At 38.0% G+C, this 1,153,433-nt stretch overlaps 1 protein-coding gene across 1 annotated transcript; it reads left to right on the top strand.

Moving 5' to 3' along the window:
* Window positions 1-357,688: 357,688 nt before the first annotated feature.
* CDH18 (cadherin 18) lies at window positions 357,689-933,148 on the top strand. Its single transcript, XM_075142498.1, has 16 exons — window positions 357,689-357,989; window positions 602,131-602,216; window positions 682,398-682,496; window positions 729,184-729,262; window positions 750,805-751,281; window positions 792,927-793,221; window positions 802,077-802,196; window positions 865,614-865,781; window positions 878,500-878,687; window positions 885,189-885,442; window positions 900,748-900,884; window positions 906,424-906,513; window positions 911,248-911,369; window positions 917,897-918,014; window positions 930,854-931,105; window positions 932,646-933,148. The coding sequence occupies exons 5-16, from the start codon at window positions 751,054-751,056 to the stop codon at window positions 933,146-933,148; spliced, it is 2,475 nt and encodes an 824-aa protein (XP_074998599.1). The 5' UTR covers window positions 357,689-357,989; window positions 602,131-602,216; window positions 682,398-682,496; window positions 729,184-729,262; window positions 750,805-751,053.
* Window positions 933,149-1,153,433: the final 220,285 nt, after the last annotated feature.

The following is a 1,153,433-nucleotide window of genomic DNA, read 5'->3' as shown; positions in this document are numbered from 1 at the left end:
AAATGATGTATAGTTACCCACCAGGATATGAGATCAATTTATGTAACTTAGGAATATTAAGCTTTTTTGTATTCAGTAAGAACCAGATTCTACTGCTCACTATAACTGTAATTATTCTATGATTCAATGAGTTGTACTGAGAAACTTCTTGTGTGATAATGGGGCATACTATGGTTAGTGTGCTTAAAAGGGGTAATTAGCAGTTTTCTAACCATCAGAGGTTGAAAGTTCTTGAAAAGCTCATCAACTCACAGGCAAAGCATTTTGAGATTGAATTTTACAAGTTCATGAACAGAAAAGAGAGAGTAAAGGAGAATTTGAGTCTGAATAAGCAATCTTCTGACATGAAATTTTGAGAAAATTAATTGTTGGCATTTTAAGAGGGTGGCAGTGGATTGCTGTGCATTGTGGTTTTGTATTTAGTAGGCTCTAAGCTTCTGTGATCACCAAGTAGTACTGAGGAATTCTGCAAGTGATAAATAAGTGTATAGACAAGGAGAAGCTGTGCAGACATAAAGGTTGGGAAGGATCCCAAGCCCTTACTCCCCTTTCAGATCAGCAGCAGCACTGCAAGGTGGGAAGAAAAATGCAGATGTATGGGGCTGTTCAGCTTTCATGAGAGCTGACCCATGTCTAAATGGTTCATAGGGTAGAGGGAGGAGTCTGTGTCTGTATACAGCTGCCTAGATACACGCAGAAAAGAAAAATGTCCCAGTAGAAGTAAGGATGTATGTATGTCTAGAAGACATGAAGGAAATTTGTAAATCCTGTATCAATGCAGAAATATCAATCATTTGATACAAGGCACAAAATCTATATCAAATACAACTTCATCAAGACATCTACTGCTGCTCTAAAGAAATATAACAGTAAATTTCATAATGCCAAAGTGTTCTGACAGTGAGTAGTCTAGCTAGTTTTACACCTTCTCTGCTCTTTTTGCTCCAACAGTAAAAACAACTATAAAACCCCTGAACACCCCACGCCTCCCAAGGTAAGATATTGATACAGCCAACACAAAAGCAGAATGAAAAATAAGCTTAGGATAAACTCTGGGGTGCCTTTTTGACATATTAATTTGTAGGGAAAAGGTTAATGCCTATAGCTATCACAGAATCACAAAATGACAAAGGTTGGAAGGGACCTCTGGAGGTCATCTGTCCAACCCCTCCTGCTCAAGTAGGGATACCTAGACCTGGTTGCCCAGGATCACATCCAGATAGCTTTTGAATACCTCCAAGGAGTGAGAACTCCGCTACCTCCCTGGGCAACCTATGCCAGTGCTCGCCACCCTCACAGTAACGAAGTTTTTCCTGATGTTCAGAAGGAACCTCCTGTGTTTCAGTTTATGCCCATTGCCTCTGGTCCTGTCACTGGACACCACTGCAAAAAGCCTGGCTCTGTCCTCTTTGCACCCTCCCTTCAGGTATTTATATGCATTGTTAAGACACCCCTGAACCTTCCCCTCTCCAGGCTGAACAGTCCCAGCTCTCTCAGCCTTTCCTCATAGGAGAGATGCTCCAGTCCCTTCATCATCTTAGTGGCCCTTTGCTGGACTCTCTCCAGTATGTCCATGTCCTTCCTATACTGAAGAGCCCAGAAATGGACACAGCACTGCAGGTGAGGCCTCACCAGCGCTGAGTAGAGGGGAAGGACCACCTCCCTCAACCTGCTGGCAATACTTTGCCTAATGTAGCCCAGGATTCGATTAGTCCTCTTTGTGGCAAGGACACATTGCTGGCTCATGTTCAACTTGGGTGTACATCAGGACCCCCAGGTCCTTCTCTCTGCCAAGATGCTTCCCAGATGGGTGGCCCCCAGCATATACGGGTGCCTGGGGTTGTTCCTCCCCAGGTGCAGGACTTGTTGAACTTCATGACGTTCCTGTCAGCCGATTTCTCCAGCCTGTCCAAGTCCCTCTGGATGGCAGCATGACCCTCTGGCCTATCAGCCACTCCTCCCAGTTTTGTGTCATCTGCAAACTTGCTGAGGCTATGCTCTGCCCCATCACTCAGATCATTAATGAAAATGTTAAACAGGACTGGACCCAGTATTGACCCCCGGGGTACACTGCTAGTTACTAGTCTCCAACTAGACTTTGTGCCACTGATCACCAACCTCTAGGCCCAGCTGTTCAGCTAGTTCCTTCAGACTTCACTGTCTGCCCATCCAGCCCATTCTTCAACAATTTGTCCATGAGGATCTTATGGGAGACAGTATCAAAGGCCTTACTAATGTCCAGGTAGACAATATCCACTGCTCTCCCCATGTCTACTAGGCCAGTCACTTAATTGCAGAAGTTTATCAAGTTGGTCAAGCATGAGTTCACCTTGGTGAAGCTATGCTGACTACTCCTGATTATTTTCTTGTCGTTCATGTGCTAGGATTAACTACTCCATCACCTTCCCTTGGGATTGAGGTGAGGCTGACAGGCCTATAGTTCCCTTGGTCTTCCTTTTTGCCCTTCTTGAAGATGGGGGCAACATTTGCTTTCCTCAGGTCTTTGGGTACTTCTCCCAGTCACCATGATTGATCAAAGATGATTGACAGTGGCCTCGCAATGACATCTGCCAGATCCCTCAGCACTTGTGGGTGCATCCCATCATCTACTTGTTCATCTGTGCAGGCTTCCTGGCATTTTTGCCTGACTTCCTATTCATTGGGATAGACCTTTCTTGAGCATGGAGATGATCTTTGAATATTAACCAGCTTTCTTGGGCCCCTCCTCCCACCAGGGCTTTATCCCACAGGTCTCTCCAAGCTTCTCTCCTGAAGTCCAGAGTTGTAAGCTTGCTTTTCACCCTGCTCCCTCTCCTCAGGATCCTGAACTCCACCATCTCATGGTCACTGCAGCCAAAGCTGCATTTAAACTTCACATTCCCAATGAGCCCCTCCTTTTTGATGAATAGGAGGTCCAGCAGAGCACCTCTCTTCATTGGTTCCCTCTACCACTTGGAACAGGAAGTTGTCATCAATGCACTCCAGGAACCTCCTGGATTCCTTATGTCCTGCTGTGTTGCCCCTCCAGGAGATATCAGGATGTTTAAAGTCCCCCATGAGGACCAAGGCCTGCAAGTGTGAAGCTGCTGCTGTCTGCAGAGGCCTCATCCAATTCTTCCTGGTCAGGTTGCCTGTAGCAGACACCCACTATAATATCACCTTTGCCAGTCCTTTCTTTAATCCTAACATGTAAGCTCCAATTTGGCTCCTCATCCATCCTCAGGCGGAGCTCGATGCACTCCAGATGTTCTGTCACATAAAAGGCAACTCCCTCTGCTCATCTTCCCTTCCTGTCCTTCCTGAAGAACCTGTATCCCTCCATTGCAACACTCCAGTCATGAGAGCCATCCCACCACATCTCCATGATCCCAACCAGATCGCTGCCTTGTTACTGGCATTACCAGGATTCCCTGTGGATCATGTCTGTTACTGTCAGGCATTGAACACAGTCTGCAGGATGAGCTACCTTCTTGAGGAAAAAAAGAAAAGTCGGGGGAGGGAAGAAAAAAGATCAGCAAAACCATTGCTGTGTCTGGTGACTGTTCCTTTTAAAGAGGATAACTGTAAGTGGCATTCCAAAGAGGGAAAACATGCACCTGAATGAAGGCAATCTGACTGCATAAATTCTTCCTGCTTTCTCTGCCTAGAAATCCTTCTTTTTCAACAGACTTTTATAACACCTCTCTTTCTTCTGCAAACATTTTAAAATCAAAGCTGGGTCAAGGTGCAGGTCTTATTTTCCTCCTTTGGGATCTTAATAGAATATTATATCTAACTCCCATTTGAGTCAAAGACTGTGGAATGAAGGAAAGCTCAGAAGGAGCTTGTAGCCTCTTATTTTCCCTTTCCCCTTCTCTTCCCTGTGATTTTTTGATTCATGACTTAATTCAGATTATGAAAAAAAGAAAATATCCTGGTTAACATTTGTCAATAAAATGACTGAAAATTGACCAAATCACTAGTGTCACATTATTCTGAAGATACACAAGAGAATATGTGATGTCAATAAATATCAAGCAGATTGCTCAATTTAAACTGATGATTTATGATTTACTTTCTCAATTACCCTTAGAAATAACTAAAATTAAGTTTCACAAGATAGCATTATTTGAAGCTAGTAATGTCTGTGTTCTAACTTAACTATCCCAAGTAATTTAAAGGTCACTGTGACTGGAATCAGATTGCCAACCTATCTGCCTTTTTTTCTTACCTGGGCATGACATTGAATATACAGCCACTAGTATTTTGGAGAAGTCTATTGACATGCATTTAAAAAATAAGACGGAAAAAAAAATGATGCTAAAAGACAATGTTAGGTCTTGACTCCTCAACATTTATAGAATTCTATATGGCTATTTATTTAGGTGCTTGTAAATTTATTAGATACTTATGAGCTTATGGGGATTCACAAATCCATTCTTCAACTCTTGGTTCTTTCAAGCACTAAGCATTGTTTTTACACTATTTGTGACATAGCTCAGAAATGAAAGAAACCATGTATCTTTGTGGTTTAATTAATTACCAATATAAAGATCTAAAAACTTTCACAACTCTTTATTTTTTTGTTAATTTTGAACAGCAATGTCACAGTTAAGTATCAATTCCTGAAAACTCCTGAAGTCATCTTCTAATCATTTTTGTCAGGAAACTACAAACTCCCACTTTTCTACACCCCATTATGTATTTAACATGCCTTTCTGGTTTTTGTGTTTTGTATTTTCTTTCCCCCCCCTAAGTAATTCTATTTTTATCTTCATGTATTCTGAATTCGTGCTTTAAGAATCACATACTTTATTTATCAAATAGGTAAACAGGAAAACATGTTCCGAAATAAAGCTTTCCTCGTATTGTAACAATAAAAGAACAGTATGTGCCTTGCTAAAGCTAACTGTCCATCTTTCTGGAACTGAATAAAAAATTAGTCTTGTGCTTCCTTATGTGACAGCAGCAGTTAGGGCTGTCTTTCACTAGGCAATAGCACTGAATCCTGAAATCTATTCCCTTATGTTGGTTTTCTGTACACATGCATATAAAGATGCTCTCCTCCACAGGATGAGATTTTCCATATAATCGCAGAGGTCAGCCTCCCATAAGCATTATATAATAGTGAGGTGCTCTCTCAAAGATTACCGTTTGATGGTTCAGTGCAGCATTTTCATAGCATAAGCCTTAAGGCAGCATGTAAAGGTGTAATAGACCATTACTACATTCAAGCAAATCTCCAGATCAGTGATCAGGGTAAAGCCTTAAATGAAAGAAAGGCTGCTCAAATGTCTATAATGCACTTGACTCTGCAGCCACAAAAATATTAGCGAGCCTTCAGCATACAGTTTCGCAATTCTTCCCCTTCAGGGGTATATCTGTCACCAGGGGAAAGAAAATGAATAAACATTGTTCCAATCTTCATTTGCACCCTGTCAGATATGACAGCTGGGAAGGATTTTGAAGCGTTGGGTTTTTTGTTTGTTTGTTTGTTTTAAATTATAGTGTGTGCATATGTACTGTTTTCCAAAAATCATACATCTCCAGGTTTCCTTCATCTCATCAAATGGGAGTATGAATGATGATTAGACATTGCTTTTAAATAACTTGTGAGGGAAAGCATTTTATTTTCATCAGGGGGCTTACGTACACAGTCAAAGATATCTGCAAGATAAAGATTTTCTTTTAAAGGCAGTGGACTTGCATAATCTTGGGAATCAAATCTAGTCACACTTTTTTGTCAGTTCACAAATCACAGGGATGGAAAATAAGATCAAATATTCAAAAAAAAATAATGAGAAACAAAACAATACATCAATCATTCAGAGTCTAAATGCTACACAGAATGAAAGGGAAAGAAATAAAGTTATTTCCTACCAACTCTGTTAAGTTGGTAGGAGATTGAACTTCTCATTTCAAGGGATATATTTCAACATTTTTTAAAAACATCATATGTCACCATATCATTATATTGACACTATGTATCTTGAAATACTGTAAAATAATAAACATATAAAATAGATCCTAAAATTAAAAGATTAGTTTGAAATATTTTTGGGTTTCCAGTAGTAAACATGAAAAACAGAAAATAATTTCTGTTATATTTTTTCACCCACTCTAATAAACATATATGCACATAATTTTTAAATTATTATTTGCAAAATATGTCAAGGGAGCACAGAAGTATAATTTAAAATATACTGTAGCATACTTCCTCTAATTGTGACATATTCTAGGGGCATTCAGATGGCATAATCTGATTCTTACTGTGTGTGAAAAGTAAATGGAAAGAAAGAAGCTAAAAGAATGGCTTTAGGTGTGAAAGGAAGGAATAGATATAACAGTATAATTAATTCTAAGATTATTCATTTCATCATTCAAAATCCTGAGTCCTTTATGTAATATTTGAACATGACTTTCAGTAATTAAGACAATGCATATAATTAAAAAAAATCACATAGGAAAAAATATCGGTTCAAACCAATTTCTTTTTTTTTTTTAAATAAGAAAATCCTATACCATTTTTCCTGCTGAAAAATGGTTTCATACCAGGGCAGTTGTAAGAAAACCACACACACTCAAAAAAAGGGGTAATTCAAGACAGGTAACTTAGTTTCATAAATATTTCATAGATATGATTCCCACACTATGCAGTAACACAATTTCCTAAGTTCTTTTTAAGTTCTGCAAAGGACCTCTGATAACTGGCTGTAAACTAAACAACACTTTAAACCTATTTTGGATTGTTTGTAACTATTTACTTGAGCTAGAATATGACACACTGAAAGCTAGCTGAAGGTGGTATAGCTCATTTGAAAAGCATGAAAGGTTGATTGAGACACTATTACATATGGTTAAGAAATGAAATCCACAGAATGTGTAACTATAATGACACTCATCACTCCTGCCATGTATAATGCTGTAGTCAGTACAAAACATACTGAAAGAGAAGGAAGTGGAGAACGCTATATTCTGCATTTCCCTGATCTGAATGAGCAACTGAATGCTCAAACAGATAATATTCAAGAGTAATTTTGGAAGTATATAAGCTAGCTAGATAACTAAATTAATAAAATATTTTAATCATACTGGCAACTGGAAGCCATTAAATGTATCTAGTAATAGTTTAATTACCTTGTGGGATAGCTGAAAGTAAAATTTTTCTCAGTCCCAGATTTTGAATAACGTCAATGAAGACACAGGAGATGTTTTTAGCAGTGATATAATTTCTTTGTAAATCTGAGGAGGGACAACACCTGGAGCTGTATCATGGGACTGATCAATTTCTGATTATTTTAAAATATCCTGAAGTTACTGTCTGAAAATATATGAAGTGAAACTTATTTGCTCTGGGAAGATTTTAGGTTCTTAGGTTTTGCATTCTCTCTGAAGTAAGACATCAAGAATTACATACACACACACAAACCTAGCAATCATCTCAGGGGACTGAGGTCTAATCTTCCTTCCTCTGTTTTGTTCCACCTTTCCTTCCCCCCCACCACTTCATCTACAGAGAAGCTTAAAAGGGATTTGGGATAGTATACAAAGCTCGTCTCACAACAAAAGAATCCATCTATTTTATAATTTCTGTTAAGTTATCTATGCACCTTGAAAATTTAGTGGAAAGAATGCAAGGAAAGTTACAAAAAGTAATAAATGCATTTGAGTACATACATGTTTAGAAGTAAGGAAGAATTGGCAGGAATGCCTTCAAGACAGAAGTGTTGTCTTAAGCATCTCTAGCTGACATGAATGTATGAAAATGCTTCTGGTATCTCAAGTAATGCTCAAGAATATTTTTTTTAATTTTGTTTCACACATGCTTTGTCTAATCAGGTTTTTAAGTCTTTCACATCACTCAGAAAATCACCCATTGGGACTATCCTGAAGGTGACATGAGGAAAGTGTATGAGTTAAAGTCTCAAGAAAAACTGCATTGAATCTTCTGGAAAAATATATCTTGAAATATTTAATTTTTTTGCTTATGGTGAATTAAGAATCAGGGCATTTTTCTAGTTCTATTTACTTGGTAAGGTACTAGGCAGGTAAAACCAGAAAATATCTAATACATTATGAAAGAGGTTACTGTCAATCAAATAATAATAACAGCTAAAAGGTAGGATTTGTCAAACAGGGAAAGGAAAGTAATATGAAAACAAGCATATTCAGATTATAAACTGAAGAAAAAAGGCAAACACTAAAATTTATATACATGGGAGATTACCATGCAGATCTTAGAGAGCAGAGTTCAGGTGCAGCTACACAGATTTAAGCTATTTCAGCACCTTTTACAAATGTCAGTATGTGTTAAGCTCTTACATACCTATAGAGATCTGGGTTGAGATTCCCAAACAGCTATTGATGACTGAGCAAAAATAAACATTATGTATGGTTTCAGGAAACCATGTTATCACAAGGATTTACATCATTGAATGTTTTAAAGATATGGCCCCTGGCTGAAACTCACCTACAGTTAAGATATTGTCACCAACTGCATTAGTTTAAACCAATAACTAAACACATCGCTGCACTATGAACAAGATCTATGCAACCCCAAAACCCTATATGTAAGCCCCATATTTGAAATGTGAATTATATCAGCAAATACTCCAGGTGAAAAATGACAGATACCAGCATGTTACAAAGCAGCTGACTCTTTCCTTTGACTAAGCACGTTTTTAATCATTGTCGTCACAAATAGCAACATTTCTAAACAAGATTTAAAAAAAAAAAAAAAGAAAACAAGAGAGTGGTATTTTAAGAAAAAATATCTTGAATTCCAATACCTGAGACCAGATTAATTCAAGCTTTAGATCACTTAGCAGCTAACACTCTTTTTCTCTCTTCAATGACTACAAGAATTCCCAGGACACATAGGCGTTATCTAAGTTAATGTGATGACTATGTGTCCTGGTTTTGGCTGGGATGGAGTTGATTTTCTTCCTATTAACTGGTATAGTGCTGTGTTTTGGATGTAGTGTGAGAATAATGTTGATGACACACTGATGTTTTTGTTGTTGCTAGGTAGTGTTTACGCTAGTCAAGGACTTTTCATCTTCCCATGCCCTGCCAGATGTGCAGGGGGCTGGGAGGGAGCGTGGCCACGGCGGCTGGCCCAGCTGGTCAATAGGCTATTCCATACCATATGACGTCATGCTCAGCATATAAGGCTGGGTGAAGAAGAAGGGGGGGGGCGTTCAGAGTGATGGCGTGTGTCTTCCCAAGTAACCGTTACGCGTGATGGAGCCCTGTTTTCCTAGCGATGGCTGAACACCTGCCTGCCGATGGGAAGTGGTGAATGAATTCCTTGTTTTACTTTGTTTGCATGCGCAGCTTTTGCTTTCCCTATTAAACTGTCTTTATCTCAACCCACAAGTTTTTCTCACTCTTACCCTTCCCATTCTCTCCCCGTCCCGCTGGGGGTGGGGGGAGTGAGTGAGCGGCTGCGTGGTATTTGGCTGCTGCCAGGTTAAACCACGACACTATGGCATCAGATACACCCATGATTTGTGACCTTGGAATCTGATTCAGCATCAAACTAGTTCAGTTTTTATTACAGCTTGCAAATGCTGTAAGTCGAATCAGAAATACTGGAAACAAAGACTAGCAATGTCTTACTAGACATGGCATGTGATTATTCCTCAAATGAAAGCCAAGTAATGATGGTTTCAGCAAGCAAAAAAAAAAAAAAAAAACCCCCAAAAAAAGTTGGCAGAGGTTACTGTATACTTTTTTTTTCAATTAGTTTAACATTTCTTACAGTCATTGGTGCTCTTAATGCATCTCAGCCTGTAAACAATTCAGCAGTAGTACAGAATATTAAGCAACAGCTAATTATACGGAATTATGGTACATGTCCTTGAGACACTTTCCCCCACCATTTCTCAGCCCAACATTTTCAGTAATGACCGCATTACACAATGCCTAGCATGGTTGGGAATTTTAGCCACATGGTTGTCTTCATTAAAAACTTAGAGTCATAGATGTAGTTTTGGTACCTCTAATGGATTATCAGGAACCTGCAATAACTGGAAACCTTTGGATTCATGTTCCCCGAATGCGAAATATATTATGAAAACTATCTCGACCTATTTATGGGTAAATGCCAGTTTTCCTGCCAACTACATGTTTCTTCCTTTTCTTCTTAAATTTTTTTCAAGATAATTGTTTACTTTTATAATGTCATTTTGTTGTTAAAGAAAAATTCAGTGTGATCTTCAAAAACACTAGAAGAAAAAGAGAAATTTAGCCTAAGTGGGAAACTCCAAGCCATGTTTTGCTATTGTGAGAGACTTCTGATCAACAACCATGTCACTACATAGACAGGACTCAATTGTCTAGATACAGGAAGTATCTAGTTTCATTTGAGAAGTCCTGGGACATCTCACCTGAGCTCCCACTGCTGTTCCCCAAGGGCTCTGGACTCCAAGATTTCTTGTGTCAACCCGCCAGTGCCATGACAAGTATCTCTGGTACTTAGAGACTAATTGAACAGAATGTTTCAACTCAAACCTCATGTGATTCATAGCATTAATATATTATCTATAATATAAAAGGGAGAGGAAGCTCTTTTAAATGAAACTTGAATCTGAAATAGTCTGTAGCTAAGTTCTTCAGACAAGCCTTTTAAACAACTTGTCACTGCCTTCCAACTGAAAACATTGGCACGTAGTGAGAAGCAAATATGTGAGAGCTAACACTAATACACACACACGTATACATATTAGTGTAGTATCTCCCCTACTTGGAACTTAAAGGACTTGCTCAATGCTTAGAGAAAATCAGAATAAATAGTTTCTATGGAAAATCTGGGTTCAGAAAGGAGTTGTTCAGGCAAATCGAGAAGTAGCATTACTGTTTAGGACTGTTAATTCTATTTGGCTTTTTCAGTAGTAAACTTTTCCACACCCAGATACTGTCTCTCATAGTGGAACATTTTACAGAGTGTTTCCTTCACCTGCTGAAATTTCTGGGCCATCTTTAGATGGAACAGTGGGGATAGCAACAAAGAGATGGTCCAACATTGTTTCCATGTATTAATACTGATTGCCTGATGTAGCTAAGCTGCAGTTTTCTTTGGGAGCTGTCATATGAAACTCAACCAAAGTACTTAGAATCTAAGCCATTAGCAACTAACAAGGAAACAATGAAAAGTAAATGTAGGTTTAAAATTATAAATGAGGACATTTGGAAATTATGCTCGTCACAACAGAGTTGGGTCAAGTGTTTGTATCCGTATTTTCAGAGCATGTCATTTCATGGTTATTATCAAGCATAACTTAAATTCCCCGCTTCATAATAGATCTATTAGCTATTAAAGAATGTATAGCAGTTTCAGAATTTTTTTAACGACACTATGTTGTTGCTGTATAACATTGATTTGTAATCTCTGCAGATGTACATGAGGGAGGACAGTAGCATAAAACCCAGACTTATTTTTTTGACATAGAGAAAAACGAGGAGGAGACCGGAAAGAAAGCCGTTGAGTGCTCCCTGAGTTGAAAAATACCATTTCTGCTGCATTCAATCACTCTGTGCCTGATTACAGGCTTCTGTAAGACCTGACATTCTATAAATAGGAAAGTCATCCTGAATATGGGATATGAGGGGTTAATTAGAAATCCGACAGTTTAATACTTCAAGCAATAGTGCAGTGTTTATTCAATTTATAGCAGCCACTAGTTTGAATGTGTCTACAGCTGCACATATCTATTTTGATATCTGTTACTCCAACACAGTTAAATTGATATAATACATATAAAAAACCCACTTTGTCTCTTTTCCATTTGTATTAAAAAAATGAATAAGATGCAAATTAAACATGTCTTCATATATTTCTGAATTGCTGTATAATCCACCTCATCTATAGCTTTGTATTTTCTTTTAAAAGACACGACAAGTTTATTGTTTCATACACAAAATATATTTTTCTACAAAACATACCTTTCTGTATAACCCACATTTACACCAGCAAGTGAGCATATCTGATCAGCAGTCTTTTAAATGAGCTTTCTATAAAGGTTTTTCTAGGAGAAGGAAAACTCACCCCAATTATTCTAATGGTAACTCTGAAACAGTGTACCTGAAAGTTATCCTTCCTCGGCTGAATTCTCCATGATGAACTCTGAGCCATGAGGTACCATGTGTTATTAAAAAACAAAGTAAAACAAAATCAAACCACCCACCTTTTTTTTTTTAAAAAAAAGTGTCCATGTTCTCTTACTGATGCTTCCTCCTCGGTGAACACTGCTTGCTTTTGGGGAAGGGCTGTTAGAATCGCAACCTTCAGTAGTCTAGGATTAACTAAAATACATTCCCTCCTCATATTTCAACCTTAAGTGAAAAGAATTTCATGGTCAGAAATGAGACCAGATATTGGGTGAAATTTTTCTGAGTCCTTCTATACCCTGACAAACTTAAAATTATATAAATTTATATCAGGTAGCTAACAGTTGTCATGTTTTAGATGTACATCAGGTAAAGTCAGATCATTATTCTAACTCCACTGAGTTGAGTATTCAGTATATTCAACATTAAACTACCCTCTTAGTCATTTTTGCGTTGCACAGTGGAACACAGATTAAACTTCTGCTGTTAACTTCCAGTTACAGACACAGTTCATGTCAAGAGACCGCAGGTTGGGTCTCTGTATTGTATTGTATGGTGAAGTGCAGATGTGCTCCAATATAGTAGCAGAAACCCACAGTAATATAAGATGCAAGAAACAGCTGCTCTGTAAATATCTATTTAGAGTATATACTATATATGAAGAGTATCTGTGGTGGTGCATTCACACACACCCCTTTTCCTAGGCCACTTGCTGATCTGGGCTGCTTGTTGATCTCAGAAATTTCCATGAAACCTCGGCCTTGGTGTACCGAGTCTGGCAACTGAGCACTCCTTGACCGTATCAGAAACTCTGCGTAGCTGAGGCTGGGAACGTACTCCTACTGCCTGGCCCAGGTGTCCAGGGCAGAACACTGAAACCTAGGAGAATTTTTAGTAATTACCAGTTGGGACTGTGGTCCAAGAAATTTACGGATGACTAAAGCCAACCACCTTGCGAATCTATAAATGGTGGTCCTAAGTGAGGCTCTTTGAGCTCTCCTGGACCGCAGCGGGCTGCGCCCAGCATCTTCCTCTGAGTGGAATGCCTCTCAGAGCTCGCAACCTCTTGAGTCTGCGATATTCGGAGGACTGTCGCCGAAAGCTGATGACATAACCTGGGCTGAAATCCCTCACTCCTTGAAGCTCAACCCTTCGCCTGTTGAGAAAAAATGCCTAGATATTTGATGTGAATATTTCTTCACTGAACTCGAGGGGAATTTTTAACAGGTACCTTCTGTACATTTATATGTATATTTCTGTGTGTGTGTGTGTGTGAACTAATAGTAAGCATAATTTGTAATTAAGTCGTGATTGTAGTAGACTCCACTAACTTATTTTGTAAATGTCAAATTAGTTAATGATTAAGTGCTACTAAAGTTTGTTAATGATTAGTTGATGATTAAGTGTTGCTAAACTGTGAATGAACCCTAGACTGCTGCTAAACACATATAGTCCCTAAGATATAAACCCTGAGATGATTTTGCTTTGTATGTTTCATCCGTGTAGTAAGTAATAGAGTGAACCTTGCCATAGAATTCTGTTAGGTCGCACCTTTATAAATCTCTATTAAAACCACTTTCTGTTAATACCTTTGATGGTGATTCTTTAAGTGGCCTCTAAACCACTCATTCGCGACAGTATCTTTCACAACCCCAAGAAAAACTCATGTGAAAGAAAATTAATTCTCTATTAAACTCTGAATTATCACAAATCATTTCCTTACAAACTGAATGAAAATTAGTATGATTTTTTCTAATCCTTTAACTTAAACGTGTTGGAACTGAGGAAAAAAACATGTAAAAACCAAAATGATTTTCAGAAGCTAAAATGTTTTAATGACTAGGTCTTCATTCAATTTTTAGAAACAACTACTTTCTTTTTATTGAAATAACTTGTTCCTCTAAGAGATTTCAGTTGAAAATAAAGGGGTTTTTTATGTTTAACCAAATTTAGTGTTTTGTTTTTCAGTCTTTTCCCTTTAATTAAACTGCACACTACAGACAAAAATATAGACTACTTTTTGAATATTAATTATAGTTCTCTTGAAGTCTCCTAGGTCATTAAAATATGATTAGCTAAAGACTTTTCTTAGGTGGAATGAATAATACGCATCAAATATACACATCCATTTCAAAAGTCTATGACGATTATCTTATTGGGATTCAGTTAATGAGAAAAATCCATCTCTGTTGGTTCAGTGACATGGGCGAGCGGTTCAATTCCCGAAGATGCACAGCATGACAAATGCAATTCACAACACCTGGACTACCAAGTTAGCCACCTCACACTGAAGGGTCTGCAAACTACTAAGCAGCATACAGGTATTCCTGCTGAGTATATTACCTAAAGTCTCTTCTTCCTTAATTATTTTTATCAGATTACTTTAAATTAGCCCTGTGCTGTGGCTTATTAAAAAATGAATCTTGTTTCCATGGCAATAAGTTTGTTTTACCAACTTGCAATAAATGGATATACTAAAACATTTGCAAAAATGGATTTCCATTTCAGTTTAGATGTAAGCAAGCATGAGACAAATCTGTTCATGAAGAAATGGGATATGCAACATTACATCACTTATTTAGTATTGCCAAATTCTCCTTTTGGGGGTTAGCCATAGTTCCAATTAGAAAGAAATGTTGTAAACATCATTATCAATCTGAGTGTGGTTTTAAGGGACATATTTTTACAATTATACTCAATTAACACCATCAAGAAATGGGGAAATATTATATTACCCACTATCCAGGGAAATCTTCCATCCAGAAATGGTCTGAAACCATCTCATCTTCATGGAAATCAAACCACAGCAACACCTCCAACAGCTCAACTTACATGATGGCATATTCTGAACTATTTTGCAAAATCCTGGTGCTGTCTTTGTATCAAACGGTAAGAGGAGAAAAACCCAAACGCTGCAGCCCCTACTAATCCATCTCTTTTGGTCCAGCAAGTTGCAATGAAAAATGTTTTCCAGGTCATGTACCCAAGAGCTCTAAAGGTAATCACAGCAGCCATAGGATGCGATGGCACATCCCTGACTGTCAAGGCTAAAATTCAGGTATCAACACCAACCACAACTGTACTGTCTGTGCTGTGCTGACCACAAGACACTAGGCAAATAACTATCACAGTTGGGTCTTGTATTTACTCTTTCTATAAGCCACTTATGGACTGATTAACTGGATCCAGACTGTGCCTCGACAAAACCAGTATACTGCTCATGATTACAATACTAACGCATCTACACACACACACCTTGGCACGTCCTGAAGCTCTCCATGCAGTGGAAAGAGAAGGTTCCTGATCTGCTCTGTAAAGCCCAGAGGATGGGCATCACCTAAGGAACTAGTTAAAATGTAACAAACCCCCCAAAATTTACTTCCTAGACTGGCAGCTCAATGAATTATATTATGTATTAGAATGGCACAAACAACTAAATATCCAAAAAGTTCTTAAAAACAAACCCTTTGAACTCCCTTCTTTCCAGATTAACGCTGCATATGTGATAAGAGTCTGCCCAAGAGTCCAGATAGATAAAGCATGGATAATCCTTTAGGCTGCCATAGGTATTCCTGATGAGAGTAGTGTGCGTAGATGGGAGAAGTGCAGCTCTATTTTAGTCAAAGGCAGTATTAAAGTAAACTGTATAATCAGAGTAGATACAGGCAGTGAGCTCCATACAACTGACAAAAAAAAAAAGAAAAGAAAGAGTTGAAAATACCTATCTGCAGATACTTATCTCTCAAGTAATATGGGATGAATAAGGAGCTCCTGTCCAAGATCAAACATGGAAAGGAAGTGTACAAGAGACGGAAGCAGGGTAGGGTAACCCAGGAGAAATATAGAGATGCCATCTGAACATGCAGGGATGGGGTTAGGTAAACCAAAGCCCACATGGAGCTGAATCGGACTAGAGACATGAAGGGTGACAAGAAGGTCATCTATGGATACATCATTAGAGAAAACACAGGCCCACTGCTGAAAGAAGCAGGGCACCTGGTGACAAAGGACATGTAAAAGGCTGAGGTACTCAATGCCTTCTTCACCTCAGTCTGTACTAGCAAGATCGACCTTCAGGAATCCCAGGCCCCTGTCTGGAGCAAGGAAGATTTACCCTCAGTGAAACAGTATCCAGCTAGGGTACATTTAAACAAACTGGACATAGACATGGGACCTGATGGGATGCACCCACTAAGGCTGATGTCATTGTGAGGCCACTCTCAGTTATGTTGTAAAGGTCATGACAACTGGGGGAGGTAGCCAAGGACTGGAAGAAAGCAAATGTCACTGCTATCTCCAAGAAGGGCAAAAACAGAATCCAGGGAACCAGCCAGTCAGCCTCATCTCCACCCCTGTAAAGGTGATGGAGCAAGTAGCATGTCTGGCAATGGCTTCCAGTATTAAGTACAGAAAAGTGATTGTGAGTAGTCAGCATGGATTTACAAAGGGGAAATCATGCTTAACCAATCTGATAACCTTCTTTGATGACAGAACTGGATCAGTGGAATAGGGGAGAGCAGTGGATATTGTTTATCTTGATTTTAGCAAAACTTTCAGCACAATCTCCCATAACATCCTCACAGACAAACTGATAAAGTACAAACCAGACAAATGGACAGCTAGTGAGAAGGACTGAAAGCTGGCTGAACTGCTGGGCTCAAATGGTTGTGATCAATGACACACAGTCCGGCTGGAAGCCAGTCACTAGTGGTGTACACTAGGCATCAATATGGCATCCACTACAGTTTAACCTCTTTATTATGACCTGGATGATTGGGCAGAGGGCCCCCCCAGCAAGTTTGCATATGATACAAAACTGGGAAGAGTAGTTGACACACCAGATGGGTGTGCTGCCATTCAGAGGGACCTTGAGAGGTTGGAGAAATGGGCTGACAGAAACCTCACATAGTTCAACAGAGAGAAGTGCAAAGTCCTGGGAAGGGAATAACCAGCACCTGAGAAGGAATAACTCTATGCACCCCTACAGGCAGGGGTTGACTGGCTGGAAAGCAACCTTGCAGAAAAGGACCTGGTGGGTCCTGGTGGATACTGAGCTGAACATGGGCCAGCAATATGCCCTTGCAGCAAAAACAGTCAACAGCATCCATCCTTTGCTGCATTAGCAGGAGTATTACCAGCAGGTTGAGGGAGGTGATCCTTCCTTTCTGCTCAGCCCCTGGGAGACACATCTTAGGTACTGCATCCCGGTCTGGGCTCCTCAGTACAGAAGAGACATGGACTTCCTGGAGTAAATGCAGCAAAGGGCCAACACAGATGATTAAGGCACTCGTGCACCTTTCATGTGAGGAAAGGCTGAGAGAGATGGGACTCTTCAGCCTGAAAAAATAAAGTCTCAAGGGAATCTTATCAATGTGTATAAATACCTGATGGAAGGAATAAATGCGACAGAGCCAGACTCTTCTCAGTGGTGCCTAGCAGAAGCAGCAACAACGGGTACAAACTGAAATACAGGAAATTCCAGTTAGAACTTAAAAAAAAAAAATCAACTAAACAACTTTATTTTTTTTTAAACTATGAGATGGTCAAGCACAAGAAGGTAGATGTGCAGCCTTCTTCCTTCTAAGATATTGAAAACCTGACAAGAAATGGTCTTAAGTAACTGTAGTAACTAGATGATCTCTAGATGTTCCTTCCAATCTTAATGACTGCTTGATGGAAATCATCTGACCATTTTATAAATACAGAGAGACAACTCTTTCACTGCAAGCCATTAGATGCTTAATTCTTTTTTTTTTTCCACCCAAAAGTGGCATGATTCTGACACAATGTTTGGATTTTGTCATAAATAAGATATTACAATGTGCACATATCTTAATATCTATTTTTAAGCAATTCTATCATGACCATTTTCTCTGGAAAATTAGACAATTCATTCTGTTGGAGAAAATTTAAGAAAATCAACATTTTATGGATGCAGCTGAATAACAGATGATTGTATATAAAGCAAGTAAAGAGAGTAAATTGTAATTCATCTCACACTTCTGCCATAGCTATTTTGAACAGCTACTGAGCTAGATAAAGATCATACCTAATTGCTAATCATTATGTCACTCTTGGTTGAATCCCCCCACACGAGTGTGCACGCACACACACACACACGCGCAAACACTGCAATGTGATTTAAGTTTCAAGTAATTACAGCCTGAAACAGTGTGAGAAACAGCAACTACATACAGGTAATTAAGTCTTCAACAGAGTATCATTATAAGTTATTAGATACCTGCAAAGTGCAGGTGGTTAGTGCAGGTGTCTTGAGCTGCAGAAATCAGAATATGAACAAAGCACCCAGATCAACAGATAGGCAGACACAGATATATAGCACACAGACTTATACATACAAGAAATATATATATTCTCTATCTCTTCAGGATGAAAACATGAGGAATGAGAAATCCACCTATATACAAAATAACTCTCAGAACTACCAGTTACAATTCATGAAAGTATACCTTCTTTTTACCTTCTTTTTATACCTTTTTATACTTTTAATAATTCTATTAATTGCAAAGAACATCTAATTAAGTCCATTGATATAACTTACTCTTTTCAATGCTAAAGAGAAGGAATAGTAAGTGATAGCAATAATAAAGAAGCACTAAAGTTCTGGTGTTATTATGATGCATAGAAGGGCTGATAGCCAAACCAGATTTTTTTTTTTTTTTTAATTTTTATAGTACATGAGGAAGTTAGAAGTAAACAATATAAAAAGAAAAATACTTGGCCAAAATCATATAAGGAGCTTAGGGAAACATATCTCCAAAGTGATACATCACGACATATATCAGGAAATAAAACAACAAAATATTACAAGATATTGAAAAATTATACTTTTTTAGAAAATTGCAAAGGAAAATCTTGTTTTTCTTCATTGTAAACTGTAATTATGGGCCAGACTCTAGCACTCTTGTCTCCATTCTTGCTTATGTTGAGTAGCATTTTATTCCAAAAACTAAGTCTCATTGAAATAAGTAGCTTCTCTATGAAAAAAAATTGCTATCAAACTAAGGACGCCAATTAGTAATCAAGAATATCTTGATCCTTCAATGTCCTATTTTCATTTTACTATGAAAATATCTACTCAAGAACCTCTGTCCACAAAAAGAAGAAACTCTGCTTCCCCAAGACCTCTTAACAATATGGCATATCTCTCAGGAGCTTGCAAAACACACAAAAAAGACTGCAATACTTTTTATTGATAAAATGCGACGAAATGTCGTTTGTTTTTTTTTCAAGCTATGCTCATATACTAGCTTTATCTTTCTCGGTAGCTGTCTAAAATACCAAGCACAAGAATGGAAAATATATATACTTACAATTGAGTCTTGACATCATAGCAAGACAAAAACAATTAGCAAATGAACTTTGCTAGCTGGGCTCTGCAGGCATTCGTGTTGATGTGACCCAGTGTCATTCAAGCCTTGGTTAACATAAAAATGAGTCATCTGTACTGGCTGCTGGCTTCTCTTTCTGGAAAGGATTGTAATTTGTCTTAACTTCAGTTGTATGATAAAGTTTGATCCAACTTCTATGCAAGTTTTTATAGAATCAGATAGCAAACAGCAGACAATAAATGTTCCATTCTAAATTCCTGACATACGGACATTGTGTGTCAAATCAAGGGATGGAAGAATACAGAATTGGTAGGAAGAAATTCTGCACTTAGCAAAGTTGATGTACTCTGCCACTGATTTCCCTGGGGTCAGGATTTCATTCTCGGACAGGGAACAGCAGAACAGAACAGCACAGTGATTTACACAGACAATGCTAGGAAGAGTGGTAAATGAAGAAGCGGTATGAGAAGAGTACTCAGTATTAACAGAGAAATCTAAATTACAAACAATGGTGGCTAACATGAACAAATGTGAAAAGGAAGGAGGCTAGCGCTTATTATTTTAGACGTGTAATCAAAACCCTATTTTAAAAGGGCTAAGACAGCACGAGGAAACAAATACAGAAGATACGTTATCACTGTTGAAGCATAACACTGAACCTCAGTTTCTTTACTGTAAATGCTGTAGTTGAGTTTAAGCCATTTAAGCAAGAAGAAGAAAAATGCTATCTTTATCTTACTGACAGCTTCATAAAATGGGTTTCTTTAAAGAAATGCCTGACACTAACAGTAACCTCTAACAATGCCCATGGGAACTGCAGTTGGATAATGGTAAGTCCATGTAAAAATATATATGTGTATGTGTGTGAGGCTGCATGTTATAAAACACATATATACCACTTGTGTTATTTATATAACTATTGTTCAAACACCTACAAAATATACATGTAAAATAGGTATAAAGGAAAACATTATAGAAACTTGTCAAAAGACGTATAAGGCTGTTATTTCAACACTGAGCTACTTAACATGGAAGGGCTCTTGCAACAGAAACAGAGGCAGATAAAGAGCCATCTGATAGGTAGATCTCCTCAAGTGAAAATTAACGATGTCCATGTAAACAGAAGTACATTTAAGTGATAACATAGGCACCCCTCCCTCAAAATACTAATACAAATCTGTGCCAACAGATTCTTGACAGACCGAGGAAGCTAAAAACTACACAAAAAGTGTTACATACGTTATTACTAAACACAGCTCAAAATCACTGACAAAACTGAAGAGGTTGAGCTATATACCAGAAACAGTGAGTTACTGTTAATGACGGTGCTGCTCACAGCAGACAATCAGCATAAAATCTGACAGCCAGTGCACCTGCAAGTGTGAAGTATGACTTTCTCAGAGACTGCTAAAATGTCTACCTTAAATAATCTTTACAAGTCTGCACAGCATGTCCACCTCAGTTTAGTCTTTGCTGCATCCTAACTTTCTGTTAGTGCTTCCTGTATATGCTTCCATCTAATTAAATCTGACTTTTCATGAAAGCAGATGCAAAAAGTTCTATGTATTTTTCTAACAACAAATCTAAACAGAAAGGTTTTTTTTTCAGCTTGCTCACACGGTAACAAACCCAACTATCCCATGAGCTGGTTGGAAACCAATGAACCCAGAGCCAGGGATTTGGCACAGCTGGCCATTTAGAAGATAACAACAGCAAAGCTTTAAAAGCAAGAAGTCAGTTACGATCTGGCTCCCTCAGCCTTATTACCTGGACTGAAAGGAAAGTGGGGAGATGGAAGTTCTTGTGTTCTGGATGCCTGACTGAAGGCAAGGTGAAGGGACAGATGATGCCTTCCAAATTCCCCAAACTAGCTAGTTAGTGGGCTGAAAAATACTTTGTCAGTTGAGTCATATTAAACTTGCCAATAAATGTTAAATTTTTTAACAGATTAAACTTGTCAACAAATCTGCTTAGTCTGACATTGCTCGCACACAACATGCAGTCTGATAGGAGCAAAAATTGTGCCTCCTTCAGAGAGCAGCTGTACGACTTCCTTGTTTACATCTCTACTGCAGCATGCCAGATTAATCCAAACCTCCACTTCTGTATCTATAATTTTGCAAGAAAAATCCTGGGTAGACAGGTATTTATGTGCCTGATTTGCAGGCTCCTGCAATGCACATATAAGCCCTTCTGTCTACAGGGGTTTCAGCAAGATTTATGTACGTAGCAACCACACAGATTTAGGAGTCTGCTTGCACACACTGCACAGTATAATCAATGCCTTACATATATTTAGACACCACATTGGTCATATAGATAAGTGGGGAAAAAAGTCTATTATTTCAGAAAGTTTGATCCTGAATGTCAACATTTAAAGCAGCAATATAACAGAATATTCATACAGGTGCAGAACTTTCATTATTATTTAAAAATACATCTCCATGAATATTATTATTATTAAACATTAATACATCCATTAATTTTGCATGATCCTTGAAAGAGATCGTAAAAGGACAAAGTCTTTTCCTGGAAGATTTTAAAATCCAAATTAGGCAAAGATGAGTTAGAATATGCATAAAACAGACAAAAAAGAGGGATTTAGAAAAGAAGATTAATACAAACCGTGCATATTTTAGGGACAAAAACTTATTAATATATTTCACTGCACAGAGTGACTTAAGGTAAGACACGAGAGATGGTACAAAAATCGTGAATGTAACTAAGCAGGAAGAAGTGGATTGGTAACTAAAAAAGGACTCTTAGAGAACACTATTTCAAAAGGAAGAGCACAAATACCAAGAGTAAAAGATATACGGTCAGAGCAATAGAAAAGCAAGACAGCCTGAAAAGTTCAAACAAAAATTAAAAGCAGTTAAAGCACTCAGAATTTCCAATGCCTCTTCTGCTGCTACGAGAAGCTGTAGTTAGAAGGCTGATTTTTTTTTTCCCGTAGACATTATCCTAAATTTACTCTTCCCAAAAGGAGCAAACAGCACCATATCATGATGCTGATGGTGCTGTTCATCATATTAGTGTTTAAAAAAACATTGTTTATCATATGATATTACAGAGACACTTTCTTCATTCAAAAAACACCTCCTCAGACAGTGCCTGTACCACACAGATTGCTTTTTGCTGACTTCAGTTTCAGTGGAAATATCATTCCATGCTTGCCTTATGCTTATGATTCTGCCAAGGCATCTGACTTGAGCCAGATGTCTGGGAAAAAGATACAGGACTGGAAGAACCTTCACCTGGACTGTACAGAGTTTTTCTTGTGCCAAGCCTGGGGAGGAAAAATGAAAGCAGCCATCCAGTATGATCACTAAAAGGGGGTATTTTGAACAAGAATATTTGTTGTGTCTCCTTCACTCTTCAGAAGAATATAGGAGATATTAGATTTACTTCTATAGCTTGCTTCAGTGAAGAAAAGGTTACTCAAAAATCATGTGTCACAAAAGGATAAATGATGTCAGGATTTGAGTGAGTATCTAGTGTAGAGGGTAAAGGCCGTGGAAATTTCTTCATCTTGAAAATCTCTTGATTTTTGGCTAATGTAAATTGTTGGAGCTCTGTCTGGTTTACCATAGTACACGATTATAAACTAAATACTAAGGCTGCCCACAATGAGAACGTGGTCTAGTAGGAGAGTCACTGGAATAATCCTGGAAGAGCAGAGATGACAACACAAATGCACACAAGTTCAGGTTTGTTGTGACGAATTGCGTTTCCACTTTAGTTCACAAATGTGCCCTTACAGATTAACTCCTAAAGAGGAGGGGAAATAGCTGAATGACTCTCAGGTTAGCACCAACATTTTCTAAATAGTATGAAAGGCATTTCAGTTCCTTTTTCATCACAATTTATGATCATTTTTGAAAGTTACCAATCAATATAAGAGACAAACACTTTACAGGTGAGTGTGGAATGGAATTCAAGTGAAATACACATTACCATACCTAAAGCAGCTATTCAGAGCATATTCCTGCAGAATATGCTGCAATGTGATGCACTTGTAGAGAAGGTGTCAGATGGAAAAAGAGGACTGCAACAGCCAGTGACAGAGGTGGTTTTCTTTTCTTCTTTTTTTTTTTTTCTTTTCTTTTCTGTCTGTTTCTTTCTTTCTGGCCAATGAGGCAAAGAAGGTAGCAACAGCCCCAGGCAAAAAATGGCAAAATGGGAGAAGCAGCAGAGCACTTTCTCAAGCAAGGCTGAAGCTAAATGCTTCCATGTATGTTCTTTCTAATGTAATAATGATCTCACCTACCACCCAAAAAGCCTGTGGAAAACACTTTTGCAATAACCACCTGAAAAACCTTCATATCATTCATTTTGATGTTGTTTTTAAGCAACTTCCACTGTTTAGCAGGGTTGTTAGTATTAGAGACATCAGTGTGGTCCAAGGTTTTCTACAACTTTTTTTTAGGTAAGGTAAAACACAATTTCAGATATCCTTTAGAACTTAGCACATTTCTTAAAGGTCTCTGAAACATGTGCTTCCTTTCATTTTCAACTGTTCTTCACTTATGTTTATAGTGCTCCACCCTCCCCAATATATTTTAATTTGAAGGCTAAATGTTATGTTCTGTACTAGATACCACCAGAATAATGGGGAGCTTAATTCATACAAATGCAGATTTTCTTCAGGATCGCAGTGAACCTGCTGACTGACTGTGTGAAGGATAACTTTCTCAAGTGTGAACAGCTAAGGACAACCTCATTGCACTGCGCAGCCCATCAAGCCGAGGTGTCCAGCTGAAATCATATACTCCTATAAAGAGAAAGTGCCCCAAATTGATCAGTCTTGTCTCTCAGCCATCTCAATTTCTAAACCTGACATTTGTTATATACTGTCAGCAAGGAGCCATTCCCACAGCAGTGCTTTCATGGGCACAGAGAGTTCAGAAGACTGACAAAGAGAAGAGCGCTATGGACCTCAGGTGCTAAGACGTCATTCTGATTCCAACTCTGGGCACTAGTGATAGGGGAAAAAAGAGAAAGTCTGTTAAAAGCAGCACATCTAATACACTAATCAAGAAAGGAAACAAGCAATATACATGTGTTTTTTTTCTGGTACATGGCAAAAGTACTTGATGACAAGTTGATTCCCGTTCAGTCACAGTGGAAGAAGCTGGTTGATTTAAGGTACAAAAAAAAGTTTACAGTAAAGTTTATCAGTTCTTTCAAAAGGAGGCTATCTTTTCAACAAAGTTAATAAATACTTTTAGTATTAATGAACCTTGTTTTTCCTAGATTCCCAGAATGTATAATTCCCCAAATTTGGACATCAAGCAAATCAGCTGTGTATGTAGCCTTTTAAATTACAGTGTTCTATGTTTACAAAGGCTTATACATACAAATATCCACCAAAATATGAAGACTTCTAAACCTTTGCACTTTAAAACATTTTACTTGCCATTGAGTTTGCATAGAGTAACGTATCATGTTCAAACACCAGAAATCAGTGATTTCTAGGTGGATTTCTCTGGCTATGGACTTGTCCCCATCCCTTGTTAGAATCAAAGAAACCCTGTCTCACAAGGCCTTCTGAAACATACTTGTCATTTCACTGGACTAAACATGAACAGGTTGATAAATCTGGGCATGGGACAACTGCATTTGCACTTAATTGCCCTGTAGAATACTAGAGAATTAGAGTAACTATTCTCTAGTCACCAACTAGATTAGGTCTTTGAGGAAGTGGATTATTTAGTGTATTCTAAGGTATGCATATTAAACCTTGATATGAAGCAAAAATGGTTGGTTTTAATTTAAAAAATGAAAATAACTAATATGCTGGTTTTGGCTGGGATAGAGTTAATTTTCTTCATAGTAACTAGTATGGGGCTATGTTTTGGATTTGTGCTGAAAACAGTGTTGATAACACAGAGATGTTTTTGTTACTGCTGAGCAGTGCTGACACAGCGTCAAGGCCTTTTCTGCTTCTCACACCACCCCACCAGCGAGGAGGCTGGGGGTGCACAAGAAGTTGGGAAGGGACACAGCTGGGACAGCTGACCCCAACTGACCAAAAGGATATTCCATACCATATGACGTCATGCTCAGCATATAAAGCTGGGAGAGGAATAAGGAAGGGGGGACGTTCAGAGTGATAGCGTTTGTCTTCCCAAGTAACCGTTACGCGTGATGGAGCCCTGCTTTCCTGGAGATGGCTGAACACCTGCCTGCTGATGGGAAGTAGTGAATGAATTCCTCGTTTTGCTTTGCTTGCGTGCGCAGCTTTTGCTTTCCCTGTTAAACTGTCTTTATCTCAACCCACGAGTTTTCTCACTTACCCTTCCGATTCTCTCCCCCATCCCACCGGAGTTGGGAGTGAGTGAGCGGCTGTGTGGTGCTTAGTTGCCAACTGGGGTTAAACCACGACATATGTAAACAATCTATTTCCAATTAAGTAAGACAAGATGTACATTACTGTAAACTAGTTGGATTTTTCTCCTACCAATGACTCATAAATCACAGTGCATTTGTTCCTCTCTCTGAATGTATATTTATTAGTACCACATGTAGGTGGAACATTATGCCCAGAAGTCTATAGTCGCAAAGAAGCATGCTGAGAGCTGGAATAAGTTCTTACAAATGAATATGCTTTCAGTATATTTTTAACATGTTACATATTCTTAATTACACAGAAGAAATTTTATACAGGTAGTCCAGACCTCTGAGCTGCAAAAACCCAAAACTAGTTGGGGAGGGTGGGGTGTGGTAGAATATTGATTAAGAACTCAAGAAAATAGTTGAGACTCTACACTATTTCAATTAGTTACATTAAACAGTATAACAAATATTTTTGGAATGAAGGTTTGGAATGTTCTTTTAAGTTGTTTGTGAATATAAAAACAAATAAATGGCAGATATGCATAAAACAGGGGGCAATTTGATTAACATATAATGGACAACCCTCAAAGTCCAGAACAATGTAGGCATGAAACACAAAGTCCTATCTTATTAACCACAGGAATTATAAATCCCAACACCAAAAAAGACTTTCAGATTAATCCTGACTGACCTGCAAAGGATCAAAGAATCTCATCCCCAAATTTTTGCATTTACTATCTAGTCTCTAACCACTACTTCTCCAAGACCTTTCATAAACTGTGATTATTTTTTTTTTTTACATCTGTATGTTTTTATTTATTCACATAATACATTTTGCTCATAATAGACACAGAGGTGATCTAAATTCAAAGCTCTAAATTTAGCCTTTCATTTATATAACGTGCACAGCATGTCATCAGTGGAAGGGAAAAACTAAAATAACCGTTTCCTTTTTAAGTAGTAATGTATCACCAGCAAGCCAACAAACTGTAGCAGTCATTAGCATATGAAGCTATTAGTCAGTAAATTTATTTCAAAGTATGTATAATGTATAAAAAAGTCAAATGAAAAATAATTCTGAATATTTACACCATGCTACAGTATACATCCCTGGTGGATCTTCACCTGGAATGCATATTCCACAGTACTTAACTGTGCTTCCTGCTATAAAATGTGTGTGCCTCACAGTTCTTCATATTTGTATCTTAAAAACCCTAGGCACACAGAGAAAAAGCCATTTCTTACATCCAGCAATGTCCCGTGACTCTTTTAAGCTTTCTACAACCCATAGGGTTTAAACATATTTTCCTGTGTCTTGCCATAAAGCCCTGAGCTGTCACCAGCAGCCACCAGAAGACACTCCTGCTGCCTCTGGCCCCTGAGCCTCCAGCTGGCTCATATGGCAGAAGTCATGGTGGGCAGCAGGAGTGCATGTTAAATTCCTTCAGGCAGTGCCTAGAGAAATTCGACACATCTTTAAATGGGGAATACCTTGCTTTTACCCAGTTACTTAAATCATTGGTAACTTAAAAACAGCTAATATAAAATGCAACAAGCATTCATTAATAAAATCCACATCAAATAAAAGTTACAAATGTTTATAAAGAATACAGGTGAAAAAATGAAAGCAGAACTATACCTAAACTACTTACACCAGAGTTATGTCAAGAAAACCGTTCTGTTCCTCGTTCAGCTACCTTACTGTCTCCCCTGTTTCTCCCCTTTTCTTCTGAAAAAGCAGTAAAATGTTTCAAGCTTTGTGTCAGCTGTACCTGCTACGAAGCCTATCACAAAGCTCACTCACAGGAAAAATCGTCTCCTGGAGCACTCCTATTAGAGGACACCTCCAGTAATACTCATCTCATCCAACTGCTTCATGGTGAAGAATGTTAGTTCTTGTGGTAAATATTCCCTTAGAGATCTTTTTCCTTTGAGGCGGTCCTTGCAGACTTCATCTTTCATTCCAAAGTTTTTTCAGCCTCATGTTTATTCAAGGAGAGCCTGGCCAATCCTTGAGTTAAAACAAATATTGCTTCCCTTCCTTAGGAAAGACTGTTGGCTGAGGACTGAAATGCAAGAAAATTCCACCACACCTCCCCTCACCTCAAAGAAGCCTGGAGCAGAGGATGCTGAGAAGCGAAGGGGCCTACTTATGACAATTATGCAAGCAAAGGGAAGGCAAATGGAAAGGATCAATAAGCGAGCCTAAAGCACAGTTGCTTTGCATGTGTTGTGTAATGTTTGTGTAATTTCTATTAGAAGGAGAGTAGGAAAGTTTTGTGTTTACAGGAATATACAGTTCTAATGCCTGTCTAAATATATCTGGCATAAATGGTAACAGCAATCTTTGTTAATAGTTTCCAGTGTTGCAATACAAAGAGTAGAGAAAGAAGAACAAGACATTTTGGAAAAAGAAAAGCTCTGACCTTAACATAAGAATTTCTTTTCAAGTAAGAGATATAGTAGCAGCCCTTATGGTGCTGTGCTTTAGACTTGTGACCAGAACAGTGTTGATAACACACCAATGTTTTAGCTATTACCAAACAGTACTTGCACAGCATCAAGGCCTTCTGTTTCTCACTCTACTCTCCTGCCCTCCTACTAAATAGGCTGAAGGTGGGCAAGAGGCTGGGAGGAGACATAGCTGGGACAGCTGACTGAATTGACCAAAGAGATGTGCTTCACACCATGTAACATCACGCTCAGCAATAACTGGGAGCAGCCATTGCTCAGAGACTAGCTGGGCATCCGTGTGCTGGTGATGAGTGATTACTTTTGCATCACTCGTTTTTTGTTGTTTTTGGTTTGGGGGCTTTTTTGTTGGTGGTGGTTTTTTTCCCCCTCTTTTTTTTTTCTTCTTTTTTTTTTCTCCAGACCCTCTTTCTCCCCTTCACTTATTGAACTGTCTTTATCTTGACTCATGAGTTTTTCTTGTTGCTTTTCCAATTCTCTCTCCCACTGTGAGGGAGTGAGCAAGTGGCTGGTGGGTGCTTAGTTGCTACCTGGGGTCAACCCACCACACCAGCAAAGCTGCTGAAGTTGGCTAGAATGGGTAGCATAGTGAAGAAAGAGATGAGGCGAGAAAAGAGGAAGAAAAACAGCATGAAGCACAGCTAGGAAGAGAAGAGATATGAGGCAGAGTTAGTGGGACCGGCGAGCAGAGGGGAAAGTTGTGTGAAGCATAGCTAAAGGGATGAGAAGCAGAGCAATGAGTAGCACAGAACAGCGAGCAGTGGGGCTGGCAGCATGAGAAGCAGCAAAATCAGAACCAGGTGAGATCAATATACCAACTCAGCTTAAATGCAGCCTTACCACCCATCAAGACTTCAAAAACCTTGAACAGCGAGTGCCAATTATTACAGAAGAGAAAAAGCAACTAGCTGACCTAGCAGTTGCTTCCTCTGAAGAAAACAGAGTAAAATATTATTGGTATAGTTATGCTTCAAGAATTAAGTACCAGTACTGTGTTTACTTACTTTGTTTGAGTCCATTTAATAAAAATGTTTGTTAGCTGTTTGATTTACATTTCATAGCTGCTTGATATCCTTCTGCAGAATGCATTTTTCACTGCAATTTACATCCTGTATCAATCTCTGTATTGAACATATGCATGACTCAAACACCTAAATAAGATATTTTGCGTAGTTCTTTAATGACGAAGACCAGATACTACAGTAATTACCAATTTGAAAATGTTTTTTTGTGACTGATCTCCAACCTCTTCCATTTTGGTATACCATAAAAGGGATCTTTCTACAAAACTTACCTTTCTATTAACGTTCCTCCCCCCACTTCCCTGTCATGTTGCTAAGTTGCAACAGTCAGTGACTAACACATAAGTGCATTTCCCATTATGATTTAAATTACATGTGCAGTTATTTTACACCAATGACATGTCCACCTAATACAAAGAAACTGCATTTTCTTATACAATGACAAAATTAAGAAATTTCACAGTACACTAAAAGAATCATTGCCATTCATGGCTTAAGGAAAAGCAGCAAAAATTGGAAAACATGAGGAAAAGACATCTGAAAATTTCCTCCTAGATTTGTTGCAAGACACCCAAACTTAGAGGGTTTGGTCTAGTAACATTCAAGTATCTCATGCTATGTATCTATTTATGTGGATGACTACAGAAGGTCATATTATCTGAGATGACTGTCACCAAACAGGCAAAAAAGCATTCTCTTCTGATCCAAGCTTGAAAGTCACCTTAATATAAAAGACCAAAGTATCAATTTTGTGGCCTGGAAGAATAGACATCAGCCAGAATTTAATAACATCCTTAGGAGCTAACAAAGACTTTTCTATCCAAGCTCCTCAAAAAAGAGAAAGCTCTCTGTATGTTACTTGATCAAAAAGCTATTCAGCTCAAGGTTTGTTCACAATGTAGACAAAAAAAGGGCAAAATTAACAGAAGGCCATGCCTATTTAATTGCCCCAGCAATCTGGTCCCCAAGGCAATTGCTTACTTTGCTTATGTCAGTCCTGGAAACTGTGATACAGTGATGCAAAAGACAAAAAATCTTTGGATATATCTAACAAAGCTTTTCTGGCAGACCTACGTCTGCAAAGACCATATGACTGCTATATGGAAAATCCCATTTAGAATGCTGCATGTAATTCTGTCACACATGTTCATCTTTCTCGAATTTATATTGACGTAGACGAATTAAAGAAACTTGGCTTGATTAACCACACCAAAGGCCAAGAGGGAACCGAACCATTCCCTGCAAATAAATCAGGATGCAAATACCGGGAAGAAAGAGATAATTCAGCTAAACAAAGAGGCTGGCAGAAGAACAAGCTCTGAATAAATCAAGCTGGTAACTAGAAGAAAGCTCCCAATCATTGACGTTGTGAGGGTCTGAAACAGCTTCTCAATAGGCGGAGTGGGACACAGGTCAACTAGTGATGACAAGCCTGGTCATTTGTTGAACTACAGGTGTGGTGGTGTGCGACAACAGGACATGGCTCCCTATGGAATGTGTTTGTGCACTTGACAGGTCAGGCCCATCTTGTTCCCTGGTCATACATGATGCATTAAATATTTCTCTGAGATTGTCCAGCTTTCTTCTTGTCTGGTGTACTGGTTTTGGCTGAGATAGGGTTAGTTTTTCTTCATAGGAGCTGGTATAGTGCTATGTTTTGGATTTGTGCTGAAAACAGTGTTCATAATAGAGATGTTTTCATTATTGCTGAGCAGTGCTTACACAGAGTCAAGGCCTTTTCTGCTTCTCACACCACCCCACCAGCGAGTAGGCTAGGGGTGCACAAGAAGTTGGGAGGGGACACAGCTGGGACAGCTGACCCCAAGTGACCAAAGGGATATTCCATACTATATGACGTCATGCTCAGCATATAAAGCTGGGGGAAGAAGAAGGAAGAGGGCGACATTTTGGAGTGATGGTGTTTTGTCTTCCCAAGTAACCGTTATGTGTGATGGAGCCCTGCTTTCCTGGAGATGGCTGAACACCTGCCTGCCCATGGGAAGTAGTGAATGAATTCCTTATTTTGATCTGCTGGCATGCGTGGCTTTTGCTTTACCTATTAAACTGTCTTTATCAACCCACTTACCCTTCCGATTCTCTCCCCCATCCCATTGTGGGGGGAGTGAGCAAGTGGCTATGTGGTGCTTAGCTGCCTGCTGGGGTTAACCCAGAACATATGGTCAGTGACTGAGTCTTTATTATATATTCCTAAGTATTGTACTATAAGGCTGGTTTGGGATGGAAGGGAAAAAAAAAAAAAAACAAAAAAATGGTTAAACATGCCTCCTGCTAACCATTCCACAATGCTTTAACTTCCACCACAATCATAAAGAAATTTTTGAGATCTAGTGTTACAGCAGCATCTCACTGGCTTGCCACTGCACGGGTTCCCATTCCACTCAATTAAAGCTCCTCTTATTTGCTGTGCAGAATGGTGCCCTAGACTACTTGCCCCATCAAGGAAACTACCAGAAAACTGTAGGGAATCCAGCAGCAGAGTCTCATTGTTCAAGAAAAGCTTCTAAAAGACACCAAGAAGTTAATAAATAGCAGCATCCACTGACTCCCCTTTTGGACACCCCTACAGGGAAAGCGCCCAGAAAAGGCCAAGGTGTTCTTCCCTATCACAGCTATTTTAGCTGTGTAGATTTACCTTTTGTGATTATTTACTAAATAATAGACCATCTCCCTGCTGCATCAGATAAAAGCCATCTATGCATTCTCCTTCCATCCTGTTGCTCTATCTGGCCTATCACGTGTGGTCTACATAATACAATAAAACAGGAGACCAACTCAGGAGACCAACAGAAAGAGGAAACGTAATTTTTCATCAATATCACAAATCTTGAATAGAAAGTAATAGTCTAAACTACCTACTTGCAGTGTTTTAGTCCTTATTTCTTCTGAGCATAACTTGAAAAATGGTTCTGTTTATTTTATCTTATCACATTAGCCTGGTATTAGTTTTTGCTTATAACCATTCAGACATGTTTGGCATTTAACATATGCTATTTTGAAAGATTCTAATCTGTTAAATAAGTTTTAGGCTTGTCTGACAAGGCATTTTTCTTGCATATTGCTATCTGCAGATGGTGTGATGAAAGATAAAAAAAGTCAGCATCTCTCCCTTCCCTACAAGCAGCTCCCACTCCACTAATTTTACCAGTTACAAGGAAGGATGTCAGAGACCTGGCATAAAGGTTTTTGGACTCTAAATTGCCAATTTTCTATAACGCTCTTAAGTAATTTTATTTTACCGTTATAAGTATACTGACGTATGAGCAGCTGAACTGTAAATTACAGTTCCAATTAGTTTTTTAGAAGAGTGAGGCTCTTCCTTTAAGGAGGGAGGGGGAAAAAAAGAAAAACAAAAGAAAAAAGCCTAGGGATATTGTGACCATCTCAGGCAGCAGGCAGCCGCAACACTTCTAGGAATTAGGCTTGTCAAAATCCCCTCTCAGAAACTCCTGCTGCTCTAGCAACAGCAAGTGCCAGCAGGCAACTGTGTTCCCAGAGACTGTGAACATAAACCTAGCAAAAGACAACTTGGTAGTTCTTTGTGGGAGATGAAGGAAACCAGACAGATGTACTCCCTAATAAACTTCTTCTGTGAACTGAGAGCTGCAGGGAGCCTAAGATTTTATGTTTTTATTTGCATAATGACCAGCATAAGTTCTCATTTCACAAAAGGAAATGGACTTTCCTGCCTGGAGTCACCACTGTCTGCATCAATTACCCCATCACTTAAGCAGCCCAGCCTGCTTAAAATCATCACCTCTTCAGAAAAGAAATGCCTTGTCAGGAATTTGGGAGAACTCAGTAGCAGAGCAGATAGACTTGCTATAGGATAGCTGGAGCTTTGCTGAGGTGTGAATCAAATTGGTGAGGTTCTTTAGGAATTAGATGTAAACACATGAAAAGCCCACCTGAGTTCTATTTATCCAGCACCTTATTTAACTGTCCCAAAGCACAACTGCCTTAAGGCAAGCATCTCCAGCTAAATTAAGAATATGGGCACAGAAATAGATGCAGCCAGCATATTAACCTAGAACATCAGCTATTTCCTAACAATTGCTTGTAACCATACTCTGAACTCAGTACGAATGCAACATAGTGTTTGGGTTTTTTTTTTATTTGAATTGCGATTCGCTGTGTTCACCAAGAAGCAAGAACACATCTATGTAATTCAGCCTTACGTGTACATGGCCTAAGACACAACTGAGACACAGTCTAATTATTCTTCGTTTCCCCTCCCAGCCCAAGATTCATTGCTTCATTCAGTGCAGAGGATGAAACAAGTTTTGTGCATGCGCCACAGTTGCTGCAAAACCAGTCCTTTTCACTTTTTTCTTTTTTTTGCAAAATTAAGCCCTCAGGGCCCTGATATGTTTCATTCTAATTCTATAGAGAAAGTGCAATTTCTTTGCCAATTTTTGCTTTGCAATCAGAAATATCTCATGGCAAATTCACTGCTTCAGTACTGTCCTTTCTTTACAGAGCTCTATAGTCAAGTATGATAGATTATTCAGATTTCTATTTCTCATGTTAATGCCACTGACATTAATTACTTCAATTATGTGAACCACACATGATTCCAAGAAGCTGATGGAAAACAGGAAGATATTCTAGGAAAATACATGACACTATTTGGACACATGATAAACAATGCACCTGATGTATTGAGAAGGAAAATGATTTCCAAATATTAATTTACACACTTAAAAAAAACCCACCATTGTGATTCAATTATATTAATGAATTCCTTTAGGTTGCTACTTGGGGGAGTGTTCATAGATTTGTTCTGTGGAAATCGGGTAGATCTGCTAACACTGGGAGAAGTAGTACTGCAAGTATATGCTGCAGGAACATGCTGCCAAAATGAGATGTTAAGCTGCATTCAAGGCTTATCCTCTTATCAGCTGTAAAAGACTTAGAGTATCCAGAAGTCATCCTCGGGTAGGAGTGAAGTTGCTTTAATTTGCTGCATCAATGCCCAATATAAGTGATCCAAACCTGTGTGTCATTTTCCCTTTCCAAAGCCTCTAAGTTATTCCTCCTAAACAGGCAGGAAACACAGATTAGAAGAAAAAAATCTATCCCCTAACAAAAGCATCATCTTTTCTAAGTATCCCTAGAGCTATGGTCTGGTCAGAGGAGTTTCCCCTTGATATTAGTGGGTGATGAAACTGCCAACCAGACCTTAGGAGATGACACTGAGCATCCAGGCTCATTCTGAGAGACAGAGAAAAGGACAAGGAAAAGACTCAAGCCCCGGTAGGTCCAGGCTCACAGGATGAAACAGTCACCAAACTTTTAGAATTTCAGAAAAGATAACAGAATGCCTAGATCCTGATCTGAGTCTTAAAGTGTATCACAACTATGAATTGTGAACAATATAAGTTATCTTCATTTTGTCCCCAAAAGGGTTCATTTTACTGTAATTTGCAGATTAAGGCTGTCACCAAACTATAGTCACAAATTCTACTGGTTGAGACAACAGTCGCAGCACATAAGCTTGTCATGTTCCAGGTGCCTGCTGGCAGAGAAGGAAAAAAGCCTGAGGTTTTCAAGACTTTTCTGCCTGTCATGTTCTCTGTCCTCTGTGTACACTGGTACCACAGTGGATTATTGCCCCTCACCCTTTCATTCCTCAGGGTCCTTTAATTCTGCTTTGTGCAATTAGAATTGACAGACAGAATTAAAACAGACGCAGTATAGTGGCCTCTTAAAACAAGCATCATGGGTGTCTATCTCATAACCATCATCCTTCCTGCATATGGCATTATCCCACATAATATAGGATAAAGGTATCAGTTTAATCTTTCTGCAGTTTCAGCAGTATGATTTTCAGCATCATAAGCGTGACTGAAATCACTAGTTTTTTGAGAGGGGTGGAGGGTGCATTGCTTTCTTTTCTTTTAAATCTACCATCTTCAACTGATATGGTTCTACTAACCTTGGGGAGGGCGGGGGCATTAATTGTTCTCCCTGGCATTGGGATCAACTGTTGCTAAGCTTTCTATTTGGCATCAAGAAGTCACAGAAAATTTTGATTTATTCATGAATCATGTTAGTGAAAGCCAGTGAATGGCTATCTTATATATCCTTGGGATGGAGGGGAAGACCAGTCCTCGACAACATGGAGCATACTACAGAATGCATCAGCTCTAAGGTACAGCATAAATACCTGAGATAGATAGCAAAGAAACGCTGCAACCTAAGTGGTCCTTTAGACTGTAGGGAGAGGGTAAAGGCTGTGGCCAAACAAAACAACTTACTTAGCTATAGTAAAGACTAGGTATTCCTTCAAGGATAGGAAAGGAACTCACAGTCGCTTCAAGATGGAGGGCTCACAGCCAAGCCTGCTTAGCGTTCAATCAGCAAACACAAATCAGAAAATCTGAACTGTCAGAATAGGCCAAGAATATACAGTGAAGTACAAGCCTTGGCAAAACATCCTGTGCTCAAGTTGAAAGAAAATGAATGCTTTTTCTTCTGGAAACTGCAGGTAATTAACTAGGGAGTCATTTCACCTTGCTTGCACTATTCATGGCACTTGCACAGAAGATCAGCCTACTAAAACTAAATCTCAACTAAAATGGATTTAAACTTCTAAAGAATCTTTCCAGTTATTCAAGAGTGAGTCCTGTGCCTCTCCTTTGATTTCAGAATGGTTTTTTTCAGATGGATGCCATAAAATGAAGTTTGGGTGCACATCTTCCCAGAAATCAGTGAGGAAGAACATTATTTTCTGTTTATGCGCTGGAAGTAATTGCTCCAGGGGGAGAGGGGGAAGTTACTTAAAGGGAGCCTGGCACTTAAAAGGAGAGTAAATATATTAGTTCTTAGGAAAGAAATTCACCATCACTGCAATTCATGCTCCAGTGCAGTATCTAAACATGACAAAGGATAATAATACAGGATCACGCTGTAGAACCACTACGATCACAGTTTTCAAGTACAACAGATTTGCCCACCGGGAAGCATCCATCAAAGTAGCTTTAATGATCTAAATGTCACTGTAGAGCAAAGAAACTCCAGGAACGTTCTTGTATTATGCCTGGAACAGTAATGTCTATACCTGCAATATTTAGAAAAGAATACAAAGAGGGGATATGTTCAGCCAAACAGAAAGGAGCCGTGCTCTGTCATGAAGTTTAGTATTATTTGCTCAGGAGGTTCCCTTACTTATTTTGGTTTGTTTTTGTTTTATTTTTTAAAGGAAGATGTAATTGTTGCTGCCAAACAACAAATTTGCACAGTAAGTCCTGAATGTTGACTGTCTTTCCCTCTTTGTGAGGATCTATAAGCAATGCATATCACCATGTACTACCAACATTGCATAGTTCAAGTAAGGTGATTTTACCTCATTTTAGGCTCTAATACCCAGTAATAGGAATGGAGATATTAAGTGGGTTGTTTAACACTGAATTCTTTTTGGAAGTAGTAGAAACATGCACAATCTAACAAGTTGGGTATCAGAAATAAAATGTATGTAGAAATTAACAACAGGGAAGTTCTGTGAGTTAAATATAATAATATATAATAAATATTTTATTGTATTATATAATATAAAACATCCACTCAGATATAATATAATATAATATTTATAATAATAATAAATAATATATTACTAGTATGAACCATTGCTTTTAAATTGTTGAAATCAACCGGATCATTGCCTCATTGCCCCTTTAGTGACATGTAGATCTTGCCATACATTCCTAATAGTATTTTTTTTCCATACAGCCATCCCAGAGCTCTGAACCGATATCTATTTAGCACTACAAATGAGCCCCCCCCCTCTTCCCTCTCCCCCTGCCCCCCAACTCACTGGCTTGCTTCATTTACTTTATAGCTAGGCATCAGTATGGACAAAACAGGAAATGTCTCTTCATCTTTTAAAAATACTATAAATTACAGACATTCAGATACAAAAGATGAATATCTAGCTTTTTCCCCTGTAAATTTGTTCTGCTATAGTTTGCTGAAGATGGAGGAAACCACAAATAATATTCTAAAGTCAACCATCAAAAATACAATAAAGAAATTAAAAACAGTTAAGCAGAAACCATTATGTTCTAATCCAAGAAAGAATTTCCTCTTTTTCTTAAATTTAACATGGAGACCAAAAATTTGATTTCACTTAAATTTTCTATTAAATTAATTCAATCCTCTTTACCTAAGTATTCTTAAAATGAATTCAGTAGAAAAATATATACATATAGCATCCAGCTATGAAAATAGTCCTACATGTGAAATACAGGTTTTGAGCATGTATTCTGTGCGATTATTCAGAACAAGTCTTGCAATTGCCAAAATTCCAAGATAAAACTGATGCCACATAGGTTGTTTTAAATCTTGCATTTTTCCTGATCAAGAATACTTTTCCTAATCAAAACTGCAAAAATAATAAAATTGTCATGATTTTAAAGGAATTTAAAGGTAATTTGTCTTGCTGATTACAATTCTGCCATCCTGCAAGGCAATTTAAGATCAAGAACCTAAATTTAGACAACGTTCCAAGTCATAGAATCATAGAATCATAGAATCACTAAGGTTGGAAAAGATCTCTAAGATCATCGAGTCCAACCGTCAACCCAACACCACCATGCCCACTACACCATGTCCCTAAGCGCCTCATCTACACGTCTTTTAAATACTTCCAGGGATGGTGACTCAACCAGAACTATGACAAAGGCAATGAAACAATTAGGATGATCATTGTTTATATTTTACTAAAAAGGCTGCATTTATTAAGTTTAAAATTTCATACACCATCTAAACCCATTATCCTATTATGAAGCATGGAATACCTTCATATGATTTTCATCTCATGCCAAAATGTTAGATAATTCTAGTAAGTGGCTCTACCATCTGTAATTTCTAAGATGGACATAGATTAAGATTTCTGATGTTCTGCAGGTTGTTGTGTTCTTTTGGGAGGGTGGGAAGCGGGCAGCTTGTCCGAGAAGTTCTATATAAGTCATGATTGACATGGGCTAATACTGGACGCCAGTCTTAGGAAAGTGGCTTGAGTTTCACATACTTAAACATGAATATAGTTCATATTGTCTTTTTTTCTTTCTTACTTTATTCTAAAGCAACTCTCCACTTTAGCTGGTTTTCTTCCAGCGAAAATTGTGAAAGAAATAATTCTGAGACTAGAATTCATACAAATGACATAAATTTCCCTACATTTCTTCTCAATAGTTGAAAAAAGTACACACCAGGGAATTGCATCAATTTAACTCTCTTAAATCAGTATAAGTGAATTATATTGATTTAGCTTAATTCTCTAACAAGCTAAATTAAGGCACTCTGATTCAGTAGAAATTAACAGTTGTACCAATTCAACAAAGTCAATTTAGAAGGAGATTTAGTAAAAGTCAATGTAACTTGTGTATGCGTGTAGAAAAAGTATATGGGAAAGCATATGCATTAGGAAATGGCTCTCATTTCCTTTCCAGCATGGAATGCAGCACTCATTCCAGGAGTTCAAAAGTTCAAGTAGAAAGTTCTACAAAGTCAAATCACTATGAATTAATCTTCTACCATATTGTTACAATTCATAAAATGAAGAGTGTGTGTGAGGGGGACTTATTTGGTGCATTAACAAAAAGAAATAAATACTTTTGGCTGTGAAATACAGATTGCTAATATCACTAAGGTTTGAATACTAAGTGTCAAAAAATCATGTTTAGCATGAAAAAAAAATAGAAAAACTAAGTGGCATGTGTATAATGAAGCACCAGAATGAATAAGAAATCATCAGCATTAGAAACTACAGAAATCAGGTTTTGGATTTTTTTTCCCCCTTTTAATCTTACTCACAAGAGACAGGTTTTGTTCTTACTTATTCTAGTAAAAGTAAATAACTGAATGCAGTTTCTTTAGACAAATTAACTGATTCCTAGCATCTAAAGTATTGTTTGACACTGCTTAAGGGTAGCTTTACACTTCTTTCCATCGTTTTCCATGGAACACTTGCAGGGTGAGGTGCCTATCTTTGAAGCAATGGCAGCAGGATCCACCCTGATTTGGCTAAAGAGGAAATTCAAATGTGTATTTCTACTATTCCAGTTAAGTGACTCGGCAGCACTTCATTTTTTCCAACAATTATGAAAAAAAAAAATTAAAAAAAATTTATACAACTCTCATCTGTCTCCCCCATAAAAATCCAAATGAACACCCTCACAGAGTAAATTAATTTTGCTATCTCCCAGCTCAGCTAAAAAGAAAACAAATGAAATATATACTAATTTCAATGTGATTCTATTTTAAATGCCCCAGATATACTTTCTTTAATCTTTTTTTGCTTTGACCACAGAAAGAACTGTCCAGTTTCCATCTATATCATTGAACAAACATGTTTGAGTAAGCACTTATTAGCCTATGAATTGTCCATCCTTCAAAATATCCTTTAGAAGTTTGGAAGAAAGACCTGATGGTTTGTATTTTTCCTAATAAATTTTTCTATTGTTTTTTGTGAAATGCACTCGCACGATCATCTCCTTACTGCAGGAAAGAGTAAGATATTCCGTCTTTCTGGAAAAGCTTTATACAGATCTTCAGTGTTTTAATACAGATCAAATTTATTGGCCTACTATAATGGTAAAGAAAACGGAGTTTGAACATAATGAAAAAAATGCACAAGCTTTCAGAACAAGTTGGCTGATACTGTATTTCAAAAGAACGGGTTGTGCATCTACAGACTTCCAGAGTAGTGCCGCATTTCAGGTATGTACGCAAACAACTGTGACTTTTGATTCACAAAATATTTCTGCAGTTTCAAATTCTTTCAAAACGTTATTAAAGTGTTTAGGAATAGGCATGCATCTGCACATTTCCAACATCTTCTAGGAAAGTTCTGATTGTGTGATTCATACCAAAGATATACATATTAAAAGAAGTGCACACACTTTTTTTAAAGCCCTAAAAATTTATTAGCATTTTCTGGGATGCTTGACACGCATTAAAGCAGAATTTGACTGTAAAAATAATTTAAGAAATCTACATACAGAAATGTGCTTATCATGATGCTCACCAGCAAGTCATTTAAATTCAATGATGCTGTTCAAATTCTAAAATTTTAAAAGCTCCAAGTCCGCATATTCACATCCATCCATGTAGTATCCAACTTCCTACCAAGAAAAAGGACATTTTTCATCATAGAAAACTGACACTGCATGACAGATCAAATAGTAGGGGAACTTCTTTGAAATTACTGACTTGCTGAATACTTAGACTATGCTTAAGAATTTTGCTGGCCTGGTATATGCTGACAGTTAACTGCATTAACCATCTTAAGCTTACATAAAGCCTCTAAAAATATAGGATGTATCTTGACACTTCTGTGATTAACAGTCTTAAATAGAAAGAAATAATAACTCAGATGTGCCCCACACATTGCCAAAACATTTCAGAGAAGGTATTCCTCAACATAAACAATTTATAAAATGGTCTCCAACGATATCATTGCTTTTGGGTTATGACAGGGTTGAATGATTTACCTTCTTAGTTTGTTTGGGGGAGGGATGGGAGGATTTTATCACAAGCAGTGCTCTTCTGCCAGGGATATATTTACTTTCCTTTATTACTGCATACAGAAGAGAAGCCTCCTAAGTCCCGCTTATAGTAAGCGGAACATAGATCACTACAAATTCAAAACAGGTTGCACACGACTAGATGTCCAATCCTCCAAACTCTTCCTTGTGAAAGTAACCCAATAATTTTGAAAATATTATAAGATAAGGCCTATAGTAATGCATTCAGTGAACAACTGTATATCAAGCATTCCCAAATTGTATGCAGGGGGAGGAATCTCCAAAACAGTTCAGAGCATAATTCCCTGAAGTAACTACCACATTTCATGTAATTTTCCTATCTCCATTTTTAAAGTGCTTTTAACTCTAAGTAACTGACAAAAAAAACCCAAATGTCAGAACCGATTTGGTTGGGTAAAACACCTTCGCTATTCATTTTTCCAATCTGAGATTTATCTGATTTATTCAGCATTAAGTAACAGAAACTTTCACAGAAAAACCTTTTATTTATATCTTTCTGTGATAGCAGTACATACTGTATTTACTAATATCAATACTACATACATTAAAAAGGAAAAACAGCATAAGGTCAGATTTTAAAAGCATTTAAACACGTAATGATGCAATAGGTTTTTTAGTAAGATTTTGAGAAAAGCCTACAAGTTTAACCTACCATTGACTTCAATAAAAGCCAAGCTCTGAGGTATTTTCAAAAAGTTTAAGTATTTAGTGTTAAAACATCACAGGCCTGAATATCTCTAATAATCTCACCTTTAATAATTTTTATTTTCCTTTCCACAACAAGAGTATGCATTGTCAGGGATTTTAAGATTTACCCTACCAAGTCATGAAGTTATATAGGAGACATCTACTTCAAATATTTGAAATTAACAATATCCATATTGACGTTTCTCAATGCCCAGGTCTTTCCTTTCCCATATCTTCTGTGTTTTCTTTTGTCAGATAGGTGCATGTTTTGGATGGTGAGTTCATTTGTTCTTCTATTTAAGTGAACCCCAGAGCTTTAAATTTCCCTATTCTAGAAAAGGAAGAAGTCTGCATTTTAAAAACAAGAAAAGAAGGTTCAGTGCAATGTGTCTTGTCACATAATGGACTTGTTACAGTCATTTCATCTGTGCCTCACGCTGCATTCTGCAATTCTTCTCTAAAGTATTCTTTCTTTTCTCTATATATTAACGCAACAAATGGGCATCATTACTGTAGAAGTGTCTCAGCAAAGACAAAACACATTTGTGAAAAAGACACATTTGTACAGTGATACTCTTCTGTGCATAGTTTCCTGATCACTGAGACGCCTAACCAGTATCTGCCGCCACAGAACAGCAACAGGTTGCCATCATTCAGTCTGATTTTTCAATCCCTTCCCCCCCAAACCCCAAAAATCAATGCCCCCCCAACAACAACAACAACAAAAAACAAAAACCCTACATCCAGACCCAAAAACCAAACAAAAAACATGTATTAAAACTCAAGGGTATTATCCAATTTATCCACTTTTAAATCTTTGCAATTTATTTTATGTATTGGAAATCAGTAGATGAAAGGACATCAAATAAAGCTCAAATGCTTTTTTAATGCTTTCTGCCACCTAAGTGATGCTCAGCATGATTTGTTTAAAAGTCTTTGAAAAGACTATCTTTTCCTCTGCCTGTTATTTTTATTTATTTTTTATTTTTTTTATTTATGAAAAGGACATTTCTTCTTGAAAAGTGATCATGCTTTGCAAGAAGTGCTTTGTACATAATGTGTTTTGCTCAGCTCCAGCAGTGTGGAGAGCACTGTAAAAATATATTGACAGCATCTTCCAGGTCACCCTGACTCCCTGAGATAACGTGTAGATCTAGAAATTGTATGTGCTCCCACTGTGGACATCAAAATCCAGAAATGTCCACAAAAATTTGGCAGACATTAATGTAAACTGGTAATTACGAACACAATTATCTGATATCCTTGCACAAACACAGGGCTTTGCACAAGCAAACATTTTTTGTCCAGCAGACTGATTTTTATCACTGTCTGAAACAACGTTATTTTTCTTAACATGTTCTCTCCATTCAGCAAGCAACAGACAGAGGATCCAGCTTACGGCTCAAGTGGGCAATAACAGAAAATATTTATCATAAACTCAGTAAACACACTTTTCCATTCAGCATTTATTCAACATTTTAGTTTAAAAAAAGATGCAAAACAGCAGCTTAGGAGTTTGTAAAGATTCTTTATGAAATTATTTGCTCTCCAGTCTACAAGAACTTTGCAGCTGAAGAATATTGTGATGGTAGGAATCAGATCAAATCAAAACTTTGGGTTATGTTGTGTCAATACTTCCTTTGTGACCTTGCCAATGCTTGACGAATGTAAGCCTTTATTTAAAAAGTTAATTATGTCTGCTAATCCCTCTGGCACAATAGTTTGTAACATATTCTGTATATGACCTTACTTTGCCTTTATTTTCTCAGTCTACAAATAGGTACTATGAACCTAGAGAAGATACAGATTTGCTTTAGCTCAGTAAGTTGCCAACTAAGTTGGTATCAACTGTTGCCCAGACAGTAACTTTGGAACACATCAGCTTCTATCTTCTACCCTTCCCTCTTATACATGAGCATCCCATACTTCAGAAGCAACCTCATTATTTTCATACTGGGAGGAAACACATCAACAACACAGACTGAAACCAAAAGTGACAGGAGTGAGCAGGCCCATTCTATAAAGTCTTTAGGAGACTATTCAAGCTGCACTTGAGAGCTAAGAGACTACACATGGCCAAGGGAGTTTTGCTTAGTTTTATAAGAGATGATGCCGGCAGGCAAGTCTGTTGACATGAAGGGCTTTTTGGTCATGGATTTTTTTGTTTGTTTGGTTGTTTTTTTTGGGGGGGAGTGGCGGTGGTGGTTTAATTTCGGGGGTTTTTTTGGTGGTTTTTTGGTTTTGGTGTTTTTTGTTTTGTTTGGGTTGTGGGTTTTTTTTTTTGGGGGGGGGGGGTTGTGGTTTTTTTTTTTTTACACCTCCTGCATCATTTCACAGCTGCAGATTAAAAACCCAACAAAACAAACTATATTGAAGATGGTTATTTAGAAGACAACTATGTAACACCACTAATAAAAAAAAATGTTTGTCTTATAAAGTATCTCAAATCTGACTATCTGCCCTTAGCTTAAATATTAAGAAGTATCAAACTCAAACAAAAAGTTATTACAAAGGAGTCTTGGAGTATGACAGAGGATACCTTTTGCAAAAAGTTTGTTGACAAACTAGAGCAAGATCATAGTAAAAAGAATAACTGAAGGACTGAAGAACATGCTTTATAGTCTTTCAGGAGCTCAATCTATTTAACATGTCAGAAAGATTAAAAAGATAATTTGTTTACAAATGGGAAATATCTCCAAGGGAACAGAAGTTTGACAGCAGAGAGTTGGTACAAAAGGGTTATATTAAGACCCAACAGCTGAAAAGTGAAGCTAGACAAGCCCATTTAACCAAAAATGCAAAGCAGATATTTTGATATTGAAGAGGATCAGGGATACTTGAACATCAGCTAATAATTTTACTCACACAGAGGATCAGCAGATCATTTTTAGAAACGATTAGGCTTCTGAGGCTTCTCTCTGGTAAATCCTCAAATGCAAAAAGAACAGACCAAGCTAAATGTCCATCTATTGCTGTGATCTATAGCTATACTGCTCTCTAACTTTATACTTCATAGTAATGACATCTGGAGAACCATCTCACTGCACACTCACTGCTATTTGGGAATAGCATGGCTGTTATGCATCATAATGCATTTGTTTAATAATAGGTTACATAGCACTATATAAACAACACAACTCAGTCAATTAAAGGATGGCTGCTCAAGCCAGAAATGTTACTTCCATGGAAAAGTAAAAATAACTAGAATTCTCATACTCTACAACAGTATATTACTTAGCATGGTTAAAATAAAAAAAAAAATAATTTGCAGGGATTAGAAAAATGAGCCACTAAGTAAAACCGAAAAATTAATGCAATATGCCAATGCACATATAAATATGTAGATACACATATAAACATACACACACAGAGTTATGTGTATATAAAATATAAAATTAGTCCCTTTCATGATTATGCATAAAACAGCACATGTAACCCCATCCTGCACCAACCCAGAAAACAGATTCTCAGAGCTGGATGCAGAGAAAGGGCAGCTTCCAAAGAGCTGAACACTCACCTCCTACTCAAAAGTGTCTTCCGAAGTTGGGAAAAAAAAAAATTCCACATACTGAATTAATTTCTTTGAGATGCAATACCCTTTGCATTACTAATGAAGGCCTGGAATTACTAGCTCACTTAATGGGATAACGTAATGCAAGCTTAACATCATAAAAGCAATCAATTTATATGGCTCAAAATGAACATTTTACTGCAACAAGTTAAGACATAGCCAAAGCCTTGTTAGCAGCCATGACCACACTTCCACTTACTCTAAATACTGCCCTCCTTCCCGCCGGCATGCAGGGATACGCCACCTCAGTGCCCTCCCACTGGTGTGGGCTTTCCTTTGGCTGCATGAACACAAAGTAGCAATGCGCTTACTCCTCCGACAACAGCTTTTAATAGACTGATGGGCAGAAGATGCTGCTACCCTTTTCTCTGTCTCACAGAAGGATAAAATACGACTCAGATTTTCAAGGAAAATTATTGATTTGTACTGGGTTTACCTGACAAGGTGCCAGCAGCAGCAGCGGGGGGCTGCAGGGTGGCACAGCTGAGTCCCTCAGACGCGGGCAGGCGCCTCACCCCGGACTGGAATTACAGATAGAAAGAGCTAAAGCAACATGTAGCAATATACATTAAAAGAAGGCTAGGTCCTACTAGTGTGCTATGCGGTATGAGAAAGTGAGATAACCGAACTTACCCCTGAATTAAGAACTCTTCGCCATTCATTTCTGGTCTGCTTTCAGTTAGCAATGCCGATCCACGGAGCAGATGTAAGGACATTTATCAACTAAGAGAGCGAGCCTGAGCTGCAGAGTTCTGATCACATTCAGAGCTTTCTACAGTGCCCCTGTGGCAGGCTTATGTTCTCAGACTAAAGGAAAGGATGATTTTGACATATATCTTAACTTTCCTGTTCTATGCAGCTAATACCTCTTGTCGTACACTAAAGCTAGGCAGATGCTGGAGATGATACATAACGTAGCGAGAAACCCATAAAGTTTTTGCAACACCAAGGAGACAGGCGTACTGTTGTACTTACAAGGATCGGCTGACGTGGTCTGAGAGGTGCTTAGATATAATAATGGTAAGCTTGATATTCAGATGGAATTACTGAAAAGAAATTGTAAAAGAGAATCTAGAGAAAAAAAGTATTAAAATGTGTTGTTACATATCAGTGGGGCAAAATTAAAGCAGTCAATGGATTTGGGAGCTCAGCATAAACAAATAATGCAAACATAAGGCTTAGCCAATTGCCTTCACAGACTGTTAAGTGAAGAGGAGAAAGTACTGCATCTAAAGGTAAGCAGAGCCATTTCCAGTAAAGGCAGGCTCAGCTCAGCTCCAGCTGGCCCCACCAAAACATGGGTCCCTGGCTCCAGCACGGACTCCACAGTCCGTGGCTAATGAACACATGGCTTTGAATCCCAATCATTCCATGGGCGTATTTAAACTGGGAAGATGCAAACTCTGGATGGGATTCCAGAGAAACACAACTGGCTGATCCGCACAAGTGCAAACTCATACCTACATATAAATACAGTGTCCCTTTACAACGTCTTTCACCACTTCCTAGGCTATTTAAATGAAAGCATAAAACAGGCTAAATTAAAACATTCTCTTCCTTAAAGAACTTCTTAAATAACATCCCATATAATCAGAAGAATAGCCCGTGGAAGAACTTATCACCTACTCCTTGAAATGTCTTTGTTAAGAAAGAGAAATTTAATCCCTTCATAATTAACATTTTATTTGGATCACTGAATTTAGGCAGTTTGCTTTCCCGTTTCTCCTGTATATGATGCTACATGCCATGGTGTTTCTTCACAGTAACGCTTTATAGAAAAATATAATAATTATATCCACTCACCTTCAGATAATCTAGTTCAAACACAGAATGTCTGTTACTAATTTTGCAACGTATTTAGTCCCTGCAGTTAGTGGAAGTAGTGGGATTAATATTGATTTCAAACTTCTCACACAGCTTGTTTCAGGAAAATATCACAAGCATGCAAATTAACCATTTGCTTTTAAATTTTCAATTTTTTTTGCAGCAAGTTCACTATTCAAGTCCTACTGACATCACTGGGACTTCACTGGGAGAATTAGCCATTGCTGGCATTATCCATTTTCCTGCAATGGAAGTAACAACGCTTGTGGAAAAATGTGTGTGACTAAACAAGGCATCACTGAAGAAGAGAAAGCTGTGTTGCTTCTGTGCAGTATACAACCCAAAAAATTGTTCTAGCAGGCTTTGAAGCATTACAGGGCTCAAGGTAGAAAAGTTGAGTAATCTTGATAAACACCTAATATTTGTAAAGTATGGAAGAGAAATTCATCACTATGAGAGAGAACAGTTTACAAGACTGACAGAATAAAAGTATTTCATTCAAGTAGACATGCTGAGAGTTACAATGGATTAAGAGAGTGGGTCTCAGGTCTGCAGAAAGGCAGAAGTTGATATAGGGGAATAACAGATGAAAGGATGAACAGATGAGACCTAAATATTCCATACTTATCATTAAAAAAAAAAAAAAAATCCAGAAAGCCCAATAATAAAATAATCAACAGGGAACAAAGCAGTTGTCTGAAGTGAAATATTCTGTCCACAATTCATGACAGCTCCCCTTGAACTAAGTTGATTTACAACACAGACCTAACAAAAAAAAAAAAAATCTGGAACACAAAACAATCATGCAACTAAAAAATAAGCCACAGGTTTACCAGAAACACAAAAGATTTCTGACAATCTTTTAAATAGCTCCAAGGAGAGCTTCAGCCTTCTGAAATTGAATTTTTAAAAGTGAAAATGAAAACAATCAACCCTGAAACTTTAGCAAATGGTTTTGAAAAAGGCAGTTTCTAGATTTAGTAGTATTTTTTCCCTGCTTCAGTTTATGACAGGAAGATTAATTTTTAAGTAAATGATGAATCAGCACTTAGATATGCTTTGGAGACCATTAAGTCAGTAACTCAGATGCAAGTTTCACATATAGCCATATATTAAAGGACTAAATATGTCAAAATTAAATTCCACCCTAAGTATATTGGCTATATGGAATTCTACTTTTAGTCATTTTGCAAATGCACCTCATACTTGCGATGCCAATAAAAAAACAGGAATAAAATAAGAGATCTTAATTTTTTAAATGGAAAATATTTAAGCATCTCATTAGTCGCTGAGGGGAAGAAAAACCAGACAAGTTTGCTGAAAAGATTTTAAGACCTTCCCGATGGGGGGGTAGAGGAATAAATTTAAGTTAATGACTTTTCACAAGACTAAAATTTGTGAGTACAACTTCATGATGTGTCCAAAGTGTACTTCTACAGTAATTAATTTTTTCATCTAATAACATCTGCCACAGTCCCTGTTTGAGTACTTGAGAGGCACAAAATCTTCAACTACATGGAGAATAACTACATCCAGTTCTAATAATTCTTCTTGGATTTCAAACAATCAGCTTCTGTCTTCTTCCCCTTAAAAGAAGGCTGCTTAAAAGTACAGGTAAATACAGAGAACAAATTTTTATGCATATGAAAGGTATATTCTGTTTACATGTACACTATCAAATAGTATTTTATTTCTGCTGTCTTCCAAATCTCAGTTCCATTATCAAACGTATTGCATGCATGTTAGTTCACTCTTAGCTTCCGTCCAAAGGAACTTACTCTTCCCCCCTTCCCCCCTCCCAAAACAAAATCTAGGTGAGGTATAAAGGTTCAATTGAGAGACCCAACCACCAGCAGGATACCACTAAGATTTGGTTCCTACAACATCTACACAACTCTACACTATTGTTCCAGTAGGTTTTACACACCCAAATTCTCTGTTTGGGGTATATGTGGAATCTAGAGGAGATTGACATACTGGACCTGTAATTATTTGTAATTGCTTCCACTCACAACCCCTTTTTGAGAAAATAAGGTGGAAATTTGATCTGAAAGACTATTTTGGATTTTTGGCTGTTAGAATTTTATATGTTATTCTTAATAAGCACACCAGTAGTAACAGTGTGAGATAAAATAATATCCTGGTTGCTATTACTCATTTCACACATCATTTAATACCTACATATATTCCAAAAAGCCAAATTATATTTCATCTGAAACAAGAACAGTTAGTGTAGGAGGAATAAGCCTAATTATTTACCAAGTAGGGAAGTATGAAAACAAGTAGATTTACAGTATAGGTGTGGAATAAAGGATCAGAAAGGGCTACCTTCCCCCCTCCAACCCCAAAATGACAAACAGTAACATTAATTTATCTTCTTTATGACCTCAGAAACATAATTGTTTCAAATGCAACATTAAGGAGTTAAGCCCATTAGTATAAATATACAGATAAACCTCAATTTTCTCCTATTTCTAAACCAGACGGAAATTCACTAAAAAAATGCATTTTCTGGAAGAAGGATTTGGCACAGTATGAACCTATATTTCCCCTGGGTTCCCAACATCAAAAATACAATATTTTTCTGTGTGGTTTCAAGGATGAGCTCTGTTCAGCTTGAGGGTAGCCTCTACTTTACACCGAAGGAGAAAAAGATTTATCCCGTTTCTGCTCCGTCATGCTCTCCACTAGCAAAACCAGCGAGAGTTGATTATCCCTCAGTATCATTTTCTCCTTTAAAATTGAAAAGGAAGAACACAATAAAAAGGAGACAACTGTGATATATTAATCAAAGGAAGAGGGAAAAAATCAGTATTTAGGGAGAAGAAAACAACTGCGAATAAAAACAACAGAGCCATAATGAGCTAGACATTAAAAAAGCAATTGAAAGATCAACTATATACATTTATATAGTGGACTTTCAAACACACAATCTGACAATCCAGCTATACTGATGGCAAGAATATCTTTTTTCCCTCTGCCAGTATAGTCCGGATTGGCAGTGTTAAGCAACACCAGCAAGTAATAGCTGCAGAAATGTTGGCATCGTTACACTTTGGAATGCAGTAAGTGTAATCTAGGGAAGCATATTTAAAAACATAAGACCAACAGAGGGCAAATCCACCTGGACATCAGTTAGCATATTTCTTTATCTCATTCCCTGCCAAATCAGAGTGTTATGATTTGATCAAAGGTATCCATTTATTCATCCTTTATTTGGATTGAATATTTTTTCCCAAAAATAACTTGTGTAAAAAGTATCAATAAATCAATTTCCCAAAATTCAAGATCATGCCATTTTCTTGTGTGAAATACAAATATTTCTATTTGGAAATGACAGCAAGGCACCCGTGAAAGTTCCAGTTTGCATGCCTTATATTATATGTCCAGATCTTTTCAGCTGCTTTCAGGTCTGCTGATGAATAAAAGGCTGAGGTAGGGCACAGGATTTGTACAGGTACTCTTACAAGAATGCCCAGACAGACATGATGGACCAAGAAAGGTGTTTTCTTCCTTTACAGAAGAGTTCTATGCTGGCTAAAGAATGATATCTGATATCTCTTCATGAAAATACTGCTTATAGCTTACTTTTTTAAAAAAAACTAAATACTTAATGAGTAGCTCAAATGTCCTCCTGCTGATATTCATGAGCACAATGAACTCCAACTGGCACAGTATTGGGTTCATGAGTAGGTTGAAACAATTTTCAAAACATGTACTTTATAAAAGACCATTGTATCCAGACTGGTTATTTAGAGTTGATGGGCATATCTGGGGTTTCTGAAGAACAACTGCACCAGCACATGTATGAAACATTCCCAGCCATTCTCTCTCTAGTGGATAAAAAAAAAAAAAAAAAAAAAAAAAAAATTCTTGGCTTTATATGTGGAGATTATAAGTTTTTTCCTGCATGACAGCATTACAGAAACCTATTTATCTATGCCCCCCTAGGAAAAACCAGCTAGCCACAAATGGTGGTTTAAAGGGTTTCATAACAGTAACCACTATAGGCTATTTAATAGCTATAAAACCCACAATGAAATCTTCTGACTTTCAGACTTTATTTAAAGACAAGAGATTTTTACCCCTTTGGAAACCACTGCATTATTCAGCAATATGAAACACACAACTTCTGCAAGCACTGTGTAGCTTTGTTCTCTTTCTCTAAGACTTTGTGGATTCCTGAATTAATGGTTGTCATGGTTTAACCTGGCAGGCAACCAAATACCACGCAGCCGCTCACTCACTCCCCCCGCCCCCCCCAGTGGGACGGGGAGAGAATCGGAAGGGTAAGAGTGAGAAAAACTCGTGGGTTGAGATAAAGACAGTTTAGTAGAACAGAAAAGGGAGAATAATGATAATAAATAATGATAGAATATACAAAATGAGTGATGCACAATGCAATTGCTCACCACCCGCACTGACCGATAACCAAGTAGCGATCGGTACTTCCTGGATCATGCCTACCGTTCATATACTGAGCATGACGTCACATGGTATGGAATACCCCATTAGCCAGCTGGGCTGGCTGTCCTGATTATGTTCCCTCCCATCTTGTGTACCTAGCTCAGTCAGTAGGCACGGGAGCTGTCCTTGGACTAGGAGGGCACTTAGCAACAACTGAAAACATCAGCGTGTTATCAACATTCTCCTCATACTAAATCCAAAACACAGCACTAGGAAGAAATTTAACCCTATCCCTGCCAAAACTAGGACAGTATGGTGAAGAATGGTGAAGAACCATCACCAGAAGCAATTAAAAAACCAAAAAACATGGTTTTGCCTTCTTAACGTTAAATCAATTACATGTAAACATAAACCCAAGATTCATGCAGAGAAATCTTATCAAGAGATTTCTGCATATATACCAATCAGGGCTCCACTGTGTAGATTTTATAAAAATGAGCCATCGAAAGTATTTGTCTATTAAGGTCTGAAATGGGCATGTTAACATCACTCTAGATTTTATTCTTGGAAATATTTCTTTTTGACCCTTGCTTTACACAACGTTACCTAGAAGTCAGATGCAAGTAAGAGAAGTAGAAATGCTGTTTCCTACTTAAGCAAAGATGATCTTCTATATTGGCATCTGAAATCTTAAAAGGTTCCAGAGACTGACTCTTAAAGACTGCAGGTTTTCATTTTGATATTGCAAAATATGGGCCCATTTAGATACCAATTATATGAACACCCTTTCCTCTCTAAACCTTTATTACCTTTCTCCATTGTCAATCTCTTCTATACAAAATATGGACTCTTGAATTCAGCAATGATGAGGTTAAAAACAAGGACACACTTGCTGTCTTGAAACACGTTCAGCCACTACCGTTGTGGGATGGAAATGTTACAGGCTGCAACTTAGCTAAGTTTCAAGGATCAGGTTAAAAAAACAACTTCATGGGAAAAAAAAAAAAAAGATTCATATGTAAAGAAAAATCCATAAACTGTTATAGGATATGAAGAACCACTTAAGAAGTACAACCCATTTGCATTTGAAGAAACTTGTTTAGTGGGGTTTTTTTTATTATATACCTATAAAACCCATCATAAAATCTAATCATTTCACTTCTGTGTAAGTAGAGCTTTTATTTTCAATATTTTGTTTACATAATACATATTACACTATGATGTTATATGTAATAATGTACACAATGTATATGTAAGCTACCTGCAATGTGTAATGTATTATTTAATTTATTACATTGTGATTTTGCAGACTAAGGTAACACTTAGAATTAGTGATTGACATGTACACTTTTCTTTCCAGGCAACATTTCTTTTCCTCTACTTTCCGCTATTTTTCCCTTTTTCACTCATCTCAGTCTGAGGATGTCAAGTTCTCAGGTGGACTGGGACAAATGGCAAGACCCATTGTTTTTTTTTTTTCTTAAACCCAGAAAATATGCGAATACCTTTTTCCAGCCTTGCTTTGGTCCAAAAAACAAATATGTGAAATTTTATACACCTGTTATTGACTAGTGACTCCAAAGAAATTCACCATATATCATTCTCAGAAGAGATATGTTTGAAGTACCCTGCCTTAAACCATGTTTTTCTTAAATTTTAGTTAGACAAAAATAAACTTTTTATAAGTCACTTCGCTTTACTTTAAGCTGTCGTAAATTTTGATTACTGTATAAATCCACAAATAAATGATATTTGCAAGAATATACACTTAACTTCAATTCTTGTTTATTCTGTACCTAACTGCAGAACCATGAATGAAACTTTATTTTAAATACTGAATATAATACAGTCAGGGGTTGGTAGAAAATTTCAAATCTATTTTAGACTTTAATTGCATCACCTTCTAACGTCAAGTTGAATCCTAAACTAGCTGGACATTTGATTATAATATTGTGAGGAACTTTCCTATTTTTAATTCATTTACAAATAACCCAAAGACATAATCTTTATAATTAAGTCTTCTAGCTGAATGTCATTGCTATTTAAAGAGAAGAAAGTCATACCCACATTGAGAGCCTGCCTGCCCAACTGTACGGGGGCTTGGGAATACGAGCCTCTGCCTAGAGCCATTCACATCCATGTCAGGAGCAGGTTCCTGTTTCAAGCACAGAAACCTCTCAGCAATCTTTCTGTTACTAAACATGCCAATTTCAAACTGGATCATAAGTCATCTGCAGATTTCTGAGAATGTTTAATACCTACATTGTCAACTGCAAAAGTTACCTGTATTGTATTAAACAGCACTTTGCAAGGAAGCTATAGGAGCGTGGCAGTTTGCTTGTCCTTCAGATTTTTTTTTTCAAATGGTAAGCAGTTAGAATTAAAAGTTGTTGCCTTTGGCATTAAAAGCACTGTCTTACCAATGTTTCTGCCATCTCACCAGCTTTTAGTTTTAATCGTATTTTCTCATAGGATAATAACTAGCAGCTCCTATCTGGTATTTCCTTTCATGATAGCAAATCTCATTTTCTCTTTATTATCAGGAGGCCTTTCAGGCAACTTTTACCAATGTCATTTTTCCATTACACATGTATTATTACTTCCTTCATTTCTGCTCACATTTCTTCAGACAGATAACTCCTGATTCTGACAAAAGTTATGCCTGATATAGGCTCCAGTTAAAGAGGAATTCTTCTATTGGTTATATTATCCTATTCTACTATAAGTGAAAACATTTAATTGTATGATTACTGACCTCATTCTTTATTATGAGAAGAGAGCCCTTTTACCTTATCCTTCTCAGCAAGTCATTAGGGATATGCTGGCTAAGACTTACATCATTCTCTTCAGTTAGTATGTATCATTTCATTAACTGTGTTTGTACTGATGACATAAAACTGGAGGGAGTAGCTGATATGGCTGAATGTCATGCTGCCATCCAGAGGGACCTGGACAGGCTGGAGAATTGGGCTGACAGGAATCTCCTGAAGTTCAATAAAGGGAAGTGTGGCGTCCTGCACCTGGGGAGAAACAACCCCAGGCACGAGTATATGCTAAATGATGCCCAGCTGGAAAACAGCTTAGCAGAAAAGGACTGGGGGTCCCGATGGACACCCAAGTTGAACATGAGCCGGTAATATGCCCTTGTGACAAAGAAGGCTGATGGTGTTGTGGGCTGCATGCATAGGAGAGTTGCCAGCAGGTCGAGGGAGGTGATCCTTCCCCTCTGTTCAGCACTGGTGAGGCCACACCTGGAGTACTGTGTCAAGTTCTGGACTCCTCAGTACAGGAGGGACATGGACATACTTGAGAGAATCCAGCAAAGGGACATGAAGGTGATGGACTGGAGCATCTCACATATGAGGAATCCCAGCTGAGAGAGCTGGGATTGTTCAGCCTGGAGAAGAGAAGGTTCTGGGGGGATCTTATCGATGTATGTAAACACCTGAAGGGAGGGCAGAAAGAGGAAAAGGGCAAAAAGAGCCAGGCTCTTTTCAGTGGTGCTTAGTGCCAGGATCAGAAGCAACGGGCATGAACTGAAACACAGGAGGTTCCTTCTGAACATCAGGAGACACTATTACTGTGAGGGTGACTGAGCACTGGCACAGGTTGCCCAGGGATGTTGTCTCTCCCTTTTTGGACACTGTCTGGATTGTCCTTCAAAAGATGTCTGGACATGATCCTGGGCAACTAGGTCTATGTAGCCCTACTTGAGCAGGAAGGCGTTGGACCAGATGACTTCCAGAGTTCCCTTCCAGCCTCAACCCTTCTGTGATTCGACAATTTCATTTGGAGAGACGAGATCAATGAATTCTTCTCTCTAGCTTTTGAGGGCAAATAGTATACTCCAAAAGGATTTAGTACTATGGATGCTTATTAATTGCAAGTGATTAGAAACTATCAGCTTATTAAAAAGCCTCACCAGTCAATAAATTAGCCTATCAGCATTATTGTATTTGTTTCTGCTCCAAATAGCTATCAACTTTCACTAGATACTACCCTGAACTTTCCCCACTATTATAAATGTAAAAAATATAAATAGTAATAACATCACTCATTAGGCTCTCCATAATCTTCAGTTGCATATGGCAATAAAATAGGTTCTCAATTATGTATTTACTTGGGTTTCTTCAGTGTAAAGGTGGACAGTTAAACTACATGGAGGCATCTTCATTTGGTCATATTTCTGACTGTTGCACTTGTTCTTTTAATAGTTTTGAACAGAATCAAGTTGTAAAGTGGGTAAGCAATAATATTTATCCACTACAGACTTAGGTTTTAGTCTTACAAGTGGTTTTCATCCAACCCTTATTTTTACCTATTAACAGCTTCACTATGTGCTTATTTGACCCCAGGCACACTGGCTTTCAGCTATGTGTATGAACTGAAGTCTATTCTGTCCTTTAGCTTAGCCCAGAACCTGTCTTCAGTTACAAAAGAGATGTGGTGAATGCCCTACCATTGTCCTAACAACCCTTTCCAAAGGCAAGATATTTTCTCACAGTTGACTCAGCTGCATAGGAACAAATCCCAGAGCACCACAGCACAAAACAGCAGGGCTTTGTTGCCCCGGGCACACACGTACATTGGTTCGGGGACAGCAACACACAGAAGGCTTTGCTGTGGGAATACTTATACTCAGGTTAAGCTAACTGGAACACTCTATTCCCAGTACTAATTAGCTCAGATGAGTCTGCAATGGAGATATTCCCTATATAGATGCTCACACCCTCAATGCCTTCCCATGCATTTTTTATACTTCCTTTCTGGGACTAATGGGTATTAGATGGCCGATGGTCACAAAACTAATTCTGACTGCTGAGAATGAAACATTACGGAACATAAATATATGAATGAAATTGCGTTAGGGAATAGAGTTTGAATGGAAAAAATAATGATAAAAATATTAGCTTTTCACCTCTGGCTACCAAGAAGGACAGAATACGTGAGCAAAGGAAGAAGAAAATTTATTACAAAGAACGGCGGGGCCAGGAATCACGTGTCCAGTGCATTGAAAGGGCCAACATAGGCAGTACATAAAAATTGCTTTTGTGTCCTGAGATATGACAAGAATATTCTAGTGAAGCTGCTACTAGAAAATGCCTGGTACCTATGTAGTCTTTTAGGGTTGAAACTCTCTTGCTGTTCTTTGAGCCATATTAGATGATTTAAAGTGCAAAACAAAAGCACTGAAGTTACCAATTCAGTCTTGTATCAGAGTTCGTCTCTTCCGTTTTGGAAAAAAGTGAAAAAGGAAACTCGCTTAGTAGTACAATCCATGGGAGACGTTGTGGACACTGCTGTTCTTTGAGAGACATCCTACTTTGCTCTATAGTTTTGCTCTCCATCCATCACATCAATTGGACAACTATGACTCCTGGCATTTACCTAGAGAACATTGTGTCATACCCATATGACAGTCAGCTGCAAGCACAATCTCCTTTCATCATCTCATTTCTATACAGGCCAAAACCTGTACAGGCTCTCTGCTCAACAAGAAATATGTTCAGTCACAGGGCTTGGACCCTTCAGCCAGAAGTCTCAGGTGTGCTAAACAAACAAGGTCTCCTCTAAAGCTCACTCTACAGAAAAGCAGCTGTTGTGGAAAATGAACTTGCTTATGTTGGCCAAGCATATGTAGTTTCTATTATATAAACAAAAATCTGGCACTGTCTGATACCAGTTATTTTGTTGGTAGCTTGTACTTACTTTTACCTTATCTTAGAATTTCTTCTTCTGATAAAAACATGCAATTCTCCAGCTTTCATTTCAAACTCTAACAATGATGTTGTGTTTTTCATTCACATCTCGCTTGTAGGTCCCTTGTCAAAAAAATTTTTTCAAGCATGTCATATTCAGTTTTCAGTGCTATTTATTTTCTGCTTGCTTACTCATCTATCACGTACTGTGCCTGCTGACTCTGCAGCTTTAGAGGCACTATGGCAGTATGCTTTGCAATTACAGAATAAGGTTTGTAACTTCTTTTCTGAAGCCCCGTTTCTACGAACCTCATGTCACCACTCCAATATCCTCAGTCTCATGTTTCTGTTTTCCTTACTACTGGATTTTTTCTTCACTTTTTCCTTAGATGAGTCTGATTCAATACTGCAATCTAACAGTTCTGTGCCAGCATCTCCCTATTTTTATATTAATAATTTCAATGAAGTCACATAATGAAGGATTTTATTTTGAAAAGATAGGAGTAGAAGACAGTGGTTCAATCTTGTTCAAAAAGATGAAACATACTCCACTTGAAAGTATTTGCCTTAATTCCTCTCATTCATTTGTTTGCAATGAATTTCTTCAAATGAGTACTCTTTTGTTTTTCACTTTCTATTTTCTTTCTTCCATTTTGGAAGATGGAATCTCATGTAATGCAACTTAACTACTAAAATGTATATAAAGTAACCCTAATTTTCTTCAGATTGGCATCCTTTGGCAAACCAGATACTAATTTTAGGTGATGGTACTCACATGAATATGTGCTGTTGAAATCTTGATAACAATTATTCTCAACACCATATACCATTCCTGTGAGAAGCTGAGAAAAGTACAATAATTCATTAGTGAATATTACCTTGAGATAGCAAGTATTACTACCTGATGTATATCTAGTTTTATTCCCATTAGAATTGTCTAGAGTACAAAAAAAAGAGCCATAGGGCTACTGGGACTTTTATCAGATAGAAATAAAGAATTTCTTTTCATTTGTCATATACAAACACTACACTAAAGTTTTTACCTTGAATGAGACAAACTTAGAGCAATTGAACATTGTCCTACCTGTCAATAAAATGTAAGTTTACCCAGTGAGGGTGTTATGAGAAAGAGGACAAAATTGCAGATCAGACTCCACAGCAACCTGAAAAGCCTATTTAGATTTCACAAATTGGGACCCAACTACAACAGCACATAAAGGAGGTTACCTGGTCAATGCCAAAAATGTTCTGCAGGATAACTCAATAGATGGCATTATTCTCACAGAAATTAAATTGAAACACTATGAAGGTGTCAGGAAACTCAAAATTGTTGGAGGTGTGATCCTTCAGATTATGTAGGCAACCTGCTCCAAGATAAGCCTTGCTGACTTTAGTAGTCTCACTGTTCAATGCAGTTGTTTGGATGCATTATCAGGTTGAGTAGAAGGCCCATGTTTCCAATCACCTGACACCACTACAGATCTACCATTTTATATAAGAGAAATATTTTAATCATGAAGTGAAAAATGCATTGAACAAGAAATACTTGGTTTTTGCACACATTTAAGTCCTACATAGTAATGCTCTTATAATTTAAATGTATGCTGTATTTATTATATTCACAGTTCTATCCAAAAGCAAAAATAATATTACAGGGCAATATCAAAGTAACATAATCAGATGAATGCATCATTCTGACCAAAACTGAAAAATCTTTATTCCTCACACACATATCAACATCCAAAGATTAGGCTGCTAAAATAGTTCATACTTTTTGAAAGTCATCTGAAGGATTGATGACTGTAAGATATGTTTGATGCAATCTATGTAGACATCTACAGAAATTTTGAAAAATGTATGTCTTCACATACTATGGAGTGAGAGGCTGTAATGAGATAATATACTTCAATGCAAGTGTTAGAAATTTAAACAAAGCAACCATGAAGATGTTAATCCAAAACACATATCCAGGCTTAGATTCCTTCTGTGCTAATTTACTACTTCAAGCTAATTATCGTAACTTTAAGCACATTCTGTACCCCCTATTATAGCACCAATACTTAAAGAAAAAAACCAACAAAACAGTTGTTTATTTCAAAGACATGAACACCTGCTTTAAAATTAACCTCACAAGTTTCACTCACCTGGAATAGCATTGCCTTCAATTAGTGCATATAGTCAAGGGTAAGTCATTTTAAGAGTTATTATAAGCACTCCAGTAGCTAATAAAGAAACGAGACCAATTCTCTATTTTGAAGGACAGATTTTACTTCCATAGCACACAGGTGCATAAACATATTACTATTTGATGAACACAGTTAAACTAGTTAGGAATGAGAACATATCCCGAATATAGAAAAAGCACTGCCATGGTTTCGCACCATAATACGGAGTCTTTGAAAAGATTATGCGGTCATTCTGAGCCTACTGAAAGACAGGGAGTTGCATGTTGCCACTGAATAATGGGACCACTGTACCAAAAAAACATGTATTATTGTTCTAATTTAATGGAGATGTGAATTGAATAAAAGCCTTTGTAGCACATTGCACTGTTTTAAAGATTGTGCTAGCTCCCTCTGCTTTCTGAATATTGTTATAGTTGGGCACATCACAGAACCTAATCTTGATAGACCTTGACCAAATTAAGGGAGGCTACTACCACTATTACAGATGGTAACAGAAACTCTTTAGGCAAAGTTCTGCATTAGTGAATTTAATGGAAGTTTTTTTACTGTATTCAACTGGACCAGGATTTCACTGTCAGAATTAAAGCCAAAAGTAAGAGGTCTTATTCCAAGCACAGCTATTACAATGAAAATCCTTGTTATATACTTGATATCAGAGCATTGGTTGAAGCCATTCTTCAAATTTCAAATTTTCAATGACTGCTAAAATATTTTCTCCCAAATATTTTAAGGATTCAGGGATTTTTTTTTTTTAAATGAGACCTAACAATTCCTGATGAAAAAAAAAACACATTCATTTTTATATCACTAATTTTTCCCTTCCTTCAACTATCACTATGTGCATCCAGCTGGGAGATGTGCTCAGGAAGGTGCAAGTGAGGCAGGAAAAATAAGTACGTTGAGCAGCCTGATTTACTGCAAAGCTCCAATGTACTTTTTCAGGAAAGGATTGAAAGTACAGACATACAGATACAGTCTTAATTGCCCTGTTTATCAAAGGACAGGCATTGTTTAGAGCCTGTACAAATAAATGCAAAAGGAAAATATAGCTACCCCTAAGGCTGCAGTACCCAAGGAACCTGACTTGTTTTTCTCTTGTCCAGGACTGGGTTTCTGAGAAGGAACTCCCCAATACAAAAGGGAATTTAGAAATTTCAGACCTGGAATAAGAAATACTGCCTGATATTTCTCAGAGGACAACATGGTTTCTTCCACCTGACCTCAATTCAGCTGGCTATGAGATTTGCAGGGGGTAAGCATTTTAAATCTGCAAATACATCTCCACTTTGTCCGTCTGTTGTTTATTTCTCTAAGGGAAAAACGTGACCACTGTTGGGGTAAGCATTAAAGCCAATGTTAATAGTTTAATTTCAATACTGTTCAGGATCCAGAGGCAGTTACAGATTTGAGTGTTATCACCAACTGAGCAATTCTATTAACCTTTATACCCAGACTTTTGCATAAACAAACAGAGCAAAGAGGACAATAAGAGAAGTGAAATCTGTAGAACAGGAGCACTAAAGGCATATTCAGAAAAAATTTCTTAGAGCTCGACTAAAGTAAATTTCACTAAGAAAAGTGCATTTTCACATCATATCCACTTTGTTTCGCTCTCGTGTGTTTGTGGATTTTGTTTTGGTTCCTCTTTCCCCCCCCCACAACAGCTAGCCTTAAAAAGGAAGGTCTCCACTTAACTGGAGATTTAAAAATACAGAGAAACATGGATGTTTTACTAAGGCACATTTCGTATTTTTTTCTGCAAAGACTTTTTTAACAAGATGTTTAGTTTCATCAGTAGTGGACAAATCTCACAGTTAAAGCTTTCAAAGCCTCCTGTCTCATACTCAAATTGAAAGGCAACTGAATGCCAATAGCCAAAAAATTAATCTGTAAAATATTACCCAAAAGTAAAGTCCTGACTACTTTGCAGTAAGTAATGAGCAAATTGCAGGATATATTTTCCACACTTAAAACAAACAAATAAAAAACCTAAATGTGCTGTAAAGAAGAGGAGAAAGTAGCGATTCTTTACTAATTACTGTGTGGAAAATCTAAGCACTTTACACTCTGCTGTCATGTTAATTCTGATGAGAAAGAAATCAACCTTATTTCTTATGCACATTGCAAAATGCAGCTTCAGTCTAATGTGTACTTATATAGAGAGATTTGTTTTTTATTCCTTTATATGCTCTAGTACTGCTGTGGGTTAACCCGAGCAGGCAGCTGAGCCCCACCCTGCCGCTCGTTCACATCTCCCCAGTAGGATCGAGCAGAGAATGGGAAGGGTAACAGCGAGAAAACCTGCAGGTTGAAATAAAAGCAGTTTTATAGGGAAAGCAAAAGCTGTACACACAAGCAAAGCAAAATAAGGAATTCATTCACTACTACTATTGGCAGGCAGGTGTTCAGCCACCGCCAGGACAGCAGAGCTTCATCATGTGTAGTTGTTACTTGGGAAGACAAATGCCATAACCCTGAACATATCGCCCTCCTCCTTTCGGCCAGGTTTTATTGCTGAGCATGACATCATATGGTGTGGGATGTCCCTTTGGTCAGTTGGGGTCAGCTATCCCAGCTGTGTCCCCTCCCAAGTTCTTGCGCACCCCCAGCCTACTCGCTGGTGGGGCACCCCAAGAAACAGAAAAAGCCTTGACGCTGTGCAAACACTACTCATGGTGTTACATCCCTGTATTAACAACACTGTTTTGGTCACCAATCCAAAACATGGCACCACTGCAGCTGCTATGAAAAACATTAATTCTATCCCAGCCAAGACGAGCACAAACACCCTTCCTATTGCAAGGAATTTTAAAATTTCCACCAAAGTAGTTTCTAAGTAGTTAATAAAACTCTCAGTATTGACAGAGGAATCATCTGAAACGTTAAGGGATAGATCCTGGCACTTTAATTGATTAGTAATTCAATTTGCTTTCACTGTAGTCATTAGCAACCAGCTTACTTCAGGGTACTGTCAGGTTGTTCCAGTCCTACTGCTGTGGCGTTGCCTATGGACAGAGGAGATTAAAGACAGATCAGCTCACTCCCCCAGCCCAACTCCCTACAAAGTTACACTGCTGTCTCCCTGGCTGCATGCAATTATTTGGCTCTTAATTCTCTGCTGACTGAAAAAGGAGGAGTTTTCTTTCTTCTGTAGGAAGAACAGATACTGTTGAGAGTTCCCTTCTCAGTGGCTACAAATACAGCATGCAGGAGAGGAAGGAAACATAGGAAAGGATTGTTTTTACCTGTTGTCCTGCCCGGCAACTTTCAGCTCATTCTTTACACAACGTTTTTGCCCCTCAAAAGCAAAAGAATAAAAAAACCCTGGCTACACCCTTGACTACACACTTAACTACACACTTAACAGAACAAGAGCACGCTTCTAGGATTATTTAATTTAGAGAAATATAGTCATTATTTTCTTACATTTGAGGCAATACATCAGTTGGGAGGCAGCAATTTGTTTACAAGATGGAATACATATAATGTATATTGTGATCAACAGTGGTAACAAGTTTTTTGTAGAATGAACTATCTATGACCTGAGAAATAAAAATACAGCATAAAGGATGGGATGACAGCAGAGGCTTTGAAAGTACAGGCACAAAGAACCGGGGCTGTAAACAACCCACTGATGACTAATTAACAGTGATTAAAGGAATGCAATCTTGAGAGCTGGAGCTTGTTTGGGGTGTAAAAAGGAATAAAGGGACAACCAAGGGAGAAAAACAGTATTCATTCATTCAGGATGACCAGAAACAAGAGAACTGAATCAGCTCAACTGAAAAGGGGGGCTTTTGTTATCTGAACCGAGATGGAAAACATCTGAGATTAGTACAGTACCTGTGGGCCTCCCCCTTACACCTCCAGGCAGCACAGGCACCCACTGCTGGGGAGGTACTGCTGCATATATCCACATGATAGCTTACCCAAAGCAGGAAAAGCAATGACAGGCATTAGGAAAAGGCATAGGACTGAGCATTAATATGTAATCATTATTTATTTTTATATATATATATATGCATACTTGAACTAACAATATGGGGGTTAACATAAACCTTAGATGAGTTGCATGGATTGGAAATTCTCTATCCTCCACATATACCTCTTGGGTTGACCATTGCATTGTAACCTAGTCTGGATCTCAGAAGCAACAAAGTGGTAATAATTTTCTCTTGTACTTCACAAATACTGACTATCCTAAAGCAATGTACTCATTAGCTAGCAATCCCTCCAAAAAGGCTGGCTGGGGGACAAAGCCATTCAACCAAGCATCAGCATCCAGATAAATAGCTTCACATGTACTTGTTAAGATTTCCTAATATAAATAACAGTATGTAAGGAACTGCTCTTGGCTTAATTTACTGAAAGGTGCAGTCTGGTATTAAACAGATATCACTTCATCCTGAGAGACTTAGCACCAGGCCATTATTAACTGAAAGGGGAAAAGTGGATTTCTTGAACCCTATGGCCTATGCCAAGGATTAGTAACTAAACAGACGGCGAAGTAGAAACACCACCAGAGAAAACTCATATGCATTCACACTACGGCCTCTAAGTTTATTTAAGCTGTGATTTTGTACAATACCTGGCAGCTCCCATCCTATTACATATACATGGTGAACAACAGAGCGGGGGGGGGCAGAGAGTTTATCTTCTTGAGGGGCAGGGGCAGAGAGTTTATCTTCTTGAATTGCTTGACCAAAACCTTAAATCTCAAGATAGCTTATTTCCTGGGTTTTCCACACTCCTTCACAATTATTTTTGCTCCTCCTCTCACATGTATATAAACTGCCAGTGTTTTCAGCAAGAGCTTTGAATGAGCACATGGGACAGAAGTAGTACTTTCAACATCTCTAAAGCTCAGATCACAGAAGTATCAGCATTTTTGTGCTGACAGCTACATTCAAAATCCCTCTTAACTTTTACTTCTATATATCTGTAAGAACATGGTTAAGAACTAATTTTTTTTTTTTTTTTTTTTTTGCACAGTTTTCCATCTGACCCCATTTTTCTTCTTTGAATTTGTTTGGGATGAGACAAGCCTTTTCATAAAGTCTTTTTCATAAACAGCACCTGAACTTGATTTTAAATAGACTTAGTCACCAAATTTTAATAAAACACATAAAAGACAATTACAGTTGTTAAATGCAAAATATTTAAAATGTCAGTTTGTGAGGAAATATAAAAGACAGTGGAATGAAAGGACTGAACTAACAGAATTGCCCCCATAGCAGAAGATCTGATTCTTGCAGAGTTTAATATTTATGAAAGGAGCCTAATAGATTAATACAGCAATGTGAGATATTTATAGAAACATCCTCACTGTGTTCATCAAGTATTGATACAGCACTTTACTAGATAGGCAAAACATACAGAAGCCCTTAAATGTGTTTTTTGGTTGTTTGCACTTATTTCCACATTTGTGATTATGTTTTCAAAAGACAGCAGTAGCAATTTAAGTTAGAAAAATAGATAGTAAAAAGTATAAAAACACAGTAAAAACAGAGCCTTTTTGACAGGCTCTCCTCCAACTTCAACTTCATCCCTTCTTTTTCTTGCTTTAAGATCAGTAATCTTGTCTTCTACATCTACTCTAATGCCTCTCCAAGTTCATAATGAAAACTCTCTAGTTGGATTTCCACCTTTCTTTCTTAAAACTGCTCATCACAACATCTTAAGACCACTTTTTTTTTTTTTTAAACTGAATCTCGGAAGCCCAGTTCTATGTGGCCACATATTCTTTTGACCCTATCAGTTACTTCTGAAGCGAGACCCCTTATTCTTTTGTCCTCCACTCAGCTTGCTTGGTTTCTCCTACAAAACATAATTTCAGTTACTGACCAGTGGGTCACTTACCTCCCTCTCTGCTTTCTAAATTGTCTCCTATTCAAATAAATGAATTGGTAAGGTCCGCAATATTATGGACAAATGTTAGTAATAAGCACTCCAAAGAAAATCTTATGAGACAGGGATTAACACGCTTGCTTAAAAATGGCTCTAAAGCTCAAAGCATTTGACAAATCCAGAGCATGCCTTTTTTGGTCTCATCTAGTCATAACTTAAAAAGATAAGCTAATAAAACAAATTTTAAGAACAGCAAAGTAGCTGAAGAATAGTTTCTGGATTTAGCATATCACCAGTGGGCATTTTGACTGTTCTAAATTCTCTCATTTGTATTGTTTTATTGTGTAATGCAAAGCTGCAACCCTTGATACCACAAGTAGTAGTCAGGATACCCCTCAATAAGTTATTCCCAGTCTCACCCTATTCCAATCTACACAAAGAAAAATGGAGCTAGAAATCAGGAAAAAGTTTATCTTTTTAATTATCCAGAACCATACCACTGAAATAAAATCAGATTAACAGATTCAAATTCAATTGCACTCTGTGATTTGTAGATCTTATTGTAGTTGGAGTTACTCCAAAATACCTAACTGACACTGAGGATTTGGGGTTTTGGGGTGTGTGGTTTTTCGAGGCGGTTTTTTTGCAAGTGAAATCACTGTGGCCCTGCCATGCTTTTCAAATCTTTACCACTCTGAATCTGTCTTGAATTCGCACAGCAGTAGCATGAATTGAGTGAATTATCACAGTTACATACCTCCTACATACCTCCTGCAAGTAACCATTACAGAAAAAGGATTCCCTTTTCCTTCTTTGTTTTCTTACTTCAGAGAAGTCACTGTCCATCATTTCACTTTGCTAGAGACAGTTCTGAGAATCACACTGGGTAGAGTTTTGCCATTTTCCCATTAAAGCACACCAATCTATATTTTGAATTTATTCCTCTACAGGAACACAGTTACTCTTGGGGGCAATTCAAAACTATCTGAATGAAACTTAAGTTTCATATTTCTGCATCTGTGATAGCAGGATAAACAGCTGGCACAAGTGAGGGAAGTACCTGCTAAAAGAGAATACCTTTTCCATTGGTTTTCAGTTTGCTTTATAGTCAATAGCTTTATGTTTTTTTGGCTACTGCAAGAGCAGAGAGACAAGATACACAACGCCATAAAAAAAAGTCAGACAAAAAGCACCTTAAGATGACAAATATCCAACTCTAAATTTTGGGTTTGAAGACTTCTTTATTCAAATGAAAGTAAACAAACAAACCCACACAGATGGGACTTCAGTTCTTTTGTTAATAATTTTCTGCTCTCACTCAGAGACTAGTTCCAGAAACCAACTGTAAATGGTCAAGTTACCACAGCATAGTTATTTTCCATACAAAACATAAAAATCACTAATTCCTTTGTAAATAAATATTCATTAGCAGAAATTATAGGTATAAACTACAGCCTTGAAGTGGACAATCTATGAGCACTCACATGATTAGTTAGCACAGTTAACACTGACTAATAAGTTCCAAAGCTATGATATCTTGCTTGCAACCATTTGACAGACTATCTGATTTGCCACGTGAATGAACCCCCATTATAACAGATGGAAGGATATTACTTTTTTAAGAGAATGAGTTCCTTGGTGAACAGAATTATGTCACTGATCATGAATTTCTGCATAGGAGTTAAATCTCCAAGATTTTTTGTTTTGGGTTTTTGGGTAAACAGTCTAGGAATAATTATGTGATGTTTTGGAATTTACCTGTAAAATCCTCATTTAGGAAGGATACAACCCTCATGTTGAAAATGATCACAGCAGTGTTTTCCAAGCTTTAGGTTAGTGTTTATTAGTAATTTCTATTAAGGATGCTTTAATCAACACCACACAATTCAAACTGCAGACTTAAAAAGATGAAATTGAAACAGTAGGGGTATATATCTCAGTGATCACATAATATGGACGCCTCACCAGTGACCTGGTGGTTCCAACTCCACATATATTAGGAGTTAATTCAGAATTGCCTCACGGGTGTTGAGAAATAACTTACTCAATACTAGCTTTCAACAGAACATAAAGTTTAAAAGCAAAATGTAACATTTGCACCTATAAATTAAGAAATCTCAAGAAAAAGTTGATGTCCAGCTTTATCAATTACTACACACATAATTTCTGGGATCTGTATTTGGAAGATGCTAAAAAAACTGGATTAGTTTCAGAAATAAACTGTAAGAATTATCAATAATTTGAAATAGCTAACCTTTGGTAAAATAACAAATAAAAATATGTTTACTTTAGTGAAGGCTTCATCCCAGTCCAAATTTACACAAGACTACTTTAACAGAGGACCACATAATGTGGCAGATGAAGAAATAATGAGATACAGTAGTAGAAAGCTGGGGAGATAACATTATAGAACTTTTTCTTTCTGTCTTTACAGGTTATAACTAATCCTTGGAGCTATTTACCTGGAGTTTTGTGGATTCTCTGACACTGCAAGCCTAAGCAAAGACAGAGTATCATTCAGAAACACATGCTCTGCCTTCATGTTGTCACAGACCAGACAATCCAGAGACTCCGCTATGCTATACCACTTAGCAGACTACTCAGTCTGTTTCTCTGCAAAATTTAAGAACCAAGTCATTTGAACAGGACAAGCAGTTTTTTGAAGGTGTGTTTATTTGTGAGTTTCCAAGTGCTTTTTTTCTCCAATAAATGGCATAGTATCGTACTAAATGTTTGCTGAATCTTATGTGTATTTCCTTTTAAAATACAGTGCTAACCTCTGAAGTCCCAATTTGGGTAGGTAATATTCCCATTTAAACTTAGTCTTTCTTCGCAAGAAGGACAATGAAATCATGGACAATTTTTGTCCAGAATCTGTATGAGAAAACAAGTGTGGGTTTGTTTTTCTCTTTAAGAGACAGATTCAAAGGTGATTCAATTAAGACATTGCTCTTTAAAATGTTTTTAGAAAGTTGAGGGCTTTTTCCCCCCATCTGGAAGAATAAAAAAGTTTATTAGCATTTATCAAATATCTCTTGCTTCCCCCCCTAAAATAAGAAAAGGTTTCAAAGCAGCGAAATTCTAGCACTGTCGTGTCAAAGTTTTTTGGACCACTCAAATTGAAAGCATTAATAAAATCAAAAATAAAAATCTCTGAAATTAGTTCATTTATTCAAGAACTTGCATACTTTGCTGCTAAACTTCTAAATTATATTTAAATTTAAAATGCAGGTCTTAGGGAGTTTTGTTTTCACTAAACTCAGGGTTTTACAGAGAAGTCAATAACTCAATGTGATTTTTGACAGAACCAGATCTAATTTCACAAATCCAATTATTTTTGTCTTTTTTGGAAATCATGATCTCTTTAAAAACAGTCACACATACTCTTTTCCATTGGTCAGCCATAGAACAAGAAACACTTTTTTGCATCTACATACATATTCTTTTCAAACTAGAGACATGGGGTTATTCCCATGGAAGACAGAATTCCCAGAGCAGGAGATGTTTTCTTGTAAACAAATCTCTCTACTAGTGACACTGGTTGGTTACAAAAGGCACTTAATGATGTTAGATATTCTTTTCCCTTGTCATCCATATTTCTTATGGCTCTGTTGTGTAGAACTACAACCCTTAGCAGCATGTTATTTAAAAAAAAAAAAACTAAAAAACGCCCCTCAAATAGTCATATTCCCAACTGCAGCTGGAACAAAATATTATTAAATTAGTTCATTGAATCACTTAACTTATGACCCTACATTATAAAAAACGTCTCTAGCATGGGTCCTCAAACCTGTTTGCCCATTCCTACCATACAAAGCAGTATTGCTATGGAAATTGTTTAAATTTCTGGAAGAAGAGCACACAGCCTCGCAACATATTGGCCCTTAATTTGGACTTCATTTGAAGCACTGCCCTGTTCACGGTCCTCCCTGAAGGTCTTCACTAATGAGTGTAAACCACTCATCTCCCAGCCACAGAGCATGAATGAGCAGTCAAGAGAAAGTCAATGTTTAATTTAATCAAACAACCCACAAGAAAAGAGGAAGCCCACAAATCAATTCTGTATTGTATTTACAAGCTGGAATGTCAATCAAGACATCAGCAACATGCAGATACTTACAAAGATTACCCGACTTACCTATCAACCTAGTATCCTTGGCAATGGGCAAACAGCAGTATCTGAGGAATCACTGCTTTGCACCGTTTATAACACGGCATTAGCTTTGTAGTACTTTTGGGGTGTTATAGGCCATTGTGTTATTCCCTAAAGCAATGAGGTAGCAGAGCTAATTTTCCCTTGACATCAGAAGTAACAGACTTCTCATCAGGGAAGTATAATAAGTTACTACTTCACCCTAAAAGAAGGTATCGTTTAAAACAACAACAAGAAAATCCAATCCTCGCCACTCAAAATCACACCAAACCAAAAACTTGTGGTGAACTTGCAAAAGAGAAGATGACAATGAGTTGTGTACAAAAGAAGAGCATTTTGACTGGAAATACAAACCTAATAAATTTTCTTGAGGATTAGTTTGAGACTGTGTATTCAAGTGCAGTCTACAAAAATAAATATGTGCAAATGAAATTATAGGTTCCACCAGTACTAAAAGGGTCAGACTATCACAGAAGAGCTGGATAACTTTGAGAACTTGTGTAATACAAATTGTGATTAAATGTAATGTTCTTGCAGGCTAGCTCCAAACACCTCCTGTAACAGAATCTAGAGTATACTGGTATGTATGATATTTTAAGCAGAGATAAGGAAGCACTAAGCCAGAAATGCAAAAATTGTAAGTCTTGGAACACTATGCACAATTCTGGTAATGCATTACTTGGGCGTGATGAACTCAGACTGGAAAACAGTCTGGGAAGAGCTAGTAAGATCATCAGGGACACAGAAGGGTTTAATCATATGAAAAAGGCTGAAATACCTTCTCTTGATTAGTTTAGCAAATAGTGGGTGTGCAATAGCTTGTATACAGAGAAACATGAAGGAAAGTAAGCTGTACAGATCTATGAAAAAAGACATGCAAACCCCTGACTGATACTTTTATCAATGTTTTTTCTACTGTCGTGGTTTAATCTGGCAGGCAGCCAAATACTACGCAGCTGCTTGCTCACTCCTCCCACCGCCCCGCAGTGGGACGGGGAGAGAATCGGAAGGGTAAGAATGAGAAAAACTCGTGGGTTGAGATAAAGACAGTTTAATAGAACAGAAAAGGGAAAATAATAATAATAATGATAGAATATACAAAATGAGTGATACACAATGCAATTGCTCACCACCCGTGCTGACCGATAACCAAGTAGTGATCGGTACTTCCTGGATCATGCCTACCATTCATGTACTGAGCATGATGTCACATGGTATGGAATACCCCGTTGGCCAGGTGGGCTAGCTGTCCTGGCTGTGCTCCCTCCCAATGCTTGTTTTTTGTTTTTTTTTTTTTTGTTTGGTTGCTTTTTTTGTTTTTTTTTTGTTTTTTTTGTTTTTTTTTTTTTTAAGCTGAATGTCCTTGACTAACAGGGTACTTAGCAACAACTGAAAACATCAGTGTGTTATCAACATTCTTCTCATACTAAATCTAAAACACAGCAGTAGGAAGAAATTTAACCTTATCCCAGGCAAAACCAGGACATCTAGAAATTTCAAGGAAAACTGCTGGTTAGAGATTCTGGGATATGCTGCCAATAGAAGTGAAAGGGAAAAGAAAATAATTTTAAAATGCAGCTTGTTATACATTCTTTCAAATGCTGATCCAGTAACCTGTATTGTATCAAATGAAATAACTCTAAAAAAAGCCTAGTAGGCCTAAATTTAAGCTTTTGTCCCAAGCCTTGTTACCATTAGGCTGCCTTTTTGTAAGAACTGCAAAAAATACGTTTTCCCTACCTTAGAGTGGAATGCAAAAAACTAATCCCAATAAGGTAATTCTAATTAGCCCACAGTTTACTTCAGTGTTTCATCTCCCAGAAACATAAGGAGCTGTGAGTGGCATCTGTTACTGTCTAACACCTAATTAAGTAAGCATAAGTCTGTTAGAACTTATGTGAGATGCTAATTTATTAGGAAATTAATAGAAGCAGCTCCAGAGAGCTGTGGCCAGATATATCACCGGTTTATTGGACTAAAAATCTACACTAAGTGCCTTTTTCATTGGAATTAGACACACATATTTCAGTTAAAAAAAAAAAAAAAATTGAGGTTAAGCTAGAAAGTAGCTGTTATCTACTTAAAAAGAAAAGGCTAAATGTAAAGAGGAAAAAATAATAATAAAAAAAGAAGTAACACAAATTACGGCACATTTCTCTCCTCACATTTATAGATTTTAATCTGTTCTTTGCTTATTTGTTTTTTTTTGCTATAAACCAATATGCAGTTTCTGCAAACATCTCAGACATGAAAGTGTTCATCAGCAGCAACAGTTTTCAATACGCTAGGGTTCTTCACTGAAATAAAACACAAGTCTAAGCATTTTTTTTTCCCCCAAACACAAAAAAAAATCTTAAATAACTAGTTAATTATCTACAGAACACAGTGTGCAGCATACATCTTAGCTTTTTCCGGACACCTTAGCAAATTTCTAAGTTAACACACCTAAGAACTAAATTAAATGAAGATGATTTCAGAAGCAAGGTGGCTATCTTTCAGAGTTCAGTATGTTCTTGAAAAGGCAAAAAATCTCTCTTTTAGAGTCCATAGTTTGTAAATTGCTTTTCCTGTCCATCTCAAGTGCCTTCTACAAAGGCAAGCTTGGAAAAAACCACAACAACCAAGTAATAGACAAAGATACTTCATTTGTTACTTGTAAAGGTTACAAAAAGGGCAAGAATGTTCTCACAGTGAAAATCTCCTTTGTAACATTAACTACAGAGGTCTTGGCAGGCCTTCATAAGAACATAGGGCAAAATAACACATTTCCCAGGAAAGGAATGCAGTGGCTGTAGGAAAATAAACACTGCAGTTGTGCATTTACATGATAATTAGATTAATGGATGTGAATAAAAGGAAGCCCACAAGCTGGTTGAGCTCCTCTTGCAATCAGAAAAATATCACTGTTTAAGCATAAACTTAGCTGAATGGTAGTAATGACATGACGAATTTTTAGCTGAGCTTCCGTCCTTCCTATACATACCAAATCTCCTTCCAGGTTATTTGCATTTAGGAAGTAGTATTTTCAAAACACTAAAATGTCACAGTCTCTTCTAGAGGTGTCGTGGTTTAACCTGGCAGCAGCCAAATACCACGCAGCCGCTCGATCACCTCCCCCCGCCGGGTGGGATGGGGGAGAGAATCAGAAGGGTAAAAGTTAGAAAAACTCGTGGGTTGAGATAAAGACAGTTTAATAGGGAAAGCAAAAGCCGCGCACGCAAGCAAAGCAAAACAAGGAATTCATTCACCACTTCCCATCGGCAGGCAGGTGTTCAGCCATCGCCAGGAAAGCAGGGCTCCATCACGCGTAACGGTTACTTGGGAAGACACACGCCATCACTCCGAACGCCCCCCCCTCCTTCTTCTTCACCCAGCCTTATATGCTGAGCATGACGTCACATGGTATGGAATAGCCCATTGGCCAGCTGGGCCAGCCGCCCTGGCCACGCTCCCTCCCAGCCCCCTGCACATCTGGCAGGGCATGGGAAGATGAAAAGTCCTTGACTAGTGTAAACAATACCTAGCAACAACCAAAACATCAGCGTGTCATCAACATTATTCTCACACTACATCCAAAACACAGCACTATACCAGTTAATAGGAAGAAAATCAACTCCATCCCAGCCAAAACCAGGACAAGAGGGAATAAAGAACAATGGCTGGCATACTAAAACTGTGCAGGGCAAGACTACTAAGGCCTTCAAGCATGCTATAGGAAAAATACTGTCTTATCCACAACACCTATAAGTAACTTTCAGAAACCTAGGTTCAGTTTGTATGCACAACTTCAAATTTAAGCACCAATGTAACAGATATACAATTACTTGGAAACTTACAGTAGCTGAAATCTGTATGCATCAGTCAGCGGAGTTAAGGGACTGGAATTCAATTTGTAAGTAAATTCTAACCTGACAGCATGCTGGTTCAGGGGGTATATTCAACAAATCATTATGATTTACATAAAATATAACATGAAATGTGTCCAGTAAGTATTAAAAAAAAAAATTTAAAAATCTACAAGTGCTTCCAAGTCATTCTTCTAGAAAGCAGTAAAAGATAAGACAAAGCACCCTAGCAGATCAAAAAGACATGACATCCACTTACATGAACCTATCAGAGTTGCTCAAGAATTAAAACTGAACAGCATGTACCTCCCACAATAGAACTGCTTAACAAAATACGAAATCCAGCCCCAAACACCCAGACATGGAACAGTTAAAGTATTTGAAACAAGCATGCCAAAGATGTAGGTCTGTTGGTCCTGCCAACTCCTGTTAAAGATGATAAAAAAAAGACGAAGGTGGTCAGAGAAAACATATAAAAACAAATGCTTCCACTGATATGCAGAATATGTTTTTAAGATATGGACTGATGTTTTGGTACAGACATTAAATTCCCAACTCTTCAGTACCCATTTCTCCTTTTCCTGTCCTCATAGGTCTTTCCCCTTCACAACAGGTAAATGTAGTTTTAATTTCTCACCTTAGTTACGCAGAACTAGTCTTACTTCTACCCTGCCTTGTACCCCTTGGATTTCTTTCTGTGGAGTCTACTTATCCTTTACTTTTAGCACAACAGAGTCTGTTGCTCTCCATGCTAGATCTCAGGGATCTCTCACAGAGTTTCAGAGCACCGCAGGGGAGGAGGGGGAAATGGAAGAGAGAGAACTGTGACTGCTAGAGCTCCCTCTCCAACTTGCTTGATTCATCCATGGGGCACACAGCACAGAAAAATACCATCTCTCATATTAGTGTCTGACATTTCATGGTTTCCTTTAGCTCACCCGGAAAGCCACTAAGAGCACAGAGGTTTTTCCTCTTTATTACTACAGTGTCTTTTACAGGGCAGAACGCTGATACACTGTCACTGCCACAACTCCCTGCTGTGACCTTGGACACTCTTCCTGACAAAACATACCATGATTATTAGCTTCGCCACTCCCGCCTCTAGACCTGTCTGTAATATTCAATGTGATTTCAAAATATAAAAGCAAGCATGGTTCTTATCTAGAAGAAAAGATTATCTGAAGTGTTTAATGTCCTTTCACTATATTAAGAAATTAAGTGCCTTTGTTTCTCATTTTCACCAGGTGGAAGCCAAGCCTAACCATAATCTTTACTTTGATACTTAACGTACATTCACACAAATTCAGACATGCTTCCAAAAGACTTGAAGTCTTGCCATAACTATGTCTCATTACAATTTACTGTCTTATTACTGTACAGTTAACACTCACCCTAAAATGAAACAAAAGTTTTACAGATTATCGGTAAAATACCACTTTAAAAAAAAATGTGTGCTGTCAAATACTAACAGGTAAGCATGGAAAATAATGAAGCCAGTTCTCATTATACAACTAGGTTCATAGAATACTTAAGCATCTGAATTTATTCAGCATAAGTATGTACAAATTTCAAAGAGCACAGATAAAATTTACTTGCCAGTTGATATTGTCTCAAGTAAAGTTCTGTGAGATGTAAAGTGTTAATGTTATTTCTATTTCTTGTTGCACCCTCTGAGAAATTTTAAGAGAAATGTTAGGATTCTGATGGTAAAATTTCTATTGATTATTCCTTCTAAGATCATTAAATAATAATATAAGAAACAATAATTTTACAAGCTAACCCAAAATAAGTTCAGGGGAAAATAATCATATGCAATGTAATCTGCCTGTTTATTCAGTTCTTTGCTCAGTGACAAAAAGAAAACATTTTATGAACTTCCAGTTTCCTTCAGTTATTACAGTTTTATTTTAAGAGGAAAATCCTTTTTAGCTGCTTTTGTACTTAATAGGAAAGTTACCTCGCCCATTCGAATCACTGCAGTAGTGAACCTATGTACCAAAAAATGCATTGATTTCCTTCTTTTTAATTCTGTTTTAAGAAAAAGAAAACTCAAGATTCATCATTCTTTGAGGAAGAAGGAAGAAAATGATCTAATTTTATCATCGGTTGACATTTAACTCTTATCTCAATTAATCTTAATATTAAAATTCAATACTGGCTTATTAAAGAGATTCTGCAATTCCGGATGATGATTTCACTCTTCCTGTATTTCTTCCCATGAAATACAGATTGCCCTTGACATATAGGCTTCCTGTGCCTAACCTAAGCACCAATTCAACATGCTATTAAATGCACGTCTAATATTTAAGCATGTGGATTAAGCACTTATGTAAAATGCTGTCACATGTACTCATTTACTGAATCATGGCTCTAGTTTTGTTTCTGTTTGGAGGCAGTGGGAGTTTGCAACATGTGATTTGTAGTTGCTAGACAGTGAGACCATATGTACATAATGCAGTAAAAGTAATGAATGATAAAACTGTTAAAAGTTTCTGAAAGAAAAATAGTTGTGTGGTCTTCAAATTTATTACTGCATTGGCGATTACTCTCATAAGTATTTACAAGACTTTGTAGCAAAAGTGAATCATCACAGACTCTGCGTCAATATTTTATATTCACTGCAAAAGCCTCTAGACTGTGGAGCCGTGAATATCACTGGCAATTTGACTGTGTTTTAAGCCTGCTGATTAAAGCAATTAGAACCGAATTTTGCTGGCTCACCAGGTTTTCATGTTTGCTGATGCATCCCCTAAGCCCAAAGGGAACACTGGTAGCACTTTGGGCATAATGCTTTAACCGTTATTCATGCACATGGTGGGAATTACTTGCACCATGGATTATGATTATTTATATGCAATAAGGACTGAATCTACAACACTTTCTCAGGTGCTCCATATAGATTGTAGATTCAGGTTCTTTTCCCAGACTGGAATTTTTGGATTCTTTTAAATGACAGTTATGTAGAGAGAAAGAAAACTAAATTCTGAATGGAAGGGAGTGATATCCTGGCTATTGCTTAAGAGTAGGATTATCATTAAGAGAGGATGTTAGATTTCCCAGTTTAAAATAGATAGTATTTTTAATTGTCCAGACAAGGCTATCAATAAGAAGTAATCCATCTATAAATTAATGGAATACATCTTGTAGGATTAACTCCCTTCACTTATACTGCCATGCTTGAATTTGTTGCCCTTAAGAAATAACTTAATTAGACAGTAGGAACCAGAAATTCAATCATTGCTAATTAGTTTATTGGCTAGTAATAAACATTAAGAGTAACATACATCTCAATCTAGTGTTTCAAATTTGGCATTTTATCTAACTCTTTCCCAAATCCATACCTCTGCAGATGAATTCTTCCTTTCCATTCCCCATGCTTATATTTACAGAAGATAAAGAGACAGTACGCACTTTATGGGTTCTATACTGACAAACAACACCTGGCTATGTGGCTTAAAGAAAAGGAAGAGAAGAGACCAAGAAGCAGCAGCAGCAGCGATACTTTCTCCTTTTGAGATTAACAAGAATCTTTAAGCATGACCAGAATGAGTACAAACACTATCTTCTTGTCCTCCTTGAGTATGTAGCCCAGCAACAGAACCTGCTGGGAGGAAGACCTATGAATCTCATAGCTACTCTCCTTCCACAGCACTACAGATACAGGGATCCAAAGGAGGATAGCAGTTGCTCAAGTACTCTCCCTTTTTAAGGAAGAGGAGCACTGCACCAGCAGAATAACACTTCTTGCCAGGATCAAAAGAGATAGATGTATACACGTGTGTATTTAGATAGATATAAAAAAGCATGTCAATTGCCTTGCTCATTTTGGCACACCTCAGGGGCCCAGGCAAGATGGCTCATTGACATCAAGTGGAAGCCTGCTTTCCCAGCTGCATGCTGCATCAAATTTCCATTTTCCTGCTTCACCTTTTCTGGTTATTAGAAAGCCAGTTTGAAATGCATCTCCTTTTGGTGAAAGCTTTTCGCCCATGTCTTTGTCCTCACCCTTTTCCTGTGTGCTGAGGCAATGCAAAATCTCTTCATCACTTGATGGGAACTTAACACCACCTCCTGTTTAACAACACTGTTCTCAACAGTCATCTGCATGTGGGTTGTGCATTTGTTTTAAAGGAAAATGTCGTAGAAGAATGAGGTAGACCAGGTGATACTTTCTGAATTTTTGTTTTGTTTTTCTTCTTTAAACAGCAATAGAAGTAACAGAATTCTGTAGGTACTGCATGAAGATAAATGAACAAAATAGATATGTAAGATATATTATCCTCTAGGAAGCTTGTATTTTTGCTTCTGTGCCATAGAAACAACTTTCTTTTCTATGGCATGACTTACGTCATGAAGACAATTAAGGGCTTGGAGCATCTGTCATACAGGGAGAGGCTGAGAGAACTGGGATTGCTTAACATCAGGAAAAAAATGTTCAAGGGGGATCTCAATGTATTTAAATACTTGAGAAGAGAAAGATGAGACTGACTCTTCTCATTGGCACCCACTGAAAAGACAAGAGGCAACAAGCACAAACTGAAATAATGAAGAATTGCATCTAAACATTTTAAAAACCAAAATTGAATCAAAATAAAAACTCCACACCTTTTGCTGTAATAGTGATCGAACACTGGAACAGGCTGCCCAGAGAAGTTGTGGAGTCACCATCCTTAGAGATATTCAAAACCCAACTAGACACAGTTTTGGACAACCGACTCTACCTGACCCTGCTTTGGAGCAGGGGCAGGGATTAGATGAGGTGATCTCCAGAGTTCCCTGCCAACCTCAACCATCTTATGACTTTGCAAAAAGTATTTGAAGATGCTTCTGGAGTAGCAACTTATAAATGAAAAGCAAACTAAAGAAATTTAGTTACAGAAGGCCAGTATAATATCTTAACTGTGTATATTCTTCAGTCAAAAATATGTTCAGTACAGTCCTAAATATGCCTTATAAATATGTCATAATAGAATATGTTATTACTCTGTTCATTATCACAACATAGTTGGGAGGAAGAGCTGGCTGGTTTTTAGTGTAAATTCTTAAATGATACATCCACCAATGTCTATGTAAGAATACAGAAATACTGTATTGCAATGAAGAAAACAATGAGTTTGCTTTCTTTTGATAATCCAAAAGGTATTTGAAAAGGTCTAGCCAGTTCAATGGGAAAAGTAAGGCACAATGAAATTACATTTCTACTTTTGTTTGTACATGGAAAAAGTAAAAATGTCACTTTGGCTAAGTTAACACTTTTACAATATAAGACAATTTTTATCAAACCAGAAGAATAAAAAAAAGGTCAGGTTCATGACTGGATGCTTCACTGCATCTGTTTCCACATGGACTTGCCATTTTATTGAAAATATCAAGCACATAGATCAAGGTTCCATAGAAGTGAATTACTAGACCTGATAAGAAAAACCTATCTTAAAAAGTTTGCAGGTTGTCACAGCACAGGTTAATTGTTTCATTACCCACAAAAAAGGGCAAAAACAACACAAACATTTTCTCCTCAAAGAGCATTATTGGCAGCACTGAACAAAACAGTGACTTGAAAGCCACACAGGGATGTGTAGAAATACTCAGAAAAACAATAATAAAATAGAGCAGTGTCAAATACAACAGTTGTTTATAAATATCAACCCTTTGGATTGGAAAGTTTAATTAGTGTATTCAGATCTCATTAGATTTTGCTTCTTTGGCTTTTTATCTAGCAGTATGGCCTGAAGTCAGTGCAAATTAAGTACTCTGAGTGCCCCATGAGATTGGGCTCATAATTATTTCTCACCTTAACATCAGTTAGTTCAGGTCAAAACAACCAAAACATGAGAAAGAGAAGAACATGTTTTAAACAGTCTCATTTGAATGCATTAAAAGTTGTTTATGGGCATGCCTAAAGTGTCGGGCATCTGGCTCAGAAGTTATAGATAACATATGCTTGCTATGAGTCGTATCAGAAGCACAATTTGAGATATGACAGAAAAACGATAATGTAGTTTGTCTAGGGCTTTGGTGTATACTAAGACTCAGACTATGCAAATATTTAAAAATAAGGAAATTTCTGTAAGAGTTGTACTTCACTGCTGCATTGTTTTTTGTTTGGGGAGAAAGTGTTTTGGTTTATTTTATTATTATTATAAAATGCAACATGTTATCATACAGTACAACTTTAGTAACAATTAAATGCATATGAGGGAAATTTAAATTATGCATTTCTTCTTCCTAGATGACTAGATCTTATAAGCAGTGCTTTGTACATACCTTACCCATTTGGTACATGAATGATGTTACAGTATTTCTAATAGTTTTAGTTGTGTATGTTCTGCTGCAGCCGCTATAAATTTAAACACATTTTCTATTATTTTTCCTTCAAAAAGTAGATACCTAATACAAAATGTTTGGTATACTACCAAGATGAAACAGGAATAGAAGATATTAACCTTGAGTGTTTCAGGATGGGAGATGATAAACTTTTACTTTGCTTGGTGAAAACCAACAAAAAGCCTCAAAAGACTATTCCACTCCGAGCTATTCTAATTGGGAATGGCATGGGATTTGTGTCCCTTGGGAACAAAAAGACCAAAACAGCAAAGGAATGGCTTATCCCCCTTAGACAAGATGCATTAACCACAGCAGAATACAATGGTGAAGTTTAATTCATCTGCTAAGATGTCTCAAAACAGATACACCTACATCAGATACAGTGCTAGGAAAAGGAGTAGAAGAAATGTAGTGTATTAGATGTGGACATTTAACCTCTGCAAGGGCATAGTAGTCCAATTTAGTGCTTTGTTGCTGAAAACACTGCTGCTGCTTGTTGTTCTTTTTCAGGATAGCACGGATAGCCATGCTACATCATTACGCATGGGCACAGAACTGTGCTCAGGGTCCACAAAATGGCATCTAAAGATTAGCAGCAAGATTATCCCACCCCAACAGTTTGTCCCAGCTGATGAAGGAGAACACCCTGATTTGCTAAATCTTAATTTTATAACCTGAATAAAAATGTGTTAACTATAATTGTTTTACAGGAAGAGGATTGTTTGGGTTTTTTTATATCTGATAGTCTGGGTTTCTCATAATAGGGACAAAAACATGGAATCAAGACTAAAGTTCTTTCTCCAAGAACAGAATACACTTCAAGTTGCAGAAAACTTGTCAAGAGAATTACAGATGCATCTCATGCCCACATCAGTCACAGAAGCACACACCTTGATGACAGAAGCTTAATTATTTAAGGTAGGATAAGAAGGGCCTAATACTGAGAGATCAAGTCCCACTAAATTCATCAGGAATCTAAGACAGAACCGCTTACAAGATCAACTCTTTCTCTTGATGAGTACATCTGAAGAAAAGCCTGTTCAAATCACAATAAAGGAGTCAGGAGAACAACTATTTAGGTAGTAATGACATTTTATCTGTTTTAACCAAGCAGTTTCACCACACTTCACATGAATTGCAAGTGTCAATGACAAAACAATTGGTCATTTTGCATCTTCTCCAGCTGAGATGGGTCACCATAGGAGAAGGATACACTACTACATGAGTTTGGGTGATTACTGGACACCTACTATTTTTGGCCCATAAAGTTTCAGCAGTACAGTACAAAGAGTTAACAAATCACAGTTTTGCTAAAGCTGCTGAGACAGAAAGCTGCCGAACTGGAGAGCTGCCGATAAACAATTAACAGAACCTTTATTTAATGAGAGCTACAAAAATGGAAAGAAAAAAAAATGCACACACCTTTGCAACACAAGGCTGTAAGCAAGCTTAGGCTAATGCAACCCAAAAGCTTTGTTGGAGAATTAACAAAAGACAAGGTCAGAGCACTAACTGGAGTTTCTCTTGTGTATGCACGCGGGCACATACACACACATAATAAAGACAACAATGCTACTTACTGAAAATAAGGCGACTGCTTCCCTGAGACCCTCTTACACTAGCTTGAAGAAGAAAAAAATGTGGATAAAATGCTGGAACAGTTTTGCAAATACAAATAATGGTTTTGTTTCCTGCTATACAATTTCTACCATATACTGCAGAAAAGACTGCAGAAAAATTTATGTCCTTTTTGTTGCAAGAAACATAACCAAGTGAGGGAGGGAGAAGGGAGATCCTTCATCGTTATTTCTTCTTTTCCTAAAGAAATAAAATCTTGTTAATCATGTAAGCCAAAAGGATAACAACACCTTCTTCTGAGGCAACCCACACACACACGCCCCAAACAAAAAAAAAACCCACACCAACAAAAAACACATATTTTATCCCAGCTTTACTAGTTTCTGTCAAAAACTATGATATATTTCTGACATTGCAGAGACTAAGGTATGTTCAGGAAATTACTCAGATTTCATTTTTACCTCAGTCAACATTAATCTCTCAGGCTTCTGTATAAATCAATAATGGATTGTTATTACAATCAAAATTTCTCAGGTTGTTATGATGTAAAGTTTTGGTAGAAACAAAAAGACTTCTCAGATAGAAAAATATGTTACATGACCACACTAAAAAGCACTATGAACAGTTAGATTAAGACTATCTAAAATATTTATACTAAAACATAGTTCATAAACTCTTTGTTATACTGACAACAGTGACAATTCTGCCTCTACTTCAGACATCACTCTAGCATAAATGCTCTAACATTTTCATAAATACCAAAAAAAAAAAAAAAGTAATATAATTGGTCTTGAAGCCAATGATAAAAATAAGTCAGATGGGTGGACCTTTCCAGTTCTTACAACTGAAAATTAATTGAGATCACCAATACTATACACAAGAGTCAATCGAAAAGAAAATTAGTGGAAATTTTCTTCTTTTACATATAAAACTCTAAGCTCATCTTTGAAATTCAGGTTTTTCTGCAAGCTGCATGCTATGCAGAGTCAATCCTGAATTTTAAGACTGACTACTAAACACATTCTTCCCCATGAAATGAAAAAATATAAATTACTTAGCTAAATTTAATAACACTAAACTAAGGGGAAAAAAAAAATCCCAAACCAAAAAATCAGGATAAATTAAGAGAGAGGTTTAGCAGATTCATTTGCACTGCTTTCAAGGAATAGTCTCTGGTGCAGGCTGGAGGCCAAACTTATCATCCATTCACATCAGCTCCCTCTGGAGCACCTTCACACCTGGCCATGAGGAAAGGCAGCTCTGAATTGAATACAGTTATTGTGGAGCACAGACATGAGCATAATCCCTATGGATGCATTCCTTGCACATGAACAACTTGACACCCTGTGCTTGGTTCAGCACAGCCACCTATCCCACCTACCTGTTTGTACCACTTGTACATCACATGAGACAGACAGGATGGTGCAAGATCTTATAGAGAGTAGCCCCTTTATGGTTTGCTGTGAGGCAAGATGGGATTTCTAAATGAGTGGGACTCAGTCTGCGTTTACACTGCCTATAAGGAAAGCAGTCTCTGGAGCACACTTACCCCAAAGGCACAAACTCCAGGTGAGAAAAGTCAGGAACTGCCATGTCCGACTCTTAAGTTAGACCACAAGTGACCTACCCTAATTAGATGGCAGGTATTTTATGTCCACAACGCACAACTTCTTTTTGAAGGAACAGCAGTTTTACGTGGATAACTAAACCATAACAACTGTTTTATAACTGCTTCTCCCCTTTCTTCCTTTCTGTTTCAGAGACAGACTGCATAGCAGGTACATGATTGAGACAGAACAGGGTCAGGTTCTCAGCAGAATTAACCAAAAAAACCCCCAAAACCCACTAAACATTTTATTTAGAAAATATCAATGTATAAGCTACCATTCATTATTTATCCACCTCTGAATTTTAAGGAATATCTTTAGTGACAATGACTACATTTCTATTTCAATATTCAATTTAACTGTTTAACATATTTATCCCCAGTTGATTTACAATACATGTAAAAAAATATGTAATTATCACTAGACTACTTTTACAGTCAAAAATATTCAGAGAAACAGTTTTTTACCCATTAAAATGCAAATAACTAAATCCTTTTACCCTTCATGCTTTACATCCTTCTAACATCTGAATAAAAGGACAGAAATGATGGGTTAATTCCAGTGCTAACTGGAGAGTTATCTTTAATGGCAATAAAAGTATTTTTATTTACATTTCTAGATCACAGTGTTAACAGTAAGAGACTACCAGTCTTTTATAGTAAGAGACTAATCCAGTAAGAGACCACCAGTTTCGGTATTTCATAACTGAGATAAAGTAGATGTAGGTATTTGCTGCATGGTAAACTGCACAACATTACACTTACCACCGAGGTCTCTCCAATACAGCTGCAAAGCTTTGGCCACCCTCCCTTTCTTCCATCTATTCCACACTTTCTTGCTTCTGCCAGCAACTTTCAGTGGTTTTTCCTCAGAGCCCTGTGTTTTTTTGGTTCTGCTATTCGACAGTTCGTGGTAATTTCATATAGCCATAACCCAAAGACTGCCACTTACACACACCTGTTGGAACCATGCTACTAAATAACCAGTTATTTCCACTACTAAACATTGGGATCCTATTTAAAAGAAACTCTCTCTATGGATTGTCAGCATTTAAAAATATCCCAAATATTCCAATCCTGTTTTACTGTGTTTTACATCGAACATCTGCCTACAAAGACCTCAAAGTCAGTGCGCATAAACCTGTTAGACCTAGCTCAAGCTCCTCTCAGACAATAACATCCCTATGAACTGTACTGTTCATATGGTTTTCATGCATTGAGCCCACACTGAGAAGGAGTAAGTCTGGATGGTTTAACAGCCACACAATTTGGTTTTGTATTGCTCAAGACAGCGAGACAAAACCATTCACAGGATGCACACTAACTGCTCCAGGACATGCCAAGTATCCAAGTTGGAAAGCTGGAGTCCCTTTGTAGCGAAGCCAGGTTGGATCCTCTGCAGGACAATTCAGACCCTCAGGTCAGAAACCTGCCTCCCTCTCCACCGACAGCACAGGAAGCCTACCTGCCTCCTTTAGGCACCTACACTGGATAGAGAGTAATAATACTTGTCTTTAGCAGCTGGGAGATGAAATAGTTCAAGAGTCCCACCAGTACTTAAAGTACAGATATATTCAGCCTGTGGATGTGTGAAAATTGAGCTGTACTTATGTTGCTTATAGGAAACTAGAAAGGTTATAGACAATAGCTCTCTTGATTCATGAACTTCCGTATTACCTTGCTATTAAGCAAGAAACAAAAGGAAAACCACCTATTTTTTCCACTAGTATTTCAGCACCTATCCCTGAATGCTGTGCTGGGCTGTGTCTTATAAAGACATATTGTTAAACATAATCACCTAGAACCAAAGAATAAGTCAGATAGCTTGAAAGTACTCAGTCTTCTGTTAAAAAAAGCACAAAGAGTAAAAGGAAAAGAAAAATCCATTTGTGCAGTGACACAGTCAACTACTCCATCTGCGCTGAAACTTCATGGAAATGTACAAGCCGAAAGCATTCAAACAACACACAGTGATACATCTACAAAGACCACATGCTACCCCAGAAAGAGGGAGGGAGGAAAGGGAAAGAGGCCTTTAGAGCGTGCTTTGTATTTAACTGCAGTGGTTCTGCAGCATAGGAAAAATTTAGCAATTTTCAGGTGATACCTTTCTACACAAAAGGTGCTTCCCGCCTCAAGAGACAGAAAAGAAGATGAAGATTTGCTCAAGGACTGACTGTGCCCTTGTAAGAACAACCTCATTTGGCACTAGAATAGAATAGAATATTTCAGTTGGAAGGGACCTACAATGATCATCTAGTCCAACTGCTTGACCACTGTAGGGCAGACCAAATGTTAAAGCATGTTGTTAAGGGCATTGTCCAGATGCCTCTTCAACAATGACAGGCTTGGGGCATCAACCACCTCTCTAGGAAGCCTGTTCCAGTGTTTGACCACCCTCTCGGTAAAGAAATGCTTCCTGATGTCAAGTCTGAACTTCCCCTGACGCAGCTTTAAACCATTCCCACATGTCCTGTCACAGGATACCAGGGAGAAGAGATCAGCAATCACTGATCAGGTTCATGCACAAACACTTCTTTGCACCTACAAAAAGTAACTTCCTAGAGAGACTACCAAAAACCAAACCCATATTTGGTCCTTACCCTAATCTACAACCACGTGGGCTGCATTCCCAAACCTTAGCATTGAATCTGCCAAAACTCAAAATGTCCTTCTAGATAAACTAAAAAGGATGCACATTCTTAGTCATCATCTAGTTGCCTCCTGAATTTGAATTCAAATGGAAAACTTCTCTTCAAGTGATTTGGAAAAAACTATTTGTTAAGAAGCAATATAGACTATTTCACTAAAGTTTATAGAAGGTATCACCTATGCAAGAACAAATTAGTTGGACTGGTGCAGACGGGAATGACATTTCTGTGATGAAATAACAGAATACAACAGCCATGCAAAGGTTTCTGTAAGCATTATGCTTCTTAGTGTCTTAGATATTTTTTAATGTATTTGCAGATGATTTTATATGATAGTATAACCACTATGTTCTTTGACACACAACACATGAGACTACAGTGCAATAGAATTTGGATCTTAAATCATTAATTTCATTTCAGTCTAAATAAAACAATATTTGACTTGAGAGAAAACTCTGGAAGACTTTCTTCTCCTGTTATCTTCCCCCCCACCCCATTTTTGAATTTAGTGAATCATATTCAAACTTCATTTACAACAGGCAAAGTCTGTAACAATATAGAGATGGGAAGGGGAATAATCTACACTTTAAAATAAGAATATTTCTGTATTTGGTAATAGCATCAAAGAACAACTTATCTCCCCCGGAGCAAAGGATAAGCACAGATTTGTTCTTTTGAAGAAGTCTGCAATGTAATGACCTCTGATACAAGACAGGAAAATCAGTGCAGCATAAAATATCTACTAATTGTTATATTCCTCTTGTCAATCTGTTGCGTTAAATCAAATCTCACTCTTTCAAGAAACTAGCATTTTACAGTGAATATAAAATATATGCAATAAATGTTCTATCTTATGGCACTGAATTATAGGCTATTGATTTTCCTGGTGAGCCAAAAAATAATGGGAGGGTTGTTCTATTTCACAAGATGATAATCCAGTTTGAGCAATAATTTATCAAACAGCTAACACTAAGTTTCCAGGATTAATAACTTTCACTGACATGAACTACAATCTAGTCACATAACTACTGCACACAATTAAAATTATATTATTAAAATAATATTCCACTGAGTGTCTTTCTTCCCATCTTAGTTTAAAATAGACCCACTCTTCTTTAGTTCTTCAGCCTGCAGCTAAAGGAGGAAAACAGAGGAAAGAAATGTTGAAGCTCAAAGTCCTTAAGGAGAAAAAGATTTTAAACAAATGTTTTGGGATCCATGTTGCTCGTAGGTTTTTATTTTATAGAAATTTACATGTTTAGACAGAAGAATAGACAACATGTTCCCATGTCAGTTTGCTTTTCCCCACTTCTAAAGCTTTAGTTTCAAGTTTGAACTATACTTTATACAAAGGAACAAACACATTACACATTTTGGAGCTAAACCAAACATTCTCCATTTGTCCTAGAAAGGAAACTTCCCTCCTTCATCATGATATCAAGTATCTTTCATCTTTTCTATATGTCAGATTCTTAAAAGGCCAATAGCAGCTCTGTAGAGGAAGAAACCCCACACCTATATTTCTGCATAAGAGTAAAATGATCACATATTATATACCATGGGCTCCACAGAGAACACGCTGCTGTGGTGGATATGATCACAGAAGAAGCGAAGGTGGAGTGTGGCCTCCACAGTATTCTTAGTTTTCCCTTCCACTCCCAGTACAGACTTGCTTTACAGAATTGACTGTTGATAGAAAGAAAAGATGAATTGATGAGTTGATTTCAGTCAGTCCCACACTTGAGAAAACTTTCATGATTATCACTTCTAATTTTAACTCTTTCAATGGATTCTTCTGGTGCAACTGGCCAACTGCACTGTCATTAGAACATGATGTATTAGATACTGTGGGAAACAGGACTTGATGCATAGAAAGGAAGTCTCTAGGACTTTGTGGACCTGTATCTGTTATTAAAGTCCAGTCACAACCAGCAACTTCCAAGCACAATTTCATTACTCTCGTAATATATGGAAGAACTCAGGATAAATGCTGACAATTTTTTAGGTACTGTTATTTTATTTCTTCTTACATGCATTTAAACTTGAAAAGAAAAGTATCTCAAGTGTTTTAAATATCTGATTAATGAGAAGAAATGCATATTAATACCTATCAAAAGCTCAAAAATAATGAAATAGCAGCCAAAGTGTGCAGTGTACTTACTTTAGTCAGTGCTCTCACTATGCACTGAACTGCTGAAAATTAAACCATTTGTAGTATAGTTTATCAGATGATCAAATGTAAAGTTGTATTGAAAGAACAAATTTCAAAACATAACACTACACTAAGCCATGTTTCTCTATAGGAATGTGTAAGGTGACACTAAAACAACATTCAGACACAACGCAACGTTAGAGATTCTATCCTTTCCAAAGGTGACTGGATGTGATAAAACATTGCAATCAATTTATGATGTAGACTTCAAAAGATTTAGCTCACATTCAAAAAAATGCTGCACAACTCAACAACATTGATTCAACAAGAAAAGGAAAACTAACTTTGGATTGAAGATACAAAACGATGTCTGAGAGCAGGGAACGATTTACTTTGCTATAGAGATCTAACAAGATCCATTTGTCACAAATACCTAGATTTAATGGAAACAATCCTTACAATGATCCAAAAAAGTCTTAATAGTATTGAAGAGCAGTGTTAGTTGTTTTTCATACAAAAAACAGCTAGATGTATACCATGCCCTTATTTTTCAATTCTCCAGTATGTAGTCCTTTTACAGCAAAGACGTTCACCTTCTTCATTTCTTAGTTCCTTATTCGGTCATTGAAATTTCCTGTCCTATTTCATTCCCATACTGACTTTCCCTATTTATTAAACTTCTTTGCCTTCCTAATATGAATGTTATGAAATAAATACTCTTACACTATTTGACTTCAAAAGAATTAAGTACAGTTTTCAGTACGAACTACATACCAGATGGCATGCATGAGTTTCTAGACACACACAATATATGACATTGCTGCAGTTTAAAAAAAAAAAAAAATTAAAAATTGTTCATGAAAATGACATCTTCCTGATGTCAAAGAATTTGTTTGTTTATTTGGTTGGTTGGTTTTTTGGGGGGGTGTTGTGTTTTTTTTGTTTGCTTTTCTTTTTTATGATAGAGGAAGGTACAAAATCATTCATACCTCAGAACATGATAGTACTACTACAACACATGAAGAAACATTTCAAAAAGGCCATTTCCTTTTTGAAAAGCTTGTTTTAGGTATTGTAATTGATCTTCTAAAAGGAACCTTGGCTTAATGTTGTTAAAGTCACTAAGCTAGCTTGCAAAAATAAGACAAAAATTATAAAGATTCTTTTATATTTAGAAAATGTTAAGATAAAACTATAATATTAGATTATTAGTCCCACAAATGAGCTCTGTAACAAAAAACACATTAATAAATTAATTTGAACCAAATTCAAAGTTAGTGGCTCTCCAAACACTGAGGAAATATTTTCCCCTTTTCAATTGTTCCAACGTAGGGTTTTCTTAGCCCCATGAACCTGTTCACAACAAGCTTCAATTTCATATTCACCATATCATGTCAAAGGGAAGATCAGCAAAACAACTAAATGTATTTTTAGTTCCTCAGCGTTCTAAACAACCCTCTTTAATTTTCATAACTTGTTTTATATCACCATATAGTAAGACAATATTTGTAGCGATAAACTGTCCTTGCATAAAACTGCTTTTGTGATTATAATAAACTTCAGCACTTTATCACTAATAAAAGTGATTTCTTGCTTCCACTACTCTGTGGGTGAAGCAATTCATGAAAGAACCCTAATATCACTTCCCAATGTTTTAATTTAACCAGCTGTAAAATGGAGATATTAAATTATGCTGTCTTGCAGGTTTAAAGATTATGTATGGCCAGTGGTCCATGAAAAATTTAAACTATGTATTTGGTTCTTACCTTTTATTAACCATATACCTCACTTTTACTGCTAAGTATCAAACCAGGAGAACAAGGCTGTGTTTACTTTACCGTGCAAAAACCTAGTTAAAACTCTATAAAAACTAAACTATAATTAATGCAAATGCAACTTGAATACTAAACAATTTTCTCTTCCTTATTCTGAAAAAAACCAAAATATTTGTGGTCCTGAATTTCATCAGGACTATTACCTTGTTAGTTAGAGACAGCATTCTGCTTTGCTCTACTTTCATACTAGTTTTCCCAGCATTCCAGGAACAATTACCCAGCAGAAAGATGAGAAATATCACGTTTGAATGCTTGCAAACCAATGAACATCTAACATGGCAAACCCATTGATATTAACAGACTTTTTGTCTTAGGACTGCTTTGCCATCAACCCCACAGTAGTCACTAGTGAGTATTTACCAAATCAGCTACCTTGCTAATACTTTTGCTTATAGCTACAAGCAATAAGTATGAAGGATCAGAAAACCAGAACATTTTTACTAGAGAAATGAAGACTAGGCAAGCTCTATCAAGCATTAGTAAAAATATGTAAAATTCCATATTACTTTTAGGTGGTATACGTTCAGAGGCATACAAGTCATATTCCAAAAGCATCATCCACTTTAGACAGATCTTTATTTTTCCTCTCTTCTCTTTTTGGGATAGCATCTATATTCCCATTCGAAGTTCAGTTACAGCACTTAGCTCACCTGGTGCTGGATCTCTCCTATCTATTACATTCTACCCATTTTTTCACCCTGCCAGTTTTTCCCTGCAAGACCTTACACTGTCGTTTTTCTAACCTACAAATTTGATCTGCTGATTCAAAAACCCTTCTTCTCCTGTATCTAGGGTAACAGTCTTAATTGTGTTTCCATAACACAGATATTAAAGAATCATTAAAAACAAACAAATAAATTAAAAAACACCACACAGAGAAAAATCCCTAAAGAGAAACCAAGTTTCTTCCTCTCATGTGAAGGTCTTAATCAGGCTTTATAGCTATACTCACTCTCCCTTTTCTGGCTCACTTAATCTTGAATTTGTACAGTGGAAGAGATGGGTGAGGGACATGTTCCTGGCATATGAAGACTGGGATTTGAATTACATTATGAAAGAGGTATTTTTCACCCTCTGAGTTCTCTCGTGGTATTGAAATTGTATAGAGAGGAAGAAGCAGAAAAAATATATCTGTTGCTCAGCATTGTGGGAAAACGGTCACAGTTTGAAGTTGTAAGGGAATTCTTCTGTCAACATATTTAAGCAGTATTTGGAGCATGCCTTTCAGCATAGCAGCAGAAAAAGACACCTTTGCTGAATTCCAAGGGACTTTTACGTGCAGGATAATCCCTGGGCTACTCAACTCTAGGAAAAAAAAATTGTAATTGAAAAATGTTGAAGAAGAAACACTTGGAAAAGTCTACTTAACAGCAGCCATTTCAGTTACATTTGAAGTTATGCTAAGAAGTTGTTACATGTTTAAGGGCTTTTTTGACAGTAGCATCACAAAAGTGAAATGAACAGAATTAATGCATATTCCATGGTTTTGTAGGCTACAGTGATTGTCCACAAGCAGTAAAATAACTCCTTGCTTCCTGACAATGTTTTCAATAAAACATTTGTTCAGCTACCCCTATTTTATCTTCAAAAAGATTTACTGCATATTTAGATATCAAAAGTCAAAATAAAGAGAAAAACAAAACCAAACAACACACACAGCACCATTACTATGAGGACAGAACAATGCAAGCAGGCAAGAGACAAAATGATTTTGTTAAGAGGATACTAGGATATCAGGAGTATGTTTACAGCAAGATGAGAAACAGTGAGCCATTGCTGAACTATCTCAGCTGGTTTTCCTTCCTACATATGGATAAATATTTTTTATACGTCTAACTTAAAATAATTGGCAGGTATTTCCTTTCCTTTGAAGGAAAAATCCAACATGTACTGAAGTTTTGTTATCAGTTTGAATATACGTTAGATGAGGCTAAAAAGGGTAAGTCTTTTTTCAGTACATGTAAATACAGTAAACGAGGTTTTTATCTGCAGAAATGACAATGCATATTGAAAACCAACCCTGCACTGCGAGGTCATTTAAAGAACTTTAACCTAAAGTTTATTGCATTATGCAGTCACAGTACTGCACCTGACACTACTTAAAATAAGTATTTAATAACAGTGTAGGAAATACTTCTGAATTAAATGGAATAAGCAGTTTGTTCCTATTTTCTAGTTATAGAAATAGTTTATCCGCACTATACAAGTCAAAAATTATCTCTAATAAATGAATTTTATCAACTTGCATAGAGTCCACTATGCACTTCAAAACTGCTTGATAACCTTGTTCATAATGAACTGTGAACAACAATAGAAATATCCCCAACAGAAGGTTACCAAGACATTTCAAATGTATCACATGACAAAGTCTGCATTTGCTTTTGTGTTCAGGTGACTCAGGTGTGTCAAGATGATTTTGACTTAATTACCTCAGAGAAAAATATGGCCTATAGATTATGCACAGGTTCTTGTTCAATAAACTGAAAAGGCTATCCTTTCTTCATGGTATCTCATATTTTCCCCTATATGGTGTAAATATTTAAAGCTACCAAAAAAAACCCACACCAACAACTGTAGAGTTTTAGTTTTGGGTTTTTTTTAAAGGAATCTTATGCTTACTATTTTAAATTGAATAATCATTTGCTCTCAATGGCTACTGAAACCCTGGCTGATTAACTCAAAGACCACAATATAGCTAATGCTCAGTTTGTTATTAAAATTAATGTTTGATTAGAATTATACGTCACTCATGATAATTTGATGATGAAGCCACAGAGATATAATTATTTCTTATTCAATGGTTTTATCTTAAATATCTCTGCAAGTGACCTAAATTGACATTCTTGTCTCTAAATTCTAGCCTTCTAACACGTACATAAGAAATGTATGATTTATAGCTGCCCCAGAGTGTAATAAAGTTTATTTAAACAAATAGTCCCATCTAATATGGCAGTCAAACTAATGTTTTAGCAATAAGAACTGCAAAATGGCTTGTAGGAAGATTTTTTCCTTCATTCTTTGACTGGGAGTGCTGTAGCAGGTTTCCAAGACTGTTGTACAAGCAAGTATACTGTATATAGCAAGCTAGAAAAACTTCTTGATGCTCTATGGTGAACTTACTGGTCTGACTCAAGAATGAGTGAGGAATGGTAACGTTTGGTTTGTATCACACACAAGTACTCCAAATTATTTCATTGGATTTACATCAAAGGAAAACAGCAAGAACTGACATATTATCTCCAGAATCCTTTTGCTAATGGCCAAAACAAAATGAATTTTTTTAAATATCTAGTGTCAGATTTATATCCATGTGTATCTCTCCTGTAATTTTGTGCATGTCACTAAATCTTTTTACATTAAAATAATAACTGTCATACTGTGCTCTAACTACTGTATCAATAGAATCTAAAACCTGCTTACGTTCTGAATAAATTAATGTAACAAAAAGTTAAAAATCTTTTGCCATTCATTATGAAGTTATATTTAGTATTATGAAGCTCAGGAGAAAATGGGCAAAATTTAGTATATTCTTGAAAGTGAAATTAATTTTTTAAGTTCATTGAAGAACAGAGGGGATGTACTAACATCTTTCATAATATAGACTACCGTCTCTCTTAATATAATTACCTGTGTCTCTTTATGAAAGAGAACACTTTGTTTCATGTAGGTTTGATTTTTGCAGCCACTTTAACATTGCTTGTCATATCCATCAATCTGAAGTGAATTGTTTATCAGTACAAGTTAATCACATTAATTCCTACAGAATTTAAGACAGAATTGTGCATATCAAGTAAAAGGACAGTTTGTATCTCTGTTGATATGACAACCAAAATAAAATTTTTGAATGTTCTTGAAATGAGAACTGTATTTAATAGGATATTTTGGGTTCTGCATGTTCTCTCAATTGCATCAATTATCTAAGAAATAAACACTGCTCCTTCAAATAAGATATTAAGGTGACCAGACTATGTAAAATTTGCTGAGGTACTTCAAATTATCTAGCAAGATATGTGACGAATAAATAAAATAACTATGTTTATCCTTTGTTAAAATGGAGAAGCAAAATTATTTGGGATATACATTTTCAAAGCAATAACTTCCACAAGAAGATGCAGAATAACAGCCTAGATTTTCACATGTTGCTGTGACTCCATATCCCACCCTCCTCCCTTAAGTCTTAGAAATTTTTTTTTAATAAACACTACTAAGGGGTATTTGAAAGCAGATTTGTACCTAGTTTGCTGTGCCCTAATGTCTTTCAGTCCCAGATATCAGTGGTAATAATACTCTTCTATAATAAGCTGTCAGGATACAGTTAACTGCCATAAGGCAGAAGCAGAATGACTTCCAATAAAATAAATCACAAATCAGCCATATCTGGAGAGTCTTTTGAAACATTTCTAAATATCATGTAAACTATAAAGCAAATCACTTTGTCTTTGCATTCCCTGATCTTCAGGACATGGAGTTCCCCGCTGGACCATAGCACAGTCTGGGCTCTGCAGATATGTTACGGTTGGACTCCTGGTTACAGCTGTGCCTCTAACTAAGGAGCAAGATGCTTGCCATGGAAGAGACCTGCCATGCTGATAATAATTTTACTGTAAACAAAGATGACATTATTAAAAAATATCTTCTATACACTCTTGGATTAGCTCATCAGCCCACTGTATTGATGATATACTTTGACATAATTCAGGTCCTTGCCTCAGAAGGAGACAAACAGAAAGTTTAACTAGGTCCCCAAACATTATACAGTTCTATCTTTTAGATACTAATGTTCCCAGGTTTTCCCTTTGTTACCAGTCGTCTTCCCCTTAGGGTCTCAGTCGTGGACACCCAAAGACCTTTCTTGATTTTCAATTTTCACTAAGCAGCTCTTCCTCATGGCCTCTAAATGCCATATAAAAAGCTGGGTTATTTCCTTTACTCCAGAGACTACATCCTCCTTTTCAGTCTCCAACATTACTGAGCTCCAGCTGGCATTTACAAGGCACAGAAATATTTCTGCCCCATGGGCACAACTACAGAAGAGACTTGTTCATAGGCTCAGGCCTCCTGGGACAGATCTCTTAACTTTCTTCTTAAACACTACTGGCTTTCAAAGTATGGAGGATCTTTACAAATTCTTCTAAGTCGAGGGAAACTGTTACCACTTGCCCCTCAAAATGTACAATACTAGCGTAACTATTGCTCATCTCTGATAAATACAACTGCAACCAAAAAGACACATAGTTTTATAACAATTTTTAATGGATAGATCCCTTTGGAAATTCCACATACACAGGCAAATCTATATATACACTTTCCAGTGATCCTCCTTGGTTACTGTTTGTGAATCCCTTGGGAATATGCTGTGAAATACAGGATGAAAACCACTCAACTAGACTTCCCAGTACTCAGACATGACTTGTCCTGAACAGGCTGCACTGTTTCTGGGACTCAGTTCCTGTATTTGGAGCTTGAATTTGGAGCTTAAAAAAACTTTGCAGGTTTTGAGAATATGGAATAAAATGACACACCTTGGGTTTCATTAATACAACCATGTTTGCTAAGTGGCTTAATAAGCATACGCTGAGTATAGTTACATTCCCATCAGGAAATGTAAAACACTATTTAAAACAGTGAAATTACCATAATTGAAAGAACACAGATGCTCTCTAATAATCTAGTAATGGAAACGCTCATTAATTCTATTTTAAGACAATGTGATTCACCTGTATGTCAGATAATGATCATTGAAAGCTAGGTAAGCAGAAAGGTTACATATTCAGGTTTGACGACTCCATCACAGAATATGCAACATTTTCCATTTGGCAGCCCATTCACTTACTTCCCCTATATCATGTAATTTATAAGCAGCAAAAAAGTTGGCAAGAACATTAAATTCCTCTTCCACAAAAAAGAAAATCACTTTCTGAAGTCAATCTGACTCTGAAAACTTGCATTAATTAATACAATAAAATATTATCTGCAATCCAAAGGAGGAGGTTATGATCTCCATAACCTGATTTCCAAAATCCCAAAGTGACATACATCAGTAGCAATAAGTGTTGCTAAATTGCTGCAAGCTTGAGGAACATAGGAGTAGCATACAGCGAGTAGCATACAACAAGCAGCATAAAAGGATAGAACATGAACCAGGATTGCCATCAAGATCTTCCATGCTATTTTCTACAGGTTTACTATGTGGCTGTTCAGTATTCAAGATCCTTTAACAGATCCTAATGCAACATGGTGTAAGTCCATGTTTCAACATTGTTTAAGCAATTACTAAATTGCTGCCAAAGGCATCATTTGACTTGTGTTCCTTTTACCCTATATATGACTTCCATATCCACGCTACAAAAATGTTCAAGTAACTCCTTAATTGTTGATTCACAGAAATTTGTGAAAACTCCACAATCAAACTTCTGAAGTCATTGGGAAGGGTAGCTCAAACTCATTCATTGCTCACTGAAACAACCAAGCATTTTTCAAACATCTTTTTCTAACTTGCTTTTGCTTTTTTACATTTCCGCCTTCCTAAAAGGAATATCTTAAGCCTGCACACAATATGTAGATATGTGCAAAACACTTAACAAACAGTAAGTATTCAACACCACACACACACACTATTTGTTGTAATCTATTAAAGCAAGTTAACTGCAAGCACAGAAGAAACAAAATTTTACTAAGTTTGCTTTAGTAAATAATTTTTAATATATTTTAACATATTTTTCTGTATATGTAGATATAGAAGAATCTGAACTTTAACATGTTCACAACTTACATTGTGCCTCTAGTTAACATATGCTTTGACAAAATGTCAAAGATAAATGGGATATCCCCACTTATCAGAGAGGGTAAAACTCATTTATCTGCTATTTCAACAATGTAGGTGTATGTAATATTGTACTTATCAAACCTTGCCTTAAACACTCCTAGAGAAGCTGCTCAGGCTATCTCAAAACAGTCTCCCACATTTCCATGTGCTAACAAACATGGATTTAGAGGAATTTATACTTTTCTCTGTCTAGACCATCGTTCCTTGCTGGTGTCCAAAGGAAAGAGAACAGGAATACCTCTTGAAGGTCAGACATTCAATCCACTCCAACAGAGCACCTTCCCAGCCTCCTAATGAAGCCAGGATAATCCGGAGATTATCCAGGAGATAAAAGATTGTTTCATTGAGCTCTCACTGTTCCTTATGCTCCCCTGCAAATGATACTGGCCTACAGCAACACAACAAAAGAACCAGGCACACTCAGAATGGAATGAGAATAACCTTTCTGCATAGCTCAGCCTGATACAGAGCTGGGGATCCAATAATGAAAAGCTTTGCTAAAGAAACTCAATGATACGTTACAGTTGGTTTATGATTGTAAGCACTCCCCTTAGTGTTTCATATAAAAGAGTATTTTTATTCAGATACTTCATTGGATCACACCATTGACACTATGCTTAAAAGGCATAAGCTATCCAGATTTAATAAACATGAAAAGATAAATACAGCAGAGTTCAATCACATTACCCTTTCTTTTAGGTAAAATTAAAAGTAAAATTCAAGGTGAAGTTTAACGTTAAAGTCAGAATATGTAACCTCATTGATTCCATAAAGAAGCCTCTGAACAACTAGAACTAGGACTCTGGAAAGTTGTTGGGAGGGTTTTTTGTTGTTTTATTTTAGTCTTTGCAGTAGCGAACTAAAACAAAAAAAAAACAGGATAAAAGAGAAATATCTGCTCTTTACGTAGCAAACCCAAACAAATAAGAAAATAGAATGCATCATTTTATGCTTTCATGATCATATTCAAGACATTTATAATAACTTATAATGGGTTGTGAGCCTGACTGAATATATCTGTGGCAATGGTTTGTTTCTAAATTCCATGGACAAGCAAAGTGAAGGAGGAGGGGGGAAGGAAAATTATTTCTCTAGCAAAATAAAGATATTTGCTAAGATCCTCTGAAGAGCAGACCTGTAGGGAAATATAAAAAGAAAAACAAAAACCAAACCTAAAAAACCCAACCACAAAAACCTGAAGAGCAGTAATTTCAAACAACAAAAGCTTATGCAAAAAGATAAAATTTTTCAGTTAGCTTCTAAAAGTGCATATAATGTCTGTGTTAAAGTTGGAGAAACTGCAATACTCTATATGAAAAGCTAATATGTACCAAGGATACATCAATAAATAAAACACTATAAAAGCATAGGGAATTATCATTAGTTTTAATTGAACTGAAGAATTTAAATTAAAATCCAAATTCTGAAAAGATTCTGTAATTCTCATTCACTGTGAGAAAATACAGTATAGAATTACATGCCTCAAATCAATTTCCTCTTGATACCTCCTGGTTTATTAAATATATTATAAAACGCAAATCAAAAGTAAAAAGTGTGACTGAACTGATTATCCTAGTATTCAGAAAAAAGAAATAGCTGGTTTGAGTTTCTTTCAGTGGATCATGCATAGCCTAAGAGTATTTTACTAAAGGAAAGAGGAACCAGAGAGGATATTATTATTGTAGGGAAAGGAAGTAGTTAACTCTAGAGTTGCTCAAATACAGCCAAGAATTAACAACCAATCTGTAGGCCATTTCCAAATATGTGGGTTTTTAATATCTGAAAAACAGAAGGGGAAAAAAAAAAAAAGACAAACTACAGGAAACCCTCCTCTGAAATAAACAAACCTACATTCTTATAGCTTTTATTACACTTACTTTTCCAAAATGCAAAGCTAAAAGTATTCAGAATCTTGGTAAATTTTTCTAATCTGAAATATTTTTCTGATCCTCTTCCACTCCAGAAATAAGATATTCAGAATCTGTATGTAGAGTACTAAAGCCTAGAGATACTCCTCTTTCTACAGCAGCAGTAAGAAGGGGGAAAAAAAAAACACAAAAAAACCAACCCACAAACAAACTAAAGACTTTTTTTTTTTTTCCTTCTTCCCTTGAAGCCCACAGGTGAAATTCTCCCTTTCCATCATGTAGCTAGGAACATGAGACCGAGTGAGCACCCGTGCAAATGGTGAGGGTCAAGGACAGATCAGTTCTTTAGTATCTACTATAGTGTAAGTGACCTAGAAAGGATCAGGCAATTTTAATTAACAATCCACCATCACTGTGTCTGAACACAATACTGCTGACGACTGCAAAACATTCTGTCAAATGGCCCAAAATAAACACATAATTGAAAAACAGCTACTGTCCAAAGAGATTATACTTTTGTATTAAAACAAAAAAACAAATACAAACTTTTAGATTTTTCTAAAATGAAGATATGATTCATATCTTGTAGGCTTCTGTTTAATTCCTTTGTAGTCATTAGTTCAAGCAAAATTAACAGAAATAGTGACAATTCTTTTAGCCCCAATCCTGCTTTGATAAAGCAAATGTAAAATTTACCAGAGGATGTTAGGAAGAAGCTGGAATAGCTTTTGTTCTGCTTATTGCACATATTCAGGCACACTTGTTTAATTTTAAATTTCCTGGTTTGTTAACAATGTTATCACTTTTTTAGTATGGCTAATTTGCAAAGCAGCCACAAACGTGAAGCCTCAGCTGGGCTCTCAAAAAAGAAACACCGATACATGAAGTTGGTCTTTAAGAAAAAGAAGTTCTTATGAAAAGGAACTGTGCAATAATATGACCTTGCAGGCTCATAAAAAAAAAAAAAAAATTCTTTTTTTCTTAAGAAAAAGTATGAACTTTACAAGAAACAGTAGAAGACTCAGCAGAAACAAAACCACAGGCTTAATATCTCAGGGAGATATTAAACTCTGGCGTCATTAAGACTCCTTAAGAATGTCTGTAAATCAAAATGAAGCATGACAACACTAGTTACAGGTTTTTCTTTATAAATGTATTGCCTCCTCTTCCAGCAGATTTCATCAATACCCAACAGGACTTTACCTCTGCAAACCTCTTGTCTCTACTTGACCAAGTTTTACTTTGTTGTTGTTGTTGTTGTGGTTGTTGGAGTGGTACATCAAGCCAAGCTATACTGCCTGTACTGACCATTACTGTGCTTCAGCATACCAGGTCATGTTTAGACAGGAACACGCCTTTTCCTCATTTAAGCTTAATGTGTGAATTTAATCCATTTTAATATATATCTCAAGATAACCTCATCTGTAGGAGCATAAATAATGCTACCGAGATGGCGATGCTGATATAACTGCAGCTTGCGGTACAGCTGTGAACAGGGGAAAATGTCTGAAAACAGTCCCTCAGCCTCAGATACTCCAGTAGGAGAAGATACCTGCAATGCTGTTTGTCAAGACCCTGAAAGGACTGTGAAAATGTAGGAAAGCACTAGTGAAGGGGGCAGCACACAAAACTGACAGTATAACACTCCTTTCTATCAGTGCAGCTGAAGAAAGAAGTTAAAAATGCTGTCAGACATATGTAAAAAACAACTTCGGTGGCTAACTGTACTCTCACCTGACGATGTACCCCTCTTGCCTCCAAGGTGTAAGAACATAATTTTCATATAGGCTCATCTTTTCTCATGCAATCCTCTTGATAAATGCCACACACAACCATGCAGCTTAAGTTCACACAATGTATTTTGAGACTAAAGGTTCACTAAAACAAACAACAGGGAAATAGTTAATTACATCCATCTGTGTATTTGTTAGTATTACACATCTGTTAAGACTATTAAGAACAGCTCAATTTCAGATCTCTATTGTCTATTGTTCTTGAAACTTACAGTTTCAAGCTGTTTGTTTCAAGAAAAAGGTTAACATCTCCCATCTCCTTAGCTATGGAATGACTAAATCACAAGGCAGTTGGGCAATCAAGTTCTTCCCATAAAATAGGAAGCTTACATATTTCTGAAACACCAGGATCTGCTAAAATTCGTGGTGACACTAAATAAACAGGTTGTGCAAAAACTCTATGCCAACGGATTTCTAGCGCCCCAGGATATACACCATAACACAGTGTAGTCCTCTCAAATAAATGGTAGCTAATAGAATAAATGTGTTTAAAATGAGATTACTCATTTAACAATTTTCTACGACGTGTTCATTTTTCACATAGCAATTATTTGCAACTATAAAAAAGAGAATTAGAGAAAAGTGAATTTAAATTACACTGCATGGAACAAAATGTTAATTCACTGCTATAAACAAACCCAAGAACTGTAAATAAATTAGCTTTTTCTGTTCTATAAAGGAAGACTACCACTACTGTTACTTCTGCTCTCACTCCATGTATGGAAGAGAAAATTAAGATGTCATGTGAAAACCCACTCTGTAAATAAGTGACCTCTTGAATTTTGGAAAGGTCACCAAGAAAAGATGAACCAAAATGTGGAGTATAACAAAGTGCCGACTATTCAAATAGAAAGAACAAAGCATGATGAGTGCTGTGTTATGTGAATTAGATGATTTGACCATGTTGAGAACTAAAATGAGTAAAATCTTGCAAAATCAGTAACATGAGAACATTCTACTCAGTGCTGCTTTAGACTATCTTCAAATAACTTCAGACTGTCAATAACATTTTAGTATTATTAATTATATAAATTCAGTCATGCTACTATGTGTTCATGAGTCACTGTGTTACCTGACTACCAAAACTAATAGTTTCTTAACATCTTTTAAAATTGACATAGGAGAAGGACATGGAAGGTGTTCTCTTATTTATTGCAAAAATCATTCCAAATGACGCTCTGTGTCTCTTTCTATGCATTTTTAAGAGGAATCATGGAAAAGAAATGCAAAGAGGACGGCTGTTGAAAAGGAAACGAGTATATGACAGAAAGGCAAGAAAGCCTCCACTGAATAAAGTACTTGCATACAATTTTAGGCAGATGTTTAAACTAGGTTTTCCAGAGTTTCCCCCCAAACCAAGTTAGGCTGTATGGATATCAGGTTTTCACTTAGTAATCAGATAGAAGCATGCTATTAAAAGTTTTAGGATTACTAGTAACATATATTGTAAAGTATTCACAAAATTTACAAACTGTTAATGTATATGGTTAGTCTTTAAAGATTGATTCTCAAATTATACAAATGACCGTTAGTCAATCTACTCATAATGGGTTTTTCGAAGACTGTCCCCACCCTTCCCATAAGGTTCAGGCTCAAAGAAGGATTAGGTCAGGATCAAAGGAGATGTGAGTAAGGGTACTATTGTGGTAGAAAATTGTTACAGATCACCCATTAGGATGAGAAACCATAAAAATTATTCTTTAAACAGCTTAAGAAGGTCTCTGGATCATAGACCTCCATTCTTAGGAGGGATTTCCATCTTCCTGCAATCTACTGGAAGAGCAACACAGCTACAGCCAAGTAATTAAGCAGAGTTTTGGGGAGGTATCAAGGATAACTCCTTGATACAAGTAATGGATGAGGCAATTGCAGGTGATGCACAGGTGGATCTGCTATTCACTAACAAAGAGGAACTGACTAATCAATAGCAGCTTTGGCTGTAGTGGCCATGAAACAGAAGAATTCAAGATCTCCTAGGGAGGGAAGAAGGCAAGTAGCAGACTACAGACCCTGGGGTCTAGGAGAGCACAATTTAGCTTATTCAAGAAACTGGTAGGAATGACCCAATGAGAGGCAGCTGTGGAAGGCAAAGGAGCTTGTAAAAGCTGACAGGTCTTTAAGAGCAATCTCTTCTTAGCTCAAGAATGGTCCCTCCCAATAACCAGGAAAAGAAACAGATTAGCAGATCTGTTTAATAGGGAACTTATGACTATGTTTCAATGCAAAAATGCAATACACAGGAGGGGGAAGCAGGAACAAACTACAAGGGAGCACTATAGTAATATTGCCCAGACACACAGGGATGATGTGAGGAAAGCTAAGGCTCACCGAGAGTTGATACTTGCAAGGGATATCAAGCACAACCAGAGCTTCCAGTGCCATGTTAATAGCAAAAGTCTGGCAAAGGAAAACATGGTTGTATGGGGCAGTTGGCTGGGGTGACAGCAGACACAAATAAGGCTGAACTTCCTGATGTCTTCCTTGTGTCTTCACCAACAAGGTCTCCCAGGCCCCTGTGCACAGTGAAAATGTTTGAAGAGGAGAGGAATTACCAGCAGTGGGTGAGGACCATGTGTGGGAACTCAACCCACAGAAGTTATCGTAATCTGACAGACTGCATCCAAGGGTGCTGACAGAGCTGGAAAATTTCATACAGAGGCCATTATCATCTTGGAAAAGTAATGAAGATCAGGGGAAGTTAGCAGTGACTGAAAAAAGGTAAATGCTGAGCATGAGCCAGCAGTGTGCCCTGGGTGGTATTCACAGGTGTACATCCGGGATGTCGAAGAGAGAAATTATCGCCCTCTACTCAGCACTCATGAGAGCACATCTAGTAACTGCTTTCCGTTTTGTATCCCCCAGCAGAGGAAGGATGTCAATTAACTGAATCAAGTTCAGCAGAGAACCCCTAGGGTGATCAAAGGCTGGAGCATTTGTCCTGTGAAGAGAGACTGAGGAAGTGGGGCTTATTCAGCCCAGAGAAGAGCTCTTGCGGCTTTGGGGTGACCTAACAGTAGCCTGCCCATACCTGTGTGGTGGTTACTGAGAAGATGGAGGTGGGCTCTTCACAGCAGTGAGTGGCAGAAGGACAAGAGTCATGGCTAATAATATGTGATCATAAGCGAAAAGAACTTCACCTGAAGACACTCCAGCAGTGGAGTAGGCTGCCCAGAGAGGCTGTGTGGTCTTCATCCTTGGAGGTTTTTAAGATTCAGCTGGATAAAGCCCTGAGCAACCTGGTCTGACCTTGTAGCTGAACCTGCTTTAAATGGGAGGTTGGACTAGAGACCTCCTGGAGTCCTTTCCAATCTTAATTATTCTGTAATTCTATAAATTTGTACAAGGAAACCAGGAAGAAATAAGTTTGATGAAGACTTTACAATATAACAGAAAGAATATTGTGCAAATAAAATTATTTTCCTTATTTAAAAACAGTATGTGTGTGCGTTGCTGCATGAAAGGGGGTTCTGATACCCTCCACAGCTGTGCAAAGAAATGAAATCTGAAGATTCAGGGCTCTAAAGAAATACCTTTTAAAGTAATTTCCAAAGTACAATGGGAGAAAACAAATTAATAATTGCATATATTTAGAGATGTAGTATACATTTTTTGAAGTTTAATAAATATAATAAATAGCTTGTGAACACTTTATATGAGATGATAATAAATGTGTTTGTGAATCAGAGACTTTTGAATCAGACATCTATGCAGCTTCTTCCTCAAACAGAGGCAACTTTTATAATACCCAAGCTAAAAATCAATCAATGACTATAAGACCCGACCTTGATAAATCATTCTTTCCCCCTCCCTGAAGACATTGTACAACACACACACTATTGTGGCAGCTGAGAAATTTAATAGTATGGTAAACACCACTAAGAACTTTCTGTGCCTTCAGGGAAAGCTGTAAATATCAGTTCAAAAAGCACTGATGGTGAGCTATTAGGAAAGTCTAAATAATTTCTACTCTTAAGACCAATTTGTAAAAAATTTGCTAGAATGACAGTGATAAAACTCTCAGTGAAATTGGCCTGAATTCCTTGGACAATATTAGTGGTAAACTATTTCAAGAGAAAAGAAAAGAATGAAAAAGAGGAAAAAGATGAGTAAAATAACGTATCATGAAGGAAACTGATTAAACCTTACTGAAGAAATTAATACTAGATATAAAAATAAACACCATAGTAATATGCAAAAAAATCTATAATTAAAAGACAATTAATCAGGTGCAGCAGTGAGCCAAGTGTATACTGCTTATCTGGAGCATTTATGACAACCAGAGCCAGATAGCAGCTTTATACAGTACATGATATTGCTCTGTGGATTTGCCAAGGACAGGAAAAGACTGATGGAAGAAACATTAGGCCAGGTGTCTGAATCTTGTGGTTTTGGAACTAACAAACCTCAAGTTTCAAGATCAGTTCCTTATACAAATGTATTTGTTTTCTGTGTACTGGCTTCTTAGCAGACAAATCAGCATTTTCAAATCCTAGGGAAGCTAACTGCCTGTCAGGAGGGGAAAAAAATAAGCAAGCTGTCCAGGTTTGTGATTTCTCTGCTCTGGTCTATCCATAACAGGTAAACAGATCTTACTCATCTGGAACAGAGAGAGCAGCAGCAGAAATGCATATGCACAGGTAAATGTAAAGTGAAGCGCAAGGGAAATGTGCATATGTAAATGATGTACAAATGAAACGTCAGGCCCTGAGCTGATTAAGTGGGGACTGTGGGATTATGATAGCTCTGTAAAACCAGCAGCTCAGTACTCACTAGCAATCAAAAACCCAAATTAAACATTAGGAATTATTAGGAAAGGCGTAGAGAATGAAATGAGAATATCATTATGCTTCTATTTAAGTCCTCCAAAGTAAGATCTAATAAGACAGGAAAAGGTCCAGAGCACGTTGGTAAGAACGTTCAGTGGCATTGGACTCTTCCTGTATGAAAAACAACAGACTGCTTGGCATCTTCAAAAGACACTCGTCTCTTGAAAAGAGATATAGAGATAACAGAGGACTATAAAATCAAACTGACACACAGTAGATATGGAGAAATTGCACACTGTCTCTTCCAATATAAGAACTGGGAGTATAATAGGAAGATAGTATAAGCCAAATACATAACAAAGGAGGCAGTTGCTCAGACAATGCAAGAGTGCTACAAGATGGTGCGAATGCTAAAATTTTACAGATCCTCCAGGGTAAATTGTAAAATTACATGGAAGCAAAACACACTGAAATCACATTTAGTTCAAAAACTCTTGTGAGCCAAAACCAGTTCAAAATTGAGAATAGTTCAAATGAAAACCATTATGTGCCCTGTCCTTATTATTAGACATTTGCTCTATAAGCTCTGATGGGGACAGGTTGGTAAGCTAGGCTAGACAAACCTTTGGTCTGATCCACAACAACCTTTTTTCTCTTATATTAATGCCATTTTCTAAACCTCAGCTAACGCATCACCTTTGTGCTCTTAAATTTTAGTTGAACAAGGTCAATATTGACTATTCAAAGTTCACATTACATCTGCCATGTGAAAATTTCCTCTCTGTCCCATTGCATTAATGAAACAAAAGAAGAAATCCCCACATACCCACAGCTCAGAAATTACTGTTTTACCAGATACGCTTTCTAATGAGTGTAAGGTTGCCTTAGTATACTTTTTTAATTTTTAATTTTTTCTTACACAAAGACAATGGAATCCTATTGTACTATATAACATGCATCTATACACTAAAGGATAGTTCCTCACCTGAAAGGGTTTGCCAGCTAAAAGAAGTCATACAGCAGGTGTAGGCATGTGTATAAAAGAAATCTCTATCTGCATAAAGATAGAAAGCAGATAAATAACACAGGGTCTAGTGGATAACAGAGCAGATGACAAAACCAAACTGAATCTAGTTCTATATGCAATCGTTAGACAAAAAGTATCAGTACCCACAACTAGTCTCTTGTGAACAACAGATTTGTGGTTACAATAAGGACTTAGTTTTGCTTTGGAAGAAGGAGAGGGAGTTAAGGAGAAACTGCTACTAAAGGGGAACTAATTCAAGTCACTGTAGCATCCTTTTTTTTCTTTCTTCTCTCCAAGAGGTCCATGAGGTTCATCTATGGGGGATTTTATATAAAAGCATCTATTTATAGTCTGTTAAGGTTACTCCTTCATGAAGAGCACAGCAGGAACTCATTTCAATATCTGTGGCAAATAAATTTCCTTACTATAACAGTATGTTTCCTGAACCCACTTGATCCATACTAAAGACAATCAAAACCTGAAGTACCATTTTTCCTATGTGGGCTACACATATGACATAAAGTAACAATTGAATTTTAATGGATTAATTCTCAACAGGTTTCTCCCTATCTGCCCCACTAAGTATGGAGAGAAGAGTTTGACAACGCAGAGAAAGTCAAGACTTTTTCCGCCCGAATATAACAGGTGATCTGAAAACAATTAACTTAGAGACCATATGTACATTGTTCGTACAGTTTTGTCTGTAGTTTGCTTAGTGCAGAGAGTGCTTAAACAGGCATTGTGGTCTTGGGACAAATGAGCTATAAGTGAGATACACTATACATAGTGTTTCAGAGATGTCTTTGCGACTTCGGTAAAGAAAGATACTCTAGTCCTTGGAAATCAAATTTCAAGGTACATGGTTAATTTGATCTGAGTTATTGATCTGTCAGGTATATGAAATCACACCTTAAACAAAGTCCATTACCCATATACACAGTGGAAGGGTAAGTTTACTACCAAGAAGATAAACTAAATTGCACTAACCATGGTTGACTGAGTTCAAATTGAAGATCCATTTAGGGATTCAGGTTAAAGGGATACCTACTTTTGCATGGGCATGGATAATCAGAGTATCAACAGAAAAAAAATTGGAGTTTGAGAAAATAGGGCATAAATATCTGTGAGGAGACATTTTTAAATAGGTTATAATCAAATTTTGACCTGCAAATATTTTTAGCTCATTTTCAGCTCATTTTCCCATGGAAAACTTGCGCTATTTGCCAAAAGCCCAGAGATCTCAAATGCATTAGGTTCCTATCAATCAGCTGCATGAAAACAGGAAGCCTGGCAGAGAAGAGAGACTGTATTGCTGCTTATGCTCAGAAGATGGCTGAGCTCACATGACAGTTTTCCTTCAGGCATCAAGTACCCAGCCAGGAAAGAGTAGAATTACCCAAAACCATGTTTAATACACTACACCTTATCAGACATTAGGAGATCTAATCATGCTTTATTTCTAAAGGATAGTGGGCCTAGTAAGTCCAACCACTGATGATAGAGTTTCTTATGTATAGATGTTGTTAATTCATTTTCAGGTTTTGAAGTTCTTGCTATAAAATCATAAAATCCTGATGACACACAGTTCTGCCACTAAAATCTTAGGGTGTGTGGGTATCTTTATCCTTGAAGAAAAAGAAGGACAAACAATAAAATCTTTCCTTCTGAAGATGTTTCTTCTCCTTCAACGCTGAATACGAAAGTAAAAGAAATAAAGATACTGCAGGGTCGCCAGGGACTTTCCAAGAAGAAAATCATCACAATCCCTTTTTTTCTGCTACACTGTACGATGTGGTGTCATGAAGAATTACCTGAGAAAAGATGAAACAATCTTTCTGAGGTATCAAAAGTAATATAACTATGCTTGTGTGAAGATTTGCGCGGAATATTTCACCATGTTTCTGAGTGACATAGATCTATACAGTTGGTGGCTGCAGTTCAACATTATGAATGCCTGGAAGGAATATTTGCTTTAGTAGTTCACTGACCCCACTGACCGCTAGACAATACTTCCCAACTTTTTGGAAGAAGAGAAGACATCCACCGATGCCCAATGATTTTGGAAATTTCATGAGGTGTAGGAATTGACTCATTTCATTAATGCATTATGTTGGCACTTCTTTTCAAAGGCATTCAGAGTTCTTGGGAAATTGGTGCACAAAAACCTGAAGATAAGAGTGTTAACATGTTATAAAAGAATTCTTTTCAAACCTCCAATGAAAAAATGTGTTTTCACTTGACAGCATTAGAGTTTTTAGCCCTTCCAAAAGTCATTCTGTCACCTATGTATGCCTACATATACATATCTTTTATTCAGGCTAAAGTCTTACCCTTCAGTTATCCTTGACAAGCAGTATCAAATATTACTCATATTCCATGGGAAAGGCTTTTTTCATTTATCAAATTTGAACCAATCATATCTAAGTTCCATTACACCTGTCCTGACGAGGTAGTGTAAAAAGACAAGCTTTGTAAGTTTGTTATTGTAAGCCCTTGGTCTAATGACACAGCATTTACAATATTCTTGTCTTGTTATATTCTTTTTGTTTTTCATATCTGAACTCAAAATATATAGTCTTTATTAACAGCATCTGCACTGATAAGAAATTCTGGAGACCTATCATATGTTAAGTAATCTATCATCTATTTAAGTCTACTGTGTCACCTTTGATGCAGGTGATCAAAACAGAAACTATTTTTTCTAAGTACAAAAAAGATTAATAATATGCAGAATTTTACATAATCTGAGATAGTATACAAATGCAAACCTCTTCTATAGTGAATATTCCATTTCAAATGGAAAAGAAAAAATATAATTTTACCATTAAAATTACAACAATAGAAAACAAGACAAATTAACACCAAAAAAGGTTTTTACTCTGCTTACAGACACAGCTGGCTGACACTATATAAGCAAAACAGGGGAGAAAAAATATGCATGGGTAATCTTAATGAATCACAGGAGAGAGCAATGGACCTTGAGAGGTCATCCAGTTCATACACTTCCCCAAGCCACGATTCATTAGAAAGACAAGAAAAATCACTCCAACATTTCTGAAAACTATTGAGATGGACTTGCATGAACAAATATGTTTTCTAAAAGACAAAACTATGAAGGTTAATGGTGCTGAGAGAATAAACAGGAAAACTGAAGAAGAAAAATGTGCAGAAGATTTTTGTAAATGGTATTTTTTTCAGCGTCTGGAACTAGTATCTTATTTCTGGCAGTGTCTGACTGGATATCAAGTATCACTGAAATAACACGTCAGAGCACTGATAGGAAAGCTATATTTTTTTTTTCTTTTCCCTGTGCACTGTGCAGGTAGGAATATTTGATTTCATACATAATTTGCAAATTGTTGTGGGGATTCCACAAAGCCAATTTGGCTTCACAAAATTGATGAATGAGAAATACTGCTGGGTTTGTGTCTGTTGTTTTTGAAAGCTGCGCACCCAGGACTTTGGCACACTGGGCATTGTTAATGATTAATTGTCACAGTGCTACAGTGAAAATGCTGAAGTTTCTTTTAACCCTCAGGGAACTTGTTCATCAGAATGTGTAAATTATTTTAATTTTACTGTTCTTTTACAGGTCACCTTTAATAACAGCAAAAAAGAAACACTATAGTCTATTAAAAATAACATATTAAATCTAATAAAGCTTCTAAATGAACACGTTCAAGCAGCAAAACCTAAGAGAGGATGCAATCCAGGCTGAATAGGGAAAGCAAACAGGACTGCAAGGGGGCGTGACGTGCAACTGCTGCTGCATCAGTCACGGAGAGCTGGCTTGCATAGCACTGTACACAGTGCTGATGGGAAAGGAGACAGTGAGAGACACACTAGTCCACTTTTGGGCTTTTAATTATTTTAACACAGCTACATTAGGTCTAAGATCAGAAGGAACTTAAAAGATCATCTGATCTGTTACATCCACAGGACCTGGAACCTAATCCAGTTACATTTTATTTGAACTGTAGCGATCATCATTTAGCACACTAAATGAGACAGGCTTCCATAAAATAGTCAGTGAACTAGAAAGCAATGATTCACAATTCAAAAGAGCAAAAATGATAAACATTCTAAACTGAAAAGCATTACATAAAGGTTTCTATGTGCTAAAAATACTGAGAGAATTTTGCAAACCAGAGGGAGACATATTTTATACGGAAGGGTGTGTGGTTTTACCGCTTCACTGTGTAATTACCAATCTGTGTTCTACAGACAATGATCTGCAGTAATTAATAAAAATAATTAAATACAAACTAAATATCTGATGGATGTCAGTTCCTTCAACCATAAGTTGAAAGAATAAATTTTAAAGTTGTTGAAGTCATAGGCAGAGAGAGCAATGGTGATCATCACCAATATTGCTGCTTCCAGCTCAAGGGAAGTTGGTGTGGTCCTGCTTAGCCAAATGAGACAGATACAGATGTTCTGAGGCAGATGCTCCCGAGACTGCTATTTTTCACTCACATCAAGATGAGAAAGGAGCTGCCCTTTTACACGTCTGTTGGGAATTGGGTTGCAGAGGCCTGAACACTTGCTGTGATCTTGTGGATTAGCCAAGATCAAGAAAGGATTCCTTTGCATAGGACAGATGGGCTACTCCATAGCCTCCATAGAACAGAGTCAGATAGCCTGAGGGTTAACATCATAAAACGGTCACACCTCAGATATACACCGTGTACCTCAGTCCCAATAGGCAGCATTCAGGACTTACTTCAGTGGTAAAAGAGATGGGAACAAAACAACCGGGGAACATTTACGAACAGCAACCGGGGCTGAGCTTTCACCGAAGACCTTGTCAGATTAACTGGTCTTGCTGTCCAGCAGAGGGACAGGACAGATGCTTCCTGATCGCACTTCCTCACCCATCCCCATAAAATCCCCAGTTTGACTGGGGAATTATCCGGGAGTCAAAAAAAAAAATCTTCATCACTTACTGGTTAAAATGTATGCTTCGTTCTTCAACGCATACATCTGAAATTGAAGTCTTTTGGGTCCTACTAAATTGTCTGTGTCCTTAATCTGTATTTCTAAATCAACAAGTATAACTCAGTTCAGCTTCTAATGAGAGTAAAATGGGAGTGCAGCATTGCCTAATCCTATGCACTAGATTCCAAAAAACAATCCTGACATACAATCAACTAAGTTTGAATATAGCTATTAAAACCTACCGAAATACCCATGACAAATTGATGATTATGTAAAAGATGAAGAAAAACCATCAAAAATCTAATATGGGAGTTCATGTGACCCTGACGGTATATCAAATATAATGTCAAAAGAAAACATCACATTACTCCTTGGAAGTTATGTAATTTTTACTTTAAATCTGGACACTATCTTGATATAAAATATAGGAAATGCTTACAAAAAATATATCTATATGCAAAGATATCCATCATCAGATATATCTGCATTAGCAGAAACATTTACAATTACTTTGTGTATCCTTGAACTAAACAAAAAACATAAGGGTGAAAGAATACTACATCAGATCCCAAACGTCCTTGCTGCACAAACACTTAATTAACAAATACGTAAAAAAAAAAGGAAATACACAAATATCCCCAAGGCCTCAGATATCAAAAATAGCCTCTTCATTCAATCTTGATTTACCCAAGACAACCTCAGAGTGCTAGAAAGTGAAACTGCTGGGGAAATATATGTCCTCATTCAAATATTATACAAGCTTTCTGTTAAGTCATAGGAAAACAGAAAACCAAGCAGAACCCCTCCAAGCCACAAAAGGGCAGTGTCCTCACTGATTTTGCTTCCCCCACCATTACGCCTTTCTCCAAAAAGCTACCAAAAATTTCTCAATAAGCAAGAATAACTATGTGCTGTGAGTGTGTACTGGGTTTGTGTGGCAAGGTTTTGGTAGCGGAGATGCTACAGGGGTGGCTTCTGTGGGAAGATGCCAGAAGCTTCCCTCATGTCCAATAGACCCAGCTGGCTCCAAGACAAACCTGCTGCTGGCCAAAGCTGAGTAAATCAGCGATGGTAGTAACACCTCCATGAAAACATATTTAAGAAGGGGGAAAAACTGTTGCAGAACAGCAGCTGGAAGAGAGGAGTGACAATATGTGAGAGAAACAGCCCTGCAGACACCAAGATCAGTGAGGAAGAAGGGGAAGGAGGTGCTCCAGGTGCTGGACGAGAGATTCCCCTGCAGTCCATGGTGAAGACCATGGTGAAGCAGGCTGTTCCCCTGCAGCCCATGGAGTTTAACGGTGGAGCAGGTACATGTGCCTGGAAGACGCTGGAGCAGGGGAAGAGCATGAGGAGGAAGGAATGGCAGGGACAACGTGTGATGAACTGACCGCAACCTCCATTCCCCGTCACCCTGCGCCGCTCAGGGGGAGGAGGTAGAGAAAATCGGAAGCAAAGCTGAGCCAGGGAAGAAGGGAGGGGTGGGGGGGAGGTGTCTTAAGATTTGGTTTTATTTCTCATTATCCTACTCTGATTTGATTTACAATAAATTAAATTAATTTCCCTAAGTCAAGTTTGTTTTGACCATGATGGTAATTTATCCTGATTTAACCCCAGCCGGCAATTAAGCACCACACAGCCGCTCGCTCACTCCCCCCCGCTGGGATGGGGGAGAGAATCAGAAGGGTAAAAGTGAGAAAACTCGTGGGTTGAGATAAAGACAGTTTAATAGGGAAAGCAAAAGCCGTGCACTCAAGCAAAGCAAATCAAGGAATTCATTCACTGCTTCCCATTGGCAGGCAGGTGTTCAGCCATCTCCAGAAAAGCAGGGCTCCATCACGTGTAACGGTTACTTGGGAAGACAAACGCCATCACTCCGAACGTCCCCCCTTCCTTCTCCTTCCCCCAACTTTATGTGCTTAGCATGACGTCATATGGTCAGTTGGGGTCAGTTGGGGTCAGCTGTCACAGCTGTGTCCCCTCCCAACTTCTTGTGCACCCCCAGCCTCCTCGCTGGTGGGGTGATGTGAGAAGCAGAAAAGGCCTTGACTCTGTGTAAGTACTGCTCAGCAATAACGAAAACATCCCTGTGTTATCCACACTGTTTTCAGCACAAATCCAAAACATAGTCCCATTCTAGCTATTATGAAGAAAATTAACTCTATCCCAGCCAAAACCAGCATATAACTGCTGAGTGATCTCTCCCTGTCCTTATCTCAACCCACGAGCCTTTCGCCGTATTTTTCTCCCCTTGTCCAGTTGAGGAGGGGGAGTGATAAAGCGGTTTGGTGGGCACCTGGCATCCAGTCAAGGCCAGCCCACCACAGAGTGAAAACTAAGATCCAGTTTTAACAACAGGTTAATGTGACTGGAACAAATCCCTCAGATAAATCCTAAATTTGCTGTTCCAGGAACAAATGCTTTGTATGCATACGAACTCAAGCAACAACTGTTACAGGCTAGTACCAGACCAATTCCCAACACTCAGTGACTGAGAAAAAGGAATATTCAGCTTCACAAGCCACCTCAACCAGGCATCAAGCATGCTTTCCACTTCAAAGAATGGCAGAACCAAGAACTAAATTAAAATGTAAGCACAATCCACTCACACATATCCACTCACACATGCAATATTGTTCCCCAGTCCCACCCCTGACTAGTAGAGCAAATAACAAAACTTAATGTTCAGGAGGCCAGACTGGCACCTGAAATGTCAACGTAGAAGTTGCTGTCAAGAACAAATCAAACAAAACAATAAAAATGCCACAGATCCCCACCATGATATTAGCACAGAAATAGATGAGTTTAGCACAACCAAACATGCAAAATTAAGGCAGACCAAAAGCAGACTGACCTATCTCAAAATAAGTTAGGACACAACCAGGCAGAAAATACTGTCTAAATCCATGTGCCCCTTTCTTAGCTTTTAATACATGTTTGTATGGCTTATTATTGCAATATAGTCTTGCACTGAATAACCTACACGCAAAGACCAAACAGGAGAGACAAATGATAGTCCAGTTTCCAGTCTTTTGGGAAATTGGATGGACTTGTAGCATTTCCATCTTCACTACATTCACTATTAAACAGGCTGGAAACAAGAATTTCTACTTCACAAAAAATTCTGCTGTTTCGCATTGGTTTTTACACTGAACCGGAAAACCAGATGTCACTTGAAATTTACCAGTGAGCAAAGTTTCAGAAAAAGCATTTTTTATGAGTAAGTCTATTTTTATCAATTAAATATTTTTTCTTTGTTTTATTCCACAGTACTTAAACCAAGTTCCAATGACTATTAAAATAAATGCCCACAAAAATCATTTCACACTGTAACACTAAAATGCCTGTAGTATTTGACTTTTTTTTACTTCTGCCTTCTCAATTCTGTTCTCTGCAGCTCTGCAAAAAAAAAAACCCAAAAAACTGAAAACCCCAATAGTTTTTAAAATTTTTTTTTAAATTTCCATATTCCAGGATAGCTTACTAATGCCAGGCAAGAAAGGGAAGTGTATGCAAATATTTATAAAAAAAATGTGCCCTTGAATTTTGAATTCCAGGAAAAAATAGTTATTACTAAGTTACAACTCAATGTTTGGCTCTGAAATTATTCATTACAAAAGTATAAAAAGACCCCTGACTGAACAAGATGTTACTATAGGTACATACGACTCTGAATATGGTTTTAATTAAATGATTTGTGGCAATTTTAGATCATAGACATGAATTTAAAGTAGAGAGCATGACTCATCAGTTGGAGCAGCTGTGGCCACTTCTGCCACACTATCATCTTAACAGTAACAAAATACAAGATTTCATTTTGCCTCAAATATGTTTTTTTTTAAGGATTTTTTTGACTAGATGAAATCATTACTGAACTCAGAGGATAAAATACAGGAGCACTAATGAAGGGGAAAGCAAAAAATAACTTTGTGGACCAGTATCAGCAGTTTGTTAAACAAAATAATATGTTTGAAGGAATATTTTTATTTAAATCTGCAAATTATTAATATTCTTACATGTAGAAACACTGCTTTGAATCACCAGTGCTTCGTAATGACTTTATAATCCATCGTGTAATTTAGAAGAATCTCTTTTTTTAAATTAAGAAGTACTGTTATGGCTTACAGCACATTTTAACTAACAACCATATTTTTTTACATCAAAGGTAGTAATAGTTGCATTTTGGAATGAACTGAGGAAAAGAAGCATTTGGATTAAATAAACTAGCAAAACTGATTGTTTCTTTTGTTTGGTTCCATTTTGGCTGTGTTTTCCCTCCCTTGTATATGCTAAACTTCAACTGTTGCAAGCAAAGTTTATTTTATTCGCTTTTCATCAGAGTTTCTTTTCACTCAGATTTTTGGCAATCTTATTGTGTTTGAGAAGGATTATCAAGAAAGACCTTAATACACATAAAATAGAAAATGCAGACCTCAGAGCATATTTATTTTTCCAAGAAAAGCCCAAACTGAAATATGTCATCACACTTGTTAGGTAATTGAAATAGGTAATAACAATGGTTTCTGTGCTATGTTTAAAATTAGATTACTAGAACTGTTAAAAGATGGAAAATGCAGTCAGAGAATTGCATAGGCTTTTTTCTATGTGTTCTGTGAAGGTAAAGCTTGCAGAAAGAAACTTGTAAAATTGGTTTTTGTTTGGTTACCTAAGAATGTTCTGATAGTTTGCAAAAGTTTATAATAAGTAATTTGCAAAAGCAAACAATTGGCAAAAGTTTGTTCTCAAAGCTCACTTCAAATCCTTTTTAGAAAATCAACCATACATTTCAAATCAGAGCTCAGTTCTCAAACCAGCCTGAATAGTCAGTGAGTTACAACGGCTTAGCTTGTTTTAAAATCATTCCATTTAATTTGAATGCCATAAATCAAAAACCACATTAGAAAATGTTTTGTAATTGTTTTGGTCTTGTCTCAAGTCTTTGTATATTTTTAGGAGCCACAATGTCCTGTGGCTACCAGTTCCAGTGCTAGACCAACCAATACATGAAGAGCTGCTTTCTTTCGTTTATAGTGAATGTGACTCCTATTAGTGGAAATTGATAGCCCAAGTTCTTATATCAGAAGAGAGAGGGCATAATTATTCCTTTCTGCTCTTCCCATGTAACCCATATGAAACCTCAATAAACCTCTCGGTCATATTCTTTCTGAGACATCTCTTTTCAAGACTGAAGAATCCTAGCCTACTTATTTCTCAGGTGGAGGCTTTTTCCGTAACTTTGATCACCACTACCATGCTTCTCTAAATTTTCCAACTTTTTATCATTCTTTTCACTCATGCTAAGGAAGAACTGTACAAAGTATACATCCCCTGGAAAAGCATGCAATTATGCAGTGGCTTAATGATTTTCTCTGCTCTGATCTCTATTGTCTTCCTAATAATCCCTAACAATTTTTTGTGACTGCCAGCGATGAGCAAGCTTATATTTTTGAGGCTCACTCCTTCCTAATTGAAATCTACCATCTGACTGCAATGATTGGGAATCTATTTTAAATGGCAAGTTAGGTTTGACCACTCTCTTTGCCATCAGCATCACTTTACATTTATCTATATTGAATTCTATTTTATTATCATCTGGTCACTGAGTCTCATAAGATTTTTCTACAATTCATCATACTTGGCCCTTGTCTCACAACCAAGGTTTCATTTTGGACAGATTCACAAAAGTCTTTTGCAGCACACCACAAGTTGCAATGCACTTTACATAATCTATGGGATGCAACGTTATTTCCACAGTCCTTCAGTGTCCAAAACATCTCAGGCAGCCAGTCCCATGTAGTTTATAAAGCACCCAGTAGCTTATACACGTCCTTGAAGGGTTAAGCAAAGTGGAGAGAGTAACGAAAGGTCTTGATCTATTTGCATCCAGGAAGGACCTCCAGAACTCAAGAAATAACATAATTTTCAGTCCCCTACATGGTGCTTAACATTGGATCAGATCTCACCTAATCATACTGTTATTTGTAGCAGATGTTATTTTAACAAACTTAACATGTTCTGTACCTGCTGATAATAAATTGCACATTAGGTGACTAGTGACATAATGAGTCACTGTATTTGTACTTGGGATTGTCATGGTAAGCTGGAATAGCTATTTACTGTCATTGTAGGGATTCTTTTGCTCATCTTGTTTTCATGCAGTTTCCCTTTTTGAAACTGAACAGAGATGCAGTGATTTTTGATTGAATCTGCAGGGACATTGAATATAAACTCATCATGTTTATTGTTATAGAGAGAGGCCCTATAATTGAAGATTTCAGATCTGTTGCATCTTTGCTCAAGGATACAGAATTTCTGTGATTTCATCAACAACAGATACTCTATGCTTCATAATGTTCTCTTCCACTGTTGCTGACTTTACCATACTCTTAAATTTATATAAGCTAGCCAGTTTTCAATTTCAAAAGCCCTAGTTCTTCATTCAAATTAAGTTCACCTCTTCTGTATAGGCTTTCTTTATTTCAGAGACATGCCTAGTCTCTGAGGAATCTGAATTCCCGCTTACCACCCCTTTGACAGCCAGGAACAAAAAATTTGCCTTTCAGCCAGTTTCCAAAACAACACAGAGTACTATGAGAATTTAAGAGAATGCTACTACAGGTGTCCTGGTCTTCAAATGCCTTCCTAAATGACCCATGCTATGCTTCTATCATAAAATGACTAAACTGTAGACAAGAAGGAAGCCGTGGATGCCAACTATCTTGCCAAAGGCTTTCAACAGTCTTTCCCACATTAAGGTCTGGATGGTTGAACTCCTAGATGGGCAAAAAAAAAGGGTGGATGGTTGGACTCAGAGGATCATGGTTAATGAGTTGTACTCTACCTGGAGGCTTGTAACAAGTGAAATACCACAGGGGTCTGTACTGAAACCAAAATATTTGACCAAAATAAAGCATAATTCATTATAACTGATTAAGCCTGGGAGACCTGCTCTCTTAATGAATGCCCAAAAGGAGAAAAGAAAATGCAAAATAAACAAACTTACTTGGCAATTTATGTAAGTGTTCCCACACGTGTTTTTCTTACATCTTTTTCTTTCACCCTTTAATTATTTGAATTGCCTCTACTTTTCTGTGCTTGTAGATTTCTCTCCCAATGTTGTCTATTGTTTTCAGTTTCTCATTCAAGTCCCTTCTCACCCTATTTTTTTTCTAAAAGAAAAAAAGAAAAGGTATAATTTGAATTCTTCCTTAAAGTTGAGATAAAATTTCAAGAAAGTAATTAGAAAAAGAAACCTCTAGCAAAATGGCCAATATATGAGATTTTATACTAATACCATACAGCTCAATCACACTGTTTTGTTTGGTTTTTACTATAATCCATATTTCTCATGTGGTTTGATTTGCTTGTAACTTCTTATGGCAAGGCTGTCTTCAGATTTATCTATCATATAATTATCTTGTTGCTGAGAAATAATGATATTGATAAAATTTTAACTGTAATTGTGGCAATCTTCTACTACAGAAAGACTCCCAATGATCTCAGTAGCACTGGAGGAAATAGGAGGAAGTTCCTTCTGTACAACAGTAAAAGTCTAGTTTCATAATTTGCTGATTTGAGAATATGTGTTCATATTTCAGAACACTACAGTCTATTATGATGAGATACCAATTTTTCTAGTCACTTCAGTAGATTTCTACTAGCTACAGTCACATTAAAAATGTGAATAAACACTATGAAAAAAGAGTAAATAGTTAGATTTCAAGGATTTTGCAAGGTGCAATGCAATAGAATGCTTTACTGAAAACTTCTATTTGCTGCATATTTTTACATGGTACATTCTGAAAATCCCTCTTGATTTTTACACTGTTTTAGTGACCAAGCACATGGCTGTACTTACTTGTTAGTTTGATGTTGTCCATTTGTTTTAGTACCTCCCTATATTTTAAAAACAATTGAATTTTACAGGTTATCTGTCTTATTTTCTGATAAAAATGTTTGCAACAAAGTATCTCCAAGGCTTGCACCTCAGTCTTTTAGCTAAGTACAACCCCCAAGACTAGTAAAGCAGACCTTTTGGAATTATTTTACATACTGTAATATTTGTTTGTTAAAAAACTCCACACATATAGCTGGTAAGTAAATCTATTTTTCAGTTTGTTATATTAATAATAAATCATGATCAGTTTTAACTGCTACAAACTAGGTAGTAATATGTAGCTACGGTACTAGCTCCCCATGTAATTTCAAGCTGTGGTAAAACACGCAATTCAGCAACACTTGCAATTTCACATTAAATCTTCACATATGCAGCAGACATTATTTATCATATCTGGAGAGATATGGGAAAAGAAAAAGTATTTTCAACAGTATTAGAACCAGGACTTGGTATGTTTCTAACCCTTAGATGAATTGGTTTACATATTTTGAAAAAAATTTACAGAGAATGTAAAAGATTAAAAGACAAGATTAAAAGAATTTTACTGAAGGACTCTAGATATGGTAGCATTACAGATGATAGTGCAATCAGCCACAAGAGCACAAACAGAAACCAGTTCCCTCTCACTGAAATGCAATGCCACAACAGAGAAGAAAAATCAAGGGTTTCTAATACTACGTGTTCAAATCATGTACTCCCCAACCTGAATGGGCTGGCTATCACCACCAGGCCTCTATCACGGTTTGACCCCAGCCAGCAACTAAGCCCTACACGGCCGCTCGCTCACTTGCCCCGGCGGGATGGGGGAGAGAATTCGAAGGGTAAAAGTGAGAAAACTCGTGGGTTGAGATAAAGACAGTTTAATAGGGAAAGCAAAAGCCGCATGTGCAAGCAAAGCAAAACAAGGAATTCATTCACTGCTTCCCATTGGCAGGCAGGTGTTCAGCCATCTCCAGGAAAGCAGGGCTCCATCATGCGTAACGGTTACTTGGAAAGACAAACACCATTACTCCGAACGTCCCCCTCTTCCTTCTTCTTTCCCCAACTTTATATGCTGAGCATGACGTCATATGGTATGGAATATCCCTTTGGTCAGTTGGGGTCAGCTGTCACAGCTGTGTCCCCTCCCAGCTTCTTATGCACCCCCAGCCTGCTCACTGGTGGGGTGGTGTGAGGAGCAGAAAACGCCTTGACTCTGTGTAAGCACTGCTCAACAGTAACGAAAACATCCCTGTGTTATCCACACTCTTTTCAGCACAAATCCAAAACATAGCCCCATACTAGCTACTATGAAGAAAATTAACTCTATCCCAGCCAAAACCAGCACAGCTTCTCAATGGGAACATGTATTTTGTGTCTCTGGGCTTGCCTCATAAAGTATTGATTTATCAATAGTCAGCTGCAAACAATTTTGGTGCAACGAGAATTATGCTTAGTACAGATAGCCTAAAGCTCTATCTGACCTCTTACCATGAATTTTCCTTGAATTGCAGCACCGCTGGGAGGTGAAGCAACTGGAACTAGCTTGGATTACAACAGGCAGCAAATGGCGAACACTTGGGAATTACCATTCCCTCACCTTTAAGTCTTCAGAGGGCACATCTAGTAACTTACAGCCACCCTTTTGTTTAGAGCCAGATTTTCATCCGACATTTCCTGTAAGAAGAAACATGTTTTCCGGAGCTGCAGTCCCACCCAATGAACTGAGCAGGGCCAGGGCTGGGACTGGGGCCCAGGGTCAGCTGTGGGACAGCCGGGCGAGGCTGACATGACGAGGCCACAGTGAGAAGGCAGGTCTCGGGCGATCATGGGTGCAAGGGAAAATCAAGGCCAGCAACATACTGGTAAGCCTACAGATAAAGGCAAGGCAAGGCAAGGGCCTGAGGCTCAGTGTAGCTCCCAGCCACTGCAGGGGTCCCCACAGGGCCCCCCCTGCCTCTCCCAGGGAGATGAGGGCATTGCTGCCCAAAGCTGCTGGGAAATGGTGTTGGAGAAGGGGTTGCAGAGCAGTCTCCTGGTGTGCTCAGGGACTGATGGTCGGTTTCCATTTATATGTTTAATTAAGGTGAGCTGTTCTAACCAGCTGATTCCCAGTCTCCTCTGTGCTCAAGTCTTTTGCAAGGGACAACTCCTTTTGCCCAGCAGCTGCAGTCTGGACCTAAATGGGGTGGGGGGGCTGATCTCATGTGGGGGCTCATGCTTTCAGCTGCCCTCTGCGCCGCCTCCCGTTCTACCTATTCACCAGCACCTGGGTGCTGAAAACAACCCTGCCTTGAATGAAACATTCTCAGTAAAGTGTTCTACTTAAAAACGCTACAAGAGCCCTTCTTGTGGCTTCTAGCTGAATTTAGGATGGCTCTGTAATCTCCTGCAATAAAAGAGATATTTTTTTTTTACGCTTACTAAGAGACATACACTTGCTGAGAGCAATTCCTTTTTCAGTAAGGTTTGGCAAATGTATTATTAATTAAATGTGCAGTTTCATAACCATATGAAAAAGTAACTGAATCATTTTTGGTGAATTCTATTTAAATTAAAAACTAAAAACATTTCTGTGGTGATATTTTGCAAATGTAATTTTTCAAGAAGTTTCAAATTCAATCCTGAAATTGTTTTAGTTCAACATCACATAAATTTTTAACAAATAAATAAAAAAAAAAAATACAAAATTGAAACAAGTTCAGTATTTTACTTCAAGTCAAAAATAACCCTTTTCCCCCCTAAGTTTGCTCAAGCACCATGAAAAACTTTCATTTCTCATCAAGCAAAACCAATACTTCTTTCTCTTCAATTATATACTGATTCACCCTTTGAATGAAAAGAACCCATTATTGCACATCTTTACCTATATACACAGTGTCACAAGCTAGAGCGACTCCATATTTCAAGAAAGAAATACAAGTAAGTAAAAATCTCTCCCTGCTCTTTCATGTCCTCAACACCCATGCTGTTACGCAGTCAGCGTTTCACAGCTGAAACAGTTTGTCTCCTTTCTCTACAAATCCATATGCACATACAAAAGCCAGTAATGTACAGTCTACTTATAATAAATAACCTAAAACTAAAGCTGCTGGCTACATTGTTCATAACTAAACCAGCCCAAAAGATATATGTTATCAACATCAGCAAGTGATTATCTACCCCAACAGTGTGTACAGCAGGAACACAATAAAGTAATCAAACAAATAATCATATAGGCCCTTACAAAACTTCAGTCTTAAGAGTTACAAAGAAAAATAAAGAAAGTCTGCATAAGTTTTGATGTTATTTCTTAATCACATCCATCTCATGACATTGTGATCAAACGCATATTATGATTTAAAAATCAGACTCTATATAAAGCATTTCTGTTGCTGAAGGCAGCATGTGAACTTTTTAAGGCATCACTAAGAGTACTGCATTTATTTTTCAAATTGTATTCAAAATAGATTTCACAAGAATTATCTGGAACATGCCTACAAAAAGCAATTGTAACAAACAGGCTGTTATATCATCAGCCTCTCATGCCAGGGTTGGTGGTTTTTTTGTGGATTCCCCTAGATCACCTGAAAATTTTCTCTTTAGCAATGTCCTTATAAATGAAAAGATCAGCTAAAAAAAATATTCTGAAACAGCTAAATCTCAGAGAAATTATGGTTTACCTGCAGGGCACGTTGGATTCACTTAAAAGAAACCCATAATAACAGTTAAAGTTTATGAATATAAATATTCATAAATAATTATGATAAAGGTAGTGATCTTTATGTAAACAAAGGATTATAGGAATATGATCCACCATAAGGCGTATACCTCTTTTGGAGACTGAGTTATTTTTATGAAAAGGGTACGCTAAATGATTTTATTCTTTTCTTTACACCTTCTTAGCAGATTAGGCATCAAAATCCAATTCAAACTTCAGCAGGAAGTTCTTTGTTCTGCTCAGCAATCACTTCTCTCCACATTAAATATAAAATGTTATCTTTTTAAAACCCTGTAAACCTTTACTTGATATCAGTGGCAAACTTGCACAGTTTTCATGAATAAATGTATTTTAGGGTGGTTCATACTTTGAATGCAACTAGGCTTTATGATTAAATGGCACAAAAAATGCAACATCCCAACACTGTATTACACAAGCCCAATTGATATATTTTTAGTTGCATATAATGTTATTCTTTTAAGCATTAGTGGAACAAAGGAGAAATCTGATATATGTCTAGATTAGTGATGAAGTTTCTTCTGAAATAACTTTGATAAAAAACTTGCAGTGTTTGTATTTTTCTGCAATGCTTTCTAACTCCCAAAGTAATTTTCTTCAGGAGACATTATGGAACTCTAGATTAATCTTATTGGTTTTAGGCTTCAGTGATTAAAGTAGCACATACTGCCCAGTTACTCAACAGCTCAGCTTGTATGAATTTGTTCATATCTCTGCACCTCAGTAAGGATTTCTAACTTATAATATGTTTTTGTACATTGCTACCAAGTCAGAGACAGATTTAGCTCTATGGAAGAGATTACCACTTTCAAACTCTTGTGTATAAACTACAGTAATCTTCCAAATAACTCCAGGTCTACCTCTCTATTTTAAAGATAAGGAAGTAAGAAACAAGGAATTAAAGACATTTGCTCAAGATCCTACAAAAAAACCCTATCTCAGAGCACATAACACATTCAGTCCTCTCGTATCTCCATCTTGCATCCCAACCTTACAATCAGGCATCCTGTCACTGCTGCAGATAAAGCTGTAGGGTTTTGAGAGGAAAAAAAGTCTTTAAGGTCTGGAATATAGTTCTGCCCAGCTAACAGATAGAAACAAGTACTCATTTACAAAATAAACAAAGCTGGAGGAAGGACAGAGGGAGAAAGAAAAAAGGGCAAGCCTAAGAAGTTATCATTTTCAGAAATAAACATTCAGGCTGTAAAATCATCAAGCTTTTCCACAAATGAAATTCAAAATAGAATGAACTGCTCTGTCCTCAGAATACACATCAGGCAGCCGATCATCAGGCCAGAGCATCTTTTATAAAGTGCACTGAGAAACTCCTGCTAACTCACAGATCCTCATAGTGACCGTTTCTGCCGAGCCTTTCTGTACAGAGGACACGTCGATTTTTGCCATCCCCATGGTCAGACACAGGAAAAAAGCACCCTATCCAGCACTGAATTCAGGCTGGAATCTGCTGAAGTGCACTTTCTGTTTTAAGCACCTTATTTTTCTGTTAAAGTGTAACCTCTATGCTTTTAGTACATTGCAAAGTTTAGTTTTCTGAAAGAGTAAAATTAATCAGGTGCCCAGAAGTTGTTTAAAATTCAAAGAAAAATTATGCTTTGAAATAGCAATAACTATGTGCATGTGTCAAACACAGAGTACTGCAGCACTGACTTGCCTCAGATTACCTGTAAATTGCCACACTGCCATCAGATACCCAGTGGGAAAGCCTGTAGCGAAAGCTCCCCAAAGCAGGGTAGTTCTGAGGACACCCCTCTCTCTGGCTGGCTGCACCCCGGTAGAGGTGCCTGGGCCATTGGCCACCCGATAGGGCAGAGCTGGGAAGGAAACACAGACAAAGCCGTACTGAGAGCAGCTGTAAGAACAGGAGATTGGTTGGTTTGTTGTTTTGGGTTTTTTAAAAGATTTTCTGTTTTAAGGGGTAAGTTCATGTCTACAGTCTTCAACTTCCCCTTCAACTGATGCTGAGTTTTGCTATGCTTCTTCTAAAGGCAATGCTGGGTACTAAGCTTTCCCCCCCAAAAAATCAAGAACTGGATACTTAAAAGTGAGGAAGAAAAAATAAGTATATAGAACAAATGTGATCTATACTCATCTCTGTGCCAGTAATACATATTAAACCTTATTGATTGATAACACTGGGTTTTTTTTATAATATATTATAAGATTAATGAGATTTACTAATATAAAATATTTGAAGACAACAAAACATCAAGATTAAAATCAAGATACATTCCTGAACTGTTTTTCTAACTGCCTTTTCTTTCATCTTATTACTAAAAAACATGTAGGTTCCAGATGTATTTATATTTTCATGACTTAAAAATAATTTTTTAAAATCAAGCTTTCCCTAGCACACTGATTTATCTCCAGCACTGCCTAACATGAATAACAAAATAAACAAATAAGGGGCACTGAACCACATTTTGAACGTAAGACTATGATTATGACAATGACTATGCAAAGCTGAGATGACAAGTGTCAACTTTTCTCTATTAGATTAAAAAGTAAAATCTGATGGGACTTCTATTACACTAAGGACTTAAGTTGTATCAAATATACATACAAAGGTTTCAGTAATGACGTGGAAGAGGTTCTAAACTTGGCTATTTCAGGATATATCATTGACAATAGCAAACACCACTTTGATGACAATTATATAACTTATCCTAACAGGATAAATGCTAACGGCTAACCAACAACCAAATATCTGAAAATACAATATCATTCTATAGTTTTTTAAATATATGCCATTTTTGAAAAATTGCAAACACAGATGATCATCATGAGTTTCAGATTAAGAGGATAAAAAAATTCACTGAGAATGTTCAAGAGGCTTCACGTTCTAATTGAATTTTTCATGTTTTCTGTTTACTTATTTTCCTCGAAAGGCTCTGAAATAAAATTGAGTACTTGGAATTAAATTTCAACCTCCATTCTAATAATTACTTTTGAATGTAGCATACAGTAATATAGTAAATAGCAAGCACCTAATATGTGACAGGATGACTTTAAAGAAGCAGACTGAGATTTAGGGGGGAAGGAAGAAGCAAGGAAAATTTCTGATCTGAAAGAAGTCAGAAAATGATGTTGTTACGTAAAACATTTTGAAGCTAATCATCAGTAAGTCTGAATCTTACAAAAAATGTCTTGCAGAAATAATAAATACGGGACTACTGCATTCAGAGAAAAGTATGGCAGCAAAAAAGTGGCCATAAATGCAAAGACTGTGCTGATCAGGAAGGATATCCAAGTACTGGTAAGGAATAGGGTCCCAAAGTAAAGGGTGAACCCTAGACTTGAAACAAAACACTTTCAATGAAGAAACAGAATACTGTTTCCTTGCATTGGAAAGCCAGGGTTGAAATACTGCTTACTGAACTGGCCAGATTTCTTTATCCTAGAAGTGGGGAACAGCTTGATTCTGAGGAAATGAAATAACGAGAAAACCCAGCTACAAATGTCTTCCATTGGTCTTTGGTAGATCAATTTAATAAACTCCTTCTGGCTATTAAAAAGGGTTCCTTACTGTCTAATCCTCGCAAACATCAGCATCCTGGAACTTAGATGACGATTACTGAAATTCAAGTGAAATATTTTGCTGGTGTCACAAAAAAATGTATTGCAAAAAAATATTTATCCGTTAGGGAGTTAGAGATTGCTGTGTTGACAGTGTTTAAAAGACTGAACATTCATACTTCAAAACACTTACTGGATTGACATTCAGTAACAACACATGTTGCCAGTGGATAGTTCCTATTCAATATCAATCATTATCAGTGTGTATTCAAAGCAACTAGTCATTCCAAATGGATTTTAGAGCCAGAAAACGTAACACACACTGATGCACTCTGACATGAAGAGTGTGATTCCAGTGATACCTTAGACTCAAGCTATCATCATCAGGACATTTGTCTGTATATCATTTATTGGAGTCTACAACAGCTGAGGATATCTACTGGACTGCTAAAAGTCCAAGAGGTAGATTTGGATCATGGATGATGTAGCACACACATCAATTCCAAAGAGTGGCTCTTTAACTGCAAGGGGGTCATCTCATTTATTGCTGCAGTAACAGACAGCAGCAGTGCTAATTGTCATGAGTACTTGAAATTGCAATGTCTGGAAGAAATGTGGGATATATGTACCTGACCGGTCTGAGTTCCTGAACACTACTAACATATGATTGACAAGTCTTCACAGTACAGAGATCTTGGGCTATACATTCTTCTGATTGTGATCCCTTCCCAAGTATGGATGCATGAAAGGTTACCCTGTGGTTGGAGGAGAATGGACAAGCTTTCTATAGATTGCTTAGGTCTTTCCTTCCAGTGTATGGATTTATGCATGAATTCACATGTCTGTGGAACAAATATTTGATGTTTAAACTAGAGCCAAATTTGAACAGTCACTTTCCTGCACCAAGGGGTCATGAAACTACATGCTGCCATGCAGACAAGGGACAGGAGAGTCTTTTGTCAATGTATGGTGGCTGATGTATGCAGACAAGATGAGATTGATCAAAGTCCTAGCTGCTGTAGGCTTCAATAGTGCTCCTAGGAGTTTTACCTGCTAAGCGTGCTAGGCGTGATTTTTGAATATTCATCCTGTGGTTCAGAGAACTCAGGATTCCTATGGTTTCATTCATGGAATTCACTGTTTTGGAAAAAAAAAAAAAAGACTCATCCTTTATTAGTCAGTTATCAAGATAGGGATGTAACTTCAACATCTGGCATTTAGGAACCTTACCCACTGTGTCACTTTTGTTCAGGCATCTTCTACATCATGCAGCAAAACTCTGCTATCAGGACACATACAGTGTCCCTGGTGGCCAGCCAGTCTCAGACAACTAGGGAAAGGTGGCCTCCACTGCTTCTCAGAATGGGCCGATCTTCATTCTTGCCAAATTGCTATCTTCAGGCTTCCTGCTTTTTCCTTAGTGTCTCATACATTCTTAGTTTTTCTCTTGAATGCTTGAGCTGCTAACTGTCACCATCTCAACAATTTCAGTCCTGTCTGTGTTCTTCCTTTCATTGTTGTACATGGCTTTATCTCATGTCCCTTCTCATGCCTTAGTAGCAGTCTTCACAATAAAATTAAGTCAAGACCACACCACTGTGCTGCACCAAACAAGGTTTGAAGTGACAGGTTGAAGGTTACAGCATGCTATCACTGGAACTAGGAATGTCAGTAAACACCTACTCATTAAATACATTCAGTGCCATGTGAAGACCAAAGGCCAGAAGCACGAATGGATAATGATCCTAGCCTATTGTGAATCTAAGACACTTACAGTACAAAGACCTGTTAGAGACCTGGAAATAAGCTTCAGCTTGAGAAATGGGAACCAGACTTTTTTCTGGAACCGGGGGATTATCCCTGCAAAGTCACTATCCTGAAATTGAATATTTCAGTACATGTGGTTCAGGTTGCTCAGATCTGGGATACATAGATGTTGTTAACATATATAGTTGATATAATTAAGAGGTATGAGCTATAATGCCCACTTGGAGATGAGAGCAAAGTTAGAAGGAATGACCTCAGAAGTAAGGGTGATAGTGACAATGGTGACAGCACAGTGACATTCAGCAACAGTGATGACATTGGTTGCTTCTCCCCCTACTCCTGGGGAAGGGAATAGGGAGCAGGAACAGACGCTGCTGATGTGGCGAAGTTAACAATCATTGGCCCCTAGTTGTTTTATTTTGATATGCCAGATATGGTCTTTCCAATAATGATTATCATTATTAATAATAATAAATAATAATGATTGGAGAAGGCTATCAGATTGCCTAATCATGATTTCCCCTTTGTAAATCCATGCTGACTACTCCCAATCACCTTCTTGCCCACCTTTTTAGGGGTTAAGGTGAGCCTGACTGGCCTGTAGTTCCCCAGATTCTCATTCTTGCCCTTCTTGAAGATAGCAGTGACATTTGCTTTCTTCCAGTCCTAAGGAACCTTTCATTATTGCCGTGACCTTTCAGAGATGATTGAGAGTGGCCTTGCAATCACATCAGCCAGCTCCCTAGGCACTGTGGGTGCTTCCTGTCACATCCCACGAACTTATGCATGTCCAGTTTGTTTAAATGTTCCCTAACTGGATCCTCTTCCACCAAGGCAGTGAAATTATTTAAACTATGACTTCCTTTGTAGAAGCTCTAAACTCCCACTTTCACCCCTAAAGCCCACGTCCCTGGTATCTCCTAAATAACCTCCCAGTATCCTATTTCTTTCTACTCTTGACAGTGCTGTGACAGAATGGTCAACTGGCACAAAATGACCTACGCTCATACTATTAAATTCCTTTACCCTCCAAAACACATGGCCACATCCCGTCTGCCTATGTTTTTCTTCCTCCAGACTGATGCAAAGAAGACATTGCAAACTTCAGCCTTTTCTATGTCTTTTGACACCCTGGCCCCTGTCCCACACAGCAGCAGATTTTCCCTGGTTTTCCTTTTGTTGTTTATGTACTTGCAAAAGCCCTCCATGTTGCCCTCCATGTCCCTCACCAGATTCAATTCCAGTTGGGCTTTGGTTGTCCTAAAATGATGACAGCGTGGTATTGGTTAGTGACAGTAATCATCCTGGAGAAAAGCTTGCAGAAGCAGCTCCTTCTTTTTGTTCCCTACCCTCACAGCAATGGGGACTGGGTGGGCTTGGCCACTGGTAGAGAGAAAATACTTGGAAAACTGATTTTCTGGTCTGACCCAGTATGACTTCCTTCACCTTCTCAGTAAGAAGTTGCAGTGTGTGAACTCCAACAGGCGTGGTGCCTCTATGAGATGAGGTGTTTCTAGAAACAGCTCTTGAGAGCAGGCTGTTTGTAAAAGATACAGTTTAGCCCAATGCACAGTTTGGATGAAAGGAACAATAGACAGAAAGAAATAATATCTAATATAACACCTCGATTCAGAATTGTACAAAATAACCAGAAAGGCAGACTCTGCCCGAACTGGAGGATAGATCAATCTTACAGGAAAAAAATATGATAGCAATAATTGTTATAAGTCTCCAGGGCTCAATAAGGAAACTGGTCAGAGATTTGGGACTGACTTATGAAGAAAGAAGATAAAACATTTATCATCGCAAATTTCATTTAGCTTGACAGTCAGGAGCAAATATGAGATGTGGAAATGTTAAGAGATGGAACATAATTTATTGTCTTCACTGTCCAGAAGAGTATGCAAAACAAAGAATTCAGCCTTTCTTGGTTTTAATGATAGGGACATACAGGGACATTGTTGTATAATATAGCAAAGTTTATGAATCTTTGCATTTTAAGAATAATTGGAGCTTTAGTTAAATGAAATGCTAGCAAAAGTATATTATGTTCAGGCCTTTCAAAAGAGAAACTGATTCACAAAACCAGATATATTGTCCACATGTAACAAAACTTCCATTGTAAGATGGTGTCTTACATCAAAATCAGGAAAAATACATAAACATATAATTATAGTAAAGGACTTACACAGGAATTACAATAAAACGTGTTTCACTGACCAAAGGTTTATTTCAATTCATGACATCATTACTAAAGCAATTGTATTTGTGAATGAAATGCCTGTATATACTATACTGACTACCCATTTCTTTCAAAAACTTGGTAAAAAATCCATTTGTATAAAAAGCAAAACAAAAACACCCACAAGAAACCCCAGAAGCAAGCAACTCAGGTAACTCGTCTGAAAACCACTGTCAGCCAGCAGTAGTAGTATGATTTCTCCCAGGAAGTTACCATGTTCCTACTAAAACACAATAAATAATTTTTTAAAATAGGATTTTTAAAGACTGTAGCTATAGTCTTTATGTGGGCAGGCTCCTTTGGGATCAACACCTATACATATCTTAAAACCTTTTGTCACTCCTACTTACACTAACCAGTAGTGAAGGTACTAAATTCAACTGGAATGTGTATCGCACAAGATCAGATATGAAAGAATAGAGAAAGAATAAAGAAAGCAGGCAGACATTAGATCTCTTAGGAAAAAAAGAGAGAGGATACAGGAAGAAATGATAGTGGAGGAATTTGGAGAAAGTGAAACTTACATGACGTGATAATTTAAAAGATAATCTAAAACCAAGACAAAACACAAAACCAAGAAAATAGTAAAGGAGCATGAAGATGTAACAAATTAGAGAGGCGAGGAAAAAAGCAAATACTGGGAAAATTAATAAACAATGAGAAAAAAAAAGATGCAGTCGCAACTATTTAAAAAAAAAAAAAAGATTGCTGGGGAAATGGAGAAGGAAATACAGGCATAATGGAGACCCAGTAGATGTAGGTTTTGGAAGCAGATTCTTTAGCAGAAAACTAAAATGCCAAGGTGTTACAAAATAGATTCCAGTATAATTCTTTATAAAATTAAAAAAGAAGAATGGATGGTAAGATGGCAGTGGGGCAAATACTGAAATTCATTTAAGAGAGAATAATGCATAGAGCTGGTTCTGCAATGTGGAGAAAGAAGAATATTAAAGTATGATTTATGTTCAGTGGGAAGATTCTGGGAACACCACTAGAAAAGCCATAAATAAGCTTCTATGCAGAGAACTTAAATTGCATGCACTGGTGCTAATTCCCAGACTCGGGCTGTTTGAGTCTTCCCAGCCACTGAGTTCCACCTTGATTTAGCTGTATAATTCAGCATTGTAACAAAAAGGAAGCAATCAGACCCACCTACTGTGGCTGAATGGTGAAGCTAGACAAGGGACAATTGAAAACTGGTTAAAAAAAAACCTTCTAAAATGCAAAATAGACACAAACTCTTTCTGATGTTTGGTCAACACTTCTATTTCCCACCAATATTCAATTAAGCTGCAATTTTTTCCATACTAAGAACTCCTGACTGAAAAAAAAAAAAGGAATCAATGCATTCTGCTGTGATGGAAATGGATAAATGGATTTTGTAAAAAAAACCTCGTAATTTTGGTGGCAGTGATTGCAGTTTTCATTGTACAAGAAATTGTTTGGGTAATTTTCTTCTAGTTTATACAGAAGATAAAACATAACACAATGTAATGAGACTGACAATTTTAAGGTTTTATGTACAATTTACAGTACCAATGTTAACATGGTTACTCAATGAAATTCTAATCTCTTGCAAAATCTGTTTGCTGAAAACTATTGTCCTACTTAAAAACTATTTTGTGCAATGTGATTTCTATTAATGAATAATAATTATTTAATAATAACGTTCCTCCTCAGGGAAGAAATATTAATCATATCAGATAGGTGAAATGCAAGCAATTAATTGTACACCTTCTTGATCTTGTAAGTCCTACCTATCTAATACTCTAGGGTTATGTACGATATAGGGAACTGTCACTGGAAATACACGATGTCATTACAAAATTCAGATTTTGTGCTTTGAAATGATTAGTAAAATAGAACAAAACCCAGATTTTTTTAACTGCCCATGAAGATTTGTCAAAGTAGTATAGGTAGTCTAGCAGTAGTCTACTGACTTGTGTTGTAGAAATAAGGTTATGCATCAGATATGTATTTATATAGTGCACTGTTTCATAACTCCTTTTTATAAAAAGGTAGTGAGGGATAGAACTGGATTTCTACCCGTAACTGTGTATTTTAACTACCCATATGTTATCAAAAGACTGCAATTATCATGCCTAATTTCATTTCCATTTTTATCAAAAGCCTTCGCTCAGGCTGTTTCCCATATCTGTGCAATGTGATGTACTGAGACCTTTAAATTTTAGTAATACATAACATATCCTCCCTCAGGTGAATGCACCTCCGGATGCTTTACATGGCAGCTGCATTTTTATGTGGTAGAAAGAAACATCCTCATACAGTTGTGTAAAGTGTGTAAATTTTGAGAACATACCATATTTTCATAATGAGTAGATACTTAGATTGAACTATTAATGACCTTAGAACAAGCATGTATGTGTGAATAGATTTGGCTATTATAGTATTAGTTTGGCTGTCAGGAGACTACAGCTTGAAAGCTCCGGAACAGTACCACTCAAAAGTACAAGCACAAGATGACACCAGACACTCTAGGACTTTACACACTGATTACAGATGTTCAATTGCTAACAATCACTGATGATTCTAGGAATACAGCTTTGAGAACTGGGTAAAACTGGTTTTAGGGATAACAAAGAACAACTCACCAATGTATCCATAGATAGTAAAATAGGAAATAACATGGTGTTATCAAGTGTCCTGGTTTCGGCTGGGATAGAGTTAATTTTCTTTCCAGTAGCTGGTATAGTGCTGTGTTTTGGATTTAGTATAAGAATGTTGATAACACATTGATAGTTTTAGTTGTTGCTAAGTACCCTGCTAGGCAAGGACTCTTCAGAGGTTGGGGGGGAGCATAATCGGGACAGCTGGCCCAGCTGGCCAACGGGATATTCCATGCCATAGGACGTCATGCTCAGTATATAAAGCGGGGGGAAGAAGAAGGAGGGGAGACGTTCAGAGTGATGGCGTTTGTCTTCCCAAGTAACCGTTACGCGTGATGGATCCCTGCTTTCCTGGAGATGGCTGAACACCTGCCTACCAATGGGAAGTAGTGAAGGAATTCCTTGTTTTGCTTTGCTTGTGCACATGACTTTTGCTTTCCCTATTAAACTGTCTTTATCTTAACCCACAAGTTTTCTCACTTTTACTCTTCTGATTCTCTCCCCCATCCCACCGGAGTGAGCGAGTGGCTGTGTGGTGCTTAGTTGCCGGCTGGCATTAAACCACGATAGAAACAATTAAAAAGAATCCCACTTCCAAAAGAAGACTTGAAGCTGTCAACCTAAGAACCATAGGAGCACTGGAGTGGTAAGAATAACACCAGCAAAAAAGGCAGGCACTAAAAAGTCTACGTAATTTGTGATTCAAAACCAGACTACAAACAAAATTCCTAAAACCTCAAGAAATTCCAAAAGGCAACTGGGGTTACACTCCACCGTTTCTTACTTACATAACAGAAAATTATATGTTACATTAGAAGGCAAAAAAATATGTATCTTTTCCCTTTAATGCAACTAGTTTTTCTTGCTTAGATCTTTAATGTTGTCTATGCCCTTCTTGTTTGTAAGCTTTAATATTGGGCAATCTTTTCACTTAACAGTCTTCAACATTGTAAATTTCAGTAAAATGCTACCATGCATACAGTCCTATTCACATTTAAATAAACAAAATAAAATCTTCTTATATTTCGTGGCAAGTTAATTCATTACACTGGACAATAATGTACACCAGTTAACATTTTAAAATGTCAAGCAGATTTGTTTAATTGCACTAGTATCTTTGCAGATAGGAATATACAGTTTTGACCTTCTGAATGGTCATATTAACATTTAAAACAAATCTACATATATCAAGCTACGTAGAATATTTGTTGTAAAGTTCAAAATATTTTGAATCAATTCATGCAAGATTAGATAAGAACATGCAAAGGGCAGAATGAAGATGGAGAACTGCAGATTCAGCTAACTGTTGATTACCAGAAATACAGAGGCTTCAATCTGAATTTGAAATATTAAAAAAAAACATTTATCTCTTGTGTCAAAAATTTACACACAAGCATAAAACCAAAATATAAACCAAAACCAAAACTGCTACAAAGAGCTGTTACATTACTCTGTGTAATCTGTTAAAAAAATCCAAACACTTCACCATTAAGTAATGTTAAAATTGAACTGGTAGATGTTTTGAGGATTGCCTTTTGCAAAATAAACCGTTAATATCAATGTGCTTTCTTAACATCTGTACTTGTCCATATAAATATATACACCTTGAAACTGTAACAAAGATTAAGGAATTTTCAGTGGTTTTATTCACATCAAGTTTCCAAAGCATATTAGTCAAATTGATGAAAACCCATTTCAAAATGGGGATGGAGGAACGGAGGAATTCATTGAATGCTGAAGCGCAAATCTAAATTGAAAAGGAGAAGACAATGTGATATAAATATTCTAAGACTAAGATTCACAAAGAAGTCTGCTTGTACCTAACAAAGCATGCATCATCTCAATGGTCATGCTATTTTCTATAAGCTTTCATTTTTCCTTTTTCTATAAAATAAAATTTTAGGAACATACTTATCTTTGTTCTTCAGAATGCAGTATACGTGAATGTACTGTGAAAATATATGTGAGTATATGTATTATATGTTTATCATATGTGAACATAGAATGTGTTCATCTTGTGAAAAATTCAGCCAACTGTTATTATATGTACCACGTAAGCCTAATCATTATTTACTTTTTTAGCTTGTAGAATGGTAGCCCCCAAAGGCTTTAAGATTTATACTAGGTATTGTACACACTAAGAGAAAAAGTCCTTACCCTAAAGACATCTTTATGTAAATAAGCAAGAAAAAATAGAGTAGGGAGAATAGGGAGAGGTTTAAAATTATTTGCCCACTCACACAGCTGCAAGTTAAAAATGTGTGGCATATACCTACACGCCCATCCATAAATCATTTCTGGGGATTACTTGTTCTAATATTTATTATTAGAAAAAATAAGTTTTTCTTAAGAGCTGTAAAATTGTTCATCTGGTTTGTGTGTCCATTTCTGAAGATTTTCTTTCTACCCCAGCACCTTTGTTCTCAATACCAGATTCAACACCAATGAAGATCATAGTGACTATGCCTGTGCCTACGACTGCCTACACTGCCCATTGAATTCTGTTTAATTTCCTATAATGCAATATAATCTTTAAAACTCTGGAAAAGCATGTAAAATGAGTGTTTCATCCTCACTTTTTATACAAATTAATGGCAATCCTATTAATTTGTATAAAAAGTCCAAAGAAACCACACCTATTCCATATTTGCAGTAATCTGCCTTCTTCTATACTTACACTCTATGTGTTGAGTACTGCAAGAAGCAGGGATTCAGTTCATTTCAGGGCATAATGCAGGGCTGAACGAAGGTGCCCGAGATAGACTAGGCAGTGAAAACAATATGGAGTTCTGCCTAGACTGATTAGTCCTTTGAAAAACAGGAGCCTTCCACTAGATTTGAATATCACACTATAAAAGAGTTAAACCGCTTATATTATGAGAGCCCTGAAACCGGCTCTGAGCAAGCTATTTTTGGTACAGCTCTGTATTGTGGAATGTAGCCATATCCTTTCTTTTAGTTGCTCAATGAAATCTATGGATGTTTACAGCAGGTAAAGTCCTGACCTTTTGGACAGTTATGTTATGACCATAAGAGGAAAACTAAATGTAAATGCAATTGTCTATACTAGTAGATGATTAGAGCACTCCCTGGTATGATTTTGGCCCCATGTCAACCAGCATTCTCCAAACCAGCTCCTGGGTGCAGTATAAGAGTGAGGCTGCTCCAGGAAAGACAGCCAAAAGACATTTCCATGCAGCCTCTTTGTTCTGGATGTTAACAGCACAACTCATGCAGCTTCAGGGTATTCCATCTTGCTCGGCCTGAGGCCCTGGAAACATCTGTGGCATTCCTTAGCGGATGTAATTATATTGCTACTGACGGTCTTTGCACCACTCAGTCACTGAAAGTTAATGGAAGATTCTAAGGGCAGCATAGTCCATACTAAGGAAACAGATTTCCAGAGAAAGAGTATTTGGTGAAAATAACCATACAACCTTAATTTTGTTTGAGTGCTGGTCCTCAAAAGGTGTTTGATTATACCTGTAAATTCAAATTAATTGAAACTGGGGTTAAAAGCACCAACATTCCTTAATTTGACAGTTTCACCACAAGAGAGGGTTGAGATTGGATAGCTCCCTATGCCAAGCATTATTTTTCTTAATCTAGTGTGATTCCTTTTAAAACTTATCTTTTAATTTATTGAGTTCATATTATCTTGTTTTGGAGTGTGCATAATATTAAGGGGTTTAAATCTTAAATTACCCATGCATACTATTAGCGATAACATCTTAATTTGATTTTCCAGAAATACCTGTTACACTGGAAAACTTTTATGCTCACGTTATGCTTAAGAGCATCTAGTGAAGAATTCAGATTTAGAAAGTAGCATATTAGGTAGGCAAGTTATACAGTATTTCAAGTAATATTTTCTCATCTCTTGTCTTCTACTTCTATAGGCTACTTCCTACATCTATAGGCTAAAAACTGCTTATGGAATGAGGCAGGTCTTCAATTTTATTTTGCATTTGCATCATTCAGTATGTACAAACAGACCTTACTATTTCCCATACTAATGCAGGACCAAGAATAGAAGCCGAAAATTTCCTTTTGGGCTTTTCTATAGTACTGCTTATTGTTGGATCTAGATATTCATAACACACCCATTCAGCAAGAAGGGATTATTGTACCCACTTCACAGATGTGAAGTGTAAACAGAACAATTCTAAAAATGGGAAAACATTCCTGAAATAAAGTTTCTTACAAAACAATTGTTTCTTACAATCTGGAAAACCTATAAAAGAGCTCAAAAGTGAGTTTTTTTCCTGGATTCCATGACATTTCTTAGCTTCAGGATCCCAATGCCTAGGTAGGAGCTCTTAAATGTTCTGAATCTCACATAGAATGAACAGGTATCCTGGACTATATGTCCTCATCCAAATTCTTAACACACAAGCACATTTCTGGTCTTGCTTAAACTAGAAGAAAGGCTGGCTGTGTTCATTTAATTATGAAAAGCTCTACATAAAGGAAGTCATTACATTTACCAAGAAGTGGTCCTTCTGCTAGAATCAGTAGCCATCTAATACACTCTACCAGCAATATGATTTCTACTGGAAGTATGAATTTTGCAAGGTAATATGTCATTTACCCGGACTCTGTTCTATGACTTTTGAATTTGGGTATCAGCAGGGAAATTTAGAATATACACAGATTATGCATGACATGTTTTCTCTTTTTTAAACCCCTAGAAATGCATTAAAAGGTAACAGTGTTGATATCAGAAACAGAAACCTCTAAAAAAAAGGAACAGCAATGTTTCCAGAACAACATCATTGTGGATGTTTCTGCAGAAGAGATGGAAACATTTTATTAAATGACCATGCCACAGCTTATTTTAAACCTTCCAATTAAAGTTCTTCCTCAAATTATTCCTATGTTTAACCACTGGGGTATTATGAATACTACATTTCTTGAGATTTATAATCTAATCCGTCTCATGAAGGTTCTGCTTATAATTCAAGCAACTGCAGCACATGCAAAATATGAAAGGACAAGCTTAGTTTGCAAGAAATTGGGAGTAGATACTAATTCTGCATTTTCTAGGTAGTATATATTAATGATTCCAACAACTTAGCATAGCAAAAATCTTAGTACAATTATATTATTATACCATAGTATCAAATAGACTACCCAATAAATATTAATATCATGCTCCAATTCTTATGTTAGATGAGACCATAAATATCATTCTAGCTGAGTAGTTATCCAGTAAAGCTGAGTAAATGATACTGATCATTGTGTTGGCTATATTTCACTGCACGCTCATGTTCAATCTATTGTCCACATTACCACAGCCTTTTCAAAACTATGGTTTAGGTTCATTTTTTCCACAGAAAAACTTCTTTCTTTTTTTAAAAAAAGATTACTACCTTGTTTTTCTAATACAGTCCTATTCTGTTGATTTTCCTGTCATGTCTTTAAAACCAAAAGATTTTGTTATCACTGCTATTTCAATATCATAATTTTAGTATCATTTCCAAATTTCATCAACATAATGTTTACTCTTGCTCCTGAATCACCAAAATATTAAATGAAATATTTTTATAGCAATATTTTGATAGTCCCCAACAGAACAGATCTCCCAATAATCTGTCAAAAACAGTGGTTGTGGGAAACATTTTCTGTTCCTAGTATATATAAAGAATATATTGTCACGAAAAAAGTACTTTTATAGTTGAAATCAAAGATATTTATCATTCATTTTACAAAAGAATGATTGCAGAGGCTGAATGATAAATTTATTCTATTTCAATTGTAAGTCTATTTTCACTGTCCTTTTGCATAATTTAGGTTATATCAGGAGATACGATATTAAGAACAGGAAAGTAAGTATTAAGCAACTGGACTTACTTCCCCAGTTATAATAGTTCTGTGTATGCATCTCTAACCTAAACACTTTGATTCTTTCATCTTTTTCTTTACTTTAACTTATTAGGACTTATACTAAGTAATTTTTTCCATCTTCATAAGGTCATCTGTATTTCTCTAGTTTTGCTAGATTTCTTTTGTTCTTGCAATGTTCTAAACCTAATTTTCCTGAGTTTATCTTACTCAAATCATTCTGTCATTAAAATCAGTGATGTCAACTCTTAACATCAATTGAAATCTACTTGAGCATTTTTTTATTTCCCTTAATGTTCCAAGTTATATATCATTGAAACTAAGCTAACTTTTTATATTCTTAACATCTTCAAGTATTCCTTAATCTAACTGCCTATTCATAGCTATTTTAGAAAATTTCATTACTTTCTAATTATCCAGTCATCTTTTTTCTTATTAAAGATAGTTACCTGAACTCAGTCTTTTTTTTTTTTTTTTTAAATTATTATTAGTTTAATTCCCCATTTATCAAGCAGGCCACTTTATCTTACTATATTTCTCCTGATAAGCTTGTAAAAAACCTTCCCCTTAACTCCCTTAAGCCTTTTAAGTGTCACTCTGCTCTTTTGTTTTCCTTCCAACAGCTGTACATGTCACATTGGAGACTTACACTCATTTGTCTGATCTTTTCCCATATTTCATGTAAAGCTGCAAAGCAACTGCTTAAGAAGTAAAAACCTAAGGAGTTTTGGTTTGGTTTTTTGTTTGTTTTAAAGGGACTTGGAATACCCTACACAACACTTTGAAGTTCCCTCTGTTGATATATCAGAAAGAAAGTCCTGCATAGGGCTGGTGGGATCCCAGCAGAAGGCTGTGTAGGCCTTAGTACTCTCTTGATTTCTAAGTTTCATCAATCATTTTATGGTGTAACTCAACTCCAATAGTATCCCTTTTCCTGAAGCTGAATCTTCTTGCACTGCTGCATTATGTGAACTATGAGATTCTTGTGCCTGCAGTATTCAAGTGTTCACCAAATTCAGATGTTTCGTATTTACCAGTAACTTCCTTAGTCCTACTTAAGACTAGCCAGTCATTTAGGATGGCTTATTTCCTTCTCTGGATCATAAAGGAACTGTTCTGAATAAACTCATACTTATTTTTCCTCTACATAAAATATCAGGAGATTATCAGGCAACAGCAAGGGCAGGCTGCTTCTGTAAGGGACGGGGAGCCAGGAGCTGAGCGTAACAAGGCAGGCAGAGGCAGTTGCCTCATTGACAATTTATGATCTCTGAGTTAATAAAAAACAAAGGCCTGAAGCAACTACCTCAAATTCTTTGGTCAAAAATTGCACTTATGTATAATATTGGATTGTAGGATATAATCAAGAAAAAAAAAGCAGAAGGTTTGTTCACAGAAGGATGTAGTGACTTAAAATACAAAGCACAAGAAATTCACACAGAAGTAGGTTTAAAATTTTCCCTTCAAAAAAACCAACACGTTTTTGCCTTATAGTATAAACCATTCATGTTCTTTTTAGGAGGAATTTATGTAAAATAATTAATTTTCAACTGCTGAAAATTAATATAACAGTGACAATTCTTTGAATCCAGGACTTTAGCTTTGTAAGTTCTTATATCACGTAAAATGTACGTGTCTGTAGACTCTAGAAATGAGATTCATATGCTGAATAAAGCCGCAGTTTAACGTAAAAAGCACAGCTGATGATAGTTGAAAGCACAGTTACACTGGATGCAATCTATTTTGTTCACATAGAAATGAACAGTAGAGCTATTATTTGCATGGTCTGATTCCCTTTTCTAGCACAATCTACACTTGCACATATCTTCTTTTCCTCACTTGCATATCAAGTGTACTCCTATTGTTGCAAAACATTCCTATCCCATCTCAGACAATCTGTCTCTGAGCCGCTATATTTTCTTGTTTTCTTTTTTTTTACAGTGTCCTATTTTGATTTGTCCAGACAGGAGGAAAAACACAAAACCCCCACAATTTTCAACAGACACTCTCTGCTCCTGCATTCTGTCTAGAGGGGAACTAGATGGCTGTGTAAGCTAGACTTTCTTGATCTAAGACTCCATTTAGATTCTGTCTGCTCTTCCCTAGACATATGCATATATGCATCAACACCATGGCAGAAGAAAACACCCTGAATCAACTTCATCTACCATTATCAAAGACATTCATTGCATATTTCTTCTTATACATGCACCGTGTTTGTAAAGATATTTACCACCAAGTTCCTAGCAGAAAATTCCATCAGCAACGTAGTGTACTGTTAATCAAATACCTTCTAGCTTTCTCTAGAATGTCCATGGCCAGTCCCACCTACTTGCATGCCACTCTTTCACTTTAGTTAAACAGCTTTTCTCTCTGACATTTCACTCCCTTACCCTTCACCACTGATTTAATGATAGAAATTTCCTCATAGAGCATTAATCTTCTGCCTTTCCAATGGAAAAAAAAAAAAATCCATTTGAGTTGATTCAACCTTTTAAAATAGTCTATTGTATGAGTTTGGTTATCCTTTGATGCCTTCTTCCTTTTCATATCTTCTTAATGTTGTGTAATTGACCAAAGGAAGCATCAAAGTAAGTCACTTCACTGACTGAATTAATTTCTGCAGATAATACAGTTCAATTTCTTTCCTCTGCTATCATTGATGTCAGTAGTAATATATGCCAACAAAATGCATATGATTTATTTTCGTATTTTTACTTCAGTAAGCGAAGAATATATATTGAATATTCAGAATTTAACCTTTTATATAATACATTGTTGCTTAGTCCATCAACAAAAAAGGTAAAACACATATACATACACTTAATCATGGCCAGTGCTATTTTTGCCAAGTTGTAAACTTATTCACTCAACTTGGTGAAAACACTTGTTGATTCTTACAGTGAGAGTTCACTCTTTCCATCAAGAGCAATTCTACAATCATAAACAAATGCAAGAGAAATTATGAAGTTCTGTGTGGGTATGTTTGAGATGTAGGCAAACTGAAAAATCCAAATAGAAAGAATCTTAATTTCAGGAAGCTCTCCATCTTACTTAGTGGAAGATTAAATATACTTAGTATGCCCAAAGTAATTCACCAGTTTTCTCTGGAAAAAATCCATATCACTTGCATCTTCACATTTCCATAAAAACTATTAGCCCTGTAAACAGAACAGAGACAAGACAGTCTATAATTGTCTTCTGGCCTCAACCGATTCTCCTTTGCAATCTGGTTAGAGTGAAAGCACAAGGTAGCTTTCAGTCTATTATCCTCAATGCTCAGCAAAAACTAAATAATTTTTTAAGTATAATTTTATAGACCTGACAATGTACAGGCACTTACTGTTACTTACAGAAATTTCTCTTTTTTTTTTAACTCTAAATTAAGTTACTATATCTCCAGCTTCTCTGAATCCACACTTTTTTCACTTCTTCTGCCTCTTATCTCACGGACCATATACCCAGTTGAGCAACAGAATCCATAAATAACAATCTTGAAGACTGCAGTTGACCAAATTTCAATTCAATTCCTTTAACTGTACTTCCTGCACTTGACACAAACTATACTTTTCAAAACGTTATGTACAATATGAATGTAATTCCCCGGAAAGTCTTTTTACTTCCTTTCATTCTACTCTTTTAACTTGTTCTTAGATGTTGCCAACATGAATGGCTTTATATTTTGAAATTGGTTCATTCTATACTTGATCCTTTACAGAACTTTGATGTATATTATTCTGTAGTCTGTTAATTTTTTTTTAAATGGTATCTGTAAGTATATATGACAGCTTGTACCAGGTTCAAAAATCATTATTTGAACAAAGGTGTTCAGTAAAACTACTGTCAGTGATCAGCTTTGCAGAATCCAGCTTGATATGTCTAATTATAATACTCTAGATTTTTTCTTCTAGTCAGCTTTTGACCAAAGACCTCATCTCAAGATTAATACTCATAATTTTGTCCTTTTAGATTAGGCTAAGCAAAACTTTAATGAGTCTTTAATAAAAGCTAGACTACATTCGCCTCTCTCCCTGAAATTTGTTTTTTAAAACCTTTCAAAAACCTCTGTCAGAGACTTTGACAAAACCTGTTCTTTGTAAACCAATGTTGGCAACAGATTATCTCATTCCCAATACTTTTTCAAACATCTGGTCTTTATATCACTGTGGATTATAAGCCTTCTCTGATATTGAAGTTCTCAGCCCATAATTAAAAAGAAAAACCTCTTGCTTTTTACCACTTTTTTTCAAAATAGAACTTCCAGTAGGTTACGGATATTTTTCTAAAAACAAATTGCTGTACGGTACGTTACATTTAAACCTTGAGTAACAAAACTCTATACTCAAAATGTTGCACATGCATTAAAGCTAAAAATGATAATATATTCATCAGAACTTAAATGTCAGGGAGTGGCACTTCTCTGTGTGGGAGAATGAGCTGGAAGCCATGGGTGATCCCAACTCAGACAGTGCCCTCACCAGCCAGGACACAACAGCACAATATCCGAACGTGGGCAGAGTAACAGTCTGCAGTGACAGTGCCAGACAAATCAAAGCAATGAATGGGGTCCAGAGTCCATCCAGTGAGTCCAGTCAGAAGATGGGACCAGAAGCATGACTAGAAACAAGACTACAGCATAGGTACAAGGTTCATCCAGAAGATGGGATGAGAAACAAAACTTGAGAGAGGTATACCTACAGCACGGCTCTGACTGGGCCAGGGGACCTGGCCTGACCTGAAATGAAGTCCTAGACCCACAGGCAAGAGGGTGAAGGGTGGACCCAGGGGAGGCTACTCAGGACAGTTAAGGTCTTGTGGTGCACTCAGAGTCCTGACACGTAAATAAGAGACTTTTTCAAGTTTCTGTATCTTTCTTGGTATTGTAGCCTAAATGTCCTATCATTCTGGGTTTAGTTAAGTATCAGATTTGCATTAAGGAAAAACTTAAACATAATAATAAATCTTGGACCTCGGAGCAAAATTTTGAAAAAATAAATATGAGAAGAAATGAAAAAAGTATACATACAAGTACATGAGTTTCTCTTCATCTCATTCACCAATCTTTTTCACATAGCTAGTTTTTGTGTCGCCTTCTAAAACATTCTCTGCTATTGAAGTTCTCAGCCGACAAATAGAGCATAATGCCATTCACTTATGCCATTTGTAATCCCATTTCAATTGTCTCTACAACTTGAACAATTTTTTTTTATCTGCTAGAAGTCTCCTGTTTCATCTTATGATTATAGAATCATAGAATCATTAAGGTTGGAAAAGACCTCTAAGATCATCGTGTCCAACCATCAACCCAACACACCATGTCCACTAAACCATGTCCCTAAGGGCCTCATCTACACGTCTTTTAAATACTTCCAGGGATGGTGACTCCACCACTTCCCTGGGCAGCCTGTTCCAAGGCCTGACCACTCTTTCAGTAAAGAAATTTCTCCTAATGTCCAATCTAAACCTCCCTTGGCGCAACTTGAGGCCATTTCCTCTTGTCCTATCGCTAGTTACTTGGGAGAAGAGACCAACACCCACCTCGCTACAACCTCCTGTCAGGTAGTTGTAGAGTGCGATGAGGTCTCCCCTCAGCCTCCTCTTCTCCAGGCTAAACAGTCCCAGTTCCCTCAGCCACTCTTCATAAGACTTGTGCTCCAGACCTTTCACCAGCTTCGTTGCCCTCCTCTGGACACGATCCAGCACCTCCATGTCCTTCTTGTAGTGAGGGGCCCAAAACTGAACACAGGATTCGAGGTGCGGCCTCACCAGTGCCAAGTACAGGGGCACGATCACCTCCCTGCTCCTGCTGGCCACACTATTTCTGATACAGGCCAGGATGCCATTGGCCTTCTTGGCCACCTGGGCACACTGCTGGCTCATGTTCAGCTGGCTGTCAATCAGCACCCCCAGGTCCTTTTCCTCTTGGCAGCTTTCCAGCCACTCTTCCCCAAGCCTGTAGCGTTGCCTGGGGTTGCTGTGGCCGAAGTGCAGGACCCGGCACTTGGCCTTGTTAAACCTCATACAGATGGCCTCGGCCCATTGATCCAGCCTGTCCAGGTCCCTCTGCAGAGCCTTCCTACCCTCCAGCAGATCAACACTCCCACCCAACTTGGTGTCGTCTGCAAACTTACTGAGGGAGCACTCGATCCCCTCGTCCAGATCACTGATAAAGATATTGAACAGGACCGGCCCCAAAACTGAGCCCTGGGGCTCGTGACCGGCCGCCAACTGGATTTAACTACGTTGACCACAACTCTCTGGGCTTGGCCGTCCAGCCAGTTTTTTACCCAGTGAAGAGTGTACCTTTCTAGGCCGTGAGCCGCCAGCTTCTGTAGGAGAATGCTGTGGGAGACAGTGTCAAAGGCTTTACTGAAGTGCAGGTAGACCACATCCATTGCCTTTCCCTCATCCACTAGGCGGGTCACCTGGTCATAGAAGGAGATCAGGTTGGTCAAGCAGGACCTGCCTTCCATGAACCCGTGCTGGCTGGGCCTGATCCCCTGGTTGTCCCGGACATGGCTTGTGAGCACCCTCAAAACCAACCGCTCCATGATCTTCCCCGGCACTGAGGTCAGGCTGACAGGCCTGTAGTTCCCCGGATCCTCCTTCCGGCCCTTCTTATAGATCGGCGTCACATTGGCGAGCCTCCAGTCGTCCGGGACTTCCCCAGTTAACCAGGACTGCTGGTAAATGATGGAGAGCGGCTCGGCAAGCTCCTCCGCCAGCTCCCTCAGTACCCTTTGGTGGATCCCATCCGGCCCCATAGACTTGTGAGCGTCCAGGTGGCATAGCAGGTCATGAACTTCATCCTCTTGAATTATGGGGGGTTTATCCTGCTCGTCGTCCCTGTCTTCCAGCTCAGGGGGCTGAGTACCCTGAGGATAACCGCTCTGACTACTAAAGACTGAGACAAAGAAGGCATTGAGTACCTCAGCCTTTTCCTCATCCTTGGTGGCAACGTACCCCCCTGCATCCAATAGAGGATGGAGATTCTCCTTGGCTCTCTTTTGTCTTTGACATACTTATAGAAGCATTTTTTGTTGTCTCTCATGACAGTAGCCAGGTTGAGTTCTAGCCGGGCTTTTGCCTTTCTAATTTCCTCTCTGCATGACCTAACGCGATCCCTGTACTCTTCTTGAGTTGCCTTCCCCTTCTTCCACAAGTGATAAACTCTCCTTTTTTGCCTGAGTCCCAGCAAGAGCTCCCCGTTCAGCCAGGCCGGTCGCCTTCCCCGCCCGTTCTTCTTGCGGCACATGGGGACAGCCCGCTCCTGCGCCTTTAAGACTTCCTTCTTGAAGAACGTCCAGCCTTCCTGGACCCCTTTGCCCTTCAGGACTGTCTCCCAAGGGACCCTCTCCACCAGTGTCCTAAGCAGGCCAAAGTCCACCCTCATCCTTACCCACAAGCACTCGAACTCATCATCACTACCATCGAGCTCTAGACAGTCAAAGCACTCCCTAACATACAGGGCTACTGCCTCTCCGTCCTCGCCTGTCCCTTCTGAAGAGCTTAGAGCCATCCATTGCAGCACTCCAATCGTGAGACACATCCCACCATGTTTCCGTGATGGTGACTAAGTCATAGCTACCCCGCTGCACAATGGCTTCCAGCTCCTCCTGTTTGCCGCCCATGCTGCATGCATTGGTGTAGATGCACTTGAGCTGGGCTGCCGATTTCTCCCCCAACATTGGCGTGCGGTCCCTAGGCTCTTCTCTAGTGAGCCTGGTTTTATCCCCTTCCCCCTTCGAATCTAGTTTAAAGCCCTCTCGATGAGCCCGGCCAACTCATACGCGAGAATCCTTTTCCCCCTGTGAGACAGCTGAACTCCACCTGTCGCCAGCAGGCCCGGTGCCGTGTAAACCTCCCCGTGGTCAAAGAAGCCAAAATTCTGCCGATGGCACCAGCCCCTGAGCCACGTGTTGATCCGATGAGTTTTCCTGTTCCTTTCAGTGTTCCGCCCTGCCACTAAAGGGATCGAGGAAAACACTACCTGTGCTCCCGATCCTCCCACCAGTCGCCCCAGCGCCCTGAAGTCCCTTTTGATCCCTTCGGGACTTCTCTCTGCAACCTCCTCACTGCCAGCCTGTATAACCAGCAGCGGGCAGTAATCGGAGGCCTGCACGAGACTAGGGAGCTTCCTAGTAATGTCCTTCACCCGGGCCCCAGGGAGGCAGCAGACTTCCCTGTGGGATGGGTCTGGCCGACAAATTGGGCCCTCCATCTCCCTCAGAAGGGAATCACCAATGACAATTACCCTCCTTTTTTTCTTAGCAGAGGCCGTCGTAATTCGTGGGGCTGGCTGCCTCGCCTCGGGCAACCCCCCGGATGGGCCTTCATCTTCGTCCTCGTTCATCTGGCCCTCAAGTTCCAGAGCCCCATATCTGTTGTGTAGGGGCAGCTGGGAAGGTTGAGGTGAGGGAGGCCGGGCGGGGGTTCGCCTGGCACCCCGAGCAGGGACCTGTGTCCATTCCTCTCCATCGCCTGGGTCTCCTCCTTCTGCCTGGTGGCAAGAGGGCAGGGGTTCCTCTGCTTCTTGCGGAGCCTCCGTGTGCTGCCCTTGCCTCAGGGATGGCAGGGTGCGGCTCCACCAATCTATCTCCCTCTCACACTCCCTGATGCTCCTTAGCCTCTCCACTTCCTCTTTCAGCTCTGCCACCAGGCTGAGCAGATCACCCACCTGGTCGCAGCACACACAGGCGTCATCTCTGCTGCCCTCCTGTACAAGGGACAGCCTCAGGCACTCCCTGCAGCTGGAGGCCTGGACAGATGTATGTTTGCGCAGGGGCTCCGTCTGGGTCGCTACGTTTCTCCTGGCAATGGCTTTCGGCCGAGTGGAAAGTTTCTCTTTTAGTTAATTTCTTTAAACTCATTGAAGAATTATCCAAAATTTTATTCAAACTATACAGCAATGACTATGACTGCATTTGTGTACTCTTAGATTTTCATTTTTTTAAATGTATCCATCTTACCAATTTTGCACCACTCGGGATTTTGCAGTCTATAAAGCTGTTATAAAGGGCTATTTAACACCTATTCTCAACCTTGAGTCATATTGTTCCAAGAATACCTTGACTCATTAATTTAAATGAATAAGTATTTTTTTTTCAGTCAAATGTCACAAATATGCAGTCATCTTTGCTATTAGAGTTCAAGAACTGCCATATGGCATCCTTATCAAAACAGAAAGAAAGAGGGAAGGACAAATAAACTAAATTTAAAAATTGTATTATTTAGTCATTAATGATGTATCACTATATGAGTCAGTTATAGCTCAGCCAGAAACAATTATTGCAGACGCGGAAGTCTCGGACACAACACAGCGACGAATGTGATCAAGTTAATGCCACTTTATTGCCCAAATAGCTCGATTTATATACATTCTTCTACCCAGATACACATGCATCTAATCCCCCCTATTGGTCTATAGTCAGCAAGCACACGAATCTTAATATACAGAGATTGGCCAACAGCAGGTGTCCACGCGAATGTTTCCTGCGCCTGCATTCCGTTACCTAATCTGCTGATAGTTACATTCCTCAGGCTACCTCCCTATTCTGCTATCACTTCAGAGACTCTAAAACCACAATTGCTCTTCAGCAATCCTTTGCCTTATACTGTTGTTAACAAATCCTCAGTGCTTGGAGTGTTCATAGGATGTCCGTTATTTAATAAAAATCCTTCCACAAATTATGTCTAATATTAACATTCAGTAAAATGGGTCCATGTATATCTATTCATATCTATTCATATCAACTAACATTTCTGTTACAAATCTCTACATTCTAGTTACCGTGACATGAAATTCACATTATTCTCACAGTTGCTCAAAGTCTTGCTTATGAACATGGATGATCCCAGAGTTTTGTGATCTGTCCAGTTGATGGCCTGATCTGTTATTTCTGAATCAATGACAATTTTTAAATATTATTTTGTTTTATGATGGATTTAGAATAGTCATAATTATAAAAAGCTCATATTTATGGTAGGCAGTTCTAAACATTGTCATTAAAGGATTAAATGCAATTAAACTGTGATGTAGATTCATAATGGGAACATAAAAATACACAATCAGAAAAGGCTAGTAGTGCCAGTCAGTTTATTGTCGTGGTTTAACCTGGCAGGCAGCCAAATACCACGCAGCCGCTCACTCACTCCCCCCACCCCCAGCGGGACGGGGAGAGAATCGGAAGGGTAAGAGTGAGAAAAACTCGTGGGTTGAGATAAAGACAGTTTAATAGAACAGAAAAAGGGAAAATAATAATGATAATGATAAAATATACAAAATGAGTGATGCACAATGCAATTGCTCACCACCCGCGCTGACCGATAACCAAGAAGCGATCGGTACTTCCTGGATCACCCCTACCCTTCATATACTGAGCATGACGTCACATGCTACGGAATACCCCATTAGCCAGCTGGGCTGGCTGTCCTGATTATGTTCCCTCCCATCTCGTGTACCTAGCTCAGTCCGTAGGCATGGGAGTTGTCCTTGGACTAGGAGGGCACTTAGCAACAACTGAAAACATCAGTGTGTTATCAACATTCTCCTCATACTAAATCCAAAACACAGCACTAGGAAGAAATTTAACCCTATCCCAGCCAAAACCAGGACAGTAGCCACCCCTTATTCTATACCATTTACGTCATGCTTAGGTCTCACATCTTTTTTTTAACACATTTCAATTAACCACCACTATCTTTCTTTATATATACACACATATATACATATGCACGCACAGATATCATTCCCTTGGTCCATGGACTATCCCTCTAAAATGTCCACTGAGTTCATTTAGTCCATGACTTTGGGCTCCATCTGTTATAACAGTCTTTCAGGGCCAAAGAGATGGTGTGCGGTGTTGGGCTGTTGCATCCTGAAGCCAGTTCTCATTTCGGTACTGCTGCGCTCGTCCAGTTCTATCATTGTTGCACTTTGCTCGGTTTCATCGGAGTTAGTTCATTCTTCATTAATCTGGGTGATTTTCACTCCTATACCATTGATGGCAACCATAGAAATAATGATATACAATATCATGTAACAGTTGACATCAAAATTCAGTTCATTGACTATTTTCACCGAAAATCGAATCCCCTTGAGGTACACACCGGACCTACCCATCCTTTCGCATCACCCACCAAGTGTACCCGGGTCCTTGAGCAACAGCAATCCCACGGATGGGTTTTCCCTTGCCAGAGGCAGGAGTAACCCAGACTGTCTTCCCCAGCACATTTCTTATATGCACGACAGGGACTTTATCTCCATCTACAGTACGTAAGAGTCTTGATTGGGCAGGGCCAGATCGATTGGCAGATCCCCTGGTATTGACTAACCAGGTGGCTTTTGCTAAATGTGTGTCCCAATGCTTGAATGTCCCACCACCCATTGCTCTCAGCGTAGTCTTTAGCAGTCCATTGTATCGTTCGATTTTCCCAGAGGCTGGTGCATGATAGTGGATGTGATAGACCCACTCAATGCCATGCTCTTTGGTCCAGTTGTCTATGAGAGTGTTTCGGAAATGAGTCCTGTTGTCTCACACAATTCTTTCTGGGGTGCCATGTTGCCACAGGACTTGCTTTTCAAGGCCAGGATGGTGTTCCGGGCAGTGGCATGGGGCACAGGGTATGTTTCCAGCCATCCGGTGGTTGCTTCCACCATGGTGAGCACATAGCGCTTACCGTGGCGGGTTTGTGGGAGCGTGATATAATCAATCTGCCAAGCCTCCCCATATTTATATTTCAACCATCGTCCTCCATACCAAAGAGGCTTTACTCGCTTGGCTTGTTTGATTGCAGCGCACGTTTCACATTCGTGGATAACCTGTGCAATAGCGTCCATGGTTAAGTCCACCCCTCGATCACGAGCCCATCTATATGTTGCATCTCTTCCTTGATGGCCTGAGGCGTCATGGGCCCACCAAGCTATAAATAATTCACCCTTATGTTGGCAGTCCAAATCCACCTGGGCCACTTCAATCTTAGCAGCCTGGTCCACCTGCTGGTTATTTTGATGTTCCTCAGTGGCCCAACTCTTGGACACACGAGCATCTACGTGACGTACTTTTACAGTCAGGTTCTCTACCCGGGCAGCAATATCTTGCCACAACGCGGCAGCCCAGATGGGTTTACCTCTGCGCTGCCAGTTGTTCTGCTTCCACTGCTGCAACCACCCCCACAGGGCATTTGCCACCATCCATGAGTCAGTATAGAGATAAAGTACTGGCCATTTTTCTCATTCAGCAATGTCCAAGGCCAGCTGGATGGCTTTCACCTCTGCAAACTGGCTCGATTCACCTTCTCCTTCAGCAGTTTTTGCAACTTGGCATATAGGACTCCATACATCAGCTTTCCACCTCCGATGTTTTCCCACAAGGCGACAGGACCCATCAGTGAACAGGGCATATTGCTTCTCGTCTTCTGGTAGTTTATTATACAGTGGGGCCTCTTCAGCACGTGTCACCTCCTCCTCTGTGGATATGCCAAAATCTTTGCCTTCTGGCCAGTCCGTGATCACTTCCAAGATTCCTGGGCGACTGGGGTTTCCTATTCGGGCCCGTTGTGTGATCAGTGCGACCCACTTACTCCACGTAGCATCAGTTGCATGATGTGTAGAGGGGACGCTCCCCTTGAACATCCAGCCCAGCACCGGCAGTCGGGGTGCCAGGAGGAGCTGTGCTTCAGTACCAACCACTTCGGAAGCAGCTCGAACCCCTTCATATGCTGCCAATATCTCCTTCTCAGTTGGAGTGTAGCGGGCCTCCGATCCTCTGTATCCCCGACTCCAAAACCCTAAGGGTCAACCTCGAGTCTCCCCTGGTGCTTTCTGCCAGAGGCTCCAGGTAGGGCCATTCTCCCCGGCTGCGGTGTAGAGCACATTCTTTATATCTAGTCCTGCCCCGACTGGTCCAAGGGCTACTGCATGAACTATCTCCTGTTTAATTTGTTCAAAGGCTTGTCGCTGCTCAGGGCCCCATTTGAAGTCATTCTTCTTCCTGGTCACTTGATAGAGAGGGCTTACAATCTGACTGTAATTTGGAATATGCATTCTCCAAAAACCCACAACGCCTAAGAAAGCTTGTGTTTCCCTTTTGCTAGTTGGTGGGCACATGGCTGTTATTTTGTTGATCACATCCATTGGGATCTGACGACGTCCATCTTGCCATTTTATTCCTGAAAACTGGATCTCCTGTGCAGGTACCTTGACCTTACTTTGTTTTATGGCAAAACCGGTTTTCAGAAGGATTTGAATTATTTTCTTCCCTTTCTCAAAAACTTCTTCTGCTGTGCTGCCCCATACGATGATGTCATCAATGTACTGCAGGTGTTCTGGGGCCTCACCCTGTTCCAGTGCGGTGTGGATCAGTCCATGGCAAATGGTAGGGCTGTGTTTCCACCCCTGGGGCAGTCAGTTCCAGGTGTATTGGACGCCCCTCCAAGTGAAAGCAAACTGTGGCCTGCACTCTGCCGCCAAAGGGATTGAGAAGGCGGCATTAGCAATGTCAATTGTGGCGTACCACTTGGCTGCCTTTGACTCCAGTTCGTATTGAAGTTCTAGCATGTCCGGCATGGCAGCACTCAGTGGCGGCATGACTTCGTTCAGGCCACGGTAGTCTACTGTTAGTCTCCACTCTCCATTGGACTTTCGCACTGGCCATATGGGACTGTTAAAAGGTGAGCGAGTCTTGCTGATCACTCCTTGGCTCTCCAGTCGACGAATCAGCTCATGGATGGGGATCAGAGAGTCTCAGTTGGTGCGGTATTGTCGCCGGTGCACTGTTGTGGTAGCGATTGGTACCTGCTGTTCTTCAACCCTCAGCAACCCCACAACAGAAGGGTCCTCCGAGAGACAGGGCAAGGTGGACAGCTGTTTAATTTCCTCCGTCTCCAGGGCAGCTACACCAAAAGCCCACCGATACCCTTTTGGGTCCTTGAAATACCCTCTCCTGAGGTAGTCTATGCCAAGGATGCACGGAGCCTCTGGGCCAGTCACAATGGGGTGCTTCTGCCACTCGTTCCCGGTCAGGCTCACTTCGGCGTCCAATACAGTTAACTCTTGGGATCCCCCTGTCACTCCAGAAATACAAATGGGTTCTGCCCCTTTATAGCTTGATGGTATCAGGGTACACTGTGCACCACTGTCTACTGGAGCCTTATATACTCCTGTGGCTCTGATGTGCCAGGCCGTCGAATCCACACAGTCCAGTAAAACCCGATTGTCCCTTTCCTCCACCTGGCTGGAGGCAGGGCCCCTCTAGTTCTGGTCATAGTATCCGTTTCTCACTTCTTGTAAACGTGAGTTAAGAATTTCTTCATTGCAATTACAATCCAAAGTAAGATCAGCCCTTCTGCTCTGTCTGGGGAACTGTTCACTGGAAACTGGACCGTCGTGAGACAAGTTTTTCCTGACAACTGGAGCAGCATTTTTCCTGGGAGAACCCCCTTGTGTCATTGTTTTTCCTTGCAACTCACGTACACGTGCCTCTAGGATGAAGGTAGGTTTTCCATCCCACTGCCTCATGTCCTCTCCATGGTCGCGCAGGTAAAACCACAGGGTGCCCCGTGGTGTGTACTTTCTATATCCTCTCTCTTGAGGAGAAAAACGCTGACTTCTAATAGCTGAGATACTGGTCCATACAGGTGGAGAATAGGACATACCCTCTGCGAGTTGCTGGATCTTCCGGGACAGCTTCTCCACAGCCGAGACAAGGGAGGAGGAGATAGTTTCTTCGAAATCCCGAAGTCTGCTAACTAAGACATCCACCATTGGTGTTTCTTCCTCTGCCCAGCACCGTACTGCCAACGAACTGGCATACGATGCTGGTGCATTCCGTACCAACTTCCGCCACATGGGTCGCGTGCACTGGACGTCATCTGGATCTTTGGGTGTTCGGACATCGTCCAGGTCACTATAAACCACCTCCAGAACGCCTAGTTCTCTTAGGTACTGGATACCTCTCTCCATAGTGGTCCATTTGCCTAGGCGATATATAACATCTTCCTTGAAGGGATACTTGTCCTTTACGCCTGACAGCAGTCGCCTCCGGAGGCTGAGGACCTCTGTCCCTTTTCCAATTGCTTTGTCAATATCCGCTTCCCTAGCAAGGGATCCCAGCTGTTTGGCCTCCTTCCCTTCTAATTCCAGGCTACTGGCCCTATTATCCCAGCATCGGAACAGCCAGGTAACAATATGCTCGCCTGGATGACAGCTGAAATCTTTCCGCATATCTTGCAGCTCACTCAGGGATAGGGATCGTGTGGTTTCCGTCTCATTTATGATTTCTTTCTCTTCCTCCTCCCCTCCTCATGATGTCCCTGCTTTTCCATCATCCTTTTCTAAACGACCTGACTTCCACTTCAAAGATTTCTTCTTCTGTACAGCGGCGACGGATACCAGCGACGGTTGGTCCTCTAGTTCAGCTGTAGTACCTGTCGCGAGGGTTTGGGTAGCTGCAGTGCCTGTCGCGGGGATTGGAGTACTTGTAGTGACTGTTGCCGGGGTCTGAGTAGCCATAGTGGTTGTCGTGGGGGTTGAAGTAGCCACGGTGCCTGTCGCAGGGGTTTGAGTAACCACAGTGGTTGTCATGTGGGTTGAAGTAGCTACAGTGCCTGTCGTGGGGGTTTGAGTAGTCACCGTGTCTGTTGCTGGGGTTGATCTCTGGACAGTATTCCTGAATAGTTGTTTAACTCTAAACAAGGCCTCAACCACATTCAGGAGACATAGCAATATGAACATGCTTGTTTGAACATCCCAAGGATATTCAAAATTCTCAGGGAATATTGTGGACATCTTCATGAAGAGGATAGAAGAAAAAGGAGTTTCTGAAGATATGGAAGGGAAGGTGAACAAGTGGGAGAAAGTGTCCCATCCTGTCTCCCCACTAAATTCATCCTCTGAGGTGAAGACGTAAGAAGTGTAATTATTAATAGTTTCCAAAAGATAGCTCCCGAAGAACAGGAATTATGGCAGTGCTGAGTACAGGCTCGTGACCAATAATTTTATCATAACATAAAGCCAGGTCACACAGTATAGCAAAGCAATGACCTTAATCCATTTCCCAGAGATGACCAACCCCACATACAAACTGATAATCAGCAGTATAGACAGCCAGTAAGGTGCTATATACCACAACTCCAAAAACAGATCCAACAACTCTGAGAGCAAATAAACCAACATTGTGAACATCGAGTACTAAACTGATATAATGAATGCTTATAACAAATTTGTTTTAACCCGTTCGGGTCAGATGTGTCGTTATCTCAACCCTTCGAGCCCCACGTTGGGCGCCAAAAAGGACTGTCGTGGTTTAACCTGGCAGGCAGCCAAATACCATGCAGCCACTCACACACTCCCTCCACCCCCAGCGGGACGGGGAGAGAATCGGAAGGGTAAGGGTGAGAAAAACTCGTGGGTTGAGATAAAGACAGTTTAATAGAACAGAAAAAGGGAAAATAATAATGATAATGATAAAATATACAAAATGAGTGATGCACAATGCAATTGCTCACCACCCGCGCTGACCGATAACCAAGAAGCGATCGGTACTTCCTGGATCACCCCTACCATTCATATACTGAGCATGACGTCACATGCTATGGAATACCCCATTAGCCAGCTGGGCTGGCTGTCCTGATTATGTTCCCTCCCATCTCGTGTACCTAGCTCAGTCCGTAGGCATGGGAGTTGTCCTTGGACTAGGAGGGCACTTAGCAACAACTGAAAACATCAGTGTGTTATCAACATTCTCCTCATACTAAATTCAAAACACAGCACTAGGAAGAAATTTAACCCTATCCCAGGCGAAAATGGGACTTGTTATAAAAAGCTCATATTTATGGTAGGCAGTTCTAAACATTGTCATTAAAGGATTAAATGCAATTAAACTGTGATGTAGATTCATAATGGGACCATAAAAATACACAATCAGAAAAGGCTAGTAGTGCCAGTCAGTTTATATAGACTGACATATAAATTAAATGAAACTGTGATAGCATTCAAGCTAGAAAGAGAATTAGGTTTTTATGCTACTACACAGAATTTATGAAAATAAATGACTGTACTGATGCTGAAACAAACTACACGTATGTTATGAGTTTAGGAGCGTACTGAAGCTAACCATGGTCTGTATAGTTTCCAAAAACTTCTTGGATGCATCCTACTACATGTGTAATTTTGAAGGCCATAAAAAAGGAGAGGAAAAATAACCTCCCAACAGAAATAACAACACGAATTTTACTTCCATGGGCTAATGACATTATGGATACAAACGCCAGCACTGATGTAACATATTTTTCAAGGAACTGGTGAAAATATATGCACACATTTCCTTTGGGTTTTATGAAGTCAGCAGAGGGATTTGTGCAGCCATAGTGTAGTTATATGACCAAAAAAAGGAACCTCACAGTGTTAGTGGCTCAAAATACCAAGCCTTCGAATTCTGTCTAGGGCCGATCCATATCCTTGGCACAAATGCAGCCTTTAACAGGTCTTCGTAGCATTCATACTCTGTGGCATTATCTCCATAAAACACAGAACCCACTAGTACAAGGATGCTGAGGATTTTTGCTTTGATTTGATGTATTAAACTGTTAGGTTGTCTTCTGCATCACCATTTGTTAGTGGCATGAGCACTCATCTCCAGCAGGCTAAAGGGTTCTGCCGCTTGAATGGCTTCTACTGAAACAGAATGTTGTAAATCTCTTGCTATAATACATGTTACTGTACACATTTCAAGATCCTTGACTCCTCCCTAAAGATTGCAAGCTGAATGATGAAACACCTACAAATCAGGTAGGCAATGCATCACAGAAGACATTAAAGCAGAATAATGAACAAAGCCAATAAGTACTGTATTATTGGAATGCAGCTTGGCTAGGACTCATTTTGTATTCTTTATTGAACTACAGAAATGTAAGTATTACGATATACAAATTGCTCTGAACAGCCCTTCTGTGTAAATGCAATCCATTAACGCTGCCTGTAAGAGAGTTTACTATAAGCAATTTCTTTTAAAATACTAATTTCAAAGCATCTATTAGTTAGTCTCTTCTTAAGTTTTGACTATATTACTGTTAACAACCTTCCCTCGTAACTAACTATATGGATTATTTCCTTTACCATTTTCATTCTTTTGTAATTTTATTGAAAGCATAGTCACAAGGGATACTAGAAATGCAGCATAGCTCAGTTCTTGATCTTTTCTGAATATTTCCCAGAACGTCAGAGCCAGAAAAAAATCTAAATTCTACAATGATGTCAACAAAAATTAGAGAAAACATAATTTCTGCCCAGGAGTATAAACAAGCAAAATCTATTTATTCCTATCTTAACTGTTTACACAAGCTTTTTAATCCATTGTTAGCTTCAGGCACTCAGAAGCTGGGAGAATTATACTTTTCCCTTTTTCATCTCTTTCCTTCTTCCTCCACCCCAATTAAAAAGGAAAAGGCTGGTAGTTCACACGACAACCTTAGTCTTCAAACCTATTAACAATGGGAACACGAACTTTTTCCAGCTTCACAAATAATGAAACTACTTTCACCTACTGGATAGTACCACCATAGGTCGAAAGTTGAACATGTTCTAGGTCACCTGTTTCCTTTTTTTCTACCTATTCGTTCACATTGTTTACATTGATAATTATCCCCCTACTGTACCCCACCCGCTGTAAATACTAGTTAATTTTATTTTTTATTTCCTCATGGGCTTGTATTCTAGAGATCTGACAAAAATACATTTCCCAGTACTTAGTGTTCTCAAGATTTCAAATACTACTTTGACATTGTTCTTCTAGCCTGTCTGTTTTTTAGGATGTGTATATTATGGATGAGGAGTCTCACAAAACTGAAACCATCCACCTATAATTTTTCTCAAAATGAGCACAATTGGTATTTTCAGAGATTTGTTAGGAACATTCTCGTTACTTGCACCTGTTACATGCAGCTTTTGAGAAAAACTGTAAAACACAATCTATATTTACTCAGATTTGGTGCGGTGGTATCAATCACCTTGTCACAAGGGAAGGCTAGTGCAGAACACACATGGATATTCCTCTTTAAAACTGTAATTTGCTTCACCCAATAACATTGTGAAAGATACAATTTTATTTGTGATTGTTAAGTCTCTGATAGCAAAAGGTATGAGTGGAAAAAATATGGCAAAAGACAAACCAGAAAGCTGTGCTCTTTCTTTACCGAAGACAAAGGGGGAATCTGCTGTATCAGCAGTGATGGGAGGCAGTGTCATTAAGCACAGGAGGCAGCGTGGGAAAAACCCTTCTTGCCCATTCTTCCTTCTTCCTGTTCTTGTAGAGGCTGTCACTGTTCTTTATATCTTTTTGTTACCTCCCTTTTTTTTCACTAAGTCATATTTTACATATACTGGATATATGTTTTGTTCTCCTTGCTGTGCCTGAAAACCAGTTGTACCCAGTTCTCAAGGTTCTGTTCCTTTAGTAAATGGTAACTGACCATTTTGTGGTTTCATACTTTTACTTTTGGGGTCCTGTGGCACCATCTTGGGCTGGTACTCAGAAGCCCTTGTTATGCTCCATGATTATGGTACAAGAAACAAACCAGGTGCATCAATGTTTAAATTAAGACAATAACATTTTCTAAACACAATAGTTGTTAGAACTAATCTTTATCAAAGTTTTTAATAAGAAATGTGATGTTAAACTCAGAAGGATTTGAAAGGTTCCTTCCCAGGCTCTCTACACTTGTAACTACTATAGCTTGTCTCTCAGCAAGAAGTATTAGCTTCTGCTTAGTACTGCATGTAGTAAATTGCAGAATATATGAAGCTTTTATATTTCACCAGTGAATCCACACAGCTTCCGTTTGGACAAAGCAAATTTGAGTATGATTATGAAAGGGCGTACCCTCAACCTCTTTCTGCATTGCACTCCTAGTTCAAACATAATGAAGAGATATGTAGGTTCGCTCTTCTTCCCTCTCCCAAGATAATTATCTTGCCCTTTTTTGAGTTAGGAAAAGTTAAGCAATAGAAGTTCTGGAGGTGAAAAGAAGGAGAACTCTAGGAAGCCTAAGTAATATCCTGTTGAAAGGAGCTAAAAAAGCAAAATTTGCTTGCCTGTGTGTCTAATAAAAGGAGAGCAAAAGCAGCATCCTGGGAGTTAACTACACCAAGTTGGTTTTGGGGACAAAACCTAGTTCCCATACATTTGAACTGCAAATGAGATGATTAAAGTTCTGTGACCAACAGAGTTCTTGCCTTAATGAACTCTAATCATGTAGAAGAGATGTACACTTGCCAACAAGCTTCACTGAACATCTGTAATTGTTTTGAAAGGACTTTCATGATAGAATATTTCAAAATTTATTTTAAAAAAATTCAAAAACTTTCAAAACCCACCATATTTCAAAAGCTTATTCAAAATCTCACACATTTCACAAATTCAAAAAACATATACTGAAACAGCTTCTTTTTGTATTAAGAGGAAGTCAAGTTTTAACATGTTTAATAGAAGAAAAAATTATTATAATGTAAATTGCTAATCATCAGAAATGAAATATTCTTGAGTTTCTAAAATGCTACTTTTGAATCACAGAAACATGACTATAATTATAGTATTCATTTTCTGTTGGACATTCCTAGACTACCTCCAAAACTAAAAGGGCCTACATATTACAAACACCAAATTACTTCAAATTTTTCAGAAAAGGTCTTGAGTTAGCTTGGGGTTCCATCAGCCTCATACAGAAAACTGTAACAGAGCCTATATCACATTTATTTATGTTGGGTATCTCCACAGGAGGAATGTTGCCCTCCATTCAATGGATTTGCTTTCTCCCATACCCCCATCTCCCAATAACTAAGGTAATAGACTATAATTTAGTCACAGCTGGGTGTTAAAAGAGATGAAAATTTTCCCTATAGCTTTGTTTCACTGCACAATAGCAGTAAATGTTCTCTTATTCTAACAGAGCGTACTGTTTTGTCATAAAACCACTTAAATGACAAAGGGAGAAAAAGTTTTTTTAGCATTTTCCACATTTCTTGTAACACTGAGGAAGTCATTCATCACTGCTGAGATTACTGAATTCAGCTATGTGTCACAACGTATGTGATATTCTATAAATGAAAACAATGCAGAAAGCAAGACCTCTAGATACTCACTTTTTAATACACAGTTCAGTCTGTAGATTGCCTCAGAGATGAAGAGTGCATTGCAATGTGAAGATGCATTCTTCTCCAGAATTCCCAGAGGATTAAGGAAAAAAAAATCTGAATGAGGACAGTTTGAGAGAATATATAAGCACAGAAATACAAACTGGAAGAGATTACAAGGAGCTATTTGCCCCTTTAACACTGTTCAAAAACTGAGTGTTTTATTAAATGAAGTTGACTTCTTCTTGGAAGCTGATGTGAAAATTGCACTCACACTATGAACAAAATTCCTCACCATACTTATCAAAAAAAGGAGTTTCAAAGTTACTTGAATATGCGTACAGAAGTATATGATATCCGCAATCTTAAGATTTTTCATAGACCTTGGTCTTTTTTTTTTTCAGTTCCTTGTAATTTTCAATCATGCCAAATTATACCCAAGAAATATGTAAGATTTTAGTGTTGCTCAATGGAGTCTGCTTTCTTGTAGCAGAATAAGTCACTTTACAATGGTCATTGAGTCAACACTTTTTTGCCTATTGATGAAAAATATTCTATAATTTTTTTTTATTTTTTCTGAGCAAGTACACAGTCATCACAGAGACGTGGCAAAGTAAACTTCAGATATATGACAACAGTAAATTCAGAAATTCAGTTAAGTTTTAGATTAGCTAAATTTCAACTACTGTACAACATTACCAGATACAGACAAATTATTATTTTTTAAGAACAAGATCACTATATCACCCTCAGTAAAACACTGTTACAGTCTCACTGGTAACTACAAAAAGATGGAGTATGTAAAACTGTTATTTCATTTGAAGTACACAGTTTTACCTGCTCTTTGTTGCTTAAACATCTGCCTTAGTACATATATATATATATGAAAGTAGACATGGCCCATATAGCACTACAGATAATTTGTATAATGGAGCCTGTGTTTGATCCAAATCTACTGGCCTCAGAAACACTTGCAGTGAGCATCTGATTTTTCAGTGTTCTCACTTGTAAATTTTAATGCTGCAACTTCATGACTCATGTTACATTTAAAAAATTATTTTTGTTTTGCATTCATTTACAAAGATTAATACCTGAAATCTGCTATTTGCCAGAGGCAGCTAAGAAGGCAACATAAACTGAAACTATTCCCACACTCTTCAGACAAAGCACAAGTCTCTCATCTGAAGTGGTCTGGTTCTCGTGGTAACAGGAATCAATAGCATTAGTCATGTCCCATTGCTACATATCAAGTTAGGCCTCTGAGGTATAATGAAACACACTCACAGTGAAAATTAATATCCTGTGAGGTGTCATTTTAATGGAATGAATAAATAAATACAAAACCTTAATAAGAAAACCTCATTCCTATTCACCTGATCCTGCTTCTCTTCCAAACTATCTGTAAACTTTTTGTGATTTCAAGACTACCCTGAAAATGGAGTAACTACAGAAAATAAAAGAACTTCAAAGACCTGTGATCATCTTTTTGGCATATCTTACTGTATGTAATGGGGAAAAAATGTCAGCTTTTCAGATGTAATCTATTAAAAACTCCAAGTTCTACTCTTCAAAACACTTTATAAGAAAAAACCAAATCAGTAAGATAACATTATCCAGAAAAGTGACTGAATTCTAGCAGTAGGACAGTAACACAGTGATTCAGCTCCCCTTCTTTTGAAACCTAAGATAGGCAATACCAAACCAACTATTACTGAGAAGATATTTCACTGGGACTCAACCTTTTAAAAGTATAATTTAGTATAGTTTAAGTTGTGTATAGAACACCTTGTCTTTACTAACTCTTTGACCCTACATACACACCTCAATCCATTTTACTTTGGTTATGCATTCCATTTATTTTTTTAATCTTCTGATCTCTTGCTCTTATTCCAACACTGCAAAAAATTACTATTATTATATTTGTTTTCTTATTCAAACATTGCCTTCCCTGTTTCCACCAGGTCATTCACTTACTATCTGTAGAACTCCCCTATTTTAAGTCCCATTTGAAATCCCATTCTTCCATCTCTAACCCATTTGCACACTCTCTTCTCCCAGGGCATATAGGTGGTCTCATTATATCAAAGAGTTTAAGGTGAAATTAAATTAGTTTACATGGGAAACACGCATGAGAAAGCAAAAGGATTGATTAACTCTCTTCTTTTATATCACAATTGTCCCTTCCTGTATTAATATCATCAGATATAAAAAGGCATACACAAATTCAGTACACACTCAAAAACTCAGTCACATCTTATACAACACATCTCCTTTCCCTGTATTTCCATGTGACCAGGCCACCTTATGATAGTTATGAACATGTATTATTTTTAGCAGTTCTTTTTATTTCCTACTCAGATTGCTCAGAGCTCCACTCCACTATGATCCTATGAGTCTATGATTCTAACTCGCAGCATGAGGTTGCTTTGCTTACAAAGAATAAGGCAGATTTGTGAAGGCAGAAATCCCTCTCTTTGCTCCAAGAGAGCTTGAGCTAGATTGCAGCAAGAGCCACATCTGTTCTGAGCCTTATGTAAACTCTTCAAGCGCTTGATGCATTTAAAAAATGTGTCCTATAAATCCTTTTATAACACATCAAAATGTTAAGGCTGCCTGTCGATTTGTGTTGGAGGACTGCAGTAGGCAGAAGGAATGAGATCTGGTATAGTACTGCCGTTTAGAGTAGCTCCTAGACCAACTGAATCACCCTACATATTGTCTGGGGGGAAACCTCACTGCTAGACTGCAGAAGGAATCCCGGGAGTAATGGAGCATTCACATAGTATGGGCACCAAAACAGAGAGTGATCTAAATTGAAAAAGAAAATACGCCAAAAGAGTAAGACAAGAACAAGGTGAGAAAGTACTTTTTAGGCATTTGAAACCAGCCATTCTGCAGGCAGAACAGGGTACTTGTGTGTTCCTTTCAGTGAGCATGACAACAAATATTTACTTTGGTTAAAAAAATATGCTTGTTGTATTATAATATTTGTATAGACAAAGGAGAACTGAAATGGGTATTGATTGACATGTGGACCAATAAAAAAAAAAACAAACCAGGTTAAACATGTTCACAGAAACTACAGTTTAAGGCTTGGAAATGTAACAACAGATATAAATAATCAGTGAATCAAAAAAATGCAAAGAGCATCTTGCAGCCTAAATTCCCACATTCTACTTGCACAGGACTGGGGCAGAGAGGGAATTTTTGTGCATGACAGAGAACCCCCATTTGGATAATTAGGCAATCAGAAATGCAGGGCACATCACAGAGGGCACCTGCTTTGAAATGTAGACATAGCCCTTATAATAAGAGAGCCCCATGGTATCATTCTTTTGACAGAGCTTCCTCATCTGACAGATCTTCTCTCATATCTTTTCCCAGAAGAACTCCTTTGAACTAGTAGATTGACATGGCAACAATACAACCCACTGGATAAATATTTAAGAGTTTTACCAACTTGTGCAGAAATATACATTCTGTGCTCTGCAACCTATATTTGTGCCTGGTTTTTTGAACAGAGCATGCAATGATGCATGGGCCCAATCAAACTAGTGTATCCTGGGTGACCAGAAGCCTTGCTTTGTATTTCAGATGAGTTTTCATCAAAACTCTTGGACACACATTCCCGCCCTGCTTTTCATAGACAGCTTCCTTTACATTTTATTATCTCCTGTAAATTCCAAGTCAGTGAAAACCACTTTTCATTTTGAATCTTAATGATTATAGCCATGTAATATCCAAAGACCCAATCTGTTGTTGCATGAAGCACTGATGATTAAACCCATCCCTGCCTTCCATCTCAACACAGCAATTCAGATCAACTCGAAAGCCCTGGAGCCAATCTGTTATGGACCTGATAATTAGAAGTCAGGGTTCACTGACTATTCAGAGCCTACTAAGAGGTTGTTACAATAAGAACAGTAACAACAATAAAAGGCAGATTGTCCTCACTTCCTCACTCCCCCACACCAGTCTTTAGGTATCTTTCCTGAAAGAACCAAACTTGAAAAAAGAGTCTGTAAAGCCCTAACAATAGCCCTCTTTTTAGAAGTAAAAGATGCAATGCTTTTCATTCAGGACACTTGAAAGTCAGTTTGGTACAATACCTGATTTTCTGCAATGAACAGTCTATTCAGTACTGTCACTTAAATCCAATGTCTTCAAATCTCTCTTCCTCTAAACACTCTGATTTCTAGGTCACAGGCAGATTGCAGTGTCCCACCTGAAGTGCAGTCTTCTCTGCCAACTGAGAACACTCCTCAGTTGCTATTTCGTAGGCCTCAAAACCCAACTTTTCTAGGTGTCCATTACAGAAGAATTATAGGAGTAATTTAAAGGATAAAATTTTAACTCCTAAAACCTCATACGTTATATATAGTGCTAGCAAAGTTTGAAAAAGTTTGTAAACAAGGAATTTTTGGCCAGAGTCCATATACCATGGAAAACATGCTGTTTCCAGAGAAGAATAAAAAAAGAAAGAGAAACCCTATACATATTAAAGTACCAGATCAGTGCAGAACTTCTAAGGAAGTATAAGTGCAAAAGTCTCAAAGTGTTGGACTTCTTCGCAGAATATATCTTTCATCTGTATCTAATTCCAGTGCACTAACAAAGAGCACAGCTGGCATCTCTCCTGGCTCAGAATTGAATACAAGCAGAACTGTCCCTCTCTTCAGTGAAACTCAAAACCGGGAAAATGCTTAAGGTATAAACTGGTGCAGAATGTCATGGTTGCTGCTGGTTTTGTTTTCTATTTAAATCATGTAACTGCCAGTTATAAACTGGGCTGTTTTCAGACCATATGCGTACAATATTTTGAAGAAGAACAGAGCAAGCAATAACTTATGATCACTTAAATGTATTCAGCCTGTACTAAAGAAACACATCTCATTAAGTTAATTCAACCTGGAAAAAAAGATCCAAGAAGAGAGCCCAAAGTCACATTCCTACTCGGTCTGTTTTCTGCAGAAAAAAACACTCATGCCATGTTTTACACAGGTATGAATCTTGCACCCAAATATGATACCCATCAATTTTCATTATGAGTTGTGTATTTTGCTAGCTAATGTTTAAAGGGGTTTAGTTCAAGTAGTAAATATGTAAATTTAAGAATGTAAATATTTCAGAGTTAGAAAATGCAATATTTACAATTATCTCTGCAACCCATGCACTTTCCTCTTCAGATACCAATATGTGAACTGAAACAGACCAGGAACCTGTGAGAAAAGTGTATCATAAGATTAAAATGTGTGAGTACAGGTGAACTAAAGAGAAACAATACTATGTCCTGGTTTCAGCTGGGATAGAGTTAAATTTCTTCCTAGTGCTGTGTTTTGGATTTAGTATGAGAAGAATGTTGATAATATACTGATGTTTTCAGTTGTTGTTAAGCAACCTGCTAGTCAAGGACAGCTCCCATGCCCTAGCATGTGGGAGGGAGCATAGCAGGGACAGCTGGCCCAGCTGGCCAACGAGGTATTCCATACCACGTGACATCATGCTCAGTATTTGAATGGTAGGCGTGTTCCAGGAAGTAGCGATCGCTACTTGGTTATCGGTCAACACAGGTGGTGAGCAATTGCATTGGGCATCACTCATTTTGTATATTCTATTTTATTATTATTATTACTATTATTATTATTATTGTTATTATTATTATTATTATTATTATTTCTGTTCTATTAAACTGTCTTTATCTCAACCCACGAGTTTTTCTCACTCTTACCCTTCCGATTCTCTCCCCTTCCCACTGCGGGGCGGGGGGGAGAGGGGGAAGGGGAGTGAGCGAGTGGCTGTGTGATGTTTGGCTTCCTGCCAGGTTAAACCACAACACACTATCAATACTCTTTGCTTACTTCTGAGTGCTTGGTTTTTCAGCATATGTAACTTTTAGCCTACATAACGTTTTTCAGTATAGAATATACTCTTCTGGATACAATTGCAAAATATTGTTCTCATCTAACAGTAATAATCTCAAATGACCATTGACCAACCATATGACCACTCTTCGAACTCTGAATTCATTTGCAGCTTTCTGATTGAGATACATGAGTGGTAGATCATACAAATATACTGAACAGGATAAAATAATCTCTTCTTTTACATCACAACTGTCCCTGCCAACAATTCTAGGTAGTCTCAGCACAGGGCAATTTTAATGCTGGAGTGGGAGCTTGAGCACTGGAATATTTGTGTTGTATGGTCAGAAACTCTGAACAATCTCAGCTCTCTCAGCATTTCCTCAGAGAAGAGATACTCCAGTCCCTTAATAAACTTAGTGGCCCTTCACTGTCTTCAGTAACTCCATCTCTCTCTTATAACGGGGAGCCCAGAAGCGGACACAGCACTCCACATGTGGCCTCACCAGGGCTGAGTAGAGGTGAAGAATTACCTCGACTTAGTGGCAACACTCTTCCTAATGCAGTGTCTCTATGTTTCTCCTGGGTCACCTGATTCTCCTTCCACCTTTTTACAATCGAGTTTTCTCAGGAGTCTCTTATTTATCCACACTTACTTCCTGCTTCCTTTGTTTTAATTCCTGCATGTAGAAATGGAATATTCTTGGGCTTGGAGGGGATGAATGTTGAAAATCAACTAACTTTCTTAGACCCCTCTTCTCTCCAGGATTGTATTCCATGGTATTCTTCTAAGCAAATTCCTGGTCAAAGTCTACTCTCCTGAAGTTCAGGGTTGTGATCCTGCTATTTGCCTTGTTTCCTTCTCTCAGGATCCTGAGCTCCACCATCTCATGTTCACTGCAGGCAGCCAAGGATACCCCTGCCCAGTTCTCTGCTGGCTCATCATCTGTCCCCAGGCAGAGCTCCATGCATTCCACCTGATCTCTCACACAAACAGTAAGCAAAGGCATTTCACTTCCTGTGAAAAGCAGCATGCACATACATACACATACATACACATACATGACACAAATACCTCTGCATTGTTCTGCAAAAACAAATACCACATGTTAATAAATTCACTCATTTCGGTTTCAGTAGATAAAAAGTTTATAGCATAACCCATTAATTGATATTTTTACATTCAAAATACTTTCATCATGAATCATTCCTGAAGTGAAATATCAAACAAAAAACTTTCACTGAATAAGAATGTTTATAACAAAGAATAAATATAAATGACAAGTCAAAATCCCATTGTTCTAGGTAACAGTGAATATCATCTTATTTAAAAAATAATTCCAGTGGCTTCAAAACTACTGCACAAACAGCTTTACGTTGAGACCTTTATAATGTCTGTAGCAGGTAGAAAAAACTTCTCTTTCTGCACCACAGAACACTATTCAAAGCTAGTTTTCCTGCTTTGCTGGTTTTGACAAGCAGACTATGAAACAGATTTGCAAGACAATATACAATATCAAGGAACTGCAGAGTTATTTCAGTATCCTTAATTACAATGCAGAGTTGGAAAAGCAAGAACTGTCGACATTTGTCTTCGCAGAGCTCAACTATCTATCAGCTGAAAAAAGTCTTGTTATAGCAAAAGTCAGTAATTTCCTCTTCACTTCTCTTTCCTGAAAAGTGAGATGAAGAAGCTACCACTTCTGCTATCTTTTCCTTCTAGGGCTTTATCTTAGTTTCTGTATTAATTGATAGACAAGAATTTATGAAATCCTACATAAGAAGATATTACATCTATTAAAGAAAAAGAAAAAACCCAAAATTTTTTCTTCTATAAGACCGTATGTCTCTCAAGGGATCATTTTCTTTTTCTCTAACTTGTCCCTTCTATCCATAGTAGAAAAAAGTAAGGCAAGTTATCTAGATACAATCTTTGACTGACTCCCTTCCAAACAAAAACAAAAACAAGAACAAAAACTTATGTTTTAAAAAACATGCTTCCATCCTTTCCGTTATATGTAAGTTCAAATTCATACAAGGCTACCCTGTCAGAAGTTTTCTCTTCTATCCTTCCTTGCCATCCTCTTGATGAAGAACTGCATCAGGGAAAAAAGGTTTTCAGAAGGAACTAAAAATTGATTGTGAAAAAGTTGGAAATCCTGAACTGGCAGAATTTGTTATCATCTAGTGAATAAATACCACAAACTGTAATATTCCTGGGTTGGATCTGTAAGGATCTGGATCTGTAAGGACCAAGTAACCTGGAATTGATTTAGCTGAGAAACAGGATCACAGTTATACACAACAAAAATAGTAAAGAAAATGCTGTTCTATCATACAGAGCATCTGGGTATATCTGTATTACAGGTGGGTGCAATAGTCTAAAGAAAAATGTGTGAATACAGTATGTTTAGTTAATTGATTTCATAAGTCAGATCATGAGCTAGAGTCACAGGTGCTTCCCAGCAATCAGTAAAAACATACCAAGCACTGACCTCCAGGAGATGCTTAGCATAGATGACTACCATATGGCTACTACAACAACAAAACTCTTCTTACAAAGAGATAAAAGAGGCAAAAAAGGTGCTCCTTGGTGGCTTTCAGACTTCGTTATTTTAATCATGGCTAAGTATTCAGTAAGTAAAGATTAAACACTTCAGGCACAGGAAGAATAAAAATATCTTCACTGAGAATTAGAGCATAAACCCTTTTGGTAAATAACAATGAGGCAACACAAAAGATTTTACCCAGATGTAAAAACATATTCTGTAATAATGCTCTGCTTCTCTTTGGATTTATTTACATCTTGTGATTATTTCCAAAAGGTCACTTGTTCTACCACCATAAAGACATTCTATTCTTTACTCTATACAGTCATGCCCAAGTAGAGGGATGTTATACTCACACGCCCTTATGTTGTTATTTTTTTATTGACTGTGATCCTATTCTCTTCTTTCCAGCTTTAACAGGGCCAGATGACATTATCTCCTCCTCTCCAACTTGGATTACAGAGTGGATTGTTTCTGAAAATAAATTATGAATTTTGGTGCTCATTTGAAAAGCTGGTTCTATTGCCATTAATCATCAGATTTTTCCCACTGCATTGCTATCAATGAACAGCAAAGGAGACAGAGACACTGCAAGGGTGAGTGTGGACAGGTGGGCCCAGGTAAAGTTGAATCTCTCCCAGTGAACTTGCCTTCTGTATGAAAGGAAAAACTAAGCTTTATCTAAATAAAAAATCATCCTTAGCTCCAAACATTGCAACTATTTTCCATGTATTTATTCCATTTTTTCTCTTGTAGTGCCATGAGTTCTCGGAGAATAAACACAACGCTACAGGAAAGCAGAAAAATATTAATCTCATGTGAACACTTCCCAGCTTGTTTTTTAGAGTACTTAAAAACAAATCGTGCTTTTGCCTTCACCAGAGTGGAGAAACTTGGAGTAAAATTTCTTTAAGCAAAAAAGATCAAGGAGTTGTCCAAATTTAGTTCTATCTGCTGGGTCCTTCCAAATGCAAGGAGCAAGCAGAGGAGAGCTGAAGCAAAGAAAAAATGTAAAATAAAAATAAAAAAAGTCCTCTGTTACTTCAATCTTGAAGAAATAGTAAAACCCAAATCACTGGCTACTGTACAGCTTGTTCAGGAGAATTCTCCTGCCACATTCCTCTGTTGTGTTCACCTCAGCCATGTATTACCCCAGTAATTACCCCATAAAATTACCCTTTTTGCAATAAGAAAGGTGACTAAGAAAGAGACACCTTAATGCTGTATTTCTCACAACAGCTTAGAACAATTACCACCTACTTTTCATTTAATTTGAGATGCTTGCTACCTTCAGTCTCCAAAAACATAAGCCATAAAAGTTTTCTTATACTTTATTGGAGAGAGAAAACAGAAGGGGTTCACTCAGATCTCCTTCAGTTCTTCTCTATGCATCTAAAATGCTGAACTGAAGCCCTCTTGAAGGGTGCATTTGGCACAACATTTTTATTGTTTTTTAACGTAGAAAATATCGTCAGAATGGATAACTATTTCTGTAAGAGAAGACAGACAGTCTTGTGTTCAAACCTGTGAATACAGCCTGAGCTTTAGTTTCCCGCTTTTGTTTCCCATGAGAGTGAGACAGGATGTTTTCCATTGAAGATGCAGGGTAGGTGTGGTGGGTTAACCTTGGCTGGACGCCAGGTGCCCACCAAGCCCCTCTATTAATCCCCCTCCTCAACTGGACAGGGGAGAGAAAATATAACGAGATAAGGACAGGGAGATCGCTCAGCAATTACCGTCACAGGAAAAACAGACTCAACATAAGGAAATTAATTTGATTTATTACCAATCAAATCAGACTAGGATAATGAGAAATAGAAACAAATCTTAAAACACCTTCCCCCCACCCCTCCTTTCTTCCTGGGCTCAACTTCACTCCTGATTTTCTCTACCTCCTCCCCTCGAGCGGAGCAGGGGAATGCGGAATGGGGGTTGCGATCAGTTCATCACACGTTGTTCCTGCCACTCCTTCCTCCCTACTTCAGTATGGGGTCCCACCCATGGGAGACAGGGTGCGGACCCTCCACCAACTTCTCCAACATACGTCCTTCCCACAGGCGGCAGTTCTTTCAAAGTGCTCCAACATGTGTCCTTTCCACAGGGTGCGGTCCTTCAGGAATGGACTGCTCCAGCATGGGTCTCCTGCGGGGTCACAGGTCCTGCCAGGAGGCTCTTCAGCATGGGCTCTTCACAGGGCCACAGGGTCTCCTCCAGGCATATCACCTGCTCCAGCGTGGGGTCCTCCACGGGCTGCAGATGGATATCTGCTCCACTGTTAACCTCCATGGGCTGCAGGGGGACAGCCTGCTTCACCATGGGCTGCAGGAGAATCTCTGCTCCAGCGCCTGGAGCACCGCCTCCCCCTCCTTCCTCACTGACCTTGGTGTCTGCAGAGTTGTTTCTCTCACATACTCTCACTCCTCTCTTCTGACTGCTGCTGGTGTTGTGCAGTTTTTTTCCCCCTTCTTAAACATGTTCTCACAGAGGCACTACCACCATCACTGATTGGCTTATCTTTGGCCAGCAGCGGGTGCATCTTGGAGCCTGCTGGCACTGGCTCTATCAGACATGGGGGAAGCTTCTGGCATCTTCTCATAGAAGCCACCCCTGTAGCCCCCCACTGCCTTGCCACACAAACACAGTACAGTAGGAGTGATTATTGTGAAAAATCTTTGATCGTGAATGCCTTATCTTACATCTGAAATATGTAGTTACCATGGATCAGCTAGCACTTTGTAATTCTACAAGCTCTGGTAACTTAGCATGTACTTTTACCCTCTAAGAATGAACAAGTTAATTCATGTTTGGTTGCCTCTCCTTGTTTTTCAAACAAGGAGACACGGAAGTGTTGAGAGGATGTCTCCATTTGCTTCAAACTATTTATGTATAACAAATATTTGGAGCAATAATATTAATTTTTAAAGTACTGGCTTGAGAAAAGTTAGAAACCTTTTGGAAAAGGTCAGCTTTAGTTCTTTGCAATTGAAGATAAACATCTGAAATGTCTTTCCTTTTTGTTCCTTCAAATCTGGTTTGAAGAACCTCTATTTAAGTATCTTGGCTTAAGGAAAAGTTGTACTAAGCTATGCTGAGATAACATAGGTTGTCCAATATCCATTGCTGCTAGCTTATGCATACTACAGCATCAATTCTGCTTCATTCTAGTGCAATATTAATGACGAGTGCTACAGCTGCAGAGATATTGAAGTTGAATGACCTCTAGCAGGATTCAAATCCTCTACAGCAGTCAACTGAATAAAGGAAGAACTATTCCTTGCTTTAGAAAACTGACATGTTGCAAAGTCCTGGCTAACATATTCTTTTTATCCATCTATATATTAAAAGTATACTCCTTCTGTTGAGCTTTTCCTTCTGTAGAGAAAGGTATGAGTTGCCTCTAATGTATTAAGGTATCATCCCTTGTGCCAGCATTATGTTGCTATTTCCTATGATGGTCAGTCTTCTGAAGTCTGAAGAATTTTTTTTTTTTTTTGGTTACACTGAAAATGTTGTTTAAAATCCATTTAGTTAAAACATCACACAGCACTCCCACAGCATTCTCCTGGAGAAACTGCTCATGGCTTGGATGGGTGTACTCTTTGCTGGGTAAAAAACTGGCTGGATGGCTGGGCCCAAAGAATTGTGGTGAATGTAGTTAAATCCAGTTGGCGGCCTGTCACAAGTGGTGTTCCCCAGGGCTCAGTGTTGGGGCCAGTACTGTTTAATATCTTTATCAATGATCAAGATGAGGGGATCGAGTGCTCCCTCAGTAAGTTTGCAGACGACACCAAGTTGGACAGGAGTCTTGATCTGCTCGAGGGTAGGAAGGTTCGCAGAGGGACCTGGACAGGCTGGATCGATGGGCTGAGACCAACTGTATGAGGTTCAACAAGGCCAAGTGCCGGGTCCTGCACTTCGGCCACAACAACCCCAGGCAACGCTACAGGCTTGGGGAAGAGTGGCTGGAAAGCTGCCCAGAGGAAAAGGACCTGGGGGTGCTGGTTGACAGCCGGCTGAACATGAGCCGGCAGTGTGCTCAGGTGGCCAAGAAGGCCAACAGCATCCTGGCCTGTATTACAAATAGTGTGGCCAGCAGGAGTAGGGAAGTGATTTTCCCCCCGTACTCGGCACTGGTGAGGCCGCACCTCGAATACTGTGTTCAGTTTTGGGCCCCTCACTACAAGAAAGACATTGAGTTCTGGAGCATGTCCAAAGAAGAGCAATGAAGCTGGTGAAGGGTCTGGAGCACAAGTCTTATGAGGAGCGGCTGAGGGAACTGGGGTTGTTTAGCCTGGAAAAAAAAGAGGCTCAGGGCGTACCTTATCACTCTCTACAAGTACCTGAAAGGAGGTTGTAGTGAGGTGGGTGTTGGTTTCTTCTCCCAAGTAACAAGCGATAGGGCAAAAGGAAATGGCCTCAAGTTGCGCCAAGGGAGGTTTAGGTTGGATATTAGGAAATGTTTCTTCACCAAAAGGGTTATCAAGCACTGGAACAGGCTGCCCAGGGAAGTGGTTGAGTCACCATCCCTGGAAGTGTTTAAAAGACGTGTAGATGTGGCACTTAGGGACGTGGTTTAATGGTGGACTTGGTAGTGTTAGATTTTGGTTGGACTCGATGATCCCAAAGGTCTTTTCCAATCTAAATTATTCTATGATCACAGAGGCTCAACAAACACTTATTCCTAATTAAGCCAGGTTTGTTTTGGTTTACCTTAAATCAATTAGGAATCGGTTTCAGCTGAATCGAAAGAAGCACTCAGTATCTAGACAGGGATTTTTAATGTTTAAGTTCAATGGATTCAAAAGCAGCTAATCATGGTCTAGATTTAAAAATATTAGCAAGCCTTTAAAGATAGTAAACACTAACAAAATAGTTTCTTAGGTTGTTCTATGTTAACAGCAATTTTGCATAATGAATTCACAACATTAAAAATCTGAAAGGGAAATGTAGAATATTTGCTTTATTCTACAGCTAAGAACAGCTAAAAAGATACAACTGCTTATAGCTATCCTCTTTCAAAATTATCATGTTGATATTTGTCTCCTGAAACAACTGAAAGTAACCCCGGACTTCGGATACAACTGAAATAGTTAGACTGTTGTTTCTTTACATATACATAATTTTCGTCATAATAATCTTAGGTTGAATGAAAGTATAAATTAAATGTATCCATAAGGGCACATACAAGCTGAATTACAGAACAGAACACACACATTAAGAATGCTATTTGAAATTATTCCTTGAATTTTTTTCCCTAAAATAGTGTGCACCATGGACACTTGATGCTTGACAATTTAGATTATTTTGCCTTCTTATTAAAAAATTAAAAAACAGGTATATTCAGAAGTCTGGTAATAGCCTAAGGAAAGAGTTTTTTTTTCCTTTTTCTCTGAGCTTCTTGAGCCTGTAACAGGAGAATAAAATATGGAAGAAAAAACTGAAACCTGTGTGAAAACAGATTCCGTAACATAGCACAGAATAAAATGTGTAATTGCTTAACATGAAGCCTCCCTTCAGACAGTTCATTGAGAAAACCACCAGAATTTTTGTTAGTGTCAGTAAATGCCATTTATGACTGATGAGCAAGCATACAGAATAAACCATGTTTTACTGAAACAAGCAAATGCCAGCTACAAAACGTAATCTGTTATGCTAGTATTGTCTACTCATCTTTTGAAGTCAGCTTTCACACCTTTTGGTACAATGGTCTATTTTAATATACTTGGATGCAGGTAATTCAGAAATAGTGGTCAGATCTCTTAGAAATGCATTCTCCCCACTCAAGCCATTGCTCAAGGGACAGACATTATGAAATAAATTTCAAAGCCTAAGAAGCTTTATTACCTTAAAACATATTAATGGGTATACTTTCAGACAGCTCTGTAGAAATTAAAACACACACTACTAGAATATCAAGTTTAGACTTTCAACTATTGTAAGGATCAGTATCCTTTATCACAGAAACTATTTGTACTTTGCAACTATATATCTACAAAAGATATACACAAGGACTCACTGTTTTTAAACACCAAGAGCTGGGAGCAATCTCTTGAGCTTTCCAATAGACTTAGGCATGCAGACAATTCTCCCAACTTCTTTGTCCTCACATGCCTCTCCTGTTGTCCAGGTGTTTATTTACACTGCACAAGTTTTAGAGGCTTTATAAATATGTATCACAGTGAGAGATCAAGAAAGGGAATCATTGTCTTACTGTAAAGGAATAGTAAAAGCTATTAGCATTGTTTTCTTCTGTATTCAGATACTCTGAGAAAAAAAGAAACTGCAACTTGCACCTGCCTGAAATTCTGCAATTGTATCTCAAAGTTTTCAACCACAATTATAAGGACACAGGCTTTATTTACATTTTCACAAGATAGCATCCACTAGTTCATGACATTGAAAACATAAACAATGCAAATGCTGTGATAAAGGAACTCAAAATAGTTTGGACAGCTCATCTTCCTTCCTGGAAAGTATGTGCATCTTCCTTAATCTGTGACACACTTAAGACAAAATATATTGTTTCTCAGGGGTTTTCTATATAAATTTTAATTATACAGTGCTCAAATTTTAAATGACAATAGAAATTTGACAGTAGACTTGCATGTGGCTGCCATTTTTTATCCATCTCTCAGAAAGAGCAAATCCCCATGAGCCTTCTTAAAGAATCATTTTCTTGAGTTGCAAAGAAGTATTTGAACAACAATAATAAAGCCAAGTCTGTCACTCCAGCTGAGAACAAAGCTTTTCAAGCTTCAGAACTGCCACAGGGACACACTTCTTTTGAGGAGCAAATCCAAAGTGGCACTCAGGATTTTACGGCTCCTGTGGAACAGTGATTGCTGTGCTTGCTTCCCCTCCCCCCCCTCCGCCCCCCCCCCCCCTGCTTCCAGCAGGGATGCTGCACTTAAAAAGTTTAATTTTTGTTTATTTCCATGTCTTATTGGAAATAGGAAATCATGGGCATTCTTTTCTTCTTCCCCCCTGCGCCCCCCCCCCCCCAAATCCAAGCTCCCATAGACTATTTTGTGTTTGAAGAGATTTTTATTTTAATTCAAAAAAGCATAACCGATATGGCTGATGTCCCTGGGGGGAATGAAAGTTCTTTCATAAGTTAAGGCAAAGAGATTATTTTGTATATTCAAGGGAAAAGGCGGTGTACTGATTAAAAGTAGCAAAGCCACAAGACTAAACGTGAAGGTTGCACTTCCACCCAGAAAGAATGTGTAAGAATATCCAAACACTGAGATTAAAAAATATATCTTCTTTAGCTGCATGGCAAACCACAGCATGCAATAGAAAAAAAAGTAGCAACATTGTGGGTGAAGTTAATCTCTTACATGATTCTGTTGGCTTCAGTTACGTTACAGCAGGATAAATTCATCTGTCTATTTGGCAATTGTTAATGTCAATTCACCTTGATTTCTCTTTAAGATTTACCTAGGAAATAAAGTCAGACAGTTTTTGTTGCATACAAGATGTATAATAAATTAATACTTAAGCTGCATGGAAAGCATTGCTGTAAATCAGACACCTTTTTTTTTTAATAAAAAATTTATTTAGAAGAAAATACAATGCAGTAAAGACACTACACAGGCTGCTTGCTTAGACATAACAGAAGTCTAACTGCACCTCACAGGTCCCAGCTCCCAGCCTTGGCAAATATTCCACCAAATTCAGCAGAACTTTCCCAGTTTAAATTAGTCAGAGACCTCATCTCTCCCTTCACTTGTTTCTTCTCTTATTTTCATGAGAAGACATTTTCTGTTACCTTCCATTGAAAGCAAGTGAAAAAGCACTATTTTGCCAGTAATGAATTTTACAGTAAGAAGAAATTTCAGCTGCAATCGATTAACAGAAGGAATGAATCAGAGTTGATGTGCAACATTTTAAAATATAACAGTGGTTGTGAACATACATAATCACAACCATAAAAACAGATCCAGTGTCTTCTACTGAGGCTTGAAACTTACTAAAAGATATGAGAGAAGTCCTTTCACCCGTTCCTTTCATACACATTCTCCCAATCATGTAACTAGGACACATCACCTCTCCATTTGTATACCAGCTAAATGCAGTTCCATTCTTCACTGCTCATGGTCCCAACAGCAAAAGAAAACCCATACCACAGAACAAAACATACCCCCATCAAAAAAAAGAAAAAAAAAAAAAGAAGAAAAAGAACAAGAAAGCAGCTTCCACGTGTGGTTTGTTTGATTTAAGCTTACCAATACCCTGTCTTGAAACTGAAGCTCAATTATTTTTGAAGCTTCTGCTCTCTCAGTCTTTTAATAATCTCATAATTTACTGTGTGTTCTCCAACCCTGGAGTGGTTATCACTTGCTTTACTTCTCACTTCTGACACATATGGACAACTCAGAGGAACTCAGTAGAAGTGACAAAGGCACCCTAAATGTACACCAAGTGTCACACTTCTCAGCTTTGCTTCTTGTGAGGACTAGGGCCCTGGGCATGGATCAATTGCATTTCCCATTCTCAGCACATCACAATTGATTTTCTCTCAACACCTTTCTTCAAAGTAGCTTTATCCCTCTCTTGCTACCGGACTCCTTGCCTCTGTGCAATCTTATGTTAGCCTGCAGATTCTACTCAGGCTGTTCAGAGGTTCCAATTTCTTTTCTCCTTTCCTGTCCATAGTTGTAGTCCCATAAAAGGATAATACTCCACCCTTTTTGATGCATTCAAGAGCACACGGCAGTACCCTTTTCCTCCACTAGCTCTATGAGTTGCCAGATTCAGAGCTCTTCTACCTTTGGGTCTGGAAGATGGTTGCCTTAATAAGGAGCTTCTCATAGGTATACTCTGCTCAGAGGTGAGTGACAAGAAAAGCAAGAAAGAGACAACCAGGCTTTCCATCTTGAAATATCATAATTGGAATATGCATGTCCTCGCCATTGTGTAACTAGTGAAGACACAGCCCACGCTCTAAAGCATTTGAGCCTTAGTAGACTTAAATGATCTTCTGCATTGAATTTATTTGAGGAGTGGGAACCATCTCTGCTGATATCACAGAGCAGTGCAAACAGATTTTCCGTTAGTTCCTTTAAGCACAAATGTAATACAAGCAATAACATCAGGTTTTTATATACTTTAATAGCTATTCACGCAAGCAATTCCCCACTGGAAACAAAAACAATCATTTAAACTAAAAAAGAAAAATAATGAAAATAGTAAAACTGTATTTGAAAGCTTAGGTTTTTTCAGAGCAACCTAACATCCTTATTTCGCAATTCACATTTTTGTGAGCACTTTCGAAATCTCACTTTCTGTAAGTAAATGCAAATTTTAAACAATTTTTCTTTTAGCCTTTTCTCCCTGGATGATAAATCTGGGACTTAATGACTAACTCAAAATATTACTGTTTTCACAATGGTAAAGGCTCTTAACATTTCCTGATTCAAGAGAGGTTGAGAATAATCTTGATACTCTTTTCCTCTTCTCTTGGCAACCGCGCAAGGCCACTGTTATAAAGGTACTAGGCTACATGAGGATATGGATTGACACCATACAGACATTTGAAGATTCTTCTTAGATCATTTCTCTAATTGGGAGGTTGGGATGAATTATTTAAATTATTAACTAACAAAAATAGTTGGCATTTTAAAAATTCATCTTTGACTTGTTAGGGCAATATAGCTGAAAGATTGTTTTTTGACTGCCAATATGCATATGCAATTGAGCTGTAGAGAGCTCAGTTTCTTCCCTAAGCAAGACAGAAATTTATATCAAGAAATCTTACTGGTTTCGTTTAACTTTCCATTAAGACTGTCCATTTAAATTTCACTTTCCTGTGTCTTACATATGTCTAAATGAATACACCAAAGGACAGAATCTCTTATGCATTGCACTGTTGAATTAAAGAAGATATACCATTCTTCATTAGCGGAGGACTTAATGTGATATTTTTAGTGCTACAGTTTACCAGTGCACCACAAAAGTTGTGGTTCATCAGATGGGAGCTTCAGAGCTTTAGGGAGCAAGTTTGATGTCTCATTACTAAGAGAGGTGATGACAAAGACAGGAGATATTAGCAAGGAGATGGACGCAAGTTAACATCATAAACCAGCTTCCAACCACTTTAGGACTTGGACACAGAAGCCCATGGCTGGCTCCCCCCATCTTTCAGATTTAACCGCAGTCATTTGACTGGGGAATCTGGATTCCACACAGGGAGCCAGGGTCCTGAAATTCAGCTGTGATAAGACTGAGTGTTGCCAGGCCAAACTCCCTTTATTGTATATGGCTTGAAATTCTTAAACTATAAACTGAGCACTTGCTTATGAGTTGGACGCATAGAGAGTGGGTAGTGTAACTACATTTTGAAACCAGTACTCTTAACAGTTGTGAAGGGGGATAATTATGAGGTGCCATATGAACAATACATATATAGGGGACAACATAGATGATATATGATTTAGATGGCATAAAATATGTTAGATGATACAGTGATTCACTAGACAAGACCACCGGGACTAGATTCTCTTCTCAGCACCAAGTGCTCACGGATTTCAGCAAGTCACCTAATCTCTTCGTGATTCAGGATATCCTGTGAAATAGGGTTCATTATACTGACTCCCTGCATAAAGAACTTTGAAATAAGTCAGATGTAGAAAACCTCCAAAACCTTTAGATGCTTTTTGCTTCCAGGATTTTGACCAGTTTCCTGACCTCACTTTTAGTAGACCAGAATATTCTGCAGCAAGTAGCTGCACAGTTTCATTAAGCATATTGTAAAGAAACACTTTATTTTGTTTGGTATGTATATTTCTCCTGATTTCACTCATGTTCCCTAATTCTCATATTCAAAGAGACAATGGGGTTAGTTTTGTTTTTAACAGGGTGTACACATGGAGACGCATTGTCTCCAAATGTGGAGCAGATGTTCAGTGGGAAAATCTACTCTTCTGATTCAGGATGCAAGCAGATTATTTCAATAAATGCCCAAGAAATTTGCTACCTTTGAAGCCTGTCTCATGGGTCTCAGCTCAGCTCTGTTGTGCATGAGGGAGCAGAACTCCTACTGTAATAATAATAATAGAAAAGAACATTATTAATGTATTAGACTCCAGAGTGAGTCCTGTATTTTAGTAAGGGTAGGTTTTAGACAGGAGAGGTGTAAATCTCTAAGCAAGCCTACAAATACTAACCTGGAGAACAGATTTCACTCTGGAAAAACACTAGAAAATGTATTAAAACTAATTGGAATAAGTTAAAAACCCTGTTAACACTTAACATTACACTTAATCTGTAAAAGTTACATTTGAAATCTGTTTTTCATTAGGGTTTTTCACATGTTCAACTTAAAAACATTTCTGACTTCTCTGCGTGTACAATATTTACATATGAATTATAAAGAGAGTTAACTAAATTGTGTTGAGTAAAGGTTCTTAAGTTTTCTAATTTGATTTTTCATGTTTCAAAACTGTATTGGGCAAGAACGAAAATTGTACCGTCTGAAAATCATGGCTTCTGACTTCAGTGCTGAAAATTCCCCTGTATGGAGCTTAAGTATATTAAAATTTCACTTAAACCTCCACCATCTTGCACACATGTACATAGAAATTAATATTAAATATATTTTTTCATTATTAGCAGTTAAAATTGATACCTGGTGATATCAAATTCATCTGGAGTAATAATATTTTTATTTCATTAAGAAATGACTGTTTTAGGTGTCTGGAAATTCCAATATACATTTAAAAATACTATACCAGAATCACGGGTACAAACTATCCCACATGCAACCCTTTTTCATCCTGTCCCATTGCACCTGATCTACTCATCATTTGACAGCTTATACCTTCATCACACAGCTCTCCACCCACAAGCTGGTTCAATCTTCCCTTCCATACACATTCAATTTCCTACATTCAGTAGCATGCAAAGCTAAAGAACTTCAAACTGGGCTCCACCAGGAAAATGAGACTTTTCTCTGGCTCAGAGCAAATTTGGACTGAAGCAAATCTAGAAATTCCTATGACATTTCACTCAGTGTCATTTCAAGAACTTGCACATTATTGAATGAGGTTACAGTTCTAGACTTAGACTGGGACTTCGGAGCAAGCTAATCTTTACTATTTCTTTCAGGTGTCCAATAAAGCTTAAGAAGCTCATAAGTTCGAAGACAGATCAGGTATGACTGCAAAATTTTCAACCATAGCCTTTTCTAGATGTGTCCTTATAAAACAACCATGTTGTTTTCATCCCAAATTTTTTTTTTAAATGAATGAGGTGTCAGTAACAGGGGTAGGTATTTGATTTAAACCGGGTTGCTGCAATTTACACAAGACATAATAAATGAAATACAAGAGAATTTATGACCTAGCAATAACAGAGAGGGCAGAAAGTCAGGCTTTTAAAAATCCATGGGGAAAGGCTGTAATGCTTTCCAGCAGAATGCTGGGGTTTTTCCATCCACAGAGAAAAGATTTTCCTCCAAGTTTTAAGGATATGGAGTTCGAACTTCCAATACTGCAAAAAAATGCAGTGCAAAATGATCACATAGCTCAAGAGATCATGTCCGTATTCGACATACTAATAACCCCAGATAAAAGCCAAAGACAGCAGGAGTGGAGCTGATGTTCTGGTGTCAATGTCTACACTGCAGACAGCTGCCCAGACTACTTTGCGAGCAATGGAGGGAAATAAGTATGTTCAGTGAACAAGTCACATAACCAAGTAAATGTCCCCACCCTACTCCCCCAACAGATAAATTGCTCTAAAATTGTATATGCAGATCTTATAAACAGAGTCCAGATGCTTCAGATGTGAAAGTCTATGTTACACCTACCTAAATTTCATGCATCTTACTTGGAAGGGAAACATGGCAAGACTAACCCTCTAATTAACCTCATGTCCACAAGAAAAGTAAAGATTTGAAGTAAAGTTGATTGAGAAGAACAGGATACCAACAGCACAGTTTCTCTGTGTTGCTGGTAAAGAACTACAACAGACTGAAATTATGAGTGCCTGTGCTGAATACACTGGTAAAGTTATTCTTTATTCTTCCTTAACTTCCAGAAGTACAGTGTCCTGGTATAGGCAAAGTGTACTTCACCACACCTCTGGCACTAAGAACTTACTGCTAGTGTAATTGATGCATTCACAGCCTAATAGTCCACAGTCTTTAATACAAGAAAGTATCACTAGTCAATGATTTGTCGTATCTCCTGACTTGCAAAGTTAACTCCATACCACTGCAATTAGCAGTGCTTATGTATCGAGAGAACTTAGTGATCCTCTGTTTCAAACTTTTTCCCCCCTCCCTTGCTGGTAATGAGGTAGCCTTGTTACCATGCCACAATCCTCTCTCCCTTCCAATACATTTTTTCCCCCAGAGGAAGCTCTGGAGAGTTAAACTGCAGGAAACCCACTGCCAGAAGCCCAGCCCCAAGGCTTTGGTTGCCAGTGTAACCCTTTACACAGTTCAGCTCATGTAGCAGCAGAGCAGGCATGTAGGATAGGGTCAGGAGATTGGGGGAATTTGCCCTCTTTTCTTGTCTCCCCTACAGGTGTGCCTGGCCTTCTGCCCTTTCCCTCAGTTCACAGAAAAACCTGCCAAAGAAACCAAGCACCTGGACTCAATGAGGTCACAAAAGAGAACTGGAAACATAGACCTCTGATCTCCTCAGACTATGACCAGAGACTGAAACCACATTGCAGCAGCCCTGGATCTTTTACATGGTTCCTACCTCTTCTCAGACTGCTTCAGGGGCTGTGTCTTTTCTCTCTCCCTCAGGTTTTAGTGTAACACTGTCAGCACCTCTGCTGCCTTCTCTCCATATCAAAGTTTGCCCAGTTGTACTTACAGTCTGACAGCAAGACCAAAGTAAAAGCTGTCTCTTCCCTTTCCTCAGCTTTTCAATAAACAACAACAACAACAACAACAACAACAAAAGAAAAAAAAAAAAAGACGCAGACTTGACACAAGATACTGCCAGGACTGTAAAAGCACACAGAGAAGCCTCACTAACCACATAGTTCAATATAGGAATCAAACCCTTCTGGCTTATGCAGATTTACTAGCCTTTAATACATTTTCCTAAAGTACAGAGATTTTTTTCTTTTAGTTCATTCTTTTATTTACATCCTATGACACCGTTGAATTTGTTTTTATACACCTATGTATAAAGACTTTTGAAATTAACCATTGTCTCCTCAACTCAAAACTGACCATACAATAGGAAGAAATAATTCTGTTAATATTCTGGGATTGGAGAACAAAGTACTGTTTCTACACACAAGGATTTTCATGGAGTTGTTGTTGTACATGTAAGTAATCCTCTTAATTCTCAACTGAACTGGAACTCAACTAAAGTGTGGTAGAAAGAAACAAATAAATCCTAGTAAACTGATATAAATTATTCCTTATAATTTACAATTTGTATGCATTCAACAAGGAAAATTAATACTTATTTATCAAATTTTATTAGATACCTCATATCTGGGATTAAAGGTAAGTGTTTTCGACTTTAAATTTGTACTCTTGTTAATTTTAAGAACCATCCATCAAGGAGGACATAACCTGGCCTGTGAACTTTGAATATTCTCCAGGGTCTTCACAGAGACAGGAAACTTTTGCTTGGGATTGTGTATCAGATCACCTGCCCCATCCACCTGCTTCATCGTGCATGGGCATGCATGTTTAATTTGGGTGTCAAAACATAATAATTTTTTGTGGATTAAGCCCAGCAGGCAGCTCAGCCCCACACAGCTGCTTGCTCACTCCCCCCACAGTGGAATGGGAGAGAAGGGAAAGGGTAACACTGAGAAAACTCATGGGTTGAGATAAAGACACTTTAATAGGGAAAGAAAAGCTGCGCACATAAGCAAAGCAAAATGAGACGTTCATTCACTACTTCCCATTGGCAGGCAGGTGTTTGGCCATCCCCAGGAAAGCAGGGCTCCATCATGCGTAACAGTTACTTGGGAAGACGAACACCATAACTCCAAACATCCCCCCCCAGTTTTTATTGCTGAGCACATCGCATGGTGTGCAATATCCCTTTGGTCAGTTGGGGTCAGCTGTCCCAGCTGTGTCCCCTCCCCACTTCTTGTGCACCCCCAGCCTCCTCGCTAGCGGGGCAGAGTGAGAAATAGAAAAGCACTGTTCAGCAATGGCTAGAACATCCCTCTGTTATCAACACTCTTTTAATCAAAATCCAAACATAACACCATATGAGCTGCTGAAGAAAATTAACTCTATCCAGCCAAAAACCAGCACAGCATCTAAGGAAGTTAGATGCAGAAATGTGTCTAACTGAGGTGCCACAGGCTGCCTGGTATTTTACAGGACCTGCAGCAGACCTAGGTTCTCCTTGAACAGCCTCCAGAATTCTGGCTGGATACCCTTGGCATCTCAGATGTTGTTAGGTATGTATAATCAGGCAACAAATTTGTTGCAGGCCCCTAATCACTGCAGTTTACAGCACAGCACTATCCTCTTCAGGAGTTGATTCTTAAGAACCACAGAATACACACCTGTGATAAGTGCTCAGGAAAACCAAGGTAAGTCCCACCCTACAACTGGAACAGCCTTTTGCCAGACTGGAAGTGTAGCTGAAACAGTTTATTAGAAATAATTGCATGTATTTTACTCCTTGGTTCGGAGAGTGTTAACTTTCAATTGACATTTTTGCAAGTAGTTTTAGTTCTGAGAGCATTTGTGTAAACAGTGACATTAAAAATGTAATGCGAAATTCACTCCGTTTGATGCAAAGCAATTTTAAAAATCCCTCATAATAGCCATTAACTTAGATTTTTAATTGTGCAGAAAGCTTCTTTTCTGCTGAGCTAATTATGCAGAGTTATTTTGACAAGTACTAATAAGATTGAAAGCCAACTCTCAGATCTCCAACCAGATTTTTCGTTCACACCACTGTAGAACTCTGTACAAAATTAGCAGCTTTACTTTGTTATGCTTAGCTCATCACATCTATATGATGGAAAACTGATTGTGAGTATAGTTATTAAATCATAGAATCATAGAATCATTAAGGTTGGAAAAGACCTCTAAGACCATCGAGTCCAACCATCAACACAACACCACCATGCCCACTACACCATCTCCCTAAGCGCCTCATCTACACGTCTTTTAAATACTTCCAGGGATGGTGACTCCACCACTTCCCTGGGCAGCCTGTTCCAAGGCCTGACCACTCTTTCAGTAAAGAAATTTCTCCTAATGTTCAATCTAAACCTCCCTTGGCGCAACTTGGGGCCATTTCCTCTCGTCCTATCGCTAGTTACTTGGGAGAAGAGACCAACACCCACCTCACACCTCCTTTCAGGTAGTTGTAGAGCGCGATGAGGTCTCCCCTCAGCCTCCTCTTCTCCAGACTAAACAGTCCCAGTTCCCTCAGCCGCTCCTCATAAGACTTGTGCTCCAGACCTTTCACCACCTTTGTTGCCCTTCTCTGGACATGCTCCAGCACCTCCATGTCTTTCCTGTAGTGAGGGGCCCAAAACTGAACACAGTATTCGAAGTGCGGCCTCACCAGTGCCGAGTACAGGGGCACGATCACCTCCCTACTCCTGCTGGCCACACTATTCCTCATACAGGTCAGAATGCCGTTGGCCTTCTTGGCCACCTGAGCACACTGCCGGCTCATGTTCAGCCGGCTGTCAATCAGCACCCCCACGTCCTTTTCCTCTGGGCAGCTTTCCAGCCACTCTTCCCCAAGCCTGTAGCGTTGCCTGGGGTTGTTGTGGCCAAAGTACAGGACCCGGCACTTGGCCTTGTTGAACCTCATACAGTTGGCCTCAGCCCATCGATCCAGCCTGTCCAGGTCCCTCTGCAGAACCTTCCTACCCTCGAGCAGATCAAGACTCCTGTCCAGCTTGGTGTCATCTGCAAATTTACTGAGGGAGCACTCAATCCCCTCATCCACATCATTGATAGAGAGATTGAACAAGACTGGCCCCAATACTGAGCCCTGGGGAACACCGCTCATGACCGGCTGCCAACTGGACTTTTAACTCCATTCACCACAACTCTCTGGGCTCGGCCATCCAGCCAGTTTTTTACCCAGCAAAGAGTACTCCTGCCTAAGCCATGAGCCACCAGCTTCTCTAGGAGAATTCTGTGGGAAACAGCGTCAAAGGTTTTCCTGAAGTCCAGGTAGACCACATCCACAGCCTTTCCCGCATCCGCTAGGCAGGTCACCTGGTCATAGAAGGAGATCAAGTTGGTCAAGCAGGACCTGCCTTCCATGAACCCGTGCTGGCTGGGCCTGATCCCCTGGTTGTCCCGGACATGGCTCGTGAGCACCCTCAAGATGAACCGCTCCATAATCTTCCCTGGCACCGAGGTCAGGCTGACTGGCCTGTAGTTCCCCAGATCCTCCTTCCGGCCCTTCTTGTAGATGGGCGTCACATTGGCAAGCCTCCAGTCATCCGGGACCTCCCCTGTTAACTAGGACTGCTGGTAAATGATGGAGAGTGGCTTGGCAAGCTCGTCCGCCAGCTCCCTCAGTACCCTCGGATGGTTCCCATCCAGCTTGTGAGCGTCCAGGTGGCGTAGAATGACTTTACTCACTTTAGAACTGAAAGCAATGTACGTACTTCAGGACAGCACTGAAAGTCCAGACTAATGAGCAGGAATCCTTAGCGATGCTGGCATGTTTGTACTGTTTCTGGAATTTAATCTAACATCCATGTTGTTGCCCTGCACTATGTGAATGTACCAACACACTGGACACTAGTTCAGAGAACTTTATGCCGTATTCAATTCCTCAGGTAACAAACCCAAATTATGCAAACAACATTGATCAACACAGCTTGGGTAACTGCAAATACTGACTGATATAGGGAACCAACACAAAGGAAATATTCCCTCAATGTTAAAAAATGCAGCAAACCAGTTTTAAAAATGGGGTGTTCCAGTATGCCTTATTTAAAAAGAAAAGAAGTGAACTGTTATGATGAATAGAACTGAGTTGCTTTGTCAGTTCAAAAAACAACTACAGCAGATGTCATTAAAAAATCATTATCATTTATAGTGATATACCATTTTATATATGCATGCATACCTCTGAGTGTACATGTATATATAGCTAAAATACAGATCAAAGCACAAATGTTCCATGAACAACACTTAAAGTCATGATCATAAAGCCTTGTGATCAGAAGTTACCTTAAGTTCATTTCAGAATTTCTGCAAATAAAATTTGTTGAACTGACTGCCACGGAAGTAACAAGTTTCAGAGTATAACAAAGAATAACATTGGTCTCCAAGCCAAGTCAATCTGCTTACACCTTAACACCATTCATCCATACAGAGATGTCATTTAGAGCTCTGCCCTGGAGCATACCAACTGTAAACCAGAGTTTGGTGTCCTCCACAAACCTGGTAAAGGTGCATTCTCTCACCTTGTCCAGGTTATTGATCAAAACATGGAACAGGATAGGCCTCAAGATAAAACCCTGAGGAATTCCACTTGCAGCTGACCTCTAGGTAGAGTACAAACTGTTAATCCCTTTCATTTGGACCCATCCATCCAGCACTCTACCAAGCTATTAGTCCACCCACCTACACTGTAACATCCCACTTTGAATACAACGATGCTCTGGTAAACAGGGTCAAAAGCTTTCCTACTCATGGCAGAAAATAGCCACTGCTCTCCCTACATGTATAAACCCAGTGGCAAATGATAATCTTATAAAGGACAGTCAGGTTAGTCAAGCTTGGTTTATCCTTGGTAAATTCATGCTGGCCATTCCCCATCATCTTCATATGGCCAGTATGTGTTCCGTTCATGCCATGGTATAACCAGGGAGTGAAGTGTGGTTGACCCGCCTTTACCTGCAGTTCCATAGATATTCCCACTTACCCTTTAAGATGAGTGCAACATCTATCTGTCTGTCTGTCCCCTGTCATAAAGGACCTCTCCTGGCCTCCATGGCCATCCAAAGATGATAGAAAGCAGTGACACAGCACCTCACAGTGACATCAGCCAGTTCTCTCAGTGCCTCTCACAGCAAGAGTTAATAGCCTCAGGCCCTCTGCAGTCTCTCTGTAACACCACAAATCCAGGCCTTAAATCCATGGCAAGCAGTAAACTTTCTGTGACAGCATGTCTGGTCAGCAGCTAGGTATTCCTATTGCCAGCAGAAGGGGATCTCCATCTGTGAGGGACTGAACTGTAGAACATTTGTCTCAAAGATTGCTCGTCTAAGCGAAGAATCCTCTGAATACGATAAGGACGGCTATGGCCGCGGAGACCTGCGGTTTGCAGGGGCCGCGCCGCGCTCAGGACTCGGTTGGGGTCAACCGAAGGTGGCGAGAGACCCCGCGCTAGCCGCAGGCGCGAGGAGCGTGTGCGCGTGTGCAGCCGCGTGCCAGCCGCGTGCCAGCCGCGTGAAGAGCCAGGCTGGAGCCGCGTGAAGCGTGTGCGTGCGCACAGGAATGTAGCCACCTGCAAGTACCTGCCGTTGCCATGGAAACTGCAGCCCTTGAGTGAGGATAAAGGGGGCTGCCAAGACAAGCCCCGGTGTGGAGGGGTGGGGGGTGGGGTGGGTGTGGGGGTGCGCTTGCGTGCATGTGTTTTAAACCTCCCCTGACACTATCTTGGTGCTAGCACTCTGTTCAGGCCCAGCTCTCTCCCAAGTCCTCCTTAACAGAACCTGTTCTTCTGTATTGGCTATTACAACACGGTACCCGTTTCTACAAGTTCAGATCTGACATCAGAGAAGAAGCCTTTCTCCTACTCCTGAAAGTCAAAAGTTTCAAGCTTCTCCCATCTAGCAGGTCTCCATCCATGAGTCACTCAATCATAGCCTCTATATATCCGTCTTTCCTTCCCTACATCACAGAACTTGGGCTCTCCCATCTGCAAAGTTTCTGTGAAGCCCCAATCAACCGCCATCTATCCTCCCTAATAGCACACAGCCTGCTCAACTCCCCCTGTAATATTTCATAGAATCATAGACCGTTAACCTAACACTGCCAAGCCCACCACTAAACCATGTCCCTAAGTGCCACGTCTACACATCTTTTAAATACTTCCAGGGATGGTGACTCCACCACTTCCCTGGGCAGCCTGTTCCAAGGCCTGACCCCTCTTTCAGTAAAGAAATTTCTCCTAATGTCCAGTCTAAACCTCCCTTGGTGCAACTTGAGGCCATTTTCTCTTGTCCTATCACTTGTTATTTGGGAGAAGAGACCAACGCCCACCTCGCTACAACCTCCTTCCAGGTAGTTGTTGAGCGTGATAAGGTCTCTCCTCTTCTCCAGGCTAAACAATCCCAGTTCCCTCAGCCACTCCTCACAGGATTTGTACTCTAGACCCTTCATGAACTTCTTTGGACATGCTCTAGCACCTCCATGTCTTTCTTGTAGTGAGGGGCCCAAAAATGAACACAGTATTCGAAGTGCGGCCTCACCAGTGCCGAGTACAGGAGCACGATCACTTCCCTACTCCTGCTGGCCACACTATTTCTGATACAGGCCAGGATGCTATTGGCCTTCTTGGCCACCTGGGCACACTGCCGTTCATATTCAGCCAGCTGTTGATCAACACTCCCAGGTCCTTTTCTGCTGGGCAGCTTTCCAGCTACTCTTCCCCCAGCCTGTAGTGTTGTATGGGGTTGTTGTGACCCAAGTGCAGGACAAATTTCCACCCAGCAACTCAGGGCTTTCACCACCACTCATTTCCCACAAGTGAGACCACTGCTGCCTCCACCAGGCAGTCCCAGATCCAAAGAACAGCTACCTCCTCAGGAGCTTCATCTGGGTCACAGCCTCTGATGTACTCAGGTATCATCCCCAGCCAGGGAACCAAGCCCCGTGAGACATCATCATCTGCACTCCCACATAGCCTAGAGCAGCCTTCAGGCATTGCTGCCTGCTGAAATCTCTGGATATCAACAGCCACCTCACCCAGGCCAAGATCCTCCAGATACTTACTAACCCTCACACTGCAGGCCCCTTTTACACAGCAACCCACCAGTCAGACAACAGCTAACAGATTAAGGACCCACCAACCAGGAAGGAACTAACACAAGCAGTGCTCTGCAGAAGCTCCTGGAAGGGACCTGAAAGCACCTTTATTAAAAAACAAAAGCCAGCCCCAATAAATAAATTACCTGACTAACCACCCACTCTAAAAACAGCTGCTAGGAGGTGATGAGGAATAGAAAGCTACTGAAAAATCAAAATAAATTAAAAAAAGCCAAACAAAAAAAAAACGAGAAAAGTACCGCAGGGTCAAAGTTCAGCTTTGTCCCAGATCCATAATTTCTGAAATAATCACTAGCACACTCAAGTGTAAATAATTTATTTCTTCATTTTGCAGTCTGTCCCATGGCTATTTGGTGCTCATTTAATGAGTTTTAGTTGACACCGGTTAGAGTAGCCTCATCAGATAATAACAGCACGGGTCCAGTTGGGTTAAAGTACTTTTAGACATCATTTAATTTAGGTTGTGTTTGTCTTTTACTGAACACATAGCCTGGTATCTTTCTTGTAATTTTAATGGTTTCTATGGTGATAAGAAGATTTGGTAGAAATTAGTCACGTTTTCTGAGCACATGGGTTAGTACTTACTTAATACGACTAATTTTTTATTTTTCTCTGTCATTTTCCTGAAGCTGACTTGAAGCAACATTATTACTAACTCTTTGTGCTAGTTTTGGCTAGGATAGAGTTAATTTTCTTCATAGTAGCTAGTATGGTGCTGTGTTTTGGATTTGTGCTGAAAACAGTGTTGATAATACTGAGATGTTTTCATTATTGCTGAGCAGTGCTTACACAGAGTCAAGGCCTTCTCTGCTTCTCACCCCACCCCACCAGCGAGTAGGCTGGGAGTGCCCAAGAAGTTGGGAGGGTACACAGCTGGGACAGCTGACCCCAGCTGACCAAAGGGACATCCCACACCATACGATGTCATGCCCAGCATATAAGGCTGGGGGAAGAAGAAGGAAGAGAGGGACGCTCGGAGTTGTGTTTTTTGTCTTCCCAAGTAACCGTTAGGCGTGATGGAGTTCTGCTTTCCTGGAGATGGCTGAATACCTGCCTGTCGATGCGAAGTAGTGAATGAATTCCTTGTTTTGCTTTGCTTGCATGCGCGGCTTTTTCTTTCCCTGTTAAACGGTCTTTACCTCAACCCACGAGTTTCCTCTTTTACCTTTCTGATTCTCACCCCCATCCCAGAGGGGGGGAGAAAGCAAGCAGCTGTGCGGTGCTTAGTTGCCAGCTGAGGTTATACCACGACACTCTTCAAACAGATTTTAAATATGAAAGGCAAAAATCCCAATATTTAAAGCCCTGCCATGAACAAGCTATGAATATGTTCCACATTTTTTTTCACAGAGCAGATTAAACAGTAGTCCATTTCTTATATCCACACTTGAACCTGCACTGATTTTAGTTTTATATTTTCAGTTTAAGCAATACTGATTATTCAAGGTTGAAAATTCTTGCTGCAATTTACCATGAGATTTTTCCAGATCAAAATTTGTAGTAGTCTGTGAAGACAAATGTACACTTTCAGTTTCCTCTGGGATAAAAATATTCAAGACAAACTCTCTCACACATTGAAATAATTTATAATAAAATACTGCTTTCTGTCTAGATAGCATTGCAGAGTAATTGCCAATCACAGAGTTTCTGAAAAATTGTACCATTTTATAGTTGTCTATAATATTAAGACAACTCTGCATAATTGAAAAGCTAATTCTAATGTAATTTGAATTGTCTATCTGAGCTACAGCTGGGAAAAATCTCGGTAGTTACAGTGAGCAAAGAATATGATGAATTTTTATCTCCTGTTTTACTTTCCCCAAGTTGAAACTTCATCTGGAGTCCACAGAAAAAAAACTAAAGCAACCCAAACTTTCTGAAGTTATTTTGACATTTACAGAGAGAGTATGTAAATATGAAAATGTTTCCTTTGATGCAGATTTTAAATTTCATTTTAAGTAAAATTTTAATTTCCATTTTTCTATTGTTGTCATTTGTTTTGTAAGATTAGGCATTATGATACAAAAGCTAAAATTTGTGTTTTTTTCTTGTATTTTTATATATGAACCTGCGCTGATTTCCAGAGAGCTTAAAAACAATTTTTGTTGTAACCCATATTTGTATATATACATATAAATGCTCAGAAGTCCCACAATGGCTTTCTTTCCTCCTCTTTCTTTTGGAGTAAAACTGGTCACCATGGGTTGGAATTTCACTTATCCAGGTGAATTTTCAGAAATTTGAGCAGTATAGGTTATAGGGCTCGTATCAAGCAAAATGATAAATTCAGTTTTGAGATTATGATTTGCTCAGACACTAGAAAATACAGTGTCGTGGTTTAACCCCAGCCAGCAAAAATAAACGCCACGCAGCCGCTCGATCACCCCCCCCCGGTGGGATGGGGGAGAGAATTGGGAGGGCACAAGTAGGAAAGCTCCCGGGTTGAGATAAAAACAGTTTAATAATTGAAATAAAACTAAGTAGAACAGTAATAATAACAATGAGAACAACAACAATAACAGAATACACAAAGCAGGCAATGCACAACACAACCGCTCACCGACCGCCGACCGCGTGTCACGAACAGGGGGCGAGCCCCCCCCCACACCTGGTTTTTATACTGAGCATGATGTCACATGGTATAGAATACCCCATTGGCCAGCTGGGTCCACCATCCCGGCTGTGCTCCCCCCTCTCGGTGCAAGCATCACCCAGCAACAACCAAAGCATCAATGGGCCATCAACGCTCCTTTCACACCGAACCCAAAACACAGCACACCCCCCAAGCTACTGGGAAGAAAGTTAACCCTGTCCCAGCTGGAACCAGAACAATATCCACCCCTTATTCTATACCATCTACATCATGCCCAGGTCTCACATTTTCCCATACATTCCAATTAATCACCGCTACTTTTCCCTGCCTTTTGATATATAGGCACAGAGAGATATCATTCCCTTAGTCCATGGGCCATCCCTCTAAAACGTCCGTTGAGTTCATTTAGTCCATGACTTCGGGTTCCACCTGTCATAACAGTCTTGCAGGGCAGGAGAGATGGTGTGTGGTGTTGGGCTCTTGCATGCGGAGGCCAGTTCTGGGCGCTCGTCCAGTTCTATCATCGTTGCACCTTGCTCAGTTCCATCGGAGTTCATCCTACATTAATCTGGGTGATTCTTACTGTAATACTGTTACTATGGCATATGGTAACCATAAAAGTGATGACATACAGTACTATGTAATAACTAACATCGTACAATTCAGTTCATTGGCTATTTTCACCCAAAATTAAATCCCCCTGAGGTACACACCGGACTTCCCCATCCTTTCTCATCACCCACCAAGTGCACCCAGGTCCTTGAGCAAAAGCAATCCCACGGATGGGTTTTCCCTTGCCAGAAGCAGGAGCAACCCAGACTGTCTTCCCCAGCATATTTCTCATATGCACGTCAGGGACTTTATCCCCCTCTACAGTACGTAAGGGTTTGGATTGGGCAGGGCCAGCTCGAGTGACAGATCCCCTAGTGTTGACTAACCAGGTGGCCTTTGCTAAATGTGTGTCCCAATGCTTGAATGTCCCACCACCCATTGCCCTCAGTGTTGTCTTTAACAGCCCGTTGTATCGTTCAATTTTTCCGGAGGCTGGTGCATGGTAGGGGATGTGATAGACCCACTCAATGCCATGCTCTTTGGCCCAGGTGTCTATGAGGGCGTTTCGGAAGTGAGTCCCGTTGTCTGACTCAATTCTTTCTGGGGTGCCATGTCGCCATAGGACTTGCTTTTCAAGGCCCAGGATGGTGTTCCGGGCGGTGGCATGGGGCACAGGATATGTTTCCAGCCATCCTGTGATTACTTCCACCATGGTGAGCACATAGCGCTTGCCCTGTCGGGTTTGTGGGAGCGTGATATAATCAATCTGCCAAGCCTCCCCATATTTATATTTCAACCATCGTCCTCCATACCAAAGAGGCTTTACTCGCTTGGCTTGTTTGATTGTAGCGCATGTTTCACATTCGTGGATAACCTGTGCAATAGTGTCCATGGTCAAGTCCACCCCTCGATCACGAGCCCATCTATATGTTGCATCTCTCCCTTGGTGGCCTGAAGTGTCATGGGCCCACCGAGCTATAAATAATTCACCTTTATGTTGCCAGTCCAGATCTACCTGAGCTACTTCGATCTTGGCAGCCTGATCCACCTGCTGGTTGTTTTGGTGCTCTTCACTGGCCCGACTCTTGGGCACGTGAGCATCTACGTGACGTACTTTTACAGTCAGGTTCTCTACCCGGGCAGCAATATCTTGCCACAATGCGGCAGCCCAGATGGGTTTACCTCTGCGCTGCCAGTTGTTCTGCTTCCACTGCTGCAACCACCCCCACAGGGCATTTGCCACCATCCATGAGTCAGTATAGAGATAAAGTACTGGCCATTTTTCTCGTTCGGCAATGCCCAAGGCCAGCTGGATGGCTTTCACCTCTGCAAACTGACTCGATTCACCTTCTCCTTCAGCAGTTTCTGCAACTTGGCGTATAGGACTCCATACTGCAGCCTTCCATCTCCGATGTTTTCCCACAAGGCGATAGGACCCATCAGTGAACAGGGCATATTGCTTCTCGTCTTCTCGTAGTTTGTTATATGGTGGGGCCTCTTCAGCACGCGTCACCTCCTCCTCTGGGGATATTCCAAAATCTTTGCCTTCTGGCCACTTCGTGATCACCTCCAAGATTCCTGGGCGACTGGGGTTTCCTATTCGGGCCTGTTGTGTGATCAGCGCGACCCACTTACTCCACGTAGCATCGGTTGCATGATGTGTAGAGGGGACGCTCCCCTTGAACATCCAGCCCAGCACCGGCAGTCGGGGTGCCAGGAGGAGCTGTGCTTCAGTACCAACCACTTCCCAAGCAGCTCGAACCCCTTCATATGCTGCCAATATCTCCTTCTCAGTTGGAGTGTAGCGGGCCTCGGATCCTCTGTATCCCCGACTCCAAAACCCTAAGGGTCGACCTCGAGTCTCCCCTGGTGCTTTCTGCCAGAGGCTCCAGGTAGGACCATTCTCCCCGGCTGCGGTGTAGAGCACATTCTTCACATCTAGTCCTGCCTGGACTGGCCCAAGGGCTACTGCCTGAACTATCTCCTGTTTAATTTGTTCAAAGGCTTGTCGTTGCTCAGGGCCCCATTTGAAGTCGTTCTTCTTCCTGGTCACGTGAGAGAGAGGGCTTACGATCTGACTGTAATTTGGAATATGCATTCTCCAAAAGCCCACAACGCCTAAGAAAGCTTGCGTTTCCTTTTTGTTAGTTGGTGGAGACATGGCTGTTATTTTATTGATCACATCTGTTGGGATCTGATGACGTCCATCTTGCCATTTTATTCCTAAAAACTGGATCTCCTGTGCAGGTCCCTTGACCTTACTTCGTTTTATTGCAAAGCCGGCCTTCAGAAGGATTTGGACTCTTCTCTCCCCTTTCTCAAAAACTTCTTCTGCTGTGTTGCCCCACACGATGATGTCATCAATGTATTGCAGGTGTTCTGGAGCCTCACCCTGTTCCAGTGCGGTGTGGATCAGTCCATGGCAAATGGTAGGGCTGTGTTTCCACCCCTGGGGCAGGCGGTTCCAGGTGTACTGGACACCCCTCCAAGTGAAAGCAAACTGTGGCCTGCACTCTGCCGCCAAAGGGATGGAGAAGAAGGCATTAGCGATATCAATGGTGGCGTACCACTTGGCTGCCTTTGACTCCAGTTCGTATTGAAGTTCCAGCATGTCCGGCACAGCAGCACTCAGTGGTGGCGTGACTTCGTTCAGGCCACGGTAGTCTACTGTTAGCCTCCACTCTCCATTGGACTTTCGCACTGGCCATATGGGACTGTTGAAGGGTGAGCGAGTCTTACTGATCACTCCTTGGCTCTCCAGTCGATGAATCAGCTCATGGATAGGGATCAGGGAATCTCGGTTGGTGCGATATTGCCGCCGGTGCACCGTTGTGGTAGCGATCGGCACCTGTTGTTCTTGGACCTTTAACAACCCCACAACAGAAGGATCCTCTGAGAGACCGGGCAAGGTGGACAGCTGTTTAATTTCCTCCGTCTCCGGGGCAGCTATACCAAAAGCCCACCGGTACCCTTTTGGGTCCTTGAAATACCCTCTCCTGAGGTAGTCTATGCCAAGGATGCACGGAGCCTCTGGGCCAGTCACAATGGGGTGCTTCTGCCACTCATTCCCGGTTAGACTTACTTCCGCCTCCAACACAGTTAACTCTTGGGATCCCTTTGTCACTCCAGAAATACAAATGGGTTCTGCCCCTTTATAGCCTGATGGCATCAGGGTACACTGTGCACCGGTGTCTACGAGAACCTTATATTCTTGTGGCTCTGATGTGCCAGGCCATCGAATCCACACAGTCCAGTAAACCCGGTTGTCCCTTTCCTCCACCTGGCTGGAGGCAGGGCCCCTCTAGTCCTGGTCATCATATTCGCTATCCACTTCTTGTAAGTATGAGTCAGAAGTCCCTTTGTTAAGGTCGGAAGTGGAATCAGCCCTTCTACTCTGTCTGGGGAACTCACTGGAGACTGGAGCAGCAGTTTTCCTGGAAGAACCCCCTTTTGTGGTTGTTTTCCCTTGCAACTCATGTACCCGTGCCTGTAGGACTGAGGTAGGTTTTCCATCCCACTTCCTCATGTCCTCTCCGTGGTCACGCAGGTAAAACCACAGGGTGCCCCGGGGTGTGTACCCACGATGTCTCCTCTCTTGAGCAGAGGGACGCTTGCTCCCAATGGCTGAGACGCTGGCCCGTGCAGGGGGGGAGCAGGACATATCCTCTTTGAGTTGCTGGACCTCCTGAGACAGTTTCTCCACAGCAGAGACACAGGCTCGTAGGGAGGAAGAGAGACTTTCTTCATATTGCCGGAGTTGGCCAGCCAGTTCATCCCCTGTTTGTTCCTCTCCATCTCTCCAGGTCATTATTGCCAATGAGTTTGCATGTGACGCTGGTGCACTCCGTACAAACTTCCGCCACATGGGTCGGGTGCATTTGACCTCATCTGGGTCTTTGGATAACTGCTCGTTGTTCAGGTCATCATAAATCACTTCCAGCACAGCTAATTCCCTCAGGTACTGGATACCTCTCTCCATGGTGGTCCACTTGCCTGGGTGGCATATAACATCTTCCTTGAAGGGATACCTTTCCTTCACACCTGACAGGAGTCGCCTCCAGAGGCTGAGGACTTGTGCCCCTTGTCCAATCACTTTGTCAATGCCCCCTTCCCTAGAAAGGGATCCCAGCTGCTTGGCTTCCCTACCCTCTAATTCCAGGCTACTGGCCCCGTTATCCCAGCATCGGAGCAGCCAGGTGACAATGTGCTCACCTGGACGACGGCTGAAGTCTTTTCGCATATCTCGCAGCTCACCCAGAGATAGGGATCGGGTGGTCACCATCTCATTTACGGGTTCTGCCTCCTCCTCCTCCTGTTCTCGTGATGGCCCTGGTTCATCTTCATCCCTTACTAGACGAGCTGATTTTCTTGTGCATTTTCTTTTTTGTATAGGGGCGACTGATACCGGCATGGGTTGGTTCTCTGTCGCAGGGGGCGGAGTAGCTGCTGTGCTTGCCCTGGGGGGTGAGGGAGCCGCTGTGCTTGCCGTGGGGGGTGGAGTAGCTGCAGGGCCTGTTGCTTTGTCATCAGCTGCAGAGACGTTTCCTTCCCCTTGGGGGTTCTGAGTGGTGTTAAACAGGGCTCGGTAGGCGTGGGCCAGGCCCCAGCACATTGTAGTGATTTGCATCTCCCTAGAATGGCCAGGGTGGCAGCATACTTCTTCCAAATATTCTACTAATTTTTCAGGGTTCTGCACTTGTTCAGGGGTAAAGTTCCAGAACACTGGGGGTGCCCATCGCCCTAGGCATTTGCCCATGCTATCCCACTCGCCCTGCCACTCATAACTATCCAGCCTTGGGGCAGATCTCTGGATGACATTCTTGAATTGCTTACTAACCTTGGATAAAACCGCAACAATATTCCCAAGGAGTACCAATAGATGTATCTTAACTACTCAGGGATGTTCAAGGTACTGGCAAGTTATTTTAACAAAGGAGATGAAGGTAGTGAGGGTGCCATTCTCTATTTCCTCCATAAAAAATCTCTCGGAGGAAAAGGTATAATTGCTAATGGTCTCCATGAGGTGGTACCCGAAATGCAGAAACGGCTTCATTACAAATCCCAAATACCAAATAACCCCCAATGCCAGCGTTTTAGTAACAAATCTCCCAGGCAAAACATCATTAATCACAGCAGAGCACAACAGACTACAAAACCCAACTCCAATTTTTAACAGGTACAGTAAAAACAAGAGCATGGTGCAGAACAAACGAATATGTTAGCAGATATAAATTCCTTAATATGCTCTAAATAATCTGTCGTTATCTCAACCCTTCGTGCCCCACGTTGGGCGCCAAAAAGGACTGTCGTGGTTTAACCCCAGCCAGCAAAAATAAACGCCACGCAGCCGCTCGATCACCCCCCCCCGGTGGGATGGGGGAGAGAATTGGGAGGGCACAAGTAGGAAAGCTCCCGGGTTGAGATAAAAACAGTTTAATAATTGAAATAAAACTAAGTAGAACAGTAATAATAACAATGAGAACAACAACAATAACAGAATACACAAAGCAGGCAATGCATAACACAACCGCTCGCCGACCGCGTGTCACGAACGGGGGCGAGCCCCCCCACACACCTGGTTTTTATACTGAGCATGATGTCACATGGTATAGAATACCCCATTGGCCAGCTGGGTCCACCACCCCGGCTGTGCTCCCCCCTCCCGGTGCAAGCATCACCCAGCAACAGCCAAAGCATCAATGGGCCATCAACGCTCCTTTCACACCGAACCCAAAACACAGCACACCCCCCAAGCTACTGGGAAGAAAGTTAACCCTGTCCCAGCTGGAACCAGGACATACAGAAAGCTGCCATTTGTTGATGTGATATTGTTAGCCTTGTTTGTTAATAAGGTCTCAGGCAAATTGCTGCTGGTGGTGCAGTCTTACTGCTGTTATTACTGAGTCAGTACCTACTGCAACAGAATCTACCCAGCATCTTGATAGCAGTTTCTTGGTCACCCATGTCAGCAAAGTCTCTAGAGCCACATAGCCCTTCATCGTTGCCTGAATAGCACCAAGAAAAAACATTTTTTTCTTATGCTTGCTATCAGGATTCTCGTTGACATTGTCAGCTGTTGGGTGAACACAGCTACCAGCACCCTTTTACATGTGCAGGATGGGGCACTTACCCATGCTATTGTTTGAAAACCAAAATTCAGCCTTCCAAATAATCTTCCTTCCCTTTCTGAATTTAACCCTTCAAGTATTGTATGGGAACTTACTCTTTCTAAAACAACTGCCAGCCTTTCTTTTACTCAGTACATGGAGTGAGTTACAATGCAATCGAGATTTCTGAATTCCAGCATGTTTAAGTAACTGTTTACTATTTGACCTATTTTCTCCAGAAGAGTTCGGGTAGACATTCTGCATTCACAGGAACATCTTCTGTCCTGTAGTGTCAAGATATCGAATGTTGCCTAAGGTCTCAGTTGAGCTCTGACCTTTCTAATTGTTCATTCAAATCTGATAGTCTATAGCAAAGGTTTACTAAGGCAGACCCACAGGAAATCCTAATCTATTTTTGTCTGGAAGGACTTTATGAAAGCTGCCAGAGGGAGTTATAGACACCACTGGAATGCATGAAGCTTATGTGCCATTCACAGCTGAAATATAAATCCAGTTCACACAATAACTTTGTATCTGTAATTATCTTGAAACAAACTCTTTTTTACCTTTTGCTTCCTCTGTAGCCTAGGAGACTCTCAGTCTCTTTAAAGCTATAAACTCTCAGGGCAGGGGATGTCTCTGAGTATGGTTAGATAAAAATGAGACAGAGTTTTCATCATTAGTTAAGACTTCTAGTCATTGCCTTAATTTAAGTAATTATGCATGCACACCTACAGATACAAAGAATCAGTACTTCATTGGAATGAATGGGATGGCCACAAATTCAGCCACTTCATTATAAAGTGCTACACAACCCTAAAAATAGTTTTTATTCAAAATTTTAATCCAATTTCCATCTTATAATGTGAATGTACTAAAACATTGTTTGTTAACATTACTCTGTCTTTGAAAGTAGTTCTCACTCTGCTAACACCATCTGTTTATACCTAAATATTTTCCTTCCATTCAGCCAAGTTGAAAGTATCAGTAAAAACAGTCTGTGTAGGCAAAAGAAATGTGCTGATACACATATGTATGAAAAAAAGAGCCATTTTTAATACTGCTTTATTCCATAGCCAAAAATTGAGCTGTTGCTTTTGAAATTCAGTAGAGGGAAAATTGAAAGAATTTTGTGAACATCTGGAACTGGGATCAAAGCCAAAGGCAGAATTTCCATTTACTTCCACATATAAGCATCAAGACCCTGATTCAATTCACTTTAAAAGAAATGTTTGAGAAAGTAGAGAATAATTACTACATCATACACATAACATTCATCTCCTCTGTGATGCAACACTTCTGTTTCAGAGCTCACCTTCCATGAACTGAAAAGGAAGAGTCATTTGGCTGGGTCCTTTCTTTTCGTATTTGTCCCAATGCAGTTTTTCATCCTCTGCAATCCTATCTTACTGAAAAAGAAAAAAACCCAACCTTTATTCTTTGTAGAACTTTGTATTCTTCTCTTCCATTTAAAAAATACTGTTTCAAGTGATCCCTATTCACTGCTCAGCTTCTGCCACTGACCCCAACTATCTGCTCTTTTGGCTAGTCATGATTCTCATGAAGTAATAGACAAAAAACATCAACCAGAAGGATGTCTCCAAGAAAATACAAAGTAAGTATACTGGTATTTAAATCTTCCATTTTTCTTTGGCAGGGGAGGCATTTATAAATGTTTCTTTAAAAGTATTTACATCAAGAGTCTTAATATATCACTGAGGGAAGGATCAGAAGCTCCCTCTGGAACTATATAGACTCCACTGAAGACTTTTCACATGGCTTTGTTGTCTGTATTGATTTCTGGTCTCAGTTGCATTCAGCCTAGAAGACAAATAGCCTCATCTTTACATCAGGTGCCCTTTTGCAAAGTCTCTTCCCCAGCTGGAATCAGGAAAATTCTTTCACCTGCAGCTCACACAGAGGAACCTATGCAGAGGTGGCTAATAGGAACAAACATAAAAATTTATAGCCTGCCTTGTCAAAAAAGTGTGTGTTGTGACTAAGCAGTTCAGAGAAATGGATCAGGATTTATAGGCTAGTTGGTGTTGGAGTGTTCATCTTAAATGTCTTTCTCTTACTTATGTACTGTTGAGTTGGTGACAATAAGGGAAGCTGAAGTGAAATAATTTTTCGACTGTTGCAGCACTGATCATTAGCTCACCAGTTACATTCCATGAAATCAGGGTTCTTATACTTTTGCTCCCATAAATTGACTTTTCTATCAGTTTTAGGCTAAGTGCTTTCTACTAAGTTCAGCGGGAATATATCCATTCCATTTAATGAGCATTGGATTGTCTTGCTCTTGTATGTACTAAATTTGTATTTCAGTGTTGAAAATGTTGACACTGAGAAAAAATGAACTTTCAGTTTAAAATTATAAAAACATAATTTGAATATGCCATCACTCATCAGAAAAGGGATACGTTTGCTCCAGCATTACACATGACTTGCTTTTAGCATCTGTAAATCACAAAGGTGTTTTCAGTGATATGGCTTTGTCGTAAAGTAATACCATGTGAGCGAGTCAGATGAACTAAATACTCAGATTAATATACCCTAATTCAGGTGTGTATTAACATAATGTTTGCATATGATAAGTTCCAAAAAATTGTAATGATTTATATCGTCAGATAAAAATACCTTATATTCTCTCACTAATTATGATTTTATAAATAGAAAGAAATAGTAGTTCTGTGTGTCTAAAGACGGCATGAGTCAATGCTGTAAATTTTTGAGGAAAACAAACCAGAGATACCAAGTGGTTTGGAAAGAAATTCTCTCCTAAGGAAAAAAAAAACCCAAACACATAAACACACATTTATATATATGTGTATCTATACCTATACATATATAAACATATCCCAGCTGAACGCCTAGTGGGAACATGAAAACCAATGTTGGGTTTTTGTGCTGTTCATTTTCTAGTTTTCATATATATGAATAAACAGATGGAAGTGTTTCTACCAGGAGTTTAATCTGCTGATAGCAAGGGCTATGAAAAAATATATGGCAGTTTCCCGGTTTCCAGCTGATAACCAGATAACTCTTTTTTCAGATGCACAAAATGAGCTTCAAGACGCAAAGGTATCAAATAAAAAAAATAACCTGCAAAGTGACAGGACATAGAAAATGTGATTGTTCTCAACAACGCATTGGTATTTATTGACTGACTCACCAAATATGCAGCAACAATTTATTGAATGGTTTGGAGACCAGAATGATTTCTATGCAATGCTTTGGTTTAAAAAACAGTTTTCTTCCCAGAAAGATTATTTTTGAAGTGTCACTCTGAATTCCTGTATCACTGTTTGAAGATATTTTAAAATACATTTCTGTGTTGCCAGAAACTAAAGGGGCAATATAGCCAAAAATGGAGTTTGACATCTGCCATTTATAAACAGAGATATTGAGACAGAGCTCTTTGTCCGTACCATGGTTAGAACCCAAACAAGAAAAGAAACTAACCCAACTTTGACCAAAGGCAGTATTTTAATAAGTAGTGCTGCATCACAAATATGAGATCACATTTTGTGTGAAGCCTGCTATTAAGAAGAATCTATTCATGGTTGCAAATCTCCAGTTAGTTTATGTTTATAAATGATTTAAAATATATGAAGAGAAAAACTGTGTAATTAGAATTTGTGGAAATAGCTTTGAAGAGAAAAGTACCCCTACTTTAGACGTTACTAGAAAGAAAAAATGTGCATTTTGTAAAACCTCTGTTCCCAGGGATGTACACATGACACAGACCTTTCACTGAATAACTTATAGATTTCTTTAATGGCTTAGACAATCTAGTTTTCAAAGAAAATAAAATTGTTTTAAAGCAGTCTATAACAAAATACGTCATTGTCACAAGGATTCATTCTTAGTAAAAAATAAGATTTCTGACAAGGTTTTTCATTTTAGCGTTCAGCACTGGTATTCTAAAGTAAGCTATCAATTGTACTTGATCAGTAATGGAGTCAATCTTGCCAGGTATATACGAATCTTTGAAACACAGAGATATTGAAGGGCTTTCTTTGGGATGACTGGATCAAGACTGTTCTTAGAAATAGAGAGGGTGTGTCTCTTTTTTCTTTGCATTTCAAATAAACACTAATTTGACAGAACTTCTTGCGGATGAATTCTTCATTATTGCATTTTATGGTCTTTATTTTATTTCTCAGCAAATATCAATGATTTCCAAACAAGCAAAAAAAGTAACCATCTGGTATATTTACAAAAAAAACATGTTAATAGAATAACCCTCCCCTCCAAAATGTCAAAACCAAGGAGGTTTAAATAATATTTCTCTCTTTAAAAAAAAAAAAAAAAAAAAAAAAAAGGTTAAGGAACATATGACATTTCCATACTATATCCAACTGGGGAATGGGAATTTTTGCAAAGTGTTAATTTTACTGGACAGAAAAAAAGATACACTTGACTAGGGGAGTTGTATAGCCAAATAAATGCAGAAGAGTTATGTTACATTCATAAGTTAAAATTTCAGTAGTAATTCAGAACATTATTAAGCTACAAACTAATTTGTAGCACTTGAAGGCAAAACTAGTTATTCACATTTTATATATTTAGCTGAAGGCATAGATCTCCTACAGTATTCAAATTTTTCAAAAAGCTTAAGTTACTAACTTTCTAATGAGGTCATAAGTTGTGTATTGTCTTTGGTCATTCAGAGAAAGCCACTATTACAAGTGAACTCCTGTACTAGTTAGTACATTTGGTATTTGTCCGTTACGATGAAGACTCCAGAAGTTCACAAACAGCTACTAATATGACATATTAATCTCCCTCTGTCCTGGTAACAAAGAAGAATAGAAGAAAAAATAGATATTTATAGGAATGCACACAAGGACTCCTGAGTCTCATAGAGAAGTCATACATTTAAAAGCCAGGATTCTTCCCATTGTAAAACAAACAGAACAAATTGAGCTGTCCCATGAGATTCAGAATGTCTCTTGAGAAAGCCATTTTTAGACTGGAGGTAGAGCTACAGAGTATATCCCCCACGTCTATCCTTGTTCTCTTAGACCCACAAAGATAATGCATTGTACATGTCCTTGAGCTGTTAAACAGTTCAGGGTATTCAGTCTTTTTGAACAGCATAATGAGGAGAAAATTTATGTTTTTCTACTTGAAGAATAACTGGTGATTAAACTCCTTCCAGTAATCCAGCTAGCCAATGTGTACAAGGGTGCACAAGGGAAAAAACTTTCTTGCCCTAGAAAGTGATCATCTTGTGATATGAAACATGAACTTTCATCAGCCTTTATTTAATTTGCACAACTGTGATGTTAGACATACTTCAAGTCTATCCATCAGTGATCCCTTGAAGAATGAATTAGTCATTCACAGGCTGATTCATATACTACAGGAGGTAAATTTCCTTCTCACCCCCTACCCCCGAAATTACTGTCCATTTTTTTAAACGTCATTTGTTCTTTTATGCTGTATCAGAATATAAAGGATGTACCAAAACCAGTCACTATAAAGTAGTAATTCTGCACATCTAAGTCAGTTTTTCTTGATTTTTTTATTTTTATGCTATTGAGTGACTCTAAATTTTATTTAACTTTAGATACAAAATTACTTCAATTTCTGTGCTCTGAGCCATGTCAGATTTTCAAACTGATCCTTCTTAAAAGTCAGGGACCAATTAGTGAGCCTACACATTACTGAACAACTAAGTGTCTTCTGGAGGAAAATACAAAGTAGTTATAGTTATATATATGTTGCTTTCTAAATGTATGTATGTATGTAAGATCTAAAATTTTGACAACTATTGTACACTGCACATTTTTATTGAATTATTCACAATTACTCTTTTTTCTTTTTTTTTTCTTCAAAGCTTCCTATGCATTCAAAACTCAGAATATCTGAAAAGTTTAGAACACTATTGTAAAGGTACACTGGCTTTATACTGACTCAACTGGAGGTTCATCTGCCACTACAGAATATATATTCCTGTTTCTACATTCATCTTAATGTTTTAATAATACAATAAAATTTTAAAAATAGAGATACCATGCTTATAGACATCTCTTCCATTTTTTAATCTAATGATCCCTTAAGTAATAACATGGTATCAGCCCCAGTTCCTAAAAAGACCACGTAAAGGCATTTCTTACCCAGACATCTATTATGATTGCTTGCACATAAGTCTCCACACTCTACAATTCTTCATCATGTCAGCATTAAAACCTATGTGTCTATCATACTATTTGCTTTAAGTATCTGATGTTAGGTGTGCCTCGGAATCATGCTTCCAAGGAGATCACTTGCTTATAGTCTTCATTGACTATGCAGATAGCAGAGGTTCCTATGTTAGTTTCCTAAAATAGACTATGCCAATTAAATCATTAAAATAACTGCCAAAACATTAGAGTGGGAATCAGGAAACCTTAGAACTCCCAGTCTGCCTTCTGACGCTAGATAATTCTGTTTTCTCTGCAGAAGTACTGGAAATGCAGATATATTCCCAGGCAAAAAGTCTATCAGTTAGAAGTGCTGTTAAAAAGTTAAGAATTTTAGACAAGTCTTTACAACAATAAAAGCATAACTAGATACGTTATACAAATTTTCCAAATCATTTAACACTAACCTAATTCTGCTCCCACTCAGGCCACTGATCATAGGAGTAAGGTTATGCCATAACCGAGTGCTCCTTAAAAAAAAAAAAAAAAAGGCTTAAGTGCAAGCAACATTCTTCATCTTTTTGAGGAGCTGGAGACTATTAAAGAGGCATAGATTTTCTGTAGAGAAGTACATTCTACGCATTCAGCTCTTAGCTTATTCTACGTATAATCAGATTTCTTTTTCATTGAATCAAGGAAGGTTCATGAGAACAAATTTAGGCAAGGTCATACCTTATAATACGGGAAAGCAGAAAAAGTTACAGGGCTTAGAGTTTCAACTGAGGTTAAATGCATTCTATAATCTCAAGGTAAAAAGGTGTGTATTACATTACATCAGCTGGTGATCTAGAGCCTTATTTTTAATGTTTACCCATATTAATAGTACTTCTTCCTTCCTTCTGAATCTTTATAAGAATAAAGTAAAATTTTGAATCTTACAAGAGCACATCTCCAAAGTGTGAGATGATTTCCAGCAGTTTGTTCAGTTATTCCAAAACATCCCACTGAAATATTCCAGTCATCATATTATTTACACCCTAAATTAGTCAACAAGCAACTTTGTAAGTAGGAACTTGTCCTATATCCTCTGTGTTTTACCTGCAATTCAAAGGGAAGATGAAAATATGCAGTTATTATGGAAAGTGTACATGGATGAGATTTACTTTATGTTAATCTGATCTTTCTAAATTACTGAAGCTCTATCTGAAAGCACCTGATAGCCCGAAAGAGTTATAAGTGTAAAAGAACCAGGCATCTAGCCCTTTCTTATCTTAGAGTAGTGCCAGAAGAGAAAAAAATTACAGCAGCTATCATATTTATTAAGTCATCAGCTCATAGTATCCAAGACAGTATGACACAATTTTCTTCTATATAGAACTACAGCAGTTACACGACACAAATTTTCACAAAAGGACAGTTTTTCCCTTCAAATAGGATAGACCTTAATGTATGAAATAAAGAGGTAGAAACTCATCTGTTTCAGCAATGTACAAGTACACTGTGAGATGCAGACCCTGGGCAAAAAAAAAAAGATAGAAATTTCAAGAGAAGACAACTACTCAGCATCCATTTACATACACGTATATGCTCTGGAGAGTCGCGAGCCAGACCTCTTCACCGCAGGAAAGCGTGACCATCCTCAGCTTGTTAGAATGGGCCCTTCATGGAGCCTGCGCAGACTGGCTGAGGGAGCACCAAATACCCTCCAGTCTGAACAAGCATCAGAAGCTCATCCAGGCTTCTCTGCAGCATAGAGCTCTGAATCCAAATACAACATTGCTAATAACCAGCAGGGTGGAAGGAAAAACAAAACTCCTGCATATCTCAGGGGTTTGTTTCCTATCCCAGTATTCAGTTTCAATACACACATTTCAAGCAACAGCTTAAAAATAACTGATGAGGTTAAGGCCTGTAATAAAAAGTGCATAAGATATTTAACTCCTATCAGTGGAGGTTGAGCACAAAATCACCTGAGGATCTGGACTGAAGTGCTTTCTACCCCCAAATCCTATAAGAAATCTGTAACAGAGCAGGCACTTTAATCTAGCTTTGAGTTTATATCCTTTTGTTCAACACGTAAAATTATGCATCTTAATTTATAAGCTGCAATTCGGCTTTTGCAAGTGAAATAGCATCAGCAAGAGTAGAGTGGTAGATGAGGGCAATTTTTAACATAAAATTGGTTTAATATCAGCTTTCTTAAGCGACTGGAATTTTGAATATTCAGCATATAAGCAATCAGTATTGCTGTTAATTCTTCAGAGATAGGTCCTTTCTGTAGCAGAGGAACAATGCACCATCTGTGTATAAACTTAATACTAATTACTAGTACAACAAACATTAAAGTTGATTATCCAGACTTACAAATTATAATAAATACAAGTAAAATTGAAGACAGCTTTCTCACCCAGGCCCCCCCCCAATAAAGCGCAGAATATTTAATACAGAACAAAAATTCTTTTTTAAACACAATTGATCGCAAGTATCTTGAAGAAATTCAGTGTGTCATTGGTCCGTATAATCCCTCCCTGATTATAGCCAATGATCATGACAGGATTTGGAGGGCAATGGGAAACCAAAGGCAGAATATGATAAATCCTTTTAATAAAAAAGAAATTTGGAGGCATTTAAGAAGAAAAAAAAAGAAGGAAAAAACCCAACCATCACAAGATTTTTGAGTTTTCAAGTCTAACCCTATTATTTTTCTAGGGTGATAAAAAACAATAATGATATTTTTGTACTGTCAGGCTTTGTTTATTCTAGTAAAGTATACACAGCCAGATCCTAGCCTTAAGTGCTAGCATACGATCATCCATTCTGTCTAACTGTTGGCCTGCTGTTTGGCATGGGAGCACACTGAATTAACACCTTCCCAGAAAACACGTGTACACAGACTGGGGAACTGCATGGGCCACGGACTGTTGTCAGCAGCCTTTCTGGAGGAGATTACCTGGTTTTTAAGGGAAGTGAGTTAAACTGTGAGGACAGCATTATGATTCCGTGAAAAAGAAGTAGTTTGGAATCAGACTCCTCAAACCCACCGCTACTCAAAACGGCTCGCTGACATCAAGGTCAGTCTCAGTTAAGACAGGGAAACAGGAACTGAGCTGAAGGAGGAGGAGATAAACCTTTCTTAGTGTAAGTAGATGAAGCATAATTTCTTCTTTCTTTTCCTATGCCTGTAACAGACATTTGTACCTTCTGTCTGGTTTCCTATGCTGTCAACAAATGTTTGCATTAGGAATGTTTTGAGTCAACTTAGTCCAAGTGTGATTTAAGATGACTGGTTAACACCAATGCACTTCTTCCTCAAAGGCATGCTGAATCTATAAACCAAGACTCTGGAATATTTTAGTATCGCAAAGGGCTACAGCTTCCTGTTATTCAATGCATCCAAAGGGTAGCAGCATTTAAGCTGCATGGGTCAGGGGAAGAGGTGGTACCACTGGGGCTAAGGGAGGCAGACGCATCCCCGAGTGACTGCTGTTGACATGGAAAGGTCTTTGGTATGCAGTAAGATACGAGGGTGCACACATAAACCGCAGGGAATGCAGTGTGGAAAAGGTACACACAGAAAGGGTAGTATGCCACTTGCGGTCAGGGCCAGAAAACGAATTCTAGCCAACTTCATTTACTAACAGGACTGTAGCCTCAGTAAAGTGGAAAACCACTGAAATAGCTGACTAAACAGCTAGAAGTATTGAATCAAAAAAGATATGAAGTCCACCTCAAAATTAAAGCCCCTAAATACTATTAAACTATTAGGTATTATGCTAGTCAAATTTTGGATTATATTATTTGGTCACTATCATTAATATTCAACACAGTTTATCATTAGTGATAGAAATATTTAATACTAATGTCTGTGTGGTAAATATTTTCCATCGATATTGGAAAATAGGGCTGAGAAATACTACAATTTTTGAGTAAAGCATAGGAAAACATCCATTTAAAAATGAATGGACTTTTCCTTTGCCAATTTTTGTAGATTCAAGCAATCTATTTTCACCCAGGTGAGCATTTAGAAAAATGAGATATAATTTAGCATCCTCAAATATTTGAACAGGGCATTGTAGATGGGTTATAATGTCAAACAGAGTTATACGATAAGGGAAAGATTCTCAGAGGCACAATGGGCATTAGATGACTAATTACCCTCTGCATACCTCCAGCACTCACTACTAACTTGTCTTCTCAAGCTTACCCAGATCAGAGCCCATTTTTGTTATTTGGGGTCTGCAGTTTGTGTCAATGACAGACTGCTCAACAAATGTTTGATAGACCAGTTTAATTCTCTAACACAGCATAAATACTGATGTCTCTGAATAATGGTCTCTGTCAAGGGCTGAAAATACAGGAGAGCCAAAGTCAGCAATCTCACCACACCTAGGCTATAAAGCTAAGATACTTGACCAAGCAAAGTCATACAGAAAGGCTGAACCTTTGAACTACCAGCTCCTCAGAAAGAAAACAGCAAATGAGCTTAAAGAGCGTGAGAAAAAAATTTTGTGATGTATCCTTACAGTAAGTAAAGTTAGCATGGCTCTCTATTCGCTCTTCCCCTAAGCGGTCTCCCTGCACCTCTCAAGGACAGGAGCGCACACTACGCTGTGGGTACACTGCCAGGCTGCCACAAAGCTATGATTCCCCAGCTGCCCCAAGCGAAAAGCCTGCAGGAACATGCTGTGGCTCTCTGTGGCCCTGCATGCAAACTCCCCTTGCTTCAGAAATCTGGTTGTTACTGGCTATAACTGGGACACTGTTGCGTTGTCAGTAAGGAATAACATTCAGAACTCCATTCCCATGGGTATCTTCAACAAAGCCTTTTCTTTGCTCCTAACAAATTCCTGCTAAGTATTTTTTGCTTTGTTTTGGTCTGCAAATGGAGAGCTGCTCTCGTGTTTTACTCATTAATAAGTCATTGCACTCTCAATCTCATGAGCTGTTTATGAAGCAGTTTCAGGTGTATTTTTCTTCCCTTTCTTATTGCCTCCTCCGGTGTAAGGGTGAGGCACTGCACTGACACTGTACTGTATTTCAGATCAGTTGTAAGAATGAGGAGGCTGTGCAGTACAAATTCAGAAAAACGTCCCATCACAGTATTGTCAGTATTGTCAATACTGTCAGCAAAAATAAAAAATTAGAAAACAGAAATAACTACCATGTTCTTCCAGTGTGTTCACATTATCTATTTTTAGTCTCCAAGTAGAATCAGTGTTTATTTTAGCCCAGTCCCCACTCTTTTTCTGTTACTATTTCCTGGAAGGTTCCAGAGAGTAAATTTTAAAATATTAGACTTTCTGCCTCAATAATATGACATAAATGTTTTCCCAGAACTCAAAATATGATTTCTGCAGCTAAGAATAATATCATGTTGCTTCTTTCGTATTTGTGGCCGTAGGGTTGTTTAACAGAAGTGTACTTGAATTAATAGGCAATTTCATCCATTGTAAAACGTTACCAATAAACAGGTTGTCTTGTAACAGACGCAGTCTGAAGTGTATAAATGAGGTATGATTTCTGTATACTGCAACTTAACCATCAGTGTCTATTTTTAAAATCTCTGTGTGGTGTGGGTTATTATTGTAATCACTTCTTCTTTAGCTATATTTAGCTAAGAGTTAAAGACAACATGAGTGTCTCATGTCTAGCACATCTAGACAACAACCCATTGATTTATGCACTGTGTCTTTAGATTTAGTTCAAAATAAAAGTGTATTTGAACTAATAGTTTATTTCTCCAGATGTTAAAAATCAACAGTAAATCAAAATTCACCAAAACCTCAAATCCCTTTACAGTACTGGTTATATTTGGGAGGTGATGTATGACTTCCAAGCTTCTGAAACAATACTTTTATGAGAACAGGATTGGGTCCTGCTGCAATATGTGAAAAATACTGACTTTTTTTTTAAGTAAGCTCTTGTGCTAATAAAAAATAATAGATCAAAGACAAATGATTCAGAAATTATTCAACCTGTCACAGCATAAACTTGTTACAATGCAACATATTCCTGAACTATAGCAAATCTTTCTGTTTTAATTGGAACTTGAATCACCTTGACCTTTCCTAGCACAGAGCAGAGTGCCCCTCTGAACCATTGGCAGCATCTGCATCCTCATTCCATTTTAATCAGAGCTCAATTTGGATTTCTATGTCTCGGCAATCAGTGCATTGCAGAGCAAGGAAACTGCAGAAATAAATGAGATGTTGCCTTGTTCCAGCTGATTAAAACATGATTCAAGGTGACTTTTAGGTGACACTACAAGTTGTCAGAACAGCAGTGTACTTTACTTTATGAAGGAAAAAAAAAGTGTGAGGGATGTTTATTTCCCCTATCTGAGATAAGTGACAGAATTTAAATGAGAGCACTGGTGTGTCCATGAAAATATATCAGTGTTTAAAGAATCCTATTATTATACACAGTGGAAACTACATCTTGGATAAGCCTCCCATACTGTGGGTAATTATCGCAAGCCAGAATGCTAATTGCTTTTCGATCTGCTCTGTGCCTCCAATGACTCTTGTTGAGGGCTACTGGGGCTGTACCAGACACTAACACTTAATGAGACAAAGTTTATCGGAGTACAGCATCAACTATTATTAAGTGAAGAACAGGAAAAGCATGCCTTAAAATGAAAAGAGAGGAAAAAAAATAAAGGAAACTATGGAACAAGAAGAAGAATTAAACTAAAAATTGTTTTCATCATACTTTATTTTCAGGTGCTAAGTAAGTATGTCTTCATCACAGTAAAAGTGGTAAAAATTTGCATGTAACGGCTTGATTACCTGAAAAGGTGAGCACTTAAAAATTTGTGCTTTGTTCTTCTATTTACAAGAGAGAAGTCCATCCATCAGCTAAGCATTCATAAAGCATTTTTTTTTTTTGGCAGTTCCAACTATTCTGGTTAAGAACTATCAAGGGTGGGAGTCTACATATTTTTTCACTTTCTTGTGAAAAGTGAAGAAAAAAAAAAATTGGAAACTATATCTTCTGGGTAATCTACCATGTCTTCCATGGTAGATCTTAGTTTACCTCCTGAGGCTCCAGAAAACATGTGGGGTGGGAAATGTACATTTCGCAGAAAGCCTAACCCAAAGAAAATGACCTTTATGAAGAAAAGTGGGAACATTCCCACATTTCTCCATTTTACAATATTTGCTTTCTTATAATTAGATCTTTTCCATATAAAAACATCAGTCATGAACCCAGAAAACAAGGTAGACAATTTCCATAGAAAGTATTCCAAGTATCATTAAAACACTGTAAGATATATTGACTGCTTTAAAGATACAACAATGAAGTCACCCAAGTTTTACTGAAAGTCTGCAGGAAAGGGTGAAAGAACACAGAGGTCAGTGCTTCCACTCCTATATTAAATGCAGCAGCATTCTCCCCTATAAAACAAAGCTAATGCCTCTGCAGAAAGGCAGTGACAACAAAATCGTGGCTGCACCATAAGTTATTTATGGCACTGATACATACTTTGTTTCGCCTCTTTTTCTAACCTTTGATTTAGACAGGGTAAGAAGAAATAATTATAGTGAGGAAGCAGAGAAAGGAGTCTTTGACTTTGGTTCTGCAAAAACACGTCAGTTCTCTGTGCTGAAAGTTTCAAGTGCGGAGGTCAAAAGAGCAACAACAGAGAATACAAGTCAGACCAGTAAGTTAAGGACCTCAACAGCAGTAAATATGAGTCACAATAGCTGTGAAGATGAAAGCAAACCTGAGTAGATCAAGTGAGCTGATTATATAATAAAATTTGAATGTAGATGTCAGTATTTCTGCATGCGTGTGTATGTGCGTTCACTCACCTTTAAAAGAAAATACTTTGCCATTCTTAAGTTACCATCTAAAACAGTAAGGCAGACTACCCCAAAACAATGATTTTAAACCTACTGTTCATAAAGTCTTTAAGTCCTAGTTCACACAAGCTGATGAAAAAAAGCTAGTCTATTTTCAGTAGGCTGCTTTGAGCCTACAGTTCTCTGGACTTCAAAAGAAAAACTTTTAAGGGACTAATCCAAGAGAAACAGAAAATTAAATCACAGAACCCGCTGATTTACATATAGAAAATAAACATTAAGCTCTTCATCTGGTTTGAATTCTCTGTTTCTCTTGTAATCATAACTGTAAATACATGATATTATAGACCCTAACCTCTGCTTCTCATAATAGGTGCAAACTTTATTTCTAATAAGTACTTTTAACACCTGAATCGTCTTAACCTTACTTTGCTCCATCTCTAGGGCAATCTCATCCTTCCTCAGAAAAGGTGACCTACTTCCGAGATGAGGTCTAACAATTGGGTTGTTCAGTGACAATACTGCTTTTCTTTTCTTTTGCTTTTCCTTAGAATAATCTATTTGCCTTAAAAATCCCTTGCCCTCATTCTCTAACTCTTTTGATCGAAGTAAACCTTTGACAGCCTGTCTTAATATCAAGTATTATGGTAAATAAGACAAATATGCCTCAGCAGTGACTATAACATTATTCCCTGAATTCTCAGTACAATCAGTCAACAAAAATGTTTCATTTCATACATCATTTACCACTTTTACAGGAATCACAGAAGATACTTAGAATGAGTTCTAAAGTGAAAATTTCCTAGTAATGGGGGATGCATGTTGCATGTATAAGATTACCTTTCACCAGTTCTTTCCACCTCTCATCATTGTGATCCATACAATGCCTCTCGTTAGGGATAAAACTTTGGAATGAAAACTACAGAAATCCCACAGAAAGGAGAAAGAAAACATTCAGAGAGAAAGGATGGCTACATGGTAGATTTTGTCCACTGTATGGACAAACTCTAAGTCATGAGTTCATGACAGGAATTGGGTAAAACAACATTTGAACACTGTTTAAAAAAAAAAAAAAGGAAAAAAAAAAAAAGGCAAGCTTCCTCTACTTGGTACAAACACTGCAATAAGGGTATGACTTCAGCCAAAACATTAGCTACCCTCTCAGCCATTTTTTCCCCCCATTTTATTCTTCTATGAAATAGAAGGCAACAGCAGTATGGCTGAAAGGTGACAGAGACCTTTAAAGACAGGTAACACACTGCAACAAGAATCTATGAAGTTTAGAAAGTCTCTCACCTAGGAATTAATCTCAGTCTGATGGGAGCTATTTTCACCTGCTTACTCTCTAGTTGTGCTGACCACAGCAACAGGCAGAGAGGCAAAGAATCTGCTCAAAATGGAAACATCAAGTCAGAAGAAAAAGGCAGGCTTCTCCATCTGTCCTGTGTTCCTCCTTTATTTTCCAAGCAAAATATTAAACAGAAGTGATATTTTTTGACATCAGGAGTGATTTTTTTATATCAGGTAAAATTATAATTCTGCTGAATTCTGAAGGCATATTTTCTTTTATCAGATCCCTGTACATATTTGTCTTGAAGATACTCAGCACCTAAGAATTATAGCAGATGTTTGGTGGTTTTGGTTTTTTGAGTTTTATTTAATATCTAGATAATGTTGTGGTCACGTTATTCTTTTGGTAGTTATGGTAGCAGGTCTGGCTTGTGTTGTAGACTACTGTCGAAATGCTGTGGATTAACCCCAGCAGGCAGCTCAGTCCCACCCAGCTGCTCACTCACTCCCCCTCAGTGGGCTTGGGGAGAGAATGGGAAGGGTAAAAGTGAGAAAACTCCTGGGTTGAGATAAAGACAGTTTAATAGGGAAAGCAAAAGCTGTGCATGCAAGCAAAACATATGCACTGCATATTATGTGTGTTTCTTTAGCCTACATAAATTACAAGGGGAGTAGTGCAGTAACAATATGGGTCTAGCAGTTATTCTCCTCCTCCTTGCACTCCGTAAAGTAGGGTTTAAATACTGCGCACCCCTGCTCATGATCTCCCTTTGGGGATATCAGGCAAACTTTCTATCACATAAAGTGCTTACAGTGTGCTACAGTAGCTGTTACTACTGTGTAAAGATTGCAGCATGAGAAAGTGAACAAACTCCAGGAAATGCTAAGAGAAATCTTTTAATGCAACAAAACATTATGTCCCTTATTGCCTACTATTTATTAACCACTAGCACAATTGATAAACATCCACGATGTATTTTCCATCATCCAAAATGTGTGTTCTTAAGAGCAGCTGCTTTATTCAAGGCTTTCTGTACTGCATCAGGACAAAGGTCTGTCGAGATGAGAACTGTAGTAGAAATGGATTTTTAGGGAAATGGTGTAGGAAGCAGAGTAAGCAAAACCATTTTTCCCTTCTGTTTCTACCACAGATCCCTTCCTTCCTCTTTTACACACATTTCCATCCAGAAAATGTTCCAGGAAGGACAAGAGTGCAAAGGCTGAAATTTTGTGATATCTGTGTGAATTTGAATTATCCCTCACTATCAGCTATGAAGAAATCAGAGGTTTGGAATGGATTTGAAGACTTTGGCAACTTTAGGGGAAAAAATTGGCAATTAGTTTACATATTTTACTGAAAAATCTCCAAGAATACACAAAAAGTTTGCCCGATTTTTCTCTTTTCAGTCATCTGCTAAATATGACACATTATTATGTCACTTTGCTTAAGGAAGCCAGTGTTTGGAAGAACCAGAGAGATTGAACTCTTTTACTGTGGCCAGATCTAGCAGATTCAAGTTATACAAACTCTGTATGTAAGGGGCCAAGCAGCCCACTGCAGTAAGTTAGACTAGTTCAGCGTATTTCAAAGGAAACACTCTCTTCTGCAGCATTTCATAAGATGACTCAGCACCCAGGACTTTATATCCCTAACTAATATTGTGGAATTCTCTGTCCACGAAAACATAACCTCTCAAGTTCCCATGTAAGCATTTATTCTGCATTTTAAAAAACATTTAAAGAGTGATAAATTAACAGCTAATATGGACAGGCATAAGCAATTATCAAGGTTAAAAGATAAGAAAAGTGAAGGGAAAAGTAAGCTAGCACAACTTTGAACTTCGTATGTCATGAAATCGTTGCTGCTTTCAGAAATGATAACATTTTGAAAAGGAAGATTATATCTGTTTTTACACTTTGCTTTTTTAATTCTCTCCACTGTCCAAGCCTACAAAGGTTAGATGCCAGTATGATCCAGAATAAGACAATTTGTGACTGATTTTGAAAGGTTACTGAGAGGGAAATCTGATGCGTGAGAAACCTCAGGGAATGCAGCTGACTCCTATTGTTTTCTAATAGATCTGATCTCCCAATGAAAGACAAAATTGCTAAAATCTTGCCTGGATTTCCAGACAACATATCAGCATATCTAACCAGCCAAATTACGAACACATTTTGCGCCTCCCCCCCCCCCCCCCTCCCCCACTGCATTGTGAAAATTTTTTGTCAAAATCTGATGCTTGTCAGGGATGCTGTGAACACTCCCTGGATATCATAAACAAAATTAAACAAATAACACATGTGTTTATTCTCTACAACTACAGAAAACAGTTCAACCTTCTCAAGCCCTACTTAATAAAATAGACAGGATATTACAGTAGAGAAGCAAAGCCAAAATTGACATTGTCACAATATTGCTGCAATTTTCTACCCTTCTATCTTCAGGCTGCACCAATAATCAGGGTTAACCTGAGGAAGAGAAAATGTTATCCAGTGTCTGAAATAGCACGGTCTAGTCCCATAAAAGGGCTTTGAATATTAAAGTCAAAATCCTCACTGAGTCCCTGTGGGACACCAAAGCAGAATACAAAGAACTTCGACCATGTAACCTTACTTGTTAAACAATGGGGCTGCTGTGGTTTGTACCCAGCAGTTTCCCAGGGAATTTATATCATTCAAAATATATGAACTAAAGCAATCAAGTTTAGTATATAAGGACTTCAGGAGTTTAATATTGTGCAGTGCTAATCAGGATGGGCAGAAAATTTTCAGATTAATAATTTCTTTGCACAAATTGGAAGTGAAAGTCATCTGAACTGTTTCTGCATACAGCGATTTACTCACAGAAAAAATACAGATATAAAATATCTGTCAATTTATACATTTCCTTTGGGTCAAATAAGATATTTTTTAATTGCTTAAGGAATAACAAAATCTTATTTTTTAAGATTTTTTTTTGCAAGATTTGACTTGCAAAAAAAAAAAAAAGTTCAATTTTTTATTTCAATGACCAAACCATCCACACAAGCACAGTCACCATGTGGCAATTTGCCACAAAACACACATACTTTGTACCCTTGTGTGGTGGTGCATTCCCCCTCCCCCTTCTCCTGGGCCGCTCATTGATCTCAGAAATTCCCATGGAACCTCAACCTTGGTGTACTGAGTCTGACGGTTGAGCGCCCCTTGACCATATCAGAAACTCTGCATGGCTGAGGCTGGGAACGTACTCCTGTTGCCTGGCCCAGGCACCCTCTTATCTGAGTTGTAGCTCAGTTGTAACAACACTGAAACCTTCAGAATTTTAGTCACTACCACCTCAGACTGTGGCCAGGATGGAAGTTTACAGATGACTAAAGTCAATCATCTTGCGACCCTATAAACAGCGGTCCCAAGTGAGACCCTTTGAGCTCTCCTGGACCCCAGCAGGCTGCGCCCAGAATGTCCCTCTGAGATGAACACTCCTCAGAGTTTGCAATATTTGGAGGACCATCACCGGTTGGCACGGGACCTGGGCTGCAATACTCCTCGAGACTCAACCCTTCGCCCATTGAGAAATGCCGAGACATTTTACGTGAGTATTTCACTGAACTTGAGGGGGATTTTTAACAGGTATATCTTTGAATATTTACCTATCTTTACATCTGTGTGTGTGTGTGTGTGTGTATTGATGGAAGTATCTGCTAGCAAATATAGTCTGCTAAAATCTTATGATCTATCTTAAGAATTTGAATGAACATTAGACTGCTGCTAAACACATATAATCCCTTAGACACACACTGTTGACCAAGTTTGGGACTAGGGGTAGATCTAGCTGGGTCTACTCTGAACCTCGTGACTCAACGGGAGGGTCTCTTTACCCCTTTTGTATCGGACATAAACTGTTGTCCAAGTCTGAGACTAAGATTGGATCCAGCCGGATCTTCTCTGAACCTTGTGACTCAATGGGAGGATGTCCCTTAATCTTTTCATCCTCAGCCTCTGTATAAATCATTCCAACTCAGTTCTAACATGATACCCTGGTTTCGGCTGGGATAAAGTTAATTTTCTTGCTAATAGCTGGTATGGTGCTGTGTTTTGGATTTAGTAAGAGAATAATGTTGATAACACGCTGATGTTTCAGTTGTTGCTAAGTAATGTTTACACTAGTCAAGGACTTTTCAGCTTCCCATGCTCTTTTCCTTTGTATGCTTCATCCGTGTAGTAAGTGATAGGGTGAACCTTGCCATTGAACTCTGTTAAGTCGCACTTTTCTAAATTTCTATTAAAATCACTTTCTGTTAATAACTTCAACAGTGATTCTTTGAGCGGCCTCTAAACCACTCATTCGCTACACCTTGAAAAGAACAGATATCCGAAAAACACTGTGCAGACCGGACTAGCAGCATGTAACTACCGTTTAGAAACAAAAGGATTTTTGATGTAGGGATCTTGTGTCCAATTGCTTCTTCCTCTCAAATACCATGATCTCCACCCTTCCCTCCATTCAGTTTCAGTGAAGCTGCAGATTCTACTGTGAGTTTGGGAAAACTGGGACAAGATATACCTATACTTGATCTAAGGGACATACAGGGATGCTGTCTGTACAGAAAACATGGAAACTTGCATTGTCTAACCCCATCTCACAATAGCTTCCTATAAATCAGGAACAATAGAGAGGAAGAAGACTGACTTCAAGAAGAAGAAATATTGCCCAAAATTAAGTGTATTGCTGTTCACGCAAAGTCTTGCAGAGAAATCACATAGAATTTTGAAATTCATAGTTCTTAAAGTTTTAAGAATGTTATTTCTGCACCATCTTTTCTCCTCCATCATAAGGAAAAACATTTTTAGTAAAACTTTGAAATAGCGAAATATTTAACTATAATTATTGAAATTGATATACCATGAGCAGTGTTACCTTTAAATTTTAAGTATCAATTTGGGGAGGGGAAAAAAAGTGATGGTACTTCAAGAATCTAGAGACATGTTAACTTCTTGATTTAATTACTATTTCATAAGTTACACAGATTTTCATAATTGCTTAGATCTACATAAATAACTATTTTGGCCATATAGGAGACTAGACTGGCAAATGCAAGGTTATGTCAAGCTCCTTTTATCACTGTACCAAAATGTTTCTTGCATTATGCCTGTCAGACAGTTGAGGAGAGAATGAAATCCCCAGACTTTTCATCCCTAATCTTTAAAAGTAAATTATTTCTGGTACCATTTTAAATTATTTTAGAGAATGCATGATTTTGAAAAAGGCTGGAATTCCTTGTTATTATCCTTTATTATATGAGGAACTTAAAACTACAGAAATAAAGCGGTCGTCTGTTTTCATGCAGTTTCTTTTATCAACCTAACCATATTTGAGTTTTCATCTTGTGTCTGCCATTTCAGCAACACAAGGGAGTTTGGGACAAGCCATGTTACTTACAGTTATTTCAGCATTTTATTTAGGCCCAGAGGAAGATAAATTAGTTTGAGAACATCCTGAATATTTTATTTTGAAGACTGGAAATAATTACTTCCTGCCAAGTGTGAAGACATGCTTCATTCACCCTCCTGAAAGCTGAATTGCACCGACAGTTCCCAAAACAGAGACAGAGTAAAAGAGCAGAGAACTGAATCTTTGGTTTCCCTGATTCCTCCAAACATTTTCTGAGTGGCCATGCTGCTTCTGCTGAGAAATGCTTCAAATGTCATCTAACCAACTTTCTTGGTGAGATTAAACAAAACCCACAGTAGGCTAATTGTTTCCCAGTCAGGCTTGAATCAGACCAAGATATATCAGCTAGTAATGTGTCTTGTTAAACTGACTAATCATACAGACAGACTGTAGCAAGTAGCAATCTTAACTGTAGCACATGAAAGTTATCATAGTTTCCTTTAAACATAAAGGATAAAAAAGAATAATCACTTTGCTTTGTATAATAACATAAAAACAGATTATCATGTTGTTTTTCAGTAATGCACATGGTATGTAAGTCATTAACAGGTTTCCAGATGGCACAATGATTACATTTTAGCATCTTAGATGGGGCGTGGAAAGCTTTTTTGGGTGAGGGTTTGGACTCCGTCTCTCGCTTGGATCTATGATTGCTGATGTAAAGAGACAGAACAAAATGAAATAAAGCAGTATGTTTCAACACAGTGTGCCACTATTAGGGAATTTACTTTTATATTGAGTCATAATTTTTATTTTTGTGTTGTACAGAATTCCAGGACATACTGCCAAAGAAAGTCTAGACCACGGTACAACCAAGCTGGATGCAAACCTGAATGTTCAAGAAAGTTCCAATTGCAGAAAAAAAGCAAATGTTTTCCATGTAAAGGACCTGTGAGTCTATATTCCAGATTCTAAGGAACTTTAAATAAAGATTGATATCAAAGTGCTCTTTCTAGGCAAAACATTTTGCCTGCAGTAATATTTACAGTGAGCTGCAGACCTATTTCTCCACTTGTCTTTTTCCACAACTTCTGAAGCATCTTTTTTGTTCACCCTGTGAAAGTACGCTGATGTTGAAAAACTTGGTGATTAAATTTATCAGATTTTGTCATATGATTTCAGAGGTATAGCTTTTAATATATATTTCACTTTCTGTAATGAATGTGCCAATAAGAAACTGAGTAGAGATTTTTTTCCCCTAGTTTGTTTCTAAAAAGAAATAATGATTTTGGAATTTTATTTTCCATCAGTCAGAAATAATTTTTTTTCTTTATGAACTGCTAACTACAGATAAGAAGTTTTGAGAATCTAGTCAAAACAGGTTTTGGCCCTTGAGGTCCCTTGCCATTTATTCAGATTAAGGGTTTGGTAGTAAGGGAGAATGTAGGACAAAAAAGCATTAATAAAAAGAACATTTACGTTAAAAAAAGCTGATGAAGAAACAAGATATGCTGCACTTCAGGTGTTTGCCGGGCAGAAGAGAAGCAGTAACAACTAAGGCCATCTAGTTAGAAAGCACTTTGAAGAAATAAAGACCAGAAGTATAAGCTCACCAACTACATCTTCCTGGAGATAGAAAATGCTGTTGCTAACAACACAGTGACTTGACAGGAGTTCATGTCATCACAGACAAAAGATGCAGTGGTCATGTGTATACACGAGACAAGCTTATGTTACCCTAGAGTTCTTACGCAGCTATTATTGCTAGCTAAATATCACCTGGTCTACTTTTCCTCACCAATAATCAGCAGAGGGCAGTGGCAACGCTGATTAGCACACTGAAGGGAAGGAGACTTACCTGATATCACAAATTTGTTTTATGCAGTTGGCAACACTAATCTAGATATTATTTGTTGATAAGCTAGATTTCTTGGTGATAATTTTCAATTGAATTAATTCCATTGTGGTTTGAACACATGTAGTTAAACAGGACTGAAGATGATTGTATCTGTAACTCTTACTTTTCAAGGCACCTGCAAATTAGTAGGTGGTCATTAGATGTGCTTAACATGTATGTTATGGAGACAATAGAAGGACTGAATCTAAGGAAATATTGGTTAAACTTTAATTTTAGTTAGGCTTACTCTGTTTATTTCGAAAAATTGTTATGCAGAACTTAAAAAAAGTACAGGTCCCTATTTTAATTTTTTAGGTAATTAGAAAGCTATCATGATCTGAGATGAACACTACTTAGTGTTTATCTTCTTGCAGCTTAAAAGAACAACTTCAAGTAATGCAGTTATGTAAAAACCAGGATAAGAAAATAAGTTTCTATTAATATGCAAAGCTATTAATTTTTGGTTTAACTATTCCATAGCTACAAACAACAATTTGCTGATGTGTTATGAAGCTGAAGAAACTTGCACAATTCAATGACATTAATTTACTAAATAGTTCAGAGGACATTTAGGCATGGTTTGTGAACTTACTGACTTCCACTCACAGTTAAAGAGAGGACATCAGTATGCCTTTGTTTGATGACTACTGTAAATAAAGTTGTAGAGACTGCATTAAATCTAAAGCTCCTCAGCTGTACTTAATAGTGATATGAAAACCTTAAGGTTGTTCTTATACCATACTATGCATATTCGTAAGAAAAAAAAAAGCATCCTATTATAAAATAACTAATTTATTCAAAATATATTTGCTATTTTTTTTTTAGTTTAAAGTAAAATTCTGTGAATTCATATAAATGGATAGTATGAACAGATGTACTAGAAACAAGGATAAGTTGTTTTATCCAACTTGTTTTAGTAATTATTCAAGTTATCTAAAATTAGAAACAATAGCAAATTGAATATAGAATTTGTTCTTAACCTTATCCACTTCCTTTCTGACTAAAGTCAAAGTCTGAAATGTTCATCCCTCATTTAGAACTTGTCTTGTCTTAACCTTGGCTGGCAGCTAAGCCCCAGTCAGCCATTCACTCACTCCCTTCTCATGGGATAGAGGAGAGAATCAGAAGGGTAAAAGTGAGAAAACTCGTGGGTTGAGATAAAGACAGTTTAACAGGGAAAGCAAAAGCCACACACACAAGCAAAGCAAAACAAGGAATTCATTCACTGCTTCCCATCGGCAGGCAGGTGTTCAGCCATCTCTAGGAAAGCAGGACTCCATCACGTGTAACGGTTACTTGGGAAGACAAACGCCATCACTCCAAACATCCTCCCCCTTCCTTCTTCCCCCAGGTTTATATGCTGAGCATGGCATCCTATGGTATGGAATATCCCTTTGGTCAGTTGGGGTCAGCTGTCCCGGCTGTGTCCCCTCCCAACTTCTTGGGCACTCCCAGCCTACTCACTGGTGGGGCGGCGTGAGAAGCAGAAAAGACCTTGACTATGTGTAAGCACTGCTCAGCAATGGCTAAAAATTCCCTGTGTTATTACACTGTTTTGGTCACAAATCCAAAACACAGCACCATAGCAGCTGCTATGAAGAGAATTAACTCTTATCCCAGCCAAAACCAGTACAGAACTTCGCTACAAATGGAGTTTAATTCACATCCAGAGATCCAAATTTAACTGATTTTGTAAAAATGTAGTGGCAGATCTGCTACGAGCCATTTTAAAGGTCCTGAGGTGAAAGGTGATCCTAGGAAATTAAAAATGGCTTAGCTTAAGCATTGTTCTAAAATCAATCAATATAATATTTTTAGAAATTTTTCTCAGCTATGCTGCACTGATAATAAAAAAACTGACAAGAAATGCTGAACATGAGTATTACGAAGAAAATAAAAAGTTGTATTTCTGAAAAGAATTAAAAATAATACAGAAGAGAAAGCATGTAAAATATATAAGAGATGGCCAACTCCAACCTGAACTGAGCATCTAACCACACTGACAAATTTGTGATGTTCCCCAGGTGCTGAATATTTCTTAATAAGGTACATTAAGGTGAAATACAAAACTAGAACTAATAAAAAGTATGGTTCATAAGTCCACATTAAGGAGGGGTACACTGGGTGAAAAGGACACACTGAAATACTTTAAAAAATAGTTTATAAAGTCAAAGTAATTCATGCACACTCTTTCTTATATTATAGTAAGGTCATTGTCAAATGTTATATATTTTTAATCTTCAACAAGGTCAGCAGCCTGCCTTCTACTTATTGTAACTATTCCTTTGTGCTGCATAACAATTTGCATCAAAAGAATTCTGCATCGGTGTGGAGCTCTTATTATAGGACTTTTGAATACATTACCCCTCTCTGTTGTAATTAGTCTTTTAATTCCCCGATACTACTTCGGCAGAAATAGGTGGTCGATTAATGCAGATGCACATGTCTGTCTACTGTCTATGCCTGCCAATAGATTTCCTTTTGAAACTGTATTGCATGAAAATAGTTTTTAGTGATTCCTTTTTAAGATTTACAGTGCCTCCATTAAAACATTGATATTTGCAGTAGTAAGACTGCTTTATCTTCTTTTTGGTAAAATTTGAGGTTTTGTTTTATTTTGCTACTCTGAAAAACATTAGTTTCTCCTTCCATTTGCTTTTTGTTTCTTTCCTCGCTCCCCATACCTAACACACATTCAACATGGACTCTTCAGGCACTTCTGAGTGCTGGGACATTAAAACAAGGAGTGCAGTGCTCACTTCTTGTGACCTATGACACGGACAAGTTATTTTCTCAGGAATGCTGCATATCTTGACCAGCAAAAACTATCCTTACCATACCCCTAGTGGCTGCATGGACTCAAACTCAGTCTGAAAGTAACATATTTGAACAAAAATAACAGCAAAAGAACATATGGCAGAAAGGTATGTTCTCCACTGAAATGCACAGTTAGGTTTTGTGGTAATAAAAAGTGTGACTAAAATCTATTCATCAAATTTGAAATCAGCTTCCAGTTCTGTAAAAATCTGCAGAAAGTGCTTGAAAGCAAACAGAAAAAATCTCTAAGCCCAAGTTCCCAATACTAGGTGCCAAAAAAGAAGTATTTAAATTAAAAGCTGCAGTATTCCTTCAACTTTGTTGTATCATTTTAATTTACTTATCAATTATGGGACTAAGGTATTAATTTTCAGTCACCAATTTGAAATGTGCTTATGGATTTTATTCAAGGTCAAACTGAAAAAGGAATTCCCACTAAATGAAATGGTAATAGTGTTTTCAAAAACAGAAGCAATGTAGAAAAAGAGGAGGTAAAACAGTTTATTAAAAGTTTTCTGCCATGCTGCTTGAAAACTCTCATAATCATTGAAACTAAGCAAAACAAGGATACCATGTAATCCAAGGTTTCAGTACAAAAGGAATAAGTATATGACTTTGGTAATTCTTCAATATTTTGAATTTATATTATAAAAGAAATAGAAGGAATTTGTGTTCTAAGTTGTAAATAATGGCTGTTAAGAATGCAATAGGTCTATTATTATCTAATGGACAGTTAAACAAACCCATAGAATTTTGAAAAATTAAAAATCTTACCCTTCATCACATAATTTTACCAACTTTTACAGTGCTCCCTTCTTGCTAAAAAGCTGTTCGTAAGGAAAGAAAACCCAAACAAACCCACAAAAAGAGTTTTTAGATCAACAGAATCAGGCTATTTCAGTCAAAAAAGCAAGCAAATCAGGAATTTGAGTGGCTCATAGGAAAACACCTTTCTTTTAGTTGAGCTCAGATTAAAAAATCTCTTCTGATTGTCATTAACAATAGCATGTTATTGGATGTGAGACTTTTTTTTTGTAGCAGGCAACTCAAGTATTTCTTAGCGTTATGGACTAGAAATAAACCCTATCACCTTCACCAAGGGCCAGTTTAAATTCATGCTGACGTTTGCGGTTAGTCAGCTGGCATTCTTGCCCAGCTATGTTCTCCAAATACACATCAGATTCCACATTACCTGATTTTATACTGAAAACAGACAGAATGAACCATCAAAAGAAGCTATATGAAATGCACAAGAAGTGCCTTTATTTTCCGTTTCCGTATTTTAGGCAGTCTAAATGTAGAGATTACTACAATATTGATGCAGCAAAGACAAAAATAAGAAATAAAACTCAGTCGCAGGAATCATAATTTGAGGTGTGCTTTGGTAATGTACCTATTTTGATCTACTAAAATATTTTTAGGTATCATAAATAAATATGTCCTGCCAGCCATTAAGCCTGACTTAGAGACTGTGACATATGGTTGTTATACATACACGGTCCCTTGGTTTCTTACAAAGGTCAAGGAGACCTATGCCTTCCATTTCTCATTTACATTTTATGCTTCAAGAACAAGATGAGGCCCTCTAGACAGCTATTGCTGAGTAACAGAGTAGATGGATATGTTACAGATCAAGAATTAGCAGGGTCAAAAAGTGGTCTAACTCACCTAGATTTTGGAGTAATTGCCTTCACAGATACTTAAATTATTAGGAAATAGCTTAAGACAGCTTAGTTCAACTTCAGAAATGTCTAGTACTTCAAAAGGCTCTCACATCTTTTCCGCCACAAGAGGTGATCATAAGTATTAGTAATGCTATTATTAATTCTTTAGGTAGTGCACAACTAATATTTTCTGGCACATTCATCATTTGCATATTTGTATTGATATTGCTAAGAGCTGTTTTGGTTTTCTTTACGACACATTTCTCTGCCAAAGACAAAATTCTGACCTGTGCCAGTTTTCAGTCTATTTGTGCTAAAACTGAAATTCTAAACCTGGAAAGAAAAAGTAATAAAAAGAAAATACCTTTGCTAAATGTGAACTGAATTGTGAGGTATGTTCTTTGTTGTCTTACAGAATCTCAAACACTAAAATAACGAGTTCATCTCTGGCCTTGGGCTTGGATTCTAAAGCTTATGCACCCACAAGGCTTTATGAACTTCTACAGTCTCATCAAAATCAATAGGAGTATTCATGAGATGAAAGTTATTTGCATGCTTAGGTCTTTTCAAAGTCAATGACTTTATTATTAGGATTTAGGCTCAAAGTTTTCAGGAACTAACCATGTCAGTAGCTCACTCAAAGAGTAACAGACAATTTATGCCTGTCATGCTGGGTTACAAGACAAAATACTTTCTTCCCCTCACCTTCACTTCCTCTTCTGTGTGCTTTGAATATTTCAGCAACCTGATACATCAAATCAGTATGCCAGTGGTTTATGAAAATTGGTAAAATATGCTTAAATCAGCATTCAGCAAGTAGAGATTTTTTTTATTATTGTGACATTGTTTTATGACTGCTGAAGTTCAAAAACATCACAGATTTTATATGTAAATCATGCAAAAGCACAAAACTAATACAAAAAAAAAGAGCTAGAATGATGAAGACATCTACGGTTCAGAGTACAGACAGACATCTAGTAACCTCAATTCACTAAGCAAGAGATGGAGGATGTAGAACAGAGAACATCTCTGTTAATAGGACCATCAGTTACAATGCACAGAAATCATCTGACCCTGATGTTTGCAAAACAGACAGCAACAAGATGCTGCAACAGGGTAAAGCAAAACCAGAAACATCTCATTGATCCCTTGTTAGAGAGTCAGCACTAGCAAAACCATTGCAGAAGCACCACTGAAACGGCATCTATTTTCTAACTTTCTAGAGATCAAAAGAAGGCTGTCCCTCTTACTTATCCTTTCTGTAACAAGAACTTGATAGACTAGTGCTCCTGTCTTCTTCAGCTAGGAGTTCCAGATGAGAGAGAAGGAAGATAGGAATGCCTGTTACTCCATTTTTTTGAGAATTTATTCTAGTTGAGACCTTCCAAGGTGTCAGGTCCACCTCTGGACTGAAAGGTGGCTGCTGGCACTGGAAGAAGGGGATCTAAAGACTTTCTTATCTACAGGTAATATGCTTATAATAATCCAACCTTTACAACATCAAACTAATAAAACCACACGTAGGCTATTTAACAAAGTGTAGCAAAAGCCTTGCATGGGTAGTCAATGTGGTGTCTTCATCACAATTAAACTTTTAATAAGCTCAGTTCTTGCAACTGTGAAATAACAATCCATGATTTCATACAACCACTCCAGTGGCTTCATTTTTCCTTCATAAAGGAGTAGTTTATGATCACCCTTAGAGAGTGTCAGAGTCTGCATACATACACATACAGTTACTATTGTATAGGAAAAGTAGTAAAGCTTGATCCAATGTCCATAAAATTAAAGTATTTTCTGAATTCAGTAAAGGATTTCTTGTATCAGACTCACTGTCAGTAATTTCCCTATCACTTTCCTATCTTTCTGTACATTCTTTTAAAAAAATCATGAGTTTCTTACCTAAAAAAAAAAAAAACACTGAAAAGTAGGGTTTGTTTAAATTATAGACTTTCCATTTTAAGTAATTTTGAAACATTTACCATTTGCCTGTGTTCAGCCTTTCAGCTACTAGGCAAATTCTGTCCAAGTCCCAAAACACAGAAAATTCCTGTTAGAAAGGTAAATAAATTTACTAATACTTCCTTTGCAGCACAGGAATATGTTTACATATCTCCAACAGTAAGATCCCTGGTGCATTTGCTCTGCCAGAGTAAGCAAGAGAAATCTATTCTAAAACAAGAACGTTACCTTTAATTCTCAAAATCTAAATGGCAGGTGAATCTATCCCACTAGGCTTTAATGATTGATTCAAAGTTGGATCCTAAGACCTTTAAAAAATATCTTTTAATTGAAAGTGCTGGCTATTGATATTATATTGCTGTCATGTAGTAATTTACTACTGTATACCATGAATTTCTATTCTTGGCAGTGAAACAAAATGTTCCCTTAAAACTCCTTGCATTCATGCCATTTTTTTAAGCTGAAATATACTAGACAAAACTAGTCTTCCATTATCTACAGAACTTTTCTTTTTGTATAAAAGAGCAAAAAAAAATTAAATAGAAGATGATTTATATAATGTTATTTACAATTTCTCTACTTCATAGAGATCTGCTTAGTACTGGATACACCTTGCTCAGTATTTTATTAAATTACTCATTAAAGATTTTGACATTTAATCCTTAAACACCAAAGAAAAATAAAGCTATTACAACATTACTGAATTTTTAAAATTTACTTCCCTGACTTGGATGAACTCCTTTTGCAGGTAAAAAACACAAGTATGTGTATTTGTATGCTTAATGAAACTGGAATAAGATTATCCCCACTAAACTGCATAAGTAGCAAATAAGAAATACCATAAAGTTCAATGAGCTCATCTTCCCGCTCAAAAAAAATCAAAGGAATACCCACACGGATAGTATATGCAATGTACTTAGCATTAGCAAAATTGTAGATTCTGAAGTTCTCAAAGGTGGTACAAAGATGATACATCTAAGAATACTGTTACGGTTGTGTTAACCTCAGTCCTTTAGGAAAGGTGAATACCAAAATATGTGTTTAAAGAACATCTGAACTGAGTGAGCCCAAAGCATTTCACAATATGGAATAAGATTAGCATTTACATATATAAAGATACAGAATAGCTTCAATTCATATTTTTGTTCATGCTGTATAAATTTATTTTTCAGCTTTTATCAAATCCTAGTTTTCAGTTAAAACATTGTGTATCTTATTATAGAATCATAGAATCATAGAATCATGGAATCATTAAGGTTGGAAAAGACCTCTAAGATCATTGAGTCGAACTGTCAACCCAACACCACCATGCCCACTACACCATGTCCCTAAGCACCACATCTACACGTCTTTTAAATACTTCCAGGGATGGTGACTCCACCACTTCCCTGGGCAGCCTGTTCCAAGGCCTGATCACTCTTTCAGTAAAGAAATTTCTCCTAATGTCCAATCTAAACCTCCCTTGGCACAACTTGAGGCCATTTCCTCTTGTCCTATCGCTAGTTACTTGGGAGAAGAGACCAACACCCACCTCGCTACAACCTCCTTTCAGGTAGTTGTAGAGCGCGATGAGGTCTCCCCTCAGCCTCCTCTTCTCCAGGCTAAACAGTCCCAGTTCCCTCAGCCACTCCTCATAAGACTTGTGCTCCAGACCCTTCACCAGCTTCGTTGCCCTCCTCTGGACACGCTCCAGCACCTCCATGTCCTTCTTGTAGTGAGGGGCCCAAAACTGAACACAGTATTCGAGGTGCGGCCTCACCAGTGCCGAATACAGGGGCACGATCACCTCCCTACTCCTGCTGGCCACACTATTCCTAATACAGGCCAGGATGCCATTGGCCTTCTTGGCCACCTGGGCACACTGCCGACTCGTGTTCAGCCGGCTGTCAATCAACACCCCCACGTCCTTTTCCTCTGGACAGCTTTCCAGCCACTCTTGCCCAAGCCTGTAGCATTGCACGGGGTTGGTGTGGCCAAAGTGCAGGACCCGGCACTTGGCCTTGTTGAACCTCATACAGATGGCCTCAGCCCATCGATCCAGCCTGTCCAGGTCCCTCTGCAGAACCTCCCTACCCTCAAGCAGATCAACACTCCAGCCCAACTTGGTGTTGTCTGCAAACTTACTGAGGGAGCACTCAATACTCTCATCCAGATCATTGATAAAGATATTAAACAGAACTGGCCCCAAAACTGAGCCCTGGGGAACACCACTCGTGACCGGCTGCCAACTGGATTTGACTCCATTCACCACAACTCTCTGGGCTCGGCCGTTGTTGTGGTTTAACCTGGCAGGCAGCCAAATACCACACAGCCGCTCGCTCACTCCCCCTCCTCCCAGTGCAACGGGGAGAGAATTGGAAGGGTAAGAGTGAGAAAAAACTTGTGGGTTGAGATAAAGACAGTTTAATAGAACAGAAAAGGAAGGGGAAATAATAATAATAATAATAATAATGATGATGATGATGATGATGATGATGATAGAATATACAAAATGAGTGATGCACAATGCAATTGCTTACTACCCGTGCTGACTGATAACCAAGTAGCAATCACTACTTCTGGGAACGCCTACCATTCATATCCTGAGCATGACGTCACATGCTATGGAATACCCCTTTGGCCAGCTGGGCCAGCTGTCCCGGCTATGCTCCCTCCCAGCCTCTTGTGCACTTCGCAGAGCATGGAAGCTGAGTGTCCTTGACTAGCAGGGTACTTAGCAGCAACTGAAAACATCAGTGTGTTATCAACATTCTTCTCATACTAAATCCAAAACACAGCACTAGGGAGAAATTTAACTCTACCCCAGCCGAAACCAGGACAGCCGTCCAGCCAGTTTTTTACCCAGTACACCTGTCTAAGCCGTGAGTCGCCAGCTTCTCTAGGAGAATGCTGTGGGAGACAGTGTCAAAGGCTTGACTAAAGTCCACAGCCTTTCCCGCAACCACGAGGTGGGTCACCTGGTCATAGAAGGAGATCAGGTTGGTCAAGCAGGACCTGCCTTCCATGAACCCGTGCTGGCTGGGCCTGATCCCCTGGTTGTCCCACACATGCCTTCTGAGTGCCCTCAAGATGAACGACTTCATAATCTTCCCGAGTACTGAGGTCAGGCTGTCAGGCCTGTAGTTCCCCAGATCCTCCTTCCGGCCCTTCTTGTAGATGGGCGTCACATTGGCAAGCCTTCAGCCATCTGGGACCTTCCCTGTTAACCAGGACTGCTGGTAAATGATGGAGAGCGGCTTGGCGAACTCTTCTGCCAGCTCCCTCAGTACCCTTGAGTGGATCCAGTCCAGCTCCATAGACTTGTGAGCATCCAGGTGGCATAGCAGGTCGTTAACTTCTTCCTCTTGGATTATGGGGGGTTTATCCTGGTCGCCGTCCCTGTCTTCCAGCTCAGGGGGCTGAATACCCTGAGGATAACCGCTCTGACTATTAAAGACTGAGGCAAAGAAGGCATTAAGTACCTCAGACTTATCCTCGTCCTCAGTGGCAATGTTCCCCCCCACATCTAATAAAGGATGGAGATTCTCCTTGGCTCTCTTTTTGTCATTAATGTATTTGTAAAAGCATTTTTTGTTGTCTCTTATGACAGTGGCCAGATTGAGTTCTAGCTGGGCTTTTGCCTTTCTAATTTCCTCTCTGCATGACCTAATGAGATCCCTGTACTCTTCTTGAGTTGCCTGCCCCTTCTTCCACAATTGGTAAACTCTCCTTTTTTTCCTGAGTCCCAGCCAGAGCTCCCCATTCAGCCAGGCCGGTCGTCTTCCCCACCCGTTCTTCTTACAGCACATGGGGACAGCCTGCTCCTACACCTTTAAGGCTTTCTTCTTGAAGAATGTCCAGCCTTCCTGGACCCCTTTGCCCTTCAGGACTGTCTCCCAAGGGACCCTCTCGACCAGTGTCCTGAGCAGGCCAAAGTCGGCCCTCCAGAAGTCCATAGTAGCGGTTTTGCTGGCCCCCTTCCTTACTTCACCAATAATCAAGAATTCTATCATTTCTTGATCGCTAAGCCCAAGCCGGCCTCCAATTACCACATCTCCCACCAGTCCTTCTCTCTTTGTAAATAGCACGTCAAGTGAGCAGGTCAATCTTCTCTAAGCTCCGAAATCTTCATTCTGATTAACTGACTCTTCAGAAACACACTGTATTTACCTACTTTTCATTGTCTTACATATACTCTAAGCTAATTATTACAACATTTGCGGCCACCATAAGTCAACTGAATTGTCTTACAAAGGTTTCCTTTTTTTTTCATAACAATATATGTTTTTAAGTTTTCTCTGCAGACCTGTGCTACATGCTTTTCATTGCCATTCCTCCTTCTCCCAAACAGCAGCATTGCCAGGAAGTAAGAAGAAGAGCATGCCATTGTTATCATGGCTGTTTACTTTCATATAAACACTGGAAGTACTTAATTTATTTATCTGCTTTGTTAAACTTTGTCTGTGAAAAGTTGATGAAGTACTAGCTCTCAAATATAGTCCATAGAAATTGTTTGAGCAGTTAATTTAGAAAACCAGCAAATTATTTCTCTTTAACTTTTACATGCAACTTCATGCAACCTTTACTTCCCCTTTTAAAATCAAGGTTTTTATATAGTAGGAGAAATAATGTATTTAAACCTATGTGTATATATGTATTAATTTACATTAGATATGTACTAATTTACATACATGCCAAGAAAGACAGAGTTCATATTGCTCGAATCACCCTCATATGGTACCTCCTGACAATTCTACAGACTTAATCCTGGCGCAGGGTTGGGTTTTTTTTTAAAATGTTGTTCTTTCCCTTTGGAATTGAACAAGCATTTGTTTACTCGTGAAACTTCTATATTTGGGTGCCAAAGTCCTTCAGCCTATTATGCATGAGAGAGTGAGGAATGACATAGTTTGTTGCTGGCATTACTTTGCCATATTACTTTCTGTTCTCCATTCTACAGACAGGAAAGACAGTCTATCTGGTATACTTAGAAGCCCTCAATGTCCCTCTGCAATGTGACATTAGGAAAAGACACGTCGGTCTTCAGCCAAGCACAGATATAAGTGTGATGGTGCACTACTGCCTGGAGAGGCACATTCACCCAGGGAATGTGACTGATAGCAACTGTGGACTGGAGAAGCTGCACAGCTGCAGACTAGAGCTACGTGTGGTCTGACTATAGCTTAGCATTTTAGTTTCTTATCTGTCACAGAACCTGTTCTAGCATACATAATCACAGAAATGAAAAAATTACAACTGTATACATTCCTAAGCTACGTGTACTGAAAAATACCACAAATTGATCATCAGTGCCATCAAACCACTGTTATTTGAAGTTATTCAATTCCGATTAGTTTCAATTTTTTAAAGCTTTTAACTAAAGGAGAAGCAGACTCATTGTGCCATTTTCCTTGTTTTTAATTATCAGTACTACATCCATTCTCTCTGCTATGATGGATTTTGTATCCACATCTGTCAATCTGAATGTATTCAATATTAAAAGATCACAAGTCTGGAAGAACATAAGGTCTGACTCGCTATTATATTGCAGTATTATAACAGAAGTTAACACTCAGTGAGGAGACAGTAGCCAGGCAGGTACTTTTGGGTTTAGTAATATAAAGGAATCCAGAGTACCGCTCAGGGGGAACACCACCACAACACCTTCCAGCTAGCTTCAAAGCAAAGGAGCTTCTACTACTATCTGCTAATGTGTAAGGGATATGTACAGAATATGCATGCTGAAGTGTAAGAAATTGCTAGAAAGAAGAAGATTACATAGGAGGAAGTGAGAGAAGAAGATTACAGACCTTGGAGGTAGAGATGGGAAGGACAGAATTAATTTGTTTCCTGAGAACCCAAAATGCTTTTTAAGGGGAGATGACAGCTGAAGTAACACCTAAATCTCATTGCATTAGATACCGTATGCACACCAAGGAAGTGTGCTTGGATAATGCATAAAATTCTGACATCTTCATTTTCAAGGCACTGCTCAGATATCATAGAATCATAGAATCACAGAATATCTCGAATTGGAAGAGACCCATAAGGATCATTGAGTCCAACTCCCTGCTCCCTTATGTAGGCAAACTCTTCCTAGGAACAGGTGCTCACATTGTGAGTGTTTTTTAAGAAGTTGATTGTTGTGGTTTAACCTGGCAGGCAGGCAAATACCACGCAGCCGCTCACTCACTCCCCCCGCCCACCCCCAGTGGGACGGGGAGAGAATTGGAAGGGTAAGAGTGAGAAAAACTCGTGGGTTGAGATAAAGACAGTTTAATAGAACAGGGAAAAAAAGGGAAAATAATAATGATAATGCTAAAATATACAAAATGAGTGATGCACAATGCAATTGCTCACCACCCACGCTGACCGATAACCAAGAAGCGATCGGTACTTCCTGGATCACCCCTACCCTTCATATACTGAGCATGACGTCACATGGTATGGAATACCCCATTAGCCAGCTGGGCTGGCTCTCCCGATTATGTTCCCTCCCACCTTGTGTACCTAGCTCAGTCAGTAGGCACGGGAGCTGTCCTTGGACTAGGAGGGCACTTAACAACAACTGAAAACATCAGTGTGTTATCAACATTCTCCTCATACTAAATCCAAAACACAGCACTAGGAAGAAATTTAAGCCTATCCCAGCCAAAACCAGGACAGTATCCACCCCTTATTACATACCATTTACGTCGTGCTTAGGTCTCACATCTTTTTTTAATACATTTCAATTAACCACCACTATCTTAACCACACACGTATATATATATGCACACAGAGATATCATTCCCTCGGCCTATGGACTATCCCTCTAAAATGTCCACTGAGTTCATTTAGTCCATGACTTTGGGCTCCATCTGTTATAACAGTCTTTCAGGGCCAAAGAGATGGTGTGCGGTGTTGGGCCGTTGCATCCTGAAGCCAGTTCTCGTTTTGGTACTGCTGCGCTCGTCCAGTTCTATCATCATTGCACGTTGCTCGGTTTCATTGGAGTTAGTTCATTCTTCACTAATCTGGGTGATTTTCACTGCTATACCACTGCTATATCATAGAAATAATGATATACAATATCATGTAACAGTTGACATCAAAATTCAGTTCGTTGGCTATTTTCACCCAAAATCAAATCCCCTTGAGGTACACACCGGACCTCACCATCCTTTCGCATCACCCACCAGGTGCACCCAGGTCCTTGAGCAAAAGCAATCCCACGAATGGATTTTCCCTTGCCAGAGGCAGGAGTAACCCAGACTGTCTTCCCCAGCATATTTCTTATGTGCACGAGAGGGACTTTATCTCCATCTACAGTACGTAAGAGTCTTGATTGGGCAGGGCGAGCTCGATTGGCAGATCCCCTGGTATTGACTAACCAGGTGGCCTTTGCTAAATGTGTGTCCCAATGCTTGAATGTCCCACCACCCATTGCTCTCACCGCAGTCTTTAGCAGTCCATTGTATCGTTCGATTTTCCCGGAGGCTGGTGCATGATAGGGGATGTGATAGACCCACTCAATGCCATGCTCTTTGGCCCAGGTGTCTATGAGGGTGTTTCGGAAGTGAGTCCTGTTGTCTGACTCAATTCTTTCTGGGGTGCCATGTCGCCACAGGACTTGCTTTTCAAGGCCCAGGATGGTGTTCCAGGCAGTGGCATGGGGCACAGGGTAAGTTTCTTGCCAACTGGTGGTTGCTTCCACCATGGTGAGCACATAGCGCTTACCGTGTCAGGTTTGTGGGAGCGTGATATAATCAATCTGCCAGGCCCCCCCATATTTATATTTCAACCATCGTTCTCCATACCAAAGAGGCTTTACTCGCTTGGCTTGCTTGATTGCAGCGCATGTTTCACATTCGTGGATAACCTGTGCAATAACATCCATGGTTAAGTCCACCCCTCGATCACGAGCCCATCTATATGTTGCGTCTCTTCCTTGATGGCCTGAAGCGTCATGGGCCCACCGAGCTATAAATAATTCACCCTTATGTTGTCAGTCCAAATCCACCTGAGCCACTTCAATCTTAGCAGCCTGGTCCACCTGCTGGTTATTTTGATGTTCCTCAGTGGCCCGACTCTTGGGCATCTACGTGACGTACTTTTACAGCCAGGTTCTCTACCCGGGCAGCAATATCTTGCCACAACGCGGTAGCCCAGATGGGTTTACCTCTGTGCTGCCAGTTGTTCTGCTTCCACTGCTGCAACCACCCCCACAGGGCATTTGCCACCATCCATGAGTCAGTATAGAGATAAAGTACTGGCCATTTTTCTCATTCGGCAATGCCCAAGGCCAGCTGGATGGCTTTCACCTCTGCAAAACTGGCTCGATTCACCTTCTCCTTCAGCAGTTTCTGCAACTTGGCATATAGGACTCCATACAGCAGCTTTCCACCTCTGATGTTTTCCCACAAGGCGACAGGACCCATCAGTGAACAGGGCATATTGCTTCTCGTCTTCTGGTAGTTTATTATACAGTGGGGCCTCTTCAGCACGTGTCACCTCCTCCTCTGTGGATATGCCAAAATCTTTGCCTTCTGGCCAGTTCATGATCACTTCCAAGATTCCTGGGCGACTGGGGTTTCCTATTCGGGCCCATTGTGTGATCAGCACGACCCACTTACTCCACGTAGCATCGGTTGCACGATGTGTAGAGGGGACCTTCCCTTTGAACATCCAGCCCAGCACCGGCAGTCGGGGTGCCAGGAGGAGCTGTGCTTCAGTACCAACCACTTCCCAAGCAGCTTGAACCCCTTCCTATGCTGCCAATATCTCCTTCTCAGTTGGAGTGTAGCGGGCCTCGGATCCTCTGTATCCCCGACTCCAAAACCCCAGGGGTCGACCTCGAGTCTCCCCTGGTGCTTTCTGCCAGAGGCTCCAGGTAGGACCATTCTCCCCGGCTGCGGTGTAGAGCACATTCTTCACATCTTGTCCTGCCCGGACTGACCCAAGGGCTACTGCCTGAACTATCTCCTGTTTAATTTGTTCAAATGCTTGTCGTTGCTCAGGGCCCCATTTGAAGTCGTTCTTCTTCCTGGTCACGTGAGAGAGAGGGCTTACGATCTGACTGTAATTTGGAATATGCATTCTCCAAAAACCCACAACGCCTAAGAAAGCTTGCGTTTCCTTTTTGCTAGTCGGTGGGGACATGGCTGTTATTTTATTGATCACATCTGTTGGGATCTGACGACGTCCATCTTGCCATTGTATTCCTAAAAACTGGATCTCCTGTGCAGGTCCCTTGACCTTACTTTGCTTTATGGCAAAACCAGATTTCAGAAGGATTTGAATTATTTTCTTCCCTTTCTCAAAAACTTCTTCTGCTGTGCTGCCCCATACGATGATGTCATCAATGTACTGCAGGTGTTCTGGAGCCTCACCCTGTTCCAGTGCAGTGTGGATCAGTCCATGGCAAATGGTAGGGCTGTGTTTCCACCCCTGGGGCAGTCGGTTCCAGGTGTACTGGACACCCCTCCAAGTGAAAGCAAACTGTGGCCTGCACTCTGCCGCCAAAGGGATGGAGAAGAACGCATTAGCGATATCAATGGTGGCGTACCACTTGGCTGGCTTTGACTCCAGTTCGCATTGAAGTTCCAGCATGAACGGCACGGCAGCACTCAGTGGTGGCGTGACTTCGTTCAGGCCACGGTAGTCTACTGTTAGTCTCCACTCTCCATTAGACTTTTGCACTGGCCATATGGGACTGTTAAAGGGTGAGCAAGTCTTGCTGATCACTCCTTGGCTCTCCAGTCGACACATCGGCTCATGGATGGGGATCAGAGAGTCTCGATTGGTGCGGTATTGCCGCCGGTGCACTGTTGTGGTAGCGATTGGTACTTGTTGTTCTTCAACCCTCAGCAACCCCACAACAGAAGGGTCCTCTGAGAGACCAGGCAAGGTGGACAGCTGTTTCGTTTCCTCCGTCTCCAGGGCAGCTATACCAAAAGCCCACTGGTACCCTTTTGGGTCCTTGAAATACCCTCTCCTGAGGTAGTCTATGCCAAGGATGCACGGAGCTTCTGGGCCAGTCACAATGGGGTGCTTCTGCCACTCATTCCCAGTCAGGCTCACTTCGGCCTCCAATACAGTTAACTCTTGGGATCCCCTTGTCACTCCAGAAATACAAATGGGTTCTGCCCCTTTATAGTTTGATGGCATCAGGGTACACTGTGCACCGGTATCTACGAGAGCCTTATACTCCTGTGGCTCTAATGTGCCAGGCCATCGAATCCACACAGTCCAGTAAACCCGGTTGTCCCTTTCCTCCACCTGGCCGGAGGCAGGGCCCCTCTAGTTCTGGTCATAGTATCCATCTCTTACTTCTTGCAAACGTGAGTCAGAAATTTCTTCATTGCAATTACAATCCAAAGTAAGATCAGCCCTTCTACTCTGTCTGGGGAACTGTTCACTGGAAACTGGACTGTCGTGAGACAGGTTTTTCCTGAGAACTGGAGCAGCATTTTTCCTGGGAGAACCCCCTTGTGTCATTGTTTTTCCTTGCAACTCACGTACAAGTGCCTCTAGGATGAAGGTAGGTTTTCCATCCCACTGCCTCATGTCCTCTCCATGGTCACACAGGTAAAACCACAGGGTGCCCCATGGTGTGTACTTTCGATATCCTCTCTCTTGAGGAGAAAAACGCTGACTCCTAACAGCTGAGATACTGGTCCGTACAGGTGGAGAATAGAACATATCCTCTTTGAATTGCTGGACCTCCCGGGACAGTTTCTCCACAGCCGAGACAAGGGAGGAGGAGATAGGTACTTCAAAATCCCAAAGTCTGCTAACCACCTCATCCACCGTTGGTGCTTCTTCCTCTTTCCAGCACAGTACTGCCAACGAACTGGCATACGATGCTGGTGCGCTCCGTACCAACTTCCGCCACATGGGTCGGGTGCCTGGACGTCATCTGGATCTTTGGGTGTTCGGGCGTCGTCCAGATCACTATAAACCACCTCCAGCACGCCTAGTTCTCTCAGGTACTGGATACCTCTCTCCATAGTGGTCCATTTGCTTAGGCCATATATAACATCTTCCTTGAAGGGATACCTGTCCTTTACGCCTGACAGCAGTCGCCTCCAGAGGCTGAGGACCTCTGTCCTTTTTCCAATTGCTTTGTCAATACCCGCTTCCCTAGCAAGGGATCCCAGCTGTTTGGCTTCTTTCCCCTCTAATTCCAGGCTACTGGCCCCATTATCCCAGCATCGGAGCAGCCAGGTAACAATATGCTCGCCTGGACGACGGCCGAAATCTTTCCGCATATCTTGCAACTCATTCAGGGATAAGGATCGTGTGGTTTCCGTCTCGTTTATGAGTTCTTCCTCTTCCTCCTCCCCTCCTCGTGATGGCCGTGCTTTTACATCATCCTTTTCTACACGACCTGACTTCCGCTGCAAAGATTTCTTCTTCTGTACAGGGGCGACGGATACCAGCGACGGTTGGTCCTCTGGTTCAGCTGTAGTACCCGTCGCGAGGGTTTGGGTAGCTGCAGTGCCTGTCGCGGGGATTGGAGTACTTGTAGTGACTGTTGCTGGGGTTTGAGTGGCTGCAGCGCTTGTCGCACTGGTTGGAGTAACTGCAGTGACTGTTGACGGAGTTTGAGTAGCTGCAGTGCCTGCTGTGGGGGTTGGAGTAACTGTAGTGACTGTTGCCGGGGTCTGAGTAGCCATAGTGGTTGTTGTGGGGGTTGAAGTAGCCACGGTGCCTGTCGCAGGGGTTTGAGTAGCCACAGTGGTTGTCGTGCGGGTTGAAGTAGCTACAGTGCCTGTCGTGGGGGTTTGAGTAGTCACCGTGTCTGTTGCTGGGGTTGATCTCTGGACAGTATTCCTGAATAGTTGTTTAACTCTAAACAAGGCCTCAACCACATTCAGGAGACATAGCAATATGAACATGCTCGTTTGAACATCCCAAGGATATTCAAAATTCTCAGGGAATATTGTGGACGTCTTCATGAAGAGGATAGAAGAAAAAGGAGTTTCTGAAGATATGGAAGGGAAGGTGAACAAGTGGGAGAAAGTGTCCCATCCTGTCTCCCCACTAAATTCATCCTCTGAGGTGAAGACGTAAGAAGTGTAATTATTAATAGTTTCCAAAAGATAGCTCCCAAAGAACAGGAATAATGGCAGTGCTGAGTACAGGCTCGTGACCAATAATTTTATCATAACATAAAGCCAGGTCACACAGTATAGCAAAGCAATGACCTTAATCCATTTCCCAGAGGTGACCAACCCCACATACAAACTGATAATCAGCAGTATAGACAGCCAGTAAGGTGCTATATACCACAACTGCAAGAACAGATCCAAAAACTCTGAGAGCAAATAAATCAACATTGTGAACAGCGAGTACTAAACTGATATAATGAATGCTTATAACAAATCTGTTTTAACCCGTTCGGGTCAGATGTGTCGTTATCTCAACCCTTCGAGCCCCACGTTGGGCGCCAAAAAAGGACTGTCGTGGTTTAACCTGGCAGGCAGCCAAATGCCACGCAGCCGCTCACTCACTCCCCCCACCCCCAGCGGGACGGGGAGAGAATCGGAAGGGTAAGAGTGAGAAAAACTCGTGGGTTGAGATAAAGACAGTTTAATAGAACAGGGAAAAAAAGGGAAAATAATAATGATAATGATAAAATATACAAAATGAGTGATGCACAATGCAATTGCTCACCACCCGCCCTGACCGATAACCAAGTAGCAGTCGGTACTTCCTGGATCACGCCTACCCTTCATATACTGAGCATGATGTCACATGGTATGGAATACCCCATTAGCCAGCTGGGCTGGCTCTCCCGATTATGTTCCCTCCCACCTTGTGTACCTAGCTCAGTCAGTAGGCATGGGAGCTGTCCTTGGACTAGGAAGAGCACTTAGCAACAACTGAAAACATCAGTGTGTTATCAACATCCTCCTCATACTAAATCCAAAACACAGCACTAGGAAGAAATTTAACCCTATCCCAGCCGAAACCAGGACATTGATTTTGATCTTTAAACCCAGTTTTAGTTGTTTAGAAGTTTTGAAGCCACACACATTAAAGACTGAGATGCTCAGATATTGTAGTAACTGGACCAACTGGTACAATATATAGCTATCAGAAGCCAGTAGAATTTTCCTCTTTATTTTCAGTTCATACCGGATTGTCATGACACATGGCTCCATTTCATTTGACTCTATCACAATGCAGCCTTAAGTAATCTTTCTGCCATTTGCTCAAATTCCAGTAACTGCTATTAATGCTATTCTTGTACCTAAACCAAGTAATTCTCACATGAAACAGATTGAGAAATATTCTCTTAACATTTACTAAATTTCACTGCAACATTGTTGTGGTTTAACCCCAGCTGGCAGCTACGCACCACAGTTGGCAAACAAGCCCCATGGCAAGCACAGGAGCCTCCCCATTAATAGCTAAACAGCACTAACAGCTATAAATTCAATCTAGCACATTCCAATCAAACCTGTCATTATCTTGAACCCTGCAAGACCCACACTGGGTGCCAAAAAGGGCTGTCGTGATTTAACCCCAGCCAGCAACTAAGCACCAAATAAACACTAAGCCGGCAACTAACTCCGAGCTCCGGTGGGATGGGAGAGAGAATCAGAAGGGTAAAAGTGAGAAAACTCGTAGGTTGAGATAAAGACACTTTAATAGGGAAAGCAAAAGCCGTGCACGCAAGCAAAGCAAATCAAGGAATTCACTCACTACTTCCCATCGGCAGGCAGGTGTTCAGCCATCTCCGGGAAAGCAGGGCTCCATCACGCGTAACGGTTACTTGGAGCCTCACCCTGTTCCAGTGCAGTGTGGATCAGTCCATGGCAAATGGTAGGGCTGTGTTTCCACCCCTGGGGCAGTCCCGGTGTACTGGACACTCCTCCAAGTGAAAGCAAACTGTGGCCTGCACTCTGCTGCTAAAGGGATTGAGAAGAAGGCATTAGCAATGTCAATTGTGGAGTACCACTTGGCTGCCTTTGACTCCAGTTTGTATTGAAGTTCTAGCATGTCCGGCACGGCAGCACTCAACGGCAGCGTGACTTCGTTCAGGCCACGATAGTCTACTGTTAGTCTCCACTCTCCATTGGACTTTCGCACTGGCCATATGGGACTGTTAAAAGGTGAGCGAGTCTTGCTGATCACTCCTTGGCTCTCCAGTCGACGAATCAGCCCATGGATGGGGATCAGAGAGTCTCGGTTGGTGCGGTATTGCTGCCGGTGCACTGTTGTGGTAGCAATTGGTACCTGCTGTTCTTCAACCTTCAACAACCCCACAACAGAAGGGTCCTCTGAGAGACCAGGCAAGGTGGACAGCTGTTTCGTTTCCTCCGTCTCCAGGGCAGCTATACCAAAAGCCCACTGGTACCCTTTTGGGTCCTTGAAATACCCTCTCCTGAGGTAGTCTATGCCAAGGATGCACGGAGCCTCTGGGCCAGTCACAATGGGGTGCTTCTGCCACTCATTCCCAGTCAGGCTCACTTCGGCCTCCAATACAGTTAACTCTTGGGATCCCTCTGTCACTCCAGAAATACAAATGGATTCTGTCCCTTTATAGTTTGATGGCATCAGGGTACACTGTGCACCAGTGTCTACGAGAGCCTTATACTCCTGTGGCTCTAATGTGCCAGGCCATCGAATCCACACAGTCCAGTAAAACCCGATTGTCCCTTTCCTCCACCTGGCCGGAGGCAGGGCCCCTCTAGTTCTGGTCATAGTATCCATCTCTCACTTCTTGCAAACGTGAGTTAAGAATTCCTTTGTTACAATCCAAAGTAAGATCAGCCCTTCTACTCTGTCTGTGGAACTGTTCACTGGAAACTGGACCGTCGTGAGACAAGTTTTTCCTGAGAACTGGAGCAGTATTTTTCCTGGGAGAACCCCCTTGTGTCATTGTTTTTCCTTGCAACTCCCATACATGTGCCTCTAGGGTCAAGGTAGGTTTTCCATCCCACTGCCTCATGTCCTCTCCATGGTTGCGCAGGTAAAACCACAGGGTGCCTGTCGTGGTTTAACCTGGCAGGCAGCCAAATACCACGCAGCCGCTCACTCACTCCCCCCGCCCCCCAATGGGACGGGGAGAGAATCGGAAGGGTAAGAGTGAGAAAAACTCGTGGGTTGAGATAAAGACAGTTTAATAGAACAGAAAAGGGAGAATAATGATAATAAATAATGATAGAATATACAAAATGAGTGATGCACAATGCAATTGCTCACCACCCGCGCTGACCGATAACCAAGTAGCGATCGGTACTTCCTGGATCACGCCTACCCTTCATATACTGAGCATGACGTCACATGGTATGGAATACCCCATTGGCCAGCTGGGCTGGCTGTCCTGATTATGTTCCCTCCCATCTTGTGTACCTAGCTCAGTCAGTAGGCACGGGAGCTGTCCTTGGACTAGGAGGGCACTTAACAACAACTGAAAACATCAGTGTGTTATCAACATTCTCCTCATACTAAATCCAAAACACAGCACTAGGAAGAAATTTAACCCTATCCCAGCCGAAACCAGGACAGTGCCCCATGGTGTGTACTTTCTATATACTCTCTCTTGAGCAGAAGAACGCTGACTCCTAACAGCTGAGATACTGGTCCATACAGGTGGAGAATAGGACCTATCATCTTTGAGTTGCTGGACCTCCCGGGACAGTTTCTCCGCAGCTGAGACAAGGGAGGAGGATACACTTTCTTCGTATTCCCGGAGATTGCTAACCAACTCATCTACCCTTGGCGCTTCTTCCTCTTTCCAGCACAGTACTGCCAACGAACTGGCATATGATGCTGGTACGCTCCGTACTAATTTCTGCCACATGGGTTGCATGCACTGAACTTCATCTGGATCTTTGGGTGTTGGTCATCGTCCAGGTCACTATAAACTATCTCCAGCACGCCTAGTTCTCTCAGGTACTGGATACCTCTCTCCATAGTGGTCCATTTGCTTGGGCGATATATAACATCTTCCTTAAAGGGATACCTTTCCTTCACGCCTGACAGCAGTCGCCTCCAGAGGCTGAGGGCCTGTGTTCCTTTTCCAATTGCTTTGTCAATGCCTCCTTCTGTAGCAAGGGATCCCAGCTGTTTGGCTTCTTTCCCCTCTAATTCCAGGCTACTGGCCCCATTATCCCAGCATCGGAGCAGCCGGGTAACAATATGCTCGTCTGGACGATGGCTGAAATCTTTCCGCATATCTTGCAGATCACTCAGGGATAGGCATTGGGTGGCTTCCGTCTCATTTATGAGTTCTTCCTCTTCCTCCTCCCCTCCTCGTGATGGCCCTGCTTTTACATCATCCCTTTCTAAACGACCTGACCTCCGCTTCCAAGATTTCCTCTTCTGTACAGGGGCGACTGATACCAGCAAGGGTTGGTCCTCTGGTTCAGCTGTAGTGCCTGTTGCTGGGGTTTGGGTAGCTGCAGTGCTTGTCATGGGGGTTGGAGTAACTGTAGTGATTGTTGCCGGAGTTTGAGTGGCTGCAGTGCCTGTTGCAGGGGTTGGAGAAGCTACAGTGACTGTTGCCGGGGTTTGAGTAGCCACAGGGGTTGTCGTGGGGTTTGAAGTAGCCGCAGTGCCTGTCGTGGGGTTTTGAGTAGCCACTGTGTCTGTTGCCGGGGTTGATCTCCCGCTGCCCGCAGCCCCCGGGACCCGCCGCTCCGCCTGCCCTGATGAGGCACCACCGTTTGCCCTCCCTCTTTTCTTGTTCCTGAGGGTTGATCTCTGGACAGTATTTCTGAATAGTTGTTTAAACCTAAACAAGGCCTGAACCACATTCAGGAGACATAGGAGCAATATGAACATGCTTGTTTCAACATCCCAAGGATATTCAAAATTCTCAGGGAATACTGTGGACATCTTTGTGAAGAAGATATAGAAGAAAAAGGAGTTTCTGACGATATGAAAGGGAAGATGAACAAGTGGGAGAAAGTGTCCCATCTTGTCTCCCCCTTAAATTCATTCTCTGAGGAGAAAAAAGTGCAATTACTAATAGTTTCTAAGAGGTGGTTCACGAGGTACAGAAATGACGGCAGTGCCGCATACAGATACCAGATTAGACTTATGACCAATGATTTTATCAAACCTCATAAAACAACAGCAAAATGATAATCTTGGCCCAGTTCCGACTAATGATAAACAGCACAAAAGGGAACATATACTGCAAGCAAGGTATTACATGACCCAACATTGAGAGCCAGCCCTACAACTTTGACAGCCAATACATCAACATTGTGACCAATCAATATAAAGAATGCTTATAACAATTTTGCCTTAACACACTTTGGTCAGATCTATCGTTACCTCAACCCTTCTTGCCCCACGTTGGGTGCCAAAAAAGACTGTCGTGGTTTAATCTGGCAGGCAGCCAAATACCACGCAGCCGCTCACTCACTCCCCCCGCCCACCCCCAGTGGGACGGGGAGAGAATCGGAAGGGTAAGAGTGAGAAAAACTCGTGGGTTGAGATAAAGACAGTTTAATAGAACAGAAAAGAGAAAATAATAATAATAATGATAGAATATACAAAATGAGTGATGCACAATGCAATTGCTCACCACCCGCACTGACCGATAACCAAGTAGCAGTCGGTACTTCCTGGATCACCCCTACCATTCATATACTGAGCATGACGTCACATGGTATGGAATACCCCATTAGCCAGCTGGGCTGGCTCTCCTGATTATGTTCCCTCCCACCTTGTGTACCTAGCTCAGTCAGTAGGCACAGGAGCTGTCCTTGGACTAGGAGGGCACTTAGCAACAACTGAAAACATCAGTGTGTTATCAACATTCTCCTCATACTAAATCCAAAACACAGCACTAGGAAGAAATTTAACCCTATCCCAGCCGAAACCAGGACAGAAGACAAACACCACAACTCTGAACGTCCCCACCTTCCTTCTTCTTTCTCCAGCTTTATATGCTGAGCATGACTTCATATGGTGTGGAATATCCCTTTGGTCAGTTGGGGTCAGCTGTCCCAGCTGTGTCCCCTCCTGACTTCTTGTGCACCCTCAGCCTACTCACTGGTGGGGTGGTGTGAGAAGCAGAAAAGGCCCTGACTCTGCGTAAGCACTGCCCAGCAGTAACGAAAACATCCTTGTATTATCAACGCTGTTTTCAGCACAAATCCAAAACATAGCCCCATATTAGCTACTAAGAAGAAAATTAACCCTATCCCAGTGAAAACAAGCACAAACATGTACATGCACTTCAACAATACAGGCAATACATTCATTGCAAAATTTCCTTTCTTCAGAAATGACTGGGGTTAATTGTAGCTTCTCCTTATTCTGAGAACATTAAAATCTAGCATGACTACGCAAAGGCTGCATCCAATTCCAGTCCTGACAGGGAAGGAATTTTGCATAGGTCCCTCAATGGCTGATGAAAACAATGTCATCTCTGTTCCTACAGGAGATCCTTTATTTCCTGTTATTCTTCTTTCTTAAAAGTACTTCCAGCACTTCACTATGATTTCTAGACACAAAAAGTGCATGCAGTATCTGGCTGGCTTGTAAAAGCCAGAGCCAGCCAAGTGCTTCCTGCTGAGAAAACTCAGTACAGCGACATACCAAGCCTTAGAAAAAAATCCAAACCAGTAGTCTAACTAGATTACCTAGGATTTTTTATGTGACTACCTAGTGAGTAGAACATCTCTACAGACATTTCTTCACACTTGGGGGACCCACAACGGTGTTTCCTCTGTCTTCCACTAAAAGCAGTAGCCATAGTCCCATAGCAAAAGGAAATACATAAATTGCAAAGAGACAAGTCTGCCTTTGAGAAAAGCCAAAGTATTTCATTCTCCCAGACATTGAAGACCATGTGAAGGACATGGTTTTTTTGGAAGGCAATATTTAGTCTGACAGCCTTCAGGAATGTATTACTAATTACCTTTACATAAACTATTAAAATCAGAAGCTTGCTCAGTTTAATTGAGGCCTCATGCTGTCTCTTTCCATAAACCAAGCATGGGATAGGATACCAACTGACAGAGCAGAGTAAGCAAGTTTCTGACGTTATTTGCCAAGGTTTTCACAGCAATCCAGTTAAAAAAAAGGTGTGCATCCCACAGCTTGGGCCAAGACCAAGTGTTCACCTCAGAATCAGGCAGAGTAGCCAAGTGCAAAACGTGAGAGTAAAATCCATATTCCCTCTTCTTCACATACTTTGATCCAGTGCATGCAATTATGCCTCCCTCTCATGGCTGGTTGAAGCAGCTATTGTGTCCTACTGTTAACTTTGAAATAAAGGAGATGACCTATAGATAAAGGGGTAGAAAGCTACACTTTTGATTTTGACAATTTCTTCTTTGAGCCACTGCTTTGTTTTCCTCCAGGAGTGATACATTACATACCACTGTTTGGCTCAGAAAGGAAAAACTTTTAAAGTACATAAAATTCCCAGTTTGGTTCACATTATTCCTTCTTCAGAGGTTCAGAGGCCAAATGCTCTTAAGACTTTTGAATGTTATGAATTATGAAACTCAGTCAAGGAATAGAAAAAATACTATGCAACTTTCCTGAAAAATTACAGCTAACCAGGCCTGAAATAACCACAGTTCAATATTCTCTGTGAAATATAGTTGGTCAGTTCCAAGATTAAGAGACTTGACAAAACCTTATATGAATAAAACTGAGCAATAAATAAAGCAATAGGCTCAGCTAAATTGACTCTAGTGCTAGATATATAGGAAGATAGTTGATGATATTTTTAGGAAAAAAATAGTTCACCGCAGAAAGAGAGGAAACACCAAATTAACGGTTTTGAGAGAACTGTACAGTAACCACAATTGAGAAGAGAATACAGCAAATATAGAGTAGATTTGTAGATACATTTGACTTTGCTTGGGAGCTCGTGCTGTATTTTGAATGTCTCATGTCTTACTGAAATTATTTGGTTTTAAGAACACAGTCTCATAATTAACAGAGGTTTATTAAATCAATCTAAGTTTGTGTGTGTATAATCTTTCTAAAAGTCTGCTCAGAAAGCAGAATTAGGTTTGGGAAGGATAATAAATAATATCTAATAATAAAAACAAAACAAGTTATTTTAGTAGGTTGTATAATAGAAAACCTTTTTTAATGAAGTATCAAGGCCTCTGGCTATCTACAGGACATACCGAAAATAAATTAATTTAAGCCATGAGACAAAAAGCAATATCCTTTGTTAAGCATTAACATTGCTGTGGAAGAAATCGGGGTACAACCACACAATCAAAAATTTCTCATATAGCAAAGACCTGGTTGGCAAGTGCAATTTAGTAGGCCAGAAAGCATCTTACTCATTTGTGTTGGGAACTTCACACAGTTACTTGTCTGGGACAAGGGAAAAAGTAACACATTAAACCTTGGAAACTGGTACTGTGCATAAGCTGAAAGCATTTTTCTTTATGTCTACCTAAAAGCCTAGGATGAGAAAAACAGTAGGATCTCAGTAAGACTGAGAAGTTGTCTTTACAGAAAAGAGGCAAAGAATCACTGCTATGTAACATTTGTTGTTCCTAATCTCAAACTGAAAACAAAGCAAATGAGCATCTCCTTGGAACTGGCTGAAATCTTGTCCTGTGTTTTACCTGCATGCAACATAAGCATGTATAAAGCATATAGAATTTCATAGATTTTGCAGCCAAGGCAAAAGGAGATGTAAGGCACCATTACAATATCAGGTGCACACGTTCTTTAGAAATACAAAACAGATAACCCCATGGAAAGCTTATCAAGCTGTGATATGAATAGGCATTGCCAACAGAACATAACTTGTTATAATGTACGCAGTAGTCTTGAAAAATAAGACATGCCAAACTGGGCACACAGTGCATTGCAAAAAACCTTGGTCCAGTTCCCTGTATATGACCACAAAAGTGAGCCTTGAAGTATTTTTTCAGATTTCTGAGGAGAAAAAGAAGCCTGATAGAATTCATCAGGACCAACTGCAAAATACTATATTCAGACAGAAATCATCAGCTGCATAATTAAAGGATAAGGAACAATATCCTAGGCTGCAGCTGCTCCGGAAAAAAAAGCTGTGAATGATAGTGCCCTGGTTTTGGCTGGGATTTAATTTTCTTCCTAGTAGCTGCTATAGTGCTATGTTTTGGACTAAGTATGAGAATAATGTTGATAACACACTGATGTTTTAGTTGTTGCTAAGTAGTGTTTACGCTAGTCAAGGATTTTTCCAAGCTTCAGCTGGAGCTTCCAGAGCTTGCAACCTAATGCTGCATTTCCTTATCAAAGAATGTTCTGTCAGGTGCACAAGAAGCTGGGAGGGAGCATAGCCAGGACAGCTAGCCCAACTGGCTATTGGAGTATTCCATACCATATGATGACCTGCTCAGTATATAAGCTGGGGAGAGTTGGCCAGGGAGGAGTGACCACTGCTCAGGGTCTGGCTGGGCATCGGTCAGCGGGAGGTGGGCAATTGTACATCACTTATTTTGTGCATTCTACCATCATCATCATCATCATTATTGTTATTATTACTATTATTATTATTTTCCCTTCCTTTTCTGTTCTATTGAACTGTCTTTATCTCAATCCACAAATTTTTTTTTTTTTTCCCTCGATTCTCTCCCCCATTCCACTGAGGGGGGTGAAGTGAGTGAGCAGCTGTGTGGTGTTTGGCTGCCTGCTGGGTTAAACCACAACGGATAGCAAGACATAAGATCAATTGAAGTCAACATTGCCATAGTGTTCTAACCAAGACAGATGCTACACTGGGAAAATAAACAGGACTGTATCTCATTAAATCTTTAAGTATAATACTGCAAATAGTTCTGAACTCTAAACTTTGAGTAAGATAAACCTATTTGAAACGCATCAATAGAATCACGTTTCCCAGAACTGCAACTAAAGAAAAGACTGAATGAAGTAGCCTTTCTCAGTGAAGATGTTGTTGGACATGCAACAGACACATGATGATAGTATTCAAATATGTGAAAGGCTGCTGAAGAGAGAAAAGGGAGAAAACAGATGCTGTGATATAGACCTACATGTACTGGTACCCAAGAACTTCTTTTTATCAAAATACTTCTAGCAATTGACAAACCATTGTTCAAACTGGTTTTCACATCAGGTAACAACAGAACAGTGCTGAACAGTCTTAAATAATTCAAGTGGCTAGCCGACTGAATGGTGTAGCCCGTCTGAATCGTGTATCCATAATCATGTTGAAAAAACTCTACCTGTAGTATCTAGTATTCCCAAATTAATTTAGCTGTGCACCTGCTAGGATGCTTGCTCATGTAGCTAAAATTTCAGTAGGTCAGGGAATCAGTTCGTCTTCTGCAAGATCTTAAAACACTTGAAAAATATTACAGAATTAAGATGCCAAAGTTAAGTAGCGTTCCTTCCCATTCATGTTATTTTGATAGCCCTCTCCAGGAAAATGATACATTGCAAATCAGAATTAAGAGAATCAGTCCCCTGAAGCCAACAGATGTATTTCCCTGGATTTCTGACTTTACAATTAATCCTGAAAAAAAGGAAAGGATCTGACAGCAGAAGCTGTAGAGAAAAGATCTCTCATCAACATTATTGATACTGTGAAAAACGATACAAAGAATTAAATCAGCTTCAGGGAAAAAAAATCAAAGTAGCTCAGAAAATAAGCAAATATATGAAATACATTATATGAGCCCTACAGGGTTTGAAAATCAAGAATATAAGGCCAATACAAATAGAAGTCTGCCTAGTCATTTAAGGATAGATATGACTGTGTAGCTTTTCCCTGTTTTTTTCCTAATAGGGGAATCAGAATTTTAAAGATCAGAATATACTCTGACTCTAGTCTTCAGGCAGAAAGGAAAGATAACCACTCTCCTCGCAGTCCCAAAACACAGCTTTTTTTCCAGCAGTTTACTATGTGTTTTATGTGGTTAACAGAAGAGACGTAAACTGTAGTGAACACAAATAAATGTGAGGGTGTTGAAAAATGAGAGATAGTATAGCCCTGTAGCCTAGAAGGGATGGCATTGCCACTGCCAGTAACAGGCCACAGGCCTTGTGTCAGGCTTATGGACCTCAGGTGGTGTCAGGCCTTGCTTGGACTCATCTTGGCCTGTCTGGAGCTATGTGTTAGCTTTTCTAACTGTAACAGCAATTATCTAACCATCGCTTGATTATTTCACCCTTTTTTATTTCTAGCTTTTGCTTAGCTTTATCAATTATATTATGGTTATTGTTGTACATACAACTATAGTAATAACTGTTGGGACAACCCTGGTGGGCCATGGGCTGGGGCTCTGATATAGCTCCAAGCACACACTTCTCAAAGCTCATTTGCACAACCAGCCCTTTCACCAGCAGCCTGATTCAAGATCACACAACTGCACCAAAACCTGGCTGTGAGCCCAGACCGCAAAAGCCATGGGAGGTGGGGAGAAGAGGTCGTGCTCAGGGCCTTGACAATAACATAATTAATCTGTGCAGAATGAAATATCTATGACGCTAGAATCAAATGCAAAGTAGAGAAGTAGAAGCAAAAGACTCCCAATGGCTATGAACAAGTCATCAATGGTCCTTTACAGCTTATTAAAAGAATGCAAGCATGGGAGCTGGCAAAACAGTAAAAAACCAGAAGGTACCCAGTATCTATGTAAGACACTATACATAGTAAATTTGGACATAATGGGGAATTGTAAACAAAAGAAGAAAGAGTGAGACGTTAGCAAACAGATAAAAATGACCACAAGCAGACAGAAGAGTGAGGAGGAAACCACTTTTCTCCTGGTGAATGACTCTGGATGCTGATGGCTCCCTCTAACCCCATCACCAGAGTGCAACCACTGGCCTTAATGTCCACAGGAGCAGTCGAAGTGGGAGCAGAACACCACAGAAATGGGTAGATACTAGAAATTTTGTGTATATCGTTTTAATGGTATAAAATTTGGATGCTAAATGTTAACATCGTTGCAACTAGACTAATAGTAATTCTTTGATAGACCTTTAAAATTTTAAGCTAACACTAAATTCTTGGCTTTGTATGTAGGGTGTGTTCCTTTGGCCCACAGAATGCACAAATTGTAAAGCAATAAACTGAATGAGCATTTGAGCAACTTAGTGTATAAATTGGGTACTAGAGTGGTAATAGCAGTATTAAGCTTTTGTTGACACTATTTCTTAAAGATATTAACAACTGGTAAGCAGGATTTGTATCTTTGTTTTCTACCCCATCTTCAGTCTCTGAACATAAAGTTTTCAATGGGTTGCACCCCAGCTCCCCCAGTCCTTCATATCGTCTAGCTTAAAAGACAAGTATTATCTCACCTTCTTTTTTGTTCATTCTGAAGAGTCTTGTAAGGAGCATAACTCAGTGGTTCTCAAATGAACATATTCTCTAGCTACACTTGCGGCCACAGAAAATGAACGGTAACTGCCAACTGACTGATAACTAACATGTTTTTTCAGAACAGTGCCATAGTAAGTGTTAATGCCTCTTTAAACTCTTGTGGTTTCAAGAAGGTATTGTTAAAAAAACCCCAAGTTTTCAATTTAAAACAATTAGATTACTTTCATACAGATTGAGGTACTGTTCTACTATATATTGGTGTAGAGAGTTCAGCATATGCTTGCATGACCATCTTTACAGAGTTTGTTACAGGGAAAAAGAGGACTATACTAACATCTCCCACAGGGTCCTTCCTGAGAACTATATAGCATCTGAGACTGTACAACATATAGCTATATTACTTACAGTGGAGTAGATCTTTACTAGTAGACTGCCAAAGCATGGTAATTTCAACTGAATATTGTTCCCATTTCAGTCACATTTTACTGCACGAGGAATTTTCCTTCTTTCATACCTATAATAGTTGCTTCTGAGAGAAAGTCAGAAGCAGGTTGTTAAAAACCTGGATAAAAACATGACAATATTTGACCACATCTATTCTTCAGAATAAGTTTGGAGACAGGGACTTCAGAGTTAGACTGAAGGCTGAAATGATATATTCTAAGTCTCTTCCTGCCTGTGATGTCATCCAATAAATAAGAAGTATCAAAATTTCACTTACAATACTCTGTCATACCTCAGAGTTTTGGTAGGTAAGGTTCTTAGGTAAGGCATTAGAAGCCTGAAGTAAAGTAGTCATGATTCGAAATGAAATACAACTGTACAAATATCGACTGTATTGATAACTCTGCTTTGAACATCTACGTAAACAGTTTGTTCTTATGCAGCTTTCAAAACTGAAAATTACAAAAACTCTGCATAAGGTGCCTGAAGCTTTCCTCCTGGAAAAAAATGTGAACACTCATAAATGAAGCATTCCTTTTTTTTTTTTTTTTAAATTTACATGGTCTAACCAATTCTTTCTCATTCAAACATGAAAAATGTGTGAGTAGAATGTCTCTCAGCTGTTACAATAAAGAATATTTAATCAGAACTTAATATGTTGTCATTAGTAAAGAGATAGAAAAAGACAGTGTAAATATTTGTTCAGCAAATCACTGCACTTGACATAATGAGACATTCAAAACATTGCAGCAGAGATAATTGTGTAAAAGCTGTTATTTATTTAATGTTTTGTCTAGTCTACACTCCCCCTCCCAGGAAAGTGGCTGTTCCTTTATGTCCTAGTATTGTTATGAGAATGTTGTAAAGTACCTCAAGACAAAATTGTTGAGATCTCTCATTTCTGAGTTTTTTCACTGAAATGTAATATTTCTGCCTTAATTACTATAGCACTCACAAACCCTTGCAACAGGAAAAAAAGGATTTCCTGAAAGCTGTGTTTGAAACAATGCAAATCAGAAATGGAGTACATTATGTGAACAGAGAATATTTATATTTGTAGCAAATTATTTACTTTATATGAGAGACTGCTAGTGGCTGTTTCTCTCTATCCATGTAGCTGATGCTAAGTTGTTTTTTTTTCATCATCATTTTTGGAGTGTAAGACTACAAAAAAAAATATCCATTCACACAATTTTTTCTACATAGAAAGTAAAATAATTCTATGCAAAACTAAAGTTTGTATACAGTAAGTAGAGAACTGAAGAATAAATTCCGTTGATGCAAAAATATAAGGAGCTTGTGGAGACTGATACTAAAGCTGCTTCTCAAAGAAAACCATATTATTTTCATCTTATACAGAGATTACAGGTTGTAATTTGCTTTAATTACATGTTACTGTTACTAAAAATTGCAGCAGTTTTTAAACATAGTAAATATTCAACGCATTTGCCATTGATGAACACCCTCCCCTAAAATTGTGTCCCTTTTGTCCAAGCAAATTATTGAGGCTAAAAAACCTTCAAAAAATCCACTGTCCTGGTTTCATCTGGGATAGTGTTAAATTTCTTCTTAATGCTGTGTTTTGGATGAGAAGAATGTTGATAACACACTGATGTTTTCAGTTGTTGCTAAGTACCCTGCTAGTCAAGACTTTCAGCTTCCCATGTTCTGCCAGGTGCACAAGAAGCTGGGAGGGAGCATAGCCAGAACAGCTAGCCCAACTGGCCAATGAGGTATTCCATACCACATGATGTCATGCTCAGTATATAAACAGGAGGCGTGGTCCAGAAGTAGCGATCACTTCTTGGGTATTGTTGGGTAGTGGCAAGCAATTGCATTGTGCATCACTCATTTTGTATATTCTATTATTTGTTTTTATTATTATTATCCCTTCCTTTTCTGTTCTATTAAACTGTCTTTATCTCAATCCATGAATTTTAGGTTTTGGGTTTTTTTTATTCTCTCCTCCATCCCACTGTTGGGGGGGAGTAAGAGAGCGGCTGTGTGATGTTTGGCTGCCTGTCAGGTTAAACCACAATACCCACAATTTATCAAATAGGGCAGAACTCTTTCCTAATTTCAGTTCTTCAAAGTTCTTCTTTTCAAGAATAATGCTGTTTGTAATTTAGTTCCACTGAGAGAGAATCTCTGGCATGTCACCTTTCTCCAAGAAAGGGTATGGAATCAGAGTCCTGCAGGTTGGAAGGGACCTCCAGAAGTCATGTTGTTCAAGACATTGCTAAAAGCAGGTCCAGCTAGAGGAGGTGGCTCAGGGCCGTGTTCTGAAGATCCCACAACCTCCTGAGGCACCTGTTCCAGTGTTTGAACATCCTCATGGTAAAAAACAGTTTCCTTACATCAAGCAGGCATTTCCCACATTGCAACCTGTGTTTGTGGCCTGTCATCTTTTTACTCTGCACCTCCACAAAGAGTCTGACCTCATCTTCAACATGTCCTCCCAACAGGTAGTTGTAGTCAGACTTAAAATTTTCTCTCTGCCTTCTCTTCTTGAAACTGGACAAGCCCATTTATCTCAGTCTCTATTTTCATGTCACGTGCTCCAGCCCCCTAACCATCTTGGTGGCCCTCTGCTTGACACAATCCAGAATATCATTGTCTTTTCTTGTACTGTGGAGTCCAAAACAAAACACATCACCTCAGATGATGTGGTGTCACAGGTGACAGAGATGCTGAACTCCTCATGGCCATCCTTTGCAGACTGCTTTGTGAGCAGGGCTCGAGAAAGATTGGGGCCAGAGCCTGCCTGTGCGAAGGGGTGGCAGAGCTACAGGCACCAGAATTACTCAAATATCAGCCATTCATCATGGAGGGTGCCAAGGATAAGATGCCAAGACATGAGGCAATGTTATAGTGGAATCCTAGGAGGAACACCAGGATGAAAGATATCTATCCTGTGTTTGTGCCCTTCACTAAAACTAGACATTGCCTGCTTCCACCTTCTTTCCCTCCTGTCTCCCAATCCTCCTTCATCAAACTCCCACCCTATAAATTCTATATTCATTCAGAGAGTAAGTATCACTTAGGTTTAAAGTCCAAAAGTTCACTTGTGTTTCAGCAGGATTTCTTGACTCTAAATGTTTTCTCAAAATTTTTGAAAAGCTTGAAAGGAAGAGCAAAGCTTTACCTAAAGGAAAAACATGTAACAAAGTAACTCCACTACTTGAACAAACACTGCCCAAATTCAAACGACTTGATTTGCCTGTGACCCCTACAATGGAAGAAGGCTCAGAGGAGATGGGCAAGGGCCATGTGCCCATGAAGCTCAGGGAATAATGCACGCTGTGACTGACCACAGCCGTTGCAAAGAAGCTGACTACGTCTCAACACAAAAGAGACGGGAGGGTAGCCTTTGTTTTAGATAAACAGCTATAGTTTGTGAAGGGGTGAGATGATAGAATTTATTAATGTAATTTTATTAGATATGATTTTTGAGAAGAGAATGACAAAATTTATTAATGAAATTTTGCTAGTAATGATTTGTAAAAAATGATAAAATTTGTGATACGACGTCGTAAGTAATTTAGTTGAAAAGTTACTGGTGTTGTTTGAAAAGTTAGAGGAAGTGAGAAATTAAGAAATTATGTCATACAAGCATTCAGTAAATAACAACATAAATAAATGATTGCAAGTATATCATAACTAAATGTAAACCAAAGTGCATCAGTGTCAAAGTGATTCCCCATATACGTCAACCATCTCATTGAGCAACTCTTGAGGACTAAGTCTGGCCGCTGGGCATGTGATGCTCACATCTATAGATTGTTATTACCATTATCCACTGGAAGGGCAGAGTGAAGAAGCCCCAAAAAAAGAAGGAACCAAAGGAGGAAAATTTTAGGTGACATGATTAAGAGGGAGAATGTTGATAAATAGCCAACCAGATGTATCGGTGAAAAGCAAGGAGTGAGAGACAACCAAGTTATGGCCCTGATATAGGAACCAGAGGCGCAAAAGAGCAAGTTGAGCTAGGGGTGTAGGGGGAAAGAATGGTCCTGACGCTAGTAATACCGAGTAATAGCAGTTGAGTGGATCAACTGGTGGTGTAAATATTTCTCCCTGAGTTCATTAAAAGAGTGTGAATGTCTCCCTGAGTTAGCCAGACCAATATGGGAGGAGTGAATGCATGGCCCAGGCCACCACAGAGTATAAAAACTAGACAACTAGTAAAAGAATTTCAAACAGAGCAACAGGCTTGAGTTGGCTTCAACCCACATATTCCTTCCTGGCAACTGGAGATGCCCAACGTTGTGACAGTGAACATATTATAGAGACTGGTAATGGGAATCACATTGGTATTCGCAATTGTATTGGTATTGTATATTGCAATTGCTCTATTTTTCTAAGCGTAACTTACATTTTTATTGTGTTTTCACTACATTTTGTGTCACTCTGCTAAATCAGAAATCCTGTCAAGAAAGACTATCAACTAAAAAGCAACTGTCTTTAAATAAGTAAATTTGATATTAAATATTACACCCTCCATGCATGGAATATCTAAAAGAACTCCATCAGAAAGTATTGGAATTTGACACTGCCTTTCACTTGAACCCGGGAGTAACTGCCAAGTACAATGCTGTACCACTCTAATAGCAGGTGATTCACAGGAAGAACAGACTGTGTAAATCACAAAGCTCAGCTAGGTCACAAACAGACTAGTTGCCCGTGCCTTTTCCTTCTTCGGTTATTGACTTGCATGATCTTTAGCTAATGATTTCATTGTACAGGCAGTTACTTAGGGTCTGGTTTTGGAAACTTCTATTAGGAAGCAGCAAGAGTGGGGTTGCACTTCATTGGAGGATGAGGCAGGAACCAACGGTGACAGCACAAACAGTACCTTCACTGCCAGGGCGCCATCCTGCAGCACCTGAGCAGGATAAGCAATACCGGATGGTGACAACAATAGATTCCAATGACAATCCTGTGATCTTCAGCCAAAGACAAGATTAACAAGTCAGGGCTGAGGTCAGTCCATGAAAGCTCATGACTGTTCAGCGTCAGCTTGAGACAGGACCAGACCCTGGCACAACCACAGCATAATTCAGGCCATGTCTGAGCATCCTGGCCTGAACTGAAATTGAGCCTTTTAATGGATTATATTTTAAAAAGACACCGGTAATCCAACCTCTTAAAAGTTTCATCTTTATCCATAAACAGATTATTTTATAGCTTTGGCTTTTGCAGAAATCAAATGGATGGAGGGATAGGTTTTACGTGATATGAATATTCATAAGAACATCTGCATTTGTGTTGCTACTTTCTGGTAGTTAACTGTTCACATACATTATTTTTGTTTTCATTCTTCCTTTTTTAACAGACTTATGGATGTTTGTTACACATTCTGTAGCTCCATACTATGGCACAAGCTAAGTCCACCACAGAAGACACAGAGACAACTATCCTTTGCTCAATGTAAAGGTGTCCATCTTCTGAACGGGACATTTGGCACAGTCAAGCACATTATAGCTGGCCTTATTACCCCTGGCATTTCTCACAATCTGAGTCCACCAACAGATTAAACTGTAACACTCGCTTTTTAGATACAAATAGTGACTGAATATTGAATTCATATCTAAGAGGGCAGGAAATCAGCTAATAACAGTAACAGAATCACTGCAAAGGGTGCTGAATGGAGCCTCTGCTTGGCTCTTTCAATTAAATTTGTATGCAATTTAAGATTTCAGTTCTGTTACACATTTTTATGAAGGCAGATCCTTAATATTGCACTGAAATAAATGAGGCTCAGCCCTGCAATCCGTGCAGACTTCAAGTCCTCTCTTGCCATAGGGAACAAAAGCACAGTCACACAAGGTAGAGAAATTACACCGCTGCTGTTAGTAAATACAAAAGGTAGTCAGTCCCTTTTTATTTATAGATGACAAACCTTTCATATTCACAGCTCTTTTTAGCCAAACTTTTTTCTTTTTTTTTTAAAGGGAATTGGGAGAAGAGGGAAATGTTGTCCTGTTAACAGCTACAAGTCAAACGCAGCTTGAAAAACCACACTTGCTGTTTCACTCAAGAGAATAAATTTTCAGTTCACAGGAGAGGAATAACAACCGACAGTACAATGCCATATTAGGGATTAAGCAATACAAGATGAGATTAAAGAAAAACACAAAGCACTTACAAAATGTTAGGTTTAATAATTAACTTCCATGACAGAACAACAAGGTGGAGCTTTGTAACTGATCTGCCCAGATCTTCTCCTCAGAGCCAACACACCACAAAATCATGAGAGAGCTCGTGGAACTAGGCTCAGCTCTTACAAGAAATTGGAAGAATAACTTTTTTAAAAACATACATCTCCAGTCTTATCAGACAGAAAAAATAAATGGAATTGAAAATCACCCTGCTGTGACCTCATAGACTACATCATGTCTTTTATCCCCACAGACCACTGGATTTCCAGAAGGTTCTCCTTTTTCTCCATAGCCTGACTATGCCAAGACCCTAGTCTTCAGAGTGATCTCTCCCCTGCAGCTAGTTACATTGTGGGGTCTTGATCAGACCTGCCATCCTGCTCTGCACATAGCATATACACAGTTAAAGCAGTCTGTCCTCATCAACTCGCCTTCCTTGTTGACACCTGCAAGCAAAACTTAAATACTAGGCCATGCATAACAAGGTATACCATTGTGGAGAAGAAAAACAGAGAGAAATCTCCCTTTTGCTAAGCCACACACTTTTAGTGGAATATAATATTGTAAGCTATAAGGCATATTGTTTCTGTTCTGTTCTCTAAGCCACAGATTAAAAGAAACATTTTGGTTGGGTTTTTTTAGCTAAAAATAACTTAATAATTTCAAGTTACTTATAATACAAAATACAGAGTAAGTCCATAGTTAATAAAATTGTCTTTACAGTTTTTAATGCAAATAAGTAATTTTTAATATTAGTTTATATTATTCGGTATTCTATCTAAAGAAATACAAGGAGCAGTAGTGTCTCTAAGAGTTAGGTAGTCTAAGCAGGTGTCCTGGTTCCAGCTGGGACAGAGTTAACTTTCTTCCCAGTAGCTTGGGGGGTGTGCTGTGTTTTGGGTTTAGTGTGAAAGGAGCGTTGATGGCCCATTGATGCTTTGGCTGTTGCTGGGTGGTGCTTGCACCGGGAGGGGGGAGCACAGCCGGGATGGTGGACCCAACCGGCCAATGGGGTATTCTATACCATGTGACGTCATGCTCAGTATAAAAACCGTGGGGGGGGGAGGGGGCCTCGCCCCCCTTTCGGAACATGCGGACGGCGAGCAGTTGCATTGCGCATCGCCTGCTTTGTATATTCTGTTATTGTTGTTGTTCTCATTGTTATTATTACTGTTCTACTTTGGTTTATTTCCATTATTAAGCTGTTTTTATCTCAACCTGGGAGCTTTCCTACTTGTACCCTTCCGATTCTCTCCCCCATCCCACCGGAGGTGGGGGTGAGTGAGCGGCTGCGTGGCGTTTATTTTTGCTGGCTGGGGTTAAACCACGACAGCAGGCATGTTCTTTCTTTAAAGGCATGTTTCACTGAAACTGAATAGGCTTGTTTTTCAGTTGCAAAAGTCACTTCTACTCAAGTGAAATCAATAAAGTATCACAACTTAGCTAAGGAATTCACTTCATAGATTATTTATAATTCGGAAGTTTTTTTTAAAACTAGATTTTACAGTTACAATAATTATGCAATAATAGCAGCAATTAATAAGTAAGACTGATAGTCAACCATCACTAAACAATGACTGAATTAAACAAAAAAAAAAATGGACAATAAGTAGCTACTCTCTCTTTTGATGTGCATAACATTGCCTTTACAAATACAGGTTCACATCAGAAAATCATAGAATCATAGAATCATAGAATCATTAAGGTTGGAAAAGACCTCTAAGATCATTGAGTCCAACCGTCAACCCAACACACCATGCCCACTAAACCATGTCCCTAACGGCCTCATCTACACGTCTTTTAAATACTTCCAGGGATGGTGACTCAACCACTTCCCTGGGCAGCCTGTTCCAAGGCCTGACCACTATTTCAGTAAAGAAATTTCTCCTAATATCCAATCTAAACCTCCCTTGACGCAACTTGAGGCCATTTCCTCTTGTCCTATCACTAGTTACTTGGGAGAAGAGACCCGATGGTCACGCGATGAGGTCTCCCCTCAGTCTCCTCTTCTCCAGACTAAACAACCCCAATTCCCTCAGCTGCTCCTCATAAGACTTGTGCTCCAGACCTTTCACCAGCTTCGTTGCCCTTCTCTGGACATGCTCCAGCACCTCCATGTCCTTCCTGTAGTGAGGGGCCCAAAACTGAACACAGTATTCGAGGTGCGGCCTCACCAGTGCCGAGTACAGGGGCACGATCACCTCCCTAGTCCTGTTAGCCACATTAATTCTGAAACAAGCCAGGATGCCATTGGCCTTCTTGGCCACCTGGGCACACTGCCGACTCGTGTTCAGCCGGCTGTCAATCAACACCCCCACGTCCTTTTCCTCTGGGCAGCTTTCCAGCCACTCTTGCCCAAGCATTGCATGGGGTTGGTGTGGCCAAAGTGCAGGACCCGGCACTTGGCCATGTTGAACCTCATACAGATGGCCTCAGCCCATCGATCCAGCCTGTCCAGGTCCCTCTGCAGAACCTTCCTACCCTCAAGCAGATCAACACTCCAGCCCAACTTGGTGTTGTCTGCAAACTTACTGAGGGAGCACTCAATACTCTCATCCAGATCATTGATAAAGATATTAAACAGAACTGGCCCCAAAACTGAGCCCTGGGGAACACCACTCGTGACCGGCTGCCAACTGGATTTGACTCCATTCACCACAACTCTCTGGGCTCGGCCGTTGTTGTGGTTTAACCTGGCAGGCAGCCAAATACCACACAGCCGCTCGCTCACTCCCCCTCCTCCCAGTGCAACGGGGAGAGAATTGGAAGGGTAAGAGTGAGAAAAAACTTGTGGGTTGAGATAAAGACAGTTTAATAGAACAGAAAAGGAAGGGGAAATAATAATAATAATAATAATAATGATGATGATGATGATGATGATGATGATAGAATATACAAAATGAGTGATGCACAATGCAATTGCTTACTACCCGTGCTGACTGATAACCAAGTAGCAATCACTACTTCTGGGAACGCCTACCATTCATATCCTGAGCATGACGTCACATGCTATGGAATACCCCTTTGGCCAGCTGGGCCAGCTGTCCCGGCTATGCTCCCTCCCAGCCTCTTGTGCACTTCGCAGAGCATGGATGCTGAGTGTCCTTGACTAGCAGGGTACTTAGCAGCAACTGAAAACATCAGTGTGTTATCAATATTCTTCTCATACTAAATCCAAAACACAGCACTAGGGAGAAATTTAACTCTACCCCAGCTGAAACCAGGACAGCCATCCAGCCAGTTTTTTACCCAGTAAACCTGTCTAGGCCGTGAGCCGCCAGCTTCTCTAGGAGAATACTGTGGGAGACAGTGTCAATGGCTTGACTAAAGTCCAGGTAGACCACATCCACAACCTTTCCCTCATCCACGAGGCGGGTCACCTGGTCATAGAAGGAGATCAGGTTGGTCAAGCAGGACCTGCCTTCCATGAACCCATGCTGGCTGGGCCTGATCCCCTGGTTGTCCCGGACATGGCTTGTGAGCACCCTCAAGACGAACCGCTCCATAATCTTCCCTGGCACCGAGGTCAGGCTGACTGGCCTGTAGTTCCCCAGATCCTCCTTCCGGCCCTTCTTGTAGATGGGCATCACATTGGCAAGCCTCCAGTCATCCTGGACCTTCCCTGTTAACTAGGACTGCTGGTAAATGATGGAGAGCGGCTTGGCAAACTCTTCTGCCAGCTCCCTCAGTACCCTTGAGTGGATCCAATCCAGCTCCATAGACTTGTGAGCGTCCAGGTGGCATAGCAGGTCGTTAACAGCTTCCTCTTGGATTATGAGGGGTTTATTCTGCTCACCGACCCTGTCTTCCAGCTCAGGGCGCTGAACACCCTGAGGATAACTGCTCTGACTATTAAAGACTGAGGCAAAGAAGGCGTTAAGTACCTCAGGTCTTTTCCAACCTTAATCATGATTCTATGATTCTATGTAGATTGACCAGGTCTCTGTAAATTAACATATTTCTTCTTAAAATCAAGTGGATTCATGCAAGTTTTATCCTCACTTAAAACATCAAACAAGATGACTTTTTCTTTCTACGCAACACCTTGAATACAGCGCACTTTTCATACCAAGGGCTATATCTACACTAATAGATTAGGTTAAGGGTACTGAGTTGCTGCAAGTTGCGTATCCATACCAACCTCAAACTCATTTTTCAGCTATACAAATCATGAAGACTTGGCTGCACCAAGATGTATTGCACACAAAGATTGAACGAATTTCGAACTGAGACTTTGTGCCCCTATTCATTTAAGCTTTTGTTGTTTCTCTTCTGAAAAAGGATCATGACTTCTGCACAACTTTTAGTTAGCAGTAATTCATATTTTGGAGGCCATATCCACTAGATTATTTGTTATTAATTTATATTTGTGACAGGTGAACACTAACTGAATTGCAAGAACTTTATAACCTTTCACCAAAAAAATGTCATTTTTGAAAAATAGCTAGATTTACTGAATTCTATTTCAGGAGCTGGACTTATCCTAAGCATTGTACCGAAGACCCATGAGGCAGAGTAGCTATCAAAATCTTATTTCTAGCTGTGGGAGGATTCCCTTGGTTCAGGCACTGAGGAAAACAGCCACAAGGCAGCCTACTAATGAGCATCTGAAAATCCAGCTAGAGGCAGAGCTGGTGTACCACTAACATCGCTGGGGTTGAAAAAGGTAGTGCAGAAATCCTGAGCTTTTGCACAGCATATTGGTACATAAGCCATGCATTACAGAATGAGTTCCCAGGATTTTCTGCTATGTCACAGGCAGCAGAGTAGCCCTGGATTAGAAAATGTAAAAGGTAGCTTAAAGCTGCCTTAACTATTTGCCTTCAGCTTCAAGGATGTCTTTCTACATTAGCACAACAGCAAGTCATTTAACAGCCCTGCAAAACAGTACCCGATGAAAAACAACCTTTGCATATTATAGAAAGCCTTCTCTTGGCATTAAAACAGTTGAACTGAGCTGCCATCGTCAGTTGGTGATGAGAGCTGGACTGGACTGACCGTACAGAGAACCTGGATATTAAAATCTGCAGGGAAGCAAAGGAAATATTTGTTTAATGAGACCAGAATAAGGAGCATAAAAAGTAGAGAACAAGGACTATCAGTGAACACTTAGATGAGAAATTTTAGGGAAAGCTTGTATGGAACTGGGGAGAAGTGAAATGTGTCAGATATACAGGTGCTCAAACTAGCCTATGTGAGTAAAGAAAAAATGGACAAGAAGTTGGAGGAGGTGCAATGAGATATCCAAAGTCTGGAAATTACAGAGACAAGGAGAATGAGCCTGGGATAAGAACTACAGATGAGAAGAGACAGGATGGAAACAATTTGGAAAAAGAGCACACCAAGGTAAAATAGAAGGAAGCTTACCTTCATCAGCACACTTTCTCTTTCTCATACTTCAAGTAAAAAAAAAAAAAAACAAACAAATTAATTCCCTCAAAAACCTCTGTAACTTCATTAACTCAAATGGCAGCAGTCTGCACAGTTACTCCTCTGGCTTAGCAGTAGGGTTCTGCATGACAGAGTTTTCAGATAAGACAGAGGGAAGGACATCGGAAGGAAGAGCAAACTGGAAATAACCTCTTTTTTAAAGACTGCATTAAAAATGAGGGAATTAGGATTCTAGCCTTAGTTCAATATTTTTTAAACGCAAGCTATATTTATCACCACAAATACAGAATTCACCTTCACCCGTGTCATGGTTTTCTTCTCTGTGAAAGGCGTACAGAAAGAAAAGCAATTCACCTTGGCTGTCAGGTCCTTAGACTAAATCATTCAGTCTTTTCCTTTTTGTTTCTGTTTCAAGGTATATGGCCTAGTCATTTCCCAACTTTTTTTCTGATTTACTGTCACAGTCAGTTTGGAGGTAAGCAGCTCAGTTCATCTGCTATTTTGCTCTTCCAACAGCTCCTGGTAGCTCTCAATGCTCTCATTAAACTTAATGCTTAGTCAGCTGTTCGCTATCTTCAGATGACTCTTCTTTACGTTCATTCCCTTCACCCAGCAAGGTGGCAAAATACGGCACAAATGCAGCTGAAGTACAAACTGCTGATAGAGGCAGCTCCCTTCCTGAACATCCTAACTGTGAACAGATGGTTTAACATTACTTGCTTGCTATCAAAGTGGCTGGAGATAAAAATGATTACAGCTTATTTAGCCTATATTTAAATTGTTGCAACAGAGAATGATCAGAAGCTATGTCTTGTTTTCTCTTAGTAACAATGACAGAAGTTCCAGCTGCTTATACTTTAACAGCCAAAGAAACTATTATGACAATTTAATAGGATATTCCACATAACAGAGAAAATGTTCAACTAGTAATACTTTTTGTAACTTCTAATTGAGTTAGAATATATTGTTTGCAAGAAAACCAGTGACAGTTTAAAGAATATGTCAACTTATTAATGTCCTTTCAGGTTTTAATTAGCATCTATGGCTGCATGCTCTGTGTGAACTAAAACTTCCGATCCATGGTGTGAAAAATAGTCTTCTGAACTGAAAAGCTGAATAGGACCATGCAGAGGCTATCTGTATTAAAAAGATCTTTACAGCTGGAACAGTGGGGCTTCCTCCAAAAGCATCATTGCCTTTTAGCAATGTTTAATCTCAGAAATCTATTATGGGGATAACTGGGTGAAATATAATGCTTGTGATATACTGTGAAAACAGGTTAATGATCTAATGATTTCTCCCAGCTTTAAAATCTATTTCCTCTGACAATAACTCAATGTAGCATAAAGAGCACCCTAGACTGTGCAGTGTGGTTCTCACAGTCATTAGTGTATTGTGGATCAATGCAATGATTCAAAAAAGATCAAAATAATGTCTCAGACATTCACAAGCATTGGCTGGAGACAAACTTTGGCCCTCAACGGGAAAGGCGATTTCACAAGATGCTTTGGAGAGATGATAGCCTACTAGGCATGCAGGATGGAGGCAGTGACTTCATACAGACGTGGCGTGAGGCATTCAGAGCAGGCTAACAACAGCGTATGTTCTCAACCAGCACTTGCCTGACCAATAAACTTTTTATTTAGTGCCAACATTGTTAATTCCTAGACTAGCAACCAGAAAAGACCCTCCCTAAAATTTATTCATCCCAAGGAATTATCATATTGGAGAAGGAGTCTTATCCACCTTGTTCCTAATAGCCAAGGCTAGTCTAGTTAATGACCCTCATATGTTTACCAGCCACAGATTTGGAGACTGGTGAATAGTCAACTACTTGTTTTAAAATTTTTTAAATTTTTTTCCTTTGTTTTAAAATTAAACCAACATTACTAAAAGGAATATAATGAATATATCTATATTTTATATAGATATACACATCATTAGAATTGTTCTAATTGTTCTTGAAATCTCCCGCTTTTAGTTTCTGTTACTTTTGCTGTGTTATATTGAATTTGAAGTCTGCAAATTTCTGTATGCTCCTCATATTTCAGCCATCTACCAGCGTATATAATAACTGAACCACGCTGAGCACACGGGCTCAGGAGATGATCGTTTCCATTTAACAGGAAAGGGCTATTGCACAGACACAGAACTGAAGCAGGACAGAGAACCAGGTCAATATTGGAAGCACAGCAGGAGCATGTGCTCCACTCCTCAGGATCTTGCTTCTCTCGAGTAGGAAGTTTTGGCCCAGATTCTAGTACATGGATCCATGACTCCACTTCTGGGCTTTCTACAAGACATTGGTAGTAGCCTGGTTCTCATGCTGAAAGCAGCTCCTGCCACCAGACATCTGGGAAATAAACATGAAAGAGAAAGAAAGGGAAAAAAATGAAATGAGTGTTCAAGCATCTGTCCTGGAAGAACCCGTGGATCTGTCCTAGTTTTTTTCTGTTAAGACGTTTATGCTAATCATTCCACTGAATTGTCAGGAACTTGTCACTTATGATTCACTCTTCTTCTTAAACTATTTTCTCTCAAATTCTGCAGATGGTAATAAGCTCCTAGCTACTGTATGACTAGCCATGTAAAGGAAATACAATTCACATGGCTTAGAAAGCAGTTAAAAGGGGCATTTTTCAGAGAGATTGTTTAATTTGACTGTCAACATTAAGATGTTTAGCACCAGCTAAAAAGTCTTTAACACATTAAAATGAATGAAGGACTCCAAATTCATCCTATGTTTCCTCTTTCCTTCCACCTTCATCCTCAAAGAATGTTTTAATTCACACACTTCTTCAGATAAAAGAAATACAGAAGAACATTTACAAAGCTTTATTGGCTTACAAAGACTATGAAAGTGAAAGGCACCTCAAAAAGTGACTTTCAGGATTTTTTTTTTTAAAGCAAAACAATTGTATGTACTGGAAAAAACACTGTCAAAAAAATGGTGAGCAACAGAAAAAATAAACCTTTTCTCATTTCTCATTCTCTATTTCTACAATGTCTGTTAGATTTTCACTTTGACTGAAAATTCTTTCACTTTTTCCTCTCTTAACATTTGGTTTTTGCTGCTTAACCTTCCTGCCTTTTACTGTTTTGTTGGCGTGTCAAATCTGTGAAATCTCAGTGATTTCAGATTACATAAAAGAAGGTCATCTCTCTCTAATTCTCACACTGAAATTATGTGAAAGTTTCCTCGTTCTATGGAAGAAACGTCTATATATACTACAGGAGCTGATAAAATATTTGGTAACTATCTATCTGTTTCATATTAAGGTATTAAGAATTACTGATGTCTTACTAACGGAGTTTTTAGCTGCATAAGCATTAGTTACAACTTGAAAGTATTCCTGTTGTGCAAATTCTTACTATCTCAGAAAAAAATCTTAAGGATCTTTAATGGCTGTTATTAAGCTTACTGGGCTGCAAAATGTCATGAATAGTTTCATTTAAGCTGCTAGCACATCTATCTGTATTTGCACCTCTGAAATGCAGTTCCACTTGCTTGATATTTGAATTGCTTTGTCAGTCAGCAGAAAACAAATTCACACTTGCAAAATAAAAAAAAAAAGTCAGTTTGTACTATTATATTTCTCCAAGGGGCAAAACATGGAAATGTTACAACAATAAAATTGTGTTTCATTTATCATACCTAATCACAGCTCAAAGCACCAAAACAATGTTCTTAATAGACTGTATATAAAACATTAAAGTCCTCTTCACTATATTAGAACACTATACTAAAATTAAATGTTTACTGTTTTCAGGAAATATTATATTATTTTCTAAAAATAAATGTGATAGACTATTCCATGATGCATGTGATAGCTAAACCTCGAAAGTTGCTGTAGTCCTTCTCCCAGCAGATTAGATTTTTAGACTGTTAAATTGTATTGATCATCCTCATCCCATCTTTCATCATAAGTATTATAACAGCCTCTGATCTCTCAGGAAAATAGTTTGATTCTTGTATTTTCAGACACTTGCACATTGTATCTTAATGGTAAGATAACATATGCAATGAAACTGTGGAGGACTACAAAGTTTAAAGACATCTGACTGTTTGGGTTTTTTTTTTTTAAATTCCCTTGCCAGGATGCCAGATTTCTCAGATTTACCTAATTCCATGGAGTTTGTTTTAATATTTTATTGAGACTACTATTTTCAACAATAGTTTTAGAAAGCTATTTTTCCTCATTCTAATGTTAATTTATGATTACTTTTCCATGCTCAAAAACTATACACTTCTGTAAGAAAAATGAGCATTAAAACCCTTTGTGAAGATGTAACATGTAGGGAAAAAAAAAACAAGTTAACTTTTTTAGTGTCTGGCTTCTGATGCCTGTTACACAATACTGTTAAAATAAAGGTATTTCTCTGAAATTATTTAGACAGATAGAAAGGAAATCAGATTCTCTTCCAAAATACTGTTATGAAATTAATCAAAAAACCTGCTATATTTCTATGGAGTCTTGGCAAATAGAACGCTGAAAATGTTGAGAAGGTTATCATCACTTAATATCAGTGGAGCATATGAAACGAACACATGTAGGGAAATAATGAGAGAATAAAACATATATGGGAAATCTTAAGTCTTACCATTTAATGCATTGTTTAAACCCACTCAAAGGTTATGGCAATGAAAATGGGATAAGACGATGTCTGGAACAAAGTAGGAACTGAAAATATATGCCCCTATCTTGTTTGAAAAATCAAAGAAACTACTGTGGCTCCAGAGAGCCTTAGACAGAGACACAGTTTTATCTACTGTATAAATTTTTGGTTCATATCCATGGAAAATGAAGAAGTGAATTACCTATAAATGGTTTCAGTGACCAGTAAAACGGATTCTTAGAATCATAGAATCATAGAATCATAAAGATTGGAAAAGACTTCTAAGATCATCGAGTCCAACCATCAACCCAACACCACCATGCCCACTACACCATGTCCCTAAGCGCCTCATCTACACGTCTTTTAAATACTTCCAGGGATGGTGACTCAACCACTTCCCTGGGCAGCCTGTTCCAAGGCCTGACCACTCTTTCAGTAAAGAAATTTCTCCTAATATCCAATCTAAACCTCCCTTGACGCAACTTGAAGCCATTTCCTCTCGTCCTATCGCTAGTTACTTGGGAGAAGAGACCAACACCCACCACACTACAACCTCCTTTCAGGTAGTTGTAGAGCGCGATAAGAGCCTCCTCTTCTCCAGACTAAACAGTCCCAGTTCCCTCAACCGCTCCTCATAAGACTTGTGCTCCAGACCCTTCACCAGCTTCGTTGCCCTCCTCTGGACACGCTCCAGCACCTCCATGTCCTTCTTGTAGTGAGGGGCCCAAAACTGAACACAATATTGGAGGTGCGGCCTCACCAGTGCTGACTACAGGGGCACGATCACTTCCCTGCTCCTGCTGGCCACATTATTTCTGAAACAAGCCAGGATGCCATTGGCCTTCTTGGCCACCTGGGCACACTGCCGACTCGTGTTCAGCCGGCTGTCAATCAACACCCCCAGGTCCTTTTCCTCTGGACAGCTTTCCAGCCACTCTTCCCCAAGCATTGTATGGGGTTGGTGTGGCTGAAGTGCAGGACGTGGCACTTGGCCTTGTTGAACCTCATACAGATGGCCTCAGCCCATCGATCCAGCCTGTCCAGGTCCCTCTGCAGAACCTTCTTACCCTCGAACAGATCAACACTCCCACCCAACTTGGTGTTGTCTGCAAACTTACTGAGGGAGCACTCGATCCCCTCATCCACATCATTGATAAAGATATTGAACAGGACCGGCCCCAAAACTGAGCCCTGGGGAAAACCGCTCGTGACCGGCCGCCAACTGGATTTAACTCCGTTAAATTCCTGTGCCATTTTATGATTTCTTGAGTCATCTGTTCTTTTCTTCTATGAGGAAATAAAATTAATATTCTGTCTTTTTTCACAGCTGGTATATTTCTTTGCAGAACCATTTTTATTTCAACTGCTGTACCTTTCTTTGAAAGGATTTTATTCTCAGAACTGACCATTCTCTGGATGTTTGGTTTTGAGGTCAATCCGTTTTCACTCCCAGCTACACCAGATTTTCCCCTGGTACCATCTAGTACAAGCTCCCTCCAGTTCCACTCCAAGAAAAATTTTAATGTTGCATCCTAGGACACTCTTCATGTTCACACACTTTTAACAAGTCATATTAATGCAGAAAACTGTAATAAGGTAAAATGTTAATCTGCATATTTATGGCTGAAGTTGTATAATTTTTTTCTCCCATAAACTTTTCAGGAGAATACATAGAAGACAGCAGCAGAAACAATACCTTGTTTCCAATCCTGTAGAATAGAATAGAATAGAGTACAGTAGAATAGACTAGAATAAAATAGTTCCAGTTGGAAGGGACCTACAATGGTCATCTAGTCCAACTGCCTGACCAATTCAGAGCTGACCAAAAGTTAAAACGTGTTGTTAAGGGCATTGTCCAAATGACTCTTAAACACTGACAGCTTGGGGCATCGACCACCTCTCTAGGAAGCCTGTTCCAGTGTTTGACCACTCTCTCAGCGAATTAATGCTTCCTGATGTCCAGTCTGAACGTCCCCTGACACATCTTTGAACCATTCCCAAAGTCCTTAGCTGCTCCTCATAGGACATTCCTTCCAGCCCTTTCACCAGCTTTGTTGCCCTCCTCTGGGGCATTCAAGGACCTTCACATCTTTCTTAAATTGTGAGGTCCAGAACTTCACACAGTACTCAAGGTGAGGCCGCACCAATGCTTCCTGTAATCTTTCCAAAATACTGGCCTCTCCTTCCAGGATTTTCGTTTAACTTCCCCTCTGACCAGGGGCTCTAAGCATGCTCACAGAACAGCCCAGGTAAGGGACCTCAAAGATCATCTGGTCTAACCTTTCATGGGAAAGGGAGCCTACATGAGATTATATAGCACACTCTCCAGTCATGTCTTGAAAACCTCCAGTGATGGGGACTCTACCACATTGCTGGGGAGGTTGTTCCAGTGAATGACTGTTCTCACTGTAAAAAAAATTCTTTATGTTGAGATGAAACCTCTCCTGCTGCAACTTGTACCCATTGCCCCTTGTCTTCTCCATGTAGCTCCATGTGAAGAGAGAGCCTCTGTCCTCTTTGTAGCCGCCCTTTAAGTACTGGAATACTGTGATGAGGTCCCCCTTAAGCCTTCTCTTCTCCAGTGAGAAAAGACCTACCTCGTTCAGTTTTTCTTCATAGGACAGGCTCTCCAGCCCTTTCACCATCTTTGTGGACCTCCTTTGGACCCTCTCCAATCTGTCTGTGTCTTTTTGCATTGTGATATCAGAACTGGACACAGTACTCCATGTATGGCCTGACAAGCACTGAGTAGAGCGCTTGTAGACACATATTCTATCATGTCCTCTGGAGGAAAATGTCTATTATCCTCTGCCAGCTTCATGAAATACATCTATGTTTTGGGTTGATGTCTGACATTTTTTTCAGAAGAATATACTTTCTTTCCTTCAGTGTTTCAGAAAAATAAAATAAATGTAAACAAACATAAAACAAAAACAAAAACAAAATATCAAGAGAGAAAGCATTTTCTTCTCCCCAGTTTTCACCATGGAACTTAAATGCCTCCCTGTCGTGGTTTAACCCCAGTCAGCAACTAAGCACCACACAGCCGCTCACTCACGACCCCCACAGTGGGATAGGGGAGAGGAGCAGAAGAGTAAATGTGAGAAAACTCATAGGTTCAGATAAAGACAGTTTAACAGGGAAAGCAAAAGCCACGCATGCAAGCAAAGCAAAATAAGGAATTCATTCACTACTTCCCATTGGCAGGCAGGTGTTCAGCCATCTCCAGGAAAGCAGGGCTCCATCATGCGTAAATGTTACTTGGGAAGGAAAAACTCCATCACTCCGGACGTCCCCCCATTCCTCTTCTTCCCCCAGCTTTATATGCTGAGCATGACATCCTATGGTATGGGATACCCCTGTGGTCTGCTGGGGTCAGCTGTCCCGGCTGTGTCCCCTCCTGACTTCTTATGCACCCCCAGCCTACTCACTGGTGGGGTGGGGTGAGAAGCAAAGAAGGCCTTGACTCTGTGTAAGCACTGCTTGGCAATGACTAAAACATCTCTGTGTTATTAACACTATTTTCAGCACAAATCCAAAACATAGCCCCATACTAACTACTATGAAGAAAATTGACTCTATCCCAGCCAAAACCAGCACACTCCCCAACCCGCAATTATTTTTTTTCCTTTTGATCGTATCATCTAATAAAGAACAAACAAAACAAACCCCAGAAAAATAAAAAAACTCAGAAAACACAAAACCCAGAGACAAAACTAAGGGTAAAAATATTCCACAGAGAAAGGATGCATCTGTTACATGCACAGAGTTCACTCTGATCCATCAGATCATGTCTTACCTTCCAAGACTTGAATGACCTAATCAAACATTTACTTGCTCCCTGAAGCTGTAAGATAAAAATGCTATACCTCACAAAGATCCTGTGAAAATGGAGAAACATAGGTTAAACAAGCAAACAAGGGAAAACTTCTTTTCCAAATGTCCTAACCATTGGTATAAGAGAGCTTGGTTTTGTTTTTTTTTTTTCCTCTAAGTGATATACAGTTACCAGACTATGCCATACTGAATGATACCCATATGCAAACATATATACATGCAAACACAATCATTTTTCATATGAGCACAGCAGACCTCAAAAACATTACCGGCTTCAACAACAGCAACAAGACATTCTGTTACTAAAAACATCTGAGGATTCAATTTTTTTTACTTTAAACAGCTGCTGTCTCTAAAATATCCTTAAAATTTCCTCTATTGCGCCTACAATTCGCTCAAAAATGCCTACAGCCACTGAGGAATATACTGGTATCTAAATGTTGTATCACAGTGGAGTTTCCTTCAAATTCTGGTACTCTTGGGTTTCACACTAGCCAGAAGGTAATTTCAGTGCAGAGGTGCAGATCACAGAATGTGATTCTACTTCTAGATCTAATAACACCTGGTAATAAAAGCACATACTATAACTTCTAGATCTAATATCACCTGGTAATAAAAGCACATACTATATAACTTCTCTCAAAGTTTCTTAACTGAAAGGTACCAAACCTCCTCATACAGCAAAATGATCCCTGGAATGTAGTTTACCATTTTGGTATGCTTATGTTTGATCCAAACTCAAGCTAGTAATATTGATAAAAATTTATGTTATTACCAAAGACCAGTCTATTTCATGGAAATTACCTAGGTTGCTCTAATGGAAGCTTTTATGTGATTATGAACATTTTTAATACAACCCCTAAATTCTAAAATACGGTTACCAGGGGTATCAGCTCTGACAAAAGCACCTCTTGTTGGCCTCACCAGGCAATTATTAGCACCAGTCTAACTTTAAAGTCCTTCTGAGGTTTAGTATTAGCATTAGAAGTTGCGGTAGTAACCAAGATACATCCAACTAGATCACATTGCTAAAATATAAGGTAGTCTGGGAACCAGTAAAATAATTATAGCTTGCTCTATAAGGGAATGTGCCAGGATTCGTGCATCTGTTATTTCTCAAAGTGATAATGTGGAACAGGACCTTGTCATATGACTCTTTCTTCCATGTGTCTCCTTATTTTACTATTTGTGGACTGGCAAATCAGATGATGAAAATGAACTTGCTATGCATGCAGGCACACACTGATCTCTGCCCCCTACCCTTTGCTCCTGCCTGCTCTATGCTTTATTCTTCAGCAACTAAACAGGTGTTATTCTTCCATGTTTACTATTACTTTCTGACACAGTAAAACATACCGCTTTTAGGCCAGGACAATTACTGTATTAGGAAACGGTAGTAACCTTCATTACAGTAAAATGACAGTGGTGGAAATCCAGGAAAATGGGTGCGGAGAGAGTGGTTGGCCAAATCTAAAGATGCCTGTGCGTCTTATAGTAATTATCAATATGTAGTAAAAGGGGGATCACATTAGAACACATGATGTCTTCATGGATTATTGTAGGAAAAAAACTTAGGTTGCATGTACAAAAGCATACTAAAGCTGTAGGGAAATCATTAAAGAACTGCTAGCTTTTTTTGCCTGATTACTTTAGTTCTGAGCTTTTTACTGAGAATGGCATGGTTTTCTTAATACACAACATGTTTAAAGCACAGCTCTGTAGTTTATTATTTATTCATGCTATAGGATGAACCTTTGAATTGTTCTTAGGATTCACAAAAGGCTAAACGAGAAGCAATAACCTACTGATCTCAAAAGACGGAGAGGATTCACAGACCATCAATAAATACATCAAAAGGAAGCTAAATCCACAAGCTAATTAAATAAGTTTCTACAGATGAGCAGAGGTGGACTAATATATGCTTCAGAAGACTCTCTCTACATAGTGCACTCATTACTTGGATGTATTTGCAACCTGAATAAATATAACATTCTTCAAACTCCACTGTTCAGTTCCATTCATCTTCTGTCTGAATAATGAAAGTGCATCCGACAAACTGAGTTCATTATCCTTATTCCATACTAATCCTGTGAGTAGCCCAGGATAGAATATGAGATTTTCATTCAGTGCCTAAGTACCACAGAAACAGGGTTGTTAGAATAACTGGTTTCTGATTGCTGTCAGAAATACTTTGACAAATCAAAGTATTAATTCTGAGTATTGCTTTTCACTATGAGGCACCACATTTCGCCTCTGGATGAAGATTTGATCTATAGTATTTTAAATACCCATTAATTCAAACTTACTCAACTTACTGTCAGGAAGGTTTTCTGTCTGATCATTTGTTCTTTTAGTAAAACCTTTCTTTATTAGAGAAATTATGGAACACAAGGTTGCCTTTGGGTCAAAGGCTTTGGGTCATGCTTCTGTCAGCTAGCAAAAAGATTTTAAAAATTGTATTTTTCTTCCACAAAGGCTAATACTCACATGTACTTAAAGGAGTTCAAAAGCTAGACCTTCAAAGAAAATATAGAGCCTCATTGGAGCGGTGATAATGTTACAAAAATCTACAGATTTAATATTACAGTACTTCAAGGAGAAAGAATTACTGCGGCTTTCAGCACAGTTCCTGTATTTGTTCAGAGAAATGGGCACTGCAGAGAAGAAGGAGAAATCCTATACAATGCAAGTGGAGTTTTGTTTTTTTTTTCTCATCACTCCTTGACCATTTCCTTAAGACCACTTATTCCCATTTGTGAAAACTCCTAAACAACACTTTGGCCATTCAGAGAAAAATTCCAAATTGTCACTTTTCCATTCCATGGCATAAATTCATAAACCTGATATTTATTAGGAATACAAATACTTTCTGTTATATTGAATACAACTTCAGTACACAGTATTGAATGTGAACAGAACACATGCAATGATTACAAATGTAGCATATATTCAGAGATGAAAAATAGTAATAAAATACTTCTACAGATTCCAAACCTGCTTTGAATAACATTTCACTCCTGTTTCTGTAACGGTGGAAAAAGCAAAAAGAAGCTAAGGAAAAAAGCTTTGAAATAAAAAGCATAAAAATATTCATAATTTACTATATAAATACATCTGTATTTGATGCAAACTGATCTTTAAAACTGAGAACAGTAGAATAGAGGTGTAACCCAGCAACAATCAGGGAGCGAAAGCCACATCAATGTTGCCAGCTTTTGAAGTTACTGCAATCCAATGAGATTCCAGCAGAACCTCAATAGATTTAGGGAAGCATATACTGGTGAGGAGTACCAGCAGAAGAGATGGAAACAGTAGTCGTGGTATGCAGCAGTTAGATAGCATCCCCATTCCAAAGAAGCTGCCTTGGACATTATTCTGACTGAAATAATAGAATCATAGAATCATAGAATCATTAAGGTTGGAAAAGACTTCTAAGATCATGGAGTCCAACCATCAACCCAACACCACTATGCCCACTACACCATGTCCCTAAGCACCACATCTACACCTACACGTCTTTAAAATACCTCCAGGGATGGTGACTCAACCACTTCCCTAGGCAGCCTGTTCCAAGGCCTGACCACTCTTTCAGTAAAGAAATTTCTCCTAATGTCCAGTCTAAACCTCCCTTGGCGCAACTTGAGGCCATTTCCTCTTGTCCTATCACTAGTTACTTGGGAGAAGAGACCAACACCCACCACACTACAACCTCCTTTCAGGTAGTTGTAGAGCGCGATAAGAGCCTCCTCTTCTCCAGACTAAACAGTCCCAGTTCCCTCAGCCGCTCCTCATAAGACTTGTGCTCCAGGCCCTTCACCAGCTTCGTTGCTGTTCTCTGGACACGCTCCAGCACTTCCATGTCTTCCTTGTAGTGAGGGGTCCAAAACAACACAGTTTTCGAGGTGCGGCCTCACCAGTGCCAAGTACAGGGGCACGATCACCTCCCTACTCCTGCTGGCCACACTATTCCTAATACAGGCCAGGATGCCATTGGCCTTCTTGGCCACCTGAGCACACTGTCGGCTCATGTTCAGCCAGCTGTCAACCAGCACCTCCACGTCCTTTTTGTCTGGGCAGCTTTCCAGCCACTCTTCCCCAAGCCTGTAGCGTTGCATGGGTTGGTGTGGCTGAAGTGCAGGACCCAGCACTTGGCCTTGTTGAACCTCATACAGATGGCCTCAGCCCATCGATCCAGCCTGTCCAGGTCCCTCTGCAGAACCTTCCTACCCTCAAGCAGATCAACACTCCAGCCCAACTTGGTGTCTGCAAACTTACTGAGGGAGCACTTGATCCCCTCATCCACATCATTGATAAAGATATTGAACAGGACCGGCCCCAGTACTGAGCCCTGGGGAACACCGCTCGTGACCGGCTGCCAACTGGATTTAACTCCATTCACCACAACTCTCTGGGCTCGGCCGTCCAGCCAGTTTTTTACCCAGCGAAAAGTGTACCTGTCTAAGCCATGAGCTGCCAGTTTCTCTAGGAGAATGCTGTGGGAGACAGTGTCAAAGGCTTTACTGAAGTCCAGGTAGACCACATCCACAACCTTTCCCTCATCCACGAGGCGGGTCACCTGGTCATAGAAGGAGATCAGGTTGGTCAAGCAGGACCTGCCTTCCATGAACCCGTGCTAGCTGGGCCTGATCCCCTGGTTGTTCCGGACATGGCTTGTGAGCACCCTCAAGACGAACCGCTCCATGATCTTCCCTGGCACCGAGGTCAGGCTGACTGGCCTGTAGTTCCCCAGATCCTCCTTCCGGCCCTTCTTGTAGATGGGCATCACATTGGCAAGCCTCCAGTCGTCCGGGACCTCCCCAGCTAACCAGGACTGCTGGTAAATGATGGAGAGTGGCTTGGCAGGCTCCTCTGCCAGCTCCCTCAGTACCCTCGGGTGGATCCCATCCGGCCCCATAGACTTGTGAGCGTCCAGGTGGCATAGTAGGTCGTTATCTTCTTCCTCTTGGATTATGGGGGGTTTATCCTGCTCGTCGTCCTTGTCTTCCAGCTCAGGGGGCTGAGTACCCTGAGGATAACTGCTCTGACTATTAAAGACTGAGGCAAAGAAGGCGTTAAGTACTTCAGCCTTATCCTTGTCCTTGGTGGCAATGTTCCCCCCGCATCCAATAGAGGATGGAGATTCTCCTTGGCTCTCCTTTTGTCATTAATATACTTGTAAAAGCATTTTTTGTTGTCTCTCACGACAGTGGCCAGGTTGAGTTCTAGCTGGGCTTTTGCCTTTCTAACTTCCTCTCTGCACGACCTAACGAGATCCCTGTACTATTTTTGAGTTGCCTTCCCCTTCTTCCAAAGGTGATAAATCTCCTTTTTTTCCTGAGTCCCAGCCAGAGCTCCCCATTCAGCCAGGCCGGTTGTCTTCCCCACCCGCTCTTCTTACGGCACATGGGGACAGCCTGCTCCTGCGCCTTTAAGACTTCCTTCTTGAAGAATGACCAGCCTTCCTGGACCCCTTTGCCCTTCAGGACTGTCTCCCAAGGGACCCTCTCGACTAGTGTCCTGAGCAGGCCAAAGGCCACCCTCCGGAAGTCCATGGTAGCGGTTTTGCTGGCCCCCCTCTTTACTTCACTGAGTATTGAGCATTGTAATGTAATTCTTCTTCCCGTAGATACTGTAGGTTTGATCCAGTTCCTTCTTAAGTGAATGGAAAAGGAAAATGTTTTTTTTTTAGTGATGTTTTGTTGGTCCCTTAGTTAATGGGCATTTTGGAAGATTGGTCACTGATTGCTTTGTACATATTACAGCAGACAATGAAGGCTGGGTAACACATATTTTTTCTTTCAAACCCCTCCTTGCAGTTTTGTCCCCAGTTCTGCTAATATACTCATGTGCAGTTTTGTGAATAAGCTTTATCAAACACCAATACAGCTTTTCTTAGGTCACATATCCTACTGCTCTTCACATATGTGAATGGTGCTATCCAAATTTACTCCAGCTGTGGTTCTGGATGATAGTAAATACTGAAATATTTTGTTATTTTTCTCTACTTTATTGTGTTGAAATGTCTCTGTCGTGTTTCCAGGCTCAGAATTGGTCATGGAGTTTTATTCAGAAAACAAGAGAGGCAGCAGACATCCACAGATCTATATCCGTGATGTACTGATTGCATGGAAAAGCCATGCCAGGAGACTGATTCAGTTACTTCAACAAACTATAAGACTTGAGCTAAAAAACATATAGTAACAGATTTTAGTCAAGTAAATTAAGAAAGTATTCATACTGCACATGAAAATACCTGATATTAGAATGAAATGATGGATGTTTCCTTTCTGGAAGAGCACGAAAAGTATCACAGTTTGTACAGGAATATTTTTCAGTGCATATTACAATTATATAATCAAACAAGAGAGGAAAAAAAAAAAGTTAAAATGTTCAGCATGTCAGATCGAAGACTGGCAAAGAGAAATTTTAAACCTCTCCCCCTAAATAGTTAAAATAAAATGCCTTGAATTAAATTCATTTATATTGGAAAATGATTCTAAAATGGTGCCAAAATGTGATATCATAAATTGTATTGACTGCACCCTTTCAGCCCTTCAAGACAGCTAAAAAATTCTTACTGTCAATATAGCCCAGGAAGGACAGAAAAAGAGCCCAAATACAATTTTGTTGAAATATATGACAAATCCTTCCTTATTGACTTTGATAAGGCCATGTTTAAGAACAACATTCTGTCAGACCGAAAGGGGAACAAAATCTGTAATACTGCTGTGATAAAGTGTACTGCCACTGTTTCCCCATTAAATATGTCACAAACATAACTTTTCCTCTGTGATATGAATTTGAAAATTAACTTTCATGTCAGTGGTACTAAATGAGTATAGATTTGTAGCAAGCATAGAATGTCCAAAAACTTAATTAGTTCACTTACTATTAATTGAAAAATATCAAAGGGAATGGCTTTCCAGTGACAGAAACCCATCTTCATCCACTTTGTAGAAAATCTAAGTAATTAAATGAAATTTGCAACATGTCTTGCAATAACGTCTGCTGTTTTACCGTATTGACAAATTCTGCAGAGTTCTGCTGTGCCCACAATTCAAAATAATTTGGATCGCCTTCAGGATAAAATACTGGCTACAACAAACATCTGCTGTTTAAGCATGGGACCATCACTGAGAATGATCTGAGTACCATTAGCAAAAAAGGAATGACCTATCAAGAAAATGAAAAAGATTCAAAGAAACTTGAAAATATGTTTGATTTTTGTATTTAACAAAGAAAAATTGGGAAATTACTGCACTCGTTTACAGTACAACAATTCATTAGGAGAGTGCTTATTCTTCTGAACAACTACCAGTTTGCTGGTAATCGTTCCCAAGTGAGTAGAATGCAAACTGATAAATCTACATTAAGAGAAAGCAGTTAAAAGTGATGCGATGACACAATGGTTTCTACAAAGGAAAAAAAATATTAGCATGAGATAATAAAGCACTGCATGTGACAAAAAAAAAAAAAGAGTTGAATGCATTTAAACCTTTTTAAACCACAATTAGCCCATGTCAAAATACTTTGTATTCTTTTTGAATGTCAGTTTTCCTGTACTATAAATCCAAACTGATGGAAGCAATGAAACAAAGTTGTTTGAGATGATAGATATTACCACATAATTGGAAATGAGACAGACTGTTCAGTACTGTTTCAGGAGTATACCCCTTCCCCACCTCCAGTACTCCTCAGCATGCTGTAAATTGTAAACTTCTCTTTTAGTCCTTTATCTCTTATACAAAAATCTGGAGAGACCACTAATATTTTTCTGTCTTCTAACAGGGTAAATGTGAACTTTTATTACATATCCTGACCCTAATTCATGATTTCATGCAAGCTCGTACTTGTTATTAATCTTCCAGTATCTGCTTTAATCACACTGAAGATCAGAGAGATGCAACAAGTGCCTTTAGATAAACATAACCTTAACAATACAAACATGTCTGGGATTCCAGTCATCTTCTGAATTAGATTCTGAGTCAAGAAGCAGAGATGTCATGTGTCACTTGAACAACTAAGGCAGTTAAAAGGTCAAATTGCATATACAAGCTTGTGAGTTATTTTTCATTCTCAGTACCTTATAAGATGTGTTTGTTTGCATTTACTTAAAAATTATATAAGTTATGGACCCATATACAAGTATTTTAATTCATTCACAGGTAGCTTATTAAGTAGCATTGATCTCAGCATATTCATTGACTAGTAGTTTGAGCACCATTTCCTATGTTCAAGTGCATTACTATGTATTTGGGAATGTTTTCAGAATATTGTTGCATTCCTTCAAAAGAGAAAATTCTTTTAGAATTTTTACTATGTAACAGTAACATGTATTTAGTTTATTTTGAAACAGCATGTCCTCTAAAGAATGCAGTTATTCATCCTCATTTTTACAAACTATTATGTTCCATCAGTCTGTCATGTGGGTATTTCATTTTGATATCATGGATATGAACCAGGATTCAAATTGCTCTGAAATGTATATGGTACTGAAGTACCATATATTTTATTTTATCAACTTAGCAATGACTACATTTGTGGAAATAAAGTGTATTGTTTATTTCATGTAAAGCATAGGGTCTCAAGTCAGCAATGCTCTAAGAATTCTGGCACCAATTCAACAGCAACAACAGAAACCCTCATTTGGGAAATGTAGGGATATGCAAAGCCTAATTAAACTATGAAAGAGAAGTATTTAAATATAAAACAAGGAGCATTTAAAATGAAAGCTTAAAAAAGAAACAATTCCTTAATAACAGTATTAGATTATTATTTACATAATATTTAGGCAAATATACATCTTGACTTCCTGAGACTTTTAATTCAAGCCACTCAAAAAGAATTTCAATATTTTCATGTCAGGTTATTTCACAGGGCTGAACTGTAGCCCTAAGGAATCCTTAGCACATAGATGTGATGTCTGAAGGGCAGTTTAGGCAACCTTGGATTATATTATGATTCTGAATCTCTTACTTTGGTTTTTAGTTTCTCCCTTGCTGCAAGGCCGGGAAAGGAACGTACTGTCCTTGAAAGATCATTAGCTTGGTAGAAATTAGAGAAGTCCTTTTGCAAGTGTATTGGCCATAATGCACACAAACAATTCACTTTCAGTATTTTCAGTGCCTTCATTTACCTAGGCAATCTGCTCTTACAAGTTTAAAATTCTACCAACCATGTTATATATGGTAAAAATAATTAGACTGCTTGCACTAATTCTACATGTTAATATAATTTTCAGTAGTATTAACCTATTTACTGCTTTTGTAAGGCTAACTGCTTTGCAGGGTTCCTCATCTGATTTATATCTCACATGGAAGCACACAGGTTTTTAGCTTCTACTTTAGGTATTACGCAACTTGAATGTAAAGAGGAAAGGTGGGGTTGGTGCCAGGAAAGGTGGGGTTGGTGCCAGGTAAATTACTCAAGAGGAAACAGCCCTGTGGTGATGTCGCTTTGAATTCTTTATGGGGCTCCCAAAAGTGACAGGTGCCTCCAAATTAGAAAACCTAGATCTGTTTCTAGGAAAAGCACAATCTGTGCTTTTTTGTAATCTGGTTTCAAGAAAAGATAATGTGTGTGAACCACAGCTACTCAGGTGGAAATTTGTAGGCTGTTCACTAAAGGACTAAATCATGGGCTGCAGCGACTACCATGTTGTTTAAAGCTTCTCTGCTCTATAATTACCCTTCAAGCTTGCTGTTCTCTTTGGTTTTTGTGATTCTGTATATTGAATTAAGTGGAACAGGTAATATTCCAAAATCACTTCCATTGAATTTGAACTAGGCTTAAACATGACTAATATGTACATTTGATGTATGCAAAGTTTTGCCTTATAGGAAATATGCACAGAAATAAATTAAGGTGATTCTACTTAAACATTTTGAAGGCTGTAGTATCCCATTGCAATTTCTGAAAGGTTGCTTAGATCAACCTGGATGGCTTTGCACCAGAGCATACAAAGAACTCTTACTCCTCTGAGTTGTAAGAACAAATCGCCAAATTTGGGTCTGTAAGACAGAGGCAGATGACACTTAAACTTTGTCTGTGAATACTAAGAAAAGTGATCTTGGCCTTGGCCCTGCCCCAGCCACACTGTCTCCACTTCCTGACTCAAGCCAGAACCAGCCTCACTGCTGCTGCCTTGCCTAGAAACCCTGGCCCACAGGCCCCAGCTCTGTTAACTTCTATGCCTCTGTGTTTTCTTTGTGAGAAAGGACTTGTTTACCACACCCTTCCTAACTTTATTTGTGAGTGTTTGGATGGATGAACCTAACAGACAGCTCAGAAATAGAATTTCACTACCTGTTGCCACAGTTTAGTGATTTTTAAATAGCAGCATATAAATGTAAAAAAACATAATAAAATACCATTATAATAGACCTCCCCTACAGTAAGCCTCTTGAAAATCCTAACACATTTAGTGATGTTTTACACACATTTTTTTTGTTGCCAAGTAAATCAGAGCAATGAGAATGCCTACCTTTGCTCAAAAGTCATTGAAACATCAACATCTTTAGCTGAAATTTTTTCTGACCACTGCCTAAGAAAAAGATCTGAAAATCCAAAGAAAAGCACTTTAGCTATCTCATATAAACTAAAACTAATTGTTGTTCAGTAAAAATATTCTTTAATGAAAGGGCAAATCTATTCTTCTAAGCTAAGCATAACAAATGATTCATTCTGAGCATAAATATCTCAAAGCTTCTATCTGTACTGAAAGCATTTCCCACTTACCATTTCAAAAGTTTAAATATAAGCATGAAATATGCATTTAAAAGAAGAAGAAAGAAAGGGATCTATAGGGATCTTTGGAACCAATACACTCTTTGGAACCAATATAATAATTCTAAAGGTATTAGAATGACTCCTCTCTACTGGAAAGGGAAGTATGATAAGCTACCTTGTCACTCTATTAGTGACAGGCATATAATCAGGCACAATAAAACTGAAAAAAAATTGTTAGAGCTTACAAATATGAAATATGGAAATAGATTGTAGTGTCATTTGCATGGATATACCCAAAACACTGCTTATTCCACTACAAAAATTCTCATTCTAATTAAATTTTTATTTTCTGAATTTAAGCATTTCTGAGCTTTTCCAGTCTTCCTTCCAACTGGTGGAAAATATCTCAAGTTTTTGTTTTCTGTTAGTGTTTCAAAGTACTTTAGTGAGACTTCTCCATTCTGACCATGTGGTATTATTAACAATTCATTGCAAATATATTGTCATAAAATATAGAGATCTAGTGTTAAAGGCATAATTATGAACACTTCCAAATTCTTTTTACAACAGAATTTACAAGAAGTTAAGCAGACGGGTACAAGATGAGCCATCACTTTCTATTCCAAACAGGGCAATGCTAGACTTTAATTTGTCTTTCATTCATTTTACATCTGGACTCCAGATTTTTGCTTTAGGAAATCAAGCAGCTGTACCATGGAACTCTGCGTTTATTGATGTATTATTTTATTTTAACATAGAACAGTAACCAGACACGAAGCTTGGCAGTGGCTTCAAACATAAAAGTTGAACCGTTTTGGTAAAAAACCTGAATAGCCAGCCTGTAGTCATTATACGATAGCTGTAGCATTTCACAAAATATGGAGGTTTGAGGAAGCTTTTGATGGCTTGACTTATATCAATTAAAAAGCTGCTACAACTGCAAAAGACACAAAACAAAGTATGTAAAATAATTAGAATTATTAAAAAAGCTGAAATAAAAATTCTGAGATAACGATCTTGGGTTAGAAATCTGAAAGTTGAAAGAATTATCAGTATCCAATGAAATATTCTGAGAAAAATAGGTTAAATTACAAGATTTCAGAGAAGGGTCTGCCAGACCAGATCCACTCCAGCAGGAAGTATTCAGGAAGAAACTGGAGGATATCAAAGGATGTCCATGACTTCCAAGCTAATGCACGTTAAATAAGCATCATCACTCAGGTGTAGCACACCCACCGTACTACAAGGAAAGACCAAGTCCAAGATTCCTCCAAATTCCAGCTGTTTTGTAGGCATGTGACTATGGTGCCACCCAAGCATTGGCTTTGTATCAACACCTCAAAACCAGATAGAAAATGAAAGGCTAAACTGGATGTTGTGTTGTTGACAGCCCATACTAAACAGTTAGACAGGCTTATGTTTCTCTCCAACATACTCAGGAGTTCAGCCATTCTCTTGCACTAAACATGGAAGCAAGACAGACTTGGACATAAACCTGAAATTAGCTAGATGTGCACAAGGGCTGATGTAATAATACCAGTGTTCAGAATAAAGCAAAGACATTTTCTCTCCTGGAGGTGCAAAAGGAATGCACAGGAGTTTGAAATAACAACTGTAATTCATCCCCTGCCTCGTCCCACAGGTTGGAAGCACACGTCTTTGCAAGCAAACTGCTCCCTATCCTCTCTGGAGTAGTACCTGCATGGGTACTCCCGGAGCTGTTGCCACAAGTAAAAGCCAGCTGATTGTGGCAAGAGCGGGAAATACTGTGAAGTAGTCTTTACTTTGGGTAAGGCTTTAACCTTGTATCTGCTTCTCAGTTATATTATATGCTACTCTATACTTATTCTGCTATATAAAGGGCTTCCAGAAGGATTCTTTAAAACACCAAGAAACTGCGGACAATATATCTTTCTGTATTGGGTTTGTGTTGCAAGGTTTTGGTAGCGGGGGGCTACAGCAGTGGTTTCTGTGAGAAGATGACAGAAGCTTCCCGCATGTCTGATAGAGCCAGTGCCAGCCGTCTCCAAGACAGACCCACTGCTGGCCAAAGCTGAGCCCATCAGTGACAGCGGTAGCGCCTCTGGGATAACATATTTGAGAAGGAGAAAAAAACTGCTGCACCTCAGCAGCTGGAAGAGGGGAGTGAGAATATGTGAGAGAAACAGCCCTGCAGACACCAAGGTCAGTGAAGAAGGAGGGGGAGGAGGTGCTCCAGGTGCTGGAGGAGAGATTCCCCTGCAGCCCATGGTGAAGACCATGGTGGAGCAGATATCTACCTGCAGCCCATGGACAACCCCACGCTGAAGCAGACAAATGTGCCTGAAGGAGGCTGTGACCCAATGGACAGCCAAGGCTGGAGCAGGCTCCTGGCAGGACCTGTGGCCCCATGGAGAGAGGAGCCCATGCTGGAGCAGATTTACTGGCAGGACTTGTCACCTTGTGGAGAGAGGAGCCCATACCAGAGCAGCCTGTTCCTGGAGGACTGCTCCCTGTGGAAAGGACCCATGCTGGAGCAGTTCATTAAGAACTGCAGCCCATGGGAAGGATTCGCGTTGCAGAAATTTATGCAGGACTGTCTCCCATGGGTGGGACCCCACGCGGGGGCAGGGGAAGAGTGTGAGGAGTAAGGAGCAGTGGAGACAGCACATAATGAACTGCAACCTCCATTCCCCGTCCCCTCCATTCCCCGTCCCCCTGTGCTGCTCCGAGAGAGGAGGTAGAGAATTCAGGAGTGAAGTTGAGCCCGGGAAGAAGGAAGAGGGGTAAGGTGTTTTAAGATTTGTTTTTATTTCTCATTATCCTACTCTGATTTGATTGGCAATAAATTAAATTCATTTCCCCAAGTCAGGTCTGTTTTGCCCATGACAGTAACTGGTGAGTGATCTCTCCTTGCCCTTATCTTGACCCATGAGCCTTTCATTGTATTTTCTCTCCCCTGTCCAGTTGAGGAGGGGGATTGATAGAGCGGCTTGGTGGGCACCTGGCATCCAGCCAGGGTCAACCCACCACATTCCTTAGAAGATTTCTGTAAGGTAATGGTAGGATAGTCAGATCCCAAAACAATTTGTGATATGTGAGAGATCTAAATTAGTACTGTAGGTTGGTGAACAGTTAATCTTGTTTCTCTATCTGAAATGGCTTTTAGAAGAGATACAGGCATGATTTACCTCTACCCCTCTAGGGTAGAAGCAATCATTCAAGGTGTTCTTTAAAGACTGTATGTAAAATACTGCTAAATATTTGTGTAAAGGCCTGTTTCTATCCATCCTATAGTTTACAAATAAAGAATCTTCCAATGTACTGATAAATCACCAGTATGTGTGTCCTTTGTTTTTTTCAGAAAGTAGTGCAAAGAGGCGACATTAACGAGGGAACAAGGACAAATGTGTATGGAAGCTGAGAAAAAACCTTAATTTCTTGTCAGATATATTTATCTTTCCACTGATTATTCTTTTAGAATTTAGAGACAGCTTATTATCTGGCATTATTTGTCACTGTTATTTGCCTGTAAGCTGCAATTTAGCACTGCACCACTACTCCATAGTAGCCCTGCAGCAGACATAGCTGACCCCAGATACCAAGCTCAACAAATCTAGCAGCAACAGAGAAACAACAGTAACTTTGAGACCAAAGTGATTCCCATCTCAAAGATTGTGAGTAACAAGCTACTCTCAAGAGCCGAAGAGGAGTAACAGGAAGAAAACCAAAGCCAATATGGGGACCAAAATATTGTATTGAATCTGGTATGACACCTTTCCAGTATGGTCGCCCATGGACTATGACAGATTAGGAAATACTGCTTATTCTCTTATGAGAAGTAAGGGACATAAAAACTGCACAGTGTCTTATTCTCTCCCAGCTACTATGATGGCTCACTGGGATCAGAGGAAACCTCCTGACAGTTGCCCTAATTTACATTTAAGGGATCAGCCCTACAGATAGTCTATGAAGCTTATTTGTCCACCTCCTCCCTAACACACTTATATTATCCGCTACTCCTCCACAGCAAAGAAGGATAGCTTTTCTGTTACATCCTCCTTGATGCTTGAACTGAGATATGTGGGTAACAACAGGTCAGTGTACAGTATTTCAGCAGTGACATGCCTTGCTACCTTTAATACAAAATGCACATTTTCTCTGAAAATATTTTACTGTTGAAACAGTTCTTTTGCCACATGCATAAACATCAGGCAGTCAGCAAAAGTCATGGTACTGCTACATTCAAACACAGAATTTCATCATGTTGAAGGTTTCAATCCATCTGAAGAAGTAGGCATCTGATTTGAATATTCCACACAAAGCAAAAGATTTTTAAAGAAGATGTAAGTCAGTGGTGTGACTAAGAGTGAAACAAAATTGCTTCCCCACACTCCTTTCCCTAGTACATTATGAATAATTTCCTGCTTTTACTGTATGATGCATGATCCTGTGCTTGGACTGTTGACTACATCTGGGAGACACAGGAAGAAAGAGTATGCAAATAATGATGAATTTAAGATAATATGAAATCAAGTGTCGTGGTTTAACCCCAGCCAGCAAAAATAAACGCCACGCAGCCGCTCGATCACCCCCCCCCGGTGGGATGGGGGAGAGAATCGGGAGGGCACAAGTAGGAAAGCTCCCGGGTTGAGATAAAAACAGTTTAATAATTGAAATAAAACTAAGTAGAACAGTAATAATAACAATGAGAACAACAACAATAACAGAATACACAAAACAGGCAATGCACAACGCAACCGCTCACCGACCGCCGACCGCGTGTCACGAACGGGGAGCAAGACCCCCTCCACACCTGGTTTTTATACTGAGCATGATGTCACATGGTATAGAATACCCCATTGGCCAGCTGGGTCCACCACCCCAGCTGTGCTCCCCCCTCCCGGTGCAAGCATCACCCAGCAACAACCAAAGCATCAATGGGCCATCAACGTTCCTTTCACACCGAACCCAAAACACAGCACACCCCCCAAGCTACTGGGAAGAAAGTTAACCCTGTCCCAGCTGGAACCAGAACATCAAGAAAGGGAAAAAAAATCTTCCAAGAGGGAGAGCGTTTAGGCTATGTCATAGCATCCAAAGAAATGAAAGAAGTCTTTCAATTTCTTAAATTTAAAGCACAAAAATAGAAAGAATAATGAATAATCCTGAAATGGGAAGAAAATCAGTGGGTTAATCCAGCAGGTCTCTTATTGTTTGTTTAAAGTTTATTATATTCTCATTCTTGCCCTCCCAAACTTCATCTCAGAAAGGACAGAGATTCTGTTCAAGCCTCAGAAACACTGACATGAATCATAATAATCCTTTGTATACTGATGATGCACAGTTTTGTATCCCATTTAGGGTAAGCCAGTCTGTTACTTTGTCCTGATAATAATATCCAGTTGGCATTTCTCCTTATATACTGAGACAATAAACTCTCTGGCAGAAGGAAATACACGTAGTGGTATTTTGCAAAAAAAAAAAAATTGTTGTAAAAAAACTCAGCTCGCCTTGAGAAAACCTCCCTACGTTTGCCCACCTTTGAACACAAGAGTTGGACCAGATGACCTCTGGCAGTGTCCAAACCCTTTCATTCTATAATCTATGATTTCACAAGTCTTTTTTAGAATACTTAAAAAGTCACTCATGTTCTCTCAAAAAATGAAGAACAACACTGGAAAAGGAAGAAAAATGAAAAAGGTAAAGATAGTGTTCAGATTTGGTTATGGTTATGGGTTATGGGTTCAGATATGGTTATTTGGTTACCTGAACTGGTCACAAATGCTTATTTTAATCCTTAGTATCAAATGTGTCACAATTTATTTCACTGGATTTCCTCAGGTATCACAATGACTGCACCACAGAAATATCAAACATACAGGAAACAAGGCAAAAATATTTCTCTTTGCTTATTCTACCTTATCATTGAGTGTGTACTTTATGAGACAGAGACAGAAGGGCCAAATATGACATCATCTGCGATGATGGAAAATTTAACAAATCTCCTTATGGACATAATGCCCCGAAATAATGTCCCCATTGATGTTTCTTCCAGCAAGTGATATTCCTTACACACAAATGATGAAAGAAAATATTTCTTCTTTAGTACTCTTTTCATTCTCTTTCTCTTTTGGCAGGAAGCTTCTGCTTTTTGTCTGTTTGCCACTGGGTTTTGACAGTGAGTTAATCACCAGCTGTGACGCAGTCATCTGCAGTCTGCAGTGCAGACTCAGATGGCCTAATTTCCAAATAGGGTTTTTGCCAGCAATCTTCTACTGGATTAGTGCTTCTAAAAGTTTGAAGCAAGTCAATAGTAGGGCACTGCAGCTGGGGTGGAATCTAGACCTCAGTGCACATATGCTTAGGGATTTGATTGCTACTTGATTTCATTCAGAGCTGCGTTAACTTTAACATCATTGCACCCACAGTTCCAATTGAGTAATTTCAAAAAAACTAAGCCCACCAGAAGCACAGTTCCTACTCTAAAGTATGCTTACAGAAGAGGTTTTTTCCCAAGGCCAAACTCCCTCCAATGTGTAGCACAGTCTTCCTTCTACCTTCACTAGAGACAATGATGAGATTTTTTTTTTCACTTCCTGCTATTCCCCCTTGTCTGTGAGAAGATGGAAAGCATATTTAATCTTGTCTGAGAAGAACATTTGTCTCTAGGTAAAAATTCAATTATTTTCTAAAGCTTTCAGCATTTGATTTCCACTGGCTGAATTGGAACCCTCACATTCCTCTCAACTCCAGGGTTTATCATTATTAAGTTGGTACTTTTTTGTGTAACATTTGAAAATTTGTAAAGATTTTCCCAAAAAAAACTGCAGAGAAGAATTATGTTACTGTGTGTATTGTACTGCCTGCAGAATTCCACAGTTAAAAGCAGCCTCTGAATTTCCAGGGTCTAAACACAGAGAGCGCCATTTGGTGAGACTGTGACTCAGTTTCTTTCCTTACCTACCTGAGGATATATTTGTATTGCCATACCACAAGTTTTCTGAGTGCCTTGGATTCCAGGTGCTTGGTCATGTGGTGTCCCAGCTCTATATCAGAGCCAGAACAGAGCATTTTTTATGCCTCATGCTTGAAAAGGAAACCTGAATACATAAACCAGATGCAGGCCATTACATGTACTAATTTCATTGGGATTCCAATTCTGATTTCCAAGAATTAACTAGAGATATGTTTCCCCCAAAACCTTAACCTAATGCCTTGCATGGTTTCTCAGCTCCCTCTTTATATGAGAAGGAAAACACCATTTTTCCCCTTGCGCTTTATCTGTCTTGTCTATGTGGACCCCTTATCTTGTAAGTGTAAATATATTTGATTACATTGACATCAAGCGCAAAATCAGGTGAACAATGGGACTACCCAGAAGCTTGAAGTTAATCTCCTGCGTAAGTGTTTCTGGGATGTAGATCTTAGACTGTAAACAGTTCAAGGCAAGAAAGCTCTCTTGATAAGGGGCATATTTGCCCAAGACAGAGGATTTGATTTAGACTAAGCATTGCTACTACCAGTCACTACTAACAATGAATCTTATATTCATAATTACATGGAACTGAAAACTGTAGAACTGTATTTGGACAAATCTAATTTACTTGATAATCAGCTCTATTGGTATTATTAAGTAAGAGTTTTTTGCAAAGGTCAGGGAGGACACAAACTCATTTAAAATGTCTATATACTTTCATTTCTTTTCTTTCCCCAAAGGCATGAACAAATTGCTTACAATTTTTAGCTTTTCATTTTGCCTGAATAATATACAGAGGACACATGACAGCATGTTTTATTACTTTTAGAAGGGATACCAGGATGAATTTAAGAGACTTAGTGAAGCAACATAGGAAAGGAAAGAAAATCCAATGTGTGTATGTGTGCGTGTGTTTGTGTGAATAAGTAACTTCCAAGTGCAGCATCTCATTTCTGTTACCAGAACATACCGCTTTTTTCCCTGTCCCCTCCTACTCAGCATGAGTCTAATGCTCTCTCACTTGCTGTTTTTTAAAATATATAAAGCTCTATTATTGTGAAATACATGTTTTCATTCTTCAGTATCTGGTGTGCATCAGCTAATTACTCCCGTTTACTTTAAGTAAATTTTTAAGTGTGACGTAAGTTCCATTTCACCCATTTGGAGCCTTGCAAGTTGTTTTCTACTGAAACAGAGAACAAATGAGATCTTTTTTCCTTCACAGTCATTGTTCTTATGGTAAACGTGTATGTTTGCAGGAGACATGTTTCTTGTTTCAAGTTGCTTGATCGAACCTGGATATTTCAGATCCTTAGTACGTCTTCTAAGTACTACATTACTCCACATTTTAAGGTTTTTGTCTTTCCTTCCTTTCAATACAGAAAAGAGGTATTTCTCTTTTTGTCAAAACACATCCTTATTTGGGAAGAAGTTAAGTTCTGCTATATTTTATTACAATTTTTCATGAACATTTACTTTTCTCTTTAGGTAAATTTTAATTACGTAATTATTTTTCCTATATATCTATATATTATTTTATCTGTTAAAATTAAGGAAATCTTCCTTAAAACTTATGAAAACCAACAGATGTACCGTGAATGTAAAGCTGTGACAGTGTGCTCCCCCTGCTCCCGACCTGACCTTTTCCCGTAACCTGTGGTGAACGTGATGGATGCGTCTGGTCGTGATGGATGCAACCAGCTCAAAGTGGATTCAGGGGAGACAGACAACACCACAATAGTCAAGGACTAATTTATGGCAATGCATTCACCTAAGCATAGTGCTGGTCAATGTCTAATTCAAGCCAAATTTGGAAGAAACTAACGTCTGCAGTCAGTATGTAAATATAAGTCAATCATCTTACTCCCATAAATAGAGGGCAGCCCAAGAGCCTTTTGAGCTCTCCTGCACAGCAGTGGGCTGCACGCCAGGATCTCCCCTTGATTAGAGACACCTCTCAAGATTACTCCTTGAGGTTGGGAGATGCCTTGCTGCAACAGATTCTCAGTAAGTGACTAATAGCATGATAAACCCTGAAATCTTAGCTAAGTGATATAACGGATAGATTGTGCACATATATAATCCTTTAGACATAAACTGTTGACCAAGTCTGGAACTAAGTTTGGATCCAGCCGCACCTAGACACCTCTAAGGGAAGGAGTTTAGAACGCAAGGGGGTCCTTTCTGAACCTCCTGACTCAACAGGAGGGTTTCCCTGACAGTTTTGTCTGACCCTGTCCTCTATGCAGTAAGTACTAAAGTGTACCTTGCCATCGAGTCTTGTTAAACCACTGTCCTGTCGCATTTACCATTTAACTTTGATAACTCACTGTCTTATATCAATAAATATATTGCTGCTTCTCTCTTATGAGTGAAGTGCATTTCTCTCACTCCATCTGTGACAAAAGCAGTTACATTAATGAATTTGATCAATATTTTTAAGACAAGAATATAATATCTTCTCCCTCAGGCTGCCTTGACTCCATTCCCTTCATATTTCATACATTTTTTTCTACATATTTTTATCAAAACCAAGTAGGGTCACCAGCGGTCAGAAGAATTATTCCTATTGTTTTCTTACAATTTTCTGATTGCACATACTTTAATCATTAATTGGTATCCACTAACTTCCTTTTTTAACTTCCATCAGTCTTAGTCAGTGGTTTTTTTCTATCCTCTGAGTCATTTTAATGCTCCTTTTCCGAGTTTTCTATTCTTTACACCTTTTCTGCCATTACCTTTTGTGTTCACTTTTGTTCTAGCCCTAAGTTTTAACAGTTTGAGAGACACTGTATCATTTTTACCGTATCTGTGATGAATGGAGTCCCTGACATACATATCAATTTATTGATATAGAACAATACAGTCTTTCATTTTAAACCAGTGGTGCATTTTATAGTTGACATGTACTCTCTGTGGAAATGCTACTCCTGCCAGTTGTCTTAAGTTTCCCTTTCTAGTGCAAATAAAAATGTTTTCCATGTAAGGTGATTTGAAGAGCAGTGGACTGCTGCTTTGCTGTATGGCTGCTCTGCAGTCTCTAGACACCAGAAGACATAGGCACCTACAAAGGATTTTTTTTCAGTTTATAGTGGTACTAAACAGTACTCAGTTTGATCAGGCTTCATATTCCATCATCCTTGCCCATTTTTTGTCACTGTAGTCAGTTTAAGTCTCTAACTTCATGGACAACAGATTTCAAGTCAAAGTCCAAGGTTTAGAAGGTTGTATGCTATTAGGGAGCTTTTCCCCTGTGTAGGTTAGTAAGTCCTTAACCCCTTCCATGCAGAGCTCTCATTTCTATTTCTGCAGGAAAAGGCAATGCAGGAAAATATAGGTGCAGCTTTTACTTTGGGTTTCAGCTATGTCCTTTTATTCAATAATCAAAGACTGCATCTATAGACTCTCATCCAGTTCCATGGGACGGTTCTTACTTTCACAGTCAATTAGTCTCCTTCATTACATTAGTCCCTCTATAATGTCTCCACAGGTCAGCAGCTCTTTCCAAGGTAACCTACAGTTTCCTCTATTTCTCCACTCATTATATCTAGGCTGCAGACTTTTACAACAGATGTTTCTAGATGTCTCTTTGGTTCATAAGGGGAAATACTTAGCTCCCTCATTGCTATAACTGAAATCAGGTTTGACCTGGTGATTGCTTTTGTTTGGGTAACCCTTATTTTCCCTGTTTGTGTCCATCATACCTGATTATTTCTGTCTAAAATAGGAAAAAAAATGTTTCCAAAATATTGTGTGAAAAAATTCAGGAAATTATATCTACTTTCCCAGAAATATTCAGGTATTTCAGCATCTGTTTTCACCACTAATCATGATCAAAAGCCAAATACTGTCATTTTTATTCCGGGGGAAAAAGTGGGTTTATACATTTGTAAACAAAAATGTTGATATTAAATATGTCAACATCAGCTTGAAATTAGGATGTCTACTTTAAATTGACATGTTGCTTAAAATTATATCTAAAGTTATAAATTTGATATTAAATATCTAGTTCTAATTGAAATTAGAAAAAAACAATTTGGTCAAAAGAAACATACCTTCAGAATAACCCACAGAAAAATGTTGTGTTTTACTACAGTGGAAGAAAGGAACTGGAACATAATGCATAATTTGGGAAGAATGATCTTTTCCTACTTTTTTCTGATTATCAAGGCATTTCTTCAGCAATGTCATGGCTTCTGTGTCAACAAAGCACACTGTGTTTAGTCTTGACTGAATGCTGTTGACCCCATATATTAGCAGGGAATTCATGGGAATTCAAGGTACCCAACAGAAATAGACCAGGTTTTCAGACAACAAATAAGAAGAATTTGCTTAACAGCTAAATGGCACAATACAATAAATAAGCAAAGAAAACAAAGAACATCATTGAAAACTTGTATGACATAGCAATTTCTTGTGCTACAGTGCTATTTAGAAAACTTATGTACGTGATGATTATATAGCTAAAGAATGAAAATTAAAAAAAAAAACTATGAAAAATCTATGGAATAATGATTCTTTCAGGGAAAAAATAATAGGAAAGTTATTTATTAAACTAGAAACCTTACCTAATTTAAGCACCTAAGTTTCAAGCATTTGTGAAGCTGCAGATGAAAACCTCTTCATCAGCAGAAATTTAAGAGCAAAGTAATGCAATTGGAGTGTTATACCGTCTTTTGCTATTTTGACAGAAATTATCTTAATCTATACAGGATAATTGGACATCATGTCTTAATCTAAATAACGTTACTGTTTCTTATGGAAATTCACCAAAACCAAACCAAAACAAAAAAAAGGAACAGTGTAAAGTGTTGAAAAGCAATTGTATTACTTATATTAGTATGTCTTTAGGGAAAAACAAATTTGTATTCTGGACAGAATGCCTTCCCTATCAAGCCTGCAGCCAAATTCCACCTAAAATATCTATGTTACTAGACACTGTATTTGCAAAAACTACATGACTGCCCAAGCCAGCTACATTCTGAAAAGCTGCTGGGAATGTCAAAGATCTCTGTGCTTCAAAAGTTCCTTAAAATTTGTTAGCAGTTGTATTATCATATAAGGTTTGTATCTTTTTCTCTTAGCCCACAATAATGTTGAATTAATTTTTAAGGTTGTAATAAAACAATTCAGCAAAGTATGGAACCTTTACTATTTACTTCCTCATTGCTACAGAAGCTACAGTGGTATTAATATGGAGACAGATTGAGTAATACTTGTGTGTACCAATATATTTATCTAAGCAGCTCAAATACAGGTGGGTGGGACTACTTCTTTGAACATGTAATACTCCAGATAGATAAAGGCTGCAACACTGGGAACTTCAAGAGAAGGCTTTCTGAAAGTAAATGTTTTGGACAGGAGGAGGATCCATTTCTTCCAGCCATGAAGACAGGTTTATGTATATGTTAAGGATTACAGGAATGAGTGTCCTAAGGTAGATGCCAGGGTTCAAATGTGAGCCATTGTGAACTCTTTAAGAACTGTCTCACAACAGGGGACACCTAGGTATAGAGAGATATGCCAGGTGACAGTACGAAATCCAAGATGTACAGCTGAAAGTGAAAATGGAAGTAAAAGCGTAAGAATGGGAAAAAAGCTACCAAGATTTCTGTATGCTAGAACAGACTTCACTGTCAGATTCCCAATGGAAGGAATAAAAGGTAAAAATGAAATACTGCAGAAGACAGTCATAGCAGGGGCTGAGTCCACATTAAGCAGAATAGTTCTCTAAAAATGTACTGCAAAGGTAATGAAGATGAACAAATGTGTCATTTCAGTGTCTGAGGTAGTGAGGAAGTGATATCATTGGCAATAAAATGGTCTTTCAAACCAGCTGGGAAATAGGATACAGTGATTAGAAAAAAGTAAGTGAAATTTGTAAATGCTAAAACCAGGATCCTGGGTAATAAAACAGATAGAACTACTGCTGTAAGGCAACATCAAGTAATAAATCATAAATCAGTCACAAGATCAAATCATAAAATCATAATTGAAACAAAATTATGGAATAATATATTCATTTTCAGAAGGAAAAAACCAAGGGTAATGTTTTTAAGGTAGAATTGGGCCATGATTAGTTTAAAAGGCAGCCACAGAAACACACTGCATGTGTTGACCATCAATAAGACTAAGAATAGTGTAATTTTTTAGATCTTTATATTCTCAGGTGAAAATATGAGAAGAAATGCTTTAAATAATAATATGGCCCAATATCAGGCATGATTGCCAGGATTTCTTTATGACAACAACAATGTTGATGCTATTTTATCTTATTTTGATAAACCATGGAAGTTCAAGAAAAAGAAGGTCATAGAAAACAATAGGCTTGAGCGAATGGAGCTTATTTGGAGTAAACTAAATTAAAGTAATTTAATTTTAAGTAAAATTGACCTATACGTAAGGGGGTTTTATTATTTTTACATTAAATGGAAGACTGTGAAACTAAGGGGGGAAACTCAAAGGCTCACCAGCACTAAAACAAAATCTCTCTCTCAGAAGAGTTTTTCTACTGCTAGTAAAGGGAAACAAATTCCAGGGACAAGACCCACAATTAACTCTATTCCTCACAACCTCAAAATATAGTAGGAAAAGATCAGAAACAAAACCTATATTTAAGGGGTTAATCTAGTATGGTCAGACACAGTCTTATCTCCTATCATGAGGTGATGGCCACAGAGCCATGCAACCTTCTTCTCTCCTAATTAGCTTGGTGTTTCTTGAAAGAACTAATTTAATTTAGCAACTACTTCAGCTGTACTTCTTCTTACACCTAAATTAGTTTATTCAGAACTAAATTGCACATCTTACATGGTACTAGCCAGAGATTCTTGAAGTTTCTGTCTAGACAGTACCATCTACACATTATTTTTTCCACTGAAACCCCACAGGAAATAGAGGTTTGACCTCTGAAAACTGGATTTATCCTAAGATCTGCAGAGTCCTTTGGAAATCCATACTGATCAGAATCATTCTGGACAAGTCCAAGGGCCCATTTGCTGTTTCCTGTTCCACAAACAGTCTGTCTGGTTCCCTCAGGAGCTGTGTTACTATGTGATGCCACAGAACACTGGATCATCTTTCTCAGAATCATACACACCATCAAAAAACCACCAACCACAAAATAAAACATTTTGGTTCAAGCAATAGATTTTCCTAGTGATACTACAAATATCTCCCCTCCAAAATCAAAAGGGAACAAACATGAAGTAGATGCTGTCCATACTAACTCTGCCATGTAGTTCATTGAAACTTTAAAATAAAAAATGGGTTTCCTACCTGGAGACAAAAAAAGCACATATATACTGTTGTTTCACAGTCTGCCACTTCCATATAAAGTGCATAAATACTTCATGCATTGTCTTTTGGAAGATAAATGAACTCAATTCTTTCAATTCTGTATAAGAAATCATCCACTTAATGGATGAAATCTGTTTGGGTATTTTTCCTCAACTGTGTATGACAGTATGCATCTACACCAATGCACGCAGCATAGGCGGCAAACAGGAGGAGCTGGAAGCCACTGTGCAGCGGGGTAGCTATGACTTAGTTGCCATCACGGAAACATGGTGGGATGACTCTCACGATTGGAGTGCTGCAATGGATGGCTATAAGCTCTCCAGAAGGGACAGGCGAGGAAGGAGAGGCGGTGGGGTAGCCCTGTATGTTAGGGAGTGCTTTGACTGTCTAGAGCTCAATGGTAGTGATGACGAGGTCGAATGCTTGTGGGTAAGGATGAGGGGGAAGGCCAACAAGGCAGATATCCTGCTGGGAGTCTGTTATAGACCACCTAACCAGGATGAGGAGGCAGATGAAATATTCTACCAGAGGCTGGCAGAAGTGTCCCAGTTGCTAGCCCTTGTTCTCGTGGGGCACTTTTAACTTTCCGGACGTCTGCTGGAAATACCACACGGCAGAGAGGAAACAGTCAAGGAGGTTCCTGGAGTGTGTAGAAGATAACTTCCTGATGCAGCTGGTAAGCGAGCCTACCAGGAGAGGTGCCTCGCTTGACCTGCTGTTCACAAACCGAGAAGGACTGGTGGGAGATGTGGTGGTCAGAGGCCGGCTTGGGCTTAGTGACCATGAAATGATAGAATTCTTGATACTTGGTGAAGTAAGGAGGGGGGCCAGCAAAACCGCTACCATGGACTTCCGGAGGGTGGCCTTTGGCCTGCTCAGGACACTGGTCGAGAGGGTCCCTTGGGAGACAGTCCTGAAGGGCAAAGGGGTCCAGGAAGGCTGGACGTTCTTCAAGAAGGAAGTCTTAAAGGCGCAGGAGCGGGCTGTCCCCATGTGCCGCAAGAAGAACGGGCGGGGAAGACGACCGACCTTGCTGAACAGGGAGCTCTGGTTGGGACTCAGGAAAAAAAGGAGAGTTTATCACTTGTGGAAGAAGGGGAAGGCAACTCAAGAAGAGTACAGGGATCTCGTTAGGTCATGCAGAGAGGAAATTAGAGAGGCAAAAGCCCAGCTAGAACTTAACCTGGCCACTGTCGTGAGAGACAACAAAAAATGCTTTTACAAGTATATTAATGACAAAAGGAGAGCCAAGGAGAATCTCCATCCTCTATTGGATGCGGGGGGAACATTGCCACCAAGGACAAGGATAAGGCTGACGTACTTAACGCCTTCTTTGCCTCAGTCTTTAATAGTCAGAGCAGCTATCCTCAGGGTACTCAGCCCCCTGAGCTGGAAGACAGAGTCGGTGAGCAAGGTAAACCCCCCATAATCCAAGAAGAAGCAGTTAATGACCTGCTACACCATCTGGACACTCGCAAGTCTATGGGGCCGGATGGGATCCACCCGAGGGTACTGAGGGAGCTGGCGGAGCAGCTTGCCAAGCCACCATTTATCAGCAGTCCTAGTTAACTGGGGAGGTCCCGGACGACTGGAGGCTTGCCAATGTGACACCCATCTACAAGAAGGGCTAGAAGGAGGATCCAGGGAACTACAGGCCTCGGTGCCGCCGAAGATTATGGAGTGGTTCGTCTTGAGGGTGCTCACAAGACATGTGTGGGACCACCAGGGGATCACGCCCAGCCAGCACGGGTTCATGGAAGGCAGGTCCTGCTTGACCAACCTGATCTCCTTCTTTGACCAGGTGACCTGCCTAGTGGATGAGGGAAAGGCTGTGGATGTGGTCTACCTGGACTTTAGTCTCCCACGGCATTCTCCTAGAGAAGCTGGCGGCTCACGGCTTAGACAGGTACACTCTTCGTTGGGTAAAAAACTGGCTGGACAGCCAAGCCCAGAGAGTTGTGAATGGAGTTAAATCCAGTTGGTGACTGGTCACGAGAGGTGTTCCCCAGGACTCAGTTTTGGGGCCAGTCTTGTTGAATATCTTTATCAATGATGTGGATGAGGGGATTGAGTGCTCCCTCAGTAAGTTTGCAGACAACACTAAGCTGGGTGGGAGTGTTGATCTGTTCGAGGGTAGGAAGGTTCTGCAGAGGGACCTGGACAGGTTGAATTGATGGGCTGAGGCCAATTGTATGAGGTTCAACAAGGCCAAGTGCCGGGTCCTGCACTTTGGCCACAACAACCCCAGGCAATGCTACAGGCTTGGGGAAGAGTGGCTGCAAAGCTGCCCAGAGGAAAAAAGAACGGGGGGTGCTGGTTGACAGCCGGCTGAACATGAGCCAACAGTGTGCCCAGGTGGCCAAGAAGGCCAATGGCATCCTGGCTTGTTTCAGAATTAATGTGGCCAGCAGGAGTAAGGAAGTGATTGTAACCCTGTACTCGGCACTGGTGAGGCCGCACCAGTGTCAGTTCTGTGTGTTCAGTTTTGGGCCCCTCACTACAGGAAGGACATTGAGGTGCTGGAGCATGTCCAGAGAAGGGCAACAAAGCTGTGAAGGGCCTGGAGCACAAGTCTTATGAGGAGCGGCTGAGGGAACTGGGACTGTTTAGTCTGGAGAAGAGGAAGCTGAGGGGAGACCTCATCGCGCTCTACCACTACCTGAAAGGAGGTTGTAGCGAGGTGGGTGTTGGTCTCTTCTGCCAAGTAACTAGCGATAGGACAAGAGGAAATGGCCTCAAGTTGCACCAAGGGAGGTTTAGATTGGACATTAGGAGAAATTTCTTTACTGAAAGAGTGGTCAGGCCTTGGAACAGGCTGCCCAGGGAAGTGGTTGAGTCACCATCCCTGGAAGTATTTAAAAGACATGTAGATGAGGTGCTTAGGGACATGGTTTAGTGGGCATGGTGGTGTTGGATTGATGGTTGGACTCGATGATCTTAAAGGTCTTTTCCAACCTTAATGATTCTATCATTCTATAAATGTTCATTCCTTTTAAAAAAGTGCTGGGTCAAGTGGTATCTCTGAAAGGAGAGGAAAATACATCTTTCCCAACTGCCAAATTTATCTGTTCAAAGCAAAGAAATTTCTAGGCGTCCCAGGGTCTGGCAGTTAAAGGGAGGGAGTCAGATGTCTGAAGTTCAGACAGAGACACTTGGCCAGTAAAAGAAGAAGGTTGCAGAAAATCTGAGAGCTTCCATTCAAAAATAGTCTTCTGCAGGCAGCAGATGGCCAAAGTTGACTGACATTCCTCCTGGGCAGCAGGGAAGGCTCTACACAATCTGCTGCAATTTAGGAAGCCATTGAGCTGACTGAAGGAAAACCTGGAAGCAAAGAATCATTCTATAAATAATTCTACATTAAATCACTGAACTTCCCCATAAACCAGCAAGCAAATTACTGGCACTGAGGAGTCATTGTAGGTAAGTATCATACTCAGCGACAGAGAACATCTTCTTCTACTGCACAAGGGATCAATTCCAAAGAACTTAAGTGTAAAATATTACATGTAAAACATGCTTTTAAAAATTGTTATATTTCATGTTCATGAAACTTTTCTGTAAGAGAGCGAGACTTTCATTTTTGTGTGGACACTGTCCAAGGTATTGTACATATTTCTAAGATGCAGAAGAAGAAGAGAAAACAACAATTTCTGCTTGATTTACACTAAAAGGAATTTGGCTAAGGAATTTACATCTAATATATACAGTTAAGCAAAAGTTATATATTTGAAAAAAAAATTATTAAAATGATGAAGAGATATTCAGGAGATCTGGGCTCATTCATTGTTTTGATACTGTGTAAACTTAGACAAATCATTTAAGCTATGTCCTCAGCAGTTCCAAGATAGCGAAATACTTCCGACCTGGTATGTTCAACTGAAATTGTTGCCTGCAGTATGCCTCTGTACAGGGTTAGAAATGTACAGAGACACATATGTCATTTGTCAGAATAGGGTGTCTTTCCTCATTCTGAGCTCTACAAAAAGCTCTCTCCTAGCTATTAAACTGAAAATCTGTTTCTGGACAGAGACTTTCTTTTGTTCTGATTGTGTACATCTGTTACAGGGAGAATTTAATTTCATTTTAGATATTTAGGTGCCACTATGAATAATAACTAAGTGCTTATACTTGGGTAAGTTATGAAGGGGGGCAATTTGAAATTACTTTTTTGTCCTTTAAAGTATATTTTGTCATTATGCTGCTTTTATTGCTAAATTTTTATCATAAAAAGTAAAACCAGGAAAAATTAATGAAATTTAATTTTTACTTCCCAAGTGACACTTTAATTTATATAGATGCAGACAAAGCAGAATTGAACATTTGTAATTTTCAGTTAAACTAGTTAAAGTAAATATTATTTCTGGAAGCAATTTGTTACAAACATCTTTGAAATGCCCAGCATTTCAAAAGCTATTTTGTTTCTAGTACAGTTTCTTCCACTGAGGGAAGCTCAGGGTCTTAGTGGTATAGTAAATTATTTGCCAGTTGAGAGGAAGCCAGATGTTCAGAAAGCTTCTTTGCTGTTGAAGCTTTTAAGAGATATTTTAGTTATGTACCAGAATTAGCAAATAGTATTCAGTAAACCCCTCTTCAAACACCAGTGGTATAAAATATTTGCTCTAAAAATTATTCATATACGAGAGAGAGGTGGAAAAACATCAACAAATCCCTAATGCTGTGGAAAAGAAATTTAGTTAGTTAGACTTTAATTAGCACTTAGCAGTCATTTAATGAATGTGACCCCAAAGCCTAATCCATCAAACTGCAACTAGCGTTATCACTGGTTTAAAAACTATACATTAACAAACACATTTGGAAAAATACTAAAGAACAGCACCAGGGAACTGCGGCACTATGTGTTCCAGGTCTGTGAGTCTGTCAGGTCTGGTTACCTTGGGAAATCAAGTTCTGTGAAGACAACTGTGGTCTAACTTACTGTTAAGTGAGCTGGGGGTTGCTCTAATTCTTTGGATTCTGAGAACTGCAAGATGAGATCTTGAGTTATCACACATAAATTTATGACACTTCAATTTACTGTCTGTTGAAGTTCATAGGATAATTTTGAAGATTACCTGTTAATCGTTTAAAATATTTCAATAATTTGTAATTAGCCCTCAGAACCTTAGTAAAATCATAATACTGAAATACTGAGTACTGGAGTCACTGATACTTTTAAAAGTAACTGAAATTACAGCATAAAATCATATAACACAGACAAAAAGCTGGATTTTGCAGAGGAAAATAATGCTTTGCCAGTCTTCTAGAATCATCAGAAAAGTCATTTAAGAGAGGCATTCCAGAGAAATCTGTACTTATCAGAATTTTAGGAAAACAGATAGTGTATTGGGAACAGAGGAGATAAATAGATAATGTATGTAAATTGTAGCCAAAACACAGATTGTTGTACCCATAAAGTAGAAAATGACTAAGCATATTGTAATTAATATTAGCTTGCCTTAGACCCAGACATAAACACAGTAAAATACCATAATCCCTGACAGTGTTGTAACACTGTAAAACTGCTAACAGCATAACCAGCAAAAAGCACTTTGTAACACTGCTAAGTACAAGAATAATAGGTAACCATGATGAAGCAAACGGAGACTTAAGTCATAGTTGCCCAAACAGGGTACAGGAAAACAGTGCAAACTAAAACTGGCAAGTTAAGGATGAATGCTGTAAAATAGGCAGGAGAGTGGTGTGGAGGAACCAGAACAAAACTGCAGAACAAATGAGAAAGATGCCCATCATCATACACATGCTGGAGCAGTCACATAAAGTCACGCTCAGCTCAATTATAAGAACTGAGCAGAACAGTGGTTCAGGGATTCAGGATGGTCTCTTTGGATCCATTTTTATCATGGCCAACCATGCTGCAAGAATATACTAAAAGAATACGCTAGAAGAGATTAGTGTAATGCTTTGTTAAAAAATAGGACAAATGAAACAGTGGCAAGTTATGAAAATGAGAAAAAAATTAAATTAGTCAAGATTAAGAACAAAATGAAACCTAGGGCAATTTCTGAATACTAGTGATGGATCAATACAGATACCTACTTCTTGTTTTTTTAATATTGAATTGTAAAGTACAGTCGAATAAATAATGTCAACTACTCATACATCAGAAAGGCTTACGGATTTGTTAGTTTCTGGTTTTACTAATGCAATAGGAAAAAAATGTCAGTATGTATAGCTCAAAAATATCCCTTTAAACATGAACTAGCTCAAAGAAGACATTTGTAACAATAAAAGTTATAAAAATAGTGGAAAACAAAATAGAATGTTATGCAGGTCCCATCTTATGTCCTGACATCAACATTGTACCTCTAAAGTTGTTAAGAACTAGGGCAGAAAAATAAAGAACAAAATAGTCCATTGGAAGTCAGAAGAGCATTACCATGATAGGTGTTGGAAAAATATTAAGATTGCGTGGCTAAGTAAATTGTATAATTAACAAGGAGGATGACAGAGACAGATAAAATAGTAGTAGAGCAAATGATGTCTGACACAGCTAACTCAATTAAAACTGACATAAGAAAGTACTTATATTAAATAACAAATAATTAAATTTTGGATCTCATCAGCACTTTCAGTTATCTCAACCAGAAGTTTTAGGAGGTTACTTACATGTTTAAAATTTCTGTATCAAAGGCAATTACTTGAATAAACAAATATACAACAAAAACATATAAGAAATGCATATCCCCATATGAAGGTATTAAACAACTGCTAAAGATTATGTGTTAAGGAGTAACTGCAGAAACACACATGGCAATGGTTGGGCAGAAAACCTGTATTATTGTGCCTGCAGTAGCATACGGGAAAAGGCAACATGGAGAAATTAAGAGGCTCAGGGTTGCAAAAAAAGTCTTTTGGCAGATGTGAAAATTGAATCTCAGTTTTCTAAAGCATAGTCTGATGACTGAGTTACAAACCTACAGATCCTTGAAATGGATCATGTGGAAATCATGCGTTACTTGTGCACTTGACTTTCCTCACCTCTTCATCATCACTTTTTCTATTTTTTGTTTTGGAAAGTAGTTTTAAGCTGAAGCAGAGTATTTATTTTTAATCACTATAGTCTCAAAACAGGAACACATCAAGATGGAGAAAACAAGTAAAGAAGAAACAATGTTGGAATTTCATGTTTGGCAGATTTGACAATTTTGACAATGGATTATGCCATAAGCAACCAAATATTTATCCTGAAGTTTACCTTAGGTACCAGCATAATATATCAGAATTCTTTTTCCTTTAATCTTAATATTTTTTTTTTTTTTTACCTTGAAGCTTTTTGCTAAAATAAGATATGAAAAGTCTGCACTGTAACAGAGAAAGTGCACTGGCAGAGGCAGCAAGTGTTTTACTATACTTGGAAGAGATCTGGGCCATTCACAAGGAAGAAAATATATGTCCTAGCATATTTACTCAGGAAAGGCCTTTTTGAAGACTATTCTGAGGATAACGCAAGGGAAGGCCTGAAACTCTCTGCTGAAGAAAAGGAATGACTTAGCTCTGTATTTCTGTAAGTATCATGTTAAGCTACTTTTCCTACGAGTCTTGACACTTCTTTTCCCTGTATTAATGTTCACAGGACAATACTCATAAGGTGCTGCTCTACTTACAGCCTGCACAGCACACACTACACATTTAACTGGAGTACCACGCTTTCACTGAGATTGTATTGATTCAGCAACCACGGGCACTTTGCAGTACCAGGGTCATAAAATAAAGTATTTATTAAACCATGTTTGCAATATAAAATCATGGCTACAGATACGTGCTTAGATTGATTTCAAGTGCATTTGTCTTTGTGGAACAAGGTGCCGCCTGTCTACCAGAAATGTAGGAACAGGTGGCAGCAATGCATGTACAAGCATTTTCGGCCAGCTGTGCAGCCTGAAAATTTTGTGGAAGTTTGAAACTTATTACATAATAATTTAGTAAATCACTATTATGAGTAAACTACATTATTTCCTGTATTTTTTTTTAAATCAGCAAAAGCATTTGACAAAATGTATACATTGACAAAACAGTGGTTTTTAATGAGTTTTCATAGGCCTGATGATAAAATGAGAAGATACATGCCCTTAAACTTTCTTTCTTGTTTTGCTACACTAGAATCATGGTACCCTTATCAAAATCTGCTAACGTTGTCAGTGTTTCAAATATACAGACAGTACTGCATTTTACTTGAACATTTTCATTTCTAAGCTATGTATAACATTACCACTGTATATATTCTTATAGCATAATATCCTCTTAAGAAAACAAACAAACAAAACAAACCTGCTCTTAGAAGGAAGGGTAGGAAGAAAATACTGGCACCTGGAATGTAGGTTTGTGACAGTGTGAGAATATAGATGACACTAATACGGTACTTGGAAAGAATGGTTTAGAGGAAAAAATGGAACTAGATTTCAAGAAACATTTGTTCTGAATGGTCACTGTTCTCATGCTTTGCTTAATAATAAGAAAAAAAATCTAATATAGCTATCTGGTTTTAACCGTCGTGAGAATACCTTAAAGGGGCTGAAAGAGGTAAGTATAAGAGATGCTTCAATGAAGCTCTGAATACTTCCAGTGACTAGTGGCCCAGAACTTCTGATTCACTGACTAGGATCCTTGCTAAAATCCTCTCTTCAAGACTGCTTCTCCATTTCTGGATGGGAAATTTAGGAAGATCAGAAGACTATCAACAAACCAGAAGAGATGGTATCACTAGTCCAGCCTTCCCTTCCACATGCACCTGAATACATAGTTTGAAGTTTAAGTCTGAAGTAACAATGTAGACATCAAACTAATCCTTAAGGCTGCCTTTAGTCCCTCTCCATGCCACACTGAAGATATACTTATAGTTAGTGTGACAGTTTTGCTACCTGTTTTGTTTAGCCAGATTTGCTACCTCACGCTGCCATATCGTGTGATGCCGTGTCCACAGCATTCTCATGAGCTTGGCTGTCTGAAAAATACTGTGTAGACTTACTGTGTACAGCCCAGAGAGTTTGACCTACATACCCTCCCTTTTTCGAGGCTTCATCTAACTCTTATGATATCTAAAAATAGGTTTTTATATACTATCTGGGCAGCATCTCTCCACTTTTATTTCTAGAATGATTTTTTAGTTCTTTTGAATTCTTTCAGCCCCATAGCTCAATGAAGCTGAGCAGCATGCTGAAGAACTTACCTCAGTATAATGCCTCTTTGAATATTACTGGCATTTTGGCTCGAGCATTTGAAAAGATCAGCTGTGTAAGAATATTTCCAGAAAACATTTTATTTAGTCAAAATGAGAATTGTGTTTCTTTAAATGTACACCTACAGAGTTTGCATGCATTTTAAAGTCTGAAAATCTATTATTCTTCTGCCCCTGCTTTAAAATCACTTCAATGGTGGCACACTGCTCTGAGAACGAAGATTTTCTTGCAACTGCTCAAGTGGTATGTCATGTCCCAGTAAACCACAAGAAGGAATTCCACACACTGCAGGCTGGAAATAAAAGCAACAAGGGTTCCTGTTGGTCTCATATTTATGGCAGTGACAGTGGTAAGACAAAGATGTTTAGCTTTAAGAAAAAAAAAATTCACAAGAGGATGCATGTTTCTTGATGTGTTTGTGCAGAACACCAGAAGTCAGGATGATACCACAGGTACCATAATATCACTTCAAATACTGCTTTATCAGAAAAATCAGAGTGCACAATCAGCAAAGGTTAGAATTTTTTTCTAAGATCAAGATGAACAGATAGATTTTCTTGCATACGTATGGCCTGGACATAATTTGAAGAGTAAACTAGGGTATACAACATTATGAAATAGTTAAATAATGTCCTAAATTTTACTTCATTTTCAACCTGATTTCATCTTTTACAGTTTCTGTTACAGGAGTAATCTTGATAACTTCCTGCTGACTTCAGTGGGATGAGTGGTTTTTTATAGTTTAAGTAAAACATAGTGGCTTTAGCCATAGGTGAACCCTCATCTTCATACCAAAATTAGGCCACAAAACAGTTGTTTTTCATCTTCCCCTTTCGTTATTTTGTACATGTAGATCATGGAATATGATTTTCTATTTCTTTTTGCCTCACAATTGACTTATACTCCCAAGATACATTTCTAAGAACAATTGAAGTGCTCCCTAAAACAGAATATTTCAAGTTTATAAAATACCAGATTAAGACTCCCTCCCCTAAGATCATGTCTGTAGTAGAACTTGGAAAAGAATATAAAATCCTGACTCTGAATTCAGTGATTTGTTCATTAAATCACTTTTATCCAGGGTATTCAGATTTTTTAATTGTAATTTCTCCAAATGAATCACCGCCATTCAGTAAAATTAACCATATACAAAATGATTTTATATACAAAAGTTGCAACAAAGCATTTTTTTCAGTACATATCTGCCATGGGATGCATCCTTCTCTTATGACATTCCCATGTTGAAACTTAAATGAAATGTACACAGAGATCTATTGTATTCTTTAAGGACGCTTTAAGTGCACTATTCATAAGCAAACATAGTTTTATCAGTGTGTCTGTTACTAAAGATAATGAAAGCCCAAAAGACTGCAAAGCTACATACTACCTTGAAAATCCATTCTGTAAGAACTCCTTTGTTAAGGAAAACTACAATGACAGGATGAGTTCCCTAATGAAAATTGGAAGGTGGTTTAACTCATAACATAGCAATCCAAAGATACAACTAGCCTCTCAGTGTTGGACTTTGTGAGTATACTTCTAACCCCTATATCTGATATCCCCAATTAAACATTTTGAAGTCAGTGAAGAATTTGCCTGTGCATGCTGTGCCTGTATGGTACTTCCGAGCTAGTTCTTAGATGCAGATTTTCACATGTAAAGAATAGTCTGACTGGTTCATGTTTATAGGTTACCCAAAGCAGACTTTAAATTGTTTGCTTAAAGCTATTAGACAAGATGATTATTTAGCAAACACTTTCCAATTATATATGCAATTTGTGAATACTTACTGCTTGATGTTTTAACTTTTTTGTAATGATTACATTCTGGTTTTACATTTGTCACCAACCATGTTTTCTGAACACTGGAAAAAGGGTTTTTGAAACTTCTGCCCTTTTTCATGTTTAAAAATTAGAATTAAGTAGGAAAAAGTAACAGTATATTTAATAGTTTAAAAATATTGTCTATCAAAGTGTTCTGCTAATCTAAAACATGAAAGGGTCTTAGAGCAAGACAGAGGAGAGCATCGCACAGCTAACACTTTGACAAGGTAAAGGCACTGCAATCCCTAAGTAGTTAACACAATCAAACTAGTGACATGATTACCTGGAGCATAGTAAAGGGAATTTAGGAGGAAATCTGCCTTCTCTTGTTTATGACTAAAATAGTAGTAGTCTACGGAGATTGTTTGGTTTTGGTGGATTTATTTTGTGGGTAATACAAACATGGCTCTTGGAAAGATTCTGAAAGGCTAATACTTGAACCCTTTTTTGGCTGGGGAATTTGTTTGCCAGGCTGCATAAACTATCCCCCTCATACCTTTCACCTCTGATATTTTAGCTTCACTGCACAGCAGAACGTTGTGAATTGAGAAGGTTTTGTATGATTCTGTGAGTACTGCTGTTAAGCTACTGACAAGATGTGGCATGGTATTGTAATAAGATTTGAGGCCATGTAAGTAACCATTTTCAAGAAAGTGATTCATTGTATAACAAGTTCAAGAAATAAGCCTCTAGCTTAGATCTTATTGATAAATGTTGATTCAGTGCTTGTTCATGATAGCTATCTTTTTTGCTACTTTCCTCTGCCTATGTGTATGGTGTGTGTATTTTCCTATCCATTTTCTTCTATTTCCTACCCAATTGAAAAAAATAAAAAAAAATCCACCAACATACACTATTCATAGCTGTATAAGCCAGATCTTCAAATGGTGTACGCTGGTAAAGTTCCACTGTATTTAACAGTAATACATAGGTTTAAGCCATTTAAATGATTAACTGTATCAGTCTACTCATATTTCTCTTTTTATGTAAAAACAGATTTTGTTTTGTTAAGACCTATGACATATAAATCCATGAAGACCAACAGATAAGTGTGGTGTTTGAACTGGTAACGTTGATAACTGTATACCTCAGAGATGACATGTGGAATAGCTGTCAAGTAAAAGATTATATATACCTCATTGTGCATTAGTTGTTATGTCAATCGTCCTCAAACAAAACCACAAAATCTAACAACTTAAAGTAAGAATATAAAGAATGCCTGCACAGCTATTTGTCTCTGTCAGATTGTCCTGGTTTTGGCTGGGATAGGGTTAAATTTCTTCCTAGTGCTGTTTTGGATTTAGTATGAGGAGGATGTTGATAACACACTGATGTTTTCAGTTGTTGCTAAGTGCCCTCCTAGTCCAAGGACAGCTCCCGTGCCTACTGACTGAGCTAGGTACACAAGATGGGGGGGACACCATGTGACGTCATGCTCAGTATATGAAGGGTAGGCGTGATCCAGGAAGTGCCGATCGCTACTTGGTTATCGGTCAGCGTGGGTGGTGAGCAATTGCATTGTGCATCACTCATTTTGTATAGTCTATCATTATTTATTATCATTATTCTCCCTTTTCTGTTTTATTAAAATGTCTTTATCTCAACCCACGAGTTTTTCTCACTCTTACCCTTCCGATTCTTTCCCCGTCCCACTGGGGGTGGGCGGGGGGAGTGAGTGAGCGGCTGCGTGGTATTTGGCTGCCTGCCAGATTAAACCATGACAGTCTTTTTTGGTGCCCAACGTGGGGCAAGAAGGGTTGAGGTAACGATAGATCTGACCAAAGTGTGTTAAGGCAAAATTGTTATAAGCATTCTTTATATTGATTGGTCACAATGTTGATGTATTGGCTGTCAAAGTTGTGGGGCTGGCTCTCAATGTTGGGTCATGTAATACATTGCTTGCAGTATATGTTCCCTTTTGTGCTGCTTATCATTAGTCGGAACTGGGCCAAGATTATCATTTTGCTGCTGTTTTATGAGGTGATAAAATCACTGGTCGTAAGTCTAATCTGGTATCTGTACTCGGCCCTGCCGTCATTTCTGTACCTCGTGAACCACCTCTTAGAAACTATTAATAATTGCACTTTTTTCTCCTCGGAGAATGAATTTAAGGGGGAGACAGGATGGGACACTTTCTCCCACTTGTTCATCTTCCCTTCCATATCGTCAGAAACTCTTTTTTCTTCTATCTTCTTCACAAAGATGTCCACAATATTCCCTGAGAATTTTGAATATCCTTGGGATTTTCAAACAAGCATGTTCATATTCCTATGTTTCCTGAATGTGGTTCAGGCCTTGTTTAGGGTTAAACAACTACCAGAGAAGCAATATGCCCTGTTCACTGATGGGTCCTGTCGCTTTGTGGGAAAGCATCGGAGCTGCTGTATGGAGCCCTATACACCAAGTCACAGAAACTGCTGAAGGAGAAGGTGAATCGAGTCAGTTTGCAGAGGTGAAAGCCATCCAGCTGGCCTTGGACATTGCCGAACGAGAAAAATGGCCAGTACTTTATCTCTATACTGACTCATGGATGGTGGCAAATGCCCTGTGGCGGTGGTTGCAGCAGTGGAAGCAGAACAACTGGCAGCACAGAGGTAAACCCATCTGGGCTGCCACATTGTGGCAAGATATTACTGCCCGGGTAGAGAACCTGGCTGTAAAAGTACGTCACGTAGATGCTCACGTACCCAAGAGTCGGGCCACTGAAGAACATATAAACAACCAGCAGGTGGACCACCATGAAGTGGCTCAGGTGGATCTGGACTGGCAACATAAGGGTGAATTATTTATAGCTCGGTGGGCCCATGACGCTTCAGGCCATCAAGGAAGAGACGCAACATATAGATGGGCTCATGATCGAGGGGTGGACTTGACCATGGATGCTATTGCACAGGTTATCCATGAATGTGAAACATGCGCTGCAATCAAACAAGCCAAACGAGTAAGGCCTCTCTGGTATGGAGGACGATGGTTGAAATATAAATATGGGGAGGCCTGGCAGGTTGATTATATCACGCTCCCACAAACCCGACAGGGCAAGCGCTATGTGCTCACCATGGTGGAAGCAACCACCAGCTGGCAAGAAACTTACCCTGTGCCCCATGCCACTGCCCGGAACACTATCCTGGGCCTTGAAAAGCAAGTCCTATGGCGACATGGCACCCCAGAAAGAATTGAGTCAGACAATGGGACTCATTTCCAAAACACCCTCATAGACACGTGGGCCAAAGAGCATGGCATTGAGTGGGTCTATCACATCCCCTACCATGCACCAGCCTCCGGAAAAATTGAACGATACAACGGGCTGTTAAAGACAACACTGAGGGCAATGGGCGGTGGGACATTCAAGCATTGGGACACACATTTAGCAAAAGCCACCTGGTCAGTCAACACTAGGGGATCTGTCACTCGAGCTGGCCCTGCCCAATCCAAACCCTTATGTACTGTAGAGAGGGATAAAGTCCCTGTCGTGCATATGAGAAATATGCTGGGGAAGACAGTCTGGATTACTCCTGCCTCTGGCAAGGGAAAACCCATCCATGGGATTGCTTTTGCTCAAGGACCTGGGTGCACTTGGTGGGTGATGCGAAAGGTTGGGGAGGTCCGGTGTGTACCTCAAGGGGATTTAATTCTGGGTGAAAATAGCCAATGAACTGAATTGTATGATGTCAATTGTTATATGATAGTGTATATCATTATTTCTATGGTTGCTATTAATGGTATAGCAGTGAAAATCACCCAGATTAACGAAGAATGAACTAACTCCGATGAAACCAAGCAACGTGCAACAATGATAGAACTGGACGAGTGCAGCAGTACCGAAACGAGAACTGGTTTCAGGATGCTACAGCCCAACACCACACACCATTTTTCTGGCCCTGAAAGACTGTTATGACAGATGGAGCCCAAAGTCGTGGACTAAATGAACTCAATGGACGTTTTAAAGGGATAGTCCATAGACTAAGAGAATGATATCTCTGTGTGCATATATATGTGTATATATAAAAAGAAAGATAGTGGTGATTAATTGAAATGTATTAAAAAATGTGAGACCTAAGCATAATGTAAATGGTATAGAATAAGGGGTGGATACTGTCCTGGTTTTGGCTGGGATAGGGTTTAATTTCTTCCTAGTGCTGTGTTTTGGATTTAGTATGAGGAGAATGTTGATAACACACTGACGTTTTCAGTTGTTGCTAAGTGCCCTCCTAGTCCAAGGACAGCTCCCATGCCTACTGACTGAGCTAGGTACACAAGATGGGAGGGAACATAATCAGGACAGCCAGCCCAGCTGGCCAATGGGGTATTCCATACCATGTGACATCATGCTCAGTATATGAACGGTAGGCGGATCCAGGAAGTACTGATTGCTACTTGGTTATCGGTCAATGCGAGTGGTGAGCAATTGCATTGTGCATCACTCATTTTGTATATTCTATTATTATTATTATTATTATTATTATTATTATTATTATTATTATTATTATTATTATTATTATTTTCCCTTCTCTGTTCTATTAAACTGTCTTTATCTCAACCCACGAGTTTTTCTCACTCTTACCCTTCCGATTCTCTCCCTGTCCCACTGGGAGGGTGGGGGGAGTGTGTGAGCTGCGTGGTATTTGGCTGCCTGCCAGATTAAACCACGACACTGGGAATCTATATTGTATTTTTTAACTTGTTAGGAAAGTTATGCAATAATCTGTTTTCCCGCTGCCAGCTTGTGCTGAGATATGCTTGAGATATACTATGTTGCCTCTGATAACTCCTTGCCTATAATAGTCCCCATTTTGAAAGTTAGTGTCTTTGTCCCCATAGTTCAGCAAATCTATTGAGAGTGAGTTTTCTGTCACATGGCAAAATCCCCAACAAATGCTGCATAACATTGCTTTATGAGAAATATTATCAGTTGAAGTATTTTTTTAAAAGAAGAAATTGCTTAGAAGTATTCCCAGCTGTCCAGTGAAAAACCACCACTCTGTTAATCATGCATACATAACTCCTATTTTTCTTAGGAATTTAAGCATATGGCTAAGATTAAGCACCCTTTTTAAATGTGCGTATCTTTCTAATTCAGGTTTCCAGTGTTCAGTCACAACAGACTGAATTTCAGGTATTAAGTAGTCAAAACAAACTGCTCATTAACAAGCTCCTGTCAAATAATTATTCAAACAAAACATCTGGTAACTGTTTTTGAAAAGCAAATTCAAGACAATAATAATACATTGGCAGCCGTATTCTGAGCAGAGAAAGAAATGACATTTGGTGACTAAACTGTATTCTGAATTACTTGATGCAATCTTTCAGTTATTCTTCATCAATCTGCCATACAATTCCAGGTGAGCTACCAGTGCTGTTCATTTCAGAAGCGTGAGTTGTTTAATTAAGTAAACAGATATAGCAAATATGGAGGAAAAGGCTTGCTAATATTGGGGAGGTGTGTATATTCTGAGTTTCTAAGTCCCTTCTTTTTTTATAAATTTAAAAATCTTCTCACTCAGGAGAAGAAATATTTGTGACGATATCAGTGAATATACGATATAATAAACAAGGTTGGTCTAAATAGTCTTTGGAGAGGATTTATGGAACATACCATAGTTCTATTCTACTTCTCTAACAATGCCACTGCCACCTCAGTTTCACGTTTCAACCCTTATACATAATACAGTAATTCTGTTGAAATTCCATTCTATGGAATTAAAGGTGATGGGAAATAAAAAAAAAAAAAAAAAACAAACCCCAAACACAAACCCATAGAAAAAAAAACACTTCAGATGTCATCTTAGATTGGACTTGGTCATAAGGAAATAACAAATCTGATGTAACATTTGTTGGCAGACTGTTAAGGAAAACATGATGAAGCCAAAGAATTATTCTCTTGGAAATCCTTCTTCAATTTAACTGTCTCTGCATTCAGGAACAGATTACTCTAACACTGAATACAAATAAATGCTGATTGCAACTGTGGTAGAGTTAAAAAGGAATCTATTATACATTGAATAGCTGCGATGCTGATGACACACCTAGTAGACAGTGGCTTCTCCTTCCGTGCCTGCCATTTACACCAAATTGTTATTAAGCAGATGGAAACTTTATACTTGCGATCTCAGAAAAGTATATCTTAGAGCTTTTGATCAAAGAGAATTGAAACTGTAATGATTTGTTGCACATGTGCGGCAGCTTTCTCCCTTTCTAGCTCCTGACATGCAAGATGATTATTTGAAAGAACTTGTTTCTCTGTGGGTTACAAGCAGAAAAGAGATCCTATCTAGGGGACAAAATCTGGTTACAAAAACAGTTAAAACTGCTGTACATTCATTCTTTCTCTGTGCCTAGGCCAAATCAAGAGTTGCAGAGAAATAATAAGTGTTGGCCACTTGCTGTGAGAAGTCAATGATTGCGGGCAAATTTCAGAGAGGCCCCATACCGACCTTGACATGTTTGAGCTGTGCGTAGGCTTTATGTTCTAGGAAGCAGTCGTGGCCAAGGGTTGTCCATAGCTGTCTAACAAATAAGGTGTAGCATACTCGTTGCAGAAACTACAAAATACATGGTTGCGTACAATAATACCACTTAACACATTGCTAATTCAACTCATAAATCACTAAGACAGTTGTCTGCTCTTTGCAGGCATAGAACATTTGTAGCAGAGCCAGAAAAAATGATCTCATTTTGCCACTGGACTATGAAATGATTGTGATGTTCACAGTCTTTATCACAGAGGGCAGATCTGGTACATCTAGTTTCTTCTGAAGAAAGCAAGGGGAAAACCCATTTACCAGGTCTTTGCACTCTAAGGAAACACGTTCCACGTGTTCTGTGATATTCCAGTGGATGCTGCTGTTAGCTGATCATTTTAGGAAGCTAAGGCATGACAAATTCAGCTATGCAATAACTTTAAAAAAGAATCTTCACAAAGTGGCTACGTGAAAAATACACAAGTTTGTAACACTTTTGTCAAGACTAAATTAGGAGCAGCAGTGGCCAGCTTCAAGTTTTACTGGTCAGTAATAATTACTTGCTGAAGCTCTCATCCACAAACCTGGAAAACTTAACAAAACAGTATACTATCTCACATATACTGAATCAAACTATTCAACAAAACAAAACTTTTCTGAAGAAAAAAAAAAGATAACAAGGGAAATGAACAGACCAATATATAATTACTTATTCTCCAATGTACAACAGCAAAATTTATTTAAAGCTCATTAAAAAATATTTAAATACTCAGTATTCGCTTTGAGGTACCCGTCACGGCAGCTTCCTGCATTCCAACTCCTGTGTGGGACATCACTCTGTGATAGCTGCTGTGCTCTCTCTTGTATCCTGCCCAGCAGCAAAACCTTGTCATGCTGCAGCAAGAACCAGCACTCCTGCTCCACTAGCTGCTCTGCCTAATCACCACTAATGACTAGCTGCTCCTGTTGGTGATTTTTGCTTTTTAACAAAGTAAGCAGCATATAAAACATAGTTCCCTGCCATTTTTTTTTTTGTTTAATTTAAATGACTGTCGTGGTTTAACCCCAGCCAGCAAATAAACCCCATGCAGCCAATCGCTCAAGCCCCCCTCCGGTGGGATGGGGGAGAGAATCGGGAGGGCACAAGTAGGAAAACTTCTGGGTTGGGATAAAAACAGTTTAATAATTGAAATACAACGAAGTAGAACAGAAATAATAACAATGAGAACAACAATAACAGAATACACAAAGCAGGCGATGCACAATGCAACCGCTCACCGACTGCCGACCGCATATCCCGAACAGGGGGCGAGCCCCGCCCCCCCACACCTGGTTTTTATACTGAGAATGATGTCACATGGTATAGAATACCCCATTGGCCAGCTCGGTCCACCGCCCCGGCTGTGCTCCCCCCGGTGCAAGCACCATCCCAGCCAAAGCATCAATGGGCTATCAATGCTCCTTTCACACCAAATCCAAAACACAGAACTCCCCGCCAAGCTACTGAGAAAAAAGTTAACTCTGTCCCAGCCGGAACCAGGACAATATCCACCCCTTATTCTATGCCACCTACATCATGGCCAGGTCTCACATTTTCCAGTACATTCCAACTAGTCATCACCACTTTTCCTGCCTTTTGATATATATACACACACAGAGATATCATTCCCTTAGTCCATGGGCCATCCCTCTAAAATGTCCGTTGAGTTCATTTAGTCCATGACTTAGGGTTCCATCTGACATAACAGTCTTTCAGGACAGGAGAGATGGTGTGTGGTGTTGGACTGTTGCATGCTGAGGCCAGTTCTGGGCACTCATCTGGTTCTATCATCGTTGCACCTTGCTCAGTTTCATCGGAGTTCATCCTACATTAATCTGGGTGATTCTTACTGTAATACTGTTAATATGGCATATAGTAACCATAGAAGTGATGACATACAGTATTATACAGTAACTAACATCATACAATTCAGTTCATTGGCTATTTTCACCCAGAATTAAATCCCCTTGAGGTACACACCGGACCTCCCCAACCTTTCGCATCACCCACCAAGTGCACCCAGGTCCTTGAGCAAAAGCAATCCCATGGATGGGTTTTCCCTTGCCAGAGGCAGGAGTAATCCAGACTGTCTTCCCCAGCATATTTCTCATATGCACGACAGGGACTTTATCCCTCTCTACAGTACATAAGGGTTTGGATTGGGCAGGGCCAGCTCGAGTGACAGATCCCCTAGTGTTGACTGACCAGGTGGCTTTTGCTAAATGTGTGTCCCAATGCTTGAATGTCCCACCGCCCATTGCCCTCAGTGTTGTCTTTAACAGCCCGTTGTATCGTTCAATTTTTCCGGAGGCTGGTGCATGGTAGGGGATGTGATAGACCCACTCAATGCCATGCTCTTTGGCCCACGTGTCTATGAGAGGGTGTTTTGGAAATGAGTCCCATTGTCTGACTCAATTCTTTCTGGGGTGCCATGTCGCCACAGGACTTGCTTTTCAAGGCCCAGGATAGTGTTCCGGGCAGTGGCATGGGGCACAGGATATGTTTCCAGCCATCCTGTGGTTACTTCCACCATGGTGAGCACATAGCGCTTGCCGTGGCGGGTTTCTGGGAGCGTGATATAATCAACCTGCCAGGCCTCCCCATATTTATATTTCAACCATCGTCCTCCATACCAGAGAGGCCTTACTCGCTTGGCTTGTTTAATTGCAGCGCATGTTTCACATTCATGGATAACCTGTGCAATAGCATCCATGGTCAAGTCCACCCCTCGATCATGAGCCCATCTATATGTTGCGTCTCTTCCTTGATGGCCTGAAGCGTCATGGGCCCACCGAGCTATAAATAATTCACCCTTATGTTGCCAGTCCAGAACCACCTGAGCCACTTCAATCTTAGCAGCCTGGTCCACCTGCTGGTTGTTTATATGTTCTTCAGTGGCCCGACTCTTGGGTACGTGAGCATCTACGTGACGTACTTTTACAGTCAGGTTCTCTACCCGGGCAGCAATATCTTGCCACAACGCGGCAGCCCAGATGGGTTTACCTCTGTGCTGCCAGTTGTTCTGCTTCCACTGCTGCAACCACCCCCACAGGGCATTTGCCACCATCCATGAGTCAGTATAGAGATAAAGTACTGGCCATTTTTCTCGTTCGGCAATGTCCAAGGCCAGCTGGATGGCTTTCACCTCTGCAAACTGACTTGATTCACCTTCTCCTTCAGCAGTTTCTGTGACTTGGCGTATAGGACTCCATACTGCAGCCTTCCATCTCCGATGCTTTCCCACAAGGTGACAGGACTCATCAGTGAACAGGGCATATTGCTTCTCATTTTTTGGTAGTTTGTCATACAGTGGGGCCTCTTCAGCACGCATCTCCTCCTCCTCTGGGGATATTCCGAAATCTTTGCCTTCTGGCCAGTTCATGATCACTTCCAAGATTCCTGTGTGACTGGGGTTTCTTATTCGGGCCCGTTGTGTGATCAGCGTGACCCACTTACTCCACGTAGCATCGGTTGTATGATGTGTAGAAGGGACGCTCCCTTTGAACATCCAGCCCAGCACCGGCAGTCGGGGTGCCAGGAGGAGCTGTGCTTCAGTACCAACCACTTCCGAAGCAGCTTGAACCCCTTCCTATGCTGCCAATATCTCCTTCTCAGTTGGAGTGTAGTGGGCCTCGGATCCTCTGTATCCCCGACTCCAGAACCCTAAGGGTCGACCTCGAGTCTCCCCTGGTGCTTTCTGCCAGAGGCTCCAGGTAGGGCCATTCTCCCCGGCTGCGGTGTAGAGCACATTCCTTACATCTTGTCCTGCCCGGACTGGCCCAAAGGCTACTGCCTGAACAGTAGGTTTAATTTGTTCAAATGCTTGTCGTTGCTCAGGGCCCCATTTGAAGTCGTTCTTCTTCCTGGTCACGTGAGAGAGAGGGCTTACGATTTGACTGTAATTTGGAATATGCACTCTCCAAAAACCCACAACGCCTAAGAAAGCTTGTGTTTCCTTTTTGCTAGTTGGTGGGAACATGGCTGTTATTTTGTTGATCACATCCATTGGGATCTGACGACGTCCATCTTGCCATTTTATTCCTAAAAACTGGATCTCCTGTGCAGGTCCCTTGACCTTACTTCGTTTTATGGCAAAGCCGGCCTTCAGAAGGATTTGGACTCTTCTCTCCCCTTTCTCAAAAACTTCTTCTGCTGTGTCGCCCCACACGATGATGTCATCAATGTATTGCAGGTATTCCGGAGCCTCACCCTGTTCCAGTGCGGTGTGGATCAGTCCATGGCAAATGGTAGGGCTATGTTTCCACCCCTGGGGCAGGCGGTTCCAGGTGTACTGGACGCCTCTCCAAGTGAAAGCAAACTGTGGCCTGCACTCCGCCGCCAAAGGGATGGAGAAGAACGCATTAGCGATATCAATGATGGCGTACCACTTGGCTGCCTTTGATTCCAGTTCGTATTGAAGTTCTAGCATGTCCAGCACGGCAGCACTCAGTGGTGGCGTGACTTCGTTCAGGCCACAATAGTCTACTGTTAGCCTCCACTCTCCATTGGACTTTCGCACTGGCCATATGGGACTGTTAAAGGGTGAGCGAGTCCTGCTGATCACTCCTTGGCTCTCCAGTCGACGAATCAACTCATGAATGGGGATCAGGGAGTCTCGGTTGGTGCGGTATTGTCGTCGGTGCACTGTTGTGGTAGCGATTGGTACCTGCTGTTCTTGGACCTTCAACAACCCCACAACAGAAGGGTCCTCTGAGAGACCAGGCAAGGTGGACAGCTGTTTCGTTTCCTCCGTCTCCAGGGCAGCTATACCAAAAGCCCACTGGTACCCTTTTGGGTCCTTGAAATACCCTCTCCTGAGGTAGTCTATGCCAAGGATGCACGGAGCCTCTGGGCCAGTCACAATGGGGTGCTTTTACCACTCATTCCCGGTTAGGCTCACTTCGGCCTCCAATATAGTTAATTCTTGGGATCCCCCTGTCACTCCAGAAATACAAATGGGTTCTGCCCCTTTATAGTTTGATGGCATCAGGGTACACTGTGCACCGGTGTCTACGAGAGCCTTATACTCCTGTGGGTCTGATGTGGCAGGCCATTGAATCCAGTAAACCCGATTGTCCCTTTCCTCCACCTGGCTGGAGGCAGGGCCCCTCTAGTCCTGGTCATCATATTCGCTATCCACTTCTTGTAAGTATGAGTCAGAAGTCCCTTTATTAAGGTCAGAAGTGGAATCAGCTCTTCTACTCTGTCTGGGGAACTGCTCACTGGAGACTGGAGCAGCAGTTTTCCTGGAAGAACCCCCTTTTGTGGTTGTTTTTCCTTGCAACTCATGTACTCGTGCCTGTAGGACTGAGGTAGGTTTTCCATCCCACTTCCTCATGCCCTCTCTGTGGTCATGCAGGTAAAACCACAGGGTGCCCCGGGGTGTGTACCCACGATGTCTCCTCTCTTGAGCAGAGGGACGCTTGCTCCCAGTGGCTGAGACACTGGCCCGTGCAGGTGGGGAGTAGGACATATCCTCTTTGAGTTGCTGGACCTCCTGAGACCGTTTCTCCACAGCAGAGACATAGGCCCGTAGGGAGGAAGAGAGACTTTCTTCATATTGCCGGAGTTGGCTAGCCAATTCATCCACTGTTCCTCTCCGTCTTTCGAGGTCATTATTGCCAATGAGTTTCCATGTGATGCTGGTGCGCTCCGTACAAACTTCCACCACATGGGTCGGGTGCATTTGACTTCATCTGGGTCTTTGGATAACTGCTCATTGTTCAGGTCATCATAAATCACTTCCAGCACAGCTAATTCCCTCAGGTACTGGATACCTTTCTCCATGGTGGTCCACTTGCCTGGGTGGCATATGACATCTTCCTTGAAGGGATACCTTTCCTTCACACCTGACAGGAGTCGCCTCCAGAGGCTGAGGACTTGTGCCCCTTGTCCAATCACTTTGTCAATGCCCCCTTCCCTAGAAAGGGATCCCAGCTGTTTGGCTTCCCTACCCTCTAATTCCAGGCTACTGGCCCTGTTATCCCAGCATCGGAGCAGCCAGGTGACAATGTGCTCGCCTGGACGAGGACTGAAGTCTTTTTGCATATCTATCTCGCAGCTCACCCAGAGATAGGGATCGGGTGGTCACCATCTCATTTACGGGTTCTGCCTCCTACTCCTCTTGTTCTCTTGATGACCCTGGTTCATTTTCATCCCTTACTAAACGAGCTGATTTTCTTGTGCATTTTCTTTTTTGACAGGGGCGACTGATACCAGCATGGGTTGGTTCTCTGTCGCAGGGGGTGGAGTAGCTGCCGTGCCTGCCCTGGGGGGTGAGGGAGCCGCTGTGCTTGCCGTGGGGGGTGGGGTAGCTGCAGGACCTGTTGCTTTGTCATCAGCTGCAGAGACGTTTCCTTCCCCTTGGGGGTTCTGAGTGGTGTTAAGCAGGGCTCGGTAGGCATGGGCCAGGCCCCAGCACATTGTAGTGATTTGTGTCTCCCTAGAATGGCCAGGGTGACAGCATACTTCTTCCAAATATTCTACTAATTTTTCAGGGTTCTGTACTTGTTCAGGGGTGATGTTCCAGAACACTGGGGGTGCCCACCATCCTAGGCATTTGCCCATGCTATCCCACTCGCCCTGCCACTCATAACTATCCAGCCTTGGGGCAGATCTCTGGATGACATTCTTAAATTGCTTACTAACCTTGGATAAAACCAAAACAATATTCCCAAGGAGTACCAATAGATGTATCTTAACTACCCAGGGATGTTCAAGGTACTGGCAAGTTATTTTAACAAAGGAGATGACATCACAGAGGAAGGTAGCGAGGGTGCCATTCTCTATTTCCTCCATAAAAAATCTCTCGGAGGAAAAGGTATAATTGCTAATGGTCTCCATGAGGTGGTACCCGAAATACAGTAATGGCTTCATTACGAATCCCAAATCCCAAATAACCCCCAATGCCAGTGTTTTAGTAACAAATCTCCCAGGCAAAACATCATTAATTACGGCAGAGCACAGCAGACTACAAAACCCAACTCCAATTTTTAACAGGTACAGTAAAAACAAGAGCATGGTGCAGAACAAATTAATATGTTACCAGATATAAATTCCTTAATATGCTCTAATTAATCTGTTGTTATCTCAACCCTTCGCTGCCCCACGTTGGGTGCCAAAAAGGACTGTCGTGGTTTAACCCCAGCCAGCAAATAAACCTCACGCAGCCACTTGCTCACGCCCCCCTCCGGTGGGATGGGGGAGAGAATCGGGAGGGCACAAGTAGGAAAGCTCCCGGGTTGAGATAAAAATAGTTTAATAATTGAAATAAAACTAAGTAGAACAGTAATAATAACAATGAGAACAACAACAATAACAGAATATACAAAGCAGGCGATGCACAATGCAACTGCTCACTGACCGCTGACCGCATGTCCTGAATGGGGGGCGAGCCCCCCCACACCTGGTTTTTATACTGAGCATGATGTCATATGGTATAGAATACCCCATTGGCCAGCTGGGTCCACCACCCTGTCTGTGCTCTCCCTCCCAGTGCAAGTACCACCCAGCAACTGCCAAAGCATCAATGGGCCATCAACGCTCCTTTCACACCAAACCCAAAACACAGTTGTCCTGGTTTTGGCTGGGATAGGGTTTAATTTCTTCCTAGTGCTGTGTTTTGGATTTAGTATGAGGAGAATGTTGATAACACACTGACGTTTTCAGTTGTTGCTAAGTGCCCTCCTAGTCCAAGGACAGCTCCCATGCCTACTGACTGAGCTAGGTACACAAGATGGGAGGGAACATAATCAGGACAGCCAGCCCAGCTGGCTAATGGGGTATTCCATACCATGTGACATCATGCTCAGTATATGAACGGTAGGCGTGATCCAGGAAGTAGCGATCGCTACTTGGTTATTGGTCAGCGCGGGTGGTGAGCAATTGCATTGTGCATCACTCATTTTGTATATTCTATCATTAATATTATTATTTTCTCTTTTCTGTTCTATTAAACTGTCTTTATCTCAACCCACGAGTTTTTCTCACTCTTACCCTTCCAATTCTCTCCCCGTCCCACTGTGGGGGCGGGGGAAGTGAGTGAGTGGCTGCGTGGTATTTGGCTGCCTGCCAGGTTAAACCACGACAACTGTACACCCCCCCAAGCTACTGGGAAGAAAGTTAACTCTGTCCCAGCCAGAACCAGGACGATGACTCACCTCTTCTTTTCTCACAATCTATGGCTTTAGCCTCCTTTTTCATACTGATGCCTCAGATTTGGGTGCCTGTCACCTCAGGTGTGCTTAGGCACAACTATTTTCCCAGAATTTTACATATTGTCTCAGCTAGGTATTTTCCTGTACTTTACGGCAGATCTACTTTTTAAATAGAAATTTGTGATACATAAACACAAATGTTCAGTGCAAGTTGAACATGTTGAAGGCCTTGTCCCTTTTCGCTTATTTCTCAGCCAGGTTAGGAAAGAACACTCCTCTCCTTCTTAGCAGCCATCCCTCTGGAGCTCTTTGGGAGGGATTACTCTTCATTACTCCACCATCAGGCTGAAGAATACAAAGCAAATACACACAGTGAGCTTGCAGTGAACGTTCAAGTCAGTGGTGTTAGTTATCTTGTGGTTATGGAAAGGATTAAGGTGCTAATCAGATCTGAAGGATATTTAGGTCCCTACCCAGCTTAGATGCTTTGGGGGAAAAAAAAAAACAAAAACCAAACCAAACAGTAAAGATTCAGCTGTTGCTTTAGGCCTGAAAGACTTTTGGTAGTCTTAATTTCTTTGCATCTCGGGTCCTTTCTTGCTACATAGCACTGTAATTACTTCCTGACATTGTGGATATTGTGAGGATTATTTCATGAATACTACAAAAATATTGAAGCACAATGAAATGGGAGCAGTATAAATAACTAAAATGATTAGAGACTGGTACAACCTCATTAATGAATCATGGCCAAGTAACTTCTGTTATTAAACTGGTGGTGTCTTGGTTGCTAGCCCATTACTGTCACTGCTTTAAGTAATAAAATAATAGTATATGTCTTAAAAATCAATGCCAGGTTACAAGGAAAAAATAGTAGTGCCTTGAAATACTGCAGTTCAATCCTATTATGTACATGATTGGTTTTGACAGTTCTGTGGGTTCAGGAGAAAAGCCTGAAACTGTCTTCCTCTGCTAAATGTCTTTGGCGTTAGGCACTATATGCAGTGAGTGAGCAAAGCTGAATTATGTGTCATGCTATGTTTTCTCTGAAAAATTCAAGCAGAGGAAGTGGACTTAAGTATCTAGTAAGCAGCTGCCTTTAAAAAATAATTTAATTTTTTCTTCATAGAGTTAGAGAACACCCACTGATTCACTGGAAATTAAAAATCGACCTTAAAGAGAAATCTCTGTAGAAGAGGATACCAACTTTTTGTTGTTGTTTTTCAAATAATCTGAATGCTAAAAAGCCAAGATAATGTCTCTAAGCAAAATGCAAGATAAAAACAGAAGCTTATGTACTAGCACAGAGCCAGCCTTCAGCATTATTCCCTGTATCTGCAATGAGATATTGGTGTAACCTTGAACTTTGATGAAATTCCAATCTGGATCTGAGCAGTGCACTTCAGGCCTATGTCTGATTTCAAATATGAAGAGCAATCTTCTGTGTATATCCTTTCTACCAGTTTTGTTGTTGTGTCTATTTTTTTTGCTTTCCTTTTTCCTTTTTCTTTGAACATGAACAGAAACCTAATACTGATTTTCACCCATAGTTTTTGTTGTTTCTCAAGAAAGCACAATTTGATTTGGATTTATTAAATATCCATGCTGACCAAAAAAAAAAAAAATTGATTGAGTCAAGAAAGCTTGTGGGGATGGTTTGAAGGCAGATAAAAGTTCTCATTCTAAAGTTGAAATATATTTTGGAAATGTGAAAAAGGAATAATATATACATATAAAGGTACTTGAAATGTCTTTGTATTAATTTAAAACATGTTAGATCCATCCTAAATATATATATTAATCTCTTTAAAGATACTATGAGTGTTTTACTTTTATCATAAGCAGACTGAGGAGGAAGACATGAGGACCACAAGGACTCAAAGATATATTGTCTTACTACAGAGGAACAAAGAAAACAAAGAATATCTAATTTATAAAAACATGAACTACATTTTTATCAGGAAAAACAAGCATAATCTACAAATTCATATAGTTTTCAGCTATGCCAGTAAGCATATATTTGCCTTGTAAAATGTTGCAAGACACTCTAGACAAAAGCCACAATGTGAGTGAAAACTAAGAAACTAAGACTGTGAGAAAACTAGTATTGAGAGGTTTTGAAAATGGCATCTGTTTATCCAAATTAGAACACAGTATGCGAGTGTTCATGTATCATTAATAGAAACTGAAACACCTGGCGAATGAAAACCAACTTGAGGTATGCACAGTTAGTTACAGCCACTGAAATTACTTCTTAAAGTAACATAATACAACAAGCATTGTAGAGAGTACAAAATGAACAGTATGCCAAAAATGATGAGAGTGTAAATTTGAGGAGCAGTAGCTATTGGCAGCTGAAGACAAATACAGACAATATTTATGTATATGCAAACTTTATTTTGGAAGGTCATGTTAGATGTCAGTATGTCAAAAATGGCAAAGTGCAAGCCTGAATTTGCCAAAGGCAGACCATTTAATTTTAGGGAGTAAGACTATAAGGTATGGTATTCCAACACTGTGGATCTTTAAGGATTAATCTCAAACAATCTTTTTGCAATTTTCCTTCAATAAAGCTATTAGCAGAATACTAGAAAAAACCTGCAGATTTATTTTTCTTTATAGTAAAACATAAAGCTTTGAGGAACAGATATTTCCTTTTGCAGCTCATCCGCAATGTGGTGGGCATTTTAAATAAGCATCAAAAAGTGAGCAGGGGAAAACATCCAGATACGGCTGAAATTAAACCTTGGATGAATACAGTTTCAGATGTCATTATTAATGATGAGGGGAAAAAAAAACAGAATCAAGCCCGGAATCTGAACCATCCACTAAATGTAATTTAAGCATATCACAATCCAGATTTGCCATAAATAGCATCTTTGCTGACCAATACCTTTAAGAAAGACATGTTCACAGGCTTTTGGGTTTTTTTTACATCAGACTAAGAATATAATTTAACAATTTAATGAAAAAACTTCTACTCAATCAATAAAAAATGCATGCAGGCATGTTTTCTCCCTTCATTGCAAAGTGAATTTGATTGATGACTTTTGTTTTAGTAGAAAGAAGTGGGTGTTACATTAGCAAGCTTCTTACAAAGAAAAGAAATCCAAATTGAAAAAAAATCATACTAGTTTAGATTCTCTTGAACAACTTTGAAAATCTGAAAGTGGAAATATGTGTCAATAGTTACAGATAAAAAATTTCTCTTGTTTGTAGTTAGCAATGACCTTAGCATACTGCCAATATATTGAAGCAAAAGTCTTAGATGAAAAATGCATTCGAAAATACATAGATAAAGAAATTAACTGTCTTGACATTTCAGGAAAATCAGATTTGATTCCACAGGGAACACATTGTTCAAAAGAATTCCATTTGTTTAGATCTGAGCTGACTTCAGCAGAACTTGATTTGAAAGGGAAATTAGCATTCTGAGTACAAAGGAGATAAGCAGGAGGTGGATGAAAATGAAAGAAATTATCCAAATCAGGAAATGAATTAGAAAATGAGCCGTTAATTATTTCCTATCTGGTAGAAAATCAGTAGTTATAGTGTCACCTGCAAGAATAATGCATGAGGGGAACTAGATCTAGCAAATATGTCTTCCAGATAGTCCCATTTCAAATTTGGCTTGTGAGACATACTCTCTCTTTGATGCATATGTGTATCTCCCCTTAGTTGTAACAGAAAATATACATTTGCAGCAAGGGAAGAATGTGAATGTGAGTACAAATACAAAGCTTCTTAAATGTCAAAAGGTACAGAGCAGGAAACTGATGTCAACTGCTTTCAGTGCCCTTTGTGTCCTTTGCTCTCGACCCCACTGGGAGGGCAAGTGAAAAAGGAACTGAGGACAAATCCCAACTTGTGCTGTACATATCTGTGAGAAAAATAGTATCACTTGATATTATTTATAATGCATTTCCCTTTTCTTTTAAATTTATCTCAGTGTTTCTTTAGCTTTTAAGTTTACAATTTTAGTGCTTAATTATGTTTTCTTTATTCATGGTGTTTCAACATATGTAACCATAGAATGTAAAATAATTGCCCCAGAAAGCACAGCTGAATGTAAACCTTTTATTTACTTATTTAGGCATTGTACCAAACAAAAAACACAGTCTTTGATTTTAATAGTTAACATTTAACATGTACTTTATCAGGCTGCAGTCACCTGTGAGTACCCAGGAGTAATCACAGAATCAATTTCTTTTGATTTTTTAACTTCTAAAAAAATTTCTGTATAAACATAATGTTTCCTTGAAAAGGAAGACATTGAAATTTTCATAGAGTTTTGAGACTGCCTCCCCCTCCCTTTAGTGACCCAAGGACAACTGTAAAGCCACTACTTCGTAGGACTGCAAAACTACAAGTTCTCTCATATATCCTTACCTCAATAATGAGTTATACCATTGGAAATTTTTTCCTTATACAAGCATAACCAACTTTCTTGCTGCTGGAAAAACTGATACTAGCTTAGTATTTGAGGATATAAATTATCTGATAAGGTCCAATAGATACCTGAAGATGTTTGAGGTACTGTGTAAATCATGATTTTCTTCAACGCTTTATTTTCACAGGAAATAAGGTTATTAAATATCGTAAGTAAGTTTTAAAAATCCAATAGCACACTTCATTTGTTACTGAAGCAATCCTACTTGGGAATAGAATTTAAGACATTGCAGTACTGTTTAGGAACAGATGCAGCCATGAGTAATGCTCAGGACATATTAGTGAAAGATAATGTAGTGGCATTTCACAAGGCATACTTCTATAGCATATCAGTGAAATCTTGCCACGTTTCAAGTTGTAGAGAGATTTGCCATAGCTTTTAATGTAGTTAGGATTTCAGTTGATACTCTTAAAACATGAAAAAAGACTAGGTGTTCTTCAATTCAAAAGTCAGTAGAAAAGACAAAGAATCAGAGGGTAAGAAAACAATTTTTATCTTGCCAATATTTAATGTGAGGTAATTGGCTTTCACCCATGAGAAACTGAGCAGTAGGTAGACAGAAAGAGATCTGTGGAGAGAAAAAGGAAATAAATTTAATGAAGTGTGCAACTAAAGAAATGGTATTGGAGGTCATGAACAGAAACATGTGTTCCAAAATAGCAAGCATAAAAAGAAAAGTGTAAAGGAGCTGAAAAAAAGACACGTGGACATACTTATCCTCCAAAAGAAACTGTGAGAAAGTATGATCATCATTTCATGGAACTTGTAAGTATGAGTTATTCACTACCCTGCTATGTTAAAAGGAGACTTACTGCAGTGCAAAAGGTACAGAAACTAAAAAAGAAAAGCAGCATTCATATTGCAAGAAAGGTATCCTGTTTTGAAATTTTAAGGCTTTGGAGTTTAACTAGAAAGAAAATAACTTGGACAGTTAAACACAGACTCCTCATACCAAAGTGCAAAGAAATTATGAATGGAAGTATGACTCACTTTTGAGTGTAACTGTTAAATGTGGAAGGCCAAGGAGAGGAGTAAAACCTTTAGATGTTGCCACAAACAAATAATTAGCAGTCCATAGTTGTAGCCCAGAATGAACTAAGTGAAAATTAGATTGGAAAGATGTGTTAACAGAATACTAGATGAAAAAAAACAAAGTAATTGAGGATTTACAGACCATTTCAGAATGCTACCAAAAATCTGGACATGATCATACTGGTAACTAAACACAAAAAAAAAACCAATAAGAAATGCATTTAAGAAATATTTTAACAACAAAAAGAAAAGCAGAAAAAAAAATTTTTCAGAACAGTGAAGAAAAGGAGTCCAAGGACAGCTGAAAGTAGCCCCATACCTTCACAGCACCAAGGAGACCTTGCTCTGTCCAGGCATGGCTGCAAAAACTCTTTTATGGGAGGAGTAAAATATTGCATGGAAACTGGAGCAGATGATTATGTCAGCAGCCACATCATAAAACTGGCCAGGTTCAAGAGATAACCTCCTTCTATCAGCTTATTCAGGTCTTCACACTAAAGTTTAAATTGTTCATAGCCCTGAATCAGTCATTGAGGTCAAAAGAGACCTCTGGAAGTTGTCTAGTCCAGCTCCCCTGCTCAAAGCAGGGCCAACCACAACAAGTTGCTCAGGGCCATATCTATTTGGGTTTTGAGTATCTCCAAGAACTCCACAACCTCTGGGCAACCTATTCTACTACTGGATCATCCTTACAGTAAAAAAGATTTTTCTCATATTTAAGTGGAATTTCTTGTATTTTAATTTGTGCTTATTGCCTCTTGCCCTATCACAGGACACCACTGAGAAGAGTCTGGCTCCCTGTTCCTTCCTTCCTCACTTCAGGTATTTACAAACACTGTTATCCCACCCCTTCCAGAGTCTCCTTTTCTCCAGGCTGAACAGTCCCAGCTGTCTTAGCCTCTCCAAGTTTGACATATGCTCCTTTCCCTTAGTCATTTTTATGGCCCTTTTCTGGACTTGCTCCAATATGTCCACATCTTTCTTGTGCTGGGGAGACCAGAACTGGACCCAGTACTCCAGATGTGTCTCATAGGTGCTGAGTAGAGGGGAAGGTCACTTCTCTTGAACTGCTGGCAACACTTTTAAATGCAGCACAAGATGCTGCTGGCTGCCTTTGCCATGAGGACAAAGTTTCTTACTTTATCTGCAAGCTCAGAGCTTGGGTTTTATCATGGTCATGTTTTCAAGATTTTTCTCCAGAACGATGAACGATAACAAACAATTTTAAAAAAAAGAAAACTCTAATAAATCTACAATGAAATAACTCTGTGAGTTTGGACCCAAAGCGTGGGTACTAGATGACCAGAATTTTAATCCATTGTTGATGAAATGGATGTCTTAGAAACACTGCCCACAAATGTTAGCCTTCCCCATCTCTCTCTGATCTTAAATTTAAAAAGTAATTTCATCCTGAAACCACAAGACTTTCTGCCATTAATTTGAAAAAAATCTATGATAATAATTGTAATTTTCCTAGAAAAGTCTATTGACATACACTGCTTACAATTTCAAATATTCCCGAAATCTGAAAGCACATTTTTAACTTCTTTATAGGATGTCTTACTTCACCTACAAAATTAATAAGGAATCTCAGACTGTTACTGGAAAACTGATGATGATTTATATTTTTTTCTCTCAATGGATGAAAAAGTGACTCATTTCCAATCATACGATGCTCATCTAGTCTGACAAAGAGCAAGTAAAAGAAGTGTTATATCCTTTAGTATTTTTTTCCAGATAGAACCCCCTATATTTTATAGTCATAAAGTTGAAGATACTGTTAAGCTCGGTGATTTCTTTAAAACTTACTTAAAATTTGTTTTTATTAATCTGTCTGGCTATTGCATTGATATTCTAATGTTCATTAAAGTTCAAAAAATATTTAATCAATTACCAGAAATGGAGATAGAAGTTCGGATTAAATTTAGGTTATCATTCAAACACATGCTGAATGTCAAGCAGAAAAAATTCATGTTGAGAATGATCTTAAGAGCAGTGAAAAATTCTGCTTTGAGCTGGAAGTCTAAAAAAAGGTAAATAACCTGCTTAGTTTTGCATCACTACAGAAAACATAAAACTCAGATTTTTCAAGGAAGTAATTTTGAATCAAGTATTGAGCCCAAAGATAGATCCTTGATAGGTTTGGCCTACTCCCACATCTAAACAGAATGGGCAGTGTCATGGTTTTTTTTTTCCACCATACACTAAAAGAATTATTTGAATTTGACATGCTCCTGTTTTGATCTATATTTTGTAAGAAACAACTATTTTTTTCTCTCCTTTTTTTTCTCAAAGCCATGTCTTTTGCAGTCATATCATATTTGACAAGTAGCTTATCAGCAATATTTGAGCTCTGTTCCTCAAGAAGATGGAAAGAATATTCAGGATTTCTAACCATGCAACTAATGCCTTTGTACTTATTCCTGAAAGACTTTCATGATTAAATGATCTGAAAGATTATACTTATGCTATACAGATGCCAAACACCGGCAACTTTTTTTGATTTAAATGAAGAATTATGCTTAATTTTAAAAATGTTTCACAGTTAAAAAAAACAACTTTAAAGTATATTAGTAAGTGTAAATTAGTCTTTTTAGAATGCATACTGATGTACAAATTGACTTCTGGCTTGAAGACATTTGACTTAAAATACATAGTGCTGTGTTTTTAATTCTTCTTATATTTAATACATTGGTCTGATTTGTGTAGTGTACTGATTTGAAATCCAGACAGCTAGAAAAGTAAGTACTGATCAACTTTATTAATTAGATTGATACAATTTTAGTGGGGGGAAAAAAATGTGAAGTACTACTGATACGTAAAAATTTTAATTCTCTACTTTCATATTCTGGTCTTCTAGAACAACCTGATAAGTAACAAACTAAATCTGCATGAATACCATGGGGTAACATAAAAAAAAAAAGAATTAATAATGATTTGAGAAAAAAAAAACAAGTGTGACTTTTTAAATTATATCTTCTTGAAAGCGTATGTCTTTCCACTGTTCTGTCAGAAATTTATATCGTACAGTGGATCAAGAGGGTACAAACACAAGCACTCAATGGTTTTGTCAGGACACAATGGTTCCACAGCCACTCTTTCGTTCCAGTGCTTGGGAGTCCAGACAAAAGCAAATAGGAAAAATACACAAATATGAATATAACACTTGTAATCAAAGTCAACATTTTTAGTTTGAGGAAATAGAGTTTTTAGCCCTCTGAATGGCTTCTGATCACATTTTCTCTCAGCAAGACGTACTAATTATTCATTTTACAGCCATCCGTTGGAGTTAGGTGAGAATTTAGCTAAATAGCTACTTGTACTTCCAACTCCTGCCTTCCAAACAGCTTGCAAAGGCATGTGATGCTGCTAGACATCCTCTTTTGAACAGCTCCAAGGCAAAGGTCATATCTGCCACATCAAACTTGCTGTCATCTCTGGAGCACTCAGCAGTTTAGGCTTTTCATGTATTTATTTTTTCCGGCTCTGCTATTGCTGCACTCCATGCCTCTCTATGTCTGCAGTGCAGCGGCTGTACCCTGGGGTTCAGCCGGCTTTATACTGCTGAACCTCTGCCTGCCTCCTTTCTGAGGACAAATGTATTATGAATGCTTAAAACTTGTCTTGCCTCCAGTTTCTATTCCATATTCCTTTTCTGCAACACTTGAGCAAAGAATGTGAGAAACTGTTTCAGTATCTGTTTGGGAAAACAGGTTACTGTTTCTCTCTTCAGCTCCACCATTCTATCAGTGAACATCAACATATTTATCAATCAATTCTGGTGCCAGTACTGTCCCACCAAAGAACAACATACTGTGAGAAGTCTGATCCAAGTTAAGTGAACCAAGAAAAGGATACCCTATATCTAGAAATCATGTAATATATTCAAAAGGCTTTGAAAATCCCTTTATTTTACTGAAAATAGGGCATGACTAAAAGCATGTTTCCAATGAATCACAACTGCTGATAGTTTGCTTTGGACACTCCTCTACTTTCCTAAGCTCCTGAAGTAAGTAGTAAGTTCTATGGGGGAATATTAAGTGAAGGATGTTTCCTGTATGCACAGTCAGAAAAAATGAATTCAAAAGTAAAAATGTTCAACCTCTACTTCAATTTAGAGAGACAGGATAAGTTTCACTGACACATTAAAGCAATTTAATCTGAATAGCTCACACAAGTCTACAATTAATATTATTCCCAGAACATGTTGCACTCTGTTAATCAAATACGTAAGTCAGATTTTTATTGAATGGGCTTTGCTGCACACTGTGTAGCAAACCCATTTCTATAGCTGAGGTATTTTCTGCTTACTGAAAAGTACATGATGAAAGTTAACGGTATCAAATGAGATGTTCAATATACAGCAAGTGGGTAAATGTGACTGTGTGTTACTCTCAAATTCCTGTTTGCTATTATGGTCTGTTTCCATCTGTATATCTAAGACTGTTTTTTTCCTTTATTTTTCATCGCATTCCTCAGTTGAGATTACTGAGAATGAAGGCAGCACCTCCACCCTTAAATATATCAATCGTAAAACATTATGAACACAAACAGATTTTACCTGGTAAGAACAGAGGAATAAGACAGATTTCTCTTCCTAAGATGGGTTTCTCCAATTTCTTTGCTCATGGCTATAGGTTAAAGAACCAGAAGCAAATTAAAAAGTTCAGAAGCTCATACCAGAAAAGTACAAATCCTTAAATATTCAATAGAGAGAATCACAATGATAATGAAATCTTTACCAAGAGAAAGAAAATGACACTCTGTGGTATAAGAGTCTTTCCCCCACCCCCCACCCCCTATTTTAACAATATGGAATATTGTTATAGTCATATATTAACATTAAAGGAAAAAAAATGGCTGTAGACAGATAAAACTCAGCAGATTTAACCAAAAGCACTTTCAGAATAGTGAAATCTACTATAGAGAGAATGCCTAGGACGTGGGACATGAAAGTGTAACAGTGTTGTTTCTGACCGTTAATATTTAATATGGTGGCCAAGAAAAGCTGGACCAGGAACCCTCATTTTAATGAAGATGTGATAGTCCAGGAAATGAAAGTATAATAGCCCAGAAAATGTTTCAGAAAAGATAAATTAAAAAAGCTACCCTATTAACTGACTTATCATTCTGGACCTGTGTATCTCACATTTTTCAGGCAGCTACGACTATTTATTCTTTATATGTTCCTGAGGGAGAAGTTGAATTTAGTCCAGAATCACTAGAAGTACAGAATAAGTGTATAACATCAAAATCTTTAACATGTTTGTACAGCCATTCTTATAAACACTAACTTTGTTCTGAGAATCGGTACTTTTCTCTCTCTCTCTTTTTCTTTTCTTTTTTTTTTTTTTTATTTTGTCTTGGGAGAATGAAGGGGAATTTCCTCATTCTCCTTAATACGCTCTCCTTAATACAGGAGAACACTTTTTTCAAAGATCAAGTACCTCTTCCTTTTCAGGCTGGAGTACCCCAGCATTGCTTTGGTGTTCTTCATTCTCTCAGAGAAGCCCTTAGGAAAATCTTCAAATGCTCAATTTTTTTTTCTAAACAGCAACAACAACAACAAAAACCACTGTCTTTTTCTTAAAAAACAAATCTAATTCTCAAATTCTGGATCCTGAAGCTACTGTTACCTCTGAGGGTATGTACAAGTTCTACAGTGCCTGGTCCTTTAACAATTTAACTCAAGCGAGGAATGCCAGCAGCACTCTGCCTTCTCAGTCTGTTATTTTAAGAGAGAATCCTTTATACCCTCAAGGTCTTTTCATTACAGACTCTCTGCTATACCCTCTGCCTGTAGTAGATAGTGCAAAAATTAACTGACAAAAATATGTGAACAATGCTCATCCAATGACGCCTCTTTAAAGGAACTTTAAAAAACATAGTAAGTCTTACTATCCTAACCACACTGTTCAAAGTGTAGAACTGATTGGTTTGCAAAATTATTCTCAGTTTTCAGAGTATCTTTCCCTGCTGTGCTTTTTCACCTTTCCTTCTTTCCTCATACCATTTGCAGAGACACATATTTTTTCAAGAGTTCTTGTCAATATTGTCAGTGTTACATACATGTCACATATTCTTCAAAAAATATTCTTTTTTTCCCTCAATACTTTTGAGACATTTGCCACTGAAACACATGAAAATGCATTCACCTTTTTCCTATAAGAATAAAATGCTGCACTCTGAGTTTGTGCATTGTTACTGTCTCATCTCTGCCTCAGTTTTCTTCTCTGAAAAACTAGCATAACGTTACTGCGTTATACATAAAGCACTGGGCAAACATTTAACAGGGCTCAATTCTAAGGCTGCTATTCTGATCCAATTTTAAGATGAACTCTCTATAGACAGAAATTTTTTCCTGAGAATGTAGGAGATATTGAGTAAGTAATTTCTGAGATCACAACCACAGAGATAGTTCCGATATTCTTGCAAGTATGTTATTATTCCTATGCTTCGCAATCTGAACATCATGTGGTTCTTTCATATCACATTTGAAGCAGCATCTTTCTAACCATGATCAAATGATTGTAAACTGCCATTATTGTAATAGTATACACAATACTCATCATCTCAATAGCACAAATACATCCTCACTTTCTTTCTGATTAATTTTCCCCCTTTGTTGTATGAATTGTAGGTAGCGAGTTCTTTCATTATTCTGGAATTAACTGGTCTCTCTCCCTCTTTCTCGCTCAGTCTCTTACCCCAGTAAAGAACTGGTATCTTCCTAATGTCTGAAGGTTATGTTATGGAAAAACAATATTTTTCTAACCTTTATTTCTAACATGTTTCAATACTTTCAATAATCCTTAAGAGAGCTCAAAAGAGAAATAATTCTGCTTTTTGTAAGAGATGAAGAAATAACATTTTTTCTCTTCTGTGCTCATATGTTTAGACACAATACTTCTGTGGCTTCCTTTGATTTCAGAAATAGGATTTTCTTAAACTGTAGAGTGGAGAATATGAATCCTTTCAGATGAAGTCTTTTTCACAATCTGCTGATCTAAATAAAAAGTTTGTGCCTCTAAAAATTTTTTTAAGGAGCCATAAATTTATCCATATTAAGTAACACTACTAAAAGATGCAACTTTACATTCAGAATCTTATTTTAGAATGTACCTATTTCAAATAAGTTACTCAGAGAATAAAATTCTTGCACAAACATTTCACATTTTCTACCAGATTATGAGAAGTAAACAAAAATGTCCCTATAGTGTAAATGTAAACTCTTCTCACCAGTGTATTATTAGGGTAAAGCCAGGAAAAAATATAGGGAATAGAAAGCTTCGAACATGACACTGGAAAGATGAGGACCTGGAGATCTCTAAACTTCTGTATGAAAGGTAGCAAAGCACATGTTATTTCATCTTAAAAAGTAAACTGAGTATTTTGTTGGGATACATTAGACTATGTTAGAGTTTAAGATGTTTGCAAAATTCAAACTACAGTGGCAATGCATGAAGAAAAACTGGGAAAAAAACTCCTGCTTATTTTATACAAGGTACTCTACAGTAATTATAACATGATGGTAGGGTAAGGGACTGTTAAGAATGTAATCTAAAAAAACCCCAAAACTTTGAATATTGTTGTGCGTGTGCTTTATGTCATTAGCAATATGACATGCGTCTGAAGTAAATGACCCAAAGGGGAAAATAAATCTTGCAGTAAAGGACAACAACGAAGAGAAGTTTTGACTACCCTAAACTGAGCTGAGAAAAAGCTGATCTAACAACATCAGCATAAAAATGATTGTATGAAGACTGGAGCATGAAAGCCAGTACTGAGTTGCTATTTTTGTTCAAATCTACAAAGAGATAATACCATGAATAGTGACTAGTACAACAAATGTTTCTGCTACCTTTGCACTCATGGTAAACAGATACAAAGTCCTTTCTCTGCTGAGCTTTCTTTAATAAGTTTAAATAGTGGAAATACTTTGAGAAATTACCTTGAAAGATGTAGTTCACTTTCAAGAGAGATACCCAAATGAAATGGTGGTATTTCATTTCATGAAATACATTAATTTAATTATAATATAATATATTATTAGAAGTATTCAACCTTGGCCTGCACAGGGTCTCAGGGAAATAGGTATTTTCATAAAGAGATCAGCAAGTTCCCATTTTATTTCAATACTTCTCAAGATTCTAGAGGGAATTCTGAATGTCAGAAAACATGCACATTACATCCAATACTTACACTGTGAGAAGCTGCAGGTAGAATTCCTTTACCTAAAGTATATCCATATAAAAACAGAGGCCAGATTTTGAAATCCCAACAAATATAAAAAAGGTAAAAATCATACATCTTCTCTGCCCCCAAACCCCAAGTAATAGGAATACTTCCCAGTAAATGAACTTCAAAATAGAATGAGAAGTGAGGTTTGTCTGTGGAAGGAAGAAAATTGATTTGTGACAGCTATTTATCCTCACCTATTTTGTTTCACTTTTTGGAGATTCTCACTGTAGAAGATGTCAGAACCTTTGGCTTTACATTGTAAAATAATCCTGTGTGCAGCTATAGACCTAGCAAATGTATCAGTAAATACCTAACAAATACCTAACAATACTGACTTTGGCCTTCAGGAATCTCAGGCCCCAGAGACCAGGGGGAAAGTCTGGTACAAGGAAGACGTACCCTTGGTGGAAGAGGATTAGGTCAGGGAATAATTAGGCAAACCAGACACACATAAGTCCACAGGCCCTGATGGGATGCACTCGCGAGTGCTGAGGGAGCTTGCTGGTGTCATTGCAAGACCACTGTCAACCATCTTTGTTCTATCACGGTGACGGGGAGAGTTGCCTGAAGACTAGAGGAAAGCACATGTCACCCCCATTTTCAAGAAGGGCAAAAAGGAGGACCCAGGGAACTACAGGCCAATCAGCCTCACCTTGATCCCTGGGAAGGTGATGGAGCAACTAACCCTGGAAACCATTTCCAAGCACACTGGATGAGAAAATCATCAGTAGTAGTATGGAAGGCTTCACCAAGGGGAAATCATGCTTGACCAACTTGATAAACTTCTATGTTGAAATGACTGGCCTGGTAGACGAGAGGAGAGCATTGGATATTGTCTACCTGGAGTTCAATAAGGCCTTTGACACTGTCTCCCATAAGATCCTCATAGACAAGCTGTTGATGTACTGGCTAAACGAGCAGACAGTGAGGTGGATTGAAAACTGGATAACCAGCTGGGCCTAGAGGGTGGTGATCAGTGGTGCAAAGTCTAGTTGGAGGCTAGTAACTAGTCGTGTACCCCAGGGGTCAGTACTGGTCTAGCCCTGTTTAATAACTTCATTAATGATCTGGATGATAGGGCAGAGTACTGATGCTTGTACCCTCAGCAAGTTTGGTGATGACACAAAACTGGAAGGAGTGGTTGACACGCCAGAGGTCATGCTGCCATCCAGAGGTACCTGGACAGGCAGGAGAAATGGGCTGACAGGAACCTCCTGAAGTTCAACAAAGGAAAGTTCAACAAGTCCTGCTTTTGTGTATCATGTTGAAATCTAAGTAGAAGAGCAAGAAATTTGTTGTTTGTTTTCTACAGCAAGAGGAGAAAAAGGGGAATCATTAAGTAACCATTGACAATAAAGAAAAGAGACTATCTTGTGAGATTGACTGTATATCAGACAAAGACAGGCCCTTTCCTTCCCTAGTGGACCAGGATATCAGTTAGAGGGGCTTAAAAGCCCTTTTTTATAGGGTCCTGCAAACTCAGAATTTAGCAGAAGTAGATGCTCTTGCAAGAGAATCCCAAGCACTTTTTTTCCCCCTGAAGCTTGCTAAGTCCTTTTTAGTGTTAAGACACTAACTGGCTTTTTGTCTCCAACTTCCAAGCAAAACAGTAAATTCAGGTTTTTCACCGTGTCCTCTTCAATGAATTCAAAAGGCCTATACTACCTCTTAGATGGGGATCAGCTGCCTCACCCTAAGATAAACTGCATTTCAGCACTGTCAAATACCCCTTTCTTAGCAGTACCACCTCCATCAGAAGAGACGCGGAGAATAAACACAAGACACAATTAGTAGGCCAAGATTTTACCTATGCAACACTTAAGTAAAATATATTTTAGCCTGGCAATATTTTTATTCTTGTATCTAAAGACCCTTTGCAAGAAAACAAAATTATTTTTGACCATCTGTTACTTATGCATAGCTAGGTTACAACACAACATTTCACAAATCAGGAAAAGGAGCATCATTCCTACTTCTCACTCACAAATAGCTCCCAATGACTCTTTGGAAAGACTTCTTGTATTGTGACTGAAAGTCACCTAGGAAAAACTGATCTAAGACATGAAAAAATAATCAACAGAGCCTCTCCGATTTTAGGGCTGGCCCATGCTCACAAAAGTTGGCTCTAGCTGGAGTTACTGGTTAGCACATCAAAACATCTCATACAACCTTGAAAGACAGGGAAAATTATGGAGTAGGTGGGCTGTACTGCTTCTGCTTTAATGAAAACATACATTGATAAATGCCAATTTCTCTTTACTCTCACACTGGCTGCATTCACTGATCCCTCATCTATTATGTATTTATTTCTCTAGTTCAGCAGCCTCGAGGTCTGACTTCAGCTAGAGCTGCCTGTTGAATGGTTTTGCCTCCACAATTACCGTGCTAGGAAGCAACAGCTCAAGGATGACTACAGACATATCTATGGAGACAAGAGGTGAATGAACCTGTTTTTCAGGTAGTTGCTAGGGAAGACTTCCAACAAATTTTGCTCTCCGAATTATTTTAAAGGGAAAAAATAAAACAAACTTGCCCCCAAGTTCTCTCAGCACAGTATAATATTCAGTCTATTGTGACTCCTGGGAAATGATGGAGACCCATCGATATGTGAATTTTCTTCCACTGCTTTAACTACATATTTTGCTCTACTACAGGGAGATGGTTTTGGTGCAGGCATTATCCATGGTGCAAACACAATGTTCTCAGGCAATGAGGCAAATTGGAAACACAGTATACAAGTGCCCAATCCTGTTATCTACCCTGGCAAAACTTTCATTAGTTTCAGTGGAAGTACTGCCCAAATAGAACTAGAGAATCAGAATCCAAGATTATTTGTGAACGATTTCTCATTAGATATCACAGTTCAAAAATTGCAGCAGACAATTCTCAATTACTCATTCAACATACTACACACCTGCATTATAAAATTCAAAAGCAATGGACAGCACAGTGATTCTACAAATAGAAGGCAACATTTTATTCGTAGGTAATCATAATTCGATCTTTTTTAGTTTAAAGGATATTTCATTACATTGAATCGCAATTTTACATCACTTACTCCTGTATAGCCATGTGGCACAGGAGAGGACTTGCACATTTTGTTTCCTCCCTTGAACCCCTGTTGCTCTCTTCCCCTTCTCTTCATATTACTAGCCAGAGCCTTGATCCTAGCCCCACTGGCCAAGGGATGACATGGTGTGGGTAGTTAGGATCAGGCGGCCGGAAGATATCGCGCTGTACGGAAAGATAGGACCCCCTCCCCTAATAGCCAGTAGCATTTAGGTGTGAAGTAAGCAGGCGGAAATGACATCATAAACCCAAGGTATATAACACCGTGTTATCTACCAATAAACGCCATTTGCCGTCCACCACATTGGTGTCTGCGAGTCGATGGCCCGAGCGCCCCGGGGAGGGGGGTCGCCGTGCCGTTCCTGAACCAGGTCGCCCCGCCTCACGAAGGCGACAAGTGGTGCTGAAACCCGGGAAAGCCCACCTGGAATCGGGTGAACGGTGGCCGGAGCGGCAGGACCAGCCCGGCGGGGAGGACGCTCCCGGACCAACAAGGAGGATGGAAGCTCTTGTGAAGGTCGTATCGCAATTACATAAGCAGTGGGGTATTGATTGTAGGCCCAAAGATTTTACTCTCGCCGTTGCGAGGCTTTTACACATTGGGGTCATTGACCAGCCGGTCGATATCCTTCACCCTGAAGTGTGGGATAAATGTACTAAAGCGTTAGCTGAGGAGACGATGTCCTCAGGTTCTGGGAAAAACCTTAAGTCGTGGGGGAAAGTCGTACAGGCTCTGCAGAAGGCAATACAAGAACAGGAGACTTGGAGGGCGGCAAAGGACTGTTTGCTGGCCATCCCGAAATTGGGAGTCGGGGCAGCCACGCAGACTTCGCACCCCTTAGATGGTGATGATTCTGCTGAGCCTAAAGACCCGCAAGAGGGCGCCATGTCCCCTCAATCCCCGAACCCTGACCCGCTTACGGAGGCGCAGGAGAGAGCTAAATCCTTCTGGGGAGGGTTGACTGAGGAAGCCAGGGGCGTTGCGAAAAGGATAGAGTCTGAGGAAGCCCGGGCTAAACCACCGCCCTATACGCCCCAAGATGGCGCCGAGCACAAAGGGGATGGGCGGGCCGAAGATGCCCGCGGCGGGAACTGGGAGGAGGCGCTAGCATTAACAAGCGCACACGAACAAAAAGGGGAGGAGAACGAGAAGAAGAAAGGTGGCGGGAGTGGCCAGGAGGAGGAGGGGAGCGTGAGCGAAGGGCGGAAAGCCAATCAGAGCGACCATCTGAAAAAATGCCCTCAGAGGGCAGGCTCCCCCCCGAGCAAAGGGCGGGGCGAACCAGAAAGGAGGGGCGGGCCAAGAGGGAGGGAATGGCCCACCCGCAGGAGAAGCGGGCGGGGCTGGAGCCCGACAAAAAGGTATCAGAAACCGGAAGCAGCCGGTCAGTCAAGTTCCGGCTCCGGATCAGACACTAGCTGGGACGAGTGGCTCGTGACTGATTCAAGCTCAGAGGAGGAGGAAATGGGAGTACACACAGTCAAAAGCCAAAACACTTTCATCCAAAATAAAAACAAAAACCTCCCCCTCACCGACTGGAGGAAAATAAAGACTGCGTGTGCCAAGTGGGTTCCATCAGCCAGGCTAGCGTTCCCGGTCCGAGTGACGGACGGGGGACAGAGGGTTTACTCGCCAGTAAACCCTAAGGATATACAAGCGATCGTTAAGTCGATTGCAGAGAAAGGCCTTAATTCTGCCGTGGTCTCCACCCTCATAGATGGTGTCTTTGGGGGAGACGATATGCTCCCGTCCGATATAAAACAAACTTGTAGATTGATTTTTGATGGGGCAGGGATGATCGTTTTTAAACAAGAATGGGAGGACAACTGTGCGAGACAATTAGCCCAAGTGGCCGGGGCGGATCACCCGCTGCATGGTTCCAGCCTGCAGCGCCTGATGGGTACAGACCCCACCATGATTACCCCCCAGGCGCAGGCCCAGGGCCTGCGGGCCCATGAAATTATGACAACTACCCGCGCGGCTAGAGAAGCTATTTGCACCGCTTCTAGAGTTATTGCCAAGCCGTCGCCGTGGTCCACGATTAAGCAAAATGCAAGCGAGAGCTTTACGCAGTTTGTGGATCGCCTTCAGGCAGCGGTCGACTCCTCGTCCCTGCCCGCGGAGGCGAAAGGCCCGGTTGTTGCAGATTGCTTACGTCAGCAGTGTAATTCGGCAACCAAAGAGATCCTACGATCACTGCCAGTGGGGTCAAATATCGCAGACATGATCAAGCATGTCGCAAAGGAAGAGCATCTAGCCCCAATTCAGGTAGCTGTTCGCACTGCGATAGCTAATGTGATGGCATGTTTTAATTGTGGTCAGGTAGGCCACGTGGCGGCAAACTGCCCTCGGTTGGGGAACCCGCCCACAGCGCTCCCCCCGCGCCAAAATCGACCGAGAGGACCGTGTTGGGCCTGTGGAAAGAAAGGGCATTTCGCCAAAGACTGCAGATCTAAAAAGCAGGGAAACGGGAAGGGGAGAGGGCACTCGGGCCGCGCACAGCCCTCTCCCACTTGGGACATAATGCGGCCCAGTTATGCCAACCCCGGATGGGGCACAACACCCCCGAACCTGCTGCCCCCTCGAGACACGACCAACTTTATGGCTCAACCGACGATCCATCCGAACCAGTCCCTACCTCAAGGACAGCAACAACCACCTCCTGGGGGCGAGACCCCAGGGTGGCCCTGGCAGTAAAATGCGATAGCCCGCCAGTGGTGTGGGGCATCTGTTCCCTCTATAATACCCTAGATGACACCACCATTAGTGTCCCCTTTTTGATTGACACCGGAGCAGATGTTACAGTTATTCCTGAGACAAACTGGTCCCCGCATTGGAAATTAGAAAACGCCCCCATGGTGGGTGGAGTCGGGGGATTAACCCGGGCTTGGAAAAGTGCTCAACTAACAGCAATCACGCTTCACACTGAAAAAGGGCCGGAGAAAACCATTACCCTCTTCCCATATGTCATGTCAGGAGTCCCACCCCTGCTGGGAAGGGATGCTCTAGCCCTTTTGAAAGCCAGGGTGACAAATTTATTGTGAGGGCCACTGCCGCACACCCACTTCCACCTATTAGACTGACGTGGAAATCGTCCGACCCAGTGTGGGTCGAGCAGTGGCCCCTGTCAAAGCCTCGAATGGACGCTCTTCTTAAGCTAGTCGACCGCGAGTTACAACGAGGTCATATAGAGCCTTCCACTAGCCCATGGAACACCCCAGTTTTTGTAATACCCAAATGTACTGGCGAGGGGTTTCGTCTCCTCCATGACCTGCGCGAAGTAAACAAGAAAATTCAACCAATGGGTCCCGTCCAAACGCTGCTGCCCATGAACTCTATGATACCAGAAGGACAACCGTGTGCCGTCCTTGATATTAAAGACTGTTTCTTTTCAATACCACTGCATGAGGAGGACAAAGAGCGGTTTGCTTTTTCTGTAGTGTTCCCAAACAGCTCACGCCCCAACCTACGTTTCCAGTGGAAAGTGCTGCCTCAAGGAATGATCAACTCGCCTACTATCTGCCAAATTATAGTGGACCGCGCAGTAGCACCGGTTCGGCACAATGATCCGACTGCGACTATCATTCAATACATGGACGATATTCTAATCGCCGCGCCGACAGAAAATCAGGTGAACCAGCTAGTAACAGCGGTTTCGGAAACTTTAAAAACGAACGGGTTCGAAATCGCGGGCGCGAAAGTTAAGAGGGGACCATGTGTAACTTTCCTGGGGGTGGGGATCACCAGTTCTTACGTACCCCCCCCCCAAATAAAAATCTGTCGGAACATCAAAACACTCCATGATATGCAACAATTGGTGGGATCCTTGCAGTGGCTCCGTAACATTGTCCTGATCCCTCCTGAAATCATGGCCCCCCTATACGATCTTCTGAAAGGAAAAAACCCCTGGGAACAAAAAACTCTGACGACGGAAGCAATGAACTCTCTCGACTTTATTGACCAACAGGTATCGTCGAGCACGCTCGCCAGGTGGAACCCTGGTGTACTGCTTGATCTGTATGTACATTTCACGGAGGGCGGGGGAGTAGGGGCACTAGCCCAGGGGCCCCCTGAAAAGGCTCGACCAATACAATGGATAGTCCTGGGAAAACCATCACGTGCATTCTCTCCAGGAGTTGAGTGCCTTGGTAATCTCATCATGAAAGGCAGAAAACTCGCCCTAAGACACCTAGGCATCGAACCCGCCAAGATATACCTACCCTTCCGCAAGCAGCTCCCAAAGCAATCAGTAGCGATGTCAGAGTATCTAGCTATAGCTCTTGTTGGGTTTGGCGGAGAAGTCCGGTATGCTACAAAGCCCCCCTGGACTCAAATGTTAGCCATTGTCGACATCGACCTCCCACAGAAGATCATGGACCGACCCCAACAGGGACCAATGGTCTTTACAGATGCATCCTCAACAACCTCAACCGCGGCGGCAGTATGGCAATCTGGAGAAAAATGGCACTGCATAAAAATGACCGACTGTGCGCTTTCAGCCCAGCAGCTAGAGGTGATGGCCGTGGTACTGGCGTGTGGACTATTCCCAGAGGAACATCTCAATATCGTGACTGATTCGATGTTCGTGGCCAAACTTTGCTTGGCCATGGCGGGGCCCGGCGTGTCAACATCCACAACAGCCCTGATGCTGGAAGAAGCACTTTTTTCTCGAAAGGGCACCATATCGGTCATCCACGTTAACAGCCACGACCCAATCAAAGGGTTTTTCCAAACCGGTAACGACAAAGCAGACGCCGCAGCGAAAGGGTTGTGGACGCTAAGGGACGCCCGTCAGCTACACGAGTCCCTCCACATCGGAGCTAAAGCGCTAGCGAAGAGATGCGGAATCTCGGTTACTGATGCAAAACGTGGTAGCCACATGTCCCCACTGTCAGAAAACACCACTGTGGTCCAGTGGAGTCAACCCCAGAAGTCTCAAAGCCTCCGAATTGTGGCAAACAGACTTCACGCTCTGTCAGTTGCTAAAACCCCGAGCGTGGCTAGCAGTAACTGTAGATACATATAGCGGAATGATCGTAGCCACACAACACCTTAGAACCAACTCCAAAGCAACCATCCAACATTGGTTAACGGTTATGGTGTGGCTTGGCATTCCTAATCAGATCAAAACAGACAACGGTCCAAATTTTGTCTCCAAATCTGTTCAGGCATTTGCTTTGAAATGGGGTATTACCCTGACACACGGCATTCCGTATAATAGCACAGGACAAGCCATAGTCGAACGAGCGAATCACACTCTAAAGTCTAAATTAGAGGTGCTGGCAAAAACAGAAGGTTTCACCAGCGCCATTCCCCCGGGAGACCAAACACGCCTGTTAGCAACTGCTCTTTTAGCACTAAATCAATTTCCTAGGGGGGAAGAGAAAAATAGCCCCACCCAAAAACATTGGGCCACTCGGGCGCTAGAAGAAGGCCCGTTGGTCATAGTCAGAAATGAGCTAGGAGAATGGGAACAAGGGTGGAGGCTAGTCCTTACAGGGCGAGGGTATGCCGCGGTCAAAAGAGATGGAACAGTTAAGTGGTGTCCACTTAAGTCCATCAAACCAGACCTCCAGAATAAAACTAATAAAAATAGTGAGTTTTTCTCCACAGAACCGGATTATCGGACGCCCTCGTAATCCGTATGCTCCGGTAGCAGGAGAAGACGACAAATCAGCAAACGTCCTGCCCACACCTGAGAGTTCCGCACCAGCAGAATCCGGACAACGGCGACACAACCCCCATAAGCAGAGGCTACAATGTTTACACCCACAATGTGTAATCTTCATTTTAGGGCTCGTCACTATAGGACAAGCAGCATCAGAACACCATCCTCATCGTCCATTTAAATGGTCCCTCATTCGAGTCAAAGATCAGCACGTTATCGCTACTCAGATTACATCAGGTGCACCGAGCTTCACTGCCACTCTGTGTCAGCTTGTCCCGATGAACCCTTGCTGGGAATACTCAGAATTTTATATGTGCCCCAGCTCTAAACCTGGGAAAGGTTATTGTAACTACCCTGATCAATATTTTTGCGGTCATTGGGGATGTGAGACCATAGCCCCTACTTGGATACCGGGTGACGGTAAGGATAAATACCTGAAAGTCCGGTGGGGTCCGTATAAGTGTTCCATACACCTGGCAGAAGCAACCCGTCCAAAATGGCAAATCGCTCGCCGGGGACATGCCCCGGTACAAGGGCCAAAACGACCGCATCACCAAGCTTGTTCATTCCTCTTTCTAAATGTTACCAACCCCCGAGAAGACGCTTGGCTTCTTGGGAAAATGTGGGGAGTAAGGTATCTAGAATCAGGGTCAGACAGAGGCGGTTTTATCCTCATAAAAAAGGAGATTGTTCCGAAAGATCCACTGCCAGCAGGCCCTAACCGAGTAATTGGGCCTAACCCGGTTCCTCACCCAAAAATACCTGACCCGACAATACCTGCACCATTGCCACATAGTACAGTAAGTAGTACCGAACTTATTGTACACACCAGCAGACTTACTGCACACACCGCCATAATTTCTGACCGACATTCTCTCTGGAAAATGATGCAAGCTAGCTATCAGCTGCTGAACAAAACTAACCCAAATCTTACAGAGCACTGTTGGTTGTGTTACGGAATACGGCCACCCTTTTACGAGGCTGTAGGAGTAAATAACAAGCCCATGCGAGTAAATGGTTCAAATCCAGCCCAGTGCACATGGGACATAGAAAAACAAGGGATTACATTAGCAGGAGTAGTAGGAAGCGGCGTGTGCGTGGGTAAAGTCCCAAACCATAAAAAACAACTATGTGTTAATGAGACACAGGATAAAACTCCTGCAAAGTGGTTAATACCGGCCGACAATACCAAGTGGGTTTGTTCTATTATGGGAGTTACACCCTGTTTGTCGTTGGACAAATTTGATGAAGCCTCGGAATATTGTGTCCAGGTAGCTCTAATCCCTAAAATCTTTTACCATTCCGAAGACTTTGTCTATGACTCACAGATTACCCCGGCACACCATCTGTCAAAACGGGAACTCTTTACAGCACTAACAGTAGCCACTCTAATGATCATAGCAGGCACGGGAGTGGGTACCGGAGTAGCATCCTTAGTGCAACAAAATAAAGAATTCAGTGCCTTGAGAATAGCAGTAGATGAGGACTTAGCTAGAATCGAACAATCAATAAGTGCGTTAGAAAGTTCAATTAGATCACTATCTGAAGTAGTGCTACAAAATCGGAGAGGGTTAGACCTAGTGTTCTTACAACAAGGAGGAGTATGCGCTGCGCTGAGAGAAGAATGCTGTGTATATGCCAACCACACTGGAATAGTGAGAGACACCATAGCCAAATTGCGAGAAGGACTGGAAAAACGAAAAAGGGAACGAGAGGCGCAGCAAAATTGGTTTGCATCATGGTTTAACCATTCACCGTGGCTTGCCACCCTGATATCTACCCTGGTAGGGCCAATAGTAACAATCATAATAGCATTGATCTTCGGACCCTGTATATTGAATAAGCTCGTGTCGTTTGCCAAGAGCCGGCTAGAACAAGTTAACATCATGATGATAGAACACCGGCAATTGCTCTAAGAATGTTCTTGCTTAGAATTTTTTACCTACCTCTAGTTCTACCTCTAATTGCCCTGTTATTCCCTGTTACACCCTAGTTATCCCTTGCATTAGCGTGCCTTATATTTTCTATTCAAGTTTATAGTATATATTTCAACATTTTTTACCCAAGATTATGATATATATCTTTTTAAGATTTTTACATTTAGCTAGTTTCATTATGCATAGGGAGGGGGGAAATGTGGGTAGTTAGGATCAGGCGGCCGGAAGATATCGCGCTGTACGGAAAGATAGGACCCCCTCCCCTAATAGCCAGTAGCATTTAGGTGTGAAGTAAGCAGGCGGAAATGACATCGTAAACCCAAGGTATATAACACCGTGTTATCTACCAATAAACGCCATTTGCCGTCCACCACATTGGTGTCTGCGAGTCGATGGCCCGAGCGCCCCAGGGAGGGGGGTCGCCGTGCCGTTCCTGAACCAGGTCGCCTCGCCTCACGAAGGCGACAACATGGAGACACTCTGAATGTGGGCTTGACCTTCATCTTGGAGGATATATACAATAAAGTGCAAATCACAGACCTCTCTCCCTTACAGGGGTGCAGAGTTTCCTCCACAACATCTGAGATGGCTGCTGTGGCAATGTTCTGGAGAAAATCCAGTTGATGCAGGCAGCTACAGTTCTACAGGTAAGACAGAAAGGGAGCAACGCAAAAAGCAGAACCACAACCCTAGACTCCATGAGAGCAGACTTTGGCCTGTTCACACCTCTGCTTGGAAGAATCCCATGGGATACAGCCCTGGATAGAAGAGGGGTCCAGAGGAGCTGGGTGATTTTCAAAGATCTCCTTCAAGCTCAAGAATTAGTCCATCTCAATGAGCAGGAAACCAAGCAAAGGCAGAAGGATGTGTACATGGATAAATAAGGGAATCTTGAAAAAATCCAAACATAAAAATAAAGCATACAAAAGGTGGAAGCAGGGATATACGACTTGGGAGGAATAAAAAGACACTGTCGAAGCTTGCAAGGATGAGGTTAGGAAAGTCAGTGTACCTCAGGGGCTGATATAGGGGGCAATACAGTTTAACATCTTCATTCGTGACCTGGATGATGATCAAGTTTGTGGATGATAAAAAACTGGGGGGAGTTGTTCATACACCAGATAGTTGTGCTGTCATTCAGAGGGACCATTCAGAATAACCCCCTGCACCAGTACATGCTGGAGGGCAATAGTCTGAAAAGCAGCCTTGAAGAAAATGATGCCGGGGTCCTGGAAGACAACAAATTGAACATGATTCAACAATGTGTCCTAGCAGTAAGAAGGCCAACAGCATCCTGGGCTGCATTAGGAGGACTGTTGCCAGCAGGTCAAGGAAGGTGACCATTCCCCTCTGCTCAGCACTGGTGAGGTCACACCTAGAGTGCTGGGTCGACTTCTGGACTTCCCAGTACAGAAAAAGACATAGACATACTGGAGCATGTCCAGCAAAGAGCCATAAAAATGATTAAGAGAATGCAGCATCTGTCATGTGAGAGGCTGAAAGAGATGAGACTGTTCAGTTTGGAGAATAGGAGCCTTGGGCATGGGGGGAGGGAGAAGGAGAAGGAAATAAGGAGCTGATAAGGCTGTTGCAGTGATTTTCTTCCTTGTTTTTCTTTTTTTCCCACTTCAGCTAAAAAAAAAAAAAAAACAAAGCTGGTACTTTAATACCTTCAAGGTGAGACTAACTGGGAGAGCTGAAGGAACTTTTTACTAATCTCCATGAAGAAAAAATAAATAAAAAATAAACCACAAAAGACATGCCTTTTGAAATTGTAAGGCAAACTGGAAGGAAAAAAAAAAAATCAAACTTTAAAAAATTCTCAGCAAACAAAATATTTATTTGCTACTGTCTCCAGCATCTGCTCTGAGGAAATGCTGATGTGACACATATTGTCAGGGCCAGAAATGTACTTTCCCTTCCACAAGATTTACCTTGCTGTGCTCAGGGTAAGCTTGCTGATAAAAGCTGTTGTGAAGAACCAGAAGAAACCTCAATGGGGGCTCCCCTCTCCTTTATGTAGGAGCTGCTTTTAAGCTGAGGCTCTTGTTCCTGGCTCCCACCTGAACTACCTGTCAAAGAGCAATAAGAAGGGGCTGGTCTGCAAAGGAAGGTGAGCCAGGAGCAGAGAACCACCACATAGCCAGCAGGGCAGTGACCTCACCAAACGGGTGCAGTCCCACAGCGCCTGAGCAAGGAGAATGGTTCTGTCATAACATCCAGGATCAGCAGTCACCCAGTAAGATCGCAGTGAGAAGACAAGGCCAAGATTGAACCAGTCAAGTTCAATCCTACAGGTTAGGATCAGGGAGGTATAAAACAGGTGAAGATGCAGTGCCAATGCAGGTAGTGTAGCTTACATGGGGGCTTGCAGGCAGGTCCCAAGCAGAGGTGGTGGAAGGGGGCATCTAGTGAGGCTTCTTCCAGCTCTTCACAGCAGCTCTTTCCACTCAGCAAGCTGGCCTTGGAAGCAGCCAGCTAAACTCCTAGAAGGAAGGAAGTGCACTCTAGGTCCTGACACATAACATAAGAATTCCCATTAAGATAAATGCTTCTTCAGAGAAGGAAAGAACTCTCCTAGAAAACATAACATAACCTGCTGAAGGCAAAGATGCAGCCAGCTGGACAGTGTTCAGTGGGACAACATCCAAATCACAAAGCCATCAAATAAAAGTAAGTTCAGTTATTTTCTTTGTCTCCAAGGAAGAAACAAAAAGGTTGGCATATTAAGCATTACTCTTACTTTTCTGTTTTATCCCTATTACTCTTACGGATTAGTCATTACTCTTCTGCCTTCCACTGCACAAGAAGAAACATTTCTGTTTCTGATTACAACAAAATTTATATCCATCATAACTGATTAGGGTTTAGCCCCCAGAGAGACTTCTAGGTAGCTTAGAAACTCTACTAAACTTCCATCATTTCTCTTGATGGGCAAGTGTCAATCTTCTGCTACATGTTCCTGATTATGTAAAAATAGATATTTTTGACAAAACCATACATTATGATTAATTAAAATTCAAATGTAGTCTATTAAACAAAATCTTATGAATCTTATTTTTACTGCTATTAATTGTATTTCAGGTTCAATGACAGAAATCACTGGATGTGGTTCAGAAATATTTGCAACATTACATATGTAAGTTTCGCAGTATTAAATACATTTTAAATAAGTAGCTACTACTTGTTGTACCTATTTGGTAGGTAAATTCTACTCCATTTGGCAGGTGGTTCTTTTTAAAACGAGACTGGTTTGTTACTTTTTTTTTTAAATGAAACTTCCAAGTTTAATGTAAAATTCCAAGTTTAAACTTCAACAAACTAGCTTAAATCAGAAAGATACTGAAAATGAGTCCAAGAAATGAAAAAGTCAGTGAATACTTGTAATGAAGGATGGCTATCAGTTTCTCTTGTGTCATTTGGCTTCAGTCTTCTCTGCTACATAGCACACATCATTTCCTGCAGTAGGAAATACACTGGGCCACTGTGCATGTTGTCTTTCATTTCACTGTAAAGGTGGCATTCACATGTTAAGTCCTATTTTCAACAGTAGTATAACTCTGCCACCCATTAGCAATTCAGGGTAATGTTTTCCTGGGCTTGCTCCATGCAAGCTAGAAAAATAAACTCAAAATTTATTTTAAAGAATTACATTGGTTTATAGGATGTATTTACGTCTGATTTTTTTTTCAGGCATACACCAGGAAAAAAAAAATCATATTCAAATTGATGATATAATACAGAGCTCAATTCTGAGTATTAGCTGTGTTTTATCAGGTTCTCTGGCTTTTGTGCCTGGAGCATTTGGGTATTTTCTATTGTCTTCATTGTTCAGTAGAAAAATATTTGGATATTGTGAGTCTAAATATTGGATGACAGGAATCTCACAGGCTAAAGCTAATTCTCTTTGATAGGCCTGTTTGCCAGAATTTGAAATCCCAACAAAAAACTCGTAGGAAATCTGTCTTTTAAATACGCATAGGCCAAATTCTGCAGGCTTAATTCAATGGCAAATTGCAATAATTATTTCACAGAAGCGTAGGGAGAGATATTATTTGTTATACAACTCTAATTATATTTTGCTCCTCATTGCTCAGTAAGAAAAAATTCAGTTAAAAAATTATTTATACTGTAAATTATTGTGTTCTAATTTAGCATTGTACAGTGCCTAACGTCTAGGCTCCTGAATGTTACTGCAGTACCACTAATAATAATAAAAAATACAGTTAAAGCAACACTTTCTTCCATGTACATTTTCTTCTGAAATTTAAGCTTTACATGTGTCTCAGAAGAAACAATGACATCAAATTAAAAACCAATACAAGTTGTAAACTGACAGCCATGTAATCTACAAATACTTGTTATTAAAAATTTGTTGTGGAAAGGGATGAAAATGGATATAATACACTGCTCACAACAAACTCATAGTTCTTACCAAGCACCAAATAACATGAATTCAATAAAAATACATAAATGTTCTCAGACAACACAAACCCATCACAATACGGAAGGGTTGAGAGTGTGCAGGCAAACAGCACCAACCTCATGACATGATGTAGGACACAGTCTACTAGTGACTGCTGCTGCAGGAAAAGTAACTTTCCCAATACCCTGCAAAATCAGCACTTGTATTATTGGGTTCCTCCTTTCAATGTTGTTACCAGTTTGGAACTTTTAAGCCTTGCAAGGCAATGCTGCTTAGCATAACCCCACCAGTGGAGCCTTCATCTTTTGTTCCTTAATGAAAACAGACTTTTCTCCTTATCAGAAGTTTTCTGAGGCAGCTGCACTACATTTTGTCTTAGAAAAAGATCTTTCACTATCTGTCTCTTGCACTTGGAAGCTGGTATTGAAGACAATGACAGCACAACTAATTTACCTCTATTTTGGAAGACTTCAGTATCAAGAACAATGAAACTACGGAACTATGGGCTGTGAGAAAAATTCCATAACCTGCAGCCCCGTCATACAGCATTGTTATTGCTAGTGACAGGCCTCAGACTTTGTACCAAGTTTGCTGCTCCTCAGAACTGAGATTTTTTCGGCTTGCTGTGTCTGAAATTGAGCTTTGTTTTAGCTTGTTTAACTATAGCAACTTTTTTTTTTTTTTTTGACCAGGTGGCTATGGCTAATTTTTTTTGCTTATCTTTCTATAGTGTGACCTTAGTTTTATAAGCATAGTAGAAACAAATAGTTATTCTGTTTAGAATTAGGTATTTACGACCACACCATAATGATGTAAGATAGCCTGATATGATAGCAGAGCCCTTGAGAAGTGGAGACCTAGGACGTTTTAAGGTACAGACATGGGATGACAGGAGATGGGGCAAAGTCTGGCATGGGGGGAGAGGGTTTCCTTTTTGCCCTTAACAATATCCTGAACTTAAAAAAAAAAAAAAAAAAAAAAAAAGAACAACAAACAAACAAATAAACAAAAACCAGCTGGCATGCTGGAATCTGCAGTCAGCAGTCAGTGGCTGAAGGTCATACTGCTAGATTAAACATATCTTAGTGATGTGTATAAGTTACTGAAGTCACTTTCAGACTTCACTACTGTCAGTGTTTTAGGGAACAGAAACTACTTGCAGTGAGAATTGGCTCTCCATGTAAATATTTAATTTGTAAAGCTAGAGGCCTTACAGCAACTGTGAATTTTCATGAAGATCCAATTCTTTTTAAATACAGTCATTACTTTTTCTGTGTTTTACTGAAAAACTCAGAGAAGTTTAATTGTATCATACTGGGACTCAGGAAATTTGCATAAATGAATTCAGTAATTGCCTGTATTTTTAAATGTCTAAAAAAGTTTTGGCCTAGGCTAACTCTTCCAAAGCAAGCATATGCAAAATTCAGAAATTATCACAAACATTTCCAAAAGGTAGCTTGAGTGTGGCCATGGTGTTCTGAGGAAGAAAGACATTTAGCTTATGGACATGAGCTTTTCCACTTCAGCTGGCCTTGAGGCTAGTACAGCCCATTTCATTCACTTACATCAGTGTGGCCCTTTGAAGGTTCTGAAGTCTGTGAAAAAGACCAATTCCTGTTGTGTTAAATACATCATAGACAGATATGAATTTAAAGTAGATCTGGTAAATTCCAAGGGAAACATTTCTCAACTTGGAATGGATGATCCTAGTCTTTGCATGGTGAAGCAGAAGATAAATATAGCCCTAGAAATGCTACACATTAACATTTGTTTTGTAATCCTAAGTATGCTTTCCCTCACCAATAGACTATCACTGCCTTTCCAAAAGAATTATTTGTCTGACCTAGAAACATCATAATAAAATAAATATTAACATTGATGATCATAAATAATTTCAATTATATTAGTTTGCATTTTTATAGCAATGTTCATCCTGAAGCTCACTAAAGCATTCAGATAGAAAATAAGGTATATTGTGTTTTATGGACATGTATTCCACTGCATCAGGTTTGTACACATAACTTTCATGGCTAAAGTCAAAGTCTTTAATAAATGGAGATTTACCTTTTCTTATTCTCCAGCATGTTTACAGAAACTGAATTGAGTACTTACAAAACTTAAATACTAGCTTCTATAGCTTGAAATAAAAAGAAAGCTTTCAAGCAAAATTGTAACATATTTACCTACTCTATGAGAAATAATGAGAAATACTATATAAAACACAAGAAACTATGTATTATTATCTTACTTATGTCTCACAGCCTGCATTTTGACTTCTTTCCTAAGCATGCCCTTCAGGATCTGAAAGGGAATTTTTCTAAGGAAAAATGAAATAAAGTTGACAAAATCTACCTTCAATATCCTTGTATTTACATTGAAGCATTTAAAACAAATTTTCAAGATAGCTTTGTACCCTGTCTGTGGAAAAACATTTCCTAAGTATCAGTAAAACTATAAATAATGTTTTAGGTTTCTACATTGTATACCTGAGTATGCAGTACTCCCTTTTAAGCGTGTGAATAGCCTGCGGATTTTAAGAATGTGTTAAGACTTGGTGGGATTTGAAACCTGAATGATACCTATATTAGTAAAATAACACTCAGCAATTGTATAATTAATAGAACCAGTGTTTAGGTTCAATATAGAAAGCCCATTTAATTCATTCTTTCCAGGGAAAGGTGTAAAATGTACAACCCTGACTTTTATTTTTATTTTTGCCATCCATCCAAGGCACCTCTATTATTAGGCAACATCTGCTATTCCATCATTAGATGTTCACAAGATTTAGTCTTACAGAGCTGCATATTCTGGCTTTCCTTTGATTACTCAGTTACAGAAGAACTACCTTGATTACTGTTGGAATCATGAGGTAGGAAGCACATATATTTCCTCTTTGTTAATTAAATGTGAAATAGAGAATTACACTTAGTAATATATAAAACCACAGCACTCACAAACAGAAGTGTTCTATGACATAACTGCACCTTATTTTTCCCCAAACCAAGCAAAATAAAATGAAAAACAGGTGGATGTCCAGGGCTTCTTACAAGAGTATACACGTATGCCTTTTATTCTAAACTACTTTGACATTGTTTAGCTCAACATTTCAATGTTTCAAGCTTAAACACTGGTCTCAATACTAAACACTGCAGTATTAAACATCTATTTATCTAGATAGTAACCTTTTATATTATCCACTAAAGATACATTTATGCAGTCCTAAATCATCATGCTGTGATACCTTGTATCTATACATTCTTAAAACAATTTATCATACTCCACTGCAGACATGAAGGCCAAGGAGGTATTTTCACATCTATTCAATATGAACGTGTTCTAATATACAGAAGTTCCACACAGCATATGTAGCATCTCAAGCTACCATGTAGACAACTGTGTGTCAACATTTGTACTTCCAAAGTACAATTAAAATTTCAGTAAATATTTTTTCAATCATTAATTCAGTGTTTGCATAAAAGAGCAGTTCCTGAGATTTACGCAGTCATCCTCTTTTTAAAAATATGACCCTGACAGGCCTACCTTCAGCTGAAAAGCAAAACCCAAACACTAAAATACCAAACTATACAATGTATAACTTTGTAATAATAATAGCTACTGTTTGGTTTGCATGAGCTACATTAGATTAGATGCAGAACGAAGTCGGGGCTTTGTCAGGAAGAAAAATTTCAGAACGGTATTTGGAAAGTGAGCTCCTTCCACTCCGAATTCTGCAACAGTGTTCCTCCCATCTGTATTGGGAGCCTTGTGGAAGACATTGTATTCTGCATTGTTAGTGGTCCTGGACAAGCCATGCCTGCTCTATTGGGCCCCCTGCTTAGGGCTTGAGCAGCCCATATGTTAGCATGAGCAGCTGCTTTCAGGGAACCTGTTGGCACGCCCTGTGCCAGCCTGTGCTGTGCTGGTGGGTGTTATGACAGAGATAACATCCAAACCTGTCAGGAGATGGTATGTGATTCTGTTTGTTACACAAAATAAAGGGCACAACAGCATGGGAGGGAGAAAGAAACCTCTCCATGGATGGGATCTGCACAGCATGCTATAGGAAAATCCACCCATGGTCCGTGCTGCACAAAAGAAGGGTTGCCAGGATATGAGGGATGCAAGATTTACTCTCTGTCTATACTCTTTATTCTCTCTTATTAAAACAGCTATTTTATTACACCACTTGCTATTGGGCCTTTCTCATTGAGATCCAGAATGAACTTTGCACTGGCCTACCCCTCCCCGCTCCCCGCCCCCGCCATGGGCAGAACACCATCCACCCTAATTGCCCTTCTTCCAACCTATAGGACTATACAGGCCTTACACACTTTCACTACCAGATCTTCACTCATACAATTGTACAACCGTAATTCTATCCATCTTCATTTTTATTTACACATTTTAATCTTTTTCTCTCTCCACGAACATCACTTAGCTGATGCAGACCACTCAAACTACTTGAGACATCTGTTACATGCCTTTTGTAGGCTGCAATTAATGAGATATTCCATATGCAACTGAGGAATCAGAGATTAGTAGTTGATACTGTTATATTTCATATTAAGATTGGATGAGCTGAACTTGCTGTGGATACTGTGACTTCATTGGTTGTTTCCTGGATTTTTTTTTTTTTATGTGCATTGAAAGAGATTCAAGTGCATAAACGTATTTTTATTTTCTGGCATTATAGGACCTTACGCATACTCTTGTGTAAACACTCAGATTAAACAGAAATGTTTTCCTGATAGCTCTGTATCTCTGAATAGGCTTAGAAGTATCCCTTATTGCTTATGAACACCGTATATTTCTTTCTTGTGTTGCAAACTCCAGTTTAATAGTGGGTCTTTTTCTTCCTGCTGCCTTTCTCTTTCAGTCTTTGACTAGAATTTTCAAGAGACTAATAACATAAAATTGACAACTTGGTAGCACTAGCTTGTGTTTATTCAAGTCTGGATTGCTAGGTAGGTTATGTAGACCATAAACCATCTGACAGGGCTCTGTAAATGTGTTTAATGGGAGATTTTTGATAAAGAGAGTGGAAAGGAACAACTCCTTTTGACCACTCCTAAGAGCTTACATAAGAAATCCTGTGAGTCAAGTAGAAACTCCTATAAGCCAGGTTGTCACAAGAAACTTTAGTTTAATTATCCATACATCTACTTGCTTACGCGCTTATGTCAGATTCTGATGTTAGACTACAGTGCTCATACTTCAGTAAGAGGTTTGACCTATGCTAACTCTCTAAGGAGGCAATTTTAGCCATGGAATAAAAAAATTGGACTGCAAGTTCCAGTTCTCAGGACAGGATCCCAGGCACAAGGTCTTAATGCAATGGATGTGTTGAGAGGTCCTTAGACTGATGGACAGTCCAAACACTGAAAAGGCAGAAAGTCAAAGCTCTCACTTTATTTCTGGATTCTTTGGCAGCAATCAGATGAATTTCTGCAAGAATCATATATGAGGGCGCACCAAGAATGGGACAGTATGTTCTCTAGAAAACCACCAAATACATTGTACTTCTTTAGTTAGTGTTCTTTGGTTACAGTTGCTGTTTCAAATGATAGAACAGCAATATAATAGTGTCAATATGCTGCAATGTGAAAGCACCTGTGACTGATGAAACCTATCCTCTGGACTCAGGAGTACAGTAGGTACTTTCCCACAGTTTGCTTCAGCATGAAAGTTGGTTCATAATTTTGAACTGCAACCGGAATGACCAGGTTGCAAATCAATGTTCTTATGATTTAGTGCCCTTAAATCAAAAAAAAAAAAGAAAAAAAGAAAAAAATTAGAAAAACTATTGTCAGTCTATTGGTATAACAATACTCATTTTGCACAATATCCATCCTGATTATTTATTTATTTTTTTTTAGCTACTAAAGGGTAGTCTATTGCTTGCATATGTGGGGAACGCAGTGCAGTACAAGATAGGGTATGCTTTTCAAGTATACAACAGCTATTTGTTGCTAACTCTATGTTTCAGTTAGTTCTGATCACCGCTTTAGCAGAAAAAGCTGTGAATCTGTTGCTGAGTAGATATTGTATCTCCAGTTCCTCTCATATCTGATTCTACATTGTTTCCATACAGATGAATTCTTAAAAAAAAAAAAGAATCATAAAAACTGAAACATAAACAGTGTAGGAAAGAAGGTAGTTCAAGATGACAGGGGTTGGAAGCACAGTCTGTGAAGCACAATTCTCCTGCTTCTTGGTTTATGCTTAATTTCCACACTTGCCATAAACAGGTCTAAGTTACAAAACTTGCTACTGGATTTTTCAGAACACAAAGCCTGACGCTTGCCGTGCAGGTTCATTTCTAGATTGGGGGGTGGGGGAGCATGTGTGTGTATTTTCTTTCCTTTCTTTCTTTATTTTTTTAATATGTATTCTAAAACATATATAATGGGTAAAAATTTAAAAGTGTTCAGAATGCATGCAGTACAGTGTGCATGTTTATATAACTCTCATGAAAAAACACAGAGAGAAAGATAGCTTTGAACCTGGGTTCTCCTAAACGATTTTTCTTTAAGGGAGATAAAATAATGAAAAATACTTGGTTAAACTGCTGGCCAAACTCTTATTGTTTGTACCACTCCTGGAAAAGACCCTGGGGAGCAGCAGCAGAATCTGTGCTATTGATTGGCTGGTTAAATAGAGGCCTATTAGATTCAGACAGGCTAGATTGATTATACAGCAGCAGAAGGAGCTCAGACTCAGAGCTGAGTGAACGTCAGGGTGAGAGAGAGGGAGAGCAAGCGCGCAATAGAGGGAGACTGTACACACTATAGCATCAGTATGTCACTGCTGGTGCCTGATAACACTGATATCGAGCTCCTTCAGTGGACAACTTGCTGAGCTACCTTTTTTCACTTGCAAGAGGATGACAGCTCTAAGCCAGTGCAACTGATAACAGACTGGACGTTGGAATAGTTCATTTTGCTTATAATTACATCTCTTAATGTTGGCATCTCTGAAGAAAGGCTTATTACAGAAGACAAAAATTCATCCTGCCCCTTAGCTCACATAATACTGATGATATACAGAGTTTGATCTTCCAGGTAAGGAAATCATCCTTTGCTTTTCTGAGCAGCTAAAAAAAGGAATTATTCTTTTTGTATCTTACATGTTAAATACAAGCTTTGACATCTGTCTATAGAATGCATTTATTGCACTTAAATTTCTTTCAATCACAGATGATATGTATCTAATATTATGTACATCTGAAGATGATTAAGAACAGAACATGGTTTGTGCATTGTATTTATCATGCTTAACCCTTCAAGTAAATGGGAATGAAGCAGCCAGAAAAGATGATTTCTAACTACTTGTGTGATGTTTTAGTGTAACTTGTCCCACACATGCTAAGCAGTCTGGAGGAATAACAGCACACAAACTCTCTCAATATTATTAATTCATTATTGTACATGTTGTGAAGCCAGGTAGAGAGAACATTTACCTGGAGGATTTCTCAGTGCTTGTCAGTAGTTTGAAACAGTATCCGTCTTTTGACTGCAAGCTTACCTCTGCTGCGCAAACATGATCTGCCTTAAATAATATGGCATTATACTGCCATCTTTTTATAGATACAGTAGTTATTGCTAACATTCTGCCTGCAAAGTGAAGATCAAGGCTTATGACCTGAAATATGAAACATGGGATGTTCTATTATGCTGTGCTGCATGTTTGAAGCAGCCATCCCATGGACTGATTGCTTGTTTTGATGTGACATTGACACCACTGTCTCCTAACTGCCTAGCTCTACATAAACTTTCTACATATTTCCTTCAGCTGTGTTGGAAATGGTTTTTCTGTGATAGGTTGTGATAGGTTGCTGTGAATCTGAAGGTGATAGGCTAAAACAGAAATAACCCAGCTTTTGGTTACGTAGCAAGACAGGAAGTCGATTGACTCGGGGTTTATAGGCCACAGGAGCATAACGCTAAGAGGACAGCACTGTCACTTCAATAGTAACACATTCCTTCCAAATGTGATAATCTGTATCGCCTTCCTCATCAGTTTGTGCACTCTGCTCCATGCTCCAAACTGAAAGGAATTTTTCATATACCAGCTCTTGTGATTACTCTCTCTGAGTGAAGTAGAGGCATCAGTCTATTAACCCAAGCATTTAAGCAGATTTGCACCCAGCCAAGTACAACTTTCCAATGCTTTGTCCGGTTAAGAAACTGCCTATAGCAGGCTATTGCTGCTAGACTATGCACCTAATTGTAATCCATTTTTTCCAATGACAAACACATCACAAATACAGAAAAGCACTTTCTTCTCTTCCTCTACCCAGTTATTTTTTATAAATTTCTATAAAGTACCACACTCAAATACTTAATGATGTCTCAAAATCCCAAATGTGAAGAGAAATTCCAGCAGTTACCAAAATGATAATTTATAATTTGTAAAAGACATTATAAATATTGGGGACCTTAGGCATATATAGATTTTTTTTTTTTTAAACTAACAATAATTTGAAGGAAAGGGGTACCTAAGTGACCACATAAACAACATATGCAAGGCTTAAGAAATAGCTTCATCTTCTATAATTTATTATATGAATAAGCACCGGCAAAACAAGAAGTAAACTGATGAGCCAAAACCAAAGGGTTACTTAAGCTATAGCATCTGTGCTGTTTTATTTCTTTGTTTTCTCTGTGAATAATGTCTATGTTGCTTTTTATATACACAATTGATCCATGTCAGCAATTTCAATTTTTCCTTCTGAAATTCTTTCCAGGTAGCAAGAAAATCACTTGCAGGCACATTTTACCACCTTAGCTTTCATTGAGTGGTATTTTACTCCATAAAATACTGCAAGAGGTGAGGACTGCATCCCTTGACTATGGAGTCAGAGTGTCAGAATCTGACCATAAATAATGGAGAGAAACCCTTTATGTTTTAATTAACTGACTGAAAATTTTAATAGTAAAACAAAGACCTGGGTATCGAGAGTTAAATCTACCAAATATAGACAGAATTTTATGAGGAGCTAAGGTAATCGGATGCCTATAATCCAAAACTTAAGGCCTGTCTCAAAGTATTTCATGTGCAGTTTGACTTGCAAAAATAATCTTTTATGTATGCTCAAAAGCTTTTTTACAGTTCTTATTAATCTCTCTCTTTTCTCTCTGAAAAGCCTTGTTTATTATATCTGTGTTCTTTAAACAAACCTTATAATTTTGTGATGGGGAATAAAATAATGCTAATTCTGTGATTTCAAAGACAGTGATATGATTCCCTCCAGATTAGTATCGGTTAGTATTCAGGTTACATCCTAACCATGAAACTCCAAATAATGCTAAAAAATGTTTATTTTTGCAAAGGAAATATTCCATTTGAACATTATTTTTTTAAAAATACAAAAGAAAATCAGAAGCCCAAACAATTAGTTAAGCTTCTACTCATGAAATATGTTATTCATTTCTGCATTAAAGATTTACAGTGTAAGCATTTTCTTTTGTCAGATTCAGGAAAAATAGCTGAAAAAACTCACATCAGAAAGATTTTAAGAGGTTACGTATTACAAATTGTGCATTTTCTTTCCAGTCTATAATGCTGTTAATCTGGATCTTTTGCAACATTTTAAACTGACTCAGTTGTATCACCTTTTTCTCAAGAAGACTTACCTGGCCTTTTTGAAACTAATTTTGCATTGCTTTCCAGCTTGAACTCACAGAAAGTGAAATTTGTTTTTATTTTCTAGTTAACTTGAAGCCATTAGGGGGCTCTTTCCTCCTATGATATCACACAGCAAACTGCATTAAACAGATATAGCTGGTTACTAGTCCCATTACCAAAAAAAAGTCGTGCTAGAATGAATTTATTCTGGGTGTAGACCATTTTAATAATACAGAGCAATTACAAATCTTTATTGTTTATTTGGTGGTTTGTTTGTTTGTTTGTTTTGGTTGGTTGGGGTTTTTAATGCAGATAATTAAAGAAGGATAGCTCTTCTACTGCCAGTTAGATGGTTATGTTTTGAAGTTATCTTGTGCCCCATAAAGGAGAAGCAGGGAAGACGTTCAGCAAGAACACAGTACTTTGAAGTAATCTCTGGGGTTACTAAATCAAGTTAACAGCTGATCAGACTGAATATGAAGCACCACTAATGTCCAAAAAGGTTAAGTTTACTTATTCCAGTAATTGTGACCAACAGTGCAGCTAGTATTGGGAAAAAAGTTATCCTGTTGAGTACTGTTATATTGTACTGATACAGAACAGACATACTTTTCACATACACAGCTTGCTTTCAGAAGGGCACAGTATGTCACCAGGATTTTTGGATGACTGTTCATTGCACAAGGCGAGACAGAAAGGTAGTTTCAATTCTGCAAACATTTACTCATGTGAGCAGCTGCACTGAAGTTACTGTGGACCAAATTCTTACATCCTTTGTTCTGTCTATTATGCCTTTAACAGTTCCTGCAAATTCATTGCACCACCGTACCTGAAATTAGTTGTGAAGTTTGTACTATTCCTTGTGGGAGTTAGAAATAACTACTGAAGAGCCAAATGCAGGTTAAGAAAAAGTAATAGATTCGTTGTAAAGCACAGCAAGGTGGTTGCAAGCACTGCAGCAGCATGCTGAGGTGAGGCTAGGGGAAACATGAATGTCAAAAGACATGCAAAATGTCCAACTGTTTTAGTTGTGAAGAATTTTCTTATTCCTGCCAACCTTGAAAGAAAAAATGCCATGTTGGTAGATGACTTTACCCACCCTGACCAACTTGCTACTTTACATTGTTTAGCTGGGAGAGATTCCAATATTACCAGCTCAATTCAAGAAAAAAAGAAAACAAAAAAAGGACTGACACCCTTTGTGGTGCTCTACATTCAGGACATAGGAGAATAATCTGGCCAAGTTGGAATTTTTTTATGTTTTGTTTTGGTTTGGGTTTTTTTAAGCTAAAAAATTATGTCCTTTCTTGGTTTTACTACAGATCTGAATAGTCTCTCAATTTATGCACAGCTTATAGCAACTATCTTATGACGTGCAAGGAAGAGCTTTGTTCTGTTAAACAGCATCTAGAAATTCCAACCAGGATCTGAAGTCATTGTGTTTACTGTTGCATAGACAGAGAAACAGCCTTAGTTTGAGGTTCGTGCAGTATAATCAAAATTGTCAAAAACTGGAATAAATCAAATATTATTTCTGAGATACATAACTGATGGTTCAGATTTATGGCAGATGATCTTCAGTAACTATGTTGTTAGCACATAGCAAATACAGCATCATACAAATTAGCTTACCATCAGTGGAAGAGGGCTTTTTCATTGCTAAATGGCAGCTAAAGTTAACTGTGACTCGCTTGCATTTCAAGTAATTAACTGTGTACATGAACAATCACCAAAGCTGAGCTGGTATAATTATTAGTTATCCTGACTTTAAGGCCCAAATCAGACTAAGCAAATTGCCTGAAGATGACAGGGGGTCTGTGGCAGAAGTAAGTAACAGAGACCACTTCTTGGTTGGAGTCAAGTGCCCTAGCTGTAAGACTCTCTTCTCCTCTATAAAACACAGTTGAATTCAATTGTATGCTCTGCTTCCTTGAAATCAATGAAATTTCATTAAAAAAAAAAAATTAAACTCATACAAGATTCTTGCCAGAAAGTTTCTGCAGAGCTTCACTCCAGAGGTAACTCTAATTTACTGGTTGGTTAATTTATCCCTTATATACACACACTATGCAAAGCACTTTGAAATACTTCTGAATGAAAATTGTTGTATAAATGTAAAGTATTATTATGGCAAACAGAAGTCACTCAAACTTCAGCTAATGAAACTTGCAACAGTCTGGGGTGCTCTATTAAGCAAGAATAAATCATTTGTCTCTGATGAATGTTTAAAGATTGATAAAAAACTATTCTTCAGGCATGTACTCAAATAAGAAATAGTTAAGATTTTTTTTCCTGTTTCATGCTTTTCTATAATATATTCAGGGTATCCTTCATATGTCTAGATGTTAGAAGTAGAGAAGTTTATAAAAGCAATTGATGATGTATTGTCAAAACATTTTAAAGACAAATAGAAACAGCATAGACTAAAATACACATCATAATGCAACAAAAAAAAAGGTACACTCTTCACTGGGTAAAAAACTAGCTGGACGGCCAAGCCCGGAGTGTTGTGGTGAATGGAGTTAAATCCAGTTGGTGGCCGGTCACGAGCGGTGTTCCCCACGGCTCAGATTTGGGGCCGGTCCTGTTCAATATCTTTATCAACGATCTGGATGAGGGGATCGAGTGCTCCCTCAGTAAATTTGCAGATGACACCAAGCTGGGCGGGAGTGTTGATCTGCTCGAGGGTAGGAAGGCTCTGCAGAGGGACCTGGACAGGCTGGATCGATGGGCTGAGGCCAACTGTATGAGGTTCAACAAGGCCAAGTGCCGGGTCCTGCACTTCGGCCACATCAACCCCATGCAACGCTACAGGCTTGGGGAAGAGTGGCTGGAAAGCTGCCCAGAGGAAAAGGACCTGGGGGTGTTGGTCAACAGCCAGCTGAACATGAGCCGGCAGTGTGCCCAGGTGGCCAAGAAGGCCAATGGCATCCTGGTCTGTATCACAAATAGTGTGGCCAGCAGGAGCAGGGAGGTGATCGTGCCCCTGTACTCGGCACTGGTGAGGCCGCACCTCGAATACTGTGTTCAGTTTTGGGCCCCTCACTACAAGAAGGACATTGAGGTGCTGGAGCATGTCCAGAGAAGGGCAACGAAGCTGGTGAAAGGCCTGGAGCACAAGTCTTATGAGGAGCGGCTGAGGGAACGGGAGTTGTTTAGCCTGGAGAAGAGGAGGCTGAGGGGAGACCTCTTCGCGCTCTACAACTACCTGAAAGGAAGCTGTAGTGAGGTGGGTGTTGGTCTCTTCTCCCAAGTAAGAAGCGACAGGACGAGAGGAAATGGCCTCAAGTTGCACCAAGGGAGGTTTAGATTGGACATTAGGAGAAATTTCTTTACTGAAAGAGTGATCAGGCCTTGGAACAGGCTGCCCAGGGAGATGGTTGAGTCACCATCCCTGGAGGTATTTAAAAGACGTGTAGATGAGGTGCTTAGGGACATGGTTTAGTGGCCATGGTGGTGTTGGGTTGACGGCTGGACTCAATGATCTTTGAGGTCTTTTCCAACATTAATGATTCTATGATTCTATGAAAAAGCAAGAGCTCTTGCTCTTAATTGCTTTACTGGAAAAAAATAACATAACTTAGCAAATGGGGGTCTTTCCCAACTCCTGTTTATGTAACTTGCATTGAAAGAGCAACCTGCAGCTTCCTCATGTTTGCATATAATCCCTGGGTTAAACCTATATATATATAAAATATATCTCTACATCTACCTATATTTAAACTTATACTTTACTATCTGTATTCCACATAGGTGTATATATACCTGTTATTGTGAATTTGCAATTTTTAACAATACAGCCATGTAGAACCCAACCGTGTTCTCTGTGTTCCATAGAAAAAAAGGGTTTATCACTTGTGATCTGAAGTCACTTGAGGGTACAAGTTATGAGGAAAGTGCCACCAAAAAATGCAGCTCAGCAGATCATCAGATGCCAGGATCCTAACAACAAGATATTATTTTCCCTGATATTGAAAATATTTGGTTAACATCATCTCCTTTAATGCAGTGAGATAGCAGAAAGGCTTTGCTGTGCTGCATGCAACAAAATACCATTGAAGCACCCAGTACAGTTTGGAGAAAAGCTCTTAAAATTTTTGGGTTTACTTGAATCTCAAAATATTTAGAACTGAGCCAAAAGTGCTGTTGCTTTGCAAAACACTGATTATGTTTGGCACTGGAACAAGGCATGGACAAATCTTTCTCTGAACAGCAATTATTAACACTGGTCTGTGGGATATAAAGTAAGTGAACAAAGTCCTGCAGAGCAGCTGATAGTGAGAAGTATCTCATTGTCATTCTCTGGCAGATTAGTAACACTGAGAATTAATGTGCTTACAGCATTAACAAAGCTATGGCAACCTCTTAATTATTTATACATCTTCCTCTTTTTCCCCCAGAATTCTTTGTAACTGATTTAGAAGATGGGACTCTGAAGTTTTTTTCTTCCCTCCAGTCATCAGATATTAAACAGGGGAAAAACAAAACAAAACAAAACAAAAACAAACAAACAAACAAAAAAACACCACCAAACCAAAACCCCAAACATACCACTAAAAAAACTCCACACAAAAAACCCCCACAAATTCACCTTTGGGCAAGATGTCAAAAATGAACACAGTTAACTATCAAAAACTATTGTAACAAAATATTTCCTTGAACATAGTGAAACAATAAGTTTGTTCTTAATACTGTGCAGCAATCAGTAATAACAGCTCTTTGTGGCTGTGAATATTTAGCAATGACAGTATGAATATTTTGTAGCCCATGGAAATTATGTATGCCAGAAAGCAAAAAAGCAATACATTATCTTACTTTTAATTGTTCCATAAATCTGTTTTTCATAGGGGTACATAGACTTTACAGAGTTCTAAAAAGTACTGAAAATACCTTGTAGTGCTTTGCTCTTTCTTGCTTCCTAAGACCCATCAATAGTTCTTAGCTCTTTGCAACACTGCTGTACTGATAGGTATGTAGGGACAGTTCTGAAATCAATTTTGTAACTTTCAACTGGAAATAAGAACAAACTCATTGGCTTGTACACAAGCATAGAAAAACATATAACTTAAGCGAAAGTGAATGGATATTACTATTTGTTGTTTTTTTTTTTTTTTTACATTGCCTGACAATTCCTGTATCTAGTGCATTTTTCTTGAGTTAGATTAAATAATATAAAAGCATCCTTCATATTTTTGTCATTTGACTTATAACAGACTATACCTTCTCAATACCGTATGGGAAACCAGCATTTGAAATTATCTTCTTAAATGAAATCACAAGCAAACATATTACAGGGAAACCTACTTTCAAAATCCCTGCTCTATTTTGAGACACAGAAAATTTGAAGCAGCTTCAGGTAAGCTTGGATGATATTCAAGGCACCCAATCATGGATGTTTGCCCATTAATACTACGCACTGTTGTACATCAAGCACTTACTGGATGATTTTCAAACAGCATCTTGTAGGGAAGTACAGAATTTAACTGGCAAAATTGCAGCAATGTGATCAGTATGTGTTCTTTATTACCTTATGCCAATAAAACAAATATCAGTGGCCAGAATTATAGCTGTGATGAAGCTGCTTATCACTAGCAAAGCTGGAATAAAGCATGAAAGCTCTACAGTGTCCATTAAAAAAGGAAAATCGTTCCTGGATTGCATGGCCAGAAGCCTCTCCAAGCAGATGTGTCATGCAGACATTACTTTGAAGGTCAGAGATAACACTCTGGGGATAGAAATGTTCTTTTTGTGTTATGTATCCATGTATTGTTTGACTGTCACAACATATCTAAGACCTTGGACAACTGCTTACCTGTTGCCTGACTAACTCCCAGATACATGGGACCAGGAAGACGGCATCAGTGAAGTGGTGCAGGGATACAATTAGTAGATCTTGTCCCAAATTATTTTCATACTGTTGTGGAAAACCGTTCAAACTGAAGTTGTACCTTACTCTAGGATTGCACACTTTTCTGGGGAGCAACTAGATAATTATATACACACACACACCTGCCTTCAACATAAGGTGCAACCTCCTCCCCACTCTAACTCATCTTTTCAATGTCTTGCGCAAGTGCAGCAAATGCAACATGCCTAGGACATATCAAACTTCTTAATAACTTAAAGAATTAGATCAAATGGTACTAGCCAGAGAGAAAACAGTATATACAAATCCTATCTAACTATATTACATATCACTTTAAAACAAAACCACAAAAAATCCAGTTATTAAACTCTTAGTCTGATGACTCTTAGTAATTCTCTCAGGCATCTAAATTTCTACCAAATTTTTTTGTTAATAAATATATATATATATGAAACCCATGAACTTCTTCACCTGTTTCATAAATACATGTTCCTGCCAAAACTTTGGAGAAGCCCCACTGCAAGAACGCTGTCGGTTTGTGTGATCGATACACACCGGTATGTGCAAGAAGTGAATGTCAGGATTAACTCACCCACAAGCTTTTATCATGCAAAACAGTTTAAACACCTTTCATTGAGGAGAGGTATCTTTTATTACTTCATATAAACCTTGGCATAAGAGTATGCATATAGACAGTTACCAAGAAATAAATGACATACTGTAATTCCCCATTCTGGTTTCCCTTCATGTATTTTCTTTGACTCTGTCATGGTTTAACATTCTCAAGAGGAATCACTGAATGTTTCAGCCATGAATATTTTTTCAGACAGTAATTTGAAGTTCATTCTTAGTGGCTATGCAAATCTGAGGAATATCACTACAGTGTTTCCTACTTCTCTAACTATTCATTTTCTTTACTTTCACAAGATATCTGGAGAAGTTTTAGATCTACACTAAAATCCAGAGAGAAATGCTGAACAATATGTGAAAGTATTACATGTAACAAATATATATGTATCTGAAAGTAGAAATGAAGAGCAAAAATCATAGTTAAGACGTAAAAAAAGAGTCATGAATTACCTGACACAGCATCAGGTATTTCAGCCTGCATGGTATTTGGATCTCTTATAGGTCAATGCTACTTTGTTTCTATTGCATGACATGGCTGCACTTACATATTGAGAAACCAACCATTGATCTTACACAATGTTGCAAGACTAGAACTTTTGCTGAAAAGCAACTGGCATTTTCTTGGAAGGTATACTGCAAAATCGGTTCCAAGTGTTCTCTGCTGAAGATACCTATTTTAAAATAAAAACTTCTTGTACCCAGGACCAGTAAGCTGCTAGTGTCTTGATTTAACTGTAGTTTCTTTTTTCTTCTTTTTTTTTTTTTTTTTAATTTGGTTTCTCAAAGTCCATATCACTTTTCTCAGGTTTTCTTTTCTTTGGAGAGGGATTTCTGTCTCTCTTTTTTTTCTTTTCTTTTTTTTTTTTTTTTTTGGGGGGGGGTGGGTGGGTGGGTGAAGGGGCAGAGTGGGTAGGGCAGGAAACAAAGACTATACTTTATTAAGAAAAGAAGAACATAAGTTCAGCCACTCCAGTCTGTAGCAATATGGAATTTCTTATTTTTTGGGATAAGAATTGTTGAAGGCTTTGGGGATTTTGTTTTGGGTTTTTTTTTGCAGTGTTTTTTTGTTTGGTTGGTTGGGTTTTTTTGGAGATGAGCCTCTAGCCACTGAAGTGATAGGTACTCTACACATCAATTAGATAAATATTTCATGTGGGCAGAAAAATGCTTTTATCTGTGTTCTCTTCATGATTCGTCTGCCTTTTGTAAGTGACTTTACTTTAGTTATGAATTTATTCCATTTCAGTACCTTTCCATAAATCTTGAATTTGGGTATTAAATTAATTCTAATTAGGTCACCCTGTAGCACTCTTTCATTGTAGATGACGCTTTAACCATTCTGGATTTAGCTGCAGTTCTGTGCTTTCTCAATATGCATCAACTAGGAAAATTCAATATTAACATAAGATGTCCTACTCTCAGTAAGGAAAATATGTATCTGGAAATACAGTATGTGAAGTCTTATGGATTTTAAAGCAGAATCTTCAGGAAAAAAAAAAGCTATGTTCAAAACTACAACTAGTGGTTGAATTAAGAGACTTTAAAGTGCTCTACTTAAAAAATAAAATTGAAATTACCTTATTTTTATACTTGTTTCAGTAAGTGACTCACGGTTTTTGTCAGTGTACCAATGTAAAAGAGATGTAGGAGTCCAGTAGGACTTTGTTTTACTCAGAGTCAGCTCTTACCTTGGGGATAGTGGAGCGGATCCCCATCACAACTTTATAGAACTCAATTAAATCTTTTGTTGTCATCCTGTCTTAATACTGACATGTAGTCATGCTATGTTATGGAGGTTTAAGAGAACAGCAGTGTACAAAACAAGAACATATTTAACAAATAATCTTGTCTTGGTAGTGTTATCTTGATGATAAGTAAGCTACACAGCTGTTGTTTTATATGACATTCTTTTAAATCTCTGTTCCATTATAGATGCATATGTACGCAAAACTGAGTCTACTACAGAATTTTCTTTTGAGATCTCAATCAGGCAAAAAACATTAGACCCACCATTGTTAGTTTTATTTCAGATAAAATGCAGTATATGCTGGAAATTTCTTTTTTTTTTTTCCCCAAAAATATTGTGAATACTCGAAGTCACGGATTAAATGACATAAGTAAGTCACTGGTTCTAATGGACAGCATACTTCCTTTGAAATCAGACCCTAAATATCATTTGTGTCCAACATTCCAAGAACCAGGATGATTATTTCCTCTGAGCCAGCAAAACTGTTCTGGCATAAAACAGCAGACAAATTTTGGCTAGACGTACCATACGTCCGATGATACATTGTCATCATACTTTCCATGACTTTTACTTATACCTATTTCATCATATTTTAAAGTACTGAAACCACCAGTAATTTCAGTATGTGACTTTGTACCATACTAAGGTATCTTCAGTATCTTTTCTTCATCATGAACACAGGTGCTGCTCCTTGTGCCTGTCACTGTGCACTATTGTTCACAATATTAGATAACAGAAAAATATACTCTTGGAGATTTTGAACAAATTTTTAACAACAACAAAAAATAATCTCCAAATAAAGTGAGAATGAATGCCTTGTTTAGGAAATGGAAAGCAAGATGTTACGAAGGCCCTAATTTTTATTGCTCTTTGATCTTACAATTCTTTCTCAAACAATAAATCAATTCTTCCATGTGAACCAGACACATAGGATTGTTTATCTTGGCAAGGACCAAAGAAATATACCACCACCTTTCCATCCATGTTATATTTTCTGACAAATCTCAGACAGAATCTGTTATTCTTTTGCATTAATGGACATTTATGCCCTCTTTCTCCCCTTCCCTTCTCAGGAAGAGGATAATCCTATAAGTATTATGCTTTTGGAGAATAACTGTAAACCCGATTCTTGTAGATATAATGCATAAAATTCAGAAAGTCTAGGAACACTGTTGAAAATGTTCAACAACAGCTTAAAATTTTCAAGATGCAAAACAATCTTTAACATATATATGTCATCAGGGATGCCAGATTTATTTTGTATAGGTAAGTATGGATTAAATCAACCAACAAAGCACTCAAAATCTAAATTTGATACATTGGAGCCATGTAGGGAAAGATACGCTCCTCTTTTATCATGCAGTATTTACTTCTCAAATTACTGACTTAAATTAAAAATTACTCAGAGTAAAACCAGAAGACTCCTCTCATTACTTTGAATTTCCTTTGAATATTGGTGATTTTGCCCGTTACAGAATGAAAGATTCAAGGATAGTACTACAGTTACCTAGAAAATATTCCCCTTAATGTATTGTGAGAAAAAAAAAATATTTAAGAGTATTTAACTCAGTTTTCTAGGTGCCTTAATTTAAACTCTGCACTGAAAGCATTAATTTGAGGCAAAAAGCAAATCTATTTCTACTTTTCAGATGTTGCAATGATGACACAAATATATTTAATGTGACTTTTGCCTCTACAATTGTCTCTACAACACAAAGTGCTCCTGTCCCGTCGTTTGTTTCACCAAACTGCATGTGGGTTCAGTGACCCATAATGAATTATACCAGATGATTTATATTCAGTCATAAGTAGGTGAACAACTTATTTTCTTATGTATTATCTAGATTGAGAATTGTATTTGGCATGCCAGGATGTAACCTCTATGGGAATTACAGCTACAATTTGTTTACGTGTATACATACACACAAGTGCATATAGATACCTACAACTATACAACCCTTGTCCATAAAACCACAATCCAGACGCTTCTGTTTGAAAACTGAAAAGTCCCAATGGTCCAGGATTTTCAAAAATAAAATGGAAACAAATTGTACATCGTGATAAAATGGCATGCTTGATCAGCAGTAATATTTTGCTGTGAAAGCCTCCTTACCTGCATTTAGCATGCGTTGATTGCTCGGTTTACTGAAGGGCAGGATGCTGAGCAGAGCCATGGGTCAATAGAGTAATCCATAACGATCAACCTCCTGGGCAGACTATGGGATGACCTCATCTTTACTGTTTTCTTCTAGCTGAGGAAATCTGTTCTGCTCTTGATAAATATTCGCCAAACACTCAGAAAATCCGCCAGCCTCCGTAACTTTTACTCCTTACGGAAAAGTGAGAGGGTATATTCAAAACTGTCCACATTGCACTTGACTACAGTGTAACAACAACAAGTATCTATTTTTAACCTATGCGACTCTGATAGATATATTCATCAATCACAGGATTGGTTTAACGATAACAGAAGTTGATGTCAGGGTGACTTCAAGTCAGGGAAAACGACTTCTCTTAAACGTGATGAAAGCAATGTACAAACTGACTACCACCCTCCTGGTTAAACAAACAGCAAGATACCGACGGAACGTTCCACCCAGCGTAACCAAACACACCTCGCAGTCGTGCGAAGAGCCGGGCTCTGCGGGGGTACCCACACAGATCCCCTCCCGCCGGGCTGCTAACGAGCAGCTGCGTTTCCGACCCCGCCAAGGCCCCCCGCTGCGGGACAGGTAACGCCCTGCCGCGGGCGGCGCCGCCCTCAGAACCTTCTGGAGCGGGGCCGTTAGGGTGGGAAGGCGCCGCTCGCGCCAGCCGCAGACCCGCGCCAGCCTGCGCAGGGGGCGGGGCGCTGGCGTGCGGTCTCGTGCCGGCGGCGGGGCTGTGGGAGCGGAGCCCGCCGGGGGCAGAAGGAAGAGGGGAGGAGCTGGGCTGCGGGGAGCTGGGGCAGGTGCTGGGGATCGCTTGTTCCCCCTTCTGTGCTTTCTTCTTACTCTCTTTGAATTAGCGGGGGTGTGGGGCCCTCTTTTAGAGGACTGCGCTGCTGTGGTCTGCCTTTTTGTTTGCGTGATCCGGCCTCGGGGTGGGCGGGAGCTTGGCTTTCCGTGGTGTTTGCTGTGGTAGAGCGTTGGCGGTCCTGGCTGCGGCTGTCGAGGGGGCAGCCAGGCTTGGAGAGGCCAAAAGCGAGGCCTTCGCACATGCTAGGTGTTAAACCTCAGGGAAACCCGCCTGGGACGCTGCGGCCAAAACCTGTTTGCTGGAGCAGGTGGGTGAGGTGCAAGCTGTTAAGACTGAATTTCTGTTAGACGAGAAGCAGTGTAGGAGAACAGAAGGGGGGCGGGGAGGAGGTAGGGGCAGACCCTGGAGGTGGTGGGAGGCAAGGTGGGTGCTGAGGTGCTAGAGGACCAGACTTTCAGTGCAAGAGTTGTAACTGATGGTATTATTTGCAAAATAGAGCAACGTTGTTGATCCTTAACTCTAGGGCTGCATTATATCATGGGCAGTCCTGAGTGAAGTTAAGATAAGGAAGTAAAAAAGTATTCAGCTGTGAAGACTGGGATTGTGTTTAGTTTCACTGTCCTCTTTTTACCCTAATCTTAAATCTTGTTGAATCACGCTCCCCTACACTACTGGTAAACCAGTCTAATTGGGGCAAGGGTGAAGGTGTTTCAGACTTTGGGTGTTTTACCTCCATTCAGCATGCAAATCCAAATGAAACAACATCAAGAGGGTTTCAGGGAGATGTGCAGCTGATGCCTTTTTCAGGGCCTAATGTGCTGGTAATTAATTCTGCTAGGCTGCTGGCAGATGGAGGGAGTCTCTGGCCTTTGCCTTGCTTAATCTTGTCATCCCATTGACTGTGGCCAGAGTAGCCCTTGAACAAGCTGTCATTATTCATTGCTGCCAGACCTGTTGCAGGTGATTCCCATGGCACTCCCTTAGCTATCGATGACCTCCTTGTTGCAGAAGTAGTTGGTTTTCTGAAATTGTTTCTTTATTCAAGCTGTCATTCTGTTGCAAAAAAAGTAGAAAAATGATGGGCAGTTCAGAAAATGACAATGACTCCATGGCATAGGTTCCCTTTCAGAGATTAGTTTTGCCCCATCTCTCAAGCACAATCTGTCATACTGACCTCAAAATAGGTTATACCTGAATTGGAGATAGGCGTTTCCTGCAATTCCCAAGTTCACTCGAAAAGATGCTTTTGAATTAATGGACTCATAACTGATCCCATTTGGACTGCTGTTGTGAAAATACTGTTTGCACAAATGTATCATGGGAGTGAAAACAACATTTTTTCTGTCCTCCCTCCCTAAGTGTGGTGCCTAAGTCTCAAATTTACTTGATTAGTTAACTTCAAGAGTTTATTAAAATACATTTCCTTAATATTACTGAATGCCATTGGCTTAATTCTAGCACTTTTTCATATGTGATAACTGGAAAAAAGAATCCTACATTAGACCTAAGCTTTCACTCATAGTACCAAATTCTGCCCTTTTCTTTATCAAATGTTAAACTTGGGGGGAAAAAATATAAAAAATTTAAAAAACTAGCCGGGGATGGTTCTCAGTGGAATTTAGGATTGTCATGAATATTTCAGTGGGAAAATAAAATTTTCCTATCCTGTAAAAGAGCAGTTTCCTTCTACAAGAAGATTTATGGACTGTTGAAGAAGTCACTTCAAGCATACCCAAAATGCATTACTGTTCTCCTTGCTCCCTGTCTTGATTGAGTCACCCACAAATGCGTGTAAGACTTAGAAACAGTTAGCCTCTAAAATTTTTCCTCTGAGTCACTGAAGTTCTCTGAATTTTAGAAAGGCTTTAGAAAGTGATCTTCTGTGAAAAATGAATGTATCTGGATTTTTTTGATGGGACCGTAAGAGAAGAGGCAGATGATTTCTGGTGGATTTTGAAACTGCTCTGGAGATTGGAAGGTGAAAAAGAACTAGCATATTTCTTGGTGATGGTAAAAAGCACAATCTCTTCACTCTGTTGCTGTAGAGGAGTACGGTTTGTAGGTTTTTGAGAGATTTTTTTCTTCAAGTACACATTAAGATGGATAATTTGCTAGGACTGTTCTTTCAGATGGACTCAGTATTACTAGAAAGGAGCATGATTTAGACAAAAACAAAGACGACAAATTTCTTTCTTTGTACTAAGGACAAAAAAACCCTGGAATTTCAGAGCTTTTGTCATCGCTTACCTTGGGTCAAATGAAAAGTCTGCTGTCTGAAGACTCTTCTTCAGTTCAACTTCTTGTAGCAAAAGGTCCACAACTTAAAAATAAATTGTGACTATTAGGTGTTTATTTGACAAGTGAGAGCAGGGATTTTACTACACTGTGGTGGTGTTTGCAGGTTGCTGAAATACCCGTATGGGTCTGGTATTTTTTCACTAACAGGTGCTATTATATACAGCCATTCACTGAATTCAAATTGTGCAGAGTCTAGGAGACTGCTGGGAGCCAACTGATAAAGGATTTATTCTTAAGAGCATTTCCATTCCCTGCTGGATTTTAATACAATAGCCAAGCACTGAAATTATAATTTTCAAAACTACATTGTGAATTATTACCAAATGCTGATGAAATTCCCAGAGCTCTGTGCCACCTGTTCTTTTGAAATTACCAGTGGGACATGGTTAGTGTAGGAGCTGTTACTTATCCATATTACTTCATATTTTATAGGGCTGCCTGCTGTTTTAATTTTCTTCTGGTCTGAAGTCTTGCCCGTATTTTTGAAAGTATTGTAATACAATACTTTCTTTCCTTTCCCAGCTAAATTGTGGTGTATTTTGATAACACTGCACCCTAGGTGTTATTATCCTGTCAGGGATACAAGTGGCAGTCAACAAGAGAGTGTCCTGAATTGCATTCATAGCAAAAGTCTTTGGGGAAGATGAGCAAAGGTCTTCTTTGCAAATTGGTAAGAAAGATGAACAGGTATAAAGAAGAACAGTGATTATTTAGAAAAATTCCCTCAACAAATCTGGTTCCCTGGTTTTTATGTGCTCTTAAAAGAAAACTTTGTGGCTGTATTTGTGGAATATTCTCTTCTATTGCAAAACCATTAGATAATAACCTACAATTTCCTACAGATAATGGAGTTATTCTGATATAATATAAACTCAAAGTTGGTGCAGACCATGTATTCAAATTCTAATCTATATCAGAGTATGATATAATCCATGAACTATGCTGCGCGGATTAGGTGATCTTGAGCAGCCACTGATTTTTAATTAAAATTGGTCTGGTAAGCTTTTAACATTTGCCAGTTTAAATTGCGAAATTTCCCTTTATCAGAGAGGATTGTAAATTTGACATATTAACATTGATTCTTAGGCAAAGTTGTGCTGTTATGTCACTGGTGTCAGCATTAGTGACATGTTCAGCCGTGTTACTCCTTAGGCACAAATCTTGTCCGAGTTGTGTGTAGAATACAAATATGGAAACATATTGATACTGAAACTGTAACACTAATTACTATTATTTATCATTAAGCTACTCCCTAAGGGAGGTGATGGATTATTCATCATGTGACAATTTTACATAAAGACTTAATATCTTTCAGGTTTTATAGTACATTTTAAGTAAATAATGTTTTGGGTTTTTTTCATGTAGAACAGACTAGATTAAGTCCTCTGCTTTTTTTTTTGTTTGGTTTGGTTTGGTTTGGTTTTGGGTTTTTTTTTTGTTATGCAAGAGGATCAGTCCAGGAAGTCATGATGATCTCCTCTGTCATCCGCTTAAGTTACTAATTTTTCAAGGGAAAAATAGTTACTCTCATGTCTTCATAGATGAGATCCTTTAATTTTTTTAACCTTTTTTATGTCATAATGGTTTTGTCTCAGCCCTATGTCATTCAGGATTTTTTTAAAGTGTCATTGGATCAGATGAAAGTTTTCACAGCTGTTTTTATAGTTTTCTGCTATTTGTCTTGATGCTTTTCTGCCTGAAGAAAGGAAGAAGATGATATATTATCAACAAGTGAGTTATACCTTCCAAAATCAGGAAGCTTGCATTTTCCAGATTGATAAGTAGCTCTGGGTATTTATCAAATGTTGATGCTTTTTTTAATCTTGTCTGTTTTCCTGGGTGAGGAGAATAAACATAAGTGTCTGTGTATTGAACACCGCAAAATTTTTGGGGGAAAAGGAGGTGAAGGTCAGTGCTCTAGCTCTTAAGCTTATAAAAGCCCTAAAACATTTTTCTAGAATGTACAAGCCCTTGCATATCTCTCTAGGCATGAAGAGCACAACAGTTACTCCTAAGGTCCCCGTGAGTTATGTCTTCATACAAGGTAGGCAATGCAACGTACTTGCAATATTATTATCTCATACCATCTTTCTTGAAGGTGGAGGGCAATTAAAGACACATACAAAGCTACCTTGTGCCTTTCTGAAAGTACTCTTTTACTTGTTTGTGCATTATAGGAATTATTTGCTATGGTCTGCAAAATTATTACTCAGTTTTTCTCCTAAGCAATGAGAATAACTGAGAAATGTCTTTTGGTTGTTGAGGGACTTTTTGTGAAAATTATAATTTTTAAAATTACTTCTGCGCAGTTTAGCATTAGCAGACATCATGTGTTTGCCAGGGAAAAAAATATATTTTGAGCTGATTTCTCTCAAATCAGGAGTTCTTCAAATCTAAACAAGTTCTGAGAGTACCCCATAAAATTGTTATTTTTGTGCTTGTAAGGCATGGATCATTCTTAACTGTGCACAATGAAACAAAAGCTTAAAAATAACTGTAACTGTGCAGCTGTTGCACTGTAACTGTTGTAACTATATAGCTGGGCATTTGTATATCTTAGGAATGTAGCAAGTATGTAACTTGTAGTAACTGTAACAAGGGAAAAGATTACTTTTCTGGTTATGTTTTCAGCACTCAAGAAAATGACTCGCAAATAGTGGATGAGTGAAGCAGTCCCTGCGTTTATGATCCCTTGACTGGTTCCATGGGTTTTACTTATTTTCTTCTATTTCAAAGACATTTTACTAGTTTTGTACAGCAAATAGTATCTGCAATGTAAAGGAGCAATTCCAGCTTTTACAAGTCTGGGGTTAGATATTCCTAAGATGGTTTGCTTTTCACAGGGACAAGTCTTGAGATATTGAAATTCTGGAAACACAGAAGATTATTAGAGGGGAGTTGGCCCCTGGTGACAAAGGAAAATTGGAAGATAAAAGAACAACTAAAACGTAGATAGACTCCTATTGCTGCAGAGGACTAACAGCAATAGTTGTTTCCCCACGCTCATGTGTATTGTAAGTCTTTGTCTTTTCTTGTTAAAGATGGGATTTCTGTCTAGGAAGAACTTGATAAATGCTTCATGCACATGTTAGGAAAAGATGACTCTTGTGGTGTCAGGGCAATAGTATGGAAAGGGGTTAGCATGGTTAGGAGATGAGAATGAAAGGGACGGAGTGTGAAATCCCCTGCTGTAAAACTGTATCTTGTAACCTACTTTTTCAACCTTCACTTACAGATCCTATGCAGTTACTTCCTCTCATTCTACATCTTAAGGAAAGCAGAAGGTGGCCACTAAAATCAGAAACATGAATTCCTGCAACTGAATAAAATTTCCTACTTGTGTTTTACTAGTAATTTTGCTGACACTACTTCCTCTGTTGTAAAATCAGTATTGGGGTGTAATTTTTCAGAGTGAGCCATTGTGAACTTGATGGGTAGTGACTGGAGGGTTAAAAGTGGCTATTGTGAAACTGAACATTATTAGAGAGTAAAGAGTTAATAGTGCTCTAGTGACAAGGAGCTCTGTAGTAATTTGTTACCTGTTTACACTTCTGCCTTAACTAGTATATAAACATGATCAATCACAAGATACTGTTTCAGTATCTCTCAGACAATATATCATTTAGAGCTTAACATAGATCTGACAAAGGAGGATGCAGAGAATAAAAAACAAGGGAGATCCTCAGATGATTTTTTTCACTTGTTATGAACTAGCCTTCTGGAGCTTGTTATCTCAGCTGTCATATGGACCTTGCCATCTCATCCCGTCCTGTTGTACCACAAGCAACAATGCAAGAGATGAAAATTTAAAAATGCTTAAAACACACTGTCTCTCAGATCTGGGGAGAGTATTCCTTCCTAATGATGAATCTGGTGACAAGTCTAAGCATAAGCATTTATCAGTTTACCTAAAGTTTATGTATAACATTAGGCAATTGTTGAATTTTTCTATTGCAGCAGCATGCTCTTACATTGTCCTCATCTGGTCTCTAGCTACTGTGATCTTGAAAATGTTGGGGAAAAACAGAGGGGAAAGCACTTCGAGCTCAAATTATTGATGGATTGTATGATGGGAAACCCACATCTCTGCCCCACCTTTGCAAGTATCCAGACGGTGCCATGTTTGTTAGGATGATTTCAAAGAAACAGTAAGCCTGTTCCATTTCAAATCCTTTGGGAAAGAACATACTGGATAATCAAGAAAATTTGATACCTATTACTTGAGCCTTGTCTTGCAAACCTAAACTTTTGTTTTCTGGAATGTCCGTGGTTTGTGACATGTACAGTTACTGGAAGGTTGTTAGAAACCCATTGCAGAATTCTTTTTCTTGCACTCTGTGTGATGTTTTGATGTCAGAGATGACACTTTTAAGTTTTGGCTTTTGTTTTGTTTTGTTTTCGTTTGTTTTTTTTTTTTTTTTTTAAACTGTGACAAAAATAAAGCACAGAACAATACTGTTAAGCTCATATTTGCCTGTTGCTCAATGGAACTTGGCATAAGCATTTCCATGCTGAGAACTTAAACATATATTCTTAAATACTATCAAATTTCCTTTCTGTGAAACTCCCTTGGAATTTCTGGAAACAGACATTTTCAGTAATGTAGCAGGAATTCTGAATTTTTTGCTTGCTTTTCTTTCCCTCATTATGAAAGTTCCCTTCCTCCACCCCCACCTGAGACTGAAATAGTACCAAACCAGAGCAGTAAAAGTCAGTGTTGAGGAACAGATGTTAAAACTTTTTAAAAGATTAGAAGAAAAAAAAATAAGAAATTGTAGGAATTAAAGTAATAAGGAATTTGAGGAAACCGTTAGAAGTCATCTGCTTTTATTCTAAAGAGTTAAAGACAAATTAGCCATAGATGAATAGGTTTGCAAGATTGTCATCTCTCTTCAGACCTCATATAAACATTGCAAAAAGCTAAGTAAGTTTAAGATATCATAATTAATGATATCTTAATGACTTTTAATGATATCTTATAATGACTTTTGATCCTCAATGGTATAAATCTTTGCTGATTTATATGATGGCTTAAATTCCATGGAAACTATAGATCCAAGAAGTGTTTTGTCCTTTCTCTGTTTACAATTTTCCTTTAGAAAGGTCTAACAGAGAAAAGGACTGCAGTCATCTTAGTCATCTTCAGCCAATTCATGAACGACACCTATTTCCAAGGAGAAAAAAAGTGTTGTCCAGTGCTAAAAGGCTATTAAACCATTTTTAAATCAGAAGTAGTGATGAGTATCTGCTGCCAGAATTCAGAGTACTCTACTTTTTTAAAAGGCAAAAAATTTAGGTCCTCCTTTGCACATCTAAACATTGGAGTTTTTTCTTCCTAGTTATTTGTCAATAGAAGCACTAATGCTTAACTTCATCCTTGAAGATTATTTTGAATCCTCCTTCGGCTGTTCTATTAAGGGAGCTGCTTAGTAAGAAAACAATAGTCCTACCAAGTTGATCTACTAAGAAAGTACACTATAACTTCAGGAATGTTAAGGCGGAAGTCACTGTCAAGGCAAGTGAAATTTTGGAGTGAAATGTTCATGACCTTTTGAGAGGAAGAAAAGTGGACTAACTGGGATTTCAACAGCTCGTTCTTCGCTTAGAAACAACAGTGTTACTAATTCCTAGGCCTGACCTGAAATTCATCAGTTTATCTGGAACACAGGCACGCTGGTGGAGTGAAGACATGCTTCTAGGCAAATTATTCAAAAGTATTTTCCTAACTTATGAAATGCATCTGTCTGGTTATTTGGTTGTTTAGCTCTGTGCATTGGTTGGGGAAAAAAAAAAACAAAAAACAAAACAAACATCAAACACACACCATAATCCCCCCCACCAAACCTTTTCCGAAGGTGTTCACAGCACATCTGAAGCTTGCAATTGTCACCGTTGGTGCAATGTAATTAATGGTCATCTTTATGCACTTAAAAAAAAAAAAAAAAAAAAAATCTCCTCTCCTCCTCTTTTGTAGATTCCACTGCATGTTGCATAAAATAAAACCTTTTAAAGGTTAAAATGAAAAGAAAATGCCTTTTTAAAACTGCATCAATATTACAATATAAATTATCAAAATCTTTTTTTTTTATTAATACAAAGACAAATCTTCTTACTATTTAAAACGATACTTTTTTTTTTAAAGTAAGTTTGTGTTCTTGGCTTTAAGTTGCAGGAATGAAAGTGATTGGCAGGGATGAGAAATTGCAAGTTTAGGGTTTTTTTGCCATGAGAAGATAACATGCAGTTTATTCCTTTCGTCATTCACAAAACAGGATAGCAAGAGACAATTTAGTGTCTCTGTACAGATAGTTCACCCCTGTCAAGGAAACTGTGGTGACTTCCATTTTTATTCTTCCTTGTCTTCTGCTACTTATCGTAAGAATACCTAGGAAGTTAAAATATGTGTTTGTTGACTAGGACATCTTTTTGTTATGACCTGGATGTTCATCACCAGTCTTACTTTAGAAGTAGTGAATAATGATAAATTTAGGTGCTAACTGGTCTAATCTGGCTGCAAACTAGCAACCTTGAGTTGAGAAGCTCTTGTGAAACGCCCAGGTTTGTGAGACATTCAATCTTTCAACAAAGGCAACTTTAACTTTTCTTTCCAGATCACCAACAAGGTGTGATGGTGTTTTGAATTTAATTTATACAGTAAACAAAAAATGAAATCTATTTTTGTCAGCCCTTCCATCTTGGAAAGAACAAGACAAAAAAAGAATGTGTTGCAGTGATTAATGATTGTGATTAACTCTCTGCAGGTTGTGGTTGCATGCCCCGTGATTCTTCTGTCATCATTCTGGATAAGATGCTACATTAAGCACATATGTCTTCATTCATACAGCTTGATAAAAACGTAAAGGTTAACCTTTAGCTTTGTATTTTTCACTAATGCACTTTTAATGCTCAATGTGTAACTTGTGGTTTATTCTGTTGAATTACGCAAGATACTAACGTATAAGAGCTGAATTAGCTTTATTTTAAAATATTAATTCAATATGAAAGGGGGAATAAAGTGATAGTAAAAAAGAAATAACTGTACAATTAAATGCTTCAGACTACTTTTGGAGGTGCTGCCTTCTCGCTTCAAAGTAATTTTATGTAGCCCTTGTTTAGCATCAGTTGCACAAAGAAATTCTATAACTGAGTGATATAATACTAATTGAAACCCATGAGCTGTTAATGCTAAATATTGGTATTTGTTATCAAGTGCAAAGACTTTTCACAGTGGTCTTGAATAAATAGCGAAGATCCCCAAAATATAATAACTTCTAATTCCAGACACTGTATAAATTACACATTTACTGTACATTCCGTGAAATCGTAGTATGTCCTTGGTACCATATTACTAATTGAATGTTGCTGAGGTGATTCAGACTTCTTCCTATTACACTGTGAGGAAAAAGCTGATAAAAGACCTCACTGTAACCAAGATAAATAAGGTGGCCAACTCCACAAAAAGCTTGTTTACATGTTACTATCTAATGCAAAGAATTGCACCACTATAGAATTTATATTTTGAGAACATATGTGATCTACAAATTGCCATTAGTTATATGTTAATTGGGGAGGGGAAGGGAAAGGGAGGTGAGTGAATTAATCATTCATCCTAACTAGGGTGACCTAGCTAGCCAGTTAGTTACCTTACAATAGGAGGGGAAAGTTGATGTGCTCTCAACTAGGTTCAGGAGACTTACATTTTATTTTTGTTGCTTTTTAATACTAGAGGAGCTTAGGCAGACTTCTCCCAAGTTTTCTCATAAGCTATGTCAAATTTGTGACCAATGAGCATCTTAACATGTCTGATGTAAGTACAATTCCTATTATAGAATACTTGAAATTCTGTGACACACATCTTAAATATAGAACTTTATGTGTGTTTTGGTGAATGGTGGATGAAGGGAAATGTTTAACAGTTTTTTCTATTTATGTTTAAACAAAATGTTATAAATGAAACAAAATATTGACGAAAAGCTTCCATTGGAAAAATGAACACTTATTTCAAAATTTAGAGGGTATTTGTTTGTACAGAAGTATACTTACTGTATACTGTATACTTACCATTAACCTAAAATTACAACCTGATATACTGTAGTCATACTCCTGCTCACTCTTGTCAAACAAAAAAATTTCTGAAAAGATGTAAAATAAAATGTAGATATCTCATTACATTGTATGGGGTGTCCAGGTGTTGAGGTTCAGCAAAGGAAGTGCAGAGCCCCACACCTGGGGAGGAACAACCCCATACACCAGTAAATGCTGAGGGACACCCAGCTGGAAAGCAGCTTGACAGAGGGAAGGACCTGGGGTCCTGGTGGACACCCAAGTTGAACATGAGCCAGCAATGTGTCCTTGTGGCAAAGAAGGCCGATGGCATCCTGGGCTGTATTAAGAGGAGTGTTTTCAGTAGGTTGAGGGAGTGATCCTTCCCCTCTACTCAGCACTGGTGAGGCTGCATGTGGAGTGCTGTGTCCACTTCAGGGCTCCCTAGTACAGCAAAGACAGGGCAAACTGGAGAGAGTCCAATGAAGGGCCATGAAGATGACAAAGGGACTGGAGCACCTCTCCTATGAGGAAAGGCTGAGAGAGCTGGGACTGTTCAGCCTGGTGGAGAGAAGGCTCAGTGGGATCTCATCAATGTATATAAATACCTGAAGGGAAGGTACAGAGAAGACTGAGCCTGGCTCTCTCTTTAGTGGTGCCCAGTGGCAGGACCAGAGGAAATGGGCACAAACTGAAACACAGGAGATTCCCTCTGAACATCAGGAAACTGTTTTTACTGTGAGGGGACCGAGCACTGGCACATGTTTCCCAGGGAGGTTGTGGAGTCTCCATCCTTGGATGTCTGGACATGAGCCTGGGCAACTGGTTCTAGGTGGCCCTGTCTGAGCAGGGTGAGGTTGGACCAGATGACCTCCAGAGGTCCCTTCCAATCTCAACCATTCAGGAATTTCCCCATCCCCTTGTGCTGCTTGGCAGGGAGGAGGTAGAGGAGCTGGAGGAGTTGAAGAGGAATGAAGGCATGAATTTGAGCCCTGGAAAGTAAGTGTGCTGATGGGGGAAAAGGTGTTTTAGTTTTTCTCCTTGTTTCTCAGCATCCCACTTTATTTTTAGTTGGCAGTAAATTAAATTAATTTTCCCCAAGTTGCATTTTTTTGGCTGTGATGGTAATTGGTAAGTGATCTTCCTGTCTTTATTGCAAACTGCAAGCTTTTTCAGTCTTATTTTCTCCCTCTCTCCTGTGGAGTTGGAGGAGTGAAAGAGTGGCTGGGTGGGGATCTGGCAGTCTGCCAAAGTCAACCCACCACAGACATAAATAGAAATAAAAGCTTTTAGCTTGATTAAAGCTTATTATATTGCTAATTTAAAGAAATCAATTAGAGTGTATCTTAACAGAAAAAACAGAGAACTGGGGTTCACATACCAATTACCACAAAATGTGTCTAGAGAATGATAATGATTTTTTTGTATATTAATCATGTTTTAGGACTAAAGAAGATGAATCTTACAAGTTGAGAAGTCTTGTGTGTAGTCTCACATATATTAAAAATTTCCTTGGTGTTCCCTTTATGGGATCTCGTAAGTAGATTCTTCTATTAAAAGTTACTCTGTTTAAGAAAGCTCATTTTTCATATTCTTTTATAGCTATTATGAAAATTAAATTAATCGCATCTTTACTACAAGAAATCATAGAATCATTAAATGGTTTGAGTGGGAAGGGACCTTTAAAGATCATCCAGTTCCAAACCCCCTGCCATGGGCAGGGACATCTTTCATTAGATCAGGTGGCTCAAAGCCCCGTCCAACCTGACCTTGAACACTTGCAATGATGGGGCATCCACAACTTCTCTGGGCAACCTGTTCCAGTGTCTCACCACCCTCATCGTAAAAAAATTTCTTCCTCATGTTCAGTATAAACCTACCCACTTTCAGTTTAAAACTGTTGCCTTTTGTCCTGTCACTACAGACCTTGATAAAAGGTCTTTCTGTCTTTCTCATAAGCCCCACTTTTACATATTGAAAGGCTGCAATAAGGTCTCCCCAAAGCCTTCTCTTCTGCAGGCTGAACAGTTCCAGCTCTCTCAGCCTTTCTTCACAGGAGAGGTGTTCCAGCCAACAACCAAATAGCTTGGTTTGTTTGGTATAGAGTAGTTCTACAGTTCATTTTCCATTTTTTTGTTTGTTTGTTTGTTTTCCAAAACACAAGTACATTTTATATGCTAATTTGAGTTACTATCACCATCAAAATATGGGGAAAATGTGTTCTTGTCCTTCTTTGCAATGTTATTGCAATTATTACATTATTTTATTTTATCAGTACCTTGTTTTTCCTGTAGCTTTTATTACAAAACCAAGAGAATTTTTAGCTCTAAAGATAATAACTATTTAGATCCCTAGACAAATTTTGGGAAATAAACAAGTTCCAGTTCCATAACAAAGGAATTGTCTATTCCAGCTACTGCTCCACAAAATTTTGGGTTTATGGTGAAGCAGACTTTTTCCTGGAAAAGTAAACACTGGTCTCTAAATGTTCTCTAAATGCACAGCAAAAAGATGGTTTCATGTACTGTTAATCACATTATTAAACTCTTCCAGGATACACTGAACTATCCTTATTTCCAACACAGTGTAGCTGGCATTTGTCAGAAGATAGTGGGTTTTGGGTGTGGTAGGTTTTTCTGGTTGGTATAGCCATCTCTCTTAAACTGAGGACGACAATGCTTTTGAAATAATATTTCTCTTCATATAATATTGATCAATGTTTTTAATATTTGAATAAATGGTACAAATGTATTATTATTAATGTAGAATTATTATGATAATTCTGACTTTTTTAAGACACTCTCAGAGTTTTTTAAGACCCTTTATAAGGAATATTGTAACAGTGAATGCAGTTTTAATCCTCTATAGAAATTTATTATTGAAAAATGTCCTGTCATTAGAGCTTCATAGCTTTCATTAATAAGCATTATTGTATGTAAGACACTCCAGAGGAACTTAAATTAATTTTTATAAGAAAGTGAAAACATTTTGTATTGTATTGACTTACATTATTGATTCCTTTTTCTCTATAGTATAATAGAAACCCTTTTTTTTCTCCTCTCCCACTCCCCCCAGCTATCCACTGTTAATAAATTCTACCACATCTTGTTAAGATTTTGCAAATACATGTTAAGCACTTTTGGCTCCCCTTATTTCTGCTTCGCAGACCACTCAATCTTTGCAGAGTCTTACATGGCAGAAAATTATTCAGGCTTTGTTATCCAGAAGAAAAAGTACTTGTTGCTAATGCTGGTGTTGTCAGAAACAGATCCAGGAGTACTGGTAAACTTTTAAATGGTTAAAGTCGCTATTTCTAAAATTCCTTTTCTTCTCGCTACCTGATGAGCTGTCAATTTGATTAAGCCCAACAAAGTGCTGCACGTAAATCAGGGTGTTTCAAAGTGACATTCCAAAAGTTAGCGTTCAAGCTCAAGTTTAATTGCTTGAAGAAGCAGTCTGATTTCAGAACTCATCATCTTGCAGGGACTCTCAATAAAAATTAGACCACTTAGTTTCCTAATACAGGAGTCTGTAAATATATATCCATCCAAGTGAGTTTGGTTAAGTAGCACCACTTACGGGGAAAATCACCTAATTTGCTATACAAGATTGACCTTTTTAAAAATAATTTGTTAACATAAATTTGACACAATTTTGTAGTGCTAAGTGATTAGACAATCAATACAACTTGCCATGTGCCATAATTAATGTGTTTCATATTGCTAAGAGGATGAAAATATAGTATGAACTGTGCTGAACTCCGCTTGGTTCTGTTTAATGCACTTGGTGGGTCATAATATAGCATGCAGTGCCCCTGGAGTTCATCTGAACTACCTGAGTTAATGAAGATTGGGACAACTTAGAGTAAATGCTGTGTCCCTGGAAATAGTAAAATCAAGTTAAATGATTTTCTAAGGGGATACTCTAGATAAGTCACCGTTGATAAGCTTGGTCAATAGTTAATCTGGAGAAATCTTACTATCTGTAGTATATATGCAGGTTGATCAGATAGTAAACATTATTGAAACGTTGCCAGGTTCCTTGTGAATGATGCTGCTGAAGAAGGATAAATTGACTGAGAATAAATGCAAAAGTTCATACAGACAAATCCTGATATGAAGGTTTACATATGCAACATGTACTTGCAAGTTCAACAATTTTTATCCATAGCACAATAAATGTAAGTTTTTTTGAATATGGGGACATCCTTTATAATGCACTGTTTACAATATATTTGAATTTCATCCACAGTTTAGTACTACCAGAACACCTCACAGACCAATAAAGTATCTCACAGTATTATGTTATGATATTATTGCTATTATAAAGTGCAGAACAGGGCTATCAAAAATCCTAATATTTTTTTTTTTTTAAATATATTGGCTTGTCTGTGGCAGAAAGGAAACTATTGTCATTCTGTAAATGTAGAAATTATTCCTCTGTACTGTAAATGTCTGCATTTAGAAGAAAAGTTCCAAAGTGACTGGGCACTGATGTGGAGCTTCAAACTATGGGTAAACTACAGGAACCTTCCTCCTTTAACAGTTCCCAGAGTACACAATTAGGTATGTTTTTTTCTGAATTGCTACAAAAACCTCCATAAACCTGTGTTAGAAAGTATGGCTTATTTTGAAACGTACTTTCCTTGTGATAGTTGCTGGATCAAGAAGACAAATTGGAATTGAATATAGCTGATTCCAAAAACTGAGTATCAAAACCCAGTGATTTTGTTGCCAAATCATTAAATGATAATTTTAAGCATATGGAGGGAGGAAGTGAATTGTGTGCCTAGGTCCTTTGCTGAAATGGTAGGACTCCCCTTATGTTTAGAATTAACTACAGAATTGAAATTATTGACTGAACAGGGGATTCTTTGTGGCTTTTCACTAATAATTATTTCTAAAAAGCATAGGTACTTCAACTTTCTGAACCACCTAGCAGCTAGATTAATAGCTTCTTGGCAGCAGATTACAACCATCGGTATGTAGTAGCTACACAATGAGCATTAATTTAGTTTTATATTAAGCATGCAAAGCAAGTAGAGAAAATATAATCATTTATTATTATAATAGTACTAAGTTATAACCAGCTGCATGATTTATGCTTCAATTAAACTATGCAGCTTGTTCAAAGTCTTCTTCCTGTATTAATCATGCAAACTGGCTCATTATTTATGACTAAAAAAAGCAGATGAGCCAGGGTTTCCAGTGGTGATTGGGAAAGTTTTCATATTCGCAACACCCCACATGTTAAACATGGCAGGGAAGATGAAGCATTTCATATGAAAGAAAAATTTGATAGTGTAGAATTTTCCAGGTTTGCATTACAATACTCTCAATCTCCTGTTATTCTGTAAAATGAAGTTAATTGCTGCTATCATTTACACTACTCAAAGCCCTTAGACTGCTGAAAGTCAATGGCTATCAGTGAAGGCGTTGTTTGGTTTACAGTTTTTTCAAATTTGGTTGTGATTGGTAGATTATTCACTAGGCAAGATGTAGTGAATATCAATGGACATGACAGCAAAGAGAATTTGTGATACATCTATGGCTTTGCTTTCCAAGTCCATTTGCATCTCTTAGGCGTACTTGATTGAGGTGGTCTTGATGAATAGAAATGTCTCAGGATGGAAAATGTTTCTTCCATTTTACAGAACTTTTGTGAATTTCCAGATATTTTGCAAACTATTGGGATGAGTCAACTTTTCATGTTTTTCAGGGAGGAAAGGTAAAGTGTGGGATTACTGAGACTTTGTTAGCTTAAAATTATTCATTGGCACCAGAACCTGTCCTGTTCTAATTTTAACTAGAGACATGAAACACCAGGTCTGTCAGATGTATGAATACCCTGGCTACTGGGCGAGTGGCTGTTTGCTGAAGTATTTCTCCTGCTTTGTGTCTCTTGAACTTACATTAGCCATAGTGAAAATTCCACCAAAACCAGCATGTTGAGCACCAAAAAAAAAAAAAAAAAAAAAAAAAAAATTGAGGCTCACACTAGATTATTTAATATGTGATGGAGGAAGCAAATCCATCCAACCTACCTATTTTTTACAAATTGAAATAACTAAAAGGCTGCAAGATAAAGTATAAGAATGAAGATCACAAATAAGCATAGTCTTATTTCTTCATCCCTCCCCCCTTTTTTTTTTCCCTTTCCTCATCCTTTTTCTCTTTTTTTTCCCCACCTCCCACTTTCATTTAGCAAGTTCTTCTCTCTGTGTCTGGGGTGTCTTAAGCCCAATCCTGTGCTTTCTATGATGGAGAGAATAAGCCATGCAATTGACTAAAAAGAATGCATTTTATGTGATGTTGTTATTAATCTGTAATAATATATTATTAAATAAATGTGACACATACTTAGAGTCCTGGTGCCACAAAATGCCTAATCTATTGATCCAAGGCTTTGTTACAGTAATGCAGTTCAGTGCACAAACTCTACAACTTAAAGTTCTGAAGCATTTTTTTATTGATGAAAATAGAAGTGATTTTTTTTTCCCCTATTACAAGTCATTGTATAAAAGTAATTAGGGAAGAAAAAAGGCCTTCAGGAAAAAAACAGTCATCTTTTCTGTGTTTTTCCAACCCCTAAATATCAATAAGTATTAAATTTGGTGACAAATGTTGTAGGAGCTGATATTAAAACTAAATTGAAGTTTAACTTGATTATATTACAAGAGACCTTTCCAGGGGAGTCACGAAAAAAGAATAGTGTAGAATACTGGCTTACCTCTACAGACTATTATGCAATTTGATGTTTACACTCTAGAATTTCATTGTATAAGTCTGGGTACATTTCTGCTTAACCCACACCAATTCTACTTACTGAAGAAATATCAAAACTCATAGGCCACCTATACTCCTGGCATAAGGCAATAGACATTTATGGCAGCAGGTTTTTCTATTGCTGAGAAGACAAACAGTGAATCCAGGAATGTCAGTTGACACCTTCATAAGGGTATTTTGAAAGCAAATCAGGAACCAAAGGAAATGGTAGTTTGTACTTGAACATGTAGTTGTGGGGTGACATACAATATAGGAAATACAATGCCCTGTACTCAGAAGAAAATTTTACACCAGCTAAGGTTATATGTATATGATTATTTCAGTGATTTCTCAAACCTCTTGTGAGACGGAAGTGTGAAAGATATAAAGTCTAAAAAATTGTGTATTAGTGTTGGTGAAAATCAATTGACTTAGTCAATGTGAGTAGAATGGTGAACTCACACTAAGCTGTGTTTTTCTTAAGTAAATTTCTGATGTAAGAAGCTATTCTGAACTTTAGTACTTTTCAGGTACCATTTAGTATTTTTCATGTACCAAGAAGATCTGAGATTTGTAATTTTCCCCCCACCCTTGAGTCTCAAAAAACGCAACAAAATATCCCCTAAACTGATTTCTTAAGGTGATATATTTTCAGTGTTGCTGTACTGACCATTTGCTATTCAAATTATTTATGTAAAAGATGACTTTTTGTCTCTTCTTTGGCCTCATAATTCTAGCAGCTCTTGGATGTAAAACTGTTGGCAGTGTCTAGAACAAGTCAAAACCACTCTTTAGGGGCAAAAGAGGGTGAAAAAGAGGGTGAATTCTAATCTCTCTACTGAAACCTCTGAGTAACTTTACTGTATTAAAAACTTCCATTCAGCAATTCCTTTGGTGCAGACAAGCATGAAAATCTCTGGCTGACTTAAGAGGTGTGATTTGCAAGATATATCATAAATATGAAGGTATATGTGGAGGGTGCTTTTCAATCTTCTAGTTTTAAATTGTGGGGGAAAGTCTCACATTTATCTATTGATAATTTTGTTGTCAAGCAGTTTTGCTACATCTATATTATGGAAACTTGTAAATTATCTAGAATGTATTCATATTTTTACAGTCCTCCTCTCCACTATATGTACAAATTTGTTCGAACTAACAAGTTTCCGGCTTACCAGGTAATGGGCAAGAAAGATCAATGTGTAACCTTGACTGGCAGAATGCCTACTGATTGTGAGGCACTGGATTCAAGTTCACTTCTGACTCTTTGGAAGTTAGGTTTGAAACTATTTTTAGTTTAAGTACTATGAGCAGAAGATTTTTGGCCTTTCTGGGATTGGTTCATTTTCATTTAGATGCCCTGTAGGCATCTATTGTTTTGACATTGTTTTATGCCAGTGTGTTTAATATCCATTTTTTTTCAATCACAAAGTTTTTAAGAAGACAGATTTTGCAACTGCTTCTTCCATGGTTTTAGCTGGATGGTTTGTCAGAGTAAACTGGTGTCTCATATGTGTTACACATTTGCCTGAGTAGAAAATTGTGATTGTTGCATAACCAGATCACATGCAGGTTAAATGCAATAAATGTTCTGGTGAAGTCAGGAGGTAGATGATGTCAAAGAACACTTCTTCCTTGTGGGCAAATTATGATATATTATTTGTCCTTACCAACCATTGCTAGCTTTGAATTCTTCCAATGGAATATTTTGTGCTCATTCTATTACTTGAGTTCTCTAATGATTTTCCAGCTAACTGGGTTTCTGTTTCTTCCTTTAGTATGCACAGATTGTACAACTTGTTCTTCTGCTTCATGAAAATGTCCTTTTTTGGGCCCACTGAATGACTTCTGCACTGAATTAGCTTATAAAAGCTTTGGTTTAGATTTGTTTGTTTTCTCATAATTGCGTCTATCATATTGTACTTCCCCCCAGACTCTCACATGTAAGGGGTTTTTTTGGTTAGGGTGTTTTTTTTTTTTTTTTATTTTGGAGGTTTTTTTGTTTGTTTTTAATGTATTCACTACTACCCTGAATTTTAAATTAGCATTTTAGCTTTTTTTTTTTTTGATGCATTCCCCTTTGCACTTCCACCTTTCATCTCCAGGTGATCTGCCATTTTTTAATTTACTTTTATCAATCTCCCTGAGTCCTTTAACTGCCAAAAATCACAGTGTAACTGCTATACAATTTTACAAGTAAGTCAAGCAAACAACAGAAATCACGTGTTCTTAGTGTGTCTTCTTATTAAGACTTAGAATTGTCTTGTGTGTATTTGTGGTCCTTTGTCAATGTGAGGTTCCCCACACAGCACAGTCATGCTACTATATTGGCCTGATAGAAAAATGACTATGAATTGAGCACATGTTGAATTTTTTTAGTTAAACTACTTGAGGGGTAACCCCTCTCCTCCATTTTCTATTTAGGTAGATGTTAAATGCACGTGCATCCATCGAACTATATAAAAAGCAGGTAGATCCAAATATATTATAACTATTGTGTGTGTACAAGCATATAAAGCTAGATATCTATTTGTTATGTATATGTGTGTATGATATATTTTATAGCCAGTGTATAAATAGTAACTGCACGTATGTTGAAGTAAGTCATCAGGTTCTTTTACGCTCTTTAAGTGACATCTTCATTAATACTGTGAAATTCATCTTTCTCTGGAAAGTTAGCTTGGTATTTGTGCATTGTTGAAGATTTTTAAGCCCACAGAACACCATGTTATATGGGATTTAAATGATGGGTAAGCTTTGTGCAATCTGTACTTTTGTTATGCATGTTAGGGTAGTTGTTTTGGTTTAACCTGGCAGGCAACCAAACACCACACAGCCGCTCGCTCACTCCCCCTGCTCCCCCCCCTCCCTGCAGTGGGATGGGGGGAGATAATTGGAAAAAAAGGTAGAATTCATGGATTGAGATAAAGACAGTTTAATAGAACAGAAAAGGAAGGTAAAATTATAATAATAATAACAATAATGATAGAATATACAAAATGAATGATGCACGATGCAATTGCTCACCACCTGCTGACCAATGCCCAAACAGTGATCGCTACTTCCTGGACCATGCCTCCTATTTATATATTGAGCATGACGTCATATGGTATGGAATACTCCATTGGCCAGTTGGGCTAGCTGTCCTGGCTATGCTCCCTCCCAGCTTCTAGTACACCTGGCAGAGCATGGGAAGCTGAAAAGTCCTTGACTAGCATAAGCACTGCTTAGCAACAACAAAAACATCAATTTTCTGATGTTTTCATCATTCAACATTCTTCTCATACTAAATCCAAAACACAACACTAGGAAGAAATTTAACTCTATCCCAGACGAAACCAGGACAGTAGTGAAAAGAAGAATAACAAGTGATGTATAGACTTTCAATAGTTGGAAAGCCTTAAAAGAAAATAGCTTTTTTTTAAAAAAAAAGGAGTTTGAGACTGATTTTTAGCTCATGTTATTTATATCAGATCATAGGATGATCCTGGTTAGAGGGTATCTCAGGAGGTCTCTAGTACAGCCTCCTCCTCAAAGCAAGATCAACTGTGAGATCAGATGAAGTTGCCCAGGGTTTTATCCGATTTGGGTCTTCAAGGATGGTGACTGCACAGCCTGCCTGGACAACTTGGTCCACTGCTTGACTGTCCTCAGATTGAAAATGTTTTTTTTCCTTCTATTCAGTCTCTACCTCTTTTATTTCAGCTTACCGCTGTTACCACTTGTGTTTTTGAAGTGTGCCACCATGAAGAATCAGCTGTCTGTGGTCTTGATGACCTTGTCATAGGTACTGTCAGGCTGCTGTTTGATCCCCCTGAAGTCATCACTTCTCAGGCTAAAAAAATCTCATTTTCCTCAGCCTTTCTTCACAGGTCCAGTGCTTCAGCCACTGATCATATTGGTGGCTGTCTGCTAAACCTGCTTTAGCTTGTTGATGTGTTTCTTGTATTGGGGCACACAAAACTGGAGCCGGTATTCAAGCTGTGTGCTTGTGAGTAGAGGGGGAATATACCTTGCCTTCATCTCCTGGCTGTACTGCTGCTTTGTGGTCAGGGCACACTGCTGGTGCATGTTTGGCTTCTGTTTGCCCAACGTGCAACCTCCTAACGGATATAGGAATGTTGTGGGTGACAGTGATGAAATCCTTTGTAAAACTGAGGTGTAAAACCTGTCATCCACAAATCTAGTCACTTGATCATGGAAGGCAATCATGATGGTCAGTCATGACTCACCATTGTTAAATCCTTGCTGATTGTTCCCAGTCTTGCAAGACATGAGGCTGTTCTCCCAGCAACTTTGGATGCAGTCCATTGGATGCCACATAATTCCTGGCACATAATTCCTGACTTGATCCTCATCTGCTGCTGGTAGTTCCTCTCTTCCTTGAACCCTTTCACTAAACACAGACGCCTTGTTAGTGAAGACTGTGGAAAAGATTACATAAGTACGTCAGCCTTATCTGTGTCCGCTGTCACTACATCACCTGCAATGTTCAGCTGCAGGCCCATATTTTCCTTGTTCAGCCTTTTACTGGTAATTTAGCAGTATAAGCTCTTCTTGCTACTCTATGTGACCCTTGAAATTGTAAACTTCTGTTCAGCTATGGCTTTCCTAATACCATCCCTATACGTCTGGGCAACACTTCTGAATTCCTCCTTTGTCCCTGCTCTTACCTCCTGTGTGCTGTGTTGTTTCCATTGGAACTTGACAGGAGTTCCTTGCTTAGCCAAGCCAGTCTCCTCAGGTATCTGCTTGTCTTCCCAATTATCAGGATGGACTGTATTTAGAATCATAGAATCATAGAATCATACAGGTTGGAAAAGACCTCTAAGATCATCGTGTCCAACCGTCAATCCAACACACCATGTCCACTACACCATGTCCCTAAGGGCCTCATCTACACGTCTTTTAAATACTTCCAGGGATGGTGACTCAACCACTTCTCTGGGCAGCCTGTTCCAAGGCCTGACCACTCTTTCAGTAAAGAAATTTCTCCTAATGTCCGGTCTAAACCTCCCTTGGTGCAACTTGAGGCCATTTCCTCTCGTCCTATCACTAGTTACTTGGCAGAAGAGACCAACACCCACCTCGCTACAACCTCCTTTCAGGTAGTTGTAGAGCGCGATGAGGTCTCCCCTCAGCCTCCTCTTCTCCAGGCTAAACAACCCCAGTTCCCTCAGCCGCTCCTCATAAGGCTTGTGCTCCAGGCCCTTCACCAGCTTCGTTGCCCTTCTCTGGACACGCTCCAACACCTCCATGTCCTTCTTGTAGTGAGGGGCCCAAAACTGAACACAGTATTCGAGGTGCGGCCTCACCAGTGCCGAGTACAGGGGCACAATCACCTCCCTACTCCTGCTGGCCACACTATTCCTAATACAGGCCAGGATGCCGTTGGCCTTCTTGGCCACCTGAGCACACTGCCGGCTCATGTTCAGCCGGCTGTCAATCAGCACCCCCACGTCCTTTTCCTCTGGGCAGCTTTCCAGCCACTCTTCCCCACGCCTGTAGCATTGCCTGGGGTTGTTGTGGCCGAAGTGCAGGACCCGGCACTTGGCCTTGTTGAACCTCATACAGTTGGCCTTGACCCATCGATCCAGCCTGTCCAGGTCCCTCTGCAGAACCTTCCTACCCTCGAGCAGATCAACACTCCTGCCCAGCATGGTGTCGTCTGCAAACTTACTGAGGGAGCACTCGATCCCCTCATCCAGATCATTGATAAAGATATTGAACAGGACCGGCCCCAGTACTGAGCCCTGGGGAACACCGCTCGTGACCGGCCACCAACTGGATTTAACTCCGTTCACCACAACTCTCTGGGCTCGGCCGTCCAGCCGGTTTTTTACCCAGCGAAGAGTGTACCTGTCTAGGCTGTGAGCCGCCAGCTTCTCTAGGAGAATGCTGTGGGAGACAGTGTCAAAGGCTTTACTGAAGTCCAGGTAGACCACATCCACAACCTTTCCCTCATCCACGAGGCGGGTCACCTGGTCATAGAAGGAGATCAGGTTGGTCAAGCAGGACCTGCCTTCCATGAACCCGTGCTGGCTGGGCCTGATCCCCTGGTTGTTCCGGACATGGCTCATGAGCGCCCTCAAAACCAACCGCTCCATGATCTTCCCTGGCACCGAGGTCAGGCTGACCGGCCTGTAGTTCCCCAGATCCTCCTTCCGGCCCTTATAGATGGGCATCACATTGGCGAGCCTCCAGTCATCCAGGACTTCCCCAGTTAACCAGGACTGCTGGTAAATGATAGAGAGTGGCTTGGCAAGCTGCTCCGCCAGCTCCCTCAGTACCCTCATGTGGATCCCATCCGGCCCCATAGACTTATGAATGTCCAGGGGGCGTAGCAGGTCATTAACTTCATCCTCTTGAATTATGAGGGGTTTATCCTGCTCGTCGTCCTTGTCTTCCAGCTCAGGGGGCTGAGTACCCTGAGGATAACCGCTCTGACTACTAAAGACTGAGGCAAAGAAGGCGTTGAGTACCTCAGCCTTATCCTCATCCTTGGTGGCAACGTTCCCCCCCGCATCCAATAGAGGATGGAGATTCTCCTTGGCTCTCCTTTTGTCATTAATATACTTGTAAAAGCATTTTTTGTTGTCTCTCACGACAGTGGCCAGGTTGAGTTCTAGCTGGGCTTTTACCTTTCTAATTTCCTCTCTGCATGACCTAACGAGATCCCTGTACTCTTCTTGAGTTGCCTGTCCCTTCTTCCACAAGTGATAAACTCTCCTTTTTTTCCTGAGTCCCAACCAGAGCTCCCTGTTCAGCAAGGTCGGTCGTCTTCCCCGCCCGTTCTTCTTACAGCACATGGGGACAGCCCGCTCCTGCGCCTTTAAGACTTCCTTCTTGAAGAACGTCCAGCCTTCCTGGACCCCTTTGCCCTTCAGGACTGTCTCCCAAGGGACCCTCTCGACTAGTGTCCTGAGCAGGCCAAAGGCCACCCTCCAGAAGTCCATGGTTGCGGTTTTGCTGGCCCCCCTCCTTACTTCACCAAGTATCGAGAATTCTACCATTTCATGGTTGCTAAGCCCAAGCTGGCCTCCGACCACCACATCCCCCACCAGTCCTTCTTGGTTTGTGAACAGCAGGTCAAGTAAGGCACCTCCCCTAGTGGGCTCGCTTACCAGCTGCGTCAGGAAGTTATCCTCCACACACTCCAGGAACCTCCTCGACTGTTTCCTCTCTGCTGTGTGGTGTTTCCAGCAGACGTCTGGAAAGTTGAAGTCCCCCACGAGAACAAGGGCTAGCGACTGGGACACTTCTGCCAGCCTCTGGTAGAATATTTCATCTGCCTCCTCATCCTGGCTAGGTGGTCTATAACAGACTCCCAGCAGGATATCTGCCTTGTTGGCCTTCCCCCTCATCCTTACCCACAAGCACTCGACCTCGTCATCACTACCATTGAGCTCTAGACAGTCAAAGCACTCCCTAACATACAGGGCTACCCCACCACCTCTCCTTCCTCACTTGTCCCTTCTGAAGACCTTTTAGCCATCCATTGCAGCACTCCAATCGTGAGACACATCCCACCATGTTTCCGTGATGGCGACTAAGCATAGCTACCCCGCTGCACAATGGCTTCCAGCTCCTCCTGTTTGCCGCCCATGCTGCGTGCATTGGTGTAGATGCACTTGAGCTGGGCTGCCGATTTCTCCCCCAACATTGGCGTGCGGTCCCTAGGCTCTTCTCTAGCCTGGTTTTATCCCCTTCCCCCTTCGAATCTAGTTTAAAGCCCTCTCGATGAGCCCCGCCAACTCATATGCGAGAATCCTTTTCCCCCTGTGAGACAGCTGAACTCCGTCCGTCACCAGCAGGCCCGGTGCCATGTAAACCTCCCCGTGGTCAAAGAAACCAAAATTCTGCCGATGGCACCAGCCCCTAAGCCACGTGTTGATCCGATGAGTTTTCCTGTTCCTTTCAGTGTTCCGCCCTGCCACTAAAGGGATCGAGGAAAATTTGCACCTGGAGGATGCTTTCCTTAAACACCTGCCAGTCCCTCAGCTCTTTTACCCTTTAAAGCTGCCTCCCATTGTATCCCAAGTTTTCAGAAGAAGTTGAGGACTGCTTTCCTGAATTCTAGGGTCTGTACTCTGTTACTCACCTTCCTCACTCCATTTAGGATCTTGAACCCCAATTCATAGTTACTGCAGCCAAGACTACTTCTGATTATGACACCCCCATTAGTCTTTTGTAGAGAGCAGTAGATCCAGCTGTACAACACTCCTGGTTGGCTCATCCAGTACCTGCATCAAGGAGTTCATTCTGACACTGCACAGAAACCTCCTTGACTGCTTGCATCCTGCTACGTTGCCCTTCTAGCAGATGTTAGGGAGTTTCAATTTCCCCATACAAACCAGGGTCTGTGATCCCCCACTTTCTCCAATTGTTTAAAGAAGGCTCTGTTGACTTTCTCGCCCTGATTTGGGTGGATGCACCACATTTCCACCACACTGTCGTGCTCCCTGGCCTCTCCCTGGATCTTGACCTACAAGTTCTCAACTAGTGTCTCCATCTGTCCCGTAGAGAAGCCTTGTAAATTTGAGCTGCTCCTTTCTGCGAAAGGTAAACTCTCTCTTCCTTTCTTCTTCCTGTCTTTCCTGAAGAGCTTGTATCTGTCTATCACAGCACTCCAGTCATGCCAACCATATCTCAGTTATTCCAATAATGTTGCATTTCTCTGACCACGTGCCAAGCTCTAGCTCCTCCTGCTTGTTTCCAGGCTGTATGCACTTGTGTATAAGCCCGTGAGCTGGGTACCCTTCGACCCTGTTTTATTTTTTTCAAAGTCTCTCTAATGTCTATCACCCTGCATCCTTTGCTTTCCAACGCAGTCCATCACTTTCTCACTTGACTTTGGGTTGTAACTTCCGTCCTCTGTCACTCCTAGTCTAGAGCTCTCCTCATTTTCCTCATGTCCTGGTTTTGGCTGGGATACAGTTAAACCACGACACCTTGCCAGGTCTGTCAGCCTGTTGTCAGAGATTCTCTTGCCCCATTTTATCAGGTGGATTCCCTTTCTGCTTAGTAGCCTCAGTCCTGAAGGAGAGTCTTCTGGATGCAAAAACCAAATCTGTGTTGTTACCACTAGTTGTGTGGATCCACAGGATCTGTCTGCTCTCTCTCAGGCCTTTTCTCTGTGCTGGCAGGATTGAAGAGACATTACCTTGGGGGCCCTTAATCCTCACCCCTGGAGCCATGTAGTCACTCTTGACACACTGAGTGTCTCCCCTGGCAGTATCATTGACACCTACGTGGATGAGTCACAAGAGTTGATAACCTGAGGACAAGCCTCATCAGTCTCTGCATCATCTTGAATCCAAGGCTCCTTTCTGCAATAGGTCAGGTTCACTAGTTGTCATTCACGGGAGGGAGTATCATGCAGCGAGCACCTGCCAATTCTTCTTGGTGCTGCTGCATGGTTCAGGCTCATCTGGTTTTGATGGCTCACCAGAAGGATGTTCTACACTCCCCACCCCATCTCCCACCCCCACCCCCCAAATCTGCTACCAGGACACTGAAGTTGCAGATGTCTGGGTGGAGAAAGAACGTCTTCCTTTTACCAGAAGTGACAAGCCTCCAGTCTTCCACATTTTGGGAATCTCCATTTGCCATTCCAAAAAGCACAGAGTCTTGCTCCTCCTTTCTTTTATGCATTTGGTCGTTCAGACTCTCGTGTCTATGAGGTCTTGGAGAAGATGCGTCTTTGTTTTCTCTGATCTGTGCAGTCTGCTTGCCTTCTACAAATCTATGACTTGGTGACACGGTTCCTCAACCAGGGCATCTTACAGTTCCTCCTGTAGGAAAGGATATAATTTCCCTCTGCCCTAGCCTCACGGAGTGATCCCAGGCATTCCTTCCTGTCTGAGACCTGAGGAACTGCACCTTCCTCCTGGATCTCTGAGTCAAGCCTTCTGATGTGGTAGGGGTAATTGCTCTAGTTGATGCTGGAGACCATGCTCAGACCCTTCTGGCTCAAAACAATTTTTTATTTTTTTTAAAGAAACCTAATGGTTGTTTTTTTTTTTTCTTTTGAGAATGGATTCTGTCCAGAACTGTGCTTGCTGAGGAAAAATAAGATTGCTGTGTGAAATTTTATTTCTTCCAAATTAAGTTTTGTGAGATGCAGAGGTGTGTTCAGGGATGGATGGAGTTGTCCAGCTTGCTGCTTCAACCAGGATGTTGTTGGTGGTAGTTTGGCTTGGTTTAGTACAGCCACTTGTTTAAAAACTGACTCTCATTAAGCACTAGCTTTTTCTGCTGCTTTCCCTCCTTTCTTCCTTCAGGAGGTTACTGCTTGTGCTTGATTGGGTTGACATCTTGTCTTGGTTACTCTCCTCCATTCTGTTCAAGCTTTGCCTCCAAACGCCATAGATAAATTTTACATGGTGTCCAAACACTGTGGTGGTCAGTGAAATGAAAGGTGCAGTGTTTCAATACAAAGGCTCCAGTGAATCTTGAATAAACAGTTTAAACTCTGGAAGTACTAATCTGAATATGGGAAATACCAGAACAGGTATTTTTTTCCCTAGCAGCTGAAATACAGCTGCTGTAACTGCTATATTTCATCTCCCAGAAACAAATAATAATCTCTTTAGAAAACAGAAAAAATATTACGGTGAAGAAATTACTACTTTTCACAAGATTGTGTGCATTTTGTACACATTTTGACCATGAAGTGCAATCTGTTTCTCTGACCTCAGCCATAAATGAGAAGCTGAGAGAGAAAAAGCTTAGAAGTCACTCAGGCAGGTAGAGGCATTAGTAAAATAGTTTTTGATAAAATATTTTAGGGAATTGCAGGAAGATGATGACTGTGAACATGCCTAGAAATAAGTCTCTGTTTTCAAAAATTGTAGCAGTGCATATTTCTGCATTTAAGGCACATATTTCCAATGAGACTTTTTTGATATTTTGTGTATGTATATGTCTCTGATAAAATAATTTGTTGTCTTAAAATATAGGTACAAATAGACTAAACAAAGGTTTGGATTGAATTAATTACCAGTTTCTAATATATTGGGACCTGACATGTTATAGGATACCATATGTGCAGGGTAGGGTTCTTGCAACATTGGCGCTGAAGAGAAGAATGTACATGATCTTGTTTTGTTTTGTTTGGCTTTCCATTTGAAGTAGATAGAAGAAAACTTGTAAAGAACAACAAAGTCTATATGAAAAAAAAGTCTTAAAAATTACTGTTTTAGAGTAGTATTCAATCTTGTTCCTTCCTGTGCAGCAGTATGGTTTATTCATTAAATTGAACCATGAACAGAAAAAAATGAATTGAAATTCTCTTAGAGGATAAAGGAATTAAATCACTGTCTAAATTAAAAAAAAAACAAACAAAAAACCTGACCAAACAAAAAAAAACCCACCCACCCCAAAACCCAACAAACAAGCAAACATGAATTTGCCTTTGTCTTTCCAAGTTTTTATAATTTTGTTTGTTAGAATTTTTCTTTCTTGTTTGTTGCTGTTAATGTTTCTAATGTATTTCATTAAACAGTCATTATTTGACTAATGAAGTTAGTTAAATGTGTTTGGAGTTAGTAATGACTTTTTCCAGGCACTTATTTTCTAATTCTGAAATCTATCAAAATGATCAAAGAGCTAGAGGAAACAGCACACTGGTGCTTTTTGATGCATTTTCTTTGCACAGTATATAGTTTCTGTTATCCTGTGATCAAAGACTACACAGTGAATGCCATAGTTATATGGTTGCCCCATGAGGGGAGAAATAGAGAATGCTTAGAAATTCTGATTTTCATGACAGCTTTGGGCTATTGAAATTTGTAGTATTTGGACAGAGTAGAATTTATTTAAGTATGTCCTGAATCGTGAAGGAGTCTGGGAAAGGAGGCCTGTATACAAAGACTCTGTGACTTTAACAGATAACTGCAGGAACATGATAGTATCTATTAAGAACATGTAAAGTAAATTATGTAAATCACATTCTATGTCCAATTGTTTTTCCTGTTTCAAATCTTAAAGGAAAAGGATGAGATGTGAAAACAATGAATTTAGAGGATGCTTTATGAAGCACTAGGAGAGCCTTTTGTCTACTGCAGGGGTGGAAGCTCTTGGCTTGTCATTGGTTACAAAATGATAGTATCTTTTCTCAAAGTTAAGGACTATAATCAGAATGTATCCTCAAAACGTATCAACTCAGTCTTGCTGTCTACATCTGGGACACCTGATGTGTTTTTGAGCAAGAGAAGCTATTTTGAGCAAAATAGCAAGTCACTTGTAGTTAGAAAGAAGATCAATAAGGGGACTACCACTGTTTCTTTCCATTTTTAGGCAGCTCATGCTGCATTTGAAGATTATCTGGTATTTAATACAGGTTTTGAGTGCATTATTTAGATATAAATGTCTGCATTTGCATGAATATCTGTTACACATTTTTATGGTGTAGTTAATGTTTATTGTAATTCCAAATATTAAAATATTTAGTGTTATGATTTTCAGTAGTTGTAGGTCTGCAAAGTTGGAGCTAAGCTGTTGGCCTGATCACATTGTGTTATTCAAATCCCCTTCTGAATTGTTGAAGAGGAGGTATAGATGTGTGTAACTAATGAAGAAACAATAAGCCAGCTATTTCTATTGAATGAGGAAGCTATCATGTAGAAACTGGGTAGAGTGCTGCCTGGTCAGTGAAAGATAGTGTGGTTAAGAAAAATCCCTGGGTGGTGTTTGACAGTTTTGATGTCCCTGGTGAATTGTAGTCTTGGCATCTCAGGACAGATGTCCTCTGCCTGTTCCATGGCAGTGGTTCTCAATGTTTGAAAGACCTGTAGAACATCTTGGTGGCTTACTTTCAGTACCAATTAATATATGAAGTTAAGACTTTGGGAAGTCCATTCAACTTATCTTTGATTCTGACAGAATTTTGTGATTTTTATATATATATTTGTTTTGGGTTTGTTTTTCCTCTGTGGTGTAAACTGGTGAGCCATGAAGTTCTTCTGTGTTGTCCAATTGAATAACCTAGACAAAAAGTTGAGAAATTGAAGGAAATGACCTTTAAATCTTCTGATTCTCAGGCAAGGTCGTGCACTTAAAATGAAAATTAAAAACTTGTGAAAGCATCTCAGTCTGCTGACTGAGCAACCTTGATGAAAACAGCAAGTGCAAACTAACATTGCAGGGACTGGATTATATTTAGTACCACTAGTGTTCTCTGTTGTTTTGGGATATTTGATGTTAATTAAAATGTTTTCCAATCAATACAGATTATATTTTATGTAAAATTTTTCTTCGGCACCTTATTTTGAAAGCTGTTTTTTGATTATTAACGGTTATGTAATTACATTATTTCTTTTTTCCCACATTTTTTTTCTGTTCTGCAATGAAAAGAAAGGTACTGGTCAAGATGTTTTACTAATAGATCTGCTAGTGCTTCTGAGTACTATGATCCTTCAGAATAATGGGTCTTAAAGTATCAGTTATTGTATTCCTGGTACTACTGCATAAGAGAGAGGAAAGCTACAGATGTGTATTTCCAGGTTGCCCGAGTAACCTTTTACTGAATGACAGAAGAGTTGAGGTTGGAAGGGACCTCTGGAGGTCATCTGGTCCAACCTCACCCTGCTCAGACAGGGCCACCTAGAACCAGTTGCCCAGGCTCATGTCCAGGCAGCTTTTGAATACATCCAAGGATGGAGACTCCACAACCTCCCTGGGAAACATGTGCCAGTGCTCGGTCCCCTCACAGTAAAAACAGTTTCCTGATGTTCAGAGGGAATCTCCTGTGTTTCAGTTTGTGCCCATTTCCTCTGGTCCTGCCACTGGGCACCACTGAAGAGAGAGCCAGGCTCAGTCTTCTCTGTACCTTCCCTTCAGGTATTTATATACATTGATGAGATCCCACTGAGCCTTCTCTCCACCAGGCTGAACAGTCCCAGCTCTCTCAGCCTTTCCTCATAGGAGAGGTGCTCCAGTCCCTTTGTCATCTTCATGGCCCTTCATTGGACTCTCTCCAGTTTGCCCTGTCTTTGCTGTACTAGGGAGCCCTGAAGTGGACACAGCACTCCACATGCAGCCCCACCAGTGCTGAGTAGAGGGGAAGGATCACTCCCTCAACCTACAGAAAACACTCCTCCTAATACAGCCCAGGATGCCATTGGCCTTCTTTGCCACAAGGACACATTGCTGGCTCATGTTCAACTTGGATGTCCACCAGGACCCCAGGTCCTTCCCTCTGTCAAGCTGCTTTCCAGCTGGGTGTCCCCCAGCATTTACTGGTGTATGGGGTTGTTCCTCCCCAGGTGCAGGACTTGTTGAACTTCCCTTTGTTGAACTTCAGGAGGTTTCTGTCAGCCCAATTCTTCAGCCTGTCCAGGTCCCTCTGGATGACAGCACGACCCTCTGGCCTATCAGCCACTCCTCCCAGTTTGGCATCATTTGTAAACTTGCTGAGGCTACGCTCTGCCCCATCACCCAGATCATTAATGAAGATGTTAAACAGGACTAGACCCAGTATTGACCCCTGGGGTACACTGCTAGTTACTGACCTACAACTAGGCTTTGTGTCATTGATCACCATCCTCTAGGTCAAGCTGTTCAGCCAGTTTTCAATCTACCTCATTGTCTGCTCACCCAGCCCATATTTCATCATACTTCTTTATGACGATCTTATGGGAGACAGTATCCGAAGCCTTGTGGAAGTCCAGGTAGACAATATCCACTGCTCTCCCCTCATCTATCAGACCAGTCATTTTATCATACATGATTATCAGGTTGATCAAGTATGACTTCCCTTTGGTGAAGCCATGCTGATTGCTCCTGATGATTTTCTTGTTGTTCTTGTGTCTAGAAACGGTTTAGGGGATTTGTTGCTCCATCACCTTCCCAGGGATCGAGGTGTGGCTAACGGTCCTGTAGTTCCCTGGGTCTTCCTCCCTGCCCTTCTTGAAGATGACAGTGACATTTGCTTTCCTCCAGTCTTCGGGCACTTCTCCTAATCACTTAAGTAGATCAAAGAAGCCAGCACTTTCAGCACTTGTGGGTGCATCCCATCAGGGCCCATGAATGTGCATGTGTCCAGTTTGCTTAACTATTCCCTGACCTGATTCTCTTCCACCAAGGCTACGTCTTCCTTGCTCCAGTCTTTCTTCCTGATCTGTAGGGCCTGAGATTGCTGAAGGCTGATCTTGATTGTAAAGACTGAGGAGAAGGCGGCATTCAGTACCTCAGCCTTTTCCAGGTCCTGTGTCACCAAGTCCCCTGCTCCGTTCAGCAAGGTTTACATTTTCCCAAGTCTTCCTTTTGTCACCTATGTACAAGAAGCCCTTCTTGTTTTCAGCATCCCTGGCCGGATTTAATTCCATTTGGGGTTTGGCTATCCTTACGGCATCTCTGTGTGCTCAGACGGTGTCTCTGCATCCCTCCCAAGTTACCTCTCCTTGCTTCCACTCTCTGTATGGTCCTTTTTTGTGCTTGAGTTTGGCCAGGAGCTCCTTATTCACCACGCAGACCTCCTGGTATTTTTGCCTAACTTGCTGCTTGTTGTGATGGACCACTCTTTAGCTTGGAGGTGATCCTTGAATATTAACCAGCTTTCCTGAGCCACTATTCTGTCCAGGGCTTTAGCCCGCAGACCTCTTCCAAGCAGATTTTGTTCTACAGTTTTCAGTATGTGTCTAGGTAGCCTATTACTTAAACTGAAACTTTATACTGATACTATTAAATGAGGAAGTAACAGGTAAATGGAGTACTTCATTGCATTTGCAGAAAATTCAGGCAATGGAAACATTGAAGATGGATTTTGACTTCTCCATCCAAAAGAACCTAAGATCCTAATACCCAATCCCACTAAGAAGACATAACTAGTTTCTTCTGGTTTTGTCTTGTTTTTCTCTCATGAAACCTTTTTGATTCAGCTGTGTTTCAGGGTGGCATAACTTTGCTTCTGTTTAGTTCCACTGGGCCTTTATTTTGACATGAAATGCAGCATCCAGGGGATTCCTTTTCTCAGAATGAACCATCAACTGTTACATTTAACTTTCCTAAGGTTTTAAAACTGCTTAATAATCCTTTAAATCTCTTGGCAGCTTGCCTATCAGAGGAGGAACACGTTATTTTTATCATGTGAGTGCCTTAGTTCAGAACAATCTCCTGGCCTCTGTTTTGTTGAAGTATTATCTAATTATGTGAAACACCTGTTGGAATAAATTAATGGGTACAGACTTTTTTTTCTTCTTTTATGGCGTAACAGATATGATCATACCATCTACCATACTCTTTAGAATATTAATCCACTGTATCTGACTGATCAAAAAGAGTAAGAAGGCAGTACATTTTGTAAGAAACCTGACTAGAAGAAATTGAGCAAAAGTGACTGTAAAAAGTATTTTATTAGAGCCTGCAAAATGATTTTATTAGCAAGGTGGAGGAGATGGGAAGAAACTTAATCACTGATATTAAATTGTTCATTTAGTCTTCAGTTCTGTTATTAAAATCAACCAGAGCTCCTAGCTAAAACTCTGGAAAAGTAAATAGGGCCAAAGTAACTATTATGTCTTTTAGAATACAGAAATAGTAACAGGGGATAAAAATGTGTGTATTGAGAGATAAATGTTTGGAAGTTTTCACTAACTTGAAATGCTATGTTCAAGAACTGAGATGTCTAAGCATTCTTCAATTTAGATTCTTAAAAAAAAAAAGGAAAAAAAAAAAAAGCACTCTACATTACCAAACATTTGGAAACTGGTGTGCTTGTGAATCTTCATTTGTATGTCAGAAATCATATTAAGAAAATTATAGACACTATTGTGTATAATCTGTATTTAAAGTTCCTTTAAAAAAAAGCAGATTCAGGTCTCAAAATTTGTAATGTTTATCTTCCTGAGCTATTTGGTGGTTGGTCAGACTCAGCAGATTTCGATGTGTTAATTTTAACAACAGGTTTTTAAAATAGCTTATAAAATGTCAGAATTGTAAACTATGTGCTTTACCAAATGCTCTAATTCTGTATGTAGATGTTTAGTTGCTAAATGATATACTAAGTAAATTTGTTATAGCAGACAGTGCCATCAGACGTGTCAGCTGTGTCTGTGCCTTTTTTATGTCAACATTCTCTATCTAAAACCAATGAAAAACTGCAAATGTATTTCATATAGGTTAGTTCCTTTTACTGTTTATCTGGACAGGATTTGAGTTTGTGTTTTGGCTTTGAGAGATATTGCTCACAATTCATGTTCTCATATGGATTACTTTTTTTCTAAACTATGTAACTGACCAATGTGTAATATTCACCAGTAACTTCCAGTATACCCTCCAACTCCAAGGTGAAATCAGCAGCTAAAAAGATGCTGATACCTTTTTGGTTTGAATATTCTTTGAATGGTAGCAACTGATTTAGGAAGGAAGAGAAGAGTGTTTGCCCTTCCAGAACTACAGGCGATCAGTTGTTCCTCATTAAACTGTGTATTATCGCCTTGTTCAGAACCACTAGGGAAACTGTCTTTTTGTAGGAAAGTGCGGATTAAGTTTGCCAGTGTAGTGCAACATTTCTGTAAACTACCAAATAATGATTACTAAATGAGGTTTCTTTTTCTTTTGCTTCCAATTATAAATCATTCAGGCAGAGAAAATACTATGCTTATGTTGTTCTTTCGTGTATTAGTATTGTTAGATGGCGTGTTGTTTAATCATTAACTTCCTTATGTTTGCATGATATGATAGACTGTTGTGAGGTGGTGCTTCCCTGGGCTTGGTGCTCTCAGGGATGCACGCTTTGGAGGAAAATCAGTTGTGAAAGCACAAAGGAAATCTGTAACTTCACCTTTTATAGGGTTATCAGCTGTATCTGCTTGATTCAGTGAAAAATTCTTTGTGGGAAATATTTGGCAAAAAAAAATGCATTTGAAAGGACAATGTTGGGGAAATTTGTTTTAACACTTACACTTTGGGTTGATGTTTATGATGAATATAAAGACCATCTCAGCTATTCTTTCAAGTGTAAATTCTGTTTCACTCTGACTCAGTTCTACAATCCCAGGTAGGAGCTGGGTAACAGAAAGGGTGAAAGACAAGTTGCTCCAAATGATAGCTTCCTGAAAGATTCTTCTTCCTTTTACGGCCTGTTTGATGTCAGTTTTCAAAGCAGTCTGACTTTTACTGAGCTATGCTGTGTTTTCTCTGGATACTCTGAAATAATTTAATGGGGAGCTGAGCAATAGTTTATGTCCCACTGGCCCAGCTGCAAAAGGATTTTCACACCTCACACCTTGGGAGAGAAAAAAAAATCAGGAACCATCTGGAGTTAGTATTTTACTCCAGCCGTATTAAAGATAAAATTAATGCATTTATTTAAAAGCAGCAATGGAGGAGTTATATAAAACATTCCAGAATTACTGTTGTGCTTAACTATAAATATAACTCTTGCTTACATGAGCATAATTTTTCATCTCATTTCTTTAGATGGACCATCTTTGCTTAATAAGAAGTGTGAGATGGTAATATTAAACTATTCTGTGCTGTCATAAAATAGAATTCAGCCATTTGGTTTACTTTTTATTTCTATGATCAGGCACTATATAATATTATGTGGGGAGGGGAATAAATTTCCTTTGCTTGTTTCCATCTACCTATTTAATATTATTTAACTAAGTATTTAACTAAGTATTAACAAATATTATTTAACTAAGTATTAGCACATCTCTGGCTTCAGGCTGCTTTTCTGTTACAACCTTTTGAAGCTTCATTGTTCGTAATTCAGTGTGTAGTTTTACCTTTGTTATACGCTGTTTTAACCAGATTCTTCCACACTCCCTCATCCCCTTTTTGTTAGGACATAGATGCTTTCAGGCAAAATCTCAGAAAAATAACCAGTGCAGATTCACCTTAATGTCATTCTGCAAGTACTTTGTAAGCTTAGCCTGTCTGGATCAAGTAAGCTTGCATTTGCATTAGATGCATCATCATGGCTACATCATGTATTTATTCTTTTGTGACTTGACAGTGCTGGGAAGTCTGTGAATACTGTGTTTAAGTTTCCCTTTCTAAGCTTCCCTTAAACAAACAAACAAAAAAAAATCATACAGAATGGACAGGTTGGATGAAACATACAGAGATCCTATTCTGAAAGAGTTTGTTGCTTGTTTGAGTCCTTCCATTCCTTGAATATAGGGAGTTGTATCAGCTGATGATTGCATTACCATTTCCTTATCCATATAAATGCATACATGGCAAGGATTGAGAGAGATTGCTACACCAGTGGGTTAGTTTAGGTGCTGTAGGAACTTGTTTTTGTTCCTGATGCCCTTGTTTCTCTGTCTGGTGTCTGGGATAAGAGAATTGTGATCCTCTCCTTTGAATATAGTGCCAGTCTTTCATTACACTGTATTAGCTGTTACAAAATTGTAATTATACTAGAATAAACCCCAATGAAATAACACAGAAGATCATCCATGACTTTAGTGGCTAGCTTTAAAACTTGGCATATGCTAAGAGGCCCAAAGTAATATGCAGCAATAGAAAAGGCCTACAGAAGGAATGAAAGAAATAAGTTTCTGGGGCAGGGGTGGGGAGGGAACTCTTGAATATTTCTTTGTCTTGCTACCTTTCCAACAAATTCCTCAACCAAACATTAAATAAAAGCAATTTGACAGGCAGAAAAAAGAGATGTCTTTCCCTATGAAAAGGAACTAATTAGAAATTTGCTTATTTGTATATAAATAGATATTCAAATGACATACAATTAGTTAAATTTTAAATTTACATGAATGTGTGAGAATCTTGACCACAGCTGCAGATAAAACTTCACAGTGTGATGTGCTCTGTGTGGCTCGTGGGGATCCAAGTGTGCGCGCCACTGTCTTCTTACATACTGGAAAGCCTGTGTCCTCAGTTATTACACGTTCCTACAATGCCTGTTTTCTTTCTTGTGACTAACGTGGTCAGGCCAGACAAATATTTCTCTTTGGAGTGAACGGTAAGGAGTTAGGTTGCCTTTTAAAGCCTTACTACACCTTATAAATCTTGTCAATTTTGAGTGAGGGATGGTTGTTTATTCCTGCTTAAGACATGTTGAATTAAAATGCAAGTAAAAGTACTTAACTTTTATCCAAAATAGACAATAAAATTTTATTGTATTGTCAGATGTTAATGGCTACAGAAAGTACTGCGGGGGGAGTGCTATATTTAGATTACTTCTCTAAAATAATTAGCAGGGTAAACTAATTCAATGAAGTATAAAATATGTATTATATTTAAAGTTGTCTGTAATTACCAGAAGAAAAGAATTTAACTTTTCTTTTCACACAGCTGTATATACAACCTGTGTATGCTTTGAGCTGGTACTTACTCGATTTTGGTGGGTCTAATGAGTGATTGTGTAGTAAATCTGTGGGGTTTTTTCAGTCTTCTTACATATTTTGTAGATAGAAAATAAGAATGGAAGGGCTGGGAACAGTCCACACATTCTGACAGAGCATATCTAGTAAAATTAGGCTAAATATTAAGGTTATTTTTATTTTTCACCTTGAAAGTGCAGAAATCTTGCCATGCTTGAATCGGCTGTCAGTGTGTTACAGCCTCGCATTATGCCAGTCCCTGATCCCATAAAGGGGAAGAAGGTGGAGAATTAGAGGGATGCAGATGCCTGAGCTGAGAGATAAATAGGGAACTTAAATTGTGAGGTGGCATTTTCATGTCAAATGGGCAATTAAGAGCATGTTTTCTAGTTTTTGTCTGTTTATCAGAGATGATAAACATTTGACGGGGTTCTAAGTAACTGGTCTGGTTCAGCCTTGAGTTGGACTGGGTGAACTTAGGGACCTTTTGTATTCTTTTCTTGTGGTCTAGAAATTAAAGCACTCCCTGAAGCAGAGGTTTATAAAATTCCTGTCTGTCTCTTTGCAGACTTTGTTTGTAATTTCTTAAAAGACAGTGCATTCAAGAGTACTCCTTTAAAAGCTTGATACCTGTTTTCCTGTTTTACAGTGCTTGTTTTACATTTACTCACTACTGTTTTGGCGAAGAAAAAAAAATTCTCTTTGTTTAGCTTACAAAACAATAATAGTTATAATATAGGCTTGCTGTGTGGAAAATTATTACAGTGTGTAAAAATGGAGGATGGACAAGGAAATTGGAGAGCTCTTGTCTTCTTTGTTGACTCATTTTAATCCACAAAGTGGAATGCAGTTTAAGATCAAAGCATGAGAACTAGAAGTTAGAGCTTAAGAGTGATCTTTGGAGTCTTGTATTTGAATCTAAAATTTTATTTTTGTTTTTACAATGGTGTGTTTGTAATTATCCTAGTGAAGAAATACCTTCAAGCATTTTGTATTGAGTATAATCAAAGCAGTGTGTTATAACTTGTAGGGAGCGTGAAGAAACTTCTGTTCTACTATGAGTTACTAAAAAATGTTTCAGTAAGATTTCATCTTGGGATTCTGCTGGTTTTGAGGTTCTGATAGTACTGTGCCAGGGAAAGCCTGTCTGTGACAGAAAGGAAAGAGTTTGACTTTATCAGTCAGCTATTGCAGCCTACATCATGGGACTGAGAATTGAGGGACACTACTGGCCTCCTTGTCTCTTCTGGGAGAAGGGAAATGGGATGAAAGGAGAGAGACGGGCTGGTTTTCTCACACGATAGATTACATTGATTCTTAGGATTATAGAAACCCAATAAACCAAGAAACATCCTTCAAATCCTTGGATTTTGTTATGTAACTACCTGTAGGAGAGGGGGAGAGTTGCTCTTTGCTGTATGAGTCTACATGCAAAGATGATGCCAAAGTTGCTCAGAAGTTGAACAAGTTGAATTGGGAGGGCATCATTCTTCATTGTTCTGTTCTTAAGATCTTGAAATGCTTAAGGAATTAATTGTTAAAAGGATTTGTAATTTCAGTTGTTCCTTAATACAAGGTAACTTTTTCTGTGAGCAGTGAAAGGCTGGGGGGGGAGGGGGGGAAGCCCAATCCAAAACTAGGTGTCGCTGCAACAAGGCTTTTAATCACATAGTACATCTCGCAAGTTTGTATCACAATAAAAATAAGATAGAGGGTGGGGCGAGGCTGCTTTTAATCTTGTAATCTCTGTTTCTACATGGAAGGTAGTCTAGAACTAACAGAAAACATAATGCTTACAGTCAGAAGGTTTGTTAGTAAACAGTTATGTTATATTACCACTAAGGAGAGAATTTTCCCAAAACATATTTACAACTGTTCGGAAAGAACATTTTTTGAAGCGTCTGCGGTGCTAGTGGCAAATGAGAAATATTTCAGTTTGTAGCTGTTCTAGGTGCGATAGGCTTGGTATACAGACTTAAATGAAATAAACACAAGTGTCTCAACTCAAAGTGTCTTTGGGCATTAGTTAGTGTCTTGGGGCCAAGTGAACTTGAGTTTGAATGGGGGATGCAAAACTCACAAATTTAATTGGCAGAACATAGTGCTGCTTCTTGGGTTTCACCATGTCTCTTCTCCCTAGATTGTAAATTTACTGCCACCTCCTGGAGAAGGCAGGTGCATGAGCTGTTCTGCCCCTACACACTTTCTATTAGAGAAAGGCATGTGCCTGTACCATCTCAGGTTTCAGGTGTATTAGGGAGCCTCGGGAAAAAAAAATTCTACTTTACATTTCAGCTCTCTCCAGGGATTCTTAGAAGCAGGGAAGTTAACCTGCTGTTCCAAACCATGCTGAAGGTGAGAAAATGGCTAGATGGAGGACAAATGCTAAAAACAAAAATTATGTATCTTTTTGCAGTATTAAGGTAATCCTCTGTGTTTTAGGACTAGGTCCAGTAGGCCCATTAAACATGTGCTGGAAGAATGTTCAGTGTGTAAAATGTTAAAAATAACTGAGATTTTTTATCATGAGCCCATTGATAACTGAGAGAACCAGGTACTGTTTTTAATTCATCAGTTTTACAGACTTGATTTCCATGTCCCCTTGGTTGGTTTTCCAACAGAGGAGTAGTTATTTCAGTGGTAGATGTCATTTTAACAATATACGTAGAGACCTCAGCAACGTATTCCCATTGACACCATATGATTTTTAGACTAGAGCATTTGAAGGCCAGAGAATTTAAAAGGGAATAAAGTATTGTGATGTTGGTATGCATGTATACCTCTAGAAGGAATTATTATCTGTCTCTCTGTGGACCAAGTTGCTTAAGATAAACCTAATAATAGAACTAATTAAAGCCAGAATTTTCATTTTTTCTGGGCTACTCTGCAATTTGGAAGGGAATTTATTAGATTTATTTAGATGAAAAAAAAATCATTGTGATGTAATGGTCATTTCAAGTTACTTTATGTGACTATAAAGCATGTGTTATAATTTGAAACTTTTTTTTGTAAGAAAAAACCCTTTAAATTACATATCTCTTATTGTCTGAGTAAATAATGCTGTTGACTTAGTGTGGAGTATTCCAGTTATGGTTTTTTTATAAGGAAAAAAAATCACATTTATGTTGATAATCTTTTAATTATAAATTAAATCAAACTGAATTATTACTAAAATTTTGTTAAAAATACATGGGTTTATATTGCTGCAATGGCTTTGGCAATATTTTATTTTTGATATGCAGATTTACTTTCCTTTGAAATATCACTTCAAGTATATGTAAAAGCAGTTCTTATATGAAATTCGTGGTTTTATTTACTTCCAGCTCTTAAGTGACCAAAGCTTCACACTTTTTTTTGTCTAAAGCTCACAGTTGGGGTTATAACTTCACATAATAGTGTGAAATATATAGCTCAAAAAGCATAGGAAGAAGAATTTTCTAATTGCAACAAAACCTCAAATTAGCTTTTTAGTCCTGGAATTTGATGTCATATTTAACAAAGGCACAAGGTGCTAGCATGTATTCAAACTCTTTTATGTTGATCTGTTGGCTCAAAACAGAGTAAAAGACTTCTAAATGAGCAAAGTATAGCTAATTTCCTTGCTAATGCTGCTTTTCATGGATTGTTGATATCCAGATAAAATGACTTTATACTAAAGCTAAGACTATCCTACCAGAGGCTGGGCCAATGTCCTATTGTTCTTAACACTAGTGGGAGAAGGCATTAAGATGATTTGAGACACCTTACTCTATGAAGACAGACAGGTTTCTAGTATATTGCCCTCTCCTAGATATACTTAAATGATCACTTTCTTGCTATTTTTACTAGTAATTGTAGTATTTACTCCCTGCAAGGCTAGTGCCTGTGAGTTTACCTTTCTTTTCCTCATATTTCCTGGCTCTTCCTGATTCTGGGAATGCCAGAAACTTAGAGATACTGGGGAAGATGGTAATATGGCTATTAAATTAGCAAGAAATATAGAGCCCAGCGTGGAGAAGGCAGCATGCTAAATAAATAGCCCCTTGCAACAGGGAGGTTATTATTCCGATCAGGACTTTGATACTGCTTTGAGGCTGGAGTTAGGGCAGGTAGCTTACTCTCTGAATGATGGTCAGTATAGAGCTAGAGTTGCAGGATTCATTCAGTGACGTCTTGTAAGTAAGTGCAAAGTACCTCTACAGAAAGTAGGAACTAGAAAGTGTTTCTTGGGCTTCTTGCTGGCATCTTCTAAGTCAGATTCAGATCCATGTGAGTCATGTTCCCGCGGCAGTGCTCCGTCTTGCTTTTGGTCTAAAGGGTTGCCTGTCGTGATGGATCTCATGTGGAAGGTTTTTCATGATTCCATCAGGGATTTCAGTTTCCCTTCATGACCCTGGCACTAACTGTTGGGCATTGGGCAGCAGGCTCTGGAAGCCATCCAAGTCCATGATGCCATGACCAACTTATGCCAACATGTACATTCTGCCCACGCCCCCAAGAGTATTTCTGCATTCTGCTGCTTCCAATGCATGTGACCTTATGGTGAACTGAGTTACTGAACTAATCCATAAGAAAACTTTTTTTTCCTAAAGCAAGGTAAATTATGCTTTCAGTAGGAACTGTCTTAACACATGGAGTGAAGTGTAAAGAGCAAATCTGGAAAAGAAACATCAGTGGTAACAATGGAAAGATGTGAACAGTGGGGAGTAGGAAAAATACTGTTTCATAAAGAAAACATGAATAGTGCATTATATATTTTGTTGTGTAAGTACACATTATTTTGTTGTGTAAGTACACATTATTTTGCAGGAGTAACCCCTCTTTCATTGAGAAGAGCCTTTCCTGGGGTAAAAACTATCCTAAGGAGGAGGCTTGAGTATATGAATTCTGTAAATAAGGTGAAACTTCTGCATTCAGGCGTGAATATTCTCGTTTATTATTTCTTTAAAGAATACCATTCTTTCATCAATAATTCAGTTTTACAAATCATTATTATGCTGTAAATTATTAAGTTGTATAAATTATTTTTCTATGTAATGCGTAAGTTTGAAGGTATAAAGAATTTAGTCCTTTTCACTAGATGACAGAAGCCATTCTGCTCTTGTTGTTCATTCATTTGGAAAGACTGCAGTTCTTCATTTTTTATTTTGTTTTATAGAACCGAATCAAGCTTTGACCTAAGAGTTATTTTGCCATGTGGGACTTACATCAATGAATAGCAAAACTTCTAGAAGAAACATTTTTCTGTATATTGGAGGGAAAATATTATAGGCCGTTAAATATGTATATGTCTTTAAATATATTTATAGACTAAAATTCTGTTGTGCTGGTAATGGCGTTTGATCATCACCATCCCCAACACCCCCTTTTCCCCCCAACCCAGACCCAAACCCCTTTAAAAACAAAACAAAACCCCACAACAAAAAAAATCCAACCCTTGGACTGAGTTTACTCCCGTACAGATAAATCATAGGTGATATTGTTAATCTAGTTGGAGGCGGGCAGCATACAAATATAGTTAGCATTTTTAGAGACTATATTTTCCTTTTCTGCTGAAACTTATCAGCTAATATATCAAGGATAATTTGTCAATGTTAGTGTTTCCCAGTATTATCTCCACTCTCATATAACGCCAGCTAATTTAAGGCTTAACTGTAAGACTGTCTTTGGTTTCTAATGGATCTGTGAGGTGTTTTCTGTGACTTAGCTGGCCAATGCAATCTCGCAGAATGTTACTTTGTATTAATTTAATCCGTTTATTTGTTTCATTCTTTTTTTTTTTAAGAGCAGTATTAATATATATGCCAAAAGGGAAAAGTAATCTCATGCACAATTGTTCTGCTCACAGATGTTATTCTTGTCTTTACTGTTAGTAGTCATATTGCAGTCTGATGGATCACCTTTTTCTCCGTGTTGAACAGCAGAAGGTATAACATTTTACGTATAGTTAATTATCCATTTTCAAAATGATTGTGAAGTATTTCCAAACTATATGAAAGTAATATTGATAGTAACCTAACATTCTTCTGAGGCAAAGCATGTCTGTGGTCCTTGTGAGTTATGAATAACTAATTTCTTCAATTAATTAATTAGTCATGTTCATTTTACTCTTCTGTGTGGTTTTTGTTCATTCCTATGCATCCCCTTTGCTGTAGTAGAGTGCAATGACAATATTAATTTGGACAAAGGAAAATTGTAAAAAACTTGACTTGTAAAAAGACTGATTGCAGTTGTTCATGCATCATTCAGTTTCCAGGCAGTATCTCATTACAGTTCTTTTCACTGTAGACTGCAGCAAGGATTAATAGATAAGAGAGAAATATAGTCCATATCATACTGGAAGAGTCCACTATTTTTTGTTCTTGTACACAGGAAGAAAACCATATTTCTTTTTGTCAATTTTTGATCATTTGAAATAAGTCTGAGTGATTTCCCCAGATTATTTTCCAGGAGCATGAATCCTTTGAAATGCAAGAGCCTGCCTTGAATAGTTACAAACTGAGCAGTTAGTTTACTATATGAGCTGGGGCACAGCCCCAAGATTAAGACGCCATTATTGAGATTCCAATCTTGGTTTTATTTTGGCTGGCAATGGGACCGCAAGCTGGTAGGAATCGTTAGCACAAAATTGATGTTCCTTTCCGAAGGTTTAGTTTTCGTAAAAAAGAACAGTCTTCAAAGAAATGTTGCTCTAATTAGAGGTAGGCAGCAAACTTGAACTTTATCCTTACTTTGTAGCTGTTCCTCTCTGAGTGATTTGCCTTCTCCCAGCACTTTTTCTCCATTGGTCACCTTCCTGTCTTTCCACAGTCAGGAAAATGGGACACCTGGTGTAAATATTTTTGTTCACTAAGGATCAAATACTATTCTTGTATAGAATTGTTTTTGAAGCCCTAGCAGTCGCCTGCTAGTGAAAAAGAACATTTTTTATGTGTTATCTTTAATTACTCCTCAGTAAATAGTCTGTGTACATCTCGTTAAAATTTCTTACCAAATTAAAGAAATTTTGAGGCTAATGTAGTTGTATTTGGTAGTCATTGTGATCTCTAGATAGTGTAATGTTTCCTTTATTTATTCTTGAGATTATTAGAAGTATTCTGGAAAGCTGTTTTCATATGGGGTTTGACTACACTATATAAAATTGTAGGAACTTAATGAAAACAAATTCACATTCACTTCAAGATAATGGTGTTCAACATTGAGAATACCGGCAGTATAATGCAGTATGCTGTTTTTGAAGTTCATTGGATACCCAGGAAAGATCATGAGATGGTTTTTTTTGTTTCTTTGGGGTTCTTTGTGGGTTTGGTTTTCTTTTGACTGATCCGAAAGCTTTTACAAAGTGCCTCAACTGGAACTATGCCCCATTCCTCTCCCCAGTCAAATGAGAACTGCTACTTTTTTAGCAATACCTCAAGCCCCATACCATCAGCTATCCATCTGACCCCATTGGTCTGTCAGAATTGGAAAATTAATTTAGATGAGTTTTCTTTAAAATATGATGAGCCAAGGGGAAAGCCATCCGTTAATACTGTAGGCTTCCCATTGGGTTGATGCTGAGTTACTAAGGTTAGTTTTATCAATTTATTCACCAACCAAGGTAACTGGAGAGGGAAGTTTGGATTGCAAAAGGACTGTTCTTGATGTGCATGGGTTAAACTCTGATCCAACATTGCTGAATTGTTGATACTGGTGTCTTTCAAATAATTTGGTGTACTTTGGGTTTCAAGGCACCTCTTCTTGTCATTACCTAATTAAATAAATAGGTAAATCTTTTGTTTCTAAATCACGGTACATTTAGTTATGAGAACAAGAAACAAAAGACAGCAGACTAAAAGAAGTATTTTGATAAAGTTGGTTCTGCTCGTTACAAAAATTTGTAACAATGTCTACATCACCTGTCATCTGTGATTTGACGGAATGGTGAAGTAGGCTAAAGATTATGTCAAGGAATGATGTTGTACTTTAAGGTTCAACTGTTTTATATATTTCTAGAATGCTAGACCCCATTCCATTTCAGTACCAGCGTGGTGTTTGTAGAGTGCAGCATAGGGAGCAGCTGTCTAACATCAAACCCAAAATGGCAGCTTGACACAAATCCATCTGATCTGACTGTAGCAGAGGTCATAGGTCACTGTGTATACCCTTTCTTCCTTGGCAGCAAATGCAGCTAACTGAACCCAGGTGTTTATTTGGAAAGACAAGCAGTTTATCTGACTGTGTAGCCTACGAGTGAAGTGTGAGGGTGGAAAATGGTGTTGTAATTTGAATTTAACAAACTTGATATTGGGAAAGAAAAGAATTCCTGTGTGGTTTCAGGGAAAGGGGTATAATCTCTTGGTAAGAAGGTAGAAAATAGAGACATTAGTCAGCCTGTAGTGTAATGCCTAAAATTATATTAGTCTGTAGGAGTCTTTGAAGTTGTTCTTTAATTCAAACAGTCTTATAATAAAGAGAGGTACTGTTTCAATGCCTTGCCATGTCAGTCAAGGCACAATTATATATGTGGGGATATATAGGAAGATAAAGGAGTGAAGAACATAAATACAGATACATGAAGCAGTATATGTGGTGGAAATCTGTTTCTTTTAAATACAACTCGGAACCTTTTGTTCTTGTCATACTCGAATGCTCTCCATATCAGAATTTGAAATAAAGTTCAGAAGTGTTTGACTCGCACAAGCTTTTCAGTCATGTAAGCTGTATAATTCAGTAGTTGCTCTTTTCCTTCTTGAACCCCTCTTTCAGGAGTTTCTCACATTTTTGTAGCATAATATATTAAAAAATGTCTTTAGATTTGATTATTTCAAACAATGAAAATATCAGTTATGCAGATAGTAGAAGGTGAATTTTCTTAGTTGTTTGATATGGGATATATATTTGTTGGCATTAACTGAAGTCCACAGTTGTGGTGACTTAGTGATGCAGACAAATCACAATAGGTACCTTCTACATAGATCCAACTACTCATAATCTGTTGCCAGTTAGTGATATTGTATGTGACAGTAACTCGTATGTCATGATCTCTCAGAACTGTGAGAGCATTATGCAAAAACTGTTTCTTCCAGTTTGCATGGAATTCAAACCCCTGAATTTTCTGGCCTTCCCTGTTTTATGAATTGATGGAGTACTCCAACACTGATAACTTAGCACATTTTTGGAGCTATTTAAAAATGAAAATTCAGTAGTGAAATGCTAAATGAAAAAAATGACCTTATTATACAATTTGATGTGCACTGCAGATTTCCGCATAATAAAAAGATTTTCTCCACTTCTGGAGGTGCTTCCTAAGGCACTATAATAAAAGGGAGAAGTACGATTCCTTGTATATGTAGATGTGTGCATTAAGACTGTCTATATTTTTAATGAGCATAAAGGATAAAAGCTTGAGTTCACTATAAAAGGATTTTAATAGTATGCAGTTCTAATAATGCAAACAAGAAAAGGCATTCTCTGTAAAATTTGGTAGAATAAAAATAAAAATTTTATATGATAGGACACAAAAGGTCAAGTGCAACATTGTACAGTGAAATGAATTCAGGGAAGACTTACTTTAGCCCCCGCAACATTAAAATATCATTATGTTCTTTAATGGGATTGGGAGCTATTAACAACCACTGATTCAGCACAGGGATGAGGGTTTGTTTGTTTTTGTTGAAAGGTTTTACTAATGCTGTCAAGTATGAGTTCTCTAGATAGAGAACAAGGTTTAGATGTATCAAGTCATCATTGTCTGACTTTTTTTTCCTGAATATTTTCAAGTGAAAAGTCTGCCTAACTAGAAACAAATGGATTATACAAATCTATTCTAACGCTGGAAGATTTAGCTGAAGGTCAAAAGGTCTGTAAAGGATTTGCTTTTACTTGTATGCACTGTAGAGGCATAATTGAATATTTATGTGCGTAGCTATGTTGGTAACTACTGTGATTGTTTTTAAAAGTGAAGTTTTAATGGCAAGTGATGTAGCCCAGAGTTCAAGGGAAGAATCTTTTTTCAGTACAGACTGTAAAAAGCTGGTAGTATTTTAGACAGAAGTGACATTTACTAAATCAGACTTTTATGCAATAATGTCATGCAACTGTGAAACTTATGCACTAAAGCACATTTGTTACCATAAATCTATTATCTCTAAAATACCCAATCTTAATTTTTCCAAATACAAATGACAATCAGAAAGTTGTAACAATAAGACACCTTTTTAAGATGTGTTGCAGCTAGAGGCGACTCTAATTAAAACTTTAGATTTCTAAAAGGCCTGTCCAACAGATTGAAATCCTGAAATGAAGGAGAAATTTGAGTTATCTTAAAATTCAGTAGCTTTCCAGTCGAAGAAACCCCTTTTTCAGCAGAAAACAAAGTGATTATATCTGACTTGCTTAAGAAATATTATAGTGTGGAAATTCTCTATATTTGGGGATGATGTATATCTTCCTTGGGTGCATCCTACATTAAACTGAGTGAGAATGTGCTGGACTGTTAACCAGTCACCACCAAGGACACACACACCTTTTTTCAGGATGTTGCACATTTTGACATTTAAGGTTCTTGGTAGTGATTTAAAGATGACTGCAGTGTTTTTTGTGAATGGCAATTTGTAAGACGGTTCTTAAATATGTGATGTTATTTTGCTCTTCAGTTATTCTATTACTTTATTGCAGTTACTATTTAGAAAAAATATGTCTCCACCCTTTCTATAAATAGGGTTTTGTGTGGCTTTTTTTTTTTTTTTTTTAAAAGGGCATTTTGGAACTTCAGAACCCTATTTTCTAATTAATCATATGTGTTATGCTTGGCAGTCTAAGGGTGGAAGCAGCCTTTTCTCCTTCCTTTCCCCTATATTGTCTCTGAACAGGATTTCACAAATAAGGTGCAATATTTCAAGAGAATGATAAGAAATCAATTTAGCTGTTTCAAATGAGTGACTCTGAAGATGTGTTAGACTCCTGGTCTTCTGTTGCTGCAGTGTGACATTAAGCCAGTCAGTACATCATTAAAGTCTTGAGTAACTTAAACCAACAAGTTTTTTTGTTTTGGTGTTTGGGGTTTTTTAATCAACAATAAAATGTATGTTGTTGTGTTTGTGGGGTTTTTTTGTTCTTTTGAATAGCTGAAATGTAATTAAATAAAAACTAGTTTTGCTCTTGTTTTAAAAAAAGAAGTTGGAAAGATATTTGAAACTTGATTTTATGGGTTAAAAAACAGAAATGAAAAATTTCTTTTCCACTTATGTTTTCTTTATTTTTTCTATAATGATTTATTTTTGAAATGAAAAAACTTTCCTTAATGGATATATTAAAAATGTGAGAAGCTACCTGAAGTATAATTGCTTTGAGAGAAGAATGTCTTTTGATTAGCTCCCAGAACTGGTGATCAGAACTTCTGGGTTCTCTCCCATCAATTAGCTGCTGTGTGATCTTGGATTTTGTATATATCAAGTAATGGGATGGGAATAATAAAATTATCTGTTTCACATGGGCATTAGTAATGAGAGCCTCAGATGGAATATGCTGTATGGCTGTCACATGCTAATGTGTTTGATGTATGTCCAGAGATGTTTATTTTTGAACATGTGAATATTTTTGTAGCCCAAAACAATTCAGAAGGATCTTTATTAAGGTAAAGGATGAACTACATTATGATACACTCCACTGTTTTACTGCAATAAGCCTGTCCTTTTTTGTATTGTAGGATTGTGAATGGTTCCCAAAAGGATAAGATACTTTTCCCTATGTTATGATAAAGGATGATGCAGTTTATCATTAAGTTGTTGTCTATTACAAGAGGTTCATAAATCAAATTAGTACTTTTGTTTAAAAAAAAAAGTTAGTTGTGGCTTCATAGGGCTAGTAAAAAGAGTCAACAAGAGGCCTATTTTTGTGCAGGGCTACAAATGTACAAAAAAGGCTACCTTCAGAAGTGTAGGGTCATAATTTATTACATTCAATGGATTTACATTTCCTATTCTCAAATTTTGCATGTGTTAAATTTTCTACATGACTTTCAGGGGAAAGCAGCTCTGTCAGCAGAGTATGCAAAAGCAGCAATATTCTCAGTATGGTGAGCAGGAGATGACTGCTTAATCCTGCAGAAGTACCTCAAACTACCTCAGCAGTCCTAGATGATGCATAGGAATGGTGGTGCAGGAGGATCCATCATTCTCATCTCATTCCCTGTCTTTAGCGACTTAGGTTGTTCTACTTCCAGTTTCATTTTACTTGAGAAACACTGGAAGAGGAACAAAAATAGAACACAAAATAATGAGATGGCAGTCAAGAGGCAAGGATAAAGGTTAAGAAGGGAAAACAGGACATTAAACTGGAAACTACAAATTTTTTTTTTTTTGCAGTTCAAAGAGCATTCAGTTGTACCAAGTAGATAAAGATTTTTTTTTTTTTCTGTGCTTAATATATTATGCAGAAGATAGTAATTTTGGTTCATCATTTTATACAGGAATACAAGTTCATGTACCTTTTACTTAATTAGCTTTAGGAGATTCATTTCAGATTTAAGGCTTTATAACAACTCACTTTCTGACTCACTGGATTATGCTGGAAATATCTTGAAAACATCATGTTTAGGATTCCATTCTAAATAGAAGGATGCCTAGTTTAACAGCACTGGATCAAGGTCAGGGACTGAAGAGCAAACTCAGGCTAAATATTTCACTGAGATCAGCTGGGAGCTTTAATAGATAATGAGGCACTTGATCAGGTCAAGGCTTTTTCCTAAGCTTGACTTTTTGGATTGATTTAAGATTTTTTTTTTTCCTTGCTTGTTTTATGAACTACTATCTTTTTTTTTTTTTTTTTTAACTTCACATCTAGGTATGCTTATAACGACAAGTCAGTTTTCAGTAAGACTGAAATCTGATGTTGTAGTACTGAAACCCCTTTAGCAGCCATGTTCACCTTCCAGCATGTTGATCGCTTTTACTGCTGCCTGAAACAAAGTAATGATAGTAGTTGGCCCTGGGCTAGATGAGAATGGCTTCCCAATTTTGAGCTTCCATCTGTGCTGGATGTCTTTGTCAATAGTTCATTCACTGTTGATTTTGGAAGTCACATCTCTAGTGACTTTTAAGTCACTATAGGTAGAAATAAAAAGGGCTGCCTGAGTACAGTTGTACTTTAAGATAAACTCCAAATAAAGAATGTGGTCAATAGACAGGAAGCTTTTTGTATTCTTGAAGCATTGTGTCTTGTAATATTTTGACACTTATCACAGCTAAATAATTAAAATAAGAAAATCTAAATTCTTGTTAAACTATTTCAGAGATATTTTTTATAATGTAATAATTGAAGACTGTACAAGGAGAACTGTCGGTGGTAATACAAGAGGAGTAGGACACTCCAGTAGCTGGAAATAAGCAGGAGAAAAAAAGGAGGAACAGTTGTTAAGAAGACGGGAAAGAAATATATAAGAGGAGACAGCAGCAGGAGGAGGGGAGAGTAAATCATAACAGGAACAGAAGTACGTTTCTTGCTACCTTATAAAAAATGAATTACATCAGAATTCTGGAATATTTTTGCAGAACAACTAGATCCTGATCTTGGTTTCTTAGCTATGAAGTGTGTCCATTCGGTTTTTTGGTTCTTTGGTTTTTTGTTTTGTTTTGGTTTTGTTTTTTTTAATATATAATGTCAGTCATTTTAGTAAACTTAAGATTTATTTATTTAAACAACGATACACTGATAGGGGATCTAACACCACTGTTTTTGTGAACATGCTTTTTTGGAAAAAAAAATGTCTTTAAAATTACAAGTAATTCACCCTTCTTGAACAGCTGCTGTTTCATATTCAAGAAAAACCTATCGTGTATGCTTTCTTGAGGAGATGCTACTTTCATTTTGTCTCTCTTAATACAACTTAAATGTTCAGATGAAAGAATTTATAGATGTTTACTAATGGGAAATCATGATTCATCCAACTCTTACAGCACTGTTTTAAGTAACATTTAAAAGGAGGAAATGGACTGGTTTTGCCTTCATCTACTTATGAGTTTCTTGTAAATTGTACTTCATAGGGCAGAAGCTGCCTCTACGTGGGTCGTGGTCCCCTAGAAGTCATGAGTGGGGCTCCATGAGAGGTCTGCCCTTGTACGCAGTGAGAGGAACTAGTGTGTGAGTCTTGACAGTCCCCTGGTGCCCCAGGTTTTGTGGGGCCAGGCTGTGAATTTTCCTGGCCCTGATAAAAAGGAAAGCCCCAAATGGAAACACTGAAAATGTCAGTGTTTTGCTGACAGAGCCCACCAATGAACTCAACCTACAACATCAAGATACGTTGAAGTCTTTTGGGAAATGAGTGAAATCTAGTCTCTTGGTTAAATTATTTTAAATAACAGCTACAACTAAAATCTTTTGAAGTTATAAAGTGCAGTTAAGAATCTATCTTTATACATACCTTTTGTGTACCCACAGTTTTGCAGTAAACTGTATCCCAACCACCAAATTTAGAGTCACGTGTAACAAAAACGTTATTCCTAGCATGCAGTCATTATTAACTCTGATCCGGTAATGCAAAACTGCAAACAACCACCAAGTGTAGATTAAGCTTATTCGCAAGTTCTGCTTGTGCATACTTCTGTCTACTTAATGTCTTGCTCTTCTTTACAGGAGCTTTAATACACAGAAAAAGCCTAGGAAGGAAAACAACAAACCACCAAAGCAGACCTGTGATACTGAGAGTACCTGAATGTCATAAGAATAGTAATCTTTTAGAAAGAATACAAAACCTCATGCATTTAGATTTGGCAAAATATATTTTTATGTATTTAAGCATATCTGCCTGCAAACATTGATATGAAAACTGAGTAATCAGTGTTATTAGTAGGCCAATCTGTTGCAATCTCCAAAATAATTTATTGTGTATTTAATTGAATGCCCATAATTTTCTGATTTATTTTAAAGCTTAATGTTTTTACTAGTGCTTACTATTTTTTTTTCAGTGAGGGTAAAAAAAAAAAACCAAAAGAAGCAAACCCATCCCCCATGCCCCCAAAATCCTAAAACAAAACCCCATAACATAATCATTCAATTTAAATACATCTAGTAAAAACAGGTTATCTTGCAACTTGTACCATTAAACAGAGATTGATTCTAGTCACACACACAAATGCACCATAATTGCACTTATGCTCTTAGCCATTATTAGGCATCAGACAGTATGAGAACCTAAAAGCTTTTATTATAATGTATGGAAGTCTCTGTATTTATGGAAAATGTGAAATTTCTTTTGAATGTCTGAGGTGGTTATATGAAAATTTCTGTGGACTAGCTAGATCAGGACATGAGTTTCAGTGCTCACCTGTGTTTTGTTGATACCTAAGGTATCAACATTGTTTCTCTGCATATTTGGGAAGCAGATACTGAAGTGTTATAGTGCACCTTTGGTATTAAGTTTCCACTAAGTTTGTAATATTGCAAATGGGAGTACAGATGCCTAATTTTAAACAAAGTACAGCATATAAACAATGTTAATTTAAAGATGCTAAAATTAAAATTAAGTGCATTGGTGATTTTTGATTACATACATTTTGTGTCTGAATGAAATGGTTGTACTGTGAGTTTTATAGTGTCAGAAAAGAATCTGGAAAACCAGCTGTGCATCTATAGCAGTGGGACTGCCACAAATACAGACCTACAATGTTCTGTACGTTTAGAACCATCCTCCCAGATGTTGTTGCTATTTTTCAAAATGTTTTCAGTCATCATTTCCCTTCAAGCTAGTTTTGGACAAAATGAATCTTATGCAGAATTGCAAGTCAAACCTTCTCTTTCTTTTTACTGAGCGGAGATGCAAAAGGATACGACTGAGGTAATAATTACATCCAAAAAATATTAAATATTCAAGTTTGTCCCTTTGCATTTGTAGCTTAAAATATTCTGAACAATAGCTATATATTAATGAATGAATACCATATTGTTTTACAGTGCAATACACTTTTTAATGCTGATAAATGCTGAATTCTGCCACTCTTTTGTTTCCTTCCTTAGTGCTAATAATCACAATTTCTTTGGTCAGGAAAAGAACTTCAAGCTCTTTCTGCATCTCTGCGTTCTCACCTGCAACTCAGCCCATTACTATGCAGCATGGAAGCAATTTTCAAAGAGAAATTTAGTTTTTTGTTAAAAGCATCCAAAACTAGTCTCCTCAGCAGTCTGTTATTTGTAGGTACAGAGCCTACCATATTTTTTTTTTTGGTAGCTTATTGCTCCCGATGACTCGGAAATCTTAATTCCACAAAAAAATCATGTTGTTATAATTTCAAGGCACAGATCTTAATATTAAGTTGTATTAGTATATGTAAATGACTAGCATTTCCTATGACCTACATTAAAACTGTATGAAATTAACTTTTTATGATATAATTAAGAAATATTACATTGTTTCATATTTACTTGAAAGTAATTTGGAATGCCTCAAATATTTATGAACTTTAGGGATTATTTTTCCTATGAATAATACAACTTTTGTTGTGGTGTCATCCAAACTAACCTACCTGATTATTTTGTGGGATTATTCAGTCATATATATGTAATAGAAAAATTTACCAGCTGTTATTTAATAATTATGTATAACTGCACGCAGATCTATGTTAAAGTACAGGACGTTTGTTTTATTTATAGAAGGTAAATTGTCAAGGTCTTTTAAATAGTGTTTTACTTCACAGTCATTTTTAGAAAAGAATGCAGAACAGTTAAGAGTGTAGTTAGCAGATTTTTTTAAATGTACAAATCTTATTATAGTTAATTACTGTTTTAGAAGGAAGAAGAATAAACGGATGGATTTTTTTGTCTAACTTATGCTTGAGTGACATACAGATTCACACTAGCCACAATTTGAAAAAAGGTTTTGGATTTATGATGGGAGATGATTTAAGAGGTCACAATGAATTAGTACTAACTCCTTCCATAAGATATAATATACCATTGATTCCATGTACTAATTTTCACTATAATCTATTTAAATATCTATTTTGGGCATACTAATGCTCGTTAATATACGTTACATGTACATCATCTTTAAGTCTCATTTAAAAATTGATTAATTAATTTTGTTCTGCTGGATAAATTAAGCTAGTTCTTCAGGTGTGAGGTGATTTTATGCTGTTGAGACCTTATGGTACTATATAGCATATGTTACAGCTTTGAGGACATCTACCCAGTTGAGAGAATAAATCTTTTGTCTGGGAGACAGAAGATATTAAACGGTCACTTCTTTCTTTGTGAGAGGAAAAACTTGGGAAAAATTTGTGTACTGCTCCTATGAAGCAGTAGTAATTGATCAACAGAGGCTGGTCAGTCCTGTGCAGGATTCTGCATAATGAGACTTAACTCTTCGCTGTCATTGACATCACAGCTTATAGCTCACATCTAGATTTCCGTTTCCATCTGTTTCCTCTGGAAGTCAAAGGCCTTCTAGGAAATGGTTTGGAGACTTTTTTAGATTTCCTCTGTGTTTCTGGACAGTAGAGACAATGTAGGTGAGGAAGGCAGAGATAGTATTAGGAAATTACAGCTAACCAGTTTTACATGGAGTTGGAGAGTGTGCACAGGTTCCAGAAGCAGAAGGGATCTGTGAGGCTGACCAGCCACGGCCAACTTTATGCCCTGGATTTTGATGGCTCATGCAGGGTTTTACTGAATTTAAATTGAGAACTTGAGAATATGGGTAGGGTCTTAAAGTTTACTTCAGATTAACTCTCTGACTGTGAACATACCTGTCAAGTTGTGTTGCAGCTCTGAGGGCCGGCAGTCAGTGTAAGTAAAAGCACTCTTAGTCCGTTCTGCCTGACATCTTCCACTGTGACCCATGTTCATAGCAGGAGTGTTGCTGTGCAAAACCTGTGCTGTGTAGCTAGCACCCTTACAGAAACATGCTCTTCCTTTGAGAGAGAAGCTGAAGGTAAACTGAACAGCTACAGTTTGCCTGCCTCCTTCACACTGTCTTACAGAAGAATGTATGGAGGAATGATTTAAGGGAGCAGAGGATACTTATTCTCTATTATGTGATGATGATGGCGCTCTAGAAACCCTACCATGAGGATGAGGATTTCAGAAAGAAAGGAAAAAAACCTACAAATTCTTGACAATATATATTGTCTCAGGTAAAAATAATAGATATATATTCTGACATTGCTCAACTTTTGAAATCACTGTGCTGTTTCTCAAGTAGTCTGAAATATATTCAGATGGTTCTTATTGATATATCTTGCTAGCAGGCAGCTACTTGCAGAGCCTCTGCAAGTATGATGTGCTTTACATGTGGAAGTTCTTGAAAGGTATGTAAATTTAACAGGCTGCCAAAGAGCATCTTTAAATTAAGACACCTTAAACTAAACTGTTGCATTGATGATTATCTAATTAGATAACTGGTTTCTAACTCTTGGAACCATACATACATTAAAAGAGTAGTTCAGTAAGATGTTTTCATTTGCACATAGATGTCCTTTTTTGTCTTTTGCATTACTATTTGATCATTAAAGGTAAAGGTTAAAATAAGCAGCAATTCAGAAATGAGCTCTGGTTTCAACTTGTTTGTATTTTCTTCTTACAGATAAAAACATGTAGAAAAAAGCAACCTGTAGTTTGCCTTGAAGTGGGTTATTTACACTTGAAATCTCGCAATAAAAATAATGATCAATTTAACCATAAATTCAGATGTTAGTTTTGTACCAGTGAATGTTTTATGTAACGTATCAAACAGCATTCAGGAAGTTTTGACTCTTGAAGCTTGAGATAAGCATGGAAACCTGCTTGTTTTAGTGAACAGTCAACACTGAATGCATGTGTATCATAATAAGTTTTGGGGTTCCCCCCCCCCCATTTAAAGCTGTGAAGACCACATTCCTGTACATTTTTTTTAAGTAATAAGTTTAATTACTGCAATAATTAGAGCATACTCAACCAAATACATTTACAATCATAGAACACCACCATTTTTTAGCATTTATTTTATAGAAATTATCCCATGAGCAGTGATGATGGAATCACTGTTACTGGTTTTGCTCTAGAAAGTGACTGGGAAAATACTTTGTCTTTGATATCAGAACACAACTATTATTAGGATACAGTTTCATGTTCTAGCACGTTTTTTAATGTGAAACAGAAACTAAGGATATAATTCATCAAAAAAGGGGTGCTGGAGAGCATTAGAAGGCTAATCCCTGTTCTATTTTTATTTGAGTTACTTCTTCTTACTAGAAATTATCCTTTTTTTTTTACATATTTAGTATTCAGTCTCACAGTGATAAGAATGGACTATTTTTCAATACAATTTTCAGTTTTCTACTTTGGAGAAACAAGTGAGGCTTTTCTATGTTGTAAACCAGCTTTTTCTTAACCCTTGCCTGACAAATGGCCAGAGTGCTTTGGAGTGGGGGAGTGTATTGGGAAGACGATAGTCAGGAGGACTGGAGCTGTAAGCCTGGGAGACCTTTCTGTCCCCCTTGCTATGTGTAACAGGAGAACCTTTGTATTTAACCTTTTGCTGATTGCAGATAGGTTTTCAGAGACTTGGCATCTGGTGAGCCATTCTCTGATGGGAAAGAAGAGTTTTAATAACATTTCAAATTGTGTTTGATTGAGCTGGATCAGTCCTTGTATATTGCAGGGTTTAATAGCAAATCCAATATTTGGTCTCGTGAAGGAGCGTTGTGTCATATTGGCCACCTCCCAAGGAGACGGGAGAATTTTTTTTTCACTTCTGCATTTACATTTTTTAGAAGTGGGATAGGTGAGATCAAACTTTTCTTATAACTTGCTTTGAATTATTGGTGGTGTAAAGATGGTTGTCTTTGGATTATGCCATTATTTTCAGCTAATGCTGTGGAAATGAACAGTAACAATACTAGGAATGGAAAGGCTTCTGTTTAGTGAGTACTGCTCAAAATTCTCTCTCTGTCACATAAAGCCATTGACTCAACATTTATCAAGAATGTATTTTATGAGGAAATGTGGGGATGGATGGGATGTATTGTGAGATTTGCATGGAGCGTAGCCCATTTCTGGCATCTCCGAAGTTACAGGGTGGAAGTAGAAAGTGTAGACAAGGAGCACTGAACAGATTCAGTGCTGGTAAAGCTTCCTAGCTGTACTGCAGACCTTGTACTATAATAACACTTCATTTTAGCCAATTTACTAAAATGGTCAGTAAAGCTTTTGGGCAAGAAATTTCAATTTCTGATTTACGTTGATGTAAAGCTCCACAGTGGAAAAACTGTCATAGAATCCTTCTCAGCCAGATGCTGAGTACTTCAATAGGTGTCTCATTATTTTACTTTATGTTTTTCCAAGTACTGGGAATTTTCTTTCTGTAAGTACTCCCTTGTCTGAGCATGTTAACCCCTAACCCTTGCCTATACAGAGAGGGACCAACAATTTGCCCTTTAAGAAATTCCCTTAGGAATGTAAGTAAAATACAGACTACTTTTGTTGAGATGTAAAGATGGGGATGGAGTGGAGGAAGTACCCTTACATTTATGTAAGGTTATGTAATTTATGTTGGTTAGGATACGTGACCAGGAAGTTGAGAGTATTGGTTCAATTCGTATTTTGCACTCAATCTAGTTTACTTCCCATGTATCATTTCCTGTCTCCCAGCTGAATATAATTGCTATCAGGCGGTAGATTAATCAGGAAGAGACACATAAATCTGTTGTTTTGGTGATGTGCACTCAGGGTAAACGGGGAAGTAAGATAGGAAAAAAAAAAAACAAACAGAAACCACAACAGTGCGACAGTATAAGTGGTGGAAAGGATTCCTCACCATAAGTAATGTCATGTTCAAATTAAAGCTCTTCTTTCAGATGTGGGGAAAGAATATGTACATGGATATCATCTGTTTGAAGGATGGATTTGAATTCAGAATTTTTACCATCTGAGTAAAAGTATGAGTCTCTGTATAACAGCTTCTGACTAAATTTTAAAACATCTTTTTAAAAAAGTCAAAATTATTCCAAAGGGAGGATTTAAGACTGTGTTTGGAGGCAACAAGATTATGAAGATGGGACTGTTTTAGGACTCGCACCTGTTTGCTTCATAAATCTGAAGGTAGGATCCCCATTTATTTGTTTGTAAATTTTTTTTTTGTTGGACCGCTGTTATGAGAAATTTAGCTCTCTTCATGCAACAAGAGAAGAATCAAAATTCACCAAATTATTTCTTGATTTCTTTTTTTTTTTTTGTTGTATCATCGGTATAAAAGATCAGACTGTTGGATTTTTCAGTGAGGTGGTTTAAGTAGAGAGTGTCTGAGGATTTTAACCTAAGCTCTGAGGCACGTCATCGAAGAGTTATAATATATAGTGGCTTCTAACATGGGACATCACAGGAACTCAAGAGAAGCAGCAAACACGTGAGGTATTCCGGAAGCTACAGGGACTGTAAAAGACATCAAGTACATAAAAATTAGTAACGTTTGAAGTTCTGAACTCAATTACCTTATTTTGGGGAATTAAAGTCCCAGTAGGAGTGAAGGGATGGAATGGGAAAGAGTTAGTAAATAAGCATTATATTTGCCTAGAATGTGTGTTGAAATGCTAAATCTGTTAGTGTTGAAAAAAAAAAAAATGTTGAGGAGGACTTAGAATAACTGCAGTGCTTTTGTTATCCAGGCTTGTATTTATGCTACTTACTGCAGTCTACTCATTCAAGTATTTAAAGACCTGTTAAAGCTATAATCACTTCTTCACACATACATATATTTTTGTGTGAAAGACCAAGGAAGGTTTTAACCCTTACTAGCAGAAGTGGTTTTTTATAGTTAAGAGTAGAAATAGCAATGGATGACACGTTAGAAATGCTTCTAGAGAAGGGCATGTTTGTTTCATTCAAAATCATTATTGCAATTAGACGTGACCTGAACTTTCTGTAACAAATCATGTAAATTCTGAGATGGCTGATGAATGGATAGCAAGAAGGTGTACACTGACCGTAGTCCTTCTCTCTTTTGCCATGCTAAGGTTATATTATGCTTGCTGCTCAACCTTTCAGCTGCTCTTCTCCATTAGAGCAGTCACAAGCACAGCAGTTCATGATCATAGGATATGTGGGAAGCTGGTTATAGCATCAATATCTAGGCTTCATGGGTCTCATATAGCAAGCATACATTCTTTTTGTGTAATACTGGTTTTAATAGCTTACCGCAATGTATTCTGTGCATTAGCTTGGTTTTTTCCAAGTGTGCAAGAATGACGCCATACAGGCAGTCTGCAACATTGAAGTTCATAAAATCTCATGTATTAAACAACTGACAATAGCTTTTCTGCCCCCACAGAAAAGTAAAGAAGGAGTGGTATGTATTTTTTTTCACCTAGAATGTTGGTGGCACTTTCCTATTCATAGAACTCTGTTTCTAATGTTGAAATTTTTGAAGCAGACACTTGAAAATTGTACAGAATTTTTGTGTGTTGTAAATTTCCTTATTTTTGTGACCTTGCGATGTGACAATGTAGTAGTGGAATTCTTCAGTAATAAATGTACACAGTTGTGCAGTAGAAATGATGCTTCACCGCTGCAGCAGAATTTAAAATGGGAGCATGGTGTGATGGGAGCGATCCTGTGGTTTCCATGGCAACCAGGGAATGCCGGGCTCTTTGTGTTGTGGAAGGCAGTGGATAGTGAGCACTTCAATACATGCCAGTGTTTATTAAGACTATTAGGATGACAATTTCTGTCTAGTGCATTGCAATTTATGCCTAATTTAAAGTTTCAGTCTTTTACAGTGCCAGCTGCTTTCAACTCCCATCCCCTCTAGTGGAAATGGAGATAATTGGCAATGGTTAACAACGAGTTCTGACACCAGCAGCTCCGAGTGCATCCATTATTCTGTGAGGATGTGTGATGCATACAGGGAAGGCAAAGAAAATTAACTGTTCTGCTGAGGCTGCAGTGGCTTTCTGGTTTGTTTGTGTTTTGGTTTTTATTTGTTTGTTTGCTTACTTGGGGTTGGGTTTTTTTGTTGTTATTGGTTTTGGTTTTTTGAAACAATAAGAGTGTTTCATAAGTAATTTTGGACACTTCGGGAAGAACGACAGTTAAAATCTCTGTGGTTAAGCCAACATACCCAGAACTTGTTCTCTGTAGGAGTTTCAATTTAATGAGCTTCAGAAACAATGTAAGACTTACTTACATGATCAAAAGTTTGGCAGGTTTGTGTTTAGTTATTAGCAGAGCATGGAGTTTCCTTTTGTGTAGAGCATCCTTGCCTTCTGGGGTGAGGAATTTTTACTCTATAATCAACTGAGTTTTCAAAATCCCAGTCTGTCATATACTTAGCAATGTAAAATTCTAAATAAAGATATACTGGCTTAGGAAAGGGATCCGTAATGAGATACCAGCTACATCACAATCTCTGTTCATATATACTTGGAATTTGTGCCCATTGGATTAATGGAAGCAACTATTGTGTTTGCTTCAATTTATCTGATCTGGAAGATTACTGGAACTATGCCACTGAGCTTAAAAGACCAATTATGTTTTCTGTGCCATGATGTCTCAGTAGTTTTGTGTACATGTTTTTTAAAGCAGGATTGGCTGGTGTCTGTCCTGCTAGCTTGGAATGTGAGCAGAGCAAAACAAACAAATCTTCCTGAAAGTGTCTAAGAAGACACTAAGAAGCTCTGTAACCCTCCCTGAAGGGTCTGAAAGGGATGCTGGACTCGGGGTTTTTTCTTGGTGGTTGTCTTACTCAGTGGTTACTCAAACGTTCACTTGCTACAATGGGACAAGTCTAGAGCCTGTTTTGGTTCTTTGTGCCATTCCTTTGTCTAAAGTTCCATTCTTCAGCTGTTAATGTAAATATTTTTAAAACTATATACATAAAAATGTTAACAAGGTGATTTTTTGCTGTTCATTACTTATCTTCATTACAATATTTCTCTTTAATTTTGCTAAGTGGATTATAATCATAAGTATCCAGTCTGATAACATGAAACACCTATATTTTGAGGTTTAAAGAGATAAAAGCAAGACATAAAAAGACTGACCTTTGCTTTGGGGTCAGTGGGCTTTGAATCTGGCCCCTAGTGTCAATCATTTTACACTGACTTTAGAGTAACCTTACTTTTCATTAAAGACTATACTATATTCTTGAATGACTTCATTAATATCTGTTCATCCTTTTAAATTCCTGTCATGTAAACAGGAATTATGGAGTGAAGTGCTGAGTATGAAAAAGTCAGCAAATGAAGCAAGTGGGTGGCAGTAGACCAAAGCTGATTTTCAGAAGGTTGAATTATTCAGGAAATGTACTAGAAAAAAAAATCACACTTAGAGTGGATTTCTTATGGGACTAATAAGAAATCCCATAATAGTAATTTCTCTGTTTCCATGTGCTTTGAACCAGTCGCCCATCTCCCATGACTGATCTGTGTATGTATTATGTTTTTCCCTTTCTCTCTTTCATTTTATTTCAATGTTATTGCATGTTAACCCATTGGAATTATCTGCTTGATTACATGTTTTAGTCATTGTTTTTCTGCTAGAGTAGCCTGTATTTTTAGTGGTCTTCAAATATCATGTATTAAATTAAATGCATTTGTTTGAATTGTTTTAGAGTAGGAAGAAAAATTCCATAGGTTTAAACCAGATCTCTTTACTCCAAACATCTTGATTCTGCATGTACACAGTAATGTGAAAACCTTCTACTTTACCTAGTTTTCCAAATTCCTACAAATTGGACGTGCAGATTTTAAATTAAGGTCAAGATTCTCCCTCAGTACATTATGTACATATAACTACATCCTTCTTTTCAGTAAAGCATTTCACTGTCAGTTCTGATGTTGAATCAACAAAGATAAATTATTCAAATTTTATACTTCATTATAATATTATTACCTATTATAATATTGTTTTCTTCCAATCTTTCTCTAGAAAAAAAAATTTACTTTCTTCTCTATGTAGTTTCAGTATGAATTCATCAAGCGAAAAATAGCCTATATATTATCTTAAGACACCCTCTAGAACAAAGGTGTCGTTATGATAAAATTTAGTATGAGATTCTCAGTAGTTGGCATCTTAGCAGGCATTTTCAGGCAAGAAAACAAGCATGAAATGGACATGGGGTCTGAACTTTGTTGTCCTAGTTTTGCTGACATTGATGTTCAACATCAGAGTAGGACAACTTTGGTTGTATGGAGTTGGTAGGATTATTTGGTTTTGACTGCCATTCTTGTGCCATTCTCAGTTATTTTGAAAATCACTTGTCAGTAAACCTGTCTCAAAGAGGAAACAGAAATGATCTGATGATGTCAAAATGCAAAAGAAACATTTTGGTTTGTTCCTAGAACAGTAATAGTAGTGTAATATGCAGGGATCGTTATCCTGGAGGATGGTGGGGGTTTTGTGTGTGTGTGTGTGGTTGCTTGGTTGGCTGGTTGGTATTTTTTAAGCCCTTGAATCCATCAGAGGGAAGAAAATAAGTTGTTGGTTGCGAGGAGCCATACCTGTTAAGACTGCACATCTGCAAAGCTAATGATGAACTCAAACCCATTAGAATCATAAAATGGCTTGGGTTGGAAGGGACCTTAAAGATCATCTAGTTCCGACCCCCCCTGCTATGGGCAGGGACACCTTCCACTAGACCAGGTTGCTCAAAGCCCCTGGTCTTGGTTCTTAGCTGTCAGAAAGATGCCTACCACAGCTTCTCCCTTCTTTTTATTGAAGGACTTGCTATATTTTGTACTAACTGTCCTCTCAGAAATAACTGCTGCATCTGCTTTTAATTTGAGCAACCCAGGAGACTTTCCTGTCTACATTCTTGTGCCATACAGCTTCATTTATATGTGCCTAGTGTTTGTATAAAGCACAGTAATCAGAATTAACAGTTTTTCTTGCTAGCTTTTGAGTGACGGTTCTAGAGGTTCACATGGCTGTCAGAGGAAAGTACATGAGAATCAAGGCTTATGGTTTTATTCCAGCTTTTGCTGTAAGTAAAACACATTGCCTTTGTTTCTCTAGTAAGAAATAATCACAATGGAATATAATTTGGTTTTGTTAAATAAGTGGGTTTTAATTAGTTTTTGGGTTTTTTTTTTTCTGTTGGAATGTTCAGAGTCCTGTCTCTGCGTTTTCTACTACAGAGCAAGGTAGGTCATCATGAAGTACAGCTGCTTACTGATTCATCATGTGTCCTCTTATCCTACTACTTTTTTGTAGTTAAGCACTTACGCATTCAGAAGAAGCATTAAGAATAACTGATATTTTTGAAACTGTGTAATGAGAGAGCTTATCTTTCTGAATTCTATCATCATTTGCATTCAGCTTCTATAACACTGAAAATTCTTGCTTTATCTGTACATTTATTTATTGGATGACCTGCTCATATGGTGAGAATGTGAGACTTCTCTGTCTTTTTCTCACTTTATTCATGTGTGTGTGGAGTCATTTATATAATAAAAGTTTTGGATCTTCGATATGATACTAAATTGGTTCTCTTTATCATATGATCTTTTAGATACCAAGTTGGTACTTTATTAATAGGTAAATGTTTTGATAAGCAGTAATTTACTATGAATCCTACCAGTGTAGGTGGAGAGCTCAGGGACCTATGAGGATTTTCCAGAGACAACATTGTGACTAGTAGCATTGGTAGTGATTTGGGGGGGATTGTTTTCTTATCAGATTCTTCACTTGGAGATATTTCAGTGCGTCTTCCCTTTTCTAGATAAATTGAAAGGAAGTTCAGAAACTCAAATAGAGTGTGCATCCATGTGTGTCTCTCCTGTGTGCATTCTTCTGAGGCAGAGATTACTCATGTGTGGTAATGATCTAAGATAGTATTTATTATGCCATTTGGTTACAGAGCTTGTTTAGCTGAAAACTTAGCAGCTCTAGAAGTTTGGAAGTTATTGCATTACAGCGAAGCATACCTTTTGGTAAAGGTGTATGGGAAAATAAAGAAATGACAGTATATTATGTTTATGTAATGATTGCATGATATGGAATAATGACAGATTTTTCTTTATGTCAAAACTAATAGAAATTTCCCCAAATTCTTGATTCTGTAAATTTGTTTTGCCAAACTTCTGTTTTTCAACAGAAACACTTTTTCAAGTATAATCCTTTCATGAGTTTCAGTTCTGTCAGTTCAGTTCAGTTCAGTTGATTTGCAGTTTTTCATGAGCTAATATTGGCATCTCTAAAACCTGAAAAAAATAAGGGAAGGATTCTAGCAAAGCTATCCTTTATTTGGAAAGTGGTAGGCAGGAACCGCAATTGCTCTGTGAGGTGAGGTGATCCAGGAGCCTCTTCCGTGGTGAGGGGTGTTGCTCCAAGCCAATGGGCCGATTGATCCTTCTCCTCTGACAGTCCTGGAAGGAGCCAGGTCAGGGGCTTCTGGTCACTCTGACTGGGTTACTGGGGTTCCTCAGTCTGTTGCTGTTCCTCTGTGCTCCTTTGTGTTTATGGAGATTAGCCTTTAATCAAGGAACTTAACGAAGCCTTCTGCAGTTTATGTGACAACCATGTTGAATCTGAAAACATGTAATTGCTTATGACTTCAATCTGGAGAGGTTGGTATACACCGTAACGCTAGTATCTCTTTCTGATACTTATTCCTTATAGATATAATGCACATGAGCCTAAACCAATGGGTTTTTGATGTAGAAAGTGTATATACACACTTGAAACAGAAGTATTTCAGGCTTTTGGGTTGTTGAGGGCTGCTTTGTGAAACAGCATCAGTGTGATGGCAAATATAAGCAAAGGCTGAACACATCTTTATTATTTATTTCCTGCAAGCACCGCAGATGTGCATTTATGGTAAGCTGTTTGTTATCAAGTCTGCTAATGTGAAGCTCTCTTCAGATGTATTTGCATCATTGTTTGGATTTGAGACAATTCCTAAAAATGCTTGAGTTTAGGGAGTGGCAAATACTTTAAAAACAAGAAAAGGTCTTTTAAGATCTAGAAGCATTAATGTTTCATTTTTAACATAAATTTTAAGAACAAAGTGCAAATGCATTCGCTACCAATAGACACAGAAACCAAGCACTACAATTGAGTATGTTAGTTTAACTAACCTGAAGATATTATCCATTTATTAAACAGTGTGTAAAAATGCTACTTCACTAAAGACAGTATTATATGTAATTGCAAGATTACGAATACACATTTTATATAATATCAGAGTACCCAAATTTGCCCATCTTGATAGACTGCAAATTCTTATTGATTCTGTGATAAAGCAACTACAAGTGTTGAATAACAATGGCAATCATGTACTGAGCAGTTTACTCAGTGTAAAAGTCATAGACTAATAATCCAGTTTACTTTCCAGTAATTACCTGTGAACTTTTAAATTATTCCTAGCTTTTGATGTTCATTAGTCACTGGAAATGAAAATGGCAGGGAAACCAATAGTGCATAATTTGGAACATTTTTAATGTTTATGGATTTCTTAGCATTATTAGAAAATATAAGTGATACTGCTCTTTCAGATCAATAGAGGCACATATTAAGAACTATAATAATTGCCTTCTCACGGACAATGATTTAACACTGTTGGAAGTGATGCTGAGACTACTGATTTCTTACATCTTCATTAGTGAGCAATGAAAACAGCAGGTTAAAAAAAAATCTTAAGCAGTTTTTTTTATTAAGCTCTTGGCACAGTTAATTATCAATTTAATAGAGTTACCTACTGATATTTAATAAGGTTGCTTTAAGGTTTCAACTGTCCCTGAACTTTAGTTACAGTCACGACACTAGCAGTGGAAAATATCAACTAAGAGAAGTATTTAAAATAGCTTTGATAGAAGTCCTTTCCCTCTTAAACTGAAACTTCATAAATAAATGTTGGTTCACTCTGCCTGAGTAAACTTCTTATGATGTCCTTGGCTTGATATATCAATCTGCAGAAATGTATTAAAATGCAAATTCATGTATTTCAGCCCTTGGGCTATTTCATTCTATCCCTAAAAACCAACCAACCAACCAAACAAACAAAAAACAAAAGCAAAAAACAAACCAAAAAATCTTAATAGTCTACAAGGTATTAAAAACAATACTCAGTTATCTAAAACCAATCAGATTGAGCTTGTTTTATTTTCAAATTAACAGTGCTTAAAACACAGTTTATTTAATGCAGGACCTATATAAAGTTAATGGAAAAATATTATTTAATTGTGAATTTAAATTCAATTTTTAATAGGACAGGTCTTTTATTTTCCTTTTTTTGTGTGTATACTTTTAAAATATATGTACATTCTTGCAAATGAACTGACATAAAAAGGCGAGTCTGCTAGAGGAGGATATACTGTTAGGATATTTCTGCTGCATTTAGCAAGAGAAGTAAAGCTGAAAGACTATAGATAATGTGGGTTCTGGAGCTGTCCCTCTGAATCAAATATGTGATATTTGAGTTCTCACAGGCTTGATATTACATATTCCTTTATGATATCAAACAAAAAGAAAATACCCTAAGAGAGGAAGAAGTCACAGCTCTCGTAAAATAGTTAATTTGGTTGTCTGGAAAAGACTAGGGAGAAGGATGATCCAGGAAGGAGAACAGAGTGGTGGTTGTCTATAGGTTTGACAAGTGGAGCACAGTTTGCTTCAAAACAAATAATTTCACTTAATTATATATATTTCGAAGTTGTAAGTTAAATTTAATTGTAATAATTATGCAAAAGATCTGTATGTCAAAGTGGAAGTTTAGTGAAGGAGCAGACAAGAAATATTAGGGTGGAGACAGAACAATTTGGAAAGCAGCTGTGAAAATAAATGTCATAGAGCTGATGACAGGGCTTCATCTTGAATACCACGTTTATGTCAAAGCCCATTTTAAGATATAAAATGAATGCACCATTTAACAGAGGTAAGTTACAAGATGTGGAAAAAATCAGCACGTGAAAGAATACCATGCACACACTCACTCACTTGCTCTGTTTAACTTGGGAAAAAAAGAAATAGACCAAAGTGCATTTCCAGCTTTGTATAATTCCTCATGGAGTTCTGTGGTATTGACATTATTGAGCTGAAAGTTTAGGAAAGGAATATGTGAAGACATATATTGGTTTGATGTCAACTGATCTTGGAAATTAAGCAGTTTTGGATCTGTCTAGCAAAGTCCTGGGAGACCATCTGGAAATCCCGGGAAACTGGCAAACAAGCCAAGGTATCATAATACGGAAAAGAATACAGAAAGCAAAGGGGATGAAAGGCTCCATCTGGCTTTGCTGTCACTGCTGAGCTGACAGAAAAGTAGGAGGGAGTACATTGCTTAATATATAAGACAGAGAGTGTGGCCTGCAGAGGTACCCAGTGAACAGAAACCTGCCATGGTTAACTGAGGAGCCCACGAAGTGTGCGGTTTCCCCAAGTGGTTACTCTCGAGTGCAGTGGTGCTTTTATGCCATCATCCACCTTTACCATGGGAGGATAAAAATGGACAAAAAGGAAGGCATGCTAGAATAGTTCTTCTTTGTTGGGATATTCAGTGAATGTAAGATTAATCAAAAACTTACCTGAATTTAGTTCCTGGAGTTTTAACCTGTAAGAAAAGGAATATAATACTGTGGATTACAATCTTGGATCCTGCGGTCTGTACCTTTCTAATATAAATCCCAGAAGAATCCTGTGATTTGTTATACATTGTGATTAAGTAATAGAAAATTGAATCCAAAATAACATTTGAATCACTATAATGCATCAGAAGGAAACTACAGAATTTAATATTAGATGAACATTCAGATATAAGATTCACTCAGAGGTTAGCACGTCTTTTTAACTTGATCTGTTTTGCCTATGTGATCAATTTATGCATTTCAAATGTAAACCAAGATGAGTAAAAGACCTGTAGTACTGCTAAAATAAGTGTTCAGATGTTTGAGACAGTCTCTCTTGTGCTTTCTCAGGTTATTCCTATTTCTTTGTAAGATATAAGCCTTTTTTTTTTTTCTCTTAAGAGAAAAATGCAGATAAAATTCTTGATGCATTACATCAAACATTTAATTGGATTCCAATTTTTATGACTAAACCTTCAAGTTGTGTGAGCATTCATTTCTTTTCAGTGACCAACATTTAATGCTTTAGATAGTCTTCATTTAAGGATTCTGTTTCCAGATAAGTCAGTAACCTGCTCTGTTGAGGTAGAACAGTTGTCATCTGCACTGTAAAATAACAGCGTTCTATGAGAAGCTTTTAAGCAAAACCACTGTAATTTAGTTTGCTTAATGTCAGATATGAGTCTACACTACAACAGAAGTGCTCTAAATGTCAAAACAAATCAATTTTGCAAATGTCAGACCAACATTAATGAAAGCTCAGCTCTTTCACTAAGGATACTCTCTTAATTCATAATAAATACTACAGTATCTTGTACCGTGGCCATTTTTAACAGAAGAGAGACATGCAGTTGCCACCTTTGTAATGGATTTGGTTTCACAATTCAGGTACATCCTTTAAAAGCTTCTGTATTATAATGATAGAAGTTTCGAATCACAGAATAGTTTAGGTGGGAAGGGACCTCAGAAGGTCAGCTAGTCTATGCAAAGCAGGGCCCACTTCAAAGTTTGGTCAGCTTGCTCAGGGCTTGTTCAGTCAAACTTTCACTGTCAGCAATGATGGAGATTCCACAGTCTTCCTAGGCAAGCTGTTTCAGCGCCTAGTAAAAAAAAAAAAACACAAACCAACCCCAAAACAAGCAAACACCCTCCTTCCCCTCCCCCAAACAACACCTCGGAGAAGAGTTTGGTTCAGTCTTGTTTATAGCCCACCTTTAGGTAGCAGAAGACTGCAGTTAAATCCCTAGATAGCTGCCTTTTCCTGAGGCAAAACAGAGCTTCCTCAGTCTCTCCTTTTATTTCATGTGCTCCAGCACTCTCACCGTTTTAATAGCCCTCCATTTGATTCTCTCCAGTTCTTTGATCTCTCTCTTGCACTGGAGGACCCCAAACTGGACATAATGTACATAATATTCCACATATGCCTTCATGTGTTTCAGGTAGAGGAGGAGAATCACTGCCCTTGACCACTGATGTGCTTTTGGTAATGCAGCCCAGCAAGTGGGTAGTCATCATTGCTGCAAGGTTACACTGGTGACCCATGTTGAATTCATGGTCCACTCCAAATCATTTTCTACAGGGTCGCTACTTATCCTGTTGCCTGTATTGCTGCATGTTTTATTTGTCTGTTTTCTTGGTTTGGTTTGGTTTTGTCCTAGGTGCAGAACTTGCTTTTATTTTTTCTTTTTTTTTATACAACAAGAGGCTTTTGTCTGCCCCTTCCTCCTGCTTGTTGAGGTCCCCCTGAACCCTACCCTGCAACAAATGGACTGCTTCCCCACAATCGGTGTCAGTAGCAAATTTATGAAGAATGCATTCTGTCCCCTTGTCCAGGTTTTAATAAAGAAATTACAGAATTTTGGCTTTAGTATCAACCTCTGAGGAATACCACTAGTAAGTAGCTGCCAGTTGAAATTCCAGCCATTAACCATTATTCTTTGAAGCCAGCGGTCTAGCTGGTTTTCCACCCAACCTTCCATATAGTCCGTTTCTCCCCAGATTGAATACCAAGGTTCTATAGGAGATGGTGTCGAAGACCTACATGCAACATCCAGTGCTGTCCCCTTGCCCGCAGCGATTTAAAAAAAAAGAAAGCAGTCACGCTAATCAAGAGTGTTTTGCCTTGGTAAATTTGTGTGGCTGTTCCCAGCCACCTTCTTGTTCAAGTGCCTAAAAATGACTTCCCATAAATGGCCTTGCTCCATAACCTTCACAGGGACTGAGGTGAGCCTGACTAGCTGTAGTTCCCTGGATTTGTCTCCTTTTTTTTTCTTTTTCTTTTTCTTTTTTTTTTTTGGATGATGGGTGATCCCTCTGATTGTTATGACCCTTTGAAGCTGGTAGAGAGTGACCTCACATTAACTGAGTGGCTCCCTCAGCACCTGTGGATGCATCCCATCTGGTCTCATAGACTTGTATATATTGATTCCTAAATTACTCTTCCCGTACTACAAAAGTACTTCTCCCCCTGGAGCTCAGCTTCCTGGTGTGGAAACCTGGGGGACCTGAGGAAAACCTTGGCACTGAGAACTGAAGCAAAGAAGGCGGTGAGTACCTCAGCTTTTTCCATGTCACTACTATCCTTCAGTACCAAGGCCACATTTTTGGGATCTTCCTTTTATTCATGTTAATATAATATGTATATAAAAGGTACGGTTAAGTATTTTATGTTACATGGAAAGCTGGATATTTAGCAATTAATAGCTTGACTACTTTAAGCAGGTTAGTCCTGTCACTGAAGTGAAAACTCTAAGTGCCTTGATGAATTAGGAAAGAGAACTAGTGCTGTGTGACTCAGTAAACCAAGTGCAGCTAAATACCACAGCTGCTGTTTTGAATATCTGTGGCTCATTCTTTGAAAAGATTGTATTTGAAGAACTTTGAGATAGCGAAGAAATTTCAGACCACCAACAAAACACAAATTCTGCAGCAGGGAAGAAAACAGAATCACAATCGTCGCTGTTTGATCACTCAGCTGTAATGAAGTGAAGTATACAAAACAAATGCATGCTATACGGTTGGGCAGGGTACAACCATGTTACCTGTAAATGAGAGATGATTATACTCCTTGCAAACACAATAGACAGTTGCGCTTAGGCACTCTCTACGTGCATTCCCCCTTGGCCCATTGTCTGATACTGCATGAAAGGCAATTGCTTAGAGAAAGTGTTTTGTGGATACAGATGATATTTATACCATTTGGAGACCTCAGTAAAATTATTAGGAATGTATTTCCTTCACCTAAACACTTAATAAATTCTCATCAAACCAGAACAAAGAAATGTCCTGACAGGTTTAGGTATGCTGTTAGGTGATTACACTTCTTTCCTATATATATTGTGAATGGCTCACTAATCTTATAAAAAATGACAATTTTCAGATAAGTTTGTAGAAGGCGGCCATGTGATGGTTTCCTAGAAATCATGAACAACTTGTAAGTACTGTATTCCCAGATTGTGTGGCTACATCGAGACTCTGAGACTGGGGAGTACTCTCCAGTTGCTGAGTTTGACTTTGTCCTAGCATTTTGGAAAAAGAGCCAACAACCACTGATTTCCTGCCCCCGTTCCTTACCACCTTTCTTTGGAAAAAAATTCTCAGCATGAAAACTGGAGGGGCATCATGGAAGGCCAGGGCTTATTACAGAGTCTTCAGGACATGTTCTCAAGGGCATCTAATTATAAGGTAGCTAGTTTACATGGTGTCTTCTCTGCCATCTCGTTCGTCATGCAAGTTGTCACTGATATTAAAGAAAATACAATGCAAAGGCTCAATAAATGGAAGTAAGCTTTTTTAAGGAGTGTCTATGTCTATGTTTCATAACAATCTGCAAACAAGAGAAGGAACCACAGGAAGTCAGGCTCTTGCAGTTTTGACTAAAACTAGTTTGGCTGTTAGTTTGGCTGAAATTATGTTGTGAACCTTTATATGCTTGACTGAAATTATTTCCAATGAATGATAATGCACAAGTGTACAGCAAAACTTAGCAGGATAACAACGGCTGAAAAGAACATGAATGGGACCCTGTTTGTTCTTTCAAGTTTAAAAAAACTATAATAGTAGATACACTGGATTTTTCTTACTGGGTCGGTGTATCTTTTATTTCCAAACAGATATCTGTAGATTTAGAAAATGCCTTTGATTGTGCAGCCTGTTTTTGCCGTTTGCTCCGCTGGTAAGATACAACTTGAGATGCATTATCCAACATGGAATAAGGATGTGCATGTTTAATCAAAAGAAAAGTCAGAAAACAATGTAGCATTGTCACAATTTTTTTTTTCATCTGGGATAAATAATAATAGATTATTTGTATCAAACCAATTGTTTACTTCAGGATTGAAACCAATGGATCAGTACTTCAGTTATATTCCAGGTATTTAAATAGTGTAATGCAAAGTCAACAAAAAGCAGAGTTGTGCTTTTAAGATTATTCCTTTTGTTGATTTCAGAATCTGAAACATTTACCTTTACAAATCTCATTTCATTTTTAATTCAGTATACAGTGTGATTTCTTTAAGCCAGCTTTCACTTGATGAGGGCTCAAAGCAGACAGAAAAGTTGAACTTGTTTAAAACTTTAAGTTTTGAAAAATTTTTTTTTTGGCTATAATCGTCTTCCTTGAAAATGATTTAGCCTTTTGTGAACACCTCAGCAACTACCGGGTGTTGTGGTTTAACTCAGCAGACAGCCAAACACCATACAGCCGCTTGCTCACTCCCCCCTTCCCTACTGGGATGGGGGAGAGACCTGAAAAAAAAAAATTGTGGATTGAAATAAAGACAGTTTAATAGAACAGAAAAGGAAGGGTAAATAATAATAATTACAATAATAATAATGATAGAATATACAAAATGAGTGATGCACAGTGCAATTGCTCACCACCCGCTGACCGACGCCCAGCCAGTCCCTGAGCAGGAATCGCTGCTTCCCGGACAACTCCCTTTAGTTTATATACTGAGCATGATGTCATATAGTATGGAATACCTTGTTGGGCAATTGGGTTAACTGTCCTGGCTATGCTCCCTCCCTTGTGTACCTTCTCACTGGCAGAGCACGGGAAGCTGAAAAGTCCTTGACTACTGTAAGCACTGCTTAGCAACAACTAAAACATCAGTGTGTTATTAACATTATTCTCATACTAAATCCAAACCACGGCACTATATCAGCTACTAGGAAGAAAAATAATTCTATCCCAGCTGAAACCATGACACTGGATGTTTCACAGGAGTGACTGGTGGAAGCCTCTAGTTCTGACCGAGAAACGCGTTCTCTCAGGTGAAGAAATGCAAAAGGAGTATTTTGGACTAGGTAGGGACTATTCAGTATGCTTTCTTAAAGGCAATGCATAGTCTAAAAGGACTTCATCTCACTAATCTGTTTGATTATGTGCCCCTCCACCCCACTTCTGTCTTCTCCAGTTTTTAGTGAACACTTTAAAATGTCTGCGAAACAGGAAAAAAACATTTCACAATATTTTATATTCTAATAAGTACATAGTTTGAGTGTAGGAGAACTCTTGTGAAAATTAGCAATCATTTCTGGAGGACTTATTTTTCATAGAGTGTTTATCAGCATGAATAGCTATCACATCTCAGTAATATTAAAGGAAAATCCTGCCTTGCAAAACAGAGCACTTTTCTCTACTCAAACATTGTCCAACTGGTAAGGAATTCCAGGCCATTACATTTTAACCTTATTTTATTTTGTTGATGTATTTCAAAGTTGATACATCTTTAAACTTCAGAGGATACACACTATCACAGTGTTTAGTTCTGGGGCAACCTCAGCTCTGAGGAAGCTGAGGAACCACTGGAAATCTTTAAATCCTTGTTGGGGTTATCATTTGAACATCTCATTCTTACATGTGACACTGTAATGTCTTTAGAGTAATTTTAACTGAAATAGTTTGTTCCTAAATTTTTTTTTATATCACTCCCAACTGGAAATCATATTCATAAACACAGACTACTTGAAATATTATTCCTTATTCTCCCAAACCAATCCATTCATTTCCTAATTTATCATGTATCATATTATTAAATGACAATATAAAATATCCCTCCTTGAATTGGTGATAATGCTTTTGTTCCCATATCTTTAACAAGGGTTGGGGAGCAGTTTAAAAATCTACTGAAGTTGTTTATAATGGTTTCACCCAAGGAGGAAGTTCACCCAAAGTGAAGTTTGGCAATTTAATTTTAAAACTGTGGGATTTACCTCTTGCAACTTATTGTAAAGGATGTATTTCAGTGTACTGAACACAGAACAAGTGTATCACTCACTTTTAATGTTCATACCACTTCTGGCAAGGCGTATGGGTCGTAGGGCAATATAATGCATGTACTTCTCAGAACCGGTGTTACTTCTAGGAATGTTTGTAACACATCTATCCCCACTGTTTCAATCGTCCTAGAATATGTAGAAGAGTAACTTGGTTAGGAAACACTAGAAGTTTAAAATGGATGTATTACTCCCACCTAATCAGTAGCATGTGGTGATCCCCAACAAAATGATTTGCATTGCTTTTTAAAAATAAATTTGGCACTGAACACCAGAAGGTTTTACTTTATTATTCTAATCCATACCCAGTTCTGTACTGAAGATATCTAGAGCATCAGGCCTCACTCTTGTATTCAGCCCCTGCAGTATGATGTCACACCCTTGCAAACCACACTACTGTGGGGGACTGAAGTGATTATAGTAGAGGGGTCTCTGCTCTGTCTTTGACATAATTGTCTCTACGTGGCCAGGAAGGTATCCACACTTGAGACAGACTTGCTGGCTGAAGTTTACTGGTCTTGAAATAAATGCTTTTATATTAAGCAAAATGTTGCTCCTTCTATTTTCAGTAAATGATAATCACTGGCATCTACGCTATTTGTTTTTTGGGTTTTTTTTTTGTGGTGTGTGGTTTTTTCTTTTTTTTTTTTTTTTTCCAAAAATCTCAAGCTAATTTTACACCCTTACTGTTACACAAAAATTATGGAATATCCTTGAACTTTATTGGTGACAGCTTCAAAAAATTGAGTGTGACACCAAGGAGGTAGCCTTTTGTGGCTTAAAAAGAAATGTAACCATACAGTGCTGGCTCTAGGATATGGTAGAGGTCATGTGTGCTCCTCACAGAATTTTGTTTCTGTATAAAATATATAGAGAGTTCTTTTGGTTGACTAATTTCTTGCTCATTCAACAGCTGCACTGTGAGGCAAATGTCATGGGTTCTGCCAGCTTTCTGCAGCCTTTTAATATTTTTAGGAGCTACAAAATCATAGAATAGTTTGGGTTGGAAGGGACCTTTAAAAGTCATCTAGTCCAACTCTCCCTGCCATGGGCAGGGCCATCTTCAACTCAGAACTCCGTCCAACCTGACCTTGAATGCTTCCAGGGATGGGGCATCTACCACCTCTCTGGGCACCCTGTTCCAGTGTTTCACCACCCTCATTGCAAAAAATTTCTTCCTTGTATCTAGTCTAAATCTACCCTTTTTTAGTTTAAAACCATTCCCCCCTTGTCCTGTCGCAACAGGCCCTGATAAAATGTTTGCCGTCATCTTTCTCATAAGCCCCCTTTAAGTACTGAAAGGCTGCAACAAGATCTCCCCATAAGCTTTCTCTTCTCCAGGCTGAATAATCCCAACTCTCTCAGCCTTTCTTCATAAGAGAGACGTTGCACCCCCCTGATCATTTTTGTGGCCTCCTCTGGACCTGCTCCAACAGGTCCATGTCTGGCTTGTGCTGAGGACTCCAGAGCTGGACACAGTACTCCAGGTGGGATCTCACCAGGGCAGAGTAGAGGGTTGACCTGCTGGCCATGCTTCTTTTGGTGCAGCCCAGGATACGGTTGGTCTTCTAGGCTGCAAGCACACACTGTCAGCTGATGTCCAGTTTTTTGTCCACCAGTACCCCCAAATCCTTCTTGGCAGGGCGGCTCTCAATCCCTTCCTCCCCCAGCCTGTACTGATGCCAGGGATTGCCCCGACCCAGGTGCAAGACCTTGCACTTGGCCTTGTTGAACTTCATGAGGTTCACACAGGCCCACTTCTCGAGCTTGTCCAGGTCCCCCTGGATGGCATCCTGTCCCTCAGGCATGTTGACCAGACCACTCAGCTTGGTGTCATCTGCAAACTTGCTGAGGGTGCACTCAATCCCACGATGTCATTGATGAAGATATTAATGTAATATATTTATCTTTTTTATAAATACAGAACTGCTGACACATATATTTAAAAATATTTCCAGTGCTTTGAAAAACAGAGACTGCAGATGGCTGGATTTGTGTGTTTTAAGTATTTTGGATATCACTTATAGTACATATTATGCAAAAGAATTTCAAAACCACTAAGGTTTGCAGAAGATGACTGAAAAACAGAGCGCAAAATATAATATAGAGAATATAATTTAATTTCTGTAATACCAATTAATGATGGGTAAGGCCAGAAAGCACAGAACACTGTATGAAGACGTTGGTACTGGGAGTATAGCAGGATGTTTTAGGTACCGTAGGCTCTTAATAGTAAGAGAATTTTACTCACAGTTTTGTACTTTGTAAATATTTTGGATTTATTCCAAACCAGCTCAGATCTCCAAACACCATTCTTACTGTTCAGATTGATCAGCTGGAACATTTCTATCTGTACATTTGCTCAATTTCATTATTTTTCATCAATCAAATAGGAAATAAGTAGACAGAAGAAGGTAACTTACTTAGTTATGATAGGGGTCTGGAGAGAGAGAGAATTAGAAAAATCTTCCCTCTCCCTTCCCCCTAGATTTATCCTGTGTTAGATATGCCATTTATATGCTTTTCATCAAAGTGTGTGAAACAGCAAGCTGTGCTTTGTCTGCAAATTAAGTAAGATTCTTTTACAAATATGGTAGGCACACCAGAACTGAGTTTTCGTTACAGAGCACGGTCTGCTACTTACTGTACTCATTTGAGCATAACATGCTGCCACTCGACAGGATACCCTGTTTGTGCTCTTCCATGTGTCACACATCTTTTCCCCTTTGCTGAGCCCAGTCGTGCACTGCCTCGCTGAAACTTCACCTTGACATTTGCCAAAATGCTCTGTTTCAGGTCACTGTGCAGCTATTCTCTTTTTCCTCAAGTAAAGATATCCCTCCCCTGCTGCCCGCAGCACCTACATACTGCTGTGTCTGAACTGTTAATCTGCTGTTGCTGTTACAGGATCTGCTTTCCAGTATGTCTCTGCAAAGGTGCTGCGCTTTTAAGGAGGCAGCCTTCCTAGTCTTCTCCAGCAGTGGTGTGGTCAGGACACTGTGCTCAGGCTTGCAGTTACTTTACAATTTTAACTTCAGTTATGGCACTTCTGTCTCGTCCATGAACCGTATAGCTTGGAGTTCTTTGGTACTGCCTCGTAATTGTTTTGTTGTCTCTCTCTTTTGTGCTACAAAACCCATCAGAAAAAATACAGCACAACAGGCAGTCCTAAGGCTGCATACAGGTAACGGGCATGGTCAGTTCAATCTCAGTTTCTCTTAGGAAAATGTAGAAAATAAAAGGTGAGCAAGAGGAATTGCTTTGTGCGTGGCAGCACATTAGGCCTCTGTGTTTCCTTGATGCTGTCAGTCTCCATATATACATTTTATATATGTATATAATTGCAGACACTTTTCCATTTGTTTATCCTGGGAGACACCCCTTGGAAAGATGAAGATCTGAACTAAGTTGCTGTGCTGCCACATGAATTATTCTGGCAACAACAGGCCCCACTTTTTTGTTGCATGTTCTTGAAACAATGTTGGATTACAAAGAGACTCCAAGGGACTGAGGTCTGTACCAAAAAGCAATGTGCAAATGGAACTCCTGTGCAACTGAAGGTAAATAAAGAAGGCTTGCTTGCAAGATCTGGTAGGAATTCCCCCAACTTATAAATGTGGCAGGTTTAGGACATATTTTATCATTTCTGTTACTTTATGTTTCATTGGTTATATATTAATATTTTCAGAAGCTGGTCATTTGATATGATGAAAGGTGTGACTTACAAATTGCTGACTGTGTGAGGATGATTTGTACCTTATATTCTGAGCCTTACTGTAACGTGAGGCTTTGACTGAAACTTTTCTATACTGCCTGGTTAGCTTTCCTTTTTAAAGCTGCAAATCGCTAAGCAAAGTTATTTTTATTCTGTTGTGGACTTTTATTTTCAACTTCCTACACAGACAGCACCTCTGATTAATTACAGAAGAGCATAATGTGATTAAGTTTGTGTCAAGAAATAGGACAGCTACGCTGGCTTGTGATGGTTTACAGCCATGTTTTTGGTGAGCAGTGTAGTGTATGTGTGCTTTTGGCACTAAGGTGATAATGGAAAGGATGTGGCTCTTCCTTTGAGGAATAATGGAGAAGCAAGGAGTGGAATCCAGGCTGTCTATTGACTAGGAAGCTTATTCCACACCAGCCTGCAAAAGTACTTCTCAAACTGTTATAGGTAAAGTTATTCTAAACCTTATTGAGAAAGCCCACATACTATCTTAAGTCTGTATTGCCACATTTCACTTGGCAATGAATTAAAATTATTTGTTACATACTGTCAGAATTCATAATGAACTCTTGTATGATTCATGAAAGCATGTTTTTAATTTCTAACCAGATATTAAAACAAATAAGCTTGAATATTTATTTGTGGTGGTGATGGTTTATCCTTTGTCACTGCCCACCTGTCTGTGTGCATAATTTCCCACCTCCCAGGTGCAAAATGTCTTGCAGGACTGATCTTTCACCAGCCTGTAGTAGTCCCTGAACCATAGGTTGAAGATTGTTGGCCTTGAATGTACAAATGCTGTCAAAAGTAATCTTCATGGTAGTAGCCCTCTATAAGGAATCACAGATTAACGTGATTTATAACAGTAATTCAATCCTTTGAAGTTAACTATTTACTGCTTTTATTAAGTAGAAAAAAAAAAAAAACCCTTAATTTCTAAACCTACATGTGTCTGGAAATGATCTGATCCCAGCCTTCTGAACAAGATTGCTCTCTGGAGGTAGACAATATGTAAAAAAGAATAATAGGATGTTGCTTTGTGTTATGAAACAGTTAAAAAATAGGAAATCACTTGGGGGAAGGGGGAACAACAAACCAAAACCCAAACATTTCAGACTCAGTAGTTGTATTCAAAAATTTTTAATTGCTGGATGACTTACTCTGCAAAGGAGAGAACAATAGTATATGAAAACAGATTTTTCTGTGGTATCATTTTTATGAACTGTAGTTCTTCAAAGGATAGCTCATAAAATGCAGCATCTGGAGTTACATTAGGGAGAAATATAGCCATACGTTGAAATATCAATAATTGCCACTAGAAAAGCAGTGCATGATTTAAAATTTTTCTAATATTTTTTGAACATTGTGAAGGTAGAAGCTCATCTGGGGATATAAACCCCACACTTTCGCTTTCCCTTTGTAGTGGAATTTGCTGGTTTTGCCCAGAAGGTATCTGCAAGTGGAGAGCCACATGAGGCTGATCAGTAAGCTTTGTGGAGTAATTTTAGAGGGAATACGCAGGAATGGCTCCATCTAGCTGGTCAGAAATGTGAGGTAGAGGAGCTAGTGCCATGCTAGAGCATGAGAATCAGAATTATGCAGTTTGTTTTTCTTGCTTTTGTTGTGATAAGTCCTGTTGAGAATGCTCATTAAGATGAGCAGGCACTGTTATTATAAAGAGCTTGTCTAGAAAAGGCCAGCTAGGGAAATCTCACATGTAGAACTCAGTGTGGATGATGTCTCAGCCCTCTTGAAAGAGAGGTAAGCATGGTGAGAGAAATGCCACAAAAGTACAAATTGTGTTGTTATAATTGTATGCTATAAATCAGTATAGAGGAAAAGAACTCCTGAGGTGATCTGGAGTTCATTTAGGTCTGTTGGGCTCTGTGCAAGAACAGCTGCAATCATTTCATATCAATCACCTAATAAACGTGTGCTGAAAAACTAACAATTTATTTTTATTTCTGTACTGAATTAAGTTTTAGTATGTGTGTACTTGAAACAAATGTTTTGAAGTCCTATTCCCAAAGTATAGGAGCACTACCAAAGAATTCTCATTAGCTGGAAGAAGATGCATTATTAGGTACCTGAAACTCTTGCAAAATATGATTTTGTTGGCATGCCCTCAAATGCTGCTTAAGGCAGCACTTTTTAAAAACACAATTTAGTCTCCTACAGCTTTAGGACATGTGACTGCAGAAATTTCATCAATTGTATTGTCTCAAATGTCTTTGTTTTATTGACAACTTCAGTGTGTCAGCTAGATTTTACTCTTAAGTGTCTCCATTGGGTATACTTACAGAAATTATACTGCTTTGTTTCTTTACAACAAACTTTCCTTACTTTACCCTTCATGCTCAAGCCCTCTACATTTCATTATAGATTGATAGTTTAAACAGGAAAAGGAAATTTGCCGAAGAGATCTATATCTCATTTCATCATTGTAAGCAGAAGAGACAGGGCATGTACTTAAACATATTCTAATCCTGATTTTCCTGAATAAACCAAGAGCTGTAACTGTGAAATGTGTGGTTGGATTTTTTTTAAAACCTAGATCATATCAGACAATGAATTTTATACTTCATACGAGTAGGCCCTTTTTTCATTTTTCCAGGTGATAAAAGGAAAATTAAAGTTTGATTCCTTTAGTGTTTAGAGATTCCAGACAATGCATTCTTTATTGTGCCAGCTACATAATAAATGAATTTTTGTGTCACCTATTCCGTATAAATAAAATAAAAAATAAAATAAAATACAAGGGAGAAACAACTGTATTTGTAATGGTGAGAAGTCATGGTTCTTTTATTATCCTCTACACTTTCTGTAATGGAAAGTAAAGAGGCAATAATTCCACAACAGAAAACATGCCTGTGTAGAAGTACACAGATGGGTTATGTAGTTGGTTTTGTGTAGCATAATGCTGGAGGCTGAGTGATAATGAAATGGATAGAAATTGAGCTTACATTGTATTTTATTAATTTGTGGTTGATATGCTTTTCAGCTTTTCAACAACTTACACTGCAGTGATGTAACCTTTTACAAACAACCTCCCCCAAACGAGACCAAAAAAAACCCTCGACATAAATTTGCAAAGGACAAAAAGTACTTTGGGGTTTTTTTTGTTTGGTTGGGTTTTTTTTAATTTTTTTTCAGTAGTAGCTTTGGTTTTATCTCAGTGTGACTATTAATTGGGAAGATGAATTCTGTGATCTGCAAAACTAATGAAACTTCTTTTGGTACATATTGGCTCCATTTCAGCTCTATCCTGTGCTGCAGCAACTCCAAATTCACCCATGTGTCTTGTGATGTTCTCACTGGGGAAAAGATACAACACTGAGATCTTTTGGAGCTAAGCATGTACTTTATGACAGGCTGACTGCTAGCTGTAACCTAACTCATTAGCCAGATACTACTAAGAGCATAAAACAGTTGTGTTTTTCCTATCTTTCCTCAGTAAGGACACTGATTTGTATCTCTCTTCCATATGTGGCTACTAGGTGTTTTTCAAAAAAATTGTGGGATTTAAATTATTTGCCTACCGTTAAAGTTGATTGGTAATCACCTGAAGGATTAAAAATTATTGAGTAACTTAACATTGATAACACAATCCTGTATATTTCATTTACTTGAGAATTTACGCTAAGAGCAAGAGAACACTCTGCCTTCTTACACTACTGTGCACAAGAATTAGCAATGAGACCTATTTTTTCCTCTTTAATTACCCCTGTCCTGGCACTGACAATAATTTGTCATGTCAGGAAAGTTTTGTTCAGCAATAGACTGCAGCTTCCATTTGCATGCTTGTGTGTGAAGCAGAAGTACTGTATTATACTCACATAACTGAAACTTAATTGATTCTTACAGATTTGTGCTTTACTGGTGCATATGTCATGACTTTTTTTTTTGGTTGGAGAAACTTGGTAATACACCTTTAATCTTATAGTGGTATTTATAGTGCAAGTCTGACTCCCTGAAGCTGACTAACTTAGTCTGTTAAGGCTAACGTAAGGGTATGGGATTTGTCAGAATACGTAGTTGATAGCTCATCAGCGTAAGAGGAAAAGACAAGAGACAAGATAAGTAATAAATTAGATACCCAGATATTAGAGGAGATAACAGAGAAAATAACAAAGATCATATTTCTCTGATCACTGATCAATGGACCACAGAAGGAATCACTCAGAGCTTCAGCCAGAACTTTGTAATTGAGAAGAAGGGGAAACAAGATTATTATTGGACCTCATGGGAAACTGCAAATTTTTAATGGGATTTTTGAGGGGGCTTGTGGGATTGCATAAAACCTCAAGGGATGTTCTGAGGGGATTGTGTCAATGTGTAGAACTTATTATGGGATATTTAGGACAAGGTCCAAAGGCAGAGAAATGTAGGGACTGAGGTGGATCAGAGCAAGCATGGGAGAGCAGAGAGGAGGTGAGATAAAAAGTGCCAGCTGCATATAAGCAAGTGGTCAGTAAGCTCGTGGGGCCCAACCCTGTGCCTGATTATTGTAGTCTGTCCTGCCTTCTTACTGACTCGTTCCTACCTATTTTCTGTGTGACCTTGTTCTCTGTTCTGTGTCTGACAAAGACGGGACTCTCTAACAAATTTTAAGCCAGGCTAGCTGGCAAGTAGGAGGAGGGGAGGGCATCATCTTCAAAGACCCAAGACCTGAGCTGGTGACTGGGTAAGGCACATAGGATGCAGGCAGGGATATTTGATGAACTTAGCCCATGCTAATATTCAATGGATCCATGAATAGCAGTGTGCTTGTGAGATGAAAGTGTGTGTCCTGCTAAACAGGTTTTGGTACAAGTATTTGCATTCATCTTGCATTTAAACATATTTGGAAGAATTAATTTCTATTCAGGTATTTATATTCTTGAATACAAATAGTAATTTCCTTGAGGATTTTGTGCTTGCAAATACCTTTTTTGCAAATGTTTGCTAGGTTTTGTAAAAGACAAGATATGTATGTAGTTGATCAGAACTGATGATAAAATTTTGCCAGCTTTAACAAATGCCAGAGAAATTTACAATGTTTTGTAATTCTAAGTAAAAAATATGAATACTTTTATTATTTTTAGATAAATGCAAATTCTGAACATCAACATGTGATAATTCTTAATGAGCTTGTTAATCATTTTTACATATATAGTAACTTTTGTTCTATCTTACAGGCCTACATTTAACTCTCTGATGGTTCTTGGCAAGGAAATTCCTTTAGAAGTTTTCCTGCAAGTATGTGTGGATTTACTAGGCAGTATAATAGCTAGTAAATCCCTGGCAACACTATTGTTGAAAATACACATTGGAGACTTGTTGATAACAGTTGCTTAGTAGATATTCATGTTTAGTTTTTGCTTTTGTTTTGTATTTTAATCCTAACTTCACATTCGTTATACGAACTATAATATAGCATTGCATCAGAGGTCATTGGATAGTCACTAAAAATCAATTCTGAGCAGCTAGGTTTACATGGTGAAAGCCTGGGAGCGATGAGGTCCACTCTCAGGGGCTGACTGCAGCAGCCTGATGTCACACCATATTGCTGAGAACGGAGCAGTGCTGGTCCTAATCCCTGGGAAAGGCACTTTGAGCTTTCTGCTTGAGAAATGGTAATGAGAAGAGTTAGATGAGAGGAAATCTGATATTATGTTCCTAAGGGGAAAAAGAGAGTTTGTGTGATAAAAACAGTAATGGGAATTTTGCTGACAAGATCAATCTTTTATTTCAAAGTTCTGTTGGTTTTTTTTTTCCCTGTTGCTGTTGTGATTAAAGAGGCTGAAACTGCAATCACATTTGGCATCACCGTCCCATTCTGAGTGATCAATAATTTAACGGTAACACCTGACTCCTTCCTTTTGTTTTTATGCCACTTTATACTGTTGGCATGAGTAGATCTTTTATGAGTCAGACTTGAAAATTACCTATTTTTCTCACATGCCAGATGTGTTTTCTCACGTGTTTTCTCACGTGTTGCAGATGCCTCCAAAAATAGAAAGAAACTGGCCCATATATGAAACTATTATACTTAGGGTTTTCTTGCACAAAATGGATGGGAAGGAATAAAAAGGACTGTTAGCTCTTCTTTTCCCTCCTTCATACCACCATCTGATACCATTTGCACACAGTCACATGATGCCATAGTTAAATAGACCTGCTGTTTGTGTGTATTCCTATGTATACTGCTGGTGTTGCCTACACACTAAGGCTGTTACAGCCTGTGTGAATAAATGTGATACCTGGTTGTTTTGCACCAGGAGGAGCTGGTTCATCATCATGCCAGTGAGAAAGGTACTCAGACTCTGTAAAATATTGCTTAAAATGCCATTTTTTAGAGATAACACTATAAAGAGAGGATAGTATTGATAATCTTGCATTCCTTCAGATGCTGGGAACCCAAGTTGTGTAGCCTTGAACGATCTTCCCATCTGGCTATACTATGTTGTGTCTGTGGAAGTGTTACCCCATTTTCAGTTGTTCAAACTCTTACAGGATTTTCTTAGTTCATCTTTTCTACTGTCAAATGGAAAAAGATGTTCACATGAGAACTTCTTGCTGCATTTTTATGTAAAGGACCTGCAGGTGGTGGAATCACTTGTACCAACTGGGAGCTGCCTACAGGCTCCTCTGTTACCATCAAAGGTGAAGTTTATCCTGCAGCCATGGAGTATGCACAGCACCGGCCTCAATGCCAGGCTGCGCGTGTAGCACAGTACAAGCCTGGGCCAACTACAGTTAAGTGTTATGTGGCTCACCAACTCCTCAGTGTGCAATGGTCTTCTGGCCAGGGTCACTATGCTGGTCAAAAAAAAAGATGCTCGGGGTGACTGTGGCTTTCCTACTAACCTAGAAGCAGTTGTCCTGGGAGAGCATGAAGGCACAATTAATGTAATAAATAACAAAATGAGGTTTCTCCTCCACCACCCTGACTAAATAAAGATAATTAAAGCAGTACTTTAATTATAAAGTACTCTTGCGATAAGAGCAAGCAGTGATGCTGTCTTGAATGTTATACCAAATTCTCTATTTTAGCTACTTTTTAAGAATGGGGAGGGGAAATCTAAATTAGTAATGAACTAGACTTGAGATCGTGGCTGCTGATTTCATATCAAATCTTCAAAAGATACTTGTGCATGTTGATAGATAAAAGTATTAGTGCTTACAATTCATTGTTGTCATATAGATGGTGCTCCGGCACTAAATGGTAATTTCTGAACCAGCATAATTCTCAGTAATGTGAGGTCAGTCTGATAGTTATCTGCTTTTTTTTTTTTTCCTCATTCCTTAACTTCTTTGCACACCCAGCTGCTCTGAGCTGGAGGGTCACAGCTTGTTAATTATTACAATTAACAGACTTGTGCTGACTCAGTTCAAGAAGTCTAATACAAAGATATGAATTCTGCAAGATTCCAAAGTTGAACTTTAATGGTATTATTATACTGACAATGTCCAGCTACCTTATAAGCAACACTAAGTTATGAGCAAGATGTAAAGGGGATTCTCAAAGTTACAAGTTTTTTGGATGGAAGGGAAAAGTCATCTTGTTGAATATACTTATGCAAAACTTTAGGGTCATTCAGCATATATGAATGAAAAATGTTGAGGCTGAGATACAACCATTATAAGCAAAATATCAATCTTTTTTTTTTTTGTCTGTTTTTGGTTTTTAGGTTTTTATTTGTTGGAAGAGGAGGAAATTAAAATAGATTAGATTTCCCCCCTCCTCCCCAAACCAGATTTTAAAATCAGTGACACCACTGTCTAGGTCAAAGCCCAATTCTTATCATTAAAAAATAGGTCTGCAAAAGATAAGTCAGTAATAATGGAGCTTAAATTTCTAGAATTGTTTGGACTTTTCATGTGAGTATTTAGGAACAACAGAAAGGATGTTATGATGTTATGCAAAATGTTGCAATGTAGTCCATTTTTAACCTGTAGCTGTTTAAGCATCATTGATGCTTACAATTAGCGAATAATTCTTGATAATGTTTCACAAGTTAGAAGGGTGGATATTACAAAAAGGCAGCACGACTCTCGGTAGTGAATCCAATATCATAAGACAAAAAACATGGACATTGTTGCTGGTATTGAACTTAGATGAAATTTTTAGCTCGAACATGTAAGTCTGTAAAAATTTTCATGATAACAGAAAAGAACCCTTCTTAGAAAATAAATCTTTAAGATCCAGTGCTGATGGATTGTAGTAAATACAAACTTGATATCATTACTATGCAATGGAGGAGAATGCAAGGGATAGGCATTCAGCCAACCTCCTGTCTGACAGCACATTTAAAGCCTAAGGTCTAGGAACACTTGAGATTTTGAGAAGAAATAAAATTATTTCCCCTTGGCAATTTATGTTAGCATATTCTGCCTCAGGTAATGCCACAGTATTTTTAACTGGTTCTATTTTATGGACAGGAGGGGAAACAAAATTTTAAAACCAAAGACAAAACATTGTCATTCTTGTCCCCTTCTATTCAAGTGTATATCAGGTGTGAATTTAGTACTTGACATAAAATCCAAGCAGGGTCTGAAAAGTGAATTGTATTTCTTCTTACGCAGTAACAGACTGGTAGATGGTTCTATACTGTACTGCCTGCAGGGAGAATTCTCTTCTCCCCTATGTCTTTTTTTAGCTGATTTCGTTTTACTATGAAAAGGTTAACATTGCATTTCAAGTTGAAGATAAATTGTGGCCATTCTCATCAACTCCAAAAATAAATTTCATAGTGTTTTGGCAGATTTTGTACTCAGTGTTAATACTGAGCTGGGCATTCTTAGGGAAGAAAGTATATTCTTGTATGGGATGGGAACGGCGTGTATACAACAAAGGTATAAATCTGTATCTCCAAATACATTCTCTGCTCCTCATCTAGGATTTGAAGAGTTGATGAAAAATGGAGAAGTGTTTGGAGACGCATATAAGACCTCCATTCCTGAAAAGGTGCAGTGTGCTTGAGTAGGGCTATGCAGCCACGGTGTTACTTCCCCATGCTGAGATTAACAATCATGCTGTGCTAGTTGCTGCTGGTTGTGGGATGATGGACTTCCAAAAAATATGGAAGCTGTAATAATGGAGTTTTTTGTTCGGTTGGTTTTTTTAAGGAGAAATTGAGCAAATTTGCTTGTTGTGGGCTAATTTAGTTTAGTTTTTATTTTTGTATTTTACAAATGAAAAGTCATAATGTACAGCAGGATCTGAAATGCAAACTATGGCAAAGAAGCACTTATCCATGTACATGCAAAAACTCAATTCTGGAAGAAATTACTGATGAGATTTATTATGGATGTATAAGATACACATATGGCCGTTCCTAGGAACCTCACAGATTTTTGTTTCAAGGGCAAAGTTTGCCTCATAAAATTAAGTAGTAATAGTAGTTGTTGTTGTTGTTGTTGTTATATGAATCTAGTGTTTCTTCTAATAAAACATGAGTATGCCTGCTGAGAAATTTCTGCGTGGAGTCAGTCCAGTCTGTTGAAAGAAGCAATTTGTTCAGAGCTCACGTTTTCAGCTTGTTGGCTGGATGGCACATGCATGAATTGCTAGGTACAATATGGGTACCTAGTGCAGATTTTTTCAGCTCTCCCCATTCCCTTTCCTTCTTTTCTTCTTCTCCCCTCCCCCTTTCCCCTTCCTTTGATTGTATGGGTACTTGCTGTAATAGATTATAGCAAAGTGTACAAAGCAATTGTCTAAACTCACAGACACTGCAGGTGTGCATCCCAACAGATTCTTAGTTGCATAACAGTTGAGTATAAAGAGGATGCACAGAAAATAGACTATAAGAGCTGTACAAATGCAGCAATTTGCAATATAAAATGAAGGCACACTGAAATGTACTTAATTTCTCCTGTGGTCTTCGTTATACCTTCATTGCTTTGCCCAGAAGGACTTCAGATGCTTTAAGGACAGATATACTGCAACAAAAAATTATTGATTACAGAGTGGAATAAAGAGAAAGGTGATACTCTGTATCATAAAGATATAATGGTACTGAAGAAATAATATTGCAAAGGAATTCCAAGCTGAAGTTCTGGGATCCATGCTTGCTACTTAGAATTGCATGCAACAGGAATGAAAGGTCACATTTGTCTAGGAGAGCTCCTAAATTCTTACACAGATGTCCGCTTCTGTCGTCTTTTCCTATTTGCAAGAAAATGCTAACAAGGTATTGCCTCTTTTCACTCTCATAAATTACAGGAGCACCTGAGGGACAGGCTTGCAAGTCTATCTGATTCTATACATCTTAGAAACCCGTAGGAAGGTGATTTTTTTAAAGTATGATTATTGCATGTCCTGGTTCCAGCTGGGACAGGGTTAACTTTCTTCCCAGTAGCCTGGGGGGTGTGCTGTGTTTTGGGTTCGGTGTGAAAGGAGCGTTGATGGCCCATTGATGCTTTGGCTGTTGCTGGGTGATGCTTGCACCGGGAAGGGGGAGCACAGCCGGGGTGGTGGACCCAGCTGGCCAATGGGGTATTCTATACCATGTGACATCATGCTCAGTATAAAACCAAGTGTGTGTGGCGGGGCTCGCCCCCCGTTCGTGACACATGGTCGGCGGTCGGTGAGCGGTTGTGTTGTGCATTGCCTGCTTTGTGTATTCTGTTATTGTTGTTGTTCTCATTGTTATTATCACTGTTCTACTTAGTTTTATTTCAATTATTAAACTGTTTTTATCTCAACCCGGGAGCTTTCCTACTTGTGCCCTCCCGATTCTCTCCCCCATCCCACCGGAGGGGGGTGGTGATCGAGTGGCTGCGTGGCATTTATTTTTGCTGGCTGGGGTTAAACCACGACAGTCCTTTTTGGCGCCCAACGTGGGGCACGAAGGGTTGAGATAACGACAGATTATTTAGAGCATATTAAGGAATTTATATCTGGTAACATATCAATTTGTTCTGCACCATGCTCTTGTTTTTACTGTACCTGTTAAAAATTGGAGTTGGGTTTTGTAGTCTGTTGTGCTCTGCCGTGATTAATGATGTTTTGCCTGGGAGATTTGTTACTAAAACACTGGCATTGGGGGTTATTTGGGATTCGTAATGAAGCCGTTTCTGCATTTCGGGTACCACCTCATGGAGACCATTAGCAATTATACCTTTTCCTCCGAGAGATTTTTTATGGAGGAAATAGAGAATGGCACCCTCGTTACCTTTCTCTATGATGTCATCTCCTTTGTTAAAATAACTTGCCAGTACCTTGAACATCCCTGGGTAGTTAAGATACATCTATTGGTACTCCTTGGGAATATTGTTTTGGTTTTATCCAAGGTTAGTAAGCAATTCAAGAATGTCATCCAGAGATCTGCCCCAAGGCTGGATAGTTATGAGTGGCAGGGCGAGTGGGATAGCATGGGCAAATGCCTAGGACGACGGGCACCCCCAGTGTTTTGGAACTTTACCCCTGAACAAGTGCAGAACCCTGAAAAATTAGTAGAATATTTGGAAGAAGTATACTGTCACCCTGGCCATTCTAAGGAGATGCAAATCACTACAATGTGCTGGGGCCTGGCCCACGCCTACCGAGCCCTGTTTAACACCACTCAGAACCCCCAAGGGGAAGGAAACGTCTCTGCAGCTGATGACAAAGCAACAGGCCCTGTGGCTACTCCACCCCCCACGGCAAGCACAGCGGCTCCCTCACCCCCCAGGGCAGGCACGGCAGCTACTCTGCCCCCTGCGACAGAGAACCAACCCATGCCGGTATCAGCCGCCCCTATACAAAAAAGAAAATGCACAAGAAAATCAGCTCGTCTAGTAAGGGATGAAGATGAACCAGGGCCATCATGAGAACAGGAGGAGGAGGAGGCAGAACCCGTAAATGAGATGGTGACCACCCGACCCCTATCTCTGGGTGAGCTGCGAGATATGCGAAAAGACTTCAGCCGTCGTCCAGGTGAGCACATTGTCACCTGGCTGCTCCGATGCTGGGATAACGGGGCCAGTAGCCTGGAATTAGAGGGTAGGGAAGCCAAGCAGCTGGGATCCCTTTCTAGGGAAGGGGGCATTGACAAAACAATTGGACAAGGGGCACAAGTCCTCAGCCTCTGGAGGCGACTCCTGTCAGGTGTGAAGGAAAGGTATCCCTTCAAGGAAGATGTTATATGCCACCCAGGCAAGTGGACCACCATGGAGAGAGGTATCCAGTACCTGAGAGAATTAGCTGTGCTGGAAGTGATTTATGATGACCTGAACAACGAGCAGTTATCCAAAGACCCAGATGAAGTCAAATGCACCCGACCCATGTGGCGGAAGTTTGTACGGAGCGCACCAGCGTCACATGCAAACTCATTGGCAATAATGACCTGGAGAGATGGAGAGGAACAAACAGGGGATGAACTGGCTGGCCAACTCCGGCAATATGAAGAAAGTCTCTCTTCCTCCCTACGGGCCTGTGTCTCTGCTGTGGAGAAACTGTCTCAGGAGGTCCAGCAACTCAAAGAGGGTATGTCCTGCTCCCCTCCTGCATGGGCCAGTGTCTCAGCCATTGGGAGCAACCGTCCCTCTGCTCAAGAGAGGAGACATCGTGGGTACACACCCCGGGGCACCCTGTGGTTTTACCTGCGTGACCATGGAGAGGGCATGAGGAAGTGGGATGGAAAACCTACCTCAGTCCTACAGGCACGGGTACATGAGTTGCAAGGGAAAACAACCACAAAAGGGGGTTCTTCCAGGAAAACTGCTGCTCCAGTCTCCAGTGAGTTCCCCAGACAGAGTAGAAGGGCTGATTCCACTTCCGACCTTAACAAAGGGACTTCTGACTCATACTTACAAGAAGTGGATAGCGAATATGATGACCAGGACCAGAGGGGCCCTGCCTCCAGTCAGGTGGAGGAAAGGGACAACCGGGTTTACTGGACTGTGTGGATTCGATGGCCTGGCACATCAGAGCCACAAGAATATAAGGTTCTCGTAGACACCGGTGCACAGTGTACCCTGATGCCATCAGGCTATAAAGGGGCAGAACCCATTTGTATTTCTGGAGTGACAGGGGGATCCCAAAAGCTAACTGTGTTGGAGGCCGAAGTAAGTCTAACCGGGAATGAGTGGCAGAAGCACCCCATTGTGACTGGCCCAGAGGCTCCGTGCATCCTTGGCATAGACTACCTCAGGAGAGGGTATTTTAAGGACCCAAAAGGGTATCGGTGGGCTTTTGGTATAGCTGCCCTGGAGACAGAGGAAATTAAACAGCTGTCCACCTTGCCCGGTCTCTCGGAGGACCCTTCTGTTGTGGGGTTGTTGAGGGTTGAAGAACAACAGGTACCAATTGCTACCACAACAGTGCACCGGCGACAATACCGCACCAACCGAGACTCCCTGATCCCCATTCATGAGCTGATTCGTCGACTGGAGAGCCAAGGAGTGATCAGCAAGACTCGCTCACCCTTCAACAGTCTCATATGGCCAGTGCGAAAGTCCAATGGAGAGTGGAGACTAACAGTAGACTACCGTGGCCTGAACGAAGTCACGCTGCCACTGAGTGCTGCTGTGCCGGACATGCTGGAACTTCAGTACGAACTGGAGTCAAAGGCAGCCAAGTGGTACGCCACCATTGATATCGCTAATGCGTTCTTCTCCATCCCTTTGGCGGCAGAGTGCAGGCCACAGTTCGCTTTCACCTGGAGCGGTGTCCAGTACACCTGGAACCGCCTGCCCCAGGGGTGGAAACACAGCCCTACCATTTGCCATGGACTGATCCACACCACACTAGAACAGGATGAGACTCCAGAACACCTGCAATACATTGATGACATCATCGTGTGCGGCAATACAGCAGAGGAAGTTTTCAAGAAAGGGGAGAGAATAGTCCAAATCCTTCTGAAGGCCGGCTTTGCCATAAAACGAAGTAAGGTCAAGGGATCTGCACAGGAGATCCAGTTTTTAAGAATAAAATGGCAAGATGGACGTCGTCAGATCCCAACGGATGTGATCAATAAAATAACAGCCACGTGTCCACCAACTAACAAAAAGGAAACACAAGCTTTCTTAGGCGTTGTGGGTTTTTGGAGAATGCATATTCCAAATTACAGTCAGATCGTAAGCCCTCTCTATCACGTGACCAGGAAGAAGAACGACTTCAAATGGGGCCCTGAGCAACGACAAGCATTTGAACAAATTAAACAGAAGATAGTTCAGGCAGTAGCCCTTGGACCAGTCCGGGCAGGACTAGATGTGAAGAATGTGCTCTACACCGCAGCCGGGGAGAATGGCCCTACCTGGAGCCTCTGGCAGAAAGCACCAGGGGAGATTCGAGGTCAACCCTTAGGGTTCTGGAGTCGGGGATACAGAGGATCCGAGGCCCGCTACACTCCAACTGAGAAGGAGATATTGGCAGCATATGAAGGGGTTCGAGCTGCTTCGGAAGTGGTTGGCACTGAAGCACAGCTCCTCCTGGCACCCCGACTGCCGGTGCTGGGCTGGATGTTCAAAGGGAGCGTTCCCTCTACACATCATGCAACTGATGCTACGTGGAGTAAGTGGGTCACACTGATCACACAACGGGCCCGAGTAGGAACCCCAGTCGCCCAGGAATCTTGGAATTGAGCATGGACTGGCCAGAAGGCAAAGATTTTGGAATATCCCCAGAGGAGGAGGTGACGCGTGCTGAAGAGGCCCCACCATATAACAAACTACCAGAAGACGAGAAGCAATATGCCCTGTTCACTGATGGGTCCTGTCGCCTTGTGGGAAAACATCGGAGATGGAAGGCTGCGGTATGGAGTCCTATACGCCAAGTCACAGAAACTGCTGAAGGAGAAGGTGAATCAAGTCAGTTTGCAGAGGTGAAAGCCATCCAGCTGGCCTTGGACATTCCCGAACGAGAAAAATGGCCAGTATTTTACCTCTATACTGACTCATGGATGGTGGCAAATGCCCTGTGGGGGTGGTTGCAGCAGTGGAAGCAGAACAACTGGCAGCGCAGAGGTAAACCCATCTGGGCTGCCGCGTTGTGGCAAGATATTGCTGCCCGGGTAGAAAACCTGACTGTAAAAGTATGTCACGTAGATGCTCACGTACCCAAGAGTCGGGCCACTGAAGAGCACCAAAACAACCAGCAGGTGGACCAGGCTGCTAAGATTGAAGAGCTCAGGTAGATCTGGACTGGCAACATAAAGGTGAATTATTTATAGCTCGGTGGGCCCATGACACTTCAGGCCACCAAGGGAGAGATGCAACATATAGATGGGCTCGTGATCGAGGGGTGGACTTGACCATGGACGCTATTGCACAAGTTATCCACGAATGTGAAACATGCACTGCAATCAAGCAAGCCAAGCGAGTAAGGCCTCTCTGGTATGGAGGACGATGGTTGAAATATAAATATGGGGAGGCTTGGCAGATTGATTATATCACGCTCCCACAAACCCGACAGGGCAAGCGCTATGTGCTCATCATGGTGGAAGTAACCACAGGATGGCTGGAAACATACCCTGTGCCCCATGCCACTGCCCGGAACACCATCCTGGGCCTTGAAAAACAAGTCCTATGGCGACATGGCACCCCATAAAGAATTGAGTCAGACAACGGGACTCACTTCCGAAACACCCTCATAGACACCCGGGCCAAAGAGCACGGCATTGAGTGGGTCTATCACATCCCCTACCATGCACCAGCCTCTGGAAAAATTGAACGATACAACGGGCTGTTAAAGACAACACTGAGGGCAATGGGCGGTGGGACATTCAAGCACTGGGACACACATTTAGCAAAGGCCACCTGGTTAGTCAACACTAGGGGATCTGTCACTCGAGCTGGCCCTGCCCAATCCAAACCCTTACGTACTGTAGAGGGGGATAAAGTCCCTGTCGTGCATATGGGAAATATGCTGGGGAAGACGGTCTGGGTTACTCCTGCCTCTGGCAAGGGAAAACCCATCCGTGGGATTGCTTTTGCTCAGGGACCTGGGTGCACTTGGTGGGTGTTGCGAAAGGATGGGGAGGTCCGGTGTGTACCTCAGGGGGATTTAATTTTGGGTGAAAATAACCAATGAACTGAATTGTACGATGTTAGTTATTACACAGTACTGTGTGTCATCACTTCTATGGTTACCATATGCCATATTAATAGTATTACAGTAAGAATCACCCAGATTAATGTAGGATGAACTCCGATGAAACTGAGCAAGGTGCAACAATGAACCGGACGAGCGCCCAGAACTGGCCTCCGCATGCAAGAGCCCAACACCACACACCATCTCTCCTGCCCTGCAAGACCGTTATAACAGGGGGAACCCGAAGTCATGGACTAAATGAACTCAACGGACGTTTTAGAGGGATGGCCCATGGACTAAGGGAATGATATCTCTGTGTACATATATATCAAAAGGCAGGGAAAAGTAGCGGTGACTAATTGGAATGTATGGGAAAATGTGAGACCTGGGCATGATGTAGATGGTATAGAATAAGGGGTGGATATTGTCCTGGTTCCAGCTGGGACAGGGTTAACTTTCTTCCCAGTAGCTTGGGGGGTGTGCTGTGTTTTGGGTTCGGTGTGAAAGGAGCGTTGATGGCCCATTGATGCTTTGGCTGTTGCTGGGTGATGCTTGCACCGGGAGGGGGGAGCACAGCCGGGGTGGTGGACCCAGCTGGCCAATGGGGTATTCTATACCATGTGACATCATGCTCAGTATAAAAACCAGGTGTGGGGGGGGGCTCGCCCCCGTTCGTGACACGCGGTCGGCGGCCAGTGAGCAGTTGCATTGAGCATCGTCTGCTTTATATATTCTCTTATTGTTGTTGTTCTCGTTATTATTACTGTTCTACTTCGTTTTATTTCAATTATTAAACTGTTTTTATCTCAACCCAGGAGCTTTCCTACTTGTGCCCTCCCAATTCTCTCCCCCATCCCACCGGAGGGGGGTGGTGATCGAGTGGCTGCGTGGCGTTTATTTTTGCTGGCTGGGGTTAAACCATGACATTGCACTATTTTAAGAATTACAAAATTGTAGTTGCCTTACCTTACTAGACTCAGCAAAGCATTGCAAAAAAAAAAAAATATCCCACAAACCTATCTAATCTGACCAGAGTGAAAACAGTCCTGCGTGATAAGATAACTGAATAGTTGAGTGCATGGGATTCAGCATTAACTTGAGTATCACCAGCAACTGTCATCTAATGCAGAAAGTAGTGTCCACCTAAGGGTTTCAGCAGCTTCCTGAGTTATAGTACTCTCATGCCCAAAACAGTTTTTATCCTCTTTTTTATTTTTCAGAGGAAACAAAGATCTCAATGACCTGAAAAACCTCAGCCTGTGTATCTACGTGTGTGCACTCCTGAAAATGAGTTAATCACTATTCTTCTAAACCATATCCTATTTGTTTTTCAGTAAGGATGTTGAGTCAGTTTCTTACAGTTTAACCTCACCTGGAATCTTTTCATCTTTAAAACTAATCTGTATCTTCTGTTTACTTTTGTAGTGCAAAGCCAAAGAATTAATGGGAATAGGGATCAAGGAATTCTGAAATTCAGGGAACATCCGTAAAGTAATTTTAATTTTAGGTACCCAGTATCATCAAAGCAGACCACTATTACCTAGGTTTTAGTGGGTTTCAGGATCTAAAGGCAACCCTTCTTTCCTCTTTGATAACAGGAGCTGAACGTGGAAACATTTGTAGGCATCTGACAGAAAAATGGGCTTTGTAAGTGATTCTGGTTTAGTTCCCTGGGAACTGGAGGGCAGTCAAAAGGTTAATAGGCTGCTTCTCACAGTGGTGAAGAAAGGGAAAGGAGCATTACTGTTTTGCTAGGTAGTTAATATATGTTGCAGTTCTGCAAATTCTGTGAATGATTTTTCCAGTGTTTTGGCAGTATAATTGTTTACATACTTAGGAAGAGTGGAAGGGTTAAGCACCTGGGAAACAAAGTCAGGTTACTGTTTCATGGGAATGTAATTTAAAGAAGAAAAGTCTCATCTGTTATGTTTAAATCTAGTTTAATAAAGATTACAGCAATATTAAATTTTAAGGAATTGAGTTTAGTCTCATGTATTTCAAGGAACTATTAACATTCCCAGTGTTAAAAATCTACATAAGTCAGTAAAAAGAAGCTGGGACACAATTTTATTGCGGAGAATAGACAGCATAGGGAATGGCTTTTTTAAAATCTCAGAGATGTTTGTCTGGATGCACACCTAGACACTTCTTTACAATGCTAAGAGAAAAGTAGAAAATTCTGATTTGATTCTGATTTACGTGTTAAAAGTCAGTGTTAGAGTTAAAATAAGTGGAACAGAAGTCTGCTGAGGGAGCGTTTGGTCAGAGTAAAACAGAAGCACTGTTGCTTCCACTTTAATGAGGTAGTTGGTCATATACAATGTCAGAGTATTTTGATTTAAAACCTCTAGGGGAGCCTTCAGGTGAATGAGGAGAGCTGTTTTAAAAGCATTCAGTGGCTAAGCCTTCATAGTTGAATTGAAAAAAATATTTTCTCAGTATATGCTAGTTTATTTTGCTTCACCATTTAATTTGCTTTACAGTGTGTCCAAGTAAACGAATTGTTAATATGCAACCACGCAATTACGTGGTAAATAGTTGTACTTAGTGGCTTCTTCTAAGCTGTCAGTAAGAATATTGATTGCTTTTACATGGATCGGGCCTTTTAAACAGTGAAACCAAAAGCAAAAAATAAACTTTGCATAAAAGAGGAAAATATGCCACTTTCCCCTAAGATTTTTTTTATTATTATTTTTTTACCAAGAAATGACATATAGTGCAGAAAGGAGAAAACTGCTATGGATCTGAGCCAAAGGCCACTGCAATCAGTAAGAGTATTTCTATTGACCTTAGCTGGCTTTTACTGTAACTTAATTGGGCTAATAAATACTTTAAAATTTAGCCTTCTTGCAAGAGTAATCTTAACCTGTTTATCAAACTTCTAATAAAAGCTGTAATTTAGTTTGTGTGAAAAATTAACACTGGTCCTGTTTTTAGAGAAAAAGGAACGTTAGCCAATTTTGTCTCTCCCAATCCATGTGAACCCTTTTTCCTTTGTGCTGACTATGTGAGGCAGCTCCTTCTCAGGAGTACCAGAAAAAATTGCATCATTGTCATGCTCTAGTATGAAGTTGAGAGTGTGGGTTATTAAATTGAGAAGCTGTAGTAGGAAGACAGGGGCAAAAAAACCTGAACAGGTCTGTGGAAGTTATCTCCCCAGCTTTTTCACTGTTTCCCAGTACCTGGAAAGAATTTCAGACTAAACATATCTTCATTGACCTTAGAAACCACAGGATAAATTTGTTAAATATTTGCTTAATATTTTTGGCCAGTGTTGAAATTTACTGATACGCAATTATGTCATATTATCTACCTTCTGAAAAATGAAGCTGAGACCAAAGTTTTAGCTGTTCCTGAGGAGGTGAAGAACCTTTTAAAAAAAAAAATTACAAAATCTGGAATCACAAAAAAAGTGTAATAAGGGCTCTTTAACACATGAAGCTTTGAAAGGAGCTTTGATTCAACCTGTTGGGATTCTTGCTACAAAGATATGTGTTATCTGGGTGCAGAATTAAGTTTATATTAAAAAAAAGCTAAATCATAGATGTCACTACCTTATAAACCTGTGGGTAGCACAAACCTGTGGGTAGTATAAACCTGGGGTAGTACACTTTAGGCTGGCTTAATGTGAGCATCTGAAAAGCGTATACAAGTATAATGTGCTGCTAAAACACTGCACTAGAGAGCAGTCAGTGCAGAGGAGTCTTTCACAATGGCTCTGGTCTCATAGTGATCACCGATTCTCATCTCAAGTAATCTCTTGCATCCAGGGGTCCTGCTGGAAGCACCCTGAAGTAGGGTGGGTTTGGGTATCAGAATCCATTGGCTCGTGAGCAGAACACTGTCCCTTCTCTTTCTCAACAGTGCTCGAGATGTTGCTTTCCTTTTGATTCTGTAACAGCCTCTGATTTTGTGGGGCTGCTTCTTGCACAATACAAATAAACTTCTACTGAAGAGTGCTTGGTTTCAGTCTGGCTCTTCTTTCATTGAAGTCAAGATGAAATTGTCACTAGTTTTAACCAATAAATTTATATTTATTTCATACTTAGTGGTCCTGAGTGTATGCTTCATAGTTGAAGGCTAAGCTGCTTTGTACTAGGTGTATCTAACTGTGCCTTTCTACCAGCACCTCTGGATTATTTTAAATTTGGTTTCTCAGAGTGATGTTGAATTGCTGTCAAACGTAATTTGTCAGACTGACACCCTTGGCACAATGGGTAGTTCTAGTGAAAATATTTTTATATTAGCTGAAGAGAGTGCAATTATCTGCAAGTCATTTTGCATAAAAGATAAAAGGAATGTGCCTCTGACATGCTTGATGGAGGTTAGCAACCCTTTCAGATCTAATAAAATGTTGTGGATATTTTCATGCTTGACACAATTTCCTTTGCTTCTAATCAGAGGGGAAACAGATGTTTAAATGCAGGTAATACGATTAAATTGGCTGCAGGTAAAATATACATGCCATTGTTTCATGCTTGAAGGCTCACACTGTGTATGCTCGGTAAAAGTACATACGTGTGTTTAACCTGTGTGCCAGCTGGAATGAAGGGAATGAAGATTTGGGGTTTCTCAGGGGGCTGTGACTGAGTTAAGGCTTTTTCAAGTGGTGAGAAGAATTAAATCAGATTAATAGTGGCTACAGTTCACTGATACTTTAGGCTAGTCCTTAAATATTTATCCATTTAGAGATGCATCTATTTAACAATATACAGAGGAAGGATGACCTACTGATTAGCCTGGTATCTGGCCTTTGAAAGTCAGTTCTCTGTTCTGCCTGAATGCAGTCAACAGGAAATTGTATAAACCACATTTTCAAACTGTAAAATGCAATTATTAGTACTGCCACATTTTAGATCAGTTTTGCAGGGATTTATTTGTTACTGTGAGATGCTCAAGTCATGAAGCAGAAGAGGTCATGTAAATGGCTAAAATACATAAGACCAGATCATCCTGATTAAAGGGCAGAAACAAACTAGACAACAAACAGATTTGATCCCAGCCAGCCTCTAGTTTATCCCTTAATATAGGGAAGGAGTATATTCCTTCAGCTTATTTTATGGAACATATTGCTCCTACGCATTTTGTTTAGCCTGTGGCTACATGTGGAAAATGTAGCAAAGCTATTAATTTTGTCTTCTCCTTACTCCCCTCCCTCCCTGCCCCCCACCACTCACTTCTTCCCATTAGTGAGACTGCTGCCTTCCCATGATTTAAGCTGGTCTGATGGGGATTAATTTTCTCTTTACATATTTGTATGGTAAAATAAAGTTTGAAGCAGTCCAGTTGTAGTTTGGAACTCAGTGTGTCAGGTTATTATTAAATAAAAAGGCAATTCAAATATATTAGAAATGTAATGAAAAGGATAGCACCTGAAGCCACGAGTAAAAACTTTGTGGCTTATCAACTTTGTGTTCCAGAGGTTAACCTAGACTCTATTCCCCAAGCCACAGTCAATGAATAATTCCTGCTGAAATAAGAATTTATTATTTATATTATCCTGTTGTTAACTCTTGTGGCAGATAGTTCAGTCCCTGGGTGGAGTTAAACAAAACACCTCCTATTCTGTAAAACTACTTAACTATGCGAACAGTGGCCAGTGGGAGCAACACTGTTCCAAACTTGAGCATTGATAGTGGGAGTGGTGTGTGCACGTGGTCAGTGTGGTTGAAATCAGCTGTGAGATAGGACACGCATATGTAGTTCATTACAAAACCAATATCAAGGTATATAAATACATATATATATATATAAAAAATACATATATTTTTCCCTGTTTCTACATTTTGTTTTCCTTAATAGGGGTAGGGAGTAGGAGTTGGGGGAGGGCAGATTACAACTGAGAATTCTATGAATATCTCTTATTTACAAAGCTGTTATCAGTGTAGTAAAGCTGTTGTTAATAACATAGCTAGTCACATAGCAGTCACTTAAAATGTTTGCTCACACATTAACTCATGGGGCAACAGTTGGGAGGTGAATCCCAGCTGCATACTCTGAAGCAAAGGGTTGGACTCAGGTAGGCTAAGACCTAGAAGCCACCAGTGGCTTCTGAGGTAGGTATTCATAAAGTCCCTAAGTCAGTCCTTTATTTCATCAAATGTATATATAATCCTGTAGTCTTTATATGCATATAGAAGCCACCACCCTCTTGAACATGGTCTGAGCTACACAACCTTTTGTTGGTATTGCATGTGCTGTGGCCCTCTAGGGATTCAGCAGGTTCTCAGTGTCCTCAAATTATTGGTACATGCAGAATCAACAGATCTGCTACACTGCAGAATTTATCAGTCCTTGGGAAACTTTCATGCACTAACATCTCAGAATGTATTTTTCCTAGGAAGGCTTTTCTGTCAAAATATATAGGAACCCATTCATAGGAAATTCACACCAATGAGGCCTTTTGGCATCACTACTGCACCCATCTTTATCAAAGTTCATTTTATAGTATTATCAATTTACATAATCATTGGCACTTCATTAGCTCTATAATCATTACATTTTCTTGTAAGCATAAGCTTCTTATGCTGCGCTATGACTGTGATTATCATGATTAATAAAGCAATACAGACGAATGCAATTAAGCATAGTGCAAGGTGCAGTAAGAGGTGCAGAGTAAAATTTACCTTTGGGTTCCATTCCTTAAAAGTACATCCCTGATGTCTCCCCATGAAACATTGATAATGGTAAGGTGTTTCCAAGTCTTCATATAATTGTTCTGTTAGCCAATATGTTCTCTTTTTTCTATTAATGTGCATAAGACTATGTGTACAACAGATCTCTAAATCTTTTATACAAATGCATCTTACCCTGGTGTTAGATATCATGATATAATCATCCTGTAACTTAACAAGGTAAATTACTGGTCATTACCGGCAACAGTAATATGTGATAATGATTATCAAACATTTTCATGCAGCTCTTACTGTTCAATATTGATGACTTGATCTGACTGAAAAGTCTCAGCTAAACAAAACTGTTTTCAGAGTAAGATCTGCTTTAAATGTTTTAAACAAATATTCCCAGATAATTTGTTACAAAATACAGGAATCAACACCTTTACAAATAAAAAATAACACCATCTTTAAAAAAAAAACACACTTTCATATCAAACAGCATTTTACAAGAATTGCATTACTAGATTCAATGACTGTAGCTGCTTTGTATGTTACAGAATGACCTGGAAATAACATTTTACTTCAGAGGAAACAGACCTGTGCAGTATCAAAACAGATAGGCCCGTATCCATCTCTTCTATCCTAAGGTCAGCGAATCTTTTTTGGTCACTGGTGCCAAAATTACTTAAGAAACACTGTAATTTATTGCTGTTTGTGCCAGTCCAAATCTGTCACTGCCAAAGTTGGTACTACTGTGGAGGGATCACCATCACTGCTGTAGTCATTTATGAGGTGTTTAATTCAGAAGCTTAATTATCCTATATTCATTACAGTAATATATCACTTCCTGTATTAATTGCTTTCAGGAGATGCCTATGTCTTACCTTTTGACTGTATAAAGATCTTGGTGTATTTAGTATTGTTCTGGTTTCAGCTGGGATAGAATTAACTTTCTTTCTGGTGGCTGGGGGTGTGTGCTGTGTTTTGGGTTTGGTATGAGAGGAGCATTGATGGCCCATTGATGTTTTGTTTGTTGCTGGGTGGTGCTTGCACCGGGGACTTTTCAGCCTCCCATGCTCTGCCAGTTGCACAGGAAGCTGGAGGCAGGGAGCATAGCCAGGGCAGTTGACCCAGCTGGTTAATGGAGTATTCTATACCATGTGACGTCATGCTCAGTATAAAAATTAGGGGTGGGGGAGTGGCTCTCATGGTTCGGGACACGTGGGGCCTCAGTCAGCAGGTGGTGAGCAGTTGCATTGTGCATCACCTGCTTTGTATATTCTATTATTGTTGTTGTTATAATTGTTATTATTACTGTTCTACTTTGTTTTATTCCCATTATTAAACTGTATTTATCTCAATCTGTGAGTTTTCCTACTTGTGCCCTCCCGATTCTCTCCCCCATCCTACCGGAGGAGGGGAGTGAGCAAGCAGCTGCATGGTGTTTAGTTGCTGGCTGGGGTTAAACCACGACAAGTATGTAAACAAATTTTTAAAAAATCATATGGAAACATCTTCAGTTTGTTTACACATGTTCTCTTACAAATTGAGAATAAGATTTTTTTTTTCCATTGTGAGTGTATGATCTACTCATTTGTTAGTAAGAATGTTCTACTGTATGTTGTACAGCATAAGCCAATTTTAACTCTGATTATGAAGAAAAGTTTAGCTGATATTACCCCAAGCCAATGCTTTTAATTTTTCATGAGCAATGCCCTTAGGTAGAATATCTGTTTTATGTTATATGAGTTTGGTCAGTAGTCAATGAAGCTGAAAATTTAATGTGTAGATAGGACTATCGCACTATCACCTGCCAATTATAACAAAACAGAGAAAGTTCTGCAGTACAGGAACAGTCAAAAAGAGTGTGTCTGATTTGTTTCCTTGACAAAGGAGAAGGCAATACAAGAGAATCAACAAGTCATCTTATTTTATGCTAAGTCATTCAGAAAATTTGTTAAGCATTTTGGAGAAGTGAGAGTCCGGGATTTAAGAAGGAACAGTAGACGTAGGTCTTAATTTATAAAGTACAAATCCATTGTATTTCAATCTTCTATCTTGTAAAAGAAAGTCTCACTGATGTAGCACCTAGAAGAACTCTAATTCATCGAATGTTATTTTTCTTTGTGTTTTGGATAAGGAATCTCTTAGAAGGGGACCAGCTGCAATGATGGTAAGCAGCACAGCAGAGTAGAATCAGTATGCCCCCATGTATAACTAAGAAGTGTGTAAGAAAATCTGTGCAATCTGTTAAGTCAACTAAGAACTAAGAGAAAAAATAATATACCTAATATAAATTGTGTCTTAAGTATAGCTGATCTGTACGTGTGATATGGAAATATTTTTTAACTCATTGGTCTTTGAAAATTAATTTAAACTACATTCATTCTTTTCTCTTTCATGGTTCCTGTCCACCAATATTCATATGCTTTTGCCTTATTAGATTTTTTAAACTCGGTATGTTAACTGTTTATGCATGTTTTGTAGTATCAACTCAACTATAGTTTTAATGGGGTGTATAGATGTGGGTGATCACAAAGTTCAATACTTTGAACTTTAACTGCATTTTGAGAGCAACATGCAATCTAGGGATGAATAATATATCTTAAAAATATATCATCTGTGTGCAGAGAGTGGATGAGCAGAAAAAGTGTAATTTGTTGAATTAGTTTTTCATTGCAAATTATTCAGAAAGAGACTAATATTTACATTAGCCTTTCTCTTCCTTTTTTTTTTAAAAAAAAAAAAAAAATCATTGCTTTGGATTTGAAGCATTTACAATGTGGTGCTGAGGTAGTTTAATAAATTATTGACTGTTTGCATCCAGCTGAAATTTGTTCCCAAGGTATTCGGATGCTGTAGACGTCAGGAAAAACTAAAGAAACAATAAGAAACAGCATATATTAAAGGTACATGTTTTAAAATAAGAAAATCACATTTTAATTTAATTTTTAAATTAAATCTTCTGATTCAGGGAAAAAACCCATAGAGGCATTCAAGGTACTGTATAAAAAGTAATACCTTACTAAGACACATGTCACTCCTTTCCTCCAAAATAGTTATGTTGAATAATCTTTCCTTGACCTGAACTATATGCTATGCATGTTAACTTATTTTTGTTTTTTGTTCTTCTTGTTTTGTTTTGTTTTTAAACACAGTGAATACAGAAAAATGATAAAAATGATTCAGACTTTTCACACAGATTAATTTCTCATTTTTAAATAGGAGTAGTCACACCGGGATTGCGATTCTCAGAGTTATTGTCATTCATTCAAAGAACAGACTTCCCATGTGGACTTCTATCCAGACAAAACCCCCTTGAATTAAAAAGTGTTCAAAAATGAGTTTTAGTAAAGGAATTACTTACAGAGAGAAGACACTAACAAAAATTACGTCTGTAACCAATTTGCCAGCAGATAAAAGGAAAGATTTGTTTCATAATGTATAATGAATTAATTTTCATCCTCCTGTATTAACATGAGCTTAATTATACTTCTTTACTCAATATGAGTAATAACTAGGTCTATTTTAAGAACCAAATGAGTCTCAACTCAGTGTAAGCCAGTTACTCTTCTTTTTCGTCATGTTCACTGAATTGAAACTAAAGCAAGCTGAACTACATTTTTCCATTTCCAATTTAGGAGTTTTATTGAAAGAAAACAGAATGAAGAGTTATATTTGTACACTGCTTGTGAAACTGGGAAGGAAGGTATTTTGTTCTCACTTTTAATTTAATTTTAGGATTTAAAATCTCAGTAAACTGTGGAAAAATAATTTATTCTTTCTCCCTGATGGACTTTAACACCCCTCACTCCCCAATTTAGATGCTGTAACTGGTTGTTCTCTGTGTCTTGGTCCTTTAGGACCAAGAGAAGGGGTTGGAAACAGATCTGCATCTCACCGCCACTGGTCCGTAGTTAATCTAACATTCAGCTATCTCTTCACTCTCTCTGTGTACGTGGGATTGCGCACAATCTGAGCTACAAAACGGTAGGGTATTTCTTGTAGCATATATTTATGTTTTTGTATCTGCACATGCACAAAATACATCTATACTCTTTCATTATGGTATATATAGATGTAACACAAAGCAAGAATAGATTCCATATGAAACCTTTTAATCTGATAACCCTAAAATGACTTGTAGTAAACTGGTTAGAGCATGATAGTCTGAGATGTAAATTCAGTTCCCTTCAAGGAGATCAAGAAGTCTATCATCTGATTTGTTTGTAATGAAGTGTAATTTTGTTGGTAGTGAACCCTTGTTTGGCAAGTTGACAGTGACGGTACTGTTAGTACTGGTACCTTGTATCTGCCATGTTTTTTCCTTTTTCTTTTTTTTTTTTTCTTTTAAACCTGTTTGCATCACAAAACAACATTAAAGTCTGCTGGAAAAGGCTTTGGGGCTAGAAAGCTGCTTTTTCTCCATCTTCATCATACCTCTCAGAATGACTGAGAGGTCAAAATAAACTGTGTTTAATATAAATCCACTAAAATTAATAATTGAACTTGAAAGCTTCCTACATTAAGAACCAGAATCTTTTCTGTTCTGGAAACATGTAAGTACTGGAAATATACATTTGCTCAGTGTGGTTAGTAATGAAAATACAGTGCACACTCTTGTAATTCTTACTGAGGTCAAATTCACTCCAAGTCATTGAAGACTTGAGGCACTGTTGATTTTGAACTTGGAAAAGCAGGCGAAGTGTGCTAACCTTTTTTCTGGGATGGCTGTGAGGCTGCCTGACAGGATCACCCTGGTATTGTGTTCCCAGAGATGTAAAAAGAGAACAGGTAGCAAGCGTAATTGTGAAAGAACGTGTTTGAGTGGACCACAACATTAATTTTACAAAATGACTAGATGTTGGCTTCAGGTGTTGTTTTGGCTTGCATCATCTTCACTGTCAAAAGAAAGGTAGGAATTGATACAGGGACAGAACTGCTGCCAGGCTGCATTCACACTTTGCTATCATTTGTGATTTAGTGAGACGGTGATTAGTACATTTACAGCGCACCTACTGCATTTAGTACACCCACAGGGTGGGTCTGAATATATCTCATTCCATATGAGACAGTTTGCTAGATGTTAGAAAGCATCACTGCTAGAAAAGCAGTGAGTGATATTTATACAAATGTATTGATGGAATTTACTGTGACCTGTTTAAGTTGTAAAAGAGGTGAGAAATCAGTGTCTTGAAATTATTTATGTTAAACAATAAGATCTTATACTGTCTTGTAAGAATTAGAGCGCATCTTTCTCTTTCCCTCCTGTCTTAGGAGACACTGTGTATCAGTTTTACAGAATTAGAAGGATAAAAGGGAAAACCAGATATCTGGGTAGATGGGCAACAACTTTTTTCATATATACATTTGTTGTAATTTATTTGTTTTTATGAGCATAAGAAACAGGTGCTTTCTGTGCCTTTTCATCAGTAAAGGCTTTTTATTTTCTGCAGCCTATCATTTACAATGCTTTCTCTTTCTTATCCTCACTTAGTGGAGTGTGTGCATAGTATGTACATTCTTGTGGGTATTTATAAAACCAGAAAGATGTTTGTTTCCTCTAGGATCATATAGGGGGGAAAACCCCCAACTTCAGAACATTTAAAGTCACCCTGATTGAAAAAAATATATATAAATTTCACCAGTCTGTCTCTAGACAGGAAACAGATGCATGCATGCATTATTCTTCTACTTCTCTGCATTCCCATCTTTATCTCTTAAAGTCAGTGTGAACATTGAAGCTTTGAAATGCACCATACAGATCACATAATTTGGACAGTCTAGAATCCACAGTGAACGGGGGGGTTTAAATAAAGATGTACATGAAGAGTGGTTTTATGCCATGTTGTGCAGCTAAAGCCAAGACAAGTAAACAGGTATAAATTAAAATAGAGTTACAATCTTAGTATGTTTGATATTTCTGGTTTGATAGTTCTGGTTCTTAATTTGAAAATAAAAAAATAATCTTCTGTATTTGAATAATAAGACATTTTAGGAAAAAACTTATATAGTATCTGTGAAGTCAGTAATACAGTGAATGGATACAGGGATAGATTTTCAATCACTATAATCTTTATTTTGCATCTTTGGTGCACATCTATCCTAAACTTACTACTTCACTCTACTTCGTGGTTCAATCAGCAAAAGCGTGCATTTACTTCAGTGGGAGCTGGATCAAGACCAGAGTTAATTACTTACAGCACTTGATATACTGTAATTTGACCTTAATGTATTAATATAGATATGCAGATATGCACATAAAACTGTTAGTGATAGTTTTAGTTTAAATGTGCTGTGGTACCTCAGGCACGCTGTACAAATTTGCTAAAGAATCAAGAATTATTTTATTCAGGAGCTAAATCTTGAATTAATATTTAATGAGAAATTTAAGCTTGTTCTTCCATGTTATGGAACAGCTCTTAAGAGAACTTGCAGTACAGCAGGAAACCAGGGAAAATTTTGTATTTCTTATTCTTTTGAAGAGCTAGGGAAGTTCAGTACATGGATTACAGCTCTATGTCTGGTAATTGATATGGCATTTTTTTAATTCTATTTCATGAATGAAAATTCATTTTCCTCTTAAAATGGGAGACATGGGGGTTTTGATGTACACAAAAAAACCCATACCTTGAAACACAAGCTTTGATATTCTCTGCTAGTAGTAAAACATACATTTATTATATATCCACATACTAAAGGAACACTGGATTTGGACGACTAAATTTAAAAGTCAGTTTGGCACTGACTAGCTTGAAAACTGCTTTTTCCCTCGCATGTAAATGGCGTCCTCATAATTGTGTCATAACGAGTTCTCTTATCTCTATTCTAGCTATTTGGAAGTCCTGAGCACATCTACTCAGTTATGCTGGTAGTATGGCAACATTTCCGTTTACATTGGAAAAGCAAATGTGGTAACGGCATTTTATTCTTGTGCTGACAAAAATGAAATTGAGTATTTGTGCATTAGACAGCAACAAAAAGTGAAGACATTGAGGGGACATCTGCAGTCATTCCGTCTATGGAATGTGTTTCTGAATAAAAATACTGTCTTGGTTTAATGATACTGGATTTGCTGCATGTCTGGGCATGGCACATACCGCTTTCTATGTGACACCATGAAAGTAGAAGAGGAAATGCTCGCCTGGGGTCAAGTTATTAAATAAGCATTGAGATACTTAGTCTGTACAAAGACCATGGTTAAAGAAGGTACATTGGCATGTTCTGATTCCTGATGAAGACAACCCGAACAGACACTCGTGCTATCTTTGATGTTAAAGGGGTAAAAGTGAAAAAGAAATGCTTCACTGTATGACTTGAGTAGAATTATTTAAATTGGGATTCACATTTTTGTATGCAACCTTTATTAATTTACATTTAAAGTTTAAAATGCATACTCAAATTTTTTTTGTTGTTGTTTTTTTTTTTGATACTGAGTTAAAATTGCCAAAGTCTAATAACCTATATGGAACAGGATGTTTTCCATACATGACAGTATGATAATTTAACAAAGAATCAGTAGGTTAATCTGGTCCTAATTGAAGTCCTCTGCGTGAAATCCTAACTTTGCTGAAGAGATGGCATATCATTGTGTCAGGTTTCATGCTTTGATTCCCTCTTTTCAGAGTGTTGCATTCTAAGTATTTCTTGTTATTTCTGGAACCATGAGCTGAAATTCTGCAGTTCTGATACATTTCAGATTAGGCTGGAGAAGAGACATTGGACTTTTAGGTATGTACAGATATTCATGGCAAAAGCAACTTTGGTGATTTTAGCATGAAATATCCGATTTAAATTTATCACTGCCTCAGCTTGATGAGTTGTCTTCCATCCGGTAGAGCCACAAAGTAGAAGCTATGGGTGCACCCCAGCACCTCAGTGCTAATCCAGAGTCATTCTTCACCTACTAATGGAGATAGATGTAAGTGTGCAACAGCCATGTGACATGCCAATGCCAGCACTGAGTTGGTGAGAAATTTTAAGAGGGAAGATGTTGCTAGGGATAATAATGGTTTTAATTATTCTGGAAAGATATACCGAAACTTACCTGACTTTGCCCTGACGTCAACCCACCCCAAACTAATGAAGGTTTTGTGTCTGTGCGCTTAGATTTATGTGACAGGTGCATGGATTCTTGTACGTTAGAGAAATATGAAACATTTTTTACTTAAATATTTGAAAAGTAAACACAAGTTTTTCACTGTTAAAGATGGCTATGACTTTCCAAACCAATATTTGGATTTTGCTCTTCAGATGCTCTGGAATACTAGAATTGGAGTGCAGCCTAATTCTGAGTATTTTTAATGAGATTTATAAAACATACTTCTTTTTAAAAATTTCTTTTGTATTTTCAGTCTTATCATGGAAAATCACGCTTATCTTTAACTTTTACATGGGACAAAATAATATTCAGTGTTTGCAGGCTTGAGTACTAGCTCCTGTGACATTGTCTTATTTTGCAGAATTGGATCTAAATGTTACGCGTTTTCTCTGTAGCTACGGAAGGTTACCAGTTGGATTGCACCTCGCCTAGGCACTGTTCCTTTACTCATGTGTCAGTGCCTCTTTTTATAGGTTTTGATCTGGTTTTTGTCTGCAATTCAAGAATGGATTTCAAGTAGCTCAGCATATATTTAAATGCCTTCATAATGACACTGCAATGTGCTCTGTTTGCACAAACATGTTCTGTATAATAGTAACATACTTTGTGTGAATTTTACTTCAATTGTAAGAAATCTGTAAGTTCTGTTTGCTTTACTGCATATCTGTTGTAGGATTTGGCTTTGGATACATATCTAAATTTTAACTCAGTAACTTCTTGTTTGTCAGAATGATCTCTTAAAGATCTTGAAACTCAGGCTCTGCCTCAGTTGTGTGCTAACATATTCAGAAAGTCCTTGAGTGTGCAGTACTTCTGACATCTCCGAGTCTATCTTGTTTCTAGAATCAAATAGAAAAAACACGTTACAGCCTTCCAGTTCAGTCACTGTTTAGTAATAAGTGAAATAATTCAAAAAATTCAAAGCAATTTTCCACGAAAAGTAACATTCTTAAATGTATGTAATTACTGACTTGTCAGCTTGTTTTGCTGTAGGTATCAATCTTCAGGGTGCTTCAGAGTGTCCCAGAGAAAGGGAGAAGGGAATGCGTTCCTTTTATTTTCACTGGCGGGTTATTCTAAATAGAAATAGCAACATTTGTTCAAGATAGGTGAAGAGAAGATAAATAGCTGGGCTAAGAAGACCTGAATGGTGAGGTAGGCATGGTACATAGATGTTGAAAATTTGGGGTTCAGTTTCAATTTAAGAACACATGAATCAAAGCATGTCTCACTTTACAGTGCAGCTGAGTAAGAGAGGAGATTTGGAACGCAAGCACTCAACTGAAGTGATCAATAACGGCAATTAACAACAAGTGTTTTATGGCAATTTGAAATGTTGCTTCACTTTCTGGAAGTGAAATGAAATTGATCATCTTCTGCCTTTTACCTCACCTTGCCTACTTTTAACTTTCTTGTAAATGGTTCACAGCAAGAGAGAATTGTCTCTAAGCTAACTTGTCCTCCCAATAATTTTATTGCCTTATTTATTTTAGGGCTTCAACTTCTTTTATAGACTGTCTCTTCTTTTCTGCTTTCTTTAGTCCTCCCTATTCATCCAGAGATTTCCGTGATGCTTCTTTTTGTCCCCACATACAATCTCATGTTTCAAATTTTTCGTGTTCATTATGCCTGCAATTAAATGTGCCCTTCTTGAACCTTGTGTCTTATTTCAAATCTCTACAAGAATTATCATGTCAGGATTATCCACATGCTGCAGAATAAAAGATAATAAATAGAAAAAGAGAGTGACTGGGACTAATTCATGCCGCCAAGAAGAAACATAGTTAAGGACTTAGCACTGAAAATGCCCCACAATATTTCAAACTTGACACTTCAGATTATGAACAGTTTAGCTGGTCTCAATGCTGAGAGCAGTTAAGGAAATAGTCTTTCAGATGGGCACAAGACATCCCAGACAGGTCTCTTCGATTCAAAGGCAAACCAGGAAAGGAGGCTGCAGGAAAAAGAAAGGAGACTGTTGTTCACACAGTCAATTGGTGCCGTCGTTCTTATTGTTTGTTGTGTTGTAAACCCAGGTGCTTTTTAGGTTTTTATAACAGAATCTTGTAGCACACTTCTGGTAATATATAGGTCTAATGGAGAGGCTGGACACAGAAGAGCTGCTGGTTTTCAGTGCAGCAGTTAAGAATTGTAACTGACAGAATTGCCTTTTGGTTTTGCAAACTCAGTGAATGGAGTCTTGGGTATGCCTCTGAGATTTGTTGCATTTGGTGTAGTTATAAAAGAATAGTCCACCAGATATACCTGTAGTTTGCTCCAGAAATAGTTTCTCCTTATTGTGGATTTCATGCCAAGTCAGTTGTAGCTGACAAAGTCACAGATTACCAAGATGAATTGCTGATATCCCGTGGGCTCAGGTTTTGTTGATGGGGAATATATTCAGATTTGGAAGCACTAGGGGTCACTGTGAAATGTAGACTCTTTTCGGAGACCTGCCTACCACATCGTCTGTAATCGCAGGAGTATTTCCAGTTCTCTTTGCTTCTGCGTACTGAAGACATCTCCTCATTGCATAAGATGATCCAAAATTAGCTGGGTTTTGGTGTGTGAAAGAAAGAATAAGCTATGGCTTTTCCTAATGTAACTATACTTTTCTTGGAGCTCTTAAGTAAAAATATACAGGCATGGAGGTAGGAAAGGTGCAGTGTTTAGCAAGACAACATGGATTTTGTTTTTCCTCTGATTTGCAAGATTTTGAAATTTTTTTTATTTATTTTGGCAGCTCATTTAAATTTTAGTCTAGTCTTCAGTACTATGGCATAAACTGTACACTGTATAATCTAATAGACAATTAGAGTAATATGGAAAGCTGTGGGATATGAATGTATCCCACTGATAGGTAAATTTTCTGGGTTTCCTGACTATGTTTAATGTATTTACCCATACTTGGCTGCTTTTTACATTTTCAGGAGGGGGGGAAAAAAAGTCTTTTTTGAAAACAGGAAACTAAAGATGAAAAAATGACTGAACACTCCCCTGTAACGATTTTAGCTTAGTTATGTCAGTTATAACTCTAATGAAAAACTGGTGACGAGGAGAATACATGTTTGAAAAGTTAATGGATTGTGCAAGTTTATGTCTTTTTTGCTTTTCTTTTTTATGAGTCTTGTATAAATATTAGGTTTAATGGGAAAGTAGGTTTATTTGATTTTGCAAATTCTGCTGTATCCCTTCCTGTCATTTATGTGTTGGTTTTTTTAGTTTGGTGGTTTTTTTTACTAATGACTAAAATTGTGTTTACAATTAGATTTTATGACCACTAATTGTCTCTTTTTATCTGTGACCAGGGCTTACTATTCTCCCTTCTGTACTAATATTTCACCTAAGCTTTAAGTTTTAAAGATTTTTTTTTTTAAAGTCAAGTCAGGTTTTATAGTATTAAATCAAGAAATTGAACTGACAATTCAATTCATCTTCCATTCTGTGCATTTCCAGGGGAAAATTGGGATAATCTTGCTCATTACGGATCTTTGAAATTTTCAATTTTATATTCAAGACTAAGCTGTCGTTCTGACGTCATTACTCTACTCTCCCTTTAATCCAGTGATGATGTCATGAGACACTCCTATTTTCCAACCTTTCCTGGTGGTTTCTTCCTTTTTTCTCTATCTTGTGAGCCAATCTACGCATTCACATGACTGCTTAGTGAACTAAATTTGGATTAACTGATGGGAATTAAGATAAACTTTTTTTTGTCAGTTGTTAGGGAGATCAGAGAAAAGGTTGCAATATTAATTTTAGACCAAGTTTTGCCTAAAACCTACCCATTCTGGTTTATCATGTGTATCACACACATTTACATCAGCTTAAATGAGGGAGCACTATAAAGTTCAGATTGAGACAGGAGAAAGAAGAGCAGCTATGCTGGTTAACATCAGTTTAAACTGATCAGATACTTGAGATAAAATATATGGCAATAAATTAATTTCAGGATATTACAGATCTTTAAGTAGTACCTTTCACATCAAAGGATCCCAAAACTGTCACATAAAGGTGTTACTTTATCTGCTCTCTGTAATAAAATGCAGTAAAGCAGAGGGAAAATATAATGATGTAACTCGTTAAACCAAATAGTAATATATAGTAATAGATAATACTTCAGGAGCTGATTATGATTTTCATGTCTAATTAAAAGTTTGATCTCTTTGTTCCAAGGAGATTTTAATCCAAACACTAATACTGGTATTCAATAGCTTACTGTAAGGTGAAATGATGGCTACCTGAAAGAGAAGTGTAGAATAGGCAGTGCCTTCACAGCCCTTACATAATAAGAAATTGCCCAGTTTGGACATAGACCTTTTAGTATCCAGTTTAGAAACAGACATTTCATCTAAACTTAGGCTTTGTTTGATGTCACATTAGTATGACAGCTGAAGAGACCACAGCCAGTAAATACAGAGGTTCTTCTCAACACAGTTTTATAAAACTCAGTACATATTGTCAGCTGAGCTGTATGAAGCATCCCAGGCAAGAAAGAATGTCAAAGGTAGTTTTGAGGAGGAAAAGAAGTCACAAGGGTGTTCTATGATGAATGGGAATTTCACATACTGGAAAGAAATCAGTCATTATAAAAACATGGACTTTAACTGTTGCAGTGTTTCCTTCATTAAAGAATGAGAAATGGTTTCTTTATATTCATTTATGGAAAAGAAAACTAATAAATGTATTATAGGTGCCCACACTGTTGGTGTAACTCGGTGAAAGTGAAGTTCTTAACACTAGGAAGCGATGGCTTACCTGTGAGCATCCTAGCGTCTGGGATATTTTCTGATGCGACTTCAATTCACTTGGCCATCTGTCTCAGATCTGAACCTCCCACTAGCAGTGGTTGTTGGGAGTGCCACATGTGAAAGATGTTCTCCTCAGGTAAATAAACACTGTGCAGGAAGTAAACTGAAGACACAGAAGTGTTTCCTGTTGCGATATAATATGTAGGAAATGAAACCAGCATGTACATTAAAACCTATCCCCTATATGTATGTAGGTCAATAAATTGCTTTTGCTTTATTTTTCCTTTTTTGTTTTGGAACTAGAGATACATACTTAATATGTTGTATAACTTGTTACTGGGACACAGACATTCAAGATACCCTATATTTTAGAGTTCATGCTGATGCAGAGAGCAGAATAAACAGCACAGGTTCAGGAGGACTGTTAGCAGGTCACAAGCCTTGTTGATCAGCAGCTTACGGCACCAGCAATCAATAGACTTCTCTATGGCTTTGTACCGGAAAGGCCAGCGAGGTTGTCCATCCTGAGGGCCATAATAGAAAGCCAAGACAGTCTGAAAGGAACACTGTGTGGTGACATAGACTTTGGTGCCAGCCAGCACTCTCCCTAGGCTTTAAAATAAAACCTGTCACAAAGATTAGACCAGGTGAAGACCTCTGGGGACATTCTGTGTGCTGATGAAACTGCTGCCTCAGCAGTCGTGAAACAGCTGCAGATCTATATAAGGAAAGAGCAGCCAGTAGATGTGCATGCTTACAATGCGAGTATGATCTTCCAGATGGCTCTTCAGTTGTTAAGGAGGATGCGTTAGCATTTTTCTCTGTGGAGAAGGTGTAACGCATGTTTTCTGAAGTATTGTAGAATAAATTGTATTAAAACTGATGTCATATTAAAATTTATTTTGCCTAATTTCAAGTGGACCTGAGTGATGGCAGTGCCCTCTGAAGTCAACTTGAGCTTCTGACATCAGGACAGTATCAATACTGTGGAAAAACCTTCTTGTCTCATTTTCCAATGATTTTGATATCCATATTTTAGTCTTTTAATTCTTTTGCTTATAATACTCTCTATGCTGATGGACTTGTCTGCTTGTTACACAAAGGGACAGTTTTCTATGTATGTAGCAGTGAATTGTTCATTCAAGTAAAACAAAGAGTGGTCACTGAAATCTTACCAATTAGAGAAAGAAATGTATAAATTATAAGGGAAGTTGCAGGTTAACGTAAAACTTAAAAACTCCGGTTAGAACTCCTGAAGATAATTGTCATAGCCAAGATGGTAAGGAATGAGGAAAAGCAAGATCTCACATTACTCTAGGGGCAGTTTAAATGAAATCCTGTATTATTAAATGATCATTTGATAAAATTTACTTAGCTGTACCTTTGTAATTTTACCTAAAGTGTTTCTTTTTTGAAAGCATACACTGTTTTATCATATACTTTTGTGAAGATAGCACTGGCTAACAAAAGAAGTAGTTGCTTTTGTTTCCTTTTAAACCTGAGGCTTCAAAGGCAGAAGGGGACTCTGGGCATGAGCTGCTTTCCTTTCCCCGCTATCAACATCTGTTAACAGCTACCAGGTTGCTTTATTTTGTGAAAAACAAGGTAATCAGATCCGTCTCCGGGACAGCAGGGAGGAGGTGAGTTGGAAAATAATAGTGAGATTTCTTCTCTTTACTTTTTATGTAACTGTAGTGTAGGATCGCTCAGGTTGCTTTCTGTGCTATGAGTTGCTAATAAATAATATTTAAAATGTCATTTAAGTTTACTGAGTCTTGATGTCTAATCAATACTACTTTTTATTTACTTAATCAGGTTTGTGTATTGTAACTTGAATAATATATGGATTGGCATTTAAAGAGCAAACACTTCTCCATTTTCTTCTTTGAGGATTACACGTGTGTGTGTATAGTATAGACAATAGGACTGGAGTCTTTCAGCTACATTCACTGCCAAAAATCGTATTGGAAATACGGTTTTGTCTAAAGAGGGCTAGATTACCTAAGGTTACAGGAGTTTTTTTTGCAGTTATTAATATTTCATGGAATGTTAATAAAAGGTTAATATACTTTCCATTAAAAGTATTTAGTCGTGTAATAGTAACAGTGTGGAAAAGTATTGGGGTTTTTTTTGGGGGGGGGGGGTGTTTTGTTTTTTTTTTTTTTTGTGGTATAGAAAAATGTAGTGCGTACCGTACAGTGTATTCCCTGAAGCAACAGTGTTCTGTTTTGGCATGATCATAGCACTGAAATCAGTGTTAAGAGTCTCATTGAATTGAAAGAAAGCAGACCTCACTGAGGAACGTAGTTTTCAACCCACACTGCCAAAGTGAAGCGTTTTCTTTTTTTTCATCTGAGCTATAGAATCATAGAATCATAGAATCATTAAGGTTGGAAAAGACCTCTAAGATCATCAAGTCCAACCGTCAACCCAACACCACCATACCCATTACACCATGTCCCTAAGTGCCTCATCTACACGTCTTTTAAATACTTCCAGGGATGGTGACTCAACCACCTCCGTGGGCAGCCTGTTCCAACGCCTGACCACTCTTACAGTAAAGAAATTTCTCCTAATGTCCAATCTAAACCTCCCTTCGTGCAACTTGAGGCCATTTCATCTCATTCTATCACAGGTTACTTGGCAGAAGAGACCAACACCCACCTCGCTACAACATCCTTTCAGGCCTTCTTGGCCACCTGGGCACGCTGCCGGCTCATGTTCAGCCGGCTGTCAACCTACACCCCCGGGTCTTTTTCCTCTGTGCAGCTTTCCAGTCACTCTTCCCCAAGCCTGTAGCGTTGCCTGGGGTTGTTGTGGCCGAAGTGCAGGACCTGGCACTTGGCCTTGTTGAACCTCATACAGTTGGCCTCAGCCCATTGATCCAGCCTGTCCAGGTCCCTCTGCAGAGCCTTCCTACCCTCAAGCAGATCAACACTCCCACCCAACTTGGTGTCACCTGCAAACTTACTGAGGGGGCACTCGATTCCCTCATCCAGATCATTGATGAAGATATTGAACAGGACCGGCCCCAATACTGAGCCTTGCGGCTAGCACTTCTTCCTATTTGTTTTTCTTTTCCATATGCCATTCTAATGACTTGCTTTATCTAATGTTTTAATGAATTAATGACAATTCTTTTTGGTGCTACAAAGAACATGTAAGCAACTATAAAGTTTAAAGAAGTAAATGGTTGCAGTTAACATTGTAGGGAACGGAAAATAAAGCCATATTTTTACGACATAGAACAAACTTGAAATTTTCTTGAAAATAAATCTGTTTTTCTTAACACTGAGCACAGATATATGTTGGTAAATTCATTTAAAATGTCTTATTATTTGAACAATTGGTAATTGCTCAGTCAGCAAACACTATACGGTATATTAAAATGTGGAGGGCAACCAGTTGCTGTTCTTTCAAATCACAGGCATAAAACTACTTTTCTTGCATGGTAAATCAAACAAAATATCATACCTTTTGTAATAGGAAGAACTCTGTACGCTTTAACAGTCTTTAGCAATTTAGGTTACTTTAGTTTGTAACCTATATTGGTGAATTACATAAGAAATTTATTCATGAGGGACTCAAACCACTTGCCTACTCAAATTAATCATTTATTTTCTTATGATCTGTTGGCATTAGCATTAATGTGAGCATTATGTGAGCAAGGGGTGTTCAGTCAGATGGTCATTACTGCAGTTTCCTCCTTGCAAAATAAGTGTAGTGTGTTGTTTCTCTGCATTGGGAAGCACTTATGGAAACTTATGGAACTACGACATCTCCAGAAAATACAATCTTTGAATTAATGAGTAAATACCTTTTGTAGGTGCCTGTGTATTTTGACCACAATGAAGTGATAGCCGCTGTTTCTTTCTGCTCTCCATTTCAGTGACTGTTACTTGCTTGTTTCCAGTGAACTGAAATGTTGTGTTATTTTTAGTGAGTTCCTCCAACCCAAGTTAGTCTATTTTTATGATTATATTTCATGGAAGAAAACAGTCTGTGGATGCTACAAGAAAGTTTACCATGATCACTGATCTTCACAAATAATAAACAGACCATAAGTAATAAACGTAAGGTTTTTTCACTCTTTTTTTTTTCACCCTTCTGGTCATACTGGAAATGATTTTTAATGAAGAATAAAGATGGCAGGTAGCAAAATCAGAAAGTTATTGGAAACACTGCCAGAAAACAGGTGGTTTTAGTACCTCAAAATAAATATGTTTGCAGTATTTCCTAAAATATGGACTGAGCTTAAACAGTGGCGTATGGTTTTCATAGTGTTTTAATAATTAGCATATTTCTGACACAGTTGTGCCAAGAGAGTGCCTGGGAATGGCCACGGGATAACATGGGCCAGAGACCATTCCCAGCAGCCAGTCTGAACAAGGTCCTTCTAACTTTGTGTGAGAAGGGCAGAGTTCAGTTTTATGGATATGAACAAGGCTGTTTCATGGCCTTCGTCCATTTTGTGTATTAAGGTAAAGCCTCAGTGCCTCTCAAAAACCATGGCAGTATTTTGCTAACGATGTGCTGCTATCATCCTTGTATCAGCTGTGAATGAAAACATCTTACAGGTGTATAGGTGGTTTGTTTGTTTGTTTGCTTATTTTTTAATCATACTAGGGAAGAATTGCTTGAACTTGATTTTGTTGATTGTAAAAGGCTGGTCTGTTGGTTGGGGGTTGCTGGTCCGTTTGGGTTCTCTGATCAGCTTCCTTGGCTGTGCTGCCTAAAGCCAGGGCAGGGCTAAACTCGGCCATGAGCTTCCTGAGAAGGTGGTGCTTCATTAGTGGAGGAAAAAATCGAGGTTCGTTTTCTTTAATCTCTGGGCAAGCAGCGTGGCACAGCTTGTGTCTGTACAACTAGAGTCTTACCCCTTTGAGGATAGGGTGGTAGTTTATCCACCTGCCTATTGGAAACAGCTGCTGCTGAGCACTCATGCAAACTCTGCACAGTCAGTGTCAAGGAGGGACCTACTGGGCATGAATTAAAAATATGCTGAGAGGGGTGCCAGTAATCAAACAGTGTGGGCAGTTGCATAACATTGCCCAGCCCTGTGCACTGGCCCTGTTTAGTTCTCTCGTGCAGACATAACCACGTGATACATTTCAAAAGAGAATTTTCTGGTAATTAGATCAACTCAATTTCCATTCTTTTTGCATAGAAATATACAGTGTTCACAACACCAAGAAAGGAGAAACAGAGAGAGAGAGAAAGAGAAAACCAATCCCCTGGCCCTCCTCTGTAATAAGCTGGTATCACATGAAGGAATCAATATTAATGCTCTGTCTCTATAAACTAACAGCATGAGGAGCACTTACTCTCTCACATGTTGCTATTTAGTCAGTCTATCAAACATTAGTTTAGCTGTACAATGAAAAATATTCATGGAGAACAATCCTTTTGGTTTTGGATAACACCAATCCTCATCACGTTTTCAGCCATTCTTCCCCCTCTGTTTAATCTCAGATTCCTGAGATTCCTTTCTTTTGCCATTAAGAGCTTTTCATAGGGAAAATTTTTCTAGGTTTCAGATTAAAAGGTAAAAAAATAAAATTACTGGATTGTTCAGAAACTGTAGGGTGTGGGGTTTTTTTGTTTGGTTTGGTTTGGTTTGGTTTTGTTTGATTTGTTTCAATAAGGAGGACAGATCTATATTTTTTTAGGATACTATTCTTCTTGGTAATTTCTAAAAACTGCAAGTTTTGTGTGTACATGGAAATAGGTAGATTCAGGTGATGTAAAACATATATAAAAAGAATAAATTTTGTAACTTAGATCATGCACATTTGTTGGCTACTGAAAGTCTTTGTATTAGTTTTAGTGACTATGACCAAGAACTGTAAACAAAACAAATGGTATTAGATTTTTAAGAAGGCACTTCTGTACTTGCTCAGGGAATATCTTTGCTAGTAAGATACACTGATACCGCTTTCTGATACAAGTTTGAGTCTGAAACATTTTAAAAGAAATAAGTTTGATAGGCAAATATTCACCTCATTCAACATTTGCCTCATTTGTCCTTGAACAAGTGTTGCAGGTGTTTATTGCTGTTCCTTTCTAGTTGAGATGAATATTGATTTTAGATATAAAATTAAGTACAATTTTCTGCAGCATGCAGTTAAATAATCTGGTAATGAAAATTAATCATGAGCTTGCTTTTCTGTTACTCAGAACTAGCAGTTTTAGCAGAAATATTTCACACATTGAAAGAAAAGTATTAAGAGTGACCAAAAGTTTGGTTGTCCCAAGTAACTTAATCCTGCAACAACAAAAGGTATTTAATAAAACAGTGATGTGATGCTTGTATAGCATCCCTTTTGAAGTTTTTTTTCAAGTTTGTTTTGTGTTGTAAGGGCATGCCAAATGAAGTGAAAAATGCCGTTGACAGATCTCCCCAAGAAAATGTACCTGTCATGTCACCTATCTAGGTAGCTGTGTAGTTTGTGTAGCATGGTAGATTAAATGTCATAGTTCTGGAGACATTTCATTGCTGGACAAAGAATAGCAAATGTTCTGTTATATAGATACTATGAAATGCGAGTAACCTCTTGGGGATATATGGCAAAACTGGAGGTAGGATTTGTAGAGGGGTTGTAAGCCAGTTGTTGGGTTTTTTGTTTGTTCTCATGCAAGAATGTCAAGCTGAAGATAAAACAATGAAAGGAACTAGAAAATCTGTAGTAGACAACAATCTAATATCTTTTTCAAGGTTGTATGGTTCTCCAGGTGTGATATTGCAGTCCTCTGACAGTAACTTCTAAATATGTCATTTGCACTTTTCATTAAAACAGTCCTGCATTTTGAGGCAAGGTTAATGAAAAATACAAATCCCAATAGAATTCCTTGAGGTGCTCTAGTAGGAATTTTTCTCTAACCTTGATTTTCACCACTAACCCATTATTCTCTTTTTTTACTGGTTCCTTACTCATTTTAAAATTCTTGCACTAATTCACATATACTCCCATTTAAGTAACAATTTCTCATGCCATATTATATCACGGGGATCACTGAAATCTAGATAGGTGAGACCAACTGTATTTTTTCAACTTAAGAAATCAATTGTCTTATCAAAGAAGGCTATCAGGATAAAATAACACAATCTACTTTTGAGGCATTAGTATACTATTTATTTCAGAATTCTAGAATGGAAATAGGAGAGCCTTGATAATTTGGTATTCTTTTCATCTTGAAAATGGTAGTTCCTACTAATACCTGTTACTCATGTTGCTCTGTTGTTAGTTTCATTAATTGCATTCAAACAGACAACGTGCTATCTAGTTTTGGGAACACATAGATGGCTTTTAATTTCTACTCTGCTGTCATTATTGATAAGCCTCAAGTTTTTTCTCTGATTCTTTGTGGATGAAGAGCATTTGTTTTTAATTTAGTTGCAAAATTTATCTCTGTTTTTGATAACGCTTACATTAGACCTGTGGTTTCTGATACCAGAAATGCATTTTTTTAGATTAGTTATTGTCGTGATTTAACCTGGCAGACAGCCAAATACCACGCAGCAGCTCACTCACTCCCCCCCCCCCCCCCGTGGGACAGGGAGAGAATCAGAAGGGTAAGAGTGAGAAAAACTCGTGGGTTCAGATAAATACAGTTTAATAGAACAAAGAAGGGAAAATAATAAGGATAAAATATACAAAATAAATGATGCACAATGCAATCGCTCACCATCCACGCTGACCGATAACCAAGTAACGATCACTACTTCCTGGATCATGCCTACCATTCATATACTGAGCATGACATCACATGGTATGGAATACCTCATTGGCCAGCTGGGCCAGCTGAACCGATTATGCTCCCTCCCATCCTCTGCTTGGTAACATGGAAGCCATCCTTGCAGGGTACTTAGCAACAACTGAAAACATCAGTGTGTTACCAACATTCTTCTCATACTAAATCCAAAACACAGCACTAGGAAGAGATTTAACTCTATCCCAGCCGAAACCAGGACAATTATGCGGTTAAGCTTTAATTCATTTAGTGTCTTTCTCCAGAAGTACATAGTTGTTGCTTGAGATGTAAGGATGTTTGACTTAGAGATTGGGTCTATGTCCCTGGCAATGTTAGGCCCTTCAAACTCTCCAGACAGCTGTGGATTTATTTTCCATAATCAGGTCTTCTTTAGTGTCCTTATCAAAACCATTTATAAAATAATTTCCTATCAATTCAGTGACTTCCAGGTAAATAAAATGTTCACTGGTGTTTTTGGAGATAAAGGGGCTTCATCCTATTTGTTACCATTTGTGCAGTGACATACTTCAGTAAATGACATTTCCTGGGAAAGGTTAATATTCACTTACTAGAAACATTTCAAATACCTGTGTTGATTTTTAGAGTAATCATGGAAGCCTACAATTTAGTCTAAAGCTATCTTAGTAAGCTAATTAGTGCTGGGCCCCGTGCTTGGGCCCTACTTGCTTTGGCAGGCTTGCACTGTGCAGCTGCATCTGTGTGGGGCTGTGCTACCTCCTGCACCATGCAAGATGGAGGCGTGGGGACAGCACTCATTGATCCAATGCAAAAGTTTGCCAGGGAGGGTTTCAACAATTCAGCTGCCAGTAAAATGTCTTTCTTTCCACCCCCCCAGCCCCCCCTTTTTTTTTTCTTCTGAAGGTATTTTGACTCACTTGGATTCTTCTGTCCACATGACCTGTTCTTATTTTTATAATCCATATATCCATATGATCTGGGTTGTTTTTTTTTTAATCATTATTTACCTTTGTTCTTCCTTTCCTTAAGGTATTTATGATTCAATAACTATGTTGTAGAAACATTACCATTTCATCATGGTTTTTATTGTTATTATTGTTTTTTTTTTTTCTCCTCTTTTTTTTCTCCTTGTGTGTGTCCTGCACTAGTAGTTCAAGCTCCTACCTTATATTGTCTAAGCTGCTGGTATAAACAACATTGTAGTTATTTCTCTTGATAGTATCTTTTTTCTTAGAGAGATTCACTTCAACACTTTTGTTAAGTGTACCAGTGACCTAAACCCTTCTTTCAGTATTAGTACTTTCTTCCTCAGTGCTGGCAGTTAATCCAGTTCTAGATCCATTCCCTTGCCCATTAAGCTTGTTAAACTGCCTTTTGACTTCTAGTGATTAAAACTAGATATTCAGATCATTTCAGACTCTGGCAAAATTTTTATCCTTATTTGTTGATTTAATGTTCTTATTACTCATACCTGTCTCAATCTCCAGTGGAATCTATGTCTGGAAAAGTCCTCTTTTGGTAATTGCTTTCTGTTGGTTGATGAATTTTAAGTATTCTTCCCTAAATGATATTTCACTTCTTTATTTATTATATTGTGTGCCTCATTTTTCTAGAAAGTACTGGAATTCCACCAAAGTTCACCTTTTATTTATTTTAGCCGCTTCTTTAGGTAAGCGTACTGATCTCTGATTTCTGTGTTTTGCTAGGAAAAGTGGGGGAATTTTCTCTGCTTCTTTAAGAATCCATTTTCTTATGACTCAGAACTGATTGTATCATTTGTTTTAACTGAATATATGTACATATATATGTGTATATGTATCATTTAGGTAAACAGATTGCTGTGCTAAGAGTGTTTAGAACACGGTTTAAAAATTTTAAAACAAAACTTTGCTAAATTCATTCAATGATGACTCTCTTTGTGCCAATGGTTAGTTCTTATGTATTATCAATCATTAATACTGCATGCACCAAATAATCTCTAGAAGTCATAACATAAATCAACTGTGAGTATAGAATAGCACAGAGCTAATGGCTACACTGCTTGATGGTGTTCGTCAAGGTGAGCAGACCTGTGAGGTTTTTGAGACGTCTCAACTCAAGCCAGCTTCTCGACTGTCTTCTTCTTTCTTCTTTACACTTGATGTTTTTATGCTACTTGTCCTGTCCCCCCTCCAAAGGAGTTCTCAGCTGCTCCTTGTGCTGCTTACCTTGGTTTTGGTTTTGCCCGTCGTTCCTCATAAGTGTTTCGCAAGATGTCTTGCCTATTTGTGCTCTTGTGCTTAGCTGCTTCTTAGTTCTTTATCTTGCAAATTCTGTCACTTGGCTGTCTCACATGCTTACCTCTGATTTCCCTTTGTTGGTCACTTTAGTCACTTATGCAAAATGCTTGTAATTTTGTGATTATGCTATCACAGTGTTACAAAATATTAATATATATATTGTTGGTTGTACCATTTTACTGTGCTTATATTCCAGTTTAAGGCACTCTTTTATTAATTTTTCCTTGCTTAATACACTTATAATTTATAGGAGTCCTAGACCTTTTTTTTTTTTTAAATATTATTTTTACACATTTCTAGTAGAGGACATGCTCTTCTGCTGTCTGCTGCTGTGTAGATTGTCCCATTGCTACTTTTTAAACAGGACTTGCTTTTTCTGGAGCTGCTGTGAATCTGAGGACATCTCCTTTCTGAGTGTGTCTAAATGATCATACAGGCTGTTCTTTTACAGTTTCTTGGATATCATCCTTGTCCTGCACTGGATTTTTTTTTTTACCACCTTTTTGGGACAATTCTTTCCTCTCTTTTCCTCAGTTCTCAGGTCCCCATCTGAAATACTCTCACGATAAGATTGATGTAATCATATCTGGTATGTAGGCTCAATCAGGTTCAATTCCATTCCTAAATAATTTTCATCAGGTATCCACTGAAGGAGAATGTATATATTGGAGATGTAGGCAGCTTCTGCTCCAACTTTTGCCATTTTTTCCATTTTTAGGGCCACTTTTTCTCTCCCTCAGTAATCTTTCTCTATTCTTATAAGTCTTTTAAAAAGAAAAAAAATCGATCCAGATATTCCAGCAAGCTTCCTGAGCACTCCTGCTTTGTCTTGTTCTGTTTGTTGAGCTGTCTAACGCTCTCCACTGCACCATTTCTGCGCTATTTAAGATGTCAAGCAGACAGTATTGCCCACAGAATTATTTTGAAGGAGAGTTAAAAGGTAATAAATGTAGAAACCTGTTACAGAGAGTTTTTGCTTTAGTAAACCTTTGATACTGAAGATTTGAAAGATGGCAGTAGGTGCTTTGTACAAAGTGTTAATGCTAGAAAGGTACTGAGAATTCCTTCATGGGCCCCACATATAGAGCAGCTTATATTCTGGCCTATTCAATTCTCAGCTAGGAAAGAAAGACCTCTAAATGAGATTTGAATTCTAATGTTGATTTAATAGATGACTCACTTTTGAGATGGTAGAAACGAAAGCCCTGGTAAAGCATTAGTAGCTGTAGCTGTCCATAACTGGTTTTTTGTCCTTGTTGACTTTTTCATAGTTTCACATGTGATTTAGAATTGAGACCAGAAGCATTTGAAATATTTTGTGATATTACTCACAAGGTGACACCTCTGCTTTCTAGTCAAATCCCCTAATATGAACCTATATTTAAACATTAAACTTCTGAATCATCTGCTGCTGAAACTAAGTTCACCCCATAGCTAATGCTGAGCATGTTAGCAGTCCTTCCTACGGCAGACACCCACATGCTTCAGTGTAGGCATAGGCTTAATGCATGCTTTAGTGCATATGGAAACGTTTGCTCAAAATCGCAGTGGCAGTCACATGAACACATGTGATCAAAGCTCAAGAGTCCTGACTTCCACTTGTGCTCGGTAACCACTAGACTTTGTCCAATACAGAAAGGATAAAAACTCTCCACATGGAAGTCACTGGGAGTTTTCCCATCCAGTCTCATGGAATCAAGAATTCAGCCATAATGTTTCATAAAACAAGAAAAAGGAGTATATTTATGTTGTTATTATTATTATCCCTAATAAGGAAATAAGGAAAAAGAAGAGACAATATGTGGTCTGGTGTACATTTTATTTGTATTAATATCAATGGAATTTGGAGGTCATGTAGTCCAACCTGTTTCTCAAAGCACTTGGTTGACAGCAGAGGACTGAGGGCTTTGTCTTTCAAGACATGGGTCTTGAAAACTTTTAGGGATGGAGACTGCACAGCCTCTATGGACAGGTTATGGCCCGTTAATAGCAATGGCAGCACTGCATTACAGGGCCACATGATTAGAGGTGAAACTCAGTAAAGGCAAATAAAGCTTTCGGACAGAAATGTGTGATTGGAATTTGCTGCCACAAATAGTTTCATTTGCTTCTGACGTTGGCTAACTAGCAATTTTGGAATACATCTCGTTGCATTGCTTGATGAGTAACTTTGCAAGAAGACAAGAGTTGCTTTGCTTGTGAGAGGTAAGATTGGAGGTATTTTTTCTTTGAAAGTCTGGTAGGTTTTTTGCAGAACAAAAAAATCTATTGTGTGTCCTGTACTATTTAATCTTAGTTACCTCATGAATAATGTTAAACAATCCTGGAACATGAGTTCTCTGTAACTAAGCTGTCTTCTCCAGAGTTAAGTATTCCCTTTAAGATTAAGAACTCCAGAAGCAAAAATATCTTCAAATACGTGTTACTTCAAAGCAAATGAAGAGGGAGTAGTTACAAAGTCTATGATTGCATACATCTTCTCAGGCCATCAGTTGTTTTGTATATTTTATTGAACTCTGATTTATCTAAGATAATCTTGTTTTGTGCCGCACTCTCTAAAGGGCAAGTGCAGCTCACCCTAAAGATGGAGACCTGCATTCTTTGCCAGGGTGGGAGGTTGGACAGACAGGGTGCAGAGCTGGCTGTAGGGCTGAGCATATTATTCAGTTAAGTGATCAAGGGGAGATCAATCTGGGAAAACAAGTTTGCTATGCTGATATCCCTTGGGGTTTTTTTCAGGAAGTTCTTCTGTTCAAGCATTTCACTGCCATTTCTGAATCCTCTCTGGACAGTCTGGTGATACTCCACCTTATAGAGGCATCCCTGAAGAGGACAGATTCTCTTCTAGTGATTTCATTTCACTATTCTTAGCATACTCGGGACTGATCTCAACTGATGCATGCTAATGAAAGGTTTTCATGTTTTAGCTGCGTGTACACAAATCTAGTTTGAAAACATCACAGCATAGTTCAGTGGGATTTAGCAGCCTTAATATCATGTTAGATGTCCTGTGATTTTTACCCGTGGCCAGAAGAGTGCTTCAGAAGTTCTACTGTAGAATCCAGTTTTATATCTGACTGTCCCATTTGGATGTCATTAGATACCTATATTTAGCCAATCGCACCCACAACATTTCCTGGCTCTGAATGTCTGTCTAAAAGAAGACAGTGGTTGACCACTAATGTCCATTTGCCCTTTCAACCAAAACTCTGTAATTTCTCATGTACGGACAGCTTTTCTCTATTATGATACTTGTCAGAATTTATTATCCATGTTGGGCTTATTTCTTATGCCATTGAGCTGAACACCTGCAAGCCCAGAAAAATTTGGGCTCTTACAGATCACAACCAGTCTAGTATCAGGTAATTAATTACACATAACATCAAGAAGAAAAGTTAGATCTTGGATTTCCAAGAAATAGTGTATAGGAGTAAGAAAAACTCCTGGGCAAATTTGAGATCTTAAGAAAATCCACCAACAGAAATAAATAATAAAAAAAATACAATGGCTTAATGTATTGATTTGTGTTCCACTGAATGTGAATCCTGTAGCTTAGAGGAAACAAGCTCTGAAACCAGAAGCAGAAAAGGTGACAAAATGAATTAACAATGACAACAGCAATTGAGGATTAGTATAATAATAATAATAAAGACTTCTACATATCTCAGTGTATAACCAGAACCTTAATAATAGGAAGAAACACATCAGGATCATGCATACAAAGAACAGCACTGCTATCATTCCTGCTGGAAGTATAATTCATAAAGCTATCAATGACAGTTTCTCTAAGACTAGCCAGAGACCAATTATCCCGGTGGGATACTGAAAGGAAATCTATCCTCTTGCTCTGTGACTGCAGGAGAATTGTTAAGGGCGAGATCAGTGAAAGTGATCCAGAAAAAGTTAGCAAAGGTGAAACCAGAAAATCTAGCAATGAAAAAATTTCCTGATTCTGAAGAATCATGTGAAAACAGAACAGATAGGACTGCGAACCTCATAATATTTTTAAAAGGTACACTCAACAAAACTATTTCTGTTGTATGGAAGTGTGTTACAGGCTTATGTGCAAAAAATTAGGTCATTGATGACACATCCCAGATGCTAACCAAGAATCAGCAGCCTGGTTCTAGGGCAGTTGATGCTTTATCTATAATTGGCTTACACTGTGCAGCATCTGTAGTGTTGGGTTTTTTGTTACTGTTTTCAGTAAAATCTAGCTGTTTGTGTTTGTAGTTCCTCTGGGGTGACGAGATCTCTGATACTTACCAGTTATATTACAAGGAAGTAAACGGGGAGCAGTAAGAATTATATAATTGTGGAGACATTTCTGCAACTCCCGCTAATGCCTTGACCCAAACACTTGTTCAAGGGCTTTGGGGTATATTTGCGGATTTTCCTGTCAAAAGCAAGAAGGCTTCTTGACTTGGGAGATGATAGCTTGTAAGGAAAAAGAAAATACCTGAGTGTGGAACAAAGGTCTAGTCTTGCTTGTGGTTTTCATATTTCTTATCATGAATGATTCATGAGTAGTTTAAAGTGAACAGTGCATTTAAGAAAGCTAACAACATTTCTTTGTAAATGAAGTTCAAATACAACTATATTTTACTGGTAGAATTTACAGTAGAGTGCATTTAGAGTGATGCTCTTTCTTTTAACTCATTAGTCGTCCATATATGGCATACTCTTCCAGTGTCATAGATTTATAGACACTAAAGCTGATCAAGTGAAAAGATAATATCAAATAGGTAAGTTTATTTGCAGTTTTCACATGGTATACCTAAATTCTGTTTATGGTTTCACATTAATTAGGAAACTGCATATGCGTCACTGGATTTTCTGATAGGGTGCTTACAGTAATAATGCAAAAAATATTTCTTAGTGGTCTAATACATCTTGATTGAACTTTTAATTGGTTGACTTATTCATGTTTGTTAGGATCAATAACTGTGAAATTAGGTGATGATAGCTATGAAAAGTCAAAACATTTCATGAGATTGTGTGAATATATTGCATATTTGAGAATGGCTGGTAAGTAATTAATGTATATAAATGAAGGATTCTTTAAAACAGATTGAGTTCTAAATTTGTGCAAGATCAGGACTAGATTATTTTTGTTGTTTGAGTATTTTTCATGTGTTCTTAACAGTTTCTTTCAGAATCAATACTTTCTTATTTCTCTATGGCAGTAATTCATCATTGTTCTAAAATCAAAAGATTTGCAAATTAGCTCATTTTCCTAAATTTAGCATGAGATATGAAATCACGAATTACTCCCAAGCTAGTTACAAGCCTTGAAAATACCATTGCTGTATATTTAATTATCCCAATTAGAGTTCCAATTTTGAACAGCCGCTTAAAAATAAAAAATCATAATTACTGGAATACTGACTTTATAGATTTGCCGGGATAAACATCTTAACGTCTTCATATCCCATTGCAAGGGACAGTCCAATGCCTATGCTGTTGTCTGTTTACTTAAGTATCATGTAAAGAAAAACATTCAAAAGTTTGTTGTTCTGTTTCAGTGAAAGCTGCTGAATTGTCAGGCTTCTGATATCTTCAGCGGAGACTTGCAAGACTGACAGAAAACATATTTCTAAGCTCTTGGTTAGGTCATCAGAAGTAAGTAGCTTCTCGTATTTTCATATTTTTCATTCACGTCCAATGAAGTGTTTAGGTTGTCTTAGGTAAATAAAAATTTTTAAAATTACTTCACCATTATTTTCCCTTCCTTTTCTATAAAAGCATTTTCCTCTAATGTCTGGTGCTCCTTTAAAGACTATAACACATTTAAGTTAGTGTTTATAAGTGCTTTAGCAAAAAAAGGAGCATTTTCTTAGTACATCTGTTCAGCATCTATCAGAGTGCTGTTCAGTGACCTGTATTACTCCCAGAGAGTGAAGCATAAGTAGAAATAAGAATTCAGTGGATGGTCTGTAACAAATATATTGCTCCATTAGCTTGATGGAGGTGGTCAAGAATGTTATTTGGCAATCAATTACTAGAGTTGGTAAATCCAGTTAAATGGTACCTGAACAGCTAGGTTCTATTATTAGCCACCTGTTTGATTTTCAGATTGTCTCATTTTTCTAACTATTTTACATACTTTGTTCTTCATCCCAATATTGTCTTTAGTTTTTTTAATTTCTTTAGGAAAACTGTAAGCCATGCATTCAAAGCAGATGTTCTGTGGTCTTGCTATACCCATTGTCTGGCATAATCATTTTTTTCATTCTTATTCTTTTGCTTTGTTTCTAAACCTAAAGAAGAAAACTGGGCTGATGGGAAAGCAAGAAGTTTAAGATTTGAAGTAGGGAAATATTAGGGGAAAAAACCCTGCAAAACTGTAAGATGAGGGGAAGCTAGCTAGAACATCTGAGTGGTACTTACAGATTCTGCTCAGAGAATAGACTTAACCTTTTAAAAATGATGGTGGTGGAGATTAGAGAATTGATGCAAGGTCTAGGTCACTTCTCATCAAAACATAGTGATTTCATTTTTTTCCCCAGAATATATAAATGTTATTTTAATTTTCAGTACAAAATAAAAAATAACTAGGTATTTGACAATTACCTGAGTCTGAGTTGCAATATTTGAACTGCCTCAAAAATATGTATTTGGATCTCTTTACAAAATATTCTTTGGTTCTTAAATTGTTTTACAGTCCGTGAAAACTAACAATGCTTATTTATTTATTTGCTATTTGGTGAAATAGAAATTATAATTTTTGTAATGGAAAACTTTTCTAATGACTCAGTCCAATAATATAATCTAAATTCAACACTCAGCAATATCAAAAATAAAGATATATTTCTCTGTAGGGAACAAGTGCCAACATTATTTATTTTAGAATTTGATAGCTCAACTTTATCATGTCATTCATTACTGTTTAACTTATAAAATAACAGAATGAGAATTATACCCTCATTTTTAATGCTGTTTTATTAATTTAAACCTAACAAAAATAGATCTTGATTGAACTTATTGAATTGGTGGGAAGGATGGTGAAATTAAAATATTTAATTCAGTGACCTCTCATAGAAGAAGGCAATATCTAACCTAAATTTGGAAAGCAAAATTAGGCTTAAACTCAATGAAAAATAAAACAGGTATCAAGTATCAGAAATCAAAGTAAAAAAAAAAAAGGATTTTTTTTTTCAGATGACCTATCTAACTCAGGGTGAGAGTAGCTGTAGAAATTTGCTAATTTGGGATGTTTGGGATTTTATATCCCTCTAAGCCTTTAAATGCAATCTGAATATATATATATTTATAAGTTAAAAATATTTTTTTCTGGTTTCATACCAAGTTAATGAAATTTACAAGTGCAGACATTACTACATGGGAGTGCACATCTGTGTCATTCAAAAGGTTAGGCGAAATGATTACATGTGCCCTGTCTTCAGACATATACAAGAAGGTAACATATTCAGTCATACACCTGCTCATAGCCTGAGAAAGTTAGCATAAACCATATGAGTGGTTTTTTGTTGGTACTACATCTAAGTAACTGCAGTATGCATTGTGTCAGGTATGTATGTACTACTGAGTTAGAGAAGGATATTTTAAGCAGGGGAATAATACAGGTGTTTTTTCAAAGTCATTGAATGTCATGAATTTTTTTCAGCACTTAACTGTTGAATAATTTTGGTTTGCTTCTGTATTTTCTTTTATCATATTAACATAAAAGCAAAAAAGCTCTTACGGGAACAAAGCCAGGTTTTTATCTGGTGTCCTAAAAAAGCGAGTGATTGATGTCAGTGAGCCACAGCTAAAGACATTGTTGCTTGAGTGGTGTGACACTGTGCTTGATATCACTGAGTAGGTGAAAGTGTAACATGGAGAGGTGGAATAAAGGCATTCATTTACAAAGGACTCATCAGATGACACACTCACAAATTCATGATCTTTTTGAGGACTATTACAATGGTGTACATTTGCAAAACCTTTGAACAGCTTTAGCTGTGCAGCTCCCTTTTATGTCAGCAGGAGACACGCTTTGCTGTGGTAAGATTTAGCTGACTTGCTTTCACATACTTTGTTACTGAACAAATCAGACCTTGATGACTTTTATTATGGCATGCTATGCATTCTGAAAGTATGTTTAAGCAATAATGAAGCAAATGATATGTAAGAAGTGTAAGTTTTTATATTATCTCAGCAGTTTCATTTTCATATATAGTTTTATGTAATATAATTCCCTGAACATTTAAAAACAGTTTTTCAGTATCATCTCATTAATACTACTGTTTTATTCTTTGTTCATGTTTTCTTTTTTTACTTAGAAGAAAAGAAGAAAAATTGATTTCAGGACCTTGGATTACTAGTTATGAAAGGAACAAAACTACTTCTATCTGAGTTGGTGTTAAAATTTCTATTGACATTATTAGATGTAGGACTGAATTCTATGGACCTGGTACTGTCCAGTAAACTGAGAGTGGGTTGCACATGCTCAGTAAATACCCATCATCTGTGCTTTTAGGAAAAAAAAAATCCATCCTTCACAAATATTTGCTGTTTCAGTGAAAACACTTTTGCAAATAAATAAAAGATTATACTGACAAATAGTAGTGTGTTGTTCTAAAATATGAGAGAATAAACGATCAGCTGTCCTACAGCAGGACTTGAAGCTCCTGAGCTTAAAGGAAAAGTAGCTGTTGGCCAGCATTTAGTTATTTTGGTCTGAAGCCAAACTGGCCTATGGAGGAAATGAAGACACGTTTCTATGGTGTTGGTTTCTAATAACATCAGAAGAGTTGTTACGGTTGTAAGAAATGTTCTATCACCTTTGTTTGAGGGACCTCCCCTGAACAGGAAGGATATGAGTTGGTCCAGGCTTTACGGTATAGGAAGACTTTTCTGTGGCAGGGAATGATCACCTCCTGATTCAGGACAGTTTAAGATTCCCTAAGATACACTGATATGAACTGGGGTGTAGCCCAGCAGCTCTGCTACATCCTGAAGAAAAGTAAAGTCTAAAATGCAAGATGCACTAACAAAAATACATGTGTGAATTGCGAATAGGTGGAAGAACTTGTAACAGGGGTTTTCAATTAAATTTCTTACAGGAGCATAACAGAGAGCTAGATTAGAAACTGGCACCTTGCTATATCTGAAAACAAATGAGGTGAAGAGGCATATGTCTAGAAATGAATAGCTATCTTTAAGAATGTAGGAGCTTTAAAGAAACATGATGTGCTGAGATTTAATTTACTAATTTGTGATTAAAGGTTAGGAAAGCATAAGTATACATCATTTAAATATAACAGTGATAGAAAACAATTAATTCCTACCCAGACTGGAAAACCAGTTAGTTTTAAAGTGGTGCAGGCAGAGGAGATTTTCTGTTACGTTACTTTCTGATGATACTCTGGAAGATCTGGATACATTTCAAACCTGATTTTACAAAATATATTCAGCAAATGAGCTTATGAAGAAAAGTAACTTGTAGAAATGTATTTCAACTTTGAAGAAATATACCCAGTTAACCTCTCCTTCAGTCTGTTAAAAAAAAAGTGGTCTTAACAGAGCATAGTTTCTGATCAGCATTTGGGCCAATGCTCTGCTTTTCGGATATCATCTCTTCTGCAGGAGTGGTAGATAGCATCTCTTATGCTTGCAGTCTGAGAAGTTTTACCACTTTCCTATGAATCATGCTGAGAAATAATTAAGTACAACTTTGGATTTTGCCAAATAACAACCATTTTATAAAAGGACTGAAAAAGATACTAATTTTTACCAGTTATAAACCTATAGAAATAAAAAATCACACAGTGACATTTTCTGTCACCACTTATAAATTACAAAAAAAAAAAGTAAATGCCGTTGCATTTCCCAGTTGTAAGGTGCACTATTCTGGTATTGCAAACTTCAGATTTGACCACTAAAGTCAAACTGTTTAGATTAAGGGTTGGTTTGTTTGTTTAGTGTTGTTTGCTTTTTTGAATTAAGCAGAAAAAATAAAAGCTCTGTATTTAGGAAGACGCTTTTACGCTTGGAGTTTAACTTTTCCTGCAGTAATCTAACAGGAAAGTAGTATTTGAATGGTACATTACAATGATAAATACTACAGTATACTCTCGCTGTTGGCATAACATTCCTTTTTCCTTTGGAATGATTCCTGTGTTTAGACTTAAACATCTTTATTCAGGTTATACAATTCAAAACAGATGTAAAAGGAAAGGGATTTGAGGTAAACATGCTACAAGAATTGGAGAAGATTTTGGTTGCAATATGAAGACAAACTGTGTGGGTGATTAATATTCAGTGAGGCCAATGAAAATTTAATTCAAGTAATTTAGGTAACAGATAATCTAATTTTCTTTTGCACTCCCAGTATAAATGCCATTTTCATCTCTATGGTGGTTCATATCAGCTAATTCCTGCACAATTACAGTTTCTGACAGAGGGAAAAATGTTGTCTTTACTCTTACAAGTACTCTTTGAGGCCTACAGAGCAGCATTGGCACAGACTTAGTAATAATTGAAATTACTTTTCTGAAAGTAACTTATCTCATCCTAACACACCTTATATTTTTGTCTGCTGTAACTTTCTTTCTTGTGGCCCTTTCTGGAAATACAAAGAAAGCCATAGGGAATAAGTATAGAGTGCAGGATTCATTAAAAGCTGTTTGAACACTGTGCAGAGGATGTGCCAGGAAAAACACACAGAATGAATATTGATTTGTAATGTGTGTTGGGAGTGGGAGAATGATGCATTTCAGATGAAGTTTGCCTTTGATTATTTAAAATATTCCTTCTGTTTTTACTGACAAAAAAATCTGTCTAGAACTCTGTATTCCTACAGGACTGTGAAGAATCCTTTATATTTTTAAACAATTGTTAGAAATGGATTAACAGGAATCTGTGTGCTTATTAAAGGATGATAACTATAGTGTCTTTTCAGTAAGAGGGCAGCAGGCAGATTTCTGTGGTTTTTTTTTTTGTGAGATTAAAAATCAAATAGTCCTGTTAGAATGCATATTCAAGAGCAAAGGAATATGAGGGGTTTTTCTGCATTTTTTGTGGTGTGTGGTGTTTTGGGTTTTGTGTGTGTATCTGTACAAATCTCAGGTAAGTGTGTCTGAAATCTGGTTAAAATAAGTCTATCCTTTTTGTGTGCCCCAGAAGTCCACACAAGGACTGTGCAAATTTTAACAATCAAAGAAATTACAGCAGTTAAAAAAAATAGAGCAGCAAAGTAGTTGAATAAGGTACAAAATCTGTTACTGTAGGTTTTTTAAGCTTCTAAGGAATGTCTGTCCCTTTTGCTCCTACTTTCCCCTAAGAACCTGGGAAACAAGTTTTTTGAAAAATTCACAGAAAGATGAGATTTGGTTTATTACCCCAGAGTATAAGTCAGTGTATTTTTCATTTCATCCTCACTCTTTCATGCTCTCTCTGGCCCTGTGAATCTTTGTGTTCTGGGCAGAATTTAACAGAATTTCAGACAAAGAGGGCCACGATTTTCCCTCCGGCACAAGGTGCAATTGCTGATCCAGAGCTGGGTCTCTTGGGACATCAGGAGGAGTCAGCCGAGAAGAATGGAACTGAGCCAGGTTGCCCTCATTTTAACTGACTGCTCAAATCATTGACCTACTATTGAATGGGGAGTATCCCATTACCACCATCATATCTTAAAAATATAAGGGGTGACTTCTACTCTTTTCTGTGCAACTTGGTCTGATGGATGTGCTTAGTTAATTGATTAAACCTTGCTTTGATCTTATTTTAATATTTTCCTACTTTTTTTGTCAAAGTTGAGCAGAAAGAGTGAGAGAGCAAGACTTTCCTGGATTTTTTTTGCAATGTTTATTGCTTCTAAAGGAGTACATAGCACAAGGAATCATTGTAAAATTCTGTACCTTTCTAAGATTTTCCAGGCCATTTTTGCATAACCAGACGATAAAGATGAGGACAGTGCAGACTAATGGGAGACAGCTGACTACTTGCAGATTTTGTTCATTATTAATTTTGTGCAGACTTTGATTAACTCATTATTTAAAAACAACTAAGTATCCCTTGATGGACCCCTAAATTTTACCTAGTTACGATAATGGCTGAAAATATTTTTGAGAGATTGTTTCAGAACACTTACTGTGATATATGCTTAACCTTGTCTAAACATTGTCAAAAGAAAATAACTAATATTTAGTCATATACATATTAAAGATGTTATGCTTTCATAAAGTAAATTGGCACCATCCAGTGTTTAAATACTGGCTGCAGATTTGAAGAAATAATCTTCCTTTGCTCTGTTGACCGTGATTAAAATATTTGTCTAGTGTACTTACTTTTCTGATTTTGAATATGAAGCGCTCTGGTTCTCAGAAAGTGAGGTTTTAGTTACGGGACAGAGAACAAAGGGACAGAAGTACCAGAATTATTTCATTATATTGATATGCTTTTTAGTTACAGATGTATACCTCATGCAAAATATTTTTAAACAGGATGAGATTTACTAAGAGAGATACTCAATCAAGGTTGTAGCCCTTGTGTGTGAAGATTTCCTAACCAGAGTCCTCTTGGACAACTCATTGGATATCTGCTTATCTTCAGAGTCCAGATTCTTTTTCTCTGCAGAGATTGCTTTTTGAAGGCAACATACAGCTTTAAGGCTGTGACCTAATTTCAAGCATAGTATATTTTCATTAGCCCTCTATACTTAGTTTCTCCCAAATGTATGTTAGAATTACTTTTTTTCCCTGTTCTTAGTAGTATGCTTTAAGAGATACTCTATGGTAATATGTTGACCCTGAGCAGTACGACTTGAGATAGTCACAAATGTGAGTACTTGGCTCTTTGACATTATTTATCATATATTATTTTAAAAAGATTACCATGTAAAGTCAGTGGTCCTTTTAGATTTCCTCTGTAAGCTGTGTAAGGCAAGCAGCCCACCCTGCTTGCATCTCCTTGCTCTGTATGAAATGCTTCTACATGCTTCCATTTTTGCTACTAGCCAAAATGCAAACATGAATTTTAAAGACTAGGATCTGTACTACCTTACTCTTGTTTGGACATTTATTCTAAAGCAAACCAGAGTAAAGTTGTACTAAATGAGAATTATAGCCTTTTGTTTTCCATTTGTATGGATGTAGTTCACTTCCTGAAGTGCTGTTTTGTGTGGTCATTTGGTAAATACCTTCATGCTCCAGCACTGACGAGCCCCTCTTTTGACTCCCAGAACCAGAAGGTGATTTATATAAGTTGTCACAGTATTAACATTAGTAATGCTTTCTTCCTCAGAGCTCTGAGAATTAAGTTGCTTGGCTTTTGAATATAAAATGCAACAAAGTAGGAAATGTATTGAATGGCAGTATGAATTTTTAGGTAATGAAAACGGTGTGTCAGCAGATAATCGCTGGAGAGCAGATTCCCCCGAAACCATTTTAGTGGGTTTATTCCTGTTTTTTCCTAGCCAGCATTATGCCCTTATAAGTTAGTTTTCCCGCAGTTATGTACACATTCATTATCAAGAGGTAGTTTAACCTATCATTTATTCTTTCCAAAAAGAGAAGACTCAGTTTTTTCCCCCTCATAAGTTAATCACAGTTACACTAATTCTGTTCATTGCCTGGTTTTGTCTGGAAGATGTCAAGACAGAGGCAGTGGAAATAGTTCAGGACTTTTGTCAACATCATACTCTTACAGAATCAAACTGTCCACATTGATTAAAATAGAAATTTTATATAAAAGGAAGAAAAGTACATTGCTCACCCCGCAAACTTCATTTTTTACCATATACTCACTGAAACTGTAACTTCCGTACATATAACTTCCGTGGTGAATTCAGACCTATTAATTCATGGACATTGTAACCAAAAAGGTCACAAGCAGATTTGTGCTTATTTGGGTTTACTTAGTTTTAGTTTACTCAGTTTATTTTGAGACCCTGCATTTCTAAAATGTTTGGGAATCTGTTTGCTGATCTCAGGTTGATTACACAGATATGAAGGAATGCAGAATAGCAAATTCATTTATGGAAACACAGATACTCAGGTGTTTTCTCTGGAGAATATCCCTAATCTCTAGAATAAAGTTTATTTTCTAATGCTATTTTCTGCCATAGGATTTTACTTGCAGGGTGTGCCCTATCATATTAATACTTTCTTATTTATATCTTTTCTCATCAAAAGTAGTTATTGTTATTCCCTACAGTGCTCACTACAACCAAACTTAGTGGTAGCAGGGCTTTTATTTCTCATTACATGTTTTTCTACTTTTCAGATATTGCTTTCTGAAACATACTTTCCCAGTGTGCTAACTGAAGTATTTGTGTCAGTGGTTTATAAACAGCAAAAACGGGATTCTGGTAGAAGGGGAAAACCTTGGCTTATTGTTCCTTTGCTTGCCATTAATAGTCTAAGGAAAATTTCCAATCAGCTTGTGAATGGGAACAGTGCCCACATAGCAGATGGCTATGAATGTAAGCATACAGAAGACCATGTCCATGCATTAAATGTGTTTACTGAGGGCAGACTTCCCAGGCTAAAATTTCATGTATCTGCAACTTTCGTGCCAATGATTGAGAGGATATGTTATTATTATTAATCTTCCAAAGAAGTCTAAATTTAAGAAATAACATTTTTCTTATCTACATAAAAAGTCTTCCATTAAGATAAAACAAAGTTTTTTGTTTTATTGCATATGGGATTAACAAGGATTTTTTAAATTTCTTTTAAAAATTCTTACGTGGGAATTTTAAATAAGACGAAAAAGAAGTGAATGTATTATCATCTAACAGAAGATGAATTATTACATAAAATTACCATAGGTGTTTGTGCCCAAATTGTCATAGAGTTAATAAATGAAACTGAGATTCATTGGTTCCCCAGATAATTTTTTTTTCTGTTGAAAGAGTGTTTTATAATCAGATCCTATTATGCTTCTCTGTATCGTTAGATTACTGCAGAGGAACTTGCTCGCATTGATACATTCACAGAATATCACCATTTGTTTGCTTCATTAGAGTCTATTCCTCTGTTGCTTCTTATGGGAGAGACTTTTATCATTCTCATTTAATTCACAATACTGTTGTGTCTGTTGATAAAATCAGCAAACAATTCCAAGGTAATCTGTTCTAGATGCTTGATCTTGAATCACATTTTTCTTATCACCTACGCCTGAATGTATAATTTGAAATAAATATAGATATTAAATCTACTTAGCAATCCTGGTCAAGTGAAATAATCAATAGGTGGTCTTAAAAACCTTAAAAGAAAACTCATGGCAACTGACTACAGTGTTTGCATGAGTACAGGATTTTTTTTTTTTTTTTAATATGAGTAGAACTAGTGTCCTTGTACTTTAAACTACATGAAAAGTATAGCTATGATGATTAACTGAAATTTATTATCGGATTATTACTGAGGTCAAAGCTATACTATTTGAATAACAGCATTATTGAAAACATTATTAAAAGATTTTTACTCTTAACATCAGTGTAATAAAAAGAAATAATACTTTACAACATGATTTTTGCTATTCAGCTCTTCTGTATTTTAGAACTTTTTCAACTTGGGGTGTTGCAATTTTTAAATAGATATATAAATATATATTTAAAATTTTTTTGTTATTCAAAAGATATTTAAGGTTGTAAAACTCTCTTTGATGGATTGAAGTCTCAAGAAAAAAACCTGAAAATATTATGCTCATTTATTCCTTTGGGAAGAGAAGGCAATGTCAGCTGTTTTCTTATATATTCAATATTATAGATCTTCACTCTTCTTTATGCCGGTGAGAAAGTCATCTTTTGGGAAAAAGGAAATCTCATTGCTTCTTCCAGTCTTGTATTCTTTGTATTGTTTGCAAAACAGTCAAGTAGCAATACTGAGACTCCAAAAAGGTTGGTTCCTGCCAGAAGGAGATTACTTTATTGTGTAAAAGAAAGGTAATCCGTGGGAGGCATTTTTTGAAAGCCACTTTCAAACCACAGCCTTGTTTTATTTTGGATTACAGAAACATCTGCAAATATTCCACTGGGCAGAGCATTTGATTAAAACTGTTATGTTTTTGGGTCTGTTACAGAGACTCAGCAGAGCTTGGTTGACTTCAGAAGGCAGGTCCCTAGGCATAAGGTACTACCATCTGAGTAAAAATGGTAAAATCTTGTACCTAGATAAGTTAGACTAACTTAGGGAATGCATTATTTGCTTTCAGACAGGACTTTCCATAACCTTATTTGAACTCCAGTATTGAAAAATTCAAATACCATTTGAATTTTGCAGAATAGTGTATGGTATCTCGAGAGGTAGGAGGGATGTGATTTCAGGTACATAACAATTCCATTTTAGGCAGGATATAGAACCAAAAATTTCTTTCTTACTTAATTTTCAAATTTCTTTTCTTCTCCTCCTTGTAGCATATATACATTGTGAACTGATTCTGTCCTCCTCTCCCCTACAGAAAATGCTTGTTCTGAAAGGGTCTTGCAAATGATTCTGTGTTCAGTTGCTCCATAGCAAGCATAGCATTTTTACATTTTATGGTTTTGAAACTAACAGGAACAATAGAAAGACTCTTCTTTTTTTATTTTTTTTTAAATTGCATGTTAATTATTAACATCTGATTACATTATACAATGGGTAGTCTAGACTACAACAGAATTATTTAGCTTCAAGTAAAATTCCTCAGTTTAGCCAGCTATGTATATTTTTGCTTGGTTTTAATAAATTAGCCATATCTTCTTGTTTATTTTGTTATATTTATTCACAAATCTTTGTCTAAGCAGTGAATTAAAAATCTCTATGTAAGATGTTAACAGCATTCAACATTAATTTAATAAAATGAACAATGCTTACTACAATTAATATAGCCTGAAGTAATTTAAATAATTGAATACCATTTTGTCTAGAGAAAACCATTTGTAGTAACACTTGCTTTCCTAAAGGAAGCAGAGTGAAAACTCCAAATGTTATGTTGATAAATGCTTTGTAAGACCTGCTGATCTCATTGCATATGTGTAGATAAAGCATCTAGACGCTGGCATTCTCTTAACGTTATTTATAGCTGCAGCAAAAAGCAAATGATAAGTGCACTCAAGTGCACAGAATGTTAAGTGTTTAAGATGGCAACTTAAAAAGAGATCTGTGTACTCAGAGGAGAAATAGCCTTTAGGGTGTTCACAGCAGAAAGAACCCCAGAGAGCAAATGAAAGCAGGTGTAGAAATGATAGAGTAATTCTTCTTTCCATTGAAGATGTTGAGACTTTAGTTCAAGGGATTGCATTTTCAATCTACTCATTTTTCAGTTTCCTTTCTTTGACTTCTGCTGTGATTAGAAAGGATTATAATAAAATATTTAGTTCGGAGAAGATGCAAATTAGGTCATCTGCCATAGTGACCTTGTAGATATGATGAAAACACAAGAAAATACCCAACAAAGGGAAAAAAACCAAAACACCAAAATTATAAACTGTGAGGGGAAAAAAAAAATTCAAACCAGACAGAAAACTAAAACGTCTGCCAAAATAACACAGTTAAACTAGACCATGACGCTTTGATGAAAGGTTAGTAAAATGTATACAATATATGGAAAAGGAAGACATTCATATACCATATACAGTGATAAGCAATAGCTATCACATTTATTTGCCTGAAGAAAACCAAGCTGAGTGAGACTAAGCTGAGTGGTGTGGTTGACACGCCTGAGGGACATCCAGAGGGACCTGGATAATCTCGAGAAGTGGGCCCGTGTGAACCTCATGAGGTTCAACAAGGCCAAGTGCAAGGTCCTGCACCGGGGGTCAGAGCAACCCCCAGTATCAATACACCCTGGGGGATGAGGGGATTGAGAGCAGCCCTGCCGAGAAGGACTTGGGGGTGCTGGTGGATGAAAAGCTGGACATGAGCTGGCAATGTGCATTCACAGCCCAGAAGGCCAGCCGTAGCCTGGGCTGCACCAAAAGCAGCGTGGCCAGCAGGTCGAGGGAGGTGATTCCATTCGTCTACTCTGCCCTGGTGAGACCCCACCTGGAGTATTGCGTCCAGCTCTGGAGTCCTCAGCACAAGAAAGGCATGGACCTGTTGGAGCGGGTCCAGAGGAGGCCACAAAAATGGTCAGAGGAATGGAACGCCTCTCCTGTGAAGAAAGGTTGAGGGAGTTGGGTGGGGTTATTCAGCCTGGAGAAGAGAAGGCTTCGGGCAGACCTTATTGCGGCCTTTCAGTACTTAAAGGGGGCCTACAAGAAAGATGGGGACAGACTTTAGCAGGGCCTGTTGCAACAGGACAAGGGGGAATGGTTTTAAACTAAAAGAGGGTAGATCTAGACTAGATATAAGGAAGAAGTTTTTTTACAATGAGGATGGTGAAACACTGGCAGAGGTTGCCCAGAGAGGTGGTAGATGTCCCATCCCAGGAAACATTCAAGGTCAGGTTGTACGGGGCTCTGAGCAACCTGATCTAGTTGAAGATGTCCCTGCCCATGGCAGGGGGGTTGGACTTGATGACCTTTAAAGGTCCCTTCCAACCCAAACCATTCCATGGTTCTATTCTATGATAAAAATAATCTCTCATACTCTATCAGCTTCTTTAACCACTTCATTTTAGTTGTGATGTGGCTTAGAAGTTCAGCTTTATTTAATCCATCATTTCAGCTGCTGTGATGTGTCACACTGAGAAAATAAATATATCAGCCCCTAGTCTATTATAGCTACTGTTTCGACTCATAAGACATCAGGGCTAGTTTGGGGGAATAAAGATAAGAAAACCTTCCATTACAGTTCTCTTCTAAATACTTAAATATATTTAAAGTAAACTTAACCTCATTTAAGTGAATTGTTCTGTGTGCACATGCAAATTTTAACATAGTACTTGAACTACCAGTAGTTACAGTAGTGTGCCAACAGAAATTGTCCCAGACATTCCTTTCAGAGATACCTTAAAACCATCGCATCCTTTGTCTCACATTGTGTTTGTTTTAAAAAATATATGTTTAAATAATATTACATATGTATTTTTTAGTAAGTTCACAATTAGTAGGAAACAGCACATACACAGAAAAGCTGTTTTTCATGTTTTGGGAGAGGTCCATGTTCCTTACAATGAAAAGAAACACTTAAGGCTAAAGCTTTTACTTCTCTTCTTCTGCTGACTAATGAAAATGTCATGGGAAATAACCTGGTTTTGCTGCTGCATTATCTTTCCAGGGTTGCTTGTGTGAACATGTGTGTAATAATGCCTTGTGGCCGTTGTAAAGAAAGAGTGAAGTTATTGGCCAGTGAATGAATGGCTCTTCCAATAGGGTGTAATAATCACATTTTTGAATCCCAAATCTATTTCCTCATGTGTTTGCTGTGAATTGGAATTTTTGTTATTGTTGGCATCTCAGAGATTTTCTACATCAGTCTTTTCAACACTGCCAAAATCCCATTTCTGTCTGTTTTCAGCCACACTAACAAATGCCATAAACTTTGTTGAAAAAGAAATTGCATTTCCTAAGATTTCTGTCAATGCTTCCCTACATTGTACATTACAATAGCAAACAGAGAATCATCATCTACACTGCAGGGACCAGGCAACTCAGCAGCAGGAGGAGGCTATAATTTACTGTAAGGCAAGGAACAACATTACCTAACAGTTGCCAGGCTTATATCTTAAACAAGTACAGCAAGAAGAGAAGAACATGGTTTGGTTGTTTATATTTTTGTATAATTTGTGTATAATGCAGAAAAAAGGGAGCTGTAAGAATAGATTGGTAGTGTTAGGTTAACGGTTGGACTTGATGATCTTAGGGAATCCAACCTAAATGATTCTATGATTCTTAAAGATTGCTGCAAATATAAGTAATCTTGTACCAGAGCTTAATAAAATCAGTAGAACTCTGATATTAAGTTGAGCTTTGGATTTCCCTGCTTACATTGAATCATGGAATCATTAAGATTGGAAAAGACCTCTAAGATCATCGAGTCAAACCGTCAACCCAACACTACCATGCCCACTAAAGCATGTCCCTAAGTGCCTCATCTAGACGTCTTTTAAATACCTCCAGGGATGGTGACTCAACCACTTCCCTGGGCAACCTGTTCTAAGGCTTGATCACTCTTTCAGTAAAGAAATTTCTCCTAATGTCCAATCTAAACCTCCCCTGGTGCAACTTGAGGCCATTTCCTCTCGTCCTATCGCTTGTTACTTGGCAGAAGAGACCAACACCCACCACACTACAACCTCCTTTTAGGTAGTTGTAGAGTGCGATGAGGTCTCCCCTCAGCCTCCTCTTCTCCAGGCTAAACAGTCCCAGTTCCCTCAGCCGTTCCTCATAAGACTTGTGCTCCAGGCCCTTCACCAGCTTCGTTGCCCTTCTCTGGACACACTCCAGCACCTCCATGTCCTTCTTGTAGTGAGGGGCCCAAAACTGAACACAGTATTCAAGGTGCGGCCTCACCAGTGTCGAGTACAGGGGCACGATCACCTCCTTACTCCTGCTGGCCACACTATTCCTAATACAGGCCAGGATGCCGTTGGCCTTCTTGGCCACCTGAGCACGCTGCCGGCTCATGTTCAGCCGGCTGTCAACCAACACCCCCAAGTCTTTTTCCTCTGTGCAGCTTTCCAGTCACTCTTCCCCAAGCCTGTAGCGTTGCATAGGGTTGTTGTGGCCGAAGTGCAGGACCCGGCACTTGGTCTTGTTGAACCTCATACAGTTGGCCTCAGCCCATCGATCCAGCCTGTCCAGGTCCCTCTGTGTAGAGTCTTCCTAACATCAAACAGCTTAACACTCCTGCCCAACTTGGTGTTGTCTGCAAACTTACTGAAGGTGCACTCGATCCCCTCATCCAGATCATTGATAAAGATATTGAACAAGACCGGCCGCAAAATTGAGCCCTGGGGAGCACTGCTCGTGACCGGCTGCCAACTGGATTTAACTCCATTGACCACAACTCTCTGGGCTCGGCCGTCCAGCTGGTTTTTTATCCAGCCAAAAGTATACATGTCTAAGCCACCAGCTTCTCTAGGAGAATGCCGTGGGAGATAGTGTCAAAGGCTTGACTAAAGTCCAGGTGGACCACATCCACAGCCATTCCCTCATCCACTAGGCGGGTCACCTGGTCATAGAAGGAGATCAGGTTGGTCAAGCAGGACCTGCCTTTCATGAACCCATATTGGCTGGGCCTGATCACCTGGTTGTCCCGCACATGCCTTGTGAGCTCCCTCAAGATGAACCGCTCCATAATCTTCCCTGGTACAGAGGTCAGGCTGTTAACCAGGCCTGCTGGTAAATGATGGAGAGTGGCTTGGCAAGCTGCTCCGCCAGCTCCCTCAGTACCCTCGGGTGGATCCCATCCAGCCCCATAGACTTGTGAGTGTCCAGGTGGCGTAGCAGGTCATTAACTGCTTCCTCTTGGATTATGGGGGTTTATCCTGCTCGTTGTCCCTATCTTCCAGCTTCCAGCCCCCCCTGTAGGGGGCTGAGTACCCTGAGGATAACTGCTCTGACTATTAAAGACTGAGGCAAAGAAGGCATTAAGTACCTCAGCCTTTTCCTCATCCTCAGTGGCAATGTTCCCCCCACATCCAATAAAGGGTGGAGATTGTCCTTGACTCTCTTTTTGTCATTAGTATATTTGTAAAAAATTTTTTGTTATCTCTTATGACAGTGGCTAGATTACAGAGCTGATCAGATCTGATAATAGAATACTAATATTCTATTTAGTATACACCCAGAGAACAAGGTTGGTCGGTAAAAAAATCCTCATCCAAGCTAGTGGAGGAAGAGTTATCTCTACTTCCCGTGTGGCTGCTATGAACGGCTTACAAGCCAGCATGCAGTGCTGTAAGTTTCTTGGGTGGGTTTTGGGGGGTTTTATTATTATTATTATTTTTATGTATTCTTACTGCCGAAACATTGGTGACCGTGCATTTGCAGATCGTCTTGATTAATTAGCCCAGTAATTTCTGAACTGCAGGGGTCAGGGCTTTGCCCTTGAGGAAGTAGCAGCAAGTCCTCTCTCTCCAGAAGTGACTTTGATCATGCTCAGTTTGGTTGTAGCTTAAAGTTTAGACACTGTATTACAGGGTTTCTGTGATATAAACAGTCAGAAGCATTATTGCTGAAGGCATGAGAAATATGAACTGATTTTGTTTACTACTGTCAGAAGTGTCAGCCCTGACCTAAGCAAAAGCCTTAAAAAGGCAAACAGTAACAGCTGGCAAATCCAAAGAAGAAAAGAGGAGAATTTGCATTTGAGCCTGTAAAATCATAGAATCATAGAATCATTAAGGTTGGAAAAGACCTCTACAATCATCCAGTCCAACCATCAAGGGCAAGAGAAACAAAGAGAGAGAGACCCCTTACTGTTTTTAGAGATAGAGAATAGGAAAATATATTAGTGGTAATTTACTGGAAACAATGAAAAGTTGAATGTAAATGGCTGCAGAAATTGCATTATTCCTTAGCATTACCCAAGAACCTATGTAGAAGAGGAGAACTGGAGGGGGGAAAGAAATAAAAGGATGATCACAACAGTAAGAGAAAGGGAAAGACAGAGCAACCTCTAACATGTAGAAATATAGCATATAGCAACAGTAAAAGACTGGTGAACTTCAGGCAAATGAAAGAAGTAGAGCACAGGACAAAACATTCATACCTACACGAAGAAAGGTATAAATTTATGTAACCGAAGTTTGGGTTTTTTTTTAAAGATGAATGGTAGCAGAGCATAGCCAGAAAACAGACGTATAGGTTATATTCGAGAAGTAGGATATGGGATACAAACCAGGTTGCTTCCTGCGTTCGGGTTGTTTTAGATAGTAGAAAAGGATAGCTCCACATTATCACTATATGTATATACCCTGTGTGTATATATATACGTATATACATACACACATGTGTGTATGCTTGTGTATGGAGAGTTAGCTATGGGTCCTAATCTGCTGCAAATGTTCATATTTTTTATGTATATGTTGATTTTTTTTTAATTGTACACATTTATTTGTTTGCCATGGTTGTATTTCATTCACTTATGTTGCTTCTCTCTTCTGCGTCCTCATATGATTATGTTTTTAGAATAATAAGGAAAACAAAACGTTTGTAGTTTAAGGTGAAATTTGATCAGTTTGTTGAAGAGACTATGTGGCACAATGCTAAAACAAAGAAAGGTGTATGCTGGAAGACAAAAGAACTCTTTCTAATATTAGATGTTTCTTAAATCCCATCATAAGATGCTACTGCTTCGCACAGCCTGTTTTCCTACATTAAACTGGCAGAAATGTAGGCATGATATTCTCACTCTCTTTAAAAATGTAAACCAACACCCTCAGAACATACACATGTGAAACTCCTGTGAGTTTATTGTTCTAAGATTTGTAATAGGCCTGATAGTGAATCTTTTACAAATAGACAATTACTCAAATGAATAACATGTCTAATGTCAACAACTATGCAATAGCTGTATGCTTGATGGAGCTCTACTGAGTCAGAAGGTAATTAGGTCTCCACTAATTTCAGTAGAACTTAAATAAAGCCCTTGTATACTTGGTCCGTATATTATTGTAGGTGGTAATTTCTCCCATCTTGTCAATTTTTAGGTCTTCAGATAGAAAGTTGCACTGAAAGAATACCTTTTGTTTTTCATGCTAAAGAGAATCAGAAAGGGAACACAATGATATTTACTGACCATGGGATGCTTCAAAAAAAATTATATCAGCAAAGATAGATTTTGAGACTAGTAGAATATTTATATTTTTATTCTGCCTCTTGGGCCCCTGTTATAAGTTGATACAAAGAAATAATTCTACCATGCAGATGTGTGCAACTTTCAAATATTATCTTATTTGCTGTACGTGGGTTTTTTATTGACTTGGGGAAGAATGGTAGAAAGCTGCCTGTCAGAAAAGGACCTGGGGTGCTGGTTGACAGCCGGCTGACCATGAGCCAACAGTGTGCCCAGGTGGCCAAGAAGGCCAATGGCATCCTGGCCTGTGTCACAAATAGTGTGGCCAGCAGGAGCAAGGAGGTGATCGTGCCCCTGTACTCGGCACTGGTGAGGCCGCACCTCGAATACTGTGTTCAGTTTTGGGCCCCTCACTACAAGAAAGACATGGAGGTGCTGGAGCGTGTCCAGAGAAGGGCAACGAAGCTGGTGAAGGGCCTGGAGCACAAGTCTTATGAGGAACGGCTGAGGGAACTGGGACTGTTTAGCCTGGAGAAGAGAAGGCTGGGGGGAGACCTCATCGCGCTCTACAACTACCTGAAAGGAGGTTGTAGCGAGGTGGGTGGTCTCTTCTCCCAAGTAACAAGTGATAGGATGAGAGGAAATGGCCTCAAGTTGCACCAAGGGAGGTTTAGATTGGACATTAGGAGAAATTTCTTTACTGAAAGAGTGATCAAGCCTTGGAACAGGTTGCCCAGGGAAGTGGTTGAGTCACCATCCCTGGAAGTATTTAAAAGACGTGTAGATGAGGCCCTTAGGGACATGGTTTAGTGGACATGGTGTGTTGGGTTGATGGTTGGACTCGATGATCTCAGAGGTCTTTTCCAACCTTAATGATTCTCTGATTCTGTGATTCTATATATTGATGCTGCTCACCTTCTCTGAAGCATCCATTGCAAATGTGCCATCTCAAAATAACTACTTTAATTAAAATATTCTCCTCCAACAAATAAACACGTGGACACTGTTATGCCTTTTCAGAACTTTGTACTGTCTGTCCTGTCTGCGTAACATCATAGTAATCTTTTACCTTTCGTCTAAAGTAGTATGCCCTGTTCTTGTCTTTTTCCCAGTTGCTTCTGCCTCTGTTTTTGAAGAATTCAGTGAGGACTGATAACCTTTTAACACAGATTTAAAAACAGCCTATACAATTATATTGTTGGAACAGAATGTTGTGGTTTTTTGTTTTCTGTAGAATGACTTTCAAATCTTGCATATAAAATACTACTATTTATTGGTGATTAGAAGCATTTATAAGGGTGTACAGTGTCTGCATAAGATGGTGGTAAGTGTTGTCCACAAGAAAATGACCTTTGGGTCCTATATAGCAGTCAGGATGATTTCTGGCAATCTTTTGTTTCTCCTTAGGGACTTCTCACTGACTAGGTGTAGTCTAGATGCATTCTCACCAGACTGTGTTTATGCATAACGGTGTTGGAAGTAATAAGCACTTGGTTTTGTCTAGCATACGAGTCAGTAAATACATAAACAGGTACAGATTTATGACTCTACACTTCAGAGTATCATCACGGTGTTTGATATACAGTGCAGTCAACTTTATCTGAATGTCACAGAGGATAGTGAATATATCTGTAATACCAAGGTCATTTTTGATGTAATTAATAGGTTGGGATTTCTTTTGTACCAGAGTTTCAAATAACTTTAGTTCTCCTAATCAGGATTATTGGATACAGAATGGGTGTCCTTGAAATATGTAAATTATCCTGTGAAATACACATACAGATATTAAGCGTAGGCTGATGTCTTCTTCCCAGTGTGAATATTTTAGTGGATAGCATTTCTCTTGGAGACATATTGACTCTTTAGCAAGTAACACAAATTCCAAAGTGTTTATTCACGTTACTAGTGTTAGTGAAGCCTTCTTTGGTGGGGTCAATGGAAAAACTCTCACTGTTATCAGTGGATTAAATATTTCAGTTTGGCAAAACTGCCAGCCATCACTGTTCACAAGGTAACTATATTTTATCTCACCTTTACTATTCTCCATCCGACAGCTTTGCTGAGCATACTTGAGCTACACTTCATTTTTTTTGTAGTGGTTTGTTTTGTGTCAAGGAAATATGCGATGACTGTAAAAGCTACAGTAGCAGACCAATACTTCTTTTTTCTTTCTAAATGGGAGTGATGAGCTTAGATAATATTCCAAGAACCTTCATCTACATATCTACATTTTTAAATGTAAAAGGATCAAAATAACTTTTCTTCTCAGTTACACCTTACTTCTAGAACTAGAAGAAAAAAGTGACTTATAGTATTTCCGAGCAGAAACAATGCCTTGCTCTGTTGCATGTGTGGGGCTAAGGCATTGGAAGAGATATCTTTAATAAGCATGCAATTTTTTTAGCATTCCATTTAAGCCAATGTGAAACTTAAATAGCAACTGTGGCTATATAACAATTGAAAAAGTAAAGGGAAGATCCATCCTGGGATAGCATGTGTTACATTCTGCACGGTTCTGTTAGTCGCAGAAGAAAAGCCTGATGTCTGCTAAAACAATCCTTGTGCTTCTGAATTTTACTCGGTGCTATTGCTCGTGATGAGTCTTCAGCTGTTCATGTGCCAGGTGAGCCGCTACAAGCTATTTTAATTACGGACTCTCACTATTTAATATGTGGATGTGATGGGGTAGTCTGAGCTTGGTTTGGGAATTTTACCAGAAAGAAATCTTACTGAAGGGAAGATTAATTCTATTTCATTTAAAAGTTAAGTAAACTTTGGATTGTGTATAGTTAACTAGATTTCAAGATTGTAGAACACAGACAAGGAAGCTTTTGTGAATACCATAAGCATAGATTATCATCTGCCCTGACCATCATGCCTGGATCTCCTGGGGAAAATTCCCTAATGCTTGGTAATTTGTAAATTAATTTAACTTCCAATGTCTTTTTTTATTTTTGGAGCAAATAATTCAAGTCAATCTAAGCAAATATATTACCATATCATTGTTTTTCTATTCACTGGAGGTTCTGTCTGAACACAAGGAAAAACTCCCTTACTGTGAGGGTGACCGAGCACTGGCACAGGTTGCCCAGAGAGGTTGGAGATTCTCCACCCTTGGAGATATCCAAAAGCTGACTGGACATGGTGCTGAGCAGGTTGAGCCAGCTTGAGTAGGGGGTTGGACCAGATGACCTATAGAGATTCTTTCAAACCTCAACTATTCTGTGATTCAGTGATATTGGAACTGTATAAAAAAAGGGAATTATTTTTAATATTTGGATTATTTTGATTTGTCAGTGGAAAATGTTTATGTTGTAACCATCTCTACACAAGAAATTTCCTGGTTCAGTTTTTTCAGTCCCTAGTAGAACTGCCTTTCACTATCAAGATCTTTATGTAACTAAGCCATATTAGCAATAGGTATTTGGCTAGATATTAGTAGAAGTAACAAAGTATGTACAGTGGCAGAGTTTGAATTGTCTAACAGCAAAATCTTTCCCCAGGGAATTTTTTACCGTATATTGTCTTTTTTTCTTCATCCTAAATAGTGAATACTCATCTTAGTGGAGAATGTCCTTTTCCAGCAGCCTGCTTGTTTGCAAACCTCACACCTTCAGCAGCTTTGTTTTTAGTAACTCTCCCACTCTTAAGCTGTAATGCCGGGTGCATTTTACTAGGGGGATTTGTAGTCACTGTTATTTCCGCAGGAACAGGAATAGTATCTCGTAGATGTGAATGGGACTGTAACTCCTGGTTATGAGGGTGTGGCAGAATACCGGTAACAGCATATGTCTATATATGGCAGGCAGTTTGGGTTACAAGAAACTAAAGAAACTTTCACTTTTGTATTTTGATTTACCTCAGTTTATCTATGCATCATGCTGAGCAATAGGAAAATTCGGACGTAGTTTGGCTTCCAGTCAGTCATAACAGAGGAAATATATAGAAAGAAACATGTATCTGTGTAAATTGGTTAGCAATATATGGGTGGTTCCAGCTAGGTGCTGCAGCATCAGAATAAGCCCTCAGCTGTGGAGGCATGAAAGGCACTGCCTGAACATGTATTGTCTTGCCACTTTGCCAGGGAGACTGAGAACTGATACTGTATCGAAGTAACAAGGTGCAGCAGAAGTACTGTGATGGCTTAGATTTGTGCCATTCTCATTTTAATTGAAGAGATTTCTTGAATTTTGAACACAGTTGTCGTGGTTTAACCCGACAGGCAGCCAAATACCACGCACCACTCACTCACTCCCCCTCTCCCCCCCCGTAGGACAGGGAGAGAATCAGAAGGGTAAGAGTGAGAAAAAATTGTGGGTTCAGATAAAGACAGTTTAATAGAACAGAAAAGGGAAAATAATAATAATAATGATAGAATATACAAAACGAGTGATGCACAATGCAATCGCTCACCATCCGCGCTGACCGATAACCAAGTAGTGATCGCTATTTCCTGGAACGCGCCTACCATTCATATCCTGAGCATGACGTCACATGGTATGGAATACCCCATTGACCAGCTGGGCTAGCTGTCCTATTATGTTCCCTCCCATCTTGTGCACCTAGCTCAGCCGGTAGAGCATGGGAGCTGTCCCTGACTAGGAGGGTACTTAGAAACAACTGAAAACATCAGTGTGTTACCAACATTCTTCTCATACTAAATCCAAAACACAGCATTAGGAAGAAATTTAACTCTATCCCAGCTGAAACCAGGACAACAGTGCTAATAAGAGTTGGAAGGTCAAATAATACTTGATTAAGTTGAAAGGCTCAGCAGTCAATAGTTGTAATGCCTATCACAAATCACGATTTCACAGACAGATTTGTATTTAACTAAACTATAACAAATGAGGCACTTAACCTACATAAGGCTATAGGTTCTGCTATGGGTAGTTACAGCAGTAACATCTAGTGCTTCCTGCCTTGTTGGAGTATCACTGGCCAATCATCTGCAGTAGGAATGTACCACTAGAATAAAACTTACTTGGGGGCAGAAGAAATCACACAGTTAGCAAGGCTGAATATTAGGATATGTAGTCATTAATTTGGATTATTTATGATCATGACATTCATTGTTCCTGAGAACAGCTGTGACCATGAAGTTGTTGATTTGACAAAGGCAGAAAATTGAGTCATTGCACAGAATAGATATTAGCATTTTGACCTAGCAACTGAAGACTGAGTATCTATCTATGGCATGGATCAAATTAAGGGGAATTTAGTTTTCTGAAAATTTGGTTTAGAAAAATTGCAACATCTTACTTGGGTCTCTTTCCACTTTTTCTTCTGCTAGCTTCCTTGACTCTTTTGCTCCCTCTTCCCTATTTTGCTATTACACTTTGTTTCAACAAAGTCACAACTTTAAATAGAGCATATTTGGAATTTCAGTGGTGTAACAGAAATATTCAACCAAATCTTTCCTCTTTTTTTTTTTTTTTTTTTTTTTTTTTTGTGTCATAGACTTTACTGAGGCTTTCTGGAAAGTTTCGTTAGTATATACATAACAATTACAGCACAGAATCTGAACTAAAACTGATAGTACTATGTTTATCTTCTTATAAGATATAAAAATGCAGAATACTCTTCTGTATGAACACTTTTGTGTTGTAGTAATTAAGGCAAAGCAAATATATGCATACATATGCAAAAGTAAAAAACCAAACCACCCAACAAGTAAATTTTTTATGAGTTGGCACCAAATGTCTTTTTTCCCTTGAATTGGGAGACATTGAGAACAGAACTTTCTTATCTGTCTTCTATACACCTTTCACTACTTTATCTAACTGTCAGTCTTATTTTTATTCACCTCTTTCCAAAGGGAAAAAAAAATATTTTTTCAGTGTCTCTTCAAATGAGCATTTTACTTTTTGGTAAGGGCACACCATTGTATTTTATTTTTATTTCCATTTTCTATGCATATCAGTTGCAAAACAAGCAAGACATTAAGTAACTACTCCCAAACTCACTGAAGTCAATATCCTTGGATCATGTTTCAAATTTTTTGTTTCAGTTATTCTGCTTATATGAAGTAGTTCTTAATTTCATACTTTTAAAGGCTTTTGATTAAATGTCATTAAGATTTAATGCAATATGTGTGTTGAAAAGGAACTAAATAAAATTCAGCATCTGTCAGTTAAATCTTGTGTACACAATAAGCAAAATAAAATTATTTAGTGATAAGAAAGTTTAGAGTGGAATTAAGATTACTAAATTTATGTCAGCTAATTCTTTTCAAAAAGTCTGGTAAATAAGTTCAGGGAAGGATTGTCTACCTGACATTTGTTTTGTGGGTCTTTTCTTTTTTTTCTTTTTTTTTTTTCCCCCTCAATGAGGAATCCTGTTTGGCATAGCTATTTCAAAATCTGTAAGATTTCAGTGGGGTGTATCGTTCTCTGAGATGCACAGCATGGATTTCTACTAACCTTTGTCTACTTGCATGCAGTTGATACTCATATATTTAAGTTCCTGTGTTCATATAGTCAAGTCCTGGTGATCCCATGTTTCAGCAAAGGATCAGTCTAAAAACCTAAGGTGTAAGTGGAAGTAAAGTAAAGTAAAACAGATTATTGCACTGGAATTATATTTTTCTCAGAAGTTCTTACTGTAAATGGAAACTAATGTTAAGATCTTTTCATTCTCTCTTTTCTTCAGTTGTTCCTCTCCACTTTTTTTTTTCTTGCTAGCTGGGCTGTTTCTCGCTCACAGTGAACAAGTAGTACTTGATTAAGTCAAAGAAGGTTAAACAAAGGCTTTGCTTAATTTAAAACTATGAATTTCTCAGATTAATTACTCTGCATTCCTACAAATAAGACCACATTCCCTCAAAAGTTCCTGTTGGAAGGACTGTTTCATTTGTAAGCTGCTTGGATCATCATCATGAGTGTGATGCACTTTGAGTTTCAGCTGAGAACAGTGATTTTCCAGATAAAATGTCCAGAAGCACATTTCAGGATTTGTGACTTTTAAATGTTTTAACTAAACAACTGTTGACTAATTGTGCACTCTGCAATGATCCAAGATTATTTTAACAAATGTGGAAGTAACATGCAGGGAAAAATAAATTTAATGACACCCCAACAGTAATGAGAAATAAAAGCTTTAATTATTACACTATTTTAATGAACAATGCGTGCAGCGCTAACTATAGTTTTGAAAGCCTCCTACTGGTTATTGTCACTGGATGAGGCAGAAGGCAGGATTCTCACAGTGTGATGAACCATTAGTTTAAGAAGTGTCAATTACACAGACAAAGATTGTAAAGTGGTGAATCCAAATCCTTTCCCCCTTGATTTGACATCAGCTTGATATTCAGATTCTCCAATACGACACAGAGGTGATGATGAATGAACTTCTTTTTCTGTGCTTTCGTGTTTGATTTATTATAGTTGGACAGTCTATGAAGTGCAGAGCTATATAGAGAAGTGAGCATTACGAATAGCAAACTCTCAAATACATGTTCTGTGCATGTTTATATGTGTTTTCCTCAATGATAACCTAAACTACATGTACATGTAGAATTCCCTCTAAGACTTTGAGGAATCTGGTAAGATTGTCTTTCTGTAATTCTGTTTATTTTACTAATCTATATAATAATCACAGTCCAATTACTATGCTTGTTTCTTTTGAAATTCATAGAATTGTCATCTGACCTATCCGCTGGTTTTGTTTGTTTGCTTGGTTTTTCTGGAAAGTGAGTTAATTGTGATTTAGTGGGACTCCTAGATATTTTCTGGATCTGTTCAGAATAAGAAATTTATGCTTCATGATTTTTCTTAGAGTATTTGCGGTTGCCTGGATGGTGTGGGGGTTTTTTGTTTGTTTGTTTTTAAACCTATGTTTAATAATAGTGGATTTGAGCATCCTGAGAGGTTAATGATGAGGTCTTTACTTTCTTTTCTTCCTAGTGGGAAACCCAGTGATAATGAGTGGGCTCAGAGTATAGAGGTGATAGATATGTATTGTGTGAGTGTTGGCAACTTTGTAATACTTTAATTTTTTTTTTTTTCTGAAAATGAAGAACAATGAATAGTTTCCTGTCTTTCCTGTGTAAAATATGTGCATTCTCATTCTTTATTCTTCACAGAAGAAAAGGTATCTCTTCCCAGGCCCTGTTACTTTCAAAAACGTGAAAATAGCTTGGAACTCCAACAGTACATAAACAGCCAGTGTCTTGGAAATTTGTTGAGTACTTTATTGAAGCTAGCACTGCAACATTACCTCTGCTATCTGATCTCTGTCTGCTGATAACCCAGAGCATTGCATGCTTCTCCAAGACAACCATCCAGAGAAGGGCTTTACCCGGGATTCAGAGGTTTCAGCGTTGAATTTTGAGATTGATTGGGAGCCTCTCTGTTCCATGTTTGTACTGTCCATGGAGCGGCTAAGGATCATTTAATTCTATCTTTTGTAGTCTTTCAAGCCTTTTCTGTTTTTACTATGCCACCATCGTGTCTTACCTAGTTCCACTGTTCTAGATTCAAAGGCACATACAGTTCTGTTTTCTCTACTTGTGTTACAGAAGATTAATCTTTGCAGCTGTACTCAGGTCTAGTCTCCTCCCAATAATTTTGGGATCCAATTCAAAACTTCCTTCTTTTCTTTCAAAAAAATTCTGTTGACTTTGTTGCAATTTGTCTTTTTGATTCAAGACAACTTCAGTATTAGCATAAGTAGATATCTTTTTACTAATTCTTTAATTTAGTGATAGTATAAGGTACAATAATGGTCTGGATATTTTCATACAAAATATAGGCTTCTAGAAATATTACAATTTAAAATGAAACTTAACTCAACTTACACCGAAATTGTTCTTTTTTCTTCTTTCCTGTTCTTACATTTAATATGGCAACTTATGTGGCTGAAATTCTTCCCTAAAAACTCATGGTTACCATTTCTGGATTCCCTATAGACAGAATGATCTTTCTTTATTCTCATTTTAAACTTATCATAAAATCATAGAATCATAGAATGATTAAGGTTGGAAAAGACGTCTAAGATCATTGAGTCCAACCGTCAACCCAACACTACCATGCCCACTAAAACATGTCCCTAAATGCCTCATCTAGACGTCTTTTAAATACCTCCAGGGATGGTGACTCAACCACTTCCCTGGGCAGCCTGCTCCAAGGCCTGACCACTCTTTCAGTAAAGAAATTTCTCCTAATGTCCAATCTAAACCTCCCTTGGCCCAGCTTGAGGCCATTTCCTTTTGTCCTATCGCTAGTTACTTGGGAGAAGAGACCAACATCCACCACACTACAACCTCCTTTCAGGTAGTTGAAGAACGTGATGAGGTCTCCCCTCAGCCTCCTCTTCTCCAGGCTAAACAGTCCCAGTTCCCTCAGCCATTCCTCATAAGACTTGTGCTCCAGGCCCTTCACCAGCTTCGTTGCCCTTCTCTGGACACACTCCAGCACCTCCATGTCTTTCTTGTAGTGAGGGGTCCAGAACTGAACACAGTATTCGAGGTGCAGCCTCACCAGTGCCGAGTACAGGGGCACGATCACCTCCCTACTCCTGCTGGCCACACTATTCCTGATACAGGCCAGGATGCCATTGGCCTTCTTGGCCACCTGGGCACACTGCTGGCTCATGGTCAGCCGGCTGTCAACCAGCACCCCCACGTCCTTTTTGTCTGGGCAGCTTTCCAGCCACTCTTCCCCAAGCCTGTAGCGTTGCCTGGGGTTGTTGTGGCCGAAGTGCAGGACCCAGCACTTGGCCTTGTTGAACCTCATACAGTTGGCCTCAGCCCATCGATCCAGCCTGTCCAGGTCCCTCTGCAGAGCCTTCCTACCCTCGAGCAGATCAACACTCCCACCCAACTTGGTGTCGTCTGCAAACTTACTGAGGGAGCACTCGATCCCCTCATCCACATCATTGATAAAGATATTGAACAGGACTGGCCCCAAAACTGAATGCTGGGGAACACCGCTCGTGACCGGCCGCCAACTGGATTTAACTCCATTCACCACAACTCTCTGGGCTCGGCCATCCAACCAGTATTTTACCCAGCGAAGAATGCACCTGTTTAAGCCGTGAGCTGCCAGCTTGTCTAGGAGAATGCCGTGGGAGACAGTGTCAAAGGCCTTACTGAAGTCCAGGTAGATCACATCCACAGCCTTTCCCTCATCCACGAGGCGGATCACCTTGTCATAGAAGGAGATCAGGTTGGTCAAGCAGGACCTGCCTTCCATGAACCCGTGCTGGCTGGGCCTGATCCCCTGGTTGTCCCGCACATGACTTGTGAGCGCCCTCAAGACGAACCACTCTATAATCTTCCCCGGCACCGAGGTCAGGCTGACCGGCCTGTAGTTCCCCAGATCTTCCTTCCGGCCCTTCTTGTAGATGGGCGTCACATTGGCAAGCCTCCAGTCGTCCGGCACCTCCCCAGTTAACCAGGACTGCTGGTAAATGATGGAGAGTGGCTTGGCAAGCTCCTCCGCGAGCTCTCTCAGTACCCTTCGGTGGATCCCATCCGGCCCCATAGACTTGTGAGTGTCCAGGTGGTGTAGCAGGTCGTTAACTTCTTCCTCTTGGATTATGGGGGGTTTATCCTGCTCGTCGTCCCTGTCTTCCAGCTCAGGGGGCTGAGTGGTCCGAGGATAACTGCTCTGACTATTAAAGACTGAGGCAAAGAAGGCGTTAAGTACCTCAGCCTTATCCTCGTCCTTGGTGGCAACGTTCCCCCGCATCCAATAGAGGATGGAGATTCTCCTTGGCTCTCCTTTTGTCATTAATATACTTGTAAAAGCATTTTTTGTTGTCTCTTATGACAGTGGCCAGGTTGAGTTCTAGCTGGGCTTTTGCCTTTCTAATTTCCACTCTGCATGACCTAACAAGATCCCTGTACTCTTCCTGAGTTGCCTTCCTCTTCTTCCACAAGTGATAAACTCTCCTTTTTTTCCTGAGTCCCAACCAGAGCTCCCTGTTCAGCCAGGCCGGTCGTCTTCCCCGCCCGTTCTTCTTGTGGCACATGGGGACAGCCTGCTCCTGCGCCTTTAAGACCTCCTTCTTGAATAACGTCCAGCCTTCCTGGATCCCTTTGTCCTTCAGGGCTGTCTCCCATTTCATCAGCTCTGAAGCTGATTTCATTCAGGTAAGAGGTGACATGCTTTTTTCTCTTGGACTACTTTCACAGCAACACGGAATAACTGGGCTTCAAGGGGACCTCAGGAGATTGCCTCAGGCAACCCTCCCTGCTCAGACAGGGTCAGTTATAGCAGGTTGCCCAGGACCATGACCAGTTGGGATTTGCCTATCTCCAAGGATGCAGACTCCACAGACTCCCTGGGGAACCTGTTCCAGTGTTTGACCCCCCTCGCAGCAAAAAAGTGTTTTCTTGTGTTTAAATGGAATTTCCTGTGTTTCCATTTGTGCCCATTGCCTCTTGTCCTGTCACTGGACACCACTGAGAAGAGTGCGTCTGTGCATGTGTATAGTGAGATGGTGTTGATGAAAGCACAAAGGTAATTTACTCGAGGAGAAATTTTGAACTCTTCTTTGGGACAAACAGAATTTTTCTTGACTGAGTCTGCTTATCTTTCTCTCTCATTAAACCATTCATTCTTTTTTTTTTTTTTTTTCCCTTCACTCCCCCTATAATGGACGGATTAATTGGTAAGATTTCTAATTACATACAAGAGAATTCTGGACACAAATTTATTTTAACTTTCAGTGCAGTAGTCATATTTTATAACTGTTTGAAAATTAAGCATTAGGGTGATTAAAGTGATGTCCCTGCTTCTTCAGCCTCACCATCTACTACAAAAGCTGCCCTTAAGGAGCAGTCTGCAAGAGCAGCTTGTGTGATTCTTTTTAATGTAATGCATACTTTCTTTTACTTTTCCTTTGACAGTGAAAGAATTATGATGTTGACATATCATAATTGGCATCTGATTTAGTGTCCATTAACATGAATGAGTCCTGTGTCTTTAAATTATTCACTCATTCATTCACTCTGCAAACCTAAGTAAATTACTGTATGATTAAATTAAGAATGTTCAGGTTTTCAGTGTTTCTTTATAGTCCTAATTTATACAGATTTCATGTACATCAGACACTAAAAATGATATCTTTCTATTTCAGATATCTGTCCACATTTACTTCCCAATAAATGTTTTTTCATGTATGCGATGATTCATACACTTAACAAAAATTACTGATACAAATTTTACCATTCTGGTTTCATAGGCGTAATTTTGTAAATTTTGTTTTGTTTTCTTTCTGAACTCTATAGTTGAGTCTCATTTTATGTAAACTTTCTAAAAATACTTATGTGGTTGCAACGATACTGATTTTTAGACTGTTCTCCCCACTCTTGCACTTTCCAGCAAGAACCCAAAAACCTTAACGTGACAGACAAACCCCACAAATAATATGAAGCCCGTTAGCCTATTTAGTTGCGTGCAGTCGGGGAATTCTTATTCTCTAATAAATGTTTTTGTGGTAATTCTATTATGAGATCAGAGGAGCGAGGGTGTGCAGCTGTTATCATTTCTGGTCAGCCTGATGCCGGATAGGCTTGTCATCAGCCAGCTGATTAGCCAGCATAGAGCCGCCGCCTTGCCCCAGCACGTGCAGTGCTTGCCTCCTCAGGGGAGCCATGGTCAGTGGAGAAAGGGGAGTCTGAAGGGAGCCGGGGGACCAGGCATGGGGGATGCAGGAGGAGAGCTGGGAAGGGGAGAGGACTGTGGAGATGTGGAACACAAATTTTTGTAGAAAATTAAGCTTTATTAATTCATAAAATAACCTATTTTTTCTTCTGAAGTACTTCGTGATATAATATTCAGCGTTAATTAAAACCTTGGGTGTCTAATTTAGTTTGAAATGGTTGTTATAAAGTGTGAAGTCTTACAAGGAGCAAAAGCTGTGTATTGAAATAGATGGGGTTTGAGTAGATTAGAACATTAGGTAAGTTTGTTTTGTTCATCCCTCTTGCATGAAATGTATCTGCCAAGGATGCACATTTTCCTCTATTTTAAAGTAACTAAATTTCATAAATAATTTACAGTAAAAAGACTTTGATTTCTATTCAGATTTTCAGACTAAATATATTTATCTAGCAAACATATATTTGCCTATGAAAACTAGCAAAACATTTCTCTGTGGCAAATAAAGTTTCTGTATGTAAATGGCTGTCGATTTCAAATTAAAATTTACTCTTATCTCCACAATGCAGACCGTGAAAATCAATGTTGTTTTACACAAATATATGTACTAATATCTCTCTCATAACTTTTTCTGACTTGTCATTTACTAAAATTTAAAAACGCTGTGTGACCATCCATTGTGACATTTTAGAGTTTCAGGTAAAGAAGGATTTAAGAAAAAAGGAAGGAACAGCAGTAAAATGCTTCATCTCTTTCAATGACTGTTGCTTTGCATAGAAGAGAGTTGTTTTAAATATTAAGGATGCAAAAGCATTTCTAAATTTGAGATTCATTTTATTTCATCAAATTGGTATGTTGCATTCCAGTTTCTCTGTACAAAAGGGAACACATTATGTTTTACAAACTCTTCAACCTTTAAGTCTTGGTTATGAAATAAAAGAGTATTATACCAGTTGTCTTTATGAAAAAGAGTTTAAGGTGTATAGTTCAGAAGATGCTTATTCGGAAAAAGGTATAATGAAAATCTTTAATGAAAATTTCTTAACATATCAACTGAGACAGGGGAAGGGGCAAACCAATATTGTTCAATCATCATCTTACACTTATGAAAACCTGAACAGACAAATTTTGTGTCAATAACTACCTGAAAATGGTTCATGTTACATAATACCTTGACAAGCAGTGAAAAGTGGGGATGACTAAGGAGTTTTAGAAAGTTGTACCTTAATGTTCCTGAACTGTGTGATTCCGACCTCTGATTTCTGTTCTCCCAGAGAAAGCTTCCCATGCATTGGCTCATGGGATAAAAGATGTGAAGAGCAGGTTATATGTTAGCAAGCAACTGGCATGACATGCTCCTAGAAACTCTCTTCTAGCTGTGCTGGGGCCACTGGGGGGGTGGGTGTGTGTCTGTACATGTATTCTAGAAAAAGGGGAAGGGGTCCTGCCAGATGATACAACCATCTCGGTCACAGCTTAATGCTGTATCCTTTGCCTGCCAGTTAGGAGTGGTTGGTGGAGATGCATCAACCTGCATATGGCTTGGTGGGAGGCACAGAACGGGACAGGCACCATTATATGGAAAAAGTGGCTCTTTCTGGGGACAACTTCAGTAAGTCTCTGCAGATGAGAAAAGTGCATATCGTTTACAAGCAAGCATGAAGGAAATAATTTTCCCTGATCGCACACAATGGAACAATATCTCTAAAGGTATCATTGCTTGTGCCGCGGTAACACAGGTATTTTATGTTTGACAGTCATCCTTAGCAGACTTCTATTCTACCTTACAACAGAATTTTGACTAGAACAGTAGGACAAAGTAGGAATCAGTTCTTTCATTGGAATGGCTCTGGTCAGAGCTGCAACACCACGCAGCCAGAATGCACAGGGTGCCAAGATGCTCTCTTGTGTTGGACTGAGGTCTCACACTGTATGAATGGGACTGGTTATTTGCTGTCACAGCTAACAGTGACAACACAACTACGGTTTTGAGTTCTCTTTTTTTACCTCCTCTACCAGTTAGTTGTTCTTTTACACTGTCCAGACCCTGTAATAATACATTCATGCAATATTTTTCAGCTCTGTGTGTCATATAGCTTAAGCACTATGGCAACTTGTTTCCATCTGAAACGGGATGTAAACAAACAGGTTGCCAACTGCCAACTGCAGACTTTCTGTACCTACCTTAACTTTTTTTCCATATATGATTATGTACTCCACTTTCAGTTTACAATTGACTTTGATGAAGTTCTCATATTTTAATGAAAAAAACCTCATAATAATACCATAGACATGTTTCATCTTATTAGTCTGGGAAATTACAGTTGTTGCCATATATACGATTATATTAGATTTATTAAAGTTCGTCATTAGATTAAACAGATTCAACAACAGTGTGTATACATATGCAGGTAGGCACATCCAATGGCAAAAAATTTGCTTTTCTGCTGCAAGGAGAGTGGGAAGAATAATTTACTGATATCCATTTGTCTAATACTTACTGGGTACAGCCAGTAAAGCACCAGGAAATATGCATCATTCCATCATTATTTTAAACCTTGGATGAATAGCAAAATGCATAGGCCTATTTGTTATGCTGCCGTATCTCTTATAGAACAAATTACAGTGATATAAGAAGTTCAGTGTATACCAGATATTTCACATATTAACAATAAATCATGAACATACAAAAGTGAGTGTTAATGTTTGTGCGTAAATGATGCCTCTTTCTACATGCAACCATAATGAAGTCAATAGAAAACATAATGAATTTAATAGACCATGGGTAGTCTTTTCACAATATCATTGTGTTATTGAAATTTTAGTAGCTGTATTGATGCATGTGTGCCGAAATGAATTACTCTTTATATATTTCAAGTACACAAAATCTTCCATGTAAATAGCAAAATCAAACTTCACATGCAAGATTCTACTTTCACTTAATAGCTTTAGAACAAGAAAATTAATACTTTTACGTGTTGTTATACACTTTGTTTTCAGAATACATGAGTACAGTTTTGTCATTTAGGGTGCAAGTAACAGAAAACAGAGGAAAATATAAAATAAAAACACAAAAATAAATATATAAACATAAATTAATATCTTTATCTCTGTTTTTTATTGTATGCTATGCATAAAGCCCAAATTTGTACTATAACACTTTTTTTATCCATATGGTAGAACTTCCAAGCCCAGGCTACAATAACTTTCATTTTAAATATTTAAAATGTCAATTCCTTAGAATTAGAGTTGAGTCAATTTGCTTCCCTCGTGTAATACGCATCATATACAAGAGGTCAAGTCAGAAATGAGGGAGGTTTAGCTGCAGTATCCTAACTATATCTCATCAGCCTTATGTGACTGTATGAATAGGCTTACTCCTGTTTGTTTTTTCAAAAGTGGGGGTGCATGGGCACCAGTTTCATTTGGGAAAAGTTGTGGAGTTGGGGTTGTAGCTGATAGGAGAGAACATGATAGAATAGCTCATGGAGCTGTACACTGAAATTTCATCGGGTAGATCCTAATGTAGAATTAAAGATATTAATTAAATTTAAAAAAAAATACTGTGTCAATATACACATTTAAAATTGCCACAAATCTAAAGGGTGTTTTGTTTGTTTGTTTTGTGTTTTTTTAAGAATGACATAAAACCAAGGTAGGTTTCATATCATGCCCAGTGGACTCTTAAACATTATATTCCCATTGTTCTTGATAGTGTTTATAATTTTTCCAGTAGAGGAGACTGTGTTGTTTCAAAGCCATTATGGTGTGTGTAGAGTCACTAGAAATGTTAAAATGTTATTTGTTTAAAATTTTAATAAATGGATAGTACTATGTGATTTGGTATTAATTTTTCCTCAAGTTTTCGTCAAATATTTCATCAAATATTCTTTCTTCCATATTGTTCCTTTCATGTCAAAACTGTATACTGCATGGTATGTGTAGTATATAGCGTAGGTATTCTATAGAAAGAACACAGACTAGCACCTTGTATTTAAAATTGTGATTATGAAGTATTTGACTTTTGCCCCACCTTTTAATGGCGTCTACACATTTACTTTATTGTGATTACCTCCTCCCTGATCTCATGTTATGTGTCAGTGGAAAGTCCCAAAGCCAGAACCTTTGATACAGCTTTCGTGTTGTTACCTGTTACTACTGTGAGAAGAAAACAACTTCCAAAGAGAAACAAAATTAAAATGTGTGACATTGTGAAGGTTAAAACTCATTTACATTTTAAATCATTTTGGTAATGAAAATATGGTACAACTATGAAAGTGTGAGCAGAATTTCAGGTCTAGGTGCCATCCCATAAAAGAAGTACAATTCCAGTGGAAATCAACTTTTCATCTGATACACATTCTTGTAGAAACTATTGCGAAACTATTAATTTTAGTGGTTTTTTTTAATACCTTTTATGTATTATTATTAGTTATTAATGTAATACTTACAGATATCAAGCCTTATTCTTCCAAAGTCAGTAGGTCCAAGCGTAAATGATGGAGATCTGTACTTTGACACAGAAGGCCTGGAATAACTTTCTACAGTGGAGAACCTCAAGAACTCTGATCTTAGCAAAGATTAAGTAACATTGTGTGTGCCTTTTTCTAATAGCATAAAGGCTTTCCATAGGCTGACCAGTGTGATGTACAAGAAGGTGAGAAGGAAGTAAGACTGGGCAAATATTCATTTTCAGTATTTACTTGACTTCTAAGTGATCATGTTAGCCTGTATTGTCTTTCAATAATTTAATTATGCACTGCAAAACTACTTATCCAGCCATACCAGGTAATAACCTGAGAAAGGCCAGGTAGAAAATTTCTGGCTATTTACAATGATGAATAGCTGATTCTACAAAGCTAAACTGTTCTGTGGAAATATATTGATTTCATCCATGTAAATTGATTTCATCGATATATTTCTACAGGATATTGGCTTAAGACCAGAAAATCCAGATACTCTGCTTAATAACATAAATAAAATAAAAAATAGGCTGAGAAATCAGTAATTTCTCACATGCCGTGAGTTAACAGAATTTGCAGGCATCATGCTCCTTGCTGCCTGAGCTGTTTGCACAGCTAATGAGTGAAAGTGCTTTGAAATAGTACAATTTAAGATCAAATTAGTTCACATTTTACAGCACTGTTGCAGACACATTTCTTGAAATTTCTCGTTTGTATCTGGTATTTTTTCTATCTGATATTTTTTACTCAAAAACCTTTAGGAAGATATTAGTGATTAATAAAGAGAACAGAGTGAAAGGGGAAGGTATTATCAGCATTGTAATATCATTTCTGAACTAGATGGACCCAAAGTAGAATGTCTTTTTTCCAAAGTCTAAGCTTTGACGTATAGCCAAAGATGATAATAATTGTAAGTATGCTTACAGTTCTTCAGATGCTATTAGTTTAGCCTGAAAAAAATGATGGTTCCTTGTGATTTTACATCTATACACGCCATAAGGTTCCAAGAGCTCAATATTCTGTGTCCAGTACTTGCCATAAGCAAATGCTTAGGGAAGAAATATATAAATAGGGCAGGTCTATATGAAACTTCTAATATTTTCTCAGCCTTTACCTATTGTCAGATACCAGATGTGTTACCTATGTACTTTGTAACCATCAGTGGATCTCTCTTCCATGATCTCGTCCATTTTCCCTTTTGAATCCATGTAAATTTTATCTATCTGTAATATTTTTTTTAGGCCAACTCCATGTAGCACCTACTTTTATTTGTTTGGAGCCCTGGTCTTAAATTGTTAATGAGCAGCTCAGGATCCACTATTTTATTTGTGCAGCTGGGATTGATTTCTTTTACTTGCATTTTACATGTATCTGCATTCATTTTCATGTGATGTTTTACTTCTAGTCACGGGGGTTTGCACTTCTCTGCAGTCAGTGCTTGTCCTAATTACCCTGGGTAACTAACTTAGCATTGTCAGCAGACTTTCTCACTTCTCTGGCTTGTTTATTAATTTATGGAATTTGGTGACATCATTTATATTTTCAATATCATAGAACAATACATTTTGGAAACGTTTCCGGAAACAACGTTATTAAAGAACGAAGTGCTCTTTTTAAGGTAAAATAAATCCCATACAGACCTTGCATTCCCAAATTCAGTACTAACATGATACACAATTACTGCCAATAACATATGTCAAAAAGTGTGTGAAGAAAAGTAAGTCCTTCCGCAAAGGAAAGAACACTTTTTTTCATGTTTTCCTTTGTCAAATCTATACTAGCAGGAATTTAAACACTATAGTGCCAAATACTTAAAATCCATTGCTGTGTGCAGATGTAAAAAAGTTAAGAAGGTGTAAAAATTGCTTTTGTTATCGCAAGTTGCTATTCCTTGTTCCAATCACGGAAGACTGGTTAAACATACTGTGTTTTGTGATTCTGGTTATGGGCTATACAACATGTAATTACTTTTCCTTTTTCAACTACTAAATCTATAATATGTGATATCATTTCTTTGTTACATCATTTGTCTTAATTGGCATTTTTTCCTCCATATTCCAGTTGTAACTATTGCACTGGAAAAAAAAAATTAAAAATCTTATGACAGTGTTCCAGTTCTAGGGGAAAATTTTTGAGATTTTATAAGTGTGCAAATATACAGTTTCATGAAATTTCCTTTGCTGGTTTTAAAATTGAATGATACATTGGTTAATTATATATTAATATTTATTATTTGGAAATATGATTTTCAGCCATGTAACTTCTGTAGAATTTCTTGTTTGTCTCATGAACATGCAATCAATATGGAATAGTGGATAAATTTTACTGGTTCTTGGTTTCCAGAGGAGAGGAAATAATTTTTGGTCTTGTTCTGTGCCATCTGCAGAGTGTCAGTGAACTTGGTAACAGTTGCTATATAGATGTTCATGTTCTTATACAATTAATTTTAAAGCATTTGCTTTGATTCTTCCCAAGGTGTTACATATAACTACAAGCCAGTTTTTGCTTATGAAATCATTTGGATATTATTTCTGCTGTTCGTGGCAAAGTAAATACATACCTTAGTACTGCAGTTCTGGCATTTCAGTCAACTTTCAAGATGTAAGCACGAGTCACTCAACACGATGTTTTCAAAATTTCAGATCCTAGGGTCATCTCACTTGTATTTAAAATAAAAGCTCTGGGTTTCTAGCTGCCTGAAAGTATGAACGAATACTAGTTAAGAAAAAACACAAAACACGGCTCAAGAGAAAGAAGACGCCTTTGTTTAAAATCTCATATTTTAAATTAAAGCTTGTGACTTGTCGTGTAATTTTTGAATGCTGCAGTTGTCAGTATTGAATGCTGAATTGAATTATGACTACAATTAAAAAATAACAAACAATAGTAGCAGGTTATTTGCAAGAAATATGATTTTTCTGTTATAAAATAATGACAGTTTCAAGAAATCAAAGTAACTGCTGAGGAACTACAAATGAATCGTGTATGTCCTGCAAAGGTAACTTCTAAAATCACTTTGAACCCTTGCTGAAATGCATGTTTCTCATTAATCAACCGGGATCAATGAAGAGTGTTGGTCTAAAATCTTCTTTAATTCAGTTCCCTGATCTCTGACAAATTTCTGCACAACACAACAGTTAATGCTAGTTAGCTGTTTCAAAAGCTGTTGAAATTAAGGTTTCCCATGTTGTTATTTCCCAGATAAGTGTAAAAATGATAGCAGTGAACAATCAGTAATGATGTCCTAGATAAAACAGAATTTTGAATACCTTTTAACTGCCTACAAATAAATTATCTTTAGTTAGTTTCTAAGTCTAGTTTCACTTTAAACCAAGATAAATACAGGCTGCTGCTAAAAGGGGATGTTCCCTGCTCTCAGCTGTTTTTCTACCTCCTTCCTGACCAGCATTGCTGCCACTGTACAGCTGAATAAGGGAACTGCCATTACTGAATGCTGATCTTTTAATTTGGCAGTTGTTAGGGAAGGAGGCAGAGAGGAGGCTAGTTCAACAGCATCCTGCACTTGACTCAGAGTAATTGTGCTGTTCACAGGAGCTGTGAAACAGCTAAACCTAAAACAACCTGCGAATAGCCAGGTGACAGTAAGTGCTCTAATTCTTATTACAGATATCCATGGGCTCTGCTGACTGAACCTTCTGTAATTATTTTTCTCCTGAGATTTCTGAGACAAAATTGCCAAGTGCAGGATTAGTTCCTGTATATCTAATATGTGAAAAGAAATATGTGTGGTGGAGAGACTGTGTGCTTGAGATCTTCATTACACTGTGCGTGTCAGTCTTCCCTAACAGATTTTCATAATCCAGTAGCAATTTTTAAGATCCCAAATCCTTTCAAGTATGTTTTCATTGTTGCTGTTCATCCCATTTAAACTTTCACACATTTTTGGTGTTCAGAAGCTTTTGTTTGTTTCTGCTGGCATAGTGTCCTCCGCATCGGGGACACTTCAGAACTAAAAAAGCAGAGATCTTGCTGGACCAGTGGATACAGGGGAGTAGTCAGATTCCCTCTAAGGATCTCACACCCAACTGGCAGTTTTTAAAAAAAACCCTTCATATAGGAAAGAGAGAAGAAAAAGGCAGTTTTCTTGGTGAAGTAAGTAGTTCTGCTCATGAGGCTGGAGAGGCACTGCTGTTTGACATGAATAGGACAGAGTTAAGTTTTCCTGCTGTTACTAATAGGGCAGAACTTCCTATTTTTTGTTTCCCATAAAAATAAAAGACTGATCGTGAAACTGTGCATTCATGTCCCTGTGGTATTCATTATATTGGCAGTCAGGAACTACCAGCCTCCAGCAGGCATTCCAGTTTTCTTTTGTGTTGAAGGAAATATTAGCAGACAACATTGCAATAAGTCCCAGGTTTTACTGCTGTCAGTTTAATAACCTTAAATACGAATCAGAGTCTGATTTCAGAAGCATTTTCATTAAGGCCATTAATACAGAAATGCAATCCACTCACCTATTGGTTCAAGAATTATGTAGGTTAGTAATGTCTAAAACTGTGCTTTGGTCTCAGCTACTTAAATTCAGATCCCCCACACTGTAATATTTTGTCACATATACAAATTCAGGTATACCCTATATAAGTTGCTCAAAAGTTGATTTGTATGTGTAAAAAAAATGTTTAGATGTTTTGGGTATTTTATGAAATTGGTTATAATAGTGTTTGACAAATGCATCATTTTTTATTTCCATTGCAAACAAATGTATTGTATTCTTTCTTCCCCCCTGCCCCCTCAGGAAGCTTCGGTTGTTTTTTTTTTTTTTTAATTATTATTATTTTTATTTAAAATACTGTCATCATCAACCCCTATACTTGATTTGCCTGGTATCATCATTTCCTTGAGGCAACTGTAGAGCATTCCAGGTTCTTTTCTTCTGTTTTGTTTCTACCCCTTCATGACCTTTTCTGATGCTTTTTAACGTATGTGTCTTCAATGCCTAAGGAATTGTCAAACTGCTGCCACTGCAGTAAAGGAATTATAACTTGTTTCAGCTAACTGCCCTGAGTTGAATAGAATCACAGAATTGTTGAGGTTGGAAGGGACCTCTGGCAACTGCCTAGTCCATCTTCCTCCCTTAAAGTAGATTCAACTACAACAGGGTGATCAGGACTGTGTCCCATCAGGCTTTGAATATCTCTTGTGTTTCAATCTGTGCTCATTGCCTCCTGGCCTGTCAGCGGGCATCACCGAGAAGAGTCTGGTTCCATCTTCTTTACTCCCCCTGCATCAAGTATTTATTGCTATTATTGTCCTGGTTTCGACTGGGTCAGAGTTAATTTTCTTCCTAGTAGCTGATACAGTGCTGTGTTTTGGATTTAGTATGAGAATAATGTTGATAACTGATGTTTTAGTTGTTGGTAAGTAGTGTTTACGCTAGTCAAAGACTTTTCAGCTTCCCATGCTCTGCCAGGTGCACAAGAAGCTGGGAGGGAGCATAGCCAGGACAGCTGACCCAAACTGGCCAACGGGGTATTCCATACCATATGGCATCATGCTCAGTATATAAGCTGGGGGGAGTTGGCCCGGGAGCAGTGACCGCTGCTCAGGAACTGGTTGGGTATTGGTCAGCGGGTGGTGAGCAATTGTATTGTGCATCACTTATTTTGTATATCCTATCATCATTATTATTGTTATTATTTTCCCTTCCTTTTCTGTTCTATAAAACTGTCTTTATCTCAATCCAGGAATTTTACTTTTTTTTTTCTGATTCTCTCCCCCCATCCCACTGGGGGTGGGGGAGTGAGCGAGCAGCTGTGTGGTGTTTAGCTGCCGGCTGGGGCTAAACTACAACAATTATATATGTTGCTATCATACACACACATATATATATATACATTTTTTTTAAGATGGGATGATTTGTGATTATCAGTTTGTATTTCAGAATGTTGTCTTCTATTTAATACAATCCAATTATCACGTCAGCAAACTTACTACCGTTTGGACAGAGCATATAGCTGCTGAACAACCAACTTGAAAGAATGGATATAGGCCAAACAAATTAGAAGAATCAAGGTAAGTTATTAAACACACAAAGTACTACTTATTTTGAGTTACTGGATAAGCACATTAACTGGAAATAACTATTCATGTTACTTTTCTTCAGAGCTCTTCTGATTCACTTGATAAAGAGTGAAAATCATTGAAGAAATAGGAGATGACCATTTTTCCCGTTTCTAAGAACTATAAAATACTGTAGCCCCATAGCTACTGTGAAATTCTGGAAGCAGAAATTCAAGGGGTAAAAAGCCTCTCTTGAGGAACACAATAAGAGTTGTGAACAAAAAGATTCTGATGTTTCAACATTACTGTGTAAAGCATTAAAGTGAAGCTGAATTCTGAGCAAATTCCAGAATGGTGATAACTACCCAGACAGATGTGGAAAGCAAAATTAAATTATGACAATCAGAATATTTTCAGATTTCAAAATATGTAAAAATACCCTCTCCTCGTCTAAAAGTAAAGATGACATAGAAGACCATCAGACATTTCATTCTTTTCCTCTAAGGACATTTATGAATGACGATTACTTATAATCTTCAACAGGGGCTTCTGATGTTTTAGTTTTAAATAACAGGATACCATGTAACTGCTTTGATAAATGCTCTATTTTCTTCATAACGTGACAGCAAATAGATGTATTTTCAATTATTCTCAGTATCTCACCACTTACATCGAGGCTTCAGTGTAATGGACAGCTGAGTAATAAAATAAAACTAATCAGAGTAATTTTTAATCAGTATTTAAGCATAGTAACATATGCTGATAAGATTATATGAGTAAAAGGCATGATTTATATGAAGTCAATTACGAACTGTATGTAAAATCTTTCTTGTAGAACTTTTCTATGTACACAATCTCCATATAGCTAACTGAATGATGCAACAGTAGTGGAAGTGCATGTGGAGGATAAATATTGAAGTGAGGAGCATGTGTAATGCTAATTAGAGTGGAGGGTTTTGTGTGTTAGAAAATATATTTTTATCGAAAATTACCATTGATTTGAACGTTTGGTCTGGCAACAGGGAATGTAGCTTTTAGTGAGGCTGTAAAACTGTTGTCTTTTCTTTGCCTAGTAGCAGAGACAACATCTAGGTTATTTTGTTTTGGTTTTCACAAAATAGAAATTCCATCTTTTTTGTTTTTCAGGGTGTGAATGGAACTAATTACTTTCATAATTACTGTGAAATCAGTTTACAAAGTTCTTGGCTATCACTGCCACAGTATTTTAGCAATACTTTAATGAGCAACCCAACTGCAGACCAGTCATTAGAGCAATGCAAACCAGTTCTCATTTTAATATGTCTGGCATCAGGCACCTGGATGTAAGAAATTGTTTTGTTTTGAATTAGGAGTCTTTTTGTTGTTATTTATTCTGACATATCTTTGTTAGCTTGACAAGTAACAAGTCTTAATTACAATGGGCAAGCTAAATTTCATTTTCTGGCAATATTGCTATCCCCCCTGTATCTCACGAACTCCTACAGATGAGTATGTATGTTCTTATTTTATTGATTTTTTTATGGCTAGTTTTCTCCAAGCATCCTAGCTTTACAGGACTAGTTACCACAGGATTGTGATATGTTTGGTTTCCTGGACAATACTTTGATGCATTCCTTTTAGTCTTTGGAAATGGTAAGACTGTTTAGTGGGTCTCTTCTTGCTTGTGCCTTTGTGAATACCCACAGCATTAAGGGGTCATCTTCAAGAGAAAATCAACATCCTTTCTGAGTCAGTTATTGTCTTTTATATTGTAACTGCCTTACTTAGCGTAGAAGAACCACTCCATCGTAATACTATTTTTGGAGTTGCAAATAATTTGCTAAAGAATAAAAATTCATTTTATGCTTCTTAATTTATATTTTTAAGAAACATTTGTTTGACCTTTTTCTTCCAACTAACAATTCCAGTCAGATCGTAGGTTATCATAAGTGCTGTCATGATCCTTATTATTGTCCACATTACAATAATAAAACTCTTCCTTTGGTCAATCCAATTCCTTGGTTTAAATTAATTTCCAATACACTGACTGTTAGGTTGAAAGAATTATGCCATTTTATGCTGCATGGACTAAAACCATTAGCTGTGGTTAAGGATCTACGTAGTATCTTTTGCCTTGGTTTTTTTTGAAGGCAAGAGGCTTTTGCATAAAGATTCTAATAGTGTTCTGGGGTCTGCTTTCAAACATTATTCTGAAAAAAAATAAAGAAAACTCTAAACCAAAATCAACTAAATGAAGATATGAAAGCAGAGATGAAGTGTGCTGTCATTCCAGGTATAATTTCTTTGGTCTCCAGGGAGTCACCAATGACTAATTCAGCCCTCTCTTTCTAATTGAAATAACACTGTTTAACCTCATAAGGCTCTTAATTTATTTGCTGCTTACAATATGAGTTTCTTCATATCCTTAGTATAATATAAAAAATCATATTATGAGAAAAGGACAAAATGAGTGCTATCTTCACCTCACACGGTATAAATAAATAGCAAAATTTAGGGCTTGAAAAAGCACAAACTGCAAATGGAAACAACCTAGCATTTTGTACAATTAACCCATAGGGAGACCCTGATCCACTGTGAAAGCAGATGAGAGTAGTCTTGTGAAGTGCGTAGCTATGAGCTATGTGATGTTAAAGTGTATATTCTCTCCTCACTGAAGTGTCTCCATCTACCTACCATGATGAGCACACCCTTCTTTGAAGTCTCGTGACAAAGACAGGGCAGTGATACAAGATTTTAAGCAAGAGACAAACAGTCACCAGCGGCGGAACGCTGTCTCCGCTTCTTTGGTAACTCGCATGCCAGGTACAATTCTGACAGAGTGACAAACTGCAGTCAGAGGCCATAAACGTGGTCAAGAATCTGGAAGGATTGTACAGCAATGTGCTGGCTACTCATGTGTTCATTGATGATAGTTTATTGGAGGAATCTCTGAAATTGGTGAGTAGAAAAAGTCACAGTACTGGCTATGCAATTAACAAATATGGTTTCATTACTGATTCCTGATCAGTTAATACTGTTGGTAGTATGATACAGAGCTACATACCTATACATAAAACCTTTCTTCATTTAAGCATCTTAGAAATTTTCTATGGTAATAATGATACTTTTGAAGATAAAATGGCTGTTATTTCAATACTCTTTTCAAGCTTTTGTTATAAAAACAACAGGGTGTGAAGAGGCCAGAGAGAAATAATGTATTAACTTTCTCTTCGGGTTTGTGATTTTTTGCACTGCCGTAATATTTGAGTGCCTTGTGTAGTATAATAATGTACATTGAAGGTGTGATGTTAACGCTGATTTGAATCACCTTCTGAAATAGGAGTGTGTAAATTGTCCTAAAAAAAAAAAGTAGCTTCTATGACTTATTAAGAACTAGGCTTTACTTATTCGTTAAAATAAATATTCTAAGAATATTCTGCTAAATACATTAACATTTAGTTGCTTTTAGATTAGCCTTTCTTCTCAATTTTTATTGTTCAGTTGAGTTTTGCATTGACAATTTGTAACTGGTTTGTAGGAGCTGCAAAGAAAGGGAAAATTAATGTCTGGCAGATGTAGAGTTTGAGTCTCCAGTGAAGTCTGGAAAAAAAATTAGTTCTACAGGAAGTGGCAAATGGGTATATTTATGCTCAAATCAGCACCAATTAGTATATTCAATAATGGAAATTACTTAAATCAATAAAGCAAATATTAGGATACATGGGACAGACCTCTGGTGACACCATTCTAGATCATCTGCAGAATGAGATAACTGGTTGTCTGGGTTTTGCTTCCATTTTCTAAAATGTCTTTTAAAATATGGCTGAATAATAACATTCACACAGTGAAACCTTTAAATGTAGAACACATTTCTGGTGATAAGGAGAAGTAGCTTTCTGCACAGCAGAGCTAATGCTCCAATAACTGGAGGGCAGGGGGTTGTTTTGTTTAGTGTTTGGTGGTGGTAGAGGAGATAGAGTTGTCAAGAGCTTGCTGCTGCTAGAAGACTGCATACGCCCACAAACTTTGCTGTGTTGAGCAGAAAGCAAGTTTCCTTTCCAAAACATGTGCACAGATGTGTGTGTGCACCTCCCTCTCTCAACAGAAAAGATGGAGGGCACAGAGGTGAGAACTTGCTGCTCTTTTTCTTTCATCTGGAAGGCCCCTGGTTGTGTTTAAACTGTAACTAACAGACTCTGTGTTCTTTTCAACTCGGTGAGAGATGTGCTTCTCCACTTACATTGTTCTCTTGGGCTCCTTTTATTCACTTAAGACTGAGGGATTTATCAGATACGAAGCTTTCCAAAGCTGTAAAATACGAAGAGAGTAAATATGCATTTCTCTTATAAATATCTTAAATAATTAATACTCAATTTAATAATTAAAATGTTCTTAATATCATTTCTGAATAGGTCTAAATCATAAATTCTAAATGGACTTTGTTTGGAATATCAGCTTGGCACTCATTTTATAAATCTTGTTTGAACTGCAGATAGAATTCATTTTAGAAAGTCTGAACATGAGCCCTGCTTACTCAAAGTGACTTTTTCTGACTTTATAGTTCATCAGAAATGGCCAATAAACAGTGCCACAAGGACCCTGATTGAATTTCCTAAGTCTGTCTCTCTGAGGTACACTTTCCAGTCCTTTAATAATTTTGTCTCTTGAGTCCTGATTGGTTTATTAGTATTTACATTCACATTTAGCCACTAGACCTTATTATCATAGCAGTTGCAGCAGCACCAATTACAGTGGTAGAACAATCATTCCTACAAAAACTCCCTTCTTCACAGATTGAGCACGATCACACTGTACCTCCTGGATAGTGCTTCATACCAGCCTGGAGCTGTTTTGAAAGGCAGTGCTTTTCAGATTTGTGTCCCAGTCTTCTGAATGTTTTTCGTGATATAACTTCTCACATTTGTGTACTGAGATGTAAACTGTGTGCTTGTATCCCGCAGGCCAGGTAGTCTGGAATATCCTGTTACTGCCATCAGTCTCCACTGTTTGCCAATTACAATTGTTTACTAGTGTGGTGGGTTGACCTTGGCTGGCTGTCAGATGCCCACCTAGCTGCCCTCTCAGTCCCCCTCCTCAACAGGATGAGGAGAAAAAAGAAGATGGAAAAGTTTGGGGGTTGAGATAAAGACAAGGAGATCCTTTACCAATTGTGGCAAAACAGACCTGACTTGAGGGAAAAATAATTTAATTTTGGATGTTGCAGCATTGACTGTATGGAAAAACAGTTCAGTGAAGACTGACATTACCTTCAAAAATGTGTGCTTTTAAAAATAAAACACAAAGCTACTGCTATCAAGAACATCTACATTACTGCAGCATACTGTGGTGAACAAACATATACATTTACAGAGTAATTAAATACATAATTCCTTTTTTTCTCAGGGAAGGAAGGAAGCAATCACTGGACTCATACCTCCTATGAATGGTTAAAGTCACCCTTTTTTATCCATGTGGGAAAAAGCAGATGAGTATTTACTTTCATCCCAGTAGCAAAATGAAAAAATTATTGAAGACCTTTTGTTAAAATTTGTAGCAACTAAAGGGAAGCATATTTTCAGAGTTTTAAATTCTGTAGGCTAACATCACAAAAATAAAGATAAAATATTTGATGTAATATGCTGTTCTAATTAAATGATTTATCAGGTCTGTTGTCATGTAGAACATAACACATTTTGGCCAAAACTGCTTCATATTGCATTTTCTAAATAACTTGAAGTACTGGAAAGAGAGAATATATCTAGAAGATTACTCTAACATCAAATAGGAATAAAGGAAACAAAATGTGGGGCATCATCTGGAAGTGTACAGGAGAGAAAGGAACGTGCTTGGGAGCAAGACAACTTCATTTTGCATCTATTTCAGATTTTGGTAGTTTGACGTCATAATTATGGTGTGCAGTTCTGGTCTGCATCTGAAGAATAAAGTAGTGGAGTTAAAGCACTAATGCTCTCCCCTGCCCACTCAGGTGGGGTGGAGGAGTCGGGAGTGAAGGAGTGAAGTTACATTTGGGAGAGGGGAGAGAAAAGATGTTGTTTTAATGTTTGATTTTTGCTCCTCACTACTCACATCTGTTTTAACCGGTAGTAAATTAAATTAATTTTACCCAAGTCAAGCCTTTTTTGCCTGTGACAGTAACTGGTTCTGATCTCTAATGATCAGATACAAGATAAGCTGAAACTCACATCTGTGTATATTTTGGCATGTAGGAGAAGATAGATAAGTGTGTAAACAGGTCTCCCTGTCTTTATCTCTACCCATGAGCTTTCTCATCCTATTTTCTCACCCTGTTCTTCTGAGGATGGGGAGCGTATGAGTGCCTGGGTGGGAGTTTGGCCCTTACCCAAGGTTAACCCACCACAACTGGAAACAAAGTCATAAGATAACCCTGAGCTACAGGAGTAGAAGATTAAGACAATCAAGAAACCTAGAAAATGGCTTTGGGCAGTAGGTCAAATTGTTTTTTTTTTTTCCTTGAGATAGGTTAGTGGATTTTTGTCCATTTTCCTACCCGAAAGAAAGATGAACATGTCTCTTACTTTCTGGAGATGAAATAAAATGTGATGAGAAGAGAATAGGAGGAGGAAGGTACAGTCCATCCTCTCTTTAAACTTGAAAAATGAGTGATTAATCTCTTTGCTGGAACAGGAAGTATCTCCCAAGTCTGAAAAAGTACTTTACTGCTAAAACCTGTAATACACTGTTGATACGTCTTCAGCGTATTGCAATACTAGAATCATCAAGGTGGGTAGGTTGATACAGCATTTATTTTCATGGTTAATTCTACACCAACCATAAATATTCATGTTTAAATTATATCGTTCACCATTCATGGTTTAATAATGTATATTCATGGTTACACATAAGAATAATTTGAGGATCTATTTGTAATCTGTTGGCTTCTAGCAGTGAAATTTGGAAACAGTAATGATTAATTTGTATGAGAAACACATAAAAACCATTATGAAAAATGATATATTGGTAGTCCAGAGTCTGATAGTTTTCTTCAAGTCATCTACTCAAAGTAAAACTTATTATTTTTTGCTACATTTTGCAAGTATTGGTCACTCATGATTTTTCTTAACATCATGGAGCTTGTGGAACTTTCTATAACAGTCAAAAAGTGTGGTGTGGAGGGTAATCTCAGATATAAATAATGAAACAGCCTTCCCTATCCTTTTCTCTTCTCCACCAACTATATTAAATGTCAAATTCCAATCAGTTTTTATATGCCTTTCTTCTTTTCAGACTTCATCACTAATATTGTGCCAGGCCAGGTTTAGATTGGATATTAGGAAAAATTTCTTCACAGAAAGGGTCATCAAGCATTGGAACAGGCTGTCCAGGGAAGTGGTTGAGTCACCATCCCTGAAGGTATTTAAAAGACTTGTAGATACAGTGCTTAGGGACATGGTTTATTGGTGGACTCCGCAGTGATAGGTTTACAGTTTGACTCAATGATTTTAAAGGTCTTTTCCAACGTAAATGATTCTATGATTATTTGAGGGTGGAGACAGATTTGATCTACAAATGTCCATTATGCCAGAGGATGAAGCTAAGGGCTCTTCATTTATTGTAGAGCTTTTTTAATTATCTGGACTAGGTTTGTCGAGAGCTGTCAAAGTAACACATTCGGAATGTGATTATGTTTAGCTGAGCATAACTAACATAAGATAATGTTGAGCTCTATGGTCTATGAGAAGCATAATGCACTCAAGAGTCTTAATTGTTTCTAGTTCTTAGTTGGCCTTTAAGATTTATTACTACTGTGATGTTTAAGTAGCAAGCACTACTGAACATTCAGAATCAAATAAGAATATTGAAGGAATCCAATAAAGGAAATAATTACCAAAATTAATGGAGCGCTTAAAGTAAAATATAACTTCATTTGGACATTTCATTCAGGAGGAAAAAGTAGATCTTCTTCTTGTAATGTTTTGCTAAGTAAAGTAATTATACTGTTGTATCACAAATATGCTACATTCATCATTTTGTATTTCCTGCATGTTTTGTCCCTGTTGAAAACAGTAATTATTTTCAGTGAAACAGATGCTGCAATTCAGTTCATTTTCTGAGAAGAAGGTAAACAGGTTACGTTGTCTACCCAGTAACATTAGACAATTTTAATTAACACCTTTTGTAATTCATTGAAAATTAACAACATTAATACAGAGGACAAAAAGTGCCATTCAGAGGTAGTCAGTTTACATGTAAAATATGAGTCAAGTATTGTAGTAGAAAAATAATGAAAATAACATAGCTCTAATAAAAGAAAATATCTTCTATATAGCTGAAAGTGTTCATTGAAAGTGTAGTATGCTTTCTTTAAATAAATTATTTGTTATTCATTTACACGGTTAAACATACAATACAGAAGCATAGATCATATTAGTATTAGTTTACATATTTTGCTTGTGGCTTCCCATTTAGATGATGTAGATGATGATTGCGGATTGCTTTAGAACTTTTATTCCTGTTACAAAAATTCTTGGCAGATAGCCAAGAGTTGTGAGATGGCTATAAAGATGGCAAGAAAATGCTACTATCTTCCAGAAATTTTTTTGACACTTTAATTTTAAATAAAGGATATACAAATGCTAAGTATTTTTGCCATTGATATATGTGCTGTCTTCATCTGCAGATGATGGGAAAAATTTTGCACACAGTGTGATTACAATTTCATCAGTTTGAAACAAGTTTGCTAGTATAATGTCATGAACAGTCACACGTAGCACCATCCCTTCTGAGCTGTAGTTCTGATCCTGCTTTCCAAAAGTGTTCATCCTATTGTTTCTGGACCTGTTTGACTCTTTAACAGCCCATGTTAAGTCTCAAAGACATGTATCTCTTGGAACTTGCACTGTACCCTGGACTATGCCTGGCTCCACAAAGCCTCCATTGCTTATGGAAGGATGACTCTTCTTCCCTTTAGCAATTAGTCAGTAGCCATTCCCAACCCCCCCTTCCCCCCCTCCCCCCGGTGGAAATTAGTTTTTTTCAGTACAGTTTTCTTCAGGGTGTTTGTTTTTGTTTTTATTTGGATGAGAATAACACTTTACCCATTACAGCTTTCCCTTTCAGTGAATCATTTTCATATTACCTTCTAAAGCTGCTCGTGAATTCAGACTCTGTTTCAGTAGACAGCAGTCCTGCTGGATGAGTTAGTCCATTTATGTATGAACTTCTCAAAGAGGAGTACCAAAGTGATATTAGTTTGTTGAATTTAAGCTTATATTTCAGCCTATCATATTGACATAGCCAGACCTCCTGTGTTATAATAGTAAAGAATCTAATATTTTGATGCAGCCTATGAAGTAGATTTGACCTGTAATGCCCCATTGTTTAAAAAGCAATTACAAATAAAATATATATTTACTTAAGGATAATATAATTAAAGTATACTTAACATGAAGCAATATGGTCTTAAGTATACGAAGTTACCTAGAACTCCTGTCAAAAAGATGAAGGAATAGCAGGTCTTGGAGGATGTTAAAGAAAATCAATTTTGCTGAGTGTGTAGAAAATGCTGCTGTGGAGAAGATAGAAGTTAGTCTGTGTCTGGAGATACAGATTATGCGTATAAGAACTTGCTATTCTGTACTAGTTGATGATAATTTGGCACTATTGGGTAAAACCTATATTAGCCTGCAAGAAAAACACAGTAGGTCTTTTATTTTTTTCCCTGTAATTAAAGTTAGCAAACTCTTTTCAGTAACGAAAATGGTTATTTTTATTTATTTGCCACTCTGGCTAAACATACTTGGTCTTTTGATTGCTCTTACTCAGCGGTGCACTTTGCTTTGAGTCTAGACTTTGCACAGCATTGAATAGCTTCTCTAAAGTGAAATGAACTTTAGTAGCATAAACATCTATAAATACTAAGAAGTACATAGATAATTCCCCTTTCAGTTGTTCTGAAATAATTTTTATTAATACTTTTACAGAACCTAAAAGGATTACATTTCATTTTTAAAGTATAGCTGGCTTCTATTTAATTTATGTATGTGTTACTTGTTTAGAGTTTTTTTTTGGGGGGGGTGGGGTTTTTTGGTTTTGATTGTGTTTGGTTTTTTTAAAGATAGCATTTAAATAAACATAAAAGAACATTTGCATTAAGACCACTTGTACTAATGTGGTAAGCATGTGGGCTTAAAATGGCATCTAAGTCACCTTAAGGATGCTGGCCGGTATGATGAAAAAAAATGTTCTGGAGTAAATAAAAATGAGGCACAAGGTAGCTGTAAATAATAATGAAAAGTTAATAACAAAATGGACTTCAGTGCAATTGTCGGCAGACTATTAAAGACTTAATTTAACAAAGTTGCTAGGTCACTCACACACCATCATAGAACATAAAATGCTCTCCAAAGATATTACTATAGAATTTCTTTAACGAACAAGTAAAAGAGCAAAAGTCATGGGTATTATGTGCTATAGAAAGGAAGCAGCAAGGGCTGAGGACATCGTGAATGTACCTGATGTGCTAAGATCTTGCACTGCCAGAAGGTTTGTTAAATACAAAGGAAGGAACAAATCATCCACATATCTCTACCAATTATTGCAACTGAAAGAGAAATTCTTTTCTAAGTTCTGCTTGTCAGACCTGACGTTCATTTTAATTTTAGGAGGAAAGAAACGTGGAAACCAAATACTGTTTGTTTGTTTTCTTGAAGTACCTTTAGGAGATTGGTTGACTCAATGGAGAGTAAAATTCATTCCAGATTAAAAAAAAAAACAAAGAAACAAAAAAACCAAGCACCAACAATGAAAGCCATGCATCCTTGTGTAACACAAATACAGGATATTTTGTTCAACACTGAATTCAGCAATTGAATGATATAGTAGAGTATTTACCCCTTAAGTTTTTGGTAAGTGGATAGTACAATTTGGACCTCAGTTAATGCAGTTAAATATTAAGTATCTTTGAAGAAATTGCACAGTGTTCATCTTTTTGTTTTCACCCTGATGATCAGACACAAGATAAACTGAAACTCATATCTGTGTATATTTTGGCATATAGGAAAAGATAGATAAGTGTGTAAACAGGTCTCAGTTGGGTTTTTTGCTTTTGGCAGGGGATGGGGAATGTTTGGGATTTTTTTACCATGATGAAGAATCCCTACTTAAAGGGGCTTTTTATGACAATTGTAAGAGTACTTGGCATGAAATTCTGGCTTTATTGAAAGCTGTGCCAGAATTTCATTGCATCTTTTTGCATGAAAGCATCACTGCAGTCAGAGTGTGATGCGATTTTTCCTAGCATAGATAAATCTTAAATGCTTAAATCTAACATCATTCCTTTCTAGAGAGGAGTTGTGTACTTTGGAGGGAATAATTTAAATCGTTACTGGTTAAAACACTCTTGGAGCTGTTAAAGAGTACAAACTGATTATTGACCAAGAATGTGTGGGTTTTAATTGTTTTTTTATAAGTGACAAATTGTATTTTTAAATGTGATAAGCATTGACTATAAGTAATACGTGATTGTATTCTTGAAGTAATAAGACAGACATCATATACAATATAGCTGACACTTCGTATTTCTGGTAATATTTCAGTTGGAGTATTACATAGACAGTAAGGATTACTATTGCTAATAGCAGATCAGAGGCTTTTATGTTAAGTCTGCAAGGTCTCCAGACTAGGACTTGCAGGTTTTCTTTGCCTGGACTTGTTTTAGGCTTGCCTGAAGCTTGGTTTAACTATGTTAGCAATTGTTTAACAATCAGATAGCTGTTACTTATCTGTTCAGTTTTAGTTTAGCATTACGTGATCATATGATGCAACATCTACTGTTAATAATTTGGTTGTATTTCTGTAGTTAATAAACAATAAAAACAAGTAGTTATTCCATGCAGAATGTCCTTTCTATGATCCATGAATAAAAATGCAGGATAAAGGAGTACAGGCATAAGATGATAATAGGAGCCCTTGGGTAAAGTTCCCAGGACTATGAAGAGCTCACCAGTGGGCCATTACTAATCATTAAAGGAATGCAGCCTTGACAAAACCAATTTTGGGAATCATAGAGGGAACATAGAACAAGTAATAAGTTTATGTAAAACATGCTTTATAGTGTACATTTGGATGTACACTATATGTGGATCAGTGAAGAAATCAAGGTGTGTAGCATGTTAGAATTCATACAAAAATAATGCCAAGAGGGTCCTAGAATGAGGAGGAAGAAGCCATTCACCCATTCACATAATCCCAAGAGGGCCAGGGGAAGGATGAGCTTCATATCAGAGACTAAGGGATAGAATACAAGGAACTGTCTGTATGTTAAGTTTAATTGTGTTATTATTTTGGGGACTTTTCTTCATAATAATAATTAAATCTGGGCTAGGAATAGTTAGTTGATCAGATTGTTAAGATTTCAATTCATCTGCTATTAAATTCATAGAATCATAGAATGCTTTGGGTTGGAAAGGACCTTTAAAGGTCATCTAGTTCAACTCCCCTGCAATAACCAGGGTCATCTTCAACTAGATCAGGTTGCTCAGAACCCCGTCTAACCTGACTTGAATGTTTCCAGGGATGGAGCATGAACCACCTCTCTGGGCAACGTGTTCCGATGTTTCACCACCCTCACCATAAAAAATTTCTTCCCTCCTTTAGTTTAAAACCATTACCCATTGTCCTATTGCAACAGGCCCTACTAAAATCTGTCCCTATCTTTCTTATAAGCCCCCTTTAAGTCTTGAAAGGCCACAATAAGGTCTCCCCAGAACCTTCTCTTCTCCAGGCTAAACAACCCGAATTTCTTGCCTTGCACAGAGAGGGGATTTATTTGGCCCACATACACTGCATAAGTTGGAATGCCACAAATTGGTGGACAATGCAGGCAACGTAGGCTATAAAATTTATATGAAACAGAGCATTATACTTAAAACAGTTGAAAGCAAATTGGAGAGCATACAGGGGAACACAGTGAGAATGATGTCTACAAACTATCAGCTGCTAAGAAAAAGTTGGAGGAACTGCATTTGTTTAGTCTGAAGCAAAAACTCTGAAAGTTGGACATCATAAGGAGGTTTTGAAATGTAAGTATGGAATCAGTATTTCCGCTGTTGGTGCGACTGGCTGTTTGTACGTGTGCTTGTAGTCACAGCATGTTCGTGCATAGCAACCCACTGTGAACTGCTGGTGTAGAAGAAATAATGATCAGTTGTTCTCCGTGTCTACTGGTAACAAAACAAGAAACAATGAACTCAAATTTCAAGAGAAAAAAATTAATTTGACATTAGGGAAAACTTTCTAAGTATGATAATAATGAACATTCATTCACGTTATCTAGAAGTTGGCTGGAATCCTCTTTGCTGGAGATCAAAGTCTACCAAGTAGGCTCACTTGTCCTGGTGTGCCTTACCCGGCAGCGTGTTGACTTCCAGTTCTATATTTTTTAGATTTAATGAATGCATCTCCTTTCTCTCTGTTTCACTGAATTTCGTAATTGATTATAAGTGGTGTTAGGGTTATATGGGCATTTTCTTTTCAAATAGCAGTTTAAATATTAGATTTTTTTTTCCCCTCAAGACATTACTTTTACAGATACTATCTTTGTTTCATAGGCAGAGAAATGTAAAGCTTTTCAAGTCAGATCTACATTTAGATAAGAATCAAAATTTTTATTTTTCTTCATATTATTTGATGATAGACTTCTGGTGTCAGAATCTCATATGTGGTACGGTTACCTTGCTTGTCTTTTGCAGATCTGTAAAACTTCAAAAACTAAATTCTATCCTTATCTTATAAACTTGTTTTACAATAAGGCAACCTGAAACCACAGGAAGTACTATCTTGAGACATACCCTTTTCAAAGCAGCCCAGTGTTCTAAGTTGAACTCTACTTAGCTGAGAAAATGGGCAGGAAAAGTTACTTCATCTTTTTTCTACTGTCTGTAATGTTGATTATAAATCACAGATTAAGTCACCCTGCTTTAAATAGCTCATTAAATTCAGAGTTTTCAAAATATCCTTCAGTCCACTCCCAAAGCTGGCAGTCTGTTCAATGATTTTCTGTTGGTATTTAAGCTTTTCAAAGCATCCATGCAGTTTATTACATGACTGTGTAATTCATCACATAATTTAGCACCTATCGGGTGACAAACTGCAGAGCCATGTGAGAAACTGTGATAATTATGCATGTTGGACCTCTTTCAATTTCATTCTGCCCACTAATATGTCTCCCCAGAACTTTTGTTGGCTTCTTAGTAAGCTTTTACCATTTCTACATCTGCCAGAGACATTTTTTTTCTGCTGATAAAATTCAATAGAACTTTATTTAATGTAGATGTTTTTGTTTAATTTCTGTTGGTCTAAAAGGTACATAAAAAATTGACTAGTAGCATCCAGTAGGTCTCATTTAATGACACAATAAAATTACAGTAGTAGTAGTCACGTGGACAGAATGAAGTTATTCTGATTCCTTCAAGCGTTTCTTTTTTGCATAAAAATGCCTAGTGACTCATCACACTGATTCATACTATCAGGGGGGTTTGTGCAGTTACCAGACAGACAGATTATAGAGAAACGCACTTACCATAAGTAGAATGGGTTGGTTCAACTGCGTGAAAAAACAGTGGTGAAATACACTGTAAAAAATATGTTAATATCTTCCTCTTTTAATACATACTACTTGTGTATCAGTGAAATCCAGTTTATGGGTTGCTTCCATCCTTGCTGTATATGATGGTTATGAATAAGCTATGAGAATAAATTTGTGATCTGAAAGTTGTCACTCATTCTTTTAGAAAAAGTCAAAAGATTTTTTTCAGAGCTACAGTGGCAGACACACTTACATACAGGTTGCATCAGGAGCTTGCATCAACACCCACAAGGTAGATTTTTAGTCTTGTTCATGCTACTTTAAAAAAAAAAAAATACACAGAAATGTCAAAATTCATGTCACATTGTTTAGTTTTTTATTAAGATTGTTTTCTAGGACAGGAAGCACTGTTGTGCAGTATGAAAAAATACTTCCCTTTTATTCCTTAAAAGGTCTCTCTTTTAATTATTTATCTAACCATTTGTTTCCCCTCATAAATTTTAATGTTATTCCTGACAGTGACACCTCTTGAGAAATGCTGTGGTGCAACCAAGGTTCTTTGATGCCAAGAAATCTTCTATGTGTATTTCTGAAATAGCCAAAAACCTTCCTATGGGGTGTGAGTGGGGGGAGATTTTATCCAAAGTAAAAGCTGATCATCCCTAGTTCTTAAGGTCCAATTGTGATAAATGCTAAGGATCTATTTCTACAAATAGGAGCAACAAGTTTAATTGAAAAATGATTGGTAGAAAATGAGAAATGTATGTATATGAATATATATATTATATGAAAGCATATTAAAATAATGTATTACTTTTATGCTTCTTCCTGAATAAATTACTATGAGACTGTTTCTTCATAAATCCTTTAAGATGCCAGTCAGAAGTAAAGCATAGATTGATCCCTGCCACATATTAACAATGTATCTGGCCCTTAAAAAAATGCATTTTGTTAAAAACAAAACAAAACCCACAAACCCCTCCGTCCCCCCTCCCCCCAAACCGAATCACAAGAGTATTTTAAAAATTTCTCTGTTTCTAAAAGTGAAGAAAGGATTTAGTCATAATTCAGTTTATTTGTTGTGTGTTATTAGCCAATAATACCAATGTGGTGTGGAGAGACAGTAGATGAAAATCAGGTAGATGGAATAGAAAAATCCCCAATCTACTAAATCTAGATAAAATATGAATGGGTGTGTATTCCAGAATTACACAGGACGACTGTAATTTTGTTAGGGGAGCTGTTTTATTATTTTTTTATTATTCAAAAGTTCTCTCTCTAAAAAATTGTAATGAGAAAAATGAAGAAAGTAAAAATAAAATGTGCTTTTGGTATACCTATACCTCTGCTTTCAGTGATTCTTTCCTCCTTTACCTTTTAGTTTTGTATTCTTCTGTGATTTCTGCTTTTAGTCCATTGCTAGATCTGTGTTATGCCCATTATTTATGGCAGGTGTGTATCTTTAAATATGATTCTGAAATGTCAGGCATATTAAAAAAAAAAGCTAAGTGTTCAGTGTGGTTTAAATTTATATACATGCATTCACTAGTAGTGAATATGTAGAGGTTGCAGGTGTATAACAAAAAAAAATCACTACTTTGTCTTTAAAACAAAGATTAACGATAATCCTATTTCATCAGTAGACACAGCCCCATCCGTATCAATTGACCTTTTTGTGAGTATTAAGACTGGTATGTAATCATAAGAAAAAAATGACTGAAAATTATGCTGTTCACACAGTGAATAAGAGGCAATGCTACTAGGTACGGTCATCTCCACACAATATTTCATTTTAATGTTGAGATTGCAACATACGGAAGAGAGTTGGCTGCAAGGGATCAGTTACTGTATAAAAGTTGTAAAATTGTTGTAACTGCCTGAGTCCTAAAATCAAACGTAGGCCTGATTTCACAAGTTTTTCAAACAGCTTAGAAAAGCTGTGGTTATATAGAAGCAGTAGTAGACTCCACGTATAGAAGAAAGTGACTGAGATCACTTATTTATTAAATGTACATTGGGAGTACTAAGGAAGATTTTCATGACCACTTGAAATAAATATTTGAAATAACAAGACCCTTTTCAATCACTGCAGTGATTCTAAGCAAGTATTTGGTGATAGACATTCAATTCCCTTTTAGGGGTGAGGCAGATGATGTGCCCAATTCTGGGAAGCTGCCTGAAATCCAAATATTTTCTTGATATACCAAGTCCATGACAGAAAAAAACCATGTCTTTAGAGTCTCTCCTGTAGTTAAATCTCTCCATCATGAAGGTGATATTTTGTAGAGTACAGGTAGTCAGTCAAGACAGATAAACTTTGTTGTATTATTGTAGTCTGCATTGCTTCAGCTTATGGAATTTCTGTGCACTACAGCTTTTTTTTGTTCACTGTTTCATGTATATGAACAAGCTTGTAATTATCTACTAGAAAGGTAATTTACTATGATAAAGAAATAATTACATACTTTCAAGCTGCACGCACTCAATGGTGGTGAATATTGTATTTCACTTTATTCAAGTCAAATATTTATTTGTCTTCACTTATTCAAAATTCATGCCTTTTGTGTTATTTTACAATGATTTGTGACTCCAAGTAATAATAACATTTGCGCTTGAATTATACACATGGAATTTATTTTGTTCTAGCCTTCACATCATTTTATAGTTTGGGCTTTTCATTGGCAGATAGAGGTTAGCTATACTTCCCTATTATTGATAAAAGTCATTTCAGTTTTTCCAAATCTTAGTTGATTGGATTTTGTTTTTGCAGAACTGAGGGTAAATTAGATCTTGTTCTTATTTTAAACATCTCCCAAAGGTGCAGATTCAGTACCTGTTTTTCTGGGTGTTTATTCATTAGGGGGTTTTGTTTGTTTTCATCTTGAATCCATTTTTGTATTGAAATATTTATAATGCTGTTCTGGGATCTCCTATATCAGTCCTGTCAATGCTACTTTCTCTGAGTGGCAATACTGTATGTCTGCTGGCTCTGGTGTCCTCCCATGATTTCTTCACTTCTTGACTTCCAAGCACTTGTGAGACCATGGGATGAAAACAAGCAAAAATATCTCGCCACCTAAACCCGTTGTGTTACCTTCAGTATACATTGCAAAAGAACAATTATGAAACTCAAAATGCTGGTTTACATGTTTTACGGGTTGTCTTTTGCTAAGTTTTATTTTAGTGCTTTTATTTTAGTGCTAAGATTATTTTAGTGCTTTGTGCTCTGGGCATTTTGCTAGGCCACTTTGCAATTGAGTACAGACATTTTGATTGTTAAGCTGAAATGTTTAAAATAAAAAACAAATGGGTAAGCCACTCCTCTGCAATCCAGTGAAATTTTGTTTTCCCTTTTTTCCTAATTTAAGGAGCTATCATTATTTTGTGGGCTTCTCTGGTAATAGTGTGGTCAGTGTTAAAAAAGTATTACTAACATACCTGTTCCTTGTTAATAACTTTCTTTTTTTAACAGAGCAATAACTTAATTTTTCTTGACTCAGTATTATAAGCCAAAGCTTATTCATGCCTTTGCCCAGAGTTGAGAAAAATCAGCAAAATTCATGCATATTTTAGAATGCAATTACTTTTGGATGCAAGTTAGTTTATCTTGTTTTGCTTTGTTTGAAAAGATTTATTTAGCTCTAATTCTAGTTGAAGGTATTTTAATGCTGTCTTTTACAAAAAATGAGAATACTTTTTGCTGTTCAGCAAGATCTGTAAAGTATAACAAGGATGAAAAGCAAAACTAACTGAAGACAACACTTCACTTTGATCCATCAGCTTATATTTGTTTACTTTCATCTTCCAATTTAAGTGGTGTTGTTTTTGAACTCAGTGGTTTGACCGTCAACTGGGAAACTTCTAAGGGAATTCAAATGGATACATATTCCTACAAATTACCTATTATCTCTGCAGAATTTTTACTCTTTCTGTGTCCCTTGTGGCTGTGCCAAGCTTTAATGCAATACTCAATTACTGTCTAATAATCACTATTGGATAGTCCCTAATCAAGCCAAATATGTTTTTATGTGACATTTATAAAGTTAACTTACAGATTGAAATAAATATATGCCATTAAGCATTTTACTTTTAAGTTGGACTTGAATTTGATTATTTCATTTATGTAACAACCACATTCATGAGGAAAAAAGATTTTTTTAAGGCCTTGTAAGATGTTTGTATCCAACTATGAAAGATCTGAAAGCAATTTTAGCTCTCTTCCAGAAATTTCTTATTGCAAATAGCAGATATTCAAGATGAAAAAATTTTCATTTATATTTAGTAGTGTTTAGTGTGTTTCTGTGACAAAAATTTTACAGAGCATGGGAACAAAATATCAGTTGCAAACTGTTGAGAAAGACTTCTTTCATACGTTTAAAATTTTAACAATTTCCCTAAATGTGAATATAAACAAAAATGTCAGATATAACTGGGAGCAAAAAAGTGAAGTCTTTGTGGGCAGCGTGGCATAAATCCTATTTCAGGTTAAATGTAGCAAGGATTTACACAAGGTTGACTTCTTTTCTATCTGAAAGGAAATTCTAGAGATCCATGTTTCTACTTTAGCAGTGGACTTGATACAATACACCATCCCCAATTAGTGGGGAAAAAAAAAAAGGATAATGGCATAATGAATAAAATGAAGCGGCTAAAGCTGAGGCAATATGTTATGCTTAAAGAAAAAATACTTTTCTGGAGAGAAGTTAATAGTGTTTTTCCTTATTTAGGAGTTAATTAATATTTTGTTTAATTACTTTGTCTCCAAAACAAGAAGTATGAACAAACACTGACACGAAATTTTGAGACATTTTCCTAGATATGTGGTTTGAGATATCATTTGAAAAGTGATGACCTTGCGGTTTGAAACAATTGAAGTGTAATGAAATAGGAAAAAAATTAAAGTCCTGCTTTTTGAAATAAGAAACTACCACATTTTTTAAAAGGCAGTTTTATCAGCAGATAAAGGTGGAGAAAGACAATGCTTACCTGTCTGTCCAAGTAAGGTATTACTGGCCCTATATTCAGGAGATCTGAGTGTAAGAGAAGAAATACAGTAAGCAAAAAGCCTGAATTGGACAAGAATAAACTAAGGTTTAAAATTAAGAGTAAGGTCCTAAAGCAGCTTAAATAGGAGAAATAAAGGAAAATAGCTCAAGTAGTTGGAAAACGTAGGTTTGTAATCAACAGAACAGACCAGGCTTCATGACCAAAGGAGTTCCTTTTCCTACCATTCTGCTAAGTAAATCCTGCTCTTCGTGTCTCTTGCTTAATGAATCAGTGTGATTTTGGTTTTATCCTATTTTATTCATACATTCAGTATTTGAGTTTGTTAATACATTTCTTCCAATATATTTAGGAAAATAACCTCTCACTTAAGTATCACTGTAGTAGAAATGGGCATTTATTATTATAGACTCAAAGAATTTCTAGTTGTCATTATGGATGCAGAATATCATTATACTGGCTGAAATTTAAAGATGATGTCTATTGTAAATCTCTTTAAGAGGTGAGTTATGTGCAATTTGCAGTGGCATAGATCCACTGCATTGAGTCCACTATGTATAGGGGATTTAATGTCTAAATCTCTAGAAAGGTACGTATGTCCCTGTATATAGATTTATGACTGCTGGTGCATGTATATAAATAATCCAAACCAAAGAATTCCAAAAGCTTAGAAGTTTTTCAGTGTCTCTGTGACCACTTTGTAATCTGAGTATTACAGAGGTGGGTAGAGTTTGGATTTCAGGAGGTAGCTTTAAGGACTACCTTTTTCTGAAGGTATCTACATATATAGACAGACACCAGAAATGCTCCAGCCGCTTTTGCTAACTTTCGTGTCTTGTTTGAGTTGGTCACTCAAACTGTTCTTCTGAAAAGATATTTCATTCCTATATTCATCTTAAGGCTCATAGACACGTTTAAAAATAAGGTCTTGAGGCACAGTAATTAGAATAATATATATATAGCTAGGAAGGTGTATAGATGTTGAACTTGCTTTCCTTTAGTATTTAAAAATATTTTCATAACTTTGGAAGTAAATGTTATTGATATCAAGAGCAGATGGAAGGCTTCTTGAAAGGAAAGTATTGATAAGAAATAGCTGGAGAAGAAAGAGGTGCTCTTGGAAGCTGCAGTGCTGCATTTTAGGTCACTAACCTGGGAGCCTTTGGGATGTTTTAAGATTGAGAGTGTCCTGCTGACTTCTGCTGTCTTGTGGCTTTATCTGAAAACAGGAAGAAACTGTGTCTAATTCACCATTCAAAATCTGAACCTTTTTTTATGAACCACAGAACTACTTGACTTTGCTTCTCTCTCAAACAAAATAACTTCCATCCTAATGCAATTTCATGCATCAACATATACTTAACGCCAAAAAAAACCACCCCATATAAAGTAGTTCATTTGACTTTAAAAGATCTCGCCTTAACAGAATAAACCTAAATCATTTTCATAGATGTTCGTACAATTGGCGCGGCCGGGGCTGCCCCGGGCCGGGCACAGCCGGTTCCAGCCGGCCCCAACGGTCCCAGCGCAGGGCACAGCTGAGCCCCGCAGCCGCAGGCGGGCGCCTCGGGGAGAGCCCGGGTAAGGAAGGGCAAAACGCTGCCCGGCAGCCAGGGCTGAGGAACCCGTGTGAGAACCAGCCCTGCGAGCCCCGCGGGGAGAGCAGGAGGAGGGGCTCCGGGCGCCCCAGCAGAGACGCCCCTGCGGCCCCGGGAGAGACCCCGCTGGGGCAGGGGTTTCCCTGCAGCCCGTGGGAAGGCCCCAGGCTGGAGCAGGGAAACGCGTGAGGAGGAAGGAGCGGCAGGGAGGGGCTGTTGTGGACTGACCGCAGTCCCCGTCCCCCTGCACCCCTCGCGGGGAGTAAAGGTGAGCCTGGGGAAAAAAAGGGGAGCGTTGGAAGATGTATTAGCTTTTGTCTTTGTTTCTTACCATCCCACTCTATTTTAACTGGCAATACTTTAAATTACTTTTCCCCAAGTCGAGTCTCTTTTGCTTATCACAGTAACTGGTGTTTATCTCAACCCACAAACTTTTTTTCAGCTTATTTTCTCCCCCTCTCCTGTTGAGAAGGGGGAGTGAGAGAGTGACTGGGTGGGGGTCTAACAGCCGGCAAAAGTCAACCCATCACAGGTCATCAAGGTAGAAAAATATCTGATTGAATTTTCTAGCTTTGGCAATGCTTTGAAATACAATTAGACTCAGCATATACTCATATAGTATATATGGCATAAAGCTAAGTATACAGGAGAAACAGAAATTATAGGCATTGTGATATCTTTAATGGCCATCAAGGTCAGAGTTTGGTTTCCCTTGTTTATTAAATATCTGAAGAAAGCGCAATGAATTTCTGCCCACGTTTCTTTCACTGAAAGCTCAGCCGCTTAAATCCTTATCACTACTAATGATGGCAGAGTAGAATAACTCTTCCAGTCTTTACAGTGCAGCTGCCTGGGAGTAGCAAGTGAAGTCAGAAGTCGCTTTTTCAAAAGGAAATATAGTGAATAATCCCTTGAGTGCCACAGGAAAGTCTGCTGAGTGAAGCAGTGCGCTTCCTACGGACAGCTGCCACTTTGTGGCCTCTGCAGGCTTTCCTAATTTATCTGAATGAATTATGCAGCCTTTCACTTGAGAAAGAAAGTAGATGGGAATCTACTATTAGAAACGTCTTTTATACAAAACAAAGGACTGTTCACATAAGAAGCAACAGGTATCTATTACAAAATATGATCTGAAATATGGCTAAACTAATACTTCTTGAGTAGAAATGAATTCAAACTAACTTTCACGGAGGGCAGAAGTAAGCCTTGAAGGTGATGAGTTTATCACTGGTGACAACAGAGAATAGAGATACTTTTCCCTACTTTTTAAGTAAGCAGAAGGAATACAATAGTAATAATGACTTGCTTTGTGTTTTTATTCCTGTTTGTTGAAAAGACTTTAGTCAAGACTGAAAGAAGTTTGCAAACAAGATGTCCACATTGACTGAGATCTATCATAACCTTCCATTACTTTAAATGGTATTTAATGAATATTTTAACATGGAAAGTCCATTTTTTAATTTCTGTTGCTTTAAATGTTAATGTGAATAGTATAAGGATATTTACTGTTACCAAGTAATCTGATCTCATTACCTAATCATCTGTTACAGAACATTAATTTTCTTAATGTGACAAATGTTATACTGTACTGTACTTGAAGAGTCACTTTGCATACAAAGTCCTAACAGACTTGTCCATACACACACTATGTACTAATGCTATGTACAACCCTATCAGTACCCATATAATGTAATAAAGCTGTCTTTGAAACATTTTTCACATTGTAATGAATGTAAACACTTAAAAAAAAACCAGGGGCACCTTTTTCCTTTTGTATTCACGTTTCTTCAGATTGTAGCAAGCAGAATAAAATAACCTCTTGCCATAATTTCAGCCCTGTAAGAGTTACATTTCGTTTAGCTGTCAGTTCTTGTTGTGAGGTGCAAGGACATTCTGAAAGAAGCTGTTACAATCCCAGCTGGCACAGGAGAATACAAAATCAATAGCAAGAAAATCTGGACATGAATGAGACGGGGCATAGTGAGGTGAGAATATCTGGTCTGTTGGCCTTTGGAAAGGAAGAAATCATTTGTATTGGACAAGACTGACAGCAGAAAAGGACTTGTGAGTATCAGATATAGCTGGGAAATGATACGGAACGCTTTTAATACTGGCGATTTAGGAAGAAGGAGAAGTAGGGACTGGTTAACTAGAATTTTTTTTAATGAGAACATCAGTGTAAGATTTCATATATAAGAAGATTGAAGTGCTGGGTGATTTTTTTATTTCCTTCTATTAGTGAATTGAGGAATGCATTCTGGCATTTTCCTTTCATCCCAGACCGAAGATCTGCTGAGAATATACTTTTCTCTGTGGTACCCAAGATAGTCGTTAAACCCTTCAGTTCTATTAGGTGTCCTTTATTTTTGGAGACAATCCTTATTTAATTCATCCATTACACAAATAAGGGAAAGCTGTACTGATTAATCAAATCTTTGAAGAGTGACAGTGAACACTGTAATTGCTGATTGAGAATTGTTGATTTTCTGCATATAATTACATCTGAAGTAACTTATTTTTAAGAAAACATGCAATTCACAAAGTACAAAGGAAAAAAAAAAGAATGTTCTCATGTATCATTTCCAAAAGCAAACAGTTTTTACATCTGAAATAAAATTGTGGCAGTGGCTTCATGTTTTACTCTTTGTCTCCTAAAATGCATTTTTTCCTCTGAGTGCCTCTTTTTGTGCTTTTTACCTCAGAAGGACATGGCATGCCAGGAAAATAACTTCTAGAAGATTAATACATATGTAACCAACAAATACTTTCTTATATAAGGACACCAAGCTCAGCGAGTAGTGTGTGTGTGAAAGGAATTTTAAATGTGGGTAGCAAGTCAGCTCTTCCTACCAGACCCTAGAAGTTTCTAGGTGAAGGTCTTACCAGAGTTGTTTGCAAATTTTCTTTCAGGCTCAGCAACATATCAATGAAGAAACATGCTACACTGTATCAGTTATGTGATCTGAATGTTTTCCAGGTACCGAGGAGAATGTAGGAGGGGGTTAAAGTCATGCAGTAGAATTGGGAAAAGAAGTGAGCTTCATTTGAGTTTAAGACATGGACTTGGTGAAAATATCAAAGAGTGAGGTGAAAGACTCCCTCCGGAATTGGTGGAGATTGATGCATACCCTAAACTGCACACGTTGCTTGTAAACTGAAAAAGCTAGCTCGTGATGCAAAGAACTAGGAATAATGGAGGACGGTACTGTAAGTTTTCATCTGTTCTGAAGGACTTCTGAAAAAACGAATCTGAGCTACTTTGCTGTTTCTCAGGAATAACTTGCTGATGTTTAGATCACTGTGTGTCCTAGACCTCAAATTCTGCTTACAAAGTACCTGTAAAACCAAAGATTCCTTTGTGTCATCAGAAACTTCAAGGATAAGTGTTTTCAAGCCTTAAATGAAATGAAAAATTCGTTTGAGTGTATTTTTCCATATATTTATTCCATCTAGAAGAATAGTAATTAGGATTGCTTTTTATGATCAAGCTTTTTATTTTATACTGCATGTTTTGCACAGCTAAGTATTTGTGTGATGGAATACAGATACGCAATACACTTTATTTTACCATACCACATAAAAGATGTCAGCACTGTGATCCTAAGCTAAAGCTGAGTCCAAAGCTTACTCAATTTTAGTTGGTTAAGTTGCATTTCCAGTGAACCATTTCTTCCTCATCTTCTTTTCCATCTGGTTTCCCTCTCTTCCCTCTACTTTTATCCCCTAAAATGTAACAATAAGAAACTTTGCTTTTTTTTTTTTTTAATTCGTGGAAAAAAGACTTTGCATGGATCAGTTAAGAAAACAATTACTTCTGTAAGGCTTTTTCTGTGCAGAAGTCGTCTGCATTGTGGTCTCTAAGATGGAACTAGGTAGTAAAAATAATTCTGGTGTATCTTTTAAGATGCAAAATGGTGAAAGCTGTAATTGTTTCTAAGAAACGTGAAAATACAGAAAATAGGGTATCTTCTGCAAGCACAGTAAAACCATTCAGTGATCAGTCACTGAAACAGATTGTTTGATTAAGGTGGCAAAACAACTAGTTTTGTTTTCTGACATTCATCTATGAAAAAAATACCTTCTGGTGTTGGTGGATGTGGGAGGAACTGTTTCATGTATTAACAGTAGCATGTTAGCTCCTCCTTTAGTTACAAAAATTATGATAGATTTGGCTGAAAAAGAGCATACTTTTCTTTCACATCACTGATGCTTCCAACAAAAATATCAAAGTATTAGAGACTATTTTATGTTGGAATACAGCTGAAAATTTTCAAGACAGCAATGAAATCACAGAGAATATTTGAAAATATAAAAAAGATTTATGATCAAAGTACCTAACTGATATGTTTGACTTTGTGAGAAATTGCTCCATATATAAATTACTGGAGAATTGTAATGAATATTTGCTTACAGTTAATTGCTCAATTTCTGTACTGCATGATACAGTGAAGTACAATAGAGATAACTCATCATTTGATCTTGAAGGTTGTGAAAACTAAAGTTTTCAATCATTTTTCCCCACCTGCCAAAACAGTTTCAGAATTGCAGGAGATACTTCATTTTGTCAGCATTGAATGTCAGGAAATAATGAGGCATGCCCCCAGAAGATGATTATACTTTGCAGTTGAAAGGATCCTAAAATATATTCCACATATTAGAAGTTATATTTCTTCATTAAAAGGTACTTGCTCAGAGACTGTTCTGGCAATGGAGTAATCGTCTTCTCAATTTTTTTATGCTGACTTTTAAAATTAGGAAAATTTTACCTTTGTATTTATTACTGAAATGTTAAATACTGTGAGTTTCAGTAGAGGTGGTAGCCATGTTTCAAAAGTTCATGTATTACCAAAAAAGCCCACAAAACAACCCTCCTGTTTACACTTTTCAGATAGGGTACTTTCCAATAAATATATCACATCTCAAGTGAATGAAAATATTTCTTTAGGCAGCATGTAAAATAGTCTGTGGGAGTCACTGTCACAGGTAGTAACACCTAGTAAATTTCTAAGTAGATGAGTTATTTATATGAGAACACGTACATAAGTTAAGACAAAAAAGCTCTGCTAGTCTTTGTGTAGAGAGTGAGAAATTCATGCATCGCTGGTATTTGGAAGAGATTTCAGCTGTAGAACTATGTGTGGTTGTTGGATGTGTTATGGGCTCCTCCCAACCATTACGTTCTGAAACCATCCCGTATTACTCATTTTCACAGTACTATATGTGTTATTGATCTTTCCTGTATGGCACATCTCACATCCCAGCCTTTATGGAAATTATGGAAATAAGTGTTAGAATTGGTGTTACTACTGAGTGAAGTAGATAGTATCTTACATGAAATGGGTTGTTGCTCTATTGGTTTATTAATAGATCAAAGTTCTTATAAACAGAATAAAAAATGCCCCCTAAAACAGACCCTTCACATCTGACAGTAGTTATTCCTTACTATAGTCTTATACAGATGCAAAGGATGTTGATAGTTTTAAGAGAATTAACAGTTTTTTGCTCTGTAACTGACAATTTGATGGTCACAACAGAAAACCTAAGAATGAGATTTTAACACAATATGTTTAAAGATGGAAAATCATAGAACAAATATTGGAAGATGTATTTTCTATTTTAAGAATACCACATCATATTATCCGTCTTTGTTCTTGTTACGTAGTTTGTCAGATACCTAAATTCAAAAAGATCCAGCATTTACATTGTGCCATAAGGTTGTAAATTACCAAAATGGATGACTTTGTGAACATTAAATTGAAATTTAGTGAATTTGACATTTACACTTGATTAAAAGCTCAACAGATAAATTTACCAAACATTCTCTGTAATTAATTAGTTTTGGAAAGATTTCCTCCCTGCCCATCATTAATTTATCTAACTTAAAGATGTAAAAGGCATCTGATTAGTTAGTCTTGTTTAATGGTAGAGGTTGCACTGAAAAGGACATAAAGAATGTAATAGGTATAATTTTACACTCTCCAACTTTTGAGGCATCCCTCTTTCTTTGTGGCCCTGCTGACTGAGTTTGAAGTTTAAGTGCTTCCTGCTTCAAAAAAACCAAACCGTAACACACTAGTAAATGCAGACTATACACCTTCTTCTGCGTTAATGGCCACATGAGAGACGAGCACCTGACCCATGGGGCAGCAAGACCTATGGATCACTGTGCGTTCATATGTTGCATTTGCATGACCTCCGGAGACATGTAAGAAGCCAGAGCGTAAGTGTACAGTTGAGAAATACTCCTTTTATGGGACACGCTGACAGCTGCAGCGCAGCGCTGGGGTCACCTGCCTGTGCCTTGCCCTGGCACAGTGGGTTTGCAGGCTGCAGTCGGTTCAGCCAGCACTATCCAACATGCTGGGTCGCGGGACAGGAGGGTGCAGCAGTGCGAGTATGTGAAGCGTAGGGACTATCTGGTAGAAATGAGTACAAAAGGCTTGATTGCAGTTCCCTTTATAGCAGGAAATAGAATTCTCAAATTTCCTTTTAAGAGTCATAGAATGGAGTTTTTGAGAGATACTATCAGTTTATGGATGAAAATGTGGTATGTTTCAGTACCTAGTAATATTTCAGTTGAAAAACTGAAGAATCTCATTTTTTCCAGCTTTGCCACTGTGTTTGACATCATTTCGTGTATAGCTTCATCTTTTTGTCTCTTGTCCTTCTCTTTCATTAAGTAATAGAGTGATAGACAAATAAGAAACTACTTTTAAAAAAAATGGAAGAAAGGTAACCTCTGGGGGTTTGTCTTTCATGTTCAATATGTACCTGACTGTCTTCCAGTGGAGCAGCTCTATCAACAGCTTAATTTCCACTGCTGTGAGATTTGTATTCTCCTCCAAAGTGCTAGATATGCTGGCCTTTAGTGTCTCTTGATGAACTTGTCCATTTGCTCTTTCCTTCACCAGCACTGCCCTGCCCAACTGTCTGCACTTGGACTTAGTTTTGCTTACTTCCTCAGTTAACTGCTCTCACTTTACAAAAGACTACTTTGTCTCTGTGGACCATGAACTGCTTGCACCAGGCATACATGCATGCCATTTGCCCATGGAAAAGTGTTCATACATATGATCATTGGTTAAATAAACAGGTAAGCCCCTACTTACCTGCATTTCTTCTGCATAAGGGGCTGGCTGGTTGCCTAAGTATCCTATCTTTGTAGCTTGAGAGGAAAAGTGTAGCATTTTTGCATTTCTTAAGGTAATTTTTTTTAATTCTCTGTAAGAATGATTTCATTTGTGTGAGCAAACATTGTGTGAGTATGTAACTGGCTTTTGTGATAAAAATGTCCATGCAACATTAGAGGCTTTCCTTTGGAAAAGTTACCTTTACTATTTTATCATATATCTCTGAGAGTGTGCTATATTCTGAATTAATTTTCCAAATGTAAGTTGAATAATGTATGTGCTTCACAAAATAGCAATGCAATATTATTCCAGTATCTTCTTTGCGTTTTATTAAATTAAAAAATAAATGTAAAATATCTATTTATCTGTGCTTTTGTTCAATAAAAGTAACACCAGGAGAGTTTACTTCGTTAGACTTCAAAGGATTTTATTCAGAGCCTCAAATAATTTAAAAGATTAAAACAAGCCTTTAAAACCATTTTGTGATGTTAGTATTTAAGTACAATTATGAAAAGATTTTGCTGGCCATTCTTATAGTATAGAAATAAAGAGAGCAGTATATTCACAGTGAAAATGTCAAGCCTGGATAAAGTGATTGTAAAGCTTTCAATAGATGGCAAGAGCAATTTCTTTTTTTAATTAGAGGGTTGGAATTGGTGTCATAATTGTATATTGTTCTGACTGATTATTGACATTTTTCCTGCCTCCTGAAAATATAATAATAATAGGTTTAAAAGGAGAACCTCTCAAGTGATTGAGAGGAGGACCAAGGGAATACCACCTTCAAATAAGAAGTACTGAAACATAAATTCAGTTGATTTCATCTTCAGCTAAAATCGGGAGCTAACTCTAGGCTTGATAGAAAGTCCTGTGAAGAATTAATGATCAAACTGAATTCAGGGACAGAATTCTAATTTACTTCATCTGTGTCCAGGTTCCTTTTTCTTTCCTATATATCAATTGGAAGAAAATGTAATATAGTCATCTTTATCCTGTTGTTCCTAAACACTTAGCACTTTGAGAGACCTAATAGAAATCTGTAGTAAGTACATCAACAGCTTTTATTGACTAAAAAGTTTTATTTTTTAGTCCATTGTTCATGTCAGGTTTAATTAAATGTATAATAATATATTCTTAAGGGAGTGCTGGGGAGTAACAAGAGCAGGGCTGCTCCACAAGGGAGGATGAGCTGGGCACCGAGGGCGCCCACAAGCACTGGCAGTGCCATCATGGACAGGGTGCAGTCCTGCAGCACCCAAGCAGGGCTGGGCTGGAGATGGTGATGGGACCACTACGGCCAGGATCTGGTCAGGAATAGCAGGAGGCAAGGCCAGAGGCAGGGCTGGAGACAAAGCTGTCCTCAGTGGAGGTCCAGGGTCTTTGCAGGAAATCCAGTCTGTGAGCCAGCACCGCAGGAGACAGGACCAGGACCAGGCACTCCTGCAGCGTCATTGGGGCAGGGACTGACAGCCGCGGGGGCTAAAATGGTGTCCTGGGTTGTGGGCAGGGTGAGGGGAGGCTCAGGAGAATGGGCAGGGACTGCCACAGGAGAATGGTCAGGGCTGGCAGTGCCCTCAGGGCCATGGCACTAAGCCTGAATTTCTCTGCCAGCTCCATTATTGCATGTGAGGCTAAGTAGAGTAGTTTTATAAAGGTGCATTAAATACTTCTCTTTCATGAAAAGAATACTGGGAATAACATATGTCCACTGAATCATTTATACGACAAACTATTGAAGAAACAGAACAGTTTAATTAAGGTTTCATATTGCATATACGGTTTCATGTGTTATTTTTGATAAAATATTTCTGTCATCTTTTGCAATGGAAAATATATAGTCTCAAATTCAGTCAGATACTTTCCCATGGTCACTAACATTTAAAAATGGCATTTTATGAGAGTAATAGCTGCAACAACATTTGTTTCTAGATTAGTATTTCTGTAATACAGATATTGCTCTTTCAATTCAGTGCAATGTAAAAGTCAGTAATTTGAAACTTAGTTGTTTGGGGTTTTTTTGTTTTTCAGACGGATGCTTGAATATTTGGAATTAACACTTGTATTTTAATACAAGAAGTCTTGTTTAAATTTTGTCTGTAAAAAAAACCAAAAACTTTGGTTGTTTTAGGTTATGCCTAACTGTTTTTTTTCTTTATCCTCCTTTTCCCCTGTATTCAGTGGGCAAATTAGGGCGCAAAATGCAGATAAAATAAGTAGTTGGAAAAAGGTATTCAGAATTATTAAAAAGGAGAGAGGCAGAATTTGGTTTTGTTGGCAAGGGTTTTTTAGGTTGTAGATGGAAAGTCCCCCCACATTAAAACAGTGAGTAATCAAGGCAGGAATCTCGAAGACAGTTTCAAGTTTTCTCCTCTGACTCAGAGAGAATGAGGATTCAAACCTGGTTTTTTTCAGCATTTCATCAATTTCATTTTTCATATTCTTCTTTTCATATTGTGTGCCCTTTCCGTCAGACTGTTCTTTTTTCTGGCTTTTTCATTTTTTATAGCATTTACAATAATTATACTAAGCAAGAATGAGGAAAAAGAAGTAACTTAATGTTCCACTGATTAAGAAATTCCCATAGGTAGGGAAATGTCTGTTCAAATTGGCATACCAAAACAGGCAGACAGCTGTTCGAGATTAGAGTCTCTAGCAGGACAATTTACTGTCTCAACCCCTGTTAGTTTGTGGAGTTGTTTTATTTTTGTGCTTATTACAAATACAAAGTTCAGAATCTCAAATATTTTTTCTTTGTTTTCGCTTTCTTCTCCCTTTTGAAACAGAATTCTTGGATTTTGCAGCTACTTCAGGAGATGGCCAATGGGTTTCTTAGTCTGAGATGTACTAGTTGTTTCCTGTTGTCATGATCTGCTTTATGTTACAACATACTGTACTTTAAACGAAACAAACCAAAAAAACCTGTAATGTGCCTACTTAAAGTAGTCTTCCTGTTCTGGCAAAACTGCTGTTTCTACATAGAAGTTTTTCCATTGTGTAACGGAAATAAGTCTAAAATTATAATCTGAATAACTAGGAACCCTTCCTCCTCAATATTTTTACCTTTTCATACTTTTCTTTAAAAGCAACAGCTCTCTGCCTTGCGCAGTCTACCTGACAAAGGCTATGAAATCAAAACCAGTTTAGGAACAATCACTGCTTACCTGTGCTACTGCTGTTCATTAGATAGTTTGCTATACTTACCCATCTACACATTTGTAACTACTGAATTCTTTTATTTATCCCCAGAGAGCAACAGCTGAAAAGAATATCAAATTAGCTACTTTACTAATTATGGCAGCAAGTTGTGAATGGGGCCACAGTGAATTAAAAGTCATTGGTAATAAACAGCTCATCTTGAGTTGTTAAATATTTTGAATTTTTTTCATGATGACACTTCAATAATGAGGACAATTAGCTTCTGATGGAGCTAATCTGTTAAAAGGGGCAGTGCGATCTGTTCTTCATAAGCTCTCTAGGAAAATGTATAATCCAGAAGCCTTATTTTGAAGCTTTTCTTTTTGGAAAAATATTAATGTTCTTTTTACCTTCATCTTCAGTAAGTTACGTCATTGTTCCTGTCTTCCAGTGCAGCAAGAAAACGAACATATGAGGACCATGAAAACCAGCTTTCAGCATGGCAGCCAATAAAAAGAAAATGGTTTATGCTGCCAGAGGCAGGTGTTTGGATTGCTTGGTTCTTCACTGTGAGGAGTCTGGAGGTTTTTTGCTTGGTTTTTTTCTAAAGAAAAGTACTTGCTCTTAAGAATGAACCAGTTGAATTAATATAGCACCTGCTGGCAAGTCGACAATGGGTAGTAGCTCTACAGGCAGAGTACAGTTAAGCAGATAAACTGAAATAAGGCTTTGTGTTGAGATGTTTTTGTTTGCTTGGAATTCTGTGCATGTCTGGTTTTGTTTCAGTTTCTAGGAGACTTATTTTATATAACAGAACTTCTGCCTGAGGAATCAAAGATCATAGAGTAATGAAACTTATAGATCATTTGTGATAGGAAGAAAAATCACTGAGTTCAGAGTCTGAAATTGCCTTGTTTTCCAAGCTGTGGGTGGAAAACAATAGGCACTTCTAACCTTTCTTTATCAGCAAAATGAAGAGATGAAAATCAGCTTCTGACAACATTGAGGAAAGCCAATTTAGTATTTCGGCTCTCCAATTCCTGTAGGGTATTTCATCTTGCTGTTGCTGCAAAACCCCAGTCTTTCTGAAAAATTAAAAATAGTTTGGTGGTTGTTGTTTTTAAGCTACTTAATTTAAGGTTTTTATTTTAATTTTTGCTTTCTGGAATGCATGATCAGACTGGAGTTACTAAAACTAATTGTCTGTCAGCTATCAACAATTTTATGCTATCCTGCCTCACCTGAACTGTTCCTTGCCTTTTTAATTCATGTAGTTCAAAGTAGCTTTAAGTGCTCTTTTCTTACCTGTTCACTCAGACCAGCAATACATTTCATCTCTGAATGAAACTTACCATCAGAACAGAGAGTCAGGAGGGATCCTTGGCCAGTTAAACTCGTCATCGCCAATATGTGGAACTAGCCAGGCACACAGAAAGGGTTTCTGCACTGAGTGGAACAGGTTAGTAGCATGGAGGGCTGTGATAAGGAATGGCTGTTGCAAGGAAATTAAAATTCATCTGTAAGTTGCTCAGGTACAGCCTCCAGCAAAGTGTGGGCTCTTGCTGCATGTAACGAGGACAAATTGTGTATGATGCTGGGGACTGAGTGATCAGTTTCTGTGAGGGGCACCAGGGGACAGGCTGGCTGTGGGGACAGCATCACTCAAAAATGCAGAGCTGTGAGAAGGTAACTGCTTGTATAACCAATTTCAGTTTCCTGTTCATAGCAATAGAATTTGAAGCCAGTGAAGGCCATCTAGAAGGCCCATGCAGAGCAATGGTATGCTGTAGTAGTATGCAGAATTATGTCTAGAAAGAGAAGTATTGTGAATTCATGGCTTCATGAAGTTAATACTATCCTATTTTAAAATGTCAAGTGTTCTCTTGAGTCAGTGTTGACACAGTTTGGTACCTATTTAGACTCTCAAACCCACATGTACACTTCCAAAGCAACACAAATCTCTGAATTTCTAAAAAAATCCATGTGTAATCCAGGTTGAAGATACTCTTACTTTCCATAGTGCACTTCGATTTGGAATAAGAACTTCTTATTCTCTGAAAGTTAATGAACAATCCCTAGAGTGTTCATAGCTCCAGGTCAAGAAAGGTATTTATGTATTTATTGGATTTGATTTGCTGGCTTTTTGCTAACATCTTCTATGTTTTCTACACCATCCAACGTAACTGAAGAAAAGGAAAGGGGGAGGAACAAAAGGCAACTTTTTTGACATAAATATTGCTTTTTATCCATGCTTTGTAAAAGGATTTATGCTTTTCAGGAACTACTGAAACACCAATACTGGAGACTGTTCTTTCAGGAGAAAAACTTTCCATTCTGTTTTACAGTTTTCCTTTTTTTTGATAAGTAAAATATAAGGAGCAGCAAAGGAGTTTTTTTGGTTGGTTGTTTTTTGTAGTTTCCCCTGTCACCCCAGTCATTTATTTGAAGTCCTAACCTTGATAGTTATCAAAGGACTCTAAGCACAACTTCTGGAATTGTTCATGGGTTAGAGATACGTACTGTTAAGAGTTGATAAGGACTACACGTGTCAATGTGCCAACAGACTTATAAAAAAAATGGCACTTCGATGGAGTTTGAATTTCTGACAGACTGCCAACTCTTGTGCATAACCTGTGCCTAGCAAAAAGCTCTATCTTAGTCAGAACTAATTAATTGCATTTGGTCATCTTGTCTCCTGGCCCCCTCTCATGATAAAATCCTGGGTCTCCAGAGATACCTCCTTTAGTTTGAATCGTAGAGGTGTAGTGCTTTGTGGCAGTGACTAACTTATTCCCTAGGATCATTTGTGGAGCAAATGTTACTGTGATTGCAAACACAGTATTTTGAAAGTCATTTGCTAAAGACCCTTGTGGAAGCAAATCTTACTTATGTTCTTCATATGATTTAGGCAGCACTTCATATTGTTCCTTTCTTGAGGAAACAGAACAATGTGTTATGGAGATACGGAATTTTTTTGTAGACATTCCATTAAATTTGTAAGTTAGCACACTGCTGACACGGAGTTGGTGCTGACTAGCAATGGGATGGCAACAACTTTCAGTCTGTCTTTGTAATCAGGCTTATACAAGTGTATTAGATTTCTGCTTTCGTTTTTCTGAATCATAAGTGCTGTTGAAATAACTTTTCTCTTAGAAAATGTTCTTTCTCCAACAGGATGGTTAGCCTTGCCAATTCTGTGAAGTTTTACTTTTTACAAGTAGGCTGGTGGCAATATTCTGTGTATGTTGCATGTTGTTTGGCAGCAGTAATCAAGCTTTGGTATTTCCATGTTGAAGTAGGAGTCTTTTCGATATAGATGCTCAACATTTTTATATAGCTCTTCACATTACTGAGCAGGGAGTTTTTATAACTGTTAATTAAACTTTTGTCCTTAAAAAAAGATGACAGTAATTTAGCCAATTTTTTTCCTCTATCTACTCTATCAGTAACATGACATGGTAATTGTAATGTATCTGAAGCAAAAGTCACATCAATTAAACAACAATGTGAAAATTATTCATCTGAGCAAACGATATGTTCATAGTGCTAAGTACATTGTTCTCTGTGTTTCAGACTGTTAATTACATTAATTACCAAAGATCAGTTTGCAGTTGAAATCCTGATTGTCAAATCTAATTTGATTTTAACTGCAGACAGCTCTGACAGTATAGTCTGGTAACTGCAAATAATATTGGTATTTTCTGTCTATAATGGGACATTTTAGCAGCATCATTGAATGTCTGTTGTAAAGTATATAGATTGAGTATTTCAGCAATAATATTAACTGTTCTGTGTTGCTTGCAAAACCTGTGGATTTCTTCCAGAAACTTTGGGTACTTTAATAATGAGAACACTTACCGATCACAGAACATCTGAGGTTGACAATTTTTATGGACTAGTAATCCTGTTTTTATAGAGCTGGATTATGATTAACTTTTCAACATTGTTGAAAAACATTGAAAAACCTTTTTCAGGGAAAAAAACCATATCCCTTGACTGACTCATAATCTGATTCCCTGTGCATGTGTCCCTCTCTGCAAAGTTACAATATAGTTTCGGGATGTCTAACTTGTGTCACGGGTTTGCCTCAGAGATCTCTGAAACACTGGAGACACTGGAGAAGACTTAAACTGATTTACATACATGTAAGTGTCCCTGTGCTGGGCACCCATTTGTGGGGTTAAAATGATGCAGGGCTGTCTCTCTTCCTTTGGCATGGAAATACCCTTTGAAACTCAAATTAAAATGTATTCCTGCAGTGTCACTATGGACTGAGTGCACAGAACAAAGATTTTTCTGAATAATGTCTGTAAGAAAGCAACATGACATAAACACAGGAGAAGGATTGCAACGTAAGACCTGCCAGCCACTGTCAAACTAAGATTATGTGTAGGGAACTACTGTATCTCTAGCAGTGACAAGTAGCTAGTGATTATGGAAGAATATTAAAAAAGAGCATGGACAAAGGGATCTTCCTTATACGTCGTCACAACTTCTGTACTCCATATACTGTTGGATTTCTATGAAAAAGGTACGTCATATTAGTAGTCACTGACAGTGGTGTCCTTGTGAATTTGAACCCATTTATACTTTTGGCCTCCATAACATCTTGTGGCAATGAAACCTATATTAGCAATCTCAAGTTTAATCTGTGTCTGCTGGAGTAACTTCATTGTTTCAGTGATTTCAGTTGCTGCTTCGTAAAACTAGGATAAACCCAGTATGACACTGATCTGTTCTTGTGAGATTGTCAAATCCATTTTATAGATTCCATTATTTGATATATATGGTTTAGCATATGTGTTATAACAGCACAATTATTTAGGATGATCTAATATTAATAAAACAGAGGCATAAATAAATAATTTTCTGAAGTTGAAAAATCTTTAAAACAGTAAGGGGATAGCTTTATAGCAGGCATAGTAGTTAGGACCTTAGATTCTCATAAAATGCAGTTTCTAGTTGTTGACATAAATGTGTGTTGTATGAGTACCTTACAAAATTTGTATATACTTTCTTCTTTTGCTTTTAGATAAATATTTCTAAGGAATGAACATTTAATAAGTATAAAACAAGGGAGGAAGATCTGTAGAGTTTTGCAGAACTCCCACGCAGTATACTTGGAAAGGTGTTACAGAATGAAAATAAATGTGCTGGAAAGGAGGTCTTGCATCTCAAAATGAGCTTTGGCAAAAAGAGAGGCAAGTAACCCAGAAGAAAGTTAATCCATCTATTTTCTTTCATTCAAGGTTTTATATTGAAGAGAAAAAGCAAGAGAATTTTTCGTTATCTCATAACTGAGAACTTGTACAATTGCATTACCTTAGCTATGAATAGTTGCTTTTCCTCTTGTATGCTGTATACTTGCTATTGCAGGAAGTAAGTAAACCCAGAATACGTGGACACATCCCTAAGGGTCTGGCACATGCATTTAAGGTTAAATTCTTTCTGCTGATGAATGAGGATAGTTTTATTTCACAGTGAGTTTCACTAGGCAGCAGGGCACCTACCCCAATTCTTGAAATGTCTGCCACCAGTGTTACCAGCAGAAGTGCAGTTCAGCCTGTCCAATGTGGTATGTGGGCTCTGCACAAGGGAACATTTTCATGAAAGATCAATATGTGTGTGTGTGTAACAATATCCTCCTGTGAATTTCAAGCAAAGCATATAAAATTGTCTCAGCTGTAGTACCTAGCCTTTCTGTTATAATTTGTGGGTTTTCTCCCAAACATCTTTCTTGAATACTAAATCATAATAGATGAATAAAAAAGAGTTTTGAGAGCTTCTTGTAAAGTGCCTAAACTCACACAAAGAAAGCATAAAAAATCATCTAGTCAGTTGGGGAAGAATTTATCAAAAGAATATTTAGGACCTCTGGCTCATGCCTGAGTTAATCTAACTTCTCTGAGTGTTTCACAGACCAAGGCTGGGTTTTGTGTTCCTGGAATGTATCTTCATAATTTTTATTCTAGTTAGATTGTGATTCTAGTTAGAGATTGCAACAAAAGCAGAAAGGCATTGGAATCAATTCCTGATTTTATTGCTTTGAGGACAGATTATTGCATTTTTTAATGGAAAGCCACTTAGATGAGTAAGTGTTCAAATAAACATGAAAGTTTAATTTTACCACAGTACGGTTTAGGGGTTTTCCCAGTCAAGACAAGATCTTTTTTAGTTAATAATCAACTTCAAATAACTTTCGAAATCTATTGAAAAGATTCCGTCAAATACAGCAGATAATTGCTGTCATAGAGTAATAGTTGATAAGTAGCAAAATGAAAATATTTTGTCCACCTCTTATCAGGTTCTTTGGCTTGCTGTCAATTTAGGATGAAAACCATCTTGGCGCAGGTTCAAAAGAAAGCTTAAGCTCAGTGAAGTGTAAGTATGAGTTGTAATTTCATGTAATATGTACTGGCAGTGCGTGTTGAATTGGAATTCTTGTTGAACATGAGTCAGCATGTAGGAAAAAGGAGCTTCTTCCAAACACAGCAGCACAACGGAGCTGTCCTTCACCTTCCATTTCATTAAAACATCATACACGTGCCATTGAATGGCTGGAATGCCAATTCTGCGGATGCTATTTTCATCAATTAGGTTTGATTTTTCTTCCTTTCATGTTTTTGTATCTTTCACTTTTTACTCCTGCAGTTATATTTCAGCATGAAAAAGAGTTGTTGATTGAACATTCTTCAATAAAAATAATAATTCTAATACTAAATTATCCTAAAGTCAAGCCACTATAAAGAAAAGAACTTTCATGTGAACTAACTCATATCAGAGAAGGGCTATTCACTGGAGCAGAGAAAATGTGATAAGCACTATTGTTTCCATTATAGAAAAAAATGAAGATGACTATTTCAATGGAACCATAAATGAAGAATAATGAGAATACTGTTAGCCATAAAAGTGTTTTATTACTGATGACATTTCAGGCAGGATAGGAAATTTTAAAGATGAACTTGCAAAACTGCAAGCTTTCCTTTCTAACTACCTCCATTAGCACATTCACATATATTCCTGAGAGTTCCGAACAAGGAGTTAAAACTAAAATTCTTATGGCATGCTGCAGCTAAAAACTATTGCAAAGTTTTTTCATTTATAACATCTAAAAATAATATGTCTAAATAAATAAAGTTTGCACATATTTTCTAAAAGCTGCATTTGGTTGTAGAAGTAACTGTTTTGTACCAAAATTGAAAACAAGTAAAGTACTTATTTTAAATGTATCTGTGGATAATTTAGTGCAAACCTTATAACATCATATTTTTATTAATAAATTTATTGTTATTTTCCACTAGAATTTGTTAATTTCTGTGCCTGAATGTCGTGGTTCAGCCCCAGCAAGCGACTAAACACCACACAGCTGCTCGCTCACTCCCCTCTGGTGGGATGGGGGAGGGAATTGGAAGGGTAAAAGTGAGAAAAGTCGTGGTTTCAGATAAAGACAGTTTAATAGGTAAAGCAAAAGCTGCGCGCGCAAGCAAAGCAAAACAAGGAATTAATTCACTACTTCCCATCGGCAGGCAGGTGGTCAGCCAGCTCCAGGAAAGCAGGGCTCCATCACGCGTAACAATTACTTGGGAAGACAAACAACATCACTCCAAATGTCCCCCCCTTCCTTCTTCTTCGCCCAACCTTATATGCTGAGCATGATGTCATATGGTATGGAATACCCCATTGGCCAGATGACCTGTTCCCATTGCAAGAGTTCCTGAAAGTGTCTTCATTTACAATTGTAATAAAAATGTTAATACATTAAAAAGGCAAGATAAACTGCCATCTGCTTCAGTCAATAATACAATCTCTCTTTCTATAATATATATTTCAAAAGTAGAAACGAAAGAGAATTTGTCTGGACTTGAGCATGCTCAATTTAGCTTTGTACATTGCAAACACAAACTAAAAAAGGCAGAGGAAAAATCTAAACTTTAAAACCCAACTATTTAAAGAGGTAAAAGGAATAGCTCAGGATGGAAAGAAATATCTCCATGAAGGAAAGAAATCATATGCCATTTAAAAGGAGAAATATATTTCTATTTGGACAGGGGAAAAAAATCAAAATTGCAACCCGAACTGCTTTTGAATCTCCTGCCTACATGTGAATATAATAAAATAAACCGCCTAGTTCAACAGATGTGAAAGAGCCGTAACTTCTCAGAGGCACTGGAACATTCCTTTAGTTGCAAATTTATTGAAGTTTCTAACGAGAGGCCAATCTCGAAGGAAAAAAAGAAGCATTCAGATTACGAGACAGCAATTTTGAAGATGTTTGGAGATACAGAGTTTCATTGAGTAGACTGTATAAGCAGAATGTTAGTTGGTTTTCACTTCCTTTTTTGTTTTTTAAATCCATCAGAGGAAACCAGTAATTTTCATTCTACAATGAAAAAGTCTGATTTTCTGAGTTAATGGCAGCCAAAGAAAATTCCTTATCATGTTATGATTTCAAGGGATTGCAGTGTTGATCTGCCACAAAGAGTAGGTTGCAGCTACTTCATTATGTCCCTGTTCCTATGGTGCATGATCATTCTAAATTCTATTTGAAGAAGATAACGTGTAATACTGCCTTGCAAACCTAAAGCACAGTGTTGGCTTGGCATGATGATTTTCTGTTGCTTAAATATTTTCCCTCTTTAACTGTAAATGCAGTTTTAGAGCAATGTGGATAAACACCCGCCTAACACCTGGGTTTCTCTCCACAAACATGGGGAGTGAGGCTGGAAAACCTGTATTCCCAGTAAGGCCTTGCAATAATTGCCGTTACTGAAGGATTAAATAGTGACATGACACATCCTTTGGCTTCAACCACTTTTGTCAGAGACCTCAAAGGGGTACCGTCCTGTAATTTGAACAGCACAGTTCTCACATTAAAACTCTTTACTTTGCAGCATGGAATTAATCTCTTGTGTTTTAGTAAAGGGGAACTATTTCTAAAAGTTAATCACGTCTTCAGGCTGTGAAATTTTATGAATTTTTTTTCCCTTGACACTGAAATTTGCCTGGAATATTCATGAGCATTTTCATAATTTCATTTGAGCAGTGCGTTTGGTGTTTTTGCTGTTAGACATTACTGAAATGGTTTTGTTTTTTTTTAATTAGTGTGAAGATACAGGAATCTCCCCCAGTGAAAAATGCTGGCATTTACTGAGATAAATTGTCTTTTTTATAGTAGTCTGATTGTTTCTGAAAGCAAAAGAGAAAGGATTTTGTACTTACATGTCGTATCCTTCCCCTGTGTAAGTCAAGAGTTCCTGCCAGTTTTGAAACCAAATCCTGTCTTTCCCCACCTCCCAGTATAAGCACATATTTAGTTCCCCAAGCAGTTGGAGCAGCTTTGGAACAAATTTGTAAGAGTGCCTGTATGATAAGACAATTAGTAATGATCAACATTTTAAAAGTGTTTAAATTCATTTGCTTATTTCAAGCTATCACAAATCAACTATGTCCTTACCTTATCAGAAGGAAAGGGTCTTCATTAGAATAGCATTGATATAGGAAAGTAACGTAAGACAAAAGGAGGAGTTATCAGATATAGATAAAGCATTTTGGTATTGTCGTGTTATTACTTAGTTTAATTATTTTTTTATCTCTGAAAGAAGACAGTAGAGTGGGAAGTGAAAATGATAAGTATAAAATTGTTACCAGTTTCTTGCATCCAAGTTTCAGATTAGCTTGCTTGAATTCCCATCAATTTGAGAGAGACAATCCTGTTGAGCGCTATAGTCTAATTTTTAGTCTAGCAAGCATATTATTATTAATCCAGTTACAATAACGCTAACACTTGTAGTTCAGTTCAGTATATTCAGTTAAAATGAGATAAATACAAAATTTCCAAGGATCTACCCCTTTTTCTGATCTTCTCCTCACCCTTTCCCTGCCCTTTGGGCTCCTAAGGCTCCATGTGGAGGGTTGAAGAAGGGCTGCAGACCAAGAGGGCTTGCTTTGTGATTTTTCCCAGGGACGAAATTGAGGTTCATCAGCCTGTAGGTTTCACGGACTGTTCTTCTGGCCCTTTTTGAAGATGGTCAACAGCTTTACTTAAGTGGATTTCAGTAGATTGCTTGTAGATCTCAAGAGACACTTTGTAGTATATCAGAATAATATATATCAGCTTGAGATAAGATTAATCATTTCAGCAAGATGTTGAACATATTCTTTACTTTCCACAGTCAGAGCACAACGCTACTTTATACACATTCTTAAATATTTAGCGGTGACTGAATAATTATGTCTGAAACTCCTGTTGGCTGCATATAGGAGGAAGTAGAAAGCTTTTAGTTCTGTTTTCTTTAGTCTTGCTCTTTGCTCAGGAATTCCCTGACAATTTGAGCTGACTGTACGTGGACTGTAAAAGGCTATATTTGGTTAATGAGAGTCATGCAAGGCAATGTTTGGGTTTTTTTACATAACTGAATGATAACCTTATTCAAAGTCTCGGTCCTCTCTCTATTAGGTATCTTTTGTTTCAATTCTATTCGTTGAATAAAATGTGGACCTTTCCTTCTCTGTGAGTAGTGGCTTTTCCTTTGCAAAAAGAAATCAGGAGCTTTTGAAATCCATGTAATTCTGTTCTATGAACATAGTCAGGAACATTAAAATACAGCATCTCTTATTTGTTAATACTTGGCTGCTTTTTGTAATTAGACAGATAAAAATGGAATGCTAGTTACTTTAGAAACCTGTGTTGTACAATGCTGTTGATTTAAAAGAACTTCAGAATCACCGCCTTCAGAAAATGAAGGAACTGCAGTAAGCAAATATCTATTAGAAGAGAAATTGGGACCAATGAACTGAACAGATTGCTTAGGACATGTTCAAAAAATCTACAAGTGGTGAACTTAGAAGTAATGAAGTCTTGAAGTAATATGTAAAGAAATTTTTTTTAATTTCTCTCAATCAAGAGATAACAACTCTAATCCTGTTTTGGTTCACAAGTTGCTCACCTTTTACAGAAAGTGAAAATTTCTGTCCTTGGAATACTTAGGAAAAGAGCTTTCGGTGTGGTAAACTGTCAAGTGAGAGTCATTTGAAAAGTGGAAGAAAGTAAGTCACAGTCATTTTGACTATGGAAAGAAAATTTATTTCATACTCATATTTTCTTCAAATATCTATGAATATGCAAGACAGATTTTTATTCATGTATTTGTCAGGGAGTGAATTGAGGTTAGGAAGGTGGGGCAGGTTTTTTTTCCTTGTTTTTTTTCCACTTTTTTTCCCTCCCTTTTTTAATGATTAAGTCCAGATTGATTTCAAAGATCGTTTAACAGCCATATAAATTAACCCGTTAATGAAAACCCATGTGACAGCAACAGCAGCTGGTGCAACACCCCCTCCCCCTTGTCCTACATAAAGGGTATCACAGAGGGTAGTCTCTTTCTTTGGAGTTGCCCTACTGTGGCCGCAAGCTTCTGGGAGAATTCTGTCATTAGCTTTCAGCTTGCTGGATGGGGTTTTGGATGTTTATTAAAATAGCTATTGGTATCGATGATGAACAGGTAAAAATATATTGGTCTTCAGATTAACCTCTTGCAGATGTAGATTCCTGGTATCTTTGAATATATGTAAGAAATCATAACGTGCAAAAAGACAGTTATATGAATGCAGTGTTTCTTAAAATATCCAATTTTTATAACTAGAAAATAATTAATGATACTAAAGATATAAAATTGTGACCAAGTAACAGTGTCAAGCACATGTTATTTCTTCCAGCCTTGAGATTTTAGCTGGAAAGGTAAGAAACTTCTTAGGTAAGTAGAGGACACACTAAACAAAGCTTCAATTAAAAAGATTGCAATAGGTATTAAAAAATGCAGGTACTAGTTCCAAAAATTGGTTTGAGGTTATATTTTAAAAAAAATAAACCTATCTTAGGTATTAAGAATTTCAGTAAGCTACAAGTGATTTTTTTTCCTAAAAGAATAAATAAATTAGTCAAAGCTAAAAATAGCAATTAATTTAATTGTTCAATAGCCAATATTTGTTACACAAGACTCTATGAAGAATTTTTACACATCTGAATCTTGTGTCTAAGGGGCTTTGGTGTAATGATACTCAGCTGTGTGTAGAAACTAAACTTGTGGCTAGTTAAGCAGCTGAAGAGCTGAGAACTGCCAATGAAACCTGTTAATTGGAAATTAACAATAGTCACACTTATCAAAACTTGGCTTTACTTTTTTTTCCCTTTGTCTCAAAATTGGGAATAAAATGTTAAAATAAGTGTTAATTACTGATTTTTCAACAAATGTTCTTCAGTGTTAGGTCACAAAATTTAAAAGTGATCAGAACTGTGAAAAGCAGCAGCAATAAATGCAACAGCAATTTTTGCTGTTATTTGAGTAATATTCCAGATTTGTGCTGTTGGGGAGAAAGGGGGATTTTGCTGCTACCCACAAAAAATAATGACAGTCCATTAAAAATTTTTTACAGGTTTTTTGTTTTGTTTTCTTTTTTTTTTTTAAGTGGTGTTTTCTAGTGAAGAATATTTCTAAAAAAAATATCTTGCCCAGCAGACTACACTTCTACTGAGTAATGATCCAGGGAAAGTAATCCATCAGTTCTGCTCTGACTCAGCCTTACATACAACCAGATGAATCATAGGTATTACTGAGAATGTCTTGCATATCTTTTTCAAAGGCCATGCTGTTATTTGAGTTCCAGTCCTTCGCAAATTGCAGGCATTGAAATTTCCTTCATGAGACTTCAGAATGTAGAATGCAAGCTATTGGGGTTAATACTCTAGCTTCATTCACTTAGTTAATTATTATTTGTATTTTACGCTCAGAAATGTCAGTCAAGCATACAGGAACACACACTCTTTGCTGAAAACTGAAACTCAGATTTAAGTTGTGTGTAGTACAGAGTAAAGACTCTGCTGGCAAAGCTCAACAACCGTTGCAGCTGGTTAGATTGTAAGCATGATTCATCTGGAAGACAAAGTAGAATCATGTTCTGTACCAGTTTAGTTGCAGCTGTTGCTAATTCTTTTGCCAGCTATGTGACATTTGTAGCATAATTGAGGGTATACTTTCCGCACCTTGTATGCTGTTACTTACCTGAGCCACAGATTTGAAGTTCAGACTACCCTTGAATATGCACAACTGTGTATCACATCTTAGAAAATGGAGTACTTGGGTGGATAATAAGATGGTTTAATTGCATTCATTATCCTTATCGTAGTTTGTCTCTGGGGAAAAATCTACTCTAAATTTTCTGGACTGGTTTCAAGATACAAGTGTACGTGGGGTTTTTTGGATTTGTGTTTGGTGGTTTGTTTTGGTTTGGTTTTTTTAAACTTCAGTCATTCTTAATAGTTGTGCTCCTTGTTTTACTTATTTTTCATTTCACCACTGAAATTCACTTTTTTTTTTTCACAACACTGCTAAGTTTGCCTCTCCATGGTTAATGGTAATGCATAAAAATAAGAGTGCTTGCTAGGTACTTCTTGAGTTAAGACTGCCAAAAGTGTTGACCTTCCATCCAACTTGACTCTGTTGTGCATTTATTTGAGCATAAGCTACCTGAAGAATCCAATTTTAGTGTCAAATGTTAATGCATATTATTTTTTATGAGTTATTTGTTTCTTTAAGTTGTGAGATAATGGCATAGGAAATATTCCTTGCAACAGAAAAGACAATTATTAGCTTTGATTAACTGAGAAGCAGCTGAAGATAGCCGTAGTGTGAGGGATGCTGCAATATTGACACTTAACAAGTTGATATTGATGTGTTTGGAACTGGAATAGAAAATTTGCTTAACTGATAAAGTCAAGCATATCAAGATTGTTTGACAAACTCTATTTATTTATGATAGCATCAGAATGCTACCTAGGATGTTTTGTTTGTTCTCAGTGAATCGACTAATTAATCCAGGGAGGGAAACAGCTTTGAGTATCTTTTGGAAGAGCTGTGAACTGGAAGGAGAAGAAAATGAGCCAGTATTTCACCTTTGGTTCAAAGACAAGAAGTTGGAAAGGGTTTAGAGAGCAGATTTCCTTTTACAAGAAAAGAGCAAGAACAAGAAAATGCAGAGCTGCTTTATTCTTCCAGGGTAGGACTGCTGTCATCACATAAAAATGAAATCTAGTAGATCTTACCAGTTTCTGAAATAAGCTGGTTATTCAGTGGTTGTGAAGAGTAATTTTCATTATTTATTATTAATAGGATAAACTCTTTAAGGAAATAGACCAGTACATTGATAATTGTGTGCAACTTTTTAAACAATTGAGTGGGATGTTCTTTGCACACAGTCTACAAATGATATTGATAATTAATTATCATTTATTTCATTACTGTAAACTAAAAGATTTGTCTTGATCTCAAAAGTAGTATTTTTATTTAAAAAAACAAAAGAAAGTTTTTTTTTTAAAATTTTGTAATATGTCTTGAGAATTTATTTTTACATTTATACATTTCATTCTGATGTGCTTTTCATTAATCAAGATTTTTCCTCCTAGATTTCTATTTTGATTCAGTCATAGATTCAGCTCAGTCAACTCTTTAGTTTCACTTTTATTGTTCTAAGCAAGGTTGTGATGATAATGATCTTCTCCAGATAAATCACCATACTATTGCATAATATTAACATATTTTTGTTCTTTGATAATTTTTAATGAAAAACTTAACTTTCCAATTCCATTTTTATATTTGATCCATCTTTCTCCAAACTGCTAGAGAAGAAAATCAATAAAAACTGATATATTTATTGTTAAAGAATTCAGACCAGGTAAAGCTGCAGTCTTTTAAGACTGTGCACTTGATATTGGCTTAAATAAAGACAATCAATTGGAAAATATGCAAGTGAAAGAACCATTCCATCTTTCCTTTTCAGTTTCTAATGAATATATCTTTCTTACCATGTACATTGAAGTATAAAATGAGAAAGCTGTTCTACAAAATTCATCTTCCATTATTTGAAAGAATTCATTTTACTTAAAATGTTTATGAAGGAATAAAATTCAGCTAAAGTTGGTGATGGGGAAAAATAAATTTTAAATTGATGCCTTAAGAAATAACAGGAATAATCATGATGAGTTCCAAATTAGAAAAGTAGGTTTTATTTTTTCTTTTAAACTTTTGCTGTTCATTACATTTTTTTTGGAAGACAGATTTGTACTTGTTCTGTTAGGTTTTGTTCTGTTACTTAGGACATTGTATTGATTTATTGTATTATGCCCGTGCCATTTCATAAAAATAATACTGACTGATTAAAATTCAAGCGATAGATGATTAAGTTTATTTTTCAAGCTAATGCTAGAGTTCTGGAAAAATTTTGGACTACCTATTACATTTACTCCCTATATATTCCACTGTTATGACCATATGGTCATATGGATGCAATCATAGGCTTTGAATTTGCATTCTGTTTTCAAGCATGCTAAAATTGTATTGACACCTCATATAGCTTATTTAAGCAAAAGGCCTGCACATATGGCAAGTATAGTGTAAAGAACAATTTTGTAGCTAGTTCTCAAGCACAGTGCTGTACTCAGCCCAGTCAATCAACACCGACTTGGCAGAGCGGCAGAACAGAATCTGCATAGCTATTATAGTCCATGAGTGGGTATTGTCCTATAATTTAATTTATGATGACTTTTTTACTACTTTTACATAAAATGGGTTCTTCATCTGTATTTTCATTATGTGCTTAGGTTGTTCTTGGCCTGTTTTCCTTTTTAAATGTTGTTTAATGAGGCTGCTTTCTTCTATCTACCAGTCCCTCCTTCCTGACTTCTGAATTGGTTTGCCAGTTTCTATTGAAGGTGAAAGTAAGGAAGAAGTCTCAAAGGTCATTATGTTTGTACGTTATTTGTGAGAAAACTGGTTAACAATTTGAATGGGAGAGCAGCATTAGTGTTCCCTTGAGGGGAGGACAGGCAGGACAGGACTTGGGCATCACACATGCTATTTGTAGCAGCTAATCAGCCAGGCATGGTATTTGTTCTAACTATCCTTTCAGTATGCAAATAGCTGCAGGCACAGCATGTGCAATCTTTTGTTTATCAGGGGTGTAATAGGGATGTTGGGGAGCTGATGTCATTGTCATAAAAATAGGAACAAACACAAATCTGTAGGAATAATAACTGAGATATTTTTCTCTGTTTGTGGAACAACTTGTTCATACTGTATTTTTAGTGATAACAGGTACAGGTATCAAAAATCCTGCTGTGCTTTCATCACGCACGCCAACTAATTTTTGAAGAAAACTAGCCTTAGAATTGGTTTGCCTTAGCAGATTTGTATGCCCATTTAAAGTAACGGACAGATGAGCTACTTTTTCTTTTGAAAGACTTTCTAAATATGCATGCAAGATTTTTAGAATGACATATGTTTTACATTGTTTTAATTATACTTTGAATATCACCAAAAAAGTAGATAACAGAACATAATGCTAGAGAGAGGCAGATTAGAGGGGGGATCAGCACTCATGAAAACCTCTAAGAATTTTTGTCACTTAGAGGCAGGGCAAGGTGGAATAATTTGTCTATGTATGGTTTGCCTTCCAAGACTGACTTCGGCTGCAATAAAGCACATGTGAGAGAATATGCCTCAGCTATTCAGTTCTGGAAACTTTTAATCTGTTGTGAGGCAATACAGAATACCAGAACTGTAGGCTTAACACTGTTTTGAAGTTCTGGGAGGCAGAGCTAGAACTTAAGCTTTATATGTTAAAAAGGTCTCCAGGGTCTAGCATGAGGATCAGAATGTTTACCTAAAAATAATTTTTGCTGGTGAGGCTGGTCATAGCTTTTATAATTGATGGGAAGAAGCAAGCAACTTGTCTGACCTGTTACAGATGGCTAGATTAGGATGAGTTGCACAGATATCTGTTTCCCTCCACTGACCCTAAAGAGAGTCTAAATGACTAGCTGATGAAGACATTTTAAAGGTCTAAATTTTGGCAGATTAATCCACCTGCAATCTGTTAAGATACTTCATGGAGACTGAAAGTGTGTGTGTAAACATAACCCTTATCAGCTTCTATTTTCAAAATCCTTTGAATGTGCTAATGCTAATAATGTTATGAGTAAATTCAGATACTTAATATGATTATATTAAAAAAGTGCCTTACTAAGCTAAACACACTATAAAATATAGGAGCTGTAATGACAAGGAAATGAATTATTAGAAGAACCTGATAAATTCACTCCAATTTATTTTCGGTTAAGATTTGTATGGAACTTTTCTGTCGCTTCAATACCAATGAGAACTTTGAGATAACTCAGCTGCCATTGACTGTAACAAGTCTTTATCATGCTGAGTATGTGAAGGGCAGAGTTAACGCACAAGCAGGAGGGACTGTCGTGTAGCCTGGGAGATCTACACCCTTAGTAAAACTAGAATGAATGTGGAGTTTCGTCTTACTTTTTTAACAGGTGCACAATATTTTACTGAGATTTCATATATTTTGTTTACATTCTCTACATATTTGCAATTTTACTTTTTGTTCCCTTTCAGGTTCTTGGAGGGAGAGGGGGATTTCTAATATTTTACTGTTTTTCATATGTTGTTCACTATCTTTTCAGTCCTTAAGATGAAAAACATCCTCTTTCCCCTGCAGGTAGAAATTACTCCGTATTGCTGTATTCTTCCATGATAAGTTCTTAATCCATTATGAAAAATGAAAAAGCAAAACAGTAGCAACCTCTCAGCCGATAATTTCTGTTTTCTTCCATAGAAAATGAAGAAGTACTTCAGCAAGAAAGTTGTGCTTAATACCTAACCTAATTTGTGTTCCTATCAGCTAGTGGTATTTCAGGAGCACAGGAGGAGAAAGACAGGAGCTATCCTAAGCAGCAAACTCTTACAACAACTCAGACTGCTAATTGTAAGGGAAAACCAAATATGTTATCTCTCTACAGTGATCATCCCTGCAGAATTATTTGGAATTATTTTGAGTGGAAGTTGTGTGCTCTTATTTCAGAGAAGATAGGACCGACTTTCAGGGTGCACAAAGATTTTATGGAGACTATGCAAAAACGGAATTTTGGATGTCAGCAATGGCAGATAAATTTGGAACTAGTAAGAGAATGTGTAAATTACTTAACTAATCTAAATATTAATTTAAATACCTGTTTCAAGCCATCACTTTTTAAAATGGGGGAGAGAGTCTGTCCAGTGCAGCAGGTGGTGGTGATGATGACTTTTTGCCATGCTTTTCCCCAAGATTTTATACTTTTCATTTTATGTAAGATTTTTAGTAAAATTGGCTGCTAAACCCATGTTACCTACCTAAATGAACAAACTAAGTTTTCTTCTTATGCTAAGAGCACAACAGTTTCATTCAAAATTATCAAGATGCTGTCTATGTAAGTGTGGGAGTACATGTGCGTGGATGTGTTTACACAGATAACAGTTTGTTTTGCTTACTTATGTTTGTCATGTGATTTCACATGGGCACCAAGAAAGGAAATCTTAAAATGGAAAAAATGCTCTCTGTTAGAGGACAGTCACTGGCTGTATTCTGTGCTTCTCTTGTGCGTGTATTTTCTCCTTCACAAAACGGACTTGGTAGTCTGGCTGAGGTGCTAATTCATTACTTTACTGTAATATTGCAGTCAATATGTGAGCGGTCACGTAATCAGCTCACAACAGAACAAGCCGGGTAACTGCAATTGTTGCAATTACAGTACTTAACGAGTACTAAAGGCTTGATGCAGTTCTTGCACTTTTGCAAAATGTGTGTAAAACATCACAGTAGTTGAGAAGTGTCAGTAACTAGCTGGGTACAGAACAAGTTCTTTGTTTTGAAGTTCCCTTGGTGCTGGTGCAGCTACTTTGAAAAATTTCTTAATGACTGAGTAGCAGTTCTTAAACTAGTGATTTGGGAGTCCCCTGCTAGCACACTAATGATCCAGACAGCAGCATTAAATCAGGTGCTTTAGTTTAAGTACTTCTTGAATGTACATAGAGCCTTACTTTATTGGGAATTGAACTAACTACCTGCAGTCTGAAAAGCAATAAGTTGGGCACTTAAGCAGAGGTGAATTACTAATAAAGAGCAAAAGTTTTCTCCTGTATATGCTCTCTGAAAGCTGTTAGCTGTTTGGGTAGAAGCGTGGTACAGCAGTTTTGAAGCTTAACATGTTGAAGCTTACCAGTCCTTGGTGAGATCTCTTTTAAAACTCCTTGGAAATAAGTGACTCACAGAAATACCATAATAAAGACTTTTGGAAGGTGGAAGAGGCAACACTTCAACACCATTTCACAGATTCATTATATTCCTTTAATCTGTTTAGCAGCTACACTGTTTATTCTCTGACAGTGATTTTGGAATAAAATGAGAACAGTACTATCAGTGTAGAGTCTACCTCCTGCCTATGTTGATTTTCTACAAGTTTTACTTAAATATTATTAAATGCACTCTTTGTATGCATAGATTCTTGAATTTGTTTCCCATGGGTTACACTGCTGAGAAAACCATTTGATAAATAACTGATAACAGTTTTATATTTTATTGCTATCAGTCCATCCCTACAAGCAGAAGGTCAGGCAAAAATACCAGGAGCACTGCATGGATGAACAAGGAGCTCCTGGGCAAACTCAAACATAAAAAGGAAGCATACGGAAGGTGGAAGCAGGGACAGGTGATGTGGGAGGAATATTAGAGGCACTGCCTGAGCCTGCAGAGATGCTGTTAGGAGGGACAAAGCCCAAATGGAATTGAATCTAGCCAGGGATTTCAAAAGACAAGAAGAAGGGCTTCTATATATACATAGGTGACAAAAGGAAGACTAGGGAAAATGCAGGCCCACTGCTGAATGAGGCAGGGGACCTGGTGACATGAGACATGGAAAAGACTGAGGTTCTGAATGCCACCTTCTTAGTCTTTACTGGCAAGACCAGCCTTCAGGAATCTCAGGCCCGAAAGACAGGGGAAAGACTGGAACAAGGAAGGTGTACCCATGGTGGAGGAGGATCAGGTCAGGGAATAGTTAAACAAACGGGACATAAGTCCATGGACCATGATGGGAAGTCATGTTTGACCAAACTGATAACCTTCTATGAGAAAATTACTTTCTTGGTAGATGAGGGTAGAGCAGTGGACATCAGCAAGGCTTTTGACACTGTCTCCCATAAGATCCTCATAGAGGAGCTGATAAAGTATGGATTAGATGAACAGACAGTGAGGTGGACTGAAAACTGGCTGAATGGCTAGGCCCAGAGCGTGGTGGTCAGTGGCATGAAGTCTAGTTGGAGGCCAGTAACTAGCAGTGGTCAACACCAGGTCCAGTCCTGCTTAATATCTTTATTAATTATGTGGATGATAGGACAGAGTGCAGCCTCCGCAAGTTTGCAGATGACACAAAAACTGGAAGGAGTGGCTGACAGGCCAGAGGGTCGTGCTGCTTTCCAGGGGGATCTGGACAGGGTGGAGAAATGAAGTTCAACAAGGGGAAGTGTAAAGTCCTGTACCTGGGGAGGAACAAACCCAGGCAGCAGCATATGATGGGGGCTGACCAGCTGGAAAGCATCTTGGCAGAAAAGGTCCTGGTGGACACAAAGTGAAACAGAAAGAAGGTTGATGGTGTCCTGGGCTGTATTAGGAGTGTTATTACAGCTGAATTGTGTACCCTGCACAACAGATTTGGACAACCCAAATAAGCAGATTAATATAAAGAAGTATGTGTACAGACAGATACAAACCAATATAAAGCCAACAGATAAAAGGATGCAGGGCTAACAGGTAAAGCTTATCTGGGAGAAAGGAACACACAGAAGATTCCATTGGTCACAGAAACAGACTGGGTTTATCTGGCATGGAATAATGGAATGTTTCTCGAGGAGTAAAACCAAAACTATCTTAAATTTAAAGATGAATAACATTTTCTCTCTTAAAAAAAAATCCAATTTAGTGGGGTTTTTTTATTATTTATGATGTTTTAAATAACTGTTTTAATGTTTTAGGTATATGGGCACATTTTTTTCTTTTAGTATAAAACTAGTAGCCTCCTAAAATTTAAATATTTCTTCTCACCTCCCTTAGTCTGTTCTAAAATGTTCATAGTGGTACTGAGAATGTTTCCTTGACAATTATTTTGATTTTCTTGAAAAGCAAACCAGAATAAAGACTGACTTAATGTCTGCAGACTCTGATGTATACTGTCCCAAACTGAAAAGAGAAAAGGTAGGCTAGAAGACGTAGAGTCTCAGTTTCTTTTCCTTTTCTTTGGTCAGCTGGAGAAATAACAGAGTGTACATCTGTCCTATATTATTAGGGGAAAATGGAGAAATCTTTCTTCCCAGAAGTCTGTTTTCTTTAGTAAGTGCTGTGTTCCAGGTTTATTGAAGGAGACATTTGTAAACTTCAGAAACCCAAAACCAGGTCTTTTAGATCTTCTGAATAGTGTGCCACTCGCTTGCTATAAAGATGAGAACGAAAATTCCAAACAAAACAAGTGAAACAAGTGGATTTGTGCTTTCTTAGAGGAGTTTTGTCCATCTTTCACCTTAATTTCTTCCAAACAAGACAAGAGCACTTCCCAATACAGGCGGGATGGCATGCTCACTATATAATACAAAAATCTCACGGGTTCTGATTCCCTTTCTCCCATTTTTAGGCATTATGTGATGTCCCTAATGGAACATTGTACCACTTCAGGCTTGCAGTTTCTTGAATGGGAAACAGTTGACAGCAGTACTGTGTTGTTTTCTAGTCACAAATCTTTTCTGTGTTTGTGCTCTTATCTTAAAAAAAACCCAAACAAACAAACAAAAAACCCCGAGTGTTTGAATATATCAGATTGAAGGAGAATATTATTTTTAATCAACTTTTTTAAACATTCAGATTTGACTTAATAAACATTTAAACTTTGAATACAGTCTTTTTATCTGCCACAGGAGACAGTCATCCTTTGTTCGTAATATATTTCTGATTGTGGTATGCTGAAACTCCAAGGATAGTTCTTTAGTATCGCCCTACACAGGCCCCAGCAATTGTCTGACACAGTCATGAGCCGAAGAAAGGGAATAAAAGGCAAGAAAAAAAAATGCTGCTGTGCACATTTGATAGGTTATAAAACTGAAGCAAAATCTGCCTAAACTGCTCACAATCGTACAGCAGTAAGTGATTTATCAGACTATTAATTGGTAAGTTCTCTCACCTCAAAACTGTGTTCCAGTTGACAGCGGCATCTTTTCATTTCTTCTTTATATTTATACTTACTGTATTTTTGGAATTTAAAGAACATTGTAGTCACGGCTAAAACTCAGCTGAGGAAAACAAAGCATTTCTCTGATGTTCTGCTACTGCACGTGCTGTTGTATCCCCCTCTCTTCCTTTTTGCTCCTAAGTCAGACAAGCCAGCAGCTCTGCTCTCCTGATGCACAGACAACTGCAGTCAGCACTGTACACTCAATAAAGCCTTCAGTCATTTCAAGTCCTTTCCTTTCCCTCAACTCACGGATTGGTTTCAACATAGAGTCAATTTGTGGGAAATAGAAAATTGTTTTGTAACCTCACTGAAGAGCCTGAGACCCGATTATACTTTATGAAGAAAAGATTGTATGCTAGTGTGCGATTTAGAATATGCTGTGGGACCTTCTGTGAGCTCAGAAATTATCTTCTAAGTGGTGGCTTAAAAATATTGTTTGCTTCCTTTATCTTGAGATGTCTCTTTTTATGTGAAGAACATCATCAGACTTCAAGCAGTCTGAAGGAAAGCAGAGCCTTTACTTCTATATATCCAATGGGAACTATCTCCTATCACTCTTGATTTTTTGACAGGAAAATAAGCTCATAGCAGTTTTTTGCTTTCACTATCATTCTCTGAAGAAAATTTATGGTACTGCTATGGTGAATCTAAAGCTGATACACTGCTTTCTATTTCATCCTGTTTCTGCTTAATACAACTGTATTCTTCTTTCTTGTGTATTTGCTTTTTAGTAAGTCTGTTTTTTCCCTTGGTGCTAGACATTTAGTTTTGTCCTTCTGGTAATATAAATTAAAATGTCACTGCAGCCAGAAGTCTGAGACTGTTGTTTGAATTGAGAGTAAGTCATGGTTAGACTCGTCTGGAATTTTAACAACAGTATATTTGTGTCAGAAAATGCAACTTTGCTAAAGCAAGCTACATTGAATTTGATCAGATTTTGTTGTGGGAAGATGTGCAATGTTCTGATAATAGCAGTATTGAATTTTCTTTTCTTTTTTTTCCTGACTTTGTTATTAAACACATAAGGTATGTAAAAATCTGTAGTAGTTATTAGGCATGTATGTGTGCTTTTATCTATAACATACACAAGGTGTAAATAGAAATTAAGCATTCCAATAAACTTCCCATTTATTCAGAAGTTTGTATTGCTAATAGTTTGATTATCCCCTCCCACCAACAGTATTTTTTACTGGGAACTCCTACTTTAGTTAATTCGATAAGAGTAAATAATAGAAATGAAATTCTATTTAAAATATTAAACTACATTTTCATTTTTCTCTTTTCCATCTCTTTTTATGAAGAAGTTTTTTTTAATGAATTCAGTGGTTGAGTTTTACTGCATGAATGAGAACACTTTCCATTTACAATGAGTTGGAAACAAAATCCCTAGAAACCATTTGGGGTTTGTGCATTTAAAGGTTAATTGGTAAGACACAGCTATGTTCTATTTCAGCCAGAGATTTAGCTAACTAATTTATTATGGCTTCCTCGTAAATTAGATATAATGCTTTACTAAGGGAAACATCACTTTTCCCAATGGAATTCTAATATGATCTCTCAATGTTGTTTGCTGATGTATATACATGAGTAAGTACTGGTGCAAATGACCTTAGGACTGTTCTAGTAAATTGTGTCATCGTTACAGATACCTGAACACTGTTGCCTATGCCCACATTATGCTTCCAGTTTTTCACTCCCAAGGGATGTTTCGATAGACCATTAAGAATTATTTTGATAGTATGGACTTAAGTGGTTGTGGAATTTCTTTTAAACAAAGCATTTAAGTGAGAATGAGATTTAGCATTCTTCATTCTGGTCTTGAAATCATAAACAATTTAAATGATGAATAAAGTAAAGTATAGGTATCTGTAAAACTAGAGAACATTTTTAATTCACTGTTTAGAGTTCATCTATAAACAGTAAAATGCTATAAAGCACTTGAAAGTGTAAGTTTCTAGAGACTTCTGTCAAGTTTTGCCTGCTTTTGTTGAGAAGAAAAAAGCAGTATAACAGTTATGTTTAATCGCTATTTTATTAAAGATTTATTTGCATTTCCTTCCTTCACTCTCCAATTCCTTTCTCCTTTGCATACCTCTGAATATAAATTTGAGCTTGTGTATGGGAACAAAGCAGAAAAATCAATACAGCTTCCCTCTCCACAAATAGGAGTGGTAGCAGAGACAGAATTGTGGCCCAAATTTGAAACAGAATTCTGGCTGGGGTTTGTTCTTCTGTCTGTGAATAATTGCATTGCTGTTTACTCAGGGAAGATTGCCTGGTGATACACTGGTTCCTAATAATTCAGATCTTATTTTAATCCAGTATAAGGAAAAAAAAAGTATAACAGAAATTGTAAGGAAGTAAGGCTATGTGTTTAGCAACAAAAAACCTGGATTCTAACAGATCTAATTCATGTAAAGACAACATCCTAGAAAAAGTGTAGCACTTTCCTAATTAATTTCTATGAAACAAGAGTCATGTCTTAAATATGTGAGGCTGTAGAGTATAAATAATGTTTTTAATACTTTCATAGATTTGATTTCTACTCAAAATATTTTTTACCCTGTTGGTCCACTTGATTGCTTTTCTCTTGACCTGCTGTATACATGGTTTTCAAGAACGTCTTGTACTCGTTTGAATCATGTATACACTTCAGTGATGTAGTGGCACTTATATTCACCAACATTTTGGCCCTGACCTCGTATACTTAAAGCTTAATTTGTGTAGTGGTATAGTTCATTTTCATATTTTCTGAGTAGTTCTATGGATCTTTACAGAAGCAGGTATACCAGAAAAAACTTTGCTCTCTCTGGCATTAATTAAAAAAATTAATAAACAGTTCAAGTAGAAGTCTATCTATTTAAGAAATGTAAAGGAAAAAGGTGGGAAAAGTGGGCAACTAAGAAAAAGAGCATATGTAGTCAACCAGTGTTTTCTTCACACCACTTCAGCTTAAAATCCTCCACAGATCTGTGAGGCTAGTGTTCTGAACGTAGGGTATAGTTTGGGAGATAATCCCATAAATTCATTTAGACTGAGTAATTATGCCCAATAACTTTACATGTCCTTGCCTTGGTTAGCACATGGCTTTGATCAACAGGTGTTTGAGGGGACTTTCATTCCCTCTTATTATTTTGTCTTCTCTTTAATGACACCAGACTTTTTTGGTTTTAAGATCCATTATTTTTTTTCTTTGTTATATAGACGATTAAGTGATGCTAATGCCACCTATACAAACACAGTTCCTCTGTGTCAATGCTTAAGCTCTTTTTCCTTTGTCAGGTGGTTGAAAATCGAGTATATAGGAGCAAAATTATTTAGTTCCTTGTCTCCAGAAAGCAAATTATTTCTAAATGTAGCTTGAATTGTTTGAGACCAAGTAATTGATTTTAAATTATAAGTAAGCCATAGCTGAAGACTTCAGCTGTAAGCTGAAGACTTTAGTCATTGTCACTATTGTCTGCAAATTTATTTTTTCTGTAGATAAAGATATGCCAAAATGTTTATGAGGTAAAAAAATTAGTATTGATCTCTCTGGGAAAACCAAGAGAAAATCCAGGTTTTAAAGCTGTCTTCTCTTTTCTAGCTGTTGTTAGCTTAGGGAAATCCTTTTCATCTGGATACTATGACACAAACACAAATAGTAGCTAATAGTCCATATTCACATTGTTTTAAACAAACTGAGCTTTAATGAAAAAGTGGATGACACGAGTAACTGGTGACACTAGTAAGTCCTCACAATATCAAAATAATAAAAAAGTGGTTAATTGTACTCCCGTAGTCTGATTAACTTTGTTATCTTCTGTTTTTTTTTTTTTATTTTGTAGAGATAAATACATTTATTACGAATTTAATCAGCCTGTCTTTATTCATAATAGTGTTTCTAATTTAGGAGCCATAACTTGGCATTTCACATGACACAAGACAGTGGAAAACCTATAAGGAAAGTTTTATTTTGTTTTTGTTTTTTTACTGTTTTTCCTGAAACCTGCAAATTATGATTTCCAAGAATACAGTCACTACCACAACGACAAGAGTTGAACTTCTATGTGTCCATACTTCATAACACAACTACCCAGTTCTGTGTTTCATGAATAAACTGTTTTGTTGGTGGTTTTTGGGTTTTGTTTTTTTTTTTTTTTTAAATCATTTTTCTTAGTACGGGTTTTGTGGCAGGGATTTCCCTTAAAGAAGCTAGAGCTCTAGATGCCACTAAAATTCAAGTTCTCTGAATATTAGGGTATAAATTGTTCAGTGATTCTTTACAGCCTTGCACACTATAGTGCACTATAGAAGTAAAATGCTTGGAGAAAGCAAACCTAAGACTGTCAGTGTGCAAGAGCAAAGCCTTTCTAATAGTAAATATGGACCTTCAAATGTCTAGAGGGATTAGACTAAATCCATGGGTTTCTTTCAATCTGATAACATTAAGAATAAATTATATATTTCTTAAAATGTTTGACAAATACAGATATATAGAGTACTGAAATTGTGGATCTTAAAGCACAATAGAGAAGAAAACATCAGATTTCAAAGTTGTGAACAAATACATAAACAACAAAGATGCCAACTTAGTAGGAGCCTTTAAAATACCAAAACAAACAAACAACAAACCCCAACCAACTAAAGTCAGGAAAAAAAGAAACAAAAAAATTAGCAGACTGAAAGAATTGGGTATTTTCTCAAGTCTCAGCAAAAACCATAAAATCAATAAATCTGATTAAATACTCCACCTAATCTATCAATACAAAGGTGTAATGATTTGTGTGAGAGACTACAAACAACTTTTAAATGTGTGCTCTTGCTCCATGAAACAACACATTTGAAGACTTCTGCTTACTTAATGTATCTAAATAAGAAAAAGAAAGATGTCAGTATGAAAGAAAGGATCTGTTTTGTTGCCACTTTTCACCTAAACATTGATTAAGATACATCATTCAAGCAAGAGTTATTTTTCCACTGTCACTCCATTATCTCATTTTCAATGTACCAGGAAAATGTTATAGCACTCAGAGTGAAAATAGCCCTTAGATGAAGAGACATCGGTTCAGCTTGAACCTTGCAAGTCTCAAAAATTGTTATCAAAAGGAGCAATATGAAAAATTGTATGAGACTCCATTATATTATCATTTGAAAAAGTAATACAAAACCCCCAAGTCAAGTCCACTTTGACTTATAAATGTTTATAAATCAAGATTTGGCCTTGATAGTAGCAGTGTGATTATTTTAATTTTGTGAACCTGAAATACACAGTCTCCTAGCTCTTAAACAATCTTACATGATAATGTAATATATGCCACTTCTTGCATCTTATTGTGAATGCTGGATGCCTGGTTTTAGTTTCTGTAGCACGCATTGGCTTTCATGTGTTCAAACTCGTGTGTGTATGATTATATACCTTTTTTTGAGAAATACTGAAGTAAAGGACTTAGAACCAGCCACTGTTGGAAATTAGTTTCCTGACTTCTTTCCCACTTGCTACATTGCTGGCTTGTGGGTATGAACAAAGCTCTGATTAACACTTTTTAGTTGTTTTTCATTTCTGTTTTGGCTTTGTCTGCCTTTTATTACTTTCATTTGAATACTGTCTTCATTAGTTTTTTCCACATTGTATTAAGGTTTCATATAACACAATCATCTTCCAGAGCTGGGTTCACTTAGTTTTGTTATCCTTGCATACCCTTCAAGCAAGCTGTGTTTTGTGTTGTTTTCTTTTAGAATAATTTGATTGTGTTGGTACAGATCCACAAAGTAATTTGAAGTAAGGAATAACTCACGGGACGATTAAGATAAGAAGAGTATTTTAAAGTGAAGCTGAGAAGTTCAATACTAATGAAGCTAAAAATGCAAAGGGCAGATTTGTTTCACAGATATCTGTTATTTTCTTTTAAGTTAATAATAAAGTTGTCACTTCTTAATAAAAAAAAATCTTTGTTGTAATAGTATTGATATTTTTGTTTTTTACAAGGGTCTGATAACCTATGTTTTCTATTTCTAACTAATATATGCTTACAATTGGTAAACATTTTCTGAGAAAACTTATAATGTTCTAACAATAATAGTGACTGCAGTAGTTTGATTACTCTTTATAGCATGCACTACTTCTTCACTGCTTATACATGCCATGTGCACTTCTAAAAATTTGTAATGACTGTTAAGATGCACCTAGGGGCTATGCATTCTGAATTTTACATGGTTATAGAAATGAAATCAAAACATAATAACCTTTTTTTTTTTTAAAATCTCCTTGGTAAATCAAACATTATGATGATATGCAAGAGTGGGAGGTATGACAATTCAATAGCCACTCTTGCTACATTTTACATATCTTTATAATATTGTTCTTTCTGTAGAATCTAAATGAGTACTTTTTTTAGACTCTTGAAAGTTTGTGGTAAACAATGTTGACACATTTTATTTTAGGAATTTGTGAAATCATAGTTGCATACACATCTGTTGAAAATCTGCTAAGGATTGCCTGGTAGGAACATTTTTATATAGTACCCTATTTATGAGTTTCCTTGCTGATTGCATTTTAAGAGAATGTCTCCCTGCACAGATGACATTCAGTTTTCTAATTCGCTTTTAATAAGGCAATCCTTTTCAGAGATTTATTTGCTTAAGATAATGAGGTAGGATTACAGAGGAATTAACTGCAATGCTATTAAGTTTTTTTTTCCTTGGGTCTAGCCTTATGCTTTCAGTTTGAAAGTAAGCTGAGATTTATTTTTCCTAGGCTACACAAGAAGTTCAAGACCAGAAGACAAAAAGTCAGCTGAGGTAGTAATTCTTCGGAAGAATTAAGACACCTATGTCTTGGAGGTATGTTTGTTTTGGAAATGCTGTTAATTATTTATTAATCTTGCTGCTATGGATAAGTAAGTGAGTGAGTGCTTTTGGTGAGTGCTTTTGAACATTAGTGACTTTTTCACATCTTCAGATGTAGCTCGATTTGAAAGGAAACTCCAAAATATACTTTTTTCTGTCTCTTTTTTGATAAGCATAGGGAATTAGTTATAAATTTGCTTCTCTTTCATCTGGCACCATCTTTCTGTCTAGAAAATTAGATATAGCCGGATGCAAAGCTAAAAAACCTAGAGGTTCTATGTTCTTTCTCACTTCACAGTTACAGTTTTCTTCATGTGCCATAGTTACGGTGAAAAATTTCCAAATAAGAATGTTCTGGAAAAAGCTGTAAATACTTTCCATTTTGTATGCAATATAGATTGCTATGTTTTAAATAGGTACAAGAAACATTTCTATCAGCTAGATGAAAAGAAAAGCGTGATATAGAAATAAATTAGAAATAACTCAATAGGGGAGACAATAGAAAGTCATCAGTAGGTAGACTGAGTAATGGAGGATACACTGAGGAAGTTCATCACTACCTTTCCACAGGTTTTAAAATAGCCTATTTAACACTGTTTCTCTGTTACAAAAATTGTTTAAACTCAGTAAGTCGTATTCCACTCTTGGAAATGTACCAGCAAAGCTTGTGGGATACTAAGTAAATGGAGTTGATGTTAGTTTCATTTTAGGTCTAGTTATCACTTAGCATGTTCAGGAGCTTTAACTGAGCAAATTGTGGTCTTCATACAGTCAAAAATGCTGGGGCCCAGAAAGCATTATTTCTATTACACTTGTGAAATATTTGTGGTTAGGTTAACTTTTCTGGAACTCCTTCCAACCCTAGGTTTCTCTTTCCTTCAATATATTGAGTTTCAAAGGACAAGGTTTTTTCCTTTTAGAGGAGGCATTTTCTCACAACAGCAATACTCAAATTCAGCTATCTTTGATTATTTCAATCCTCACCTGAAGCTCCCTTGTTTTTTCAGGAGGTGTATCGCACCAGCATAGACTGTCATCTTTTCTACATTCCCATCATATCTATGCAACTTTGTTCATGTTTGACTTGATAGAAAGACCATGTAGAGGTTTTGGCTAGTGACACAGCCATCTCATGGCTTGTTAAGTAATGCAAGCCTATAGTGCGATACATAAGTTTTGGCTAAAAATATATTTTCTGCTTTAAAAAAAAAATCTGTTAGTTTCCTCCTCCCTCAAAGACTATATTTATTTCAGCTTTCTTTAAAAACTGCCTACCTACCCAAGACTGTTGACCTCTAGGATTCTTTCCTTTTTCTTTGCTTTAGATGTTTAATAACAGATTTGCAGCTTTTGGGGTTAAGAAGTTGAGTTTTGTAAACAATCTTTGTATAATGTTATTCACAATGAATACATTCAGAGCACCTTTTTTGCCTCCTAGTATTTGTAACCACAAATACCTCTTTTTAATGTCAATCTTGTTTCCTTGGAGAAGCAGTATTTAAAATACTGTAATAAATGACAAGAGAGAAATCAGCAAATATATTTTCATATATATATATTTCAAATATATTATTACCTGACAGCATACCTAAATTTTATATTGGAAAAAGGAATTTAAAACTGTTGTTGAACTTTTGATGAGGGTCTATGTATGTGCCTGGGACATTTGAGAACAAATGCTTTTTGATAAATGAACAATCTCTATTGCCTTTTCATGACTCCCATTGAAATACATCCTTGTTCCTCAGAGCACAATTTGTCTCACAGATTGTATTTGATTTGTAGTCTACGGATAGAAGTTCATAGTATCAGTGTTAAATACATGTAGCTTTCAGAAGCATGGTAAGGCAATATTTTTATATTCACCCATTAGAAAAAATGATTAAAGAAAAAATGATCTCATTTTACTGGGTCTGCTGAAGCAAGACATTAAGTAAAATATTTAATAATATTTAATCAGAATGCTTTAGCTTCATAAGTATTTGTGAAGTTGATATATTTTTGCCTAACCTGATCCCTCAATGTTCCCATGCAGTTTTTGTTATTATATAATTTTTTAAGCCTTTATAAAATCGTCAATTTCTCTCAGTTGTGGAGACATAATTGTAAAACACCAAGCAAAATGTAATATATTATGAGGAAAAGCAAAAGAAGCAAAATATGTGTGTCCTTTCTCATTCAATCTGCCAGATTATTTAATCTTGTTGAGTTTAGTATTTCTGTCATTTCATAGAGTTATGTGATGACCAGGTTACCATGTGATTTTGAGTGGATTATTTAATCTGCAGTTCAACATTTCTGACACTTTACAGAATGGTGGTATGATCAGGTTACCCAAGTGACTTCAAATTACTCGGTAATCGTAGTTTCCATGGTAAACATAGTCCTTGGTGGCAGAGAGGACTCTGACTTTCCCATGTGAAAGCCTTTATGTTATATATCAGAGCAAGGGAGAGAGAATTTTTGTAGCCAAGAATTGTTATTTCTTTTTATATTTTTTTATATATATATATATGTTCTTCATCTCTCTCTCTCTCTCTTCTTCCTTCGAGTCTTCACATTAGACTTTATAAAATGATTTTATGGTTATCTGAAGTTGTACTTTAATATCTCCTCCTGGTGATATAGGCCTTCTTTAGCAAACAGTACAAGGAACTACTAAAAAAGTTCATGCTGATGCTTTTGGAATAGTCTGCCTTACTGATTTCATAAACCTTAATAAAATAAATAAATGGAAACTTTCAATTGCATTTAAACCATTCTTGTTCCTAATTAACCTGAAGTATGTGTTACTGTTCGTTTACAGAGGCTCTGAACCAGATGTTGAGTGAAACTTCTGTATGTAGCTTATATATCTATGTTAGTTTATTCCATGTGTAATACTTCAACTTATATTTGGCTGTTCCAGGTGCTCAGAGAACATAAGGCGTTCTCTGAAATGTAGAGCTCAGAGACACTCTGAACCCTTAGGCTCCTCTTTGTGTGATGATTTTTGATATCCTGACAACTGTTAGAGCAGAACTTGTGGAGAATGGAAGAAAATAGCACACCCAGAGATGTAATTTTGCTTCTCTGATTTAGAATGAAGCTACCTGATCTTCCCAGTGGTCCTGTGCATATATTGCCTTTATGTATGCTTTTACACACATAAAGCATGTGTACAGTTTTGCTATAGTACCAAATGTGTAGTGCATTCTTTTGTTGTATCTACCTTATAAAAATTAATACATGAAATACATGTATCCTGTATCAAAAAGGATACATGGAGCATCCTTTTTGATAACCTTCTGTATGTCTGTGTGAAAACATGACTTGATAAATGCAAATGGAAATTTCAGAGCTACCTTATCATAGATATATATTTATGATGGGGCTAAAGAAACTTTTACCCTTCTTGCAAGGTTGAAATACAGAACTGAGATTCATTGTTGCTGGATGCTGGCCTCACTTTTCAAGATATAAATCGAGAAATGATTTGCCTAAAGAAATGGACTCTTAGTCAACATTGGATTTTAGCCTCCCTTAGTACCATGAAAATAATTGGCATTTTACTTCCCTGAAAATTCAGAAACATTGCAGAATGTTTTGAGTGTTTTGTCAAATTAAGTTGAAAAATATTTTAAAGCAGGAAGTTGATTGAAGCTTACAAAAAAAGCCAACTTAAATTTTGAATATATGAAAATTTTATATTCTGAGCTTTTCAAGGTTTTCTACTCTGAAAGTCATTTTAAAAACTGAAATAATATTGAAAAAATATTTCACAAATTCACATTTCTGGCTTCAAAATCAGTATAAACAGATCAACATTTTACTCAGCTTTAAGAGGATTTGATTACATTTGAGCTAATGATGTAAAAGAGAAACAGTTGATCAGGAATTTATTACCCTGTATGTCTTCAAAAAAGAAAAATTATTTTAGGACCATTTCAGATTGTTTATGCGGGTCAGAAATTCTTTTTTAGTTTGATTGCATAACAACCAGAATATACAACTCTTCTTGGAAGTCATGAAAACAGTAGATATTCAACCATCTAATCCAAATATGTTAGGAGGCTTTCAAGGTAAATTTCTAAACATAAGATCAAAACTTAAGAGTAAAAAGTCAGTCATTATTGTGATCAGTCTGGACTAGAAGCTGGTTTAGTTGAAACCTGTCTGTAGTTTTCTTTTGTGCAACCATTCTTGTTTAAAAGTACAAAACCTGGGTATTTTGTATGTCTTTTGCTAAATCAGTCTCAGCTTCACATAGCCTGTGTGCTCCCTTTTGGGGTCATAAACAAAATTGTTGGATACTCATCAGATTGCTTTCCTACGTGAATTCAGTGGCACGTACTTTCTACTCTAGGACTAAAGCAGTGGAACTACAGCTGCGGATTGCACGTGAAATGTAACAGCATGAGGAATCAGGAAGAAGGGGAAGAATTAATTGTGTTTATCACTTCAGTTGAAGGAAGCGACTTAAGATTCCTAATCGAAATGGCCAAGCTGCCAACCTGCCTGTGCAGGGGAGGTGTATCTGCATGCCAGGGCAGAGGGGCACCGGGTGCCCAGAGGCCGGCGGGGCCGTGCCCTCCCCTTCCCAGCGGGCACAGTCCCACCGCGCCGAAGCTGAGGCAGCTCCCGAGGGCAGGGGGAGGTGAACCAGGGCCCTGGCACTTGCGGTGGTGCACTGGCTGCAATGTGGGCTCTGCTGCAGAAGCCATCCCCTTTGAAGCAGCTTCAGAGTGAAAGGTGGGTTTTGTTTCTTGCATGCAAAGCATGCATTAGGTGCAATCTAATCAGCAGGGGATCAGTCATTTCGTATACCGGAGTTTGATTACAATTGGCTAGTTCCGGCGCTGGTTAACCTGCTATTTGTATTTGCACAGTGCTTGATTTTATTTATAAGAATTTATTTAAAATCTAACAGATCCAAAAAGACACTGAAATTCAGACTTCTATTGCCAGTTTTCCCTGGATCTATATAACTCAAAATGGTTGGTTTTTTTAACCTCTCCAGTGAAATTCCAGGAAGTGAACAAAAATACATATATGTATTTTTTTTCTTTCAGAACACATGGGAACACAGCTTAACACATTTTACTAACAGCACGTGAAAACTAGGACTTACAAATGCACAAGTGTCAGTTTTTACTCAAAATTTTATTATTTCTGTGGGTTTGCTAGCAATATGAGTTTTTTTTCCCAATGAATATTTGATTATCCTTGTGATATTTGATTCCTGCTCCTTCCAGTTATGGTTTTTTTTTACACAGAATCTTTATGAAACAGCTAAACAGTGCAGTATAACTCTTTCAAAATATGCATTAAGAAAGAACACCTCTTCAGCAGGAAAGAGTAATTGGTATTTCTGTTTCTTACAGTGAAATGAGTTTAGTTTTAAAAGACAGTCAAGTTCAAACAAAATAGTGCTTAAATTAACCTGTAAGGCTGCCTGAACAGGAATATGGACTAGCTTTATTTCTTCCAAATACTCTAAAATTACAGTGTCCACATCTGGCCCACACTCACTGGACTTTTTTCTGCTTATTTTTAACAGATCAGTTTTTGAATGCTGAAGCTGATCAATCCCTGCTCTTGAGATAATGTTCCAGCCATCTATAGATAGCACACAATTAACCTGAGGGGAAAAAGGGGGAAAACCAGGAAGGAAATATGTGCAATACACAGAGCATCTCTCTACGTTCTGTATTCTGTGTCAATTTTAATGGGTCTGTAATTAGGTCACAGGACTGATTGATATCAGCACTTAGCTTCCTGGGTGACATCACCCTCTCCTTCATTCCCTAACAGGAATTAAGATGTTGACACATAGAAAATTCTACTTCCTGGACAGAGAGAAATAACTAATTAAACCAGTCGTAGACTTGACACTGGCTGAATTATTTACCAATATAACAATGAAATGGAGACTAACAGGAAGGAATAGCACAGGGAGCATGTGGAAAGAGCACAGATATGCTTGCAGCCCTTGTACGTGAAGGAGTTTAGTTTAAAGAAACAATGACAGGACTAGTCTGGGACAGGAACAATTCTGAGTAAAATGATGGTGCGTTTCAAATCCTTAGGCGGAAAAACTAAGGCAAAATACTGGCAAAATCTTTGAGATGAAGCAAGAAGACGACTATTATAATGCATGGCCAAATGCACAGAGATCTTGACATGAGAGGAGAGCAGTGAGTGCCCAAAGAGCATGCTATTCAAAGAGAGATTATCAGATATAAAGGAAAAAATAGATGGGTGCATTATACATATTTCTATACATAGAAAGCTCATAAATGCAGCAAGAGACACAGCTTAGAATGATGTTTCTTAATTCAAAACTAGCTGCCACATTTCAGACTGAACATACGAGGTTGTTTCTGTGTAAAACTGTACAACCCAGCAGTAACCTTTAACTCATCTTTATAAAATGTATTACAATTGAGTTGCTGTACGGTGCAGCTGAAAGAGCTTGATGCCATCATTAGTACTTTTTATTATTTTGTTGTCAGGGATCCTATCCCTTTTTTCAGACTTTCTTTTACTTTTTGGAGATACTATTTGCCTAACACTGATTTTAATTTATAAGATGGAATACTTAAAAACATGTCTTTTGAGATTTTAGGATTTTTGCTGTTAAAAGAATGAAAAACTGAGGAAGTCTATTTTTCTGATCTTGCATGTTAAGATATATTTGTGCTCGAGAGAGACTGCTGGCTGGTATAAGATGATCTTTACTTGAGAGAGGACTATGAGGAACCAGGTCAGACATGGCTGTAGGAACTCACACCTGGTCGTAGGAGCAGGCTGCAACAGCACAATAAATGCCTGGCTTTGAGAACAGAAGAAAAGAAATTTGTTAAGTTTTGTGATGGATGGTACTGGTGCAAGAGTTGAGCCTCAGAGATTTCTGTTACAATTGTAAGTTGGAACTTAGTTCATGTGTGCTACATGTAAAAGGTTTGTCATCTTTTTGATGTTCTTTACTGCAGATAGAGAGAATCCTCATGCATACATCTGCAGTAAGTAACAGTTGACTATTGCATATATGCTTTCAAATAAATTAGGAAAGGTGGTGGAAATAACATTTTGATGCTGTTTCACACAGGCTTTCATCTCATGTATCTATTTGCCATTTGTAATTTCTGAGCTTCATGAAATGCACTGACATTTTGTTTTAACAGCTGTGTTAGTTTTCAAGTTGTTTCTGTTGAGAGGTCTTAGTGTCAGGTTTGTTGTAGGAAATAGTAGAGATGTCCTATGAAATCCTGCTACAGTTCTGCTCCTGACAAAATGAAAATCAAATACATAGGTTTGATTTAGAGGCTCTAAGAATAGGCTTAATCCAAGTCTGCAAGCTCTAATCCAAAGTGATACAGAAGCTGTAATGAACAAAATGAATGGCTTACTGGCACCTGATCTGACAGGGAAAGAAGCAGAAATTAGATACAAAGTGTATATCAGAGATTTAAACAAGTGGCTGTATCCATTTGATTCTTAAGGCGGAAGTCATCAGAATATTTTTTTTCTCAAGTCTCTCCTTTCATGCTCACCTTTAAAATAAGACTGAATTCTGTGTTAGCCAGTGGCTCAATAACAGATCTGAATGTATCCATGTATCCTGAATGTATCGTGAGTTATAGTTTTCCTCAAGCAGAGGGAGGGAAAGCAGAAATGAATTTAAGTATACCCATGCTTCACAAAATAGTATCTTCTAAAATTGCATGTGTTTCTGAGCAATATGTTTGTCAAGAAACCGTTGGTATTATTAAAAAAAAAAAAACAAAAACGTAGTGGATACTAACAGCCCTTGGCAAATGATCTTATTGGTCATTACCAGAGGTTTTATCTTACTTGCTTCCAGAGTTAAAATTGTGAGCAGAAATTGAGTTGTGAGAAGACAGCTGCTGCCCAGAGTTTCCAGCCATACAGTAGTTTGAATGGATAAAGCAGAGATAAGCTTCAAACTTCATACAGTCTAATGAGATGAATATAAATATTTTGACATTTCTATTTTACATTATCTGTGAAGAGTTTGACTAATATGTCATCTTCACAAGAAGAGCTAGATAAGTGTCACCATTAGTTCAATTCCCATGGCTTTCAGTATACCGGATCACTTTACAAAAAAAAAAAAAAAAAACAACAAACAAAAAAAAAACAAAAACAAAAAAAACCCAAAAACAAACCCAAAAAACTCCCTGATGTTTTTCTCACATGTTTAAAACTTGTGGACGGGGAGATATCTCACTCTCCCTTCTCACCTTCCTTCACTCTTAAAGCACATGTGTGGGCTAATGGAGAAATCATTGATCTTTGACAACCACCAGTAAATATCTGCTGGTCTGCTCAGGCAAGGTTTTACTCTTCTGTTACAAACCTTTTTATTCAGGAGACCTGGTACCAGTATTTCAGAAATAAATGAGGCAATCTCTTATTTTCAGGTTCGTTGCAGACTCAGTGCAGGTGTTTCTTTGTCTATACGTGCTTCTCACTTTTTTAACCACCTTCTACAGCAGTGATTCCCAACCTTTCTTTAAAGGGATCTTCATTACCCTCTTCCTGAACTCCAGACTCCTCATCAGCCCCTCTTCCTTCCCCCTCTGTGAGGTCTCTTTCTGATACCCCATCCTCACTCACTTCTACTGACATTTCTTCACCGTGTCCTTGTTGCTGACTTTGGCCAATATTAGTGCAGCTCTCCAAAGTGCAAGTCCCAGCACAGAGTTTTAGCTCCTTAGCAGCTCTTAGCTTTTCTGGACTCACCTTGACTGACAGCACACTTTGCAATGGTTGGGACTGTTTCTTCATATTGATTTTTCTTTTTTTTTTCATGTAAGGGTAGGTTCTGAAGTAATCATATGGTCCCACAAGCTGTACTTCCATTAAGGTCTTGGACTACCTATATCTTAATTCGTCTCTCCTTGTTGCAAAGAAGATTTTCAAGTTAAAAAAAGTGCATGCCAAAATATTCACTGAATATTTAATCCCTTTTTTTAATTGAATGAAACCAGTGATCTATTCATGAACAGTTTGGTTTACATTTTTTGCAGATAGTTGCAGTGAGGAGCTTCTTATTTTCATTCATGTCAAACTTTTTCAGAATAAGTAGGGAATTTTAGTTCTTCATGTTTTAGTTCCTAAAATTCCTCGAGGAACCTGAATTGGGAGACTCTGTGTTCAGCCCTGCAATATTCTATGTGGCACCAGTGAAATAGTTCTTGGTATTTGGAAGGTAGAAACCAGTGACTCAATTGCATAAATTCTTGCCTCTCTTCTTAGTCCCACTGAATTCAACTGGACGTCGTTTCCAGAGGAGCAAGTGGATATACCAAAGTAATTGTTTTCAAAAGCAGGCTCATACATCATCCAAAATTTGAAAAAAAATGCATTATGCATAAAGGGTTTAATATTCTGTTCTGCCATTGATAGACGTGTAATTCCTATTAAAAAGATTTATGCTGAACATTTGCAGCTGATATGATCCTGTAGTATAAATCTGAATTGCTAAATTTCACAATAAATAATTATTCTTGAGATCTTTCCTAATGTGATGCAAAATTGTTTTTACCCTGGCTCTTTAGAGTAAATTAAAAAAAAAAAAAATTAATATAACTTACCAGTGGGTAAAGCACATGTGTTTTACACATCATCCAAGATGATTTATACATCATCTTACAATTGTGACTCTGTTTTAGGGGAAAGGTTCAGTGACAATATTTTTGGGGAGACAAACTAGTCTTAATTTTCAAAGGTAATAAGGGAGTGGGTTTATAAAGCAAAAAGCATGGATAATAACAACACATTACTAAAGGCTTTAAGAATAGACATACAGGATTTAATTGAGAAACAGAAGGTCACTGATGCAGATGAGGGTAGAATGTAAATATCCCCAAGCGAGCACCCACTCAGTGCTTTGTATGCATATAATTTTGCTGTAGAAACCTACCTATGTTGCTTCTGTAACCAAGCTAGCTTCTGTTTTTAACATAATTGACAGCTGCTAATTGACAGGTGACTGAACATTGCAGTTGAAACGTTTGAAGGAAAAAAAAAAAATCCATCCATCTCAGAAATCTTTCAGTAATATATTTATTACTGTTTACAAGTAACGTTCAAATAATGTTTTTAAAGTGACTATACATTATAGGTAAGGTTCTTGCCAGCAAGTGATGGTTGAGAAAGGAGGGTCATTTACATCCCCATTTGTTTTTGTTGTTCTTTTTTTTTCCTTAGTTTGAGAACTTGCAGCTTGTTAGTATTCCAGGCACAATGCAAAGTCCTTCTAGTTTCCACTCTCCCCACCCTGCAAATTGCAGAATGGTTTTTGGTTTAGAAGGGAACAGAGTTTCAAGGAAATATATTGTGATAAGTTTGTTTATATTAAATTAACTGTTTATGGAATGTTATTTATATAGGTAACTTCTAAGTGAAAAAAACAACAGGTTTATTGTACTGAAAACTTTTTGTTAGTATTTGTGTATTTCAGGAAGTTTTTCTTTATAAGGTCATTGATTTTGGAATTTGACATTAACTACGATGTTCCATGCAACTAGATTTGGCTTTTTTCTTTGTGTAAAATGCCAGGAGTGTCTGTTTTCATCTTTTTTTTTTTTTTTTTTTTTTTTTTAAAAAAAAGACAGGAACATCTATAAATTGTAATAAGAAAGTGATACGGAGTTAAATAATTACCTTACAGAGCACAAAACAAGTCAAATGAATTGAAGACCCTGCACTCAGCAGCACTGTTTCATTCTATCTCATCTGAGGTACTTTGGATTGCTTAAATTCTGGTATTTTGCTGTATTTACTGCAAAGTCAAGAAAAAGGGAAAATATACACGTACTAAGGAAAACGTCTGAAAGTTAAATCAGCTTAGTGAAATCACTTCTTAAAAATTCTGTATTACTCTATTATTGGAGTGCTTTCTGATTAACATGTAATGTCCAGGCTTCCATTTTCATGGTATATTTTGGAACAAAGTAACATTATCCTTCAACAAGGTATTCCTCAAGTGACCTGAAAATTCTGTGACATGATACTTTTTAATTGCCTACCTATTTTAAATTTTGATAGGTTACATGGTCAATGATCTACCTCTCAGAGAAGAACAAGTAATAATTTGGTCACAGTTGCGTAGTCTTCCAAATACTAACAGTGTTTCATTGTGTTTCTACTTAATAGAGGGACTTTAGCAGTTCGAGAGGAAGAAGGTTGAAGCTTTGAACGCTTATTATTCATCTTTGACATCTATGGTTTTCAAGCGGTGTTAAGGTTAAATGGGAGTTCATTTACACTCTATTTCATTTAGTAAGTGCTCTCATAATTAAATGCAGATCCATGTAATTTAGTGGTAGAAAGAGAAATTCATTAAGATTCCTGATTAGGAAAAAGTGTTAACAGAACTGCAAAGGTTATAGAAATTTAGCTCCTGCTTAAGGTAAATTAAGCACAAACCACATTCCTATAACATGAAGGAGATTGCTTAAACTATAACTGACAAGAAATTTAAAAATTTATTTTCATCATCTGTGTACACCAAAAGCAAAAGTAAACATACATTTATTAAATCAATATAGTTGATAAAATTCATACAGATTTCATGCCTTTTGTAATGTTTTGTTGTTGTTGTTGTTGTATTAGGCATAATGGTTAATATTATTGCAAATACTGATGAAACTGTCATGGACTTCAGGCTATTACAAATTTTATTTTTTAAAATAAAATTCCTACAGTGAACTGAATTAAAAGACATTTGCTTAGTATCTCTGGAAAAAACAGGTATCCTTTGGTTGGTTCTAGTGCCCAAATTGGTATTTCATCTAAACTATCACTTTCAGGAAGTTATAAAAAGCAAAGGGCCAGCAAGCTTTACCTTTGACTTCAGTGGAGCTAGAAGTTCACCATCATTTTTAGTAATATATGGATAGTATAATGATCTGATGATAAGGAAACATAGAGTCTCTGTTTACTCTCTTAAAGTTAAAAATGCTCATATTTAGTTTTGGTTTTTTTCTGTACTTTATGTACTTAAATACAGCTTCGTGAGAGCAACATGCTTTTCTCCTAACCCTTGAAAATATTTTCTTACCATTCCCATAGCATTTCTCTCATGATCACTTTCAAACATATTTTGAGAAACAATTAATTCCTAAAAGTATCTGATGCTTCCCCTGTAAGATGGAAAAGGATGTTGAAAATCTGTAATAGGATTCCACTTGAACTGCTATAAACTTACTCTGTTCAGTGATGTCAGTTTAAATCTAGGACACTTTTTTATGCTGTCCTTACATCTCAATTACTCTAAGCCTTCAGTTAACCGTTTTTCTTGGTCATTTTTACATTAGTTCAGTTTATAAGTTTTTCTTTCATACAAAACTGCTGTCAAGTATATGTGGTACTAATAGGTGTAGACTTTGAGCTCGGCTGAACAGTCTCAAATGACCTGTTCTGCAACACTGCGCCTGTGCCCATGAGTCTATGCATAGGTGCTTTTTGCCCTTTGTCTACTATGATGCAGATTTGGGGGGCAGGGAGGGGAAGAGGGAAGAGGGCAGTGGAGGTTAGACTAAGTGGACCTCTGGAGGTCCCTTCCAGTCTAAATGGTTCTGTGATTCTGTGGAGGTTGACCTCTGCACAGTAGCACTCTCTTAGGGTGTGCACGGTCTCAATTACATGGTGCTGGAGCACCTGACCAGCAGCGGAATATTTCCTCCTCCCTCTGCTGTGGGCTGGGCTGTGTCCAGGCCTGAACGTAATGGCACTGAAAAAATCTTGTCTAACTTTCTGTTCACCACTACTGTCTCCAAGATACCTTTCATTAGAACAGCCTTCCATTTCTTATTAAAACAAACAAACAAAACCCCCAAGCAAACCGCAGGTGAGGTCCAATTTGATTTCTGCACTTGATTTTTTTTTAGAAACCCACCAGATAATGGACAATCTTCCAAATCAAGGGCAGGAGATTTACCTCCCCCACATTCCAAACTTCTCTGTGTTGTTTGGGCTGTAAGGCACCTTCCAATTTAGATATGTGAATCTCATTAACATGCTCTTTATACTCTTTTTCAGATCACTAATGAGGAATTTAATTAAAACATGACCTAGCACTCATCCCAGCAGCATTCACCAGACACCTCCTTTTGACATGATACATTGCTGCTTTTCACTGATCCACGTTTTAAATACTATCCAGTTTTCAAAGCAGTGGTGAGCAGAGGTGGAATACCACTTTATTAGGGATAAGTCATTGAATCCTAAAAAAAAATGAAAAATAAAAAGATCTTCGCTGAAAGAAAATGAACAGAATTACATTCTGCCTCTCTTTGTGCAATAACCGTGTTAAATAAGCTACCAGAACCTATTACCTCGTAACTCAGGTTCAAAACAATAACATTCTATTTTTTGTATTAAGGAGATAAGAAATATTAAAGGCAAATATTAACTGACAAGGTCTTGTCATATTTTTCAAAGAATTATGTCATCAAGGCCTAAATTTACAGCTCTTCAGTCTGAAGAATATTATGTGGTAGCAGTGCTGGGGAAATTTGTATTGAAGAAGCAATGAAACATTGTTTCACTGGTTTGACCAGCTCCTCTAGTATTGTAATTAAGCTGCCTACTGTTCACATGTTGCTTCAGGAGTTCTCACTATGCAAGGAATTCCCTTCCTATATATATTTTTTTTTCACATCTGCTAGTGCCCAAATCTCCTTACTAGTCACAATAAAACTGTTCACATGTTGCTTCAGTTCAGGCTACTGTTCACATGTTGCTTCAGGAGTTCTCACTATGCAAGGAATTCCCTTCCTATAGATTTTTTTTTTTTTCACATCTGCTAGTGCCCAAATCTCCTTACTAGTCACAATAAAACATAAAGAGGATAAGGAGAAAGTGTAGTAGAAAGTGTAGAGTAGGGTCAACTAGGCAGGTTGCCCAGAGCTGTGTCCACTCAGGTTCTCCAAGGATGTCGATATTTCCACAACTTGTAACAGTGTTCAATCACACCTACAGTGAAACATTTTTTTTTTCTTACATTTAAATGTAACTTCTTGTATTTCAATTTGTGCTCATTGCCTGTTGGCCTGTCACTGGGCACTGCGGAGAAGAGCTAGGCTCTGTCTTCTTGATTGCCCTCCCCACCAGGATTTAGGTGCATTGACTACGTGAGTCTCCATTCAGCTATTGATGGGTGTCATTCAGGGCACCCTCAGTTGTCCACCTCCACACAGGGAGGATCTGTGTGTGACCGTGCCTCTGTTGGAGCAGCCACTCTAGGACACACTGGATAGTTCAAGCCTGCATTTTGGGAATTTAATTGATCCTGAAGTATCAGTATGAAAGATTTAATGAAATATTCAGAAACATAGTGCATAAAATTGATCAGAGTGTGCTTATCCTCTAATTACTATAGCTAACCATATATAATGAAGCATGAGGTATTTTTACCACTGCTGTGCATCATTAGAACATTTCTGATAAGTTTATTTTTTAACCTTCTGCAGTAGCCATGTTGATCATGTATTTTTTCTTTTGTATTCTGTCACATGCCAATGTCAGGGAATTTTAAAATTGGCTTTCAACAATCCTAATGAATGGGTGGACCTGTTGTACCATATCTCACTAGAGCTGTTCCTACTATGTGATCATAGAATCATAGAATCATTAAGATTGGAAAAGACCTCTAAGATCATCGAGTCCAACCGTCAACCCAACACCACCATGACCACTAAACCATGTCCCTAAGCGCCTCATCTACACGTCTTTTAAATACTTCCAGGGATGGTGACTCAACCACTTCCCTGGGCAGCCTGTTCCAAGGCCTGACCACTCTTTCCTAATGTCCAATCTAAACCTCCCTTGGTGCAACTTGAGGCCATTTCCTCTCGTCCTATCCTAAATCTCCCTTGAGGCCATTTCCTCTCGTCCTATCGTTAGTTACTTTGCAGAAGAGACCGACCCCTACCTCGCTACAACCTCCTTCCAGTAGAGCACAATGAGGTCTCCCCTCAGCTTCCTCTTCTCCAGGCTAAACAGTCCCAGTTCCCTCAGCCGCTCCTGATAAAATGTGTGATCCAGACCTTTCACCAGGTTCGTTGCCCTCCTCTGGACACGCTCCAACACCTCCATGTCCTTCTTGTAGTGAGGGGCCCAAAACTGAACACAGTATTCGAGGTGTGGCCTCACCAGTGCCGAGTACAGGGGCACGATCACCTCCCTGCTCCTGCTGGCCACACTATTTCTGATACAGGCCAGGATGCCGTTGGCCTTCTTCGCCACCTGAGCACACTGTCGGCTCATGTTCAGCCGGCTGTCAACCAGCACCCCCAGGTCCTTTTCCTCTGGGCAGCTTTCCAGCCACTTTTCCTCAAGCCTGTAGCGTTGCCTGGGGTTGTTGTGGCCGAAGTGCAGGACCCAGCACTTGGCCATGTTGAACCTCATACTGTTGGCCTCAGCCCATCGATCCAGCCTGTCCAGGTCCCTCTGCAGAGCCTTCCTACCCTCGAGCAGATCAACACTCCCACCCAACTTGGTGTCATCTGCAAACTTACTGAGGGAGCGCTCAATCCCCTCATCCAGATCATTGATAAAGATATTGAACAGGACTGACCCCAATACTGAGCCCTGGGGAACACCGCTCGTGACCGGCCGCCAACTGGATTTAACTCCATTGACCATAACTCTCTGGGCTTGGCCATCCAGCCAGTTTTTTACCCAGCGAAGAATGCACCTGTTTAAGCCGTGAGCCGCCAGCTTCTCTAGGAGAATGCTGTGGGAGACAGTGTCAAAGGCTTTGCTGAAGTCCAGGTAGACCACATCCACAGCCTTTCCCTCATCCACTAGGTGGGTCACCTTGTCATAGAAGGAGATCAGGTTGGTCAAGCAGGACCTGCCTTCCATGAACCCATGCTGGCTGGGCCTGATCACCTAGTTGCCCCAGAAATGCCTTGTGAGCACCCTCAAGACGAACCGCTCCATAATCTTCCCCGGCACCAAGGTCAGCCTGGCCGGCCTGTAGTTCCCCGGATCCTCCTTCCAGCCCTTCTTGTAGATAGGCGTCACATTGGCAAGCCTCTCATCATCCAGGACCTCCCCTGTTAACCAGGACTGCTGGTAAATGATGGAGAGTGGCTTGGCAAGCTCCTCTGCCAACTCCCTCAGTACCCTCGGATGGATCCCATCCAATCCCATAGACTTGTGAGTGTCCAGGTGGCATAGCAGGTCGTTAACTTTTTCCTCTTGGATTATAGGGGGTTTATCCTGCTCAGCAATCCTGTCTCCCAGCTCAGAGGGCTGAGTACCCTGAGGATAACTGCTCTGACTACTAAAGACTGAGGCAAAGAAGGCATTAAGTACCTCAGCCTTATCCTCATCCTTGGTGGCAACGTTCCCCCCCTCGCATCCAATAGAGGGTGGAGATTCTCCTTGGCTCTCTTTTTGTCATTAATATACTTGTAAAAACATTTTTTGTTGTCTCTCACGACAGTGGCCAGGTTGAGTTCAAGCTGGGCTTTTGTCTTTCTAATTTCCACTCTGCATGATCTAACGAGATCCCTGTACTCCTCTTGAGTTGCCTTCCCCTTCTTCCACAAGTGATAAACTCTCCTTTTCTTCCTGAGTCCCAGCAAGAGCTCCCCATTCAGCCAGGCCAGTCATCTTCCCCGCCCGTTCTTCTCATGGCACGTGGGGATAGCCTGCTCTTGCACCTTTAAGGCTTCCTTCTTGAAGAACGTCCAACCTTCCTGGACCCCTTTGCCCTTCAGGACTGTCTCCCAAGGGACCCTCTCAACCAGTGTCCTGAGCAGGCCAAAGTCCACCCTCCAGAAGTCCATGGTAGCGGTTTTGCTGGCCCCCTTCCTTACTTCACTAAGTATTGAGAATTCTATCATTTCATGGTTGGTAAGCCCAAGCCGGCCTCCGACCACCACATCTCCCACCAGTCCTTCTCTGTTTGTGAACAGCAGGTGAAGCAAGGCACCTCCTCTGGTAGGCTTGCTTACCAGCTGCATCAGGAAGTTATCTTCCACACAAAGTTATCTTCAACACACACCAGGAACCTCCTCTCTGCTGTGCTGTATTTCCAGCAGGCGTCCGGAAAGTTGAAGTCCCCCACGAGAACAAGGGCTAGTGACTGTGAGACTTCTGGCAGCCTCTTGTAGAATGCTTCGTCTGCCTCCTCATCCTGGTTAGGTGGTCTATAACAGACTCCCAGCAGGATATCTGCCTTGTTGGCCTTCCCCCTCATCCTTATCCACAAGCACTCGACCTCATCATCACTATCATTGAGCTCTAGACAGTCAAAGCACCCCCTGACATACAGGGCTACCCCACTGCCTCTCCTTCCTCACCTGTCCCTTCTGAAGAGCTTATAGCCATCCATTGCAGCACTCCAATCGTGAGACTCATCCCACCATGTTTCCATGATGGCGACTAAGTCATAGCTACCCCACTGCACAATGGCTTCCAGCTCCTCCTGTTTGCCGCCCATGCTGCGTGCATTGGTGTAGATGCACTTGAGCTGGGCTGCCGATTTCTCTCCCGACACTGGCGTGCCGCCCCTAGGCTCTTCTCTAGTGAGCCTGGTTTTATCCCCTTCCCCCTTTGAACCTAGTTTAAAGCCCTCTCGATGAGCCCCGCCAACTCATACGCGAGAATCCTTTTCCCCCTGTGAGACAGCTGAACTCCGTCCATCACCAGCAGGCCTGGTGCCGTGTAAACCTCCCCGTGGTCAAAGAAGCCAAAATTTCACCGATGGCACCAGCCCCTGAGCCACATGTTGATCCGAAGAGTTTTCCTATTCCCTTCAATATTCTTCCCTGCCACTGAAAGGATTGAGGAAAACACTACCTGTGCTTCTGATCCTTCCATCAATTGCCCCAGTGCCCTTGACTTAAGCAGGAATTATATAATTAAGGGTGAGTTTAGGCAGTTATATTTGGATAACAGGTTGTTAACAAACAGTCATTTGGACTACTGGAATGATAAGGTTGGCATTGACTACTGAGGCACACTGCAGAAATAGGAGATACAAAGCTGAATATCAAGACATACTTCCCCAAAACAAGGGCTGCTATAGTATGTTTAAGGGAAATAGTTGAAGCCCTTCTACTTGGGAGGTAGAACAAGTGGACAGACAACCTGTTTTATGGTACTTTTCAAGCTCTTCAATTACATTTTCAGAACTTGAATTTTATGGTGTATTAGAAGCCTGTTTTATTAACATTATCACCTAAAATACACAAAAATTCCTATGCAAAGATGATAAAGTGGCATGATAAAGCATCCTTTTAGGAGCAAGACATATTTGGAACATTTACAGGAACATGAATGATAACATTTCATGAATGCTATTTAAGAGATGCACTTGAACATCAGCTAGAGCACCAGCTTGCTCTCCTTTAATGAATAAAATTGTATAGTAGAAAAGTAATTGAAATGCGTCAATGTGAAAACTATTTAGCTCTTTACATGTCTCATCCCATTTCAGTTTCCTTCAGCTATTCTTTCCAGCTGCAGTCTGTATTTTGGAGCTGTTAGTCCCTTTCATTCTAATACAAAAGTTGAATCATTTTACTTTTTTCTTTTTTTTTCTTTTTTTTTTTTTTACCTTTAACATCTCACTTAAGGTTTTGAGATTCATCTTTCCATCCTTCTGTTAAATAAAACTTTTTTAGAAGATACTCTTCTGGCATCATTCTTCAGGAAACCTGTTGTGATGTGTGATGAGACTAGAATTAAATCTGGATTCTCCACTTGTGGGGAAGCAAATTTCCTGAGATTATAGAAGTTTGGCCAGCTTCGTAGCTGCAGAAGATCAAGGTCAGTCTTTGAGTCCAAGGAATAATACTCCAAAATCTTTAAAATGCTTGAATTAATTAATCCCTCCTCAAAAAATCTTGTATTGTGTATTAGTATTATTTTACAATTCACCTGAGGTTAAGGCCTCTGTTTAAAAATAACGATCTCAGTTTGAAATATCAGAGGAATGACTTTTCCTTTTTGCTAAGCACCCCAAAAGCTACGTACTTTGAGAGTGATTATGAATGTCAGTTTTAAAAACTAGGTGGATCTTCCTCAAATTAGGCAGTAAGAGTAGAAATTCTTTGGTTTTAGTTCAAGTAATTTATTTGAGACAAAAAAGTTTTTGTGTTAACAAATGTATTTAGAAATTTTGTGATTTTTGCTTCTTCATCCTGGGTCTAAAATAAGTAGGTCACTGTCTCCACTATAATGTCATAATAAGACAAATAATAAGACAAAGTTAGCGTAATATATTCTTTAGTGACATAACCCACCAACCTGGGTTGAGGCACAAGATATTTATTTCAAGTCAACAGCAGTACTGGTGTCGGGCTTACTGTATTTATGTTTTTGATTTCCTCTGCCAAAAATGTTTGAAATACATAATTACCCAGAGTTTTATTTCACGGGTTTTTTTCTAGATGCGCTTCAAATAATCAGCATATTTGTTCTAATTGTATGTGTGCTTGTTCTAAGAACTAATTTTATCTTTAGTATTTCACTTATGTGTGTAATACTGTGCCATATTTGCATCACATGATACTTAGTGAATGGTAGATGAGGAGATGGGAAACACTGGCTCAGTTATGTTTATCGTCTGCAGTGTATAAGCTCTATTGCATCTCATGAAAATCTCCTTAAAATGTCAGTTCAAATGTACCATAACATTGGCTGATAATTGTGTTAGCAAAAACACAGATAAAAAGAGAAAATGAGGTTCACGTACAGATTCTTCATAATTTTGAGATATATTTATGTGGAAAAGTATCTAATAGAAACAAGAGGACTTTGCCATCTATCATAAACACAGTGTTGTGCTCTTCACCAAATACGTAGTGGACTAACCGAGGTGAACTTTCTTTAGGAAGGCTGAGAAGGTCAGGTCACATTCCTGCACAAGCAAAGTGCTGCAACTGCTACCAATCTTTTCCCTCTCACACTCTAATAGACACAATGATAACTCTTGAAGTGGGTCTTCCCAGTGGTCATTTGTGATGTTCGCTGGGCTTTCACACACTTCATCTTTATTGATAAGTAATATAGTAAAGATCTATAGCTTATTATATATTTTGGTTTTGATAAAAAAGATTATGCTGGGGTTAAGATGGCAACTTGATCATTTTTCTTTCAGGAAAATATTAAATGAGAGATTAGTAAATTTCAGTGCTGAACTTCCATTCAAACTAGGCTATATCTGTTGACAACAGGTTTCTTGGTTTTGGTTTTGTTTTTTTTTTTTAAAGTAACTCTACAGGTGAATTATTACTGTCTGTACAACTTTTCCCACCTCAGGCACAGTTCCTGTTCTACTGCTCTTACAGCAATAAATGTTGCAAACCATTGCTGAGGACAGAACTACCTGATTCGAAAAACATTCCATTCTGGATGAATAAGCTAAATTTAAAGGAGTTATGTGCTGATTTTGTGTAACATCTAAGATGGTGGCACATTTTAAGGCTGGGTAATGAAATGGGGCCAAATGGTATAAACTGGTGTGGCAGAATCATTACTGAGTCAACAGTATTAGTTTGTATAAGGATTTCATGCCTGATTTTCTTTCTTTCTTGGTGCTTTATGATCTGTAAGATGGAACAAAAGTAAATATTGAAGAAACATATATGAGAAGCTGGATATCATTCCTACTGTAATTTTAGGAGTCATCTCAATGGATATTGTATCTGACAAAACATTACAGCAATTAATCAGCAAATTCCTTAGGCATGTGCATTAATAAAAGTATGTGATTTGTCCTGTTTATTTCATATCTTCACATGTCACAGGTTTCAAAATAATTTTAGGACTTGGTTTATAAACAATATAGGTAAATAATAGAATTAGTAATGCTGTTAGTAAATAGTTAACCAAATCTAAAAGTTAAAACTGAATCTTATTAATCAGTAACCCTAAGATATGGCCCACTTCTCTTTCTGTTGCTAGGTGGGGTTATAGGCAATATTTTTCTCTTCCAAATCTAGTGGTTTTCAATGTTACTATACGTTTTCATCTGAAATGTGTGGCTCATTGACAGTCTGCACTGAAATCTGTTTTCACCATATCTGCAGTACTATTTTGTTAACCCAGCTTTTACATGCTGTGGCTAAAAGAAGGTTACATTTCCATTAAATAGAAAAAATATTTTACCATTCCCTCCTGCTAACCGCCTGCCCAAACCTCTCTTTTTAAAAATTTGTTTTTACTGGAGATTAGACCTAGAAAATGTGTGAAAGAGTAACTGTCTGCCTTAGCAATGAGCACAGTGAATGTGTGTAGGTAGTAAATTAGTTGGAGGTAAAGAATTTCTCTTGATCATTCAGATACTGAAATTGTATTGAAAAGTCATTCACCAATAATTTGCCACTCAAATTAAGACAAAGGATGTATTCTGTTAGCTGGTATAGCCTCATTTACTTCTCTACTATCACACCTTTTCAGCTTGTGTCAACTCTTCACGTACGATGTATGAGATGGCACAAAGAGCTATAGTAGCTAAGATAGAGAAGAGTCAGATGGCACACCCTTATTTTGAAATGGGTGCAGTTTGCCTTACATTACCTTGGTATGATACCAGTTATTTCCAAGTGGCCTGAATTTTCAGCGTGGATGTTCTTCATCACGTTTTGAAAGATGTAAAAAAACCTAAAGAAATAATCAGCAATGTTTTGAGAATTATTTTAAAATCAACTTTGACATCCTAGAGAAGATTGATTTTTTGTGACTATTAGATTGATATGTGAATGATTTACCTAGGAATTACTAACAAATGATCCTTGGTTACCTAAGTATATACAAAATCCTCTTACAGCAAAATTAAGTTAAACTGTCAGAAGGCTTTACTACATTATTTGGTCTACTTAGACAAACAAAAAAGAAAATAATAAAATTATAAAGGTACAACCAGCTCTTGAGCATCCTAGTAGGCCTTGTACATCCATTTTAATATTTTGACCTATTTCAAGAGGTTGGATGATACTGTTTCAGGTAATATATATGTAACAATTTAAGTAACAAATATCCCAGATACAGGACCACTAGGTTGAATATGAGCTGTGCAAATATTTGGATGTCATGTTTTGAGATCCCGGTTTCATTTGCACACTTCTTTGTGCTTAAAATATTGTCTTCTGCTTATTATTGTGATGGGGTCTTATTTTGCAGCTGATAGAGAAAACATTGTGTGTCATAATCATAATGTGGAGCTCTCACTTTCGTGTTAGCTTGACTGAAATCTGAATACAGTCACGACATGCTCGCGGAGTAGCGCCTATTTTCTTCCTAATGTATGCCTGATGTTTGTCAAATTAATCATCACAGATAATCAGATAATTGAATTACTCTTATTTCTGTGACTTCCAAACAGTAGTGTGCAAACTAAGCAAGCATATTTTAATGATGTATTTTAAATGCAATTTAATATTGAACTTATTTACATAAGCAAAGTATTTGATAATATTGGGAGACTGTAAGAAATTTAGAAATATTTTTTTTTTATTTTATGTAAACAAGCTTGGCTGGATTAGCATGGAGTGGACTGTACTACATGCAATACAGCCAGAACGATCTGCATTGTTCACCTACTTGGCCTTTAGTCCTTAATGATTTATTTTTGTATCTTAACAATGATGACCTTTTCCACATGACCTCTGTGGAAGCTGTTGGAATGTGATTTAAAAATAAAATCAAACTTCTCTAGGTGTGCTGTTTGCTTTCTTTCAATGGGTAAGTTCTTTAGTGACCACTTTTTTATTTGGTCTAGTGCTGTGCGAGACAACTTTTTAAAACTTGTTCTTTCCTTTTTAAAGTATAAACTTTGTGTGGACTTGCTTGCCTTTTCATTATGATTGTAGTTCATTTTTATCATCAAACTTGTATACGATTACTGCGACAGTAATGTTTGAGTCACACACATACCAATAATAATTAACTAATAATTAACTAAATCTCACAAATATGAGCTGGAGTAAGGAAGCCTATTAAACCCTTTCTGCATTTGCAAAATAGAGGCACAGGTAGGACAGGGGTGTGGTAAAATACCAGACAAGTTGTCCAAACCACTTTGGACCCTGAGATCAGTGGCTTTCTGCCCAAGTGAATGGTCTCTACTTGAAAACACTGTGTCTAAGTTGTAACATTTTTATGCTGTGACTTAATATGCATACGTGTTGTAAATATACACAGAAGATAGATGTATATGTATGTATGTCCATGTATACACATATGTAGAAATATATAGTGGGTATGTCAAATGTAGTGATAAAAATTTAGCAGAACTGAGAACTAAGTTCAGGTCTGTTAAGTCCTCACCTAGAGACACTTGTTCTCATTATCCCCAAGCCCATGATCTCCTCCATACAAAGTAATTTTATTTACCTAGAGCAAGTACCCTACCCCATTAACTGCAACTGCTATTAATTTCAGTGTTACTCTGCTTCAGTATCTTTTTGCCCTAGTGCCAACCTATGCCCAGAGCACATTAATTTAATTGGTGTAATACTTGAAATTCCGTCTCAGTGTTGGGGCTCTTCTGTGCTTCTGAGGCTGGGGACTCCCACCACCAGGAGTGGTTCTAGCAGCTGAGTGACATATTTAATATTTTGAAGTTTGTTAACTATCAATTTGAACCTTTTGAGAGCTTACTCTCCTTAGTGAGATGATAGGTTTATTCTCTGAAAATTTTAGAACACCTTAAGAGTTGTGATTGAAAAACAAAGTATGAGTGGAAAATGAGTCTTGCTTGCCTTAGTATCATTGTTATCATGGAATCATAGAATCGTTAAGGTTGGAAAAGACCTCTAAGATCATCGAGTCCAACCGTCAACCCAACACACCATGCCCACTACACCATGTCCCTAAGCGCCTCATCTACACGTCTTTTGAATACTTCCAGGGATGGTGACTCCACCACTTCCCTGGGCAGCTTGTTCCAAGGCCTGATCACTCTTTCAGTAAAGAAATTTCTCCTAATGTCTCCTAATGTCTCCTAATGTTGGTTTGGAATTGTTTATGAAAATTATATTTGACCCTGAAATACAGATTTTTGTAAGAATTCATATAATCTTACAGTTATGTTTCCATCAGTTTCAGCACAGCAAGTTAAAAGAGTGACATGGAGTACTCCTGAGATTATGCCTGTGATATGTAGTTTTTATTTCCTCATGTAGACATCATTCAGTTCATAATTACCTTTCTGGGACATACCAACTCTTGACAGTCAGTCTTGCCACTTGTCTAATGTTTTATTCCCCAGAAATCTTCCTCGCAGCTGATAGGTTTTTTTTTTTAAAGTATGGGGCTGCATAATTCAGTGTGTTTATCTATGATTTCAAAAATTGTCTATTTGTGTTTTAAAAGTTTTGTAATATTTATGCCAACTTACAAAAAGGCTGGGATATACTGAATTTTTTAAAATTATAGAAATAAATGACATTACTTAAAAAATGGACCAGGAATATTCATTTGATCACTGCTGCTGAGTTTCTTGTACTATAAGCAGCTATGTCCTTCAGTCTGCTTTTCTGAGCAAGGTTAGAGATAATCAGCAGGAATGAATAATTTTATGGATATAAAAAGTATTGAATTATCAGCTGATAAAACAACTGCATTTTGTGCATGTGTCTACCCAAATTATAGGCAGTACATGTCACCACATAATTTTAAAATTATGAAAGCATTCCTCAAGAGCTGCTCTAGAGTTATTAATTACTCTGTATCCATATTAGTGTTTGTTAAACAGAGTTTTCTTGGTTTGGTTTTTTTTTTTTAGTATTCAAAAGAATGCAAATATGAACTGTTAATTAAAATTGTTACTTTCTCATTATTATATGATATTAGAATGCTATAGTACCAATCAATTATTTCTGGTTGTCTAAAACAATAATAGTTTAGAGTAGTATCTATAAACTGAAAATAAAATTTTGTAAGCTATGTTGTTCATTTTAATGATGGTCATCAATACTTTCAAAACTGTATGATGAGGACTTACATAGGTACTCAGGGACATTAAACAGATGAAGACTCGGTGTATATAAATTAAATTTTAAAGCTGTTAATTAAAACTGAACCTAAACCATTATACAGAGAGACTGCAGTCTAAGATATTATATGAGTAAAATGTATTTGTGGAGAACTGAATCTAACTTTCCTGTGGTGTTTCATTTGAAAACTGGTTTTCGTTTTGCTTGCTTCAATGGAAGATACTAAGTTATTTTAACAGGGTTTTGTGAATGACTTGAACAACTATTTTCATCAGTAAATTGCAAACTTTTTCTATGGCATTTCGTATCATTCTTGGGGGAAACTATGAGCATCCCTAGGGAAGAATATTCCTACTTTGGCAAGAGAAAAAGTCCATAATACACAAGATGGCACTGTTTCACTTGTGACAGTGTCTCATTTTCACAGGTAACTGAAAAATGTGATATGAGAGTGCAGAAGGTTTTATATTTTTGTATAATTGAAAATAAGATATTTGCATAGTTGAATAGTTTTGTTTATTACAGACAAACCAAAGCATAACTATACAGATGCAAGACTACATAACTGTGCCTCCAAAGTCACTGTTGACAAAATTGAATGGATCAGAAACTGGAAACTAGATCTGAGCTAAAATTCAGTGTGACTTACTCTTTTGCTTCTAAGAATTCGAGAGAATTTGGAATTTAGCTTTCAAATGTAGTTTTTCCTTGAATCTTCTCAGAGCTCCTCTGACATACATAATAAGCATACCTTCTAGGTTTCCATGCTTTGCTTTTAAGGGCAGCTTGTTAAGAGCAAAAGGTATGTGCTGAAAGTGCATGGGAATTTCCTGTAGTGTAGACGACTTCATTTTTTAATTAGCTCTTAAAGTCTAATGTAGATTTTAACTTGTCATTGAAAAAAATTTCATCATAAAAAGTATGCAGAATATTTTCAAAGATTGTTTTCTACCACAGATATTTCCAGCCTTAGGAAATATTCATATGTTCAGCATTTGTGAAAACCCAGCTACATCTATTAATGTGCCAAACTATGATATAGGAAGATAATTTTAAATATTTCTTAATATTTCACCAGGATTTGTTAAATAAATTGTCAGTGTTTATATATTATATTATTCTTCTCAGCGACTGAGTAGAAAATCTGCAAGCCATTGACCAAATTAGATGCAGTCATTGCAGTAACCTTTCAGCATTTTCAGTTTCAGATGTCTAAATTTGAGTACATATGTACTGATAATTTGGTAGTCCTTGATCTGCTCTTTGAGATGATAAAATTCCTTAGCTGGAATTGACATAGGAAGGTGTGATTAACTCTTGCATCCTTGTTTTAAAATTCTAAAGTTTAAAACCATATATATATAAAAAAAATATTGTATAGGAAAACATATTCAGAGGAAGGACCATAGAAAAGGAAGGCTTGGGGTTCCATTTGTTGTTTATTGTAATAGTAACTGTTACTTCTAGCTTAAGGATGAAATTTTTTGTTCTGAAGAAAATGTCAGAATTCAGTCTCTCCAATCTTAGATAAATTTTGTCAAGGTAGATGTCAGCTTACTTTTCACAGATTTGAGCTCCATTTAAAGACATACAGAAGTTAGTCAATGAAGGCACCATTCTTATAGATTTTATATGGCTTAAATATGTTCCCTCTGAAATTTACAAGTTCAAATATGTTCACTCTGAAATTCCACCTGTTAGTCATTTGCAAAGTATTGGTGACAGTGTGTTTGAAGCAGGTCTGTCTTTAACAACTGTCACTCTTTGTTTTGCATCACTGAGCGATTTCAACGTTGTTTGCTCTTAGAGAAGAATAAACTGGAAGATGTGTTCTGGAAGCACATGTCCCCATGTTTTCCAGCTGTTATATGGTACTTCATTGGACCAGATTAGAAGTAGGTCCCATGAAATGCATATATTGTGGTTATAGGAACCATAGTGCTTATAGTTTCACTCTGTGATCTGCTTCTATTCCACTTTCTAATGTAGCCAGTATCTGTAGCTATTGCTATTGTATCCTCCAAGCAGGGAAGCTTAGAATTTAATTAAGAATCTAGCATGCAGTCTGAAAAATGAAGTCGCCTGACTATGGAAAGCTGACTGTTTATTTCCCTTTTATAACGTTTGTGAATTTTCATTGGCCTGAACATTCACATTTTTTTCCTGCCATAACCATGTTATTGCTGAATTGCTATAGAAAATGGTTCTGGTTTACAGACTTCAAAGGACTTTATAATCATAATGTACATGTAATTTGTAATAGTTTTATTCCTGTTTCCTGGATACAGGTGTTCGAGTATGAAAAGACATTGTGCTTTGACCAAAAAGCCAGTTACTGGTTTTGGTAAAAGGCCCACTTGTGGTAACTACATTTTATAGACCTTGACCATGTACTGATGATAGGGGACATTCTGCAAATGTATTGTAATAAAAAGGACCAAGTTTTTCTGGGTTTTGGTTATGTATTTATCCATTTCATATTAATATCTAAAAGGCTTATGTTCTTCTTCATGCTGACCTCTTTGCAGTGATTAATTTTATTTTGATACTACTGCTTGATAACAAAAGCAGTTGAGATCTTCAACTAGAGATGCATATGTCTGTGCTACAGTAGAAGTGACCCTCTTTGATGTTATCACTCAGTGAAGGTTTTTATCAAGAACAGCAACAAATAACTCCAGGTAATCTTCTGCATTAAGTAAAATGGTAAACAAATCTTAGATACGTTGTCTAGATCCTAATTTCAAATAAAAAGATTACAATATTTGTTAATTTTATTTTGTTTGTAAATATTGGTTGTATTTTGCTGACTTCAGAGCATAATTTTGGTATAATTTTGAAACTAGTAAGTTCATACTGTAAGTGATAATCATTCATTTGCTAGAGAATATTAACATCTTTTACATTTTTTATTTTGAATTTCTGCTGTCACTACCACACAATGAAAATTTCAAGGGGTCTTTGGGTGGATTTTTTTTGGTTGGTTGGTTTGGCATTTTTACCTTTTAGTGGACACTAGGACTAGAATGGTCACTGTAAAATAAACAGTGATTCTAATTTTGCTGTGATGTTGCATCCAGTTGGGATTCGACATATTTTAAAGAACCAAATCTCTGAAATGTTTCTGTCTTCACATTATCATTATTGTGAGGAACGCAAATAGTGCTTGATAAATGTTTACAATCTTATACTTTTTTCCTAAAACACCTTAAGTTTTTTTCCTGAACTTGTTCAAGAGTTTGTATAAAAAATTGGAATTTACATTTACTTTTGATCTTGCTTTAAAGTGCATTATCAAGTAACAAAAGGCAATTCTTCAATAAATGAAATAAGCTTGGAAGGATACCAGCAGTAGAGCCAGTGTATTAGCACTTGCCATTTTCAGAACTCGTGTGAATAGAAACATAATGAAGAAACTGAAGCATTAGCTGCCTTAAAACATCCACGTAAGACTGGAGTGCATTTTAAGTGCTGGTAGTCACATAACAACATAACATTGCCTATTAGTGAGGAATTTATGCTTTTGTTTTTAAAAATAAACTATCTATTAATCATTATAATGTTTTCAATTAATTTCAGTTAACCAACAATAGATACTAGACCAGAAATCAGAAGCAGTATGAGCTGGGAATCATGCATAAATACCAACAAGACAACAGGAACCTCATTTCCAGTGGGATTATCTTTCTTTGTTTAGATAGCTCTGATACTCCAAGGAAGAGTCAGATCCACTCTCCATGTTCAGTTCTGCTGAAGATGCACAGTGCAGTGCACTCTCTGCTTTTACACTCAGGATTAACCAGTTAATGAGATAAAGATAGGAGTTTTATTTCCTGATTCAATTAGCAAGATGAATTTCACATTTCTATTATTATTTTACTTTTGTGGAATAGAGCATTTTCACCATGCAAGTCTAAATGTTGTGTTTTCCCCATTTCTATTACTAATTGTGGTCATTTTATGTTGCTTTGAGCTGGGGGGTTGGACTTGATGAGGTTCCTTCCAACCTGCATTGTTTTATGATTTTCTGCATCTAGCGATTGTATGAAAATCATGTCCTGCTTTCCAGACTGATAGAAGTGTGAAACTGATAGAAGTGACTTATTTTGTAATTTTTCCATTAATGGGTTGTTGAGGATACTATTTATGGTAATGACTGACAAGTTATTTCCTGACAGTTACTGGCCAGCTTGACTTTGGAACATCAGGTACTCTTGCTGATCACGCACTGCTGTGGTACAGTGTCATTTTGGTGTGTTTAAAGCCACGGAGCCTATAAATTGAAACAATCTCCTAGGCCTTATGGTGCTATGACTAAGTTAATTTCTTATCAAATTCAGGACAACTTTGCAGGACAAAGCATGCTTTGCTTGTCAATTTTTTCTTGGAGGTGGTATTGGAAAGATCTTGCAGAAATTCTGCAACAATTCTAAAGATGAAAGGAAAGTATGGATTTAAAGGAAGAAAAGATTGAAGTTCAAAGGAAAGGGTTACTAAGAGGACTTTTTTTCCACTTTCTTTTGCTTCCTCCCAGTCATACTGACAGTTCTTGCAATTCCTTAACTTCTTTCTTCCAACTGAATACTACCAATACCAAAGTAGAAGGAAAGAGTAAAAGGGACTGATGCTTCTCTCCGTAAGTGCAGGATTCCAAACACTCCTGCTGTTTCAGAGCTACAAGACTCAGTTCCCATCAGATTAATCCATTCAGTGATGGCTTCACACAGAATCATGGTTCGGGGTTTTGAGGAACAAACATGAAATTATTGCATGACCTGAGAAAGGATATTCTTTTTATTCAGGCACTTTTGACCACCTCCATTTCTCTCACTTTTGATGAGATTCCAACAGAATTATTACTAAAATTCTGATTGAAGAGGGATAAAGCTCCCAGAGTTTGATAGGACAGTAATGGATATCACTTAATTGGAGTTTTGCAGCCTAGCAGGGTGATGTTCTTTCTCTAGTCCTCTAGAACATTCTTTATAACTACAAAGACAATAAATAGGAACTAGGTATCTAATTGCTGTGCTTTCACAAGTGTCCCTTACCATTACCACAAAATTTGATTCAAATGACTGATCAAGATGTTTTTAAGTGCCCATCGAATTTTACTGAAATTTTACAATCCCTGGCATGCTAGGCATGTCTGTTTATGAAGAAAGCCCAAAGGTATTTAGAACATCTGTGAAAACATAAGTAGATCGTAAAACATCATCTTTTTCTAGAGTCTTATATTTATTCTTTTATTAGTGGGTAGAGACGGGGAAGATGCTTCACTTCTGTCCTCCCAAAAAATGTAAGCATCACAGCGCATACATCTCTTGTATGGTGTATCCTTTGCCTACTTAGCCCATGCTCTTTTCCTGCAGATATGAAAGTTTTACTTTTACTATGAGGTATTGTCTGTCTGTCCAAAGTCACTGCTATAGGTTCTTCACTTGGGTTTTGATTGCACTGAGAAATTGTCTTGGGAAGCTGGAGGTGGTGTCTTCAGAAGATTGATTCCAGCCTTCTCCCTTCCACGAAGGTGCCCAGAGAACCACACAGGGGTGTTGGAAGTATTTGTACAGAGTACAGGGACATCAAACTTGAAATCTTGTATCCATGTTTTCCCTTCTCCTTCAATTCCTGGTAAATTGTATGAAATTAGTGGTTTTTGTTAAATTTGTTTCATTCTGTAAGAAATATACTTACACAGACTGTATTGTCTTTATTAGCCTCGGCTGTAAGGAGATATTAAATACTTGCAATATGTGAAAGTAGGACATGAAGAGTTTTCAAGTTTGGCAAATCTTAATAGCGTTTTCTTTCTTTCACTATAACTCTATTCATCATCATAGAAGTAGTTTAGGTGCTAGAATAGAGATGTTCTTAAACTATCTATTAACATACATTTATAAAAAATTCTAAGTGATGGTAAAATCTTTTGTAACTTCTCTGCAGTTTGCATGAAAACCTTTTAATGCACATTTGCACAAGGTCACCAATAACTTAGAATACCTTTTAGTATTGGATTTATGTGAAAATAACTGAAAATCTTTTTGCAATTTCAAAGGTCTTAAATATGATGCTTTACTGTCACGTACTTCATCAATATTTTATGTAAAGTGAGGATGAAAAGCACATTTTAACAAATCAAAGACTTCAAAAATATTGTATAGCTTCCTTTCTTTTTCTGAAAGGATTTTTTTACACAGAAAGGTGAATAAGGAAGGAGCTCAATATAAAGAAAAGTCACATTGATACTGTGATGCACAGTAAGATCCTATTAGCAAAGGTAAAATACCTTGTGAGGCAGTTGCCAAACAGACTATCTATACTTGAAAGGCTGGCTAGCTCCATGTCGCTCCAACATGGGCTTTGGGGCTGGTCCACGAGGGTGGGGAAGCTGGGGTCGACCCCCACCCAGGCTGGGCAGGGCCATCACCAGTTGGGCACCATCCCACAGCACCTGAGCTGGCTGAGCAGAGCAGGGTTAGTGGCAGGTCCCACTGACAGTCAAGCAGTCAGCAATCCAGCAAAAGGTGAGGTAACAAGTCAGGTCTGAGGTTAGTCTGGGAAGTCCCAATGACAGTGCAGGAACAGCCAGGAGCAGGACTGGGAAGATGTGTACCTCCAGCATAGCTCAGGCCAGGTCTGGGTGTCCCTGGACCTATGTGCATGGGTGGGGGTCCCAGGTGAGGCTGGTCGGGGCAATTCAGGCGTATTGGTGCCTGCAGGGCTCTGGAAATAGGTAGCTGCCCCGATTGTGATGCAAAGTTTTAGTCCTCTGATGGAGACTGCAGTTTCACTCAGATCTCCATGGCAAGTGGATGATGGGGAAATGTAAGCCAATCACACAGATCAGGTTGGCATATTCAGCTTTAGATTTACAGGTATAATTTAATCACAGGATGTGAACTGACATAGCTTTATGGATCACAAGACGGCAATGAAGGCACAGGTTACTGCTGGCATCAGACTGTTCTACGTTCAGCAGGATACTGCTTTCTGACATTATTCATATAATTTCATGGGAGAAAGCCTATCATCGCAGGAGATCCCATTTCAGCAATCATCTTTTAAAAATCAGATTTGTGATTTGGACAGGAGAGGTGGAAGAAAATGGACAGTAAAATACACTTCAGTCCTCTCAGATGGTGTTGGATTCATGCTTATTACATTGTGTAGGATTTTTTTTTGCCAAAGATAGCTGAGGTGATCATATCCCCTAGGATCACAATCTAATCCTGTTATGTCAATACAAGTTTAAAGAAATGCCATTGATGAAAGTTTTCCTGATCTCAGTTAGATTGGCATAAATTTCTTTGATAATCAGAATCCCTATATTGATGGAAATTGAATAGCTTGCCTTTAGACCTCAGCAAGAACAGACTTTGACTGGTACATCAGAAGTCAGTGCTCTTGCTTTTATTGAAATATTCAGCAAAATGTTATAAAGCTTTTGAAAATGTTTATTTTTATGCCAGTTAACTGTGTCAGATCACTAACATGCATTCTGTTAATGATTTAGAAGGAACCAGAAGTCTGAAGTGGTTTGAAGTAATTTTGTGGGTAATTTGTTGATAAAAAGCCCTTCTTTATTTTGATGTTTGAACTTTAATCTTTTTGGACATCTTTGACCATAATTACTAAACACAGTGAGAGTGGGGAAAGTGTACTTCTGGTTTCTGGAATTATAATTTAGTATCTTTTGGTCATTCTTTTTTTAATTTTGTTGAAAACCAGTGCAACTGAATCAACACATCTCCTGAATAGGCAGTCATGTTGCTAAATTTGTTAGTAAAATTTTATTTTCATTGCTTTTTCCTTATATTGCCCCCTGCAGACTAATGGAGGTGCAAGATAGATATGAATTCCTCTATTTCTACTATGCAGTTATTGATGTTGTTGTTGTCTTGGGACATACAGCAATGGAGACAGATTTTTCTATATGGGTTAACCTTATGAAGAAGAATATAGCCTGCTTCAGTTATATCTTCTAGGCTTTATCTTTTGGGCTTCATGGCTTCCCAGCGTATTTTCTTGAGCACCACAATTCACTGCAGCACAGTGACAGGGGAGAACAAAATATATACGGAAAGAAGGTTCAGCTGTTCAACTATTATTTATGGTGATGACTTCCATCTCATGAGTACTATTTATGACACAGTTTGATTGTCATAGTTTCTATGGTTTCATAGAAATTTACATGTTGCAACTCATGCAAGAAGTGTACTCTATAAAACAGTGCCAAGGATTAGCTACAGAAATAATTCTTAACCTATGGCAGAGTCCTTGAGGTATGCAGATTTGGAGATAGATAGTCTCTATAAATATCACTGGGGAAGAAGGAATGGAGGAAATCCGACTTTCAGTGGGCGTATTCAATAGATACTTCAGAAAACATAGAAACAACATTCTTGGAGTTCCTGCTTTTCTATGGGTTATTCTGTCTGGGCTAAATTCATATTGCTGAGCTAAGTGCTCCTAATAGTTATGAAATTCCATTAAAGATTTCATTATTATCAAAGGAGTCAATTATGGCAAAAAAATATAATTTAGCATTCTACAGTTGTACTGAATATAAATCATGTTTCAGGATTTTTACTTTTGTAATATATTGTAAATTGAAAAGCATACAGACAATTAATGTGTGATACTCCTTTTAAGAAACAAAAATTTAGGTGTATTTTCTTGTGCCAGGTATTTTAGGCATTAGGGCTTATAAGAAAAACACGATTAATCAAATGGATAGTAACACTTTCATCTTTCCTTGTTATTTTTGTCAGAATAGAATGTCATTTATTGGTGTGACTTCTGCAGTGCAGACCCCTGTTTCAATCGCTATATTCAGGTCCTGTAGTTGTTATTGAGAATTCAATAGATAAACTAAGCAGAAAAAAATGTATCAGAATCCTTCTAAGTGGATTTCAGAGCGTTTTTTGTAATGCTTAATCTTTTCATATTCTGTTTACCTTTGGTAAATAACTGGCCTTTAAAAAAAAAGATAAATCATTCATTCTAACTGAAAGAACAATAATAAACGCACCTTAGAAAAACGATGTCTGAATTTTGTTGTTTCTTGTAATTCTTTCTGACTCTCTTAATATAACAGTGACTGATGGTCAAATTTGCAAGAGTTTATTTAAACGTGATTAAACCAGCTAAACTAGTCCATTGAATGGAGATTCAGTTGCTCTGCAATTTTATCATTTAACATGCCAAATTCTTTGTGTTTATTTAATATGATTTTTCAGGTTGTCAGTGTACATCTAATGGTAATGCCATATGAAGTTTAGGGGATCATTTGTGGGAGACTACATTAATTGTTTTTGTTAATAATTCCTTCACTTCCAATTGCTGATGGCTAATTTGTTGGAGTTTCTGCTATTTGACAATTGAGTTGGCTAATTATTTTTTTATCCATCATATAAATTGTGTGGTAAATTACTATTCCTTGTTTGGAGAGCTTCTTGAGCAGATTTCTTAGGACAATGCTTGGGATTTCAAATTTCATTTTCTACGAATGTCTGCCATGATTAATACTAAATTTTCTTGTCTATATAAACATTGTTAATGATGCACAGTTTTGCAATGTAATAGCAACATGAGTTGTAAGATGATATCTGGGAAATTATACTAGCAGACCATTTTTTTAAAGGCTGTGATTGGTACAGGGCTTTGTCAAATTCTCAAAACTTTCAGAATAAGGGTTGCTGCATGCAACCACAATTTTGCAGCCTTCTGTAGATATCTTCTGAGCCATGAGCGTATGCTTTTTGATCCATCCCCTCACATTCTTAATCAGTGTCTTTGGCGTGGAAAAGATCCACAAGACAACTATTGCTAGTCAATATTATGAATAAACTGGAAGATAATAGGAAGAATCAGATGTTCTTTATGGGGAGGAGCATTATTAGTCCATTCTAATACATACAAGAATTTTCATTCTGGCAAAAGAAAGATCTTTCTTCCGGCATTTCCTCAAACTCATGCAGGGGCCACTGATACACGTGACTTGTACAGGGCTTCAGTGGGGTGGCTTCTTGTTTCCAACTGTTTATTTGCACTAAGGGAAACTAAACATAGATATCTTTTCTAGGTGAAGAATTATAGTTGCCACAGCAAGGCTATGTAAGTGGAGAGTGAAAGTAATCCTGTGGATGGGCAGGGAGCTAGCAATAACAAAATCTTTCCATTAAGAAAAGGCTCAAAATATTTAAAAATTCAAAAAGTCGTAGTCAAAGGCAACTGCAGTGGTGTTTCCTTTTTTTCAGGAAAGGAAAGCACTGCACTAGATCTGTGACTCAACACAAGCCAGTGATTGGAAGCATCCTTAGAGTTTGGCTTTCATAATTGGGCAATGCAGGGCTATGTATCTAAAGTGGAGAGGGCAGGCACGTGCCTAACATGTGGTAATAAATGGACTGATAGTCCATTCCCTCACATCTGGAATTACCAAAGAATCAGTAAATGTAGTTGAATTATTTTGTACTTTATCAAGTTATTTGATGGAGCTCATATCAGAGCATGGTGTGGTGTGCTGGGGACAATCTTACTGAAGTGGTATTATTCAGGATATGTAAGGATATCTGCTAATAGTGAAATTAAGCAAAACAACTGTGGTCTGCTCTGGAGTGGAGAACAAAGTCAGCAAGCATGATAGAACCCTGGTAGACAGGGTTCATTTTTAATTTGATATTCTTATCCATCTTGGAAGTAGACTGCTAATGTCTAAAGCCTATTGTGAATCAGCGTTCCTTTTTCAAACTGGAAAATACCTGTAAAGTTACTCTATTTCAGGAAGAAGCTCTTAGTAGCAATGAATAATACCATTTGAATTTTCATAATAGTGATATCAGAAGAATATCATAGCTCCACTAAGTGTCAAAAGATTGTTAAACTTATTTGAAAAACATTATGATAGGTTTAGTGTTTTAGAAACTTAAACTACACTTACAGGTGTGAAGGGGGTTCTGGTGATGCATTCCCCTGCTTCTCCTGGGCCGCTCGTTGATCTCAGAAATCCCCATGAAACCTCATTCTTGGTGTACTGAGTCTGATGGTTGAACACTCCTTGACCATATCAGAAACTCTGCATGGCTGAGGCTGGGAACGTACTCCTGCTGCCTGGCCCAGGCACCATCTTATCTGAGTTGTAGCTTGATTGCAACAACACTGAAACCTTCAGAATTTTGGTCATTACTGCCTTGGACTGTGGCCAAGATGGAAATTTACAGATGACTAAAGTCCATCATCTTGAGCACCTATAAATGGTGGTCCTAAGTGAGACCCTTTGAGCTCTCCTGGACCACAGCAGGTTGCATCCAGCATCTCCCTCTGAGTGAAACACTCTTCAGAGTTTGCAAACTCTCGAGTTTGCAATATTTGGAGGACCGTCACCGGCTGGCACAGGACCTGGGCTGCAATACTCTTCGAGGCTCAACCCTTTGCCTGTTGAGAAATGCCATTTTATGTGAGTATTTCACTGAGCTCGAGGGGGATTTTTAACAGGTATATCTTTGTATATTTATCCATCTTCGCATCCATGTGCGTGTGTGTGTGTTTATTGATGGAAGTACCTGCTAGCAAATATAGTCTGCTAAAATCTTATGATTTTTCTTAAGGTTATGAATGAACCTTAGACTGCTGCTAAACACATAATCTTTAGACATATACCGTTGCCCAAGTCTGAGACTAAGATTAGATCCAGCTGGGTCTTCTCTGAACCTCATGACTCAACGGGAGGATGTCCCTTAACATTTTCGTTCTCAGACTCTGTATAAATCATCCCAACTCAATTCTAACATGATAACCTGGTTTCAGCTGGGATAGAGTTAATTTTCTTGCTAATAGCTGGTAGTGCTGTGTTTTGGATTTAGTATGAGAATAATGTTGATAACATGCTGATGTTTTAGTTGTTGCTAAGTAGTGTTTACACCAGTCAAGGACTCCTCGGCTTCCCATGCTCTTTTCCTTTGTATGCTTCATCCGTGTAGTAAGTGACAGAGTAAACCTTGCCATCGAGCTCTGCTAAGTCGTGCTTTTATAGATTTCTATTAAAATCACTTTCTGCTAATAACTTTGACAGTGATTCTTTGAGCGGCCTCTAAACCATTTATTCACAACAGGGGTAGAAGAGAGGAACAGTGGAATAGCATGAATGAGCAGAAGAGAGATGCAAAGATGTGATTCCTGCTGCAGTCAGTTTCTCACAAAGAAATGCAGAATAAGGGTAGTTAGAAGCTTTGTTAAAAGCTACAGTGGCTGGATGCAAATTTTATGGAGTTTAGTAGCCCCCGGATGTAAAAGTAATAGTACTTTTGGATACTCCACTCCTTTACAACTGTGGTTCTAATTAAACACTGTAACAGCATTTGCCTACATCTAGAGCATAAATGTGAAAATAGTGGTAGAGTCGTATGCCTAACAACATAAAATTGCTTAGCAGAAAAAAAGAAAAAAAAAAGAAGCGTCTGGCTCTTTTTGAGATTGGATTGGGCCTTCTGTAAATGTTACATTTTGTGGGAGAAAGGGAAGGCATTTGATTTTGTATGTATGGCTGTTTATAGGTAGGAGCTAATACATGTACTTTGTTGGTCAAGTGTTATTTATTCCAGCCATTAAAAAAAAATTGTTTGAATTTGATCTACAGGAGTCAGAGGATATGGTGTTGTCCTCTTTAAAGGAATTGAACAGGAGATAAATAGTTACAATTTGCCTAAATGAAAAACCACTTCATAACAATTTTTTTTTTGTTTTATGTACTTAAAGACACACACACATATGTACACACACAAAAAAATTCTTGATTAGATGTTAGCCAACTGAATATAACCTGGTGATACTGTTTTGCTCTTTCTATGTAATTGACAAGGTGTAATAAAACCAAGATGCTTTCATCTTCAGATGTAAAGGTTGTTGTTTTTTTTCTAAATGCCTTTTTAAAGTCTTGTATATTTCCCTTTTTAACAACATAAAGACAAATCCCACAGCCCTGTTTTCCTACCATCCTCAGAAGAAAGAAAATCTCCCTCCCAGCAAAATGCCAGATAATATCTTGGTGTTTATAAGGTGTAGGAGTGGAGGAGAAAAGAGTTATATTGTGGTTACAGAAGTTAGTTTTGTCTTATTTGGTGCATAATGAGAACATTGTCATCATTCTGCTTGACTAGCACATTTTTAGTGCTGCCTTGGGCTGTCAGTGGGTAAATGTGACCTTCTAGTTTTTCTTTTTGACCTTAAAATACATTGTTGAATCCAATATAAACTTCAGTGTCTTTGCACCTCTTTGGGGAAAAAAAAAAAAGGAAATTCTTTCGCCTCCTCTTAATCATTTATTTTTGTAGAACTTTTTTGAATATGATAACAATGTGGTAAGAAATTTTGAATTTTATTCTCATCATATTAGGAAGAACAAAACATTAAAGGTAGGCTTTTTGTAAGGGGGGCAGAATATTTGGCTCTTCCAAACAGCAAAGCAAGTTAATGTGGCCTCAGTCATAAGAACCGCTCACACTCAAGCTTCACTCCTTCATCTGTGAAGTTGGGGGGTTTGCCTGAGAGGGATTTATAGAGCTTCAGAGGAGTGTGCAGATGTTGCAAGCAGCAGTACTTTCCACAGTTTTTGACCAAGTCTGCAGAGCTGACACTGTCCCAGTAATAAGCATAGTTAGGAGTGTTGCCAGGCAATGGAAGAAGGCCGTATATAAGCCCAAAGAAAGAAAGGAAGACCACCTGAAGGCAGCTTCCTCAGCCCGTGGTCCCCCTTCCTCCGCTCTGGGTTTCCTTAAACCTTTAAGTCCTTTTCTTTAAAAAGCGCTGAGGAAAACTGAGCTCTGTAATCTGTCAGCTCTACATCCAATATTAAGTTTGCATTTGAGATTCCTCTTCACATATATTTTTCTTATATAGAATAGTTTTATCTTGAAATGTGAATGGGATTCTCTTATTCTTCAGAAAGAATAGTGTATGGATGTGTGCATATCCTTTAAAGCTAGAGCTTGCACTAAGAAACATAAGAGTTAAGTTCAAACCAGGTGCCTGTTTTCACCATCTGTATTAAACATCAAAAATCTATTGCCTTCTTTGAGACATTAGAAAACAGATCAGTGATCTGAGCTCATCATTTTGCTTACTAACAGATAAGGTGGCAAAAGGCCAACAGCAGAAAGACTGGGATTTCAGCAAGGGAAGGCAATGTCAGCCCTCCTGGAAGGCCCCCAGAGGGAGACCAGGGAGTGTATCGAATTAGTGTGTTTCCCTTCTCTTCCTCTTGCCAGCTGCTGACCCCAGTGTGCCGGCTCTGCAGGGAGTCCTCTCTGGGAAAGCAGGTGCTTCCACAAGGGCAAGCATCAGAAAGGGTCTACCTAAGTGACAGCAAGACCAAAGGAGTCTCACAGAAGTTAAAAACCAGTAGTAAACATTTGTCTTTATTTTCTTGCCAACAGTGAGAGCAGTATTTGTCTCCTGTAAGAGTTGTTTAATCAAAACTATTTGCGGCTCTGTGCGTTGTATTGTCTTTACATTTATTTGAATGTAACTGCTGTCAGTGTCAGTAGGGCTTAGTGTGAAACCTATTGCTTGCAAGAGTTGTTCTATTAAAGTTACCTTCTTTGACTTGTCAGAGTAAGGACTATCATTTGCTTTTCAGAATCAAATAGAGTAAGAATTTGGGATAAGTTCTGAATCTCAGTCTTCAATACATAGCCACTTATCAATGAGACAATCAATATGTGGTGCCCACAAAATGTTTTGGAAACTCTTTCCTTGATCACTTCTGAGGTAGGACTTGCAAAACCTGGATCAGGTCTTGGGAATAAAACACACTTCAGTTTCGCTTATAAAAGAGCAGCTGAACAATGGCTGTAAAAATGATCCTGTAGACAGTGTTGAACAGAAAAAGGAAGAAAATAATTAAAATTAACCTCTGTAATCTCCTTCCAAAATAATGATGGCAAACTGAACCTGTTTATATTCTGACAGATTTCAGTGCTTAGAGAGACCATTTAATAAATTATGCATTTAATTCACTTAACATTCACTTAACACCTGGTCATGCAGGAAGAAAAAGATTGTTGCTTCTAGTTTGATTCAGACATTTTGCATATTAAAACGTATTTGATGTTCACTGTTAAATAAACTAAAGTAGCCTTCTCCAGTATTTCGCACAGGTTAAGTTTCAGCTCTCCCCAAAGATAGCAGAAACAGGCTTAGTCCAGTGAAGAAGTGTCTGTGCAAGCAGAAGCATCACAGCTTCCACATGCTGTTTTTTATGGTCCGATACTTATCTTCTGGCAGTGGTACTTCTGTGTATTAGTTGTGTCTAAGTGTACTGGGTATTTTCCTCACAATTAATACATCAAATGGGGCATTTCTAACAACCTCAGGACTAGAAAAATCAGAAGAAAATAGCAAGAGGATGGAAGAATATTTTTGTAATTTTTCAGACTCGGATACTTAGAAAATTCTATTAATTTCTTTGAACTCTTTCCAAAATCACATTATTCAGGCATAATCTGTGGTTTTCAGTACCTTTGAGAAAAAAATTGTGGTAAGGGAACAGAGATTTAAATTGTACATGGTAGATTTGCTGAACTCTGCTACCCTCTTGAGAAAGAATGTGGCAGTTGTCTGGTGTTGATCTCAGGAGTGTTTGGGAGCAAAAAATGATATAAATTTATTCTTCATTTTCTCATGTTTGAGGTTTTGTATGCAGATGTACATTTACTGGACAAGATAATTTAGGAAGGAGCTATAGGGATTTTAGCCTCCAACTTCTATCTCAGAGCTGAACACTGGCAGCCCATTTATTCCCAACACAGTTCAGCAGCCTTCTCTAAATCCTCAATCCCAGCTGTCATATGTAGTTGGTCTCCTCAGCTGCACCATGACTGTCTTAAAGCATAGGGGATGCATCTTTATCATGTGAAGGGGAGAATTTTTTGCTCAACATTTTACATCACTGAGTGGCACAGATCAGTGTGCTTTGCTATTTCATTTACTGAATGTGCATGTAGCAACTTAGATAGGCATCCTTGTATTTTTATACAATAAATTCATAAGGATTAAAAGCCACTTCCTAATTTAGTGACATGAAATAACCTGCAAGGCTATCAGCTACGTTTTGTTTGACTTTTGGTTGTTTTTTTTTTTTTTACTCAGCTAAAAATCAAAAGTTATCAGACAGAGATAGCAAGAAAAGCTTAAGTTAAATTGATTCTGGATAGTACCCGAGGAACACTAAAGCCCCAGCTTTCCTCCAGGAGGGGAAAAACATTTGCCTGCAGAATTCTGTTCTTTAACAGGAGCCTGGCACTGTTGAAATACAGAGGACATTTACCCAAAATAACAGAAAGTTAGTGCTTGGTTATACTTTAAGAAAACTGTAAAGTCTAAGTCAACATTTCTGCAGCCGTTTGTCTTGGGAGGTTCTGAGCAGTCTCTGCTAAAAACCAGACAGCTGGCAGCTAGTGAGCTAGCCAAGGGATTGACAGGACAGGCTTTCTTTAGGTTTGCTTTTTGACCTTTGGGCATTTGCTTCACCTTCCTGTGCTCCTCTGTCTTCTTGTTCCCTATGTACCAAATAGAACAGGCGAAGCTTCATAGGCTGGAGGAGTCTTGTTCAAATGCAGGTACACAGAGGACTGTAAAGATGATACCTTGTGGAACTTGGGATCGTGTACATATCACAACAGATGTGTTCAATGTCAGTGGGTATTTGGCACCTCTGCAAATTGCGAGATTTGTGTAAATATCTAATTGTGTTAATCAGTTTTGGCCATGATAGCCAGGAATGGAATATCAATTCCACTGGAGTTTGTGTCAGAAATAACATTGACTTAAATAATGCTATAATTTTGGCTGTAATTCCTTGGCATCCTCCTGCTTTCCTAAACTCTCTCATTTGCTCTCCTCTTCAAATTCCTAATCTTCAGGATGTTAAGAAGCTGTAGGAAGCAGATCTGCTCTTCATGGCTTACTCCAGAACGTAAGGCTGGACTAGTCAGACATGAGCATAGAGAAGTTTATGTGCTCAAGTCATTACATCTGAATTTGATCCTTCTTTCAAGGCATGCACTCCGCAACTGAATGCAACTCCTTTCATTGAGCCTTGGCAACCTAGCAGAAGGAGAGGCTGTTAGCAAGTGTGAACTCTGTGTTTGGGATCAGGGGACTTAAAGGCCTGCCAGCTGGCTTCTCCAATTATCTGAAGTTTTCTTATGTCCCTCTAGACCTCTGGATAATTGGGATTATATGCTGTATTGTTTTCTTTAACTTTGAATTAGTGCTGTTTAGCTGAGCTTCTGTGCTTTGATAGTCATTGGTCTTTTGTTTTTATTTTTTGATGTCTCCACCAGTGCAATATTTAGCCACAACTTAGGCAGATTTTACAGTTTCTATAAGTAAGCCTATAAGTAGTATGAGCATTAGATAATGCATTGGTTTTTGATGAAATTAATGCATAAAAGATGGACATTATTCTGTTTGGATTTATTTCTAAAATCATATTTACTTTGGCTGCACTTTACTTTTGGTTGTTTCCAAGGGAGTATCTGCTAGGCTGTTAGAAATTGCTTCATAAGACGAAAGTGGGAATAGCAATTACATTGTGCTATCAAAATCCTTTTCAAACAAAACCCTTCCTTTGTCATGTTATTAACTAACTGATCAAACCCGAAGATCCTGTGCACTGTTATTTAGCAGTTTTTTTGACATAGAACACAATCCGAATCAATCCAGTGTAGTATAATTAAAAACAGCACACTCAAGTCTTTTTCCAAACTACCATGTGTTTACTGCTGTTACATTAGCAGCAGTTTTTGCTTTGAGATGATGTATTTATTATACTTTTTCCTCACCACTTCCTACATTTCCAAGATAGCAGAAGAGAGAGTGTACAGGAATTTGGGAGAGGAAGAGAAGGAATAAACTTACATTAGGAATGTTAGGAAGCAAACTGGGCTTGTTCGGTAGAGATTGACATCTGATATATGACGGAGGCCCATTGGTTTTATCACACCTCTGCAATGTGTGCAATATTACGACATTTGGACCCTCATCCTTTTACAATGTATTTCTCTTTGGCACATTTCAGAAAAATGAGAAAGTAGTGGCCGCCATAATTTTTAAACAGGGAAGTACAGCATTAGAAGGACTGTGTTACTTTGGCAAGAACTTAATTTTTCTATTTTTCTTTTTTTTTTCTTTTTTTCTTCATCCTGAAATCACTGTCCAGCAAGATTTCCCTTTCTGCTTGGGTCAGAACAGTTTAGTTAAAGCACTCTGCAGGGTTTATGGAGATTTTATCATATCTTTTCTCTTTTCCACCTAAATGGGAAAGTTTGAATCCTACTGTCATTGCTTGTATGAAGCTAGACACTGCAGTGATAGACAGCCCTTGTGCTGTCTAGGGAACCAGGGCTGCTAATAACTTCTCACTTGTCTACAAACATAAAAGCCAGCTACCATCTGGTACTTAGGAATATATAACAACCACCTTTATATGTGCTGAGAGGTAATTAGCCTGCCCTCTATTGCTTTTTCACATTAATAATAATAATAAATGTTCAGCCACTAGATTGGTACAATGAAAAACTATAGGGTTTAAAGGGCCCTAAAAAGTCATCTAGTATCGCTGTGTTTTCTGTTCTTAAAAAAAAGGCTGGCACAGAACAGTTATGAAAGGTAAAGACATTTCATATCATAAAAATCAAAGTTGAATCTATCAAAAGAAATCTCACAAGCCACTGAACAGTTAGTATTAGAAACCCACACCATTCTCCCAACTGATGGTGTAAATCTCAACATATAGAATAAACCGAATACAACAAAATGGGCCTGAAAGTATTTATTCCTGCAAGACACAGACAATCAAGAAGTTAAGAAATCTGAAGCTAAAATGTGAAAGAGTATCAAGAAAATAAATTACAGGAAGGGACTAATGTGTCTTAAGAAGTGCTGGAATAAAATAGAACTGTGGCTAAAATCCAAGTACGTATTGTACTTTTTTTTTAAGGTTTGAGTTTCTCTAACAACTGAGCCTGTACGTAGGAATATGTAAGCCAGCACTCTTCTTGAGATGTCCGCCATGTATCACCATTTGGATTTGGCTGCTTTGTGTTTTGCAGGCAGAAATTGGCCTATAGGATTTGAATAGGGAGAAGAGAAACCCTGATAGTTCAGTCAGTAGTGCTTTTGTAGCTATAGTCCATATTTTCATACATAATTTCTTTCAAAATTGGTACATACAATCTTTATTATGTGGAACAATTATAATTTTAAAATTACTGCGTATCCTACCTTTAAATATCATTTAATTGACTGAAGATTGAATTGAATTCTACTGCAAAAATGACAGAACTCTTTGTATTAAAAATATTTTTCTTTCTGTTACTACACAGAGTATAGTTTCTTGACTTCAGTAAATTTCATTTCAGCTTCTTACATCTTTTCTTACACCATTTGCATTAACTTCAGGAGCCTAGGGAAGAAAGACTCTATAAAGTGAATTCTGGATCAAAATATGTTTTACCTAAATGTAGCATTTATACATATGGAGATTTCAATTTTGCAATTTCTACATTCAAAGTGTGAACATATTTTGAAAACAGATGTGCAATTCATAAAATTTATCCTAACTGTATATGTTAATTGCATTGTTTGGTTGCCTACTTAAATTTGTATAAAACTGTGTTCTCAACTTCATATGATGGCTCTTTTTAAAAATTGTGCCATGTATTCTTGGAACAAAAATATGTTGGACTAGGATATTTTTATAGCAGTTTTCTTCAAACAGGAGAAGACAAACTGACTCCCACTTAGAAATGCTTATTTCATCTCTGTACTGACAGTTGGTCTTTTTCCCTGCCTTAAGGCTAAGATTAAATTTTGCCTTACTACACTGACACAGGACAAACCAAGGGAAACCCAGAGTCTGCTCTGATTCTGTAATTGTTATGTAGACTGAGTAGTCAGATGTAGACTATTCCCCTTGCTCATGCTTTTAGGCAGAAACATATGTAAAAAGAAGCACAGGCCTCCTCTTTCTCATATGACTGAAAAATTTCATCTGTAATGAAGCAGAACATGAAGTAACACCAGCTAAAATTAAAGGTATTCAGAACAGGAGCCCATGAGAAACTTGAGATGACATGTCTCTCAAGAGTGTTTTGAAAGTTGTTAAACTGCTAGTATTAATTTTTTGAACAAAGCTGAATACTTAAAAGATAGGAGAATATAAAAAGGGATAAAGCTTTAGGATCTGTAAAGACAAGTTAGCCTGATGTAGATCCCAGGAAATAATTTATGTGTCATACTACAGTTTAGAAAATGCTGTATGCAATTGGTGTGAACCCACCATAGTTGTATAGAATTAAGTCTTCACAAACAAGACTTTCTGCTAACTGTGTCAAACATCTGATTAATACATGTGTGTGAGTTGATACTCAAATTCTCTAAATTATTTGTTTTACCAGCAATATTGTGGTTCAAGCAACCTTGTTTTATATAGAGTTATTGTCTCATATTAGGCAGATTCAAAAATGAAATAGTAAAAGCTTTTCATTAAAGGCGTGCCTTCAGGACTACCTGAGGGAAAGAAAAAAATTTACCTAGGAATCAAGGCAACTTTATAACTTTTATTAGAAGTTTAAATAATTAAGGTTTGTCCATAATCTTTTATTGGTAGTTTGCAGGTCGAACAAATACTGGGACAGTATGCAGGTGAAATATATATTGGTTATATAGTAAATTATGAGGAAGGCAAGACACAGCTTATAGAGTGAGCCTCTAATCTATCTTCTAATGAAAGTAGAGCAATTCAACAGAAGGAATTTTAATACTGCAAAATTAAGTTCTTTCACGATCCAGTTTTCCCTTATGATGGCAGACCTTTTTCTGAAAATACTCTCTCAGGAAACTGCTAATGAATCATCACAGAAAATTGCCTCAAAAAGAATTTTCACTACTCCACTATGGCAAAAAAGACTGAATTGACCCTTGAATGTGTAGGAATGGGACCAAAGAAAAGAAAAGAGAAAGTGATCTTATGTCTATGCATGCCTAGAAAGGCCACTATTAAAATACTGTGTATAGCTCAGATGGTTTTGTTGCCAAAAAGATGTGAAGAGAGCTACGCAGCACTTCTAAAAAGAAAGCAAAAGAATTATCCACGATGAGAAAAGTAAGTCTTCTGAAAAGAGAGTTGAAGAGTTCAATTTATTTTAGCATGATCTTTAGATATAGGTACAATATTGATAGAAAAGATAGCTGAAAATTAGGGTTTTTTCAGCCTTGGTGACATAAGTTTAATAATATGCTTAATTTAAAGTTGTCAATTTTACTAACATACGCATTCTAGCTGTCAGGATAATTAATGAAGCTCAATTAATAAAGGTAGGAAAAATAGAAAGCATATTACTACTGTAAAGATGAAATATGTCTCAAAAAGAGAAGTTTTAATCCAGTTTTTTTGTGTTTTGTTGGTTTGGGTTTTTTTCCCCTGTTTTGTTTGTTTGTTTGTTTGTTTTTCTTTTTTGGTTGTGGTTTTTTTTCCTGTGTTTTTCCTTTTTATTTCTGAAAAGGCTTGTCAGATTGAATGGTGCAGATGGTTAGATTGGGTAGTGCTGGTTATCCTTCTAGCCTTAGAACTTCCCAATATCTGAGTTACCCTAATCATTCTTCAAAAGCCCAGGTGAAAACAGGATCACTCCATTCTGCCTCCACATGCTCATCAAAACACTTCCAACTCTCATTAGGTAAGAACACCATAATCACATGTCAAGACTCCAGGGCTTTAGCCAGTTATTTGCTGGGTTCAGGGAGGATTAGTTTCCAAAGCACAACCAATGAAAGACACTTTTTCTGATCATGGATACATATTTTCCCCAAGACTTTCTCTGGTTTATCTTGGACTGAATAGCAGACGTGGAATAGGATTGGTCCACTACTCTGAAGTGGCACAGAAAATCCTCTATTTATGTATCTGACAGATGTATCTTTCTTATACAGCCAGGATCACACTAATAAGCAGATTTACAGCCAGAAAGTGAAAATAATTTTATTTCATCTCATCTTGTGTAAGAAGCCTTGAGGGAGTGATAAATAGTTGTGTTCTTCAGCCCAGGATACGGATTGCCCTTGTGGGTCGCCCGAGCATATCTAATCAATTGCCTCTGCCATGAACTTCTCAAGATCCTGGTAGAGCCCAGGGCTCTCTCCTTTTCTGCTCTCTTTTACAGGAGTTCAGTCTCATGTGCTTCGTCCTACACTCACTGGCCTGCAGTTTACAGCAGGTCAGATTAGGAGATCTAATGCTTCCTATTGGATTGTGACAATGCAGATCTACAAAGCAGCCATAGCGTGCTCAGAGTATGCAATTCAAGGTGCATTTCATTGTCTGTTTGCACTAGTTATAATTTGTTTATTTTTCCTATTGTTCTTTTGTTTACTAGCTTGTGCCCATGGGTTTCAGCTTTTCCACCTATAGTCATTACAGCACCATCACTAAAATACGGAATATGGCTGACTTCTTTAGTGCCTGAAATCCCTGTGTTCTTTGCTTTTCTGTGCTTTCTTCACTGTAAGGGCTTTTCCCTTGTCAAAGTATTTTAACCACCTGTTAGAAGACAGGGTAGCTTTCCTAAAGAACCAGTGCTGTATTTCAGGTTTCCTTTCAGATCGTGTGAAATTCACACCCCATGAATTGTTCAAGAGCTGGATGAGAGGGAATGTTTACAATTGGAGATTTTGTGAATAAGCAATCCCTTTTTAACATTCCACCCTATGTCTTGTTTAAGTTTATTGCTTGTATACTGTCCTTGTTCTATCACAGTGTAGTAGCCATAGAACTATATTTAAAATATTTAAAATCAATCAAATTGTATACAGAAAGTATGAAAAAGATTGTGGCTTATATTTAAAGATTCAAAGGTAATTGACAACTTCACTGGCAGTTAGGTACAAGGGAGTCAGTAGCAGTCCTGAGAAGAGACGCTGGGAAATATCTGCACCTTGAAACTGAAACTGAAACTGAGAGCATCTCTCTTTCTCAGAACTTTTTGCTGGAGTTTCTTAATATCAGTTCAGTAGGGCAGAGAGGAGATTATGGAGAATAAGCTCACAATTAGGGTTTCACCTCTAATGTTCATGTTCAAGCTCATGCTTCACTTAGCCAGGCTTTAAGCAAGTGCCTTGTTTGACTGTGCCCTCCTTGCCCCAGTGCAGTAAATATTGCATTACTTAATAGTGCATGCAAGAAATGTTGACAAATGCCCACTGTAAAATAACTTCTGTATTGGCATTTCGCCTAGAGTATGGGAACTGGTGCACTAATTTGATTAAATTTCAGGTTTTCCTATTATATGCAAGTGACCTGAGATGAAAGAGAGAAGGGAGTAGCATTTTACAGGGAAACTGATGGGTAAGCACTGCTGGAAATGGAGGAAGAAAGAAAAGGAATAAAGACTGGATAGAAGTAGTCATGTGCAAATGCGGTGGAAAAAAAAGAGTTGAGGAGCGGCAGGAAGTGGTAGCGGTTACCAGTACTCGGTGGAATACTTGCTGAAGTTTTTGCCTCACATATTTGGGAAAGAGGGAAGATCGTATCAGAACAAGTTGTGGAAACAGACACAGACCACACCACAGCTGCTGGAACTATCCCAGAAGAGTATAGTCTTTAATGTGTTGATGACTGAAATTCATTAAATAAATAGAACTTTAAGACTGATTAGCATGGATCATTTTTGTGACAAACAGAAATAATGTGTTGTAGATGAAAGGAACAGAATCTCAGGATCACAGAAGGGTTGAGGTTGGCAGGGACCTCTGGAGGTCACCTGGTCCAACCCCACTGCTCAAGCAGGGCCACCTGGAGCTGGGCCACCAAGACCATGTCCAGACAGCTTTTGAATATCTGCAAGGATGGAGACTCCACCACCTTTCTGGGTAACCTGTGCCAGTGCTTGGTCACCCTCACAGTAACAAAGTGTTTCCTGATGTTCAGAGGGAACCTCCTGTGTTTCAGTTTATGCCCATTGCCTCTGGTCCTGTCACTGGGCACCACTGCAAAGAGCCTGGCTCTGTCCCCTTTACACCTACCCTTCAGGTATTTGTATACATTGATAAGATAACCTTCGGCTCCAGTGCTTTGGAAGCATGGAAAAGGGGATCTACTTATAAAAATACAATTGAATCATCTTACTGATTACTGTATCATTTAGCTGTTTCATCTCTCTCCTATTGTGTATAACTAGTTGTGAATTAACACTCATTTTGATAAAGAAACTTCTTGTAGATGCCTTTTCCTTTTCTTTTTTCCCTTGTATGTTTAAAAAAAAAGAATATATAATTGCATGTTCAACAAAGAACTTAAAGAAATACTTAAATCCCATTTATATCAAGCAGAGAGAAGAATAAGTACCCCAAACCATCTGATTTGCATGCTATCATCTTAAAAACAGGGTAAGCCACAGTATCGAAAGTCACACTCCTCAGTTATTCCATTTAAATTGGAATGGTTTGTTATATTGTAAACCTTTTTGTTATATCTGTGTAAAGTGGGCAGCAGATACTCAAGCCTGATTGATCAGTCAGGTTTAGTTGCAATGGAAACAATAAAACAATGTTTGAGGGGGCTGGGATCTTTGTTTTTTGTATTTTTTAGAGAATGTTTCATATGGGATGACTTAATGACTTAATTTAAATGACTGTTTCTATCTCCTTAGATCATCCTAAACAAATTTTCTTCTCTTCCTGTAAAACAAATATATATAATTCCTGCCTCATCAGTCAATTATTTCCCTTGAAAAATTTTATTTAATGTTTTTTGAATTCATGGAAATTTTTCTGTGTCTTTCTAATAGGGAAACAGTCAGAACATTTTTCAAAGACCAATAGCCCTAAACCAATTTCACAAGCATTTACGTTTGTATTAGCCTGCACTTATGCCAAAAAGAGTAGTCTTGACTTGCTGTTTTGTCACTAGTTATCTTGCAAGCATGTGTGTGATGTACTACTTTGTGTAGAAATGCACAAGTAAATTTAGGTTTATGTTTATATTAGAGAAGATGCGGCTGAAGAAATATATCTTGCATTTGAAGTGCAATGTAATGAAAGTAGTAGTTCACTTTACGGTCCCCATCAGTTCTCAAGAAAGCTCTGCACAGACCACAGAGAATCTGCTCTTCTGTGGCAGTAGAAAGGGCCATTGTGTTTGAGGAATAAAGTTGTCAATCACATTCTTCTCCTCTTCAGTACAGGCAACTTTAAAGAACCTTGGTATTCAGCAATAATTTTTTGAAGCCAAAATTACAAAGAGGGAAAAGGAACAGAACCTTTTTCTTTTAACTTTTTAATCTACCCATTCCTTTGAAAAGGAAGAGCATATGTAAGAAGCTCAAAATACGAATTTTATTCCAAGACAGCTCTTATAGCAAAAAGAGGTCTTTTCTTGATCTCCAAGGAATAAGATAATGTCGTAGCAGTCTTACTCAGGCAGGAAAAAAATGGGTAAAAAATGCAAATACGTTGTAAGAAATTATGTGAATTTAAACATGTGAGAGCAAACAAAAGAAATCGCCACAACCAAAACCAGTAAATATTTTGAAATTTGCATTTCCCATCCTGAGAACAAAGGGAAAAAATGCAAACAGGAAAGAATGAAAAATAAAGATATAGAAAAAAAATCAAATCATTTTAAAGTGACACTGAAAACAGACAAAAAGGGTATAGTATGAATAAAAATAATACCTGAAAACTCTGAACCTAACTTTATTTAACACCTATTAAAAGCATCAAAACGGAAAGATATAGATGAAATTCTAATGGTAAGGGCATATGGAGTACGGTAAGGGCATATGGAGTACACTACTATTCTGCAAGAGCTAGTGACAGACAAAAAGGCTTAAAAATAAGGTTTTACTATTTCTGTCAAAAAGAAGCCATTATAAGAAAGGCTAGAGAATTGAATGAGATAATTTTTCAAGGGAATAAAATACAAATATATCACAGGATCTCTCTTTCAACCCTAGAAATGAGACAGGAATAATAAAAAAAAGCAAATCCTGAGAGATTGTGTTTTCCCCAACAGGCGCTTTTTTGTATATCATGGACAATCTCACAATATGAGGGACTTGAAAGACAGAGAAATTGCAGAGGGGGAATTCTAAAAATATTTTCCCTTGTTATATGAAAGAAAACCAGAGAAGGTAGTAAGTAGCTCAAACCAGCAGTCTGAGCTTAAATTTTAGGATGGAAAAAACCCAAATATTTTATATTGCATAAGGTCCTTTGACAGAGATACAGAAAATTTACCTTAAATTCTTTCAGTTAATCACTTGTGTGAGTGTATCTACATATCTTCTTTTTAGCATGGTGTGGTCCCCAGGTGTCTTTTTCTTGATTCGGCAGCCAGGTATATATCCTTGCATATATATCCTTGCAGAGCTATATTGACTGATGCTTGTTTACTCCTAGAACTTGCAGAACATTGTAATACTTTTCATGCACAGAAAATAAATCTCCACAGTAGGAGCATTTTACATCCAAATTGTATGCTGAAGACGTAAGTGTTGTTTCGTCTATCTTTAATCTGCTAACAAATTGCTAGCTATATTTCTGTAGTGATCCAACTGCTAGATGGCCATCGACTGTAATGCAAATTTGTAAATGGTATGTGGAAACAACAGTGAAATTTGTTAACAGTAGCAGAATTTAATTCCCAATTCTCATTCCATTTATCTCTGTATTTTTAAAAGGTCCCACTAATGAGTTCTTTATGTAATTAATCATGTTGACACAATTCAACGCAGATGACTTAAATCTTGGTTGTGAAGTAAAAGTTGGTGAACTCTTACTTACTGTAGCTTCAGTGAAGTTAATGAAGAATGCTATGGGGCTCCTCAGTGTAACACCTTGCAGGACTTGATCTTGAGTTTGTAAAACATTTAACATAAATTATTTTAGTATATCTCTAGTGTTCACTGCTAAATGATCTCAAGATCACTGCTGGAGAGTGTATTAATTATTCTTTTAACATTGTAGGAAATACACATATTCCAACAAAAACATTTATTTTTGTCACAATTACTACTAAATATGAAAATGGTATTTTAATTAATTAAGGAATATTGGCATATTTCTGAAAGTTGAAGTATGTGATAACATTTGTAAAATCTAACCTATATAAATGTCCTAAAAGAGTACTATTGCAAGCAGATTAGCGGTAACATTTTAAAGATCCTACAAGCACATGGAGATCCAATTTTGCCTACTGTAATCATGGAAACTGCTCACTGTAGAATAATTAGGCCATACATATGAATCTTTGCAGAATCTGGGGACTAATCTAGTATTATGATCACAAAAACTAAAACTGTATAAAGCATCAGTCTTGTAAAAGTACGTGTCTCTCTTCTGGTGCATGATGGCATTGGAATCAATGGAATGTAAAGAAAACTGTTTTACTGAAAAAAAAAAAAACTCTAAAAAGTCATAAAAATCATTACCTTGTGCTCCAATAAACAATTTGATATTGAAGCTCACATTTGCTATTAAGCAACAGAGTACAGAAGATACCAAAGATATTCTGATACCCTGAGAAACCAAAGAATTCCACCAAGGGTGGAAGAGGGAAAAAAGGAAAGAGCAATAACGAAGCTACAGATACTATAGAAATAAGAATTCCATAATTGGAGTTTTTACAGTGTGTTTTGCCTTCTTCCTTAATCAGAGGAAAGAAAGAAACTGATTTCAGAGAGTTTATCTGCAGACTGCGTCTATAAGAAAGAGCAAAAGGGTATATGTTGATGTTCGTGCATCTTTCAGCTGGCAGCTATGAAACATGGGGGAGGGTGTCTTAAATCTTGAGGATGATGTCTTTGACACTGACTAAACTTTTTTATTTTTCAACTTCTATATTGGCAGTTATAGTCAACTTATCAGACAAGCCAGGAGTGTAATCTCTGTAATCATTCCAGTATGTTTTTGTTCTTTTAAATATTGTCAATTAAGAGCATTTTGATCGCTCTGTCTCTAGAGCCTCTCAGTCAAAACATTAGTTCAACATGTTACTCTTCACAGAAAATGTGCTAGCTGAAAAGACAGACTAGTGTTTAAAATGTATTGAAACCTGCAACATGTTATAAAGACATTTTCTCTATTTTAAGGTAAGCCAGAAATTTCTCTCAAGAAATGTTTTGGGTTTACCTAAGAGCCACATGGGATGTCACTTCAATGTCCACAAAAAATGATGGTATCTCTGAGGAATTAACGAGATTTCAATTTCTAAAAATAATCAGTCATGACTGCTGCTTATTTATTGATATTTCTCTGGCATTATGAAATACTGTCCATTTCACAAGTCAGCCAACAATTTTTAATCACAGTAGACTGACATGAGTCATCAATTTAATAGTCCTAAAGTTTGGCATATTATGCATCAATAAACATCTTTTCTCACCCCTTTTTTTCATAGTTTGGTCTATTCTATAAAGTTTTTAGATAACTTACAAGATAGTATCAGCAATGAAGACATGGGGTACTGTTTTGATAAGCCATGTAACATACGAGAGATTATAACAATACAACACTAAAGATAGAAGGACATTGCAAATTCAAAACCAGAACCAGTTGCAATATACAGATGATTGGCTTTCTTTTCATTATGGAATAAAACTATAATTTGTCTTGAGCATAACTAAGAAGGAAACCTGTTTTTCAGGTATTACTGTGATTTTTTTTTTTGAAAAACAAATACAATTTTAAAAACTATTCAGTGTTTTTTCCATTCCATTTTTCCATTTGTCTGTGTGTGATTACTGTACAGTTACTACTATGCTTTAGTTGCATTTAGGATGCTCTAAATGCTTAAATGATGGTAACTTTAATAATAAAATAGTTCTCTTATCTGTGTTAGGCACTAGCGTTTGGCTTTACAAATTTATTGCATTATATATCACTGGTTTTGTTTGAGGGAAGAGCGTAGTGAAAGAAATGAGACATTTTTTTAAAAAAATATTCAAATTCCCTCTCCTAACTCTTGTTGAAGTTCTACCAAGGCTTTTTAAGTTGACTGTAGACTTTTGCAGTACTTTGAAATTCATCCATTTATATGAATGCTTATCAGTACTATCAGCAGCTTAAAGCCAAGCTGTCTGTCAGTTCTGAAGCTGGCCTTTGCTGGTCTGAAAATCAGACGGCTTTGCCTTCTGTTATGTTCCCCTCCTCACCCTTCGGAGGTGCCAAGAGCTGTGTGTTTCGCTGTCCTGTTGTGCTGCTGGGCTCACTGAGTAAATCTAACCCAGCAAGGGTTTCTTAAGAGTTTTTGCACGTGGTAACAAACGAATCTTGAAGCAAACCCTACCCACAGGAGGTGGAGGTGTGACCAGGAAAAGAAAAAAAAAAAAGAGAAAAAAAGAATAAGAAAAGTTCTATGTGTCAGATGATTGTGTTGCAAGTATAAGGCCCTGACACAGGTTATAGGTCTTCAAGCTTCTTTCATATCTACTCCTGGGTTAGACTGTGGTAGCTGGTGTAACGCGTGCAGTGCTAGCAGCTGTCTGATCCCTGGGTAGCCTGCTGCCCTCAGGCTTGCAGTGCCCCTTGGAATCACCCCAGCACAGCTGGGTGCTGCACCTAGCACACCCTCCAGCTTCCCCCTCTAGGCTTGGGAGAGAGTTTGGACAGCCTTGGAAGGCAGCTGCCCTCAAGCAGTGTTTCTGCTTCTGGATCCTTCTTCCTTCTCCGTAGCAGTGTGAGGATTTTAGAGAAATCTTTCTGCTGTTTCCAGACAGAAAAGTCTGAGTTGTCCCTTAACTATTTTTGAAAATGTATATTCTATAACAGGCTCTTTGGACTTATATTTCCATAAAAGTAACAGAAGCATGTTAATAATTTTAACATTAGCTAAAAAGTGGTTTATCTTCCAACTGTGGTGTTACTCATGAACCTTTTACAATGGATAGGGTTAAAAAACATGCACTACAGTACAAGCAATGAAATTAGAAAATACATTATTAATTAAAAGACATATTAAAGGACTTAGGTCTTGGCCGTGGAAATAAACCCCTAAATTTAATAATGTCTGTGTTGGAATTTAATAATGTCTGTTTATGAATACTGATATTGCATTGGGACAGAACAGGACAATGCTGGAGATCAATTTTTGACTATTCATTTAGGTTATGATGATGTACTGATTCCATTAAATGCCACTGATAAAAATATTTTTAGATGTGGTACAATGTAGCATGCAAGTAAGGTCAAAATCAAATGGATATTAAATGAAATTGATATTAACTAGTATTAACTTGAATCATCTGAACATAAAATAATCCACATACCGCAAGTGTTAAAATACAAGCAGTGAAATGCTAGATGCATAAATATATGCATATTATACACAGAGTTTTCATTTACAGCAATGAACTTCCACTCTTATTGAAACATTTAGAAGAATGAAAAAGGATCAGTAATTTATAACCCCATATTATAAAGGACTGGGAGGAAATACTAAACAAACTTTTAGCTTTGAAAAACTTGCTATTAAACATTTCTATTTTAAAATTCTTTCAATATCAACAGGTTAATTCTTCCTTACCAATCATAATTCTTCCTTATCAATCATAATTTTAAATATTATTATGGGTTTAGATCATGCTTTTCTGCTACACCAAAAATGAATATTGTAAAACCAGTACTTTTCTTAGCACTTAGATCTGTTCTCTACATGCATATAGCTATGTCTGGCCCTTTTAGTAATACATGCAAGCTTCTGCTATTTTTTTCCTTTTCTCATTGCTGATCCTATAGAGCCAAGAATTTGACTTCATAGTCATCAGCACAGCCAATTAAGAATAGAATTTCTTACCACATGAGAAATAAGAGATTGGCTGGTTCATTGTGTGACTCTTGAATGCAGAGCTATTGCAGGTGCCTAACTTGGAGAATATTTTTATTAACATAGGAAACGAAAAAGAAAGGACTGGTCTGTTTTTAAGATATCTAGCTTAGTTTTGCTGTTTCAAAGAAAAATTTAGATTGAAAGCCCTCAAGGCATGTTTTACTCCAAAATTAAATTTGATTGCTTAGGACTTTGGCCAGTTGAGTTTTTAAAATCTTCAAGGCTTTTGAAAATCATACTGTAGTATGTCTCTGAGCAACCTGTCCCAGTGCTTAACCTTGCTCCCTGTGAAAAGATGCCTCCTTATGTCCAATGGGAGTTTCCTTTATTGCCACTTGTGACAACTGTCCCATCTTGTTGCCATGCATCTCCCAGAAGAGCCTGGCTCTGTCTCTTCTACTGTTCCCTTTCTGGTACTGGCAGACTGAGATTAGATGCCTTCTGCGTCTTCTCTCTCTTCTCCATGCAAAACAGACCCAGCCCATGCAGCCTCTCCGTATATATCAGATCTTCCAGCATCCAAACCACCTCAGTGGCCATGCCCCAGCTTGTTGGAGTTCCTCTGAATGTCATCCCATCCCTACAGTGCATTAACCACTCCCTCCAATGTGGTATCACCTGTCAACTTGCATACCGTCCTACTGTTCGTATTGTTGCTGAAGATGCTACATAGTGTCTGGACCAATATCGACTCTTGAGAAATGTGGAGTCTTAGAGTCCAGTCAGACTTCCACTACCTTGTGGTCCATCCAACCCATAAGTCCTTAGTTTGGCTATGAGAATAATGTGTGAGACTGTGTCGAAAGCCTTGCTAAAGTCAAGGAAAGATATTGGCACTGCTCTGTTGGCCTACGTCTGATCATTTCACCATAGAAGACAAGTTGGTCAGGCAGCATTTGCTCTTGGTAAATCCATACTTGCTATTGAAAGTCAGCTAATTGCTGTCCATGAGCCTGGAAATCTTTTCTAGGAGGTTTTGCTCTATAAATTTGGTAGGGATTGAGGTAAGGCTGACCAGCCTTATAGTTCTGTGAATCTTCTTTCTTACTTTTTTTGGAAGATGGACACGGTTTGCCATTTTTCAGTTGCTGGGAAATTCCTCTCCTTGTTTAATAGATAGCAGGGAGTATTTCCCAAGTGATGGCAGTCACTGCACTCCACTGGTGGATGCATCCTGTCCCATTTTGTATTTCTCCAGTTTACCTACATATCTGTAACAAGTTTGAAAGAATGAGAGATGGGAAAGATGGGACATCTTATCAGTAGATTGAACAGATTTTCTTAAAAACTACTGTAAGATAGTAAATGAAGATTACCAAACACACGAGCCATTAACCACTGGAATAAACTACCAGGGGAAGTGGCTGATTATCCATTTCTTGAACTCCTTAAAGCAAAACTATTACCTTCCTGGACCATATGCATTAACCAAACCTCAGTAGTTAGGCTTACTACCAGAGAAGGTGAGTGGAGTCTTTTGTCTTGTCTTGCACATGACTGTTATTTAATTGTTCCTTCTTGGTTAGAATCTATGGAGTTGCCATTGCGATTGTTTCCTCAGAGGGAGCCACTCTTCAGTAGTTTTGATTTAATGGTAGAAAGAATTGGAAGCGTAAAATAGTAACAATAGTTTATGTAATGTTGTATCAAAAGAGAACTGACAGATTCTACTTTGTGAAAAACTTCTTTCATTTTGGGAGATATAGGATCAAAAGCGAAGTACTTTAGCAAGCCTTTTTATGGGAATAAAGCTTTATATGATGTGTCTTTCTTACACCTTTAGTGAACAGATGGGTAGTAATCGATTATGTGTACAATTTGGGCACTAAAGAAAATGTTGTCATTTTTTCCCCTGCTAGCCATTTATCTATTTAATTCTTTGACAGAACAGAGGAAATGTAGCTAAATGTTCTATTTTAATTAAAATGAAAGTAAATTTATTAGTCAGGGAAACTGTGTTCTGTTTATGCTTGGGGAACAGAACAAACATATGTCTCTGCTTCATTGTTTGTCACCATCTAGCATGAGGTTATTTCTTGTTGCTTATTTGGCCTATAGAACAGATCACACTAGTGAAATTCTTCATTTTTATTAATCCTAAACAATTCTAGTGAGCAGTAATAAGTAAATGGCAGAAGAAAAGCACATCCTGAGAAACATTCCGGTAGGTGTTCTTTTCAAAAAAATCTAAATAAATGGCAGTCATGACATTTCCTAAATGGACGCGTGTAGTTGGCTGGTGGAACTGGAGTATTTCTTCAAGTAAAAACAAGGATAATAAGAATCAGCTTGTTTCTTGACTATTGTTTCCATTTCTTCAGTTGTCTCATTGCCTGGCTAGAGGATTACAAGGGGCGGGGTGGTGCGGCTTTTACCTTGGTGATATCAGAGATTTATCTCCACTGGAATTTTAAAACCTTCAGTAAAATCTTATGATTTCCCACTTGTGCTAAGCACACTGGAGGGGGACATACTAGCACCAGGCCTGGCACTGTGGAATCAGAAAAACGCTGTGCCTATACAGTAGCCCTTAGTGGGGGAGATTCCCCATCGGCTACAATGCATTAAGGCTGCCCCTGTGGACTACGCTATATGTTCTTTAACACTCATTTAGTGTCTCATTTGACACTTCTAAATTAAAATGCTGTCAATCTAAACTTTCCGAATTTGGAAGTGACCAAGAAGTTTATCCTTTGTTTCACTTCCCCTCAGTTTCTTCCTCTTTCAGAAATCTTTTCAGATTTATCCTTTTTCCTGCTCTAATTGGAAACTAGGTTAATCCAGTTAATAGAAGCACCAGCATCAGACATTAATTGACTCTACAACCCTGTTTTAAATACAGATGTCCCACAAGCTGTGGGTGATTCAGCAGCTAAGAGCTCTGCTCAATAGTTCAGTAATTTTCAAAATTCAACTTTGGTCCTATGATAGTGTTCAATATGATTACAAAATAGAACTACTACAAGTATAGTGCAAATTTATCCCCTTGCAGCAAAGAAGGCCAACTGAATCCTGGGCTGCATTAGGAAGAGCACCACCAGCAGGGCAAGGGAGGTCATCCATTGCCTCAGCCCTGATGAGACTCATCTGGAGTGCTGAGTCCAGTCCTCGGCTCCCCAGTACAAGACAGACATGTAGGTACTGGAGCAAGTCCAGCAAAGGGCCACGCAGATCATTAACGGATCGGAACATCCATCATACCAGGTGAAGCAGAGAGCTGGCACTCTTTGGCCTGGGGAAGTCTTACCAATATGTGTAAATACCTAATGAATGAGTGGGAGTAAAGAAGAGGAAGCCAGACTCTTCTCAGCAGCACCCACTGGCAGGGCATGAAGCAATAAGCACATATTGTTCTATTTAAACATGTTGTTGATCCTGTACATTTTTGCAAGGAGCAAAACAATATCTGGGCGCATCCTCATATTGGCAAGAAGTGGTAAAAAAGAACAGCCGGTACAACATGCAGATATAGTACAGTGGAGGCATGGAGGACTCCTAAGTTCCAGTGAAAATTCTGTATCAAAAATTACCTAGTTTTTCCTTAACATAGCTTCAGCATATTTCAGCATTATGGTTTCAATGGAAAGGATATTCTCACTTCAATAGAAATCTCATCATCATCTTGTAACATTTGAGTTCTCTTTTTTGATCTGCTATTAGCCTACTGAATGCTGAGTCTAAGAGAAGCAATTTCTTTATCTTAGTAAAGATAAAAAGTACATAATATGCCCCAGAAATAATGTCCGTTAGCATGTTATTACGAAAATCTGTCTTTAGTATGTCCCAGGAGCTTTTGCCTGTTGGTATTTACCTACCTCTAAGCAAAAATTTATTAAAGCTCCTGTTACAGTGGGGAAGAAGGTTGTATCTCATTACCAGCTGTAAAAGCCATCACATTCCACCAAACATAATGTTCATAATTTGGAATCAGACATCTTTGTAATCAGCTGATATATTATATAAAAGAGTATCTAAATAACCACTTGCAACAACCCAGAGAGAACCTTGACCTGTGAGGATTTAATATCGGCCTGTGATTGAAAAAAAGATTATTTTTGCCTGTATTAGTTTCAGAAACATGAGGATAGTTTCCTTACCAGGTTTAAACTTTTACAAAAATGCCTCCTTTTGCATGTAAACCTTATATAGTTACCAGGAAGCATCCCATTTTACAGCGGTCACTGCTTTATATACAGTTACAGGGTTATATTGGTTTCCTAGGAAACATCCCAATTAAGCAAGTTTCTTGATTGAATGGTGTCTATTATATATGCTAGTGTGAATTTCCACAGGATAGGCAGAAAGATCTACTGATGTCTGAGTCAATCACTTCATTGCCTTTAGCTGAGTCTTCTTTCTTGTCTTTCCCTTGGTGTTGTGATGCAGAGACTGAGAGATTGAAACGCCACGCTATTCTTTTGTTGCCCTTTATGTATGTTCTGTGCTTTCCTGCATTTGGAGAGGGACTGATTAGCTCAGAGTTTTATGGTAACAGGTAGCAAAGTGCCAGGTATTATGTTGTTTTCTCCAAGTCCTGTCAGTATGTTTTACCTGTCATTTCATGCAATACTAAAGGCAAATGACTATATTATCACAAGTTTTCTGTGACTGGCAACTGTTATTGGCATCATATCTCTAGGAACAGCTGTTGTTGTTTTATTAGAAAATACTCCAGTGATGCTTAGTGTAGAAGGAGCCAAGGCAGTATCAGCAGCATTGCCATTCCCTCTGCGATTAATATTGTGTAGAATTTGCTAACCTGTATTAAAAATTTTTTTTTTCTAATCGACTATTTCAATTTTTTAGAGGAAAAACATGGCTTAAAGAATATTCAGAGAGACCATATGCAAAATGAATTGTCTTAATCCTATTCCCTCTGAATATTTGTGCACATTATCAGATTTTAAAAAAATACAATATACAGTAGGCATGATCTGGGAACCCTGCAGAGAGTCTTCATCAGGAACATGAAGATGGCTCAGTTGCGTCTTCATCCACTAGACAGTTAAAAATTTCTGTCCCACCATTTTGCATCAGAAAATGTTGTTTGGATAAAAATGAAAATTTTGACTGCTATGATCAATTTTGGTTTTATTTTCTATTAGGAATCTAAAGATAGAAAAGCAACAATATTTTGAATGCATTTGATTTTAAAATATTTTTGCATTTTTGTGTTTTATTACTTTTAGGTCCTCTTCTACATAGAAATAGCAGTGATATCGTGAGTGAGTTATGTCCAATTGCAATGCATCGTCAAACGATATACATTATTTTTATATCCTACTTGACATATTTTACTTTTAATGTCTTTACAACCAATTTTTAATAGCACTTATTGAAATATTTTTAGGCAATAGTTTCTAAAGAACTGTCATTAGTAGATCACATACAAACTTTTAAGAAAATTAATTTCTGCATATATTAGTAGTTGTAAAAATATTTATTAATAACTGTGTAAACAAAAAATGATTCTCAAATAAGAGAAATAGCGATTGGAGGGAGTGTCATTGTTCTCAGGCATATTGCTGGGACTGGTTCTTATGCACTGCAGCTGAGAACAAAAATAATGATTTAATCTAATTAAAAAAAAAAAGGAAAGAAAACAAAGCAGTTACACAGCCAGTGTTAACTGCTATTTGTTTTCAGAGGTGGTGTTATTCCTCTTCATGCATTGTGAAATTGGTGGCACACAATGGTAGAAAACGTTTTTTTACCGTTTCATCCTAGGAAAAAGGGAAGCGGTTTGTAATTTGTTTATAAGACTGGAAAGTTGCTTCTGGGGGTGGGGGTAACTGGGCTATTCCCTGGTGCTTTTGAACAAGAACGTGAAAAATCCCAGTACAATTGTTCTCAGTGTGCGAGCAGAGGTTCTTGGCAGCGACTGTGCTCATTTTCTTCGACTGCAGCTATGAGAGTGCACATGCCTAAGCACAAGGAAGAGTCGGACTGAACTTGGCAACATCCTTATCCCAATATGATCTTAGCCATTCCTAACGTATCTAGGGTACAGGAAATTTGTAATCTATAAATGACCTGGATTTTTCATTACTTTATGTATTAATGAACCACTTAGTCTTTTTTTACAACTGGTTGAATGTTAGCTGAATGATCAGTTCTCTAGCAGTTACCTGCAAAATGATCAAAACATATTTAGCATATTAAGCACCAACAAAGAGCCACTGGTTTTGCGGGAATATCCTATAAATGATTAACTGGAGCTGATATCTAACAAAGAGAAATTCAACAGCAGCAAAAGAATAACTTTTTTTTTTTTTTTGTAAATCTGTAGAAACTTGGTTACTTTTTGGTACAGCTATATATGCTCCTTCGTAACTAGTCCACCTGCTTTTCAGTATTGCTCTTAAACATACAACAAGTCCACAAGTTAGAAGGTACAAAAAAGCCCCTTCTTTTTTCCACCCCCTGTAATCATTGTCACAAGCTCTCAAGTCTAGGAAGGGAACTTTCTGAATGTGACCTGCAAAGTTCTGTGTTTTGACATACCGCTAGAACTGTGTAAGTCTACTGGACACCCGAGGTAAACCCTATGCACACAATGACTTCATGGGTTATACCCAAATTTCCCTGAAATTCCTCTGGCAATGCTACTGCACTCCCAGACAATAATTTCATTTTGAGGTTCTTTTCATGAGGATTTTTTTCCCCATGACAAATTTAGGTTCTTCTAACATTCAAACTGATGAAAGGATCGGTCTAACATCAATAACACCAAATCTCAGTAATTAGTCTTGAAACATGGGCTTAAAAGAAATGTCAGAGTTCATTGAGGCTGATTTTTTCAAACTGTCAGCTTCTTCCTTGAAATGGCATAATTTTAAATTGTTAAGAAAATCTTTGACCATTTTATACCAAATTAGCCTGCAATACTGGTTATAATCTCTTTACACTGATATTATTTGCTCCTGCCTGAGAGAATTCTCTGAAATATGTAGATATGAATGTAGTATATGCATGTCTTTATTATAGATATATAAAAGAAGAAAGAACTCTGTAGATTTTCACATTTTAAATGCTTTTCTGGAGCATCAAGACTTCCCTTTGCTTGTCATACTTCTTATTGCAGAACCAAATGAATTGATGACTTATGCTCTGAGTATCTGGTGAATATTCATAATTCTGCCTTATTCACTGGAAATTGCTGGAAAAGACCTTAAAATAAAATGTTTTGTTTTCAGCTATATCCTCGGGTTGTTATACCTAAGCAGCATTTCGTCAAATGGTTGGTAGGCTGAAAGGTAACCCTATGTTTTGCACTTTAAGCAGTGAGGAGGGCATCTTTGGAGGGTGGCTTGGCGTGAATTCTTTTTCACGTGAAATTGCGTGGACCTTCAGAGAATGAAAGGGAAGGGGTGTCTTTTCATTTCTTTTTTCCCTCCTTTTTTTTCCTCCATGTTACTAATGTAACTACCTTCCTGACAAGGAGATTTGAACATTGCTTCTCCCATAGTGCAGTTAAATAGTGAAAGCATCTGGATAAAAGCAGCCCATCCCCCAGATCACGAGATCTGAATCTGGAGCTATGCAAAACCTAACAGAAGGTGCATGAGAGAGAACATTCCGAAGACTGTATATTAAAGCATTGATTCATATGTGCTGCAGTTGCAAGCCAGAGGACATATAAATAGCAAATGGAAACAGCTTCCATTTCATTCCCTCCAAGAGCTTACATCTCCCAAATTCAAACAACTAGCTGCCTCTTGCCTTCCGTTCCCTACCCTGCTTGCAAAATCATTTTTCATGTATATATCACTGACCAGCTCAGAGTGATTTTGTTTGAAAAGTTCTCAAAATCCAGCACTGGATTTTATCCCGACTTTGATTTAAAGGGTCTCAGTGAGCAGTGTTGTTCTTTCCATCTAATCTGGTGTAACAGCTTCCCTTCCAGTTATGTTAAATTGTAGAAGTACTCTTTTCAGCTCTCCTTTTCCAATTTAGATCATTTATACATGGGGTGCCTATCACTTATACTTTGGATGCTGCTTCTGACCCGTAATACTGGTATCCAGTGGCTTTTTCTTCTTCTGTCCTGCCATTTGCTGCCTGGGCTTTGGTAGTCGAGCAGGCTGTGGGTTCATGGCTCACTCCAGGCACGCGTCCTGCTGGCTAGAAGCAAGGTTCCTCTGTGCCAGTAGGATATGTGCCAGGGCTTTCACTTATATTTTAATTACATTTTTAATACACTGCCTTAGCAGGTTGGATAAGCAGAGTCTGACATGTTTGCTCCATTACTGAAACTCTGAATCAGTCATTAATCTTAATTCCAAGTAAGGTGTATTTGGAGTAAAGGTGTTATATGAGGTCCAGATTTTGGAATGACTTTTGCATCAGCCAGCCTGCCTTGATCCAGACCAGCCTGAAAGGACGTAAATTATCCACCAACTTACAGTTTATGGTGTCATAATATGAATATAGGGGTGTTAAAGGGCAGGAAATCTCTAAAGGAGTGAGGCTGATCTGGAAGGGGACAGGTGGCCAGTATGAAAGCTCCAGTGCCCCAGCAAGATTGGAAGGAGGCATTAAAGGGCATCATTTACTCTGAATCTTGCAGCCACCGTCGGACTATGTGGACGGCTGATGAACGAGCCAGCAGCTGAATGTTTAGCAGGCTGTGACGACTTTGCACAGAAATAGGAAAATTTATCGCCGGCTTGCCGCACCACCGCCGTACTGCCCGCTTTGGCGGTGCGCCCCTTCCCTGCACTCCCATCCCACCCGGCAGCCCAGCCCTCGCGTCCCCCGGCCCCCCTTCCCGGCACCGAATTTAGGGGCTTGCTCTCGCCAAGCCGGAGCCGTCCTTCTTCAGCAGCTCTAGCACGAAGCGGGGCGGGGGGGGGGGGGGGCGGTTCGCAGCCGCGCAGTTGCCGGACGAAGATGTGCCCGTCTCCGTACGCACCGGTGACATCGGTATGTATGGAGGGAGGGAGGGATGGATGGATGGATGCATGGATGGATGCATGGATGGATGGGTGGATGGATGAAGCGCGCGTCCTTCTGAGTGCCGGGGCTGGCCGGGGCTGCCATTGCGCGCAGGAGGCTGCGCGCAGCCCCGAAGTGCTGGAGAAGGGGAAAACAAGGCGGGGAGGGGAGAAGGACGGGGGCGGGCGGGGAGGCGAGGCGAGGCGGGCGGGGAGCGGGGGCGGGCGGGGGCGCAGCCAATCTCCCGGGCTGCCGGCGCTGCAGGAGCGGCGGCGCGGGGCTGAGGGCTCCGGGGGACGCAGAGCCGGGGCCGGGTGCCTCTCTGAGGACGGCGAGCAGCTGTGCCGCCAGCACTGCGAAAAGTCCCCATTTGCTTCTTATAAATTAAAGTGCCTTGTCACCAGTTAGGGCAAGTCAGCCAAGGTAAGGCTTGAATAAAATGACACTTTAATGTGTGGCAACATGGATATTTCTGGACAGTGGTGCTGCTAACACAGCCTTCTCAGCAGTGCAAAATGTTTGGTGCAATAGTGCTATCGCAGTGGGTCCACAACCTGTAATTTGTCTGTCTTAAAGTTACCGCTGGTCCGTAAGCCTTACCCTTGCGGTGCTATAGAATCGCGTTTGCTTATCCGATGCAGTGGCAAAGGGACCCGCAAAATACAGACATAGAAAGGTAGCGGCGCTCTCTGTGTGTGTATGTGTTTCTGTGTGACCGTGTTTGTAATACCTACAGTTCTGCTGCTTAACTTACGGGAATAATGTGCAGATGCATTTTAATACTGATGGCAGGCAGGTTCTTTAGCTCAACTCACATATGTGAGCCTTTCTATACAAAAAGCACGCCATGTGAAACTGTATGTGAAGAACATTAAGCTTGATATTTGAATAGCAATTTCAGTTTTGTGGTTTTTTTTTTCCTCCATGTCTGTAGTATTATGTGATAACTGAAGGATTGAAATAGCAGCAAAAAAAAAGACCTTTCGCAGATTTACCTTTAGCTGCTTATTAAAGCTTAAGCAGTGACCCAACTCTACTTTGTGTAAAGGACACGGTAAATAATGCATAACCAGAAATGAATCCTCTCTTCCTTTCCTCCTAGCCCACCCCCATGGTATCCTTCTTAATGAACAAAAACTACTATGTGCCTTTAGTTCACACCACATTTTCAGCAATTGCACTGCCAGTGGTCTGGAACTGAGTGTTTTTCCAAGCAAGGAGTTCCTCAGGATGACTTCACTAATGTGTGTCTTTGAAAACAAGGTAGTCCTGAACCTCTCTCTGTGTGTGTCTGTCTGCATGTGCCTGTGAAAGAGAGAGTCTGGTTTGTGTACACGAGTGACAAGATACAAGGAGGACAGGGTATGGAAGCCAATGAAACGTGGCAAATGTACACCCCTGCATGTATTTCTCTGAGTGGGTGTCTGTAAAGCAGTATGAACATTTCTTGTATCTTAATGTAGTTCATCATTCAGGTTAGGGTTTGGGATAAATCCAATTTCATGAGCATCAATGCCCCATTAGTTTTTCATGATCAGAAGAAATATGATGGAAAACATATTGTAAAATTGTTACTTCAGTTAGCACAGGTGATAAAATCACTGCCTCTATTCAAGGTACAGATTTTATTTTTCATTCCAAGACACTAAGCATATCTCCTACATTTCCAAAGCTTTACTTCTGTGTTGCAGTCAATCATATACAATTATGTGAAACCACTGAAGCCTTCCTTCTGCAATAATTGTCCTTCTCCTGGATGATAGTAAATGTTTGTCTTCAGGGGAAATATTAAATTCATTTAAAAGTTTGGCATGTGTTTGGCATTTTACCTAACTGTAAAAGTAAGAAGACTGATTCAGAGAAATAACCCAAAGGCTTCCCTAACCTACTCCACTGCCTTTGACAGAAATTTAATTTCAGACTTTTCTGAAGAAGACGTGGTTATAGTCACCTAATGCAAATTTAGGTGTGGCTTTTTTTTTTTTTTTAATGTGGACCTATGGAAACAATGTAATAGTTTTCTTTTGTAGTTAGTTAAAATTACTAATCATCCTACTTAAGGACTCCAATAGATAACTTTGTTTCATTTCTACTTAGACAAAACAGGCAAGCAAACAGAATAAAAAAAAAAACAAACCCCAAAACAAACCAAACCATTTACTGTTACCCTCTAAAAAATGACAAGAGAAATAGTGTGTCAGACAGCACTTTCCTTTAAATAGGAGTGCATAAGCATGGCTTAGGGGGCACCGTGTTGCTGACTGAACCATTTACAGATGAGATTCAAAACTAAATTCCTTCCATTTGCAGGTGCTGAGGATCCTATAAGGCTTCACCAGGATAGGAGTGCTGACCCTGTTATTAGGACAAAATGCCAGTTGAAGTTTTTATACTTTGACCGGTTTAATTCCCCAGGTAGTTTAATTTGAGAACATCATTCTTTACTACATTAGAATTGTTGTCTAGTGTTTTTGTCCTGCAGTGCAGAGACTCTAACGCAACCACTTTGTTGGTGCAAGCTGTGCTAGCTCGTGGTAATGGTGCTGGTGAACATATGCAATGTTATAAAACAACTGGGGACAAATGTCTTCAACAACCAAAGTAAGTGTGTGTGAGTGCATGCTAGAGAGGTACAGTTGTTACTGTACCAGTGCTGACATTCCTGTGGTGTGTAACATTTATGTAATACCCTTCAGGGAACAATCTGTATTTAAAAGTGATTATAAAAAAAAAAAAAATTAAAAAATCATTTTGTCTCTGAACTCAGTTTAACTTTAATCACTGGTTTTAATAAGGACTGGTTATTTATCAACAACAAGAAATAAACACATTTAAAATGTGTGTAATTGAGTTGTTAGTTCTCAAGATGGTTATATGGAAGATTTCAATCTATATCTCAGGCTGACCAATGAAATTTGAAGGGTATGAAAAATCCTGTTCCACGTCTGGAAGCTCCTGCTCTGGTTAAGAACTACATTTCTGTTATTACAAGTAGTGCTGAAATTTACCAGTGTTATCAGATTGAATCAAACCAGCTAAACACCAGTGAGTCATCTGTTCCATGTAGAAGAACATGATTTTGGACAGTTAACAGCTTAGTTAGCTCTGGCAGACCCGTCCTGCAAAAGAGCCTAAGCTAAATCAGCCGTCATGACATGTTGGGGCACAGTAAGCAATGCAAAATAAAGGTGGCAACTGACATGACAGGAAGGGGAGGAAATAGGTAGCAAAAAAAAAATCAATATAAAGAGATTCTATTCATAGAAGAGATTCTATTCATCTTCTCCTAGAGGAAGGAAATGCATATACGGTGATCATAAGCGGAAATAATATGAAAACCCCAAAACTGCCTACAAGGGTTTATATAATCCAGCACATAAATCTCACTAGCATTAATATAGTAGAAAACTTATTTTCCTTGGTCAACAGTGTTCTAGTTTAAAGAGAGGATAGTCCAGTGATAAATCAGGGTGAAGTGCTTTAATTTCACCATTTACTTGATGGGTAATCTTAGACAAGTCCCTGAAGCACTCTATAATTTCATGTATGACATGAACATTGCACGATAATTACAGAATTAATATTGTACAATATTTTTTTAAAGAAATATTGCAGAACCTAATACTGAAGTGTTAGTATCTCCATTACTCTGTAAGTTGGTTTTGATTATAAACACAATTTTGCTCTCCATTTCCAGCAAATGAAGCTACATGGAATTTGACAATTCAATCCAAGAACTGAAGTAGAATTTTTAAGAAGCCTGCTCTGAACTGGGAGCCAAAAAAATCGCGTGTCCCGTAAGGGATAAGGAAGACTGGCAGAATGAGATTTTTTTCCCTCCAAAACCAGGCTTTATCAGAAAAACTACTCATACTGAGATGCTTTAAATAATGTACCATTACTTTTTTGGACTGGTCTTAATATGCAGATGGAGAATCAACAGGAATTTAAATGAAACCAGTTGGGGATTTGAAGGGAGTGAGGTAACGCTACACTTATCATAGAATCATAGAATCATTAAGGTTGGAAAAGACCTCTAAGATCATCGAGTCCAACCGTTAACCCAACACACCATGCCCACTATACCATGTCCCTAAGCGCCTCATCTACACGTCTTTTAAATACTTCCAGGGATGGTGACTCAACCACTTCCCTGGGCAGCCTGTTCCAAGGCCTGACCACTCTTTCAGTAAAGACATTTCTCCTAATGTCCAGTCTAAACCTCCCTTGGCGCAACTTGCTACAGTTACTACATTCCCTTCAAATCCCCCAAGTATCATGCAGAAATCTAATCTCCTATTTGGGGGTTGTTTTGTTTGGGGGGGGATGGAGTTGTTGTTTTGGGTTTGGTTTTTTTTTTTTTGAATAATGTCTTTGTGCATTGAGCACAACTAGAACAAAATAGTCATGTAGCTCTATAAGTAACTGATAAGCAACTTGGTGGCGGTTGCACATCTGTGGTTCTTGTTTACTGAAAATACATTTAACAAGTGCCTGAGGCCTGTAAGAATCGTGATTTTGTGTGGTGGCAATTGCCATTTATATTTTTGTGGAATTACTTCAAAGCTGAGCAGAGTTAAGGCTGGTTTTGTTATCATAGAAAAGGCAGAGCATTATTTTACAATTACAAACTTGACTCCCCACTCTTTATGAAACTGTTTGCTTCTTTTAAGCACATATTCTTGCAAGAGGGAATATATTTAGGTCACGGACATATTTTTCCATCCTCACTCCACCTTGTGTAGGTTTCAGTATAATTTATCCAGTGCGTACATGGACAAATTTTAAAGGGTGTTTGTGAAGTGTCGTGTAAAAATACCCAAGCTAGCTCAGATACTGGCTGCATTTTTACTATAGGACTGTAGCGACCTGTGAGATTTTTTTGGTCTGCGTAGTACTGCACAGTCTGTAATGTTGAACCCTGAAAGTACTTTACAAGAGGGATCAGTCACATTGTCTTGACTTAGCAGATGGGAGAAGAGAGGCAGTAGGACAGGTATGCTTTTCCTTAGGACAGTCTGCTGGAGGTGGAACTGGGGACTGCCTTGTCCTCGTCTGGTTCCCCCATCAGCTGGGGGCGGTGGACCAGGCATTACAAATCAGTCAGCTTCAGATTCTTCATGTGCTGTGGGGTCTTGCACTTGAATTGTTTTGAACTCTTCTATGGAGAAACCTGCCTCTCCCTGCTTGTGACATAGGTAGCTTGAACTGAAGTATGTGCCTAAATGTAGGTGTTCTAAATACTGCCCATCATGTCTTCTCCCTGTGCAGTATTCCTGTTGAAAACAACCAACTCTGTATTTGGTTAACTCCCTTTTTTGATATTTCCAGGGCTATCATAGAATCACAGAATGGTTTGGGTGGGAAGGGACCTTTAAAGATCATCTAATCCACCCCCCTTGCCATGGGCAGGGACATCTTTCACCAGATCAGGTTGCTCAAAGCTCCATCCAGTCTGACCTTGAACATTTCCAATGATGGGGCATCCACAACTTCTCTGGGCAACCTCTTCCAGTGTCTCCATCATGCACTGTATTGTTTCATAATTAATTGCCATTAAGACCTTATAGCCACAGTTATGGATGCATATATAGTTACACATGCACACGTATATTCTTTGGGAAGGTACAAAGAAATGGAAATCAGCTTTTTTAAAAAAGACTTATGCTTGGTACTGTTAAAAGCATGTGAAAGTTACTGATCACATTGTGGGGCAGTACAATGAGCTATTCATTGACCCAAGTCTGCTTATTTTCACAGATGGGAATGTGCATTTCCATAATTAATATTAAATGATTTATTTTGAATAATATTCTATGATTAGACCACTTAACTGAATGAGTAATATACTGATATACCAAAGGTATATATTCAGATTGGAATTCTGTTTAATTCACATCTTACTTTTATTGAGTGGTGGGAGAGCTGTGAGTGAAAATCTTTTGGTCCAAGAGACTATGAAATGCCTTTTATTATCAATAATTATGCCTTGCCCACAGGAAATAATTTTGTTCTGTCTCTTCTTTGTAAACACCGTTTCTGTATAGAGCAATTGTTAGAATGAGGCTTAAGCTGACACTTGGAATTGCGGCAGGGCGTGAAATTTCTCGGGCTTGGATTTCTGGCTAGGATTTGGTCGAACTTTCTGTCATGTTCTGCTGTTGATGGTACTCAAAATAACAGAATAAATAATTTAAAAAAAATTAGCTACATAGGCACCATCTGTGTAGTAGTAGGACAAGCATTTGAGATATTCAGAACAAGGTTTGAGACCCTGTCTCAGTGAATCCTGTACTATTTGTAAAGTACAAGTGCTCCTTCAGTACAGAACCTTCCTATAACGAGTAAAAATTTTAATAGTTTAGTAATAGTGGCAGGACAGGAAAAGTGTTGCTATTAATTTTGAGGGTGTTGGAGTGCCTATGCATATGTTTGTACGTATTTGAAGGAAAAAGTAGTTGCTAAAAGGGAGGTAGCTCCTTTAGTTTGTTCAATAGTGAGAAAGATTTCATTTGACTGTAAGAAGGTATTTTTAACACTGACATATTGTATTAACACCTGGGAACTGCTGACTCTTCTAAGTGTAAAATCTTGGCTTTCAGGAGAGGTGAAATAAAACTAGGGCATATGAGCAGCAATGTAGTGTGGCAGCTATTAAGCACCCATGGAAACTGCCAATATTTAAGAATAAAAAGGAAGCTAATTTATGTCTGGATTACAGTCTTCAATCACTATTTCTTTTATGTTTTACATTTTGTTCTTTCTGGTAAATAATAAGCCTTCTTACTGGAGTCATAAAAAAAAAGCTACACATCATTTATTACATGCAATTTCCACACACTTTGCTGATGAAGAAATTTTGTTATATATTTGCTATTCATTAAAGCACAAATTCTTGCATTCATATTAGGGAATTTGAGCTCAGAGTTATTATCTTGCCTATTCAGCCTAGAGACATCTTAAATATTTTTTTTGGCAGAAGGTGTAAAATAATCAGTTCATTTAACATTGTATGTTAAGTTGGGTTTTTTTCTGTTTTTTTTTATTTAAATTGTGAACCATCTAAGACTTCTTTTAGAAAACAGCTAAGAAATGTAATGTTCGTTCTTATACTCATTCATTTTCAATGAATGCACTAGTGCTTTGAAATCCAACGTGTCTTTGTATTAGAAACCCTTCTAAGTGGTTTTGGAAAGTGGTAAGACAATCTCCAAGCAAACATATGCTTTCAAGTGGTGCTCAACATTTCTAGCTGCTTGAGCTTCTTTCAGTGTCAGGTAAAGACTGCAAAGTATTCATGGTACAATTGAGTCATACAAGGCCTAGCGTTTCCTAAATAAACTGGATTTATTTGTTATTCTGTATATTCTCAGGACAGCTCTCCTAGGCATAAGGTTCACAGTGCATTAACATGGTGGGTGCCCCAGGGAGCAGCATGATGGGAAGGTGGTTACTGTTGCTAGAGCAGATGATGTGACCTGCTGCCAAAAGTGCCTTCAAGCAGTGGCAACCTCTTCCCAGGTGTTTACCAGGCACGTTACGGGCATGCAGGCTGTGCGTGGGTTATAGGTAGGGAACGGGCCCATGGTGCCGGCAAAGTACTGTGGATCAGTCCCCGGCTTGCTGCTGGGACATAAACACGTTGGCCTGCTGGTGTGTGTGGCTTGTGTGCTATAAATTGGACGCTCTAGATTTAGAGGAGGTGGTCCTGTTACATGAATTTTGTCCTGGAGGAGGCTTTTCTGTTTTCAGATCCAGTTCAAACAACTGCATAGTGCTAATACCAACCATGTTTTATACTGTAAGTGAAAAACATAATGTCGGAAACCTCTTGACCTCTTAATCAGGAGTTAGTAGATGGATGTGTGTTACTGGAGAAGTGAGCCCCTGAGAGCATAGAGGAGCTTATGGAGAATTTATGCAAGATGACTCAACCAAAAAGTTGCTGGTTTTTTTTGTAGGGTTTTTGTGTTGTTTTTTTTTTTTTCCTTGAGTTATTTTTCTGCCAGATTAGAGAGCTATGTCATTTTATATGAAGATTTCACAAGTTCCAGATCTAATGCAGTGAAAACGGCGGGAGCAAGAGACTGGATGTGGGGAAAGAAAAATAGGGCATCTTTATTTCGATAATCTTTCTTTAGCCATAAGGCAGACGAATGAAAAAGATGATCAGAGGGATGTTTCTTTGTACATGCCTTTGAAAAGTAGCCTCCTAGACAGAAACCTATTCAGGAGGTTTGTAAATACCTCTCAAGCAAAGCCAGCAGGAATAGCTTTGTTGACTATATAGCCTTGCATTGTGACTTGAAGGCTAATGAACTTGAGCTGTTTCAGACTATATAAGGTCGGGTGAGGACTGATTTCCTCAGGCTATTAATGCCCACTGTGCTACTGAGGCCAGTTTGGCTTGTGTTGTTACATTATGGTAGTGTGTTTGGTCAAATATACTATGTCATGTCAGCACGCCTATATGTTTCCTAGTTCTGAACGGATATGGGAGGAGCTCCCATTTATGCTTTTTTTTTTTTAAGAAAAAAGGTATAACATTCTTGGAATGCAATGAGTTTACTCCACAGGACCATTGTGTGATAATTATTGCTCATTACATTATAATGAGCACTTGCTCTATTCATTGTGGAGCTTATTATATTTTAATGAGTGTTGTGACTCCCCTGCAGAGCAAAACTCAAGAATGTCCCTGTGCACGTGGCTCATTTAAATGGATGTGTTACATGTTTTGGGACTTGTGTGCATGTACTTATGTGCAACATATAGCTGTAATTTTGCTTTTAAAAACAGGGTATTACTTTTCTTAACTTTGCAGAAATCCAAAAACATGGATTCTTCTATACTTAGCATTCATATTTCATACCAGGTGAAAGATGAGTGGTTTTATTAAAAGACTCTTGTATTAAAAGACAGCTTGTAAATATTTTGTTCAGGACTTCAATGTATTTGTTAAAATGAAAGCTCGTGAATTAATGTGATTTGGTATGTGACCCCCCTCCACATCTACAGCTTTTAGATTAAGGTTAATGTTTTTTTGAAAAATATTAATAAACACTTAAGTAAGTTTATGGCATCTGTAAACTAAATAGAGGAACCTTAAAATAGAATTGGCTTTTGTGTTCTAAGGATCATTGACATTCTGGCATCACTGTATTCAGGAAAAGGAGAACTAGAGACTGAATGCCATACAAATTGATTTGTAGACGAGGTCTTAAGCCTGTCACTCTGTCTAGTCAATCTTTGTAGATTGCTGGTGATCTTGCTGTGACATCAAAGCTTTTGATAATGACATCCCTGTAATGTCCACATACAGTGTTATCCCTAAAGGGAAAGGCTTTGCTCTTCTTTATCACCTCCTGATGTTGCCACACAAGGAGCTTCAAAATGAGGTAGACTGTTTGAAAAATACATTTATCAACATTCAGACTTAAAACTATGAACTGATTTTCTGATGTGGCAAAGTTGTTTATCCTGTGTGAAACCTGAAGGCCACTTTCATTTTCTTGTTTTAAAAACTGCAGTATTATTCAAACTGAAAGATAGCTCTTTAATCAAACCATACTTTTACTTTCTGTAACCCCCTACTGTGTCACTTTTATTTGAACATCTTTTACCATCCACAGAGTCTTACAAGCAGGAAATTACTGAATTTATGAGTACACAGCAATTATTTATTGGCTGATACAAACAGTAGATAGGTAAGGCTAACCTGCTCCTAGGCAGAACATTATAATACCTACTAACTCGGATGTGGGTTCCTGCTGAGTCCCTGCACACGAGGCAGTTACCACTCAGGTGAGGAAGAGTGAACCTCCATTGCTGCCAAGGATGGGGCAGTCATTGTTCTTGCTGAGTTTTTGCCTTCCCAACTCCCTGCTTTTTTCCTTGTATCTTTATGCTTTTTCATGACTTTTTCCACTTTCTCATGACTTTTTCATTACTGCCTGCTCTATATTTTCCCTTCTGTCTACATTCAAGGTCCAAGTTCTTTGCTCCATTTTGGTGGAGTCCATCAGGGAACATTATATTTGGAACAATATAATTGACTTTGATTAGTTGCAGAAACAAAGAACTTTAAATGGATAGTTTAAATCCAGTTTGGCCCCATCCCTGCTATAACTGTGAACATATTTTGTCTGCAGGAAATGTTATCTTATGGACTGCACATAGTGACTGCCTTTTAAGCTCCTGTCTCCCATATATCTCATGCCAATGAAAGGAAGTGTTGCATACCTCATGTGCAATTCTGCTGAGTAATTTTAGCAATGGATTAAAAAAAGCAGAAAGGAAAGGATAAAAGAGATTAAATAAAGAATTCAATAAAGAAGTAAAAGTATGTCATTTAAGAAAGAGATTGAAATCTTTTTTTGGATATGATACAAGAAAAGAAGGGCATGACTAAACTTGTTTTTTGCTCCTCTTGAAGTATTGTTCCAGATTATTGTAGTAAAGGTGTCAGTTAGAGTCAGCTCCTTTATGCTTCCTTATCTTTTTCTTTTCACAAGAAGATGTAGTTAGTTTTACAGTTTGCCACATAATGAAGTTGATTTTTTTTTTCTCAAGAAGCTATTTATGCAGTAGGTATCTTACTCCTGAAGAGGATTACAGACTTAGACCAAATAATCAGTGTTTATAAATTATTTTTAGGGTATTATGAGTAATGTACTAGATATTGAAAATTATACCTATCTTCTGCTTAAATTTGGCTCACTAGGGCAAAATATATTTGGATACTGAGTTGAATCCCAACCTTGAGATGTGTTGAGATCCTCAGCCAAGGGCCTCAGCTTTTTATTGGCACTCCTGCTCAACAGCACAGAAAGAACTTTTTCAAAGGAGATGGCTTCTGTTGGTATTAACCTTCTCATCATACCAACCAAGGGACTTCTCCACAGCTACCATTATTATTGTAGTCTGAATAAAATGCACAAAAAACTTGTATTCAGGAAGCAGGTCTTTGCAGCAGGGTTGACACCAGGACTTCCTCAAGAAGCTTTCATCAGACATATAAATCTCATTTTTGGATGTTGGATACCACCCTTGTCCCATATGCAACAGCTGTAACAGTAGTGCTGGAATCATCTTTACAGATTTGGGAAACTGTTTCTCCATCCAATTGCTTGCCTCTGCCTTTTTATTAAGAAGGTTTCTTCTTGCTATGAGGACTAAATGAATTCTGCACTTCAAGTCTTTACATAAATTGAGGGAAAGAGCCCTACTAACCAGACTAATTTTTCAACACTTGAAAGATGCTAAGTGGAAAACATTAATCTTTTTTATAGTATGGTCCAGTTGAAAGTTATCAGTTTGTGTTTTTTTTTTTTTTCCTTTTCTTTTCCCTTTTCAGTTTACCCTAAAATGACTGGTCTGTTTATACCTGTTATGTATTCTCATGCAGATATTTCCTTTGTCTTTGTCTCTGTTCCTTAATGCATAAACACATCCTTTCATTTTTATTAGCTTACTCTGCAAGGTGTAAATAACTATAACAAATACACCATTCTTGTGTGAGACATCTCAAAAATATTGTTTTTGAGTAGATTCCCAAAGGCCCTGTGAGACTGGCATCTTAACATGTATTCAGTCTGATCCTCTACAGTTTGCACTTTTTTAGTTTGAAAGACCACATAATTGTTTACTGCCTAAAGGCATGAGAGATTCTTTTTTCTCACAAGCAAAATGAATAGGTATTTTCAACTACCTCCATTTAGTTTAAAGTTTGTCTTTGAAAGCTTAGCATGATGAATTTGAGATTTCCTTTCAGGCACATACCTATTTCTTTCCATTACTTATATTTTAAGGTTATACTTCTCACTCCTCATTGCTCAAGTGCAGTACAGGATTATTGAACTCTTCTTTGTCAGGTAGCTCCGACAGACTGCAGTACTACTTTTCCTTTTGAAGACCTTTTTTTACCTGAAGTGGCTTGTGGTATCTTTGATGTTGCCTAATTGGAATCTCAGAAGTGAAAAAATAAATAACTGAATGAAGAGGTGAGCTGCGTGCCTAAGGTTGTACATAATCTTATTTTGCTTTCAATCATTCTTCTATTCTTACACCTTACAGCCAGGTAACCCTCTAATACTATTGCTTTATTTATCCCTATCACCCATTCCTGGATTTCCCAACCAATTATCTGTCTCCCACAACTTGAACTGAAGCTCCAGAATTTGCATTTGTCTTTATGCTCCCTCTGAATCCTGCTCAAAACTTTTTTAATGGCTTGCCTTTCTTGAACAGTTATTTTTCATCTTGTCTCACCTACTTGTCTCACCTATTTTAGGCTTAAGTTTCTTAGGACAGGACTGTCTGTCTTAAAACTCCGTATAAATACTGTTCACACAGACAGCTCAGCAGAAGTCCTGCACCTGGTTTGGCATTACCCAGCGCAACGCTATGGCCTGGCTGCCAACGGTCCCGCGGAAAAGGACATGGGGATGTGGTGGGCAGCGAATTACAGGCAAGGTAGCCGGGCGCCCTTGCAGCAAGGAAGGCTTCCCGATGGCTGGGCACAGCCATCAGGACAGGGGATTCTCCTCTTCCATTGCAGCGGGACAGCTGCGCCCAGTTTGCAGTGGTCCAAAACAAGAGGGAGGTCAAGAAAATGCAGAGTGTTGAGTGGGAGGCCACTGACGTGCTGGAGGATCTGTTTTGCCAGGAGACGAGAGAGAAGGCCCCACAAGGAGCTGGTTGCAGGAGCAGTAAAGGAGCCAGAGCCAGACTCTCCTGGGAGGTGCACAGCAACAGGGCAGGGGATAGTGGCCACAAGTGGCAATGAAGGAAACTCCCATTGGATGTGAGGAGGCAGCTTTTCACAGGGAGCGAGGTTAAGCACTGGGACAGGTTGCTTAGAGAGGGACCTCCATCTATGGAGGTTTTTCAAATTCGTCTGGACAAGGCCCTAAAGCTACCCAACCTAACTTGGAAGTTAGCCCTGCCTTGAGGAGGAGTCTGGACTAGATGATCTCCAAAAGCCCATTTCAACACAAATTTTTGCTTTTATTCCCTGGTCTGCAGTCTTATTTGCAGTAAATATTTTCTTTATCATTTGCTATTTTTCAAAAATAACAACGTGTTGAATTCTGTGGAGTTATGTGGCAATTTCACAGAGACCAAATCCAATTCTAAGTCTTTAGTAATATAATTCTTTAATAGTCTTGACATGGGAACGTATTGCATCTATTAAGTATTCTTTTTTCTTATTTGAGGGCTGTCTATGTACAGTAAAGCCATTTTTGCAGGAATATTTCTGTAATAGGAACAGTAAGTTACAATATGTAGTTCTGTTCATATTGAAAAAAAGAAAGCACGGATTTTATTCTGAAATAGAAATAATGAGGTATAAAGAGAATTAGAACAAGAACAATCTTGAAAGAAATGTAAGTAAATTGGACAATAAGATTGTAATGTGATTGGTGTGTAAAATGCTGAAAGTAGTTTTAGACCATTCAATCATTTGTCACATCACAAAACAAAAAGTGCCTGGTGTGACAATATAACACAGGTTGTGCTCATTTCTAGTCACCTTGGATGTGAATGTCCACTCCAAACTTCAGTAATTGGAGAACAAGATTAGAGAATTAGATAAACTCACTTCTGGAGGATACTTTTTTACCTGCACTGGTTATGAAGCCAAGTCCCCTTCTTCCAGGAATGTATATTTTTGTAGAGAGTTAAGACTATTTGTGGAGAGGTAAGAGCATTAGTGAACAGAAGAATTCAAGACTTGGAGCCACAAGGAGGATAAGTAGGGCTTGCTTTTCATAATGGCAAGAGCAGAATTGATTTATAGCATTTGACATCTTTAAGGCCAAAGGAGAAGATGAACCTGTGAAGGTGAAACAAAATGTTTATGACATCTTGGGCTAAGATACACAAAATAGAGTCTGATTACCAGGACGACTAAAGATTTGTTCGGCACTGGAGTAGTATCTGAAGGAAAAAGGAAGAAAAATGACTCAGATGGACAACAGAATGTTCTAGAAAATAATGAGAAAAAGCTTCTTTGTGTGCTGAAAACACATATCTTAATTTCTAAGATAAACCTCTTATTTAGTAGGGCAGAATTTAAAGTCCTTCTTCTGATTTCTCTGAGTTTAGAATTATTTTTTTCCCCTTGAGCTGCATGCCACTACAATTAAGAACATTAATTTACAGTGTGGTCTGGCAGAAAATACTAATCTGTACTGCTTTTCTCAGTGGTTTGGGGTCTAGCTGGTATTAAGCAAAAGGAAGCACCAAACGCCCTGAAGGGCTGAGTCTACTGCTTCACTTCTGTGTATGTTTCATATTTTCCTAATTTCCAATGCAGCTGCATTTGATAATCCTAAGTAAATGCTATGTGTGTAGTGCATTGTGCAATCTTTGGAGACATCTCAAACAACCTTATTATTATCTCCCCCCAGCTTATGCTAAATAACGTGGAGAAAATAGGTCTCTTGCAGATGGACACAGAAAACAATGTGGACGTTGCATCACCCAGGATACCATCTTTTTAATTATTTGTGATCTTTTTCAAGAAGAATAATACCATGTTATATGTTTGTCTGCTTTAAGTTCTGTGGGAGTGAGTTTTTAAAACAAAAGGATCTTTAAATTATTTTGCTAAGTTGATTCCATCCTTTAGTTTTAATGTTTTAAATTTTCTTTATCTGGAGTGTGGGATCCATTCTTAGGCAAGGAACAACAGCTCGGTACCAGCTTAGTGAGATTACTTTCTATTATTATTTGCATGGCCTACTGTATTTCATCTTCTCTCAAACACTATTGAATGTATCAGCTGGCACCTGATAGAATCGTAATTGAGTTCAACTGCCAGCTCTGGCCAGCTACTTCAAAATAATCAAATGTTTCTATTTCTTAGAAGCGGCAAGAATACTGTATCATTTTTGCAGTTGCAATGTCTCCTAGAAACCCCTAATTTTTTTTCTACTTTTTTGAATGAGAAAGGGTAATTTAGATTTCTTTTTTTTCATTCCAGCATAGAAATCAAATTAGAGTGTGTTCTGTCCAGACAGAAATTATGAAAGTAACTACTTCATTTTTACCTTTTCTTTCCTTTCCATGGAAACAGTGTGTCATCTGTTTGAATTTATTACAGATTGCTGACCATGGAGAAAGAAAACATGGCATATCTCTGGTGTTTATTAGTGACTACCTGTCTTTTTTATAATTTGAAGGGTTAAAGATGCAGACTTAGCATCACAGTAACATTGTTTTGCAAATGCCTTTGATATTCCCTTCTGAAATTTATGATCTCCTGTATAGAAGCAGGCCTACAGATACCTCTTAATCCAGTTACTGAAAAGGAACTAAATTAAATGAATACTTCCCATGCTATTTCAGTAAGATCCTCTTTTTCATTTCTAGGTGTTGTGGAATGAGCAGAGAACGAATTTTATTTGAAGTAAGCGGAGAGGAGAAGCACAGCCTTCTGACTAGAGCACTGCTCTGGAGCCCAAGAAGAAGGTTAATTCACTGTTTATTTACTCGTTGCGATAGAGCATTTTTTAGCTTGTGTAGCAGGCAACATTTACTTGAATTTAATGATTGGTCTTGGTTAAATACATATCTAAAGGGGCTAAACTACTGCCTGATTTTTACCACTGGATCTGTGGGACTTGGCAACAAATGGGCTCTTAGAGACAGGCTTTACATGTACGCAACTCATAAGCGTTGGAGCTGGCTGTTGTGGCCATAAGACGACCAAGGAAGGGGAAGAATCAGGAATCCCGAAGGTAAAAGTATCTGGACTGCCTCCTTAAGGGACCCTACTCACAACACTTTCTCTCAGTTGCATAGTAAGTTTTAAATGCTGCTGGGTTCAGAAAGTGCTTCACATCAGCTACTTCCTTGTATGAATGTGGCCAGTACTGGAATAAGTCTTATCTTGTAAGGATATAATTTTATTAAATGCCCCCACCTGCTCTGTGAGAATCTTCCTGGTTTCATAGTTTTATTATTTTTGCCTATTCCATAAATGTAAGATAGCATAGAAAACTGAGGAGTTTTGTTCTTGTTTTTAGTTTCGTAAGACAGTTTTTTCTTAAAGCCATAGCCGATCTCTAATAGAGTTTACTGTTGTATCTGTGGTATTCTGCCACTTCTTCCTCTCATTTATCCTTCAAAACTTTAAGGCTGTGGTCTGAAATACTATCTTGTCTGCCACTGAGCTTGGTGGAAACATTACAGCTCCAAGCCTACCTCAGCTGCTCTTCACCACATCCTCCCAGAAATTATTATATCCTCCTGTCTGACAGTAGAATTGCATCCTTAACAGTAGAATTGCCTCTTCTTAACATGTCTCTGTCAAATAACCTGCATTTAAAAACAAAGTTTAATCTGATACTAAACGTTTTGGCTGGCACCAGGACTGGCTATGCGTGCAGTTAAGCTGATGGATCTGAGGAGGCAGCAACATATGGAGAAGAAAGATGTTAATGAGCAACTGGGGCAGGTCGTGGATGGTAACTTTTTCACTTAACTCACTGTCAGCCAAAAAGATATCTAGTAACAACTGTGTAGTTTTAGAAGTGTGAAAAGGTGGGTGGAAAACTAGCAAAATATGTCATAGATTTGACGATAAAAATGATTTTTTCTAGACTTTGTTTTTTGTTTCTTGTCTTGCTGTGATTGGCCCCAAATGCAGATTTTCCTCCTCATAACAATATATTTTTATCCTGTGAGCAAGTGGGCAGTGGCACCTCAGTATGAGATTAGTTTTTATTTTAAATGCTCAATTTCAACTTAGAGAATTGGGGAATAAACCCTGCTTAATGAGCAGGGCTTACTAAAATTAACTCTGAAGATAATGAGCCAGAAATTTTGCTGATTAATGCCTGATGCAGCATCAGTGAAGTCAAAACTATTGCATAGAGTGTAACTCAGAAATAGCTTGTGAACATGTGCAGAAATCTTTCTTTGGCAATTATTTGAATTCTTTCAAGTATTTCCTAGCACCTGAAGGTCTGCATCATTGCTGTCAAAGGTCATGATTGGGCCTACAGATAGTGCAGTTGATGTAATGTCCATTAAGTCTAAAGATTTATTTTTTCTCTCCTCAAAAAACTTCTGGCCAAATGTTACCTTGGAAATTTTGAGGCATTGGTCATGGTTGTTTCCAATACTGTTGTAGTCGCAATATGGTTAAACGTTCTTTGGCATATCTCTCAGAAATGCAGACTTACTCGGGAAGATAAAAAGAGTATAAATCTAGGTGGATATATGTTTGTATGTGTCTGTGTGGTTATCTGTGCCCATATGAAGGTTTACTTTCTGGTAAACATCCACAAAAATGTACATGTGGAAAGACACAGGCTCTGCAATGTCTATATCTCATCTTTTTTTTTTTTTAATAATAATAATAATAGCTCTTTTAAGAACCATTATTCATTTATTTAGTGATTTTCTGTAGATCTGTACAGGAGTGCTAAGTTCATATACGTAGTTCCCATGTTCTAATGGCCCTTGAGCTGACTCATTAAACAATGAAATAGAGGTGGTTTCATAGCTGGATGTACCAGTCTAGTTATTAAGGAAAAAAAAAGGCTATGGCCTACATAGTGCACTTTTGAGAGACTGTTCCACTTTCATTTATTTTATCAGTAGATTTTGTCAGTAACTGGGTGGAGCTGATAAAATCACAGGAGATTTCTTTCTTGGATCAGACCAGTTTTGTGCCTTAGTTAGCTACAACACTGCTTATTTTTTCTCTTAGTTTACAGTTCTTCACAATACAAATATTTTGCAGTCACTCTAATCACAAAAAGTTTGATATGCTGATCAAGTTAAGTTTCCTAACAGAGAACTTTTGTAAAGAAAATCTCAAAGTGGTCACTGAGCGTGCTTGTCTGGTGTTACAGCCTTATTGAAAATTGTAGAGGGCGGAAGATCTAGGCATTGATCTCTACTTTCACAGATACTTAACTTCATGTAGTGTGACTAATTCTGTTCCGGTGGTGGTACAACTTGGTCTGTAATGCTGGGCATCCAGATAAACCTGTAGAGAATCAGAATTGGGTAACCTGCTGGCGAGTAGGTGACAAAAGCTGAAAAAGCATCTAAGAGTCGATGTTGTAGCTTCTTTTCTTACAATGTGTGTGACACATTTGATATGATACGGGAAGGTTTAGTTGTCAGATCTATAAAAGTATCCACAAAGCATGATCAAGATAAAAGGCATATGGAATGGAAGGTCATATTTTCTTTTCAGATGGATGGTTCTTGGGCTGTAGGTGGTTTAGCAACTAAAACTAATGGAAAAATATTTTTTTGAAAATCTTTAATTTTTTTTTTTTTTCCCCAGGGAGATCTTTTTGTTGTTACATCTTTAGAAGAAACATTTTTTTCCTTTTCTATTATCACAGATCCTGAAGTGGCTGATTACTATTGTAGGTTAACCTGATCTAACAAAGTAACCTCTTCATCTGAAGAGGTGAAACAATACTTAAAGTAACACCAAAGAGTGAAAAATGTCAAGATGTCAAAAATGTCTTCTGGATAGTTTAAAAGTTATTTTCAAGAGTGCATAAGTGAAAGGGAAAGAAACTAGGTCTGTTGGGCCTAACTCCAAAATGCAGTTTGGCAGTGAAAACTAGCAGTGCTCCACAATGACAGGATTTTGTCTGAGAAACACAACCAATGATATAGCAAGAGCCTAAAGCAAGTCAGCTGGCTCTAGTTCAGATTTGGCCTTGTCATAAACAGGCTAACATTTTTTCTTTTACAAATGCATTGTTTATGATTACTTTTAATGTTACTGGGTTTTTTGTGGTTGTTTTTTTGTTTGGTTTTTATTTAAAAAAAAAAAAACAAAAAAAAAAGAAACTGGATTTGCTGAGTATGTTGCCCTGGCTCAGGATTACAGGTTACCACAAGCAGGTAACCTAGAGTTTTCAAAGGTAAAAGACTTCATGTAGACTGGTTTCGGAGCTTGTATGAAAACATTAGCAGAGGAAAAAAAGTCTTCCAGTGATAAGAGGATGCTTACATATGTGCAAAACACTCAACAACATGCGGGAATATTCAGGACATAGAAAAAGGTTTTTACATTTCTGTAGAAGCTTTGAATGCTTAAACAAATACAAAATTCCTCGGTTATCATTTTTTGGTCAAAGTGGGCAAGAAGGAGGAATGTAACTCATTATACTAGGATTAGGTTGTACTGGGTGCATCTCAATATTCCCAGATGCAGGATATTTTGAAGAAAAACAAATGTCTTGACTAAGGTTACCACTGAAGGAAATTCAAACTACCCAAATTCCTGAAATCTGATACTGTGTGAGGAGCAAAAAAGGGAAGTATGTCTCAAAATCTGAAAGTAACTAATAACCTAGAAAGTGTTTACAGTTTAGGTCTATGTATTATACTGTATCAGAAACAGCAACTAAGTAATCAAAGAAAGACAAGGAGGAAAATGAACCTCAGTGTATACTCTCACCACTGCAAAAAAGCAATTTAATACATAGAAGAATTCTTTTGGTAGCACTTTAATTATCTCAGGATTTGGCTGCAGTATATACATATTTTTCATTTGTTTTGTTTTAATCATAACTGCAAAAATAACTGATGTCTTAAGGAATAAACTTTTGGCATGACATTGTAGTATTTTAGTTAAAATTTTAGGGTAGGCCTTAAGACCTGCTATGCAAAGCTTTTCCAGGGGAAAGACCAATGCACAACTTACTTCACGGTAAGTCTATGAAACACTTGTTATGTTTAAAAAAACAAAAGTAAAAAAAAAGAAAAAAAGAACCAAAACCAAAAGCACCTCTTGATGGTTTCAGAATAAATTGAAAGGTATTAATATTTTATATTAATGAAAAATTATCTGATTACATATTTAACTGTTACAAGGATAATTCTTCAATTACAAATCTCTTCCTTTATTGTGCTAGTTAGTGAAAGACCAATGCACAGTTACAAATCTTGTAGAGAGAATCTAGAACTGGGAAATTTAGCCCAGCTGTGTGATTATTTTTTTCAAAGGTCTTCAAGTTATATTTTCAAGTAATTAGAACCCACCATTGTTTTTAAGATTTACAAAGTTTCTCATTAAGATAGTAAATAAGGGTAATTTTAATTCTAAAATGGGTTAGATATTTCTAAATAAAGGATTTCACCTAATGTTGTAGAATGCAATGTCTTGATTTACAAATCAGAGGTGTATTTTATTTCATAGTTATATAGCTAAATAGATCTTAGCTTATGGTTTTATAAGGTTCACTTACGGATGATGTTGGCTGTGGACATTCTTATCGATTATTTCCATTTTATGACAGGAAGGAAAAAACTGATAGGTATAAAGATGACTGTATTTCAGATGAGCCTGAGTTATAGGCAGCAGGCACCTAGCTCAACACTCTCAGCTGTTGGTGTCACGCTGCTGTGATGCAATTCAGTAGCATATGTCAACACTTCTGTAATCTTATGTGGTGTTTGTTCATTGTATGGATTTACTCTGTCACGTAAAGGAACAAAATATGGAAAGAAAAGCAGTCAACGTTTATATAATGAAGTTATTCAGATGTTTGATACGTTATTCCGAATTGCCATGGTTTATGATGTTTCCTACTTCTCTACTTGAATGTAAATCATAAATACGGTTCTTTTGGATTACATACAGCCAAAGAAAGACATTTCAAATTGCACTTTGCCCTCAGTTTTGAAGGGTGAGACGTATTTTATATTATGAGATGATTTACTTGTTGACGTTTATTAAGGATGTCTACCTAAATTCAATCTGTTGCCTTTTAACCACTTATGTGGTTTGCTAATACATATTTACCTAACCTGTAAAACACATACCGGATTCACAGTTGACGTCTTCTCAAAAGTGCAATGATGTGTTCGTATATCTAAAACCTGTGCTTCTTAAAAGATGCAAATAATATATTTTTTGTTTTAGATTTCACGTATACTTGAACTGCTAGATGTTTTTACATTTTTAGTTCATATTACAATAAAAAGTATATTTTAATGTACAAACTAAGATTTTAATTTTGTGCTTTGAGGCCAATTTGTGCAAAATGATGCAGTCATGTATCCAACATTCAGAGTCATCTCTGTTAGCCACATTTGTTTATATGTTTTGGCTTCTGAAGCTCATTTTAGTATGCCTTAAATCTTTTCTTTTTTAATACAATTTGTATTCTCCTCATTGCCTGATTATCTTACATGTTGTCAGCAAGGTCTTTTACTGATTAGGATGGCAGACCTGTAAAGTGCATAGATTTCCTCAGCCCCATTGATTGCTGGTGCTGAAGAACAACCTAGTCTGTGTATATGTGATCTATTTTCCATATATATAGAAGCATATCTTTTCTTGGCATATACCATATGGAAAGGTGTTGACATTCTATGTCATCCTTTATCTGTTTTTACCACAAAATGGTGTCTGAGATATAGTGTTTCTGTACACATAAAAGGACAGAAAATAAGCACATAACTTGCACTACTCTGATAATTCAGCAAGTGTCAATTTGTGCAAGTATGCCTATAAGTGGTAACTTAAGCAAGTTATATGTTTTACTTGATTATTTTTTTTTTCCCCTAAGAGGGAAAACTGGTCAGCTTTGAAGTGGTTTTATAATAAAACTGCAGCAACGTAAAGCTTTTACTATAGATTCACATGCTTAAAAATGTTACTCATGGCAATGGTGTGGAATTTTCTTGTCCCTCCTGTCTAGTAAAACTGTGATTGAAAATGAGTATGTTCATGATCAGAAATGTCTGGGATGTGTGGATTTATCCAGTTCAACAGTATAACATGGAATCTTGAATTAACTTCTGAACCTCTTGGCTGTTTTTTCCTGGTACAGTAATAAGAGAGAGTGTTAGATTATGTCAACAACTGCATGGAATTTCATATATGGAAATGTTGATTTACAGAGAAATACTTATGCTAAAAAGAATGTTTGTTTAGCCATAAAAAATCTCAGACATATCCAGCCACAATTCTCACCGTCTTCATTGCTCATCCACTTTATTTGACATATTGTCTTCTTTTGTTGTATCACTTACCCTTACTGCCCAAACTATAAATAAGACTTTATATTCACCTCATAAAAATGCAATCTAGGTCTTCCTCTAGAGAAGTAGGAGAAGAGCTGCGAATGTAAGCCTGAAATCTAGGAGCTGGGATAATACACAGGGAGAATTTGTAACTCATATTCTCAAATGTACAAGTTCCTTGAGGCTGTAGGCTTTAGGCTTCCTCAGGAACGTTTTTCCTCTGAAGAGTCAGGCTGATCAGATTGATTATTCCTTTCCTGTTCGGCTGGGATAGTATTCATCAGTCTCAGTGTAACTGCTCCATAATGTCTAACAGGCTAATTATACCAACAGCACAAGCTAATTAATTACGTAGAGCTCACTGTGAGGAGCTGTTGTTCATGTTTTCTTTATCTTTATTAAGTATTGTGCAGAAGTACACTTCTAAAACCTTATCTGACGCTTGAAAGACTTCTGACATGTGCCGACAAAGCTCAGAGAAATCTCACCTGGATTCTGATAACACTGAAAAAATCTTATGGTCTTCTTTTCTCTTTTACAGTATTGTATATTCCTAAACACTGGATCATTATTGCTTAGAGCCCTCTAGAGGTGTGGTACAGAAAGAAGAAATCTCAGATACGGCGTAAAAACTTGCATTCATACACTTTTGCATCTGTACTCTCACAGGCAGATGGTAAATTGATCAAAAAATGAATATTTTTTTTAGATCTTTTGCTTTATGGCCATTAATATTATCATCTTTCATATATTATTTGCATTATGATACCACCTATAGGCTGTTGTTAGGATAATGCATGGGGCTGGATATTGCACTGATAGAATTAAAAATAAAAAGTCTTTGCTGGAATTGCTGTGTCTCATAGTTCTTTATAGTCTCATGTTACCGCATTTGTTATTTAAATATAATTACTTGTGTGGTGGTGTGTGTGTGGCTGCCTAGAAATACCTTTATGTATATTTGATAGAAGACCTTTTAAAAATTACAGAGTCACAGAATCATGTGGGTTGGAAAGGACCTCTTGAGATTACCTAGTCTGACCCCCCTGCTCAAGCATGGTCAGCTACAGCAGGTTGCCCAGAACCATATCCAGTTGGACGTTGAGTATTTCCACAGATGGAGAGACTTTACAACCTCACTGGGCAACCTGACTACCTACAGTAAAGACGTATTTTTTTGTGTTCATTTGGAATTTCCTGTGTTTCTATTTGTGCCTGTTGCCTCTTGTCCTGTGACTGAGCACCACTGAGAATAGTCTGGTTCCCTGTTATTCATTCTCTCCCTTCAGGTATTTATACACATTGATAAGATCCCCTCTGAGCCTTCTTTTCTGCAGGCTGAACAGTTCCAGCTCTCTCAGTCTTTCCTCATAAGAGATACGCTCCAGTCCCTTAGTCATCTTCCTGGCCCTTCGTTGGACTCTCTCCAGTATGTCCATGTCTCTCTTGTGCTGGGGAGCCCAGAACGGGATCCAGCACTCCAGGTGTGGCCTCACCAGTCCTGCGTAGAGAGGAAGGATCACCTCCCTCGAAATTGCTGGCAACACAGTGACATAGCACTGACAGGGATGTGACAATTTGGGCGTTTATCTTTCCTTTTCCAGTAGGGCTACTTTAAACACTACAAAGCTGGAAATGTCTGCACAACTTAACTCAATCAGTTAAGTTTTTCATGCTATGGAGCCCATCACTCAGTAAATATGCTTTAATGGAGTTAAGAAAGAAGATCATTTCTTTTATAAAGCTGTGAAAAACACCGCTTAGAATGAATTCATACAAAATTGCTAGTAGAATTTTGCAGTCTGACTAAGTTTATAGCTAATTTGATCTCACACCCTCTTAGTATTGAAACTAATGAATGGCTTACAATGTCACTATTCATAAACAGCCACATTACTGCTAATAAGATCTCTGAAAACTTGCAACATATCCTTTGTAAAATGACTTGTGGAAAGCCATGCAGTGGCTTCTTGATACTTTAATTTGTGTGTGCTACATTGCATCATTCATTAGCTTTTCTTTTGCAATGATGATAAAATACAATCTAAAACTTAAAATTTCATTAGTTTCCTCTTGTGAATGCTTTCATTTGGTTTTGATATTATTGTCATAATTCCAACACACAGCTCAAAAGAGTTAAAATTCTAATTCTTCTGGGTTTGAAAGAAAATTTATAAGTGAGGCCAAATCACCAGCAAAGCTGGTGTGGACAACAAATGATTGCTGATGGAATCAGGAGTAACAGAAAATAAAACGTGTTTGTCAGCATGATACATAAGGGCTCCATTTTTAGCATGGCGGTAAAGGAGAGATCTAAACTGGAGAATGAAGTAATGTTTATGGAGAAATTGTGAGTGTGAAGTATGACACGAGAGAAAGTTCAGAGAGATTTATTTGGAAATTCAGCAAATAGATGATGGATGTTGGATCTAGATAGATACTAAGATGAAAGTTGAATGTAGTGCTGCTCAATGGAAGAGAAAGAGTAGTGAGGAGAGAAATTTTAAGCGAAAAGAAAGGAAAAAGCTACCTTTCTCTGATCTAGCAAGGGTTAGGAGTGTGAGAGAAGTGTCCTCTGAAAGGGATGGCCACTTCAGACAGATCTTACAGATCTTTGTAATACTGGGAAGGGAGAATTAGCTGAGATGATGGTGCAAAGTTATTTGTATTTTTGTTTTTAATTAATAGAAAATGTTTCCTCATTTTGTTGCCTGTGGTCAGGGATGGTACATATATAACATTTGAGGGACAGGCTTGAAAGGTCAGAGAATCATAGAATCATTTAGGTTGAAAAAGACCTTTAAGATCATCAAGTCAAACCGTAAACCTAACACTGCCAAGTCCACCACGAAACCATGTCCCTAAGCGCCACATCTACACATCTTTTAAATACCTCCAGGGATGGTGACTCAACCATTTCCCCAGGCAGCCTGTTTCAATGCTTGATAACCTCTTCAGTGAAGAAATTTTTCCTAACATCCAATCTAAACCTCCCCTACCGCAACCCGAGGCCGTTTCCTCTCGTCCTATCACTTCTTACTTGGGAAAAGAGAAGGGTGAGTTATGAAAAGATACTGAGTTTGTATTGGATGGTATGCAGAGGGTATACTACCGTCTAGTACTGCACTACTACTGAGGAACAGATAGCGGAGTGTATCTTAATGAAAACACTTAATTTATACCTTTTCAAAGTTGCTTTTCTCCATTCTCTCTGTCCATTATGCTTGGGGAAAGGGTTTTGTGTTGTGTCCTGTGAATCATCAGATCTAGGAAGGAAGTGATTTGCAAAAGATTTTTCACATGAAAGATACTGTTATTTGTCACACAGACTGGAGGTTTTTTTCGGCTGAAAAGCTTGTGATCATGACAAATACCGTTGTATGAAAAGAGATGCAGAGAGGCTCTCTGGCAGATGAGGTTTGCAAATGATGTCAGTTTTCAGAGGTGGAAAATGAAAGCGTAAACTTGAAATCATTTACAGTGTGAGGAGTATCCTATTTATTAAGGGAACTCTGCAGTAGTTGCTATTTCTGCAAGTTTTTTAGATATGACTCTGTACAGAGTTTATTCCAAAGAACATTATCTCACTGAGAGCAGATAGATAGAAAATATGGTTGAAATGGCATTTGAAAGGGAAAGGTTTAATCTCCTTTCCAAATACTAATTAAAAACCAGTATTCCTGACAAATAGTGCTACCTAAACTCCTACAGAATCTGGGGGTCCAATATATCTTTATGTTGAGAAATTTTAAAAGCTAGGCATATCCTGACACCTTTTAAAACCATTTTATTTTATAACACTGCTTTCCTTTTTCCATAGCTCATAAAAATGTTATTAGACTAAAGCAGTTTGTGAAAAGGCTGTATTGTGGTTATGCACCTGAACTGTGAGCATCTTACATACTTCAAATCCTTTATTCCTTCATAACTTTTAAATGATTCCATTTATATTATTATGTTTGCTCTTTCAGTATAAAAAGGTGCTGTCAGTAATATGGTGCCATGTACATACAATATGTTTCTATACGTTACTCCCAAGAAACAGGAAAATGGTAATCCCTTTACACTATGATCTTACATTTGTCTTGAAAGTTGAAGAACAATAGAGTTTGTATTAGTGTATTATGATTAATTTTTTGTGAGTCCTCACTATGAAAGGAGACAACATTATTCAACCAATTAAATTGCCTGGAATGGAGAAACTTCTAATATCTAGTGGATAATTATAACTTGAAAAGGTGTGTTCTGTTTGTTCACATAGCTGTATAAAATTTATGGGGTCTGTACTGGCTAATGAACAAAGTGAAGCACATAATAATATCAGTTGTTTGTCTTTTTTGCAGTATTGAAATACAATTTAAGATAGTGTTTCTTCTGCCAGTGGAACCTGTTTCTTGGCAAGGACTTGAATATGTATTTCCTAGATATCCCAGTTCCAAATGTCGCTTATTAGAAGCAGCTTGTGCATAATAAAGATCATGATCAGGTCTTTTACTGGATAGGTAACAGGCTGTTTTAGGTACTAGTCATCCTTGGTCCTCATTGCGTATTGCTGTGGTTGGTGAAACTCTGATCACTTTGCACATATAATGATCAGATAGTATTTAGCTGTACACAGGAGGGTGTTTTATCAGTAAAGGGAATGAGTCCAAAAGACCTGATCTTAATTCTGATTCAGCCAGTGTGGTTATGGATATCTCATTGGCAGTAATTTCTTCTGTAGAAATCTTGTATCAATGTTTGGTTGACACCTGAGCTGAGATAAATTAATACAGTTAGATTCCTTTTATGGCCTTTATTTTGAGCTTCTTCCATAAAGAGGGGACAACACCTCTGAATTAGACCTTCTGTGTTAGCAGTGGTTTTATTTCTTGAAACTTTTGCATGTCTATTAAGGTTTATCTCCATATGCCAATAAAAAGTAATTTTAGCTAAAATACAGATTGTACCTCTTGCATCTTCCTAGTGTCATTGTGTGTATGTTTCTAGTCTCTTTTTAGAAAGAGCGGATGCATCTTCAGGTTGAATCTGGACACGTTGCCATTTAGAACAAACAGATACAAAATTCTTGGCATATTATACACCGTGGAAACTCTGAGTATGGACTGACATCATATATCTCTTCAGAAATCTAACTTTGTGTTTGTGTTTGAATAGTGAAGGAATTGCATAGATTTTCTTTCATTAAGTTCCAAAATAGAAAAAGTCATCTCGTATGTAGATGCTTCCTTTACAGATTGTAACCAGGAGGACACTTTTCTTGTGTTTTAGATTTAATATTCTAAATTTGAATTATGTGTTCAACATTCATACATCATGTATGCCGTATTCTGAATTCCATATCAATTAGCTAAATCTTAAATTTTAGACAGAATGAAGACAATCTGTGGTGTATATTTAAATATCTTTTATATTAGTACACTGCTGCAGCATGTAAAGGAAAAGGAACTCAATCTAATAATACATACTGTCTGTGTATGTATGTGTATCTGTTATGCTGCCCTCCTCCACTGCTAACAACTTTTTAAACCATTGGCCAGTTCTTGCCAAATTCCACAGATGGTTAGAAGTCTCAAAGATGTAAAGTTTCCTATAAATTTTACAAAAATAAGTACTGTTTCTAGGGGGAAAGACTGCTGTGTGATAACACCTTCTACTAAATATCTCACAATCAGGAAACTACTTGAGTTATTTTGATTTTGTTTTTATGATATAGCTATGTATTTCTGAGCTTGTAGTGTTATGAAGTGTGTTTCTTTCTAGGACTGTTGCGAAAGAGGGTGCTCATAGTATCACAAAGGGACACTCTTCAAATTTAAAATGGTTTGCAATTAAAAGGACTTCAACTGATGCATTTTTGTCATTTCTCCGGTAAATATATGATTGGATAAAAATCTTGTATAGTTAATAATTTCATTTTTGCAAACTTTCTAATATACCAGTGGAAAATCGTGCAAGGAAATATTTTTCTGATTCATTCGTGGACTACACCAGAGTGCCCCACCAAAATGGTGAAGTTGTTCCTTAATTACGCTAGTACATCTGAAAGGAGATTTTGTTGTTTGCTTTATTGGACTTTATTGAAACTTCAGGGTGATTATTATGATTATTTGCTTGTTCTCTTACAGTATGCTTATATATGAGAAATAGCTGAAACTGCTATGTAGCAACTTTTAAAAATGCAATTTGCAAAGCAGAATTAGAAAATATCATCAAGAAGCCGAAGTAAAAATCTATTCTGAATGAAATGCTGATAATTGAAAAAAAATTCTAGGTATCTAAAGTATTTAGAACATCCCAATATGAGAACACAGTAAGAACATATGCTTTAACTGCAGAAGAAAATCTCAAAATTGAGCGAGAGTAGAATTGCTTTAATCTTTGACTATCAGGTGAAGGGAGTGATACTCAGGAATGTGGGTACAGGAGACAGAAACTGTCAGAAGGATAGCAATTTATGGACTGTTTAAATAAGAATTTTAGAAGTTTATGGAAAATAATGTTAGGAAAATAAAACTTTCATCATGTGGTACACCAGTTTACTGTCAAATATGTATTTATAATACATTCTTTTTGGAGGTATTACTAAAACAATTTTAATGTGTGGTTTTTTTCTTAGATACAAACAAAACGTGATGCTTCTGCAGTTGTTTTTCAGTGTGGTGAACTATAAATATTCTGTCTTTATATAGGCAAGAGTCACTTCACAATGTCTCGATAACATGCATAACACAGCACTATCACCAAAATGCACTAATGAAAGACTTTGTCTGATAGTCACTTACTGAAGACCAAACGTGGGTGACCCAAAACTAGTTGGTTTGAATAATAGTTTGTTCAACACTGGAGTCATAGATGGTGTTTGAGCAGAAAGTGGAGGACTGTGCACACTAGGGAACTGTGGTTCACAGACTGACTACCAAGTAAAGAAAGACTCAGTTACCAGAATCAAGCTCTGACAACAAACTCATTCTGGATATAGGATGAAAAATGAATAGATTTTGTGTATGTACGTGTAGGGAGTGGATTTATATATTTTTTAATGCCCGAACACAAGTATTGGTGAAAATAGAAGAAATCCTGACTCAAAGAGCTGGAATTTTGTCCTATAAAGGACATTGATTTAAGATTATTTCAGTGAATAAATATTGTCAAGGCAATAAATATTGGCAAGGCAATAATCTGAATTTGTTCTTACAGTGAAGAATATCAGACCTTGAAGTTGTCAAATGACAATTTAAAGTGATAAAGCTCTTACTACTTGTCTTTTGAAAATATGACTTAAGGACCTAGATCATTTATACATTGTTAAAAAACTTTCCACCACTCTTGTCACGCCATTTCATTTACATGACCTAACCAAGATTAACACTGGGATTTTTTTCTTTATCCTTCTCACCAGTGGAGGAGTTTGAAAGTTTCCTGTTTGATGTAAACTTTCCTGATTATTTATTAATTCTGTACTTAAATTACATAACCAGGAAACTCTCTATGATGAAAATTTAAACTTTTCAGTGAATGGCCCATTGGTGATGATTCTGCTGTAACTACTTTCAGTTATCTAGTACTTGCTGTAAGCCAGAAGGCGAGCATGATGCTTATTCTGTATGTAAGTACCTGAAAACTTTTCCATTTTGGATTTCACTGTAGCTGACAACAATTACTTCTTTCTTTGGTCATAAGTGGTCTGTGTTTTCAAGGGAACAGAAACCTTCAATAAAAAATTTCCTTGTGACCATATATTTTATTTCTACATTTTGGGAGTTGTTTCTCATTAGAATGTTAATGGACTATCTCCAACTAGACCTCTGCAAAATAATGTCACTTCTGTTTCAATGGAAATGGAACAGTTGTCTGCTTTCTTTTCTAACCCTGAACTGTATTTGTTAGTAAATAAACAATTTAAACCCTATAAATCAACTGGTAAAACATTTTAGCATTGGACAATATTGCTTAGGAGCTATTGTTGGATGATCCATTCTAACCAAACATATCAACCTTAGTTATTCAGGAGGTTCACATAAAAAATAAGATTATTTCTGCAGTCAACTGCATAAGAGATGCCTTTGACTGATCAGCTGCACTCTTTATCACCAATGTAAACCAGCAAATGAATAAAGCCATAATGAACTGTGTATTTATCAAGGAGCCACTGTAATAGCATTGATTTCAATACCTTGTTTAGCTGATGAACTGATTTTTCTCCATTCTCTCTGGAGTGCAATTTATATAAACCAATAAGCTTCTTTGCAGGCACTCTGCTAAATGCATTGCTTGTATGCATTTCAGTATTGCGATGTTTCTTAACACCCAAAATGGCAACAAATTATGCATCTCAACACTGAAATATTTTGTTTTGCCAGACTTCTGATAACAAAGCTACTGCTTTGTTATAGATGGATGCAACTTGAACAAACGTAGACAAAAAGTAATAAACTTTTTGAGATTTATTTTGACCTGTTGTGTTCCATGTACTGTCTGAGTGCCTAAACAAAATAAAAACTACAGACTCTTATTTTCAGCCCTGGATTGTAGAATGGGCTTCAAGTATGTTAAAAGCTAAAGACCTCTTTTTTCAGCCTCAATTTTGGGTATGCTATTTGCCATCATTTAACGAATATATATTTCTTAATAACCTCTTTAACCTTCTTTGCACACCTACTGTTTGGTATGAAAAAGCTTCTACTACATGAAAGTACTTTTGTATTTCTTTGTAATGGAAAGTTATTGCCACATGAAAATATCTTGCTTCCTATTCATGTGAAATAATACCCTTTTCAAAAGTATTTAGTAAAAATATATCTGGAAAAAAACCAACCTAAGGTCTTGAGAACATGTTTTTTTATCAACTACATGATGCATTTTAGAAAAGGAAGTATAAGTTTTTGAAGCCATCATATTTCACAGAATCATACAATATTCTGAGTTGGAAGGGACCCATGAGGATCATCAAGTCCAACTCTTGACTCCACACAGGGCAACCTAAAAGTTAAACCAAGTATGTAAGAGCTTTGTCCAAATGCTTCTTGAACACCGAGAGCCCTGGGGCCATGACCACTTCCCCGGGGAACTTGTTCCAGTGCTTGACCACTCTCTCAGTGAAGAACGTTTTCTTAATATCCGATCTGAATTTCTCTTCATGCAGCTTTAAGCCATTCCCTCGCAATCTGTCACCAGACTCCAGAAAGAAGAGATCACCTCCCTCTCTGTTCCCTCTCATGAGGAAGTTGTTGGCAGCAGTGAGGGCACCCCTGTTTCCTCTTCTCTAAGCTGGACAAACCTGGTATCCTCAGCTGCTCCTCATAAGTCATGCCCTCCAGGCCTCTCACCATCTTTGTTGCCCTCCTTTGGACACACTCTCATATTTTTATATCCTTCTTATATCGTGGAGCCCAAAACTGCACACAGTACTTGAGGTGAGGCCGCACCAATGCTGAGCACAGTGCGACAATCCCTGCTTTCAGCTGGTTAGCTGTACTGTGTTTAATGCACCCCAGGATACGGTTGGCCTTTCTGGCTGCCAGCGCACATTGTTGATCTTACCATCAACCAAAACCCCCAGATCCCTTGCCCAAACATTGTGCAAGCAGAATATTTTTTTCAGAATATATCAGCGAAATTTTTCAGTTTTTTCTTTGAGATAAATGGTTGGATAAAGACACCGTAGTTCATTGCCTATTGTTAATGCTACTCATTATGCGTTAAGAGCTTACTGCACTGTACAAGATGGAATAGTCTCTGCAATTGGAATCATCTGCTATAGAGGGAACAATGAGTTTTATGTAGAAAGCGCTGGGCAGAATATATTTGTTTTCTATCAGGCTTACCTTAGTAACTTGGTTTTCCACGGGTTTATTTATTCAGCAAATCTCTGTATGCTCCACATTTTTCTTCTTGCTAAAGAAGTAGCAACAGCAGTATGTTCAAATCCTATTTTAAGCCTTTTATTATGACTTTGATATACAAATACTGAGCTGGTAGCTGTGTAACTCTGTTGCTGCCCATATAGTTATAGATTTTTTGCTGGTTCTGGTTCTGGTTCCTGAAGAGTTGATTTAAATTAAATAGCCTTGACAAACATGATACAAGTATTTGGAGAATATAAGATAAAAAGAATTGTTGGTAGTAGGTACATTACAACAGATATCTTCAACCTGTCTCAGTAGAGTCCGATTGACTTATTAAGCTGGCACCAGAGCACACTGCTCTGCTCTAAAAAGAGCAGCTGCCCTTCTTTTGCAATATGGAGCAAGTAGTTTATTCCAGCTCAGATAATAATTCAACTTACTTTCTCTGCTGTTCTCTGTACTGTTACTTGCTGATATACTGAGTGGAGAAGGAAGCATGCGGTTTTTCACTCTATATTTTTTTTTGCCTGCTTAATGAGGGGAAGGGTGCTCTCATAAGTTGAGGCCCTATGAATTTCATATTCAATTCCCTGATCCAAAAGGTACTCTGGGGTTGCGAAATTTGAGACCACATAAACAAATAAGGTAAAATTTATTCTGCAATAAAAAGGGTTTGAACTCAGTAGCCAAATCATTCACTCTTGTCTTATACTTCTGCTCCTAGGGCAGCAACTGCACTGCAGGGACAAGGGACAGGCTTCTCAGAGTTGTCCTCTGTAGGGATGGTCCCCGCTTAGCCACAGAAAGTTAGTCCAAATCTCAGCTTGAAGCACAACTGAAGGCTTATGCTGTACTTCTGCAGTTCAGGTTTCCTCAGGTTTCTCCACAAGAAGGGAGATCCCATTCTTACTGGACTGAATTGTGCCCAAGGGTGAAACATGATCGTGAATGTTGTATTATCACTTTTATGATAATGCATTTAAGGCATTTGAAAATAATTTCGGTATAATATACTTGCCACGCTTTCAATCTCCATATTCTGTGACTCAGGAAAGAACATGGGTTTATGTAAAACGTATCTTAGGTTTGCTTTGTTAAGGCCCCTGCCACAATATTTTTGATGACTGTGCTTTCCATATATATATTTATTTATTTATTTATTTATTTTATATATATCTCTATATAAAATAGCATTACAGCCTGTTTGGGATTTTTGTGTGTGTGTGATTTCCCAATATTTCAGTATGATATCCAGCTCTCATTAATCAAAATATTTTTTCATTTGAATCGGCTTGTGAAATACTTTATTGAGCTTACAGTGTTGAACTTAATGCCTCACAACATTTTAGCTTCTGTTATTTAAACTACTGTCTTGTGTACCCTGTACATTTGCAATGGACTACAAGGTGTTACAGGAAAGGAGTTTTAAGCAAGTTCTTCCCTTGCTCAGGAAATCATTTATGTGTCTGTAGCCATCTTAGCTCTTATGAGGTTGTACCTTGTTTGTCAGAAAACGAAATCATTTATGCAATTTTGGGCTGTTTTTTTCTCTCCATCTTTTGAAAGCATTATAAAGCTCTCAGTTTTTTCTTTTTGCCGTTATTAAAAAATCCATAGATATACTCAAACAGATTGACTAGTAGTTGTTGGTTCCTTTACAGGAAGTAAGAAATGGATGTTGGATTTGTACTTGCACACTATGTTAAAGGCAGATTGGTGAGAGCTACTTTGAGGTTTCAATGGGTAAGAAAAAGGGGGTAAATAGAAGCTTCTGATTTAGCAAGTGAACATTATCGGCGGATGTGTGTGAGTATTAGGCTGGTTTGATATTTATATCTGGGACATGAGAATAATAGTATTCTGACAAATAGGTTTAAGAATAGTCCTGGATATGCCATCTGTATTGTCCCAGATAAGTAGGTGAGACATATTGAAACAAAGAAATAGGAAAGCTCTCTCTGTCAGTCACTTGCTGTAGCCATCTGAAAGAAAAATAGCTTGCAGAATGATTGTGATAACAAATTTTCTTATTAAAATAGAAACAAGAGAACGAACAGAAAGGACTATGGAATGAACCTTCCACTTAATTTCCATAGCAACCAATCAAAACAAATGTTTGACTGCAGTATGTCATCTTCAAGATAGGCAATTGCAACTCGTGAGGTTTAATTTGAAAGAAACATCAAATTCAATACTTTCCACTTAGAATAAAAAGCAAGAGAAATCCTGGTATTCTAAATACTAGTTATGAACACCTTATCCTATACAATGCATAAATATGAAAATATGTAAAATATTATGTTTGTGTTCCAAAATAGATACTTTTTGTTCATTTCCACAACACTTCTTGTAGTACTATTAGCATTGTAGAAAGAGAAAATTATTCTCATTTGTATGAGAAGTTATTGTTCTTGATTCTGAAGGTAAAAGAAAAGAAGATTCAAGTGAAAGTTTATGGTACTGGCCTTGGATTACATGAAACATTGTACCAAACATTACAAAACAAGGAGAATGAAGTAAAAGGAGTGTTTTAGCTACATTTTTAAGATCATGAGCTACTCTGCCTGAGTATGTAACACTTCCACCAAGTTTTGAAAAGCTCCTGTCACCAATTTACTGGTATTCTACTGAAAGACAGAGCAGCCAAGTTAACATTAAGGCAAAAATGGAATCTGCAGGATGTATCTTGTAGCGACAGGGGAAACTTTTAAGTGAAGAATAGATCTCAGGAAGGTGATTTTTTTTGTGTGGAATTTTTTTTTTTTAATGTTATATATTACACCTTCTCATAAATATGGAGGGATAGCTTTTAGTTATCACATTTACCACATTCTCTCAGGCTTTTATCAGGACTGCTCATCCACACAGTCTTCAGCAAATACACAACAGTTCATATCCTCCAAAATTCCCGAAGTTTTGCTGTTTGTTTTTTTTTTTAATTCATATATTTATTTGGGAAGAGTTATGCTAGCCTCTAGCTTTGTATTTTTTCTCAATTTTAGACAAAGTTACAGTTTGGGATATCTATTTAGTACTGTAAGTGAACTTTTGATAGTGTAACACATTTTTGTCCGTAGCTGATTGGATTATTTACTATGATTTTTATTATGTCATAGGAAGCGCAAGGTTTTGTACAAACATGTTTCCTTTCAGACCAGAATGGTGAGTGGGAACAGAGGTATAATGCCATATGTAATTATTATTTTAGAAAATGTGAAATATATCACAGTAGTAAAATTAATCTACCTCCTGCACTAAAGAATCGTTCTATTTTGGGGAGTGTTTTTTCTGCAATTAACTGAGTACTTTGAACAAATGGCTTGTTCTTTTCTGCATCCTATGCATAAAATAATTCACCATGACATTGACACGCTTTATCTTCAGAGCCATCACAGAATATTATAATTCCATTCCTATAACATTGTGGGAGTTAATGCATTCGTTTAGGCTGAGCTGGAGCTATACCTTGTGCCAGATCGCACATTTCACAATGCCAGCCAAGAAGATAATTTAGTAGGATGATTTTTACATACTGAGAATCAGTCTAAGAAGATTTTCACTCCTTTAAGTATTCAATTCATGCCTTTTCACTAATTATGAAGATAGAAAACAGATACCTTAAGCTCCTGGCATTTATCCAGCTCAGCCATTCATTTTGGAGCACGGAGCAGTGTGGGTTCTGGTAGGGTGCTCTGATTGTTATGAAAATCCCAAGCTATAAAAGAGGTGCTTAACATTAATGTTAGGGTCATGCATAGAAAAAGCAGGTGTTTTCTTATTATCTGCCTGAAAACTACAGAGGCATCAAATTTTTGCAGCCAATTTTATCTCTTAGCAGAGCAGTAATATGATTCTTACAACATTACGTCTCAATTTTGATAGGAAAAAATCATAAAATCATAGAATAGCTTGGGTTGGAAGGGACCTATAAAGGTCATCTAGTCCAACGCCCCTGCTGTGGGCAGGGACATCTTCAACTAGATCAGGTTGATCAGAGCCCCGTCCAACCTGACCTTGAATGTTTCCAGGGATGGGGCATCTACCACCTCTCTGGGCAACCTGTTCCAGCGTTTCACCACTCTCATCGTAAAAAATTTCTTCCTTAGATCTAGTCTGAATCTACCCTCTTTTAGTTTAAAACCATTCCCCCTTGTCCTGTCGCAACAGGCCCTGCTAAAAAGTTTGCCACCATCTTCCTTATAAGCCCCCTTTCAGTACTGAAAGGCTGCAATAAGGTCTGCCTGAAGCCTTCTCTTCTCCACGCTGAATAACCCCAACTCTCTCAGCCTTTCTTCATAGGAGAGGTGTTCCACCCCCCTGATCATTTTTGTGGCCCTCCTCTGGACCCGTTCCAACAGATCCATGTCCTTCCTGTGCCAAGGGCTCCAGAGCTCAGATGCAGTACTCCAGGTGGGGTCTCATCAGAGCAGAGTAGAGGGGCAGAATCACCTCCCTCGACCTGCTGGCCATGCTTCTTTTAATGTAGCCCATGAATTTGAACATGATTTCTTTCTCTAAGTTTATATACGTCAGTATAATGTTTGCCCCACAAACACCTAAGTGTGGGGCAAACACTCTTTCATTTTCCTTTAATACTTCGTCTCTTAATAATGACAGCTTTACTTTGCAGCAATAACTTTTTCTACAATGGAGTATGTGTTTCCCACCATGTATTATTATATTGCCTTTGTTTACTTCTCTGACTTTCAGTGGTCTAACCGAATGCAACTATTTATTTTGAAAAATAACGCATGTTCTCATGCATTACTGAATAAATAAATATAACCTTGCTGCTAGTCTGTGACAGAAGTACTACTAGGTATTATAAGACTTCAATGAGGAAGAGAATTCCTACCGTAAGAGGCTTGAGCCTTGTAGACTATTAGATATTTGTTATTTAATATTGCTGATTTCTTCTTTTTATTATATTTTGTCAATGTTATACTCTGCATTTTCAAGTGTGGTATTAAAGCCTGTATGTTTTTTTCTTTTTTCTAACTTCTGATAGTCAAAACTTGGGAAAAGATTGTTTTAGAACAAAATGAAAACTTCTGGAAAAAGTCGTTTCAAATCATTGAAACACCAAACATAGATTTTTTTTTTTTTAAGAATATGACTAATAAAATATATTTTAAAATATTTTGAAACAATAATTTAAAAATAATAAGATAACATGTTTGTTTTTCTGATATAGATGTAGTCAACAGCAATTTCCTATGGAATTTAAGCACTCTACAACAAAAACATTCTAACTTGATTCAGCTGTAGCAATATATATATTTATGCCAATGGCTATGTGAGTAGAAAACAGAGTTTTGTGAACTGAGACCAGTGTTCTGGAGTAATTTTCTTTTGAGGATGGTGGGAGTTACTCTTATCCTTGGCAAAATGCATAGGGTCCTGCTCATGAATTTACTCTTTGGCAATGACTCTTCATGACTATTTGATCTGTTTCTCCTCAACATCCTGAATTACAGAATGGAACAAAAGTTATTTCATATTAGTATAATAACCTTAAAAATTACTAGCTTATTTAAATAAAAAACTTTTCAGGTTGGTGGTATTCCATGTGAATGCAAATAATTACAAAAAAACCCCCAATGTTACGCTGACAAAATTCAGAATCCAGGCCAAATTAAGAGGAAAGTAAAATCTTTTAATTACACAGAGCTTCACAGGTGTGGAAGCCAAATTGTCTTAAACTCTGCCTCCATGACTCAATGCTAAAATATTTTTTTTAATATTAGAGAAACTTGTAAGCATCAACATACTGGAAAGATACCAGATCATACTGGCAGATTCAAGCCAATGATATAAGCATGTGCATTCCTAACCATTGGGGGTTTTTGTTCCTTTTAAGAAACCATATTCTTTAATTTCAGAATAGTCTTAATGTACAAGTGAGGAGTGAGAGAGTTGAAGGGGTCGTTATGAGAATTGAAACAGTTTATTGTCTTGTAAGGTACGTATGTTCTCTGTTTTATAGTTGAAACATAGTAGTGCTTTGGGCTGCTTTTCTGGATTTTGTACGACCTTGTAATTAAAATTGAATCAGAAATATTGCAAGGCAAATAAGGGTGAAAGAGAAGGTACAATACAATAAAAAAATCTCTGAAGTTATTGCTATATAACATCTGTATGTGTGTGTATGTAAAAATTGTATGTATACTGGAGAGTTATGTTTTAAGTTATATGCTTTCTAATTCAGGGGACCAAAAGAGTAAATATTATGGACTAACATTTGCAGATCACAGGACAGTGATCAAGTGTCGTCTTCAGCCAAGAACTGAAATTCCATCTGCTCAGCTCAGTTTCATGCAAGTGCTCTGAGCTCATTCGAGTTAGCTTGATTGAATATTTTTTCTTTTTTAAAACCAGACATAGTGTGATAAAGCAGTTGCAGGACCTATTTTAGAAGAGAAACAGCTAGGCAGGAGGTCTTTTTAGTTAGTAGGCAGAGAACATTTAGTTATAATGGGTTTTGAGTTCTATTTGTAGAATGGTTCCCTTTTACCTGTCCACTAAGAGTAATTTCCAAAATTGCTGGGACCACTGGGCAGTCAGTCATGATTCCTGGCATCACAGGCACAGCTGCCTTTAATCTAGAAGCTCAAGGGACCATATATCGCATGAAAATCTTTGTAGATAACAAGTTTTACCTTTGTTTTCCCTCCCTCCCGTCCCTACACCCTCCTCAGTCCCCTTGGGGGTAGGGGCATGGCCGAAAGAGAAAGTAGAGATTTTGCCTGTGCAGAAGCTCAAAAATTGTCACCATTATAGCCAACAAATGTGTAGGACTTCAATGGCTATTTGCAGTTATAGTATATTTTCTGAGTTTCTGACACTAGGCTAAGAGTCCTCCTTAACTGCATGCCTTTTTTCTCTGATGAATCAAAGAGTTTATGAACTAAGTCACATATTTCGTTCTGATGTGTGTTTTCTGCTCCATTTATTAAAAAGCTGTGAGCTATTTTTTCAGAACTTGTTTGAGGGGGGAAAAACCCAACAAAACCAACAAACCTTGCAGGAATCAGGGATGTAAACCTAATGTTATTGAAGTCAATCACACAAATCAAACTGATTACAATGTGACAAGCATTTACTCTTGGTTTTCTCCACCAACTCATAAAATTCAAATTAATTCATTTTTTCTCTTTTTATAACATGTTCTTGTTTATTATCATATTCATAGAAACATCTTAAGTGCCTTGGAATTCTCAGGGTATATAAAAAAAGATGACAGAAGGTGCTTCCTAAATCATACTAATCATGATGCTTAGGCATACACATACCCTTTAAACTAACTCTCCCAAAAGAATTTTTTTCCCCTGTATTACAGCCATCAAAACTCCAGCTGTTACCTCAGTGTGTCTGTGATTGCTCTTCCCCTTCAGTAAAGGGAGGCTGTCTCTTTTGGCAGGACCATCACAGGAATTATATCTATCCTATTTTGACTTAATTGATTGTCCAGAGTTTGCGGTTCCACACTTGCATCCAAGACACTGTGGAAATGATGATATTGAGGCATGAAGAGGGTTATTGATGTTGTGTAGGAACCTGAGCCTCACAGACCCTTATTTATTACCATTTTTTCCCTTTTTCCTATGCTACTATTTACATGACTGTAGACAAACTCTACCGTGTGTATTTGTATACAGTGAAAACCAAAGGATGAGCTAAAAGAAAACTGCTTCCTGTGTGATTATCTTATTTTATTTTAGATCAGGTAGTTAAAGAAGCAAACAAGAAAACCCCTTCAGCACAGAAAGTCAGCAGAGGTGTTTTTATAGGATGTGGTTAATACTGATCTTTTTGTAGTAAGGAGAGTGTCAGATACTGACTGATCCTCCGCTTGAATTTGTTTACTTCATTTACATTTCACAAATCCTTCATGAAAGGTTTGTTTGAATGGCCTGAGGAGAAGGAAGATCTTTTGTGCTGGACTTTGATTTATACTTGTATGAAAAGGATCCTAAGGTTTTAATTCTTTTAAGATGTTAAGTCATTAAAAAAAAAAAAAAAGAGAACTTGTAGTAATAAGCCTTTACATTTTCAAACTAATGTGAAAACAGCTGGAATTGTTTTATGTTAATGGAGAGGAAAGAAGGAGCATAGGAAAAGACTTTCCTGCACTAGGTATGAACTCTGTTTCCTGTGCCTCAGTCTGTGTTGCACCATGCTGCCTTTATATTAACAACTCGTACGTCCTGATAGGAAGGGTCACTGCTGAAGCTGTTTAAGGCTTTGTGTTGCTCATTCAGCTTCCTGAAATAAGTAACGAAGGACAGGTTTTTAATGGCATAAGGTGGATCCCAGTGAAAGGAACCACTTCTGATCCAGGATCCTGATTTTAAGACCCATCCCCTGGAAGAAGTAGGAGGAACCTTCCCTGACTTGAACCTTCTGTTGTGAAAACTGCAGCAGGGTGTCTTCTGAGCCAAATGTTATTCACTGCACATCAAACACACTGCTGCAGTCCCAACTGAACCACTTTAGGATTTATCAGAATTAGCTGGAAAAAGTGTATTTTGTAATGTAATTTCATTTTGTTATAAAATCTAACTGGCTTTCTTATCCAGTGAGCAAGCCATCCAACCCAGACACAGAGTGCCCTTGCATGAGCTTTTCTATCTGAATGGAAGAGGTAGGAGAGAACCACTGAGGACAATATTCTATGGCACAGAAAAGCATGCTATATGCAGAAATATAAATACAGTCTGAAGCCAAAACCTGATTAGAATTGATATAGAATATAGCATGTATACATACAGATAGATAGAAACTCGTGCATATTTACACGTAAATAAATGGCTTATTAAAAAATGTATGCTCTTTCCTTCTCTTGTGACCTTTTCCCAGTTCCATGTCTTCCACAGTTGTGTGTTTATACAACAGGGAGACAGGTGCTGTTGTTTGTAGAGAGATTCCAATTTTAGTTTGACCTAATGTTCTCTCGTCTATACAGCCAAATCTGAAGGACTCTTTCAGCCCATTCAAGTAATAGACATTGTCAGATAAATGCAGTTGTTTATATTTATGTGTTGTAAATTTGGTGAAATATTATTATACTCACAAGATACATTGTTTTGTACAAATGAGCCAAAAACCCAAACTCTTTTCCATCAGTAGCATCACTTTTGAAGATATTTCTGTAATAACCTTATTTCACAGCAGCTGTCAAACAAATTAAAGGCATATATGCTGAATGTATGTAAGAAAAGTTATAGAGAGGCGATGGGTTATCTGATGGAGGTCTTGAGCTCAGTTTTGTGAGCTAGGTTTAATAGATGAACAGAAATTTTTTGTGCTGTTGTATTCTCAGGTGTTGTCTTGGAGCATGATTATTTGCTTTGCTGTTATGTAGACTTAGACGATAAAGATATCTTCATGACAAAGTAAATATTTATTTCTGGTACAGGGAACAGTCTGGGCTAAAAAAGAAAGTTAAAGCAAAAAAAAGGGAATATTTACCTCTTGAAAGAATTTTCTTATTTTACAGACATATATCTTATTTCTGGAATTATGACAACAGCAGATTATAAGCTTTAGTTGTTCTTAAAGAAGTCTTGAATACTGTTGTTCCTAAACTTTCCCTTAGTGGTGAGCCCTAAGAACAAGAGAAAATTTTCTTTACTGATACAGCTGTGATTATGCCCAAGTCTTTCCACTGTGAAGCTTATCTAACTAGGGAAAACATGATTAGCATTACTCTTCTTTATTTACTGTTGAGTGTTTCAGTGAGTACGTAAGAGACCTAAAAATAAAATGAGTATTTTTAAATTTTCTTTTGATGCTTTCATTAATATTTTAAAAACCTCTTCAAAATAAAGTAAACCACAAAGAAGTGCATACTAGCTTATGAATGAGAACTTGTATTCTTATATAGGTACAATAAAATATTCATTTCTATTTCTGTAATTGACTGTAAATCCAAAGAAGTAAAGAAACAGATGTTTAAGCCTACATAATTTGATCTCTTTGCATACTTGTTAGACACTACATCTCACATTTGGGGAGCTTCCTTATTATTTGAAAAATAAATATGTTTCATCAAGGAATGTATATGTGAGATAATTTTATATCCAGCTGTGAGTTTACTATTGCACACTGCTTTCTACTGCATATGTAAGTTATACAAGTTATAATGTGCATTATAAATGGACAGGATGATCTGTGGACTCTTAATAAAGTGACTGAGATGTTTTGCTTAGGGCTATGTCTTTAGTAGATACAGTAAAAAAGGGCACTGATGAGCACGCAAAATCATTTTTCTTTTATTCTTAGCTACAGTGCCAGCTTTATTTGAGCTAACTTGTAGTGATCCTTCTCTCCCTAGCTCACACTTTCCACTGAAACAATCCAGCTCCCTCAGCTATGATCTTCATCCTTCTCATCCACTAACGATGCACCTGAAGGTATGGGAGATGCCCAGAGAGGATCTCTATGCAGTTCACCTGTTAAGTATTTAGAATTCAGAATAGACTTGTCTGTTCTAAACATGTATTGTGGGTGCAGTTAAAACTGTGGCCACACTCACTGTCTTCCCTCCAGTTGTAAAGTCCAGTCCACAGACCAATAGTTTGTTTGGCAGTAAGTTGCAGATCCATATACAGGGGGTCTTGGTTGTCCAAGGCAGAATACAAACGAATAGCAAAGACAGAGACTATATGTTCCAGCCTGACAGATGAATGAACAGCAAATTGTGGGCCAATTGCGAGAAGAAAGAGGAGGAACTGATGTGTTTATACACTTCATATGAACTTTTTTTCTCTTTGACAACCTTTTTCCATACTGTCACTCAGTTCCTCTTGCTATTATTTTAAAAGAACTTTTTTGGAAGAATCATTTGGCCTGTAGGCTAGTCAGCTCCTCCTGAAAGTATGTGAGAGAGCAGTGTTTCATCAATGCCTTTTTCTCCTTTTATATGTGCTTTCTTAAGCTGCGGCTTCTGGAACCAAGCAATTTATTTTAGAACTCCAGCTTTAATTTAAAAAGAAAATCAGCAGGATTCTGCTTCCTTCGGCATGTAAGAAAGATTTAAAACATTATCTCCCTGTCCCCTCCAAGCTCGGAAAGCAAATTGAAAGAAGTCAAAATTCATTATGTTAATTTTTTTTTTTCTTTTTCCCCCCAAACTGACCTCTGGTAATTTAGTGCTTGGGGTTATCAGTATTAAGCCTCTGTAAGAATTACTAAAATTTGGGACACCAAACCAAAAGTTACTGTCTTGATAAGCCATTCTGTTATGAAAGACATCAGTATTTTTTAGTTAATGTGCAGAATGAAATAAAAGAGAAGTTGCAAAGAAACATATCTATATACACTTCTCACAGAAGAATATTATCTACACATTAAGTGTGTGAGACATTATAAAGATACAGTGGTGCATTTATTTATTACTCATCAGATTCTCCTTTATTTCTTTCCTTACTGTATAGTAATCCAAAACTGTCATCCTAATTATACATAAATTCAAAAATACTTCCTTTAAAAACAAAACAAAACCAAACAAAAACCCACTATATTTTTCCATTTCCATAGAGGACCATCTGCATGCCACTCAAAGGGAGTGAGTGAATAAATGAAAATAAAGTGGTATAATAAATTTTTAAAAGCCAGTTCATTCAGATGAGTGATGTACCTGGTAGGATTTAGTAAACCAGTTCAGATGAGATGAAAGATTATTCAAAACACAGATCTTTTAGTTATACATAGAAACAGACATAAATGTGTCACTTGTGTGCAACTCTCTATTACATCTGTGAATAAAATGTTAGCTGTCCCATTATATGTGGAATATGCTTTAAATGGTTTTTTTTTGGTCCACTGAAAGAGAAAAGAAATTAATAATATGTGATTACATGGTGTATTTAATCTGTGGATCTCAAAGTACTGGGGAAAACAACCCCTGAGATTATTGTTCCCATAGAGTTGTAGGATTAAAATCAATCACTTGAATTGCAAAAATGCATTGGAAGCCCAAACAGTCTTTGAAGTGCAGGCAAGTTAATTAGTGCAGAAATAGTTCTATCCATAAAGAATGAGCACTGTGCCATTTTATATTAGCAGTCACATATAAAAGAGACTGTAACATTCTGGGCAAAGGAGTGGCTTGAATGCACAGAGCTTTGCCTTGGTACAGGGGACATTACCTTGGTGGGTAATGATCATGGGACAGACCAGCCTGGGTAACATAGTAGTAGACATCTGCTACAAATTGCATGACCAAAAGGAGGAAGTAGATGAAGACTCTGACCAGCTTAAGGAAGTCTCATAACTGGTAAAATCATGGAAGATTTTAACAAATTTAGTATCTACTGGAAGTGCAACGTAACATGGCAGAGTGCAAGCAAACCAAGAGATGTCTGTCGTGTGTTGAAGACAATTTCCTGACACAGGTGATCAATGAGCCAATAAGGGCAGGTGCTCTGCAGACCTGTTATTCACAAACAAGGAAGAACTGGCTGAAGATGTGAAGGTCACTGGCAGACTTAATTGCAGTGACCATGAGACTGTAAAGTTTAAAATTCTGGAAAAAGTGAAGCAGACAAATAGAATCACAAACCTGGACTTGAGGAGAACAAACTTTGGCTTGTTCAGGAATCTTCTTGGCAGGATCCCGTAGGAGTCTGCGCTGGAGAACAAAAGGGTCCAGGGCAGCTGGCTGACCTTCAAAAACAGCCTCATCAGAGTTAGAGTGGGCTACACTAGTGTGCAGAAAGCTGCACTGGTGTCTTCTGCCATATGGCAGAAGACCAGCATGGATGAACAGGAGAATCTTGACTGAAGATAAGAAAAACCAGAAAGTACACAGAAGGTGGAAGCTGGGATGGGCTTCCTGGTTACTTCCTACAGAGGCATTGCCCAAGTGTGTAGAGATGAAGTTAGGAAAGCTGGAGCTCAGTTGAATCAAGGTTTGTAAAAGAAACAAGATAGGCTTTTGTAAGTACATTGACATCAAAAGGCAGCCTAGGGAAACTGTGCCCACTGCTCAATGGGGCAGAGGATGTAATGACAAAGGACATGGAAAAGGCCAAGGTCCTCAGTGCCTTGTTTTGCCTTGTTTTTTACTACTCAGGTCTGTTCTTTTAGACCTCCCAGGCTCCTGAGCCTACCAGCAGAGACTGGGGTGTCAGGTATTACCCTCCACAGGGATGGATAGAGCTAGGTAATTCTTAAGCCAATTGAACATACCCAAGTCCATGGGACCAAGTAGGCTGTATCTGATTGAGAGTGCTGAGGGAGTTACACAGTGTTGCAATGAGGCTGATCTCTCTTGTCTTTGAAATGTTGTGGTCACCAGGGAAGATTCCTGATGACTGGAGAAAGGCACACACCCATCTTCAAGAAGGATCCAGGTAACACGGGGTTGGTCAGCCTAACCTCAGTTCCTAGGAAAATTATGGAGTTTAGAAGCCGTGTGTAAACACATGAAGGACAAGACAGTGATTGGGAGCAATTGGCATAGATTTACCAAGGGCAAACCATGGCTGATCAACTTAACTGTTATCTGTGATGGCTGGCTCTTAAGACAATGGGAATAGATCTTTACGTTGATTTTAGCAACACTTACAATGCTTTCTCCCATATTATTCCTATAGCCAGATTTGTTGAGATACCGAAAACTGGCTGTACCACCAAGATCAGAGGGTTGTGATTAGTGGTGCAAAATTCAGTTGTGGGCCAGTGACTAGTGATGTCCCTCAAGGATTGCAGCTAGAGGAAGGACTCTTTTCATATCTATATTGATGATCTGGAAAATGAGGTGGGCTTCACTTACAGGAAGACTGCAGAAGAACCTTGACAGAACAAATTAGCTGACAGAAACTTCATGAAATTCAACAAAGGCAAATGCTAAGTCGGGCATCTAGGTTGGAATAATTTACCATGCAGCAGTACAGGCTTGATGTCAGCAGGACAGAAAGCATCTTTGCAGAAAAGACCATGTGTGTGTCCTGATAAAGAAAGCCATGTGAAGAAAGCCAACTGCATTCTGCAGTGTATTAGCAAGAAAGTAGCCAGCAGGTTGAGGGAAGTAATTTTTCCCCTCTATTAAGCACTTTTGAGACTGCGTATGGAGTATTGTCCAGTTTGAGCACCCCATGACAGGAAAGACTTTGATGTACTGGAGCGAACTCAAGGAGGAACTACTGAGATCGTCATGGGACTGGAGTACATGATGTACGAGGAGAGGTTGAGAGAGCTGGGTTGGTTTAGCCCTAAGAAGATAAGGCTACGGGTAGGTCTTACTGCTGTCTTCAGCTACTTAAAGAGAGAGTACAGAGAAGATGGAGATGGATTCTTAGTGGTGCATGACAGTAAAGCAAAATGCAATGGGCACAAGCTGAAGCATGAGAAATTTTGGTCAGAAAAAAATAAATATAATGAGAGCAATCAAATACTGGAATAGGTTTCCCGGTGTGGTGTGGAATCTTCACCTTGAAGATATACTAAACTTGACTGGACAAGTCCCTGAATAACCTGATCTCATTGTCCCTGCTTTGAGCAGAGATCCCATCCAGCCTAAGTAATTCTACCGTTCTATAATCACTGCTTAAAATAAGTTAAATGATTTAAAAAAAAAAAAAGTGCCATGAGTATAAAATAAATATTTAAAGTACTTAACTTTTAATCTTAAAGTTTCCTTTATTGCTTGAACGTATAACTTTGTTGTATTTCTGAACAACTACATAGGAACTCTGAAATGCAACATTGCCAGTTTATTTCTGGCAGAAATGACGAAAGGTATATGGGAAAGCTCTTCTTAGGAGCTCCTGAGTTTTCCCTTCTGACTTCCAGAAATGGGCTGTATTCAGGAGTCATGGATAAGCATTGCAGATTCTTCTGGCTTTGTCTGAATTAACTCTACTGTCAAAAAAATCGAGATTTGTTCATTATTTATGACGAGTACACAAATAAATGGAAGCAAGACCAATCACACAGTGCTGGGTTTGTGAGCGTTTTTGGTTTTTCATACGGTTGCTAAAAGATTAGTAGAGCTTTTTGTATGACAAATATTTTTTTTACATAAGAACATTGCTCAGTGAAAACCATTTTCTGCATTTTTTTTTAAAGAATTCATGCCTTTATTGGAAGTAGAGCCAGGACCTTAATATTGCTTTGTTATTTCACTGCGCTATTTAAACAGAATGAAAAAACCTCACAAAAACATCCCTGGTTAACCTGAAAGCGAGCCTGCAGTAAGCATTCCTAGTCATTAATATTTCTAGCAGTAGAAATATATTCTGCTCCTAGTAGAAATATCTGAATATCTGAGGATATAAATAAATAAACTCCCAGTGGTAATTAAGGCTGACTTGGATTTTAAAGGAGGGGTTGCATTTTTTGCTTGGTTTGTTTTGTTTTGTTTGTTTTTTTTTTTAAATCCATTGAACTGAGAAATGTGGTTTCATCTGGACAAAATATTCCAATTCTGTTTATTTGCCAAGAATTCTGGGCTCTAAGGAAATGGATAAATACAAACCAGAAGCTTATATCACTGTGAAGAGCAAAATGCTTACTGTAAGTTTTGTGAACATCTCTGTTTAACTGTAGTGATTATACTGTACTTAGTCTCCAGCCATCACAGTTATGCAAATTAAACTTATTTTCTTTTAATGTGCCTGAAGTACATGAGCAGTGATACATACTTACACTGTGTCACTAAAGGAGTATAAATGTTATTTATGCCAACCAAGAGAAAGAAGTATTTATAGAACTTTATTGATAATTCTTGATACTAAAGTACTTGACACATAAATTTTTATACATTCTTAACTGCAACATCAACAACATCCTGGTAAACCTTATGGGGCTTGACTGTCAAAACTGTCAAAATTATAGCCAGGGACATGTTGATAGCTGTGTTTTGTTGTTTTCTACCTAGAGATGAACTGAAGGAGGTGACCCTTCTGTGGGATTTATTGTAAGACTTTGCTGCAGGACAGAGGATCAGACTGTAGTTATAATTTTACTTCCCATTAGCTGTCAGTTGGAAATCTGTTGGGAAGATGTCCTATTCACAGATTTCTTTATAAAAGGGCCTAAAATTATATATTTGAGCATATTCAGTTGACAGTTACATGAAAGTAATGACACGGTGGAAAGGAAATAAATACTTTGAAGCCCATGAAACTTAGTTCCATGAGTGAATGGAATTTTTCTTAGAACATACCCTCCGTGGGATGAATATAATCTAAACATAGATGAAACAAGAAATAGTCTTGTAATTATACATATTAAAGGGCTAGTCTAACATTAAGCAGCATGTGATAATTTTTTTTTATGATTTTATTCTTCCATATTCTGCAATTTTCAGTGTGCGCTATTTTGCTTAAAGCATTTGCAAGCGAATGACTTTCAGACATGACAGTCAGGGTGTGGTGTACCTGAGAATCCTCTAATAACTTATATAGAGTGGTTATTTCACAAATACTAAACTTGATTGATTGACTCAACTACTTAGCAGTAATCATCAGGGGCGGGAGGGGGTTAGTTGATTGTTCAGCTTGGCAGGTGATTTTCTTACTGTTCTAAGTCGGTTACATCCTGTGTGAACCGGTAGCCCCTCCGACTTTTGCAAGAAGAATGTGAAATTCTTTTGCTCAGCAATTTTGATCACAGATGGAAAAATCCAGCTGTATGAATCCAGGACAATTATCTTTGAGTTATATCTTTGAGAGGTGAACATTTGACATGGATGTAAGCTGGGGGAAAGGAATGTTTTTTGGGATCAGAGGGAATTACGTTTCTGGTGGAAACAGAGACTGCCTTTAGAATCTGCCCTGTGTGGGAAATTTAGATTAAAGTTTGTTTATTCTGTTAAGTTATAAGGCTAAACCCTGAGACTTGACATAGCATATATGATGATTTTCAGTGATCTTTATGGAAAGACTCACCCAGACTGTGAGAGAAGCTGGATCAAGCTCTGTGTGTTTCATTTTGTTCAGGCTTGGGGATAAACTGTTGGTAGAGTTTAAAGACTCTGAAGAGAAGTAACAGTTCCTGCCTGTAACTTACAAATCAACAAACCAATTGTGCATTGCTACATAATATAAAGGATTAGAAAATGAGTACATTTTGCAGGGTAGATTTTATGTTTTTTCTTTTTTTTTTTGTTTCCTTTTTTTTTTTTTTAACAATATACATTAATTATTAGGAGTACCTATGTAGTTATCTCTCTTCTAAGCACCACAAAAGTTGCATTGAGAAAAGTAACTATTTTATTTTTTTGTATATTTTTTCCAACACATCTCCTTACTGGCTATTCTGGTCTTTGGTCAACATTTTGTCCCTTCCTCTTGGTCATAAATTATTTATGTAATAAATCAAGACCATTATTCAGGAAACCTCTTAACATGGCCTTTCCCATGGCTGCAATCTCTCCAGGGGTGTACCTCCCCTGTCATGGGCTTATCCATGGCCACATGCTTTGAGGAGCTCCAGCATGGCCTCATGCACAGCACTGACGCTTCAAGGTGTACCTGCTGCAGCATGGACTTAACCACGGCCACAGATGCTTCGAGGTGTACCTTCTCCAGCGTGGACTTATCCTTAGGCCACAATCTCTTCAGAGGTATACCTGCTGCGGCACGGACATAATCACAGCCACAGACGCTTCGAGATGTACTGGCTTGGGCATGGGCTTATCCATGGGCACAGACGCCTCGGGGTGTCCTGCTCCCACGTGGACTGAGCCACAGGTCACAGTCCCTTTGACTCGAGTTCACGCTGCAGTTCCAGCCTGTCCAGCACAGCAGCACAGAAACAGCAGCGATGCCCTGGCCATCTGCCAGCCCAGGCGCATCCCCATTGCTGTTATCAAAGTGTTCCCAGGCACAGCACAGTAAGATGATCAGCAGTGCAGCAGTACAGCAAGCAGCGAGAGCAAAAAGCAGTCACTAACGAGCACTAGACTGTAATACACAGTAAGGCAAGCAAGCCCCATGGCAAGCACAGGAGCCTGCCAATTAATAGCTAAACAGTAATAACAGCTATAAATTTGATCTAGCACATTCCAATCAAACCTGTCGTTATCTCGAACCCTTTGAGCCCCACGTTGGGCGCCAAGAAAGGACTGTCGTGGTTTAACCCCAGCTGGCCACGGAGCACCACACAGCTGCTCGCTCACTCCCCCCACAATGGGATGGGGGAGAGAATCAGAAGGGTAAAGTGAGAAAACTCGTGGGTTGAGATAAAGACAGTTTAACAGGGAAAGCAAAAGCCGCGCACGCAAGCAAAGCAAAAACAAGGAATTCATTCACTACTTCCCATTGGCAGGCAGGTGTTCAGCCATCTCCAGGAAAGCAGGGCTCCATCACACGGGACGGTTACTTGGGAAGACACACGCCATCACTTCGAATGCCCCCTCTTCTTCTTCTTCGCCCAGCTTTATATGCTGAGCATGGCGTCATATGGTATGGAATAGCCCATTGGCCAGCTGGGCCAGCCGTCCTGGCCACACTCCCTCCCAGCCCCCTGCACATCTGGCAGGGCATGGGAAGATGAAAAGTCCTTGACTAGAGTAAACATTACTTAGCAACAACTAAAACATCAGTGTGTTACCAACATTATTCTCACACTACATCCAAAACACAGCACTATACCAGTTAATAGGAAGAAAATCAACTCCATCCCAGCCGAAACCAGGACAACTTCAGACAGTTGAAGAACCTTTTTTAAAAAGATTTTTTTCCTGCTATATAGACAAAAGTGATCATATTTCATTTTCAAGTGTCAGATCAACATTTTCATACAAAATACTTCTCTCAAACAAAACAATTGTGCATTTGAGATTAGAAGTTTAGAAAGCCATCTTTGACTGTGTCTGTTAATAAGTCTTTGCTCACCTTTTTCTGAATTCTTTGAAGTAAAGCTGATCTTGTTTTAAGGAAAGTAGAGATTAAAGTAAAAAAATAATCTATACAGCTTAGGCAAATCTCTGCTGCCATTTAAACAAGTTACCTTATGAATACCTTATTTAGGCCATGTATTTTTATATTTGCAAATTGTTTGTAAATGACTCTTGGATTAGTATTGGAGATGAGCAATTCCAAGCATATTTTGGTGTGAATCCTTAGATTTTTATAACTTTTACTTGAAAATGGTATTCTGTTGGTAACGGCTGTGCTGTTGGTAATAATTTTCTTATTTATATCGATTATACCCTTTTAGTATCAACTTACCTCTCAGTCTTTTATGGATATCATATTCATAGCTCTTTGAGGTAGGAGAGGGCTATTACAGATGGAAAAAAACCCACAAGTCTGTTATTGAGTTGGGAAGTAAACAGGAATTTTCAAAATCCCAGCATAGTTTCTCTAATTTCTGAGACACCCATTTTTTTTTATTTATCCACCCCTATTCAAATGTTGTTCAAAATCATGGGAGGGAGAAGGGAGAAGAAAGACTTTATAGTTTGTAATGAGAGAGCAAAGTTCTCTTAAGAGAAGGCCAGGAGTGTTTATGGTTAAATCCTTATGCATTTTTTGAGTGTCTCCTGATATTTCACTGGGAACTGCTGTGGGCATAACACCTGAAAGTCAAACCAGGGGTTTAGTTATCAAAATACAGACTTGAGAAGCTACAGTTTGACATAAATAAAATCTTGGCAAAATGTTCTCAAGGGGTTTAGGTTCCTCCAATAAGTGGCCTCACCACCCTTGAAAATTCCAGTTTATCCACTGTCTACCTACAGTTATTGACCTTTCTGAGTTTAATGAAAAATTGAATGATCACTGTATCGATGAGCATGATCTATACAGGAGAGAACCAAACCAAATCAAAAAAATAAGTTTTTCTAGAAGTTCAGAAAATATCTTGCCACCTTCCACTAGTCCAAAGGCAAAACACACTTGCCTGACTTTGTGCTGACACTTAGGTGGCCATAGAATATAATTCTTCCAACTCAATTTCCCTCTCTAACAAAACCAAAATACTGCCCTGGAGCTAGTTTTCCAGTTGGGGAGTGATTAATTAAAAAAAAAACCAGCAAGTGACTGATAGATGGAGTTTTGAAAGAAGCTCCATTTATGAATTTCTATTCATAAATAAGATATTTATTATTATAAATACAATATTATTATTATTGTATTCTTCTTTTTTTTTTTCTTTCCTCCATCTTCCAGTTCAATTGTCTTGGATGTTTCTTGCTGTGCAGGAGAATCTCAAATTTTTCAGAAAAACTGAAAAGTCCAAACTGTCTGATAATGCTGAATGTTCCATTAAAAGAAAAGTGTCTTTCATGCCTCAGCAAATATCCCCGTAAAGTGAATAAATTGATTTCAAAATAAGAGCGCTATTTAAAACCATTATGCTTAACTCTGTTCCCTGATAATTTTGTCTGCAGTAGAGACTTGCACCTTTGCAAAGATTATTTTTGGAAAGGTAGCATTTGCCACCTCAGGTGTATTTGTGAACACGAAAATATTCTTGAAAGTTATTAACTAATGGCACATCAGTTAGCACATCCTTCTCAACATAAGAGGAAAAAGTAGAAGGGAACAATTAAACATTTCTGTCAAAATTGCTTCAACTGTTTTCTTTAAATCTTCAGAAATTTTTGCAGAGAGGAATTTTAATTTTCATCTTAACATTTTAAAACATAGCCTTCTCCTTTTCCTGATGTTGATTACCCCTCACTTCTGGATGTTTTATTAAAGCTCTGGTCAGAACAACAGTGGCAACTTCATGCTTCTAGGTTACATGTATATGCGAGTCCCTCATAACCTTACGTGATTGTTAGGCTGTCACTTTGTTTCTAGATCTGCCCCACTTGTGCCATTCTTTGGGCTTATTCAGACTTTATGAATACCCGGGAAGCTGAGTGGAGGAGAAGAATGGAAAGGATTTAGCTGTATTTTCCACATACATGGTGACCCTGGAGAAAGAGGGAAATAGGTCTTAGATGGTCTTTTTGAGCTAGCATGTCTCCGTGCCACTGTAAGCGGAGTCATTCCTTGTTCAGAATAGTGACCAAAGGCATGATACATCCCTAAACCTTGTTGGCAGCAGATTTTTTTAGAATATGTATTAAAGAAGCCTTGCTGACGTGATGATTCCATTTTTTTCCCACTAGGATTTCAAAATTATTGATGAAAGATGCTTTCTAAGGAATATAAAAGGGAAAATGTTTTGATCCACTTAATAATCTGCAGCACTACCTTTTACCCCAAATTACATATATATACAGGAATAAATTGGTTTTATTTGGAAAGAATAAGTAGGAATCAGCATCAGAAAAATCCTTTTGCCATGCAAATAGAAGATTAGCGAAGATACTTAAATTTGGATTTTCTGAAGTAATTATTATTGTTGCTATAAATCACATTCTTCAAAGACACTTATAAGCAAGACAAAAAACATAGCTTAGAAAAAATCTCATATTGTTAGGAATAGGTATTTGTCAACTCCTTACATTATTGCATCGTAGGCGTTCATATTGCAAGAAAATATATATATTTTTAAAAGTTTTAATGCTATGGGCGCTTTCACTCCTTACTTGCAAAAGCAGGTGGGTTAGGTAGTCATAAACTTATCTGCTGGGATTGTTTCAGGATGTAACCTTGTTCAGTTATCTTTGTTATCATTGAAGTTAACATGTTCCGTTTCAAGTGAAGACCTATGTTTTCACTTTGAGTTTTCAATTTAGATGTGTTCAGAACCAAACAAAATATTTGTATGTATGGGAAACAAAACCAAAAATTTATAAAGGTTCTAAGGGTTGTTTGTGTTTAGTGTGTGGATCTGATGATAGCAACTCTGGCTGTGAAAGCACACTGAATAACTCCAGGAGAAGCATGTTGGAGCTCTGAAAGAATATTTACACCCTGAAAGAAACAGCCAAACATCCTTGAATTACATAACAGTAGAAATTCCAAGAAACAGTAGTTTGTGCTTGGTCCAACTGCTGTGAAGTTGTATAGTTTCATTCTATTGTATACTATAAAACATCCAAATGTCAAACCTCAATGCAAAATCCATCACAGTTATACTTCTATAAAGCTAGGCGTTTAAGTGTGTACCTGAAAATCTTACTGTGTCCCAGAGATCCTTCAAGATCACCAGCAGTCACCAGGTCCTGCTTCCATTGACCCTCTAGTATCAACTTTCCATGTCCATCCTCCACGGAGGAAGGGGAGAGAAGAGAGAGAAAGAAGAAGCTAGAGGAAGTTTGGGTTCTTGTTAGGCTGTTCCAGGATCCAGTTTATAGATTTTAGACACACTTAGGTAAGGAATACTTTGTTATCCAGTTGTCACTAATCAAACTCAACTAAAGCAAAGTTAAGATAAAATTCAACTACTAGCATTTGTCTATAGTATTCAAAAGAGACCACACAGTTTAAAATATTTTTAGGCTAAATAGATGAAGTGAAAGATGTTGCAGTTAACCTTGCTGCACAAGCCTTGTGTCAAATTATCTGTTCCTCCCTCATCGAGTTGACTTTATGTCCATGCTGTCAAGACAGCCGTCAGGGTTGTACTCTTTCTGCATGCCTTAAACCTCAAATTACACTTGCTCAGAAGCTTTTGTAAGATAATTTACAAAGCACCCTTGGTGACCTCTTACATTTCATTGTGTAAGGTCTTTCATTAGATGGTAACATTCTATAGCAACTTGTACTTTAAAATTGTATGTGATGCAAAGATCTCTGTAGGATAACTGAATGATAACTTATAACATTTGACTGAGACCAGATGTACAGCATGCTGAGGTCACCCATTTATAATTTTTTCCCCGCCCTAGACATAATGTGAAAGTATACTAACAGGAACACAGGAAACGGCAGCAAGTGTTCATGATATATGAAAATTTGTAAAAAAGTTGGTAAAGAAATTACCAGTTTGTGTATCTTTATTGGCATTACTGCTGAGGAACTTCTTCCTGAACAGTGTTAAGATGTTTAATTCTGAAGAATTTACACAGACAGTTTGAAATATTTTGGTTGGATTACTAACTGTACTATTAAGTGTCAAATGTGTTCACCTATCCTTTTGTTGGTGCAAGATGTTCTTGAAGCTCTAACATCTGTAATATGGGGAAATCATTCAGTTCAGCCATATAGTCCATTTTTCACTAAGGATCTGCATCATCAGAGCTGTATAGAAGATTTTCCCTGTGGAGGTAGGCTGCACATTTAGTTTACAATTTCTGTATGAAGAGAGTGCATACGCTTAGTCCGCAGATTGAGCAGCGCTGGCTCTTGAAAGGAGTGATGGGGTTACATGAATCATTATATCCGTTAGCATTCGTTGCCAGAGAGATTCTGGTCACTTGAAAGCTTTCAATATGTGACAGAAAGCCAAAGAACAGCAGGAACCGAGATTATCTACCTTCAAGCAACATAACAGTTGACTATATAAGGGACCAGCTAGGAGAGTTAGTTGCAATGCATACTTCTCTGCACCTGCCTCAGTGAATTAGGCCCTATATATTTATTTATGTGAATGATCTGTCATTAGTGTGGACGTATTCATCCCCAGATACAGGACTTGGTGTTTCTTCATGTTGAACTTCCTGAGATTCCTCTCTGCCCATTTCTCCAGCCTCCTGAGGTCCCCCTGAGTGGCAGCACACCCATCTGGTGCATCAGTCTCTCCCCCCGCTCCCCAGTTTTGTATCAGCTACAAACTTCCTGAGAGTGCACTCTGTCCCGTTTTCGAGATCATTAATGAAGATGTAAATAGTATTGGCCTCAATATCGATGCCTGGGGTACAGCACTGGCCTCCAGCTGGACTTTGTACTTCTTACCACAACCCTCTTTGCCTGGCCATTCAGCCAGTTTTCAGTCCACCTCCCTGCACTTACCTAACCCATACTTCATCAGCTCGTCTATGAGGATGTTACAGGAGACAGTGTCAAAAGCCTCCCTAGAGCTGAGGTAAACAACATCCACTGACGAATATATAAGTGGCCTCACAATGACATCAGCAGATCCCTCAGTACTCGTGGGTGCTTCCTGTCAGGCTTCATAGACTTACGTATGTCCAGATTATTTAAAAGTTCCCTAACCTGATTCTCCTCCACCAAGGGTGTCTTCCTTACTCCAGACTTTGCCACTGGCCTAAGGGGCCTGTGATTCCTGAAGGCCAGTCTTTCTAATAAAGACTGAGGTGAAGAAGGCATTGAGTACCCCAAGTCAACACACTTAATCAGAAACATGTTTGACTTGATTCATTTGGTAGACAGTTTTTGTAGACCTTTGCCTGAATTCATGTTAGGGTGTTGTAGATCAGAGTTTTTCCAGACCCTGTGGACTTTATATCCATGGAGTCGGGAGTCTGCCTACACCATGTACTGTAGCAGGAGGCACCAAAGTACCAAACCTGAGTTTCAGGATTCCTGAGCTGCTGTATGTGGAATGCAAACACAGCTTGGAGGTAATGAGGCACTTTCCCTGGATCTGCTGTTTATTTCCTGGATCCGAGAGTTTAGAAATACTGATGTCAGGTGGGAGCTAGTTCACATTATTGAGCTAATTTTGTTTGCTCTGTTTTCATGGTGACTAAACACTGCCAAAAAGAGAGTTAAGTGGCTTGTCAACTAATTTATTTTCCCTACTTCTTGAACTTTACCGATTATATGTTGTGGCGTAAGTATTTAGTTAATGTTGATTATATGTAAACCTCAGTTATGGTTTTCTAAAAACTGTTACACATTTGCTTAGTAAATAGATTCTCTGAAATGATTTCTATTTATTCTTTTATACTTTAACTCGTTAACAAACTTTAGTTCGTTCTTTCTCCCTAGCTAGTGTAGGGAGAAAAGTTGTCATACTAAAAGCCTGATCTCGTTCTGCTCTTGCACATGCAATCCATTTGCTCAGCAGGATTCCAGCTAAGTATAGAAACAAGAACAGCACACTGGGGAATGCATGCACCTGACAGAGACCTGAAAGCTTCCAACCTTAAGCTTTGCTAATGGCAAATTATCTTAGTGATCTTATGCTGCTGCGTCTCAGGCAAGAATTAGAGAAACGCAAAAAACTGGCCTTGCTCACTTCAGAATTAATTGATAGTATTTGTCCTATTATTTTAAATTGCTATCTGTATGTTGTATTTGCTTGAAGACATAAAAGGCAGTGCTGAACTTTACTTCTTTTCTTAATCAGCCAGGAGCTTTTCTGTTGTCACAGCTGGAATATGAGTTAAAATATAACTGCTTGCTCTGATCAGAAATGTGTAGCAGTTTACAAAAGGTAGTGCTGTGTGTTCTGCTCTGTTCAATGAGCGTTAGTCTGTTCCTGCTGTAAGCTCACTGCCATTACTGGACCTACACAAGGGATGAAGCCTCACACAGCTTGAGTAAAGGTATTGATTACACACTCTCCGTTTTGTCTAATGCTTGGTCAAAAGATGTACTAAATTGTTTAGGTTTTCTTTAATCACAAGTGAAAGGAATAACCACATACAATGTTTGTTCCTCCCTGGTAATAAAAGCTACTGTACAGTGGCAGAGGTGACTTCAGAAATAATTTAAATAACCATTTCAGAACCAGCATTTCAGCACTTTAATTTGATTCCCAGAAGTTTTTTCCTAAAGGTTTCTTCTGTCAGTCACTGTCAGGACCGATGAATATATAAGTAGCCTTTCCTTAGCAAGTAGAGAAAATACTTCTGTTAATTGAAATGTATTCTTTTTTACTGTGCCCACATTTTATAAATATTTTAGATTTATCAGAGAGTATCATTATGTGTATTGTAATTGGATTTGTGATGCTGCACTGTAATTTTCTACAGAACAATTGAGAAAATATTAATAATGATACAAAGCAGATGGTTAGTTCATACTAACCATATTCTTCATTAAGAATTACATGAAGTTGTAACGTGAAGGACATCTGCAGGAATCCAGGGCACAAGAACATAAATATGTTCTTTCTATTTATTTTTTTTTTCAATTCTAAATCAGTTGTTAAAAAATAAATTTCCAAATGTACCTTATGGTATGTTGTACTGAACTGCTGAAGTAAGAGCAGGTTACTTAGTGTAAAAACTGTTTTAAAATACTCATTCAGGCCTTTTTAATACAAAAGATAAGATACACAATACTATTTGGAATATAGAAGATAGCAGACATGTAGGTGGCTGAGGTCCAGCCATTGCAGATTGAGTGTAAGAGCCTGGAACTATTAGGTAGATTGTTTAGCCCACTCTGTTTTCATTATTTAGTGATAAAAAGCGAGCAGAAAATACCAAAATGCTGAAGAGAGACTTTTCAGATTGTCCTTTTACAGTTTAGTATTCAAGCAATTCGTCTTGGGCTCCTAAATCCATTGAGCTGACCTAACATCTTACTGCTCCAGGTGTTACTGATCTCCTTGATAATTCATTTTTTTCATTTCCTGAGCAGTTCCTTAGCTAAACATTTCCTTATGCTAAGCTGTTGCTCCCACAGTGATCACACTGAACAGTCAACAATACTTCTTGCAGCCCATCATTTTTCTGTAGAAAGATTTTTATTCAATATGATTCAAACTCAGTTTGTTGAATATGTATCTATGAGCAAGTTCACTGCTTTAGTTGCTGTAACAGTGTTGCTTCAAACTATAGGTTTTGGGAGGTTTAGAAACCTTTACTATAAAATTTGCGTAGCAAAACATCAGTTGTGTTCTAGTTCCACTAGAATCTTATTGGAATATCAGTAAGAAATAGGTCTGTATAATATTGATCCCACCTATAATTTCAAGAAGAAATAACAGGACTGAAAATAAGAACGGTGTTAATAAACTGGTTTTTACTGTTTTGAAAACAGTGTCTGATTTCTATATATGACTATGGTTTTCGTCTGGTGATTATATTGCAACTGAGAAAGGAGAAAATAATTTCTTATTTATTAAAAGTTATTTAAATTTTGTATTTTATTAAGTATTGACAAATGCACTCATTTCCTTTTTCCATTCATCTTTAGATGAAAATTCACTGGTGCAGTTGGTTTTGTGGGATGCAAAGGAGAACTAAATAAAAAGCAACAACTTTTTCCTCTCCAAAAGATATTCCATTGTAAACCTTTGCAAAGGGATAGGGGAAATCAAAAGCTGCAGGAGCAATTTATGTTTTTTAATATAGAAATTAAAATCTGGTTAGCTTTGAATTCTCTAGTAAATAAAATGCAGAGTTTTGACATTCCTTCTGTCTAGAAAAAGAGGTTTGGAATTTCTCTTTTCCAATTAATGCACTTATCAGTTGGAATGCTGCAAAAGCACTGGGACTGTAGGGCTCGGGATGCTAACAGCATGGTACTTCAAACTATAAGTTTCTAATTTTATTGCCGAGATTTTTTTCTCTTTATTATCCTGTTTCGCAGAGTAATCAGTTCTGAGTATTTTTTCCAGCTTCATATGTAATCATTCAAATATTCTTCAAAAGACATTATTAACATATTTTGAAAATATTTTTAAATGAATAGCACTTAATATACAAGTTTAACTCACTGCAGCCTTTTTACCTCACCTTGCATATTTCCATACTGTACTTTTCCTGTAAAAAAAAGGTAAATACATCCTGTATTTAAGAGTTGACATGAAGTCATTTGGATTGAACCAGCAGGGGAAAGTGAGCAAAGGAAGAATTTGAGACAGGCAGCCGTTCAGGCAGGTACTGCTTGATGTTTCTGTGGAAGAAAGGGGTCTCATAGCAGCTCTCACTTGTGCTGTTCCCTGTGATCTAATGGCAAAACCAGTTGGTAGTCCCATGGCCTTGCTTTGCCTCTTCTGCTTTTCTGTTGGTGGTTTGCAATCTCCTTCCCCTTTATCTCTCCATGACTCATAAAAAAAAGGATAGAAAAGTGTTTTGCCCTTTCTATTGCTTGACCTTTCTTCCCAGGTCTCTTCTGTAAAGTTTGTAGTGGTAATATTTTATGTTTCATGGATTAGCCTTGGGAACCAGAGCAGTGGAACCACCACACCGGTGTCCTGGTTTGTGCCCGCCAACATTGTCTCCTGACTCCTGCTACGTTTTCATTCTGCAGGACTTGAGCACACAGAGAAATGCCTAGCAGAGCAGCTGCACCGGCAGTTGTCATTCTGGAGATGAGAAAGATTAAATTAATTTGAAATAGGTGAGGAAGGGAAATTAGTTAAGCATTTGATACAGTACTCCATCTTCAGAAAAGAAACATTATTTCTTGTTACAGAACCTCTTATTTCTAACTGGAGGTTTCCTGCAGTGCAAGAATATAAATGATAATAACACAAATGTAAAAAAAAAATTACTCCCTAAGAAAAATAAATAAAAACATATTCTCTGATAAAAATTTAACTGTAGCATTGGTAAGTTTAAAAATAATAGTAAGGGTTTTTTTTCTGTGAAAATAAAGAAAAACCTTTGGGAAGGAAGTTGGTGGCTAAGGTACTCGGAATGCATTGGATATTAGAAAAACCTGTTTCACATTCTGCTACAGCTGTCTCACCGTACTTGTGCAGGTTGGTTGGTGTCATGGGGAACCTGGGGGTGAGGCAGCACAAGAGAACTGCTCCACTCATTGACATAGGTTTTCATTTCTGTGTTGGCTCGGTACAGCCAGAGGACAGCTGGGGCAGGGTGTGGGGGGGGGGGGCATGATACACTTGCATTTTTGGTACAGTGTGCATGTTCACACCTGCCGAAGCCACAGCACCCCTGCTCGTGGTCATGCAGGGGCCATCACCGCAGGCTTGGGAGAGAGTCCATTGGGTGCCCCAGGCCTGTTGGGCAGACCTGCTCCCCCACAGCAGTTCACCCCCAGGTTCCTCCTGCTGAGAGGTTGCTGTCCCCTTGATCATGGTTTTACACCCGGATGGTTAGCAGGGGCCTCACCAATCCCATCACCCCCAGCCAGTCTCTTTGATTCCTCCACACCTAAAGCCAATAAGCAGTTGTTAACCAGCTTGCTACTGCCTTCTAGTCTCCTGCCCTGAAGGTGTTGCAAGGGTGTGAAGTCGGTAGCAGTTCACCCGTGCTTCTTCCCTGTGTGTACCTACCCTAGCGGAGTGGGCAGATGTTGTTCAGACCTCATTTTATCCGAGCACTTCTTTCAAGTAGGTTTTACCCCATGACATTTGACATGTGTCATTTTTCTCTCCATTTGTAAGATGGAGATAATGGCTGTTTTCATTCAGAGGTTGTTTCTCTTCAAAAATGCCTTTTTAATGCATTTTCACCTATGCGATACAGGGGCTGTCTCCTAGCAGTGTGTAAGGAGTGGGCGTGCGTGGCACAACAGGGCTCTGCACGAAGTCTCTCGGCATCGCCACCCACTGCTATGAATAGACAGAAATTTTGTAACTGGCAGTGGTCACTTAAAAGCTGTGTCTAGTGTTGACAAGAGGTATGCCGCTGACTTTCCTTTTAGAAAGCAAACTGTTCTTATTTGACATTTTAGTCGTGATGAGTTTTACATACTTTGTGAAACAGAACTGTGTTTAAAGTGGTGACGTATCTAACATACATTGGGTCTGAAATGACTGTTTAAACTTTAATTTTCTAAGATGCTATCTGGTCTCTTGTAAATGAGGCTTACTGTGAATTGTAAATGCTTCATCATGCTAGTTTTATAGGAATAATTCCAGCACATTTGATTTGTGCTAGATTTGCAATTATTAATAACTTTGTTGAATGGCCAGTGTTAGCACCGCATTGCTTGCTGATACTGATACTTTGGGGAATGTTAAGTAATCAGCAGCTGTCATGTACTTCAGAAAATATAAGTTTCTTACAGCTGCCATTTTTTTCAGTTGCATTTTCTCCAATGGAAATTTGCAGCTTCTGTATTAAAAAAATAATAAATCAAAAGCTTCTTCAAAGAAGTTTAATTCCATATTGAGGGGGCAAAATATTTGGACTTGCAAATCAAAAAAAAAAAAAAAAAAAAGAATGTGATACTAATATGGTAGTAGGCACAAATCCTGGCCAATCCTTTAATAGAGTAGACCAATGGAGAAGGCATTAGAAACAAATAACTCAATGTTGAAATATTCATGGTTCACAGTATGGTAAAAAAATAGAAAATTGAGCTAATGCAAAGGCAATGGATGTGCTTTTTTTATATTTATTTATGTATTTGTAATATCATTGCTTCTGATGGTTTTTTCCTTTCTTGTTATCTAAAAATGTTAACGGTATGCCCCACCACAGTATTCTTGTTAAGGGCTTTCACATTCAGAGATTCTTATTAACTGTTATGAGAAAAAGTTTAAGTGTTAATACCACTGTTACACTGCTTTTTACTTCTGCTGAAAGAGATGTTTTTAGTAAAATACCATCTCCCTCAGTTCCTTGAATCTGACATGTGTGGGGTTTTTTTGTTTTTGCTTCCCAGCAGCTAAAGAGGCGGTAGGTTGATTTGGCAAGTCATTTGGAAAAGGAGGAGTGGAGAAGTGCCCTGCAACTGCTGAACAGTAAGTGCCTGTTTTACCTGCTATTTTAGCTGCAGAAGTAAGTAGGATACGCAGATGGATTGGTATGAAACTTTTATAATACTGAGAAGCATATAAAAATGTGCACACATGTAAGTCTAACTATTCTGAATCTGAAATACTTTAAAAAAAAAGGCCAAGAAATCTGTTTGGATGTAATTATGGATCAGGTCACAAGCAGTGTTGAGGTATACAGAGTAAATTATTGAAAGCTGAAACTGAGAAGTACATTAAGTGACATTCTGTTAAATTGATTTGGATACTAAGTAGTTGTAAATATTCAATATAGAAAGTCTCTAAAATTAGAGGGCGCAGTTTGGATGTGTGCACACAACTCTGGCCTTGGAAACTAGGAACTAATTGAATAAAGACATGCCTGTCAGCTGTATTTGCATGCTACTAAAAATGCCACTCTGTTTTACATTATAAATGACTGTCAGCTTTATTTGCAGCATGCTTGTCTGTTAATTCAAACGCTTTTTTGAATCACGCCAGATTAAAATTTCTTTTTAAAAATGCAGGTGTTAACTGCATTCTATTTCTCCCCGGGAGAAAATATCTCTGCAGCAGAAAGCAATATATAATAATGAATCTTACAGGATAGATTTGGATGTGAGAAGCTAAACTGGAACACTAGTGTATGAAGTTCGGACTTAGAAATGTTTAGACATATTTGCAAGTGTATTAAGCACTTAAGCTGCTGTTTGAAGACAGTCACACAAGAAAAATATTCAAACTCTGCACCTAATATACCATATCTTTAAAACCTTCACTACTTCAGCAAATTAGGTTAAAAATAAAATTTTTCCTTTTCTTAAAATTGAAAATATAAAAGCAGCTGAGGCAGAAGTTCATAATACTAACTTGTAGTTTTATTAGCTTAGGAATTATAAACATTGCTTTAATATATTGTAGTGTCTTTTGTTTATACACACGTGCAGGGAAGGAGAATGCCATAAGATCTCCCTGACTCTGGGACAAGCTGCTCTCTGCAGCTTTTTGAATACACAGAATCTTGATCCTTTTAGAGCAACAAACAGCAGGCTTGGGAAGCAAAGGAACAGTGTTGTGTTTTAGTGGAATAGGACTAGCTGGAAGGAGCATGGAGGATTTTTTTGTGTGGATGTAACCGGGATGCAGATTGGACCTGGTCAAACCAATCTGCTTGCTCATTGCTACCAGATGCACAGCTCCCAGCTGTGTTCCTCTTTCCTTTGTGGTACCATGCTCATTCATTCCCTTGGGAAGCCAGTTGCAGCACAATAACCAGAGAAAGACTGACTCAGCCAAAAAACTAAAGAGTTTTCTGTCCATTAAGTGGGCTAGATTGAAGTGAGATGGCAGGGAATGACAAGAAAACCAGAAGTAGTAAACTGCGTATTTTGGTAGCTCTGGAGCGTTGGAGGAAATAATCTGTCTTGCCTAGCCACAACCTTCCTCCATCCATGAAATTTAGATTCAATACCTCTGTCTCTGAGGGACTGCACACTTCCTCCTGCCATCGCCTTGGGCTTTGGGTGGAAGCTGACTTCAGCTGCTGAATAATGAATACTGGTTTTTTAGAAAGCAAGGAAGGAACTGAGACAGTCAGAGAATTGATAAATTACACAAACTATTATTCCTTATAATGGGAGATTAGGGTTATTTTTAATAAATATTACATGTTTCAGGAATGACTGTAATAATATAGGCTACCTCCTGTGGTTGGTAGATGTATGGCTTGAGAAGTTATCTGAAAACAAGTTGCCATGGGGATATAGTTACATTACTGTATTAGAGATCAATGCCAAGGCTGTGTGGTAGACAGCAGTCATTGAATTGTAAGAAAGACAGAAGTAAAAATAAAAGCTGTCAATAAAATATTGGAAAGAATGATGAAGATGATAAGACTTCTAAACTCTTTGCCTGAATTTTGGGGGCAATAAGATAGCTGATGACCTTATTGTCAGAAAAAGAGATTCTGATCTTAGGCTACTGGTACAAATCCTGCCAGGATGAGAAGAGTTGCTACCTAATGATTTTTCTACACCTTTGGCACTAATTATTCTCTTGTTAAAGATTTTAATGGAAGAGATGGGAGGAAGTACTTGTGTTGTGGGTCTGTAGGATGTTTTCTCCTGTATTTCCAGAAAGGCTGTTTTTCAGGACAGAAGCACAACACGTTTGAGCGAGCTTGTGTCAGGGATAAAGAAAGATTACTTTGGCATTAGCTGTCTGGGGCCTTGCCTATGCATATGAGAAGGTTCATGTTTTCTCAGAGTGTTAAATCAGTGATGAACACTTGTTCTGATGGTCTGTAATTGTGCAGAGTGGGCATATATTGAAACCACTAGTACATAACTGTCACTGTGTTTATTTAAGAAGTACTGATAAATGAAGATGAGCTGTTGTTATTGTGTGTTGATGTTATGTTGGTGGTTGACGTTATTCTGGCATGCACATTTTTGACGCATTGGATTTTATGGTTAAGTGTTGAAATAGAAGTACAACTGTCTCATAAATTGTTCGCTTTCAGTCATTTATTTTGGTATGTATCAAAGGATTGATGCCTTGTGGGCTGTGTCTTACTACTAGCGTGTGTAGTCAGCTCCCCTGGAGCCCCATTTCCTCGCTCCCTGGTGAAAGTGCAGTAAAAAATGACTAAGAAAAAAGTGTGGTCTCTGGTGCGTTACTTTCATAAAGCTATTACTAAAGCAGCTGTAGTAGATGAGATGGAGCTCCATCTGTCTATGACTTCCTTATTCTAAATTATTGGATCTGACCTTGGTTATGAAGAAGTGATCTTTATCTTTGCTATCAACGGAGGATAGATATCCGGTAAAAAGTGGATTTTAGAAATGCAGAAATAGAGAGATTTCCCTGTATTTAGAATGCTTGTGTTTAGAATAAGATAGTGTATGTATATAACCTAATTGCATAAAAACAATATGATTTTGATTAGTTACAGTCCACATAATAAAAATAGTGAAGGGTAAAGGATGAAAGGGAAAAAAAAACCCACAAGATTTTTCTGTTTAGCTACATAATTGTTTTTGGCAAAATTTACTTATTGGCAGCAGTGGATTAGTTTTTTCTCATGTGTGTAAGGCAAAAGACCTAAAGGGCATTGCAAAAATGAATAGGATGTATGCTAGAAGAAAGTATGGCTAGGCAGTGTTAGGGACCTAATATTATCGAGATGGATCAGTGCTTTGCATCTGTTTTTATGTATTAGCTAAAGTAAATTAATTGCTGCTTTTGGTAGGATATGGAGATTGCATATTTGAATGATTTACTATCCAAGGTATCTTAAGTTTATCTTATAATGTCTATATAGTATGTATTTATCCTTTAATAATTGAATTTTAAATAGGAAAATTACGTAGCAAATGCCCGTGTTCATGCATTAAAACTCTTGTATCCTCATAGCAGGGCAGATTTCTCAGACATTTGTTGGAATACATGCTGAAATAAGTAGGGTTGAACTCTGTCACTTCATAATGCGTTTCTCTGTTCCTGACCTTTTTTACCGAGGTAATTGTCACTGATTGGCAATATCTCCAGTATACTGCAGATACACTTCAATGAGCTCTAAGAAAATTAGCTTACACGTGTATCAGTGTACATGTAGTGTCTGAGCACAGTGCAGGCAGCCATTTGCATTTTCACGCAGATGCCTGGTCATGTTGGGCAGCCCAAGCTGAGTCCTTTGCTGTCAGAGCTGGAGAGCTGCTCTTTACAAAAAGTAACTGCTCTGATATGTGTTACCCATTTACAGACAGAAGAACTGGAAATGTAAGCATCAAGGAAGCAGCTATGTTAGAAGCATTTTGGGTTCCTGTTTATGTTTTTCCTCTTTTTTTCCTTTTTCTTTTTTATTATATATTCAACTGTTTCTTGTATGTTTTTAAAATAAATATAAATTCAGATTTTGAAAGATAAGATCTAAAAAATAACCAAGTGACACACTTTTTATTAGTTTAAAGCTTGGATTCCAAACTGACCAACACAATTAATTATGAAAACCCTTGTAGAAGGTAACACTGCAGTTGAATGAATAATTCTCCTTTAAATCCTTTGCCCAGTGTTTTCCAAGAGTAATGCTTATAGTGTAATCTAATATTGAACTTCTTTTTATTATTTTATCTCTAATGATTTAATTAACTGAGGTGAAGAATATCTGTTTTCATAAAATGTTGGGGAAAGTATTAGGTAAATTGTTACAAAAGCTAATATAATGCTATAAAACTTAGAACTTACTATTTTCTAAACTTCATTCCTTATATTGGAAGGCTCTCTAGAGGGGAAAAAAGAGTGTTTAACTCGTTGGAAAATAGAACAGATGAGTGTCATTTTTTACTCTGTTATTTAGGGAAAATACCATAAAATATTATTACTCTATTAAGTCATCAGTATTGATTCAGAACTGTGTTAATTCTACAAGAATCTTACTTATTTTCATTACCTTTGGATAAATACTGAATGTGACATTCTTTACTTACATCTGCGTGCATATATGTATCTTTTTATGTGTCTGTTTACCTTTTCATGCATTTGAAATCTGCATTATTACAATAATCACGTAAGAGCCCTTCATCTTCATGCAATGGCCATGCACAAGCATTAAACACCAGTCAGTATTGCTTAAATCTGGCATAAGTATCTTTTACAGACTCTGTTCAGTCTTGAGCCACGTATAACTCCAGCAATGTCAGCATCTCACAATTTAGAGTTTTAGAAAGAAAACTAATATTTAAGTTTTAAAATTACAGCAAGCTGCATGATGTGTAGGAGGTGACTTCATAGTCCTGGAAAAAAACCAGCTTTGTTCTGCCCCTTTAAGAGAGAGATCCCCTCAGAAAACAAACAAACAAACAAACAAAACATTTCACTGCTATTTCTTTAGTCTAGGGTGGGGTTTGGGATGGAGCATCATTGCTATACCGACTCTTATTCCATCAGCCATTACCTGGGGATTAAAAATGCTCGTGACAGACTTGTCGGAGTAGCCCCTTAATCTCCTGTTTGCTTAGTTGCTTTAGCTTCCTGTGCAAACAATTTCTCTATCAAGAAGGAATAGGCCTGAAGCTTCCTTAATGCTATTATATCTGCATCAGATCAGGATCATGAACTTTTATTAGCTTTTTAAGCTTTTCTAATCACTGTGGGTAATTTATTTTCTTGACACTGCTGTTCTGTTGTGAAGCTTGTGGCAGTTCATTTTGATAACTGCATACTTCTTTTAATTCTCAAAGCGTGCGGAGGGTTTGCCAGTAGCCTCATCAACAGCCCAATCCCTCTCTAGTAATAGTAGACCTATGCTAGAATATATGGAAATTTATGTATTCTTATCAGTGAAATACCAATTTACTTTCATCAAAAGTAGCAGATAGCCAGTGAGGAAACACGAAACACAGAAATGCGAGAGAACCACCACCAGTGAAAAGCTTGAATCTCACTTTGATTGGTTGGCTAGAATGAAATTATAGATACACTTTTTGGAGTTATTATTTCTCGATTGTTTTCATAACAGATATTCCAGGCCTCATTAAAAAAATCTGGAAGCTGTTACACTTTTAAATTTCTTTTTCATTGTTCTATTACTCATTAAATAATACTCTCTCTACTAACTCCATTGAATGACTCCTTTCATAAATAGGTTATAACTTATTACAACTTCTCCACAGATAGTTTATATGTTGCATTTAGGGACCTTAGTCTACCACTTTTCTCAACTTGCTTGAATAGATTACTTTGGAAACAGTGTAGTTGTAAGCACTGTCGAATAAGGCTCAAAATGAGCTTGAGATATGAGGTTTTGCTCAGAAACTGATCTTTCCTGTGAAATGCTTTCCCTTTTAAAGTGAGAGTGTAATTTTTCTGGCTGTTCAGTCCTGACTGTGGTGCTCTTTTAATAATGCTGGATGAGTGCAAAACCCTCATCCTGCTCACTTACAGAAACAAAGCTAAGCTCCAGAAAACATGTAAATTACAGTTTGAGTCACCCTCTGGGTGCAAAGAATCCAATTTTTTTTTTTCTATTAAGCGTACTGTGAATGATTTCTTGAAGACCTTCAACCAGGACTAGAAAGCCTAGTATCGCATATCATGCCTCTTATTTATGAACAATATGATAACAGTCTTACAATGTTTGACTTGCCATTAGCCTATTATTAATGTGTTAATGGAAGACAAACACATTTTGAAACTGAATGCTGGACTCTTAAATTTTCCTCGTGTGTTTAAGTATATAATGTTATTTGTTTACAGAAGCTGTTCTTCCAGCTTCTCCATTAAAACACCAATGACCCGATCTTTAAAAAGTTCAGTCTTAAGCTTAGTTATAAGCAGACAATCCCATTAATGTGAATGAGCTTTTCATTAATAGGCCTAAAGTTAAATAAGTCTCTTTTTGTTTGCACAATCAGAACCTAAGATGTGATCCTAGAGATTAACCTTGATTCTCCTTCCCCTTCTGTTTCTGAGGATTTGCTGGTCTTATGGCTTGAACATTAAATCACAACTTATCTATCTCTTTATCTGTTCCTGAGAAGTTGCTTGGACAAGAATGGAAGCTAAAATTTTCACAAGAATGCAATAAAGTTGCGTATACAAAGTCTATGGCAATTCAGTGGGATTAGTGTATTTAACACATTTCACTATTTAAACCTTAATACAAACTAGTACATGAAAATTGTCAGCTGTATAAAACCTGAATTTATCTTAAGAGCATTAGTAAGGTTTTCACGATGTATTTAACTTCAGTTCAAATTTAAAATCATATACACTCACATTTCCAGAATAATGGAGAACTATTCAAAGAAGAACACTGAAGTGATTTATATCTAGACAAAAATAATGGAGGAATAACATAAAAGTTACAAAAGACTACCTTGACTGAAATGAAGGACAGGATCTCTTCCTCAGAAAAACAGCTTAGGAAGAATAATAAAGAACAATCTGAAATAAAAGCGTGGAAATATGTCTTCCTGTTCTGAAAAGATGAGTGAGAATGAAGATGTCTGTGTGTGTTTTAGTATTAGAACACGATTCATTTTTTAAAAATTCTTTTTATGTGCTCACATTCATGAATGAATTTAATGAAATACTATGTGTTCAAAGATACCAATACATGCATCAGGATTAAAAGAGTTGGATCTTTTCTTTTGTTTTAGTGTCCTTGTGTGACAAACTACTGTTTTGCATTCCTGAGAAAGAAAGTGGTGATAATATGTGTAGCTGTTGGAAAAAACAAGGTATCAAATAGTCTCAACAACAAAAGAACATGTCCCCATCTTCTTCATGTCACTGTTGACTTCCACTGGTAGTTGGACATTGTTATTTACCAAAGTGCACAAGTTACCTGTTTTTCAAATACCGTGCTATGTAACACAAACTTTCTCGAGACAGAAAAACATTCTACTCTTTCTTTGTACCCATTCCCTTCCCCTAAAGAAAGGAAAGGGAAAAAATACATATACATATAGAATGCAAATAAACATGCATATAAGGGTATTTTTATTTTCTGTTAGAAAAAATGCAAGATTAAAGAAGGTCTCTGTTATAATGAGTACAGTTGTTGAACTGAAATTTATCATGCCTATGAAGAGTTTTTAATGATTGGGGTTTTTTTTTCATAACTTAGAGCAATGGAAATGGAAAAGTAAGTAAAAATGAATTTACCAGGGAACCTTTACCTAGAAATTGTAACAGTCCAGTGGAACTACTGAGAAATGGGAACTTGTAGAGATTTTGTTCACATAGGTACACACATACATATACATATCTATGTGGAGGGTGTTTGTGTATTTGTGTGTTTACACAGCCTTCAAAAATCAGAGTATTTTTAAATGGAAAAAATATTTCTTTGATCTTCTTCTAGCTATAGGTTTTAGTGTTTAATTAGAAAAAATGAGCTTTAGAAATATAGTAATATTAGTGGCAAAGAACTAAATTATTTGCCTTTTCTTTAAAGTCACTGTTTTCCTGTTGATTTCAGTGGATTTGTAGAATTTTTTACTTAGAGATTATTTGGTCCTGGATTATGCTTGAGTGTAAATTTGTGAAAAATATGGGATGGATTTACTACATGAATAAAGAAAGAGTGATCACAGGCAGGAGTACTCAAAGTATCTAAGCAGATGTTAAAGATGTTTTGCTATTATAATAGCAGCAAGGATAATTCTGATAATAAATATTAATTGGAAGACTGCAATGCACTTCTAATGCAGCCATGCATAACTATTTAAATTCACTCTCCTAAGAAATCATGTAAAATACCACAGTCATTTCAATGTCTTTTCAAAACTCACTTTGAGATCTTTTTCATTTAACTATTCTGTTTGGATTTCACCTGAATTTAGTACATCATTCCGTTCTGAATTTGCAATACAGAAAGCTAGAAAACTTACGAAAATGTTTTCTTGGGATATTTTGGAAATTTTCAGTATCTATAGTGACTGCACTGATGGAAGATACAGAAGTTGTTTCTTATATAGTACAAATCATTGCATTTTCATGTTAATGTCCCATGATAGAAAACCTAGTTATCTGATTTGGGGATCCTCCAACGTAAGAAAGATCTGAAAGAATAAGATATTCAGAAAAAATCCATTCCGCTAATCTAGCTTGCCCCTAGGGTAAAAAGTACAAGTAAATGCCTGATGCTTGTGTTCTTTTCTACTACAAAGTGACAATAAAAATACTTATTGCTACAAACAAAGCTGTGATTTCTTTCAAAGTAAAAGAACATTTAAAATCTGACTTGCAAAATTTTATTTACTCAGTCTGTTCAGACAGCCTTCTGTAAGACATTTGGTATTTTTCTAATTATTAGAGATTTCTGTCTTTCCAAGGTAACAAAAGTAAGTGTGTCAGATATTTCTGTATTTGCAACAGTAATTATTTATAGAAAATTCCAACACCAAATTACACTAATTTTCTTTTTTATTTGTTTGTTGCTTATAGGCAGACACTTCCGCTTTACGTACCCACAAACGCATGCACATTTATCTGGATCCCCTTCATTCATCCATCTGGGCAAAACAGTTATGTGACTGTTTTGTGTATTAATTCTGACTTGTGAATACTTTGCAAAATGAGTTGCTAAGTTATGCTGTTTTCATTTAACGGATAACATACTTTCCTATAGATATCTATTAGGAAGCTGTGACATTCCATTTGAAGAATTATGAATAACTCAGTCTAAAATGGAACCAAATACATTTATTGATGGAAGTGATAAATTGAGAAGCCTGATGGTGTAATACTGGCTGAGCTGGAAGAGTGAGAAAGACAGGAAGACAGGAAGATAAGATTTTTCAAAAAAAAAAAAAAGTTATGCTCAGTATGTACATTTCAAGAAAGAAGAGAAAGCTAAACATAATGAAAGCATGAGTGCCGCCAAAGACAAATCTAGTTGGTATTATGTAGAAGAAAAACATTTTTAGGGAAACGGTAAGAAAAAAACATACTAGCAATGCTGTGTGGTTGACAGTGATTATAGTGTGTTTGACAGAAGTAATGTCACAGGAGAAATCAAAGACTTAAGGAGATCTCAGTTAAAGTGTGATGTGAAAAGTCATGTTTTTAAACACAGACTTCAAACTTAGGCTCAAGATATATGGATGTCTCCTTTTCTCTTTACTTATGATATTTATTTCTGTAGCTGCATAAGAGAAATCTTGAAACTGCCAATGACTGTTGAACAGAGCTCTTATTCACCTTTGTGTCGTTTAAAATTATTCCTTTTCTTCAGTGTTGGGTTCCTGGGTGATAGTTTTACTTCTGAAGAGGATTTTCTTTTATTGGGCTTTTTGTGACTTCCATGATTCCTTTTTTATTTGAACTGAAGGGTATAGATCCAAGCAACGACCGGATTCAGCACTTGCAGGAGTTGATTCACTTCGTACACCTGTGAAACTTTAAGTAGGGATTAACTGAACTGGTACCACTTAATTACAGGCATCATGAAATATATTTGTAATAAAAAATTAATCTAGGCCTGCAGAAACTGTAACGGAATCTATGGAGGTCTAAAATGAAGAGAGGGCCCCTGGTGTGTGTTACAGGAGACCTGAGAGAGAAAAGTTGTTAGGCGGTACCCTCAAGGGGTTCCTCCATCATTCCAAGGAGAAGAGCTGCCAGGCCTCCCTCAGCAGCTCCAGGGAAGATGTGCCCTGTCCCTCTGACTGCAAAAGCAAGTCAGACACTAATACAGTGCAAAACCCATGGTTATTGCCCCGCTCCAAATGGCAGAGGTCAGACACTGGGCTGCTCTACAGACATCTCCAAATAACATTGATTCCATGATTTGCTGCCATTTATATTTCCTGGCCCCCCATTTCCTCTTTCAGGTTCTTCCATTTTACCATCTTCTTGTCCCCTCCCATAAAAATAACTTGCTTATAATTACCTTTCCCTTATTTGTCTTAGTTTTCTACAAGTGCACCCAAACTCGTTATTTCTGGTAGTGTTTCCTAGGTACTCTCAGCTTTAAAAAGTATTACTGAGATAGTTACCTAGGCAGTCTGGACCCTGGAAGACTTGACTCTCCAAAAGAGTCCCTGTATTCTTCTGGAATGGTCTGCTTCTCACATAGGTCTCTGTGAAATCCAGCCATTCCTCATGGCTCTGTCTGTAACTTCTTACATTGTTATCTGTTGCATCCAGCAAGTTTTGTCATATCTGGTGGTTTCTGACCTCCTGTTCACTTAGCTTAACCCCAGGCCAGTGCATGCGTCCTCTTTCCCACAAGCTGCCCTGCAGCTAAACAGTCATGTCCAGCTAAACAGTCATGTCCTGATTTGAGCAGGGCGCTGAACTAGGTGACGCCCAAAGGTCCTTCCCAACCTGTTTTATAGGATTCTGTGACGTTACACATGTGGTGTCAGGATGTTGTAAAATAGGTAGACAAAGTCTTCACGCCACTTTGAAGCCAGGAGCAATTTCCTTTGGTTTCATGTAGTGCTCAAAACAAATTCAAACTCAAAATACAATTCAGGTTACTGTTTCTTCTTTGCAAAGAACAAGAAAAAAGATCCTTGCATTTTTTATTTTTTGCCAGTAACTGACCCAAAGAGATGGTCTTACCTGTCAAAAGTTGAACACTATTTGACCTCTTAATGCTGATTTCTCAAAAACTGAAGTCCATAAAAGGCATTCTGAACACTGAAATATTTTTTCATAAATTCCCCTTTTTTTATACTGCTGTAACTAAGGATTTGTTCATATTTTTACTGTGGGTTTTTGCTCCTAGAACATTCATAACTCAAAACCCTAGATTAAAAAAATTAAAAGATACACAAGATGCTCTCTTATTGAGGAAAGCAGTTGATGCTGAGTGCCACTGAACTTTAAGTAAAAGCTTATCTTTGCTGAATTTGGAATTTTGCAATTTGCATAGTGGGAATTGGAGTTTTGTCATTTGAATCCAGCATACAGAAAATGGGCTAAGTCAGTCATAATTGTGATGGACAGTGATAAATAAAAGTTCAACATGATTGCTATTTGAGGAAAAAAATCTTTAAGTTACATGCATTCATTGAAAAGCTTATTGAGAATTTTCAGTTAGGAACTTATTTAACTCTAGTGTTTCAATTTGTGAAAAGCAAAACTTTATAGGAGGGATGTTTCAATGGGAAAAAAGGCTCAAAGTTTTTTACTTATGCCATTTAAATATTTTTAAATGAAAATTACCTTTGCTTTGAAACCTAGCTAATATTAAATGTTAAAACATTCTATTTAAAAAAAAAAAAAGTTTTTATTAAATGGAAGTGGCTTATTTACCTTGATTCAGTTTTATTTTCCTTAATTTTTTCAGTAATGTTGCTACATTAAAAATGGAACAAAAGATCTGCTTTTCTTCCTGTCTTGTGAAGTACCTCAAAAAATGCAGATTATCTCAGAAACGATGGTGACAATTTGTATTTTGATTCAAAGGGAAGAGAAAAATTGGTCAATAAAAATGTATTTTAGTTATTTTCTATATTGAAATACATCACATTTTAGGCATACTTTCTCACTGCTCTTGACACACTGGAAGAGGAATGTTTTCAAATTTCAAGCATACACAGTAAGATTTGTTTAAAAGGTTTGGTCATTTCATATTTTTCTCTAAAACACTGAGATTTAAGTTTATGGAAACAATAACATATTTATCACCCTTCTAACCTAAGAAACATATATATACTGTATATTATGTATTGCCAAAATTTCTATAACAAGAATATAAAAAATAATTTACATTATTTTAAGGAGTTTCAAGTATACAGTGCTGAACGGGTAGCAAACTATGGGAGGTAAATGCCTTTGACTCTTTCTTAAGCATCTAATATCTACATTGGATTTCTTTCCCTTTCTTTATTTTTTACCAGTCATGTGGGATGCCACCATACCGCTCAGAGGAGCTCTTGCTATTCATTTTTGAGAAATAATTTGTTAGGACAAACAGTACCTGTGGATTATACACAAGTGGGCTGTTGCAAGTTCTTCCTATTTAAACTGGGTAATTGCTCATCAGAGTCTCATGTATTTGCTTTGTTTCCTGATTGGGTGATCTGACCTTTATAAATGGGAGGAATTACTCAAAAAATCACTGAAATCTTTATTCTGCTAGAAAGTTCGTCAGGAAGACAAACAGCACAGAAGAAAACCCTCTGCTGCTTTGGGAATATAAAACGACCTTTGCACCGTCTTGCATATCTGTATTATGCTTGACTAACTACATGGACTCCAGATATAAATGTAGATGGATTGGTCTCTGGTTGAGGAAAAGAGGAAGATGTGAGTCAGATTCATGAATCATATCTCTGTATTTCATGGTTGTTCCTTTCACAGCACATAATGGCTAGCATGACTGCATGTGCAATTATAGTTATAGAAGCCGTGGCTGGATTTTATCTGACTAACTGTGTGGTTACTGTGTCATGGTTATGACAGTCACTCTCTATGCGTATAGTTGCAAAAAAATATTTCTTCAGTCGTTGATTGTGGCAGAGCACTTCTGTTATCCTGAAGTTGCTATGTGCCTGTTTATCATATATGAAATTGTTTTATATGCCAACTGAGGACAGGCATTGAATCCCTTAATCTTGTTTTAATGTCATATTTTCACTAACTGTTCGTAGCAGTTGTTAATTGCCTATCTATATGCGGTGCTATTGGCAAATTAAGTACTTTTTCTGTTTTGTTTGCAAACTTTGCATATCTTCCTTTGTTCAAGGAAGATCATATGTTTCTTTACTCATTTGCTCCCTCTTTCATAAAATGTATTTGCTCAACAGGGTAACTAATCCATTGGTTTGTAGTGTTTAATAGTTTCCTGTACCCATTCATGAATTTAAGAATGCCTTCTAATAACCCTCTTCAATGTATTTTCGAAAATCTATGAGTCTTTTAAATCATCTCTACAGTTAACCACTCATTGGAGCCATTTATTGCTAAAGGCAGCATAACAAATCACAGCTCATCTTGCACACCATCTAACCAAAGCATCAGTTAGATACACTTTTAAAAATCCTGTTATGACAATAAGACTTGAATTCCATAGTGGTTCTAATGTATTTCCAGCATAACAGTGCAGGTGAGGATCTAATGTGACCTGCCTGTTTGTATGCTGGCTATGAAAACCTCTTTTCTTATAGGAATTTCAAAGGCTGATAGGGTTTTGTTACGGGGCATGGGTGGTTTGTTTGTAAAAATTGAATTTTTTTATATATAAAGGACAGGACACCACCACTCCACCACCCCCAATTTTTTTAAATTTTGTTATTGTTGTTAAAAACCAAACCATTCCTCTTTGAAAAACATGTTTTTAAGATATTTAAAGAGTTTATCTTTATTTTTGTACCATGTTGGTTGTCAGTGTGCCTAGAATCCTTTATTTGGGCCATGTGGTATCAATCTGCTTTGCCATATAATGTGCTGCATTAGTTACCTAGCTGTAATGTGGCTGATTTTTACTCTTTGTGAGTGGTGCCTCAGTTAATGCTATCCATTAAGAAATCCATTAAAGCTTGTGTTTAGTGATTGCTACACATAGGATCAGGAGAGAGTACCTTGCTTACTAGCCCACATTGCTTTTTATAAATTCCTTAAACTCATATTAAAGCTGCTATTTAAAGACCTTGGTACAAGACAGTCTTGACAATCTTGTTCATTAAAAAAAAGGACTGATAAAGCCAGCCCAGTAACTATTCAGGAGTTGCTTTTGGCACAAACAACATTAAAACCTTTTGAATATTTCTTCTGACTATTGATGTCCTAAGGCTGTTTCAGCTTTTCACACTCTGTTCATCCTCATGGTGCTGTTAGGTAGGGTTCCAGTGGGGTTTTGTCCTTTGAGGAAGCCCATCTAGATATAAGACAGGACTAATCTACTTTAACCTAGGTGGTATCAGGAAGCAGTTCTGCCCAGGGCTGCTTGCACTAGCTCAGCATTTCTGTTCTCTTTTAATTGCAGGTGCTGCTAGGCTTTCCTCTCAACTTTCTTCATAACAAAATCTGAATTCCAGTTCACATGCCTCCTTCTTTAAGGAATGTGGGGCCTCTTCTATAAATAATCTCAAAAGCTTTTATTCATACCACGTCGATTCTGTTTTATGACTCCAGCTAGTTTAAATGATGCAACCTATTCTAGCCAGCGAGGTAACTTTTTAAGGCCTGTTAAGCTAACAGGGAGTCTGGATTCTGAACTGCTTTAATATTAGAGATAAAAGTCAAGGAAAAATGAAAATGAACTTTTATCTAGAACTTGAATCAAACCAATGCTGGCTAATTGTTAGGGCTGCGGCCAGGATTTTAAAGGAAAGTGTTGACATTTTTTATTCCATCTTGACAAAATAGTCAGAACTAAAAAAGAAAACTAGAAATGTCTGTGTTTATGCTGGGTGAAAAGTCACCTCTGGCCTTATCTTCTTCCTTTTTCAGTCTCAAGATATTATTAACATAATATAATATGTTTACAAAGGAAAAGATCAGACTAATCTGTTGTGCTAGAAATAAAGAAGAGTCCATACTTGTGCTGTGTTGAAGTTTTAGGTACGAGCTGTCTAAAATCAAACCTATAATGCGAATAAGAACAAAACCACAAACTGTTTCAGTTAAGCCTCTGAAATCTAAATTAGTTTAAAATTAAGAACATATTCAGCAGCTGTTAACCCAAAGGGATGGCTAAGCTGTATTTTTTATGATTTTCACAGAACAATAATAGTATATTGGTTTCTATGACTTAGAAGCTACTGAAATTTTACGGAGTTGAGTCAGTAAAACAAAAAATATTAATTAATAAAAATCTAGCAATAAACCTCATGAAGTATATCAGTGAGAGTAAAAGGAATATTTGGAAATAATATCTGCCTTGAATGGAGGAAGAATTAGAGAGAGAAAAAGAGACATTTTTAGATTTAAAAAGTAGCCTGGATTATGAGTACTTAGGAAGAAATATTATGTGATACAAACTGTAGATTTAATGGAGGCTTCTGACATGTGGATGTCCGAGCCAGTAAGAAGAACGGAGCTTCATCAGTATGGACTGTTTGTCATGTCTGTCAGTCAGTATACTATTGAAAAATTAATCACACATTCCTATCTGAAATAATTTGATTAATTTAAAATGATTTAATGCTAACTCTGCAGCTAAACGCTACTGTTCACTTTAAAAAAAATCAGGTGGGGAGAGTAATTGGTTAATTCCTGGGCAATGACTAATTTTGGGTGTCTAACTACAACATTAGGACATGTAAAACCCACATCTGTGCTGTCAATTTGTCTTTCTGTTATGTAGTATAATAATTTACTTTCCAGAGGACCAGCTTGCTTTTCCAAATGAAGGATTTATGTCTGGAGTTTTGCTTTTGTTGTTTTAGAATGCCCAAAAATGTGTGATTTTCCCTTTCCTTAATAATATCCCAGGATACAGCTGCTGGTTTTTATGTCTTCCTTGGCTTTTGGTATGACTGTTCCTTTCTCTGAGGGGTAGAAGGTGAATGCAGAGAAGAAACAAAAAAGGAAGGTGTTTCTTTTCCTTTTCTTTATTTTTATTTGGGCAATGTCAGCAAGAGTCATGTACTCATCTAAAAAATTAATTTTACATAATGTGTTTCTCTGATTGTAAATTGAACCTAAGAATATCACGGCTTATCACACATACTTCATAGCAACCTGTAATCATTAAGCCTATGCAGTTGTCCTTATATATAACTTTATATTGTATATATTTTTTTCTGTTCTGAATTGAATGTATCATCAGTTGACTTGACCTGTGGGTTATATGTGAAAATGTGGAATTTAGAAGAAGAGCTTTTTGGGTATGGAAGGTAAAAAGCATAGGGAAATAAATACCGGGTTTGCACTTCCCTTGGCAATTTCAGCATACCAATTCACAGATATATATATTTGATGTGGAATTTTGTATTATGATTTTTGTTTTCAGTTAATGTTTTATTTATGTTAACAGTCATTCTTTTGAACTGTATTAACTGGATTTCTTACATTTCACACAAATTGTACTGCTGGTTTTTTTACATACATATGCTTGCAGGTCTGAGAGAAAAATAATCTCTCATACCTTCACATACCAGCTTTCACAGCTTCAGCTGTTTCCACTTGAAATTTCCATTTTGCTTCTCTACCTTGATTTCTTTTTAGTGATTTTTCAGTCTTTGTTGTTATTCTAAATTTTCTTCTGTTATTTATCTTTTTATAATGTCTGATTGCTTGTCCGTTTTGGATCTCTTTTTATTTTCTCACTTTTTTCCCCCCATACCTTTCTCCCCACAACAGAATTTCTGTTGCCTTATATGAAAGAACAATCTTTATTTTTCATGGAGGCTTTCTTTCGTGGTTATTTCTATTTATTTTGTAAAAGGAAGTTTATGTAAAGTGATTTTTTAGGTGAAATAACAGTTCTATATTAGCATAGACACTTTTGGGGTTTTGGTGATTAGAAGTGGTCTTTACCAAAAGACTGTGTGTAAGTGTAAGAGAGGTACAAAAAATAACACCCCTTGACACTATACAGCCATCAGCTGGGTTTGTTGGCTTAAAAGGGTGAGGAGTGAGATATCCAACGCTCTTTTCTCTCTGTTTCTTTAGGAAATTGATTGAGTTCCAGGATGATAAAGATTAGTTTTCCAGGATGATAAAATGTATTACTATTCAGAATAATAATATATTTACACATAAATTTAGCAATAATTTGGGAGTTCAATATCTCGTGCAGTTATCTCACAAAATAAAGAAAATTTCCTTATGCTATTGAAGTAAAAAAGTAGTTCAGTTTCCCATTTCTAGAAGATCTGTCAATATAGAACTATAGTGTTAAAAATTTTTAATTACTGACGTTACTATTAAACTATTTTAAGAACATTTTATTGAATTACTTTTTTTCCTAGTTTTTAGTGCCATACACATAGGTACAACATAACTACAACAAAGGGGCAAGACAACAACATGTGATACAGTTTTTAAATGCTTTCCAAAACAGTTTTGACACTACTTCTGTCAGATTGACTAGCATGCGCAGAAGACACTGTTTGTTAGAAAGCACTGATGATTATATATTTTGTCTATATCGCATAGGCTGAGAAAAACTTTTTTCGTGTAAAGTTCCATAGCTCAGCTCTACCACCCTTGGGAAAAGAGAATAGACATCAACCATAGTGAACTACTTCCCTTCATCTACCTAGAAATTTCACTTTTTTTCTGCCAATTACCAGATGTCCACAGGAGTACTGTATATTCTCTTGGCAATCTATCAACCTCTTCTTCAGAAGGATAAAACAAAAAATGACATCCAATTTTTCTTTCTGATACTAGCACCAGGTCAATACACCGTTATTTCTGCAGTGCTGAAGGATATAATATTGGCAATAGACTAAGCACAGGCAACACAGGAAGAAGGAAATATTCTCCTGCCTGATTATTTAGATCTAAATAATGATGTTGATTTGAAGCTGGTCGGATTTTGATAACGGAAGAATTTGTTCTGACAGGGAGGAATTCTAGAGGGCAGAGTGCAGAGGGAGAAGTCAGAAAGCGTACAAGAAATGCAATTCGTACAAGTTCCATAACTAATTGTCACTCTGTCACCGTAGGACTGAAAAGGGTCCCTGAGGGATGTGACAAAAGATGTGTAGAGCTGTGCTGAATGTGCATCTGCAAAACTAAATCATTCAGATGAATTCAAATATGTGGTCAATTTGATTATGGGAGATGGGGGACACTGAGATTCAGGACAAGTCTCCGCTGCTAAGAATGCATCTCCTCGTGATAGTGAAGCATACACATTTTGCATCACAGTGCTCATACTGGTTTCCTGGGAATTCATTATAGTGACTTGCTGCCACACTAAGCAGTAACTACTCTGCTGTAATGACTTCCAGCAATGCTGGTGGAACTTTCCCACCTCATCTTATTTAATTATTTATTTTAATTTTAACTCGCTCTGACAGTCTCTTGAGATACACAACTCATTTTCATAAGGGCTCCCGGGAGACTGCAATAACACAAGTCTACTCTGCAGTTGCATACATCATTATAACAAAAACCATAAAGCAGGGCACTTAATCTGAAGCCGCAGACGAGCACTGAGCAGTCAGCATCTCAGTACGTTAACTTAAGGCAACAATTTAAGGTTTTCCAGAAAGTTCAATCCTTTTTTTCCATCACTCACAGTTCAAGTTTCTCTATTCTTTGCTTTACTGTCTCTTCTGTGTTCACCATTCAAGGTCTTTCCAGCTGTACTTCCCCCTGTAGACAAACTTTGCTGTCTTCATGGCAGAGTTGAGGTTTCTTTTGGGGAGGTGGGGCAGGTATTTAATGAATGTTTATGCGAGACCTTTAGTAGGAGGGTGCTGAGTAAGTAAGAATGAGGACCTTTGTATTGAGCATTAGTTAGGCTTTGGTTTTAAAAGATGTTTACCGGAACGAAAACACTTAAAAGAATCTTCACTAAAAATCCTTCCTCTTTTAATTGTTGAATTTGTCGTAGTGGAAATGATTCTCCAGGCTTCACACACAATTCAGCAACAGATGAGGCCTGAATTTCTAAGCATGATTATAACAGGAAGTAGATGTCGTTGTAATCTTTCTTTTTATTATTATTATTATTTTGGACAATAATTGTTCAGAATAAAGAATTTTAAAACTTTAATTTTTGGGGCAGGTGTTTAACAGTTAATCTCTGAATTGAGTTAAATAACATAATGGTTTTGACAAAATGTAAATTTAATGCCTCTTAGTTAATGTTAAAGCTAAAAAGAACAGATTTTTTTGAGATGAAGAAGCCTTTCATAGTTCGCCACTTTTTTCTCTTATTTGTTCTAAGTCATATATGAGCCAGACTGTAAAATAACATATTTTACAGGCTCCATCTTGGTATTTTTTTTTATTTTTTTCTGTGGATAACTTCTGAGAGGGGGAAGAAACAAAGTTCTGTATAGTAAATCTTGATTTGTTGGTGTCTTCTGCACTCATTTATATTTACTCTTTCATAAGGCAAGAATTTTCCACCACCACCATCACACCGTTTTTATAAAGGAAAGTTCAGTAGTAATGATTTCAAATACATTTTAAATGTGCCATTCTGAGAAATCTCAATGCACTTTATATACCATTTTTAACTTATTATGCACTGCTTATAGTCTTATGAACTGCTCCCAGGCATTTTCCAAGATGGAAACAAAGGGAAGAAAAATAATACTTGAATGGATAAAACTGCAGCCTTATCATTTTGTGAGGTACTGTTTAATTTTAATGTACATCTGAAGTATAACAATGACTAATCTATTTAAATAGCTCATCTGTAAATATAAAAATCTTTAGAAGGAATTTGCATGCCTTAAGGCAAAAACTGATCTCTAGCAAGAATCAGGAAAGAACGCAGAAAGGCAAGGAAACCAAGAAAGAAGAGTATATAGTTAGAAACAAATGTGAGACTCAGAATGTCTGGATTCTGTCCCTAATATAACTTAGACTTCGTACAACATTTAGCTGTGAAAAATTCCTATTAAATCACATTTGTACCTAAAGAAGGTAATAATACATCATGTTGTATGAATCTGTTCTGAGATGGGATGTGAGGCTTTTAAAAGACCAGGAGCTTGGTCTTTGTAGGGGTTGAGGGGAGACTACTTTGATATGGAAATAAGAAGCAGGGTAATACTAAATGTCTAACAACTTCTTTCCTCAGTGGAAAATACCCTATAGAGCTTCTTTTTGAACTCCTGTCCAGCCTCAAGGGACTGGAGTTCTTCCTTTACTTCAGCATAACCCACTGTCCTGAACTCAGTAACAGCAATGGAAAATATGTTCTTTCTGAGTATTTCTAATGTACAGCAGTCTTGAAGTCTTCTTCCATTATTCTGGTGAGAAATTGTACTTAGATGAATACAGAAGAAAGTATGGTTGGGCTTCCAATATTATTATGGATTTGAAAGAAGCATAAGGGAAAAAAATCTGCAGCCAAATGACAGTTGATGAGCTTCCTCCCACTGCAGTATTTTTCCATCTGATTTCTGATTTCTTGTTTGGTTCTTCTTTAGAGATTTTGAATTTGTTCTGTTGGGTTCCCATGAAACTTAGAAACAAAATTAGTTTCGTTGTGTTTCTGTTTACATAATTTGTAATGGCTTTATGATACTCAAACAAAGCCAATATTGGAAGGCAGTTCTAATTTTTGTAGTCTTAGTTGCATGTTTTGAGACTTCTGCTTGACTGATCTTTGATATCTTCAGATAACTGAACAAACAGTTACCTTAGGATAACTATTTCTCTGAGGTTGAAGTGTTATTTTATTTCTTACAAGGTACTTCACTTTTAGAGCTACCTTAACTTCCATGCACATTTTCACATTTTACTATTGTAGTATAAAAGGATACATTTTCCTTTTTGAAGCAGAGAAAATATTAGATGCTTTTATTAAAATAATACTGATCATCTAAACAACAGTACCTGAACTTTCGGTCAGTATGAAATAATGTTGTGAGGTTTCAGTATGCTATTGGTTGGAATTTATGTAAAGCACAGGGCGTAAAAGTGCACATTTTGACTGAAAGTTCCTGTCAGTATGCTCTAATACTGACTCAGAAACCTCAAAGCCCATTTTGGAGGCTTTCTTTTGAAACCCATCATAGCCTTGGTATTTTTTACCATGTTGGATCTCTGCGTGGTGTACAAAAGATCAAGAACTCATGTGAAATTAATTACCAGTCACTATCTATCTAATGACACTGTAGCAGTGGTTTTATTTTACTGCCAGACGAGGTCAGTGATTTGCAGGTAAAGGCCAAAGGACCTGTCCTGAATCATCTAGTTTTTAATAATGTGTATGTTTTCATAGCTTGGAAGAGCCATGCTAATTCTTAAGGTATTTTAATAAAAACAAGCTGAAAACACTTTTACAGGAAGGATTGAAAAGAAATTTTATTTACAATGAGAGTTTTGAGAGACTGGTTAGTACAGCTGTGAGTATAATGTAAGGTCAGAAACCTGAAAATTGATGGTTTTAGTGATGAGTAAGTGACTTTCTTTTCTTTCCCTATTAGAAAATGGTCGGCTGTGGAACTCTATTGTGAAGACCTCAGAAGAAATACCAATCTTTCCAGTCAGCTTTTCATAATGTAAATATAATTTGAGCTTTCCCAAATGGGCAGCTAAACCATGAACAAGCAGAAAAACCCATTTTGGACTGTATTTCTGAATCAAGCTTCACCTTCTGTCTTGGGAACTTATTAAAGGATTACAGCTGAAAAAGACAAGAGAAAGAAAACCTTCAACAGGAAGCTTATCCTACAATGAGAATTACAAGTACATCTTGTATCTGCCCAGTCCTAGTTTGTCTCTGTTTTGTACAGAGGTGTTATGGAGCTGCTCACCATGGCTCCATCAAGGTGACTAGAAATCAAACCAAACACGTAGAGGGCGAAACAGAAGTGCATCATCGTCCCAAGCGTGGATGGGTGTGGAACCAGTTCTTTGTTTTAGAAGAACACATGGGACCAGATCCTCAGTATGTAGGAAAGGTAAGGTCATTGTCTTCTTTTTGGTTTTGGTGTTGGTTTTCCCATCCCCTGAAATGTGGCATTGATAGAGGAAAACCACGTATATTCTAAGATAGCACCTCCTTTTTTAAAGGAGGACACCTCTTGGATTGCCACATACATGCATAGTGAACTTGCCAGTTGTCTATGTATAGTTTCTGTGTTTATTATAAAGAAAAAAGATAAATAAACATAAATAGGATGAAGATATTAAATATGATAAAACAGCATTTGTTCTGAGCTCAGCTAAACACGGAGTGAGTGCAGGTGATCCTCTTAACATCAGATTCTGTAGAACCCCAAATGCATGGGGCTTAAACATGTCACTGCTAAAGACTTTTCCAGACTGTTTCAGAATAAGATTCAGTTCTACTTCAGGCAATAGTATAAATACAGTGTAGGCTCCACAGGGTATTCATTCCACTCTAAGAGTAGGGTGCAAGGGGACTCCTCCAAAGGGAAATCCTCTATGACTTTCTTCATAAAAAGAGGCAGGAGGTGTGTTACTTGTTACAGTTTCTCAGAAGCCTGTGAGAACAAGAAGCCCTGCATTCATGTTTTGACACATATAGTGAGCTTCAGGCATAAAGTTCATGCTGATGCAGTTGTAGGATGGCCAGCTGAAGTCTGGTTTATCATGTGTAATGTTTTCTGTATAGCTTGGGTTTTAAATTTGCATTAGAATAACACAAAACTGTATATATAGCTTTAATGTAAGATTTATGACAGATAGAGCTTTTCTCCCCCTGAACACTGTCTTTCAGCATTATGATAGAATTTTTTATTATGTAATCTAGATGAATCTTAACTTCCTTAATGAAAATAGAGACAGACGTTGAATATGATGGGTGTAGAAAGATGGTTAATGGGCATGAGGGCATGGAAAAGGAATTATTTCATTTTAGTTTGCCTTCAAGTTGGGAAACCTGAAAATTATATCTTAGAGTATGAAAAATATCCAAGGAAACCAGTAGCTTCTGAAATGACAGATGTCTGATAGCAAGGGCTTTCAAATTTGAACAGTATCATCTGAACTAAAAATAGCAAGTGGAGCATCTGTATTTAAGATACTGTTAACACAAAGACCAAAAAAAAATTATTTAGTTATGCCAACCTTAGTAAAATACCAAGTATTTCAGCATACTGAAAAATGTTGAGATTTGTGCAAGAAATGCAAACTGGGGAAGGACCTTTCTAAATGGAGGTAGTGGGTTGTATTGAAAGAGAAACTTTTAAAATGGGTAAGGGGATGAGGATATATGCTTCCAGACCCATCTTAGACTGATTAACATTTTCATGAATGATTTTGGAATAGAAGAAACATTTTACAAACCTGTTGCTGATGCAAAGCTATGCAGGAGAATCAAAACATTGTCTGGAAAGAGCTAGATACCATGAATAAGATTTGAATATGAAGATACAGAGTAAACCTCAGGACCACGATGTGATAAGGGTCTTACAGAACAATATAATGAATTTCTGTTATACACTACTGGTTTGTCAGGTGTAAGAGACAGAGGAAGAGAAAGATCTGGTCACCAGATCAATTATTGCCTCTGCTGTCATACCTTAAAGAAGGTAAATATGATACTAAGCTGCAAAAGCTGAGATAATCAAAACAGAGATAAAGTGGTATTGAAGTCATTGTGAAAAATAATGTTAACCTGTTTACTGCTGTGATGGCTTTTGGCTAAGAAAAATAATTTGCATATGAAGCTATACAGAGAAAATCGAATGCTATCGTTGGGGTGGTGGTGGAGAATAAAATATGTTTGTTTAATTACTCCCACAAATAATAGTGGAGAGCACATATTATTCTATAAATACACTTCAGAAGAAGCCACAAGGGAAAAAGAAGAGCTATTTAAGTTGATTCAGCTTTTATTTGAAAAAATGAGGTTTTGCTGGCCATGAGTTAATTTAGAATGGAAATAAGAAAATAAGTGAGATTCTAAAAGTGTCTACTAATAGGAAGAGTGGAAACAAAAATCTGAAGGGGTTGCAAAGTACAGCATGCTCGTCTTTGTGAAAGCATTTATAGACATGATTGCACACAAGAACAGAGCCCTGGATTCAGTGAGCTAAAGGATGGTCCCTTTCAATTTTACATTCCTATGATAGCATTATATATTTGCTTTCATCCTCTGACCACTCTATTAATGCTACATTTATGGAGATCAATGAATACAATTTCTTTTAATCCTTCGTGGTCAGAATGTGACTACATGCCTTGTTTGAGGACATTTCTTCCTCTGTACTTACCAATTTTTATCCCCTTTTCCTCAAAGAATTCCCTGTGGTGTCCACCATTCTCTGAGTACTTCACAACATTAGTAAGCTCATCTTTGCAGAAGCTTTGTGGGACTTAGAAGCATCTGCAGTCTTATTTTCCATTTGTTGTGATGGTTCTGATGACCTGATTTACTGCAAAGATCAATCATTTTAGCTCAGGTATATATTTTTAATTCAGAAAAAATGAAAGCCTGGCTGAGACTGACATAATATTAGTAATTAGGAAAATTTTAGTAGTGGTCATTGTGCATGAGTTCCTTCTCATTTTGAAAAATGGATGTTTTACTGATGCTGTGTTTAATTGTACACACCTCATCAAGGTCTCTACGTGCCTTTAATTTGACAAGAGGTTTTTATGCAGAGACCCTCAGTTTATGAAAGAAGGCTATGTGAGCAGTACCTTTTAATTCCAGGCTTCTGTTTGGTGGCAGCACGCTATCAATTCTGTCAATTATTAATAACGTAGGCTACTCTGCTTCACTGGTGAGAGTTTTGCCATTTGATATTTGTCCTTTCACATTTTTCACACCCAATTTGGGAGTAACATCACAGAAAACAGAGTGATTATGTACAATGCTGTTATAATGATTACAGTCATTGTCATGGAAATCCACACTGAGGACAAGAATAAGGTAGGCCTGCAATGAAACTGGTAATGTTTCTCATTCTTATTGTGAAATGACTGTCAAGAGGATGGATTAATTTACTGCCATCATCTATTATACAGCAAGTGTTAGGACAACAAGTCACCATTATGTTTTAATATCAAGCTTATCCCCATTCTTCAGTCATTATTTTTTTTCTCTAAGAAATTTGGAGACTGGAAATCTGTATAAAATTAATCCATATTAGCCATACTCAGAAGGTTTTTATAGGAACATGGCAAAACACAGATCCTGGAAAAATGAGGTTATGGTAGAAATAAGAAATTACCTTTTTGTAGATGTTAAGTATTTTCTGTGGTTCTGGGATTATTGAACTGGTTCCCTGCTGTTGCACTTGGGTTAAATCTTCAATGTTTCAGGGTATGTTTTCCTGAACAACTCCAAAACTGGTTTTGTATTAAAAAAGGTATCTTTAAAGAATTTAAAACCACAGTGACTTATTTTTCTAAAATGATGAATTATTTGGGGAGGGTTTCTTGAAAACTTCCTAATGATCAATAGTATCTAACAATGTTAGTTCTGACAGACTGCTCATCTGTGGATCGAGCACGAGTATGTGTGCGTGCAGTGGAAAAACTGTGGAAATTTGATTAAGCGGGAACAAATATCCTTGTCTCAAACAAGCAGCTTGAATCCACAGAACTGAGCTTTCAGCTACATGAGACTTCTTGTCTTTTGCATCTCTCTGATGAAAACTATTCTAATGAAAACATAGCTGAGAGCACTGAAAGGGGCAGGGCTAGTGAATGCACCGTGGCCTGGTGAGGAGTCGGGTACCAACTGCACCAGCTCAGAGGAATGAAGATTATCCTGAGGAAATCTAGAAAAACTTGTGCTGTAGGGCTGCAAGCTTTAACATTTCTCAGTTGCCATGGCCGATACAGTTTGCATTTCTCTTGCATTTTCTGCATGCTTCCAGGTTAGATAATTCACGTGTCAGAATATAGAAAACAAATAACAAATGAAGAATTTTAGGAAAGAAGAGAAACTGAGTACATGTTTCAGTCCATAGCTTTCTTCATTTTGAACCTTCATGCCTCTTTGTCTCCAGAAAGTCTGCTCCTTCTGATATTTCTTAAAAGTGAGTTGCACTGGAAGCAGTCATAACTACACATTCACTGTCCTTTTTACTTTGGAGAGAGAAGTAAATGTGCAATGGTAAAGGGAAGATCAGTGTTGGTTTGAGACTGAGTGAGTCATGCTTTTAGAGGGAATAGCAGAGGAATATAATGAACAAGACTGATCTTGATTTCTCTGTGGACCCTTTGGATCTCTAAATACTGAACAGATACCTCTTAATCCACTTCAGATGTCCTCTGAAGGGTAAATAGGAATGGTTTTTCAGGTGTTCAAATCAGTGTTGTTTTTCAACTGCATTTTTCTCCCCAAATTTAGAGGGTAAGGGGAGTGACACTTTACTTAATTCTTACATTTTTTTACCTGTAATCCAAAAACACTTCAAGATTTGATGGGGGAGATAAGGAGGTATGGAACAGCTGGAAATGAGTGTGAATACAGGAAAGGGAAGAGGAAAGTAACAGCTTTTAAAATGTCCTGAAATGACTGTACTGAAAGTTAGATTAGGAAAGAAATCCCAGGTGTTATATTGGATTTTCAAGGTAGTGATTGTATTAATTTGTTATTTTACTCTTGAAAACAGAAATACAGCATAACAGACTTGTCATTCAAAATTCTTTTTCAAAGTAATACAGTGATATGTCATTGGAATAAATTAGTTCTAATACAGGAGAATGAATCTAATCTTCCCTGATCATATCAAGACAATTTCACATCTCAGATTTAATGACAGCAAGGGGAAAATATGTATACTTCAGAATAAGTGCTAAGGAAGAAACAAAAATGGAGTTTTACAATTAAAATGCCTTTATTCAATGTTAGAGGTTTACATAAAATAAAGCATATCAGATGTTTCAGCATTTTAAACACAAGCAAACAGTTCCAAAATTTATTCTTATAAAAAAGTGTTTTTCTTTATGATAAAGAAAATGAAAAGGAAAGTGTACATGTTACAGTCTAAAGATTTTGCACATGGCTTGTTAGCCATTTTCATGCCTTTGTAAAAAGGCGTGCAAGTGGCATAATCAGCATCTAGAATAATGTGCATCTCATTTTCTACCTTTTAGGTTGCTAGTTTCACAAATAATGTATTTAGATAAAATAATTTTCCTCTATAGCTAGAGAAAACGTGGTAGCAATAACAATCTAAATATGCAAGCAGTTTTTTCTGTTCTTTTATGGACATCGGTTGCTTCTTTGAAATTTTATACTAGAATAGACAGATGTAGAAAATAAAGTAAAAAGAAAAGGAGAGGGCTTTTGGCTCAGCAAAGCTTTAAAATCACGTATTTCATGTGTTTAGTGTAAAAGAGAGTAACTTTTTAATTCTTCCAGGGCTCTTAGAAAGGGGGAAGTCCAACATTGAATGAATACACTTAATATTTGAGCAAAGATTTTAGCTTCACAATTTTTAATTCAATTTAACACTGAGATGTCTCCAATTTCTTCCAAAGGACCTCTCAGCAAATCTGTGAAAGATTGAGATTATAGATATTTGCACTGAAAAAGTAGAGGTTGGTATTTTTAATAGATCCCTTTTAATTAAAAAAAAAATCTTCCCTGTTACAGTTTCTCCATAGGTCACTAACCTCAGATTTTACAGTACTTTCTATTCATTTCGGTCTTTATGGTTTTCTGCTCTCTGATTACTCAAAATCATCTCCTTCCCTGTTACAGTATTTTCATTGCATTAGGTCACTAACCTCAGATTTTACAGTACTTTTTATCTGTTTTGATGTTTATGCTTTTCTGCTCTCTGATTACTCAGGTCCTAATTCTTGTCACCCTTACTGTTGCTAAATAACGTTTTGATTCAGTGCCATTGAAGTTGATGGAAAGCCAACACTGGTCATATAGGACAGTGTCTATTTCTTTATTCTCCTACCTGTCTCCCATTGTTGCTCAGGGAGCAGCCTTACCAAGAAACAGAGGAAATGTGCCCTCTCCATCTTAACTGCTGTCACCAAATCTGAGGTCAGTATTATGCAACATTATATGGTCCTATATCATGTTAGCCATCTCATTTTCTAATTTATTTTTACAAAAAGCAAATTCAAGACTGTTGCCAACCCAAAAGCTTTTCAAAATAAAAATGTGCACATGTGTACTTGCTTTTTTTTGAGTTCTGTTGGCACAGACAACCCCCTTTGCTGCCTCTATGCTGATAGCAACCCTACCTTTATTTAACAACTGTTGGTTTCTTTTTGAGAGGTTGAGGGCACATTACTCAAATTCCACAAGTCATAGAATGCTGTGGACCTTTAGGTTTTATTTATTATTTTTAAAGTGAAATCTCTAAACATTCAAAGGTTATTTGGGGGAAAATCAAACTCAAGGGATGAGAGTGCTTTCGTCTGCCTGATCAATCTGACTTTCTTCCAGCGTGTCCGGCCGTATCTGAGGTTTCCTGAAGCGTAGTACTTGCATTGCAGTCCTTTGACAGAAAATGGTTATATACAGACTGAGAAGGGCATTTTGACTTGACAGACTGTCCCGATCCGATGTCGGGAATGTCCCGATCCGAAGTCGGGGGAGGTTTCGATATGATCCCAAGAGCGAGATTAAGACACAAAACGAGATCAAATGCCGTATACCCAAAACAGCAACTTTTAGTATCAAAAGTAGAAAATTAGTAGCGATAGGATAGAATAGAGTAAAAAGACAGAAGTCAAGCAGGCATTCAGGATAGATTTGCAAGAATAGTCCCCACCATGGATCCGTGGCGTCCTGGGGGTCCAAGTCTCTCGGTGTTCCGGCGGTGGGCGGTCGCTCCGGGGTCCGCGGTGTTTCGGCGGGGTCGGGCACTGGGGTCCTCTTGGCAGTCCCTGTTATTCTCGTTCGAGGGCTGCAGTTTCCATGGCAACGACATGTCTCCGCATTCCTGAGTCTTGACTGTCCAAGCACGTGCCAGCCGGAGATCTTTCACACCTTGCTAGCCGGAGATCTCTGTGACCTTGCAGCCATTCTTATCATGTTCAGCAGCCAAAGGAATCCTCGCCCAGATCTTTCACGCCTTGCAGCTGATCTTATCATATTCAGCAGCCAAAGGAACCCTCGCCCAGATAAGCAGTCTTTGAGACAAAAGTTCTATAATTCAGTCTTTCACACAGACCAACTAAACAAACAGAAAAGCGTGAACACATTGAAGTTCAGTCTGAGTCCAAAGACATGGGATAAAGTGTGTACCTGGTTTAACTTCATTTAAGTCAATGTGGAATTGCACCAGGAAGAAACTTGGTCTTTCATGTCAAAACAGCAACATCGAAGCTAATATGTCAAAGTAATAACTGTTTTTTGTGAGTAAGCTTTATACAGTCTGTCAGTTCTATATTGCAAAACATCAGTTTGCTATGTGGAGACTGTTATTTCAATTAATGGTTCAAAATAATTTTGTCAAGGTGATCTAATCTTCCCCAAGATTCTTGTGGACTGAAAAAGTCTGTACAAAACTTGGCCTCTTTTTTTTTTATTCTTTACTTCTTACCCTTTCATGATTTTGACACACCAGCAGCTGAAGTTCTGTGGCTTTTACATGTTCTTTACACTGAACGACTATATTGATGAAACCAACGTCTTTTAGGTGGAACTGCCATTCATTTCTCACTCAAACGTTTTAGCAGTATTTTTTTGTGGGGAAAGATAGCCTTGTTCCTGCCTACACTATTTAAATTTTTCATTTATTAAATGGTATTGCCTTCAGAAACTAGGGTAGAAGCTGTACATTGCTGAAGTTGTCTGTTGTTTTTTAGGGTGGGTGCTTCTTTGTATGTTAGTACTATGTTAGTAGTTTTTTTGTTGTTGACCAAGTGCAAACTACACTTTTGCATAACGAACAGGTTTTTTTGAGTAGAACATCAGTGAAAACAATAAGAAAAGCTATGCCACTGGCAAAATTAAAATCACCTAGCTTAGTGGTGGTGAGGAATATAATGCTTATATTTTAAATATCTACATTTTTCTGTTAATTAAATGACTGGAAAGGTTCAAGGGAAGAGAACTGAGAGAATCTTATTGATTTGTCATGTCTGTGTAAAATGACCATGCTAATCTTTACCACTAGTAATTCTGGTTCTTGATACAGAGCCTCAGTGATGTTAATTCCTGTATTGACATTCTGTAACATTTCAAGAATTTCTACAATTACCAAGTGCTTTCTTCACATTAGGTTTTTGAAATGTCAAAAATTAGGAAATACCTGCAATGTGGACAGTCTTAATATTGTGGCACACACAGACTTTGTGTATGTCAAAAATCATAAAGGGATACAGGTGTGGGATAGTATGAGTTTAAATTCACCTTATGAAGAAATTAATCCATTACACTGTGGTGTATCCTCGAGATTTTTTACAGACCTTTTTGCTTTTAAAATGAGATAAGTGTTACATGCAGTCAAAGGAAGATGAGTTCCTTTGGGTTAGAAGATGAAGTAATTGAGTTTGTGTCTGAAGTGAATACTAGAAATATATTTTAAATTGTGCTTCTTTACAATATTTAGGTTAATTTGCAATGTGTACTATGTAAAGTATCTAATACTTGTTTGTGTTAAAGAATAAATGAGTAATGTCTGAAAGCAGGAAGTACCATGATTACCCAAAACCACAGGTACATGTAGTGTGGTCACTGGTGAACTGCGGTGAATGCTTCCCTTGCTGTTGTTGGGTTTCCCTTGCAAATTTTCTGGTCTTCAGTAATATGCTGTTTCCTTCAGTCAGAACACTTACAATGAGGTTAGATTATAACAGATTTCTCTCCCTCATCTAGCCTTTTTTCTCACATCGCTTATAGGTAATGATGATCCCCTGTGGCCCTCAAACATCTGTCAGATTTGGCTGGTATTGTCCAAGGCTCCAAAAGCCACGGGCCCCAGGGGCACCAACACGGGGGTGTGTGCACAAAGACACGTGCGTGTTGATACACAAGTGGAGGCTTGATTGCATAAGGCATTGCTTCTAATACAGTTCATGTTTCCTTAGAGAAATAGTTTGGTGTCAAACTCAAAATTAATGTATTGATTCCCCCAGCTGAGTGACTGCCATGAAGTTTTTGGAAGCCAGACATTTTATTGGTTTATTACTACTTTTCCTGGCTGTCATAGTGACCTTTACAAAACATACCGAGTTGTGGCCCTTTCATGGAGCTGTTTTGAAGTGAGGGCAGCTTCTCTCACTGAGGGGCTTCTTCCTGTTCATGGAACATTAATGACTGAGGACTTATTCTCTAGGTAGTCTTACATGGAATTTGACTAAGTATTATAACATGTCCTCACCTCCCTACTATGAATCACGTGTACAGCAGGAAGATAACTGCACCAGGGTGCAGGTGCCCAGGTGCCAGCAGCAGCAGCGGGGGGGGGCTGCAGGGCGGCCCCCGTGAGGCGCGGCCGGGGCTGCCCCGGGCCGGACGCAGCCGGTTCCAGCCGGCTCCGACGGCCCCAGCGCAGGGCACAGCTGAGCCCCTCAGCCGCGGGCGGGCGCCTCGGGGAGAGCCCGGGTAAGGAAGGGCAAAACGCTGCCCGGCAGCCAGGGCTGAGGAACCCGTGTGAGAACCAGCCCTGCGAGCCCCGCGGGGAGAGCAGGAGGAGGGGCGGAGGGGCTCCGGGCGCCCCAGCAGAGACGCCCCTGCGGCCCCGGGAGAGACCCCGCTGGGGCAGGGGTTTCCCTGCAGCCCGTGGGAAGGCCCCAGGCTGGAGCAGGGAAACGCGTGAGGAGGAAGGAGCGGCAGGGAGGGGCTGTTGTGGACTGACCGCAGCCCCCAGTCCCCATCCCCCTGCGCTGCTCAGGGGGAGGAGGTGGAGGAGTCGGGAGTGAAGGGGTGAAGCTGAGCCTGGGAAGAGGGAGGGTGTGGAGGGAAGGTGTTTTAGTTTTTTGTCTTTTTTTCTCACCATCCAACTCTATTTTAGTGGGTAATAAATTAAATTAATTTTCTCCAAGTTGAGTCTGTTTTGTCAGTGATGGTAATTGGTCAGTGATCTCCCTGTCTTTATCTCAACCCATGAACTTTTTTTGAGCTTATTTTCTCCCACATCCTGTTGAGGAGGGGGAGTGAGAGAGCGGCTGGGTGGGCATTCGGCAGCCAGCCAAAGTTGACTGACCACAAAGTTGGTGTGGTACAACTTGCCTTCTCTGTAATTGCATTTTTAACTTATGCCATACTCTGTATGCATAGCTTCTGTCAATCATTGTGTTAAAATTATGTAAAATGCCAAAATACTTAGTTTCTGTATTTAAAAAAAATACAAAACATGAAAAAGGTGGTCCGTCAATTACATCCATAAGATGTGGCAGTGAAGAAATAAAGATAATTCTGCATCCTTTTATATTCATCTTGAACTTGGTAACTTCATTTTTAAGGATATTTATCAGCTAATCTTAAATCAATAGGTGATGAAACTGAAGATACCTTGACAAACTCAAGTGTGAATTAGCATGTCAATTACTACTTAAGTACCTTCTCAACATTATTTTAAGAGAGGTGCTCATTCATGTTCATTGCCTGTATAACTTTTCACGCCCACGTGCCTTGTTGTCTTTTTAAAGATACTGCTGCATCATTTGGCTATTCAGTATATTTTATCAACTCATTCAAGATGTATTTATAAAAGGAAATGTTAGCTGGACTTTTACACAATGACAGGAACACTTCCATTGAATGATTGAAACTCTAGATTAAATAATCCTATTTACTGTATATCAGGCTACAAAGATTAAAAAGAAGTGCAGGAAGTCAAACATGATAATTAGGCAAATAGAATGCACATCACCACAGTTAGGTATTTTCTCCTTTTTTCATCTAGAAGGATGTGACAAGTGAAGCCATGCAGAACATGCTTTGCAGGAAGATATCATCTTTTTTAAGGTGAAGATGGCTGTAAAAGAATAGGGATTTCAGGTCTAGCAGCTTATTAATTAATCTCAAAATGTCTGAAAAAACAGGTGAGTATGAGACTGCAATATTCCTAGACTTATAGTGGAGTTTGCAAAGGGTTATTTGCGTGGTGTATTCTGTACGGCATTAAGGGTAATGACTCATATTGGTTGATTGTGAATGTATTGCCTTCTACAGCAATGGCTTCTTTGCTTTATTAGGTACTTTGCCTACATGTCATCTTTCAGTTGTTGTTCCAAAATTATGTGTAATGCTCAAATTATATTTCTTTGTGTTCTAGAACACATGCACATTTTTAATGACAATAAAAAATTGTCAGACAATAAGAAGTAAAGCAGGAGATCTAAGATTTGAATTTAAAACTTCTCCATTGTTTCTAATCATATAACACTTACACAGTCTATGACACTAAAATGACAGTGGCGAATTTTCAGATTAATCACATTTGTGAATATCTAATTTCTAGAATACACAGGGGTTTTTTTAATTGTAGTGGAAAACACCAGCCTGTAAAAACATGAAAGCACTATTTCAGTTTTTCTTCATATTTTTTTCTGCTTATCGGGATTAGCTCTGGTTGGTTCTTGACAAGCCGTTAGTTTTTATTTAAATAGTTGTTCCCACAAGTTTTTCAGCTACAACTTCAACAACATATTTTAAATAACAATGAAAAGAACACAAACGCCTTTGTTTGGAAAGAAAGTGCAGAGGTGATATCTGCATTCAGATTGTGCTTAACGACTTAACAGCCAAGAACCTGAGCAGAGATAAATCTGTATGTCTGGGGTTGGAACAGAATACCTTTAAAGTCGTCTTTGTATTCCTGTGAGCTTGGGTCCATTTGCTAAAGAGTCTATTCCCTGCAGAATTTAGATGAAGTTTTCCAAAATACAGGTTGCCTGTATGGAGCTCTTCAAGACAGGAGATAGGACTGTTGCAAAGACATCTCTCTGCAGAAAGGTATTAGTAAAGGACTTGGGGAATAAGCTCACCAGAAGAGCTTGTTCTAAGTCTATTACTCAAGAGTAGTAGTGTAGCTGTCCTATATGTTGAACATGTGTACCAAATCTTCATTTTTCCTTTTAAAATATTTTTTTCCAAAATAGAAATTTTCCATTAGGTTACAAACAAACAAAAATCCCAGTTATCAGGGATAATAGTTTGTATTCATAAATTTACACTTAGGATTTACCCTGGATTTAGTGTATATCTAATTTGTGTGGCATGGGGTATTGTCTATTGTCTATTTTGTTGTCAGATATATGTAACCTTAACTGTTGCCAAAACGTATTTGTTTGTTTTGTTATCTTCCAGTGAATTAGCATACTCAATACTTTAGGTATCAGTATAAATAATACAGCTTTTCAAAGTCTCGTACAAAAGACATGCCAATAATTACAGTTCTACTGAAGAGATTTTTCATATTAGTCAAAGGACCTACTTGAGCCATTTTTGTATTAATAAAAGAGGTACTACCCACAAACAGAACCCTTCCTTTAAATTAGGAAAGCCTGTTTAGGAAGATATTTCTGTATATATTTACAAAACAAATAGAAAATATAGTATCTTTTGGAATGCATGGTCCATTTTTATTTTTTAAATAATTTTTAAATATGTTTATATTGCTATATTTATTTTACTACTTAATATTGATTATCAATTTTTATTGTAAAATTCAGTAGTGTCCTAAAGAGGTGTAATTTTGGACCTGGTAAACTATTACAGAAGCAATGTTTACACACCCTTGATGTACGAATACTTTCTATCTGACAGCCTTAAGTCAAATCGTGACAACATAACCATTTCAACAACTAAAAAGCATCTGTATGGATGTTTCAGATGTAATATTAAAACTACAAGAACATTGTCATTACCCTGCTGACTGGAATAGTAATGTTGCTGATGATGTGTTGAGAATGTTCAGATAGCTTCTAAGGCAGGAAAAATGCAGCAGTAATGGGGGACTTCACTTACTCCCTGGAAGGCAGGATAAATTTTACATTGAGGTTTAACTCTAGTATCAAGAGGCTCTAGCCATAATAAATGACTGCTTCATAAACTACCTAGTAATCAAATCTCCAAAAGAAGAACTACAGCTAAACTTGGTCTTAAGTAATGCTTAAAGCAAATGCAAAGGCAGTTGGAATGACTAAATGGCACAGTAGAGAGGGCAAATAAAGGCAGAGTCTTTTAAAAGGTGTGGTTGTTTCCATATGAAAGAAATAGAAAGGACTGAGAAATCTTGCATGTTAATTGTAAAGCACAGTAACCCATCAAAAAAAGTTTGAGGAAAAGCTTGCAATAAAAAAAATAATTTTTTTCTTTGGAAACATCAGGATGATGAAGCCTACCAAACACTGTTGTGCCAAAAGAGAGTTGGGGTATAAAAGATGTAAAGAGAGCAAAACAAGGCTGTTGAAGAAAAGCTAAAATAATTTTTAAAAATCTCTTTACCATGGGAGACCTTGGGGAGCACGGCACAGTCATTTTATAAGAAATGCGTCAAAGAAAGAGTCTCAAACTGAGGCACTGTGGAAGAGGCTATGGAACAAATCAACAAATGAACAGTAATTAATCACATGTACCTGATGCAGTAATCCAAGAAGAAATACCTAACCCAGTGACTTTGGTATATTAATACTTATCTAAAACTACTTTGGTATCTGACCAAAGTGTGCGGTGATACCAGTATAACAAACAAACAAACAAAAAAACCAACCTCAAAAAACCCCTGAAAACTGGCATGTGGGGAAAACCAATGCCACTTAGCATTTAAAACTATTTGTGGAAAGCAGGGTGAATAGCCAGGTGACAAATTTCATTAATTATACTAAGCTATTGAGAAGAAAAAATGGGAAAGACCAACCATAAAGAAATGCAGCAGAAGGATCATCCAAGACTGAGTGAAATTCAATACAGATAAATGTAGAATGAAGCACATGAGCAGCAGCTGAGTTGAGCAGTTTTAACTGAGTTGACAGTTACCACTCATTAACAAGACGGTAAGGTTATATTAGCTCTAAGTGCTTAGAAACAATCCAGTGAACAAATTGAATATTAGAAATCATTAAGAAAGGAAAAAAAAAAACACCACCAAATATCTTACCGTATTAATCCACAGTGCACCTGTGTCTCAAATGCAAAGCATACATCTCATTTTCTTACCCTTTTCCCCAGTCTTGCAAAAGAAACATTTCTGAGAAGGGCTACAAGGCTGATCTAATGTATAGAACAGTTTCTGCATGAGGAGTGACTAATTAGACCATTAAGCAGTCACCTTTATTTGAGAAACGCCACATTTTCAATTAACAACTTTAATTCTGGAATTACAGTGTTTATTTACAGCTGTTGTCTTTCTGAGTACAGGATTTTTTATGGGAAGGGATTGCTTTACTTTCTTGGAAGTAGTATAAGGAACACCTGAGTAGGGGAGGGCTTTTCTGACTGAAAAGAGATGAAGTAAAGTGGGTTGGATAGTGGCCTAGACAGTCATAAGTAGTGTGAGGAATGTGAATCAGGAACGATTTTTCATTTTCCTTTCCTTCCCTCCTACAAGCAGTAGGAGTAATCAAAAAAAAAAAACCATGACAGACATAAAGGAAACAATGCAGTTCTTCATGTATGACATTGGTAAAACTGCTTAGTATAGGATGCTTTGATGTTTAATGCCACATCAGTGTTCCTAATTAGTCTCTCAATAATGAATTGAGGTAATTCAGCAGGTAAAAAACATGGCACATTGTGATTAAGAGCAAGCCACAGTTTAACAGAAAATCCATGCATTCAAGAAGTCAGAGCTGCCTGTCTGTAAAAATAGATAGCTGAGCTTTAGCTCAAATAAATGTTAAAAATCACTTTTGCCCATCACACACCTATATCACAACGATTTGTTGTCATACTACATATTATTCCAAGCTTGATTATGTCAGAGGCTATTACTGACGAACTCAGCATTTCCAGTCCATCCTCCCTTCTTAGATAACTTTTCCTCTACTTGTCTGTAATAGCATGAGCAAATCTTGTTTTACATTTTATTTGGAGGAAGTAGTTTCTCCATTTTTTCTCTGTATTGTATGTAATCATTGTGACATGTTTCTTTCAGAGTACAAGGAATACATTCATTATAGATAGTGTTCATACTTAAAGCAAACTGGCAGTTTACAGTGACTTATTCAAGTTTTGTTTTTATTTAAATCATTAATCATAAGAATCATGTAAAATCAGATGTAGATTCCAGGTAAAAGCTGAAACATATGCATGGTAGTATTGCTTACAACATTACCTACAGTTTGTGGGGGAAAAAAACCAACCCAAACCAAAAAACCCCTTCCATCTTACAAGCGACTAGGGAAACTCAGTGGCTCCAATTTAGTGCACTGTTTAGGAATTGAATCATGTTGGCTTGTTTGATTTGTTTCTTTCCAGTTTTGACTTCAGGGAGTAGATATTTGGTACTTCTGGAAAATCAGATCCTACTGAGAAGCCTCCATGTAGGAATGCCAAATCAGCGATACCCAGAGTTCTCTTCCTTCCCCATCTTCGTTTTAAAAAAGTGTTGCCATATGTGAAAATTCTGTAATTGTTCTTAGCTGTGGCCACTTTCTTACTAATACAGCTATTAACCTTTGCCTTGAACTATGCTGTCTTTCATCTATTATGTATCATTTTCCCCTTGGTGAATCCACTGCAGAAAGCAATCGTTTTTATTAAAGAGATACTTCTGTGTCCCTCAAATATAATGACTTCACTGACTTCACTGTGGATGTTGATAGCTAGTACAGTGGTTAACAGTAGCAGAAAGAATGCATATCACGTAATTAGGCAGCATATATTAATATACTTGACTGGAAATCAAAAAGTTAGAGTAATGTTCCTGGTTCTTTCACAAAAGAGACCTACTATTAACTAGCAATACACAATGCCAGTAGTAATACACAGTAAACTTACTATGGCTACTTTTTCTTTTTATCTACTTAGACGTAGCTTTTGGAGAAGAGACATGATCTTACTGTGTATTGTATACATCATCTGAGAAAATGGGACCAATGAGGTCCTACGGTAATATAAGTAATCCTTATCTCTGAAGCTGCTATTTCAGCATAACTTAAGTAGTTCACAAGGCTTGTACTGACCATTTATACAGTAAACAGACATTTTTCTACATGTCTCGGAAGTGTTCTAACCTACAGAATATTAACATTTATTTGTGTTGATTTTATTTTCTATGGGAGAACAATGTTTTTCTCTGGCAGCCATTTATAGCAAACCATAATGAAAAAAATCCCCAGGTAGAAATGCGATACAAGTATCAAACCACACAGCTACCCTAGGGAGAACGTAAAAGTTTCCCTTCTTTCTCAATTGACGCTTTTGTAACTAAGTTTTCTTCAGAATTGCTAGAACCATTTCTGATCTCTAAAATCAATATTCTTCCCCCCCCCCCCAAAAAAAAAAAAACAAAACAACAAACCAAACCTGAGATTTAAAACTCACTGCTATTCAGGAGCTGTCTTCATCAATATAAGCCCCTAAGTACATCTGTAGGTGCAATATTGGGTTATTGAATTGGAAACATTTAAATGACAATACTCTTCCTCCAAGAAAAATTATCTGAAATGTTTCAGTCTATTGAAAACCAAGTAAGTGCAGAAAAGGAATCTTCTCAGTGTGTCAGTTTACACATGGGAGAGCAAGAGTGCTCCAGTTTGTCAGCCGTTCTGTTTCACCTTGAATAATCTTCATTTGAAATGCTCCTCGTTCCTCATGGTATTCCCTTCTGCTGAATTGTTTCCAGTCAACAGTTACTGTATTTTCTAACACTGCATCCCCCCCTCCACCGGCCCCGTCAGCAGTGCTGTTAAAGAAGTGGAGACAAACTTTTTAAAGTCTGTTGAGATTCTGCAGAAATACTTTCTCCTCTTCATTATTCAGCTTCCCTTCAGGATTCCCTTCACATGTTGAAATTGCACTCTAGGACTGCAGTTCCAAGTTTTCAGCAATTCGTGATTGTATTTGGTACTTCTAATCTTTCTTTGTGGTGTTGTACCTGTGATTCTAAAAGAGCACCTTCCTCTCTGACCTCATGTGGTTCCTTTGGAGGTTAAAAGATGATTTGATCTTCATAATACCTCAGCTCCATGTGGTAACTGACGAAAGATCATATTAATGTTTGAACAGAATAATGTATGTATGTGGGCACTAGAAGCTGAATGAAAGTTGATCGATGCACTTTTCTTCAAACCTTTCTCATTCTGAAACATACTAAATAGGAAGAGAATATGTGTTTCAAGACTGCATATTACATTAATATATTACAGCTACATGAACTGCTAATGGGAAGCAAGATGGAAAAAATGTGAATGGTTTTGGTTTGTATTGCCTACAATCCAGAGTCCCAAGATTCTTGAGAGACATTTGTTAATTCACCTTCACAGCATGCTTCTGAAACTTAGTTTTATGAAGCGTACAACTGAGGCATTGGGAAGTAAACTGGGTTCCCAGAGATCACATAACAAGAAGCCTTTTCTTCCCATCCCAGCATTTATTTAAAAAAAAAAAAAAAGAAAAAAGAAAAAAAAAAGTAATTAATGTCAAAGTTTATTCCTCAATTTTGACTCACTTGAGTTGCATCTTTCCAGATCTCTTGCTCTAACATATACCCCCTGAGTACACATGGAGTGGCAGTCAGTTTTCCTGGCTCTTGGTACCACACAGGCAAATGCTTTTTAAGTCAGACAGATGCAGACTTGTTACCAGTATCTACTCAAATATGGCTGAAGGCATAATCCAAGAACACAAAACAAGGGAATTAACAAGCAGTGTTGTACTCTGAAATGTTCATCACTCCACTGAAGCCTATAATTAACATGTAGTCATGCAGTGTAAAAGAAGGCTCTGCACCTACCATTTGCTTGTTTTCTTCTTCTGTGTGCAGATATTGTGCGAAGAGAAATCTGTTTCTACTGTCTTGATTTAACAGAACATAAGCACTAAAGTGTTGGAGATCTGCAGCCTACTAGACAGTAGGTGTAGCATCTCTTATGGTAATTATATGGTAAATAGATGGTAAATCATATTAACATATTAAAGAGTTTTATGTGGTTTCTGAACAACTCTACCAAACCATGCTAATGTGTCAATAATCTGAATTTCACAGACTGGCTTCTCAGCTAATATAAATGGCAAATCATTGGATTTGTTCTCTAAATTGTATTTGAAGATCTTGCCACATCTGTAGAGAATCAAGGAGAATTGTATACAGCATAATTGTATGTTGAGGTCTGTGTCCTAGTTGCTGTTTATTTAGTGTACCCTCTGAAGAATTTCTGACCAACCAGTTACGATTTTAGTCTGTGAAGCTCTCCCAGAGGAGAGATCATGAATCAGCTTTGTATAGTAAGATGTTCTGGGAAGCACATGTGGTTATAAGATGACCTGTGAAGAACTTGGTTTCTCTTTTGTTAGTCATTGGAAAAATATCACATATGGAGCAAAAGTGTGTGGCAAATACAGAACACAGGTTATAGTAGCAAGAGAAAGTGCACGTATTGAAAGAACTTACCCAAGTTGCCACTATGCAGTGTCTGTACAGATTAATCTCAGATCAACCAGAGTTCAGGCATAAAATTACTTGTTCAGTCACCCTTCAGGATATTTCATCACTTTTTGAAAGCCTTCTGATTTGGGTCAGCTTTTTCAGTTCTGTCCCTTTTGCAAGAATATACATATTTTTAGGCTTTTACATTAGTTATGAGACGTGTCTGAATTTTGAAACAAATTAAAATGCTCACCTATGAGAATAAAATGGATGATTTGTCTTTGATGGCTATGCAGAACACTTTTTGTAATTCCTGTGAAGTTCCCATATCTGCAGATCACTAAGATTTGCCTAGATTTTTTTTGTTGTTGTTGTTGCCTTTCAAATTAAAATAAAGCAGTTGCAAATATGAAGTATTAGATGTAGTTCTGAAAAATGAAATTAAACTACAGAAGCTTTGGGCTTCAACACAATCAGTATTTCTACTTTCCGGAAATTTTGCAGAACCCTGACTGACCTCAGAAAGGTTCCTGAGCATTGCAGCAATGTTTTATGTTTTTTATTAACATTCATCTGACAAGCAGAAACTAAATTTGTAATTGACTTTTGTTTGATAGCTTTTTGTTATGTGGAGGCAGCAGGACCTGGGTGATGTAATGGGTAAAACAATCTGTGTATTCATCTGCTGGGCGTTTCAAAGGGTGAAAAGGGACAATTCTCGACCATCCTCCAGAGCAAAGCATACACTGAGAAGCTATGTGGCTGGATTAATCACGCATGTGAGATGTACAACAAATACAACTTGATTAATTAATTGAATAATTAATTAACCATCATGTTTGTTGATTAGGTGAGTTGCGAGTGTCTTGATTTATGACCTTTAATAGTGAATTTAGTTTTCTGACAATAAGGGAAATTGAACACCAAAGACATTTGTTTGTACATATGTATGAACCTACAGATGAGGGAGAAGAAATGATTCCCAGTTCAACTCAAAATTTAACTATATGACTGGAAAATAAAATGTGCATAGTAAGAGAATAGTTTTTCTTTTCCGTCTTAAACTAGTTAGAAATGTGCAACAAGAAGACCAGTGTTATATTTTGTATATATTTCACTGTTCCTTTTTATTTCCTGTGTTGTCAAAGATGTCAAGAATATTTTTATGGGTCAGATTCTCACATGATTTTTTTTTTACATTGGACCTGAATATTATCTTCTGTAGAGCTACTTTATTCTGTGTGTAATGTCTTTAAATTGGGGGTGCTTGCTAATTTTTTTCCTGTTTTGCTTTCACAAATGCTTGTCATGTTAAAATAGGTTAAACTGGCTATTAATGTTTTTCTTGAAAAGTGGGGGAGGGGATGCTCCGCCTTGAGAAACTGGATAGTTCTGAGGGCAGGGTGGCAACAGGGGGAAGCAGCATCTGGAGTCAGGAGGTGGAACAGCAGAGAGCACTGCTGAAGGGTGCTCCCTTCACTGACAACAGTGATTTTTTTGCCTGCTCCAGGATACTGTTAGGTCTAAGTCTCCTGTGAGGAGCAGTGCAAGCGGTGCCTTCTCTCATAGCTCAGGACAGCAGGAACAACCACGCATGGAGCAGTGGTGAGTCATTAGCCAAAACAGGGAGAAAGGACAAGGCACAAGTATGCGCAAGAGAACTTGATGAGATGGGATTGACAGCCAGAGCTGGAAGCATGAGGACTGTGAAAGAAGGGTAAAGCTTCAAATCAGTTTTGGCTTCACCATTTATTTGCCTTTAAATTACCAGCTACAGTTATGAACCAGAATGAATGATCCAAATTTAAATTACACTGTAACCTTTCTGAGATCTTCTGAGATTGCCGGAACAGTGGAAAGAAGAATTAGTTAAATAAGAGTCAGTACAGTTACATTTTCAATAGTATCTATAAGTTGAGTAATCCTACTGACTGACACTATCTTTCAGTTTTAACATTGCCCTTTTAAAAATAATTTTTAAAAAAATTACTGCTTTTAGGGTATCCATCGGTGTACAGATGCCTAAGAGCATTGGCATTGTGCCTTTCTGTCCTGCCAGATAACTGCAAAAGGGAAAGAAGAAGCTTTTGTCATGCTTGGCTTAAAAATGAGAAGAGATAGAACCCCTCTGAATTGGAGGATCCCCAAGCATTTGGGAAGGTCTCACCACTCTGTTGGAATGGTGGGCAAGAGACAAAAGGCCACATATAACAAATAAGTATGTATCCTTTTGAGTTCAAAATATGTTCTTTTCTTTAAATGTTCCTCCATAATTAAGCCTCACCTCAGTAAAAACTTCTGTTGTTGTTTTCAAAAGTGATGAAGTTCTTTTGATGAGCTTGTGTTGTGCATAAAGTGTGTGTGCAGAATATAGCAGAATATTGCCCTGTTATGTGTATATATAGGTTATTAAGAAAGAAGAGTAATTAACACATGATAAATGCTCTAAATACTAGCATTAGTGATATGATCACACATTGTTTTTGTAAATAAGGATATTCTTATGGGGGCTAATCCTAAACGTAAATAGCTATTTTAAGAATCATAAGAAAATGGATAGATCTGTTATTTGTCAAACCTTACACCTCTTAAGAAATTTAAGCTCAAACAACCTTTCTTACAAGGTGCTTGTTTTTTTGTTTGGCTCAAGAAAAATGTGTTGTGAAATAGCTAAAATGCTTTTTAAAAAGGCCACAGAATTGTAGTTCAGGAAGAAACCTCAAGAGACCATCCATTCCATAACCATAGCCCACTATGGGACCAGCTATGACTAAACCTTTCCTAACACACTTTTGTCTACTCTGTCTCATTTAATCAGTACTTTTTTGCATCATCTCATTCATTCATTCATTCATTCATTTATTTCTCTCCCGCTTTCATTTTTTTCCTTTTTTTTTTGGTCTAAGCTGGTTGTCCATATGTCAGAGTTACTTGTGTATTAACTACTGAAACTACATGCACATGTTGGGGATGTTGGAGGGAAATAGCTATAATTATCACAAACTAAAATGAAGTCATATCCAGATCTAATTAGCTAGAAATGTTCATCTAGCTTAGCATGATTGTTAAGTGCATAGTTATTAAGTGCATAGGACCTTACACCTCGGGACATCAGAAGATGTCCCAAGAGTCCCTGGTGTCGTATGGACCATGCTGGACATTCCAGGGCTCAGCTGGTCGTTTTCTGGAGCCCCTGAGCCAATGTAGCTTTTGCAGAGAAACGTACCTCTTCCATGCAGAGGCTCCTTGGAGAACACATATATAGGCTATTAGAAAAAAGGTATTTTGAATCTTGGGTTAGTAGGTAGTATTACTGATAACCAAGTCCAGTTACCTCACCAGCTAAGGTTTTGAAATACCACCTCTCTCTTCTTCTTTTGCATGAGGCAGGGGAGCACAGCCATGAAAATAATTTGTTCTTCCACCATAAAGAACAAGTTTTTAATTGTCTAAAGAAGTGAACAACTAGAGGAAGCACTTCAGATTGGGGGGGGAGGAGGAAGTTGTATAAGGTACCTTTACAGATTATTGCAATAACAACTTGATTTTTTAACAAGCTTTTTTTAACAGTGGAACAGAAAAGTTTTTCCACTCCCTGCTGTTGGCAGTTGGGTAATATCAACAAAAATGTTAATACCATTATTATCATTGGAGACCATTGTCCAGAATAGGAGTGGGAAGAATATTTTTCATGACCAGACTAGTTTGGCAAAAATCTTCCACTGGTTACTGAATATATACTGGAATTGAAATTGAAAGCTAGCTGAAAATCTTTTTTTGGATATATTCATGTACAGTAAGCCATGCTTACTACTTGACAGGGGAAGGTGTGAAAAATCCATAATCACTAGAAAGAAATTTGCTGGTTTATTGTTAGGTAGTAGTTTGTTTCTATTTCACAGGCTTTCATTTTTCCCAAGGGCATTTTTAAAACCAACTGAAACTAGTAAAAATAATTATTTTAAATGAGGAGAAAAAAATTACAGAACTCACAAAACATAGCATGAGGTGTGTGTGTAATGTAAGAAGTAAAATTACACAGACAGAGGTAAAGCTATAACATTACTACTGTAAGACACGAATGGAATTAATCTGTAACTAGGTGTGCTAATCCCAATGTACTGTGGGCTATGAAACTATTTTCTGGATTTTTATAATAAATTAAATTCTGCTTTCATAAGGCTTCACTTGTCCTTGAGCATTTTGAGACTTTCACAAGCAAGTATTCCCTTCAAATGCTAATTTTCTGAATAACAGTATGATACTGAAAGCACCACTTCCAGGGAGGAAATAAATAGCATGCAAACTCATGCTTTACTGAATGTCTGTATCCTCGGCGTTTTTCTGCAAAGCTGTTATCACAGCCTTATCATGTGCTTTAAGCTGACTGCCAGATGCTTTCTTCTTTATATTAGAAATACATGTAGAATTGTGAAAATTGCCTTAATTCTTTGTTCAAAAGAAAAGGCAAAATGGGAGTTCAGTATTCTAAAACATTTGTATTTCAAGATTGCATGTGTGCTGTACATGTAAATAGGTGTGCATCTGCCATCACAGAATTAAATATGGATATTTTGGTGGGGAGGGGCAGGGCATGTTTTTAAACTGAAAATGCATTTGTTGCCTGCCCATGGAGCCTTTGGATGTGTTTAGGAAAGGCTGAAACACAGATGGTCCTAAGACAGAGAGCTCCTTAACTTTGAATTATTTACTTTAACACAAATTCCACATTGGCTACCTTAATTCTAAAACCAAACAGTTTTGGTTTTGTTTTTTTCTGTTAGAAAATTTCCTGTTTAATCATACGGGAGTGATAAGTGCATAAATTCCTATTGTTATTAATGAATACTTATCTATATATTGCTGCAAATGTACACTTTTTTTGCTATATGTTTCTATAACCACGTATTCACTGCACAGTTTTGCACCCAATCATCCTCTCAAAATTCTCCATCTCATTCAGCAAAAATTTTAAATGCTAGAGGCTGATGTTTAAATTTTCATGTGTCCTTGGCATCACGGTATATCAGCGTATTCAATGTGAATGCATTTGGAGGTGGGCTTTTAGCAACTGTAGTACATGTGGAGCATAGAAACAGGTGAGTGTTACAGGCTAGGGCGCATAGGAGAATACAGGGTAAAAGAGGGAAAATCAAAAGAAAGTGGACAGGCATGATAGCAGTTTTTGAAACATAGAGGGATGTAAGATAAGACTGAAGGACTTGAAGGGAGAGTTGGATCAGATGGGGATGTGATATCCTGAGCTGAGGAGTGGGGCTTCTGTCTTTTTGGAGTAAAAGTTCAACACAACAAACCACCTGCAGTTTCTGAAAAAAAAAAAAACCAAAAAAGGGTAATTCCACTCTGAAAACTCTGTCTGAATCTTCACTTGAGAAAACTTCTCCCTTTGATCTCCCATACCACCAAGTACTCTGCAGCTCAGAATTCAGTTTGGTTGAGAGGTCACTGCTACCACCCTGACCTTGCTTACACAGACAGCTGGGCCTGAGCAAGCAATTAATAAGAATCATAGAATCATAGAATCATAGAATCATACAGGTTGGAAAAGACCTCTAAGATCATCGTGTCCAACCGTCAACCCAACACACCATGCCCACTACACCATGTCCCTAAGGGCCTCATCTACACGTCTTTTAAATACCTCCAGGGATGGTGACTCCACCACTTCAGGTGGAGCAGGTGGAACAAGGCAGCCTGTTCCAAGGCCTGACCACTCTTTCAGTAAAGAAGTTTCTCCTAATGTTCAATCTAAACCTCCCTTGGTGCAACTTGAGGCCATTTCCTCTTGTCCTATTGCTAGTTACTTGGCAGAAGAGAACAACACCCACCTCGCTACAACCTCCTTTCAGGTAGTTGTAGAGCGCTATGAGGTCTCCCCTCAGCCTCCTCTTCTCCAGGCTAAACAACCCCAGTTCCCTCAGCCGCTCCTCATAAGACTTGTGCTCCAGGCCCTTCACCAGCTTCGTTGCCCTCCTCTGGACACGCTCCAGCACCTCCATGTCCTTCTTGTAGTGAGGGGCCCAAAACTGAACACAGTATTCGAGGTGTGGCCTCACCAGTGCCGAGTACAGGGGCACGATAACCTCCCTACTCCTGCTGGCCACACTATTCCTGATACAGGCCAGGATGCCGTTGGCCTTCTTGGCCACCTGGGCACACTGCCGGCTCATGTTCAGCCGGCTGTCAATCAGCACCCCCAGGTCCTTTTCCTCTGGGCAGCTTTCCAGCCACTCTTCCCCAAGCCTGTAGCGTTGCCTGGGGTTGTTGTGGCCGAAGTGCAGGACCCGGCACTTGGCCTTGTTGAACCTCATACAGTTGGCCTCGGCCCATCGATCCAGCCTGTCCAGGTCCCTCTGCAGAGCCTTCCTACCCTCGAGCAGATCAACACTCCCACCCAACTTGGTGTCATCTGCAAACTTACTGAGGGAGCACTCGATCCCCCGTCGTCCAGATCGTTGATAAAGATATTGAACAAGATCGGCCCCAGTACTGAGCCCTGGGGAACACCGCTCGTGACCGGCCACCAACTGGATTTAACTCCGTTCACCACAACTCTCTGGGCTCGGCCGTCCAGCCAGTTTTTTACCCAGCGAAGAGTGTACCTGTCTAGGCCGTGAGCCGCCAGCTTCTCTAGGAGAATGCTGTGGGAGACAGTGTCAAAGGCCTTACTGAAGTCCAAGTAGACCACATCCACAGCCTTTCCCTCATCCACTAGGCGGGTCACCTGGTCATAGAAGGAGATCAGGTTGGTCAAGCAGGACCTGCCTTCCATGAACCCGTGCTGGCTGGGCCTGATCCCCTGGTTGTCCCAGACATGGCTCGTGAGCACCCTCAAAACCAACCGCTCCATGATCTTCCCTGGCACCGAGGTCAGGCTGACTGGCCTGTAGTTCCCCGGATCCTCCCTCCGGCCCTTCTTGTAGATGGGCGTCACATTGGCGAGCCTCCAGTCGTCCGGGACCTCCCCAGTTAACCAGGACTGCTGGTAAATGATGGAGAGCGGCTCGGCAAGCTCCTCCGCCAGCTCCCTCAGTACCCTCGGGTGGATCCCATCCGGCCCCATAGACTTGTGAACGTCCAGGTGGCATAGCAGGTCATTAACTTCATCCTCTTGAATTATGGGGGGTTTATCCTTCTCGTCGTCCTTGTCTTCCAGCTCAGGGGGCTGAGTACCCTGAGGATAACCACTCTGACTACTAAAGACTGAGGCAAAGAAGGCGTTGAGTACCTCAGCCTTTTCCTCGTCCTTGGTGGCAACGTTCCCCCCCCGCATCTAATAGAGGATGGAGATTCTCCTTGGCTCTCCTTTTGTCATTAACATACTTATAAAAGCATTTTTTGTTGTCTCTCACGACAGTGGCCAGGTTGAGTTCTAGCCGGGCTTTTGCCTTTCTAATTTCCTCTCTGCACGACCTAACGCGATCCCTGTACTCTTCCTGAGTTGCCTGCCCCTTCTTCCACAAGTGATAAACTCTCCTTTTTTCCCTGAGTCCCAGCCAGAGCTCCCCGTTCAGCCAGGCCGGTCGCCTTCCCCGCCCGTTCTTCTTGCGGCACATGGGGACAGCCTGCTCCTGCGCCTTTAAGACCTCCTTCTTGAAGAACGTCCAGCCTTCCTGGACCCCTTTGCCCTTCAGGACTGTCTCCCAAGGGACCCTCTCAACCAGTGTCCTGAGCAGGCCAAAGTCCGCCCGCCGGAAGTCCATGGTAGCGGTTTTGCTGGCCCCCCTCTTTACTTCACCAAGTATCGAAAATTCTACCATTTCATGGTCGCTAAGCCCAAGCCGGCCTCCGACCACCACATCTCCCACCAGCCCTTCTCTGTTCGTGAACAGCAGGTCAAGCGAGGCATCTCCCCTGGTGGGCTCACTTACCAGCTGCGTCAGGAAGTTATCCTCCACACACTCCAGGAACCTCCTCGACTGTTTCCTCTCTGCCGTGTGGTATTTCCAGCAGACATCCGGAAAGTTGAAGTCCCCCACGAGAACAAGGGCTAACGACTGGGAGACTCCTGCCAGCCTCTGGTAGAATATTTCATCTGCCTCCTCGTCCTGGCTGGGTGGTAATAGCCATCTAATGTTTTGAGAACCATCTTATCCTGCCATTCATGACCTAGTGTGAATTAACACTACGGAGACTTGTACTACTTAGTGCCTAAGTAGTATTTTAGCTACGTGATGTCTGCAGATGTTGCTGACAGCTGAAGGATTATCATTTGTTAGCTCAATAGGCCTTCATCCTCACAATAGGACACATTATCTCCTTTTGTTCCTTTTTCATTCAGTTTGAATTTAGTCTTGCATCTGAAGAGAGAGCAACTCTATTTTTTTAATATCTGTATCCAGATAGCTTGCCATTACTTTAATGGTATCCGAGTAGTGCTATTCTGACATGGCAAAATATTGTATACCCATGTCAATGTGACTGGTTCCCAGAAATGCCAAATACTTCAGAGGCAGTAAAATGATCATATTCTTGAAAATATAATCAAAGAATGAAATAATTTAGTGCTCTTTTCCAGGTCATCTAACTGCAGATATAGGAGATTATTCCACCACACACACACCCCTTCCTCCCCCCCCCCCCCCTTCAGTTCTGAAAATCTGAGGTCTGAAATCAAATTTTTCTCCCTTTATGATGTTACCTAGGTTTATTCTAAGATTTATATCTTGTCATGCATTATAAATATTTATAAAATATGTAATATGTGCATTGTAAATCAAAGCAAACATCTTTGAAATTAATGTTTATTATTGAAACAATAACTATTTTCCTTAGTTTTATCTACCAGCATTAATGGCCTGATCCAAAGTCCACTGGCATCAGTGGGATTTCCTTCATGTTCTGCATTTTATAATTCAAAAGAAAGGAAAAGTGTCAATGAAAGTGATAAGCAACAATTCTGAACCCATTCCAAAGAAACAAATACTTCTCTCTTATGTAAAGCATAAGGATCTGTGGAATTCAGACCACAGGATATTTGTAAGGATAAGTACTTAGTATGATTTTTTTTTTTAAAAAAAGAGCAACTATTTTATTGATTAAATAAAAATAAACATATTTAAAATACACTAATTTTTCCCTTTTTCTAATTTTATGCATCTGTATGAAAAGTCGGGCATCAAATAATAACAGTTAGAAAATTTAGTTTTGAAGCGTATGTCCCACAAGTTACAACGAGTGATATAAGACATCTGCAACATTTTTAAGATTACTTCTTCTGGAAGTAGTTGTGAGCCAGATAAAAAGTTACTCTAAAATAAAACAAAACTGGTTCAGTGCTAGTGTTACCAAACTCTAATGGAAATGATTAGTGCTTGTTCTTCAGAATGTAGATTTTTTTTCCTACACGTTAGATCAACTCAGGAATTTATCCTTCTTATGAAAGACAAAATGTGTCTCACTGGCATTTACAGAGTAATAGCTTTGATACAATCTTTCTTGTTTAACTTCTTCCATCAGCATCTGTTGTGATGCTGAATACTTATTCTGTAGGTTTGCTCCTCAGGCACACACAGGAAATTCTCCACAGTGTGGATTTGTGCCTGAACAAAGATTTTATTTATAGTAACAACAGGGGTGGGAGGTGGGAGGTATTTCCGTTTTTCTCCAGGGTTTTCTTGAGCGCACCTTTAGTGAATGTGATATTTACAACATTTCCAACATTTGTGTCAGTTTTCTTTCGTTCTGATTATACAGAACTGTTAGAGTCGGAAGGAACATATTTCCAGCTGATTGAGTAACGTTAAAAATTATCACTTGAGAAAAAAAAAATAGTTGAGCTCTTATCAAAATAAAATTTGTATTTCTGCTGCCTAGCCAGCAGTCTGCTTTGCTGCCGTGATTTCTGGTGTTAGGGATGTACTGCACTAGTCAACATAGTAACCTACTAGATTATTCCTTATGTAGAATAAATCTGATTTTAGTAATATGAATAATATTTATTCTCTTTAGGATGAAAGCTTCACTTTCTTTGAGTGAAAGCTTGTATTCAGTGGGTGTTTGAAGTAATAAGCTGTATGTTTTTATTTTTTCCTGAAAAAGAATAAATATTTTTGAACTTCCTAGTATTGGTGAAATTAGGTTACAAATAAGACACTGGGAGATCAGAATCAGACCCCTGGGTCTTCTGCATGGCCATATGGGCACTTCATCCTGGGCTTCTTAAATGTGAAGGAGACAGTCTGTTATGGAAAATGTGTTAATGAATTAACTGTACATCCAAAGGAGACTATAGGTACTCCGCATTGACACCTCCTTGTACTGCTAGCAAGAATATCTAGTAATAGATATATTAACAGTCATTTTAATTACTTCTTGTAATGAACTATTTTTATATTCAATTCCCTATCATTTTACACATACTGTTTTAAAGCATGATTTGCGCCTAACCATTTCTTGGCAGCCAGTAGCTTTAGAGATTCTAATCCTATTCTGCCTGAACATTTTTTGGGAGGGAAGGAGGTGTCAGAGAGTCTCTGGGAAGAAAAATCACTGAAATGTTCATGGTAAATGACACCTGTATTGATATGTCAGCATATACATAACAAACACTAAGGAGAGGAATATATTGCCTTAAAGTGTGAACAGTTTGTTTATGGCATTTAATGTACTTGGCACACTGGTCCTGGAGAAAGGTCAAATTTTAACACACTTTTTTTTATCACTTATTTTAATAGCAGTGAATGGAACAGCGTGTCTGAGGTTCCTTTCATGTACAGAAAGAGAACATTAGTGTTCCTTATTGGAATTAGATGAAGATTAATATAGGACAGTGCTTAATGAGAAACATAAATTTTGTGTTAAATGTAACATGCAGAATATATTACTGTTGATTTTAGTAAATTGATGAGGCTCTGACTTGCTTTGTTGAAATACTTTCTGTTAAACACCATCAAAGGGTGACTGTAGAAGAAAGTAGTTCTCAGCTAGCTTTTTCTTGTGCTAAATTCAAGATAATTCCGTGGTCAGGATATGTCTGTCCTGCAGACAAATGAAAACAAGATCAATTATCAAACATATGTGACTTTACAATGGACGGCAAAGAACATAAATATTTTTTCACTGAGAAATTTAGAACTTTGAGGAGAAGGTTTTATTTAATTTTTAAAAATCCATATATCTAAAGCTACGTAGGATAAATTCTTCAGCACACTTTCCATGTTTTTTAACATACGGGAGAATTATAATGTAAAAAATATTGGTCAAAAATATTAGAATATAAAATGTTAGACAATTTTACATCACAATTTCATCTGTAGATACCTGATTCATGGGCATAGATTCTTCTTTTATATCCCATTATACATAAATATACCACAGCTGCTTTTAGAAACAGACATTTCATGGATTCAATGCAGGAACAATTAAGCATATTTGGAATCCAAATGTGGTTTCTGGAAATTTGGAGAGCTTGGTCTTTTTGGTTGCTATTTCAAAAGTCTAGCATCATTTCTTTTCCTCATTATTAGAATGTATTGTCAGTCACAATGAAGAATGGTTGTCATCCATGAAAGGATGGAAATGTTCTGTACTGTGCTGAAAAGATATGCAGGACTTGCAATTACATTGTCAGGTGGAAAAAGTAGCAAAAGGTTACATGTTACACAAGGCCTCTATAGGAATGCTGTTAACTCAAAAGGCCAGTCAGTCATAAATTGTGATATAAAATTGGTTTGTAAACATTTTCAGAACTTGTTTTTTACTTGTCCAGAAGTTGCACTGAACCAAATGTAAATAATAAGGGGTTTACTCTGTCTTACAATCAAAGCCTTGCAGTGGTGGCAGTACAGATATTTATGGACAGATGGGGGTCATGATGACTCTGGGAAGAATACAGAAGCAGTAGCATGCTACCCCTTTGAAAAAACTGTGCTCATTGGTAAGCATTACCTGATTAAAACCCCTTGATCTCAGAAACTGTACTACTTCTTGATAATCCATGTGTTAAGTATGGAAATACACAAAAAAGATTCTTGAAATCCCTCAGTTTACATCCATAGGAGATCCAGAAAGCTTTTGTAACTGTTCATAAACACCATGTTAAAGTTAAGGACAGTTGTTTACATTCCCATTCACTGGGGTTTATATGTTCCCATTTCTTTATTTCTACTTGTAGAAGCATAGTCATCACTGTAACATTTGTGACCACTTTGTCACTTTTTGATTGCAATCATTACATGACTTACAGCTGTGGAGAGGGCTAGTGATAAGCTTCTGCTGTGAACATGGATCTTCTGACTTACCCAACAAAGAAGTCGAAAGTAGCATAGTGGCATTCTCCATTGTCAATGGATTTTGAGGCACTACTGATCTTTTAAAGAAATTTGTGGAGACATTTCCTCATCATGATGATGCGGGGCTCTTTTCCTATGTCATGTAGTACTTTTTGCTTCTAGCAAACAGCAAGAGTACTCACCTTATAGGAAGAAGAAAGGTGTCTGTGACAGGAAAAAAATCATATTCTCTTCTAAGGGAGATATAGAAGAAGAGTGATCACTTGTGAGATGTGTAATGGAAACTCTATACAGAAATAATTTTTTTACAAATCTAAATTTCACTGAACGAGAAGACAAGCTGCAGGCCACATCGAAGAGATTAAATGGCATTCCAGATGCAAAACCAAAAACATGCCTTTAAATACTAAATACTGTAGAAACAGTGAATCAATACTCCAGTAAATCAATATTCTGATATTCAATATTGTCATACCACTTTCTAATATTTATAAACTATATAACAAAGAACTCTTAAGAAATAAAATCATCAAAAAAAACCTCAATAATGAAAACATGCATTTGTTTTACCTGGAAAAGTGCATTAACATGAGTTGATAAGGAGCTCACAAAAATACGGAGATGAAATCCTTTTGAAACAATGATCTCTGCAGTCCTTGGTAATGTGTGGTAGTGCGTTCTTTTCAGTTTCTTCAGAATGAAACAACTTTTTCACCTGAAATAGAAGCCATTGGACAGTAGCTAACCTGTTTTCTTTCCACAGTCTTATAAATTTCTCAGCAAATTAGCTTCAAAGACATCAAAACAAAAAATGTGTGAAAGATTTTTGGAAGGATGGGATAAAAGGAAGCTGGCAAATTAGTTATCTCTCCTTGAACTTTTCCACATAATATTTTTTCGTAATCAAACTCTGAAATTGAGTAAGTAATCGAGTCCCTGACATAAAATTTTCTCTTGTTGATTTTACATGGTTCAGAAATACTCAGAAAATCACACATTTATTTTTATCTTCGCAATATTATTTAGGAAGAGCAAAAGAGAAAGAAGTAATTTAGAATATCACATGGGTACACTGCAGAGTTGTTTTTCCAGAGCTTAAAAATGAATATGCTCTCTTATGATCTTTCATAGAGTAAACAGTATTTGCTGTAGCACTGTCAGACAAACAAGCAAACAAACAAATAAATCATACTTTCCATAAGAGTTTGAGTGCTATTATACTTACAGCTCTGTGCTCCAGTGAGCTATTTTTATCACTCCCGTTAATATCAGGAGAAGCTATATACATGGAGATCACATGTAACGTGGGATTCATTGATCAGGGTTTTAGAGAACTAATAGTTCTTTCTCATTTGGAAAAATCTGAAATAATCTTTAGGTTGACATGTTCAATAAAGGCAGATATGTATTTTCTTTTTGGAAGACCCTGTTACAATTGATGTGTTCCCTTTTTTCCCTCTGTACTGCAAATAGAAAGGAAAACCAGAGTTTGATTCTCTCTTTGTGCATATAAAAAAAAGAAAAAAATACTGCAGTAAGAGTAACTTGACTGAGCAAGCACCAGAAATGAAGGTCAAGAGCATCTGTAGAAAGTCTGCAGAAACAATGTATGGAAACAGAAACTGTGTTTTTACTCCATTGCTGTCTCAAATATGCAATGTTTTCCAGTGAAGAATAGCTTTTCACTGTTTCAATGAAGTTCCAAGCCCGAAACTCTTGCATCTCTTGGTGTTTTCAAGGAGTATATGCACTGACCATTTTTCTGACCTTGACTTTTTCAATGTCGTAAGCAAACATTCTTTCATATGAAAGCGGGCTTATTTCTCCAGGTAATGCAAGTTATGATATCAGTACCTAGGACTACTTTTTGCATCTTTGAGGTTTAATGCATCTGTGACTATGTAGCTGAACAGTAAGGCATTACAAACATAGCACTGCTTTAGTGATCTAGGTAAATTAGCTGTTTGCAAGGCCTGCGCCAGAGACTAGTGAACCACAGCACTTTTATTGTATGCTTGTGCCCATTTATAGGAAAGGCAAGATTTTAAAAAGTGCTTTATACTGGCATAGCACCTCTTTATTGTAATTTAGTAACAACACAAACTGAAACAAAACATTTTTCTTCCAGTGGTCATGTAATGTGGCCAGAGCTTCTTTTAATAACAGTGCATCATCAAGGCATTTGGATTCAAACTTAGTCAAATTTATGGTCCTTCTACATGGATCTAGGAATTTACGTTATTGCCACAATTCCAGATTTATTGATTCTAAAGTGAGTTTTTGGTGACAGTGATTGTGAGGAGATGCTGAAAACTGAAGACCACTTAATTTTATAAATTTGTATAAAGAGCATGAAATAGTTTTCTGCATGGCTTAGTGACATATGACAACAGAAGGGAGAAAGGAGTCATGTATTGCCAGAGCAGAACGCTATGAAGTAATATAACATCGACCCACGCATTAATTACTTGTTCATACCCATTGAAACCAGACTTTTGGCTACCATACAAACAAACCTATCAGAAATCTGGCCTAGATCTTGAGAATTTGGCTGAATGTAACAATGAAGCATTCATTTAAAGTTTAACTTTAATCTCTCATAATTTAATGTACCTTTTTTTTCTTTTTTTTTTTCTATTGATGATGTTTTTTCTGATGGCATGGAAAAGATGAGTTTCTAAATGTTCTTAAATTCTATAGCCCTCCAGGAATAATTTTTTTATGGCTTCAGGAATTCATCCCCTTCCACTTTCTCTGGGAATTGCAGAGTTCAGCATTGTCTAATGATATCACAACTGGATAGACTGGAGTCTGGTTTGGGCTTTTAAAATCTGAATTGTTTTCTTATTTCTGGGTAAATTTGGTAGTTCAAGTCTGTGAAACTCAGATTACTTCTCTTTGAAAGAGAGATAATGATACTTGCCCTTTAAGGAGACTGCGAGATCTAAAAAAATAGAAACTCTGTAACTAAGACCTTTTATGATTTTCCTTACTTAACTAGAGGTAAAGGCGATATGACATGACAGAGTCAAGCACTTATCTTATGCTATCTCGGGGCCATTCTGCATAAGCATCACTGCAGATGAGCATTTCATGGGTTAAAGGCAGTGTGCTTCCCCTCTGAAACAACTCTCCTGGCTACAGAGCAGTACTGGGGAATAAGGAGTCTTGTTTTGTTTTCTTTTTAAAAATAATCTTTTTTCAAATAAGATCCAAACAAAAAGACCAACTTAATTTTAGACATGTTTTAGAGTAATGGTCAATGAGCTGTAGTCACTTAGCCCTGGGACCTGCAAACAAATATATTTACATAATTATACTTTTATAAGACTTTGGTTAGCATGTTCTGCAACAGGATGGCTGTCCAGCTCTTTAAAACCTGTAAAACAAACATGTTGTGTAAATCCTACTTTCTTGAAAAAAAAATAGTTTCTATGCTCCTCTTAGCATTTGCCCAAGTAAAAGATGTCTGAAATGAAAGCTTACTGCTGTGAACAGAGTTCAGATTAAAACTTCAGCAGAGTGGAAGTATTTTTCTTCTCTACTGATTTAGACACATAGTACACTGAAAGTACAATTTTAGATTCTATTTTTCTTAAAAATATATAGTGTTCTTTGAAAACAAAACAACAGTTTTACACATAAATGTTTATTGTGTTTTTTTAGGATTCCATTTTCTATTTTTCTTGTCATTCACTGGAGTCCTCCTTTTGTACAGAGACAAAATAGAAGGTAATGTTGACCACTTGTGTCAGCTTTATGCATCTGATGTTATTTCAGATGTGATTTCTTATGCACCTGCATACTTCTGCCATTACCCAGTCTCTCCAAAAACAGCAGCAAAGGAACAGACTTCAGATAAGCACATCTTGCAAGAACAGATGTTTGTATACTGTAGTGTTATACTTTGAAGTTAATACTGTTTCTGTTGTGTTTGTCCTGGATGATTGCAATCCAATTATTTTTTTCTATCTCAGAAAACCCATTCAGCAGATGGGGGCAATTGTAATCCTGTATTTTCTTCCTCTGTTTGACAAGGGTGTGGAATAGCTTCTTCTCGATTTGTGGACACTGCTATGGATAAAACAGTTATCTCCTGGGCTAATGGTTCCCTCTGAGAATTCCATCAAAAGGTGTGACATTGCCCAGAGCGGTATATTTCATTAAAACGTATTTTATATCTCAGACCAAAGGAAGCAAGTCTGCGGCAAATCTGAGGATGCTTTTACTGCATAGGCACAATGAACATTTCAGTAGTATCTGCTAGACTCTGATTTTGCAGTGTGCATCATTCAGAATAATTTTATATGCAGTTTTTACTACTACTAAGTTATTGTATCATTTCTTTTAAATTACATGTTGTGTCTACATAAACATCAAAGGAAGATTGCAGCTCTTATTAGAGAGAAGATTAAAATATTTTTTACTCAGTGTTTTAGTGTTGTACCATTAATTCTTTATACATATCTACATTTTGATGTTTTTAGTGAAGCATTACACAGTTCTGCGTAACAAAAGTAAGGTAACATGCGTAGATTCTTTTTTAATGTATTCTCCTACGCTTTGCTAAAGCTCACAGCTCATATTATTGGGAATAATTTTTTCATTCCTCTAGGTTGGGCACTCATTGGTAGACTTTGCTGTGGTAGTGTTGTGCTGGGGCCCTCTTGTTTGGTTAAACTGATTGGCAATGACAACAGAATTGAGAAGGCGAGGTCCTGCTGCTCTCCTTGAAAGAACATACTGCTCCCCAAACAGAAGACATTAGTTTATTCAAAAGACATAATGGTAGTGTCACAACCAGAACTTAGGGTTTGCTTTTGGAATTCTGTACATATTATTTTTATTGTTTATTATTTGTCAACAATACATTTTAAGTTAATTCTCTGTAGTTATTTCAAAGTAATTTAAGTTTGTATACATAACCACTTCTACTCTGATTAGGTTCATTAGGTTAGTGCAACAGTTCTTGATTTTTTTCAAATCAGCCTCCGATTTGAATTTAGCACATGTATGGGAATCTCTTTGTAAATTGTTTTTTCAACAGAACAGCGCATATCTTATATCCAGATCCAAGAATTTATTGGTAGTCCAATTAAAATATTGTAAAAGTCATTACGAGTCCACTTGAAATGCCACCCACACAACACACCAAGAATCCAAATTGTTCAATAAAAGCAAATGGGGGGAAGCAGTCGCACAATTAAATCACTAATAGACAACTCTTCTACTTTACAAAGACCCCTCTTATCCAGGCTTCTTTCATGTTCTTCTGGTCATGCACGGTTTCCTGGTCACGACTTGTCTTCCTTCCAAGCACAGGGGAGCATGGTGATTACTGTGAGTTGTTAGCATCCCACATTCCCAGCAGGAGCAGGATGTTGGCTTCCTCCTCAATTTTTTTATTGGTTTTATAGTACTTATTGGTGTGCTTCTTTCTTGTTGGCCCCTGCTTCTATACTGTCCAGTAGTTTCTGCTATTTGTGGTCATTTGCTTGACAAATAGGTATGCTTAAATGTTTGGATGTATGATGTGGCTAATCATTAGCTAAAACAATTAAGTTAAAGATGTATGAAGATGAAGGTAGTGAATAAGGCCAGTAGCTAAACAGTAGCCATCGACCATTTGGTTTTGCAATTAGGCTTTAGCCAGCTGATTGCTTTGCAGTTACTAGCAGTAATGATACTGTATTAGCCGGGCAATAAGCCTACAATCTGTGCATTCATTTTACAGCAGTTAATATGCTGGTGCGTCAAATTATACGTGTTTAAAGACTCGTAGTATCAAAATTAATATAAGACTATAAAGAAAACTCATTAATTGAAATGTTTGGTATACCTCTTCAAATCAGGCCTTTGGAAAATGTAGCCCTTCCACAGTTTCTGCAGGAATACTAAAGGAAGTTAAACATTTAAATGGACTAACGGAAGACGAATGTTTAAGTCTTAGCAAAACAAGGACACCTTGGTTGCTATTCTGCAAAATCAGTCATACACTGCTGATATAGGCTAGTTAAAGATTGAGGAACTGTCATAAATCATCCTGAATCCAACCTGTTATTAAATATGTCAAGAAGTGGAGTCAACTGGGTTGATAAAGGTGACATTCCAGATATGCTCTTCAGCTATTATTTTCAGTTTCTTCTTTCCCTAAAAATTCAGAGAAATAAAGACAGGAATGATGCCCAACAGGGGGTGAAAATTAAATACTTTCTGGCAGCTTCTGGTTGTGGACAGATTCAGAATATTTAATAGATATGCAGTGATAAGTAATGTTTTCAGAAGCCAGCCCATCGCTTAGGATAGAAACTGCCTGATCACAAGGAATTCAGAAGCCTGCATTGGCTGCAAGTTGGGGGATTGGAGACCTTGCTGTCAGGGAGCAGCAGAGTGAGGTAGCTCCCTGGGGTGCAGCACTGGGGGCTCCCCCAGGTGGGTCATGGCAGGGCCAGCCAGGAGCAGGGCAGCCAGGGGCCACTGGGGCAGCGCCAGCCCTGGGTGTCAGGCACCTCCCTGGGGACAGGGCCAGGCCAAGGCTGGGCGGGATGTGGGCCCGTGGGTGGGCCCAGCTCGGCGGGGCCCATGGTCAGGCAGGGCAGGGCTGTGGGGAGCAGGAGACCGGCCCTGCTGCGGCATCGCTGGGGCAGGGGCTGGTGGTTCCGGGGGACTGCAATGAGGTCCTGAGCCATGGGCAGGGTGGGGGGAGCCCCAGCGGGCTAGGGAGGACTAAGTGACTAGCGCAAGCTGTGTTAGTCTCTAGCGGTTAAATAGGCAAACTGCTGGTCTGCAAAGTCGTTTTTAAAATAGGGTTTGGAGTCTAAGGTGAAATTACTTAGGGAAGCAAGCTGAAACAATTTAAGAAGGGGAAAAAAAGTTTCTTTAAGTAGCAATTAAAATGTTAATATCACAGATCAATATATAATCATCAGATGAAGTGGACTATCATAGAAACTAAGACCTACTGAAAGATATTTTCAGTAATGTTTTCATAGTCATAGTTAAAACCTCTGATACAGAAATCAGAGAGCTGTGTTCTAATGTTTGGCATATTTCCCTTCTATTTCTTTTTAATGCTTGTTACTCATCTCAACATTATGAGTAATCATGTTTCAGTTTGCGATGTGTTTGTATTTTTTTTTAAATAAGAGACTCCCGCAATGTTCCAACTTTCTGTCTCTCACTGTCACAGCAGGGGAAAAAATAATACCACATTTTGTGTTTATCTAAGCTATTTTTTCACGTTACTACAGCGTGTGAGTGTCTCATCCTCTAGTGTATATATGTTCTTGCAGTAGTCATTGGCAGAGATGGTGGCATCTCATTGAAATGAAATGTCCACACCCTTTGTAGGGATCTGGGTTGAGATGACTTCCCCAGGTCACACAAGTTAGGTCTGAACTGGTGAACAGAACATGGGTTGGCTTGAGTCTGCATTGCTTAGCGGCATCCCCCTCTCTGTCAAATTAATCTGAAAGAGAAATAGTTACAGCAGTCCCAAGTAGAGAGAGAGAGAGTCCACTATTGTCCAGCTAGATTTTGCTCCCTTGCTGTCTTTTATAAATCATTATAGACACAGCTGTGGAAATACAGTCTTCCAAACTATGTATTTGTAACCTAAAGTGGTGAATGGCATTTATTCTAATTAGAAATGCTTTTGTGGAATAAACCACCTGTTGTGGAGATGATTTCATAGTACACAGGGAAAAGAAATAAGTGTGCCATGCTCAGGTACATGAATCTTTCATTAATCTGGTAGGCATTGTCTTAAGGAGGGATTCCCAGGGGCTCTCTTCAGCACAACACATATTGCAAATAAGCATTTGAGAGAAGCCTTGATATTTTTCTACTTGGGCCAATTTGTACGGAGATGGAAGTATTAAAGAAGACAAACAGTTGTTTAATCTTTACTTTACAGAAAAACTGAAATATAAACCAACTGACAGAGGAAAGGCCCTTTATTTATGCAGTAGAAGTGCTATGTAAAATTCTCCTATGTGAATTTAAAATTCAGCATTAGAAATTAAAAGGCGTAAATAAAAGTGTTATATTTCAAACAATGTAAGAAATATCAGGAAGTAGGGAAGCAGGAACTTTTCTTAGCTTTTTTTGTTTTCAGTTGTTGCCTTACAACCGCAGTGTAGAAGACCCAGGTGCAAGTTGAAGGCTTTCAGTGTTTATTAACACCCAGATAATTTTCTTCTAATGACATTCCTGCTTGTATTTTTCAATTGAAGTTTGTTGGGTAACATCATGTTTAGCAGGAATAACATATAATTGGTTGGCCGTGCAATCAGCTGAGAATCTTTTGTATTTCTTAACTTTTATTACTTGTTAGGTGTAAAAGCCCTCTTTCTTCACTGATGACAAGTACAAATAGTTGTTTCTTCACAACAAAAAATATCTAATGTTATTAATTTTTCCAAATGTTCCATGCATTTTGTGCTATCACAGTGTATTTCTGAATGTGCTTTTCTGCGGTAGGGTATTGGAACGCCATGTCTATGTTGATATTTGGGTTTTTTGAAGAAAGCTTACTTTTTAAATTCTACAGCAGCTCCTTATTCTGTTGATTTCTTACCTATCTATGTAACCAATTTCTTAATTGGTTCATAATTTCATAATTCCAGTTACGAATATAGTGATTTTTGCTGGGATCTCTATATGGTATACCTGAGTATGCCTTTACATATATTCATGCAGAGTTAAAAGGAGAGAATGAGGATGGAGATTCTTCTGATCTTTTTCAGTTTGGGATAGTTTTAACTCGAGTTCCTTATAGTGTCATAAATTCAGCAAATTTGTGATTTTCCTGGGCATACAAATTTTCTCCTGGGTTTCTTGAGGCTTTTTTCCCATAAATTAGAGACAATTTTTTGGAGGCAAATGTTAACTTTTGCAAACACTAACACTTAGGAATCATCTTATCAAAAAAAGAACCTGCAGCAAGAGAAAACAATTCTGATTGTTTTTGAAAACTTAGAATGTCAGCTAACCAGGATTAGAATACCAGAATACCTACTCTTCTTGGTTTTAGGAATAAATCACTTCACATTTGAACTTTGAAGGAAGTTTGGATCCCTGACATTTTATATTGAGTGAATTATTCCTTTGTTAATAGAATACAGTATTATTCTGAGGATAAGAAAAGATGTAACCAGAATTTTGCCCATCACTACTCTAAAGGAAAGGTGTCCTATAAAGGCAAAGACAAGCAAACAGACCCTTTTCTCTGCTTCTTTTTTTCTTCCATTTTCAAAATTAAAAACATGGGTCCACAGTGGTGACCCAGTTTTGTTTTGGTTATTCCGTCAGGTATTCTTGTGGCTCAGATAAGTATATGGTGCATTGACTGAAGTTACGCTGAAGTTTTTATGAGCTGACAATTTTATTAGACTTCCCTCTCCCACGCCCCCCTACAGGACAAGATAGAAATTATATGTGACACCATCATTTCATAGATTTAATACACAAAATGAAAAATGTCATCAAGCCCCATATGCTTACTCCTTTTACGAATAACAAGCTAGATAATTTTAAAGGCAAGACAAAGACCTGGCAAAAAAGGTACAAGGAGAGAGTGAGAAAATAACAGCACCTCTATGTATTATGATTTAAGTCAGAAAAAAGATTATTTGTACCTTCAAAAGTCTTATTTTCTCTCCATCCAACCCTAAATGATTTCTGAACTGAGAATGGAAAGGAGACTGGAAACTGACACCTTGTGTTCCATTAAGTAAAAATAATATCTGGCATTCTGCTTCTGCTTTGTTCAGATTCTGTATAGAAACTTAGTAATGCCACACTGCAGGTACTGAGAGATAGTCAGGGCAGTGAGATAAGAATAAGAATGAGTTCTTAAAATTAGAAAGTTTCCTTTCTGATTTAACATGACAATATAACTGCACAATACCTGAGGCTGTTCATTTCTGCATTATCACTTTGTTCTCATTGTGCACCTCAATAAATACATTCTGTTCTCGAAGTCGTTTTAAAGAAAAAAACCACAAAACCTCTCAATCTATCAAAAAATCACCCCTCCTTCTCAGAGAACACATGTTCATTTTTAATCTAAACAGGCAGTTCTTTATAGTTAAGTTAGAAGCAGAGAGTCTTAATGGGTAGCTGTTTCATGTTATCTCTTAATATACCAGAGTACTTAGCAACATTTCGTTCCTCCCCCCCCCCCGCCCCAATAAATATAAGCTTTATTCAACTCAAGGAGGGGTATAATATATTTAACATGTATTTTATAGCAGAAATGCTATAATGTGTGTTAGGAAGAATGAAAATGCTGGAATTATCAGTCAAAGTTTATTACTTCATTATAAATAATTGAAATACAAACAAATTAGGTGACTTTCTAATTAAGAACAAACAAACAAAAACCAGAGAAAATGTCTGTGTTGTGTTGAGGGGTAGGGTAATCCTGGACAGACATTTGTCACTGCCACACTATGCTTTTTCCTTTTGCAGTAAATGATGCTGTCCTTGGGGGACTGAACTACAATCATTGAAGCAAACCTCAGTGTGACTGCTTCAGGCTTAGTTCTTAAGGCAGAGTTTCTAGCAATAAGTGCTCTAAGATAATTACTAGAAGGACTAAAACCAAACCAAAATAAAATAAAAAACACCCCAGTTACTAGAATATTGTTGACTTAGGGGAGTTTTCTAGAATGGACATAGAACCCAAGAAATCCCAGCTTAAAAAATGAACAATGCTGGGTGGAAATGACCCTGAACAAAATTATTGAATTGCCAGAAATAACACATGAGGAATTACGGCAAGAGGTGGGAAGGTTAAAAACTAAGTAGAATGGTGCTAACAGTAATATTACAGTTTTTATATCTTATGTGCAATAACATTTTATGAAATTTAATTTGTCATTTTATATGATTTTATGTGTATATATTCTACAGCTGCACTCCAATTCTGACAAAGGTGATGGATCAGTCAAATACATTCTTACTGGAGAAGGGGCGGGGACTATATTTATTATTGATGACACGACTGGAGACATCCATTCAACCAAAAGCCTAGATCGAGAGCAGAAGACACACTATGTGCTTCATGCCCAAGCTATTGATAGACGGACAAACAAGCCACTCGAGCCTGAATCTGAATTTATTATCAAAGTGCAGGATATCAACGACAATGCACCAAAATTTACAGATGGACCATACATTGTTACTGTGCCAGAGATGTCTGAAATGGGTAAGGAAAATAAATTGTTCTATTCAACAATCTTTTAACAAGTGAAAACGCCACATATTGTTTGACAAAATTATGACACATTATTGTATTGTTGATTTTATGTAAAAGATGTTACAGTTGAGAAGAGATGATAAGAAGACATCAAATGTAACCTTGTATGTTACTTGGGACATTCATATTAAGAAAACAGCACACACGCACATGCATATGCTGACTGTAGAGGAGAGTCACTCTTATTCTTGAATGCTTTAAGAGACATTCCTGGGTAAATGGTACTTTGCACTCTAGAAACAAGATGTATTCATATACCCTATCCAACTACACACTTTATGGCACTTTTATGTCTACATGAGTAGTCTATGCAATTCACAGAATTAAACAAATACAAAGGAATGGTAGTTTTCTAGATTATTTTAGACCATGGTATCATATTTACCTTTTACCAGGTTTATTTACCTTTATTAAGTTTCTTATAAAGTCAACTGAAGTTCAAAAAAGTACTGATCTTTGGTTTTTCCTGTTAGAAATGTAGTTCAGATATTCTTATTCTTTGGGGTTCTACATTATGCAATCGGTTTTCTTTATTTATTGCTTCTCTGGTGTTGAAATTAATTTATAACTTTCCTCTAATATCACAACATCACGTCTAGGATAGACAGATGGAAATAAGACTTTTTTTTAAGAAATGCTAGACATTTTTTTAAGAAAACTTAACTGTCATGACTGGTCTTTGTGAAATGTCTGCTGTCTTTTATTACTGAATGGACGGTACAGATAGTTACCTCATGAACACACACTTTTCCCTTTCCCCCCTACACACCCCATCTAAGAAACAACCTTCAAGTCCAAGATATGTCTAACTTTCCCAAGTGAAAAGTAGATAATTTTTCTCTCCTTCCTGTTTGTCTAATAAGCAGGTGATAGACTTTAACTTCTGCAGAGTAAGATTTTAAAAATTAAAAGGGAAAAATATTAAAATACATGTAGTTACTCAACTCTCCTAACAATATTGATCATACATGTAAGAACAAATGAATATTGTCATTGAATCTTAATAGTTTGTCATCATTTGATCGCTTTGAATGGTAATTATAACTCAAATGAATAGATCAGAAAATAACAAAAGTGTTTTGTTCCATACTTGAAAGTCAGATACGATATTTTGTTACTGTAATTATTTTGCATGGGAGGGTACCTTGTACAACTTTCCTAGTGTAGATAGGTGAAATTCATTTTAAACTGGGAATCTGCATTTGGTTCAACATCTATGGTACCACCTGACATTATTATGCTGAGTTCAGACATCGTGGTTGTGTAATGAGGGAGGTTTAATCTGTTTGTGGAAATCTGCATGCTGTTTGAACCGCATACAGTGTCACAATCTAATGCAAAGAAATATTTCATGTGGAGAAGCTAAACAGGCCAAGCCCACAGCTTCCATTACAGATATGCATAGTAAAAATAGTGCTTTCCAAACACATTTACAATTCTTTTCTTGCATATACAAATGAAGTGTGGCATATGAAATATTTGCAAACATCTAGTAATCATACCAGTCCTGGAAAGACCGAAATATATTAAATCTTATTCCTGAACCATGGAGTTCAGAACCGTGACAGTTTGGAAGCAGAGGCTGATTTTTACATCAGTGGCTTCTTCATTGACCTAAGTGGTGGTAAAGTAGAGAATAAGTATTTTTTCCTATCTACTGTGCAAAATCGGATTGGATTAAATGGACTGTTAAGCTTACCAAATATCACGTTTTAAAAGGATATAAAAAATTTCCCCCATTCTCTTTCTTTTCCCCTGACTTTATTATTGCCTTTTCATTCTTTCTCTCACTGCCACTGCTACTACACTGAAACATAGGAATAGTTCCTTGATTTTCTTCTCAAAAATGTCCTCCATACGTGATGTTCTGAAAAATAATCTACCTGTCTGCATCATAATTGTCTTGTTCTAATACTTTGTTCTTTGTAGATACTTGTAGTACCTTTCTCCCTCTCCAGTCCTCTCCTCTCATCCAAGTCCCCCCACAGTGTGCTATTTCAGATGTCTCTTCCCAGCTGCGGAGAACTCTAAGCCTTTTTTTCCTGTGGTCCCCCTTGCAACAAGAATGCGTGAAGGGAGAAACATCTTTCTTTGGTCTCTTTTTATTTCCTTCTCTCTTCTTTCATAGGTCATTGTTCCTATATTACCCTTCAACTTTCTTTTTATGAATTTTCTTGTTTCCACAGTCTGTTTCCCTCTAACTGGGAATTGCTACCTCATCTTTGCTTCTAATTTCTATTTCCCCCTCCTCCCAAGTTTTTTTATCATTATTTATTAACATTATTATTTCTAATTGCCTCTTCTGGGTCTCTACCAGAAGAACAATCTTTATTAGCCATTCTTGTTTGTTCAATATCTAGCTAACAAAGATTTTCAGATTATAGATCAAATGTATTTTCATTCCTTAAAATCATTTGCAAATTGTTTATTGTTCTCTTAAACCATAGCTTCCTTTCAAAAACTGACTTCCTTGATCTCGTGTTACTTCTCAGAGCTACAAACATGTAGGTCTCCATTCGATCTACACAGTGATGCTAGTGCATATAACAGGACATGTTTTTAATGTAGAATTCCCTATTTTAATCATCTAAGCATACTATATCATTCCCACGAGAAATTTATGGAAGTACAGAAGGGCAGTATTTCTGTGAGTAACGTCATAACACCAGGACTATTTAAGCAATGCACCTTTGTGGGAAGTGCTACAGTGAGAGGGTGGAGCTCCCAGTAAGAATATTGTGGGCCTGTATGAAACCTCTTCAGTTGTCTTTGATAATTCACTGTGGCACAAGGCTTTACTGGTAGAGTTGCAGTTCATTTCAGTAACATCTAAGCTCTTATCTCAGTTGTCTCTCTTTACACCACACGTCTTGATGTGAAATTCGTTTCCTTTATCAACTGTCTCCAAAAATGCATAACTCTGTCTTCCTCTTTCTTTAGTTTCCTTTGTCTTTAACGGAGACCATTTTAATGAATTGATTTTTTTTTCCCCTGTGGAAGCCTTTTATTTTCTGCATGGGAGGAAAGACAGTGGAAAGGAAATCAATGTTATCCTCAAAGTCAAAAGCAGCTAATATAATTATTTTTTATTTGTTCATTCTATTTATAAAATTTCTGGGTTTTTTTTCATGCTTTCAAAATGTAGTATTCTTACATAGATGTTAGTCAGAATTCTGTAGTAGTCTGAATCTTGGTATTACTGTACAACTACATTATACAAGTTACTGTTTTCCAAAGAACAATTTGAATAGTTAGTCTGGGATGGCATTTTGGGTTATAAAACAGAGTGGTTATGGTAAACCAAGGAAGTTTTAGTGATGAAATAAAGCATTAATGCATATATTTTATAAATGAAATACTTTACTGGTTGTAAAGGTAAATCATTAAAATATCTATTCTACAAAGCTTTCCTGTTGTGTGAATAAAACTGAATTTTCATATCCCGCCATACAGGCAATCTGCTATAGGCATACATTATATTTTCATTGCAAATTTATGATCATTACTTTCTTTTTCCCTTATTGATTTGTTTGTGTTTGTTGCATACTGAAAGCATTTTATTGTCTGCAGTCTCAGGAAGACTAATTCTATTATTGCTTCCACAGGATGCATTCTTTCTGTCAAATAATGGAGATCCCTATGCCATTTTTATTAGTTCTGTAATTAGCACAGGTTTTGACATGTAGCTGTGGAGTCTATACATAACTGAACTTCTTGTTAGTATTTTATGAATTCCTAAGGATGCTTCACTACTTTAAAAATTTCTGCCACTTTTTTTACATGGTCATTTAAAGAACTTTCAATGTTACTGTCTCTCTGTAACAGCCCTCATGCTGAGTGGCAGGTGGTATTTTTGATCTCTGTTATGCTGTTTAGTTTCAGCAGCAGGTTTTTGTCTGTCTCCTCAAGAAGTCAGCTGGTATTTTTCCCACAAGTTGACCCTTTCTTGATCTACTTGTAAAAGCTGTAGGACCTTTATGGCTTTTCTTTTTTTAGGTCATTGACAAGAAAGTACAGGTAAGTTTTGTTAAATTATTTGCCAAATATTAGATCACAGTGTTCACTGTGGCACAAAATGAACATATTATTTACGCTTTATGTACTATGCTGAAAGAGCTGAAAGAAAACATGTATTCTCGCCTTCATTGAATCTTTTTCCTAAAAGTTGGCTCAGGAACCAAGGGTTTTTGTCTGAAATTATTTCTTCTGCAGTGTAAAAACCTCAGTCTCATTGAGAGCTATAGCTATACTCTGTTTTAAGGTTTATGAAAGAGTCATCATTATCTAAATGCAAAAGGAAATAAAAACATTTTTCAATCAGTAAAAGCCTTCCATATCTGCTCATTTTCAGATAGCTTCAAAATGAGTAAAATATTGCATATTAAATTTTCTAGTGTTGAGGTCATGCATAAGAAGAGTATTCCCAATAAATTCTACTTAGGAAATTAATAGACACACTGGACTTTTCTGAACTTCTTTCCAGGGTTTTATAATGTGAGGTAGTTATAATTTCAGATAATTTGGAAGACAATATTCATGGTGTTCATAAATATGTTTTGTATGAGAAGTGCCTATTTATCTTCCTGTGTTGTTTGATTTTTATCTTCTAATGAAGATAGCTGACAAAAAAATATTGAGATTTTCTACAGTGAGGACTTGGATCAGTAATATAGTCACTGGACTAGAAGTGTTGATTTGCTGGTGAAATCACTATTTTCTAATGTAGAATGAAACTGAAACATGTTGTGTTGACTTGTTAGTGTTTTAAGGCAATTTTAAGAATTGGTTTAGTTAGGCAGGAAATCCCTGTGTTCATTAAACTTCACCTTTTTTTCACTTTTACTTTTTGTTCAATATTGATCCATTTGAGATTTTAACAGTGCAGCAAAATATGGGAAGTCATGCATACAGATTTGCATTCTCAACAGACATGTTTTATTGAACTGCCTCATTAAACATTAAAAATTTGTCTTCAGAGAGACAGATTGAAGTATTTCCCTTCAGCTTTTCTTTGATATATAACTTTAGAAAATTTGTATTCTGAACATATTTAAAAAAAGAGAAAAACAAAAGAAGAAATTTGGAAATAAAACTACAATTTGATTTCCCAAATGAAATTATCCTTATTTTTGATAACAGAAAAAAGGCAAAGCTTACAGAGTGGTGTTCAGAGCATACAGACATATTTTACAGCTCTGTATAAAGCATTAGCCAAGAAAACAGAATTCCCAATATGTAATCTCTAAACTGTAGTGGGAAATCATGTGGAATTGTAGTTGTATTCTGATTAAGCAGAGCCTCCACTTTGGGGAAAAAAAGCCTTTTTTATTGCCTAACTGGAGTGTCAAAATGCTTTCATAGCAAAATTTTGAGTTTTTCTTGACAGGTACTTTCACAGTAGGTTAGTGAAGAAAGTATGGAAGGTATGCCTCTGGGTCTGATGTTCATATCTGTTCTGAGGTCTCCAGGGAAATTAGATCCTTATTTTTTGTATTAGATTATTTTTTTCAGAATTGTTAGCATTAAAAATAACAAGGCAGCTGTACTGTGTACTTTTCCATCTAAGTCCTTCATTATACATAGCTCAACAGCAAAAACTGATGCTGCATCTGAATGGTACAAATATATTTGGAATCGTGATTTGTCTGTCACGTTGATGAGCTGAATGATGCTAACTTTGAAAGGAGTAATTGGAAGGTAAAGGTACCATCTTTACCTTTTTTCTTGCAAGGCATTCTAACGCACAGGTTTCACAAGCTGCCTTTCCTCTGTGCTGAGCAAATCAGGCAAGAGTTAGGCAAAAGGCCGGTATGGGTATATCTTATAAGATGCTGAGCGTGCTTCTGTAATACAGTGAAAAAGTTAAGCATCTAATGAGCTACATTGCACTGAATGAGGGTTTGAGAGGTGGGGTGGGGGGTTAAGTTAAAACTTGTGATTCTAAGTGTTCTTTTAGATGGAAAGAGAACACTTGGCCACTATTCAATACCAAATACCATAATTACTATTATCAGGTGTTTCTTAGGAGAGAGTTATAGATGTATTAGAAAATCACTGTGGCGGATTTTAAGGTATAATAGTATTCCATTCACGCTAAAATGACTTGTCAGCTGCTTAGGTGAGATACCACCTTTCACTAGCCCTGTTTCTTTGTCCCACATCAATGAGCAATACAAGCACTCAGATTCTATCCCCTACCTTTTAAAATAAGGAGAGGAGAGAAGAAAGTCCCTGAAGAATGAGAGAACCATGAAATCTCAGTATTTCTGGTATTTTCTTCTTCTAAAATAGCCAAAATCAAGGTAGGTTTTGGAATGGATGAACAGAACTCTGGGAAGAAGTGCAAATGGAAACTCAACCTGTTAGATGACTGTTGGTAACTTTTCCTGGAAGCAGGAAAATGTATAGATAAAAAGATACAGAAGTTGCCCAGCATTCTGGGTAGCAAACTCTGGTAGGTGATTGACTATACCTGGAAGTATACTTCCACCCCTGGAAGTATTTAAAAGACGTGTGGATGAGGCGCTTAGGGACATGGTGTAGTGGGCATGGTGTGTTGGGTTGATGGTTGGACTCGATGATCTTAGAGGTCTTTTCCAACCTTAATGATTCTATGATTCTATGATTCTATTGGATGGGTATGGTGTTTTGTATGCAATTAAAAAAAATAAAATCATTGTCTATCAGTAACCTATTAATCTTTAATGATTCCACAAGATTCCAACATAACATAAAATAATGAAGCCATGAATAAAGGTAGAACAACAAATTAGTGTGGACAGGCCTTCACCCTTGAATACAACAAGCTTAACTAGAAGACAAAAAGGTCACAGCTTTTCCACCTCAAGTTAGAAATTATTGCCAAACTGGGCTACAGAAATATATCATTACAGTATTTAGATAAGCTATAGAATAGGGGAAAAAATGCATTTTCTGTTCTTTGAAGTGACCTGATGTGGTTTGCAGGGACTCTTATTCTAAGTTTAGATAGCAAATAAATATGATTGAATAAATTCCTAGAACGTTTTAAGAAAATTACACTAACTTTAATTCATATTTGTTTACCTTGCCACATAAACCCAAATACAGTAATTTAGTCAGTTTTACCATTAACTTCTGAATAACTATGAACTGACTACTAGCTCCAGCTTGATTTTATTACAGTATTCGACTTCAAATTCATCAAGGTATCCTTATATCTGCTGTGTGAATATATTTATCTATGAGACTGTATGCATTTGGGCTATTCAGAGATAAGAAGACACTATATCGAAGTATGCAGACACGTTTGCTGTACCTTTTACTAAATCTCCAGTAGAGATACAAAAAGCAAGTTTTGGCATCCAAGTTAGTGTCGCACAAATTAATGGTTTCTCAAACAGTGAAGAATCCAAATCTGCGGAGGTTTGCATGCTTGCTTTGCTGTACTCGAAGTCAGACTCCATGATTTTAGGTATTTCTATTCCCAGGGTACACTGAGGGCGTGTACATTAACAAACAGTTCTGTGCAATGGAAACTGATCTATGAAGTTAAACAGTTGGAACTGAGGATCTGATGTCCACAGCATATGTTTTTGGGAAGTCTTATTTCAGACTAGCTCTTGTCTGGTCTCTGAGACTAAATGCCCATTAGCAGTCAGAATAAATCAGATGTGCTGCTAAAGCACATCTTCTGGTTTAGTTTCATGCAAAAGAATCTAGTTAGCATGCTCTGAAACTGTTCAATGAGGCAAATCAAAGTATGACAAGTGAGGGAGATTAAGGGATTCGATTCAAAAGCATACTTGTCCTCACAACTAGGATGTGAAATTGAACACCCCAGAGTGGAGGTGATGCCTCCATGGTTAATTTCACTGAGAAGCAACTTTCAGATGCAGAATTACATGAGCACAGCCTGTTGTTACTGTTATTCCTGTATTTTAATGGTGGGCCAAAGGAGTCTGTAGAAAGCAGTGTCTGTAGAAGGATAAACAAGTGGGATGAAGACTGAACCTTTATTAATTTGCCAATTTTTCATTTACTGATTTCTTATGTGAAGTGTTGGGCAGTGATAACAAAAAAGATTCATCATTAAATGTTTTGAAAAATACAGTAAAATGTAAAATCACTTGTCTCTATTCTATCTGTGCAGTACTTATGCATTTTATTTTCTACAAAGTGTTACTCATAAGTTATCCCACTTAGTGACATGCTAGAAACTGTGATTTTATTTTTTCTAATGGTATTTATTAACAGCATACAAATATTTGTCTTTTGAACTCCTTATCTTTCTAATTTGGATCCATCATTGGAATTCCAACAATGTTCTAGTATTTGTTTCATTTTCAGATCTTTGATGCCTTCTGATAGCTAGATTTTTCGATTCCTTTATAATCTTTTATTGATTTGGGGGTGTTTATGCAAATTATTTTAAATAATCACTTCAACATTAATTTGTTTTGTGAAGATAATCCTGAAGTCCATAAATATGAGTTGTCCAGAAGTCTAAGCAATATCCAAGTTTGTGGTCTGTATGTGTGAACATGCATAAATATGCATGCTATGTAGTTGCTATTTATGTTTATATATATGTAATTAAGTTACATATACATGCACAGAAAGAAAGAGAAAAAGGTTTTTTCAAATGAGTATAAATAGTTTTCCTTAAAATATGATAGGATAATAACATATGGAGAAAATGTTATTAATCTCTCACTTGTAGAATGTGAGGACTGTAGAGATTTCAAAAATGCATCTGCAAATATTTATATTTGTCAGAAAATTATATTTATTATCAATTAACTTTTATTTTCCTGTATATACAGGTACATCTGTTCTACAGGTGACAGCCACAGACGCAGATGACCCTACATATGGAAACAGCGCCAGAGTAGTGTACAGTATTCTTCAGGGACAGCCATATTTCTCTGTTGACCCTAAAACAGGTGGGTATTTTATATTTCTGTCAGTGTGATTTGGCTAATATGTTGTAGTTAACTAAGTCTGGTAGATGAAATCCAATGTACGAAACACAGGTAGGTGGGATTTTTTTTTTTTAATTCCTATTATATTCTACTTCTTGCTTTAACACTATGAAATTTAGGAGTTGCTATGTTTTGCTGAGTACTGAAATGAGCCTACTGTGTACAGAATTAATTCTGCATCATGCCATGATGTGAGCCATTCAGCCAAACTGGAATAGCACTTTTTCATCTTTTCAAGCTTTTGTTTGGGAAGTGACTCAAGTGTGCCTAATACATTATGATTTTAAATGCTTTATTTTGCCTGAAGGGTAGACTTGGGAAGATTATTTAATGTGTGCTTCAACACATATACCGTAATAAATTAATATCATTCTTGTATTTATAAAACTGCAGTATTGCCATTTCACTGATACTTTATTCTATGATTCAAGAAGCAGAATGAGCTGAAATATTTATGCTTAAACTCTATGCATCACCTTCTCCTTTTTTGCACAGTGTAAGTTATATATAATGAATCCAAATCGGTTTCTTTAAAGAGAGAAGAAATCTCTTTTGGGGATGGAGGTTGTTACTCGTTTTGGATTTTCTGAAGAGCATTATCTTAAATATTAATATGATGGTATATTTTTAGTGTGCATTTATAGTCCTTAATAATGAGGAAATATAATTTAAGAAAGTACTTTTTTCATCTGAGTTTTGTAACTATTTTTCCCTATCTATATCAAAACTTTAATACTGAGGGGAAAGAACGAAATATAGTGATCCCTACACTTAACTGTAGGGAAGAATAATGATTTTTAAAATGTACTGAAGTGTAGTAAGTATAGTGTAAATAGTTTTCATTGTAATGTTTTTACATTTAAGTGTCTTATGTTTTTACACTTGGGTGTCTTTGCTTGTGTACGTTAGTCTCTGTGGAACTTGGAGGTATACGCTTGCTTCATTACCAAGAGAAGTGTATCTGTGCCATCTCAGCTGGCTTTGAGGTTAGGCCTCCTTTGAGTAGGAGGCTGGACTCGATGACCCCCAGAGGTCTCTCTCAACCTAAATTATTCTATAAATCTGTGAACTCATGTTAGAAAGGCCTAGGAGTGCAAAGCCTGACAGGATCATGTCGGAGGACTGTGTAAGGTGCTAGGAGGCAAACCTGATGCAGGCCTATTCACACATACTGTGTTTTGGGGACAACTGCTGGCACACACCTTACCCAGCTGTGTGTGAGTACAGTCTGGCAGCGTACTAGCTGGCACAGGCTAAAACCGCTCTGAGGTACACGTTAACAACTAAGAGGTGTGGAAAATCAGTGGTACAGTGCTCAGGCTCTCTCTGCCCTTGTTTTACTTAGAAATACAACGCTGGTCTACATTTCCGCTTCTGTTTTGTCACTCTGAGGCAATGGCCTATACTCTTTATTTTGATAATGGTGTGGAACTTGTAATCTGGAGCTGCTATTCAGTCAGCGAAGAATCATAATGGATGTTCTCAGTATCAGGTCTGTATCATAAAAGAAAATAGTATTGTTATATCACTGTTTTTATGTTATAAAGAAAGCAGATGAGAGTGTATTTTCACTCCCCAACCCTTAGGCTTTGATAGGGATTTAATAACATTTTATGAATTTAAACTGTTTTTAATATGAGTATAGAATATGAAAATGTTTCTGATATCTTAGTCTATTAAAATGGCAAAAGAATAAATACCTTATGAGGTAAGTAGACAATGAAACAGTGAAAAAAACTGGAGAAGGCTTTTTGATTTGATAAGTTGTCTTTTTATAATTCCAGAATAACAGTTAATTTAATTTGGCATGATATAATGGGAAGAAGTAGAATACTGGAAATGATTGGAAAGTCTTGAAGAATAGAGTGTTTCACTATGAAATTTAACTTTGAATTTCTGGGGTTTAAGACACTCATTTTTGAAAAACATCACTCTTCTGAATTTGCAAGCATTTCTGTGACCTGTTTTTCCTAAGGCTTGAATTGTTCGATTCCATCTTAGTTATATTTTATCTGGAAGTTTTCTGAATTTACTGTGATATGCACAAACTTCCTTTACAAGAAAGAGGTAGAAGGCCCAAAACAGGAGAAAAGACAGAGAAAGGTCCCAGCATTCATGACTGAATGTAATGTTTGTGAAGTCTAAGGATCTCTTATGGCTATCAGTAAAGCTTCTTGGAGCTATCAGATGCAGACATCAAGCTGTTCATAGCTCTAGTGTGAATATTCATCTTAAGAAGTCTTCTGCTTCTAGCTTAGTGCTGCCGAAACTTGGTTGTAAACAACCTACTATCTAAAGACTTTAAAATTATGGATTTTTAGGAGCTTAGCTTAGAATAGTTTAAATAGGATTTTAGAATTCATACATCTAAAATGTAATAGTGGGCCAGCACCAAATTACAAATTTTGAAGTAAAAAAATCTGTGTTCTCAGCAGAAGAACATCTTTGTTAGCTTACTTGACAAAAGGCTCATCTCTACATACCCAAAGAGGAGGCAGAGGTGTGGCGCTCGGAGAGTAACCCCCCTGCCCTAATTAGAGACTTGAGCCTGGGTTTGTCCCAAGGCTGTCCCTGGAGAGCCTCAGCCCCATGGGCTACGTCTGAAACCCATCGTGAGGAGTGAACAGGAGATACTGTCCTGATCACCCTTCAGGCTGAGGCAGCTTCTGCCTACAGGGATATGGGACACATTATGGGATGCAGGGAAGAGCACTATGGTATTGTACTAGATCTGCTCTGGGATGTTTAGAGGAAGAACCACAGGCAGGGAAAGGGAAGGACTGAGGTGGATTAGGGAGGAAAAAGCAAGCAAAAATACAGGGATAAGGGGATAAAAGGGGCTAGTCATGTATAAACAGGCTTTTGCTCAGCACTATAGTCATGCCCTGTGCTTAGTCAGCACAGTCTGTCCTGTATCTTCTTACGTTCCACTTCTAACTTTTTTCCTGAGTAAAGGGACTCTCTGTATGCATGTGTGTCTGGAGGTTTAAGTGCCACTGACTGGAGCTGGACTACAGGTCAGAGGGTCCCATGTGTCTGTGGTGCCAGCGAACTGGAGAGTACAGAGCGTGTGCGTATTGCGTGGGTGTGAATGTCAGTGTGGGATCACTACTGAGTATCAGGCTGGAGTAGCCAGCGAGTTGGATGAGCGGCTTGGGTGCCAGGTATCCACGTGGCCAAAAGTCTGGACCAGGTACTGGAGAGACCAGAGGGTTCATGTGTCAGCTATCGTAGGGGCTCAGAAGTCCCGACTGACTATGGGAGCGACTGTGTGGTCTGTGGGTTGACTGAGAGGCCTGTTTGCATCTGTGTGTCTCTGTGCATGAGGCAAGGGGAGACCAGGGAGCCAGGAGCCAGATCCTGGGTAGCCTGGGTGTCAAAGCCAGCTACTGAGAGCCTGTAATGTATATGTAAGGGTGTCAGTGGGCATGCAAGGTAAGGCCGGAGGGTCCAGAGCCAGTTACTGGATACATTTAGTGTCTAAGGCCCATTACTGGGGGATACATGGTGTGCTGGGGCAGCTGGGGATGTGTGAGTATGTCCGGGATTAAAAGGGGATCTGTACCAGCAGCTGGAGGGGAGCTGCAGGCCTCAGACTTGTACATCCAGGTGCCAGCAAGTGGGGAGACTGGGGATCCAGATGCCAGCTACTGGTTAGACCAAGTGTCTAAGGCAAGTTACAGGAGGGATCCATGTTGAGTACATGTGTGTATTTCCAACTAAACTGTCCTTCCTCCTGATCAGCCAGCAGAGGATGAGGCTGTCTGTGCCATTTGTGTTTCAGTGCCGAGTGTTTCTATCTGTGCATCACTCGCTTGCATGTATGTGTTGCATCTGTGTGCGTGCCTCTTGGAAACACTCAGCGTCACTATTGCTTCTAAATCACAGATTAAAAACAGGGAGCTGCAGCAACCTCACCTCCATCAGGCTACCAGATTTGGCAACTCCTAACAATCTTTAGTTTTTCAGGTGACTGGCTCTAGGACCTGTGTTTTGCTTTATTTTTTTTTTCCCCGTGGAAATGAAGAATTGTAAACTCTGTCTGCGTGTAGAAGTTTGCTGCAACTATGTTGTTATGACTGTGAATGTCAGAACTACTGTCCATGCATAACATAAAGTGTAAGATTTTCAAAATCTTTTGAATTTGAATGGCTTTCTAGGAAGTGTTTTGTATTTGTGTTTATTAATGACCTTTAGTAATTAGCTATGGGATGTAATAGTAATTAGCTATGTAATTAGTAATTAACTGTGATAGCCTGTGTTGGTTCCCTGTGTTGCTTTCCTCCCCAGTTGCAGCAAAATATTCTGCTGAATTTTTATAAATAAGTATAAGAAGTCATGTCTAATCCTAGGTATATTTGCAAAGATTATATGTATAAGATTATATGATTTTTTAAATCAAAATATTCAGGGAACCCCACAAAACGTGAGTGGCTTATCCTTTTAGAGTACCATTAACCTCACTGTAAAACCAAAATAAAATAAAATAAAAAAGTTAGCAGTGAAAAGTAGAGCAAATAATCTATTAATATACTTAATATTTTAATATGATTCTCCCTCCCCGTAGAACTCTGAACATCTTTTGAAATGACCAAAAATATATGAAAATTTCTGGGAGTTTGAGTTACAAATTTAATACCCCACCTTTCCCAAAACATGAGGTCTTTTGATCCATGAACTTTTAGGATGTAGGATCTATCCCTGCTTGTTCTTTATTTATGTCAAGTGTGGCTCATCAAACAGCAACAGTCAACATTTGGCTGGTAACCCAACCCCAGAAGTTCATTTTTTCCTGGGGAAATCTCATATTAGGCTGTGGTTTTTTTCTAACAGCTATAGCAGCCCACTTTCAGTTGCCACATGCTTCGGGAATGAAAGTGAAACCTGTAGTCCAGTTCTACTGCTTACATAGTAAACTCATATCCGGAGGATGTTAACTACACACAGCTCTTCCCAGATACATCAATCTTTCTGAAAAGAACATACAGAGTGAATTAATCTTTGAGGCATTTGTCCTTTCAAATCAGCAGTTCTGGTTGTAACTGTGATGAAATAAGAGATAAAAACCTCATTCATTGCATTTTGAATTGAAATGTAGACACTGGTGGGGTGGGAGAGAAACACATTTATCATTGAATTGAATGACTGTGAAAAAAGATTACACATTTGTATTTATTTGTATTTATAATAATCTGCTGTTACAGCAGTAGTATTACAAAGTTCTTAATCATGTATCAGCTTGTTTGGGTTTTTTTTTACTTGAAGATATTAAATAGTAAAGAAATATGTATGCCTATTTATGAAAGAACATCACTGCAAATTAGTACAGACTAATTATGAAGCATGAGAAAAATGTCAACCTCCCTCTGCTCTCTGTCTTCACAATAATATGAACAATGGCTTCAAGCATCCCTATAAGAAATGACCTATTCGCTAGTTATCTAATTTGATTCCTGACTCAGAGCACAATACAAACAATAAACATAGTTAATGGCTGAATAGCTGCTTCCAGATATAGAGATGTGCCTCATGAACACCAAATGAGCAATCCCTGAAGTTCAAGACTTTTGTCCTCATCTGTAACTATTATTCTTATCCTTTCCTGGAAGTTCTTGGCCATAGTTCATACAGAAATGGCAGATTTTGTCGCATTATAATACGTAGAGTATAATTTTAAGGTTGCATGTGTATTCCTCTGGGAAACAGGAAAAAAAAAATTGGTTGTTTATAAAGTTATTCACAGATTTGATACTGCTAAATACTAATGCTTAAAAAAAATTAATTAATGAAATCTGTTAAAATTAACTTCTTTTAATACTGAGGTAATAATTATGGATTTAATGGATTAATGTCTACCTCATTTCATAGAATCATAGAATCATAGAATCATACAGGTTGGAAAAGACCTCTAAGATCATCGTGTCCAACCGTCAACCCAACACCACCATGCCCACTACACCATGTCCCTAAGGGCCTCATCTACACGTCTTTTAAATACCTCCAGGGATGGTGACTCCACCACTTCCCTGGGCAGCCTGTTCCAAGGCCTGACCACTCTTTCAGTAAAGAAGTTTCTCCTAATGTTCAATCTAAACCTCCCTTGGCGCAACTTGAGGCCATTTCCTCTTGTCCTATCGCTAGTTACGTGGCAGAAGAGACCAACACCCACCTCGCCACAACCTCCTTTCAGGTAGTTGTAGAGCGCGATGAGGTCTCCCCTCAGCCTCCTCTTCTCCAGGCTAAACAACCCCAGTTGCCTCAGCCGCTCCTCAGAAGACTTGTGCTCCAGGCCCTTCACCAGCTTCGTTGCCCTCCTAAATTTCCTTATTTTAGAGAAAATATCTTAAATTGGCGTAAAGATGAATTACCGGAATAGACTTTCCAGTACAAAAAGCAAGAGCACCCTTTGCATGCAGTCTGTTGTGGTATCCCAGATAAGAATCTACTGCGCTAACTGGAGTAATGCTAAGGCATTTCATGACCATACTAGTTAGTAAAATCAATTCAGAAATCAAATTCTGCCACTTACTTGAATGAACATCCTTATCTTTGATATTAAGGATTCTTAATTTTTTTGGTTGAAATATCTTTCTTAGTGACATCTGTTTAAATAAGCATGTTTACGGGGGTTAATGACCCCCTGTTGATACACAGCTTGGTTCCTATTGGAATGCTAACTGAAATTGGAGAGTCCTGTGTTTAACTATCTCTTTGTTTTATGCTGAGAGGCTCCAATATCATTTTAATGACCTACGGGGCTATAGAAGTATCTTGCATAAATTGAATGCTTCTACTCTAAAGGAATACTTTATGATGTCCCCCAAACTCCCCAACTAAGACACCACAGCTGATGCTCAGGTTCCTGCAGTGGTCTTAAAGTAAACTTAACCTCCTCTATCACAGTTTTTACACATGGGCTCTTAAACTGTTGTTGATCAATAATTAAATTTTATAAAAACCAGTAAGGGCGATTGCATTAATCATAAAATTTTGCTAATGACACAGTCTGTTTGAGTTAGATAAGGAAATATTTATGACAAACCTTCAAAATCTCACTTGTGCTTATGTTGCAGACCACTTATTTATAGGTATTAGTAAAAAATCCGACTTAATCATATGTGATTGGTGTCTACTTAGTATAAAGATGAGGTCACAGTGAAGAATCAATCTGAAAATTGAGTTATTTTTATTACTGATACATCTTGTTAACAGTGTAAAATAAATTTGTTTTGTGCATCGGTACTGTAATTTTATCTTGAAGTTGTAAGAACTGTATTCCACATCAGGTTTTCACATGTTTATTTTCCCTCAAGGAATTTCTGAAATGTTGCAATAGAAATTACATCTCTAATATAATATATTAGAGATCTTGGTATATAGTTGCCAAAGTCTGCAGTATGTTGTTAAGAGAATCACTAGAAATTCAAACTCAAAATTTGAAAGAGTCTTACCTCATTCTTCTAATTCTACCAGGTACTGTACAATGCACTCCTTCATTCCTGAAGGAACAGAAATACGTGTTCCATCTAAAAATATTGTCATGAACACTTTTTTGAGAATGTCATCTGCCAGCTCTCAGCTAAGAGTAGTGTAAATATTGTAATGTCCTTTGCTTTGAATTTTAAGTAAATATTGGATTTTCTACACCTACAGTTTTCATACTTTTAAGATAAACTCTGAACAATGGACTCAATTCTCACAGTTTTCTTGTGTGTTCAAAATATTTATATACTATTATAGTGTTCCCTAGAGTTATTCAAAGGATAACTTAGGCCATCAGATGAATGGGCAGAGGCATGAGCAGCTGAACAATCCACTGCTTCTTTTAGTTTTCCAAGAGCTCTATTTTGGTACAGTTGAAGATTTTATGAGGGCATTGGTACAAATGAAACCTTGTTGTTTAGGCCTTGTTTTCCACTAGCATGGAAACTGCACAGAAGAGTCCTTGCTAATCAAAGGTGTACAAAGAGGACGGGCAAAATGGTGTGCTGAAGATGTGTAATAAGGATAATACCAAAGCAGCAGCACTGCTTTGGAGCAAAGGTCTCTACAGCCTAGTGCAGTGTTTCTTATAGTGACTGATATTTGCTGAGCCATCCTCTTACCTGTATATCCTGCTGCAATTTTTGCCATCCACCCCCAGGAGATTTTGTGGTCTGCCTGTTGGAGTAGGACTTTGAGGAGCAGAAGGTGGATCGATCACTCATCAGGACCAGTGTTCTGGCACTGTACTTTCTTTGATACCTACTGCCACTATCTCTTCCAGCATCAATCATATAGTTAAAAAGAACAAGCATAGGAGGCAGAAAAGGAAGGGCAAAAAGATTGCCTGATGTTCTAACCTTGTTTTCCCTCTTTTATGAGATGGACTATGTGTATTGGTGATTGATTTCAGAAATAGAGAAGAAACTATTCCTTGGTTGTTCCTCTCTTGTTTGTTTCTGTTTGTAATTCTTTCACAATCTGGTGTTATGAACAACTACTATGGACAATATGTGTTGTCCAGCCACAAGTTATCCTCCCCGCCCAAAAAAAGAAAATGGCACATGCTTCTGTAACCGCTAATTGGCAATTGGCATGTTCCCAGATCATGTTATCATCTTGGCTTCCTAACCACGACTACTGCAATATGGTAACTGCATTCCTTTTGTTGGTAGACACCCTTTTTCTTTTTTTTTAACCTTTCAGCTGTAAATACACAGATATATTTTTACACTTACAACATAATGCCTGGTTATTGTGGGCTAACCCCAGTAGGTAGGTAAGTCCCACACAGCCGCTCGCTCACTCCCCCCACAATAGGATGAGAGAGAGAATGGGAAGGATAAAAGTGAAAAAACTCGTGGGTTGAGATAGACAGTTTAATTGGGAAAGCAAAAACCGTGCACGCAAACAAAGCAAAACAAGGAATTAATTCACAACTTCCCATTGGCAGGCAGGTGTTCAGCCATCTCCAGGAAAGCAGGGCTCTATCACATGTAATGGCTGCTTGGGAAGACAAGTCCTGTAACTCCAAATGCCCCCTTCCTCCTTCTTCCCCCAGCTTTTATTGCTGAGTGTAACACATTGTATGATGTGGGATGTCCCTTTGGTCAGCCGGGGTCAGCTGTCCCAGCTGTGTCCCCTCCCAGCTTCTTGTGTACCCCAAGCCTACTCGCTGACAGGGCAATGTGAGAAGCAGAAAAGGCCTTGATGCTGTGTAAACACTGCTCAGCAAGGCTAAAACACCCCTGTGTTATCAACACTGTTTTGGTCACAAATCCAAAACATAGCCCGATACTAGCTACTATGAAGAAAATTAACCCTATCCCAGCCAAGACCAGTACACTGGTGAAGCACTATGTTTATTTGTTCAACCAGATTTAAAGTCCTGATGTGAAAACAATGAGACATATGATCATATAATCTGGATTCTGTTGCCGCATCCTTTACAGTCTTCTTCTTAGGTGTAAAATTGCTATCTGCTCACCATTGCCAGGTTTTGCTTTTACTTTCTATGGGACATTGGAAAAAGTTCCTAATATTAATGTTTATTAAGCTTGGTTTTATACACTTCTAGACATTCACATCTTTTCAGATGTACTGAGGATAGTAAAGAGCCTGCTGTTTTCTGAAGGTGTAAAATACTCTGCTATGTCTATTACAAAAGTTAAAGATTTTGGTGTGAGAAAAGCATTCCATTGCAAGTGTCTGTGAGATGTCCATTTTTCCAAAATAGGATTACTTTAATGAACAGGTGTTTCTCTCTGTGTCTTTGAACTTTTCACAAGGGATATATGAACCATTAATTGTAAGTTCTTTGTTTTTAAACAAGGAAGGCTAATGTTGCATCCAAACAAAGTGTGGAAATTGCATGTGTGATAAAATGTGTTTAACTTCAGGGAAAGGGAATGAATAAGATTTCACCCTAGAGCCACAAATACATTACTGTAATTTTTAGCTCAACTGGGATGAGAGCCAGGACACTGACTCAGAAGATTAATGCACTAGAATCTTTAAAGATTCTGCCCCTAAGGACCAGTCCACATGTTAGCAATACTTTTACAGATCAGTCTTTATTGTTGTGGAATTAAGCAGTGACTTTATTACCTTTAACTGTGCTAACAGGTGTCATTTTTCTAGACAATAGGTTACTATTGGCATCTCTAGTTCTACAAGAAAGAATTACTGGGACATTGAATCTTCTTTCCCCGCTCCCCCCCCCCCCCCCTTAAATTATTGACTGGCGGACTGAAATGACGATATAGAGCAAAGCATTAAGTTGAACTTTGTAGAGGTGCCCTAACTCATATACAGCTCTGCTTCTTGATCCACATTCCCTTTTCCAATTTAATTTTCCCTTTCACAAGCTGTTGTGGGTATTGGTATTATTGAGGGTAATAATTTCAGAAATGCAGTTAAAGGGTCGCAATGAAACTTTGCAGTGGCAATGAAATGAGAGGGACCCATACTGAGGTACTATTCCAGGAGCTGTGTTATCTGCCAGTTTGGTAATGCCAAGATGCCTGCTTATGGTTGGAGACACACTGGTTATATATTTATTAAATGATTTAACTTCTTGTGTCTCTATTTTATGAGTTTTTTACAAATATATTGTGTTAATAATGCTATTGCTTTAATAATAAGTTTGAGTAAGTTCACATTTTTGCCTTTAACGTTTTGAGAAATTACATTTAATTCACACTAGAGGCGGGGAAAAGACCAGTAGTGGTAACTTGTGAAAAGGAAATTAGGCATATAGAATTGACTGAGGATACTGTTTCCTTTAGTAGTTGCATATAAACACAGATTTTTATAATGCACACAAACCCTGTGACTTAAAAACATAGCTACTCTCAGAATTATAATGCACAATCTACATTAGATCAATAAATATGCATGCATCTGGTTTCCTATCAGTCTTCATCTTTTAGAACAATGCATACATTTTCAGTTACAACCTGAATAAAACTGGCTGATAACATCTTGTCTTGTAATAAACCATACAGAACAACAAACCTAGTATGGTGATGATGCTTTTCCAAAGATTGTGTATAAAGACAATGCTTCTCAAGAAATATTGTCCAGCAGAAATGATTCAACTGCAGTTGAGATACCTCCTAAGAAAAATTGAACAATAGCTTTATAAAATTAACACAAGCTCCTTATCTATTGACCATCTACTTAAAAACAAACAAGCACAAGGTATTTATGAACCAATTTTACAGCGTTTTTAAAATGTGATAACAACAAAGATGACATTTGGGGAACCTCTATAAGTCAGTTCTTACCTGAATAGGAAGGGAAAAAGAAACTACCTTCAGAAACCACTGACAAAACAGTGATCTCTCCAGGAAATTTGACCTTTACCAGCTGTATGTCAGCATTTGTCCTCCCTTCGATATTCAACTTTGCAGCCTTCACAACGTCAGTGCCTGTGTGAACGGGGAACACAAAGCCTGACAATAAGGTTTCCCGGTTCCCCTTAGGTGGTGTCCATCTTTTCTGAACTTGCCCCAGAGTGGTTTCCTTTCCCTTGCCGACTTTGTCAAGCCCAAGAGCAGCAGCAGGAGCAGTGCAGTGGGCTTTGTCTGGTCTTTAAGACTGCAGATAGGCTCTGATCAAACACAATGACCAGCAAATTTACCTCATTTTGTCTTTGTAACTGCCTCTGTGATTTGCTAGCATATTTGTAAATTTAAAATTTAGGAGAGACTATAACCAGACTTCATGAGATGCTGTAACTTCACTTCCAGGAGAGGATACTGTTCAGTACTAGTTTCTTCTTACTTATTTTTGCTTACACATGTATTATGTGACTTAATTAGTGAATGATAGTAGGAGTTAGGTCTTTTTTTCTGAGGGTCAGATTAATCAGCATTTGTCCACCACCATATCTGGAACGAGAATGTTTACATGACAAAAGCACACAGGTACGTTATGAAATCAAAGGCTCTGTCTTTATTTACTCTTTCCAAATTTCCATATAGACTTGCCATTCTGCTTGTCAGGTCTGGAGTCCACTAACAGGACCCCCCACCCTGCCCCGGGCCCAGGGCCCCACATCAGCCCCCCGCGGCCACCAGCCCCTGCCCCAGCAATGCTGCAGCAGGAGCCTCCAGCTCCCCACAGCCCTGCCCTGCCCGGCCATGGGCCCCACAGAGCCGGGCCCCTGTCCCCAGGGAGGTGCCTGATGCCCGGGGCTGGGGCTGCCCTGGTGCCTCCCCAGCTGCCCTGCTCTTGGCTGGGGGTGGGACAGGCCCTGGCTGCCGGGCCCTGCCATCACCCAGCCAGGGAGCCCCCGGCACCTGGCCCCAGGGAGCTGCCAGCCCCTGCGGTGCCCTGACACTGTTTCAAGTGTTGCTGTCAACAAAGGTCTGTAAGATGGATGTTTTTTTCACATTTTTAAACCCATGAGCAAAACCCATCCCTCAGGCCAAAAAAGGTTTTCAAATTCCCAGCCAGTACATACCTCATGCAATATTTTAAACATTAGATAAAGCCTCTGTCATTGAAAATTGTCACGCCAGAAGAGGCAGAAGCAGAAGTCTGTTTGCTACCCATTGCAGGGGAGTGCAGCCCAGTCTGCAGTTTTTAATTTAGGTTCCCAAGGAAGTCTTTTGTTTTCTTTGTCTTGTCTTGTCTTTCTCTTGGTACACATTTCAGGATTAAAGCATGACATTTTTGATAATATTTGTGGTCATGATTACAATATTAAAATATTCTAAAGATGCTGTTCCTCTTCCTTTTTCCTTAGCTGGTCTATAAAATTCTCAGTATTTCTGTTATGTAGTATTTTGAGAGCATGTTTACGATTATTGCAAGGAAAAATTCACTTCTATCTGTAACATTAGGGAAGGTGTAAGAGTAGAAGCCTTCCTGGAATTTAGTAAAGCACTTGCAGTCCCAGAAGCAGATACAGCAGTGCTAAGGGAAGAGAGTAGATTAAGTGAGGTTTTGCTCTCTCACAAACTGTTCTTTCAAGAAATACATTTTAGATCAATAGATTGCATTTAAAAGTGTTCAGGCAGAAAATGCAACAATTCCCTATATCTGACCACCATGCGAGTTAGGCTTCACTTTACTTGAATGGAAAATGAAAATAAAATGAGGGACTTATCAGCTAAGGCTGTTTCTTCCTGAGAAATCTCTCCATGTGATGAGATTTTCTCTAGGTTTTTGTCTTCAACATGAAATGGCAAGGACTTGTAACACAATGCAGGTCCTTTCACTTGAACATATTTCCCAAGCCTTGGCTTTAATCCATTTGTAATCAGTTCTGATAAAATGTTAATATCATAGTGAAATGGATTAATCATCTGAGCCATAATATTCTGTAAAAGTAACTGAATCACTGAAAGAACATATGAATATGTTTACTTGTCTAATCCTTTGCATTTACATAAATACAGTACCCTTCTGTGCTGCAGAGAGGAAGCCACCATTTTCAAAGTGGACATCTTTATGGTAAATACCTAGCTTACTTTGTACTTTGGAAGAAAAGAAAAAAACACCTGCTTTAAATTAGGAAAAGCAGACAAAACTCATCCTGTTGGTTCTTTACAGAACTTTGTACTCACATATAATGGCCTTTCCGGATATTTTTTATAAGCCTCTGTTTTATTAAATAGATTAGATTTGGTTCAGGTGTGATACTATGGCCAAGGGATTCTCAATAGTGTTGACAATATATGTCAACAATTGCATCTTCTGATTCTGAAAAAATTGACATAAAGTACTTTTTTTTTATAAATTACTCAAACAATTTTGCTTCTAATCTCAAATTTGTGTAGTGTAGCACGTTCTGCAAGAGTACCAGAATGCTCTGGCAAAACAACCGTTGCAAGGTATGCTAAGGTAATAAAAATAATACAATGCATTACGCAATGCTATAAGGTGTATCTGCAAATTATTTTGTGTAATCGCTGCCATGACAAATGATTAATTATAGATATATAAATTGCTAATGTAAAAATCTTATCTGTAAACTATCATAGAAGATGAAAGAGGGTAAAAAAAGTTATTTGAAAAATAACTTTTTTCTGAATGTGGTAGACTACTATTACACTACACTATTGTTAGTAATTTTAACATAGTTATACATTAAAGTACAGAAAACATTCATTTCATATTCAACATGTAGATTTGTTTATTTTGAGACACCATCTCCTTGTTCAGCTAATACCCTATTAAGTCAGGAAACTAAGAGCGAGTGCAATGTAATATGAAGTACATGTGTAGTACAATTGAATTTGGCTTGTGTAATTGTTTTTAAAATACTGTTTCTTGACATAACTTCTGGATATTCATCATTCTTGTAAATTCTGTCTTTCCACTTATCTTCAGGTAGAACTTTCTTTTTCCCTGTTAGTATTTTCATGATAAAGATCCTGCAAGTGGATTTTCTTTTTAATCTGGACTGCTGAAACAAGTGAAGAAAATGTACATAAAATCAACATCTTTTTTAAAAAGTTTTAAAAACTTTGGAAACATCCTTTTCTGGAGTTGCTTCTTTTCAGAGAAGAACAGATGCAAAATGAAATCTTAAAAAAATGCAAATTTAAATGTAGATCATAGAATCATAGAATCATACAGGTTGGAAAAGACCTCTAAGATCATCGTGTCCAACCGTCAACCCAACACACCGTGCCCACTACACCATGTCCCTAGGCTGTGACTTTTGATTAGCCATGATTAGGCTGTGAATTTTTGGTGTGGCTTGAAGAGAGGGTGAATCATATTTACCATCCATGTGCTTCTCTCAGGACGTATTGTTCTTTAAAGATACAAGGAGCAATTAATTTCTTGTTTCTCATAGAAGTGGCCTCCAGGGAGAGTAATTTTTCACGGGCTTGTATGTTAGATACCCATTACCACCTATCTTCTGTTGAAATGAACACTGAAATAAATGGAATTGATTGTATTTGTCTTGATCAGCTAACCATACAAGAGGTCAAAGACCCACAGATATCTTTCATTTGAATGTGGTTTAATCTGATTTGGCAGGAATTCTGTCCTCCTTTGAATAGAGACTCCCTGGCAAGACTTTAGGAATGTTCTAACTTCCACAAACCTTGGTTGAGGGGTATCTACTGCATTCACCAAGCACTGCATTAGGCTGCTTGTCAAAATCTAATAAGATTTTTTTCTTCTTGATTCATTTTCGATTAATAATACAACTAACAGCTGTTGCCAGATGACAGCCACAACATTGCTGTGTCTTTAATATTTTCTTCCTTTGAGTCTGAAGATCCTTTCTTTCTGACAGGAGTCCTCAGGGTGAATTTCAAGGCCTTGAAATTAAAAATGATTCATGTAGCTGCTGACACATATTTCTAGGCAGAAGCAGAATAACAAATCAAAACCAAATGTCCTTTATATTTTCTCTCAAGTCAGCTATTTTACTTAAAAGATCCTAAATTATTAGTAAAATTTCATTTTTACTAGGGCTGTACCACACGGGAAGAGTGTAAGAAGGAATAGACAAAAAAGGAGCTGTGCTTTTAAACTCCTGTTAGGTGCTAGGATTTTTTAATCTACCTCATCTTTTCTCTGCATTATGATTTTTATCTATAGTTAAGAATTTTGCACCGTTTGTTGCATGACAGATAACTCCTCCCTGTAGAACATATGAATTGAAGTACTCACTGGTGCAAACACATAGGGGAAAATATTTTTTTATTACAGGAGTTAGGGCTCGGAAGAATATCCAGCCAGATATTTTTTCGGTACTTGCAGCTTTTGTGGTACTTGTAAAAGCCAGCCCATGGTGCTGGCTGTGCTGCAAGCTGCCTTGGCTCGAGAGGGTGTCGGAGCACCTGCCTCTGTAGTGCCATAGTTAGCTCAATTCACTTTATATCCGGGGCCTTCTCCAGGGCTTGCTCAATTTACTTGTACAGAAAGACACTCCAGCATATTCCAACCTGCCGGTGTCCCCTGCCCGCATACCTGCTTCCTGTCCGCAGGAGCAAGCAGGGGCTGAGGGCAGCTGTGCCATTGCTGGGACGTTGCTGGGACTCGTGAAGGGAGCAGCCAGCCCTGCAGCTGGTGTTCCTGCAGCTGTGGGATGCTGTGGACATGCTCTGCTCACAGACCCTGCCTAGTACATAGTGAACAGAAGAACAGAAAAAGGCTTTGTTGGCATTTTTCTTTTTGATTAGTCAAAATGGGAAGAGACAGACGTGTTCAATGATCTTAAAGGTCTTTTCCAACCTAAATGATTCTATGATTCTATGTTAGCATTTCCTTATGCTGGCCAGTTTCTTATAGCATGGAGACTGAAACACCCATATGTCAAATGGCAGGGAAATCTGTCTGAGGATCACCAGTCCTCATATTCATGGCAAAAAGGCTCTCCTGTCTGGTGGCAACCATGGTGGTGCCTGTGCAACATTGTAATGTCATTTGGTTTCATAAGAAGTGCTTCTGATCTTCCACTCCAAATCAGTTTCATACAGATTTAATTGTACAAGCACAGCGATATATATATAATTGTGTTACTGTTCTGAGAGAATGGCTTAGTGGACTATAGTAGACCATAGTGCAATCCAGAATATAATATGATGGCATTGTTACTTTTTCATTGCTCAGTGACGGGCTACTTCAGTGACTTAGAGATAATACAAGTCAGTTTTAGAAAATCTGATTAAACTCTGTTAATTTCAAAGATATTTTCTTTTACTATTCAGTGAAATTTGTATTAAACTTTTGAAGGCTAATCTTTCAGTACTGAATCAGAAATTATTAAGACAACAGCACAGGATCTAACTGTGCTTTATTGTCTTTATGTGAAGATTTGTTTTCTCTGTTTCAGGGTGTCTTCTTTTTCCCATTCGAAAGACCAACAGATAGAAAAAAAAAATCAAGACTATCTCAAATAGAAAAGAATTAAAAAGAAAAATCTGTATTTTTTTTTTCCAACTTCTTTTAAAATATCACGATAACATATTTAAAGGGTCATTATGGAATGTTGTTTATAATCCTTATCGTTTTAACTGAAAATAACTGATTAATGCTGAGGATACTTTGAATAACTGTCTTACAAGAAATGGTGAAAAATGATATTTTTATTGTATTTCTGAATCAAGATGAAATTGTCAGTAATGTGTTTAGTAGGTATAAAGTTAGGAAATAACGAAATGAGGCACCTCTGATTCAACATCAAACCTGTGATTTGCAAGAATCCTGTGATTTGTTCAAATTGGTAGTCACAATGTTTTTTACATAATTTAGGGTAAGTTAAGGGATTCCTGTCTAGTAGAAAAGTGAGGAGGAAGAACTTTTCTCACTGAACCGCCTGCCTCACCCACCTCCAACAAAAAACACACAAACCCCCTTGTATATGAGGACACTGCATTTATATTTGAAAAAACAATTTCTACTGAAAATTTTCAACCAGACTCTAATTTTGCCTTTTGAATATATTGTTTTTGCTACTTGTCAGTTTAGACAATCCATTTCCATGTATATTGATAGTTTATGTTCCATGATTCAGTAACTATTTAAGAAATAGTACGTAATAATCCTATTTTCCTATTCTGCTTGTTGGAAATGTGGGTGTAGTACTGAGAACACAACACAGAAAGTAACATGTTAAAAGTTAGAAATTGCAATTGGCAGGTGGTAGTTTAGACTGTGGCTAACTCTCTGAATTAACTACGTAGAGCAAAAATTCTGCTAACTGGAAGAAAATATTAGCTTTCAGAAGTTTGGATTTTTTTAATATATTCTGGGCAGAGCTGATAGCAATGCCTATAGTTAAGGTTGAGTAACAGTTTCCATTAGAAGGCATATAGACTTTGCTAGATTTTCTTATTTATGAGCTGAAATGATCTATTATGTACATGTATTATGTATGTATGTAGATCTATTATGTATGACATAACTGTTGTTATGTCTGGTGATTATGTTAGTTCAGCAAAAGCAGTTTGTAAGAATGTAACCAGTGAAGGAAATTTTTTTTTTTAGTATTATTTTTTGCATTTTGTAACCATTTCTGGTTTGAAGTTAGAGTGTGGCAATTGGAGGAAGATATTTCTGGAGCTAAAAAGACAGATTTTGTTTTCATAGTAAGGTTACATGAAGGTTTGACAGAGTTCTGAGCCTCTGAAGAACCACCATTTGCACATGCCCATAAGCACTTTTAAAAAGATTGTCACCAGATTTCCTGAGTGGGCTCCAGCCATGTTAAACAGGACTAAATATATGTGCTAAGCCATTGTGCTGAAGCTGTATAAGGGACTTAGAACAGTACAGCAATTGTTGTCACTTATGTGACCAGGACGGAGGAAATGCTGAGTCCCAGTTTTAGTTTTTTACAGACATTTAGTAATTTTGAGCTCTAAATCTAAGCAATTGACAAACCCTGCCCAGTGTGAACTTGCTCAAAGCCTAAGATGCTCAAAGGATCTCTCCTGCCACTGTCAAAGAGAAAAAAAAAAAAAAAAACCTCTCCTGCCACTGTCAAAGAGAAAAAAAAAAAAAAAAACAGGAAGGACACTAGTTTAGACCACTTCTTTTTATTTTTCTTAAATAACATCAAAATCTGAACTATTACTTAACTAGCTTTTGCTAGTGTCTTCTATAATAATAGAATAGATAGATCAAAAGTGGATGTCTGTGGAAAAACTAGCTGTTTCCATGTAATACTTTATAAATCTATAGACTTATGTCTACAAGTCTGTATTACGTGCTTTTCATCGGCACATGATGAACTTTTGAATCACATTACACACTGCTTCCCCTGTCTCCGCGTTCCTGGAAAGATGAGGCGCAGTTGTCATTGCATGCCAGCAAAACAAGCTAAATGATGCTGATGCTGAAATAGAAACTGTTCTTTCTGCAGAATCTTGATTTTGTAGGTATTTCTACCATGTAAAAGAGTGCTTTGTTTGTCTGCAGTTAAATGAAAATAATAGTTACCTATGTGTATCTGAATTGGAGCTGCATTTAGGCATTCAAGAAAATTACTCTCTTTTTCAGTGTCAAAAAGAATGCTGCACTTATGAAGGCACACAGGACAATCTCATATAGAGATTTAAGATCCTTTATACTAGGATCTTAAAAATTCTAAAGAAATGTTTTGGTTTATAAAAAGAAATTTGCACTATATATGAAGAATAAATGCTTCAATTACTGGTATATTGTAATGTCTCAAGGATCCCAGTTTCAGTTAACTTTCCTGTTTATATCTCCAGTCATTCTGTGCAATACAATATAAGGCGATTATAATATCTGATATGAAATCTCTATCTGGAGCTTGAATGAGATTGTGTGTTTACAGTTATACTCAGCATGATAGAACAAATCAACAAATATGTTCAACAATAGTTCTGATTACATCTGATAGATGTAGTTTTTTCCGTTTTGTTATTGTTTGTGTATATTAATTTCTGCAACGCCAAGATAAAGCCCTGACCTTGTAAACAATTGTACGGGTGCTTAGTTTTAATACTAGCCTGTGTCTACATTGGCTAATGCCCTAACTTATATGAAATGGATTAAGATAATGCAACAAGATTATTTTAACTGTTACAATCTGGAGCGTAACACATGTGAATTCCTGCACTTCATACATATACACAGTCCTGATGGCTTTCCAAGAAAAGGAGAAAAATATTTTCTTGTACATTAGGCTTAGAATTTTCTGCCTTCTTCATTACAAATAGGAGAAGAAACACTATGCATAAGTTTATAAAATTAAGAAGCCATGAGGTACAGAAGCATGCAAAAGCTATTTCAAAAGGACAGAACATCAGATATTACCAGTAACAGGATGAGTATATTAAAGAATAAAAAGGGGTTTGGGCAAATAGGACAGTAGAAAAAACAACTAATGTACTTTTTGAGAAAGTTAGGAAGCTGTTATTTTCAGGATTGCAAGAACAAAAACTATTTTCAATGTGACATTGAAGAAGCATAAGAATTATCTTGGGGATGGATAGGAACCGTGTATATTTCAGGTGTCTGCATTAAAAAAATGGGATTTTAAGAAACCGTGAAAGAAATTACTGCATTAGTCTAGGCAAGACAAAATGAAATCATAAATTAAGATCTTAGCTGAAGTAGAATTGAAGTATTTCATTATAATAGCTGTAATTTGTCGGTCTGTGAGGCTAGAGACACATTCCCTTAGGACTGTATTTACGTAAGCAATACCTTTCTTTGAAATTTATATTCTCTTTTTTTTTTTTTTTTAAAAAAAAAAAACATGTACCCTTACAAAAATCTTGCCTGTCAGATCTGGTACAAAAGAAAAAAGTCACTGGAACCAAAAATGTTGTTGTCCCTGTTTCTGGGTTTCCTCACTTAGGGTCAGGAAGTGGACTGTGGGTCATACCAAATATTCTGGTATCTTATTTTCTGACATACTCTTATTCTCTGATGACTGGAAGTACATTTAATACACAGCCAAAATCCAGGCACTCCCTTTTCATTACTACTGTGTGAGTGGACACTGTTGTGTTGGTTGTGTAACATGGGTTGGCCCATGAAATCATCCATCATTTTAATGCAGACACTTACCTTATGCATTATTGTTGACAATTCCAGTACATTTTTTGTTGAGCAAGTTATATCAATTGTCCCCTTTTCTGTTATTAATAATTCAAATGTTATATCTCCAGAATTGATCTTAGTTGGACATGACATTCATTTGTCTATAATGTCTCTTTGGTGATGAACACTTACATACGTTTTCACATCTCAGAAGTTCATAAAATGTTTCAGTATGGTTGGGTGATACAGTAGATTACATAAATGATATCTTAACCAGGTAGAGACTTCGTCTGACATTTTAAAAACACACTGATTATTGATTTCTCAGAAAATGTGTTTGCACATCATCATTCTCACTTACTATCAATTTTGTGGTTTTCTGTGTCAAGTACAAAATGGCTTTATTATTCTTGCACTAAAAATAGTTGACTTGGTTTTCCTTTTCACAAGGACAAATAGGAAAAAACCCCACACCACTAATAAAGCCAATGGAGTCATGCTAATATATCATAAGCAGAGTCTGACTATTCTGATTTTACAATATTTGCTCTTAATTATTAGTGGTACATATGTTCCAGTAAATCCTTGTGTCAGCTCTCACCTTTATCATTCACGTTTTATGTTAATAGTAGGTCGTTTCACCTTAGGACTCCTCTTCTTAATGAGGCTGGTGAATGTCTGGTAGTCTTATAAATCTAATGAAACCAATGAAAAACAATTAACAACTTGGATTTTCAGGGTTTTTTTGTAGTTTAGTATGGAGATACATGTACCTTTAGTTTGCCACTTCGTTAATTCTTATTTCACTAATGTAAAGATGTAAATATTGTTGTGTTTGAACTTTTGCCAAGTTATCTTTACATAATAGAGGATACATTTGGTATTGATACCTGAAACATGATGAAAATCTTCCCCCCTGCTGTGGAGCACTTTGATCCTCAGTGATTTTGCCTGCTATCACTGCATGTTGATGAAGAAACCTCATTATTTTGGGATGTGCATACAGGGCAGGGGCGGGGAGGGGGATGTCATGCTGACAAAACCCTAGCTTATGTGTTAAATATTAAGTATTGCATCAGTACAAACCAGACCTGAATCAAATCTTTTCTCTCAGCCATGAACTCACCTCACTTTTGAAGTCTTGTGCAAATACCAAATACAGAATTGTGGCTACAGGTGTTTTCCAGAGAACTGCTCTTTCTCCTGCTGTTGAAGAGTGGAATAGGACTTTTCTTTTTTATTTTTTATTTTCCTCTTTAGTGTAGCAGATTCAGGTGTTTGTGTATATAGATGAATCTGAGTACAGGAGGTGTACTCAATGATTCCTTCAGTGCCTCTGTGGCTTTTTGCTATTCCAGATGACATTACTGCAGTAGAACAGCTTGGAAAATCCGCAGATCTTCTGAAAAATGCAGGTGCTCTCCTGTATGACCCTTTCTTGGTCATAATCTGTAAACCACTCAAAGGCAGGGTTTTGTTTGCTTGCTTAGAATGTGGTATTTATATATCAAAAATGAAGTTATCTTCAAGTGTTCTGTAGAAACGTATGGAAAAAAATAAAAAGCTTAAAATGTTACTTAAGTAGACATTGCTGACAATTTAGTACTTAAGATTTACTTGGGAATTGCCATTTGAAGTTGTCATGGTTTAACCCCAGCCAGCAAATAAACCCCACGCAGCCACTTGCTCACCACCACCACCACCCCCCCCCGTGGGATGGGGGAGAGAATCGGCAAGGCACAAATAGGAAAACTCCTGGGTTGAGATAAAAACAGTTTAATAATTGAAATAAAATGAAGTAGAACAGTAATAATAACAATAAGAACAACAACAATAACAGAATATACAAAACAGGCGATGCACAATGCAACTGCTCGCCGACCGTGTGTCACGAACGGGGGGCAAGTCTCCCCACACCCCTGTTTTTTATACTGAGCATGACGTCACATGGTATAGAATACCCCATTGGCCAGCTGGGTCACCCACCCTGGCTGTGCTCCCCCCTCCCGCCCCAGCTTGCCCTACACGTGGCAGGGCATGGGAGGCCGAAAAGAGAAACCAAAAGTCTCCCCGGTGCAAGCACCACCCAGCAACAACCACAGCATCAATGGGCCATCAACGCTCCTCTCATACCAAACCCAAAACACAGCACACCCCCCAAGCTACTGGGAAGAAAGTTAACTCTGTCCCAGACGGAACCAGGACAGAAGTGAAATTAGAGTTGAGAATAAAATGTCACTGCTTTTTTGGGGGAAGAGATTTGTGGTTTTGTTTTTGTTGTCCCCCCGCCACCACCAAAAAAAAAAAAAGTTAATGCTTAATGATTTGGAGGCAATATTACTTCCTTTTAAAGTACTATCCTTTTATATATTTCTATGGATGCCGTCTGACCAGCAGACTGTAGTGGTTCAGAATATCAGTTCAGGTTCCCATAGGTGTGTTAGGATACTCCGCCGCCTCCTGAGTAATTAGATGAATGGATGCATGCATGGTTTAGATTATTCTTTCCTTAACTAAGGTTTTTCTACCCTTTTTTTCCTGCCACATTAGTGGGAAATGTATTTATGTAGCTTTAAATGAAGTTTACACTTTATTCTTAAATAGATAATAAAGTGTATATTCTGAAATATATAAAATATATAAATATATACATAGGCAGAGAGTAAAGCTAGGATGGAAAGATAATATTAATTTTAAGAAATAATTTCTGAGGTAAAACTTTATTTTTGACATAGGATATTTGCGTTTTCAGTTCTCTTAAGGTCAGTTTTGGCTCCCAGCCTCACGGTGGAGAAAATAACATTAATATCAAGAAAAATGAGTTACATATGCATACACAGTTGTTTAAATTCTCCTTCCATTGAAATCAGTGGATATCTTGAATTATTTAAAGTAAAATTTTTGTAGTTTAACTATTAAGTGATGAAGAAAACGATGTAGAAAGAAGCTTACAGAATGTTTTTGTGCTGTTATACTTGTTGGCCTAACTGCTTTGTCAATAGCAATCAAATATTATTTGTTCTATGTTTGATTTAGCTACATTAGCTACATTTTTGCTTAATTTTGAAAAATATCACTTGCAATTAATTCTAAAGGAATTAAATACTTTTTTCACTTGAATATGTTGTGCATCTCTGTTTAGCTCCTAAGAATTATATCAGCAGAGAGTGTAGGCATCAGTGAAACCACAAGACATTACAGCTGATCTTGAAAAAGATTAGTCCTTTCAATGTTGATAATTTAGGCTTAAGAGAATAATTTGTTTATTTTGTTTGATTGCCAGATTAGATAGAAAAAACATGGAAGAAATTCATGTCAAACTGATTTTTTTTTTTCAATAACATCCTTCAGTGAAGACCAAACTGGAAAAAGAAAAGAAATCTAATATTTTTGTTCAATTTTTTGTTCAGAGCCAGTGAAAGCAAAGTATGTAATTTTACTGCATTCATAATGAAAAAGTTGAGAAATTGAAGACTAGATTTACAAAGCTGCCAATAGAAAGATGCTGATTTCATCATCTGTTTTATCTAACAGGCAAATGTGTAGGAGGTGGAGTTTGATATTTTTGATTGGTTGGGATGTGGAGTCTATAATTCCTACATGAAGAATGCCATAGGTATACCTAATTATTATTGTTTAACTGCACTTTCTGTTTAAAAAAATGGAAGCCAGAATGATTATATTGGCCAGAAAGGCAGTAAAATTTTCTGCAGTGTAATATTTTGGTTTAGATATTATAAAATATTTTATTTTATTTTGATACGTTCAGAAAGTAAATATTAAACTCCATTTTGAAATTAATTTATCTAAATGCTGGTTTATTAAAGTTTGTTTGCTGTTTAAATTGATTTACCAGAAGCATGGCATTTTGCAGTTTATCCATTTATAAGTCTTTATTTTAAGTTTTTTTTTTAAATCTAAACAATTTCCTTTTCCTTTGCACCAGGTTTTGGCTGCATTTCTTACAGTCAATTTGTTCATTTCTTACAGTATTTGTTCAAACACTTCATGAATACTGTTGCTTATTATTGTGAAAGCTTTGGTATATTTCCATGCTAAAAACTAAGAAATTGTGATTATCTTTGATATATTAATCATGTTTTCACTTTATATGGCCATTTTGAATGTGCAGGTTCCAATATTATTAGTGTTCTTTTAAGATCCTTTTATATTGCCATATATAGGGCTTGCTTTCATATTTTTATACCTTCCTTATCTCAGGCTGCACCAGTGTGGAGTGTCATGTGCCAAAAAAGGAAGGTGAGACACACAATAGCTGAGCAGGAAACCTGTCCTCATTCTATAAATTTTTATTATTATTATAGTGGGTATGTGCCATATTTTTTATATTCAGAAAGAGTAGCCGATCTTTTAATATTAATTAAATTGATAATATTTGCATATAAAATGAACAGTTTGTTGGAAACGTTTTAAATTACTGAAAACAACACTGAAACAAGTGGCGAGGTATTAATAATTTATTTGACACTTACTACAATAATGATACAGCAAATTGGAAAACATTTTTTTTAAAAACAGAAATTAAAAAAGAAAAAAATACCATGACATGGAACTGCAAATTTACTTATTTTTAAAGCCTTCCATCTGAAAACATTCTTTTCTTTATTTGGGAACTACATTTTCTTTGTATCCTTAATGGAATTGTTTTCCAATGGATAACACTTGTCATTTTTCAGAGTATTGTACCTTGAAAATATATCTGCAGCTAAAACATTCCTTCTGAAAAGTTACCCTCCTCAGGTAGACCACATAAAGCAAAAACAGACATTTGGGGAAGTGGGGGCGTGAAATCTACTGAAGGAAAAGGAGTAAACTGTGGGCAGTCAAAGGAAGGAGGCAGGGTGCAGGCTATAAAGATGAATACTGTGGAAGAGCAGGGACTCCAAGGTTATTTCCATTCACATTACCTTCATAATGCTTTTAACATACACCACTGCAGAACTACAGTTTGTTTGCTCATTTGAATTAAATAGAGAACTCAAAGGCAAGGTACAAGAAAACAGTAATTCACATACAGCTTTGTGAAAGCAAGTATTTCTGAGCTTGTGAAAAGGTTAAACTCACAAGTTAGGTAAGGTGTGTAGTTTAATAAAGGAATGTGGAGCTTTGCATTTATAATGATTTCATACCTGCAATATGGAGTCAATATTTTTTATGGTTTATTGGTAGTTAAATGGCTAGTTCCACAGGTACACAAATACTCTGTAATTGTGTGTTGGGGTTGTGTTATAGGATGAAGGAAAACAGAGCCCAGGCTCTAAAACAAATGCATAATAACATAAACTTGTTTAAAAAAAAAAGGAAAGGGAAAAGGAAGAGGAAAAGGAAAAAAAAACAACAAATACATACAGAGAGAACACGTTGGGTGTTTTCCCTGGGAAAAGAAAATTCTTGTTAATGGTAATGCCCAGATACTCAGCTGTTGTGAATCAGATTAGCCACACCGATGTCTGAATAAGCAGCTGTCTCCCAATCTGATATATCTGCTTGTGAGAACCAGTGAGGTAAAAGAAAGAAAGGAGAGCTGCAATTTTGGAGTAAAACAACCCTTTTGTAGCATTTTTAAGAAGTACTGACAATATTTTAAAAGCATAATAGAGGCTGCTATCTTTTACCCTGATGAAGAACTACAACACGTGAAATCATGATAAACTAGTGTTTATTCTTTATAATACAATCATAAGCTGACATACTCAATTTGGAGTATTTCTTAACTTTTGTCATTAATCCATTTTCTGGACTGCAGAATGAGAGGAATCCTAAGATTTTGCTGCATGAAAAGATGGAATACTGCTTCAAGTTATGCTTTTAGTTGTCTCTAGTATCAAAGGGAAATGACTTTAAGAAACCACAATTTTGAAAATCCAGTCCTTAATAATAGGATTTTACTGTACTAATTCATGTAAACAGAAAAAAAGTGGATAGGAGGGAGTACAATTTATTTATTTTTCTCCAATTTAGTATCCTTTCACACTCTTTCACCTCCAGCAAAATTAATTTCTTTCTGACTAAACTGGTTGCTATCTTTTGAGTTGATTATTGGCAGAGTGAAGACTTAAATACAAGTGAACAAAATGACCTAATCCATTTAACAGAATTCATACCTCTTTGCTGTGTTTAAGTCCTGTAAAATAACCCTGCTGTGTTTATTGTGATTTTTTGCTCTGTTTTTATTCTCAATGACTTCTGTACCAGCTGCTGCTGCTTCTGGAGAACAATGTTTCTAGTTTATCATTTCACGAGTAATAGCTGCCCAAGGGAAATTGTTAGATCAAATCGGGCCTACAGATTGTCCTCTGTTTCTAGTATTCTGTCCTTTGTTTCCCTGCATGTGACATATAAATCTTCAGTTGTTGTCTCTGTGTGTGTGTGTGTTCCTTAATCTCATAGCCTATTAGTATTATTTACATTACTCTAAAACATCACAGTATTTTGGATTCCTGAGTAAATGCAATTCAAAATCTATGCATCTTGCCTTTGGAACAAGTTGCCATCTTCTCTTAGAACTGAACTTTCCTTTAAGACTTAAGCCTGTATTTTATTAGATCTATTTTATTTGTTTTTACTTGAAAGAAGACATGAATAATTCAGTCTTGATTGAAAAGATGGAAAATAGAAAATCCACGACTTCTAATACACACTATTGAACAAAGAAATCTTAAGAGATCAGGGTATGATAAAAGGCTTCTGGGTCAGAGTAGTGATCCATCTAGCTCAGTATCCTGCCTCCTACGACATCAGTGGGGAGATGCTGTTTAGGGAGAACATGTTAGCCTAGGTACTTTCTGCAGTCTGCTCTCCTAATACTTTCCCAGCATCCACAACCATTGCATTAGGGATGTAAGGGGGTGGCACCTTGCCTAGTCCTTACACTATCCATTTACGAATCCGTTGTCCATGAGTTTATCCTTTTCTGAACCTGCTGGTACTATCCTATGGTAACAAGTTCCAAAAGTTCACTATATGCATTTTAAAGAAGTACTTTCCATCTGTTTTAAACCAGCCTCTCCTATGAGTTTCATCAGTTGTTCTCAACTCTAGTGTTGTTGGATTCGGTGAATAATAGTTCTGTGTTTATCTTATCTTGCATTTTATTACCCAGAAGAGCTTACTGTCATCTATTGACTTTGAGATTTCACTTAACACTCCTTTGTCTTTGACAGAAATACTGAATAATAGTACAAATAAAACTTCAAAAATAACATGATTTAGCAATCCTACTTTTACTGCAGCAAAATGCATTACCTTCCTGATTCTGTAAACCTTGAGAATGTCTTCCTGCAGTTCTCAGTCAATAGATTGAAGAATGTCAGCCTCTCTAATCCCTCCTCATAAAGCATCTCCACCAAACAATCAATTTACTTGTTCATTTCTGTACCTTACTTAACTCTGCTTGGACCTCAGGACATGTGTTCTTACACTCTAAGGCCAGAACTTCTCTCAGTACTCGAGATGTGGACACGTTAAGTTTTAATGAGTAGCACAATGGCATTGTCTGTCCTGTTCTTAATACCTTTTCCAATGTGCCCAACATTTTGTTGTATTTCGTAGCTGCTCTTATTCCTGTGATCTAGAACTGCCAACAAGAACTAAAAACTTTGTTTTCCTTATTCGTAACTGCCAGTATGCATAGGTGGGGTTTAGGTAATTTTTCCCTAGAGTTACATTTCTGTACACTAAAGCTCATATTTCACCTTCCTGGCCAGTTTTTTGAGCTTCTTATAGAATTTCTTGCTGGTGTTGGTGCTGTAGGTGGTTTGAATTGTCTTTCTGATATTTACTGTTATTGTGCTGATTATTTCCCTCCTGGCCTTTTCAGAGGTTCAATAAACAATAGCTGTTTCTCCCCTATGACTTGCATCAGACTGAACAGGGTACTTTTCTGTATCTGTCAGCTTTCTTCCCACTCCTTGTTTAAATACTTTTCTGTGTCCTTTTTAGTTTTCAGTGCCAGCAGCCTGGCTCCATTATTGTTAAAGTGTAGCTCGACGGTTCTCTCCCGGTTTCTCTTGTCTCAAAAGGTTCACTGGCTCCTGCTTTGCCAAAATTCTTCCACTCTACACCATACTCTCATCCACATAGTGAGACTACAAATCTCTACCTCCGTCTCAGGTTTTATACATGAACCTGACAGTTTTCCATGGAGATCCGGGACTTCAGTCTCATGCCCCTGAAAGCATGAGTCAACCACTAGAGCATCCCTCCTGCACGTTTCCACATTACTGATAGCAACACGAAGTATGTCTACTCTCTGCACCTCCCAGCTCTCTAGACATATTAGGAGACCTATGTAACCTTTACACCTAGCAGACAAGTTAATCTGTGTCCTCTCAGATGTCACAAACAATTTCTAATAGTTAAATCTTTCCACTGCCACCGCCTGCCTGTCTCTTTCCATTTTTGAAGTTCCTCTCTGTGGTGGGAATGTTCTTAGAGCATCCTGCAAGAGAGGAAAGCAATTTCAGCACCAGGGTAGGTCTCAACCAATGGGTTAGATCCCTTTTTCTCAGCTAGGTGCCCTCCTTTACTGAGACTCCTGTACTCTGTGGCAAGAACTTTTGTCCACTGCTGCTGTGGAAGAGAAATTGTTCTACAATATTCCTGTAGTCCTCAGCTATTGACCTTTCAGATTTTCTTAGCTGTTCCAGGGAGGTAGAATAGTAAAAGAGGTGTTGTCAAATGATCATGGTTGTGGTGGTGGGTCTTTATATGGTCTGCTTGCAGTACATTAATAAAGATTTATCAGTGGACTGAAGAAATTGTGTGACCACTACTGAATATTACTTAATATTGACAACCTGAGTGGGAAATGATGGAGAGGATGGACCCTGACACAGAGCAATCTGGATTGATTGAGAAATTGAAATAGGTTAAAATACTACTGAACGTAAAGACTAGAGCATCGCATTCATATTTTAGACTTCCTAATATTTGTTACTAATTTTTATGCTCTATCAGTTACTGGTACCTAGTTAGCCTCATTGGTGAGGTTGGGATTCATCTGTTCAAATACACCTTTCTGTGTCTGTGGTAGTCAACCTCAAGTCTTTTTATGGTTTGTTGAGGGAAATGGGAATTTCTGTGACTTCTCATTTCATTGAAATGTCTAAAGCATCCTAGAAGTCTCTAGTTCTCATAGTTGGTTAGAAGGAAAATCTAGACAACCAGCTCAAGCTTAGTTATCGCAGGTATTTAAAGTTAAATCAGATGAGAGCACAAATGCCCAGTTAATATGGAAAGGGGAATTACCTTTGGGTTTAGCATGCACTGGTCCATGCCTTGTTTGGGTTGCAGGTGTATTTTTACTTGAAAAACAGATGTTTCCTGAAGAAATTCAAACCCTGTTTATAAAGAAAATCTTGGGGATAACCATTAGGTCACAATGCTGTACTTTTTCCTTTAGTCTTTAGTCTTTAACGACCTTTGGTTAAAGGAAAAAAAAAAAAAAAACCAACATTAACAACATTAAATGTATTATTTCCTTATAGATTACTTTTTACTGAATCTCAAGGAATGAATGAGTAACATTGATCTCCAGCCTGCTGCTGTTAATAAACTATGTTTTAGCAAATGAAACTCATAGTTTCTTTTTTCTGTGGCTTTTCTAGAACTGCATGGCTCAACTTTCTTCAGTTTTACAAATTTTAACATGACCTAGATGATTACCAAATTAAATAATTTAATTTAATAATTTAGCTATGAGGGCTCCTTGCCTCTTCCACATTTGCTTGTTTTACTTAGGAGAGTGTCATCTTTTGAAAAGCTTTAGAAAATGCCCATTAGCAATGCCAAGGGAAAAAAAGTTTAAAAACCTAAAATCTGATCTCTTTCACACCCAAATGGATGCATCAGTGGAACATCCAAATCCTTAAAAACATAAGTCTTTTAGCATAGCCTACATTTTTTACGCTGAATCACTTTTTTTCTACTATGCTAGAAAATTTTTGTCTTCTGAAATTGTGTTACTTATATGTCCATCTATTTAAATAGACCCTTCTGTGTCTGTGATAGTCAGTCTAAACTCCTTTTATGGTTTGTTGAGGGAAATGGGTACTTCTGTCACTTTTCATTTCATTGGAAAATCTACAGCATCCTAGAAGTATGTAGTTCTCTTCATCAGTTGAAGAGATATTTCCTTGGTTAGAAGGCGGTATGACGTATATATGTAAATGAGAACATAGAATTTACCTCATCACATCTGTATAAATATCTTCCAAGATGCTACATTTTATTAATAAAATTCAAAGTTGAAAGTTATTGTTTAAAACAAATATATATATAATCAGTACTATGTATAATACAGAGTTTGAATAACATTCATATAGTAGGAATTTAAAATATAATGGTGATTGAAGGATAGCTAGGACACTGTTGGAAGTGATACATAGGAACATTTCCCCTACCAAAATCTTTCATTAAGTTGCTATAAGACACATGATATAATCTTTCTCCTTTATTTGACCTTTGTGTATCCTCAGCTTGAGTGTTGTGTCAGGTTCTTGGTACTCAAAAAATGATACAGACTGTTTGGAAGGATCCAGAAAAGCTAACAAGAATGATAAGGACTTAGGGAAAAATTTTCTGAAAAGAAATGTTGAAACCATTGTCCTTGTTTAGTCAGAAGAAAAAAAGTGACTGGGAAAACAAATTATAAGAACCCTCAAATATCCAAAGGAGGACTGTAGCAAAAGGAAAAGAATTGTTTTCTGTGTCTGTTGTAGATGGAAGTGTTAATTAATTTAGATTGCCAGGTTTCATATAATGCCATCCTTTTTTTAAATTTAAAATAAACAAACAAAAAAAAAACACACAAAAAAAACCCCCACAAAAACCAACACCTTAGGTTTTACAGGGGAAAAAAAAATCTTAACAACCGAACAGTTACATACTGGAATAGGTTATCCAAGAGGGTTTGAAACCTCTTACCATTGGAAGTTCTAAAATCAGATTAAATAACATCTGGTAAGAACGCTTGATGTGAGGTTCTTGAATTTGCATGTGATGACATGGGACCTTACAGGTGTGTGGTGGTGTGTGGAGAGTGAGCAAGGGAGGGAGCGAGCAAGGGAGGGAGAGAGAAAGAAGGAGAGGGCTGGAGTGTGAGGCTGCAACAGGGAGGACCTAGATCCCTGGCAGGGCTGCTACCAGCATGGAAGGCAAACCTTCATCTGCTCTGTTAGTCCAAGCTCAAAGTGATGCTAGTGGGTGAACTGCAGAGCAAGCCAGCTAGTGCCTAGAGAATAAAAGAGTAGCTGAGAGGCACTGTGCTACAAATGTGACAAATATGATAGCCGCAATGGGAAAACTATGAAGAGGACTTATGTATGTAAGTCTTGTGCTGAAAGGGGCATGCTCTTTACAGCAGTATTTTCAACTGACATTTGGATAAACTTGTTTAAATTTATCACTGAATATGACAGTAACAGCAGCATTAATAGAAAAGCAAGACTAAGAACAAAGTTTAGGATAACATTTTAAAATTCTAAGAAAAATCACTGAGAACAGAATAGCAACTACATTAGTGAATTAAATTAATTCAACAAGTACATTATTTGTTGTATGGAGTTTGCATAAGCCTCATTGATAGAGGTTCTTTTTTAATAATGAAGCAACATATGAAACGGCAGTATTAGAGATGAGAAGCAGGCTACTCATATGTGTAACACCACACAGTGTACCATAGCTCCTCCAGGCTTATCTCAGCTGTCATAAGGAATGCATGGAATATTTACTGTGAATAAGTGTTTCAACTGTTCATAATGTGAGCGATGTCACCGAGCAGTGGGGTTTTTTTTAAGATTTGAAAGAGCCCAAGTTTGTTACTTCACAGACTCTGAAGCCCATCAGCCTACAGTGTTACACACCTTACCATATCGATATAGCAGTAAAGGCAGGATACGAGGGGAAAGCTAAGATTGTTTATGTCTCTATAGACTGCATTCTTATTTCAGTTCTACAGTATGGCTGCACAAATATTTGGATAGAAGGCTTCTAAGAAAAAACAGTTTATTCTATTAATAGGCATTTTAAAAATAGTTCATAAATCTGTGTTTGTTTCAGCTTACTCAGTAACACTTCGTGTTCACTGTCACAAAATAATTTTCCACCAGCATGTTCTCTCTGCTAGAGAACAGACCTTCATTAGCAAAAAGAATAGGACCAGTAAGCTGTACTGTTCTTTTCAGCTTACATATCCAAGATGTATGTATTTGTCAGTAATAACAACACAAAAGTAAAGAAGAGCCTGGTATTTTAATATCTGAGTTGTTGCTCCTTTACATCGAAGGAGAGTATTTAGAATCAGATTTATTGCCTGATTTTTCAAGTGGACATCCCTGTGTGTAAAGAATTCATTCCTGGCCATGAATGTGTCAAGTAGTTAGTTCTTAAGAAGATTGAGCCTGAGCTGACTTGGAAGAGTGTTTTATTAAGATAAAGTTTCTCACTGGGTCAGTTCATATCTTATCCTAGCTTAGAAAATTAAAGGAAAAAAAAAAAACGAAAACAAAACCAAAAACCTGGGGGCATTAGTTCTCTGTAAACAGGAAGATCAATGTAGTACAGCGCTTGTCTACCCAAGAAACAGTCTGACATAAATGTGACTTGCATGCTATTTGTAGTAAGAATAGAGTTACTGGCAACTGTTGATGTGGGTGGCATCCACTTCATAGTTAAGCAATCAATCACATAGACTTTTCATATCCCTTTCTTTTGCATACCTGCAGATGTTCACATAGAAAACACAAAAGAATTATATACACAAGCTGCAACATACTTTTTTTTTTCTTCCTTTTGATGCCTTCAAGAAGTACGCTCCATAAACCTTTGCCTAAGCATGGAAGTGTGAAATGGTACTGTGAAAAACTATATATATTGCAGCTTGTGTATATATACGTATGTAAAGAATAGGTAGAATCACAGAATCATAGAATAGTTTGGGTTGGAAAGGACCTTTAAATGCCATCTAGTCCAACTCCGCTGCCATGGGCAGGGACATCTTCAACTAGATCAGGTTGATCAGAGCCCCGTCCAACCTAACCTTGAATGTTTCCAGGGATGGGGCATCTACCACCTCTCTGGGCAACCTGTTCCAGTGTTTCACCACCCTCATCATAAAAATTTCTTCCTTAGATCTAGTCTAAATCGATCCTCTTTTAGGTTAAAACCATTCCCCCTTGTCCTGTCGCAACAGGCCCTGCTAAAAAGTTTGTCTCCATCTTTCTTATAAGCCCCCTTTAAGTACTGAAAGGCTGCAATAAGGCCTCCCCGAAGCCTTCTCTTCTCTATGCTGAATAACCCCAACTCTCTCAGCCTTTCTTCACAGGAGAGGTGTTCCACCACCCTGATCATTTTTGTGGCCCTCCTCTGGACCCGTTCCAACAGGTCCATGTCCTTCCTGTGCTGAGGGCTCCAGAGCTGGACGCAGTGCTCCAGGTGGGGTCTCACCAGAGCAGAGTAGAGGGGCAGAATCCCCTCCCTCGACCTGCTGGCCATGCTGCTTTTGATACAGTCCAGGATACGGTTGGCCTTCTGGGCTGCGAGCGCACATTGCTGGCTCATGTCCAGCTTTCCATCCATCAGTACCCCCAAGTCCTTCTCGGCAGGGCTGCTCTCAATCCCTTCATCCCCCAGGGTGTATTGATACTGGGGGTTGCCCCGACCCAGGTGCAGGACCTTGCACTTGGCCGTGTTGAACGTCATGAGGTTCACACGGGCCCACTTCTCGAGCTTGTCCAGGTCCCTCTGGATGGCATCCCGTCCCTCAGGCGTGTCGACTGCACCACTCAGCTCGGTGTTGTCTGCAAGTGGCTCTAAATAGAATGGAATGTAATCAGAGGATTTGCATGCGAGAGCGATTGGTACTAAAGTGAATGAACAAAGCTTGTGTATAAATCGAAATGCATTATTTGTTTTACTGCTTCTTTCAGAATAATGAATATAGTTTTTGACAGAACATAAAAATCCAACAAAAAAGTCATAGCAGTATTTCCCTCCTCCCTGCTCCACTGCAGCAAAAACCCGTTATATAAATATTCACTATTGCAGAGAAACTAAGTGTACCCTTGGAGCTTGGGAATACTGTGTGTCATTCAGAAGCATCCTTTTCTGGCAGACACCTGAAATTGTATCCAAGCTCGTTTAGCTAGGAGGATGGCCACAGTCCTATGGGGCCTCTGGGACAGAAGGAAGGAAAATGAAGGGGGAATTAAAGACTTCCATAAACCATTGCTTATTTTTGAAGTGAGCCAAAAGTGGCACACTTACACTTCCTTTGGATACTGTCCTTTTTTTTCCCCTGTGACTTGTTTTTAAGACTATCTGATATTGCCAGAATTTTTAATTTGTGTTTTGGCTCTGAAGATATTCCATTACTGGGATAGTAATGTACCATCTGCACAGGGGGAAACTACACCAAACGCACAAATGACATATTCAAAAAGAAGATTATACAAAGGCTCCTGAAATCTGCTGTCCTTTCTATGTTTTTCTATCTGCTAAATTTGTAGCTGTTTGAATGCTATGTATTTTTGAGCTGTTTCAGGATATTTAGATGTGAAATACCTTTGTTGTTCATAGTTTAGATAATGCAGGTGAGGTAGCTCTCTTTTTAAAAATAGTCAGTCAAAGGTGGACTGGTTCACTTCCTTATTCAATAACGAAATTATGCTTTGAATTTAAACGTACAAAATATGAATGGATCATACATTAAAGCTAGCCCCAAGTGGAGTACTTAGAGGCCCAGGAGCAGAAATAGATCTTAATCCTATCCATTGCCCTGACTACCAAAATAAGGAATGAAGCAGTGGTATTTCCTTCTGTTTATTTAAGATAAGGTGAAGGTTGAAGAACATCACCCATGTAACCTGTCGATGGCAATCTCAGAAGTGTTATGATATAGACTGGCTTCAGGAAAATGGCTTCTGATAAGAAGGAAAAGCATGGGCTGTATTAGGAAGAAAGGAAGGCAAAGAAGTCAGTGCTCAGATTTCTTATTTCCCCTTCCGCACAACATAATACTGATCTGCACAGTGTAAACGAGAAATCAGTGTCATAGATCAGTTATCACACAAGGAAAGTTTATGTAAAGCAGCTTTGCAGCCTTTTATATGCATCAGCAAAGCTGCCTTTGGTTCATGCAGTTTTCAGTCAAGGATCTTCTACTGAAAATTGCCAGCTTTAAACTCCAGATGTCCATTTAAGTCAGTAAATTAGCTATCTTAGATCATTTGGCTAACTGAAATGGTGAATGAAAGCAAGGTATTCTTTATGATTGTCAGTACCTACATTGTGAAGCTAAAAATGAACTGGTTGATTTCCATTCAGAAGCAGGTGAGAAACAAAACTTTCTGCCAAATTCGGAAGGTAAATAGAAGTACCTTCATATTCAAAAGGAAGTTGTGTCTAAGCATCTGACATAAGCTTATAGTGAGAGACCAGTAAATAAAGAAAAAAACTTTCCTGCCTTTCAGGCATTTTTTTTTTCCAGACATAATACCAATCCTCTTCCACTTACTTTGAAAAATATTTTTTTTCCAAACTGACAGAGGTAAGGGAGAAGGCTTTATTGTTAGAATGTGGTCTGGACTGTGAAACTTGGATACACTGTCAGATGAATTTTGGCAAAATGCTGTGAAAAAGGAATCAGACATCTACTTGATGCTAAGATGATTACTCCCATTTGGGGAACCAAAACAGAGAAAACAGATATACTGAATATGGTAATGAAATATCTGTGCAGATTTGTTTACTTGAAAAGACACTATGTGGGTTGACTTTTTCTTTAAATCCATTTAGAGGCAAGGTCAATTCCACTGTTTAAGTTACATGAAGCACTAATGCATCTAGGGAAAGTTACTTTACATAGAAATTACACCTCAGTTAAACATTCCTTTGTAACTTCCTCAACCAGAATTTCAGTTACACCTTGGTGTGTCTTAGCAAGCCATTCAGAATCTTTTTTGAAAGGCTTGCGGAAGAAAAGTGACCTGTTCCCTTACATTGCGAACATGTAGAGAAAGTGTCAATTTACCTACATTCTAATCCTAAATGGAAGAAGAAATTGCCTTTTGGAATATCTGGTGTAATTTGTTGCAGGCTACCTGTTAGTTAGCACTTTCTGAAGATCATAGAAGACATTAATTGATTTCGTAGTTCAGTGACACTAGGATAAATGATTCTTTCAATCACACACCTTGGTTTTGAGACTTGTTTTCATTTTTATTCTTTTTCATTTGAAAGGTTTATATCAAATATGTAGGAAGCACTTGATGGGAGAAACATACCATGCAACACATAATTAATATGATGAATGTATCAGCCAGTGTTTGCCTTTGGTTAACTTACTGGATTTTAGAGTAAATCCATTAGTGCCCTAGGAGGAAAAGCAGAGCGTAAATGAGAGAGGGAGAGAAGCGTAAATAAAAATGTTCTTCGGTGTAAAGGGTTAGTTGGAAACTAGCACTTAGGTATTATAAAATGAAAACCAGTTTGTTTTCTGAGCAGTGTTAGTGTAGGCATTTTTTATCAACCAGTAGCTGATACCACATCTTATCCGAATGATACATATAATAACTCATATAAGATCCAATATCTGTTTAAGATTTATATATTCTGTAAACAAATACCAAATTTTTCTTGTCTAGGAATTCAGACCCAGCAACTCGTGGTCTAGTGGAGAATGAATAAACACACTACATCAGCCCCTTTTCCTTTCTCTCCTTTTCTCTCACAAACATGCACAGTACAGTGTACTGAGGGCAGTGCTGTGACCAGATTCAAGGATGGCAGATTTCTAGCTGGTTTTAAAGAACATCTTCTCTTGCTGTGTGTTGTGACATTTAACCAATACGTATAGCCCCTTCATCCCTGCCCCTATACTGAAAGGAAAAAAACCATGTTCTGTAGATACAGTTCTCATAAGAGAGATGGGGGGAAAAAACAACTAATTTCCTTGTTAGTGTTCCTCCAGATTCTAATAACTAACACAGGGCAATCAATATTAAAAGAAAAAAGAAAAAAAATCCTGACAGTTTGTACCAACTGCACATATATTAACCAGGAAAGTTAAAATAAAGCCAAATGTTGCTGAAACTAATCATTATATAATGGAGTAATCAAGATAAGATAGCTTTGCAAGTCTGTTTCCTCCCACTTCAAACCTGTACATGGTTTAATTTCCCCAGACTGTGTTTAAGTTGATCAGAGAAGAGTCTTTTTCTGCATTTGTAATGCACTTCATGGCCAGTTCTGCAGTAAGCTTATGCAGTGCTTGAATTTTTTATTTTGTTTCATTCATCCCAGGCTTACATTGTTCTAAGTCTATGTACTTACAGTCAATTTATTCCTGATAGAGTCACTGAGAAGAGTATTGCACAAACTTTGCTTTTAACTGTGTCTTGGACCTGTCTCTTTGAAGTGTATTTGTTATCAGAGACACTAATAGGATCTAGCTGCAAAACTAAGATCTGGTTATATATTGATATTTCTCCAATATTGCATGTTCCAATGCATCTGCTATTTTACCTTATCTCTAGTAAGAAAAAATACTTGTTATTAACAACTCATCCCTGTTGCTTTACTAAAAAGTTTAAGAGCTAAGCAAAACTGACTATCAGGATACTTCAGTGTCAGAGAAGTCTTATTAAAAAATACTGTGGTCAATAAGAAAAATTATTATAATTGTAAGATGGGGAAAGCTGAGTGGAAATGGAAGCGATAGGAGTGATAAATCTAAGCAAATGTGGCAGCACAGATAAAATCACCTATTGTTTAAAGTACAAGGTTTAGCTATGATCTGTACAGAAAAAGTTAATATAAGCATAGTCAGTTCTCAGGACAAGACCCTGAGAAGTCTGACAAATAGCTAAGGGCTATGCTATCAATGACTTTTATCAAAAAAAAACTTTAACAATATAAAGTTAATCTAGCACCTTTTAGGCAGCGAGCCTGAAAGACAGGCATGATGATTGAACAGTTGTTCAGGCCAGCTTACTATATTCTGTACTAGCTATAAAAACTACTGTAAAGCTGCCAACAGTCACCTCTGGCAGGAAATTGCAATACTCAAGCATTTTAGTTACACACATGCATGTTTTTCTCACAAAGTCATCAAGATGCAAAAATAAGAATTTTGTGACTGAAAAAAATTGACTTCATGCTTTTGAATATATCTAGTTTTCTATGACAGCCGACCATGATTCTGTTAGAAAAAATATTCTTGTTGGAAAAACCTGGAAAACTGAAATTAAAACACTTCATGCAGATAAGTCAGTTTTATTTTTTTAAAAAGGTCTTTGAAATACATTTTATTTTTATATTTATAAGTGGGAATTCAACTCAAAATAAAAGAACGTAGCATTACTAAAATAAACATCTTCAATATTAATGACCTTTAGAATCTTTTCATAAAGATTCCTGAGGTTGTTTTATTTTCATCCTGACTGTGAATGGGGAAATATGTTGTTATTTCAAACTTCTCCAGACAAAGAAAAACATTTTCAAAATAAACTTGAGATATGTCAGAAATAATGTCAACAGTCTTAGTCAGACACTTTTTTTTTCCATGTCCCTTCCGTGTCCATGAAGGAATAGTATCAGTAACTGAAGTACTGATAAGGAATAACTAACTGTAAATGATACTATATTTTAGCAACACATCTGTTTTCACAACTTGCAATGTATCTAGCTAATAATATCATGCAAACATACTTCCATAGCTGAAAACAAATTTGAAGGTTTTAAGAGAAAGGGAGATTGAATCTCCTCCATGTCTGGGAGCAAACTTTATTTAGTTTTTCTACTGAACAGAAAATAATGACATTGGACAGAAGAGAAGACAGCTCCATTTCTATTTAGCAATTATGGTTTAAGGAACAGGAATTAATTTCTTATTTCCCAAGGGAAAACTATGGTCATAGTTGTGAAAAGCTACTGAGAAATATAGCATGTTTCACATGGATGGCTGTTCAAATGCAAAAGAAATTGGAGATTGTATCTGAAACTAGCAATAGCTTCTCTTTGAAAGAGTAAAATCCAGAACTACATCACACTGGAGAATGACACATTATAGCCAAAAAGTGGGATTTGTAACTGAACATTGTCAGCAGAAACCTGTGACTTAAAAATCATATATTTAAGTCATATATCATATGGTTTGTTTCCCATCAGATTGTAAATACATTATAGTAATGTGATGCACAATTCATACACATTTGCATCAAAGATGAACATAAAACTTCACTGGTTAAGGCTGTCCTTTCCTTTTAATTTATTGCCAGGAATTTATTGCAGCACATATTATATAAAGCATAAGACTGGGCATTCCAGAATTTCATGGTTTTTTTTTTTTTTTTTTTTTTTTAACTTTAAGCTTTACAGTATTCCCTAGAAATAGGCCATTAGTTTTTGAAACATTTTATGAATGAATTGTTAGAGATAGACAAGTCCTTGGACCTGTATAATGTAAATTCAGTGTACAACATCCCTGCCTGTTTGTCTTTGTTTCCTACGTTTTTCCCTTAACTCAGAGATTTTGAATACATTTCTATAAATTTATTCATCTGACAAATGATATGTGAATGCGCAAATTAAAAACCACCCATTTAGTAGGAGTAATCTGTCTGGTCAAAATGAGCAACTTCACTGCTTATTTTAGTTTTCAGAGATTTGTACAGTATTTTACATTTTCTCAACCCAATCAATGTCAAAGTGTAATTAAAAATATTTGTAACTGAAGTGTTTTCAATTTTAAGATGGGCAGCATCAACTTGCCAGTTTGGAGCACAAACCATTGTGGAGAAGGGGGATATTTTGTCCTGTATGTTGAAACAAATTGCAGTTCCTTTGCTTCTTTCCTACAATAACTAGATCGTCTTTTCTTTGGAAAATACAGAATACTTGCAAACTGGACAGAATTCATCTACTGGATGTGAGGGTCTATGCTGAAATTGTAACCAGGTTCTGTTGTGGTTCAAGATTATCTATATGATCTAAATGCGAGGCTTAGAAAGAATAGTAAAATGATGGGATGGATGCGAGACAAGCTTAGGAACTGCAGCTTTGAACTGACACCCAACTCTTCTTTTGTAGCACTGTTTAGCTGTGCTTCTTCTAAATGGCACAGAGTTTAATAAAACGGAAATATACACAGAATCATTTAGGTTGGAAAAGACCTTTAAGATTATCAAACCGTAAACCTAACACTGCCAAGTCTACCGCTAAACCATGTCCCTAAGCACCACATCTACACATCTTTTAAATACTTCCAGGGATGGTGACTCAACCACTTCCCTGGGCAGCTTGTTCCAAGGCTTGATCACTCTTTCAGTAAGGAAATTTTTCCTAATGTCCAATCTAGACCTCCCTTGGCGCAACTTGAAGCCATTTCCTCTCATCCTATCACTTCTTACTTGGGAGAAGAGACCAACACCCACCTCGCTACAACCTCCTTTCAGGTAGTTGTAGAGCGTGATGAGGTCTCCCCTCAGCCTCCTCTTCTCCAGGCTAAACAACCCCAGTTCCCTCAGACGCTTCTCATAAGACTTGTGCTCCCGGCCCTTCACCAGCTTCGTTGCCCTCCTCTGGACACGCTCCAGTACCTCCATGTCCTTCTTGTAGTGAGGGGCCCAGAACTGAACACAGTATTTGAGGTGCACCCTCACCAGTGCTGAGTACAGGGGCACGATCACTTCCCTAATCCTGCTGGCTGTACTATTTCTGATACAAGCCAGGATGCCATTGGCCTTGGCCACCTGGGCACACTGCTGGCTCATGTTCAGCCGGCTGTTGACCAACAACCCTGAGTCCTTTTCTGCCAGGCAGCAGAAACCATAGTACCAATCAAAGGTGTTATGGCTACAGTCATTCAAAAAAATTTAATTTTTTTTTAAGTTTACACATTGGAGGGATTGTTTTCGAAGTGTCAAACTAAGCCTTCTGCATAACATTTTCAGCATTTCACCTGCTGTGGTATCTGTTGCAAAGTAATGATTATGATGTTTTGCACATGATTTATGAAAGTCTTCAGAAATTTGAGGGAATCTGTAATTCCCCCAGTTTTAAAGACCTGAGTAGGTGCTCTCTCTGAGAATGCTTCAGAGGAGTTATGGCTTTGAGGATTTCTTACTAATCATCGTTTCGGACATACCCAAAGTTGGGCTCTGCTGTTTCGTTTTTTCATAAGTATACATTTCAAGACATTGTATTTCCTTTACATGTTTTGAATTACTGCAGAGATGAATAGAGATAATGGCACAAAGCCATAATTGTGAATGAAACGAATGATGGTCATTTCTAGTTGAGTTCTTCATTCATTTATACATGTAAACATAGTCATATGGTTTATACCAGAAAGCATATAATTTAACTTTGAAAAATGTGGTGAGTCCTCCTTCCCTTCCCTCCAGAATTTCTTGCAGAAGTCAGTTTATTTAACAAGAATTTGGTTTCATTCTTTGGGCTCTGCAAATATTCTGTTATTGTGGGGCAATAATATGCCAGCTGCACAGGAGAAATATATACCAAAACCAAACATTTCATTCAAGTAGAGGATTATAAGTGACGACTGAAAACCCATTATCCTTGCAGTGTTTTGCCATTTGACAGGTTTGCACCTGCATGTACTTGTTTGAATTATCTCGGTGTTATTATCAGCATCGCAGTCTTTTAGGTGGGGAATGCACCTAATGGTCTGGAAAATTATTTCAGTGTTGCTCAACAGCTGTATGGGAGAATGTAGTGTGTGGTACAGTTAACTCTTGTCAGTTAACACCACTGTGAAAAGGGTGAAATATCGTTATAGCTGGGACACTGCGAAATAAGATATCAAATTAACCTTTCTTCTCACTAAATCATTTAAAAAAAAAGAAGATAGTACTATCCTACGATAGCATATTTGTACATAAATTTCTTATTAAGGTATTTGTCTTCAATTTGGGTTCTGATTATAAATGATCTGACTGAATCTCTGCTTAAATAATAAATAAATAAATAAATAAATGAAAACAAAAAGATATATTTATATTCAGTGATGTGTATTCTGGCCCATCTGTATCTCACTAAATTTCAGTTTTAAGGAAAATAGAACAAGAAGCAATGAATTTGTACTATAGCTAGAAAGATTCAGGCTAGTAATTGGGGAAAATTACCATGGGATCGTTAAAGGACTGGAATAGATTGCCTGGTTAAGAAATGCCAACTTTCTTAATGGATGTCTTTAAAACATGTTAGACAAACGTGTCAGTAATGTTTCAAATATAGTTTACCCTTCCATAGGACAGGAAGACTTGTTTCTCTGTGATTCTTTTACTTTATACTTGGGCAGATCCATTTATGGCAGTAAGACTTGGTGTTTGAAACTGATATTCTTGTAGATTGTATTCACATAAAGATTAAAGAATAATTCAGGATGGTAAATGTGTTGGAGGGGAGATGATAGAGACTATATTATTTTAATTGCTGCCACAGTGATTTTCATGGTGGAATACTCACTCCTTAACTCATAGGAAAAGTGAAACTAGGGTTTTTTTTCCCTGGAAAATGTACTCTGTTTCTTTAAAAAATGTGAAATTCAAACTTTTTTATTTTTTAAATCTGTTACATAGCAGACAAAAAATAACCCAGAGCTGTTGAGGTGACTGAATGAAAGTTCTCTTGAGAGGTAGGATTAGCCTAGCTTGGAATGAACATGCTTGCTCCTGAGCTGTCTTTGGGGCTGAATGGATTGCTGGGAAAAGTAGCTAAAGAACAAAACATAGAAACACTAGGAGACAGTAAACACAGAGTTCACTCAGTGGAGGAAGGGGTCTCATGTTTCCATCTGACATTTCCAGAAATATATATCCATCTGTGTCAGACACCTACATATACAAACTGTAGTTGCTCTGAGCATGGTCAGTAAGTTCATTACTTTCAGGATGCACCAAACCATGGAGCATGTAAAGACTTAATTTGCAGTGGAAGGTCTCTTTACTCCCTGGATACATGAAACTGGCTGTGTAGGTACTTATCATCTGTGTAGTACATCTGTAGTAAATCCAAAGCGGGATGTGTGGGACATCCCATTGGAAGCATCAGCTGGTTAGATTTGCTGAGTATCTGGATAACACGCAGAATTCTTAAAGCTTGTCTGGATAAAATTTCAGACAGGTATGCAGAACATACTTGGAAAAAAACCAAGATGGATGGCAGCCCTGATAATAAATCTCTTCGTTTTTTCCTAAGTTTTTGGTTTAGTCTTCTTGCAGCATTGTTTTCAGTGTAAAATTCTCATTTATGTTAATTCAAAAATTGGAGGCTAGAATATCATATGATAAATGTGTTCCTTTCATGACTCTTCTTTCTACAGTTCAAAAGGAGGGAAGAAGGAGTTGAACATAGGCACACACACACATGTGTGCATACACAGCATGAAAGGAGCATGGAATATCTTTCTCGTATTTTCTTTCCCTCTTCCTTTTTTTGGACGAGTCCTTCTTTTTGGATGAGTTGTTGATAACTCTTGCATTGTATGCTATACCCAGTATTCCTGTTGCTCAAAGAAGCTCATTGTGTTAAGCTCATTGTATTTTCATAAGCAGGGAAGTGGGAACATCATCACCATGCTGAAATTAAGATAGATAACCACAGAAGAAAACACAAAAGAAGAAAAAGTGGTCCTTTTAACAATGCAGAAATAGTCACAGTTGTTGACCTGGTGCAGTGTTTAAATAATCTAAATATGAATTCTTACATGAAGAAAAACCTATACTAAAGTGTTTCAGAATATTTCAGTAGATTTCTTGAGATGTGCTGTGTTCCTGAATAAGTTCACAGGTGACCCTCCATTGTTTAGAATTGCTCAGCTGAAGGACATTGAAAGTTGGTGGAAATTCTTAAGCATTTGCTTGAGCACTTCTAGAACATCAGATAGCATCATTTGGTTGGTACTGCCCATTACAATATATGCACAGTATAATGATGTATTGTTTTGTTTTCCATTTTGCACCATTAAAAATTGGCCATATTTCCACCAAAGAAAGTGTAGCCTTAATAATAAGGCACAAGTCAAAAAACTGTTGCATAGCTTTCAGGCTTAAAGTTATAATTGCAGTGCTGACAGTTTAAGAAAAATAATACACAAGTCGCTGACGCAATTTTATGATACAGGTTTTCTGAAGTTTTCTGAAGGAATAGATTGCATCTATATGGAGGACTTGTCAAGCAGGTCTCAGTTTGCCTTCAGTTTTCAAGTGTGCAGTGTTTGCATTTTATGCTACTTAGTGCCTGCACTGCCATACCAAGCCTTGTCAGACAGCATGACTACCACAGTTGTTGATGGTTTTCTTCACTGATTCAAGCAATTAGTTCTGAAGACTTTTTAAAATAAAATTACATAAGAAGCATATTTACATTACAATCCTTGTTAAATGATCTAGATTATTTGTTATACTTCATGTTGGGGGTTCTCTTTTGATGTCCAAATGTTGGGAATTGTGCTTGTTCTCCAAGTACACACTGAGAAATTATAAGATTGGCATGCTTTTGCATAAGTAGTTTGTGTTTAATGTCAGAGACCACAAGGGTCCTTCCATGGAGACCAATCTTTAGAGATAAATAATCTTCAAATTATTACGTTCTGCTCTAGCAATAACTAGACAATCAGAACACAGTTTTCAGGAGATGTAAGGCTAGAAATAGCTTAATTGGAAGATTCACTAGGGCTCTGAAACATTTCTGAGAGCAAAACTGGAAGTTTTGGCTGGTGGTTATAGAGGAGTACTGATAGCATAGTTTGGGTGTGTAACTTTGACTTTTTTGGAAACTGATAGCCATGCATCCACAGGTAATTAGGAAATGTTCTTCTACTTCAGATTTAAGTCCTCCGTAGTACAACACGGAGAAACAGGACTCCAGTCTGTGGATCACCATTCATGGAAGGACTAAAATAAAGCTCTGGAATTCAGCCTTTAAGATATTATATGCAGGTAGAGAAAAATTTAAACTCCTTTTGGAGTTTGACAGAAAGTTAAGTTCTTCATATATTTTCTTACTGTTTGCTCAGTATGTCCCTTTGAATATTGCACTCGGTAAACAGTAAACACATCTATAATTACCAAGATGCTCTTTGTGCCATTATAGAATATGGATTTAATTCATAAATCCCAGGTGCTGACAAGTCGGTCTTTTTGTATGCCTTTATAATAACAATAGTCTTACAACAGAAAATGAAAAACCCCATTTTGATAGATTTATGAGAATTTATGGTGTTTATGCAGGACTGTCATACACAGACATGTCTTCAGTCCTTTGCTAGAAATAGCTTTTTAAAATGTCTCTAGGAACACTTATGTGGAATTGGGACGACTTTAAAAAAGGTTCCTTCTTTGTTAGATACATAAAGCTCAAATAAATAGTGAGAACTTCTAAAATGTACAGAGCTACAACCACAGATTTTGCAAGGGAAGACATTGTGTATCTCTGGACACTAAAGTGTAGCACTTTTCCTGAAATCAAGATGTAATGGTGTTCTATGTATGAACTGCAGCAGTCATACTCTGAGCAGCACCTTTCTAGAACTTGAAAACGCAAAGGGAGAATAGCTATGGGTCAAAGGAGTTCCTCTGGAATCAGCTGGCCAGGACTGCTTTCTAATCATCACTAAGTATTTGTTGTGCATCGTGACTGTACTGCACGTAAAAATTGGAAGGAGCTCTGGGCCAGAAGCACGTGCAGCAAATAGTTCATCTAGTGGTCCGTGAAGCACTAGGTCTGTCATGGGCATCCATTCAGTCTCCAGGACAAGGGAGTCCCAGTTTATGATTCTCACCTGGCACTGATGGGGAAGCTGGGCTGACTGCCAAATGATAGGCCACCACTGGTCTGTTTGGACTGTGGTCCTAAATATTCTGCTAACCATTTGGTGAATATTATTTATGCAGTCATAAATTATCAATAGTTAATAAGTGGTAACATTATCCAAGTTATGACATAATAAATTATGGAACCCCTGTTTCTCCCATTTTCTACTGTAGGGTTTAGCAAGGCTAATCACTTTCCCCTGTTTTACACAGCAAGACTGAATCTTTAAACATATCCCTTGTATTCTTCTGAAAATCAGTTTTTTAGATACAAGAACCTAATGGTGAAGTCAATGTTTTGAAATATCATTGCCCAGTGTTAGTTATGATTTCTCAGAGGTAAGTGGACACACTTAATTGCAGGCCATGTTTTTAAATGACTGTTTTCAGGCATTTATGTTTGAAAATTACTTGTCTTGCTATGGTGTAAAGAAAACAATTTTGCTAGGGCTTTTTTTTTTTTCCAGAATGGGACCAAAAATAGAAGAATTAATGCTTTGAGACAGCTTTTACAAACTTTTAATATCATGTTCTTGAAAGAAATATATTAATTTGTTGAAAGCACAATGATATAGCTGTGTCCTTTGCAAACTATATATGTGTAAACCATTAAATTATCTTAAGATTCTGAGGATATATGTGTCATTGTCCATTTGATAAATGACATCTTTTAAAAAGGATAATAAAAGTCTGTTCTCCAATCTTTCTGTAAATGGCTTCTGCAACACAGTTCATGAAAAAACCTAAGTGATATTGTATTACTGTAATGGATCACCATGCGAATGTTTTATGCGTGTCAAAATATGTTTTTAAGGTTTACTGTTCAGACTCCTTGTCCTGGTTTTGGCTGGGATGGTGTTGATTTTCTTCCTATTAACTGGTATAGTGCTGTGTTCTGGATGTAGTGTGAGAATAATGTTGATGACACACTGATGTTTTGGTTGTTGCTAGGTATTGTTTATGATAGTCAAGGACTTTTCATCTTCCCATGCCCTGCCAGATGTGCAGGGGACTGGGAGGGAGTGTGGCCAGGGCGGCTGGCCCAGCTGGCCAATAGGCTATTCCATACCATATGACGTCATGCTCAGCATATAAGGCTGGGTGAAGAAGAAGGAGGGAGGGCGTTCGGAGTGATGGCGTGTGTCTTCCCAAGTAACCGTTACACGTGATGGAGCCCTGCTTTCCTGGCGATGGCTGAACACCCGCCTGCCGATGGGAAGTGGTGAATGAATTCCTTGTTTTGCTTTGCTTGCGTGCGCAGCTTTTGCTTTCCCTATTAAACTGTCTTTATCTCAACCCACGAGTTTTTCTCACTCTTACCCTTCCGATTCTCTCCCCGTCCCGCTGGGGGTGGGGGGAGTGAGCGAGCGGCTGCGTGGTATTTGGCTGCTGCCAGGTTAAACCATGACACCTAACAATCAGAATACAACTTTTTACTAAGTTTTTGAAAGTACTAAAAAGAATTTATTAGGATAGTATATCCTCTGAGGTCAAGCTAGCAATTGTTCTATATGCAGGAAAATGTTCCTCACTAAAAGCGAGTTTTACAAGTGTACAAGAAGTTCTAATCAAAATTAGGAAGATATTGTTGACATAAATGGGCAACCTCTACTGGTGCTAAAGCAGCTACTATGCACCATTGCTACTTTCTCATCAATTATATACTGGAAGTTAGGCTTTCTAACATAACTAGCAGAGCTACTCAATTACAGCAGAAAATAGCCATATCATTTATTCAAATATGAAATACCTTAAAGTATACATGCTTCGTTTTAATTTTCACTTTCCTGAGAGTTACAACAACTAAGTTTTGTAAATAACTGTACTAGCTCCAGGAAATACATTGTTCTTTGTAGGTATTTCCTGACTGAGATCTATTTAATTTTCAATGTTTAGGTTAATTTACAGTAGCTGAGCTTTAGGGAGTAAGAATTTTCTTTCAGTTACACTCAAACTGTTGGTTTACTTACAACTTGTCGCAGAAGATGCAGTTCTAAATTTCTCTACGAGAGTTTCATTAGCAGAAATACACTGCTTATAAAGTGAATTTCTATACACTTTTTATTTCTATTCTTCCTATAATTATTTCTTGTGGTATTTGGAACACCACTTTGTGCCTGTAGCAGATAATGGGTTTCACTTGTATGCTGGGCTTTCGCCAGTAAAACAACATGGACAGTCTAAAATTTAAACGTGAAAGAAAACATAGAATTGGAAGTAGAGAGATTTGAATTGAATTGCCAGTTCCTAAGTGGAAGCGAACGGCCCCAATAGGCATGCAGTCTGTGTTTCCTGTTCCTGACCTTAAAACACAGATTCACAAATACATATTTTACTCTTCAGGTGTGATTTTAGAAACATTCTGATATTAACAAAGTGTAATTATTGGCCGGATTCTCAGGAGCTGTAACAGCAACCTTGTTCATATAAGACAGTCTTCCCTGATATGAGCTCCCCTCACCATTAACACCTGCAGAGCGAAAACTCATCAACTAGATTAGTAGATTGACAACTTAGCCCTAATCATGGTAAGAAGCTTTTTGCCTAAAAATAACAGATAAGATTCTTTACCAATGTAAATCAGCATAGCTTCATTATCTTGATAAGGATTCCCTATGGCTGGCCTCCTGATACCATGGATTTTTATAGGTACTTGCCTGGTACATGAGATGAAATGCTCTTTTTTATTTACATATCAAGTACTGTATGTGTAAGTACATGTACATTGCTTTAGGTATACTGTCTCATATTACCTCAGCCATTCTGGAGATTTAGAAAACTGAGCTACACATACAGAGAAATGCTTGCTATGGCAGATTAAATTTAGAGGAAAGACTTCCTCTTCCGACATATACAAAGAAAACATCGGGCAAATAAGTTCCTGTGTTTCATTTGATTTAAGAAAAACAGTGAAAGACATTCAGAGTGAAAACTGGTATACTGCTCTGAATCTCTGTTTTCTTTTGTAGTAATAATTAGAAACAGGAGGTAGTTTTATATAGCCTATAACGTCATGTTCAAGAAAAATTAAGTCAAGAATAATAATTTAGCCTTGGGATAGGTACTGAAACAAAGTGAAGGATTGGATTTTAAGTGAACAGCCTACTTCCTTATGAACTTTCAAAAGCATTCTTACTCCTAAATGTTAGCAGAAGAGTGAATAATTTATTTTTTTGTCATTCATATTTGAACGGTACATTAATAGTCTAATTTAAGGTCAACCATGTTAAGGAAGGCAGCCTTGCTTGTTTTTATTGAAAGTTTATTTTCTAGTGATTGTTTCACAGCTTCACTTGAATAAGTTTGAATGAACCTTTACATCATTAGTTAGAACATACATTTGGTAAAAAATCATTGACTTTTGGTACCAAATTGTAAATCAAGGTAGCCTTATTATCTTTTGTCTATGTTATCCTACTGTGAGTTTTTGATATGAAATGAAGAAATTATAAATAATTTTAGAAAATTTTATGTCCTTTAGAAAGGACAGACAGAGGGTATTGAAGTCCACATTTTTGATTCATTCCAAGTCCTCATGAGGCAAGTATTTGCACTAGATAAAACCCTAGAGAAGGGAAAAAGCTCTCTGACACTGCTTTTCATCTGTTTTCTTGTCCTGTGTAGGTCACATATTCATTATCTAGACAAGTAACCTAACTGAAAATAAAATTATTAGGAAAACCATATTTAAAAATGGAAGGTGGAATTTTGCAAGCATTTTTATTTCATTTGTTAAGATTTCCAAAATATTTATATCTGTAAAAAATCTGTGTTTTAACTCTTCATCTTTGGTCATGCTGTTTTTCAATATTGTCTTTCAATAGTATCCTAAAATATTTTGGCATGTCATTCCAGTCAGTAAAAAATTCCTTGTAGAAATTTTCTAGAAGATTTAAACAGCTAATGTTGGTTCAGTGCAAGTATGAAATACTACAGTATGTTATGTTGCCAGTGCATAACCAAATTGTATAAAGGTTTGAGACACTTGAAAGATCCCAGTTACACAGGCTCACTTAATCTTTAATCAAATTGGTGTGTTTTAAACTGAGCTTGAAAAGGTGCATTTGTACATTTGTTATGCAACTATATAAATATTGCGAGCATCCGAAGGGGTCATGTAGATTATTGTAGTTTATTAAGCTGGTTGCTAATTGATCAAGGAAATCAAGTTGTAAGTTGATAGGTTTCCTTATTTTCTCAGAGAAATAATTGAAACCTGAAGGTACAAAACAAAGGCGATAATTGCATTTTTCAATGATTGTAGATGAGAATGATAGGAAGGAAGAGGAAAAGGAAAGAGGATCTTTTGATTTTATATTTTTTCCCTTTTTACAGAACCCAGCATAGAAGTTTGTAATATATGGTGTATAAAATTGTAGTACTTGTGACTTGGTTCATAAAGTTGTATAACTTTCCTCACTGTGGATGGGATCTGTGACAAAGTCCTGGCTTTCCCAGAGCTGATGACAAAACGTATGTGGAGTTATTCTTAAATAAGTCCAATAAGAGCTTTTAAGAGCCAGTGCTTGTATTTTCAAATTTGTGCTTTGCCTAAATTCAGAATAATTTTAAATACAGACAAACTTCAGTTTCAAATCAAGAGGTGTTCAATGCTAATACGTACAGCAGAGGCTGACCACCTTGCAGAATAATGTATTCAGTCAAATCAAAAAGAGAAACAACTTTATAAAATTGTGTCCTGTCATGGAGTGGTCATATTTTATGTTTTGTGTGACATTATTGTGATGTTTTTTAATTTATCATAGTGTGAGGGTGCCTCTTTTCAACAAGCTACACCACTTCACTAATACAGTAGTCATTTTCCTGATAGCAGTGCACCTATAACAATGGAACAACACAGACTTCTGTTGTCAGCTAACTGTAAGATTTATCGTACCTCTAGGTAGAGATTTATCTTTTCTTTGACTAGATCAATATCTAACTCTCAGGTCAATAAATCCTGATTGAATCTCAACTGAAGTCAATAGCTACCTATTATGTCACCAAATAGTCAAAGATTTTGTGGTTGTTGGGTCTAAGAAAGAAAATAATGTTTGTGAACGCTCATTTTATCTATATAACATCATCATCTTTTTTGTGTGCGTCAGAAAGTTATGAAAACTTAATGCTACCACAGACACATTTTCAGCATTCAAAAATATCTATTTGTGATCTATCATGGTTCCTTAGTTAGTCTTCTGTTTATCCAGAGTGCAGTTTTTAGACATTTTTTCTCCTATGCGGAGTTCGAACTAATATTTTTCATTGTGCGAATAGATTGGGATTTTGTTCCAAGTACTAACATTTCAATGAATTTATAAATTTTTGTTGGTTAAAATGTTTTTTTTCCATAAAACATTACAATAATATTTTTTTTCTAGGATTTTTCTTTCAAGGACCTGTAAGGAAACCAATTAATCATATTTATAAGGTAGTTGTTGTAACATATGTACATATATATATTTACACTCTAATGTACTATATCTAGCACTAAAGCACTTTCCAAAATGAAGAATTTTTGCTGATGGTATTTTGCTGATTGTTGAATTTGATGATTTTGCTTTGAACAGACATTAGCTTGCATGGCCACTATCATAACACGTCAAGCAGGAACGGTTTCATTGTAATTCAAGTACCTAGGATACATGGAAAAAGTGTTTCACATTTCCATATTGACACCGGTCTCATTGTATTTCATTTGCACTTTACAAATAAGCATATTTAAATGCTGAGTAAGGTTGCACTCTAAATGACTTATAACAACTATAAATTATGCTATACTGCTATAAGGTCCTTAACATGTTATGCATGGGTCAATGAAGCACTGTGGTTAAGTGGAATGCTCACGGGTATGTAATGAGTAAGTACCACAGGGAGGAAAGAACACAACAACGACGTAAATGCTTGGTCTGTTGGCTAAGCAAGCTTTCTTACTAATAGGTAATCTGAATTATATGTCTCAAACTTGTCTGTCAGTTGTAATTAAATTAGTCAGCACATGAAATTTTGTCCAAATGTGGAATCTTTTCAAGCTTGTACATTGCATTCAGTTTTTTAATTAGCCGGACACCATTTTGACCCTATTTGAAAGTTTTTTTGTCATGCCTATAGTCATTGTATCCCTTCTTGTCCCTTTTATCAAGGCGATCTTCTTTGAAAAGAAACCAACCACAATATTATTCAACATAATGGGCAACTATGTTAATTATTTCCAATTATTTAGATACATTATCATGTATTTATTAAAGATTAAAAGTTTGATTTGCATAAAATCTAATTTAATAATAGTAGATGAGAAATATGAAGTCAAGTCTGTGGCTCCATCTTTATTTTTCTTTCCATTATGAAGGAAGTAATAAAGAGCTTTGGATTATAAGTGAAATATTAGCAGCTTTAACCTTCAGCTGTCTATTATTTTGTCATTTTCATTCAAACTATAAATTAAATACATTTTTATGTAAGCTGGAAGGTAAGTGACATTACAAGAAGCAGTGTTTGATACTGGCAGTCAACACTATTTCTATTTTAAGAGGGGGATATTTCCAAGCTTGTGAATATAAGTAGTTAGTTTTCAGATAGTTTTAAGCTCCTTCTTGTCAAATGGGATTTCCTTTGAGAAGATTCCTGTACTTAATTCCCATCTGCTATGTTCAGGGGCTACTGAATGCATCCCCTTTTTACTTAATTGTTTTGTTTGTCTCATGTCATAAGGTTGTTCCTTCCCACCAAGATTAAATGCATCTATAAGAAGTTTATATCTGAAGAAATCACACTTAATGAGTAATTTCCTCCCTTCCAGCATTATTTGCCCTTGCCTTATCTTCACACTCACATCATTTCCTTGGTTCCTCTGCTTGCCTACCTGACAAGTAATCTGTTATGGAGAAGTCCTCAATATCTAAGCAGCATGAAGTTATCTGTTAGTCATGTATATCTGTATCTAGGTATGTTTCATATCTATCTTGAACTTAATACTTTATTTCAGTATACAACCAGCAGTCACTTGTTACCAGCTTTGAGCAAACAATTATCTCCCCTCCCCTCCTTCCCTCCCTCCCCCCCCGCCAATTAGGGTACAGATTCTTTATTTTTTAAATACATTTTAAACTGAATTTTCAAAAAAGAAAAATATATTTTCAACACAGCAGTAACATCATACTTCTGTAGGCTTGCCTCATGCTGCTTTAACCGAGGCACATGCCTACTGCATTAACAGGAACACATCAGAGTTTGACTGCTGTATTGTTCAAGTTGGAGAATCTGACCATTTAGCCCTGTTTGCTCCTAACTATATGTTTCTTCAGAACTATAGAAATGCCACTAATTCAGATTCAGTTCCAAGGAAATCACGAGTCAGTGCAAAACCACTGAAGTGTCTTGTTATAAACTGAATTATTTCATCGTGCACATCTGTGCAGAGAACAAGTATATACTGACATGTTGCTACTAGACACAAGAATATTTTTATTCAAGTCAAAGTCTGTCTTTAAGGCTTTCTTCTGTTCCTCCATAGCTCATCTCCAACAGTTTTGTGTGGAAAAAAAAAAAATCTTCAATAATGGAGAAGCAATTTTAGGAGAAGTAAAAACCACTTGGATAGGAGATTTTCTTGAAAGAATGTTTAACTCTATTTTGCTGTCTGAAAATTCATAGGAACTTATGTGCAATTTATATTTCAAACAAAACAACTTGCACATTTTCAGGACATAACATATTGATAAACGATTTCTGAAAATGGAAGAATTAGCCCCTTTGTGAACTCTTTTCAGAATCTGCACATCAAAAAAAAAAAGGCAGAATTTTTCTATTTTTCCGCCTGAAATATTGACTTTTCCAGAAACAGGATTCGATTAATGGAGACACTATAGTTATTGTCCAGTCCCAAAGCTAGGGAGGGTGATAGATTCTCCCTGAATAAAGAAGTAGATAAGGAAATTTGAAGAATGTAAATGTGTGTCAGTTTTCTGAAAGGTTAAGCAAAAGGAAATCTGTAACATGAGGCTGGTAAATTTAGGCAAAAAGAAAAAAAGAAAAATAGAGGAGCTGAGAAAGAATTTAGCCAGTAAAAAAATTAGAAATAACAATAATGCCTTTCCATGTGTTTTTCTGAAAAATAGGTCATGGTAAAGAAACCTGATTTCTTTGTTTTATGAAATGACAAATTATATTGAAAAAGATAACTGCCATGTCACATGCCATTCTAGTTAAATAGATAGCAATAAGTGGTAGCAACAAAGCATATATTAAATGGCTTGAACTTGCTACCTGGGAGGTAGCAAAAAGTTGTCATCAAGGCAGGATCATCATGAAAGGAAGAGATTCCACCAGGGCTCTGGGATAAGTAAGACCAACTCTATTCAGATTCTTTCTGTCTCGATTAAAAGTAAACATAAGACTACTACTGATAAAATTTTTGGATGACACAAAAATGGCAGAATGATGAATAAAGATGAGAACAGTGCATTCTGTCAAAATAACCCAGATTGTTTGATAACCTGTGCCACCCAATGCAATAAATGCAATGTTCTACAGTTAGAACTGAGGGTGATGGGACTATATCCAGAACCATAACTATGTAAACTAAGAGTAAAGCAGCTCAAAATGAGTTCCCAAAGCAGTAATAAGCCAAAAAAAAGCCCAATACAACCCTTAAATAGATTCTTTATATGTTGTAAAAAGATTAGGAAAGTTAAATTTATACCAGAGGTTGGTACTGGGGGGGTAGCATTATTGAAATATCAATATTAATTTCATTTTTCTGTATTTTTACAAGATTTTGGAAAGCTGGAAAAAAGCAAATAACACTATGAGTGGGGGAAAAGGCTTTACAGTGAAAAGTTTTTTACTATTTAGTTTATTAGAAAGGTTAGCTTCATGAGAATATAGCAGTACCTTTACAAGGAGAAATACTGGGAACTAACAGTCTGAAAGAGGGTAACAAGAGTCGATGGTTTGAAATTGAAAGTGCACACTACCAAATAAAAGGCAGACCTTTGACTTTATAATTAACGACTGGAATATTCAGTCAAGGAAATAGGTGATATTTTCTACTTCTTGATCACTTTAGTTCAAAATTACATGCTATCAGGAGGACGTGTTTTAGCCAGAAGCAAACTGCTAGGTTCAGTACAGTGCTAGTTCAGTTTTTGGCCTGAGTTCTACAGGAGGTCTGGTGGTCCTATCTGTCTTTTAACAGTGAATCCATTAGATAAAGAATTCACCATTAAGCTTGAATATCTTAGTTTTTCGAAATAATGTATTTTGACTGTGGATGCATCAGGTTGCATAAGCTATACTAACAATCTCAGCTATACGTAGATTTCTTTCCAAGGTGAGGATCATTGCTTAAAAAGAGTCTAAATTTTGAAGATTTGAACGATAATAAACACTGTACCTAATTAGGTGTTAAGCCATGTAATGTATTTAATAGTAATGTATTTGGGAAAAAATATTTCTTTGTTAAACAGAAAAAGAAACAGCCAGGTTTCTGGCTTCCAGTGACTCTGCTGCCCACCTCTTGGGCTGCCAAGTGGTGGCTGCCCCCCAGTGACTTCTTTTAGAGAGTCTGAAAATATTTTTGGAAGCTGAAGACCACTTGTTTTCTTATAGTCCAGTTCATGCCTGTTTTGTGTAGATCGTTATGTAAGCTCGTTTCCTTTGACTAGCAAATATCTGAAGAATTGGTGCTGTATGTCTTACTGAAATGTTCCATTTCCACTGACTGTTTCTGTTAAAATATATTTCCATCCTGTACTACAATCTAACAACTATTTTACTCATCATGATTAACTCTTCTCTGCTACTTTTAAACACTGAAAAAAGTATTTATACACAGCCATACAGCCTGCCACATGCTACCGGAGTTGTGCATGTAAACTCAGATTTGTGGTCCAACCTCCACAGAAGTCCTCAGACAGTAGAACCATGTCTGTACAGTTCAACAGAATAAATGAAAAGACATCTGTACCTTTACAGCCATATAGAGCCACACCGGACATAAGTTTGTTTAAAGAGTTTGGGTTGTGATTAAATAATGATATCTGCACCAGAAAATGTCAGGTTTTTTAAATGCTAAATTACCTGAAAAGTTTGATGCGGATGTCTAGGCCAAAGTGAAAACTTGATGTTTACGGGAATGACAACAATCACAGTGGAATAAACCAATAATGCACTACCACTAAATCCAGAAAATATCTCTTACATATGTGCTGGTTTTAGCTGGGATAGAGTTAATTTTCTTAATAGTAGCTAGTATGGGGCTATGGTTTGGATTTCTGCTGAAAACAGTGTTGATAATTCAGGGATGTTTAGTTACTGCTGAGCAGTGCTTACACAGAGTCAAGGCCTTTTCTGCTTCTCACGCCACCCCACCAGCGAGTAGGCTGGAGGTGCACAAGAAACTGGGAGGCGACACAGCTGGGACAGCTGACCCCAACTGTCCAAAGGGATATTCCATACCATATGACATCATGCTCAGCAATAAACTAGGAGGAAGGTTTATTCCTTCTCGGGGACTGGCAGGGCATCAGTCGGTTGGTGGTGAGCAATTGTTTTCGTTTGCATCACTTGTCTTTCTTGGGTTTTATTTCTCTCTCTTTGTTATTTTCCTTTTCATTACAATTATTATTATTATTATTTTCCCTTAATTAAACTGTTCTTATCTCAACCCACAAGTTTTCTCACTTTTACCCTTCCAATTCTCTTTCCCCGATCCTGCTGAGGGGGGAAGTGAGCAAGCGGCTGTGTGGTGATTAGTTGCTGGCTGGGGTTAAACCACAACACCGTAGCATAGTGATTTGGAAGTAACAGCAATCTGAAGACAATGGGACAAGTAAAACACTTCAGTGGAAAAACATCCCGGATAATAATGTCCTGCTGATTAAAGCAGCCTACATGAGACTGAGAGAAATGTACTTTAAAAAACTGTGAACCATACTAACTGAAACAGAGCTGGCAAACCTGGCATTCATATACGTATGCTTTAACTATTGGCAAGAGAAAAAATGACAGCTTCCTGCTCAAATAGGGTGGCCACTTGCAATGGTATTTCTGTGACAGATATTCCTTTGATTTGCAGCAATTGCATATGGCAGATTAGAATTTCTTGTCTGCTTTCTGGGAGGCAACACGGCAGCAAATTCTTAATTTAATTCATTTGAATATGCTTTTCATTATTAAAACAGTGGAAGGTGTTATGATTACATTTGGCATCCATGCAATTGCCACATAAATTGGTGTATTTCGCACTCACTCAATGAAGCTTTCTTCAGATTCCTTAATTCAGGAGGCTTCAGTACAATACTTTTTCATTTTGTAAATTCAGGCTTCTACTCTTTGAGATTTCTGAGAAGGCTTTATTTACTAATAGTAAATTGAATAGATTTTTTTTTTTCCCCTGGGGGTATCCATTGTAATATAATCAGTCTGGTTAATCCCCTCCCTGTTGTAAAACCAAATGAACACTATTCTAACCAACTTATTTTAAAACCCTTTCTATTTTCTGTTTAAAATATACTTATTTTTCAGCAATTTCTATTTTATTGCAGCAGTTATCTTTCAGTGTTGGATTCATGTATTTTATTTTAATGATAATTTTTCTTAAGACAGGGCATAGTGCCTTTCAGTACTATAATCGTGACCATAGAAGAAAATTGACCACTAATTGTCATTTCTATAGTGCTTTGAATTTTAGCCATGAAGTGTCTAGTGATGTCCCTGTAAAGGAACAAAATGTATAATATTAGTTATATAAAGCAGATCTGACTCAAAGGCCTAGATTAAAAATATCTATGTTATAGAAGCATTCAGAATGTGGAGTGTGACCATAATCTCTGTATTGCATATTTTGTTTACAGCTATAGTTTGAACTAAATCACAAATCCAAGACAAAGTCTATTGGGAGTTCTAAATTTGAAGTTTATTTTGAAATTTTAAGCAAAAAGAAATGCATCTGCTGACTTGTACTTGCTCAGTATTTTTCTTAAAATGCAAAAACCACAAAAACCGTACTTCCTCTTAAAAGGGATGTGTCTAATTCTTTCAAAGTAGAATAATATTAGATTTTGAAATATATTTTAATATATACAATATATTCAGAATATTACATTACAATAAAATAAACTAACTACATATCCTAAAGCAAAGCACTGATAAGAATAGAGCATCTATTCACAAAGTAAAAATATTAATGAAATTACCATCTGCCACAGTTCACTTCCCTCAGTGATTAGTAAAATCACACATTTAATTAGTTATTAAATAGATATTTAAAATTATATTTTAACCATTTAGTGGTTGTGATCATGACAAGACAGATCTATAAGAAACTAGAATATGGGGGATCTAGTATGACCTTCTGTCCCTTAATAAAATCTCTAGTGACAAGGCTCATGATCCAACAACAGAATGGAAATTTTCCAAATGAAAAAATTAACTTGCCCATGACAAAGTAGTTTGTCATTAAAATGGAATTGTTGTTTGTTGTTTTGGTTCCCCCCCCCACCCCCCCAGTTAGAAAATCTTTGAGCTCAATATGTTAAAATGAACCATAGTTTATTCTGAGAAGGTTCCTTTCACACATCATGCAGGAGTAGGCTGTAAGATAAAGCTGACTAAAATTCTGCAGTGGTTACTGAATCTAAAATAAGTTGTTATTATGTATAAGTAATAAGATAAATTACTTCAAGTGTACCAGACTGTCAGGTAAGTACATAGTTAAATATTTTGATAAACGCATACTTAGGCACTTGGCTGTGGCAGACATTTTCCTAATAATTGTCTGCACTTGAATGAAAAAGTCTTGATTTTTACAGTCTCAGTTACAGTTGAGCCTTCTGTTGTAGCTCTTCCTGCATGCAAGTAAAATTGTTCTTCACAGGATGCTAAAAAAGACAACATAACACATTGTCAGATGCCACAGAGCATAGAAGTATCTTAAAGAAAACTTGAAAATAAAAAAAAAAGGAATTGACTGCAGTTCAGTATCAGGAATTAATTCAGAGAGCCTGAGTGGAGAAGGAAGTAAAACTTGCCAAAAATAAACCTATTTTCAGGGCTTTCTCACATCCAGAGGTGTTGGGTAAAAGGAAAAAAAAAAGGAGCTATCCACAGTAGTAGACATATCAATCTTTCATCTCAATGTTCTTCTTGATCAATTTTGTCTGATGTTTTGGGGATAAATGCAGAACCGTCATGAAGAAACTTCCTGATTGCAAAAGTTGTAAAGAATTGTCAGTACAGAGGAAGAAGCTTATATCTTTGAGGGCAAGAGCAAGAAGAACATAATTAAATTTAATAGTATTATGTAATAAAACCCATGTTGCAGGACTAATTATAAGACTATCTGGATAATGGTCTTAGTCATATTGTTTAGTTTTATTTAGTCCTGTGAGGAGCAAGGAGTTGGACTCAATTATCCTTATGGGTCCCTTCCAACTTGAGATATTCTGTGATTTTACAGTAACTCTGGTCTCATTAATTTGGAAGTGTCACTGGAGGAGAATGTCCTGGGTATATTAGTCAATCACAGATGAATTACCAGTGTGATGTAATCTGGAAAAAAAGAAAAGTTTTAATTAGAAAAGGTGGTGATAAAATCTCGTCTGGAATGTAGGTAGGTTTCTGGACATCCATGATCGAGGAAGATAAATTCAAAGTGGAAAATGTGCTTTCCAAGACTGTAGAAATTGTCAGACAAAAAAACCAAAAATTAGTGTGATTTAGAGGTGAATAAATTTAGACAAGAAGTCAGAAGAAAAAGCATAGAAGGAAAGCCTTCTATGTGGGAAAACACATCTCACATAATTTTAAGATGGAAATATGTATGACTAAACTCAACAGGCCAGAGGTCCAGAGCTGTGTGTCCTCAACTCCATTCCAATAGATCTAAACCTCCACATGTTGTACGTGATTTTTGACACTTCTGTAAAAATTCTTCACTTAATACCAGAAAGAGGATGGGATGTCCCTGAAATGATGTCTACATCTTGCATTTTTTTTCTTGCTTTCCTTTCTTAGTAAAGGTGAATAAATATTGGAAACATAGCTGAAAAATATTCAGTTAACAGGGTCGCAGTGCTGCCTAACAAATACGAGGCAAAATTAAGGCTATGTTTAAATTTAAAAAACCTGTGACGGTTTTCTTTTTCAGTTTCTTTCCTCACCATTTTATACAGGGAGATGTCTTCCTTAATATGAACTTCCTGTCTTCTTGTGGGATGCATAGGAGCCCCTGCCAAGTATACTGAAGATACTCGGGGGCAATTCCTACTTTAAAAGGAACTGCTGGAGCATTTCATATTATCTTAATGGAAAAGGCAACCAAAAAAGTTCTCCTTAGACCTTTTGGACTCATTAGAGAAATTTGAAATTATGTATGATTTTAGTGCTATACTGCCAGAACAGTTGGTGGAGCTGCTAGTGACAAGGATAGCGCATTAGAGTCCTCACAGTAGTTACATACCTCATACTGATGATATATTTTTAGGATGGATGTATGTATATGCAACCAAGAAAAAAGAGAGAACTAAATCTTCCCTTATCGCCTGTCCATCAGTATAGCCCAAGCTTAAAATGAGTTTTCTTACTCTAAACTTTGGATACAAGCTTTTGGCATTAAAAACTTGCCCATTTTCATTTACTCAGTTTTCGGAGAAGAGGAATGTGATGCAAGTGGGAGAGATCAAATGATTAGTCATCCACGAATCTTTGTTAACTGTCTACAAACATTGATTCAGTACCACACCCCCTGAAGCAAAAAGGAAGAGGAAAGCAATTGTAATTCAGAGGAATTTCTGTTTGTTTAAATTAGTTTAAAAATGTAAGTGACTAGTGTATTTATGCGAATTGTACAGAAGACAGATGTTCCACTATGTAAAATTTGGTCTGTTTCAAATTGAAATGGAATTTTTTTTAAAAAAAATCCCATACTCCCTCCATGCATATACATAAACATTAAATGTTCCAATAAATTTAGTTTCAATGTGAAAAACTGAAGCAATTTATTTGAAAAATGTCAAAGCAGGACATTTTTAATTTTAATACTTTTCTATCTTCCTGTTTTTCAGTAAAATGAATTTTCAGAACAGTACTACCAGATTTTGTGAACCATATTTATTTTGATGAAACTGCATATTTAAGTTATGTCAGTTCCTTTTATCCAAATGTCTCTATGCCTTTCTGTTATAGTATATATAAATTATGGTTAATTTCAGTATATCATGGTGAAATTTGTGAAAAAAGATCTGTTTCTAACTGTATCATTTAAAGGAAAAAAAAACAGATGAACTAAAACAGACTGGTGTTTTTAGCCATCTTGTCCAGAATCTACGCTTTTGATGAAAAGGAACTTATAGTGCAAAACTGTATTAAAAAAATTATGAATCTTCATGGATACTTTAAAATACTATGCTTTGTGGGTAGTTCTACTTATTTATGTGTCATTTGTTTTCAGACTAGAATGGAAACAATGGTATAAGTTACATGAAAATTTCCATTTCGCGTGTAATAATGACTAAATGGTTTTACTGAAGAAATGCAAAGAAAGTAATTTTAAAGTACAAGAAAAGCAGTGTTCTGGAAATCACTTTTTGTGTCATCTGAGACTGTGGGAATCAAAAACCTTGAGTATCATGCTGTACAGCAGATTGTCTAGAAGAGCAAGGCTCTCCTTCTTAAGTTGCTTTGTGTTAATAGCTATTATATGTTTAAAATTCACTCAGAAGCAACATCTGATCATACTATGGTATATTTTCTTACTAGTTGTAACAGCCACTCAGTTTAAGAGTCCAAAACCAAGTTATACTAAAAATTTAGTTTTTTGAAAAGTTAATGTTAATAAATTTAACATTTCTCATATATCTCTATTTATTTCTATGTAACTCACTCCAGTCTAACAATGTATTTAAGTACTGGTCAGCCCAGAACTGGACCCAGCACTCCATATGTGGCCTCACTAGTGAGCAGAGAACGACCCCCTCCCTTGACCTGCTGGTAGTGCTTCTCATAATGCAGCCTGGGATGCTGTTGGCCTTGTTTGCTGCAAGGGCACGTTGCTGGCTCATGTCCAACTTGAGGACCCCCTAGATCCTTTTCTGAAAAGCTGCTTCCCAGCTAGTCTGTCCACAGCATGTACTGGTTCCCTGCACAGGACTTGACATCTCCCTTTATTGAACTCCATGAGGTTTCTGTCAGCCTGTGATCAAAAAAATTAACAAGGCCTAATTTAGAGGCATCATCATGAGTGAACAATGTCCCATAACTGAACCTGAGCCCGTAGAGTTGACTGTTCCTCCTTTGTTGTAATCTTTGCTTCTACATGTGTAATTGACTAAATGTTAAAAAAATTTTTGATAGTGATGGATAAAAAATAAATAGAATTTTTGGATCACTCAATTTTGGTTTTCTCTCTGTACTGCAGTAAAAACAATAATCGCTTATCTTTCACTTTACAGAAAAGTATTAGGTAAGTCACACTTATGAACATAAATGTATACGATTGACATGTATCAAATAAGAAAGTACAGTTTTCTGAGATTTGTCAAATAAGAAAGTTTAGCTTTTGGGTAGTTTTAAAAGGTATGTCATATTTTAATTCAGAAATTAACTTTTCATAAAAAGGAATTCAAGTCTTCTTCAGAGGTGTAAGAGTTCCCATTCATTACTATTTCTATTTAGTAGCTATTTAAACAGTTACAATGTATGAGAAAACACTGGCATTTTGGCATGTACCTTTTGGCTAGGAATGTTATGTAAGTTGGATTAATTATTTATTAATATAATAGCTGTTTTAATATATGTGATTTTAGTTTCTTCATAGCAAGTTGATTGTCTAGCAGCATCTGGCATTGTTTTTATATATTTTTATATATATAAAAAAGACACAAACTACTAAAGCCAGCTTATTTTGACTGTAGAAAAACTTTGCATTTCCAGAAAATCTGCCATGCTCCACCTTTCCTGAAAAGAAAGTTTATGCCCAGCCTTTCCTCTTGCTCGAACAAGCTAATCCTGATCTTTCTTTTGTTTGTTTGTTTTCTTCCCATCACAGGAGTCATCAGGACTGCCTTGCACAACATGGACAGGGAAGCCAGAGAGCATTATTCCGTTGTCATTCAAGCCAAAGATATGGCTGGGCAGGTCGGAGGGCTGTCAGGGTCAACAACTGTAAATATCACACTCACTGATGTCAACGACAATCCACCCAGGTTTCCTCAGAGTATGTACAATTTCAGCATATAACTGATTTGAAAATCGTGTTGATTTTCAGTGAAGTAAGAAACTATTAGTGAAATCCAATTAATATTCAAATTCATAGGGAGAAGGCAGCTTGAGAATTGTTTGGATTCACCAGTGTTTTCAGATGAAGCACAGAGATGGCATAGCTAGAATATTGAAACCGGTAAAGATTTCTTTCAATTAAACACTGAATAAGAGTGAGATGGGTGACAAAGGAATACTCTTGTCATATGTGGGTTATTCTCCAGTCCTTTTTGAATGTATATTTCAATAACTGTGTGATTTTGATCCCACAAGTGAATTATGTTGTTCCCATGGTAGACCACAACAAAAAGTAACACATTAAAAGATTGAATCCACCATGCCTTTGGCTGCTTCCATACACATCTGTCATTTTTTTTTCTCCTGTTTCTTTCTCTATACCTGTGTGAACTTTTAAGATCACTTTTTACATTACAGATGGTCAAAAACTAAGCTGTTTCTCACTGTTGTTGAGCTACGCTGGAGTCTGCCTTTATCCTAGTTAAATGAATTGTCGATGTTGGTGTCAAACTGAATGTTCTCACATGCATATATGAAAAGTAGATGCTAGAATACTCTTGGAATATCTTAGTATGACCACTAATAAGAAGTTCATTTCTACCCAACTCATTGGGTGCACATTGATCTCACATAACAGCTGGAGTGTTGTAGGAATTCTGAATTCAGTTAACAATTTATTTAAAAGTCTTCTGGAATGTAATTGCATAGCTAAACCTGCTTTCCTTTGCAGATTGCCTCAAGGCCAATAAGAATATTGTAATCTGGACTCAGACATTGCGTGAGCCCTTGTAGAACATAATGGACTGATAGCTATAGGTACATCCACTGCGAAATGCATTAAGCTGTTTGAATGAGAAGATTTATAAACAATAATAGAGATCACAAAGCTCCGGGGAACAACAAAGCTCCCTGGCAACACACATTATGTAAAATCTGGTCAAGCAGTAAGATGGCTCATTAAAAGTGTTGTAGAAATGAATATTTTTTCTGTGCCTCAGAAACACATGAAAACATGAAGCCTTTGAAACACAACCTTAAATAAAGTGTTTGGATTTATGTTCCACAGAATTGTCATTGCATCCATCACACTATTTAATACTTCCTAACTATTGGAAAGGCAAAAGATAAGGCATATCTTTGAACAAATATAACATCTAAAATAGTTAAAGTCAAAAAAATGTCCTAAGTTTCCTGCAAACTCAGAGACAAATGGATCCCTACATATCAGGTTTCAAGAATTGACGTGTTTTATTTTGAATGGAAGATTTTGGATATTAAACTGACTGGCAGCCAGAACTGTATGTTGGCACATATATTTCTTTATCTGTATTAATATTTTTTCAGAAATGGAAGAAATATAAAACGTTCAGGTTATATTCTATACATTTTAAGGGATTCTAATGATTGCAAAAAATAACATTGAAAACAACAAAACATCATTTCACATTTAATGAAAACTCATTATTTAACAAAGCAAAATAAAAAAAATGTATTTTAACATGTATCATTTTTAACAGAAAATATTAATCCTAGAACAAGTCTTGTACAGTACAAACATTTGCTTTATCTTTCCTTACACAGGATTCCTATACCACAGTTATGACGGTAACATTGCTTTTTTACCCCTTTTCAATAAATATAATTTAAACCCTTTGCAAAAGAATTGCAGCTATGTGTTAGAAATACAGAATGAAAGTATAGACAATCTAAAATCAGGCCATCTTAGCATCCTGAACCATTACAATAATACATGAGTATTGCACTAGAATAGAAATAACTTCATTGTTTATTTTTATTCTCTTTTCTTTGTATGCCATGATTTTCAGTTAAATTTCTCTTCAATTTCCTTATTAGACGGAATGCTAAATGAGACTTACTGAGGCTTGTCACATTCAGAATTGAATTCAAGGGAAGTGCTAACCAAAACTGCATATATCAAGTGTATAACCCTTGGGACAGGCTGAGCCTCAGCTAAACCGCAGACTTTCTTTTGGTTAGTTTCCTTTTCTCCGTTACCATACTTGTGAGTTTTGAATCTGACTCTAACTATATGAGTACTTTACTTGAGAACATGCTGGGAAGCACATCTGATTGATGTTTTTATTATTTGTTTTATTTAGAAATATGCTTTATTGTATATATTTAAAAGATCTCACCTTTCTGGTTTTGGTAGATCAGTGTTTATTAGAGATGTATGTGAAGTAAGGTATGCAGGATTTGTCCCCCGTAAAGAAACACTTTAAAAATCTGTTTAAAACTTAGAAACAGAGGTTGTAAATATATATGCTTAAATGAATTTACTGTGTTTTTTTCTGTACTCACTCTAAATATAGCTGACTTACTTTCAAATGAATTGCTAACAGAAGAGCTAGTTTTCCAAAATATCAAAAAGTCTAGGAGGAAGAATATGAAACATTGCTGCATAATTTTATCAGTCTGATGGTTGCAGTTCTGAAATACACGGTAATAATAATATCTGGAATAGGAAATATAGCTGAAAAATTCTGCTTGCAAAACACGGTAGTATGTCTCAGGAGTAAGCAAGGGGTTATGAATTCAGCAGGATAATAACCTGAAACCTCAAATACATTTTGCTTATCAATTACTTCAGTGCATCTTGTACAATACTGATTTATTTTTCTTCATCACCACAAATTTCCTTTCTTTAGAGAGTCCAGTTATAAATGAACTATCTATTTAATGTAAGCTGACAGACAATGCTCTGCATAGGAAGATTTTTGCTTTTCAATAACCAGCATCACTCAGTTCTTGTTAGTTTTACCACTGATGTATCCACTTGGTTGATGGCTGAGGGCCCTAATTTCATAGTCATAAATTTATTTCAGTAATCTGATAGAAAATGTTCCATCTACTGATGACACTGTTACCAGCCTTGAGTTACATCAGAATTTTCTGTATAGTTTTCTTTCATTAATTCTCTCTGGTCTTGTTTAGGATGAATAGATTCTGCATGTTTTGCTTTGGTTAGGATGAATAGATTCTGATTGCATCAAGATCATCACACTAGGCAGATGCTTCCACTGACATGTTTTGTACATGAAGTGCTAACGATTACACTCTGGACAGTGTGTGGGAGATCTTTAGTTATTGTGTGTAGAGTCTAATTTTACAAGGAAATTTTTTCCCTGATACCCCATTTGTAGATTTTGTTATTTGATACATCTAGCTCAGTTCTTTAGGATAAAGCAGAGTTTAAATACAAGCCATGGCTTAAAACATTTTTTATAAAGCTTGATTGTTGAGGCTTGGTTTTTTTCATGGCAGTATATAGACATAATGTGAAATTATGTATATGCATTATTAGTTTGACCTCACTTTTTACAATGGCATTGTATGAAAAGTACACAGCCATGTTTAAATAGGAATGTTGTATGAAGACACTCCAGTTAGTTCTGAAAAAGTAAGCTCACATCCCAGAAGTAGACATTAACTCTGTTCTATGCTAGTAAGGTGTCTACTGCCCGGCCTTGTTAATGTAACTCATTAGCTAATTAAGTGCAAAGGTATCTGCTGTTCATTTTCTTTTGGAATTTATACTCCAATATGGTCCTTTCCGTATCCCCAGTTCCACATAGTACATCCAGTTCCTATGATCCCCATACGTAACCATCAGCATCCTCTCACCGCACCACTGCCATGCACTGTCACATTGTGCTGTCCTTCTGTGGTGACTAGTCCAGAGCTATCATCTGCCTGCTGTTTCACCAAATGAGATGAATAAAGTGGAATTTTCTCTGATTTTCTTTTAGCAGGTCTTTCTCCTCTATTCAACCCGTAATTGTTAAGAGGCTTGTAGAATCATAATGTCTTTGAAGCCTCTGCCCTTTTGTTAGATTTGCCTGAAATTGGACAGGGGTTAAAAGTTACTGGAGACTATTGAATTAAAACGATTACAGAAGTTGTGTGTCCTCAGGAAATTCAGATTTAAAACAAAACAAGAAAAGGAATTGGTTTGGCTTAAGATTGCCGACGTCTGATCAACTGCACCTTTGTAAATTAGATTTTGTTCATACCTAGTAATCTAGTTTCCTGTTCATTGTGTCGTTTATGTGATGATCATGAGTCCAGCAATGATCCTGTGTCCAGGGAGTATTAGGAAGCATTTGTTTCCAGAAATTTTTCTACATTTAAATGTTGCTTATTTAACAAGATTTTTTCTCCTATTATAATTAGAGGAATGTCTTTTTCATATTTCACACTACAACACTTACTACCTTTGTGACTATTCCCAATAACTACTAGCTGTAATGTACTAAAGATAAGATGTATTGCAATTGAATAGTACCAAGTATCAGTTATTGCTGAAGACATGCTTAGGTCTTTCAGTAATACCTTAAATCAGGCTAGAGGGACATGTAGAAAGTTGATTTAAAGCCAGATTTGCATAGAACCCTAATATTTTGTTCTTCAGAAGATATATTCCTGCATATAACTTTATTCCCTTTCTTCAAAAGTGACGTTACCATCCTGGAAATTTTATTTTATTCTCATTTTTGTCATTCCAGTGTTCCACAGATAAGTTTTTTTGTACTACCATATTCACTGTTTATTTCCACAGGTGGTTCACAATTTAGGATATGTTTTTCTAGAATTATAGTTTACATATTACCACAATTTTTATCATGTATGCATTACAGGATGTCTAAAGAAATATAAATTATAATCATATTATTTGATTATTTTTTCCATCTGTAAGATTTAGGGAGGATCATCCTTCCTTCCTAGCAGTTAGACAAAGTCAGCTTCAGAAACAGCTCTTTGTATAAATAGTAGGCAGGATGAGCCTGATGCGTATGATCAATCTACTGAAAAGCAATTATTAATATCTCATTAATAGATAAAATGAGTAACATGTGTGCACATGCCAAGGGAAATGCCAGGAAATTAGATATTTCTAGGTGATAAGGAAATACAGCAGCCTATATTAATATATTTTATGTCCGAAACAGGTATTACTTAAAAATTAAATGTAGCTTCTTTTTAGTACTATTGTGAAATTGAGTCAACAAAATGAGATTAATACAGGTCAATACTGAGAGTTTTCTGCAAAACTGAATTCTTGCCCAACATGTTAATCTCAGCCAACTTGAGTCATAAAGATTAGTCCAGAACATTTTAGTATATTATTAGGACATATTGAATAACAGGGGAACTTAGATATAAAAAAGACATAGAAATAATTACTTGTAACCTAGAAATTCCAGCTGTTTGTGCTGAACAGTATTTCAGTGTAGACTTTTAAAATTATAATGATTCTACATAAATCAGGTTTTAGTTATTTGTGTAAGGAAAGAAAGGTAGCAAGATCTTCTTTTGTTAAGAATGTTGTTAGGACTGTGTATAAGGTTGCTGTAAAAATCTGACAGTGCATTTCATGGGGTGTATATGTTTTAGAAGCTGCATTCTTTGATAAAGAAAACAGCTATTAAAATTGGTTATAGTACATATTCGCATAATAGTCACATGGCATAATTCTGGTGCTAATGAGTATTTTGCTTCTCTCATATTCTTAAAGGTGGAGAATTTACTCAAAAATTGTGTTTATAAAGTGTGTGCTCAGGTTCCAAAGTGAATGACTAGTGAGTGACATTTCCTTTGTGAGTACGGTTAGTGTTCACTATACTGATTTTCTGCCTTTACAGAGAATCATCACAAGTAAATCTCCAAGCCCCCTGACCTTAGTTGTTTTTTGTTTAGAAATGGCTAAAGTGTCACATCAGACACTTTAGGTAAATATGGGCTAGGTAAATATGGGCTAGCAAGCTTCCATTTCTGTCAATTTTCAGAACATGGGTTTCCTTCTTACTGTGACTGCCAAGAGCACATGTAAAAGGGAAAAATGCTATTATATGGTTGTATTACCTGGTGAAGGTGTGCAACTTGAATGTGTCCAAGAGACAACAGCTGTTAGTCTTAAACATAAGAGGAATATGGTGCTTTTTTGATTCTCCAGAAGAAGTATTTAGAATCACCTGCCTAGCAAGGCTGCTGCACAAGCACAATGGGCTGTTTAAAAAGCAGCTAGCATCAATAATGTCCTGAGAAAATAGAGTGGTAAAAGGGGCAAACCTCAGTGATCTGAGTGATTTTCTAAAATTTCTCTTATGTTGTATCTTTCTAACATGCTAGAATCAATCATTCATCTATGGTATACTTAAAGAGATGGACATGTGAGATGAGGAATACAGTACTTAAGAGAGGATGATGTTCATTAAGTACCAAAGAGAGTTAAGAGATATGAAATAAAGTATATGTATCTTTGAGTGCATCCTTCCATAGACTGGAAAATATTGTGTAAAGTGATTTGTTTAATTGTCTTCTTATTCTATTTGTTTGTGAGAAGATCAATATGTTCTCATATTTGCACAATATTTGAAGTTAAAGCTACCAAATTTTTTCATTATCACTGAAGTCTGACGTAAGTTGTTTAACAGCATTTGACCACATAGGAAGTCTCATGATATTCCGTTTCCTGAGCAGAGTAAGTATGATTCCCACAATCAGATTTTCACTGTAAAAATTAAAGAAAGTAAATGTAATACTTTTCAAGAGTATTTAAGTACCTGATTTAAAAACTCTGCTTTAACAAGAATTCATGACAATAAAACTTGATCACAGAATTGTTTACAGAATTCAAATATAAAGGGAAGCTGGGAGGGGCAAAAATATACTTATGTTGAAGTCTGACTAAATATTTGTCGAAAATGTGTTCTGTATACTGAGCTTTAATGCCAGCTATATGCAACAACTTTATTCCTAACAGTAGGATGGAGCCTAGCAGTGTTTTTTATTTCACTTAATTGTGTATTGTCTATAAGGATTTCTATGTACAAGGTAGATTATTCATTACATATATCACACATATCAAAATAATTTTGAAATACTTGAGATAGAAAAAAAAAGATTTTTTTCTATAAAGGTTCTGAATAAGGCAGTAATGGTTTTGGGAATGAGGGGGGTTGTTTGTTTTTTTTTTTTTTTGTTTACTTAATGGAGAATTGGGAGCAAGATCACTCCATTTTAAGGGTTGTTCTTCAGAACTGCCTTCATTTTCATGTCCTTTATGAAGCTAAACCCCAATGGGAGCACAATCCTAGCTGTGCTCATGCCAGGGAAAAACAAACAAACAAACAACAAAACCAAACACAGTCCAAATGGAGCATATCCCTTTTACAGGTGTTGCTATTGTTCTCTGCTGACCCAAGCTGCCTGATGTAGTCCTGGTCCCCCTGTAAATGGTGTGGAATATGCTCAACACAGCACAGCTCTAGAGACTGCTACAGAACACACCCAACCATTAGGTTGCTCATTAGTGATGATCATGGAATGCATATGTTGTTTTTCCCACACCATTTGCATACAAAATGTTATTTGGGTATTCAATACCTACAGGAAAGTACTGAGTCTGAAAATCCAGGAGACCGAGTTTTCTTTCTCTTTCTGCTTTTACCCATGAGTAAAGCATGACTTTTTACAAGAAGTCAGAATACTTTTGATCTCTGAGAATTAGTCAGAAAGTTCTCAGGTACTTTTAGTTACTGTCTGTAAAGGCAAAGTTGCATGGAACATAACTTAAACTCATCACTGATTATAATCTTGATCACAAACATAACTCCCAGTTTGCACTGAGATGTAAATAGCAGGAGCATAGGGATGCACAAGTCTTCTTTCAGCCAAAGGATTCTATTGCATCTAGGAAGAATGGTTTTTTTCTAAATTGACCCGAAAGTGTTATGTTCTCCACAGTTTCAAAGCAAGCAAAATGTCTGAGTCTTGAAGATTGTTTTAGTGTCATATTTGCAAATAAGAAATAACTTCAGTTACACTTCAAATATTTTTAGAAAGTGCAAAACTGTTTTTTTGTCAGGGAAGAAGAATAAGCCAAACACACATTTTAAAAATTTCTTCCTTAGTTTAGCTGTATGAAAGGGGTGTTGTCATCAAAAAGAATATTCAGAATAAAGACAGTAAAATTAACTGAGCTTCTGGAATCGTAGAAGTTACTGTATTCATAGTGATGATGGATTAAAATTGGTTTTATTAAATTAAAAATAAGCATAGTAAAGAAAGATGTAACTAATGTCCAAGACATAATGTGAGAAATGGACTCCTAAAAAATCGCAGTCTTAGAAGAGAAATCCAGAATAATCTATTACATATAATGAAAACAAGCAGCTCTGTGAATGAAGTATAACTTTGTAGCAGAAAGCCACCACAGGCCACAGTTGGAGCTGCACTTTAGTTTTATCAACGATGGCTGGCAGTAAAGCATGAGACATAACTTCATGAATGCCAGGAACGTAGATTCATGTGGAGCCTCCAAAAGGTCATCTGACCCAAACCCTTGCTTAAAGCAGGTTCAGTTAGATCAAATTGCTAAGGGCCTTGTCTAGTCAAGTGCTGAAAGGTCCTTTTCAAGTCTTTTTCTGCAAAGCTGCTTTACAGGTTGTTGGCCCCAAGCGTGTGCTGGTGAATGGATCATTCCTCCCCCGCTGCTGTCATTGGACACCGTGAGGTTCCTGTCAGCCCATTTCTCCAGCCTGTCCAGGTCCCTTTGAACAGCAGCTCTGCCCTCCAGCATACTGACCACTGTTTCCCAAGTTGGTATTGTCCACTTGCTTGCTGCGAGTACATGCAACCCATCATGCAGGTTATTAATTAAGACATTAAATAGTTTTGGCCACAGTTTTGATTCCTGAAATTGGCTGCCAGTTGAATTTTGTGCTCATAATCACCAGACTTTGAGCCTGGCTCACTGTCCGTTTGTTCTCCATATCTTATCAATTTGACTCATGACTGAGTATTTAGCTTGTTGTAGGTTCAAGCAAACTTTCTTCACATAGCACTTTGATATACATTTAGGAAATGGTGGTATTTTATGTTAAGGCAATCAGTTGCTGTGTTTATCAATTTGCTAGTAGATAGACAAAGGCATCAGTGTACAAGCTGCGCTGTATGAATGAATGCATCTGTTGGTTCATCACCAAGCAGTATTTATCCTCATGTTACTAAAACTTGAACAAAAAAATAAAAAGCAGGCCAAATATTTACTTATTTCTCTATTAGTTCAGTATTATGCCTCTCCTCCCTTCCTTTGTTAAGTAATGTAATGCCTACTCTTCAAGAGGACATTATAATCTAGAAAAGTAAGTCAAAATTATCCACAAAATAGATTAATGAATAAAATGAACTGAATAACATGCTTATTGAGTTGCATTAAATACTGTCATACTTCTTTTTATGAAAGATTCAGACAGAGAAATTGCTTTTCTGAGAGTAAAACACAGCATTATAGGTTGCCTGTAGGCTGGTTGAAATGAGAAATGAATTGTTTCTGTACTGTAATGACAGATAAGGCATATAGTTTATTGAAAGAAAGATGAAGAACACCTATATGTATTTGAACAATGTTTCAATTAGCATAGATTAAAGTCCTGCAAAGTGGTATGACTATCCTATACAGTACATTAACTGGAAAAGAGTACTAATTTACTTATTTCATGAGCTAAGTGAATGCGTCTGCGTGAATGTTCACATAAAAATTGAGAACCAAATCAACCTCTACAGAATCTCGATCCGTAAGCCACTGGGCAGCTCCTCTAGAACAATTTAGAGCATCCCCAAGACTTTGAAATTTCTGCTTTACAACAGCTGGAAGGCTGCCATGCTGGGAGCGTAGGAACAATCTGTTCCACTTGGGCAGATTTGGTGAAACAGTTTTGATACAGACTGGCACCTGATCCTCAGGGCTCCTAACTTCCCAACCAATTTTTAGAGTTGTAAGTTATTCATAACTTACAATAAAGAATCATAAATTCACAGTATACGCATCCCACATTATTTTTAATGTCCTATCAGAATTTATTCAATGCCCAAGGAAATGTTCAATTGAGCCTTTAGTCCACTCCTCTACTTTCCAGTAGTAAAATTCACAATTATTTAGTGTATAGTAAGAACATTTCCAATGTCCACCACTAGTCTAAATAAATGTCTATAATATATTTTATCTAACCTTCATATTGCTGAATTTTATCCTCTTATGTGTTTGTTGTTTTTAGATAGTATTTTTTGTAATTATCTATTTGGCTCATGTCTGTATGAGACATCTTCAGGCTGTCTCTGTGAAGCAGTGGTTAAATACTCATTGGGAAACATTTCTGACCTTATGATCTAAGAGTTTTCATTTTTTAACAGTTTTCATTCTATCCATTTTTTTGAAACATTTCAGTTCTACAAATACTGACAGATAATTAATGAGTGATTTCAAATATTTGTTTTGCTTGAAGTTTTAGTATTTCAGAATGTTTGAAGCTGGTACCAGTAAAATGATTTTCTGAAACAGATGGCTAACACTCGGGGTGTGATTATAAAGCGGAGTGTAGTGTCATGTGGATATATTTGAACTAGCTTGACTATTTGGAAGTCTCTAATTAGTTCACCCTATCATATGTGTTATAACACTTCCAGTTCCTGAAGTAGCTTGATTATATAACAGATTCTTTATGGCCTCTACATAACATATTCTTTATGGCTTCAACCTTTTCCCTTTTGGAATGCATTAGTCAGAGCACAAGTGTCAAAAGACCAAATCTCACATTTATTCTAACAACAAGTAAATTCCAAAATGAATCTCATCCTGTCACTATAATTTTATGTGTGAAATAAAGCAACCAGCGATATGAAAGTGTCAGTTGCCATCATCTGTAAGCACGAAGCATTGTAAAAGAATGCATGGCAGAGCATTTATTTGGAAATTTGTGATGGCTTTTATATGCATATCAAAGAATTGCATCAAAGAATTAACTATGTATTTTAATTGAATCAGCTACTAGGCAATTTTCCTGTTACATCAGTGTTAGTATTTGCTTTTTTATGTGGCAAGTTTTTCTCTTGTTCTGCTGGACATTTCTTGTTTCCCTTGAGATTTCCCTAATGCATGGCAACTTATTTTTTGTTTTTCTAGGAAACCTCTCTTTTCTTTTGGACTAACAAAGTTTAGTGCATTCATCCATCCTTCTCACATTACTATTTGTTTATTAGTATTATGGGCTAGTATTACAAAAACAATTCAAGACTATAAATAGGTTTAGGAACCATTGTATAAGGAATTAGACAAATTTATAATAAAATCCTCTATTTTCTAACAGGTATCTTAAGTTACTTGTATTTTAGTGATAACGTCCATTCCCTCTGCAATTGCAGCTTCTGTAGATTCATAATTTCTTCAATCCATCCAACAAATAGTGGTTTTCTACAATAATGCAGGTTTAATCTCTGAATTCAATTTTGATTTTGCCTTTCTCTTCCTATATTCTTACCAAGGGTACCTCTGCAGTCATGCTAGCTGGTTTAAACTCAGCAAACTGTAACAACGTGTTAGCTTTGATATGTAGCACCTTTTGATCCGCTGTCCTGCACCTCAGTATTGCACTATTGCATTCACTATTGCAGAATGCCTAAGAAGAATATAGAAGAAACTCTGTAGAGTTTCAGAAGATACATAATAACAGAAGTTGTTATTTTGCTCTCTGTTCTGTGTTGGTGGTTGGCCTGTGATGTAAACTGTGCAGACTGTTGGGGAGGGATTGGAATGGGGGGTTGTTTTGGTGGGGGGTTGGTATGCGCTCACCTTCTATCAAACATGCATTTTCCTTTTCACTGCTGGTAGATGTCAGCATCCCTGCTGTGTTACAACACTAGCATTATTGGAGAAAATTTCTTTCAGCTGTCTTTCTGGCCTACTGTCAGATAGAAATTGAGGTTTATGTAATCACATTTTGTCTGTTTGCCACTTTTTTCTCCTTGTGGTACTTTCCTGTTCCCCAGGGGACTTTGTACCTTTTAGGAGATTTAATCCAAAGGATAGAGACAGTTAAGAAAATTATTTAAAAAAAAAAAATAATTCCTTTTCTAATGGTTAACCTAACAGGTTATAAAATCACTGAAAGGAGGTCATAGTTGTTACGGATGCTTTTTATGGGCACAATTGTGTAATACTTTTATGTACTCATTATGTTCATTCTCCTTTACCATGGATACCAATTAAAATTTCTGTGCAAAGGATTTTGTGCTGCAACAAAAACACTACAAAGTGGTAACGGTAAAATATTAAGATTTATTACATTTTCCTCTAGAAGAAAATGTGTTGATTCAATGTTGCAAAATGTTGATGCAATGTTGCAAAACTGATCACCTTTCAGAAAAACCAATTATAAATATAACATACAAAGATTTTCCAGTTCAAAAGTACTCATTTGACTACTCATTTGATGGTAAGTTTGTGAAGATAAATATATTTTTGTAATGGAAAAGATAAACTTTTAAAAATACTGGTGCGAATTAAGCTTCAGAGTTAATTTCTGTGTTATGTGATGAACAGCAAAAATAACTGTGAAAACCAAAATCCTGCACTAGGTAATTTGGATTTTGAGTAGGGAATGAAGGCTTCCCAAGTAAAATACAATTCCCTTTTGCATTCTTTCAGGAATCTAAATGAGTTCATAGATTTATTTGTCAGTTTTGCTTGTGAAATACTCTTCCATTTACTCAGAAGTGTACCAAGCACATAACAGTTCTCTAATTTAGTTTGGCTAGAAAATGTCCAAGCTATTGGTTTTTTTTTCCCCCCTCCTCAGAACATTATCAACTGTATGTTCCTGAATCAGCTCAAGTTGGATCAGCAGTTGGCAAAATCAAAGCAAATGATGCAGACACTGGTTCAAATGCAGACATGAAGTACACAATTATAAATGGTGATGGCTCTGGGGTGTTCTCCATATCTACTGACAAAGAAACAAGGGAAGGAATTCTTTCCCTGAAGAAGGTAAGCAATAGACTTTGAAAGTTCCCTGTGTATGTAATTAAAATATAACGATGAATGCTGAATAAGCAGATACGATGATGAAAATATTTTACTGTGTAAACCTATTGAACCATAAACTTCAGCAGTGTAAGTTTCTCCACATTGCTTCCTAAGACACTTTAGATCTTTGCAGAAAATGCAAGGAGAAAAGAAATTCAAAGAAAGAAACAGTTATTTAAATCTTCTGTGCTTTTTGAATGGTCCTAGCTAATATTTATGATAAACTGAATCTCACTGAATTTTTGATTGATAGTTTAATTTTGTTGAATGATGGTTTTGCATATTAAATTTCTTAGAAAGAAGTAAAATTTGGCTGAAAGTTGTACTGTTGTCCCCAAACTGCATGAATCTTGACATAGAAAGTTTATCTGTGGCAATAAATATATAATTCAGTTTTCATATACTGTTATTCTTTGACTTACTTGCCAGCTGGCATGTAAAGGGACAAGTATTGTGCACTGTGTCATGTAAATACTGACTTGCTTATAAAGACTCAAAATGTAACTGGTCAAGCCATCACAGTTATCATTTATATGAATTTCCTATACTTATCCCAGCCTATTTAAACTATTAATTATAAAGTGGTTTTACCATTTAATTTCATTCTTAACTGAAGTCCATGCACAAACCTAATTCCATGGATAATTTCATCTCCATATTAAGTCCTCTGAACTGAGTTCATAGTGAACGTTTCCTGAAGGGTCTGTCAACTTGTGCTAATATTCTATGGCTAGATTTAAATTTACTTTTATAATAACTCAGAGAGATGGGTTGTTATATTTAAGTAATATTTTTTAAAAAACCTTTCCAGCAAAGGGAAATAATTTATTTATTTCATTTTTCATTTAGACTAACAGACTTCAATTAGCAATTCTCACATGGATTTGTTGTCATTGAGTCTTGTAGGCATCAATTATTTCCATACAGCCTAAAAAATGAAAGTGAAACTGTATTCATATTTAGTAATATGTATTCTGGGCCTGATTAACGGTAGGAGCAATGAAAACGAGAGAAAATGTGGGAAAAGAGAATAAATAAAAACTATCATAAAGAATGTTATTTTTTGCATCTGGATAGATATGTATGTATGTAAATTTTTATTTAACATCTTAAAAAGGGTTTTGTAACTGAAGGAAATGTTATCTTTATAATTCATAATGATTTAAAAAGGGTTCCTATCTCTCCTAGTATCTTAAAAAGCTTTAATTCAGTGTCTTTTCTAAAGGTTGTATAATAGCCACCTCTTTCAGGCACATAAAAGTAAACTCTGTCTTTTTTATATTTATTTCCTGGTGGCCTTGATGTAACTAATGTCATAATCTGTTATTTCTTCTTCAAAATGAGCATTGCTCTCTGTTTAAAAGTTCACCATGACTATTGTTCATTAAATACAACATTTATGCATATTGAGAACATGAAGCAGAAAGGAAGAATTTGCAACAAAATGAAAGAGTCCATACATAAAAAGTGTAAAATCATTTCTTACTGGTTTTGGTAGACTAAATAGCTTCAGAGAAATTTTCACTATGTTTTAGAATAAAACACAGGCATATGTTGCCTGTTCTTATACATACACATGAAAGTGATTTGAGTCATTTTCCCATCAAGACAAGAAGGGGTACATTTTGCTTAGGTAATGTTATATTTTAGTTGAGCAGAAATTCAGCACTTAAAGCTACATAAATTGGTGTGGAATACCTCCATTCTTTCCTCAGAGAGGTTATAATATCCCCTGTACAGTACAAAAAGGTGATCTCATTTTTTTTTTTGATTGTTTTTTTTACTCAGATCTTGTATGCAGTTAATAAGTATTTTATATACTCTGTGTTGTAATTACTTTTAATTTAGATAGGGTTTAAAGCTGAATTAGTTTGATAGCCTACCCAAAATAGATAATCTCCTCTAAGAATAGAATTGGTTTTGCTTTATGTATCAGATGCCAGTACCTTCTATAACAGTAGAATAGAATGATTTGTCCTCTAATACTTCTCTGGAAGAATGTATAGTAGGCACATCAGAAAAGCCAGAAGTAAATGTATTATTGTGTCTGAAGATCTGAAGTCCTCCTCAAACCTTTTGAAACTTCACTTATTTGAGGTTCTGATGCAAAAATCAAATTTCTCAGCACCTCCCTGCTAGGCTGTTCAACAGGCATGCAAAGTCTGTGAGTGTTGGAAGGAATGTTTTCTAGGCTCATTCTGGGCTGACCCAAAACATCCGGTACTTTCATTATCTCCCCTGTTGACAAGCCCTATGGAGCCACCCTTCAGTCTCAAAGATCCTGCCACAAAGTGTTGTTTGCTAACTGTCATGAAGGATTTCCCCTTTGCCTCATGCAATTCCTTGTTTGAGTGGGAGACTAGAGGAAACCAAAACAAAACAGCACAGTGAAAGGCATTACTCTCTGGATCCTTCAGAGAATGACTGGTCAGCATGTTCACCCCTTGTTGTGACTTCCAGAGAAGTATGCTAAAATTTTCCTGACCTCAAGTCTGCAAGTACCATTCAGGCTTCCCAGAAAAAAATGGCCCGAACAGCCCATGTCTCTTCCATTTTGTATAATGAGACTGGAAATGTTCAGGAAGCAGCTATTTACTTCTCATAAAATTCTGCTATTCCTTTTGGGAGTCTGATATTAGAAACAGAAACTGTAGTATAATGAACAGCAGTATTTTCCAGTTAGCCCTGTGACTGGTCACTTGAGCTACATTTATTATTTTTAGTTCTGCATGAAAATCAGAATAACCAATGAATACGTACTGAAGATATGTGGGTAATGGTCATGGAAAGACGTACTTTGGGAAAATAAGAAACATGAACAAAAATTGTGTTTAAATCCATCTGAAAATTAAATGTTTTGTTTTCTTTCCAGGAAAAAGTTAATGATCTTCAGTGTTTGGACAATTTTAAGTAAATCTAGAAATGATCATCTAGATTTCTGGAGAGACATGATAGTGCTGCCTCTTTTACTTTATAGCTACAGCTAATGACTGAGACGGGCAACTGATATTCAAGGCCTGTCTGTGAGTTAAATGAGGGAGAATTTAAACTTAGGTTTTACAAATTATAAGTAAATGTCTTTAAAGTAATTTATTTAAGTATTTGCTTCTCTTGGAGAGAGCAAGGGGTCAGAAAGGACAGAGCCACATCATTCTGTTACGCTATTTGGAGTTAAATGAGTCCTATTGTGAAGCTGGTGGGATAGTTGAGATATTTCCTTTGTAAATATAAATTATTTTGCATTATCATTTTTATGCCCAAACTCTTGCTGAATTGGAATAGCTTAGGTATTTTAAGCTGAATGTTATGATTAATAAATTATATATAAAAAAAGATGGGAATAAAATCCTCCTGCTGGTAAACAGCTTAGATTACCTGAAATAATGGATGAGTCTATGAGCAAATTTCTTAGCACAGCATTAGACAGGCTATAAATGGGGGCCCAATTTGTTCTTCAAATGTAAGATAAATGTCAATTTTAACACATACACAGTGTTTAAGCAGAAGCCTAGCAAAATACAGTTCTGTAGATTCAAACTGCAACCAAATTTCAATTTTTTAATATTTTATCAAAAGTAAAAGGAAAAGTGATGTAACAACTGGACTTATGAGTTGTTCAAAGATGTAGAATACCACAGGGCATGCTTTGCTTGTAAATTTCCTTACTTCTCAGGAGAGTACAAGGAAAATAAAAAAAAAAAATTACTAATTGTGACCCCTGGTAATAATAATCCTTAGTACAGTATGTGTCTTTTCTGTCTAAAATAGCTCAATGTTGAAAATAGTATTGTTTTTTTACCTCTGGGAATCACAATGCAGCAGAGTAAGCTCTTTTTCTTTTATGTCCCTGTATCTGATTCTTTAATTCAGAGATGTTATGAGAAGAAGAAGAAAGAAAATGGAAGTAAAAAACTGCTTTGGCTATAGTTGAAATGTCAGCTTTTTCTGATTATCTGAATGGATTGTTATTGTCTGATTGAATAACTACACAAAAGAACGAAAACAAGACTTTAGACTTTGTGTTATTCCTCGTGTGTTTTCTGGGAGAAATTAGTCTTCCTATACAACCTAATCCAGTCATTGTCAGTATAAACTTAAGTTAATTTCCCAAAAAGGCATCATAGTTACAATTTGCAATTGTATTGTAAACTTGTTTAATCTTAGAATATGCATGCTGCAGAGCAATGCAAATTTCTATTTAATATTTCCCTGCTCATAGCAGAAATACATCATCAATTAATGAACAACATCTGAGTTAGAATTTACTAAGCTTATATTTCTTTATGAATTGATTTAATTGAGTACTATACATAGGTCTTTTTTTTATAGTAATAGATTTATCAGGCTATGGTACATTTCCATGCCTTTAAAATTTTTATTTTTACATTCAGGAAAGGGAGACAGAGAAAGCAAAACACAAAAAAGTCTCATACTATTTGAGTTAAGAGAATTAATTAATTGTCCTTCAATACACAGAGGAGAAATCAAAGAAATATATAGCATATATAAATCCTGACCAACTATTTTTCTTATGCATCATCAGTCAAATTTAATGTAGATTTTACCTATAAAATACACACTGACATTGACAAATCATACTTCATATTTCTTGCCTTAAGTACTAGTTTTCCACTCTTGGGGGTGACAGGAAATACCAGTTTAGCCTTGGTCGAAGGCTTGAATATTTGTACTGAGTTCTGTTCAGGCAGGCTGTCAGGTCCACACAGAATGATACTGGTCATAGTGGAATTCTGCCATGCCATAATGTCATAATAATTTTGATTCTGAAAAAAAATTCCACGTGTATGCAACTTCTTTTAGTGTTATGCCTGTGTTCTGAGACTGTTGGAAACTTAGTGGTAGTATATATATATCTGTACAAACGACCTGTTTTGCTCAGTATGATAATAAATATTAACCTACCTGTCCTTCTTTATAAATTGGCTGAAGCCAGAAATTTGTAACCCAGTAAGTACTGAGGTGTCTATTATCAGGAATGAGTGCTTTTGCTCAATATAGAAGTACATTTTTAAAATGGCAATCTGAAACTTGAAATCTGTCCTATGACTGCCTGGAACTGAACTGGTATTTTTTAAAGCTTTTCCAGTAATTAGAACTAACAGACAATATATAGAAAAAATAACTTCTCACATGAAATTCTCGATGGGCTGTCTACGAAAAGTAGTCAGTTACTTTAGTGAGACTGAAGAAACCAACACAAAATAGTTGTGGTCCTGTAAACATGGCTTCCAGTAAAAACATTGCTTAATTCTATATCTGCTAATGGAACTTCATTACTTGCATACTTTTAAGTTGAATATCCTTTTAGTCTCCTCTACTACATAACTATCTGGCACTGGAAGAGTTGAGAGTTGGGTGTGTCATGTTTATCTTAAATCTTGCATAAGACAGTGTGATAGCATGCTAATGTAGAGATAAAATAAATATATCAAGTCAGTAAAATTAGTTCACAATAATCTGAAAACCAGCTGAACTAAGGAGGTGAAATTTTCACATGTGTAAATAGCAAGCTAGAAATGGGACTCCCAAGAAAGAAAGTATCCATGCTGTGTGATATATGAGTCAGACCCCCATCTTCTTCCTTCGTAGTAGAGAGGTAGGATTCCTAGTAGGAATCTATTAATTTAAATATCAGGGTAACGCTAAAGTGGCAGCGGCGCTTCTGGTGGATGGTACAGCTGGGGATGTGCCTTCTATTGGGTTTTACTGGAACATTAGGCCCTAGAAGGCATATCCCCAGCTGCAGACTTTCTTCCCATTTATGACAGCATAATCCATGCGCAGCACAGCAGTACGTGGTGAGACAGGCTGAAGCATTGTGTCTCGTTGCTGGTGAAGAATTGAAAAGAAAATGGTCTAGAATATAGGGATGCACCCCTTCTGATAGAAAAGCACACAAGCATATGTTTAGGCTATTCTTACACATTTAAGTTCCTGTCTCTTATGATAACTGAGTGTTTTCCTGCAAGGAGTTGCTTTTTTCAGTTGAGGATTTAAGAGAAGAGTTGTGCAAAAGAATTTTAGTATCTCTATCAGTGTCTATTAAACTTGTTAATTAAAGATATGAAGTTAATTTAATTTGGGATACATCAGTCCCTACCTTTTTCAGTGTTTAGCATTGACCAATAAAAATCGAAAGGTGATAAAATCCAGAGACTTTACATTGTCACGAAAGAAGAATCTGAGGCTCATTCTAAACCCTCGTTTTTTCCAAAACTGGTACCTTGCCCACAAAAGAGAAAACCTGAATCCATCCTGCTTCATGTATATCCTTCTACTTACAAGGTATGGCAGTGGCTGCCAGAATATCACAGAATATTGTCCCTTTCCAGTAACATGAAGAAATGTCCTTTAAGTTAAGTGGAAAAGATGTAGTTAACTTGCTAGCAGGCTAAACTGAAGCACAGAATGACATTGATAAAGCTTTTTTTCTGCCAACAGCCGCTCAACTATGAAAAAAAGAAATCCTATACACTTAATATAGAAGGAGCAAATACTCACCTTGATTTCCGCTTTTCGCACTTGGGACCATTCAAAGATGTAACAATGTTGAAGATCATTGTTGGCGATGTGGATGAACCTCCGCTCTTCACTATGCCTTCCTATGTCATGGAAGTTTATGAAAATGCGAAGATTGGGACTGTTGTTGGCACAGTAACGGCACAAGATCCTGACGCTGCCAACAGTTTAGTGAGGTATAGTAAGTCCAAATTATATGGGATTGAATTCCACCGGCTAAAGGGTTAATGAGATCTGGGATGTATGAAACTATGTCTTTTATTTTAGTACATAAAGGGAAACATAGGTCAGAACAGTCTGTATGGATTAGATTTAATAACATAATCTTCAACCTTTTGTTGGTTTGCGCTAAATTTGCCATGTAACCATTGGTCTGAGAAAAGGTCTGTGTGCTCTAGTTCCTGTAACAGCACCTCTCCAAACAGCCCACTGAACAAGGCCAGTATATGTTACCACATCATATAAAATGGTGCACTTCGCTGGCCTGCTGCCAATCAGTATCCTGCCACTAGCTGTAAATCTGTTCAGGATCATAATGCTGTTTTTCCCCTGTCATGCCGGTATTGTGCTGGCCCTCTACACACTTGCCACACTGTAGTTGTCCCAGGTGCTTGTGCAAGACAGGAACTGGTTTACGTACGCCTTTCCTCACAGATATGCAGTATAATTTTTGCAAAATTGTGTTGGAGGAGGAAGCCATTATTTTGTAATATGCTTCAGTTTTAGTGGGGTATCAAAAGAATAGAATGGGTGTAATAATGCAGCCACTGATGTTGCTAGGGATATGTCATGTTATCTCCAATTGCGAGGTCTAGGGCAAAGAGAAGTGCTGAGAAGCAAGCACTTGCAGCATCAGATACATCATTTGAATACTAAATGAATATGTAACACACTGGGAAAGAAAGATTTTGATAGTCTTTTTAATGAAATTCATTCTTAAAGAAAATGTTCTCATTAAAAAGCAAAAGAAAAAAAAAAAAAAAAAGGAAGATTTCCATGTTGCTGCTCTGACCAGAATACTTCTTATAATAACAGAACTGGCTTGGAAATAGGTCATGGTCTGAACTAAGGAACTGAAATCAAGCTGGAAATACCTCCAGAGCAAGCTTGAAAAAGCACTGATGCCAAAAATATACATATGGATGTTAATTTGACTTCTTCTAAATTTAAGAGCATTTGGATTTAACCTTGAAGGCTCTGGAATTGGGGTTTGAATTCATTACTGGTTTAAAGTAAAGTTTTCAGTTACATGTTTTCAGCTATAAGAGGATCCAATGACGTTTTTTACTGGCTCCATTTGTGGGATGAGTTACTTTCTAAACTGACATGCAGTGTGAGAATTTTGTGGAACAATACGTGAATGTCTCGAAGGTGGTAGTGGATTTAAAATGTTTCAGAAAAAAAATTCTTCCTGAAAACATATTTGATGCTATTCATTTTTATGACATAATGGTATAGCCTTTGTGGAAATCATATGAGTATATACTTGGAAAACAGCTTTTCTTTAGCTAATTGGGCATTTTTAGTCTCCTGACTCAGTAGAAATCTGCTGGGTACGTGTAATAGTCTTGGTAAGATGAAACAATTTTTGCAGAACAATGAAAGCATCAGGTTTTTATGGTTCTTTTGTGCTAATAGTCTAAGATTCAACATGTTTAGTGTCAGACAACCAATATATACAATTTTTTAGTAGCAAGTTATTGCCTTTGAAAAATTGCCACTATGGTATTTGTGTCTAAATCATAACATAAATAAGAACATTTCACTAAAAATAACTGCCAAGTGCCTGTAGCTTTAATACTATAATTCTGAAACAACAGCTAACACAGTCAGACAGATTAACCATCATGGTAGTTTGGGAGTAGGAAGGGCAAGTGCAGATTTAACTAGTTCCTCCATAATTCAACTGTCTGTGGCCCCTAAGAGTTTTGTCTAGAAAGGGGCAAGACAACCGTGGTAGAAGGGAAGCAGCAGCAGTTTGTACGAAGGCTGGGAAAGCCAGAAGTAGATTTTCTGGGTGAAATGGGAAATAATTTGGAGATAGAGGGATTGGAAGGAAAAATATTTCCAAATATTTTGCTTTTTGTATTGGGCTTTTTTTTTCCAAACAGGAATTTGTAACCAGTGATTGAGGCCAGAATATTAAATATCCATATTATTCAAATAATTGAGGTAAAAACTTGCCCTTAATTTTGTCTATCCTATTTTTTCCCACCCTTGACATTTATTTTTGCATTGTTCCTTCCACCTCTCTCTGTTGGGGAAGGGAAAAAAATAGAGTGCTAGCAAAACATACTGAATCGTGAAGCTCTGAAAGGAGCCAGCCCTCAGTTACTTATTGGAGGGGTTCGGCAAGGGCAGTAGCAGCTCAGATATCCTTGACGTATCGTTATATTGTGACCAGGTCCACCCTCTAGCCGGGCTTTATCCATCTCGGTGGAACTGACAGTGAATGTTGTTTGTGAGTGTGCAGGCTTTTTATGAAGATGTTGATCCTCTAAGGCCTGGACTAACGCATTGGTGCACGGGACTCTGAAAAGGCACCAGGCTGGGTTGGTGAGCCCTCAGGTTCTCCTTGAGCCTCCTCCTGCGGGAGGAGAAAGGCTGCTCTGGGAACGGGCAACTTTAATCCCCCTTCCCTCACCTCACTTTGCACACAAACACTGACACGGTGCAGAAGGGTTTTGTGTTGTTTCAAGATTTGGCCGCGGCTTGGGAAAGTACGGGTTGGAAGTGGCGCACGATCTGAGAAGCGGGCCAGGCCAGCCGGGCTGAGCTGCTGCTCCACCGGAGGCAGGGTCCTGCCCCACGCGCCGCTCACAGCGGCCAGCAAAGGAGAGGCTTGGAGGAGGCTGTTTTTCTCAGAAGCGTGCACACCGTGCACTTACGTCCTTCTGTGCTGGTTTGCAAGAAACGCCTCCACTGTTTGTCTGAAACCCTGATGAGTCTGAAAGGTAGTCTGAGGGTAACGAGATCACATCTCTCCTTCATTTCCACACAATTCCAAGTTCATTCAAAATAAAAATAGTGATTATAAAAATAAAACCAGGAAGATTCAATGTAACTTTCTTAGAAAGCACAAATCACAGTGTCTCCAGGGAAGATAGCTACAGATAGGACGTGCATACCTGATCTGTGTGGAGCAATGGAGTAATGGAGTAACGGTTCCTCAGCCAAGTGGCTCAGATACATCTCCGAATGCTGTAAGTCTACAGGACAAGCTATGGAGCAGCAATTTGCTTACAGTTTTTCCTAATCCACTTGTGCATCCTTTCCACTTTATGAGGACGCTCGTTGCTGTGAGTGAGATTGATAAAGCATTAGGCACACACCGTTGCAACCATATCACTTCTTTGCTGTCCAGCTGCTAAAAGAGATACAGTGCTGTGATTTGTTCACTGCCCAATTAAGTAACAGTTTATTTTGGTGGCAGGAATGATTCTTATGACCAGAATGATGGTTAGAGTAGGTACAGGTAACAATGCTGAAGGGACATCTTTTTAAAAAATAGTTATCTGAGCTAAACCCCAAAATAAATAACAATCTTTATTGTTATCAGTAGAGAAGGAGCTGAAGGCTTTTTTGTCCTTATTTCCTCACTGCGATTTCTTCACAGTGATTTCAGCTTGTGCCTGAGCTGAGCAGTCTTCAGAGTACACTGACTTTGTGCCAGTGCTTGTTCTAGCATTTTACTTTTTCAACCCCAGCAAAAGAACCTCTGTAATAACAAATGCAGGTATTAGAGGTTTCTTTTATTCAGACATTATCTGGTTGGCAATTTGGGTTGTTTTAAAGGGTTTTTCTTTTTAAGTTGATTTTTTTTTCTTCAAATAGATAGAAATACATTTTCAGGGAAATGTAAAAATGCTATGTTTTGAAGTAAAAGTTTATTATTCTATTGAAATATGAAAAGCAAACATAATAATAGACAGCATAAAAAAGAAAGATATTAAAACTCCATCATGTATTGATTTTAAGGATAAAGATTTTCTGAGTGGTTTGAAAAACAGCTATTTACTTTAAAAAATGTGTTCTAAATCAACTGAAAACATCCTAAATTGTAATTCATTTACAGGGATTACTGCCTTGTTGGAATATCTATAAGAAACTAAACCCCTTTCATTGCATTGCGTCAAGTAGTTTCCTTCCATACCAAAATCTTTTGTTGCTTGAAAAGATCAAGGTTAAGTCATGTCTTATAATAATATTTCGTGTGCAAGCGGGTCTTGAAAATTTCACATACAAGATGAAAGAAAGCATGACTATTAAATGCTCTAATTATAATTTTATTTTAGTATATTATTCATTTTAAGTCTTTCCGTACTTACTTAGAAATGATCTTTTTTCTTCCCGAACCCATACACAGAAGACTTCCGTGGGGCTAGGGGTGGAAACAGCTTTTAATTGGCAAGTTGCATATGTGTATTGGGAGCAGCGCTAGGCTGCTAGGACTGCCTCAGGGCTGCGGTAGTGCCTGTTGAAACCCTGCCTCTTCCTGTAGGCGATTCTTGGGTGGTGAGTCTGTCTGGCCACAATGCATACTCCCGATGATCCTTGGAGCTTTCTGACTACATCTGGTCTGTTTTCAGTGGAGTAGTTTTCAGAAAAATAATGTTGCTGCTGTTCCCCAAGCCTCCTCCAGTGATTTAGAAAAGAGCAAAGGCATAGTTTTAAGACCATGATACTTTCTGAAACTCTGATATAATAGTGCAAATAGTTGCATGACATGGGCAAGTTCCCTCATATTAACTTGATCCCAGTTTCATACTGTCCTATGAGGAACTGAAAGTCTTTATTAACACTGTACCCTGGTAAGAGTAGTTTTTGAGAAATAAGTAATGCTATTATAGAAATACTGTAACATCAGCTCACTCCTTTTGCTGCTGCTGTGCAATCTTTGTCATGCAATGGTACAGGAGGCAAATCACTGTTTTGAGCACTAATGACAGGGCCTACGTCCCCTCTGGTCATTTGTTACACCCACTTACTATGTTTGCCTTAGGTTTGTTGCATTTCTGGGCAGGAATGATCTCTTCCCAGCTATTTAACAAAGACCCCTGGCATACAGGGTACAGGTACTGATCAGCACTCTGCATGTGATGGTGGTGTCAAACAATAAGAAATACAAGCACCTTCCTTTTCAGAATGATTTCTATCATGGTTTATTAAAAATTAACCTTATATTTTGTTGGATCCTTGGAAGGTTGATAGGGTTTTGTTATATTAATACATTGTCATTCAAATAATTTTTGTGTTGGACCCTAACAGTCTGTAATCTACCTCACTATAATGAATTTTATTCCCTAAGACTGAAATTGATTAGCTATAGGAAACTGAAGTAGTCTTAGTGCCTTCCTGATGTCACTAGAAAATGAACTTCTTTCTTCACTCTCTTCTTGACACTACTGCTAAAAAAGCAGTAAAACACAGAAAAAATAAATGTGAAACATAAAGGTGCACGTGGTTGTCTTTTATAGAAAACAACTGTTTACTTTCAGGAAAGGCAGAACCAGCCAACCAACAGTAAAATAATAAAAACAAAGTAGCAAACAAAAATAACCAAGGAAAGTCAGAAAAAGATTTTTCTTTTTTTTTTTTTTTCCTTTTTGTGAATATCAGACTGTTCATTTTGTGCTAAGTTAGTGAAGAATACAAGGACAGTCTCAGCCCTGATTTCTGGCTTCTCACTTTTCTAACGGTCTTATGACATTGCCTTATAATGGATGATATATCATAACGGTTATGATACATGTACATACTAATGAGTACAAAAATGTGCTTTCCAACACCATACCTGGTATCTAGAAGCTATAATGAATTAAAAGTTGCCTTACCCTAGTTTGATTTAAATTGTCAGCCTTCTCTTCCTTTCTTTCAGATAGAATACTGAAATATTAATGAATGACAAGTACATAGGATCATAACAATTAATGTGGTGTAGGAAATTGTTCTTCAATTCCTGCATCAGGCAGAGAAACTTATTTTAACTTTTGCTGCATTAGTAGTAAAAGATAGACGTAAGTTCAATAGTTTCTGGCATCAGCCTTTAGAAAGTCATGTTAATTTTCAGTAAATGGTATTTTAAAAGGAATGCTCATACGTAGATGAAAGAACATACCCATGGAGTTTCATGTATTCCCATTATTATTTCTGAGAACCTTAAAGACATCAAGTGCTGCGCAGAATTCTGGTTATAGACTATTTTTCTGATGTAAAGTTTGTCTTTACTAGAGGTAGAACAAAACATGAACTTTTGATTCAAACTTAGTCACTCAAATTTTGGTCATACAGTATCAGCATATTAAGTGAAGGGAGGTGCAGGAGAGAGCTGTGTGAGGGAATCAGGGGGCGTTGAAAATGAAAAATGTATTTTTAAGTATCTTTTTTTCTTTCTGTCCTCCGAGATCAGTATCAATTTCCACACTGTTCCCCCCTACTGTCAGTAGGGAGAGGGGATCAGATTGATCCCTGCTGGAGAACATAAAAGCCTCTTCACCTAGTTGTATTCATTTGTCTTGCTTGCCCTTTGAATGTCATATAAGTGGAATAAGGTCAGTTTGCTTTCTGCTATTCTACGCACAGGATGCTTTGTTAGCTGTACTTAGGGCAGCCTGCTGAGCTCAATGTCGTCATGTAGAGTAACCGTCCCTCCCTCACATGCCCGAGGGGGGAACATCCTCCCCCCGGATCCTGCCAACTCTGCACTTGTGGAGGCAAAGGTAGATATCTGTCCTCCACTCTGCTCAGACCCTCAAAACATGACACTGTCATAACCCTGTGATCAACACCTACAGAGACACACTAATATCTTCCCAGGGCATGTGAATGGCTCACGGTTAGTTAGCAGAGAGGAGCTGTGTTCTCCTCCTCCTCCGTCTCACCTCCTTCATTCGTTTGCACTCTGTGTTCCTCCAGTATTATTCTTCTCCAAGATTGTCAGCAAATCAAAACAGAAGAAGAACACACTATTTTGAATGGCTGGAAACAGAGGGGAATTTTTCTTCAATTTCTTCTCTGATTCTCTGTCTGTCTTCACAGGGAAGAACCATTTTAAAACATTTCTTTATAGTGTTGAGGTGGGAGATCTGTGAGGATTTTTTCCCCGAGGTGTCAAATTATTTTTGATTCTTGTCAGGCTATGTGTCCCAGACCTCCCACTAACAAAAATGTCCATCTCTCTGTGCAGGAACTGGTAAGCTGTTCTGACAGCTGTTCTGACCAAGAAGCGTCCAGCTCGGGATGGTGGTCAAAATCTCATAGCAACCAGAACCACCTCCATCCCTCACTTAGAGCTGTGAGAGAAAAAATTGACAGATCATCTTTATATGGTGACCCTGAGAGCCTGATTTTTTATGCCAAGACATCATCTTTATGTTTCTATAATTTCCATGACTTCAGAATGCCTCCAGTGTTTAAAATTCTTTTATGGTTTTAGGAATTGGCCTTCATATCTGAACATATCTGTCGTGTAGTCTTTGATAGGGCCATTCAACTCCAATAAATAGGCATAAATCTGTCGATCTTGGGTTTATTTGGTTTAGTCTTTAGTATGACGAGAAAAAAAAAAGATAATATGTAAGTAGAATACCATTATTTAGCTGATAAACCTTTTAGGAACAAAAAATGATTCTCACATAACACTGACTGCACTTTATATCTTAGCAGCATTAGGATCTGAATGTTGATCGCTCTGAACAAAAAGCAACTTCGGTATAACAGTTCTGCCATCAACACATCTACTTTAAATGCATTTGGACAGTTGTAATCCTCTAAAGAGATTCATAAAGTCAGGAAAAGAAAAACCTTTATCTTGCTTTGACTTCTGAATTATGTCTCTAAGGGTGTAGGCTTTTCTTAGCCTTACTGACAGAATTATCTAGAAAAGATGTTCAGTGGTTAACACATGCAGATAGAAATTGTCAACCAGAAAAGATGGTTGTACAGAAACGGCTCATTTCCTTCAAATGAACAGCATTCCCATTTTCCAGTGTCCAAGGTGAGCAGTGTGCCAGCAGTGCATAGGGGATGGGAATGAGAGCAGGAGCAGGAAGCCAACTTCTGTATGAAATGCAAACCAGTAATGGATCCCTCTCAGAGGCTTTGCTGGGAGTCAGCAGTTCACTGCTTGCAACTCCCCCGTGCCTCCCGGGATCTGCCACCCCACATCTCCAGGACAAGGAGGGGGAAGGCTGCCACTTCTGCTGAGCTGAGATTTTGGTATGAGAGGTGAGCCAGGAGTCCCGTACGGGAGACAACAGGGTACTGCTGATCAGCTGATGGATGTCAGCTGGCAGCCAGCGCCAGAGCTAACTCAGTGGGAACAGCATATCAAACCAAGTTCCTGCAAGTGCTCTGAGAGGAACAGTATTTTCCTCAAAGTTATGCTATGCCTCTCTGAAAAACAAAGCAAATGAATGGTAAACAGAGATTACCTTCTCCAAGTTCTCTTCAAATGTATTTCATTTTCACAACTGGAAAGCACAGCTGAAGGCTGTAGTTCTCAGTAGTAGTCTTCTGCTGAGGAGCACTGGAACATCTAATGTCTCCTTAATCTACCAGACACACTGCAGGGAGAAAATTGGTTACCTGCTGTTTTGGCAGCCGACTTCTGACTCACACTTCACAATTGCTTTTCTTTCCTGGAGAAGTTTGTTTGAACTACAGTAAAATAGATTGGCCCTGGAAGGGAGGCAGTGTAGTGCAAGACAGTCATGGCAACAGAATGTCTCCCCACTGCCTCATTTGGCTTCAAGGGGATGCTGTTTCTTCCCAGGCTCATGAGGAGTGCTGTTCTCAGGAGGCAGAGAGAAGATGAAAGGCATGCACCAGAGTTATGTCCCACCATGGGCCATTTCTTGTTGCTCTCCAGCTGGCCAAACACAGACAGTTGCAGCTGATCGGTTCTCTCACTGTTCACCGTGGTATACCTCCTTCCCTCACCCTGTGCAGTTGTTGCTCACACTTTTTTTTGTACGGTATTTTTTAAAAGAAAAAAAAAAACCTATACTTTGAGTCTGAGCATCTCTTTCTGAGAAAAGTTTCTTTGCTTAAATTTTTAAGTAAACAGGTTTCCTTATAATGGCATTTGATTTTTAATCGATAAGTCTTTAGATGGTGTGAGTAATGAGTTTGGCAGAGGATCTTCCTCTTCCCATGACCTTTTTTAAGTGCTTCTTTGTAACTAGTTTCACCTGTTATTAGAGAGCTGGCTATTTACCTATGTCTCAATACAAAAGCCCGAAGAAATACTATGACCTGTGAATCCACATCTGGCTGAAATGTGGCTTTGGAAGTTCCTTAGCAATAGCAGGTTTGTAGCCAGGGTGGAAATTTGTAACAGAGTTCTTGTTTGCGGTTGATAAATAGAGTAATGAATAAAAACAGTATAATAAATGGATAAGTTAAAGACTTGATTAAAGGAAAAAAAAAAAGATAAGTTAAAAACTCAAAACTATTTAAAAACTCAAACTCAAGGCTCTTACTTAAAACACAATAACTGGAGAGAGACATACTGGAATAGTAACAGACTATGCCACTTGTCTGTCAAGTGACAAACTGATGTTAATATTATCTTAAGACTGAATAATTTAGGGAGAGAGATTCTGAAAATGCTTATGGGTTTTAGCTTTAGAAGCCCTCCTAAAAGGTTTGGAAATCATTAATGTTCCTAATCACCTTTACAAATTTCTCCATTTTTAAGCATTATCTATATTATTAGAGCCTGACTACTTTAATACTGCAAACTGATTTATATGTCTAGAGTGCCCTTCTGCTTAAGGTCCATCTTGCTTATATATTTCTCTTTATTTCCTAATTAATGCAAATGCTTTTAGTTTTCAATAAAAATGGTGTTAATATCTGTCTCTATTGAACCACTGCTTCACTAAAAGACAGGAAGTGAGGAATGAAGTCACAGGAGCCCAGGGCTTGCTTTGGTCAGAAGCAGGAGTAAGGACAGGTATGGAAGCTGGGAATGCCCTTCTGTTGAGTGACTCCGCCTAATAAAAAGGTGACACGTTGTATTTCCCAGTACTAGCAGGATTGAGTTTTGGTGTTTAATTTCCTTCAGATTCTCTTCAGATAGTGTGACTAACAGGTTTTCTATATTCATGATCCTTTTTAATGTAGTTTCTTTAAGATTGGTTTCTGTTGCTGGTTTGGACGTGCTGGTTTGGACGTAAACAGTTTATGGAGAGCTGTTCACCTAAGCATGTCTTGTTATTAAGTCTCTTTATTAACATGTGCCATGCAACTCAGATGTGTTGATTTAATGGTTAAAAGTATGCTTATTCACACAGCATTGTCATGAGTAAATGTCTGTAAACAAATATCTGCAATGAATATTATAAATTCATTTTTAAATGAATGCATTCTAAGTAAGAAGAAACAGTCAACTGAATTAAGGTGAAAATTCACTTTTGAAGTAACTCTTTGAAATTGAAAACTTTCAGTATAGATTTCTGAAAAGCAGCTCAGTAGAGGTGGAGGGAGGGGTAGGAGGGGAAGGGTATGATTATCTTTGTTGCCACTGTTATCTGGCTGAAAGTAAATTTTTTACTAGGTGAAATAAATTCAGAAGCCTAAGTAAAGCATCGTTGGCTCTGAAGTATGGTGTATTTATGGATATACCTGGTCTTTATTCTCAACGTGTAGATAAATCAGTGGCTAATATTTATAAAGGCCTAAAATGTTAAGCACTTTTTAAATACAATGAAACTTGTTCTAAATGTCCTCTTACATGTGACAAAAATGAGTGGCTCTACCAAGGGAGTTTCTTGTACAAAGTGTTTTTAGAGCACTTGGGAGCAGTGCTTTAGACTAGCATTCCTAGTTCTTCTACTGTGTGGGAATACCTTCTGTAACTTGTGTTACTGAGATACTCGTAAAGGTTGGGAATCACAGGAAATGGCTGCTTTAGATATGATATACAAAGCAATTTTAAGGAAGAATCTGGACTAATGGAGGAGAACTGAACATTTATAATAATGGGAAAGCATAAGAAAGGGCCACTCTTTTATTTATGCCTGATCAAGAAAAACTCTGTCAAGCTGTGAATGTTTCAATATGTCTGTAGCTATATGCAAAACTTAGCACAAGAAGGGGAAGTGCTACTGTGGAAAAATTATAAACATTTTTCATTATTCTAGTATCACTGGAAGTAAAAGCGTTAGTACAATAAGTTACCTCACAATCACTTTATTTCCAATAATGACACAGAAAATACAATTGAAATTATTCATCCAATACTGAGTTCTTTAAAATGAGAGCTTTGAGCTTCTACAGAATACATTTAAAGAACTGATTTAGAAAAAAGTGTTCATATTTAAAAAAAAAAGACCATCTTTTACTATATGTCTATGAAAATGAAGTGTTAGGTAGTCACAATTCATTACAGAATCAAACTTCAACTTTTCTTCAACTTTCAATATGACACAAGCTTCATATTTGGGACAGATATTTGTCGTTTCTGGTTCTGTACTTTACTTACAGAGGGAGAGGTAATAATTTGTTATAAGTCACACACACATAAAAGCAGCTGACTATTCTTACTGCTTTAAGGTTTTTTCTCGTTTAAGCCCAATTTGAAATTCTATTTTTAAGCTTCTGTCCACAAATACTAAATAGCCCTATTTTTACGGTTCTGTGGTCAGCACAATACTGACTCACAGAGTAGTCACTGTGCCTGATGTTGATAATAACTAAACAACATCCACAGTAATAAATGTTTGCAGGGTATACTGGTTTTGTCTGGGGTAGAGTTAATTTTCTTCATAGTAGCTAGTATGGGGCTATGTTTTGGATTTGTGCTGGAAACATATTGATAACACAGAGGTGTTTTCGTTATTGCTGAGCAGTGCTTACACAGAGTCAAGGCCTTCTCTGCTTCTCACCCCACCCCACCAGCAAGTAGGCTGGGTGTGCACAAGAAGTTGGGAGGGGACACAGCTGGAACAGCTGATCCCAACTGACCAAAGGGATATTCCATACCATATCGTGCTGAGCATATAAAGCTGGGGGAAGAAGAAGGAAGTGGGGAATGTTCGGAGTGATGGTATTTGCCTGCCCAAGTAACCGTTACATGTGATGGAGCCCTGCTTTCCTGGAGATGGCTGAACACCTGCCTGCCGATGGGAAATAGTGAATGAATTCCTTGTTTTGCTTTGCTTGCGTGTGCGGCTGTTGCTTTCCCTATTAAGCTGTCTTTATCTCAACCCATGAGTTTTCTCATTTTTACTCTTCCAATTCTCTTCCCCATCGCACCGGGGGGGAGTGAGCGAGCGGCTGTGTGGTGCTTAGTTGCTGGCTAGGGTTAAACCATGACACGGGGACAAGACTCTTGTATTATAAATTGTTTTGGATTTGCAGTATATATTCCGTAAGAAGAGGTCAGTGAAGCATATTTTTTTTTTTTTAGCAAATAATTCTTGTCATTATCAGAAGACCCCTAAAGTCAAGAAAAACAAGGCTGTAGTAGGAGAGAAGGAATTAAATTTTATCATTGCATATCTGATTGTAAGCTCTACCAGTAAAGGGTCCTGCTAAGGTCTCCAAGAAAACTGAGGGACAGTTATGCTTCCTATATTTCCTCTGCCAGCATTCCAGTTCATTATGTAAAAGATGTTTGTGTGTATGTGCTCTGCCCATCTTGCCCAACACAACCAACATTATTTCTGCCTTAACAGTAGTATAGTCAAGATGTTCCAACTATTTGTCATAGCTCAGGTTTCCTACACTGCTGAACATAAAGTATAAAGCATGAGGGGATTTCTCCACCTTTGTACAAAGTTCAAATCTCAACACAACTCCATGGCAAGCATGGCAGCTTTATGGACTTTTAGAGGTCGATACCACTCTGTCTACAAAGCTTTTGGACTTAGTAAAAGGTAAGGCTATCTGTGCGCATAGGAGATACAACTTCTCCACTGATATTGGCACAATCTTTCAAAACACTTCCATGACAAATAAACAGTTGGAGAACTTGAAAATCTGTGCTACATGGAAGACTGAGACCTGTAGAGACACTGGAAAAATCAATTGTTCTGACATTGACATTCAAAAGCAAATCCTGATTCCCAAATAGAGAGGCATGCGTAGCCTGGACCAATACTGCCACATAAAATAATGCCAACAGGATAGTTGTGTGGTCCTTTTTTGTTTGTTTGTTTTGTAATGGGTCCTCAGAGGATTCCAATATTCCTCAAAAGCAACATAAATTTTCTTGGATAGCTGTAACACTCAACGCGTCATGGTCAGTGACTGATGAATATTGTTCAAGAGTTTGCTTTTAATTCATCTCTGAGTTTACTGAACACTGAGAAGCATACCAACTTCCGGAATTGTGTCTGCAATGCCCACTGTGATTCAGCCATTAGAAATTCAGCAATTTTTTTGTTCTTTTTCTGGCAACATCACTTGTTTTGATTTTTTCATTGCATTTGGGACAACTGATTAAATAATGTTCTCTGAAAAAATACTTCCTGACTTAAATTCTTAAAAATGGTTGCTCCATCTCCTACATAATCAAGATCTTGCCGGACTGCTTTCAGTATGGAGACAGTTTGAGTCTATTACCTGTTTGAAGCAACTTGAGCTGCCATCTTTATTGAGCACTTCTGGAGTATTTTAGAATGAGGCATTCTCAGATGTTGGTAGTTAATGAACCACACATAGGTTCTGACTGTAGCTCAGATGGGACACAGCGAGTTAAATCCTTATTCCAGAGAAACATAAAATGGGTGGGAACTGAGGTCTGCTGTCTCTCCCACAGTCATATGGGAGCTGTTTCACTCCTCACGATGTCGAAAGGAAAGACGAAGAGCAGGCAAGAAGGAAAGATTTTCTAACCTAGTTTTGTCTGCTTTTATTTCCACTGCCTGACCTACAGTTCTTTAATTGCTGAAAATACTGGAAGCATGAAAAGAACATCTTGAGTGCCACAAGCCAAAATAGCATATTGTAAAACACTTCTTGCAGGTGGGAGAAGTGGATTCAGGTTCTCTCCAACAAGGAAGATCTAAACTAAGTCATGAAGTCCTAACTGGCTTTTCCATTGAGTGTTCTATCATTTGACCAGTATGGTATATAAAAGACTTAGAATCTTTGTCCTTGTTTTTTTCATCAAGTCTGAAGTTAGTGAAGAAGGTTTGATAGGGGTCTGTAATTGCTTAATTTGCTAAAAGCTGTTGTAAATGATTCCGACTTTGAGAAAAAATGTGTCCTGGTTTCGGTTGGGGTAGAGTTAATTTTCTTTCTAGTAGCTGGTGTAGTGCTGTGGTTTGGATTTAGTACGAGAATAATGTAGATAACACACTGATGTTTTAGTTGTTGCTAAGTAGTGCTTACCCTAGTCAAGGACTTTTCAGCTTCCCATGCACTGCCAGTAAGAAGGTACACAAGAATCTGGGAGGGATAGCCCAGGACAGCTGACCCAAACTGGCCAACGGGATATTCCATACCATATGATGTCATGCTCAGTATATAAGCTGGGGGGAGGAGTTGGCTGGGTGGCAGCAACAGCTGCTTGGGGACTGGCTGGGCATCAGTCGGCAGGGCATCAGTGGTGAGCAATTGCATCGTGCATCACTTGCTTTGTATATTCTTATTCTTATTCTTACTATTACTACTACTACTACTACTACTACTACTATTTTACTTTATTTCAGTTATAAAACTGTTCTTATTTCAACCCACGATTTTTTTTACTCTTACTCTCCCGATTCTCTCCCCCATCCCACCAGAGGTGGGGAGAGTGAGTGAGCAGCTGTGTGGTGTTTAGTTGCTGGCTAGGTTTAAACCACAACAAAATGTCCTGTCAGGCTCTTCTTTTGTGTTCCCTCCCTCTGCTTCCATTACCCACTTCAAGGCTTTTACTTTCTCTGCTAGGCAAAGTGCCCAGAAGCCAAGGGAGTTAGACAGGGGTGTTTAGTTCTGCTTCTAGGTTAGTGTCAATTGCAGCTCTGGGAATCAGCTGTTTCTGCTACTAGTGTCTGTAATGGTCATGTTCAAAACAGCATATGTCATCATATCATCAACTTCATGTCAGAGAGACATGCTTCAAAACAGGTACTGGGACTGAGCACGCTGGTTTGCTGTGACAAGCAAATAAGCAGAAGAATAATATCTTAATATCTTTCTGTTTTCTTTTCTGCCTTTCCATTTTATGAGTTTTTAGTCAAAATATATGTGTATCTTACCTTTGACAACATTGTATACTGCTGTGCAAAATATAGTCTGGTAGCAATTTATATCTTTGTGACTCACAGTGGAAACCTTGCTATATATCAAAAGAAATGTAACATTATGAAAGAAATGAAATATGGTGTTACTTTGGGTGTCTCCATAGTATAGAATTTTTCTCAGGGTGTTTTTAAAAATTTCTATGATTTTAAAAGCTTGAAAGTAATATTCTTATGTAGCTTTCCATTACTTCGGATGATACATACTACAATGAGTATATATTTATTGTTTTGTTTCTTCATAGATATTTCCTTGATCATAACACAGAAGAGGATAGGTATTTCACCATTGATGCTAGTACTGGGACCATTAAGACTGCCAGGATCTTTGACAGAGAGGAGACACCTTGGTACAACATCACAGTGGCTGCTTCTGAGATAGGTAAATAACATATTTGGCACATAGTATTAAAAAAAATTAGAAAGGAAAATAATAATTTTCAGATTTTAAGAAACACTGTCTTGAGATGTATGTTCTTTATAACACCATGGGTTTTTTTAGCCAGTTTGGATAAAGGAGAATTTTCTGTGTGTGTAAATGTCCTAATTCCACAGAACAAATAAACAAAACTCTACATGCTTATGTGATTCCAGCTATGTAAATTTACCGTGTTTTTCTGTACGTGATAGAAGGCTGCCAGTTTACGTAGGAACAGTTCCAGGCATTCAGTGTCCTAAAATCAACAGTTTGTCCTGTTTGTGTTTCATATTTCGCATATCTTAGAAGATAATAGTATATAGTGCTGTCTGAGAAATTCATCCTTTCTTCTTGTATCTGCTGTTAACCTATTTTAGCGAATTGCATGTTAGATACGTCAATATTAATTTATATCTGACAGGTGCCTAGTAGTTGCTGATTATCAGGGTATACCTCTGGCCTTTTAATAGGCAATTGCTGAGTAAAGATACAATAAATACTTGCCTGTGCATTTGAAAGGTCTCAAAGTCTGATGAATTTCCATTGCCTCAGATAAGCCTTGGAACAGTCAAGAAATGTCTGACTGAGTAGTCCCAGATAAATATTTTTGCATGAGGCAAGGACAGTTTAAAGAAATTTCAGTTAACCTTTTTATTACAGGGTATTTATTTTGGCACAGTCAAAGTTTTGAAGTTAAAAAACTCAACAAACCAAATGAAAAAAAAAATCCCAACTTGGATCAATAGATCCAGTCCTGCTGAGTACTCTTCGTGACACTGTCTTTCAGTGGCAGTGATTTTGATTAAAACTGTGAACTTATTTTATGTATATTTCTTTCCTTTTTCTTTTTTTCCTTTTTCTTGGTGTATTCCGTTATTGCTAGATGACACAATATAGGTTTTACCTGTAACAGGTGCCACTGACATTATTGAGACCCCTCTGCTTTCATCTGTTTCATCTCCAGGTTAAAATGGAATCTGTTCTGCTGCTGCATCACTAGCACATGCTACAGAATTAACAGCACGTACATATTTTATAAGGACAACAAATTGTTTCTTATTATTGTACTTGCTTTTGCAACTAAGTTGACATTTTGAGCTAAGTAAATTTCTATTGTAAATAGTAAAATCTAGAGTTTTATGGTTAGCCCTTTAAAAAAGGTAACCATTGACACTTCAGTGTGCTTGACAGTGTCTTCATATATACCATGTTATTTCAGTGCAACATGAAATAAAATATAATTTAAACCTAATCATGAGCAGGTGCATAGTAAGTGTTAATTTAAATTAAGATTTAAAAGCCACATTGGGACATACTGAGAAAAGGAGTAGTCACTAGTCTTTTTGGGAAACCATCAAAATGTAATTATTTTGTAGAAATAAATCTCAATAAGCATTAAACTTAAATGTAGCTTTCTACACGTTATTTATTTCACATGTCAAATGAGTGGTAGTACACATACCGCGCTGAGAGAATGGTATGGAAAATGGAGAAGGATTATGTTTATAACTAAAAGAGAATAGAATGAATAATGAGGATGAAATGCCATTTTTTTTAAGACAGCCTGTTTAGAATTCTACATTCCAGGTGCAAGTTGTTACAAGAAAACAGACATCTTTTTTTTTTTTTCTCCCTTGCATTGCCTTTCTTACGGTTAAAGTTGAGGTTGGAAAGATAAGTAAATCTATAACGTCAGTTTGAAAAACAATTCGGTTATGAAAAAAGGAAGAGAGAGCAGCAAATGGATGGCAGGCAGACTGACAGGCAGCCTAAATGACAGGCAGCCTTTCCTTGTGTCTACTTCTTTGGATATTTTCTTACCTAGAGTAATTTGAAAATTACAACACTGCTGTACTCTTCCAAATCCATTGTGAAATCAGTATTTGGATCTACGATGGAAGAAGGAGGATATGCTGTGTATACAGCATGAAGGCCAAAAGTCTTATGTTAAGTGCTATCTATTCCATATCTACAGCCTTTTATGGCATTCACTTTCAAGTCCATGCACAAGGAGTTGCAGAACTAAGACTAAAGTTGAAAAATAGGTGAAAGGCTATGACCAAAATGTTATTTAGCTGCCAGAGTGGCAGTCTTCAAGTTCATCTGACATAGTGGAAGGCATTTGTAGCTTCTGACACCATTGCTTAGCCGGGAACAAAAGTTGGGACAGGTCACCCAGAGAGGTTGTGAAGTTTCCGTTCTTCGAGATATTCAAAACCCAACTGGACATGGTCCAAAGCCACGTACACTGGTTGACTCAGCTTCGAGCAGGGGAGTCGGACTTGCTGATCTATGGAGGTGCCTTCCAACCTCAACCATTGTGTGATTTTGTGATATTGGGAACTGTGTGTTGAATGTGGAGAAGCAAAAGGACAACTCACAAACTTCTTACAAATAGTGATGTATTCTCAAAGAAAATAGGTGGTTGTAAAAGTAATTGTGGGTGATTCAATTAAGGTTTCTCTCTAGTATATAGTAGTGCCGATAACAAAAGCAAAAGTGATAACAAACCCCAAATCACAGCCCCTGCAAGAGAAAGGTGGCACTGAAGTATAAATGGATGGACTTCTGCCAGTTCCAAAGCCAATTTCAGTTAGAAAAGTAAACATGTACTTCAAAGTTTTCAAAGCAGTGCTGCAAATAGGACAAATAATAGTATCCTTGAAGTCTTTGTGCTCAATAAGAAGGAATAAAAGCTGCGGGGAGAAATAAACACTGGTGATTGAAGGAATCAGAGAATGTCTTGATTTGAGAATCAAAGCGAGGATTATAGTTTTCACTAGAAATTTCTACTTAGAAATATAGCAAGGAAGACTGTGTCAGGAAACTCCTTTTAGATATTAATTCTAACAACTGAACTGAGTGTGTTCAATATCTACTCAATAGACACAGAGCAAACCAGCTTCTAGATATGGCTTTCAGATGATGTTACCATCAAGAGATTACTGGGATTCATAAAGTACTGGACATTTAGATGGATAATAAGAATATCAGTGGTTGTAATAAGAAACATGATCTTTTGAAAGCAAGATAAGTGCTTCTATTTCAGGGCAGATCCAAAAGTTTATATTTCAGAGATTTAGAAGATTCTTTCTATTGGGAATTTTTCACTTATTTCTTTTATGCAGCTGGTAAGTATACCAGTGTGTAAAATATATTTCTGGGTTTAGTAGATCACTGATCTTTTTGGGATGAAGTTATGGTGTTCCTGAGGGTCTCCAAAATGCTCTGCAATGGCTGAGAATGGAAAAGCAGATAATTTCCCGCTATTTACCTAAAGAACCAACTTGAATGCAACGAATGCACAAACTTATCTTTGAAGGGTCCATAAAGAGTTCCTAATCTGTAAAGCTGTAAAGAGGCTGTGGAAAACAGGAGAACTGAAATAACAGGGTATCTGCCAGGTTCTGTCAGATCCCCCAGACTTAAAGAAATACTAGCAAGAGACAGTAAAAAATGACCACATGAACGGATACTGCACATACCGAGCTTTGATAGCACAGTGTATTAGAAAACAAAATACTTAACTGACATCATAATGCAATCGATTTTACAGACAAAACAAAAATCTCCAAGGCTATTAGACACAATCAAATATTGGGAAAAAAACAAAGTTACTTGTCTTTGTTTATATGTCTTCAGTACTTGCTTCTCCGTGCCTATTCCTCATACTAGCTTCAGGGAACAAGATACAGAAGTGTTGAGTTAGAGCAATATCTCATTGACAAAATATGCAATAGCTTGTGGGTGATATTGAAAGGATCCCAGGAAAATACAGTTATTGCAAAAACTACACAAAGAAATAACTTTCAGAGATATTTTCATAGAGGGCCAATAAACCCTGTTCATAATTAAAACAGGTGAAAAGGCAGAACAGCTCACAAGAGTAAGAGTTTGGAACAGTTACCTTGCAAGAATTAGGGTAAAAACATTAAAGTGCATGTTCTAATTATAACATAAGCAGTTTTTTCATCAATGAGTTTTGGAAGAAACAGAAACAATAACAGAAAGATATAGTTATACAATTCAGAAGAAAACAGGATGCACAGAGAGAAATAATAATTTGCAGCAGTGACATGTAAAACTCCTTGAGATTTTGAATAAATATGGAAAGCCCTATAATTACATTAAATAAACAGATAGAGTATATAATTAGACTGAGGTGCAGTTATATCTTTTCTTTAGGTGCACAGGGATATTGCCAACTCATATTGCCATCAGTGAACAGCAAGTTATGAGAAGAATTTGCCAGTTCTTTTTCATGTTTTACAGTTGCATTGCAGCAGAAAAGTCATTCCTAGGATTTTGGTAGGAGATTAAAATATATGTTACTTCTGATAGCACTACATGGGACTGTCATATGGAGAATGAGAACCGAAGATAGAGTGGAGATGTAAAGTAAACAATAAATCTGTTAATGCTATTAAAAGGCACACTGATTTATTTTACCAAAAGTAAAATCAAAAGACAAAAATACACAATCCATTTCTGTTTTTTTTGAAGCACATGAAAACAACATATGGAAGGAAACAAGCTTATGGAGTAATATCTCCATAGACATAGCATTGAAAGAATTAAAAAAGAACGAGAATTGATGACATTTTATTTTCTCATTTTATTTTTTTTCCCATAATCAAGAATAACTTTAATGCCTTGTGTCAAATAATTAATTTTGAGAAAAAGGAACCAGTAATCTAAATCAGAACAAAGTGCTATTACGGTGTTATAATCTCCTAACCGTCTGTATCTGGTGGACAGCAGGATGATTGTTTGTTTAATACCAGTGAGTTTGTTGCTAGTTTTGTGTCTCAGTTTTTCCTTGAAGTGAATTTTTTCTTACACTAAATATAAAATTTCCCCATAGTGATTTTCGGTCTCTAACAATTATTTTATTTTTCCAAGAAACAGAATCTCCCACAAAAATATTTCCCTAAATGTTGACCAGATTAAAGTAGATTTTAAAAACTACAGTGTCTGAGTTTTAAGACTATTTTGCTCATGGGGTAGTGACAAACTGGATATATGATATCTTTTTAATGGTGAGAACTAGACACAACACCGGTACTCTGTCCAAACTTTCCAATGATACACAGTTTATTTTCAGCCTTGGCAAGTTGTCTACTAATGGACCATAAAATCATAATAATATGATTTGTAGCAGAATCTGCCGTTCTTTTAAATGTATTTATCAATGCAATAAGGAAAGCCTACACAAAACTACTAAAAAAAACCCCCGTTGTCAAAAAGCAGCTAGTTGTCCATCCTGCTCAAGAAGTGATGCTTCTAAGTTAGATGCTTATTTTTCTGTTTATCTTGGTTTAGTCATTGGCTTCTAGGCATGATGGATTTTTTTCTCCTCTGTTTCTTTGGGGAAAGGTATGATGAAGATATTCCTGTTTTGTCTTCTGAAGATAGTGTAGGGTATGGCTCTTCCTGCCTACTACCAAGGTGGGTCCCCAAAGAAGAGGCAATCTTTGGGATCACATGACATTTCCCTGTTCAGGGCTTTCTGTGAATCAGTACCAGAATCTCAAACCGGACATTTCTGGCCACAGAACCAGTATATTTTGTGGTGCCCTGATCTACTCAGGAGGTGAGCACCAGTGTTGTCTATGAGCTGCAGAATTTTGTTTGCATTAAGGCAGACAGAGTTGCCAGCTTGAGAGCGCTAAATGTTTTAAGTCTGCTGCAGTGCTATTATTCCTACTATTGCTCCTGTTGCTACTACTGCTACCACTGCTAGCATGATCCAAGAGATGTCATCAGTGCCTTCAGGTTTGTGTTTGTCAGTGAAAAGTCAAATTTTGCTTTAACACAAAATAAAATTTTTTCTAGCCAACTTCAGGTAACAATATTTAAAAGTACCCACTGCCTTAAAAAAGCAGAATAGAACATTACACTTACTAGGTTCTGCATAATTTTCTCTTTGCCAGAAAATTTAATTTATCAATCACATATACACCATCCTGAATTAAACCCAGTATTTTCTGAGTATTGCCGCTCTCACTTACATATTAGACATTCTTTCATCATTTTAGTTCTGTTTCTGTAGTATATTTTATCTTTCCTAGATCTATGTCTAGTCTTCTAATGTGTCAAAACTAATCATTATTAGACAAGTGTGATGAGTGCTTTCTACTTCTCTTTAAAAATATACTAGAATAGATAGTTGGTTGAACTTCCTAAGTATTGGTTTGCCTCACAAGGAATTGAAAAGTTGTCAAAATGAGAAAAAAGAGTTGCTATTGTACTAATTAAGATCAATATTTAATATTGATGATGCAAAAGCATAGACATTCATTCTAATCCTAAGCTAGGTGAAGATTTCTGTTCTAGATCATAAACACATGTAAAATTATTCCATTTTTTGGTAAAATCCTTCACCCTTTTAAAATAGTTCAGGCTGTCTCTGGGTTAAATTCTTCACTCAGCTTTCAAAATAATAACTGTTTAACTCTACCAGTCTAACTTAAAAAAAACCAAACCAAAACAAAACAAAACAAAAAGAAAAAACAAGCAAAAACCCAAAAACCAACCAAAACCACAAAAGACTCTTGATGTCAGGACTGTTATTCTGAATGTCATTCAGGTAGAATTTATTTTCATAAAGCTGTATTTAAAAGCTTTCTTCTTAAATAGGGGTTTTAAAGTTTGCCCACAGAAATTAATGGAAGAGAAGATTCAAGACTTCATACTATCTGTTGATAGGGACTTCTGTAAGTTCACAGAGGACTTGCTGGTGGAGGGGCTAATACTCAATGAAATTGATTCACTTTACAGATATTTAGTATTCTGGCAGAAGAACTATTTATTCTGGGAAAAGTCTCAAGTGTAAGAAAGCAAGTCCCTAACGTAGATGAATCAGAGCAATGTTTCTGCTTCAGTTATCCCTTAAAACACTGAGCATTCACTTTGAAAAATCTACTCTTGAGACATAATGCTAATAGGACACAGAATGGATCTGGCTGTTTTATAATATGCAGGCCTGAAATATATGTCAACACTGATTATCTTAAAACTCTTAATGTTCCAAACTCCTGCAAGAAATTTGTCTAATTAACAAAAATGTACTACTAAAAGGAACAGTTATTAGGGTGGTTTGGAGATTGCAGTTGAGTTGTACGCCTGAAAAAGATTGGAGTTTATATTTATTTTATAATAAAATAACAAAACCAAACCTAAAAAGAAAAAAAGTTTGTAAAGTTCCTTTTAATTCATTCTCATTCTGTCCCCCCATTTTAAAGTGTGCTATTGTCTTGCACGCACATCTATGTAGTATACACAATCTGATAAACTTCAAGACTGTTTTGGTAAGTGGTGTTAATACTTTCCCTATTAGCATTTTGTAGCGAGTAGGCTGTCAATATGGAAATTTGCCTGTGAATATCAACAATCCCATGAGGTAACTGCTTCCCCAAAAATACTAATAATAACTTGTGCATCAAGAACTCTTTTGAACTGGTAAGGTATTTATGAATTCTTTGTACTGCCAAGCAGCTGCAGAACAAATAAAGGTAAACTTTCTGAATCTCCATGAAATCTCTGTGAAAATAATGCAAATTTAACAGACTAGAGTAAGACCACACTGGGTAGTAGTGACAGACATACAGGAGGACACATTCAAGATGGGGCAAAGAGGTCTGATACACTGTATTGAAACAAAAGTGTTTAAAGTTTTTTCACCATACGTTAAACTAAAAATTTTAATTTTCCTTCCCCAGTAACTATTCCAAACATGCCAGATGTACAGAACAGTTCTTTATCTCCGGTACCCTCTGCCCTGTGCTCTTCCTGCTTTTTTGCTCCCTTCCTCTTAGATATATTATGACCCCTTATAGCTTTGAAGATGGCCCTGCTTTGAGCTGGAGACTGGACCAGTGACCTCCAGAAGTCCCTTTCAACTAAGATTTTTCAGTGATCCTGTGGTTATCTGATAATCACAACTTTTTTTGCCTTCTGGCAAAAGCTTCTTCAGGATTTCTCTACTATTAAAATCTTCAATTCCTTCACTACAGTTAATGAATCCACTCCCCAATGGATTTTTTTGTCCTTAACCCTTTACTGTGATCTCTGCCTTCTGTCTCCTTTCTATGCTTTTGTGTGCTCTCTCTTTGTCTCCTTGGTGTCCTTCCTTTAACTTATACCACTTTCTAGTTCACATATCTCACAAACTATATGCGAGAACCTCCTGAACAAAGCTCAAGAACAAAGCTCCTTTGAGTCGTAGATTATCTCTAGATCATCTATGGCTAGGTGTCATGTTCTGTAATTGTAATTACAAGATTTTTGTAATTGTATTGTCTGATGACATTAACAGAGGAAGTTACCTAAATGAGTTTGCAAGATGTATTTCAATAAGCAGTAAGAAATATTCAATCTCTACTGCTTGTGCTGTTCTGCACAATCTCATGACCTACTTCCAGGGAAGGATCAAACATCTTTTTGTGTTAATACTCATACTGCAAAGGGTGTCCTGGAGAGAAGATTGCTTCCTTCAGTAATAGGAGTAAAGGTAGATGAATGGTTCCTTTCTCCCAACTGCTTAGTGAACAGCCAAGTGTCATTCTTCCTCACCTTCATATATTCCCAGCATTTTAACATTCCTCAAAGTTTTCCACTAAAACTGTTTTCTAGATAGCAATAGAAAGCCTCAGTCTTGCATGAACACAATTGAGATAGCCTACTTTAGTCCCTTAGTTCACCTATTGTAAAGATATTCATAGTTTCAGGGTGAAACTGAAAATACCAACAGCCAAGGAAAATTTCAGCAAGAAAATGGAATTTGCAAGTCTATAAATGTCTTCTGAGTGTGTTCTTATAACTTTTAATGCTAATGTTAATTGGGAATAGAGGTTCCAATATTATTTAAGTTAAGTCTTCCTTTTCTGTTGACTTTTTCGATCTCCTTTCTCTTCCCATTTTATGGGGATAATTGACTAAGTTCCAAAAGTGAATTAAAATCATCAGGTGAACATAGACATATTAGTTAAAAAGAGAATGTGAAAAATCTGAAGAGAACTTCTAAACCCCATGCTCTTTGACTAGTATCCCAAGTGAAACCAGAGAAGGAGAAATCTCTCACTTTGACAAAAGAAACTTCAACATTCTCAAATATTCTTTCATTGGGAGGCTACATTACTGGTGTCTTTGAATCTAAATATGTGTCTAATCAATGTTTTTCAGAATTCTGAGGAGAGACCATTAAAGGTGTGACAAATCTAAGGCATTTTACAAATGACAGAAACATGATGAAGATTAACTAAGATCAAAATAACCAAGGCAAATGAGTTTTAGACTACCAATATTTCTCTTTTTTTTTTTTCTTCTCATGAGCACACACAAGGACATGCACTTTCAGAATGTCAATCTGTAAGACCCCATTCTGCCATCGTGTTGCATTTGAAAGATTAACTTTGCTATCTTCTACTGATAGTTTCATTTAATTAGTGAAAGTAAAATGAAGTTTGTCATCTAGATTGATACTTATACAGACTTCAGGTGTATTTTAGCTAATTATAAAAAGATTTAATATATAATTATTTCAACAAAATATAATTTTCTTAGCATTTAGTAGTAAGAACAAGGGAATTATGGATTAAAAAAAATGAGTTTTTTCCGATTTTATGATGGAAAGTGTATTCTTATTGAAAGGCTTCTATTTATTATGCTTTTTAAGGGTGAGCTCTTTTTGAAAGTGAGCTCTCATGCAAGTACAGATCACAGCCTAAGACACCATTATTTAAACATTGTTTTCTTACTGGTATATGACTGCTAAAGCAAGACTTATTAACTACTTTGTGTAATAACATAATAACTTGTGAGGAAGCTGAACTCAAACTTAGGAAAGGTTTATATGTGCCTATGCATTCATATTTTCCTATTATTTTGGTGTTTTGTTTCCTAAACTCTTTAAGGGACTGAGAAAAAGTTTTTAATATTTTTCATATTCGATTTTATTCAATATTGTGATGACGCTTTCACATTCATTACAAAGCAATTGATCATTTCTTAGCATACAGTGTGACAGTATGCGATAATTTCAACAGTTTTCTCCCACTTCAGTTCCAGAGTAACTTGCACTTTTATTGATATGATATAACAGTGACTTAAGATTCATACTATGCTTTCCACTCTTTTTTAAAAATTATTTTTTGAAACAGTTTATGAAGCACAGCAAACAATATCTTTCAGTATCTTGCTACCTAAATTTCTGCAGCTGTATCTAGTTCTCATCCAGTTATTGTGTTAAGAAACCAGGTTTAAATTGAGGATGTCACAGAATATTGAATATTTCAAAAGGGTTAATGCCCCCTTGTGTATTTTGCAGACAATCCTGGGCTAGTGAGCCACGTTCCAGTTGGTGTTAGAATCCTGGACATCAATGACAACCCTCCAGAGCTCGCCAGAGAGTATGATGTAGTTGTCTGTGAGAATGCAAAGCCTGGTCAGGTAACTCTCACAGTTGTCTTTCTCCCAGTGAGAAAGAAGAATTATTTTGTTTATTAATGCCACATAGGTAAGAAGTTTGATTCGGGGAACACATGTCATAATTCTTTCTGATTTCATTTTCGTATTTCACATTTAATTTAACTTTTTAACTGTATTAGGCTGAAGGGAGAAGATTTGGGAATTTGTTCAATATATCTTTCTTGTTGCTGCAAAAAAATACCCAAACTATCTTCAGTAAAGACAGTCAAAACTTTAAACTTGTCAGATAAGTGATGGAATTTGACAAGTCACTATCATGAACAAAATGGATGAAGCAGATTTAACATCTCTCATCTAAGTGCCACATGGTAGCAAGGTTTCAAATACAGCTCAGTGAAATGGCTGGTTAACGTGGCTGCCATCCTCACTTTTTGCACGTTGATTGACCTTGTCTGTACAGGATCATTATGGAAAAGGTGTTGAAAAGGTTTTTCACAACCATGAGCATGGGAAGGGTCAGAACTGAGGCTGAATAGCAGAATCATTCCAGCTGCTGCTGCTCCTGTGATCGATGAACTTCATTGCAGTGCATGGTTTGACAATTTTACCAAGTTCCTTTGCTTTTTTGCATAGATTGAGCTTTTACCCAGCACTCTATGCTGGTTTTGCATTATTACACAGGTTGTAAGTTGCAATTGTGAGCTCATATCTTTCCTGAGGAATATATTACTAGTAATAACAGTTTTCTCATCAAATCTTTAAAAGCAGTGTACATAAATGTGTAGTAGCATATTTCTATTTTTAACGTTGAGACTATGGAAATGCTGTATTTCATCAGACTATAGGCTGACCAAAGTTATCTTGACTCTAACAGTGGCCAAAAGCTGACACCTAAAGAGCAGTGTAAGAACATGGCAAGCGTGTATGATACTTAGCCCAAGCACTTCTCTGGTCTCAGATCATTTGCAGATCATCTCCTGATCCAAGTGTGGTTTCTGTGTTTTTAATAATCCTTTAATAACCATCTTAATTAATCTGTCTAGTTTTTCCTGCAACAAACATAAACTTTTGATATCTGCTACCTCATGCGGCAAGGAATTTTACAGTGTAATTGCATGTTTCAGGAAGTCCTATCACCTGCTTTTTATTCTTTTTTTTTTTTTTTTTAATCTTCCCATGTTGTCTTCAATCAATATTTACTTGTTCTTGTGTTGGGAGAGAGAGAGAGAAAGAGAGAGAACAGCTGATCCCTATTTAGTATCTCTGTGCCATTCATAAATTTCTAGCACATTACCCCTCAGCTGTCTCTTGTCCAGACTGAAGAGTCCTACTTAACTTGGACAAGCCATGATAAAGCCCTTCTAGACTTTTGATCATTCATCTTGTCCTCCTCTAAACTTTCTCCAATTCCTCTCTATTCACCTTGACATGGGGAATCAAGATTCAAGATGCAGGTATGCAGTGGTTTATAATTCTTATCATAGTTTAAGCTCCGTAGTATAGGATGATCTCTGCTTTGTTCTCTATTCCTTTCCTAGCAACTTCTAACAGTGGCTTTGCTTTTTAACCACTAGTAAGCACCGAATGCAAAAAACTGCCTGCCATAACACCAATATCATTAGAAGTAATGGTCAGATCAGAGATCATCATCACGTATGTGAAGTTAGGACTTTATGTCTATGTATAATGAATTTCACCTGTCTTTGTATTGCCTGGCTACTGAGTATTGGAAGGTCTTTAGTGTCAGCCCTTCCTCTTTTCTTCCTTGAACAATTCAGTATCATAAGTAGGTTTGGTGGGCTGATTATTCACACTCTTTATAAGACTTCTGTTATTACACTGACCAACAAGTGGCCCAGCATAAATCTCTGTGGAACAGAGGAAATCTCTGTGACTTCCTTCCCTTGTGGAATAGACAACTTACAGAAGAGACCCTATTTCCTGTCTTTTGAGCAATTATTTGTGCAAGGACCTTCCCTCTTATCTCATGACTGCATAGTTTTCTTCAGTGCTCTTATTGAGACACCTCACTCAAAGCCTTTGAAAATCTAAGTAGGTCTGTCTATCAACTGAATATCTCTTATTAACATGCTTATTAAAGTAAAAATAATGTTCTGAAAACCTCAAATAAAGCCAAATAAAGAAGAATTAGAACTTGTAAAAAGACTAATTTAAAAAAAAAGAAGATAAAATCTCTTAAGCATTAATTGCAATTGCTTTCAACATATTCTGATATTTTTAAAATTATATAACTTAACAATAATTGTTAAATAAATGTTATAATTAATAATAAGCTAAAGCATGCAATGAAGCTAGCTCAGAAATGCTTTGTTTGGTGGGGGTGATGTTGATGGTGAGTAGCTAATGTTTCCTATTAGCAAAGTTTTAACTTTCCAATAGTAGCTTTGCAAATGGAAATTTATGAGAGAGATGTTTAAAGGATAAAATAAGTTTTACTGTAACAGCATTTGCTCCTGATTTGGGTAAGCGTTGTATTTCTCTCTGAGCTACTGTAACAAGTGTGAATGACTCCTGACCTCTGTAGCATTGCAGTTTAACACCCAAGATTAATGCTACCATGAAGGACTCTGCAAGCAGTAGTTTAATATGAAAGGCTGGATCAGCATGCTGTTGTATTCTTAAACTAACAGGACTCCATTACGTACATGACATGCACAAATTTTTATTTCCATTGCACAACAAGGCTTCAGAAAAGATTGTGATACCATTGCACTGTACAAAAACAAAAACCAAAACGAAACACAAAAGTACATGGCTCTTACTCAGAAGATCTTACTGTCTAGTTTAAGAAAGAAAATGACAGTGTTCAACAAATATTAAGGAGGGACAAATAAACAAGGATTACAGAACAAGACAAGTGTTCCATATGCTAAAAAGCGTGTCCAGCTGGATGGTTTTGAATCACTGAAAAGACAGTATTTACTCTGAGCTATCCATCATCTTGTGAGAATGATTCATAACATTTATCGTTAAAGAACAAATTCTGTCAGGTCCCGCCAGGCACTTCTGCTTGACTAGTGCATTGAAGTTGGGCTCCAGCCCTGCACTGCCCTGTAAGAGTCCTATTTCTTTCCTCAGCATATCTATTTTGAATTTATTATGTGCAAGATAAACTAACCAATAGTTTGTCATTGGAAGACTTTTTGTGTTTGCTTGTTTATTTTCAGAAGAGACTTCTATGGAGAGAAATCACAGTACCATTTAGTTGCACAGCCTGTCTCCTCCTTCTTTTTCCCTCCACAGCTCAATTGATTTACTTAAAATAAAAAAAAACCCACAATAAAACTTAAGGACTTAAGTGCTTAAATGAACCCCTCTAAGGCATCTCAAACAGAAAATGCTTGTGAGAAGATTATCGTTTTCACATTGAAGTGACAGCTTTATTCCCTTAGCAGTCACCTTGTTGAGAAGATAAACTAAGTATCTCCAATAGCTTCCAGGTGAAGCCTTGTAGATATTGTATATTAAAGTAAATAAAGCAGTTATGCTTTGATCTTAGATGGTATCCAGACTTGGAGAACTCTGACTTCTAGAAATATAGTGATTTTGTGAACGATTGTGAAATTTAGCCAATGTAGGACAATGAAATTTTGCAATCTTCCACAAAGTGAACTTACAAATGAAATTTTTCTTTGCTTCAAATGCAACTTGTTTTATTATTTTTAAGACAATGGGAGCAAATAGTGATGTAAAAAAAAGTTTAAATGCTTTGTTCTGGAAAGTGAAGGAGTGAAGCGTTGACAGTTTTCTGCATGTTTCCAAATTCAGTGTTTGTCCTGGCAGAGTATAAACCTGTTAAAATATCTGACTAGATCTGCTAGTGATATTCACTATAGCTCTCCAAAGATTACTTTTTTCCTGGGTGCTTATCAGAGGAATTATAGAAAAAGTTGTGATAGTAGTGTCATTTCCCTGACACTATCCATCACTGTAAATTAATGCACAGGTGTGTGTATGTGCGCACGCACGCACACACAAACACACACAAAGAATTTTTTCAGAATCAGGGTGTATAAATATTGTGCTGCCAACATGAGCTACCTCACCCTGGATGCTGTTATTTCTAATAGCCAAAGGAAATCAATGTTAGCTGGCAAGGAACGCCTCTGCTATAATTTTGTCGTGTGTATATTTACTTGTTTATTGATTCAGTTCCGAAAAAGATCTGAGTAGAATTTAGCACCTGCTCTCTATCCTCTTCAATTAGTTCTCCTCCATTCTTGAAATTCTTTCTTTTCTTGCCAACTCTTGCCTTTAAAAAAATAGCATAACCCTTCAGTTTCATTGCTTCAGTGCTGTCAAGTAAGCTTTAAAGCAGCTGGCGTTCTGTATCTACATTTTAATTTTAATCGGCTTTGGTAGGGTGCATGTTAATCTCTGCTAATAGGCCGTTAATTAGTTGGCCTATTAATTAGAAAAGGGTTAACAGTACATTTGGTTGTCAAGAGGATGCACACTTTTGTTCCTCACCTCTGAATGAATGTCTTAGAAATCTTTTCTTTAGAAAGCAAGAGCCTTTTCTGAAAGAATGTAAACTTTCTATTTAAGAACAGTTCCATCAAAAATATTTTGACCTGTCCTATTACACATGCAATGTCTATTTTCCACAGGGAAAAGCATGATTTCTATATCATCTGGTGCTATACTTTTTACATACATTGGTGAATTCAGGGGATACTTGAATTGCCATATGTGAAATCAGGGAATGTAGACAATATATTTTATTGAGTTTTAAAATTAGTCTTCAAAACAAATAAATTTTATGCTAGTCTTGTGGCACTGAGGTCTTGATCAAAGGTGGTTTTTTTGCAAAATGGCATGAAGAGTCTTGAAGCAAGATTCTGTAAAATGTCACTGAACATTTTATGTAAGAGAGGGCAACAGGATAAAAGTTTATCTACTAGGCTGTCAAATAAAAGCTGAAGGTGCATGACAAAATGACTTATATTTCACTGATAAACAGCACTGAGGAATTATAAACAATGTTTATTAAATTAATATCTTTTTTTTAAGGTCTTATCTGAATTTTTTACAGCTATGTATAGTATTCAACAGTAATTTTAGTATTTGAGTAATAACAGAAACTGATTCTCTTGCAAATATTCTTCCATCACCTTTTTTTTCTTGCTTTGCCCATACCATTTCAACATTATTAACTAAGTATATCTATCTAAGGTAATCTTATATTTCTGTTTTTACATGGTAGTTTTTTCAATAATAAATATGCCACCTTTGCAAAATTCAATAAAGAACAATTAGCTTTTGCCAAAAGTTTTCACCAATATTGGCGTGACTTTGGTAAACTGCATGATTGTAGGCATTTCAGATTGATCTTATTCTGCTACACTTCAACAAAAAAGTATTACGACAAACTTTTAAAATATTCTCAGCAATTATCGTCAGTGTTGTTAATTGTCTTAGGTGTGTATAGCCAATATAATGTACTATATTGTATATAGTCAATGAAATAAACATTGTACTCTGTTGGCTTTAAAATGTATTTGTTTTGCTTCTGTTATGTGAATGGAGGTAGAGAACTATGTGTTGTCTTTTAGTTTTAAAACAGACCAAACCACTTGAGCCCACACTGTTTATGCTTCAGGTTCAGTCCAGACAGACTACAGCTGAACACTGAACAGAAGAATTCTCATGAAAATGAGCACTTTTGCTCCCCCTTTTACGTTTCCCTCAGGATATCTATCAGCTCTGTGCAGCAGTCTGTGTAGGCTTCATTGCCTATATCACAAGAACAACTTTTATTAAATTCTACTTTAGCACTTGAGCTTCCAGGCCCAGCATGAAAATGAAAGCAGAGGTAGAAATATTGCTTGGTCACGCATTCCAAAAGCTTAGCTCAATTTTAGTTGAAAGTAAACTTTAAAAACCACCAAGGTTTTCGAAGGCAGAGGTCCTACCTTTCAAAAATACCTTTCCGATACATGGTTGCTACATTTAATTCTATTCCTTTTGGGCAAACCAAACTAAACCCAGGAGTAGCTGCTGTTCTTCCTGTTCTGTTCTCCAGCAATTTAAAACTGATTCTTAACAGGAATTTTAAACAGAGAGCTGGTATTATATAGCTGCCATTTTGGTTAAACAATTATTTCTCCTAACCAATACTGAAGTGCATCTAATTATTGAGATGGCAAGCAGATGATGCTCCGCATAGACCATCCTGGTTCAGCTTGAATTTTGGCTCCGTAAAAACAGATATTTAGGTGAAACTATAATTCTGAAAGTCACCAGGATGCAATGCAGTTGGTGAAAATCTCTGTACTAGGCCCCGACCATATCAGAATGTCAGAAAGTATAGATGCTTTAGATGCTTTTATCTAGCTCTGAAGTGTGGTTCCTAAAATATTTCATGCTAGAGAAATCAAGCTAATGGCCCAGTCATTTCATTGGTTGAATTTAGCAGCAGTCAAGTAGAAAATTAAAATAAGCTAGGTTTGACTATCCTGCTGAGGTCAGGTACTATTTGGGTCAAGTTCAAATTTCAGCACATTCACTGTTAATTTTTATTTCAGGTAATTCAGACTATTACTGCAACTGACAAAGATTACTCTGCAAATGGGGCAAGATTCCATTTTTCCCTTGATGAAGGGCTTTCTTTGAATCCCAACTTTACTCTAAGGGACAATGAAGGTAAATCAAACACATAAATCTCAAAGAAATGGGTCTCTGTTTTGTCTGGGGTGTCTCATTGAACAGAATTTCCATGTGTTTCTTGACAGAAGGGGAAAACTGTAATCTGTCATCACTGAACTGGCTGATATCAAGGACATAGTGTTTACAACATATTGCAAACTATGAATAATCAGATATTGCATTTTATTTTTATATTCCATTTTATTTTAGCATTTATACTTCATACATTCAGGAATGTTTTCAAAAAATGGGATTAATGAAAAAGATGTTGGCAATTTGGTCTATTTCTAGATGAATAGCACTGAGTGGGTACTGTCAAGGTTATTGAAGGTTATTGTTTAAAGGAGAAAATAAGAATTTAAGGGGCATAAATGTTGAATTCATGTTTACTTTTACGCATATGATACCAAGAGCCAGTCCTTCAGTGTTTCCTGGATGATAGTCTATCGCTTCATGCCCTTCCTAAGAAAGTATGCCTAAAATGTACAATCAGAAATTCGTAGCAAATGATAGGCCCAGAAGGAAAAGGGCCTTCAGAATCACCCAGCCAAGTGTTTCTGAACATTTCCTGAATCAAAGAATCCTCCAGCCTTTCCAAAAAATCACAAAATCAGCCTTACTATTTGTTGAGGAAACTTCATGGTTTCCATTTTGCAGCCTGATAAAAATGAGAGTAAACTTTAAATGCTTGTCTGTAGCTTTCCTCTTGAGCTTTTGTGTATGTGTGTATTGTGTGGTTTTGTATGCATGTGTGGAAGTGGAGGGGGATTGGCTTTATTTTACAGTTATATTTTTGCAGTAGTGCCATGGAATACCTTCTGAGATCTTACAGATCACTACTCATCTGTAATGACTGAGAAGCATTAACTCCATCATTGGTATATATGGCACATACAGTGATGTTTAAACTATTCTTTACACTTATTTTTTATCTGTTTGTAAAACCTTTCAGGGATGGAGATTGCATAATCTTCCTAAAGAATTTGTTCCAATGTTTAACTATACTTACAGCAGAAAAATATCAAGTCATGCTATTTGTTCGGACTAGGTTCATGGCCCTCATATTGCAGTTCCAAGAGATCAATCCAATACTTATCAATATTAAAAACATAATAATATTTCAAGAACTAATTAATATATTAAAAATATTCCTTAAGAGATAACTCCAGCCCTTTCCCAGATTAGCATACCAATTCCACTCAGATCGTGATGGAGCATTATAGCAAAAGCCAGATGATTCTTCCTGAAAAAGGAAGTGTACTATTGTGTATTTTTGTATTTGAGTCTAAGATTCAAATAAACTCATTGAGTATTGGACTGTGATCTCATGTGGGAGATCACGGCCATGTTCATTTCAGTACAAGATACTTACATCAACACGTGCTTTTGAATAACTCTAAAATTGTGGTTCATGATGAAGTAGATATTTTATGGTTTTGAACATATTTTAATCATGATCCGTATTATATGTGTTTATTACCAGTAGAAAATGCTGTGTTATACTTTAAGGACTGCATGTCAACATAAGCTGTTTACCTACAGATTTATAACAGGTCGAGAACTTCTCATAAGTCTTCTCATAATGTGGCAGTGTCACGCTTTGGATATAAGTATGCAGCAGTAAGTATTTGCTACCTCCCCAAAAGCAGTGAGCAATGACTTTACCACCAACAGCAGAAGGCAGTGTTTAGACTATCCTAAAGTTGGATTTGGCAGGGGAAAGTAGGGAAGGGAACTGGAAAAGTTGTCCTTTAAGGTAAAGGTCTGTTGTGCGTTATGTTTTTATTTCACCTAAGGAGATACAAAAAGTAAGTATGCACTTCCTGTAGCATCTCACATAAAACTTCTACACGTAAAAAGACTCCAGAAACACAATTTCCAATTTGCCCATATAATTAACACAATGACAGTTTTACTCAAGTCATAACAAGAAATTTATCTTAAAACAAAAGCTTTGTCACTATTTTGCTTGGCACATGACCCTTTGATTGTATTGTTTAAACACTGACCTTTATTGGTACCTTTTCTTTGTGGTATAATCTGTATGTAAAATATCAGTGAAATGCTTATAAAGTGCATTCACAATATCCAGTTATCTAGCATTCACAACTTTCATATTTATCACTTATTCCTATTCAGAAATGGAATTTCTGTTGCTTTCTATTCTAGGAAATAGCTGAGAGATGGTGGGCAGAAGAGGCTTTTCTTATGTCTATGACAAGTTTGCACTTTTGAAAACTCATGTTTTTGAGCATCAGCTGTTAAAAATAATCAGAATGCTATTTTTACCTCTGGATTTAATAATTTTATAAAGGCTGGCATTCTTCGAGGATTTTATTTGTTTGTTTGTTCTGCTATGTTTTTTAAAGAAAAAAACTACATCAGTCACCTTAAGAGAGTTTTCAATAATGTTTTGCAGAATGATAAAAACCAAAACTTTGATATCACATTGAAAATAGCAGTCAGTGGTAGTTTTATCTGTCACTGCAAAGCGATATTCTCTTGCAGTCATCTTTGGATCCAGTCATCCTCTCCTTTTATTTCTTCAGGAGAAAGATTTCATTTCACAAAAATCTCAGTAGACATTTTCTTCCCTTGTTTTCATAACCACAAACAACAGAATTCTGTTCTTTGAGCCCCAATACAGTATTGAATGAATGTTCCCCTACTCCATTATCATCAGTAGAGCTACAAGATCAAAAGACTTTACAGCACTGAATTGGATCTTTAAATATTAACGCTTATATCTATGCACTTTGACTGAAATCTAAAGGACTTGCACAAGCATAAGATTTCATAGTTTGTCCCTATCTACCTGCATAGGCTGCAGCAATATACAATCCCAGCATGTGTATGATTCAGGTCAATAATATTCCATGGCTTCAGCAGAGGAAATAGATATTAATGCATCAGTCCAGATAATTGATCATATGACCAGTTAAATTTTTATCTTTGGGGCCTGAACTTGTGACTTTATTCAGGAACAATCCACAATGTTAAAGCCCCAGCCTTTGAATATGCACCCTAGTAATGCAGAGCTTAAAAGCCTCAGGGAAATGTAGGTCAGGAGACAGCCACAGGGCTATGCCAAATATGCAGTCCAGCAGAACTTAAGAGTTGCTTGGATCATCTTCTGGATTCTGTTGTTTATGATTTTCATTATAAAGAAAAAAAATTGAAAAGACAGAATATGATACCTTTTTCCCTACTGACTGGATTCTTAAGCTACAGTAGATTTTTTGCTGCTATTTGAGTTTTTATATATAGTGACAAAGTACTATTCAGAGGGAGTAAAGGCTTAAGAGTGTGAACAAGAGTACAGCAAACAAAATGATGCAGTATCTGTACGCATGTAAGCAAGACAGAACAAGAGCTGCAATAGAATTTCTTTGCTATACAAAGAAAACACATGAAGTTGTAATCATTTCCTGCAATTTCAGAAGACAAACCCAGGGAAAATGCCTTTTTGTTTGTTTGGGAATTGTACTTATGAAGGCTTTTTAATGAAAACAGGGCTGTTTACAATTTATTCTGCCCAGAAAAATGTTGCAATTTCTATTAAAACCTAAGCAGTCAAATACTTTTTAAATCTGGAACTGCTTGCATGTTACAGTTCAGATGCTACATAACTCAGTTCATTGTTGTCTGGGTTCTTGTCACTTTGGTTTTTAGGATGTTATCACAGATAATTCTGAAATGCTTTTTTCACTTGTGTGCAATGTCTTAAATTTACACTTTTTGCCTGATCAGAAATACCTGCTTTTGCTTGCCCATTTAAAATTTGCTAGGGCAATATGAGACTAAAAGCATCTTCTGTCAGGGAATCAGAGGAAAGATGAAAGACCCTTTTCAGAACAGAGGCTGAAACTGTTTCCAAGTACTGAATTTTAAAATTATACTTTTTTTATCCTGCAAGAATCATAATATTTTTCCAGATGCTTAAAGAATGGTTGATATATTTGTCAAAATTTGTTAGTTTGATGGAAAATGCATGCGAGCATATGTCATTGTTATGATATCCCCAGCCGTTAATATATAGACACATACTTGCATAGTCTCTCTGTCTGAGTTTTAAAAATCCATTCCCTCTTTCTGCCTATTTTTTTACCTATTAGAGACCTCTTTCAGAAGTTATACCACACTTTTCAGGGAGCTGGCGAAAGTTTGAACCCCAGAGGACAGTTCACTTAGGTGCAAGAGAATGTTTATGAATTTTATGCACTGTAAGGCACTGTTTTGCCAGTGGTATATTTTTTCACAAGATAGATACACAGTCTACCATGGATGCTCCAATGGATATTGCAAATTTCCTGGACAGTAAGGGTTTGTACAGAGACTGTGCACATTCACCCAACACTGCCAATAAGATTTGTACATTCTCTTACCTTAATAAATTGAGACTGCCAACTTCTGAAAGTAGACAAAGTTTACCTTACTTTCAAGGAAGAAGAACTCCCTAGAGAATGCTTAGCATTTGTTCTCCTCTCCTTTTATTTCTTCAGGACAAAGGTTTCATTTTACAAAAATATTTGTGGTTTCATTTTTCCCCTCTGCCCACTTTTCTCAAAGATCTGGCCTTTTGAAAAATGCCCAGTGATGGAGAATATTCTGGAGTTGGAACAAAGGTAGGCCATTTTTCCAATACTATCCCTTTGGAGAGTCCTTTCTCTTAATGTTATGCCACAAGATACTTTAATACCCACAGAAGTAGAGACCTGCTTTTCTATAAAATCTGGACCACATTGAGTTCAATGGCATCTGTATAAGATGAAATTTGTAATGTGTTCATCCACCCATGCCTGTGATGCAAATTAACATTTTTCCTGTGTTACAAGCAAAAGTAATTAAAAAAACCATTGGTTTTACTTGGCTTTGCTGTTATTTAAGAAGAGCAACCTCCAGAGAGTAATTAAGCCCATCCCAATGTGAATTCCCTTGCAGAAGTTTCTGTTTATCTCTCTTCCCTGATATGTGCAAAATTCGCATCTCCAACCGTATTGCACACAACATCTGTGACAGGCCAGTGAACTGTCTTCAGGGCTTTAAAGTTGCAAATAAGCATGCCAGATACCAGACCATGTCTTTGTTGCTCTGGATTGTCTGGAGTGGTATTGAAAGAGATCAGGTTGAAACCCCCACTTTGCAACCCAACATAAGCGGGAAACAGCTACATAGTTCCTGCCTACATTTGCATCAAAGTGGCATGCTTGCTCTAGTTATGTAGTATTGCAAGTTATTACTGCCCTTCCATGAAATATCATCCTGTAAAGGAGACAAGTTGTAACTTGAGAGAAATTATAGCTGAGAAAGTGCAAAGTTAGCATTATACATGGTGACTGTAAGCACAGTCCATAGAAGTGCTGTTACTGTAAACAGGTTGAATGCCTGAGCAGGTATTATCACAGAATCAATATATGAAAGTGAAAAAGGAATTCTACCACGAGTACAAAGGACACAAAACCAGGACTAGCTACCACAGAGGGAGACATTTTTCTTCCACGGGCCTGTGAACTTCTTTGATCTTTTTTTTGATTTAAAAAAATTGGATCTAAGATTGTTCAGGTAGGTAAGTTAGTGCATAGTGTATAGGTTCTTCACACATTTGTTTTCAGTGTTGCTACCTGTTGATGTCTCACAAACCAACCCATAAGCAAATAACTATGTTTCAGACCCAAAAACTCTGCTATGTTGCTTTTCATTTTTGCTACGCAGTGAGCTAGAAAGGAAGCCCATTGGCAATAGATTTGAAATCAGCACAAAAGAAAAAAATATTTACAAGAGTTATCAGTAGAAAAATGAAACAGAAATTCCTATCAATATAGTCTCACATAAACAAATTAACTGCTCTAACTTTAGAAATACAAGAAATGCAAATCATTCCAATATATTTTGTTTTGGTTTTAATCAGTTATAACTTCTCAGAAAATTTATGGAAGTTGAACTGCTGATATAAGCAGAGCTGAAAATTAAAACATGCCTTAAGCTATAAACAGGTTTTTACTCTATTTTTTTACTTCAATTTCTCTTGTGCCTGCCTGCAACGTATAATGTGTCAAAAGAATTCTCAAATTGTGAATAATGTAAGTATACTCCAAAGTGCTCCAGTAGTCACCTTCCATGGTGTTATCATTGTCTCCTAGCTTCCTTGATTTTCCTATGCCCTCCTTTCTTTTGTTAGTTCAGAAGCTTAATGTAAAAAGGCAGAGATGATGGAAAGAAGAATGTGATAACAGCCTTGTATACAGTGTGCAGTCTGGCTTAATAAACTACCACATCTTCAGAGTGTGAAGAGCTGCTGCGTTGGAGCCACGCAGAATTTCCCATGTGTAACCTCAAACCCACTTGAGATGAATCTTGACTTCTAATTGCCATGTTTGCAAAGCATAGCCCAAATGCGAGAAAGTTTAGATCATGAAATGGGGCAATGTGCACCACAAGGAATCAGATAAATATTTCTTTCCCTATGTTGGAGTTGTTAATTTCTCTTAGCAGCTAGAACTTTCATCTCCAGCGAGTCCTGGTTCTTATCATGTTTCTCAGGGGTGAAGTTCACAGTTTAAATCTATTGAGATAAAGTGGTCTTTCCTTCCAAGCCTAAAATAATCAGATCCGTAGCTCTCATCATCCTACTGCTATTGCCGCTATATACACTTGTCTTCTCAGTCTATCTGCTGTATCTGTTTTCAGGTATCAAAGTAATTTCTCCCCTCCTCCCTTTCAAACTAACTTTGTTGATACAACTTTTTTTTTTCCCCTCAGTAAACCTTTTCTTAGGTCACCAGTGTCTGTCTTCATACTTGGCTGCCTTTAGCTTTCACAGTTTGTGGGATTTTTTCGTTTCATGTTAAAATCCTTCTCTTAAAAGTTGCTGTCTTTCTAGTTCCCCTCTCAATGGATCCTCCAATAGTTTTTGATAAGGAATGTAAACAATTAAAACACAGAAGCTTAGAACATCAGAATAGCTGTCAGGATGCAGTTGGTACTGCAGTTTGGCTAAGCTTTTATTATCTATTCATTTTACTGGCATACATTTACATACAATTATCCTCAAGAGTGGAGCTCTGACTAGAACATGAGTATTATGCCAATGTCAGCTTTGGTCGTTTTCCACTACCCTTGATTCTCAGTGACTTTCGGAAAATCAGTCCTTAGACAGAGTTTCCTTCTCTGTAAAAATGTTAGAGATCTAATTTGTAAAATATTCTAAAAGATTTAATGAGAAAGAATAGTATGTGAGAGCTGAGTTATTTTCCAGTATTTTATTTATGTGTACACACAGGCATGCACTAAGAGCTACTATCTGTAACTCTCTCTAATACTGACAGTAATAGTGATAATTATATTATAAAAGTGAGAATAATATTGGGAGCAGAAAATTTCCATGCCAGTGAGCAAAAGATTATGATCATACTTTTTACTTGTGTTCAAATTTGTGAAATTGCATTGAAGGAAAAGCTTTACGTTGTTTCTTTGAGAATGCTTAGAATTGTGTATGTTGTTACAGAATCTCCTGTATATGTCATGTAACATCTGTTTCTACAGAAATCTAGTTATTACTCAAGAGAATACAAATAACATAAATTAACCATGGCAAATTTTTGAAATTAAAAATTTGATTCTGGCTCCTTCTTTGCCTAAAATTGTGTCTTATATTTAACTCTATGTTGTTAACGATACAAGAAAAACAATTTAATGTTGAAAGAACAAATACAATATTAAAAGAAAAAATGTCTATTTTTTTCAATTTGTATTTATCTTGTGCAGCATAAAAATGTCAGTTCCTTGTTTGGCAAGACCTTCCACCCCAGCCAAGCATGGTTTAATTACAGTTCTTTTCGAACTTTTTCACTGTAACATCTGAATTGTCCAGTTTGTCCATTTTGTCATTTTGGTCTTTTCTTTTTACTTTTCTCACAGTTTTTATTTATTGTCCTTACAATTTTCCCCCCATCTGTCCACAGTTATTCTTATAGCATACATGCTCACATCTCAGTGCTCTTTACTTTACATCTTTGCCAATAATCTCCGTGCTTAAATCCTTTCATTACTGCTAGATTCCTGCTCAGGAATCCTCAGGTTTTTTTCATTATATTTGGTCTCTGATGCTTTTCTTTCCAGCCTGCATTTTCATCACTGCTTCTGTAGCTGTATAGTGATACTGGACCATTCACTCTTTTTTAGATTTATGCCAGAGGATGGAAGGAGGTGGTTATGCTTTCCTGCTCAGATTTGAATACTGGGCCTTCTTTGGATGTAGGCCCAGGAAAATTTACATGGTGAAAATTTTGCAGGATTTTCTTACTTATATGGACAAGGTAGCTGAACTGAAATGTTTGGAGCTTTTAGACACCGTAACAGAAATCTAGTAGAGTATTAAGCAGAAATGAAAGACTGTTCTTATTATTGGTAATAACACTTGCTGTCACCTTTTGGAATTAGCAGTATAAGATCTGAGAATTTTTTCTTTTGGGATGAGAGACATGACAGATGTTAATATTAATGCTTAGCTCATGGATATGGTGTCACTTACTACCAATAGGGAATTACATTTCAAGCTGAGTCCTTGAACATAGCCTTAGGTTTTTAAGGTATTATTTCTGGATAACTTTGTTGTGTGATTGTCATCTTCTCATTTGTTGTAACTCAAAATATAATTCTCCTTAGAACTGTCATTTCTGTGAAACTGCTTTCTCTTTCTGTTGATAAGTATGGGTGCTAAAAAGTGCATATGGGAGTGTTGCGCTTCTTTAATGAGTTCAGGGGGATCTCTAGGTGACCACTCAGACTTTAGTTTATTGTGGCAGTATTCGTGCTGAGGGGGAAAAAAAAAAGAAAAAAAAAAAAGAACCACCACCCACAAAGAAAAACAGGACTGTGACTGTTCTCTTGCAATGAAGCTTAATAACACAGGCTGGCTGGGTACATTACGTACCACTTAGCCTTGTACCTCTTCTGGACCCTGTGTAGTACCCAATGGAGCTCAGATTTCATTATTATGGTTTTTTTTTTCTTTTTGGTGTTTATGAAATGATGTGAAAGTTGTATTGCAGCCCAACAGAGCAGTGTTATCATGTCACAAATGGAAGTTATGTGCTGCAGAGTGTGTAGCACAAGGCTGTTTAGGGATGCTTAAGGATCCTCAGGCTGTTGGAATAATCTGAAGTACTGTGTAAAATCGGAGGAGACAAACCTGGTGCACTCCTGTCCATACTGAGTGCTGGGAAGAGTCCCTGGTGTGTATAATTAACTCCCACTGTGGTTGGGTGTTATGTGAAAAAGTCCTAGCTGGCCCAGACCAACGAAATACCAGGGAGAGTGTCAAAATTTAGCAGTATGAACAGTCAGTGTTCCAGGGATCATACTCACTCCCCAGCCTTGTTTTGTTTAACAACCTGCAACTGCAGGAGATAATAAGAGAAATTTTTAGAAAGGAGCTGTGCTAATAATCTGTAACAAGTTGCATTTCAAGGAAGGGAAGCAATTATAAATTAGATTCTGAACAACTAGAAAGTCGGAGTTTTTCATGCATATGGGGGAAATGATGATGCTTTTTTCTGAGTGTAGAAAGGCAGAAGCAGCAGTCATCACCTTATATATATACTGAGAACATTAACTTCTTTTTATGCAAAATATGTATTTGTTTGAAATTCCCCACTAATGACAGATACGTGAGTTTATTTCTGCTCTTGGGCTGTATCTAGAGCTCAATCTGCCACTGCTTTGGCAGCTGACAGGCAGACCAGCTGAAGGTAATTTTGTATTCTATGGTGGTTTCCCTCTTTGAACCAATGAAGATTTTATCTGTGTCCTCCAGCAGTATTAGGGAAGTTGGGACTGACAGTCCAACATAAAAAAATGGAGAAAGTGGCAAATGGGCGAGATATTATTTTAAAAAAGCAAGCAAAGTTTTTTTTGCAACATTACATAGTAGAGAGTTAAAACAGCTGCTTACTTTACCCCCTGATTATACCAATATATGTGTTGAAAAATTAAAAGACATGCAGGCAATCTACCGTTTTATAATCCATGTTCCATAAGATTATTTGCTTGTTTTAGGAGTATTTTAAAATAGATCACTGAGATTGTTCATGTACAGCATTTAATTAAAAGACCACACATGTATCAAAGAACAAGCTGGTCCAAATTTGTAAAATCAGACTTGGGACTTTTCTGTATATCTTATAAAAAAAAAAAAAAAAAATTAGACTGGCAGAGCCTAGTAAGACCTCCCTGCGTGGCCACAATCTGTAATTATGGCCTTAAGGCCACTGTTCACTCTGCTTTAGGGCAATAAATGCAATCTGAATTTCAGTGTTATCAAGCTTGATTTCTTCAATCAGTTGACTCAATTATAACAGAGAACACTTTGCTCCCTAGTCTAGTTGCAGAATAATGTGGAAATAATTTATTTCTTAACAATAAGATAATGAAAAAAATCAGCATTACTGAGAATACCACAGTATGTTTTTATAAGGTTTCATAAGCAATATGGAGAAGAGCTAAAGTTTAACAGAGTTTTTATAAAAATAAAATAAATATTTCTGCATGTCATATGCTATAGGTATATAGGAATAATTTCCACAACCCTATATCAAAAGAAAATACTGATTTACTGCATATCTTTCAATCACCTCTCTGTTGGGGTTCTTCTGCAGGTTATTGAAAACACTTTTTTTTTATTTTGTGTGTGTGTGTAGTATCTGGCAACTGTGTAAGGAAAATAGTATGTTTTATCATAGGTATTTTATAACCTCTATGCAAATATTATTTCCACAACGTGATGATCTTACTCTGTGTCAGATTTTTTCAGATGAAAGAATTATCTGTTCATCTCATTCTGGTTTTAATAGGGTTCTGTAAATTGAATGAATATAAACAGCATTATAAGTGGCTGGTGTCATGCCTCTAAAGAGGAAGTTGGCATCAATCTTGGGATTCAGTCATCAAAAGTATACTTTGACATGAACAAGCACAAGAGGACTTCAAGGCCTACTGCAAATAAATAAATAAATAAAAATCATATTTTGCACCCACTGCAAACTAGAAGAACAAAACTTAGTGACTTTATATCAAAATCACTATGCTGGAGATTTCCAAGAAGATAAGTAGGGGGGTGAAGAAGAAAAGCCATTGAACTTCAATGCAGTTGATGCTGCAGTTGCAGCATCAGTTTTCGGCTCAGCAGCAAGGATATTACTTCCCACCTCATATATATTTCTTGTGTGAAACCTGTTACCAAATATATTATGTTATGATATGCTGATTTGGGGCTATACTATCAGTTTTTCTCAGTACCACTGTCGGGTGATATACAAAAACAAAACATTGAGAGAAGTGAGTTAAAATGAATATTTTAAAATTTGGCACAGAGCTCAATAGAAGATGTGGCACAAAGAGTAGTCACCTGGTAAACAGTTTGTATCCAGTTTAAAAAAAAACTTAACTCCTCCGTTCAAATATGTATGTGGAAAGTAATCAGTCCTACGGGCTAAAATATGCCACACTAGCAGTATTGTTGCACAGATTTTCACAAAGTGTTACACACTTCACTTTTCCATAGATTACGATAAACCTATTTAATGCTGTAGTTGCAGTGGTAAGGAAAAAGAAGTAGTTTTGTGGTTGGTTTGTAATAGGAAGAGAAACCCAGCAGATGTATTTTTGCACTTATCACCCCTGAGTTGTTTGTTAAAAAACTCCAAACTCACAACCCTGCAATTTGGAAACTGTGTGACTGTTAATCATGGGCAAACAGTACGAGAGGAGAGCTCATTTCTTCCAATCTCTCTTCCCATTTCTCAGTCCCTATCTCTCTCTCTCTCTACAACTGCTCATGTCTCTGATTTCTCACTGTCTCCAATTTTGTTCAATTTATCTGTGGGCTCTTATTCAGAGGCCAGTACTTTTAAAGTGGTGGCAAAAAACTGAAATTAAATTTTACACGTATGAAAATAAGATGTAACTGTATATTATCGTAGTGTTTCTTCCCCCGCACTCTCTTCATGCCTCTTAATTTCTTGGAGTTAAAGGGATATGGGTGGCAACTTACTATCCTAATTAGTGCCTACAAATACTCTTGCAATGTGCATGTAATAAGCATTAGTATTCTCATTGACTGCAATACATGCCAGATGGACCTGTAGGTAACATAACGGTGACATAATCTTACACCATTTTCTCTCCCCTTTCCTTACTTACCTTTAACCTCTACCAGTTTAGAACATTTAATATCTGCTCTCTTCCCTTTCCTTTCCTTTCCCTTCCCTTCCTCCATCCCTCTTCCCTTTCTTTCTTCCTCTTGACCTCCCCACAGCATGAGTCTTTGGCTACTGTCCTGTCCATCGTTTTCTGAAAGCTCACGTGATCTATAAAACCTACCAAAACCAGTAAAACACGGAAATCTTATTTTAACTTTTACTAAAGACTTTTTAACATTCTTCTGAGAATCAAGAGGATTTTATGTTGTGGATGAATCCCAAAACAGATATTCTCAGAATTCCAGGTATTCACATTTACAAGGGTCCATATACTACCAACAGCGTAACATGGTATTAAAACACTTGGAAACTGGGCCTAAAATGTTTGTCAAAGTTCATTTAGACTCTAAGACAGGCACAATAATCTTATTTATGTAATGCTAATTACTTTCCTCTGCCTCCTCTTTTTCCTCTGCTGGTCACAAATGCTTCCTGTCAAGTTTTAATTCTAGATTGTGCAATTTCTAGGACTGTCTAGTTTTAAGATGCCCCGTGCTTCTACTCGACGGGAAACAAACAGTCAATAACATTTTTAATTTTTTGCTTCATTAATATGATATTCTGGTTTTGATACTGTAGATAATACAGCCAGTATCCTGACAAGACGAAGGAGTTACAGTCGAGCCACTCAAGATATCTATTACCTCCCGGTTTTGATTTCTGACGGCGGAGTGCCCCCTCTCAGCAGCAGCAGCACTCTCACAATTCGGGTTTGTGCATGCGAGAGAGATGGACGAGTGAGAACTTGCCATGCTGAAGCTTTCCTCTCCTCGGCTGGCTTGAGCACTGGAGCTTTAATCGCAATCCTGCTCTGTGTTGTCATTCTTCTTGGTAAGCCATTTTCAATATTAAGTAAGTAATGCTATCCTTCCACTGGCTCTCTGAATGTCACAGGGCAGAAATTTTTAATATGATATGTTTTTGAACCAGAGGCTGCCTGGTAGTAGGAGGTAATTAGAAACACATAGCTGTGATTAGGGGGGAAAGGTTTAGCTAAAATTAATAGGGGAAAATGCCTTTAAAGTACATTCATGAATATCTGGAATCCACTACAAATTATTTTTCAGAGGTTATCAGGTAATTAGCACTGCAGATCCTTTTTCTGTAATTTGGAAGGATTTCAAAAAGCCATTGACTCTAATTCTATGTCTAGAACAGTGTGAAAAATGATAGAAAAGAGATGAGGAAAGCTTTTTGAAATGCATTACACTGTAAGAAGCACCATTAGCACTGTACAAAAGCCATTTCTTAATTACCTTTGTGGGATAAACTGACAGCAATGCACAACATAATCCGCAGGGGCAAGGGACATATGAGACTGTAAGATGATTCCATCAGAAAAATGCCCCTGCAAGTGCATTTTCTCTTGACTTTTTTTTTTGTTGCCCAGACTAATTTGAATGTTACCTATTAGTTAATATTCAATTTTTTTTCCTGGCAGAGGCAAACTTGCTGAGTACATATCTCTGTACTACTCATGCCTTTCTGCATTCTTATAGAGACAGCAAGAAATAATGAGAATTGCACTGTGACCCATATAGGAGATTTTGAGGATTTTTTTTTTTCGAAAGGCTCTACATTTTCTAAAGACTACTTTTCTCACAGGTTACTTCAGAATTACCTTGTCAGAAAGCTGTTTTAAAATGTATAGTGATACATTTAGTTTATAATCTTACATTTTATCATCCATGACTGAATATTCATAACAGAAAAAATAAACCTGCTACATTTCAATTCAATATATATGCTAAATATCTTTTTAATGAAGCACTGAAAGCTCTTAACAATGCTTCTGAAAAATGTCAGCCTTAGTTACTCATTTCTCATTTAACTGAAAGTATGTTATCCCCTTTTATCTCCTTTATGAGATCTCTGATAATCTAACTAGTGAATTTCATTATTGTCTCAAGAAACCTCAGCAATCCCCATAAAGAAAATATACAGCAGAGGAGTGCTCTTTACTGGCCCTTTGGAAGACAAGGCTGTATAGGAAGTTTGTAGTTTCAGTACAGCATTATTAATTTTCCCCTTAATTGTGTGGTCTCAGCCTGTTGCACTTTGGCATGTTGCTATGTCGAAACACAGCTGTATGGATTTCATGGGTGCTTTCCAGCCATACGGTAATCCATCTTCAGGTAACACGTTACACAACAAAGGCATTGCTCATTTAGGAATATAAGTACGTTCTTTTCCATATTGGACAGGTTTGGTGACCATTTGTTACAGACACGTGCCTGATGTAATGGTTCCGAATACCAATATTAGCCCGAAAGTATTACACCCCTGTATTCACGACTTAGTATCTGCTATTTCTGTAGCATATAAGTACTTACTTCAGATGTAAACTTTAAACCTAATCTAATATCTGCAGTTTTCTCTTTAGCAATTGTGGTCCTTTTCATCACCCTAAGACGTAGCAAGAAGGAGCCCTTGATCATTTCAGAAGAAGATGTCCGGGAAAATGTTGTGACATATGATGATGAGGGCGGTGGAGAAGAAGACACAGAAGCATTTGACATCACAGCACTGCGGAATCCATCAGCTGCTGAGGAGCTAAAATACCGGAGGGATGTTCGTCCTGAAGTGAAGCCTGTGCCCAGGCATCATCCCTCCTCAAGCCTTGACAGTGTAGATGTTCAGGAGTTCATTAAACAAAGACTGGCAGAGGCTGATCTGGACCCCAGCGTGCCCCCGTATGACTCCCTACAGACATATGCCTATGAGGGTCATAGATCAGAAGCTGGATCTATCAGCTCTCTGGATTCAGCCACAACACACTCTGACCAGGATTATAATTACCTTGGAGACTGGGGACCCGAGTTCAAGAAGCTAGCTGAACTCTATGGGGAAATAGAATCAGAAAGAACAACTTAGTTGTAACTCCCAGAACGGAGAAGTTCCTAAGCAACTGGAGATATAACAGCAGCAACAGTAACAAAAAATGAATACAGTACTTGGAACTGAGCAAGTTGTATGCAGTTACTGTAGAACAAGTGCCCTTTTCATATTTGAAACTGGGTTCTCCAATTGGAAGAAAGTCAAATTTTGAAAAATACAGAAAAAAGAAGCTATTGTCCCTTGTGTATATTTTTTAATTGCTCAATAAAGTCCGTGGTACCGTATCTGTAACAATACCTAAAGTAAAGCTAAGCAATGACATTTTTATTGCAATATGCTTAACATCTCCAAGTTACAGTAAGTTTATGGTCATGCCTGTTTAGGAAGATAGCTAACGGAGGAGCAAATCTCTTGCAGGTGGTTGTGATGTTGCATTTCTAGCTGTGCTCTAGGCCTTGTGATCCCAGTGTGAGGTAGCCAATGGGGTTTACTATCAGTGTGAGAAGTGCTAACGGTCCATTTCCTTTACAGAACAGATAAGCCACACCTGTCCTCTTAAATAAATGGTCCTTTGATGATTTAATCTTATTGAATTAGCAGGTTGCATTGAGATGATGTCATTTCATTATGTCCTTCATAATCTTTCCATCCACAACCAGCTAACAGACGGACGGCATCACCAGCTGTTAGCCCAAACATGGCTCTAGCCCATAACCCCAGACCTGCTCTGTTACTGCGTACTAGAGGAACTGTTGTTTCCAGTATTGTGCTTTTTCTCTTTGTCTTTTCACGGGAACATCATTCTTTTAAATGGAATGGGTCCAAAGTACTCTTTATGTAGCAAAGCAGATAAAGCATAGGCTCATTCAATAAAAACAACAATGGCAGCACCATTAAGCTATGCAGCTGTTTGGTTCACTGTGCTTCACTTATGTCAAGAGACGAAGCTTTTCAAGTCTTTTGCTGGTCTGAGTCCAGGAGCTACAACAGTCAGTTTAGAACACAGAGTTCTTAATCATAATGTCTCTCTATTTCCATGTGTGACTAAAAGCAAAATAGAGCTGCTGGTAAGACATTGGAATGGAGAAAATTGAAACAAAGAGAGTAAGATGATGATCCTTTTTTTCTTTTCAGTTCAATCTACTGGTATTTAATTTATCTTAGAGTAATTTCCATCTAAGCAGAGCAAGCTTTTCTTTCCCTATTTCAAGCATCATGGGAACAGGAACATTTTAAGTCAGTGGAGGAAGAAAAAATTAGAATGTACCATTATTATGGTTCCTGTAGATTAAATAAATTGATTTCTTATGTTAGTAACTTCTTAGCATTGCAGAATTGCTTAACGGTTCTGCTTAACATTGCAGGCAGGTTAACACCTAATCCAGCAGATTCTTATGTTTTCCTTTGTTTTGTTTGAAACTTTAACCTTTTATTTGTCTTTCTTGTATAATACTATGAGAGGACCAGGAGTTCATGATATCCCGTGAAAGATTATGACCTATAAGGCTCACCATCTATTACAGTCTTCTGCTTCTAAGAAAATTGTAGCTCCGCATGAGGGAGTGGACTTCTTGCAATATGCATTTGATAGGAAAACTGCCCAGAGCAGAAGCTGCATACTATTTTTTTTACTCTCTGGGCTGGTGTGGAGGGCGATACAGATCGGTACGCTCCACTAGATTCCTCCCTATGCATTTTAGGTGCCACTGACCTTCAGTTTAGTAGAGAAGGGAGTACCTTTTGCTCCTCCAAGCAGGGTCTGTATTTATTGCTGGCCTACTGTGGGACACACAGGTGAACCAGATTATTAAGCCTTCCCTTCTTTACTGTATGGCTGTGTAGGTCCTAGACATGACTGAAACTTCTGATCAGTTCTACTTTGAGGACTTTTTTTTTTTTTTTGCTTTTAATGAACTCCTTCCTGAGCTGCTGTTGACTGCTTTTGGTTTAAACAGCCTTCTGGAAAAATTAGCAAGTAGCTTTGTAAAAAACTTTTCAAGCTCTAAAAAGTATTAGGTGCACTGTAATTCCAGAATTGTTTTTTACTACACTGTTTTGTTTGCAACTTGAAAATTGTAATGTTTCCCTTTCTGTCAACATCTGAACCCACAGGGCAATTTAGAGGGGAAAAAACCCTGAACCCTAAAATCTTCTGCTGATGATTTGAAAGTAGTTTAATAATCTGTGTTCAGATTTTTTTTTTTTTTTAATTTTACCAAATACAGAATCTTCTAGAAATGCATGTAAGGAGACATTCTCATTGCAGAGTGAAGTTAAACAGGTGTTTTAATGCAGTAAGAGTTATACTTAAGCTGAGAATGGTTTCTGTATTGTCTTTTTTGGGAGTAGAGTTAGGATGTTTCAGTTTTGTCCCAAATGAAGCAACTAGTAGTGCAGGATTTTATGAGAATAAATTATCTTTTGATTTAGATTGCACTTACTTTTATATTGTATGAGTAGAGTGCTAAGAAGAAAATCTTTCAGCATTAGTAGTACCATGGGCCATAATACTTTATACCACATCTGCATGAAAACTGCATTCATTGTTGTATTATAGTTTTGAGAACCAGGTATTAGTTATCTTTATGTCTGTTCCCTCTGGCCCTGCACCAAAGCAGGGAAAATCAATTGTATTTTGTGCTTTAAGCGTTCCCGCCATTGTTTTCTTTTTATTTGTATCATAGAACATTCAGGCTTAAAGCCAACAGAAGTGCAGTGATATAAGCAAATAATCACTCCTTACGCTCATGTTCTGATTAAGTTAATGAGAGAAGGAGGTCACATCTCAGAGAAATAAGAATGCCCTTTTCACCATTCCTGGTGCTCTCTAGGCTGCTGTACAGCACGTGCATCGTACCCACAGCCCCAGGAATTCTGAATCCTTTAAAATTCTGCAGGGTTATCGAGACGCTGCTTCAGTAATGCTGCCATGTGTCCTGTTCGGTGTGTCTATCCACAGTGATCACCAAATGTGCTTTTCTATCATGATACATCTGCATGGTTGCTACGATTACTGTTTTTTACTCAAATACACATCACAGTGCCGTGTTGATTGCATGACAAATAGCAGAATATTAAATCTTCAGGGCCACAGAAAGGTCTCACGGTGCAGAAGGAACAGGTTTACAGATTTCTTTTCCTGGTCCCACAAATTTTTCCTTTGGTCCTTTGTGTCCTAGAAACAAATTTAAACTATATTTGAGAATTTCTATGTTAACATTGATTAAACTGGAAGAAAACTAACACTGTATGCCATGGAGGGCACGATCACTTTGTAGCATTGCTGGGTTAAACGAAGTATACATTCAGTGAAAGTATCGTGGGAAACTCTTTCCTAGTTTATGGTTAAGTCTGATTATATAGATGTTGCTTAAAGACTTCATGGATCTTTTGTGTACTCATATTCTCAAATATTTTCCTATTAGCCTAAATAGTAATCCTCTTGCCACTTACAACTGAACCCTGAAAACTGCCAGTTCTACTTAAACTGGAAGACATTGAATAAAGTTAAAAGGCACATATAAAGTGATGCTTAAGGGCTTTCAGATTTACAATTTTATTTCTGCAACACCTGTTCAACTAATAGTATATTTACACCAGATTAATTAGTCGCATTCCTTCAAACAAACCCGCTTTCTTGTAATGGTGAGGGCACTCAGTATGCTGTAATCTCGAAACGTCATCCGAGACAATGGTCTGTATAAGTATTTTAAAATGTAAAAATATATTGTCAACCTAAAAACAGTCAAAAATGTAATTTAATACACTTTAAAGACAAGGAAGAGCTTGAATTCAGCTGGCATTATATTAAGATTCATACATTGAAAACAAATTAATTTGTTTATCAGTGTTGCCATTTGTTACACATAGAAGACTGTAAAAAGTTGAAAGTAATTTCACTCTGTTATGCACTTTATTTTTTTCATTCTTCTTAGAAAACCAAAATAATTGTAAACATTTTTTGTTTTGAATTCTAATTGATGCAGTTGTTTAAGTTGTGAATACCGCAAGAAAATGTCTGTGTGAAAATATTCTCACTGGTATTTAAAAGGAATTACAAAATTTCTGTGCTCTAAGGCTTTGTAAAATCATCCTTCAGAAAATCTAAATATTAGACAAGTCTGGAGTTAACCAAACTCATAGACTCACACATAGGGTAAAAAGGAAATGTTCTAAATACAGAGAAGAATATGAAATTATGCTGCCTAGGGTTACTTTGTGGATTATAAAGTGTTAAGACCTTGTCCTTGCAGTACATATAAATGGCACAGTGCATTCTAAGGAACATTAGGAGCATGTTGCAAGTATTGGGCCATCCTTATTTTTCCAAAGTCTCCAAAAATATATATATTTTTTTTAACAAAAGAATAATGTAAAGTATCCTTATGCAAGTGTTACTGATAGAAATTGTTACATTTTCTTTTAATAAACAAAAGGGACAAAATCTTTTATTCGTATTTTTCAAATAAAATATACTCTTTGCTATGGTGATGGGTTATTGTATTCCTCATCACAACTAGAATGGGTTATTTTCTCTTCACTCCTGTATTTTATACTCACCAAAGAAATACAAGTATCTAAAGGCACTCTGTGTTTAAGAATCAGATGTGATACAGCAGTATTAATGAGGTCAATGTCAGAAACGGTATGGTAACTTTAACTAGGTTTTAATGCTTGGTATAGTCACTCAGTTGTGTCACTATTTCAAAGGCTGTCTTACATGATTATTGCTACAGATGGGTAGGGAGAGAGAGTGACACCAAGAGATACTTTGCAACAGACTGCAGTATAACTGCTAAATGGTTCATTACTTTTTCTTGTGGAAACTATTGCACTCCAGCCATCACTGTCCGGAAACTGAAATACAGAGTTATAGGAAGAATACATTATCCACATGACTGACTTAGGGAATTGCACATCTATGAATCCAGATTGGTGGTAACAGCCGAGGTTATTACCCTAAGTTGACACAGTATAGAAGAGAAAAAACAAGCAACGGCATTCACAATGATCAAGCTCAGGCACATGCAATGCAAGTGCCCAGGAATCACTCATTTTTTTCTCAAAGGAAGTAACAGGCTTTACCAACAAATTACATCTTAGAAAATATTGGTACTGTAGCTCATAAGGAACTTTTGCATGCAAGACCTTCTTTCCCAGACTGACATAAAATTCAAAAATAAAGCTAAGGTTGTCAGGAAATGAAAATACAATGTTTTTATAGTACTCTACTTGCTCTACTTTGTTGCCCATAGGCCAATTTAGATTTTGTACCACCATGCTATGCAATTCCCACATGTGCCTCAGCACAGCCCCAGAAAAAAAATAATTATGGTAAGATAATATTTGCAAGGCAAGTATTGTTAGCCTGAATCTGAATGCAAGTTCAGGGGAGGAACTAGTGGTTTTGTGGTTTTTGTTTTGGTCCTCATTTGAGGTGTTTGAACTTTCTAAAGAATGTTTATAGAGATTTTAGATCATTTTTCATATGTAAGATTCAATGAACTTTTTTTTTTCCTAGCAAAGCTTATTATCCTCTTATATTATTGTTAAATTAAACTTTAGGTTGCTTGAAGACCATACTACTCCTTCCATATGTTGCAAATGTATTGGGTACAGAGAGTCTTCAAAAGCTAGAAAGCTTTGCTTGTGAGTTTAGCAGACTTTTTCTGTGGGCTTCATGATTCCATGTAGCATTTTTGTGCTGTGTAACTCCTCAAAAATCCATCAACACACCTCAACCTTTAATTAATCAAGAAAGTCCTGAAGATCCAACAAACTCTTTCCACACTTGTTGCCTCTAAATTTGGTTTGTTCTGGAAATATGTGCAATAGAGTATATTACAGCTGGTGGGCAGTTAGTACCTGCAGAAATATCCTCGTCCAGCAAAGCAACCTTCAAAGGGAAAAGGGACATTGGGATTAGGACCCTTAGAAGATCATAGGGCACACAGAGCTTGAAAGGTGCTAGATTCCCAGCCAAGCCTGAACAAAATCAGGGTCCATGGGAACTTCATAGTGGACCTTGTCATCATGCATGCTCACTGGTAAAGTCCAAACAGCTCGTGAGCTCAATGGAAAGCCTAATAAAGGTTCATGTAAGAGGTGAGCTACTCAAATAACTGAACTGCCACTTTTCTCTTAGAGTCCTGGATAGGAATGGATCAGTCTTAATGCATTTGCCAGGCTTTTGGTGTGAACACCTTTCTGAGGCATGCTGCAGTTCTAACACACACCTTTACCTGCAAATTAGGTTGCTCTTGACTTTATTATGAAGACTGTACATTGTTTACATAAAATCTGAATTAACATCCGCGTTCCATGTTTAAAAGTAATTCTTTTCTGTATCTTCTGGAAATGGTTTGAGGACAAAGCACCTACAAGTAATATTCAGCCGTGTTTTGAAGTCACAAGCACAACATATCTAACAACCAATTTTCATTATAGGATTTGGGTTAAGCAAAAATCAAATACTGGTTGTGTACAAAACGTAAAATTCACTCTTACTAAGCAAACTATTTTTTGTGTAGGCCTATTGATTTAAAATTGTGCTTGAAGTGTAAAGGTATATGAAAATATACACATCCTGATTATGTCATGAAGACCACATGTGGATCTCTCAAAAAGAAGCAAAAATCAGCTTGCAAACTGTACTATTTGCAACATCTTTGAACTTACTCTTTTTGATCAAACTTGTATTTTCCAGTTAGTTTCAATGCTTTGTGCTACATAAATTTTCAACTGGGAAATGGTAACGTGGAGGAGAATGAATATTCTAGCTGCTATAACTATTAAAAAAAGACTAAAATTGAAAACGTCTGTCTTTATGAAACAAATTGGATTATCAGCTCTGAAAAGCAAGTCACTTGCATATGATGTTGGTAATAATAAAAATAATAACGTTCTTGTTCTTTCTTCCTTGTTTTTATCATAAAGCATCAAATCAGAAATTGTGGTGCCATTTCTTCTACTATATCTCTCTAAGATGTTTCAAACCTGACATATAAAGGGAACATCTCTGTGAATGAGGTGTCTGTTAGTTCTGTTTTGTCTATCCCGAGACTGAGATTTTTTTTTTAGTTTCATACAGAGAATTTTTTTTAATGTAGGATGCCAAAGTATGCTTTGAGTGTTAACTAACTGAGTTATATAGCTGCAAATATACCATCCAGTTTTCTGAGAGAGAGAAGGAAATGAAAGACAAAGTAAACCTCTCAAATTTGTACATGAAACAGAAGCTCAGACTCTTTAAGAAGATTTGAAACCACCACCTCATAGTCTATCCTATGCAGTGTTATGTAAAAATGAAAACAAAAACACCCTCTAGCGCTCACTTCATGTTGTGTCCTTATTTTCCATATGAGCATTTCATGTATCTTTATCATGCTTTTTTCAATAATATTTTACTGTTTCAGTAAGACTTACTAAAATGTTTTTGACAAATTTTCTCCTTCTAATTTCCTCAGAATATTAAGAAGTTACTTCTGTTGAATTTGATGGAAAGTCTATCAGAAGGACTGTTCTTTGATCAAGTCCATGATAGAATTTCTCATCAAAATCTGCAAGGACTAATCAATAACTGACTGGTCAAAGCACTTTATCATGGATGTGGAAGACTGGCTTCACAGCAGGACATTAGATGGGGATCTCCCAGTTCAACTATTCCTTTCATAATCCCACATCGAAAATTTCAATGAATTTTTACTGACTGCTTAATGAGTATTTTTGGTTAAACAGCATTCTTATTTTCTGTCAAGCTCTGTGGGGCTGAGTGATCCTGAAAACATGAGTTATGTATTATTCACTTTATATCCTCCTTTATTGTTTCATGTTGTTTTCTTTCTTTTCTACCCTCACCGACCCCCTTTTTGTGCTGGATGCTTGAAGCACGGTAGTATGATAATTTATCTTAAGAATGTCAGGGGAATCTAGGAAGAACACTTCATCTCTCTGAAAAATGGAAATACTTATCAATGGTATCTAATGCCAAATGTACTAATCTTCATTTTTTACTCTGGGGCAAACATTTTAATGGGACTTTATCACAGCTGAATTCCTTACCTTTTTCCTATGCATAATAATACAAAATTCAAATCAGCTTCTATGATAACTTAAAAAATCCTGGTGTTATTAAGCATTTATATTTGCCAAGACCCTAGTGTCCTAGGTCACATAGAAAATGACATTATTTGGCTAAATAATTTCTGGTTTAAAAGGCAAGATTTCTGAATCCAATGTTACAAAGCAAAGACTTGTAAGGAAGGGAAGAGGATTGTAGGAAGCGTGAAGAGCAATAGAAGATAGCAAATATCACAGGGCAGATACAATTACTGGTGAAATGATCAGAAATAAGTCATACAATCAATAAAATACATAGTAATACAGGACAGACTTTTTCAGTAATATGATTATTATTGTAAAGCTTTATGATTTAATACTGCAATATTATATGACTATTCCCATTACAGGTGATAAAAACATAAGTTATATGTGATATATAATGGGGATAGACTATGAAATTCAGAAAAAAATTACAGTGGAAAAAGGAGCATATTTAAAAGTTATTTACTTATTTGTCGTTGTGTGTCTTCACACTATTCAGCTAATGTTAATTTCTATTGCTGATATTGTAAATAACCCACATTGTTGGGTCAGTCATGTACATGCAGATTCCCACTGGTATGCTTAGGTTTTTGGCTTGTTGATTTTACATATGGATTTTGAAAACACTTAGTTTGTTCTGCAGGAAATTTTGGACTGTACTTTTGTAATAAAAAACTGCTACGAGTTCCTCGCTTCCATAGCAGAATTTTAATTTTTCTGATAAAGATTACACACTGCAAGAACAGTGACAATAGCTACACAGAGGGCTGCAGGTGAAAATGGTCATGTGTCTACTTACAGGAATCTATAACTTTTTGCCTGATTTTTATCCACACAAAATATTGGCAGAGCTCACAAGACATTGGAGAAAGCTTCTGTCATGATATACATACCAAACATGTTTTGCTGACTCTTTTCAAGCTCTTTCACGTCTACCCAAATTTCAGATTAGGTGTGTTTAATATGATTTCATTGCTCACACTTTGCTTAGCTTGTGTGAAAAAAAAAGTCAAAAGAATATAGACATCATACAAAACACGGAACATAAATGCACAATTTGCGCACCTTATGCTACTACCTAAGTTTTAGCCCTACAAGAAGAAAGTGAAAAGGGGCAAAGTCTTTGGCTAGCTTGAACCTTCGACTTCTACACTGGATTCTCGACTGTCATGTCACCAAAATGATAATTTTAATCTGTACATACAAAGATGCAGTGTGTCAATTGACAAGTAAGTGACTTTGGCCAGTAGTTTAGACTTGAACTCAGGCTGCCTCTTGCCAAGTTATATTTTTGAAGGAAAGAACACCTTGTGAGAAAACAGGTCAGATGATAGAAACATCCCAATTTAAGTATGTGGAAGGGGTACTTGGTGTCTTATAGAGTTTTACATGATTCTGACAGCCAAGAACATGCTGCAATGATTTGCTCTTGTGGAAAATAAAACTTTTGCCCTCTGAAAGTGAAAAGCTTTTCCTTGTTTGCAAGGTGTTTTATGTCTGTCAGACATTATCACAACTTGAAGGGATTCACCCTGAATGCGAGAGGTTGTGATGGTCAATCTGTCTCTTTGCATCTTGTGCTGTTTGCTGTTGATGGTGCAGTCTGTATGGTCCTTGGTATTGCTAAGGAGGATCCTATTCTTGACAGACTTCTTAATAAAATATAATGGTAAATTTATGTGGTTAAAAAATATGAAATATTCAGCATTTCTGTTCAAGGTCACTAGTTCATATTTGAAATGGAAATAAGAAATGCAAACATGATTAGCACCAAATGACTGCTTCTTTACATGAAATTTGTTTGTAATCTCACTTCAATGTTAGTACAGAAAACCTGCATGATGGCAGTGCCAAAGAAAGAGTTACTCACTGATCACCATATTCCTGTTTGCTCCTAATTATATTCTGAGTTTCTTGTTTGACCTTGAGGATCTGACAAGTATTCCTGTAAACAGACCGATCTAATTTTCAAATAATAGCACTGTGGCTGTATTCAGCACAGTGTTCCTTCTCCAGCTTCCATCCTTGCTACATCGCTGGTGGTGTTTCCAGATTGGAGTGGGACACCGTCATGCCTCAGCAGATGTCAAAATCTGAATAAATCTTTCTACAGAACTCATCAAAGTAAATCTGTTCTGTCTGGGTATAGAATGTAACTCTGTTTTTGTCTGTTTTGATTTATGTAAAAAACAGCTTAAATTCTCACCCCCTCTCATCATGCAATTAAAATTTAGAAATATTGCTTCCACTTTTCTGAAGTGGAACCTGAGCCAAGATATTTCACAATTAAAAATCAAAGAAAATGGCCAAATAATATAACTATATGGTGACAATAATATCAGACATGTAAGGGATAAGGAGCAAATGGTAGAAATGTTTTTTAAGCAGAGGACCGTTCAGTGGCCTTGAATGGCCACTGGTAATACAGAATGATTACAGATCTGTTGTAGAAAAAACTGTGAACAAATCATACTACTGGACCCCCAGCATACAGGACTTTTGTGTACTCTAAAGGCCAGAAATGAGAATGGCTTTGTTAAATGGGAAATTCTCAGAAAATTATTTATTTATACTGCAGTATCACCTAAAAGATTTCTGGATGATCAGGACCTGAATTTCCTGGTACTGAATAACCACTAGCTGAGATTTGCATCTACATGAGGCTGACAAAAGCTGTCATTCAGCTGATGACAGAAACAATATGAATAGAAATAAAGGATAATAGAGGATGTTTTATAATTGAAGTCAAGAGACAGCCTAACTAAGGAGAAGAAAAGATTGAATCATTTCTGAGAGAAACAGGATAAATAACTTGATGCTTCTGCGTGATTTAATATTTCTGGATACTACAATGGAAAATTTATGGGTGAGAAAAAATCCTTGATACAGTTTTTTTTTTGAAACGTGGTAAGGGATAACTTCACAATACACACAGGAAAGAGGAAAAAACATATAGGATCCAGTAATAACGGACATGAAATTGTAGTTCGCTTAGTGATAAGAAAGTACCTTGTATATATAATGATGTAGGATTAAGGCCAAATATTTTGCTAGTAAGAAGAGTAACAGCAGAAGAAAACTTGTTCCTTGAGCTTAGTATAATAAAAGTGAAATTCTGTGCCATGAAAAAGAAATGTTGATGCATCCATAAACAAATAATCTTTTCCTGTCTCTACCATTGATTGTCTATCTGTCCCTAAGCAAATACCCTGATATATGCCTATTAGCAAGTAAGTTACTCGTATTTCTTCCAGTGTGTAACTAATTAGTCCCAACTGTTCAAATATGCTTGCCTGAAATCAATTCTCTCCATATATCAATATACACTAAACAGAAGATGCTAAAATGAAAGGTGCTGAAGCTTCCTGGTGAGGTACTAATAATCTGGAATCTTAAAACTAAGTGATTTAGGAGCTCAACTTTAATGTCCAGCTTTGAAAATCCTTTTTTTGTTAAGTACTTTAAGAACCTGAGGTGAAAGTGCTAGAAAAATTCAAAACCTGCCTGTTCTATTCTTAAAGTATTCTTAAAAATTGTCTAGAAACTGTCACAAACAGCAAAATCAAGTGGACACAGCAATACATAGGATATATGAGGGAAAAGTAAATCTAGTTTATGTAGAAGGTTAATCTACTAGAATTTCTTGAAGGTGTCGACAAGCCTTTGAATAAGGATAAATCTAGTACGCTTGGATTTCCAATAAGCTTTTGACAAGGTCCTTCATCGAATCTATTATGGTATGACATGATCTTAAAAACTTTTTTAAGAACAGGAAGCAAAGTACAGGAATACTTTTAAGATTTCTCAGGGTAAAGAGCACTGTTAGGCATTATGCTAGGACTGGAACTGTTTGACAGAGTCAAAAATAATCTAGAAAAGCAAAGGGCGAAGACTTGTAATGCAATGAATGGATACTTAGTGCATATACCAAAGTTATGGATGAAACTGAAATAAATGCAAGGTAATAAACAAAGGCAAAAACAACCCAAAATGCACCTGCACCAAGAGCTCAGAATAAATTGCCATTACTTAGGGAGGATATTTTGAGTTACTGTTTTTATCTAAATATTTGCTAAGCAGTCATGAAAAACAACATAAATAAATCTGGTGTTAAGAATTATTAGGCAATTATAGAAAACCAATTAGAAAGTCTCATTATGCTACTTTGAAAACCCAGAGTGATTCCACTTTTCAACTACTCAGTAAAACAGTCTGGCCCCATAAGAAAACTAGAGAAAACACACAAATCAAGAACAATATTCAAAGATATGGAATAGCACCCTTCTGAGGGGATTTTAAAAGTTAGGACTCTTCAATATGGAAAAGAAATGACTGATGAGAATAATACTTAATAAATTATAAAAATAAATTATAAAATTAGAACTGTCATGCAGGAAATAAACAGAAAATTACTATAACTGTTTTTCATAATAGAAGAACTAGGAGCCATAAAATCAGTTTTTAGTTAACAGATTTAAAATAAACAAAAGTTGATATTTTTTCACATGATATGCAACTGACTGGTAAAAGTCATGTTGCGGATACAGAGCTGATAGAGACTTTTTTCCACATCAGATGTGGCTTTGGAAGTCACACAGCTGCAATTTGTTGTTAGGTACAGACATCAGTGCTGCTGGCCTGTGCCATCCTCCTTGGGTTGTTTTTAAAAACTGCTTCAACCCAAAGAAATTTTGACTAGTGGCAATGGAAAAAAAATTTAGCTTCTGCCAAAGGGAAGAGATACTAAAAATGAGACCAAATGAGTGTAGGGTAAAACTGGTTCCAGTGTTTCATGCCTAATGGTTTGGAATACAAAGAAACCATCAAATCATTTCCAGTCCTGTAATACCTACCTCCATCCCCTCCTGCGTCTTACAGATGTAGTTCATGAACCTTCTTCAGCTGACTTGGTTCATCTGTAGATAACGCCAGTCAGGAAAATGAATCCACAAGTCCATTTAAAGTCCAATGAATTATGAAACTAAGTCAAAGAACTGCTAGCCTCTACTCATCCTATACTGCCCACAGGCATCTCTTATCCTATTCAAAATGCTCTGAAGTGAGTCATTACTTAATGAAATTACTGAGAACTGAGATTACAGAGCAACCACATAAAAGATTCAGCAAATCGGTTTTAAAGAGAAATAAAAATGTGAACCATTATATTTCTCAACTATTAATCACATCACTTCTGACATTCATGGGGTTCTTTCATACTATGCTTGAGATTGTAGCTGACAAAATACCTGGTAAGAAACTAACTTAGCTATGTGCTTTATTCAGTATCAGGGTAGCTCAAAGAAAACTTTGACATTAAAGATTCCAACTATTTATGTTAAGATTTAAGAAATTCAAAGCAAACACAACCAGCTGTTTAAATCCATCTATTGTTGGAAATGGTAGTTGAGAAGAATGCATTGAACTATCACATCTTTTGCTACAAATGTGATAATTTGAAAGAAAGGAAATTAATATTTTAAGCATACGAAGTTATAAATTTTACATTACCCATGTAATAAGCAAATAAATTATTCATATTATACATAAGGAAAGGCATGTGTCACCAAAACACATTTACTTCTTACCTGTAAACTAGTGAGTGGTTTCATTAGAATTACTTCTCTTTTTTCCAGTATCTAAATTTTTTAAAGGAACTACTCTTAAGTATATTACCTGATAGTGTTTTATACTGTCTATGTAAAAATAGACTGCTTTTCATAAAAAAAGTCCAAATGCTGCTTACTGAGAAAAAAGTCATACATGTAATTTAACAGAACGTAGTATAATCATATTGATTATAATAAAATGTGTAGGACTTGGATTATAAATGGCTCTATGAAGGTCTTTCTGCGTGTATACATATGTGCAACTATATATACTTGTAAAGTAAATACATTGTAGCTTATAATTCTTACCTTCCTTTTGCAGAATGAAGATTGCATTCTATGCATACTTAGAGTTTATTGATAATTCACTAAGATTTTGTGGGGGACTGGTTGTGTTGCAGTGAGCTATGTATTCCTTCCTACTTGATAAGCAGAACATTTGTTTCTTGTATATAAAATTCATCAGGATACACAAGCTTATATCTAATTTACAGCATTTTGTTAGTTCTGTCAATGTTATTTGCAAACGTGACAGCTACCACCTGTGGCTAACAGCTTACTTATTTATGCTGAACTCGCACCAATATACTGGCCACAGTAGTCATATAATCCAGTTAGGTATGGCCATTTAACGTGGTTCTGCAAAAAATGCAAGAGAAAATCTTGCTCATATAAATAAATAACTGCCTGTTTCATTTAGAATATACGAGGAACACCAGAAAAATAAAAGCCTTATATTACAAAGTTCTGCTTATAGATCAAATTTTAATCAGTAAAGCAGATCCACACCTTCCACAGATTCACACCACATATAACACACCCTTCATATACTGTTTCATTTTTAAACATTTTAAATATATGGAAAAATTAATAACTTGTTTTGAATAAAATGTTTAAACTACTGAGAAACAGTATTTTAAAGAGAGAAGCAGAAAGTCACAGCAGAGCAACAAATTTCATACACTTGTGTCAAAACAATATAGCTTTTACCCTTATACTGAAAAGCTTCAATACATCATCTTTACTATTATGTTTATTTGACAGAACCACGGGGGTTTGTTGCATCAAACTGGAAAAAAAAAAAAAGCTTTTTGTTTGGTGATATGTAGTCTGGTATAGAGAAATCTTAAGGTGGTAAAATTATTGAGAGTTGAGATGAAGACCTCTGGAATTTATACTTACTGACTGGGATATTCGTTCTTAGTCATTTGGGGTGGCATTGGAGCTAGATTATTTCTGTATGATGTATTTATATTTACGTGTCTATGTCTGTTTTTTAGCATTGTTGCATGACTGCAAGACTGAAAGGACCACTTCATTCTGGGATGGATCGCCTGATCTGCTGGTTCCATTTGAAATAGGCTCAGGTTGTCTCTCAGTTCAAAGATGCTACCCTGATAGTCTCCCTGGGGGAGAATTGCTTTGCATTCCAAGGTATCAGGGGCATATTAAGAGAGAAATGACAGTGAGTGGTATGTGCTAGAGACATTTATTTTTCTGTTTCAAAAAGCCTGGGGCAGGCACAGTTCTGATCTATATTTTAGCTATGACTGATACCTCTACATTACCTAAGAGCCTTACAGAGCATTATGGAATATTATGTATAGGAAAAATATGACTGATGTGTGAGATTCAAATTACTTTTATTCAAAAATTTCCTATTCTAACCACTCCATATAAGCCAAAATTCAGGTAACTGCCTATAAATAAAGGCTGTGGTATTAGAAGAGATAATGATGGGTTTTATCCCTCTGTCTTGCAGAAACACAGTGCCAGGCTGACCTGCATCAGGATATTACTGCTCCTGAAGCCTAAATTTTGTGCGGCTGGGCATGATGAGCTACCTTTTGTATATTGCTGGATGGAGTGAAACTGCTTCCCAGCAAGGCTTTCTAAATGAATTTTTGCTGTAAGTCACACATCCAACTGCAGTGCATTCACACTGTTGCTACACACACAACAATAAGAAAGGTTTTTTTGTGATGACGACAAAGAAGTCACCCAATGCAGCACTTGGGAATCATGACTGTTAACTTCTTATCACGTTTCATGGCAGGAACACAGGCATGAGGGAATCAGGAGTTCTGCTTTCAGTGGCCTTCTCCTTATCATTACTCCTGGGAGCTGAAGTATTCATTTAGGTTGTCAGGCACTTAGACCTATGTCTAATAAGAGACTTGATTTCATTTGTTGGCCTAAAGACTGAGGGGACAAAGTCCAGGTCCCCTTATGCAATTCCACTGGCTAGTTTTATTATTTGATTTTTATTTGTAAGTAAATTTGATTTAAACTTAGTGCATTTTCTATGAGTTGACTCTCAGGCATGGCAGAAATACAAGTAAATAGGAAATCTAGAGCAGAAAAACATTTCCTGAACTCCTCTGTTTTTCTTACGTTCTTCAGTTAGTGGAAAATAAAGCAACTCAAATACTTTCAAAAATCTCATGATTAATTTTTGCTATCAAGTTTGGGCAGACAATTAGATAATGATTTATGTTAATGTGTTCTTTTGCATTTAACTTGACAACCATGCACTGGGGTGATGCTGCAGCAGGGCCGGTCTCCAGCTCCCCACAGCCCTGCCATGCCCGGCCATGGGCCCCACCAAGCCAGGCCCACCCACGGGCCCATGTCCCTGCCCGTCCTCGGCCAGTCCCCATCCCCAGGAAGGTGCCCGATTCCTGGGGCTGGGGCTGCCCCGGTGCCCCCTGGCTGACCTGCTGGGGGGTGGGACGTGCCCTGGCTGCCAGACTCTGCTATCACCCACCTGGGGAGCCCTCAACACACTAAGAGAAGAGCTTCTTAGATCAATGAGTGAGTTACTAATTATATCAACTTATATCATGTGATCCTTTCACAGACTTACCAAGTTCCTTCTTTAAATTTGTTTGTTTTCCTGCCCGATCTGTCCTCGGTTCTTGGTAGGCTGCTGTGGTGTGTAGGCTGCCAGATGCCCATCCAGCCGCTCTCTCGCTCCCCCTCCTCAACAGGACAGAGGGAGAAATTAGACAGAAAAGCTTGTGGGGTGAGAAAAAGACAAGGAGATCGCTGACCAGTTGCTGTCACAGGCGAAACTGACTCAACTTGGGGATAATTAATTTAATGTATTGCCAATCAAAAACAGAGAAGGATGGTGAGAAACAAAGACAAAAACGGGGCTGCGGTCAGTCCACAACAGCCCCTCCCTGCCGCTCCTTCCTCCTCACGCGTTTCCCTGCTCCAGCCTGGGGCCTTCCCACGGGCTGCAGGGAAACCCCTGCCCCACCGGGGTCTCTCCCGGGGCCGCAGGGGCGTCTCTGCTGGGGCGCCCGGAGCCCCTCCTCTTGCTCTCCCCGCGGGGCTCGCAGGGCTGGTTCTCACACGGGTTCCTCAGCCCTGGCTGCCGGGCAGCGTTTGGCCCTTCCTTACCCGGGCTTTCCCCGAGGCGCCCGCCCGCGGCTGCGGGGCTCAGCTGTGCCCTGCGCTGGGGCCGTCGGAGCCGGCTGGAACTGGCTGCGTCCGGCCCGGGGCAGCCGCCGCTGCTGCTGCTGCCGGCACCTGGGCACCTGTACCCGGTACAGCTGCTCTAGAATCTTCTCCCAATATATAGCCATGATTCTTCCATGATTTTAACACATCTTACTAATTTTTCTTTTACACCGAATCCTGCATGATTTCCAAAAGGCTTTTTTTTCTTTTCCTCCTAATCTCAGCCCTAGCTTGTCCAGTCTAACCTCTATAAAAGCCAATAGGAGTGTTACTGCCCTTTTCGACTGGGCTTTGAATAAACTCTTCACACCTACAACCTCTATTTTATAAACATAAGAATATCACCTCATGTTTAGTGGTCAGACACTAAGCTCTCTCTGATGATGCAAAATTTATCTAATTATTTTATTGTTTGGACAGAGCCTGCGGGCAGTGGTGTGGTTTAATACATCTAGCTCAGAGAATATATTCATTGGTTTTCTGCTTGGTAACAAAGCCTAGTTACCAAACAGGGCTGCAGAGCTGAAAAATCTTTTGCATTCCCTCCATGCCGCTAGATTTTGCCACTCCTATAAACTTCAGACTGAATCTGAAGAAACACAAACAGAAGTGCAGTTGATTTCTCAGTGTGAATGAGGATAGAAGGACCTTTAAAACATAACTTAACTTGATAAAGGATACTACGCACGCAAAAAATGCATGCCTCTATATTGAAACAATGCTCCATAAGGCTTGGCCAGTACTGTAATTTCCAGCAGTACTGCAATTTCCAGCAGTACTGCAGAGAAGAAAATGCTGAATACTACATAATATATATTTGGTGAATAGTGCATGATCTACGTCCTGAGTGAGTTGGTACTGCACATCACTATTCATAATGATGTTTGCCATAAGACAATGTACTTTTTATTTCAGGCGTGGCAAAAGATACTATTTTCTTGTGACCTTAAATCTAATTGCTTAAAATATTCTATAAAACTCCAGGGAGTTTTGTGCAGAGAACAAGACAACTAGAAACAGTTTTTAAAGGTAACTAGAAATTCTTTATTTATTTTTCTTTAAACATTGCCTCCTTTACCTCTCATTTTCCACAGCAGTGATCAAGCCTCTCATAGAAGCTCTTGCAACACTTTTCAAATAGTTTCAGTCATTTTTGCTTCACTTGATGGAGATTACTATTCCCATGTGTTGTGTTAGCTAAGTAGTCATGCAGCACATTTGAAGCTTGAATTAAAAGTCCATTTTTTCTCCCTGAACAAGATTCATAAATAAAAAATATCATCTTCAAATAAAATTCAGGTATTGCACTGAAGGGAAAAGGTTTTATATGTTAACACTGTCAAGACTCAATAATGCATAGTAAAATGGCTCCACAAGCGATGAAATTCAGATTTCAAGCTAAGTTCTCTGACTTTCATTTAAAAAAATGCACCAGTTTACTTAGTTTTGTAAGGATTTCAGTCAGGATCAGTTCAATTCTAGTATGCAGGTGTGCTGAATAAAAAAGCCAAACATGTAGGGTTTTTTCCTGTACCTTAAATCATCACTCATAGGGTTGTCCTGCTGCCTTGGAGGAGACCGCTTTCAAAACATAGTATCTGAGAGAGACGCAGCAATGTGGATCTAGATGCATCCATTTATCATACACACACTTTTCCTCCCCCTAACTCTAATGTTAATTCAGCAGGATCTTATCCTACTTCATCCTTGTCATACTTAGCTTACTGTCAATGATAAAGAAATGAAGAGTAATACCAATCATTGGGATCTCATTAAAATGAACTATTGAATGCCATCGAATCATGTCTATTCTTACAAACGTCAAAGGAATGCAATTGTTCAGATCATGGATGGTCTTTCCAAGTTGGCACTGTCGTTCTGTTAGCTCCCTTGAAAAAACACTGACAATTGTACACAGTCAATTCATATCATTTTGGCATTTTAAGGAATGTGCCCATACTCAGTTCTTTCTCATTCTTTGTGCATGAACAGACTCTGGGCAAATAGGTATCTAACTCTGTTCAACAGCAAAACACTAGGACAACTATGTGTATCCACCTGGGAAAACTGAAATTCTTTACTGCTCAAGTGTTCAAGTACCATACCAATTTAATACTCAAAATTTAAATGTGTTGAGGGTACACCTACTGTTTGAATGACAGCAAATTTATTTTAAACTGGTGCTTTCAAAGTATAATTAGTTTTGTGTGAATTTAATTGGGTTTTTTTGCTATTTTGTCCATCTCCGTTCAAAAGACCACCATAAATAAAACAGGTTTAAAGACAAAAGTAGATTACAAAGAATTGCTTTGATTATACACCTAGTCCTGTTTAAAAAAAAAAAAAAGAATTAACCTACTACAGCAGTTTAAAAATTGCTTGATTCCTTAGACAGGTTTCCTAACAAAAGTCATATCTCAGATTCTGGAAGACAGACACTTTCATAAATCCACTGATTTAAAGAGTAAAAATAGCTCAAATTCAGCTGATAAAATAATTAATTGTACAGATTTGCACAGCTGAATTTGAGAAAAAATAGCTGCCCTGCTATATTTGTCTTTGGTTCTGTAAACTGATTATATATCAGATAGACACACAGAACACTTCTGGAAAGTTACAGCTGCTTAAATCATGTTTCTGTGCTGAAACAACACTTAATTTCCTTGCTTTTGCACTAACGTGTTTACTAAAGACAGACAGTGTTTTTACTCATTATGCCAATAGAGTTGAAACTCTGTGTTTCTATGCTCTTGCTGTCTGGCCTCTTGTGCCTTTGAAAGTAGCTGAAAGCTTTAAAATCCTTTAGTTGGCTTGATTAGACAGTGGCCTTTTGCCTGGCATTGATTTCAGGATTTAGAGTTTATTAGCGGGTCACCAGGGTATTTTTTTTGCTATGTGTTGTTGGCAATTACCCAAATTCTTGAATAGCTAAATACTACAACCAATCAGAACTAATGCTGATCTCATTTAAAAGGTTTCAGTGTTTCTTTTCATTTGTATGATTACAGAATTTTCATTTATATACTAGTACTTTAATATATTTTACATGCTTATGTGCTAGTTCTAGAATTTTTATTCATTTTTTAATACAGGAATGCAAATGAAAAAGAAATGGTGACTGAGTGTGGATTTCAGTTAAAGGCTAATCCATATTAAAGGCTTTTAATGAAAAAAACAGAGCAAAAAAGCCAAACAAGATCTTTATTGAAATAAAAGCTCATACACTGATTTGCAGTCTGCCACATCACTCCCTCCTGAAGACAGAACCAGAATGGCAGGTTATCTATATGATACTTACACTGAAAGAATGTTCAATGAATGAAGCACGGGGGAAAAAGAGGGGTTACGGTCTGCAGATTGCTGGCCGTAGCATGGCTGTGTATAAAGCCTTGATTGATGGCATTAGAAGCAGAGTGCTATGCAGAACATCTAATAACAGTGTAAACAACCAAATAAAATGGTTACTGTCCAACACAGCTTGCAATACCTCCTTGTTTGGTGCAGTTTGTATAAGAGTAAGTGTACCTGCTGTTCCATCATTACTGAGCTTGAAAATACTGATTTGTCAAAGACTGTGGGCCAGTTCCCACAGAAAAGCACCCGGCACACTTCTTTTCAGTTTTGATCGTGATCTTCAGCTGCTGTTCATTGAACACAGTTTCCTGACCAGTTCTGTATCCATTTGATTGAGGGTTCATCCTGGTTATGTTCCCCTAACTTGCCCTGGAATGTCACACGAAATAGTATCCCAGGCTTTACTAGTGTCTACATATGTGACAGCTATTCTTTGTTTATTAGAGGCAATGCATTGCGGAAGGTGGAAATTTGATTAGACAGAGAAATATCTTCACCAACTCAGTGTTGGCTGATACTCAATTTTGTTTTTCTTTTTAAGGTATTTACAAACAGTTTGTAGGATTATTTGCTTCAAATGTCTTCTGAGAATTGGACCTCAGCTGAACGATACACAGTATTTTGAGTCTTTTTTTTTCTTTCAGACAGGCAAAGTATTTCTAGTTTTCTGAGATGTTGTATATCCTCCATTAATTTTCAGAATAGAAATTAATGGGAAGAACTGTTAGACATGGAAGAGCTTTGACCCTTTCTCATAAAAGTAGTCAGTGAATTTCCTAGTGAATTTGCTGGTGAATGGGGATGTTACTTTGATTTTTGGTCCTAATGCACATGCTATACTTCAGAATTTATTCCTAGTGGATGCCATTATCCACTTTGTCTGTTGTTTGTATTCATCTGAGGTTTCTGAAAAACTTATGATACAACCACGTTGGTCCCTTATTAAGGCTCCCATCTTTCTTCCAAAATGGATATTTTGAATCTGTGCTTTTAATATAGTTTCTTTAAGAAATTCTTGGTTGTTTCTGATAATTTTTCACTCTAGACTAGATGCATTCCTTCTGAGGAAGGAATATTATCTACCATAACCCAGAACCTTTCAGAAAGTCTATTTTCCTTCGTATTGTGAACTTTCATGCAAAAGAGTGTACCCCTGAAATACACCCCCGCTTTGTGTCTTATTTCTTTGCCTATCCTAAGAACCTGAGCAACTGAGGTTCTTTAAAACAATAATCCAGTCATGAAATTTATGCCACCAGTCTAAGGCTGAGCAAGTTAGGTCGTAATTTTGTCTATGTATTAAGGTGTACAGATCCTCTGCAGAAGCAGAATAACAGTGATAGGACATAGTCAAGCACAATCCTGGCAATATACAAACGCAGCTCTGACTAAACTTGTGTCTCCACACACTGTTGTATCATGCAGATGTAACTGTGTACTTAGACCTAGATCAGAAATACCTCTACTACACTTCAGCTGGACAGGGAAAATACATCTTTTCAGAATCACAGACATTTCTGTCTCCAGGTGCCTGATTTTATGCATGTCATCTATAAGTCTAGAAAGCAATCACTTTTATATGTGAAGGAGCCAAATAGTACTCCTATTTCAGAATATGCATGTCATCAAATCTGATGCATACTTGTACACAAAGTAGCAATTTCTACCTTGTGTCCCTGGCAATAGTGTATTTCTTGAGTCTTGATCTCAGCAAGTACCTTGTTGTGTCTAGAGCTACCTTTAAACTCTTTGCCAATGATAGGGTCTTCTCTCTTTTCTAGTTAACTTAGTTATAGTGTGGTTTGTTTTCACAGGCACTCTCTTTAACGTGCTTATAATGCTGTATCCATACAGGTAGGGCTTTACTGGCTTTAGGAGTGGCTGCATTTGAAAAGCTGAACAGCTGTTCAGCTTTTCAAAAAAAAAAAAAAAAACATTTGTTTTGAAAACAAAACAAAACAAACAAAAAAAAAAAAGAAAAAAACACCAGTCCCAAAACATTTATTTAACCATTTCATTTCCATCATACTTTCATTTCCACCTGTCTTTCTAGCCTGAACATCTGCAGGAGATAACCTTCAGAGTTTTCAGCTGCACTCTTCTTTAATTAAGCATACAAAATGTTCACTAAAAAGGTCCTGTACCAAGTATAAGTCCTAGTCCATGATTATCTATTTGCAAAAAGCAGAAGGTGTTTGACAGAAACCTCTAAACATTTAAGTAAACCAGCTGCCAGATTATAGTCTGTATCCACTATGTCTGACTGTGGTGGGTTGACCTTGGCTGGCTGCCGGGTGCCCACCAAGCTGCTCTCCCACTCCCCCTCCTTGGCAAGACAAGGAGAGAAAATAAAATGGAAAAACTTATGGGTCAAGATACGGACAGGGAGATCACTCACCAATTACCATCACAGGCAAAATAGATTCGACTTGGGGAAAATTATTGTGATTTACTGCCAATTAAAAAATAGAGTAGGATAGCAAGAAACAAAAACAAAACTAAAAACATCTTCTCACCACCCTCCCTTCTTCCCAGGCTCAACTTCATTCCTTTATTCCCAACTCTTCTACCTCCCCTACCACTGAGTGGCACAGGGGGATGGGGAATAGGGGTTGCAGTCAGTTCAGAACAGCTCCTCTCTACTGCCCCTTCCTCCTCATGCTGTTCCCTGCTCCAGCATGGGGACCCTCCCATGGGATACAGTCCTTCATGAACTGCTCCAACGTGGGTCCTTCCCATGAGCTACAGTTCTTCAAGAACTGCTCTAGCATGGGTCCCTTCCATGGGGTGCAGTCCTTCAGAAACAGACTGCTCCAGCATGGATCCCCCGCAGGGTCACAGGTCCTGCCAGAAAACCTGTTCCTGTGTGGGCTCCTCTCCATGGGCTGCAGTTCCTGCCAGGAGCCTTCTCCAGCATGGGCTCTCCATGGGCTGCAGCTTACTTCAGGACACATCCACCTGCTGCAGTGTGGGGTCCTCCATGGCCTGCAGGGGGACAACCTGCCTCACCATGGTCTTCACCATGCAGGGGAATCTCTACTCTCCTCTCCGTCTTTCTTCACTGACCTTGGTGTCTGCAGGGTTATTTCTCTGACATTTTTCTCACTCAATCTCTCTCAACTGCTGTGCAGTGGTTTTTTTACCCTTTCTTAAGTATGTTATCACAGAGGTGCCACCAGCATTGCCACCCCAGTGGCATGTCCATCTTGGAGCCGGCTGGAACTGGCTCTGTCTGACATGGCAGCAGTTCCTGGTCTCTTCTTACAGAAGCCACCACCCCTGCAGCCCCCCTGACTGCCAAAACCTTGCAATGTAAACTCAATGCATTGACTCTTCTTTGTTAGTATTGATGAATAAGCTAACGACAATGGTGTTTGTGGGAATTTTTTTGCTGGTTTGTAAGTTTCTGTCTCTAAATGGGAGAAAGAAAGCATCTCATTCGATTGTTATGAGAATTCATGTAATATTTGCATTATGTTTTGAATATTTGTTTTTAGTTTGGGCGTCATTAATTAAAAAAAATAACAGTTACATCTTTTCTATATTCTTATTCTATTTTCCTTTCCTACCATAGAGAAATAGAGATTGTATTTTCCTCCACTCATTTCTGTAACTCATTTCAGAACAAAAATTCTTTTTCATGTATTGGATGAAATGTAATAAACTCAGTAATTTTTTTGACACATACTTTAAATTATGAGGTAAAAACTGTAATTTTGAAAAATACTTGTTCTTTTCACCATGTAAGTATGTGTTAAATGACCTGAGGCAGGGAGAAGAATTAAATACTTTATCAAGAAAGATTACATTTGTTTATAATTCCTCTGGTGAAAGAGCATTCATCATTTCTCCCCACCCTCTCCCCATCTTTTCATCCTGAACTATACTCCCATCATTTGCTTGACTGACTCTCTTGAACTTTGACATTTCGTTTACTTGTGCAGTGTAAAAAGAATTAAGCTGGAGCACCCACCCAGGTGGGATCTGTTTGCCTACACAGTCCTGGCTTCTCTGCCTCTCATTTCTCTTAATAATACAGCCAGCGGCATTAATTGGGTCACATCAGTTAATGGACTGTCCTTGTCACAGACCAAATTTTCTCTTTAGAGGCAGAAGGGAATCATTTCGATGTTAGATCTCTTCTGGACATTATCTACCTGTGTAATCCCCCTCCTCCCCTGCAGCTCTCCTCTCTCTAAACCATCACTGCTTTTAATTAACATCCTCTCTTCCCTTCTTTGAGTCAGTGAGCCAGTAACAACCTATGACGTGTCATTTTGTGTTGTTATGCCATTTGTATGCCAGTATCTTGAGCATGGCGTTAGATCCCATTCTACAGCTGCAGATCTACTGTTTATTGCTATAGACCATTGCAATGAAAGGCAGAGTACTGCTTTTTAAAGCTTTTTTCTTACATTTTGCATGTTTTGATGCAGAAAACAGGAATTAAATGACTAGGTATATAGGCTTATAACATTTATATTAATGCTCAATTCAAAATATAAAATTATAATAACATTTAGACCACACTAACAGGATATGATCCCTGATTTTAGTATGAAAAGGTATCAGCTGAATTTTTGCCATTGATTTAGTAGAACAGGGATTCATTCTTTAATTTTATTAAGATACCGATTAAAATGTAAGGTGTCTTCGAAAAAACATGATCAAAAAAGGATCAGACATCTGTTCCAGCACTGTTCACTCTGTTTTTATAATTTTAATGGTAACTGCTATCTATTGGTTTTTTTTCTGTATTTTTCAAAACTCTAAGCCAGTTTCTGCCCTTACTTCCAGAAGACACAACTTTATATCTGCAGCATCAGCTTCTTTTACAGAGATAGAGAGGATGTTCAGAATGCCATAAAGTCAATGCTTCCTCAGAGACTGAATATAGGAGACTAAATCTAGACAATCATTACTGAAAATCTTAACTATGGTTGATTCCAAGACAAATTATAAAAGCTTCTTTAAACTTCAAAAATTGATTAAAATTAAAGGCTGATTTTTACTTGATAAGCTCAAGATAGTTAGCAGACTAGCTGGCATGTTGTAAGTCAAATATTTAAATTGTGAATTATTCATTCTGTAATGCTGTGAGTTATAAAATCAAGAATTATTGCTGGAGTCTTTGCTGATTGCCAGGTTTATTCCTGGTATATGACTGATTTTGTTTAGCTATTTCTATTCTTTGCTGTTAAAAAAGCATGAAGGTGCCTATGCTACTACAGCGTGCCTTCCCATATCAGATTAAACATCTGTGTAAATGCATTTTACAATCATAAATCTATCCAAAATACTAGTGTTATTCTCTATCTCAGTATGACAAAAGTTCTATAAATTCATAAAACTATGAACTTCTTGATTGGACATGGCCAAACTTTTGAGTGATCTAGTCCCACCATCACCGTAGTGTTGGCACTTTCGTTTGCATCCAAAAGAACAAAAAAGCAGCTATGTAAAAACACATTACCAAATTAGATGGGACAGATTTTTCTCATAAAAGCAGTCACACTTCTGAAAATCAGATTATTATCTGAAGACTGAATTTTGCATGCAGGTAGGCAGAGAATTCTCATTTTAATGCTGAAAAACTAATAGGTCACATTTTTTTGTAGATGCAAAAATGATGTGTTTGTGCAGTTAAGCATGGATGAATGAATAGTATATTTTTTAAAGTTATTTAAATGTTTTACAGAAACATAGTTTTTATATTTAGTAAGCTATAATGCATGGATAACAAAATGTCTTACAGGACCAATATGTACTGAATTTGACTCTTGAAATAATTTACATAGCAGGGCCTAGTTAATTTGCAACTTACATAATTGTAGTGCAACAAAAGGAATGCTTGTGACTGACATAATTGTAATATCTCATTCATCCTCATCTTTTTTATTTTATGAAATACGTTGCCAATGTCGTCTTTTGCTGCTGATGATGATGGTTGGCTGTTCATTTTGTGTTACAGAAAAAAAACTTATGCAGTTTGTCTTTTCAACTTTAGTGATTTCACGTGTCTACTGGTTAGTGGTATTCTTATTAAAGCAAAACCAGCTGAAATAGCTAGACTCCATATTAGAGCTCTATAAATCCTATTAATTTCTATTCTAACCATCAGCTAAGGAGGAGCAAAATAATGTGCAAGTGATATTTTGCACTGTGTTATGAAAACAAGCATAAACAAATCAAACAAAAGCCCCAGTGGGCAAGCAAACTCCGAACAAAACCCCTGCTAGCCCTTCCTTAAAGCAGACCCTCCAGTGGAGAGGGAAAGCATGGGGGAACAGGTAGCTCTCTTTCATTTCCCTCACAGCTGGACAATTAATTCTCTCAACCTCCTGGCTGGTTGGCTGATCTTCAAGGGTTTGTTGCATAATGAACATTTGCTTGACACCATGGAAAATAATAATAAAAATATCTCTCATCCTTTACTTATTTTCCATCAACAGCTAGCAGCTTCTGTAATTTTTGAATATGATTCTGCTTCTTTCCCCGCCCCCCGCCCAGGGATTTGTGATGAGAATTAGAGCTGCAGGTAACAAGAGGGCAATTGGCTACATCATGATGAAAATCCTTCCAGAGTCATTTAAGAATACTATTAAAAAACAGTTGTTTATGAGATTGGTTGAAGTACTTGATATCTACCTGATATAAATTCTTCTTCAATGGGCTAAAGCACGGATAACATAAATCCAGTGAAATTTCCAGAACAGAAAATAAAATTGACCATGGAGGCACACAATAATTTTTTAGAAACTTGGTGGAAAATATTATTTTAATGAAAGGAAGGAGAATATTTAGTTATAAAATTTTCTATAGCAATCAGTTTGACTGACTGCTGCATGATAATGAGAAACATTTCCATCTGAATCCATAAAAAACTCAGGAGGAACATTCATGGAGTGCTGAACAAAGTTGTGGGCAACGGATGGAGAGATACTCTTGCCTATTCCAGATATTTCCCAGTGTATCTATAGCTGCTCTCAAAATGATGAGGATTTCATCCCGTTCTTTTACACTTTGAAACTTTATTGGCTTATGATCACAGACTTTTTTTCATTCTGTACTCCTATAGGTTATAAAAGACTCATAATACCTTTGTTGAAAGTAAAACAAAATGCATCTGAAACATCTTCCATAAAATGGTCTGAATAAAGTTTTGACATCTGTGTTAAAATAAAGAAGTCAATAGAAATATTAATCATCATAATATCTCTTTTCGGAAGTGAAGAGCTCTATAACTAATACGTAAAAAGCACACATTTTGCAGATAAATAAATGCAGTGTCAAAATCTGTGATCCTGTAATCAAACATTTAAAATGCAAAGGTAATGCATAAAACAAGTACTGTTTCTATGTTTAATTTTATTTCATTTTAAAAGGAGTAGGGCTGGAAAAGAGAGACAGAGACATTAATTAGTACTTTAATTATACCTTTTGCCTTATCTGTAGAAGAATAAACAAAACATTATGTACAATGTAATCTATAACTGTGACTGTATAAATTGAAAAAAAACCTAGCTTTCTCACATCCTAACTTCCAGTCTCCTGAGGACCAAACCACATATGTGGAGTTTTGTGTTGGGGTCAAAAGTTATCTGGACAAAACAGTACAGAGTATCAGCAGAGGACGGTCTCAAGTACTGGTCCTTGTGAATATGCTACCTGCACACTGCAGAGCAGGTGCTCCCAAAAACTGAATTATGAGAATGTGATGATTTAGTAACACAATTTACATAACCCCTCTTGACACATTGTGTTGTTTTATTACTAGCATGACAGAGACTTCCAAATTATTTTAAGTGGTGCAAAACAGGCTGCTTTTCTCAACTAATATCAGCTGGTTTTGTCCTGGCAGTTCTTAATGAGTTTCTAAAACTTTATCAGGCAAATGTGCTTATTTTGTCTACTTCAACTTTTTAAAATATGGAAGAGCAGTATTAAGACTACCCAAAATAATTAAAACTCATGTCCAAAATTAAGTAGTTTTCCAAGCTGTAATGTAAAGCATATTGTTTATGAGTAATGTCTACAAAAACACATTACATTTTTCACATAACAAAATCATACACTAGCTAAATGATAATGGAATTAAAGTCAACTTTTATGTCTTTTTGCACTGAATTACCTTCACTCATGTGGTTAGACCAAGGTAACGCACTTCAGTAATTTCAGCTGAAATTATACAACTGAGTCACAGAACGTCTTTGATAGCCAGGACTCAGTCACTGCAATCTCTTTATATGTTAAGTTTATCTTGTCATATTATACGCCTTCACCAGAAAGCAGCACTAATTGCAAAGCACACATGTAATATTTGCAATAGTTGTAATTCTTTTACAGGAAAATACTGACTGTAATTGTGCATCAGAGTGCAGAGTCAGCTTAGGAGTCAGTCAAAGCCCTTCATCAACAGAGCTCTTGCTTTAGTCCATTTCAATACTTTTTTTCATCTTTCACATAGTATATTATATAGTCATGAGAGAAATACAGACAGCATTCCCAGAGAGAGATAATGTCATACACAATACCGTATTTATTCAAAACTTAATTCATTTTCTTCAGTGTGGCCCTGCCAGGGGTCATTGGCCTTTAACTCCTGAGAAAGTACAACAAAATCTGTAGCATATTTCTTTACAGAAGCTCCACATATTTTAAACCTAAATCAAATCCAAGTTCACAAAGAGATCAACACATTATCTACATAAATAGTATATATACTCTTGTCCTTCTGACAGGCCTACATTTTGGTAAACTTCAGTTTCTAAATTGTCATTGATTATGTTTTGCCCCAATTATCTAAAAGCTTGCTTTAGGACTATTTGCCAATATGACATAAACCATTTCTGCTACAGTGATTTGCCATTCAGGACCAGAACAGAACAAAAGATACTTTAAAAAAAAAGATCAATTGAACCATTCCTTTTCTGCAGCTTCCAGCACAGCCACTTAAACAAAAAGAAGTAAAAATAAATTTGAAATGCCTCTTTCATGATGTGAACAGTTATTAAATCTCAGACACAGTCAATGAAGACATTCATTGAAATGGAGGGTGAGGGGTAGAGATGGAGAGGATAAAACAGTATCAAGAGATAGGTGTAGCTGAAACAGTATCTTTGTTACACAAGAGTGATGAAGACATCTTAAAAGATTTTAGTAGGGAGAAAGGGGATGCTGATGAGCTCCACAGAAAAGATAAAGCAATTCTCTCCTCCCTTGGACAAGGCATCCTCCGCTCCTACTTCTCACCTTGCATCATGGTCTACCAGCTATCTTCCCTCTTCTCTTCCTGGATTGTCGCGGACAGATTGACTGATCCTTTTGCAGTCTTTAACCTTCCTCACATGACTTCTTTCTGTTTGGTGGACACTTCTGCTGCTTCAGCTGTTATTGGCCATGGCTTGGTTTGCCGTCCCCTATTTCCTCAAAATTAACGTTAAATAGTAATTGCAGTTATATAGACCAGTTGTACCTGAAAGAGCTGCCATTTTTTCTGTTTCTTATTTAACATTGCAAACTGAATCTTCTCCCCAAGGAGACGGATAGGGACACCGTGACATACCTTTGCAGGATTTGCATCTGGTCAAATCTGAAGTCTCTGTCAGAGCCGGGAGCTGAGCAGTTCTACTCAGTTGCAGTTCAATATTATAACCTGTCTTTTTTTCTAAGCTCAAGAGACTTGCACTAATTTCTAATGAATAAGTTATTCTGCAACATGCAGACCATGTAATAAGTTTCCTGTACTATGCTAAGTACATTTATTTAAATGTCATTGACTCAAGTAAGACTGTACGTGTGGCTGATATACTGCATTGACCAGAGATGTTTTCCTAGAACGTGGTCAAATTAATGATGGAATTGTAAAGCATGCCATCTACATAGATGATGTAGATGTTATATCTATAGTATAAATCATGTATTATGTAGAAGAGTTGTTAGAAAATAAATGCAGACTACTTGTAATAGTTTCCAAAGCAATATAGAAAGAAGAAGTAATTTTTCCTGGAAATTCTCAAAATGTTCACTTGGCTATCCAAATCAAGTCTGAAATTTGTTGCTTCTTTCAAGAGTGATGAGATGAAGTAGACTGTGGCAGTGATGAATATTGAAAAATGCCTCTGAACAAACAAACCACCTGAATAAACAGAGGTTTCAATTCAAAGGTGTTACCCCAGGAGTTCACTTAAAAGTTCATATTTGTGAATGTTTTGCTGTCTGTTCTGCTTGATGATAGCAAAGAGATTTGCAGACTGTTATCTAAAGCTGCAAATATCACATGTAAAATACATGCATCTATATGCATACAGGCTATGCAAGCATGTTAGTCTTTTCACTTTCAAGAACTGCTTATGAATACAAACATTGTAATTTTATACCCAATGCAGCATACTTCTGGAAAGTTAAAGTTCTGAATTTACCAGTCATCTCTTCTTCCCTAGGACTACATTGGTGAGTGAAATACATTAGCTCAAATACTTTGCTGTAGCTCAGTAATCGTAATAAAATATAAATAAATACACCAATTTCCATATACTCACTGGAGATTAGTGTTCTAATCTATAAGACCATGCCCGTGTTGGTATTATTAACTGAAGTATGACCTGAACCTGTGGGCAACAAGAATATAGAGATAGAACTGCAGACATTGCTGACACCATTATTCCTTAGGAGCTCATTTCAATGTAAAAATAGGTGAAAAGGCTTCTTGAGGATAATCATAGAATCATTGAATCATTTAGGTTGGAAAAGACCTTTAAGATCATCGAGTGCAGCCATAAACATAACACTGCCAAGTCCCACTAAACCGTGTCCCTAAATGCTATGAATACACATCTTTTAAATACCTTCAGGGATGGTGACTCAGTCACTTCCCTGGGCAGCCTGTTCCAATGCTTGATGACCCTTTCCGTGAAGAATTTCTTCCTAATATCCAGTCTAAACCTCCCTTGGCACAACTTGAGGCCATTTCCTCTTGTCCTATCACTTGTTACTTGGGAGAAGAGACCAACACCCACCTCGCTACAACCTCCTTTCAGGTAGTTGTAGAGAGCGATAAGGTTTCCCCTGAGCACCCTTTTCTCCAGACTAAACAGTCTCAGTTCCCTCAGCTGCTCTTCATAATACTTGTGCTCTAGACCCTAATCGTCCAAGCTCAGCTGGTAGCTCATCAATAGAAAAATGTTTTGTACTACTCACTCTCACTTCTGCTTCTTCATTACTCGTCCCTTTACAAATTCTCTGCCTTCAGTGTGCTTGCCTACTGATCTGCCATGGATGTCTGGTGCTTCATGACTTATTAGCGGTCTGTCATCTTGTATTTCACAAAACTCTTTTCCAAAAACCCAGATACATTTTGTCACATGAACTGTTGTTACTGAGCTTGTTTGGGTTATAACCTCCATAATAAAACTCAAAGCAGTTAGGCAGCAACTTATGATTTTTGGGAATGTTTCTTGTCCTCATTTTGTCTTCCATTTTTTGACTGCTTTTTGAACTAAAGATACAGCCTTCAATATTTAAAAAAAAAAAAAGTGTGGAAATTCCATGAATTTTCAGATTTTCTGGAAACAAATGAAAAAATGCATATTTGCACAATGGCTGTTTTCCATCTAAGATTCAGAGAGATAGGGAAAGAACGTATTTAGAAAGTTCAAATTTAAATTATGCCAGAGCTGCAATATGTGTAGATAAATACAAGGCATAGGCAAATTTTCCATTAAGTCCTTTCAATATTGTCTTGTCTTGGAAACAAATCTCATTTTATGAGATTCTCAGATACTATGCTATGTCTATATTAAACTGTAAGAAAGATTTCTGGATCCGTATGGGCAAAAGAGATGAGCAAATGGTCTTGATGCTTTGACTGTCACTATTAATTTTCCTGACACTGTTTGCTTACTGTTAATTATGCATGCACTAGCTAGGATGTTAGGAATGTCAGACCAGGTTTGCTGAAATGGTAAGTAAAGTTACAACAAACTCAAGGGAATGAAAACACTGAATAAGTAGAAGGTTGTTATTTATAATAGATGGGACTTCTAAAGCCATATTGATTTAGAAAAGGCTCACTTGACAAGAAATATCACTGTGTTGTTAACCAATATTAATCACCAGATGATAGTGGCCTTTTTAAAAAATTGTTCATTTGATAGTATTATTACTAAAGTCCAGACCAGGATACAATACATCATACCCAAGTGAAATATTTGCAGAAACTTTCCAGAACCCTAATGATTCCTTTATAATGTTAATTCCCACCAAAGACAATGACTAAATCTTGATTTCTTTACACAGTTTCAGCCAGTTGTTTTTAATTTTGAGGACAGAATATCAAGTAGTATGAGGGGAACACAAGTCCAAGTGAATTGAAAGTGAACCCTCTCCTTGTAACTCTGTACTCTCACAGGAAAGTGCCAAACATATTCAAGTAAAATTGAAGGCTGGATTTTAGGTTCATTTAAGCTGCTGCTGTTGCTCCACTGAGTGAATTTATAGCAGTATTGGCATGGAAAGAAGATGCCAGCCATTGTACTTTCACTTTGTTGTGAACACACTGAGAAACCTTTTTCCATTAATTTGGTTCCTCCATTCTGCTGTAGCCCTTGTAGCCCAGCAGGATCTCAAGATAGCCCAAGGTCTTGTCTTGATTTGTCTTAAATTGTTTATTGAACTAGCTATGAACAAGTGGCTTCAGGTGGCTAAAGTCTACTAGCAAAATCAAATAGTGGTTGTTGTTAAACCACAGGCTTTGTTCACTACTATTAATCTCTGCACTTGTTCAAACTTGTTTTACTAAATTGTTTGATCTAATGCTTAACTGTTTGAGCTAATGCTTACCAATACCATATATGCTAGTACTTCTCTGTATCATTTATATCAAGATCCAGCAAACAATAATAAGAAAACAATTTTTAAAGTATAGAATAACAGACCAAATGGAAAAGAAGCATACTGACAAACATCAACATAAAAAGAGCCCCAAGCAAATGCAAAAATTTGCAAAAATTTGAAGAGGACCTGAAGAAGAAGGTACCACCAAACCCACTGAGTTAACAGATCACCATAGCTACCATTCCCCTTACTTGCCTAAGGGAGACAGGCAGGGACGAGGAAACTGTGCATGACCAGAACAGTGAGAAAGAAGTTCAGATAAGAGTGGCAGCTGTAAGGTAGAATATTAATGATTTAATTGCATGATTGCTTTCCCCACCCATTTTATTTTGGTTGAGCAATTTTGATTATTGGTGTGTTATGTGGGTATAATTTTACCTGAAATAGTAATGACTTCTGCCATATATCAATATCAGCCATAATAATACCACCAGTATCACCAGTAAATTCATGGTTCTGTATATGAGATATGTTTCCTTTTTGCTCATAACAAACTTCTGAACATAACACCAGGGAGTATGCAGGTTACACCTAGTGTTTTGAAGATCCAGAATACCTCAAAGGACTAGGAAGTAGAGGAGGTGAGGTGCTTCCTCCAAGTTGCTTGTCAGAATTGACCTCAGTCCCCTTAACTGTTGAAACTTTCAGAAATCAGACATGAATATCTCGCTCCATATTTTTACCTACGTAGGCTAATATGCAGCAGTCTCATTCTGGTCTTTACTGTTCCTATCTTGCTGAGAGAAAGATCCAAAGTTTGACACTCCCCACAACCCAAGATATTTGCAAAAGTGATGTTTTCCACATAAAGAAACATACAGTATCTGGGAATGTTCTCCTGCTTAAGCTTTCTGTCAAAAATGGTATGAGGGTTATAGCCTAGTCGAGGCTGTGTTTTTCATTTTTGTTTAGCTTTTATCTTAAAAACCACCTGTTCCAAGGTTTGTGCACTGGTTCTAAGTGTATGTAAAAAGTGCTAGAGAATGCTTGCTCATTGCCTTCTTTCCCCTTTCTCTTTCTCTGGTTTATCTTTTCGTCTCTTTTGCTATATTCCTCTGCTTAAAAAATGTCTATTCTTTATCTTATTAGGGCTCCTCTAAAGAAATGAAACACTTGACTCCCCTGCTTTCTCTAATTAATAAAAATAGTTCCATGTGTTGCTTCCTACATTGTGCTTCTAAGCTTTTACTGACAACTTTGTCTTTTTTTCAGATTATTTTACTACATGCATACATACACACACTATATATACATACATACGTACACACATTATATATACATATACACATTTGTACATACATATATGCAAAGAATCATGTATACTTCTAGACAGAGGACATCCAAAAATATACAACCTCGTAAGCTGTGGCTGGTAATAAAAAAATGAATGGGCAGATTTGCTAATGATGAACACCGACGCAGCTCAGAATTTAGCCTCACTCAGCTGTCACAGCTTTATCAGACTTACTTGAACAGAGGAACTTCAGCTGAGAGGTGACTGTGTCATCTAGAACAATAACAACGCTCTAGTCAAATGTTTCTGCATTTGCTGTGCTATCATTTAATAGGTTTGACTCATGTGAACAAATCCTTTGTGCTGGCTGGCAGTGGCAGTTTTATTTAGCCTTTCCTTCTGGCCTGGTTTTCTGCTTGACCACAGCCTCTGTTCAGAAGTGCGGTCCTTGCCTTGCAGGAATATTGGGGGTGACAGTGATGACATTCCCATTGCTATTCGTATGCACCTAGTGGGTACCTCTCATGGCCTTGCAAGTCCTGGTTCTAAGCAGGAAGATAAAGTAACAAAAGGAACTAACTTGCCTTGATTTGAGTCATAGTTAGATGCACAGGTCCAAAGATAGAAATAAACATGAAGTTCTTATTATGAGATACACAACAGATACATCTGCATCATATAACCACTTGTAAATTAATGCACTAATAGGAGCAGATCAAACAGGATCAAAGGAAAAAATATGCTTAAGGTAAAGCCTGACCCTAAAATCCTTTAATGTTTTAATTTTGTGATGAGTACTGGCTACAAAAATTTGAACCTTTCTTTTGTTTATAAAGAAATATGGCTTCCTATGAAAGTACTAGATTTGGGAATTTCTGTGGTGTCATACTACATCTAAATTCATACAAAATGTTGTGTTTCAATACTATGGTGTGGTGAAGAAGGTCCAGAAAGATCAATACCACTTATAAAACTTCAAAAAAAATCTCTTTAGAGCTGTAGCTACAAATACCTGTGTTTTTATGTCCCAGAATTCAGTCGTACTTTTTGCCATGCAACTCAGTTACATCTAAGAAACTTGATGCATTAGATAGATTCTTGAGATTTCCAAATGGAAAAACTCCACTATAATTTTTTTCGTTTCTTTCTGGCAGTTTCAAAGACTGTAAATCCTTTATTTTGGTAGGCATTTGTAACAAGTATAATAATTATTTTCTGTCTTTTTTTTTTTTCCTGGATTCAACTAGAATATTTACCATGAGTAAAACATTAATAAATGTTTTCTTACTTTACAAATTAAAACTCAGAAAGATCGTGGGTTTTTTTCTTTTATATATCCCTTCATTTTTAGTTTTATTTCTCTTTAAAAAAATTATAAATCTTTAGAGGGTAATTAAGTATTAATCTATGAAATATTAGTAATTGATTTTTATCAATCTCTTCTTGTGAAGCTGAAGAATATAGTGGGACAGAGAAAGAAATACAGGATGTTATTTTATTATGGATGAAAAAATATGATCCTACTTTAAGACATTGAAAAAGTCTCATTAGTTACAGACTTTAATGGGTCTTTTTCTTTCAGTGAATATGCATATTTACTTTCAAAATCAGCAATAAGGTATCACATACGAACATTTCTGATAATTCATAGAGACCATTTTTCCCCTTGGATAAATTAACATAATTTCTGTCTACATGTTTCTGTCAGTAACCTTATGGGATCCTGCAATTAATATAAAAGCCTACCTGTGTCACACACGTGTATCCCTTTGCTTTTCCCAAAGTAGGAAAATCCGATCTTTGAACAGAAAAAAATGTGTTCATTCTGTAACACCATTACAACTCTCTCACTTAAGAGAGTACCCAAAACCTCAGTGTATAGACTGAAATAATGGTTAAGGACAATAGATTACTATATTACTTTTTCTTAATTTTAATTCCTGAATGGCATTCCTGCTCATCCTAATTAACAGACATGACAAAAAGTAATGATATAAAAAAACTATTTTAGCACAGTGCCAGATATGAATTATAGAAAATGTCAGCAATTACCCACAAAACTACATATTCCTTCTATGTAAAGTAATGAATACAGAGAATTCTTATAAACTATTTACACTATGAAGAAATTCAGTATTCTTTTAGTATGTCTGTATAAATATATTCAAATATTAATGGCAGAAGGTCAAAAAATTATGTATTTTATAACAGTTCTGCGCTTCCATAACTGTTTCTAGGCAAAGGATTTTAAAATATTTAGGGCAAATTACACAAAAACATGTAATTGACACAGAAGTCTGAGTCTCATTTCAGCCTAAGTAGCTAAATATGCAGATGAGGCCTAGCTGGAATTGCAAATATTGGCCTGTGACATTTTTACTGATTAATCACTTGGACTATTCTACATTCGTTACGCAGAGCATAAGAAGTCACTTGAGCTGCGTGACATGTTCCTGAAGAGATATCATCCACTTTACAAATAGGAAAAGTAAATAGTATACAGTACATTTTCTATGAGCTTTCTGGTTTAGGGCAGCATTAGCTAAGTTCTGAACTCCTATGGGCAAAACACAGATGCACACGTGACAATGTATTTTTCAGAAATTGGTGAAAAGACACAAAAAATTTAATTTCCTTCCTTAAAGATGAACAATACAATCTCCATATTCTCTGAATGGGCTTTTCTTGGAAATTACTTCTATATGCAAGTTATATCTAAATTCTCTTTAGCCTGGCCTGATGTTATCTAGAAAAACTAGATTAGAAATGTGTCCAACAGTTTTGCTTAATTAACTCAATGGACTTCTAGAAGGATAAAGACAACATGTAGTAGGTAAAATTTAGCTAAAAGATTGTAAATCTTATTTTTTAAGACACTTTAATTTTTCTTAAAAATGCAAACAAACAAACAAATAAAAAGCCCAAATCAATCCCTCCTATACAAAAAGTCAAACCTATACTTTCCCCCATTATGCAACATTCCAATTGACAGACTCTTGAAGCTGAGAGGGCAAACATGTGACAGACCTTTTTGTGTTGCTTAATGCACTGCCGGAGGTACTCAGGCATTAAAATGATTGTCACATGACCAGACTACATATAGAAGTAGTTGATCTAACCCACAAATGCACAGCACTGTCTTAGCTTTCTTTACCTATTGTTGGTACCAGCAAAACACATCTAAAACCAAGTCCACAATCAGTGGGTGGAGATGGAATAGCACTTTCTCCTATTCTCTCTGCAAAACATGTTCAAGAAGCAATTAGGCTGAGAAGGACCTTAATTTATGAAAGTGTTGTTTACATAATGGTTTGGAAAGACAAAGGCACTAGAGAGTGATTGACAGAAGCTTCCGTGTGTGTAGAGAGACTTGTAGAGATCCTGGGAATAAAACACATTTGCATGTGGGGCATTAAATGTGAGCAGCAGAAGCAAAATTTTACAGGAGCCAGAGAATTAAAATGTATTTTTCTCCTCTTTCTCCCCTCCTTTCTTTTCCTGTTCTTCCTATCCCCAGCATCCCTGAGCAGTACACATGATACTCTTTGGTTAGGCAGGAGGAAAAAACAAGCAAGCAAAAGACTTTTAGCATTTTAGAAAGAAAACAACAAAAGTAAGAATGCATATAAACAGAGAAGCAGGAAATGCGGATGCACTTGGAATGATATGATACCATAAAATCAATTATTCAGAAGAATCAGGAGATCGGGCTAAAAGCGTAGATAGGAAACAATGACAGCAACAACAACAAGAGAAGGAGATGGGTAAAAAAAAATGATCAGCACTGTGCCTGCATAATGATTTTCCCTGGCTTATGTAAATACTTCTATGGACCTTCTCATTTTCTGTATGAGGCCACAGTATGACCATAGTGCATCAAGGAAGAAGGCAGCATTTCTCTGTCACTGCTCAAAACAGTTGTTCAATAATTAAATAGTCATGACCTAAAGCTCATCAAGCATTTAGAGCATTAGAAGTAGCTCTGGTAATGATAGGTTAAATGTCTGTGGGTGCGTGGAGATCTTACAGAAACAGGTTAAGTGCAGTTCTGCTTCAGAATTGATTCTTTAGATATTGCCAGCAGAAACGTAGGGTTTGCTACTAGAGGTTTTGAGCAAAATTTAACATGGAGGTAATACTACTGATAGCATTTGGTTACTGTTGGGCCTAGCAGCATTACTTAACCTCCAGGCCATACTACAGCAGTCGCTGTACAAAATTCCCCAAAACAACTCCCCTGCCCCATTCTTAAACCTAGGAAGTCACTAATCAAAAATCAGAAAATATAGTTGTGGAATTGAAATGCAAAGTTAAGATTGCAGAAGATTTTTTCTTCATGCATTGCTTTAAAACATGGGGGAGTTTCATACCTCCTAGCTTTAAGCACTTTGAGATTGGAGGCTAGTGCGCACATACGGCTGAAAGGCAAGAGAGGCTCCTCCAGGGAGTAATTTGAGATAGGAGCCAAAGTTTTGTGTCCCAAATAATTCACTAGATGATTCTTTTTCTCTTGTTTATACATAGGTCCTAGACAGACTAGCCACTAGGCATATTAATTGGTTGGGTTGTTATTCTTCCCTGATGCCTTAATTTATGCAGTAGGATGAACTACTCTTACAAAGCAAGCAGAAAATCTGTTAATACAAAGAAAAAGGGAACAGGTTCACTGCACCAGTGAATGAACACAATAAAAAAATCAAACAAAAAATCAGTAGATCTTCTTAATATTGCTAGCATATTTAATGCCAGTATAAAGGATATTTATAGTGTTGTTTATGTATTATCTTTGATCAATTGATATTGATGGGTCATACACAAAAGAGTCCAGGTATTCTTAAACGAGACATCTCGAAGACAGCTGACCCTCAAGCCAACCCTTATGACCCAGCTGTACATAACTTAGGTTTCCTGAACTTGATCTTTCATTTACCTAATTCCACGTACTGAATTATTCTTGACTCAAAGGCAGCTATACTCTGTGCTGTGTAGTAGTGTTGGTTTTCTTGTTTTCACCTACGCAGCTCCAGGTGGCTGAGTAATTACAGCCCAAGTTCTGGTTACTACTCAGCAGGAATCATGGTCAGGCAAAAAGGAGCAAGATAAGCCTGTGAATAGCAGCCAAGTAGAATTGCAATCTGTAGATTTTTAGAACTGTATGTATAACTGCCTCAGGACATACGATATCTCATATGAGAAAGCAGCAAAAACATACCACTTAGTTTTTACTATAACTGGACAGAGAGGAAGATGCAGGGCTTTGCCACACCACTTGGAGGCATATAAATGAAGAAATTTTTCCTCTGTGATCTAAAAAGCTCTAGAATTATTTTATTCAATATAGCTAGCTCAGCGGGAAACCTCCAGCAGTAGCTGCATTATGGTTGGGAAGCTAGGTTAAAGCAAATAATATTCATTGAAGCAACCTTATTGCTACCATTAACCTTTTCCTAGAATCAGAATTCACATTTGTTCCTTTTTTCTCGATCATTCTCTATGCTGACCTATATAGTCAGAAGGAAAGGCTGTCAAGGGCATAAGAGTTATCTTCAAATTAAGCAAACTTTAAAAACCAGCTTGATGAAATATTCTTTTTTTTTTTGGTGTGAAATATTATTCTTTATACATTTTTTCATCATGGTACATTATTTTAGCCAGCCCCTGGAACTTGAAATTCTACCCTTCATGCAGCATATTGCTTAGTCTGCACAGAAAATGTCATGTACTTCTATTATAAAAGGAGCTTTCTTTCTCCAAGAAAGGTGGATTATTATATATTTAGAAGATATTCAAAGATGGTAAAGGTTCAGACTACAGAGAAAAATCTTCAGTTTAATGTGAATGTGGCTCTTTGCTCTGCTGGGATTTCACTTTATTGATCTTTCAGAATGTTCCTGTCAAATGCTATTTTGCACAGCCTGGAAGGAGGAGAGGTAGCCCATCCGCAGATGTGTTGCAGATGTTGTTTTCTGTGTGGCTCACAGAGGATGCCGGTTGGTTACACCCTGCGACTGACAAAGTCTCCATGTTGAAGTCTCTTACATGATTAGAGCTCTACTACTTGGGAGGGTGGAATGGAAAGCGGTGATAAGGCATGAGTTGAATTCATGGAAAGTGAAGTATTAAGAGGTTATGATTTTTTCGTATTATTTTTGCAACTGATACTAAAATGTGCAGCAATGTTTTCTTGGGTGACTGCATCTCATTCTTGTCAGCTGCAGCAAATACAGTCTTCCAGAGGGGAAAACCAGAATACTTTCTGCAGTCAATGAGTATATAGACCACCCACTTATTCAGATTTCTGTGTTGGGTCTCAATTTTAATTTCCCAACTTGTCTAGCACAGACAGCTTACTATTTTACACTTCCCTCTGGAAGTTGAAAGCCCCAGGTACACTCTCTACAGTGACTCTGCTGTAAAAAAGTAGCTATGAGTAGCTGATGCATTTTCTATCTGTTGTCTCTCATTAGATAAATAAGCACATAGTTCAGGAGACTATTAAAAAAAAAGCCAATTTGATTAGAAAGTGCTTTCTCACACTAGATTTTTCTTACTTATGCAGATCTAAATTAACCTCCTGGGACCTTGACTTTATCTGACAAATCAGTTCTTCATCTTCATTAGCTTTGTTTTGCTACATGATCTTGCTTGTAAAACATTTTCTCAAAAAAGCCACTAGGGGAAATGTCAGATAACTCAATTCATCCTTTAAAATGAAACTATGCAATCAAGAACTGTCCTTCTGCCACAGATAATTCTGACAAGCAATGGTCTGGATTCTCAATTTTGTGTCTCTGTTTTATGTCAGCATTATCCTACTGAATTCAAGACAGATAGACTAATGGTAAAATTCTTAAATACGGTGCAAGAAGGCAAAGAATCCAATTGTAATACTTTTTGTAAGTTCTGAAAACATATATTGTCACTAAATATATGTATCATGAAAAACAACACATACGGTTTTGGTAGCTGATTTGTGGAGTGAGAAGAAAAAGAGTAAGGATGTCTGCTTTAACTGTAGATGGATCACAGAGTAGTCAGCAGTCAGTGCTCTAGTAGGGAAACATTAAAGCTGTCTTCTGTCTGAACTAGACATTGCTTAAGAGATGATTGTTGAAACCTGAAATCAGTGACATAACAATCGCTGAAAACCATAATTTTCCTCTTCCATTTAATGCTTTCAAACCTGAACTCAGGGTAGCTAAGGATTGCACCTCTGGAGCTGAAGGAAATAATATATGTGTATCAAACCTGTTGTTGTTTTAAAGTGTAATAACCTAAAAGAACAACCAGAAAATCTGCAAGGTTGCTGAAACCAAGAGTCCTATGACTTTGTACTGCTAGTAAATATATCTGAACTGTGAAATCACTTACAAAGGCAATTGCTATTAATGAATGTGCTTATACTACTAGTACTATGCATGTAATTTAAAAAACGTGCTATTCTCTTGTTGGTTTTTAGGTTTTTTTTGTTTTGTTTTGTTTTGTTTTTTTTACTCTTGTGACTCATATGACCATTGCAAGATAGAAAGAAGATACATCTTTGTCAAAAAAGGGAAATCTGTATCCTGCTATTGTTAAGGCCAGAAGTCTGAGGGTATTGTGAGAGAAAAGTTGCAGAGGAAAGTAGGAAGATTGGGGTTTTTTAACAGGCGAAACTACAGATGTATATAACTAGATTTTCTCTATTAATTTACCAGGGAGGTCAATCAGTTATTTAGACATACAATGGGGTTAGCACAAAATACTGAAATACTATCATGCATCACTCAGTGAAATCCTAAATAATTGCAGAAAATCCTAGTATTGTGTCTTACTAATGGAAAATATCTTGGTGCATAGGAATAATATGATTTTTGGCAATATTTTATTGGTAAAATATGAAGCAGTATATATATGAAATATATAAATACATAAACATGAAGAACTTTGTAGTGTTCTACTCTATAAATAAATATATACAAATCCAGAATTTTTTCCAGACTTTTGAAATTTTGTACTCATTCATTTATTCTTCATGTTAATCTGGAACAAACACAGTCAGTAGCTGAAAGAAAGCCTTCTCTGAATAATATGATGCTATGTATGCCTTGTAATACTGATGTTGTTCCTCCTGGGATTTCTAAGAGGGATGCTCAGTTTTAATTAATGAAAGCAGAAAGGATGCTTCTCTCCTGTGATGATTTTGTTTCATTATAAGGATGAATATCAGTGAAAAAAAATCACAAAGAAGATACCATCAGCTAGAAATAGGCAAATTCGATCTGTTTGGTCATAATGTTAAGAAGAAAAAAATCTGTTATCATTACTATAATTAATTACTTAATTCCCTTGTCTTGCAGTGCTTAGAGGCCCAGGGGTAACACTAGTAGGAGCAGAAAAGAAAGATGCATTAAAGAATGAAAAATTTTACACCAAACATTTCAAATTAAGTGGTAAAACTGCAATGTGTTGTTGAAACATTCTTTTTGGAAGGCTTTGGTAAATATTGATGGTACACCCAAAGCTATACAACATATGAAACAGTAGATGGAGGCTCGCTCTTATGATGTAATTTGAACAAAAAAAAAGAAGTCTCATTCAGACCCCTAGTTCTGCTCAAAAGATTCAGCAACAACAGAGTAAATATGGCTTCACTGATCCTCTATATTTATCTGGTAGAAAAGAAAACCTCTAGAGCATGGATTAGCTATTCTTAATTTAACACATGGGCAGGCAACACAGTAAATAAGGCACCAGTATTGACACCACAAGTGTAAACTTGCCTATTCTTTTGTCAGTAGCTCTTGATTCATTTGCCTGAAAGTAATGTCTTCCAAACACCTCTATGTTCCCTCATAAGCTGGAAACTTAGGCGAAACTCATTTTCTTCACTCCAGCTGAGGAACCAAGAGTTCAGAGATGTTCTGAGTGATCCTGTTGCTCTCTATCTTTCCTGCTCTATCAATATTTTTCCTCATAATCTTTCTAAAATGCCTCATAGTGCAACTTCCAACTGCATGATATTACATTTTGGCTAGTGTAGTGAAGCTATTTCTAATGCTGTAGGAAGAGCTAATATGCAATTAGGCCCCTTCTGTGCTGCTTTCATGCATAAATCTATACGTTTTCTTATAATTTGAATTTTAAGGAGGGACTTGGATGCAATGAATAGTAAAAATAATCAGATGGAATAGGAGAATGCCCTCCTGGTATACAGTGTACAGCACAGAATCGGTAAGAAGGCGAGAGTGAGAAAACTCTCTCAAAATTTCTAAACTGAGAAAACCAGGGAAGATTCTAAAATTTCACGTTTACTATCTTATATTATATTTGTTTTGAAAGAATAACCTTAAAAAGATAAGCATGGAATGCCTTCTTAATCTTTGGGCCCTTCTATTGCAGCATAATAGCAAGGCACCATTTCAGGTTAAGTTTTACTCATCACACTGCATCCTGAAGGATTAGTTGAGCTTTTTCACTGGAAACTCCTTAAAAGTCTCTAGTTTGGACTGCTCTGGCAGGTGGGATGAAGCCAAACCTTTGACAGATTTCCAAAAGCAAAACTGAAAAATGAAATAAGATTGAAATTCTTTTCCAGAGATGTTAAAGTGACATGGTAATGACTGTTAACGGGTGCAGGAGGAATACTTTCTCTTCTCTACTTACGTAAGTCATGATCAACTCTTGCAAACCCAGAACTGTAGCTATTTCATTCAAAATAAATTATTGTCATGTTTCTGATAGAAACATGATGATTCCCTTTTACAATGAAATAAGAAAAGACCTTGCTACAGATAAAAGTATTTTAGTTTGACTAATGGCTCCAATTTATTAAATTGGTGTTGGGATCAGACGAAGGTAGTTATTAGATGGCATTTACTGATTTGAGTTCATCAAGGCTTCATATAACAGCTTAAAACATAACACAATATAAATTATGAATGCTTCCAATTCACCAGTAAAATCATAGTCATAACATTCATACATACACACTGGTCATGCTTTCACTTAGTAGGAAAAAAGAACAACCATACCTAGTTATGTTTAGACATATTTAGAGAACTTATAAAATCACACAGGAATGTTATTTTCCACATTCTTTTTCTTTTAAGTCTGGGCTACCTAAATGATATGATAAATATAAAAAATATTAACTGAACAGTTTTTATATTATAGGGTCCAATATGAAGTCCTATAACCTTCACATGGCTAGAGGTAGAAAAAAATTCAATCTAAGTAAGCACACAGAAGAAAGGAAGAGGTGCAGCTTAGTTAACACTGATGTCTGTTGTCCTTAATGATTTCAGGCACCAAGGTCTCAAGGCAGCAAGTCCCAAGAAGTCTTTGGTGAGGGAAGCTGGAAATAAAGTGGACTGCCTTCCTTCTTCCTAATTTTTTCTTTCATTCATCATTGGTATTTTATTTCCTCATCCTCCTTAAAAGAAAAGGGAGTGATTTCTTCTTCTGACATATTTTCAGGATGGGGACTTGCTCTGGTTTCACCAAGCACGGCTCTTACTTATGCTGAAGGTTTAGTCTAGTTCCATCCCCTTTTCTGCGTGCTTTGCAGGCTTATTTTGGTGTAAAGAGACATTTCTCAACCTTGTTCTTCATCCTCAGGTCTTATCTTGCAGATTTTAGTATTTGTCCGTATTTGCCCTTACCTTGTTTGTGCAACTATACCTGAAGTTTTCATTTGCTCCTTTGCAGCAATGGCTATTATTTCTATATTTAAGCTTAGCATTGTAACAAAATGCTATTAGTGGTTCTACAATGTTACAAAATGCTAATATATTACTGCCAGTTACACTATTTTAGTGTGCTTGTCTGGGTTTGAGGCAAGCAACTGTTGATTACTACTTGCTGTGGGTGCAACAGGCCTCTGCTTTGGCAAAATATGTGTCAAGGAGACCTTGGTTCAAGACAGGAGAGAGGGGTATGGGATCATGCTTGGGAAGGAAGGAGCTATGTAACACTAGATTCCCGTACAAGATACTCAATAAGCATTGCAACAGTAACACCATTTCTCCTACTAGGCACCTTCCACACTTTCTACAGCAGAGAAACTAAAGATGTGTCCATATTGCTACCGATAATATTGCAGATTAGAGTGCCACCTGCCACTACCACAGATCGTGACTATTTAACTCATTGCAGTGACTATATCTTCTGAACAAGAATGGCCTTGGTGGGCAATGATATATGTATGACCCCTGAAGATCCTCTGTGCATAAGGTAAAGAACAATGGGTCACCCTCAAAAACAGTACTGTGAACTTCAGCACAACAAACTGTGATGTTCTGGTGCACTTTTGGTACCCATAAACTGCAACCAGGACAAGTGGATGGCCTTTCATACTCTTACTAGCATTAAGCAGTCATTCCAATAACACCATATTCTCCTATTTTTTTTGCCATCCTTTCATGTGTAGTTTTTCCACCTGGCTGCAGGACTCATTCCTTCACCTCAAGCAACAAAATCTTTTCTCTCCCAACGCTCCACTACTAGCCCTCTTCCCAGGTCATGGTTGGCCTACTCTGTGTACGACAGAAATGCTGCACAACTGACACATTGAGGGGAAGGGGAAAAGGCTTATGCAGGGGCAAGCACCTGGAGGAGATGTGCGCTCCTCATCTCTTGACACAGGGCTGTGCCAGGATCTAGGGACGGGAACAAGGTTTTATATCCCAGGGAAAGATCCTCTCTGCTTCTCCCTGTGTGATTGTATGACAGGAATAACTTCTATAACAGGAATACACCTTCACCAGATATAACAAAATTTTTAACAAATTTCCAAATGTTAACAAAAAGAACCAAACAAGACTTGTAAGCTTAGACTTTACCATTAGCAACTGAGGGAAGCTCTCTTTGTGGGCAAGTTGTCCTCTAGCTGCCTGCCTACAGTGTCTATCTGTCCACTTTGCTCTGCGCCATCTGCTGCTGTCCCCTACTGGAAATGGAATCCCAGTGTAATCCCATTAGAGACTTTTCTGTGTTATATCTGGCATTTCATCGTCACTTATCAAGAATGTTACATCCCTTAGCTTTTTCTTCCCTTTTGATTGTTTACCATGGCCCTCCACTTGCTAACTCTGCTTCTCTTTTTGCTTTGCAAAATCCTTCAGAGAAGATTATTAAGAATATGTTCAAATGCTGTATTATGACAATGTCTGAACAAACTCTGTGTGAGTTTCAAAAGCCGTACAGAATGGCATTAAATATAAGACAATCTTGCCGAGAGGCAAAGTATGTTAGCATGAGTGTCTTAACATATTCAGAATCTGAATGGGTTTGTGTCCCATCATTCTGAATGTGAGCAGAAAGAGTTCAAGTTGCCTGCAGTATATTTCATTGATATATTTTCACCATAGCACCCTGAAAGATGTAGTCTTTGTTGATAACATTGTATTTGTCAACACTTCCATTCCCAATCTGCATTGGCAGTTTCTTTTGATTTTTTTTTTTACCGTTGTTTTGTCTACTCAGAAACCTCTAGCAAATTTTGCCCTTTGAGATAGTTGTTATTCTCACCATGCCATACTGTCTCTGTGCATACAGTATTTTACAGTCTTAGTTTTCTCTGTTTTTACACATTATGTTGATCTGCTGATATCCTGTCCCTTAAAGGTTGCTTTTCTCACAGGTTGAAGCAGCAGTTAGAATGTGCTGAAAGACTTCAAGTGTGTTTGGTCTTTTTTGGACAGCTGAGTATAAAAGGTATCCAAAAATGCAATTGTAAACTGAAATGAAAGAAAATCATGCTTTAATCTGTTTACATAAAGACCAGATCTGAAAGATCTTCTTTCCCATATTTATTTGATCTGATTTGACTAGGACATTCCTAGTCCTCCTGTACAGGGATTCTGTACCCTATATCTGTTAGGTTAATTCTCTGTGAAAGCAGCCTAGTTTCAAGAGAAAACTATTTTTGGTGGAGAGAGAACATATGATAGTCCTCTTATATCTTATGTACAGCTATGCAGATGTAGCCTCCCAAATTTATGCACTCCTACTCATTCAGAGCAGAGTTCTGGCAAGCGTTTAACTAAACTAAAAGCTTCCTGACTTATTTGGGAAACCCTGGCAAAATTTTCTGGCAAAGGTAGGTTTGGCAGAACAATTGTCTTCTCCTGTAGGCTCACAAAACAATTTAGCTTGGAAGTGACATCTCTGTTCCAAACTCCCATTCAAAGCAGGGTCAGCTTTAAAGTTGAGCAACCGTTTAACAACTTCCTAGAGAGCAAACGATACATCCCTTAATGTATGTTCTTATGAAGTGTTTCTATTCATTGAAGCAATACCATAGCATATCATTCCATAAGTTAAGAAACACATGCCATACAAAAAACTAAACAAGACAAATGACTGTAGCTTATTTTAACCCTTGAGACCAGACGCAATAATCATCAGCGAGGTTGGATTAACAGTATCTTTGAGACAATCCATAACATTGTTAAAGATTTCTTTTTCTACAGCACCATTGAACTTTCCTGCATACTACTCAGTAGACAAGAAGAAACCCTCCCTGGCAGATAAAATGTCTGTGAGCCAGCTTTTTGTCTTCTTCCATTTGCTCGCTATTATACCTTTCTATTAACATGATGCTCACACAACACAAAAAGCATTTAAGAAGCAATTGTGACTTCTAATATTTCTTTATGTTGATCTTAACTATCATTTTCTTGTAGCTAATTTATTCTGCAGTTGCCTTTCATTTTCTTGTAAACTCTTTGGGGAAAGACAATCTTCCTCTTCCAGGGATAGCTCTTGCCACATTTCTGGTGCTACTGCTGTACCAATATTAAATAAAGTCAACTGTGAAATAATAGGCCCCTACACGGCCCTCTGGAGCTGCAGCACAGCAGCATGTTGTGGTGTGGCAGCGGAAAAAATAACCAAGAATCCATTTGTAATAATGCTGGCTTCAGAGCAGATTCAGCTAGAGAATCAAGGTGCTACAGATGACATGCATGTGAATTCCCTGCTCATATGTATTCATTGGAATTCTGCATGGAAAAAGGAAGTAGTAGCAAAATTAATAAAATGCATAGCAACTCTTCTTTGAGGAAAGGGCTAGGACTCTTCAGCATGAAAGGTGGATGTGGAATATTTGTTTTTATTCATAAAAAACCGAAACATCACAAGGAAGATCAGTAAGGAATGATTTATTAGCACACCAAAAAAAAAAAAAAAAAAAGCCTGTAAAGTTTATTTCCTTGTTAAGGGGCTTAGTCTAAATAGGTTGGAAAAGGTACTAAACACGTACATGCAGGAGAGATAGAACAGTAACTATTACAAATAAAAATCCAGATGCAATTTAAAGTTCTAGAACATCCTAAACTAGAATTCAGAAGGGTAAATTGGGAGAAGTCTCTTTCTTTAACTGTAATTGTCCATTTTCACAGACAGAAAATTGGGCCAGATGCAACTTTCGGTCTGATCATGCAGAGCTTTTCATCTGCTGCATACTCACTATACAGGTGAGACCAAATACCTTTTTTTGCATAATATATACTCAGTAAGCATAAAGTTAAAAAAAGCTGGTAAAAAATACTTGTTTTCTTCTCTTTTTATTTTAGCCCTTTTATCTACATTTACAGTGTCACTGACAGCAAAAGGTTGCAGTTAAAAAAGCAGAGAAGTTATTTCAGATACAACTAACAAGCTATTTTCACAAATCGGAAAGCTTTGGTAAAATACTCCCAAATTATCTGTTGGAATGAAACTGGAGTATTTTAACATTTTGTAAGAGTATATTTTGTTAGGTGAGCGACTACATAGCAGAGAGCAATATTTACTCAAGAATTTGCAATTATTATTTGAAATAAAATAACTTAAGTTCTTGTTAAATTTGGCTTTGTAAGCTTTCTTGAGGAAATGCAGATCAGAATAGACATAATCTATCAAAAATCAAATAACTCTTAGGCCTTATTTCATATGTTTCAAGGAAGTTAAGTGCAACTTTCATAATACTTTATAAGCAAAAATTTAAAAGTAAATTCTAGCATTCTGAAAAATTCTGTATTGGTATTTATAAAAATAATAATGATACCAGTTAGACAAAGAAATCTGAAACACTAAGCCAGCTTAGGGGATCATATGAAAGGAGAAATAGGAGTTGTAGGAAAATCCACTCAATCTTTGTTTCTCCCCTCACTTTTTCTGTCTTACCCTCTCCCCACATAAAAATTCCACCACCCTCTTCCCCGCCCCCCCCCCCCCCCCCCATTAAGAGATGGCAATTTACCCATTTTCCTCATCATAGAATCATAGAATCATAGAATCATAGAATCATTAAGGTTGGAAAAGACCTCAGATCATCGAGTCCAATCATCAACCCAACACCACCATGCCCACTACACCATGTCCCTAAGCACCTCATCTACATGTCTTTTAAATACTTCCAGGGATGGTGACTCCACCACTTCCCTGGGCAGCCTGTTCCAAGGCCTGACCACTCCTTCAGTAAAGAAATTTCTCCTAATGTCCGGTCTAAACCTCCCTTGGCGCAACTTGAGGCCATTTCCTCTCGTCCTATGGCTAGTTACTTGGGAGAAGAGAACAACACCCACCTCACTACAACCTCCTTTCAGGTAGTTGTAGAGCGCGATGAGGTCTCCCCTCAGCCTCCTCTTCTCCAGACTAAACAACCCCAGTTCCCTCAGCCGCTCCTCATAAGGTTTGTGCTCAAGGCCCTTCACCAGCTTCGTTGCCCTTCTCTGGACACGCTCCAGCACCTCCATGTCCTTCTTGTAGTGAGGGGCCCAAAACTGAACACAGGATTCGAGGTGCGGCCTCACCAGTCCCAAGTACAGGGGCACGATCACCTCCCTGCTCCTGCTGGCCACACTTTTTCTGACAGAGGTCAGGATGCCGTTGGCCTTCTTGGCCACCTGGGCACACTGCCGGCTCATGTTCAGCCGGCTGTCAACCAGCACCCCCAGGTCCTTTTCCTCTGGGCAGCTTTCCAGACACTCTTCTCCAAGCCTGTAGCATTGCATGGGGTTGTTGTGGCCGAAGTGCAGGACCTGGCACTTGGCCTTGTTGAACCTCATACAGCTGGCCTCAGCCCATCGATCCAGCCTGTCCAGGTCCCTCTGCAGAGGCTTCCTACCCTCGAGCAGATCTACACTCCTGCCAAACTTGGTGTCATCTGCAAACTGACTGAGGGAGCATTCAATCCCCTCATCCAGATCGTTGATAAAGATATTGAACAGGACCGCCCCCAAAACTGAGCACTGGGGAACAGCACTTGTGATGGGCTGCCAACTGGATTTAACTCCGTTGACCACAACTCTCTGGGCTTGGCCGTCCAGCCAGTTTTTTACCCAGAGAAGAGTGTACCTCTCTAAGCCGTGAGCCGCCAGCTTCTCTAGGAGAATGCCGTGGGAGACAGTATCAAAGGCTTTACTGAAGTCCAGGTAGACCACATCTATAGCCTTTCCCTCATCCACTAGGCAGATCACCTGGTCATAGAAGGAGATCAGGTTGGTCAAACAGGACCTGCTTTTCATAAACCCGTGCTGGCTGGGCCTGATCTCCTGATTGTCCCAGACGTGGCTTGTGAGCGCCCTCAAAATCTTCCCCGGCACTGAGGTCAGGCTGACTGGCCTGTAGTTCCCCGGATCCTCCTTCCGGCCCTTCTTGTAGATGGCCATCACATTGGCTAACCTCTAGTCATCTGGGACCTCCCCAGTTAACCAGGACTGCTGGTAAATGATGGAGAGTGGCTTGGCAAGCTCCTCCGCCAGCTCCCTCAGTACCCTCGGGTGGATCCCATCCGGCCCCATAGACTTGTGAACGTCCAGGTGGCGTAGCAGGTCGTTAACTGCTTCCTCTTGGATTATGGGGGGTTTATCCTGCTCGCCGTCCCTGTCTTCCAGCTCAGAGGGCTGAGTAGCCTGAGGATAACTGGTCTGAGAGTGTGGGTAGTCCATTTCAGGATACATTTATATTCCTGAACTTCACAACGTCCTTTGTTATGAGGCAAAAGTGGTTAAGGGACATTGAGAAATAGTGCCTGCATTTTAAATTTAAATGAGCTATATATTCTTGCTTTTGACTACTTATCGGATGGAATGGGAAGCAGAGCTTTTATGCACATGCAGAAGAGTATTGCCAAAAGTGTTAATTGGCCAAATAGCTTAGCATTTCAAAAAACGGTTCTCTTATTCTGCCTCTGGAAGTGGTACTGTGGTGTGAATCTCTTATTCCCCAACCTAATGTTTTTAATATGCTCTGCCACAATAAAATTTAAGATTGTGTTTTACAACATTTCTTTTGGGATGTAGTATTTTTCAGAAAAGGTTAAGTTCCAGTTCTTCAGAAAAGCTGTCTGCATGCTCTCTGTTAAGGAAAGACTGAGAAGTTTTTGAAAAGAAAGTAAGCTGAGGATGTGAAAATGTCTTATGTCTTCTGTTGTAAAAGAAATCATTTCAAGAACTGAGGATAATTGCTGACATTCATCCAGAGAACTGCTTATAAGGAAAAAAACATGCAGAACCCAAGAACAGCATATAAAAAAAAAACCCAAAGAAACAGGGATTTAAATGGATTGTCCCTTCTGCAGAAAACTCTTGAGTAATAACAATATTTGAAGCAAGTTAGTCACAGGACTATAGGAAATATTCCTATATTGAAATTGGAATGGAATTTCCAGTTCTAAATTAGAACCTTTTGTTTTAAAATCAATTGGGTTTTGTTTTGTTTGGTTTCATTTTGTTTTGTTTGTAATTTAGGGCCAGAAGCTGTCAGAGCGATCCATATTGCCTAGTCAGATATGTATTTCTTAGAATGGTTGATGCAACTCATTTGATCGCAATTTTTATTTCTTAGACAAGATGAGAAGTTGGGGATACAAGATTTGAGTTTGATTCATCTATATCAAATAGTATCTCCCTTATAAATTTTTCTGGTGAAATGAATGGGATTTATAGTGTAAACCAATGTTCTACACAAGGGTATCAGAATCTGCATTTTGCATAGTAAGATATCTGGATAGCTTGGACAAAATATGACAGCTGAGATCTGACATACTAAAAATGAAGAGCAGTCTAAACAGCTAGCAACAGCTAGCTCTGAATGTTAGCTTGAGAAATTGATAGTTTCCTTCTTCATTTTTCTGTCTCTGAGAGTGTCTTGCAGATGAAATGCTGTTAAGTGTGTATACACTGCAAAATTTCTAGTTAAATTTGTAATTAAGTTAGAGAGACTTGACAAAAGTGTCTATGTGTTCTATTTTATTATTCAGCTGAAAACCAATATTTTGCAATATAATAGCAGGTATAGAAATGAACGTCAGGGGAATCAATACAATTGCTTTTCCTTCTGAATGCCACAATAAGGAAGCAAGGTCTTAGATTGTTAGATCTGACATTTAGTATTAATTTGGCTTGATGAATTACTGGAATATTACTAGATCAGTTTAACAGTGCAGAAATCTTTGACTCAGAGATTTGGAGGATTCATTATTCCTTTCTCCAGCTCCAGGAAAGCTTTAGATAAGACCTGAGAAGAAAATATGCAAGATAAGGCAGTATATATTTTAAAAATTTGAATTTACTGGTACGGAAAGGTTTGAAGATTATTCTAGAAAGGTAGTATTCGTGCATCCCATTAGTTGCTTTGTCACTGCTAGGTAGTGAAAGCCAGAGTCTTATTCCTGTGAAGCAGGATGTAATAACCTCAAAATTCTGGGCTGAATGAGAATATTAAAAACAGAAGGAAAAAAAAAGAGAGAAAATAAGAAAAAAGAAACATGGTGTAAGAAGCAATAATGTTTGGGGTTTTTTTCCTTTTTCTTTTTTTTTTTTTAATTAAAGAACAAGATAATGAATGTTAATCAAAACAGAGAAGGATGTTTTGATCAGCCTTTTCCTGATTCTGAGAGACATCACTACAGATTCAGTGATGTAATAGTGAACAATTATATTAGACAGAGAAGAAGCTGGGCTTTTCAGAGTGAATAACAAAACTAAGATGCTTTGGAAGATTCTTCAGAATCAGGATGATTTATTCTCCACTGAGAAAGCAATTTACAGTTAGATGTTCACTAAAAGTCATGTGTGTGTCTTGTTCTCTGGTAACGTGCTCACATATCACACAGGTGCTTTCAATAATTTCAAGCAAAGTTTCATGGCCTGCCTGGGAACTTTGTTACTCCCCACAAAAACTGCCTGCACTGCCAGGCATGGAAGAGCAAGGAGGAAGCTAAAGCTTCAGACAGTTAACAGCTTTTGTACCAAGAGCAGGCAAAACAAGAAGTACTCAGAGCCCTCTTATCCTGGCTTCCTAAGAAAGCAAGACTAGTGAGACTGTACTCCTTGCATGCGATACGTGTTTATGCATCTTTCCCTGCCTCACAATGAATTTCATGTCAGCTGGCAGAGAACTGAGATGATAATTTTTACCCAAATTTACAATAAACAGGGTTAGAAATTCCTTTATCAAACCGGATGCCTGGATACAATTGGGGACCCTATCAGAGCTAAGGTCTCCCCACTCTGGAAGTAATCCCTTCCCCATCGCCCAAGAGTAATGCTGCAGTATAAGGACATTTCATGATAGACAGTAGAGACTCTATAGAAGAGAGAAGTTGTAAGTGTAAGGAGAATCCCTTGAACCGTAAATTTAAATGAAGTCAGGCTTCATTAGTCCTGCTACTCACAGAACTGCTTGGTTCTATAGCCGCTGGCGAACACACCCACAAAAACAGCCCAGCAGCTGACCAAGGGAAACAGTCAAACCTGATAACAGTCTGGCACATATTGCTTCTTCCCTGGAGCAAAACAAAAAAGCCAAAAAGTTGATCTTTGACGTGCCACTTCCTTCAAACTTACAATAATTTTGCAACTCTGTCTGAAGCAAATATATTTATGGTAAGGAAGTTGTTAATAAGATCTCCCTTATTAATGGGCATGAATTTTTAAGCCTAATTAAAAAAAAAAAAGGGGGGGGCGGGGGTGTTGGGAATAAGGGATTATTTCCTTGTCCTCCAGTTTGTGGTTTATAAGGATTGTTAACACTTTCTCTTTCAGTAACTGAGCATCGGCATTAGGCCAGACCCTATTTAAGAGTAATTTGGCCAAATACTATCATTAGCAAAACCACTTGTTACGAATGCTTGCAGGACTGAATCCAAAGCCCAGTAAAGATGCAACACTTTTGCTAAAACATACTACCTGGATTTCTTGCTCCCATTTTATTGTAATTTCTGACAGAAGAAGCTTTTAAAAACAAACGTATTGATTAACACTGAGGGAGTACACAGTTAAAGAGAAGGCAGTAGTGTCTAGTAAGGCCTTTAAATTAACATGGTCTGTCTTTGCAGCATATATTGTTTTAATTGATTATATGTTGTACTATTAAAACAATCCTGTCTCTCCCTGTCTTTTGACTGAAAAAAAAAATTAGTTTATTCTGCAAAAACAAAGTACTAGTGCTCCATAGCACTACTGGAATTTTCTGAAGAGAGTTGAAAGGAGACCTGTAGCGTGGAAGTTTTTCTTACAGTTGACCTTGTGAATCTAACCAACAGGAGGAGCCCTCCTTTTACTCTCCTGTGCTTATACTGTCATTTCTTCCCCAGTTTTGGAAATCAGGAACTCCCAAACAGTGGTACATCCCCAGCTTCAAATGTGTACCTAGAAAGGATTTAAATGATGTAAAGCTAAATCTAATGTGAAGCAACCAGTATCAGGCTGGATTTAGATTCAGTAATTTCAAGACTGAAAAACCTGTGGTTCCTGTAAGACACCCAGACATGTTAAGTGACACCTGCACTCAACAAATCTGTTAAGTATGTCTTGGATAGGTGACACTGTGGATCATGAAACACATTTTGTACTCAAATAGTTCCCATCGATTCTCATGCAGATATGGCAGAGTGCCCTGCTTCATGACACCCCAAGAATATCAAGTTATTTACTTTGCATCTGTGTAAAGGAGGAGATCCACAGTGGGAGCCCAGCATGTGGAAGCTCCACAGCCCATGTCAGCTGAAACCTAAATGAAATGAGAACTTTGAAAATTAATTTTAAACCCCCCAACTTTTAAGTGAACTCTATTTTTTTAACAGCATTTTCATCTCGATATACTGTGATAATAGTATGCTGCAGCTTCTGATTGACTCACTAAGAATTTATTTACAGGTAAGTTGGTGAAATGAATATACTCCCTGGCTCTCAGATACTTTTCATGAAGTTGGGATTTTTTTATCTTTAAGCTAAGTATAATAGTGTATTGTGCAGAAGATTGACAAAAGCTAAATTATTGAGTATCTTCTACTTCACTGGAATTCAGATAGATCCAGTATGTGCAGTTCCACCAGGACACAGACAGAACTACATACACCATGTAATTACTATAAATTGTTATAAGAAAAACAGCTTTTTTGCAGTACTGATTCCTTTCATATTTGTCATTGTATATTAAACTTTAATTAAGGAGAGAGCTTTGTCAGTCACTCTGTTTCTCAAATTTAGATCAGAGACTGTACTATCAGTTTGGTTACTATATTCACGGTACACGATATCTCAGAAGGAATAAACTTGCTGTTCTAATACTTTTTTGGAGGGTACTTCTGAAGTGGCAAAAGCACGACTGCAGCCTCCTGTCAGTGTCAACATGAGTAGGACACAGGCTTTGCAGTCATGGGCACCTTATGCATTTTCAAGAACTTGGTAAACAAAGGTTGGTAATGTTTATCCCTGTTCTGGTATTTCATCAAAAGTTTTGACTTAGACTGCTGAATTGTGTAAATCCTCAATGTTCCTGTGGTGATCTTAAGCCATCATGGATTGCCATTAACAAAACATTATTAATAACTTTATTCGTGGATAAACCTTTTCAGGAAAGCAAGGATAATGTTGGGAAGATCTAGTGGAGTCTAGACTGCATTTTAAAGAAATGCTTTATATGACATCATTCTAGCGCCTCCTTTCATTTTTCGTTATAGATATTCATGCTTTTTTTTTTAACAGATACTAGGATGTTTTATAGAACTTACATTTTACCAAATACTACATAACATTGACTTACTTATTAGCTATAATGTTTTTACATCTTTGTAATGCAACGTATTAGAAGTGTTCATTCAAATTTGCTTCATAAAGACAAAACACCAAGAATAACTTTCAATTTCCAGTATTGTGTGGTTAGAAACATAAGTCTAAACATGTATCAACCCTTGAAGAAAAGCAAAAAGTGTCAAAAATATCAACTTATGTATATGTTTGTGTTGTAAATTATTAATTGAAACCTAACTGGATACACTTTTATACATGCATAGATAAATTAGTCTTTTAAATTTTTTTTTGTTTCTTTCAGGTCCCAAAATAATAAAACACCAAAAACTCTCCTAATTGTGTATCTGACAATAAAAATAAAGAATTCACTGAAAATTATATCAGCTAGTGTTCCGGAAAGATTCACAGACTGACCTTTTGGTCAGTGCCATTCTAACAGCTTTGTTTAAGCTGTGGGAATTGTTCTGATTTTTCTAACGTTTTGAAGTTTACTCATTACTTCTATAAATATAGGGAATTAAAAGTATCTTTTGCCTCACAGCATTGTGCAGAGGAGCAGTGAGATATGGGAATTATATTTCTGATTTTAGATACTTAACTGGTATACCTAAATTAAAACTCTGTTCATGGTAAACTCTTAACATAGGTATTGGAGGAAAACAGAAATGTGCTCCTGTCTCTTTTCTGAAGAAGTCCGTGGTGTCTAAAAACCTGACTTAAGTATTTGAATAACATAAAGTTAAGCAGTTAAATCCGGGCTTTGGTGATATTCACTTACAGCTCTTCCTGTCATTTTCTATGGTCAGGCATAATAAAATTTACCCTGTTGCTGGTGGCTGACCTTATGAGATACCAGTACTGAAGCACATGGTAGGGTTTTGAACATGGGTTCATCACAGTAAGTGCATTTTACTGTGAAAAGCTGTCAAAGTTCTCTGCAGCACAGGAATCCAGACAGAGATCTGATCAGAGGCTCCCAGCAGTAACAGTCTGGATGCTCAATGATCAAACAGCCCCAGGCTTTTATCCCTCTGAAAAAGTCTTTGTTGGAAATAGTCAAGATTTCTGTTAAAAAAACAAACAAACAAACAAACCAACAAAACCAAAACAAAACCAAAACAAAACCAATCTATATAAGAATATATTTGTTCCAATGTGCAGAATGAAATTGATGGAGGTGAGAGAGAGAGGGACAGAATATCTGTTAGGCATAAGATATACTAGTCAGTGTGGTTGTTGAAGACCTAAGTTCTGCCACAGAATTTCTCAGATGACAGAGGTTACTTTCATTATTTTGTTTTTCTAGCAGGGGAGATTGAGAATAACCTACTTCTGATTGACCAATAGATAAGAGACTCAGCTGAAATACGGGAGAACTGCAGATTATGGTCATCCCCTAGGAATTCCACATCCCATCTAGGAGACCTTGTCATAGGGATATTGCCTTTCTACCTTTAAGGGAAAAAAAAAAAAAAAATCAGAACAGCTTTGTATTGTCTACCAATTTTTTTTTTTTTATCAGAACTGGGGAAAAAACTTCTTGGAGCACAAGAGAATGATCCACATTGAAAAACCAGTCTGGTGCTGCTGCAAGCTGAGTAGAGAGCTTATAGCTGCTGTTTAAGCCTGAAGATGAGATACTTGGAGGGCACTGACTGAGCCTAGTGTGGAGTCTGGGGTGTGCTTCCCCAGAGATGATGCTGCTGTCAGTTACTACAGACCTTACGACTTTGCGTAGCACTGAGCTTTGCTCTAGAAAAATGCAGGAATGGCTCATCTGTCAGTCAGGACCTCACTGAAGTCTTGTGAAATAAGTGAGAAGACCCCACTGACTGTAGCATGAACTAAAAGTTAACCACATGATGTCAGAGGAAATTCAGTCTCCTGGCAAGAGCTGAACGGTGCTTGAGTTGTCTAATGAAATAATTTGGCATTTTATGGAGTCTAAAGCAGCAATGAAAATATTTATGACACCAAAAATGCTCTCATAGAGGTCTTAAAAAAAAACAAGTTTGGAAATGTCAAAAATAGACTGCTAAATGTCTAAAATAGACTGCTAAAGTGCTAAATTCTCTAGGTACAGCAAGATGTAAATTCTTGCCATATAGCTTCTTTGTAATCTCTGTGTACTGACATTTCAAGAGCCTAAGCTATGGGAAACTTTATTGAAGAACCTATTGTTTTTACCAGTGTACAGAGTGAAAAGAACAAAGCCAAGGACATAGTTTACATTCTGCATTTAAACAACAGTTGATTAGGTGATAACAGTATTAATTACTCACTGGCAGGCGAACAGGCTAGGTAATCAAAAATGTATTTGCTTAGTGAAGTTTGTATTGTCATGAGAAAATAGATGGCAGACACAACACTTCGGAGAGGGAATCTGGACAAACTAGGACTCCTATCTATCTAGGTGCAGCAGCAGTACTGCCAGCTGGTAGATTGATTTCATTATCACATCATCACTGAGTGCCCAGCTTAGGCTGCACCAAGGTAGCGTCTACATACCCTCCTTCTAGAGGAAATGGCAAAGCTAGCACTATTGTATAAGTATTAATACAACATTTGTACAGAAAATGGTGAAATAATAGAGATTACTTCCTAGAAAATTAGAAATAAAATGTTATATTGAAGCTGTTGAACTACATATTCATAGAATTTATTTTTTTGGGAGATTATGGCTTGTTGTTTTCTTTCAAGCATATAAGATATAGTTTGTGGCATTGATACTGTTTGAAAATAAAGCAAATTCTTACAATGAAGAAAATCAAACACTAAAGTAAAATTACAGCTGAATATCACAAACATTTTTTATGAAATCCATGACAAATAATACTTAACATTTTTATGAATTAACTGCATTTAAGGTGTTATTTGTGGAAGGAAGCTCCAGCTCATTCATTTCCACTGATACTGTATTTGCATTTCATTGAATTTCTCTTTTTTTTGGTGTTAAAAAATACAGTTCCAATTATGATGAAGTCATAGAAATTTATTCATTTAGAAGCACAATCTGAAAATCAGATAATATGTATTTATAAAGCGTGTGTACAGTTAATTTTTCTTATAATTCACTTACTACTTTCAGGATTTTCATTCAAAATAGCCTAAAGTCTCATTATAGCAATCTTGTCAAGAAAATAGTGAAAATAAGAGTGTTCTGAAAGTTAGGTTAGGTGAACCCTCGTAACTAACACTTGACTCAGCCTCTTCTGAGAACAGTCCCAGAAGCTAGAGTTCTTCAGTTTTTCAGTTCTTGCCAGAAATGTAACACTGAGGAATATATCTTCTCCCTATATGGGAGGGAACTCTGAATCTCAGAAGGTAGGAGGAAGATAAGTCTAATCTTTTAGGATGCTGCTAGCACAAACTTGCTTTTTTTATGGTGCATGGGGTACTTTTTTTTTGTTCAGTGTGTTATTTAATTGCAGGTTTTGTTTCATTTTGTTCTGCCAGAGGCAACTCCTCATTTATGTTTCATTTGCATGTCCAGTTACTAGAATCATTACATTAATGCCAGGGTCTTGTCACAATTTCAATTGCAACAGCTGTTGCATACAAGCAATTAGACATCTATGCAGCAGCTTCCTCATTGCTGATTGCCATTTACCATTCTGTTGCTGCAATTAGACTAATAATTTACACGTGTACTGTGCCTTGCATGCATGGGATCTTGAATAATTAACTGCTCATAACCTCTTCCAAGGCAGGTAAAATGCCAATTTATTCACTGTCCCATGTGGAACAGCTGGCAGAGTCTACCTGGAGCCTGATTTGCCTGCAGAAGGACAAAAACAGAAGGCAAGTAGCCAAGACCAGTCGCATCAAACCTTGTTTTAAATTGAAAAGAATAGAGGGGCAAAGAAAGCCACTCTGAAGTAGATCTTTGCTAATCAAGAGGGCAGAAAAAGTAGTGGAGAGGAAGATGAAAAAACTTTACTTGTGTAACAAGGTGTTGTGGGATCCGGAGGCCTTTGGGTTTGTTGTCAGAAAGCTGAACAGAATTGCGAAACACATAAGTGGTATAGTCTTCCCTTCCCCTGCATGGATATGGTGATATAGAAAAACTTTGTACTGGTGTTTTTATTCTGTACAGAAGCAAAGAAAGCAATCTCTCTGTAAATCATGGTTATACAGCATTACTGTATACATGTGGGGTTTTATTAGTGCAGATGTTTGACTGAAAAGAAATCACGGATCAGACTGAAGTAGCTTTTCCTAAAACTATCAAGCTACTGAGGGTTGTTTAAGATGGAATGAGGGAAATGAAACATTCTCTCCTCCCACAAACTTCAAATTAGTCTAAATGTTTTGGTGTATAATCCCCCATTCTCTCTGATTTGTGCCATCAGTCATTGCAGGACAGGATGAACAGGTGTGTTACACAACCATCCTGTGAACTACGCTGAATTTCAGCAGTGTTGCTTTGGTTCAGGACGTCACAAAGTGCAGCACAAGTGTCCCAGGACTCTCGTCTCCAGGTGCAGTTTGACGAGACATGGGCCTCAGCAGTAACACCGACTAAAGAAATTCTCTCCATTTCTCATTCCTGACTCTGCATTGCAGTTTGCCTCCCCTCCACCCTTTCTTGGCAGAGGCCAAATAGATACCCAGGGAAGAGTAAGATTACAGTGAGCACACCACAGTAATATTAACCCTCCCTGACCCTTTGTTCTTCAGAGTTTGTTTTTTAACTAAGATTTGTTCAGTGGTCTGGATTACAGATGAGCCCTTCAAATGTTTTTTTTGACAAAATGAGAGGCACTTTAAGGATAGGCATAAGCAGGCAGAGGGAGAAAGGGAAACTCTTAAGGTGGATGTGCTGCCAAATCCAGAGTCTCATTGAACTACATCTTCAAATACAGTGATACAGAAAGAATTGAGATGATAATCAGTTATCCTTCTGATGTCTTGGGGTCTGTGCTACCGCTTTGTACTATACATAAATGGTTGTACAAGGTAAGAAATAACAGAGTAAAATGTTTCGTTTTAAATATGTACGTATGTCACCTTTTAGACCAGTTCAGATCTTATTTATAAACCCATTTACCTGCATGTAATATTTACTTTTCATTATTCCATTATATTTCATTATATGTTATACCGGAACCCATATTTTACATAGCATTGAATTTTATCAGCATGATGACCAAGACCTGGGAAGATGGTCTTTATTCCTTAATAATTGAAAGCATGAAACCCCCTGTAATGTCATTCAATTGAAAATCCTCTTTATTTAAGAATCCATTGGCATTGTCTGACTGTAAGTCACTTTCACAGAAAATTTTGAGTGTTTGAGAAGCTTGTCTTAGCTTTGCAGAGGTGAAGTATCTGGATGTCTCAGCACACTTCCTGCAGGTCATTTTTAAAATGTACTATATTACTGTATGTAATTTTCAAATGTTTTTCCTCTGAGTTTTGAGTGGTGCATAGAGAGATAACACCTGAAATTCAAGATACACGGACTATGAATCACATTTATGATCTTTGTATATTTCTCTCTTTTTATTCTTTTCTTTTTCCAGATGCTAGAAGTAGCTGAAGACTCCTGATTCTCTGGAAAGCCAAATTAGATGAAAATATATTTTTTTTTTCAGCTCCACAGAAATTAACAATTCTTCTTGGCTACTTTCTGTTAAAGGTTTCTAACAGTCAGAGTTATGGTCTAGTGAATAAGGCATGGAAACGAAATGTAGAGATTTATGTTTCAGAGCCGCTTGTGCGACAAATTTAATCTCTGACATCTGTCACCCACCTTTCACCTGCCTCCTTCAAGCGCTTTCTCAATTTGTATTTATACAAAGCTGATCTCACAGCCATTATCTTAGCTAAAGCACAGGGGGTGGAAAAACAGGCCTTCAGAGCTGCAACAGTATGAAATAAAACTTCTGTATTTTCAATTAACGTTGCCAGCATGTATTTGCTGTAAATCACTCCATGAGCTGAAAAGTAGCTTCAAAATATTGAACATAATTGGAACTAAAATAGCATGGAAATTTGTTTGTTTTTTTCAATCCTGAGTGAGACTTCTGCATTTTACATCCTGAATGGTAAATAATATGGAAAGAATTATACAGAAATACCTGTCTATATGTTGTGTCACTGTCTGGCTTTCTGTTCTTGCTAGTAGTGAAAGTCTGGCAAACAATACCATATGCAAAATTTCTACCATTTATTTTCCTCAGGTTGAATTGGAGAGTTGTGGTGGTAAACTATGAGACGCTGTCACAAGAAATTCTCCTGGCTAGGACTGTGCAAAAATTCAGTAGCATCAACATAAAACACTTTTTCCTACATTTTGATGTATGTTAAATAGTTATGACCTTTGAGCTGAATAAAAAGCCACAGTATTGAAGTCACCTGCTACAAATTACTGTCAGACATCTTACTTGTTTTAATAATGAATTGTGAGCAATGAATTGGACACTTGTCTTCTCTAGCAGACAGGGAGACTATTCCAGCATGACAAAATTAATTATTCCTGGTGCACTTATGTGATAGCAACTAGATTAGCATTTATACCCACTCTTTTCGTTGAGCAAGAAGTGATTTTGATAATCTTATTATTTCATCTTCTAAACATGTCAGGGATAGATCTCTATTGAAGTTTATGGTTCTGAAAGTGTGCCAGAATTTTGAAGAAAATTTTCATACACATTTCCAGAAACTGAATGCACCACAAAGACTCTGATCTCCAGAGCTAAAGGTTTATTAAAATGAACTAGAAGGATTTCACTTTTCTAAACAGAGAGACTTAGATCAATTGGTGGGAAGACTAACTGTAAAATGAGTTGAGAATAAATATTCAGCCTACTCATAGCATTCTTGATAAGAAGGTCCTTTTTACTAATCCTACATTCAGTTCAGCATTTTTTCTGAGTTTCAGCAAGTGCCACATAGTTTTTCTGGATCTCTAACAAATTTTTTTCATTCTGTCACTTCTGACATTTGTCTATTTGTTTGTTCCACTGTTCTCCAGAATCTTTCTTTTGCTCTTACACTTTCTTATGCCCTTTTTCAGTCACTGCCTGTTCCCCTGTATGTCAGGAAAGTCACCCACCTGAGCAGTCTCAGGTGTGCTCTGCAGAGACATTTCCCCCCCACTGCTCCCTAGAGGGTTCCTGCCGGCTGCAGAGGTTAGCAGGCAGAACAAGGAAAACAGGAGTGCTCTTCTGCCCAGCCATGCTCTTTTAATAGAAAAGATTAACTGTGAGCGAAATAGGTATCATCCATCACAGAAAGCAACATTTGCAATTGGCTTTTAAAGGGAAATTAAGTGTGTTATTTCCAAAATCTTACTTGTCCTGTGCATTTAGCATTGTGGCAATTCACTGAGATAGCTTTGTTCATCTTGAGGGTGCTCACAAGACATGTGTGGACAACCAGAGGATCAGGCCCAGCCAGCATGGGTTCATAAAAGACAGGTCCTGCTTGACCAACCTGATCTCCTTCTGTGACCAGGTGACCCACCTAGTGGATGAGGGAAAGGTTGTGGATATGATCTACCTGGACTTCAGTAAAGCCTTTGACACTGTCTCCCACGGCATTCTCCTAGAGAAGCTGGTGACTCACGGCTTAGACAGGTGTACTCTTCACTGGGTAAAAAACTGGCTGGATGGCCAAGCCCAGAGAGTTGTGGTCAATGGAGTTAAATCCAGTTGGTGACCAGCCACTAGCGGTGTTCCCCAGAGCTCAGTTTTGGGGCAAGTCTTGTTCAATATCTTTATCAATGATCTGGATGAGGGGATCGAGTGCTCCCTCAGTAAGTTTGCAGACGACACCAGGTTGGGCGGGAGTGTAGATCTGCTCGAGGGTAGGAAGGCTCTGCAGAGGGACCTGGACAGGCTGGATCGATGGGCTGAGGCCAGCTGTATGAGGTTCAACAAGGCCAAGTGCCCGGTCCTGCACTTGGGTCACAACAACCCCATACAACGCTACAGGCTTGGGGAAGAGTGGCTGGAAAGCTGCCCAGAGGAAAAGGACCTGGGGGTGCTGGTTGACAGCCAGCTGAACATGAGCCGGCAGTGTGCCCAGGTGGCCAAGAAGGCCAACGGCATCCTGGCCTGTATCAGAAATAATGTGGCCAGCAGGAGTAGGGAAGTGATCGTGCCCCTGTACTCGGCACTGGTGAGGCCGCACCTCGAATACTGTGTTCAGTTTTGGGGCCCTCACTACAAGAAAGACATGGAGGTTTTGGAGCATGTCCAGGGAAGGGCAACAAAGCTGGTGAAGGGCTTGGAGCACAAATCTTATGAGGAGCGGCTGAGGGAACTGGGACTGATTAGTCTGGAGAAGAGGAGGCTGAGGGGAGACCTCATCGCGCTCTACAACTACCTGAAAGGAGGTTGTAGCGAGGTGGGTGGTCTCTTCTCCCAAGTAACTAGTGATAGGATGAGAGGAAATGGCCTCAAGTTGTGCCAAGGGAGGTTTAGACTGGACATTAGGAAAAATTTCTTTACTGAAGGAGTGGTCAGGCCTTGGAACAGGCTGCCCAGGGAAGTGGTTGAGTCACCATCCCTGGAAGTATTTAAAAGACGTGTAGATGAGGCACTTAGGGAGATGGTGTAGTGGGCATGGTGGTGTTGGGTTGACGGTTGGACTTGATGATCTTGGAGGTCTTTTCCAACCTTAATGATTCTCTGATTCTATAACTCTGTGGTGAATTCTGTTTTTGAGGAGTAGGAGGAAAATGAATCTATCTTCTGTCAGATTTAAGCCACAGTACAATCTGATTGCAGTAATTTTGAATCCAAACTTATGATTTCTATGGCACCAGCCTGTGGAATGTTCATTATATGAATAGTATAATCATGTTTAACATAGGAGATGCTTGTGCTGCTTAGTAGGCAATGTTTCAAGGTAAAGAAAGTTTAGAAAAGAAAAAAAAAGCATCAGGAAACAAAACCTTTTATAGGGCTTCTTCACTTTGTGCAAAGTTGATGGGAAGAAGGAGCTGCATCACATCATGTGATGGTTCATTACTTGCTAAATGAGTCATAACTGTGCCCACTTGGACAGCCAACTCACACTGCTCTCAAAATCACAGCAAGCTTTTCTCTTGATGAGCCTCACGGGCAGTGATTTTATCCTCCTTGCTTTAACACTGGTTCTATGTACTGTGAGATTTTTCTCGCAGCACCTTTTGTGATAAAAAATAGAAGCCAGCTGGAAGCAATAGTAGTTCTGGCACCAGAGGTCAAGCACCAAGATTCTCTTTTCCAAATATCCTGTTGTTCCTCTTGTTTTGGCCGAGTGGCTCCATTTATAACTATTACCAGCCAGAATGGACAAAACATTGTTCTGTGCTATGGAGTAGATAACTTCAAATATGCAGTGCTTTGCAGAGGTACATACAAAAAAATCTTGATGCCAGGCTTGCTATGCTTTGCATGCTGGACCTTCATCCTGCTGAGCAGCAGCATTTGCAGCAGTTTTACGATCAGTATTGGCAGATACCCTGCCTGTAGTTGTAATGACAGGAGGATGATGCATGCCAGCTGCTTTGGAAAGAACTCTTTCATTATGCAGCAGCGTTCCTAGATATGCTGGTATCTAGAATGTGATATCTATATGCTAATATTTGGTGGTTTTGTTTGGTTTTTTTTTTTTTTTTTTACAGTAACTGCAAACCAGAAAAATAACCTAATCAGTGATTATGAGACAGTCTTTCAGAGGTTTTCAGAATGCTATGAGCAGGACAAAGACATGCTCCTTAAAATGGCAATGCCCATAGTGATGGACATTGAATGCCTTGTGCTCCTGCATCAAAGATGACAGTGCTTACTACTTTTTTTAACTCACATGACGTGGAATATATAGTTAAGTTTCATACAGCTGTATGAGAACTTCAAGAAATATATCAAGACTATTGATGTATAATTTTAAAGTATAATAGATTAGTCCTAGATTCCTTCTGTTATGGTATAAATATATACAATATAATTCTAAGCTCACCTACTTAAAATGCCTATAATCCATTGGATCTCTACTTTCTTTGGAAATACATTTTAATATATTGGATTTTATACTTTTATACATTTTTTATGATAGCTGAATAAATCTATTTCTTAGCTTTCCTCCCCTAAAATCCAAGTGTAAATGAATATAAATATTGTTTTAATGGAAAATGTATAAATATTAAACTAAAATTCAAAACTAGGGTAGGCAAATATGGAACAACTGAAACATACAATTTCAGATCATATTCTGTAAGAAACCCTTACTCTGAGGGTACCTCCCATGTACCAGGAAGAAATTTTTTAGGAGAAACGGCATCGTTTCTTAGAAGCAAAATCAAAACTACCTGTTGTGGGATGAGTTGCATGACAATTTTCTGCCAGTAACTTCAAAAAAGTGATGATCACATTAAGTACCTAAAAAAAATTCCATTTATACCTGCTTCAGTGTACCCGTAGAAATGAAATGAGTACGTATATTGAATTATTTACAGCTACCAGGGCTTAAGTGGCCCTCATGATAATTAATACCAGGGACAATAAAAGAGATACTTTTACTGTTTCATTTTCTCATTTTGTCACATTTTTCTCCCTTTAGCAAATGCTTCAAATACCTGTGTTGTGAAGAGCAAGATTTTTTTGTTTGTTTGTTGCTTTTTTCTTTTTTCTTTTTTTTTTTTTTTTTTCACCAGTGACCTCCTAGACTGACCAGGAGATTCACAATCCCTCAACAGCTTCAACAGAGTCTATTTTGTCTGGTATAACATCACAGTGCGTCATATAAACATCAACAACTATGGATGAGTACAACAGTCAACCGACCAAACTTGACTGAGACCAGCATCTGAATGAGGAGGTGACCTCTATGAAACACTTCACTAAAGAACACTTAGACAAAAGACCTTGTTAAATGCTTCTTTAAGTATGTGCGGTGCGTGAAGAAGCATGGGACAGCGGCTAGGCAACTGGTCAAGAAGCGTCCTTCCACTTGTTGCGAAACCAGCACTAGCGTACTACTCACTGAAGATGGAGTCCAGAATCTGCATTATCTTGTCAGGGAATATCAGTGCAAGTCATTTCAATGTGTAGAAACTAAGCTTGAGGTAAATTGAGTCTTGCAAGTCAAGCACAAGACCATTCAGAGCAAAGGAAAGAAGCATGTGAAAATTAAAGAGGCTTTTTAAAATGGTTTAAGAAACACTACCCTTTTTCTTGAGTAGAAAAAACAGCCTAACTGCATGTCCTGGTTTCAGCTGGGATAGAATTAATTTTCTTCCTAGTAGCTGGTATAGTGCTGTGTTTTGGATTTAGTATGAGAATAATGTTGATAACACACTGATGTTTTAATTGTTGCTAAGTAGTGTTTCGGCTTCCCTTGCTCTGGCAGGTGCATAAGAAGCTTGGAGGGTGCATAGCCAGGACAGCTGACCCAATTGGCCAATGGGGTATTCCATACCATATGACGTCATGCTCAGTATATAAACTAGGGGCAGTTGGCCGGGGGCAGTGATATCTGCTTGGGGACTGGCTGGGCATCAGTTGGTGGGTGGTGAGCAATTGCATTGTGGATCACTCATTTTCTATATTCTATCATCATCATCATCATCATCATTATTATTATTATTATTTTCCCTTCCTTTTCTGTTCTATTAAACTGTCTTTATCTCAATCCATGAATTTTAGGGTTTTTTTTCCAATTCTCTCCCCCATCCCACTGCGGGAAGGCAGGGAGTGAGCGAACAGCTGTGTGGTGTTCGGCTGCCTGCTGGGTTAAACCACAACACAGTAGCAGCTCTGCTTCCAAATTTTCAACCTGCAGCAGGATTTCCTGGGGAAATAATAGCATACTATTAAATTCTAAAACTTGCTATTGAAAGTTAGAGGCCTGTTTCCTTAGCCTGCTTACTCTAAGTCCTTGAAAGCAATATGATGTCTTCAGTGCTACTATTGTATTTTCCTTCCAGTTCTGTCATTGCAATATTGAACAAAAGAAGAATTGTTCCCTGGGACTCAGTCTCTTATGCTTTACTTAGAAACCTTGCAAAATCATACAAACCTGTTAATATATCACAACCGTATTCAAACACAATTATAATTTGCAACTTAATGGAGAGGCAGAAAGTCATGCACATCATTTAGAGCTATTTACTTTTCATTTGTCAGTATTGTTGTAGATACTAATTAATCTTTTTGTCATTCACGCTTGGCATACATGGTGAAGATGTTATAGTTTTGTTCCACTAATTCAGTTATCTTTACAATGAAGCTGGAAGGGAATATTTAGAACTCAGGATTGCCATGAAAATTGCCCAGAGGTCATACATCTCATCTGTCAGCGAGGACTTGCTTGTCTGACATTCCCTAATGGGCCTTTTATTCATAAGATTTCAAGCAGGTATTGAACTGTACTGCTTCGCCACCACTTCCTTTTCTGATACTTTTCCCTAGAGAGTTTCTATTTTTTTGTCCTTCAGAATCTAAACTTTGATTAAAAAAAAAAAAATTATATTCATTGGAAATGTGAGTGTGATTTATTTATGTTGCTATAATTACCTTGATGTGAAACACTATTGGAAACATATCTGATTTTAGCTCCCTAGAGATAGTTAGTTGTGTTTCCTTCAGTGTTTTCATCTCATTCATTGTTTTCTTCATCTAGCCACATCAAGATAAAAAAATCCATGCTCCATGCCTTCAAGAATATTTCGTGAAGAGTGATAATGAGTTAACTATCTCAGTCCAAAAAGACATCTACAAATGCAGCAAAGACATAAATTATGTCTGCACTAGAAGAGATACCCACCTAAGTGAGTGTTTCCCTTGCCCACAAGCCAAATGAAGTGGAGAAGTTTGTGTCCACCCAGTTCAGAGTTCTCTCTTCTATAGCCAGTTGTTGTGTTCACGGTACCTGGTATAGTACCTGTCCCATGTGCATGACTAGGATGCCTCATTACAGAACAGATCATGTGAGCTGTCCACATTCATCCTTGACTCTTCTCTGGCACTTGACTACATGTACTCTGAGTATTCAGGGCATCTAAAATTAGAGCATTTACTGTAGAGTGACAACACATCCCTCTACAGGATACGAGGGTTGCCATGGTCCATTGGAAATGGACTAATGAAGAAAAAAGGCAGAATTATGAGCATGCTTTAGTATCTCATTCAGTAAATATCTGTTGTTGTTTGGGTTTTTGTGTTTTGTTTTTTTTTTTTTTTTCCCCAATTGTTATTTTATTCTGCTTAGGATGACCTTTATTGTTATTATCTTTAAGGAAATCTGCTCTGATACTGTTCTGAGGGAGTTAAACAAGACTGAAAGGCTTAGGTAAGCATGCTTAAAGTGTATCAGTGTAGGTTCACTGGGTAGCAATAACAAGTAAACTATACCAGTGTGAATTTCCTAATACAGACAGGGCTTGAATTCAGCACTGAGGTATTCCTAATAGGCTCGCTAAAGAATGTTTGAGAATAGGACAAGTATGCTTCTAAGGTTATCTCATATTAGGATATTTCACCTGATATTTTACACATTGATAATCCTACACCAGTTCAGTGAAGAAGAGCTTTAAATGAAATCCTGTGGTCCATTTTGTCATCTTAATATATCTCCTACCCTTTCACATAGGATGTCTCAAACATTAGTTTTGAGAACTAATGCAAACCAGTAAAAGTTAAGTTTAGAGATGGAGGAAGCTGGAAACATTTTAATGAAAGGCAATCAAGTATTCTGTTGTCTCAGATTATATTTTTTACCTGTTGCTTTACTGCAAATATTTTGTTATTACAAGTAGTGGTGGCCTCATCAGCTAAGATGATATGAAATACCTTGGGACAGGGGTAGAGGGCAAGCCCTGCAGTATTTAATTAAGAACTGGACTTGGCATTTATTTTGAAACAAAACTTTAAGGAATACAGGATCTCCCTTCTGCTTTCCTCTTTCAAAGTCCCTAATTCCACCTTGCTCATTTTACTGGTCCCCAGGCCCTTCTGAAAACATCTGCTACTCCCATCTTGATAGCTGCAGTGTTTCTAACGTGAAATAATAACCATGCTTCATTACGGGTGCACGGCAAGGGTAGGCATTTGCCAGAATGAAGCTGCAGATGCAGCTTTAACCCTGCAATTGCCCACTGAACCAAGAATGCTGGTTGAAAAACAATGGATGAATCTCATCATGAACAATAATTAAATTAGCAGGGACTAGGGACAGTGGAATTGTCAGAGCTTAAAGACTTCTGTAGTTTTCTTGAATCAAGCTGTCCTTTCATTTCATCAGAAAAAGTGTCTGATATTTGCAATTAATTTTCATAGTTGCTAGATCATATCTAGTAGACCATAACCAGGAAAGTATGCTCTCTTCAGAGCAAAGAATTTGAACCTGTAAAGCAAAATGATGCATGTCAAGGATGAAAGGACTATGTTGCTGTGTGCTGGAAAAATAATAAGTGGTTTCAGAACTCTGACTTTTTTTTTTTTCTTTTTGGAAGCTTTTATTTCTAAGAGTAACATCTCTTAAAACGTGTAATCGCAGGCATCAGATTTACGTTGCGCCCCCTCTTCTTTCGTAAATCATCATTTCACTCTCTTAAAAGGAGAAATAATATGGTTAAATCAAATATCCTTCATTCCAAATATTTCCATTAGAAGAGGTTGGCAGAGGTGTAACTGGCTCACTGAAAGGTCAGTAATAATTTCCCAAAGCTACTGCCATTTTGATTTCATAACTATTGCCACTTTTATTTTACACAATTTTATTATAATGAGACCCCATAGTTATGTCAATGATTTCTTCTTCCAACAAGTTTTTCAGTGTTGAGATCCTTCAGTCATCACATATTTCAAGTTTGTTCTGTTTTATTCCACCGGGCAAGTGTCGGATTGCATACCCAGACACATGACAATGCTTTTGTATTTTTCCTTTATGGACAGGAGAGGATACTTTGTTTCTGTTTTACCAGTTACTTACACATCCTATAAATTTAGGCTGTGTTGGTTCTTATCTTCACTTTGTGCTCCAAATTTTCAAACCAAGATATTTTATGAGGAGCAGAACTAGTTAAGGCCGGTTTCATGTGGACTTATTCCACATCCTTTCTAGCCATCTCCCAAACTCTTACTACTTCATCTCCAACCTTGCCTGCTAGCACCTTAGCTTTCATCCTCACCTCTTTTTCTCCTCCAGGTAAGCTTTTATCTTCCATCTCCCTGGCAACACTGTTGAGCTGAAACTGAACTTTTTTCATGTAGTAGGGGCAACCACCTCTCTACTCCTGTGCCTGTTTTCATGAAATTTGTTGGAACATAATAGCTGTGAGACCTCTACTTCTATGATAAATGTGGTAGAAATTGGACAGTCGCTTCAAAGTTGTCAGGGAAAACCATTAGCAGACCACATAATCTATATCTCACAGAAATAAAATGGGTTCTTTATAAGGAGAACTATCATGAGGACATCAAGAACAATAACTCTCAGAATTTTGTTTTGGTCAGGTGCTGAAAAAAAATCAAATTGGTAATTATTGAAACTAAAAAGATCATCATAAGCAAAATTTTCTCTTGTGCTCTAGAATGTTTGTTAGCTTGTGTCACTGATATCCAACCCTCAGCTTCTAAGGGCTTTCTGAATAACAGTCCTACTTTCCAGCATATCATCCACTGTCCCCAATTTGGATTCACCTTCATATTTACTGAGGTTGCATTCTTTTCCATCAGGCTATTAATACAGATGTTAAACAGTATCAGTCCCAGTATCAACCCCTGATGAATATCACAAATAACCATCTGCCAACTGCTAGTCACAATTTTCTGAGCCCACTGGTCCAGCCAATTTTCCTCATAGCTCAACTTTCCAGTTGGTATCTTACCAATCTGGTGGTAAAGATAATATCAGAGATTGTGTCAAAAACCTTTTTAAAGTTAGGGTTACCAAGATCCACTGCTCTCCCCTTACCCACACAACCAGTCATCTCATCTTAGAAGACACTCAGCTTGATCAGGCATGACTTGCCCTTGGTATATCTATGCTGGCTGTTTCCAGTCACTTTCTTGTCAGTTGTATGCTTGGAAATAGCTTCCAAGAAAATTTGCACAACAATTTTCCAGGGCACCAAGATAAGGGTCACCAATCCGTAGTTCCCTAGATATTCTCTTTCCCTCCTTGAAGATGGCTGTGACACTTGGCTTTGTTTCTGTCATCAGGAACCTCCCACAGTCATCAGGACCTTTCAAAGACAAGATAGAGCAGCCTCACAGGACAATGGTCAACTTCTTCAACACCCTCAGCTACAACCCATCTGGTATCATGGACTTAGGTATGGTGTGTTGACTTAAGTGCTATCTAACTCTGTCTTCCCCTGTGGTGGGAGATGCCTGATACCTCCAGAATCTGCTAGTAGGCTCAGGGACATGGAAGGACTAAGAACAGATCCTAGTGGTAAAAAGCAAGACAAAGAAAAGGCACTGAGGACCTCAGCCTTTCGTCATGTATCAGTATAATATTTGATGAGCCCTAAAGAGGTCAGGCAGTTGGACTAGATGATCACTGTAGGTCCCTTCCAACTGAACTAAACTAAACTAAACTAAACTAAACTATTCTATTCTATTCTATTCTATTCTATTCTATTCTATTCTATTCTATAAATGAGTTTAGTAAATAGGCATATAAAGAAGGAAGAATAAGTGATAGAGGATGACTGAGCATGTGACCAAAAGATAGTAGGAATGTGTAAAGAAAAACATAAAGCATGGATGGAAAATAAAGAAATTGGAAAAGGTAAGGTAAATAAGGCATTTTTCAGTGAGCTATGTAGCAAAAGTCATTGTAGGGGACAGAAAAGACTGAAGGATAGATAAAGTCTGAAAATTAAATAATTTTTTTTCACATTTGTTCTTTCAAATAAAAAAGGTGAACATATGTATAAGACTGAATTTTTTTAGGAGGGAAAAGAAATGCTAAAGTAGAATGGGATTACAGTGTGGGCATGTGATGAAAACTGAAGCATGTGTAGAGGACTGATGTAGGAACAGAATCAATACCAGCAAGTCTGATTTCAAAATATGGTCTGTTCCTGTGCTCTGAGGAGGTCAACTCTCCTGGCCCCATTGCCCTTCAGGACCTCTCCCATTGTTTTCCCCAAGTAGATCCCTAAACAAGCCCTAAAGTCTCCTTAAGTCCAAGACTGTGACTTTACTATTTGTCTTGCTCCCTTCTCTCAGGATCTTAAACTCTACTATCTCATAGTTACTGCTGTCAAGGCTGCCATTGACCTTTACAACATCCATCCATTCTTCTTCATTTATGAATAAGCAGTCCAACTAGGGTCACCTCCCTTAGTTGACCCAGCAATCAACAATTCATTGGTTCATTAATCATCATCAATTGTCTGTGGCAGTCTCCAGAAATCTCCTGGTTTGCTTCAGTCATGTCACATTGCCCCTCCAGTAGATACTGAAGTGGTAAGTCATGGGATTAATAGTGTAAAACAATTAGGTATTTTTACTGAATTCCAACACTGATCTTTTCCATTTAAGAAGACTCCATTGGAAAAGCATGCAGCAGAAAACTAAGTACATTGAGTGAAAATCACTCCAGAACAACAACATATGTCAACCTCCTTAAGCATGTGTTGTTACCTAAAAGATGATTATACTGAAAGTCAATTACGTCCATCAATAGAGCAGTAAAAGTAAAGGACAGGAAGCAGGGTTTGCATTACAATTGTTTGGTCCACTACTAGGGTCTGACAGAGGAATTTTTCTGTATTCATGAACATGAGTTAAACACTTACAACTTATTGGCTTGCTACATATACCATTACTTTGCAAAATCTTTAAAAGACATATGCTGAATTTGTGAGTCAAATGTCAAACTGAAGGTATATCGAGTTTTTTTATCTTTTCTTGATAGCATAATATGTTTGCTTAAACCACAAATTAGAAGTCCATACTGATAAAACAAGAGTTCCCCAAATAGGATACTGAAACTGGACTAAAAATGTGTTATAAAAATTATCTGGTTGTGTCACACTACTCCAGTAAAGGTAATATTAAAACTACTAGCCAGGTCGTTCTCATACAAATAGCCTGTAATGAATGAATCTGTTTTATGTTAGACTGTTCTGTGAATGTAATGAGTACAGAAAAGGAGCCTAAACATGGTGATTGACATACAGTTCTAAGTTTATCTAGCCTGGATACAAGTAGTCATATGGAAATCCATGGTTTTGCTGAGCTGTGGGATATATCTGCTGCTGGGATTGTGTATCATATCCTATGCCCTGTAGTAAGCTGAGCCACTTTATATGGTATCTTTTCCAATCCAAGTGTGAGAACTTTCTTCTAGCATCACGGAGAACTGTGAGAAATTGCTGCAGGACTATAAGACTTATAGTGATTGGCCTGTGTTCCCATTGCAAAATTAGCAAGTGGTCAGCATAAATGAGTGGTTTTGTCCTACTGGGAAAGACCACATGGGAGCCATCAGATCTGTAGAGGAATCTGCCACTCCCTGAGAGCATGAAGTGGTAAGCACACTTCTTTGTGACGAAAGTAGCAGAGTGTATCTTTGAGCTAGAATAACTCCCTGTATGCTTTCAGTGACTGGAGTTGGAACTTCATTAATGACACAACTCTATCAGTGTGGAGCTACAAAATATAGAATTGAAGAAGATAACAATACAGTTCTACTTCTGACAGGACAAGCAAATAGCTCATCTTTCAGGAATTATAGGCACTACTGTTGTTTACCTTGAACATTGCCAAAAGGTTTTCCTGGAAGCATGGACAAAATTATTTTAAGTATCCTATCTCAAGAGCAAGTTTAAGTAAGATCTTACAGTTCCAGTGGAAATACATGTTTATAGGGATAAAACAAGTCCTGCAAAGAGAAGTTGTATTAAAATGAAAGTATAGAAATTGAAGCAAGATTTTTTGTTTCCTACCAAAGTTACACTGTGTCTTTGCTGCCTAACTGCACTTGCATTGCAACAGATGCATTTTCCCAGATCCAACTCCTGCAGGAGAGGACTGAGCATTTGGAACATCTGTCATTTGATGAAAACAGGATAATTACTACATTCTCCTGGTATTCTTAGTTGAGTTAGTACATAACAATTTAGAAAAAAAGATGAAGAAAATGTAAGAGACAGGTGGATGTTCAGCAAGGAAAACTCCCCCTAGACCTTTAATAAATGGCAGAATTGTGTACATATATATTTCTGTAAATGCGCAGGAAATTCAATTTCCTTTGGGTATGAATAGTTTGGAGTCTTGTTACAAAATAAGCTCATTAGCTCTAAGGGTGATTATGAGAGAGACAAAGAAAAAAAAATGATGTTCTGTCTTGGAAAAAATATGTTCTAATGCAGAAAATAAGAAAGTGATCCATCCTTTAGCCAAATAAAAAAGTTACCACTGGATAAGAGAATAACTCGTGCCGTTTTGTTGTATTAACAAGGAGAATATAAACAGACAGCAAAACAAAACAATTTAATAAAAAAAAAATTCAGGAAAATTAAAATCATTAAGGTTCTCTCTCTCTCTCTTTCTCTCTCCATGGAAATAAATCATCTGTATGGATCATTGTTTGAGTATCTTGCAAAATTTGTTTCTACAGAAGGAATAAAAAAATTATCAGTTTCTATTAGACTGCTTAGGATTTTGAAATAGAGAAACCCTAACTGTGTAAGAACTGCATGTGCAAATGACATATATTAACATGATGCCAGTGCTTATTCATTATTTTGTCTAAGACGCCTAGCATGATGCAAATTATTTATTTAAAATTTCTTGGAATTTGTTGACACTTGGGGGTTTATAGGAACTCAGCAAACATCTGCTGATAGAATTGCTTCTCGCAACCTTGAATGCGGCATGCTTGATCACTAAAGTTTTGGTGGAAACTTCTTTAGGAGCATGGCACAGTGTTCAGGACACATCAGCTGGTCTCCACAAACCATCTCACTTACCCTTATCCCTGAGGATGTCTCAGAACATGGACATGTATCTGATGTCTTTGATCCCTTTTTCCACAATCCTTTAAAGATGCAATGATGGTGTTTTACTGGAATTTAGGGACTGTGACTGCATGACTCCATATAAACCTACCTTTTTGCAAATTATTTTCTTTATTAGTGCCCTCAAAAAATAATTTTATTTCCAGGAGGAAACATGTTAGGTCTATTTCTTGATGCCATGGTATTCTTGTATCTATTTTCCAACATTTTGGCTCGTGAAGCAACAGCACTTAATGAACATCACCAGAACATTGGTTCTGCCTTCCTCAGTGTCCTGCTTGTACCTGTAGATCTCCATCTGATACTTCAAGAGAAAGTGAAAAGCCCCTGCCTTTTTACCTGCTCAATTAAGATTCTGTGGATCAAAAACGTTTCTTTTTCAACCTTTTCAGAAAAGTACTTGGAGCTCTGAAGTGTGAGATTTGATTGTTAATCCTCAGAGTCAGGACCTCAGGAAGAACTTCAGTCTTTACTTCTCTGTAAGGGAGGAATACAAAGGTGCTGCTTATTTTGTCTCACTCACTATATTTTCACCTGCTCTTCATCTCATTCTTTCCCGATACTGACTGTGAATAGTTTATAGATTGTAGAGAGCTATGGAAACCAATGCTATCATCAGAATAAATCATTCACTTCTAGCTTATTCCTGGCTGTATTGGACCTCTGCTTCTCCTGCTATGAATCTTAAGATGAAGGGGCAGAGGAGAAGAGTAGGAAATTATTATCCCCGCTGTGAGTTGCGGTGATGTTCTCCCTCTGAACTGCAGCTGAATGGTAGAACGGACGCTTTAGGGAGTTTCATATGCCTTTCCTCCTTTAATTCCTCATTTGGGGTCTATTTGTAGCTTCAGGAGATCAAATACATTTTATTTCAATCCCAACCAAAATACGACTTTAGCTGGATGAGCTGAATAACATCCTGAAGCCTTTTCCCTGTCCTATAGAAAGAGAGATAATTTCACCCTTAGGAAATGATTGGGAAATGCATTCCACTCCTTTCTGAGCACCTTCAGAAAAGTCACTGGACTTAGCAGACAGTGTCTGAATGAAGGACACCTGTCATATGATATCATACAGTTTATTATGGGTACCCACAAAACAAATTTAGGATCTTGTAGAGGAGGAAAGGGATCCACACCAAGTTCCAACATCTTTAGCTCGCATGCAGTTATGATAGTCACAGGGACCGCTTATGTAGCTGACAGAGTTGGCAGAACATCTGTGCCAGTTTTGGTCACAGAAAGGCTGGGACACGTCCTGAGAGAACAAAAAATGGGGAGAAAAGGTGATGGCACTGCAATACAACCAAACAATCAGGTCTCAGCCTCAGTAAGAGTCACAGCCTCCCTTCCTGCAAATATCTCATCTCAGTAAGGATCATACTGCTTTTTCAACCCATTTTTTGAACAGCGTCCTCAGGTAGTGAGGTGCTTTATCTAGATTCACAGCTTTTATTATACACCCTGCTGCTCCTCTGTTCTTCTGTAAGAATCAAGTTATCTCCCACTGTCTGGTTCACTATTCAAAAAGACATTAGAAAAAGGCCAGAACTAAAGCATTTGTGAAAAGTATTGAATGCGGTTTTCATGTAAAGCTAAGTGCCACTTCCACAGGTAGCACTCTCCTATGCTTCTGGTAGTAAAGATTTGCACTGTAAGTGGTATACACACAGTTGTGCCTTTATACTCAGTAAAAGATGCTAAAAGCCTTATTACTAGAGCCCTTCTGTGCACCTGCCAGTAAAGATCTTAAATGTTTAGCTGTAGATTTTAATTATACACCATGTTAGTGTAATGGTGCAGGTGTAGCATAGTCCCCTCTGCATTTCCTAGTGTATCATGTATAGGACAATTGAGCAACAGAACCAAAGCATGGTGATGATTCTCCACCTGTAACTTCTGCCTATACAAACTTATCGTGGATACGTCAGTGGTATGAGTGTCATTGTCAAGAACATACACGGTACAGCGTGCAACAATTGAGGATGTCGCTATAAAATTTTTGCCCACCCCAACACGTCTGTATCAGCAGCTAAGACTTGGAAGAAATTAGAGCAAGGGATAAGTGCATGCCATGTCTTATGAGAGAGGACAGTCTGAAATAGACACAGGCTGAGAATTTGGTAGAAACAAATACTGTCAGATTCCTTTTTTTTATTCCCCTGCTGAAAATTCCGTTGTTTCCCTCTTTTCATCAGAGAAGGAATATGGATTGGCTATGTGCTTTTAGGCTACTCTTCAAGATAATACTAATTATTTTGATTATAATATTTTAAATTTATAACAAAAATCCATAAAGAAGTTCTTATAGTTGGTGGGGGTTTTTTTGAAACAAAGATGTGTCTAAGTCATTGCAAGTTGTCTCAGTCTAATTTCCTATCAGGAAACAGCTAATGTGAATGTGATTTCCAACATTCATCCTTCTGTGTTTGGTAGTTATTTCTCAGTACCTACGAGCTCACTCATTAATTTAACACAGATTTAACAAATAGTCAGAAATCATAAAGAGCTGAATTTCCTGTACCTTTTTTTGAAAATAAGAGATTGGTGTAAAGGAAAGATCCAACTGAAGGCTTAAACAGCTACCTGTTCAGCTTTTTCTGCCAAGTGCCTAGTCAAGATGGGTGTAGTAGCTGTCTAATCAGATTATGATTTCTGTACCACTCAAAACTAGCTGCAATACTAACCATCTCTTTTTCCCCTCACAATTAGGAGACGCAGAAAAGAGTTAAGAGATACTAGCAGGATCTGAAAGGCAGGAGCTTAAAAAGGATTTTTCATCTGGAGTTAATATGGTATTCTAGCTAATATGGTTAACACTTAATTTCATAATTTCATTGAAAACAAGACTTCGTTATTTCTAGAGCTCATGAAACATGCCATTAGTTTTCTTAACAAAATCCACGTCAAAAGTTATGTAACTTCAGTTACGTCACCTGTGTATTTCAAGTTCTGTGACTTATAGAATTCCCTCAGACTTTTAAAAATATCCTAATAATGCAATGGGAATTTCTTGCAGTACTGATAGGGGAGGTGAAGCTACCAGGTATAACGGAGAAAGCAGCTTAAACTAAGTTTTATCTGTATTATCGATCAGTAAGGTTTTTCTGGTCAGTTAATACTGAGTCGTGGAAAAAAATTTCCAGCTGGAAACTTGAAAAATTGCATTTTGAATCTATATATATTTTTTAAATACTGAATTTTCCCAGCCTCTTTTACAGCTTTCCAGTTGGTATAATGAACCTTCTTGAAGTTAAGAATTAATTTATTTGCTTTGCTGAATTGGGGGCATTTATAAATTTAAGCTCTGGGAAGACTTTGATACGATGGTAAACAAAATAAAAAAGAATTTATTTAATTTCATGAAAACCATAATATATTATACGTTTTCTCCTTTATCTACATAGATCTACTACTCTATGAATCTGAAGTCTTTTGGAAATCAGGCAGATGTTTCCTAGTAAAAGACTGCTTGAGATATAAAGTAAGATTGAATTTGTGAGGTTAGGAAGACGTCTCTAGTAAGACTGAGTGTTTAGGTAAAATTCTAGTAATAATGCTAGTGAACTGTATTAACACAACATGCAGCACTTCTTATGATTTTCCATTCCATTTGCTGCTCAAGTTAGTAAATAAATCAGCATAATTTAGAGTAAATTCAAGGAACAGAGACACTTAGATTATAAGTTAACTTTAATGATAGGGCTTTCCCTTGGGAGACAGTCCTGAAGGGCAAAGGGGTCCAGGAAGGCTGGACGTACTTCAAGAAGGAAGTCGTAGAGGCGCAGGAGCGGGCTGTCTCCATGTGCTGTAAGAAGAACGGGCAGGGAAGACGACAGGCCTGGCTGAACGGGGAGCTCTGGCTGGGACTCAGAAAAAAAAGGAGAGTTTATCACCTTCGGAAGAAGGGGCAGGCAACTCAAGAAGAGTACAGGGATCTTGTTAGGTCCTGCAGAGTGGAAATTAGAAAGGCAAAAGCCCGGCTAGAACTCAACCTGGCCACTGTCGTGAGAGACAACAAAAAATGTTTTTACAAGTATATTAATGACAAAAGGAGAGCCAAGGAGAATCTCCATCCTTTATTGGATGCGGGGGGAACGTTGCCACCAAGGACAAGGATAAGGCTGAGGTACTTAATGCCTTCTTTGCCTCAGTCTTTAATAGTCAGAGCAGTTATCCTCAGGGTACTCAGCCCCCTGAGCTGGAAGACAGGGACGGCGAGCAGCATAAACCCCCCATAATTCAAGAGGAAGAAATTAACGACCTGCTATGCCACCTGGATGCTCACAAGTCTATGGGGCTGGATGGGATCCACCCGAGGGTACTGAGGGAGCTGGCAGAGGAGCTTGCCAAGCCACTCTCCATCATTTACCAGCAGTCCTGGTTAACTGGGGAGGTCCTGGACAACTGGAGGCTTGCCAATGTGACGCCGATCTGTAAGAAGGGCCGGAAAGAGGATCTGGGGAACTACAGGCCAGTCAGCCTGACCTTGGTGCTGGGGAAGATTATGGAGCGGTTCGTTCTGAGGGCACTTATGAGCCATGTCCGGGACACCCGGCGATCAGGCCCAGCCAGCACGGGTTCATGAAAGACAGGTCCTGCTTGACCAACCTGATCTCTTTCTGTGACCAGGTGACCCACCTAGTGGATGAGGGAAAGGCTGTAGATGTGGTCTACCTGGACTTCAGTAAAGCCTTTGACACTATCTCCCACGGCACTCTCCTAGAGAAGCTGGCGGCTCATAGCTTAAACAAGTACACTCTTCGCTGGGTAAAAAACTGGCTGGATGACCAAGCCAGAGAGTTGTGGTGAATGGAGTTAAATCCAGTTGGCGGCCGGTCACGAGCGGTGTTCCCCAGGGCTCAGTTTTGGGGGCGGTCCTGTTCAATATCTTTATCAACGATTTGAATGAGGGGATCGAGTGCTCCCTCAGTAAGTTTGCAGACAACACCAAGTTGTGTGGGAGTGTAGATCTGCTCGAGGGTAGGAAGGCTCTGCAGAGGGACCTGGACAGGCTGGATCGATGGGCTGAGGCCAACTGTATGAGATTCAACAAGGCCAAGTGCCGGGTCCTTCACTTGGGTCACAACAACCCCATACAACGCTACAGGCTTGGGGAAGAGTGCCTGGGAAGCTGCACAGAGGAAAAGGACCTGGGGGTGCTGGTTGACAGCCGGCTGAACATGAGCCGGCAGTGTGCCCAGGTGGCCAAGAAGGCCAACGGCATCCTGGCCTGTATCAGAAATAGTGTGGCCAGCAGGAGTAAGGAGATGATCATGCCCCTGTACTCGGCACTGGTGAGGCCGCACCTCGAATCCTGTGTTCAGTTTTGGGCCCCTCACTACAAGAAAGACATGGAGGTGTTGGAGTGTGTCCAGAGAAGGGCAATGAAGCTGGCTTGGAGCACAAGTCTTATGAGGAGCGGCTGAGGGAACTGGGACTGTTTAGTCTGGAGAAGAGGAGGCTCAGGGGAGACCTCATCGTGCTCTACAACTACCTGAAAGGAGATTGTAGCGAGGTGGGTGTCGGTCTCTTCTCCCAAGTAACTAGCGATAGGACAAGAGGAAATGGCCTCAAGTTGTGCCAAGGGAGGTTTAGACTGGACATTAGGAGAAATTTCTTTACTGAAAGTGTGGTCAGGCCTTGGAACAGGCTGCCCAGGGAAGTGGTTGAGTCACCATCCCTGGAAGTATTTAAAAGACGTGTAGATGAGGCGCTTAGGGACATGGTTTAGTGGGCATGGTGGTGTTGTGTTGACAGTTGGATTTGATGGTCTTAGAGGTCTTTTCCAACCTTAATGATTCTATGATTCTATGAAATTTTACGTCCTACATATACCATCAGAGAAAATGAGCTCATAAAGACAAATATATGCTTCACTTGAAGTGCTGTTATCTGTGACTGAGTTTCTCCATCCTTTGTGGCTGCAAAGTTCAAGGTTCTCATGTCTGGGATGAACAAAACAACCTAGATGACTAAGCCACAAAGTGAAATGCCTCTTGCTCTTGATATTTAATTTTTAAACAATATCATAGAACAATGGGTTGTAAGAAACATCAAGGGTTTTGCTATGTTGAAAAAGAGCATCTTCTAGAACAAGAAAAAGGTAGTCCTAGGTGTGCATTCTGTACCTAGAAGATTGATCAGTCTTGTGACACTTCCCAACTTAACTGTCAGTAATCCAGAAACAGCTAACCTGAGAAACCCAAGCTGTTTTAAATAAAGCAACCTTCATACCATTGGAGACAATAAAGGGAGAATCTATCTTCAGAGAGAAGAAAATTCAGCTGCCATCTCCCTTTCTGTGCTAGACACTCATCAGTGACCTGGTTTATCTTTTGGTTGGATATTCTGAGTGCAAGTAATTTCTCATTAACTTTATCCAGTCACCCTTGGAAAAATATTTTACTTCTATAGAGCATTTTTTTATCAAAATAGTAGTCCTCTTATCCCATTCAGACAATTGTTTTGAACATTTAAGCATAGATGAATGGCAGAACTGATGGTATTAAATTGAGAACCTTGGAATCTGTATCAACACAGGCTTTCCTAAGGCAGTTTTAGGAGCACAGTGCATCAAAAAGAATTGCAGCATACAGTATGTTATGCTCAGTTTTTCCATGATGGCAGGAACTCGAGGAACTGCTTGCTACAGATGTATATTTTTGCTTATGGAAAAACATCCTGTGTTCTCTTATAATGTGACCACTGTGGTCATGAACACTTTTCTATGTCTTCCATACCCAAAAAGTGATTCCTTGTTTCCAGTCCTCTCAGGAATGAAGGATCTGGAAGATAACTTAGGTTCGTTTAACAACTTAGGCACCAGACCACCTTAAACCAAAATGTTCTCGGTGACTTAGGACATAATGGTTTACTTGAAGGAAAGTTTGTATTAAGTACTACTGAGTTATTTACGTTTGTCCTATGATTAAAATCTTAATATATCCATAGTCATTTTATGGTAGGTCATTAAGATCTAAAATTAGAGGACTAAATTTCAGCTCTGGTATGAATAAATGTTTGTTCTCCAAACTCATTATATTTGTAAATTTTTTCCTGAAAAGCAATTTTTATTTGCATATCTAAAAAATAATTATTCCTTATAATTCCTTCCGTAACATATACCACATATACCTCACTGTAATAATGTTTATATTGCCATTTATTTATTATCTAAAAGCAAAGTGAAAATCTAAACTGGAATTCTATATATTTTGAGTGTGTAGCTTCTAATAATCTTCCTCAGATCAGGTTGGACAGAAAAAAGAAAACAATTTCATGTATTTTCTTCATACTTGGAAGATTGAAAGGTTTGACACACATAAAATTTCTTTGATCCTAAATGAGACCACCTCATTAGCACAGTCATTGTCATGCAGGTATCCCGATACCAATCCTTAGAGAGGCCACCTTTCTAAAAGGTAATGTCTGTTTTTCCTGTCAATTTTCATTTTGGAACAGTTACCTTTTTTGTATCTCTGACAGAAACTTGATTAGTGGCCTTGAGATGACAAAGCTACACATATGTTCTGAATCAGAGGAAAAAAGGACTTTTCCTTTTTATCTCTTCAGTGACATTCATTAGTGCATGCAGGTTTTCATGTCCTTTGTAAAAAGTTAATGGATTGCTACAAAGGAAATCCTTTACTTTTTGTTAAAATCCACTTCTCAGCACTATTTGTAAGGGAAGGACCTAACACAGTACAGACTTTAAATGAAGGTCAGCATTAGATAATTGATATAAAGCAGAGAACAGAAAGATGAAGAAGAAAAGATAAACTATAGAAAAAGGGTGAGATGTGTAAGGAAGTTAAGTTAAGCCACTGAACAGCTGCAAAAAATAAACAAGAAGGATTTTTAACTTTTAAGAAAAGAAAATGAAGAATGTGGTCTCAGTGAGTTCTAAGGCAAGTGTTTATTTCATTAGTGTTTGTCGTGGTTTAACCCCAGCCAGCAAAAATAAACTCCACGCAGCCGCTCGATCACCCCCGCCTCCGGTGGGATGGGGGAGAGAATCGGGAGGGCACAAGTAGGAAAGCTCCCGGGTTGAGATAAAAACAGTTTAATAATTGAAATAAAACTAAGTAGAACAGTAATAATAACAATGAGAACAACAACAATAACAGAATACACAAAGCAGGCAATGCACAATGCAACTGCTCACCGACCGCCGACCGCGTGTCACGAACAGGGGGCGACCCCCCCCTTCCCAGTTTTTATACTGAGCATGACGTCACATGGTATAGAATACCCCATTGGCCAGCTGGGTCCACCACCCCGGCTGTGCTCCCCCCTCCTGGTGCAAGCATCACCCAGCAACAGCCAAAGCATCAATGGGCCATCAACGCTCCTTTCACACTAAACCCGAAACACATCACACCCCCAATGGGATGCTTCTGCCACTCATTCCCGGTTAGGCTCACTTCGGCCTCCAATACAGTTAACTCTTGGGATCCCCCTGTCACTCCAGAAATACAGATGGGTTCTGCCCCTTTATAGCCTGATGGCATCAGGATACACTGTGCACCGGTGTCTACGAGAGCCTTATACTCCTGTGGGTCTGATGTGCCAGGCCATCGAATCCACACAGTCCAGTAAACCCGGTTGTCCCTTTCCTCCACCTGGCTGGAGGCAGGGCCCCTCTAGTCCTGGTCATTATATTCGCTATCCACTTCTTGTAAGTATGAGTCAGAAGCCCCTTTGTTAAGGTCGGAAGTGGAATCAGCCCTTCTACTCTGTCTGGGGAACTCACTGGAGACTGGAGCAGCAGTTTTCCTGGAAGAACCCCCTTTTGTGGTTGTTTTTCCTTGCAACTCATGTACCCATGCCTGTAGGACTGAAGTAGGTTTTCCATCCCACTTCCTCATGTCCTCTCCGTGGTCACGCAGGTAAAACCACAGGGTGCCCCGAGGTGTGTACCCACGATGTCTCCTCTCTTGAGCAGAGGGACGCTTGCTCCTAATGGCTGAGACGCTGGCCCGTGCAGGGGGGGAGCAGGACATACCCTCTTTGAGTTGCTGGACCTCCTGAGACAGTTTCTCCACAGCAGAGACACAGGCTCGTAGGGAGGAAGAGAGACTTTCTTCATATTGCCGGAGTTGGCCAGCCAATTCACCCCCTGTTTGTTCCTCTCCATCTCTCCAGGTCATTATTGCCAATGAGTTTGCATGTGACGCTGGTGCGCTCCGTACAAACTTCCGCCACATGGGTCGGGTGCATTTGACTTCATCTGGGTCTTTGGATAACTGCTCATTGTTCAGGTCATCATAAATCACCTGCAGCATGGCTAATTCCCTCAGGTACTGGATACTTCTCTCCATGGTGGTCCACTTGCCTGGGTGGCATAGAACATCTTCCTTGAAGGGATACCTTTCCTTCACGCCTGACAGGAGTCGCCTCCAGAGGCTGAGGACTTGTGCCCCTTGTCCAACTGCTTTGTCAATGCCCCCTTCCCTGGAAAGGGATCCCAGCTGCTTGGCTTCCCTACCCTCTAATTCCAGGCTACTGGCCCCGTTATCCCAGCATCGGAGCAGCCAGGTCATACATGTGTAAGAGAAAGAGATTGAGAAATGACACCTTAAATGTGTTATCACTCCAAGTGGTTGATTGCTGTCAAGTCTCATCTCAGTCAAGAATTGTAGTGACATGTATATGATTAGAAAGTGGTGTTGTTTGTGTTAGCTCTTGCTTTAATATACAGATTAACATAAAATGATCAGTAAAAGATCCTTTTCTTCCTAAAACATGCTAAAAAGGTACCAAAGAGGAAACAAGAGTTTTAAACTTCATTGAAGGAAAAAATTGTTCGCTAGCTATTGAAGTGCAGGAGATGACTTCTAATGTAACAAAAAGACTTCATGTAGCTATTGAAGGGAAACGACTTCAAACTAGTCAGGTGGGTGATCAGACTGCCCCTTAGGTACAGAAAGAATAAAATGAGTTAGAGCTTGGAAGAATAAACTAATGATGTGGAAGGAGAAATTAACTGTTAAATCTGTCATATTCCACAGATAAGAAAAAACTTACATAGATATGTCTCTATTGTAAGTAGATTAGACATAGCTTTTCAGTCACTTGTACCATGTCTTTCCAAACATTTAGAACTTTATTGCCTACTTTGGATGCTATTAATAAAATTTTGCATTTGTATATTTATCTTAACTTGTGTTAAGCGAAGGCAACTGGAAAACTGTCCTACCCACCCACGAGTGCTGACCCTATACTGGAATACCCCATGAAATGCCCCAGGTGCTTTTCTGCACATTTCTAAACCTCCAAAAGGTAGAGAAGAGCTCTCTCTCTCTGCTGGGGGCAGAGGTAGCACCAAGAGGATTAGGCAAAGTAGAAATGTCTTTCAGTGACTGCTGGTGGCATGCAACACTCTCTGGCGTATATTAGAGTACATGTTTGAACCACGTGTCACTTGTTCAACATCACAAATTGTACGGAAGGAAGAAAAGCAAGCAAAAAGAACCAGTGTCTGTATTTTTAAAAGGCTTTTTAAATTGGATTATATCAATATATAAAAAAACACAGAATGACACAGTGGTTGGTATTAAATAAATGAAAAAGAGGAACAGAAGAAAAAGCTACAGAGAGAAACAAAGTCATAATAAAATAATGTACACAGACATGACTGTATAATTATAAGGATTTTAAAATAAGCAATGCCCAAACCAACTAATCAGCCAGAGTACCATCAGAACTGTGGCTATTACTCTGTTATCTAGTATTTGCACATTTTGAGATGAAAACAAGAAAATATATGCTCTGTCACTAGCATAAGTCTGACAGTATGAAATATCAAAACTGGAGACTCGATAGAAAACTTCAAGAGAGAACAATAGGCTGTACAATGTGCTGCTTAGCAATCAGAATGAACCACTTGGCTGAAACGGAAAAAGATTAAACAATTCCTATTTTCTAGCAAAGATAATGGATTTTCTTGTTTCCCTTAGGGATAGGAAGTCAATTTTCCCTATTGGAAACTGAAATGCAAGCCTTATGGACCCCTAGAACTTAAAGGGAAAGTAATTTTCCTTCTTTTTAATATGTTTTTCCCCCACCTATTTAGTACAGTTCATGTTATTTAAATCTACCTCATAGAGAATATAGAATAGTAGCTACGTTTTATTAAGAAAATAAATCATGGCACAAAATTACTGGTTGCACAGAACAATCAGCTGATTTTATGGAAGTTTTATATAGTTAACTTGCACAAGATTTGTTGAAGTTTGTCTCCATTTTCACCTCTTTAGCACACAAACCAACGCTGAATGCTAATATTTAAGAAACTGTAGGCTAACACTGCAGGGTGCAAAATAAAGATAATTTATCCACTCAGGTTTTCTTCTACCACTTGGACTTTCACATAATTAAGTTTTAGAAAATTCTGCATGATTTCAATCTCAAGGTAAACACACACCTTTGGAAAAAATGTTTTCATTTCTCTATTTTTTGTACTGTTGTATTTTAAATCATAGTTTTTCTTTCTCAATAGTAGTAATGAAACTTGTATACTAATCACAGACTATAAAGTGCTGAGTCCTAAGTCCTTTGAACCAGAATACAACAATATTCTATGATTTGCTAGAGCATATTTGTAATCAGGGATTAAATCATAAATCAGACCTTGGTGAACTTCTAAGGATTTGGTGTTCCACAGATAAGCAGCTAGTGTATTATTCAATTATTCCAATCACAGAGGCCTGCAAAACTAGGCTGACCAGTTCACAATGAGTTCATTACTAAAGGTGGAACATCCAAGAGAAGTGCATGTTTTATCTAACCAGCTTCTGCACACTTAGAATAAATTGCTTTCAGATTGTAAATTTGTGCATCTGGTAACTGAACCTGCCTGTACTGAAGTGGCTCTGGCCTGAGGAAAACATTTTAAAGGACAATTCTGAACTTGGCCTTCCCACTGAATGCTTTTGAGTCTTTGGCATGCTCCAGAGTCTTTCAGGTTGAGGTGTCCTGGGACATCATGATGCCTTTTCCAAAGTAGACCTTTGCCATATTTTCCTTCTTGCAGCAACGCCTGCCTGCCACTCAGCCCTACCCTGTGGACGTCACACACAGTACTATATACAGGACACTGTGTGACTCGTACTGTTATCTCCCAGAATGCTGCAGCAGAACGCAGAGAAAAGGAGGCAATTTTGACTAGGGAGGAACTTCAAAAAAGCTTTCAATAGTGAGCTATGAGAACCTCTTTGCTCTAGGGCTTATCAGTCCCCATAGTTTGAAGCTGGTATCCCTGGGGTCCAAAGACTTGATCTGCCTAAATGGAAAGCAGAGCAGGCTACCTCTCCCTCACATGGTCAGGTATATGTCATAGACTCCATCCATCATGTCTTTGGCATTTGATGTTGTTTGTTTGGATGCTAGTAACAAAAATGAGTTCATGCAGTCTGGGGCATGATTTTTAGGCAGAGAATACTACTTCTGTCTGGATTTTCTGCTTGTTTGTATATGTGCTGATGTGCTTGTACATTTTCCTGTCCAAAAATGGCATAGCTGATTGAGATGGCCTCTCTGTTAGGTAGAGGAGCCGGGGTGTGTGTGTGAGGAAGTCATGCAGAACAAGACCTGTGTCCTGGTTCCAGCTGGGACAGGGTTAACTTTCTTCCCAGTAGCCTGGGGGGTGTGCTGTGTTTTGGGTTTAGTGTGAAAGGAGCGTTGATGGCCCATTGATGCTTTGGCTGTTGCTGGGTGATGCTTGCACCGGGAGGGTGGAGCACAGCTGGGGTGGTGGACCCAGCTGGCCAATGGGGTATTCTATACCATGTGACGTCATGCTCAGTATAAAAACCAGGTGTGTGGGGGGGCTCGCCCCCCGTTCGTGACACGCGGTCGGCGGTCGGTGAGCGGTTCTGTTGTGCATTGCCTGCTTTGTGTATTCTGTTATTGTTGTTGTTCTCACTGTTATTATTACTGTTCTACTTAGTTTTATTTCAATTATTAAACTGTTTTTATCTCAACCCGGGAGCTTTCCTACTTGTGCCCTCCCAATTCTCTCCCCCATCCCACCGGGGGGAGGGGTGATCGAGCGGCTGCGTGGCGTTTATTTTTGCTGGCTGGGGTTAAACCACGACAACCTGTGAGCAGCGAGTGCTGAAGCATAAAATTACATCAGGCATATGCATATGTGCAAACTGGCCATCTAGGTGTAACTGGGTGCTGTTATTCCAGGCTGCAAGGACGCTGGCAACTGGGAAGACTTGGGTCTACTAACAAATCCGGTACTGTTTGGCAATGTTATTAAAAATTTAGAAGCCACATTAGAAATGGAAAATGTAAATTATGTCTGCCAGCTCATTCATGTGTTTATGGTGGCAAGGCAGTAAATGGTTCATGTTGCAGGTTTCCCTAATAATAGAAGCTGAAGACAGGATACCCACTAACAAGGAAAGAGCTCTGTCCTGGCAAGTATCAGCTGACAGCAGGAGATGCAGTGCCTTGCCTATACACTCATTCCATGCCAAAATGTGATTCTGCCATCCTGTGGGCTTAAGAGCAGGATGACACAAAGACTACAGCATAAAGAGATACTGTGAAGATGGTAAACTGGAGAGTATCTCAACAGATGGGTATCCACAAGTTTTTTTCTCTACCTTTCAACTGCAGGGTTCTTAGATTGCTGCTCAGGGACTTGAAAATACATAGATTGTACCTGGACAGAAGGCTTGGAAGTACACCCCAGAGGAGGCTGTCAAAAGGTAATATACATGCAGACCGAAGATTCATTCTTTTGTTTCATTTCCCCTGGCATCTTCTTCTGTTTTCAGCTACGAGTCATGATCTTGATGTTCAGAACAGGCAAACAAAGACACAGCTGCAGCAGTAATGCTTCACCGCTGCCCATGTGAAAAGTTGTGCTCCTCTAGATCTGCACATCCTGACCCTGACTTGCTGACTCAGATTCCTGGCTTGACCTCGAAGATACCTCATTGTGATGGACGGGCCTGGTGCTCTAGACTCTTGGATGAACCTGACTACTATAAGCAGACTGGTTCTGCTCACCCTGCTTAGGTACCGTGAGACTGCCCCTGTCTCACCAGCCTTGTGTTGAAGCTTAGCTGCTGGTTCCCTTTTCCTCACTGAGCAGGTTGTCCTTGCTGCTCCCTACAGGTTAAAAAAAAGGCTCCAAGAAGAGAGGACTCCAGAGCTTTTGGACAGAAGCAGGAGTTAAAAAAAAAAGCCCTTTATCTTCATCAAGTCATTCCTGTGAAACACTTGCTCACATGGTCACATTCATCTAAAAAAAAAAGAACTGAAAAAGAACTCTCACAATTTATTCTTATCTTAAGAAGGAGGTGATTTGGTCTAGAGTCAAACTGTTTGGTAAATATGATCAAGTTTATCTCTGTCCCAAATCACCTTTTTCTTAAGATAATATACACAATGTATATATATGCATGCACACACACAAACACACATATGCTCGGTTTTGAATGATTAGGTCGATATAATACCTCATGAAAAGCCTTTATCATTATTCTTCTGACTGCTTTTTTCCTCTCTCTCTGTGTTCTAGTGACTGAAATATTAGATTAGTGTGAATCTATGCAACCATCATTCGGCTGCAGATCCCTCTGTGACGAATTGGCCCTGTACAAACCATATTCCTATTTAAATTGTGCCTACGTTCCCTACAATAATGGCTCTACAGTGGACAGTCCTTGTGTGAAATGTGAGCAGAAGTGAAGACCTTTATGGCAGGCAAACATTACTGCAAAAACATTCAGTCAGTCAGTCTTGAGACCTCGGGAAGTCTCTGCTTACTGCTGTAACTAGTTTCTTTTACAATCCACTTGCCTATGCTTGGATCAATACTACTCCTTGAGAACAATATAGTGAATTGTCTAACTCAGTTAACGCCAGTCTTACTTTGTCAGCAGATTTCTCATTGGCTTGGGAAATGCATGTAGCAATAGTCCATGTTTGTGCTATTTCAATTATATTGGATGCACCCCATTGATATTTCCAAAATAAAAGGCTTAAGAAAAGTTATTTTGTCAAAAGTGTCACTGAAGGTGGACACACGTTGTCAGATAAATATCACACAGCTTTTTTCATAATCATCAATGCAGCATTCACACATTGGAAACATCAGCAATACTGATGCCATATATCTCTAAAAGTGTCAACAAATAATCTTCCATTGAGTGCTAAAATGGGGAAACTATAGAAACTATTCCAGGTCCTCTGAAAAATAAATTCATTTTTAACATAAATAAAAGAGAACTTCAATCAACGTCAAAGTCACGTCATGTTTATATGAATAATAACCATTAAAATTATTATTTTAATTACTCAAATGTGAAGTATCTGTGTAAATGAATAATTAATAACGACACATATTTGTTCAAAAATTAAACACTCGGAGTCCATTTAAACAGAATACCAACTGTGAGAGACTGAACAGTAGAATACTTGTCTCAAAGATTGCTCTGAATACGATAAGAGCAGCTTGCAAGGCTACAGAGACCTCCGGTTTGCAGGGGCTGCGCTGCGTGCAAGACTCGGTTGAGCACAGGAATGTAGCAACGTGCCATTGCCATGGAAACTACAGCCCTTGAACAGGAATAAAAGGGACTGCCAAGACTAGCCCAGTGCATCGCCCACCGGGGACCCCGCCGCGACCGCCCACTGCCGAAACACCGGAAGACTTGGACCCCCGGGACACCACGGATCCATGGCGGTGACTATTCTTGCAACTCTATCCCGAATGCTTGCTTGATTTTTATCTTTGTTCTGATCTATCCTATTGCTACTAATTTTTACTTTTGATAATAAAAAGTTGTTTAGGACATTTGACCTCGTTTGTGTCTTAATCTCGCTCTTGGGATCATATCGAAACCTCTCCCGACATTGGATCGGGACACAACTTAGCTTCTTCACCGGTGATGTCATGGTCTGAATATAAAACAAGAAAATAAACAGAAACTTAGTTTTATGTCTAGTAGCCGTTTTAGCATTCTTCATTTTCTTTAATTTAGAAGTTTATTGAGCAAATAGATTGAGAAGGAGTATCTTTTTGGACTAAAATAACACATCCTAACTTTCATTGATTAGCAGGAATTTCTGCTACTAAACAGCTGTTCTCTGTAGACCGATCTTCCTACCTTTTGGAGATGTCATCATCTCTGTAAGTTCACAGCATTTTTTTTACAGATAGGCTAGATGACTTGCTCAGTGCAACCCAGGAGGTGTGCAGAAAAGTCCTGCAACCTGTGGCATTTTAACCACTATATAATTACGTTTTCACTGTGTTAGGGGATTATTTTTTTTAAATTTAATATATCAATTCAGGCCTACTTGAATCAGTAAAGCCCTGTGTTGCATCTGGGTTCCTAATCTTTCTAGCCCTCGTGAAATCTAACCAATGGATAGTCCTTCTAATTAATGTATGATTAAAACACAACTTGTAAGTATTCTTCCTCCAGTGTTGCATGTGCTCAGCTGTGGATACTATTTTATGTTATCTGTTTTAAGTCTTATGGTAGCAACAAAAGGCATGATAACATTATGGAATGTTAAAACAGGTTCTTTTCTTCTCTCTGCCTCTATGGTAAATTTACTGTTACTTTTTCCAAATGGTTAAAGTAATATCAAACATTTTAATGTAAATATTTGAGTATAGTATATAGAACAGCTATCATTTGGACAGTGTTTTCCTGTGATCTATCTGCTATTGCTTTAAATTTTATAGCAAGTTGTCTGTGCAGCACCAAGTTATGAACACAAATAAACATATAAAAATAATTAAACCTTTGAATGAAATAGGTCAGTTCTATCATCAACAGAGAAAGAAATAAGAGAGTTTCAGGTGTGATGCCCTATCTTAATCCTGAACTGTTACAATGATAACATCATAAAAGAGACAGAAATTCAGATAGAGACTCCACTTAATCAGGACACATATTAGTATGAAAGCCGTTTAATGGAGAAATCTTTCAGGGAACAGATTTAAACCTAATAACGCTGAAAGTCAATAATGGTGATTTAATGTGGGACATGTTACTGCTTGGTAGGTTGTCTAGGGGCGTAATAGTGAACATTATGTCATTTGGCAGCCTCATGTTTGTTCTCACCTGCTTGCTAATTTATTAACTCTGAAACCTTCCTTTGAAAGCACATACTATGTGTAGGGTTTCTATTCCAGCTGCTGAGGCTGCAACTGGAAAGCCAGCTGTTATCAATATGTGTAGGCAGACCTAAACTCCGCTATATCAAAGTGTTAAAAAAAGTAAACCAAATCTTAGGTTAAAGCAACACTTGCTTGGCGTTTCCTACACATGATTAATATACAACTTTAAAATAGCTTAAAATACTGTTTCTGAAAGTGTTGAATACATTTTCCATTTGTCAACACCGGTGGTAGAATTTGCCCAGGCATTGGTAAATGCACACATCACTGACATGCTTTATTAATAACAGAAATATTTTTGGCACCGAGCAGGCTTCAGTTCCATGCCAGCTGCTGAACATGTTTCATCGCACTTTCATCTTACAGTTGCCTTTCTTGCTGTCAAGAGGCAAAGAACAGGTTCTGCCTCTGTTCAAGTGCATACCCTTGCCTACTCTGCTAGTATGTTTATGTCTGAGGCTGTCGAGATGATCAGACTTGAAGCTATCCAAGCTTTGAGACTGTGAGTACAGCCCCAGGTACAGATTGTATATACTTTCCAGGTCATGCAGAACATTATATGCAGAAGCACGTCCAATGAGTTTGCTTACTCTAAACATGCCCTCCTATACTGTGACCAGCAGTACACGTACTGTTCACAGGCAGCTCAGCAGATGGATCACAGATACTAGGTAGGAGACTCCAGACACCATTTTATCAGTGTATAAACTCCTCACCATTGAAGTCTCCACAGCTTCTCAGCAAGGCACATTACCCCTTAAGTATTTTCTCACTACTGGTAAAAGGGAATTTGTGTTGAAGAGTGTAGAAGGGAGTTACACAGCTCTCTAATTCAGAAAGTTCTAGAGAATGGAAATATTTCAGAGTGGATGGTCTTTTGTGCTATGCTTTATGCAATAACTGGCATGAATGTGGAATGTTTGTAAGGTGCTCATTAAAACTGGTTAATTCTGATTCACTCTCAACTTGCTCAGCTGCACAGGCTATTAAAAAGGGCAAAGCAGTAGTGAATAAGGCTCTTTGTTGTATAGTTTTGCTGGTTGACTGAATCCTTAGATGTTAGATTATTTAAATCCGATATTGTCACATTTCAAAGTATGGTTATGTTTCTTTAATGAATATTAAATGTTTGTTTAATAATTTATTGTTATAATCTCTGCCTTTTATCAGTTGAGAAGTATCAAGTCACAGTAGTGTCTGTCATTCTCAAACTGGCTATAGGTAGCTGCAAAAAAGGAAAAGAACAGAACTGAATGGCTAAACATGAATATATGTATGCAATATAAAATGCTTTATCCCATTTCAGTAAATGGTCCTCCTTATTCAACTCTTTGTTGGGCTGAGTTTTTATGATCCTACTATATTTAGAGTTTCTCAATAAAAAGAAGACATAAGAGAAAGACAAAGTAAGAAAATTAATGAATTTAAAAAATGCTAGAGGCTGAAAGATAACCCAGTTTTCATACAGCTAGATAATTAAGATGTCAACTATAGTCTTTGTGATGTGGAATCTGAAGTATTCTTGAAAGGTTAGAAGTATATATTTGCCTTCAGTACTTACTATAATGACCCGACGCTGCCATTAATAGAGATGCTCTTACGGAAAACTACAGTGGAAACAGACATTTTTGGAAGTCAGGTATCTAGTTTTGTGGCAATTTGCATACTGAATATGTTTTTATAAAAATTTCACAAGTTGAATAATTTATCTCACAGATATATTTAAAGGCTAGGACATGGGTCTTAAACAGAGAAGCAAGTAATCGTGCCTCACTTTATCCATCTGTAAATTATGGATAAAAATGTTTATCTCTTTACTAAAATACTTACAGATCTACTAAAGAAAAGGTCCATACATATCTAAGTATATGCGTATATGTATTTCTTATAAAGAGGTGCAAAAGAGTTATTTGCTGAGATGCCATAAAACTACTTGTTCTCACAGTGAAAAAATATTTCAAGTGTTCAATAAAAATGACCACTTTTGAATTTGTTATTATTTTTATTTACATTTTAAACTAGACTATTTCTAGCTCACAGTTCCTTTTTATGTTCTCTGAGTTGCAGACAGTATCGTGTTTTCTGAAATTCTGAACATCTTTAATATGACTGGGTTCAAAGTGATTAATTTTATGTTAATTAGGGTTAGTAAAATATTCAGAAAATATTAAGTAATTTTTGAAAGTTAATGTATTTTCCAAAATGTGATGATGACAGCTCTCTGAAAATGCAATGCCTGAGGTGTATCAAGAAATATTAGGCTTTTTTAGTTTGCTAGTGCCAGGAGTGTGCTGAGACTCAGATGTTGCAACGTGTGCTTAATATTTGGTATGCCCATAGTTCCACTGAAATAAGTGTCTTCTCCTGACATGTGAAAAACAGAGCTGTGTGACTACAGAGTATACGTAGAGAAAGGATACGGGACCATGCTGTGACATCAAATACACTAGGACCGTTTCATCATGGAATACACTTTCTGTAGTCATATACGCTTGTGAAAATGGAGAATAAAATACCATCATTTTCTTTTGGCAGACTTTTGCAACCAGCATAAGTGTAAGTGACACAAGAGAAGTAAACCTATGGAGACTAGAACATCTGAATTTAAAACTTTTTCTGGTCTGTAAAGAACTACCAGAAAAAAAAAATACCTGGAGTACAACAGAACCAGTTTTATACATCCTGTAAAACCCATGAAGAGCACCGCATTATTTCTGAATGTGCTGGCATCTTATCCTTTATCTATCTAGAACAATTTCATCTTTACAAAGTTTCACAGTATTTATGATACCAAAATTTGTTTGGATTTTGTCTTGAGACAGGATTGTTAATTATGGCACTGATCCTTCAAGAAATGGAGTAGATCTAAACACACTTAATCACATGCTAAACTTGAATTCTACCAATATTCTACCAATTTCATTATTACAATTACAATGTTAGTCTAACATTCGGTCACTTTAAGGGCTAAACTCAGGTGCTGGCCATATTGTCAACATTTAACAACAGTAAATATCTAACTATGAGTGTTTATCTCTCTGAAGATGGCTAATGTTATGTAACAATGTAAAATACATATTTTTAAATAATTTGTATATCCTCAAAACTCTATTGCTGCTGTTATTTTCTCTCATGCAAGTGACAAATGTATATCCAACTTTGTGACTTTTTTTAGGGCTGGTTGCCTTACTTGATCAATTCAATATTTTTATATTTTCAGAGACTACGGTGAGCTGACAAAGGTATTGAGTATGCCACACAGTGCAATAGAATCCATTCAATTTACATTGTACTTTGGTGGGGATCGAAATATATGCATAAATAGAAATTGAATAGGAAGTGGTCTAGAAAGTATCAGAAGGAAAATCTGAGATAACAAAAGATATCAGGCTAAATATACATTTACTCAGATGATATATTGTTTAGAGAAACAAAACCGTCTACTCCTATATAGCTAATGAAAGGTTTGAATGCATGAAATGAATTACATTTTCTCATAAGTGTAAGTGTGAGTAATATCAGATGATTTGAGAGACCTCTAATTCACGAATGTTAATGCAGAGATGAAGGAGAAGGGTAACAAAAATGACAGAAAGGTGGGAGAATAAGACATATGACTAAATGAGATCTGCATATATTAACAAAACGAAACAAAACAAAACATCAAATCAAATCAAATGAAATCAAATCAAATCAAGAGGACTTTGATATATATCTTGAATGTGAAGACAGGATTACAGCTTGATGAGGTGAAAGAAATGATGCTATCAGTCTTTGTAGGGATTGCAGCCCTGGTGTTACATCAATCTGTAGTACATGAAAGTTGCTACCACCTAATTTGCTGGTTAACATAAAGGGCTGTGATAGGAGCAAGGCTGATAGCTCCATTTATTCTCCAAAACTTTTCTTCCTGTAGATAAACTCAGCTCTCGGTGCACTTTTCTGCTTGAAACTGCAGAAGTAGATCTATGTTAACTTTATTTTTCATGAAAATAGACTGAGAAGGAATAAAACACAGTACTAAGTTTTTATATTTTGATGGTTATACCCCCATTTAATCTTTGCTATAATTTACTGCTGGTTACACTTATAAACCTGTTCTTCTATTGGGAAATGCCATTTAACCTTCTTTATTTGGGGAGTTTTTGGCCATCCACTTTTTTTTTCATTGAACTGCTAATTATCAGTTTGTTTTCTTTTCCAAAGGTAAGCCTGTCTCCTGATTTCTTATGTATTTCTTAAATTAGCTGGCATTTTGTTCCCTGATATTTCTTTTGTTTGCTCAGCTATACTTTAAGTCTCAACTGGATGAAATCAAGGGGCAAGACACTTTCTTTGAAAGGTCTGTAAACATAATCATCTCTGTCTCGACTAAATAAATGAGGAGAAAACCTGGAACAGAATTCAAATGCTTTCACGTTATGCTTAGTGTGTAGTACCTAGCTTTAAATGTAAGGAGGTGAAAGCCTTCATGCTGTGTAGACTGGTAATACCAAGTAGTTTAATCAGCCATTGGATCAGGAAGCAAATGACATGCTTTTATGATTTTTAAAAATCATCAGTAGAGAAAATGAAACATCCTTTTTCATCTTCCAACAAGATCACATACAGTGTTGACCACACTTTACCACAAATTATTCATGTACTAAATTTATTGAAAGCACCAAGAATTTTTTATTGACATGAAGTGTGGGACTTAGGGGAAACATGCTTGAGTAGACATAAATGGCATCTTCACCATTCTGATCTACTGTAACATCTTCCATATTTTAGCATGGTGATTCATTCAGTGGTATGCTTAAATGTAATTCTCCTAGTGGAGCAAGGATATGAGATCAGTCACAAAAACATGAACTTCAAAGCTGTCACCAACAAAATAAAGATGGTTTTCACTGAGATGTGTGAATGACCTCTTTCTTTATGTCTCTGTTTCTGGAGAAGAGCATTCATTCCTGACAACAACTGGAGACACAAAGTGCTTACTTTATCAGCATATGGGTAGAATTGCAACATCAGCAGCAAGAAATTTCTACACAGGCTGCATAAATTTGGCCTATCACCTGGATAAGAACTTGAAATCCTCACACTACCACTTTTTTGTTCTCTGTTTCTCTTCTGTGTGTTCTTAAATCACCTTAGGAAACTATTAAATACTGTTAAAGTACTTTTAAAGACCTATCAATCAAACATTCCCTTCTTCCTATTTTTTGCTTTACTCTCTGACATCTTTGCCTCTTCCCTTGAAAACTTGTGTCTGTTTTTTTTTCTTTTATTATCCCTTGGCACCTTTGTGACCTTGGCTGTCCTCCTTTCCTCTCCCAGGTTAACTCACTAGAGAGTAAGTTTTGCCCCAAGCAAGAAGAATGTATTTACATATACCTCACAAGAGTGGAATAACTGTTCCTTGAATAACCTTTCCCAAGATATTCCTTTCTGTCGTAAGACTAGAGTGAGACAGGAGATGGCAGGGAGAATACTGTGGATAGATTCCTTATCTGTGGGGCCTGGGAGCAGGGATGGCAAGCAATTGGGGTGTAGCTCCTGTAGGAGTTAATCTACTGAAGGGATCAGCAGGGTATTGGACAGGTGGACAGATCTGGGAGATGTGCTCCAAATACAAGAGAGCCAGAGTGCCTCTACAGGGTTGCCCTTCATCGCTAAAGTTTTGCTGAGCATTTGGAAGCCGTGATGGTCCCCTTGCTTCTTTCACAGATGATTGCAACCCTGTCTCCAATCTTCCATCTCCATGCAGGCAAGTGTGCTCACTGGAAAAATTAGTAATTTGAAATTCTTGTAGTGAATTCATGTAGAGTGAATTCGTGAATCCCCTGTGAGTCGTTTCTAAGGAGTGGAATTTGCCTTTTAACCTTCAAATCTTTCATAGATCGGATGACATGAACTCATCCATAATAGAACAAGTCAGTTTCTCCAGCTTGAAACTGGTCCTTTTTATTTCTACCTAAAATATCTCTCTGTACCTTTCTAGATATAAAGATATATAAAATATGAGTAGATACCACATACAGAAACTAAAATAAAATAATAAAAATGCAAGATTTTAAGCACCTAAATGAGCACCCAAATCCTGAAAAGCACATGCACAATTAAAATTGTTCCTACAGCTACATTCTAACCTAATCCACCTCCCCACACCCCCTCACCCCCAGTGAGATGATGAGCGAAAGTGTTTTACTCACTGTACAGAATCAAATTCTCTGGAGACAAATGTGGATCTGTGTAATGAAAGGACATTTTCAGAAGGTGAACTCATGTAATAAGTGAGAAGCAGCTTATTGAAAGATGAGTTTGTTAAGGCACCTTGCCCTAAGAAACTAGATCGTTTTCCTAACACTGTCATAGGATTCCTTTGCATTGCTGAGCAATCTATTTAAAATAGTTTTTTATCACAGGAGAAGATTCCTCATTTCTAAATGCCTGACTTGAATTTCATAAAAATGCCTAGAACTCCCAACTGATGTCAGTGGGGGTATGCTTTGAATGTGTAAAGTGCTATAAAAAGGAAGAGTACTTTGGAAGGTCAGGTGCAAAGTGTCTCAGACAGGTTTCCAGGAACAAGTAGATGTTTTTATCTTAAATTATCTGTCCCCATCTGTAACAATGAGATAATAAATATTACACCTTCATCTCACAGGGATGTTGTGAAAATTCTTAATAAATATGGAACACTTGAATACTGTGTAACGATGAGTGCTATACAAAACCCTGGAAATAAATAACTAACTCTGAGTTCATAGCTGGATTGAAAAGTGTTCAGTAAATCCAGTGTAGAACAACACGCTGCACAAGGCCGAAACAAAATATTGAACAGCTGTTCGCTAACTAAACATCATCCTGCCAGTGCACAGAATTAACCACAGGGGAACAGACTATTGCAATCATAAAATTAAGACTGAATCAAGATGCATATGTACTAAGCATCTGAATTAAAATTACATAGAAGATGAAATCTTGCATTTCTTAACTTCTGAGTGCTTAGTGTTACAGTATTAACAATTTGTGTGCAATTTCCTAGGCTTTTTCAAAAAACTCACAGAAAGTAAACAATTTTCATTTTATAATATTGCATTGATACTTAACAGGTTATTAGCAATGATATAACCTTTTGCTCCATGCAGAATGTTGCTACTTGGCTGTCCTGATTTCGGCTGGGATAGAGTTAAATTTCTTCCTAGTGCTGTGCTTTGGATTTAGTATGAGAAGAATGTTGATAACACACTGATGTTTTCAGTTGTTGCTAAGTACCCTGCTAGTCAAGGACATTCAGCTTTAAAAAACAAAAACAAAAACAAACAAAAAAACCAAAACAAACGAACTGTTGCGAGGGAGCATAGCCAGCACAGCTAGCCCAGCTGGCCAACAGGGTATTCCATATCGTGTGACGTCATGCTCAGTATATGAATGGTAGGCATGTTCCAGGAAGTAGCGATCACTACTTGTTATTGGTCAGCGCGGGTGGTGAGCAATTGCATTGTGCATCATTCATTTTGTATCTTCTATCATTATTATTATTATTATTATTATTATTATTATTATTATCATTATCATTATTGTCATTATCATTATTATCATTATTATCATTATTATCATTATTATCATTATTATTATTATTTCCCCTTCCTTTTCTGTTCCATTAAAGTGTCTTTATCTCAACCCACGAGTTTTTCTCACTCTTACCATTCCGATTCTCTCCCTGTCCTGCTGGAAGAGGGGGAGTGAGTGAGTGGCTGCATGGTGTTGGGCTGCCTGCTGGGTTAAAACATGACATTGGCCCGATAAGGTACCCGATAACAGAAGTAAGTGGTTAGCTTTTATAGAGACCAGAACAAAAGCAGGACCAAAAGCAATGCTTTGCTGGTAGGTTTCACAGAATTTGATCAGAAGAAGAGCAAGATTTGGAGCACGACATTTTCTGGCCAGAATTATGCTCTCCTGGACACAAATTCTTCTTCCCTATCTCTTCAAGCACGATCCCATTTTGTCCTAAGGGCTGGGCAAGCGTGGCAGGTGGCCACAGGTGGCGGGAACATGCCCTTCCCTTCCCTGGTGGGGTGCAGTCTCCACCCAGCCAAGCAGGGCTGGGGCCGAAGCCGGGGCCCAGGGTCTGGGTCCCAGGGACAGCCATGGGCCAGATCAGGAAAACCCTAAGAAAGCCCTACCCAACCAATCCTTATCTCACTCCTGTAATTGTTGAAGAATAGCCAGTACTGGATATTTAGAAAGAGTACAGCAAAACGCTTATTAAAATGATCCTTCTTATTTTCTGTATTTCTGGCAGTCAGCTCATTATGGATTTCCTGAGCTAGAGAAAGCATGTTTTACAGACAAAGTCCCCATGAAACACTCCTACCCTTCTTTGCCCTTTAAACCCATACCTACATCCAAACCTACTTTTTATTTCTCTGCTTCTTTCCTTTCTAATACTGTGTTTGTTCTGCTTTAGCACCCAAAGTTGTCCTTAGCAATACAGGAAACATGGATGTCTACTCTCAGATCAGCATCCTGGAACCACTGTAGACTTACAGCACCAGCTTGCAATGACATTAAAAAAAATAAATCCCAGGCTCTGAGTTGAAGTAGGCTCAAAACTGAGAGGAAAATTTAAGCTTCTAGCTTCAAGAGTTCTTTTTTATGTTTACTGAGGTTGTAATTTTTAACTTGAACAAATATCAATAAACTTTTCCCAAAAAAGCTTTCAAAAAAATTACTAACTCAGGCAAAACAATGTCATTTCTGCTGATTTCCCTTAGTATTGTTTTCTGAAATGACTGAACTAAAATTTTCACTAAAATTTTGAAAAAAAATCAACCTGTTAGACATGTAGCCCCAAACAATTAAAATTTGCTAGGCTTTTTACATACTATTTTTCAGTCTTTCTGACATGGTCGTGAGAAGTAACAAATTTTCAGGTGAAGGATCCACTGTGAGGAAGCAGAGTCCTTAGGAGAAGTCCCTGCTGAATGTTCCAACATGCCTTGGACATTTTCATCACATGAACCCTAATGCATATGCATGTCTTCTGTATGGTAAGATGTCTCTTACCTGGCCCAAAATGCAAGTCAGACGCATGAAGTTCTTCTAACTTTCTAGGTCCACTTGCAATACAAAATAAATTAAATGTAAAATGGGATGTTCTGGGATGTTCTGCACAACTTAAAAAAAATACACGTCATTCAGGTTTAATTAAAAAAATAAACATTTAATTAATGACAAGCAACTGATGAGGATTTATCCTGTATTATAGCGAATCCATATTCTTCTACAGAAGACACTTGAATTTCTAAGAAAGCAACAAAAAGAAGACAGAATGATTCTGCAAGATTTACTTCTGTTCAGCTGAAACGCTATCTGTCATAAATCAGATGTCACCCTTTTGCCGCTTAGGAATGCCACGGTTAACAGATGTACGAACGTTCAGAGAAAGGCCATCTTACAAAGGTGAAAGGAAATGCTACAACCTGCATAATGTCTTCTCTGAAGATTTCTGTAGTAATTTAGTAGCCTAAATAATCAAGGGTGATATAGAGCAGGAATGACTAAACCAAAGTTCTCCTGACTTTGAGAAGAATTTATGGTTTAAAGTTTGAATTGTATAATTAGATATGGTCTGAACCTTACAAGTAAAATTATTATCTTCTTATTGAAAACTCTAAGGAAAATGCATTATTGAAATAAACTAATTATTTCTATGACTTAATTAAAAATAATAAGTATTAAACAAATGGAACTGACAGGCATTTTACCTCCAAGTTTATAAAAATAACTGAACAAATAGCAAAAATAATGTAACAATACAAAGCACTGCTGTTGAACTAATCTCACATTAAAAACCTGTCAGGAACATGGTAACTGGCCCAGAGTTGCATAAAATATTTTGACACACAGATGCATTTTGCACGTATTATTTTAACTAGGAGTCTCAACATTTTTCTGTTTTTTAAAACTTCTGTATTTTTAACAGCACTTTATTTTTTTCCCCCATTTTAACTTTATGCTTTCTCTGTTTCCCCAGGAGTCTTCTTTAGTGCTTCACTCCAAAAGAAAAGAAAACAAAAAAAGTGTTATTTTCATGTTTCCAGCTGCTTGAATGAATATTTCCATGATACAATGTTTTAGGTTACATGATAAAGCTCATCTCTCTGGGTGTGAGAACATCTGTGTGTCTCTAGGGCTGAGAGCAGAGAGGGGTTGGCTGTGGGACCTGAGGAGTCCCCGCCAGGTCTAGGTGGGTGTGTATGTGTGTGTGTCCGCACAACTGTCTGTACCAGCAACTGGAGTAGGGCTTCGTATGCCCAGGTGCCAGCACAGCTGGGGAGACTGGGATCCGGGAGCCAGTAACTGGACAGACCGAGTAAACCCAGCTGCTGGAGGAATCCACCTTGTAGATATGCATATATATGTTCTCACCCGTGGACTTCCACCCAGTCCAGCCAGAGAAGGGAGCAGGATGAGACTGTTGGTGCTGTCCATGTTCATGCGAGTGCTCTGAGTGCCTGTCTGCGATTTATGTGGCTGGCCATGGATATATGTATTTATGTGGTGTAATATGTGTGCTCTATGTGTGTGTGCCTACTGGGAATACAGCTTAAGCCTCGCTGCTAGTTGGACCTGGGCACATGGAGCTGCAGCAGCCTCACCTCTCTCAGACTGTTGGATCTGGCATAATAAATTTTCCTCTGAGAATATGGGCTATGTACCTGGTTTACCTGTGTCACAAACAAGTTATAGCATATATGTAGTATATACATGTGCTTTTTGTGTGCATGTCTGCTGAGAATACATCTTCAGCATCACTGCTGGTTGGATCTGGGGACATGGAGTGGCAGCAGCCTCACCTCTGTCATGCTCTCATGAGCATCCATCTGTTGGATGAAGCATGATATATCTTCCTCTAACAGAATGATTCTTCTCTCTCCCTCTTTGGTCAAATAGAGTTTAAAAGCAAGCCACTTGTGGAGACGTCTGACATTTTCATTTGCAGGTATCTTCCATTTTTCCTTCTCTACCCACAGTCATATTCTTTCAGAAAAACAAAGCAAATACAGGAACTAGGTGTTAAAAATGCACAACAGTTTCCTCTTGCTTTATATACATCTCTTCTGTCTGAAGGTATTTTTTTCTAGATCCCTGATTGAGGCAATGGTCTCATCTGCGTTTGTTTAAACAAAACATGTTACACTGGGCCTTAATTTGTATTTTTGCTCCAGGGGTTTTGCTATCTTATCTGCCCAATGTAGAGTTAGCTTTTTGTCTCAAGTGAAATTATCACTCTTTTTCTGTTAATAGTGTTCTTCACAGGAACAGTGGTGACTTTTGTTCATGAGTTTTGACTAGAGATTGGTTATCTACTCTTCTACAACTTACCTGATGCCTGATCAATAATAATACTTAAACTGCTCCTAGTTTTGAGGTGAAAAGGTGCAATTCACACTTTGAAAAGTAAATGCTTCAGAATCCATGCTCTCCTTAATCATTTCACTATCCACAGCTTCCAAAAGATCATGACATGCTTCAATATTCAGGTTTTCAAAACAATCATGTATGTAGGAAAAGGCACTCAAAAGTCTTCTGGAAGAGTTTTATTTCGGATGTTGGCACACCTGAGGATGTGACTCTCTTTCGTTCGTTCAGGAGCCCTTGTCAGTAGGGTTCTGCTGCTGCTGCTTTTGGTGTTCCTCACCTTACAAAGAGAGAAAGGGGAGAAAGGGAAATAAGCTTTAGGATGGATGTGGATTGGGGGTGGATTTTGGTGGATGACAGTGAAAGACAAAATACTCTATGTGGGAGGAAGAATAGGAAACAGAAGGAAAGAGACAAAGTGATCACAGAAAGTAGAGTAGAAATAAGTTTCTTAAATGCCTGCTTTCAGATACTGAGGAACACATACATGCAGCTAAAGTGATATATACACTCTGCATTTTGACTTTCACAAGTCCAACTACCAGCCAGAAAAGATGCACACTTTATTCCAGCATGCATTTTTCTTATTGGCCTTTTCCTTCATGGTACCGATCAGCTAATACTGCTAATAACAACTGTGGCAGTTAGAAAACAGTGTCTTGCAGAGCAAACCCTTCTGGGGAGAGCTTTTCTGTCAGAGTGAAGCAAATACTCTGTAGCATGTGTGGAAACACATTCACATTCTTTATATTCCCATGCTACTGTAGAAGTATTGATTAAAATGCTACATTCAGCAATGTAAAGTACATATTCTTGGTTGGGCTAAGTTGTGATCCTGATCTACTTGGTGTTTGGTTAACTTGGTTGTAAATAAAGAACTAAAGTATCATGATATTTGTGCAAGTAATCCATCAGTTTGGTTGCATGAACAGCTTTACAGCTCTTTCCAATACTTTCTAAATCACACTGGCTAGTGCTGAAGAACAAGCAACAGATTGTTCTGCATGCCCCAAAGTGAAATGATTAGGACTGAAAATCCAGACAACTAAGTTTTCTCCTATATGACTGAATCAATTGTTGTCTCTTTGTTTCTTCTGGGACAACAAAAATTTTGAAACAGGTGTCATGGGGAGAGGGAAATATACATTCTCAAAAGACTTTCAAGGTCTGAGTTTACAAAATAAACTAGAAGATGTTTATATGCATTCTGAATGGTTTATAAGAACTATGGACTTATAAAGAATTGTAATCTTTTGCTGATAGATGGAATACAAGAAGGTTCATTGGTCTCTCAGATTAAACATACATGTTGGAGTCTAAAAAAAATTCCATGTGCCTTTGATAACTTGAAAAACTAAATGTTGTAAATAATGTAGTTAGTTATTTCCAGTGCTAAGCAGTAATATCAGAAAACATGAAAAGAATGCTGTGGATATAACTATCTCAAAAAAAAAAAAAAATTATAAGTTTTTCTGTGCTATCATTCCAATCACCTATAAGTAGTAGCTTGGTAAATTACTCAGCTATAAACTATTCAACCATTCTTTATTTAATATTAAAGAGATGGTGGTAGTAGCTCTTAGCAATAATAGGGGCACCCACTGAAAAAATAAACCAGACAACCATAGCACTACCACTGTCTGGAAATGGACATAAGTCTTTTCATCAGTTGGTGGAAGGAAGTGGACAGGCCAGTCCAGGTGACTTGATAACTGTCTTCTTCCCTCTTAAGGAGAGATTAGAGATGAGATAGACTTGCCAGTCATTTTTATTTGGATCAGGAAAAGGAAACAGTAAGATTACCCCAGCAAAGGCTGTAATTAACAAAAAGATCCATGTGCAGAAGTAGCTGGCAGACCCCTCTCCTGATCAGCAGATATCTAGCTGAAGCAGAGGAAGAGTTGGGAAGACAGGTATGGCTTCCTTCAGTTGGCTGAATAAAGGGAAAAAAAAAAAAAGAGATAAATTAATTTCCTTTGTTCTAGAGAACAAAGAAATCAACCATTTAGCTAATAGACCTGTAAGGTTGCCTTTGTGGAGAATGACTTGATATTGAAAGAAATAGTATGTGATAATGGAGTGAATAGTACTGTTACTTAAGAAATTATATTGCCCAGAAAAGTGGATTTGTTCATAATATATTTTAAGACTTTTTTTTCTACTCTTTGGCTGCATTTTTGCAACCCAAGAGACAAAAATCCCAGTTGAAAGATTACATCAATGCACAGCACGATAACGTTCTTTAGACTTCAATCATATTTTTAGTCATGTGATTTTCTTTATTTTGCAAGAAGGTGTCTGAGAAATAAACTTTCACTATTACTTATCTTCTAGTAAGTAGAAAAAAAAACAAAAAACAGAACTATTTTCGAGATGATCTATGTTGTCCCGTACAATCATTTCCTTTCTGACTGCACTAGAGGTTCTAAACCATTTTCCAAACAGTCTTAGGCATGTTCTGACCTCAGCAGAGTTGGTTCAGCATTCAGGAATAGTGTTTGATATTTTGTCTGAACTGAGGGATCTGTTAAGGCTCCTGTAAAGAAAGAATATAACCTTGCCAGAGGCTCAATCATTAAGGTCCAGACAGATTTGTGTGTTTTGTATCGCTGGTTGACAAACCTTTGATGTTACATGGAACAAAGTAAGCAGAGAACATATCCTTTAGAAATATTTCATTCTGTCAGGACAGATACATTATAATTAATGTTGGATAGCTTTCCAGGAGCCTGGCAAACAACATGGAAAACTAGTACATGAATACCAGAGTAAATTTCATCACAGAAATCAATATATTATATTCTGTGTTTCTATGATCCTCTGTACATGTTTATGAATAAGAACATGAGATAAAAATGTTCCCCAAATATTGAAAAATCTTGCTCCAGATTAGATCAGATCAGGTCTAATTCTGATTTCTGAAATGAGCTTTGTTTATTAGTGTATTAATAGTTATAATCTCATATTCTGTTATTCCATATGAGATACTAAATGAAATCTCAGAGTTACATTAGTAATAAACAGGGATAGTTACAGTGTAGTCATTGAATTGCTTTGAATTGCTCAGTGTCTTGAGAACAGAAAATGAGGCAATCATTTTTCAGTAGTAGTAATTTTCAAAAAAGGCACTAAGCCATCAAAAAAGAATTTAATAAAATCTCTCTTCATGAAACCAAGAAAATTTAGAATAGACGGAAACATATTACATGAAGAAAAAATTTTCATAGTGCTGACAACACATTTGAAGCTGAGCTATATTGTAAACATTTAAGTATGGACTAGATTTGCCGATTCCATCCTATAGGTTAAATATAAATTAAATTCCAATACTTCTGTGAAGGCATAACTTTTACAACATTTATTGGTATATGGTGGCACAAACATTGCATAATAAGCGTGTGAGGAGTAAAATAAGTTAATATGCAAGCAATGGTATGGCAGAACATCAAAATGCCTGAACAATTAGTGTCTAAATTCACAAAATAGCATGTATTATGACTTCCAAAAATGAAGTTTTCAAGGTATGTATTAATAATAGCAATGTTATATGGTTTGAAAGGGAAACAAGTTAATTGCATTACTGAAGGTGAGAAGTTTTTATTTTTGGTTATATGGGCCTGTGATGATTTGACTGTTCATGAAAGGATGGCTACAAGATCCTAGAATGGCTGTTTAGACCTAGTTCCAAAAACAGTTGTGGGCACAGTCGAGAAATCTTGAGGAAACAGAACAGGCACAAAGTGTCCCATTATTTTCAGAAACAAGGCAGGTGCAGGCAGGTAGAACCAGGTTCAGCGTGCAGCATGTCTGGTAGAGGGAAGTACTACAGGAAAAAGTATTGCATTCTTTTACTCTTTTTGAAACAAGAGGGAAACAGAGAGGGATCATTCCTGCTATGCTTTCAAGGGCAAGCAGCCATGTTCTGTTTCTTGCTGAGTATAAGCCGGGATTTACAAAATGTAAGGACCGTTGCACTAAATCAGATCATCTCCCCATTATCCTACTCCCTACAGAGGCCATTAGGGAGAGAAGCACCAGCCTTACTCACTCCCAGAAACTCTCTGGACAAAGTGTGTTGAACAAAGTGCGCTGAACAAAGTGCTGCACTGCAAGAGGCAGTGAACAATAATTCCTGATTCATACTCCAGCTGAATATCTGCCTATGTAAAATGAATTGTGGAATACAGTATTTGTTCAACTCAGCTCTTATACCAGTGCTACTATTGTGACGAATAACCCAACAAAACCAGTTAAAAGCTGATAACATTAACAGTTAAACTGTGTTAAAAGCATGTTACCAAGTAGAAAGATATATTTTTACACTGCTAGGTTCAACGAATTCAGAAGAAAAGAATTATTTCAGAAAAAAATCACTTTTCTTTGCAAGGTGAAGTTGATTTATACCTGATCTTTACTCTGAGGCATTTCAGCCAGCATATTAGAATAGCAGCTTCCAGTGGATGTTACTCAAAATTGTCAACATCCATTTTCAGGGTTCTGCATTGAGCATCTAGGAAGAATTATATGAAGACAGAACCACATTCTCAGAAAATAATATCCTTTCAGGCAAATTACAAGCAAGCCCTTTGACAGGTTCATTATAAGCCTTTTTGTACTTTAGATTTATTAAACTATTTTAACTCATACTGTGAAAATTATATGAGAAAAAAAGGAAGAAAAAAATAAGTCTAGGAGAATTCTATTACTGATCTAACAAACAAGTGACTCAATTTTTAGAAATAGATCTTGATCTGGGTGTCTTGGCCTCCAGTAAAGGAGCTTCCATTTATTTCTTCACAAGAGTTAGCACTGATTTTTTTCCAGTAAAGAGATAAAAGACAAAAATGTGTCATGATTTCTGTGTAATGAAAAGTGATTTGGAAAAAAAACAGAATTGAAGTAACAGAGCACTGAGAGTTCTGGGCATGTTACTTGAAAAATCTCCAACACTGCAAAGACCTAGGAAAAGTGATGCCTTTGTCTTTTCCTGTGATCTATTACTGCTTCGTGGCTTATGGTATTTGACCATGTCTAGGTTTCTTTTGGAAATGTCCTGGTACATTATTCAGAACAGTCGAAGTTTAGGCCAGGGAAACACAAGTCAGTGTCTTCAGCTAATGCTAAACTACAATTTAGAGTCTGTATCGTATAGGTCATCTGGACAATCATATATAGAGATATTGATACTGTGTTGCAATTTATAATGGAGAATGTCTGTAGCTCTACCATTTCCTTTCTTCCTTCTCTCCTCCCTTGCCCAATAAATAAGCACCAATGATTATCAGTAAGGTTTTAGAAAACTCCCCTTTTCTCCCACTTCCACATATAACATTTATTTTATAAAGTTCTTTTTGTTCTAAAGAACAAAATAACAGCTACTGTTACAGAAAAGAGCAAAGCATGTATGTCAATATCTCATGGAACATGGTGCTATCTTTATTTTCAGTAAGTATGTATTTCTATCAGATGTCTGAATATTCAAAAATGCTAAGGCTTAACTGAAGAAAATAATATCCTAGTTACTTCAATCACTTTCTGTATTTATTATATTACTGGGTTGTTTTATTTTTTTACACGCACACACACACATGCTTATACATGTATAGATATGCTTATGAGGTGAGCAGGAGGAGTCTTATTGCCTAGTCCACAATTTGTTTTTTCTGCCTACATATTTTTGCAGGCAAACTTTATATACCTAATCTGTATATACCTATATACCAATAGTTAAGCTATTGGAAGGCAAAATTTGTAATATAGCCGGAGGAATGATTTAATCAATTTGAAGGATATGAACAATTACATGTTCATAAATGAGTCTTACAGGAAACAAATATCATTATAATGCAAAGATTGATATCTGGGATGATATATATTTATGCACAGAGTGTTTGGTATTGATCAAGAGGACAAAAGCATCAATCTATTAATAAAAGCTTTTCATAACAATGATTCAGAACAAAGATACTGCTGAACGCCAGGTGCCCACCAAAGCTGCTCTATCACTTCCCTCCTCAGCTGGACAGGGGAAAGAAGATATAACAAAAGGTTCATGGGTCAACATAAGGACAGGGAGAGATCATTGACTAATTACCGTCATGGGCAAAACAGACTTGATTTGGGGAAATTATTAGTTTAATTTATTACCAATCAAATCAGAGTAGTATAATGAGAAATAAAACCAGATCTTAAAACACCTTCTTCTTCCCCCTCCCTTCTTCCCAGGCTCAACCTCACTCCTGATTTTCTCTACCTCCTCCCCCTGAGCGGCACAGGAGGATGGGGTTTGTGGTCACTTCATCACACATTATGTCTGCCGCTCCTTCCTCCTCAGGGATAGGACTCCTCACACTCTTCCCCTGCTCCAGTGTGGGGTCCCTCCCACAGGAGACCATCTTCCACGAACTTCTCCAACATGAGTCCTTCCCACGCACTGCAGTTCTTCAAGAACAGACTTCAAAAACAACCTTCCATGGGATGCAGTCCTTCAGGAACAGACTGCTCCAGCGTGGGTCCCCCACAGGGTCACAAGTCCTGCCAGCAAACCTGCTCCAGCGTGAGCTCCTCTCTCCATGGGGCCACGGGTGCTGCCAGGAGCCTGCTCCAGTGCGGGCTCTCCACGGGGTCACAGCCTCCTTCGGGTGCATCCATCTGCTCTGGCATGTGGTTCTCCACGGGTGCAGGGGAATCTCTGCTCTGGTGCCTGGAGCACCTCCTCCCCCTCCTTCTTCACTGACCTCGGTGTCTGCAGAGTTGTTTCTCTCACATATTCTCACTCCTCTCTTTCGGCTGCAGGTTGTTGTGCAGCTTTTTTTTCCCCTTCTCAAATATGTTATCCCAGAGGCACTACCACCGTCACTGATGGGCTCAGCCTTGGTCAGTGGCAGGTCCGTCTTGGAGCCGGCTGGCATTGGCTCTATCAGACATGGGGGAAGCTTCTGGCAACTTTTCACAGAATTCACCTCTGTAAGCCCCCCGCTACCAAAACCTTGCCACGCAAACTGAATACAACAAAGTAATGCAATCTTAAATAACGAAAGAAAAGTTAAAACCCTGGACTTCTTAGTGCCTGGGCAAAAGAGATTTTTTTTTAATTACTGTTTTTCTGTACAATTAACACATAGTGCTAATCGGTTGATTTTTTTCCACTTTTCTTATGCAAATAAGGAACAATCTCCTTTTGTGTATAAGAAGGTAATATTTGAAATTTAAACTCTGGAGAATACAGTAGCTGTATACTACTGTATCCTTTGTTTAAATAATTAATTTTAATAGATTGCTTTCTGATAATTATTTGATCTTTGGTAATCCTAAAAAAAACTTGTCAAGACTTTAAGAATGAGGTTCCCAGTGTGCTAGAGACTGTGTATAGAAAGATTTTCTGACATAGGCAACAAATGACTTAAGAGCAATACCCATGGGTAAATGAATCATACAGAATACCACATAAAGTTTAATATAATAAATACACAAGACAAATGGGTGGGATATTAAACAAATACTTCTGAAATCAATGGAGCATTTACTGCAGTATTGTGCAGGCATGATATGAGCTGAATTTTAAGGCAAGATCTGAAGGAAGTCCATGTTGTTGTTTTGTAATATTTGTTGTGCACTCCTGAAGATCAGCACTATCACTGAGGAACATTTGAAGACACTTGATCCATTAGTAGTGAGAGCAAGTGGAATTTTACAAAATTTTTTTACAAAAAATAACATGCATGTGTCTTTTAGGAAAATGTTACCTATGGAAAGGCCACAGAAAGTTTATATGTAACTACAGGGCTGCAATATTTGAAGGATTTGCAATTTTAATCCAGGTTTTAGTACAAGTCCAAAAAGAGACAACAATACGCGTGCTCATTTGCACGTGACTTAAATACTCACTGTATTTGCATCATCTTTAGAAATAAAGAATTAGTTTTAGTAAATAAGATTCTTTTCGTTCTTACCCAAAGTCTGGTATACATGTCTAGTAGTCCTCAAGGTAAATATTCCACTTTTTATTATCTTAAAAATGCATGTGCTCTGGCTAATTATATTTTTGTATGTTGATAAGGTGCTAGGTTTTGTAAATCTTGCTAGGTGCTTTTGTGAACTGTTTTACTTGAGCACTATTGAGATCATTCAGAAAGACCATGTCAATACTGCATCCTGCATCCTCTGTTGCTGATCATAAAGAGCATAAAATGTGGTACATTGCTATGGTCGTGTTTTCTAATGAGACTGAAATGTTATCATCTCCAGCGAGAAGTAGGGATAGAAATATTTTTTGAAAGTTTATGTTCACATGAGGATATCTCCTGAAAGTAGATATAATAAAATTTTCAAGAATCTAATTCTCATAGATATGTGGTGCAACCCCATTTATGTTCACCATCTCTTTACATTGAAGCATAGGAAGTAAACAGAAGGGAAATTCTTAATGGTTTTGTTGGTAAGCCTCAGCTCTTCTGCATATTCCCAGCTTTCCCATGGTGACAGATGGAGCTTGAAGAAACAATCAGGTAAACTAAAAAGAAAGCAAAGCTTTTCTCTTTAGCAAATTCTGTACTTTTTTCAGGGTATTAGAATATTTGCAAAATTCAAGCTAATTGAGTTGCTGCCAGGAAATCTTAAATTTATTTGAATAGCACAGGAAGAAATATATAAGGAATACATTTCTAGGCCTTTTGGGCAAATTCTCCTAAAAAATCTGATACATCATTAGCTGACCTATGCCTACTAAAATTCTTACTAAGTGACTTGTATTTAGAATTCAAATACATGCTTTCTGGCATACATTTTATTTTCTTTCTACAGACAATGATAATCAATTTTTATAAACGATATTTGTAAGGAAACACTAAATCTCATTTTGCTCATGTGTTGGATTTCCGCATGTGACTGTACTAGTTTAACTTCATGCATTTTTGTATTTATTTATTCAGCATGCAGGTGCTTTCAAAAAATAAACATAAATTATGCACTGCTACAACCTGCAGCTGCAGCATCCAGATCTATATCTCTGGCAGGGCTGCTCTCAGAATGAGGGAAGCAAAACAATAGCTAAATCAAATAAATGTAGCGTGTCACAACACTGTGCAAATTCATAAACCTAGGTGACTATGAAATGTAAGCAGTCGATTCCTCTTGTCATTGAGAAAAGCCACAAGAAAAAAAAAAACCAAACAACTATAGCATCGACAGACTTATTTTCAGGGTACTTGCTTAAGTTATAGGAAGATCAAGAGTTAAATCCCTGTTCTGAACCTGCAGGTCACAAATTTTAAGGGAGGGCTCGCAGTTAGAGACCGGGGCTCTCCGTGTCCCTATAGCTTCTTCCAGAAGAAAATACAGAGCTGCTGTTTTGATTGCATGCCTCAAAGAGCAAAGGGAAAACCAAGCAAGAGTAAAAAGAAGCTGTGCTGATAAAGCGGTAAAAAAGGTGGCCAGAAAGAAATCTTTAGTTAGCGATCACATTTAGACAGAAAGGCTGGGTTGTTCCATGCGCAGTAGAGGGGAAGATGAAGCAGGCAGCTGAATACCCAGTTGTGTCTCTGAGAGGGCTCCCAAGTGCATTCCTGGCCAGTGACGCTGCTCTGTCTTGGCATTGTCTCAGAACGACTTCCATGGCTGCTCTTCGGATAGACCAATCTGCATAGGCCGATATCCCCCCTGCCACAGTCATACTGGGGGGTGACGAAGAGCTAAAGCAGGGTATGGGGCTTTGCACAGGTTTGGTTCATGCGCACAGCATAAGTTCCTATGCATGAATTGTTTCTTTAATATACTGAGTACAGTTCAGCCAACAGGAAAAGAAGGCAACCAAGAGAGCAAGGGAACCATAAAATTTGAATGAGGCCCCAGGAGAGCAAAGCAAGCCACAGTCATAATTTTCAACCGTTCTCTCAGTCTGGAAGGGGTCTTATTTTTTTCTTAACCTGTTTTATAAGATAAGGCTTTGCAACTCTGGAAACAGGAGAATTGCTATCACAGACCATGGTATTAAGTTGGCGGTCCTCCATTAACAACTTCTAAGTAATTTATGGTGGCTGTTAGTTTATAATGCTTTTTATTAATCTGACCTATTTCCATCCAAATCTCTGGAAACCTTTCATCTGTTAAACTTTACATATGGCTTATCCCATTGCCCATGTTTTTATTTTTTTTTTAGCTTGTTATTTTTAAAAGAAAATGCTATGAGTGAGAGTATAAATAGATGAGGTAAATTTCCAAAGTCAGACATTGCAGTATGGTCAAGTTGTGTCCCCTTGGTGCTGAGGTATAGAGGTCAGGACCACTATTAAACAGAAGCATATATGTACAAGAATATGTGTATCATATGTTAAACAGTAAAGAATGACATTATATAATATATTATATAGAGATGGTGTTTAAAGTTCAGATTTAAACTTCTGTAAATGTATTTAAACTTGCCCATGGGCAAGATTTTCATATTATAACTTGAAAAAAATGAGGATTTAAGTACTTCATATCTCTTAACAAGAGCATTTATTGCAGAAATAGAATGTTCCTCAGAACAGTCATGCTTTTTACTTCTTATTAAATATACATATTAAGGAATATATTTTAATCCTTTTATCTGTGAGTTTCAGAAAGCTGTTCTGAGTTATCTGGCAATATTCTTCACTTTTAAGTTCTGTGAAGAACAAGCATTCAATAGCTTTTGACATAAAACACCATGCAGCATGTATTGTCAAACTGAGCTTTCTGAAGAAATTATTTTCTGAAACTAACAGGTTGAATGTTGTGGATTGTTCTAATGATGCTCACTGCTGTCAAAAAGTACAATAATAAAATTCCATATTTAGCATTTCAGTTAGAACTGACTGCCAAAAAATCCCCATGATCTAGCCCAACATGCCTTGTCTTCTGCATGATTTTGCTTCATTCTTATTTTTGGGTTTCTCCAATGAGGAGTTCTGCCATTCAAAACTGACTAGAGGCAGTTGATAAAATTCAAAACTCACTTTAAAATTAATGAAATATTGATGAATCCTAGTCTTATCAAAAAGTTGGCATAAAGTATAATCAGAACTGATGAGTGGTGTGATATTTGATATTAAAAAAAATTACCAACACCCCCATTGTCTTTCATATCCTTTTAAAAAAATATTTCTTTTTTTTTTCCCCTTCAGGCTACCTCTTCTACATCCCAAACGCTTTATGGTCTTAGGTTTTTCAAATTTTATCTCAGAACAGTTTAAAATAAAGGTAAAAATAATTCAAAATGCTTTGCAAATAAGCTATTTCTAGTATTTGCCATTTCAGGTGAATTAATTGATTTTTAGACTAACTTTCTTTTGAAAAATGGTAATAACCTGGCACATTTCATGGTGTGCTCCAACAAAGGCTAATGTTTATCTGTGAGAGAGGTTTTGACTGCTCCTTTTTGCATTGGCTTTTAAAATTTCTGGTATAATAATAATAGTAATAATAATAGTAATAATAATAATAGTAGTAATAATAATAATAATAATAATAATAATAATAATAATAATAATAATAATAAAAAATTTCTTTTTTCTATCAGGAATCTCTTTTGCTGTGGTGCAATCACTTCCATGATTCTGTCCAGCACCCAAAAGAAAAATATGAAAATCTTAGTTAGTACTGAATCAGTGTTAATAACACAGATTTGAATACCACATATAAACTATTGGTGCTTTAGAAGGGAGGTAGTGATGCTGTCATGTCGCTTACAAAACTAGGAATGTAAACAGTGGAAACGTCTACATCTTGTGCCAAGTTAGGAAAATATCAACCTTGAATAATAAATATTAGCTGACATTTAGAAACAGAATAGACATCCAGGTAAACAGTTTATGTACAGTTTATCTGCAATTTTTTTTTTTTTTTACAGCTTTAATATTTCCCTCTATATGTTAGAGATGGTTTGAGCTAGAAAATCTAGAAGAATATGCATTAGGAAAACAGTCTGGAAGTGTAACACAGAAAAGAACAATCAGAAATATATTACATTACTCCTTCTTTATTCCTTCATGACTTCACTTTTTTCAGATTACTAATGTGTTAACAATACGTACATGATGATCATCAGTTTGACAGGACGACAAAGATGCTATCTTTAAGTAATATTCTGTCTGATTAAAGAAATAGATTTCTTTTCCAAAGTGAGATCAAGTAGATAGGAAGCTGATACAAGGTTGAAAACTGCGGTTGCTTGGAGAAGGGAGATAGTCCTTTACATTCAAATTATTCACCCAAATACAAGCTTTCATTTCATACTTTAGAAACTAGTGTGCTTCTTTAAGGAAGGGGAAACATGTTGGAGGACCAACAAGGAAACGTGTAAAATGAGTCATCAAAACATTGTCTTGATGTAAGAGAAATATGAAAAATCCTTCTAATGTTCACTCAACATAGGCGAAAAAAGATATAGAAAATAATAGAGTACCTTTTGTATAATTCTTCATTTTGAATGTTTGGTGTTGATTAATTATCTTCATATATATTTAAGATTATTTAATGAAAAATGTGTCTGACAAGTTCATGATGGTAATAACCAGCATTGACTGATTATATATGGCACAGTGTTGAATTAATATAACTTTTTAAAGAGTAGAATAACTCCCCTAATAGATAATCCTTGCAGCTTCTGGCTAGATAAGAAAGACCATTAATTTTTAACAGTTAAGACAGACATATTGGTCCTATTAAAATCCATCTTCATCATTGTTGTTAGTTATAAAGTTATATCTTTAATGAACGTCACTGTATAATACTAGAGAAAACATCAGATTAAAATAGAGATGATACTTTTAAGAGATGTCTCTTTTATTAATGAAATATAATTTTGATATAGCAGTGTACATTCCCTTCAGATTCTTTGAAGACAAAAATAATCATATACAGAGATAGCTCTTGTAATCATAGAATTTGATGCCCAGAGGTATAAAGTGCAGATTTTGGATTTCTTTTGTAACTCAGATTACTGATGTTACTAGAAATGGATACTGTAGATTAAGAATTTATAAAAGAGTAGATACTGATTTAAGAGTTACAGAAAAGTCCTTGTAATGGATCAGAGTACAGAAGATTAAAGTTCTGTTAAAAATATTAATTTCCTTCAAATATCACATTTCCAAATATGCATGTTACATACCCAGTTATGGCTGATGAAATGAATAGAGTATATCTTTCTGACAGAAATTTTATGTGGGCATTTACCCTGGGAGCACTGAGCATAAAACAAAACCTAAATATTAATAAGGACAAATGTTCACAACCCAGAACAGGTGTTAAGGCAAGCACCTTGCAGATAAAACCAGTAATAGTTGCTAGGCTAAATCCTCTTAAACATCTCTGAAATGTTACCTCTTAGCTGTTATGCTTGCCTGCTCAAAGAGTGCCAAGCTTCTGTGACCACTGTTGAGTTTCCTTGAAAAGAGCAAGCAAATTATGTTGGACTACTGCTAAATTGTACTGGAAAATAATGCTCAATTTTATAATATTAATAGTGAAAAAAAATACTGGAAATTAATAGTAACAGCAGTTCTTTGATTCAGTGTCAAGATGCTGCGAGGGCTGGCTCTTCCCTACAGTCTGGGAGCCATGAGGGATTCCCGGGCTGGCAGAGCAGGGGTCTTGTCAGACAGGGTCTGTCCCATTGCCCCCAGCGAGGTCATTTATTTGGCTATAGAAGTGATGGTTTGAAACTGTTAATATCTGCATAATTTTGAAATACTTCTGTGCCAGACTTTGAACTAACAACCAACCTCTTTGAAGAAGGCCTTTATTATACTTAAAATCTGGACCTGAGTAGTCGGAGGAGAATTTTCTAGTCACAGAAACAATTATCTCCTTTAGGGTTGAAATAAAAGTGCTGAGCTTGTCAAGTCAATTTATGTTAATCACTGGTAAAAAAATGAAACTATTTTTTTTCTTTCCTTGCATACTTCCAGGAAAATAAGAAAATCTTTCCCTATTGACAGATGTAGTTTCTCATAAGCACTGATTTATTTATGAGATGATTACAACTGGGAGCACCAGCAATCAATCCTGTCTATGCCAAGAGAGGATAAGTTTTCACAACAAACTTTCTTTCAATCTCTCTGGAATCTGGAAAAGCACACTGCAAAGTCGGAGAGGAGAGGAGAGGAGAGGAGAGGAGAGGAGAGGAGAGGAGAGGAGAGGAGAGGAGAGGAGAGGAGAGGAGAGGAGAGGAGAGGAGAGGAGGGGAGGGGAGGGGAGGGGAGAGGAGAGGAGAGGAGAGGAGAGGAGAGGAGGGGAGAGAGAGGAGAGGAGAGGAGAGAGAGGAGAGGAGGGGAGAGGAGAAGACAAGACAAAATTGGAATTATATGCCTAGTTTGAATGTCATTAAAAATGTGAACCATAAGAGAGTCATCACAAGTCCTTTTCCCTCTTTCCAACATGGTACATAGTCAATTGTGCTATTGTTACTAGTGTTTATAGAAGCCAAAACAGCCTTCTGAAATCTGCGTGGACTCAGTGCTCTGTCTTTGAGCTCAACTGCCGTAGCACAGAAGTCTGATATTGCTTCCACTAACAGCACCACGAGATAAAAGATTATGTCACCAGGAAAGGTGCTGCAGTCTAAAATTTAATGGTACATTTGTTCATTTTACATTTTTGGAACTGTATAACTGCAAACCAGAAGCTGATCATGTCTACATGATCACTAGGCCATTATCTAGAAGTGATAATCATCTGTATGTAGGGGACTTCCAGCAGAAGAGTAATAAAACCACAGAAACTGATACTATTTTTTTCCTTTCTGGAAATAAACTATTAGTCAGGTGAAAAGTACTAACAGTCAAACCATAATCTTTTTTTTTTTTGCTAAAGGCTGTATAGTTTGCTCCAATGAAACATTGCTGGAGCTCCAGTTAAATTGTGTTACTTGTTTTTTTTTGGAATTGATATATAGAGGGGCTTGACAATATTATACCACACCTTAATATCAATCAAATCCTTATTTTTATAGACTTGGTAGTTGTAGAAAAACAAACTGAATGCTGACAAGGCAATACAATGTTAAACTTGCAAGCACTTGATAAATAAAATTCAACAATATGAAATATTAATCGTACATTTTCCTGAAGCTGTTAGCAAGACAAGTACTTTTAAACCTGACTTTCCCATGTATTAAAGTCAGACAGCAAAATCTTGTCCTGATGTCCCTAATTCAACCCCAGCTTTATACACAGAACACGTACTCCTTTTCAGTTCTACTTCCTCTATTCCACTTGAAACCATGCATAAAAACACAGTAGTATTGCTCACTGAAGGAAAAAGATCTTTTAACATTCATAACAAACCCAGAAATACCCACAGAATAGAACAACATTGATTTCTGAAAACACACTAAGTGACTGCAGTCAATAAATCATCTTAAAGGCATAAGCAAAATTGTCAGCCAGTTTACAGGAGGATAAGTAGGCTGACATAACAGCAAGGTACATAAGTTTGTGCCTTAGTGGACTTTGAAGTCACTGAGAATACTTATTTAAGTAGCTCTTTGAAAGCTCTGGTACAGATGCACTGATGAATAAAAATCAGTCTGTTTAAACAGTTACCACCCATATATGCTCTCTCCTCTGCTTTGTGGCATTGACTAGGCAAAACCTTGTAATAGTTCCTGAATGAACATAGTTTTTAGCTTGGTATCCTGTCACTAATGGATCCTTATCTGAATCCCATAATCTACCAGAAAACTGTGATGATTCAGGAGCTGCTTCATGAGCATTCAGCCTTCCTTTTATGAACAGCCATGAGAGGTGGGAGGCAGCTAGCCTGGGTGAGTAACCCCTTCAGGCGTACAATTCTCCGATGGCACTGCAGGTGAAGCAGAACCTGCTGTTGTAGCTTTAGTGCTCAGACAGTCAGTCTTTCCTTCACACACAGGTGGACATAGCGGTCTGGGGAGTTAGACTTTCAGGCCATGTTTGTGAAGTTGAGACGGAAGAAGGAGATGGAGGTCCTTTGTAAACAATAGTCATCCACACATTACAAGAGTGGCAATTAATGCATTGTTTTCTCAGCACCATTGTGTGAGCGGCCTCTTTACATTGAGAATGCTCAGAACCTGTAGCCAGTTAATATTCTTTGTTTTTCCAAGATATGGCTGAGAAATATTTTTATTTTCTGAAACAATTTTTGGAGTTTAACATAAAGTTCAAGTTACAACTTCCAGTATGTTTCTACTGGCATTCTAAGAAATACACATTTTATTTTTTAATCTCTCAGCTTGCTAGTGTAAGCTAGATGCTTCTTACTGCCTAGAGTTTCAGTTGCTATAACAATGCTATCCATATTATACAAATCTTTTAACAAAAATATATGAAATCCTTCATGATGTATCATGCTAGAAAGTCCTGAAATTTCTTCCTTCAAAATAATCTCCTTGTTCTCCTGGTGCACAAGAATATGTCTTTATCTTGAAAGTTCTTCCAGGTTTGCCCTTTCAAAGTCTATTCTCATCCTCCTTCTCTGCTTCCTCTCTTTCAGAGAAACTTCTTCCTTTCTCGGGTAAAGGTCTATAGTGCAATCACCTGTAAGGATGTAACATGCTACCTTTAGTACAGTTTCCTTGTCGTTGTGATAGTAGCTCACTGTAACCAATTATGTAAAAAATAATAACAAAAGAAGTATTAATAAAATGTTTAAAGATTTGAGGACTGCAGTTTTACCTATAGCATTTCCTACTTTGAGCATCCTTTCTTGATAATCTCACACCTACAACAAATACTTTTTTCCTGCAGAAATTTTATTTTATCAAAGCTAAAATCCTTTCACTGAAACTTCAGCAGGAAAATTGAATGTTATGATTTGGAAGTGCTGCTTTGATGTCTCGAAGGAATTTTCAAGCAGATATGCTCCCATTTTTCTTCTTTGAGCTGAGGTCTTTGTTGAAATCACACTGGAGAAACATCAACTCTTCCTTTGATAGGAGAAAGAGTTTGTCGTGGCAGTCATCACACACAGTGTTTCATGGACTCTGAAAAATAGATTACAACCATAATGTATCCTGGGAGCATTTTCAATTCAAAAGAGTTGACTTTGCATTGGGATAGCTAAACTTTCAGCAGAAAGAGGATTTTTTTGTGAAAATCTTGTTTAGTTGAAAACTCAGGTTTCCATTAAAAATAGGTTTGGTACATTTTTTCCATCTGTTTTATTCTCCATTACGTTTCACCTTATCGTTCCTCTTCTAAAATGTATTCCTTCTTTTAAAGTTCCAGTATTTGATGTCTGTCTGATAGTACCCTGTCTTCATTTCCCTTTCAATTTTTTTGTGTTTTCTTTGCTGGCTACTTTCAGTTTGCTCTTCACAAGTGCTGTATTTAAAAGGAAGGATATGGGAGAAAGGTGGATGGAGGGGAAGAAGCAATAGGAAATCTTACCTCTTTTTGCTTTAAAATTGTTTTGAAATTGTCACATAATTGATTGAATATCCAGCTAGGGCATCTGATGATATTACATTGCTGCAAGTGCTGTCAGTTCGGTCTGTTGAACTTTTACAATGGCTCTCCAAGACCTCTGCTGAATTGCTTTCATTAACCACAGATAGAATATGTGTAATGCTTCTTTCTTCCCATCCTGCTTCACTTAACAAGTAGCAATTAAATATATTCTTCTCAGCTTCCCCTAAGAATACGACCAACCTGTGGGATGTCTGTTCCAGTCTGTGCCTTTTACATCAGTAAAGTGTTCATAAATAACATTTATATTTCTAAAACATGTCTATTTCTAAAAAAATAATGACAGTTTTTCTTTCGCCATTTGCATCCCTGCAATGAGAGAGTTTTATATATGCCCCAGGTTCATTGTTTCTTTCTGACTTAAAGAAGCTACTTTGTATCATTAATACGAATTAAAGTAACTGAAGTAGTGTCTTGGTAAACCTGGTCATCATTTGGGTATGTGTGTGTTATTATGCACGCAGAACATATAAAGGACCTGTGGTTTGAACTTTTAGTATTTCAATGTATTGTCATTAATGTTTTGAAATGTGGAGATAATATATTACAGGTAATGTAAACACCAAAGGAACTCTGATAACTTTTTTTCATGTTTGCCCATCTTTAAGGTCAAGCAGCAAAAGTTTGCTTTCAAAAGAAAGAAGATTTCCATGGCAACAAAAGGGAGTCAGGGAAAGAAGACATTGTTAACTCACATGTGTCTTTTTAGCCAAGAGTATTCCTGAGATGTTTTTATTTGAGTTGTTTACATGACAAACAAGCAAACAAACAGAAAATCAAGGATATTTTTGGACCAAATTTTCTACATTTATTGATATGAATGAATGTGTCTTACCCTGTCAATAGAATTTACCAAAATCAACACGGTTACATGAATAAATGAGGAAAAATAAGGTTTCCCAAGCCCATTCTAACAAACCCTTTATTTCTTGATGTTGGCTGCTTATCCTTACTAATTATTCTGTGGTCTAATCAAGTCAAGGGTGTGGAGCAGTGAGCCAGAAGAATTCCAGTGTGTTCCCAAATTACTTCTAAAATATATTTGTAGCAGAATTCAATTTCAGGATACGTTTTGACCTCTGGTGGTGGTTGTTGTTGTTGTTTTCTATTTAAATAGGAGGCTTTTACAGGTATGCATAGCAATTAGCACAGGGACTGCTATCCTTGATGACAATCTATCAATCAGCATGACTATCAAACTTTTAAGATCCTGTATATGTGCGATACAGGGTCAAAAATCTGCAGTTTTAGACTAGACACAAGTGCCTAGTGAAGTACTGTCACAACCCTCGACGCCAAAAACAAGAGTTCTGTTTTGTGTGGGCCTATCATCAATCATCTTAGCAGATAAATGACAAATGCAAAATATTAAAAAAGCTTGGATAAAATGTTTTGTTTGGAAGGATTCTTTACAGTAAAACACATTTTTTAATTTATATGCTGGGTAGAATTGTTAGCATACCTATGATATCACTGCAAATTAAGTTTTTCTGATGTTTTTCTTTAAATTTTGTCTCAGCTGAGAAAAAAAATAGCATGAGAAATCAGAAAAACAGTACGTTTCAGAATGCTTCAAATAGAACTTTCACTTCTTTTGGAGGTCTAAATTCTTCAGGTAGGCAACTCTCTCCACCCACTATACATGCACACATCCCTTCTTAGGATATAATTTAAATTCTTTTAGATTAGGAAGGATAAATGCATCTCATTAATGACATTTTTGGAATTGATGTTTCTGTAAGCTGGTGCTTAAGCATATATGCATATTTCATGTATATTTCACATAATTAATTGTACTTCCTTTGTCAATGGATTCCATTTAATAACGTAAACTACTATTAAAAATTGTACTGTAGCTCCTGGTCACAACTTTGCATCACATCTTTAAACCTAGATACTTAAAAATAGTTCAGAAAATGTTGTATACCATGCAGTGCTGGATAAAGTATTTAATGAATTAAGGCATGACACCTCCCTTATATATATCTGTCGTGGTTTAACCCCAGTCAGCAAATAAACCCCATGCAGCCGCTCAATCACCAACCCCCCTCTGGTGGGATGAGGGAGAGAATCGGAAAGGCACAAGTAGGAAAACTCCCAGGTTGAGATAAAAACAGTTTAATAATTGAAATAAAACGAAGTGGAACAGTAATAATAACAATGAGAACAACAACAATAACAGAATACACAAAGCTGGCAATGCACAATGCAACTGCTCACTGACCGCCGACTGCATGTCACAAACGGGGGTGAGCCCCTCCCCCCCCCCCGCCCACCTGGTTTTTATACTGAGCATGTTGTCACATGGTATAGAATACCCCATTGGCCAGCTGGGTCCACCACCCCAGCTGTGCATCCCCTCCTCCCCCCCTCCCCGGTGCAAGCACCACCCAGCAACAGCCAAAGCATCAATGGGCCATCAACGCTCCTTTCACACCGAACCCAAAACACAGCACACCCCCCAAGCTACTGGGAAGAAAGTTAACTCTGTCCCAGCTGGAACCAGGACAGTATCAAAAGATGTATGTGGCTTTGACTTCCTTCTCAGCATATCTTGTAGAACCCACAAATCGTTTTTTCCATTAAAGCAGCTCTAACAATGTAAACATGCGATCCACCTATTCATGGTTATTTGTCTTTAAAGAACTGTTGTATTTCAAAATATGGTACTGTTATCCAAATCACACTCACTTGAAGTGCTGAATTTCCTCTATGTTGCAAATAATTAGAAGCTCAGACATCAGCAGTAGTTGTCCAAGAGTCAGAAAAACAAAAGGGAAAACCAATTATCTCCTTGAAGTCCTGTTTGCTGATCTTGCCAGTTCTTCATGAGGAGAGAGCACCCAAGATGCCTACTTGTCTATTTAGTACAAAATGTAATGAAATAAGTCAAGACCTTCTTTGTAGCTCCTTTTGTTGCAACTTTAATTGCCCACAGATTCAGTGTAGTTCTTCTTGCATTTGCCACATCCTTGTTTGCACAGGAAGCCTTTGTCCATCTTTACTCTTTGACCCACATCCAACTTCTATTACTCATGTCAGAAGTGAGCTCATGTTTAAAACTAAAGGCAGATTTGGATCCTGTCATTTGAGGGTGATGATTACAATAAATGAACACAATAAAATCTTTTTCATTTACTGAAGTGATCATGGTTATCTCTTTCATGTAACAAAACCTGTTGGAAATAAATGTATGAATCATGCAAACTTGAGCTCTCATAAAAACCAGATAACCTTTCCAGTACAAAGAGATGTTTAAAGCTTTGCAGAAGCAGACTTGTGAAGAGAGTTCAAAATTCACCATAAAGGATTCACATATATAGAAAACATGCTTTTTTTCTCATTTTATTTATCTATTGGCAGAGTTGATGAGATTCTAGGATCCAACTATTTTTTTTTTTTATTTTCTCTGGGGGAAAGAGGAAAAGCCAATGAAAAGTCATTATTCAAGTATTTCACACCCTCTTGGTAACTGGACCTGAAAAAAGAGAGGCTTAAAAATTGAGGTTTAGTTACAGAAAATGGATGTGTAGTCCAAACTCTTTTTTGATCTGAAAAATGTAGTTTAGGCAATTCTAACTACTTAGCAACTTCACTATCAAAAAGATATTGCAGATAAAACTAACAAGTAAATAAATACACAAGTCTGCCACTAAAGATAAATGTTTATACTAACATTAGTTATGTTTTCATGCTGATATTGTCTCTATTTCTTTAAGCATGATAGCAAGTATTTTCTATTTACATACCCAATATAGAATCATAGAATCATTAAGATTGGAAAAGACCTCTAAGATCATCAAGTCCAACCATCAACTCAACACCACCATGCCCACTAAACCATATCCCTAAGCGCCTCATCTACACGTCTTTTAAATGCTTCCAGGGATGGTGACTCAACCACTTCCCTGGGCAGCCTGTTCCAAGGCCTGACCACTCTTTCAGTAAAGAAATTTCTCCTAATGTCCAGTCTAAACCTCCTGTGGTGCAACTTGAGGCCATTTTGTTAATGTTAATCTTAATCAACATTAATCTTTAAAGTGTTATCATCCTGTGTATAGCCCTCACCCAGAACTGGGTTAAAAGACCAGTTAATAAGAAACCAGAATGATGAAGCTAGTGAGTGGGTGTTTGATTGGAGGAGATCAAGATGTATATGTTTTAATTTAAGAACACTATGGTGATAGATAGTTTAGTTTGTTGTGGATTCTATATTGTTCGCTTCTGTAATTTTAAACAATGAAGACTTGTTGCTTAGAAGTTAGGTAACTAACAGATGTGTGTTTTAGAAGTAGTGATAATTAATTTTAGCTATGGAAACTATAAACAGACGTGGTCCAAGCATGGCTCAGGGACAAATTGCGACCCTATAAGGTAAAGAGGAAATAAGTTCATGAAGAGTTCACTGCCCTGCCGACCACCAGAGACCACCCGAGACCCCCAAGAAGACCCTAAAGGCTTTAGTGCGCATGTGTTTAAGATGATGCAGTATTATAATTAGTTCTCGGAAATGTAATGAATATGTAACAAGGAAACTTAAAATATGTATGAGAAGCATGGATATAAACAGAAAGGTGATTAGACCGTGTGTGCTTGATTTGTGGCAAGTCCACCGAGCACCCAGGCCTGAATAAAACAATATCTCTCCTGAGCGTGTGGAATTGGTTACTTGCACGCCGGGCACGAATCCGCTTTTTGGACAACAATTTCCTCTTGTCCTATCGCTAGTTACTTGGAAGAAGAGACCAACATCCACCTCGCTACAACCTCCTTTCAGGTAGTTGTAGAACGTGATGAGGTCTCCCCTCAGCCTCCTCTTCTCCAGGCTAAACAGTCCCAGTTCCCTCAGCCGCTCCTCATAAGACTTGTGCTCCAGGCCCTTCACCAGCTTCATTGCCCTTCTCTGGACATGCTCCAGAAACTCAATGTCCTTCTTGTAGTGAGGGGCCCAAAACCGAACACAGTATTCGAGGTGCGGCCTCACCAGTGCCGAGTACAGGGGCACGATCACCTCCCGACTCCTGCTGGCCACACTATTTCTGATACAGGCCAGGATGCCATTGGCCTTCTTGGCCACCTGAGCACACTGCTGGCTCATATTCAGCTGGCTGTCAACCAGCACCCCCAGGTCCTTTTCCTCTGGGCAGCTTTCCAGCCACTCTTCCCCAAGCCTGTAGTGTGGGGCTGTTGTGACCCAAGTGCAGGACCCGGCACTTCGTCTTGTTGAACCTCATCCAATTGGCGTCAGCCCATCGATCCATCCTGTCCAGGTCCCTCTGCAGAGCCTTCCTACCCTCAAGCAGATCAACACTCCCGCCAAAGTTGGTGTCATCTGCATATGTCACACTATATATAAACAAAAAATGAGTCCATCTTGGGTTTTTGAATTAAACTTATTGGTGAATTATTTTCCTATTTATATCAACATAAGTAATTTTTCTAGGCATGGGGAAAAGAGGAACAGAATTACATGGCTTTACTAACATGACTAAAAATTGGATTATCAAAATGAAAGGTAGCATTTCTAACACAGACACCTTAAAATAATTATTTAAAAATAGAGATGTGAAATAATGTTTGAATGGTAAATTGATTTGCCACATTTCTTTTCCTGCAGATTTTCTGTTAAAAAGTTGTTCTTCTCACTGATGCCAAAAAATGTGACTTGACTAAGAATGATTATTAAAATAACATGATATTACTGCCATCTTTTTCCTGGGTATCTTCTTTTCTGATAGCTTTCTATGTGCTAATCATGTACAGGCTGGTGATGTGTTGTGGTCTCTGTATGTGTACCACCTGTACAGAATATGACCAACCAGCCATTTGAATGATAATCTTTATCTGGGGTTATGTGACTGAGGGAAGGGAACAAGTTTTAGAATTTTCAAGGTGTGTTTAGTGTCAGTCCATCCACTAAAATATTGATTGTAATTTTTCCACTGCCTGAAGTGAGAACACAGATAAACCAATAGGTGTGTCTAGAAATTGCATTGTTTCGTCGTATAAGCATCTTCTATACACTCGATCAAAAAATACAGTATTTTTTTGTCCTGGTGGAGGTAATATACCACTCATTAAAATATCTATGGACTTGTATTGCTCATCTCTATTTCATTTTGTCCTCTGTAATGACACTAGGCTATCATGCCTCTTTTGGGTAGGAGTCTGGCATAGAGACAGGCAGAGGCACTGGAAATGCTGCAGAAAAGTGCCAGGGTTGAACCATCCCCAGCCTTTCCCTCTCCTGCTCCCGTCCTGGGTCTGTGCAAAGTGACAGAGAAGTCCCTGCTAGGTTGCTGGTGTAGCTCTGCTGGGCAGGAATACACTGAAAACAGGGTTGCACAGCATCTCAATGTCCACTGCCACAATTTGTCACCTGCCTCTTTACAGTGATATTTTTCTGGATATTCCTTTGCACAAATCTTTGAAGACAATGAACAAATAACAACAAAAGATAAATCATAGCACTCATCATACTAGTAACAGGGGACTCTTTCAGTACACTAGTACTGGAGATTAGTGGAGCTTTTTTATCCCATAAGTTCAGCCTTTCCTGCTCCCCTCATGCTAGATAAAAGCTACAAAAAAAAGTACACCAACAGTTAGAGAGAGCAAATTGGGGGGAGGGGAGGGGGGAGGGCCTGTAGGGAGGGAAGAAAAAGAAAACATCTATCTTCATCCTGAAGTAATCCTTTTCAATAGAACAACTATTTTGCCAAGAAAACCTCAGCAAATAAGTCTTAATTATGGTGTAAGGTACCTAAAACTGTATGTATACATGTAACACTATAAAAGTAAGTTCAATAAATGTTTAAATGGATCCAAATAATTCTATGATGATTGAAGTAAATCACAAGAAGGCTGCTAAAACATCATTCAACAAAAAGTGTGTGCTTACTGCAGAGAGAGAGGAATGCAAGTGCACACTTCTGTGCATTGTTTCTGTCATGGTTTAACCTGGCAGCAGCCAAATACCACGCAGTCGCTCGCTCACCCCCCCTGCCGGGTGGGATGGGGGAGAGAATCAGAAGGGTAAAAGTGAGAAAAACTCGTGGGTTGAGATAAAGACAGTTTAATAGGGAAAGCAAAAGCCGCGCACGCAAGCAAAGCAAAACAAGGAATTCATTCACCACTTCCCATCGGCAGGCGGGTGTTCAGCCATCGCCAGGAAAGCAGGGCTCCATCACGCGTAACGGTTACTTAGGAGGACAAACGCCATCACTCCGAACGCCCCCCCCCTCCTTCTTCACCCAGCCTTATATGCTGAGCATGACGTCATATGGTATGGAATAGCCTATTGGCCAGTTGGGCCAGCCGCCCTGGCCACACTCCCTCCCAGCCCCCTGCACATCTGGCAGGGCATGGGAAGATGAAAAGTCCTTGACTAGCGTAAACAATACCTAGCAACAACCAAAACATCAGCGTGTCATCAACATTATTCTCACACTACATCCAAAACACAGCACTATACCACTTAATAGGAAGAAAATCAACTCCATCCCAGACAAAACCAGGACAGTATCCACCCCTTATTCCATACCATTTACATCATGCTCAGGTCCCACACTATCCAATACATTCTCATTACCCACCATCCCCCTTCCCATCTTTTGATATAATACACAGATATCATTCCCTTAGTCTATGGACCACCCCTGTAAAATGTCCATAAAATATCCATAAATGTACACAAAATGTCCACTGCGTTCATTTAGTCCATGACTTTGGGCTCCATCTGTTATGGTGGCCACTCAGGTCAGCAGAGGTGGTGTGTTGCATGGAGTTACTGGGCACCAAAGCCAGCTCAGGTCGGGTCACTGCTGCACCTGTGCTGCTTCTTGTAAAGTTTGTCCTCCGTTGGTTCAGGTGGTTCCTGCTATAGTAATTCCTATAACATGCAACTCAAATCATGGGTTACAACAATTTAAAGGTATATCCATTACAATCTCCACCCCTGGTCCCTTTGGGCCAGACCATAGGGTTTAACATTGCAATGAACTCCTCCCCTTGCCCCTGCTCCGGCTTGGATTTATCCACAGACTGCAGTCCCTTAAGGTGTACCTGCTCCAAGTGGAGCCTTACCTATGAGCCACAGTCTCTCCAGGGGTATACCTGCTGTGGCACAGACTTGTCCACAGCCACAGTCGCTTCGAGGTGCACCAGTTCCAGTGTGGCCTTCTCCATGGGCCACAGTCCCTTCAGAAGTAAACCTGCTCTAACATGGCCTTACCCATGGCTGCAATCTCTCCAGGGGTGTACCTCCCCTGTCATGGGCTTATCCACGGCCACACGCTTTGAGGTGCTCCAGCATGGCCTCATGCACAGCCACTGACGCTTCAAGGTGTACCTGCTGCAGCATGGACTTATCCACAGCCACAGATGCTTCGAGGTGTACCTTCTCCAGCGTGGACTTATCCTTAGGCCACAATCCCTTCAGAGGTATACCTGCTGCGGCACGGACATAATCACGGCCACAGACGCTTCAAGATGTACCTGCTTGGGCATGGGCTTATCCACAGTCACAGACGCCTCGGGGTGTCCTGTCCCGCATGGACTCAGCCACAGGTCACAGTCCCTTCAATTCGAGTTCACACTGCAGTTCCAGCCTGTCCAGCACACCAGCACAGAAGCAGCAGCGATGCCCTGGCCATCTGCCAGCCCAGGCGCATCCCCATTGCTGTTATCAGAATGTTCCCAGGCACAGCACAGTAAGACGATCAGCAGTGCAGTAGTACAGCAAGCAGCGAGAACATAAAAAGCAGCCACTAACGAGCACAAGACTCTAATACACATTAAGGCAAGCAAGTCCCATGGCAAGCACAAGAGCCTGCGAATTAATAGCTAAACAGCAGTAACAGCTATAAATTCAATCTAGCACATTCCAATCAAACCTGTCGTTATCTCGAACCCTTCAAGCCCCACGTTGGGCGCCAAAAAAGGACTGTCATGGTTTAACCTGGCAGCAGCCAAATACCACGCAGTCGCTCGCTCACCCCCCCTGCCGGGTGGGATGGGGGAGAGAATCAGAAGGGTAAAAGTGAGAAAAACTCGTGGGTTGAGATAAAGACAGTTTAATAGGGAAAGCAAAAGCCGCGCACGCAAGCAAAGCAAAACAAGGAATTCATTCACCACTTCCCATCGGCAGGCAGGTGTTCAGCCATCACCAGGAAAGCAGGGCTCCATCACGCGTCACGGTTACTTAGGAGGACACACGCCATCACTCCGAACGCCCCCCCCCTCCTTCTTCACCCAGCCTTATATGCTGAGCATGACGTCACATGGTATGGAATAGCCTATTGGCCAGCTGGGCCAGTCGCCCTGGCCACACTCCCTCCCAGCCCCCTGCACATCTGGCAGGGCATGGGAAGATGAAAAGTCCTTGACTAGCGTAAACAATACCTAGCAACAACCAAAACATCAGCGTGTCATCAACATTATTCTCACACTACATCCAAAACACAGCACTATACCAGTTAATAGGAAGAAAATCAACTCCATCCCAGACAAAACCAGGACAGTTTCTTAATTAAGGACACAGTGCGTTCTTGAATTATGTTCCCAATGTTTTCCATCAAGTTTCTCAATGCCTCAATTCCTGTGGAGATAGATATATAGGTGCACATACATATGCATATATATACACATCAAATGAAGAATAAACACTCTCTACTTAATACCATAATATATTTATAAAGAAATAATTATTAAAGTCTTGATTTTGTTGTCCATATTCATAATAAGTAGTGTATGAGACCACAAAGTTTCTTACTTCAACTGTGTCTGGTGGAAACATGCAGAACTTTGGTGATATCTGGTGACAGATATAATGTCAGATTCATAAAGATTTGACCTATTCAGATATTCAGCCCATGGACACTTGTCTGAATATATTACACACTGTCCTCAAACTTCATTTTCTGTACATTTATGTTGCTTTGTACGTTGGGTACACTGGTGCAAAATCCAGACCATCATTTCCTTGTTGAATCATTTTAATGCAACACACTGTTTCTGACAGCAAGGGATAAGCTGAAGGAGGGAAATACACCAAATATATTTCAGTTTTCCACCCTCTCTCTCTAATATATTGCTATGCATATGCTGAGTCCAGCATGCACTTTTTTCATCTCTTAACTCAGTGAAGATAAACTGTACATCAGTTAAGGAAGAAAAAAATCACAGCTGAAATGCTGAACTTGCTTTTACTTTAAGTAGAACAAATTACTTCCCTGGTTGCCATAAACATAGAAAAGATTTTTTAAACTAGAGCAAGTTTAGTACCTGCACTAGCTGTTTCTTCTTGCAAGCTTTCATCATCTGTGGCAATGTAATTTCTGGGTCATAAATGCGACTTGCTAACCAAGATGTTGCAGGAAATTGTGGTCTCTGTGAAAGTGACAGGAGATAGTCAACTGCAACATGTAGATGTATGGGCTGAGTATTAATTCGTTACAGGAAAATGATGTTAAGAACAGCAAAAAAAAAAAAAACTTTTAATAGTTGGGTTTTTTTCTCCTTTATGGAAAATAATGCAAAACAAAAGCCAATCAAGCTCTGTAGTCTTTAAAAACAGTTGGTGACTGAAAACTAATTTCCCTAGAAAATCATAATACATAATCATATACAATATAATAACCTGCTACAAACTTTTGAAAGATTTCTTTAACTTTGTAAGGCTGGTACCAAATCTAGCCGTGGCTAGGTATAAGAGCAGAACCAAGAATTTTCTGATAGGAAGACATTTCATTGAAAGAAGGACTTGGATAGGACCACTGAATCAAAATTTCTGGTAAATCAGAACAGCCACAAGAGATGTTTACGTTTACCATGTTCTTTTTAATAAAATCATTTTAAAGATGTTAAGTGAGCATCAGCAAATAGATTAATAAATGCCATTTGGTATTTCTTCTCTGTGATGTAATTTACCTAACTGTAGGCTATTTGTTAAGTATTAATTAAATGAACGAAAACTCACCGTAAGTTTAAGGCCTTAATAAGAGCTGAATTAGTTTATTTATTGCATTAACTGCCTGCAGGTAGGCAAATTAATTGCATGTCATCAAAGTTTATTTTGTGCTTCTATTTTGTGCTTTAACAAGCACACTGCTGAATATTAAATATATAATGATATTCCCATCTACCTCATTTAGCAAATTGTTTCTTTCAGCTCCATTGCTGTCAAGTACATACCAACACGTCTGAGAAATAATTCAAATCCATATCTATTTATTTTGCCATATCAAATGCAGTATGTGATTCATACTGGAAAATAGAGCATTAAGAAAGGGAAAGGTCCATCAGCATGGAGTTACAGCTAGGAGGAGACTATAGCCCTGTTTCTCGCTTTCTTGAGGAGTAGTGCTGGTACTTGTCTCTCTGCCTCACCATTTCCACTTCTCTTCAGCTCTCCAAGACATGTGACACAGAGGAGCAGAGGATCTAAAATGCTGCTTTGAGAGTGCAAGGAGGAGATTTCAGTGACAAGGGAGGTTACACTAAACTCCCTCTGCCAAATTTTATGCACATGAAAGAAGGAGAAGAAATGCACATGCAGACATTTATTTGCAGGACAGTCTACCAGTGGGGAGACACGAAAGAAGAACACGTTAATGGTTCCAATGGGTGCTTTGAAGACCCAGCTGCCAGCAGCAATGCCATGTTTTCCAACACAGAGGAACCAGAATTAAAGATGTAGCTGCTATCTCTCCCCTATTCTCCATTTCTTAAAGGAAATTTAATTGAAGTTTACTTCAGATAGATACAATTCCCCCTTCCTTATTTACATCTCGTCTGAGGTCTGCGATGCTTCATGTTTCAGAAGTGAGTATTCATGGTGGTGGTGTGGAAATGCTAGTGCATTGTGTGCCAAAGGGATGAGCAGAGGGAACAGCTGAAACTGGATCACTTGGCAGACCTTAGTAAGTAGCGGATGCACCTACAGTAGCATTATAGTTAGGACTGGGAGAAGTAAATATCCCAGTTACCCCTGTGAACCATACTTTGGGCAAAATCATGAAATAGGCTTCAAGACCATGGCCTAGATTCCCTTTGGGTGAAACCAAACTGGAAGACGAGTACCAGGAATGTGCCTAGGGCACTCCCACTTCTATGGGGCATTTTGACCACAGGTCTAGGCTGGTCTGAAGTAGGTTTTAATCACTTAAAGCATGCACAGTGTCAATGTCAAGTCCTCAATGCCAGCTGTTCAGTCACAGATGCACATTTATTGCTCCATAGTCCTTCATAATGTAGACATGGTAAGAGTCCCTTTATGGCTATGTCCTCTGCTGGCGTGGCAAGATGTCAAGTTTCCATATAATTGTTATGATTTACTAACAGTGATGAATTCTTTTTGATTCATATCGGGTTTAGATTTAAAAAATAATAGCTTACACTCAGCTGTGTTTTAAGAAAAGAAAAATCCCTTCTCAAACCATTTTTCAATTCAGATTTAGTTCAACTAATCTGTCTGGCTTTTGCAATTAAAATATACCTCATCCAACTTAGTCAGCCAATGCTGCAATATAGAAAAGTATTGCCTTTGATCAAAGTAAGTTGTTTTTATATTAAGGCAATGGATATTTCTTGAAGAAGGTACTGCATGATTAGGCAGTTTAAGTTCAAAATAATGTTTTAGATTCAGCTGTTAATCTAGGAAGAAAAATAGGTTTTTGTTTGAGTTCCAGCTGACTTCCTGATTCAATGTAGGGGTTCTTCTGTCAAAAGCCCCAAAGAGAGGAAAGCAGTAGAGTGTCTTTAGCCTATGTAAGGAGACAATGCTCTCCACAAAAACATAACAAAAAAACCCCAAACAACTCACCCTGCCAGTTAGCTTCAAGTATTAGGTCCCTCCTTCAAGTAGGCTATGACTCAGTCAGCCTGTCACTTCTAAAGAGCTGGTGCAGCAGTTGAGGAAGCCTGTAATCCTGATGAGTCACACTGTGACACCCTGTGAACCTGATATGCAAAATTCTGCAGTCTTACATCCTAAGAGTCCATGCAAATTCTTTGTCAATTTTGATCCACATGAGTTCTGCTTCGAATTTGTAATATAATCATATGCTTACAGGCAAAACAAACCTCTAAACAACAGTGTTCTTTTTGTTTCATGTGTAAGCCATGGAAAGTTGTGAATTGTGGATGGTTTTGATGTTAATGTATAAAGAGGATCACATTTGATTCTGGGTTCTTTTGAAAGGTCAGTGAGTCATGAAAAATTCTGCATTGAACAGGAGTCATAACTGAGATTTTCAACAATACATCTGAGCCCTAGTGAATGGGGTTGAGATTTTGTACTGAAGTTTTGCTAGAACTGTTTTGAAGCTAAGAGAAGGAGTTACTTGATTTTTACTGCTTTTAACAAAAATGTTGAAAGCAGTGTAGCTTTAGTCTGAGAAGGAATTGTGAGTGAAGTCAAGGCATCTTATGGGTGTCTCTGTTTTGAAACCAGAACCTGAAGCTCATGGTACTGCTAGCCTCAATAATGACAATAGGTAGGAAACAGTGAGAATATGTTTAATATTTCACTGTAAAGGAAGGAAAAAACCTGAAAAAGAACTGCCTGGGTGAACTGCCACCCCAGTCCCTAGGAAGAAAAGTTTCATATGTCTAAGTGTGTACAGAAGCAGTGCTATGCAACAGGAGGGACTTAAACTTCTTGGCTGTCTTTAGCCTATTCTGCAATACAGAAGTCTCAGTAGGCAAGCTATAGCATAAATCAGCATTGTAATATCTGACATTAAATATTACATATATTAAACAACGTTTAGCGTGTTTGTATTGCTAGACAGGCTCTTGCTTGAACTGAGGCCAGATTTGTCATGCATACACAAATTAAACTCTGCTCTAGTACTCCTGATAGCACCTCAGCCTAAGCCTTTTGCAGGACAAGGTGCAAGGTGAGAGTCAGGCTTGAATGCAGAAAAAGGGTATGGGTAGCTATTGCTTCTGAGGGGCCTAGTATTGACTGTATGAATACTTGTGTTTCAGAGCTTAGTCAAACAGATGGTCTGTAATAACTTGAGGGCTCCGAACTGTGGCAATCTGGTGGACAAGAGCTTATGCTATTTTCAGTTGAGCAACAAGGATCACTGTTTTACAGCTAAGTCTGGTGTGTGCCACCCTCAGGGGAGGAACATGCCTGACTTGAACTTATTTTTGCAGATCAGCAGTAGTCCACAAGCTTATTAAGCCAAGGTAAAGGCTCAGGCTAAGAACAGACATGCGGTGAAACCATACTTAGTAGGAATCAGATGGCTCTGTGAAAGGTCTTTTGGGAAATATCAGAAATGTCTGAAATAATTAGACTTTAGATATGAATACAATGAAATCTAAAGGTGTAACTGAAGCTTATATAAATATGTCTGATTTAATGTTAAGCTAACTACATCAAGGAATTTTAATAGTAATTTATGGCAGTGGGGGATTCCAAGTAATATGTAAAATCTGTCCAATGTCCTGGATAAACCCACAGGAAGCTATGCTATACTCTAATACTCCCTTGACTGAATTGTTAGCAGGACCCAAAATAGCTATATTAAATTTAGCTGAGGCAAATCACCTTTTTGGTTTTTTTAAGGCTGACATAACCAAAGTGGGTTGTTTTATTCAACTTGTTATAATTTACAAGTTATAAATGATGATAATTTGTTTTTTTCTAAAGTTTCTTAGCTTATTGGATATTATTTTATAATAGAGCAAAGTTTTTTTTCCCCTCTTTCCTTTAAAAAGTAAATTTCCACATTGCATTTTCTTCAGTCTGGTCAAAGACTAATAATGCACAGTATCATTACCTTGCCTATAGTGAAACATGCAATTATTCAGATCCTGGATCAAGTCTGAATACATGAAAAATTAAAAAAGCTGGAAGCAGAATAATATAGATGACATGACATTACTAAAATGTCATTTTAAGTCAAAAGTCATGCTCAGGACAGAATTAGTTTTCACTGTGATATTCAGGAAGAATATTTTCTCTTTATCATGGAGTTACTGCTTTTAAATATATAGTGCTAATCAAATTAAATGTCATGTAAGGTCAGGAATTATTTAATCTGTGTAAATTATAAAGGGAATAATTATTATAGTCTATATTTCCATGGTCATTTGCAAGCTAGTGATATTTCTTGTATTTTTTAAGTGTAAAACAGAACATTTTAATACCAGGATTATAGAAGTGATACAGTGGCATATTTTCCTCATTTAGATTATGTAAGAACTGTCAGGACTGTTTGGACATCTTGGTGACTGAATGCACTGATTCCTGGAATTAAAAGTGCTCTCAGTTTAGAGTAATGGCACCTGTTTTCCCTGTCATCATTCACTCTCCTTTTCCTCACTTTTCTTGAAAACACATAAGTAGATATATGTAAGGAAAGTAAAACCATTATTTGCATTTATGCCCCCTTACCTTTTCCTCTCTGTCTTCCCCTTTTTGCTGTGAAAGCACAAAAAAGATGGACCTATAAATAAAGCAGCTAATGATGTCTGATTTGGCATTCATTTTTTTAGGCTATAAGTAACTTCTTTAATATGTCATGCTTGGTTGAACTTCTAGGATGATTGTAATTAATGTACTTTGAGTTTCTTTTCCAAATTGGTGGAAACATGACATCATGATGCCATTGGCGTAGTACATGGGTTATCCGAGCTAAACGATTCTCTGATTTAGAGGCAAGCAGGCAGTACAATGATCTCTGCAAGAATGCCTGGGATAGATCTTCACTCCAGATTTGGAATAGCTCAGATCTGATAATTGTCAAGGCATGGGTCTGAGCACACCTCTTTGACTACTGAGAGCATTTTAAAGGTTGGTTTTGAATTGGAGAACTGTGGAAGTGTCCTGGTTTTGACTGGGATAGAGTTAAATTTCTTCCCAGTGCTGTGTTTTGGATTCAGTATGAGACAAATGTTAATAAAACACTGATCTTTTCAGTTGTTGCTAAGTACCCTATGGTTAAGGACTTTTCAGCTTCCTGTGCAAAAGAGGCTGGGAGGGAGCATAGCCAGAACAGCTGGCCCAGCTGGCCAACGGAGTATTCCATACCATGTGATGTCATGCTCAGTATATGAATGGTAGACGTGTTCCAGGAAGTAGTGGTCGCTGGTTTTTTTGGGCATTGCTCGGCAGGTATACCCATTTTGTATATTCTATCATCATCATCATCATCATCATCATCATCATCATCATCATTATTTCCCCTTCCTTTTCTGTTCTATTATACTGTCTTTATCTCAACCCACGAGTTTTCTCACTCCTACCCTTCCGATTCTTTCCCTGTCCCACTGGCGGGGGGAGTGAGTGAGCGGCTGGGTAGTGTTTGGCTGCCTGCCAGGTTAAACCATGACAGTTCTGTTTTGGCACCCAATGTGGGGCTCAAAGGGTTGAGATAAGGACACATCTCACCCGAGTGGGTTAAAACAAATTGTTATAAGCATTCATTATATCAGTTTAGTAGTTGCTGGTCATGTTGGTTTATTTGCTCTCAGAGTTGTCGGATCTGTACTTGAAGTTTTGCTATGTAGGATCTTACTGGCTGTATATACTGCTGTTTGTTGGTATTTATATGGGGTTTGTCATCTATGGGAGATGGATTAAGGTTATCGTTTTGCTACACTGTGTAACACTGGTTTATGGTATGATAAAAATACTGGTCGTGGGATTGTACTCAGCACTGCTGTCATTCCTGTGTTTGAGGAGCTATTTCTTGGAAACTATTAGTAATTACACTTTTTACCTCTTCTTCTTGGATAGCCAATTTACAGGGGTGACAGCTTCCTTCACCTTTCCCTTCTTCTCCAGGCTGATTACAATAGCTCTTGAGGATTTTGAATATCCTTGGGATGTTCAAACCAGCACGTTCCTATTGCTATGTCTCCTGAATGTATTTCAGGCCTTGTTTAAGGTTAAACAACTATTTAAGAATATCACCCAGAGATCTGCCCCAAGGCTGGATAGGTATGAGTGGCAGGGTGTATGGGATAGTATGGGCAAGTACCTAGGACAGTGGGCACCTCCAGTGTTTTGGAACTTCAGCCCTGAAGTTCCCTGAACTTGTTCCCTGAACAAGTGCAGAATCCTGAAAAAGTAGTAAAATATTTGGAAAACTTATGCTGTCACCCTGGCAATTCCAGAGAGACCCAGATTACTGCAACATGCTGGGGCCTGGGTCATGCCTACCGAGCCCTGTTCAACACTATTCAGAACCCTCAAGGGGAAGAGAAGGTCTCCGGATCTGATGACAAAATGACGGGCTACTCCAACCCCTGCGATGGGCACAGCGGTTACTCCAACTCCTGCAACAAGTACTACAGCTGAAACCAGAGGACCAACCCTTGCTGGTGTTAGTTGCCCCTGTACAGAAGAGGAAATCTTGGAGGCAAAAGTCAGGTCATTTAGAAAGGGATGATGGAAAAGCAGGGCCATCACGAGGAAGGCAGGAGGAAGAGGAAGAGCTCATAAACGGGATGGAAACCACCCGAACCCTATCCCTGAGTGAATTGCGAGATATGCGGAAAGATTTCAGCCATCGTCCAGGCGAGCATATTGTTACCTGGCTGCTCCTATGCTGGGATAACGGGGCCAGTAACCTGGAATTAGAGGGGAAGGAAGTGAAACAGCTGGGATCCCTTTCTAGGGAAGGGGGCATGAACAAAGAGATTGGAAAAGGGACACAGGCCCACAGCCTCTGGAGGTGACTGCTGTCAGGCGTGAAGGAAAGGTATCCCTTCAAGGAAGATGTTTCGCTTAGGCAAATGGACCACTATGGAGAGACGTATCCAGTACCTGAAAGAATTAGCCATGCTGGAGGTGGTTTATAGTGACCTGGACAACAAGCAAGTACCCAAACATCCAGATGAAGTCCGGTGCATGCAACCCATGTGGCAGAAGTTGGTACGGAGCGCACCAGCATCGTATGCCAATTCGTTGGCAATACTGTCCTGGAAAGAGGAAGAAGCACCAACAGTGGATGACGTGGTTGGCAGACTCCAGGAATACGAAAAAACTTTCTCTTCCTCCCTTGTCTCGGTTGTGGAGAAACTGTCCCTGGAAGTCCAGCAACTCAAAGAGAATATGTCCAATTCTCCAGCAGTATCTCAGCCATTAGGAGTCAACATTCTTCTGCTCAAAACAGAGGATATAGAAGGTACACACCACGGGGCACCCTGTGGTTTTACCTGCATGACCATGGAGAGGACATGAGGCAATGGGATGGAAAACCTACCTTGATCCTAGAGGCACGTGTACGTGAGTTGCAAGGAAAAATCAATCACATAAGGGGGTTCTCCCAGGAAAATTGCTGCTTCAATTTTCAGGAAAAACCTGTCTCACAACGGTCCAGTTTCCAGTTAACAGTTCCCCAGAAAAAGTTGAAAGGCTGATCTTACTTTGGATTGTAATGAAGAAATTCTGGACTCGCATTTACAAGAAGTGAGTAACGAATACTATGACCAGAACTAGAGGGGCCCTGCCTCCGGCCAGGCGGAAGAAAGGGACAACCGGGTTTACTGGACTGTGTGGATTCGATGGCCTGGCACATCAGATCCACAAGAATATAAGGCTCTCGTAGACACCGGTGCACAGTGCACCCTGATGCCATCAGGCTATAAAGGGGCGGAACCCATTTGTATTTCTGGAGTGACAGGGGGATCCCAAGAGTTAACTGTATTGGAGGCTGAAGTGAGCCTGACCGGGAACGAGTGGCAGAAGCACCCCATTGTGACTGGCCCAGAGGCTCCGTGCATCCTTGGCATAGACTACCTCAGGAGAGGGTATTTTAAGGACCCAAAAGGGTACTGATGGGCATTCGGTATATCTGCCTTGGAGACGGAGGAAATTAAACAGCTGTCCACCTTGCCCGGTCTCTTGAAGGACCCTTCTGTTGTGGGGTTGCTGAGGGTTGAAGAACAACAGAACCGGATGAGTGCAGCAATAATGGAATCAGAACTGGCTTCAGGATGCCACAATCCAACACCACACACCATCTCTCCTGCCCTGAAAGACTGTTATGACAGATGGAGCCCAAAGTCATGGACTAAATGAACTTAACGGACATTTTAGAGGGATAGCCCATAGACTAAGAGAATTATATCTGTGTGTATATATATCAAAAGACAAGAAAAGTGGTGATGATTAATTGGAATGTATTGGAAAATGTGAGACCTAGGCATGACATAGATGGTATAGAATAAGGGGTGGATACTGGTTTCATCTGGGATAGAGTTAAATTTCTTCCTAGTGCCGTGTTTTGGATTTCGTATGAGAAGAATGTTGATAACACACTGATGTTTTCAGTTGTTGCTAAGTACCCTACTGGTCAAGGACTTTCAGCTTTCATGCCCTGCCAAGTGCACAAGAGGCTGGGAGGGAGCATAGCTGGGACAGCTGGCCCAGCTGGCCAATGGGATATTTCATACCATGTGGTGTCATGCTCAGTATATGAATGGTAGGCGTGTCGAGGAAGTAGCGGTCGCTGGTTTTTTTGGGCATTGCTTGGCAAGTACACTCATTTTGTATACTATTATTATTATTATTATTTTCCCTCCCTTTTCTGTTCTATTAAACTGCCTTTATCTCAGCCCACAAGTTTTCTCACTCTTACCCTTCTGATTCTCTCCCTGTCCCACTACAGGGGGCGGGGGGGGTGAGAGAGCGGCCGTGTGGTGTTTGGCTGCCTGCCGGGTTAAACCACAACAGGAAGGAACTTTGAGAGCTGGTGACAATTTAGTTTCATTTTTCTTCTAATAGATGGCAGGTGTCTTTTTAAAATTTTTGTATTAAAAAACCATAAATGTATTGCTGAAATGCAACAATTCCGCTTTTGGCCATCAGTTTTTCAAATAACTCTCTGTATTAACAGCATTTTATGAGAAACCACTATGGTGCTCAAGATTGGTGTTAATCTTACTGCTTGTAACTTTCTGTATTTACAAATGTGTTGAAAACAGAAACATTTCTACCAATTAACTTTAGTGTACTGCAAAAATAAGCAATACAACACTTGATTTATGTCAACTGGTATGTTGAGTTGGTTTTACTGCTGATTCAGTTTAGCTTGTTTAGTCTTTTATTGAAACATGTTTTTTGGTACACTTTGCTACCATTTAATCATTAAAAGCAATTTAAGTATTAATCTTAATAATTTAGTAGACAGGTTGCATTATTTGTTCATTTCCTTTAATTCATGTTGTCTTAACAGATCAACAATTGTGTTACTACTTAATGAGGGTTACTATGTGATTGCAGGAGAGAAAATTACCTCCCTCAGTCTGCTGGAAAAACAAGTACATTTTCATACCGCCAGAAACCTACAGCACCCTGTCTCTCTCTCTCATCTTGCTCTTTTTTGTAGTTGCTAAATTGCACAATAAAAAACGTTGTATATGAAGAATAAACTACATGCTGCATCGCCTAAGATCATTTAATTGGTCTATGTTTATTTACCACAGGGAAATTAACAAGGAATTAAAAATGAATATCAGTATATGTCTTTGTTTCCATTTCTATGGAAGATTGTAATGTACTACAGATAACTAAAATGCTTTTTAAGTGCTTATTCCAGCTATTTAAGTTATAAAGGTTAGTCATGATTGACCAAGTGAAATCACCGTATTATTGTTTCTTATCTCATATGGATTAGGTACTAGGTTTTTTTAATATGTTTGAAATTGGATGTTTACCAAAACTTTAAAATTAAACTTCCACAAACATTCCAGATGTTTTGAACTCAACAATTGACCAAAAAAAGGGGCAATTATATTGTCAAGAGAAATATTTTTAAATGTTATAATTAAAAAATAATGATTTAAAGCATTTGTCAATCTCTAACTGAAATTGAAAGCCATGCTAGTGTTTTCAATTTACTTGAAAGAAACCTGATAGTGTTTGTACAAAGTCAAACAAACAAAAAAAAATTCTGTGATTCCATTTTTATTTCAGTTTCTGGAAAAAAATGTGAAACATTTAGTGACCCATTCTTAAAGACAGCGGTTACTTCTGCAACTGAACTATGTTTTCCATCATCTTTATGATCCTTAAGCTGTGTTGTGTGGTCTCTAATAAATGTGACCTCCAGAATACTGTAATCAATAAGGTATCAGGACTCCATACAACAGGTTTCTCTAGTGTTATACCTTTACACAAAACAAAGCACAGTAGTGTATTTGAACTCATGAATACTGCATGACTGATAGCACTAGGAGTAGTTTGTTTAAATTCAAAAAGTTAAATCCAGAGTGTAGAGTTCCATATGAAAGCCTACTCACACTCATACATTCTACTAATTTACTATAATAGCAGAAAACTGGTGTTAATAATTCTCATTCTTCCTATACTTTAGTTAGAATATGAGTATCATGCCTTAGTAGAAGATACTTGCATATCTAGGGGAAAAAAATCCAGAATACGGTTTCTTTGTTTAAAATGATAGCAGTTATAATTCCAGTTTACTGGAGAATAGCAGCTTTCTTATCTATATTCAGTCATTCACAGTTGGTTTACAGTAAACCAACAAACAAATCAGTGAACAAGGGGTTTCTATGACAAAGTCATTGCTATAACTAAGAGAAATAAGAGAACCTTCCCTCAAATTAGACTATTTTCCAGTGAAATGCTATGTTGCAGTAACAAAATCAATGTTTGAAAGCCTTTTTCTTTTAAATGCTCAATTTCCAAAGTTTAAGTTAAAAGAATGCTTATGTTTAAAGCTGCCACAAAATAACTGTTCAGAAATGCAACTTGTAATGAAAAACATCTAAGACTGTAGAGATCTGGAGTCAGTTTCAATGCATTGGTAGTTGCCCTACCCCATTACATCCTCTTTGCATGTATTGAAAACATGTTCCTTTGCTGCTTCATCTTCAGTTGCCTTTCTGTAAATTGAGACAAATTTTGCCTTTTTTTTTTTTTTAATAATATACTTTACACTCTAAGCTTAAAGAGTAGGGTTGTTTGATTTCATGTCTGTGCCATCTTGCATGTCTGGTATTTTTATATTTCTGTGAAAAAAGAAAACACAACTACAGCTGTCAAAAATATGTTCAAAACATTTTGGATTAACAAAATATGTTTTTGTTTCTAAAACCAATGGAATGAGCTAAACAGCTGCACGTGTTGTCAGACCATTCATAAACCAGAGATCTTAGGTGCAGTTTTATACCTGTTTATGTTTAAAACTATTATAAAAATATCCACAACAGTCCTGCATCAGGGTGTTTATGATATGTTTCTGTTCCTTGTGATGTTCTCAGTATAAAGTTCCTCAGCTCACAATCAGTTTGAATAAGACACTTAGGCTTATGGGGGTGCATTTACAGCTTGTGCCAGTTAATTTAAAAAATTGTTACTGATTTTTTTTACCACTCACCATCTTTCCTCTCCTAGCAATGAGAAAATCCCCTCAAAGAGTTACAATTTTCAAAGAACAGCAGTTTTGAGCTGCCAGCTTCTTATCTTCACTGATATGTAATACAAGAGAGAAAATTTGTTGAAGTATTTGTCAGTCTACAGTCATGTATTTGATAAAACTCAAACCTTTTTGAAGACAGTATGTTTTGTTAATATGCTTCTACTTTCTTTATGCTGTGCATGGCGCTATAGCCTATCCAGCAATAAAGGCTAGAAACCCTCTGGACCAAGATCAATAATTCTTCACTATGTTTTCTAAGTTATGTCTTCTATATTGTTGGAATTCTGTTTCTTTAGCAATCTAAATGTGACTGAAATGTGTGAAAGATTGTTATGTTTGTCTAAGAAGCCTTTTAGACTTCAAAATTCTAAAATTGTGAGCTCTCAACAGCTCGGTTATAAATAATTTTTTCCTGTGGTAAAAATGACTGTTCCTAAATGGTATGTAACTTTACTGCTGTAAAGTGACATAAATTCATATAGTGAAAATAAACCAAGAAAAATATTTTCACTCAAGATAAAAATATAAAAATGGACAAATTAGCATTGACAAATTCCAAGGAAAAGTGTGTCTTTGCATTGATCTCAAGTCTACCTCCAGGAAAATTCTATCATGTCTCCAACATTAATTGTGGACTTCTGAAATGCAACACCTCCATATCAAAGGGAGTCTCCATAATTATGTGCTTTGTGAATGTTTTTAATGACCTCAGTCAGAACTAATTATAACAAAAACCGCTGCCCCAGTCATTAGCTATTGTACTTTTGTGTAACACCACTTAAACCAATCAAAATTGTAAGAGAAGGCATCACTGCCTGTGAGACAGGTGTCAGGTTCTCTTCCCATTGAACTCTGACTTCAATTCATGTAGGACATGGTCTGAGATGTTGACATCATACTAAAAATGCCATTGTGATTGACATTTCTTGGTTTCTCAGCAAGAAAAAAATATTTGAGTCTTCATGAAAGGTGAACTCTCATATCATTCCCAGAGTACTGATGCCTCCAAGTTAAGATAAAGGAACAATAGTTTGGCAGAGAACTGACCAGCTGTGGATTAGCATGGCAAGTTAAAAAACCAACCAACCAACCAGAAATAAGTTAAAATTAAGACTTATGTAAAGACTATATATATTAGGTCAATCACAACACTAATCACTCTCTCCAAGGTCCACGGGTCCACAGGTCCTGCCAGGAGCCTACTCCAGCGCGGGATCTCCACAGGGTCACAGCCTCCTTCAGGCGTCCTCCACGGGCTGCAGGTGGATATCTGCCCCACTGTGGACCTCCATGGGCTGCAGGGGGACAGCCTGCATCACCATGGTCTTCACCAGGGGCTGCAGGGGAATCTCTGTTCTGGTGCCTGGAGCACCTCCTCCCCCTCCTTCTTCACTGACCTTGGTGTCTGTAGGGCTATTTCTCTCACATGTTCTTACTCCTCTCTCCGGCTGCTGTTGTTGCACAGATTTTTTCCCTTCTTAAATATGTTTTCCCAGAGGCGCTACCGCCGTCACTGATGGGCTCAGACTTGCCAGCAGCGGATCTGTCTTGGAGCTGGCTGGCATTGGCTCTATCGGACATGGGGGAAGCTTCTGGCATCTTCTCACAGAAGCCACCCTGTAGCCCCCCCCGCTCCCAAAACCTTGCCACACAAACCCAATACAATTATGAAAATATATTTAAGGAAAACATTATTGTTTGTCTGTCAGACTGCTGAAAATAAGGATCAGATTCAGAGACTGGAGCATTTCTTTTCCTAAGGAGTGACAGAATACTTTTTTCCACATTAATTTTGTCTCTGGAGGCAAAATAAATGCTATTTTAAACAGAAACACAATATGGGCTATTACAATTTGACTTGTTTTGGGATTCGAAGGGACTAAATTTTTTGATTTCTGAGGCCTGGGTATTTGCTGAAGTACTAACTATGTATATGAGTGACTGGGGCAGTTATTTTCTGAGTCTGTTAGGGCAATATAGCATATATGCTGTTCTAAGAGCAATTAAGATATTGAAACCCTTTTGTGTGACTGGGTTACTGGAATCCTAGATTTAAAAGGATCTGTAGCTCAGCTGATTATTTTTAAGCTTTTTACTTCAAATCATACTTGAATAATCAGAAATAACTCCATAGCCAGATGATGACAGAAAATCCCATTGTTAACACTAACAAAGGTTTTCTATTTGATCGGCACTGTGTAGTGCAGCAGTTTTTGCACTGCATGACAGTACCACAGCCTTTAAAGACACAGTTCCCAACAATTGTATGGGTATTCCAGGAGACCTTTTGATGGATATTCCAGGTATTTCAGAAGACCTTTTGATGAAGAGTCTGAATTATACAGCATTAAACAAGGATGACAGAAATGCTCCCATCACAGGTAGTTGTTTTAGCTTTTTAGTTTCTTCCTCCTTGGAAACTGGATGAGGTTAAAGAGTAGGGGGGGAAGTGACCAAGTACTTATAGGGCCAACTTCAAGCTTCTAACATGGATGCTCTGAATGTTCCCTGGGAGCATGTGTTTCTGCTGACAACTTAAAAAAATCAGGTCATAACCTTTATACTCTGAATCATATTTTAAGGTGACTGCTTAATGAATACCTCCTCTCCACTGTAAATACCTTAGTCTTTGCCTTCTCTCTCAAATAAAAATATTCATCATTTTCCTTCTCTTATGCTCCTCTCTGTGACTAGTTTATGAAAAAGGGGGGCTATCGATTCAGAATGCAAACCTCACCCATGATAGTTTTTAACCCATGATACTGATCTTGTATAGTGAAAATTAAGTGAACCTGATTGGGTTTTTATAGCACATAGAGTCCCTAATTTTGTGCTTTAATGAAGATAGATTTCTAATTAATTAACTGGTATATATTTGATTTGCAATAGCTCAGTAGTGGGCACTTTATTTCTCCTTTTAAGGTTAAAAAACAGATGGATTTTCAGAGGTGCTGCATGCTTGCAGCTCCTACTGAAACTGTAAGTCATTTTCATAATATCATGCTGGCATAGAAGCATATGTTATTAAGATCACAGAATGGATTCCGTTGTTCAGAAATACTTTCTGTTGCCAAAGAGGGAAGAATTTGGAAGAGGGAAATGAAACTGCTATTGCTTTGTGACTTATTGCATGGTATCTCTTCCTAGCACAATAGCAGCTCATAAAGAATGAGATGAAGAATTATAGAGAGATGGTTTGTCTTTCTAGCTTTCCTGAGCTTTATAATTAACATAAATTTATTTATCTTTTCTAGGCTAAATCATAAAAATGGAGTGAAAGGTACCTCACACAAACATTATTTTCTCATTCTGCCCCCAACAGGAGGAACTGTACCTCATTCCCAAAAGCTGCCAGTCCAAATTGTCCTCAGAAACTTGCATCGTTAGAAATTCAGATACCTTCCTGAATATTGCTTCAAGAGAGCTAAGCACTTCACAAACATTCATCTCTGACTTGAAAACAAAGGTATGCCCTTGATCTGTTCTCAAAAACAATGCCAAAATCCAGGAGTCTGCAATTCAGCACAAGAGACCCGTGTGGGCGGTAGGTGTACAGCTAACAGAAAGAGCTGAGCTTTACTGTACACCCTGCTGCCAACATCTTCTCTGTGCCCACTGTTCCTTCTCCCACCTCCTCATTCTCTTCCCTCTGCGTAGAAGGTATTTGGGCAACCATCTGGAAGTATATTTCCCTGCTGGTTCCCCTGAGCCTAAATGTTGAGGACAGACACTCTCAAGGGTACAATTTCTCCATCTTTTCGATGCTATAATCAGTGGCTTTGTTGCACTTTGTTTCCTACCTGCAAGATGGTGAGATAGCCTTGTGAAAACAGATACATATAAGACTGCAAAGCACCCAGATGCTATGGGGGATGTAACTTGTCCCCATGGTGTTGAAGAAAACACCAACTAGGGGAAGCCTCAGAACAGCTCTTACAAAGACCAGAAGCTACAGTAGATGACACTGCTTCCACAGCAGCTCTCCAGCCTCCTCTCTTATTAGAACAAATTCTGAGATCCAAGCAGGCTTGTCTCATTTGTTGTCATTAGGGACAGTATCATAATTATTCTTTACATATTGATTACTTCTTTCTTTTACACTTTCCTTTTCTCTCCCCACAAAAATTCCTGACTTTCGAAATGTTTTCTGCTTGGTATTCATGCATCCCTTCCTTTCTTCTATTATCCCAGCTTTTATGTTTTTTATCAATTTTGTTTAACTTCAGTGGAAATAAACACAGTAGGAAGTAAATTCTCCGAGACAATCACCATCCTTTCTACTCATGTAAAAAGCCTAACACTTATTATGTTTTATGTAACTTAGTAAATTGATTTACTGGAAATGAAAGTGAAAGGTGGGGTGAACTGTTTTAAGGAAGCAATAGCAATATTCCTTCCCCTGCTATTACTGTATCACATGACAAAAGTAAAATGATGCAGTTACACAGTTCTTCTTTCTCCCATTCCCTCCACTTCCTGCACCCACCGAAAATGGAGTTGACATTGTAAATAGCATTGTGAATTGTTATTATACCTATTTTTGCCACCGAGACTACCTTCAGATATGAAATATTAATATATATTTTAAAATGCAATGGACTCATATTCAAGGAATCCTCAATATTTTTGTAAATGTGACCCCTTTCTCTGCTCTAAATACTTTCATGGAAGAATAGAAATACATCATATTTAGGTAACGATATTTAGTTGAGGAATTGTGGGTGAGCAGTATCAAAAAGACTTTTTAAGCTACCCACTATCAGTCATCAAGCTTACACGAAAAGAGCAAAACAGAATCTGGGTATTGGAAATATTCATTCAGAGTGTAATTAACAACACTGATCCTTGCTCAACTGTAAGAGATCATGAGGATTCCTGTTCTTCAAGGCTAATCCAATAATAGCCTTTTCCTCTGAGATAAAATTTCTTAACACTAATGTTGGTGTCATTCAAAAGAGTTGAACTTCTGGAACCTTAAACCAGTATTTTGAAATATTCGTACAAATCTTGTCAAAGTCAATAGGCATTTTTCTATTTGCTTCACTGATGTGGAACCTGGGCCCTGGTTTTCTGATAAGACAGATCTTCAGGTGCTAGAAAACGCCTGAGAATTTCATGGGCTTATAACTGACTTTATGAGACTAATATAATACACTGAACAGTTGTTTTAATATACTAGATTCTGCATTATCTTAATCTGTATTGCTTTCTTAATGTTGAATATCATGTACATCTATATTTAAATGTGCTAAATAGCATCATATAGTGTTAAGAATAACTTGAAAGTGTGTATTGTTGCTGGAATGAAGCTATCTCAGTAATAACCCCCTGTTGTTTTAACATCCCACATGATCACGCATTGTTTCTATTTCTGACTTATTTTTCATAGTTGTCCTTCAACATCTTTAAAAAATAGAAGTGTGATATCTTTTGGGGGCCTGCTGTTACAATTAGTTACAATGAAAACTGTGTAAGCAGTCTCCTGTATAACTGCCCCAATGGTTAGCAAAGTCTAACTCTCCCTAAGAGTTCAGCTGTATGAATCACACTGCATTATATAGCCACCCATTGTAATAGACAAAAAATTATAGCCTTTCATACTTGCTGTCATCTTCTAGTCAATATAATTTAAGCACTCTGCAGTAAACCTCAGTGACAAGAACTGATGCATATTTTGTCCCCTTAATTTTGAAAGAGTAAATAGAGAAAGATGTTACAGTGTAACCTACAGAGACTTCCACAATTTCAGGAAACTTGGTAGAGCCATGTATAGGGAAGAACTGTATTTAGTCACCTTAACCTCCAAGAAGACAGGAAGGCAGAACCACCAGGCTAAATAAATACGTCTCTTTATTGGTGTTCCCTGATGTCTTCTCAGTCTTGAGGAACTTTGCAAATGCAATGCAACAAATGTCTCTCCTCCTACTCTGTGTATGTTGCTCATGAGAAAATGAGGTTATGTTTCTATTTCTAGGAGTCTGTATGTGAAATGTTTCCTTTCTTGAGACAGGACATTGCCAAGGATCTTTTGCTATCTGTCTGTATCATAACTGAAGGATTACGGATGATATGTGGTCTTCATAAAATGTTCTTTAAAAACCTAAATGATGAATATTTTTATTGTTTTTTTGTGGTGAGGTTTTGGTAGCAAGAAGGATGCAGCGGTGCAGCTGTGGCTTCTGTGAGAAGAGAGAGCTGCCCAATGTCAGACAGAACCAGTTCCAGCTGGCTCCAAAATGGACCTGCTGCTGGCCAAAACTGAGCCCATTGGTGAGGCTAGTGGAGCCTTTATAATAACGTATTTAAGAAAGAGTAAAAAAACTCTGTGCAGCAATTCTGAGAGAGAGGAGTGAGAAAAATGTGAGAGAAACAGCCCTGCAGACACCAAGTTCAGTGAAGGAGAAGGGGGAGGATGTGCTCCATGTGCCAGACCAGCGATTCCCCTGCAGCCCGTGGAGGAGACCATGGTGATGCAGGCTGTCGCCCTGCAGCCCATGGAGGAACACAATGGAGCAGATATCCATACTGCAGCCCGTGGAATACCCCACACCACAGCAGGTAGATGTGCCCTGAAGGAAGCTGCAGCCCATGGAGAGGAACACATGCAGGAGCAGGTTTTCTGGGAGGAGCTGTTACTCATTGGGGACACACGCTGGAGCAGTACATTCCTGAAGGACTGTACCTGGTGAAAAGGACCCATGCTGGAGCAGTTCTTGAAGAACTGCAGCCTCTGGGAAAGACCCATATTGGAGCAGGTCATGAAGGACTGTATTGCGTGGGAGGGACCCCACACTGGAGCAGAGGGAAAGTGTAAGGAGGAAGGAGTGGCAGACATGAAATATTATGAACTGACTGTAACCCCCATTACTTCCCGCCCTCTTCTGCTCAGGGAGGGGAGGAGGTAGAAGAGTCAGGAGTGACATTGAGCCTGGGAGGGAAAGGTGGGTGAGAAGAAGGCATTTTTAGTCTTGATTTTGTTTCTTATGATCCTCCTCTATTTTTAATTTTCAATAAATTAAAATACTCTATCCCAAGTCAAGTTTGTTTTGCCCATGAAAGTAATTGGTGAGTGATCTCCCTGTCCTTGTCTCAGTCGACAAGCTTCTTTAATCTTTTTTTCTCCCCCCGTCCTGATCAGGAGTGGGAGTGAGAGTGTAGCTTGGTGGACACCTGGCAGCCAGCAGGTTAACCCATCACAATATTCCATAATCTTCCTAAGCAGCCCAGTTTAAGACTATGATGGAGTCTGGCAGTGCCATTTTAATTCACACTATGCATAGGTATGATTATGCCTCATTGCTTCATTCCGTGAATTAATTCAATATTTATCATAGAATCATAGAACCATAGAGTCATTAAGGTTGGAAAAGACCTCTAAGATCATCAAGTCCAACCGTCAACCCAGCACCACTATGCCCACTAAACCATGTCCCTAAGCGTCTCATCTATACGTCTTTTAAATACTTCCAGGGATGGTGACTCAACCACTTCCCTGGGCAGCCTGTTCCAAGGCCTGACCACTCTTTCAGTAAAGAAATTTCTCCTAATGTCCAATCTAAACCTCCCTTGGTGCAACTTGAGGCCATTTCTTTCATCTTCCTTGTTCACTGTGCAGTCCTAAGTGTTTGTCATCACCAAAATACAACATAATTAATCTCTTCCTTAATGATTTTAATATACTCTAACTCAAATAATAGAGTAAATAACAAATATTATTAGTGATGATTGTCAGATTGGGTGGCTGAATTATCCCCATTTTGTGGAGAAGACAGCAAGGCACAAAGGATGTCAGCCTCTGCAAGTGTTATCTAATTTGAGTGCACAGCTTCAAAATCTTGGCTTGATTTTTCAGAAGACTGATTCTTCTATGTTGTTCCAATTTCAAGTCAATTTGTTTGCCCTTCAGTATTGACTGCCCCTGTGAAACTAACTTTGGGTATTACAACTTGGGCATGCAGAAACTGAGAACAAACAATTAAAGGCCGCCTGTAATAGCTCATATTTAAAATATTTTCCCAGCAGGAGATGCTACTTTCGCTTATTTTAAAAGAGCTGGTCACAATGATTCAATCTAGTTGGTCAGTACCAAATCCTTTTAGAGAGTATCATATCCTTAGTGTATCCTGACAGTTATGGAATATTCTGACACTGAGGAAATATCCATCTTTTTTTCCGGCATTCATACTGCAGGTGGATTTGAATTACAAATACTTATATGCCTTAATTTTCATCATTTCTAGTAGTTCTATGAGTATTTTCTATAGTTTTTTAATCCTTCTTGATGATCTAGGCTAAGGTTATAGTTTTTAAAATTTCTTGTGACAGTGACTTCTCTGGAATTACTATTAATTAAATGAAAAAAGTAATTCCTCTTTCAAAACTTGTGCTTTAATGATAAAGTAAAGATCACATGATATTTTGATCTAGATTTTTTTTTCAGCAACATATCAACATCCAGGTTACATGTAAATGTGTTTATTTAACAAGTCATAAGTAAATTTCTATAAAAACTTTAAATTTTTTTTGCGAGGTCTATCTTTTCTGAAGGAAAATAGAACTGGAATGCAGCAACATATTTAGTTCCAAGGTCTGTTAATATTACTACTAATACCTATGTATTTGTCTACATAATTAGTAGAAATGTGTGTCTGTGGTGGCGCATTCATACCCCCCTTCTTCCCTGGGCCACTTGTTGATCTGGGCCGCCTGTTGATCTCAGAAATTTCCATGAAACCTTGGCCTTGGTGTATTGAGTCTGGCAGTTGAGCGCTCCTTGACTGTATCAGAAACTCTGCGTAGCTGAGGCTGGGAACATCCTCCTACTGTCTGGCCCGGGTGTCCAGCAGAACAACACCGAAACCTTGAGAATTCTTTAGTAATTACCACCTGGGACTGTGGCCAGGATGGAAATTTACGGATGACTAAAGCCAACCATCTTGCGAACCTATAAACGGTGGTCCTAAGTGAGGCCCTTTGAGCTCTCCTGGACCGCAGCGGCTGCACCCAGCATCTCCCTCTGAGTGGGACACCTCTCAGAGCTTGTGATCTTTCAGGCCTACGATATTCGGAGGACCACTGGGTCCTGGGTGAGTCCCTTTCGAAGCTCAACCCTTCGCCCATTGAGAGGGAATGCCTAGACATTCGACGTGAATATTTCTTCACTGAAATCGAGGGGAATTTTTAACAGGTATACCTTCTGTATATTTTTATATATATATATGTTTCTCTGTGTGTGTGAACTAATAGTAAGCATAATCTGTAATTAAGTTGTGATTGTAGTAGACTTACTAACCTATTTTGCAAATATTGAATAGTTAATGATTAGGCGTTACTAAAGTTTGTTAATGATAAGTTGATAATTAAGTGTTGCTAAATTGTGAATGAAACCTAGACTGTCCCTGAAATATAAACCCTTAGATGATTTTCCCTTGTATGTTTCACCCATGTAATAAATAATAGAGTGAACCTTGCCATCGAATTCTATTAGGTTGCACCTTTATAAATCTCTATTAAAATCACTTTCTGCTAGTTTCTTTGACGGTGATTCTTTAAGTGGCCTCTAAACCACTCACTCGCGACAGTGTCTGACTCAGACATCTCCAGAATTACTTTGGAGATAGCTAGTGTATTTGCTTTAATTTAACCGATATTATTTACATTGGAACACAGTGTAAAAATTGCTTTTCTTCCAAAATTCTCCATCTTATAAGTCATTTCAATTACATACAATCTTTTTTGTATTCATTTTGGGCAATCACTACAGCATTTAGTTAATTTTATTCTTATGTCTGAATCCATACTAAATTGCTTATTAGACTGCAACCAGTAAAATCTCTTGTGCGAATGTGTCAGTTTTGATACTGTGTCAGATCCCATCATACACTCTTGCTCCAGGATGTGTGCAAATCCCTATGTCTTTTATTTACTGAAGACAATATGGTTTTGATTTTGACAAATTTTTGCAAAATTTTTAGCATTCTGCAAATCACATTTTACTGACAGTAATTGTTGTATCTTTTGGTACCTATGTAGCTATTTCCAAAAGCTTTCTAATTGCCTTATTGATTCTCCTGAGTATACCTTGAATTTCACTCATTTGACTCAAGTATCAGCAAGAAAAAAATAGTTTAGGATACAGACTAAGGTTTTTGTTTAATCTTCTTGGAACAGGACTGTTAAATTAATTTTATTGATGTATAGTCTGCACTTTACAAATTAAGACTATGATGTTTACAGATGGCTTTCTTTTCTCCGTCTGGCATGCCTGCTGTCAGGAAGATGTTCAGAAAATGCTGAGATTTCAAAAGTAAATTCTAATTATCACGAACCACTATATCTATATGAAAAAGAACTCTGCACAGCATGGAAGTAATAAACCATTGCTCTAACAGTCCAAACTGTTGATGCGAATCAAATTTCTCGGTTTCTGGATAACTTGGAATATCTCTTTCTGAGAGTTTGCTAGTACTAGTTGAGATGATCCTGGATCTATATTTTCTTTGAGTGAAGTTTTCACAAGGGCTCCACGTTGTCATCATTTTCCTTGTACTACATCAATGTCACTAACTTCATTGGAAGTGAAGTCACAGTGATAACGTCACTAACTTCAACTGAGTACCAAGAAGTTGGGGAAAAAACTTTCCTTTTCCTTCCAATCTTTCTTTCTTTCTTTCTTTCTTTCTTTCTTTCTTTCTTTCTTTCTTTCTTTCTTTCTTTCTTTCTTTCTTTCTTTCTTTCTTTCTTTTTCTCTTTCTTTCTTTCTTTCCCTCTCTTCCTTTCTTTTTCTTTCATTATGCAACCTTATTTTTTAATGTATGTAATAAAATGCTGTTCCACAACATCTATCATTTAGCAACATCAGAGGAGTTAAATACGAAAACAATAAAATCCTGCTATAATTACAAAATAGCTAATATCAAAAGGTAAAATAGGTTTAGATTTATGTTGTGTTTTAGTGAGCATTTCAGTCTAAAGGCAGAAATCAGTGCTTTTGTCACTCTACACAGCAAAGACAAGTGTGTGCTCCTTTAATTTAGAATGGCTAACTATTCTCAAACAGCAGCACAGAATTTGAGTGCAGAGACAGAACTGAAAATGAATATACACAGAGGATCCCAAACTAAGCAATGTTTTCATAAGTCATACAAGCACTTTTAAAAACAATTTGGCATTTGATCAAAATCCACTTTAGGTTTTAGAAGATGGAATTGAAATGTTGAGACCACTTGGTGAGTTAAAATCCTGGTAACAACAGCTCTGCAGTTTGAATCCTATACTACTTTTTTCCCCAGAACACACAAAAATAAGTCATATAGCTCTGACATACAGGCTGTGCACCACAGTGCTTTGGCTAAGTGTGCTAAATAATTTGTGATGATTACCTTTCTGTATTTCTCTGGTGGTTTTGGTTTTGGTTGGTTGGTTGGCTGGTTTGTATTTTGTATATGAATTTATTGATTACGGCTGCAGTTATTTAGATGTGGATATACAGCCTGCAATGAAAAATGGGTGAATACATACCATTACTGCCATAGGAGCTTCCCTGGTAAGAGAAGTGTGACTGTGAATCCCAGCTGTGGGTGTTGGTCCTGGTTTTGGCTGTTTAGATTCCCCACATCCTATCCTTGCCTAAGTGGTACATGTAATTAGGTATATCAAAACTCATTCTGTATATTCTCCATCCTTTATATAAGAGGAGGAGTCACCGTTGGTTACCCTGTTAGTATCCACTTGTGGGGCATTAAAGTTTTAATGTTTGTTTCCCTGTGCAGTTTCCATGTATGTAGGGCAAAAACCACCTGGTCCCAGATAGTATTTAGCACCTGGCTGTTCCATCAGGGAGAGGTGAGGCTCTGTTCAGGAGTAGAATTGTAGTGAAGATGGTGAGCAAAATACAGACAAAGCCACAACAGAGCAGAATAAGACTCACTCTGTCAGGAGGCAGGAATAAATGTAGGGCTCTTTAGAGTTGATTCCCTACCGTTCAGAGTCCCTAGTTTGTGGAGTTTGGAGGCCAGAGTTCTATTACATATATCTCCAAACTTATGCTTTGAATAAAGGATACTAGTTCAGATCCAACTTCTTACTTACAGGCATTTATTCTGGACTCTTTGGGTTATAGAGCTTGTTATGATTTAACCCGGCAGGCAGCCAAACACCACACAGCCATTCACTCACTCCCCCCCGCCAGTGGGATGGGGGAGACAATCGGAAAAAAAAAGTAAAATTCCTGGATTGAGATAAAAACAGTTTAGCAGAACAGAAAAGGAAGGGAAAATAATAATAACAATAGAATATACAGCATAAGTGATGCACAATGCAATTGCTCACCACCTGCCAACCAATGCTGAGCCAATCCCCGAGCAGTGATCGTGGCTCCCCAGCCAACTCTCCCCAGTTTATATACTGAGGATGATGTCATACGGTATGGAACACCCCGTTGGGCAGTTTGGGTCAGCTGTCTTGGCTGTGCCCCCTCCCAGCTTCTTGTGCACCTGGTAGAGCACAGGAAGCTGAAAAGTCCTTGACTTAGTGTAAACATCACTTAACAACAACTAAAACATTAGTGCGTTTTCAAAATTATTCTCATACTAAACCCAAAACACAGCACTATACCAGTTACTAGGAAGAAAATTAACTCTATCCCAGCTGAAACCAGGACAAGCTATACCTTAAAGGGGACCATAGGAGAATTTCAGTGGCTCGCTATGTAATCTAAAGGGAAAGATCCTCCTCTGTCCTTGTTTCCGTGTGGAAAGGTAGTTTGGTTTACAGTGTGGAATGGGAGCTTCTCAGTAAAATTTAAATACTTTTCTTGCTTAGGTACACAAATTGGGTCAGCCTCAGAGACAATACAGATTTATTTTCAACAAAACTATGTTGAATACTATGTTGAAACTCCTGCTGGGAGTCTGTTATAGACCACCTAGCCAGGACGAGGAGGCAGACGAAATATTCTACCAGAGGCTGGCAGAAGTCTCCCAGTCGCTAGCCCTTGTTCTCGGGGGGGACTTCAATTTCCAGATGTCTGCTGGAAATACCACACGGCAGAGAGGAAACAGTCGAGGAGGTTCCTGGAGTGTGTGGAGGATAACTTCCTGACGCAGCTGGTAAGCGAGCCCACCAGGGGAGATGCCTCGCTTGACCTGCTGTTCACGAACAGAGAAGGGCTTGTGGGAGATGTGGTGGTCGGAGGCCGGCTTGGGCTTAGCGACCGTGAAATGGTAGAATTCTTGATACTTGGTGAAGTAAGGAGGGGGGCCAGCAAAACCACTACCAGGGACTTCCAGAGGGCGGACTTTGGCCTGCTCAGGACACTGGTCGAGAGGGTCCCTTGGGAGACAGTCCTGAAGGGCAAAGGTGTCCAGGAAGGCTGGACGTTCTTCAAGAAGGAAGTCTTAAAGGCGCAGGAGCGGGCTGTCCCCATGTGCCGCAAGAAGAACGGGCGGGGAAGGCGACCGGCCTGGCTGAACGGGGAGCTCTGGCTGGGACTCAGGGAAAAAAGGAGAGTTTATCACTTGTGGAAGAAGGGGCAGGCAACTCAGGAAGAGTACAGGGATCGCGTTAGGTCGTGCAGAGAGGAAATTAGAAAGGCAAAAGCCCAGCTAGAACTCAACCAGGCCACTGTCGTGAGAGACAACAAAAAATGCTTTTATAAGTATGTTAATGACAAAAGGAGAGCCAAGGAGAATCTCCATCCTCTATTGGATGCGGGGGGGAACGTTGCCACCAAGGACGAGGATAAGGCTGAGGTACTCAACGCCTTCTTTGCCTCAGTCTTTAGTAGTCAGAGTGGTTATCCTCAGGGTACTCAGCCCCCTGAGCTGGAAGACAAGGACGACGAGCAGGATAAACACCCCATAATTCAAGAGGATGAAGTTAATGACCTGCTATGCCACCTGGACGTTCACAAGTCTATGGGGCCGGATGGGATCCACCCGAGGGTACTGAGGGAGCTGGCGGAGGAGCTTGCCGAGCCGCTCTCCATCATTTACCAGCAGTCCTGGTTAACTGGGGAGGTCCCGGACGACTGGAGGCTTGCCAATGTGACACCCATGTACAAGAAGGGCCGGAAGGAGGATCCGGGGAACTACAGGCCGGTCAGCCTGACCTCGGTGCCGGGGAGGATCATGGAGCGGTTGGTTTTGAGGGTGCTCACGAGCCATGTGCGGGACAATCAGGGGATCAGGCCCAGCCAGCACGGGTTCATGGAAGGCAGGTCCTGCTTGACCAACCTGATCTCCTTCTATGACCAGGTGACCCGTCTAGTGGGTGAGGGAAAGGCAGTGGATGTGGTCTACCTGGACTTCAGTAAAGCCTTTGACACTGTCTCCCACAGCATTCTCCTAGAGAAGCTGGCAGCTCACGGCCTAGACAGGTACACTCTTCGCTGGATAAAAAACTGGCTGGATGACCAAGCCCAGAGAGTTGTGGTCAACGGAGTTAAATCCAGTTGGCGGCCGGTCACGAGCGGTGTTCCCCAGGGCTCAGTACTGGGGCCGGTCTTGTTCAATATCTTTATCAACGATCTGGATGAGGGGATCGAGTGCTCCCTCAGTAAGTTTGCAGATGACACCAAGTTGGGTGGGAGTGTTGATCTGCTGGAGGGTAGGAAGGCTCTGCAGAGGGACCTGGACAGGCTGGATCGATGGGCCGAGGCCAATTGTATGAGGTTCAACAAGGCCAAGTGCCGGGTCCTGCACTTCGGCCACAACAACCCCAGGCAACGCTACAGGCTTGGGGAAGAGTGGCTGGAAAGCTGCACAGAGGAAAAGGACCTGGGGGTGCTGGTTGACAGCTGGCTGAACATGAGCCGACAGTGTGCTCAGGTGGCGAAGAAGGCCAACGGCATCCTGGCCTGTATCAGAAATAGTGTGGCCAGCAGGAGCAGGGAGGTGATCGTGCCCCTGTACTCGGCACTGGTGAGGCCGCACCTCGAATACTGTGTTCAGTTTTGGGCCCCTCACTACAAGAAGGACATGGAGGTGCTGGAGCGTGTCCAGAGGAGGGCAACGAAGCTGGTGAAGGGCCTGGAGCACAAGCCTTATGAGGAGCGGCTGAGGGAATTGGGGTTGTTTAGCCTGGAGAAGAGGAGGCTGAGGGGAGACCTCATCGCGCTCTACAACTACCTGAAAGGAGGTTGTAGTGAGGTGGGTGTTGGTCTCTTCTGCCAAGTAACTAGCGATAGGACAAGAGGAAATGGCCTCAAGTTGCACCAAGGGAGGTTTAGATTGAACATTAGGAGAAACTTCTTTACTGAAAGTGTGGTCAGGCCTTGGAACAGGCTGCCCAGGGAAGTGGTGGAGTCACCATCCCTGGAGGTATTTAAAAGACATGTAGATGAGGCCCTTAGGGACATGGTGTAGTGGGCATGGTGTGTTGGGTTGACGGTTGGACACGATGATCTTAGAGGTCTTTTCCAACCTGTATGATTCTATGATTCTATGAATTTCACCTGATGATTTGGTCCCTATTGCATGCATGTATAAATATTTCAAATTAGCAAAGTAGGAAGCTGACGAGCATTTATATTGCTGAAAGTTACTGCACTGCAGTATTTTTCCTTCTACTTGATTAATAGTGTATTTCTTTAACACTGTTGAGAAAAAGAATAATTTTTTTCATCCATATGTTCAGTATTAACAAAATTCCATTCTGGATAACTTTCTTCCCACTAGCTTGGGGGTGTGCTGTGTTTTGGGTTTAGTATGAAAGGACCGTTGATGGCCCATTGATGCTTTGGCTGTTGCTGGGTGATGCTTGCACCAGGAGTGGGGAGCACAGCTGGGGTGGTGGACCCAGCTGGCCAATGGGGTATTCTATACCATGTGACGTCATGCTCAGTATAAAAACCAGGTGGTGGGAAGGGTGGGGCTCGCCGACCCCGACGCGGTCGACGGTCAGTGAGCAGTTGCATTGTGCATTGCCTGTTTTGTGTATTCTGTTATTGTTGTTGTTCTCATTGTTATTATTACTGTTCAACTTAGTTTTATTTCAATTATTAAACTGTTTTTATCTCAACCCAGGAGCTTTCCTACTTGTGCCCTCCCAATTCTCTCCCTCATCCCACCGGAGGTGGGGAGGTGATCGAGCGGCTGTGTGGGGTTTATTTTTGCTGGCTAGGGTTAAACCACAACAGGAACAGAACTTTATTTTTTATATTTGGCATAGAAGAAAATAAAATATGCATATACACATTAAACGAATATGTTCTTGATGAATAAAATTAAGATGTTTACAGTAAATACCTGTTTCAATGAACACTGTTAAAATTATTAGAATAACACAATTTACTGCTAAATCAAGATATTCCAAAACTAATACAATCTAAATGCCCTTAACACTGCTCATTTTTTGAATTTACTGTAATGGTATGTGAATGACTTCATATGCCATGGAGAAGAACAATTTTTCAGTATATTTGTAAGATAATAATTCATTACTGTCCAATGTCTGTATTATTACAGTAGTATGACAAAATATTAAATCAGTTGGTATGTTTCCAGCTAGCAAATATGTAAAATAACCCTACTCATCTGACTTTCCTGTTATTACTGTGTCAAGACACTAAAGGGCACTTTTAAAAAAAAAAGTGTCTGAATGTGTGTTTTATTATATGTTAAATCCTTTAGGAAATACCTTCTAGTTCCTAAGGCTGTTTCTCTGTTTATAAAAACAATATGCCAAGGAGTGTTCTATGAGCAAGACACCAGGTGGCACATCAAAGTTTGTGTCTATATGCCTACAGGTCTTTTTTTTTTTTTTTTTTAAATGGGGTGGCTACACCTAAATCTGACCTTTGGGAACATGCTATTCCTGGCGCACACTGTAACCTGAGCTGTGTCTGCTCCCACCTATGTTTTATGTATTATATGGATATGATCTGTATGATATTATATAGATGACATCTGAAATACAAATAAAGTTGTAAAACAATAAATCTTCATTCATGAAACAGATTTTCGTTAACAAATGGCATACAAAATAACACTTTTCTGGATTCTAAAAGCACTTTTGATTTGCCTGATGACCCAGAACTGAACTTAAAATAAAAGTGAAAATGCTGGAGAAAGGATAGGTTCAAATTAAGTGCATGTAGCTTTCCATCAAAAATATATTACTATTGACCTGGTGAACCCAATCTCTCTCCAACGGCTGGACCCATAAAAGATGAAGTTGGGGTATGCACATCCTTGTGGGGTGCGTAAATTGCATTCATTGTTCTCTCTAGCAGAAGAGGAAAACAATGACTTCATCTGTCATTGCAGTAACTGCAGCTCTGCTCACTGACTAATGTTTATAATCTCAGAATTTTGTTTATATTTGAAATGGCTTTTCCTCTTGCCAAGTTTGTTTGAATCTGGCCAATAAATTAAACAAAGAGTAGGCAGCAGGAATAGGGTGATAGATAGATGGATGAATAAACCATGCAAATACATAAACTTCATTTCCTCAGAAAACCAGAGTAAAAGAATGACTGCAGATATTTGTTTAAGGGGCGTACTAACCAATAGTTTTAGTAGGAGGATGAGCATTAGTTCATGTTAAGAAAGTATCTGTGTCTGCAGAACAAACTACTTGACAAGGACCATTAAATTTCTTTCTGTGAGATGTTATTCTAAACTAGTATCACCCAGGGGACACACGAAACAAGTACAAAAAATGAGAAAAAGTCCAGTGCTGGAACAAAGGACAAGGCATGTGGGAAGAGTACAAAGGCTCCCACTGAACACTGAATTTACTAATGCCTGCTTTGGAATAGTAGAACAACAGGATTAAATGTCCAAAACTTGAATTTTCAGAGAGAGGAAGTCACTAGCAGTTCCTACTAATTTCAAATGAAATTGTGTATTAGGGAAATCAGGCTCTATGAACGTCCTTTACTCTTTTTATTTGTTAGAATGACAAATTCTCATTTGCAAAATAAATTCCATGCAAATAGATCCCAAGATCTTTTCCAACTTTACCAGCTATTCTACATATGCTACATATATAATAATTCTCACAACCTGACACCTTTAAAGATGCGTACAGATATTAAATCAAAACATACATTTGAGACTGGAAAATACTTTTGTGTCATCTTAATAGGGTGAAGGTTATTAGACAGGTTGACTGAAGTTCAGCACTGCCATTTACTTATTGGTACTTAAATTTAACTCCTTATTGAACAAATGAGTTGTAAAAGGAGACCGAGCTGCCTTTCTGTTTCAGTCAGAGATCGAACAATTAGGTTAAAGTGCCTTGTTTAAAAGCCTAGCTTCATGCATACCAGGCTAAAAACTCTGTTTGGTGTGGCTTGTCCAGGGACACAGACAAGGTCTGAGCAGTACATCTGTGGTTAGTCGTTTCCCACTGCATAGTTACAAAATGATAGTGAAGACCACTGAATGTCTAGCTCCTGATGGCATACAATTATTGTTGATAAACTGTGACACTTCCGGAGCAAGAAACAGAGAACTGCATACCCAAATGAGGTTGAGGGATGATAGAAAGAAACTATGTAAATTGGCCTTGGACCAGGACTCTAGGGTTCACATCTATACTGTCAGCCTAACTGTATCACTAGTCAGATAAGACAATAATTCTATGTCTTGTCTTGGATAGCCTCAAGCACCTAGCATGGGTACTAATTCATTAGCAGCTCAGTGGGAATGTTGCTATCTGCTGAATTTCTACTTGAGTGTTCCCTAAAGGGCTCTCACCTGAGCACTGAGTCAGCCTGATGCCACATATCTTTTGAGATCTGAACTCACAGCTTGAGGTGACAAAGGTACAAGCTTAATAGTCATGTTTAGGATGTACTTTCCATTTTAAGTACTTAATTTCTGCTGCTCATAACTTTCCAAGCCATTAACTCCTGGAAAGAAATTGCTCAGACTTGTGCTCAATCCAGAGGTGAAGTTTAAATCCAGAAGGTGAAGCTTAAAAAGTTTGATAAAAATCCATTTGGTTGTTACTGAGGTATCTGAACATAAGGCTAAAGGGGAGTGAGGAAACACTTCCTATGACACAGACTATATATTCCAGATACTTTCTTTGTTTCTGGAAATTATCAGTGTAGTTAATTTTCATGCTGACACAGTTCAGGCTGTAACAAAGCTGCCATTTCTCTATCAGGTAATATTCACCCCATACACATTTTGGTTTACCATAAGAGGCACATTTTTTGTTGTCTCATATGCTCTTTGTGTTTATAGGGCTCAGTGGAAAGAACAGAGAATATCTGCTTTGGTAAAGGAGATGAAAATAGGCTTAGAAACCACAAAAGTACTCTGAAAAAAGACTGGGAAGACATTTTAGTCCTTCCTTTAGAGAAATGGTAAAATCTATTTTGCACTCAATTTTTACATTTTCTTGCATTCTATCAGTGGGAGAACATGAACCCAACACATTCTGGAGTCTCAAACTGAATCTCCAAAAATTCCCAGATTTTCCTGAAACTTCTGAAATCAAAATGAATGTGTAAAATATTATTTTTACTTCAAAATTTCTGAAAGCAAGCTATTCACATAAAACTGGACACAGCAGACCAAACCCAGGTTTGAAAAAATGAGTTGTTTCCCAGGCTGCTTGAAGAGGTGAATACTTCTTATGCACTATTTCTTTATCTGATGCCCTCTACCATATAATTCACTGTGTACTCTGTATTCCATGCTGCCCATTTTTCTGCATCTCCCTGTTCTGCATATGGCGCTCATGCTCCTTTCAGAGGTGTTTTTCTATCCATCTCATTGCACTGTAAACTGACAATTATTTTGCTTGTGGGCATGGTGATGGTATCTTTAAAACACCCAGGAAGTCATGGCACCTTTGTTATTAGCAGCTGCAGTTCCACATGAAGATATTTGAAATGGCAGTTATCCAGTTAACTTCAATCCTACCAATATTAACAGAACATGAAAACCATTTTGAATAAGCGGAAATTCTCACACACTTAGCCTTTAACCATGTTTCCATGTAGCAGACACCTAAGACTCATTAGAAATGCAATATAAAATCATTATATTTGACAACATTGCAGATGTATTCCTGTATCTGAAGAATGGAGTTATTTAAAAGCTACTATAGCTTAGGTTTTTGTTCATTGCAAAATGAGGACACTTCTGTTGGGTTTCTAACTATTTCTTGCACTGGCAACACAAGGCTATGGACTTTAAAACCCAATCACTTATAAGGTACAAATTAACTGGACCTCTGGCGTTCTGGTGTCTGTATCTATTGAAAGGCCACAGTTACATACAGAAAAATGTATATAGAGGAATCACAGCATCCTACTTCTTAGGAAGGTATTTTGAAAGGTACAGGTTGCATTTAAAAGTATTCTGGGAAGGAAAAGCTCACAATTTTATCACAGGTGGATATGATGGAGAAGTTCTTTGTCAGGCTACCATGCTCTAGAGTAGCAGGCAGAAGGGAAGAAAAGGTGAGAGGAGTCAAAGAGGTAATTTCTACTAACTTCTGGGAGGCAGAAGAGTACAGAAGCAAATTGGAGACCCAGAGGAATATGAATTTCTTTCCTGGATCATGTGTGTACACCCCATTTCTCCATTATGACTAGGCTTCTTGATGTGCAATGGAGAAAACAAGTCATAGAAGATGCTAAAGATGCAGAGGCTCCCAAGAGAAGACAGTGGGAGGCATTAGTTAAGGAAAACAAGCTGTTAAAAGTCCTGGGTTTAGTGGTAGTGTGCATGGGAGGAACCCTTGTTAATTGTGCTCCCCGTGAAGTACAAATGAAAGACGTGATATCCTCATCTCATGCATGCGGGAAAATATTCATCTGAAATACATCAAGATTTATGTATGGAACAATTTCCCCAAGATTTAAAAATTAGAAAATAGATCCCACAAACCCACTGGCTGCAAAATCAGAAAATGTTTTCATGTTGTGAGATTTCAAGACTACTTACATAAGGTCACCATGACTTAGTTTCTTATCCTGCTGCATAGTAAAAGGGAAAATTATACTTACTATGATTCATAATCCTCCTGAAAATTGAGCAGCAGAATGAATGAAAATTTCAAGGATTTTTTTCTGAACTACAGAATTTGTTATAGAATCATAGAATCATAGAATAGTTTGGGTTGGAAGGGATCTTTAAAGGTCATCTAGTCCATCCCCCTGCCGTGGGCAGGGACATCTTCAACTAGATCAGGCTGATCAGAGCTCCGTCCAACCTGATCTTGAACATTTCCAGGGGTGGGGCAACCCTTGTTGTTAACCCTTTTAATGCAGGAACCAGTCTTGAGATACATCCTCAACCATGATTAGTGTACAGGCTGAGAAATAATGTTTGCACTTGCCTTGTTACCCAGTTTCTTTTTTATGTAAATTTGGGTGGTTAGGTGAAGAAGTGAAACAGATCCTCCCTTCCCATATTCACTTGTAGCTTAGCATGGTAATCCCTTCTTGGCTCTTGGTTGAGTCTATGCATAACCCTTTGCTGCAATACAAGTAAGTCTTGGATAGAAAACTAATAAGTCATTCAAAACTGGACTGTGCATATTATGCCCAGTTATCTACTGTAGCTACCACATATGCAGGAATACATCTGCAGTCTCTTAACAGGCAGCAAGTTTCATATTTTGGCAACGAGGCTGGCCCACAGAGGTTGCTTAGTCAGACTTTAAAAATCTAAATTCAAATAGATTTATTTTCCTGTGCTTTTGGTTTGATTTTGTTCTTCCATTGCCACTGGCTGCTTCACTGACAAACCAAAATAAGAAACTAGAAATTTTCTTTCTGTTCAGGGAGAAGAGCCAGCACTTAGTAAGTTTTTTGCCAGAAGGCATGTAGCCTGTTCCCCCTGTTTATTCTTATCAATATGAATAGTTTCCGTTTTCCTTTTTCTCATCTTCCCTCTCTGTCACATCTGGGAAAATATATGTTCCAAGAATTTTCTTTGAAGAATAACCTTTCCTATTTTTAAACTCACATTTATTATTTCTTTTCTATTCTTATTCCTTTGTAATCTAAACATGTCATTAAACATAAAAGAAACAAAGCATGCAGCTTTCTAATGTTTTTGAAAAATTGAAGTTTACACAAGGCATTTGTGAAACAATGATTTATTCAGCAAGGAGAGCAGAAAAAAAAATTCACTATTCTGTTCTTTCACAAGTCTTTAATTTGCACCCATAAAAAGATGATTGAATGTTATCCTATTACCACTGATGCACATGATTATCCCCATCTGTCTTTAAAACCCAAAGGAAAAAGCAGACATACTAATTTATTGCTTTCTTAAGTTCTTAATTATTTTAATTGGAATTACTTCCATAAAAAAAACAGATGACGAATTGACTAGCCCCAGCATGATTTTTGTTTTTGTGATTAAAACTGAAAAAGGAATATATATGTTGTCAATAAAACTTTACAATATGTTTTAATCCATTTATTCTTGGGAAGGAGTAAAAAGTTCTTTATAAACAGTGAAGAATGGAGATCTTAGAATACATGACCATTGGCAAATTACAGAGTTTTCTATTTCTATAAAATACCCTAAAATGCTGTACTCAATCTAACAATGATATGTGCAGAACCAGCATGGTGTGAAATGTGGGCTGCAAGACTCAGGTCCTTTCTGCTGAAGGGGGGATACTACCATAAATATCACGATAGGGCCATAGATACGTCATTTTTAGATTTTGATTATAAGTTCCACAGCAATTTGAATTGGACACTGTATTTAAAGTTTTTTTTTTTAAATTTACATTCTCTTTTTTATTATTTTTTATTTTATATGGTAGGATGCCCTATGTGTGGCCTGATGACTAGATACTTCCTTCTAAACAAATGCAATTAGATGTTGGTTATCCCTGATGTCTCTTGTCTCATGGTCCTCCAGATGGGTTGCAAGCTGTTCTGGTAGATCACAACCCATGGCCTGCTCCTCTCTTCCTGAAGTCTTGTGATTGCCACTCAGCATGTAACAGAAAATATAGTTATCACATGAGTGAGTGCTGTCACCATACTATATGGTGGGACTGCATATGTCATTTAGGTCCCTTGCCTTGCCTTTTTACTTGCTTTTATTTCCCTCTTTTTCTTTATTACCTTTCTAACTTAGCCTCCCTGGACATACATAAAGGGTCACTCTTTTTTTTACTAGACGGTGAAGTCAAGAGGAGCATTTAATTACAAAGGTGCATAGCAGTGAGTAGATAGAGCAGGTGTGTTTTTGAAGAGAATTATGATGTCCTATGCCCATCGGATCTACATGATTAGCTGTCTTAAATTAGATTATCCTGATCTTATACAGGTGACTCTTAGAGTAAGTAGTGATTATGGTGGTGTAAGGATTGAGTGTGGAGGCCCGTTACACTCCAACTGAGAAAGATATTGGCAGCATATGAAGGGGTTCAAGCTGCTTCGGAAGTGGTTGGTACTGAAGCACAGCTCCTCCTGGCACCCCGACTGCCGGTGCTGGGCTGGATGTTCAAAGGGAGCGTCCCCTCCACACATCATGCAACTGATGCTACGTGGAGTAAGTGGGTCGCACTGATCACACAACGGGCCCGAATAGGAAACCCCAGTCGCCCAGGAATCTTGGAGGTGATCACGAACTGGCCAGAAGGCAAAGATTTTGGAATATCCCCAGAGGAGGAGGTGATGCCTGCTGAAGGGGCCCTACTGTATAATAAACTACCAGAAAACGAGAAGCAATATGCCCTGTTCACTGATGGGTCCTGTCGCCTTGTGGGAAAGCATCGGAGGTGGAAAGCTGCTGTATGGAGACCTACACGCCAGGTCACAGAAACTGCTGAAGGAGAAGGTGAATCGAGTCAGTTTGCAGAGGTGAAAGCCATCCAGCTGGCCTTGGACATTGCTGAACGAGAAACATGGCCAGTACTTTATCTCTATACTGACTCATGGATGGTGGCAAATGCCCTGTGGGGGTGGTTGCAGCAGTGGAAGCAGAGCAACTGGCAGCACAGAAGTAAACCCATCTGGGCTGCTGCATCGTGGCACGATATTGTTGCCCGGGTAGAGAACCTGGTTGTAAAAGTACGTCACGTAGATGCTCACGTACCCAAGAGTCGGGCCACTGAAGAACATATAAACAACCAGCAGGTGGACCAGGCTGCTAAGATTGAAGTGGCTCAGGTGGATCTGGACTGGCAACATACAGGTGAATTATTTATAGCTTGGTGGGCCCATGACGCGTCAGGCCATCAAGGAAGAGATGCAAAATATAGATGGGCTCGTGATCGAGGGGTGGACTTGACCGTGGACACTATTGCACAGGTTATCCATGAATGTGAAACATGTGCTGCAATCAAGCAAGGCAAGCGAGTAAAGCCTCTTTGGTGTGGGGGACGATGGTTGAAATATAAATATGGGGAGGCCTGGCAGATTGCTTATATCACGCTCCCACAAACACGCCACGGCAAGTGCTATGTGCTCACCATGGTGGAAGCAACCACCGGATGGTTAGAAACATATCCTGTGCCCCATGCCACCGCCTGGAACACCATCCTGGGCCTTGAAAAACAAGTTTTATGGTGACATGGCCCCCCAGAAAGAATTGAGTCAGACAACAGGACTCATTTCTGAAACACTCTCATAGACCTGGGCCAAAGACAATGGCGTTGAGTGGGTATATCACATCCCCTACCATGCACCAGCCTCTGGGAAAATTGAACGATACAATGGATTGCTAAAGACTACACACTGAGGGCAATGGGTGGTGGTACATTCAAGCATTGGGACATATATTTAGCAAAAGCCACCTGGTTAGTCAACACTAGGGGATCTGTCACTCGAGCTGGCCCTGCCCAATCAAGACTCTTACGTACTGTAGATGGAGATAAACTCCCTGTCGTGCATATGAGAAATATGCTGGGGAAGACGGTCTGGGTTACTTCTGCCTCTGGCAAGGGAAAACCCATCTGTGGGATTGCTTTTGCTCAAGGACCTGGGTGCACTTGGTGGGTGATGCAAAAGGATGGGGAAGTCCGGTGTGTACCTCAAGGGGATTTGATTTTGGGTGAAAATAGCCAATGAACCGAATTGTATGATGTTAATTATTATATGATATTGTATATCATCATTATCTCTACGGTTGCTATAGCAGTAAACTCACCCAGATTAATGAAGAATGAACTAACTCCAATGAAACCGAGCCAAGTGCAACGATGGTAGAACCGGACGAGCACAGCAATACTGGAAATCAGAACTGGCTTCAGGATGCTACAGCCCAACACCACACACCATCTCTCATGCCCTGAAAGACTGTTATGACAGATGGAGCCCAAAGTCATGGACTAAATGAACTCAATGGACATTTTAGAGGGATGGCCCATAGACTAAGGGAATGATATCTGTGTATATATAAATATAAAGACGAGAGAGGTGATGGTGATTAGAATGGATTAGAAATTGTGAAATCTAAGTATGATGTAAATGGTATAGAATAAGGGGCGGACACTGTCTTGGTTTCGGCTGGGATAGAGTTAAAGTTTCTTCCTAGTGCTGTGTTTTGGATTTAGTATGAGAATAATGTTGATAACACACTGATGTTTTCCGTTGTTGCTAAGTATCTTGTCAAGGACAACTACCCTCCAGGAAGCTACCAAGCTACTACCCTCCCAAGACTGGGAGGAGGGAACACAGCCAGGACAGCTGGCCCAGCTGTCCATCAGGGTATTCCATACCATATGATGTCATGCTCAGTATATGAATGGTGGGCATGATCCAGGAAGTACTGATCGCTACTTGGTTATCGGTCAGCGCGGGTGGTGAGCAATTGCATTGTGCATCACTCATTTTTTTTCCTCACTCTCACCCTTCTGATTCTCTCCCTGCCCCGCTGAGGGGGAGGGGGGGAGTGAGCGAGCAGCTGTGTGGTATTTGGCTGCCTGCCAGGTTAAACCACAACAAGTAGAAAATTGATTTTACTTATATTTCCAATTCTTACATCAGTTGTTATTTCCACACGTACATAGCATCATTTGTTGGGGAAAGAATTGAAGAAACAAGCCCAGAATGAACATTTTAGAATCTGGAAGACATTCATCGTGAATAGTCATAGTGAGAATCTTCTCTGGGCTAACCACTGATTTGAAATGTTGTTGACGCTTAAGTGCCGTGTTCCTGAGATTTAGGGAGAAGAGTTAAGATTTTTCTGGCTCTAGGTAACATTTAAGAAAGAGTTAAGTTTCCTTCTCAAGGCACACTCCTGGTGTTTGGTAAATGCGATAACTAATTTTTTTCTGATGGAAATATTTTTAGATTTGAATTGTGGTACATACCATGTAATAGATTTATTTAGCTTTTTGAAGGTAGCAGGGCACAGTTGCACACCAGAAAGGTGTTAAAATATAATAGTATTGAAAATGGGGAAAGTAAAAGGCTTTTTTGAATAGTGTCAAACTCTTTTAAAAACAGCTTGCGCTTCATCAAAGTCTCTGTTTCCCCTTAACATTTTTTGAGGTATCATTTCTTGCTGTTAATTGCCAGTGAAAAGCATGCTGGCAGTGTGAAGCTTTTGAAATTGTGGAGCATCTCTCTTTGTGTATTAATTGCTGTTTACAGATACTATCATATATACTGTGCGTAGGGGTTTTTTGTGTATTCACCACAGGGAAATTTCAATATGGCATTAAAAATTGGTTTGTTCTTCTGTTTGTATTTTTGATTGAAACTACAAACTTCTCTCTTGCTTTTCTTACAGAGATGCATAGAAGGAATCCCCGGTGTGTAATCAGTGTGAGACCAAAACTCTTACAAATACAGAACTCTTGGGCGTCTATAGTAATGATAACAGTCATTAAAGTTTATATTTCTGTCTAAAGGGTATTTATATATGCTGCTTGAAGTAGTTAACTAAATCTCTGTACAATTTACTTTGGTTTGTACAAAAGTATTTTTTGAAAGATAGCTACCCCAAGGTTACTGAGAAATTACTGTTAAATGAGAGAATTTTATTTTCTCCCTTGGTCTTTCTATGCTATTAATAAATGGTGACACAAAATGAGTTAAAACTCTAGTGGAAAGCTTAAGAAATGATTGCAATAATATTAATTAAAAATAAAATTATGGTCCTCAGCCACTAGGCATATTCTAAATATTATCTTCTCTTTTAAGGTCAGATTCCAACACTATTTTCAAGTTCCAGTTACTTTTCCAGCTATTCTCTTAAAAAAAAAAAAAAAAATTGTTTCATCTTTTTCAATAAGTTTGCTGCACCATTGGCATATGTGTTACCACTTCCTGATTTTGCTGGTGGGAATTTTGTATTGTTAGGAGAGTGGCTAGACCCTATGGGATGCAATATTCTCTGGGAGGTTTTTGCTGGTTATTTGGCGGGTTATGTACATTCCTGGCCACTTTCCAATGGTCTTGAACAAATCAGTTTCCCTCTTTTCCAGTTTCTTTTGTAAACTAAGTGATAGTCTGTATTTTAGAGACTGGTTGGCATTCCTGTAATCTGATCCTAGAAATTACTTTTCTAGAAATGGTGAACAACACTCTTCTGTTATGTAGCAATTATAATTTTTTGACCACAGAAAAGCTTATATAACACGCTGCCAAACTCTATTATATCTATTTTTTTCATCCAGTTGGCAACTACTCTTCCTTTGTGGAAATGCTATGCAAAATGCTGGGCGATGAAGAGTAAAGCCTGCTAGGTTTCACCTAGTTCAAATTAATTTTAGGAGGGGGAGGATTAGCTAGAACATGAGTATGTTCTAATCAAGTTTGTTCTAAGATTATCGTGTTCATGAAGTAGGTTGACTGGTTATTAACTGCATTAATTGACAGCTGAATTCCTAAAAGTGGCAAAATACAGACAACATCCATCTAGCATTTATCTAAAAATCACCTTTTCTATAGGACCTGCTTAGCCTGATTGGCTGAATGAGCTGAAATGATATCATTTAGAGCACACTGCAAAACTCTGTGTTTAAATGTATCTTTACTTTTTGGATAAGACAAAAGCGGGAGTCAAATTGTAGCAGACTTTTTGTTGCACTGAAACACAAGGTTGGGAAAGAAGATGAAAAATTATTTTCCTGCTGCAGGATACCATCTCCCTCAGTCACAGTGCCGGTTTTCAGGAGATGGATTTAAGGCAAACTGTTTTATGACACTTCCCTTCCCCTTCTTCCTTTTCTCTTGCATCCTTCTGTCACCCCAGTTCTGTAGTGGAAAATCAACTTATTCTATTCCACTAGATTACAAACTTCCCCATGTACAAGATGCACCCTCAGTAGTAAAATAAGTTTTCAAATTAAATATGAGGTTCCCATTTGCCACATTAATAGATGCCTTTCTACAGTAATTAAATAAACAAATACAAATAAGTGGTATGCATGAATATTTAATAGGCACAGAATTATGTTTCATTTCAACTTAAAGCTAATTAAATGGCTTGCAGTCAGTGTTCTTAGGATGACATAACTCTGGAGGAAAAATTATATTATTCATTCAGCAGTAACTTCTGTTATAAACTAATTCATTTGTTTTCTATCTTTGTGCAATTGGTAAAAGCATCTAGAAACTACAATCTTTACTAAAAACATTCAGAGCTTAAATCTCCTAAGATAGTCTTGCAGAAAGAGAAATTTTGTTCTCTTTTTAATAAAAGTAAAACTTTTAGCTAGACAAAGGTAAAATAATTAATTGACCCAAAATAAAAGATTACTCAAAATCTTGTGGTACCAGATGAAAAATGAACCTGTCCAACTTTGTATGGCTGTTTTAAGCCACCTGTAATAACTTCTTTATATGTGGCTGGAGCATGACTAATCAGTTATTGGGATTCCAATTTTGTTTTAGGATTTAATTTAATTTTAGGATTTCAATTTAATTTTAGGGTTTCAGTCAGTGCAGTGCCTAGGCAAGATCATGGGATCCAATCTCAGCCTACTGTTCAATGGGAAATCTCTCATTGACTTCACCAGTATATATCTGCATCCATTAATATTTCGTATTTATACCATTTATCATAAGAATAATAGTACATTACACTGGCAGAAATACTGGGCTCTGATCCTGAAAGGTCTTATGTGGTGTAGGTTCCTGATGCCTGGACAGAATCCATTAATCAAATGAGGGCTAAAACTAATGATTATCAATATAAAATTGCTTTCTTAGGGACTGAGACTTTATACACAGAGACTGTAAACAGAGTCCCCATGACTTCAACAAGCAAAGTTAGAGTATGGGAAAGCACTGGTAAACAGCAGATGAAAATCCCTTGTGGAATAGTTGAAACAGTTGAAATCCCTTGTTTAAAATTTCATATTCAAATGTTGCGATAAACACAGAAACATTTAGGAAGCAGCTTAGAATTTTATATACCATGCATGTGCTATATTTGTTGTGCTTAAAAGCACCCAGCGTAACAGTGAGAATAGTAACTTGCCCAAATCCCTGAGAAGGGAAGATGGTGCTCTTAGTCTGGATTTCCATGCCCAGATGGCTATAATGAGGGTTAACAAACCAACTGATTTCGCACACCTACACTTCAACGGTATAACTGAGCCCTGTTCATAACAATATCAAACACAAGTTGCTCCCCAAACAGCAGATCTAATGAAGTTTTTTTTCCTACAGACTTATTTTTAAGTACTAAAGTTGTCTGACTGCACAATGTCATTGTCATTAGACTGGTCTTTATTCCCCACCCTCTGTATGAAACACACTTTTCTGTGGTCCCTAAACATGCCACAGTAAACACTGGTCCCTTCCACATGTCCAGCAATTTCAGTGCCATACCCCAGCTGTTTCCCTACTCCTTATCCTTCTTTGCATGGCTAGTCAAGCCAGTGCCACCCCTTGACGTCCTTCATGTAACTACTTTCCAATTGCCTGGCCTGGTAAATATATCCTGGTTGCCTAGGTACTGGCAGTCAAATGAATGAGGATTACAGATGAATTCATAATTTAGCTGTTCACACATACAAGCATTACAAAGATGTCTCTCTCTTACTCTGGTGTCAATTTTCATTCAGTTTGTAGAGGGATAATCTTTTGAAGACTTTTACCCCTTTGTTTCCTGCTACTACGATTAGGTACTGGGTTCAAAATATAGTAGGATAGATCTGGTAGACAAACACACATTCTGTATGAATATGGGAGTTACTTTTCCTTAGGAAAACAACCTAGAGAATAAATCTAACGATTAGCATTTTTAGGTTCCTTGAACCTCAGATCCTCCATTAATACTTGTTAAGCTGTCCTGTTACTTACTTAAAACCAAATACACTTTCCTTTTTGTAACTTGTTTTTATTTCTTTGGGTCACAGTTAACAACTATAGCATTTTCAATTTCAAAGCCAAAGCAACTCTGTTTTCTCTTTAAAGATAAAGACCAACTTAGGCATAGTTATGGATTCAAAAACCTTCATTCTCTTCAATTTCTTTTATTTGATTTCAATAACATACTATTGATTTCCTTTAACCTCTTTGCACATGAAATCTGCTCTAGTATGGAAGGCCGGTATTTGATTTATGTTTTATTTTTAATATGATACCCAGGCCTGTGTCACTTTCTGTACTAGGAAGGTATTTTTTCTTCATTAAAAGGAACTGCTGTAGTAAGATCTGTCAAAATCTAGAAAAACACTGGTGTATATTGGTGTATATTAATATTGCTGTTATACTGAAAATTTGTTTCTGAAATTGGTATCAATACACTTTTAAACCTTTAAAAACCTCATAAATATACTTTTTCTCCCCTCTTTTTAAACTGTTAGGTGAAGCAGATTTATGGTATCACCCAAAGGAGTCAGATTTGGTCAGTCTATTTTGAACAAAAAGAGACACTTGATGACAAGTGAAACCTTAATTGCTGCTTCCTCCTGTTTATTCAAAGTTGATTTTTTCTGCTGATCTGAACTGGTGGAGAATGGTGGTGGGAAAGAGACTGTTCCTCACAAGGTTATCTCATGAGCCGATAGAGTCCTAGAGGTCAAAACAGCATCTTGATCTGCACATAGATAGCTGCAGAATAACAGTAAGTAAAGGAACATTTGATTTAATGTATTCACAGTTCTAATAACCAATTGTGATGCTACATTCTGCTTTTCCATAGTTTTTTGATAATTTCCCCATGCTGCTCCATATAGAATAATATATGCAGAAAGTTAACAAGGAGATCCGTGATCTCTGCAGACTCTAATTCTGAAGACTGTTAGAATTTTATGAATACATCTCAACAAGTAAAACCTAACTTCCTTGTTACTTGTTTATTTAGACAAGATCAAGATTGGTATATATGCACAATATGAGACCATCTGGCACAGAATGGCCCATCTCTCTACTATTAAATTCTCTTTTCCTTTGAACAGGGTGGCTGCAAACGTATTGCCTGGTGCTGCTGATGTTTTTTTTTTTTTTTTTTGGAGGCTTTTATTTCTAAGAGTAACACTCTTAAAAAGTGTAATCCCAGGCATCAGATTTACATTGTGCACCCTCTTCTTTCATGAATCATCATTTCACTCCCTTAAGAGGAAAAATAATATGGTTAAATCAAATATCCTTCATTCCAAATATTTCCATTGGAAGAGGTTGGTGGAGGTGTAACTGGCTCATTGAAAGGTCAGTAATAATTTCCCAAAGCTACTGCCATTTTAATTTCATAACTATTGCCACTTTCATTTTACACAATTTTATCATACTGAGACCCCATAGTTATGTCAATGATTTCTTCTTCCAACAAGTTTTCCAGTGTTGAGATCCTTCAGTCATCACTTATTTCAAGTTTGTTCTGTTTTATTCCACCGGGCAAGTGCCGGAATGCATACCCAGATCTATGAAAATATTTCTGTATTTTTTTCTTTGTGGACAGGAGAGAATACTTTTTTTCTGTTTTACCAGTTACTTACATAGAACCATAGAATCACAGAATGGTTTGGGCTGGAAGGGACCTTTACAGGTCATCTTGTCCAACCCCTCTGCAATGAGCAGGGACATCTTCAACTCGATCAGATTGCTCAGAGCCCCGTCCAACCTGACCTTGAATGTTTCTAGGGATGGGGCATCTACCACCTCTCTGGGCAACCTGTTCCAGTGTCTCACCACCTGTATTGTAAAAAATTTCTTCCTTACACCGAGTCTGAATCTACCCTCTTTTAGTTTAAAACCATCCCCGCCTTGTTCTATCACATCAGGTCCTACTAAAAAACTCTCTCCCCAATTATTTCTGACCTGTGCTAACTCCCCAGCCACACTCAGGAATTTCTTGCAAGGGTGCTAATCGGAACAGACCACAGTCATGCCATGGACCATTTTGATAGCTTAAAAATGTAGAAATAATTGAATTCCTTTACTTGGGAACAGTACCTGGGATTGTTTAATGTCCTAGTATAGATATGGCCTATATCAATGTCCAGACTTTTCAACTGCTGACCTTACCAACCAATTGTACATAGATCTGCAAAAAGAACAGATTTTCCACCATGTCCTCTACTTCCCATCATACAGATCTCTGACTTCAATTTTTTTATCTGAAGACAACTTTGGTCAGCTAACCTTCATCTAGCATCCCAGTCACAGACACAAGGTAGGATCTGACTGCTTTGGCTGGGTCACATGAAACGGACTTTTGCAGCTAATTCTGTGTTATATGGCAGGTCACATGTCCTTTACTACTTTCCCAGCAAACTAAACCTAGCTGCTGCCTTAAAACACTGAGAAAATGTAAACTCACATTCTGTTATTATTGTTTTTAACAGAACACCTCACCATGAAGCTGGACGTTTCCTCAATTCCTTTAAGAATCTGTTGGGAAGATACAAGTTACATTACTTTTTGCAGATTTGAATCTAGTACATAATAAGCAGTGAATACAGAATAATACATATGGAGAATAAGAAACATTTTGAATATAACTGCATTTAGAATACGTTTTGCATCCAACTTGTAAATACGTTTACTAGTACTCCTGATCCTTTGAACACCTGTGGGTTACAAGCAATCTGACCCTACAGAACATAATAAAACCGACTTCATTCTATTCTATTTAAACAAACCAACCAGCTCATGGATATTCACCAGATTTGATCTGTTTGACTCAGGAGGCCCTCAAAGACCTACCGTGATTACATTCCCCACAGTGAACCCTAAAGGGGGGAAAAGCTGCATGAATCAGTCAATCGACCACAGTGCTTCACCTCTATATCAGCTCACACCACAAATCACTTTTTTCAAAGAGAGATAGTATATGTAAAGCACTTCATAGTTTTGCTAATTTCACCCCTCCAACATCCAAGTATGACACACAGCACTACCACTGTTGGTACAGAACTTTCCATCTCAAAGTTTCACTTAGTGATCTCTTATTCTTAGTGATTCCCTAAAGTTGAAATTCTTTGAGCTTTGTCATTCCTCCATAGGTCTTATAAATACCTCCATCTTTTCATGTGAGATGATTTTTCCCCTGAGGGAGAAAAAATAAAGCACAAAGTATAAATGAACCTAGCTAGAGAAGTCAAAAAAAGACTTTTCATAAATCATAGAGGAAATATTTTGATCCTTTTATCCCTTTCTGGAGAGCTTTAATGCTATCAGAAATAAGGGGCCAAGGCACACTTCTCAGCTGGGGATGTGAGTTCATAGATCAGTATGGATTTATAAATTTTAAATGCATTGTTGCTCTGGTCCACTATTTTCAGTAAGGTTTTCACCAGACGACGCCATGAATGGGATTTAGAGCAAAGGTTTGTAAACAGTCTGTGATATCAAACTGTTTTAATACAGCATTTTCAGCCTAGTTTCTTGAAGAAATTAGATGTATGCAGACATACTGTCTCTCCATCTGTATATTTGTAAACGTCTCCCAGTAACTTTAGAACCTGTTGGTCTTTTCAGTTAAATTTGCCTGAGAGTAGATTTGTCAAGTGTATTTTATTACTATTAATCCAGCAAAAATTGGTAACTGAGTAGAGAGATATTAGTGAAGGAAAAGCAATTGTGACTCTGGCCTGTATTTCTCCCAGAATGAAGCAAACAGCTACCTAATAAATATACTTACAGATCTGAACTAAACCATTAAATGTAAGGAAAAATGGGAGGGAACCTTGTGCAAGGGAGAAAAGAGAGGGCTTTAGAGACTTGACAGGGAATGGGGCTACTGGAGAAATGAACGATTAGGAAACACAGAACACTGCCCCATAAAAATTTGAATTTCATGATCTCTGCTTTTCATGCAACTGCCTCTCTTACTAGCCATGTCGTCCACCATCAGCGGATCAGCAAATGGCAATGACAAGAGAGAGGTGCTAATACAAATTTCATTGTTTAAATGCCTTTGAATGTAAGGGTGAGAAAGATTTCAAGCAGCTGACATAGCAGGGGCTGCTCACAGGCAGCATAGGTGCCAAAGACAGCACAGAGAGATTTCTCTGAGGCAGATTTTTGAATGACAAGCAGGAGGTCCATCACTGAAGCATAATATCTGGAGAGTGGCACCTATGAGAAATAGTTGTTTTTCCTGATTTCCACTGAGGTCCAAAGTCAGCAAAAAAACTCAGAGCTGCTGCCTCACCCAGAGACAAAGTACAGCAATTAAGATACTTGGACTCCTTTTCCTCTGAGAGGCAGCATCTTCAGGCTGCCACTGCATTCAATCTCCAATTTGAGAATGAAAAAACACAGCCTGACACAGCAACCTTGAAAGATTGCTGACCCTGTGTTGTAGCTTTTACTTTGGGTGCAATCCAGACTAAAAGTTGCTTTTTCTCTTGTTTGAGTGTCTATTGTTTCAGGAAGAACCATTCCTTTCTTAATTTGCTGTAAGAGAATAGAAAGTCTGGAGGGAAAAAGATAAGCTTGTGAAATGTGCGTTTTTTTCAGATCATTGTTTTAATGAAAACTATTGAAATTGAATCTAAACCAGACTTAGATCTTGATTCACCCTGAAGCCTAATCTACTACTTGGTGTCATTCATTTTGCATAGCTGTATTCAAGGAACTTAAAAAACTGTCTGGCACCTTAGCTTTGAAACCTTGTGGTAAGGCAAGTGAATAATAATTTTGAATATACTACCACTGCATATATGAGAGCTAAAGCAGATAAATAAATGGATAGATAGACAGACAGAGAGAGAGAGTTAGCTATCACCAAAATAGCTAGTGAAGAGGGGAAGCTGTGAAAGACTATGTCCCCCCTCAAAGAGCAGGCTTTATGGAAGGATATGTGTTGTTTCTGCTCCCCTTCCTTTAATACCTAAGAATAGAAATTATTAGCAGAGATTTTATAGTGGTGGGCATGTGCCAAAGTAATCACGATTTTTATTTTTGTAAGTGTAGATAAAATAAAAAATACTGTATTTATGTGGAAGATGTTCTCTGTGCAAGTAGGCATGTAAGTAATATATAAACATGCATCAACATATATATAGTAAATGTAGGCAGAATTTCCTTCCTCTGATCTGCATTGCAGATATCTTATCTACATTGGGAAACTGTGTTGTATATTCTGTAGTCATTCTGAGTACCGAGCAGCCTGACAAAATTTGCATTAGAGTTCCACAATTTATATGATGAGAGTATTTTTTCCTAGATATCTAGAATGACAGTTGTTTGCTTGTATAGGAACCCTGTTTTTTTATGCAGCTTTCCTGTTCTCATTATTTATTTATTATTTCAGTTATTCATTCATTCCTTAATTGTAACATTTATAGGATATGGGGTTTTGTTAGTTGAAACTTTCAGGATTTGATCATCAAAATAAACCTCATTGATTCTGCTCCATTTAAAAAAAAAAAAAAAGAGAAAATTTTTGCCATGTACTTCAATGTTGATTTACTCTATATATGAAAGAGTTTGTAGGATCATGACCTTAGATCCTAATGCATCTTTTACCCCATTAACACTTTTCAAAGCTAAGTGAAAAGTTACAGAAATGAGATTTTCGTGTGTGTGTGATGTCGCTAATAGGGCATTATAATTTTGCATAGAATTTAATTACATTGTTGAGGATTAATAATCTTCTTTATCTACATAACAACATTTCAAATATCTAAAGAAATGATTACATATTAGCATGTTCATGACCAAACAAGTATAGCTTAACGTCAATTGATTTCAGGGAAAGTTAATGGATTAGCTAAAAAGAAAGTATTTCAGTGGGATATTGGTGACCTTGTGTATAGGTAAAGTTAATGATGCCTTTGACTTTGTACCAATTATAACAAATCTTGTTGCAGGCAGAAGATTTGGCACTTTTAATATTTTGACATCTTCAAGAATCTCCAGGTAAATAATCCTTTTTCCTTCAAAGCAAACTGCAGTGCAATCCAGTGCAATGAAAAATTAAGGTCTCGATTTTCAGAGAGCTTTGAATCCTTATTGTTTTAAAGTTGGATTGAATCCTTATTGTTTTAGAGTCACTTTGGAATTTCTACAAAGTTACAACTTTTAGTACAGAATAAATGCAGGAGTATGCATATTCCTCGTCCCATAAGAACTTCATTTTTATTTGTTTTGTTGGTTTTTAGTTCTTAAAAGAGAATATATTCTGTGAATCTATTATAAGAATACTCTTTCGATAACCTCAGGCTTATCATTTACATGTGCATCAATGAATGTATTGCAGTTACATCAACCATTGTCTGAATGAAAATTGAAAACAGATTTTTTTTCTCTACTGAAATGTTTTGCGTTATGTTAGGGTCTTTTTTTTAAATGTAAATTTCTTGACTGTGTACTCTGCCATTTCCTTACATTTTGGTTTAATATTATGACATGAACCCGTCAATTTCTGTTGCCCATACTTTATAGGTTGTTTGCTACAAGAAGTTGCTCACCATAAATGTATTTGTGTAGAAACTAGTATTAAAGATTGACATAGCTCTTCTTCACATGATGTTGTAAAAACTTATTTTATGTGCTATCCTTAATATACAGTATCACAAGCACTTTTTATGAGGGAAAAAGAAAACAAAACAATTTTAAGAGGGGATATAGTGAAGATAAAATTCTGATCTCTATAACAAGGAAAGATCATTCTGAAGAGGTGAAACATTACAAAAAGGTGGAGATATGAAACTGCAAACAATAATTGAGAAAGTCCAATGTTTCATATCTTAAAATTAAAATAATTTTTCCTATCTGTCTAAGAAAGCATGTGAAGTATAAGATAAAATTAAAAAGAGATATAAATAATACATGGTTATATTCTATGTGTTACTGTCTTTAGTTTTGGGGGATTTGCCTTAAAATCTTTTCTTCTTTCCATTAAATGTAGTCTGAAGAACATATTAAAGAGAAAATATCATCTTGCTCTCTTGAACTGGTTAAAATTGTGTAAAGGCTGTCTGTGTGAAAGAGGAAGGAGTCAGGACCAAGTCTGCAAAAACTGGAATTGTTTTAGCTTTACCAGTAAGTTTAAACTGCTTAGCTACTGCCTCCATTTCCTCCCCAAATTTGCCTTTGCCATCACTCATTTTCTGTTTGCTCTTTGAAATAAAGCTTAAAAGTTAGATAGGAAGAATGAAAAAAAAGGATTTTCATAAAAAGGACTTTATCATGATTCTTCCATAAACTGCTGTTTAAGTTATAGAACACCACTAAATGGGAGGAGTATATGTACATTATAAAGAACTACTAAACAGAAATGAAATTCAAACTTTGCACTCCTTCATTTGATTTATGCTGATAATTGGAGTTTTCTTTATGAACTTTAACAAAGTTACTCTGCCCTTAATGAATTTTTCATTTTTCAGATTAGGAAACAAAGGAAGAAAAATTAGAAGTCAATATGGAAATATTATAAATAATAATGTAATGACAAAAATTACTTTCAAGACAGAATATGGGAAAACATGAGAAGTATGGATTCTTCATTTGTTGAAGACCTGATGATGATCATGAAGTGTGGCTAGCAGGTCAAGGGAGGTGATTCTCCCCCTCTACTCCACTATCGTGAGACCCCACCTGGAGTATTGTGTTCAGCTCTGGGGCCCCCAGCATAAGAAAGACATGGACCTGCTTGAATGGGTCCAGAGGAGGGCCATGAACATGATCAGGGGGCTGGAGCACCTCCTCTATGAGGACAGACTGAGAGGGTTGGCGTTGTTTAGCCTAGAGAAGAGAAGGCTCTGGGGTGACCTCATAGCAGCCTTCCAGTACTTAAAGGGGGTCTACAGGAAAGATGGGGAGGGACTCTTTATCAAGGAGTGTAGTGATAAGACGAGGGGTAATGGGTTTAAATTGAAAAAGGGTAGATTTAGATTAATATTAGGAAGAAATGCTTTACTGTGAGGGTGGTGAGACATTGGAAGAGAAGTTGTGGATGCCCCCTCCCTGGAAGTGTTGAAGGCCAGATCGGATGAGGACCAACCTGATCTAGAGGAAGATATCCCTGCCCATGCCAGGGCAGTTGGAACTGGATGATCTTTAAGGTCCCTTCCAACCCAAACCATTCTATGATTCCATGATTCTATGATTCTATGATTTAGCGAAGATTTACAAGACATTATGGGTTTTTAAGAACACCTTCCAGTATTTTCATTTTAGTCAATGACAATGATGTTTGATTAACTGCATGATGGATCCAGGGTTTTCTAGAATCAACGATTAAAAATTATAACTAACTAATGTCTGTTCAGAGTCTGATTATGTTTTGAACTTCCTCTTTGTTCAGTTTCATTTCATTGTTTCATTTGCTGTATAAATCAGAAAGAATCCCTCTTTCACAGTTTTTTTATTTTACAGTTCTCTTCAAGTTACTTTTGCACTGCACTGTACTTTTTCCAAATACAAAATTACTGTCCTTTGCTAGTTGTGAGTGTTCCCTGAAGACTACGGATAGCACCTGAGGTGGTAAAACAGAATTAATCTGACAAGGGAAATATCATTCAGCAGACAATGTAGGTTATGATGTTCTGAACATTTAGGAACAACAACAACAACAACAAAAGGCAGCAGTTCCTCTTCCTGTACAAGTCAGCTGTCCTTATATTGAGCTGTAGCAGCAGCTGTCTTCCACTTCTGAGCTGCAGGCAAAGTATATTTTCCTTAGTCATCCTGTGTGTGCGCTCTGTCTTGTATCTAACCTAGTTAGACTTGATTGGCATCCAGCTTATTTGAGAAAAACCTACACTTAGCTTAGATTTGCTGTGGGCCAGGCCAGACTGTCCCAGAGCCTCTCCTTCTGAAAAAGGCACCACAAGTCAAAACTGGAGCTTCAAACTATTATTCTAAAAATGTTGATGGACCTCTCTGATGTTGAGAAGGAAGTGCTGGATGTTGGTTTGTGACAGTAGGCAAGGAGGTTTATTCTTTGAACGACCATGGAAAAATTAACCACAATTGAAAAAGGATTAGAATATATTTACCAATATTTCTTTGGTAATGGAATGTCCTGGTTCCAGCTGGGACAGGGTTAACTTTCTTCCCAGTAGCTTGGGGGGTGTGCTGTGTTTTGGGTTCGGTGTGAAAGGAGCGTTGATGGCCCATTGATGCTTTGGCTGTTGCTGGGTGATGCTTGCACCAGGAGCGGGGAGCACAGCCGGGGTGGTGGACCGAGCTGGCCAATGGGGTATTCTATACCATGTGACATCATGCTCAGTATAAAAACCAGGTGTGTGTGGGGGCTCACCCCCCGTTCGTGACACGCGGTCGGCGGTCGGTGAGCGGTTGCGTTGTGCATTGCCTGTTTTGTGTATTCTGTTATTGTTATTGTTCTCATTGTTATTATTACCGTTCTACTTAGTTTTATTTCAATTATTAAACTGTTTTTATCTCAACCCGGGAGCTTTCCTACTTGTGCCCTCCCGATTCTCTCCCCCATCCCACCGGCGGGGGGTTGGTGATCGAGCGGCTGCGTGGAGTTTATTTTTGCTGGCTGGGGTTAAGCCACGACAGTCCTTTTTGGTGCCCAACGTGGGGCTCGAAGGGTTGAGATAACGACAGATTATTTAGAGCATATTAAGGAATTTATATCTGGTAACATATTAATTTGTTCTGCACCATGCTCTTGTTTTTACTGTACCTGTTAAAAATTGGAGTTGGGTTTTGTAGTCTGTTGTGCTCTGCCGTGATTAATGATGTTTTGCCTGGGAGATTTGTTACTAAAACACTGGCATTGGGGGTTATTTGGTATTTGGGATTCGTAATGAAGCCGTTTCTGCATTTCGGGTACCACCTCATGGAGACCATTAGCAATTATACCTTTTCCTCTGAGAGATTTTTTATGGAGGAAATAGAGAATGGCACCCTCGCTACCTTTCTTTATGATGTCATTTCCTTTGTTAAAATAACTTGCCAGTACCTTGAACATCCCTGGGTAGTTAAGATACATCTATTGGTACTCCTTGGGAATATTGTTGCAGTTTTATCCAAGGTTAGTAAGCAATTCAAGAATGTCATCCAGAGATCTGCCCCAAGGCTGGATAGTTATGAGTGGCAGGGCGAGTGGGATAGCATGGGCAAATGCCTAAGACGATGGGCACCCCCAGTGTTCTGGAACTTTACCCCTGAGCAAGTGCAGAACCCTGAAAAATTAGTAGAATATTTGGAAGAAGTATGCTGTCACCCTGGCCATTCTAGGGAGACACAAATCACTAGAATGTGCTGGGGCCTGGCCCATGCCTACCGAGCCCTGTTTAACACCACTCAGAACCCCCAAGGGGAAGGAAACGTCTCTGCAGCTGATGACAAAGCAACAGGCCCTGTGGCTACCCCACCCCCCACGGCAAGCACAGAGGCTCCCTCACACCCCACGCCAGGGCAGGCAGGCAGGCAGGGCAGTTACTCCGCCCCCTGCGACAGAGAACCAACCCATGCCGGTATCAGTCGCCCCTATACAAAAAAGAAAATGCACAAGAAAATCAGCTCGTCTAGTAAGGGATGAAGATGAACCAGGGCCATCATGAGAACAGGAGGAGGAGGAGGCAGAACCCGTAAATGAGATGGTGACCACCCGACCCCTACCTCTGGGTGAGCTGCGAGATATGCGAAAAGACTTCAGCCATCATCCAGGTGAGCACATTGTCACCTGGCTGCTCCGATGCTGGGATAACGGAGCCAGTAGCCTGGAATTAGAGGGTAGGGAAGCCAAGCAGCTGGGATCCCTTTCCAGGGAAGGGGGCATTGACAGTGCACAAGTCCTCAGCCTCTGGAGGCGACTCCTGTCAGGTGTGAAGGAAAGGTATCCCTTCAAGGAAGATGTTATATGCCACCCAGGCAAGTGGACCACCATGGAGAGAGGTATCCAGTACCTGAGGGAATTAGCTGTGCTGGAAGTGATTTACGATGACCTGAACAATGAGCAGTTATCCAAAGACCCAGATGAAGTCAAATGCACCCGACCCATGTGGCGGAAGTTTGTACGGAGCGCACCAGCGTCACATGCAAACTCATTGGCAGTAATGACCTGGAGAGATGGAGAGGAAGAAACAGGGGATGAACTGGCTGGCCAACTCCGGCAATATGAAGAAAGTCTTTCTTCCTCCCTACGAGCCTGTGTCTCTGCTGTGGAGAAACTGTTTCAGGAGGTCCAGCAACTCAAAGAGGGTATGTCCTGCTCCCCCCCTGCACGGGCCAGTGTCTCAGCCATTAGGAGCAAGCGTCCCTCTGCTCAAGAGAGGAGACATTGTGGGTACACACCCCGGGGCACCCTGTGGTTTTACCTGCGTGACCACGGAGAGGACATGAGGAAGTGGGATGGAAAACCTACCTCAGTCCTACAGGCACGGGTACATGAGTTGCAAGGGAAAACAACCACAAAAGGGGGTTCTTCCAGGAAAACTGCTGCTCCAGTCTCCAGTGAGTTCCCCAGACAGAGTAGAAGGGCTGATTCCACTTCCGACCTTAACAAAGGGGCTTCTGACTCATACTTACAAGAAGTGGATAGCGAATATGATGACCAGGACTAGAGGGGCCCTGCCTCCAGCCAGGTGGAGGAAAAGGACAACCGGGTTTACTGGACTGTGTGGATTCGATGGCCTGGCACATCAGATCCACAAGAATATAAGGCTCTCGTAGACACCGGTGCACAGTGCACCCTGATGCCATCAGGCTATAAAGGGGCAGAACCCATTTGTATTTCTGGAGTGACAGGGGGATCCCAAGAGTTAACTGTATTGGAGGCTGAAGTGAGCCTAACCGGGAACGAGTGGCAGAAGCACCCCATTGTGACTGGCCCAGAGGCTCCGTGCATCCTTGGCATAGACTACCTCAGGAGAGGGTATTTCAAAAACCCAAAAGGGTACCGGTGGGCTTTTGGTATAGCTGCCCTGGAGACGGAGGAAATTAAACAGCTGTCCACCTTGCCCGGTCTCTCGGAGGATCCTTCTGTTGTGGGATTGTTAAAGGTCCAAGAACAACAGGTGCCGATCGCTACCACAACGGTGCACCGGCGACAATACCGCACCAACCGAGACTCCCTGATCCCCATCCATAAGCTGATTCGTCGACTGGAGAGCCAAGGAGTGATCAGCGAGACTCGCTCACCCTTTAATAGTCCCATATGGCCAGTGTGAAAGTCCAATGGAGAGTGGAGGCTAACAGTAGACTACCGTGGCCTGAACGAAGTCACGCCGCCACTGAGTGCTGCCGTGCCGGACATGCTGGAACTTCAATACGAACTGGAGTCAAAGGCAACCATTGATATCGCTAATGCATTCTTCTCCATCCCTTTGGCGGCAGAGTGCAGGCCACAGTTTGCTTTCACTTGGAGGGGCGTCCAGTACACCTGGAACCGACTGCCCCAGGGGTGGAAACACAGCCCTACCATTTGCCATGGACTGATCCACACTGCACTGGAACAGGGTGAGGCTCCGGAACACCTGCAGTACATTGATGACATCATCGTGTGGGGCAACACAGCAGAGGAAGTTTTCGAGAAAGGGGAGAGAATAGTCCAAATCCTGCTGAAGGCCGGCTTTGCAATAAAACGAAGTAAGGTCAAGGGACCTGCACAGGAGATCCAGTTTTTAGGAATAAAATGGCAAGATGGACGTCGTCAGATCCCAACGGATGTGATCAATAAAATAACAGCCGTGTTCCCACCAACTAGCAAAAAGGAAACGCAAGCTTTCTTAGGCGTTGTGGGTTTTTGGAGAATGCATATTCCAAATTACAGTCAGATCGTAAGCCCTCTCTATCACGTGACCAGGAAGAAGAACGACTTCAAATGGGGCCCTGAGCAACGACAAGCCTTTGAACAAATTAAACAGGAGATAGTTCAGGCAGTAGCCCTTGGGCCAGTCCGGGCAGGACAAGATGTAAAGAATGTGCTCTACACCGCAGCCAGGGAGAATGGTCCTACCTGGAGCCTCTGGCAGAAAGCACCAGGGGAGACTCGAGGTCGACCCTTAGGGTTCTGGAGTCGGGGATACAGAGGATCCGAGGCCCGCTACACTCCAACTGAGAAGGAGATATTGGCAGCATATGAAGGGGTTCAAGCTGCTTCGGAAGTGGTTGGTACTGAAGCACAGCTCCTCCTGGCACCCCGACTGCCGGTGCTGGGCTGGATGTTCAAAGGGAGCGTCCCCTCTACACATCATGCAACTGATGCTACGTGGACTAAGTGGGTCACGCTGATCACACAACGGGCCCGAATAGGAAACCCCAGTCGCCCAGGAATCTTGGAGGTGATCACGAACTGGCCAGAAGGCAAAGATTTTGGAATATCCCCAGAGGAGGAGGTGACACGTACTGAAGAGGCGCCACCATATAACAAACTACCAGAAAACGAGAAGCAATATGCCCTGTTCACTGATGGGTCCTGTCACCTTGTGGGAAAACATCGGAGATGGAAGGCTGCGGTATGGAGTCCTATAAGCCAAGTTGCAGAAACTGCTGAAGGAGAAGGTGAATCGAGTCAGTTTGCAGAGGTAAAAGCCATCCAGCTGGCCTTGGACATTGCCGAATGAGAAAAATGGCCAGTACTTTATCTCTATACTGACTCATGGATGGTGGCAAATGCCCTGTGGGGGTGGTTGCAGCAGTGGAAGCAGAGCAACTGGCAGCGCAGAGGTAAACCCATCTGGGCTGCCGCATCGTGGCAAGATATTGCTGCCCGGGTAGAGTACCTGGCTGTAAAAGTACGTCACGTAGATGCTCACGTACCCAAGAGTCGGGCCAGTGAAGAGCACCAAAACAACCAGCAGGTGGATCAGGCTGCCAAGATCGAAGTAGCTCAGGGAGATCTGGACTGGCAACATACAGGTGAATTATTTATAGCTCGGTGGGCCCATGACACTTCAGGCCACCAAGGGAGAGATGCAACATATAGATGGGCTCGTGATCGAGGGGTGGACTTGACCGTGGACACTATTGCACAAGTTATCCACAAATGTGAAACATGCGCTGCAATCAAGCAAGGCAAGCGAGTAAAGCCTGTGGTGTGGGGGACGATGGTTGAAGTATAAATATGGGGAGGCTTGGCAGATTGATTATATCACACTCCCACAAACCCGACAGGGCAAGCGCTATGTGCTCACCATGGTAGAAGTAACCACAGGATGGCTGGAACCATATCCTGTGCCCCATGCCACTGCCCGGAACACCATCCTGGGCCTTGAAAAACAAGTTTTATGGTGACATGGCCCCCCAGAAAGAATTGAGTCAGACAACAGGACTCATTTCTGAAACACTCTCATAGACACCTGGGCCAAAGACCATGGCATTGAGTGGGTCTATCACATCCCCTACCATGCACCAGCCTCCGGAAAAATTGAACAATACAACGGGCTGTTAAAGACAACACTGAGGGCAATGGGTGGCGGGACATTCAAGCACTGGGACACACATTTAGCAAAGGCCACCTGGTTAGTCAACACTAGGGGATCTGTCACTCGAGCTGGCCCTGCCCAATCCAAACCCTTACGTACTGTAGAGGGGGATAAAGTCCCTGTCGTGCATATGAGAAATATGCTGGGGAAGACAGTCTGGGTTACTCCTGCCTCTGGCAAGGGAAAACCCATCCGTGGGGTTGCTTTTGCTCAGGGACCTGGGTGCACTTGGTGGGTGATGCGAAAGGATGGGGAAGTCCGGTGTGTACCTCAAGGGGATTTAATTTTGGGTGAAAATAGCCAATGAACTGAATTGTACGATGTTAGTTATTACACAGTACTGTGTGTCATCACTTCTATGGTTACCATATGCCATATTAATAGTATTACAGTAAGAATCACCCAGATTAATGTAGGATGAACTCCGATGAAACTGAGCAAGGTGCAACAATGATAGAACTAGACGAGCGCCCAGAACTGTCCTCCGCATGCAAAAGCCCAACACCACACACCATCTCTCCTGCCCTGCAAGACTGTTATGACAGGTGGAACCTGAAGTCATGGACTAAATGAACTCAACGGATGTTTTAGAGGGATGGCCCATGGACTAAGGGAATGATATCTCTGTGTGTGTATATATCAAAAGGCAGGAAAAAGGAGCGGTGACTAATTGGAATGTATGGGAAAATGTGAGTCCTGGGCATGATGTAGATGGTATAGAATAAGGGGTGGATATTGTCCTGGTTCCAGCTGGGACAGGGTTAACTTTCTTCCCAGTAGCTTGGGGGGTGTGCTGTGTTTTGGGTTTGGTGTGAAAGGAGCACTGATGGCCCATTGATGCTTTGGCTGTTGCTGGGTGATGCTTGCACCAGGAGCGGGGAGCACAGCCAGGGTGGTGGACCGAGCTGGCCAATGGGGTATTCTATACCATGTGACATCGCTCAGTTTAAATACCAGGTGTGGGGGGGGGCTCGCCCCCGTCCGTGACACGCGGTCGGCGGTCGGTGAGCGGTTGCGTTGTGAATTGCCTGTTTTGTGTATTCTGTTATTGTTGTTGTTCTCATTGTTATTATTACTGTTCAACTTAGTTTTATTTCAATTATTAAACTGTTTTTATCTCAACCCAGGAGCTTTCCTATTTGTGCCCTCCCGATTCTCTCCCCCATCCCACCGGCGGGGGGGTGGTGATCAAGCGGCTGCGTGGAGTTTATTTTTGCTGGCTGGGGTTAAACCACGACATGGAATCATCGGTGATAGCTGCTTTTGCTCTCCTTTGGCTTCCAGCTCAATGGCAGTAGGAACAGCACAGCACAAGAACATGTGGGCATAAAAGAACAGTGGGAAAGATTCAACAAAGGAAAACAGCAAGTAAACAATACCAAAGCTAAGTAAATAAATAAAAGGAGGTACAAAGCTGGCTGAATAAGGCAAAGTGCTAAATAAAATATACAAGAAAACCAAAAACAAATCAAAAGCTTTTAAGAGACTCAGTTACCATGGGAGCATTTTCTAAAGGAGACAGTGCAACAGAAAGCAAAGTTTCAGACTTATCTCTGGAACAAGTCCATAAACAGAGCTGTTTTTTAAGAGCCACAGACAGACTAGTCTTGTAGAGATCCTTCTACCCATTTCACCCATCCATTTCCTTCAGTGTTTATATGCATTTTTCTACCACAATAAAAGCTGGTCATGAATATTTGACTCAGAATAGAACTACAAATAAAGCAAGAGAAGCACACCCAAGAACTGCCAATAGACTCAGCTAAGGGTACCCAATAATCTAGTGACTGAGGCAGTTAATGTCAGATGAGGGTGACCGAAGCAAGCTCCCAGAGCTGGATGCTAACTTGATGATAATAGATCTCTTCCTCAGTAGCCTCCCTTCCCCCAACTCCATGTCATGTCTGGACAGGCTGTAAGACAGAGGAAAATAAAATCACACACATGTACACATACCTGCTACTACAGATTGTCACATCTTCTTGGTGCTGGAGGAGGTGCTTTGAGTTACAGCTAGGAAGGCAAGACATAGGAGAAGGAACCTAAAGACAGAATCAGTTCTGCCACCTTGATAAATACATCTATGGATGCCTATAAGTGCATCTCCCAGATGTCAGGGGACCATGTTAGGTACCATTCTGCTTTTTACTCGATCTTGTTTCTTGACTCTCCTTCCTTCCTTCCTCTCCTAAAACAACCAAACATACCATTAAAATTTTATAAAGTTTTTGACTGTCTCCTCTTTTGAAATTTCCAAACAAGGCAGCTAGGGCTGCCTTGTAAAAATATTTTCTAAGCTCACAATGAGTATTGCAATCCTCCTAATTCAGCCATATTTCCTGAGTATGGTTATGTACCAGGCATACTACAGAGATACTGATGCTGCATGGCCTAAGGAAGAGCAGCAGTTTTCTTCACCTTGACCTGGGCAGTACTGATACACTACTGAATGACTTCCTCTCACAGCAGTCAGTATGTATGATTCTCCAAAATGCACGATTCTCTGCAATGCATGTGCCACAGTCACTAATGTATATTTTCTGAAGAGGCTGTTTTTATCTTCACAAAGTAAGTAGGCATATTTTTAAAAAGGGCTATACCTTGTGACACCAGTGAAAATGTATAACTCTCTCTTTCAATGCTTCTGTTGTCCTATGTTCAGGGCAGGACAAGCATCTAAGAAAAAAGATTTCACGGCTCAGTTCCTAGTGTTGCTAATTCTAATGTTTTCTCTTTAGTCAGCGGTGAGACCACAGAGAAAATATCTCTTAATGCAGAGAATTTTCCAGTTCAAAAATGACAATTAATTTCCAGTTTCACTCATTTTGTTCAGAGGAACCTTCTAAGTTACTTTACAGATACAGCCAGACAAAGGACAAATAATGTTTGGATAATGACTACAAAATCAGTGGATCCTGTATCTAAGTGAAATGTATTTAATGCAAACACATGTCAAAAATTAAAAAGTCTTACTTTATAATCTTCCAAATATGTTTTATTAAACTAAATGATTCTTAGACAAAATGCAAGCAACTACATGGAGACTTCTTCTGAAATTAATATTACCATAACATTTTTCAGAAAAAAAAACCCTAGGAGTATAGTATCTCTTGCAGAATGTTCCTTGGCACAATGTAATTTTAATAGGTTTGATCAAATCCTATTGGGACTGTCACTATTATAATGTGTGATGGATGTAGTTATGATACCTAAATGCAGGGCAAGGAATGATAATTTTATCTGCTAGTATCCCAACTCTTGCCCTAGAGCCAAACAGTGGGAGGTGTGAGGCAAAGCCAATTTATTGAATTGGTCCCATCCTTTTGGACAGAGATCATATTATCTAGACTACAAATTATTTCTTGTGACATTGAATTGCTCGAAAAATTTTAAAGCACACTTATATGTGAAATTTTACTGCTATTTCTTATAAAACATTCTTCAAGAGTCACAAGGGATATTTGAAGAATAATCCTTCTGAAGTGTCCTTTTTACAATAACCAAAGGACTACCGAACTGCTTATTTAGGATGAGGAATTTTCTTATCTTTATGTAATAACTTTTATTGTGAACGATATAGAAAACACAAAACATACTGACAAAGACTGAAGTTTATACCAAGATTTCATATATCAGTCAATTCTTTAAATATTCCTTCCTACGGCACTCAAACACTGGAGTTCTATAGAGACTATCAGAAATGCTGTAAGAAGAGTAGGGCAATTATTGGTAAGAAGTTTGTGATGGTGAAGATAGAATGTAAACAACATATTGAAGCTGAGTTTTTGTAAATTAGGAAAAATTTTTGCTTTTCAAGGAAGGAAACTGAATTAAAGCCATAAAGTTTTTTTGTTGAAGAATTAGTAGTTAATCACATGAAATTCAGCAGCAAATTGATAAAGTTGCTGATTGGTTTTAGTTATTAAGGTTTAGCTTCATGCATTTCAATAGTCAAAATGCACTGTGTTTAAAGACAGTTTAGACAACCACATTTATCTTAACATCAGAAAATGTGAATTGGTCATCCCCTTGAAGAACTATCTATAAACAGTTTCGATGAAACCTGGAAACTTGGAAGAGCTGAGAAGGAAAGATTTGTGCTGGTTAACTCTACATTTTTAGAATGCTAACAGTAGCCTTTATTGCCAAAAAGGCCATTTTTCACATTTACCACTGTCTGAATAATACTAGTACAGTGACAACCTTAATTATTTTTCTGTGCAATCTACAACCTTTCTGTGACACTTCGTTGTGCCCGAGATAGCTGAACTCATGGTTTCTGAGTGAACTTCACCTCCGTCCATAGTGTCTCCCAAGTTTCTCAAGGCTGAGATAACTGTTCAATCCCTACCAAGGGAGGAGTTCACATGATTTTCTCTTTATCATACCAGGCCCTGGGTTTCAAATCCTATATACAATACCTATAAACATCTCAAGCAATTTAACTTAAGCTCAAATCATATCTTCCTCTGCAACCCCAGAGCAACCTGTGTTAAAGACAAAATTCAACATATTTAGAACAAAATTATTTCCAAAACAACTAGGTCCATGAACACTGGAATAAATGGAGCTTGGTTTCCGCTTGACTCATGTTCATCATTATCCATCGTTGTCGATGGAATTAGTGTCTAAGAATTTATGTGTACCAAATAAACGTTCCCTGTGCTGGAGAGTCTTTCTCTTTCTCTACAAACTTATTTTCTTCTGCTCTTCTTCCAGAATGGGTTACCTAGTAGCTAACACGGAATGCCCTCCTATTGTTGCCTCTCTATCAATCAGGTGACATTCCCAGAGACAGGTCTTTCCTTCATTTACAGAAAATTTTCAAGGAATTTTTAGAAACTGGTTTATCTTTGAAAGCTCTTTTTCTAACAAATACAGTTGAAATTGACTGACTAGAAGTTTAACAGAGGCAGCAGGGGAATAATACACACACACACACATGCAAATACACACAAGTGGAACTCTTTCCTTCACAGGAATTCAGTTTGGCAATCCTTGATTTCATTGTTAAAATAATGAAAAAGACTAAATTCCTGTCTACCTTACCAGTATCTTATATACAAAGAACCTCTAGATTCTAAGACATCAACTTTTTCTTCATCAGCATTTTTTCTTGTCAAAAATTGACTGCTTTTTTTATCTTTCACTGCTATATCAAATAATTTAGAAACTGTCACTTTTTTTCTCATAATCCCAGTTTTGACAGAGCAAAGTTTCTAACATGCTGGAGACACACGTGCATATAAAATTGCCTTTGCAGTACCATCTTTGCATCTTTTAAATTAAATGCCACTGTTACTTTCATTCATTTATCCTTTTAAATTTGATTATGATAATGCAAACATTACAAACTCAGTTGTGCAGGAAATTCGACTGAAATAGCCTAGGTTCTCCTAACAAGACATGCTTGAATACAGATTTAAAATCATTGTATATCATATTTCATCATCCTATTGTTTCTCCTTCACTTGACTGTGGCAGTTTTCCTAGCTGGTTTGACATTAGCCTTGCTCATCATGTTATTTTCTATTGGTAACTTGAGCTGCCATGAAGGTGTAAAGAATGGTGATGCCCATATAAACTTTTTTAATAAACTCAACACTACAATTGCATGTAAGCTTCATTTATTCAGGCACTGTGGCGAGCATCTAAGCTTTCTTGATTAAAGAGCAACATGTTAGAATTCAGCTAACTACCATCAATATGTAAGGACTCCAATCTATAAAATCTATAAAAAATATTACACACCTGTGAATATAAACCCTGTTTGTCTGGCAGAAGTATCCTTTGTTTGGAGCTTGAAAATAAGATTTTGAAGAGAGGTACCATGGAGAGCTATTTGCAAATCCAGTAAGATTCATTTAAATTCCAAGCATCATATTCACTATGCAATCCTAAAGACATTAGCACTGTTCATCATTTAGCTCAGTACAGGATGTATGCTTGCTTTTATCTTACGGGCTTACAATCATATAGGTCTAAACTGTTACCTTACAGGTTTTCTTCTTTTCTTTTGTTTAGCTTTGTCCGTGCACATGGAGAAAGCCTTACAACAGTCTGCAAGGCTTTGTTTTTCTAAATTTCTTCCTCACAGACTCTGAAGGCATTCTAAGGAGACTGCATTGCTAGCAAAATCTGTAAAACCTACTTGTTAACAAGGCATGTGTAAAAATATTTTTTACACAATATATGTTTTACCTTGACAATACCACTTCTCAATTTGATAAAAGCAAGAAAGTGCACTTCCAATTGCCTTAGGTGTTGTTAATAAGCACACAAAATAAGAAATATCACCTCTATTCTTAGGTTCATTTTTAAAAAAATAATAATTTTCTTTTATTAAAAATAAGAGTATCTACAGATACACAAAAGCAGTATTTCAAAGCTCATTGTTATATAAATCCTTATATAAATCCTGTGTTGCGTAAAGCTTTCTGCACTGTAGGAAAATTGGTGAGTGCAATAAAATGTTCTCTATCAATCTGTGTCATAGCCCATTGCTTGTTGCCTCGAGTATAGTGTACAAGTCAGCCAGAAGGCAATCTTTTTTCCCTTAGAAAGATAACAGCAGCGATCCAAACTTTGTATTGCAACTGTCAGAAGTTCAAATAAAATGTGGATAGTAGATGTCTCCTGCCATGTTTTGGGAGGAGATAGCAAATCCTTTTTAGCCATCTATGCTTTCCATGTAATTTTTAAGATTTTAAAACTATTCAGGGACACATGTATGAGTCAATTTTTCATTCACCATTGTACATACATATTCCTCTTGTCATATATGTGTGACCCATACGCATAAATTTATTTATGATATTTGCACATGCAATCATCATAGTTATGTTTAGACACATTTTTTCTCACATTCTTATGTATGTTGGCAAATGCAAAATCTTAAAAATATCACATAATAGCGTCCAGAAATGCTGTACATTGTTTCCAGCTGTTTAAATAGACCTAGAAGATACTGTCCTTCTCCATAGAATTACTTAAACTAACATTATTTTTCACTTAGGATTCAGATATAGTGCATTCACTGCACCAGCATGGGAGGAATAAAGTAAGTCAATTATGCAGTGAGTATTTAAAATTTTATGAGAGAAATAAATATTTTTGCTGATAACAATAAAGAAAAAGCTAAATTATTTGCATATATGCCTCTCATTAAAAAAATGTGTAAACCAGTAGATATATTGATTGTTGTCACAAAGACCATTCAAGTTGTCAGTTTATAGAGTTTGATTTAGTGGGCTAAGTCACACAGGTGGAGCGTTGCTGAGATGAACTCTGACTGTGTGTATCCATAAAAAGTTCATAAAATTTTATAAAAGCCACATTCCTGCTTATAAAAGAATCACACAGGAATTAAATGGTAAATACACATACAACTAGAGAAGCAGTTTTGATTACAATTCAAAAAATTAAGTTATGATGTAGTAAAATTAACTTTTTCACATCATGCTTTAGTAGAAGAAAAATAGAGTAGCCTTAAAATTGAAGGCTGTAAAATAAATATTTCAAATTACAATATTTAGTATCACGCTCATCATTTTGATTATGTAAAATAGGAGAGAAAAAAGGTAAAAGAGAACAGATACATCCCCATAAAATGGTTAAGAGGCTTTGCATTCTAGGCAAATTTTATCAAAGCACTCTTGGACGTCTAGCTGTAGTATGTGATTTTCAAAAAGACGAGAGGATATTTACTCATAAGACAATTTTAGACAGAAGTACCTCAACAGTTACACAGATCAGATGACTTGCTCATTGTCATTCAAAATGTCTGTTGCACATGAAAAAGAGAACTCAGAAATCATATATCAGCAGTCTCAAGTTCCCCCCAAAAGCTAAAGATGGAAGATTTTTTCAGACTGACAGAGATCAGTAAGATTTTTGGATCATATGAGTGACTTCACTGAGGTCTGTTTAGATAGCAACCTAGGGAAATGTCTGAGGATGACAATAATTTCATCAAGGTCAACCGAGCACTTCTGAATTTGCTGAACTAGAGCCCTAAAAGGCTTCATCCTAGCAATGCGTTGTCAAGGTACTGCAGGTAATGCTTTTTGTAAGAACTTTTTTTGCAGTGTTTCTAAGGAATTCCTTTTTGTTTACCTTTCTGTTTACTTTTCATCTAGGGCCTGACATGGCACTTAGAACACGTCATGCATAAACACTACAAAGGTTTGGTTAAATACAATTCTTCCCTTTGCTCTGAAGGATAGAAATCCCGAGCAGATTGACTATACTTTTCAATTAACTTGAAATCCATTCTGTTGACACCAGTCTGAGAGGCTTCTGTGCTCCTCAGGCAAGAAAGTATGAGCAAAGCATAACAAGATTTTTCCCAGTAGCTGCTGATGGACTGCATGTCTTAGAGCTTCAACAGACACAGAAAAACCTTTTGCAAAGGCTAAAGCCTATTCTTCTTTTACAGACTATGCTGACACAGTTTGGAATGAGAAATATACCTAAGAATGCAGTAACATTAAATCTATACTTACAGCCTGCCAAGAGGCCAACTACGTGTTATATACAAACATTTCTCTACACTTATGTGCATGTGCTTTATGAAGCTGCATTCAGTGGAAGTATTAATGTGCATGAACATTTTCTTTTTTAAAAATTATCCAAATTTTAAGGCATTGCTTTTTGTTATGAATCTATGATAAATGATAATTTGCATGGAATCAAATAATGGGAGGTGCATGAATTCGTCTCAGTAAATGTATTTCCAGAAGTGTGGAATCAGTAGTATTTATTTCATAAGTTAGCATGTTTGGCAAACAGGATAGAATTCTTGTGTGTAGCTCACTTTACTGGTTAGTACTTGCTGTAGTGGACTTTTCAAGGCTGAATTCAATTCTTTACAGGGAAAGCGTCATGGCTAATGGAAATATGTTCACATTCTTGTTTATTAGGAATCACATTCCTACCACAATTCAAGTGTACCAAGAGGACATCGACCATTTATTGACAGTTCCTCCTTAGTGCATGGGCATTTGGACACCCATTTAAGAAGAATTCAATAGAGAGTATGCTGTAATACCATTACAGCCCAAAGCCAGACATATCAAAGTTGCAGAAGATGCAGCTCAATGTAACAGTATGACATAGGCCAACCAACAATGGAGACTCCCTTTGTGAATGAATGAGGCTGAAGACCTCTCCCCTTACTGGCAGCTCTATGTACTGAATATAAGCATATTTAAAACTTAATTTTTAAATTGAATTTTACATCAGCATATTTTACAAGGGAATCTCCCAAACATCCCATTTTAACCTTCTTGCCACTGCGCTACAGATATCTTCTAAGTTATTTTCTGACACTCTGCAAGTATTTCTCTCATTGCACTCTTCAAAATGTCAGGTTGTAACTGAAAGAACAGCTGTTAAAATGAAAAAAAAAAGCCTTTTTTTTGTTTTAAAGTTTCTGTTATTAGGAACACATTTTAAATCACTAGTGGGAAGTTAAGTAGGCTTTGTTAGTTTCATGCTGTGTAACATACACAGGGAGAGGAACAAGAATGAAAGAGGTACTCATCTATGAAATACCTTTAATTCTTGACACTTAGTTTGCTTTAAGCTTAGTTAATAACTAACATAATTATCTTTGAATATTTATTGATTGTTTCTAGTTTTGGTTGGTGGGATTATAATACATTTTACAAGTAAATAAACATTATAAAATATCTTGATTATGTTATCTTCAAATTTCTGCTCTAAATGTAGACTGAACTACATACAGAGGAGACCTGCTGCTTGCTCAGCAAAGGTATCAACACTGCTCCTGACTGTGTTGACTTTCCTCGGCTGTTTTCCTCCCTAAATGAACAGGCTGCTTTTAGGAAGATAAAACTTTCTTAGGTGCACTTGTTTTCAATCATAACGTCAGGCAATCCTTGCGAGGGATTTCTAAGCAGTATGTTTCCCCAGTTGCTCACCCTCTGCAACAGACTGCTGTCCACGTTAGCTAAAGAGGTAAAACATCCACCTTGAGCAGCCACAAATCACAATCCAGAATATCAGCTTGAACTTGCACTCATTTCATATTACCTTAATAGGCTAAGCTGTGAGCTGTGGCAACTGAGGAACAGCCATGTGACCCATTCTACAGCCTGTGGTGCGATCATGTAGCTGAGAGCTGGGATTGACTTTTAGCTAGCATGTGCCATGAATATTGCAGGAGTATAAACCAGAACACTTAAATTCATGACACCATAGTTTGGTTCAGCTGAATTAATTGTGGCTTATTCAGCTCACATTTTTCTGAAACAGTTCATTGAGCTCTAATTTTCTGATTTCAACCTCTGTCCTAAAATTACATTCTTGGATCATTAAAGCCCAAGAAGCTCAACAGCTCTCCAAATAATTGAACAAGATAAAATTCCCTTTGTGAAAGCAAGAACTACCTTTTTTCACTAATGAATTTGCTGCAGTAATAACAATAATAACAACAGGAACAAAATAGTCAAGAAAATGGCTTTCTGAAGACAAACCTCTAGAGCTGCCAGATACCTTTTTCTCTTTACCTTTTTCAAAATAGTTTGAATTTTGCTAAAATATGTTGCACAGAGCAGTGTGACTTCGATTTTCACTAAAAATAATACTGCAGCCTTCAGAGCACTGGAAAGCTTCCTCACTTTAATCATTCTCCGTATATAGGGAAGCTTACTTTTTCCAAGGTTTGGAATCCAACTCCTTGAGAACAACATCAGGTCCAGCAAGGCAAAAAGCATATAACTCTCCCGTGGAACTATTCACTCTGTCGCATTAAACATTAGGTTACTTCTTAATAATACCAAGTAAACAAAGATTTATCAGGAATAATAGGCCATGGTCTTCTGGTTTATAATGTAAGGATTTATAGCACTTGAAGAAATTTCTAATTTTTACTAACAAGAACTTATTAACCTCTCTATGAAAAGTGACAAGTCCCTGTCATTATTGAGAATATCCACGCCTGTAAAGAAATGGGGAAACACAATCACATACACTCTAGGACACAATTAAAAACCACTCGTCAATACATGACACAGTACAGAATACATTAACAACTCCTTGCTGCTAGCTTACAGTTTGAGGAGACACCATAATAATTTGATATTCAAATACATAACTGGGAAAGCTGTAGACAAAACGTGTTATCACTGTTTGTTTTCACAAACAAGCAGACCTTTTTATTTCCCAAGAATCTTCACAGAAGGAAAATGTATTATGTCCCTATAAGTATTACACAAACATAAGTTCTTGTGTACCTGCATATGCAGAAATATTTCCTAAAATTCACAGGTGTTGAAATAATGCTGAAGAAACTATTCTTACTACTATCTTGGAACCAGATTATGAATTCAGAAATAAATTAGTCAGGGAGGTATAAGAAATAATTTATTACTCTTGAACAATCAGGCAAGATATAGCCATGGTGAAAATGTTTTTGAGAAGCTAATTTGCAAAATGGAGTTTTCTTTGCTCTCTTTTTCTGTAAGATAAATTGTTAAACAAAATATCAAGGTTGTGTATGTATAGATTTGTTCATTTATTCTTTGTAAACAGCAATGTGTTGATACAAAATTTATTGAAAATTGTTTACAAAGATGTACCTGGGAGATGTGGAAAATATCTTTTTTTTTTTTTTTTAACAACAAAAAGAGTTACAGAAACTGATAATATATTTTCAACTAGAACTGGCAGGTTTGTTTCAGATGATGCATTTTATTATCCTTTCAGGATACTTCAGGGAGCTAGGGGAAGTATGGTTTTAGTGAAAAATGTATAGGAAAAAAAACCCCACATTTCCATAAAAGAAAGAAATGAAAAAAAAAGCATGCCCTGCTCTATGGAATTAGTGTGTCTGTGTGTATTTTACTGTCATATCTATTTGCTTCCCAGATATTATCAGAAATATTTTTTACCCTTAAAAGTAAAATCAATAATAAGCTATTAACAATAAAGCAGGGATAATTGCTTGTAAATAGATTTTGCATTTGAATTTTTCCTTCTAGTTTCACTTTTTTTCACTCTTTTTTTAAAATCCCATAAGGAACAAGAACACAAAAATCCATAGCGTTTATTTTGACACTGTATGCAAGGGTCTGTTACATGTTTCAGTCAGACAGTTGCAGAATATGGAACTGAATGGCAAGCAAGATTTGGGAAAAGTGAGAAAAAATGAGTGGGACAGAGAGCACCCCTTCTGCACAGACTCAGAATCCAGGCAATCACCAGCCCTTGATCTCTTACAGTCACAGGTCTCATTTTAACTCTCTTAACATGCAGAGATCTTTGAAAATGGACCATCTCCTTCTGTCAGAAAATGTGCCGCATCCCCCCCACCATATAAGCCTCTGAATGTTTGGAGAGCCTGTCTAGAAATAGTGTCAGGAACTAGCTTCGGCATGAAAGCAGCATAGTATTTGCATTTTATAATGAGAAATAGCAAAATAGCTTTGATTTCCTAAAGTTTTATCTTTTTTCCCTCTTATGTGGCCATACTGAAATAGAAAATTAAAGGGGAGTCTGCTAATTTGAAGCATCCAGAATGCTGGTCTTCAAGAAGAATGCTGGAATCACAAGATTCAGGATAAGGTTGTAAGATCTAACAACACTGGTTTTGATAGACAAAAGAAATAAGTGAGAACTTGTTATTTTTAGTAAAGAACTTATAGATTTTTTTTTTTTAACTTTGTTTCCATGAGAAGTATTACGGAAAAAGCCATAGCTTTGTAACTATATGTCCTGAACAGCTTCAGCATCTTTCAAAAACCTCAAAAAAATGCTTTTGACTGTGCCTTAAATCATCTACATGAAACAGTGTCCAAGAATAGTGCTGCAGTGCTCAAAGTCTATTTCCCAAAAGTCAACAGGCAAAAAAGGTGTTCAAGATTCAAATCTTGAAAAAAAATACACAGTGTTTATTTTAACACTGCTTACAGTTCAAGATTCACATGTTGAACATGAGCAGAAACATCCCCTGATGATATTTTTTCTATATTCGAGTCAGTTCAGGAAATAGTTGCAGCCATGCTAGTTTTCACTGGCAGTAAGTTAAAATGGTGACAGAAAGCACTTCCACTGCAGTAGTCTTTCCTCCCTCCTGAGCACAGGGTGTAGGCAGTGAAGGAAGATGCTTTTCTTGCCAGTTTCACTCCTGTTTGAGGAGACTGTACTGATTCTATTTTTTTCCTAAGCTTTTTTTTTAACAGCAATTTGGATAAATCTGTTTGTATGATATCTCTTGTACTTTAAAGGGACTGTCCAGCAGATTTATGGGCAATTTGCTATGTAAGCAGAAGGGAAAGGAATACATATTAGGTAACTGATGTTAATGCTGGAAAGCATTTGCTGTCTGGGCTGCATTCCATACAGTAAATAGTAAGGTTTGGAGGCAGTTTGTGGTACTTGATCTCAGTTCTATACCACAATCCCCCTGCACCTATGTTTGTGCAGACATAGCCTGGTGTGTACAATGTTCTCTGCCTCTGAGCTCCTTCCACTAACTTTTTTAATTGATGAAATTCTTGAGAAATAACTTATCAAACAAAGTTACAGTGTTTGGATTTTTTCTGAAAATAAGAGGTAAGCAGAGGAGAAAGACTTCACATGTTCAGTTGATTGTAGAGCTGCTGCGTGATCTCATTATTAACCATAGAGACTCCTACAGACTGCATGGATGCGTACTGCAACTGCAGAGGAACATTTTATATAAAGCATGCTACAATTTCTGACCATTTTTGCTCATAATTTCACATTACTTTGAGGAAAATATGTTTAATTTGTTTTGGGAGTAGGAAATGACAGTGTATATCTATATAAATGAAGAGTTTAACTGTTCTTTATTTCTGGAGTACACAGGTGTGAGATACAGGTGAGGATTCAGGTTATATATAAGCTATGATAAGAAAGATAGATCTCCTTTATGCATAGGTCTTCAAAATAGAGATATTCAGCCTCACTTAAATACCAGAAGCAGTCTGGTTGTAATAGCACAGAACTTGATGAAGGCACTCACGTTTATTCTAGTAGCCTCCTGCTACATTGCCCCAAATAACTTCTCACTGCATTTAGGTATGATGTGATGAAAAGTGAAAGCATTTTGTTGTCTCTCCTTGCACATTTTTCTCCTTGAAACTATGAGAATATCCCGTTTTGGTTTTGTTTTGCTTATTATTCTTCAAAGGTTGAAGGAAAACATAGTCTTTGTATTGGCATGAGTTATCTGCAGAGCTCTATATAAATTGATCCATAAAATGCGTGGAAATCACATAGGAGGTGGTCAAGTTTTGGGAAGGCAATGAGTTACATAGCTCTCTATTTTTTAAGTTTACTTCAACTTCCATAATAAGGTTTGAAATTGAATCATGAGGCTGTGCAAACTGAAAAGGCAATATGTCGGCAATATTTTGTCTCCAAAAATAATCACCAATTTAATTAAGAGAAACTATTTGGTTTGTAGTCATTGAAAGAATAAACTTGCTGCCATTCAGACATGGATTATATGTTTTAGACAGCAGATGTAGTCTGTAATATAGTTACATGGGGCTTATAAAATATTTTGCTTCAAATTTTGTTGCAATTACAGTTTAAAGATGGTAATGACAGTCCAGACTTCATTATGAAGAAGAGCCTGGGTTTTTTTTTCTTTGCAAATAATCCAAGTATGAATCTTGATCACTTTGATCACATTTATTATCTGTAGTTATTTCATGAATTGTTTAGGGTAAATGACTATTCATTTGTAAATAGTTTCTTTACTATTTTCTCTTTGTCTTGTTTTTTCTAAGTAACACATATTTTTCTACTGCTGACTAAATAATGGCAATATTTTAAATGGTGAAACATTTATTTTCCTTCCAGGAAATTAATAGAGAATTCATCATTCATGCTACCTTTCGTAAAACTTCTGGTACTTTCATTAGGAATTCCCAAATTCTGTCAGGATAAATTCAAAGTACAAACATAGCCCACTGAGGTTTAAGCTTTTTGTATTTTATCAAACTTTTGTCAAAACTATGAATAGGAGTGTAGGCTTTTTGCCTTGCACACTGATATTGTAGGAACTGCACTTAAAATATTCCGTTTCTCATGAGCCACTGCAGAAAAGAGAGTGATGCTGAAAGGAAGGAAAAATATAAACGTATGTACTGGTTTTGGCTGGGATAGAGTTAATTTTCTTCATAATGGCTAGTATGGGGCTATGTTTTGGATTTGTGCTAAAAACAGTGTTGATAACAGAGGGATGTTTTCGTTACTGCTAAGCAGTGCTTACACAGAGTCAAGGCTTTTTCTGCTTCTCACCCCAAGCCACCAGTGAGTAGGCTGGGGGTGCACAAGAAGTTGGGAGGGGACACAACTGGGACAGCTGATCCCAACTGACCAAAGGGATATTCCATACCATATGACGTCATGCTCAGCATATAAAGCTGGGGGAAGAAGAAGGAAGGGGGGACGTTTGGAGTGATGGTGTTTGTCTTCCCAAGTAACTGTTAAATGTGATGGAGCCCTGCTTTCCTGGAGATGGCTGAACACCTGCCTGCCGATGGAAAGTAAAGAATGAATTCCTTATTTCGCTTTGCTTACGCGCACCGCTTTTGCTTTCCCTATTAAGCTGCCTTTATCTCAACCCAAGAGTTTTCTCACTTTTATCCTTCTGATTCTCTCCCCTGTCCTAATGTACGGGGGAGTGAGTGAGCGGCTGGGGGCTGAGCTGCTGGACAGGGTTAATCTGTGGCCATATACTCGAGCCATTTCAATAATTTCTATTCCTTAGTTAAATAAGACTCTGACTCTCACTTCTTACTCCACAGTTCAGCTTCTAAACTTATCAGAGGACAAGTAAAGTTCACCACCTTTCCCCAAACAAATTAGAATAACAGGAAACAAGGATGGGTATTAACTGCTCTAAGTGATTTCCTGGTGTCCATGCTAAGTCAGATTTGGCCTTGGATGGAAGAGGCCATACAGTATCTGCAACAAAAAACTGAAAGTGGCTTGCCTTAGAAGTTTCTGAACAGCATGCATTCTTCCATATAGAACACAAGATCACAAAAACATATAGACATTGTAACACGAGAAACCACAACGGACAGTCACAAAAGGAAGAGGTGGCAAATCTGAAAGACAAAGCAGATATATATGGGATATATACATAAATAGAAAGGATATGCATCTTTTCAAAACCAGCAAAGTAAACGAGCACTTTCTGCTCCATTTAGCATATGTCAAATTGTGCATCCATGGAGAAGAATAACTGGGAAAATATTGATGTGTATGACACATCAGTAAGCTATCTTGTTCCTTCTCCTTACAGTGTGGGTTGCATTTTTTTGTCTTTTGAGATTTGTACTGAAATGTGAGTTTTAAAACAGACTGTGAAGAAAGCCTGGCTGGATAGGGCAACTTGGCACTAAGATAGATGCCCTCTTTTTCCTTTTTCTTTTTTTTTTAATGAGCATTGATTCAATTTTCTGTATGTGGAAAGAAAAGACCTTATTCACATCTTGTTCGGATTTTGACTGGAAAAGTTAAAAGTTAACGAATTTCCTCTCAGTAAAATTTTAAATTGTTATTTTAGTGTCTATGTAGGTATGTCTTCTGAAACTGATATAAAAAGGAGATCGTGTATTTATGTATCTTTTGATTTTGGAATTTGTCCAAAAAGGATTTACTAAAGAAAAACATGAGCTATTTACATTAAAGCCCAGTATTGACATGAGAACAAATACAAATATATGAAAAAAAATTAACCTACAGGTCAGAAGTTCCCCCATTTGTACAACAATCAACCTTTGGAAGAGCTCTTCATTTGGAACAGTAGGTGTAAAATATCTGACTGAGTTAGACGTGGAGCTTGCTAAGCTTGTGAACAGAAGTACATTGTCTAAACTAGGAAGTAACTGGTGTCTGGGCTTGTCCACTTCTCATCATATGACATTCAATAATACCATATAGTATAGAGATCTTGAACATTTCAAGTTCAGCAAACTGCCATCATATCTAAAGCAGTTTCAATACAATGCTAATCTGAAGCCCTCATGTTTCTGCTATAAATTATGTTCCCAGCTATAGGACTACAGCCCAACTTGCTTCAGAAATAATACTGTTAGCAGAAAAAGAGATTCAAACCCAAATAAATGGCCACAGGTTTTCAAGAGAGTAACTTGTCATCAAGTAAATGAATCTATGATGAATTTCAGACTTTCGTGATTGATGAGGTAAGATGATCGCAAATCACACTTGTTGCTTGAGCATTGTTGCACATCAGCTGAGAATATTTTTAGTCTGTTCTTGGACCAGCTCTTAAGAGGTGGGCACAACTATCCCAACATTAAAGCAACTGACACTTTAAAGTACAGTGACACATTATTGACCAATTACTTAATGTGTCATTTCATAATCAACAAACACAATTTTAATTAAAATTATTCCAGCATCTGCTAAAAATAAGCAAAGCAAAGGTTAAAGGACTTTGTCTGAGTACAGGTTCTTTGGTCCTTTTGCCATTCTTTGATGGTAGGTCAAGACCTTTCTTCTTTTGTTTACCACAATGCTCTCCTGCCCTCACCAGTCACTTTCTGTGTTTCAAGATGATGTGTAGAACTACTTTCTTCCAGCCAAACAGAAGCATTATCATGTCTGCCTTGGGCAGTCAACCCTTTCTTCACATTTCCTCATGCTAGTTGCAGTTTTCAATATGGGGTTTAGTCTGTTTTATGTTACTGCTGATTTAGGTTAAATGCAAATGCTACATCCTCATTTACAAAGTCAACATCTTCTGAGTTCCTGGTGACTACTGCTCTAGGGCCTAGAACCCAATCTGAACAACAGTGCTACCCACTGGCTCTGCAAAACACTTTGCAACTCAGCGTGCACTGAAAAACAAAACAGTGGGATTTCTCAGATGGAAACTGTAAATATCTTACAAGACTGGATCTTCAATTTTCAGATACATAGCTATTAGATAAGGAATGACTGCAGCAAAATTTATATCATTACATTTGTATGAAACCAACAGATTCACCAAACTTAAAGAAAATCAAACAGTATGACATTTATACTGTCAACTGGGAACAAGACCAAGCCTTTAAATTTTTATCTTGTTTTTATTTAATATTAAGTTTTGCTAAACCTTCAGTTTCTATTATCTTTGTTTCTGTTTGTGTCACCATCCTCACATAAGTATGGATTTCATGTTTACTTAGTAGCCTTGACTCAGTTGTACCCAAGGCTTTGCTGTAGAGTAAGAAACTCTAAAATAGCTGACTTTAAATGTGACATTTAAAGTAATGATACAAGAAAAACTGTTGGTGAAACTTCTCTATATTATAGAAAGCTTTGTGAAATTAAAGAGTTAAGATTCATTAAAGAAATTTGAAACAGACAAAGAGTTTGATGCCTTCAGGCAAATCTTTAGAAGGGAAATCTAAGCATCTTTGAACCGCAGAACATCACAGCAAAATTCAGGCCCAATAAAGATGCCTGAGATTCTGCTCAGAGGTTTAGAAATACCAATGCTGGTTTTCATTTCTGATGTTTCCATCTGCTTTTTATGTTATTTTTGGCCATTTAAATGATTTGCATAATTACAATTATTGTGAAACAGCCTAATGTAGTGATTTGATGGTTATAAAATGTCATGGAGTTGGATTAATGATAGATTAGAAAAGTCAAACTTAGTATATTCTTCAAAGGCTGAATACACTTTAGTATTTCTCAGTGTCTTTGCTCTTTGTTATGGTGAATCAAATGAGGTTTCTCATATAGCAATCAGACCTCTTGACAACGAAGTTTTGTAGGTGTTTCCAGCAATTTGAAAGAACTTTTATTTACTTCACATCAAATAAAAATTGGATTCAATTTCACTTTTCATGTGGTTGACACTAACACAAATAGAAAATAATTCATCAAATGGCTGAATTAAATAGTTGGCAAAATTAGATAAGGTTAATAATCTGTTTTAGCCTCACATTTAATGTGCCTACTGAGATTACTTTCCACAGAAATTTATTGGGTGTTTATTGTATATACAGTAAGACATAAAACAAACTCATTAATAGCATACAAGAAAAACAACTTTTATTTTTGAGCATTAGATGTAGCTACTTATAGCAGCAGCAAATGCAAAAATATTTGAATGAAAAAATAATGAGATCTCAGGTTTGTTTGAATAATATATTATTACTCATTTGCATAGATCATAGTTATGGGTTCTTGTTTGCCTTTTAACAAAATGGATCCCACTAGAGCAATAAATAGTGACAAGTTTATTCAGAAAGTGCAACTAAATTATGTTTATTACAGATTTTTTTTATTTCTTCTTGAAAATATGGGTTATAAAACTAAAATACATGTAATTTCAACACTCAGTCTCAATTTATGGTCATTTACATCACAAGGTACACCTTTATTTTCACGGATTTCATAAATATTTTATAGATCATTTTTTGAAGTAAACATGTTAAAATAATGCACAGCACTTAACATAATTTACACTAATTTTTACAGACTTTCTTTTTCTTACTTGTCTGTGATGACATATTTATACTGTGATCATTTAACTATCATTAAAATAGCTTAAAGAAATTGTGTAATGCAATAATACGTATTTTATCAATGAGTTTTTCTTGCCTTTTTTTTGTGAATATGTCCAGGTTCTTAATTGCTGCTAACAGGAATTCAGGATTTTAAAGAGTCTTCATCTACTTTACCATCCACCTGAAAAAAATTTAGACTTAAAATTTTCTACCTGACTCTAATATCATCAAATACATTTGAACTGACCTGGCACCCTTAGAAATGGATTGATGTAAAATCTGTATGGGTCAACAAGCATTTATAGAAAAACATTCTCCTTCAAATCCTAACTCTGGTATCTTGGTATTCAGTTCACCCCTTTACATGAACCTCACAGCGCTGTGAACCTTTTGGATCACACGCATATACATATATACACACACATTTGCATATGTATATGCATACATCATATACATATACTTTTATATATATATACACAAGTACATATATACATATACAAACATACAGACATATATACACACATATACTGATATATATATATATGCTGACCAAAGATCACTCAGGAAAGGGACATGATAAAAGAGAGCAACTTTCTGAGTATTTGTGATTGGGACTTCATAAAGTCACAGTCACAAATTTCAGTTTCATATTTGTGATTGGGACTTTCGATGGGCACAAACTGAAACACAGGAGGTTCCCTCTTAACATCAGGAAACACTTTTTTACTCTGAGGGTGACTGAGCACTGGCACAGGTTGCCTGGAGAGGTTGTGGAGTCTCCATCCTTGAAGATATTAAAAAGCTGACTGGACATGGTCCACCTCTAGGTGGAAGAGGGGTTGGACCAGATGACCTCCAGAGGTTCCTTCCATTCTCAACCATTCTGTGATTCTGTGATAAAAACCCATTTGATAGCTAATCTTAAAACAGTGTCTTCCTAACCTCTTGATTTCACAGTTCTCTAACTTTTGAGTTGTGGTGTAGTGTTGTCCTTCACAGAGTCTTCAGATCAAAAGGAACTGTGGAAATTTCCTAGTGTCAGTCTCCTCTCGTGGTGTTTCCATCACAAAGACCACTGGTCCTATTAGGAGTCAGCACACCTGAACAGAAACAAAGATTCCAACTGGGTTGGGTAAAGGCCTTAACAGTTTGGAAACTATTAAACTATTAAAAAATCCCTTTTGCTATGTTCTTTTGCTAGCTTTCTCTTATCTCACTTTCACTCTCCTAATCCAGTTTAAAAAGATAAAGTTCCTTTAAGGAATGATTTAAGAGCATGCATTAACTATAGTTTACATCCAGAACAAAACCCAGTCTAAAAAAATAAAACCCCCTACATATAATCACAGACAAACATAGTAAACAAGCACCTATTAACTCTACAGAAATGCATATCAAGCAGTCCAACAAGATGAAGAAGGTGGTACACCTGGGAAGCTTCTATTTAGTGACCAAACACGAAGACCAGGATAAATGATGAAATGATACATTCTGCAGTGTTTCAGTTGGCTAAAAATCATGTTTGTTGCCTGGTCTTTTTAAATTAAATTCGTTTTATGATGCTGCTTATGAATAATATAACAAGTACTAAAGAAAACAGCCATAAAAACCTAATATTTGGAACTTTGCTAGTCTTCTCAGGCAGGTTACATTTTACATCACTTTGCAGTGTTTGTAATGTTCAGATATTGCAAGCTCTGTGTCATAGGAGTAGTTAAACAAACATAATGCAAATAGATAATATTTTTTTCTCTAAAGCTAAAATATGAACCAGCCCAATACCTATCAGAAAATGAAACATAAGAGATCTATACCTGCCCACAGAATTCTCAGCAAGTATTGATCAGTTTTAAATACCTGACCATATATTGACTCTTTTCTTACTACTATTTTTCTTAACATACCCATGAAACATTATTCTTAGCCATTAGCTATTCTGAGAAGGGTATTAACAGACATGTAGTATATTATCTGATGCTCTAAGGCATCAATTAATTAATGCATACAATTGCTGTATGCAGATCATGTTGCGAAAAACTTCCCTACTCATTCATCATCAATCTTCTGTGAGGTAAACAGCGAGAATGTTTATATTTGTGATTCTTAACAGCGCACTATTTCTTTGTGTTTATGGAAAATATCTAACTTTGACTTTTGAATTTTGGAACATTTGAACCAAACCTTTCTCTCAGTTGCAGAATGTCGTGTGAACCCCATATAAATTAAAAGTGAAATGGCTTTAAACTCGCTGGAATGTGATCCTTCCCCCTGGCCTCACACCCATTCCCAGTTTGCTTACTTTTTTATTTGAAATGATACAGAAAGTATTTTCAACTTTTCAACATAAATACAACCTGTCAATTTGAAGGGAACACTATGCACCTATAAAGAATGCTCGTTTTGGAGATTTCTAAAGATAACTGGATAGCACTTCTGTCATTAAGAAATTTTCTGTATTGTAATTCCAAGGGAGCATACATGTGAGTTCTGAGAGCTCCTCTGAATGTTGATATCACATTGCCTAGAACACCGTGTTATCTTACTTCATAGAATACCTAATATAGAACCTATTATAGTTGCTGAGGTACGTCACACTGTTTTTACTATAAATAAATAAAGTATATCACATAGAAATCATGAACAAAAGTGGACACAAATTCTTTTGTTAGTAAATATGAAGGAGAGAAGAATCTCTCTGCACCAAATTCAGTATCACATCTGCATACTCCTTTAGAGTCATGCATGTCTCATTACACTGGAGTAAGAGAGTGATATTGACGCATGATGATCATTGGTCCATAAGTAGCCCAGTTAAGCAGATGAAATCACTTGTCATATAAAATACAAAAAAATGTGAGGAGGATTTTCAAAATCTGACATCTAGGTATAAGATAAGCATTCTAACCTATTAGATCTATTACAGAAATCCAAGCACATAATAAAAAAAATAAACTAAAGGCATCATTTTCCACAATGTTTTTCATAAATAGTATTAAATGAATATGTAATGTCACAATATACCTTGTGAAATATTATTATTACCTGAGGGTCATAATTAACCTCAAGATTGAAAAATCACACAAGGATTGATTGTAACAACTAATTTTCCAATAATAATGTTCTGTATTTTCAGAATAATGGTGAAAATAAATATACTTTCCTGAGAAGAGAGTTAATGAAAAGAGTTCCCTGTACTCAAGCAATTTCCAAGACATTTTAGGTTTAAGTATGGTTTTGCAGCATTTTACATTTTCTTTTACCAGTCATTGATGTCCGGTGCTTTAAGTGGTTATTTTACTCCAGAAACTAGGCATCAAGAGTAAATTAACACCTCAGGTTTTATACTTAATCAGTGCCAGCTGTTCAGTTCCTTACTATTCAAACTGAGAAAACTGCACCACCTTCTCAGCTGATGGAAATCTGAAGAACTCTCTTTAATTCAGTAGGAAATATTAATCTACACCACTTTAAGAGATGGACGCCATTTACCATCCCGTGTTACATCTTCATGGTTCAACATTTACAGTGGAGCTAAATGAGAGAAGAACCTCTGGAAGGCTTCCACTGAATATAAAAAGGAGGTTTAAATATTCACAATGGAGATCTTGTGATCATTGGAGGTGATCAAATATTATTTAGTCTTGTACTACCTTAGGAAGCATTTCCAAATCTAGTTCTTACGACTGGTAAAGCTTAAATTAATTTCCGAAAGGTATCTATAAATGTTTGACAAATCCCTGAAAAACAGTAGGTTTTTTCATGTAAATATTTGAATGTTGACAATAGTGACTTACGTTATTTGATTTTCATTCTTTTCCTTAATTTGTTGATACAAATCACTTACAAAGGAAACAAAAAATATAGAATATATATAATTTTTTCCAGCTATAGAACAATTACATACAAATATGAAAATAAATGTAAAAATAAGTATTATTTGACATGAATTTTTTCTCAGGCAATAAAGTGTAATTCATTATGCCAGTGTAGTGCCTACCGTAATAAAAAACCCTACAGCCTGGTTCCTCTCAAAGGAAAGATAAAAATCAACACAAAATGTATCCATTGGTGAATATATTAAGATCAAACATAATAGGATCAAGGTAGAGCTCTCCTGTTCACTAAACATTTGCGAACATATAGCCTCACTATGCTGACACCACCTGCTAACTGCATATTGCTCTGTGCTGCATGTCTCAAAATAAGTTTGCTTTTTTTTCAAATACCTTATGTTGGAAATTGTACAAAGTCATAAAATTTTTCTTATGGCAAGTACAAAATGAACCAGAGAGTGATTATAAAGAGACAGCTCTGTATTAGCAGAAATCGTGTAACTGAAGAAAATAATGGCTTATAGAAACGGAACTATATGGTGAATAATTCCCATATAGAGTCACATGTACTCAGTCTGTGTTGCAAGTGACAAATCTAAGTTCTTTGGAAAGAGAAGCCTCTTTCACATTTTTTTGTGTAGTGACATTATCTTTAGAAAGACAGAACCTATGAAGAGTGAATAGCCTTTCAAATGCTTCCTGGAGTCCTGACAGCTTTCAGTCCTGACATTTTTTCTCCTAGTTCTTTAAATGACTTGTCAGTTTCCTGGCTCTTGGCAGGTGGATGCTCATACACTCATCAGCGAGTCTTTGGCATCCCATTTCTCCCTGCTCCTGTCAATAATCACTCCCAGGCTTGGCAGATACTGCTGATTTCTCCTTTACTCCTTTACTGCTGATTTTCTTGCTTTAAAATAGCTGTTCTCATTTCTGTGTCTGGAACATGTTGCATTTTGTTTAGTGCTCTTCTCCATAGCACAGAAATTCTCTCCCCTCATGTCATTTCCTGTTAATGTCACTCCTCTACTGCCTTGCTCTAATGAGCTATTTAGTTTCCTGATGTGTGATGACTGTCACTATCAATGTTTTCAGTGCTTACTAGTATGCCTATTCCTGAAGACTCACATGATCATGAGAACTCACTTTTAAATATGAGTGGCTGGCTGGTTGCAAACGCAGATACATATTGTCTGTATTTTCATATGTCCTGTAAGCCTAAATGTACCTGGGTGGTTGTTGGTCTTAAAAATTTAGTTATAGATACAATATTCTATAAGCTAAAAATTGTAATGGTCTTTGAAACACAAACCATGTGTTTCAATTTTCCAAATTTCAGAAATGTTTGCATTTCTCAAGACACATAACTAACATAGATTTTATTAGGGATCCCTATTGTTTTATAGCTTCTTAATTCTTTTATGCAGGCTGTTCTAAAATTGAAATTATAAGATATTAAATGCTACATTTATTAATTGAACTGGGGACTGATGTGGTGTTCACAAAAACAGTTTGGGGAATCACAAAACTCAGTGGGGAAAGTGGATGTTCTTCACCTTGAGAAAGAGATTGGATATGGTTGTCTGCACTCACAGAGTGACTGCTCTAGGCCTTCTAATGATGCTTTCTTTTACAGGTAATTTAGAAACATAAATTTTCCATAAGGTATAATCATCAGCAAGAAGCAGTATTTACTTAACTTCAAGTCTAAGAACTATTTTCTAAATTATTTTTCAACTTCAACCAGGCTCAGTAGGTCAAAGTCCCATGCAAGCTGTTCCAGTGCTTGACAACCCTTTCACTGAAGAAATTTCTGCTAATATCCAATCTAAACCTCCTCTGGCGCAACTTGAGGCCATTTCCTCGTCCTGTCACTCGTTACTTGGCAGAAGAGACCAACACCCACTTCGCTACAACCTCCTTTCAGGTAGTTGTAGAGAGTGATAAGGTCTCCCCTGAGCCTCCTTTTCTCCAGACTTTCTCCCAGTTCCCTCAGCTGCTCCTTATAAGACTTGTGCTCTAGACCCTTCAGCAACTTCGTTGCTCTTCTTTGGATGCCCTCCAGCACCTTGGCCCGTCGATCCAGCCTGTCCAGATTCCTCTGTGGAGACTTTCTACCCTCAAGCAGATCAACACTCCTGCCCAACTTGGTGTTATCTACAAACATACTGAGGGTGCACTCGATCCCCTCATCCAGATCATTGATGATGATCCCATCCAACAAAAGATGTACCCAAATACTTCAGTTCAACCAATGAACTTGTTCTGTTGAGTTAAATAGAAAAAAAAAAAAAGATAACTTCAAGCTCAGATTGCATTTAGCAGACCTGTTAAAGACAGTATTTGAGTTTGCAGGAATATATTTATCCTTAGTGTAATTCTATAGTCTTTGTAGTTTTCATCCAAAAAAAAAATAGTTAGCTCTCAAAGCATGCCAGACTGGTGCCGTTATTGAAGACAGTAGAGTTTCATGGAACTTTTTAGCACGTTCTTCTCCCTCAATGGGAAGACTGCTTCAGTAAAAAGAGAATGGTAATTATCAAAGAGATATACACCCAGGCACTGCATAAAATGTGCAGCTCCTCTAAAATATGGAATGTTGAAGATTATGATAACAGAAAAACCAAGACTTCAAGGTGAAATGAAAACTGATTTGCCCTCACTTTTCTATGAGATACCAGAGTCTCTTCACCACTGAGTCTGTATTTAGAAAGGAAAGCCATATTTCAGTCAAAAAAAGACCTAATAAGGACAATCTCCTCTAGAAAATGTGTTTTGTTTTCAGGGGTTTGGTCATGTCCCAAAGAGCAAATGCAGAGAGAACTATTTATTAACTGGGAAAAAAATCTTTCTGGGCTAGTTTGATCTCTGGGCTACCTGAATGTGTCTTTTTCTAAAGAGCCAGACAACAAGGCTGGTAAGCTGACAGCTTAAATAAATCATTAAAAAACCCTACAGTATCTAGCCATAGCCATTTAATGACAACAAAGATAAGTTTGAGAGAAAAGATATACTTACCATTTTATTTCCAGAATCAGAAGATACAGATGGAGAAGGTGATAAAGAGATGGAATTTAGGTAAAAAACCCTAGATCCCTGGGCTCATAAAATAACGTGAGATCAATTTCAGGTTAAAATGTTCCTAATTGTTTATTGTTTTCTTACAGCTTTAACTTTCCGGGCCCTTTTAATATGAAATATATGTCTACGAAAAAATTCTTTTGCTGTATGTTTCTCAGCATTGCTCTGATGCCATTTCTGAAGGGAAAGTCTAGCTTCCACACTTGCGTGAGCAGTAACAGAAGCATGTGTACTCTACTGTGGCTGCATCCATGAGGGCTGCAAGCCAGACTTCACAATTCATGAAAAGGATGTCTTACATAGAGCTTATTTCTGGGATGTATTGATTCAGCTATGCAGACTGGTTAGGGGCAGGTGTGAGCTTCCTGCTTGTTTGGATGTGAATTAGTTACAGCCAAGAAGCCATTAACTTTGTTTGGTGCTGTGCCTAAATTAACATAGTTTTCTCCTCTCAAAAAAAAAGACATAAACAAATAGAATATGCAGTCAAAAGCTGGCTCCAACTTTAATTACAAATACTAGTTCAGAAAAATAAAATACATCATTTCCTACTGTGTTTCAAAGAGAACCACTATTTTGACGCAAGCAGAGTCAATATACTTTAAAATATGACTTTAATCAAACTATTTAAGTCCACACAAAATAGTTTAATCTATCTCTGCGTTCTTTCATTAGAAGCTAACAAAATGAATGGTGCTCACAGGAATCATTCTCTAAAATGCATTATCTTCTCTGCATTCTTTCCACAGCCCAGAATTTTTTTTACGTGTTGAATGTCTGCTGGCATTTAATACTCATTATCTGAAAGCAAATATCTTGAAGGATTTCAGAAGTGATCCTAATGACGTCCTTAGACTTTAATGGAAGACAATGAATGTTCCAGCAACTATGTTGTGAAGGGCAAGCATATGAAAAATATGTAGAATTTCTAAAATGCATTGACAGATTGACTGATGAGATATGGTCAAATTACTCAGGAGAACTGCAGAGAATACAGTGTCATTACCTGATAATAAATCAACTGGAAATACCAAAGGAAATGCAAGCCAAGCCTGCAATATTAGTCTAGTCAATGCCCACATTTCTACTTTTATTGATTTTTAGAAATGATCATCTGTTCCAGCTTAGGCATGACTGTCAGCGTGGGGCTGAACTTGTTATCTGTGATAACCTTTTGCTGAGGAAAATAATGAACGGAAAAATCTCTCAGTCACCTTTAATCACCATTTACTCTTCAGTTCCTACACAGGAAGGCATTAAGCCACAAGAGGTAGTTCAAGAACCCCTTCAGTTGTGAGAAAAGCCTACTTTTAAAGGCGAATTCCAAAACATTTTATTTCTCAGCTGTTTATGAGATGCCACGGTTTTTGGTTTTTTGTTTGTTTGGGGTTTTTTTTTTTGCTGTTGTTTTTTAATAATTTGACTAATTACATTGATATAATAGAAATGTAATAGAAAATAAGTTTTACATGTTTTCTCTAAGCAGTGAAACTAGCTATTTAGTTCAGCACCTCAAATATGGGGGTTGGAATGTTTTAACTCCTACAGAATTCATCAAATTTCATACAAGACTTGATTTTGCAATGTTGCACTAACGTGGTAGTGATTTTTAAACCAAAATCTCTGTGGTTTTCTTGAGTATTGCTATTATTTTTATGACTTATTATTTATAGTAATCATACTGATTCTGCTGAGATAAACTGACTTACTTCATTTTATCAGCCTTAATCTTTGTCAGGGTTCAGGGAGCAGAAGATCCATTCTGAAAACTGGGGAATTGCAACAACCCCCTGACAAGAGCCTTCCTCCTACACTGTGCTGTTTTATCAGGAGTTCAGTGAAGCAGAGTCTGCAAAGAAAACATTGGTTTTAGATCAGGTTAGAGTCAAGCAACACTTGTATTTTGCTCTGTGTAGATTTTTCTTTTTGAGTTTGCTCTGAATCCCATATGGATACATTTCACTTCCTAAAATGTCCCTTCCTAGATGTTTTCTTTTGTTCTGGAGCCTGACAGCCTCACATACCGAAAGCTCACTTAGCCATTTACTGCAAGCAAAGCAGAACAAATAGTTGAAGAAAACCATAATCTATATCCTAGAGAAGGACCCAGGAAAATATATCTCTGGGAAGTGTTTAGAGGCAAGGGATAGAAACCCAAGGGTTAAAGTGCTTAATGAGAAATAGGTCCGGCAGCCTGATTCCCCATAATATTAATTTCATTTTCTTCCTCTTACTGAAGATTTGGATAAAAAAGCATTCACAATGCAGCACAGCCTGTGGTTGTCAGCATATGCCATAGCCCTGGTAAAGTAGTCGCTCTTAGAGCTCATGAAATGCAAGTAGACCAAGAGCCACAAGCTGGCTTCCCCTGATCTGTCCTGTTCATCAGCCCAGGAAGGATACTGCCCTTTAAATGTGAGAGCGTGGTTTGGAATTTTGCCATATTTACAAGAAATGTATCTTTTTTATTCAGTTTGCAAATTAATTATAGCTTTAAACATTGATCATGTTAATGCAGCACAGAGTAGAAGTGTGTCCGGTATTCCCATAATAAAACCTTGTTTTAAGGTTTTCTCTCTCAGGTGCTGAAAAACAGTTTAGAGGCAACCTGACATATGTGAATTGCATTTTGGGAAGAATGGTTTACATTTTCTGTGACTAAGATGTGATTGGTTTCTTTTCCTAATTATTTATAGGTCCATAACATGTTTTTTCTTCAGGTGATTTCTCATTTGCAACCACAGACACACGCAAGAAACTGCTACATTCTATTGCATAAGAAATATAACCCTTTCAGTACAGAATCCTACTGTGTGTTTTTCATAGACAAAAATAAACCCCCTGATTTAACACATACTGTCATTATTTTTCCTTAGAATAAGGATTATTGTTTTACTAAGGATCCTCAGATTCAGTTCCACATTGTTAAAAAAGGATTTAATGAAAAGTGGACCTAAAGTAGATCTTAATCTCTCAACATTTTGAACAGTGAGAATGTAAATTTATGGTCTGAAATTTAAGATGGTATATTTATTTTACAATGAAAAAATAATCTATTTTGTGTCTTTTTGACAAATAATCAAGATGTTTTTTCAAGGGAAACACTGTATGCTTTTTTCCATACAGTCAAGTCCATTTTTTCCATTTTGATATGACAGGAGACACTATTTGCGATGCCACTGCAGAGTTTGTGTGAATGAGTGAACTGCAAATTTCAAACAATTCATAAATGTTATACCATAGGTCCTGATATGGATCACCATTAAATTCACAACAGGTGAAACCAACCCGTCCTCATTCGCACTGTAATTATTTTTTACTCTTACTTTACAAAGGAAATCTTACTGAAATAAACGAGATTGTGTATGAACAAAGAATAAGAAAAGCATTACTCTGACTAGGGAATGTGCCTTACCGAAGCTGATTTTGGAACGTCAAAGCTGATCTTGGAAGACAGAATGACACACGCATATTGTTTTTTATTTCTTAATCTTCCTTTTTTTTTTTTTCTTCACTGAAAGACTTGAAAGGTAGATTTTGTTGGAAAAAACAAAACAAAACAAAAAACCCACAAGAAAACACAAAACCACCACCAAAAACCAGCACTCAATCTCATTTTTATTTTTAATACTTGCAGTTGGGCTTCTGTTTGGTCAGCATTTTTGTGATCCTACTTACAATATGATTTTCACTCATGACAGGTGGTGTTCATATATGTACATTAAACATTCTGCAAAGTGCATGATTTTTCAGTGTAAAGTGGGATATGCTGACAACAAAGTTAGGCACCTAGAACTGCTGGAATGAAATTTTGAAATTCTTAAAATGCCAAACTATGCCTGCCTGTTAAACATGATCAAACTTTGCACTTCCTTTTAAAACCAAAAAGTCTTTTACATACCTGAGTATAGTACATTCAGGTGAAAATTTTGTGTCTGTACTGGTTTTGGCTGGGATAGAGTTAATTTTTTTCATAGTAGCTAGTATGGGGCTGTATTTCGGATTTGTATCACATCAAAGAGTGTTGATAACACAGGGATGTTTTAACCATTGCTGAGCAGTGCTTACACAGCTTCAGGGCCTCTTCTGCTTCT

Source organism: Calonectris borealis, chromosome 2 (assembly GCF_964195595.1).
Source record: "Calonectris borealis chromosome 2, bCalBor7.hap1.2, whole genome shotgun sequence".
Lineage (NCBI taxonomy): Eukaryota > Metazoa > Chordata > Aves > Procellariiformes > Procellariidae > Calonectris > Calonectris borealis.
This window is presented reverse-complemented; position numbering and strand designations above follow the sequence as displayed.

Coding starts and splice junctions, on each gene's coding strand:
- CDH18 (XM_075142498.1), top strand. CDS start 751,054: ATGAGAATTACAAGTACATCTTGTATCTGCCCAGTCCTAGTTTGTCTC. Junction 885,443..900,747: donor GCTGCCAACAGTTTAGTGAG/GTATAGTAAGTC, acceptor GTTTCTTCATAG/ATATTTCCTTGATCATAACA. Junction 906,514..911,247: donor TGCCCTGATCTACTCAGGAG/GTGAGCACCAGT, acceptor TGTATTTTGCAG/ACAATCCTGGGCTAGTGAGC.